The sequence below is a fragment of the Ochotona princeps genome, chromosome 25, assembly GCF_030435755.1.
Source record: "Ochotona princeps isolate mOchPri1 chromosome 25, mOchPri1.hap1, whole genome shotgun sequence".
In the NCBI taxonomy this organism is placed as follows: Eukaryota; Metazoa; Chordata; class Mammalia; order Lagomorpha; family Ochotonidae; genus Ochotona; species Ochotona princeps.
In genome coordinates, this window is record NC_080856.1 from 13,797,430 (window position 1) to 14,950,862 (window position 1,153,433).

At 39.1% G+C, this 1,153,433-nt stretch overlaps 2 protein-coding genes, 1 long non-coding RNA gene and 1 pseudogene across 3 annotated transcripts; 1 reads left to right on the plus strand and 3 right to left on the minus strand.

The window, feature by feature from the left end:
* Positions 1 to 91,378: 91,378 nt before the first annotated feature.
* IMMP2L (inner mitochondrial membrane peptidase subunit 2) lies at positions 91,379 to 853,281 on the plus strand. Its single transcript, XM_004592451.4, has 7 exons — positions 91,379 to 91,446; positions 91,967 to 92,039; positions 125,712 to 125,848; positions 147,274 to 147,377; positions 599,243 to 599,308; positions 660,510 to 660,612; positions 852,708 to 853,281. Exons 3-7 carry the CDS (start codon positions 125,714 to 125,716, stop codon positions 852,822 to 852,824), a joined length of 525 nt encoding a protein of 174 aa, XP_004592508.1. The 5' UTR covers positions 91,379 to 91,446; positions 91,967 to 92,039; positions 125,712 to 125,713; the 3' UTR covers positions 852,825 to 853,281.
* On the minus strand, positions 458,467 to 492,010 carry LRRN3 (leucine rich repeat neuronal 3). The gene is made up of 2 exons (XM_058654977.1): positions 491,539 to 492,010; positions 458,467 to 461,476 (listed from the first exon to the last, which is right to left on the minus strand). The coding sequence occupies exon 2, from the start codon at positions 461,115 to 461,117 to the stop codon at positions 458,994 to 458,996; it is 2,124 nt and encodes a 707-aa protein (XP_058510960.1). The 5' UTR covers positions 461,118 to 461,476; positions 491,539 to 492,010; the 3' UTR covers positions 458,467 to 458,993.
* Positions 637,234 to 637,332, minus strand: LOC118760262 (U6 spliceosomal RNA; annotated as a pseudogene).
* Positions 812,165 to 853,449, minus strand: LOC131477966 (uncharacterized). Its single transcript, XR_009244221.1, has 4 exons — positions 853,394 to 853,449; positions 852,676 to 852,882; positions 822,046 to 822,113; positions 812,165 to 812,254 (listed from the first exon to the last, which is right to left on the minus strand). It is a non-coding gene; the product is annotated as an uncharacterized LOC131477966 (long non-coding RNA).
* Positions 853,450 to 1,153,433: the final 299,984 nt, after the last annotated feature.

The window sequence follows — 1,153,433 nt, forward strand, 5'->3', positions numbered from 1 at the left end:
TTCCCCACTCATCTGGTCCATGGGTGGGAAGCATGTGCCACGTGGGGCCTCACACAGCCCGCAGGATCATTTGGCCTTGGGAAGGCAACCACTCCTAGGTGGGACTCAGGATTTAATACATCTAAAGCAGGCTGATTTTCCAGCAGTTAATTTTGTATGGACCAGGAATGAAGTTACAAATATCCAAACAGCACCTGGCAGGAAAAAAAAAGATCCCCACTCTGATAGGCAGTTGGCCATTAACTGGCCCAACTGGAAGCAATTTAACAAATAAACAATCGAAGCATGTTGGCATTAGTAAACTGGACAGCAAAGAGGCAACTGTCAGATGGACAAGGGAATGATGGATACAGCTGTTAGCAGCTGTGATGAGCTTGACCTGCCAGCCAGGTGCTGTCCACCCTCCTCCCCTGCGTTTTCATGAGAAGAAGTCTGACTGTAAGTATTTTACAAATATTGCAGAATCCACTGACTACAAAACACCAATTAATAATGTCTGACTTTTAATTTTGTGGGATGCATCTATGCTGTACTAGGTTGATGGCATTTGGGTGACTCAGTGCTAAGCAAGCCATTGTCTGTCCCACTAAATACCAAAACCCAAGAAAAGGCCATTGTCAATACCCACCTGATTATTTCTCAACACTACTAGGAGTGATTTTAGAGCCTCATGGGATCATTTTCATTATGGCTGAGCCTGTAAGTATTTCGATTCTGCAAGTATAATTACAATATGAATAGCTCAGTTCTCTACCCAAGTAGGTTTCTCTATGTATTGTTATTGACTGTTGTAACAGATACAACAAAGAGAATAACAAGTCACACAGCGTCCTTTTATTTGATCTTTGTACATTAACAGGTGTCTTGAACCAAATGAATCCTTAGTTATTGACAAAAGTAAGCTTTGCTCTTATTATGTAAGAGGACCATTACAAAAGGTTTAAACATTGATGGAACATAACTTTAATTTTTACATGTTGCTTTTGACTCTTATGCACATCTGTATCACATGGCTTTTCTACATCTTTGTGTGCTGCTTTCCCAAACGTAAGGCTGAGTTCATTGCCATAAGGGAGAACCCTACCTGAAGAGGACTTTGATACTATCCCAGAGGAAGGGCAAGGTCAGATTTTATTGACATTTTGTACTGTTCCCTAAGATGGGTTAGACCTTGGTTACGATTGGATAAAGATCACAGTATCATTGTTTTGGATTGGTGGATACAGCAAGGCAAGGATTTTTGAATCCTGGATCTCAATGACTATTAGTTCAGGAACTCAGATGATGCTCTTGATTGAAAAGTTGATGCATCTGTTGAGACATTCCTGTTGGGAACAAGAAAGTTGCCTTTGCAGGCTCTCCTCCAGAGAGTCGTCATGCAGGTGAACATGGTGATAGTGAAGTCAGGTCTCCAGGAACCTAAACTGTGTTGGGTGGACACAGAACAATTCCTAAAACTGGTTGGAGGAGTTGCTATAGATCCCACACCCATGCACACACACACACACACTGGGTCAGTTCACCTGATTCTCAGCCAGTCAGACAATAGGGTGGTGGAAGAAAGAAGTTACATATTGCCAAGCTCAGAGCAAGAGGCTGGCCGGCTCCCAGAAGAGTTTGGCCTGGCTGCAGTAGACGGAAGCTGGGTTGCAAGGTGCGTGTTCACTGAATTACAGTCATGGAATACCGCTGCCTGCCTTTGAGTGGTCAAAGTCTTAGGGAAAGGTGCACTTCAGTCTTGGGGCTTACACACACATGGTAGTTGCTCTTTGCTGCAAGACTTGAGTTCCTTGGGGGAAAAAAATCCATGAAGACAAGATGGAACATAACAATGTCATGCATAGGGGAAATCAATAATCGCATGAGTCCTGTGGTTAGAACATTATAGGGCTGGTGATTAGGGGTCATGTAGGGCCAGCTGCACCACTCCCTTAATTTATTGAGTTAATTTGCAGCCACAGGAGCATTGCGAGGAAACAGAGAGGAAGACAGACCTGCTGTTATCTAGCACCTGCACAGGGGCTTCTTGCTACGATTGATGGTTTCAGTTCTCAAAATACTTGGTTTACATAATTATAATGACAACGTATCTGGACACACCATCCTTGCTCTCTGATTAAAGTCATAGTAAGTATGTATTTGTTTTCACATAAATATATGTAGAAAAGCAAATAATATAATTTTTTTCACAATTTGTTTAGCCATTATCTTAGCAGCAGATGACCTACTTTTTCCAGTTTTTCTATACTGCTTAATGTCACTGTGACTTTCTTACAAACAGCCTTACCACGTTTTGCATTCTAGCCTAGTAAACACAATTATCAATGTGTGGGTATCAATGTGTGTAGGCTGACAGGGGTGACCGACCCGTACTGGCAAGCACACCAAAGGTCAGGTCTGGGATCATCTCACATGAAGTTTCTGTGCAGATCCTCCAACTGAACTATGGGACTCAGAACTCCAACCATGGAGAGCATCATAGGATCTGTGGTCTACTCGTGGAGTGTATATGTCAGAACTGGACCTCCCTAATGGCTAAGATGGAGCAGTGGCTGGCATTCCAGATGCACGTGGAAGATATGGCAGTCCATTGAGGCCTGTGAGGAAATCTGGTACCATAGCAGAAAAAGGAAAGTAGAACAAATTGCTCAACTGCCCAGCCAAGCATTGACAGCAAATCCTTTGGGGAGTGGAGACTCTGGGGTGGACCGTGTCAGCAGATGGACCTTGGAAAGTGTTCCTCATGCTTGGATTGGCAAGATTGACAGCATTTCAGACCTATCAAAATCACTCTAGCAGAACCCTAGGAGCAGGCCCCACATCAGGGACCCTGGGGTGGTATTGGGTGGCTGTTCCCCATTCCCAGGTACTAGGCAGTGGGGAGGCTGGGTGCAGCTTCTTCCCTTCCCCCAGATACAAAACGAAGAAAATTACCTTATTTTTCCCCAGACACAGGAAGAAGAAAAAGGAAATTTGGAAACAATGGTCTCACCCACATTCTCCTATTCTTCGACCCTTCTAACCCTGATCAACTATATAAACATCATCAAAAATGAAAAGCAAAATTAAAACAAGAGGTGTGTCATACACACTTAAGTCCATGCTTTCTCTATTGATAAAGGTCTCCAGTGATGTCATCTCTTGTCCCTTCTGGCATAAAGAGCCTGGCGCAGTAGCCTAGTGGCTAAGGTCCTCGCCTTACATGTGCCAGAATCCCATATGGGTAACAGCTCATATCCCAACTGCTCCACTTCCCTTCCAGATCTCTGCTTGTGGTCTGGGAAAGCAATAGACGACAGCAAAAGCCTTGGAATCCTGCACCTGTTTGAGAGACCTGGAAGAGACTCCTGGCTCCTGGCTCCAGATCAACTCAGCTCTGGCCATTGGTGCTACTTGGGGAGTGGAGCAGCAGATGGAAGATCTTTCTCTCTGTTTCTCCTTCTCTCTGTAAATCTGACTTTCCAATAAAAATAAAGCAAATCTTTAAAAAAACTTTAATAATAAGAGACACTCTTCCAAATGGTGAGTTCCTCCATCGATGTAAATTTCTTTTATAAAATCTCTTTCCACAGATTGTCCTCCATCTGCTGTTTTTCTAAATAATTAGCCCAAAATCATTTTTAGACCGGGGATGGCATATTTGGGAATGACATGTTCTGGTCTCCTACACTTGACTATTGGCAATTTATTGCCTAAAGACATCATGCCAATATTAATGTCACCAGTAAAACATTTTTGATACAGTTTTGTTGAAGGTTGGATATTGATGTTGCACAGGGAATGAAAATCCTCAAATTGTGTCGTGGGGATCCAGGACCCGGGGGGCTCAGACAACCCCAGTCAACCTCATCCAGGTTCTTACCTTCCTGTGGGTGAGAGGTTAGGAAATACAGGTGGGAGTGGTCAGAAGAGCAGGACCTACTGGATGGTACACTGAGACATGAATGCAGACTACCCCAAAAGCACGTGGTGGTCCCCAGGAAGGTGTCACGGTTGAGCATGATGGAAAGTGGAACTAGATGTATGAGACAGAGAGTGAGTGTCCTGCGTCATTGGCATGGGGAATGATGGGATTTGGGCAGTGCTCACGGTCTGGCTGGCTGTGGGCAGTCCCTAGTTCCTTATGCCTCCCTGACTAACTGCCTTGCCTCTATCAACACAGGGCTCAATCTCTTGAGGGTTTTTTTTTTTTTTTTTCGAATATGTCAGAAGAAACCTCCTTAAAGTTTGAGAAAACGTTAATAAGCCTGTAAGAATTTCTTAGAATCTCATGCTAAAGAGATTGATATCCTGATTTATTAAAAAAAAAAAAAAGGAAGTGAAAGGGGGAGATGAAAAGTCATAGTTGTTATAGTTTAGGATGGTGCTAGGCCAAAGCTCTTGAAACCAGAAGATCTCTCAAATGGAAAGATTTTCGTCAATATAGACAGTAACTAGAAAAGGACCAGATCAGGAAACAAGTTCTGCCTCTCCCTGAACAAAAGCTGGAAGCAGTGAGAGAAAGGTCCACGCAGCCTGCAGCTGAGGTATTTGTTCATGGAGATGAGTGAAACAGAGGATCCTGATTTCACCCAAGAAAGAATTTATTAAGAAAGGAGCAAAGCTTAACAGGGTAAAGGATCCATCAGAAAGGAGGGCGCTTCTTCAGATGAAGCCTGAGAAAGAGTGCTGTGACATTTACAGTGGGGTAAGTGAGATTTACAGTGGGGTAAGCAAGGTTACATGGCTTAATGGAGAGCTTACACCTGACCAGCCCGACAAGCATCTCAACAAAGGACTGAGCGCCGAGAGCTGAACTACAACTGCTAGAGCAGGTGGCCTTGTCCGGAAAGAATTGAATACACAGCTTGTGTGCAGACTGGCTTTAGAAGAGAATGAGGCCCAGTTTTCCTTACCCCCACCATTTTCTCTTAGAGTTTTCTGGCTATGAAATAGGTAAAATTCCTCCCAAGATTTTATTACCTAGGGTTATCAGACTGGGACGCTCACTTGGCTCTGGGTAGAAAGGATTATCCTTGGGTGACTCCGTGGAGTAGGGTGGCACAGGGTGGAGCTGGGACCACTCATGACTTAGAGACCTAGGTAGAGCTCCTGGGTCTTGGCCAGACCTGGCTGTTACAGACATTTGGGTAGTGAATCAGCAAATGGGATCTCTCTCTCTCTCTCTCTCTCCCAATCAAGTAGAAAAAAATACACATTTCTTTAAAGGGTGTGAAACAGACATGTTGGTTCCCTCATAACTATTAACTGAATAACTTTCCTTCTACATTTTCTTTCTGTCTTCTGGCCTTGGCATTAAACTTTGGACACTTCAAAATTTTTTTATCAATGGCACCTCCTGAAAATGCTTTAAAATGCTTCAAGCCAGCAAAGAGATTGCTAGGAAGATGTTTAAGAACCTCCATATAGGGCACTAGAAATCACCAACATTCTCAACACATGGACCACCTCGCTTACCCATCCACTGTTTACAACTGTCATTCCCAGCTAGCGGCGCCACACTGAGAAGCCACAGCGATGCTCTGAACAACCGCATTAAATGGCACAGTCAGCTCATTGACGCTGATGGAGGGCCTGCTGTGTTTGTCCTCAGTGAGGGGCGACTCATGTGGATAGATGGGTTTCTGTAAAGCTAAGCAGAGGGGGAAAAATGTGTTAACTCTACAGAGAACAACAAAAAATCTTTACATGAGAAAGAAAATGTAACTAGAATATACTGTAAGGATCAACTATACATCGACATAGTTATGAAAATGTAAAACTTACATATTGATCCAGCCCCAAATTACCATAAGTGTATTGGATGAGGGTAAGAAGAGGATTTGTAGGTGTTGTAAGATGAATTTTCATCTTCCGTATCAGTGAGTTATGCCTCAAACTTAACAATCCAAAAGAAACATAATGGGGCTGATTTGGTGACATAACAGAATAACCCTCCATGTGCAGCTCCAGCATCCCATATAGGCACCAGTCTGTGTCCTGGCTGCCTTACTTCCCATACAGCTCCTTGCTTGTGGCCTGGAAAGGCAGTGGAAGATGGGCTCAAATCCTTGGGCTCCTGCACCCACAGGGGAGCCCAGAAGAAGCATCTGACTCCTAGTTTCAGATCAGCTCAGCACTGACTGTTGTGGCCATTTGAGAAGTAAAGCAGTAGGTGAAAGATGTACCTCTCTGTTTCTCTGTAACTCTGACTTCCAAGGTAAATCAATCAATCTTAAAAACAAACAAAGACTAACCAGGGGCAGTTAAATATTTGGGGAGCCTTACATCAAAGCAGGCTGAAAACACGGGGCTTAAAAAGTGGCAACTGCTGGCTCTCCAGCAGGATTTGCCAGATGCTAATGTTGCTTCATTACAAAGTTTTCATATACTTCTGTGAAATGAAAACCAAAAGGTGCTGAGAGACATATTGGTTTAAATTTCCAGCTGTTCTAATTTGGAAAGAATGTCACTTTATCTTCTTGGAGGAGATTAATGGGCAGGAACTAGCTGAACCATTAGTGAGGGGATAAAGGGTTTATACTCCTTGAAATCCTTTACTTTCACATTTAAAAATATATTTACTTATTTTTATTAGAAAGGGAGATATACAGAAAGAAGGAGAGACAGAAAGATCTTCCATCAGCTGGTTCACTCCTCCAGCAGCTACAATGGCTGGAGTTGTGCTGATCTGAAGCCAGGAGCCAGGAGCTTCTTCCAGTCTCCCACACAGGTGCAGGGTCCCAAGGCCTTGGACCATCTTCCACTGTTTTCCCAGGCCACAAGTAGGGAGCTGGAAGGGAAGCAGAGCAACCAGCACACGAACTGGTGCCCACAGAGGATGCTGTCACATGCAAGGTAAGGATTTAGTCACTGAGCTGTTGTGCCAGGCCCTACTTGGCACGTTTAAAACAGCCTAGCATGACTTCATGAAATCCCAAAGCTTCGGGAAGCGTGGAGGTTTAGCCCATTTTTCTGGATGCGGTCAGCATAGGTGAAGTCCACATCAGGGCCATCGACTATGCTTGATGAAAGAACAGAGAACATTTGCAGAAACTACTTTTTTTTTTTTTAATTATTTATTATTTAACTTCAGTAATTACATTGTATTATGTGACACAGTTACATAGATACTTGGGTTCTCCCCACCCCTCCCCAAACCCTCCCACCATGGTGGATTCCTCCACCTTGTTGCATAACCACAGCTCAAGTTCAGTTGAGATTTCCCCATTGCAAGCGTATACCAAACATAGAGTCCAGCATCTTATTGTCCCGTCAAGTTCAACGGCTTCTTAGGTATACCCTCTCTGGTCTGATGACAGAGCCAGCAGAGTATCATCCCAGTCAATTGAAAGCTCCAACATACCATCAGCAAAAATTTACATCATTATGGAATTAATTGACATAGTAATGAGTAACCAATATGTTAAAAGTAAATGCGGGTTCCCAGCCACCTTCTGTGACCACCTCACCTATACTTCAATTTTAGTTTATACACAACATATAACATTCAAAACATAACATGTTATACATAACATCATATCATCTTAAATTAAGGCAAACATGTGGTATTTAACCTTTTGGGATTGGCTCATTTCCCTTAGCATTATGGTTTCCAGTTTGGCCCATTTGGCCACAAAGAACTGCATTTTGTTTTTTTTAATAGCTGAGTAGTATTCCATGGAGTAGATGAACCATAGCTTTCTTATCCAATCCTCTGTTGATGGGCATTTTGGTTGTTTCCATGTTTTTGCAATTACTGATTGTGCTGCTATGAGCATTGGAGTGCATGTTGGTTTCTCATAGAACAAGTGTTCTGGATATATTCCTAGGAGTGCTATTGCTGGATCATACGGTATGTTGAATTTGAGTTGTTTGAATATTCTCCATACTGATTTCCATAGAGGTTGTACCAGCCTGCAGCCCCACCAGCAGTGGAGTAGGGTTCCCTTTTCCCCGCAACCTCGCCAACAAGTGTCGTTGGTGCTTTTATTCATGTGGGCCAGTCTTACTGGCGTTAGGTGGTACCTCATTGATGTTTTAATTTGGATTTCCCTTATTGCCAGGGAACTTGAGCATTTTTTCATATGTTTATTTGCCATTTGGGTTTGTTCCTTTGTGAAGTGTCTGCCCATTTCCCGTGCCCATTTCTTGAGTGGGTTGCTTGTTTTGACATTTTGGTTGTTTTGTAGCTCTTTGTATATTCTGGATATTAGCCCTCTATCACCTATGTCGTGTGCGAAGATCTTCTCCCATTCTGTGGGTTGCCTTTTTAAAACTCATCCTGCAAGAATCCAAACATTGGAAATGGTGTTGTAGTGCAACAGATGAAGCAAGTGTCTGATGCCAGCATCTCACTTGAGTGCAGTCCCACATCTCTGCTGTTCCGCCTCCGGTTCAGCTCCCTGTTAACGTACCCCAGAAGGCAGCAGAAGACATTTCAAGTACTTGGGCCCCTCACCCAATGGGAGACCTGGGTGGAGTTCCAGGCTCCTAGCTTCAGCTTGGACCAACCCCAGTCATTCCGGCCATTTGAGAATTGAAGATCTTTCTCTCTTTTCCTCTCCCTGTCACTCTGCCTTTTAAATAACAATAAATTTTTGTTTTAAAAGAGTCAAAACATTTTACAGATACCTATTGAAATGCCATCTTGGCCTCAAGTATTTAGTAGGATATAGTTTCTTAGTATTAGCAGTTTTATATCATGTAACGAGTTGGGGCCCGTTTCATTTCTTCCTCTTCACCTCGCTGTGCTCAGCTGTGATTTCTGGCTTTTTAGGCTAAGAGACTGCAGTTCATCTTGAACCTTGAGCACCTGATTGCTGCAGAATTCAAGCTGAAAGTACTCAAGCAGCCACAGTGAGTGGGTAATGGCTCCAAGATGCTAATTTCTTTTTCTCCATGATTTCTGTTACTACTTTTAAAAGAAAAGTTCAGCATTTAAAAAAATTTGGTGGAGAGCTGCATGTCATTCAGAAAATTTGTTCAAGTCAGATTATTAGGAATAGTACTGAAAGGAAGTAATGGGCTGGAGGGTGAAAACTAAGTGTTAACGGCAAACATGCATTTTCTCAGGGTGCTGAAATGCTGTGGGACTTTGGTGGGACTCCAGGCAGTGTTTCTCGAGTGCCTCACCCAAGACTGCACAGGAGACCGTGCCCGCTGTGTGTGATCTGAGCCAAGAGTCGCCTGCAGCTATGCTCAGTCTGTTCATGGAAGGCGGCATATTCTCTTATCTGGCCCTGTATCAGAGACCAGAATCATTAGCAGAATAAGGCTTTGTCTCTCCTCCTAATAGTTCTGCAATTACGACTGGATTCCTCTGAGTGAATAAAAAATATTTGTTTAAGGCCTAATAAACTACACAGAAGTATAATTGTCACCATTTTCCAGGAATTCCCTCATAACAGGGAGAAATAGAGGTAGCATGTCAACTGGCAGAGATATGTACTTTAAAATCAAAGAAATACAACTAGGTACTAAGCAGTGAGTCCAGCACGAAGAGCACAGCAGGTAAATGTTGATTTTATGTGGTGCATACCCATTCAGCACGTGGTTCGCTGTTTCACATACCGTTAGATTGATCTGTTTTTCTGCCCACCCTGGACCTAAGTTTGTCTGGAATTCTTGACCCTAAAGTCTTCTCCCTAGAGAAGAGTTAGTGACCAGCTGGCGTGGGTGTGTGACACACTGACTAGCTACACAGAAGTGATACTTCATATGAGGTCCCATGGACACAGAAACTAAGCAGACATTGCTGTCTCCAAGGAGGTCCCACTCTGCTGGGCAGGAACAGAGCATTAGCCAGCAGTTAGCTGCAGGGTGGTTCTGCTACTGGGCCAGATGCCTGCCAACACTTCAAAATTCTTTATTCAGAAATTCTGCTTCTAAGAATGTATTCTAAAATAATCAGAAGTTTGCATAAATATGCATACATAATCATCATAACACTGATTATAATAATGAAACGTTAAAATATTCTAAGTGGTTAATGGTAGGGTATAGCTTTAATGAAATATCCATGCTCAGTGGCTATTAAAATTATGGCATATACATGTGCTCATTGACATGGAAAGGTATTTACAGTATTGCTAACTGAAAAATTATGATTTAAAACTGTATGTTCCAAACCACTATCAAATAATTATGTATGCTAGGATATATGCTTAAAAGTTAGTATTGACTAAATCTAGATAGAAAAATTATACATTTCTCTCATTCTCTTTCTCTGTCTGCCTTTGGCTAATTTTAAGTCTTCTATAGTTAATTTGGTATAAAGAAACAAATACATTCATAGAAAAGCAAGTGGCAAAGGCATAATAAAAGACCAGGAAATATCATGAGGAGAATGCTGTGGCAATACTGAGCCAATTGACCAGGAGTGAGCACAATAGAGTGAGTTGTGGTACAGAGGGTATCTCAGAAATTGTATCCCTTTAGTGAAGACTTGGACAATCAGAGATGACAAGTCAGAGGAAAGAAATCCCGGCTGGCAAGCCCTGTGCAGGCAGAGATGTTTAGAGGTGTTAAGGGTTCTGATTGCAGAAGTGCCATGTGTAGTTCTGAGGGTGGAGCGATAAAACCGGCAAGATGGGATATCAGGTCTTGAAAGGTGTGATTTGCTGTGCCAGCTAGCTGGGACTTCTGTTATAGATGTAGAGTTGTTTAAATAGGGTTGTAAGTGCAGGGGGAATGACTGCTCCGGCTTGGGTTTCAGAAAGCTTGCACTACATGGTAACTTATTCTTGGTGCGGGTGAGAAAAGATGCCAGGAATGGGGGTGACAAAAAGGCCAGCCGAGGCCCCACGGGTCTGCAGTTAGAATGATCTCATGGAGAAACGGGAGGGACGAACTGAAGCCAAAGCCATGTGCTGTGGTTTGGATACAACTGGTCACCAAGAGGTTCGTGGGCTGGAAGCGCCAACCCGTGTGTCTGTGTTTGGGTGGTAGCACCTTTAACAAATGGAGCCTCCAGGAAGGGGATTTCATTATGGCTGTGCCACTGCATGAATGGACTAATACTGTGGAGGAATTGTGTTAGTTCCTGCAAAATGTGTTAAACAGAGCTTGAGGAAGGTGGGTGGTGGGGAGGCAGCATTGTGGCATAGAATGTTAAGATCCTACCTACAGTGCCAATCTAACAGAAAATATACTATTGCTCATTCTCCTAGTGAGAATCCCTTTTTTCCCCTACTGGATGAAATACTGAATTGTTTCTCTTATTCTACAGTGTCATAATCTATTTAACATAAAAAGAGATGAGGTGGGGATTCCTAGCTCCTGTGCTGACTCATTCCACGAAGCCAATTTCCTCGGGAATTTCCTTTTGTTTAGGGGACCTCAGTTTAGTGCTGGCTAGATTTCTTAACGGGAAAAAATCTATACACTAAGATTATTGCATGATATGGCTCGAAAACTCATTTGAAATAGAAAGGAGCCACACTTTAAGACATTTCTATCTGCAAAGTACTGACAGGGAAGCAGATGAGAATCATTGACTCACGCCCACGATGGACAACCTCTATCTCATTAACCGTTCTGCGTGAGTCCCTCTGTTTTTCTAGGATCTAGTTGGCCATTGACTGTCTCCTTCTACCCTTTTTTCCTCATGCTTTTATTCATGCTCCAGCAGCTTTTCACTGTCTACTTATCAATCCACACATAACAAGGAAAAATTGTTGAAGTTCTGTTAACAACAGCATCAAGAAGACAAAAATGCTTCTTTGCTCTATTTCGTGCATTTAAAAAAGAAGAAAAAAGAAACATGAAGGAGGATTACTCTCAGAGCCTTGGGGACTCTGTCAAATGTAATGGGGCAAGACACAGCTGGTGAACCAGACATGTGGATTAAAACCAGAGAATGGTCCCCATCAGGCATGAATGGAACCTGAGTAGCAGAGGTGGCCACAAAATGACCCACAGGTTGGATTTTACATTAAGCCCCTTTCATATTTTCTGCCATAAGTAGCATCCAGGTCATTTGTGTCACATTTGGAATTACCAGCTTCTTGCCAAAATAACACTTTGTGTGTGTGTGTGTGTGTGTGTGTGTGTGTGTGTGTGTGTGTAATTACTTAGCCAGAGAGCATAGTGTTAATCAGACGAGACAGTGCTGGAGACAATTAAAAACTTCAGTTTTCCTTATGTTACACCCAGACCAAGCTCCCTGAAGTGGATCAGGAGACAGACAGAAAGAGGCCTATTGTTATGCTGACCTATGGGTTTTCCTGGTCTGTCTAAAACTCACTGTCCACTCATTTAACAATTATCTTGAGCCTGTGATATATTCATAAATACCCACTGAGAACTCAGTTTTTCAATTAAAAAAAGATTTACTAACCCTGATTTCAGTAGCATCATTAAAAGAAACACGCTGACATCCCAAATAAGTAGAATTATTATCAATGTACCAAAGATCTGTGGCTGAGATGTGACAGTTTTCTTGTAATGAGAGCAGGCAAGTGGGACTGGACCCACCCATCATGTCAGACCTGTTGCCGGGGTTGCTGAGTAGCTGTAAGAGCGAACAGCTGAGCATTGTTTTGGATGGAGGAAAGCACAAAATCCTAACTCACAGGCATCTCCAATCCAAGTATGCTTTATTCACACGTTGAGCTCAGATGAGTAGAGCCTTCCACTGGTGAGCAAGGGAACTCAATGGGAAAACAGGGGCTGTGAATTCTCAGGAGGCTGTCTGGTGGGAGTGCAAGCAGTCCTCAGGGAGTGCAGAGTGCTGGCCTCTAGCCCGCAGCCACAGGCAGCAAAAGCTTAGCCCACCTCTGATCGGAAACGAGGAGGGGACGCCCAAGCAGTCCAGTTCCGTAAACCTATAGACTGCAAATAAAGACTCAGAAGCTTCCTCATTCCAAAGAACAGGTGAAAAATGGAAGTGCCCCCTGCATCAGAGAACAACTGCGAAGACCACAGCTCTCTTTGGAATCCTCTGTCTCAACGAGGGATTAAGCAGGTATGTTGAGGACACAATGCAGGAGTCCTCATTGGGAGTACTGGAGCAACCCCATGCTGGCCAGGTTAACCGGTAGAATTTATGCAATGCTAGCGTCAGGGAGAGGGGCATGAAGCCTAGGTATGACTGCTGCCATAGCAGACAGACACCACACACTAGAAGAAAGCAGGGGGAGAGAAAGAACTTGAGGGCGAGAATAAACGTTCTGGAAAGGATTACAAGGAAGGCACAGCATGAGCTAAGGCCAGAAGCAGAAAGTTGTTGGGAATGGAGGGAAATTTAGGGGAGGGAGAAGTGAATTGGAATAACCACAGCAGATGAGAGATGAGGTCATTAAACGGGACCATGGTGACACTTGGAAAAGCACTATCCATATAAGAACAACACCCACAGCAATTTCACGATATTTTAATAATGCAAAATATGAGTTCAAAAGCAATGAATTACTTCTAGCGACTGTTTAAATAGCGATGCATCTATAAACATTGAGCAATGGCTATAACCCAGGCAGAGTTCCAATCACTTTCATCTCCATCATACTAATAAGGACATGGAAACACAGAGACTTAAATAATTTGTTCAAATCACAGAGCCAAATAAATAGCAAAGCCTGTGCTACAAATCTGGGTGGCTTCCATGTGCTTGACTCAAAGGCCTGCTGCCTCTTTCCTATGCAAGGAACAGACACGAAGAGGCTGCTTGTTCAGTAGGATGTTCCCCCGTGCAGTTTATTGAGGCAAAGACAAAGGCAAACTGGAACATACTGTTAACCGTTGCCTCCTCTGATGGAGATTCCTAACCCCCTTCTGTTCTGTTTTCCCATTTCTTCAGTGCTGGAGCCTCTGTATTTTAGCTGGGTTCCTGACAAAGACTCCATTTCCTGGCTTCCCTTTTAGCTAGAAGTGGCCATAGGAATAAATTCAGCCCATGAGAAGTGATCATCAACAATTTCTGCAGTCTGGGGAGAATTTACAAATGCAGCCATTGTGCCCTTTTCCCCAGCCAGCAGTGATCTTGGGGCTAGAGATGGAAGCCACATCTTAAAGGCCAAGATGCTGGGGACGGAACAGAGCCATTTGTGTGGCTTACAACCCTTGGGTTATTACAGCAGATAAGGGTGAGATTCTGTCAACTTTAATCCATAGGATTTAATCAGCTTAGCATGACCCCTAACCCATATGTGTGGAGTTTGAATTTGAATACTGGTGTCAGTTGCTTAAGTAAATTCAAATCATGTTTTCAGAGACTTCCTGTTGGATATTTTATACCCCAGTAAGCAATCATAGGTAGAATGGGAAAAATCAAAGCAGACACTCAGAACAATTTTACATACACATGAAAGACTATTCTCAGTCTTCTCTGTGTACGTGTATTTGTGTATGGGTGTGTACGTGCCATATGCTGAAAATGCTAAAGGATTATGTGAAGTCTTAAAATACTTTGGGAGATTACATTCTCCCAAAACTCATGGCTGATCTAAATCCTGTCTCAAACCATCCAGACCAAACATGCACATTTAAAAATGACAGCAAATCCAATATGTGGATTTGATTTGATATTGAATCTCTGTCACCTACTCCAACAGATTTGTATCTGAAACATTCTTTGAAGATACGAAAAAACTAAATATATATATATATATTTAATTAAAGTCTGATATATATATTTAATTAAAATCTGAGATATATATATATCTCAGACTTTAGCATCTTAAGGGGAGGGCATTTTCCAGAATTGAAACCCCACAAACGTCTAGGGAAAGCCTCTGTTGTGGTTAGGATCTTGGGAAGTACAGCTCAGTCTCCCACTGCACAGGCCTAAGCATGACATCATGTTTCTGCTCCCCAGCAGCTGGTAGTGTTTAGCTCTGCCACCTTAAGAGTTCTGACGCTTGTTCTAGTGATGCAGAGACCAAAGGCCAATCCCTGTTCATTCTGGGTCTCCTTCAGAGTGGCCCATTCTACCCACCATCTGCCAGCCCAAGCCTTGTCTAAGCCTGCTATAGCACTGATTATGTTCAGGGACCTTCAACTCTTTGGGGGACATTCTCTTGACTTCCTGGTCCTATCCTGAGACTGGCTCCCACCTCCGGTCCTCTCCAGTGGAGGCTGATTTCTCGCTCACGCCACAGGCCTCACAGCAACAGCTAACTCACATGTGTTCCTAAAGTCCTTCCCAATTCGCTTCGTCGGGAGTTCAACCCCAACACATGGGAAATTTCTGAGTTCACAAATGAGTTCCTTGTCCCAAAACCCATGGTCACTTCTCTACCCCATTTTACTCCTTTCTCTCAGTGGAACTCAAAGCACAGTTGACAGTGATCCCAGAAGAATGACAAGTTTTAAAATGTGTTAAGTTGGACTTGACTCAGATTAAAAACTTGTGATTCAAAGGACAAAGACATACAGAATGAGACAAAATATGTGGCATCATATATCTGGTAAGGAATGTGTGTCAAAATTCTGACTACTAAATAATGAATGACAACTCAATTTAAAAAGTGGCAAAAGAGAATAGACTTCTATGCAAAGAAGATGTGCAAATGGCCAATAATCACATGAAAAGATACCCAGCATCCTTAGACTCCACAGAAATCCAAATCAAAACTACAACGAGGGTCCAGCACAATGGCTCAATTGGCTGATCATCTCCTGCAAGTGCCAGGACCCCATATGGGCATTGGTTTGTGTCCCAGCTGCTCCACTGCCCATCCAGCTCCCTGCCTGTGGCCTGGGAAAGCAGTCAAGGATAACCCAAAGCCTTGGGACCCTGAACCCATATGGGAGACCTGGAGAAAGCTCCTGGTTCCTGGCTTCAGATGGACTGAGCTCTAGCCTGTTGTAGCACTTGTGGAGTGAACTGGTGAAGGAAGATCTTTCTCTCCTTCTTTCTATAAATCTGCCTCTCCCATAAAAAATAAATCTTTTTAAAAAAAGAAACCACAGACATACCATTTCATATCAACTGGGAGAGCCATTATGCAAAAGCTGTACAGTAGCAAGTCCTCCTGAGGCTATGGAGAAGCTGGGACTCTCAGACACTGCTGGTAGTAGGAATATGAAACAGTGAATCCATTTTTGAAAACAGCCTGTCAATTCCTCAAATGGTTAAACATAAGAGTTACTGAATTACCCAGCAAGTCACTCTTCAGGTTATAGCCAAGAGAGCTGGAAGCGCCTATTCACACACATTTGCTTCAATGTTTATGGCAACGTTACCGTTAAAAGCCAACAAGTGGAAACAATCCAAATGTTCATCAATTGATGGGTAAGAAGCAAAACCTGGTATATTCCTTCTTTTTGGTGGTAGGAAAAACTGAAGTACTTATATTGCTACAGTATGATACATCTCAAAAAGCTAAATGAAAGAATTCAGTCACAAAGAAGGACCTATTCTATGACTCCGTGGTCCAGAATTGACAAATTCCTAGAGATGGAAAGTGGGGTAGAGCTTCCCAGGGGATGGGGGATGGAGGAGAACCAGTGCTAATGGAAATGGCGTTTCTTGGCGGGTGGGGGCAGGGATAACAAAAATGGAAGTAGCGAGTGGTGATGGACATAAATTGCCTACTTTAAAAGATTGAACATTATGGTGTGTGAATTACATGTCCAAAGTTGTTGTTGCAAAAACACCATGATTGATGACCCCATCCTTCTTAAAGTATTCTGCCTTCCAGAATACCATGCTCACTTCTCCACTCCTCAGATTCTCTATCATCTCCCAGGATGCTAGGCTGAGGTATCCAGTCTCATCCTTGTTCCTCTTCTCTTTTCATAACTAGCCTTGTCTCAAGGCATGAACAGAAAACACCCTAAAGTCAGTAGCCTGAAACCTTTGGCTGAATAGGTGGCATTATAGAAGACCGGGGCAACTGACAGTGTGTGTATACCTTAGACAAGATGGAGCCTATACCATACTGTGCGCATAACGAAGAACAAAATAAACCCACAATTTCTTGATTGTAAAGATATGTAGAAGTAAGCCCAGCACAAGGGTTCAATTGGCTGATTCTTCCCATTCAAGTGCTGAGATCCCATATGGGTACTAGTCTCAGATGCTCCACTGCCCATCCAGCTCCCTGTTTGTGGCCTGAGAAAGCAGTGGAGGATGGCTCAAAGCCTTGGGACCCTGCACCCATGTAGGAGACCTGGCAGAGGCTCCTGGCTTCTGGCTTTGGATGGACTGAGCTCTGGTCTGTTGCAGCCACTTGTGGAGTGAACCAAAGGGTGAAAGATCTTTCTCTGTCCTTCTCTCTGTGAATTTGCCTTTCCAATAAAAAAGATACATAGTAATGTGGAACAAGTGTTAAGGAACTAAATTCAGCACAATAATACAATAGCAGATCCATTACTTATTTGTAAGTTCTTGTGACTTCATTGAGTGGTGTACCTTGGGTATCCAGGAAATTGACTCTGAGACCAGAGATCTGGGTGCAGCATTGTTATTTGGGGGAGGAAAGAATAACTAAGCAGAAGGAAGATGAACTGAGATGCTCTTGCTGAAGAACCTAGGCTGAGTCTACAGCAAGCTGGGAGCAGATGTGGTACCTACACTGGTTCAGTTGGAGATGAGAAGGGCAGGCGTTTTCAGCCCTGCATAGAGCACTCACAAACCACTGCTGCTGCTGGAGTTGGGCTTGGGGCAGCAGGGTTGTTGGAAACCAGCTTCCATTGGTTAAGGACAACTCTTGGGGTGTAGGAAAAGTGGGGGCACATTTCAACTAACACCACAGTCTTGTTAGGCAGGAAGCTAGAGAGGAGTGACAGACCCTTTTTGCTGGCCTTACCGGTGTTCTCACCCAGGACCCTCCTAAGATCAGCCTACATCCCCCCAGTTTTGTAGTCTAGTTCAAGGTTAACATAGCCTGATCAAAGCGGAACTCAGCCAAACCAGAAAAATCCAGTTTATGGCACATGAGTAATGAGACCTCTGCTTGACATTCAGGCCACCCTGCCTCGTTATGGCATCGTTATAATATAATTAACATTGTGGGCTCAGAGTCATTCTGCTTTCCAAAATAACGGCCTTTGAAGGGCAAGAGAAAGGAGGAGGGGAGGGCTGTCCTCAGAAAGGGCTGTCCCTTCACAGGGCACGTTCTGCCCCACAGGCCCCAGAATGACACAAACACAATGCCCCTCACACTGCGGAGCTGAAATTCACATCCCTGAGCAAAGCAGAACCAGTGTCTCTTTTTACATGGGCCATGAATATATGGATTTTATACCCAGGTTCTTGTCTCCCACAGAAATAGACATGCTAAGCAGAGACCAGAATCGTGTGCAAATCAGAACAAAATGTATGCAGCAATGAGAAAATATATTCATGTGCAAATGTGGGCTGCTCCACAGTGAGACATACTCAACACGAGGGGACCAAACAGTTGCCCATAAGCTAGAGAAAAAAGAAAGACCACAAACAGTACTTTTAATGAAGAAGGTCCATCAAGCTGTGTTCAGAAGAGCACAAATGAGAGCAGCAGAAAGAGTAAACACAGGAGCCGCAACTCCAAGCACGGTCTGTGATGGAAGCAGGGCTCTTGCCTGCTTGCACCTCTTTTTTTCTGTAAGGAAGAGGGTCCTACTCCAATTGCATATGCAAATACAGAAGAGTCTTAACATGCACCCTGATCCAGATGCAACAGTAATATCCTGGAAAGCTGAGCATACCTTATTTGGCAATAAAGAGACAGCATCCTTTTACAAATAGAGTCCCGGCTCACCTAAATTTTAACAAGTTAAATCATATGCTCTTGAATGGCCTGTCCCTCTCTTGGAAAGCACTTCGACAAACTTTTTCTGTGGCTACTTTCATTTGCTGATCTATAATTCTTTATTGTGTCTGGCAGAAATTCAAAGCCCAGGCTTGCCTCCACTGCAAATAAAACTGAGTTGGCTATAGCAGCTCTGTTCTGCCTACCATGTCCCGATAGATGCCACCAGTTGTCATCACAAAGTGAGCAATTCAGGCTTCATCATTTCTTCATGCAAAGCTTTCATTGACTGGACAGAAGAGAAATAGGCCAAATTTATATCCTTTGGTTTGGAGCAAGAATAGTATTGTTTGCATCCAGCTGGTTTTGGACAATTGTCTTCTGGTCATTGGGTCGTCATTGGCTATAAACAAGCACCAAGACAGTGACTATCCTAGGCAGGGATGCTTGACCTGCAGGGGAGAGAACTGAATGTCCATATGCAGGAAATTCAATGCTCCACCCAGGGAGAGAAATGAGAGCAGATGGTGAGGTCAGTTTGTTAGTTCTATTTACCTAATTAAAGCCCTCACACATATTGTCAGGTAAAAATCATCTGTCAAAAAGTCCACCTGGTCATAATTGATCATCATTCGTAAGTCTGTTCAGGCTGCTGCTGCTGCCAAAATTTTAGTTATGATCCCATAGTCTCAATTAATTAAGAACACAACTCTGATAACTGAGTGTGGCATTCATTTCCCAAACTGGGATGCATGGTGACTGACAGCAAAGAGGGGGGCAGAACATGTTTATTATGTGACTACATCTTCATGCACGCGCTGGGGGAGCTATTGTCAGGCTCCTGTGCTCGGGCTCAATTTGATTACAGTGTGTGTTGTGGGTGCAGCACAATATTGATGAAAACGAATGAGTCTGGTGTTCCTGTTTGCCCTTTGAAGCCAAATGCAGTTTGGGGCATTCTCTTGACCTTTACTCGAGACCTCTTCATCTGAACTATCAATTTGCATAAATCTGTTGTGTGAAATTAGCCTTGCCTTGCCAAGACAGAAAACCTCAATCCTGTTCACTCTTCAGAAAGGTAAGAAACACTGATTATGCAATTTTGTTGGAGAGGAACAGATAGTGCTAATAGGTTGCATTTCATCTATTTTTAAAAATATCAAGGAATTACTGAAGTTCTTTGATAAAACTTTCCTACCAGCTCACAGCACCCATATTTAAAAGGCACATTAACAAGTGTAATAAAGTAAACCCAGAATATTTGGATATGTATCTGTTATGATGCCAATGCCATGGACTATGAATTTATTTTAATACAGTGTAATATAATGCAGACCATGGTAAATTAAGTACATACTGATCATTTCAACTTATTTATTCGGGGTCAGTGCTGTCGTGTGGAACATGAAGCCAGTGCTTGCAAAACCAGCATCCCATCCCAGGGCAATGGTTTGAGATCCTCCTTCAATCCAGTTTCCGGCTAATGTGCCTGCAAAAGCAGCAAAAGATGGCCCAAGCCTTGAGTCCCTTTTCTGCCCAAGAGAATTTCTGGCTCCTGACTTCAGCTTGGCCCAGCCCCAGATATTGCTGCCATTTGGGGAATGCACCACTGGGGAGAAGATCTTTCTGTCTCCTCCAACCTCTCCCTTACTTTGCATTATTCTCCTTTTCAAAGAAATAAATAAATAAGTCTTCTGAAATGATTATTCCATCTATTACAACATGCACTTTTTCAAAAGCATGCCTAACAAAACTTTTCTTAAAAGCTGCTCTGGCAGTTGAGGCTAAAGGGAAGAGACATGAACACAAACTATCATGGAAACTGGATCTCTCCATTAGCAGATATCCATCAGAATTTTCAGACATCAAGGAACTAAAAAAAAAAAAAAGTGCAGAGAAAAAAGGGAGATCATATGAAGGTAATAAGCTTAGAGACATGATCTGGTTTCTAAGGTAGGCAAAATTCCCTTTGAAGTAAAAAGGAGTTTTAGTTAGCTAAGAAGCAAAGGATTTAGTTCCCAAGAAATATTATCTGAAACGATGTTGGTTTAAATGAGCTTTTAGTAAGTAGAGAGTGGGTATGCCTATAATTGGCTTTGTCATATAAAATCACAGCAACTCAGACCTTAGAGCTCCGAAGATTATATTTTCTTGTGAAGCATATTTCTCTGCCTCTGGGCCTGTTTGAACCCCATTGAAATGGCTTTGAGATTCCCAGTGAAAGTTTCATGGAGAAGGGATAGATAACTTTAGGTCAGATATCAAAGTTTGCCTAACACTTTCCAGAAAGGATTTCAACGATGCAGCATATTAAACAACTCTTATTTTTGCTTTTAAGTTTTGTTTGTGGTCACTGTTTGGGAACATATTTGAAAGGTTCAAGGAAGCAATTTAGTCTAATATTATTTAACCTCAAGTTAACACTGTGTTTTAGGAAATAGGTATTGACTCCTCATTTGTTTAACTTTTATTTTTACAAGTAGGATGTTCAGGAGAGAAGTGTCATGATTATAATTGATCTCTAGCATTACTGGAGGTTTTTTTTTTTATCTCAATTTTGACTTCTGAGTAGCACTGACCTCAGTAGTTGGTGATATAAATTGGAATGTTACTAAGTCACACGTTTGAGTTCAGTGAACTTCATATCATGTTGCTAGTTTAGGAGCTTACCATGTGGACTCAATAATTCAATTGAATGCTTTTGTTTTCTATAATTATAATTAAAAGTCTTGCACTTATTTGGCAATTTCTCTGCAAGTATGGTGACAAAAGTTTCCATCCTTCAGTCCTCCTTAATCGTGCCTACAGACAAGTTTTGTCACTATCCCTACTTCCCAACTGAGGAAAGTAGGTCATGGGAGAATCACATCGCCAGTCCAAGGTCACTCATTGTTGGAAAGTTAGTATTTCATCCCAGCACGCTGGCTCCGGGACCTGCTTTCTGCACTCAGGATCATTAAAGCATGGCTTGATGCTACGAGGAATAGTTCAATGGTAACCATGACCTTTTAATGGAGACAGAATTTTAGCGAAAGCTAAAATCTTTGCTAAGTGAAACCCATGAAGAAGTCAGGCGTTGTTACCAACATTCCTCTGGTTTCAAGCATGTAAAACTTCTCACAAGTCTTTACAGATGCTCTATTGAGTTTAGAGTTGTGTATTTTCGTTTGTTTGTTTGCTGCTTTTTATTCATGTGATATCTTTTAGAGACACTACCTTTCAAAAATTGTTAATATTTTTGTAGCAGTGAAAGAAGTTAAAATTACTGCGGAGATTTGTTTATGTGCATAACCTCGTATCCGATAATGTCAAAATAATATATTACTAAATCTCGTGCTTTATTGATGATGAATGGCAAAAGTTAAAAATATGCAATAGATGTCGCTGTGCTTCTTGATTTTTAATTTGTCTGGTGTTTTTATTAGGCTGAAGTGCTAGTAACCAACATTTGACCTCCGTCTTTTAAAATTAATGCTAATTAAATTAGCTAAGCATTGCCGCTGTGCCTAAGAAACTGAACAGGAGCTATGCCTAACACACACACAGCTGAATGAACAGTTTCTAGCCTTATCACTATGTATCCATAGAATGACAACTAAATAAGAAGTGACTTGTAAGCATACGGTTGGTGCTGGTTTAGTCATTAAGGTGACTAAAATAGCAAAGCAAGTGTATGGTTGCAGTCAATTGCCTTGACAGTTGGTGGTTGCTGTGAACGAAAGAACCCAAATTACCACCGTAGCCCTGCTTAGCTGTGTTTATTGGCATAGCTGAACTTTCATTTTGTCCTTTGATTGTTCCTTCCGAGTAAAGGAAAATTGATGGTGTTTGGGGGGTGCAGGTCTAATTTTAGAATTCCAGCTAATTCAAGACTTAAGTTAGTCATTTGCTCTTGTTAGAGCTTAGTAACCAAGCAGACAGTGAATCTCCAATACACAGAGACTGGACGAACCCACAAATACAAGGCAGGTGATGAAAGTGGACCACAGCAGTACTGGGTGATGTAAATCGACTCCCTTGGGGAACTCAGGTTGCAGGTGCCTGGAGTTACTAGGATCGCATGCAGAAGTCATCGTGTTCATCTTCTGCTTAGACGTTTACTGATTATTTCCATATGCATTAATGATCATTGCAAAAACATCGAGTTACGATGATGTTTTCTATTTCACATTAAAAAGAACAGAGGTTCCAAAGTGAGAGAGGGTAGCAAGAGAAAACCAGTATCAACTGCCTGCCTGGGGACACTGTGCTCTCTGTCTTCACAATATTTAATTCTTCTAAAACCCTGTGAGTTAGAAGTTATCTGAAAGCATTTCAGATCACTCGTTATTCTATTTCTGAGATTTTTCTCTTTCCATTTAATTCTCTGAGGTTTGCCTTCAACTGGTAGAGACAAACCCTGAGACCATACAGCTACCACCTGCCACTGAACACTGTTGGTGTAGAGCTGGTGTGGACAGTTCATCCACACTCAACCAATCGAGACAGTCTTCCAGCGATTTGGAATTTAATAATGGGTCTGATCGTCTCTCTACACCTGCGAGGCCCCGCTCTTATGGCAAGGCTAAGAGAGTTGATCTGAAGGGAGAATGAAGTTGATGGACTAATTAAGATAATGTAAAGACGATGTGGCTATAGACATGAGAGATGTGGAGAATACATCTCTGAGACATTCAGAGTGTGCACTTGATTGCTCTCCCATTCTAGGTGGGTGCTGTTAGGCCCGGTTCTGGTTCTTGCCTCTCAGTTAACAGATGAATGCTACAGTTTTTGTTTCCACTTGTGAAGGGGATTGGTCAGATCCTCAGACCAAGAGCCTTGAGGGTAAGAACACTATGGTGACTCACCAGACATCATGAAAGAAGGTTCAGATATCATCCTTGTGTCCTGAGTTAATGAGACCAGGTTGAAACTTCAAGGCTTCATGTAGAATTATTTGTTAATTTTAATTGATGTTGTCACTGGGCAGTGAGTTTCAGAAATGGAAGATTTGCTGTGACATCCCTGGCAGGTGGTTGCCCAGTGCTAGGGGGTGCCTGATTCACTACTTGAGCAGACACATCTTCTCTTGCTGAGGTGCTCTGTAGCACCGTGATGGAGCCCTAGAGCATGTGACAGATTCTTACAGCACTGTGATGGATTCCTGGAGCACTGTGATTGAACCACTAGAACTTTCTGATGGAGCTCGGGGACACTGCGATGAACCACTGGCTTTCATGATACACCATTTGCCTCCTGGGCCTAGTTTTTTGCAGCACTGCCTGAGAACAACTGAGATATCTGTAGACAGCTTAGCCTGCTTTAGGGCAGACTGAACATTTCTCGAACATTTTATACGTCAGAGAATCAGGATCTCTTAGTTCCCTGACACAATCTGCAGGAGACAGCCTCTTCCCAGGGTGCTACAACCGAAAGTGGGGTTCCAGAGTTCTCTGAGAGGTTCTTGAGTGAGACACAGTTGAGCACATCACCAGGGGAACTACTATGGTGGTGTTCTGAACTCTGGACCTCCATGTTGCTTAGACTACCCCAACCATTCTTTGCTTTTAAAAATGTGTACTATTTACCCAGGTATATACTTATTTTTTATTACAGTGAAATACATTTAGATGAAATCCACCCAGGCAGCCCAATTTTAGCTGTACAATATGGAGTTGTAAGCTCCAAGCAAGCATAATATTGTTGTTCAGATTTCTGGAAATGTTTCATCTCACATGACCAGACACAGCGCACTGGCAACTGCCCCTTACTATCTGACAACTGCTGTCCTATGTAGAATTCCCATCTAAATTCCTAGTCTGCCTTATGTAAATGGAATTATGTGATGTATACAAGTCATGGAATAGTATTTAATCATAGGAAAAAGGGAATCCTGTCCTGTTCTACAACATGGATGAGACTTGAGGATATTTTGCTGAGAAAATCTAGTCAGAAACAAAGACTACACAATTTCATTGAGTTTATGCTGTGAAGTAAGGGGCAGATGTTTGGCACAGTGGTGACAATGGTACCTGGCACACCAGCATCCCACCTAGCAGTGACTGAGTTTAAGTGCAGGCTTGTGGTCTCACTTCCTGCTGATGTGTATCCCAGCAGGCAGCAGGTGGTGATCCAAACCCTTGGGTCTCTGCCACCCACATGGGAGACGTGAATTGAGTGTCAGGCTCCTGACTTTGGCTTGGTTTAGTCCAGGCTATTGTGGGCATTTGCGGAGTGAATTGGTGGAACAAGATCTCCATTGGTCTATCTTCTGCCCTTCACATTGATGAAACCAAATAAAGAAACAAAATCAATTTGGAAGTGCATTTTGTACACAACAATGTTTTTATTTATTTTTCCAGGTTCTGAAATATATTTACCAGAGAGTCTATGTCTTAGACTTGTGAGTTTAAAAATAAATAAAAAATAAATTTACGCTAGGGTCCCCTCTAACTAACTTGAAAAAGAGAACATTTCTCATACCTTTGAAGTCAAGGCAGACAGGTTTACTGACTGTACTTTCTTCCCTTACCCCCCAAGGAAGTCACTACTCACAAATCTATTTATTATGGCCTATTTATTATATCCTTAAACCATTTACGGTGTGTATTATCTACTTTGTAATATCTTATTAACAGATCCATGGTGTTCACTGCTCTTTGACTTTTTTTCCCATTTGTGTTGTCTTTAAGATTCATCCACATTCATTTTCACTGCTTCGTTTTCCATCCCCCTGGTAGTGGGTATTTTGAAGTGCTTTGATTTTTATGCATTTAAAAAGTTTTTATGAGAATTCTTGCATGTGTCTTTAAACACATGTCCAAGACTCTCACTAAGGCATATGTATAAACAACATGTACAGACATGTATGAACATGTTCCTCTTTACTGAGAAATGCTTATTTGTTTCCCAGTGTCATTTTATCAATACTCAAACAATGATACAGGGAGCTGATGGTTTCACATACTCGCTATACTTAACATTGTAAGACTGGACTAATTAGTTTTTCTATAGTAATGGGGATAAAATGGTACCTCACTGTGATATTAATTTGTTTTTCCTTGATTGCTAATGAGGTTGAACAGCATTTTATTTGTTTATTGGGTGTTCTTGTGTCTTCCCTGTGAAACTGCCTCCTTCTGCTTTTTTCTGTTGAGTTGAAATGTTCTTTCTTAAATTAATTATCAGATTCATTTACATATTGTATATATTATCTGTCATTTAATGTATTACATTCAGCTTTTTCTAGTTTGCAACGTATTTTTTATACTATTAGGATGTTTTTGATAGTCATTTAATTTCAGTGTACTCAAAATTATCAGTCTTTTTTTTTTTTAAGACTTTTGTGGTTATTTTATTTAAGGAACCTTTCCACATCTTAGGTATAGGGTTTTTTTGCATAGTGTTCAAAAACTTCAATGGCCTTTCACTGAAATGTTTGATACATTTAGAAATGATTTTTATATGTTCTAGGAGGTAAAGTTCTCTTTTTTTAACATGTAAAACCAATTACCCCATTTACTGAATATTCATGTCTTTCCTTGTTGGTTTACAGTGCCGATTTAATCACACATCACAGTTCTATGTGTTGACTGGTTTTTTTTTTTTTTTTTTGGACCCTTTTTGTTAGATTGTTTATCCTTGCTTCTACCAATATCTTACTAGTTTACTTAATAGAATATTGTAATAGATATCCATACACAAGTAACTCCTTCCTGGTCTTCTTTGTGAATCTATTTGAAAGGCAGAGGGGCAGAAATAGACAGTCTTCCATTTTCAACAACAGGGACTAGGCCAGGCCAAAGCCCTAGGAGTGGCTGCAACCTGACTACGTGAGGTAGAACTTATTGCCTCTCAGGTGCACATGAACAGGAAGCTAGAATACGGAGTTGAGTCACATCTCAGGCACAGGCTCTCGGATGTGGGCTGTGAGTGCTCCAGTAACACCTTAAATCCTGCACCGGTCTCCAGGGCTCTTCTTTAAGCATGTTGGGGACATTCTCCTCTGGCAGTTGACTCTTTAAAAAATGAAATGCAGAACCGTATACTTATGTCCTTCAAAATTACTGTTGTCTATTCGGACTATCATTTTAGCATGTGGGGAACATTTTAAATCATAATTTTGTCATCTTTCATGTTGTCTTACCTTCTCAATTTTTATCATTTTTACTGCATTTGTTGAAAAAGTTTTGGATCAAGTAGAGCTCATTTTTCTAAGAGTCTCTGGTGGAAAATCTCATTAAGTCATTTAATGGGAAGTTAAACCACCACTTGTGAGAGAAAGCAATCAAATAAAAAGATATCCAGCTGGCATCCAGCCCTCCCAGGATGAACCCAGCTAGCTGAACCTCCCTCAGCCTCATCTGAGCAAGAACGAAAGTAGTCATCCAAACAAACAAAAAAGAACAGCAAACACGCTGGAGATGAAGTTCAGGATCAAGACCCAGGTTGTCGAGGCTAGAACAGAGATAATATGCATGTATAAGAATAAAATGTTGAAGAATCCATCGCTGATGTAAAGAGGACAGCTGTTTCTTGGGACTCTTTAAATTTGTTACTGTTACTCCTTCATGACTCTACTTGTGTTTGACAGGAACACTGATGGTGTCAAGTGAGGATTTTAAACGTTTGCTCCACCCTCCTAAATTCAGCAGCTACTGCTCCCGGTCGGGCTCTCCTCCCACCCCACGTAAGTGGATAACTTATTCTCTTCCTCTCAGTTCCTTTCCAGAGATGTTCTACATCATTAATTCCCCTTTGTTTCAAAATCACCCACGTTTTCCCTCTGTGGACTCCATTCTCTCACCGCCTAAATAAACTCCAAAAGCCCCATCTGAAGTAAGCAATCCAAAACAAAACAAATCTGCTGCACTCTTCACATCAACTTACTTACAGCTGTTATTCAAGCCATTTTCCTTTCTGCACGAGCTTCTTTATGATTTCTATTTTATTTACTTTAAAGGCTGCTCATCCACTCTCCAAATACTCACAGCAGCTGGGGCTGGGCCATGCTGAAGCCTAGCGCTCAGTCTGAGTCTCCCACGTGTCTTTAATGCAGCAAACTACTTAAGCCATCACCCACTCCCTCCTAGGTTGTTGTTAGCAGGAAGCTGGCAACAAACTCAAAGCCACAACTCAGGTGTGCTAGTGTGGGGTGGGTGCAGTGTCCCAGGCATTTCTGTTTTTATTAATGCTTTTTCTTTTTAAAAAATAAGATTTATTTATTTTTGTTGGAGAGCAGATATACGGAGAGGAGGAGAGACAGACAGGAAGATCTTCCATCCGATGGTTCACTCCCCAAGTGGCTGCAATGGCTGAAGCTGAGCCAATCCGAAGCCAGGAGCTAGGAGCTTCTTCTGAGTCTCCCATGTGAGTACAGGGTCCGAAGGCTTTGGGCCGTCCTCGACTGCTTTCCCAGGCCACAAGCAGGGAGCGGGATGGGAAGCGGTGCCACTGGGATTAGAACCGGCACCCATACGGGATCCAGGCACGTTCAAGGCAAGGACTTTAGCCACTATGCTATTGCACCATGCCCGCTTCTTTCTTTTTAATGTTAATCTATTTATTTATTTGAGAGGCAGAGAGAGGGAAAGTGAGAGAGAGAATGAAAGAGTGCCCCCCCACACACTGTTTCACTCCCTAAAATGCCTGCCCCAGATATGAAACTCAGCAGCTGGCAACGGAGTCCAGGTCTCCCACACAGGTAGCAGGAACCATTGCTACCACCTCCCAGGGTCTCTCTTAGCAGGAAGCTGGAGTGAAGAGATGTGTGTATTGAGCTTCTCACTGGGATACAGACATCTTAACTGCTAGCCGAATACCTGCCCTCACAAGCTTTTTGATGGGCATGGTTACATTCACTTTATCTGCTTGATCTTACATTAAATCCCCCCTTCAGTTCACTCCAGTCTATCTCTACCCCCAGTAGTCCTGTCAGTTATATTGGCATTTCTAAGTTCAGTCAGTATTTTCATATTTTCTATTGGTTGTGATCATGTAAGCGTATAACCTCAACGACTCCTTTCTTCTAGTTCTCTTTCTTTCAATTCTCTGACATTCTTCTTTCTAGATTTTTAAAATTTTATGGCATTAAAAGATATTTTTATTGCTGCAAAAAATTGACATCAAGACATAGTTTCTTTATAACATTTTCCATTAACTTTATGAAGTCCATTACTATAGATGATTTCCATTTTTTCACCAAGATAAACCTACCATTCAATTCCATTTTCCTATGAATTTTTAAAGAGACCTTATATTATTGGGGGCTGCTAAAATGAGATTATTTCGAACTGTAAGGGGTTTTATTTGAGGTTTATAGAGAAGTCTTTCCCAAATTTTAGTTTCGGATCTTATGGTGCAATGCATGCCCTTGTTATAATATAGAATTTTTTTTAAAAATTCTTTTTTTCTCAACATTCCTGGTTTCTCATCCTCAGGACCTTTCCTGGCCATCTCTTCCTGTGCCATCCATAAAACGTGTGTGTCCCTAGGGCCATCCATTCCTTTGCTCTCTTCTGTCTCTGTTCATGCTCCTGTTGGAACAAGCTCGTCCATAAATCTCTCTCTCCCAGGCTTTTCTCTGAATGAAGAGTTCTGCGTAGGTAGCCCACAGACATCAAATCTTAAAATTTTCTCACCTAGAGTGTTTTCTTCTTTCTGATCATTCTAACCCCAAACCTAGAGATTGTTTAGGCCTCTCTGGCCTCATAACTGCTTATGCAGTATAACCAGCCTGCTGGTAAGCATTTTTCTTGTCCTCCCACCCCATCTCACTCTCCATCTTGCCTTCTTAGTTAGTTCTTGCCTTCCATAATGAGTTAAATAATGTTCTCCAGGGTATTTTGTCGAGATTCTCAGCTGTTGGTACTCACAAGCATAATCTTATTTGGAAACTGAGTCTTTACAGATATAATCAAGTTAGGATGAGTTTAAACAGAATTAGGTAGCCCTTAGCCCATGCCTGCTAGCATGAGAAGAAGGGAATTTCACTAGAGGACAGCACAGGGGTGAAGGCCCAGGCAGAGGTGGGAGAATGCTGAACACAGCCGAGGAGGATCACAGAGATTACCAACATCTCAAAGAAGCCAGGAAGGATTCTGCTCTGTATCTTTATGGCAACATGGCTCTGCCATCACCATGACGTCAGACTACCAGCTTCCAGAGTTGTACACGAACGAACATGTGTTGTCTTAGGCACCTGCTTGAAATTTTTCTTTTAATGGCAACCAAAGGCACTTCTCACATACTCAGTTCTCTTGTAGATGATCAGGGTAACTGCCTCACTGAACTCCCACCTTCATTCCCACCTTCATTCCCACATAAGGTTCTTCTTCTGAAGGAACAAAAATGTCACCATTAATTTTGTTTTCTGTATCTCCAAATATTTATCCTTTCTTTATGGTGAAAATATCCAAAAGTCCTATGTTCTAATAGTTGTTGGGGCTTTAACAAAGAGAACTGTAATACTATCTGTAGCCACTCCCATGATACAACAATACTCCAGAATTCCTTACTCTTGGGGTATTTTCCATTTGTAAATTCTCCAGGCTTCCATTTTGCCATCTGTGTGTGAGTACCTGGTTTCTCAGGGTAGTACATAGGATTAATGTGTGATTGCCTATGAAGCAGTATAATAATACATGTATGCTGGGATTTTCATGTCTTAGTTCTGGTTAAGGTCAGAAGGTCAGCAAAGAGACCCCTAGAAATAAGTGCCTCTATATATCAAAGCAGTGCTCTAAAACAATCCTGTCCAATAGAGTGTTTTGCCCCAAGAAATACATGTTGATCAATGCAGTAATACTAGCTAATGTGACTCTTGAGCACTTGAATTTTTGCTAGTACATCTAAGGAAAAATTGCTTAGTTTATTCCAAATTAAGCTTATGTAACCACATTGTCAATGGCCACCATACTGAGCAGTGTTCTAAATCAGAGGTCAGTAAGCTTTCCCTGTAAAGGACCAGATGGCAAATATTTTGGATTTCCTGTACCATATGGTCTCTGTTGTAACTATTCATCCTTGCCATTGTAGCACAAAAAGCAACCATAGACAATATGCAAATGCATCAGCATTTCCATGTTGCAGTACAACTTTATCTATCAAAGCAGGTGGCAGATCAGATTTGGCCTGTGGGCCATCATTTGACAAAACCCTGCCCTATAGACCATTGAAGCAGGCAAGTCATACTGACAGATAGCAACACCAACTTCAACATTAACCCATAACCTTCCTGGAGGATGCAGAAGAGTTGACATAGCAGGTGCTCAGAGATATCACTGGAGGTGCCATGGGTGGGTTCATGTGCCAGATGGGTGCCTCTCCCTCCCCACAGCCAGAGTAAGAGGACATCAAGGGGACCCAAAGAGCTTGATCAATATTCTATGGAATTCAGAGAACACAGATGTGTTCTTCTGACTGGCTCAAGTTTAGAAAGTTTAAATAGAATCTGTGCCTAGTTCTGCCTGAGGAGGCTGAATGGAAAGATGAGACTGCTCTGGAGACAGCTGACCTACCTTCACCACTTGTTACTGGAAAGTCAGATATACAGAGAGGAGGAGAAACAAAAAGGAAGATCATCCATCTGATGATTCACTCCCCAAGTGGCTGCAATGGCTGGAGCTGAGCCAATCCGAAGCCAGGAGCCAGGAGTTTCTCCCAGGTCTCCCACACAGGTGCAGGGTCCCAAGGCTTTGGGCCATCCTCAACTGCTTTCCCAGGCCACAAGCAGGGAGCGGGATGGGAAGCAGGGCTGCTGGAATTAGAACCAGTGTCCATATGAGATTCTAGCTTGTGCACGGTGAGGACTTTAGCCTCTAGGCTAACATGCTGGGCCCTATTCTCCATATTTAAAAATATATTCATGTTTTAGATATCCTGCACCTCAAACTATGTCCATTAACAGGAGTCCTCTTTGCTCCAACTTCTGGCATTTTTTAAACCCTGCACCCTGCATTGTTTGGGCTCTGTCAAGCTTCCATGTCCTGAGCCCTTAGTGTGTGTCACATGTATGGGGTTTTGTTATGAAATAAAATACTTTGCTTTTCCACCACCATGTTATGTCCCAGTTACCTGTTGCTGACTAGCAACAGGGTGGGATAAAACAGCTACTGTGTTATTATGCTCATGGATTTCTGTGGGATGATGGACTCCAGCAGGGTCCAGGGAGCACAGCTTGTGTCTCTCTCAAGTCTGTGAGGCTTAGCTGAGACGCCTTCAATTCTGGAGGTGACTCAAAGGACTAAGTCATTTGGAAGCTTCTTCCCTCATGCTTGTTGCCTTGGAGGGGAGGACAGGAAGGTTGGCCTCCACTTTGCCCCCTGAAAAATGTCCATGGCCTCCCACATAGTGACCTTCAGGTAGCCGAGCTTGCTACTTGGCCATGCCAGGGCTCTATGAGGCAGGATTCCAGCTTACAAGCTGTAGGATTCTCTGCACCCACATGGGAGACCTGGAAAGCTGACTTGGTTGCAGCCGTTGGGACCATCTTGGGAGTGAACCAATGGATGGAAGATCTTTGTGTCTCCTTCTCTCTGTAAATTTGACTTTCCAGTAGAAATAAATCAATCTTTTTTTTAAAAAAGAAAGAAAGCTGTAGAGTCCTTTGTGTCCTAATGACCTAAATTCTTTAGTGTCACTTCCACTGAATTTTGTTGAATCCTCCAAGCCTGCCCGGATTCTAGCAGTAGAGACATCATCTCTCAAGAGCAAGGATGTTGAATTAAAGCTTTCAATCTCATGTGCGGTTTATGCTCTCAAGCTTGCCACATTTAGAAACAGGTCTTCTGACATAACTTAATGAGCCCACCTATTTTGAAACATGATATGTATTACAAGTCTACCATCATGAGTGGAGCAAGATACTGTGAATCTGAATTTCAAATGAACAACAAGTATCATCATGTAGCTTAGGGAAACAGTTGAAATTACTTTAAGAAATTGCTGAAATTAGATCTTGACTCAACATTAGCCTCAATAAAAATGATATGTAACTTGAGGAACGGTTGTAGTTACCTTATGAAGTAAGGTCAATGCAATTAAAATGAATATTCTCTGGAGGCTGCCATATGAAATGTACCCTCTCTTATTTCATGAGACACACTAGATGGGGTTACTCAAGAAAAGCAATATGCTTGGAGAAAATACTGTAACTTGGAACAAGTGAATTTAGTTTCAGAACCCTTTTTTTAATCCAATAATTAGTATGTACATGCTAAATGCAGAATGTGCTAATTATGAATGACCCACACATGTAAAATACTTCTTAGAACTTTATTCTCTTAAAATGTATGTGAGAGTTTTTCACAGGAAAATGTTACTGTGTTTTTCCTAGATACAATAAATCATAAACTTTCACTGTAACCTTACTGTGTGTGATTTGCTCCTCAATGAGATATGTTCTTTCTTTTGTTTCACCATATAGCTTTTTTTATTATTGTATTACTATATAGTTCCATAGCCTCCTTGGGTTTCCCCTCCTTCCTACCCTCCCCCTCTGATTTCTTCTTTATTATCACAATAGTATAGTCCTTCATAAATAGTCATAAGTCCATTGTTATGCTATCTAAGTGTATCCTGACATTGTAGGTACAAAAATGTCAGAGATATTTGACAGTTTCATTGGGAGTCCATCTTTGATTTGGAAGTAGAAATGCATATTGTATTATATGCTCACATCTGGATATGATAGTCTCTATTACATCTCCTCTTAAATGAAAAGACATAAAACAAAATCAGCAACAGAAAGAAAATAAGAAAATTTACAATGACATGAAGTTAAAAAACATGCTACCGAATGACCAATGTGTTGCTGAAGAAATGAAAAAGAAAATCAAAAACCTTCACGAAGAAAATGATGTTACTGTATGACCTATGTGTCACTGAAGAAATTAATAAGAAAAACTTTTTTGAAGAAATGAAAATAAAAACAAAAATATCAAGGCCCATGAGATGTAGCAAAAGCAGTATTGAAAGGGAAAATTATAGCATCAGGTGCTTACAGAAAATAGAAATATCTCAAATAAATCATGAAATAATGCATCTCAAGGACTTATTAAAAAAAGAAAAATGGACAGGAAGCAAGAAATGATAAAAACACAGCAAAAGTAAATGGAATTGAAACGAAAAAAATTGCAAATTGCAACAAGATGGAGCAGTTTTTTAAGCTAATGAGCAAAACTAACTTTTAGCCAGGCAAGCAAAGCGAGAGAGAAAAACCAGGTGAGATGAGAGATGAAAAGGAAGATTTCCTAAGAAACTAGTAAGGTGATCTCTTCTTGTTGAATGGGCCCTTTGATCATTATCTGGTGTCCTTCTTCCTGTTTTGTAATATTTTTCACATCAAATTCTATGTTATCTGATGTAAGAATGGCTGTACGAGAATGTTTTTCTTTTCCATTAGCCTGGAGTATCTTTTTCCATCCCTTCACTATAAGTTTATGCATAGCTTTGTTGGTGAAATGTGTCTCCAGTAGGCAACAGAAAGATGGTTTTGTTTTTTGTTTCAGTGTGTTAATCTATGATTGGTTGATGAGTTTAAGCCATTTATATTCAGGGTTAATACTGATAGGTAATAATTTGGTCCTATCATTTTAGCAATGGGTTGTTCATTCTTTAATTCAGTCTTCCATATTTAGATTTTTTAAAGAAATCATTTCAGGGAAAAAAATTTTTTACATCTACTTTGTGTAGATATTAAAAAGCAGCTTTCTCAAATACTGGTTAGAAGTCCATTTTGTGAACTGTCATCTGGGCCTACTTGAGTTTAATAAGGAAGAAAACAATTGTAAGGGGTTTTAAAAGCCATAGATAAATTTTAAAAATCACTTTTATTGAATTGTAGCCAATGAGGTAAACAGTGAAATTCTTATGACAAACAACCTAAGTTGTGTGTTTGAACCCTGAAGCTGGTCTTATCACTTGCGGAAATTTCATCTATGGGATTGCAAATGGGTAGAATAATCCAATTAATATTGAATTTGTTCAATCAGAGGCAAATAGTTCTGGATTTAGCAATCACAAAAATGGGCAGACCTTATTGTGTATTTTGTGAACTTTGCTATTAATGGATGATGAAATTGATTGTAGGCTCTATAATCTTACATTTGGTGAAGGACCTGTGCTGGTTTAATATCACTTTAGGTAGACAGACAACATGGAGTTACATAAAGTACATAAACCAGCTCCCTAGCACCCTCACACAACTCATTCAAATTTTAAAACTTGGAAAGCCAGAGAACTAATACAAAGCTAAAAAACAGCACTGTTAAATGTTGAATACAAGACGGAAGTATCAAGTATTTCTGTGAAGCACCACAAACACGTGGTACTTGTGCTGTCATCGGTGCTCTGAGCTCATGGGAGGTTTTTCTATTCAGTCATCTTTTCCTGCCAAGCCCAGAAACAATCTCCCTGTGCAAAACTATAAGCAGAGATTGCTTCTTGTTGGGCATCGGCATCCAGATGAAAGCTTCCAGCCCCCACTGGATGAAACAAAATGGTCATGGTGATTGCAAACTGAAATTGAGTCTGTGCACAGCTGATTCCATCCCTTTCATCCCTAGTACTAGAGCAAGGAGGACTCTCCAGGCAGCGCACTCTGTGCTCAGCCAACGGGCAGCTGCTGACAAGCCTCCCCGCGGATTTCGCGGGGCAGCGCTGCGTAGGGGTGAATGAATGGGCAATTGGAATCTCCAGCGCTATAATGTGCTGCGAGATTTTCACATCAGTAAAATAGGGATCATGATACCTATTTCTCCAGGTTGTTAGGAAGATTAGTAGAGATAGGCCATGCAAATTACCTTAAAACAGGTGCTTGGTAAATGTCAGTTCCAGATTCTCACCACATGAATTTTAAAGGGACATAGGCCTTAAAGCAAATCATCTGAGGGGTTGGAAGGGTTAGAAAATAAAATCAGGGTTCTGTTAATCAGAATTATTTGTGGTTCGTAAGTGAAAAATTGGGACGTTCTGCTTGATACAGAGGAAGTATGCTGATAACAAGACATTTATGTATTTTCTCAGATAGGAAGTATTGGGGCGGTACCTGGTATTCATCATGGAATGGCTTAGCCCTGCTTTGGATAGGCTGTAAATTATAATTTTGAAGACAACTCATGCTATTGTATGTAGGAAAGAATATTCTAAATCTGTATTCCAAGTTCTTGCCTCTCACAGATATAAGATTTCTAAGTGAAGATGCTTAAATGGGTACACACATGGGAACAGGATAAAGCCATAAATTCAGGCATAAGTGTGGCTATGTTACAAGGTGATGCACCTGTCACAAGTGGGCCAAAGGATCCCTCAAAGGGAGAAAGGGTGAGGGAGGAGAACAGAGGGCATCAGAATAACACCTCCTGGGTGAGAGAGATGGTTCTCACTGGGTTGTTGGCCTCTTTTGATGAGATAGGACATAGTGCCCCTACATGGACCCAGCCAAATGGAAACTTCATATTTCCATGGATTGCAACTTAATATCCATATTTTCATGACATAGCTTTAGATCCCAAATGAAGTGGGTATATCCTAGGAAAGGGACTGCTTTGACTGATAGGTATAGGGCTGGTATTACTTTCTAGCTAACTGACCTAAACTACTTCCTAGTTATACATTCCTACCAATCAAATAGCCAAGAGAGGAGAGAGACTTCTAGCCATCAGGGTTCGAGATGCCCTTCTTGAATTCTGTTGGATTATATAAGTGGAGCTGAATTCATGAAAGCCTAGAGGCTATTTATTTATTTATTTATTTTTAAGATTTTTTTTATTAGAAAGTCAGATTTACAGAGAGAAGGTAGAGATAGCAAGAAAGATCTTCCATCCACTGGTTCACTCCCCAAGTAGCCTCAATAGCTGGAGCTGAGCCGATCTGAAGCCAGGAGCCAGGAGCTTCTTCCAGGTCTCCCATGCAGGTGCAGGGTCCCAAAGCTTTATTGCTTTCCCAGGCCGTAAGCAGGGAGCTGGATGGTAAGCAGAGCAGCCAGGATAGGAACTGGCACCTCTATGGGATCCCAGCACATGCAAAGCAAGAACTTTAACTAACAGGCTACTGTGCCAGGCCCGAGGCTATTTATTTTTAAGATGATTTTGAAACCCATGAAAAGTGATACTGGTATTTGAGGTAGTCATATGAAACTTCCTCTTTGTGCTCATTAATAAAAATAAAACATTTACAACCTGAATATAATAATAGGACATAGATATGGTAGGGATTATAACACCATGTATGATAATACTTGAAGTAAACAAAGAGTGAACTCAAGTGTGAAAGACTAAAAAGGCAGGACAAGGACAGGAATTGACGAGAAACAGAGCAAGGAGCAATCCTCCCGTGTAAGTAGCCCAAGATTTCCTTAACCAGGCTGGCTTCTGACATTGCAGTGCCTGTCGGTCAGCTAGGCAGGACAGGAAAGGAAGGTGAATCTAAGGATTCAGCCTGGTCATTTAAACACTTACCAGATCATTTAATTCAATTGCACTTTCCCTTTAATTAAGAGTCAATTCATGCTTTGCAATTTAGTCCCTTTTGACTTTAATTAGGGCTTCCAATGTGTAAGGGGTGAAGTTATCAATCAACTGAGGGCAGCAGCGATGCTTATTTCCACGTAAATAGCACAGAGGCGGTATCACCACAGATGTCCACTCTAAATCTAGGATCATTAATCAGCAGGCTTTTTTTTTCAACATGTATTAAGTAGTTTTTCAGCAGGCATTGTGCCTAATAAGGGTTGATCTGCTTGAAAGTGAGTGAATTGGAGAGTCACAGTATGGTGTAGGGGAGAAAAGTTGTATCTTTTCCTCACCCATTGCAAGGATCATGACTGAATGCTCTTATAATGAGAGATTAATGATAGAAAAGGAAAGCAATTTATCAGTAGAAGCTTTCATATGATGCAAAAAGAATACAGAAATGAAACCCCAAAGAGTCAGAGAAGTTGATGCTAAGTCTGATGAGAGAGTGGATGATTGTGGAGAAATGGGTTTGGACAAAGTCAGTTGCCATAAGGAACCAACAGAGATTGGGATCATAGGTAGTGAAAAAGTCTGCCGGAGTAGTCAGGTAGAGTGACCCGAGTTAGATTTATTGAGAATCCTGCACAGGGCACAGCAGCCAGGCAGGTCAGCTAGAAGCCGATTACTGCTGCAGCAGGGATCATAGTGTAATGTGTGTACTTGTAGGGACAATCCCTTCTTGGTGAGAATGAGTTGTAATCATGATCCGACAAGTTTATCCAGCCAAGTCACCCATGTTTCTGGGTGGTGCCGTGGAACACAAGCAGCTCTTCTTTGGGACTTTTCCAGTGCCCAGGGATCAACCATTTAAAGCCAACACTATTGCCACTGCTGTTCCTGTCCACACACACAAGTTGAATCAGCAATGACAAAATGTTTGGCATTTGGGCAAAGGTCTCATATTCTTTAGCTTCTTCATGCTGTAAAGGGGAGCCTGTCAGTCTGCTAAGGGTCTGGGTATCCTGGGGTCTTTGGTGCAGAAATTCAGCAGGTGGTGAAACCCTGGGCAGGAGGGGTGATCTGTTCCAGAAATATCTGCATATATTATCCAGGGGACCATAGGTGCCCTTGTCTGTAGGAATTTGATGTTAAAGGGATTGATATCTTTGTGTCATTACCATGTGGAAATGAGTTTGTTGTATTGTAGAGGAGATAAGCTGAATGTTTGTTTAAAAGAGTAGGTACTAGAGTTAGGACTGGGGTAAGAGATCTGGCAGGAATCACTAGGAGAAGCAAAAGATAAAAGCTAAATTTTCCATCTGAGTGGCTGAGAATCCAAACCAAGAGCCTCTCATTCCCTTCCAATCTCATACAACAGTCAACACTCACAAACCTTCTACAACGTTCTTACATATCCACAGTTATTGGTCCTGTCTTTTCCTTTCTAGTCTATGGTAATGCAGTCATTCTATTTTAGGACAAAAGATGTGCATGCGATGCCTTTCCTTATTTAAAAAATTTGTCTTTCCTGTATTTTTCCTTTATTTGTCTTTCCTTTATTTTTTTATTTTTTTTAAAGATTTTATTATTATTATTGGAAAGCTGGATATACAGAGAGAAGGAGAGACAGAGAGGAAGATCTTCCATCAGATGATTCACTCCCCAAGTGAGCCGCAACGGCAGGTGCGCGCCGATCCGAAGCCAGGAACCAGGAACCTCTTCCGGGTCTCCCACGCGGATGCAGGGTCCCAAGGCTTTGAGCCGTCCTCGACTGCTTTCCCAGGCCACAAGCAGGGAGCTGGATGGGAAGTGGAGCTGCCGGGATTAGAACCGGCGCCCATATGGGATCCTGGCATGTTCAAGGCGAGGGCTTAAGCCACTAGGCCACACCGCCGGGCCCTCCTTCATTTTTTTAATCAAGAATGCATCCTCATGTTTATAGCTTTCTTTTTATCTATCTCTCCTATTTACTGATTCTTTTAATTCAGAATTATTTATTCCTTGATATATTTCTTACCAAGCAAACAGATACAAATGTATATTAACATTTTTGAAAATATTTGCCCTTTATCCTTGAACAAATTTAGAGTAGCTTATCTAATCAAAGATTATGATACATGAACCAACAGCCATTTGGATTAATGTAATCATTATTTCAGGTACATCCCATTTACCATGTATTGACTTGCTTTGATATAACTGCATAAGGGCTTACAGATACTTGGAACTTACTCCCACTTTCTTTTGGTAAAACAACTCTGGCTGGAAAGCAATGGCATGACGCTGGGATTTATGAAGTGGACATCACTCATTAAATCTTGGAAGTAATGATGACAGTGTTACAATAGCGGCCTTCTTTTGATTGGCCAGTAGTGCCATGCAATTTGGGGGAATTTTTGATGGCCGAGTGGACTTTGGTCAATGTGGGGATGCTTGCAGGTGGTAGTTGCTTCCCTCTATACTAGAACAAAACCCTGTGAGCAGCTACAGATTAGCTTTTAATTACTGGAGAAATTTTCCTGGGCCAATTGCACCACTCCCTAGGTTCAGCAAATTTCTTTAGCTACTCTGGAGTAAGAGCAAAGACACCTTGAGCTAAGGGTGGGATGCCACATCCAGGTGGCATCTTGCCTCTGCTTTCGGGACATACGAACAGGAATTGGTTCAATAAAAATGGTTCAATACCCCTTCCCTCGTTTCTTGTTATTCCTCAACTTTGAGGGCATTGTGACCACTCTGGGTACTTCATGCTTTTAAGGGGGTAAAATGAGGTGTTAAAATTTTACAGGGGATTTTCTACATCATAACAGAGTTTGGGTCATTTACTCTACATGGATTTATCTTGAATATGTATCACCTTTCCACCTCAACACTAGAGATATTGCTACATCCATAAGGATAGTAGTTTTTGTCACCAGAAATTTCAGTCCCAAACAAAAGTTTGAACCATTAATTAAGAGCTAATGTGGAATCAGGCATAGCAGTAATATGGATGTAGATATCTTGAAAAGCTTAAGATAAGTTTCTAGAATTATCAGGGATGGATTTTCAACATTTTTTTTTAATGAGGCCACAAGTTCTCCTTTGGACATCTGGAATAATCAACTATTTAATTTTGTAGAACTGCTTTAAAACAAGGACAGTTGTCTGACCAGAAATGGCAATACACAGCGAGCTATACGCATTGCCATAAGACTGCACAAAAGTGAATTCTCTGTGCCCTATGGTACATCTCCAGTTGTTGTCATTCCAGCTACATCAGCCAGCCTTGGCAAAGCTCTAGCACTGGGGTGAGAATGAGAAGAATCTATCTAGTTAGCATCTCTTTTTGAAGAGGAGTCCTCTCCAGAGGGCGCAGTTCTACCAGAGTCTTTTGCAACAGTTATTATCCAGCAATCATGCATAAGAACCCTTCCTATGTAACCTCTCAGCTTCTTCTAATTTTGTTTAGACTTGACATCAGAGCCCCCATGTTAATTTTTTTAAAGATTTATTTATTTTTATTGGGCCCGGCGGCGTGGCCTAGCGGCTGAAGTCCTCGCTTTGAAAGCCCCGGGATCCCATATGGGCGCTGGTTCTAATCCCGGCAGCTCCACTTCCCATCCAGCTCCCTGCTTGTGGCCTGGGAAAGCAGTCGAGGACGGCCCAAAGCTTTGGGACCCTGCACCCGCGTGCGAGACCCGGAAGAGGTTCCTGGTTCCCGGCATCGGATCGGCGCGCATCGGCCCGTTGCGGCTCACTTGGGGAGTGAAACATCAGACGGAAGATCTTCCTCTCTGTCTCTCCTCCTCTGTGTATATCTGACTGTAATAAAATCTTAAAAAAAAAGATTTATTTATTTTTATTACAAAATCTGATTTATAGAGAGGAGGAGAGATAGAGAGGAAGAGCTTCCGTCGGATGATTCACTCCCCAAATGTGCGCAACGGCTGGTGCTGTGCCAATCCGAAGCCAGGAGCGAGGAACTTCCTCCAGGTCTCCCATGCAGGTGCAGGGTCCCAAAGCTTTGGGCCGTCCTCGACTGCCTTCCCAGGCCACAAGCAGGGAGCTGGATGGGAAGCAGAGCTGCCGGGATTAGAACCGGTGCCCATATGGGATCCTGGCATGTTCAAGGCGAGGACTTTAGCCGCTAGGCCACGCTGCCACCCCCCCATATTAATTTTTATTGCTTTATGATGAACAAGATCTTTTCTGAAAATTTCGCTTATCAATAATTCCATAGTGAGGCTTGATTTGTCCCTATTTGTCAGGTGGCATTTGCTCTAGTGGTTGATCTGATCCCGTGGCAGCAGGGAAGTATTTGATGACCAAGTTAGTGTCAAAAAACCTTTCAAACACATTAAAGCAACAAAGAGGTTTTAGAAGGAATAGTGCTTAGGATAACTTTACCTTGAGTCCCTGTTGGAACTTAACTTGTCTGTTCTGTAGATGTGAATCATCATCTCAAAATGCCAGGCCAGCGTCGTACTGGTGGGGATTGTACTCCTACAGATTTCTGACAGACAGTAGGCACAAAACTCAAAAAGGAAAAGATGCAGAATGACCAACAAGAACAAGACTAAGTCTGCATCTGAAAAATAAGGAACAGGATTGCTATTTAAAAGTAGGCATACTGCAGTTTGTTGAATGACTGTTTTCATTAAGTACGGTAACAATAGTTGCCTTATCATATAATAATATCAGATTTGGAAAAGCTCATAGAGTTAAGAAGCCAATTTAAAGCAGACTTAGATTTCTTTAAACTACAGTGTCAAATCTTTTGAAGTTTCAAGGGTTACTAAGAAATGACAGCTCCATTTAATCATGGCAAGGCTGGGAACCCTTAAAGCCAGGCATTCTGTGAATAAGTTTTGATCTGCCAGTATTTCCAACTATATTCCATTATGATGAAAATAGATTCTTACTGAACTCATGCAAACAATCATATTACCATGAAAAGCCAAAATCCTTCTGAAAGTGTTTTGCATTTTAGAGGAACTAAGTAGAGGGAAAAAAATTAACATTTTCATCTTGCTTTACAAAACAGTACTTCATCAAAGCACTGAAAACCATAAGAGTCACAAGAAAAGTTTCCCTGAACATAAAAGGTGAAACATTCGAATATGATACCAGACATAAAAATTCAAAAAGTTCACTAATTCATTCAGGCGCATGTAATCAACTCTGGTTTGATCTCCAGCAGCCGTTTTGTGGATTTCCCAGTTCTTTTTCTTCAGAGTCCCGAAATTACTTACCTAGTCTATTGATCTTAACACTGACAGAAACCTGTATTCACAAACATTTGTGGGAGTCTTCTGTATGAATCTGCAAATACTTTCAGAGAATCAGAACCATGGATGACAAAAGACTTAAAATAACTGTGGTTGAAATTATAAGCAATTGGTAGAAGAGCCAATTATGTTCATTGCATATGGCATTTAGAAAGAACTTGAAGGACTTTACAAAACTCTCTTTTTGGCCTTGGGACATGTGAAAGAAAAGGCAGCCTAAAAGATCTTTGAAAGCCTTCTGGGTTCTTTTCCAAGACAGCAATCTTAGCTCAGCTTCCTCAGCCATGAGAAGTTAACAAAATCATAAATGGGGCATCCATACTCAAGATATGGCATTCATAGCCAGTGGTCTGATGGCAACCCAGGAGCTGGGATGCATAGGGCCCAGAGTATTCGGGTCCAATAGTGTTCATAAAGGGCAGGTGCGTTCTGACAGGTGATGGTTAGTGAAGAGTTTTGTCATCTTGTGCTTTCTGAGTCAAGAACGAGGGCAGTTCGGCAGAACAAGAAGTGTATGGGTAAAGATATTTTCTCCACGGGTACATAGCAGAGGGGAGGTGAATCAGCTGGGATTGAGTTGGCTGCATTTACTGGGAAGGAAGGTTGAGGACCTAAAGATGGGCCCAGAAAAAGTAGTGGGAGCAGAATTTATGGCCTGTGTGTCCACTAGAAACTGTATGTTGTTAGCTTCCACATCCTGCAATCTGAAAGTGATACCTCATGCAGACAGAAGCCAAAAGCAAGCAGGAGGAGCTACACAGTAAAACAGGCTGCAGAAAAAAGCTAAAGAGACGAAGAATATGAAATTAAGAGATCAGTCATCCGGAGATAAGACCATTGCAAATGAATGTGCACTTAATACTAGAGCACACAATTTGTTTTATTTATTATTTTTAATTCATTAATTACATTGTATTATGTGACACAGTTTCATAGGTACTTGGTTTCTCCCCACCCCTCCCCAAACCCTCCCACCATGGTGGATTCCTCCACCTTGTTGCATAACCACAGTTCAAGTTCAGTTGAGATTCCCCCATTGCAAGCATATACCAAACAGAGTCCAGCATCTTATTGTCCAGTCAAGTTCAACGGCTTCTTAGGTATACCCTCTCTGGTCTGAAGACAGAGCCAGCAGAGTATCATCCCGATCAATTAAAAGTACAGCACACAATTTTATAATATAAATGTGATCTAGAGAGAGAGAGAGAGAGAGAGAGAGAGAGAGAGAGAGGTCATCCCTCTCCACTTAGCTCCTAAATGGGTCTGTCCAAAGCAAGGAAGCTGGAGTTTCTTCTAGGTCTTCCACATGGACATAGGGTACCCAAGCACTTGGCCCAACCTCTTCTGCTTTCCTAGGCACATTAGCACAGAGCAGGATTGGAAGTGGAGCAGCCAGGACTCAAACCAATGCCTATACAGGATGTCGGTGTTGCAGATACAACTAATACATTGTGCCACAGTGCCATGCCCTCTTATGAATTCAAACAAAATGAAGCTGAATCCATGAAACTTAACAATACTTTTATTTTACAGACTACTCTACTTACGAAAATCCCCTTTGTTCGCTGCCACATAGTCAATTCACTTCTATTTGATGTAATTATCAAAGTAAAGTGCAGGATTTACAAATTACATCTTCCTCCTCTCCCAGTAAATTTCAGTGGCAATTTCCCTTATAGTAGTTCTTTGTAATTACATAGTAATTTCTGTGGAAGTTCTTCTAAGTGTTTTTGCAAACATTAATTAAGCTTTGCAATACCCTAGCAAGGGAGAAGACCAGCTTCCTACTGGGGAGTCCCACCATGCTGAGCTGGTGGTTGGGATGACATTTGTTCCTGTCACTTAGAATCAGCACACAGAGCTTTGACCTGTGGAAGGAGTGTGCTGATTGTGCCAGAATTACAAATGCCACCATGACATCTCAGCTTTAACTAAGGAAGATGGGGTAAGGTTAACTTAGCCCATCAAATAATTTCTCTTGTAGAGTGTGCAGGAATGTTTTTATCTATGACTGTGAATCACTGATCTTTTTAGCAAATGGATGGTTTGAAGTAAATTTACATTCAATATTCTTTTTATCCTATTCTAGTCATAAATGTTATTTTAGTAGCAATTTTTAATTTCTATGAAAAGCTATTTGAAAATAAGAAGTCCTCATACAAAATATAGTTACAGAGATGTTAATTTCTAGACACAGATAGATCTCCTCCCATATTCTACAGGTAAAAATGTCACCTTAGCTTAAAAACAACAGGGAAGCAAAGAATTGCAAAGAAGACCCTCTCTGGCGAAATCAGCTGTTCTCTATAGCCTGTGTAATGATCCAGAGAGATCAAGATGAAGTTTAACAAAAAGACACATAGACTCTTAAGCTAGGTTCTAAGTTAGCATGAGATCCTCTTTGAAGGTATTTCCTTGGAAACATTCTTATAAATTATTACAATGGGCACTTCCTGTCCAGCAGTGTAGGCTTCCTGTTTTCCAGCATCTGACTACAGTGCTGCCTGCCCAGGTCACCAACACTGCCTTGGTGTCTAACTCTGGAGGAATCTATGCTGTGTCTCTAATCCTGCCATGAAGTTCCCATGCTGATGAGCACGATGCCGTCTAGGTTTCTAACCCTGACTGCACCTCACAACCACTTGGGGAGCTGTTCTACAGCAGAGTCCTAACCTAATGCAATTCAAATCCAGTATCTAGGGGTAAGGGAGGTAGCTTGCATTTTTCAGGCCCCAAGATGAGTGTCAATTGTGGAGCCTTGGGGAGCAGCTGTGGCACTTCCCAGGAATCACGTGAAGTACTCCGGCTTTCTTGCAGGACAATGGCCATGTAACCTCAAAGACTGTACAAGGTCTTTGTACTCACTATGTTGCTTTTGGGAATCCTGTCCTTTTTGGGTTGTAACAGCTAGTTTCTTTCTTGAAAGAGTGCCAAAAGGCAAGGAGGGACTAGCAGGACTGAGTCTGTCCCACCTTCAAGGTTGGTGAGTGCTCCTACTGGGATGCTGCCTTCAGCACAAGCTCCAGCTCACACTTGCTGGCCACTCCCCCGATGCCGGTCTGGAATGGTTAAAATCCACACTAAGCCGGAGAAGTATTGCAGAGGGAAGTGAAGTGTGAAAGGCAGGTGCTGTGCAAATATATAGGCCAAAAAATACTCTACAAATACAGCTTGCAGAAATGTGGCAATGGTCAGCTGGGACCATTCCAAAGATCATAAGGAGGCTGCCATATAGAAAGAAAAGAAGGACATTGTAATTTTCATCCCTAGCTAACCTTTTGATAACACAGATGTTTTCTACATGAATCAAATGAAGGCAGGCATGCAATGTTAATTGTGTGGGAAAGAGGGGAAGCCATGAGTCAGCTGTGTTGGCACTTCTGCTGGTTTATGCTGTTAAAGCAGAAGCTGTGCTACGTACACATTGAATCAAAATGGGGAAACTTTTTCCCCCCTCTTTTTTTTAAACCCTTCTGGTTATATCTCCTACCGGCCACCTGAATTCCCTGGCTCATGACCCCCTTTCGCCAGCTTCAAAACCAGCTCCCGAGGTGGGAATCCCGGTCATCCTGCCATGACTAAGCTTGGCTCTTTGCTTCTAAGGACTCAAAAATAGATCTTACTCACCTTCGTGATCTGGAGTGGTCTCCCCATTTGAACCCCATCTGCAATGTCCCTTTGGTCATGGGATGCAGCATAGTTACAGGCCCCTGGAATTAGAATCTGGTCATCTGCAGAGGGCCATTGTGGTTTAATTCAGTAGAATGTTGGCCATAGATATATGTGTACTGAGATGGCAGTGAGAACATAGAAAAATTCTTTTGATTAGTTAATTTATTTCAGATAAATAAAAGTAATAATCATAGAGTGAGGAGGAGGGGAATGAATACAAAGAACTTTGTTTTCTGGCTGCAGGTCTGTATTTCTCTCAATTGGATTCAAGGACTTTGGAAGAGGAGCGTTTTCAACTTATCTTCTCCAAGCAGAATATTTATAATTTAGGGCATCTTTTAGTTTGTTTTTGAAATAAATTGACTAAGAAAGCCAGCCAGATTTCTCATTACCTGGCTGGCCATTCCATACCCTGAGTACAAAGGTCTGTCTGGTTGTATTGCTAATGGGAATGTAGAGTAGGACTTAACTTGACCTTCTCTAGACATAGATAATGTCTAGACATAGATAATGACTTCGGAGTAAACTGTATTCTACCTGTGGCACTGGTTATTGTTATTCCTTCTTCATTCTCAGAACAGTAATCTCCAAAGAGGCTTGAACACATGCTTTTGTTATTGTCAAGTATCTGTTTTAATAGTTTTTATTTTGTTTGAAAGACACAGACAAAGGAAAACAGACACACATAGATTTTCCCCCCATCCATTGTTTCATTTCCCAAAGATCTGCAACCGCTGGGGTTGGCCAGGCTGAAGTCAGGAGCCCAATTTGGGGCTAATGTGTCAGTGGCAGAGACCCAGGCACGTGAGCCATGATATGCTGCCTCTCCGTTGGAATCAAGAGCAAGAATGGAACTTGAACTTAGGCACTCTGATACAGGATGCAGGCATCTCACCCCTGTGCCAAATTCCTTGCCCTGACTTGTTAGATCCATTCTTTCTGACAACCTATAAGGCAAAAGAAACAAGCAGGTACTGACTGCCCATCATAGGCAAGGGACTAGACTTCAGTAGGATCTGTAGTGTGAAAGAAGCAATCACTCCCCACCTTTCATAACTGCCAAAGGGAAATTCATGAAAAAGTGTACAGCCACAAGAATAATTTTTAAACATCCTATAAAAGTATTCTTGATGGTTGAAATGTACCAACAAAGGGGCAGATGTGGCAGAGAGTTATTTTATTAGGTTCAATGCCAATTTTTTTCCCAAAAGATTCTCCTTTCTGTGGACCTTTTATCCTGTAAGGAGGGCATTTCCTTTCCATGGTATATGAAGATAGGGAGGAGGAGGGAACAAATACTGAGTATTCAGTATCTGTCAAGCACACTCTAGAGATTATTTCAATTTTAAAAGAGTATTGTGGGACAGGTCTCTGCATTTCTATTTAACAAACCAGGCAGATTGCATTATAACAGCAGCTCTAACTCACTTGGCGTCATGGAGAGTTGTTAATTACAGTGCTTCTGAAATTTTCTGAAATAAAACACTGCTGAATTTAACAGCAACATGCCCTAAGCCTACTGCACAGGATACCTTCCCAGTGTGTCTTGACCTGGGATCCTGGCTCCAAGATCATCTCCCTTTACCGGCCTGACCTAATTAAGGTCATTGGAAGCTGTTCCCATCTTGCCAGGTGTAAGCTGCCGCTCCAGATTGGTGTTACCATCAGATTTATTGAACTCGGTCTCGCTTCCATCACCCTGTAAATAACTGTTGCGCATGGGTAGCCCTTACGGATGCACACAACTTGATAAATGTCCTCAAGATGACAAGAAGTCACTGATAGTTACTTGTTGATTGCACCTCTTCAGCCACTTGACAGCACTGTGATCCAAGCTATGTATTACCAGCTTGTTGAGAAGAAATGTCATGTGAACAGTATCAGAAGCCTCACCGAAGCCTGGCTGTATTATGACTACTGCCTCACCTTTGTCAGTGTTCCCAAGGAAGAAATTAAATTTACTTGACTCTTTTCTTCCTCCTGGCACATTGGCAACTATTTAACAGCTCTTACTCTATTAATTTGCCCATTGATAGATCATTTGTATCTTTCCACAAATAAAGATTCTTCATTTTCACTGACAAGCATACTTAACACCATAATCTTACAGATCTTCAAACCTTTATACATGATCTTAGGTTCTGTTCAGACATTGTAAGGGATAGAAATATGCTTTTAGGATCCACACAGTCATGAAAATATTCGCCTTGTGCATTCACAAGTCCTGGATTAATTCAGGTGGCACTGTGGTACCATAGGTGAAGTCACCACCTGTGACACAGGCATGTTTTAAAAGTGCCAGTTGGGTTCTCTGTGGCTCCAAATCTGATTGAGCTCCTTCCAGACTCCTAGTTTTGTTGCAGCCGTTTTGGGGATTGAACCAGCAGATGGAACATCTCTGCCTCCCTCTCTCTTGGCAACTCTGCCTTGGAAATAAATAAGTAAATAGTTCTAGAAACCAATTCAATGAACTGCCTATTGCTTAGATAAGAGTTGTCTTTATATTTCAGTTCTGCACCAATATCCAAGCATAAGGAAGTGCTAGTTTTTCCAGAGAGCAGCAGTTTGATGTGATGGGGGAACTGAGCGTGTGAGGGGAGGTGCACACATGTGAAAGACATGCAGAACAAGAGAAATGCACACGTTCTCAAGGTGAAGTGAAGCTTTCCCACCACTGAGTCTCTTTCCTTCCCTTTAGGTACACACACTACCACCACCACCAACAACAGCTTTTCCGTAATTTTAATGAGTATGAATAAATCCATAGAATAGAAAATTGAAGCTAACACGGTTACATTTGGAATAACAGACTTGATTGTGCAAGTCTTCAATAATCTCTCTGACAGTCCATTGCTTTTTTCCTAACACCTACCAGCTCTTTTGAAGCATTATTCCATGTCCTTCCATCCAGGCTTTGATTTTGATGCTGAAACTACTCTTTTTAAAAGATTTATTTATTTTTATTATAAAGGCACATTTGCAAAGAGAATGATAGACAACAGTTCCTCCATATGCTGGTTTACTTTCCAAATGGCTAAAAAGGTCAGAGCTGAGCCAATGTGAAGTTGGGAGCCAAGAGCTTCCTCAGAATCTCCCAGGCTGGCTCGGGGTCCCAAGGCTTTGAGCCGTCCTCCAGTGCTTTCCCAGGCCATAAGCAGGCAGTTTAATAGGAAGTAGAGCTGCCGGGACACAAACTGGTGCCCATGTGTGATGCCAGTGCTTAGAGATAAAGACCATCCAATTGAGCCACCACACCAGTCCCCAAAATACTTTTTTACATCTCCTGTATCCCATTAGGTTGCCATTACTAGTTAGAAGGAAATAAAGACAAGATAAGCAAATATTTTTCTTTCTCAATACAGACTGGAAAAAAAATCAATGACAGTACTCTTTTCTTCTGAGACTACTTGAGACCCCAGCAACCTTATTAACATAACATAACATAACATAACATAACATAACATAACATAACATAACATCATAACATAATCATGACATGAATCACCAAATATTTACTATAAAATTCAAGGCAGTATATTTTTTAGGCTTTGAAAATCGCATGGTTTTTATCAGTCACTCAACTCTAAGGTCATAGGATGAAAACAGCCACAAACAACATGAAATGAGTCAGGATGACTGTGTTTTAGTAAAACTTTATAAAAGCAGATGACTGGCCAGGTGTGATCTATGGGCTTTGTCTGCTGTCTATTTCTATTGTGGGTTCCTGCCATCAATCGGAATTGTTGTTTAAAGATGGAACCCTCCCAGTGTTCCTGGACTAAAAGAGTGAGATGTTAAAATATTTGTATTGACTCTTGTTCGTTTATTTGAAGAGCAGGATTACAGAAAGGAAGAGGAAGAGATAGACATCAAGATCTTCCATTGCTCTTTCTTTCCCTCATACAGCTTTAATACCCAGGATGGGTCCAGGCCAAGCTTGGAGTCAGGAGCTTTTTCTGGGTTTCCCCCAAACACTTGGGCCATCTTCTGCTGCTGTTTTCTAGGCCATTTGTTACCAGGGAGCTGAGTTAGAAGTGAAGCAGCTGGAATACCAGTGTCACATGCAGCAGCTTAACCTGTTGGGCCATAATGTCTTAGTGCCCTTTCCTCAGGGTGTTTTGAAGTTGAGTCACCTGGGACCTGAGAGAGCTATTTTCAGCACCTACTCATTTTCATTCTCTTTAATTTTCATGCTGTTTAATTTTGCTGGTGGTGAAATAGCGTGGGGATGTGATCCATTCTTTTATTTAGAGATTTGAAAGGAATGGCTTGAAATGCAGTACCTCAAAGTCATTGCCTGAGAATAGGTGCTATTAGGTATAGCAGTTCATTTGTCAAAAGCTTTTTCCCTGTGGGATGGAAAAGAAGCAAAAACTACAACCAAACAAACCTAAATTATAATGGGATAGGATAAAATGGAATTCACTGCAGCTTAGCAACCAATAACTGTATCTCAGTTACTTATGTGGAGGTAGTTTAAGCTTGTTCCAGATTCCTGTGGTCTGGCTTTTTAGTCAAATGGACAATTGAAGGGAAGGTAGATATGGCTTTGAAAAGCTAATGGAACACTTCAGAATAAAATAAAATAAATTAAAAAATGGATATAGCGTAGACACAGAAAGAAAAATTTCTCAGAATATTCCTTGAGTGAGACATACCTTTTATTGTCTTTCCACAAGAATAATTGATATACTTCGTAGGATTAGTAAACAGTTGCAAAAGATTTATTAATTAGTTTATTTGAAAGGTAGAATGACTGAGAGAGACAGAGAGATCGTGAGAGACAGAAAAAGAGAAAGAGTCAGAGAGAGAGATCAATATCTTCAGTCCACTGATTCCATCCCCAAATTGCTATAATAGCCAGGGCTGGACCATGCCAAAGCCGGATTCCATCTGAGTCTCCCACTTCAGGGCAGCAGCCTTAGTACTTGGGCCATCTTCCTTCCTTCCCAGGGCTGTTAGCAGGAATTTGAGTTGGAAGCCAAACAGGTGAATTCAAACCGACTCTCTAATATGAGACATTGGCCTAGCAAATGGTGGCTCAACCTACTGTGCCACAATGCCTACTCTGGTAAGTAGTGTTACATAATGCATGTTTAAACTTCAAAAAGAAAGTTTGAAATTGCTCTTAAGCAGTTGTGCAGTGGAATTCATGTTCCACTCAGTCTCCTACCAACATTTACAGATTTTTTGCTCTTGCATGACATCACTGACAGCAGAGATTGTAAATGTCCTCTTCCCAGATTATTATATAAAAGAAAAAGCACAAGATATTGCATTTCATTCTTTCAAGCTCAATTTTTTATATAAAAATCTTTTTATGTCTAGACACTACCTTCAAACTCTTTTTAATGTGGCTTTATCATTTGAATAATAAAATCTCATTAATTTGTACATCATCACTTTAAAATCTGAGCTAATTTGGGCAGTGCCAGGCTAAAGATGATGTGCTCAATATTCATAGCAAAATAAAATTATTCATGATGATGATTAATGCAAATAGCCAAAGCAAGCTAAAAGTTCAGCTGGGATTATTAAAACCTCGATGCTGTCCTGGCCTTTAAAAGCTCTCCCCAAATGAATGAGAACAACTTGTCAGCTCTGCACAGCAACAGCACACAGCCAAAGAGCACCTAAGTTTCTCTTTTTCTCTGTCCTGTTTGTAGTAGCCTACATGCTTACAATGCACCTTATGTTTTTTTCTAATTCAGCCTTACAAAATTCCTCTATCCTCAATGGGGTTGGCGTTTGGACTAGTAGTGAGAATACCTATGTCCCATATCAGGATACCCTTAAGCTCAACTTCTGGCTGCAATTCTGCTTCCAGCTTCCTGCTAACTCACGTCCTGGGAAGTAGTTATGATGGCTCCAGTAACTGAGTTTTGCCACCAATGCAGGAGACCTGGTTTCTCTTCCTGGCTCCTGGTTCTGACCTTGACCCAGTCCAAGCCATTGTGAACATTTGGGAAGCACACAAGTAAATGGGAATTTCCTCTCTTTCTTTCAAATAATTTTTAAAGAACATTACACTCCTTCTTTCAAAGCCAAGCTGAAATATTAGACATCATTTCCAATACTGTCACCAAGATGTACTGATACAAGTTTTTGCAGTATGTCATTACTCAGGTATATTCATGGGTCACTTGCCCTCACACATAAGCCCAAACATCTGACTGCTTTAATTTGCTTTATGTAACCCTACGTGAACATTTGCATATTGATACAGATATGTTATCCTCAATTACTTTCCTTTTATTTACACTTTATCTTGATGTGGAGACATGTGCTTAAGTTCTAAATCAAGTTTATAAGCAGGTTTTATTAACAGTGAATTTATTCAAGTAGTAAAGGGAATGCTACACCCTTTTCTATCTTTTTGCTGTTGTTTATTTATTTTATTTGAAAGGCAAATCTACAGAGAGAAGGAGAGACAGAGAGAGAAGGTTTTCCATCTGCTGGTTCACTTCACAAATGGCCACAATGGCTGGAACAGAGTCAGTTTAAAGCCAGGAGCCAGTAGCTGCCTCCAGGTCTCCTACACAGGTCCAGGGTCCCAAGGCTTTGGGCCATCCTCCACTGCTTTCCCAGGCTATAAGTAGGAAGCTAGATGGGAAGTGGAGTAGCTGGGATAAGAACTGGTGCCCGTAAGGATGAATGCAAAACTAGGGTTTAGCTACTAGGCTATCATGCAAGGATCAAGAACTGTCCTTGTATAAATTCTTTCTTCAAAGAATACTACCAGAAATCTGGGAAACATCATATGTGGCCCCTTGTTCACTTCCTGACCAATCAATTGCAAAGACCCGTTGGTTCTGCTACTGAAGCACTCTCATGTTCAAGGCTAGTGTCAGGTCCACAACTGACTTAGCATATGGTTACAGATTTATATGCTTGATCCATTTAGAATTGATTTTTGTATAAAAGGTAAGATAGGGGTCTTGCTTCTTCTGCACATGTAAATCCAACCACCCAGAGTATATCGGTCATTTTGATAGTCAACGTACAAAAAATATTTCTTTCCAAAGTCAGCTATAATTTGATTTTATTGTTTTACTTGCAAAAAACTAAAATTGTAAAGTATGAAAATGAAATCAATGTTTTTGAAGAATAATTAAAGATGACCTATTCCTGGATGAATGAAAAATATTTCAGGCAGTGGCATCCCCTGTATTTAACTAGATTGCTTTTGTTTTTTAAGATCGCTTTAGCTATTCAGAGATCTTTTGTGTTTCCAAATGAATTTTAGCATCACTTTTTTCTATATCTGAGAAAAATTACATTGATACTATGATTAGGATAGCATTGTATCTGTACATTGCTTTGGGTTCTTTGGACATTTTTATGATATTAATTCTCAGCTATGAACATAGAAGCTTTTTTATTTAATCGTGTCTGTCTTTAATGTTTGTAATTTTCTCTGTGGAGATCTTTCACATCTATGATTAAACTTATTCCAAGCTTTTAAAATAGTCTTAGAGTTGTTGTAAATCACTTTGTTCTTACAAGTTCTTTCTCAGCCATAACATTGTTTATGTATACAAAGTATTGATTTTTTTTGAGTATTGATTTTATATCCTGCAACTCTGTTATGAGTTCCAATAGTCTCTTGGTAAAGTCTTTTTGTTATCCTCTGTAGAGTGTCATGTTATCTGCAAAAAGGGATAGATTGACTCAATCCTTTACAATTTGTGACCCTTTTGTGTGTGTGTCTGTGTGTGTGTGTGTGTGCGTGCGCCTAAGACTTCCAGGACTATGTTGAATAGCACCAGTGAGAGTGGATATCCTTGTCTGATTGTGGATCTTAGTGGAAATGCCTTCAGCTTTTCCCGATTCAAGCTGATGCTGCCTTTGTGTTTGTCATATAGTGCTCAGATTACATTAAGGAATATTTCTTCTATACCTAATTTTCGTAAGTTTCTTTTTTAAATAATGAAAAGATGTTGTATTTTATCAAATACCTCCTCTGCATCCATTGAGATAATCATATGATGTCTTATTCTTCAGCTTGCTAAAATTATGTATCACATTTATGGATTTGTGTATGTTGAACCATCCCTGCACAGCAGGGATAAATCCCACTTAATCCGGGTGAATGATCTTTCTACTTCACCCTGGCTAATGTTTCTCCATCTGTTTAGATGTGAACTTACACTAGTCCACCATTTTGAGTCTGTCTTCATACACATTTGAGAATGAAATAAAAGTCATTATCTGCTTATTTAGAAACAAGTAGAAATTTTGTTCTCTCTCCTTGAGTATTCTTGACAGAGTGTGAAACAATTTTGCAGAGAATAAATTTCTTTCTTAATATTTTCAAAATGCACAGATAAATAGAATTTAAATCTGATCTCTAATCACTAAAATATTTTGCGTGGGTTCTAAGCTGTGCCATCTCCATTAAAATCTAAAACCTCACGACTGGAGTAACATGCTGTAGAGTATTTAAAAAAATACCTGTGGCAAAAAGTTAGTTAAATACACAGCTCAGAACCCTTGGTGATGGATACATGCCTCTTTCTTCTAATTAGGCGTTAAGGTAATCACATTATTTTAAAATCCTTCCTACAAGAGGGGATGTGTTCTTGGACTGCTATGAGCTCAAATATCTGGGCATTTTTCCTCTTGGCTGACATGCTCAATAATAAGAAAGCAACATGACATTATAAATGAGAGCCCCTCCAACTGCTTCCAGGAGCCCCGGCAGAGCATCCTTCCTGATCATTCAGAATCATTTCGATGCAGTTTACAAACATCCCTTCCTAAGAGAAGATGGATTGAAGCTAGTATTGAGCAGCCAGAGATAAATGGCAGCAGAGCTGTACACTATCGTGTTTATAATGGCTTCACATTTTCCTTTCCTGTCTTTGGCATTTGGCTAAAAGTCAGTGGATGTGTTGGTAAAACGTTTTGCATATTTTAAATGCACCAGGAATGATCTCAAGCCCATTGATATGTTCTAAACTGACATCACACTCTTGTCCTTATCCATCTCTTTCTTTTTTTCTCCAGGTAACCCATTTTTCCAAAGTCCCTGTAACTCAGACAGACTTTGTAAGAAGTACATCTAAGGACAGCATCAGAGATCTGCAAGTATATCAAGTTTTGTCGAAAAGGTAAATTGGAAAACTTCTTTGAGAGATTGTTGATAAGAAAAAATAGTTTCAGAAGCACATAATCATCAGAAACAACTCAGACTCAGAATCCCTTGAACAGTTATTTGTACCAGAGATCACTTGGGAAGGCTGTAAAAGCCTGTGGACTACTCTCCCTTCTCAGTCCATGGTTTTAAGGACAGGAAAATACAGGGTTTTTGTTTCCCCATCTGTGTCCACAGAACCTTTCTCTCTTCCAAGCTCAGGACACTGTGTCTCTGTGTGAAAGTGTGAGGAATAATGGGTTTGTTGTCAGTGCCCTTCCCGTCTGCATACACCTCCCTGTTCCGTGGCTACCCTGCTTGCAGGTTCCAGTGCCATCATGCCGCAGTCCTGTTCTGATGGACAGTCTGATTTAACGTATCTGACTAATACCCCACATTAAAACCTCTCCTCTTTTCACACTGACCTCTGCCCCTAAAGCAGACACCAAATTTAATATGCCCCTCTGTTTTATTCTCATAAATGAAGAATTCTTAACAGTCGAATTAATTTTCTAAAGGAGTATATCTTATCAAAGGGACAGCAATTTTGGGGGGGTTATCCATGTCTAACACATGTATACACACAACCTCTTGTATGGCTCCGTGAGTGTGTTGAGAATGAAGTGTCCTTAGCTTCCATTTTTGGTTGCCACAGAAAATTTGTTGAAAGAGAGGTGGGTTTTGGTGCTAGTTAGAATCCCTGTGTCCTACATCAGAGTCTTCAGTTTCATTGCTGGCTCCAGCTTCTGACTCCAACTTCCTGCTAATGGAGGCCTTAGAAGGACCTTATTCCAGCAGTTAAGATGCTGGTTGAGAGGCCCACATTCCCTGTAAATCATTGGGTTCAACTTATAGCTCCATTGCCAGTCAAGCTTCTTGCTAATGTACCCCCAGGCAGGTAGCAGATGATAGCTTAAGTAGTTGGGCTTCTGCAACCTATGTACCATCCAGACCACGTAGCATCCTTGCCTAACTTTTATGTGTGTGTATATAAATATGGAGGGGAATAAAAGAAAATTAATGAATAGAATGAAGATTGTAATGACTGCATTGACTGAAGGAGCTACGTGGACACAGAAACCATTCATGTGGCCTGACAGTAACTGGGACTTGATAGTAAACTAATGAATTTCCCCAATAGCAGTCCAAAATGAAATTCATTTTGTTGAAAACAGGATTATCTTTTAAAATATGACAAATTTCAATGCTGGGAGTTAGGTTATCTCTGGCGGGGCAACATTTTGAGAAATTCTTTTTACTTAATGAGAGGCATATGCCGCTTGCTCATATGAATCTGAATATGTGCTTGTATCCACTGACTCTGGGCTCACAACGGATGAGGCTTCTTTCAAGAGTAGGAAATTTGCAAGGATTGGCCTTGTAACACCACAGGTTGAAGCCTGACCTGAAATGCCAGCACCCCATTTAGCAGTACCTCACTTTGGGTACCACTGCTGTTTTGGGGGTTCATATCCCTGCTAACAAGCCTGGGAAGGCCTCTGTTGATGGCCCACATGCCTGGGTCCCACTGTCCATGTAAGAGACACAATAGGAATTCCAGGTTCCTGGCTTCAGCCTGAACTAGCTCTGGCTGTTGCATACATTTGGAGAGTTAACCCAGGGATTAAAGATCTTCCACTCACTCTGAGTAATTCTGCCTTTCTGAATTTCTAATTCCTGGCTTTGGCTGCCAATCCCCAACTATGGTAGGTAATTAGGTGTGAGCCAGCTGATGGACGTTCTACCTGTTCTGTCTCTGCCTTTCGAAATAAATAATGTTTAATAAGCAGTACCTATTGTAAATCAGGGGCTAAATATGCATGGACTATTATCATATGAAAGTGATCATCCTACAAGCTTCTTGATGCTTTGAGACCTATTGACATGTATAAACAGTATCCAGGAGGCCCCTGTATTTTCAGTTCATTTTCTGATGTAGACTTTGACAGGTAGAAATGAAATGTTCTGACTCACTTAACATCTATGCTTTGTTGAATTTCAGTTAATTGTCCAAGGGTTGTAAGAAATTCAGGACATAATATATTTTCACATGGCTTAACTTGTGGGTATGTTTTTAAAGAATATAAATGCAGGGTTTTTATTTTTTATTAGTGATTTCAAACTCATCCAGTAATTCAGCACACTCACTGGTTCCAAATGACCCCTTTGATTATACACCGCTTCGGTGTCCAGCCATTTCTCTTTCAGTTGTGTGTTCAGTATTCCAGTCTTGTAATTTTTAGCAGTTTTCATTCCATTATGTTTCTATTTTAATTTCTTCTTAAACTGATTATTGAGAAATTTGTTATTAAATAGAATGCAAAGCAATTTGAAGGGGAAAGCAAATTATTTTACTGATAATAATAATAATTTCTAACAGCTTTTCCCTTTGGGTTATTTGGTAAATTCTGAGACAAAGAAGAATGACAGCTGCAGACATTTGTAGTAGAATCCATGCCAACCACAGGGAGGATGTTTCTGAAGTTGTAGGTTGGCAGTGGGTCTGAGTTCAATGTCCCAGTGGCAAACCCTTGACCTTAACCCTGAAACAGGGTCCTATTAGAAGTGCTATTGTGCGATAGCATTTGAGTGCCTATTATGTCTTGATTAAGACTCCCCTGGATATTCCATTTTAATGGAACTTGAGGAATTAAAAATGGCTTCACAAATCACTTTTTAATCTGGTGAAGTAAGCAGGGAATGAAAAACACCATGCTGTCATCTTCAAGTGCAAGGAAAGTTGTAAATAAAGAAAACAAATTAGTGGCTGGTTCACACCTCATCAGCTACCTAACAACCTGTTACCATTTAATTACACACCTTTAAAATGCATGTACAAGAGAAATTATTCAGAAATCAGCTTCTGTAAAAGGGAAGTGGCAGACAAGTCTAAAGGAGGTCGGATTTAACTGCTTAGATGTTATCATCAACCATGAAGGAGAAATAATATATTTTCTGAAAAATTATAATCTTGAAAGCTCTAACTAATAGTTTTCTATCCTCAAGGACATTGGCTCTAGATAGAAATATTTGTTGAAGATCTCCCAGGAAAAAGAATCCCCAATACTTCTTGGTGACCTATTTTAATATTCTTAGTCTGTCAATAGCATCTATTGGTTGGTGGGATATTTAGATAGATAGATAGATACATACATACATACATAGATGATATAGATATTTTATTGATTTGCAATGCAAAGATGAAGTAATATGGAGAAAAAAGGGAGAGAGCGAGAGAGAGAAAAAGACTTGTGAGGCAGAGAGGGAGAGAGACGTCTCGTCTACTGTCTAACTCCCCAGATGCTAGTAGTTGACTCAGTCTGGGTCACACGAATGAGTTGCAGGGATCCGGCTAATTGAATCATGACCCGCTGCCTTCCGGGTGCAGGCAGGTAGCGTTAGGAGCAGAGCTAGGACCGGAACCCAGGCATTCCCACATGGAGAGGCAGGCATTTCAAATGGCATTTGAACTGCTAGACCAAACACCCACTCAATACTGCTGCTTTTTTATAGTCAGAGCTCAATCCCGAGCAAAGTGAGGAAAATTAGAACACAAAACCCAAAGCTAGACGCCTACTGCTGCTGAGAGGTTTGAACACATTCCTAGTGGATTTTTGGTTCTACCAATACTTACTCATTTCCTTGAGGGTAAAGAGAAAGTAGTTGGAAACTAAACAACAATTGCAACAACTACAGTTGAAAGGAACACTGCTGAGGGCTAGTATGTTACCTTGTCTATACACTTCAATGAAAGATTTTTTGGGGGAACTGGCTGCTGTGTCCTCTCCAAAATTTGTATGTTGGAAGCCTTTGGGGAGTGATCAGATGCTGAAAATGTAGCCCAAATGAATGGAGTCAGTGCCCTTCTCTAAGAGGCGCTGTCACCCTGTCTCCCCTCCTCCAGCTGGGAGCAGACAGTAGAAGGTTCCACCCACACCCCAGGCCTTACGAAATCTCTAACACTGTGAGAAATCATTTTGTCGTTTAAACCACCTGGGCTATAGCATTCCTGTTACAGCAGAACAGACTATGCCAGATTTGCATCTATGTGTTTTATTTCTCTAAAACTGTGTTGTAAATGATGAAGTATTGGCTTTTCAAATGCCAAAAAGTATTACAGAGCCGTCCTCCAGAATATTGGCCTTCACATGGGCTTTGACTCCTGGGAAATCTGGCATCACTCAATATGCTCACTCTTTTCCTCACTATATCTGCTCTTAAACCAGGATAACCATTACCCACCTCGTTGAGTTTGTTGCTTGAAGGCACAATCGACAGAAGTAATTTCAATGCACTCAGCCTGTGGAAAAGTTAATTATTATTAATTGCCGTGGTATTTATGGATCATGAACTATGACATTGGTTTGCTTCCATGATCAAATCTATTTCCTGTAGCATTTTAGTATAATTTGAGATCTAAATTATTAAAATGATAATAAGCTATGTGCCTGCAAAAAAGTATTCTTTAAGTACAGTATACTATATTAGTAAGTATATATGGACTGACAGAATTGTCACAGAAGCTTACTACAGGATATTAATTGATAAAGTATATTAATTCCAGCAGGGATTAATAAGGTCATAAGCTGTTCAAGGCTCACAAAACAATTTGGTCTGGCCTGTCAACACAATGACAAAAGGACTCAAAATTCAATAAATCTATAGTTAGCAATTTTTAAAGTTGATTATTTTGTATGGCCTGTGAATAATACTATAAATATCCAAATGGCTCTAGGCAAAAAAAAAAAAAGGTTCCACATGCCTGGATTATGCTAAAGTGTATCAGTTCCATCTGAACTGTATTTATTCTGAAATATTTATTTCATGAAGTATATTCAAATTTTTTAGTATTGATACTTAAAAGGAAGTATTATCAAAACACATCTAGTTACTTCCTCTTAAAATTATAGACACACAAAACCACTTTTCATGGTCCACAAATTGTCCATATTTGCGTGAAGACCACCATTAGGTAAGTGGTATGAAAGGTTTAAGCAGGGCAAATGGATCTTTACTAAATCCTTGTTGGACATTGCACATATCACATAGAAAATCTTTTTAATTACTAATGAGGATTAACTACTCTGGCCTATATAGGTCCAACCCAGGAAGCTATTCTTTTTCTGTTTGTTAGTTTTCATTTTATGATATAGTTCCATAGGCTCTGGGGTTACCTGTGCCTCTCCCCAAGATCCCACCTCCCCCATTGATTTCACCTCTGGTTTTACAATGGGTGTCCTTCATGAACAGTCATAGGTCCATCAGGCTTTTCAGAAAGCTATTCTACAGCCCTTCGTTGATATGCTACCTTTGAGCACTGAAAAGATGCAGACAGAGTTAATTTATATAAAAGGCTCTACCACTGGATAGTGGAAAAGATATCATATCAATTTCATAAGATTGGATTTTATTATAGTTACATCTTGACTGTAATAATTTTTATGTTGCTATAGTAATGCAAATTTATAAAATAAAAATTATGAAGCAGAATATTTCCATAGTCCTAGTACTCTAAAGTAACCAATATTGTATATGTAGTTTCTTTTTTTTCTGATTAAAGACTTTATTTGTTTGAAAGGAATAGTTACAGAGACAAAAATAAACAGGAATCTTTCATCCACTGGTCCACTTTCAATTGGCCACAATTGCCAGAGATTGGCCATAATGAAATCAGATGTCTGGATCTGGATGTCCGGAAGTTTTACTGAATTCAGGTCTGCCACGTAGGTTGGCAAAGCCCAAGTACTTTGGCCATCTTCTGCTGCTTCCCCAGGCACCTTACCTGATAACCGGATTGGAAGTAGGGCATTTGGGGCTTGAATTGGCCCCATATGGGATGCCAGTGTTACAGGTGGTGGCTTAACGAGCTGTACCATAATGCCAGTCGTGTGTGTGTGTGTGTGTGTGTATTACTTAAACAAATGAATCATTCTTTGTATTCTTTTATAGACTATCCCTTATTGATGACCACTTAGGATATTTGTAAGCTTTTGTACAGTTCAACAACAATGGAAATGAACATGTTTAAACACATATCACAAACTTGTGCAACTATTTTATTGATTAGATATCTTAAAGTAAAAATAGTGAGTTAAAGGATACCTATATTTGATTCTTAGTAAAAATAACTTAATAGTCTCCCAAATAATTTATACTCTTTACACACAGAATCACACAACAGAAATGTACCCATGATTATTTCCTCCTTGCCTGCACTGAATAATATCGTATGGTTCAGTCTTTACCACTCCCTTATTTTTTTTTTAGTTACTTATTTTCTTTCATTTTAAAGGCAGAGAGGAAGACAGACAAACAAATATTTAATTCATTCACTCCTTGAATGCCTGCATCAGTCACAGTCAGACCATGCTAGGAGCCAGGGGCCCAGAACTCAATTCAAATCTCCCATGTGGACAGCAGAGACTCCAATACTTGAGCCATTCCTGCTGCCTCACAGGGTGTGCATGAACAGGCACTGGGAATTGGAACAGAGGAAGGACATCCCAACATGGCATGGGACAGCCCAAGTGATGTCATAACTGCTGAGTGATCTTCACCACTTGTTTGACAAGAAAATATAACCCTTGCTTTGAAAAATCGTTGCTTTTCTTTCTCAAAGAGATACACAGGCACACACAGAATTTCATCTGTTAGTTCGGTCTGCAAATGCCATGAGCAGCTGGGCCAGGCTGAAGCCAAGAGCCAGGAACCACATTCAGGTCTCTAATAGGGGTGGCAAGGGCATAAGTGCCTCAATTGCTACCTCTCAGGGTGTGCATTAGCAAGAAACTTTTACCTGGAGCAGAACTGGGTGCTAAACCCAAGCATTCTGATTTAGGATGTGAGTGTTATAGCAGGCGTCTTAACCTGTTGCTCCACAACCCCAGCCTCAAGAGACATCTTAATGGTGAGCTGCCTACTTTTTTGTGATTTTAGCATCATAAGACCCTTATAGGATTGAGTACCTATTCATATCCTTTGACCATTTAAATTTCTGTTTCCATTAATTATTCTTTACCCTTTTGCCACATCTCATTCCCATTTCCTGATTCTGTTGCTTTGGGTAAGTCAACTTCTGTGAAACTTTTTTTGTCTGTTAATAGTCCAAATAAAGTAATGTGATATCTGAGGGGTTTTCTTGGATCCCCTTTACTCTTATTTTATCTTCAACTCACTTTGAAATGTATTGTTAATATGTAATTTTTGGGAAAGAAAGTGAAATTATGCTTCTTGTACTGATTTTTTTAAAAAAGAAATTGTGCTAAAATCTTTAATTGATGAGGAAACCAAGCAGATCTTGCTTCGATGAAGAGAGAAAATCAAAAGCACAAATTAATAGGGAGCAAAAAAGAAAATAGAATTGTAATTAGCGGCAAAAGTGGGTTGTCCTTGAATGGCGAAGAAAGTCAATTGAAAACCAATCAGATAAGACAGAATGTGCATGCCCTCAATTTACAAAGTTACTAAACAGCCAAAAGATTAAAAAGCACCAGAATCTGGTAACACGGCGGGAAAGCTGCTATATATAGATAACGTGTGGTTTCCAACAGCCCATTTTTTCTTCAAAAATAATCTCAAAATATTACAGATCAGAAATAGGATTACTGTTAGTAGATTTGAACTATTTATGCAGGTGTAGAAGGAATATTACTTTCTTATATAGACCTTAAATTTACTACTCTTGACGGAAGTTTTTGCAAGGTCTCAGGATAGACTTCTAGAAACTTCTTTATTTGAAAGGGAGAGAGAAAAAGAAAGACAGAGAGAGAGATCTACCATGCACTGACTCACTTCCCAGATGGCTGCAATGGTTGGGAATGGGCCAGTCCAGAGCCAGGAGACAGGCACTCCATTTGGGTCTCTTACGTGGATTAAAGGCATCTAGTAAGTGGCCCATATGTTCCCTCCTGGGCACATCAGCAGGAAACTGCATTGAAAGCAAAACAGTCAATACTCAAACTACTGCTTCTACATAGGATGTCAGTGTTGCAAGCACCAGCTTAACCTGCTACATCAGGATGTCAGTCCCTAAAAAATTGTTGTATGTTACCCTGTTGCTCACAAACTTAAGTAAGAACACATTGTCCGATTTCAATTGCAATTCCTAGAAATTTAAGGGACTTTTCTTCTATAGGTTTCTAAAATAACCCCCATGATTCTTGGGCCTGCAAGGAAATGCTCTTACATACGAATCTGGGAAGCTGGGAGGCCTGTATGCCCGGTACCAGGCCTGTTTCTGCAATAGAACTTCATCATATGATTTCATAAAGTCTGAAACCTTAGTTTCTTCCCCCCTTTAAAAATGATTTATTTTTATTTGAAAGGTAGAATTGCAAAGATAAGGAGAGATAGAGTGAGAGAGATTTGCTGTCTGCTGGTTCACTCTACAAATGGCCACAGTGGCCTTAATTTAGTTAATCTGAAGTCAGGAGCCAGGGATTCCATATGGAATCTTGGGGCATTCAAGGCAAGGACCTTAGCTGCTGTGCTATCATGCTGGGCCATCTTTTTTTCTTTCTCTCTTTATTTTTATTGGAAAAGCAGATTTACAGAAAGAAGGAGGTACAGAAAGATCTTCCATCCACTGTTCACTCTGTAAATGACCACAAGGCCAGAGCTGAGCCGATGTGAAGCCAGGAACCAGAAGCTTCCTCCAGATCTCCCCTGCAGGTGCACGATCCCAAGACTTTGGGCCATTCTCCACTGCTTTCCCAAGAAATAAGCATGGAGCTGGATGGGAAAGTGGACCAGCTAGGACATGAACCAGCACTCACATGGGATGCTGATGCTGCCAGGTGGAAGGTTAGCCTGTTGAGCTATCACATCAACAAATAAACTCTTACTGAACAAAATGTAGAGAGTAAGTCTTTGTAACTATAAGCTAGACAAAATCTTATTAGATGTGAAACAAAAATGCTCGTGATGATAGAAAAATTAAATAATTTAGCCTTTATCACATTTAGGCTTCCAAAGAGCACTAGGAAAAGACAGTAATGAAAATCACATGGCATTGACAAAAAAATGGATACATAGATCTATGAAACAGAAAAGAGAGCCTAGAAATAAACCAAAGTTAACCAAAGTGCTTAGAACATGCATTGGCAAAAGAATATTCTTTTCTATAAATGGCACAGGAGAGACTGGAAATCCTTCTGTAGAGCAATGAAATTTAACTCAGCTCTCAGCATGTACAAAAATCAGCTCAAAATGAATTAGACTTGAGGCTACATCTGAACCTTTGAAATTACTAGAAGGAAACAGGGGGAATACTTCAATATATTAGAATATGAATAAATTCTTGGACTCATACTCCAAAAGTACAGGAAACAAAAGCAAAATTAGACAAATGAGATTTCATCAAGGTAAAAAATTACTACGCAGCAAAGGCAACAATCAACAGAGTGAAAATCCTTGTGAGATATATATTTGACAAGCGCTTAAGAAATCAAAATATTTTAAGAATTCAAGCAACTCAGGGTCCGGCGGCGTGGCCTAGCGGCTAAAGTCCTCGCCTTGAAAGTCCCGGGATCCCATATGGGCGCTGGTTCTAATCCCAGCAGCTCCACTTCCCATCCAGCTCCCTGCTTGAGGCCTGGGAAAGCAGTCGAGGACGGCCCAATGCACTGGGACCCTGCACCCGCGTGGGAGACTCGGAAGAGGTTCCAGGTTCCCGGCATCGGATCGGCGCGCACCGCCCGTTGTGGCTCACTTGGGGAGTGAATCATCGTTGCGGCTCACTTGGGGAGTGAATCATCAGACGGAAGATCTTCCTCTCTGTCTCTCCTCCTCTGTGTATATCTGGCTGTAATAAAATGAACAAATCTTTAAAAAAAAAAAAAAAGAATTCAAGCAACTCAATAACAAAAAAGTGAAAAAGCAAATAGAACCATCCCGCATGCCACTGCAGTATGGGCAGTACCCTGTTAATATTCCTGGGAAAGCAGCAGATTTTGATTTAAGTGCTTGGGCCCTTTCCCCATGTTGAGATGACCTGGAAGAAGCTCCTGACTTGGCTTCAGACCTCTTGTTCTCCTGCTATTGCATCCAGGTAGGGAGTAAACAAGTGGATGGAAGATTTTACTCTCTCTGTCTCTCTGCTTTTCTTTCTCTCTGTAAAGTCCACCATTCAAATAAAGAAATCTTTTTTTAAAAATAATCATTTAAAAAGTTTGAACAACTCAAATGCTATCAACTAAAGAATGGATAAATAAAATATGCTGTATGTATACAATAGGATATTTGATAATAGCAAGTGATAAAGTACAGATACATGATACAACATGTAACTTTGAAATAATAATGTTTATTTGGCCCTGTCATCCACATGGAAAACCTAGATGGAGTTCCAGGGTTTTCCGTGTGGATGGCAGGTCCTGGGTACTGGGGCCCTCTTCTAACTGCCTTCCCAGGCACATTAGCAGGGAGCTGGATGGAAAACAGAGCAGCTAAGACTCCAGCTAGAGACTCTGGTATGAGATTCCAGTGCCACAAGCAGCCATGTAACTCATCATACAACTCATCAATAACAATATAGCAAATGAACTACTAATGTGTGTCAACTCTCTTTATAAAATGAAAGGACATGTCTTCATGATTCATAAGGACTTCTGGGAAATCTCAAAGAGAAGTTTAGGTCTTTGAGACCCTCATGAAGCATAAAAAGCATTTTAGAAATCAAAAAAATTTCCAATTTTCCTCAATAACTGGAAATACACAGCTGCATTTTCTTGTCAGTATAGCTCCTAAATATAGCTATACTGCATATTCATTATAACTTTTAGCCTAAGTAACCAGCTTCTGTCTCACAGAGGAAAGGGGGAATGGCTAATTGTGCATAATCACCAGCATTTTGCAGTAGTAGCAGAGCTACAGTTGCAGTGTCGTTTGGTTACAGAGTTGTAAGTCTTCTTTATATATTCTTGAGACAAGCATTTCATCAGACATATGAGTTTATACACAATCGATTTATGATTAATGAAAAATATGTTCAAGTGGAATAAAAATCTGTACTTTCATTATTCTCTTAGTGTGATAACTCAGAGAAGACATAGCTACTTTTATTAAAGCAATGATATTAAATTGTGTCATTTACTGATGATTTATTTGAATTCTGTGACCTTGATTATAAAGACATGTGGGTTAGTTTCTGCAACAAACAGAGCAGAAAATCAACAAACAGAAAATACTAACACACAAGATTCTTTGATATCTTTTACTTCACAGAAAGCTCTGTAAACCAAATAATCAGGTCAAAAAATCAAATTCCGAGTCATATCTATCAGCACTCGGAAGTAACTTTTTGGCTACAAACAAGCCAAAACCGAAACAGAAAACATTAAAACATCACAGATGAAAAATAAAATGAGAAACAAGCAGATTGAGCAAAGCTCTACTGTTGTTTTGCATTTACTCCTGTGAGACAAGAGAAGATGCCTTAGATACACCACCCATGGGGTGGCACTAACTTGACTATCGAGTTTAGCTAGCTCTAGTCCATGAATTCACTGGACTCGGTGGAACCTTCCCTTTTCTGGGAAAGGTAAATTCGTGACTCTCATACAAATGCAAAAATGAACATGTGTTAAAGATTTATCTTTTCTCATTCTGTGAGGTTATTGAGTAGATTCTACAATTAGATTAAAGGAACAGTTGAAGAAACAAATTGCTCTAGAGTAAAGGAGTAAAATTACAAATGGAAGGAAACAGCTTTATCCATAGGGGTTGGGAAGCCATTTGAATTCTGCCAGACAGGATAGAATGTGCACATCTGTTGTCAAAGAAAAGCTGAACCAAGCAGAAATCTAAACAGTGAAGGCAACTTTTATTTAGAGACTTCCGCAGTCGAGTGCAAGACACCCAAGTACAGGGTTGTAAATACAAGGAAAAATGGGAATTTATAGTCAAGCAGTAAAATGAGGGTTCAGTGGATAGAAAATTACTGAGAAATGATCAAGAGGAATTCTTCCTAAAACGATTCTTCCTGAAGGCAGACCAAGGCACTAAGCTGTAGAGGCTGGAGAAAGAGCAGTCCGACCAGTGAGCAAGAGTGTTTATTGCTATGGCAGTAGGTTTTGGCCAAATTTGATTCAGCAGGATTCCTGCTAACATTGGACTAGGTGGAGAGAATCCTGCTTAAAAGAACAGAGTCTCTATCACTATCATCACAAAGAGTCATAAAATAATCCAAAGATTGTTAAAGGTTAGAATCTAATAACTCCATAGAATATGCTCTATGTAGATAATGAATAGTTTTCTACCCAAGTTCAAATTTGTGTTTTCTACACTCTATTCTATTGGACTTTTTAAAATAGCATTTGTTCTTGTCTTTTGTAGACCCTGTAACTAACTTAATAGCTTTTCAAATAAAACCTGGCTATGATATGACGTGTTGCGAAAAGATTCCCACCAATTTATTTATTTTCAAATTTATTTATTTGAGAAAAGGAGAGAGAGAGAGAGAGAGAGAGAGAGAGAGAGAGAATTCTCCCATCCACAATGGCCAGGGCTGCCCTGATATTAAAGCGGGGAGCTAAGAACATTGTCCAAAGTTTTCATGTGGGTGTCAGGAACCCAATTACTTGGTCTATTGCCACTATATTAGCATGATGGCTAGAGTGAGATGAGACTGAGCTGCTGATGTGGGATGTAGGTGTTTTCATTGCTAGGTGTCTTTAGTAATACCAGTGGGTAATACAGCAAGTGGCCCCAAGGAAAAAAAATACTAAATTTTGAATGTAATTTATGCCCTGTGAGAAGTTGGCCCACAGGACAGGAGAAGTATGGATGTTTAATTGGAGCAGTTGGTACCAGTCTTTGAAAATGATCACTGGGCTTTCTTTCCCTGCTGCTGATTGAAGATATAACCACTGGCCACAGCCTCCCACCTTTGCTGTCTACCATTAGCTATAATGACCTCACCAGAATCTGCAATGCAAACGCCATGTGCTTGGTTCTCCAGACCTGTGAGGTGTTTTGTTTTTTTTTGTTTAAGCCCCTGTTTTCTATATACATTGCCTGTGTCATTTATTTCATTGCAGTAATGCAAAGCTGGTTAGTATAGTAGTTGCAACACAAAGCTGTATGGTCCATTTCAATCTGGGAAAAAAAACTGATGGGATTTAGGACACACCATTACAAAACATGACTATAAGAAGCTAGAATATACTGCCCAAATTTGCCTCTTTGGTATAAGGATTATTCAGAGCTGGTTATTTTGAGAACTAGCAGGCAGTGCCAAATTTCGGAAAAGTACAAGTTAGTCCTTTACATTAGAAGTTTACATCCACAGGCCCGGCTGAATGACTCAGCGGCTAAGTCCTCGCCTTGCACACGCTGGGATCCCATGTAAGTAATAGTTTGTGTCCTAGTTGCTCCATTTTCCATCCAATTCCTTGCTTGTGGCCTGAGAAAGCAGTGGAGGATGGCCCAAAGCCTTGGGACCCTGCACCCATGTGGGAGACCCAGAAGAAGCTCTTGGCTCCTGGCTTCAAACGGGCTGAGCTCTGGTCACTTGCGGGTGTGAATCAGCAGACAGAAGATCTTCTTCTCTCTCTCCTTTTTGCAAATCTACCTTTACAGTGAAAAATAAACTATTAAAAAAATTTTTTTTAAGTTTACCTATAGGATCCACCGTGTTAGCCTAGCAGCTAAAGTCCTCGCCTTGCACACACTGGGATCCCATATGGACACCAGTTCTAATCCCAGTGGCCCTGCTTCCCATCCAGCTCCCTGTTTGTGGCCTGGGAAAGCAGTCAAGAATGGCCCAAAGCTTTGGGACCCTGCATTTGCGTGGGACCCTGGAAGAAGCTCCTGGCTCCTGGCTTCGGATCTGCTCAGCTCCGGCCATTCTGGACACTTGGTGAATGAATCGGCGGATGGAAGATCTTTCTCAGTGTCTCTCCTCCTCTTTGTATATCTGACTTTCCAGTAAAAATAAATAAATCTTTAAAGAAAGTTCATACCTATGGAGAAGGTCTCCATTGTGAGGGTGTTTCTCAGTGAGAGGAAAGGAAGGAGCACTGATTCACATGAGACTCATCTTGGTTAACAAGCCTTCCTGTGGTTTGCTGGCGTGTTTCCTGAATGTCTGCTATAACGAGCTTTCCCCTTACAACTTCTCCTTTTATTTTGACATTTGAGATTTTTTAGAGTACCTTCCACGTATGTGAACAGGAGATATGGTTTGATTTTGCTCCCCAAAAGTATGAATTAGAAACATAATCATTAATTTGTCAGTGTTGAAAATGGGTCCTAAGCTGATGAGAGGTAATTAGGGCATTAATCATGACTAGATTAGTACTGTTCTTGGGAGTGTTTTTTTTTTTTTTTTTTTTTTATCATGGATGTGTTAAAAAAAAGTTATTTCCACTTTTCGTCTTTGAAACTCCCTTTACCCTTTTTTCCCCGGAACAATGCAGCAAGATCCCCATTAGTGAATATCCCCCTGACCTGGTACTTCCCAGCCTCCAGAACCATGAGCCAATGAGGTCACGTGTGTTTTAAAGCTATAAATCACCTAGTCTGTGGGGCTCTATCATAGCAGGGAGGAAAATGAAGATAGAATATACACACTTCTGGAAACTTCTGTTTATTTTCCTCTTATTATGCTTTACTACAAGGATCCTCAGGCAAAAACTATGGAAGGTATAGAAAAATTATTTTCCCTGGTTGTTTAGCTGATTCAATAAATACTTCTTCCGGTGTTGTTGTACACAGCAGGTTAAGTCGCCACGTGGAACATCAGCAGCTTGTATCTGGTGGTTCCAGTCTTGGTTTCTCCTCTCTATCCAGCTTCCTATAATGTACCTGGGAAGGCATTAGAGGATGGGCTAAACACCTAGGTACTGAGGACTCTGTCACACCTGGCGGGAGACAAGATGGAATTCCTAGGCACTGGATTTAGCCTGGCCTACCCCTGCCTGTTGCAGCCAATTAGTATATCAACCAGCAAATGAAGATCTCTTTCTCTGTTTCTTGCTCTTTCTCTGCCAGTCTGCCTTTCAGAGAAATAAATCCCCAAAGAAAAAGTGTAAAACAATTTCAATTAAAATTAGTTGAGTATCATTTACAGATGATATGCAAAAAAAAAAAAAAAGTATAAAGCAATCTCTCGCTGGTAACAAGTTACAGGCTTCTTTAATGGATTAACTGGTGCAAAAATCAATATTTTCAATGAGCTAGACATCATGCTTAAGAAAACATAGCCACAATTCTCAACAATTTTTATCCATAGCAATGAACATCTATCTACAGATAATTGTGAGAAAAGTATAATATAGATATGCCGAGGGTGTCTTGGGGGGGCACTGTCTGCAAGTCTGGGTCATCTAAGATCAGCCTTGGAGTTGACAAAGCCAGAAATGTTTCAAAAAGATTGTTACAGGCAGGCTAACAAGTGTGTGGGTTGAATGGCAGAGGGCAGATATCGTTCTGGAAATTACAAGTCCTCCCCTGCAGCAGCAGCATAGAATGTGAAAAGGAAGTGACAGTAAGAGATGAGGCATTCAGGAGATCAGGGTCAGAGAGACAGCCTGCGGTGACAAGTGAACTAGCAGGTCTTTCGGTAGCAGTTGAAGTATTTTAGACTAGGGAGTCCCATGATCAAATTTGCATTTGAGAAAGCTCACTTAGGCACAAGATGGGTGAAGATTTGCTATCATGTTTCTCATTGTATATTTCATTGACTGTTAAATTCAGATGAATTAGATTAAAACTGATTCACCAGCTACCCCTGCAACTTTTCTTGATGGTTGTTTGGTCTTTCATTTTGACAGCAAGTCTGTGACTTTGTGCTACAGGTGAGTGGAAAGAAGTGAAGCAGGAGCAAATGATGATAGTTCATGGAAAATGGAGCCTTAGCCTTTAATTCCAATTTTCCCCAGGTTGTTTGAAGTGACTTGTATAAAGCAGAAGTCCACAAACTTTTCTGAAGGACTTCTATTTTAAACCATTTTGTTGGAGCAGTCACACCCACTGTCTTGGGCTGCTTCTGTGCTACAATAGTAAAATTGAGTGGCTTGAGGGATTGTACGGCATGCCAAGCAAACATGTCCATTTGTACCACTTGACTCGTAGCAGGTTGGGCAACCCTTATTTACAGGGCTGAAAATGTGTATGCTAATTGTCTTTGCTACTTTTTATTTATTATTTATTTCCCCTGTTGTCTTCAAAAGGATTTCTGCAAATGTTTATGGCTATCCTAATGCAAATTGTGAAAATGTGAAAGCTGTGCTGGTAGTAATAGTTGTGAAAATGGCTGTGTTTAGCCCATGTAAACATGGCAGCAGTTCCTGAGAATTCCAGGAAAGAGCGCAAAGTTTATATTGCTATTGGTTTTAGTTTGCTTTTGTTCATGGAAGAGATACATTTTAAAATATTCTATATAACTTTGGGTACCTTGAATTAAAACTGCATTGAGTAAGCCAAACAGTGGATGTTTAGTATAGTAGTTCTAGTTTTTCTTAGATTTCAGGTTTGGTGCATTTGGACATACACAATGCCTTTGTTGTGGGAAAAAATTACACAAAATATTTTTGTTTGTAATGGGTAGCATGTTAGAATCCCTTTTCTAAACAAACCTGTCTTGGATTGCATCAGATGAGTTTCTCTCTCCGGAGGAGAGAGCACAGGACTCGAAACAGCTCAACGTCAGCTATTGTGTCCTGTACCATTTCCCAGATATCAAGAACTTCCCACCTATTCACCCACCTATATTAAGACACCTCCAAACACAGTTTCACACTTTGGTATTCTGTAGTGTCTCCATATTGATCTCAGGAGATTGATTGTAATATACACATAATAGCACTTACTTAACAACAGCCTCGTTTGGCTTTCATTGCTAAACCCAGTGACTAGTTGAAGACCAGAAAACATTGACCGTTTTTTTATAAGTGTATTGATTCAGTCTTTGATTAAAATTATCCAGCATTTTGGGGAAAGTCAATTTTCATTAACTGCTGGTGTTGCACTGCTTAGTGTTAAACCCATCTTCCCCATCTGGTTGCTTGGATCTGTTGGTCAAGTTTCACATAGAAGGCAACCTAATTGCTTAGGTCCTGCTGTAACCTCTCACCAGGAAAGGAATTTACTTTGTGCCGTAATCCAATGCTTTTATGCAGCATGGTCCCACACTATTACTCGTTACAGTATCTTGTCAGCTTCATCATTGGTCTCCTGATAGAATGTCTTCCTTTGATCTTAATCTGACTTCTACTTCCTACCATCTCTCTGTCACAACTTTAGTTTTTGTTTTGACCCAGAATATCCTTCTCTGCTTGAGAAAAATCATCATCACCATAAGAAATATTGATTGCTTGCCTACGGGGTGTATGTTATTTTGCCTGGTGCTGTGGGAGTTTACCATTAATTTTCCTTCTTGATACAGTAGAATGTAGTCAAACAGCAACAACAAAATATAAAGGAAAAAGCAAAAAAAAAAAAAAAAAACCCACACACTTGATGTCATTTCTTATATTGCGAGATAATGAAAACCAGTATCTGAAGTGTGAATCAGGCACCGATGTGAATCTCACAAACAGATGATTTAATTAGCAATGTGATCAAGCCTGTAAGTCTGTAGCCTGACCTTCTGCCTTCTTTGTTTCTTGCTGGAATAACTTTCTCTTCCATCCACCCTTCTTCTCTTTGCCCCCATCAGCCTTCCTGACAGCTTCAGAATGAGTGTTAGCAATGTATTACTATTTGGCATCCTTCTTTTATAAAATTGAATTTCTTTTGACAAATGTCAGAAGGGGACACACATTCTTCAGTAAAATGAGCTGGCCCTTGAGCAGACTTGTCAATGCCACCTCGCCAGTCATCTCCTTGGCTTCTGACAAACACAGTACGTCCTGTGCTGGTCTGTCCTTGGTGACCTTAAGAAAATGGAAAAGTGATCCTATTCTTTCTGATTTCAGCAGGGTGAATTGTCACTGATGGCAAGTTGGAAATGATTAAAATGTTTCCATATTCTTCCCATGGCGCTGTCCTTTCGGGGCAAGCATATAGAGGAATGACAGAACAAAGGCGTGTGAGGGACTTTTTGCTCAATAAAGCTATTTTATATTACAGTGTTGAAACCTTTAATGACATATAGATTTTATTAGTTTTCATTTCATAAATAATTTTACTCTCCTAACGGAAAGATAAAGTTAAAATAACCAATCCTTCAACATGTACTTAAGTTAAAATAACAAAATTCACATGATACAGTCTTTAGCCCTATTCCAGGGAATGTTTCAGTGTTTCTAAAAAAAAAAAAACATAATGTTATTTTTGGTTATTGCAATGTCAGTACTGCCCTCAAGAGCCAAAAATAAAGGATGTCAATGTCAGAATAGCGAGTGTGACGTCTGAGTCATTATTCTAGAATTAGTGATTTGGTCTAGGATCATATTTTCAGGTAGTCCCATATTACGAGGAAGTCCCTCTATTCTAGGTTGCCTGCAAATCTGTCGCTACTGTGCCTTGTGTTTCTTGCACCTTTGAACTAGCAATTTTGATGCTGTCTCCATGGGAAAGCTTTCAGTGGACTTTAGAGAAAGCAACAAGGGTCGTTCACCCATTTATTCCTCTATGAGTAATGTAATGCTCACCATGTGTACAGCACAGAATGGACAGAGAATGTCATAGACAAGGTCTCTGCCCTCATGGGACTGGTGTACCAATAAATCAGTAAAGCAACTTGTAAGTCCTGAAATTCCCATGAGGGAAACGAAAAGGAAAAATGTAAAATAAACTAACAAGGAAGACAGGATTTGGAGCTGTGTGGAATACCCAAAGGCTTTATTTAGTAACTCGGTAACATTCTATTCAATAACTCATTTGTTGGTGTTGATGATGTATTGAGCCTTTGGTATGTGCCCAGTACTCTTCTAAGTACTTTAAGTGTATTTATTTAAATAATATGGCAAATTTATGAGGAGAATGAACGTGATCCCCTTAAATTCATATTTTGAAACCTTAATCTCCTATTGTAGTGATATTTGAGGTAATTACTTCATGGAAAGAGTCTCCAGAGGGATGCTGTCGTTCTTGGCCAGGAGCGGATATACAGTAAGAAGAAAGTTTGCAGAGCAGGCAAAAGGCCCTCACCGGATACGGCATCTGCAGGACTCTCAGTCCACAGAACTTGAGAAACAAGTGTTTGCTGTTCAGGTGACCCAGTCCGTGGGATTTTCGGTATAACAGCCTGAACAGATCAAGACAAGGGTCTGAGGGTCTGACTATTCCACACTATAATAGGATGAGTCATGAGGCATCTTGTCATTTACCCAAAGTCACAAAGCTTAAAAAGTACTGTGATTGCAACCCATTCAGGGATTAGTACCTAAATACTTTAAATACTAAATATTGTGCCAGGCAATTTAGATATAAATACAAATAAAAATTATGACCTGCTGTTAAGAAACTCATAGTGTAGAAGAGGAGACAGGGTGATAATAATAATGTAGTGGGAAAAATACGCTAGAAATATGATTGGATTACATTAGAAGCACTGAGGATATAACAGTGCTGTGTTTAGTGTTCATTGTTTTCTTATTTAAAAAAAACAGCTAATAGAGACAATAATCCATAGTGCAGTTTTAAAAATGCTGCCAAATTTGCCTCTAAGGCAAATGGGAAATCATAATACTGTTAATGACTCATCCCAGATTGAGTTTGCGGATATTCATTGTCCCCTGTAGGCCAAATTCATTAACTCTCAGTGATACTAGCTCTCTCTTCTATTCCTGCCACAGAGGAATATTTGGAGTTGAGAGGGGAACAATTGTGTTAAGGTTTCAATTAAAAACTAGCATTATATTCTGTTTTATGTTATTAACTATTGTTTGATGCAATTTACTCTTCTTTCCCCTGAATCTCTTTATCCTTTATTCAAACCTCAATTCTAAATCCAAATCCTAATTCTTTCCTCACACTCCTATATTATTATTATTCAAATGTCAGCATGTTTAAAGCCTGGTATTAACATTATAGGAGTGGAAAGGGCTAAGACCTTTGCTCACCCCGCCCCCATTGAATTCATGACCAACACTCTTGTCAGGAAGGCAAGCAAGCAAGAGAAAAGCACACCAAATCTATTCACCCATGGGTATTGCAGCCTAGCCCAACAAGGCAGGACCCCTAGACCCAGCTTTTGCAAGCGTTAGTGGGTGGGGGGGTGATGCTGTTGATTACTGATTAAAATATGTCCTTAAGATATAATTAGTGTTGGACTTTTTTATCTTTGGCATTTAAGGACATTCTCTTTGGGTTTAGGGACCAACCTCATCCAGTACGATTTCATCATGATCCTTATCTTGATCACATCTGCAGAGATCCTGTTTTTGTGTTTTTGTTTTTGAAAGATTTATTCATTTGTTTGAGAGGTAGAGTTACAGATAGAGGAGAAAGATGTGTGTGTGTGTGTGTGTGTGTGTGTGTGTGTGTGTGAAGGAGAGAGAGAGAGAGAGAGAGAGAGAGAGAGAGAGAGAATGAGAGAGAGAGAAGGAGAGAGAAGGAGAGAGAGAGAGAGAGAGAGAGAGAGAGAGAGAGAGAGAGAGAGAGATTTTCAATCTGCTGGTTCACTTCCTAAGTGGCCACAATGTCCAGGACTGGTCCCCAGCAGTTGGACAATTTCCTGCTGCTTTCCCAGGCACATTAGCAGGGAACTAGCTTGGAAGTGGAGGAAACAGGAGTAGAATCAGCAGGTGGAGGCTTTAATCTGCTATTGCACAGTGCTGACCCCAGAGATTCAATTTTTTGAAAAGGTCATACTGTTAGGTTCTAGATAGACAAGAGTTTGGGGATGAGATTGTTTAACATCCTGTACTCCATATCCAATTAGTTCCTGTGACAATTTTTATGAATTGTCTACCTAAAAACCAATGCTTATGTATTCTGTGCTAATAATCCGTTTTCCAAAAAGACAGTGTGACCAGTGCCTAATTATGTACCACAGTCAGTTTCAAGCAATCAGAACATTTCAATTCCCACCATCCCAACCTCCTTTACAACTAGAGGCTGCCATGTGACCCAGCTCTGGCCAATCCCACTTAAAATTGGTTGTGGAGAAGACAACAGTACAGCAGCAGGGCAGAAAAATCAATGGAACTGAGAAATGCAGTTACTGAAATTGTCAGACTCCTGCACCAACACCAGTAGCTAACCACTTGCATCTGCTTGACTAAAATATGGTCCTGTATGTTTATCCATGTTCAACAGAAATTCTGTTTCTTGCATCTAAATGCATTTCTAATTGATTTGCTCACCAAGCTCAGTTAATTTTCTTTTAGAAACGTCGGTCCTATTTATTTCTTCCTTTCCATTCAATCAAGTCTTCCTCACTTCTCACCAGACAATTACAACATCCTAATTAGCTGTCCTGTCTCATTCCAGGATCATCTATTCCCCATCGGTCTACCATAGTAATTGTTCTGAAATGCAGATCGTGCCCTCTGCTCAAAAACTTTCCTTGGCCCCCAGTTACTTAGCGAATGAAGTCTAAACTTGTTAGTACTAATGACCTGGCCTCAGTCTTTTATTTTTTTCTGACTTAATTTAATTCTCTTTTCTTCATATGTTCCTAAGTACACTCGAGACATTGTCTTCTCAGTGTCTCTCTTCAATCTGGAAATGTTTGTAAGAGTTCTATTTCTCTCTTGCAACTCAGCCCTAATGTGTCCTCCTCTAGGAAGGTCTCCTTAGTCATCCAGCAAGATTAAGTCCTTAAACTCTCATAGTATGTATCTTTGTTGCTGTGCTTTAGAAAGCCCTAGGGTTTAGAATACATGACTTTCAGATAACTGGAACCTACATCCTATGTGTACATACTGCAGTTATAGACATTTGAGATGTGAACCAATGAATGGAAGTTATCTTTCTCTGTCACTCTGCTGTTCAAAGAAAGAAGGAAATCTCATAAAATAAAACCTCTTTGCTCATAGAAGCTAGACATTCATGCTTCACCAATAAACAAACATTTTGCCCCATCATAGGGTGGTTTTGCCTATATCCAGCTGTTTGATCCTGGCAAAATAATCATTTTCCCTGCATAATTCTATGTAATTATTTAAATATTCCCATATATTTTGTCCTTGATATTTTATAAGCATTGAAGAGATACTACTAATAAAATATAATTGAGAGCAGCATTAACATTATGAACTCTATTCAAATTTGTTATGTCTTCAACTTTAGTCAGATGTCCATCCTACTTAAATTGGTCTACCAACCACTAGCATATGCATAGACTGATAAGAATGATGGTCTGGAATCACTTCAGATGAAGTTTCTTTGGGGATCCCTCCAATTGAACTGTGGGACTCAGAAAGCCAACCATGAAGAGAATTGTAGGTTCCATGGTCCGACTGTGGAGTGCGTGTGTCAAAGCTGAGACTCCTCAGTGGCTCAGAGAGAGCAGTGGATAGCACATGCAGGTGAACATGGAGGACATGGTAGTACATTGGAGCCTGCAGAGGACACCTGATACCGCAACAGAGGACAGAACAAATTAATCAACTGCTCCAACCAAGTGTTGGCAGTGAAAATCTGGGCAAATGGAGACGCTAAGATGGGCTATGTCAGCCAGTGGATCTGGAGAGATTTGATTGTGCTTAGAATGGCGAGATTGGCTGTAATTTAGAGCAGTTGAGCTATCAAAACCTCTTGAGCAGTGCCCTCAGAGCATGCCCCACACTGGGGACCCTGGGATGGTTGCAAGGGTGGGTATGGTTTCTCCCTTTGTCTCTCCCCTTTCCCCCAGATACAGGAAGGAAAAAGGAGAATGTGGAAACAATGGTTTTACCAACTTTTCTGTAGCCCTTTGACCCTTTGAGCTCTTTGATGTAAAGATCATCAAAATAAAAATAAAAAATTTAAAAATAAAAAAAATTGGTCTACCATGTTTGAGTTCAAAGAAATGGTACAAAATTAGATAATAAGTAGAAAATGTGGCACTATGTCGGTGACAGTTGTAACTGAGAGTCCATACCTCATTATGAGGAAAATAGAGACATATTTAAAGTTATAAATTAGGAGGAAACCTTAAGATTATGGAATTTTACAAAGGTAGAAAGAAAATCATAGATCCTTAAAACATCTTAAAAGATTATCTGTTGATTTTCATCTACCTAGTAGGTACAATGATATGGAGAGAGAGAAAGAGAGAGAGAGAAAGAGAGATTTCATCCTCTAGTTCACTTCTTGAATGTTTGCAACAACCAGGATTAGGCCAGGCCAAAGCCAGAAGCCCACAACTCCATCTGGACGTCCCACATTGATGGCAGGGGCTCAAGAACTTAACCATTCACAACCTTCCCAGGCACAATAGCAGAAAGTTACATCAGAAGCAAAGCATGCAGAACTCAAAGCAGCACTCAGTATGGGATGCCAGAGTTGCAAGCAGCGTCTTAATCAGCTGTGCACCCCTAGTGCAGTGTCTTTAGGTAGCCAGTGAAGGTCATGAAAGAAGACTATGTGGTTCTGAAAACTCCTTGTGGTTCTAAAATGCTTGCTGCTTTTATGATAAGGGTCTTAGCTTCAAAGTGTAAGCATTCCTGTTTGTTGTGCTCTGTATGCAAGGATCTCTCAAAAAATAGCTAGGTATATGTGCAGGATAGGAGCTGGGAATGCTTTCAAATATGGTAATACCACAGTGATTCCCAAACTGGCACACCAAAGTGGGCAGTTGCTATCTCAAGTGGTGATTTCATGCATTATGCCACAACACTCCTGCTCTACCTTCAAGCTATTGATTGAATACAACTAAGTAGGAAATCTTTTTATCAAGAAAAGAATCATGCCCAGTGTTCTGTTTTTAAAGAAACATATTCATATTTATTTATATTCATTCATTTGAGAAGCACATTGAAAGTATCCCCATATGCTGGTTCACACTTCTATACCCACGATGGCTAAAGTTAGACTTGGTTGAAGGCAAAGAATTCATTCCAACTCTCCCAAGCGGATGGCAAAAACTCACACATTGAGCAGTTACCCACTGCCTCTCGGGGTACAGGGAATAGGGAGCGGAACCAAGCACTGAGCCCAGGTACTCCAACACAGATTGCCAGCATGTCAATTGGTATCTCATCTATGCCAAATGGCTTTTTTTTAAATATAAAAAATTTTAAGTCCCGTATCACAGTCAATGTCATGATTTTCTTCTGCAAAATCTCCATTAGCAAATATTTCCATATTTCTGGATTATTAAATGCTACCAAAGGAGATACTGAATTCTAAATAAAGGTAAGAAATTCCCTTGGAAAATTATTTTTATCTCTACTTAATTTTTAATTGACATTTAAAATTTTTAATATTCAAATCATCATGGACATACTTTAGAGCACTTAGGAGTAAAACAAACTGGATGTTTGCACTATAATGTCATATTGTATAATGTTTTTAGTCTGCAGTAAGTGAATCTCCTATACAGCTGGTGTGTTTGTAGCTCAATTTCTTTGGGCACAGTACAAAAGGAGATGTTGATTAATTGAGTTCCAAGAGAACAAAGAATTTTGGATCAAATAAGCTTAGGATCCCACTTGGTAAATTCTGTAGGGGAGATTCAAAGCACATATTAGCATATTAAATCTATGAGATATCATGCAGTTTAAAATCCATTTAACTTTGTTTAATGACAAAACACATTCATTGATAAAGAGAGAAATTATTCCCCTCAGCACACCTATTGACAACCCCTTCCCACTAAACAAAAGAAAACTAAATAATATGCAAATTAAGCAATTTTCCCTTAGTCCCAATTTAGGAGGAGCTAAAGGATGGATTTCAGAGAAAGAAAGATGCCTTATAATTTTGAATTTTCTGCTATGCCTAGCATAGTATTTAGCAGAGAAGCTCTCTTAATAAGTGCTTATTAACTAATTAAAGTAATGAGAGAAAATTCAAATGGAAGCCAATTTGGTGTGTTTGGAGTTCTGAACTGGCTTTCAAATCTACTTGACTCATAATCAGTGATTTTTATTTATTGCGGTAAAACATGCATACTATAGCATTTACCATTTTAACCATTGCTAAGTGTACAATTTAGTGACATGAAGCACATTCAGGTTATTGTATGACTACTACCACCATGCTTTTCCAGAACTTTTCATTACAGGAATAAATACACCATGCCATTAAAAAGTGACTGTCCAACTCCTTAGTCATGAAAATCTCTATTCTAGGTCACGTCTCATACAAATGAAATCATACAATGTATGGCTTATTTTACTTAGCATAGTGCTCCAAGGAGTGATAGAAGAAGGCCGGTGTTGCAGGTAGTGAAAGAATTCACCAGAATAGCCAGATAAAATGACCAGAATAGTGGGTAGGACAACCAGAGGGTAACAGTTGTCCAAGGATTCTAATCCCAGGATGACATCTATAATGAAGGCCTCCTCAAAGTTAGGGCAAGTTTTTCTTCTTACTATCCATAGGATATTCCCAGTTGGGTGATTTGTCTTCCTGAGTGGAACTGGAACATGTTTATTGCTGTTACTAAAGTTTTCCCATCTATAATGTCATTAAGATTCATTAATGTTGTAGTGTGTTTTATAATTTTGAGTGCATACATGATATTTCATCCACCTATTCATCTTTAATGAGTAGTTGGGTCGCTCATGCAACTCAGCTATAGTGGAAAGCAAATATCTTTCCTCTCCTATCCTAGATTCACGGTACATGAATTTATTTAATAATAGTTTTATGTAACATGAGGGCTTTCACAAGGAAATGAAGACTTGAAAAATGAATCTAGCTTATGTATTTTTGTGCTAGATTCGGTGTTGAAGTTGATAGACCTGGAAAATTGACTTGGATGGCTGCAGAATGTTCTCATGGTCTGGAGGAAACTGCAGGAAACTCATCAAGTCCTGTGTGCTCAAATTCTTCTTGGCATCCCTACATTTTTTTGGCATGGGCAGAACAAATCTGACTTTATTTTTTTAGTTTTAATTTTTTTGAGATACACATAGACAGGGAGAGGTGAGAGAAATAATGTTAAGGTTGAGGTGGAACCTTAGAACTAGGTCATGCATGTATTGCGATAGGAAACATAATTGTTAAGTGATAATTTGATGCCTAACTTTTTGAAGAACCTCCATAATGTATGTATATCTTAATTAAAAAAATAAAAATGTTCAAAATGAGGGAAAAATTGTTTTGTTTTATGTGGATATGAGTTGCACTGTTCAGAGTGTATTGAACAGCTGGCATTGTGACATAGTAGGTAAAGCCACTGCCTGAATTGCCAGCATCCCACATGGTCATCAGTTCAAAAGTCCTGGCTCACTCAGTTTCAATACTGCCTGAGAAAGGCAGTGGAAAATGCTCCAAGGGCTTGGACCCTGCCACCCACAAAGGGAGATGTGAATTAAGTTCCTGTCTCCTGAAATTAACATGGTCCAGCACCGTCCTTTATAGCAATCTGGGGAGCAAGTCAGTGGACAGAAAATCTCTGTTCCTCTTCTTAACTCTAGCTTTCAAATGAGTACATCTTAAACAAACAAAACGCAGTGCATTCAAAAAGACATCTTGAACTTGAGTGTAATTAGATATATGGCTTTCTATAAAAGTGTTTTTTTTTGTTTTACTTTGTTTTGTTTTGGAAAGGCACAGTTACAGAAAGGTCCCCAAATGTCTACAACAGCTAAGAGCTGAGCCAATCTAAAGCCAGGAGCCAAGAGCTTCTTCTGGGTCTCCCAGATGAGTGCATGGACCCAATGACTTGAGCCATCCTCTACTGCTTTTGCAAGCCATAACAGGGAGCGAGAAGGAAAGTGGATCAGGTAGGACATATGTGCCCATATGAAATGCTGGAGCCACAGACAAAGGCTTTAGTCCACTATATTAAGGCATTGGCCTTGAGTACATTTCTTTATATTACATTTTCTACTCCCCCTACTTTTGGAAATTGATTTTCTTTATAAAACTTTATTTATTTACATGTTTATTTGTTTGAAAGGCAGAAACAGAGAGGAAAAGAGAGAGAGAAGAGAGATCTTCCATCAGTTGATTCACTCCCCAAACTGGATCAGGCTGAAACCAGGAGTCAGTAACACCATAAGCATCAGCTACGTAAATGACAGGGGAACAACTGCTTGCCCATTATCTGTTTTTTCCTTGACACATTGGAAAGGAGCCATACTGGAAACTGAGCAGCTGGAACTCCCACTGACAGTCCAGTGTAGGGTGCTGGTATTTAGCATGGTGGCAGCTTAACTTGTTGCAGCAGCCATAAGGCTGGTCCCTTGACTGTCTTTTGATAATTCAGATGTTGAAAAAGTTTCTGATTTCACATTGGAATATTCCGCCAAAAAAAAATCCTTTCTTCTACTCTTTACAAAGAAGATATCTTGTTCTGGACTAATGGAATTTGCCTCATTGCTCCGCAGTCTACTTTCTTACAACCAAAAAATCATGGTGGGGTGCCGTGACCATTTGTCATAGAAGTTGAGAAGCTACTGGAGATGCCCCATCACATATTGGAATGCCTGGTTTTGAGTCTTGCCTCTGTTACCAATTCTAGCTTCCTGCTATTGCATTCCTGAGGAAACAGTGCTGATGGCTCAAGTGCCTGGGTTACTTACCTGGAGTTCCAGACTTCTGGCTTCAGCCTGACCCAGGCCTGACTGTTACAGGCATTTGAGGAGTGAACCAGCAGATGGGGGATCTTTCTTTCTGTCTTTCAGATAACATGGAAATGAATAAATTAGAATTGAGGATCTGGTGTGATTGAGTTCAGAGACTACTTGGGATGCGTTGCGCGTTGGAATCTCTGTCTCTAGTCCTCCCTCAGCTTCTGACTCAACTTCCTGTGTATGTGCCTAGAGGCAGCAGGTGTTGGTCCAAGTACTTGGGTTCCTGCCATCCAGGCAGGAATACCTCTAGACATAATTCACAGAGCCCAGCACAGGAAGGCACTAAAGGAGAAAAAGAAGATAGACTAGTCAGAAACCTGGGACCAGAGGAATAAAACAGAATTCTGAGCTCTGTGCATTCCTGATTGCCTCCCATGCACCCCAGTGATGCCCTGCAGAAGCTTCTAGCTTTGAACCAGCAATAAACATATCCAGAACACCAAAAACAATCAACCTATGAACTCCCAAGACGAAGCTGTTTTCCTTAGCAAAAGAATTTTGCCAATATCTGTGTTACTGTAACCAAACACCAATCGAAAAACTGCCTCTCCCCTCCTGAAGCTTTGCCTGTGGTAGAGCAAAAGGCTGATTTCCCCCCACACTCTTCCGATTTCCCCATGAGGTGATGTAGGCTACCTGAGCAGGAGTCCACTCTTCAACCCCCATCTGGCAGAAACAGGGCCTTATCCTTGCTATAAGGTGATGTCAGCAGATTCAACAAGGAGCTGAACCTATATACCCACAGAGATGTAATTCAACGAGGTGGTGGGGTGCAGGGCACATCACAGTCATACTTTGGTTCCTTTTCTTCCCGCAGGGGTCTGTAGGGCTCAACAGGAGACTAAGGGCTGGCTCCCACCCAACATCAACAAGGTCCTACCAGAATGTAAGATTCGAGTCAAATCAACCTTCTCTTAACCCTTCTTCCTCACTCAAGTTAGCAGGACCTAGTCCGAGTTGGCAGCAGTGAGAACGAGGTGGTGGGAACCAGGGCAAATTACCACTCTGCTTACCTCCCCCTCCTACTCTGGTATTAGAGAGAACCAGCAGAGAGGTGAGGACTGAGCTTTGACCCCGTTCCAGCTGCATGGAAATGGTGTTAATCAATTGTGCACTTTTGCCCTTTCTAGGAACACCCACCCTTCAAAAGGCATCAGAGTTGTAAGAATTTATGGGTGTCTTCATGTTTTGCTCATAACCCACTGTTTTCCCATTTGCTGCTTTATTATATTTCTACAGAAGAGCAGTGAACCCTGACTCTCCATGCACCAAGTAGGTAAGACAAACTGTAGTTGGTTGACTTGGCTGTCAATCATCCTGTGTATGAAAGACAGACCCAGGACACCTCCTTTGATTTTTGATGCTTCTCTTTCTTATTTCAGTTTTCTGACTTTTGAAACTCAACATATGTAATGTCTAACTGTGAATACAACATAAAGGGACTTTGTGGGAAGCATTTCCAATTGATCTTTCTATTTTAGGAGACCTGGATGTGAATTTGACTTGTAGGAATGATCTTTTCATTCCTGTGAAGGGAAGGTAAAAGGAAGACTTCAGGGTAGTTAGTCAAAGTTATCCTATGATATCTAGAGAATGGTCAGTCTTCCTAAAAACATGAGTCTTTCGTATCTTTTGATTGGTTTGTGTTGAGGCATCTGACTGTCCTAACACCAGTCTAAATAAAGAACAAAGAATTGTAAAGACAGTATTTAAACAGTGTAATATTTCTTGCTTAGCCTGTCTCAGACCAAGGCATGCTTTATAGATTCGGTCTGTGAGGAAACAATGAATCAATCATTTTTAAGATTCCATTTGTGATTTACTTTATAGAGAAAATCAGAAAAGCCAAGGTGTCAGGTTTGGGGGCCTTTGCACCAGGGTGACACTGCCACCAAATGTCACTACCTGGATGCCACATTGCTGGGGACTGATGCCATGCATCTGTCCAGTCGTTTTCCAGTCTGTAGCTGTACTGGGTGATGCAGAACTCTCATACCTCAACAGCTGGCAGAGGGCAATGCAAAACTGTCTCAACAGCTTCCATGTAGAACGGGAGGCGATGATGGGCAGGGTGGAGGAGTGGGCAGTGGAAGAACACCAGCTGGAACTGGCGCTATGGCTAGCAGGTTAAGCCTCTGCCTGTAGCACCATCTTCCCACAGGGTTGCCAGTCCAAGTCCTGGCTGCTCCATTTGCAATCCAGGTTTCTAGGAAAGCAGCGGAAGATGTCCCAAGTGCTTGGGCCTCTGCCTCTGCACCTGCATGAGAGATCTGGAAGGAGCTCCTGGCTTTGGACAAGCCCAGCACTGGCCATTGCAGCCAACTGGGGAGTAAATCAGCAGAAGAAAGGTCTCTCTCTTTCTTTCTTTCTTTCTTTCTTTCTTTCTTTCTTTCTTTCTTTCTTTCTTTCTTTCTTTCTTTCTTTCTTTCTTTATTTTAAAGACTGCACTGACTCAGAGCATCTGGCCAAAGACAGAGTCTTTTTTTTTTTTTTTTAAGATTGATTTATTTTTATTGGAAAGGCAGAGATACAGAGAGGACGAGGGACAGAGAGGAAGATCTTCCGTCGCATGGTTCACTCCCCAAGCGGCTGCAATGGCTGGAGATGAGCCAATCGGAAACCAGGAGCTTCTGCCAGGTCTCCCACGCAGGTGCGGGGTCACAAAGCTTTGGCCATCCTCAACTGCTTTCCCAGGCCACAAGCAGGGAGCTGGATGTGAAGTGGAACTGCCGGGATTAGAACTGGCACCCATATGGGATCCTAGTGCATTCAAGGCAAGGACTAACCACTACGCTATCACACCGGGCCCTCTCTCTCTTTCACTCTCTGTTGTAGTTCTTTCAAATAAAATAAATATTTTAAACAAAAAGAGGGAGAGAGAGAGAAATAAAGAAAGAAAGCTGCTTTGTAGCAGCTCATCACAAGCCACTTACAAACTCCTGTTTTCCGCAGGCTTGAAGGGTGATCCCCCTGACCTGGACCAGCTGTAGCCAGGCCCCAAGTCCAAGGAGATGTGCAAGACACCGTGGCAGAGCCCTTCATTCCCACAGTTAGTCTCTAAAGTGATTTACTTCTATGACCATCATTTTGTTAATCAAAAATAATGATGTTGGCCTGAATACATTATTCTTGAGATGAGAAAAGTCCAGCAGAATGATTATTTGGCTTAAGACATTAAATTGATAGATGAGTCTTCACTCAACCTGAAATCCATGGATTTGTTCAAATCTTAAATGGCAAGAATGAATAAATCCAGGTTAGCTGTTTCCACTCCACTTCTTTCCAAGCTTTCTCATCACAGCTTGCCCTGCTTTACAGAACAAGCACTGATAACCAAGACACAGAAAACAGGAGGAATCTAGTAAAGAAAAAATATATTTACATATATACACTCTTTTCCTGAAGGATGGCTCTGATAGGCAGGGCTTCCTGCAGTCTTCTTGGGCTCTGGTGTGTGCTAAGCACCTGGGTTGCTGTGTATACAGTGAAGGTCATCGGCTGATAACTGCGCTACTGGCCTCTTCTCCTGTGTTCTCTTCTCTCCTCTTTCCTCCTCCTCATCAATTTGGTAGCTCTGTATACTCCCACCCTAGCCACATTTCAGCATATCTGTGTCTCAGGAATTATTTTCTGGCAACTCTGGGCTGTATTAGCCACCTATTTATTTTTTAATTATTCACTATGGAAAATTCAAACATGCAAAAAATGGGGAAAAGTATGGAAACTCCCTCATTGCCTAGATTTCATAATTATCTGCTTTGTCCCCTTATGATCACAGTTACATCATCTATTCCTTTTTCTTCCATCTCCCCACCCCTTTCCTTGATGTGTTTTAAGGCAAACTGGACAGAGTATGTCACTTATCATCAGCATACTTCAAGATGTTGATCCAAAACATATAGACATTTTCTTACACAAATTTATTAGTTACACAGTCTTATACAAATGCCATTACTTACTTTTGATTGGAGGGGCTCATTCATTTATAGATTTATTTACTTATTTGAAAGGTGGTGGGAGTAAGAGAGAGAGAGAGACAGAGAGAGAGATTGAAACAGCTGGGGTTGAGCTAGGCTGAAGCCAGGAGCCAGGAACTCCATACAGGTATGCCACATGCCGGGCTAGAACTCAAGTATTTACACCATGATTCTCTGCATCCCAAGAGACCTTAACTAAACCCAATATCACAATATCTGCCATGTTGTTGTTATCCAGTTTAAGGAAATAGAAATATTTCTTTAGTATTGTCTACTTGCTAGTCTAAGGCCAAACATCCATGATTCTCTCACAAGTTTTGATAGAGTTGTGATGTTTGAATCAGGTTCCAACATGTTCCACTATTTCATCCAGAGCTTCTGGCCCCTTCTCTACTCTTATTTTTTCCCTGTCATTAGCTTACTGCAGAGATCACAGCAATTGTCTTACAGAGAATCCCACATTCTAGATTTACCTGTTTTCTTCTTTGCGGTGTTATTTAAGTAATTTTCATGTTTACCTAAGTGGGAAATCTATTGTTTTCTTTTAGATTTCTGAGACTCTTATTTATTTGCTTTGTATGCGCTTGAAAGAGAGAGAGAGAGAGAGAGAGAGAGAGAGAGAGAGAGAGAGAGAGAGAGAGGGAGAGAGAGAGAGAGAGAGAGAAAGAGAAAGAGAAAGGAAATAAAAGCTCCCATCCTTTGGTCTTTGGTTAATTTCCTCAATGCCATGGTGTGTGGTATGGAGACCTAGGAATTCAATACTGATCTCCTACATGGATGATAGAACCCAGCTACTTGAGTCATCACCTGCTGCCTCCGAGATTACGCATTAGCAGGAAGATGGAATAGGAAGCCAGAGTGGGGAATCAAACCCAGGCATAATGAAATGTGACACAATGTCTTAATCATGTCTTTATATGTATAAACATTATGTTTAATTTGAGAAGCAAATCTTACAGAGAGGAGAGAAAAGATCCCCCTTTCCGCTGGTTTTCTGCCCAAACAGCTGCAATGTCCAGAGCTGTGCTGATCCAAAGCTGGGAGCCAGAAGCCTCCCCCAGGGCTCCCATGTGGGTTCAGGGTCCCAAGGACTTGGGCCATTCTCCGCTGCCCTTCCAGGCCACAAGCAGAGAGCTGGATCAGGAGTTGAGCAGTTGTGTCATGATCTAGTGCCCAGATGGGATGCTTGCGCCACAGGGTGGAAAAATTAGCCCATTGCACCACTTCATTGGTCCTTTAATCGTGTCTTAATTGCTAGGTCAAATGCTCACAGTGGAAGTTGGTTATAAGACTTGATTAGATTTTGTTTTTTAGTTTTTGGCAAGAACACTTCATAGATATGCTGGGTGCCTCAAATGGAGTTAGAGTGGGATGTACACAGTGTCTGAAATGCCACGGATAGCAATAATTGGATTATTAGGCTTGGTACCCACAGTCTAATCTCCATGGTAAAATTCCTCATCAGTCACTCATTAATGATTTCACCCATTAATGATTACTGCCTGAATTATTTATTACATGAAAGATTGCTAAATCATTATTTTCCAATTCTATTATTACTTTCACATTTATTATAAAATAACTACTTGGTTTTCTAAATACAGTTTTAAAAGGCAGCACAAGCCTTATTTTTTTATTAACAATTCAAAATTCCTAATTTATTCACTTTTTTTTTATTAGTTGCCTTGTGCTGTCACTTGAGTAATAGGGACTCAACTACTTAAGCCACTGACTGTTGCCCTCCTGGGTATGCATTAGCAGACAGCTGGAGAAGCAAGTGGAGCTGGGGCTCAAACTCTGATTTGAAACATGGGTTTCCTAAAGGGAGACCAAACCATTGGCTTACCCTGTGATAATTCCAGAATAAGAAAATGGTGGTACTGCACAAAGCATTCTTTTTTTGGTCTTTCTTTTTTCTTGGTCTTTCCTTTTTGCAGCATTTTTTAAAATGCATGATTTTTTTTTCTTTATTTAGTGTCACATAATTTTATTCATTATTCTTTGATGCTTGAATTGTCCCAACTTTGGCCAAAGAAAACTTTGGCATTGGTTTTTGTGTCACTTAAAAAATTTAAGTGCTATAAGTTAATTCTTTGCTTTCTGGCACAAAATATCCATTATTAACTTTTATAGATCTTGCCTGAAATCTGAAATCAGACATTTCCTGGTTAACCTTGTGTGTTCAGTTGGAATTTGTATTTAAGACCCCAAGATGGAGATGACCATTTGATTTATAGTAGAAGTGAAAATCTATACAAGCCCAGCTGTAGGCAACTGCCTGCATTATATTGTACCTAGGCAAGTGTTACACTGCTGGGAGGGATTCTAGTTTTGGTTAATGCCAAATTTGTTTTAACTATACCAGTGTGCAAGCATAATTGACTATTCTTTGAAGGTATGTGGGAGGCAGACACCATTACACTGGCAGATGGGGTCTGGAGACCTGTGCCCAAGTGTGTAGGTCCCAGGCAGGTGGGCAGAGCCCCAGGGCAGCATGACACTACTAGAGGACTGGGTTTGAGTATCTGTGTGCTCATGGGCATGGAGGGCTGTGGGTTACTCAGGGAAGAGAATCTGGGGATGTGTGGGAGAGGACTGCTGAGGGAGAATGTAGACAGGTGAGGATTGACTTCTGAGGGGCTGAGACCAGATGGTATAATGGAGGCAAACCAGAGGACATTTCAGGACCAAACTAATACACCTGCCCACATGGAAGACCTGACCTGGGCTTTTTGATAAGAATCACCATCTACTGGCACTCACGAAAGCCATGGTTGGGGTCTTGCCTGGCAGGGATCAACCACAATACCTGCCAGTAAATGTTGGGACAGGGTGTGGGTCATGTCAACCTGGGCCATGACACTAGCCTTCATGTGAGAGAATCAGTTCTGGGAGCAGATTCTGTGGGGAATTCATGGGCTCACCTTTGTAGACTACCATACCAGTTGTATCCCTTGATGGCTGGGAATGGTGATGGGCCAAGCTAGGCATGACCATGGAAATGACCAACACTCATGGGTGCTGGGATTGTGCTCAGGCTGGGATGGTTTGGGTTGCAGCACCTGCAGGAACATCCAAGAATTAGGTGTGGGGTGGGGCAGACTGCAACATCTACCAGCTCACACACAGGCTGACACTGGAGACCTAGAGGTCTTGGAATTAAGTCCTTAAGCACAGAAAAGAGCTGACTTGGGGCTGGCGGGGTGCAGACTAATCCTCTGTCCTGTGGCACTGGCGTCCCATGTAGATGCTGGTTCATTTCCCGGTTGCTCCATTTCTGATCCAGTTCTCTGTTTATGCCCTGTGAAGCCAGCAGAGGATGGTCCAAGTCCTTGAGACTCTGCACCCACCTGGGAGACCAGAAAGAAGCTCCTAGCTACCGGCTTCAGATCACTTCAGCTCATGGCTGTTAGGGGAAAACCAGTAGATGGGAGACCTCCCTTTACCTCTTTATCTCTTTAATATCTTCCTCTCAAAAATATTTTTTAAAAGAGGTAACTTTTCTAATTATTTAAGTGACAAATAAGAAAAATGATCACATACTCCTTTCGCTGGGGAACAATTTTGCGTTCTTATAGAGATCCTTGGAGTTTTAGTTATCAGGGCATTTAACCTGAAGGCTTTGGAATTGCTACCAAAAACTCAGTCTTGGTCCCTCGTGCAAATCAAAATAAGAAGGACAAAATTTTGGAGTGAAGAGAACAGTTTAATCTTTGATGCATGAAAGCATAACATACTTCCATGCCTCAAAGACTGATCCTCTCTGCTGGAAGGGGTGGGTGTTTGGGAGCTTAGGAAGGGGTCACAAGAAGTGGGTGCTGGTCTCCTATGTCAGGGTCAAGGCTTTATTGTAGCTAGAAGAATGATAATGCATTCCTCTTCTGTCCTGGTGGTCCTGGGGTAAGGTTGGATCCAGCCTGGCCAGGTGATGCTGCCTTGGAAAAGGAGTTAAGACAAGAAGCAAGGCAATTTGTACCTTAGGACATGAGGAAAACACAGAGAGCTGTAAGGTGGAAAGACAGAATTCTGAAAGGTATGATTCAAGACCAGTTAAAAACAGGGCGGGGGGTTATTTTGTGGGCTCACTAATTCTAGACTCCACGTTCTTGGTATATGGCAACCACAAGCTAAGAATTTGTAGTGTTGAAGACAGAAGCTTTAATCGGAAAGTCGAGTTTCTCCCAAGGAAGCCACCTGTTCTGATATACTCCTTGAGGTTTGCCTAGAGGCAGCAAAAAGGAACAGCTGGTGAGCAGTGATGCCAGTGAGGTGTCCCGCAGTGTTCAACATGGGTAATGCTGAAGACACATTTCCCTAGTTTAAAGCAAATATCGCTGATAGAGTGACCGCTGTTGTTGGATTCGCGGTAGATCCAGGCCGGGTTTTGGGACTGACTGAAGCGGTGTTCCCGAAGCCAGTTTTCCACTGGTGGCGGGGCTCCACGCCGTTGCTCGCGCCCTGAGGAAAAAAAGGTGCGGGTAGGGGCGGGACCTGCCGCCGGCGAAGGGCGGGACTCCAAGGCTGCCGCTCACATGCTGAGAGGCTTGGGCGGGGCTTGCCGCCGGAGAAGGGCAGAGCTCCACGCTGTCGCTCGCGCGCTGAGGGATTCGGGGCGGGGCTTGCCGCCGGCGAAGGGCGGGGCGCGCGGGGCCTGCCTCAGACCTGAGCGGCGCAGCGGGTGCGGAGGGGGAGTGCTCTGAGGCGGGTGGGGAGCTGTGAATCTGGGTGGGGTCCTGGCGGGCTAGAGGCGAGGCACCCACACCTCGGGGGTCATTTGGGCCTGGGACCCTCCGCAGGGGTTGGGTTCCGGCAGGGTGGGCGTTGCGGGAAGTCGGGAGGCTGCTGGGCCGCCCGCTTGGGTGCGTGCTCGTGTTTATCTGAGGCCCGCACGCCGGCTCCGGGCGCTCCGCCTCCCCGTCCTCTTCCTGGTTAACTTGGGTGGGAAACAGGCCCCTGTAGGCAGTGATCTTGGTCCCCGCACCGACTGGCAGCTCCCGGCCCAGCTGGCGCTCCTAGAGCGTGTCCTGAGGGCGTCCCCACAGAAGGGCACCAGCCCTGGCCGTGAGAGAAGGCGCTTGGTGGGGTCACGCTGCAGTCTGGCAGCCAGTGTTGTTGGGCCGGTGGTGGGAGGAGCCCCAGGTTTTGAACTAGATTTTAAAGCACGTGTCTGTTTTTGTCATTTTTTTTTTAACCTTTAGGGTTTTGGCCAAATTGGGCGAGGGCACAAAATAACCACTTACCCCTTCTCACCGAGGAAGAGCGGGAGAAAGGGTAAGTAAGGAATAAGCAAGGGTGGAAGGAGCCAGGGAGAGAACCTCACCACAGCCCCTGGGCGACTGGGCCTCCAGCTCCCCTGGCTGGGGAGACCGGCCTTCAAAGCTCCAAGAACTCAGCTGTGGCTTAGAGAATCTGTAGGGCTGGCTGGGATTGGCAACATGGTTGGCTGGCTGTGCCCTTCACCTCTAACTCCGTGGTGAATCCTGCTTAGGTTCTGTGGCTAAACCCTGAGAGAGTATGGTACTAAAAAACACGGTCTTGCTATATGGTTAACTGAATCTAACCACAAATTTTTTTCTTTTTCATTTGAAAAGAAAACCCCTGAAAATACCCCCTTTGGGACCTAAAAGTTATCCTGAGTGTTATTCTTTAGACAAGTTTACTGAAAAAGGTGTTCTGTGTGCAACCGGGTTTTGAGGCTGGGCCTTTTTTCCTTGCCTCCCAGTAGCCCCCTCCCAGGCACTCTGTTCACCTCTGGGAAGTTGTACAGGGCTCTCTGCAAGTTTGCTCTGATTTTCAGTGTGGTCCTGCCACTTGTGCAAAGTAGTACTTTCACGTCCCTTGTAGGGTGGACATGAACACAGCCCCCATCAGTGTTGCAGACACCCAGTGCCTTCCCTGCGTCACATGGAAATCCACGGGTTGAACCAAAAATGCAGATTAGCAGGCTGGCAGTTGTGGCGTGGCGAGTAAAGCTGCTACCTGTGACACCAACATCTTGTATAGGCTTTGGATTGTGTCCTGGCTGCTCCACTTCCAGCCCTGCTTCCTGCTAATCTGGGGAAGCAGCAGGAGGTGGACCAAGTGCTTGGACCCCCTGCTACTAGCATGGGAGAGACCCAAAAGTTCCTGGCATCAGCCTGGCAAAGCTCTGGCTGTTGTGGTCATTTTGGAAGTGATGAAAGTGGATGGAAGATTTTCTCCCTGTCTCCTAGTCTCCCTCTCTTTCTACCTCTCCAACTCTCTCTCACTCTTCTCTTACTCACTCAAAATAAATAATTAAATCCTTAAGAAAAAGATTCAGGTTGGTTACAGACGAGGATGGAAAAGAACCTAGTACCTCATATTCTTGGATACTTACATGGGACACCTAGATTGCTTTAAGATGGTCATGACATTGCCGGCCTGGTCCTGAATCTGTCTTCTTGTGTTCAAGTGGGAAGTGACCATGTAATTAATAACTACTAGGAAGTGGGAGGTAATTGACAATAGGCTCATATATTGATTTAATTGACTTTTTATTCTTATTTATTTTTAAAGATTAATTTTATTTTAGATTTTATTGTAAAGGCAGATTTACTGAGAGGAGAAATAGAAAGATCTTCCATCCAGTGGTTCACTCCCTAAATGGCTAGATCAGCTGGAAATAAGCTGATCCGAAGCCAGGAGAATTTTTTGAATCTCCCATGCAGATGCAGGGTCCCAAAGCTTTGGGCTGTCTTCCACTGCTTTCCCAGGCCACAAGCAGGGAAGTGCTCGCAAGGGGAGGATTAGCCAATTGAACCATCACACCGGAATGAACGTTTAATTGTTTCTTGACTACCGAAGTGCTGAGAACTTTGTTAAAAGGATGGTGGTGATGATGAGACTGTTGGAGATGGCCATCTTGAGGTAGGCCTTTTGTAAGTTTTCTTTGGATCTTCTGAAAGATCAAGTGTTAATGTCTAAGAATTCCCTGTACTACTATTTTTCAGAGATAAATTTATTTGAAAAGCAGAGTGATATATCTATATCTATATCTATATCTATATCTATATCTATATCTATATCTATATATCTATATATATTCCATTTGCTGGTTCACTCCCCAAGTGGCTATACCTGCCAGTGTTGGAGCTGGACAAGCTGGGAACCAGAAAGTCCGTGCTGGTCTCCTTGAGCCCAGGTACTTGGGCCATATTCCACTGATTTCACTGGTGTATTAGCAGGCAGCTGGCTAGGAAGTAGAGCAGCCAGGACTCAAGCCAGTGCTCTGTTGTAGGATGCAGTGCCAATGCCAGCTAAATGAATGGTGTGACAATACTGACCCTTATGCTGCTGATCTTTATGGTTTGCAAGTCTATATATTGTGGGAGAAGTGTTATGTGTCTGGCTTTTTAATTCCTTCAGTAGTAAATTTTCAGGGATAACCAATTTGCAACATGTGTTTTGAAATGGATAGTGTTATCATTTTCCAGTGTAATAAATGTGTTTAACAATTAGATAAGGATAAGTTTTTTAAAGATTTATTTATTTTTATTGGAAAGGTGGATATACAGAGAGGAGGAGAGACAGAGAGGAAGATCTTCCATCCAATGGCTCACTCCCCAAGCGGCCGCAATGGCTGAAGCTGAGCCAATCTGAAGCCAGGAGCCAGGTCTCCCACGCAGGTGCAGGGTCCCAAGGCTTTGGACCATCCTCGACTGCTTTCCCAGGCCACAGGCAGGGAGCTGGATGGGAAACGGGGCTGCCGGGATTAGAACCAGCACCCATTTGGGATGCTGGTGCATGAAAGGCGAGGACTTTAACCACTATTGTATCACGCCGGGCCTGACAAGGATAATTTTTTAAATTGTCCCTTAAGAACCTCATAATAGAAAAACATGGATTATACTAAGGGTGATACATCTAAGAAAATATGTAATGTAACAAACCTTGAATCTGTGTAGGTTTCTATATGCTTACATCATTTGTTAAAGTGAAAAAAATTCTATTGTCATTTTTTTGATTTATGGATTACATAAGATCAAAACAAGGTTACTTAGAATTAAGTCCTACAAGGCTAGGAAGGGCAAAAGTAGGTAGCCTAGGGGTTGAGCCCACTGTGAGATGTGTCTCCTACATCCTAATACTACCATAATAATACCATAATAATATGGTATTTTTGTTATATGCACACATGCTAAATATGCAAGTACATGTTGAATATGCTTATAGCTTTGGTGTACATGTGAAACACTATCAGATATACTTCAGACAGTTTGTGGAAACATTTAAAAATCTGTTTATTTTGGTGCAAAAAATTGGAATTTAATGCACAGTTTGTTTCATAGTACTTATTTCCACAAACGTTTTGAAGAATCCTTGTATATGAATGTTACTATTATTTGTAAGATTGTACAAGTCTTTTTCTCCCTTCCATTTTTTTCTCTGTTTCCCAGTACTTCTGTGAAATCCTCTTGTGGAGGTGAAGTGCCTTTCATGGCTTTTTAGACATGACCATGAATCCTGACTCAGAAATGCTTTGATTAGCTGTATCATTTTGTACCGGTTCAAGCTTCTTTGCTTGTTGATTTCCCATCTGTCAAAATAGAGCATTGAGCATATAAAAAACAGCATGCAAAAAACAGTGCTTGGCAGCTTGAAACTAACCTTCCTGTCTCCCCTCTCTTTCTCTGGTCACCCACTGCTCTTAGGTGTTAAACCTCCCACTGCATTTGATTGCAGAATTTCAGGAACGAGGACTGACACCTGGTGTGGCTCAGTTTCCCTCATTGGAATACTGCCTACAGAGTGTCAGCCTGAAAACTATGGGGGAAGATGTCTAGAATGTGTTTTTAAAGCTCTGACACTGTTCCCAAAGTGAGAAAGACACACTACTGCATTTAGCTGAGTGCTTAAACTTAGGATTTCTATTTCAGAACTGACTTTGGTTTATAAGAATTACAATAAAAATGCTGATGCTTCATGTCCAAACTGTCATGATTTTTGCGAAGTCGTAGGTTTAATACCCAGCTAAGCTGTGTATTTAGGGTAGCTAATAACTGCTCTGGAGGCTGAGAAAGGCAAGTCCACAGACATCTGATTTCACACTAGACATCTGGTTTCAGGAGTACATTTTGTCGGTAGATTAAAGCAAGTGAGCACACACACAGTCATCCCATTTGACCTAAAATATTTCATTGAACCCCATCTATTCCATTTGATAAAGCATAGCAATTTTTTTGGTAGCTGTTAGATTAAGATTTCCTGGACTATAAAAGTTTACACCTTTCGTCCATGTAAAAATCATGTAATTTAATTTTTGTTTTTCTCTTTGTCTTTTTTTTTTGGCGAACATTGATTCCAAGAGATCAGTCATTGTAATGATGCTGATACATACACTCTTACATGGTTCTGTATTGGAAATATGTTTATGGTTCATTTTTGAAATGTCATTTGGTTTTTGCTGCAGGACAGATTATAAATACATTTTTGCATTCCAGTTTTGAAATTTCATCCAGAAAAGGCTTTTCTGTGTTACTTGTTTTAAAAGATTGTTTTATTGCAAGGCAAACTGATAGAGATAGAGGGCAAGACAAAGATGGAGCAAGAGAACTTACAGCCACTGGTTCATTTCCCAAATGCTGCAACAACTGGGCTGGGCCAGGCTAACGCCAGGGTCTCCCGTTAGATAGGAGGGACTCAGGTGCTTGGGTCATCATCTGCTGCCTTCCCAGGCACAGTAGCAGACGCTGGGATGGGAAATTCAGTCACTTGAAACTAGAACCCTGGTAAGGGATGCAGGCACCCAAGTGGTGGTGTCACAATGCCCATTCCTGCAAACATTTTTTTTTCTTAAAGTAGAGATTTGTTTCTATTGGTAATCATATTTTTATATTTCAGGATAATTTTTTTTAATGATGAAAAGGTGTATTTTTAGAATCAGCCAGACTCTGTTTGGAGGATCCTAGATTTGTTGGTGACAGGCAAAGCATCACAATCAAGTACATGCCTCTTCTCTTCACGAGGCCTGCCGAGGGTGTCAGCTGCAGCCACATCAGTGTCATGGTGTGTCTGCACAGCCTGTCTGATCTGGTGCTTGTTGGCCTTGGCATCCCCAGAGAACACTGGGTGTTTTGTACTCGTCCTTCTTCATGGCAGACTCAGTGGCAGGGGTATTCTGCTAATGGCATAGTGGTGAAGCTTGCGGCTCTGGGGTATGTGTTTCAAGTATATGTGAGGTGCCTGTGCTCCCTCTGGAGATGTGAGATGTCTTGGGCTATCAGAACATTGGTGATGTATGTGCAGATCTTTTGTGTGTGTGCGTGTGTGTGTGTGTGTGTGTGTGTGTGGCTGCAGACACCTTTTAGCATTGCCTCTTTGGCTTCCAAAGTCTTCACTTTGACAGGGAAGAATTTCCTTCTTTTCCTTGGGCACCATTTGAAAAGAGTCTTAGAAGTGTGTCCACCATTCTAGTGTCAGACAGAATATTTTTATTTTCTGCAGATCTCGTGTTTTGTCTGTTCTTGACTTGCTTCCTCCTAACTCCTGGCAACCTCTGATCTTTGTATGTCTTCCTAGTTTGGCCCTTTGAAAGATGTTTTAGAGTGGGATTCAGACAGTTTTCACCTTTTGTTTTGTTTTTACCTCAAGTTTTAGTTTGCCTTATACAACTTGTCCTAATGTTGTAATATTTTCCAGGATTTTTATTTTTTAATAATTGTTTTTGAAAGAGTTTTATTCATGTAAAATTCAAATGCTGAATAAATAGTTTTGTTAAATATTTTTTAGCATTATTAGTAAGCCTATTTTGAGGCACTTTTTAAACAGATTGCCTTCTGTGTTTTTGAGTTTTACTGTTTTGCAAATGTAAGTCCTGTTGTGAACACATTAGAAGACTAATTGTTTGAGACCTTGATGGTGTGTATGATGCATGCTGGTAATACCCGAAATATTTGATTAAATGTTTTATGTGAAAACTTAAAAAAATTAAATATCAATCTCCAGTTATTAAAGTGGTGCTATATAGTGGGAAAAAATATGATATTGGGTCATGAAGATGTTTATTCTGGTTCTAGCCCTGCCACTTGCTAGGTGAATACAAACAAGCAACTTTTTGTCTTTCAAATTTATTTTTCTCATGGGAAAATGGAGATAGCATGTACTTTATCAGTTATTTTTGAGAAACTTATTAGGTATTTATGAGACTCCTACGTGAATTTTAACTTATAAAGAAGTATAAAAAGTTTTCTGGTTAGTGAGTCAGACTTGGCTATTTATCATCAGCTTTTAAATTTTTAAAAAATTGCAAGCAAGTAATAAGGGAAAATAATGGCTTGGGGCTACGAGATAATAGTACTGAAAAGATGGTTATTTAGCTATATATAGGAAAAAAGGGATTTCATTAAAGAGAGTTTTATTTGTTTTATTTGAAAGGCAGGAAGACACACACAGATATATGGATGAGGTGAGATCTGCCTGCTGGTGCCCTGTGCAAATGCCTAGACCAGCTGAAGTTGAACAAGGTTAAAGCTGGGAACCTGGCACTTGGAGTTGGCAGGGACACAACCTTGTGAGCTGTCTGCACTGCTGGTCAGGAGGCACACTGGCAGGAAGCTGAAAGTAGGAGCTGAATTTTGTCTCAGGCCCAGGCATTCTGCTACAGGATGCTGGCATCACAAGCAGCGTCTTAATCAGTAGTCCCAATGTCCACCCCAGGTGCTACACATTTTACTGACTAGGTGAGAGAATTGCCTTCTGTTTTTTATGAGTCCTACTATTTCTCAAATGATTAAGCCAGCTTGTGTCTTGTTGTGAAAGGTATACACTTAGGAATATTCTGCTTGTGTGCTTGGCTCTTAATCATATTTATTACCTAGTTGTCAGCTTGAGGTGTTCGTCCTCTTTCCAGAAGCTTGAATTATATTGCTACCTTCTGTGCGGAGTCAGAGGCACATTATTTCCCATTTACAGAAAGAAAAGGCTGGATTCTGAGCTCTTATGACCAATCTTTCTGTGATTGAAGTCATGAGGGCAAGGCAGAAAGAGTCTGGGGAGGAGAATAGAAATAGCTTTGTGAAGGTGAGTGCCCAAGGCAGGGGTGATATATTAGATACAATTGTAGCTTCACTTGAAATGTCTCTGTGCCTTAAACTGCTTAGAGAAGGATTGGGCAGCAACATAATCATGAATTAAGAGTAGAGAAAACTTCATGTCTGTAAGTTTAAGCATTCTCAAGTGTTTACTTCAAGGTAAGGGTGTAATTATCCTTTCCTGTCAGTTTTGTTGCCATCTTTATTATGTTTTAATTTCATTTGGGGGGAGTATTTATACTAATTTAAAGTTGCTTTCTTCTACCACCTTCCAAATGCATCGTATGTCCAAAGAATAATGGACATCTGTGACAAAAGATGTTAAGAATGACTACATAGTCTTCTGGTTGATGTGGATGATCAGAAAAGGAACTGCAAACAAGAAAGAGTCAGAGTGGTTAGGTGTGAGCTGATTAATGGTATTGATCATGAGAAGGAGAAACAAGTCTTCTTGAGAAGTGTGCAGTTGATCAGCTTTCCGGGTTTTAAATGTGTGTGTTTGGATAGCGGCCACATACAATGTCAGCTTAGAGAAATGAACTGGATGACAACGTAGGTTCTAGAGCCACCCCACGGCTGGGCTGTCACCACCCTGCTGAATGTGGGAAATTCAGTGACCTCAGAATTTCATAATAGCTGCCTGGACATTTCCTTCCAGATCTTGAAAGTAGGGTGAAAAGAAAAAAAGAGGCAGGATAGGGGGGAGGTATAAAAACAATTGACATGAAATAGAGAAATAAGAATGAAATTTAGTGAGTGGCGTAAATTTAAGGTTCATGTTGTCTGTCTTGGATTTTATGATGATAAAAGAGTGGGGAGAGTTTATTTTGATTTTGTTTTACTAAGGAATTTCATCTATAACCTGGTCTGATTGTCTAAGGTTGATAAGAAACTAATTATTCCAAGCCTTTGGGTAAAGAAGTAGAGCTGCATATTACTTCTCAGCAGTATTCCATGTTGATTTATTGAATAAGTTAAGAGTTTATTTTACATTGGAATCAGTTTGAAATTGCTTGTTAAGATTTCAGTGAGTATCTTTCAAAAATTTCTTTCTGACCATCTTACTCTCCTGCTTAAAGTGGATCTCATGTGGCTTCCAGTTAACCTTAGGTTAAAGTAAAAACTTTCTTAAATTGGTCTGGTGGAGCCTGCCTTACCAGGCCCTTCTTACTCTCCAGCATGTTCTCTTTATCACTCCAGCAAGATCACTCTTTACTCTAGTTAGGCTAATTAACAAGCAGTTCATTTTTGTTTCTTGGTCTTTGTTTTTATTTTTTAATCTAGGGCATAGCATCTCACTTTCCAGGTGAAGCTTGAAGGTTTAGAGGTCTCTGCCCTGTCTCTTCACTATGTGTTTCCATTAGCACAAGATTCACTGGATTAACTTGCTGATTTATCTTTGTATAGTGTATCCCTTCATTAAGCAACTGTTGGATTAAAGTGATCTTGCGTGATTTGGGAGAGAAGGAAGGGATAGATTTGAACAGACCTGTGAAGGATGGAAAGACATTTAAGCAAAAAGAAAGTACCTCTGTCTTTAATTTAGACTCAGTGAGTAAACCTGTTAGCTTGGTTAAGAGGGTTCTGTGACATAAAGTTGAGGGTAGATTATAAATGTCCTAAATATTAGACCCAGTAGTTTATAAGTAATGTACACTTTAGTAGTTGTCTGTAAGCATTGGGGAAGAAGTAATTGAAGGAATTTGGAAGGATTTTTGACTAGGAACCCATATGAAAAACTATGCTTTAGAAAGATGAATCTGATAAGTGTGTAGGATCATTTGGAAGGAATGATGAAAAGCAGATCAATTGGGAAACTATAATTTCTTGACAAAGTAGTGAGGATTTTCACTGTAGTGATTATGGGAATAGAAAGTCAAGCTGCTTGGAGACCAATAAAGGACAGAGTGCTAACCATAATTATATAAAAGTTGTTCTATATTACTAGAGAATTAAAAAAAATCACACTGTATTAAAATGCAAAAACACAATGTAGGGAAAACTTTTGTAACTCATGAAATAAGAAAGAGGATGATTTCATAAATATTTTAAGGACACTACTACTCAGTGATAAAAAGATAATTGGATAGGAAAATAGAAAAGATACTGAAGAATATGAAGAGTTTAAGAGAAACACCAAGTAAAATTTCAGAGAGGCTGGCATTGTGGTACAATGTGTTACATTGCTACTTAGAATGCTGAATATTGAAGCATTGGTTCCAGTCCTGGCTGCTTCACTTTTGATAGCTTTCTGAAAAGGGAAAACAGTGGATGATGGCCCAAGGGCTTGGTTCCCTGCCAACCACATGGGAGACTCAGAAAGCGTTTTGGGCTCCTGTTTTCACCATGACGCAGCCCAGCCATGGGCTCTTCGGGAATGAACCAGCGGAAGATCTCTCTCTCTTTCTCTGTAATTATGCCTGTTATATCTATATATCTATATATCTATATATCTATATATCTATATATCTATATATCTATATATCTATATATCTATGTATCTATATATATCTCTATATCTATGTATCTATATATCTATATCTATATAAACTTTAGTGTGATATGTTTTTCTAACCTTCTTTGTAAAGAAGCAAATTTTAAAAATACATAGCATTATTTAGAATGTAAGGAATGAGGCAGTGCCATCGTTGCTAATGAGAATATGAGTTTATGCTGTATGGAGACCAATTTGGAAGTATCAAAACTTAAAAAACATATCCATACTATTTGATTCTCCTATTAGAATCTCATGGGATATTATTGGAAGAAGTTGGAAACAACTTAAATGTTCATCCTTAGTGAACTACATCAGTATATTATAGTTCATGTGGTAGAAAATTTAGTAGTTTTTAATAAGACAGGGCCTGGCATTGTGGTGTAGTGCTTTAAGTCATTGAAGAATGGGTCTGGGTGCTGGCTGCTCTGCTTCTGATGCATCTCCCTGCCAGAATTCCTGGAAAAATAGCAGTCAATGGCCCAGTACCTAGGTCCTTGCACTAGGTTCCCACCTTGGAATGAGTTTCTGGCTTCTGGTTTAGTTGGCCTGGCCCAGCTTTGGTTGTAGCAGGCATTTGGGGGAGTAAATTAACATGGAAAGTCTCTCTCACTCTGCCATCTGAATAAATACTTAAATAAAAAAATCAAAAATAACAGGGCAGTTATGTTATATGTTAAAATGTAGTAATCTCTAAAATGTATTACTAACTCAAAATGGTAAGATGCAGAGTAATGGGTATTGGCAAGTTATTGTCTTAGGATCTTTATTTTCTTGTAAATGTGTAAATTTTTCTAGAGGAGATTATAGGAAAATGAGAAATGCCTCTCGTCTTGAAAGTTGGTAGCCAGAGAGCAGGGATAGGAAGGAGTTTTATTTTCCATTGTTTCTGTATTTATGTGGCCAACACAGAAATTTAGAATAGAAAAATGAGTTAAAAAAACCCTCATGGTTCATATATGATAAGTGGTTATCAAGGGCATATAAAACCTGCATCTGAAACACACCCAAAATTGGGTAAAGGGCTTGGACAGACATTTCTGGAATGGTCAGGAAGCACATGAAAAGATGTTCTACACCGGTAATCTCCAGAGAAATGACATAAAAATCTCTTGGAGAAATTCTGTTTGATGTTCTGGAAGATGACTGCTGTGGAGCCTGTTGTCGAAAGCTAGGGATGGAGCTGACTAACTAGACCTGACTGTCGTCTCTTTGGCTGTTTTGGTAGTGTAAAACACATCGTCCTTTTTTCTATTACTCTCTTTCAGAGAAAGAGAGAGAATTGCTGAGTATGCATTCTTGGGTGTGTGCAAGCATGACTTTAGGATGTAGATATCTGTTTTTGCTGTTAGAACTTATCCTGCCTCTTCCAGGCTTAACAAAGAGGATTGTGTTTTTTGTTGATCTCTGCTTGAGTTGATCTCACTTTTTTTTTTTTTTTTGGAGTGTGTATTAATCCACTTTTTAGTACTTTAACTAAAATTATATGAGGCAAATGTCTTGGGTAAAGAAAAGATTTATTTCAGATTGGAGTCTAGAGATTATGATTTAGGATGGGGTGGCTCTGTGGGCCAGCATCTGCGGAGGCATAGATACATGGTGAACTGGGGAGAAAAGATGAATTCAAAATATTAGAACCTCTTGCCAAAGTGGCATGCCCTCCAACCACACCCACCTCTCAGACTCCATTAGATCAAGTTTCTGCCTTTAATCCATTAGCCACTAAGATATCATAAGTTTGAAACATCTGCTGTGAGTTTAAAGGAGACAAGTTCTGTGCAACCCCATAATAGTATGGATCACTCTATGAAAGCCTTTAACCCTCTTGTGTCTTACCTAATGGATTCTGCCCGTTTTATTCTTAGGATAGCCAATAATATTTCTTTCACCATAAAAAAACCAGACAGCAGATTGTATTTTTATTTGTGGTAATTATGAATCTTCCTGCTCCAACTGCTTTTATTTTGCAGTCCACTGTAAGCTTGTGTCCTATGGAGACTTCAAAAACTTCATGGAAAAATTTAGAAGAGAGGTTTTGGGGCTGGTGCTGTGGTGCAGCAAGTTAAGCTACCACCTGCACAGCCTGCATTGCATTCCATAGGGGCGTGAGTTCATGTTGTAGTTACTCCTTGCTAATGTACCTGGGACAGCAGGGGAAGCTGGCCCAAGTCCTTGGCTCCTAGCACCCATATGGGAGACCTGGACGATGCTCCTGGCTCCCGTCTGTTCCAGCTTGGACTGTTGGAGCCATTTAGGAAGTCAACCAGCAAATTGAAGATCTCTTTCCTTTTCTCTCTGTATCTGTACCTTTCGAGTCAATAAACAAATCTTAAAAACAGTAGGTTTTAATGCAAAATATTTTGAAATCCCATGCATAGGTTTTTTTATAATGTTTATTTGCACAAACTTTTGAAGACCCCCTTATATGCATGGATACTACACTTTTTTGTATCAAAATAAGCTTACCTGTTAATCCAATTTTCCATGAACATTTTCCAAGTCCTCTTGTATTCATCTTGTCAGAGTCCATCTTAGATTTCCCCCAGTCCACAGGACATGTCTCCTGCAATAAGAGCTATAGACATGGCATTTCAAATATTTTCTCTAAATAAATCTTCACATACAAGTTTGTTGAGCCTTATTGATTTTCTGTGCTTCAGGTGAGATTTCTAGTTTAAGTTTCTTTGTTGTTTTACTGTTTTGTCTTCATGCCATAACCTTGCTCTTTGCCTCTTTGCATTGAAGAAATATGAACTGAATTCACAGGGTTGATAGGAATCATACTCAATGTTAAAGGTAAAGTTTGTCCTTCAGCCAGGTGTTAAAAATCACTTGGTTTGTTTCTTTGATCTCCTCTTCTTCCTAGTTCTCAGACATTAAAGCCAACAGATGTGTCTGTCTACATCATTTACTAAAGGGGAGTGGGGTGAAGTCTTAGTTTATCTTACTGATTTGTCTTTCTTGTTAGAAGAGGTATAGGAAAAAGGTAAGAGAATATATTTTCTGTCCAACTTCTGGAAAATCTTAAAATAGTTAAATGTGAAAGATGTTCTCAAGGATTACTATTTAATTATGGAACAAATAGTTTTACAAGTCATTTATTCATTGGAGAGACAGAGTAGCAAGGGCAAGAAGGGTGGGAGGGAAGGAGAGGAAAAGCAAGAGCAAGTGATTCCCGTCCACTGTTTAATTCCTCAGTTGTCCGAGGGTTGTGTGCCTGTCCCAATCCACATCTTGACCAATATGCCCCATAAAATTAAAAAAAAAAAATTTTTTTCTTGAAGGTGGATGGTTTATTTACAAATACTTGGAGAAAGTTTTGAGTTTTATTAGCATATTTGTATCTTCTGCTTTTAGCAAATATATGATTGAATCAGAAGATATGAATTCTAGATATTTGCTCTCATACAAAATCTAATTTTATGGTAATATTATAGAGTAACTGGGTTTTAATCTTTGTTACAATATTTTTTACTGGAGAGTTGGGTTGGCTAGAAAACTTGCTATAGGATACCTTGAGATTAGCATTTTGTTTGTAAAATGTTTTCTTGCTTCACTTTAAAACCAGTGTGACAGAATCACCTTCCTTTTACTTTCCAAATGGCCACAACAACCAGAACTGGGCTAGACTGAAGCCAGGAGCCCAGAACTCTGCGTGTCCCATGGGGTGACACAGCCCCAAGCATTTGAATCATCATCCTCTGCTTCTTAGCATATTAGCAGCAAGCTGGATCGAAAGTGGAGGAGCCAGAACTCTGATATGGGATGCTAGCTAGTATCCTGAAAGAATGTTTAACCCACTGGGCCACAATGCCCACTCCTGATGCCTTGATATTAATTAAGGATGATCTTACTGCCTTGCAGACAGTACATTTTATCCCTCCCCACTTTTTGTTTGTTCTCAAGTAAGGTAATATGGATGATTCAACTGGGAATTTGTTAATACTTGTAGGTCCTACCAACTGCAGAAGATGACTGGGTTCAGGTGGTAGTGATGGTTACATCTGCTTTGTATTGGAAAACTTGAACATTTTAGTCCAGCTATAAATATTTAGTGCCTAATGTAACTACTGCAGAAAAAGCAATAGTTTAAATGTAATTGCTGTTTGAGTTAAAAAATGTTGTTGATTTTGAAGCACTTTGTTCTGTATTTGCTGAAAGCATTACACATGAAGATTATGCTTTAAACACTAGAAAATGTTTTTCTAATATTAACTAAATGATTGTGAAAAATGTTATACTTGGAAGGTCATGCAGATTTCCTGGCATTTCCAGTTTTACATTTTGTACATACATTTGAATTGATTTAGCTCACACTTGAGTGTGGAATGGAAATTGCAAAAGGGCACATGTTTTGGAATGCACATTTGTCCGGGTTTTATTTTGTTTCAGTGATAGAATTGTTGATTCTGAGGCAACTGGGAGATTGAAAAGCCTTTCGTACGCCATTAGTCCAAAGATAATTCTAATTATATTTTCCTTTTAATTGATTTTGCAGATAAACTAAGTACTTTCTTTTTCCTCAAATGTGATTTGTGCATTGACCTCTTACACAGTGAATGGAACTGTCAAATACTGCTGGGAGTGGTCAGTAACTGGGAGGCAGCACGGCCTGTGCAGACCACAGGGAATGATCTGGATTCAGCTGTGTTGTTTGTTGTCTGTGCAAACTGCAGGAAGAGTGCTTAAACACTCTTGAGCAAATGCTTGTATTTTTTACAATGGGGATGCAAGAAAGGATGAACACCAGGTTAAAGTGAGGTAATTAGATTAATAAAATTGTATACTTTCATTATATTTATTAAGATCTATTTTTATTGGAAAGACAGATTTCAAGAGAGGAGAGACAGCAATATCTTCCATCGGCTGGTTCACTTCCCTAATGGCCACAACATCCTGGAGCTGAGCCATTATAAAGCCAGGAACTTCTTCCAGGTCTTCCGCACGGGCCATCCTCTGCTGCCTTCCCAGGCCATAAGCACAGAGCTGGATGGGAACTGGAGCAGCCAGGACAGGAACCGGTGCTCATATGGGATGCCAGCTTGGAGGTGAGCCAATACACTGGCCCCTAAATTTTACTATTTCTAATACATTTTTATTAAAATAGTAGAAATTCTTCACGAGACACACTTTTATTTCCAGTTTCACCATAAAATTATGAAGTTTTTCAATGCTTCAGAGTTTGTAGATTTGGTTGTACTCTGTGGAATACAAATTGAACAAATTTTTTTTGTGATTGGATAAATCACTTTATTTTAAAAGAAATGAAAGGAAAACTCCCTGTATCACTAGTCAGTTGTTTTAACTGTTTTCTGTGAACTGATTACTCTTGAAATTAGCAGCCCAAATGCAGCAAAGAAAATAGTAACCTTTGAACTATTTTCTGGAGTGTTTTCTTCTCTGCATCTCGTTTATAAGGCTACCCTTTCTTTTGCAGTTTTAGTACACCTGCTTTAGTCTACTTATTTAGTTTTGAAATCTTCATTTTATTTTCAAGGCAGAGACAGAGATCTTCCCTTGAACTGGCTCACTGCCTAACTGCCTAACTGCCCTCAGCAGCAGGGCGTTGGGTTAACTCAAGCCAGGAGGATGGACCTCAGTCTGTATCACTTGTGTGGATGGCAGGGGCCCAACTCCCTGTCCATCACGCAGTGCCTCTTAGGATGTGCATCAGCAGGAAGCCGGATGGACGAGAAGCAGAGTGGCCAAACTTGATCCTAGCTCTCCAGCACAGGATTCAGGTGTCCCAAGCAGTGGCTCCCTCTGCTGAATACCTGCCCTGCCACTTTTCTTTTGAATTACTTGGATAGCAAATTCACTGGCCAGGGAAAGGTGTTCGGGTGATATGCATAGCCTCTTGCATAACAAAGCCATATTAAGTTTTAGAAAAACTTGATTGTTCAAAATTGATAGATATTAATTTAAATTGCTTCAAATTTCTATATGGTTCATATATTTTTATCTAGCTCATATATTCACCAAAACTTATCAAAATTGTTACTGGATTTTCTTTCTAAGCCATTAACCCTAACAGCCACTGTGACACTAATATCATTTGATGTTGAGACAATAAAAATAGGTTTCTTCCAAAATGGGAATGATCAGGGGATTGTTCTCAGGGCTACTGAGCTGCTGATGAGATGAAAACAACCTTTTTGGTGTGTAATGTGAACATCATTTAGCTTTATTTATTATTACTTGGTGGTTATTTGCAGATAGAGTCCTCCTTATGTTTGCTACTGACAGCAGGAATGATACTGAAAGCTGCCTCAGGTGTGCCTGTCCCATTCTTCCAGCCAACCATTCAACATGTGTCTTTTGAATGAACTTGGGCATGCAAAGCAAAGAATCAGAAAAGAGATTTGAGTGTCCTAATTAGAAGTAATGTAATTAGGGCCCAGTGCACTAACCTAGTGGCTAAAATCCTCACCTTGCATGCGCCAAGATCCCATATGGAAACTGGTTTGTATCCCGGCAGCTCCACTTTCCATCCAGCTCCCTGCTACTGGCCTAGGAAAGCAGTTGAGGACAGCCCAAGGCTTTGGGACCCTGCACCTGCAAGGGAGACCTGGAAGAAACTCTGGGCTCCTGGCTTCGGATTGGCTCAGCTCCAGCCATTGCGGCCACTTGGGGAGTGAACCATGCGACGGAAGATCTTCCTCTCGTCTCTCCTGTGTGTGTGTCTCCTATGTGTGCTCACTTGCTTTAATCAGTGAGGCCAGCCCTGATGAGCACCTTGCAACTCAAACCTCTGTGTGGTTCAGAAGAGGCCAAATTAGGTTCCAGTGCTAAACTGGGACCACCCTCATCACGACCATCTGTGCAAATAAAACTCTCTTCATCTGAATCTTCACGGAAAACACAAAGGCTGGAGTTCTTCCAGCTCGCTCAGCAAAGACCAACTGAGCACCAAAGCACAAGCGAAGAACAAAGCACTGGGATAAAGATGCAAGTCACAAAAGGCACTTCGGTTTCCACCTCACTCTCATGGGCCTCACTCTAGGGACTGGTGGCTCTCACGGGACACAGACAGCCCCACAAGAAAGAACCAGCCATATGAGCAGAGCACTGCGGGACTGAATCCCTCAGACGCACGATGTTCCAACAACTGCAGCACCTGCTGCTTTCCGACAGAAATCTAAATTCCTGAGCCAGTCCACAGCCGCTACACTTTCATGATGCTACAGAATAACCAAGAATTATTATGATACTACATTTTTGTATTATGATATTCTAGAATAACTAAGAATATCATAAAATACTATGATGCTACAGAATAACTAAGAATAATGTACTTTAAACTGTACAGAGGAGGCTCAAAGAGGCTCTCTTGCCTGCTGTTGCACAGGAGTAATCAGATCTGGAGCCAAGTCTTAGGCTGCAGGCTCACTTTTGTCAGTAAACAACACCAACTCTCAATTTAATTAAGTTATAACACAGGAATCCTCAAAAAGCTCACAACACTGCAATTTATAGAAACCTGTACATACATGGGTCTTCAAAATTGTTTCCACCAAAATAAACTTATCTTTTAGCTCCATTATTCCACTGCAATGTTTAAAGTCCATTCATACTATAAATGTATGTGACCAGATGTCTGACAGTAACTTGCAAGGCTTCCCACAATACAAATATTCATATATTCATATATTCATGTGTTCTTAAGCAATATACAAGGTGTCCTGTGGTACTTTGCAGTTTTTAAATACTGTACTTTAAAAAAGTCCGTATATTAAGGGCCCACCACAGTAGCCTAGTACTTAAAATCCTCGCCTTGCATGCGCCAAGATCCCATATGGGTGCCAGTTCTAATCCTGGCAGCCCCGCTTCCCATCCAGCTTTCTGCTTGTGGCCTAGGGAAGCAGTCAAGCACAGCCCAAAGCCTTGGGACCCTGCACCCGCATGGGAGACCTGGAAGAGGCTCCGGTTCCTGGCTCCTGGCTTCAGATCGACTCAGCTCCAGCTGTTGCGCTTGCTTTTGGATGGAATCATTGGACAGAAGAGCCTACTCTCTGTATAATTGACTTCCCAATAATAAATAAATCTTTAAAAAGTGATGCAATTGTGTTGTGTGTAGGTGAGAAGTGTCATTGTGCATGGGTGTTGTGGTGGTGAGGGTGGCACACACCATAGCAGAGAGGTTTTTAAAATAGTTTGGGAAAGGAGTTGTCTTGGTGTGAGATGGGACAGCCTGATGTTAACTCATGGAGTCAGACATTTTGGGTGAAGAACCTCAGAGATAGTAGATTCAGATACATAAAATGACTGTCTACTGTAGGTATAGCTAGGACCTGACTTTTCTTTCTTTCTTTCTTTCTTTCTTTCTTTCTTTCTTTCTTTCTTTCTTTCTTTCTTTCTTTCTTTCTTTCTTTCTTTCTTTCTTTCTTTCTTTCTTCTCTCTCTCTCTCTCTCTCTCTCTCTCTCTCTCTCTCTCTCTTTCTTTCTTTCTTTCTTTCTTTCTTGTTAGATGTCTTTATTTTTATTGGAAAGGCAGATTTTCAGAGAAAGAGACACACAGAGAAAGAGCTTCCATTGACTGGTTCACTCCCCAAATGGCCACAAGAGCTGCATCTGAGTCGCTCTGAACCCAGGAGCCAGGAGCTTCTTCCGGGTCTTCCATGTGGATAAAGGGTCCCAAGGCCTTGGGCCGTCCTCCACTGCTTTCCCAGGCCACAAGCAGGGTGCTGCATGGGGAGTGGGGCAACCTGGACATAAGTATTTTCTTAGTTGGCCCTAAATAGTAGAAAAAGAATATCCCCAGAATGGAGTGGGTACTTGGTTCTTTGGGAGTGTTGCCTGCATGTGGAGGTATGATACTATCACATGGACTTCATGCCTCTCACAGCCCTGTTTTGGCCATTCCCCTTGCTGGCATTTTAGGGAATGCAGTGTCTGATATAATATAAACCATATTTATAATTAAAAATAAACAATCAAGATAACATTTGCTTAGTTCCTGTCAATACCTGGGAGCATTCTAGAAACTAGGATATAGAAAGGAATGAAGCATGGCATGGTTCTGGTGCTTTAAGGGCGATCTAGTTGTTGAGAATGAATATAACCTAGAACATGGTAGCTAATAAGACTGGGTGGCCACCAAGAGTGTGGCTAGTGAGAGTCAGCCGAGTTCTGAGGCAGAGGAGGACCCATGGTGCGTTGGAATGCTCACTAAGGTTTCCAGAAGAGATGACAGACTGTTTGCTTCTCACCTTACCCTGAGGGTGCCTGATGTGCTGGTGGAAGTGGGAATGATGGGCCCGGGGATCTGGTCATTGTGAGCTTTGCATGTTCACGTCTAAGCAGCCTGTCCTTGTGCTAATGGAAATGGGGACTTTGTGAAGAATTTTTCTGAGCAGGTAGAAGTTAGGATGTTTTGTGTCTTTCAAGAGAGGGCAATTTCTCTGAATACCATGAAAACTGTGGGAGCAGATGTTTGTGTGGAGCAGTCAATTTACATAGTAGGATCAGAGAAGAAAGAACACTGAATGGTTTTTCTTCTCGTAACACCCTCGGGATTGCTGCTCTCTTCTATAAAATGTATCCTTCTTTATTTTGCTTTGATGTTCCTCTTAGGCTTATGGCAAGGCTATAAGAATTCACAGGAACACTGTAATGTTCCGTGTCTATATAGGCACACAGATACCTCTTCATTGCTTAGAACTGGTGGATGCCTGGCACATAGCAGGTATTCAGTAGACGTTTACCCACCAAAGTGATGCTGAGTCTGAGTGTGTATGTGTTTCTGCACGTGATGATTTCCCTGCTCCTCCCAACATGTCCTTTAGGCTCAGATAACTTCAGTGTTGGCTCTTTCTTGACCCATCTGCAAGAGAGTAATCATTGTACATTAGATTAATATGCTTAACGAAACACTATGTTTAAATAGTCCTTACATTCACAAGCTTTATGTTTTAAAACTGTTGGCAGGGATTGGATGTGAAGCATGGCAGCAACCTTGTTTTTTGTCTCACAGGAAAGAAGAATTTTAATGTGGACTACTCTAGTTTGCAAAGCACTGTTTATTTAAGAAAGGGAGAGAGGGCTCCTGACATGGCGACTGGAGGGGACTCCAAAGCAGGTGGTGGATGTGGTGGAAATGGTGTGTTTTATGCATGATCTCAGGGAGGGCGTTCACATGAGTCACCCAAACGGCAGAAAGAAAAGAAAAAACTCATTCACAATGGGCAGCAATGTCTAGCACCTCTTTCAGAGCTGAAGGACATGGGAAGGGTGGGACCAGTGGCTTCCTTCTCTCATTCTGATAATACGCTGAGAACTCAGGGACCGAATTTTTGATGGTAACCGAGATTGGATTAGTATGGGCTATGTCTCCTTGCTTTTGTTATGACAGAATTGATATGTTGTTTCTGCCCATTTGTTCTTCCTCCAGGGGAGGGACGTGCTCTTAGAAGGGTAAGAAATGGGGAGAAACATGGCTTTACATTTTTAAAAGGTGACTTTACCAGGGACCAGAGAGTCTAGCTGCCTATTTTCCCATCTGACTCCTCACATTACTACTTCCCAAATCATTCCTTCAGAGATTTATTTAGTTATTTGAAAGGCAGTTACAGAAAAAAAGACAGAGGTATCTTATATCTCTGGTTCATTCTCCACATGGCTAAACCTGGGCCAGGCCCAAACCAGGACCCAGCAGCTTCTTCTGGGTCTCTCTAGTGGGTGCAGGGGCCCTAGCGTTCGGCCCTTGTTTTGCTGCTTTCCCAGGTGCACATGCAGGGATCTGAATGGGAAGTGGTGCCCATATCAGATGTAGGCATCACATGTGGAGGCTTAACTTGCTCTGCTACAATGTCGGCTTCTCCCCAATTTATTTAAAATTGTATAGCAGGTGTAATAATCAAAGGATAGTAAAAAACTAACTCAGAACATTTTTTGAGAAATTATGTAGAAAAAATATTGAATTGACTTTTTTTTCAAAGTTTATTATTTGGAAGATATAGACTGTGAGGGAGAGAAGAAGGGAAAAAAGGAGAGAGAGAGAGAAAGAAAGAGAAAGAGACCTTCCACCCTCTGGGTCACTTCTGAATTTCAGCAACAGAAGTTCAGAACTTCAAGTAGGTCTCACTGGTGCATTGAAAGTCCTTGGTCAGATCTTTGCATCTATAAAAACAATTCTAGCAGTGGTGTTTGTGCATTTGAAGGCGGTGTAAGGAGTGACTTCAACGTTCCCCCATCCTGACCCCGCCATCCTAGACTCAGTGCCACCTTGAATGCTTTGAATGTCTAACCCAGCAGTTCTGTAAATCCCCTGTAGGTCCACCGGCCTAAGTAAGCTTAGTGACCTTCAGGTTCAAACCCTGTGCTCCACTAATCCCCTGAGGCATTTATCCCTGGTGTCCACCTACAGCCGCATGTGCCAATCCCTGACCCACACTCCCCAGACCCACCTACAGCCGCATGTGCCAATCCCTGACCCACACTCCCCAGACCCACCTGGGGGTTGTAAAGGTGCCTCTTCCCTTCGTTCTCTCTCTTCTCCCCCTCTGTCTCTCTCCTTTGCTCTTCTCTCTGTCTGCTCCTGCTTTCTCCCTGTCCCCCGGCTACCTCCCTCGCTGAAATAAAGACCTCCTTGAGTGACCTATTGGGTCTGGCTTTTGGGTTTGTGGTGAAAGAAAGCTAACAGGCAGTTTATGCACCAGTTGGATCACAGTGTCACCTTTCTTGTATCAAGAAAGGTTGTGTCCATGTACATTGAGGGAAATCAAAAGAGGATCTGTTGTTTCCCATTGTTTAAAAAAATCTCTGGCAGTCTTGTCAGGCTAAAATGTAATCTATTCTGATTGTATTTGTAGTTTTTCTTAGCAGTGTGGTTGAATGTTATTATGTGTATGTTACTTTCAAAAAATGTTTTTCATGCTTTTTATCCTTTTTTTTTCTGTTGGAACTTTCACTTTTTTTCCTGCAGTGTATAATGATTATGTTGTTTTAGAGATACTTCATATTTATAATTAATATATTATGTTTTTTTATGTCCCACTGATGGTCTTATTTATGGTTTGTTTTGATTTTATTAAAAAAAAAGTAATTTGAGAGGCAGAGAGGCAGAGAGAAAGAGAATAGATGGAAAAAAATCTTTTATCTGCTGGCTTATTCCCCCAGTGGCTGTAACAGCCATGGGTGGGCCAGTCTCAAATTGCATTTTTATTTAGTATTTAGTGTTTGATTTTTCTGGAATTTATTTTCTTCTTATGAGTTAAATGCATATTCAGTTTGTTTTTTTCCCCTTTCAAAGTGTTGAGTTGTTTCAACATCATTTGTTAATTCAACTCCCTTTCCTCTCAATATGAAATGTCTTTTTTATCCTATCCAATTTTCTCCAAGTTTCCTTGGGTTCCTGTGTATTTCTCTGGGTTCAGCATTGTATGAGTACTAGTTATTTTCTGAAAAAGAAATTCCCCTACAACATAGTGGCTCAGCCATTTGCTATCCATCCTGCTTTGCATGACTCAGAAGTTTGGGAGCAGCTCGACTGTGCTGCTCTGGTGCAGGGTGGCTGTATTCTTGTTGAAGTTATGGTTTCAACATGAGCCACCACCCTCAGAAGATTTGCCTGAGACTGGAGGATTTGCTCTGCAGGTGGCTGGCTCACCTGGCTAATGCTGGTCACTGACTATTGGCAGGGTGGGGAGGGTTTGTGCTGGGCTGGCCATTCCTTGACCAGGTGCACTGAGTTTAAAGAAACACTACTTGAAGAAACTTGAGGAAGAGCCTGGAAGAAGCACTCCATTCTGTGATTAGCCTCTGAGATTACACACTGTTACCTGTGTCATACTGTTAGGTAGAAACAAGTCACCCAGTGTAGGCTACCGATAGGGAAGGAGAATAAAGATGCTATATTTGGAATATGGGGTTGGAGTTGTGGCACAGTGAATTAGGCTGACATTTGCAATACTGGCATCTCAGAGTGGTGATTTGATATCTGTGTGTTCCATTAATGTACCCTGGAAAAGGAGTGGACAATGGACCAAGTGCTTGGGTCCTTGCCACTCAGGAGATCTGGATGGGAGTTCATGGGTTGCGACTTTGGGTTGGCCCAGCTCTGATAGTGTCACATGATACCATTATCCTCTATGTTTGACAGCTGGTGCCTTTCACTGTTCTGGTATGTAGAAAGAAATAACAAAATTAACTAATATTAAGCAATTACTATTGCTAAAACCCTGGAAACATCTTAATTTACCTATTTCATCCAGTTCTGATGGCCTTTTAAAATTGTTTAGTAGGGATCATCTATTTCATGGCAGATATCTGCTTCTGACAGCAAAATACCATTTTAGAAATGTGCGCCTCTATGAGTAATGTTGAATATTTTATTGAGAGACATCTAATAACTTAAGAGTGTTGCATGTTGTTGAAATTTCACTGATATCTTAAACATTCTTTAAAAGTTTGTAGAAAATCGAATTGAAGTTTATTTTGGTACAATGATTTTCTGATTTTTTTTTTCATAATAAGCATTGTCCTTGAGCTTTTCTGAAGGTCCATTCTATAGGCTGATATATAGGCTAGTATGCAAAACTCAGAAGAAGGCATTTATGTGTAGATACCCATCCCAATGACATCTCAGCTCCACATGCTGTACCACTCACTACAGGCTCTTATAATCCTGTCTGTGTGTGCAGCCGACACTCGAGTCTAGAGAGTGCTGCGTTCCATCTGCCTGAGTCTCCAGGCTGCCCAGTCTGAGCTGCTTGGTGCTGTGACCTCTTGGCTGTATTTGTTTCTAGCTTGGCCTTTGTTGCCATTTCAACAAGTGTGTGCATGCACTTGGCACTTAATTATAAGTTCCATAACTGATAGCCTCACCCATTCCTGAGGAGTTTATTCTCCTTACTCTTGCCTTAAATCATGCTTCTTGATCCAGCACTGAGCCTGTGCCACGGCTGGTGGAGCACCCTGCGGACTTGCAGCTGCTGTACATGGGCCATGGGCTGCCTTCCAAGTCTTCTGCCCATCCCTTGGACAGGTTTTCTTTTTTTGACAGACTGATCAGAGCCTTAATGTGCTTTCCTTCTGTGAGAGTCTGTGTTCCTGAGTTTTATATTTATTGTTGTTTGGAGAATAGTTAACAGTCGCTGTGCTGGCTGTAAGTTTGTTGGTTTATTTTGTGTATTTTGTAGTCCACCACCTCTTTGTGACCTTCTCCATTAGTCTCAGTCCCTTCAGGACCTACTGACCCTGGCTGTTTACAGAAATCTCCAGATTCCTCCTTCCCAACCTCCAGCCTAAAGAAGTGCCAGGCTGTTGGTCCTTCTCTCTTGATGTGAATTTGATTTGATGTGTTATATTCACGTACAGGCACTTGTCTTCTGGTAAAGAAAGCAAAATTTTGAAGCATGAAAGGGCCAGGATAGGATTTGTCCCGAGGCCTTGGGGGCTTGTTTGCTTCCAAAGTGTCTGTCCCACTCACTGTTGTGCCCCGATGAAACCCTTACACCAGTCTAAAGCAGGGCAGCCTCAGGGTGGCTATGAGGAGTGGCCAGGAAGCGAGAATGTGAGGTTTCCAGGAAAGAAGGTGGGCAGACGGCATTCTTGATGATGGCACTGTGACTTACGGTCTTTCTAGGGTCGTTCCCCATTGCTGTGCTGCCTTGTATCTACTTTCTAATATTCTTCTTGTTTGTTTTTCTTCCTCTTCTAAGGCTCTGAATATTATCTATTTCTTATCTTCTTCGTCTTAATAGCATTTCTTAGTTTTGATCCCCACACCCGCATTTTTAGGCATTTGTTTTAATTTATCTGATTGAGCAGAAGTTTTCTCCTGTCTTGTTATATGGGTCATGTGGAAGACATCCTTGTTTCAGTTACTGTTTTCTGAGCTGTTATTGCCATTTTCTTTAGACATGGCTAAAGAAAATATCTTCAATTGATGGTGACCTGGCCTTTGTTCTTTAATGTTTCATATAATGTATTTGCATGTAGTTTTATAGGTGGTTTACTTTTTTTCCTTCCTACAAATGGCTTACACACACACACACACACACACACACACACAGTGGATGTGTTCATTGTTTGCTGGCTGCTCAGCTTCTGACCCGGCTCCTTCCTAATATACCTGGGAAGGCAGTAGAAGATGGTCTCTGGGCTTATGCCCATGTCACCTGTTTGGTGGTTTGCCTCTCAACTCCCCTTCTAACTGCCTTTGCCTTCCCCCCGCTCAAGTGACTGCAGTGGTGAGGGCTGTACCAGGCCAAGGCCAAAAGCCCAGACGGAATTCCATTTGGGTCTCTCAAGAGGGAGCAGTTGGGATTTGAACTGGTGCCCTTATGGGATGACGGTGTTGCAGGGTGGTGGCATATTACACTGCATCACAATACCATTTCTCCTAATTGCTTTCATGACACTATGATTTATTTACTTAAAGGTAAAGTAAGAAAAGAGAGAATTTGAAAACAGTTACGATGAGGGTGAAAGATATTGCCAATCACTGTCTGACTGCCCACATGCATGTAACAGTAGGGATTGGACCAGACTGAAACTAGGAGTCCTGAACTTCATCTGAGTCTTCCGGATGGTTGACGGGTGCACATGTGTTTGGGGCAGCATCTGCTGTCTTCCGAGGAACATTAACAGGATGCTGCATCGAAAGAAGAGGAGTTGGGACTTGAACCAGCATTCTCATATAGGATGCAGGTGTTCCAGAGCAGCAGCCTAGCATGCTGCGCTATAATTAGCACTCCCCTGGGCAGTGTTTTATTTCTGTACAGTTGTCCCAGGGTATGACTTTGAAATTCATTTTCTTTCACACGTTTCTGACTTAAAATAGAATAGACCAGTTTTAATCTCTTGGTATCCAGATGATCATCAATTATCTCAGTGAGACATTCAGTTTCAGGTCAAGGTAAAAGACTCTGTGTGTGTGCCGATTTTTACTGCTTTTCATCAGTGTGCCTGTGTTTTTGCTGGATATCTGGCAGAGTATGGCACAAGTTGTAGTCAATTTTACCCATCCTCCCTGTATTTTTTCTTTTTGGCTTTTCTTCATTTTTTTCCCTCTTATTTTGGTACTTCAGAATTTTTGAGTGAGAAATGCTAAGTCAGATTAGTCGAACAGTGAAGAATTTGATACCAAGTTGCTATTCTAAAGACTCCCAAGTCCCTGTTTGTGTAATACCTTGCCAAAGTTTCGCATTATTGTAGTATGCAACGAACATGAAGCCCCTGGAAGTTTTTACGTCTTGATTTCTGTAGTTTATTTCCCAAACTTGACTTCCAGTGGAATGAAGAGTGTTCTTTTTTCATCAGTTGTCTCTGAATGCCTCCTGTTTGCTCATCAAGCCCTGTTTGCAGAGTCGGCTTGTTACCAGCCATTCTTGGAGTTCCCCGGAGAAGAATTGCTCAATTATGTGCAGTTATCTACTGCTTCTAATGAGATTGTACTAGGGACAAGAACCAGTTTTTGGAATTGTGGGTTGATCTTTTTAGTGTCTTAGTATAGTGTCTAGAATGAAATAGATACAAATGTTGGAAGGATGAAAAATGAAAATATATGTGGGCGAGGACTCTGCTGGCTTGTTCTGTGTCATGAGTTTGTCCCTTCGTACACAGTAGCAGATTGAAAACTATGTATTAAATGATCCAGAAATTGCAAGGCAGACTCACTTGGATCCCTGCTCTTAGACTCTCTGATACTTATAGTTTGGTAGGTTTCCCTTTGACTTCTTATTGTGGCTAGAAATTTACATTTTATAGAAGTACTACTTTATAAGTTATTATTTTCCTCTTATCTTCAAGCCTTCCCATATAATTTGTAAATGATTTGCATAATTAGGATGATTTCAGATGTATTGTAGTCACCTGGTTGCTATGGATAAGCGGTTGGTGATTTTGTGCTGGCTGGAATGTCAGTAAATGTGTTTTCTTTTCATTACCTATGCGTTGGTTATTCAGTGGTACGTTTTTTTGAATCCATGGTGCTGTAATTTTGTTGTTGTTTTTGTTCTAATTCATACCAGTTATTGACCTTATTTCGTGGCTTGTGATTTAAGGGACTATATAGTGATGGAGTAATAGAGAGTACCATATCCAGAAGTGGGGATACAATGCATTATGCATTCCTGCTTCCAAATCAAAGATGGACTCCCAAAGAAACTGTTGGACACGTGTAGACAATGGGATGCTGGACTGTCTGACGTTGTACCAGTAATGTCAGGGCATACTTAAATAACAGGCTGATGGAATCATGACTGTTTATAAAGGACTATACTATTGTAACAACATGGAGAAAATCAATCGGGGTAGGGATTTGCTGGGGGGAAGGAATCGCAGACTCAGTGAAACTGTACCATGAAATTCAAAAATTCAAAATAAAAAATTAAAAAGCAACAAAAAGATGTCAGTAAGCTCACGAATGACTGTAGGTGAATTCAAAATGCATGATGAAGTAAAAATGTGGACTGTGAAGTAGCTGAGGTCATCAAGAAGCTTCTACTCTTAGATGTTATACACCAGGTGGAAAATATGATTTCAACAGAAACTGAAAGCTTATTTAAATGAATAACTTGGGAAATGTGTCATGGCTCAGTGTGTTAAGCCATAACCTGGTCTGCCTGCATCCCATATTGGGGTGTCTGGCTTGAGTTTAGGATACTTCACATTTCTTGATCCAACAGTCTCCTGTTGTAGTGGATGATGGATGATGGATGAAATGGTAGAATTCCTGACACCCACATGGGAGACCTCGTTGCAATTTCTGGCTTCTGGCTTTGGCCTGTCCTAACTCTGGCTGTAGCTGGTATTTGGGGAGTGGATGAGTGGATAGATTTCTTTCTGTTGCCTCTGTCTGTCTCTTTCTTTCTCTGTCATCCACCTTCTCTCTGTTATTTTAAATAAGTAGTGTTAGGGGCTGGCTCCATGGCATAGTAGGCTAAATCTCTGTGATGCCAGCATGTCTCATAGTGGTACTGGTTCTTGCACCAGCTCTCTACTTACGACCTGAGAAAGCAGCCTTTGGGACCGTGCACTCACTTAGGAGACCCAAAAGAAGATCTTGACTCCTGGCTTTGGTATGGCACAGCTTTGGCTGTTGCAACCATTTGGGGAGTGAATCCATGGATGAAATAATTCTCTTCCTCTGCCTCTCCATCTTTCTGTGTAACCCACCTTTTAAATATATATATATATACATATATATATAAATATATATGTTTCTAGTTTAAGTACCTTAGCAATGGACCAAGTGTACTTATTGTGTTAGCGAACATTTTTCTCAGGAACTGTGTTTTGAACCTATATGACTAGTAGAACAGTTGTTAGAAGAATGGGGTCACTGATAAAATTATTCCCTTTTTGGTAGTGATGATTTAAGTACCACATTGTTATTACTTGCAAGATTATACCAGAGGAAATAGGAATTTGGTGCATTTTGTTGTGGTCATTTTGAACGTTTAAGGTATAAACAAAACACTTGCTCATCTGAATGACTCTTCCACAGTCCATACAGATTGTCTGTATCATTGGGCTTTACAATTTGGAGTTTGGTTGACTGGACCTAGATGTGTTCCTGTTTTTCTCTGTGTGTGTGTGTCTTCTTTGGTTTTTAAGTGGTAGTTGGAAGCTTTCAGCAGGCTTGTTATCATGAAATGCAGATGTCCTTTACAATTCAGGGAGGACGGGACAGTATTGAGCCTTCTGTTCTGTGACTGCTAGTGCCTTGATCACAGGGTTGCTTCTACTTTTTCTTCCTCTATTGTCCTTTGGCAGGATCTACTTGCTAATAGACTGGCACATCCCCAACCTGCTGCTGCTGCTGCTTCTTCTTTTAAGATTTTAAATATTTTATTGGAAAGTCAATTATACAGAGAGAAAGAGAAACAGAGAGGAAGATCTTCTGTTCGATGATTCACTCCCAAAGCAACCGCAACGGCTGGACCTGAGTCTATCTGAAGCCAGGAGCCCAGAGCCTCTTTCGGATCTCCCACACGGATGCAGGGTCCTAAGGCTTTGGGTCATCCTCGACTGCTTTTCCAGGCCACAAGCAGGGAGCTGGATGGGAATGAGACTGCTGGGATTAGAACTAGCACCTATATGGGATCTTGGCACCTGCAAGATGAGGACTACCACGATGGGCCCTGGGTGTTGTTTTTATTGTGACTGCTGTTTTGTTAGGTCTTTTGTTTGTTTATTTGTGCAAAATTTCACTGGTTTAAAATGATCTAGTCCAGCCCCATTTTCCTTATAATATTCAGGGCTTAATTTTGTGAAATGAAGGAGTTTGAGAAATGCGTAAAAGGCAATAACAGCAAAAATATCTCTACTACCTCAAGTAAGATCTAATAAGATGTAGAAGCACTCCATGGACAAGGACTTTAGCCACTAGGGTACTGCACCATGCCCCAACCTGGTTCTTGATAATCTCAGTTGAAAAGTATTTGTCCCGGCTTTGTGGTATGAGACATGTTGCAGTGTGATGCAGCCAGCTTTGGGTCTCCCATGTGGGCGCAGGGGCCCATGGATCTGAGTTGTCCTGGTCCATTGCGTTCCCAGACCATAAGCAGGGAGCTGGGTTGGAATTGGAGCAGGCAGGACTAGAACCAGTGCCTGTGCAAATGGGATGCTGGTGACACAGGCATAAACGTAAGATACTATGCTATGGCGTGAGCCCCTTCATGTATATTTCATATGTCCTTTTTTAAAAAATTTTATTGTATTGTTGTTGACAATCTTTACATAATTAATTGCGGTTAAAAAAAAAAGGTTCAGGGGGTATAGGGAAGTGGGTAATACTATTATGCCCATATTGTTTCCATCGTGTATCTGAGGTAAAGGGGGATATTGAGGGAGAAGCCCCACCCGGTCCTTTTTATACGATTTACCTTGGTCCCAGTTTGTTTTCTGTCAACCCCCTTTAGCCAGTTGTTTTAATAAAACAGCCTTTTCATTTCAAATCTTATAAAGTCTTCAACCTAAAATGCCATTTATGTTTTTTGTGTTTTTTTGTCGATTAATGTAACTGAGATGATCTTTGTACCTGTCAAGATTCTGGGAAACAAGTTAAAAAAAAATGAAAAGTTCTATAGATGAAAATTATTGAAACTGGAAAAACCTCAGGAATCAAATCCAGCATCCTTCTGGTTCCAGATGAGGAAACCGAGGCCCAGAATGACTTCCTAGTCATACCAGCAGCTGTGGTGAGGGTTCCTGACTCTTGACCATGCACTCTCCTGAGTCTGCAGTGATGAACTAGCATAGGAGCATGTGGGAGAACACACACTTGCCTTAATGAATAAAGGCTCAGACTTATGGGAATGTAAATTTAGCCCAACTTATGTTAATACATGTACCTGGGATTACTGTGGCATCACCGTATTTGAAAGCATTCCCAATTCGTATCCTGTATATATTTCTAGCTGTGTTGTGAGAGGTCCTTGCATACAGAGCACAACAAACAGGAACACTTACACTTTGAAGCAAGGCTGCAATCATAAAAGTAGCAGACGTTTTAGAGAATTCTCAAGGAATTTTCAGAACCACACAGTCCTCTTTCATGACCTGCACTGGCTACATAAAGACATTGCACTAGGGATGCACAGCTGGTTAAGATGCTGCTTGCAACTCTGGCATCCCATACTGGGTGCTGCTTTGAGTTCTGCCTGCTTTGCTTCTGATGTAGTTTCCTGTAAGGTGCCTGGGAAGGTTGTGAATGGTGATCCAAGTAATTGGGCCCTGTCACATGTGTGGGAGATAAGGTTGGAGTTGTGGGCTCCTGGCTTCATCCTGGCACAGCCCTGGCTTTTGCAGGCATTTCAGTACTCAACCAGTCAGTGGATGGGAGATCTGTATGGTGTTGCTCTGCATTTCAAATAAATAGTCTTAGGGGAAAGCATCGTACTAGTTAAATATATTGCTGTGAAACAGAAAATATTTTTCTCGGTGTGCTTTGTACTCAGGGCTGCATAGATTTGCCTGAAAAGATATGGGTTGTTTATTGTGATGGGAAAGAGATCAAGACTAGTGTTGCCTCACATGGCTTCTACCTAGGAGTGACTTCTTAGGGCAGGGAGCAGCTTTTTCCTTCTGAAAATGTATATTAGCCAGAGTTCACAGAAGAAAGTAGTCGTTGCCATTCCCAGCATTAGAATGACTATTAGTGTGTTGATTAGTCTACTTTCCTCTTTCTTTGTATGTTAATAATTATGCAGATGGATGACATACAGTGTTTATTAGATAATTATACAAATAATATTCCATTTAAAAATTCTATGCCTACACAAGTTTACATGGAAAAATGTTAGTTTTTCAAAATTATACATCTTTATATCCTCAGTACTCAGCATTTTTGCTTGATAACTAGGAAGCAAAACGGTGATTGAATTGGAAGCTACCAGCACATTTTGTTTATGCAGCTTCCGCACAGGACTTCTGATGTCTTAGGTAGTCAACATTTTATTTTGTGCCTTTGTCTCCACGTATGCTACTCCTTTGGCTTGTGTTCAGGTCTCGCCTCAAATGTAATTTCTTTTGGGATTTCTTGTTTATTTTCTGATCAACAGACTTGCTTGCTTCAGGGGTTAAGTCCCTTTTTAAAACCTCATCTTTGTTGGAAGCTCTTGTTTCACTGTAACTCTGACAGCCAGAGTCGCATCTATTTGCTTTCTGTTGCATCACCAGCACCTAACCCACAGCCTTGAACTTAGTCAAATGAGACAAGGAGAAAATGAAGAGCTGATTGCTGTTTCCTTTGTGTTAAGTGGGGCCTGGTTTCAACAGTCCACTGAAGAAATGGGTTAGATCCCTGGAGATACAGATGCTAAGAAAGATGTTTTGATTCCAGTTGAGAAATGCCATTGAAGAGAAGATGTGCTTTTCTGGAAGGGTCACATAAAGATTGGTATGAAACAGAGAAACATGCCAGGCAAGGTTATGATTTTAGGAGTGTGGTTTTGAGGTAGTTCACAGAGGCATTCAGCACCCTGGGTCAGACACATTTCTTGGTACCAGATGTGGGAACTCATAAGCAATTTCTATCAAGATTACAGTCAGTATATGAGTTAGAATTAAAACATGTCTTGACCATGTTTTATAGAGCTAATCTGCAGCTACAGTTATTTCAGTGAGATGTTAGACATTACTGGTTTGAGTGAATGTTATGACATGTGCAATGTATATTGAAAAGTTGTAAAAAAGAAATACTGATTTTTTATTTCTTACATGAATACATGTAACCCGCACGGGTGTCTATTACTGTAGGTCATTAAGAAGCAATCAATTCAGATTGCTGTTCATCGTTTTTCTCAGACACATGGAAGATTAAGAGGGAATTAGTGGTTGGAGTATATTATAGGTTGGTTTAGATACAAATACAGATCCAGAGCATTGAGTGGGCCATAACAATTAATTGAGTGAGTTGTAACTGGCAGTTTTTATGAAAAACAATGTTTCAGTTATTGCTTTTGTTGAACAAATCTGTGCACCTGAGTAAGTACTGCGTTACTATTTTAAAACATGTTTCTTCAAGTGGGATGTGATCGAAAAAGTTTGAAAGTCATCGTATAAGGGTACCTCTTGCCTCATCAGGATCAGCGAAATTGTGACTTCCTTTATACTACATTATGCTTGCTCACGCGAGTCTTCAAAAGGAAGCATTCCTCCAAAATAAACTGAAAAATGGGGTCTTTGATGGAACTTTTTGATGTTGGCTCTGTAAGTGCCAATTAGTGTGCCATATAGGTGGTCACACTCTTTCTCATATGCCTTGCATTTCAAGGTTGGATTACAGAGTTCGCTAAGTAAAAACTTCAGAAATGAGATCTAGAAAGAATTTTACCATAGTTTTCTGTGCTTTTGTATTTCACTGCTTTATTCCTTCCTCTCCTTTTTCTTCCTGAATATATTGATTATGCCTTCCCGCTGCCCTCCCCCCAACCATGCTCTTGGGTCTGTTTTATTTTTATGCTTCTTTTCATTTATGTAAAAATATTTTTACAACAATGCTCTTATTGGGGATGTGACTTTTGGGGACCAAAAACAAAGCCCAAACCTTGTCATGTTATATGTTTTTTGTTTTTTGTTTGTTTGTTTTTACACCAGGTGCATGAATTGCATTTCTGGGCTCTTTTGGGCCTGCTTTTAAGATGGCAACTAATAGTAGATCATCTTAACAGCAAACTGACCTGGGCTGGGTAAACATCATGAGGTATTGAAGAATTTCTGATTTTCTCTGATCACATCCTAAGAAAGAAGAAGAGGTCAGGAAACCTCTGCCTATCAAACCCGCCTCGTCCCTTAACCCTGGTTCATTGTTTTCCTGATCCACTTGTTCCTGTCTCGATAGCATAGGGAGCTTGTCTGACTAAGACAGCCAACAAAATGATAATGTATTATCCAGCCAGATATTCTTTATCTGTGGGACTGTGTTTGGTTCCATTTGGTCTGTTGGGATAACAGATCTTGATTCTTCACTATTTTGTTTTTGACTGTGTGAGATAATCCTGGTCTCTACAAAATCTGAAAATTAATCATCTGGTTACATGGTTACAGTGCTACGTGGGGATTGGTAATTATATAATTATATGGATTCACATGCAGTGATGCCCCCTCCCCAGCCTCCTCAAGCCCTCCTCCACTTTCATCTTCCATTGTTTTAGCAATGTAAATAAGAGAGAAAGTGGTATATTTATCTTTGAAAAATCTGAATATAAGCAGAGCAGGGCAGTTATGGTGCTGCCATTGTGTTGGAGACCCAGGAACCTTCTATTCGTTCATTAGATGGCTACTGCTACTCCTAAAACCACATTGTTATACTGTAGTTACAGAGGGGGTAATGGAAAGGGGAGGACATGTTCCTTTTATAGGCGCAACCTAGACAAATATAATTCCTGTACATATGGCTTTGGCCAGACCGGGTCAGGGTCATAGGAAATCTGGGAAGCTGTCTTCAGGCCGGCAACTACAGATCCCATGGAAACAGCTCTTCTTTTTTTTTTTTTTTTAAGATTTATTTTATTTTTATTACAAAGTCAGATATACTGAGAGGAGGAGAGATAGAGAGGGAGTGTAGCCGCCGGGATTAGAACCAGCGACCATATGGGATCAAGGCGAGGACCTTAGCCACTAGGCCACACTGCCGAGCCCCGGAAACAGCTCTTCTTACAGTAGAAAACATGCATCATAAAATGTCTCCATCATAGAGGTCAATAGCAGAAATGGACTGGAAAACTTGATTCTAAGTTATCTTTGCTCTGTGGGGAGAAATTATCAAATGGTCAATATTCCCTTTGAGACCCTAAGTCAATTATTTTTTTTATTATAGACCGGAGTGTGAGAAATAATGCAAGCAAGTTTCCTGTACTCCAGATTATATTTTTCTCATACTGCTTTTGTATCTTTCCTTTTTTCCTTTTTTTGAGGCTGATTTAATACTCATTTTCTCCGTGTTTCCAGGTATGGCCCAGTCTCAAGGATGGGTGAAAAGATACTTCAAAGCCTTTTGCAAGGGCTTCTTCGTGGCAGTGCCCGTGGCAGTGACTGTTTTGGACCGAGTTGCCTGTGTGGCGAGAGTGGAAGGTGCATCCATGCAGGTGAGAATGGAGCGAAGTGCATTCTTTAGAGCACAGGCCTCACTGGTTCTCAAGCACCAGGAACGAGGGCCCCTGGTTATTATTTCTGTGCTGGGAACTGATAAGTCTCAATGTATTCAAACAAGATTTCATTCTACTAGATTCCCTTACAAGTTTGTCTAATACAACTTTGTGTTATAACCAACGGAGGGATGAATAAAAGCATTTATCAGATAGTTTTGGGTATAGTTTTGAGAATTATAAATGAAGATTCTAAAGAAATTTTGCTATATGATATGATTTTCTATGAATATGACTAGTTGAACATCCTGTTATGACCAAATCATTAGTACAGCTGCAGGATGGGTTTGGGGAAATTCAGTTACCCTATTTTTATTTTTATAAGATTTGTTTATTTATTTGAAAGGCAGAGGGACAGAAAGAGAGGAAAGGGGAAGGAGGCTGGGAAAGAGGGAGGGAGGCTATCTTCCATTGCTTTCCCAAGCGCATTAGTAGGGAGCTAGATTGGAATCAGAAAAGTCAGGAACTGGAACCAGGGCTCCAGAATGGAATGCCAACCATTTAAAACTACAACTTTACACTGGCCTCTCAGTTAGTCTACTGATGCATACATTTTGCTTGTAGAAAAGTCTAAGTCACTGATTCCACATATTCTAGCTTGTTGTTTAAGCATTTTGGTGATTGAAAATTTTAATTGCAGGTTGCAGTAGAAGAACTTTAGAGTGGACATTTCTAAAAGTTCTATGTGAATATTCTTCTAAAATAACTTAGAAACTAATCCCAAGAAGTAAGAATGAATTTCCTTTCTTTATTATCATTAAGATATTAAAAATCAGGGCTCATCCTTACTTCTAATCAAGAAAGGCTTGTGGATGCTTAGGGTGGGTCTTGCTTGACTGAAGGTTAACCTTTATTGCAGGGCTACCTTTGTGTTTACTTCTATCATCTGCGAATGATTAAACTTTATTTCGGGTAGACCATTCTCACCTGACCCTCCTGTCCATCAGATTCCTTCCTAGAGAATCAATAGCTCAAAGCAAACAGGTCAGTGACTTTGAGTGCCAAAGTATTTCAGTGCAGGATAAACAGAGAAAAAGCAATTTACAGGTATATGCTCTAATACAGTTAACATAGACTGGATTTTACATACCCTGCCTTTGCAATTTTGAATTCTTGTTGGCCTTATCTTGGAACGAATCCTTAGGGATGGTAGGTAGATTTTGTTTGCTTGGATTTGAATCAGATGTTCATTTCAGAGAAAAACTACTGCCTTCTCCATGGCATATCAATCCCTTTTTGGTCCCTAAGATCCCTTTGAATCCATCCATAGTGGATCCAGTTTTTAGTCCTGTCTTGTTACACAACCAACCATATTATTCCAAGGATTTTTCCAGTACACAAAACATTCTGAGCTTGGGTGTTGTAATATTCCAGAGGTTCATGTAGCACTCATAGTATTCTAATCTTATTTTTTTAAAGATTTATTTATTTATTTTGAAAGGAAGAGGTACAGAGGAGGAGATAAAGAGACAAGGATCTTTCATCTGCTGATTCACTGCCCTGCAATGACCAGAGCTGAGTGGATCCAAAGCCAGGAGCCAGGAGCTTCTTCTGGGTCTCCCACAAGGATGTGTCTAAGGTTTTGGACCATTCTCTACTGGTTTCCCAGAGCACAAACAGGGAGCTGGAAAGGAAGTGGAGTAGCCATGTGTGATCCCAGCATGAAAGGCGAGGATGTATCCACTATGCTATTGCGCTGGGCCCTACCCCCCTAATCTTCATATTTTTCTAGTTTTTATATTTTTATCTTTCTACTGAACATGAATGTTCACAGCTTGTGGTGTGAAACAAGGAAATTCCTGAAAAGATATCCAGATTCTTGCTCATAAGAAATCTTTCTTTTTTTTTTAAGACAAAAGTTATCGCTTATGATGAAAACAGGGAAAAAATGGTGAAGTGGTGAATCATATAGTTCCTAAATGTCAATCCATATTTTACTGCCAGGTTTGCATGAACTGCATTAGAATCTGCAGTTTGTTGCCCTTTTCCAGGCTTTCCTCATCCTCCCCACCTCTCTACCAGAAGAAATCAAATTTGTTGACTAGAAATTTATTTAATCTACTATGTAGAAGTTCCTTGGATACAGGTAATAGGAAAACAGTGTGAATTAACTTTGGTATAAAGGCAAATTCATTGGAAGGCTTATAAATCAGATGAAGAGGACAGAGTGTGGCAGGCAATGGGGACAGCTGGGACTAGGATTTGAATAGTGCCGGGTACTCAGTCCCTGTGTTTCCAAGTTCTGCTTCTGTTTGCATCTTGGGGGCATTCTTTGCCTGGCAGGGTATCCTGAGGAAGACCTTGCTTCATATCTCTCTTCTTGCCTTTGTTTCAATTGGAAATGTCTTGAGGAAGGACTATGATTAATGCAGCTTGGGGCATATGCTCTGCTCCATGCAAATACACAGATCGATTGACTTCGGCCAACCGGGCATGAGTGCCATGATTGGTCTTGCTGGGAACAGGAACTGTAGCTCAACTAAAGGATCTGCAAGACAATGGCAGTGTCTTTCTGAGTCCTCTAAGTAGAGGGTACAGTTGAAGTGACATTTCTTAGAGGGAGTGAGATGTTATTTTCAGAATAAAAGGGAGAGGATTATCAATTTTGGGTAGAAAGAAAAAATCATGTTTATTACTATTTGGTCTGTATTTTGTGAATTTGAGACTATTGCTGTTACAGATAATTTCATGTACAGCTTAATTTGCTCTCACTAAATCGTACTTTACAATGATTTAAGAGAGAAACTGCAGTATGAGGTTTGGGGATTAATTAATTCAGCATGTTTGAAGACATCTCTGCTACTACAGAGCTTTGGTGGGCTAAAAATATTTAGACTGTGGGTTCCAACAAACATTTGGACAATTGGAATAAACTTTTTTGTTGGAACTTCTCTAAAGATGCAAGTGCTAAAAAAACTGGCAGGGTATGATCTCTGGAAGTCCTTGAACATCCTGCCAGTAGCACATCTGCTCTTCTGGACTCTGAGACATTTGGTGTGTTGTGAAGAGAAGGAGAACTTGGATGTGCAATGATGCCCTCTTGTATCAAGGACTAGAAGTAGAAGGAGAAGACCAAAAAAGAAGAGGCAAGGAAGAACAAAAATGTCAAGAAAGCAAGTTGTGGATGACAAACCCACTAAGTGATAGAGGACAATGGAGAAGATTAGACATTTGGACAATGAACAGCACTAAGTGACTCAAGGACTGGTGATTAAAGGATGCTAGGCAGGAGAAGTGCCACCGTCACTGAGGTTGATGGGTTCCACTGTGCCACCCTTGGATCGTACCCTTGGTACTTGACACATGTCTGTTGCATGTTTTGGCATCTCAGTGCTCCTTGAAAAATCTGAATGCCCTTTTGAAAGAATTTATAGTATAGATGATCAATTTTGAACACCACTCATTGCATAGTACTTTAGGTAGAAAGATCATGGATTAATCTGCTTTTACTACTTTCACTAACAAATGAGAGGAGCGTTTTTGGGGGAATAAAAAGTTTGTTTCAGCTCACAGGATACAGTTCAGGATTGGGTGATCCCATAATCTGGTATCTGGGATCTGTGGGGAGACTGATCTTGGTGGGTGCAGAGGCCTGATAACATGTTGAGCCAAGAAACCGAGAGAGAACCTAGGCCAGACTGGAACTCAAATAAATCAAACCTCATGCAAGAATCGCCCTTGGAGGGCATGTCCCCAAGTGAACCGAACACCACCTACTGGCCAATTCCCCATAATTAGCTCACATCACCCTTAATCCACAAATCATTAACATTAGTATCATATCAGTTTCAAGGAGTTTTTTAGGAGGCAGGTTTTGCTCAACCTGTAACAGGTCATATCTAGTTCTTTCTGTCATTTGCACAGTAGTGACTGGAAATGCCATTTTTGGGATATGGAAAATAATGAAAAGCAGTGTAGTTGTGTGGAATGCAGAGTTATCTGTCAGGTGGTTGGTAAGTAGAAGCTCTGTGGTGGAGTTATGGTGTGGTGGTGAGCCAGACACAGATCCGGCCTTCCAGTTGCTTTTATTTTAGTAGGGATATTCAAAGATTGTAACTCCTAGATAGTGAGTACGGTTTCATACACATAGAAGCTGTCAATGTCTAAAACATACAGAAATGAAAACTTTGTTTTAACTTGCTTTTTTGAAGAGTGGTCCTGGAAATTTTTATTTGGAACAGAGTGATATCAGAAAATAACACTGTGAACTTTTTTTTTTTTAAATTGTTGACCATTTGCAGTAGCCTTGCCTATAACAACAGACTACCATTACATTTCCATGGATCACATAACAGGTGGTCATTTCTGGCTCCTTGGTCTGTGGATTGACCACCAACACTCTAGAATATTGTTTCAATCTGCTCTTCTCATAGGTGGTAGTGGAACACAACTGATGAAGGCAAACAGCTCAGTACCAATTAAACCCGCAGTTCAGAGCTCCACTATCCTATCAATATGCTGTTGTTCAAAGCAAGTCGTGATGCTAAACCCAACCAATGAATGGAAGGATAGCCAACCTATAAGGAAGTCATGACAAAGATGGGGAGAGAAGGGAGAAAGGTGGGTAATAAACAGCACACCTGCCATAGCTACTGTGATTCCAAGGTCATATGGTCGATTTTAAAGATCATCAAAGACAAACACATAAAAAAACCAAAACGTGTAGTAATTACCTTTGAGTCTCTCTAGAAGGATCCTAGTTTTTGATCTGTTGTCCCAGACTGAGACAATATTGGGATAGACTGAAATTCTGAGTCATTGAAATCCATATGGATTGGTCCATTTTAGATGTCTTCTGGCTTGAGGTAGCTCAGGGCTGTCAATTAGATCAATTTAGAGTGGCTTTCCTCTCCCACCCCTCCCTATTTTTTATTGGAAAGGCAGATCAGATTTATTTATCTGCTGCAAGTGCTTCCAAGTGGCTGCAGTGGCAAGTGGCTGCAGCAGCTGGAGCTGAGCCTATTCAAAGCCAGGAGCCAGCAGCTTCTTTTGGGTTTCCCACACAGGTGCAGTGTCCTGAGGATTTGGGCCTTCTAGTGCTTTCCCAGGCTACAAGCAGGGAGCTGGATGGGAAGTGCAGTATCTGGGATGTTAACTGACCCCCCACCCCTTGAAATCCTGGCACTTGCAAAGTGAGATTTAGCCATTGAGCCATTGGGCTGGGCCCAGCTTTTCCTCTTAGAGAATCCCTATAATTTGCAGACATATTATATAGGAAATTCCAAGGATTGAAAGATCATGTTTAATTACAGGGACAGGGATAGGATTACACAGAGAGTAGGGAGATCTTGCCTCCACTGTTTCATTCCCTAAATTGCTGCATTGACCAGGCCTGGGATAGGCAGAAGCCAGGTGTTAGGAGCTTCTTTTAGGTCTCTCATGTGGGGTGAAGGGGCCCAAAAGTTTGAGCCATCTTTTGCTTTTCCAAGCTCATTAGCAAGTAATTGTTTTGGAGGTGGAGTAGCCAGAACTCAAGCCAACACTCATATGGAATCCTAGTTCTATAGGCTGTAACTTAACCTGCTATGTTGCTGTGCCAGCTCCCAAGAACTGTTTTTAGTTCTTTCAAAACTGCTACTGGCTTGTGATTTAGTAGGTGAAGTTTGTTTTTTTGTGACTTCCCTCTTATGAGAATTCTTTTAAAAAATTACCTAGTGATTCCTTTTTAGCTTATGTTTTCCAATACTAATTTATAATTCATTAAGAATCAGACTAGAAGATAGAAGTGATCAATCTTGAAGAGTCCCAGCTAGGTGATACACTAGTTTTTAGTGACACCATGATTTAGTTCAATGGAAAGCAGTTTACAAAATACTTGCTATTTACAAAGCTTACAGGCACATCCAGTATATTGGAGGAGGTGTCCCCTTTTCAGTGCTTGGCACCCAATGCTGTCACAGATTGCTGGTTAAGGATTATTCATACTGACCTATTCCCCTCTGGTGTACATGAATCATTTCTGCTGATTGCTGAAAGGTTACCTGTGAATGTAAATGTATCTTTTTTTTTTTTAAGACACGTCACATTACTCGACAATAATTTAATTCGGGAAATGAAGAGTGATATTGCGTACAGTTGAAACTACAGGGGGAATTTATGTAGGCGGAATGCAATTATTCAAATTAGAACTTCAGTGGCTTACAGAGGCTTTTAGACTAAAAGGGTACCATAGGAATAGTTTAATGACCTCTCACCAAAGTTTTAGATTTTGTTTGATTGAAAATGCTTGCAGCAGGGTCACTGGCTCTGGTAAAAGGTGCATGCTTTCCACATTTATAATTAAGATTTAAAGCTTTAAAAAGTGTGTGAAAGAAATAATTTCAAGGGTCATTCTTATTTTGTTGCAATTGCTACGTCTTTACATTGTGTGTCTACCATTCTCCTTTTTTCATTTGCATTGCTAGAGGGGACATGCTTAAGAACATTTCTTCATAACACTCTTCAGGCTCAGATTGCAGACATGTATTTGTGCCGAATGTATTAGAAAATTAGAGAACATGAGGGAAAATTGTGTAATCAGCACTGAGGTCTTTATCATCAGTAACCCACATCGCTTGGCTTGAAATTGTTTTGACTTTCATCCACCTGTGTATGAGCTTGAGAAAACCGGTTTGTAATAAACCTTTTAGATGCCTACCTGGCTTTTTGTAGTCATTATCTTGTTTCCTGCTGAGTTTAAAATTAAAAACGCTGTCAAAGCATGGAGGAAGCTTTTTCTTTCTTTCCCTTTTCTTTTTTTTTTTCTTAACCTACAGTGGGCTAGATGACACTGAATAATCATTATTGGTTGCAACTGTCATTTTGACATTCTGAAAAACTGAAGGCTCAGAAGACAAGGAACATATTGTGATTTATGGACCAGCATTTAAGGTAGAGCAGGGGAGTTTATTGTTACCTGTTGAAAGTGCACTCCCAAAATGCTGGGGGCAACCTGACGCATTTCCTCCCATGTTGATCACTCTGTGTGCTTGCTCTCCTCAGTAGTAATTACACATCAGCTATTGTGAAGGCAGAGACAGTCCTAACGGAACCTAAGTGTTTGCATCGGCCGATATGTGTCGCAACAGACTTGTGCTCTGTTTTGTTTAGTGTGTGTTTGCTATCAAGGATCTGTGGTGTGGAGTTGATCAGGCCTGTTGCTGGTCCCTGGCTCTAGCACCTTCTTTGTGATCCTCTGTACATCTTGTGCCTGGGTAAATGTTCTGTGTACTTTTATGAGCTGGTTGGTCAGGTGCGACCGCAAGAAGAGAAAAAGGAGAGGCTCAGGAAAACTACATTTATTATACTGATAGATCCTAGAGACGGGGGGAGCAAAACACTGTCGTCTCTGTGGGAGAGACTCCAATGCGATTGAAGGCAGAACCCAGGATCCAGGAGAAATCATTGGGCCTGTGTCTTCATCGGGGTTTCTGTCGGCAAGGCAGGACAATTTAGGTCTAGTTAGTTTGAGTCATTTCTGGGCCCCTAGCTGCTGGCATGGTCTCTGATTGCCTAAAACCTGGTCCTTGGATGATGCAGGCAGCGAGATGTTGTCTCCTATGGCTCAGGGTTTCTTAGTTTACATAGCAAAGGCATACTCCTGGCCTCAAACTTCTCTGTTTTTAAAAATTGGATAGTCTTAAGATCCTAAGAGGAACTGTCTGTCCCTAGCCTGAAAAGGTTTTGCTTTTTCTTTAAAACGTTTGCTAATTAAAATGTTTCTTTAAAACATTTACTTAGAGAGAAGGAGGATTGTGGGAAGGAGAGGAAGAATGATCTCTTCCAGCCTCTGTTTTGTTCCTCAGATGTCCTCAGTGGTTAGGGGTGGGCTTGGTAGAGCCAGAAGCAAGAAGCTCAACTTCACGCTAGATATTCCATGTGAGTGGAAAGAATCCAACTACTGTTGCCTATTAGCAGGGAGCTGGAATCTGGAGCCAAACCCTCTAACTGATCCTAGGTATTCAGGCATAAATCCTGATAAGGATTTATCCATTAGGCCAAATACCAACTGCCAGAAAGACTTTCTAAAGGTGCCCAAAACATCACTTTATACATGATTTAATATAGATATAGATGCACAGGTTGTCTTTTACTTATAATGGTTATGGCAGCATTGACCCATTTTAAATTGGAAATATTGTGACTCATTTAATACACCTACACTGCTGCACATCATAGCTTAGCAATACAGTATTCTGTGGGCGTAGGGGTTATTTACCCTTGCGATTCCGTGACTACTGGGAGCTGCAATGTGAGTGTCATACGGCATATTCGTTGGCCAGGAAGAGATCAGAATTCTAAGTGTGCCTTCTGTTGAATGTACATAGTTTTCCTATCATCATAAAGTCAAATTATTATGAAGATGAGGCCCTCTGTGTGCATGAACACACAGACACACACCCACATCCACCTGTATACGTATGCACGCACCCGTATACGTGTGCACACATAGCGTGGCAAAAGATCTAGCTGGTCCTGAGACCACAGAGAACAGTCTGTGTACAAGGTCAAAAGAACCTGGGTTTTTCAATGGACTTGTAGAGTGAATCCATGAACTACTGTGTCATTACATTGTGACGTAGGGATTCTTTCCACAGGTATTTAGCCCATGTTGATTGCATAGCAAGACACATTATTGTATCTTTCCTGCTTTTTCTTATGCTCCCTTTAAGGCTAAGTTCAACTTCTGTCTTCTTCATACAACTTTTCTTAATACATCACTTGCTTGTTTGAAATCGTGCACTTTAAGCTTAAATTATTACTGCAAGGTCTTTTGTATTGTCCTGTGGTTATTTCATGGGTTAATACTAACCCTACTTGAAAGCTTCTAAGAGACAGAACTGTATTTCCTCTCACCTACTCATTCAGAGAGATGCTGAATAAATGCATACTAATTAGTTCTTTAAAGCACTGAAGTGCCACAGTAATTAAACTCTATAGAAATATGGTAAAATGAAATTATTATCATTAATTTTTTCCCTTAGACTTTGCTGGTGTTTCTGCATTGTTCTTTATCATGCTTTTCAGTGCTGTCAGGAATCCATTGTTTTCTTTGTGGCAGAAATGTTCAGATCTTTTTTGCCCATGACTCATACTAAGTAGTTTTCTCTTGCTTGTGACTCATATACATACACATGACTGAGACAGGAGTTTCTTTTCATGATACTTAAGTCAGAATGACCCTTCATGTTTGCAGTGCCCTCCACTTTATTCTCTTCGGGTTGCTACCCATGACACTGGTTCTGTGGCTTGCTCATTGGTTGCAACCTGCAGTTTGTGAAACACTGCTTCACGCCTGAAATGGTGAAACAGCTCAAACTGAGCTGTAACTAGAGGTGTAGGGCAGGCTGGCTCTTGATTGTAATGCTTATAATGTATTGGGGTTGTCTTCAGCGCTTCAAGCAGTAAGTGCAAGTGAAGGATACAAAGATCCCTAGTCTGTTCCTGCTCTGAGAAAGCCCTGTTGTAGTCATCGAATCTTTGGGCCTTTCAATTTTTTAATTAATTAATTAATTTAAAAATCAGAGTGGCAAAGAGAGAGAGAAAAGAGAGTAGGGGAAAGATTGAGGTCTCTTATCTGCTGGTTCCTTTCCCACAGGCTGCATTGCTCAGGCTGGGTCAGTCTGAAGCTAGGAGCTTTGAGCTCCATCTGGATCTCTGATGTGGTTGGCAGGAGCCCACATATTTAGGATATTGGAACTCAGTTGTTGGTGCTCAAGCTGGGACTGTGATACAAGGGGGCTGGCACTGGAGTATTCAATAGTAAAGTTCATGAATCCCATTCTAGACTTATGAAATTAGTATTGTTTATGATGACCATGGACTTTGCATTGTAATAAGCTCTGTTAATAGTAAAGTTCAGGGGCTGTTTATCTAAAAAGAACTTCAAATGTAGGGTGAGAAAAAGTTTTGGGGTTGCTTATTAGATATGGACCTTGTTTTGGCTTGAAAAATCCTGATTGCCTTTTTTTTAAGCATTTGAATTCTTACTCTTGTATTTTTTAAGATACATATTTTATTTCTCTTCCTTTTGTCCTCTTAAGATGTCTAATATATATTTGTGATAGATTTTGCTGATTTCTGATATTTTATGCCAATGATTAGTTCTCTGTGCCATTTAAGATTTTTGTACTATGTTAAGAGTTTTATTTCTAGCTCTTTTTTGAAGGAGTTATGGAGACAGAGAAAAAGACAGATCTTCCAGCCACTGATTCACTTCCCAAATGGCTAAACAGACAGGGTTGGACTGCATTTAGACACTAGACAGTCCCCGTCCATACTTAGATTTGATACATGTCACGAGTTACTGGACCTTGTGCTGTTGTACAAGTCTTAGGATGGGCCCAGCACCATGGCTCAATGGCTAATTGAACGCTGGTTTGTGTTTCAGGCTTGAGACCCAGCAGCTGTTTGGGAAACCTCAAAGAAGCTCTTGATTTTGGATTGGTTCAGCTGTGGCTATTGCAGCCGTTTGGGGAGTGAAGCAGTGCATGGAAGATGTTTCTCTTTCTCTGTAAATCTGATATGCCTTTCTAATAAACATAAGTGAATCTTAAAAAAGTAAAGTCTGAAGATGCTTTTGGGTTCTAGGGGAGGTTATGTATATGTAGCATGTGGGAGGGATATGGTGCATTGGGTACGGAGGACAATAATGTAGCAAAAGGCATAATGTTAGTATATTGTGGCTCTCTTTCACACCACCTCCGTGAATTGTGCTTGCTGGTATCTGAACTGTGACGTCTACTCCCACACTGGTTCTTGACTTGGCCATGTAACTTCCCTTGGCTGCTGGAACTTGAGAACATATGCATCATATGCATACTGTGCCATACCGGAGGCTTGCACAGTTTAGCTCCTCCTCTTGAAACATTGCTGCTTCCCTGAGGGTTGCTGCCTGGCTGATCCCAGCCGCACTCACTTTTGTCCTGATCACACATAGCTGAAAATCATCAACCTGCTAACACATGATTTGGTTTTATATTTCAGAGTGTTTTTTTCGCCGTAGATGAGCAATTACAAAAACGCTGTGCTTTTGTCTTTTCACATGCCTCTATTTTTCAGTCGCTTTGTATGACCTGTTTGTTTTATGCATACATGAATCTCAATTTTAAAAGCTTTGATCCATGTAATTCAGGGGCCTGATGAGGCAAAATACCTGTTGATGCACACTTGTACTGTTAGAATAGTGACCTTTTTTTTCCTTTTGAGTATGATGCAGCACCAAGTTCAATGACAAGGAGTTGAAAAATCAGAAACTATGGTCTTACTGTCACAGTTTGTCTGCCTCAGTCAGGGGGCAGGGACTCCATCTGGGCCTCCTACATTGTAGCAGGAACCAAGTGCTTAAGCCATCATCTGCTACCTCCCAGATCCTGATTAGCAATCAGCTGGATTAGAAGTAGAATTGCTGAGACTCAAAGCCACACTCTGATGTGAGATGCAGGTGTCCCATGCAGTGGATTTTCCACTAGGCAAGACAAAGCTGGGACTCAGGAAACCATGCAAGTGATAGAGAACATTGAATAATAGCAGGAGTAGAAAAATAGTATTTTGGGGTCTGGTATGATGGCTCAGTGGCTTTATCTTCAATTTTGCATGTGCCTGGATCTCATGGACTCTGGTTGTATATCAGCTGCTCCACTTCCCATCCAGCTCCCTGCTTACAGCCTGGGAAGGCAGTAGAAGATGGCCTAAAGCCTTGGAACCCTGTGCCTGCATGGGAGACCCAGAAGAATCTCCTGGCTCTTGGCCTCAGATTGGCTCAGCTCTATCTGTTGTGGCCACTTTGGCAGTAAACCAGTGGATGGAGAATCTTTTTCTTTGTATCTCCTCTGTAAAATCTGCCTTTCCAATAAAAGAATAAAATCTTACAGAAAAAAAAAAGAAAGATAGTATTTTGGACCATTTTGTCCACATTCTTTCTAAGGTACAGCATTGACTAATGATTATGTAATCAGAATATATGTTTATTTAAATTGTACTCCATGCTCCTTGGCCTGTGCTGAAGCCTTATAGAGTTTACAGCCAATATGTTATGTTGGTTTTTTTTTTATTGAGGAAATGATTTGGGAGAAGTTGTTTAAGTTCTGATTCTCCCCACAAAATCTGAGGGCTTCTGGTTGTTCCTCATGTTGCTTCTATGGTCATCTCATTTAAAAGCAGAAACTTAATACTTAAATATAATAGACTGTTTATAGCTGGGTGGTACTCCTGGAGCCTAAACAGGCGGAAAACATTGCTCCCAAAGAAGTTAATACCAGGCTTTGTTGGCAGACTTTAGGCAGTAAGTCAAAGATAGCAATTTAAAAAAAAAGTAAGAAATATATATAAAAGATAAAAGCCAAAATAATTTCATTTGCTGATTGATGGCTTCACTTACATTTTCCAAAGCAAGAACTCTGTGCTGATTCTGTTTAATTCCCTAGTGGAGTTTCACTTTTTTAAACCCAAGCAAATTACTACAGAGTCACTATATGTTTTGAACTCAGACACAAGGTAAAGATGTAGGGTTATTTGGCAATAATGTTCATCTTCTATAGCAAGAACTGTTAGGTTTAAGTTTCCAAAATTATCATTTCAATATAGTTTTAATTTTAAAAACAAAACTTTGAGATTGTATAAAATATTTCAGATACCCCACATAGAGGTTCCCCTATTGTTAAAGTATTTTGTTACTATATTTGCTGCAGTGTGTAAACCACATTCAGCTTCCTCTGTTATTACTATATTGCTATAATTGTCACAAATAATGAACTATATCAGCTTCCCCCACCTGCCTTTTAAATCTAAACTCTATCTTTCCTATCCTTCAAAGATTGTGATTATTATTTTAGAAATTATTTATGTGGGATTTAGAGAGATCTCATCACTGATTCCTTTCCCAAATGTTCACAGTGGCTATCACAACTCCCAGAGCAGAACTCAGAGCTGTAAATTCATTCTGACTCTCCCACAGAAGTGGCAGGGAGCTACAGCTGGAAGCTGATGCTGGAAATTTAATCCCAAACCTCTGGCATAGGGTGTGGTTTCCTGGAACATAACCACCTTAACAGCTAGGCCAAATGTTAGACTTTAAAGTATTGTATTTTTATGTGTGTCTTTCTTAAAAATGAAAATTTAAACCAATTGGATGTAGCATTTTTATAGATATTTATAACTAAATATTTGTACATATTGAATTTCTTTGGATTAATTCCCAGAATTGAGGCCCAAAATAAAAGCATGCTGACTTTACTTGCTTAAAAACAAACAAACAAACAAAAAAACAAAGAAAATCTACTAAGACTTTCAAAATGAGGGGTAGAATTTTCTGCCTTAAGATTTCCAATTTAATATCCAAATTTCTATGGGGAGAACACTGTACTTAATTTTGTTACCCTTTGTTCTGTTACTGCCAGCATCATCCTTGTTATCACACTTGCTGGGTTCAACTCTGTATCATGTGCTACGTTTAGAAGGATTTGTCAATTGTCTTATTTAATCCTCATGATAATCCTTTGAGGGAGGCAATACTGCATCCCCCATTATTTAGATGAAGAAATTAGGTTTGAAAGTTTTAAAAATTTGCTTAGGTTAGGGTAATAGTAGTAGTAAAAAAATGGAGCCAGGGCCTGGGTGCTTTTTGCTTTGGCACAGTGTGGGCAGCCAGGTGGCATAGCTCCCTGGGGAGGGGGAGCCCAGCAAGGCCCCAGGTGCCCCAGCTTGGGTGATTTTTGTTCAGGCCCGAGTGCAGGCATCCTGGTGGCATAATTCCTGGGGGATATGGGAAGCCTGGTATGGACCCAGGCCCTCCCAGACTGGGTGCTTTTTGCTCTAGCATGAATGCAGACAGCCTAGTGACACAACTCCCTGGGGGAGGGGAGGACGTGGGACACCCAGCAGCATGCTCTGGGGACTTGGGTTGTGAGCTTAGATGGGGTCTGAAAAATGGCACAGGTTGGGGCAAGTGGGGACCTAAGGGTTCATGTCCAAGTGGGGAATGACTAGTGTGGGGCTTGTATAGAGAAGACCACCATGTTTGCAGGTAAGCAAGGGACCTGAGACTGAGCAGTTTGAAGGGGGGAATGGGGGCCTTTAAGGGTCAGACTGAAGCCACCAGCACACGTAGGAAACCTGGGTTGGGGTACTTAGCATCGACCACCATACAACACCACTCACTGGCACACACTAAACCTAGGGCTAGGAACTTGCCTGGTGGGGTTAGATAATAGTACCCACCAGTGAGATCTGAAACAGAGGTCGGGTGATGTTAGGCTGGTCCATGGCACTAACAAGCATGTGAGAGAATCAGGTCTGGGGGCAGAATCTGCGGTACTTGTGTGTGGGCTGCAGTGTTTGCTGGCACACACAAGAACTATAGCTGGGAACAGGCCTGGTTTAGGAAACTAAGGTGACACCTTGGCTAGGTTGGAGTTCCCACTGATGAGCTCAAGAGCCAGAAGGGGGCAGTGGTTTGGGCTGTATATGGCTACACTTTCCCTCGGAACGAGTGTGGACTGGGTCTGGGGAGTGCCAGACTGGGTCAGATTCTAGCACCCACAGGTGCTCATGCGAGCCAGGGTGGGTGTAGAATGGCCTGGGTTAGGTCTTGGCTCCCTCCGACCCATGTGAGAGCTGGGTCTGGGTGTGGACCAGGTATGGCTGGGCTGTAACTCCCAAGAGTAACAACCAGAATGGGTGTGGTCTGGTTGGGCAAGGCAACTTTTCCTGCCAGGACAAAGAGGTGGACTGTCAACCTGGGCCAAGGACCCGCTGGTGTGTGTGAGATCTACTGTTGGGAGGAGACATGATTGAGGAGCTTGGGGAATTGCTTTGTCAGGCTGCAGTTGCTGCAGGTGAGTGCAAGAACCAAGGCAAGGAGCAGCTCGAACCAGGCCAGGTTACAGTACCCACCAGCATACATGTGAGTTAGGTCTGTGGCTTGGCCAGGCTGGGTCAGTTCATAACATCCACTGGCAGATCTGAAAATCAGGACAGTGTGCGGGATGGGCCAGGTTGGGCAGCAACACCAGGCAAACAACATTAGGGCTGGCACTGGGGATTGGCTGGGCTAGGCTAGGCTACATCATCTACAAGTAGGAGCTGGAACTGAGATTGGGCTTGACAAAGTCATGCCTTGTTAAGGGCTAAGGAGTTAATAGCACCTGCTAAACTGAGCAGTAACAGCTACAGCTACAGCAGCACAGGCTGAACTTTTGACCCTGCAAAACACCTGGACTCAGTGGACTCAGCTGTATGGACTGAGCAGAATTGGGCTCAGCTGTATGTAATTGCTTGGCTAAAGAATTGTGGGAAGGGTATATAAGGAGAGGTGAAGGCGCAATGAACAGAGATGAGAGAGACTTCTACCATCACTGGTCTCTTGGTGGTGCTTCATTCCTGGATCCTCTCCCTGTCCACGTTACTGGCTCTGCTGGATGCCAAGGTGAGGCCAGCCATAGCAGTCTGGGTGTGGTGGGTGCTGGGTGCAATGAGCTCTGGGATGGGGGTCTGGTGGGGCCTGGGTTGCTTGTCCTAGGTCCTTGGGTCTGCCTGCTTTGTGGTTGCTGATTCCGTTTGCCCTAGGGGTGGGCCCTTAGAAACAAAGAATAGAAAATTCGGAAACCTCGCACCCACTTTTCCTTAACCCTCACTTCTTCCCACCCTGAGCGACTGTGTAAACATCATTACAAATATAGAAAAGATAGAGCCAAACTTTTTTGTTTGAAGAAAATTTCTTTAGACTGTGCAATAATTGTACTTGTTTGTGAGTGCAGTGTAATAATTTGTAAGTGCAATGTGTCATGGCCATTTGAACAGTTTTCTGATTTGAATCTAGAGTAGCTCAAATCTCTAATTTCTGACAGTAGTGGCAATGGTAGAAGCAGAGGGGTAGATTGTGTGTATGAGGAAGCAAGTTTTTTTTTTTTTTAACAAATTATTTCAGTGCAGCTATTTTACTTGTTCTATCCTTTGTTGATAATGTCTTTTGTTATCTCTGTTGTTCCTTCTTATAATAGAATGGTCCTTGACCATTGGCAGGAATATCCTGTGTAGTTATTTTCTGAGAAGTAACTGGGCTTGCAGCTACAGCAGCAGCAGCACAGGCTGAACTTTTGACCCTGCAAAACACCTAGACTCATTGGACTCAGCTGTATGGACTGAGCAGAATTGGGCTCAGCTGTCTGCAATTGCTTGGCTAAAGGACTTTGTGGGAAGGGTATATAGGGAGAGGTGGAAGAGCAATGAAGAGATGAGAGACTTCTACCATCACTGGTCTCCTGTCTCCTGGATTAAATATGTTGGAGTAAAAAAGCTTTTTTAGTTTAAGGTGGTTATAATTTTAAAAATTTATTTTTGTTTTATTTGAAAAGGAGAAAGACAGGGACAGAAGAAACGACCTTAATCGTTCATCTGCCTGTTGATTCCATAAATGATTACAACAGTTGGGGCTGGGCCAGTCTGAAACCAGGAGCCCCAAACTCAATCCACACCTTCCATGAGCATGACAGGGACTAAGATGTATGTATGATCATTACTGCTTCTTAGAAGGTTTCCGTAAGAAGCTGGATCTGAAGTAGAGCCCGGATAAAAACCCACTTACTCCAATGTGAGGTGGGTGTTCCAAATGTGCCCCCTCTTCTCTAATCCTAAATTGGTTGGTATTTTGATGTCATCTCTGGTGATTCAGGATTTAGAATATTGACAACATGACAAGAAAATGTAGACAGTGGTCTTACAGTTTATTAAAGTTTATGGCTTTTAATTTATATTTACTACCAACTTTTTTGTTTTGAAGATATTTTTTTGCCCTGTTTGAAGCATAAATAGCATTTCAAGGAAAAGCAAGAATTAGAACTTTTAAGAAATCACATTGTTTTTAATTTATCTAAAATAACATCATCCAAATTAGATTTCTTATTTCCTATCTAAAATTTTCATTTTGAAGTTAGTGAATTATTTTCTTCCCAAAAGTAGTGTTAGGAAACTCAAACTAAAATGTCCTTGTAAAACTTTGAAAAATTGAAGTACTGAGGACTAATTTTCCAAGACTTCTTGGAACAGTTTTCATTTTTCTCCTTTGAAAAACATTTATTTAAAATGGAAGTTACATATGGAGAAGAGTGAGTGAAAGAGAGAAATCATCTATCCCAAATGGCTGCAGAGGCCATGACCAGGGGCAGACCAAAGTCAGGAGCTTATTGTCTTTTGGACTTCCCATGTGGGTGCAGAAGCCTAGGCAGTTGGCTAGTTTCTGCTGCTTTCTGGGGTGCATTAGCAGGGAACTGATTCAGAAGTGAAACAACCATGTCTTGAATATGTGCCCATATGGGATACTGACTTCTCCGGCAGTGGCTTTTCTTGCTAAGCCACAATGCTGGCCCCATGGAACAGTTTCCTAACTCAAGAAAATTTTTGTTTATAAATGTTTGTCATAAATGTTACTTACATTGATAAATGAATAATAGTTATCCTATTGTTTAATTACATGTAACAATACAGTGTTTGCGAGTAATATTCCTGGTGCTGAAATTGCCTAACTTCTTACTACGGAAAGAATTCTTTTCGCATTTTATCTAGAATATGCTTTCATTGAAGGAGATTTATATAATTATTTAGATAATGTCTGTTGCCTAGGATCTATCTTATGTACATGATCTTTTAATCTTTAATTTTTAGAATTTAAACTATAGTCACTGTCCTGGGATTAAGTATGCAGTGTATATAAGGCCTGGTTCCTGCAATTGCGAAGTTTGCACTTAGGTGAGAGTCTGTTAGTAGAAACTAGGAAGTAGTAGGTTTTCCTAAATTGCTGTGAGATCAGATGGGGAAATAATTTAACCTTGTTGGAGAAGAGAGGAAAAAAGACTTTGTGTTTTACTTATGAAATCCAAGAAGATTTTCAAGATGTTAACTGACGATTACAGTATTTTATTGTGTAAGATTATACATGCTTTCTTCTGGGATCTCTTCCCTTCCCTCCACATAAATCTTTGTTTACAGCACCTTGCTTTTGCTTTTAACAACTGGCATTAGAAAAGTAGGAGATGAGTGATTCAATAGGGAAAGATAAATGTGAGTGTCAAGAGCTGGTCTATGGGGATTCATTTATCTCCAATCTCAGAGCAGCAGGACATAATTTTGTAATTTCCTCAAGGCAGCTGGCTTTTAAAATTTTTTAAAAGAAGTTTTAGAGTGTACATCTGATTTAGAATTTAAAAAGTGGAATATTCCAAGAGGGGAAAATGCATTCTCCTAAGCAGTGGGCAAGTCTGATGATGGAAATTGATGCTGCTGGGGCTGATGCAGTGGCTCAATTAGCTACTCCTCCACCTGAAAAGGCCTGCATCTCATATGGGCATCTATTTGTGTCCCGATTGCTCTGTTTTACATCCAGCTTCCTGCTAATTTTCTGTGAAGAGGCTCCTGACTCCTGGCTTCAAATGGGCTCGGCTCTGGCTGTTGCTGCCATTCGGGGAGGAAACAAGCAGATGGAAAATCTATCGCTTTCTGGAAATCCACCTTTACAATTAAACAAACACAAAAACTTGATGCTGACTCCGACTTCTCGTGTAGGGGTTGGAGGGGAGTGCACTGCAGTTACTTGCCTTATCTGTGGCTGAAACCATGCATTGTACCCAACTTGATATGGACTGTGTTTATTCCTATACATACATAGTTGTGATACAGCTTCCTTGATTAGCCACACTATCAGATTAATAGCAGCCAATGAAGTAGAACAACTATAACAACTTATGATAATAATAGCTAGATGAATATTCTTTTTTTCTCAAAGTATTGTACTGCGTTTGCTTACCCTTCTTGTGCTGATACAATTGTGATGATACAAAGCATGGATGATAAAATGAAGTAAGGGGAATAATGCCTTAGGCAATTGTGGCATTGTGTTAGGCTACTGTCCACTTGACTGTACCTCAAAGAGAATTGTCTGCTTCAGGTGATTCAGAATCTTGGAGCCGTGCAGTTATGGTAGGTCATACATACCCTGTGAATCTGCTGGACCAAGAGATGATCCATGACCGAGGGATGTTAAAATTCTGCACAACATGAGGAATGGTGTACAATTTACAACTTTAGAATTGTCTTTTGGAAAGTTTTTGTTGACTGTTAACTGTGGAAGGGAATACAAAGGTTTATTTAAGGGATGAGGTAGATGGAATAGGCTCTTTGTGTTGGGCTTGTTAATTTGGGATGTCCTTGGGAATTCACTAATTGATGATATTGATTCTTCTTGTTTAAAATACATTCATTACCTTCTGAGTTCTGAGGCTTAAGAACAGATATGAGGAATAATTTGATTATAGTGCCTGTAGATTTTTGGAAAGATTAATGCACGCTTAAATGTACTATCAGAGAAACACCTATTTGGTATAGTTGTTGAGGTACCACTTGAAACATGATTGTAGAAAGTATGTAAAAGAGGACAGAAAAGATGTGTTATAGATGAAAGACATTATGATTAAAAATACTAATTTGGTGACTGGTCTTATGTGAAATAAAATAAGTGTTTTAAGCTGGTTGATTTGGGAAACAATTAATAGGACATGTGAGGATAATTTTTGGTTAGAAAGGATGATGCATTCCGTTTTAAACATGGTGGATTTTAAGTGAGATGATCAAGTGGAATGGTTAGCAGGCAATTCAGAACCAAGAGGTTGACATACCATCACAGAAAGGTGTTGGTGTAAGTCCTGGGAGTATTTGAAAGCTCTAAGAATAATCATTGCTTCTTGGCTACAGAAATCTGGGAAATCATAAATATTCTTAAGAGTGTCCACATATTTTGATAGTTTTGCCTATGCTTGCTTTGTAGAAAATCTGCAAATAGTTCCAGGAAAGTTTGAAGGAGTATTGTCACCACTGTTACAGGAACTGGCTGTTGCCTAGCAATCACTGTTTTCCTTATTTCTGTGCAAGGTCTCCTCTTGTTGCTCCCCTCAATCCCTCTGTAAGGGTGGAAAGCTGCAGTTGTTGGGCACTTTTTCCACGACCAAGGCAGTGGGAACTTCGTATGCCAGCCTGGCAGCATCTTCACTCCCTTAGATGTTCTGATTAGTTTTCACCATTGCTGTCACTTGACAGTTGCCACTTCTATCTGTGGCTTTGTTTGCATGCATCTGAATGACAGGTGTTGGCTTCGTGATTTCACATCAATTGGGTGTCCAGGATGTGTGTCCAGAAGTTACTTGACTTCTTATACAACATGTTTCTTAATTTCCACTCTGTCATTCAGGCACAGCTAGGCTCATCTGAATCTGAGTGAAGGCCCAACCTCAGAGTGGGCCCTTCTGAAGGTGCTTCTTTGGAAAAGGAGAGGTCAAGATCATCGCTACATTTAAATTATTTGTAAAGGATGGACTAATTTCACATACTTTACAATATAGATTTGGGAGCATAGTAATCTTTCTACTCTGCCCTCCCTCCTTCCTGTGTTCCCCACCCACCCTCCTTCCTTCCTTTCATTCATTTTTACAATGACATACATTCAGTTTACTCAGTCACAGGCTTGGCACTTTATTAGGTAGGGAATTAAAAAAAATAGCAGTCAGGAAGAAAACAATTATTCATCAAGGAAGGTTGCAAAAAATAAGCAAATCTCTATTGCTCATAGATTATATTTTGTATTTTGTGTTAGTTACTACAGATTGAAGGAAACATTTATCTGTTTGGGATTAGCTGATTTTTACTAAGCACAATAGTTTCCAGTTGCATCCATTTTGTTGTAGAAGAAAGGATTTCATTCTATTAATGGTTGAGTAATATTCTACAGTATATATATATATATATATATACCACATTTTATTTATATGATCATCCATTGCTGAAGTTCTGTGTTGATTCCATATCTTGGCTATTGTGAGTTAAGCTGCTATAAATACAGGAATACAGATAACTCTCATCACTACATTTTAAAAAGTCTACCCCATCACCTGTGTCTTCTCCTTTCTTTAGTCCTTTGGATGGTCCTTTCCTGGTTCATTTGAACTTATATTTCCTCTTTGTCCAAGATAGGACAATGATGTGTTATACTGTGGAATTAGATCCCATCTCAGTAGTCTATTGGGAGGTTTGATTGTCTCATTTTTCATGCTTTTTGAATCATTCCTAAAGCTTTCTATGCCTCTTTACTGACGTTTAGTAAAGATTTCAATATCCAGCACATTTTCCTTTGAGGTAAGTATTGGCAACTTATTTTTTTCTGGTTCGTTTGTGAAGAATCCCAATGAGCCTTTTGAAAACTGATTTGCAGTTACTTTAGTACAGCAGTTTATTGGAAGATGCTGTATTAGGAATGTTTTATTGCACTCCACTAGAGCCATGTGGTGCAAAGCACCATGAAGATTGAAAAATACAAATGATAAATGTCTCCTCTTCTGATTTTCCAGCCTTGTTTGAATCCTGGAGGTAGCCAGTCATCTGACGTGGTGCTTTTGAATCACTGGAAAGTGAGAAACTTCGAAGTTCAACGTGGTGACATTGTGTCATTGGTGTGAGTAACTCAAACTTATGTCTGTCTACAAAATTCATATAGTGATGTTGATTTACCTGGAAATTCATTGTACAAATTGTTATTCATTAAATTAGTGGGTATGTTTTTAAGTGTGTGCTTTTAAAAAAATCTTAATGGCATGAAAAGATTTTCTTATATATTTAAAGTATATCAGTCTATTGATAGGTTGGATTTGGCAAAATGTGTTTAATGCAGTATTGATCAGAAATTATGGTCCAAAATATGTTTGAAATTACTTCGTGCTATTTTGGAATTTTATGTGTGATCAACTAATAATGTTACCCTAATGTTTTCTTAGCTTGTATAAATTTGACAGTTTTATATAATAGGAGTTTAGCTAAAAAAGGATGTTTGCAGGACTAGTTACTGGAGGGTTTTTTGGGGGGAGCCAAAAGGTGGCACTGTTTCTCTGTTGAAAATGTTATAACTGGTCAGGAACATAAACTTCATTCCAGTGTTGGCTATGGAAAAGAATGCTAAGGAGTGCATAACTGACATAATAACAGTGTCTAGTCGTTGTACATGCTTGAATGGCTTACATTTGAGATGTTTGTTTTAAAAGTAAGTGCGTCCTGAGGAGTCTATGGAAACATTTGCCTAATGTCTTCTGGTTTCAAGCTACTTCCAAAAATGTTTCAGTTCCCAATCATGCCAGTTAGTGAGCTGGGGTAGCAAGTAGCGTAGCAGCGTCATTGCTGTTTGTATTAGTGATTGTAAATATCTACAGTTGGTTAAAAGCTTTTTCAGAGTATGCTTTTTATTTTTGATTGGAATAGATTTTCTTTCTTTCTTTTTTTTTTTGGATGATAGCTTACATTTGTTTGGACATGCAAAACATTTAGTTACTACATGGTAAAGATACATATTCTATGGAAGTATCTCCTTTAAGTTCCTTTGAAAATGTATTAAGCAAATCTGGTTAGCAACAAATGAAATAAATTGAGTCAAGTTTTGGCTTGGCAGACATCCAAGAGTGGGGATTAAACACTTGTCAGAATTGGAGTGCTCTCTTTAGTATGTACCTATCCTTTGGGGTGTGCTCGTTTTGTTATGCAGAGTAGCATCTCTGCAACCTCCTTAACACTCTCTTCCATGCCGGCTTAATCTGTTGTATGCTCATTATTCTTTTGCCTTTAGTTTGACAAGGTTGCATCCTCACTTAGTTGGTGATGGAGCAGATGCTCACCCAAGTGAAAGAGGTCACTCTGTAAGCAGACAATTGTGCACTGTTTTTTCCTCACATGAGAAACATGCTGATTATCTCTAAGCAAGTGAATTTGAAAAGGTGATTGTAAAGTGAAAATGGGCTCCTTGAAATTTAGGGTTCCACAGGTCCATAAAACTATACTAGCATATCCTATGTTATCTTGAAAAGAGAACGTTCTTCTTTTATGTAAGTATGAAGGTGATTGTTCTATAAAAATTAATTTCTAAGATTGTTTTGAAACAGGTTTGCTATAATAAATTTAAATGATCAAGCTGAACTGTTGATTTAGTGAGTCAGTTATGAGCTGTATTTTGTAGCGTACAAATAAACTTTCCTTCATGATACTGCTAGCAGTTGCCACTTACATAAAGGAAAGCTTAGTGATTTATATATATTAACTACAAATGAGCAGTAGACAATACTGCTTTCTTGAGAAATGAAAAGTTTAATGTTAAATTCTTGTTTAGCATGATGTGATAGCATAAAGCCACCAAAGTCTTTAGCTTTATGAGCAAGAATGTTTGCTACACATGTTTATGTTGTCACTCAATCTATAGAGGGCCTCTTACTTAAATGTTTACTTGTATGATTTAATGTATATTCAATCCATGTTGAGTAATACTAATACTTGCTTTTTCTACAAAATTCATCAGTCTGGCTTTAATAGAGATGAGTTTTAATTATTACATTGAAATATCCCATCTAATTAAGAGATGCAAAATTAATAACTGTAGATCTGTATATTGAATTTAAAGCTAGACATCAAATAGACTTCTGCATTTTGTTGAGAAATTTATGAATAGTTTGATACAGTAACATTTGGAAACAATAGTATGACATTTTACATTAGAAAAGGCTGGCACAGCATTTTTTGTGCCCTCAATATCTATGGAAACACAACTTTTTCTTACAATACGTAAGAAAGGTTTGAGGCTGGGTTGAGGCTATCAATGGATATAGAAGATGCAAATTGAACCAAACTTGTCAACTTTGTACACTGTATATACAGAGAAGTGTGCTTCTGTTTGTATTCATTTTTTTTGTTTGTTTCTCTGTGAGACAAATGCAGAAGTGTTCATTTTATAATACTTTATGCCATTAGTGAAATTTTCACTTGCTGTTACTAATGAAGCAAAACATTAATGATCTAGGGGGAAAATCGCGTGTGAATCAGTGTATCTGTTACATTATACCCGGATTCCTCCTCCATTTGCCTGTTATCTCTGAGCTAGTTTATGCTGCCAAAACAGACTGCCCCTCCTTTTGCAAGAGGTTTTACCTAGAACTTGTTGGCCAACTGTTTCCTAAAGCGGAGAAGCAGATTTATTGGAATATGCATCTTTGCCTCTCTCTTCCTTTCTGCAAAAAGTTAATCTCCATAGAGCTGTTGTTTGTACAGTATTCAGTAATGTGAATTCAAAATGTGTTATTTAAGAATACTTCAACTTACACAAAATATTTGCTTTCATTACGTCCTCAGTATTACTAAATATATAGAATAGGCTGTGTACTGTCTTAGTGGATTTGCAAGCTAATAGTAGTGATTAAGGTGAATTTTCTTAGAATTGACTTTCAATTAACCTGTGTGATGGCCTTGCTGCAGTAGGCTTAACACAAGTGGCAGTATTTCATAATAACATATCACTTAACAAGTCGGTTGGGACATAGACTTTCATAATGAAGTTCTCAGTAGTCACATTTAAATGTGTTTTAACTTTCTATTTTGAAATTGTTATATATAAAAAAAAGTTCTCAGAGTGCTATAGTGTTCCCAGAGAGCCTCCTAAATTAATATGGCACACAATCATAGTATAATTATTGAATCCTGAGGGTTGATATTGATGTAATATTATTAGACCTTGTTAAATTCCATAAGTTTTTCAATTAATATCCCTTTTCTGGGCTAGGACCTTATCCAGGCTTTTATATTTCATATTTTTATTTTATGATCCTTTTTAATCAGTGACAGTTCCTTGGTCTACCGTTGTCTATCATGACTTTAGCACTTTTGAAGGACACTGGCCTGTTATTTTGCAGAGTGATGCTCAGCCCTGAACATTTTTGATGCCAGTGCTCCTTACAATGGAGAAGCATCAACATTCCTGGCAGTCATTGAGGAAATGGTACAATGGTGACAGCTCTCAGTGACGTAGAAATCAGCCAGGTAGCTGGCTGAGCTAGCAAGGGCAGTGGATGGATAAGGGCAAAGAAGAAAGTTGTATGGTCACTCTTTGAGGCAAAGCTCTTTTTAGTCTCTTGGGACTACAAATCTTGAATTACGGCTAAGTGTTCATGGCACCAAGAAAAAAGTCCATCCAGGCAAATGTATATACAGGGAAAGAGAGCTGTGCAGATGGGGAAGAGGCCACAGTTTATAGTAGAGAAAAAGGAGGGAGGATTGGGTTAGATCATGCCATATACAGCTGGCGTGAAGTGTAGTTGAACATTAGGGTGAGTGACTGCTTGTTTGTGAGTACCCCTGTATGATAACAGTATGCTAAGTGATTTGAATATATCCCATATTTTAATTGTTATGACAGTATCTTGAAGCAGTTACATTTAACATTGTATAATTGAGATTCAGAACAAATAACTGGCAAGTAAATAGCAGAAATAGAATTTGAATCCTGGTCCACTTTGATTTTATGCTCAAATGTCCAACCCTGTAGTTATAGCTGGTGACTGAACATTTGTAATGGGACCACTGCCACTTAAAATGATGCTGTTTTAGATATGTTAAGTCAAATACATGTACTAAGTTTACACTTGTTTAATTCTTTGCAAATGTGGCTAATACAAAATTTTAAATTGAAGATATGATTTATGTTCCTGCTGGACAACAGTGTTTACACTTTTTTAATAGTTCTGCATCCTTAATGTGGGTCTATGGTGAGTGGAATATCAAATTATGAGATGGAAAACACTCAGGTCACAACAGTACAGTACAGATTCTCAGTAGAGAAAGGGGGTGTGGGAGTATCGGGGTGATCAGATCCAGAGCAAAGGGAACAAGGCATGTAATACACAAAGAGGAAAAGGAAAAATAGTTTTAAAATATTTATTGATTGCTTATTTTCTTCTAGTCATTGAGCTCAGAGTCCTATATTTAACTTTATATAATCCTGTTTAAGAACACCAATAAGGCAGATACTATTGTTCTCCCTGTTGTATAGGCAAGAACATGGAAGGATAGAGAGATCGAATAATTTGCTTAAGGACATGATAGGAAAGTGGTTGAGCAGAAGTGTGAATTACCTCATAGCAAATTTGTTTTTCACCATCATACTTCAGTGTCTCTGTGTGGTGTAATGATGTGGGTAGTCCACTCACACATTGTCAGCAAAGAAAACATAGATCTTCGTATGTTGTCGTCATTCATTTTACACTTTTTTTACATGACTTTTGGATACAATGGTTCCTAAAATGAGTTTTCATTATTAGCAGTCATGTTTGTTTTCATCTACTTGAGAGAGAGAGAGTAGGAAGGTGGTAAGCAAGAAAGAGAGGAGAAAGATCTTCCAGTGAAGCTGTTTCACTCCCCAGTTGCGTATAACATCCAGGGCTTGGTGAGGCCAAAGCCAATAGCCCAGAATTCCATTTGTGTTTCCCTGGTAGTTGTCAGCGAGCACAAGCACTTGAGTCATCATCTACTTTCTGTATATTGTCAGGAAGTTGGATTGGAAGCCAACTAGGTCTCATACTGGCAGTCTGAAACAGGCAGGCAATGGCTTAATCCATTGTGCTACAACAAATTTCCCTCCTCTCCTATAAATAATGCTTCATTGTAGAGTGAGCCTACAATTTGAACAGCTAGTTTATGACATACTGAGCTGATTACCACTTTCTGACAGATGGTCATTGTGATGGCTACACTTCTCTGAGTAAATATAAACAAAGGGTTATGAATATTTAAGCCATGTAAATGGATGAAGTAGACCTATAGCCTTTGAGGGGAGAGAAGAAAAGGTCAAAAGTAATTTGTATGTATTGGCATATTAAATAGAAATTTTGGAATGATTGGGAGACATTAAACACTGGACCTTTATATGCTATTCAAGTTTGTATTTCTAGTTGATATTGAAAAGTGGTAACTTGAAAGTAGACATGTTGCACAGAGGGTACATGTTTCACAGAAAGCTGGGAGCATTTCGTACCAGGAAACATACTGTCAACTTGTTCTTAATACTCCACACCCCCAATTTACACCCTTCTCTCTAAAAAGATAATTCTGTCTCCTAGTTTAGATCCTAAAAATATGGAAGAATTTTCAAAACCTCAACCTGAAACGGTCTTGATGCAGTGTTAGTGGTTATCTTCTCATTCCTCTTGTCTTGTTGGGGCGGGGAAGAAAATGAGAGTCTTGGGTGAGTGGAGGTGACAGATACGGGAGAGGCCATAGTGGACAGCCAACGAACTTGGTCAAGTGTAAGGGAGAGGCCATAGTGGACAGCCAACGAACTTGGTCAAGTGTAAGGGAGAGGCCATAGTGGACAGCCAACGAACTTGGTCAAGTGTAAGGGAGAGGCCATAGTGGACAGCCAACGAACTTGGTCAAGTGTAAGGGAGAGGCCATAGTGGACAGCCAACGAACTTGGTCAAGTGTAAGGGAGAGGCCATAGTGGACAGCCAACGAACTTGGTCAAGTGTAAGGGAGAGGCCATAGTGGACAGCCAACGAACTTGGTCAAGTGTAAGGGAGAGGCCATAGTGGACAGCCAACGAACTTGGTCAAGTGCTTGGAAACTCAGGGAAACATTTCCAACAAGAGGATGGAAACACCTTTTAACGAATGTTTATTTTAATTAATGAGAGAACCTAAGTGATGCAGATCATGAAAGGCTACTCCTTTGCATAATCTCATGACAGATTTACTCACCCACAGAGGTCACATTAATATTTACTGACAGCACAAGTATAGGTTTTACGTTATTAAAAATTGTATGGATAATGAAATTGCTGACGGAGAAGCTTGCTCAGTTTGATTTGGCTATGGATGTGATAATTATCATACAGCTCTCCGTGCTTTTAGAGGTCATAAGTTCCATTACTAAGATTTGTGAGTTTGGATTGCTGCGAAGTTGCTGTAGATTATTATGACAACATCGTAGGAAACATTTCACCATGACCAGCATGTCTCACCCAGATCTCACCAAGGAATTAAAGAAGAATCATTACATTTCCAAGTTTATTAAAAATGCATTGTTTTACTAAAGGATCTTTAAAGATCAGTAGGAACTTGAAATAATAGGAAAAGATTTGGTAACAGTGACAGTGTGTTAATTGAGTTGAAAGAAAGTAAAGAATGCATTCACAGAATGGATCCAAATTTAGCAAAAGATGTTTGAAATAAATCAAGGTGGAAAAATCAGTTAATAAAGGACCAATTATCAGTGAAGGAGGGGGTTGTATTTAATGATTTTAAATCAGAGGTTAAACTGCATGGGTGAATTTCAGTTTAACAAAAAGAAAAGCAATATGGATAATTAGGCAGTAATAAGATCATACCGAAAAAAATTTCAGAATACTGCCTTAGGTGTTAGAGAAATATTGGCTAATGAACTTAACCTCCTGTAATCATTTTTGAATATTCACTTTTGCTTAGAAAATGGAGACAGAAGTTTTGTTATTTTCAAGGATATATGTAATTGTTAAGCATAATTTATCATATGGTGACTCTAAATGGTAACAAATCAAAAAGCCTCATGAGAGGATCTCTATTATCTGAAATTAGTTAAAATACTACATGTAACATTAGTTTTTCTAGTTATCAGTTCTCTAACTCTCAATTTTACTTTATTCATTTACAATAACACCTCTAGAGTCCGTCAGTTTAATTGAATCATTAGTGGAATAGTGGATCATGATTCTTACAATCTCAAGGTAGGCTTATTAAAAAATGGATAAAAACTCCAAATATTGTCTGCAGATTGTTTACTTTCTAACTAATTTATGTGCTTAAAAATAAGTTTATTAAGACTATGAAGAAGTTAATAGATTCTTTTTAGTTTATCCTTTATGCCTGCTTGAGCTTTGAATAGTAAAATCTTGGTAAGAGTCCTGGAATCAATATGAGAGATAATTTTATGTGACCTCTGTATTAATGATAAGATGGAGGGGATGGCAACCAAGGTAATTAAATTCAGAGGTGATCCTAAATGTAAAGATGGCATGAAATAAGAACTTGGGCTGATCTCAGCTCCAATGGTGCCGTACTGAGGAAAAGGTCATCAGATACATATAGGAATACCCTTTATAATCGTAGACTTTCTTTTGTCACTAATATTCTTATAATTAACTTGGCTTGTCCTTTATTAGATATCATATCAAATTGAATTCTGTGTGATATATCAAAGCTTAAACCCATTGAAAAATCAGTTTTCCTAATTGTTAGCAGCTTTACTGCATGATAATTTTAATAGACATCAACTGAAGGCAGTTGTGAATCACGTAGTCAAAGGAAGGGTCTGAACTAAACACTGAGACCTGATTCTAAGCTCACGGTTGCATTGAGGGACTGTGTGTCAGTTGTCAGTTGATCTCTGTGGATCAGTTCTCATTTTTAGTGAAGTGCAAGGATAGGGGTGGGTGTTTGTAACAGCAGTAGGACGCTCCTTAGGATGCCGGCACCCAGTGGAGTCCAGGGCTACTAGTCCTGACTAGGCTTCAATCCCAGCTTCCTTCTAATGCACCCAGGAGGCATCCAGTGCTAGCTGGAGGATCTGAGCCCTTGACACCCTTGGAGGACCAGGCTCCTGGGTTTGGTCTGGCTGTTCTGGGCATTTAGCGAATGCGTGATTAGAAAGATGATTCATTTTCTTTCTCTTTCATCACCCTCCTCCCTGAATTCATATTCATTCTCTTTCTCTCTCTCTCTCTCTCTCCTTCTCTCCCCATCTCTCCCCTCTCCCAGTAAATAAAAATAAGAAAATTTAAAATGAAGTGAAGGGATTGCATCTGGTAACGTCTAAAACACTCTTAGCATGAACTATTTTCTCTCTGGCTATTATCTTCCACATCCATAAGCTAGATTTATAATATGTGGTATATCAAAACATCTACATATGTATATAATTTTATAAATTTGACAATATCATTAATGTCATTTGACAAACAGCTTCTATGTGCTTAAGTTTGTATAGCAATCTAGTCACCGCTGATAAAACAGCAAAAAAAAACATGCAAAGTAACTCCTCATGGAATTTATTATTCTCTTGCATCAATTATCTTGGCTAAGACAAAACTGAATATAGACTGTTAACTTGTCAAATGTGACATGTGAGCCTGTTAGTGGGTTACCTTAATCTGTAAGTCAGTAACTGTGCCAGGCCTGATGCCATGGATTGAAGTGGTTCCAAGAGTCTATGAGCATCTTTTCCCTACTTCCCATTCAATGGTGTCACATTGCTAATTTGAAATCGGTGGGGCCAAGCACAGTAGCCTAGTGGTTGAAGCCTCACCTTCATGTGCTGGGATCCCACATGGGCACTGGGTCTAATCCCAGCAGCTTTGCTTTCCATTCAGCTTCCTGCTTGTGGCCTGGGAAAGTAGTTGAGATTGCCCAAGGCTTTGGGACCTGTACTTGTGTGGAGACCTGGAAGAGGCTTTGGGCTCTGGGCTCCGGGCTCCTGGCTTCAGATTGGCCTCAGCTCCGGCCATTGTGGCCGCTTGGGGGTGGATCAGCAGATGGAAGATCTTCCTCTCTGTCTCTCCTCCTCTCTTTATATCTGACTCTCCAATAAAAATAAAATGTTATCAACACTCCTACCAGATTTTTTTTTACCAGGAAAATTGGCAAACACAGGAGGTACATGTTTGAGTTTCCTCATTTAGCAGCACGCAGTGGTAAATGTTGTTAGGTGGCACAACCAAAGTGGCAGACACAGCCTCGCTCCATGTGCGTCATATGATCAGGGTGGATGTGCAACAGACTGAGTTTACAGAGCCATGTGATAACTGTTGATAAAGCTGAGATGAAGCAGTAGCAGACACCTTCCACAAGACCTCCTTATATCAGTCATGACCTTTCAGTCGAATATTTCTGAATGACAGTCTCATTCTCATAGTCAGGGTCATCACAGGTCACAAAAGCATAGCCCCTCTTCTTGCCACTGGCTCAGTCGGTCAGGATTTTAATCGTTGTGATTTGCCCACAATGATCAAAATGATCTCCGAGGGCATGTGCTTCAGTGTCTTCAATGGCATCAACCAAGATCTTTTTCACACTGAGACCCCTGGCCTTGGAGAATCTTTTCTTGAGACAGCCCTTATTGTTTCAGGAAGTCTTCCACTCACCTTGCAAATTCAAGGCTGTGTTCCGATGTTCCACTGTGGCCTAAGTGACAAACCCAAGGTCCTTGGAAGCCTGGGGTTCAGGTTTCTTCTTACCACACAGCCGTGTCTCCCCATTGCTCTGAATGGCTGCTCCGGCTCTCCTTGGTGGTCGCAAAGCTCAGCCCTGTGGCGTGCGCTCCTGCCACTTCCAGGCTCTTTAACAGCCTCTGGCTTAGATGTGATTTGGTGGGATGACAGCCTTCAAGGACGTTTTCCTGGGCAGCATCCCTGGGCAGAAGGCAGCAAACATTTGAGGCGAGAGTGAACAGTTGTATGCTAGAAGTAGTAGCAGTGTGGGGTTGCCTCTGAATGAGAGTTCTAGGCCCGACCTTATGAACATTTTAAGGAGCGATTTGAAGGTTGTCATGGAGACCCTGCCACCCTGGACCCGGAGTCATTTCTCTTCACGGCTGTTCACCAATTAGACAATCTGGCACCATCTGAGAATCTCAATCCCCCATCTCCTAGCCCCGTCCTCAACCCTGCCCACTTACCAATTCTTGATCCTCAGGCATTCATTTGCAGGCACCAATCCCCTGGCACCTGCCTTCAATCCCTCCCAATCCCGCTCCCCTGCGCCTTGCCGGCTCACCTGAACATGCGCCCCAGGTGCCTATATCTGCCCTTCTCGCAGCCCTACCACCACCTTAGTCCTGTTCCTGCGCCGCTGGAGGTGCCTCCATGTGTCCTTTCGCTTGCTGCTCTTCCCACCATCCCCGTCCCATTCCTGCCCCGCTGGAATAAACCTCTTAAAGTGCCTCGTTGCGTCTGGTGTTTTGGGCTCATGGTAAAAGAATCCGGCTGCGGGAATCAGCTGCACATAACAACGTAAGAACCAGAACTTTAACTGTTTTCAGTAACTAACAGACATCACCATGTCGAAGTCACACAGCGGTAGCCTGTACCAGAGAAGTCCTAAGCACAAGCAGGTTTTGAAGGGGAGTGAAACTTTAAATTCAGAGTTTGAATTTTGTGACTCTCTCACTGACGCTGTAAATTCTGCTTCCTTTATAGTAAATGTTACTTGTAAATAATTTCTATAATATTGATACTGGGTATATCACACACGTTTCTGCAAATCCCTCACCATCAACTGGCAGTGATTCCTAACACAAACTAGGTTAGCATAAACAGCAGCAAGGTGATAGTCCGCTAGCATTGAAGGAGCAGGAGCGGTGATTTCTGTGTAGCTTTGCACTGGAATATATGTGACTAAGAATAAATGGCAATGTCACTAAACATCTGTATGGTAGGTTGAAAGGGGACAAATCCAAGCAGGGAAATCTGGACAACTCTTCTGAGGATGTCTGGAAACTCGGCGTCAAATGGCCCCTGCTCCGTGCTCTTAGGCTATGCCAGTAGTCGGTGGGTAGGGTGCCAGGTAGAAGTATAGAACTGAATGACTGTGATAGGTTTGCACCTTAACTGCAGGGCAGTAGTCACAATCAGCAGGGCAAAGAGGGAAAACATGTAGGACAGAACTGAGAAGCCCTCTTTGGAAAGCATAGTGAGCCCTGGTTGTATCTTAATTGTATTAGATTTGCTTTAGCTTTTTGCTCTCGTAAAATATTGATAACAGGAGATACATACAAAGTGGAAACTGGCATTTATTTGCATTATGTTGCATAATGTCATTTGGGAATAATGAGTTTTGTTTATTGGAATAAATATAGGGTGTATGTGCAGGGTAACTAGACATGCTGTCTAATCAAATTATCTTTCTTAATTTTGTCAGTTGTATTTTCTACCATTAGTTCTACAGAGGATACCACCGTGGGTTTGGCAGTTATTAGCCTGTTAATATATCTTACAAAATTAGGTACTTGGGGCAGTTTAAAGTGATGCTTACTTTTTGATTTCACATAGAAAATTAGCATGAAAGGAATTCAATTGCTTCTCCTTTTGTAAATAATTGTCATGTTTCTTCCATGGGAAATATAAATTTTCAATAGCATTGAGTACTGAGGAAATTGCAGCTAAAGATTTTGATTATTTATAATTATTGGTTATGATCATTGTGAGTCCTTGACGGTTTCTTTGGGCTAAGTAGGATTTCAAATCCATCCAGAATTTGAAATCTTGTATTTTATTATGCACTGTAGTCTTAGTCTGAGACTTGTGACTTTTAACTTTCCACAAATTTTATACTAATGAGCACTGTGAATGCTTAATTACAAGAGTTAATAAGTAAATTATTTGGGGCTGATACCGTGACATAGTAAGCTAAGCCTCCACATGTGATACCATCATCCCATATAAGCAACAGGTTTGGATCCCAACTGTTCCACTTCCAGTTCTGAGGACAAACCAATGTAATATCTCTCCCTGTCTGTCCTTTCTGTACCTCTGCCTTTCAAATTAAATAAATAAATGAACCCCCCCCCTTTAAAAAAAAGTAAAATATACCTTTCCAGATGTGTTTGGCAGATTTTGTTTTTGAAGATTTGTTTATTTGATAATCGGAGAAAGGGAGAGACAGAGAAAGTAGTTTCGGGATTCACTCCTCAGGTAGACCCCCGACAAGTACTGCTGTGCCAGGCCAAAGCTAGGAGCTTCACCTGAGTCTCCTACATGGGTGGATAGGGCCCAGACACTTAAGCCCAATTCAGCTACTCTGTAGAGGCACATTAGCATGGAGTTGGGTCAGAAGTGGAGCCGCTGGAACACAACTCTGCCTACTTGGGATGCAGTTTTCACAAGTGTCGATTTACTGGCAATACCACAATGCTGGCCTCACTGCTAGGTATTTTAAAAGAAACATGCGGTTCACTGGATGATTATTTTTTCTGAAATTAAAATTGGGTGGGAATGAAAATTCATTATATATATAAACACAAAGTAAAATTAAACAAATTGGCTTCACAAAGTTGCAAAGGACATTATTTAGGGTGTGATTTTAAGAGCTATATAGGTTACAGTTCATAAGTGATCTTATTGAATATGGAATAGAATAATACACACACACATGTTGAGATACTCTGATCTTTTTTTTTAAAAAAAGATTTACTTATATTTATTGGAAAGGCAGATTTATGGAGAGGAGAGACGGTTAGAAAGAGCTTCCATCCACTGGTTCACTCCTTAAGTAGCTGCAACAGCTGGAGCCAAGCTGAGCCGATCCCAGTCCACCGCAGAAAGCTAGATGGGAAGTGGAGCAGCCGGTATATGAACAGACTCCCTATTATCTGTATTTTAAACTACTTAGTTTTCACTGAGTTTCTTGATGTAATTATAGAGGGAATCATACTTGTGATTGGGTTCTGGCTTCTGTTCCTAAGTGGACGAGTTTACTAAGCCAGCTAATCTCCTGGGACCTTCATTTCTTAAGCTTTAAAATCATGAAGAGTTCCTGGTGAGTTACTTGTAGACTTATTCCCTAATGTGTCATACTGAGGCCAACTCTGAAGGAGATCCTATTTCCTAGATGAGTATTGACCAATAGAAATATAATGTGAAACTTAAGTATTTATTTTAGAGATAGAGAATGAGACAGAGGAATGAGGGGGAGAGGGAGAGCCAGTGCTTGACATAGTGGCTAAAGCACTGTCTTGGAATGTGCTTCCTATATCGGCGTCCCAGCTGTGTTCCCAGTTAGTTTCCTGCCAGTGTGGAGGCAGCAGGCCATGGTCCAAAACACATGCATCCTTGGACTCACAGGAGAGAACAGCCTTGAGTTTCTGGCTCCTGGGTTTGGCCCCCTTGGCACCTTCAGCTGTTACAGGCATGTAGAGGATGAACCAGCAGAGGGGAATTCTCCTGCCTTTCAAATTAAGTACATAAAAATGACATTTTTTTCACCCAGTTTCATGGGATTAGAACTTGCAGGTAAGAGATTATCGTCTGTACGACAAATATATTAATGAGCCATTACATTTTTTGAAAGTTGAAGTCTCAGAAATCTAATATGGGTTCCATTCAGCACATCCTGAATCAGTTACTGATCTCTTGGTAGAAATGGACACTGAATACTTCCTGCTTCAAACTTCTTTCCCTCGACATCGCGTGCATATTCATTCTTGATTATGCTTTTAGCATACTATTTCACTGATTTCCTTTCTTGGCACCTCTTTTTCTCTCTAATCTGCTAATCTTGCTTACTGGACTTTGTTATAAAGTATTGTTGTATTTTCTGTTGTCTGTTGGGTAATATAGTGCAGTGACATTGTGCAGACGGCTCAAATCCAGCTCCCTCCACCTAGCCCATACTGAATTAATTTTTCCCTCTGATTATTTTGGCTTTTAGTGTTTTCACATTTAGTCGTAAGTCATGGATTTCAACTGAATCTTTCACTTATTTTCTTATATACATCAACTGCATACAGAAATTTTAAATCAACCCACAAAACATCTATTGAATATTCTATTTTGTAATGATTTAGTCCAGGTGCCACATTAATCTCTTCCTTTTACTATATTTCATTTAGTTCATTCTTCCATTTTGCTACTTGTGTTATTTCCAGCATAATGTGGATAACAGTATTTCTTGCTTAGATCTTGTGTTGATGCCATTGTTTTACCATGTGTGTTAGGTCTTAGGATGCTTTTCAGTCTCTAGCTCTAGGTACTTTGTTTTTAAGATTTATTTATTTTTATTGGAAAGTCAGATATGCAGAGAAGATCTTCTGTCTGATGATTCACTCCCCAAGAGGCCACAATGACCAGAACTGAGCCAGTCCAAATCCAGGAGCCCAGAGCCTCTTGCAGGTCTCCCACATGGGTGCAGGACCTGAAGGCTTTGGGTCATCCTCGACTGCTTTCCCAGGCCACAAGCAGGGAGCTGGATAGGAAAGGGGCCGCCAGGATTAGAACCAGTGCCCACATGGGATCCTGGTGCATGCAAGGGGTAGCCACTAGGCTACTGCGCTGGGACCTCTAGATACTCTTTCTATATATTCCTCTTTTCTCCAGCAAAGCCTGTAAAATTAAAAATATTTTGGTCAGTAAAATTTTCGGTTTCTTGATGAATAATGGAGGAGAGTAGCCATTGAGTATATATAGGATGAACTGCGGAACACTTACACTTCTTAAAAATACTTACTTATTTGTATTTAAAAGGTGTTTTTACAAAGTGAAGAAGAGACAGAGAAAGAAGGTGTTCTATCCGCTGGTTCACTCTCAAAATGACCCCAACAGGCAAAGCTGAGCTGAACCAAAGCTGGGAGCTAGGAGCTTCTTCTGGGCTCCCATGTAGGTACAAGGGCTCATGGTCTTGAGCCATCCTCTGCTGGCTTCCCAGGCTATAAGGCAGGGAGCTAGATGAGGAGTGGAGCAGCTGGGACACAAACTGACACTCATATGGGACATTGGTGCCACAGGATAGAGGCTGAGCCAGCCCCAGAGCACTGTAACAAGTGGGGAAAAGAAGCAGCATGTTTGTGTGATACCCTCTGGGAAGTGAGTCTTAATAATACCGTAGTAACAATGAGTGATGTGTGCTTTATTTACAGATAGGTATACTTTCTATACCTGAAAATAACATAGGAAACTACTTCGGTTAAGCTGTGCAGCTCAACTGACTTTTATAGGAAAGCAATAGATCCCTTGAGGTAACACTAGCATGAATGGAAAGTAGTTCTGACAGTAGATCTAGTGGGATGAGAAAGAATGTCATTAATTTTTACCTATTTCTTTATATTTTTACATTTGGTCTTTTCTTTCTTAGCCCCTGTTCTTCCAGCATATTTCAGTTGCTTAAGAGATTGAATTTTGACAAATCAGCATTACTTTTCTTCCAGCCAAACCTTGATATTATTAACCTCTTATGCCTTAGCTGACAATAAGCTGTCTTTAGACAGCATAATTACTGATGCAGTAAGGAAGAGGAGAAATACTAATTGGAGAATGATACTTCTCTGAGACCTTTAAAAGCACCAGATATGCTGAAGAAGTAATTTTTGCTTCATGTTAGAAGTGTTTGTTTAAAATCTGATTGCTTAATTTGAAAGAAAGTATAGGTCATAAACATCAAGGAATAAATTGTCAACAGGAATATTTTTGCATACAGTAAGAATGCTTTGCCCTTTTGTCAAAAAACAAAACAAGGTAATAGCTGGATTGTCATGTTTAACATGGTAATTAACCTCACCATCTCTTTAATTCCAAAGAAGTTTAGACATGAACCTGGGACCTGGTACATTAGCTTCAATGTAAACATCAGCAACCACTGAAACTTATTCTGTAGGATCATTTGTATTGCAAGTGTAATCAGTGTGACTTCCGTAAGTAGAAGAAAAAAGCCAAAGATCGCGACTGCAGTGTGATAGTCCCTTTAAAAAAAGCAGTATCACATCTTTCTTAGTTATATATATTTCTGGCCTATGTATATAGAATTAGAGATCTTAAAGCTAAATATTTGTGAGGACTTGCTGTGTGTCAGTAATTGTTCTAAACATGTCCATCTATGTTACCTCACTTCATCTTTCCAGCAGCTCTGTGAGGCTCTCAGGCTTACTTGCCTGCGGTCATCCCTAAATGCAGTATGTTCAGAAAGGGCCATTCTGCCTCAGTGATTGTGATCCCCGGGCTCTTCCTCCAGTGAGTGAGTCTGTCAGTTAATCAGGGTTTGTATCAATAGACTCGAAAGTTAGAGCTCTTGCATCATGCCTGGAACCCTCCTTGCCACGTTGTGAAATAATCTCTGGATCCAAATCCATCCTGGGTATTTACAGAAGGTATCAAATACATGTGTATGTATAAAACATGTCTATCATATGTAACTGTAATCTGAAGTCACTTTGTGTATCAAATAATCACTTTTGTTCATTTTATTCTGTTGAACTGAATTTCTTTTTAAGTAATGGAATTTTTGAAGGGTTGCTTATTAAATTTTATTGTATTTGTTTATTTTAACTCTCTGAATGGTAGAGATACAGAGATACACACAAAAAGAGATTTTTTTTCTCCATTGGCTGATTCACTTTCCCAAATGTCTGCAACAACTTGAGCTGGGGCAGGCCAAAGTCTCAAGGCTGGAACTCAATCTGGGTCACCCACAAGGGTGACAAAGAGCCGCCAAGTTGACACATGACTTCCTTGGGGTGTGTACTAGAAGGAAGGTGGAACTGGAAGTGGAGCTAGTATTTGAACTAAGGTTTTCCGATACGCCATCCCAAAGTACTTCTTACCGGCTGTACCAAAGGCCCACCCCATATTTGTAAAAAGGCTTGTTTTCAGACTGCTCTCAAATTATCTCCCCAAATTCTTGCTTGTTTCGGAAAGTTCCTGAATTTGATAATTTTTCAAGTGCTTTTTGGGCTGTAACAGCATCTGTCTCCTCTCCTCTACTTACAATTAAGTGAAATCAAACACACATCTCGCAAGGAAAATCAATAGGAAGGGCTGTGTCATTGGCTGAATATAGGTTGGGAGATGTGTTGCAAAAGCCAGGAGAGATACTGGGGAGTGGTTGGGAGTATAGTGTGTTAGACAGAGCCAGGAACGGCCTAGGTAAGGGATTGATGAGCGCCAGGATCTCTTCTGACAGCAAAGCCATCAAAAAGGACTTGTAAGCAAATAAAACTGCTGAGGATTTAAGGTGCAGTGACAAATAGGGGTTAGAAAACCAGGTACAGCTGGAATTCTAGGTCTTGGTGACCTTCTGAATAATGAATAGTTTGGCTAAGTTAAAAGAGGTGGTTATATCTTTATATATTTCCAGCACACATTTGATTGGATAGATAGGGTCCATGTAAAATGAGTTAGACTAGAATGAATGAAATCACAGACCAGTGGAAGAACATCACAGGAAAAATTAGAATAGCTGATTAGCCTTGCAAAACACTATGTAAGGCAAACATTGCTCTATGCATTTTATTTATATTAACTGACTTAATTATCATACAACTAATGCATGCAATTTGACACGTATCTCATGTAACAATCCTGTTACTTGTTTATGTTCATTTTTATGCCCATTTTATTGAGGTACAGAGGTAAGGTGTGCACACTGTATGTGGTGTACACATATGTGTGTGGGGGTTGAAGGAGCACAGCCATGTGTTCCTGTAGATGAAGATGCAGGTGGGAAAGGTGAAGAAGCTAAAGAGCAGTGAAAACATTTGTGATAAAGAACGGAGCCTTTGCCACCGGTTCGTTCATTTTTCTAAAAAGATTTATTTTTGAGAGTCAGATTTTTATAGAGGAGAGAGAAGCCTTCCATCTGCTGGTTCACTCCCTACAGAGTTGCAGTGGCTGGAACAGAGCCAATCTTAAGCCAGGAGAAAAGAGCTTCTTTCGGTTCTCCCATGTGGATGCAGGGTCCCAGGACTCGGGCCATTCGTGGCTGCTTTCCTAGGGTATAAGCAGGAAGCTGGATTGAAAGTGGATCAGGCGTGACTCAAACTTTGCCCATGTGAGATGCCAGTGCTGCAGATGGAGGATTAGCCTGTTAAATGCCACCATGCCTGCCACAAGCAGTTACTTCAAGTCCGAGTTTGAGAAAGCTATGCCCAAGTGTAATTCCTCCCCCACCCCCAGATTTGTTAAACAGATCCCATAGAACATGTGAAGAAAAGAATCAGCTTCTGCTTTTGCACTAGCCAGGCCTTTGTGGAAAACAGATAACACACTCAGTGTGGCCAATGAAGTAATGAATGGACTGTTAGCCAGAGTGCTAGTCCATACTGTGGGATTTAACCAACAAGAGATAGAGAGCTGTGGGACGTCTTTGTAGCCTTAAGGTGAGAAATGCCCTGTATTGGTTGCAGCTTGAGTCAGGGGAGAGGGCCCAGTGGACTGCAGTCAGGACTAGACATGGCTGAATTTCACTGCCAAAGCCCTAGGCGGCAGATACTAACAAGTACTTCACCTTCTCCCTATTATCTTATGAGCTCCTTGCAGGTGCTTCCTTATTGATGAACCCAACAGGAAGCTGGAAGTAAAGAAAGCTTGAGTAGTGGGTTCAGTTCACAGAGGTTAGTCTCTGGACTGAAGACCAGAAAAGATGAGGGAATGGAATACATGGTACAACAAAGATTACCCAGTGTGTCGCATGTTGACAGTTGCATTGTACCCCCCGCCCCGAAAAGTTGAAGCTCCCAAGTGCTGAAGTTCCAAAAATCCTCAGATTTTTAAATGTGACCTCACTGAGAATTAGAGATGATCAAGTCAAAATGGGGTCATTACATGGGCTTGAACCTAACATGACCGGTGACCTTACAAATAAGGAGACTGGAAACAGAGTACAGGGTGAAGAAGAGGTGAAGAGACTCAAGAAGATGGCCATCTATAAGACTAGGAACAGCTGAGGTTGCCAGAAATCGGGGGAGAGAGCCATGGAACGAATCCTTCTATGTGGCCATCAGAGGGTACATGGTCGGCCAACCCCAACTGTTCAGACAGCTGGTCTCGACAATAGCTTCAGTTGTTTCAGTTTGCCCAGTTTTGGGTTCCATCTTACCACAGTTCTAACAATATGCTGCTGCAACCTGGAAAAGCTGCCTGTTGATCAGATTTGCTTGCAGTTTCTAACTATAGAGTTAGGAGTACTTTACAAATCAGAAACCAGCTGACAAAAAACCACTGATTTTATTGCAAATGTTCGGCACAGCAGTTAAGATGGTGCTTGGGATACTTTCGTCCCATATAGGAGTGCCTGGATTTGAGTCCCAACTTCAACTTCAACTTCACTACACATTCTGCCTTCCTGCTAATGTCCATCTTGGGAGGAAAGAGAGGATGGCCCAGACACCGTCATCCCTGCTGCCAGGCCTGTGGGAGACCCAGGCTGAGTTAGGGGCTTCTGATTTTGTCCTGGCACAGTTGGTGTGGGCATTAGCTAACTGAACCAGTCGATGGAAGTTTGCCTATTCTGTGTCTGTTTCAGATAAGTAGTGAAAAGTTACTGGCAAGCACATGAATTTTGGAGCTGAGTAGCTCTCCCAGGGATACACAATTTTAATGGCAGATTTAGCGCTAGGGCACTTTCATGCACACTTTATTAGTGTTCATATTATTAGTACATGGTAGCGTTTCATTTTGGTCTGTAAGTATACTTTGGTGCTAAATTTTTAACCAAGAAAGGTTTTTATCATCATATTTTGTGGGATTTAATTTACTAATTGATTTCTGCATGCTAATTATGCTGTTGGTTTTTTTCTAATCCTCACGTTGAATTAAAAATTTCTTGTTAATGTGGGATAGTTTCGGAAAATGTACACAGAACTGTATTTTGAAAATTTAGAACATAATAATGGTGACTGTATTTTCTATCACATTATGTAGTGATTATAAATTCAATAAAATATATTTGGAAGACTACTGTTACAATTAAGCTGAAAATTGATATCTATATGTAATGAAGAACTCAAATAATTGTGATGATTTAAGTGAGATCACATTTTCTATCACATTATATAGCAATTATAAGTTTAATAAAATGTGTCTGGAATATGAAAAAATATGGAAGATTGTTACAATTAAGCTGAAAACTAACATGTATACCAATACAGTAATTAAAACAATTGTGAGCTGTAATTTATATTTTTAAAGAACTATATTTTTAGAATGTTTATTTTAAAAATTACAACAGATGCAAAGAGTTTTCCAAAAACCACTAGTATTGCCCCCAAAGAAGATATAAATTTTTTTAGCTAAAATTTAGTTTTTCTTAATGTGTGTGTGCATTTACTTACCCTTGGTTCACACTGGTCAGCTTACTATCAGCAGGGAGCCAAGGATGCCTTGTATTTTCAGCAGTCAGTTCTTACTCATGATATTTGGTCACCTGCACTCCTTCCTCAAGGAGGTGCCTTGGCCCAAATTGAGTTCTTTTTCGAGGGAGTAACCTATGAATTTCTGCTTGATGAAAAGAATTTTAAGAAAAAAACCCACTACATTTTCCCATAAGGAATTTATGATAAATAATAGCAGAGTCTTTTGGTTGCTGTGACAGAGGAAAAACAGACATGATAAATGGCTTTTAAAACTTTGGCCTGAAAATATCATATACTCCTTTTGCTCATTTTTGTTTGATTAAAGCAAGTGACATGTAATATAGTTTTAACCAAGATGTAAAGGATGTTTATGTGATATTTGAAAAAAGTTTACTTGCTCAGTCGATTAATTTATTTAATTCAAATATTGTAAGCATGCTTTCATTGTTAATTACTGTTAAATATGGTAATTATGTATGATATGAAACTGGCACTTTCCTATGTAATATTGAGAATTTAAAAGCAGATGTTCAGTTAGGAAATAACGGAAACTACCATACTACTTTTTCTTAAAAAAAATTTATTTTTATTGAAAAGGCAGATTAACAAAGGACAGAGTAAGATCTTTAATTTGTTGGGTCACTCCCCAAGTCGCCACAATGGGTGGAGCTGAGCCAATCAAAGGCAGGAGCCAGGAGCAGCTTCTGGGTCTCCCATGCGGGTGCAGACTCCCAAGGCTTTGGGCCACTCATGACTGCTTTCCCAGGACACAAGCAGGGAGCTGGATGGGAAATGGAGCATGTGGGACGTGAACTGATGCCCATATGAGATACTGGTACATACAAGGCAAGGATTTAGCCACTGATGCATTGCATCAGGCTTAATGCCATATTTCTTACACTTATGAAATATACCATTTCATAGACTTAAAGACATTATGAAACATGCTATATTGAAAATATTTTTTGTGGCTATTTCCAGCAACATTTTGCATCCAATAGTACCATAAAGCAGGTAATATAATTCTTGTTATTAGGTCTGTCAAGATAGTAAAAATTTTATATTGTTAGGAATGCATGGGGGAATTTGTTCCCCAGTATGAGTTTCTGTATGGGGGGTATTAGGAACATGTAGAGAAATTAAGAGTTTTGATTTCTAGTATGTTATCAAGCTGTTCAAGTGGAAGATTCCTGAAGGTCACTGGAAATCAAGGAGTGAATCAAGAAATGAGATTAGAAGCAGAGGATCAGCAAGCAGCATTGGTGGTAGAGAAGATTAAGAAGTTTGAGGAAAGTAATGGACACACCGTGGAGTAGGAGAATCTGGAAAATTGATCACTTTGGGAAATTGTGGAACAAAGAAAATAGTCTAGAAGACAAATGGAGATGTAAAGGAGCAAGAAATTTGCAGAAGTAACTTTGTTGAAATTTAGGATGGTTTTCTTGATAACTTGGATTACTCTTTTATTTGGATGGAAAGAATATTATAGATATTACTGATGGAATAAAATAGTATAAACTAAAGCTTTTAGATCATTTAATAGCTACTTATAATGAAGTGTTTCACTGTTAGATTAACTTGAATTTGAGTTTTATTGGCAATTTCTATAGAGAATATGTTGTACAAAGAAAGTATTAAGTAGCTTAAAATGTCAAATTTTTAATTCACTTATTGAGAAGATCACTCTTAAAAAATAAAGCAGAATAAGTGGTCCCAAGTTAGGGAAGAAAAAGTTGGCAATTTTAGGTTTTAAATATTTTAAACGAAAACATGTAGACAGTATGGTTCTGTTTAGAAACTCAGTCAATTTTATGCTGTACCTTGAAGCAAGTAAAAGGACATGGTGAACATTTTTCATGTGTCAGAATAATCTTTCCTATTGCCTCTAAGTGAACAGATTAACATTTGGAGATGTTTTAACAGCTTTGAGGAAGAACTCAGGCATTTGTAGTAATAAAGTATAGGTTTTACCATTTGCCAAAAGATAAAATAAAAATGTTATAGGCCAGTACTATGTAGAACAAAATTAGTATTAGCTAAAAAGGATACATAGTTAAAATTTATCTCTCAAAATCTACTTTAAAACCTAGCCTTATACTTACATATACTGTCCCTAGTTGGGTAGTAAGATTGGAATGTATTTATGTATCTCTTCACACCTTCTTTTGTCTTAGGCTGCTGTAAAACCACAGAGCTACATCTGTACAGTTTCTTTTTCAGTATGTTAGGAAATGCCAATATTGAGAGAGAATCAGTAGATCTGATAAATACTGTTAAGCATTTAGGCTTTAGATCTTTTATTAGGAAAATACACTACAGATCCTCTACATTTCACCGTGCCTTTACAGATGAAGAATTTACAGTACAAGGAAAATTGTCTTCCACTACAGTATGGTGGGGAACCTTTGTTTCTGCCAAGGGCCATTTGAATATTTATAGTATTATTTGTAGGCCACACTAACTTTAAAAATCAGCCTGCCTCAGATATGCTGAATTGTGAATCGAGCCTGGGGTTGCCTTCTGTGAATTTAGTGGAGTCTTCTTAAAGTCTTCCTGGTCTTTCCTTACATTGATTGAAGTCATTCGTGGAAAAGGAGGCAGTATTCTAACTGTCCCAGCGTCTCTAATACTGTTACCTCCCATCTGAGAGAACATAGCTTGCCAATACCCACATGGTAAGAGGGGTCCACACTGAGTATTTCTGTATGGGCTATCTTCTGGTAGTGGGGGCGGGGAAGATTATGTTGCAGGGTGGTGGTGGTGGGCTGATAGGGTGTGAAAGAGAATCAGTTTGAGGGAGACTAGGAGGATTTATCATCCCCTGTGATTGATTTTTGGGCAGGGTCAAGGTGATCTTGAAGTAATGAGACTTTTGAATCTAGTATCTCTAAGAGGATGGGGACTTGCAGCTTACAGCTCTAAGGGGGAGGCTTTGAACGAACTGCATGAAAACCTGGATGTAAGCAGTTCCTGGCCATTCTTTCTGTCTGTTGGCCAGTGATACTGAAAGGAAATAAGCCCTTTTTTTTTTCTTTCTGAATTGTCCAATTAGAAAATGTTCCATCTTTGACACAGTTGAGTGTGGAATCTACAGGAATGCATGGGTATTTCTTATGGCAGGAAGAGTTTCTTCATTGACCCGAGGGGAAGAAAAGGAACAAAAAGGAAAAGGATTAGGTCCAGGATGTACAAGAAGTTTTCTGGCAAATTGGTTGAGATCTGGTTTCTTAGGGTCTTAAAAATGTCTTGTGCTGTCTGTTATCCTTGGGGTCTCTATGTGGATCTGTTCAGATCAGGGTCTTGAATACAGTCCTTAGTGCCTGGACATCCCCCACTGCTCGGTTTTGCCTAGGTATTCAGGTCTCCTGGGAATTTCTGTGAGAAATGAACTATGGAGGTTTTGTTATAAATGATCGTAAGTCTCATTTTTAGTAGTTGAACTGAGTGGTAGCTACTTGGTCCTTCATATCCAGTCTGTTATGGACCAGTAGTCCCAATATAAGAAGAAATATTTAGCAGTCAATCCAATTTATAACACTGCTAAATGTGCAGAATATCAGATTTTGAATTTGGGGAAGACTTCAGTTTTCAAGAGAAACTTTCATCCATTTTGTCTTCTAGGATATGTAATTGATTTGAGAGACAGTCCTTTAGGCAAAATAGCTAATGATACATTGATTGTGTTCTAACAGCATTAGTTTCACAGGCTGTTGACTAACCTAGGATTGAAATAGGGAAAGGAATTTGAACAGTACATCAAAAAAGGAGCTAAATCTTTTTCTTACAAAAAGTGGAGCCATTTTCATTTTTATTGCAGAATACCTCCAAAACCGGTTAGAGGAATTGTTATAGAAACCCCTAAATTGCATCTACTTACCTGATAGAATACAAGCTAATCAATGACACGGGTGGGGGGTGGTAGAAGTAAGTGGTTATTTCTTGGGTAATGCAGAATAAGGAGCAGAGCAGTTGTCCCTTCATTCTTGGGCTTCTTGAGGGGTGAGGATTAAGGTCCTTATGTATTGAAGTCAGTGTTGAGAGGCGTGTGTTCAGCTTATGGCCAGGTTCCTGTATAGCTTTCAGTACCTGTGTTCCTCTTTTGAATGATAGATGATACCTTTTTTTTTTTTTCAGGGGACTTTGGTGATGGCGAAGTGGGCTTTCTTCTGCTGGGCTATGTGCAGGTGGTAGTTGTTTGTCTCAGAATCCCAGAGGTCATCTTCAGGGGAACACACATGATCTCATGAGTCATGTGTTCAGAGACCCTTTTGGATAGGCCATCCTACCCTCTCAGTTCAATGAGCTCAGTTCAGCGAGGTTGCTAATATGTGGGATGCTGACTCTGGCAGGTGGAAGATTAGACCGATCAACCACTGCACTTGTCTTGCATCTTATTTTTTTAAAAGATATATTTATTATTGGAGATAATGGCCTAGTTTCATTTATTGAAAAGACTGTCCTCCTTCTAATGCGTCTCTGGTGCTTCCGTGAAAAATTGGTAGGCTGTCAATGTATGAATTTCTGGAGTCTCCATTTTATTATGTAGCTTTGTGTTTCTGGCAGCGCTGTTATATGCCAGATCTGTTTTGGTTACCATAGCTTTAGAGTATGTTTTAAAGTGAAGTATTATGATGCGTCCAGCTTTTTCTTTTTGGTTGTATTTGCTCTGGCTGTCGAGGTATTTCATGTTCCAATACAAACTTACATTGGTGGGAATATAAACGAGTACAGCCAGCATGTAAAAAAAAAAAAAAAAAGTGTAGAGGTTCCTCAAGCTATGTAGATAGAACCATTGTAAGATCAAACAATTCCGAAGAACACGAATTTGTTCTGTTGAAAAACTATCTGCATTCTAATATTGATTGCAACATTATATACAATAGTCAGATAAGGGATCAATCTAGGTGTCCTATCAACAGTTGAAAGCATAAAGAAAATGAAAAGGCCCAGCACAGTAGCCTAGTAGCTAAAGTCCTCACCTTGCACATGCCAGGATCCCATATAGGTGCTGGTTCTAATCCCGGTGGCTCCACTTCCCATCCAGCTTCTTGCTTGTGGCCTGGGTAACCAGTCAAGGATGGCCCAAAGCCTTGGGACCCTGCACCTGCGTGGAAGACCTGGAGAAGATCTGGGCTCCTGGTTCTGGATTGACTCAGCTCCAGCTGTTGTGGCCACTTTGGGGGTGAATCATCCAATGAAATATCTTCTTTTTTTCTCTCCTGCTCTCTGTACATCTGACTCTCCAATAAAAATAAAATATATCTTGCAAATATATATACAATGGAATAACTCTTAATAATAAGAATGAAATGTTGCTTAACCTGAAAAACAGTGTTAAATAAGCCAGACACAGAAAGAAAAATACCACACAAACTCAGTGATAGATAGAGCTAAAAGATGACCCATAGAAGTAGAAAGTAGAATGATCGTTACCAGACACTGAGCTGCATAGAGTAGGTGGGAAGGATAAGGTGACAGTGATGTTGGGTTTATAATTGTAGGTAGGAAGGAAGTTTTAAAAAAATACGTCCAGAGAAAGCAGTTACATAAAGTCAGAGCTGAAGGATTGGAGGAATGGATCAAGAGGAGAAAGGGCAGAGGAATATTGACAAATGTTTGTTGAGGTCGTTCAAATGCGATGACAATTTTTGCAAACTGACTATGGTAACAACTGTACAACTGATCATATTAAGTATCACTGGATTATGTACTTGAAATGAGAATCATGAGAAGTGATGCAGCTATAAGATAATGGAGAGCAGAGTCGAAGCCATTTTAACAAAACTTGAATTGCTTCAAAATGCAGCGTACATTCAAATTAATTTTCTTACTGTACTATTTTGCCCATCTATTTTAGAAATGTATTAACTTTCATTTTCTGATAACAATTTGAGAATAAATCGTCACTGGAGAATTAGATTCAAATCAAAGACGTTTATATGGTTTCAGTTTATTGTTATAAAATTGTCTCAAAATGGTTTCGTGATGTTTTGAATCTATGAATGCATAGAGTTCTTCAGTATATGGACGCGTTTATCTGTTGTTGAGTTTCTTACCTGGTGTGATGCATTTTTGATCCTTCGCATAGAAGTCTGGCATTTAACTTGAACTCTATCTCCCAAACCATAGGCTAATATTCATTGATTCAGTAATTTAGCGAATATGTCAGTAATTTTGTGAGTAGATGCTGTGTTTAAAAGGTAGCTTTTTTTAAGGCTACAACTAAAAGAACATGAATAAGTATTCTGTAAGAGTGGTTCTTGGGTAAGGCTGAGATGGCCTTGGAAAGAGGGACAGTCTGCTAATAACTGGACTATTCAAAAGAATGTTGTTCACTAGAGGCAGTCTCTTTGGTCCCTTTTCCCCTGGTCCTCTCAGATAGTGAAGCCCTGGAACTTTCTCCATTAGCAATAAAAATGATCTCGATCTCATTTTGTCCTATTGCTAACACCCACCTCTACATTTATATAATCAGTTTAAGGTAAGATGTTGACATCAAGTAATGTCACAATTTAAAATGAATATGTCTATAAGTATACATGTTAAATAGACTCACAAATGTGTATCTGAATCTTTTACAACTATAGGGCTTTGTGGAAGTTGTTGAGGAATGGGGCTGAGTTTATCATGGGAAATCAGAAGTGCAAATTGACTGTAAAATGTTGGAAGAAACTAGCAAGGATAATGAGCACAAAAGTTAAGATAGTAAGCTTACAGGAGAGGGATTAAGATCAGGGAGTCTCTGAAAGTGCTCAAAGAATGAGAAACAACAAGGTAAACAATTGTTTTGAGTTTTTGGGACCACAGAAATGAGATCACGTACAGCTGGCACCCTGGTATGGTAGGCAGTTTCTGCTGGTGTTCCATATAGTTTCGGATTGAAGTTCTGGCTGCCCTACTTCTGATTCAGCTCCCTGCTGATGGTCTGGGAAAGCAGTGGAGGATGGTTCAAGTCTTCGGGTGCCTGAACTCACATGAGAGATGTGGAAAAATCTCTTGGCTTCTATCTTGGGATCATCTCGGGTCTGGCCATTGCAGTCATCAGGGAAGTGAGCCAGCTGATGGAAAATTCTTTCTTTCTAACTCTATTTTTCATTTTGTTTTCAAATAAATAAAAATTGAAAAAAAGAAATTGCATAAGATGAAAAGTATTGTTGAAGTTTTAATGAAAGCTGAACTGTCCATGTATCACTTCTCATTGTTAGAGCAATGGATTCTTACTAGTGAAAATAACATGAGGTTGAAACAAATCACATACAAATTAACTAATTGGGATTAGAGCAATATGTAGTTTAGGTAATGCTGCCTCAGGTGAAGGATTTGTTACAGACAGAGATAGTTTATTCAGTAGTAGGATTGTATGTGCTGTTTGTCAGGCACTGTAGTATGTACTTGTGCTAAACCAGTGACCGTTCTGATGCTTGACTTCTAGTAAGGAGAGACAGGACCATAAACATAGGAAATGTGTGAACTGCATGTTAAGAGCAAAATGTTGCTGAAAAGTGTCCCTTCCCTTGCAAGTTGCTGATTTTCAGTGACATTCATGGCAGAGGAATAGGAAGTGAACAGAGTCTTTATTTTGGTACATTACTTGTGATATTCTTTTTATTTCTTTTTATGTCTAAAAACAGAAAATCAGTTATACTACTGGGAAAACAGGCACAAATCAGAGTTCCAAAAGAGAGGTAATTTTTTTTAGAAATACATCATATTAATTATTTTGGTAGCATTTGAATTGTAAGCTGCACCAGAATTTTACGATTTTTGTGTAACTCTGGTGGGCCTAGGGAATTGTCACTTACTTTTCAAAAAACCAGCATAGACGATGGTTTTTTTTTTTTCCTGGCAAAACTGTGCCTGTCTTGACAGCTTGTTACAAAAACAGTCATCTTTTGTCTTTTTTATGTTCAGATAGACAGAATCATAAATTGCTTTACTAAACCTGATGTGTATATTTTGTGGTAGATTATACAAGATTGTCACTGATAAAAACTACAAAGTATGGCTCAGAATTAGATCATAAATCTGCATTTTGACTAATGTATAAATGATGCTAGAAAAGGATAAGTCCAGACTATCCTATGTATCACTGAGTCATGCAGTACTTCTCTGAGGTCTCTTTTCTCCAACCTCCCTGCCCTCTTGTGGCTAGAATTATTTAAAATCTGTATGGGAAGACAGCATTAATTTTATAGTCCTTGTGACCTGTATGTCATGCTCCTCTCTGCTGCTTAAGCCTTCCATTTACAAAAGTATATATTGATCTTGCTCATGCTACTGGTGCTAAGTACAAAGAAAATGTAGGTTTTTTTTTTACTAAGTAGCATTTAGACATTTTATTTGGATGATAGCGTATTTCAGTCACTAATTATGCTTTATTAATTTGTGGCCTTTAGGGAATTGATCTATTTTGGAGTAAACTTGCCTACTCTCATTGAACATTTTTCCTCTGCTTGCTCATTCTTCTCTTCCAGTAATCCTGTTTCTCAGCTTCTACCCTTCTAGCCCTCCACAAAAAGGATCATCTAATTTGGCTTCTGAAACATATTTGAGAAGGCTCATATTGTAGTGAAGAATGTGCTTGAATTCTAATTCTCTATTTATACTTTCAGGTTTCATTATTGTCAATCTACAAATCTGTGCTGCTGTATTCATGAAGTTGTGTGGTTTTGTTTTTCTGAAAGCCAAAGCTGTACAAACCAGTGTATGTACATATGTGTCTTCTGTCTTTGTTTTCTATATTCTATACTGTTCTGGGAAAGTGGAACAACATGGGAAGGGGAAGGAGAGTGGGAGGTTTTGTCTGGGGAGATATTCCTCTCTTCAGTTTCGAGTAAATATATGAAAAAAAAAGCCATATGTTGATGCCCCAAGGTTTTTCTGTGCCAGAATATTGTACGGTTATATAGTGTGGATATCCAACTTGAGAAGCACTTTCTCATATTAGTTATGAGGGAGAAGGGCCAGGAAATAAATATTTCTTGGAAATAAAGGGCCAGGGAAATTGACTCCCAATATATATTTCATGGTCATCTGTTCGTTGGAAAATATCTTTGTGTAATTTTAGAGTATATATAGCTTGACGCTGATACACCTAGAGGCTTTGTACTTGATGAGTATTTTGCTCTTTCCCATTCAGGTGCAGGATTCTGGTGGCCTGTTGTGTATTTTCTGGAGGCAGGAAGTACGTGAACATCATTGATAGTGCTGGATTTGGTAGTTAACTCTTTTCTAATTCCTCACTGTTTTCTACTATAGCTGTGTAGAAAGAAGGGACCACATACTCAGTTTTAGAATATTTAGAGTGATGAATTTAAAAACTGGGTGAAGAATGAGAAGTAACTTAACCCACTTGAGTTAGAATACCAGTGTTCTCAGTGTCATAGGGAACATTTTGGACCGCAGATGCTGAAATCCCTTTGAAATATTTCAAGGAGAATTAGGCTCTGAGTAGCCCAGTTGAGGAGAAGATGGGAGAACACACGGATGCATCCCCTAACAGGCTCCTCTGAGCAGCCTTGACCCATGTGGATCTTCTGGATGCCTCTCTGCGCCAACCACTTGGTGTTTACCAGGTTTCCTGGAAGTAAAGTCCCTTTCACATCACAGACAATTTTGTCTTCCCTTGCATCTTCCACTAGCCATTAAGTTTCCTCTTCTTCTGACAGGGGTCTTAAGCCCCTGATTAACTTGGAATGCAGCAACTGTTCCAGTGGTTTTTTTTTTTCAGTGTTTTTTTTTTTCACATTCAGCCGTTTTTAATGCTCAAAAGCTCTGTACAAAAAAAAACCAAAACAAAAAACAAAAACACTGGATCCTCACAACACCCCTGTGAGGTAGGTATGCCGGTATTCTCCCATTTGATAGATGGGGAAACTGAGGCTGAGGCAGAGAGGTGAAGTGCCTGGTCCCAGCACAGCTGAAGAGTCAGACAACCACAAGCACACCGAGGACCCTTCCCGGTTCAGCTTCATCCTGCCTCCTAATCTAGATGTTGGTGCAGAGAATGCTATCCATCTTCATCTGCACGGTATGATGAGCAAGGCTGAACAGAGTGAACACACATAAACACAGCAGTTCTGCCTCAGCCACGGAGTGCAATGCTTTCCGGCACCGGCCGGCTCTGCATGGCATGGGCCTCTGCTCCCACCTCACGGCTCTGGGCTCCTGCCAAAGTGCCTGAGCCCAGCAAGGTGGCCAGTTGGATGGCGAACAACCTCCTCCTCGCTGGCCAGTGCCTGGGTTCCAGAAGACACTGGCCCTGGGCTGGAACAGTTGCTTTGGTAGGCTATAGAATCCCTTATTATACTTGCAATTTCATGTCCATCTTATGTCATGAGAGCAAAGATGTACTTAAGTGACAGAAATTCTTGTCTCTGATGTATTGAGTGGTCATACGTGAATCATCTTTTCTGTACTTGATTCTTATTTTTTAAAATGAAGTGGATTGAACATAGTAGTTTTACACTAGTGTCTTTAAAAATAAAGTAATGCTAACCTATGCATTATGTACTGACTGATTTCCAGAGTTTGTGTTGGAAGGAAAGAATGAAATGAAAACCCCTCAGTATCTGTAAAGTACACATGAATTTGAGAGATTTCAGATGAGGTCTGTGCTCCACATTGTGGTTGTCCCTATCAACAGAGAGGCTTTTGCTCTTTTGTATTTCAATAGTAATTATAATTAGATCCAAGCCAGCCCACTTAGCTTTTCAGATCACAAAACGTGCCTGTGCCACAGCCCTTAAGCATATGGAAGAAATTAATGTTAAAAGCACTTACTCTCCTGTGATTGGCAAAGGCTTTCCTGGCATAGAATTTTAGAAAATTTTGAGAATATATATTTAGCATTATTGTGCCATGTGCTGTATTAGCTGTAGCCAGCCTCAGTCTGTAGCAGATTTTCTGTGATAGTTGGTGATAGCCAATCATGTGAGGTGGCTTCACAGACATGTAGCAGCAAACACCTGGGCTTTCTCATAAGTGGAAGCCATCACTGAAGGTTAGAGATGGACCTTGTGATCCTTGATAGGATGGCTGGTTTCAGGGTTATTTCTTGCAATATCCTGGCATTGATGAGAGTTTATATTGGGAGCACAGGGTCATTAAAGGGGGCAGAATTCAGTATTAGAAGGTCTAGGAAATCAGTCAACTGCAAATGAAGTTTGTGAATACTTGTCTCTATAGCTACCTTCAATAATCGAAGCCCATTTTGGAATGGCAAACACCTGAAGTACTTTGTGGCTATAAATTCCTGTAGGAGAATATATGAAGACCAGTGGGGGATCATTTTGTGAAACATGGCTTATGAGTCCCCCCAAAGCATCCTTACTCTGCACTAAACACTTAACTATGACTGGACATTCCTGGTTAAATAGCTCCTGCCATGTTACCTGCAGAGCTTTGTGTGGCATTCATGCCGCCTTGCTTTCATCAGAAGTGGAAGTGCGGTTTTGAGAGGGAGACAGGGTGCCTGAGGCTGGTGCGCCAGAGTTGTGAAATAGAGCTTGGGAGGGGTGAATTTTTGCAAAGCGGAGTTGAAGGGATTGGCAGCAGAGTATGTATGTGGCATGGTTAGGTCCTGAAATTTGTCCCAGGGGAAAGTGCTACTGAAGTGTAAGGCAGCATGCTTTGCAATTCCTCCCTTCCTTGCCTAGGCATGAAAGGGCTAATTCTAACTGCTGGGCTGTCTTCCTTGCCTATTGTTAGTGTAAGGCTCCTTCTGAGGACAAGTAGCATATCCCAGTCTTGTTTTATCCTACTATCTAGTACATGGTAGACAATTTTGTCAAATTTAGTTCTCATCTGTGAAAACCTGAGCATCAAACCCCAGATACTTGGCAAGTGCAGCATGAGGATTATTACTTCTGTTTTATGGACTTGTGTTGGAATATGGGAGTGAGTGTTGTTATGTAGTGACAGTCTAATGGGTCAGCATTCCCCACCTGGAAGAAGACTAATTCTGTGTGTTCTTTTCACATTGACCTCTGTATCCTATGCTTTCTTGGGGTGCTCAATATTGCCCAGATTATGAATAACAACCTATCACTATCATCTTTCTTTAAGCATACAGGTTTGTGTGAATAAGACAGTCTTAAGTAGATTGTTCACTTTGAATTAGATTTCCCAGGAAACAGTTCCAGCCTTTAACATCAATTAAAAGACAAAGTTATATTCTCTATAGGATTTTTGAAGTTATTATAAAAACTAGTAATGTTTAGAAATAGTGGGTGTGGAGCTCTTGAATGAATCATTTTAAGTCAATATTCCTTATTTTAAAGAGAAAGCTTATTAAAATATTGCTTTATAATCTTTATTGTCTGAGAATAACTTGTTTTGTGCTTAATTTCCAAGAAATTGCTATATGTAGATTCTTGGAATCTGTTCTTTGAAATTGTTAGCACATTATTTTGAAAGTCAGTGATATGTACTTAGTGGTAAACAATTTTGTATTTTGGGCTAAACAAAAACTTAAAGGTTAGCTTTTACTGCAACTCATGCATACTGGTAATTTACTAGGTAACTTAGATTGGTTTTGCTCAAGAATATTTTAGTTCTGTAAATTTTGTGAAATGGCAAGGAAAAATATCATCATCCTGCAGAAGTAATGTGAAGTAACACCAAAGGAAAACTTTGCAATGGAAAGCTTTGAGGGACAGTCAGTCCATTCTGGCATACCTCCTCTGCCACCACTAACAACGTGGCAATGTGGTGATCTCTGGCCTTTTATTTCCTTTGCGATAATTGTTCATAGGCAGACCTGTGAGACTCAGGTTTGCAGATTATGTGCTGCAAGGACTGTAGTGATGTTTTATTCACGAATATAAATGCTCCTCATCTGTATGTGGATATTCTGAGAGTGAACAGGCAGAAAACTTCTGTACAGTGGAGTTTTACATTCTCATGGGCCCCACAGTCATCAGTTAATAAAACAGGGATAAATGTAGCAAATAAAGATCAGTGCCGTAAAAATATTCAAAACTGTGCGTTATGAAAGTGACCGAATATCTACCTTAGATTAGCCGAGTAAGAAGAAGTAAAATAAAAAACAAGCAGCAATTTAAAATGAGCTTTCCGCTTACTGAACTCGGGATACTGGAGCATTAATTCCTTAACTACAGTGTAAATTCAAGATGCATGAATTCAGAAGTGCAGGTGAGAAAAGGAAAAGAGTAAGGGAGGGGGAGAGGGAAAGAAGAGACCAGAGTGAGGGAGAAAGGAAATATCATTACCTATGAACAGTAGCAAACCCTTCAAAAATGAACAGCACAAATAAACCTGCGAAAAAGCAAAGCAAAACAAAAAAATAAGGATGCCTACTAGGAAAACTTAATTCAGTAGACGTTTACCTTATTTATAACAGTGGTTGAAAGGTATTCTAGTGTATTTTTTTAAAGATTTATTTATTTTATTACAAAGTCAGATATACAGAGAGGAGGAGGGACAGAGAGGAAAATCTTCCGTCTGATGATTCACTCTCCAAGTGACTGCAATGTCCGGTGCTGCGCCGATCCGAAGCCAGGAACCAAGAACTTCTTCCAGGTCTCCCACTTGGGTGCAGGGTCCCAAAGCTTTGGGCCGTCCTCGACTGCTTTCCCAGGCCACAAGCAGGGAGCTGGATGGGAAGTGGAGTTGCCAGGATTAAAACCAGAGCCCATATGGGATCCCAGGGCGTTCAAGGCGAGGACTTTAGCCGCTAGGCCACGCCGCCGGGCCCAATATGTTAGTGTATTTTTAACCATAATTCTACAGTCATATTGGTATAGATTATATCTGATTTTGATAAATTTTGTATTAATGCAGCTAAAATTCTAATACACTGCTTCAAACATTTTCATTTTAAAATTGTTAGTTTCTTAGTCTGACAGGTTTTTTTTTGTTTTCACTTGGAGTTTTTCAAACTGTTAGAGCACTGGCATGTGTTTTCTGAAATCACTTTTGAATGATTTTCAGGAAAAATATGTAGCTTTGTATAATTATGTACATTTATCTTTTGAGTTTAACTAACAGAATATTACAAGTAATCTAATATTTGGGGCTTAAGAATTGTAAGAGGGTGGTGTTGTGTCACAGCTGGCTGTGCTGCCTGGGATGCCTGCATCCCCCGTTCCCAGTGCCCACTGTGGTCCCAGGTACTCCGCTACTGCCCTTGAAGAGCAGCCAGTGATGGCCAAGTGCTTGAGTTCCTGCCATCTCCTCCAGAGACCAGGAAGGAGTTCCTGGTTTTGGCCTGGCTCAGCATTTGCTGTTGTCCCCATCTTGGGAGTGAACTATGAATGGAAAATCTTTCTTTTACTGCTTTGCAAATAAGTGATAAAATCTTTGCTAAATGTTCAGTGAGGTATACATCCAAGCACAAGAAGAAAAGACTTGGAAATGCAGTTCAAACATGCTTCCCTTAAAAATACGGCTTTAAATTTTGTCATTTCTTTACGAAATATTTTGGAATTTTTTTTTGTTACATTATTTGGATAAGATTGTTCTTTTAGAAAATAGGCTGTTGTTTCCATATACACACATATGCGTATATATTTTTTAAAGATTTGTTTATTTTTCTTGCAAAGTCAGATATACAGAGAAGAGGAGAGACCGAGAGGAAGATCTTCCGTCTGCTTATTCACCATCCCCCAACTGGCCACAAGAGTTCAAGCTGACCCGATCCAATCCGAAGCCAGGAGCTTCCTCTGGGTTTTCCACACAGGTGCAAGGTTCCAAGGCTTTGGGCCGTCCTCCACTGCTTTCTCAGGCCACAAGCAGGGAGCTGGATGGGAAGCAGGGCCGCTTCATCTCCAGCTGCAACCTGCTGGGTTACCAGCCCTGCCTGTTGGATACACTCAACAGCAGGCCCTCTGGTTAGTCAGCATCACCAGGGGACTCACACGATCCCCTGCAGCCTCATGCTCAACATACTTCTTGTATTGCATTAGTCTCCTAAGCTAAAATGTGTAAATGTGGATTTCTATGTACGACTTCTCTAAGTATTAGGGAGATTTTGCTTTAGTCATTGCATGTTTCAAATTACGGTTAGCCATTTAATCACGGTGTGATTAAAAGAAAGCAGTGGGGCCCAAGGTGGTAGCCTGGTGGCTAAAGTTCTTGCCTTGGGTGCACCGGGATTCCATACGGATGCCGATTCTAATTCCGGCCTTGGGACCTTGCACCTGTGTGGAGAGACCCAGAAGAGGCTCCTGGCTTCAGATTGGATCGGGTCAGCTTGAGCTCTTGCAGCCACTTGGGGGGTGGTGAATCAGCAGACGGAAGATCTTCCTCTCTGTCTCCTCCTCCTCTCTGTATATCTGACTTTCTAATAAAAATGAAATAAAACTAAGAAAAAAAAGTAGGTGCAAAAAAGGATTTATTTCATGTTTTCTCTTCTACCTTCTACCAGCCTTCCAAATAAATAAACCTTAAGTTTATAGCTCTACCAGAACTCATGTAAGTGATTACGTTTACTTGCTTTGCTTAAGTAAAGATTTTGGCTTAAGGATCAGATACTTGATGAATTAAGGAAGTATTGGTGTAAAGTACAATCATCTTACCAACAATTGTAAAGCTTTTGGCTGACAACAATGGATACTTTTCAAACTATAGTTGTCTTATATACTTTGATTTTGATAAAATATTGGAGCAGGATAAAAGGCATATGTTTTAACTTCCTCTAGATACTCATGTGCTTTTTATTTTTCATACCAGGATGGAAATGATGAATAATATCTTAGTCTTTTTTTTAGATTTCTTAGCAGTAGTCCTCAGACATGTCATGATTATAGAGGAAAAATAGCAGATGTTACGTAAAGTTCAAATAGATTGTCTTCACCTTGTTATAATTTTTGATACCTTTACATATTCTCCAACTTTGTTTTTAAAAACTACTTCCTCATAGATTATACTACAATCAGGGTCTCAAATAGATTGACAAGAAGATAAGAAGTGGAGTGATTTAGGACTACAAGGCATCATTTGTTTTTGTCTGCCTTGTGTATATATAGCCATAATCACTGCCAGGCTGCTGCTCATTCTTGTTCAGAAACCCATGTCCATGTGGCTAGCTTTAGAACCAAGACCCTCAGCTTTCTGATTGGCTTTTGGCCAGCAGACTTCCTACAATATCAGTTTTTGCTAATCTTGCTGTGAATTTGATTCTTGGGTCTGCCTTTCTCAACGTGTAAGGTGCTTTGTTCAGTAAAGGAATTTATCAGATTATTTTGCCATTGTGATAAATGTTTGTGAAAACCTCAAATGGATCCCCAGGAAGTTATCATTTCCGCAGAATTCTATTGCCTCTGAAAGGGAAAATTTAGCTATTGGCATCTCCATTTAGGAAACACAAGCTGTTTTGTCTGGGCTGGAGTTCAATTAGATGTGAATCTTTAAAACTTTTACTTAATTCTGTGCTATTGGGAAAGGATGTTTCATAAATACAAAATTAGGAATGCTAGGTTAATTTTCTTTTTTATTAAACTAAGTTTCAGTGTTTTTCTAACATTCTGGGCTGATAATATCCTACCAGTCAATTAGGAACCATGCCTGTACTGGCTGGGAGCACCCAGGTTTCCTGGAATCCTGGGAGGGAAGCTTGCTTGCTTGCTCAGGTTTGCAATCCAGAGCAGGCTTCCTGCTTTTTCAGTCAAGATTGGTCGTCTTGATAACAGGTGGAAAGACTGGAAAGGCAGAGTTCATAAAAAAAGTAGCATCTTTGTTTCGGAGCTCAGTAAAGACAGCTCTGATTCCATGTGTCTATATTTTAGGGCACATTATGGGGGTTCAGTGTATTATGAAAATTCCCAGCACCCCGCCCCGAAAGTAAAGAAGCCCGTCTTCATCCTGCATGTGCTGGGATTGTGTATAGGTACCAGTTCCAATTTGAGCTGCCTTGCTTCCCATCTAGCACCATGCTTGTGGCCTGGGAAAGCAGTCGAGGATAGTCCCAAAGTCTTGGGAACCTTGCACCTGGGTGGGAGACCCAGAGGAGGCTTCTGGCTCCTGGCTTCAGATCTGCACAACTCAAACCATTGTGGCCACTTGGTGGGTGAATCAATGGACAGAAGATTTTCTTCTCTCTCTGCTCTGTATATCTGACTTTCCAATAAAATAAAATTGTTAAGTACAGAAAGCTGAAAATTGGGAACATTTTGTGTCCCAACTGCAGTCTTCTTAAAGTAAGTTTCGAGAACTGCCAGTGCCCAACTAGGCTTTTAGTTTCATTAAAGATATAAATGAGTCTTACAAACAGTGTAATTTGCAACCTCCCATAGGTAGCTAAGAATGGTTAATTTGGGATCTTGAACTTGAGTCCATTGTGTATTTTCTTGAAATTCTTAATGCACTCCCAGCTCTGAGAAGGCTGTCTAGTGCTTCGTTATCGTGTAAATAAAATAGGAGGAAGACTTCACGGTAGTGGCCCCTAACCTTTGTCTAGATAATGACACCTAGAACTTCTTCCTCTCTGTGATCTTCTCTCTTGGCCATCTCTCTCTGCTCTGTAATGTTTCCAGAGATCCACTAATCTGTATTGGAAAGTCATGAGCAACTTCTGTTCATGTTCTACACAGTAAAAAAGAGGATTTAATGTGTGTTTCTTTGAAAGCAAGCACCATATTCTGTGCGACTATGCTGACCATCTATTAGCTCATCTGCCTGCGTATGCAGGGATCTGTGCACCCTGTGCATTCACTCGGCCACATGCCCATTAACCCACTCACTGGTCTACTCGGCTTTTGTCCAGTGCTTTCTATCTGGCAAAATGCTTTGGCTTATTTTTATATTTTTCTTTTTCCTTTGAAAATCTGGGACCATACTGCTTTGTAAGTACATGTGGGAAATGAAGGGGACTCATGGTGACTATTAATGTGTTCCAGTATTGAATATGTACACCCTTGTTTGTGTGTCTAACAGTAGACAGTTGAGCATTTGCTGATTCGGTTAGGTAGTAGCCTCAGTTTATGGTGTAGCTTGTCTCAGGCTCATTATACACTTTGGGAAAACATCCTTTAAACGTCTGGCTAGTTTTTTGTTTTTTTTTTTAAGATTTACTTTTATTGGAAAGGCAGGTACACAAAGAGGAAGAGAGACAGAGAGGAAGATCTTCCATTCACTGATTCACTCCCCAAGTGATCACAATGGCTAGAGATGATTTAATCTGAAGCCAGGAGCCTGGAGTCTCTTCTGGATCTCCCACGTGGGTGCAGGGTCCCAAAGCTTTGGGCCATCCTCAGCTGCTTCTCAGGCCACAGGCAGGGAGCTGTATGGGAAGCAGGGCTGCCGGGATTAGAACCAGTGCCAATACGGGATCCTGGCATGTTCAAGGAGAGGCCTTTAACTGCACTAGTTTCAAAATCGTTTTAAAATAGTTTTGTCAGTAAAGCAGAATAGAATTTTCTTGGGTGAAAATAACATTGTTAGGTACCTTGCCATTTGTTTAGAAAGGTACTCCATCAACATAGGCTACAAAAGTTTCTAAAGCAAATTTTACTTCTTTCACCAGGAGAAGTTTCTTGTTTTGAATGAACAGATTTGTTTATTTCACACACTGATCAACTTGTAATGGTTTTTTTAGAGCTGTAGACATTCACCTAAGTATTTTTAGTCTTTCAAATTTTTTTTTTATCAAATTGTTTTTTTCCTAGCTCTTAGTACTTTAAAAATTACTACTGAAACTTTTATTTCTTTTGGCATTTTTCAGTACTCATTTTTTTTCTGATGTTTATGTTATTTTTGTGTGACACAGATGATTTTTTTTACATAAGTGAGGCTTAATGATTTATAAAATCAGATTCTAATTACCCTGTCATTTTCTTTGAGTGAAATGTAAGCTAAAGGAACAATAAAGAAAATTAGAATGCTGCAAATAAAATAAACAAAGCAACATGGAGAGTCAGCTGTACAGTCTGCTGACGGGGTTTAGCCAGGGAGAAGTTGAGCATTAGTGTGGCTGCCACAGTGTACGTTTGCATCAAAAACACATCATGGACAATGACAAATTGAAAATCAGTACTAACAGCACTCATGTTTTAAATGAGTACTGAATTAGCAGAATAAGCACTCATTTAAATGAGTTTTTGCAAAGTAAGATTCATACCTATGTGTTAAATTCAGTGTGTTCCACGGAAGGAAAGTGTTGCTATAAACTTGATGAGCAAGAACGATGCTTGAGGTTCCATAGCTGCTCTTCTGACAGTAAAGGTTTCACTGTAAATCTTTATGTTATTTGGGGCTATATTAATTTAGCAGTAAATATCAAGAACTCTTCATCTTTCAGTGCCCAATGAAAGTATGGCGTGGGAGAATATGTATAAGCTGATCAATAGTCAAGATAACTTTGCAAAGTTGCTTCCCAAATTTACAGACTATTCTGGCACTTGGCAGAAATGGCTCCTTTTGGTTATAATTTACTGAGTTTCATTACCTAATTGCATCTCAGTGACAACTTCTAATTTTCAATTCTTTCCATTCCAATAGGATAATGAAGTTTTCGGTTCAGTAGTAAGTCATTAGGATGTATACTAATAAGTGAAGTCAGGTATTTTGTTTATTTTGTTGTTTTTCTGGAAATCTGTTTCCTCCCAAACTCTTAAATGTTCCTCATCTCCTTTCACAATTCAGTATTCAGTCTTAAGTGTCCTAATACTTTTCCTAACCGATTTTTCTCAAAGTCCCTCAGAATAAAACATCTCATTCAGTTGGTATCATTTGAAGGGACCTATAGGAAATGGTTTGAACTAAATTACAAAGCATCTTGAGTCTGAACCTCCAGCCCAGCTCAGTCACTGGAATTTTTTTTTTTTAGAGAATTATTTTAGGTGAAAGTCCACTGGTATTTCTATTCTCAGCCACTAACAGATAAATGATAAAAGACTCCTAGGGTCTTTGCTCATGAACTGTGTAAAGAGTGCCAGTTCTTGGGTGTTCAGTGTAGTAAGGAGTTTGGATCTGAAAGGGAGCAAATGAAAAAACTATCATGACACTGAAGTGCTCAGTAATGCAATGAGAGTAAGAGTTGGGACTTTCTAAAAAGCTAAAATGAGTTCAGGCTTACCTCACTCACCTCCTACCCGGATTACAAAGCATGCCTGAGGATGTATATCAGTAAATAGTTTTATTATGAATTATGACTATGAAGTGCTAAGCGCTGGCTGCTTTCCATCTAAAAGGCAACAATGTAATTTCATCTTCACAATATCTCCATCTTGCAGAGAAAAGACACGCTGTAATAAACCCACATAGGTGAGAAGTTTGGTTGGTTTCCTTAGAAAGGCAGACTACTCATCAAAAAAAATGAGTATATGTAGACCCTAAAAAGGAAAGTGAAGAAATATTCAAGCTAAGTCAATTGTCAGAAATGTAGTCAGTGATTTGATATTTCTCCTTTGTGCCTTTTACACTGAGCTGTTACTGTATGAGAGAGTTGTGTTTTCATTTTTTGTTGCTTATTCTTGGAAGCCTTTGTAACACCTATTTCCTGTTGGGATTTCAAGACCGTAGAGCATTCTTTTCCCAAAGTGAATCCCAAGTAAAGCTTGTGATGGGGGAAAAAACTGCAGAGAAGTAAAATAATCAAATATGAACATGACTTTAATTACTTAAATGTAATCCACACAACTGTTTCAGTAGTGAAGAAGAACATGGATTATGTTGGTAACAGAAAAGATTTTAGGATATTCCATGAGTGATTTGGAAGACAAAAAAGGAATTTAATGTATGTATCTTTTAGATGTTTTGACATATTCAAGAGGCAACTGTGATGAATACATAATTTGACATTTTTAGCTATAATAAAAGCTTATGTATTATAAACTTAACTGCTTTTCCAAATCTGGAATGAATTTTCTGCTCTCTATCCCATGTAGAAAAGTTTTGCTCACCTTTCATGGTTCAGAAAAAGCCAAGGTTACTATAGGCCTCTAGTACTTAAAGTATGCATCACATTGTATTTCCATTAAATTTACCTTTGGTCTGTGGCCCTTGGAGATAATTAGTATATAGGAAGTGTTGGACAGATACTTGTAAAATGAATTAAGGAATGGACCAGTAAGTGAGTTACCAAATTTTTTAGCAATAATAGCTGAACCCATTCTGTTAAATATCTGAAATGGTAAGTAATGGGTTAGCTAAGATCACAAATCATAACTTTTGGGAACACTTATTAATTCCTTTTTCTCCATTGGATGAATTTTTAAGTTCAAGGAATTACAAAGAATTTACACTAAAAAATTTTAAGTGATAATTCAATACTAGCTGATGGGCCAGGCAGATGTCTCAGGTAAAATTAAGTACCGATTTTTTAAAATTTAAAAACGTATTGTAGAAGTTTTCAGACTTCAGCAATGAACACCAGTATACCCACCAGTCACTTTTCCAGGTATTTTTCTCAGTTACATATGTATTAGTTCATCAATCCATTTTATTTACTTACAATGCATTTCTAAGTAACCCTTCAACATGCATATAATGGAATTCAGTAATAGTTCATTAATAGTTCACAGGTTTTATTTTTCTATTGGGGTAAAAGTTAACCACATAGGCATATGTAAATACTAAGCAAACACTTAGACTTTTAGTATACATACTATGCACCTCCAAGCCTCCTTCAAGTACAGGGCACTGCTGTCACCCCAGAAAGTCTTGTTCTGTCCGTCCTGAATTGGCCTCCTCCCACACACTGTATAGGAAACCACTGTTCTGAGTTTCCCCATTGACTGTAGACCACTTTTGCCCAAACATGATAGGTTTAAAGAATTAAAGTGTGTAAATGTTTAAGTGAGAAGCAGAAAGGTGAAGGATTATGTGTGAAATCAACAACTGAAACAGTTACCGAAAGTCTGAGGAAAACTTAAAATGACTTCATGGAATGACTAATGGTATGGGTTTAGGGGCATGTCCAAAGCACATGCAGCCAGCATTCCATTACATTTTGTAGTGTTTATAAAGACATCAAATACATAAACTTTGAAAATCACTTCATAGGGTTTTTCTTGCATAGTGGTCAGCAAATGTGATATATTCAAATAGCCACATGATTCCCAAAGGTTATGAAGTCAAAATATGGAGATTGAAGTGTTTTAAATTTGTGATAGAATTGCTTAATACTTGGCTTTTAAGATAATCTGTTGTAAGATGTTGAAAATAGTTTTATTTAATGTAAAATGGGAATTGTATAAAATTATATTTTATTGATTCCAAAACTTAAAATTGAGTTACTTTTTGAAGATTTATTTGCTTTAAATGAAGAGCAACAGAGAGGGAAAGATAGATTGAACAACAGGCTAATCGATCAATCGAAAATCCATCAATTGATTGATTTTTCTCCCCACTGGTACATTGTACAAATGGCTGCAGCAGCCACAGCTACTAATTGAAGTCAGGAGCCAGGAATTCTATCTGGGTCTCCTGTGAGAGTGGCAGATCCTCAAGCTTCAGCCATGACCTGCTGCTTTATTAGGTGTATCAGTACAAAACTGAATTGAAATTGGACCAGCAAGGGTTGAAAGAGTCCTCTGACATGGGATGCTGGCATCACAAGAACCAACTTAAATCTACATTGAGACACAACATCTGCCCCTAAAATCCGGGTTTCAGAAGCATGTTTTTATATCACACACACGTATGCATAATGAGCCCTACGAAATATTTAGGTACCTTGTGAAAAGTTTGTCACATACATGTTGACAACTTGAACTCTAAACAATAGAGAAGTAACCCTTAAAATCTCAAACAGCAAAACTTGATCAGGATACTCACCCTTGCAGTTTATTGATGACTGTAATCTCCAGCTCTGTGTTCTAGTCCAACAGTCAGTGGCAGCTGTTGGGTTGTCAGAATCTAAAAAACCCACCCAGCCACTGTCTTTATCTCCCTCTTCCTACTCTTCCCTCTCCCTTGGAAAAAAAATAGGTATTTATTATGCATTTACTTTGAAACACTGTCAGCTGCTGGAGATACTATGAGTAGGTTTCTCACTGTAAATCATGTGCGACAGCTGCTACTTGTCAGGGAAATAGAACTAGTAGAATATGCATGTTCCAAATTCAATTATTTAAGGAAACCTCATTTAAGAAATAGTTAGTTTTTGGTCATAACTGCCAATATATTCATATGTTGGAATAACATTATTCTAGCAGTTTTAGGAGGCAAGTAAAATCTCAGTGTAAGTGTGCCTAGGCAATTATATAAATGTAACCCATTTAAAGGTTTTCTGTTTATGTGAAATTAGGCATTTCATTTGATTTCTACCTATGGCTATAGCCTTCAGAAATTTGATTTACAATTTATTTGATGTGATTTCAGGCGGAGAATATCTTTACAGTACAATAATGAGAAATTAGGCTATTGAAGTATGACTTAATGAAGGATAAAGGACATGAAATGAAACATAAATAAGATATAACCTAAGAAGTATTTGCATAAATGACATTTTGTTATTGAGCATTTTTGTGTTTATATTGTATGCACATCTTCATAATACAGGAAGGTGATTTTTAAATGTTGATCTCATTCAGAACATGTTTTAAATTAGATGACTGAAAATTTTATTTTCTTAAATGAATTGGTATTGTCAGGCTTGCCTTGGTTCAATATATTGTGTACTCAAGAGAAGCCCTGTTGGTTTGAATAACTGTTACTGTAAATGTAATAAGAACTTCACTGGAGTTAGCAGTACGAAACTCAAAGGTACTCAATGTAACCTAATTAGCAAGAGTGACATTTGTATTAGTGTTAACTGAGTTTTTCTGTAGTGAAAGTTGGAGTTCAGATTAGGTCCTGAGTGAGAACAAGGAGGGTGTTTCAAACCAACAATTTTTATGTCCTGGGATTCAGTGGCAATAAGAACTTCATTGCTGTTGTAACATTTAAAAATTTAATAACAAACATGGAGGTTACTGGTTAATACATTTTTTTAAGGTTTATTTGCTTTGAAAATCAGTTACAAAGAGCTTTCATCTGTTGGTTCTCTTAGTTGGCTGCAGTGTCCAGCAGGTTGAAGGCCAGGTTGAAGGTGTAGGAGCCAGCAGCTTTATGTGTGTCTCCCATGTAGGTAGCAGGGTCACAAACACCTGGACTATCTTCTGCAGCTCTTCTCAGACAATAATCAAGGAGCTGGATTCAAAATAGAGCAGCCAGAACTTGAACCTGTGCCCCAATGGAATGCCAGGGTCACAGGCTGAGGCTTCACCTGAAATTATACAGTGCTGTCCCCAGTATAAACAAATGTTTTAGTAACATAAAATTTCCTAGCCTCCAGGAAGGGTTTAGAAGGGGACGCAATTAAAAAAACTGATTTTTTTTTCTTTATGAAAAAGGTGCTGTTCATTTATTTCAAAGGCAGAGAGAAGACAGAAATCTGGAACTTACATGTGATCATTCACTCCCCAAACTGAAATGGTCACAATACCCATGACAGGTAGCCTGAAGCTAGGAGTTAGAAACTCTACTATGGTCTACCCCCAAAATACCATTTTCTACTGCTTTCCCAGATGTATTAACAGAAACCCATATCAGAAGTACAGTAGCTTGGTCTCAAAACCAGCATTCTGATTAGGATGTGGGCATCGCAAGAGGCTGCTTAACCCACCATACTGCATTTCATACCCCCAAAGAAACATTTTTGTGTTTATGTACTCAACTGTTGTCAGGTTTAATGTACCTAATGTATTACAACTATGGCGATTTCCATAACTTTCATTCCTATAAGTTGATCTTTTAAACCCTTTGTGTTCCAAACATACCAATTTCCCTTGAAAGTATTTATAACTTTTAGAGGATTCCACATTAAATACTCATTAAACTTAATGTTGATGAATGAATTCTAAAGCTGGGAAAAGAATGTATGACCATAATACATACACATATTACATATAATACATATTATATATTATGCATGATATATTGCATATAATATATAATACATATAGTATGTATAATTATAGGTAATATGTATATATAACATACATACACATGTATTTATATACATATACATATATTTATATATACATATAACTTAATACATATATTATAAATTTGTATATAATATATATAATTTCTTAAAAGCAACCATAAAAAAGATTTATTTATTTTATTACAAAGTCAGATATACAGAGAGGAGGAGAGAGAGGAAGATCTTCCGTCAGATGATTCACTCCCCAAGTGACTGCAACGGCCAGAGCTGCGCCAATCTGAAGCCGGGAACCTGGAACCTCTTCGGGGTCTCCCACGCAGATGCAGGGTCCCAAATCTTTGGGCCGTCCTCTCCTGCTTTCCCAGGCCACAAGCAGGGAGCTGGATGGGAAGTGGAGCTGCCAGGATTAGAACTGGCGCCCATATGGGATCCCGGGACGTTTAAGGTGAGGACTTTAGCCACTAGGCCACGCCACCGGGCCCTATGGTTACTTTGTAAATGCTCACAAGAGCTGGGGCTGGACCAGAGGCCCAGAATTGCATCCAGGTCTCTCCTGTGGGTGGCAGCGCCATCCTCTCCTGCCTCCCAGGATGCTCCTTAGTAGGAAGCTGGGTTTAAGAGTGGAATGGCCAGGACTCAATCCAGGCGTGGGAGGCAGATGTCTTAAGTGGCAGCTAATGTGCTGTACCACAGTGCCTGGCACAAGACTAGCAGTTTTTAAATTGTGAAAAAAAAAATATATATATATATTCAAGCAAATCAGAGAAATGAAATACAAATTTATTTTTCCAGTCATAAAAAGAAAAAGCCATAAAAACTTTGAATTTTAAATTTCCAGCAGTTCAATCTTTTACCAATGTTGACACTTTTTTTAAATGGTTAACCTTACTTATTGGAATTTTAAGTTTTGCGGTATAGGATGGGCCATATTATCTAGGAAGGGCTTTGGTTTTTAATCTATTTTTCTGGGTGAGTCTTATTTTCCTAATTTAGAGATTGGCACATAGAAATACATGAACATTGGCTCTGCCCTTGAAAAATGTCTATTTGGAAATTCACAGCTCATAACACATGGTATTTATAGGTTTGAGCATTTACATTTTTTTCTGTAACTTAGCTATAATTGAATCTGGATATGGTAAATAAAAGAAAAATCTTAAAACATTTTTGATTCAATTTTTGCTAAATCTTAAGTGTTTTGAAAGTTGCTGCTTTGTGCATTTGTTCTTGCGTTTTCTCCCCTGTTGTGCAATATATTGAACTCAACTGTGGTTATGTTATACATGCTTTTTGTAATTTGGCTTGTCAAAATGTCAAATGTCAGCTATATGCAAAAGAAAGCAATTTACATTTCTATAACTGAAATTCAGTTCAGTTTCCAAAATGCACAAAGCCCTCAGATGTCGTCTTTAGCCTAATTTGTTGACTTTGGCTTGTCAATTTGAGAGTAAGAGACCATATTGGTTTTCTATTGCTGAGTAGCAAATTGCCAGGAATTTAGTGGCATAAAATATCATCAGTAATTTGTCTCACAGTCTGTGTGGTTAAGTCTGCACTCAGGGTCGCACAGGTTTCAGCTGGGTTGTTGTTTCATTTGGGTTCTCACCAACAACCTCTTTCATGCTCATGTAGTTGATGTCACAGTTCTGAGTTCTTGTGAACAATGTCCCCATTGTCTGACTGATTCTGCCAGACCTATGCGTGCCCTCCTATTTCCCATCTCTAAACCACTGGTTTTAACAAATAGAGCGCATAATTAAAATAGAGAAGATTCTGTGAAGGGGAGGGGAGTTATGCAGGAGCTCTCCCAATTTTTCCTGCAAAAATCTTTTTCTTCAAATCACATATTCCCCAACTTTCTTGTAACTACTTAGTAGGCAGAGTCCTAAGGTACCCCACCCCCCACTAGATGCCAGCTCCAGAGGTACAACATGTCTCTCCCCTCTGGAGCATGGGTAAGACTGTAAACACAGGGCCTGGGGCAAGGGCTCAGTGGCTAAATCCTTGCCTTGCAAGTGCCTGGATCCCATGTGGGTGTTGGTTATTGACCCAGCTGCTTCGCTTCCCATCCAACTCTCTGCCTGTGGGCTAAGATAGCAATAGAGGATGACCCAAAATCTTGGCATCCTGTACCTCCATGGGAGACCTCTAAACCACTCTATCTCAGCTCCCTTGCCTACCTGCAAGTGCAATGGTGTGGTTCATGGAAGCTTCCAGAGCCATTCCTTCCCTGTCAACTTGGCCTCAGTCACTCCTACTCCAGGATATCCCCAAACTCCCTCCCTGTGCCATTTGCAGTATCCCCCCAATGCCCCACCCTCCTGCTAGGGGCCAGGGAGGCATATCCTGGCCTGGCATTCCCTGCCTTCTGCACATATCTTTAAAAAAATAGAAAAGAAACTATGGTGGCACACTGGTATAGTTAACAAATTTGACTTTAGCCAGACCCCAAATGCCTGCCAGCTACTACCTGCTTTTCTCCCAACACTTGCCTTGGTACAAGGCAACCTACACATTTGCTTGCAACTGTTCTTTTTTTTTTTTTTCCTAACCTGTTTCTAATTTTTTTATTAGGTAATGAACATCAGTATTTACATTGTCCAACTGAATTTTATGGCTTTCCATTAAATTATATTGGTCCCTCCTCTGCCTTTTTGTAGATAGTAAAGTTCCTTGCAGATCACTGTGATCGTTTCAGAGGCTTGTTTTCAGGGACTACGTTATGGCACAGCATTTCAGCTGTGACTTTAGACGCCCATAACTCAGTTTGGAGTGTTAGCTGGAATTCCAGCTGCTGTGCTTCCCATCCAGCTGCCTACTAGTGTGCCTGGGAAGGCAGCAGATTATGACCCAAATAATTAGTTCCTTGCCACCCTTGTGGGAGACGCAAATGGAATTAAGCTTCAGCCTGGCTGTTGGAGCCTTTGGGGTAAGTGAACCAGAGGATGGTTCACTGCCCTCCTTCCCCTACCCCATTCCTTCATCACTCTATTAAACATTTAAATATTTCTTTGGAAAAAAGTCTCATTTTCTGGATTTTAATGGAAAACTTAGGGTAGACATTTTCCAGAGCCAGCTTGACCTCACTGCTTAGGCATAAGGAAGTCTTCAAGAATGTCCTGTGTGTTTCACAAGTTCTGTCTGTTCTGAGTATCGATTAGTTTGTAGTCCCCTTTGCTTGAACTGTGAATTCCTCTGTGTGGTGCAGGTTCAAAGCCTCATGAGTATTCTTAGGCCAATCACTCAGCTTTCAAGTTTCTTCTTCACCTGTGCTCTGTCAACAAACTCCAGGTATTCTAGCCTCTTGAAGCACTAGATTGTTTCTTAACTTACTTGATCTTTGAGGCTCTTCTTGATTTTCTTTCCCTAAACTACAGTCCGTTCTTTGCCTCTGGGGTGATCTTAGAGATCATCTGGTTTGTGTCATTTGTCTTAACAATCACAAACCTGGGCCGAGCATGGTAGCCTAGTGGCTAAAGTCCTTGCCTTGGGTGCACTGGGATCCCATATGGGCACCAGTTTGTGTTCTGACGCCCCACTTGCCATCCAGCTCCTTGCCTGTGGCCTGGGAAAGCAGATGAGGCCAGCCCAAAGTCTTGGGACCCTGCACTCACATGTGAGACCTGAAAGAAGCTCCTGGCTCCAAAATTTGGATCAACTCAGCTCTGGCCATTGTGGTCTCTTGGGAAGTGAACCAGTGAATGGAAGATCTTCCTCTCTCTCTTTCCTCATCTGTGTATATCTAACTTCCAAATAAGTCTTTAAAAAAAATCACAAACCTGTCTTACCTTTTGTTCAATATATGAAATAGCTTTACATAATTTTCCCACTTTGCTGGTTTTGTACAGCATTTGGGGGCAATCATTTAATAGTTCAGAAGAGTAATTTGTTTCCACTTAAATATATTGTAATGAATGCACTTGCTCTGGTCTTGGCTTTTCAGTTTGGTTAGCCTTAGGAATAGATTTTGTTACCATATGTCTGTATGTTTTTATTTTCCGAGATCTCAGAGTTCTTCATAAACATGGGCTATACCAACATTATACCAAATTCTGTGCTGGTGGGGTGGGGGTGGGGTTAAGGAAGTGAGATTTGTTGAGGTATCTTTTAGGTTATGATTTTTTTTTGCCTATGTGTGCAAATTGGTGATTTCATTACATTGACAGCCTTTTACAGCTTTTGTTAAAAATGAATTGGAACCTAAAATGAACACATGCTGTTGTAATGGTTCTTACCATAGTGCATGTTGAATTATGAGGGTTTCTCATAGTTGTATGGTACCCAGGGGGACTATTTAATGTGCTTGGCTATATAGATCTGCACATTTTTAGCTATGGGCTGATACCCATTTTGAATCGTAAATTCATTATTGATGCATTGCTTTCCAGGACATGTACACTGCAAGAGAATTGAGGGTAGGAATTAATTTTCTGTTGTTCCATGATTTCTTCAACTTTTAATGAATGCCTCAAGTATACATATTACTAACTTAAATAACCAACACACAAGAAGATTGGTTAATTATTAGTTTGAAACATGAATTAATTAAAGTTTCCTAATAAAAATACTAGGTGAAACATTCAGGGAAAAATATTTTCACATAAAAGCAATTTAACTGACAGAAGCTTGTCAGCACCTAGAAACATTTATTCTCAGTTATAAATGGCATATATTTAAGCAACGCTTTTATTCCAACTTTGCATCAATACATCATTTAGACAGAAAGTGCTGATGTAGATTTTTTCAGTCCTAGACTGCAAAGGTATTGAAGGTGACTATGATTTTAGTTACACACCCTGTTCTCTCTATCACCTGTGTACAGTGTTTTACTGGACTGCTTAAAAACATTCAAATATTAAATAGGTTTTATTTTCATTTATGCCCCTGTTTGTTTTAATAGTAACCACATCTAAGCGGTTTCATTTACCAGTTCTCTTAGCCAGAGCTATCGCTAAATTTGAAGATTTTTGTGCCTGCAGGTTTCCATTCATATTGATATATGGCATTGTGAAATTTATTACTAACATTTCATGTGAGAAAGATAAAGCACTGCATCTTATCTTGTCCTATTGTGTTTTGCAGTTGTAGGAGCAATAATATGTCTACTGCTGATGGAGAGTGTGACTCAATGCACATGTTTATGCAGGACTTAGTTAAAGCTGTCTTTGTCTATGCTGTGGTTTGTGTATTTGTGTGAACGTAGCGATTCAACCCATTAGATGTGAGCATTCTTTGTATTTCTTTACAGTAATTTAGTCTCTCAGCAAATTTAAATTAGTTGCTAACCAAGCTTTCTGGTAATGAACATCGTGTTTTTTTTTTGAATTTTTATAAAAGATTTACTGCAAAGTCAGATATACAGAGAGGAGGAGAGACGGAGAGGAAGATCCTCTGTCCTATGAACCACTCCCCAAGTGAGCACAATGACCCATGCTATGCCAATCCAAAACCAGGAGCTCGAAACTTCCTCCAGGTCTCCCATACTGGCACAGAGTTACAAGGCCTTGGGCCGTTCTCAACTGCTTTCTCAGGCCACAAGCAGGGAGTTGGATGGGAAGTGGGGCTGCCAGTGTGTTCAAGGCAAGGACTTTAACCGCTAGCCCTCCCCACCTGCCACTGGCCCTGAACAACGTGTTTTTATGCTGTTTTACATTAGTAGTGGAGATGAAGAAATGTTTGCAAGTGGGTACTGAGTTGATGCGAAGTTTGAGAAGCTGCTTCTGAGTCTCCCAGGTGGGTACAGGGTCCCAAGACTTTGGGCCATCCTTCACTGCTTTTTAAGGCCACAGGCAGGGAGGTGGAGGAGTAGAGCAGCCAGGACAAGAACCTGCATCCGTATGACATCCTGGTGCTTGCAAGGCGGAGGATTAGCTAATCAAGCCATTGCACTGGGCCTGACTTTACTTGTTCAAGAAACACTAAGTGACTAATTTTTTTTTTTGTTTCCTGCGTATTCATTGAAATATGAAGGTAGTTCCTAAAGTTTGTTTTGGTTCAAAACTTTTTTTGAAAAAGCATTTTTCTTTGAGTGGAAAATTTGTGTTATGAAAACTGTACATTAATTTCAAATTTTGAGCACCAAATTAAGCTCATATGTTTAATACCATTTTTATGAAATTTTTGAAGTGCCTTAGTATGTTTATTCACATCTATCTTAAGTATATAAATCAATGATATACAGTGAATTCAGAGTTGTAATACAGTAAAATATTCCTAGTATTCACGGAGTGAGTACCCTTGTGATGCTTGCACTCACTGCCCTTTCTTCACCTGCGTTCCCAGAAATCACTAAAATGGTTTCTGTGTCTATAGACTTGCCCTTTCTGGACATTTGACTTAAATGGATCTATAGAATATATTAATTTTTATGCTGCTTCCCTATCTTGAGTAAGTTTGTGAGGTTTCTCCTTTTTGTAGTTGTAGTGGCATTTTATCCTTTTTGATGGCTACTGGTATTCCTTGCATAGGCATTTCTGATTGTGTGAATCCATTTTCCATTTGACAGACTTTGGAGGTTGCCTATAGTTTTTAAGTATCCTGAATAATGCTACTACAAATAGTATTTCTTACAATTCAGCAGTTTATTTTCTTCAGTAAATTTCTAGATGTGAAATTGCTGACTTGTGTGATCAATGTGTTTGATTTTTGAAGAAATTACCAAATAAGACAGCTGTGTGTGTCATTTTACATTCCTACCAATATGTGTGAGGGTTCTGTTTTCTCCTCATCCTCACCGACATACGCTGTTTTCTGTCATTTTGATTCCAGTGATTCTGGAATATGTGCATTAGTATTTCATTTTGACTTTCATTTGCATTTCCCTAATTTCCCTAAAGCACATACTCATCCATCTTTCCTGAGTTTATTATGCCTCCTCTCTGGACGCGCCCTGAGTCTGAGGATAAAGCAGCACATGAGCTCACCGACCCAGTGCCTGGCCCCCTTTAAGACAGGCTGGGGTGCTGTTGCCCTTGCAGAGGTTGTATCCCAGCTGTGTTGCAGTTGAGCATTGCTCAATTCCTGCACTACTCATGTCTTTCTAGATGTTCCTGAGAGCACTTTCCAAAACTCACTTATCTTGGAGTGTCCACTGTTTCTCAGAGCAGCCAGCCATAACAGGTACAGAGTTGACCTGAGTCACAGAGGACTCCAGTTTGAACTATTGTGCGAATAGGCACCTCAATAATAGAGAAGCTAAGTCAATTATGTTTCTGGGGAAGAATCTTCCAGAGAGGAGCGAGTACAAAGATCCAAGGCAGGAGTATGGCTGTGTGTGGAAAGCAAAGTCAGTAAGGGAGCAAAGAGAAAGGGATGACAAGGGACCACATCTTGGATATCAGAATTGTTTTCAACAGTGGGATTCTCTATCCACTCTAGATGCTTTATAAAAATAAAATGTAAGGATCCCAGAGCAGACATATGGAACCAAAAGAAGGCTGCTGTCCAGATTACAAAAAGGTTCTGGGACCCAGTGCCATAACCAAGCAGTTAAAGTCCTCACATTGCATGCACTGGGATTTCTTATGGGTAGGAAGACTTTTTCTGTAAAAGATCATAAATACCATATGGCCATTGTGGTAACTATTTCACATCACCTTTGCATTGTGAAAGGAGCAATAGATAATAATAAACAAATGTTTGAGTGTGTTCCAACAGAACTTGAGAGAAATATGTAGGTGGTAAATTGGACTCAGCCTGCCGATAAGTAGTTTACTTACCTGTGATACTAGCCATTGAGCAGAGGAAAAGAAGTGTAAATCCAAACAGGATCTGAGGATTGTCATATTAATATATAGATATTGGATACTGGGAGGTTCCAGCCAGGGCTGGGAGAAGCAGTTAGTGATGCTAGGGAGAACTTTGGGAAATGTGGTTGCTTTATTATTTATGTTTACCCTCCTGCTTTTAATTTAAAAATGAGTCATATAAAAATCCAAAGAAGTAACACTGTAATCTTTTGAAGGCTTGGACAGATTATTTCTGTTAATATACTTCAAGGATCATTTATGATATATGAATTTATAGCATATTACTATGTGAACTGAAATTCCTAGACATTTGGGTGTGAAGTTCTAATGATAATTTTAATGTGGTTCAAGTTTTCTGAATAGTTTAATATGTGGTACAGTTTGTTGAGATGATGTAGTTGAAACTTTTGTATTTCTGAATTTCTAGCAGTTCTCAATGTCAGGGTCACCTAACACAGAAGGGAACAGTGAAAGCAGTAAAGGTGAGAACTAACAGATAAATCCTTTAAAGTGGATCAGTTCTGTATTCACAAAATCTGTTAAATTTTTGCAAAAGCTCCTCATAGCACATTTCCTATTCAGTAATTAAAAATGCTCTTGTGTGCACAGGTGAAAAACACTTCAGCAAAGTTACTAAAAAGAATTTCACAGACTTGTAATATACAGCTCAGAACAATGATTTACTAGATACCACTAATCTTGGTTAACATTGTATTTGTTTTGTAGGATTGTAGTTCTAGCTATCTAAATGGTGTAATTTTATTTTTTCCTGACACTTTTATAAGCAGCAGATGCAAAATGAAGTAGGAATTAAGGAGAGAACTTTAGAAATGTGTGTTTTGGAGTTTAGACACTAGAAGTAATTCTAAAATTTCTGTGTTGCCTACTGACAGATATTACATATCAGGAACCCACATTATTGTAGGTCACTGAATTAATGTGAGAAATACCAATTACCATCATTCCTGTAGGGAATTGTGGGCTGCTGTTTGATATTACCATCTTTGTCAAATGTGAAAATTTACCATTTTTAGTGTGTAGGAGCCTAAAGAATGAAGTGATGCCCTCTTTAAATTTAATTTTTTTAAGGGGATGAAAATGGAATTTATAGACCTTCTAACTCTTCACTAAACTAGTTAAGTTTCTGTGAACATTGTTTATAGTTGCTTCTTTCTAAATGAAAAAAGTTTCAGAAAGCATTTAAAGCTATTCAGGCTTGAGCTCAAAAGTCATTTGCTATTTGTGAGAGAAGGCACTCATAATTAGTATTCCTTATGTGTCTGTTAGATGTGAGTGCATTTATATTCTGTCAAATATAATGTGTTATAGATGAGACCATTGGGAAATAAAGTTTTCAGTTGTCATTTCCACAGCAGTTGGGCAAATACTTTTTTGCTGGAAAGATTTTCATAATTCCACTGAACCCTCCTAATATTTCAGTTCTTTGTGGCGACTATTTTATGTTTAAATTTTCATTATTTTGTTTGTTTTAGACATGAGAGAGAAAAAAAGTCCATTGATTCACTTTCCAAATGGGTACATCAGTGGCCCCTGGTGGGACCGAAGCTGGGAGTCGGGAACTTAGTTTTGGTCTTCCACATGAGTGTCACAGATACACTGAACTACTTGGACCACCAGTTGTTCTCCCCCAGGATTATATGAGCAGAAAGTTAGAGTCATGAACCAGGGCCAGGTTCCAAACCACCCAGGAATTCCAATATGGATGCATTGATCTTGACTGCTATTCTAAATGCCTACTTTTTGTGGTGACTGTTTTTGTATCTCACCACTACTAGATTCCTTGCTAAACTAGGTACCTTCTTAGATAACTTTACATTCTTCGTACTTCAAAATGTTGTAGAAGATAGATTGACTATGTGTTTGATAAGAGTGATGCAGTAAAGATTAAAGAAGGAAGAGATCGACTGGCATGAATTTGTCACCTCTCATTTTCTAGTTGAGGATATGAAATGCTGTGAGCTAGGGCTGTGCTAAATGTGATGTGTATGTGAGGCCTTCACAATGAAAATCCTTGTGCTATCTGCACTTAATGCTTTTGTCTTTTCTATAGAACAAAAAAAAATTTCCAAAAAATTCCAAATAACATGCTGGTTTCATTGAAATATTGTTTCATATGGCAGTCCTGTGTTGCAAATTCTGATTATCTTTTATACCAGAGGATCCCAACATATAAATAATTCACAGGAAGGGATTCTCACTCCTACCCTTTAACCACCCTCTGCAGGATTCTTCATAACCTGTAAATTACAGTCAGCCTGTCATTTCTGTGTTTTGCGCAGGGATGGGTTTTTAAAACTGTAGACTGAGAATATTTGGGAGCAAAATTCCAGGCAGTTTCACTGGAATTGTACTGAATTTATGTGAATGAAGTCATGGGTAGGCTTACCCTGCCATGTTCTCTGAGCGTTTCATAGGTCACCCCGATGTCTCTGGCACTGATCATTTGAGTATTGTTAGTTGGGTTCACATATGTACCTAACAGGTACAGAAGTTTTTCTTAGGTTTCCCTAATAATGTTTGACATTCTAAGTAATCTAGAGATATTTTAAAGTATGTAGAACTATTTTATATGATGTGCTGCATCCTTGGTGGGGTTTTTTGTTTTAGTTTTGTGTTTGTGTGAGTTTGTACATGTAAGGAACTCTAAATCCAGTTTCATGGATATCAAAGCTCATTTTGGATTTGGTACTTGGTTCTCCAACTGCATGTAACTTTAGGATACCTGCTAAAATTTTTTTAGCCGCCAGGCCACGCCGCCGGGCCTAAAATTTTTTTGTCCCGTCTCTCCTACTCTCTGTAAATGTGCCTTTCTAAATAAATAAATAAATATTGTAGAAGGTACAAAATAAACGAGAGAAACCCTTTGACTTCAAGAATTTTGAATTTACTGAATGCAAACAGCTGATAGTATTTTAAAGCAGCATAATGTTAACTTCCAGAGAAAACATTGCATCGAATAAGGAGATTGGTGTGGATTTTGATGATCTCAAAAGACGTTTAGGAGAGAATGGTTCTTGTATGGTGTTGCGAAAGGTGTGAATAGGAAAGGGAGGATGGCCGTGGATAGCTGTGGAAAGAACACCTGTGAATAGACAAAAATTAACACAAAGCTGTGGCTGCAATAGGAAATTCCTGTTGGGAATGTAAGGTTTTGATATGTAGACACAGAGGATCTTAAATCCCATCTGGAGGAGTTTGAATTTGATTTTGTAGCAAATTGAAGCTTTTACGATTTTTTGAGCAAATACAGTGATGAAAGAAGTATCATAAAAGCAAAGGTCAATTTCATTACATTACATAGACAATTTACGGATCTGAAAAGGGAACATGGTATTCTCCAGGAATATCACCCTAGGGGAGCCATAGAAAGATAATTCCAGATGAGAAGGTTTTTGCTTGATTTAATTTTGAACACAGAGTATGGAGAGAATGAGTGAAGTGTTATTTAATTTTTTAAATGAAATTCAAAATCTGAACCTGTAGTTTTCCAAGTTCTATTGCTTAACAGACTCTCAGTTCTTTCCATCTGACCTCATATATGGCTATCCTGGCCATGTGTATGTACCAATTGAATTACTTAGTGTGCCATGACTTCTCTAACATTTGTTTTATTCACCTGTCATGGATCCTTGAGGAATTTCTTGAATAACAAGTGTAGTTCACTCTGTATCAGAACTTGTAATTTCCTGAAGTGCAACACAAAGTTTATCTACAGTATACATTGTGAAAGGACGAAGTTAAGTAACATTTTTTGTACATCAAAAGCTTTAGAGCAAAGAAGACTCTAGAAGTGTATTTTCAGTATCTAACATCTAATGTATAAAAATGGCCACAAAATAGTAATGCAACGCAAATGTGTCTAAGCAAAATAGGCAAGATTATTGAACAACTTTAAAAACAAAGCCAAATAAAAAGTAATATTAAAGTGGTTAGCCATATTTTAAATGGAAATATATGAAACTGAGGCAGACCTTTTTGTCATGATGACTGGCAACACTTGGTGCTACTGTTATTCCTGATACACCTGTAGTGTTATGTTTTGTTAGAGAGGACAGTTTAGAGGTGGGCGTGAAAAACCTTGGAAATGTTCATGTCCCTCTTGGATGTTTTCAAGAAAATATTCCTAATCAAGAGGCAAGAGCAAAGATAATGGTATATTCAGTCCTGAGATATGATGGAAATGATATATTAAATGCTATACAGAGTGGGGGAACCTAAATAAACTGATACTACCAAATGGTGGAACCATACAGTTATTTAAACACGATTTTAAATATGAAGAATATGGTAAAAGCTGTCATAAAATAGTTCCAGAGTGGTCTACGTTAAAATGCCAATATTTAATAAGTGAACTATTTTTGTGCAGATTAAAGAATGGAAAAAATAGAGGACTACAGAGAACAGTTTTGTAGAATAGTTAATATACTTATAGGTCATATTTTTTTCATTTTTTATTTTGTAATTGTAAAACATTTTCATGTTTCCCTAAACTCCATTTTAATGAGAAAGTTAAAATATTTTGAATTTGTAGTGTATATTGAGTTGTAATAGTTATATAAGTAGAACAGCAAAAAAAAACTGTCAACACCAGACCAAGGAAAGGATGGTATCAAAATGCCAGAAAATAGTACCGGTTTTTGTTAAGTTTCTCACTTTCAGAAATACTGTAATTGAATATTATTTTCATTAAAGTGTGGCGTTTTCTTACAGCAGCACATTCACTAATAAGAAATATATTTCTATTTAAATGGCTAAATGATATTGTACAGAGGTAAACCGAGGACAGATGATAATGGTGATAAGCAAACAAATTTAAGCACAAGATTTTTTTTCTTTTCTCATTGAAACAAATATATTCCAGGTTGCATTTTATGGAACAAGAAAAAAGTGGTAGAGGGTGGAAGAATGAAGTATGAGAAAATTGATTTATATTATTTGAAAATAGGACTTGGTACCTTTACTAGAAGAAAATCACTTTAAAACATTGTCAAATAGTTTTTACTTGAGTAATAGTTGGTACAACAATTCCAAAGAGATTCCTGATTTATTGACTCGGTAGTGTTAGGATCTGATGTTGAAGGCTCTTTGAACTAAAAAAATCTCCCAACCTGTTTCAGCTTGAAAGCACTGAACTAAGTGATTTTTTTTTTACCACCTTTTAGAAGTTCCCTAAGGTTTTACTTTTTTTTTTTCACAAGGAGACAAATAATTTAGAAAATAATGAACAAACCAAAACAGGAAGAACCTGTCAGTACTCTAACTTCATTTATCTTTATTTCTTAAGCATTTGTTTTTAAAAATACGATTATGGTGTTATTGCTGGTGTCAGGATTTAAAATGTTTTGAGGGCTTTGTAGTTACCATATTTAATGCCAACTGGCTCACACAAGCTATTTCTGGTAGCCAATCAGATGCTCTTAAGAGCTTGTTGCATTTATCAGCCACTAAGAAAAAAATCATTTCAATTCGACTGCAATATTTTTCACTAAGATATATCCTGATTTCATAGGTGACAAAATATTTTAAAAGTTATATCCTGATCAATGAAACACATTGGTTAGTGTACATGAGTTGGTAAGTAGATTAATCAACAGACATTTCATCTTTTTCATAAAGATTTATTTATTTTTATTGGAAAGTCAGATACAGAGAGAGGAAGATCCTGTCCATTGACTCACTCCCCAAATGGCCACAACGGCCAGAGCTGAGCCGATCTGAAGCCAGAAACCCGGAGCCTCTTCCGGGTTCCCCGTGGAGATGCAGGGTCCCAGGGCTTTGGGTCATCCTTGGCTGCTTTCCCAGGCCACAAGCAGGGAGCTGGATGGGAAGTGGGGTCAGTGAGACACAAATCGGTGCCCATATGGGACCCTGATGCGAGTAAATCAAGGATTTTAGCTGCTAGACCCTGGCCCAACATTTCATATTTTGAGAGTAAGTTTTTTAAACAGCCCATTATTGAGTTAGAAGAGATAATTTTGAAATGTGAAAACATGCAAATAGGCAACAGCCCAATCTTACATCTTTTTGCTGTGAGCCAGTTCTCTGTGGAAGAAGTATATGGTGATGGAGCCCAATTATATGGAAAGAATTAAAAGAAGAAATCAGTGGTGTGCCTGTTTTCAGATTAGCAGTGGTTGTTTATGCAAGCAAGAGGTTAAGTTTTTATTTCTACCTGTTTTATACATTAAGTTGCAAAGTTATATTACAGCGGGGGATGGTGGTAGGGAGGATTTTAAAAGCAGAACAGAAAATGAACATTGAGAAATGTGTGTTGTTCCTAGGGAAACATTCTTTCTAGAGCATTGAACCTGTAAAGCATTCCCTTCTTCATAAAACTTTAGGAGGAAGTTTATGGGTTTCAGACGCTGCCCAAGCACAGTAGACAACAGGAATAAGGCTAATCATAAATGTGTAAGGATGTAAATTTTTCCTTTTCTGGTGCCAGTTAGATGAAGGGAGAAGAAATGGAGGAGAAATAGTTTTTTGTTTTCTTTTTATCTTTTGAGGTAATGGAAGAGGAGCAGGTACAGACATACAGCAGAGCTCTCTGACCTGTATGGCAGTTGGAGTGTGGTGGGTAGCAAAATGAAAATGGGTTTCAAAAGTGTGGTGTCACTGAAAGACGCTTGGTATTTGTGTGTGTTTTTTTTTTGTTTTTTTTTTTTTGTTTTTTACCAGTTCCTAACATACAGCTATAAAATCCTTGGAGTCTTCTGAATGATGAAAGTAACAGGCGCATCTTTTACTATAATAAGGCTATTCTTGATGTTCCCTTCAAAAGCTCCAGAATGCAGTTCATTGCCAGTTCCAACTCATGCTCTTTTCTCAATGTTTAATGTTTATTTTTCATTGTAAGACTAAGCCTTACTTTAAAAACTTAGTTTTACATTCCTTCCTTAGTAAAACACACAAGCAACTTACCTACACGTTTCCATTTTTCTTATTCAAAACAGAAAAAAAAAACATAAAATTTAGGACACATGCAATCATAAATGTAGAATCCTTCTAGCTATCTTTTTTGGCCATTCTCAGTCTAGCATTGCTTAGTCCCAATTTGCTTGTATTTTTTGATTATTGATTCCTATCAAATCATTGCAAAGGTTTATGTTTAGGTTTCTTAAACATCACCTTTCTTCCCTTGCTGTGCTTCCTATTTCCTCAACGTCCTGGAAAGCCTGTTTGGATCACACAATTACAGCAACAAGAACCCGGATACTTGGTGTGGATACAAAACAACATCTCTTGATGAATGTGCCGCTTAGAAGGGAGGGAGAACTTGTGTATAGGAGAATGACCTACACAGGTGCTTCTGAGGGCATTGCCCTATGAGTGGGGCGGAGATTATTGGCTAACCGAATATCCCATGAGAAATCTGTTGCTGCTCAGGACCTGCTCCTGTTGTTGGCAGACTCTCCACTTGCTCCATTCCTATGCTTCCTGGAGGTTATTTAATCTTATGATAATCTTTGCTTTGCATATTAGCTGTAAACTTTATTTGCAGTTATTGCAAGAGGAATAATGAATATATCAGTAACTGAAAGTGTTACAGTAAATATATCAGAAAATAGACTTCCAAATAAGCAGTCTGAATATAAGAATTTAGTAAGAATTTGACAGGTGGATATATTTTCATAGTAAACCAAAGTAACACATTACAAGTTGGTAATTGAGATCTTTCTCCTTCAGACTTTCTAATTAAAGGTTTACGCATCAGAGTCGCTGTGCATGTGAATGCATGTGTGTGTTCTTTCATTTAAAATGTGACACTAAAAATACACACATAGAAATTGAAATTTAGCCACATTGTGGTCCTGTGATATCCTCTTGTTTTGTATTGCTCAGTCAGAAATTCACGTTTACTAGATTATTATCTATTGCCATGGAAATCGTTTCGTTAAATTTTAATTTCACCATAGGAACAAACAGTAGGAGTTAATGGGCCATAAGAGGGAAATTTGCTGTTTAAACACTGATTATCTTTGTTTTTTTTTTTTTAAAGATTTTATTATTGGAAAGCCGGATATACAGAGAGGAGGAGAGACAGGAAGATCTTCCATGCGATGTTTCACTACCCAAGTGAGCCACAATGGGCCGGTGCTGTGCCAATCCGAAGCCAGGAACCAGGAACCTCTTCCAGGTCTCCCACGCGGGTGCAGGGTCCCAAAGCTTTGGGCCGTCCTCGACTGCTTTCCCAGGCCACAAGCAGGGAGCTGGATGGGAAGTGGAGCTGCTGGGATTAGAACCGGCGCCCATATGGGATCCCGGGGCTTTCAAGGCGAGGACTTTAGCCGCTAGGCCACGCCGCCGGGCCCAACACTGATTATCTTTTGTATTTGGCTAACATGAAAGGAGAAAGCACAATCCCAGTGGCACAGAGCGTGGGAAGGCAAATGGAGGAACTTAGAGACGTAAATCACCTGAAAAATTTACAGCTGTCCTGGGAGTCACAAAATTATAAATGCACACCTATTAAGCTGTATTTCCTCAGATCACAAAGGAGAGACAGTGGTTCCCAGAAGCCAGCACAGATGGACGTTAGGGTACAAGATGGGTGTTAGAGATCACCTGTAGGGAGAGACAGTGAAAAGATACAGAATGGCCAGAAGAGGAAGAAGTCCATGACAAGCAGGTAGGAGGCCCTGGGGGACAAAGTGGCCCTCAGTCCCATCTTGTCGGCACACTGCAAGGTGTCCAAGGCCATGTGGCTCTTCACCGCTGTTTTGAATACTGACTCAACTGACCAGGTGCCTGGCTGTGGTGTCCAACCTCCAAAGCTGGCTTGTGACCCAGTCTTTTCTGCAAGGGAGATGTGGCTCTTCTTATTTTATGACTCTCAGGGATTGTCTGCAGTTTTATCCTGATAATATTGATAACTTAAGCATTTTGGAAGAATTTTGTTTTTTTTCTTAGGCATGTTTCTGTTAAAGACCATTTTAGTATCCTTGTTTAGTGGCTTTAGAATTATGTGGACTGTTGCTTCTCACCATTCAACTTAATTTTTTAGCAAAATTGATTATGACCCATCATAGAAAGCTAAGATTTTTGTCAATAACTTGTGAACATTTAAGCCCGAAAGCAATTCTTTCTGGTGATGTTTTTCTTCAGTGATTTAAAACTGGAAACCTTGTAAGACTAGGACAAACAGCTCACTCTTGCTTTCCACTCAGATTATACTGTTAGTGTTTGTAATGGTTACCTTATTTCCTTTTCATTCTGTTTTTCTCCCTCTCACTTTGCTTCTGCACATTATTATTGTAAAGATTTGTTTTATCTTGAAAGTCAGTTGCAGTTGTGATAATCCAGTATTCCATTAGCACATTACTTTTTCCTAAAAATGAGGGCATTTTGCTGTATAACCTCAATATATCCAACAATGAAGGAAATTAATATTGATACTGTTTCCATCTATTTTGCAGACTAAATTCATAATTCACTGGGCCCAGTGATCTTTGTAGGGTCAAAATGTACACCTTGCATTTAGCATCCTAGCTCTTTGATTTCTTTCAATCTAGAACTTTGCTTTCATCTTGCCTTGCGTTAAATGATCTTGACATTTTATGGAAAGTCAGATGAAATTTGTACATTTGGAGTTATCTGATATTTCTTCATGAAAAGTTGAGATTATATGTTTGGGAAAGGATTACCACAGAACTGATGCTGTGTTCTCAGTATATCATGTTAAAAATGGGCCAGGTTTATCATAATTTTTCTGCCCAGTGCTGGATCTGTCATGGGCTTCTGTTTTCTTGTAGTGGAGAGTGATATTTAGAAACCAAGACGTGTATTCTAGGGTGGCCTATTGCTACTTCGGGTACCTTTGCTTCTAGATAGTCTTAGTGATCTGTGTACACATATACACAAACATCTCCATTGATCTCCTAAAAAGATTTTCCATTTTTGTCTCCAGCTTCAATCCCAAACAATGGTGTCTGTTCTTCGCACGCCCCTACCCCTTCTTAGTTGTATTTTTCTTACTCAACATCTGAACACCTGGTGCTTATTATCTTCAATATCTTTATTTGCTCAGTTCTGTTTTACTATAATCAACCCACGAGCTATGTATGTCACATTCTTCACTTTGCCCCACTGTTACCAATCAGCTGGTTCAATATTTGTCTTTGTCTTGAGCTTGATGGCCATGCCAGCTAATGTTTTGACCTCAAATAAGAGGAAAAGGTCCAGATGCTTCTCATGTTTCCTAGCTTTTGGTATAAAGTGTTGTATCATAAAATTAATTTTACTGAAAGATAGCATTGACATTGGATATATCATAAACAAAATTCTTAAAATGGAATTTTTAAACTTTGGCTACTCTTAAAAGTTATTGTTCTGGATATGAGTGACAGGATTATAATATTCGGAGTAAGATTCTATTATATAAGATCATAGCGCTGGGCTATGTGCTAGCAATTTCTGAATCAAACCATGAATATTGTTGAGGCAGAGTTTTCTTTCTTTTAGATTTGCCATCAGGCAAATCTTTAAGCAGTAACTATGAAAATAAGACAGTTTTATTCTGGTGAGAGTTGTTTATTGGTTTGTTATAATAAATATTGAGTCCAATAATTTTTTTTGCTCTTATTTTCAGGTAACCAAAGTGTACTTATTTGGTGATTATATCATAGAAAGCTAGTTTTAAAGGATCTGTAGCTTTGAGAGGTTACAATTTAGAATAGAAGCTGGTGGTCAGAGGAAATGAGCCACAGTTAAAAGCCTCTTCTGTGCCATTGCATCTGTAACCATCCTCAAAGTACTTTGCACTTCATGTCAAAAAGCCTCAAATTCTGTGGGTAAATGTTAGCTGCAGGAACCTCATCATTGCTGAAAAACTGTTTTATTGTTAGTGTGTTTGAACAAGACGACAAATAATCGTATTTTCTTCCTTTTTTTGCAGAACAGCATATAGATATAGGGTGTCTTCTGCTGTTTCTGAGTAGGTGCTATATGATGTAAAAAGCAAAATGAAATTTAAAATTAATGGATGGTGAGATAGACACTTAAGGTGTTGGTTCAATCTCTTGTGCTTAGAAATATCAGTTCTCTTTTGTGGTTTTATGTCTAATTTATTAAGCAAGGTAAAATATAATTGTCAGATAAAATTTCATAGCAATGATTTCTTTGCTAATAGCTTTAACAGTGAATCTTGATTGCCAATCATAAGGAACACGAGGAACCCAGAAGACATGGACAGAACAGTTGATGTGCAGTGAATGTAACTGCACAGGGGAAAAGAGTGGAAGCGTACATTCTTTCTTAACTGAACATGTTTACATTTTATTGAGTCTTGTGGTTTTTTTTTCCTGTCTTTAGTTGCTTGTCCTGGTTCTCTTTCTCTCTCCACCCCCCACCCCAGAGCTCTGCTCTCCCTCTCCTTTTCTCTTCTAGCTCTCACTAAGTTTTAAACATATGCACTGATGCAACGATACATGCATTACCGTTTAAATTTCAATAGTTGACATGCTTAGAAATAGTACCACATGGACATGACTTGGGTTCAATGTGTTGATAATGTGTGAGTTTCAGTAATTCATAATTCAATAATTCATGGAAAATGTATGCTGAAAAAACTTTTCATGGGTTTCGAGAGCATATGCACCAAAATGAACCTATCTTTTAATCTAATGTTTTCATAAATCTTTCGAGGCACCCGAGCATATCTCAAATTTGAATAGGAAATCACTTGAAACTTCTCTTATTGCAAAGAAGAGAAATGCTACTAAAAACCCAAGCAAACTGGTCTAGAAAAGAATTTCTCACAAAGAAGTCATTTATTCAGCAAAAATGTTATCTGCTGGTCACAACAGGTTATTAGTCTTGAGGAGCAATTTACAGATGGACTCAGTTCCTTAACACCACTCTTCTGAACCCAAACTTGCTTCTAATTGGTAATGGTCAAGTCATTGTTAGAGGTAGAGAAGCTTTCATGGGAAAGATAAATCATACCCTGGGGTTGGGACTGCATATTTGTACCTTTTCTTCCTCTTGATAAATTTTGTGTTTCTTATTGCAGCTTGTGTTTTGTTTTATGACAGATAGTTAACTCAGTGGAGTGAAATGACTTTTGTATGCTAGAAACCATAATGAACCACGACATGTGCTTTTATTGACAATTTAAAAAATTCTCTAGTTAGAGCTTTAAGTTATTTTACTATTTGGAGTGGTATGGCTAGTCCTGTCATTGAGAATCACCACTTGGCCTCTTTCTGAAATACTGAAATGTGTGATTGGGGACTCACTTGGGCCTGGAATAGTGCTCTGTGTGCTGTTCAGTATTTTCTGAATTACTTTCCTAATGTGCTCAGCATGCTGAAAATAGAGTACTGCTTCTCCTGCTGCTTTCCAGGATGTCAGCAGCTTCCTCTTTAGTAGGCAAATGACTGCATAGTGAAAAGAACCTAAGCAATAGAAATTCAAGATTTGGAATATAGTTAATGTTAGGATATGCCCGCTGCCTCTGCCATGCCCCTCGCCATGGCTTCTTCCTCCCCTTTTTTGGGCCTTCGTTAAAACAACATTTTGCTACAGAATTTCTTTGCTCATCTTGTTCAAAATCATACCCTTACCCATGACCCGGTCTTATTTTTTTTTTCTGACATACCCACTTGACATATTGCGCATTTTATTTGTTATTTGTCTCTCCCATAAGTAAAAATCCATAAGGGATGAACTGCTACAATTCCAACAATACATTACACACACTGGGGATTTGAGTTCACACAATTTAAGATTTCATTTCTTAAAGTGTTAAAGGAAAATGTGTGAAAGTACTTTGTGTGCTGTAGTATATTTTATTAGATGTTTTGCTGTGAAGAATCAAGTTAGAGATTATCTAGGTGCAGTTTGTGTATTTCTTTATCCATTTAAAAATTCGTATGTGAAACACCTTTTTCTGTAATTAAGGGTAACAACTCAAACTGCTGGATGTCGTCTTGGCCTCAGTCCCATCTTCAGATTCATGACTCATTGTCACCTCTCTGCAAATTTTCCTTCCTACTTGGTGACTTGAAACATTGTGTAGTGTCAGGCCAGAAGGACTGATGATTAAACAGTCAAAAGATTGCTTCTTGGGTTCTCTTTTCAGATTAGTTCAAATTGTTTATCTGTGGTGCAGGAGCTTTTAGGCCTCCTTTCTTTTTTCTAAAATAAAGGGACAATGTTGAGAGCATGTGACTGGTCCTAGCTGCTGCTATGGGCCTTTGGGAGAAGGGGTGATGAATTGTGACTTGGAAGTGGATCCTGCCTTGGCAGTGTCCTCAAGGCTGGAGATACAAAGCTGAACTTGGCAATCTCTATCTGATTTACTAGGGAAGATGCAATAAAAGAACTAATTATAACAAAGTGCTGAATAAAGACATAAGGAAGACATATGAGAGGCAGCAAAGGCCATGATATTAAAATACAACTGGATGGATGAGGGAAAATATTCCTAGGAAAGTGACATGGACTGGCTACTGAGTGGAAAAAGTATTTCAGGAAGGTCAGACTGAAGATAAGAAAAATAAGAGACAGAAAAACTTAGTGTGATTGCTTATTTGTTTAGCAAACAGAAGCAGGCATTTATCTACCTGTCTATCCAAACATCCATCAGTCTAGCAATGCAGAGTGAGTACTACTATCTGCTAGTTATTCACCCAAATGGCTGCAAGAGCTAGGGCTGGGTCTTGGCAGAAATTGGGTGCCAGAAACTCAAATCCCATTTCGCACCTGAGTTGTCAGAACCAATTATTTGAGCCATCACCATTGCTTCCCAAAGTCTGTTGTTAGCAGGAAGCTGGAGTCAGGAGCTGGAGTTGGAAATTAACCGTGGGAATTTTGATGTGGAACCTAAGTACCTTAACCAACATCTTCTCGACTGCATCAGATGCCTTCCTTGTAGGTGACATTTAGATGTTTGAGTCTTCCACTTGCACTTCGTGTTTTCTGGTATTATGGAGTGAAGAATTATTTGTATATACAAAAAAAGGAAAAACATTTTGGAAGCCATCAGGAAAATATTTTGCTGCTTAGTAGTAAATACTTGATAGTCGGTGTCTGGCTTTTGTATTGAGGACTTTTCAGCCATGAGCTTGGGTTTAGAAACTCCACTGGTCTCCTAGTTCAATGAGATGCAACCCCACTCACCCATTCAGTCATAATTGCTGCACCTAGAGGAGAAAGGAAGATGATCTATGATTTTTTTTAATCCCATAAGATGATCATGATCCACACTAAGGGTTCTGCCATGCTTACACCAGTAATCAAGAACAGCCAGGGTGGAGGCATTGGCATTCTGAGACCTGTCTTAGGGACACATCAGCACTTCAGCCACAAGTTTCCAAGCTGTGGCTCAGTGTCATAGCTACCATGGATTGGAGTTGTTAAATGTTTATACAGATAGGATCCCATGCCCTTCATTCCAAAGGAGCACAGACAGAAACCCTAGAGAGATGTGAGGACACTAATCCTCCATATCTCCCTCCATTCTTCTCTGTGATTAATGACAGTAGTTCAATAGTTCTCACACCTTTTTTTTTTTTTTTGGTATATTTTGTACATCACTGGACAAGGGAGAGTAAAGATAACTTGGGCTTATACTGATGAATCTTTGCTTTGGCTTTAGAACATTTTCTGTAAATATTAATCAAATCCTTGGAACTGTGGAATCACATTTGTAGTTGGCATAAATCAAAGGGGTCCGTTAATCACTGTGTAACCTGAGTGATATCTGGAGTCGATACCTTCTTGTGAATTTATCATTGCCTCTTCATTCCCATTCTCAGGTGCCTGTGTACCTGTCCTCTGGGTCTGCTTTCTAGTTACCCAAGCCCTGATCCAGTTATTCCATTTCTTAACTCCTACTAGCCCTTCTGCTCTGGATTTTCTGAGCTTTTGAACACTCTCAGGTCATTCTTTTGTTCTATAAACACATAAAAATAATTTCATTAAACCCTTTCAGTGCTCACTACTTTGTTGATCTTGACTTACATTTGTGTATATACTGTCTGGTCTCCAAATTGCTCTTTGGATTTCTGCAGTCTTTCTCATCCATATTAAAAGGATCAACTTCATGAAGCCCACCAGTGATCTCTGACTTGCCATACATATTTGGAATATTTGGAAGTCTTGGATTTATTAAATACCTTTCAGTGCTTCCTTCAACTTACCTCAATTTCCTCCCTGTATTGGATCTATTGTGCATTTTTTCCCCCAAATGTATTCCTTCTGTTAGACTTCCATGACAGTACTCTTGATGGTTTTTTCTTATCTGTAATTGACTACTCCTTATTAGGGCGCTTGCTGTCACCCCTCTTTCTTTTTGTCCCCCAGTGTTGTTGTTCTTATACCCCTTACCCTTAATGCTCTCCAACTTCTGAGTACTCACAACTGCTCCTGAAGGTCTACTGGTAGATAGCTCCAGAATCTCAAAATTCTGTTTAGACCCTTCTCTTGTACTTTATATATATATAAAACATTTCCAACTGCTTCGTTGACATTTACATTTGAAGAACTTACAAACGTGTCATAAGTTTAAAAATTTTTGTTTTTCTGTTATTTGTGAGTCACACATTCATCTCCCATCCATGGGTTCATTTTAAAATGCCTGCAACAGCTGGACTGGGCCAGGTCAAAGCTGGAACCTGGGAGCTTAGTCGAGGGGTCCTGTGTCAGTGGCAGGGACCCAGTTACTTGAGCCATTTCCTACTCCCCCTCTTTTTCCAGTGTGGGCATGAATGGAATAGTAGGGTTGGAAGCAGAGCGAGGACTTGAATTTAGACATGAGAAATGGGCATCCTCAGCTGTGTCTTAACTGTTAAACCTAGACAAACCATATTTTATGTATTTCATAACAATAAAAATGTTCCTGTTTCCCCTATTTGCTATTCCATTGAAGAGTGAAGGTCTCTACTCAGTTTCAGAAAGCAGGGAGTTTGTAAGCATTTTAGACTTTCATTTAGCTTAAGCAACTAAGTACCTGCTATATTCTAGACATGCTTAAATGATTCCTCATTTCTTACATCCACACAGTCCCCACGTCCTGTCTCTCCTACTTCCTTTCTTCTAATGGATTTTTCTCTGCTTCTACATATGGTTACTGTTGTTGATTAGAGTGTTACGTTATCTTCCTTGTCAATAGTTAGAGCCTACTTTGGCTCCTCATTGCTAGTATATTCTCCTTGCAATTCATGCTCTGAACTAGTTTGTCCAGTTGAAATTTATTATATAAACTCTTATACATATGGTTTTACATATTCCTGTAGCCACATAAAAAATGAAAAAGGAAGAAATGTTAATTGTAATATTTTGTTTTATTGGATCCAGTCTATTCCAACACATGGCCTCACTCACATTTGAAGTGCTCAGTAGGCACATTGTGGCACAGAGATACCATCATGGCTTCTGTACAGGAGTGCTTCTATTGGAATATCATCCATCCTCTGTTTTCATTACTGCTCTGTTTCTGCATGTTCAGTGACTTTTCATGTCTTACTGGACCGACGTTTTTACTCGGTGTCATTATAAAGCATAACATGATCTGACCCTTCTCTGCTTCCCTTTATGACTCTTACACTTCGTTCCTCACCCACACCAAACTCTGGTTCATCAAAATATGCTGTACACGCTCCCATAACTCCGCCTGGAGGCTTCCTTTGCTTTTATCAAGCAGTGCTTTTCATAGAATCTGTTTGGATGCTGTTCCCTTCATTAACCCTACCTGACTTCCTCATGTAAAATTCTTCTGTTTATGGTTTTTAGTGTCATTTGACCATACTTACTGAGAAGTGTGCTTTATAGTGGACCCAGTACACACCTACATATATATTCACATATTTATGTAGCTATAGTATCTATATTGAAATCTTTGTCTATATCCTAAAGTATCTGTATTAAATCAAGACAAAAATCACTAAAATAGTCCTCTACTTCATGAAGAACATTTTAATATTTCATAGTCTATGTAAATTTTTGTTTTAAAAATGTTAGTTGTGACTGACCATACGGATTCTGAGGCTTACCAAACTTGTTAAGCATCCAGCATCTGGATATTGCCGGATTTTTTTTTTTTAAGATTTATTGTTATTGGAAACTCAGAGTGTTGAGAAAATCTTCCATCCACTGTTTCACTCCCCAGGTGGCCTCAACCGCCAGAGCTGAGTCGATCCAAAGCCAGGAGCCAGCAGTTTCTTCCAGTCCTGCTACATAGGTGCAGCATCCCCAGACGTTAGTTTATCATCCTGTTTTCCCAGGCCACAAGCAGGGAGCTGGATGGGAAGTGGAGCAGTCAGGACACAAACTGGTGCTCTTATGGGATCCTGGTGCTTGCAAGGCAAGGACTTTTGCTACTAGGCTACCACACCAGGCCCTGGATTTGCAGGTTCATGCTAGTAGCAGTCTTACATGTAACTCTTTAATTGTAATTGCTAGGTTGTATGGGGGAAAATGTATTCATCTCCCCATGACTCCGAACTTTTAAAAAAAAATGTATTTCTAGTGCTAGCCCCGATACAACATGCAATGTGGATACTCACTATGTATCCTGTCAATGACTCAAATTAGGTGAGTTATTCACATAGGTTCAAGGGCAATATTTTAACCATCCAAGTTAGTAAGCTGTATTAGTTTATTAGTTTATGTATTAGTTTAGCTCTTGTTGACCAAAATGCAAGCACTTGTAATAACATGGTTTTTTTATTCTCAGAGCTGTTTATATATGAATAGGGAGCACAGATTTTATTCTGACTTTGTGACAACAGGGAAAATGGAAATCAGAACAGTTTGGTATTTTCTATGTAGAATCTATAGGCATACTTAAGATTATTAGATTTTACTTTGTGTGAAGGAAACCGAAGTTCAGTGTGTGCTCTGAGGTTAGCAACTCACACCTGATAGCTTTTTAAATATCTGATACGATACAATCTCACAGTATGTTAGAGACAAGACAGATGGCTATTTTCTAGTCTAGTTTTTACTGCTAATTAAAGGATTAATTTTTCCTTTCAAAGTGAAGAATATGAATATGTTGTCAAAATATCCAATAGCTGGACATGCTAAATTGGTTCAGGAAAACCTAATTGGGTGTTTTCCATCTTGCATAATTCTGGTGCTTTTATATCGGAGAGTCTGGGGACTAGCTGTTAGAAAAAGCATTGATTGTAAGTCGTCTGATTTTTTTTTTAACTGTGTGTAGTAATTCCAGAAGTTAAATTTAAAGGAACTGAAAATTTCAACAGCAAAATGACATCTGAACATAGACCTAATTCTTGGATTTAGGGACTGTTTTTGCCTTCGTTACCTGCTGAATGTTTCTGTCTGTCTGGGTGAGGAGGATATGTGATCAGGTTGTCTGTTTTGACAAGAGATCATTATTTGGCTAGAGTAGGTTCTATGAATCAATAAATACATAATCTACTTCAGATTCTTTAAAGTTATTAAATAAAATTTCATTTTGAATATATAAGATGTTACTCAATAAATGTTTAAAAATTCTGACAGAGCCATAACATGACAGTGAATAAATATATCATTGAGTAGATATTAACCAAAACAGACAATATTTCATGCCTGGTGCACTAGCCTAGTAGTGGCTAAAGTACTTTCCTTTCACGCACTGGGATCCTGTATTGGCGCCAGTTCTAATCCTGGTGACCCCACTTCCCATCCAGTCCCTGCTTGTGGCCTGGGAAAGCAGTGGAGGATGGCCCAAAGCTTTGTGACCCTGCACCTGCACTCAGGACCTGGAAGAGGCTCCTGAGTCCTGGCTTTGGATCGGCTCAGCTCCAGCCGTTGTGGCCACTTGGAGTGAATCATCAGACAGAAGATCCTCCCGTCTTTCCTCCTCTCTATATCTGACTTTCCAATAAAAATCTTAGAAAAAATAATTTAAAGTGCCTTTAAATTATTTAGGTGCTATAATGAAGTATCATCCTTATCCTGAAAAATCAATTTTTGCAAATTTGATTTTAGTTCATATTCATGTTGAGGAATGCCCAAGAATTTCTGAAAGCTGTTTTTACTCCGTTTAATCATTCACATTTGGTTTTATTTAGATTACTTATCTTGCTGTACAGTAAACAGCTGGCATTTTCAATATGTTTTATTTTCTTACCTATAAATTATTGTGTTATGGATTCTAGTTTTAGTTTTAGGAAGCATTTGATCCAAATTCTGATTTAGGAAGTTGCTCATGAATGTTATTTTAAAGATGCAGCCTGGATTAATAGTCTTCTCAATCTTAAAATGTATTATGTATTTTCTGAGCAATAACTTGACAATTTAATGTAACAGACTTATTACCTAGAGTTTGACAACTCTAGATGGTAATATGTACCATATGGTATTTTGGAATATTGATCTTGAAGGTGTAAGCCTTCAGGTATATGTAGTTATTAATATTGCCATTATTTTTTGAGAAAATGACCAGAATATTTGACTCAGAATTTTTTTCAGCTGCATTTACGTAAAATGGGAATTGCTTTAAGTTGCAGCATTAGGAAAGCATATAAACTTCATCTGATTTTATAATTTTAAAGCTTGCACTGAAGTACTTCTAACAGCTGTCATCCTGCATCATAGATATATAACTTAGGTCCTCTTAGACATATTCATTGCTCTATCAGCATGACTTTGAATCCTGTTGTGTATGTGGGGAGTCCATATGCATGGTCTCCCTTATCTCAATTGGACTTATTTAATGTAAGATTTATAAGAAATTTTCATTAAGTTTTTTTGATAATTCTGTTTTTCTCTTATTCTGTACTGATGTCACATACCTTGTTTTTCAGTTGATAACAGATTTTATTCCATGGTCTCATTAGCCTGTCAGTAAATGTGTGTTAAAATGGTCTCATTAGCCATTTGATAAATATAATTTTAATTTGATAGGCATAAATATAGAAAGATCTATGTAACAATGTGACAACTATTATTTATGTTTGTTATTTTGTATTCTTAGAGAACCCTGTACTTATTTTTCATGCAGAATAACTAAAGCATTAGGTATGTGTACTGACTTGTTTTGTATTTGTAGAGATTGTGAGTCTATCAACCAGGTAGCCTGAATTAATTTGAATTGACCTTTGCCACAGTTCTGGAACAATTGAGCAGTGTAGCTTCTTGTGTACCATGAAGTAAAGAACTCTGTTTCCATTACTCCTTGTACTGATTCAGAAAATTGATTTTTCTTGCTTATTTTTGTAAACATCAATCTGATAATCTAATTGTGTGTTATTTAAATTCTTCAGTTCATTTCCTCAGTAAATCATTAAAATAATTGGTATGATATTATAGAAGTAATAATTAACAAATGTTTCGAGGTATAGATTTTTCTTAAGTTCTCATACTTGCTTAGTTATAAGTATCATACTACTCTTACATAGTTATAACAATATCTGCCTCCTGGGGTTGTTTGAAAACCTGAGATAACATGAGTTAATACAAAATATTAGCTATTGTATCATCATCAAAATAATATAAGTAATGCATTTTTTCCTTCAACATGTCTAATTTTCTTAGAATTCTTTTTTGTTAAAGATATATTTTATTGGAAAGGCACATATTACAGAGAGGAAGAGACAGAAAGATCTTCCATCCAATGGTTCACTCCCTAAGCGGCCACAATGGCTGGAGCTGAGCTGATGCGAAGCCAGGAGCCAAGAGCTTCCTCAGGATCTCCTATGCAGATGAGTCCCAAGGCTTTTGGTCATCCTCTACTGCTTTCGCAGGCCACAGGCAGGGAGCTGGATGGGAACTAGAGTAGTCAGAACAAAAACCAGAGCCCATATGGAATCCCGGCAGATGTAAGGCAAAAACTTAGCCACTGGCTACCATGCCAGGCCCAGGAATTCTTATCAATTGTTTTTAACAATTACATACTGTCAACCAAATGAATATTAAGTATGATATGTCAAATTTTTTGTATGCCTTGAGTGCCAATATAATCAGTACATTGATAAAACATACAACTGGCATTTAGTAAAATTAAGTGTGTATGGCTTCAACAGGCAAAAGATGATTATGTTTTGATTTGTAATTTTATATTCTCTATTTTTGTAATTATAAACAAAATTTGATAAGATTCAGCTTATATGAAGATACATGTTTAAAAAAAATTTGTTCAGTAAATGTTGAATTTTATTCTGATATTTTAAAAAAGATCTGTTGATTTGAAAGGCAAACTTTCAGAGGGAATGGGAAGGACATACATACATACATACATACAGGGAGGGAGAGAGACAGAGTAGGGGAGTGAACTTCTGTCGGCTGGTTTCCTCCCCAGAAGTCTGCAACAACCTGGGCTGGGCCAGATTGAAGTTAAGAGTCAGGAACTACTTTTAGGTTTCCCACGTGGGTGCCAGGGACCTAAGTGTTTGAGCTGTCTTCCACAGCTGATCCACACTGCTGGATCTAAAGTGGAGCTCCTAGGACTTGAACTGGTGTCCATATGGGCTTCCAGTGTCAGGTGACAGCTTAGCTTGCTGCATCATAACATTGGTTAGAGTTTGACAAGATGTGTTTTTAGTGGACACTCTCTACTTCCGTTGATTTTCAATAGATGCATATAACTTACATTTTTATTGAGGGCCACATGATGCTTCAGTTCATGTGTATATTCCGTAGTGTTCAATCAGGACAGATACATCTGTCTACTCAAACATTTAACATTAATTTGTGGCAAAACATTGAAAATTCTATCTTTTGGGCCCGGCAGCATGGCCTAGCGGCTAAAGTCCTCGCCTTGAAAGCCCCGGGATCCCATATGGGCGCCGGTTCTAATCCCGGCAGCTCCACTTCCCATCCAGCTCCCTGCTTGTGGCCTGGGAAAGCAGTCGAGGACGGCCCAAAGCTTTGGGACCCTACACCCGCGTGGGAGACCTGGAAGAGGTTCCAGGTTCCTGGCTTCGGATTGGCACTGGCCACTGCGGCTCACTTGGGGAGTGAATCATCTGACGGAAGATTTTCCTCTCTGTCTCTCCTCCTCTGTGTATATCTGGCTGTAATAAAATGAATAAATCTTTAAAAAAAAAAGAAAATTCTATCTTCTGGGTTTTTTCACCTTCTTGATTTTAAAAGAAAAAGAGAAACAATAGGCTTAGTTAATTGTTGGAACTCTTATGAAAGAGTGGCACAATAAATTTGGAAGCATTATCACTATAACATTATTGTTAAACCTTTTTATATGTTGTATACATATGAAAATATGTTGAGTGAGTCACAGCAGGTGTTTTCATAGACTTTATTCTGCAGAAGAGATTGGAACAGCTGAGAATGTGTACTCCATAGTTTCGTGTTTTCAGGCAACTTCAACCAAGATATTAACCAAAAAATGGAGTGTAACATATTTAGATACTGGGGTATATCACATTATCAAAAGCTGAGCTCCATGACTAGGCCTCAAAGCATGTAAAAACAAGCAATGGAGAAGTTCCCTGACAGGGGTGATGCTGTGACTGACAGCTCTTCCAGAGTCGTGCAGATGCAGAGATGGGTAATTAAACATTGAGAAGGTGCTGGCCATGAATAAAATAGAACTCCATCATAGAGGAGGTTAGTGTTGGTTGACTGGGTGTATGTATATGTTGCGTTTGACAAGATTTATTTATTTGAAAGGCCAAATGATGGGCCAGGAGATTGAGGTATTCCATATGTAGTTTACTCCCCAAATGTTTGTAGCTGCCAGGGCTGGAACATGCTAAAGCCAGGATGCCAAAACTGCACCCAGGTCTTCCGCACAGATGGACAAGACCCAAGGACCTGGGTCGCCATCCACTGACTTAACCTCTGAAACATAATACTTGCTTGGAATGATGTGTCGCATACTCACAGACACGTTGAATCTTTAAGAAATGAGTGGAAAATTAATATTAAGAAGTTATGCGTAGAATTCTAAAATTTTTGTGCCAAAATGAACATTTAATTTGATCTGCACAAGTACTGTGTATACGTATGCATTAATAAGTTTCTACACTGTGATTTGACTGCCATGATTCAACCATGGAAGTCAACATTTGAAATAATTTCAGTAGAATACCAGAATAAGTTTAGAACATTTTCATTTTCCGTAAACAAAATTTTGCATGCCCTGGCTATTACTGCTGAACCTGCCCTATCCTTACCCTTATTAACCACTAATTTATTTTTTGTAGATTTCTCTAAATTTTCCTCTAAATGGTCTTATAATATGTGGTCCTTGCTGGCAGGATTCTTCCATTTATAATATTTTCAAGGTTTTTCATAGTGTACTATGCACTAGAATTTTATGAATTTTTATGACTTACGTATATTCCATTGTATGGATGTATAATGCATTTTATGTAACCATTCTTTATTTATGGACATTTAACTTGTTTGTTTTGCTGTTACAACTAATGCTGCCATGATTATTCACACACTTAAAAAAATGGATTTTTGTTGGAAAGTCAGATACACAGCAAGGAGACACAGACAGGAAGATCTGCTGTCCACTGGTACACTCCCCAAGTAGCCGCAATGGCCAGAGATGAGCCAATCCGAAGCCATGAGTCAGGAGCCTCTTCCAGATCTCCCATGCGGATGCAGGGTTCCAAGGCTTTTCCAGGCCATAAGCAGGGAGCTAGATGGGAAGTGGAGCAGCTGGGATTTGAACCAGTGCCCATATGGGATCCCAGTGCTTGCAAGATGAGAATTTAGCTATTGAGCCATAGTGCTAGGCCCTAGATAACACTATTTTTAAAAATACATCCCAGATATTTGATATTAAGTGACCAAAGAAAGTAAATGTTTACTATGGTTGAAACTATCACACCAGGCCCTCACACACGTTTGTTTGTTATCTTGAGTGGATATCTAGGATAGTTACTTCCTAAAATTTCTCTGTGGACTAAGCATTGCACCCATGAGAAAATTGAGGCTTAGAAAAGAGAAGAACATTTTCTTAGTGTCACAAAGCTAGTAAGGACAGGATTCAAGGGGCACATTTTGGGATGAAACAGGTCCATCCATCTCTTGCTATGCTACAATTCCATATAGAAGTGCTTATTCAAGACAGAGCTATTCCACTCTTAATGTGGTTTCGTGTTCTCATACCTGGGCTGCTAGAAGATGACCCATGTGCTTAGGTTCCAGCCACCCACTTAGGAGGCATGAATGGAGTTCCTGGCTCCTTGCTTTGACAAGCCAATCATGACTGTCATGAATATTTCAGAAATGAACCAGTGCTTGGAAGGTTTCCATCTGTTTATTTGTCACTCTGCCTTTTAAATTAGTTGATCTTTAAGAAAGTACAAGTATAGAATTTGAAGTCCAGTTGTTTTACATACAGAGCCTGATGACTTCTTCAAGATGATGCTATAATTTGTCAAATTTTAGTTTGCTGTAATATTATCAATAACATTGCTGTGATTGTTACTTTGTTTTACCTGATAACGTAAGACCATACACAGTACCAGTAAAACTTTGAATTATGAAGTTCCTTTGAAAATACCATTTTGTCAAATGTAGCAAACCTGTTCACATGTCTGCTAAGCCATGGTTGTTCAGCCAGGATTGTATAGTGCTTCCTATCTGTTTGAGAATCTAGGAGTTGTTGGTCACAAGTTCATATGTATTTTATGAGTAAGCCATTGAATACTCATTCTAAACATCACAACTTAAGTGGATTAAGAAGCAGCTGATTGGGAGGGAGGTGGATATGTCTCAAGAATGAATTTATTAATAGTTTTTAGATGATTTTTCATCTGTTTCCCAGGATCTTTTGTCTCTGATATACTTCTATTATTCATGTTTGTGCTTGGCAAATATGACACCACTGTATTTCTACAAATAATCTCGGTCTATTTTCTATCTTAGTACTGTTGCATTGGTCAAGCAGTTAAGACTGCTACTGAGCACTTCTAAAAAGGTAGGAGACAGCACACTTACACTGAGGTACAAGATCCCATCCGAGAAATAGAAAACGTCTTCTTGAAATTTTAGATATTAACCAGAAATGAGTCTTCATCATGTGAATGTTTTATATTTTCTTTAATCTGAAAGCCAAAATCTAGTCCTAGTAAGAATAGTTTTACATGATTGTAGGTAAGTTTCCTGAGCAATGTGTTAACTACTGCTAATACTGGATGGAGCATCTGTGTCTTTGTGCAGGTGATAACCCCAGCACTTGTTTTCTTGCTTGAGCTGCCAAGCCAAGAAAGGAGGCTATTGGAGGGTTGGGTTGTGTATTCAGGTCCTATTAGATTTTGATATATGACCAAGCCCATTACATTTTATGTGTTAACTGACTCTGAGGATATGATTGTCCTTTGGTAAGAACTGGATAGATATCTTTGTGTTTATGAAAAATGTAGGTGTTTAAGAAGGTAAGGTTTGAATAAGAATACTTATTAGATGTGACAGTAGGGCCCAGCACAGTAGCCTAGTGGCTAAAGTTCTCACCTTGCATGTGCTGGGATCCCGTATGGACGCCGGTTTGTATCCCAGCTGCTCCACTTCCAATACAGCTCTCTGCTTGTGGCCTGGGAAAGCAGTGGAGGACAACCCAATGCCTTGGGACCCTGTACCCTTACAGGAGACCTGGAAAAAGCTCCTGGATTCAGATTGGCTCAGCTCTGCAAGTTGCAGCTCCTTGGGGGAGTGAACCAGTGGATGGAAGATCTTTCTTTCTGTCTTTCCTTCTCTCTGTAGTCTGACTTTCCAATAAAAAAAAAATCTGAAAAGGAAAAAAATGACAATAATTAAGGACAGACTGGATTTGGAAAATGTCACTTTGTAGAATTGTTAGGTTCGATAGTTTTCTTGTAATGATAGTTCTCCTCTACTGAGAACTAGCTTTTCCTCACCAGGTTTATATCAGCTCCTCTAAGTCATTATAAAATGCCATTGTTTCCTTTCTGTTGATTTCCTGTCATCAGTCTAGGTCAGGATCTTACCAGCTACAGAGTGAGAAACTCTAACCAAGACAAGAGGGTCAGAAATGCCTTTACTGCAGAAGGATGCACCTGATGTATCCAGATGCATGGTCAGTAGATTGCAAGTCTGCATCATTCACTATTCATTAATAGACAGTGTTAGTCGCTAGCCTGTGAACATTTTTTGAAATATCTCTGTGTTTGGATAATTCAAGCCTCCCCTGTTAACTAATTTGAAGTAACTATGATTAGAGTTTGGCTGTTTTTCAGAGGTTCATTGGGATCTTTACTGAAGACTAAAATAGGGTTATAGCAAGAAGTGGCTAGCATATATATATGTATATATATATATATATATTTGATTAATAATGGAGGGGGGAAGATAGTTTGCAACTTTGATTTTATTCAATGCAGTCTTTTCTGAGGAATAGGCTATTTTTTCATTTATAATGAGTTCCTTAACTTAAAAAAATCTCTCATTTAAATCTGCAATCTATTTTCTCATATTTTCCAGTCATGCTTATGGGCAAGAGCAAGTGGAATTTATGAGCTACTGTGCTTAGCAGAGGAGAAATTAATTTGGCATAAAATATGTAGAGTCCAATCTTAATGCTCTTTTTGATATGAGAATTCATTCTACCTTCACCTCCCAATCCTTGAAGGTATTTTCCTCTCGTTTATAATCCTCTCTAACCAATCTGTCTCCTGCAGGAACGCAGGAGCAGTGACAAAGCTTGTAACTGCAGTTGTCAAGGAAAACAGACAATTAAAACCTCTGCAACAAGGCACCAGGGAAGGGGCTCCTAACAATGTGACTGCTTTCCATCCCAACTGGCTTGCAAATCGGCGATTTTGCTCACTTTTACTGCTTTACTCACTGGCACTTGTCCCAGAATGTGGACAGGTACACTCTCACCCACTTTTGAAAATACTCCTGCAGGGCAGGCAACCCCAGCCATTGTTCCAACCTGCTCCTTTGGCCTTCAACGTGTTAACTTTTTGCCATCTTTTTTTTAAAGTTGTTCTTTCTCTTATGAGGTGCGTTTTCTGTTTAAGAAATATTCATTCAACAGCTGCTGTATGGAAAGCATGTGAGCTCTCTTTCCCTTTAAAATCTTAAATCATTTATGTGACTTTTAAGTATTGGTGGGCAAGTTGCTTAATCTTCTAGAATGAAAAAAGTAGATAATTTGGCAGACGTTTTCCCAGTAGGTAAACAGGTCCCATCCAGGTTTTATTTTTCACATTTATCCTAGTTGTTCAACATAAATGGGCAGATTTCGGTGTATTTGTGAAAATATAATCTGTGACCTACAGTACTTGAAACAGGAAAGTGAAACTGATGAAAGATGTGACTGAAGTAATTTTTTTCCCTTCATTTTGCTTTTGTCCTCTAAGATAAATGTTTCTTATCACCCAAATCATAGATTAGGGGACTAGGAGGAAGGTAGTTAGTTTTCTCAGCTTAAACATCCTTCTCTGACCCCTGCGCTCTACTCTATCCTTTCCTTTTCTATGAAATGGAATTTGTGTATATTAAAAACAAAAAAAAGGGCCCGGTGGTGTGGCCTAGCAGCTGAAGTCCTTGCCTTGAACGCGCCGGGATCCCATAGAGGCGTCGGTTCTAATCCTCGGCAGCTCCACTTTCCTGCTTGTGGCCTGGGAAAGCAGTGGAGGATGGCCCAAAGCCTTGGGACCCTGCACCTGCATGGGAGACCTGGAGGAAGGTCCTGGTTCCTGGCTTTGGATCGGTGCAGCAACAGCCATTGTGCTGACTTGGGGAGTGAATCATCGGACAGAAGATCTTCCTCTCTGTCTCTCTCCTCCTCTCTGTATATGTGACTTTGAAATAAAAATAAAAACAAAAAAGGAAGAAAGAAAAAGCTCATCAGAAGAGATGATGGCGTTAGTGATCATTTCCAAGTTCATAGACTGTCTGATTCCACTTTTATTCAATTACTTTTGGTTAATTTTTTAGACAATAGAAGGAAACCTTTTATCGATATCATTTTATTCCATTTGCTTTATTGACATGTTTCTTACATGGTTCACATACATGATATATAATTTTTTAAACACCTTTATTTGCTTTAAAAGCATAAGACTTCTTGTACAATAAAGCATAAGCATGTTTCATCTACAAAGTCAGAATATCTTCCTCATGGAACACGCAGGAAGAAAGGAAAAACACACACATGGCAAAGTAGTCACAGATTACCTCTAAAATAATTAAGACTTTCGGCCAGAAAAATCAATCTTTTGAAAACAAAAGTATAACAATAGCAAAAAGCCATATTTCACAGCTGGTACTAACAGTAAACATTCATAGTACAAAATTATCTGTTAAAATCAAATTCCTATATATTGAAAGTATTAATATCATCAAAATACCCATCGTACTTAAAGCAATTTACAAGCTTATTGCAATCTCAAAATACCAAAGACATTTTTTTTCTCATATCTAGAACATTTTTTTAACTAGTTTTCAGATTGACATAATTTCATAACAGCCACATCAATCAATTATTCTTGCAGGAAAATCGAAGAGAAACTAGAGAATTTCCATGTCCATACACCCTCCAGTTTCTGCTTTATCTTTTGTATTGCACAGTTTCATGAGTTTTGGCAAATACTTAATGACATATCTATTGTTAGTTTTACGTAGAATAGTTGAACTGCCCTAAGTATTCCCCTGCCTCTCACCTGTGTGTTCCTTCCTTCCTTCCTCACTCTTCCCCAGCCCTTGACAACCACCTGGCTTTTCACTGTCTTCACTGTGGAATGTCATGTATTTGGGATCATAATAAACTATTCAGGTGCTTTTCATTCACTTTACAACACACTTTAAGGGCACTTCATGCCTTTTTGTGGATTGCTAGCTCATTTCTGTTTATTACTGAAAAATATTCTGTTCTATAGAAGTACTATAGGTTGCTTATCCAGTCACTTATTGAGGAATATCTTGGTTATTTCCAATTGTGAATACGAGTGTTAAAAATACTTTTGTACTTTACAGGTTTCTATATGTACATTTTTTTCCAACTCACTGAAGTTATTGAAATGAGTATTTGTACTTTTATAACACTTCACAAATTTAGGATGCCTGTGGATATTTTAGAACTTTAAAATAATCCCATGTAAAGCATAGAAAACCTATATTCATTCAGTGTATGTTGATTCTGAAACAGACATGGTGAACAATGGAAACCACTTGGATAACAGGAAGAAATTCTTTTTTAAAAGTTTTGTTTACTTGCAAATATGTGTTTTGTGTGAAAATTATTGTAGATAAATACAGAAGCCAAGAAAACCTCCTTTTTCAGAGTATTATCCATTATTGATATAGTTTTTGTTCACATGTGTTAGTAATAACTTCTTCCCAGCCAGTTATGGGATAATGGCCTCTTCCCAGAAGACTAAAACATGCAAAGTCTAGAAAAAAGCTACTCAGCCCATTGTTAGCACATATTTTGGACATTTTGTCACTGAACGAATACTTACTGAGTACTCTTCATGTGCTGGAACCTGCAGTTACCAAAACAACCAATCTCTGTCCTCATGGAACTTACATTACTTACATTTTAATAGAAGAACCACATGAGTACTGTTGGGGAAATTTCCTGTTAGCAGGCTCCAGACCACTGAGGGGTGAGGGTATTCTTCGTCCATAAGAACCACCAGGAACATACTGGTGGGGCATGTAAAACTTACATACACTAGGCAAAAGGGTGGTCCCGACAGTCCTCCCACCCAACAATGACACTGCAATTGTCTAGAAGGCTCATCCATCCCCTTAGACTCTCCAGTCATGTCACAGGCCATGTTCCTTGTGCACAGCTGGAAGCTGTGCCTCAGGTCATGGGCAGGTAGGCCGTGGGTCATGCCCACCAGGTAGTAGGCAGAGATCCAGGGGCAATCTTCCACAGTTAGAATTCATAATGTGACATCTATCCACAAGTCATTTTGGAAAGGATATTATAGAGCTTGATGGCTTATAGAACTCTGAGAATTAAAGATGGCAATAAGAATTAGAGGGCCATAATGTAAGAGCACACAGGAAAGGGAGGAATGACCTCTCAGGTTTTACTCCATTCAATGGCTGAATAAACGCTAGAGTGGTTTGGTTCCCTTTGGAGCCCCCAGGCTTTCCCTTTGATTTGTGCTGAGGATACAGTGTCGTATCCAAGCTGTGAAAGTGCTTGGGATTTTTATTGATGACTCTAAATGAGAAGACCGGAGCAGGGGCAGGCTGAAGGTGAAGCTTAATCAGTGACCATGTCCCTATATCTCTACTTCCATGGGTCTTCTCTGTCTTGACATCTGCTTCCTGCTCAAGGGACTGATTGGCTGATGACAAGTGTAGGCATCTAGGGACTTGGATGGGGAGGGGATGTGTACCTTCTTTTGCCTACCACAGGAAAGAAAGAATATTTGTTCCTGTCATATAGTTTCCATATTTTGTACCTGTAGTAAACATAAAGCAAGCTGTATTACAATGTTTCCTTTTTGATCATTGACTGCTAAGTTTGTGGCTGAGGCCTAGCAGAATCTTGAGCTAATGCTCTCCTTTGAAAAAACTAGAATGCTAAAATGTGTGAAATACTTGCTAGAATGATCATTGTCTATTACAGTTTGCATATTAGCTTGAGTGTCCCCAAGACTTGGCTTCTAAAATCTTATGATTAATGAGTTAAGCATGTCAGCTTGAACCAATTATGGTGTTTCAGTGGTGGGCACAGGGGGAGTATTTATGTCATTGCAGTATACTCTGGATGGTTTAGCTATGAAAGCCGTTAGGTCCTGCTGCTTTCCTACTGGTTTCTTACTCATTCTGCAATCCTTCTTCTGTATGTCTTCCATTATCCACTACCCTCTTCATCTACTAGACCAATGGGGCACCTGACCTAGGACTATGAACTTCTAGCACTGTGAGAAAATGAACCTCCAGTTTTCATGAGTATATTCTCTCAAATATTTCAGCTATAGGAGTGAAAAATCTCAGTAATCTGTTAACCATAATTGTGGCCAGTTGTCAATATTCCAAAGTATGCGTTTAGGGGGCAGGAACAGAGAATGAAAAGGAGGGAGGGAGGGAGGTATTCCACCCTCTGACTCACTCTCCAAGTGCTTGCAATGTAAGGAATAGGCCAGGGTGAAGCCAGGAGCCCAATGGATCTGGGCAGATACCCAAATGCATGCATAATCCTTTGCCTTCTAGGATATGTATGCGTTAGTAGGAAGCTGAGCAGGATCTAGGGATGAGTCTAGGGCTGAAGTGTGAGGATCCAGAAGATTAGCAAGGAGCTGGATGGAAAACGGAACAGCCAGGACTTGAATCAGTGCCTGTATGGAAAGCTAACATGTCCAAACCTATGGTGCCAGAATGCTGGGCTCCAAACCCAGGCATTTTAACCAGCATCTTAAGAACAAGGCTAAATGTGCACTTGCATGCAAGTGTTTGTGTTACTTAAGTCTATTTGTGCAATCAGGCTAATTTTATGAAGAAAATAGTTTTATTTATCTCAGTTTTGGGTGTGAAAATTCCAAGTGATCTATGGTTGAGGGCTTCTTGGTGAGGTACATGTTGCTAGAAGGAATCCTATTTTAAAACAGGAAGCTGGAGAGATGCAGACTGACTTTTTAAACAGATAGAGAGGAGAGACAGAGGAAGATATTTGGCCACAAAGGCCGGAACTGTGCCGATCCAAAGGAATTGCAACGGCCAGAACCGCACCGATGGTCCCAAGGCTTTGGGTCATCCTGGACTGTTTTCCCAGGCCGCAAGCAGTAAACTGGATGGGTTGTGGGCTGCCAGGATTAGAACCAGTTCCCATATGACATTCTGGCGCTTGCAAGGCAAGGACTTCAGTAGCTAGGCTACCATGCCAGGCCCAAAATTCTGGCTTTTAAAGCAACTCATTCTGGAGGGCTGTTGTCTTCTAATGATAGCAACTCCAGTGGCCTAACAGTCTCCCACTAGGTCCCAATGGGACCTCCTGATACCCTGGGAACCAAACTTCCAAGATAAACCACATTTAAATCACAGCAGTGTGTTGTGTTTTGTTTAAAGAATACTTTCTAAAGCTGAATTTGTTTTTTCTTCCCACTTCTTTTCACCTTTTTGAATTTCAAATTGCTACTGTATGCTGCATCTATTTGACAGTGCTCACTTTTGTGTCTTAAAAGAGTGCCTAACTGTGGGAGGGCCTGACTATTGAGTTCAGCTTTTGCACATGCAGTCTCCATCATGATGCTCTTCCGTTATGTACTGAGCAGTTCACAGAAACAGCCTACCAGTTGCGGTCAGTCTTAGAAATCTTGTGGCACTTACTACACTATAGTCCTCTTCTGAAGGTTCTCTGCATGTTTGCAAGTTTTTCTTTTTCTTTTTTCGTTTTTGTTTTTGATCATGTGTCACTATTATCCAAGCCACTGATTGAAGAAAGGAAGTGAAAGGCGCACAGCTTTTAAGGAAGCTGGACAGGAGAACTCTACCACAGATGTGCTCTCCAAAGGGAAGTTGCTACATCCCCAGTAAAGAGTTCTCATCCAAGTCATGAATGCAATTAATGGATCGCGCAGAGTTGTGTAGGGTGTAGAATCAAGGAGGCAGTAGCCTCCATGAAGACTATAACACCATTAAGTAATGGAAAAAGAGGTACAGAAAAACTAGTAGTTAGCTGAGGGAAGAGACCAAGACGACCCAGGGAAGACTGTCAGACTTAGCAGGTTTCCTCAGGGAGCCACTGCAGTGCACGGGCAGGCAGATTCTGTTCCCTGTAACTCCTGTGTTTCATCAGTCCCTCTGTTCCCCATCACCGTTGAACGGGTTTCCTTCCTGCAGGTGCCCAGAGGGCCTCACATCTCTTAATTTCATATTGAACAATAAATTTCACAAAATAATACGTAGCTCTCAAGCGAAGACCCTGTGTAATGAAATAGATTGCCTTACAAAACAAGATAAAAACATACCAGGTATGGGAGTAGAATGTCTTCAACAGTAAAACAGGTAACCTCATGTCTTTAATGTTTTCTTACCATGAACAGATATGATCTTTAAATAAAAACTTGCTTCTTCAGAACTATGATAAAAGCTTATTTAATAGTTTAAATGTGGATGAAAAGGTGGCTGGTAACTTGGTTTAAGAGATCTCGATGACATAATCTATTTTTGTCAAGCCACACAGTCTCACAAATTCAGTTTGAATTTGGAGAAACAGTGAACTTGCTGACAGTGTTATTTAGTATACATAGAATCTCTGTCCAGATTTCTGTTCGTACGTTAATGTTACTTGGAAAATTTCCAGGCTGAGCTATTTTTAATCCCCATTCTCACAGGGATAGGATGTTTGAGCAAGAAGACAGCAAAGAATTTTTGTAGTGGTTCAGTAGGTAGCTTCCATATGATCTCCATATCTACTACAATCTTAGCCTATTATGATCAGTGTTATTGTCTGTATGCCTGGAATTGTACATGGCACATTGTAGATGTTACAGATATTTGCTAAATGAATATCTCCAAGGGATATAGGGATTCCTCCAATTTGAAAATAGTGTAGGCTTGTACTAGAAACACAAAAATTAAGAAATTCATACAAGAACACAAGACTCTGCATGACATCTGAAGTAAATTAAGAAGTTGAGCTCAATTTCACATGAACCCCAATGTGAAAACTGGAGTTTTAAGTTCAGACATTATTGACTATGAAGTTCATTCTTCAGGTAACAGGTACCAGTCTTAATATATTTGAGAATTTTGTAAATGTTTGCTATGTCATCTTTTCTCTATAGGTTTTTCTTGGCCTTAAGCATAATTAATTGCTTCCTTAACAGGTAATATTAGCTACCATTCTTTTTTTTAGCATGTGTTGCAGTATATGCAGTTAGTTTTCATGACCATGAGTGAAGACCAGTTACTAATTCATATTCCTCTTTGTCATCTGAAAATTTAGCATAATGACTTCCATGATAGATGGAGTTCCCTGTGAATTTGAATTGCTTTGAGAGGTAGTAACAAATAGTACATCAAAGCTTGGGTCTAGGAAGATAAAACTTTCATGAGAGGAACAAAATCTTAGCCTTTCAAATACAGTTAGCGCTTGAGAAAGGTTTATTTCAGATCATTGCCGTTCTGAGAAATATGATTGATGGTAGTCATCATGACTCGAGTGGCTTTTTGAAATGGCTTCCCTTTAAAAATTATAAAGAATTAATAGCAGTATTTCTCTATGGAAATCTTTGTTTCAATACTGAACTCCTTGTGACTTTATGACATCATCTCCCCTTTTTTTATAGTCAGTTGCTTACCAGTCCTTGGTTAATGCCCGTTTTGGCTGATTTGACACTTACTAATTTTAGTTTTCTCAGGAAATTTGAAGCTCTAGTACTTTTATGTATAGTATGCTACTCAAGTTACATGTACTAATACATGTCTACCAAATCATCACTGAAATTTGAGGAATTATTATCTTGAATTCAGAATTTTAGTGGAAGGCTTATATTTGCACATTTGAAAACTTCAAGGCTGGCACATTTCAGGAGAATGTTGAGGTGTTACAAAATATAAAAAGACAAGATAACATTGCTTTGAGAATCTTATAAATGTGATATTTATTGAGTAATTATATTCCAAACCAATTTATTTCTTACAGCTAATCTTCTGAGACGTAAAATGTTATCCCTTTAGGGGAAACAATCTGAAGTTATTTAATTCCTATTTATTTGTCATGTTAGGAACTGCTAGAGAATCTCATTTGCATGCAAACCATTATTAAAGAAGTGAAAATACTAAATTCAGCAGTCACCATGTGCTATTTTCTTGTAAGAAGTTATATATTGTTGGGACAGCCATTAGGATAATTTGTAGGATTTTCTACAAATCATAGTATTTCATGTATGTAGAAAAGTTGCAGTTCAAACTATCTTCCTTTACAGATTTCAGGAAAATTGAAAACCAGAGAAAGTTCACATTTCCTATGTTGTAGCTAATCTGGGGAAGTGTGGACTACATTCTAGATCTTTAAATAATTTAGCTAGAAGTAGACCAAAGCAATGGAAAAGTCACCTAAGAAAATGCTCAATAGGATAATGAAATTTTATTCTTTTGTTTTTCTGTCTTTTTCTATGCATATTTCATTGTAATTGCTGTGCCAGCATAGTAAATTCACTCTGAATTTTTCTTTTTTAATGATAGTGTGGTTTATTAAAGTATCTGAGGTGGGGAGAGCTCAAGGCATCGCAGGGAGGCTGCGGAGTTATGCCTGCAACCAGTCAGATCTTGAAGGGCAAGAAGCTGGAACACCTAAAACAGCATGGGCATTGTTTTTATTGGCATGAATGAATGCTAGCCACACCTTTGATAATGAGTAAACTCTGCTTGATACTTCCATAAAATGTCCAGAGAGAATGCTTCTGATACACAGGTTTCAATTGTAGCTTCACTTTGTGGTATGTCCAGAGTAAGCAGGCATTGTCTGGAAGCAGCCTTCCAGGGCTGCCCTTGGTTTCCATGGCTGCAGAGTATGTGTTAGGATAAGTTTCCACCAGGTCTACCTACTGGGGATGGAAAGACCCCAGGCGAGGGTTGGGAGTACTACCAAGAAGGGAACAGAATGGCATCTGTGCAGCTGACCACATATCATATCATGCTGGGATGCTCGTCTTCCGGTATTTCTACAGTGTACCTAATACTGTTAGAATGTGGCTATCTTGTGTGTATAGACTGAATAGCTCCAGTTCTATGTTGCTTTGTCTCCATTATCATTTTAATTTCCAGATAATCTTCATGTATGTGTGTGTATGTGAGTTGTCAAAGAAGAAAGGAATGGAGAATTTAAAGATTGATTTTTTTCTCTAAATTTTATAATACAACATTTGCTGCCCACAGTGTATGGGAATAATAACTGTAATTGACTGCTTACCTACTGTGTTAAAGTACTGGGTTTAAAGTATTAGTGGGCACTGTGCCTGTGTTCTATGCAGGAACCATTTAAGGTCAGAGTCTTAGGTCAGGTGAGTAATAAAGGTGTAGAGGAGTGTGGAGTTTAGAGGTATGGGATCTTAAACAGATTCACTGGGTTCAAATTCTGACTGACACTGCAGGCTGTGTGACCATGGACAGTTTGCTTAACTTTTCTTTTTTTTCACCCTCTATTTGGCAGGAGAAAAAAATAATACATTCAGTTATTAAGAGCAACTGTGGGACCCAGCATAGTAGCCTAGCTGCTGAAGTCCTTGTCTTGCAAGAACCAGACCTAAAATTAGGATTATACTTTAAACTCAGTAAAATAAAAGCTAATTTACAGTTATAGCTCCAGAAAGGCTTATTAGCCTAAGAGCTGTTGTTCTAGCATTGTGAGGATTTTTCTGATTCTTTGGATGGTTTTGAAGGGGTTATTACAAAAATTTATGGCATATTATTTCTTCCTCTATTTTCTTTTCTAATGTAATGTGTGACACTCACCAGAACATTGGTATGTGGTGCTCTGTATTTACACAGCTATGAGTCTGTCGCTGAGAACATTGTCAACACCTCATATCCATGTATGCCCTCCCCTCCTATTGGATTAATCTGCCTTCTCACAGTCTGAATTGTGTATTTATTGCTCCCCTGCTCTTTTTCCCTTTAACTATTGTATATGGCAGGGATTTTAAACTTTATCTAAATGTTGCAAGGATAGGAGACAATATCCATACACCATTAAAAGCAGGATTTGCCACTAGTTAACTTTTGTTCCATTTGTTTTGTCATGCTCACTCTGTCTCTCTTTAAAAGACGATACTTTGAAAGTTTAGCAGAGATGGATTCAAAAGATCACCTCCTTTTGGTGCAAAAAATTAGAATCCATGAATATGAAGTGCCTTAAAAATAACATGGAAAACATGTACTATGAAAAAAATGCTTGAAACTGTTTTTGTGTTTTAGTTCTAACATGTTTTTCAAGTATACAAAGCATGTTTTTAAAGATTTATTTATTTTTCTTGGAAAGTCAGATTTACAGAGAAAAGGAGAGGGAGAGAGAAAGGTCTTCCATCCACTGGTTCACTCCCCAAGTGGCCACAATGGCTGCAGCTGAGCCAAAGTGAAGCCAAGAGCCAGGAGCTTCTTCCAGGTCTCCCACACAGGTACCGGGTCCCAAGGGTTTGGGCTCTCAAATGCTTTCCCAGGCCAAATGAAGGGAGCTGGAAGGAAAATGGAGCATCTGGGATACGAACTAGTGCTCATATGGGATCCTGGCATTGCAAAGCTAGGACTTTAGCCACTAGGCTACTTCACTGGGCCCACAAAATCTTTCTAAATAGAATATTCCCCATTTGAGATTTGTCTGATATTTCCTCATGAATTAGATTCAGATTGTACATTCACAAACAGAAGATTGTACCTAATCTCTCTTCCTAGACATTACATATAGCAGCACTTAATGTTCACCTCGTCAACATATTGTCCAGTTCCTCCATTTGACAGCTTCTATTCACCTCTTTGTTATAAAGAGTAACTTGTGGAGAGACATTTTGAGGCCATGCATATAATATCCTAACAGTGATCTCTTCTTGATTTAGCATCTGTTAATACTGCTTGCCTGGACTGTGATGTATTGTAATGCTTGCAAGATGATAACATTGCATTGCCTCAGTTCCTCCGTGGTTACCAGTCAGCCTTTAGCTGTCCTAAGTGTTCTCCCATATCCTCCTAAGTCTTGAATTGCTCTTTCCCCATACTGGTTAATAACTCTGAATCCTTCTGACAGGAATGACCATTGTTAGAGCACTGCTTGACTTTCTGATGTAACAAGGTGCTCAGCCCTGCACTGAGCCATTTGTCCAAAAATCATAGTTCCTTTTTGTGAGGCATGGCATCATAACCAAGATCTAGTTGATTCATTGTGGTTTAGGAACCAATTGGTGATTGTTTCTTCCTTATATCAGTGAGCAAGTTTCTACTATCTATTAAGTTTCTCTTGTTATGGCACAAACTTTTGAACCTATGATATTTTAATCCTGCTTGCCATATTTATAGTCATTAATGTATTTGTCATAGTATTTGTCATCTTAATGTCAGGAGTGGCTTCCATGTTCAGATCTAGCATGGCATGAAACAGAGCTCTATGGGATTAGTAATGATGTCTGTCACAGGCAAATGAAATAAAGCATTATGATGTGGCACTGTTGAAAAGGACAAGCATGAAAATATTTTCAAGAAATGAAATATTCATGATAGCACATCGTGTTTCAGAAGCTGAACAGTTTCAGATAATCACTTATCTTTTACATCTTTCATGAAGTACAAGAAACTAAGGAAATACAGGATTGTGCAAAGGCCATTTTAGGATATCAATTTTATACTGAAATTGATTTAAAAAATTGGGCATGAGAAAAGTTGAGACCTTTTCATTTAAAGTTTGCTACATCTTAAGTTATTTCCTGTAGGTTTAGAGTTATAACTGGAATTTTTGTAATGGCTAGTGTGATTTTGATGAATATAAGAAATTACAGTGAATTTATACTTACAGTTTATATGAACTATTACACATGCATCCCTAATTTAATCACTTATAACTAACATAATCCTGTAATTACTGTTTTATTAGTAAAGAAAATAACTTCATGAAGAAGAGACAGAGCTGTACTATTGTGAGAGGTTTTCAAAAAATGTGTAATGAAAAATTAATATCATGAAAAACCTATGGACTCAAATTTCTTTGCATCAGAATAAACATCTTTTAATTCTATTTTCCCATGAACTTTGAAACCTGCCTTACCTATTTCATAAAAGGAAATTGAAGTAGGTTATTTTTAAAACCAGTGCATAAAAATTATTAGAAGAACATCAAATCTGTATGAATAATAAAGAATTAATTATGCTCCCAGGCTATAGGCAACTGCCTGGATTGCCCTGTACCTAGGCAAATGCTACACTGCTGAGAGAGAAGCAGCCGATAGGACCACTCTGGGCCTGTTTAATTCCAAATCTGAGTTAACCAGTGGGTCAATGTAGCTGCCTGTTCTATTTTTATTTTTATTTTTATTTTTAAGATATTTGGGGCAGGTAAAAAATGCTGGGCAGGGCCACTCCATCCTAGGCCTCCAGGCAGAGGTTGGGGGTGTTGGTGAAGGAGGCAGATGGCCAGGGAGGTTAGTGGTATGGGAACAGCTGAAGGCATGTTTGACAGGGGACTTCTGAAATCTTCCACAGACTAGGCCTGGCACTTCCAGCTGGGCAAAACAGTGGTTTAGAGGGAGAAACTGGAGGGTATGTCTGGTACAAGTCAAAACACTCACCCACTTGAAATACTTGTGCTAGGCTAAATAGCATCACCCACAGCCCACTAGCACACTCAAACTGGGGTTGGGGGAATGCCTGGCTGGCTTGGCTGTAGTAACTACTTATAAGTGTCCGAGCAAGGGGTGAGTTATGTCAGGCTGGGCTGCAGCACCTCCAGAACATGAGAGAACCTGATCTGTGGGGCAGATTCTGTAAGGGACTTGTGGGTTTGTCTCTGTGGGACTGCAGCAACTGCGGGTTTGCCCAGAGCTGGGGGCATTTACAGGCTGAGAGTCAGGAGCATGGAACTTACCTGACACTTGTGGGAGCTGAGGCTAGGAGGAGGCTGAGCTGGGCCAGGCTGCAGCTCCTGCTGGCATATGCAAAGGCTAGGACTGAGGGCAGATCATGCCAAGCAGATTTGTGGCACCTGCTGGCATGTTTGAGATCCAGGGCTGTGAGTATACCAGGTAGATAAATGATGGAACCCTCCTTCGAGGTCTCAGCTCACACTGGGGAGCACAAGAGCTGAAGCTGAGGGCAGGCCAGGCAAGTCCGCAGCACTTGCCAGCATTTGTGTGTACTGGATCTGGGGAGAGGCAACGCTGGACCAGGCTGCAGTACCCTCTGGCATGCATGAGAACCAGGACAGGATGTAGCTGAACCCAAGTAGACTAGGCTACAGCATCCACTGGTGAGTGTGGCAGGTAGAGCCAGGGGGCTGACCGGGCTGGGCAGGGTTGCAGCACTCTTTGGCAGGCATGTTGCCTGGGACTAGTGTAGGCAGGGCTGGGCCAGTTCATAGCACACACTGGCATGTGCAAGAGCCAGGAAGGGGTAGATACCTGGCTGACATAGACTGCAATACTTGCCAGTTCACATGAATGCTGGGAGTGGGCCAAGCTGGGCTTGGCTGCTGTACCCACTGCTGGGACAGGAACTAGCACCTATATGGGATTCTGATGTATGCGCAAGGTGAGGACTTCAGCCACTAGGCTACTGTGCTGGGTCCCGCAAATACCTCTTCCCAGTTTCCCACATGGATGCAGGGTCCAAAGGGTTTGGGCTCCCCTTGACTGCTTTCCCAGGCTATAGGCAGGGACCTGGATAGGAAGTGGAGCAGTTGGGACACTAACCGAGGCCATATGGGATCCTGCCATATGCAAGATGAGGATTTAGCTACTAGGCTATCTCGCCAGGCCCCATCTATACTTACTAAAAACTTTCCTTGCTCTACCCAGTACCAGGTAGTTTCCCTGGTTGGTATAAAGGAGAAAATATCAGTTAGGACTGGTATGATTGGTTGTTTCCAGCAGATACTGAAAATTTTTACTTTTTGTGTGAAAACCATGAAATTTTCACTCTTACTAAGGTCTCCAGGGGATAGGGATCAGTAAACTGAATAAGTGAACTTTTCAGTGTAGTAGTACTATGTTGAAAAATGTCATTCTAGAGCATTCCTGTGCTTTGCTTTATATTGCGACTGTCTGATACCTAATTGAGCTTGGACTTTATGATTAGCCAAAGGATATTGTGCTGTGGAGGAAATCAGGGTGATTTTATGCTTTGTGATTTTACCCCGAGGCATTGGTTTCAGTTATGCTTCTGTCCTAAGTATTGGTGTTTACTAAAGATTATATATGGTAATTGATGGGAAAAGATACTGTTAATTGTTGGGGGTGGTGTATATAAGTGGAGCATGAATGATTTGTCCGCAACTCCAGTTTGCCATCCTAGTCTTTGGAGAGCCCCTATTGAAGGTGCTAAGGTAATTAACCAGAAGCTGTGTTGTTGGTGAGGAAAAATGAAACAGTAATGCAAGAAGAAGCCAAATGCAAACTGACTTAGGTACCACAAGTCAGTTTATTTTAAGATTGAAGTATCCAGGATGTTAAGTGCAGATGAGCTAAATGATTACCTATCTAAATCAAAGAAGTGTGTATTTGACAACTTATACTATGTTTCCAGTTCAGGGGAAGGGTGTCTGAAGTGTCCAGAGAGCCCTAGATTAAAAAGCTAGGGTATAACTTGCACACAACAGTGCCTATCTGGGGTGGGGTGGGAGTTTTAGGAGGGTTTCCAGCAGTACTTGTAAATCTCTGGTTAGTGCTGGGTGGTTCCTTTTACTTTTCTTGTTCATGGCAAAATTGTTTCTTAGGTCCCAGATGAATAAAGCGTTCCATTTAAAATGACTAATGGCATATATATATATATTTTTTTCAACAAATTCTTTGTAGTGGTTCACATTAATTAGGGCTAAGAGTACTTAAAAACAATAACAGTGACAGTGATGACACGTGGGGCCTGCACAGTGAGGTAGCTGGCTAATCCCCTGGCTGCAATGCCAGAATCCCATATGGACGGCAGTTTGTGTTCTACTGCTCCGTTTCTTTCTCTTTATTTTGAAAAGTTAACTTATTATTGGAAGGGCAGATTTACAGAGAGAAGGAGAGACAGTTGAAAGGGCTTCCATCTGCTAATTCACGCCCTAAATGGCCACAACACCCGGAGTTGAGCTGCTCTGTTCTGCCAGGAACTTCCTCTGGTTCTCCCATGTGGGTGCAGGGTCCCAGACAATGGGCCATCATTGTTTTCTCAGGCCATAAGCAGGGAGCTGAATAGGAAGCAGAGCATTGGGACAAGAACTGGCATCCATATTTGATTCCTCCTCTTGGTAGTGGAGGATTAGCCAGTTGAGCCATCGTGCTGGCCCTCTGCTGCTGCGTTTTGGATCCAGTTCCCTGCTTATGGCGTGGGAGAGCAGCAGCAGATGGCTAACATCCTTGAGGCTCTGCATCCATGTTGTAGACTTGAATGAAGCTTTTGACTCGTGGCTTAAAATAAGCTCAGCTCTGGCTAATGTGGCCATTTGGGGAGTGAGCCAAGGGATGGAAAACTCCCTGTGTCTCTTCTCTCTGTAAGTCTGTTGTTCAAATAAAAATAGATAAATCTTGAAAAACATACATTGCTCACCTTCTGAACATCAGTTTGAATGTAATTAAATTAATTTAATGACGATAATTAGCCGTAATAACTGGAGTTCATGAATGTTCTCCCAATATGCAACAACTGAATACAACATTCAGGTAAAACATGCCAGTTTGCTGGGATTATTCTGGTTTGTAAAAGGACAGACAAGTATTTGAAGGGAATGCATTTAGGATATTTAATGTGCCAATTAAACATGGTTAGGGGGCAATGTAAATTAGCATAGTTTTAACAGCATTTATGGTCATCTTAATCTGATACGGCTGACTTAATTTCATAGTCATTTGAGGATAGTTAATTTTACTTCATAGTTGCTTACTAGGAAATTAAGCCTCATGCTATGTGATGAGGGTTTGTAAATGAATTTAAAGAAAATTGTTGTTGGGAAAAATTCATTGCTTAAGCATTATCTGAAGTTGGTACCTCTGAGGGATTGTTGCTGTGCGGTATTTAAAAAATGATTTTAAATGTCTTATATCTGGACAGTGTGAATAGAAAGACATAAGTGTGTATATTTAGCCAAATGTGGGTTAGTCTATATCCATGTTTCTTGAAGTGATTATCAATTAATCCCATGACAAGATGGTTTTGTAGTACATGTTATCAACTGTGCTTAGTTGACAACACTCTGCTGATCTGTTCGTACATGTTTTATGTAGTCCAAATAAAATATCTGCCAAGAAATTGTCAGTTATTCTATTTTGAAGACAAACAAAAAGGCAGGCATGATGACTCAGTTGGCTGAAGTGCTACCCTTGCAAATGCCAGCATCCTATATCGGTGCTGCTTTGTGTCCTGGCTGTTCCACTTCCCATCCAGTTCCCTGCTTGTGCCCTCGGAAAGCAGTGGAGGATGGGCCAAAGCCTTGGGATGCTGCACCCACATGGGAGACCTGGGGGAAGCTCCAGGCTCCTGACTGTGGAATGCTTCAGCTGTGGCCCTTGCGGCCATTTGAGGAGTGAATGAGCAGATGGAAGCGCTTTGTCTTTGTGTAAATCTGCCTTTCCAATATAAATGAATAAATAAATATTAAAAAATTTGCTAACAGGCAAAGGACTATTTGAATATAACTCTCAAATTCACTAATCTAAGAAGAAATCTGAGTGTATTCGTTCATTTCATAGCTAGCTGATTATATTTTGCTCAGCAAATTGTGTTTATGATGTGCTTTTGTATGTGATGTAAAATGCTAAGTGATTTAATGATTGTCATCAAGAATGTTTTTAAGATAGGCACTGCATAATTTTAAAAACAAGTGTTTTTTTAGGAATCAGCAACTTTTAAGCAGAACTAGACTATGTTAAAATACATGTAACTTAACAACCTGTTTGTAGGCAGATAAACAATATCATTGTTAAAACACGAATCTTTGAAATAGATTCCTCCCATGCAGGTGCAAGATCCCAAGGCTTTGGGATGTCCTCTACTGCTTTCCCACGCCACAAGCAGGGAGCTAGATGGAAAGTGGGGCTGCTGGGATATGAACATATCCCATATGGGATCCTCTTGCAGTGTGTGCAAGGCAAGCACATTAGCTGCGAGGTTACCAGGTCATGCCCTGTAGTTTTCTTTACATAAATTTTATATACATTTGACCTAAATTGATTTCCACTTATTCCATATATTTTATTGCTGTTGCTCTGCACATTTTATGTTCAATAAAATTTCAATTGGTTGTGTGAGGAGTCACGTGGGCTAATGGTGAATAGTGAAGTTATTTTTTGAAAATATTAAATACAAAAATATAAAATATATTAATATTTTATTTTAAACATTAATAAAACATATACTATATATTAAAATAAAGTATGATATATTGATATTAATATTAATATAATATAAACATTAAATATATAAAGTGAAATAAAGTATTTCAATATTTTATTCTAAAATATATAAAAATATATAAATATAAACAATATAGAATCTTTCTTCTCCAGCATGTTACCCTTCCAAGGACACATTCTAAGTCAGTCCCCTTACAGGAAAGCAAAGAAACAACATCAGAATATGAATCCCCATCTGAGTTTTTGTAATGAAGCAAAGAACTGGTGCCTGAATTTTCAGTCTCTTGTAACAGTAGGTGGAGGGGGCTGCCTGCCAGCCACACCCTCCAGATGAGATGTTTTGATAGGGTTACTGCGCATTATGAATGAGTTTCCCCCTCCACCCTTTGGTTTTGTCCCCGTTTTAGTTGGTGTTAAGATATCACTTACACCCTTTTCTTGGGTCTTTCCTCCCCTAGTCTCTTCTTGTCACTGCGACAGGTTACTTCTCTCTTAAATAAATCTCGTTTTGTATTCTGAAATTGTCCTCATGAAAATTGTTTGTAAGGCAAGAACCAAGTTTTTATTTTTTCTCTGAAAATCTTATTCTATTTTTTTCTCTTTCATTGACTAGAACTTCTGTTCCTTCTCAATATTTCCTGGGACTCCTGGTAATTATTATTAAAGGAAATGTTGGTATTACATACTCAGATGAAATTAAAGTGTTCCTTCCTATATTCCCAACAAAGTGTTTTGGGATTTTAATTTCTTTGTTAAAGTGTAGATTAACTTTTAAGTACTTCAGCCTTTTTTTTTTTTTAAAAAAATGGCTTATTTGAAATGTACAGTGGCAGGGAGAAAGTGAGAGAAATCTTTCATCTGCTGGTTCAATGCCCAGATGGCCACAACATCCGTAGTTGGGCCCAGACTAGAAACTGGAACTTCATCCATATTGCTATGGTGGCAGGGACCCAGGCACTCCGGCTTGCCTTCTGTGCACTCAGGCTTGCCTTCTGTCAGTAGCCCTAATACTTCACCCTTAATAGTAGGTATATATCTAAACATGCTAGGCATGTTCTATATTCCTGTATGTAATAATTAATTCTTAACTGTTAATAAACTGTTACCTTAGTAGGTAACTTTAATCTGTCTTGCATTCCTAGGATAAATTTGATCACAAGAGAATATTATTAGCCATTCACTTGGAGTTTTCAAGATTTTATTTGGAATTTTTGCACTCACTTATAAAAGATGATTTGTAATTCTCTAATTTGTAATCTACTAATTTAATTAACATACATAGTTCACTATATAAACGTTTATGGAATCTTTCATTACTAGAATGTGAGAAGAGAATTTCCTATATATTCTGAATGTATTCCTATTTTCTGAATTCAAAGTAGGTTGATGAAATTTTAAATCCATAATATTTGAGTTAAAATTGCTGGACAGTATGAGATAGAATAACGCCATTACTTTGCTATTATGTGCCGGAGACCAGCTCTGGCTGACTGAGAGCTTGCAAAGGATGCGTGGATCGGCGAGATGATATGAAGAAGAGATAAGACGTGGACCACTATGACATGATGCTCATCATGGACAACTCAGAAAAGTTGCCTTCTTTATTTATACACAAATCATCACAGGCTTTTGCACAATATCCACTTGTTTTATTTTCACATCATGATTAAGAAAATACAAAAAACAATCCTAAAAAATATTATTTACTTCAAAGAAAACATTTTCAACAAACCATTACTCGATGAAACCTGCAGGCACCTGGCTGAAGCCAGGAACTCCACGGTTGACAGCGCATGCAGTTACATAGTGACAAGTAGTTTACTTATACTCAAAATCAATTTTTACTAAACACAAACTAACATATTGCCTAAAATATTAAGAGTACAGAATTAAAAGATCATAAATGAAAAGATTTTATAAAAGGATATAACATAGATTCTTTGCTAAATCTTATCAAATCATGTATTAATTACCATCACCTTCACCTAGTGCTGATTCAATTGTTTTTTGTACTTTTGTTAAAGGGCAGTGAAAGGGATCAAGGCAGCTCAGCCAATCTACAAACAGGGGGCTTTTACAGGAAACTCCTCTTATCTTATAAACTATTTTCTTTCCCTAAATATAAGTGCCAATATAAGATTGATATTTTAAGCCATTTTGAGGGGGTTCACATTTGTTTCCCTTTAGAAGATGCCCCATATACTTTTGCTTTCTGTGGTGAGAAACTAAAATGCGTCATATCATGTTTTGTAACAGTTCGAGGCGCATGGTAAACAAACTCTTTGTACCTCCATGATTGCCATCAGTTCCAAGATATTACCAAGCCATTTCTTAAGGAAATCATCACTTATACTAGGGTAAACTTCATGACAAAAGTGGGCACATAACAGGGTATTTGGAAACATAGTGGGCTCAGTTGTACTATCGTATACTTTGGCTGTGTGTCATAGCCTTACATTGCTAAAGATGTTTTTATCTTAACATGATTGATCAATTTGAGGTGTCATACCAGTTACAGGAATCACTTCACATTAGCAGAAAAACCACCACCACCACCCTCAGGAGAATTCTATGGAACATCAGAGAGGTGATTGAGTGTCCATACAATGGGGTGAGGCAGCAATGAGGTTACCAGAGACATTCTGCCGGCCTTGCCTCGCTGCTAGAAACTCCTCCTAGCCTTGTTAACTGAGGAGTGGTGCTCATCACACACCCATGCCATCTGACCCAACTGCATGGCTCCCCACAATTATGTAGGATTTATTTGAAAAGCAAAGTTACAGAGAGGAATGAGAGAGACCTTTATCCACTGGTTCACTGATTCCAATGAGTGGATCTGAGCCAGAGCTTAACCAATCTGAAGCCAGGAGCCAGGAGCTTCTTGGAGGTCCCCCATGTCAGTGCAGGCTGCTGAGAAGGGACAAAGCAGACATCCATATGGAATTCTGGTTCTTGGAGGGGCAGGATTAGCTAGTTGAGCCATATTGCTGAGCCTCAGAAACTTTAAGTGAAGATCGGAGAGTCAGATTGGTGCTTCACAATCTAGTTGAATTCAGGGATGTGGTAAATCTTACATAAAGGTCACTGTGTTTCTGTGATTAACAGTAATTGGAGTAGCTATGCCACCTGACTGTTCTAAATTCCTTGAAGTAACAATTTCAGGGATGCGTCCCGCACTAAGATGACACGTGGTGAGTTGGGCAGAAATGATTAAGAGTCTGGAGAAAAGACCTAATGGTAGTCATTGAGCCTCCTGTGGGCGCTGAAACTTCCTGTGTTTCTGAGCCAGGCAGGGGAGCTAGCTACAAGAGCAGGGCTTGAAAGGACCTCATAGTTGGGATGAGGTCACAAAGCCAAGAAAGGCAACATGAAATACATGATGGAGGCTGGCAGGACTACAGCAGTTTTGCTGAGAAACCAGCCTACACACATGTTGTTGACCAGGGACTTGACAAGTGCCCCAGCAGGATGCTGCAGATCCACTGCCTCCCAGTGATGCCTGTGGCTGTCTCCACAGCTGCTTCAGAACATCTCACCTTCACCTCAGGACGGATAGGAGGGGTAATGAATGCTTAAATTAAGCTCATGCAGAAATTACTGAGGAAACCCAGAAACACAGTGTCTGGAAATGACTTTTTTCTGAGAGGATGAGGCATAGAAGCTTGAGAGAAAAATAACTTGTAGGAAACATAAATTTTGTGTGTCCAAATGTGTATTTTGTAAGATAAGCTAAATGTAATAACAGTTGTCTACTCTGGAAGTAATAGTTCTCAGGGTGCGGATGAAGATCTTTGAGAGATGGGAGGGCATAGTTATTTGCATTAAAATATTTAGAATATATTTCCCATTTTTCCTTCACATTCTTCTATGAGTGTGCAGGGTGATTTTCCAGAGACCACAGGATGTGTGACATTGTAACAGATGAGTTCTGAGGCAGAAAGGGGAGAACCCATTGATTTGTCTTCAGGCAGACATCAGCGATATCTGAAAAAAAATAAAGTATGATAATATCAGCTTTTTCCTATCTTCAGGCACCATATAGTTATCTTCACAAAATGTGGTTTATGATATGTAGATTTATTATTAAGACTCAATATACGTTTTAACTTGTCAGTTTCAGTCTCCAGTACAGTTTAGATGATAGAAAACATGAAGGCTTTGTCTTTAGTGTATTCAGTATTTTAAAAAATGTTTAAAGTTTCAATTTCCAAAAAGTTTAAGGCTCATTAATTTTACACAGGTCAACAACTGTCTCAGATTTGAGGGTAGTTGATGTAGGAACCAAAATATGACTATTAGCCAAATATATTAGTTATCTTTTTCACATTTCCTGTGAAAATTGAGACAATAGCATAAAATTTGTAAGGAAAGGAGCTAATATTATGTACATTTTCTAATCTGGTATCCTGTCCACACTGAGTGCTTGATGCTGCTATAAATAGATGATTAAATGTATGGATGATACTTACATTTCTCCCACTATCAGGGAAATCACTCAAAAGTTAAAGAAAAGTTGAGTGTTTTATTTTTCGAGATAAGGTAATCATATTTGTAGATATATGAGCCCATCTTCCCCTAATATTTTGGGGCTAGTCGCTCATCGAGTATTTCATGTTTTTCCCATACCGTATCTTCTGAATTCTTTTTTCTCAAAAGAAATAAAGATTTTTATTGTTAACATATATGTCCCTGATTTTGGACCGCTCTATATTTGTATGTTTTCTTCATGTTAAGAAACAGCTTCTGCCATATCCTGAGAATACATCACTTCTCCAAGTGTTTTACATTTGCTGCATCGTGACCGTGGTGCTTGTGCTTGGAGATGCCTTACATCAGGCTGATGGACGGCATTTTGCCTTTTACTCCCCTGTCTTGAGGTTCAGATATATTTGTTAGCCTAAAGGAAACAGGTTAATAGAAGATGCTACCTTGCAAAATAGTACAGAGAAAGGAAATATTACCTGTCCTTTGCCATTTTTATTGACAGAATAGTGATTTTTAAGTTGGTGAACATAATTTCACTGAGAAGTCATTACCTAATCTGATTGGTTTATATTAATAAATCAAGCAGGAAGTACTTGATTATGTAGTAGCTGTCTAGATATGCACAGGGCAAAAACTCTATAAAATAATGCACTTTATGGGATCTGTTGTGTATGAATTCTGATAGACAATGTGTCTTCATTTATTTTAAAAGAAATGATTTGAAGTCTGATAAAATAGTAAGAATATATAACAATAAGGAACAGTAAACAGATACCTTTTATTTGCAGTCTCATGTTACTGTAACCACATTTAGCAATTTTTATCTGGTGCACACGTTTGAAATTTACATGTGTCAAAAGTGAATGTTTTTTATCTGAAATAGAAGTAGGACTTGATGATACAACAAGGTGGTTGATGAATTGCTGCTGTTTCTCATTATCTTCTTCAGTTGAGAGTTATCTGCAGTGCAGCAGAAGAATGAAAGAAGCCACCCTCATTCATTCTGATTTTGTGGGCTGGTATAGCATACGTGATGCTGTTTCCTTAGTGTGTATACATTAGTGAATCGAACAAAAATGTATTAAGGAAGCTTTTTTAGTTTTACATCAAAATCAATATTAGTCTGTTGTTAAATTTAAGATTACGATTTCCTCAGCAATTTGGGGTATGCTTTCATCTCTTAAAATCTAATGGTTGGCCATCCAACCTAATAATTTCAAGTGTTATGAATGAATATGCAGAGTCCATTGATCACTTTTTTTCGCACCTTTTAACATTTTCATTTTTCCCAACATTTATACTGCTTATTGTTCTGGTGTAAGTATATGCTGATTTTGTGGAAATTAGTGTAACATGGACTCAAACTACATGGAAAGGATGAGAGGTGAGAATCCTCCTGGTGACCATCAATAAACTCTAATGTGCATTGTATTTCTGGAGAAGATGTTCGAGTCTGTTTTATATTCCATTAGTGAAAGAGTAAATATTCTATGGGAAGGTCAGGCTGTGACCACTTCCTGATCAATAAGCCACTTCCAATGAAATCTGCCACTTGGCTGTGGTCCTTTATGGAGAATAATTGTGTAAGAGCTAGACCATTAGTGAACTGCCAGACCCACCTGTTTGAAGAAGGAATGCTATCTCCTTATAATGGATTGAACACATACTGTGTACTGCTGTATGCTCTGGTTATATCAAGATGACTCTCTGTCCTCATGGAGTGTTTAACTGAGGGATAAGTTTTCTATGAGAGATCTAATGATTTCGTATATAAGGGAACTTAAACACATTTGCAGAGATCCATGAAAGCTTTTTTTCATAATATTCATTCTCTGAGAGCATGCAAGACCCCTCATGTTAGTATATGACATCCTATTAGTATATCATTAGTAACAACGTATTGACCATTATTGTATATTGCTGATGACATAGTATCAGTTTAATGCTATAGGTGTAACTGAAAAATTTTTTCAAGATTCATTTGATTTATTTGAAAGAGTAGTTGGAAACACAGAAAGAACCTAGTTTTTTAAGGTTCATTTCAGTGGTAACAAAGGGGAAAGCGCGCGCGCACACACACACACACACACACACACTGAGACACATACATTGAGATTGAGATTGAGAGAGAGGTATCATTCATCCAATGATTCACTCCCCAAATATGTGCAATGGCATAGCTGAGCCAGGAACCCCAATATTTGAGCCATTTTCCTTAGCCTGGATCTGAAGGGAAGCAGCCAGGACTTGAACTGACATTCTGATGTGGGATGCTGGCATTATAAGTGATAACCCACTATAGCACAGCACTGGCTCTTTTATAGACGGTTTTAATGACATGTAATAGATATTTTTTATTTAACCAGATGAGGCAACTTCTTTGGCTAAATAGCCTCGTGAGCTCATTTGGAGGGTGTCAGGATACCTCTTTTTTTTTAATGGAATGAATCCTGGGACCAAATAACCTAGGATCCCAAGGGGCTCATAATCGTTCTCCTGCAAAGACCCCTCAGGATGGGGAGGACAGGCTTTTACAAATGATTGATTGAAAAGGCCAATTTACAGAGAGAAGGACAGAGAGGAAGATTACCATCTGCTGGCTCCCTCCCCAAATTGCCACAACAACCAGAGCTGAGTTGATGCAAAGGGAAGAGCTAGTAGTCTTCTCTGGGTCTTCCATGCAAGTACAAGGACCAAAGGCTTTGGGGTCTCTTTTATTGCTTTTCCAGACCACAAGCAGGGAGCTGACTGGGAAATGGAATATCCTGGGCCTGTTTGGGATTGTGGCACCTGCAAAGTGGAGAATTAGCCACTTGAGCCATCACGCTGGGCTCAGGATGCTGCTTCTGCATCAGGAAGGAGTCGTTCCTTGTGGCTAGGGGGGGAGAAGGCTGCTGGGAGACGTGAGGAGAAAGTGGTGCAGGCTCAAGTTTGCAAAGAGGCTGGTAAATGTACTGGCCTTGCTGGGAGCTCAGTCATTTCCTGTGGCCTGGCATACCTCCCTTCTTTGTGGGTGTTCTGGCTGTTTGGTCTCCTTCAGCAGGAGACTGTCTTCTACTCGTGTCGTTATAGCAGGACTATCCTTCTCTATAGAATAGTCTTGGTTTTGCTACAAAGGATGATCCATGGATGTTTCTGTGCCTATATAATTAAAGCTCTGAGGGCTCCATGAATGCCAAAAAGTATTTGCTTGACTAAAGTTTGGTAGAAAAAAAAAAACGTACCATTTAGCAATTGAAGTGGAAAGGTAGCTGGTATGAATTAACTAGCTGCATTTGTTGAGTTTTTGTGCTCAAAATTCTTTGAAACTATTTTTATGTCATGTACACTCTACCCCCTTGCTTGGAAAATTCCTGGAGGGAGGAAATGACGTTTCCCATTACCATCTCAGTCCTTGCATGGCAGCTGCCTGACATGGTGCTGTTTTCTCCAGGCCAGGTGATTCATTGTCATACATTAGCAAATATTTCTCTTTAATTAACGAAAGTTTAGCCATCATTCTAGAGAAAAATAAAGTTGTAGTGATCATCCTATATGCTCTGAGTCTGATCATGAGAGCACCAAGAGGCGGTCTTTCTGTTTTGATAGCATTTTTTTCAGTCCAGAAATCATTCTTTTCCTCACGGCGAACAAGTAAAATTGCAGGCAAACTGTATCTGGAAATAAAACTGCCTCTGATGTGTTCAGCATTGCAAGTCCAGGCTTATAAAGTATTAACCAGTACACACAGAACTCAGTCTACTTGTGAAGGAAATAAATACTTAAAAAGATTTTTGATGAAGAAAATATTTCCTTGCTGGTTTAAATTCATTCCAGAAAGAAATATTCTTTGCTTTCACACAGAATAGCACAACCCATGGATGTCAGAGTGAGCCAGAATGAAAATGGGGGCTGGGGAATTCATTTTCTATCAGATCAGGGGGAGGGACATGTGAGACATAGTTAATGCTGCCTTAACAGTTTCTAAAGACCACCTCGTACATCTTGTCCTATAAGTGATGTTAATAATGCCACTGGGGCGCATTTGAAAAAAATGTATGGAGGCAATGACCTTATTCATAGAACACATTCATGTTAACTAATTTTTATTAGAAAAAAATTTTGCAAGTTTTCGGTTTTATTAATTGTACTTAAAAACTGCATCAATTGGTTTCTACCATGCTAAATGGAGAAAGAGGCATATTATACTAAAGTTAGATGGATTGGTAATTGGCTATTTCCTTTAAAAAATTATCTACTTCGTATTTTAGGGAATGACTGAGAATTCATTAAAATGCGATCATGTAAGAGAAATTAAGAAAATGTGATCTGTAGGGGGTGGGATTATAGCTTATACATAATTTATCATGCTACTTTAATAGAATTTCTCTAGTCAAATGATGTATGAGAGACAGAAGTTTCTTTTATGAGAATAAATGAGGATAAAAATCACAGGTGGCAGACTGTTGAATTGGGTCTTGAAATGAGTAGAAGCTCATTGCAGGAATGCCTTTCCCTTGCTAATCTCTTCCATTTTTGTCAAATACTATTCTAAACATCTACCATAGTAAAGTATAACTCCCTAACCCCTAACCTCCTCAACTTGTAGTTTCTTGTAATTGACCTCACAGCAGAAGGGAATATGAACACTGAGGACAAGCTTCCGCAATTTCCTTCCACAAACGTCTCCAACCTGAACATTCATTTTTTTCTCCCTCACTAGGAGGAAGAGAATCCTTGGTTCTTACTCTGTCTTTGGGCTTTTCCTTGTGCTCTGGGCCCATGTCTCTGGTTGTTCTCAGTGCAGCAGCTTGGATTCTCTCTTCTACTCCAATCAAGTACCCCTTGAGGAATTCAAAGATGAGAGGTGGTACACAGACTTTGGAGTCAGACCTGAATTCCAGTCTGATCTGAACCCACAGGAGCTGGGTTTACCCAGTTAATCCCTTAATCGTGGTTGTGTTTACCCCATCCCCTGCCCGCAGTCTTCAGGCTTTTTTTTCTTCAAAAATGGGCCACACTCTCTCCTAGCCTTCACATACCTTTTACTTTGCTTCATAAAGCTTCTGTATTTTTGTATTTAAAATGGAGAGAGAGAAAAGAGAAATAAGAGTACTGTTACCCACTCGTTCACTCTTTCAGTGCCTATAACATCTGGAATTGGGCCATGTCAGAGCTGGGCGATGGGAACACAATGTACATCACCTATGTGTGATCCCAGGTGCGACTGCTTGAGCCACCACTAGTGCCTCCCAGGGTCTGTATTAGCAAGCAGCTGGCATCAGAATCTAGAGCCCAGGAATCAGACCCAAGGAGAAAAGTGATGCTTCAGTATCTGAACTGCAAGGCTAAATGCCCATCCTGCTTTCCTCGAAGCTCCTTTTAAAAGCTGGACCATACAGCTGACATTATTTCCATACTATCTTTTTTTTCTGTAGTTATAAAAGAATACCTGGGGCTCGAGTAGTTTAAATAAGACACGAATTTATATTTCTTACAGTTTGGACTGCTGGAATGTCTAAGATTCATTGGCACACCATTGGCTAGGATAGGGTAAGGGACTGCTTGATGTGGCTTACTTGATGATGTAAAGACAAACAGGAGGAAGGAGGGAGGGAGCTGAACTCATCCTTTAATAAGGAGATCAAATACCATAAGGTTGTTGATCCAATAATAAAGAAATAGCCCTTAGGACCTAAGCAGCTCTCACAGACCCTTCTTCCCAGTATATCTTTTTTTTTAAATTATTATTCATTGATTACATTGTATTATGTGATACAGTTTCTTGTAACAGGGATCTGGTTTCCAATCAGTAACTTGTGGCACACATTCAAACTATAGCACATGTTCTTCAGTCTGTTGCTTCTGGGCTCCACAGGTGTCTCAGCCTCATCTTGTAAACTAAACTCAAAGTTTCCTCCTCAGGCCTGGTTTCTTGCTGTGTTCACTCTCTGAATTTATTTGGTCATACAAGCAGGGTTTTTTTTTTTCTCCCTATTTGTCGCCATCATCTCATCTTCATCTTTTTCCTCCTCTTCCTTCTTGTATTCATTGCTAACATTATGTGATAAGGATTCTTCTAACTCGACATCTATTCTTATAGTGAATTTCACTGTCATCTTTGGGAGTTAGTTGTCCTTGTTTCTATGTAACATTTGTTTCATTCACACAGATGAAACTGGTAGAATTGAAATGCAATCCTAGAGTCTGACCAGAACCTACATTCCTAAACCACTAGTTTTGCAAAACTTAAAATGTAAGCAGTCACCAAGCCATCAGTTCTGCCTTTTCAATATAGCTTGAATTATGTTACTTTTTTTTCATCTCCACACTACAAATCTAACCAGCTTCTTGTCATGACTCATTGCAGTATTGTCAGAGCTGCCTTGCTGCTCTGTCATTTGGCTTTCTGCTTTTCTGTATTAAGAGGGATCTTTTAAATGTCCTTAGTGAAAGGATAATTTTACTACTTTGAAAACTCAAAGGCCTCCTGCTAAGTCTTAGTTCCCCTTCCTGTAGCATTGGGAAGTTTCTTTAAGTTTTGTGTAGCTTAGCCTTTTTTTCTCCCCAGTACCTTGGAGCAAATTGCAGTTGGTATGTTGCTCCAATCCACAGTTGACATGTGTGGGTCACAGTTTGTAGTTCATATATCGGAATCTGAACAACGTTCAGCAATTTCTCTCACCAGGTTTCTCTTTTCTGCTCTGTTCAACTCTGAAGTAGTTCAGGACAGGGGTCAGGGCATGTGCTTCAGGGTCAACGTGGATTCGATTCATGACTGTGCCACTGCTTCAGGGTCAACGTGGATTCGATTCATGACTGTGCCACTAACGTTAAAGCCTCTAGTCTATTTCTGTAATGGTCAGTGTCTTGAGTATAAGGCAGTGCTTATGACTTCTTTCTTAGGACTTAGTACATTAAGACATGTGAAGCACTTAGTACATATCTTGGCTCTTATTGTTACATCAGTGCATTTGGCTTTTTGATTATTGAACTGTAGCAATGGCAACTTCTTTAGAAGAGAGTCGCTATGTAATTGAAATGATGCAATGCTGTGTTGTACAATAAAAGTTACAGTGGAGAAAGCTACAGCTATTTCATTTGAAGAGAGTAAAACTGGGGCATGAGGGTATTCATTCGTTGTTTCCAGATATTAGTGGGGCTGTGGAAGATGAATTCAATTTACTGTGATGGCTCTAGAGACCATAAACCAGGTAGGGGAAAGAGTTGAGGTAGATTTTCATTTAGTATGAAGAATTTTGTAACTGAATTACCTTAAAATAACCCGTATAGTATGGCAGGGATTTTAGTGAGGGCCTGGTATCCATCAGTCAGGATTGTGAAATGTCCTTTGGATGGAAAGTTAGACTTGTTAACCACTAGCCACAGCCCTGCTAGTTAATCTCCACAGTGCCGCCTGCATTTGATGTGCTAACAAGTAAACTTAATTTCTGCACAACATGTTATTTCCCAGCATGTCCCAACTGGGCCATTTACACATCATAGTTTCTGTGGTAACCGACCCCTGTAATATGTTGCAATTCCCAAATAATCAAATACACTCATTATTTCTTCTCCTGTAGTTGCTTGCTGCCTTTTATGTCTCCCCAAAGTGTTAAAGCTGGCCTTTAGGAACCAACATCCTGTGAACCCCAGGAGACAGTCTCCTGTTGTCTGCAACATGGTGGTTTATTGCAAACAGCTGCTCATTGCAGAGTGGCAGGTAACAACATGTGCCTTAGGTGACCAACATAAAATGAACATGAATGCGCTGAGCTTCCTAATGAAGCACCAACAAAGCAATTTGCTGTAAAAAAAAAAAAAAAAATCGGGGTGGTTGGCGTTTTTACCTGACCTCGAAGTTGTAATATTACACATTCAGCAATATTAGACTTAGGAAGGAGTAGTAAAGGAATTGATTGAATGCTGAAATGCCTGTAATATTCTATGTGTTCCTATGTGAAGCTTTTAATTTTCAAGGATAGTAGTTTTTGGTGCAAGAAAATTCTTGGAAAAGGCATTTGTGAAATGATTAATGGTTATATTTTCTATTATCCCCATCTCCAAAAGTTTTAATCCTGCTTATTGCTCTGTGTTTGGTCCCTGAATTTCTGGGTTTCAAATGTTGTATCATTTTTCTCCTTCAGAACTTTATTACTGTGGTATCTTCCTGGTGCTTTAATGGTATTGCATTTTTAGAACTTTGTGGATTTATTCTCTTATTACAATTGAGAATCATTTTAGCTTTTCCTCCAAATTCCTGTTTGTTCTTTCTAAGCTAACAGCTGTTTACTTTGATACACTCAATTGTATTAGTTAATGATTTACCACACCGTACGTTATGTATGAATGGAATTCTGTGGAACAGAGTTGATCTATCTAGATAGGCTGTTGATGGTGAAGTTTATAAACAGCAAGCCTCTTTTGTGCACATTAAAATAGCCTGCACCTGTTTTAGCTAGGCATATCTTGTTTGCCTCTGTGCTACCTTCCTCAAGCTTACTCATCTGCCATGTGCCAGTCATAGCTTCAAATATTGAAAACTGCTGACGTGCAAAGAAGGAATGATAAGCGCATGTAATGATAGTAACAGGAAAGATGTTTAGATTGGTTGTGTGGAGCAAAAATGTCTAACAAGAGCTATCACATTGAAATAAAAGGATTAAATACTATAATGAAAATAGACATGAGACAGCTGAATAGTAATCTATAGCCATTTTAAGGTATATAGAACCCGATTGTATATAAACTAAAATTGAAATGTCAATGAAGAAGTCGCAGGATGTGGTTAAGAACCTGCATTGGTTAACATGTGGTTAAGAACCTGCATTTTTTAAACATATTGGTTACTCAATACTATGTCAATTAATTCCATAATGTTATAAATTGCTGCTGATAATTCCATAATGTTATAAATGTTATAAATTATGTTGGGGCTTTTAATTGATCAGGATGATACTTTGCTGGCTCTACCTTCAGACCAGAGATGGTCTCCCCAACAAGCCGTTGAACTTATCTGAACAATAAGATGCTGGACTCTATGCTTGGTCTATGCTTGCAATGAAAAAATCTCAACTGAACTTGAATTGTGGTAATGCTACAAGGTAGAGGAATCCACCATGGGGGGAGGGTTTGGGGAGGGGTGGGGTGAATCCCAGTATCTATAAAACTTTGTCACATAATGCAATGTAATTAATAATAATAAAAAATACCCTCACACAAAAAAAGAAATAAAAGGATTCAAAAGAAGCAGCCAGGCACAAAGCAAGGGCAGGAGTATTAGGCAGAGAGAATAGCCTGTGTTGTAGCAGTAACATACAAGCTTGATGTTCCAAGCTGTGGAGGGAAGCTTGTGTGTCTGGAATTTTATCACAGAGGAGGCAGTAAATCTGGAAAGGTTCTGTTAGAGGCCAGATCATGAAAGGGAAGGAAAGAATTCCTTGAGGGATATTTACATGGAGTGATGGTTCTATTTATAGTCAGCTATGTGACAAAATAAATTAGATGGGAGTCAAGAAAGGAAATCAGTAAGAGTAGCAGGAAAGAAAGTAGATTACTATGGTAACAGAAACAAAGTCAAGGGAATAAGACAGATGGAAGTATCTCTTTGAAAGACATACAGATAATTTTTGATTGTGTTAGAGTCCATAGTGTAGAGGAAGAGCCAGAAGAGAGGAGGTGATGACTGGTTTTCTGATTTGAACGGTGAACAGCCGTGTGACAGTATAAGATAGTGAAGCTTCTCTGCTTGGCAGAAGCAAGTGTTAAGTTTTGAGGCTTATTTCCGTAAACTCATCTTTCCCTCTACTCCACCTTGCTAGATGTAACTGAAAAACTGTACTACAAAATCCTCTGTGGTAAAAACTTGCCATCTATCTTACATCAGTCACTCATTATCCAACAGATACTTAGTTCTCTAAGTGTCATTGGATACAGAGTAATGATCCAAGGAAATGGTCTCTTTGTTACTGATGGCTGGGAAGATGGACCATTACAGAGTTCAGCTCGTTATGTCTTTACTGTAGGTTAGATGCACTGGAGGTGCAGGGAGCCAGACTAGGTTTCTGGATGAAGCTTGTGCCAGCTGTACCTCAAGGGCTGAACAGAAGTCAAGAGGACAGAAAATAGCAGGCCAAGAAAGCATCAAGCACCCAGGCGAAAAACCTAGATTGCAACTCCTAGAACTTGAAGTTAGATCTGTGTGGTTGACAACTTTACTTGCACCGCTTAACAAAGCAAGTTAACTCCAGAGGCATTTTCACAAACTTGAAGGTGATCCTCTGATGGAAGGGGAGCCTTTATGATGATTAGTGGAGGTGTGACTTGGTGCAGCTTACTATTTTATAAAGATCATTGTAATTGTAGTGTAGTAGAGAATGGCATGGAAATGGATACACCACTCAATAAATATTTGTTGATACTGTTTGTAAATGCCTAATATATATAATAGGTCATTGTAAAGATTTGGCAGTTTGATCAGCTTGATCATGAAGAGAAAAACAAACTGTTAGGAGTAACAGAAGCAAGACCTGGGTGCATCTCATTGCTCTTCTGTTCTATAATTTGAATTTTTAGGCAGTTTGAGCTTGTATATGCTTTCTTACAGTTTGTTTTTTTTTGCACAGCTTTTATGTTAGAAAGGTGCTAAAGCAAATCATGTAACTTTCTAGAGATTTATGAGTCTTCGTATTTAAAAAAGGAATACTTAGATAAAATTCAAACCTAACTAGAATTACAGATAAATAGCATATTTAAAATATTTATGGACAGAAAGCTCAGTGAAAGAATGTAATATTTCTTCTATTGTATTAGTGTTTCATTAGAATGGTATTTTAAAGATCTCTAAGTTGATACACCTAAATGAAAAGGCAAGTTACTACTAATGTAAAATTGTATATGGCCTTTATTCTTACTGTTACTCAGCATTTAAAGAAACATTCAACAGTTTCAAACATTGTCCCCCACCAGCTGATAATTCATGTTCATAAATGAAGTTCTCTTTTAAGATCTGTTTTTTTATTTGAAAGAGATACAGTGAGAAAACCAGGGGTGGGAAGGAGAGGGAAGGGAGAGTGAGAGAGACAGAGAAAGAAAAGCCAAGACCTATTTTACAGTTCATTCCCCGACGGCTGCATAGCGGTACAGGGCTGATGAAAAGCTTGGAGCCAGGCGCTTCGTAAGGGGCTCCCACTTGAGTGGCAGGAGTTCAAGCCAGCTTCTACGGTTTTTCCCAAACACCTTAGTAGAGAGCTGCATCAGAAATGGTGATGTCCATATGGGATGCCAGTATCCCAGGAGACAGCTTTGCTTACACAATGCTAGTTCCTAGGAAGGTCTTTTGACTAAATCCAAGTCTTTCAACTCAAATTCCCAGAAGCTTATTCTCCTGAATAATCCCAGATCAAGTGTCTTTTGACAGTCTTTTTAAAAATGTTACTTTGATTTTTTTCTTAAGCACTGAACTAATAATCTCTCTTAGAAAAATCTGCTTTGTTGGTTCCAGCTCTATCCTCTGGGGTTTCAGGATATGTTTAAATATTTCATATGTTATCAAGGCTTATTCATGAAGATTTATGCAGAAGCATTAACCTCAGGAATGGTTTTACTTCAGAGCATAATGCAGTAGTTATTTCAAGCTCATTTCCCTTCTGTAGCTATACGTGTTCAGGTGTATGCAGGCTGGATTGAAAAAAATCTCACTTGATGAATATAAATTTTTTTGAGCTTTGAGTTTACATTATTCATTCATTTCTGTCTTCTGTAAGTTCCTTTGTTAGCGTATGTCAAAAGTACCTAGAACAATCTCCTGTATTTAGTAGCCACACCATAAATGTTAGTCAAATAAGTAAAAATTAATTTAGTATCTTCCTAGTAAAAACGTGAGGGTCGAACATTTAGCCTGGTGGCTGAGCCCATTCTGGTGTTACTGGGTTTGATTGTGATTTCACTCCTGACCTGGCTTCCTGCCACTGCAGAGCTGTGGAAACATTCATGATGGCTCAGATTGTGCCCCTGCCTCCCTGTGTGGGAGATGCAATTCCATTCTTTACTCCTGGCTCTGGCAGCCACTTGGGAAATCAGGGGGTGGGAACTTTGTCTCTCTGTCCTTCTCAGTGCGCATTTCTCTTAACAAAGACATGGATAAAAATACATTCAGAGATTTTCTCTATTACATTTATTGACTGAGAGATTAATTATTAAAAATTATATGGCCGGTTAGTGGAAGAGTCATTACTAGAACTCAGTAATTATGAAAACTGTCATGCTGAATTAATTACTCTAAGATGCAATTTTAGAAGAATTTCAATGTGCTTAAAAGGTAGATTTAAAAACTGATTTAAAGATGGAGTTACATGGCCCAGTATGATAGTTCAATGGCTAAATCCTCACATTGCAAGTACTGGGTTCCCATATGGACACCAGTTCCTATCCCAGCTGCTCTACTTCCTATCCAGCTCCCTGTTTATGGTCTGGGAAAGCAGTTGAGGACGGCCAATAGCCTTGGGACCCTGCATCCGCGTGGGAGATGCAGAAGAAGCTCCTGGCTCCGGCATCTGGATCAGTTCAGCTCTGGCCCCTACAGCCATGTAGGGGGGTGAGCTAATGGAAGGGAGATCTTTCTCTTAGACTCTCCTCTCTGTAAATCTGATCTTTTTTTATTGTTGTTGTTTAAATATTTACTTATGTTTATTGGAAAGTCAGATTTACAGAGAGACAGAAAAAAAACAGAAAGATCTTCTGTCCACTGATTCACTCCCCATATGACCGCAGTGGCTGGAGCTGAGAAGATCCAGAGCCAGGAGCTTCTTCAGGGTCTTCCTTGTGGGTGCAGGGTCCCAAGACTTTGGGACATTATCTGCTGCTTTTCCAGCCCACAAGCAGGGAGCTGGATGCGAAGTGGAGCAACTGGGATACCAACCGGTGCACATACGGTATCTTGGTGCATGCAGGGTACAAGATGAGGACTTTAGTCGCTAAGCTACTGTGGCAGCCCCGGATCTGTTCTTCTAATAAAATAAATAAATCTTCAAAGGTGGAGTTAGAGAAGATTTTCCATCTGCTGCCTCATTCTGAAAATGGTTTCAAAGGCCAGATCTGAGTGAATTCAAAACCACGAGCTAAGAGCTTTTTGCAGGCCTCCTATGTGGGTTCACGGGCCCAAGGACTTGAGCCATCATTCATAGCTTTCCCAATCCATAGGCAGGGCACTGGATCAGAAGCAGAACAGCCAGGATACATACTGGTGCCTACATGGGATGCTGACATGGCCCCCAGGGGATTTACCTATTGTACCATCACACTGTTTTTGCTTAAAATACAACATTTAAATAAAAAGTTGGTGAACTTTTCGAAAGTGCTAGCTCACATAGCTACTACATTGTTCAAGATGAACAACATTACTGACCTCATAGTCTCTTCCTACCTTTGGTCCTGTCTTGACTTTCGCCTTTATACATGAATTGTCTGCTTTTTAAAACGAGCTTTATTTATTTGAAAATCAGAGTTAAAGAGGGAATGTTACAGATATACACAGGGAGAGAGTGAGAAAGATATCTTACATCTACTGCTTTATATCCATTTGGTTCAGAAGTGACTCCAATTGCTGGCACTTCACAAGGTTAAGGAGCCTGGAGCTGGTTTCTTCCGTGTCTGCTGCAAGAGTGCAGGGGAGCAAGCACTTGAGACCACTGGTTTCCCAGGTGGATTGATAGGAAGCTGGATCAGAAGTGGAGCTGCCAAGGCTGGAACTAGTGTCTCGATCAGTTGCTGATGCTGCAGGAGGTAGCTTAATTCACTCTACCACAACCTTGGTTCCAGTTTTGTCATTTTTGGAGAAATGTGTGACTTGAATTAAATAGTATAAAATAGTATAATTAAACTATTTACTTACTTTTCATCTTTTTTTTAAGATTCATTTTTAATCTTTCATTTGAAACTCAGACCGAGAGGAAGAAGATCTGTCCATTGACTCACCCCCCAAGCAGCCTCAACGGCTGGAGCTGGCTTCAATCTGTAACCAGGAGCCTGGAGCTTCTTCAGGGTCTCCCGCGCAGGTGCAGGGTCCCAAGTTTGGGCTGTCCTCAACTTCTTTCCCAGGCCACAAGCAGAGAACTGGATGGCAAGTGGGGCCGCCAGGACCAGAACTGGAGCCTATATGGATCTGAGCTTTATTCAAGGCGTGGACTCCAGCATCTAGGCTACCACGTCATGCCTGTAGAGTTAGTCATCTTTTTAATGACTGTAGTAAAATACCTGACAGAGACTACTCTGAAAGGAAAGAGATTTTGGGGGGGCTCATGTTTCTAGAGGTTCTCATCCAGGGCTGGGTGGGCTGATGAGTCAAGTTCTCTGGTGAATGGTGTTCTGGCTGACTGTCCTGAGATGGTCAGAGGGTGTGCTTGCAGAAGAAGCATTGCAAGACCAGCTTACACCTTTGTAATGGTCTGCTTTTATTTTAATTCCTTTCCCTAGATACGCAAAAGACCTGCCCGTGTGGTGAGCCCCATCTCCAAGAAGTTTCTCCACTCTGTGATAACAGTGCTCTGGGGACCAATGCTTGAATGCATGGCCTTTGGGGTATAGACAGCATCCAAATGAACATCCCAGTCTGTAGCAAATAGTTAAGTACTCTTTTGCGTCTGGCTTCTTTCACTCATTGTTTGGGTGAGATTTATTCCTGCTAGGTGTAGCAGATTCAGTGTTGTTACATTGTGTATTTCCTTTTTATTGATGATGGATATTTGGGATACTTCCAGTTTTTGGCTCTTTTAATTAATGCTTGAACTTTCCTACACCTGCATGAGTTTTTCCTGAGCATAAATCTAGGGAGTACTGAGACCTCTAGCATGTGTGCATTAATCTCTAGGAGAGAGAGATAGAGTTCCAAAGTGGTTATGTTCTGTATTTTAAAATATACTGAATATTGAATTTGTATTTTTGAAAAATATAGGGATCAGGGATGGTATTGTTGTTTAGTTGGGTAAAGTTACTGCCTGTGACGCCAGCATCCCATATGATGCTGGTTCATATTCCAGCTGCTTCATTTCCAAACTAGCTCTAGGGAGACCCAGAAGAAGCTCCTGTCTCCTGGCTTTGACCTGGCCTGGCCATGGCTGTTTGCAACCATCTGGGAAGTTGACCAGTGGATGGAAGATTTCCTGGTCTCACCCTATCTTGCTGTAACTCTGAATTTCAAACAAAAATAATAAGAGATATAGGATCATATAGACTTGACATATATGCAGCTTTAATTATCAAGAAATTGGAATATAAGTAGTTTTTTTAAACTATACTAATGCCTTTTGTATTTTCCTTTGATCTCAATTTTGATATAGCAAAACATTGAGTCGATAAGATCCATATCGTTTTTGCCCTATGTGTACTACAAAATAGTTTCTCTGGGCAGGAAAAGAAAACATTCAGAATTCAGTTCATTTGCCATCAAATAGCTTTTTTTCATTTTCTTTTTGCTCATTTTTTTTTCTGGATATGTCTAATATGTTGCATTGAGCTGTGTCTAGAGAACCACACACAAAAATCATATCATTGATCTGTAAAGGATTGGCTCTCTGAAAATGTTAAGTGCCTAAGAATCCTGTTAACACTTCAGTTTTGCTTGGTATTTTATTACATGAGCATCCTGATTTGATCATTGTTTTCAGATGCTACTTCATTTCAACCTTAGATGTATTTGGAAAATATTTCACTGTAGGGTAGAAGGCTACTACTCAGTTTTCACCAAAATTCCTTTGCCATGTAAGTGTAGATCCAGCAGAAAGAAGTTTTTGCTGAGATAGGGAATAAGAGTACCATGCATTTTCATATCCAAATTTGTTTGATATTGTTTTGAACAGCTTTTATCCATGTGAAAACAGTGGCAGAGTTTGTTTAATCACTCCTCTTTACCTCATGCCCTATTCAGGCACTCTTTCTGCCATATATATATAAACCCTTTATCACACAGGTCTGGGCTTCTTTTTCTGGAAGATGAAGATGTAGAACTAAGTATCTGGGCACATGTTCTGTAGTGTAGGAAGTTGCATATTTTTTGGTAAAAGACTTTATGGATGCTAATAAGGAGATTTAATTGGGTCTCAAGGAGTCTTTTATTTTTTCTTACAAGCAGAACTAACTATTTTGAAGAGAATGTCTTTCCTTTCCACAGCTTCATGAGTGGTGCTAAATGAACCAGGGAGGCAGATCTGCTGAATCATGTCATTGAATGTGGTGTTCTAAGCATTATGATTTCTGATGAATCATGTCTCCGGAGACTTGGATAAAATGATAGTCTGACATCTAGTGACCTTTTAAACTAATATTTCTATTATACAATTCAGTTGTTTCTGTTTCCTGCAAGTAATAACATTAGTTTGTTCTGAGGTAGATAATGATTTTGTTAGCAATTTCCTTTGTGGTAAGTGTTTTACAATAATTTAGTTTGAAGGAAAAATCGTTTGTACAAATAAAATCCAGAAGTACTCACCTGAATGTGTATTGGGATCAGGAAATAATGTAGTCATTTACTTCTGGGATAATGTTCTTGAGACTGATGATGGTCACATTGACAGATTTATTTTGTGAAAATTTTAAGTCAGCAAGAATCCTTCTTAAGCTCCCCCACACGCATGTGCAGACACAACACACACACACACACACACACACACACACACACACACACAGACACACATGCAACACTGTGACAAAGACTTAAGAAAGGGACCTGATCTATTGCTAATTGTCTTATATATGAGTAGATATTACAAGTCTGGATTTCTTTATCCATTAAGCATGAGTAATATTGCTTCAGAGCATAAAGTAAGCATTAGTGAAGGCATAATCAGAAGCATATACTGAAGTACCTGGCTGTATGGTGCTAAATAAAGACCAGAGTTTTCTTTGGGTTCTTGTTATGAGACTCTATAAAAAGACTCCTTAGATTTTGTTGACAAGTTGTTTCTTGTCAATTTTTATTGATAATATGTGCATTACAGTAGATTTTTGAGTCATATTACACTCCTTAATTCTTACTGAAATAATTGATTACTCTGGATAGCTAGTCCTTATTTGTGACTGATAAAAATGTATCATCAGTATTATAACAAAGGTGGATACCAGTCTTCTCTAAACTGGTGGGAGTTATAAAGGGATGGTGTTTTCTTGCCCTCCACAGTTTTCTTTTATTCTTTAATCATGCATAAGAAGTGCACATCTTACCTACCGACCTTTTCCTCCTCTTAACTGATCTCACCATTGCCCTAAACCTATCATCTCTGTTGTGCACTGAATGCAAGTCTTTTTCTTCTCTGCAGTAGCCGCCTCCCTCAACCACTCTCATTGTGCTGCTCCCTTTAGCCTACCTTGTTCCCTGGCTCAGCTAATTGTTGATTGGCATAAGCTGACCCTGATTGTGCTGAACTCATGATTGAGTTTCAGGCTTTCAACTAGATTCCAGGCAGAGGCTGTTTTTATTTGCTTTTTTTTTAGTATTAAGTGAATCTGATAGTCCTTCACATACCATAGTGCTGAAGGCATATCGATACTGGTGGTTCTGCACCTGCAAATGGTGATACTGAAGACTTCTCCCAACGTAGGTACTTAGTTTTGCCATTTCTGTGAATGATTGGGTAATGTCACTACAGGTTTGATTGACTTAAGGTTCGTTGTTTTGGTGGATCACCAGTATATAGGAATGAATTTCCCCATCCAACTGTTTATCCGCTTGTCTGTCTTTCCATCCTTCCATCCCATATAGTTTTACTTACTTTTATTTAAAAGGCAGAGAGAGGGGGAGAGAGAGAGCTCTTCTACCTGATGGTTCACTTCCTAAATGACTGCAACATTTAGAGCTGGGCCTGGCTGAAAGAAGCAGCCAGTCTCAAATACTTGGGATATCTTTCGCTGCTTTGTCAGTTGAATTACCAGAGAGCTGGATCAGAGGTGGAACAGCCTGGACTTAATATGGGATCCTGCCTGACATTCATATGGGATGTTGGGGTTATAGGCCACAGGTTAGCTTGCTGCTCTATGATGTTGGTATCCTTAAATTATTTCTTTTTTACTTTGATTTAGATGGTGCAAGATGATGTTCTGGGCACTATAAGATATGGGAAAAAAAAGAAATTCATGGGATGATTATACTGTAACTACTGTATTTGCTCTTCCTAAGTAATTTTTTCCCATATTATTAAATAACCTCAAAGGATGGCAAGTCAGTGTATATATTTCTAAGTTAAATAAGCTATCCAATTTAATGCATTACATCTTATGATTCTCTGCTTTGAAGAAAACTTGACATTTTCATTTGAATGACAACTGCTGATCCTGGCTGCATTGGGCAAACTTCATTCCAATGAAAATATTTGAGTCAAGAAAGTACTGCCGAGTTTATAAAGGGTGAATATTCAAGCATAAATATTATCAATATAGGCTTACCTTTAAAGTAATTAGACTACAATTTACAGATGAATTTGAAACAAAGTTGGGACAACTATAATAAGTGTGTATGACTCCTATTAATTTGTATTAGCAGTGTTCCTGTCTTTTTTGTTGTTCTTGTTCTTAATCAACGCTAGTTCCTGTTAAATCACTTTATCTTACTCACTAAAAAAAGGGGGGCACATAAAGGAATTTTCAAAAAGCATAAGAAAATTATTTCTGAGAGAGTTAGCTTGACTGATCAATAAAGAATATGAATTCACTTAGAGTAAAATTAATTTAATGGAAGGAGTTGATAACTGCTTTAAAATAATCATGCTTGATTATTATGAGAATAACTTTTATCAAAAGGAGCAAGAAATTATGTAACAAAACAGAATCAAGCATGAATGGGTGGAAATGAGAAGGGCCAATTAGTAGTTTTTGAAATAGAAAAATGTCATTATAACTAAACTGCAATATAGGCCAAATAAACCCAGAAAATCCTGTTAGAATTTTTGGAGGGGCTGGCATGGTGTTAGAGAGACACATATTGGTGCATGGTTTATATTTTCATTGATTGTACCTGACAACATTAAAAATGTCTGCTGCATTTAATGCTGTTTAGATTGCATTTTCTTTATCAGCATAACTACTCTTGCATATTTAGAGTGTTGATTTTCCAGGTATATTTTTGCTTTTTTTCTTTTCTAGACTTTGGCATGTGTTCCTTGTTTGATTGCAGTTAGTAGGCTAAGTGCATGCACAATTATTTTTTTTTCTGGGAAAATATATTTTCGCTTATTGTCCAGTGCTGGATTTAACTCATAACTAATGTCTATTCCCTAAACTTTTTAAACTGTTAGTATTGTTGTTTAGCTTTTAATGATATCCCTTTAAAATTTTAGTTTCAATTTATATAAAAGTAGCAGACACGGGTGGATCTTCTAACCATTGGCTCATTTCTGAAATATCTGAAATTAGCCATGGGTGGGCATGGCCAAAGCCTGCCATTAAAAATTCAATCCAGATCTCCCAAATGGGTGGCAGAGGCCCAGATACTCAAGTCAGCATGTCCTGCTTTCCACGGTGCACATCAGCAGGAAGCTGTATCCAAAGCAGAATGTGGGCTCCAACATAGGTTCTCGGATATGGGATGCAGGCATCTCAAGCAATGCCTAATTCAAAGTTCCAAATACCTTCTCCTAATAGTATTTTTAAATTTCTTATTTTAATGCTTATGGAGTAAAGTTACCTTTTCCTATACCTTTTCAGTCTCATTGCTATGGCAGTGTTACATCTACTTGTTGACAACATTCTGTTATTTTCTCATGTTTATTTTGTGTACGTTAAATCTACAAATACATAAATATGCACTATTCTTTTACTTACCTTTCCCAATCATCATTTCATTGAATTTAATTTATGTTCTAATAGATAGCTGTTAGAATTGTGGATGCAAAATTCCCTGGACTCTTACATGTTTTCAATAGGTTTGATACTCAAAAATAATTTGTCTAGATGTAAATCTATTTCCTAGAATCCTATGAAAATGTTGCTCTATTGGTGTTTTGCTTTGAATCTTATTCTGATAAACATTCAGCTAGTTTCTTTTGCTTTTGTACATTTTGGAAGCTTTCATTGGAGATTGAGGAATTTTATTTTTAATGCTACTTGTTGCACTGGAATATTTCTCTGTTGATCAAGACAGACCCATCTCTGATGCTCAGTATGTTCTTTCACTGCATATATTTTGATTTTAATTATTTTTCTTAAGATTTAATATATTTTTATTGGAAAGTCAGACATACAGAGAGGATGAGAGACCGAGAGGAAGCTCTTTGATCCTCTGATTCACTCCCCAACTGACTGCAATGGTCAGAGCTGTGCCGATCTGAAGTCAGGAGCCAGGAGCTTCTTCCAGGTCTCTCACGAGGGTGCAGGGTCCCAAGGCTTTGGGCCATCCTCCATAGTTTTCCCAGGCCACAAGTAGGGAGCTGAATGGGAAGCAGGACTGCCGAGATTAGAACCAGAGCCCGTGTGGGATCCTGGGTACCTGCAAGGCAAGGACTTTAGCCACTAGGCTACCGAGTCAGGCCCTTGATTTCTAATTTTTAAGAATTTCATTAGATTAGCATTTCAGATATTAGAACTATTGTTTTAAACACATCTTTGGGAGTTCCACTTATTTTTATGTAGGAGCTTCTGTTTTCCATTTCATCTGCTTTCTCTTGGTCACTTCACTTTCCTCAATTCCTTTTTTTCACATGAATGATTTATTCTGATATTCCTTTTCTTATTATGTATTAACCGTTTCTGATGGATGAGGTTTTTATGTTGCTTTGTGAGTTCAACCATGCAGTTCTTTGTATTTTAAAGAAAAAATATTTTATGAATTTGAAAAGCAGAGTGATAGAGGGAGTTTTTCGGCTTTACAATCTGTTGATGTTTCAATATTTTCACATCAGGTTGCAGCTCCCGCTTTAGCCTTTCATGGGTTGTTGTCACCATCTTTATAATTTCTCCTGAACTGCTTTTCTCAAGAAAGTCTGAGAAGTACAAGTATCTGAATAGACAAGATAGGCATTGATGTTTATATTTTACATACCAAATAATTTTAATTTTATTATCTTCTAGTTATGTTGAGAAATTAATATTGTGTAGTTTCATTTCTTCTTCCTCCTCCTCTTCAGAATTTTTTAAGATTTTTGGATTTATCTGCCCTGCCGCTCGCTCAGCTACTTGCAGTGCAGCCCATTAATATGCTCTTGGTATCATTCGACTTCAGAGGCATCTTAATTGCCTTGTATTTTTCTTACTATGAAATTTAAATCCTGATGATAACATGGTTGTAAGTGAAAGGTTTAGAAAGGATGAGAAGATATTTTAAAACATAGACTTCACTAGACACCTGGTATAAACAGGTTAGGGAGAAAGTAGATTCTAAGGTCTTGCCAAGGTCTTACTAATGTAGAAATCAATGATTTCTTGTCTCTGTTATTAATGTTTATAGTCCTAATGTGTTTGTGGAGCTAAATAGCGAAACAATAATCTTCCTTTTAAACATGATGCATTGTGGCCTGCTGACTTTTTAGCTAAGATTACTTCAGACAACTGAATGTTAAGTAAATCCAAGGGCATGTTGAAGTTTCATGTGGAACAGTTACATGGGTATTTGATGCAGCAATTACTCTGCTGTTTAATGACAAGTAATTATCCACATCACTTCCCAAGCTGTGTATCTCTCTCTTGCCCTTCAGCATTATGAACACCCACCCTTGGGTGTGCATATTTATTCTGTGTGGTATCCAGCTGTTAACACACCTCTTGTCCATCCAACTACAACCACAAGACTGCTTTATTGAGACTTATCAAATATAAAGCCAGACTTTTCCTAATAGCCATTTACTTTTTACTCAGGAATCCTTTTAGAATCCGTGGCTCCTGAAATAATTTTGGTACCAATAAGGAAAAGCATAGACAGTTACTATGTTACTGTGGAGAACTGAGTAAATGTTAATGCTTTCATAATTATTTTGTGTGCTCCTATTCATTTCTTGCTTCCATAGGTTTCATTATAACATGTCATAATTGCACTTTTATTTTTGAATTGTGTTTCCTGGATTATCAGTTTTGAAGCATCTTTAGTATCCCCTGTGACCTGAAGCCGAGTTGAAAAGAACTCAGCTGTACTGAAAATTTTCAAAATAACTTTCAAAAGCTTACAGGAGAGTATTCTGAGAGATCATCTTGCAATGATGTTCTTTTTTTAAAAAAAAATAATGTAGGTTCTATGAGTGAGATTGGGTTATTGTACTTTCATTAGTTCTGTTATGACTGAGAGGTCACGAAGTAGCTACTACAGATACCTTTAAGGTTTTCCACCTGGAAAATGGAAAGAGAAACGTGAGTGCTTACCTTGCTTCATAGTGTTTGATTCGTTATTTGCTTTTATACATTTATAAATGTATTATATGTGCCTCTCCCCAAATTGGTGGTGAGGTGTGTGGTGAAGCCCCCATTTTCATGCTGATGTCAGGAGTTTTTGATTTGTGCAAATCCACAGGGTCCCAGATTTCTCTTCTGTGCTCCATGTTTTCAAGTATCCATTTCTGGCCTCCAATGATTTGTGGCTGTCTCCTATTACCCACACGTTTATCTTAGCTGAAGCAATGGTTTTGATGACAACTTTTAGATTACAAGCCAAGCATAAGATTACTTTCTAGATTTTAACTTCTCAAAATATATATTTTAAAGGATTGATTTATTTTCACTGGAAAGGCAGATTTACAGAAAGAAGGAGAGATGGGGAAAGTTCTGTCCTCTGCTCCACTCGTCAAATGCTGCAATGGATGTGTAGCAGAGCCAATCCAAAGCCTGGAGACAGGAGCTTCCCTCTTGGTCTCCCTTGTGGGTGCAGAATCACAGCTTTGGGCCAGCCTCTGCTGCTTTCCCAGGCCATAAACAGAGACCCGGATAGGAATCAGAGCTGCTAGGACAGGCTCCTATATGGCATGCTGATGCTTGGAGGTGGAGAACTAGTCAGTTGAGCCTTAATGCTGGCCCTATTTTTTTTTCTTGGTAGGTATAGTTTGTTGGCAGAAGTTTCCCTTATTTCTTTAAGTTTGATTTATTAATTTATTGTGTATTTGCCCTGTACCAAATTCACTGGAAAACTATGGTCTAATCTTTCAGAATGTAATGAGACAGAGCGATAAGTTACCAGTAACTTGTATAAGTAGTTGTAATGTGGCCTTGCAATATGGCTCATTGACTATATTCTCACCTTGAAAATGCCAGGATCCCATATGGGCTGCGGTTGACGTCCTGGCTGCTCCACTTCCCATCCAGCTCCCTGCCTGTGGCCTGACAGGGCAGTAGTTGATGATTCAAAGCCTTAGGACCCTGCACCCATGTGAGAGACCTCAAGGAAGCTCCTGGACCCTGACTTTTGATTGGCTCAGCTTCAGCCTTGTGGCCATTTAGGGACTGAACCAGTGGATGGAAGATCTTTTTATCTTTGCCTCCCCTTCCTGTAAATCTGATCTTCCGTTCAAAAAAACTAAATAAGAAATAAATCTTTAAAAAATGAGATAGTTGTAATGGATATGTGTAACCAGTATGGTAGATCCATGCTAATGTAGTCATAGGAGTTACTGACAAATTCTCAAATTTAGTAAAAATTTCTATAGAGCAAAGTAAATTCTATTTTTGGTTACATTTTCTGTACATTATATTTTCCGATTTAATGGTTCAACCTCTCACAAAGAAATGCAAATGAGTCAATTCTCACATTCCTTTTTGATTTCCAACATTGATGATGCAAAATGTGTGTGTGTGTGTGTGTGTGTGTGTGTGTGGTGAGGGTGCAAGGCAATGGGAGGCATTATTGGTTAGCCTGGGCATGTGCTGGGCTTCGGCCCCTTTGGAAGGGTTTTACATGACACACATAGCAGTTACATCCTCAACCCAGTGATTTTACTTCAAAGGATTCTTCTCAAGAAAATAAGCAGAGATCTACGTAAGTGATTGCATGAAGACTTTTATTACCGAAGACTTATAACACTGAGTCATTTTAAAAGCCTAAATCCTAAAAGCAAAGGACTATTAAAAATACTGATAGATTTCATAGTTACAATAACTATCAATTCAAAATTACACATGGGGTTTATTTGCTGATATGATAAATTACTCATGCAATAGTAAGCGAAAGATTAAACAGAAAATTATGTTTTTACATGCTTCCTCATTTCTCCTTTTTAAAAATTACATCTATTTTTAAATAGGGTAAAGCCAAATACACCAAAATATTAGCAGCTATTAGAAAGCATTGGCTTTTTAGGAGTATTTTACTTTTAGAGTCTTCCAGAATATCCAGTATTAAGTACTTTAAAAATATTTTTTACAAGGTAGTCCAAAGGATATATATCCATGAAAACGTATGTAGCTTACTTCGTGACTAAAACCTTAGATTTCCTTCTTTTCCCCCTGCATATGAACTGATTGTCAGATTTTATGGTAGTAAAATAATATTCACTAAAAATAAAATCATCTCCGTGGATGGCATGTGCAGAACTCATAAATTTAGAGAGCATAATTTGAGTTGAAATTAATGAAATGGCATCCCACACAAGCACCATAATTTGCATATTGATTTCACTTAATGTTTTTCTGGATATGACAGACTTATCCTGGTGATATCTGATAAAAAAAAAACAACAGATTGTGAAGTAAGCAGCTGCTGAGCAGTTGTTCTAGTAGATTGTTTCAAAGGTATCTTTGATATTGTTTAACACTTCTAGTTTATATGTTACTGCTTTTTTAGACAGAAACTGTTTATGAATTGTGGCCTGTAGTTGATGAATTGGTTTGACTTCTTCCTCAGGTTATTCCTGAGTAGCGTTCTCTCTAATGCCAGTTGAGCTCCATGAAATTTTATTTCATCTCTGTTTCAGACATGTTTGCCTGCACGGTAGACTTTGTTGCTTTCATGTGCTTCATTTCATCTCTCTTTTGCTTTCATTTCTTTTGATTCTTTTTCCCTTATTTTAAATTTTTTTTTGCTTTTGGGCTATCTACTTATTGCTTATTTCTAGTAGATTGGATGCTAATATGTCATTTTATTGAGTTTTCAAAGTGTCAGCTTTTAAATTTATTCATTCTGATTTTCTTCTTAAAATGAAATCCTCTGCTTTCTCTAGGTTTTTGAGTTGTCAATCATACCATTGTTTTTAAAAATTATTCTTTATATAAGTACTATGTTCTGAGTATTGTATGAAGTGTGTTACCTGTTCAACAACTTTAGTTGCAAATAAAAAGCTCTTTTTTCTTTTATATGATTATGAATTTATTTTTAGATTTGTTGCTTCATAAATAGTGGATTGTTAGTGTATTGATATTAGTATGGTAAGATTAGCACGCTTATACATTTTTCTGAGATTCAGATTTTGCTGGCACCCAGGGTTTGAGGTACTGTTTCATTTTGGGCACCAAGAGATTTCTATCCTTTTTTTTAGATTTGATGATATAGCCGAAATTCCTTAGGTTGTTCCCTCCTGCCTCAGCACTTCATTGATTTGGAGCAGAAAGTGACTGATGGTTCTGTCTACACAATCCATTATAATACAAGCATTATTGCTGGAGTTACACTTGTGCTAAATTCAGTTTTAGGGTATCTTTCTGGGGTGAACTAAAAGTTTGCACTGTGTAACCAGTTTTGAGATTAGTTTAACCTCAAACATTGAAATACGGTATGTCATGTGCTCTTCTCATGAGTCCAACATAAAGTAAATTGTGAGAAAACCTTATTTACTTGAGTTTTATATCAATTCCAAAAGTCATTATGATTGTTTTTAAGACTGATTATGAAACTACAGCTTTGTATTCAAAGCTATTATCGTACATCAATTCCTAGAGAGCTATCCCCTGACATCATTTTCTCTTAGATAAGTGTTAAAGGTCCACTTCCCAGAATGCTAGTCTCCATTTTGTAATTTGTCCATGAGAATATACTTATATACTTATTTGCTTATATATCTTTCTGTCTTGCATTTTTGCATGAAGGTTGCTTTATATCAGAGAGAAGGTACAATATTTTTTTCGTTTTGGGATTATTTCACCCAGCATATTAGTCTCTAATTTGGATCATTTTATTGCAAATGATAGAATTTCCTTATGCAGTCCATGGATTAGATGTACCACAGTTTCTATATAAATTCCTGTTTTGGAGGACGTCTGAGTTGTTTTCCACATGTTTGCTATTGTGGATTGTGCTGCTATAAATAGGAGGTTGGACCTCACTTTCTCATAGGCATATTGCACTTCGTTTGGATATAATGCCATGTGTGGGATAGCTGGGTCATAAAATAAAATGGAAAAAAAAAACCCAAACATGAAATAAAGTATTGTATGTGCTATGAATGATGATTTGGGTTTTTAAAATACTTTTTGTTTCACCATGATTTGGATCTTAAAATAAGGGATTTTTGAAGTCTAAAGGCATTTTGAAGTTTAAAGGTTTGTGTCATAACTCAAATTATTTTAATAATGCAGACTCCTTAGTCACTATGGCAAGGATGAAAGTAAAGTCTTAACTATTTTACATACCTTTGAAAAGGCATTCTGAACTTTTTTATTCTTATCACCATGTAGTTCTGTACTTTCTAGTTTAATGAATTGCTAATCATATGGGTAGTCTCTTATTTTGGACTGTGGAGAGTGAATCTGTTGATGTAAACGTGAAAACAATTTTTGGACACCTATAGTAGAGATTTCTCTAAACTTCAATATTTAGGGTATAGTTACAGAGTGAGAACCGATTTTGAGTTTCAGACTTGAAATTTGATTTGCACTTTTTGTAAGGATGCCTCTTTTTTTTTTTGGTAATAATTCCTTGGAGACATTAAAACACCTGAGAATTTCTTTTAATAATTCAGGGAAAAAAAGTTGGTTTTTTTTTTTTGGCTATTGAGAATATATGCTCAATTTTTTGCATTGAGTACATTATCTCAAATTGGAGATCTGAGCAGTTGAGGTTTTTGGGAGCACTCAAAATGGAAGGAAAACATTCTTTAATTACTGTAGTTCACTTAATCACACAATGATTAAATCATGTAAGGAAGCAGAATTTTGATTCAACTTCTCTTTTCATGGAGATTGTAATCTGCTGACACTAAACCAAATTGGGTGTTGACTTTAACTCCTGCAGCATGGACAGGTACTTCTGTGGTATTTTGGCAGAGAGAAAGGAAAATCAGATTTAAAGGCCACCCTGACTCACAATCAGTACACACCCTTGGATTCACTAGGAGTGTCTTGGAATTTCTAATAACCTTTTAGCTGTTACCTTTTTTCCTCTTTGGGCAGACTCGAGGCTTAGCCCATAGTTTATATGTTTTCTGTGCCATATATTTTTTTAAAGATTTATTTATTTGATTACAAAGTCAGATACACGAGAGGAGGAGAGATAGAGAGGAAGATCTTCCATCTGATGATTCACTCCCCAAGTGAGCCACAGTGGCTGGTGCGCGCCGATCCGATGCCGGGAACCAGGAACCTCTTCCGGGTCTCCCACGTGGGTGCAGGGTCCCAAAGCTTTGGGCCGTCCTCGATTGCTTTCCCAGGCCACAAGCAGGGAGCTGGATGGGAAGTGGAGCTGCCGGGATTAGAACCGGCGCCCATATGGGATCCCGGGGCGTTCAAGGTGAGGACTTCAGCCGCTAGGCCACGCCGCCGGGCCCCATGCCATATTTTGTTGAACACAGCACAGATTCGTTCGCCATCCCATGATTCTTTTAATGTGCGTCTTCATTTATTCAATAAACATTTACTGAATCTCATTTGCTCCAAATACTATGCTAGTCATTATGTTACAAGTATGAATGTGACTATTTCCACTTGTAAGTATTTTATAGTTAGAGAAGCAAGAAGGAAAAGATAGTTCATTGTAATAGGACAGGTGTAAGCAGGAGTGGGATGTTTTTGTAATACACAGGTGGTTGATATGGCTGAAAGTGGTGAAGTACTTTGAGGATTTATATCTGTGTTAAGCTCTGATGTTTAAGAGATGGAGACAGGCTCTCAGAGAATACATCTAGTTGAGCAGTTTCAGATAGTTTCAGACTTACTGGGCATATTGTGGAAATGACAAGAGACTGGGAACGAGTAATAAGTCATATCATAAAGGATCTACTAAGCTGATGAAAGGATGTTGGACTTTGACATCAGGATAGTTGCAAGTCCCTAAAAGGTTTTAGTGTTTTCAAGCATGAAATTATGGGTTCCAGGAACATAGCTAGAGAATAAAAAAAATAGGAAATAATTGGAGAAATAATCTGAGTCAAAAATGATGTGGCTTAAGCAAATATTGAGGCGGTTTGTTGAAGAGAAGTGAATAGATTCGAGATCTGACACGATTATAACTGATTGATTGAGGAAGAAGAGAGACAGAGGTGATACCCAGGCTGCTGACCTGAGTGCTAAGATGGATGGGTGATGATGCCATTGATGAAGTACACCAAGCAACACATGAAGCCAGGTTGGGCACTCAGAGTCATCTAGACATCTTTTGTTGAATTTGCTTTTGCAATGACAGCTTGATCAGATCTTCACCCAGTGATGTGCTGGCACATGGGATCTTTCGGTGAAGACCAGTGACTTTCTGAGTAGATGTACTCTTAGGATGGAGGTTGTTGTGGGGATTGGTTGTTTCTTTTTAAGGTTCTTCTTAAAGATGTACTTTATTAATTTGCAAGCCAAAATTATGGGGAGAGAAAGAAGTACACACACACACACACACACACACGGCCAAGGGAGAAGAGAGAGAACTCCCATTTGTTGCTTTGACTTTTCAAATGCCAATAGCAGATATGGTTGGGTCACGCTGAAGACAGCAACCTGAAATTCTATTGGGGTCTCTCGTGTGGGTGGCATAAAGACCAAGTACTTGGGCCATCTTCCACTGTAGGTGGCAGGTTAACCCGATACACTACAGTAACTAGTCCTTTTTGAGAGATGAATGCATAGAAATATATAATAATTCACAAGCAAGGAAAGAACGTTAGTAGTCCTAAAGCTGAACAATCAAAGGGTAAAATAATTTGCATAGGAAATCATTATTTTCTTCTATAGAATGTGACACCTGAATGATTAACTATCACATACCCCATAACAGGACTTGGGCCTTGCCTGGATATGTGCCCTGAAACTATATTTTCAGCCAATGTTTTGACCTTCCTATTTACCTTTATTTCCTTAAAAAAATGCTATCTTAGTACTTTAGGAAAGCACAGTTCCAAAATTTCTCACCATTGATTCTCAGACATTGAAAATGAAATGATTTCTTTTTCTAATATAGTCTCTACCCTCTATAGAGGTATGTTCTTCTTATCGAAGCAGATTGTAAGATGGTTTTTGAAGGCTTCTATTTAGAAAATGCAACACATGTACGTGATGAATGAGAATTTTTTGTAATACAGTGATCAGCATTCTGTTTCCATTTTTGCCTCCTATTACTATCCATTCCCACTATCTCACCAACTCAGTGTCCAGCATACATATGCTGTAGTGTACATTTGATTTTTGCTATTATAGAAAAGGCTATTCTACTTTTGGAACATTGTGGAGAAGTCTATAATATGTGGCACCTCAGTATAGAAGGACATTTTACTTGTGCAGAGATGGCTTTTTGTGCTCGTAAGAACTTTTAACTGTGGTCTTTAAGCTATAAGACATCAAGGTCACAACTTGATATTGCTGAACGATTCTCTCGATGCTGTGAGGGTGAAAAAAGAATGCTCTCAGCACTTCCTGAAGTGTGACATGCTTGCAGATGATTCTTTACAGAATTCTGAAGGGGTAAGCATGCCCTCAGCCTTGTCCTTCACATTTACCTAGGCTATCGAAACCCATTTACATTTAGCCAAATACTTTTTGACTCACATGAAGGCATAAGTGGAATGTTCACTTTTTTGATTATCATAAGATATTGACACCGAAGATACACTTTATGTAGAAGCTAAATTTTGATTAATTAGCAGGCTAATTTAGAATGGCCCAGCAAAGTCTGACTAATGCTGAGTCTTGGAAAGCGTTTACAGTGTGTTTTCTCATAAACTGACTTGAAAGAACTGCTTGCTATTGCCGTACTCTGATTGTAAATTAAAAAAAATTAAGATGTATTTATTTTTGTTGGAAATGTTTTATGGGAAGTTTTACAAATTTACGGAGAGGAGAGGCAAAGATCTTCCATTCTCTGGTTCATTCCCCGAATGGCTGCAATGACCAGAGCTCAGCCAATCCAAAGCCAGGAGCCAGAAGTGCACTGCTTTCTCAGGGCTAAGCAAGTAGCTGGAGCTGAAGTGGAACAGCCAGGAATTGAATTACTGCACTAGCTCGTAAATGTGAATTATTGAGTTATGTAATGGTCCTAATTTAGTAACTAAAATATTTTAAATGTTTTTATACTTCCTTGAAAGCAGAGTTTTCAATCTTTGTTGGTTCATTCTCCAAATACCTACAACAGCTGGGCCTGGACCCCACTGAAAGCAGGAGCCTGGGACTCTATCCTCGAACTGGTTTAAGCTCATTTACTTATAACACTCAACTAGACTGGCCATACAATGTTTATGAATTTTGTTTATTTCCAAAAGATTGACTTTGTGTAATCTTCAATGATTGCCTGGTGTAAAATTTGTCCTGGGGTATTTACAAATGCAATGTTTGTTGTACATTTGTTAGCTCACTCGGATAAAATAGCCAATGAGAACGATTGTATTGTGCCCACGACAGCTGCAAAAATAACTCCTGCATTTTCTCTTCCTTCTCTACAATCTCAACCCAAATTATGACAATTTCACAAGCGCTTGAAAAATTATTGTGTTTATTGGATTATTTGCAGGTGGGACTCTGTGCTTTAGTATACAAATCAGTGGTTAATTTAATGATGCACTCGTTTATATTTAGCAAAACGAAGCATAACAAGCTCAGATGAAAAATGATTCTTGTTTTAACCAGTATCTTCACACAGCTGTTTAAATACCATATTGTACTGTTTCCCCCTCCTTGCTTTCCTTTTTTAGGGTAGCACATGGTACTTGTATAATTTTTGCTTTTTTTTAAGCTGGCAAAAAGGAGTAGCTCTCAGCAAATTGGAGGCAATTTGCAAAACTGAAGGATAGTCTTATGAATTTAGGCCAAGTTAAATTATTACCAAAGAATGTATCCTTTTGTCCCAAGAATCACTTCTGAAATTTTTTCATTAATGTTACGTTTCAGAAGGTATGACATAGGTAGTTTTTTTCTTCATTCACTCTTTATAACTTTTTTTTTTTGCATAACAGATTATAGTAAAATTGGCTTGAAAGATCCAGATGTTTTGAAATTGTAGTCTTCACACTTTGTTACAAATTTTATATTTTTCTAATCTTTTTCTGTTCTCCATATTTGGATGTAGAGATTGCCTCAAAGTCTGTGTCATTAATTGGAAGGATTAAGTAATCTTCTGTAACTACTTCCTTTTTTTTTTTTTTTTTTTTTTTTTTTTTTTTTTTTTTACTCCTGCACCATCTCTACTGACTACCCCAGGATTCCTGCATCATTGATAAGACCCAAAGTTTACTTTTCTTTTGTATATGTATCAAATGTTCAAAATAACACTTTAGATTTGGTATTTGATTCGCCCTTGTACATTTTTTTTTCTGTGTTTTCATGGTCCTACAACATTGTCAGAAAGTAACACTGTCACCATGCCTGTGAAGCAGATCCTGCAGTGTCTAGACACTGCAATTACTTTTTATAGTGTACTCTTTCCTTGGTAGTGGTTGATTCAAGCACATTTTCTTCTAGTAGACGAACGGAATCAAGATTCAAAAGATAAAGGACAGAGATGCAACAGCATAATTATAACCTAAAAGAGTGAGTTGGAGTCTGCACATACCGCAACAAGTTCATGGATGGGAAATCATTTATCATTCTATAAACTGGTGATTGGGCATCTGTATCCAAATTGTTGCTCTTAAACTCAGTATCGGCCTGCAGCTTAAGCTCCCAACTCCAACTTCTTGGTATTTCAGACCTGTTTGGTGTGGGACAGCAGTGATGACTTTTTTTTTTTAAGATTTATTTATTTTCCTTGGAAAGGCAGATTTACAGAGAGAAAGAAAGATCTTCCATTTGCTGATTCACTTCCCAAGTGGCCACAACTGCCAGAGATGAGCTGATCCAGAGCCAGGAGCCAGGAGCTTCTTCCAGGTCTCCCACACAGGTGCTGGGTCCCCAGGCTTTGGATCTTCTGGCCTTCTTTAACCACTTCCCCAGGCCACAAGCAGGGATGTGGATGGGAAGTGGAGCAGCTGGGATATGAATCAGTGTCCATGTCAGATACTGGTGCATACAAGGCAAGGACTTTAGCCTCCTGGCTACTGCACCAGACCCAAGGTTATTTGTCTATTCTTTTAAAGTCTGAAATCCATACACAAGAGAGGTCTTAAGCAGTTTAAGAAAAAGGCATATGATGGAAAAATAGTACTGTATTGAATATGCTCATGCAAGTTTCTGCTCAACTGATTTCAGTTCCTTTGTATATAGGAATGAATGAATGAATATATCCACCAATGAATATATCCAGAGAATCTTATGGGAAATGTATTCCTAATGTGTTAAATGCCATATAGCGATAGCGTAGTGGTTAAAGTCCTCACCTTGCATGCACCCTGCATTCCATATGGGCACCAGTTCTAATCCTGGCAGCTCCACTTTCCATCCAGCTCCCTCTTTGTGGCCTGGGAAAGCAGTCGAGGATGGCCCAAAACCTTGGGACCCTGCACCCATGTGGGAGACCCAGAAGAGCTCCTGGTTCCTGGCTATTGATTGGCTCAGCTCCTGCCGTTACGGCCGCTTGGGGAGTGAACCATCGGACGGAAGATCTTCCTCTCTGTCTTTCCTCCTCTGTGTATATCTGCCTTTCCAATAAAAATAAATCTTTAAAAAAAAGAAAGAAAAATAAATGCCATATAGTTTTACCCAGTGACCCCCCCCCTTTTTTAAATCTTTTTGATAATAGCCATTCTAACAGGGATGAGATAGTATCTCAATGTAGTATTGATTTACAGTCACAGTCTGACAATCTTCCAAGTATCAGCCCTGATTTTGGTAGATTTGTGCTGTTTTATATTTGATAGGATTGCTGTTTTTTTTTGGCTTGTTCTTACACTTGGACCAAATAAGAAACACTGTCCCATACACTGTTGTACCAATAAAAGTTGTATTGCTGTGGCCATTTCTGAGGGGTTAGAAATACAATGGCAACAAATAACAGGTCCACATAAGAAAAATACTGCCAAAGAATAATAAGCTAGGCAATTTAATCTCATAGTAAAACTTAAGAATTTTGTGACATTAAGATTCTTTTGTTAATATAGCTTGAGAAAAATACTTTTAAGTTTACATATAAGTTTGAACTTTACACATTATATAGCATTCTTTGGAAATGAACATGACTCCTTATTTTCAGTATGCTTATGCATTGCAAGGGGGGTAATCCTGTTTTTCCCTCCTTATGTTCTATAATATCACATGGCATATGAGCATATTCAGTGTAAGTATAATTTGAGATTTTGGACATGAGCTTATTTCTTGCCTATTTTGAGGTTTCCTTTTTATTCATGTGGAAAATTGACATATGATAAAGTAAAACTGGAAATTTATCTAAATATAGTTCTAAACATCTTCAAATAGCAGAGATATTATTAAATTTTTCTGCAAGTGTAAATTCAACAAACATAACCATGTTCATACGTAAGGACATTCAGTATAATTTTTCCACCTCTATTTTGTTAAGGATCGTGGACTCCCAATGCTGTTAATTTTCTTTCTTTCCTTAATTCAGTCCAGAATGTATTTAGGAAAAATCACCACATTGAAATTCTTTGGAAACCCACGAAGATTATTCATGCCCTGTTATTTAGTCAAGAGAGCCCTTTGATACAGAGTTGCAGTCAGTGGCCCTTTACTGGATGGAAAGCGTTCATGCCCATACACATTCCAGAGATGTTCATTGTGGCTCCTCATTTAAAAATGAAAGATCAATGAGGTGGTCACAGAAGGTGGTTAAGAACTCGCATTTACTTTTAACATATTGGTTACTCATTACTATGTCAATTAATTCCATAATGATGTAAATTTTTGCTGATGGTATGTTGGAGCTTTTAATTGATCGGGATGATACTCTGCTGGCTGTATCTTCAGAACAGAGAGGGTATACCTAAGAAGCCGTTGAACTTGACTGGACAATAAGATGCTGGACTCTATGTTTGGTATATGCTTGCAATGGGGTAATCTCAACTGAACTTGAACTGTGATTATGCAACAAGGTGGAGGAATCCACCATGGTGGGAGGGTTTGGGGAGGGGTGGGGAGAATCCAAGTACCTATGAAACTGTGACACATAATACAATGTAATTAATGAATTAAAAATAAGAAATAAATTAATTAAAAAAATGAAAGATGCTTAAATGATTTTGAATATGTGTTGATGTAGATACCAGAAAAAAGAGGGTCAGATCTGGGCAAGAGTTCTAAAATACAGAATTGAATAGAAAATGCAATGATTCCTTTATACTTCCTTTGCCCTAACATGTACATCCCTGTTGTCAGTATCCTTTGCCAGAGGCACATCTGTTCCAGCTTAAGAATCAACACCAATACACTATTATCACCCAAATGCCATAATTTGCTTTAGGATTCCTTCTCGCTGAACATTGTATGATAAGGAGTTCACAGTGACAGCACACATACAACATCATGACATACAGAATAGTTTCGCTGTCCTGAGAATCTTCCGTAGGTCTGATAAAATATTCTGATTTCTAAAATGGTATATGTGGACTTTATCATATTTAGAAATTTGAAGAAAATGGAGAGATAGTTGTTACACACATTTTGGTGAATCATTTGTATTTAAAACAGGGATAAAAAATCCCTGTGAATTTAGACATGTGAAATTTCACACATGGATTATTATTCTAGTAATACTTAAAATGTTCTTGTATTTTGTTTATTTGAAATGAAGATAGCTAGAGACAGAGATAAAAAGAATGAAACCTACAAGTTCCTAGTTCATGCTCCAGATGTTTCCAGCATGTGGAGCTGGGTGAGCTAAAGCTATGAGCTGGAATCCAATCTTGTCATGAGAGCAGCGGGAACCTAACCAATTGAGTCCTCACCTGCTGTATCTGTGGATGACGTTGGTTGGAAACTGGAATTGGGAGCAGAGCTAGGACTTGAACTTAAATACTTTAATATGGGATGTTTGCAGTATCTTAACCATGGCACCAAAGAACCACTCCTAATTAAATGTTTTACTGTAACGTGTAGGTCATCTTGATTTTTGGACAATGATATCAGGATAATCTCCTCTTTTTGGGTTTATGTGTGTGTACACACAGATATACATACACATACACATATACACATTATTATATACATATAGATACACATGCGCTAGCATTGTTTATATAAATGATTGTTACATTTTGACTCTTCCTCATCCATTGTTAGAGTGCTGACTTCATTTCCATTTGGGGCATGGTATTTACTACTGTTCTTTCTCCACTCTACCACCATTAGTGTATTTTTTGCTCTGAGGAAAGCTATCTCCATAAATACTGTGGCGTATATTTTCTGTAAAAGCTTTAACAGCACATTTTACGTGGACATTGATTTTTCATCATATGACAGCAATGGCAAAGTTAGCATTTCAGGAGAGCTCCTCTTCTGATAACAATATCTTCATCCTCTCATTAGTTTAATTCACATTAATAATACAGACAAGCTTTGGCCATTAAATCTTTCAGGCAGCTGTAGTTCCCAAAGGCCATGCCACATTTCTGAATAATTAGTCTCTTCAATTCATTTTGGTGTATGAAGTTAGTAATCTATGGGGTTTCATTTTTTTCTGATTCAGTAAACTTTCCATTAATGTATGAGATTAATTTTCATGGATTTTTTTTTTGTTTCCTATAGAACTGATAGAGTATTCAGTTTGGTCTTTTTATTCTATTCAGACTGAAGTTCTGTTGGAGGGATTTGTGTTCCTTTAACTCTGTTTTATCATACTTCTCTCTCCTGTATAGGACATGATGAAATCTTTCAGAAAGCATTTATGAAATCCCTGAAGAACTCTAATCAAGATGCTGAGATTGATTTTTGTGTTTTTTCCTTTAAAAATAATGCGAAGAAATTTGTGAAGCCCATATCTTTGAAATATGTTATATTCCAGAATGGTCTTCTTGGTCATGAAAACCTACCTTGCTTCTGCCATTATTATTCTGGTAGCTAGGTCAAGTATCATTTCAAGGAACTGGAGAATTGACTTCAGGTTATTTCTTCAGAAAAAGTAAAAAATAACTCACAATAAAGCCATACCTTTCTTTGTACAGTCATTGTCATTGGCATGGAATCCCAAAGTAGATTATAAGTAAAAGCATTGCAGATGTAAATAATTGTGACTGTTTCTAAACTGTCAGTGTAAACAAGTAAGTTTAAAAAATTGTTCTACGAGATTGGGATTTTTAGTTGAAATACAATACAATCAAAGAATGCTACGTGACATATCAAAGACCAAAGGTAAAGATTCATTGCTCTAATTTTATTTGTGAAATTTTTTACTTAGTTTTTTTTAATTTTAAGCTTTTTTTAATATTGTTTACATAGTGAGAGGGATACATGTCCATGTGGTCCTCTGATTAGAGTGGGGAGGTTCAGATACCCAGAAAGATGGGTGGGACATATGTTCCAGTGTTTTTATTTTTATAAAGATATATTTATTTTTATTGGAAAAGCAAATTTACAGTGAAGAGAGACATATCTTTCACCCACTGATTCACTCGCCAAATGCTGCAATGGTTGGAGCTGAGGCTACTTGAAGCCAAGAGCCAGGAGTGTCTTTCAGGTTTCCCACACAAGTGTAAGGTCCCAAGGCTTCAAGGCCATCCTATAATGCTTTCCCAGTCCATAACCAGGCAGCTGGATAGGAAATGGAGCAGCTGAGTCATGAATCAACACCCATATGTGATCTGGCCCTTGCTAGGTGAAGATTTAGCCATTGAGCCATTGCACTGGGCCCAGTTTTTTGTTTTGTTTGTTTTTCCCTTCCTGTGTCCACGGAAGAGGAGAAAGAAAGAAGGCTGTCCCTTGCTGTCAGACCACATCAGCACCTGGGTTTGGGGGATCAGAATTTGAGATGCCTTAGATACTTCATTGTAGGGAATAGGTAACTATGCTCATATACTGGTATAACTAAGACAAATTTGGCATTAACCACATCCAGAATTCCCATCAGCTGCTGCCTGCTCCCCGCAGTATAGCACTTGCTCAGGTACAAGCCAACCTAGGCAGTTGCCTATAGCTAGAAGTAATTTTTTTTTTAAAGGGAGGGCTGTGGTCATATTCATCCTTCAAGGAGTTGCTAAGTTGTACTACAAGATATAAAGATGTAATGATCTGTGACTAGTAAAGGCCCATGTATATTATTTTGCAACAAATTTCCTTATCTCCTTAGAGAAAACAGTAACTGGAAAGACTTCGATTGTTTTGTGCTGCTATATGTGTACTCAAAGAGGAGGGATAATGTGTACCTAGAAATGCAGTTAGGCTTTTGGGTTTTTAGACATTTGTGTTCTGGTTTCCCAGTTCCACATGATGTTATCTAAGGCATTCTTTTGTTTTCTAAAACATCAAGAGTGGGAGCAAAAAATGAAATGAAATAGCCTGTCTTGCAGCTATTGGGATGCAATTATGTTGGAACAGAAAAAATGTTTGAACATTCTATTGAGATTCAGGGCACTGGAACCTGGTGTAGAAGCAGGGACATTGTAGCTGCTGCAATTACCACAATCTATTCCATGTCTTTTGTGTGTGTGTTAAGCAATGTATTTTTTTTCTTTGGAACTGAAACCTCAAATCAAATTAAAATGCTAGGTAATAAAGTTTGGCAAGTTGTCATAATATCCATCAGAGAAGACAAAGAGAAACAAATACACTCTATTTCAGTGGATTTTTAGTTTGGTGACTCACTCCACGTCTCTTAGGAGTACTTGACGTTTGTGCCTAAATTTATATTTTATCAGATCATTGTGCAGTCTGGATGAGTTAGGGAAGAAAAAGGGAGAAAGGATTTTGCCATGTCTAGATATTAGCTGTTTTGTTATTGCTGAAGTTCTTATTCATGTTAGACTTAATAGGCATTTTAAATTTTTGCAACAAGTATTAAATAAGGTTGCACTTTGTATCATACCTATCCTAGGTGTTAGGCATGCAGTAGTGAACAGTGCAGGTAAGGAACCTGTTTATACGGAACTTACAGCTTTGGAGATGGGAAGGCAATTCAACAACATTCAGTGTTCAAAGTATCACATAGTGCTGTTATGGGGTAGTTAAGTGGATCTTCTTAAAGGAGGTAATATAACAGCTGATGGCAAAGGCCCAATCCTGTATCTATGCAAGAACATTCCAGTGAAGTTTTGAGATGTACAGAGAACAGAAAGAGGATGGATGATGGTAATAATGCCCGGACAAGAGCAATGTGAGATGTGACCTGGGGATTTGAAGGCTGTGGATTTGGTGTAGCAGAGCTGGTGAACCTAAATCAATAGTTAAGAAGCCATCCTAAACATGCTGGGGCCTCATGGTGGGTGTTTAAGCAAGGAACTCCTGTGACATTTTGACAGCTTAAAGATTATTTTGATGTGCTGTCACAGTACAGGTATATCATCAAGATCACGTGATATTGGTGGATACACAAAAATACACATTGTGGTATAGAATATAGAACCAAGAAACAGGGCTACACAATTATGGCAGTTTTAACTTACAGAAAATGTGCAAAAGCAGCTCAGTGGAGGCAAGAGAGCCATTTCAACCATGGTGTTGGGGTAATTGGACATTCAAAGGTAAAATATTGAATCTGGACGTAAATCTCAGACCTGATGCAAAGATTAGGTCTAATATGGATCACTGAGTTAAATACAAGCCAGAAAAAATGTGAATGAGAATAAAATGAACATGATCTAGGTCTAGGCAAAAAGTTGTAAGACTTGACAACAAAACTAGCAAAAAAAAAAAAACTAGAAAAGGAAAAGATTATTCATGTGACCTTATTCTCTTAAAAACATTAAAGATTTAGAAAGATAGGTTGTAAACAGAGTAAAAGCTTGAAAATTGCATATTGAGGAAAAGTGAACATCTTGAATTTATAAATAACTTTCAAATATTCCCTGCAGAAAGACCCAAATAATCTAAAGTTGGGAATAGAGAAGACACATTTCTCCCCACAGAATGTACATTTGGTAGACAAGCACTGAATGAAACACTATTCAGCATCATTAAGCATTAGAGAAATGTAAAAAGAAACCACAAAGGTTATTACTGCACACCTCTGAGTGACTAAAGTATGCAAGTCACATAAAGTGAGGTGAGGACGTGAAGGAATTGCATTCCTCACACACTTGTGATGGGATTGTGAAATGGTACAGTATGACGGAAGTGGAGGCATTTGCTTACAGCTTTGAACATGTGGTTGCTGTGTGGCCCAGAAAGTATACTGTTAGATATGTGTTCAGGAGAAATAGAAGCTTATATACCTCACATACACACACACACACACACACACACACACACACCCTACAATGGTACCTGAATGCTCATGACAAGTTTATTGGAAACATTCCAGTTCTTCAATAGTAAACGGTTACACAAATTGTGACACATACGTAGTATGGAATCCTTACTCAGCAGTAAAAAAGGAATGGTGCACTAAACGAGTTGGCTGAATCTCCAGGAAATTAAATACCCATAAGACATGAGTACATTATGTATCAAAGATACACCTGCTCTCGCAAATTGATAGCCACAGTAGCCAAAATGTAAAATCAAGCCAAGTGTCCAATATCAGATGAATGGATAATGACAATGTGATTCTTTTATATATAAAGAAAATGTGATATATGTAATACCTACATGTTTGTGACTATTCAGCTATATTAAATAATGTAGTTCTATCATTTGTGTAAAAGTGATTGCAAGCAGATTCTGCATATTTTACTTACATGGGAGAGAGAACTTTTTTTAAAGAAAACAGCAACAAAACCCGAGAAACTCAAAGGAAAACCTCGTATTATGAATGAAGACAATGTGATTCTTTCATATAGAAAGAAAATGTGATGTGTAGTATATTTCATATTATATATAGTATGCATATGTGTTGACCTTTTAAAAATATCTGTTACACAATTTTTGCTAAGGATTTTTTATTGGAAAGGCAAATTTGTAGTGAGAAGGAAAGACAGTTTTCCACATGCTGGTTCATTCCTCAAATGGCAGCAATGGCTGGAGCTGAGACCATCCAAAGGCAGGAGACTCTTCTAGGTCTCCCACGTAAGTGCAGGCTTCCAGGGCTGTTTGGGCCATCCTCTACTGCTTTCTTAAGCCATCAACAGGGCGTGGGGATAATAAGTGGAGCAGCAGGGACACAAAATCTCACCCATATGGAATGCTGGTGTTCGTAGACAGAGTGTTAGTCAATGGATCCATTTAACCAGCCTCCAGTCAAGAAAGATATATTACTATAGTTTTAGTGCTCTATGGCTGTTTTAAATATAATGTTTAAGTAAAACTGACAGATTTTCATTTTATTGCTGCTATGGTCTTTGACTATATTTCTACTGAACTATGGTCTTTTAGCTTTGTATTTATTGAACTTTATTTACTACAATGTTAAGTCTTTGAGTATAATGTAAATTTAAAATATGGCATCTGAAAAAATGCAACCAAGCCGCCCCTAAAGACACATCCTGAATGAGTCCTTGTGTCCTTGTCTGAATTTTTTAAGATGATAGAACTGTGCAGTGGTGTACGTTGGTGTTTGCCAGTGTCAAACACTAGAGGATTGGGGTGGGGAAGGAAGGAACTGATATTTATGAAAGACAAAACAAAGGGAACCTTGGCCTAGGAAATTATTGGGTGTCTTGGCTGTGTCAACGTCAATATCTTAGTAGTGGTTTTGTACTGCAGTTTTGTCGGATGTTACCACTGGGATCATCTGTGTCAGGAGTACATGGAATTTGTCAGTATTTCCCACGACTGCATTGGAATCTACGATTGTCACAAAATCTGATGTTTCATTAAACAAACAAAGCAATACTTTGGCCCACTGAGAACATATGGCCTCTAGCCTTAATAATGCTGATTTTAACCAGTGAAGTCTCATATCTTGTGTTTTTTGAAAGATCTTCTGGAGATTCTTCCATGCAGACAGAAGATGGAGGACCGCTGCAAAGCTTGAACAAATTCCTCTGGGCTTAGTGTTGGTTGTTGCAGATGAGTTTTTCGGATTGTGGTACTTGTTAGAGGCGTTCGACTAGCAAAGTGTGTCCTGTGATCTGCTCCCAGAGGACCTGTGTCACTTCCTCCACTGGGAATAATTCAACTGAAAATGTCTGAGCTATCTATATGTCTTTAGATATCTTAATGTTATTTTTTCTTCAGCGGACGTTTTGCTTTTTCCCAAGGTACATTCAGCTTCTCTCTCAGCCATCAGTTAGATTATTACTTGAGCTGCTTGCGGTTACTGTCATTTGTCAGCAAGGATGCAGCTTTCAGGTCGCCCCTGGCCTTTTCTCCTTGTGCCATTTTCTGTTTGCTTGGCATCTGCAAAGTTTCTGTTAAAAACGGCCAGGTTTAAGTTACATTTGAGATTCCTCTTTTGAGTGTCTGTTGCTTTTGATGAGAAACCACAGTAATCAACTGTTACTATAAATAAGTTTAATACTTTCTTTTTCAGAATATCTACTTTGGGGCTTTTTAGAAGTAAATCTGCCTGTGTTTGTTTTCCATGTGCGTCAGCCATACTTTTAAAGATTATTCTGACAAAACTCTCCTAATAATAGGTTTGTGTTGGCTCATAAAAATGTCAAACCCTTGTTTGATTCTATAGTTGCTGCTTGATTCATGCTTGCATTTTAAGGAGTTACTTGTTTAATGAGGAACTTATCAGAACACCAAGCACATTTGGTATGGTTATGGAATAAAATTAATATCTGTAATAATTACTGTTGTGTGCCAGTGCTGTAAGACATTGTCAATTGTCCAGTCTGTGTATATATATAGTTCTAAATTTTGTGGTGAGAAATATAAATGATGACAACTACACAAAATGAGGGTCATAATGTCCCACTTATGAACTTGATGAAAACTGTAGAATTCTAAAGTGTATTAAGTATTCAAGTGTTTATCTGTGTGGTGTGAGACACCTCTTTGCCTTTGACTCATCTTTCTAATCTCAGTATCATTGTATCTTATCTGTGATTATAAGTCAAGCGAAATAATGAAGGATGCAAATTGTTCCTTAGCTGAAGTGTGGGTCATGTACTTCTATTTGTTTATGCTGCCTTCCATGGTTTATCTTCTCAAATAGAGCTTGTTTGCTTATAGTACACATTCAGTATTGATGGTATTAGTTCCTCTAATTTCATTTTAGTTTATCCTGTTTGTGTTCTCCATTAAGTGTTAACTGGAAGGTATTTAATCATGTTGCTACAATTTTCTTTCTACTGACACACACACACACACACACACACACACACACACACACATCTTTGAGAGGGTGTTGTACCTTTTCAAAAAATTTATTATAGTTCCACAATCTCTGGGATTTCCCCCTCATCTGACTTCCCCCATAGTATTACAGTACTATAGTCCTTCAGAAGCAGCCATAGGTCCATCATTCTGCTATTTAGTTGTATTCTGACATTGTAGGTATGTATGTACAATGGCAGAGAGTCTAGCATCCTATTATCAAAACATATTCAATAGTTTCCTTGGAAGTCAATTTTTGATTTGAAAGTAAAGATGCAATGTAATATGGTTATTATTTCAAGGGACTTAGTAAAGTTTGTGGAAAATGTATCATGAAAAAAACTATGCATGAATTTCAAAATTTCACAGCAATGTTATATTCTAAAAAGATATTTAAAAATTGTGAAGTTTTTATTGCAGTTGAAATGCTGAGCAAGAGAAAGACCTCTGCCATCCATTGGTTCACTCCACAAATGCCTGGCCAGGAACCCAGATCTCGTTCTGGGTTCCACATGAGGGTCACACAAATCTAAATATTTGAGCCATTCGTTGCTGCTTCCCTGGTACACAGTAGCAAGAAGATAGGGTAAGCAAAAAGCAGGAGCCTTGAAGTCCATCCTGCGTCTCTTGGGGGTATCAGCTGTCTAAACACCCACCTGCTAACAGGAGCTGGAGAGGAGCTGAGATTCCAAATGGAGTTCTGACAGGAATGCCACAAGTGTGAGCTGCAGCTTAAGCAGCTTGCATTTTATTTTTAGATAAACTGTTGGAAGAATGCTGATATTTATTTATTGTTAAAAATCTTGTAAATGTGCAGCATAAATTACTTGAATCCTCACAATACCTTTGTGGGGCAGGTACTATACTGGTTCATAAAGGTTGAGTAACTTGTTGAAGGGTTCATAACTCAGAGATGGAAGATGTGGGACTGGCTGGTTCTAGAATCCATACCCTTCATTGTTGTAATAAGCTTCTTTAATACCAAGGTATTGTGATGCAAATCCCAGGGATCTTTCCCCTTTTTGCGTGTTGCCTATGGACAGCAAATTCATGGCCTCTAGTTTTTAAGACTATGAATGTTTTGAGCATATATCATAATTTGCAAAAGCCAAATTAAAATAATTTCATTTTAAGTTTGTTTATTAATTTTTTACAAGGTACACACCCCTGTAACCAGCATCACAATTTAATATAGGAAACATTACTTTATGGGCCTGTGTTGTGGTGCCGTGGTTTAAACTGCCTCTGGCAATGACAGCATCCCATATGAGTACCAGTTTGAATCCTGATTGCTCCACTTTGTCTCTGTCTCCCTATTTTTATTACTTAGGAAGCAATGGAAGGGAACACAAGTGTTTGCATGGAAGGCCCAGATGGGGTTTCTCCCCCCTGGTTTTGACCTGGCTGTGTATTGATAACGTTTGGGAAGTGAACCAATGGGTGGAAGGTCTCTGTCTTCCTCAAAAAATGTCTTAAAAAATTCATCTCATGATACGCCTTGCTACCTCTTCCTACCTTGGTTCTTAGCACTATTATGTCAAGGTGGGTGTTTATGCAGAGAAAGTCATACAGCACCAGGATATTTCAAAAAGTATCTGAAAAAATAACCCAGAGTTATAAGATTATTTTGGTGGAATAAAAGCCACATTAAAATCCACGGTTTCTTTCGTGGTATTTTCGTTTTCCACAAACTCTTTGAATACCTCCTCTTACGTACCACTTTTGTTTTGCTTATATCTGAGATTGATTTGGGCTGTTGCTTTTCTTTTGCTCCTATGCCGTTTCTTGTTACACGACTGTGGCTCAGTTTGTTTATATCTTTTTGCCCGTTGGTGTATGTTTTAGTTGTTTACAGTTTCTGGTGTGAGTAAAGGTGGTATGAACAGTTAGTTTTATGCAGTTCTTCGTGTTGATGTGTTTTCATTTCTCTTGGGTAAATCGCTGGATGTGTATTCCTGGATAGTATGGGGACTATGTTTAACTTTGTGAAACACTGCCAAAACATTTTATAAAGTGGTTGTGTCATTTAACATTCTCACTAGTATCAAGTAGGAGTTTAATTTTTACCACATCCTTGACAACTTATGGTATTACTGTCGTCTTCCAAAAAAAAGAGCCAAAAATAATACAGGGAAGTCCTGTATATCCTTCAGCCAGTTTTCCCCAATGGAATAATCTTGTAAAATTTTAATGTGCTGTCAAAACCAGAGAGTTGGCATCGGTCCAGCTCATAATTCTTACTAATATTTCACTGGCTTTTCATGTGTTTCAGTGTACATGTGTTGTGTAGGCCTATGGAACTCATCACATGTGTAGATTTGTGTAACCCTCACCACATCCAAAACCCAGTACTTTTCCCATCAACACAGATGTCTCATGCTAACCATACTTGATATTTACCTCCATTCTCTTCGACTCTTTTCACTCCATCTCCTCCCTGTCACACGAACTCTTAGCATCTCACTAACCTGTTGTTCAGGCCTGTACTTTGGCTGTTTGGAAAATCTAATGTGAATAGGATTATATAGTATATATAACTTTTGGAGGGTGAGTGCTTTTCTGTCTTCATGAAGCATCACGACTATGGTATTGATCCAAGCTGTTAGGCTGTATGAATAGTTTCTCGCTCTTTCCTTTGTATCTATGAGCAGTTATGGATATAGCACAGTTTAATGGTTCACAGATTGCAAGATGCTTAGTTTATTTATAATTATTTTCAAGATAAGTTGCTATGTGCATACATGGACAGACCTTTCTGTGGATTTTAGTTTTCATTTCTGGTGGATAAATTTTCAGTGGTATGAGTTTTGGATCAAAAAAGTGTATGTTAAGATTATTTATTCATTTGTTTCTTGTATTAAACAGCTGCCATTTCCAGAGCAGCCATACCATTTTATATTCCTACCAGCAAATATGTAGTTTGTCTAATTTCTCTATATTCTCACAAGCACTTGAGATTGTCACTAAGTTTTTTAATTTTAGCCACCCTAATAGTTGTATTACAGTATTTCATTTGTCTTCAATTGGTGTTGTCTTCTTGTCTAATGACATTGAAAATCTTTGCATGAGTTTATTTTCTTTTTGTATATATTTTTAATATGAAGTGGCTTTCAGTGTCTAGTATTTACCATTTTAAAATCTTAAAACCATTGTATTTCGGCAACTCATTTTTGTTTTAATTTTTTTGGGATACTGAACCTATTTTCAACTAGTTACCAGTTATCCTTTATTTACTTGTAAATATTTGCTTAGTTATTTTTTGAGGGGGGACTTAGATTTTTTTTTTTTTTGCTCATTTTGAAGTGTGTGGTTTTTCCTCTTAACTGAGTTGTAAGAGTTTGTAACTTTTGGATACCAGTCTTTTGTCAGACATGTGTTTTGGAAATATTTTTCTCCTATGGCCGAACTGTAGGTCTTAGTCATTTATGCTTATGAATATTTATATAAGGTATCTCTTCTCTTTTGATCCCAATTTTATTTTGTGTTACGTTGCTCTCAACATGTTTTGATAAAACTTGTGACTATTTCCCAATTTACTTACTGTAACTGTGGAACACTTTCCATCTGCTCAAATTGTGTCTATACTAGAAGCTAATACTTTAAGGTTTTAGAACTGCATGATTTACTCAGTAATTTTTAGGATTTTTAATATGTATTCAACCAACTTGACCATGCTTTTTCTTGTTGTTTATAGAGTACAGTGTAATGTATTGATTCATCTACAGAATGCATAATAAGATCAGGGTAATTGATGTACCTATCACTTCAGACATGTATCATTTCTTGTGTTTGGAGAATTCATAATCTTTTCCACTACATGTTTTGAAGTATGCAGTTAATGATATTCAACCATGGTTGTCCTCCTTAGCTGTAGAAAGTTAGAAATTGTTCCTTCTATTCAGCTGCCCCCCTGAACTGATTAACCATCCTCAATTCATCCCAACCTTTCCTAGGCTCTGGTAACTGCTCTTCAACTCTCTACTTCTGTAGAAGTCAACTTCTTAGCTTTCATAATTTAGTGTTATATTCATTGTGGTTTCATCTATAGTCCTTGATTTTTTTGGTGTTGATGAACTGGTGACCTCAAATAGGTGTGGTATCAATATGTATAATTAAGTGCTAAACTATGTGAAGAAAATTTCCTAATCCCATTACAGATGCTCTTTATGAGCTCCTTACAGTGAGGTGAGCTATGACTTGAGTCATTGTTTTAGGTCTCATCTTAAAAATCTCTCCCCCAGTAAAGACAAAATCATCACGTTATAAAGATGCTGCAAAATGCTGTAATTTACAGTTTGAAACTGTTTTAACACAAACTTGTGCTGAACAGATGTTTCAAGTCATAAGTCCTGCAGGATAAACCAGTTGTAAATTATTCAATGATTTCATTGGATAAAATGTTAGTTACTGATTGAAAGGGCCCTTCATTATTGTTTAGCACATGCTGGGGACAGAAATGGCCATCCTAATCTCAGTCTGAAATGGCAGATTAAAAAATTTCATGAGCATGTGAGATACTTTTTTATTTAACACCTTTGGGGAATTCTTTGTATATGAGAATTATATTTATAGAAACTGTCATTTGCATTAAATATCTTTTGCATCTGGTGAGTATTTCACAATATCAGCAATTTAGTCTGAATCTGCTCTTGTCTGTTTTGATATAATTTGAAAATAGTAAGAAATCTGTGGGAAATGTTGACAAGATCCTGGTTGTTTCCTTGCTGTTATGATTTGATGTCTTATTTTGATTTATCCAATTAAAAGAAATGATTGCCATGACCTATTGCATGACAAGAATTGGGTCGAATTGAGATCCATATTTTCATGTAGATGTTTTTTAAGTGTCAGTATTAGGTTTTCATCCTGTAGAGTGACTTACCTCTGTGATCTTCAGTTTGCCCACACTTCTGTGGTAATGATGTTCTGAAGATTAAATATTACAGGCTGTAATGCAGTGTTTTGCATAGCACCTGGTACATGAAAGAACTCATTGCATGATAACTATGTTCCTTATTTATTCATACTATAAATATGTTTCTTCTTTGCTAAGATTATATTACATAGGCCATAGTAGGTAGAAATTTTTACCATGTTGCTACAGAAGTATTTTAAAAATCACAGCTGAAATTGTTATCTTGTTAACTTTGAAATCCACAGCATTTGAAGAGATGCTTTGTCAAGCATTAGTTAAGTTTGTAGAGTATTCCTGAGAAAGAGCTCTTTTTAAAAAATGTTTCTACTTTTTAAAAAAATACTAATTTTTATTGGAAGGTCAGATATACAGAGAAAAGGAGAGATGGAGAGGAAGATCGTCCATCTGTTGACTCTCTGCCCAAATGGCCTGCAACAGCCAGAGCTGAACCAATCTGAAGCTGTCTCTATGGTCTCCCACATGGGTACAGGGTCCCAAAGCTTTGGGCCATCATCAACTACTTTCCAGGCCACAGGCAGGGAGCAGGATGGGAAGTGGGGCCACCGGGTTTACAACTGGCATACGGGATCCTGGCATGTACAAGGCAAGGACTTTAGCCACTAGGCTACCTTGCTGTGCCCCCAGAGCTAACTCTTATTTTCCAGCTAAGAACCCACCAGAAGCTGAAGTGTCAGGGAATTCATTGAGGAAGCTGCATTATTCATTTCCTACCTTGTTCTACTTAAGATCATTTAAATATTTAAAAAAAGTTCAGATTCTTTCAATGTAAAATGACATATAGTCTCTATATTGAAACATATATACAGTTTTGCAAAATTAAAATGAATGTATTACAGAATTTAAAATTTTTTATATTATTTTGATTATCTTTGAAACAACTTTTTTTCTAAAATGAAATGTTAACTTTCTACCCAAGCAATGTTTAGCTCAATTAGTACACTGAAAACAGTTGCACTCAAAGGTTTGGCTTCTAAATTTACTCTGATTGTAGCAGATTCCTCTCCTCTGAGTGCCCCTTTGCCATCATTTGTATGCCATCCCACATGTTGTTTCTGCTGCCCTCCCTGAGATACTGGGGAGGGTGAGGTCTGTCATGAGTTAAATCATGGCTTGCTATTATGGTTTTCGTCATTCACACTGAGTTGCATTCTGCAGAAGAAATGAATCTCCTGGCCTTTACCGCTGTGCTTTGGAAACAGTTCAGACATGGCTACTGTGGTTCTCCCATGAAGAAGATAAAATAATAAATCCACAGCAGTTTTATGACCAGATGTAGATCAGCATGCTAAGCTTGGTGCATTATTAACTCAATCCTTTGCTCATCGTGGCCCTGTAAGTAGGCATTATTACTCTGTAAGTAGTTACATTTTCCATGGTCCCAAAACTGGTAAAGGCAGAGTTGAAATTTAAATACACAAGCTTCTGACATGTTAGTTTAGACTCACCTTGGGGAGTTGGTGGGAGTAGATTTAGAGTAATAGTCTGTGGATCACAATCCTTAGTCTGATGTTTTTCGTGTTCATTAGCGACACATAGCATATCAATATCTTCAAATCAAGCTGTTTTGCAATACTCTGAAAAAGGAAAATAAGGAACAGGTTGTGATCCTAAAATAATCATGCAGAGTTGGAAAAGCTAGTAAATATGAACAGAGTAGGCTCAGGGGAGATGTATGCTAGACCGTTCACGTAAGGAGGAAAATCAAAGAGTCTGAATGCCAGAGTGTAACATTAAGAGGTGAGCAGGAAGCTTTGTTCTTCTCCTGAAGTCCAGGTCATGAGTTTACTGTGTAGAATCTGAAATAAGTCCAGAGGAATTTAATAGAAATTAGAAAATGTTTGAGAAGCCTGTTCTGTGATGAACGTCTAAAGGATCAGGTTTATTTAGCCTAGAGGAATGAAGTCTGAATAGGGACTTAATTATAGTCTTCAGTTGCAGTGGAGTCAGAGGCAGAGGGCATGAGCCGTTCCTGTGAGACTTGTTTTAGACAGGCATTTGAGAATGGTGGTTTTCTTGGTTTTCACTGTGTCTGAAAGAAAAGGTATTATATGAGTGGTGATGAGAAGCTCTTCTTTCTTCACTGCAGGGGAACTGCATGAAAGAGCTGAACCCATTGCAGGCCTGACTTAGGGGGGGCTTTTCAAATAATCTTGGAAGGTTTTTGAGATCCTTTCAGTAAAAGCTTAAGAAAAAAATGTTGATTTGACAGATACTTTATGAAGAGAGAGGAAGAGATTGAGAAGGAGATACTGAAAGAGACAGGGAGGGAGAAAATTCTATCCATCACTGGTTCACTCCCTACATGTCAGCAGTGTCTCAAGCTGGGCCCATTTGGACCCCGTGCCAGAATATTATATCAATTTCCCATGTAGGTAGCAGGGATCCAAATGCTTGGGCTAATTTCTGCTGTTCTCCCAGGCACATGTGCAGAGATCTAGAATAGAAGTGGAGCTGGTCAGACACAAACTTGTGTTCATGTGGAATGCCAGCGTTGCAAGCAGCAGCTTAACTTGCTGTGTCACAATATTGATTCCTTAATGTACTTTAATTTTGTTGTTATTCTTAGTTATTTTTATTGGAAAGGCAGATTTACAGAGAGGAAGTGAGTCAAAGATCTTCCATCTGTTGGATAACTCCCCAAATGACTGCAACTGCCAGAACAGAGCTGATCCAAAGCTAGAAGCCAGGAGCCTCCTCTCATCTCCAATGTGGGAGCAAAGTCCCAAGGATTTGGACCATCCTCCACTGCCTTCCCAAGTTTATAAGCAGAGTTGGATTGAAAGTAGGGTAGTCAGGACAAAAACTGACACCCATACTGAAGGTCAGTCTCCAAGACACAGGGTTATCTAATTTAGCCATTGTGTCAGTTACTCTTAATTTTATTTTTAATTGGCAAATACTGATTTTATAAGTGTAGAGGTATTTTTGGTATGCATCCATGTTTACAACACGGGGTGATTCAGTCAGTTTTATTGACAAAATCTGCCATCTCAGGATACATTTTCACAGTGAAAATGTGTAATATCTTCACTTAACAGTTTTGAGTCCTACAGGGCATTTTCATTTTGTTATTTCTGTACAGTCCATTACTAAAAATTGTTTGTGTCACCTAACTGAAACTTTACCCATTTTGATAGCCTCTGCCCTTTGCCCATCTACTCCCTGCTCTACATACATTTTGTATGTAGGCTGCCAAAGTTCAGGAGGAAGGATTTCAGACCGAAAGGAAGAGGAAAAGTAATACATTGTTTTATTTTTTCCTGGTTAAACATGTTTTATGCCATTCATACTAGCTCTGCAAAAAGAATGAGCATGCCGTCAGAGTCAGCTGGGTGATAGACATGTCCTCCTTGCAAGTATGAGGCTGCTTTAGCTAGCTGTGGCCACTTAGGGACTCTGAGGTGCTCATGGGGCAAGGCGTAGGAGGCCACTGTCTTTCAGGAAGGAGGACATTAAAAAGGCAGCTGCTGCTGTGAATATTTGTCTTCTGCAAAGTCCTTCCTATTTGCTTTCCTTAACTTTCTGTGTCTTATTTTGTTCCACAAAACTTTCTTTAGATCAACTCATTCCAAATTTCAAAATAGTATCTGTGCCAACTGGATGCCTGTTTTTTGTAGAAGCTGCATCAGTTTCTATAGTGACTGATCCTACTTTGTTTTGAAGACAGGGTGATATTTCTAATGAATGGGAAGTATTAAGGTATGTAGTGCACAAAGGTAATAGCAGTTGTAGGATCTTGTATGGCCAGACCTTACTTCCTCCTTTCCAGGCGTACATACTAAAATTCTGCTAGAAGCCTGCCACTGTTTAAGACACTGGCAATATAAGTCAGACAGACCCTTCTGCCCTCTTGGGACTTGGATTCTAATTGTGGACATTGATAGAAATTATATATACAACATCTTAAAAATAATCATGGACAGTGAGCATTGTCCATTTGTTTCTTACAAATGTTTTGAAGTATCCTACTGTGTACAAATACTGTATTAAATAGTGACCATGGTGATTGGGAAAATGGAAGCCTGGAGAGAGAATTGTGTAGGGTCAAGAGTTCATTTTGAAATAGATTTGTCAGGAAAGCCTCTCATCTCTGTGCATCATAGATATTTTTGAATTGCTTATTCTAGGCTTCTGCCTCTAATCTCCTTTGCTTGCCAACAGCAATTGGTGGCTTGGCACACACCAATTCTGTAGGGTTGCTGACCTCTGATAAAAATAGAGCCCATAAGATTTAAATCATTTGCTTCATTTTTCTCTTAATGAGGTCTTTCATGTTATAATAAACTCAACTTATACTTTGAAATTGCCCAAGGAGGCATTTAAAACAATTTGCCAATGACTATACAAATAACTAGAATTTAACAGACCTGTAAAGAAGTTAGTAAACTTCTTTCTATATGTAGACATCTGTCTATCCTAATTTTTCATGCTACTTTTTATTGTGTGTTGCCTATTGAATGCTTTTTGCAAAGGGTACTCAGCATTGGAGTGTGAAGGGATTGTACAGCCTACTTCCAGAAAGTCCAGTTAATATACATTGTCTTTGATGGCAGGCCAATAGCATGACCTTTGCATTGGAAGAAAAACCCTTTTAAGATCAAATTAAGTATGATGTTGAACTGCTGCCATGATTATGAGAAGTAACTAAACTGTATTCTCCTTTGTGTAGTGGCCGATTGATGGGGGCCCTTGGTGAGAGATATGATAATTAGGTTGGAATTGTGCAGCAAATATGTGGGTAGCTGGAACAGTCAGGCTTTGTTTCAGCTTTTGTTTTTTGGATGGTGCATGTTGAGAGACTTAACTGGGCTATTAGCTTTTCTGTTCACATGGTCATTAAACTAATATAAAACTTGGAGCTGCTCCAAAATAATTCTGAAGAATGCGGAACACTTAAATATAAAGACACGACAAGCAAGGATGAGAAAAATAGGTTTAGTTTCAATTTGTACATGAAGTTGAAGGGATAGGTTTTTTCTTCCCTAAGACTACAAAATAGCTTGCATGTCTTCCCTGAGATTTCCAAAATTGGTCTTGTGATTTGTATATTTCTTTGAAACTACTGAAAATATAGCCTGGGATACCTGTTTGCCTCTGTATTCTCATGTCCAGGTTCAATTCAACATGACCATGATTGCCTTCCAAATTAAGCCATCTTACCTTACCCCATCATTTAAGGCCATTTGGAATTTACCACCAACCTGTCTTTCCAGGCTTTCTACTCATTCTTAACAAATACTGTAAGATCATAGAAACAGTAATAATCTCTTTTAGAAAGCATTTTTTCCTTTGAAAAAAATTCTTTCTACTGTAAGAATGACATACCTTTATTTCTAGTTTTGGCTGCATGTCTGTATTTGGATACAATCTTTGCATTCTTTGGAATTCATGAAGTTGTTTTACTCCTCAAATGCCAGGAACCAGGAACTCAATTTGAGTTTCTCATGTTGGTGCTAAGGATCCAAAGACTTGAGCAATCATCTGCAGCCTCATAGGATGCGTATCAAGCAGGAGTATAATCAGGAGCACAGGTATGGAGTGGGCATACCTAATAGCACTTAACTCCTGCTATGCCAAACACTTGTCCCGTAAAATGGACAATTTTTAATGTTTAGTTATATGATACACTTGATTATTGAGCTTCTGTAGGCTTAGATTGGAATTTGATTGCTTTACATTTCCCAGATTCATCAATAAGAACAGGTGCTGCAAATATATAGACCCCAAGGTTTCTTCTCTCCATTGGCTTCTTGTGTTTTTCCATCATGTAGGAGGAGGCCTGATGAAGTTCTCTCTACAAAGCTGCCTGAGGAATATTTCAAGGTTCTGACATCCATAGTTCCCTCTTGATGGCTCTACAGTTTGCTTTTCTGTGATTTACAATATACACAATTTATAGGATGTTCATCTTAAGGTTTTTATGCTTGTATCAGTTTTGAAAGAGACTCTAATCAAATTTTTCCATTGTCATTCCAAATACTTAGCAAAAAATCCATTCATTTAATTAATATGAGCTTTCCCTGTTGTTGATGTGAGGCTTAATTTGGTACAGAAGATTCTAAGTTACATTATATCCATATATATTTATCTTCCTACATTTTCCATTCATTGCTGGTGCCTTTACAAAACGTGTGCAGCTGAATTCTACACATGAAATTAAGATCTGAAAATATTTTATTGACAGTATAGTAAATACTTCTGAGCTGAAAAATCAGGAATATATTTGGAGTTCTGTTGGGATTCTTGATGTACCAATATACTTAAGGAAGTAGGATGTTGCCTATTCTTGTTTTTCTTCCCACTTACAGAAGAAGTTCCTTTCTTATGTGTTGATACCATGAGTTTCTCACTGCAATCCAGGGGTAGTCTTTAAAGAAAACCTTCTGATGTCTAAATACCATCAGTAAAAATGATTTCATAGCACTTTCTCTAAAATTGGTTGCAGACATTCTCTCTTTTTTTGGCATGTAAATAACAATTCCGTCCAATGTGTCATTTTGTTACTATAGGAAGAGTATATTTTGTAGCTTGTTTATCTTAAAAGATGTCTTGAAGCATTGCCTACTGTGAATTATTCTCAAATTGTCTTACCGAGTGTTATCTTTTATAGCCTGGTGACTTGGAATTTCAGCTTTGGAAACTACTAGGCTTGATGTCTCCAGAACCTTAGTCATTCACTAATGGATATGTTAAAGAGGATGCATATAAATTTCTGAGGAAAGCCTGGCCTTCCTAGGAACATGGCATGGGGTAGAAGCAACATGTTGTTGGCATTAGGTTTCAAAGTGATGCAAACCTTGCTGTAAACTGATTATCAATAGGCTCTCAAGTGTTAACAGAGTATTTGCAGATTTATATATTCTCAGAGATTATAATCTCAAACAGTATCTAATTTTGTCCTTATTATAACTCAGTCTCGATAGATACTTGCAAATTATTCCTAAAGACTACATAATTGATCCATTCCACTAGAGATTATACCTTTACTCTGAATTCAAGGCAAACAGATCTAGAGTTGGACTTTGGCTCCTTTGTGATCTTCTCTAGTTCAAAGATATTTACAATAAAAACTTCCCAAATACTGATGAATAAAACCATCAAAGACACAAAAAAGGAAAAGTGTTCCTTGCCCATGAATTGGAAGAATCAGTATTATAAAGTGGAATCTACTTAAAGCAATCTGCAGACTCAATGACATGCCTACCAAATAGCAATGATATTTTTTGCAGACTTAGGAAAGATGATTCTAAAATTCATATGGAATCACAAACAACACTGAATAAGAAAAACAATCTTGAACAAGAAAAATTAAACTGGAGGCATCTCAAACCAATGGTTAAGTATATTATACTGATATAGTTTTAATGATATGTATTGTACTGTATATGGGTGAATTTGTCACTTTTTCATTCAATTATTTATAGATGCTGCCTGCATTCTGACTGAACTAGGGTCTTTTTGCTTTTTTTTTACTTACTAAACTTCTTATTTCAGTGAAGTGTTAAGCCATTTTACTCTAATGAAAATAAAATACGTTTTCTCAAACTGCAACAACACATAAAAGCAGAAGAAAGGAAGGTGGGGTGGAGAATGGGATGGAAAAGAAGGAAATATTTTAATGTTTTTAGAATTATGTCTAAAGACTTATGGGATTTGTTAAGAGCTAATTAAAAATTGTTTTTTACTGAACTGTTCTATGATACTATGCCATTGGCCAAATTGTGAGTCATCATTAATAAGCAACTGCAGTTTGAATTATTGTGTTCATTAGAGTGTAGTGGGAAAGGAGATGATTCACACGTAACCGGTTTTGTAACCGTTTTTTGGGATTTTTTTGTTTTGTTTTTGTTTTGTTTTGTTTTTTGCAAAAGCACCGTAGATGAATGTTCTTAAAGATCCCAGGTCAAGAGAAGTTGAACTTCTCCTGTGCACCTGTTGCCAAGAAATTCCCAATTTTGCCATCAGCCTCTAGTTGTAATTTGGTTAAAATTTTTTTGTCAGTTACAGACATTTCACAAAAATCCGTCACCCGAAGTATAGCTGGAAAGGTTGACAGAAAACCAATAGGAGTTTCTTATCAACAGGTGCTCTGAACCTCTGGACCAGTTGGACTTCTCTATTTTTTTGTTTGTTTGTTTACCTGTATTTTCTCAGTGATTAGTTCTTCTGCTATTATTCTGTATGCGTTTCTGTTAATAATCAAAATCTTAAAATGCACTAGCAGATGAATAGCCAAAAAACTAAACCCACAAATGTGTGGTCTAATTGTACTTTCTTGTTTTTGTCCTAAACTCTTCCCTAAAGCTACCACATGTGAAATCCTTTGAGGGTGTGGTTCATGTCTCTGATTTCATTATTCATATGCTATTAAAATTGTACATATTGATCTGTCTTCCTGTTAATATAGATAATTGTACATTAATTGAACCTGATAATGTTAGATGTGTGAATATGTGAATATAAGATATGGTCCCTAGCCTCAGGAAATTGATTTATAGCTTGGAGAGATACAAGGAGAGCTGTGCTGAAATTTTGGGGAGGAATAAATGAATTCTGATTAGTAATGACCTAAAGATGACATTAGTTGCGTCGGATTTGGAATGAAGAATAGAAAATTCCCAGGAGAAGACTGCTTTGGTGTAGTGCATTCTTAAAGGAATTAGAAATTGTATTACATCATTACTGTAAGAACTGGATCCATTTTTTTCCTTCAAGTTTCAAAGGTTCCCCTTTAAGCCATTGATCTGAAATCTAAGGATTCAGCCCTTAGCGATATCATGGTTTTACAGATTCCGGTTCAGACTTCAGAATTTTAACTTTTGTGATGTATTAACCTCTTCCCTTTATCTTCTAGTCATTTCAAACACTTTTCTTTGAAGTTTGCCAAGTTCAATTACACTTTTTTTGTAGATAATAAATTCTACAATTTATGACTGTTGCTATTTTTGTGTTTTATTTTTCTCTTAGTTTGTCCTATTTAGAGGACCACAATTTTTAGTCATTTCTTAGGCTTGGCAAAATGCTAAATTCCATCTTTAATCAGCATGCTTTGTTGGTTTTTCCAGCTTGGAATCTTTTTACCATTCTGAGTCAAGTTTTCATGACTCAAGCTGAAATACCTGGGAAGATCTTCTTGGAGAAGAAAGGGTTTATTTTGGCTCCCAGCCTGGAGGATCATAGTTGATGATTAGCTGGGCTTGTAAGTCTGACATCTGGTAGATGCTGTATATTGGTGGTGGTGTGCAGAATGAACACTATAAACCAGAAAGCAGAGTGAGTTGTGGAAACTATGGTCTCTTCATTCAACTGTACCTCCCTTGAGAACCACCACTTCATTGTACAACCCAGGTGACATACAGCTAGCCTCTCTGATGCTGTAGTTAGATCAAGATTCTAACTTTAGATATCTACATGAATTTGGTGAGCCAAGTATTCTTCAATGCACAACAACTTCCTTTATGTTACTGTTTCCTGTTAGGGGATAGCTGGCTACTGCTCCTTGCGAGGCCTTTACCACTTGATGTTGTCTGTGTCGTTCCTTGCCATCCTTCATGATACTCTAATTTACCTTTCCTGACACCTGAACAGTCATGACTACACAAAACCTCATCAGTGTTCATTACGTTGATTAGATTATTAATTAATATTTCTATCTTTCTGTTACACTTGTGCTTTTAGAAACCCAGGGCTGCATTTTATTCAGTTTTCTCTGGGGCCTGTGGGGTATGTGCATTTCTCTGTATTTGCAACTCTCTTGACCTACCATAAAGATCTGTAGTCTTTCAGTGCATTGAAAAACCCCTTGAACTTTCATAGCTAATAGGGCTCATTGTTTTTGTGACTGAGCTGGAAATTTCACTCTGGCCTTCTTTATAAACATGCTAAATAAGCACTGTGCTACCAAGGGTCTCCAAGGATTACTTGTTTGAACTCTGAGAAGTTCTTGTTTTTTTTTTTTTTTGAAAGAGTTGAATCTTCTTTATTTTCAGTTAGTAACAGAAAACAAGAAATCTACAAAAGTAGATAATTCATGATGAAATAACCTCAAAGAATACAGTAAAATACAAAAAAAGTAGTAAACTGAATAATAAAGTACAGAAATCGATAGACTTCATATGTAAGCCAGTGATCTGGTGAACATAAGAACAATCTTTCTTTAAGGAGTCATTGTTTAAAATACTAATCAAATATTCTTATGAAGAAACTTGGTAAGAAGCATATGAAATAGAAAGAGAACAAATAAAGCTATCAAGCTTTATTTGAACAAATGGGAATATGTCTACTTGATTCATATAACATTATAAACATGTAAGATCTGCCCAGTTTAATTTATATTTTTAAATCATTCTAAAGAAAGAGCTTAAAAATTTCTTAGGTATTTAGACAACTTAATTCCATAGTTTGTATAGGAAAAATCTGTATGTATAGCCAATAAAATTGAGAAATTAAAAAAAAAAGCTTTGAGGAAGGGTTGGCTTAATCAGCCATTAGAGTACACCACAAAATTATTGTTGCTATTCTTGTTAAGGATAGATTACTAATGACTAAATCTAAAAGCAGATTTGGTACATTTGTGAAATATTTGGGAATATCTGTGATAGCACAAATTTTTCCTCAAATACGGAATTTGGTGCCTGTCCTTTGAAAAATATTAATACTTATGGTTCTAACTGAAAATTCTGCAGGTCATGCTATAAAAAATTACAAGTTTTACTGTGTATCAGCCTGATTCAAGGAAATGAAATTAAAAGTCACTGATGCCTTGGTTGAGAAATAAGTATTATAAGGAGGAAAACAGATAACAAATGCAGTTTATATATTAATTGCTCCTTTGTCTAAACTAAAGGGGAGCCTGGGAGAACCGGTGTTTTCTGATAATCACAGGGTTAACGGTTACCACATATGTCTTGGAGACTCGTTGTATGACAGAGGTCTCACATAGAAACATAGAAACATGATTCACATACACAATTTCCTGTTGTCCCTATCTTTGCGTTTTTTATTGTCAATAGTCACCTTTCCAGCTGACATTCTTATTCATAATGGTGTTTTCACTACTTCTTGAATTAGTCATTTGTGAGAAATAAGAAAGTAAGTAATTTAAAAAAAAACTCATTTATTTTTGTTGGAAAGTCAGATTTACAGAGCGAAGGAGAGACAAAGATCTTCCATCCACTGATTTACTCCCTAAATGACTGCAATGGCTAGAGCTGAGCTGATCCCAAACCAGAAGCTTCTTCTGGGTCTCCCCTATGAGTGCAGGGTCCCAAGGCTTTGCATCATCTTTTACTGCCTTCCCAGGCCACAAGCAGGGAGATATATGGGAAGTGGAGCAATTGGGACACAAACCAGCATCCATTTGGGATCTGGGTGCTTGCAAGGGGAATGATTAGCCAATCAAGCCATTGTGCTGGGCCCCAAATTAGGTGAATTTTGTTAACTCTATAGTTGTAAACTGAACTGAAAATATTAACCTATTAGATTAATTTCTTTGACAGAGACTTTATCCTGACCACCCATTGTCTTACAGAAATCTGTAAGTCTTTTTTAAGTATTATTTATTTATTTGACAGTGAAGAAGAAACTGTAGGGGAGTGGGGATAGGGAGAGATCTTTCATTGTCTGGTTCACTCCCCAAATGTTAATAACAGCCATAGATGTGATGTGCCAAAAACAGGATACCAGAATTCCTGGCTTTCCCGCAGAAGTGGCAAGAACCTTGTTACTTCAGACTCAAACTAGCACTCTGTATCAGAATGTGGGTACCACAACACCTGCCCCAGCCATGGGTGTTTGTCTCCACAGGTTATTTGCACTTAAGCCTTAGTAGATAAGATACACATATTTTTGATGTGAAAAAAATGTATTTTCAATTTTTATTTATTCAGCATAACACTGAATGCAAATTTACTCAACATCACATTTTGTCTTTTGTTTCCTATTTTTAAAATCCTAGGGGAGTCTCAGTTTATCCTTGGGAATTTATATCAAGGGACATTCAGAGACTGTGTGCAAATTAATAAAAGTAATTGCTGTATTTGTTTTCACAAATGGTTCTTTGGATTTAATTTTCATCAATATTAGCAAGCAAGTGTGCTCTACTGATATTTTTGCAAAAGAAAGTAATGAATCTATGGTGTGATTATGATGGTATCTTCCTCATGCAGTAAATAATTAGGCAAATAATTTGGTTTCAAAATTAGTATTTTGAGTTAGGTGCTTGGGCTGTTTGAAAAGAATGTGGAAGCCATTCTTGAGTTTGTTGCTTTATTAACTTGACTTTGAATGCGAGGGCACAGGAGTGCTAGCATGAGCTATGTTAGATAAAGCCACGGTTTAATTGGGCGTTCTATTGTTTCATGTTGCTAAAGCAGTCTGAGTCAGCAACAGCCTCTCTTAACACCTGGGATTTTGAGAAGCATGCTATATTTACTTCCACTTTGGACCCGCTGAGCCACAATCTGCATTTTCACAAAATCCCCAAATGATTCTTCTGCACATCAAAGTTTGAGAAGCCTTCTCTGAGGGAGACCCAAACGATGTGTGTTTAGAAGGCACTGAATGAAATCCTGATCTGCACACCATCAGCAGTGTACCTGGGAGATTCGAAATGCGGTCTTTCTGGTAAAATCTCTGAGCTACTGAATGACGGTTTGTAGTAGTGTAACAAGGTCCTCAGGTGGTTTCTTTAAACTTCAAAATATGATCAACATTGCATTATCTTCCTGAAGCAAGCTAAACTTAAACTCTGCTTTTAGAGTAACATGTACTAATATATTTTCCAAATGCCTCTTTAGCGGTTTCATCTAAAGCATGTTTAATTCAATAAAGATGACTAGATCTCTAAACAGACCAAAGAGGAATCCCATTCACTCCCTTAATGACTGTCCTGTACCTTGCTTCCGACATTGGACCTGGCCCACTCTAACAGAGCCTCTGTCCTATATAACTTAGAGTACTGCTTGGCACAGTTATTCAGCAGTTTCTCTCATGGCAATGCTTTCCCATCTGTGTATCGCCCTTTAGCCCTTTACCCAGCATCACCCCTGCTGTTTCTACCCTCCTGAAAATCATTCCCTCAAGGGCAATGCCTCATTCAGTTGCTCTTCTTTGCTCTCCAGGCCTGCTCCCTGGCTTAGCAGGAAAATGCGTTTTCAGCTCTCTTGCTGTCTTTCAAGTCTTGGCTCTTTTGCAAAGTCATCTTTATTGATTCAGTCATATTTATCTTTCTACATCCAAGAGTCTTAAATTTTCCTTTGAGTGTCTTTTCCATGAACTTTGGCCTTTCATTCATGAATTTCGCTCTCCAATTCTATCTCTAATACTAGGCTTTATTTGCCTGACGACCTCAGCCAGAAGTTTTAATAATACCACGGTTTGGGTGGAGTGGATATTCCTGACTTCCCCCAAAGTTTATCCCTTAAAGCCAGACTGCCTGAACAACTTTTTCTGCTTTTTGTTTCCAGGCTGTGAATCATTGACTATATAATCAGCAAACAGAATTTGAGTCAAAGAAAATTGTTGTCTTTATAACTAATTCCTGTGTTCTTTGGGCTCTGCTGACTTTCTATGCATTTCCTCTGTGCTGTATTCCATGTGTATCACTTACTTTCTTAGAAGTAGAAGGAAGGCTCAGCACAAAGGCCTAGTAGCTGAATCCTCACCTTGCATGTACCAGGATTCCACATGGGTACCAGTGCGTGTTCCAGCTGCTTCAGTTCCCATCCAGTGCCTGGCTTGTGGCCTAGGAAAGTAGTAGAGGAAGGCTGAAAGGCTTGGGACCCTGCACCTGTGGGGGGGAATCTCACGAAACTCCTGGCTTTGAACTGGCTCAGCTCTGGCCATTGAGGCCACTTGCGGAGTGAACTAATTGACAGATCTTCCTCTCCATCTTTCCTTCTCTGTAAATCTGACTTTTCAATAAAAATAAAATCTTTAAATAAATGAATAAATAAAGCACCACTTTTGCTATCAAAAAAAAAAAAGGCAGAAGGAAAGCTTTCCATGATTAAGGCAAGGTTTTTTTGCTTACTGGTTGAATTTGCTGCCAATTCATTACCAGTTTTCCCTAGTCCAGTTACAATAACATTTAGTGTTTGGAATATTGTTGTGTTATAGATGTTATTACAGCATTTAGATACATAAGGGTCTTAACTTCCTATTGTCAATAATATTAACAAGGATTCCTGTGCCATACTTGGTCTCTTTCTCTGTCAAGCTTTGCTACTTTGAAAATTGTTGCATGTTAGAGAATGCATATAATTGTCAATTTGGACTGGCTTATTTCATTAAGCAAAATGGTTTCCAATGGGATCCATTTAGTTGCAAAATACAGATTTCATTCTTAAGGCTGAGTAATATTCTACAGCCTTTATGTTGTCTCTGATCTGTGACAACTAATACACAGAATGCAAAAAATGTAATACTTAGCAGGGTGAACATCCTGAGATTTTGATTATTTACAGTCTTTGTACTCCTAAGGAATAATATTTTTTTGCTTTTTCCTCTTCTTGCTATGTCTTAATATCTTTATGCATTGGAGTGTTAAGCTTGTGACTTTGAAGAGGAAAGGAAAATACGGCTTTGTAATAACTTGGGGAAAGGAAGGGAAAAGAATTGAGGAAGGAGGAAGGGGTGAAGCTTAGGAGAAGAGCCCCTGTGATTCTAAGTCTGTATTGTGAAAGACATGAGATTTACTCTTTACCTAAATAAAGAAAATTAGTAAAAATTTCTCCATGGAAGAAAGATGTTGAGACTCCTCTAATGGCATTAAAGAATAAGGAAACTTTTAGTTTTTGTCTGTTTAATTATCTTGAATAGATGAAAAGACTAACTGAATTTTAGAAGTTGAAGAATAGTTCATCTGTCCATGGGAAAGCTATTTTTTGAGGTTTTGCACTGTTTTGAATTAAAAAGAATAAATAGCTTTTATAAAATTACTGCAATGTCCCCATCATTATGCTGATAACTGGCAGGATCACAGGAAGGTCAGGATATTTTACCCAACTTGAAAAATGTGTTTTTATACTGAAGAGAAAAGGGTGACATACATGAATACTGCAAGATAGTTTGGAAAGTGCAAATCTGATCATGTCAGTTCCCCTTTACAGCGGCTTTAATGATGTCCTGCAGACTCCTGCCTTGCTTATGGAATTTCTATTGATCTTCTTGAATAGATGTTTCTGCATTTGCTGGTTGTTTGTGGGCCATTTCCTTCTTTATTCTATTTTTTAAAATAATATTCATCAATTTCAGTGGAGACCAAAGCAGTGGAGCTCCTTTTGCTGTCTTGCTAGAAGGGGAAATGAATGTGCCATGTCCCATCCTATCTGTGTGTGTGTTTATGTCCCATCCCTGAATAATCAAGGAATCTTTTTGAGCTTTTGATTTATTTACATAGCACCTAGACCAATACCTAAAATGTTGAAGCTCAGCAATTCTTAAATTATTTGATATGTGCACATATGCTAATAATTTGGTTAGTCTTTTGGGGTATATTTTCATTTTTCCTTTTAATGTAAAATATTTCAGACAATACAGAAAATGAGTTCAATGAGTATAAATAAAATGATTTTTAACATTTTGCTGAATTCAGTATTAAAGACAACAGATTAAATGTGTTTCATAGAGGCAGTTCTAAGATAAACACATTTCCTTTGTTCCCTCCTTCCCTCTGTCCGTCTTCCTTCTTTTCTTTTTTCTTTAATTTTTGCAGTAGTATAATTTCAATTGATTTTATAATCACAGGCTTATTGCACCACTAGCCATAATGCTAAGCAGGTAAAAAGTGTGAAGATCACCGTTAGACAGGGAGCAGGCTTTTGACAATAATCAAATCCTAGCATCTCAGTTTCATTCTTTTTCATTATTCGGAGTTTTATATTCCATGTGGAGTACCACATATCAGAAAAGCATGATGTTTGTCTTTTGGACTGATATTTTTCACAGAACAAGTATTTTAATTTATTTATTGTTATTAGAAAGGCAGGTTTACAGAGAGGGGAGACTAAAGGATCTTTCAATCTTCTGAATTAATCTCCAAATCGTTACCATAGTCAGCTGAATTGATCTGAAAGCAGGAGCTTCTTCTGAGTCTTCCACATGGGTGTAGGGGACCAGGGAGTTGGGCCATCCTTTTCTGCTTCCCCATGCCACAAGAAGGGAGCTGGATGGGAGTTCAAGCAGTCAAGACATGAACCAATACCCATATGGACTGTCGGCACTTGGAGGTGGAGAATTAACCTGTTGAGTCATGATGTCAGCCCCTCACTGAGCATTTTTTCAAAAATTTTATTTATGTATTTGAGAAGCAAAGAAAGGGAGAAGAGAGAAAAGACAGAGCTGCCATCTCTTGGCTCATTCTTCAAATTACCCACAAAGATCTTGGACTATATTGGGCACACTGAAACCAAAGACAGTGAATGTTGTTCAAGTCACTGCACAGATGGCAGGATCCCAACTGCTTCAACCATCCTTGCTCCCTGACAGATTCAGCATTGGCAGGAAACTGGAGTCAGGAACCAGGGCCAGGGATGGAGTCAGCACTCAGCTAAAGGATGCAGATATCTCTTTGCCTTTAGCCTAGATACCCACTCCTGCATGCTCTCTGTTTTGGACAGTGTGGAATACACTATCAAATCAATGGATTCTTAGAATCACATTTGTATAAAGTCAATCGTCATCCTATTAATGTCACATTAACATGAAAATTACAGTGTGGTTAAAGGGGGGAAGTGTAATAATCAGTAATTTTCAAAATATCATAAGAAAAATTGTAATTCAACAATTGTGAAGCAGTTACTATTACAGTTAAGCAGTATAGCTGTGTGTATAAAAACAGAAGTAGCCAAGTGTTCCAATAGTCATTTTATTGACTTTTACTGCTCCGTCTGATGTGTCAGCTCATGAAACTGTTTTTTGGTGTCAACTGACTTGCAACAGAGTTACCTGGTTTGTATAAAAGTGATTTGCAGGATTAGGATTGTTTCTGATAAACATGGATGTGATAATCTACTGGCTTAGTTGAGGTTAAATAGGTAAATAAACCACCTCCAAACAAAACCCCTAAAACAACAAAAAATAGCAAAACTTTGATTATTTTGAGGGGCCAGATTGGATCTCATTTCCAGTGAATTTAGTAAAGCTCCTGATTAGGAAATGTTTGGTTACTGCTGGGTAAATAAAAGTGAAGCTGATGGGGTACATGAAAGGTAGACTGCATATGCCATGTAAGTTTTCCATGTAACCTTAACAATAAGGGTTGTGACAATTTCTCAACTTCTCAACATTTTAAAGACCCCACAGCCCACGGATTTAATGGATCATTAAATTTCATTGCCTTTATATTGTACAGTTTTCCAAACTTCACTCTTTCATTGCTGTTTTTACTCACTCGGCTCCCATGTAAGCCTTACAACACTCATCACTGGTTTATTGTGAGAGCCTCCTACTTTGTCTTCTCTAGTTTGTGTTGTTTGGATGCCATCCTATACTTTACTGCCAGGCCAAGTTTCTTAGAGTGGTTCTTCTTCATGCCATTTCCTTTACTGCCTGCTGAAGGTGCTTTCTGAATGCTTGATATGTGCCAGCTGCTATTTCAGGTGCCACAGCCCAGTGGCAAACAAGCTAGGCAAAGGTCTCTGCCTCCTTAGGCCTTCTGTATGAAGATAAAGGGCACACTAACAAACAAAGGAGAATCTTACCTTATGGGAAGTGCTATGTAGTGATTGTGTGAAGTGCTAACTTGGGATTATGGGATAACATCCAGGGGCACCTAAGGTAGATGAGGGAAAGTCCTCTTGTGGTTTGAAGGATGTGCATGAATCAGACTCACAGGGATAGGTGGAGGAAAAGAAGGTGCCAAGGCTCAAATACGAGATTGAGCTCTGCCTCCTTGTGGAGCAGACGGAAGGCTATGCCAGCTGGAGTACAGTGAAGGATGAGAATAGTGATATGAGATGATGTTCAAGAACAAGGCACGTCCTGCAGGGCTTTGATATGCTGTGACAAGTAGTTCTTACATAATTCTAAGAGCGCTGTAGAGTCACAGAGGGGTTTAAGAGAAATAAGACATATAATTTTTATTTGTATAAGGGAAAAAGTTTTATGTATTTCATATACATACTTAAGGTGTAATGATACTTCCCAGCCTATCATCCTTCCCTCTCTCACCTACTGCGTTCCTCCTCTTTCTTTTCTTATTTTTTTTACAGTGGCATACTTTCAATTTACATTCTAATCACATGCTTAAACCCTTCACTAAATAAAGAATTCACTAAGCAGTAGGCAGAAAAACCACTGTTGCTGCGGAGTATGGACAAGGGCTGTAAACAATAATCAAATCTCAAAGTGACAGCTTGCTTTCTAAAAAGGTAAATTTGGCTACCGTGTGAGGAAAAGAATGAGCAGACAAGATCAGATGAACGAGACTACCAAAGTGATGCATGCTTGTCCTGGGTGGGCAGCAGCCTTAGTTTGAGGATAGAAGCATTAAACATGGGGCCAGTGGTGGATTCAAGGAACCACACGTATGTTGGAGGTAGAGCCTGTAGACTTGGCAAGAGTTAGATTTGCCAACCACAGCGAAAAGAAAACATCCGCTGGTTGTAAAAAGATGTATGGAGACTTTTGTTGATTTGCTCTTGGGCCCCCTCTCTGTGCCCGAGGAAGGAGAGATGCAAGGCAGAGTTGTGCGGGTGAGGGTTTTAGACCCCTTTTTGACTTGGGTGCTGGCACAGCCTCTGTTCGAGCCCTAATAAGGTAAGGGATGTTGGCCTAAGCGAACCCTGCTAGTCGGATGACCTGTCTGGCTCCTGCGGCTCTTTCTGGTTCCGGGCTGAGCCGGGAGTGATGTGACAGGTCTGAAATAAGCCCAGCCCTGCTCCTGTACCCACGGCAGCCATCAGCAATGTGCCTAGACCCTGAAATGTTTGGTTTTCCTATGTCTCATCTTAAGTCTCTTTATTTCCTTTATGCCCCCAAGGTATGCTTTGTTCTGCAAGTACTAGAGTGAAACATAGCAAAGAACCTATAAGATCATAAATAGTGTTTCTTGGAATTGGAATACAGATGTATTTTGCGTGGTAAAGGGGGGACACATCATTCAGCCCACTGCAGTGGACTGTTACCTTTTCATCTGCCTGAGCTGACAATTAGTTTCAACTTTTCTGGTATTATGTTTTGTAAAACCTAATCAATTTTGAAGTTCTGGCTTAAGCCTCATCATCTCCACAAAATACCTACCAGTTTACAAGATCAGTTGTTTTCCACAAGTAGAATGAAACACAGCAGTGTTTTTTGATTCTGTAATTAGAAAAATGGCACTGGCGACTTGTCTCCAATAGATTGCTTAAGGGCATTTTCTTCTATTGATTATTCAGGTAATTTCAAGTTCTCTTTGCTTTACCTCATTTTTTAAGGATTAAGAAAAAAATTATTTTGTCCTCATAGAAATTTCTTTCAATGACACGGAAACCATTAAAAATGACTGTCTCTAAATCTGTTAAGAGCAATAAGATGTCTTGGAAGTTGGATTGGATGTGGAGTTTTAAACCTGGTTTCTGAGTTCAAGTTAAGTATAGATTCCAAGGAAATAGGATCACAAAATACTAGATCGTTGATGTGAACCAGAAAGCAAAAGTGTGAATAATGCAAGTAAGCTAAAAAGTGATATGTTAAGAACAAAAGAGCATACTGTATTAGACTCTCCTTTCTCATCTTCAATTCATAGCTTAAAAATGAAAAAGTCTCCAGTTGGGGATTTAATACAAATGTGTATAAATCATGCCTTCTCAACTCCACACCCGAGGTGCATCACACATGTGTTTCTATGCGTGTCTGGAGAGAGAAATGGAAAGATGTTGACTCAAGCAGTGATAATGCTATCTCTGAGGGGTGAGATTTCATGTTCTTTAAAATTTTTAAACAATCAGTTCCGATGGATTTTTTTTGCAATAAAACTTTGCTATTTTATAAAACCAGTGGCTTGGGATGATGGAGAAGTAAAGAGTTGGTTAACCTGGACTCCCCAGGCTAGTTGCTTTTAGTTTCACACAAGTTGGACATTGCATACAAAATATATAGTTTGCAGTATGTGCCACAGGGTAGAAAATATTGGGAAGTGTAGTGTATAATGTGTATGTTAAAACTTAATTGTGTTGCCTTGTGAATAATTTATGAACACACACACCATACAAAATAAGGCCTTGATTTGTTGAAAGTGGGATTTGATTAATTTTTCAATATGATTACCATATCTGTTATCTTCAGGCCATCCCCCACAACTGTTCAGAGCATAGGAGGTAATTCAAGTATAAAACTGCTAGTATGGGAGTAATAATTCTGCATCAGAGCTACTGGCATTTCAATCCAGATCACAACTTTGTCTTTTAACAAGTTCATTCCTGTCTGTAGTGTTGGAGTGTGTTGGTGAAACCATGAGGACTTCAGCTGTTACTTTAGCAGGTAAAGACACATTTAGGTCCCATCTTTGTCTGCACCACAGTGCCCCTCCAGTAATGGGCAGTGCAGTCCTGTTGACTTGCCTGCACTGGCTTTCTTTCCTTAAGTCTCTGAGTAGACGGTCTGAAAGCCTCAATGGGATTCCTCTGAATGTGCACAGTGCAATTGCATTCTGTCAAACATGAAGGAATTCAGATGGGCTGGAAACTTGCCAGCTTTAATTTTGACAGATCTCAAGATCAGAATGTCAGTGGAAATGGAGAGCAGGGCTGTGCCTTGGTGCTACTGCTTTGGCATTGGAGACTTGGGAGGTGTCAAGCACGCAGAACTGTAAATGATCAAGCAGGAGTGCCACACATATCGATGGGGATGCTAGTTTCTTTTCCTGTCTGCACTCTGTTAACTCTCTAAAGCTTTAGAGTGTTACTCTTTCTGTGGGAAATAACAAGAAGAGCCATTCTGTCTCTGTTCCCTGCTCCTGGAACATATGCCTGTTTCCTTAAAGACTGGACTTTAAATTGAGAGTTGCAAAACAGTTGTTCAGAAGACAACCATAGCACTATACTTCAGGAAGCCCTTCTGTCTTTTGAGATATAACTGGATTGGTGATTCGTGTCTGTTTGTGAATTGCAATAAAGCTGCTATTGTAATTTACAATGCTTGTTAGGAGCAGTCCAACCATCCTCTGAGGGACAATAGATAACCTGCTATGTGTCTTGCTTAGGGAGTGGGTAATTATTTTACTGTAAATGAATCTAACAATAGCATATTGGAAAACCACAAGAAGGTTTGGCTTTGAAGGAGAAGTGTGGAAGCTCTCTTCTTTATTGACCACATTAATCAGCTCCAATTACTGGCAGTAAGGTTTTTAGAGAGGTTTCAAGTAAAGTAAGTGAAATAATTAAGATTCTCTTCAGTTACTGTAAAAAAAAATCTTTGCATGAACGTGTGTTATTTAAGGATCATTTTAACCTTCCTTTTAATGAAAGTTTTAATGTTTCCTAATACAATAACGAGTTTTTATTTATAAAAATGAGCCTATCAGAAACTTGTAAATTTTTCCTATAGGAATTGTTTCATTATAATTTCTAACTTTACATTTTAGAACTTCCTCCCATATTTCTGTCTAGCATACTTTGACTTTTTTTTTCTTTTCTAGGGAAAACATACATAAGTAAAACCAAGGTGCAAGTGATATGCTTACATAGTTTCTACAGGGTGAATAAAGGAAAAGAGGCACATTTTATTTCCAATGAAAAGTTTTGAAAATTAGGTTGACTGAGGAAGTTCTAGGCAAGTTTCTAATTAAAATAAATGTATGTATGTGTAGTACTTACTGTAAAATGGATTTTGTCTTAAAATGGAATGGACATTTGTGTCTCTCCTAACTTAATTTTAATTATTTTCTTTTCGCATCCTTCTGTGACAGCTGCGCATCAACCAAGCATAACTTCTTAGCCCTGAGAGTGCTCCTCACATCCTTGTGGTTATTCTGTAGCCTTGTGTGTAGCTCCTTACTCCCTCCAGAGCTTCCCTGTCTTTCGCAGTTGGGTCTAGCATTGGCTGCAGTATCCCCTATCTGCCAGATCCCATGATGTACTCGGCAGCTTTCAGTGTTTTCAGAGCAGGAACTTACATGCTGTATTCACGGTAAGCCCACACTTATGGAGCAGTAACCACTGCTCTGCTGCTCTGTCCCTTAGCGCTGCCTTTATGGAGAAATTTTCGTTCTCTATTGCATTTTGTTTTCTAGACTTTCCTTTCTTTTTGCTATGATTTCATATTAAACTCATCGGTAACGTAAGCTGCTTGCAATTCAGCCCGTCCTTTTAGAGCTCCAACTTCCATTTCCTGGAGCTTCCTAATTTACATTCCACCATTGCTAAACTTTTTCTTCTTATTGCAAATCCTCTGAGTTTGTGATTCTGGCCCGTGCTCATGACATTCCTTCTGTTTTAATGCCATTTTCTCTTGTTCAAAGCATAGCTACTTTTTGATCATTTTTAGCAAGACTCAGTTATTGCCTACTCCTACATAGAATTCAGCTAAGCTCTTGACTCTTAGTATGTCTCTTGATTCACCTGCTTTGTGATTTGAATTGTTCTTTTTGCAGGAAAACTATTTCTTACTGTTGTATCATCAATCTTTCATTGTATTGAATACACAGTGGGGTTCCAGGAAGGTTTGAATGAATGAACAGCAGAGACTAGGAAAACTATATGGACCATGTGAAGTGTCAGGACATGAGTTTTAGGCCAAAGGTCTGGTGACAACTTCCAACATAAGAGATGCGCCGGTGAGCATCAGGGCTGGCAATGTAACTGTTGTCAGAGGCCTGCACAGTTCTGAATCATGGGCTGTCTGGAGAAGGTCGGATGTTTAGTGGAAAGAGCAAACTTACATTCTGAGATTCAGAAGGGGGGTTTTATGGGAATGGTCTAAAAAGAATTCTCTGGTTTCTTCTAGTCAGGATTTAGAGATATATAGGCTTTTCAGGGAAGATAACACTGAGCAATAAGATGAAAAGGCAATCTTAAGATCTAGAAGGAGCTAGAATATAAGAAAATGGTCTCAGGGCAACTATAGAAGCTTGGCTGGAATATAAGAAAAATGGTCTCAGGGCAACTATAGAAGCTTGGCTGCAAATCTGAGCTAGAAAGAGTTAAACCAGTTTCAATGGATTACTGACTAGATGAGAAGCTGGTTTCTGTATCTTTAGTGGCCAGAACTTATTCTGCAGTCCTGGCTATGTGGGCCAGAAAAGTCTAAGTGAACCCTACTCACAACACAGGAACTTTCCTGGAGGAACAAGTTCAGGGTAGACATTCTAGTGAGCTTGGTCAGTTCCATTCTATTTTTATTCATTCATCATCAAAATTTTTTGCAGTAGTCTAAGAATCAGCCAATCAGTGCTAAGTTTGAAATATTGGCTATAGATTAAGCATTTTGTTAGACCCTACAGTGAAGAATATAATGTAATGGTTCTCTTTGAATCTTCACCAGTGAGGTAGATGTACAATGACCAAGTAGTTTCAGATTTGATCAGTCATGAAAGAGGCTGCATGTATTACCCTGTGAAAATAAACTGGTAGTGATTCAACCTATTGTGAGAAGTCAAGGTTTGCTTTAGACATGACATGAAAGCTTAGATCCAGAGAAGGACAAATTTGCTAGAGGACAAGGTTGAAAGTAATATAGAGGTATCAGCATAAACCAAAACTGAAAGATAGGATGAAGTCAGGTATGAGGTAAAGGCGGAGTATTATTTGGGGAAGCTTGCACAATATAGTATTGAAGATACATAGTTGAGGCTTTAGATTAGAGAGTATGAAGGCCATATTAAGGATTTTAGATGTGTCTAAAGACTTACGAAATCATTGAGAAATTCTGATATTCTTACCAGTATGTTTTGTAGCAATTTCTCTGTCTTCATTGTGGGAAAGAGATTTAATAGAGGGAAAGTAAAAATGGAATGCTTATACAGTAGCTTTTGTGATGGTCTAAACATAAGATGATGTTGGCCTATGTCAAGGTGGTACTAGGGGAGAAGTAAAGTTCATAGGATTTAGAAGATTTGTAGAAATGTAATAGGCTAGGTTTAGGCCAATTGTTTCAATGTAGTGAAAGAGAATAGTTAGGAATCACTTGTATGCCTTGTACTTGAACATTGCTAAATGATTTTATTTTTTTCCAAGTCAAGATGGGGCACTGAGAGATCATTTCACATGTCTAAATCTCCACATCAGATGGTTTCGAGGTGGAGAAGATGATTCTGAGGCCTGGCAGGCATCTGTGGATGCGGTTACTGGTCCAGTGGTTGTCAAGTGGTGGTTCCAGACAGACATCAGCAACATTTAGGAGTTTAGACCTGCAAATCCTCAGACCTCAACTCAGATCTACCTGCCTATCCATGGGGAGTGCTTTTAAAGTCCATAGAATATAGGATTAAAGATCAGTTGATGTAGGTAGAAAAACTTTAAAATCCATGTGTACTTTAATTTCTTAATATGCACCATCTGTGATGTTTTTTGACAACCCCCGTTTATCAGAAACTCTGCTGATGAGCCTTCCAGGAATTCTGAGTGTGTTGAGGCTTAAAATCAACTTGGATAGGGAAGCAAAAGGTAGACTGCAGAACAAAGAGAGGTCTGCAGCATAAGCATATTGGTGTTATTTTACTGCAAAAGTGGCCTAGCTTATGATGCATTTTATTTCATTCTGTGATTAGTCATTTGATCAGTTGTGCATGTCGATGGAAAATGTGACAGTCCAGTCAGTGGCTGCGCGGTCCTGAGATTGCACTTTACACTGTTTTTAATGATGTTCATATAAGGAAAATGCTGATGGGAGAGATACTATTTCAGTGTGCAGAAGCAAAGCCCAATTGTTGCATCTTTCTGGAGGGCTAAGGAAAAAAAAAACTCTAAGACAAATATTTTTATTTTCATGGAGTACAGGTTTTTTCAGATAAAATGTATAATCCATATATTATTGAAATACAAGTATCTCATGGAAGTTACTTTGATGAAACACTTTGTCTTGGCAAGTTCTTTATAAAAGATAGGCTGCTATTTGGTAAGCCTTTTCAAAAGTTGGTTTTGATAGTTAATTTGCCCACATAATAGCACACAGATTCTTCTCTCGTACTTCATTCTTTTTGATAGACTTTTTCCCCTTTATAATGAATTCTGATAAATATATGAGATAATTGATGGACTGCATCTGTATAAAAAATCCACATTGCCAAATGTGATATTCATGATGAATGGAATGCATTTAGACTCTTAGGTCCTGGGATTGCATTCTGTCACCAAGTTCAAGAATAATACTCTGCATTATGAAAAAAAAATGGAATGCAGATCAGTGGAGAAGGTTTCTTTCAGGCAGCATTGAATTTTATCATAATGGGAGGTGGGTAATGATAACTTTCAGTAATGGAATCTGTGCTGTTGTATATTCACTTGATAGATCTCTTTGGATGAAATAATATTTTTCTAAAATAAAAGGCAAGCTAGCTTCCTCCTACCCCGCTGAATGGGCAGTAACATGGTAGACATCAAACTGCGCACAGGTGCTTGTCACATCAGTTGCAAGGGAAGGAAGTATAGACTGTCCACAATCATAGTTGGTACAATAGGAGTAGGGGTTGCACAGGTACCAAAGGGTGATGCCAGAGCTGAATCTTGAAGGACAAGAGATGTTAGTCACAATGGAAAGAGGTATTCTGGAGTCAGAACATGGCACACTTTTCCCATGTGAACAGACGCAGGGACCCAGATGGTGCCCTCACAGTACTGAGTGAACTTTTATTATACACTGTAGGAACGTACTTTTGTAGGGGAGTTTGCATTCTATCAGTCTGCTTTCCAATAGCAAGGTGGGGCTTATCTCAAATACTTCAATCTTTAGGGAAGATAATTCCATAAATGATTCACCGTTTTTTTTTCATAGCACAAATGTTACTGTGTCTTCTTAAAAAATCATTAGTTCAGGCCCGGCACAATAGCATAGTGGTTACAGTCCTTGCCTTGCACGCGCCGAGATCCCATATGGCTGCCGGTTCTAATCCTGGCCACCCCACTTCCCATCCAGCTCCCTGCTTGTGGCCTGGGAAAGCAGTCGAGGATAGCCCAAAGCCTTGGGACCCAGCCTTGGGACCCAGGAGCTCTTGGGAAGAGCTCCTGGCTCCTGGCTTCGGATTGGCTCAGCTCCAGCCATTGCGGTCACTTGGGGGAGTGAACCATCTGACGGAAGATCTTCCTCTCTGTCTTCCCCCCTTTCTGTATATCCGCCTTTCCAATAAAAATAAGTCTTAAAAAAAATCATTAGTTCACTTGAAAGATGGAGAGACAGAGCTGATGAGACAGTTAAAAACTGCGTAAGCCTGGTTCACTCCCCAAATTCTTGTAAAAGCTGAGGTTGGACAAACTTGAAGCCAGAAGTCTGAAATTCAATACAGGTCTCCAAAGTGAGTGGTGGGGACATGAGTGCTTGAACCATCACTTGCTCCTTTTTTTTTTTTTTTTAAGATTTATTTTATTTTTATTACAAAGTCAGATATACTGAGAGGAGGAGAGACAGAGAGGAAGTGGAGCTGCCGGGATTAGAACCAGCAGCCATATGGGATCAAGGCGAGGACCTTAGCCACTAGGCCAGGCTGCCAAGCCCACTTGCTGCTTTTTGTAGTACACCTTAGCATGAAGCTGGGATGGGAAACAGACCTGGTACACTAATTCAGTCTTAAGATTTGGGATGTTGGTATTCTAAGAGACACCTAAATTGCTATGCCAAACTCGCACTCCTATTTTTCTTTTTGAAACTGTAGTGCCTACCATCATGTTGTCACATTAATGATATAGTAAATTGTACATTTCTTTGAAGTGAATATGTCTATTTTTAAGAACTGTGTTTTTGTTTTATTTAAAATGCGGATAGAGAGATGGGTGGAGAGAGCACTCACATCTTCTGGTTCACCTTCAAATGTCCACAACAGTTAGAGTTGGGCTGCTGGATAGAAGCCAGGAGTTGGGAACTCCATCAGGTCTCCCACATTGATGACAGGGAGTCTGGTATTTGAGCCACCATGTGCTTTCTCTCAGTCTGCGTTTTAGCAAGAAGGTGGATTGGAGACAGAGTAGCCAGGACTTCGATCAGGTGTTCTGCCATGATATGTGGGCATCTCAAGCTACACCACATCCCTGGCACTATTTACACACTTGTATGTTTTTTTTTCAAAGTAATACATACTTGCTTTGGTTTAAACACTCTGCCATTTGTTCAGTTCTCCACAGGAGTTTTCCCCCTGTGTTCAGACTGTATTTTTTTTAATGCTTATTTGTATAGTTTTTGTGCATGAGGAGGCACTATAGTATCATGTGAGTCAAGCAAAGATGGTAGATTGCATAGAAATGTGAAATGTTAGTCATACATGTGCTAGGAAAACGATTCTCATTTCAGATTTTTGTTTGGTTGAATTTTTAAGCAAACAGGGTTACCTCTTTGCCATATTTTCCCATGGGGAGGACACTCCATGATGATATAGAGAAGTCTGCTTTTACACATAGCTCTTGAACTCATATTTGGAAGGAATGATCATATTTTAGTCTTTCAATTTGAGGTCTATCTTGGTATTGTATGTTAATTGAACCAGCTAACACTTTTGTGGGTGATAATATTATTCCAAGAGAATAATAAGTATAATAATTTATAATCTGGAAGCTTGAGATAGAGAAGCAAAAAAAGTTTCCCCATCAGCCCTTTTAGATTGTGTTAAGATAGCTCAAGGTTAAGAGTTTCCTGCTAAGCAGTTGCCCAGTAAATCAGTGAGAATTGGCGGAAGAACATCTGAGCTTTGGCCTCTAAGTGCAGGGCATAACCGTTTCCTTTGAGGCCTTGTTTATAATCACAGTAAGTGACCTCGGGAGACCAGTGCTTCTAGCAATGAAGCAGATGGCATGCTTCCCCCCATCACCCTGCAGCTCGTAAGCCATAATGCCAACCAACTGGGAAATGAATGTTAAATAATAACAAATTAAGATGTGTTCAAATAATTGCATGGAGTGTATCTCAGTAATTTTATATTTCCCAAGCATTTTGTCATTATTTTAATTACCCATTCTGAAATTCCTCATAATTCAAAAGCACTTTTTTTTTCAGTCCTAAAAACAATGTCCATCTGGTGGGATATTGCATATTGTGATGGAGAATTTACATTTAGAAGAAAGAAAGTTTATTAGCTCCACAACCTGGTAGGACTATAAAGGTATATTAGAAATAACAGCATGTTAATACTCAAAGAAGTCTTGGAGGTTGGGAGGAAAGGAAATTGAAACTCTGTGCTTTGGAACAAAGTCATTTTCAAAACCATCTAAACATATTAAGTCAGTTAAAGCTGACCTTCAGGAAACAAGCTCTCTGATCATTAGAAAGCTAGGGCAGAGACATTGATCAAGGACATTCAGTCCTAACTTGGCTTTACCCAGCTGGACTGTGACCTTGCAATGTTGAGTTTGAGTTAGGAACAACAACACTCCTGTTTCCCAAGCATTTCTTTATCAGGGGTGGAGAAAGTCCAGCCCACCCTCCAGGAGATCAGGCTGAATACAACCCAGAAATTCATTTGGATTGGACCTGCCAAGGCAACCACAGTAAGGACTTGAATTCAATGAATCCATAGAAGGCAATGTTTTTAGAAGTCTATTTTTAAGTTGACAGTTTTGTTTGGCCTAAAAATGATGTTATAAACATCCAAATGGCTATTGGAAGAAAAAAATTCCTCACTCCTGTTTTAAATGCAAGCCCGACTACTGCAGTGTAAGATCTTTCTGGGAATGATTTTTTTTCTTTAAAATATTATTTAGTTTCATCAGAAAGGTAGTTACAGAGAAAGAAGGAGATGGAGAGAGATCTTCTGTCTGCTGCTTCATTCCCTAAATGTCCACAATGGTCAGAGCTGGAAAGATTTGAACCCAGGAGTGGGGAGCTTCCTTTAGTTTTCCTACATAGGCACAGGAGTCCAACCACCTGAGACAAACTTTGTTGTCTTCACAGGCCATAAGCAGGGAGCTGGATCACAAGTGGAGCAGGGATTAAACCAGCACCTATATGGGATGCTAGCGCTTCAAGCTGAGCATTTGCCTAGTATATCACTGGACAATGACTTACAGCCATATGTATGAAAGAATAATTGCATGACAAGAATTTGGTCATGGTATAGATCTGTCCAGAAGATTCATTATCTTTGGGTGATTAAATAGGCTTAGTCCAGTCCCACAGTGGGCATATGTAGTTCATAATGAAGGAAATGCAATTCTTGAAAGAAAAATGATCTTCCTAAATTGATAGATGTTAGTAGTCCTGGAGTTAAAGATACAACTGATCTGATCTTGCCTAATGCTCCTTTCTAATAGTCTATATAGCCTAATGACTCAGAAAACACAACTCCAATCCAATGATTACTGTTACTGAATCCCTGCCCTCAAGAATCTTGCTTTGGAGTAGTGGAAAACAGACAGTAAAATTAGTAGATGTCTTCATATGTGCTTACTTAAAGAATGCTAGATGATACTTAGTGCTACAAAAAGGCAAAGCTGAAAAGAGCCGAGGGTGTCAGCAAGGGTCTCGCTGACTGTGTAGTAAGTTGTTCAGCCACTCAGACTCCTGTGATGCTTTTAAAAATCTGTTCCTATTTCCGCAAATGGGAACAGGAATCCTGGCTGTCTTTTTTTGACCACCGATTATTTTCTCTTTCTCTCTCTGCTGTAAATTTAGGGCATTCATTATCTTGCCTCCAGCCTAATTCTCAAGAAATTAAACTTGGATCATGTCACTGCATGCTCTGAAATTTTGATTCCTGGGGCAAGGCCATTCCTGGGGCTTGAACATTGCATGCTTTCCTCCCTTCTTGGTTTTTGTGTTGTTTTTCTCTTAGGAAGGCTCTTCCACCCATGGGAACCATTCATCTTTCACATTGCTTCTCAAATGATGCTCCTTCCATGAATTTTTTATTCCTCTTGCTACTCCTCCCTTAAATCTAGTATAAGATAAGAATTGGTCTGTTAATTGTCTTACCATTAGCACTGTTCTTGGCACATTATAGTTCTTCTAGAAAAGCTTGTTGATGAATGGGATTCAGCAGATTCCATTGAGAACCAGAGATCTCAAAAAAAATCAGATTTCAATTTTGTAACCAAGATGTGAAAGAAAAAATATTTACTAGAATATATTTCAGAAGGACTATAGCCTAATCTATGTTCAGGTACAGTTAGAAAGCCTGTATTCGCATGAATTTCTGTGGGAAACTGGCTGACAGCTGAGCCATGTGGAAATAAATCTGCCTTAAACTGTTTCCTGTGAAAATAAGGAACATTTTAAAAATGTTGTCTGTCTCTTTAGATTAGTGCTAAATTATCCCACAGCTCTCTGAAGCTCATCAAGTTGATAATTGTTTTTAATAATCTGTAAACAAGATTGCTTTAAACACTTAACCCTTATGTTTATTTGTATAAAAGACTCAGGTCTCAAAGGAACAGAAGTAACACATTCAGTTTGCTATTAGTGTCCCAGCCTTTTGCCTTTTTTTTGTTTGTTTGTTTTAACCAGCCTTTACCTCTGAGCGGTGAGCTACTCCTGATCCATATTTACCAAGTTCTAGGAACTCTAATTGGGAACAGAGTGCAGAACTGAATGGCTGTTTCCAGAACCATGTCCCTGATATGCAGTTGGCAAGGCAGCTTCCCAGTTGGCATGTGAATTTTCCTGATATGCCCAGATGATCATATCATCGCCATATTATCTTGCTTATAATTGTTCAGCTTTTGGAATTCAGTTTCTGGCTTGTAATCAATTAAAAAGTAGTGCAGTGTCCAGCTCTAAATATACTTATGTACATTGGATTTCTATTGAGCAGAAACCTGAAAATTCCTGCCTCGGGGAATAATTTCTGCTGAAATTTTTTTCAGACATGTGTTTGCCAAGAGGATACAACTAAAACAAAAGAGAACAAGGAGTTTCCATCTGCTGTTTTCAACAGAAAGGATTGGGAAACATCTTTCCTACCCAAAGGATTAGACTTTGTTGGTCAAGCTTGTTGACCCAAATCTGCATCTCCTTTGTTTGATAAGGTCTTTGAATCCAAGGTAAATTTGATGGTAAATGATTCTGGTATCCTTGTAAGGCAATGATGCAAAGCACATTTTAAGAAGAGATGTGTAGGGGCTGGAATTGTGACACACTGTGTTCAGATACTGCCCATAGTGCTGGCATTAGGTAAGGGCATAGGTTTGAGTCCCTCCTGCTCCACACTCAATATAGCTCACTGCTAATGCCCCCAAGAAAGCAGAAGATGTGGCATAAGTGCTTGGGTCCCTATACCCACATGGGAGGTCTGGATGAAACTCTTGCCTCTTTCCTGGAACTGGCCTGGCACAGTCTGTCATTGAAACTGAGGGAGTCAACCAGTGGATGAAAGATGTCTTTTTCCTTCCCTTTCACTGTGAAATAAAAGTTTTAAAGAAGAGACCAGCGACAAAAAGTGAATTGTTATGTATGGGAGTTTCTCCCAAGATTTATTATGCAAATATATTGCTATCAAATTTCCTCAGTGGCTACCCATCAACCTTAGGATAAAATCCATATTCTTAGCATGGTATACAGGGCTTGGCTATCTTCCCAACCTTCTTAAAGTTCCTTTCTCTCTCTTACTTGTCTGTCTTTGTCTGTGAAGGTCCTGATACATCTTGTTCTTCAGATTGTGTGTGAATCATCTGAATAACCAACTCGTTGATGATTCAGCCCAAGGCCCTTTTCTCTAATTTTTACTTCATTTCCTTTAATCTAAGTTCAGTGTTCTCTAGCAACTAAGTATTGCCTTTTGTATCTATGGCATTGCATATAATATAGTAAATATCCTTGACTGTGATGCCTTGCCTCCCTATGCTCCCAAGCTTCTTGAATTCTTTTTGTTTTTCATCTATAAAATATTTCCTTCATTGCAGATCTTCAAAGTATGTTAAATTATGGGCCCCAAACAATAAAGGGTATTTAGATTAGTAAACAAATTGTTCTTACATGTTTATATGAAATCATCATAGGAATACATGTGAAGAGTAGCACCTAACCCAGTCTTCCCGGTGGCATATCTCTAAGAACTCTGTACCATCTTCTGTAATGGTTGCACAAGTCTACATTCCCACCAATAGTGCAGTAGGGTATCTTCCCCGACATCCTCTCCTGCATTTATTTTATTTTGTTTTTGATTTTCAAATGATAGACATTCTAATTAGGGTGAGGTGAAACCTCATTTTTTTCTTTATACTTCATAGTGGTAATAAAATTTCAACATTTGAGACTTGTGGAACACATAAACCATAATTGAATTAGAGCATTGAGATTGGTGAAACTGCAGAGAATTGTGCTGAACTCTGAGAAAGGAACTTTCTGGAAAAATCTTACTCATCTTGATTCCATACTTAAGGGCTCTGAGGAAATCTGCCGCAATAGATTCTTTATCATATATTAGATAGTTCAGCTTAAGGAAGTTAATGAAAGGTTTTTGACCCACGAACTTGTTACATTAAGCAGAGCTAAGGGTCAACTAGGAAGGGTACATTTTCTGCTAAGGTTCACAATGCTTGACTTGTTGAAATTTCTACTCTTGATTCCACATATCCTATTTATAATTTCAATACCACAGTTTTTCATTTCCATGTGTGCTTATATTATGATGAAGATTAATGAGATTGGGCATTTATAAGTTAATATTTATCTGCTTAGTTATTAATTTAAGCTGATATTGAGTATTAAACACATGTAAGAAACTTGATAAGACAAGTTCTGTTTCTGAAGTGTTGTTGGCTAACAGGCTAAGACAATTCTTGGGATACGAGAATACCATATTGTGAGTTCCTGTGTTCAAGTTCCAGCTTTGATCCTCATCCTCACCCCGGAATCCTACTAAACATATGGAGCACATGATAACTCAACAAATGGGATATTACAACCCATGTGGGTTACTTAGATTGAGTTCTCAATGTGTGGCTGTGACTTGGCCCAGCCCTTACCTTTGTTAAGTATTTAGTAGATGAACCAGCATACTGGAGCTCGCTATGATGTAAGTGGCTTTCAAATCAGTGTGTATAGATTTCAAAAATTTTCATCAAAGCTGCACATTTTAATGCCATTTCTTTTTATTTTTTGTGTATTTTTTGATAGTCCTTTATGTATAGGGGTTCCCCACCTACACCTCCCCTTTCTCCTTGCACATTTTCTATACCTCTTCTATTTCCCCCAATATTATTACAAAAGTATAGTCTCTGAGCAACAGTCACAAGTCCAACATTATGCTATTTAAGTGTATCAAAGCACTGTAGGTATAGGCAATGATAGATAGTGTAATATCCTATTGTGAAGATATATTTAAGAATTCCATCGGGTATCCTCCTTTTATTTGAGAGTAGAGATGCATACTGCAAAGTATCTTTACTTTCCAATGTTAGTTTCCATTATACAGTTAATCTTTGACAATATAGACATACACATGTATACCTATAAATGTATTTTGTATTTTGCATAAATGTTATCTTATATTAAACAGAACATATATTTGTCCTTGTAGGATTGGCTTATTTCACTGAACATACTGGTCTCCAATTGAGACCATCTTATAGTAAAGGCAGAATTTCATTTTTTTTGGTGATTGAATAGTATTCAATGGAGTAGACCTACCAGTTTTCTTTATCCAGCCCTCTTCCAATGTGCTTCTGGGTTGTATCCAGGTCTTCACTATTGTGGATTGTGTTAGTGTAAATATAGTGTTGTATGCAACTGTCTCATATGCGGATTTCCCTTCCTTTGGAGATATCACCAGAAGTGCGATAGCTGGATCATACAGCAGATCAATTTTCCATTGTCTTAGCACTCTCCATGGTGACTTCCATAGTGGCTTCACTAGTCCACACTCCCACTAACAGTGAAGGAGGATACCTTTCTCCTCACATTCATGCCAGCAGGTGTTATTAGATATTTGAATGCAGTCCAATCTCATTGGAGTTAGATGGAGCCTCAATTTGGTTTTCATTTGTGTTTCCTTAATAACTGCAGAGCATGAATATTTTTTTTTCCATTTGTCTGTCATTTGGAAAAAATGCCTGCTCATTTCCTTTGACCATTTATTCATAGGGTTGTTTGTTGTGCTTTTGTTGAGTTTCTAAAGCTCTTTGTTAATCCTGGGTATTAGTCCCATATTTTTTGTGTAATGTGTAAAGATTTTCTCCCATTCTGTTGGTTGCTTCTTGACTTTGTTGATGATTTTCTTCACTGTACAGAAGCTTCTTAGTGTGATGTAGTCCCATTTGCTTATTTTGGCTTTGACTGCCTATGCTTTTGATGACTTTTCTAAGACATCTTTCCCAATGCCTATATCCTGCAGAGGGCTTTCTGGGTTTCTGGGTGCAGATTTTGGTCCTTGATCCATTTAGACCTGGTTTTTGTTTATGGTGACAGGTGAGGGTCTTGTTTCTTACTTCTATAGGCTGATATCCAGTTGTCCAAAAAGCATGTGTTGAAGAGACCAACCTCTATTGCGCTTGTTTCTCAGCAGTAAGACATACCAGTTAGGTAATCGTGCTAGAAACACCTCCGTTACTGAATTATTTAATCATGTCTTCTTGAGAGAAAGGTGTTTTAAAGACATATGGAATATATACATGCAGTCTTATAGTAATGCTGTCCTTCATGGTGTGGTTTAAGCAAATAAATTAAGTAAGCTCCTAATGAGGTTTTAATTTATAGAGGAATGAATCAGGGCAAAGAGAATTAAAAATTATTAGCAAAATTTGCCTTGTATAGTAATTGAAGATTCATTTGAGTAAAATCCCCACTGAACTGGCTTTTTTGAAAAGAAAAAATGCAGTTGCATTAAAAAATTAATACTTCAGTGTAACATGAAACCAATGCTTCCTGAATGATTATGTGCCAAATTAGTGTGCTGTAAATAACAAAACAGGTTACTGTGCAAAAGAAGGCACTAGGTTATTTAAACCTGCAGTAGAATGTTTCATGAGATGCAATGAAATCAGAACATGTTTACTTTAGTAACATGTGACCTGAATTAATCTGCTGTGCACAACAATGATCTTGGGGGTTAATTTGCCATTAAAAATATCTGAACAGTCACCCTATTAATGTGTGAGATAGAGTACCATTATTATGATTATTATTATTTCCTAACTTAGCAATAACTACCACTGGAAATTGTCATACTAAGTTCTTTACAACATAACTCAACCAAATTCTTTGTTGGATATTTCCTTTATAGAATCTGAGAAGATTCTGAAGAGCATAATCTAATAAACATTTTAAAGAAAAAACCTGTACTTTTGCAAGCTGCAGCTTGTCCAAGAAGCCTCCCTGCATAAATGATAAGTTGTTTTCATGATTAGGAAGAGTTCTGGAGTTGACAGTCTACCCTGATGTTTCTCATGCAGATACCTGATTTCACTCTTGCCCTTGCATTTTTGTCTTTTGGAGTCAGCACACTGTTATCCCTATGCCCATATTTTGAAAACTCCTTTCCCAAAGACTGAATTCACGGACTATGATAATGTAATGTGGCAATTCAAGACAGGGATTTGAATTATTGAAGATCTACCTTGAATCCCTTTAGGGTTATTCACCTTATGATTATCTTTGTGTTATTGAAAAACACTTTTACTTATTTTTTAAGAATCTCCCTCTCTAGGCAGTATGGTCCTCTATGAACAATGGGCAGATCGTAAACATCTGTGAGGAGAATGAGAAGCTGCAGGTATCTTTAAAATGAAGCATCTTATTTGTCAATGTGGAATAAAGTTTTCTGTCTAAATCCTCCTGCAGAGAAATGTTACCTTGATATATTCGGTTCATTTGGAACTGGTTTCCAAACTGAATTAGAAGAAGAAAATAATACGTATCATCTTACACAGTGCACCAAAATATATCCCTAGGGTCACACTTGTACCCACTTCGGTGTTACTGTATTTCTTTTTTTTCATATCTGAATTCTGTGCATTGTGAAAGTGGTATTTGTAGTAAGTTTCGCATATTAGATTCAGATGTTATTTTTTCAGATTCAGAAATTACTGAAGTGCCTATGTGCATCAGTTGGAGATGTGGAGCCTTAAGTTTGTTTTGTTTAAATGCAAAAGGAGGCTTTGCCATTGCATATGCTATTTAAGTTTTTAACTTTGGTAAATAGATGATTTTGTATGAATAAACTTAATTAGCATAGTACTTTAAAGCATGGAACAAGAGCAGAAGAATTTTTTTTAATGAGCTTGCTAGAGCATTATCTAAACCAAGTGACTAATTTTTTTTGTTTTAAATAAAAACAGTCTCATTCCCAAGAAACATGTAATGTATGCTATAAATTTCTGTGATTTGTTTTCATTTTGAGAGAGAAAGCTTTTTGCTGTTTATTCCTTTAAATTGTGAGACTTTTAGAAGGTACTGCTTATTGAGTCTCTGAAGAAAAATCCAAAGCATTTATTATTTCCAGAAACATTCCTTGGTAATTGTGGTTTTGAACAACAAAGTGCAGATAAAGCTAGAAGGTGGGAGTTCCTGGGTTAGGAGCAGCGTATAGAAGGTGGGAGTTCCTGGGTTAGGAGCAGCGTATAGAAGGTGGGAGTTCCTGGGTTAGGAGCAGTGTAGAGAAGGTAACCTGTTCTTGAAAAGAATCTCAGTGTTTCATCAGAACTTTCATTTTGAGAAGTAAGTACTAGGGGCACGCTGAGTTTTATAAAAGTGCTTAAACACTTAATTCTCATGAGAGATTTGAAATTAGTTGATCTCTATCAAATCCTGCCTCATCTGTTCTTGGTTCCCAGAACTCTCAGGTCCTGGGTAGGCCTCTTAGCTTTCCTGGTTTCATTTTCCTCACTTGTTATGTTGTATGTACAATCCGTCACTTGCAGACTTTTCTTACGGGAAGATGAGTTTTTGTTGATTCTGTGTAGTAGTAGAAATAATTACATAATTCAGAATAATTATGGTGAATAATTTAAAGACATTTTCTTGTTCTGGAGAGCTTCCCTATAAATGAATCCCATAAGAAATTAATTTTTAAGTGGGGATTTTCTCTGCAAAACATGATTACAGCCTTCTCTCCTTACTTCTTCCATATTTCTTGGTTTGGTGTTCTGGTGTTCTCAAACACTGTTTAAAATTACACCTGCCAATATCTCAGTTTTGATGTTTAAAGGCACTTCAAAAATTTGATGGAAATGAAATTAAAAGATAAGTTGATTTAATGTGAATGTTTTTGGAAATCCATACCTAGTTTTTTCATAAAATGCATTTTCATGAACATTTTAATGACTCCTTACGTACATGGATTTCAATTTCCTTTTCTCATAATTTTTATTTATTTAAAAGAGAGTGAAATGGAGGGGCCAGAAATTGAGGCATATTTCTTCTTTAGGTTGTTTCACTCCCCAGATATCCTCAACAGCTTGTTCTGTGCAAGACCAAAACTGGGATAGAGAATTCCATCCAGTTCTCTCATATGGATGACAGGTACCAAGTACATGAGCCATTACGTGCTGGTTCCTGGATTGTGTGCTATTATTAGCAAACTGGAAATAAAGGTAAAGCTGTGACTTAAAATCTAGGCTTTGTCAAATGGGATGTGGGTATCTTAAAAAAGAGTTAGGCAAACTCTCATCCCTATGTTTTCGTTTTACTTGTTTTCCTTAATTTTAATATCAGTCATTTTTAGAAAAGAATCTGCCTGGATTTGTACCCATTTGACAGTTATTAGAAGAAATGCTTCAAATGTGTGCTATGTGAAAAGCCTGGTGGGTTCTTTCCTTAGATTAGTATAGAAATAAAAAGCAGTGAAGTTAAGTTCAAGTGTTAACAGAATCTTCATTCAAAGCAAAGAGAGAGGAATGCAGTGTTTCATGATGAAAAAAGGAATTGAAGTGTCCAGTTGGGTATTCGTGTTAGGGGAAATAGCTTGGGATTTTTTAAGGTTTTTTTTTTCCTTCTCATAATCATGAATATAGAAGGGACATGGCGCGGGGGTTGAGGGGACCCAGTTATTTGGGCTAATATCCTGAATGAGTATATTTGAGAAACTATCTTGTCCTATTCTAAGAGCATGGCCTGGAACTTACCACTCCCTAGGTCTAGACAGAGAAGCAGAAGGGAAGCTCCCTTCACCTTGGTTGTCTTGGCAACTCCAAGACCTTGCTTTGCCCAGGCAGTCCCTCTAGTAATGGCAGACAGTGAGCTGTGAGATGGGCTTCAAGAAGCGAGCACTTCACTCTTGTCTTCCAAGGCCTTGGAGCAGGGCTCGTATTGGTAGTTGGGGAGTGAACCCATGGATGGAAGCTTGCTTTCTCTGTCTGTCTGGAATCTACTGTTACAATAAATATGTAAACATGTATTTGGTGGTAGTTGGTGGTAGTGAAGTTAGGAAAGAGGTTGAATTGGTCTAGAACTGACAGTTTTTCATCAATGCAAAATTATTTGATGCTTTCCTGTGGAATATAAACTAAAAATATAAAGTAGCCTATCCTGATTTTAATCATGGATGATTAAAATTGTTTCTTTGTCATATTGTTTGAATTATACTTGAAGTTACCTATATGTTTGCTATATAGGCACTGACACTGATAAAGAACAAATGATTTTCTCCAGGAACAATATACATACTAAATCAGTATTTATAACTTTTTTGCTTATAAAATATTAATAAGTCTGGGATCTTCAATTATACGATAAAGTAGGCATTATGCATTTTGACAGTCCATCATGGAGTACAATGCTAGATAGTGAAATATCTTGTTTCAGAAGGTTTTTCATCCATACAATAGCGATTCTGCATTCATTTCTGTTTGCTAGATGAGTTCTTGATAGGTGAAAACAAAAATGTTCCATTTTTGTCATGGTTCATAATTGTAAACCTTCCCATTCATAGTTTTACATACCAAAGACTTCTCGGAAAATTCCATTGCTTAGCACTATCCACTTGCAGTTGAATAAAACAAAGGATGATTTTTTTTTTTTGCTTTAAGTAACAACTAATTAACTCACCTTTCTCTACTTTTGTAGCACACTTAGAAATTGCTTTCATTTGTGTCAGTTTTATACCTTGGTGAATTGGTTTTATAATCTGTAGAGTTAGATAATGTTTCCTTTTTTCAGTTCGGTGATAAAGCATGGATATTGTTTGCCATTATTGGAGAAAAAAAATCAGTACATTTCACCTGAGAATCTTTATTTCTAGCTTTTCCTGTAAATATTTTCAGGCCATGTTGCATTCACACCTCTGCCTGGCAGTCACCTTCTAGTGCTGAGAGCCACTTTGCTTCCGGTCAGTTTACTAATGATCTCATTGTTCACTTACATCATGTGCCTGAGGTTTGTAAGCTTTTCACTTTGTGAACTTTGGTGTACACAATTCTCCCACGTTGTATAAACTTGTCTTGTAATGATGCTGCTTGAGATGCTGTCAAACCGTATTTTCAGAGGACCTACACAGAAACATGGCTTTGCTCCTGATTCCAACTTCCTTTTTCAAAAATTATTTGTCCAACTTCCTTTTAATATGCTCACTGAGAGGCCCCAGATGATAGCTCAGGTACATGGGTTACTTCTACTTACTAGGGAGACCCAGATTGAGTTGCTAGTTCCTGGCTTTATTCTGGTGCAGCCTTAGCTTCTGTGGATCTTGGGGTCAGTGGACAAGTGCTGGATGTTATCTGTCTTTTCGTTCTATTACTGTCTATCTCTCTCTCTTTCTCTGGCTGTCAAAAGAGGGAGGAAGGGAGGGAAGGACAGAAGGAGACAGTCAGGGAGAGAGGGAGAGGAAGGGAAAGAAGCAATGTCAGTTGTATGCAGCAGATTTTAAAAACCTTAACACACAGTGATACATATTTTGTGATTCTTTGGGCATACCTTGGCTTGATCTTTGTCTCAAAACCCTTATTTCGTGGTGGTGCCCGCCGCCAAGCAGAATCACCTCCAGCTTCTCACCTTGTCCCCTTGTATGTTCTGTTGTTTAGAGTGCCCGTCTACCTCTGTTTATCCTGTTTACACATACTTTTCCTCCCACTTTCCTCCCAACTTCTGTAAGGCTTGCTTTACTCTGAAGGATTGCTCTTCTGCTGGACTGTGAGAACTTCAACTCTTGGCTAACTGCAGCTTTTCTGCTGTTCTCAACTGTCTACTTGTGAGTCTTTGTCCCTCAACAGATGGCTGTTTCAGTGGTTTTGTGTGTTATTTGTGTTATAATTTTCTCATACCATTGAACGTCAGGTAATTTCTGTAGTGAGAAATGTTTAATTTGAATGAAAGAGTGAAAAATTCAGCCTCCATAAATACGCCAGATGAGACCTTGAGCTTATTGGCTTAGAATGAGTCTTTCCTCTATCCTTATCATATTTTCTACTTATGAATTTGGAAATGCTTTTAGGAGGACCAGGAAAGATCAATGTGATTTCTGTAACATTCGTATCATTCTTACTTTGGGTGGACATTGTTTTAAGCCAAAGTTTCAGATGCTTCTGTACCATATTGAAGTGCCTAGGATCATGTCTTATTTCTGCTTACAGTCCAACCTTATTGTAATTGTATAATCTCAGAGGCAGCAGATGATGGCTCCCATACTTGGGTTCATACCAGTTGTATGAGAATCTAGGATGGCGTTCCTGGCTTCTGTCCATAGCTTGGCCCAGTCATAGACATTGGGGGCATTTGGGGAGTAAGCCAGTGGATAAAATATTTCCCTTTATCTCTTTGTTCTGACTTTGAAAAAAAAATTAAAATACAGACATTTAAAAAGAAATAATTTAAATAAATATAACCGAATCTTAGTTTTTATGGACAATGACATTATAGATCTTAGAACCCAATAACTTTTTAAATAGAGTATTGAGAAAAATTCTAAGACTTTGGATATAATAGAAGGCACCATTTCCTATTGCTTAGTTTAAGGGAAAAAAAAGCTAATTCCATGAATCTGAAATAGTATCAGAGGATACTTTCAAATAATCAGTGTGCCAAAATTATTGTTCTTAGCTAGACTGTCAGTGATGTAATTTTACGTTCAATATTTCAAGGCCCAGATTTGGTGTTGGCTTCAAGTGGAATGCGCACTGGAAGCCGGTATTATTTCCTCTGCTTTCCTCCATCCTGAATGATCTGCTGTCCTTTCCATCTTACAGTATCCAGATCAATTAGACATTGTCTTCTCAAATCATGTAACTGCTGTTTAACAAAATCTTAGGCTGTGTTTAGGATACTCATTCAGCCACTATAATAATTTATCTCTGTAGAACCCATCTGCCTTTATGAGCTACTGCTGCCTAAAAAATCTATACATTGCACTAGCACATTTCTATTAAAGTTCCCAATGCACACATAACCAATTGTGTGGGTATGAATGTGCATGCACATACTTAGATTATGTTTCCACTTTTGGTTAATCAGCTAACTTTGTATCCTTCTTTTGAACTTAATACCTGGGCGAGAGAATCTGGCATGAGGATCTAATGGAGAGGGCTGTCCTTTGTACACATAAATGCCCTGGTTTTTAAGGACTGGTGTTTGACAAGATTTTGCAGAATGTTTTCTGTTTACGTGGATAAAGTCAATATTTTTTCTTCTTGCTGATTTCAAAGTTTATACATTATTAAAAGGCTTTGCGAAGAGATAGTTTGCTGGAAAGACCAAAGGCGAGCTCTTGTGTTATGGAATAAAGTTGATGAAGAGAGACGTGAGAGAGTGGTTAATGGATTATCTTCTATCGTTGCAAGCCCTTTTAAAATTTTTTAATTAAAAAGTAAGAAGCAGGCTTCTCTACAGCATACATTTTTTCGGTCCTGCTGGGTTGCAGCCCTGCTGTGATAGACGTTAACATCTCTTCTAGTAGAAATGACTAAACTGTACAAGCATCTCAGCCGGAGTAACTGGGAAGGTAGTAGTGCAGTGTCCACTCCTGCCACATACACTGGTTCAGTCTCAGCTTTTAATTCTACACATCCGAGATGGAGGGTTTCTAGTGATAGGGAACACTTTCAGCATAATAAACAATTTTGTCATTGAACATAGTGAAGATTTTGTCTTCAAAGTTACAAATTTCTGGAATGATTCAGTAACTGGTAAACAAGGCAGCACCAGGTTGTATTATGCAACGTTCCTGTTCTTTCTGAAGACCATGTGAACAGAAAGAATAAGGCAATCCTTGGAGACAACATTTCTTACCTTTAGCCCATCAAGGTCACAAAGAAATGCAAAAAAGAAAATTCTTTGTGTAACAGAAAAAGTTATTAATGTTTTCATTTTTTTCCCTAATAAGCTAACTGTAAAATTAGCAAATTAAGAAAAGCAGAGTTATTTCTGAGCAATGGACTGCAAATAATAAAAGCAGAGTTGAGAAATACAGCTATTAACTTATTTCTCTTCTAGACAAACATCAACATGTTCCTACTTTGAGCCTCCTGAATTTTCTTTTAAAAATATTTGTTTTATTTTTATTGGAAAGGCAGACATAGAGAGACAGGAACATCTTTAACTTGCTGCTTCACTATGCAAGTGGCTGCAGTGGCCGCAGCTGAGCTGATCTGTCTCATTCCCAAGGCTTTGGGCCATCCTCTGCTGCTTTCCCAGGCCACAACCCAGGAGCTAGATGGGAAACAGAGCAGCTTGGATACAAACCAGTGCTCATATGGGATCCTGTTGCCTTCAGGGTGAGGATTTAGCCACTGAGGCATTGTACTGGGCCCCAGCCTCCTGATTTTTCTGTCCCTTAATGAGTCAAGGTCTGGTGGTACTGTAGGTTTTGGCTGAGTTGGAGCATGGAGAGTGGTCATGCAAGTTGCTCAACATTAGCTGATGCACAGACCTAAGGAAGGAAGGGTTATGAAGAAGCTGCCTGCCAGCTCCATTGTGTGATGTGAATGGCTTTCTTGGTGACAATAGTGCAGTTGCAGAAAGTACACAGGGGTTCAGGTCAAAGAAGTGTGCTTTGTAGCCCAGGGGATTGTCCACTGCTCTGGACACTGACCTCTCATTGTCCCTTCAACCAAGCCCCTGCAGAGTGTTGTGTTGCTGTGCCCTCCCTTGTTTTGCTTTGTACCTTGCAGATGGAGCTATGTAAAGAAGATATATTTATTATTTAGTTGAATCAGAATGACCACAGTCCAATAAATTGGAACTCAGCTAGGAGTGCTTTGTCATACGTGATCTTGGAAAAGATTGGATTCTCCCCTTGCTAATATATTTCAGCTACATGTTAAAATCAGCATGTAAAAGAGACTGATGTATTGCAAATGACTGACCTATAAGCTGCATAGGCCTGTCCCTGTTTGGCTCCATTGTTGCTATCTTTATCTTCCTAAAATACATCCAGCCAAAGTTTTTGGGAAGGGGAACTAATGTTCTGTTTTTGAATTTCTTTCCATTTTAGCTTCCATTTAAAAAAAATCGGCTCTGTGATGCTCAGGTTTCTCAGTGAATAATTCTTTGTGATCTGGAAAGGAAATCTATTTCATAGTTTGGTTCATGGCATTTTCCATGGTTGTGTCAGGTGAATCATATTCTTCACACATAATATGAGGACATTTTAAAACAGCAACATGTTTTGGTAAGAGGTTACAAATACCTTAGCAATATAAAATACTTGTTTGTGAAAATATTTATTGCATTATTAAAATGTACTTACTTCATTGTGTTTCATGGTATTCAGCTCCAAAACTAATTTGGAGACATACAAATTTGATGTTTTCTCCTTAGTAGAATGAGGGTATACTGTTATGTTTACTTTTGTATATAAATATCCTGCTATATTTACTTTTATATGAAAGTATAAAACACTTTAAAGGTAAATAAGTACATACTTGATACTTACATGTAAATGTAAAGTTATGGCACAGCATATATTTGGCAGGAACCTTGGTACTGAATTACAAATGCTAGTACAAGTAGCATTTTGCTTCCTTGATTGAAACATTTCTTGCTGGATAATTGCAGTACCTTAGTAAAAATCACTTTAGGCCTGGATTTATTATTGTTAATTAATAGTAAGAGAGATCAGGAAAGACACACAGCTGCCCTCCGTTGGGTTACATATAGCTGCAGTAGGTGGGCCTGGGACAGGGCCACAGTCGGGAACTAAGAACTCCGTCCAGGTCACCTGCATGGGTGGCAGAAACTCAGTTACTGGATCCACCACTTGCTACACCCCAGCGTCTGCAATAGCAGGAAACTGGAGTCCAGTACTGAGTTTGGCAATGAATGCAAGCAAATCCATGTGGGATGTAGGAGTCTTGGCGGTTTGCCTAACCACTCCCTCCCCAGAACACTTTTTTCCCCTAGACATTTTATACATGCTGTTTAATTTGAACCTGAGATATATAATATGCTTTTTGTTATATTTGATAAATCTAGCACTTAGAACTGTTAAATTTTTTCCCAAAGTCATGCAGCAAGTAAATTGTAAAGCTAGGATTTACATCTGTGTATGTCTAGTTCCAAACCATACATGTATATATGTATGCTGTCTTCTTTGCCTATGCCTCCCAAAATTGTGTAGGCATGGCATTCTTAGAAAGATTTATTATTTTGAAGAGTGAGAGAAGAGAGATCTACGCGGATCTGTTGGTTCTCTCTCCAGATGGCCACAACAGCTGAAGCTGGGCCTGGCTGAAGCCATGATTCAGGAGCTTCTTCCTGGCCTCCCACGTGGGTGCCAGAAGTCCAGGCACTTGGACCGTTTGCTGCTGCTTTCCCTGATCAATAGTAAGGGAATGACTTGAAAGTGGAGAGCTGACACTGGTCCTGGTTGCTAGCTGGGATGCCAGTGCTGCAGGCCACAGCTTTACTTGCTTTATCACAGTGCTGCCCCAGATATGTGATTTTTATAAGGAAAATAATATTAATTTGTTATATATTGTGAATCTGTAGGAATATAATTGTAAAGTGACTTTTGACAAAAACCTGTTTTCAACTTTGAATATTTATGTGTTGTTTTCTGTGAGTTATACCCATGGTAGTTTAGGGTGTATTTACAGATTTTTGAAACAATATTTTGTTAATAATACTCAAAAATAAGTTGGTAGCTTATTAAAATAAAATACAGATGCCAATTATTTGTACAGTTCAAATATACAAATGTTAGTTTCTTCTACCTTAAGTTATTTTAACAAGAGTATGATCTTGTCCAGATTGTCCAATTTAGTATGCAACATTACTGCATTTTGAGGTGCTCTCTGGTTTGCCTTTTACAATAGCTTGATGCTCATAACAACTCAGTGTTTCCCAGACATTTGGACTCATGTCTAATGAAACATTGATAAGCAACATATCATGACAGAGATTTAAGGGTGACTGTTTGGAATGAGAATGATACTGTTTAATTTTTCTGATGTCAGGCTAGTCATCTGCCTTAGGGAAAAATTTTAGCAAAGGTAATTGAACAGACCACCAGTATATATTGGGTCATTAACCTGGACCTGCACATGCCAGCCTTTATGCAACACATCACAGCCACACAAATCTATTTTTAAAAAGTGAAACAGTCCCTGAGGTGAAATAATAGGATTGTCATCTATACAACACATGGTACTGTTTCTTTTTTTAAATTACCGTACGAGAATTGAATCAGTTTTTGCAGCTGGTCCTTCTTCATTTTATTTGCCTTGACTAAATCTCACACCTGGGGGATTTGAAACATGACAGACAACAGGTGTGAATATGTATCTAATAATTGCAGTTTCTGTCCTTCTTTTAAAATTTGGCTATGTTGTAAACATCTGTAGCGCTAGTAATGATACCCTTCTTTCTTAACCTGTGAAATGCATTCTAAACATGGGGAGATGATATCTTTGAATCAAATTGCAGACTTAAATCAGTCAACTGATCAAATTAGTGTTGCATGGAGAATACATTCTGAAGGAATGATGAGTTTCAGTTAGAGTTGGCAAGCTGCCATTCGTGGTGGCCTCTTGTGACATGGTTTTTTGAGGAAGAAATGAAAATAGCAGTGACTGGGTGTCCTTAAGCATGCATTCTGTATTATTGATGCACTTTCGCTGCTTTAAAAGCCACCACTAAAACTATCCAAAATGAATTTTAATTGAGTTAATGACAATATTCATTTATTGCCACTGCTAAACTATTGTTGAAGTATTAACCACAAATTACTACCCTAGCAACTCTGTTTTGCCATTCCTTTAGGAAATGGTTTGTTCATTTTCATCACCTGGAACAAATAAGGAGAGGAGAGGAAGGAGAGAGAATTTGAGAGTGTGTGTGTGTGTGTGTCAGTGGCGGGGGAGGAGAGATAGTTGTCTATCCACTGGTTTGCTGAAGAATACCTGGGACACCCAGGGTTCAAACAGACTAAAGCCGGGAGTCGGGAACTTCACCCAGGTTTCCTGTGCAATTGGCAGAGGTGCAAGCACCTGAACCTCATTTGCTACTTCCCATACTGTGTTGGTAGGAACATGGATGGGAAGCAGAACAGTCAGCAATTGAACTAGCACCCTGATGGGGGATGTGGCATCCACTCAGCGGCTCAGCTCACCCAGCCGCAGTGTTCGTCCTTCTTTCACGCTTCCTAAGGACAAAGGATGCTTCATGGTGGATAAAAGCTTTTTTCCTTCTCGCAGAAATTAGAAAATTCCGCTTAATTACTTTTATCCAGGGCACTTGGGCTTAGTCATTTTGCAGATTAAGTACCCTGCTGAGGCAAAATCAGTTGATGTGGCCTGTCCCTCCCCCAGTCCTGTCTCCCATCTTCTTCAGTGATTACTCTGCTCATCTACTTGCCAAATGAATGGAACTTGGCAGTGAAACACTGCAATTGGAAATGGGGGGAAAGATTAAGTTTTCTGGATTCCCCAAAAGATCGTTAAAGATAAAGGCATTACAAAAAGAGTTGCTCTTATTGTTGATATTCTACATTAGGCATTTGTGGTTTTTTTTTTTTTTTTTTACATCATAATCAAATAAGCCTCAATTAAAAGCCCTTCCCTCAATAGAATGTTGTTTTTGTTTTCCAGATTGGGGTAATGCGCTTTATTTAACCAAGGGAGACTTTGTAAGGCTTGAACATTTTACCTTTGTCTAGTCATCAAGTGTGAGAACATTAGATTTAAATTATATTGAATGTTCATGAAAATTGACATTGGAAAATGCTACATTGTTTATTTAACCAGAGTGAGGCTGTGTTGAAACTTGTGCCTAGGAGACTCTAGGCAAACTCTGAAGTCTGATTATACTGAATGATAAATGCGACATTTATGTAAGAAGAAAAAAGTAGAGGGAATAGTTATGGTAAAAGTCACATCTGTTGCTGTGACAACAAATTTGCAATAGAGAACTATTGACTATAATAAGGACTTGAATCAGTGATTGAAGTGGTGCTTGCAAATGAAAGATGGACTTCCAATGAAACTGATAAATATATCTTGACCATAGGATGCTGGACTCTCTGCCATTATCCATACCTACAGTGTCAGTATACACTTAAATAGCATGATGGACTGATTACTGTTCTGGAAGGACTATGCTATTGTAATAATGCAGGGGAATCGGTGAGGTGAGGAGATTTGGGTAGGTGAGAGGGGATTTGGTGGGGGGAGGTGAAATCCTAGAGTCTGTGGAACAGTATCATCAATTTAATATTTAAAAATAAACAATGTGAGTATTATAGCTAGTAAAAATAACATTAAAATGAAGAATAAGTAGGAACCTGTCTAAGCATAGGAAAGCTGGAAGAATTAATCACTAACAGCTTATGTAACAAAAATACTAGACAAAATCCTTTAGATGAAGAGAAATTGCTATCAAGCAGGATTCTCGACTACACAAACAATAAAAACACCTAATAATCACTTAAATATATATTTAAGTGCTTTATGGACTTTGTTACATTTAAGAAGTAAAATTTATACCAGTCAGAGTATGAAGGCTAGAAAAGGGAAAATTTAAAATACTGTGATAATATACTGTTTCTTATACTACACATAATATTACTTGAAGACAACTTGTGATAAATTGAAAATGCTTATTGTTGCCTTAGAACCAACTGTGAAAACAAATTATACTGATAAATCAAGGAAGTACATAAAATGTGCTGTTCTTAAAAATTAATTTAATACATGAATGGCAGAAAAAGAAAAAAATGAACAACAAATAACAGTTGGAAAGAATATAAAAAGTAGTAAATTATTGACCCAAGCTCAACCTAGATGTCATATAGGCAGGATTAAAGAAGCTCATCACATAACAATGAATGGTAAGATGATCAAGAACACACTAAATTCTAAGTATTTATAAGACCTAATTAGAGCATCCAAATATGTGAAGCAAAGCCTGGCAGAATTTTTTTTACAGGTTTATTTATTTTCATTGAAAACACAGATCTATGAAGAGCAGACAGAGGCAACCTGGAAGAATATTAAGGAGCTAGACACTTATCATGTTTCGTTTTTTGGAGACTTAAGTTTTTTTTTTTCCTTTTTTAATAATTAAGAAACAATCTTGGAATAAAACAGTAAGGATATAGAAGGCTTGAACAATACTTTGAACCTAATGCAACTCATTTGATCTTTTACTTTTTTGCTGTTGAATTCTTTATTTAGTGGAACATTAAGTCTTGACTACAATGTAAATTAAAATATATAACCTTAAAAATCATAAGCAAAATATGAGTTTGGCAAGAAGTTGGCAGAGGAGACAGCAGATTCTTTTCAAGCCCATGGAAAATTTACCATGTTATTGTGGTAAAATAAAACATTATGAATCTAAAAGGTTCTATGCTATGTATTGTGTGGTATCTGTAATGTAACTAAGAATGAATAACAGATCTCTCTAATCTGCACACATTTGAAAACTGAATATGCCTCTCCCATAGTTGAAAGAGGTGAAAATAATGAAAAGAAAAACAGCAATATTTGTGATGGGACTAAAACTATTTTGGCGGGGATGTGGAGCACTAATTTTATTAGAATGACCAGTATACCACATTATTAAAAGTTGCCAATCTGTTACTTGTGTTAATGTTAATTTTCTCCTGTATTTTCCCAAATATAGTCTATCTGTAGGAAGAAATTTTAGCTTCAGAATAAAACAGTTTTCAAGATGGTTCTACAACGCTTTTGAGCAGAATAAATACTCTATATTTTTAATTTCTTGATTTTACATTTGGACTTCCAGCAGGCATTGTTTAACGTATAAAATAATTAGGAAAATTCAGCATGGGGGAATATGATTTAACTTTGAAGGAATTGAAGACATCTAATGTACTATGTGTGCTGTTCCCTAAGAAACATGGGTGAGCCTTGAAAACTATGTGAAAGAAGCTGGTTACCAAACCCCAATACCACACGATGTCCTGTGTGTAAAATATCCTAGAGAGTATACTAAAATTTGGCAACTTTCTCTAGAGGAAAAATTATTATACTTGACAATTGTATGTGTCTTGAGAAACTGTCAAAAGGTGTTTCGGTATAGATATGTAGGTGTATAGAATGCATACACCTACACACACATTTAATTGTTTATACTAAATCTGAAGTCATGTGTGCATTCACTAATGTCTGTGCATATTTGTTTAATCACATGTATGTAATCATTCATCAATTGATGTACACTTGAGTTGCTTCTGTCTTTGGGGCTACCGTAAATTATATAGGTATAAACATCCCTGTAAAAGTTTTTAATGTGTATTTATGTTAACGTTCTGGGTATACGTCTGGCAGTACAATGGCTCTGACTCTGTTGTTTAATTGTACTCTTGTTTGTCATTGTGATTGCTGAAAATACTTCCATGCATCTATTAAAACAGGTATATCCAGATCCTTTATCCATGTTCAGCAAGATTCTTCGTTGTTTATCATTGACTATATAAACGATTTATAGCATCTATAATATTGTATTCAGTTGTGATTTGCACAAAAAGTAATAATCAGAATAATTGTGGGTTCTAAAATTGTTTTATGCAGATTGAATATTGGTTTTAAAAGAATTGCTTAACTTTCCAATCTCATATTGTCAGTGCTGACTCTAAAACAACCAAGGACCAGTTTGAAATGACTTAAAATAAGTATATACTTATAAATATTTAATTCTCAAACATAAGATTAATAGTGTTTGTGTGTTGTTTTATTTACTTCAGAAAACATTCTAATGAAATTATCTTATAATCGCTTAATAAAATACTAGTGATGTCCCAAATTCTTTGTTGAAATGTTAGAGTTAAGCTAGCCATATTAAAAGAACAACTTACTAACTTATTTCATGGAGTGATTTTCAGCAATTTCTTCCTAGATACAAAATAACAAAATAATCTATCATATAAGATCATTCGGAATAATAAACTATCATTTTAAATATTTGTTGTATTCTTTAATCCTGTTCTAGTGAAATTACTAAATTAAGTAAGTGGCTAAATTGCTTGAATGCATCAATGAACTATGTATTGATTGGATACGAACCTGAGTCATTCAGATTCTTCAATGGGAATACAAAAATTTGGGAGATTTTTGTTCTTAAGCAGTTTACCCTCTATTAGGGGCAGGTTGTTGACTGGCAAAACAGAAATTGCAGAACAGTTGTTCTGCACATGTCACAGCTGTTTGATGAAGCTGTTGGCATGATGCTGCTAAAAAATAACGTGGCTCCTGGCATGCCCGCGTTCTGTATTGGGTTTAGTCTGCCCTCAGACTTCAGTTCATGCCACTCACCTGGAGACCCAGATGGAGTGTTAGGCTTCCTGCATTGACTTTTGACCCAGCTGCAGCTTCTGCAGGCATTTAGGGAACGAATCAATGGGTGGATGAGATTCCCTCTCTCCCTCTTTCTTCCACTCCTTTTTTCTTCCTCTAACTCTGTTACAGTGTCTTCAAATAAATAAATAAGTAAAAATGAAAGAGATCAGTGTAATGGTGTTATTGTAGGCTGAGGAACAAGGAAGTTCTTCCCGGGAGAATCAATCCTTGGAGAAATAGATTTAGCAATCAAGCTCAATAAATGTTAGGAGTTGTTGGATCTACAGGGTGGATGCATTCGAATTATCAGGTGCGAGGTAATCCTAACAGGGATCAGTTAGGGAGTTTAAGTTTCATCCTGTAACCCATAGAAAAGCTATAGAATGAGGGAGTCCATCGTGTTCAGTATAGGACTGTCACTGTGACATTTTCTGTACTGTGCTATGAGGAGTCATCGGTCCCTGGAAGGCGGGTAGGTGGTTAATGGAGGTCCTCACTAAATCACTGATGGTCAGTTGTTTTGATTTTCAAAGTTGGAAAATGTATTTTGAAATGTGTTAACAAAAAAAAAAGCAAAATAAATTTGAGAAGTTGAGAGCTCCTAAATCCTATCCAGTTGAAGACTGGCCTGTTCAGTCTGTGATGCCTCTCTGCTAGTTAGGCCCCCTCAGTGGGTATGTAACTAAATGATTTTGTTTATTTAAAAAGCTTATTAATAGGAGTATTTCTTTGTGAAATTTTAGCATTTTTTTATGTATTATCAAATCAGGGTAGATTTATCCACACTGTATTGTTATTTTTTTCTCTAAAGCTCATTAAAAGGATAACTATGTGCAAGTATCATATGTAAATTCATGTTAGTTGTATACACTTATAATCATGAAGAAAATTTGTATGGATTTCTCTATAGTATAATTCTTGAATCTTTTTCTTCCATTGTATAATGTTGAAACAGATTATAAGTTTCAACAGGATTTTTATTTATATGAATTTTTATATTTTTAATTCTAAACTTTTAAAAAATATTTGTTTATTTGAAAAGTAGAATTACACACACATGCATGCACACACACCCCATTCCGGTCTCCTATGTGAATGGCAGCAGTCTTTACACTTACTACAACTGTTGCTATTTCCCCAGGTACACTGGCAAGGAGCTGGATCATATGGAATAGTTGAGATTCAAACTAATGTTGACATCACTGGCATTGGGTTCATAGTCACATCTTAACATGTGGTGACACCACACCAACTGCCTGAATCATCTGAAAATTTGGATTGGGCCTGGCATGATGGCTCAATGGCTAAATCCTCATCTTGCAGATACTGGGATCCCCCAGTGGGTGCCGTTTTATGTCCTGGCTGCTCCACTTCCCATCCAGCTCCATACCTATAGCCTGGGAAAGCAGTGAAGGTTGGCCCAAGTCCTTGAGACCCTGAACCCTTGTGGGGGCTCCGGGAGGTGCTCCTGGTTCCTGACTTTGGATCAGCTCTGCTCCGGCCGTTGCAGCCATTTGGGCAGTGAACCGGTGGATGAAAGATCTCTCTTTCTGTCTTTCCTTTTCTCCATAAATCTGATCTGCCTTTCCAATAAAAATGAATAAATCTTAAAAAGAAAAAAGGATAAGATTTACAATACAGCTCAAAGGCTTAATGGCTAAATCCTTGCCTTGAATGTGCTGGGTTTGTACTATATGGGTGCAGGCTTGTTTCCTGGCTGCTCCATTTCCCATGCAGCTCCCGACTTGTGGCCTGAGAAAGAAGTAGAGGATGACCCAAATTCTTGGGACCCTGCACCCTTGTGGGAGACCGGAAGAAGCTCCTGGCTTCTGATCGGCTCAGCTCCGGCCATTGCAGCTGCTTGGGGAATGAACCAGCAGACAAAAGATGTTTCTCTCTGTTTTAGTAAATCTTTCTTTCCAATGAAAATTTTAAATAAATCTTAAAAAGAAAAAAAATTGGAATTGATTTCCTAGATAATACACTGAAATTTGGCAATTTTCTTTAGGGGAAAATTTATTATACTTGACAGTTGCATGTGTCTTGAGAAATTGTCAGAAGAGTGTTTCAGTTATTTTTGATTTGCCTCTATTTAAAGAGCTATTTTATGAAAATGGTAATACATATTTATACATGGATCTCTAGCTTGCTTTAGTTTATTCTAGCTACTCGGTCATCATTCATTCATTTACTTTCAGTTAATAAATATTTATTAAGCCCTAACATCTGTGACACTCTTGATAGATAAGTAGATGTGAGTATTCTCCCTCATGGGACAGACTTGCAATGTGATTAGACAATATCACAAAATGACAACGGACGTGGCAGAAAAGAACATGTATTATAGTAGAGTGGCAATAGTCTACTTCAGAATGAGCATTCAGAAGGGGACTGTGTTATGGACGTAAGTAACCTTCAGCGGAGACTGGGAACACAATAAGGAGTTCATTTTGCGAGAAAACCTGTGTGAGTGTCCTTAGGAATCGAAGAGCTGGATCCTATGGAAGAATCAAAGATCTCTGATGGCTGAGAGTGAAGGCTAAAGTTGGAGCAAGGTGGACTTCTGCTGTTTTGTCTTTTTCATATCTCAAAACATGGAGAGTACTGTTCATTAAACATTCATGGGCTAAATAAAACAGGGAGAAATATAGGATAGTGCAAAATAATCCAAATAGTGAACTTCAGCTATTTGAAAAATGGAGATGAGTTAGTGTTACATCTTTGTTGCCGTTTATTTATTGAGTACTTGCAAAATTACACCAAGTAATCTGACTGCTGGCAGGCTATCTGAACCATAGTTGGTTTTAATGTTATAGCAATCTTCCTTTTCCTTATGTGGGCATGCACACACCATTTGCTTATTTCACTGTTTACAGTAAGAAATTTTGCAAAAATCTCTATTGAAGTCAGCATGCATTTAACATATTTTTCTTTTAATCAGATTGAGAGTCAATTTTCATTTCCCTTAAGCAGGTTAAGTCTCACAAAGTGAAAACCTATGGCCTTTTCTGAATGACGAATATTGGAGCAACCTGAAAACCCGCATGTATGTTTGTTTTTGTATCTGCTCAAGTCTGTTTCAGGGACTGGTAGGAGCAGGTTGCTACGTGAACTAACTGTATGGCCTAAGTATTTTAGGCTGAGTGAATTGCTAGAAGCAAGCATATTTTTCATTTGTGAGCTGTATGACTTTCTGCATTTTATTATCTGAAACCATAGCCTGCTTCGTTGTCGCAGTTCCTAGTTACATTAATTTGTTAAACTCACGCTCCTGAAATTCTCTGCCTTATTGTCCTCCTGAGTGCTGCTTTGAGAAAATATTTTCTTCCTTGAGGTGACTCTAAATTCCTTGTTACTGGAGTGCTTTATTCTCTGAAGTAGTGTTTTTCTTTTTGCTTGTTAAGTATCACTGACCAGTTTTAATTTTGGGGTCTCAAGCTCAACATCTCTACTTTATATATGGCCTGGGGCCTGATTGTAGTGTGTGGGCCTTGAAAACTGCCCTCAGGGGAATCTCTTGAATCTGATGTTTCTCAATATACATGATTTGATATAAATGTGTGGTTTTCCCACCCTCACCAAAACCCATCAATCCTGCACCTGAAGCCCCCTACATACGTAATTTCCCTTACTTCCCTAACCAACAGCACAACCAAATTGTGTGAATCCCGAATCCACTTGCATGACCATGGAGGATCTCTTTAAGGGTCTTTGCTGTATAACCTAAGGGGAGATCCTTTTCATATCCATGTGTATCTCCTGCCCACTTCATTGACTTTATTTTTGTAATTGATTGATGCCTTGACTTTCTGCTCCTCCCGAAATCATAGGGATTCTATGTTTTGATCTCCCTTCATCAGTAATCCCAAGTCCAAGCTGGATTGCTTTAGTGCACAATTTTTAGATTGTGTATTTTCTTTTGGTTTATTTCACTTTAAAGTTGCACATATGTTGGTGTTAGTGTGTGATAGTGTGTGTTAGTGTGTTAGTGTGGTCTTATTTTCTCATACCCCGGAAGTAACTGAAACCTCTATGAAAGCAGATAGCCTCGTATGAATAATTCTTCAGAGCTTGGCACAGAGCCTGGCACCTACTGATCAATAAGTATTTGATGAATCATTTGATGAATGATTGAAGTAATTAATAAATGTAATATCACCGTGGCCTATGATTTCTTGTGAAACTGAGCAAGTACTATCCCACATTATTTCTTGCAAGACAAATTATGCAGTTATTTAAGTTTTGACCTCATAACACTATCCTCAAAAATGTCTTAAAAATTAGGATATGTTAAGTTTTAAACTAAGATGATTCTTATTTCTTCAGCACATCTTCTTTTTAAAATGCCTTTATTTTTTTCACTGTCTGTGTGATCTGTCTGTGGAAGACCAGACTGAAGTTTGGGTTGATATTTGATCTTGTTAGGCACCTAATAAGTGAAATCTGGTAAATGGAGTCTTTACAAGGCAGAGGCTATCCTTCAAATGAATTAAAGTGATTGTAGAACTAACACGGAGATGAGGAATGCTTAGCACTGGCTGCCCCATTTTCATGATTAAAACAAATGCCCTAGGCACATGTTGCTTTTTCTATGCCATTATAACAAAGACCCTGTCGGCCTGGCAACTCATTATTGTTTTCTTTTTGGTGAAGTCCAAAGAGATCTTCTGAGGTTATAGCTGGGAATTTATTAAAGCTTGCAAATCCCTGTTGCTCCATAAAGCTGAAAATAAACTGGATGCTGTGTTACACCACACTGTCCAGGGTCTTTTTGGGAATTAGATCTAAGAGCTGAGAAAATGCAACTCAGAAATGTCTCCCCAAGCTGACAGGGTCTTCAGTTCTTACCATGTGGACTTTGAGCCTTTCTTCGATGCAGCATGGCCCCTGCAATTATTCACAATTACTTTCAATAGTAAGTGGAAAAATTTAAAAAGCTTCTCTTTGAACTTCATCCAACATTTTTTTTTCCGAATGAAGAAGCCTGGTATGTAATTACATTAAGTATTTTAATATGTACAGCAATTGCTTTTCTTTCAGTTAACACCTCAGAAATCCTTTAGTAAACTCTGTTTCATCCACTAAAGAGACCACTTTCCTTAACTACATGAATCATCAAGTATCTACAAAGATAAAACATACTTAACAGCATCTTCCTGTAGGAAATCAGGGGTGATTTGTATCCTGGAGTAAACCAGTTGCCTTGGCTGCCTTACTGGGATTTTCATACCCAGAGCTCATAGAATCATAACTGGTGCAAATATCCTACTTATTCTTATAAATTTCTGTGCCCTAGTCTAGAGGCTTTAAACTCCTTTCAAATTCCTGCTTGAAATTCCTCCTAGGAATTTAAATGGTTTAGTCTGTAGTATTTGAAAAAGTATTGTAAAACATGAAAAGAATGAGCAAGTATTAACAGTAAGGTATACTTGTCATTGTGAAGTCACTTTGTAATAAAAATGATCAAAAATAACTTAGGATCTGTAAACTGTTGATATTATGTCAGATATGTGAAAAAACAGGGGTTTTAACATTAGGAGATGGTGAAAAAATCAATATTGCTAGGACTTGTTGATGTCCTTTATTTGCACTATAACATTTGCTATTTCTTCATTTCATCATGGATATAAATCTCACACTGTTCTTGCATAATTTTTTTACAACACATAAGATAACTTTCTCCTGTGATGGTTGAGTCTTTTTGTTAAATCTTGAGACCAATATTTATAAGAGCAGAGGTTTATTTCATTGTAATATTTCCATCTGCAAATAACAGTAGAATATTTATGCAGTTCTGACAAAGTCCCAGGGGCCATAAATACTGCCATTATTTAACAGAAAATTTCATTAAAAAAATCACCAACTTCATTTAGTGTAAAATATGATCATATTCTCAGGTGGATATTTCATTGTGCTTTGTTGACCTGACCCAGCCTGAATGTTGCAGCTATTTGGGGAGTGAACCAGCAGGTGGAAAATATGTCTCTCTCTGTCTCTTTCGCTCTATGTGTGTGTGTGCTTAAACAAAAACATAAATAAATAAATAAATAAATAAATAAATAAAAGGCAGACTAACATAGAAAAAAGAGTATCTCCAAATGGCAGTCAGGAGCTGGAAACAACTTCTGGACCTCCCACATAAGCACAGGAGCCCAAACAGTTGGCCCATCCCCTAGTGCTTTCCCAGCATTATCTGGGAGCTGGATTACAAGTGGAGCAGCCTGGACAGGAACCAGTGCTTTTATGAGAGACCAACTTTGTAGGCAGGAACCTTACCTGTTAGGCTGCTGTATCAGCCCTTAGAATTCGGTTTCCAGCAAAACTCTCCTGATACATTTTTAAATGTAAAGAGAGATTACATTTGACAGGCATATTTTTGACAGTCTAACATCAAGATATATTTATTGCATGGCTGAAATATTAAAAGCAGTTTATTATTAGCTTTTCTAGAATGTGAAAGCAGCTTTTTTTTCCTTCAAATTTTGTCTTTATAGACACTGACATTTTGCAGACACATGTATGCCTTAAGATTCTCGTTCAACATTGTCCTTTGGGACTGGCAGAGGCAGTATTAGATAGATGTGCTTTTACACAAAAATGATTTCTGTGACTATTGTTACCTCTTGGGTGCTATAAAAATTGCCCTTATGGTCTAAGCCTAGAAAAATATCAGAAGAGATTCTGTAATAAATTTGACTTCCTTCTTCGGTTCTTGATTTGGTGGAACATGTGTTGACCGGAGGCAGAAAATGTCATCTTCTGAAGTAATGATTTAAGAATCAAATTGTGTGTGTGTGTGTGTGTATAAAATGCTATATAGAAATTGTGTTGACATAATGTAGAATCCTGCGAGAATTGTGCACTGATATCATGGAACATTGTATGTTTGTTTCAGAAATGATCCCAGAAGGTAATTTTTCATTCTTCTTTTCTTTACCTTGTTCCGTCTCATCTCATCAGGGAAAGCTACCAGTTAGTTTTTTGTTGCTGTTGTTGTTGGTTTTTTTTTTTTTAATACTGGCATCTCTAATCTTTTTTTTCCAGTGACTATTATATTAACCTACTCCTGCAAAAAATTCCATGGTGATTTTCTCCAGCAAACTTATCACTCTGTTGATACGTTACTTCCATTTCTTTCTAAACAGTTTTCTAGACGAATGTTACCATTTTTATGGATTCCAAAACCAGTAGATATGATTATGCCTTTTCTGTAAAAGAGAGCTGAATAGCATAACCAAAATTTGTTTTTTTATTGGCACACATTTTCTTTCTCATTTTGCTTCATAACTTGCTATAATTCTGTCATAATAAAGTGAAATTGTACATTAACCCTTCCCTTGCATTGACATGTGAAGTGATCATCACTTGCCATAACACCAGGAAAATAAAAATCAAAATCTGGATGACTTATTGTTGGCTGACAAAAGTAGTGTTGCCTGAATTAAACACTGAAAGGTAGTTTTTGTTGCAAATGATTTTCTGCAAAACTGAGATACTGATTATGAAGAAAATTTTGAGACCCATGCCAGGATATTTTGTGATATTCATTTTCTACATTTTATAATATTTTGCACTAAAATCAACTCACAATTTTAATATCATTTTTTTCACGAGTCCACAAATTTCTTCGAGTACCCTTCTATGTATTTTGAAAACAATGTTAAATGAGCTGGATATTAATATTTACACCTGTCAGTCACTTACTAAGGAACACAGGATTGTTGGTAAAAGGGAGGGTGAGTGCTCACCACAGTTGGATAAATTGTAATCTGAGGTCATTAGAATGCTTAAAAGTTATGATCTTTTGGAAACCAAATCACTCTTGAACATGAAAGGCTTAATATGTACTGTAATATGCACAGATCTTTCTAAGGAACCCTGTGATAGGATTGGATAATTAATGTTTTTAGTCTCTGCCACTTTAATCTGTGTCATAATTGCTTTGTGGTTGTGGTCCTTGTTACATCCATCCATTAACTGGAAAAGGTAAAAGTGCTTTAATAGCATTTTTGGATGCCTGTGTACATTCTTTGCTCTTCCATCAAAACTTACAAATAACTTAGACAAGTTTTTTGTAGTTTTAAACTTAATTTTAGTATTTTTAAAGATTTCTTTATTTGTATTGGAAAGACAGATATAAAGGGAGGGAAACAGAGAGGAAGATCTTTGACCCACTGATTCACTCCCCAAGTGGCCTCAATGGCCAGTGCTGGGCCAATCCAAAGCCAGGAGCCCAGAGTTTCTTCCAGGTCTCTCACATGGGTACAGGATCCCAAGGCATTGGGCCATCCTTGACTGCTTTCCCAGGCCACACGCAGGGAGCTGTATGGGAAGTATGGCGGCTAGGATTAAAACCAGCATCCATATGGAATCCTGGTGCATGCCAGGCTACCATGCTGGGCCCTTATTTTTAATATTGCTTACATATTAGAAAGGGCTGCATGCTCATGTTGGCCTCTGATTAAGGTAGGGAAGATCAGCTATTGAGGAAGATGAGTGAGACAAATATTTCAGGGTTTTTTTGTTTTTTTTTTTCCCCCTATGTCTGCAGGGGAAAAGGCTACTTCTTGCTGTTAAACTACATCAGCACCCAGGGATGAGGGACAGTATTGGATGATACCTTAAAAACCCCAGTGTGGGGAAGACTGTTCCTAGGGTGTTACTAGGGTGGTTTTGATAACTCTGAGAACTTGTTGGTTTCATTGATACATGGCTGAGAATGTCCTTCTAAGATCTGTTAGTTGACAAATCCCATCTTAATGCATCTCCAGACCAAAGCTTGGCCAGGTTTATTGTCCATCCTATCCTGCTCTCCATCCTCTAATGAGATGAGCTAAGCCTTCTGCTGATCTAGATAATAGGCATGCTGTCCACTACACAAGCATCAGCAATTGAGGAGGCCCAGTCTTGACATGTGTACTCCAAGGCCAGACCACACATCCTAGTTTTTTTCCTGTGGCCAATGTCTGAGTCCAGACATGCACTTGAGGAGTCCCCAAAAAACTCACCTGGGGTGACTTTAGACTTGACTCATGTGTGCACCCGCGAATGCAGGGTCAGTTTCAGTCTGTCACCTGCAGCAGCCAACACAACTACCAGTGGATATAACTGCCTGTTCAACTCTATCTCACGCAAGTGGGCAGGTGCTGTCGCCCAGCCAGCCAGCCCACTACAGAACTAATCTTCACACATATCTGCACGTGTCACAGACTAACGGGTGAACTCCAGTTAGTCCCACCAGGCCTAGTTCTTGTGCTTACTAATGGTAGGTACAGTCTAGCTGGGGAGTGCCCACAGTTGCCCCTCTCAAGTATGTTCCCAGCCCTATATCTTGTACCTGCCAGGGGTGCTGCAGCCCTGCCTGACATGACTTGTATTCAGTCCTCTCACGTGCCAGCTGGTGTGGCCTAGTCTGGCTGGGCCACATCCATTCTACCACTCATGCACATCATTGGGTGTGGCAGCCTAGCCCAATCTGGCTTGTCCCCAGACAAACCTGCCCCCATTCCCAGCTCTAACCAATGGAAGCCTGACTCTGCAAAGGAGTCTGCAAAGTTCCTATACCTGCGGCACACTCTCAACTCCAGATCTTGTTTCTGTCAGCAGGTGCTGTGGTCCAACCTGGGATTGCCCACCCCCAACACTTGGCATTTATGGGCAAGTGCTGTGACCTAGCCCAGCAAACCATGCCCCAGCTGCATCCACAGCTTTTGCAGGTACCAGCAGACAGCAGGTGATGTTATTTTGCCCAGCCCAGGTCTCCCACATGGGGGAGTGCCTTGAATTGACACAGATGTGCCCTCCAGTTTACCCTCTCTAAATGACTCTTTCACCCACCTTTATGTATAGTGGTCCAGTCCATGGAAGATCCCAGAAGTCATTCTTCCCCTGTATAATATGCCCTCTTCTGCTCCCACTCCAATACATCTCCAGATCTTTGCCAGGCAACACTGCATTCCCTCTGCCTAGAGACTGACGTGGCATGTCTTGACCTGGCATTCCCCACTTTCCCCACTTAAAAATATATACAATTATAATATATTACATGTTTTTATATATTTATGTTATATAAATATGTATATTTTATAATATAAAACCATGATGGGATACTGGTATTGTTAACACAAACTGGGCATTAAACAGGCCCCAAATGCCTACCAGGTACTAGCTGCTTTTCTCCCAGGAGTTTACCATTTGCCTAGATGCAAGAACTGCTAAGCAATTGCCTATGGCTTGGGAAAAATAATAGCTATAATATAGGATTTGAAACCATGCCACCGTGTCAATTAACTTTTTCTGTTTCATTGCTTTAAAATCCATTGGTTGGGCCAGTGTTGTGCTACATAACAATGCTACTTGCTTTGCCTGCATCCTACTTGGGCATAGATTTGAATCCCAGATGCTCCACTGCTGACACAGCTCTCTGCCAGTGGCCTGTGAAAGCAGCAGCAGATGTCCCGGGCATTTGGGCTTCTATTATCCACATAGGAGGCCCAGATGGATCTCCTGGCTTTGGCCTGGCTTCCTCTGGCTGTTGTAGCATCTAGAGAGTGAACCGGAAGTTGAAAAATCTGTCTTTTCTTCTGTCAATAACTTTGACTTTAGAAATAAATAAATACATCTTCAAAAATATCCATTGCTCTGTCTCATACTTCAAATGAGTCTGTTACCCTTGCATGATATTTTACATCTGTTGTTCATTTGGAGGATATTGACTCATTGAGTTATGTAGATCCACATGTTGATGTATTTCATCATTAGTATAAACAAATCATAGTTGTTAGTGTCACCACTGTTTTTTTATCAGTAAAGTGATTGGTGGCATGTGGTTTGCTGACATAGCAGATTAAGTCACCACCTATAAAACTTTTTAAATAGCTGTCAGTTGGAATCCTGGCTGATCCAATTCAAATCCAGCTCCTTGCAAATGTGCCTAGGGAAGCAGAGAAGATGACCTAAGTAGTTGGACACCTGTGAGATCAACGTAACGCTGAACTCTTGACTTGACCTTAGCTAGTCCTAGTCCTTTCTGCCCTTTAGGGAATGAATCAGCATGTGGGAGACTTCTCCTCCTTCCTCTTTTCTGTCAACCTCCTTTCTCTTCTTTCTCGCGCCTTCTAAGTCTGCCTTTCAAATCAGGAAATCCTAAAAAACATCTCATTGGTTAAGGAGTTGTTACAATGATATGTTTTTTCTTGTAGTTATTATAGTGCTCTACTATTGTTTTTTTTAATTTTTTTTATTAATTACATTGCATTATGTGACAGTTACATAGGCTCTGGGTTTCCCCCATCCCCTCCCCATACCCTTCCCCCATGGTGGATTCCTCCACTTTGTTGCAATATTACAGTTCAAATTCAGTCAAGATTCTTTCCTTGCAAACTTATGCCAAGTATAGAGTCCAGCATCTTATTGTCCAGATAAGTTGAACAGTTTCTTGGTGAGACCATTTTTGGTCTGAAGTCTACTATTGTTTTTTTTTTTTTTTTTTAAGGCAAAAAGGTGGTTTATTCAAACTAACCTAGGTCTCCCAGCCACCTCCCCCAGCCCAGCACGGCTGGGCGGAGGAGGGGCAGCCACTGCAGGATCTTCAGGGCTAGCACACAGCGAGCGCTGGAGCCAGAGAGAGAGAGCGCCCGAGAGAAAGAGCTACTATTGTTTTTTAATATTTAATTTTTGTTAAAAAGCTTTGGTGTTATTTGCAATGAATAAAGTCAGCGTGTCTGAAAGTATTGGATTCACTTTTGTAAAAATGTCTGCCCAAACCTCACATTTGAATAATTGTATTTCATCAGTCAGCTGGCTGTTCTAGTATAAATGATGTTCTTGGGGGAGGGAAGGAAATGACTCATTTATCTGAAAGCTAAAATAGCCATAAGTAACTAAAATAATCATCCTTGGGTATTTGCCATTTCAACCTTAAAGGATACTAAAACTCACCAAACTTGAATTGAGGTACACTAGGACTAAGTTTTTTCTTTTTCCTTTACAACTTTATCAAGGGCATTCTTGAATCTAGTAACGTTTGTTTGCTTTAATTGGTCATGATAGTGAAGAGTACAGTTACTTTAGTACAGTTTGATGCCAAGGCCTTGACTTATGCCAAGGCAGCAGCAGTTGTCCCACCAATGTTTTTTACCCCCATCAGTGCAAATTTTAACAGAGCACTACTTGTAGATTTTTGAAAGGTTCTTAGGCACCCAAGAAGTCCATTGAACACACTTTAAGAGCCCTGCTTCCAAGAAAACACCACTTGATATTTCCATTCTTACCACTCCCTTTCAGCTAACACCTATCTTCAATTTTACAAGCAAATCACAATCATCACTGTAATTTAGTTTTTGAGTCCTTATAAAAGATAGCACTCTATACACCTTTCTTCATTTTCCTTGGTTGGTTTCATTTTGAACAGAGTTTCTTCCTAAAATGTCCTTGTCAAGGTCGGTGTTGTGCTACAATGGCTAAGATGCCCATATCCCATTTTGAAGTGGAGTCCCCTCTCTATTTCTGGTCCAGGTTCCTACAAATTTCTGATCCAGCTTCCTACAAATGAGCTCAAGTACTTGGCTCATCCAGTTGGATTCTTGCCACACATGTGGGAGACCAGAATGGAGTTCTGGGATACTGGTTTTGGCTTGACCCCTCCCTGGTGGTTGGCAGGCATTTGGGGAATAAACCAGAGGATAAAATCTTTCTTTCCCTCTCGAAGTTGTTCAGCCTTTCAAGTGAACAAGCAAGCAACTACATTAACAAATGCATACAACCCGTTTATTTCTGGTTCTGGAATGCTTTGTACTTCACAAAGCACATTCACATGGGTCATATATCTCAGGTCCACCACAGTCCTGTGAGGCTGGCAGGCGATGCCATCATTTCCACATGAGGAAAGTCAGGCTCAGAGAGGGATAATGGGTTGCCTGAAGCTACACAGGGAGGGAGTACAGAACAGACCTGAGATGATGTTTTCTATTTCCAGTTTCCTCCACTATACCGCACTTTCCTCTCTTGTACGAATTTAAAAGGCATTTCATATTTTCCTCTGTAGTCTGTGAGGCAGATTTCCGTTATCACTTCCTATCATAAGATGCCTGCACAAGCTGTTGACTTAGATAAAAATGCGGAGCCATGGAACAAAACGGCAACTACCTGCAAGAGCCACGGTCTCGGCAAAGGCCCGATACTGCTCAGAATTCTGTTGTAGCCACAAGGTTAATACCTTTTTAACCTTCATAAATATCAGCCAACCCAGGTTTGAAATTTTTAGCTGCAAGGAGAACTGCAGGGAACCATTTAAATAAACTCTCCAACCAATGTAAGGAAAAACAATACGGAGACTGGAGATTTGCTGGGTAATTAAGCATATTACAAAGTAAAGCTGACTGCCTAATCTATAATCATATGCTGGGATTAATAATACAAAAGGCTGCAGTATATGATGTGAATTAATGAAAATGGGTTTTGAAGACTTTACAATAGTAAAGAGTGTTTACATATTATAAAAATTAATTAAGCATTGGTTTACTTTATTTCTTTGTGGTACTGCTTTTTGGCCAAACAAAACTTCCTTGAATTTATTTTATCTGATTAGACTTGAAAATGTCTTTTTTTGATTTTTTTTTTTTTAGAAAATGGTTTTATATCCCAGCAAACGATAAAGAATAACAAATACCATGTGCCTACTATCCATTTTTATCATATTTGATATTTTTGCTACATTCTTTTTTCAAAATTTATTTACTTTTACTTGAAAGGCAGATTTTTACAGAGAGAAGAGATGAGACAGAGAGGGTTTGCATCTGTTGATTTACTCCTCAGTTGGCCACAATGGCTAGAGCTGAGCTGATCCGAAGCTGGCCAGGAGATGCTTCCTGGCCTCCTATCTGGGCGCAGGGACCCAAGGCCTTCGCCATCCTGCTGATTTCCCAGTCTATAAGCAGAGAGTTGCATAGGAAGTGCAGCAACCAAGTGAACTGGCATCCATATTGGATGCCTGTGCTCACAGGGGGAGGATTAGCCTGAAACACACCTGCGCTGGCCGTTTTCTTTAAGAGTTGTAATATATTATAAAGGTAGCTGTAACTCCCAATATATCCTTTCCTGAAATCATGGCCATCATGTGAATTGAATACCTTCTAAATTTATTGCTCATTACTGCATAATTCATGTTTTGATAATATGATTATACATTTGTATTGATACATGGTACTTTCCATGTTTTTTGCTTTATCTAGAAATTGGGATCATTCTAAAGTGTTCTGCAAGTTATGTTCTTCAGCATGTTTTTGAACATATCTGCAATATTCAGGGTGCTGTGATCTAGGAACATAGTGAAAGTATTCATGAAGAAGAAAGGATTCATTTATATGTTCCAGGAAGGAGGGATGGCTCGTTCAGTTTCTTCCATATCTTGCTATGGAAAACATGATCACCAAACTTGCTACATTTTATTTTTTGCGTGCATGAGCTGTACCTTAGAGTATATACCTTTTAGTGGAATTGCCAAGGCTGTGGTGTGGTTCTTATACTTTACGAAATGTTACCAAATCGTTTTCATATATGACTTTTCTTTTTTACACCTCCTAATATGCCACAGGAATGTTTAATTTTAACTCCTCTCACATACTTATTATTGGAAGGTTGTAGATTTTTCATCCATCCTTATATCTTCTTGAGGTTTCCCTCCCTGACCACAACTGAGGCTGACCTCTATGTCTTCACGTGACTGGTGATAGTTCCTTCTTGGGGAGATTAGTTTGTCTCCTACTTTCATGGTTATATTTAGATTTTAAGTCTTTTTTTTTTTTAATTCCTATTGATTTCTGGGGCTCTTTCATATTTGTCTGCTAATCATCTCTGGGTCATATGTGTTAAAAATATTTTATCACAATCTGTGCCATATTCTTAATTTTGCTCGTGTGTTTTCTTGTATAAAACTTTAAATTTCAGTCTAGCAGGATTTCAGGATCTGGGGCAGGGAGGGGTCTTGGTTGTTTAGCCAAGGTGCTCAAATGTTTCTTCGCTGCAAGCTGCTTCCTATATTATACAAAAGTGTTTTTCTACATTTCACTCTGAGGTCCAACCAATCAGGAATTTAGGTAGCATTAACCATCAGTGTGGGAAGATGGGAGAACTGCATCCCAACTTCCTTTGTAATTGTTGTTAGGTAGGAATTTTCCTGTCACTTCAGCTGTCCCCATTCAGCTCAGTGCTGTTTCCACCAGAAGCACACATGTGCCTCTTCCCTGTCCTGCTGGATTATTCTGGCTGCACATCTCTGCCTCAGTACTACTCGTTTTGAGAATAATAGTTTCAGTTTTTGATAGGGGAAATTTTGCTACCCTGCTTTAAGTCATCTTTGCCTCTTTGTCCTTCTGAATGGATTTTAAGATTAAACAGTCAACTTCTATGAAAACCCCTTTTGGAATTAATTTAAATTGATATGATTGTTGCAGATTTGTTAAAGCATTGTCATCTGTGATCAAGATATAGCTTTACATTGTTCTCACTTTCCTCTTAGACCATCATATTTTTAATTTTTTTTAATTGTTCTAAGATTTGGTGACTTACTTGATAATAGGAGTTGCAGAGAGAAAGGGGAAGAGAGAACAAAAAAGGTTGTTGGAGAGAGACAGACAAAAAAAGAGACAGAGATGTCTTCCATCTTCTGGTTCATTCCCCAGATGGCCAAAAAGGACATGAATGGGCCAGGGCAAAGCAAGGAGCCCCAGGTACCAGGAGCTTTTACTAGGTTTCTCCCTCGTATCAGGGACCCAAGCATTTTGGCTGTCGTCTGCTGCTTTCCCAGGCCATTATCAGGGAACTGGATTGGAAGTGGAGCGGCCATCTTAGGCAGCAGTGCTCATGAGGGATGCCAGTGTCACAGGTGTTACTTTAGCTGACACACCACAACCCTTGTCCCCTTATACCATACTTTTTGAATTGTTGCCATGTTTACTCTTTAAGAGAAAAGGAAACCCAATTGCTGGCTTTTGTATATAGAAAGCATGTAGTATTCATTAGTCTTAAAACTATTTTCTGAAGAGTTTTATTCTAATAACTTGCTTTCAATTACAGTTTTCATACTGGGCAGTGATGAAATCTATGGATGTTGGTAGTAATTTCCAACTTTAAATTGTTAAAGTGTTTCTTCTGGTGTTAAGATCTTCCCTACAGTACAGATAGAATCAGTCTAATAGATAATTTGTTTCTCTTTTTACTTTATTAGCAATGTGATTAAAATTGGAATTTCTTTTTTTTTTAATATTTGTAAGCTTTTGAGAAATATTCTTTGTCCTTTTACTCCTTTTTGTGAAGGTGTGTGGACTGATTTTATGGATTGACTGGAGTGTGAGATACTGTAATATTTGGTTGAATTTTCTGGATGCTTCCATCATGGCATCTTTGCAAGAGTGTGTTCTCCATTCGATTGAAGATTTTTTTAGAACAAAAGGGTCTTTCCCCAACTACAGATCTCCAACATCACTCTTCTGCCCTCGATGCTGCTGGTTCTGAGGCCTTTAGATTCACACTTCTGGAATCTGCGCTTTGGATTTTCTGACCCTTAGTCCTTCCATTTATACCAATAGCTTTCCTGAGTCTCCAGCTTGAAGATAGCAGATGATTCAATACCTTGTAATTGTAATTGTGTGTGTGTGTGTGTGTGTGTGTGTGTACACGTGCATGCAGATGCGCTTTGTGTTTGGAGTACCCTAATGCAAAGGGATTTGTACTTGAACGGATTTTTAATTTAACAAGATGTTGTTTTTGTTTTTGTTTTTTTCATTGACTAGCAGTAAAAAATGTTTCTGGTGGCAATTCATCTTTGAGATCCTAGAATTTAACCTAGCTTTATAGGCTTCCAAACAATTCATTAAAATTGCTCTGAAATCTTTAGTAATACCAAATTTGTCTTAAAACTGTAGCTATGCTTTTTATTTCTAGCTAGTAATCCAACGGTATTTTCTTTATATTTTATATCATATACCAACTATTCTGCTTTATAGTATACATTGTTGTAAACAGAAGCTAAGCTCTAATGTTAAAATTTGCCTCTTCTGTAAACTTATCCTGTTTTAGGTAGCAGTGGTAGGGTGTAGTAGATGGTTCATTCTTTAGATCTAATTGGATATGCATATTTAATGAGTGCCATAACAGTGTGAAGAAATATTGTGAGCATGCATTTATTCTCTAAAAATTAGATCCCTGATATTGTGAAATTTTAATTACCACAAACTCTTTATTGCCTTTTCACAAAAGTTAAATTTATATTTTCATTTGTTTGAGTCATTCTAGAACTAGAATCATTTTGGAGTAAGTTACTGCAAGTTCATACCTCATTATTTCCATTAATAATTTGAGAAGATTTTAAAATTTAAACATGTTAAAATAAGACCAAAAGATTAAATGATATGATTAAGTTCCTGTATCTAGAGCAGAAAAATTAGTGATGTGCTTTAATTATTGCCATTGAATTTGATTCAACTGGAGACTAATTTTACATTACAAAACATCAACAGATAAGACAAAGACAACTGTTAAGTTAGATGTAATTTCATTGTTTAACTATTCTATGGAAACTTAATAAAAATGTGTGAAGTTAGAGATTCACTAAATTTGGACGGGATGCAACACTTGCATGACAACATCAATGATGTTAATTTTTATTTTTGAGTTAATGCTAAATACTTAAAATTTTTTGCTATCGCAAAAACAGTGATTCAAATCTATGCAAAAATATCTGCAAAAGTTGTTGAAAATGTGGAGTTCTCGGCTGTACTTCAAAAGCTTCTGGTTTATTAGACATTGGAAAGGGCCTGAAAAATCAGCATTTTGAGCATTCCAAGCCCTAGCAATATGGTGTCATAAATTGTGCCTCACAAACACACAGAAACATAATTTTATTATTACTACCAGCATTTTATATTATATAAACATGTTTTTAAACTGTCCAGGAGCCTGGTATTTGAAAGTTGGATAGACTAGAAATTTTTACATGAAAGTTACTTGTGATCAGCTAATCATGAAAAGGTTAAATCCAATCATAACAAATGTCAGTAGTCACTTAGCAGTGTAACGTTTTCCTCTCGCGCTTACTACTCTTATTTCCTTGTACTTCCATGACTTCCCTCGCTGCTTCACTAGTTGCAGTGGCTCAACACAAATGACTAGCTTACATAGATGTTCTAAGTTGTGCAAGTATTTGTTATTTCAGTTTTTAAGCTGAACTGTGAGATTTTCTTTAAAAATTCATTATTTTATATTAGAAGAGACAAGCCTTTGATGTCCAAGATTTATTACACTTTTTCAATAGCGGAGTTTAGCCAGGGGCCCAGATCTGAGACTCATTCACAGGAAAGCAATTCGCATCGATGTCACTGCTCACCAACTGAGTGACTTTGGCATGTATAGTACTGGCTCACCACTGGTCAGCCTGAAATAATTGATCTGAAGCAGCAACTATTTTAGTTACTAAATAAATTCAAAACTTGCAGGTTATAAACTTGGTTAATTAAAGATCTTTCCACAGCAGAGGCATCACATTTCTTGTTAAGTTAATGGAAAAAATATTTTCTATCTAGGTAAGTGTTACAGCTTTAAACATTTGTATTTCTTTTTCTTTATTTTTATTTTTTCTTTATTTTTGACATTCCTTACATAGTGAATTAGGGTAAAAAGGTTCAAGGGTTACAGGAAACTGGGTAAGACTATTATTTCCACATTGTTTTTGTCATGTATCTGGAGTAAAGAGGGAGATAAAGGGAGAAGCCCCACCCAGTCTCCCACCCATCCCAGGTCCCTGATGTGGGGCATGCTGTGAGGGTCTTGCTCAAGTGATTTTGATAGTTCAACAGTTATGAATTGTTGCCAACCTTGCCATTCCAAGCATGAGGAGGTCGCTGAAGAATCCTCTGATTGACAGACTTGTTGACTGACTTGTTCTGTCCTCTGTCTTTTCATGGTTAGGGTTCTGAGACCAGCAGTTCAATTGGGGAGATCCCCAGATCCCCAAAGAAACCTTGTCTGAGGTGTTCCCAGACCAGATTCTTGTGTGTCCTTGTAAGTACAGGGCCCCAGTACAGTCCATTGCCCCAATCTGCTGGTGGTTGCAATTGCTGGGTTGGTTGTTTTCAGCCCTGTCTTTCACTGGAACCAATGGGTGTTTCAGTCAGCCTGATTCTGCCCAGCACACATTCAGCCCTCACATAAACCAGTGGGAGGAGCTGCAGCCTAGTTGGAGTGACCCACGATAACCCCCACCAGGCCCGCCCCCTAGCCTAGTTTGCCAGTATGTGCAGCAGACTAGTCTAGTCTGTCCCACATCACATTCAACTCTCATATGTATCAATGGGGATTGAAGCCTAGTTGAACCCATCCAGCTCAACTAGTGGAAGTGGTAACCCTAGAGGGAACAGCCCACTATTTCCCTTCTAGGCCATTCCCACTCCCAGATTATGCACTCCCCAGGTGGTTCTGGAGTTTAACTTGACAGAAATAGCTCCCAGTGTTAGCTTCTGCGAGCTGATGCTGCAGCTAAGCCCAATCATCCCTCACCCACTCTAATTTCTGTTTGCACCAGTAGGAACAATCAGCCCAGCCTGGCTTTTCTCTGATCTAGTCCACATGAGGCCCACAGGTGTTGTAGCCCTGCCTAGTCTGGTCTGCCTGCATCCCAGCTCAAACTCTTCAGTGGGAGTAGCTGTCCAGGCGGCGGGGGTGGGGGTGCCCTATCATTCCCCTGCCGGTTCTGCCCCCTCCCTCCCTGGTTCTCACATGTGCTGGTTGGACGCTGCGGTCACATCCAGTACAGGTCACTTCAGCTTGGCATTCTGTAATGTGCACTGGTTTTTGTCACAACCGAATCTGGCTCGACCCACACTCTGCTCTGGTGCTCGGATTCACCAGTGGGTGGTATGAACTGGTTTAGCCTGGTCTGCTCCTGACTCATGCCAAATGTATGCCAGTGGGAAACTTTCCATGCCCTGTTCTGGGTTGTTTCCTATCATGCTTCTTGCACTTACTTGCAGGGACTGTGTGCTGCCAGGAGTTGCGCAGGCTCCTCCATCGGAACCTTTCCCAGTGCCAGATTTCGTGCATACCAGTGGGTCCGAGAGCCAGCCCTAGTCAGTTCACCTCCTGTCCTAGCAGGAACAGTGGCTTTTCCTGACTGGCCTTCAACCCAATCTGGTTCTTACTGTTGGATGTTTCAGCCCAGCTATGGCTCGTCCATACCCACATACAACTCACACATGGCTCAATAGGGGCTGAGACCTAGCCTAGTCTATCCCAAATCTCCCCTGGTCCTCCAGAACACTAGATGGTGTTGGAATCTAGCCCGGCTTGGTGCATCCAGTCCCAGCCCACACTGGTGCCAAAGGAGACTACAGCCATATCCAGATCAGAACGCAGCCCCCATCCAAGCGCCCGCACTCCTTGGTGGGAATCTCAACCTAGCTAGGGTGTCCCCTTATCTCCCCAACCAGGCCTGTTCCCAGCCATAGATCTTGCACATGCCAGTGGTTGCCCTGACTCGGTTTGGCACAGCCCCTCACCTGTCCCAGCGCCTGCCCTAGATGCTATGGCTTAGCGTCCCTGACTCATGCAGACCAGTAGGTACAAGAGCCTAGCTCGGCATGACCTGTGCTCCATCCTGATTTCTAATTTTGCTTGTGGGCTAAGGTTAGCTCAGTTCTGCCCGGTTCACTCCGTTCCATTACCAACCCACACATTAGCCAGCCATTGGAGCTACTGTGCCCAGCTTGTCCAACCCCCAAGGTCTGGACCATGTGTTCACCAGTAGGAGCTATGATCCGCCAGGCGGTTTCCCAAGTTTCTCCACTTAACCCACTCCCAGACCCAGTTCTCATACATGTCAGTGGGTTTTAGGTCAGTGTCAAGCATAGTCTGGCCTTCCATTTGGCCTTGCATGAGCTGGTGAACAATGTAGTCTGGCCCATCCCACACCCTATTTAGGATGCACATCCGAGTGCTGCTGCCTTGACCAGTCCAGACTGTTATCGGTTCCTTTACCCTTGAGTGATGGCAGGCTCCTTGGTCACACCTAGCTTAGTCTACCACCACCGCAACTTTTGAGCTAACCAGTGGACTAGTATTTCCATGGGGTTTGGCCCACACATCTCCCACAGGATTTACCCCAGATATGGTTCTCTCGTGTGCTAGTTAATGTCATGACCCTGCCTAATGAGACCTGTCTCCTGATCCATCATCATGTCAGGCAATAGTACATGATCATGCGAGACAAGCCCCGACCCTTAGCTTTTGCATGGACTGGTGTTCAGTGCTCAGATTTGTTAGGTGATTACAAGTTCTACACAGGATTGATAGGAGGTTGGTATATCAGACTTTTCCATAAAGATCATCTGGTCCGTCTCTTCAAACCTACCAGGTCTCATTACCCTCATTTATCTTCAAAGGAAAAGTTACTTTCTTGTTGGGAGTCTTTAGGAATGATTGACATCCCTGGAGTACGGTGGGCTTAATATGGGCTTAAGCATGGGCTTAACATGCTACCTAAGCAGCAATTCAAAGCTCCAAAACCCCAGAGCTGCCTGCCAGGCGGCCAGAAGACAGAGCCTGGTACTGAATGGCACACTGGCCACCCAGGCACAGGTCACCGCGTGTACTTGGTGGCTGGAATTGGGGCTCCGAGCATGGAGATGATCCCAGCCTGGCACCCACCAGCAGCCAACAGGCTGCTGGAAGTTTTAATCCCCAGAGCCCAAGTTCGCTTTCTTCCCAATCCCCCTTTCCAACTTTTTAAAAAATTTCTTTTAGGCCCGATGCGATGGCCTAACAGCCAAAGTTCTCACCTTGCACGTGCCGGGATCCCATATGGGCACCAGTTCTAATCCTAGCAGTCCCATTTCCTATCCAGCTCCCTGCTTGTGGGCTCTGAACATTTGTATTTCTTAAGGCGATCATAATGTAACTTTTTATTTATGTTGCCTGAGAATTATTGGTACAGTTTACTTTAATCTTGTAATGAAAATAAATGATAAAACTTCTGAAAATACGGTGCCAGTTTATACCTTTGTCTCAATATATGTAGCAAATACAGCATACAATAGCATAAGTACGTGCAGTCTCGATTCGCACCTCTTTGAAGAGAAAGGCATTTGCTTTCATAAAAGATGTGCCATGCATGAGGATATATGCAGAAATTGGTAAGAGTTCTAAATTATTGGTTTACATGGACTTGTTTACTTTATGCAAGAAACCTTTAGGAAAGGAGAAGAGATTTAGCTCTCAGCTTAGAGTATTTATGTTTTTGGCATTTTTGTATTTATTTTAGAAGCAACATTACGAAGAGGGACAGAGAAGCTTCTATGGGTTTGTCACTGCAAAGCTATCCCTGCTGGCAGAGGCTAGCCTCAGGCTTAAGTCAGAAACCAGAATACAATCCATGGTTCCCACGTTGGTGGCAGAAACAAAAGTGCGTGAGCCATAGTGGTCTTCATTGGCAAAAGCTGCAGTCAGGAGCTGGAGCCATTCATTTACACTAGATACTCCAGCATGGGGCATGAGCATCTTAACCCCCATACCAAATTTCTGCCCACATATTCTCATATTTATTCATAAGCATTCACTAGGTGCTACGCCAAAAAAGGAATATATAAAGATTAAAAACAAATGAATAAAGAGAAATTTCTTACTGTGCTTCTGCTTCTAATTGTCCACTGCAGAATTCTTCTAATTTTGTTGCTTGTTAAATACAAAATGGTGATGGCATTTTCTTTAGCTCATTATTAGGAAATGAACCGCGAGAATACTTCTGCTGATTAGCATTCTAACTCAACTGCTACAGACATGTTGATCGTTAATTTGAAGTAGAATTGTGAACTTTCCAAAACTATGAAATTTAAATTCTGTAATAAAAATGAGGTTTCCAGAATATATGGTGAAGGTTGATAATACAAGGTTGAAAATGCAAACTATTTCATCTCTCGTAATTCTTCTTGTTAGAATTTCTTAGTGATCCGTCTTCAGCTTTGTGATTCTGAGATGATGGGTGCTTGAAATTACTGCAAACTGCTTCTAATTAGAGTACTAGCACACCAGTTTTGCTGTTGATTGCTAAAGGAGAAAGCCAGGAGATTAAATCATGTAGTGCCAAATCTCCGTCTGACCCAGTGGATACTGTATGTTACCCTCCACAGTGAAATCTCCTTGCTTCCCTGCTGTGACACATCTAATTTCTTCACACAGCTACTCTGTTCTCTTGGAGTTGAGGTGCTTTCAGGAGAGCCTGAGCCCACTCTGAGCTCCAGGATTAGCTAGTTTGCTATGAGACCAGCACCATCATTCCTCCCTGTAGTTGTTTCATGTGCAAAGGTTAACTTGATCTGCTTAAGGACAATGATATTAGGAGTTATTTTACTGGTGTTTTATTGTATAGGTCTCCCTCTATTTTTTATGGCAGAAAGCATTCCAGAATCAATTGTTCTTCTCTCATGTAGGGTTTCTGGCCAACATCTTAACTCCAAAATGGGTAGCCTTTGTCATAAAGACTGGCCATAGAACTCAACGAATATGTTGTTATCCTGGAATGCTGGGACTGCACTATGTGTGTTGCGTGGAGAAGAGAAGAGAAGAGAAAGTGAAATGGAAACATCATGGATATGAATGCACATCTGACTTTCTTAGCTATTTATTTATCTATTTATTTATTTATTTATTTATTTATTTTTAAAGATTTTATTATTATTGGAAATCCGGATACACAGAGAGGAGGAGAGACAGAGAGAAAGATCTTCCATCCGATGTTTCACTCCCCAAGTGAGCCGCAACGGGCCGGTGCGCGCCGATCCGAAGCCAGGACCTGGAACCTCCTCCAGGTCTCCCACACGGGTGCAGGGTCCCAAAGCTTTGGGCCGTCCTCGACTGCTTTCCCAGGCCACAAGCAGGGAGCTGGATGGGAAGTGGAGCTGCCGGGATTAGAACCGGTGCCCATATGGGATCCCGGGGCCCGTTCAAGGCGAGGACTTTAGCCGCTAGGCCACGCCGCCGGGCCCTATTTATTTATTTTTAAAGATTTATTTATTTTCAGTAGAGAGATTTACGGAGAAGGATCTTCCATCCTCTGGCTCACTCCCCAAGTGGCCACAATAGCCAATGTTGAGCAAGATCAAAAGGCTTTGGGATCTTCTTCTATTTTCCCAAGCTATAAGCAGGGGACTGGATGGGAAGTGGAGCAGCCAGGATGCGAACTGGCGCTTATATGAGATCCTGGTGCATGCAGGGCAAGGACCTAGTCCCTAGGCTACTGTGCTGTGCCCATTTCTTAGCAATTTACAAGTGGAAATCAGAATGTGCCTTTTGGAGTTTTACGTCAAATATTTGTGAATATGAAATTACCTTCATGCATTTGATGTCTTCTGTTCTCTATCAGATACTTGTTTTTCCTGCTGAATAGGCTTGAAATGATTATATAGTTGACTCTATATAAAGTCATAAAACCAGTTATTCTGAAGTTGAAAGATGTGTTACCTACAATGATAACCCTTTCATTTTTTCATTAGCTCTAGTGTTTGTATTTTAAGAACCTAAATCATAGAACTGGACTTCTCACCCTTTGCTCCATAAGTGATAGAATTGAGAAACCATCTTATTCCAAATTTTAATTTGTTGGGAAGCCTATCTCCAGGATGAAAATCAAAGCAAATTTAAAATGAGTACTTTTGAAGCCCTTCCTTTTATTTATTTATTTTTTTTTTTTTTTGAGGAGACAGGATATACAGTTATAGTTACCTCTTCACGTGCTTTCCTGGTTATCCACTTTGATTGGCAACATTTTACACAAGCACTCTTAAGAATATCACAAAGCCTATCTGCTTGGGGCCTCATGGGAGAAGAGCGAGATGACAGAATTGGTGATGCGAGGCTCCAGTCCTTGCAGTAGTGACAGAGAAGATAATTACAGTGAAGTACCCAGAGTGACATGAAGGTGATTGGGAATTTTTCAGAAGAGAGTCAAGATATATTTGCCAAACACACAGAGCTAGTCAGAGGGAAATGTTATTTTAGCTACATGGTCTGGCCGAACATGACTTAACAAGTATGAATTTCAAGAGGACAACAAAAAAGAAATTATAGTAATCAAGATAGAAAATGATTAAGGGACAAGTGAGGCCCAGCTGAGCGGGAATGTGAAGATGAAGGACAGTCCTACTGACAAGTTGATGAGCACATTTACTGATGAGAAATGAAAAAGGAGCAAAAAGTGTGTTCAATAGTTTTGTGCCAGAGCCAGCAAAAGGTTTATATTAGAAAGAATAAAAGTAGAGTTTGAGCAGAGAAGCTTCTGAAAAAAAAAAGTGATTTTTTGCCTAAGTTTTATTTTTTAGGTGCCTTTTTGTGGGTAGTCTGATGCTTTTTGTATTATATATGTATATTTTTGCTGAAGGAAAAAGAGATATGCTTTTTCTCATTCCTGAATATTTCTCTTTGAAGATAACCTAAAAGGGTGTCCTTCATGTGTTGCATATTTGATCTTCAGTATCAGGATGCCCATATTGAAATAATGTAGAATGTCTTTGTAATTCTTATTTAGGAGGACTTATCGGCTAGAGCCATACAAATTGTGGGAAAGCTGGGAAAGCCCCAGTTTATAGACCTTAAGGACTGAAGATACAGAACCAAAATATTAAAATCCAGTACTTGTTGGTTTTCATAATTTTGACATGTCTTTGCTGACCTCTCACTTGAAAGAACAATACAAAAGCAAACAAACAAAAAACCTTGGATTCTTTAGTTGGAATAGACTTTACATCCTCTTTTTTATTGTTGCCCCTTCTATGTCGTGTACTCTCAGTCTTCCCTCCCTCTAGCAAACAGTCCTTCCCTTTGTTTTATTCCAGTAGATACAAGCTTGAGCCTTCATTATCTCACCTGGGCAGTGTGACCTTCTAACTGAAGTCCTCCTTCTTCAGAACATCAGTTGCTTTTTTTCATAAAATGTAGGAGAAAATATATCACTTCTGCAAAATTGTAAATATGTCTCAACTTTATTCTCTCAGTTAAAGCTCAATATTGCAGATGTTCCAAATGTGAGATTCCAGTCTCCTGACTCTTGACTTGCCAGCCACCTGCTGCTCTACTCTTTTCACTCTTTTCAGCACCCTTGTTCATGCCATTCTTGCTTCCTGATTTTCTCCTTACCCAAAATGAGTTTTTAAAAAAATATATATTTACTGAAAAGGCAAATTTACAGAGGGGAGGAGACACAGAGAGAAAGATCTTCATCCACTGGCTCACTTCCCAAGCAGCTGCAATGGCCATAGCTGAGCTGATCCAGAATCAGGAGCCAAGAGCTTCTTCCTACTTTCCCACATGGGTGCAGGGTCCCAAGGCTTTGGGTCGTCCTCTGCTGGTTTCCCACGGCATAAGCAAGGAAGCGAATGGGAACTAAAGCAGCTGGGAGACACACCGGTGTTCACATGAGATCCCAGTGTGTGCAAGGCAAGAATTTATCCACTGAATTTGGATGTTGTGCCCACGCAAAGTGATTTTTAAAATTTTTCTGTTACTTGCTCTCTTGCTTTTTCCTCCCTCTTTCTCACTTCCTTTTCTCCATCTCTCCATCCCTTTCTTTCTTCCTTGCCTTATCACTTCCTTCCTAAAGTAACTATATAATGAATGGGTGAATTGGCAAATTAAGAATCTCCACTTCTTCATTTTGGTCTTGAGTAATAACTCAACAAATGTGGAACCATTTTCAGGTAATTTTGTGTAGTTTTTTTTCCTGGGGTTGAAGAGTTGGATTAAAGACATTTCAATATAGGGTTACTACTTTTGGGGCCTGGTGCTGTAGCCTATTGGCTAAAGTCCTTGCCTTGCATGTGCCAATATCCCATATGGGCACTGGTTCTAACCCCAACAGCCCCACTTCCCATTCAGCTCCCTGCTTGTGGCCTGGGAAAGCAGTCAAGGATGGCCCAAAGCCTTGGAATCCTGCACCTGTGTGGGAGACCTGGAAGAGGCTCCAGGCTCCTGGCTTTGGATCAGCGCAGCTCCAGCTGCTGCAGCCACTTGGAGAACGAATCAGCGGGCAGAAGATCTTCTGGGATCCCATATGGGCATAGGTTCTAATCCCAGTTGCTTCACTTCCCATCCAGCTCCCTGCTTGTGGTCTGGCAAGGCAGTTGAGGACGGCCAGAAGTCTTGGGACCCTGCACCCATATCTGGTTCCTGGCTTTGGATCAACTCAACTCTGCCCATTGCAGTCACTTGGGAGTGAACCAGCGGAAGATGTTTCTCTCTGGACTCCTTCTCTCAATATCTACTTTTCCAACAAAAACAATTTTTGTTAAGAGTTACCTGGGGGTAAAGTAATGTAGGCAGTCTCTCCTTATATCCGGGTTGCTGGTTGACCTGGGACAGGGAGATCTTTCTGAAGCAGAGATGGAGACCAGCACAGTAGATAACAGGATTTTTTTTTCCTCTGGTGAAGCTGACATCAGGGTTGCTGTTTTTCCTTTGCTTATGAGGTATTTGGCCACCGGATGATATTCAGGCTTCCCAGCTGCATAGACCCTTTAGTCTGGGCTGGGATGCATGATAATTTGTGTAGGAGGAGTTTTTGCATGACGAATGACAGAGATCCCAGTGAAATTTGTTTCAGTAATCATAAAGAAATTGGTTCATAGGTTCAAAAAATTGTGGAGGCCAAGGGTGAAACTGGCCTCGGAAATGCTGAGTGTTGCCATGGCGCTGTCACATTTTCCTCTTCTCTCTCTTCATCTGTCTTTGTTTCTCTGCGTGCGTCTCTGTTTTATTTGCTTTTATTTGTCCTATATTTGGCAAAATTCAGGGAGTAAGTGGCGACGAATATTCTCAGACATCTGTAGATCTAGCTCATTACCCTAGAATCAAATCAGTCTCTTTTTCTGATTGAACATTTAAACAGTCTCAGTTAACAACTGTGATTTTTACTCTGGTCTTCTGGACAACCTTTGATTCAGCCACTCTGGATGAGGCTCAGGGACCTTTACTTGCCTGTGCCCTTGGCAGAATTTTAGTACAAGTATTGAAAAACCTATCAGAACATGTGTGGTTGGAGGTATAGCTCCTCAAAGAGAGAGCCGAGGATCAGAGGGTTAATGGGTAGATATCAACTACAGATGCCCCACAGTGTTCAGAAACATCACTCCCGCCCTGCTTTGTCAGCTCAAACGCCACTTCCAAAATAACATGGGATTTTAATAAATGTGCATGTTATGAAGTGTTTTTTTTTCACAGCCAAAGCAATCCATCCATTGAATCATGTAGTTCTTTTTGTGGTGAGAAAACATAAGATTTGCTTTTGGTAAATTTCAAGCATATGAAATTGTATTACCAGGAGCCAGGAACTCAACTCATTTCTCCCACATAGTGGGAAGGGTCTTAACTACTCGAGCTGTCACCCATTGCCTCCAGCAGTCTACATTAATAGAAAATTGGAATCAGGAGCAAAACTGAGACTTAAACCTAAGCACTAATTTTAATTCTTAATTATTTTTATTTATTTATTTTTTGATTAAGAAGTATTCTAAACATTCCTGCAAGGGCATGTCAACTTGACTTCCAGAGGGTGGTGAAATCACTTTTCTGCCCAACCTTATGTTTTTATTTTGCTATCTCCGTATTGAGCCATTTTTCAGAGTCCTCTCTGTCTCCTCTTGTTAAATCTTGTCCACGCTTTCCAACTGATAGGCTTTTGTCTCTGTGCAGATCAGTTGTATGTGGTTTTCCTTTGAACTCTGCCTTTCTCATAAAGTACTTACAATTTCTTACATTACTTCATGTGCTTTGTGGACCAAAAGAAAGCTTTGCATGTAGTCCTAAACTTTTCTTAAAATGAATTGGTACACAGAGCAACTGAAATGGATAGATTTTCTTTAGTAAAGAAAAACAGGTGATTTCTGCTGAATTAAAATTTATTACCTTTCTTATTTCATTTTATGTAGATCAAGGTAAGGCCACAGGTCTCACTTATATCACATAATGTTAAATGTAATATTTTCTTTTTTTAAAAAGATTTATTTATTTTTATTGGAAAGACGGATATACATAGAGGAGGAGAGACAGAGAGGAAGATCTTCCGTCCAATGATTCACTTCCCAAGTGAGCACAACGGCCGGTGCTGCGCTGATCCGAAACCAGGAACCTGGAACCTCCTCCAGGTCTCCCACGTGGGTGCAGGGTCCCAAGGCATTGGGCCGTCCTTAACTGCTTTCCCAGGCCACAAGCAGGGAGCTGAATGGGAAGTGGAGCTGCCAGGATTAGCACCTGCGCCCATATGGGATCTCGGGGCATTCAAGGTGAGGACTTTAGCCGCTAGCCCATGCTGCCGGGCCCGAATGTAATATTATTTTCTATTTTGATTATTTTTCTCACTCACAAAGAAATGAAATTTTGTATGATATTTCTTTTCAACACTGATACTTCTATCATGGTGTAAGAGTAGATTTTGTTCTTCAAACTTCTCAAAGGGCAGTCTTAAGATTAAGGATGTAAATATAGGTGGATGCAGTGATTTTGTATGATATACTTCTAAGAGTGTGTGTATGTGTGTGTGTGTGTGTATATATATATATATATGAGAGAGAAAGAGTGTGTTATATAATCTGATAGATGTATCAGGTATAGAAAAAGGAAAATATTTCCTTCCTATGTCTAAAGGAGACACTTTAATGGGTTATAAAGTAAATTTGCAGATAATATTTAGACCTTTTTTTTTTTTTTAAAGAATAGCAGTGCAGCTATCTGCCTGGTGGAAGACATTTCTGCCTGGAAAAAGAAGAGTAGACTAGATACATATTCTAAGTTTTTCTAGCTTTCCATTTATGTGAGAAACCAAGCCAGCTTGGAAACTTCAAACTGATGGATAAAACAGAACTCATCATATATTTGAAGTTTGCTTCATCTTAAAAAAAACAACATTCTAATTTTTAAAGCAAATATGCCAACTGAAATGCATTTCAGTAATGTTGAGATCACAATTTCATGGTGGAAATGGTAAGGCTAAGTGGATGTTAAAGAAGGGAATAAAGAACACAAGAGCAGAATTTCAAATGCTTTACTGACAGAGGAGGAACTCATTAATATAAAATCTCAACCAAAAGGAGGGAAAAAGAGTTCCCTCTTGGATGGACACCTGGCTTGGAATCTGAAAAGACTGAAAACTAGGCTTTCCCTTTACTGCAACAGGTGGCATGAGCCAAGAGGAAGGTCAGGTTAGCCCCGCCAACCGTGAATACCCATGCCGTTTTTTTTTCCCTTCCTGACACAAGCCCATAGGTCCACACTTCTGAGTTCTACCCACCTATTCTTGTGCAGGCTGCTAATCGATAATCGTGCATTCAATGAAGCATGATGAAAAGCCATTGTGGAGTTCAAATATTTTTCCGTAGTGGTGTTTCAGTAATCAGGTGGCTATACTCTTTGCAAACACATTTTTAAAGATATCATTTGATGATACTTTTCCATAAACCCTGGTGTTTCACCTCCCCCTTGTCCCCTCCCTCTACTAATTTCCCCTATTTTTACAAAGTATAGTTTTTCATAAACAGTTATAAGTCCATTATCCTGCTATTTAAGTGTATCCTGACATTGTAGATATGGACAATGACAGAGTCCAACATCCTATTGTCAAGATATATTTGTTTCATTCAGAGTCCATCTTTAATCTGGAAGTGGAGATGCGTACTGAATTGAATCTTCATATTTGGATATGATAGTGTCTATTATACAGTTACTGTACAGCCCCTGAAATGAAAAGCCATAAAGCAAAATCAACAGCAGAAAGAAAAATAGAAAATCTACAACAGAAGATTAAATAACATGCTAATGGATGACCAATATGCCACTGAAGAAATGAAAAAAACTCAAAAACCAAGTTGAAGAAAATGATGCTGAAATATGACCTGTGTGTCACTGAAGAAATTGATTAAGAAAAAAAACTGATTTGAAGAAATGACAATAAAGACAAAATTATTAAAACCCAGGAGATGTTGCAAGAACAGTATTAAAAAGGACATTTATAACATCAGGTGCTTACAGAAAATAGAAAACCCCCAAAATTAATAATGCATCTCAAAGACTTACTAAACAGAAAAAATGAGTAGGAAATAAGAAATTATAAAAAAATCACAGCTGAAATAAATAAAATTTAAACAAAAAAGACTACAAATTGCAACAAGAGCCTTTTTTTTTTTTAAGATTATCACAACAACCTTTTAGCCAGACAAGCAAAGAAAAGCAAGAGAGAAAATCCAAGAAAATTAAAGATGGAAAACTTCCCAACAAACTAATAAGATGATCCCTTCTTGATGAATGGATATTTTCATTATGTGATGTCCTTCTTTATCTCTGTTAATATTTTTCACGTCAGAGTCCATATTATCTGATATAAGGATGGCTTCACCAGCTCATTTTTCTTTCCGTCAGCCTGGAATATCTTTTTTTCATCCTTTCACTTCCAGTTTCCGCATGTCTTTGTTGGTGAAATGTGTCTCCTGGAGACAAGAGATAGATGGGTTTTGTTTTTTGACTCAGTCTGCTAAACTATGATGCTTAATTGATATGAGTTTAAGCCATTTATATTCAGTGTTAATATCAATGGCACAGTTTTGTCTTTGAAAAAAGTTACCTGCTTTTGAAAGGCTGATGGAATCATGCTGTTGCAGATGGGCAGCTCATCCTGATAAAGGCAGGCAGTATTTACCTAGCCAAGCCATCTTGTTGATTGAATACAGCTGAATGTTTAGCTTTTAGGCTAAGAAATAGATTAGGCTTTATTGGTATGTTGAAAATTAATTGAACATTAATATTAGTCTTACCATTTTTATTAAATCTGTATTTTCATTTTTGGATTTAAATCTAGTTAAGTGAACTTTTACTTTCTGAGAATTATTTTCAAGTTTCTGGAGAAATAAATTGTACTGTTTAAGTTCTGATTCTTGCATTTTCATGAACACTGTAAATTTTAAGCTGTAAGCATGGAGCCAGTACCAATGACAGTAAGGCAATGAATGTTTAAAGCGTTTGTATATAAGCTACTTCAAAGAAGAGATGATTATAATGGCAGTTGCTTTGATATAATTAAAAATTCTATTGCTTCATAGGCTAATTATTATAATGATAACATATTAGCAACTTTGAGATTTCAGTTACAGCCAACTTCTTTGAAGCAATAAAAGCAAACAGGTTAATGATACTTTCTACAAAGACTCAAAGGATGGCAAGAGACCAGTCCTTTTGTTTCCTGCTTGAATCCAATGCCCAACATCTCTTCCCATTCATATCTACTCTAAGCACCTCACATGCATCATTTATCTGATTTTACTCCATTTATTTTTATTGTTTTATGACTTTTACTTTGGCACTGGCGAGCTAATATTTCAAGCTCTTCTCCATCCTTTGTGAGACTCTGAAAGGCTTTTGTAATTAAGCTTCATAACTTTAACAAACATTTCATAACTGTCCAGTAAAAATGTCAGTTCTGTGGATCAAGGCATAATTAAATGAGTAGGTATTAGTGTGATAATTCAGCCACAAAATAATCTATAACGTTATTAATTAAGGGTTTACCTTGATTTAAAATTGTAATCAATAACGAGCTCTGTATATTACAAATTCTTTTTTGTTTTCATCATTCCCATTACTTGTTCTGTAATAAAACAACACCCATGAAGATTTTATTTTATTACTGTATCTCTGAATGAAGAATGACCTGAACATCTTTTAGTGAAATATCAACAAGGTGGATATGATCAAAATAGATGTTGTCAAAGCTGAGTGATGAAAGCAATGTATAAAACTTTCTAATGGCCCCAGCTTAGGGTTAGTATTCCCTGATTGAATACTGAGAAAAATAGAGTTTAATCTTGGAGACAGTCTAATAATTGTTTGTTAAGGATCCATTAGTAGGGGAAAGACAAATGTTATGTTTTTCAGTATTTTAATAAATTCTGGTATTTAAAGTGTTGGTAGAGTGTGGGTTAACAGCATCCTAGAAGTTAGCATAATTAAGACTCACATTAGCTGGACTCATTTCGCTCCAGGAACTGTAGTGCTTTCTGCCTATCATTGCCATTCTTCTTGGGTCCTTTTCCATGAAGAAAGTAAAGCATAAACACTGCTCTCTCAGGAGCTAAGATATTTGACCAAGGCAAATTAATTCCAAAGCCCAAGTGCTTGGCTACCATTCGGTTTTCCCTCCGCCATATATTTTCTTGATAATGATACTTTAGGCACATTTCTACCCAGGGATATCTTCTAATGGTTTTTTACAAAGGGCTGTTGAGTGACAGATGGGAAACTCTGTAGGAAGTTTTACATTATATATCAAAAAAGCAAGAGAGACACCCTCAAGGTTAAATCATGAAGCAGATTTCTGTGAAAAGTCTTAGCATTTTTTAAACAGTCTTTTTCTATTTAGGAGGAATTACATAGAGGTAAATGTTAATTTCAGGTGTTCTTTATTCTACTTATTCGAAAATATGCACAGTGGACTTGAAGTTTCAGAGTGACACAGCTAAGGAGGAGTAATCTATTTCAGCTAGGTGTATTGTTGGTTATTCTTTGTGTTTTATTTTGCTATTATCTAGTTGAAGAGAGGAATGATCTTTTAATGCAGTACTCTTATTTTACATATTTAATACCAGAGTCATTCTGCAGTCGGTATAAAATAGAAAGAGCATGAACTCAGAGACACAATCTTTCCTGCAGTTTGTGATGCTGATTTGGGAGAATAAATAAAAAGCTAAAACATTTTTCTAGTAAATCTAGACTTACATAGCTTAGGGCTGGAGATCTGAGAGGGACTCACTTGCATAAAGAGAATTTTTTTAATTAAAAAAAAGCATACTTTCATTTATTCCCTCTGGGTAGATAAAGAAGTAGCTTATGTTAAAGCCAGCAGGATCTTGTGTTCTAAGACAGATGTAATGAAAAATCCACTGGTCTCAGCTAACAGTGATATCTGAAGAACTTCCTGGATTTTAAATAATTATGGTTTCTGAGAATAATATTTGTGGTAATTTAAAGCAATGTGGTGTGTCTTTAGGGCCACAGATTTGCTACCAAGGGGCTGTGTTTGGAGCTGTAACTCTGTGTAGGAGACATGCTTTAGTTGCTGTATGCACTGAAGTCCTGGAGCTGTATAGGCATTCCTCTGCTAAGCAGGATTGTCCTAGATGATGCTGAAAGGCTTCCAGCCAGTTCTGTCCATGTTAATATGTAATGGCACTTAATACAAGCAGAACACAAATGAACTTGCCCCAGTGAGTCTGATTCTTGATGTGAATCAAATAAGCCCTCCTCATCAACATCCCCTGTTCCCAGGGGCTCCTCTGTGGAATTCAGTGTAGGATTAGATTTGGCTCCAGAGAAGCAGTAGTTAAGGGACAGCAAAGCAGGCACTAAATATCTAGCCCATAGTTCCTGATGTTTTTTAAAAAACAAGTGTGTACAGCACCCGTGTTTTGGGTTGTCATTTCTTAGTTAATATTGGAGAGTGTTTTTGTACTGAAAACGGCTAGTTTGTAAATTTCATTGCCAAAATCACATCAAAAGAGTGAGAAGAATATATATTTCACTCAGAGACTATTGACCTACAGTGTCCTGTGACATTCAGTGGAACTGATTTCCCCCAGGAGCTGGTAAATTGGCTTTGCTGCAATTCCCACAGGGAATTTTGGAAATGGATTGGACCAGTGATAATGCCCTTGAAATAAACATGTTAACCAACCAACTGAAAATACTCCTGAGAACTGCACTCATCTGATATATGTACCCTTCCCCCATTCATGCATTTACTCATCAACGTGATAGTATGTAAAGAAGTGACCTTTTACAATTAATTTTATTGACTTATATAAAGTGAATAGATTTCATGTGTGTCACGATACAGATTTAGGATAGGGGCTCCTGCTTCTCTTCTCCCCTTCTTCCTGGCCTATCTCTGCCACACCCCCACCCCCACTGCCACTTCTTTCCTCTCACCGTTACAGCAGCTATTACAACAGTGTATTTTCCTTTCACTCCACAATCACAAGTTTAACACGTCAATAGGTAGAAGTTATTGACACACAGCAAGTAGAGGAAAAACAAAATGGAAAACCTACTTAGCAGTGCAAACACAGGCTTTACACAGTATTCAAATGCCAGAGTGTTTTGGTTTATGAAGTTTACTCTTTTTGTATTCTGTGCATTAGTTTTCTCAGATTAGAGAAAATTTGATATTTTTCTTTTGGGGGCTGGATTATTTCATTTTGCATATTGGTTTCCAACTGAGAATTGGCCTTTATAAAGTGATTAGGTTAGGTCATGGGGTTGAAAACCTGATGAATGGAATTCGCGGTTCTAGAAAAGATTGCTGGTTTATGGAACAATACTAGGCCACTCCCTTCTTGTTCTTTTTCTCTTATTTCTTCCTTCTTCCATGTGAGGACAGTGTTCTTTATTCTGTCCTCATGTCCTTTCTATCCCTTTTGTCATGTTTTGAAAATTCAGCTAGGAGGCCCTTACCTGACACCAAGTACCAGCCCCTTGATCTTGGCCTTCCCAATATGCAGAGATATAAGAAATACATATCTGATCTTTATAAGTTAATCAGTCTTTGGTGTTTTGTTAGAGTAGTATGCACAGACTAAGACAATGTATAAAGTCTTATATGTTTATGAAAAAATATGCATTCTTTGCTATGCATTATATGTTGAAATCCCAACCTGTTCCTCCCTCCACCCCAAGTAACAATGTTCAAGTAATGACTACACCAGTGAAAGGATTTTTAGCTGGCTTAGGCCAAGTTCACTGCATCAATTCTGTACCTTTGGGATTTGCTGTTATTCAGGGCAGATCTGAAAAAGTTGTTTTGTTGTTGTTTGTCTTTTACAATGTGAGGAAATTACACAATGTAAGAAGACCAAAGCCAGGAGACTTCGTGTCACTGAGGGGTTTGTTCATGTGTAAAGCTTTTATGTGGGAGCAAAGTGCACATTGAAAGTTTGAATGCTACTGGCACAGTGGTTTGGATCCTAGGGGACTGACTCTATGCTATTTGACCAAGGATTTTTACTTTAACAAAATTAGACTGTTAGAATAGACTTTTTCTCAACCAAAGCAGTGTTCTCAAGAAGTCATCTGAGACTCCATCCACAATGTCCTCTGAAACTTTCTGTGTTGACACTTGTGTTTTCCAAAGATAGCACTTAACATTTGCATTGTGATTATTTTTATTGCCCATTTCCTAGTGTCATATGTGTGCTTTTCAAAGAGAAGCACCTTTCTTTCATCTTACCGTTTTTATTTTTTGCTCTTTTGGTCTTACATTGTTCCTAGTACATGAAGATGCTCACAGTACTTCTGCTTAATAAATACTGTCACCTACATAACCCTTCAAAGTCTGTATTCTAGAGGATTTTTAAAAAACGACTTATTTATTTTTACTTGAAAGGCCAATTTTATGGAAAGAGAAGGAGAGCCAAGATAGAGGGGGCTTCCGTTTGCTGGTCCACTCCCCAAACGACTACAATGAGTGCAGCTGATCTGAAAGGAGCCAAGAGCCTGCATTGGGTCTTCCATGTTGGTGCAGGGGACTGATGACTTGAACCATCCTCCACTGCCTTCCCAAGTCACAAGAAGGGAGCTAGATTGGAAGCAGAGCAGCTGGGACACAAAGCAACACCCACATGGGCATTTCTTTGTAACCCTTTTCTACTGTTTCCTTTCTATACAAGTAAGACAAGGGCCTTTTACAAGGCAGTATCTAGGTAGTAACGTGGAAAGGGATCCTAAATAGACTTGGAACTTGTTTTTTTTGTTTTGTTTGGTTTTGTTTGGTTTGGTTTGGTTTTTTGCTTTTTATGTCTTAAATGACTGTTGTGGTTAAAAATCAGGTCCCATATAGATTAGTATTGATATTTTAGGCTCATTTATTAATGTTGAAAATATATTTGCATATATTTTCAAAAAGTACTTCAGGATATATATGTAGATACATATATATTATTTTTTCAAGCAGATAACCATGTTTTATTTTTTCCAGATCTCTTTAGCATGAGACCTTTGATAAGGATTATGACCCCCTATTAAAATTTATTTCTATAAGAAAAATCACACCAGCTTACATAATTTTTACCTAATTCTTTCCTGGAGAGACTCGTGCAGTTAACTCTGAAATTCTGGTGTTGGAGTGCAGCTTCTGACTAAAACGGGTCTATGAAGTCTGTTAACTTCTCTTGACCTTAGACGTTGGTCTTGAAAATGGGGTTAGAAAACATCCTTGCAGTTCTAAGTGACTAATGAGAAAGTAGTAGTCAACACAAGGTATAAATGTAAAAGATTTATGTGGACAAGAAGTTTCTTTTTCTCTTAAATTTCAGTTTGCAATCTAAATAGAGAATTATAATACAGAATTTCCATGGGAAAAAGAATTTAGAATAAGTTCCATGTAACTGTATCATATATAGCAATTTGATGTCTATTGCAAATATGCATACTATAAATCAGTCAACACTACTGAATACTTAATATGCTTGGGAAAGCTGCATGAAATAATATATTTTAATCAGTTATACTTTTCATGTGCATTGTAGAAGTGCCTGTATTCTCTGGGGCTTATTATGAGTAAAAATGAGATTTTTGTTCTACACCTTGCAGTAGATATTGTAATTTATTTTTAACAGAAAGCATGGTAGATTGCATGCTAAAGCTAGATATCTCTCCTGAGAGACTGGCATCAGTGAGGACTGTGGACTTTGAAAGCATTTTCAAAAGTACTCACAGCAAGATTTGTCTCAGTCATTGAAAAATCTCTGGATAGGACATGATAATTTCTCATCCGCTAGAGAATTGATATTATTTTAGAATAATATTTTAAAATGTGGATTGTGGAAAAGATGATAAGTGGTTTCTATAAAATGAAATCTATTTTCTGGGATGGTTAGACATTAAGAGCATGATGGATCCGTGAGTCTAGTGAACACTTCTGTGAAATGAGACCCTTTGTATTTGTTAAAGAAGCCATTTTAAACTTGTTCCTAATCAAGACCTTAAAAGATAACCAGTGTATTGGCCATCTGACAAGAGAACGTAAACAATGTATCAGTCATTTAAGAAAAATTGAGATATTTTGTTACGGAATTCTGTTGCTCTGCTACTGGTCTTATTGTGTGATATCCTGAGAATATTTATAAAATTTTCAAGTTTTTTTTAAAGTTTTATTATTTTTATTGGAAAGGCAGATATACAGAGAAAAGGAGAGACAGAGCGGAAGATCTTCTGTCCATTGATACACTCCCCAAGCTGCCACAATGGCTAGAGCTGAGTGGATCTGAAGCCTGGAGTCCGGAGTCTCTTCTGGGTCTCCCATGTGGGTGCAGGGTCCCTAGGCTTTGACCCGTCATCGACTGCTTTCCCAGACCACAATAAGGGAGCTCTGGATGGCAGGTGGAGCAGCTGAGATTAGCCCATATGGGATCCCGGTGGATGTAAGGCAATGACGTTAGCTGCTAGGCTGTTGTGCTGGGCCCTCAAGTTTTGTTTTGTTTTTAATTTATCCTTTGGTCTTCTTCACAAAAAAAATGGGAAAAAGGAGGCCAAAGAAGGTCTCTTTTACCTAATACAAGGCGACAGACACAGAATTAGCCTGATTAATTCTTTGGGTTCCTTTATTTGTTTAGTTTTAGTTTCATAAAGAAGCATTTGTTTTTATTAACTTGCCAAACCTACCATTACCAAACATCACTTCTTTTCCATCAGAATCACTTGTCTTGCATTTTTAACCATCTTATTTAAAAACCACATCTATAGATCTGTCTTACCTTTATTATTTCCTTCAAAGCACGATTGCCTTCTGACATCCTGTGTATTGTTCTTGCTCGTCTACCATTTGTTCCCTGCATTAGTCTTAAAAACTTCACGAGAGTAGATAGTGGTATCTGTCTTGTTCATTGATATATCCAAGCACTAAGAAAGTGGCTGGCACATAGGGTGTCCTCAGTAAATATTCATTGAATGAATATAGTGAAACAAAACCCATGCCTTAACTGCAAAGGTGATTGAACTGTTTGTATGGAAGCATTTGTTTCAAGGATCAGTTTATCTCAAATGAAATACCATCTCTCTGAATATCAGCTCTTTCCCATTTCTTGGCCTACTTTGGGAAGTTGCACTTTTCATTTTGAGTTTTCTAGGCAACAAGTGCTCATTTCCAGAGGAATGAATTAACTTCCCGGGAAGTATCAATGTTGGCAGTTTGGAGTAAGATACTAATGCTCAGATCTTCTGTGCCAACTTGATCTCCCTATAAGGATTTCTGAATCTGCTTGCTTGTTAGCTTGTTTCTACTGACAGTTTACAATGTAGATTTCAGGAGGCCAGCTGTCTACAAACTCACCACTTCCCTTACTTCATTTGTGTCTCTACCAGTGCATCAGTACTGGGTCAGCTGGAGTTCATGAAGTCAGTAATTATCTCCATCCAGTTCCTAAAGGGAAGTCGTCCATTTATCCAAACTACCTTCTTGCTTGGATCATGACTTCTTTTGATGTTGCATTCTCACACTGTTTCAGCCGCTGTCAGTGAAGAGTTGATTCTACATATGCTCTCTAGAGTTCATCATTAGAGTGCAGCAACCTAGAACAAAGGAGAGGCACTTGAATCACTGACCGGATTTACGAGTGAAACTGACTGTGAGAATCCTCCTCTTTGGCCCGTTAGGTTTATTTGGAGTAGATCTGGTTCACTGATAGACCTCTATGGGAGAAAGGAAGACACTTTTATATGAATGAATTCTGCATGACAGGAAGCTATAAGTACATGACAAGTGCAGTTATTTTTGATATTCAAAACTTGTCACCAGCGAATTATTAACAAGATGGACTTAGGGGCTAGCACCTCAGTTACAGCTCCCTTTTTTGGTCAGATGTACGTTTCATTAATGGATTTTATTTGTACTGACATTTTCTGCCAAGGCTGGGGATCATGGAAGCTAACAACCTGTTATCAAAGGAATTGGAAATCTTTCATCTGGCTTCTGATTGCTTCTCAATGACAATTCTGCTTTGCCTAGGGAGTGATGTATTTATTACACACTAGAAATGTATTTAGTCAAACCAAGAAGCTACTTGTCAAAAGGTATGCTCTGAGATTAGTCTCAAGATATTCAGATAGATTGTGTGGTGTCAGTCTGAGCTGCTGTTTCAAAATATCTTAGGGCTGGTAAGTTTTAGAAATTGGGAAGTTTGAAGTCAAAGTACTGGCCTAATGAGCATCTAGTGAATGTCTGTTCTGCATAGGCAGTGTCTTGTTGCATTCCTACATGGTGCAAGGTGAAGACAAGCTGCTTTGGCACCACTTGTAAGGATGCTAACCCAATCCAAGAGGGTGGAACCTGCAGGACATAATCACCTCCTAAAGGCCTCACCTTTTAATACCATTGTATCTGAGATTGAATGTCCATGTAGGAATTTTGGGTGGATTCAAACATTCAGACCATTGTAGGTTTATTATAATCACCCAGCAACTGCATGAAGATTGCATTCCTGAAATTGAAGCGATTGCCTGTGGGTTGGATCTGATAAATGTTGGTTAAAACAACATGGCGGACCTAGCGGCTTAAAGTCCTCTCCTTGAACGTGCTGGGTTCCCATATGGGCACTGGTTCTAATCCCGGCAGCTCCACTTCCCATCCAGCTCCTTGCTTGTGGCCTGGGAAAGCAGTCGAGGATGACCCAATGCTTTGGGATCTTGCACCCGTATGGGAGACCTGGAGGAGGTTCCTGGCTCCTGGCTTCGGATTGGTACAGCACCCGCCGTTGTGCTCACTTGGGGAGTGAATCATTGGACGGAAGATCTTCCTCTCTGTCTCCTCCTCTCTGTATATCTGACTTTGTAATAAAAATAAATAAATCTTTAAAACAAAAGCCAACATGGTGCCATTCATTATGTAGTTGTAGAATGTAGACATGCTGTGAATATCCATTTAATGAACTTCTTATGTTTAAATGTTGTACTCTCCAAACCTATGCATGACATATTAGGCTTTGTCACATGTTTCTTAGGAGAATAAGGAACAACTGTTCCCAATATCCAAATAGGCTAACATGGCAATCAGGACAGTATAAATAGGATCTGAATTTGCTTTTGTGGAAGACATACATATATATATCCTGGTGCAGTAACCTAGCTGCTAAAGTTCTTGCCTTGCACGTGCCAGGATCCCATATGGGCGCCAGTTCCTATCCTGGCAGCCCCACTTCCCATCCAGCTCCCTGTTTGTGTCCTGGGAAAGTAGCCGAGGATTTTCCAAAACCCAGGGTCCCTGTTCCCATTTGGGAGATCAGGAAGAGGCTCCGAACTCCTGGCTTCAGATCAGCTCAGTTCTGGCCATTGCAGCTGATTGGGAAGTGAATCAACGGATCGAAATCTTCCTCTCTCTCTCTCCTCTTTCTATATCTACCTTTCCGATAAAAATAAATCTTAAAAACTTATATACATGTAAAAATTCTGTTTTTCAGCGTAATATATTAACTTATTGAAATTGTTGGTGAATAAAGTAAATGGTCATTAAAATATTAATTGAGCAGGAGTACTGAATTCTATTAACAATGTATGTTTGAGTTCTTTGTTTCATTTGTGTCTTTTCCTGATGTGCCTTTGTGAAGTAAGTGTAGTTTATCAGAGTTGCCACAATGACTCAACTGGCTGGTCATCTGCCTACAAAGCACTGGCTTTCTATATGCATGCTGGTTCATGTCCTGGCTGCTTCACTTTCAATCAATCTCCCTGCTTGTGGCCTAGGAAAGCAATGAAGAATGGTCCAAAGCTTTGGGACCCTACACCCACGTGGGGTACCTGCAAGAGGCTCCTGGCTCTTTGCTTCTGATTGGCCCTACTCTTGCCATTGTAGCTGTTTGGGAAGTGACCCAACGGATGGAAGATCTTTCTTTGTCTTTCTGTAAATCTACCTTCCCAGTCAAAACAAAGAAATCTTTAAAGAGAATTCTAATTATCATTCACATTACAGGTGAATTATTTTTCTGACCTCTTCTTTCTTCTGCTATGCAGGACTGGTTGCTGTTTGTCAGTGGTCCCATCACTTCTCTGAATACTTAAATCCTCAAATACTTATTACAGTCCTATCAAAATATGTTTGTATATCTGGCTCTGCCTTCTCACTAGCAGCTGGCAAATCTGTCATAGACAAGGATAATGCCCGAGTCATTTTTAAAATATCAGCTCGTTAAATATAGCCAAGTACAGTGGAGCAGGCTGTTTTAGTTGGGAGAATAAACAAAGCAATGTCATGTAGCTACTATCATCAGTTCATTTTTAACATATACATTTTTAAGATTTCTTTATTTTAATTGGAAAGACAGATTTACAATAGGAAGGAGAAACAGAAATATCCTCTTTCTGCTGGTTCATCCCCAAGAGGCCACAATGGCCAGAGCTGAGCCAATCTGAAGCCAAGAACCAGACTCTTCCTGGTCTCCCACATGGGTGCAGGGTCCCAAATCTTTGGACCATTCTCCACTGCCTTCCCAGGCCACAAACAGGGAGCTAGATGAGAATTGGAGCAGCCAGGACATGAACTGGTACCCACATGGGATTCCAGTTCATGCAAGGAAAGGATTCAGCTGGCCACCACCATTAGTTTGTTTTTAATCTTATTTACTTTGGAGCCTGTTAGACATCAATAATATAAAATGAGCCATTGTGTCTAGAAATGTTGTATGATTTCCTTAGATATAATAAATGAGCTAATCAAAGATTCACCTACTTAACAATATTATTCTACTACTTGTTATACCAGTAAGACATTTGGAAAGATTTTGGTATATTTTGCTTTGATAAAGGCCATATTATAAATCCTACTCTCTGAACATCTAAATGTTATATACCTTGAGATAACCACTATTTTGGTGTGATGGAAACGATAGAAAGAATCATAGCAAAAAGAGGTTTTAATCTTCTGTACTTTTCCCTGTAATTTTGTAAACTCATTCTGTACATGTCAGTGAAAGTAACTCTGTCCTTTTATTAAAACTTCAGTCTCTTCATTTATATTTAGAGTGGTGGCAACGTGAAATTGAAACCTGAGAGAAGTGAAGGATATAAAGTCATGTTTTAATAGAGAAACTAAATTGCTCCTTCAAAGAGCCTATAAAACTGTAAAGCATTCATTATAAATGTAATAAAAACTTATGAGTCCCATTTTATTAAAACTACGCCCAGTTTCCTGAAGGGGCTGCATCATTCACAGGTAAACCAGTGACACTTTATGTCTAGCAGCATACTTTATATGAGATAGTATATCTGCTGAAATTAGTTTGGTGGTTTTAACATGATCCATAATGGACATCCATTCATGTTGTAAGATTAGAATTTTTACTTTAGCAGAATTTGTAGCTTCTTATAATAATACACGTAGATCAGTTAATGATAGTATTAAATTATTTACTGCTGTAAGCCCCTTCAAAAAAGAATAATATTAAAAGATAAAGCTTATTATTTTTATAATTGCAGTGGTATATCACAGTAATGTTCTATAATTTCTTACTCAAGTCAAATTATTCATACATAGATTAAAATTATTAGAGAAGAATAACAATTTAGTGGTTACCACTGACCTTTTATTTTCAGATACAGTAATACTTTTTTTAAGTGTTAAAGCAATAATTTTTTGTTAGTTTTGGTGGCAGATTTTCAGTGCTCTGGTCCCTTAAATATCCCTTATTTGGTTATTACTTTATATGGTTCATATATACTTATTTCTTACTCAAACATGCCTTGAGATAGACTGCTAGAATCTTACTATAGAAGGTTGGGCTGACACCCTTAACTATTTTCAAGTCAGGAGTAACACCTGTGAAGGTGTTTGCCTTTTGCAAAGTTTGCTTTTTAGGAGTGTGTTGAAAGTCAGTTGTAGACCTGGATACTTCTTTTTAAAAAGGAAAAGCATGCATGTGGAGTGCGTATGAGCATTTTACCTTGCCACAGATTTTAACTATATTGCTGGATGTATTCTGCTAGCAGATGTAACTGTGATATAACGAATGCATTTTGGATGCCACAATGGAATTTAAATTGCTCTGCAAAGTTAAGTGAAATGGTTAATCTGCTTCTGCCTTGGTGTTTGTAGCTGCATTTGAGGAGGAATACTGCAGAGAAGATTTTAAAATATTCTATTCAAACAGCAAAATAACATCCTGTAAATTGTACACTGAAATGAAGACCAGTTCTGCTGGTCTAGCGAAGGCTGGTACTGGAGAAAGTTGCCAGGAAGGCAGTCGGTCATGGTTGCTTCTCACCCTTAGCAGCTCTGGGGTGCCTCCTTGTCTCTCCTTTCAGATGTGCAGCAGTCAGCCCGTTTCTATTCCTCAAGGATGCTCAAAGAAAAAGCAAGTAGCATTATTGATGATTGCTGTGTGTCCGGCTTTGTATTGGATGTTTTACATATATTCTGATTGAGATGACTGTCAGGCTTTGGACACCAACTGTCTTACCTTAGGTCCAAAATCCATTTAATCAAACTGCCAAGTCAAGATGGTGGTAGAGTTTGTTTATATCACAGGGTGATATGCAGAAACCACTTACTTCACGTTCATATTAACAACCCTATTTTATATAGATGCATTTATGTCCATACTGGTGAAGAATGTAGCTGGTGGGTAATGCAAGCCTCCAGAGATTGTCACTTGCCAAAATCTGCATATTATTAGCAACATATATAGTGAAATGGTTTGAACATGAATATGATGCACTCTGCTTCTTTCAAGTACTTTCAGCCACTGTTCTCTACCCTACTTTCCTGGTTCTTATATTAGCACATAAGTGAAATATTTTTCTAAATCCTGCATTTTTGGTTTTTAAAATTGTATCACACATTTTTTGAAGAACAAAAATGATTTTCACTTTTGGCAAGTCTACAAATGTACTTGATGATAGATGAAGAAGCACTATGATCCAAATCTGGTGTTTTGGTAATGCTAAATTTAACTTTAAATTGAAGCCTGAAGGATTAGTAGAAATGGAAAAATGTTTTTGCTTAGGTATCATTGTTTACCTTGAGCATGAAAAATAGAGCAAGTAGTTACAGAGCTTACAGGAATAAAAAATAACTGTCATGCTATCCTGGAAATAAAAGAAAATGATAAAGCATATATCTACCAGCTCTGTGATCAGTGATTTTTAGCTATTGGCTAGACATTTAATTTAGTGTAAAAAATGGTATGAGACAATGCTTTAAAACCTGTATCTACAGAGTTTTGTACTTATTTGTTTTTATATAGTGACATCTGGCCATGTTCAACTCCACCAGCAGTACAACTAGCAGCATGTCTATAATACCTCCTTTTTCGGAGTGCAATATCAATACATACTTCAGATTGCTCTGTAAACAAAAGGTTTATACACACCCAACATTTGACAGGTTAAAGCTAATCTATGACAGCAGTTTGTCTTGAAGAAGCATGTAAATCAGGAGAGAGTTCTTTTTCTCTCCAATGGTACAGTAAGTCTCCCCCAGCCCAAACCCTTCCATTCACCATCACTGGGGTGGGCTGGAGTTGGAAGAAATCATCTTAAGCCAATTCAGTTTGAGATCATAAAAGCTGTGAGTGCTGGCATCTCTGAGATACACTTGTGTGTTGAAGAGGCCACTCTTACTTTCTTACCTTCACCTGTGCCCTAGTTCTTTGTTTCAATATCTGTCCGTTTGAGGAGCATGAAGACAAAGGAGGCTTTCTTCTTTTGATTGCTTTGATTACTTTCCATGCCTGGGCTATCAGTAATAGGAAAGTTAAAGTAGAATCCATGAGTGAAGTACATTACAGGAAAGCTCTTGAGAAAATAACCTTGCCATATTCATTAATTCTCAGTGTAGTTTCTGCAGTCTTAATGTGGAGCTAATTTCCTTTCTGGCAGGCCCTTGTAGTATTTCACTTCTTTCCTTACAAAGCTGGTTGATGTGAAAGCACTAATGTCTTTCAGTACGGTTCTAATTGAAGCAGTGGCCTCTCAGGCCTTTGGACTGCACAGGAGAAGTTTCTGCTGTTGAGACATGCTTCTCTGCTTCTTTCAGTCTCCCTCTTTATTTGAATGTGATTGAAATCTGGTTTCAAGCAGTAGAATCTTACAGAGCTTCTATTAGAGAACAGCGACAGTAAAAGGAATATGCAAATGTTCTCATTTCTTTTAAGTAGACACCTATGCTTGTGCTACACATGGACCATTCTCCCTACTTGATGATTGGACAGAGTTTCTTCAACATGACACTTTCTTTTTTAATGAAACGACTGAACTGGCTGGCACCATTTGAATGGTGGCTGAACGTGAAGTACTCTTGCATAAGTAGTTTTCATGATTCTGGCTGTACGTTAGTTTGAAAACTTACTGGGTGAGAACTCTTTCTAATGAACAAGGAGAGGTTATCATTCAGGCTTAACAACCAATTAACAACCTAATAGGAGTCATGACATAAGCCGCCCGTCATTTTGTGACTATCAATATTGCCAAATTTGTTAAGAGACCACCCTGTAGATCCTGTTTCCATCAGGTGCAGGTGCCAGAGCATCAGGTCCACTGGGAGAACTACCCTGAGCTCCTCCTAAGCCTAGCTCTTCCCTTGAAGGACAACAGTCAACTACTACAGCATCCTATTGGATCATTACAGGCTGACTGTTGTGGTACTCCCCATATTCATGTTCTGCAATTATAACTGTCAATATGATTACACTGGGGCGGTATGTTGTCTATGGGAGATAATTAGGTCTTCCGGAGGGAACTTTTGAGTATGGGATTAGTGCCCTCATAAAAAGGACTTCAGAGAGAACACTTGCTCATTATGCCACATGAGGACATGGAGAGAAGAGGGTAGCTTGCACACTTGACCTCTCCTGATCTTAGACTGTGAGAACTGCCAGACTTTGAGAAATACATTTGTGTTTTTCATAAGCTTCCAGTCTATGGTACTTTGTTCAGAAGAGCCTGAAGCTCAGAAGTGGGGTAAGTAATACTGGCTGCTTTGCTTCCAGTTCAGCTCTGTGCTAATGTACCTTGGTAGGCAGCAAAAGATAGCCCTAGTGCTTCATCCACTGCAACTTATGTGGGGAAGCTGAATGGAATTCTGGGTTCCTGGCTTTGGCCTGGGCCTTCCTGGCCTTTATTGCTGTTTTGGGGCAGACGTAGCCGCACTTGTCAGTGTAGATACTCTTCCGTGTGTCGAAGGGTAGGACTCCCCAGGCAGAAATGACCTGACTTTTTCCTGGGCCACAGGCTGCTAAACACTATCCTCCATGCCAGTTCATCAGCCACTGTGCCATACACTGTGTGTGTGCTCTGGTGCTGAGCTGTACTGATGTTTATTTGTATTTTTTGTTATATTCTGGTTTATTTGTATTTACCTCATATTTATAGAGTCTTGGAGTGTGAGGGGGGGTGTGTGCGTGTGTGTGTAGATTTTCTTTTAGGGAATAGAGCCTTTTGCTAATTCTACTCCCCAAACTAGGTAGACTGATTTATGCTGTATTGGAAAAAGAGATGGTATTAAAATGAAAAACACAACAGAGAATAGATAGAAATTGTCAGAGGAGAGTTTCCAAAAACAAATATGTCCTCATCTCACTTTTGCCTCCTCCTGACCCTGCCCTTGATACATGAATCCCAGAGGTTCTTGAAGACCTGGGCAGTGAGAACCATTCTTAGGCTGTATATTGAAATTGATTTCCCCATCAACCTGTCTGATAAAGTTGAGATGAGGCCCTAGATGCTTGAAACAATTGAATAGGATGATAGTCAGTTATATATTGGGCAGAAGAGCGGCACAGACCAAAGTAGGCTTGAGGATGCCAGTGGTCCCATGGCTGCAAGTGCTGAAATTATGATGAGCGCTTGCCCAAAGCACCTGCATTTACATCACTCTGTCCGGTGCTTTTAGAGAAGGTAACATGCATCCTTGCTTTGCATCATGCAATCCTTTGATGGCAGCATGCTATTGCATACAGACCTGTTCTCAGAATAAAATTTTAAATGCATAAAAAATTTTAAAATGCATTGGATTAAAAAGGATGCCAGTTATATTGAACACATTAGGAAAGTACATTAAAATTTGTGATTCACTGCATGTGTGAATGTGATGTGATCTAATACTGAATCTAAAACTACCCATAATTTCAAAGTAGTGTTAAAAGTAAAAAGTATTGCAAAATATCAAAAGGGTAGAAATGTGATGTGAAAACAAGTGAGATTTCTATTGGTAACCACATCACAGTATTTAGAATAAAGTGTATTTCCTTGCAAGTTATAAAGCTAAGAAGGATAATCATTCATATTTTTTATTTCTTGTTATTTAACCTAAAATGCTTAGCTCCAAGGCTGGCATGATTGTGCAATGGGTTGGATCATTGTGTCACTTCCAAACTAGCCCCCCTGCTAATGTGTATGGGAAAGAAGCAGAAGATGGCCCAAGTGCTTGAACCCTTGCCACCTACGTGGGGAACCCACATTGGGGTGGGGCCCAGTCTCCTGGCTTTGGTTTAATATTCAGGACATGAGACAGCTGATACAGTGTTCTCGCTCTCTCTCTCTGTGTTTCCTCTTTCTCTGTAACTTTGCCTTTCAGATTAAATAAATATTTAAAACATGCTTAGAGCCACTGAAATGAAGATTTGAATAAACAAAGTGGGTAGATAATAGTATAAAGTGATGTGGTTAACAGCTTGAATATCCTTGCTATTATTTTCGGTATAGTACAGAAATTATGAGTTTCTCTTACTCTAATCTACAAGAATACATCGAGAGTTTTCAACTTTGATAATTAATGTTTAATTACAATGAATTTTTTGTGTAATTGAATGTTTCTTTTAGAAACAAATCCATTGGGGGTAACACACCTAGAATGCATAGATTTTTTTATTGTGCTGTACTTTTTGGATTTTTATTCCTCATGCCTCGTGATATTCAGAATAACATCTCTTGGTCCATTTTATTTCTAGTTGCTAAATACAATGAGCACAGCTGGAGATGATCCGAAGGAAAGGGTCTGTGAGTTATGGACGATTGCTTTCATGTACTAATGGTGCTGGGGGTGGGTCTCATTAATACACACAACAGGGGAAATTCTTGTAGCTATCACATAAAGTGAAGAAAAAATAAATACCTGTAAAGCAGTCTTGATTGTTTATGTCTTGGTATTTTTAGTTGGAGCTTTAAAAGACATTAAAGAAACTTCTTGGGACAGGTGGAATGCCATATGGCGCAAGGATTGGACCACCGCCATAGCTTCAGAGATTTAGTGAAGCTTGTCTTTCTACTGGGAGTGATACGGGTCTCTTGGACCTATTCCATTCAGTGATGGCATTCATTTACAGATCGACAGTAAAGTCACTTAAAAACAAAGCAGTAACTGTCTTGAAACAAACTTGTTGCATTTGTGCATTGCTTATTGATAGCAATGCTTTCCTTCAGGCTCTATCAGCAGTGTCTTTATTTAACTAAAAGCTTTGTTTATCCTTACTTTATCCTTATTAATTTGTACAGAATTTATTCAAACACTGTTATGTGATAGCTTGGAGATGGGAATGGAGAAATGGATACAGTGGTTTCTGTACAGTGAATACTCTGATTCAGGTTTTTTTTTTTAAGATTTATTTTTATTGGAAAGGCAGATACACAGAGAGGAGGAGAGACAGAGAGGAAGATTTTCCTGTCCAATGGTTCACTCCCCAAGCGGCCTCAATGGCTGAACCAATCCGAAGCCAGGAGCCAGGAGCTTCTTCATGGATTCCTACGCAGGTGCAGGGTCCCAAAGCTTTGGGTCATCCTCTACTGCTTTCCCAGGTCACAGGCTGGGAGCTGGATGGGAAGCGTGGGTGCCGGGGTTAGAACTGGCACCCATATGGGATCCCGGCGCATTCAAGGCGAGGACTTCAGCCACTAGGCTATCGCTCCAGGCCTCAGATTCAGGTTTAATGTCTTTGTAACACATACATTTGCGTGCACTCACACACACACACACACACACACAATTTTACATATTTTTGAGTAATTCTTTTTTTATTAATTATATTGCATCATGTGACAGTTTCATAGGCTCTGGGAATCCCCCAACCCCTCCCCATGCCCTTCCCCCATGGTGGATTCTTCCACCTTGTTGCAGTATTACAGTTCAAATTATGAGTAATTCTAAATGATCACATAGCATTTGAAGTGACACTGATTGAGATCTGCTGGAGTTGCCACCTGAAGTTAGACTGCTGTCCCATCACAAGAAAATTGTCTATATCTGAATTGATATTTATGTCATCTGTATGTTGTGCATGCATACTGAAATCCTATACTATGTCTCCAAAATAAGTAGATCATTTAAAATCTATGTTAGCAGTGAAATTTCAACTACTCTTGCAATTCATTTTTAAGATTTTTTTTTAAAATTGGAAAGGCACATACAGAGAGAGGAGGAGTGACAGAGAGGAAGATTGTCTATCTGTTGGTTCACTGCCCAAATGGCTGCAATGGCTAGAGCCAAGCCAATCCAAAGCCAGCAACCAGGAGCAACATCTCGATCTCCCACACTAATGCAGGGTTCTAAGGTTTTGGTCCATCCTTTACTGTTTTCCCAAGCCACAGGCAGGAAGCTGGTTGGGAAATGGAGCAGCTGGGATACAAAACAGTGCCCATGTGGGATCTCAGTGGATGCAATGTGAAGATTTAGCTACTAGGCTATTGCACTGGGCCTTATTGTTGCAATTCTGCTAGCACAGCACTTTCCTCTTCATGTTTTAAGCCAGCTGAGAGCTGGGCAGGGAAGAAGAGTTTGTAGTCCTGCTTGACACAGACACCCCTAGTGCTCTGTCTAGTAATGGGAGATCAGATCAAGAAAAGGCAAATGCTTGAAAGAGCAATAGATTGCGTCCCTGTTTAATAGAAAATGGAGAAAGTGAATATTTTCAATTATGTCATTGATTTCTTATCAACAATATGTATATGCTTTGGAATACTAAGCATACTTTTCATTCCAATATATGAATAGCAGTCTCTTGCTGGGTGTAATTGGATATGGAAATTGGCACTACAAATTTAGTGACGATTAAACCATGTAGGAGAACATACACTTATTGATTCCTTTTCACTATTTTTCCCATCCCTGTTTGATTTCTAAGGAAGCTTCGTAATTTGGCTCAGGAATACCCCCAAATTAATTTTTGATGTGTCATAGCTGCTTGTATAATGATAAGAGCAGTGAACCATATCATGCGAAAAACTCTTTCATTGAATGTGAGCATACTAGGCATCATTTAGGAGTACTTTGTTTTTATAAATGGCCTATACCCCTTATATTTTTCATAGTATCATGACATGCAAGTTACATAGTATTATGTCCATTTCACAAATGCAGAAAATGACAGAGAAATTAAGTAGCTTCTAAAATTCTCAAACATAGCTAGTAAGTTGCATTTTTTTAAAGAAAAAAAAAACATTGTTTCTCCCAACTAAAATTCCTACTTTGAAGAAATGAGCCATGTATGTGTGTGTATATCTGTATATAGTCATTTCTCTGTAGGAGAACCACAACCATCTGAAGGGCACCTGAAAGGCTTTCAAATTTGGTATATTTTAGTGTCAGAGCAAATACAGCCACATTGTCAATGAGTGAACACACACACACACACACACACACACACACACACACAAGAAAAAACATTGTTCATTTAACTCCAGTGTCCATGTTCTTTCCTTAATGTATGAAATTTCATCTCTTGGTTCATGTCAAATGCTTTATAAGGACAGTGTTTTGAGTAAGGCATTTTTCTCTGAAGTAAAAGGGACCAGGATGAGCTACTAGGTATGCCTTGTGGGAAAAAAAAAATCGCTCATTTAACAAAAAGAAAATCTTGTAGAACAGAAAAGTCCCATTCATGAGAAACAATATGCCACCTAGCTGTCTAGGAAAGTGCCAACCCAACTTGTCGCTCTAAGTTGGAAGGTACTGCTTCTGCTCGTTCTGGTTAAGCTCTGAAGGCGTATGTAGTCATTTCCCGTTATAACTCTCCATGGACATAGCTTGCAGGATTAGATGTGAAATGATACGAATGGCTCCCAGTGAAATGAAGCTGAGGAAGCACAGCCTAAATAATAACTCTTGTTAAAAAGCATCTTTCCTTACTGAGCTTGCCAATTTCCATAATTAGTCAGAGGCAATTAAGTACATTAATTAGTTTGATCTTTATGGAATTTCCAGCATATTTTGTTGTGTATGAGTAATATCTCTTATGGAGGTTTACATTAGCATGCATCAAAATGATTTACTTCCCTTCCAGAATGGAGCTATTTTATTGACATAATTTCAACATGCATTTCCTAAAACCACAGTGTTTATGCATTATTACTTATTTGAAATATCACATCTTTTTTCTGCAGGCAGCATGGGGTTAAGCAGAACATAATGGCTTTCTTTATGTTTTGGTTTAGATGCAACCACAAAGTAGACATCAAAAATGCATTTATTAATACTTAATATGTCTTAAGCACTTTATATAAATGGTACTTCAGATTTTTGTTACAAAATAATTGTTAACATAAAAGTTCATGCATTCCAGCAAAGCATCCATTTAAAAAGAGTACTGACAGGGTTCTTTGTAATATTTAGCATTCAGGCCTTAGTACAAATTAATTTGATTTGATTAGCAAATTGCTGACTTCCAAATTTCAATTTACATAAGCACTTGAGAGAATCCAAACTATTCAGTAACTAGCCTGAGTTTTCTTTTTCTTTCGCATGTCCCTGCTTCCGAGTTCACTGAATATGTATGTTGGATCAAAATTCTCTTGCTTGCCATTGAATCTGTTCTTGAATTCATGATAGCCCCTCCTAGATCTACACCTTACTTTTAATTCCACCCTCTGCCCCAGAGCTATTTTCATCGATAGCAGGATGGATTATCTTTATTTTCGTAACTCCACCTTTTCATCTCTGGAGGCACTTTGTGCTCTATTTTTAAGTTCCAGTTTTTAAAGCTTATTTTCTCCTCTAGTTTCCTTAACAAATAAAGTGACAAATTCTATCTTGACTGCAAACTAGCTATTTTCTTGATGGAATGCATCACTGAGACTGGGACACTAGGCTGAGAAGCAAGCTGGCTCTTTTGAAATCAAATCCCTTTGAGATGTTTTAATATCTCCTGACATTCTTAATTCTAAACAGACCAAGGAAGGGTCGGTAAATACCTGATTCCAATAGAAACTAAAAAGCAAACATTGGGTTTAGTGCCATTTTTATTGTCAGCATGGGAGGAATATCAGAGTTCCATTGTAGGTGAATCCTGAGAGTGTACAAGTGACCAGCTGTTTATACAGAATTGATTATGCTGAGCATGGAAGAAATAAATTTAAAAAATAAGATTCTTTATTTTGTATGGCAATTCCACACATGTTCTCCATTGTGAAATTTGAGGAAGAGAAGTTTAGAAATGCATATATTTATTTTTATGCTTGTTTCTGTTTACTGAAGAAATGGCTCTGTGTATCAAGTGTTTATTCTTAAAGCTTTTGAAGACAAAAAGTTGTATCCAGGGCTGGTTCTGTGTATGTGGAAGGTTTGGGTGTATCTTAAGTGACAGATTAGCTAGGTACAAAATTTATAGCTACTGGTTTTAACTTTATGAAGTAATCGGGAATGTGGAAAAAATGATAAGAAGTCCTTGGTTTTCTTTATTCCTGCGTTTACTTTTATCATGCACTTGAAAAGGGTTATGGACAAATTGGTTTGTTATTCCTTGTATTGTATAACTAGATTAAATAATGTTTGTCAGTTGTTTGGGAATATAACAAACCTTTGCAGATATCTCATCAGTATCCACTTTCACAACTGAAAAGTACAATTTTGTGTGTTGTAGAAAAACAGGGCTTTTTTTATGTCTCTCACTGCTCTGCTAGGTTTAAAGCCATTGCTGTGCTGGGCCAGACCTGTGAATAAAGCCAGGAACACCTAGAGAATGCATTCACTTGTTCATATCTCTTTTCCAAACCATTCTCTACTTCAGTATTTCAGACTGCTGAAGTAGAGCATCTACTCATTTTTTCATCAGATTTACTTATTGTGCACCTATGATATTAGGGCATTATTTTGAACACTGAGAATGCAATGATGAACAAGACTAACGGGATCCTTGTTCAGAGCTTGCATTCCATTAAACTAATAAATTAATAAGAAAATATCAGAATGGTTCTAAGTATAGTACTATTTGTTTCAGTTGGAGGTGTGGGAAAATTTCATCCATTGTTATTTTTGGAAAACCACATGAAGATATTGCCTTATTTATTCTCTAGTCAACTGTAGCAAGGGAAATTGGGTGCAGTGATCTTAAGGCATTCTTATTATGTATATTTTAAGTGTATGTGCAAATTGTCTACCAGCTACAAAAACAGTATGGTAATAAGGACAAATGGTAATGTATATTCCTAATTATATTTAAATAGATGTAGATAATTATGGGATATTATAGTAATAATATAACACAAAGAGAGCATGCGAATAATATAATATTTGATCATTATAAAAATGATTTATATTTATTTTCCAGTAACATCTTGCTTTATTTTTCCAGTAACATTAGCTAACCTCATTAGAAAATGAAGCACATATCCTATCTAGAGCCACAATGAAAAAACATCTGTCAATACACGTACATAATTGAATTGAAAAGACTATTCAATTCATATCAAATCAGTTTTTAATTAACATATTTAAAAATGTTTCCCTTTAATAAAGTCTAAACTTCATTTTATTTGTTTCTATCTTAAAATGGTATCCAAGAACTTCAAGTCATCATTAAAATGTAGGCAAATCATAGAAATAAGATCATGTGATATGACTGAAATATTTGCTTCTAAATGGCCTAGTTGGAAAGGATAAGAGGACAAATGAGATGAATAGGTTTTAAGGATGGCCCACAGGGTTTGAATGCTTGAGAAACAAAGAAGGTCCTAATGTGATGACAACCTGCAAAAGTCAAATGATGAGTCCTGCACGGTAGCCTAGTGGCTAAAATCCTCACCTTGCACATGCCAAGATCCCCTATGGGCACCAATTTGTGTCCCAGATGCTCCAATTCACATCCAGCTCCCTGCTTGTGGCCTGGGAAAGCAGCGGAGGACGATCCAAAGCCTTGGGAACCTGCACCCACATGGGAGACCTGGAAAATGTTCCTGACTCCTGGCTTGAGATCAGCTCAGCTCTGGCCACTGTGGAAGATGCTTCTGTCTCCCCTTCTCTCTGTTAATCTGACTTTTCAATAAAATAAATGAATCTTTGAAAAAGAAAGAGTCCAATGACAAAGATCTTATATGTTCTTTACCACTGTACAGGAAAATGCTGCAGTAAGAAAAAAAAGTTTAGTCTAGCCCCAAATGGTAATGCTTGTACTGACCACTGTGCCAAAGAAAAAGATCAACCTAGTATACTTTTCCTGTGTATTTCTCACTGCCTTGGAGAATCCAGAATGGTGATCAGGAGTCCTCAGAGGCGGCTCCTGACCAGAAGAAAAGGAAATGAAATCATGCTGCCCATCATGTCGTAGTCATCTGATAAAACCAAAGACATTTGCAGTGGGCTGTGCCCAAAATTCCTCATGACTGTGTCTACTTCAGAGATAAATAGCAACATTTGTGAAGGCTCCCTAACTATGTGAGAGATATTGCCCAGGAGATTTACAGAAAATAAAGGGACTTCAAAGTGTTCCTGGTAAAACAGAAATAAAAGGTAAATAAAGTGCTTTTGCTGAAGAGTTCTGAATGCCTTGCCAATTGTTTTCATAGTTCATATTTCCCCTGAATTTTTGAATGCCTCCTACATGCCCTCCCTACGAAAAAAATCCTGATAAAACTCTAGTGGATAGAAATCAGAATCTTGAAAGCTCATCCAAACCTACAGGAACTTCAAATTAATGCCTGCCAAAGTGGATTATAAATCAGTTCTGGTTCAATGACTTATTTTCTTCAAGGTTATTTTTTCCTTTTGAACTTTTATTCATTTATGTAAACATATTATATATATATATACATAATTTTCAGAACATAATGATACTTCTTCCCCTTGTTCCCTCCATCCCTTAATTCTCCTTCCTTATGTCTTTTAGCTTTTGTGAGGACATACTTTCAAGTTGCCCTATAATCACAAACTTAATTCCTCCTGTTCCTCTAAATAAGGACTTCAACAAGCTGAGAGATACTTGTTCTTGAGGAGCATACACAAGGGTTATAAACAGTAATGTAATAGCATGATGTCAATTTTACTCGTGGTAGTAGATTTTTCTGTATTCTGTATTATTTACCAAAATCAGTTAAAATATGGTATCTGTTACTATGTTTAGCTAATTTCACTAAAGATAGAGGTCTCCAGTTGCATACATTTTATTGTGGAAGATAATATTTCGCTCTTTTCATGGTTGAGTGTAGAAATATATATAGATTTAAGTTTTTGATCATGATTCCCGTCGTTGACCAGGGTGGGAAGAATTGAGCGGTAGGGAAAAGTGGGTGAAATTGTTTCCAAATTCTCTGTTTCTTCTTGCCTCTGGGAGAACGGAGAGATAAGTGGGAAAACCACACCCAGCCTCTCAAATGTCCCAGTACTTAGCAGTGGAGAACCCCCACCCAGTATCAACCCAGGTCCCCCTATAGTCCCTCTGTAGGTTCGGGTAGTTCTGAAATGCTGTTGATGCCGATCCGAGGGTGAGGCAACCTTTCCAATGTCCATTGGCTGACATCGTCCACCTCAAGTCTTTATTCACCCAGATTTTTGCTGTCATCATTGGCTGGGGTAGTGCAGTTTGCTTTGTTCTCCCTTCCTCTGTGATGGTACCAAATTGGCTGTCATATTCTGCATGTAAATCAGGGTCTGTGTCTACTGCTCTCTTACCTGGGGCTCACAAACCCAACACCCACCTCGCATGTGGGCTTTCCGACCCGGGAGAAGTGACCTGAGCCACAATGGAACCCCACCCCAGGTCTCACACACTCAGCACCCACTTCACTGGTGGGCTCAAGGGCCCAGGCCAGGAGACCCGATCCCAACTGGATCTTTCACCACCCCCCAGGCTATTGAACCCAGCACCTACTGCACTGGTGGGCCCCAGGACTCAGGACAGGCAACCCGACCCCCACCAGATCCTCTACCCTGGAAACTCATATACCTAGCTCCCACTTTGCAGGCAGGCCTCTGGATTGGGCCAGGTGACCTGAGTCTTGGTGGATTACCCACCCTCAGGGCTCATAAAACCAGCACCCACCTTGCAGGCAGGCCCCAGGCCCCAGGCAGGCGACCCAAGCCCTACCAGATCTCCCACCCCTGGGACTTAAGAACATGGCACCCACTGACACCAGGCTGGCATGGCGCACCTCACCTCAGCATCCACTATTGTGCCACGCAGTCTGGCTCAGTCGAGCTCCTGTGGGTAGGTGGTGCAGCCTAGCCCAGTGCAACAAGAACTTTGTCCCATTCCAGTGTGAGCTGGCTGGCATTGTGGCCTGACTACCATGGCTTCTGCTTCAACCCGTCCTGGTTCTCAGATCTCCCAGTGGATGTTATGAACTAGCCCAGTCTGGTCTGTCCCCAAATCTGACCCACCTGTATGACAGGGGGTGCTGTAACCTGGCATGGTCATAGCTGCTCCTTGACTTGGTTCTTGTGCTTACCCACATGCACTGTGTCCCTACAAAAGTTTCCCAAGCTCATTTGTCAGATATCCTGTGAGTGGTAGATCTTGTGCACACCAGTGGGTCCTTGGCCAGGTTAGCTTTGTCCACCTCTTGTCCTGGCAGGAACAGTGTATCACATTTTCTTTATCCAGTAACCAGATGACAGACATCTGGGTTAATTCCATATGTTAGCTATTGTGATTGATCTGCTAAAAACGTGTGTGGATAAATTCTCATGTGTGAGTTGAATGGGTCATGTGGTAGATCTACTTTCAGATTTCTAAACAATCTCTATACTTTTCTTACATGATGGTTTATAATAATTTACATCCCCAACAACAATGTATTAGGATACCTTTTTATTCACATCCTTACCAGTGCTTATTAGTTAGTGATCCAGAGCATCTTTTCATATGTCTGTTGATCATTTGGAAAAATGAGCTGAAATGTTTACTATTTGAAAAATAACTGTCCACATAGTTATCTAAGGTCTAAATTGGATTGTATGTTTTATTGTTGGAGTTGTTGGGTTTCTTGATATCCTTATATATTTTTGGAAATTAATCCCTTATCACAAGTATAGCTTGCAAATATTTTCTTCCATTATTTCGTTGCTTCTTTAAGTGTTTTGTTCAATATGCAGAAGCCTCTCAGGTTGATGTAATTCCATTTGCCTAATTTTGCTTTTAATGTCTGTTTCTAGCATCTTATACAAAAAGTTACTGCCAAGGACAGTATGTGATGGTTCTTCTCCTCTGATTTCCCTTAATAATTTGTTGGTTTCAGATATTTGATCCATTATCAGTTGAATTTTGTTAGAGTGTAAAAGAGGAATCTTGTCTCATACTTTTGCAATCAGATTGTTCAAGAGGTATTGATTTTAATTCCTTTGTCAAAAACTTGTTGAGTGCAGATGCATTTTTCTTTAAGTTTTTGAAGTTTCTAATACATTTGGTCCATAAGTTCTAATTTTTTCCCTAATACTAGCCTGTTTTGATTATAATTCCTCTGTGACATGTCTTGAAATCTGGTATTGTGATCTTTCCTTCTTTGTTTTGTTTCTGACTGCCTTACCTATGTAGGTTTTCTTGTGTTTCCACATGAATTTAGGATCTTTTAAGAGAAGAGTGTTCTTAGTAATTGGATTGGAATTGCATTGGATTTTTAAATTGCTTTGGGTAGTGTGGATATTTTGTTTGTTATTTCTTCCAAACGCTAAAATGGAAGATTTTCCCATTTGGGGTCATTTTTTGGTTTAATATTTCTTTAATGATTTGCAATTCTGTGTTTATCAGATGCTTTCCTTGCATCTATTGAGATAATTGCATGCTTTTTTTTTTGTCAATGTGATGTAATAAGTTTATTGATTTGTACATGTTGAACATTCCATGTGCCCTAGGGATAAAATCCTACTTTGTTCAGATGAATGATGTTTTGTTGGTTTCAGTTAGAGTGTAGAAAGTCCAAGTCATGCCACTTGCATGTGATCAGTGTCTGATGAGGACCTTCTTGCTGTGCCTGCAGCATCAGGCAAGACAATGTATGGGCAGAAGAGCAAGGAAATACAAGGTTGACTGACTTTACTTCTATAATGGTGCAGCTCTTTCAGTTATTGTCCGCTCTCATAATACTAAGATTAATGCATTCATAAAAGTAGAATTCTAAGCAAACAAATTATGATTGGTTAGACCCCTGCTTGCCAGCAACTAGTGCATTGAATATTACGCTTCTAACAGATGAACCTTGGGGAACACTCTCAAACTGTAACAATTTTCATAGGAAATGTTGTTTTGTATTGTTTCTTGTGATGATAGGGTGTCAGGGAAATACTGTCTTTAGAGGATAAATTTTTGGTTATAATGTCATTGAAATTCTTTGCCTCAAAAATAAATTAAGATGTGTGCATTCATCAATAATTGAATTACATCATGTCAATTACATTAGTTATGTTTTTTCTATATTTTGTTCATAGTTAAGTTATGATAATAAATGAAGTGGCACAATATATTTCTACATAGGTGTTCTATAACTTATATGGAGACAGTAATGTTTAGTTTTTATTATGAATTTTGATACTTATTTTTCTTGAAGGCAGGAAATTTTACTCTGTAGTTTAAACCATAATAATAAAAATTTAAAAATATTTTCCCTATTCTCTGGGTTAACCTTAATATCAATTTTTGGAATGTACAATCTTTGTTCATTTCCAATCTAAGAAATCACAATATGAAAAAGCTTCTTCAACTGCTAGTTAAAAAGGCAGGACCTTTCTCATTCTGATTTTTAGCACTCTACACCTTTTGAGGAAAAAAAAAATGGATCCGAGATCCTGGCTTCAGAATGGCTACAGCCATTGCAGCCATTTGGAGAGTAAACCAGCAGATGGAAGATCTCTCTAGTTGTCCTTAGCTCTCTCATCTTTGCTTCTATCTGTAAAATCTTCCTTTCAAATAAAAATAAATCAGTCTTTAAATAAACAACTGGTTATAGTTTTTAACTTTAGGAAATCTACTTGTTGTCATTGCTTGTGAAAGTAAGTTTTTCAGTTTTTAAACCAGAGTGGTATTTCAGATGAAATCTAGAACTCAGATATATGAATGTTAAATCCATGTTGGGTTTACATACAGATATAGTAGAATTCTGCCTATTCTCTTTGAGTGAGGAAAGTGTCAAATTGGAGTTTGGGGATGTGGGTAGATACTTAGAGTTTTTGTTTATTTTTTTGAGTGCCTGATAAGTTAGAATGGAGGAACTGCTTGCTGCTCTACTGTGTAAGATTTTCTTTGACCATCTGCTGGCCCACTTGCTGAATGAGTCAAAAATAGAAGCAAGACAGTAACTATGATGCCGTGTAGTCAGCTCTAATCCTGGTGCCTGCAGTCAGAGTACATAACTGCATGAAGAACTGAGGTAAAAGCATTAGTTCCTTTTGTTTTTTCACTTAAGTTTTTACACATTTCAAAGTTCACTTACTTCACTTTAATGAAGTTCAGTACCTGCTTTTATAACATGCAAATGTCTTTATAACAATAGGGAATTATTAAATGTTTACTGTATGCCTAGTATTCCACCAGGGGGATTCCTTTGCGATTGATTTATTGGAAACTCAGGCTCACTTAAAGGAGTTCTTCATGCATGTGTCCCTCTTTTTCTTTTTATACTTCTGTGTCCATTTACTATATAAATATTGATTTCAAAGCATCGTTCACATTTTCTCTTGGCAATTTGAATTTGGGCATCTTTGCCAAAAAGTGATTGTATTTGTTTCCATGTGCATGCTTTGTGAGGCTATGTTCTATTTTCCATAATCGTTTTACTAGAATCAATAGGATGTTGGTTAATAGTTTTCCACATGGTAATAGAATTTTTTGAATCAAGAAAAAGGTAATCATGAAATTAAAAAGTAATCAGAAAGGGACCAAAAATTTAGGCTGTATATTTCTTATAAATATTCTAGATTTTGAAATTCAGTGTGTTTTTGTGTTAAGTGAGGTGGTAGATACAACAAGAGAATTTGGAATAAGAGCACAGATTGTGGCTTTAAGCAGCAGACTAGATACACTCGTGTGTTTGTTAGGAGTCCAAAGAGTGGGCTTTGTCACTCAATAGCTGGAGAGAATTGTTAAAATTTTATATTTCTCTGCTTTCTGAATTGTATTGCCTGTTTTACTCTTCAGTGTATCCTCAGCTCAGTTTGTGCTCTGGGAACAGTAGAGTGTCTGAACATATAGGAGGGGACGATAATTGTACTTTTTCAGTTCTCAGTTTAAATTTTGTTTGTGTTTTTTTTATGAGCAGAAACGGTAGTCTTATCATTCTTAATCTGATTAGAAGAGTTTGAATCATGAAATATTCTGGCTAAATTGTGTATTGATTCTGTTAGAATAGAATAGCTAGACACTATTCAGAACATGTTACTTATAATGGAGATTAATATACTGCTAGTGTTTCGAAGCAGTTTATAGCTTTGTAGGTGTGTAATGTGGCCTTGGGCAAGTTAATTTGTCATGTGATTATAAGACTGTTGATCTATAAAAATCAAGGGATTATTTTGTTTGTACCTTGCATTGAAAAGCATTTTTAAAATCTGTTTAAATACAAAATAAAGTGCAAAACAATACGAAGTATCTGAGCCCACTGCTGCTTGATATAACTCTAAAGTTTCTCAATTAGATACTGAATCTTCTTTTTTTTTGTTTCTTCCTTTTACATATCATTACTTGTGTGTGGTTTTAATACTTAAGTTTTTACTAATGTAAAAATTTTAGAAATACCTTCTAAGATCAGTTTGCAAAATCTTATAAGTAGGGCCTGATGTGATAACCTAGTGGCTAAATCCTTGCCTTGAATCCTCCTGGATCACATATGGGTGCCAGTTTGCATTTCCAGCTGCTCCACTTCCCATCGAGCTCACTGCCTGTGGCCTGGGAAAGCAGTCAAGGATGGCCCAATGCCTGGGAACCCTGCACCATTGTAGAAGCCCCAGAAGAAGCTGCTGGCTCCTGGCTTTGGATTGGCTCAGCTCTGACCGTTGGGATTGTTTGGGGAGTGAACTAATAGATGGAATATCTTTCTCTCTGTATCTCCTTCTTTCCATATATTTGCCTTTCCAATAACATTTTTTTAAATCTTATAAGTAAAAGATAATGTCTGAGAAATAGGCTTGTATTGTATGTAGTTAAACAGGCCAAGTGTTTAGATGATATGTGAAATCATGAAAAAGAAAATTATTACAAATTGGCTTATCTCTATATCATTTTAGTAACGGCCTGTTGCTTTTAGAGGAAGCGTAAAAGTTTTTAAACCAGAGTTTTAGAATTAGAATCTCCTGGGACATTTATGACCAACACTTTTGATCTTTATTTGCTGGAATTGTTATTGACTTCATACGTAGTTTTTCTACATGTAATGCAATCCTTCAGCTTCTTTGCCATATTGGAAGCTGTAGTCCTATTACTTACATAGATTATCAATGTGGTGGTTTTCTAGCATTTCTTTACGTGCTCTCCACTACTTTATCAGTTTTCAGTTTACTTTAATTAATTTTATGGTGCATTGCTTTTAAAAATGTTCTTTTAATGACATTTTCAACATCATATTGAAGAAATATTGACAGAGACAAGGAAGTGCGTCACAGTTTTCCAATGTGTAGATTAATTCCAGTATTGAATCCAGTATCAGTAATAAATCTGCCGATTTCCATTTGCTATATCTCTAAAAGACGTGGAGTGGAGTTTGCTTAGGACCCAGCACAGTGATACGCAGCTGTGTTACAAATGTCCCTTACATTTCAAAACATTTTGCAAATGTATTAAGTAGCATACGTGGTAATCATCAAACCATGTCCTCAGCAATATGTATGTGACATGGAAGAACTTCAATGTCTGTGACATTGAAGAATTATCAAAAAAATTTTTATTTTATTTTATTTTAGAGAGATTGATGCTGTTTTCCAAAAGGCAGAGGGGAAATGATTAAATATCTGTGTCCTATTTCTCATCAATGACTTCTCCATTAGTTAGTCTTCTCTTCAAGGAACTTATTTGCTGCTCTGTTTTATACCCCTAATCATAATTTCCTTATATGTTTGTTTCTTGATTTCATAAATTTTAATTATGGTTCTCTTTGCTTTCAGTATAAATGTTATGTGAATTTGTTTTGGGGAATCATCATAATTACAGGTTTTTTGTGTTTGTTATCTCATTATCTCTTGTCAAAGAAGCATCCTAAGACATGGCCTAAGCAAATCTGTCTGACTAGGATTTCAGACCTTTTCCCCTAAAATTCTGTTACTCTAAACATTATGACTATAATCTTTTAATTTTCTAAGCGCAATATAATTTCATAAATCTGTGACCATGTTCAGTTCTAAGACCATAGAATTTGGGGCATGGAGGTAGGGAAGCTTTAAATGACTTTATGTTGAACAAGTTGTCCCTTAATGGTTCTTTCTGCCTTTCTGGGCTTCAAAGGCAAATATTTAAATGGTTATTGTGATTTTTATAAAACTGGAAAGCTCAAGTATTATTTCCCTTGAGATTGGTTTTCAAGCATTGGTTTATGCTTCCCTAGTGAATTTCTAGTAATTTCAAGGTAATGCAATATTGAGAGGGCCACATGGGAAAATTCAGTTATAATAACTGCAAATATAAATGGAAACCATATGGTGGGGATCTCCTCACCTCTGTGTGTGTGTGTGTTGCACAGATACTTTTAAATGAAAAGGCTGTAGAAGTGGTTGGAAACATAAAAGCTTACCATAGTATTTGCTTTATAATTAGGAAAATTTGGAATTAAAATTTAATTTTTAAAGTTCTTTTGTTTGAAAGACACACACATACATGCAGACTGATTCTCCATCTGCTTGATTCATTTCCCAAATGGCCACAATAAATGAAGCCAAGTCCCAGGAAATTCACATGTTTCCTGTGGATGGCATGTACACCAGGACTTGGGCCATCATTGCTACCTCCTCGGGAGCTTATTCTCAGGAAGCAAAATCGAGACTTGAGAGTCATTCAGTCGGCACTCAACTGCCGCAACAAACATACCCTTCTAAAATTTAGGATTTTTACTCTTCTTTGTTAACTATAAAACTGGACCAATTAAATAGAACACACACACACACACACATACACACACACCCCAGAACTTTTCATTTTGGAACCATCAAAAGTTTTCAATAGGGATTGGTACTGTGGCTTAGCAAGTAAGGTCACAGCCTGTGGTGCTGGCCTCCCATATAATGACTGGTTCAAGTCTTAGCTGCTGCACTTGTGATGCAGCTCCCCATTCATGTGCCTGGGAACACAGCAGAGGATGGCTCAAGTGCTTGGGATCGTACACCCATTTAGGATTCTTTGGAAGAAGACTCTGGCTCCTGGCTCTGTCCCGGCCCAGTCCTTGCAATTGTAGACATTTGGGCAGAAGAAAGATTCTTTTCCTCTTTTTCTGTAACTCTGCCTTTAAGTAAATGAATGAATCTTTAAATTTTTTTTTCCAGTGTGGATTGATTATAACATAAACATCATTGTGATGTACACTATGATCACATGTCTCTAGCTTTCTGTTTTGTTTGAGGCTCTTTCCACATACAGGATGCCACATGCTGGGAAGATAATCATAGGAAACCTTAAATGATCCACACATGAATTTGTACAATTGTCATTTCTAAAGCTGTCCTGTGCCTGATGGCATGTTCTTCATTTTTCTTATTCCATTGCTATTCACTTCTGGAAGTGACTGCCACAAGCTTTAATTCTTAAGGATACTGGCCTTGCCTGTTTCTGTGGGTTCTGCTTCAGGCCTTAGCCATCTTTTGAACAACTGTTTCTGAACATCATGTTCCTGCTGTTTATTCTGGACTCCAGTCCCTGCCATGATCATCTGTAGTGACTACAGAGGCAATGGCTCTGTTCTTAAATTGGCCTTTATTTCTTTGCCAGCCCATCTGTTTGCTGCACATCCAGAATTCCTGATTTGCAGGTTGCCTTGTTTCTTAGCCTGGCTGTTAGGTCTCCTGAGGGGGCAGAAGCTAATACAAGTTTAGCCAGAAAGAGACACCATTTTTCTTTTTTGGTAATGATTCCTGGAACTTGTTATTTGTCCTTGCAAATGCTGATCCATCATGTTGCGAAAATATAATGATTTAGCAGTTATATCTATAGAAATTCATTTACTTTTTCTGAAACAATCCCTGATTGTAGCATACATAAGAACAAAAAGTTTATGCATGTACTGTATCTGCCAAAATAATATAATTTTTAAAATGTAAATTTTATCATTTAAAAATTAAGTGCATATTACTTAAAATGTTATTAGTTGTACATATTTGTGAGGTGCCATGTGATATTTCCATACATATATAAGTTCTATAATGTTCAAGCAAGCAGATCTCTATCAATCTCATCAAGCATCTATCATTTTTTATCTTAAAAACACTGAAAATACTTCTAGATTTTTAAAAATAAAACTGGGCCCGGCAGTGTGGCCTAGCAGCTAAAGTCCTCGCCTTGAAAGCCCCGGGATCCCATATGGGCACCGGTTCTAATCCCGGCAGCTTCACTTCCCATCCAGCTCCCTGCTTGTGGCCTGGGAAAGCAGTCGAGGACGGCCCAAAGCTTTGGGACCCTGCACCCACGTGGGAGACCCGGAAGAGGTTCCAGGTTCCCGGCTTCGGATTGGCGTGCACCGGCCCGTTGCGGCTCACTTGGGGAGTGAATCATCAGACAGAAGATCTTCCTCTCTGTCTCTCCTCCTCTGTGTATATCTGGCTGTAATAAAAATGAATAAATCTTTAAAAAAAATAAAAATAAAAATAATACAATTTTGTGATTTGCATTCATTCTGTGCAATACAGTTCTGAAACTTCTCTCTTTATCTGTCAATTATCGTTTCTCCACAGTTTTTCCAATCTCTGGTAACCATCATTCTACTCTCAATTTACATGAGGATAGCTTTTTTTTGTTTGTTTTACTTGTAAGTAAGATCGTGCAGATTTTGTCTTTCTTTACCTGGCTTATGCACTGCGATGAGCTCTACTGCCAACCATGCTGCCACAAGATGTCATTCTTCGACGGCTGAATAGTTCATTGTATGTATGACCAAATCTGCTTAATCCATTCACCGGGTTGTTTGGTATTGTGACTACCTCCACAGTAAACATGGCAGTGGATATCTCTTGTTTTTTTAAAGATTTATTTATTTTTGTTGGAAAGTCAGATACACAGAGAGGAGGAAAGATAGAGAGGAAGATCTTCCATCTGTTGATTTACTCCCCAACTGGACGCAATGGCCAGAGTTGGGCTGATCCGGAGCCAGGAGCCAGGAGCCAGGAACCTCCTCCAGGTCTCCCAAACGGGTGCAGGGACCCAAAGTTTTGGGCCATCCTGGTCTGTTTTCACAACACAAGCAGAGAGCTGGATGGGAAGCAGGGCTGCCAGGATTAAAACCAGTGCCCATATGGGATCTTGGTGAGTGTAAGACAAGGGCTTTAGCCACCTGGCTATTGCACTAGACCTAGTGAATATCTCTTTTACAGACTTATTTTACTCTCCTTGAGTTACTGGGTACACACACACACAAATGTGGGATTACAGGGTTACATGGTGGTTCTATTTCTGGTATTTTAAAGAAACTTTATATTCTTTCACAGAATGATTGTACTAATTTACAGTCTCACCAACAGTGTGGAAGGATTTCCTTTTCTGTACATCCTCCAAAAGACATTTTTCTTTCCTTATTTCATTTTTTCCTGTAATGACCAATCTCTTAATTTAATTAAAGTAATAATATCTTATCCTGATTTTGATATATTTTCGCTGCTTATATCTTACATAAATTTAAATTAGTTTAGATGATGCTAAAATGTGATATAGAACAATAAAATGATTTTAAAAATCATGAATAATGAAGAAGACAGCAGAAGAATAGAATCTACTAGACTAGATCTTATAAAAAATATGGCAATATTAGTGTGACAGCGTAGTCTGTTGTGGCACATCTTGAATAAATTTGATTGTGGGTCGAATTATCTTCCTCGAACAGATGTTAATATCTTAATATTAGTCCCTTTGTCTTGCCCAGTAATCCTCAAATGAAATACTCCTGATGACACCTTATTTAGACTCCGGAGAAAGTAAAGGGGAAAAAAAGATCTGTTGTTTAAGCAACCCAAAGTATAGTAATGTGCTATAGTAGCCTCTAGGAAATGAATATAGGAGCACATCAGAAAGTTCATGTAACATAGAATTCAAACATACTTACTTTAATGCAAAATGTCTTGAAATTCAGAGCTCATTGGAATGCAATGATAAAATTCTAACAAATCTCTGCGCCGTGTTTTTTTTTTTTTTTTCATTTAAACACTTTATAACAATCCACTGTGATTTCCGCATTTCACAGTTGTGTTTTACAAATAACATTTTGCTAACACTGAAATGTAAATCATAAATGCTTTAAAGGTGATATGGTGAATAGCAATCAACTCTTGCGATCATGAATGAGGCGACTTCTGAAAGCTTAGGGAAAAATACTTCGTTTTTAAAAAAAATCTTTCATATAAAAATCTTTATTTTGTAATAAAATCAGTTTATCTTTTGCAAAAATTGGTTTATTGGTTAATTTGAAAGGCAGAGAAACAGGATGGGGTGAAGAGATCTCCACTGGTTCACTCTCCAGATTTCCACAAGAACCGGGGCTGGGTCAGGCACAAGTCATGAACAAAGGACCCTGACCTGCCATGTGGGTGACAGGGAACAAAGCATTGGGGACGTGATCTGCCTGCTCCAATCCACCTTATCAGGAAACTGAATTGGAAGCAGAGGAGTTGGGAATGGATCTAGCATTTAGATATGGGAAATGGGCCTCCCAGCTTATGCCACTGTCTGTACCTCAAAACCCAACCCTCAACTCCTCTTCTAGTTCCATCCCTGATGAACTTTTTAAAGTCTCCTTATACAGATTTAACTCACTGACAGATGATCTAATATCTACTGAAATTCATAGAAACTTTACTGGTAGTTTTTGTTTTGGAGGCCAGATGATTTAGCCATGACAAATTATTTTCCTAAGAAGGAATGTAAGGGAAGATCTGAATAGAATGCATAACCTCAATACAAAGCTAGCTCTACAAGTCTGTCTTTACGCTTAGCTGCTTGTTGTTTGTTCGTTTGTTTTTACAAAAGGTAAATCCTTGTTAAGTGAAATCTATATAGCATTATGGAAGATACTTTGAACATGTAGTGTAAAAAAGCTCACCCAAATCAATTTAGCATAGGTCAATAAATGTGTGCATTTGCCCAATCAGAAAAAAATATGAACCGTTCAGCCGCAAGACACCTTTCTTCTTTACTGATGTGTTGCCTTAAAATGCACTGACTGACCTACTCTCCATTTGTAAGACTGGCTCACATCCAGATCTCCTGTTTATGGATGCTATGAGACGGTTTGCTTAGCAACATGCTTAATGGGACCACAGGGAATTTGGCTTTCCAGCTAAATGAATTTAGAATGAACAAATAGAAGCAAACATCCAAATTTCTCTTTTCCTTTAAAAAAAATGCAAACTGAAGAAAGCCCACAAGTAAAAAGCAATCACAGTTAATTAGATGACTTTTGCAAATTGGTTTTCCCATTTTCTGTAAACATAAATTTGTAAATAATTGTAGCGCTCAAGTCGGTTTTCATGGAAAAAAAAAAGCCACAGCCAGTAGGAAATTAGGTTTCGAATTTTGCCAAAAAGTTGTCCACCACAAATGTTCTTTAAATATACCTAAATGAAATCATTAAGGATAAAATCTTTTTATACAAAACAATGTTGCTATTTAAATGAAGCAAATAAAAATTTCTTCTTTCCAGTGGAAACACCACATCAAAAAACACCTTGGTTAATCTACACAGAGACCTGCAAAATAATAGGAAACATGTGAGGAACGGTAATTGATGGAAAAGGTACTCTTCCAGTTCGTGAATTTTTGTTTTATGTACTCAGACACCAGATCTTGAATATTAACTTGATGTAGCCAGCACACTTTTCTCTAAGTAAAATTCGAGATTTTTCATGGGGTCATTTTTCTGAGAACCAGTCCTTTTGTAGGCATTTAATTTTAAATCTTTAGAAAAGTATTAGAAAATAAGCCTGTTTGATTCTATCACATATGCCTGTACTGGGGAGTATCTTTAATCACTGGTAAATGTATTGCTCCATACCCTGACAGTGTAAGAATATGTTGTGGGAGATTTGGAGGAATATGATTTATGATCTTCTGATCCTATTTCAATTGAAACTGAGTTGAATCAGAGTTAGGATAGCTGTATAATTTTGAGCTTGAAGGGGAACCTGTAGGTAAATAAGCTACAAAAATTAGGTAAGCCAGTGGAATGAGGGGTAGGACCTTTAGGTGATAAGGTCATGGGGACACCACACTCATGAATGTGTTTAGGCTGTCAAAAAGGAAGTAGGTTAGTTCTGCAAGTGGGGTAGGTGGCTCCTTGTGTGCCCAGTTTGTGTTACCTTCCACCATATGAAACCCTATTCAATGTTTGAATAGCCAAGCAGCCCTCACCAGGGGTTGACATTCAATACCCTGTTCCCAGTGCACCACACTCCAGAATCATGAGCCATACAAACTTTTATTGTTTATAACTTACCAATCTCTATAAAATGTAAACAGTAACTTCTGTTATTACTAAGTTTACTCATGAAGTTTCAGTGAGATAATAAAACAAGAGCAAATGCTATATATTTTTTAAGATTTTATTTTATTTTTATTGCCAAGTCAGATAGAGAGGAGGAGAGACAGAGAAAAAGATGTTCTGTCCAATGATTCACTCCCGAAGCAACCACAACGGCCAAGCTGCGTCAATCTGAAGCCAGCAGCCAGGAGCTCTTCCAGATCTCCCATGCGGGTGCAGGGTCCCAAGGCTTTGGGCCATCCACCACTGCTTTTCCAGGCCACAAGCAGGGAGCTGGATGGGAAGCGGGGCTACCAGGATTAGAACCAGTGTCCATGTGGGATCCTGGTGCATTCAAGGTAAGGACTTGAGCTGCTAGGCCACCGCACCGGGCCCTCAAAACCTATATTTTTCTTGTCACTTTAAAATGGTAATAGGTATTCATTTTTTTTTTTTAGATTTTATTTTTATTTTATTACAAAGTCAGATATACAGAGAGGAGGAGAGACAGAGAGGAAGATCTTCCATCCAATGATTCACTCCCCAAGTGAGCCGCAACGGGCCGGTGCACGCCAATCCGAAGCCGGGAACCTGGAACCTCTTCCAGGTCTCCCACGCAGGTGCAGGGTCCCAAGGCATTGGGCCGTCCTCGACTGCCTTCCCAGGCCACAAGCAGGGAGCTGGATGGGAAGTGGAGCTGCCGGGATTAGAACTGGCGCCCATATGGGATCCCGGGGCTTTCAAGGCGAGGACTTTAGCTGCTAGGCCACACCGCCGGGCCCAATAGGTATTCATTTTTAAATTTTATTTATTTGATAGGCAGAGGAGAGAGAGAATGTGTTTGTGCAAGAGAGAAAAATAAAGTGAGTGCGAGCTTCCAACTGCTGTTTCACTCTCGAAATGTGCAGGTGCCTACAAACCAGGATTGGGCCAGGCTGAAGCCAGCAGTCCAGAGCTCTTGCTGGGTTTTCCATATGGCTGGCCAGGCATCAACTGCTATCTCCCAGACTACAATTTAGCAGGAAGCTGCAACTGAAAACGTGCAGAATTTGAATCCAGGCACTTCGATATATGAATGCTGTTATCCCAAGAGGAGGTTTCAATTGCTGCACCCTAACAGCCATCCCTTGCAAATGAGATAACATGCTCCTAAAGGAGTTTTTGAGCTCTCCTCGGAGATGGCTGTGGGTGAGCTTCAAAAGTTAATGCAAAATGCACTGTGTGGACTAAACTACTTGGAGTTCAAATTTTTTTCTCTATAATAAGCTAAAGTTTTAATTCCATTGTCTTCAAATTTTTTGGAAGTACTGTTTCAGGTTTTTGGTTTTTTGTTGTTATTGTTCATGTTTCTGAGAGAAGTTTCAGTCTGTATCTGTTGACTGGCTCAAAGTTATCACCATAATGACAACCTGTATTTATTGAGAACGTATAATAATTCTGGATACTTGTCAAAGATGAACATTTACATGGTGGGAACAAGAGCTGAAATCTGACATCAAGAAGCTGTCATGTTTGCTCCTGAGTGCCAAAGAAACTATTCAAAATGAACATTGAGAGATCTACTTTGGTGCTGAGCAGGTATTTGCAGAATTAACCAGGAGAAAAACGTGTGGCTGCCCTAATTTCCCCATGCTTATTCTCCATTGTTCTCAAGAGAAACAAACCAAGATTTGATAAATTAAATTTTTCATAAACAAAGTAAATAAGGATGAGGAAGAACTAATAAAATTGGTAAAAAGAACTTAAAAGCATGACAGTTCGTAAGACAGAATTACCAGAATGATCTAGAAATACCACTTCTGGGTATATATCCAAAATAATTGAAGGCAGGGTTTTAAAGAGATACTTATGGAGGCCCAGCACAGTAGCTCAGCAGCTGAAGTCCTCGTCTTGCATGTGCCAGGATTCCATATGGACGTTGGTTCTAATCCCAGCAGCCCGCTTCCCATCTAGCTCCCTGCTTGTAGCCTGGGAAAGCATTAGAGGATGGCCCAAAGCCTTGGGCCCTGCACCCACATGGGAGACCTGGAAGAGCTCCAGGCTCCTGGGTTTGAATTGGAGCAGCTCCAGCCATTTTGGCTGCTTGGAGAGTGAAATGTCGAACAGAAGAGCTTTCTCTCTGTCTATCCTCTTCTCTGTATATTTGACATTCCAGGAAAAATAAATAAATCTTTAAAAATTCAAAAGAGGTATTTGTACATTGATATTCACAGCAGTATTATTTACAATAGTAATAAAGTTGAAACAATCTAAGTGTCCATTGACAAATGAACTGGGAAACTAAGTGTGATATATGCATTCAATAGAATACCATTCTGTCTTAAAAATAATTAAATTCAGATATGCTGTAGTATAAATGGCACTTGATGGCCATATGCTAAGTGAAACAGGTCAATCACATGAGGCAGATGAGTCTACTTGTGAGATAGTTAGCTAGTGTTATATAAATCACTAGTATGGAAAGTATGATGGGGGTTGCCTTGTGTCACAGTGAGTTAAGCTGCCACACTGCAACATAATGTTACAGTCCCAGCGTTTCTACTTCCATTCTAGCTCCCCATTTTTGTACCTAGGAAGGCAACGGATGATGATCCAGTTGCATGGGCCCCCTACCCATATATGAGCCCTGGAAGGAATCCTGGGTTCTGGGCTTCAGCCTGGCCCAACACTGATCAATTTGACTATTTGGTGAGTGAATCAGAAGATAAAAAATCTCTCTCCTCTGATAACTCTGCCTTCTAAGAATAGTTTTTGTTTTTTAATAGCTTTGTTGGAAAAAATTATAATGTTGATTTCCAGGGCTAGGTATAGGGAATGTGGAAATGCTTGTTTATAAGATGCAATGATTTATATAAATGGATAGTGGTAACAATCACAACACAAGGTGAATGCTCCTTTTCTAACACCAAAAAATCTTGTGCAATATGAAGTATAGAAAATAGACTATAAAAATACAAAAAGATAATGTAATAAAAATGGTTCAATTAGTTACAAGCCTGCCCCCTCCCTAAGATAAGCTTTCCAACCTCTTTATTTCAGTTAAATCAAACTGGCCATGTTTGCCTGACTCTTGTACTGTGCCTGCCTTTTAACTGTAGATCAACTGAATGTTGAGTTCACAGATTCAAACTGAGTGTAGTGTTGTGGACTTCTGTGTTAGAATACTGTGCACCGTTATATCAGGAGCCTGTCTCGATAACTGGACTTCTTCGTGCCATGTTGTGAATCCCCACTCTTACTCCATTTCTGACAGTTCTTGGACTGTCTGAGCCCAGGATGACTTCCGTAATAACTGAGAGAATAGCAGTAACCGTGTTTAGTGTCAGAACTCCTTATACTGGTGGTTTTCCTTCTGGCCTGCGTCACTGCTAGACCTCTTAGAGCTCAGCCTTATTATCAGCAGTACTGAATGACTGTATCAGCATGGGTTCCTTCCTTCCTCACTTCTTTCCTTCCTCCTTTATGTCCTTTTTCTTGTAACTTGATGCCTGAACTATGGCATTGGTAGTTGCCTGTTTCTAATCCTATCTAGATTATTCTGGCTACCATACAGTAATTCTTTTCTTGTAGATATTTCAAATCTTTTGTGTTATGGCAAATCCCAGTATGGCAAGTGAAGCAACATCCTGTTTCATCCATTCTACTTTTTTCATCATTGCATGACTCCCAGCAGCCTATGGCAAAGCCATATTCCTTTACAACAAAGGTTTCTCTGTAGGAGATACAAGACTAAGAGATTGCAAACTGCCCCCTGTAGTGTTCTTCCTTACAGAGCCACTGGCCTTGCTATTAAGTTGGGAAATCATCAACTGAGGCCTGAGTGCAGCTGCCTCATAATATCCACTAAAACCTGTAGAAAATGTATTAAACATCTTACCCTTACATACCCTTTTCTGAAACACAGATAGCTCCAACCTGGATGAGCTTCCTTGGACTTCATTGTAGTACATCAAAAGGCTATAGTCATTGTGGGATGAAGGCCTAATTTTGAAATTTTGAGGATTAAAGGGTTACTCACCTTTTCCAGAGGTTCAAAAACAATTGAAGCCAGACACTAAAGTAGTACAGGGGAGAGATTGCAATCAGCAATAAAACTATTGCTGTAGGGAAGTGGATGTAGCATGAATTGAAGTCAACTTCACCAAAACAAAAAACTGGAGGTGTTCAGAGATGCAGTGTGCTGAGGAAGAGGCACTCAGGGTAGTGCCTTGTGATTAGGCCTCCCTGTGCTGGTTAATGGGCACTTAGCCAGGGGAGAGGGAAATTTGAGGACAGCAGGCAGTCCTGTACTTCAGAGAGCAGTGCCTGCTGGAAAGCCAAACCCTTATTCTCACCCAGGTGCTGGATGTGAAAGTGAAAGTTTTCTTCTTGCAGGTATACTCTTCACGAAAATAGCTCTCAGTCTTTGAGGAAACAGATTAGGGTAAAATATGCAGATTTCGAAAGTGCAGAGAAAAGATTTGCAAGTGTAAACTTTCTAAAGTAACTCTTCTCAGGAGGTGGCTTAGGTTCCCACCTGTCTATCTTCAAATTGTGGGCTAGAATCAACAGTCAATTCTCCTGACATGGAGATGGTTGAAACAGCCAATGTAGAGGTAGGAGTAGGTAGGCATATATCTGAAGTCATAGAAATTATGACACACAAACTGGCACCCATATGGGATCCTGACGTGTGCAAAGGAAGGACTTTAGGCACTAGGCTGCTCTGCTGTGTCCCACAAGCCTAAACTTCTAACAGAGAGTACTTAAGTTTTATAAGGGGGCCCAGTACTGTGGCCTAGCAGCTAAAAAGGTCCTTGCCTTGAATGCGCCGGGATCCCACATGGGTGCCGGTTCTAATCCCGGTAGCCCCGCTTGCCATCCAGCTCCCTGCTTGTGGCCTAGGAAAGCAGTGGTGGATGGCCCAAAGCCTTGGGACCCTATACCTGTGTGGGAGACCCAGAAGAGCTCCAGGCTTCTAGCTTCGGATTGGCGCGATACCGCCCATTGCAGTCACTTGGGGAGTGAACCATCAGACAGAAGATCTTCCTCTCTGTCTCTCCTCCTCTCTATATATCTGACTTTGCAATAAAAATAAATAAATCTTAAAAAAAAAAAGATGTATAAGGATAGGTTTAAAAAAAAAAAACTCCTGGGATAAATGGCTTTAAGTCATAAGCTTAGTCTGATATAAATCATTTTAAAAACCATGCAGAAATTTTTCACAATATCCATTTTAAAGATTTATTTATTTTTATTGGAAAGTCAGATTTATAGAAAGGAGACAGAAAAGTCTTCCTTCCACTTGCTCACTCCCCAAGTGGCCACAAAGGATCAACCTAAGCTGATCCGGAGCCAGGAGCCAGAAACTTCCCCTGGAGGTCCCATTTTTCTTGTGTAATTCAATTTCATTTAGCATTTTGGCTTTTTCATTTTTCACATAATTTAATGAGAGTATAAATATAATTACAATATAATAGGATGTGAAATTTTCTTTTAATTTGCTATTTTATGTTTTTAAGAGATATTTCATATTGATGTTTTCTGAGTGCCCGTATTTAGTAGAGGAAGGCTTAGCATTACATCAACACTGATTAGTTTTAATTAGAATGAACGATTTATAAGCTGAGTACTTTGCTGCACTTTATGAATTGTGTCATCCAGTAAGTGAAGAACTGAAAGTCTAAGGTAGCTTGTACTATATAGTGTAGCCATCTATGGAGCCTTGAAACATGGGGCTAATATGAATTGAGATATGCCTGAAGTTTTGAACACACACATTGGATTTTGAAGAAATATTAGCAAAACTGAGTAAAACTGCTTGTAAATATTTTTTGAGATTAGGATAAGCATTGTAGCACACTAGAGTAAGCTACCGTTCCAAGTTCCCCTTTTTGTACTGAAGTACTGGAGCCCCGGCTAGTCTGCAACTTTGCATGCAACTTCCTGGAGCACACTGGAGGCAGCTGAGAATGATTCAATAGTACAGTCCTTACCACCCCCATGGGAGACCCGGATGGTGGTCCTGGCCCTTGGCTTTGGTCTGGCCCAACCCTGGCTGCTGCAGGCCTATGGGGATCAAACCAACAGACCAAAGATGAACTGTCTCTCTGTCTCTGCTTCTCTCTTGGGCATTCTCACTTTTCAATAATTAATAAAGCATTTTAAAATAGTTTTATATTGATTACATGTTCATGTGATTTTGGGGTATATTGTCACATTAAATCAAATATCAAAAATTAGCTCTTATTTTTTTAACTTGTTAATGTGGCCATTTAAAAACACAGATAAATGACTCGCCCAATTCTTGTATTTCTGTTGAGTAGTGACGGTCAGCGTTTCTCCAGTGTGGGTTGGTAGCATATTGTTTAAAATTTTAGAAACAAAACACAGGCCTATTGATTCCCTCCCTGAGACTCTTTGCCTTTTTCAAGTTTTGCATTTTTCCCTTTTGTTTAGTTTATTTATATTTGTTGGTTGAGTGTTGTGTTAATTTGGAGAATCACACAAAAGGCTTTCATTTTTTCAACTGAAACATATGAAGCAAATAAAAGTTTTAAATTATGAATGTTGTGAGCCACAATCTGGACAAAAAGAGTCTTCGTAGAAGAATGCAGTCAAAACCATTTAAAATTCAGTGCATAATTTTATGTGACCTAGTTTAGAATTTCTGAAGATACATTTATGACAGTTCCTGGAATCAATATGTGGATATTAAACATATGTTTGTGAAAGAGGAGTTGGGTGTCTATTACATTTATTTTCTTGAAAGTATAATTTTGACTGCATCAGAAAGTATCTATTGGAAAGGTGAGCCCAGCCATGATTTCCGGTTAGATTTTGTGTTTCTCTGTAGGCTGAGCATTTGTAAGCTTAGAATTACAGAACACCCTCTTTGGTCTTTGGTCTCTGTTTGCTAAGTCCAGAGAATTGGAATTAATAACCTCATTTCACACTTACTTGGTTCAACATACTCCGTATTTGTGGATCTTCGAGAAAATGTGTATGCTGTATAACTTCTACCTGTTTAGAACCAATATCATAGAGTTGTGTAGTATCCATTAATTTAACTGTGTCTTAAAATAACTGAAAGCTGTGTGGTTTGACAAAACTGGCATTTTGGTTAGAAGTTATATTTGCATTTCAGATCAGTTTTCATTCTAAAATTACTCTTAGCAATTGTCAAAGCACATAATTACCTCCAAGCTTAATTGCCACTACATTCTATATGAAGTGAGCAGTGTTTATTCTCCAAGTGCTATAACGGTTTGCATTATATAGTTTAAAACATGTCACCCTTATGAATTGGGTGCTGTCATTGGTGTTCAGTGTATTTTCCATGCAACATTGAAGAGTTTCTCTCCGGGCGTATGTACGTGTGTGCATCTGTATGTTCCAATATGTTTATAATCAGAATAACTTGAAGGGATAAACATACTGTAGTAAAATTTCTTTGTCATGTAAAAAATATTATAACCCTATTTTGTAATTTTCTGATTGAGTGCCAAAATGAGTTTTTGTCTCTTGCTATAGTAAAACACTCAGTTTGTAAATACAGTGCAGGATCAGAGAACATTCACATGCTAGAAAACTGCAATAAAAATTCTGACAAGTGGTGCTGACCATCATACCCTTTAGTGATGCAGTCTTTGAGGCTCGATTCGCTCTGCTTCCTTTTTTCATATGGCAGAATGAATTAGTAATTGTGAAACCACCCAATGTATCCAGAAAATATGCTTACTATATAATTACATTCTTCCTACCTAATCGGATCTTTCACTTTTAAAATGTAATGCTGCTTTAAACTGAATTGTTTTGTGAAATTTTCCTTTTTGCCCTTTATGAACTATATTCTGCCATATAGGAAAAGTCAGTAGTTCCTATATAGTGCATAAAGTTATTTGGATTAGAGTTTAGATAAATTTGATCAGTAGATAGTGCTGGAAAACTGTAGATTCATTCGGCAGAATTCATTGACACAGGTATGTTTGATGCATTGTTTAGAATCCTAGTGTTGAGCTCCCATAGCTCACTGCCCCTGGCAAAGTGGAGAATTCACACGTGAATCTGAATTGGACCCTTTGCTGTTACTTTTAGGAAGAGCAATTGTGCTGTCCTTACCAAGAAATTTTACTACTCAAAACGCTTTAAACATTACATTATATTAGCAGGATCATTTTGAATATGAAAGAGCAAATCTGACACTATAAAATTCTTACCATATAATTGCTACCTAGTCATGCATGAAGGAAAAATAATATTTGTTTCATTACTGATAATGAAAAATAAATGACTTTAAATCCTTCTCTGATACATTATTTGACTTATTATAAAATATTAAATTATTTTTGCATATGAATATTTAGAAGTTTTTTAGTATTATGAAGTTAATATAGTGCAATATATTTTGCTCTGTAGTACAGCTGGAATCATTGAAATCAAATCCTTATATCAAGAAAACATTTTTATGCTTAGTGTCTCCTAAATGTGCAAATTATTCACACCTTGACTTTATCTTCTAAACTTGAAACCATAATGTTTTATGTCATGTCTACATCTGTTTTTAACATGAAATATTAACTAGCTGAAGAAATTAAATCAGTGCCATTTTTCTAGATAGGAGTTTGAATATATGCATGACAAGTAATACAGAAATTTATTTTACACAATCAAAAATGTATACACAGATTTAGTTCAGTGAATGGTTATATGACATTCATTTATTTTTTACTAGGAAGGTTTTTTTTTTTAAATTTAGAAGCATAATCACACAGTGAGAGACACAGGAATTGTAAAGATATTTCATCTGCTAGTTCAATTTCTAAATGCCTGCGTAAGAGCCAGGGTTGTGCCCCACCAAAGCCAGGAGCCAAGAATGTCTTTCAGTACTCCAACATGGATAACAAGAACTTAGGGAATTGTGCTATCACTTGTTGCCTCCTAAGTGCATTAGTAAGAAGCTGGATCAGAAGCATAGAGCCAGTACTTGAACTGGCACATGGATATGGGATGTGGTATCCCAAGTGTGTACTGAACCACCTGCACTATGGCAGCAGGTAGAGGGGCTTAACTAATCCAGGCTTTCATGGTGTTCCTGAAAGGGCTTGGCCTGAGAATTAAGGTAAATCAGACATACCCTAACCTCAGTGGAATTCAAGGTTCTCTCTGTATGTATCTGTGTTTCTATGTGACTATTTGTCCTCTCCCTGCAGCAAAACTATCACATCCTCTCTGTAGGAAATATGACTGAAAGTTCCTACAGACTGTGATATAGTTTATTGAGCATTTATTGAAAGGTTACCAGTGATGCCTAGAAATATGACAAAATAATCATAAAAGCAAAAAATGATATAAATATTGGAAATGTAAAACAGACTTAAAAGCTGATCAATATAATTGAATAAAGTAAATGAACATATTGACTGTCTCATCCAGCACTGATATTAAAACAATCTATCTGTAAATAAATTAAAGGAAATGATAAAGCTTAAATCTATGAAAGAGAAATTGGTACAAATAAAAAAGCAGAGTGTCTTTAAAGAAAAAAATAAATGGGTGAGCTTTGTGTAGAATAATTTAAGGGGTCAAATTATAAGAGAAATTTGTTGAAAGGCCAACATTGCAAGATTCTTCAAACATTAGAAAAGCTAAGACCTAAAATTTGAGTTAAACAGAAATAAGTTTTTCTAAAACAACTCCCTCCTTTCGTTTCTGTTGTTTGAAGTGGAGTTTCTCAAAAGAAACAGAAAAGGTGGGGCCTAGCCCCAACTGGCCTTGCACGCACCAGGATCCCAGGTGATTGCTGTGGTGGTTCGTGTCCCAGTTGCTGCACTTCCCATCCAGCTCCCCGGTTGTTGCCTATGAATACAGACTAGGATGGCCGAGGGTGTTAGGACTCCGCATCCAAGTAGGAGACCCGGAGGAGGCTCCTGGCCTCTGACTTTGGATCAGTGCAGTGGGCTACTGTGGCTACTTGGGGAGCGGATCAACAGATGGAAGATGTTTCTCTCTGTATCTCCTTCTTTTTGTATATTTGCCTTTCCAATTAAAAAAAAAAAGAAAATATGAATGTCAAGTTTCTTAGACAAATGAATTCTATAAATAAAAATGTCTGTAAATAAAAATAGCTAAAAATTCTATAAATAAAAATAGCTCAGTAGACTGTAGTCATATTTTTCTAAATCTATAAGGATAAAATCTACAATATACAACACATAAAATTAATTGTATTTTGGTATATTAAGTGTATACAGAAATTTAGAAAATGAAATTTTAAAAAGTAGATATTAACTGTTGAGGTAAAATCAACAAATATTAGTTGAGTAGGGGAGAATCTAACAAAAGACCCACAAAACCTATACATACAACATTTCCAGATTAAAGGAAAGCTGAGCATTTGACCCTGTGGTTAAGAAACTGGACGTGATCCCTGCATCCCCATGTTGGAGAGTCTGGGCTTGAGTCATACCTCTGCTTTCAATTACAATATCAAGCTAACACACAGCCTCAGAGGCAGTAGATAATGGCTCATGCAGTTTGGTCCCCGCTTCCCACATGAGAAACCTGGACTGAGTTCCTGACTCTGTTTAGGCTTTGACCAGCCTGGGAATCATCCAGAGTTGGCCATCAAAGACAGTTAAGTGGTAAACCAGCAGATGGGAGTTCTCTGTTGCCCTTCTGTCGCTCAAGTAAAAACAAAAAAAATTTTTTTAAATAGAAGGAAACCTAGACAAATGGAAAAATACATCTTTATGGGGGGGGCATTATTTATGCAAACTGCTTGTAGAATCAGTGAAATCCTAATTGTAAATACAGCAATATTTTTTTTTTTACAGGTAGAGAAATTAACAAACTGGGTCTGAAATACATGTGGTAATGCACAGGCCCATTAAGTTAAGACAGTCTTGAAGAAGATAAATGAGCTTGGATAGATAGAAGTTTTCCATTCTTGGTTCACTCCCCAAATGGCTGTAGTATTCTTGCTTGGGCAAGGCTGAAGTCTGGAGCCTGGAAGTCCATCTGAGTCTTCCCCATGGGTCTCAGGGTGCCAGGTACTTCAGCTAGTTTTCACTGTTTTCCCCAACACACTGACAGATAAATGGGTTGAAACGGAGCAGCCAGGACTTGAAGCAGGGCTCCTTTGGGATGTCAGGGTCTCCAGTGGCACCTAAATCCACTGTGCCACAATGCCAGCTTCAATGGTTTCTTGATTTATTATAAATATTTGCTTTAATGGAGTGTAAAAAAATATTGAAAATGTAGGGCGATAGTTTCTGAGAACTCAAGTTCAAAATAAATAATTCATAGGAGAAAGTATGAGAAATATTGTAAGTAGTTCATAAGCAATCTGTCCAAATGTTCAATTAATATATGAAAATGCATTTAGCAGTTTTACTCTTCAGATAAATAAAAACTGAAAACACAAATTATGCTGCAACACTCTAAGGGTTACTAAAAGTTAAAAAAAGAAGAAACTAATAAGCTTGGAAGATGAAAGATACAGCACAACTAGAACTCTTATGATTCTGTTGGCAGTGAGTTGTAACTGCTTTGGAAAATTTTGGCAATCTCTCTAGCACTGAACTTAAATTTCCCCTAATACCCAGCTCTCCCACTTCTAGGTATACATATATCCAAGAGGAAAAAAAATGTGTGTATGTACACAAAAATATGTACCTGCACGTGTTCATGCCAACACTGCTTTGAGCAATTCCATTGCGGAAATTGTTGTAGTAAGTCATGTCATCACTGAGGACACCCACTTCGCATACTGGAGTGCTGGTTCAAGTCCTAGATACTCTGCTTCCGATCCAGCTCTGTTACAGTGCACCTGAGATAGAGCACATCTGTGTTGACTTTGTGGGACTGTGAAAGGAGTTGCAAGCTACCAGCTTCTATGTGATCTAGCTCCAGCTGCCGTGAGCATCGCAGGAGCCAACCAGCTATTGGAAGATTCTCTGTCTCTGGCTCTTTGTGACTCGTAACTTTAAAAGAAGTAGCAGATAAATAATGTTTTAAGTAAACAAAGTGGATAGAAATGAAGTATCTGTCACGAATAGAATTCATTAATAGTAAAAATGAATTTTGTAGAGCAAAGAAAGTAATTACACTTCAAATCTCGGAGGTGTAATTTGGAGTAAAGAAATCAGACACAGAGGAGTGTATCTTCTATATTTGCATCTGTATGAATTCAAAGACAAGTAGTCTTGTCACTCTGGGATGCAGAAGTTTAAGTCTTTGTTATTTAGTAAGATGGATACTGACTGAAATAAGGCATGGAGGGGGGTGGCTTCCCCAGGGTTGCACATCAGTGTATTCACTTATTTAAAATACAGCCAAGCTATGCTTCAAATATATGCATTATGTAATACTCAGGCTAATACAAAGTCTTTTTAAATATGTATATTATTTGATTTAAATAGAAAATGTGTGGTGATGGAAATGTACGTAGTATATTTACAAACGGATAGAAAGACAGACTGAGAAGGACAGGAAGGAACCAGTATCACAAGTGCAAAATGTTCTAGTGAAGCAATTCCTGCTGACGACTTCAGCATCTAATATGGGCCACAGCTGGGTTGGAAGAGGCCAGTGTTTACCTCATAGGAAGCCCACATTTCCTTAGCCAGCTGTGGAATGTCCATGTAATGAGAATGGATATCCAGTAGAGAAACTGTTGCCAGGGACACTCCCTTCATGAGCAGAACCAGCTTTGCCATGGTCTTATCTTCAAATCTTGCCTCACTATCCCCAAAGAAAGAACACACCACGATGGTCTCTACCTTTCACTTCAGATAACTGTGCAAACCATGGCCTGTTTTATTCTTGACACTCAGAAGGAGAAGGCTGTATTGTTCCTGATCTTGAGGGAGAAAGCAGCATTACTACACACATACATCTGGGTAGACGGATGATCCTCAGGTTCATGGTGAGAAGTTTCACAGCCACGAAGCCCCTCTACATTCCAACTGAAATTCTGAAATTCCTTCTGAAAGATATTTTTACCCATGTTGCTTCACTATCCCATTTGTTCCCCTATAATTAATATGAAAGCCTAAAAGTACAGTGTAGGTGCTAAAAAAAAAAAACGGAATATTTTTCATGTTGAATTTCAGGTTTTCTTGCTATTATTTTTTCTTGTACTTAATACAAGTGTTTTTGTTTCTGTGATACACACTCCTTGGGAAAAATTCTAAAAATACATATCCGTGGTGACTGCTGCTGTTAATAGCAATCTGCCTACTGTTCTTTGTTACTAGAAGGTCTTCACAAACCTGAAGGATTAAGCAGCAATCCAGTGCGGTCTGTACAGATTAGATCAAAAAAGGCTGTAGGGTTTTAGAACATTTCCTTTAAAAATATCTTAAAGCAGATTTAATTTCATTTTTGAGAATTTTAAATCAACCATTAAATGTAAGAGTGTGCTACAACAAGGCATGTGCAGTGTTGATTTTAATACACCAAGAAACAAGATTAAGTTAGGAATGATTCGTTGTACAATGAAATGAGTGAGTGGTTTTTTCTTTTTTTTATAAAAAGGGGAAAAAAGCCGTGAAACATCAGAGCTTATTAGTATGAACCTGACTGGGAGAATAATTGGAAGCAATGTGAAGGCCATTTGCAGTGCTGTTTTCTAGTCCACAGAGTTTGAATAAGTGGTAGGAAATATATAAATTTGTTCCTGTTTTAACTAACTGGATTTGGTACAATGAGGCATATAGTTAGGAAGAAAAAAATTCCTGTTACTTAATTAGGCAATAATTCATTGCTGAATAGATATCAGCAGCCATTGAATGAAAAATTGATTTTTACAGTGTCTTATAACTATTGGAGATTTGTGTGCTTATTGTGCAATACCATAAAGAATTATATAATTCTCATGGAAGGATGAGTACATTGTTTTTTCTGTACTTAATGGATACTTGTTAAGAGTTTTGGGTGATCTTAACATTATATAAATGAAATACATGACATTAGTTCCCTTTAAAAATAAAATATTGTAAAATAGAAATTAAAAGAGTCTTATAATTGCGTTTGATTTGCAATATCAAATGTCATGTTTCTAAAGAATGTAAATAAAGCAAAATAATAGTCCACTGATTTCCTTACATAATGTTAGAAGAGGAATCTTCCAAAAGTTCTTAGAAAATATGTATTATGAAAAAACCATTCATCCAACTAAATTTATCATTTTATTTCTTTTTCCATGAGCATTTTAAAGTCCCCTCCTAAGTCACAACCTTGGAAACAGACAAAAAGTTGCCTTTAATAGGTATCATTTTTTTTTTTAAAGATTTATTCATTTTATTACAGCCAGATATACACAGAGGAGGAGAGACAGAGAGGAAGATCTTCCATCCTATGTTTCACTCCCCAAGTGAGCCGCAACGGGCCGATGCGCGCCAATCCGATGCCGGGAACCTGGAACCTCTTCTGGGTCTCCCCCGCGGGTGCAGTGTCCCAATGCATTGGGTGTCCCCAACCGCTTTCCCAGGCCACAAGCAGGGAGCTGGATGGGAAGTGGAGCTGCCGGAGTCAGAACCGGCACCCACATGGGATCCCCGGGCTTTCAAGGAGAGGACCCCAGCCGCTAGGCCAAGCCGCCGCTGGGTCCAATAGGTATCATTTTTATTTTAATGATAGGGACATTTGAGTACTTGTCAGTTAATATTTTTTAAAATCCCAAAGTCATAATAACTTTGAGATTCTTTTTGAAATAAAATTACTGGTTGTATGCTATAAATCAGAATTTCCATATATAAAATTCTGTTTTGAGGAAATATGCTTACTTTCTATACTAATGTTATAATGTGTTTCCTTTGGTGTGAATAAAGGCCTTCGTTTCACAGTAAAACTGCAGGTCTTTTCATATATTTAACATAGAAAAACAAAAGCATACTGCTTGGTGGCTTGATATCAGTTCATCATATATCTGTCTATCCAAAATATGTATTTTTTGCTATGTGAGCTGCTTTGCCTGTGCTTTGCCACGCCTGAAATACTGAGAGTGACAGTTGGTTCCTAAATTAGCTCAATATAGGAGAGGTGTACAATATAAAACCGAGGAGATCAGATTAGATTGGCAAAAGTCAAACAGGTACAGAAGATATTGGCAGTGACCTTTTCAGTTGATTAATGAGAAGAAGCCTTAGTTGTGGAGAGAGTTGGTAGAACATCTTCTCTGCACCTGCTATCCGTGACAATGGTGAGCAAGTAATCTCGACTTAGGGGAGGTGACAAAAAAAAATCAGTTTGAGTGACAATGGCTGTTGCTATCCTTATTATTATTCTTTATCATCATTATTAGGGCATATAAATTAAGGTTCCCAAAACATTTTCTGTTGAAGAACTTGCCAGTGTAACAAACAGAACACTAAAATGTGAAGTGTGGAAAAACAGGGATACTGGCAGGATGCAGGGGCAGGCCAGGTGGTACAAATAAAGTGGTAATGTTTAGGGACTAAAGAGAGAATTCTTAAAAACCAGAAGTGGATTTAAAAACTTGAAATTACTTACTTAGAATTAATTATACGCAGCAGCCCCTCCTCATACATATATCCATGTTTTCTTTCCATGATTTCAGTTAGTTGCAGTCAACCACGATCCAAAATAATGTCATAAGTTAGACATTGTGTGTTGTTCTAAATAGCAAGATGAACTTTCACGTCATCCTGCTCTATTGCTTTGAATAAGAAGTTATCACTCGGTAGGTAGGCACTATCTAGCGGTTAGTCCAAAAAGTAGAATGGAAGTGATGATGGCAATTTTATTTCAGTATACTGTTGTGATTTTTGTATTTTTATTTGTTATCTCTGCTAATCTTTTACTGTGGCTAATTTATACATTTTTTTTAAGATTTTATTATTATTGGAAAGCCGGATATACAGAGAGGAGGAGAGACAGAGAGGAAGATCCTCCATCCGATGTTTCACTCCCCAAGTGAGCCGCAACGGGCCGGTACGCGCCAATCCGATGCCGGGACCAGGAACCTTTTCCGGGTCTCCCACGCGGGTGCAGGGTCCCAAAGCTTTGGGCCATCCTTGACTGCTTTCCCAGGCCACAAGCAGGGAGCTGGATGGGAAGTGGAGCTGCCGGGATTAGAACCGGCGCCAAATGGGTTCCTGGTGCGTTCAAGGGGAGGACTTTAGCCGCTAGGCCAAGCCTCCGGGCTGTAATTTATAAATTTAACTTTATCATACTGTGTATTGGGAAATTAAACTTGGGGCTTGGCATTCTCTGCACTTATAGACCATGTTGAGTGTCTTGAAGTGTATTCCTCAAGGAATAGAGAATTGAAGCAATTAATAATTACATATTAAGATTTTAAAAATACAGAAAATTGGGGGAGTTTGGTAGGGAATGCTGTAAATCGCCACAAAGTGTCACCTGTTTTTTGCCACTCTTCCCTCCTAAGAATATTTTAAAAGATGACATTTCATATGTGAATGCCTCCATCAATAACAATAAAAGATAAGGTTACTTTAGGTTTTGAAGAAACCAGATTAGTTGTCCTGTCAAGCACTTCTCACATGTTGAAATTTGCTGATGAAATTGTATATTGTCACTGACCCTACTTTTCTGTGTCCTATTCCTGTAAGCTGAATGATAAATAAATGTAGACACTTTAGAAATCTTGAGGAAGATGAATGAAAAATAAACTGAATTATCACAACTGGATAGCAACAGAATTGAAACCTTCCCTCTCTCAGTATTTAAACTCAATAAATGCTGACTGAACCTTTTGTATGCTCAGATACTCTGGCAGGGGGCCCCTGCATCATACAAATCAATTATATTCAAGTTGTATTTTCAAATGCTTGATAGTTTCCTGTAGTACTGGAGCCATACTGGCCAGCTTGCTCAAGAGTCCCTGGGACAATTTTATCTATAGCGTCTTGACCCTAACACAAGCAGAGAGAGTATCTCTATGGTGAGAAGCAGATTTTCCTGAGGAGCAAAAGCCATCCATGCTTACAGTCTCTCCAGGCATCCGGAAAGGACTGTGGCTAATGAAAAGGCACAGTTGGTCAAATGCAAGCCATGCGGAAAAGCAGGTAACCTGAACTAATGTGTTGGGAGACCAAAGGGAGAAAAATCATCCTGCAGAAAGATGAGTGAAATGGTTTAAAGGACTTTATTTGAGAAAAAGGGTGGCTGTAAGGCTTATTTTATTTATTGTGCCATAAAGCATGCACATACCTATGTCAATGGACATACATGAAAATGTAAGTGTGATTTTTATGTTAAGAATGCAAATTTATGTAACAATCTTAGAAGTGCTTAGTGAGAAAATAAAGCAAAAAGGATAGCCAAATCCTGCTTCTCTCCCTTTGGCTTTGTTTCATGTTTAAAATGCAAAGCCAGCTGAGTGGCAGGGCCAATTAAAGCACCCGTCTGTCAAGCACAGTCCCAAGGATCCAGATTGGCAGTCTGGGCCAAGTTCACACTGTCAAGATGAGTAGTGTGTTACAGGATCTTAAAGGTAATAGCAGGCAAGGTTTTGGTTCATGCCAGAAAGTTCATTTGCCTGTAGTGGGCAGGCAATAGCCAATGAGGGAGAGTTGTCAGGGAAACATGAAGAGGGCTGATTGCTCAAGGATCAGACTACACCGCGTGTATGTCTCATTGATGACTGGAAGAATCAGGAATCACTGAACATATGATGAAAGTGCTTATTTACAAATTGAAAAGTGAGATCATGTATCTCTGGTGGATTATGTCAAACTGTGGCATGTTGTTAAATCTGCAATAAGATCATTGTAGTCTGTTTGGGGTTCATAACATAGGTGAAATTCTGTTTCCTTGAGAATCACCATACATAGGGGCAACTGTAAGAAAATCAGATAAAATTAAGTAGGAGTGATAATGAAATGGAAACAAAAATAAGGCCAAACAAAGCCTGCTGTGATTTTTTTTTTACATAAAGTATACTATTGAACCACCAAGGTATTACATAATTGGAGACTAGAATAGCTAGAAGTTATATTTTCAGTGTTTTTAGTATAAAATCCACTAGTTGAATATACCATATCTTTTCCAAAGGTGATTTTGAATATAAAGTGATGTGGTTTTTTTTGCAAATGGCTCATATTTATTTATTTGTCAGTTTTTATAAAAATCATTTCAAATAATATATGTACTTATTAATTTAGCTATATGAGTATTGTTTTTTCCTGTTCTTACATTTATTAAAAACTTTCAATTTTTTCCATGCATATTTATTGATTTCTTTTTTTAACACTAAAGCTACTCTGAATGATTTGTATATATGCATGATGTCTTCAACATAGTGCTTATTGCATTGCTTGTAATGTGTTCTTTAAATGTTTTTATTATAGACGTGGCATAGCATGTGGCTAAAAGCCTGGACTCTGGAGCCAGTCTATCTAAATTCAAATTTTTAACTCCATAGTCTCTACAACTGTGACCTTGACCTAGTTCTCTTTTAGGTTTTCCTCTAGTGTTAAAAAAAAGTATCAGTCTCATAGGATACCTGTGGGAAATCAGTGAATTATTTCATATGAAGCACATAGAATACTTACAGAAGCACTTGCTAAATAAGTATAAGCATATCATAATAAAATAATGTAAATATTTTATAATAGATATCACATTAAATACGCCTACATGAAAATGTATAATATGTGCACATAGAACATCTACAACTTGAAGCTGTGAGATCATACTTCCATAGGTAATTTCTAGAATAATAAACATGGAAGCAGATAAATCTTTGAAGTGACCTCTGTGAAACTCAAAATACGGAGATTATGTCAGGTTGGCATGTCTTTTTTAAACAGTAATTTTGCTCAATGTGAAAATTGTGTTCTACTAAAGTGTTACTAAAACTAACTTTATGGAGATATGTAATTCACAATGCTAAATTTCCACAGTTGTAAAGCATATAATTCAGGGAGTTTTACTATAATTACAGAATGATGTAGTTATTACTACTGTGAAATTTCTGAGCAGAAAGAAACTCTAACATTTATTGATCATTCAGCATTCTTTTTCTTTGACTTCTTGGAAGCATTGATCTACTTTTACTTTGTAGGGGTTTAAATACTATTTTTCATTTTTAAATGGAATCATACAATATTTATTATATTAAAGCTTATTTTTTTTAATTTAAGTATTCTCAAGATTCGAAGCGTGAGTCAGAACTTTGTTTCTTTTATTGCCAAATACAGTTCTGTTTTACACACCGTATTTTACCTGTCAGTGCAGCAGCTGGGGATGGGTGCCCTCCATTCCCCTTGATATGCAGGATGCTGCCATGAACACTTAGTAGAGATTTTTGTATAGATCCATGTTTTCAGTTACCCTGGCTACATACCTAAGAGTGAAAATCCTTGTTCACATGATAATTCTGTGTCTGACATAGACTGCCAAACTGCTTCCTGAAGTGACAATGTAAAACTTCAGAAAGCTCACTGTTTGTAGCAGCTATTTTTCTTGAGGATGAATGGTGCTTCTCGGGTTGTTACGAGCTCCTTCCCAATTTCTAATTCTCAAAGTGTTTGTTTTGACAGTTGTTTGTGTTTTGGTTGCTGTTTAGAAGAGTACATTTCTGGAGAGCCAATCTTTGCCACCCTAGAAGTGGCATCACCCCTCACTTCAGCTACCAAAATGAAGCAATTTACTTAAGGTTAGGGCAACTAATGTGATTTGAGATCCTCAAGCATGACACGGAACTTTGGTGTCTGAAATACCGTGTTTATCTGTGCATCTGTTTCCGTCATCTCAATATCTACCTCAGCATCGGGGTCATCCGGTGTTTGCACTGGAACCCTGCTAGGGCGTTTGGAGAAGTCTTATCTCAACAGTAAGAATACTGCTGGAGCGTCTCTACAAAACTTTTCTTTCCTAATTTTCTTCTTCATCTATTCAGCTGAATAAATACATGTTAAGGTCTTTCAGAGTTCCAATTGTTCTATTAAGTCTGGGCGATAGGGCAGACACTCCTTTGCTCGTGGATTTTACAGTTTAGATGGCTGTGTGGGATTAAGGGAGCCCTTGCTCTCTCTGTTATGTCTCATCTCATCCTCCAACAGACTCTAGGACATGTACTTGTAGCACGTTTAACTGTTCTAGGCTGAACAAAACAGACAGATTGTCATGGGGCCCATTCGCCAATTCTCTACTTCTTATATTTGTTCCCCCTACACGCTTTTTTTTTTTTTTGGTGTTAGCCTGGAGAGGAATACAAAATAATTTCAGAATACATTCATGATACAGGTGAGCAAAGGGAGATACAGGTTTTATAATAGTTTTTTTTTTTTAAGAAAAAATATTTATCTTCCTTTAAGGCTAGCATGAATTCAAGTGAACAAAATTTTCTTGCTTCTTTCTTCCTTTCTTCCTTCCTTCCCTCGTGTTCTAAGAAGAAGAACACACAGCTACCTGTTTTGAATTAGAAATTTTCACTTAATATTTTTGGTTGCCTGGGAGATACTTAAAGTATTGTGGTATATTACATTATAGCTTCCATCAATTGTTTCAGTCCTTTGATTTTTTTTTTCTTTTGAGAAAGTTATTTTTATTGGCATCTTTTTCATTTTGACCAAATTGGGGAATCTAGCATTTGACAAATTAACAGCACATTCTCCAAAACCTTATATAATAATAATAATTTTATTTGCTAATTTACTTTTAATTATGCATATTTTTAAAAAGATTTATTTATCCTTGTTTGAAAAGCAGCTTTATGGAGGGAACGAGTGACAGAGAATTTCCATCTTCTGGTTCACTCACCAAAATGGCTGTAATGGCTGGAACTGAACTGATCCAAAGTCAGGAGATGGGAGTGTCTTCTGGTTCCCCAGGTGCACACACGAGCCCAACGACCTACGCCATGCTCTGTTGTTTTCCTAGATCATAGACAGGAGCTGCATTGGAAGTGGAACAGCTGGGATACAATCACTGCCTTAGATGGAGAATTAGACTGCTTTACCACCACACCTTGAGTTTCACACATTGTTTTTCTCATGTCTGCCAGACTTCACTGGCCAGAAACTTGTGTTCCTTGATAAGCAGTGGCTCATGATTCTGCCAGTCTTTTGAGTCTGCTTAAAATATGTGTGGTGCCCTGATACACCACATTGCTCAGTTCGCACCATGGGAGTGAGTGGGAAGATTCACCTGGTGATTCATCTATGAGACACCCCATTTGTTCAAGTTTTTTTATTCATTTTTATTTTATTCTATTTGAAAGAGAAAGAGACAGAAAGATCTTCCACCACCAGGCTCATTCTGTAAATCCCCAGAACAGGCAGGCTGGGTCACATAAAAGGCAGGAGGGACCTTAAACTCCTCCTCACTGGATCTGCTATGTGGATGTCAGGGACCGGGGTACAGGATTCTTTATCTGCTGCCTCTTTGGGTTCATCATAACCAGAAGCTGGTTTGAGTCAAGCCAGGACTCAAACCATGCTCTCTGGCAATGGGGAGTGGGCATCCCAAGTGGTGGTCTAGCTACTATGCTAAGTGTCATACAGTGTATTTTCTTATTTTGTTATTACTGGTTTTAGTGCAGCTGATTCATATATCCAGTCTTTTCTTAACTGTTAACACTTGCAGTGGATATTTTCCATCCTTAAATTGTTCTGGATTAAAATCCATCATCTCAAGTAAAGCTCAGCTCATCACACTATTTTGTGTTGCTCAAGAAATGTTTCTGGTCTGTGTTTTTCTTTGAGATTTTGCAAAGATCAGCATGTATGATAAAAATTTAATTATGTGAAAGAAGTGAAAATTCTCAATTTAATGCTAACATTAAAATGAATTGCTATAGGGGATTCTATAAGTATTATCATGATTTGACTGTCATCATCTTGTTACAAGCTCTGACGTGTGTTTTTAGCCTAGGTATCTCATTTGAGTAGCCCCTGTCTCTCCTTGATATTGCCTTTTGGATATTCAAGGCACCCCAAATGAAATCCTGAGCCTTTATCTGTATCTCCACCTGATGAATTACATCCCTGTTCATTGAGGTAAAATGAAAAGATGTCATTTTCGTATTTGATAGATTCTCTCTCTGATCTCTGTTATCCTGTTGTATTAACTGTTGGACTTCTTGCTGCTTCCACTGCTGTGGAGATCTATCCTCACCAACATGCTGCCCTTCTATCTCTTCTCATAGCACTGACTCTCCTGCAGATCAGTTTTGCCTAGGACAAGCAGTGATACTCTCTTAAGATACGTTTGTGTTGAATTTCATAGTAAAAGAAAGAGAGTGAAAGAGAGAGCGAGCGAGCAAGCAAGCACAGAGGCCAGGAGCTCCATCCAGGTAGCCTTTGTAGCTGGCACAGTCCAAACACTTGGGCTATCTTCTGCTACTTTCTCCAGGTTCTTAGCAACAGGGTGGATTGGAAGTGGAGCAACCAAGATGTACATCTGCTGTGCACAGCCCGAGCTCCAGAGCCAGTGCGTTAAAATAATGGTGTTTGTCCTAAATAGATGATAAATGTTCAAATGCAAAAGGCACAATAAGCTGAAAATGAGGAGTCGGTCTCCTGCTAGTTTTCTCCTCCTGCCTCTCAGTGCCTTTCATCATTATCCAATCCTTTTCGTTGCACATTATGTGCCTCAGTCAGCAAAAGCACTTCTCATCAGAGGAAGCCCTGACATTGGCCTGCTTGGTCTCACCTGATACACATGTCTGAGTGCTATTTCTTCAGTCCTAACTCTCAGCATTTTTCTTCTAGCTCATCCTCTTGTAGTCTCCCTGTGCCTGAATCCCTTTGCTTATTGTTGATCCAGATTCTTTACACACATCGTGCAAATTTCTACACTGAAAATTTTTCTTTCTCTTCACATGGCAATAATCCCAAACCAGCTTGAAAAGTCAGTGTTAAACATCAGTTTCAGAGCAATCCTCACTAAATCCACAGTTCAAGTAAGGGCCCTCTAAACCAGAGTCATATTTTTGCTTTTATGGACCTTATCACATTTTGTGTTTGTATGTTTAGGAGTCAGTGCATGTTTTATCTCCATGGTGTGTGTAAGTACCCATAGGGCTTGCTGTACCACAACGCCAGCCCTGAATCTGACCACTTTTTAAATGTTTTCCAGACAAAAAGCAGGGTAAAACTGAATGACAATAAAATGAAACTGTTTTAAAACTTGGGTTAGATCATTAGCTTGTGCCTGTGGATGGATTTCAATATTCATTACTAGAAGTAATTTCTTTCTAAAGGCAAAAAGAAATCACTGTTATTGTCACTTAACTTGAGAATACATGTAGTTGCAGTGGACAGCAGTGTAGGTGTTTTGATGTCATAATGACCCAGGAAAAGGGCCATTCAGGGCCTGATGCAGGGATCTAGTGGCTAAACCTTACCTTGCATGTGCCAGGATTCCACATGGGTGCTGGTTTGCATCCTAGCTGCTCATCTTCCCTTCAATCTCCCTGCTTATGGTCTGGGAAAGCACTACAGAATTGCCCAAAGCCTTGGGACCCTGCACCCACCTGGGAGAAATGGAAGAAGCTCCTGGCACCTGACTTCAGAGTGGCTCAGTTCTAGCCGTTGTGGGCCACCAGGGGAGTGAATCAGCAGAGGAAAGGTCTTTCTCTCTGTATCTTCTCTGTAAATTTGACTTCACATTAAACAAGTAAGTCTAGAGAGAGAGAGAGAAAGAAAAAGAAGGAAGGAAGGAAGGAAGGGAGGAAGGAAGGAAGGAAGGAAGGAAGGAAGGAAGGAAGGAAGGAAGGAGAGAGAGAAAGAGGAAGGACGAAAACATCCCTAGAAATGTTGTTGCATTGTGATAATTGTCTTCATTAAGGGAATTTTAGCTCTGACTTTGGTAAGAAGTATCAGTAAAGGGAGAGCTTCCATTTGAAATCAAGGAAATAGAAAAGCTAATTATGAAATTGGAAGCAAATGCAAATAAATTGCTATGAAACAGAATATTTGTAGATTTAAATTTTTTTTTGAAAAAACATTTTTTTAATTGATAGGGGCTGAGCCTGGCACGGTAGCCTGATGGTTAAATCCTCACTTTGCATGTGGCAGGATCCCATATGGGTACCGGTTCATGTCCCAGGTGAACCACTTCCCATCCAGCTCGCTGTTTGTGGCCTGGGAACACAGTAGAGGAAGGCCCAAAGCCTTGGGACCTTGTACTCATGTGGGAGATCTGGAAGAAGCTCCTGGCTCCTGGCTCCTGGCTTTGTATCTGCTTGGCTCTAGCTGTTACGACCACTTGGGGAGTGAACTAAGGGACTGAACATCTTTTCTTTCTGTAAATCTGACTTTCTAATAAAAATAAAAAACCTTTTACAAAATTTATTACAGGATGACATTGTGGCATAGTAAGTAAAGCCGCCTCCTGTCATGCTAACATCTCTTAAGGGTTCTGGTTCACGTCCCAGATGCTCTACTTCAATAAACATTTTTAAAAAATGGACATCTATCCTAATATTGTAGGCCTTATTTGGCAAATAGTTTTTCAGTACCATTTATATATCTCAAGTCATCACAGATGGGTTCCTGAAATGCTTATTTTTTTAGTTGATGTATTTGAAGGGTTGGGGGAAGATTGAAAGATTTTTTATCTGTTGGTTCAATCACCAAATGGCTGCTATAACCAAGACTGGGCCTACCTGAAGCCAGGGGCCAGGAGTGAAATTCTGGTGTTCCACATGAGTGGTAGGGGACCAAATACTTGGGCCATATTCTGATACCTTCCTAAACACGATAGATTGGAACACTGGATTGGAAGCAAGGAAGCTGGGACTCAACTGTGCTCTCCATATGGGATGCTAGCATTGCAACCTGCAGCTTTAGCTGCTTCAGTATAACAGTGGTCCCATTTCTGAAAGGTTTGATTCGAGTCAATGCTACACACCTAGTGTCTTTGTGTCCTTGGGGTAGCCTCCTCTTTCATTGGGGATGGTGGTGAGGGTTGGTAATTGTGGGTGGGGTTTGACAGCAGGATTCCTCAATAATATGTCTGGAAACTAGCAAGGGAAATAGTTATAGGCTCCTAGTTACATAATCTGTCCCCTTTTTGAAATTCTTGCTTTCGGATGCTTCTCACTTGAAAAATAATAGTTGTCAATGATGGATGCCTATCCTATTTTAAAGATGTACCTATTTTTTTTTTTACTATTGTATTTGCAAGTTTTTAACTTCATAAGTTCACAGAGATAAATAATGATTTATAATTATACATATAACTGGTAGAAAATATGTTGCTTTGGTTGCTGAGTAAAAATATGCATGCATGCCACTTAGAAAAAACAAATTCACAGTTGGACAGAATGGATTATGGTCATGAACTTTCTGTCTTCAACAAAAGAGATATCACACTCTAAAAATAAAGTCAGACTGATGAATTCCAACAACAACAATAAAAGATTGGGGGCAGGGAGAGTTGTTCATTTAATTGAGGGCACCACCTTTTCCTGTCCTCAGGTATATGATATTGTTCCATTTTAAGCTATTGAAGGCGAAGGCTTTATATTTTAAATTGTAAGCTAATAAATGCTCTTTTTCTCATTAACACATGTGACCTCTATGATTTATGTTCTTGTGCACCCTGGCCCAGTTTCCCACTCTCTGTTAATGATGTTGAGAACTTCTGTTTAACATGAATGATTTTCTAACTGAATCCTTGTAAATTCACAATAGATGTTAATTGTAGTGATCTACTTTTCCTGACCAGGAAAGAAAAACAGAAAAATGAACCCTGTGCGTGTTGTAATTTTTTTATTTCCTTAACATGTGTACAAAGATGATTCAATTTATGAGAACTATGCAGGCATCTGCCATAAAATGTGATAAATGCCAGATAAAATGTGAGTTTCATATTTCAAATAAGCTATTTGCTATGCAAATAATAATCAGTGGAGATGGAATGAGAAAGATAGGTGAAGGATAACTGATACTCAGGAAAGGCTCTGTTCTATATTATGTTCTTCTTAATTCATGATGAAGAAAATATTCCATTTTTCCTTCCTTGACACAGATGATTATGAAATTTGGATCTAACTCCAAATCCATAACATCCACAGAAAAGCTCTAGAAAATAATAATAAATGCACTCTAAAATTTGCATAACTAAGAAATAGATTGAGTTAATATTTAGTTGTTAATCTTAGGGAAGAGAATTTAGGGAGAAGAGTCTAGTAAAATATGCACCTCAGGACGAATGAATAACACAGTCATCTAAAAAAGTCATTAGTTATAACTGTTGGACTTACTGATAATTGCCACTCTACAAGGATTTTGATCATAGTTTTCATTTTGATCAATGAAGAGGTAAAAATTGAGGCTGGCATTGTAGCACAGCAGGTTTTGCCTCCTGCACCAGTGGCATCACAAATGGGCATTGGCTTGAGTCCCAGCTGCTCCACCTCCACATCAGTTTCTGCTAATGCACCGGGGAAAACTGATGAAGATAAAAATAGAGAAAAGAAAAAGATGAAATTTTGACAAGAGAAAAAATCATCCCATAACTTGACAAATGAGTACAGTAGATTTTATAAACTCAGTATTATGGAGCATTACACCAAAAAATATGAAGGTAATTTACCCAAGTCATCCCCTTACCAGAATAGTAGATGAAGCTAAAACACCAGCTGGAGACTGGTATTTGCCATGTATATTTTTCTGGTTTTCTTAAAGAGCTAGACTGAATTAGTTTCCTTTTCTTTTTGCCTTTGGTGATCTCTTTTATCTCTTCATTTATTCTTCCTAAGAGTATTTTTTAAAAGTAAGACACAAGAGATAACAATGGAGTTTGCCAAAGAATGGTTAGTGACAACTATAGAATGAAAAATTTGGTCTTTATTGGTTTCCTGGCATGGGTAAGTGTATCTTTGCTACTTATTAGAGCCCTAGATTCACACATGAAGTTACATTGGTAAGGTGACTCATGAGAGTCCCTAGACAGCCTCAGGATGACAGCTTTCATGTGACTATGCACTTGGAGCTTTGAATCACATGGTACCAACCCAACTTCCTAAAATCTGAGGATAGGTAGTGTTTGATTTGATCATGTGACCAAAACTCCAGCAAAAACTCTGGACAATACAGTTCTGTGGAGTTTCTAGTTTTGTGTGTCTGTTTATTTGAAAGGCAGAAAGAGAGAGAATCCTATCCTATCCTTTCGTGTCCACTGGGGAAAGAAAATATCCCATCCACAATGCTGAAGACTAGGACTAAGAGCCTAGAGTTCTATCCAAGTCTTCCCCATGGGTGCAGGGGCCCAATCATTGGGCCATCATCTGTTGCTTTCCTAGGTGCCTTAGCAGGTTCCTGAATTATAAAACTTGAACTAGGATTCATATGCAATGATACTGTTGCAGGCAGCAGCTTAGCCACGACCCCACAATGCCAGCCTCTCAGTGGAACTTTTTGGCTAGGAATAATTCTGTCTATTGAGAGGGACCATTCCTTGATTTATAGGAACAGGACATGCAAGATTACTGTTTCAAAATCATCCCAGATGTGATCTAATGTGTTTCTTTATTTGGATAATATGGCTTGTATTCTTTGCCATTGATATGATTACAATATTACCACAATGAGTCCTATGGAGTTTCATGGTAGATTTGTTTGGTATAGAGTGCCTAATGATGTATGAGTCAGGGTGATTGTGAAATGATTATGGGTCAACGACTTCAAGTGCCACTCTCTCTTCTTATGGGTGCCATTTTGTTATCTATACTAAAGAACTTATTTTGACAACCATGGGGTACAAAAAATTAATATGGATGCTAAGGGCATACTCCATATTTGAACGTGTCTCTTCTAATCTCCACACAACTTATATCAAGTATGTGATAACATACCAAGACTGTACTTCTTAGGTCAAAATCATTGGTATCACTAAGGGGCTTGTTAGAAATGAAGACAAAATTCAACTGTGCTTTAAGAAGTTCCTCAGGTGAGATGTGCCCATTAAAAGGCAAATAAAAGAATAGCAGTTGTTAAAAGACAAGACAGTTTATCTGGAAGGAATAAAAAATTACGTTGACTTGGAATATATTAATAATATACTGTGACATGTAATCATAATATGATATGTGGCATATGCCTAACAATTCATAATAATATATATGAATTTTGATTTAACATAATGTTTGGTTAACATGTTTTGTAGTACGTATTTGATCTATCAGTTAAGATATAGTTTAGACTCTCATTTCAAGGTGCCTGAGCATTACACTCCTCCCTGGATCCTGCTTCTAGTTTCCTGCTAACGAGAAACATGGAAGACAAGAGTGATGACTTGCAAGTGGCTGTTTACTGCATCCATAAGGGAGATCTGGAGTGAGTTCCTGGCTCCCAGATCTGGAATCTCTGGCTGTTTCAGGCATATGGGAAATGAAACAGAGACCAGGAATATGCTTGCTCTAGTGCACGTGCCCGCACTCGCTCGCTCGTTCTCTTGCTCTTGCTCGCTCTCTCTCTCTCTTTCTCATCCTATGAGGACAAATTAGGAAGGAGTATGAAACAGGTTAAGGGAACTGATAACTTTACTTCTTCAAAATATTATTTCCAAGCAAATAATTATAAATTAGACTTTAAAATTCAGAATTAATTGAGATAGAGTGTACGGTAATATCAGATGACCTGTTACTGTCTCAGTTTTCTTTTCTTCTTGACCAGGCCAGAGTATGCACACACTGATGCATGAGGTAGAGATGGTTGCCCTTTGAAGATCTGAAGGTCCTGATTTTACCCCCCGAGTGTGCTGTCGTTGACTTAAAATGGCACACTCTTCCTTGATTCTCCTAATGTTTAGTTACCCTCTCTCTCTGCTGTATATCATAGGTGTCTTCTGTCCAAGCAGAATAGGCAAGAGGAAAGTATTTCCAGTAGCTCCCTCAAAGGTATTAGTTTTTGATTTGCTTTGCAAAGCAGCCATTTACCCAAGTGGCTGTCAAATTACTCTTTCTGGAAGAGAATAGACTTTTTTTTTTTTTTGCAAGTGGCCCAACAGCCTTAATCACTTGGAGAACAGCATGGAGTTATCATTAGTGCAAATGAGGACCAATAGTTCCTTTAGTTTAGGCAGATGGGAATGTTTTTAATTTTCATACCCTGTGACATTTGTGAGATGTTCAGATATTTCCAAAATCACAAAAAGCCATCTGGTAAAAATGGCTTGGCCCTGTTAACTTATTTAACCTTGCCCAATTATATGTCCTAGCTTTCTCATAATTTGTGTTCCTAATTTTTATTACATGTCTTCAGTAGCAAATACAACATTAAATGAAGTACAGTTTTTTGAAAGGCACTCAGATAATACTTTGAATTTCATTAAGATTTCAGAATGTTATAGATTGTGCAATGGAAAACTATGTAATATTGAGTCACCCAAGATCAGGAATGTGTAATTTTACTCAAAAGAGCCATAATTAGCCAGGTCATTGCTGCCTGTCTTTGCCAATCACGTTTTTTTTTTTAACTAGGCAACAGAATACATGTGAGAATAGGTAGAGGCCAACCTTTAATGAGAGTAAAAAAGCTAATACTTGTCGTAAACAGACGGTCTTTAAAATCCCCTTCAACTCAGGTTTCTCTCCCTTTCTCCCTCACCTCAACTCTGTTGTTTGCGTTTCTTCCTTCCTTGCTTTTAGTCTTTTTTGCCTCACTGTTTTCAGTAGGTTCCCTCTGTTTTTTATCTCTTTTTCATTCTTTTCTCATGTCTCCTGACAATCTGCTGAATTTCTGCTCCAAGAATATCACACAAGTAGGAAATTACATACCGTATATTGTTGTGGTTTCATAGATGAGGCAATGGAAGACTACGATGTAACTGTGGGAAAATGTGAAGTTGCAGTTTTTGAAGTAATGATGCCAGTGGCATAGGTGATAATTGTCAGGGGGGAAAATCATTCTATTTTTCTTTTTTGTCGGGATTCTAACATGAACCAAATTATCAGCAGGCAAAATGCATTTTAATAGTTCTCTTTTCCTGACTCAAATAGTTTTTAATTCAAAGGAAAATGTTTTTCTTTATCCCTGAAGAAATGGAGATTTGTTGTAGCTTGTATAATGTGAATAGATACTATTTTATATCTTTCCATTAAAAGAAAGAACAACTAGATGGAAGAGATGACTAATTTGCATATCAGGACTAAGTTAATTATGATCTGGAATTTTTTCCAAAATCTATCTGAAAGCTACTTTGTTTTATTTTCTCTTTCCTTATTTTTGATTTTTCCACCATGGCCAATTCTCTAAACTTCTGCAAAGAAGAGACTTATCTTGTCTATATTCATATCCCTTAAATCTTTAATGTTTTAGTGTTTTAGGTAAAAACCTATTGAATACAGAAATGTAAGCTGAGTTTAGTCTCTGGCTATTTCATGGTTTGATACCACAGAATCTTACATATATTATATTTAGTATCTTTATCTTAGTGCCACTGAGAGTCTAAGAAAAAGCAAAATGTGTCTTAATTTAACTCTGATCCATTAACTCAGTTCCATTGTTTTCCCCTTCACTCTGCAACATAAATGGAACAAATATTAAAAGATCCATGCTTATTTTCTCTGTTGATATACTGAATGTCAAATTACAGCACTTCTACTTCTGTGCTAAACAGAATCGTAAGTGAAGAAATAGAGACATTTTTTAAAAAAAGATTTATTTATTTTTGTTGCAAAGTCAGGTATTTATTTAGAGAGGAGGAGAGCCAGAGAGAAAGATATTCCATCTGATGATTCACTCCTCAAGTGACCGCAATGGCTGGACCTGAACCAGTCTGAAGCCAGGAGCCTGGAACTACTTCTGGGTCTCCCATGCGGGTGCAGGATCCCAGGGCTTTGGGCCATCTTCGACTGCTTTCTCAGGCCCCAAGCAGGAAGCTGGATGGGAAGCAGTGCTGCTGGTATTAGAACCTGCACCCATATGGGATCCTGGCACATTCAAGGCGAGGTCTTTAGCTGCTAGCCTCCCGGGACCTAGAGACAATTTTTAAATCATATAAACTTAAACTCTTCAGCAGTATCATATTTTCTGCTATACTTGTGGTCTTTGAGTATATCACAGTTTTCCTTTCTGGAAAACAGATGTAGGCAATTCTTTTTTCCTTTAAGACTTACATTACTTGAATGTATTCAAATGCCAAGCTCTTTCAGGTCAGTGACCAAATAACTGCACGTATCTTTAATTGCACAATAACTAACTATTTTTAGGTTCATAACTTTTGCTGTTTTTTTTTGAAGAGTTTTATAAATTAGTATACCTTATCTCTGGTCTTTACTTATACCTTCACCTTTTCTTAAAGGAATACTTTGGTTTGCTATGAGTCATTTGCAAGATTTTGTCCAAGAGTTAAAGCTAACTGTGCAAATAATGTTATTTGTTTATATGGCCAATAAAATTTAAATTGGATTAGTTGTTATATAAGAAGCAATAGGTTATATTGCTCATCTATAAAATTTAGTTCCACAACTAAATGGAAAGCACACTTTTTCCTTCTTACTTTGATCCTACAGCCCTGGGAATTGGTGTGGGGCATGAATTGTCAGTGCTGGAGGGATGCGAAGTCATTGGACAAAGTAAATGCTTTTGGTTACTTTCTCTATGAGGCTGTCACTCTGGTTGTGCTAGGGCTGAACAGACAAAAAGCAGAGGGAAACCTGTAGCTAAGCAGATCTTCTTTCTTCCAGCTGAACAAAAGCATCAAGATCACTCTAGGCAATATGACATTATCTATAGTCACTAACTATGTTGATAAGAATGAAAGAGAATGCATTTTTTTTTGTATTTGAAAGTAGGGTTACACTAAGGTATAGTGAATTCATCTATATTCCAACTGAGTGAGATTTTGAAAGTATAATTTAACTCATTCATATTAAATTCTCACAAAAGTCAACACTAATTTCTGTTCTTCAGCAAGGCTCTTGAAATAACGCCCATGGTTTTAAGAAACGTGACTGCTTTTGACTCTGCCATTATCCTTTAGCATTGAGGTAGTAATTTAACATCTTCACCCATCAAATCAAATCACCTTTTGTCCTATCATTTGCTTTGCTTTGTTGGTTTATCCAGCTTGATAAGATCTTCCTTTTCTTTGAGTAATATGGTATGAAAGTGTGAAATAGAAAAAAAAATCTAAGTATATCAAGTAATATGTCAGTGTTTTGTGTAACTTGTATTTGCTTGGTAAAAAATGTGATTTTGACTTAATGTCTTCTCTGTTCTTTGCCATTTTTATTTTTTTAAGGTGCTATAATTTGTTGTTGATGTTGTTGTTGAGGTGGCTGTTCTAACTCATACCGATTATTGACCTTGTTTCATGGCTTCTCACTTATGGTAATGTATAGTGATGGCATACTGGGGTCTAACATATACAGACGTGGGGGTACAATGGAACATGCATCCCTGCATCCAGACGAATGATGGATTCCCAATGAAACTGTTGGACATATGTAGACAATGGGATACTGGACTGTCTGACATTGTCTGTAACAACAATGTCGGGGTGTACTTAAATAAGAGACTGATTGAATTATGATTCCTTATGAAGGACTACACTATTGTAACAACATTGGAAAAATCTGATGGGGGTGGGAGTTTGGGGGGAATCCCAGCCTATACAAAAATGTACCACATAATTCAAAATTCAAGATAAAAATATTTTTAAAATGAAGTTAATGAAATCTAACTGGGTCTTTTGACTTAAAGCAAAATTAAAAAGTGAAATGAAAAATATCATTTAATTGAGAAACATCACAATCTACTTACTGTACAGTTAAAAAAATCTTGTAATGTGCATATGTTGCAATTTGCTGCATTTATCTTGATATTGAACATCATTTTAAAAACATTTAGATGTGCCTAAACAATTACAAGTTTGTTTTTCTAATTTATGTTCAACTTCTCGTCTACTAACTTATAGTTTGATTAGTGATATGAAGTTAAACAATGAAGTAGCCAAGATGAATGAACACTGGAAATACCTTCTCCTGTTTTCTCCCAGTAGGAGCTAAGATTATTTTTGGCTGTGACTAAAAGACGTTTAAACCTTTTCAACATCTCTAATTACTGTGGCATGGATGCAGTAGAATAATTCTTTCACAGTTTTTCATTTGTGTCAGGCTACATTTCAGAAAACAGGCAGTGCATCAAATATGAGTGCAAGCTAACTATATTCTTAATTCTCTGCCCTTATGATAATTACTGTCCTTAATTTTATCTTAAGACCCCCCACTTACTAGCTGTGACATGATATTTTTTTTCTCAGAGGCTGTAATGTCACAGAGGAGAAATCCCTAGGCTTACAGTAGGTGCTAGCAAGCTATCAACCTGTCAATTTGCTTTTTCAGAGAGCAGTTCCTTTTTGTATTGCCCATTAAAACTTGCCAGTGAAGTCTTGGCAAGCTATTTAAACTTCCCTCATCTGCATTTTCTCACCTATACTATAAAATATAGTTACTGATTGCATCTTTCTCATAGGGGTTAAATGAGTTTATATGTAAGCCAGTGCTTAGCATTTACTAAGTGCTAGAGATGATCATATTGATGATGCTAATTATGTCATTTGGCATCAAGTGTAATTACAGTTGTCTGCCTAGAGCTGGCTCTACTTGGCGATTGACAATAGTGCAAGAATTTGGTTAATGCAATGCTTCAGCCAAATAAACAGATTAGAGATTGGCACACCTGAAGAATTGCATTCAGTTTCTGATAGTATATAGTTCTAAAATTTAATTTAATTTAATTTTAATATTGTTTACATAGCTGAAAGGGATGCACACCTATGTGGGTCTCTGACAAGGGTGGAGAAGGAGGATCAAGATATGGAGGAAGGAGAATGGGACAAATGTTCCATTTATTTCCCCTTCTGTGTACTGGGGGAGGGAGAAGGGACCACTTTAACAGCAAGGGTTAAAGTACATTGTCACCTGGGAGCAGGGGTTGGTCCTTTGATGACACCTTAGAGACCCTGATGAGGCGAAGACTGTCGGTAGTGTGTTACTTGAGTAGTTCTGAGACATTGTTGGCTTCATTACCCCAGGGTCAAGAAAATCTTTCCAAGGTCAAATGGTTGACCAGGTCCACCTTACTGTATTCCCCAGGTCCAGGAACATGTTGCAAAGTTTGCCCAGGAGAATTGTCCAACCTGTTCTGCCCTCTGTCCCCTTACAAAGGCACTTGACATCCTCTGTTGACCTAGATGAGCTGGCCATCGTGTCTCTTCTATGTATTTGGGCATGCTGTCCACTGCACAGGCATCAGCAACTGAGCGAGCCTAGTCCTAACACATGTACTCCAAGGTTGGAACATGCATCTAGTGATTTTCCCTGTGGCTGGGATTTGAGTGTAGCAATCCAGGAGGGAGTTTGCAAAGAAACTTTGCCTGGGGTGACCTTAGACTTGACTCGTGTGTGTGCCAGTCAGTGCAGTGTCAGGTTCAGTCTGTCAGCTGCACCAGCCAGTGCTACTATTGGTGGATGCAGCTGCCTGGACAGTTCTGCCCCAGCTCCATGTCCTACCAAACAACAAATTCTGTGACCCAATCCAGCCAGTTTACCACAGACCTGATGTTAATGCTTACCAGCGGGTGCTGCGGTCTAGCCAGGGCAACCCCCAATGAGCCCTACCACGCCCACCCGCAGCCCTGGTTTTTATGTTGCTGGCATGTGCTGTGGTCTAACCCAGTCACTCCCACGTCCCATCTGGCTCTCAAGCTTAGCTCAGCCTGACCCACCCCCAGATCTGGCCCACATACATGCTGATGGATGCTGCTGCCTTGACCAGCCTCACCAGCCCCAAGCCCTGCCTCTTGTGATCACCACTGGGAGCTTCGGCCCAGCCAGGCAGTGCCTGGTAGTACATTTTAAGAGACTTTAATGATTTGCCTTATGCCCAAGGTGAGTGACCTGAATGGCCTTGAGGACATGGATTTCCTTAATGTTTCACCAATATGCATACTAAGGGATAGACTAACATAATCAACAACTACTAGTAGAGCTGCACTCTGCATGTAAATTAGGTCTGTTCTTTTTTACTTAAACTAGAGTTTATGAAGATCATAAAAACAACTCTTTCAGACTAGCATGAGATAAAAAGGTCTCTACTTCTAGAGCTTTTAAAAAATTGAAGAGGCTGGCATATAAGGCATTTATATATTATAGGTTGATGTCCCCTGGTCACAGCATTCAGAGATTTGGGGATTGTTTGTGGGATGACATGATGAAAACTGACATTTCGTTTCTTTCTGAGATTAGAGGTCTTTAATACCACTTTGAAAGTATGAGCATCTTTAGATTGGATTCCAAGTGAAAATAGCAGAGTTAGAGATAAATACACCAACGTCGCGAAAAGCAGAATGTCAGACGTTCATAGCGTTGTGTCTGTTGCCGGATGAGGGATTGGCAAAATGTGAAGTTCTTTCTCCTGAGTGTTCTTACATTTATTTATAGTTTTACGTTCTGACTCCAACAGAGCTAAATTTTAATTGTTTTTCAGGAAAAGCATGAAAGTTTGCACCAAGTCACTCAGAGAAACAGTTTAGCCTGAGTAGTGCAGCTGAGCAGTGGGGTAGAGTGCCTCTTATCCATAAAATAAAGATCACTCTGTTCAGTTTATTCAGTAAACATCTTATCTAAAAGGCTGCCTGTCTCTTTTCAATTTTCTAGACCATAATGAAGTGTAACAGACACCTGTACCATGGTGAGTTGAAGTCCTTTTCACTAGATTAGGAGCTGGCAAACAGATATTCAAGAAGTGTTTCTGGGTCTGCTCTGACCTAAGGACTTCAAACATCATAGGTAGCAGGCAGTGCTTTTAATCAATTTGTTTTCCATCTGAGATTTTCTCCTTGTTTCTGATAAAATATCTGCAAAAGATGTGTTCATACAAAATGTAAGTAAAAGTTACCTATAGTTAGGTTGTTATGTTTCCTCAAAAACACTTCTGAAAAATGTAATAGTGAAAGTATTTCCAAATTTTGAATGCTTAACATTATAGAAGAGGCAAGCTAATGCCTGAAAATTAGCATTTTCATAATTAGACTTCAAATTGCTGTGGCATAATATGACTTTAGTAATCTCTATTGGACATCCTTGTCTTAATAAAACTTCTTGTGAGACCACATTTTTGAGGAACTGTACAATCTAGAAGGGCTATCAGGTTCAGGTGAATGCTTCTACAGATACTCTTTTCTAATTTAAGTTGTGTTGAGTCAAAGTCCTAACTGGAACTAATGTTTTAAAAACTTGTCTGAGGAAAATGATACCTCTCACATCCACATAGAACTTTGTCAAATGTTACACAGAAAACATAAAGAAAACAGGAAATAGTATTTTTCTTGGCTTTGCTCTAGTTTATTTTATTTATCAAATTCTATGAAATACATTTAGTATGACTTGTCCAAGAGAGGTATACTTGAAAGTGGAGGAGGCGGCATGATGGCTCAACTGGCTAGTCCTTTGCCTATAAGAGCCATCATCCCATATGGGTGCCAGTTTATGTTCTGGTTGCTTTACTTCTGACCCACCTCCTTGCTTATGACTGATTCACAAAACAGAAATGTTAAAATTGAACTCATGGGGATTTCAAGAGGTTTACGTAAATTCATTATAATTATTTATATGTGTAGCTAACATATTGTGAATACTTAGTATATGCATCTAAAATATATATGTAGAATTAGTTTTATAAACACATAGTATTTCTCTATTATATATGCATATACAGAAGTATCTATAATATAGAGAGACAGAAAGAGAGAGGTGGTAGTAGAAGCTTATATATCAGTCTTCCTGGCACATAATAAAATGCTAAGTGTTTGTTTTTCCCACACTGTTTCTCCTTTAGTTTTGGAGTAAATTTCCTAAGACCTTAGAGAACTACTAGTCTCACACATATTTTGAATTTAGTAACTCCTTGCTTGATTCTCAAGGAGCTTTAATTCTTACTACTTAAGTGCATTTGAATGCAGATTTCATTTAAATGTAGTAGTTAATGATGTGTTTATTAAATGCTATGCATTTTATGTTCCAGAAGTTATATCAAGTATCTCATTGTCCTTTGGGGACTGGCCCTATTCTCAGACACACAAACATCATGGTGGGAAAATCTAATTCTTCTTAGCCTCACAGGATTATCGTTATTACTATTATTATTATTCTAAACCATTTTTTTGAGTATTCAAAACTACAGAGAAAGAGAGTTGGAAAAACAGAACAACAGAGATCTCCATTCCTTAATGGCATTGGCTGAGCCAGGCCAAAGGTAGAAACCAGGAACCTCACCCCAGTCTCTCAAATGAGTGCAAGTTACCCTGCATCCTTTGTTGCCTTTCCTAAGCCAATATCAGGGAGCTGAATTACAAGTGAAGTTGCTGGAACACAAACCAGTGTCCATATGGGGAGCTGGCTTTGCAGTGACAGCTTTGTCCACCACTCTACAATGCTGGCACCTACATGGATATTATTGATGTAGTCCAATTTTTTTCCTGCTATAATAACTTAAGTTACATTTGTTTGTATGAATAAAATGTAGTTAGAATTAATGCGTTTTTCCCCTACTCTTTTTGGACCTTCCCATAGCATGTCCATGGTTTAGAAGGACTTTTTTTTTCCTTTATATTCCAGGGTTTAAATAGGCTTTATAGTGTCACATAATTATATACAACTGTCCATTTTATATTTAAATATGCTCCAATAATCCTGAAAATGTTTGCATGAGCATTGTATATAAGATATGGGTTTATTGATGAACTGACTTGGAAGCAGGTATGAGAATCCCAATGTCTTAGTTACTTCAAAGACATATTTTCTTGTTCTTTATTGAGTAGTTGATTCTGCTCTGAAATAATTATTAAAGAGATTTTTAAAGATTTATTTTTATTGGAAATTCAGGTTTACACAGAGAAGGAGAGTCAGAGAGAAAGATCTTCCATTCCCTGGTTAACTCCCCAAGTAGCGGTAATGGCCAGAGCTGAGGTGCTTCAAAGCTGGGAACCAGAAGCCAGGCACTTGCTCTGTGTCTCCCAGGCAGGTGCAGGATCCCAGGGCTTTGGGCTGTCCTCTGCTGCTTTCCCGGGACACAAGCAGGGAGCTGATGGGAAGTGGAGCAGCTGCAACAGAAACTGTTCCCATCTGGGATGCTGGTGCTTGTATGCAAGAGATTAGATGAGTCATTGGTAAGCCCTTGTTAAAGAGATTTTTACCAGAGGAAACTGACTTTAATGTTAGTTCTGGTAATGAGTTTCTGTTTCATCTAGTCCTCTTCGCACAAGCTATTTTGGTGCATTTGGTTTTATTGCAATATTAATGGCAAACTTGATGTCTTAAGAACTGACCCTGTCTTTATCAACCTCGAATCTGGACATACAACAAAGATTATTTTATTATACTTTGACTCTTTCAATGTGAGCATTAGGAAGTTTAATTTATGTCCCAAGCTTACTTCATTCTCTGTTCCAGAGGCTGGGGAATAGTATAAATTGGTATAGCAATTGGATTTTGAATCAATAACTTCAGACTCTGAACAATGTTTTAATGAGAAGCTGGAAGTTCCTTAGAGTGGTCACCTAATGCTGTTAGTTTCTTGAAGATATATTAAAGTTAGAAAAAATATATATAAACATGGAGAGTACTGTGAGGTCTCCAAATGTCACTGTACTTCACTCTTCTGCAAAGCTTACCACCACACAATTGTTTTTGCTACAGTTAGTTACTCCTGACCCTTTACAACAGATTTTAGGTTATATGTGAGATTCGCTCTGAATTGGTTATTTACTTGAAAATCTGTTTGCCTTCAAGAAATTAATATGTCTGTGAGATATTTAATCCATTAGTATTGACTAATACCAAATGGCATATTTCACTAAGAGCCCTCTAAAATACAGAGAAAATGATACTGTAGATTAATTTCTTTTCCTTGTCTGTTTTCATTCCAATAAGACAGGATTATATCCTTTTTTCTATGGCATCTTCTCACTGACAGGACTGAATATTTACTACTCAATTCCTGAATCAGCTTTATATATTGCTAACAAAAGTTTAGGCCAGATTTTGAAACAAAATGCATTTCACTGGAATATTCTTTAAAATTCCCTTTTTTCATATTTTTCTCAGAAGTAGATATATGATTTTAGCTGTTTTCAGTAACAATGATATTTTCCTTTTGTCTGTGTATAAATATTTTTATTTTTCCCTGTCTCAAGATGAGTAAGATATGGGCCCAGCACAGTAGCCTAGCGGCTAAAGTCCTCGCCTTACACATATTGGGATCCCACATGGGAGCCAGTCCTAATCCCAGCAGCCCCACTTCCCATCCAGCTCCCTGCTTGTGGCCTGGGAAAGCATCAAAGATGGGCCCAAGCCTTGGGGCCCTGCACCCTCATGTGAAACTTGAAAGAGGCTCCTGGCTTTGGGCTCATTATCTCTAATAGTGGCATATATGATTCCAAATTTCTCTTTGTACTTGTGATAGTTATAATTTGTCACCATTATTAATGAGATTGTAGTGAGCATAATTGAAATGCTATGCTTTTGTAGATGTGGTAGCACGGTAGTTTTTAACATCAGCATTGCCACTACACATGAGTTATTTGTTGTGCTATGATGTTAGAACAGTTAGGAGGACTCTGGGCAATAGGAGATTTTCCATTGTGTATGTGGAAGATGTCATTATGTGGTGCATGACTGGTTTTTCTGTGTGTTCCATTGAGAATGATTAGTTTAAGAAAATCTGAGGTCTACTTTTAGAGTTTAAAAAATACAAAATTCATTTAAAATTTTTTGTGGAAAGTTTTCTTGTCTACAAGTTGTGCAATTCAGTTTGCAGAGGTTTAAACATTAGGAATTTTATTTGCTACAGGTAATGTTCTCTAGGGTAACAAATGCACCCATATGATATCACAAAATAGTAGGTATATTTGAATGCTTTGATTAAGGCTTAGTGAATTGGGGATGAATTTTAAGAAGTAGTGTTGGGACTGTAAAACAGTATTCTTGTAAGAAGCGAGTGTCTTCACCTCCACTAGCAATGTGGATTAAAATTTAAGGAAATAAATAGGATCAAGATTTGCTTTCATTATCTGTATTTATTTGGCTTTAACCAAGATACTTTATTTCACTGCTTTGTACTAAATCTCTGTTCATAAAATTTTCATAAAACATATGTAGCTTGAAGTAGATTAACATATCTGGAGTATGCGAGATATGATCTCTTTATGCAGATTTTTCTAAGGTACATACAAGGTATGTGTTCATGTTTCTGCTGATCTATACAATGCCTGCATCCCAATAGGCCATATTTCAGTTCCTATATTTGTGACAAATCATTGAGCTTTTAAAAGCTCTGTCCGTGGTGCTGAAACCTCTCGTGATGTATGAGCTTGTCTTACTGATAAATTCTAATGCCAGCCTCTGTGTGATAGTGATTCATCAGGTTGTAAAATTTGCGCTTGGAAACTACATTGAATTAACAAGTTCCATATTGCAGCAGTATTAAAATTAACACAGGTTGTCCTTTCGTCTTAAAGAGTTCATAACAATCACCTTCCACATTGTCAGAACAGCTGGGATTTAATTAGAAATTGTCAATGCTGTCACAAAAGAAATGTCTGCTGTTAATAAGTTGATATGGCTTTAGTGCTGGACATGTTCACAGGCCAGTGACATGTTGATAATGTAAAGGAAGCTACTGTAAGAGAAGTTAAATACTTGATTGTCAGTGGGTGCAACAGCAATTAACATGGAGGACTTGTAGCTTTGTAGAAATAAACAATTTTCCTTTAAAAATTGTGGCTTATTGTCAGGTTTCATTTTATTATTTCAGGACGCTTCCATTTTTACAAAAAAATTATTTTTTGCAGACCTATGGACTTTGTTACTAACAAATGATTAATACTCTTAAAGATCTTTGTTGTTTTTCCAAATAAAATCCCCCTGTTTCCAATATATGATGTTCAAATAACTTCCACTGTTCTTGGCACTTAAATTCAAATATCCACAATATCTTCAACCTCAGTTTCCAAGCTCTTTAAACATAGTAGTAGAGGAGTTCATTTCCTTTCTTCCTTTTTTTCTTTTTCTTTTCCTTCCTTCCTTCCTTCCTTCCTTCCTTCCTTCCTCATTTCTTTCCTTTACTTTCTCTCCCTCCCTCTCTCTCTCTGTTTCCTTGCTTTGACCTTAATTTATGTTCAGCAACTTGTCCTTTAATTAAGAAAACTGTAGTCCTACATTTTTAGTGAGCTCTGAAACTGAGTTATTTAATGTTTATATTGGGCTAAATTATATGAAACAAAGAGTTTCATTAAATTGCACCTGATGAACTTTTACTGATAATTTAATTTTAGTGAATTTCAAAACTGCTAACCTTGGAACAGGATATTCTTCCTTGTTATGTTTACAAAATAGAAATTTATTACAGCATTTCATATGGAAACTCATCAGCTCTTTAGAACTGCAGATATTTAACATTTGTGCTTGGAACATAAGTACTACCAAAATTCAGCAATGTTTTCTGCAAAATAAACAATAGTTGAGCTACTATTAATTATTGAAATAATGCTTTCAGCTGCTCAGATATTGGACTTATAATATCTGAACCTGATTATGTGATCTACTTTAAAAGGCATTTGTTAGGGGAAAATATTTAAGTAAATAGTGAATACGTAATTTCCTGGAAGTTTCTATCACTAGCTTTAATGTGCTAAGTGTACTATTATTGGTTATTAATACTGATAAAAGCTTTTTTCTAAAATCGTTTTTTTGTAGATTATAGGTATACAACCCAATAAGAGTCTTACTTTTACCGTTTGAAGTTTCATTATGGAACACCATTTTTGGAACATGCTATCATTTAAATAATTTCTGATCAGATATTTCCCAGAAATTACTCTTTATTTAGAAACAAAACAAGACAAAAGCAATTAATTTTAATCCAAAATGTATTTTTCCTTAGAAAAGAGGTCCACATACTCACTGTGTCTACTCTACAGAATTTGTCCTTTTTATTACACCACGTGTCAATTCAAGTTTATCTTGTCACTGCAAAAACTCGTGGCTAATATGTGTAATACAACACAGGAGGAGGTATTGCTCAGTTCAACTACTCTTATATACTTAAAAAAAATACAGAAATGTTTTTGTCCACTCTAACTGTAGTCCAGACATAAAAGTTACATGAAAGTTCTAGAAAATGGAATCATTTTATTTGGTTGCCACAATACCCTTTGAAACCAGTTACTTAAAATGCTGAACTTGTACATATTTCCATTGGTCAGGAGCAGCATTGGTGAAGCTTAACCTTCATTTTATAAAGTAATATTTCTCTTCTTCTTTTTTCTTATTTTTAACCACAACTGCAAGTCTTGAACTTTTGTTCAAAGTCATTTGAATTGATTGTTCCTTAGGATGTATTTGTTGGCACACCTATGACAGTTGCTTTTACTTCCAATGATGTACTTTTTTCTTTGCCTGCATCCCAGAGGTTTATTAGAGGAGGATAAAACTCACTGAATGCCAAGGTTGGATTCTGTAAGTAATTCCCCACATAGCGATGTCCACCATCACAGTTTGTTTCTTGAGAGAGGCAGCTGAGCAAACAGATCACACCAACAATCCCCAGAAGGCCTCCAAGGCAAGCCATGAGTGTTGTGGTGTTACTTTTTCCATGCTGTTTTTGATCAGGATCCAAACCTTTTGTTGTGACATTTATGCACTGTTTCCTGTTTTTCTGGTAGATGGTGGGAATGTCGATGCAAATTTTATACTCAGTTGATGGGTTCAGATGAGTAAGATTATATACCTTGATATCGGATGGTATCCGAGCACTTTGAGCAGCATGAGAATTTTCAGTCTTGACAAAGGCTGTCCACTTCACACTAGATTTGAGAATTTTAGAACTTGCTTTCCAAGATACCAGAACTGAATTGGCCTGGATATCTCTTATTTTAATATTCAAAGATCCATTGTTTTCCTGGGGGAAAGAACCATCCACTTTGATCATAACAGACTTTAAGTCAGCACCAACTAGGTTAGTTGCTATACAGGTATATAAGCCCCCATCTTTGGGGGTTATGCCACTTATATCTAGTGTGCCTTCTGAATGGACATAGAACTTGTCTATTAGAGTATTAGGTAAGAGTTTTTGACCAGAAGGTGTTATCCAGTAGATTTCAGGCTGTGGCTCTGCAGTAGCTCTACAGTGCAAAGAAATAAAGCTTTCAGCTTCTACATCCAGGTTAGAAGGAAAACTCTCAGGAGCTATAAGAGGGAGGCAAATTTCCATCATGTCCCTGAAATGTACTTGCCTAACATTCTGACCTTGGAATTCAGGTGGGTCCACACAAAACAGTGAATCTGGCTCCATAAAGCGAATGTTGGTTTTGTTCATGTTTATCCAACGGATGACGCAGTCACACCTGATGGGGTTGCTGTGGATACTGATTTCCTTGAGATTTGGCAGAGACTCAATGGTACCGTGGTACAGAGCACTGAGGGCATTGCTGTTCAACATGAGTGATTCCAGTTTAGGGAGTCTGAAAAATGCATTGGGGTGAATGTAAGATAATCTGGGGTTATTTGTGGCTTCTATTTTTCTTAAATCTGGCAGGTTATCCACAGCAAGACTGTCGATGGAAATCAATTCAGGCATGTTATTTATGCCCAGCTCTTTTAAGTGTAGCATGTTGCTGAAATCCCCCCTTCTTATTCTATTAATGGGATTCTTATTTAAATCCAAAAATTTGAGGTTTACAACTTTTTGAAGAGCAACATGGGGCACTTTAATAAGCCTGTTGTCGTAAAAAGAAATGCTTTCTAAGTTTTCAAGGCCAACCAAGGCATTATCTGGTATTTCTGTGAGGTTTATGCCAGCTATAACCAGGCTGCGAAGATTGATAAGAGGCTTAAAGTTCATGTCTTTGATTCTGATGATTGGATTTTCCCCAATCATCAGGATCTCTAGATTTGGAAGAGCATCAAACCACTTACTGTTGATCATCTGCAGTCTATTGGAATTCAGATGAAGTCGAAGAAGATTATGTAGGCCAATAAAGGCTCCAGGTGAAATTGTAGAAAGCAAGTTGTGATTAATATAGAGTTCTTGTAAGTTGCTCAGTCCAGACAGGCATTTTTCAGGCAGCTCAGTAAGTTTGTTTTCCTCCAGGTACACAGAAAGGAGCTGAGGCATGTTTTTTACATTAATGTTGGTGACTGAAGATAAATTGTTTTGAGATAAGTCCAGGCCAGTGAGGTTTACTGGAAAGTCTATGGAGTAGTCAATGTTTGCAATGTTGTTTGTCTGTAGGAGCAATATCTGTGTGTCGGCAGGCAATCTGGCTGGGAAACTTAAAAGACCTAAATCATTACAATCCACCGTGGAGGCTTCCATATAAATGGATCTGGGCGTAAACCAAGGCCTGATCTCACATGTACATAATTGTGGGCAATCCACTTGTTTGTCTGTCGCTTGTACTAGTGTGATAGCTAGGCCAAGCAGCACATGAATTCGGAGTGGCATGTCTTTCATCTTAGCTTTTTTCTTCAGAAATTTTATGGGTTCTGAAGGATTCCACAGTCACTGCTGGTAAGTTCAATAAGTGCCGAATGATAAAGAAAATGCTTGCATGTGTCAATTGATGAATTCCACGGAACCGTAGAGTTTTTCTTCACAGAAATAAATACCAGTGCCGCAATTGCATTGTCCAAAAATACCATGCACATTTGAAACAAGGTCAGTGTCTCCTTAATGATACAAGTCTGATCTACTCTTTGAAGATGGAGTATGTATAGATGGGCATAGGAGACTGAGAAATTCATTTATTTTGGAGTATAATATTCAAATCCCATGGTTGCTCTGCACTTGCAGGAATAGCAGCATTATGCTAACTGTAATGAAACAAAGTGTAAAAGGAAACAAGAGAGAAGTAATTAGTACAAAGGAAAAACATAATTAATTAATTAGTTCATGTATAAATAATAAACGCAGGGCTTTTAGGTTTATAGTTTTTTCAATATATTTTAATGACTTTATCCTTGTTTTGACTGTACTTGATAGTTATTGACCCAGACCCTGGGCAGGCTGAGAAATTCAATCTTTAGAAGCCTGAAGTTTAATTAAAGAATATGCTTCCAGAATTTCTCAATTATTTCAAATATTTACTTGTTTACACTCTAGTTATTCTCAAGATATTTTCATTCTTGCTGACAATTAGTTATAGGGAAAAATGGAAAACAGACTTTCAGTGATGATGGCATTTTTTGCTTCTGAGAAAAGAATAGTACAAATAAATTAACAATCTTGTATTATATTCAAATGAGCTAGAATGTCATTTCCAAAGTTCCCCAGGGACAGCATTTGCAGACAAAATTATGAAACACTTGTTAACTGATCTAGAGGTAGTATATTTAGCTTAGTGTTCCATTTCAGTTAATACTTCTCTTGGTAGTCTCCTTTATAAAAGGTACCATGAGATTTGCAGTGTTTGAGAGACATTACGTTTATTTTGCTGTAGAATATGTCTGTATATTATCATTCCTAACTAACATTCACATTCATATTTGACTACTTTATTTACCCTTGAGAATAATTTACATTTCTCTAGTCACAGTAAAAAAAAAAATCAACTTTTTTTCATAGGTGAAAAAGACATAGATAGTCATTTAAAAATGGGTACTGATGTTTGAATCACAGAAATATCAGCAGTTTCTAAATGAAGTTTTAATTTTGAAGATGCTGTGTTTTAAAATACCATGTATCTTTTAGGTATATGTTGTGGTTAGCTGCGCTGTTGATGCATTCTACCTGCAGGTGCCCAGCAGAGAGAGGCTCTAGTCCTTTGATTCTCAGCAGCTATGACCTAAGAAGAATTGATCAGTCTGTTCTTTCAGCTCTGTTTGACGTTGGCATTTGTAACCACATTGTTGACTGAATTCAATATGATATGTTTGTGCTGTGATCTATATGTTGATAGAGACAGACCTTTTCCCTTTATGTAACTAAAAAGATGTCCTTATTTACCGAAGCTTGAAAATTTATTTACAGTTCAAAGTTATGAGTAACTTGCCTAATACCATTTTCAGAGATGTGATTTTATGTAAAAAAAAGTTATGTAAAAGCTGAATCATGAAGTTCACTAAACTATTAAGTTACTTTGAATTGTTAAGTATGTTTGCTGTTTTTTATTACTTCATTTGCTTTTGAATTAAGCCTCCTTTTTTGTACTGAATATTTCAATCAGTTCTTAAAGATTTATTTTCTAATTTTTTCAAATGCATAGTTAGAGATTTAGAACGAGAAAAGCTCTTCCATTCCCTGGCTTACTCCCCAAATGACCACAACAAAGTGAACCTGGAGCTTCTTCCAGATCTCCCACATGGGTGCGAGGCCATAAGCACTTTGACTATTTTCCACTGCTTTTCCCTGTTAAAATGTATTAGCAGGGAGCTAGATCATGTGGAGCAGCTAGATCTTGAACTGGTGTCCACGTGGGATTACAGCATTGCACGTAGGGCCACAACAACAGCCCCTCAATGATTTCTTTAAATTTTTAATGAAAAAGAAGCCAGATTTCCCCTCTACTGAATTACACACCCACAACTACTGGGCAGACTAAAGACATAATTTTGAACTCTGCCCAGGCACAGTCTGTTGGAACTGGAGTTGGAACCAGAGCTTGACCCAGGCACTCTGTTATTAGACATGGAATATCTCAACTTGTGTCTTACGTTTCACCCAGAACACCTAACTCCACCATTATTTGTTGTGTGTGTTCTGTAGCTTCTGAGCCCTTTGAGGAGAGAATCTAGCAAACTGCTTCCTTTACTGCAGATGTGTGCTCAATCTCCTTTATCTTATACAAATGCTCTACAATCTGTGGTCCTTCCCACACACCCCCACACTCCAAGTTCATCTTCATGCTTTTTCATTCCTCTGCACGCAGCTTTCTCTATTGGTAGAGCTGTGGGGGCCTCACCTTGTTCTTGCTGCATGCATCTCGTATGTCTCTGTTTTGAATTAACTTACTGTTTTCTAGACTTCAGTTCAATTACCTCCTTTCTGGGAAGCCTTCCAGAGAGTATCTCCCCTTAGTTGCATTTAGCTGCTACTCCACATTTGCGCCATGATCCTAGTGCACAGCTCTCTATGCTGGAACATTTTTCTGATTCTTTACCAGGCATTAATTTCCTTAAGATCATTAGAATTGTTGCACTTTGCATTACCAGCTCGTGGGCATGGTCATTAGAATGCAGTATAGTCTCAAGAAATATTTTGAATGAAGTGATAAATCAGTTTTACTAATGAGTTTGCCCATCTTTTTACATGAAATGTAAGAGGTTCATTCAGTTTCCTAATTCCTATAAATTTAGCTACTTTAATCTAAATCAGCCTTTTACTTGCACAGAACATGTGTTTCCTATTTCATTAAAATTCAAAGATTAAAATTGAGGATGCTACAAAAGACACATCAAACTTGAATGAAAAGTTCATCTCATATCTGAAGTTTGGCTTTAGTTTATTGCAATAATGTTTATTGAACACCTGCTGTCTAACAATTGTTTCATTTATAATTATAGAGAAAATATGGCTTAGATACAGTCATTAGGTAGGTTCCCCTTTTAGACTGGAGGGAAAACACAAGTAAAAACAGGTTACAATTTCTTTGAGAGGTACCTGCATAAAGGGAGAAACCCATTACCTCTTTATCCCAATAAATTAAGAACACAATCGCAGCACTTTGTACAAAAGATGTTTCTGTATGATCCCATGTATCACATAGCTGGGAGTGGGGCACTGTAATTTGTGCCAGTTAATTTAGTGAATTCAATTTCTCCAGCATTGCAGAGAAGCCTGTCTATGTCAACTAGAGTACTGGAAATATAATAGTCTCAGTATTATTTCAGGAGGAATGTTAACAATATCACTTTATTTTGCAATTAGCATGGTGTCTTTGAGGATACGTATTTCTGCTTTATTATGAAACACTTCATAATCACATATCCTTGCTCACATTGCCATGTGCTAGTTTGAACTGAATTTTTCTGGGACCTTTGGAATGAGAGTTCTTACAGTGATGAACAGCTTCAAATTTCCTTTCTCTGTGCAGCAAGAAATTATCAGGGAGGTACTATAGAGAATATTGAACTTCAGCCTTTCTTCATTATGATATTGACTTTCTCTGTATCTTTTGGAAGTGATTATGAAGTTTTCACCACCCCACTATTTGGCACAGATTACCTGCAGGTTGCTAAGATGTTTATAATAGTATCTCATTGACTGTTTATTTATGTTAATAATGACCTTTTCAAATAGGTCACAGAGTTCTTTGCCATTTTTCAAAGTAAGGTTCCTGTGCCTGAAATTACAAAGCTAATAAATGATGGGGTGAGATCAATATCTGGGCTTTATCTTTAGAATCTCAATACTTGCTGCTAAGCAATCACTACTCCCTAACGTGTACACACACACTTTCAACAAACACATAATATAATGATTTTATGTCTTAGGGAATGGTGGCATTATGATATTCTTTAAAGGTTCCAAGTTTAGAAATGTAATTTATCAGTTGATTAATAATAGTGTGATGTGATCTGAACTGGCTAAACAAACAGGGGACTAATATATAAAAGATAAAAAAATGTTTATGAGAACTAGAAATATGAATAAGAAAATATTAAAATATCTTGAATATTCTTGTCAATGATTTTACTCCATTTTGAAAAAACGTGGCTGGAAATAAAAATTATGAATCTGCAATTTACTTGTGAGTATTGTGAATGTAAAATAAAAGTCAAATAACTCAAGTTACAGTTCTTATACTCAACTGAAATGATTACCTGTATATATAAAGAATATACATATTGCCATGAGAATTGGAATTTTTGCATCTCATGGGTGGAGTGTAACCTCAGGTTCTTGGTGTGACTTCAGGCCTCAAACTCGTGTGCTCAAGAATTTTTCCTTGGCCACCTCTCACTGTATCTTTGTCATTTGTTTACATTTCATTGTTCCTTTAGTACGTATGGGATTATTAATTATTAGATTATTAATAGATACTGGAATTTTAAAGCATTAGATTGCTATATAATAACTTTACTATTTCATTGTTATGCAATTATTCCTACAAGGTCAATAAAACTAGCATCAAGGATGTTATATATACCTCACCATTGACCTGATTAATGTTTGCCAGTTGGTAACTCACAAATGTCTTTATATAATTTGTGTTGAATGACAGCATATGGGATAGTGGTTAAAGCTATACTTTATCTGCTTAAATGTTTGGCAATAAACAACACAGAAAAGAATAAAGAGCCATAGATTTTTAGAAAAAAATCTTCTGTTTGATAGTAAAAGTACAAATGAATATGGTAGTTAACCCATCGATATGCAAATGAATGTTACTAGAAGAAGGTGTAGTGTCCTTCAATGATTCCATTTTGTAAGTGTGATCACTCACTACGAGGTAACCACACTCTCAGGAACTACGAACTGATGCCCAATTATTGTCATTTTCAATGTTCTATTCATGTAAAAATATTCTGAAAAACTGTTTTATGCCCCTTCTCAATTTTAAAAACAACAGTTTTTTTATAACTAAAGCAAAATCAATTATAATTGAATATTTTGAAAGTTTAGAAGTTCATGTTATTGAAATGTCTTCTTGAACAAAATCTTACATTTCAGTAAACTCCATAAAAGATTATAAAAATGCATTGGAAGAATGATTCACTTAGATTCAGTCAGCCTTAACTAGGGATTATCATTTATCTGCTTTCCTTTATTCATCCATCTAAATTTTTCAATAAATATTTACAGAGGGCCTATTGCTTTTGCCTGTATTTTCAAGTGCAATTTCTTCATCTGATAACATCTTCAAAGGATGAAATATTGAATTTTTTAATTGATAGAATTGAATTTGACCACTAAACCTTTGTGTGTGGATGTATGTATGTTTATGTAGGAGGCATACTTGATGTAATTCCAGATTCTTTAACATTAAAAAAAAACCCTTGGAATGTAGTATTTTCCTAATAATCTGTCATTTTTTGATTTCTCAGTTTTTCTCACAATGTATTTGGTTTTTCCTATTGATACTCCCATGTAGAGTGTGCCTAATGGAGAGCCACAGGCCTGAAGGATTTTATGTGGGACATTAAGAGCTTGAAGCTGCCCTATTAAGGCAATTAGGTGAAGGGAATGTTATGAATTCTTCCCATATCTTATGTTTTTAATACTTATGGGCACTCTTCATACCATGAAATTTCATTTTAGAGAAATTCAGTTTGTTTGCAGATATAATTATATGTGGAGACTTTTGCACAAACAGGTACTTCTTCCTTAGTGAAGAGATTTTTTTCTTCAGCTGCTCTGTGCTTCATCATTTTAAGAATCAGCGAATGAAACCCTACTATCAGCAGCTGCTTTGATAGACACTAAAGTGAACATAACTAGAATGAAATACTTGCTCACCAAATGGTGAAATGTTGAAGGATAAATAGATAAGGAAATGCTATTAATTTAAATTAATTGCAATTAATAAATTATATCAACATAGCACTAAAACATTAATTCAGTCAATCAACATTACTTTGGCTTCAACATTTATTGAATATACTGTAAAAGGGTGTACAGTGCTTCGAGAATGCACAACAGAACGGATACTTAAGTCTGTCTGTCTAATAGAAGCAATGTGAATGTTCCAGGGTCTTTGTGACGCTCCCCCCCAAACCTACTGCAGTATAGTGGTTAAACAGATCTGAAACCTAGTCTTTTTTCAGGTCATTATTTAAATCGTGATGGTGAAGAACAAAGTGTACCTTCTTCCTTGTACCTCATTATGTGTATTATAAAGACTGCAAAGTCTGAGGAAGAAAAACGTTTTGATACTTAGGTTAAAAAATTGTGAAGCTAGAGAGTTGCCATGGCTACCTTAAAACCCAGTTTTTCCTTTTCTTCTAAAGCAAAGTGCTAGCTATGTTCATTTGTAAAAAGAAGTTAAAAATCTATTTTCCCATTATCTGACTTTGTATTCCCTTGTTACAAGATCTGGTGTTTCTTCAATTCTAATTGAAGGTTCCATTTCTCCAAGGTATTGTTGAGTTATACTAAATGCATCCCCCATAAAAGAATCTTCCTTTTTCCTTGGCAAATATTTATTTTCCAGTTTCTCAAACCTAATTATTTGAATTTGTGTTTTGATTTTAAAGAAATGGATAGTGGATAACCAAGCAGTTCAATGAACACTATCCTCATGGTATCATCTGTACAGGGAAATAAACAACAATGTTTTGTATTAACAGTCATGGCCAGATTTACTATTTTGTGACTATAATACTTCACTTTCACATTCTAGTAGTTGTTGAGCTTTAACATTTAGAAATTAGTTTATGTGAACTTTAAGATGTCTTTCATATTTAAATTTATTTGATACATGAGACTATTCTGTAAATGAGTTTTTAAAAGTATCTAACAGTTGGCTGCAAATGAACTCATTTATTTGATTTTAGCATTTGTAGTCTGATGTTGATGATGTTATTATATTCATTACTCCGGCCCTGTGCCATCAAAAATTAAAATCAGTGAATTTTAGTGTTCATGGGGATTTTAAAGGCTATCAAAGTAATTACCTGCCATTCTTCCTATTTCACATAATGTCTTTGGAGTAGTGAATAGTCAGTTACTTCAGTCATCAAATTAAGGTAAACTAATCACAAGGGAGAGTAATGCCTGGATTAGGTTCCTGAAGCTGAAGTTCTATCCACCATGAAAGCTCCATTTCCTCGCAAATGCTTATTGAATTTGCAACCCTCATCTCCTTGTCTTTTCCAAAGCATGTTTCCCTCACTGGAACACTGTCTTTCCTTTTTCTCTTTGTTGTTGTTGAGTGATTCTCCCTCTCTGATCAGAAAATCTGACTGTGAAATTTTGAAAGAAGGATGAGAGTATGTGGTTTTGCTGGGATGCACACAGATCACATGGCTCTCTGGTTGTTAGATGCTGGATAAGTGTGGGCTTTAAATTAAGCTTTCAATGTTGTTTCCAAATTGGTTGTTAATGTTCTAAGAAATCCCAAAAACTCCCTTATGAAGAAGCCTGTTTATTAGTGCGAATTTCATTTTTGCATTGTAGGCATTTATGCAGTGAAATAGATGGCATGCATATGTACTTTGTGTGTTGCAGATACTAACTTTGAGAATAATTTTATTCTAACACTGAGAACATTAATGCAGATCTGAAATAAGGTAGTTCTATTCCTGGGAAACCATGCCCAGATGACCTCTTTAGATGAAAGCCAAGGTCTTGTGATTATTTTCCTTGAAGTAACTGATAGTACTTAAATATCACAATTCTTAAGAAAGAAATACTGAACAAATTTTGAAAGAATCATTTGTTTTGTGTGTTATTTTCAATACACGAAGCTTTTGTGCTTTACAGGGTCCAAAAGAATGAAGTTAAACAAGGATGAGCATAAATTTCTGTGAAACAAAATTCCAAATGTGGTTCCCTATTGCATTGAGCTTGTGGAATCCAGTGATAATGTAGCTGCAGTTCAGGAAGGGGGAGGGGACTCTAGTATAGAAATCCCTTTACTTTTTTGTTTCAGAGAACAGGAAAGGAAATCTGAATCTCAGGGACGTTTCTTTTGGGTTTAGTGAATGCTGCATTCTCAAAAATTACCAGCTTGTGGTGATATAGTCATTTCTCATTATGAAGAGACTTCTGATTTGTATTTATTTTTAATTATAGTTTTTGCTCAACTAAGCACTTCATTAATAGCATTATATGTGAGGTTGATTTTTGCACATGATTAGCAAAACAAATGCCATTTCCAAGTCACAACTTGTCTGTCTCTCCTATTTCTCCTCCGAGCATGCTGGGGAAGTCTAATTTTCAATGTGGCATAAAACCACTTCATTCAGTATTGTTGGAGAACCAATAGTTTTGATTGTCTTATTTGCTTTTTAAAACTTTCTTTTTTAAAATTGTTCCTTTGTTATTTAATAATTGTGTGGTCTCAGTATACTTCTCGAAACAAGCACTCATTTACGCATTGTCCTTCATATTCACTCATCTTGTATTGACGTACAATCATCCGGTTTTCCAAACTGGGAAGCAAAGTAATAGGAAGTCTGCCTCAGATTGGAGTTGAACTATAGATCCCCACCTGAGATGGCCCCATGAAATCACAGAGCATCATGAAAGGATGCTAAACCAAGAGTCAGGAGACCTCGTGACCTTTAGTGCCTTCGTTGTTAAAATGTGAGTTACCGGGCCCGGCGGCGTGGCCTAGCGGCTAAAGTCCTCGCCTTGAACGCCCCGGGATCCCATATGGGCGCCGGTTCTAATCCCGGCAGCTCCACTTCCCATCCAGCTCCCTGCTTGTGGCCTGGGAAAGCAGGAGAGGACGGCCCAAAGCCTTGGGACCCTGCACCTGCGTGGGAGACCCGGAAGAGGTTCCTGGTCCCGGCATCGGATCGGCGCGTACCGGCCCGTTGCGGCTCACTTGGGGAGTGAAACATCGGATGGAAGATCTTCCTCTCTGTCTCTCCTCTCTGTATATCCGGCTTTCCAATAATAATAAAATCTTTAAAAAAAATGTGAGTTACCTTTAAGCATTCAACTTACAGAAATCTTGTAATAACATTAAGTAAGCACTGTCAAAACTGCCGTATATTTCTTTTCGGCAGAGGTGCTATATATGAATCAAGAAAGAGTTTTCATAACATTTTTGGCTTTCCTCATGTTTACTTGCAGTTTATCAATGTGTGGCATAGAGATAGCAAAGGCTCTAACCACAAATTCATGGGAAAATTGCAGGTTGTTTTTTTTTTTTTTTTTTGCTTGCATGTATGCCAGAAGCAACATCTATAATTTGTATGAGAAATACTTGTTCTCTTGGCAAAATATGTATGTGTATACATATGTGTGTCGGTATACATATATACTGAGAAACTTAAGTTCTGCGTAACTACATTTAAGCCCGAATGTGTACCATCATGCCACAGTTCATATTCGTGTCAATAGATGAATAAATGTTTTGAGTGACTGACCTAGTTAGATGTCCCAAATTCATGTGAGTTGAGAGGACAACTTTCTCCCAAATATGCTTTCCTTATTTCTTGGACAATTTTGGCTTGTAAGAACTCACTCTAATCAACCTGCTCCAGTATCTTTAGAAATTATTTGTGAATGTTTCCTCTAAGGAATTTCTATCCAGTTTTGCAGATGGTATGCCTGACAAACTCACTTAATGAATTATCCACAAGAGAAAGATTCCTATTGTGCCTCAAGGTGAAATGAGTTGGAAATACATATCCTGTGTAGACGTAGTTTGAATTTCATATTTCTGATGGAAGCATTTGTGATAACAGTCCAGGATATTCAAGCAATTATAAAAATTGTTTTCTTCTTAGGTAGATGGCAGCATCTATCCTATCTTTGAAGTCTCCATTCTTTGAGTTGCTTTAAGATTGGTCATCTGCTTCATGCAGTTTTTGAAAGGGGGAAATACACACAACAATCCTATCTTGAATTGATTCTGGAACAGGAGTGTGTGTGCGGCCATATGTCTCTGATCTCACAGCACTGCCTTTCCTGAAAGTCATAAAGCATAACAGGACATGATATCCAACAAGTTTGTTCTTTGTGGAAATAAATACTTTAAACCTATCTTAGGAGCAATGAATTGTGAAGTACAGATAGGCCATCAAATGATGATGACAAAAGCAACAACAAGCATTTTCCTGATATCTGGCCTGCTAGATGACCTCAGTTTGGTAGAACACAGATCATTTTTCTGTAAAGATGTAGAAACCTTGGATGAGAACCCTGTGATATAAATTATATGGAGAATGAATTATACCAGTACAGAAATCTCAGAATCCTACTTTAGAGAAGAACATTGCTCTGAGAAGAACTTGCATAGATGTAGTCTGGGTAGTTCAGTTACTGTTATGCATGTAATAAAATACTGGATCTGATTATCAATAAACAGAACAGTGTTTTCACTTTTACTAGGATTTGGGCAAATTATATGCTTTGAAAGGAAGTAGAATAAAATGAGCTCCTATTACCTGAGAATTACTTTGATTGCAGTAAAGTAAAAGAATGAATTATAGCACCACATTTTCAGGTATGCTGTGAGTCAGCCTGTGCCTAAGACCAGCCCAGTGATACCATAGGCTTTTCTGTCACCACACCTAAGACAGCCGATGACAGATGTATAAGAATGGAATTGTTTGTCTTCATTTTAGGATTGTACCCTATTTCTCCAATGGTCTCTGGCTTCTCCCTTAGACTCTCGACAGTCTGTTTAAACAGCATTGCTATGTTTGTGTCCAGGGATTACACAAAATATTTTAAAACAGAACAACAGCAAAACCTCCAATGAAAGATTCAACAAAGCTTCCTGAATTATAGCTTTGGGTTTCCAAAGTAATCTGTTGAGCAAATCATGGGCACAGTGTTCATGTCTGAATGCAGGTTGTGCATGCTTGTGTTAATAAAAATCCCTTACCATACAGGCTATGTGCTTTTTCCGTGAATGATTGTCTTGCCAAATGGTTAATGTGAGATAATCTGGGAACACTATATAGAAGTCCTGAGAGGCAGGTAGAGTGAGTCCTTGGAACCCACTAGCTCAGTGATGCTCTGTCATTTATTCTGAGTGCGGTAGTTAAAGACGCAGTGTTCGAGTTCCTCATTTCCTGTCACCTCATTGTTTGTTTTTAAATTTTTAATACTCTATACCTAGTTGAGAAGGATGCATACCCAGGTGGGCCTCTGATTAGTTGACACCTAATTATATCCACTTAATTTTATAGCAGCCTGACAATTACCATTTACCTGGAGTTCATTCTGTGGAACTACCTTATGTAAATAATCTTGTGAAATTTGGTTGCCTGAAATAGCCTTGAAATCATTTGAAATTGTTATTAAGACAAGGGCATGATTTGGTTCACGTTATTCACATATACAAATATGTGACCCATATTCTGAATTCTACTTTACAAGTTTCAGTGAAATTTGACCACTGTGTTTTAAGGGCAAGGCTTTTTCTGGATTATGAACATTTGAAGAGTGAGGTATTCTCCAAAAATACTGCCATAGAAAGGCAATATGTATTTCCTTGTAATTGCTGAAGACTACTGTAAAGGAGAGAATAAAAACTGAAATGACCATTTCTTTAGAATGGAAAGCAATGAAATCTGTTGCTTATCTAATTTTTTTGTTTTTGTTCTTGGGCTCTATCGGCTCTTGCAGAATTCTTTTAAAGTACCTTCCTCATGAGTATAGGGCTTTATACCTTATAGCTCATATTTTTTTGTTCAAGGATGTACATTCCTGGAGATGCTAGTCATTGAAAAGAAGATCTCAGTGTTAATGCAGGTGAATCAGCATTTCAAAATAAGATTGTAGGGCCCAGCACGATAGCGTAATAGCTAAGGTCCTCACCTTGAACACGCCAGGATCCCATGTGGGCACCGCTTCCCATCCAGCTCCCTGCTTGTGGCCTGGGAAAGCAGTCGAGGACGGCCCAAAGCCTTGGGACCCTGCACCCGCGTGGGAGACCTGGAAAAAGTTCCTAGCTCCTGGCTTCGGATTGGCTCAGCTCTGGCCTTTGTGGCCACTTGGGGAGTGAATCAACAGATGGAAGATCTTCCTCTCTTCCTGTTTGTCTCTCCTCCCCTCTGTACATCTGCCTTTCCAATAAAATAAATAAATCTTTTTAAAAAATTTAAAAAAATAAGATTGTAAATTTGCTCCCCCTATTCCTCCTTTGTGTTTAGAAGCCTCATAGTCATCTCACATATGGATTAGATGAATCCAAGGTAACAAATTACTTCTTTGGGAGAAATTCCTGCTGCAGATTTAAGGATGTGTTTTGGCTACCGGTTTAGGTTCAGAAAAGCACATGGTATTTATGTTATAGCCATTTCATATGTTAAGGTTTAATGTATTTTAAGGATAAAATGAATGAAAAGACTCAACGTCTCACGAGTTTCAGTCTGATCTGGAGCACTCACCTAGCTTTTCATTGTGGTTAAATGAAATCATTTTGTAAAGTAAAATGTAATGTCTGTTACAGAAATATTTTAAATTTGCTCACTCAGGAATGATTCAACATTAATTTCTTATCATGGAGAAATTCTCCTGGCTACTTCACTTACATTTTTGCAACGTCTCTATATTTGTGCTCTACGGATTCTATCCAAGGCAGCTGTGTCAAAAAGTTCAACTTAAATCACCATGCACTGGGAGTTCAAGAACCAAACTGAAAATGAAATCAAAGTCTTTCCTTCTGTTCATTAAAATCCATTCTGCTGATTATTAAGATATGTTTTATCTTGGTGATCATCATATTGCTGATCATGTTTTCATGGAAGGCCAAGAATAGCATTAGGACACTTTAGAAATTCATGGAAGTGAAAATAAATGATAACTTGTTAATACAAAACACTTTGCAATTCACGCAAAGGTTTTTTTCCCCCATTGATATTTTTGTATGCAGAGATTTCAAGATATTTTGCACCAAAATAAACTTATTGTTTAATTTCATTCTTCAATGAGCTTTTGGAAGTACGCTCATATTATTTCAGCAAAAAAACCAAAAACAAAAATAAAAAAACAACCCTATGCTAAACATATGATAACTGGGTTGGGATAATGAAAAATATGGTGTTGAAAAATTTTACTTTTGAAGTTTTCTTTTTTCGAGGGGGTAAGATTCTTTTATTCTTACTGCAAAGTCAGATATACAGGAGGAAAGGCAGAGAGGAAGATCTTCTGACCTTTGATTCACTGCCTAAGCAGCTGCAATGGCCAAAGCTGTGCCTATTCGAAGCCAGGAGCCTGGAGTTTCTTCCAGATCTCTGACACAGGTGCAGGGTCCCAAGGCTTTGGGTCATCCTCAACTGCTTTCCCAGGCCACAAGCAGGGACCTATACAGGAAATGGGGGCCACCAGGATCAGAACTGGCACCCATATGGGATCCTGGAGTGTTCAAGGGAAGGACTTTAGCCACTAGGCTACCGCGCAGGGTCCTGACGTTTTCTTTAATTGCTGACTCCCATCAATTGTAAGGAAAAGCATAGTTTGGAACAAGAATTTCAGTTTTACTATGGTGGGTAGAGAAGAGTATTTAGTGCTTTGCATTTAATTTTGTATCTTGCTGCAGTTCTGATCTTAAGGATTCTTACGATGCTTGTCATTTCCATGAGTCTCTTTTCTGTCATATAACACTAGCAACAAGCACCCATAATATCCAGATAGAATATCACATTGCAAATATTTGCTGAAGCTATTGAATGACAAGGATGAAAGCTTGTCAATTGAAACCTAGTGTTTATATGTGTTCTCTTTAAGATTGATAAATTATTATAAGGTCCACTTGAAAATTCTATCATATTTAAATATATATTTTCTCAAAAGAATATTAAAAATATTTCTAACTCAACCTCTACTCATAATATATTGAATGATCTCTGATGACGGTACTAGTGGTGACCATATGTTTTCTCATTATGTCTTTTCCATTGAGGACATAATTTTTAACTGATTTTTTAAAATTTATTTGTATTGGAAAGTTATACAGAGAGGAGGAAAGGCAGAGAGGAAGATTTTCCATCTGTTGATTCACTCCCCAAGTGGCCACAAAGGCCAGAGCTGAGCTGATCTGAAGCCAGGAGCCTGGAGTTTCTTCCTGGTCTCCCACGCGGGTGCAGGATCCCAAGGCTTTGGGCCGTCCTCGACTGCCTTCCCAGGCCACAAGCAGGGAGCTGGATGGGAAGCGGTGTGGACAGGATAGGAAACAGGACCCGTATGGGATCCAGGCACATGCAAGGTGAGGGCTTCAGCCACTAGGTTAAAAGCAGTGCTGGGTCCTCAATTGATTTTTTTTAATGTGTATATATATATATTAATAGCCCAATGTAGTCTGGTAAGGTTGTAATATAGACACATTCTTTGCTTAAAGTTTGTGGTATTTCTTCTTGGAGAATATAGGAAACCATGTAAATTGTGTAAAAATGTTTTTAATCTCCAGACGCACCAGACTTCTAAAAACAATGTAAAATGCACATCAACAACAGTAACAAAAAGCAGGATGATTAGCATTTAAGTAATTGAGTATAAGTACTGAGAAAAGGCCCCTAGAAAATTGATTTTGAGTGGCTTGAGGCCAGAGAAGTCTTTTGCCAGCTGGTAGTTACCGTTCCATCATTAATCTGAGAAGTTTGCATCGTCAATGATGTCTACATTACAGTAAAGAATGTTTATAGAATGTGATACTTACAGCAGACAATGGGACTTAGGGCAGAAAAACTTATTTGTACTGAAATTTATGTATACTCTATTACTGTAGAAGAAGAATCATTGATACAAACCCGAACAATATCTGCTGTGAGTCAAGACTGAGCAAATATTGTTGGTGCTGAGTTTCTGCAAATCTTACAATCTAGGCAGCACATATGAAATGAATAAAATTTACTTCAAAAATTAAAGCTTCATATGCTTGATTCTATAATATAAGCATATTATCTGCAGAATTGGAAATATTACACTATGACTCATTGCTTTGAAATGGACAGCTGAGTGTTACAAATAAATCTTAGGGAGTTCATTATTACCCAACAGAATTACTGCTCACTAGATCTGAAATAACAAATCTGTGGCCTTGACATTTAATCAGAGCATGAAACACATTTATTGAATCTCATATTTGAGATTATTGCTTCCGTAATGCCCCAGTTAAAGCATGTGGGCTTTAAAAGTTCCATTCAGATTGAAACAAAAACCCAAATACTTATTATACATGCACAGATTTTTGTTCCTTTGCATTCATATGCCTTTTCTTGCATATGCTTATTTTTACTTTTTAATGAACAGAAATGGCTTTAATGTAAGTGTATAAAGAACTACATGATTTTTTTTTATGAGACAATGGAACTAAAAGCTGGAAATGTCACATTTTCCTGGTGACAGATCACTTAATGTAAACTGGAACAGAGTGTGGAAAATAGTTGCTACCTGCTGTACGCCTGGTGTTGTAACATAAGGCAATTTTCATGCCTCCATTATTTAAGTTATTTCACTTGAAATAAAAGCTTTCCTTCAAATTCTGTCTAAAAGGGAGGATGGGAGGGCAAGAAAGTTAGGGAGATAAGAGGGAAGGAGTCTCTGAATTTCTACCACCCTTCTTTTTCATGTTCCAGTGAGAGAAATTCCAAATATTGTCTATTCATGAGAATCTGTAAATCACACTGCAGCTCAACTGTCTCTTCTCTGATTTAATAGAAACTTTGTTTCCTGGGATTTACAATGGAAGTAATTGTTTTTGCATTTTAATATAGAGAGAAGCAGATTGAATAAATGCATAATATATTAGAAATGCTATTAAGCAAATGATTCTACATGGTACAGTTGAATGAATGTTTCTTTTACTCTTATAAAACAAAACACAGATTTTTCAATTATTTTTAAATTGATTGATCCCTACTGTTGGCCAAAGAGAAGTGAAAAGAAATTGACATGTATTGCTTCTGGTTCATTTGTATGATTAAATGGTAGCGAGGAAACCTGCTGTAGTATACATCCAGTACTTTCCCTCCTAGATCCTTGAAGGGCCATTTTTATCATCAACCCAGATTCACAGTACATGCATGTACTGCAACTTTAATTCCTGTTTCTTCTTATTCATATTTTGAGTTCTGAGTATCTTTTAGCAGTCATATTTCATCCATGTTTGTCCTGTTGGGATTGCTGCCTCAAAATAGTGAGTGAACCCTTCGCTGAAATCCAGAATGGTAGCAAGTTCCTAGGCAGGCTGTCTAGGGTAGTTGAGATAGTAGAAGACAAGTCTATTTCTCTCTCGCACTATTCTTTTATTCTGTTTGATTTTGAAGTGGAACTTTCTTTTTCTTAAAGAGCTTTTGCAATATCACTGGTCTTCCAGAGACAAGAGAAATTTGAGCTCAGCTTCCCATATCAAGCTATACTACTGAAGAGGTTGGCATTGAATAAGAACAATGACTTGAGTTTTACCATTCCATATTCAACACCTTAAAGGTTCCGTATAGTTTTTGCTTTTCATTTAAAATTCTGATCAAGAGGTAATTAGGAAGGGGATGAGCAATTTTCGAATTTGTTTTATTTTGAATATGAAGATGATAATATGCTTGTCCCAATGTATACCAGTGTTGATGTTCTAAGGTTGTTGGGTAGCTTTCTAGTGAGCAGGCTGAATTATGAGCTATTGTGAGATAAAGAATATTATTTGTAGTTGCACTTGTTTCTGATCCAGAAAAAAAAATAATCTTGAAGTATTAAGGATTGACTGTAGTGTATTCCTGAGAGTATCATGCATGGACCCGATACATACATCAGTGAAGTTAAATTGGATGAAAGAGCTGTCTGTGATAAAAGTGGGAATGATATCAAAGACAATGACTGGATCACATGCCTGTGTCTCCGTCTGTATCTATCTATTTTATATTTATATGGATTTTTTTCTGTTTTTCCATTTGTATAAATTGGCAGTGTATAATATAAATTTAAACAACAGCAAACAAGCCCATTTATAATGCTGTGAGACAACAGACCAACTGTAAGGAGATTTGTTCTTCTATGGCAGGAGGGACAATAAAAAAATCCAAGCTGTATTTGTGCCTTAGAAGGTACTCTTTGAGGTTTTGTTGTCTCCCAGCAAGCTAAATAGCCTGCAGTAGTTGCCACAGCAACCCATTTTTGTGATTTGCAGAATAAGGGAGCAAACCAGATATAAATTGTCAGTCAATACATTTCTGTTGTCATAGAAGATAGTAACATGTGCAGCCTTGTTTAGTCAATTTACACACTTTGGGTGATGTTTTGTTCTCATCTGCTTCTTTCAACCTATCAGAAATTAGCATTCCATTCTGTGTGGTTGCTTGGTTTCTGAGTTTCCTACATGATGTTAACTGTGATAACTAGATGTCAGATTCACAGAAGGTTGTTGTTGCACAATGAAGGTGATTTGACATTTGTTTTGTAGTTTTTCAGAATATTGACACATAGTTTCCTTAGCTTATTTCATGGAGAAGACATTCTTTTTTTAAGGTGCACTTTAAAACATTTTGTGATTACTTTATTTGGAAACACATTTGCAATCGATAGGAGTTAAGTAGCTATGTTTGAAGCAGTGAGATTGTTTGCTGTGGAAATGGAAATGATTTAGGGTGGGGAACTTCTGGAAATCCACGGTCATGCCTCTGCTCAGTGCATTCTGGCAAGTGGAGCCAACTCGTGTCTATTAGTTGCTGTGTCGGTAATCTCCTTTCTATCCTGAGATTTTTCTTCCTCTTATGTGCATGACTGTTCCCTTCACTCGGCTAGATGTCATGATCCTCTACTTCTCGATAGATTTTATGCCCTGAAAACATGTTCCTGTGCATGTTTTCAAAGCAAAGAGAAGTGCCGGTTGTATCTTACTAAGAATATGCTAACTTCTCATCTCCTGTGGCCCCTTGGCAAGAAATTCACATTTTTCATACCTCCTAAGAAGTTTTCTTTTCTCTAATTCAAAACGAACAAATGAGCAAACAAAATTATCTTTAATATTTGTTCCCAAAAGTCAGAAATTGAAAAAAATGATAGCAGTATTAATATTGAGATTCTCATAGTAGTCAACATTATTTAAAATTTTGCTAGCAATCTTTTATCTTTTAAGAAAAATGATTTCAAGAGTAACAGGTGATCGTATCAGTTGCTAAACTGACAGCATATAGATACAATATGTGAGTTGGAGCACTAGCAATGAAAGTAAGAACATTTCTAGAACGAAAGGTAATATTGGGTACATTAATGACAGATGACAGAAGGAAATGTTTTAGTTTCTAAAATAATAATTAATTGTGGATTTTAAAGCTATGCTTGCATGGGGAAATGGGATCCAGAGGGTGTGGCAGGAAGAAGATTGTGTGAGTCTATATGGCATTTCATCATTTGCAACTCTACACAATTTGATCAGGAGATGAAAAGTAGAGGCATGTATCTGCATGACTGAAGAAAGGAAGAAATGCTTCAGTTGTAAGGAGTATTCTCTAGCAAATTTGGCTTTACAGAACGTTGCCTGAAAACAGGCCAAACTGCAGGGAAGTGCGGAGTGTTATTGCTAGTAATTTGAAAACGGAGATGTGGGGTTCCCCTCATTATGTGATCCAGAAGTGTACCTCTTCTCGGCATGTCCACTTTGTTCTACACTCAACTCCAAACTCTTTGTAAGGTAAAATGGAAATTGTTTGTCTGATGTTTGGACTGCGTGACCCTCCAAAGCAGTCTAGCGGTTCAGGGATTAAACATGAGTCTAGTTACTCCCTCTACTTTGATCATGTCGTTGTAATCTGCGAAGTAAATGATAATGCTGTCTATTTCTAGGTATGTTGAGAAAATGAAATAAAAATGCTTTAAAATTTGCTAGTTTCAAAAAGGGATATTTTTTTAGTTGTTCAGCAGACATAGTAATCACTAAATGTTTATTGTTATCAGATTGATAATAATTCTGATAACAATTCATTAGAGACTGTTATAACTTTAGTTTAGCTGGAGTTGGAAATATGGTAGCAGGAAAAGTGGCAGAGCAAAATAAATCTTCTCTAAGGGAGAAATGATGCGGATTTCCCTACCAGATCATGGAATTTTAATTACCAAATAGATTTTTCTCTGGTTATTACTATGAACATAAGTATAAGAGCATATCACAATGTTTGTCATCTTAATTATGTGATATTTTCTGAAGAAGAAAATGTCATTAGAAGCCAGACACCAGTAAGTGTGGCTAGATTTAATGAAATGCTGATAAAACTGGTAATATCTATTAATAGTTGTCAATTTTTAAAAGTCTAATATTCTCATGCATGTGAAAGTTCTACCCACACAGACATGCCCATGTGTTGGCAATGGAACGGAGATACGGAAATACAGTTGCCAACCATGAATCTATAAATGTGCCAACACAGGCTTTTTGAGATGACAGCATAGGGTAGTTGTTAATTCTTGACATACAGTTAAATTTTTGGGGAAACAAAGTGTAAGCGAAGTTGCTTGAATTTAATTTCAACATCATTCATTAGTATGCACAAGAAGTGCTAATGAGAGTACAAATGGGAAAGAAATAGAAGGTATCTCTATGAAGTCATTATCATAAGCAGTCACTCTGTGGTCTTAAAGAAGAACATATTATCATAAACAGCTGTAAGCTTTTATTTTAGTAAGCCACAGAGTTGTTTCCCATACTATATGTTTTTTGGGGGGAGAAAGCTTACAAAAACGCTTTCATAAAAATAAATTTGTATTGTGATTTATAATTTCAAAGATTCTAATTGTTCTGTTTGTGTTAGGAAGCATTTTATGGCTCCCTTAGGATTAGGACTGAATAATTTCACAGCCTTTTAAATTTGGGATGGAGTATCCAAGAGAAGGAGAAGTCTCTAAGAGAAATGAATCTCTGCTTCTCTGCCTTGGGCAAATATAAACTTTGTTATTTCTGTATCTGCATTATTCTCTTTATGGGTTTCCATTGGATATTTTTCTCTTTTTTAATGCCAGATTTAAAAAAAAAAAAAAAAAGCTAAACGACTTTTCATTGAAAATCACTTTAGGGCACAAATTAAAAATCACAGACCAGGTAATTAACATGCTTGATGCAGAGCAGTAGCAACACATTACTGTCAATAAAATGCCAATCTAAAAAGGCATCTGGAACACTGGATGATAGATCCCTGGGCCTCTGCCAGAGCACATTAGCTCAGAACCTGTGCACACAGGAGACCTTCACAGCCAGGTCCCTGTGGTCATCATGGTGCATTTTGAAGATGTGCAATCCCAGTCAATGTGCTCCGAAATACTCACTGGGCAAAGGCTGAATCAGTTGGTTTTTGGTTCCAATGATGCCTCTAATAGCAGTGTCACTTTGAACAAGTGACTTAATACCTGGAAGATCCCTCCCAATTCAGGGATTCTGTTATGCAAATTCTGACTGCTAATGTTATTTAGTGACATATAAAAGAAAGTCAATGGACAGTGCAGAAGTCATACATTAATTATGCTGGTAACAGTTTCTGGGTGAGCCTTGTTGAGTTTGTTATGTGTAGTGTCAGCAATATTGATCTGTTCATTTCTAGGAAGCAGCCTCCCTAAAGACAGACCACATCCATTCTACAAACATCATGTAAGAGTCAAGAGCCTGTGGAGTGTGCTCCTATTTGCAGTGAGGACAGAAAAGGAAGGAGCTTTGTTCCCCACAGTACAATATTATATACTAAGGTCATCCGTGTAATGTGTGAGCTGGATTCCTGACCCCTAAATCATATAGTAATACCCGATTCTTACATTTCTCTTGAGAAAAAAATTACAGCACATCATGTCTGTTGTGTACACATTCAAGCAATTGATTATTTATTGTGAATATTTTTTTTAAACTAAACCTGAAACAAAACTGGCAGACAATATGCAAAGAAAATAATGTACATTTTTTACCTACTAATTCTGAAACTTTATGTAAAAAGACACTGTAGAATTTTAGGTCTGACTCTCAGAGACGCTGAGCGTCCCCATTTAAAACTAAGTAGCTGGGAATGGGGATTGGGTCTGAAGACCCGGCTAGAGTCCCAAGTTCAACTCCCGGCTGATCTAACTAATGAGCACCCTGGGGGCCAGCGTATGATGGACGATTCAGGTGTTCTGTGGCCCTGCCTACCTAGCACATGGGTGCCCTGGGCTAGCGGACTGGCTGGCTCTAGCTGTTGTACACATCTGGGAACTGAGCAGTGAATGCAAGCATTTTGTGTTTCTTCCTTTCATATAAATAAAAACAAATAAAATTGTGGGAAAAGAATTTTGCTAAAAGGAAACACATATCTGAGTGAATTGAATATAGCTCATCACAAAGTTATTTGCTTCCATGTGTGGTGTCCTACATACACCTTTCCTTATTAATATGCCAAGTTTCTGTTCATTGAGGGTGGAAGCATAAATAATTCTTTGAGTTAGGTTATTCATGATGCACAACTTTTTAACTTCTTATAACTTCAAAATTAAAATTGAATTTTCAGTTTTCATATTTTCACACTGAAGAAAAAACCACTTCATCTTAGTAAGAAAATGTACGTGGACATGAGCTCTGTTACCATTGGGCAACTCCTCAGAAACACATTTTAGTTAATTTCACATTCAGCTTTTCTTATGTAGGACAGTCAGACTGAGCAATTCCCTTGGTAGTCCTTGGAGGAGATCACTTGGTGACTAACGCTGCAGTTCTATAAACAGCTGGTGTAGGATTTTTCTGCTGAATTTTAGGTTTGGTTCAGCTTGCTCAGTGTGAAAAACAAATTATGACTTCCATCCATTAACTTCTCAATTAGCAGCTTATTAACTGAAGAGGATTGATGAATTTCATTGAAAATTGATGATTATACTAAAAGTGCAATGTGCATATCATTTCCATCTTCATTTTCTAAGAGAATGGAGGGGAGTTACGCAAAGGGTTCACCAACTGGACTTGGAGCCACAGCAGATTAGTTATCAGCAGTGAAATTAGAGACCTGGGAGTTAGGCTTTACCTTTTTATTTTTTTTTTCCATGCCAGTTAACAAAAAGGAAGAATATATGAATGAATCCTGGGGGATAATACTCCAATGAGTGGAAAGTATGATAAGAAAGTGCAAATGGAGTTGTTGTATTTGATAGAGAGTAAGGCCGAGAGAAGGCCATGTGAGCCAGCTCTGCAGGCAGCACCAAGGAGAGGCAGTGTTGCCTGAGCACTGCAGCATGCCATTTAAAGTCAAATGGACCCGAGTTCCTATTTCTGTTTTGTCTTTAAAAATTAGTTGTGGCAAGTTACTTTTCTTATCTAAGCCTGATTTTTCTCATCTGTAAAATGAAATTAATGATACTTCCATTGGTTACTGTGAAGATTAAATGAAAAACATACACAGTTCGTGTTTACTACAAATTTCAACACATAAACATTTGAAGGCGATAAATGAAAATTATGAATATTATCATCATTTCCTCAGCCAGTAAAGAATTGTCTCAGAGACAGGATATATTCTGAACTTGTAAGATTTCTTTCACGTTAATTTAGATGATAATGTTTAATTCTGGATTTCTTTGACCATTTTGTCCAACAGCAGCACATTATGATACAATTTATAATCAGTGGAAAATGAGGCTTTGGTGCTTACTGGAAATATGCTTCCTCACTAAAAATAAAGTAACTGATTAAGAAAATGGCAGTTTGCAAAGGCCTCATTGATGAAAAAAGTTAACTGAATGTACCTTATGGCATTCTTAGCACCTGTATAAAGTTTGTATTAAAAAAAATACTTGAATGATAAGGTGTGAGGACCAAGTATAAAAATGTATGTTTGGTAAATGAATCAGTTCAGCTATTCACTCACAAACTGACTTGTGATGTGAATATAGTCTGGACTCCTTTCTTAGTGTTTTCCATTCACTTGTGACTGTCAACTTACATTTCTGTTCTGTATACCGCAGTCCCGTGGCTTTACTCTTTCCATCCTACTGTACCTTCCTCTTTGTAGTATGAAATTATAACCTGGGTTTGTCCCTCCTTGCTTATTTTTTATTATTATTATTACAGTGATGTTAACACCTGTAATGTAAGGCCATTAGCCTCTTGACTGTTGTAAACGCTGGAATGTAGTTTGTCCAGATATTCCCTGAATCTGTTGTAATACTGATAGTTAACTGTAATACCATGTGCTCCACAGGATACACTCTGTAGATTATATTAAGTAACCAGTATTGAATACACTCTGTAGATTATATTAAGTAATCAGTATTTATGAATGACTAAATTTTGATGAAAATGGAATTTAACAGGACCAGTAAATACAGTTTAACAGTGAGAAGACACAAAAACTTCTTAAGCAGTTACATATTAATTTATTATAATTTATTTTATTATATTAATAATTGCTAATAATTAAGCAATTAAATATCAAGGTATTTTGATTTTGTAAATACTAATATTAATTGTGTTTCTGAAATTGTGTGTTGATTTTAACTTTTCTGGGAGAATTTTCTGTCAGGTTCAGAGGCGATTAACAGTGAGAGCGAGAAGCTTTGAGTTAAGCAAAGGATTTTGTCAAGGGAGAGAATCACAGGGGAGAGACTGCTCCCTGGTGGGAGATAACCTGGGACCACTTCCACGTGGAGGGGTGAGGAAGTGAGGGACAGGGCTGCCCAGGGTATGCAGCACTGGGCTTGTGCAAGGGATGGGGAAGTTGTACAGGCAGGTGAAGTATAGTATGGGGCACTCATCATGGCAGGTGTTGACCTTTTGTGCAGAGACGAGGTCAGGGGGATGGACATTCCACACTTTCCTGGATGGGAGCGGCAGCTTGATTTTGGAAGGTTGGTGGTCACTTCTGTTCTGCCCAACCTAACATTCCAGCTTTTTGCTTTATGGTGAAAGTGGGCAATGTTTGGAGCTGAAAAAAAAGCTGGCGCCTTTGGGGCTGAGGGTGAAGCTAGTGGGCAGTGGGTTATATTGGCCTGGGAAGACTTGGTTAAAACATTGATAAGTGAAGACCTTGTGAAACAAACAGGGTGTGAAAAGAGGAAACAAAAATAATATGCATGGTTGTGGTATAGAAAAGCATTCCAATTTGTTAATTGTTTTAAAGAAAAACCTGTGGTGAATACAAAGCAGTCCTCTACCACAGTGAAAATTAGCTCATTTAGATACTTTTTGGTGTTAAAATATCCAGTATTAATCAAGTCATTCCTGAGTTGTGAATTGTGAGCCTTCCTGAAGGGCTTCCCCATGACACTTTACTAAATTTAGTCCCAGGAGAATACAGTCTCCCTTTGTTGGAGGATCTGCTTGGAGTTGAAAATGATTCCTCCTCTTTCCTAATTCCTTTGGGATTTGGATCCCAGGAGTTTTATTTCCAGGAGTTTCTGGAAATAAAAAGAAAAAAGTTGTCCCTTGGTGCCAATTCCTTATTTGTGGTCCTTTCTGACATTTGCATGTAAATGGTTGCCCTCCTTTCCCTGACTAAAGCAAGTGATGATTTGTGGAATGCATCACATCCCACAAGTAACGCAACTCAAACAAATATCATGTGAATATCATATGAATATCATGTAAATGTTAGGAGCAAAATCGACAGCCTGGGATTGATTTATTGCTTGTAGCCTCTGTCTATATTCCTGAGGAATAGAAGGCTTTTCTTTGGTTTTGTTCCTAGTTTTCTTCTACTTGTTCTGTGTTGCTGTCTTTCCTTACTGGAGTGTTAAGCCGGTGATAACTAAGTGAAATGAAAGTATGCCATTGTAAAATTGGGGGGAGAAAGGTAGAGATAGGAGGGTGGGGATGGGAGGTATCACTATGCTTCTAAATCTTTATTGTGGAATACGTAAAAGCTACTTACTTTATGCAAATAAATGGAATTATAAAAACAGTGAAATGCAAAACAAAGTTCATGTAACAAACTTCAGGAAAACATTAGGAATTTTCATTCTTATCGAAGAGTATTTTACTTTTTGGGAAGTTATTAGCTCTCCTAAAAATGGCTGTCAGAATAATGTAAATAAATCTAATTATGTTTGGGTTTAACAGCAAATAGATTTATTCATATTTTCTTGTTTGGTGTATAATTTTTTACACCAGACAGTCTATCCAGGAAGGAGATACCAAAGAATTTGGATTCATTTTTATGTTTACACTGAATCCATTGATGGTCCTTCAAATGACTTTGAATACCTAGTTCATACATTTTCAGCAACTTGGAAAGATCTCTGAATGATTTACTCAACCCATTTTATCCAACTGTTAAGATCTTTGCCAAGTATCTGTTTATTGAAGTGCTAATGCTGTCAGACAAACATATGGATGAATAGATAGAACAGCATACAATCTTTTTTCCCCAAGAATAGATCTTTTTGTTGTTGTTGTATTTGTCTCTTTCAACTTGGGCATAGTCTTAGCTGTGATATAAATTAAATCATTCAGATTTTAGTTTGCAGAAATTCAGTGCAGGAAACATAGAAATCAGGATAATGGACTGCTAAAGTAGGAGTTCAGGATAAAGTAAAAAGGGTTATTTGTTAAATAAGTTCTGGAATGCCGAGTATAGTGACCACTACTGTACTCAGACTATTTCCTGCCCTTTGTGATTAGGAAAATGTTTGCTCCTTCATCTTAGCAAGTCTACAACCTCAGAAAAGTTAAGTCCCCAATCTTATATGCAGGAAAGATGATCCCCATCACAACCATCTGAGCTCCAGGGTTGTTTGAGACAAGGCAGTGTGTTGTTGAAAAATAGCTCTGTAAATAGTGGAGCTCCAAACGCATATTCACAAGTACCGTGGTTATCTTCTACATCATCTATTATTTCTTTAATGCTTCTTCAGTCAGCTAATTATTATTAAGGTAAGCAAAATTTAAATTTGAAAACAAATTTTCCAAAAATGAAAAATAGAGGACTGTGAAACTAAGGAAATATATGATGGTCAGCAGGAGCCCTCACTCTAACTTTGGAAATACAATTTCAAGGCAGGATGAAGTAGTTGGAGGAAGGGGGAAATTGCTTCAGGATACACTTATTGTTTTCCAAGATTGGTATAAGCCAAACAAGGATCCTGAAATGAACAAGGTATATAAAGAAGGCAAACATTAACTGCGTTGAACAACTTGCAGTGAAACAAAGTAGTAAAAAGTGTGGAGTGCCTCTTTAAAATCCTTGGGAAATCTTACAATTTGAACTGAGTGATCAGCAGCTAAATGTCTGTGTGCCAAGGTCTGTGGGATTATCATTGAGACATTCAACAAAACACAGCTCTAATGTTTATGACTCATGACAGAATATGGTGGACTGTATCCAAAAGATAAATTATGGTTTAAATTATTTGGCTGTTACATACCTAGCAAATTTTTGCAGCCTCTCATATTGAATGTTGGGTTTTGCTGATGGGATATTTAGTTACTTGATTAAATAAGTATTTCTTTTAAATTTTGGGGGACATATTTCTAAGTCTTTATTATTGCTGTCATTATTATCTTTGATACATAGAGAAGGCATATTTTTAATGAACTTCTAGAGAAAACACTCTAAAGGTTGTGTTTGGACGTTTCTCTAATACACAATTGGGTGAATTTAAAATAATGTCTGTTGTATTACATTGTATGACATTGTTAGACTGTTAGGATTGAAGTTCTTCATCTATCAAGTAAGCAGAGCAAAGTGGCTACTGAAGATCTCTTCCAAGTCAAAAGTTATTGCATGAAACCATTTTCCCTCTTGTACATGCCGCTGTTCTGAATCTAGGAAATGTTTTTACTAATAGCAGCTTTAAAAAAAATAGCCCTTTCATGCCCTTTATCAGCCCTAAAGATTAATTAGGGTAAGAGCAGGCTGTGTTTATACCAAAGCTTGGTGATTATGCAAACAGAGTCAATGGCCCAGTAGGTGCTGCACTTCTTCACAGAAAATTTTGAAATAAGCATTAAATCTCCTTTGCTAATCTGGTAATCACCTCTAAATAGCATCTATTGAGATCTTCTTCCTCTCTTCTCTGCACCCACCCCCATCAAATTCAAAAAACATTTGATTTCTCTGTGTTAACTTTTTTTCCCTCCTGTTCCAGCATCACCTACTTTCTCTATGTTAGAATCTGATTGCCTTTGGTGCTGTGGCCATAGCAACGATGCAATCATGTCCTACTCCTGATTGGGTGTCTTACCAGAAGTCAGGTTATCAGAAGGGCCTGGGAGAAATGTCCTGAGCCCCGAGCAGGATCTGTGTGCAGCTTTCCTAAGTGCTCATTGCGTAGCCAGTGTAGGGGAGCTTTTACCTTTGACAGCTCTGACAAGATGTGCCTAGTATTTGCCTGCTTTATTCGGTTTCCTAGACCAAGGAGAGGTTGATATGTAAGGATCCCAGCTCTAGAACCAGGTCTACAAGCAGCAGAGTGAGTGAGCTTGAAGGCACAGCCAGTGTTTCTGCAGGGTGACTGAAGCCACATGTTCTACAGTATTCCTTGGGAGTGTCCTTACTGAGGGGAGAAGCTGGGGACTCCTTGTTTAGCAAAGCTTCCCCCTTGAGATTCACCAACAACTTCCTCAAGCCTCATCCAGGCCCACCGTCAGGGTCTGCTAATGAAGTAGTAATGATTCAGTCATAAAATTTCACTTGTTTAAGTGTTTGTTTTTTGAACTCAGTTGGCAAGACTTTCTGATCAACTTAGTGTAGCAGATATCACAATGCTATATTACATAGAAATTTTATGCCTAACCAAGAAGTGGGGGGGAAAGTGAGATATTAAGCCCATTTGCTGACAAAAGCAATAGGTATGAAAGAACAAAGAAACAGTGAATTCCAGACATGACTCATAAATTGGTCACCTTTTCTCATAGGTTCCTACATTGCTGGCCTAGAAAGCTGGTATCATTGTGTTTTAAACCATTAACAACAGCAGCAGCACCACCAAGGGAAAAAAAAATTGCATCTTTTTTTTCATCAGCATTCTAACTCACCATGTTGCCCATGACAAGTGATATCCCTACAAGGGGGTCTCTGGAGTTCATCTTTCCAGAAAGCATTTACTTGTGGTAGACTGACATGACCAGGGGCGACTATGGTTAAGTCTTCCAGGCATCCCAGTATGTCCATCATTTGGTATTAGTAGACACACGTTAATCACGTCACCAAATTCACTGGCACACACTAAGTGACAACACCAGGGGCCTGGCATGACTGTGTTTCTCAGACGCAAGTGGCTCATTACTGGTCCCTGTAGTACACAAATCACATATTCCGAATTAAGGCTCGACAATTTATACACTGGTCTCAAGCTGTCGTTGATTGCCATTTTGAAATGGGCTGGACATGATTTAAAAATATGTGGGCTTCCTAGGAAAGTTTCCCAGGAAGAGGTGTATGACAAACCGAAATCAATACTGCAGTGCTACGTTACGTTCGAGTTTGGAATCAGGAGGTTGGTTGTGTATCCTCTTGCAGCCTTTCCTCTTGGTGAGGAACTTACAAGCTACCTCAAAAATAGAAGACCTGGTTTGTTTCAGAGGCAGCACTTGCAATGACTAGCAAGCAAGGCACCTTTTCCTCCTTGAATCATTTTATTTCTCCTATAGATTGCATGTGGTGTTTGAGGTAGAGCGAGCAAAGCTGCCAATATTGCAAGCAAATGCTTCAGCACCTTTCATTTTTCATTCTGAGCAGGAACCCTCTTCTTAAACTTGTCCATTTTACAGAGGGAAGATCGAAGCCACTGGCATATTGTCAGGGCTGCTTTACTGTCATTACTTACAAAGGTCACCGGAATGCATTGACTTCTTACATTGCATATTGTAAAGTGACTCATTTTTTGACATATTTATGGGAAAGTGGCAGGATCCAAGTGGCTGTTATTGTCTTTCGGTTTTGGCTTCTATTACAAACGCAGAAGCCAATAACAACTCTGAAATCACCATTGTGGAGGAGGAAAAAAACAGTTTCAAAGAAACAGACTCCATTAACTGGTGGGAACGGAAGGGAGAAGAGAGTTCTAGAAGACGGAATGCAAACGCTAGTTTTGTTTTCCTGCCTTCACAGAACCCAGTCGAGGGGGTAGCAATGCCTTCTTGGAGAGCCCCTGTTGGCGGTGCCTGTTTGGAGGTGCATTCTAAGTTGCTGTCTTTTACCAGGCTGGAAGTAAAAATTAACCCACACTGTACCCCATGAATCATCACTCCCTGGATGCTCCTAGAGTTTCCTGAGAGTAATTCTGTCTCAAAGGAATCACTTCTGAAGTCGAAGATGAAAAACACAGGAGCTGAGTAATATTGATAGTGCCAGGGTATGCTATTTCCTAGGTAGGTATTTTGAATCTTCACTTCTTCCCTTTTGATTTTTTTTGCACTGTTCCCTTTTCCACTGAATTAAGGAAGCCTCCACTCATATTCATAGCCTGCTTTCACTAAAATTAGAGGCTCGGAAACAAGGACATATTGTTAAAAATGAATAAATTAGAGCCACATTAAGCCATCCAGCTCCGCCACAGAGAAGGGAATCTAGCAGTTGGTTCAAACAAACAATCTTCTTAAATAGGAAATGTGCTTTAAAGCCATCCTGCTGTGATCCTGTTAATTACCAAAGAAGATCAGAACTCCTTGGGTTCATGGGATCCTTTTACCTAGAGTGTGGCAGCTCCAGCTGCATTAGCAATCAGAAATTTGCACATCCCTTCAGACTAGCGAGGGGATGTTATTAAAGGGAAGTCATTTGCCCCAGTCCCTAAGATGTAGCCTGGCAGAAATTCAATAACTGTTTGTGATATGCTCATTCCACCGCTCTGTTTAAAGCTTTTAGCTCTTGACATGCAACAGCATTTGCCTCCATCTCCATTCCCTGGATGAAAGGGAACAAAAATGTCCCACTTAGGGGGTTGCTTTCAGAACACAGCACGGTGTGTGATCAGCTTTCATTACAAATCATGTGAAGAGACACTAAAAAATACACACACACACACACACACACACACAGAGCTCTCCTTTCCTGTCTGACTCTCCTTATGTCCCCTCTACCTCTACCCCCACCTCCTGCTCGCTCGCTGGCTCGCTCTCACTGTCCCCTTCTCTCTCCCTCCTCTCTCCTCCTCCCAACACTGCCTTTTTCTCTCCCACTCACATCCTCTGATGGGCATTCAAGCTAGTAAAATGCATGTTGGAGAATCCCACTAATACAACTCGGTACACACAGAGCCAGGGGGATTGTACATGTGTGTGAATTTCTCTTCAAAAGTAAAAGGTAAAGGAAAAAAATAGAAACTCTTAGAATACATACAAGGAAAAAAACCTCAAAAGAGAATTCAGGTACTGTAAAAGCATGGGCATCAGCAAAACCAGAAATAGAGCATGTTGAAATAGATATGGATATTTTCAACTTACCTTGCAAAAGCAGTTGCAACGCCAGACCACCTCCAGTGTTCCCATGTGCCGGCTTTCTCAGCTCCTTGGTTGACATAATCACATGGTGGTGTTCTTGTCCAGGAGTCAGTAGGTGCACGTGTGTGTGTGTGTGTGATAAAGTGTACAAAAATATGTGCTAGAGATAAACACACGAGCAAGCAATCTTAGCTCTGGATTCTAAAATGTGAACGCAGGCAGGCAGGCAGGCAGGCAGGCGGCTGCAGCAAGAATTCCCCCTTACGCCTGGAACTCCTCTCAGGCGGCGGGCTGAGGCTCTCAGTCCAGGCGAGAGAGATCCTGTGGGCTGCTTTTATGTCTCCCTGTCCCCATGGTGGTTAGTGGTGCATCGTTCACCCGATCAGTTGTCACACTGACATGGTGCTGCCTGCTCAGCGGTCATTAATAACTGAACACCCTCCACTCCCCAGAGAGGAGCCAATCGCTTCAGACTGCCAAGATGTAGCACTCGCAGCTGCTCCAGTCTGGTTGGCTGAAACAACCTGTCTGTTCGATGACACTGCTGCTTAGGATACAAATAAATGAAACGGGCTTGCATTTTCCAAGGGATCCTTTTCCTCCCTTCTTTCTCCTCCTCCTGCTCCAACTCTGGCTCCTTCTTTTTCTTCAGGGGAGCGTCGGGAATTTTCGACAAGTTTTCCCATTTTTAGGCTATCCAGCCCAGCTGTGCTCTCACTGTGAAGACAGGCAGGGCACGCTACCAATGTGGATTTCCCAAACATCCAAAAACACCGGGTGGAGATTCGAGCCTCCTAGTTTCCTCTGTGGAAAGTTCGGGAATGGTTGCATCAGCTTGAAACTGTTTTCAGTGGTATTTGGTTGTCTATAGATTCCACTTAATTCAGCATATGTGCTTGCTATTCAAAAACACTTTATTTTGTAATGTAACCTTGACATTTCTTAACTGGACTGACTAGAATCTTTGTATTTTTGCCTGTTTTTAGCACTGGCATTTCCAGAGGTAATATTTTTAAAAGGTTCATTTCTAATTATATTAACTCATTTCCCCTAATATGATGTGATGAATCTGCTAGCCACCTCCAAATTAGGTACACAGGAGGGGTGTTTATATGTGTTCTGTGTGTGTTTCAGATGTGTATTTTACTAGTCCAGGGATATACTTCAACTGTTACAAAGTAAGTCATGAAAAAAAGACTTCTTTTTAGATCCCCTAATTTTGAACATATATTGTGCAGGAAAATATACTTTATAAGCCATATATAAAACACTTTATGAATTTCCAGAAATTCATAAATATACAAAATACAGAGGGGCATAGTAACGTGTTTTTCTCAATGCGTGACAAACAGAAAGCAGCTTTAAAAGTACGTGGTTTGCAATCTTAATTATTGTACTGGAGAAACATCTTGTTGAGAAGAATGGAACATGAGGATCAATTTATCAACAGGTCAAAAGTAGGCTGTATTCTTCACTCTAGCCCTAGTGTTTGAGAGACTGCCCTCTAGTGGAACAAAAAGAAATGACATTATTCGATTTACTTCAATCACTTCAAACCTAATTGCCCAAATGTCCACTGAAACGACACAGACTCAGAGTTTGCAGATATTATAATCATATTAGAATACCAGGGGATTTTAAAAGCACGAGCTTTTTGCCTCTAAGCACCAAGCGGAGAGGGCATTTCAGCACTACTATAACCTATTGCTGAAGTGCCTGGTTGAGCTCTGCGTACACCTCTGAACTGTCTTTCTCTGAATGCATTCCAGGGAGGCAGAAGGCTCAAGTAGTTGATTCCCTTCCGCTCACATGGGAGACCCAGGTGGAGCTCTGGGCTCCTTGGTTTGGCCTGGTTTCAGACCAGATTTGGGGGGCCATTTGCAAAGTAAGCCAGCAAAGGAAAGAATGCTTCTGATACTGTTGCTCTGCTTTGCAAATAAACAGAAATAAATAAGCTATAGAAATTAGTAACTGATATTTCCTCCCTGAGATTTTCTGCAAAAGGTTTTGAAATTGCTTTTTTTCTGTAAAAATTAATTAATATTGTTAAATGGTTTCCTTCTAGATTCGCAAATAACCGAGTGACCCACCTTTTACCATCTTCTTATCATGTTAAATTCTGATTTATGTTTCTGTGTTTACACAGGAAGAGCTTGTTCAACTATTGTTAGGAACTATGCTTGAGTGTTGGGATATTGTATTGGAGTGTGTCCATGTAAAATTTAATGTATTTATGGAAATCGTTCTTCTAATCCCTTAATTTTATTCTTTCTATCTCTGATTTCTGGTGCATCTTGAACCATCTCAATACTTGTAGGATTTATTTCCACAGGCGGAAGAATTATGTTAAAATTGTGAGAATTATTTGAAAAGAATTTTCTCTCATGCTTCCTTAAGAGTCTCATTTTACTTAATTGGTATTGATTGCATAACTGACAAATGCAGTAATCAAGTCAATTTGTATAATGTGCCCTCACAATGAAAGTATATGTCATGGTAGTCAGATACAGGATTAAACTACTTCCTTGGCTTTTAAATGAAAGTAACAATCATACCTCATATTTTTAAGTTTCAGTATCTGTCAAAACTCTAAAAAAGAGTATTTTAAGTTTTACTTAAGCTAGAATTTTTGGTAAAAATATATATTTCTTTAAAGAGTGAGTTAACAGGAGAGGAGACACAGAAAGATCTTCCATCCAGTGGTTCACTCCCCCAAGTGATTTCAACAGCCAGAGCTGGGCTGTTCTGACACCAGGTTCCAGGAGCCAGGAGCTTGTTCTGGGTCCCCTGTGCTAAAGCTCTTATGTCATCTTCCACTGCTTTCCTCGGCTATGAGCAGGAAGCTGGATTGGAAGTGGAGCAGCCAGGACTAGACTCAGTGCTCTTATGGGATGCTGATGCTACAGGTGAAGGCTTGGCCTATTTTGGGAAGGTGAAGAATGAGGTTATTGTTTGTAGAGTTATCCTTTTAATGGGAATCCGTACCAATTTCAAAACTTCTCATTTTATGGGTTTACTAGGGTAGCTTTACAGATGAGAGTATAGCTTGGTAGAGAAAGCAACAATGGCTTTGGATGAGAAGGGTGAGAGTTCTGTCATTTGACCGTCATTTCCATCTTGCTTCCAGGGCATCAGCAGCTTAGGAGGATCATTGTGGATTTCAGGTGCCTTTGTGCCCATCCAGGATGTCAGTGACCCACTGGGAATGTGAAAGATGGCTTTCCCAAAAGATGTGTGGAAAGTTATTTAGGAGCCTTGTGTGCTGCAAAGCACCCTTTGTAGATGCTTATGTGAGGTAGGGTAGGAATTGAGGACTGTTCGTATAGTTGTCAACAGTCATTAAGTGAGAACATGGAGTTTTAAATACCTGAGTCCTAGAAGGCCCATAAACCAGATCGAGTACACGAAGCTTGTGTCAGAGAACCAGGAGCAGAGTCCCCTCATGTCTTCCAGGATTTCTGCGCTGCGTCACTTTGTCAACTGCTGGTCAGTTGGATGTTCTCATCTTTTCTTTCTTACTCTCCCTCCCCCATCCACTTTTGTTCCCCCTCAATATTTTTTCTTGACCAGCTCACTGAAAGTGAAAGAGAAATTTCACTTTGTGAATCAAATCCAATGTGCTACAGGAACGTGCATGTTAACTGCGTTGTAGTGAATGTCTGTAGGGTTTCCCAAATAAGTACTCCATTTTAATGAAAATGTATTGAAATTTTTATTAAAAATTTATTTATTGTACTGGAAATTCAGAGGGGGGTGTGTGGAGAGAAAAGATATCCACTGGTTTATCTACTAGTTTACTCTCCAAATGGCTACGACAACCTGCATTGGGTCTCCCACATGGATGCAGCAGCCCAAGTATTTGGTCCATCCTCTACTAATTTCCCAGGCCAGTATTGGTTAGCTGGATTGGAAATGGATCATCTGGGTCTTAAATTGATGCCAGTATGGGATGCCAGCACTACAACCAGAGGATTAACTTACTATGCTGTTGTGTCAGGCTTCTGCATTATAATTTTTGAAAATGCAAATGAATGATTACAAGGTCAAATTATGTTGAAAGAATTTTGCCTACATTATAAAGAAAGAACATATCAGGGTACAGTAAATATCCATTCATTTAATCAGTGACTGAATTCATTAAAATTTTATCAGTTTATTGCCGTTTCATCAAGAAGGATGTTATTTACCTGTGTGCTTTTGTAAGAGACGTAGTGTGGCCAATGTGTGGATTTCAGGATCTGAGAGTGGACTGCCTGGATTTGAATTCTTTACCTTGCTACTTCCAACTATAGGAGGTTGAACTTTCAACTCTGCTGAGTATCATTGTGCATCTAAGGATTAAAGCTGTCAATATCTTACAGAGCTTAGGGAAGTGCCTGAAACATAGTAAGCCTGAAGAAGTGTTTGATATTATCATTTGTGTCATTGTTGTTTTTATCATCATGGTAATGGTTATCTTCATCTTTTTCCTTTACTTCCTCCTCATTGCCATTTTATTCCAACTTTCCCCTTTGTTTCGAATGCTCTTTATATCTTCTACTCCAAGTCATTGACTGGGTGGTTTTCTCCCACCCTCCCTCCCTCTCTTCCTTCCTTTCTCTTTCTCTTTCTCTCTCTCCCCTCTCTTCTCCCTTCATTTCTTTTCTTCCTTCCTTCTTTCCTTTCTTTCCCTCTCTCTAAGATTTATTTGTTTTCATTTGAAAGACAGACTTTACAAAGAAAGAAGGAGAGTCAAAGAGAAGTCTTCCATCTACTGGGTCGCTCTCCAAACAGCCACAACAGCCTAAGCTGAGCTGATCTAAAGCTGGGAGCCTCTTCCAGGCCTCCCATGGGAGGGGAGGAGCCCAAGGACTTGGGCCATCCTCCACTGCTTTCCCAGACAGTAAGCAGGGACATAGAATGAAAGTGGAGCTGCCGGGACACAAACTGGCACCCACAGGGGATGCTGGAGCCGCCGGATGGAGCATTAGCATGCTGCATCACCAGCTAGCCTCAAGCCTTTGACTTTCACATGCCTATTCTCTTGCTCCTCCTCCTCTTTCCTTTTTCTTCTCCTTATTCCTTCTTCCTTTCTTCTCTCTCCTCCCCATTTTTCAAACCAGAGTAATAGAGAGAGAGAAAGAGAGAAGCAGAGAGACAGGACATCTTCCACTCATTGGTTCACTACCCCAATGCTCACTACAGCCTGGACTGTTAATCTAGTAATCACCCACTTTTTTCATATTATAATTGTTTCTATAATTTCACCTCTTTCTTATTCTGGCTTTTAAGATCCTCCTGAAGAGGGTGTATGTCTTATTATGTCTTAAAACTCCAGAGTGCTTTAAAAATGGAGAAAACAACATTTGTTGAATGCTAACATATGTCTTATGTGTTTTTAAAGTTATTCAATCCTCACAACATTTTTTTAACATGGAAATTTTTAATCCCCATTCGACAGTGTAGAAGCATTGCCTGAAAGAAGTTAGGTTACTTGCTCAGTGTCACAAGACTATTAAATAATGAGGCTAAAATTTGAACTTTGTTCTGTCTACGTATGGCACTAAGGCTGTTTAGGCTACAAGAGGCTCTCAATATTCATTTCTAAAATAAATGAATGCTTGATTGATGGCTTTGCTAACCAATTCAATGTAGTCAGCAATATGGAATGCCAAAAATAAAATACTATTTTTAAGAAGGAGAGGATTTTATGCACTAGACAGTGGGTGCTTTTACATCATTATGATTGTTCAGTGTTGATGACAGGATGGTTACTGCTGTCAGGATCTGAGAAACAGAGCTCTGAAGAAGTGCAGTGCCAGCTTGGAAAGACGAGTTGATATGCTCAGAAAGCTAAGTACATAGGGCTGAATGGCTCATGATGGAGTCTAGCATTGTGCTAGGAAGGTCTTGAGTTGTTTTGTCTTCTGCAGTCTAATTTTTTAAAAAATGTCTTTAACTTATTAGAAGAAGGGGTGGGGTGTTCCTTCATCTGGTTGGCCTCTTGACTAGCCCACAATGACCAGACTGGAACAAAGCTAAGAGTGGGAACTAGATCTTCTGTGCGGATGATGAGGACCCAGCCACTTAAGCCATCACTTCTGCTGCCCAGGGTCTGCACTGGCAGGTAGCTAGAATTGGAGTCGGGGTTAGGAACTGAACCCAGGCACTCTGACATGGGAAATGTTTCAAACCGTAGGTCAAACATCTATACCCTATTGTCTAATTTTCTTAGAGATTAGCTGTCAGTTAAGTTAGGAACATGTTTTAAAGTAAACGATATTGGTTAGCTGTTAAAAACTCAACAAAATCACGTTCGGTCATAGTTCTTTTTTTTTTCCCCAAGAGTTTTTTAAAAATAGAATTGGAAAGAAAAAAAATGAAATTCTTATTCAATTCCAAATCTTATTTTCAAGAAAGCCTATCGCTGTACCATAAGAACAGAAGTATTTTACCCCAAGGTTATTTACAACCATGAATAAGAAAGTTACAGGAAGTGAGAAGGATAACCATTTTTTTTTCTGTCTATTCCTTCCTGAGAGTTCTTCCTACTCCTTCTTGTCATCATGTTTCTCTCAGGATGCAAAGATCTTTCACATTAGCAGCTCCCTGTACTTCTCTTACACTCAGTCATTTAAGCCCTCCTCTACTCACTAACGGATCAAAAGTTGCTCCTAAGCACACTCTGATGTGCAGAATATAAAATTTTGTATTTTAAATGATCTAGATACGCAAAATAAAATATTTACATAGTGTGAAAAGCAGCTATATAAAGAGCCTCCAGGAACTAAAAACAATGCATTTGTTTTCTTTGATGAAATAATGAGTGATCTTTCTTAGATAATATTTTAGATTTGTGAAACTTCCTTCAGTCAACATCTGTTATTTATATTGCTAGGAATTATAGCTATTATTTAAAAACCAAGCTAGGAAGTTTCTCTGGGATGGTCTTTTGCATCTATGATTTTAACTGTTTTGGTTAGTAAAATATCTAACCTACTAAACTTGCTGTTCAGTTCCATCCATAAGGTAATTATTAAAATTCCAGTTTCAGCAGCGACAACAATAGTAAATAGCATTTGTTGCAGAGTCATGTGACAGTGGAAATCCCGTGTAAGACCCAGTAAAGTACCCTAGTAAGGAATCTTCATGAATTGTATCACTTAGTCCTTCTATATAATTAGATAAATGGAATATATATATATACATACATATAATTACATATGTTACAATTCGTATTCTCATTTTCCAGATCAGAAAACTGAGAAAATCTGGCTGAGTGTTCAGGCACACAGTTACTCATTGATAGATAAGCATTGGTAACCAGAGCAATGTCTAATTACAACCTCATATTCATATTTATTACATTGTGCTGTGATGTCCCCTGAATTACTGTCTGGCCTTTAACTTTTTTTTTTTAAAGATTTATTCATTTTTATTACAGCCAGATATACACAGAGGAGGAGAGACAGAGAGGAAGATCTTCCGTCCGATGATTCACTCCCCAAGTGAGCCGCAACAGGCCACTGCGCGCCGATCCGAAGCCGGGAACCTGGAATCTCTTCCGGGTCTCCCACGCGGGTGCAGTGTCCCAATGCATTGGGCCGCCCTCAACTGCTTTCCCAGGCCACAAGCAGGGAGCTGGATGGGAAGTGGAGCTGCCGGGATTAGAACCGGCGCCCATATGGGATCCCGGGGCTTTCAAGGCGAGGACTTTAGCCGCTAGGCCACGCCGCCGGGCCCTTAACTTTGTTCTTTACTCTCACCATCTTACCTAACAGCTGTTCCCATTGCCTCTTTGTTAGGAAACATAGCATGTTACATGTTGGATGCTCAGAAGTTCATGGCTTCTGTACGCAAAATAATTCAACAAGACTTCTGTTCAAAAAATAAAATACCATCCTTTAAGAATGTACTTTATTGTTATTACACTTCAAATTTTCTTTTTAACTCTTGAATAGATTTTGTTCCAGCATGTATTTTTCTTTAGGGTTATTTGTAGCTAGGTAGTGAATAATTTGAAAGCAGAAAACATGTCCTATTTGCTTGCTACATCTTATACATTAAAAGGCTGTAGAGTGACAGAGTAAGCTGCTGCCTTATGTGTGCTCTTTTTATTCAAAGGATTTGAGTAAAACGAGAGGAACACTCACTTAAAAGAAAGTCTAAATCAAGAGAGTCCACCTGAGAGGATCGATTTTTTGTCAGACTGATGTCTTCAGTTACATATGAGATTATTCTTAACTATTAATTATGAGAGAATAGAGTGTGTCTCTTGGTCTGGCCTTTTTCTTTGCCGATCTCTTCTACCTTTTCATCTTTTTTATTAGTAGATGTTAAATACAGTGAGGCTCACGTAACACTACCAAAAGTCCTGTAAGTTCTAGGTAAAAAATTTTTAAGTTTCATGAAAGATATGTGTGAATTCTAGGGAAAAATAAAGAACCAAAATGGCATAGCCTTTACCACTTTGCTGCAGGTGCAGTGGTCTTACCCAGAGTCTATTGGTATTCTGTTGGTTTTCACATGGATTATTTCTCATAAGTGAGTTAATGAAAATTATTGCCTTATACCAGTGATTTCTGAGAAGAAAATGCAAACTTTTTTGTCAGTAAAATATTTAGGCTTCAAGTTATATTGCAACATCTAGAAGTTAAAAAGCCATTTGAATTTTTATGAATATTTTATGTCACTCTTACTTGACTTTTACTAGATGGGAGAACAAAGGTGGCTGTTATCATTCCTACCTGATTCTCTCTCTTCATTGATGAAGAGAACAGAAAGCCCAGAGCTAAAGTTTTCTGTCTAATTTTTTCATGATCGTTCATGGAGTTACTCCTTTTAGTGCAGGAAAATTGTTTTCAAGAATGAAAGCCAATTATTATAGCTAGTACGATTGACAGAATAGATGGATTCCTGTAGCAACTATCTACATTGACATGCCTGCCTGCTGAATTTTCAGCATTGAATCTTAAAGTTGTTGTCAACTCTTACAATTCTATTATCTTCCACATGGATTACACAGATCCTTCCCTTCATTTTTTTACCTGCTAGAGCTGAGCATGCTGTGTGCATGCACTTGAGTATGTGTGTGAATCATGTTCCCATACTTCCTTGGGCTGCCAAATTCCAATTTTAATCCATTCACTCTTCTGTATGGAACATACCAATCTACCTTCTTTATTTACTGTTACCACCCTACTTATACCTGGTAGAAATTACTCATTTCCATATAAACTGCGGATAAAATCTTGAGAGATTTCAGTTTACAAATATGAAGCCCACCCACCAACAATTACTTAATCTCCTTAAATGAAAATAACTTTGAATTTCACTTCACCTCAGTGACCCATTCCCAACTGGAGTTTCTCTGCTTCAGGATTCTGTGTTTGATCATAACCCCCTGCCCATCTGGCTATTTTAGAACTGTGTTATCCTTTGTTGGCTTTTAGACACTGCAAATACCTCGAACCTTTGTGGTCAGTTATGTGCTGGCTGTCCTCATCCCTCTTGTTGTTTTCCTTCCCACCAGAATGGTCTACACCGCTGCCACTCTCCTTGATCTCTTGCTCTAGTCTTCCACCTTATCTATCCAATCACAGCGGTTGTTCAACACTGTAATATTTGTTCTCTGCTCTAACATGAGACCCTGGGTTCCTGGAGCAAATCATACAGTGGTACCCAGTGGTTCCTGCTGTAATCACTGAGAAGTGTATTTCAGTGGGATCCTACCTGGTGCCCTTCTGTCCTTGTATTTGTCCTAGGTTGTCTCTATCCCAGATTTTTCAAGGATGACCTAAGCTTAAATATTCAAATAAAATTGCTTTTCAATCTACAACTTGCTGATCTTTAGCAATTTTACTCAAAGTCATCATCTCTCACTTTCGGTTTCAAAGAATAAGACAATTCCTTATTGCTGGCCTGTGTCCTCCTCTTTCATCCCTCAAATGTACCACATTTTGGCTCTTAGCAGTTTGTCTCTTTCAGTATTTCTCACCACTCCATCCCACAATCATCAAGTTTTCACAAAATCTATTGGCCTACTTAATTCTTACTTATGCTAAAATAAGAGCACTCCTTGCCTTGGGCCTTAAAACTACTCCTCCTTTCCATCTCTATTAAAATATGTTGCCCTCTGCCAGAACTACTGGATGATGTCTAGCTTCTAATCTCACCACAAGACTAACATTCTACTTTGGAATCTCACTAGTGCCCTTCTATTCTGGGCCTTTCACATCAGAGCCAGGCCACCAGTCTTTCTCATGCATGTATGAATATTTTGTCTGCTATTATTGTAGGCTTGTCTACCTCTTGAATACTTAACACAAGCTTCTCTTTCACCTATAATCTACTTAGATACTTATTCCTCTCCAACCTGTGTTAGTGCTCCTATAAATAAAACACTTCCATTATAACTACCTATCTAGACATTCTTTTACCTTTCTAGTAAATATTTCTACTTGCATAGACCCCAGAGACCTCTTACTCTATACATCCCAATTGAGTTTTTAAGCTCTCTTCTTTCTTTTTTATTCTTTTTCGTAGGAATCACTACATAGCTACCCAAAGAAGTCCCACATCCCACCAGTTACTGAATCCTGTTGAATTGCCTCCAAAGGCTTCCTCAGTCATTTTTCCGCCTGCTAGGCTCTCGTGTTCACCCTTTGATTCGCACAGTTGCATATGACTTTGCTGCTTCCCGATCATCCTCTGTGTATCATCTCCTGTGCTTGCCGGACCTCCTGCCCAATCTTCTCTTTTTCCCTCCACACAGTCAGGCACCTTGTCTTTGTCTTTAGCAAGGCTTGTCTTTAGCAAGGCTACCTTTCATCATTCACTGTTTAGTCATCTGTTCCCTGCACTCATTACAGAATAATTGATTAGGATGTATTGTTGAATAAATGGATGAGTGAATTTTAAGTAGAAGATTGATGGATCAGAAAATGAAATTGTGGCATGTTTAAGCATAGCAGCATTATGTCTTTAAATCTATAATTGTGGTCGTGTAGACTAGTACAAACGAGAGCAAGGGTACCTTTTAATCTGTGTGTTGAACAGTTAGCCATAACCCATGACCAGCTGGGTCAGCGATGCCTGCTCCTGATACTGTAGAGAAATGATGTGGTATGTTTGACCTGGGAGGAAAAATCCATCATAGTTACAGGTGATTCGGTATTCTCTTTTGACAACCAATTTTGTATTGCTGTTACTTTTGTTACATTTATTGTTGCTGTTGTTCAGGGAAATACAAATGATTATCCTTGAGCTATCCACAAAACACAGTGGAACAGATCAGAATTTGAAATATGTATTGCCATGCAAATGCAGGAATTATGTATGCCGGAATAATGAAAGTACCTAGAACAATAATAAATAGCACTTGTTGAGTCAGCTTGCAAGACACTCATGCCTGGTAAGCACTGCATACATTTGGTTTCATTTTATACTACTGGAGGCACCCAGGGGCTTTTCCCTTTTTCACAGAGAAACTGAGATTAGTTAACTGTGGCAGCACAGAGCTATTGTTTTGTGCTAAAATGCAAGGCAGACTCCAAAGCCATCCAGCACTCTTTAAACTGTCTTCCTTTCTCTCCAGGTGTCATCTGAAGCCTTATTCCTGTCTCCTTTGCTCCTTCTACCACACAACTTTAGCTTCCTCTGCCTTCTTCTTTGTAACCGAATTGACATAATAATATTCATGGTAGAATATTAACATCATTTAGCTGTTTTCTCACATCAGAATCTTGGTGTTGCTGTTCTCATCATTAGGTGACTGACATGTTATGAATGTAAATATGAAGTATGTTACAAAGGCAAATCAGAGAAATTTCAAAATGACTTGCATGTTGAAAGAGGAAGAGAGAAGATAAGAGATAGAAAATGTTTTATCCTCTCGTTCACTCCCCAAAATGACTTGCATAAATCTGCTTTGCTCCAGGCCAAAGCAGGAGCCGGAAACTGATTCTCCTTGTATTTTCAGCTGCCTTCCTATGCGCACTAGCAGGAAGATGGATGGGAAGCAGGACTTGAACCAGCATTCCAGTATGGGATGCTGGTGTGAGAAGCTGCCAGCTCAGCCTGCTGTACCACAACATTACTCCTCCTGTTGATTTTTTTTGGGGGGGGAGAGGATAGTTACCTATATTTGACTGTCTCTGAGAGTCAGTGTTAAAAATGATTGACTGCCACATTATTCGATTAGGGAAGGAAAATGCTGTTTTTTTTTTTTTTGAAGTATTGTATGTCCTGAGTAAGCAAGCAAGTAAATAGATGCTTATACAGAAAGCACCAACATTGACAGATCTAAGACTACTTTGTAAAATATATTTGAGACAATAAAAAGGAAAATTTGCACTGTGTCTTAACAACAGAGTTTCAAAGCTTTGTCAAGGATGGTTGCTATGAAGAAAACTGGAAAAGCAAAGTAGCAATCTTTAGGCCTAGACAGCAGGAAAGAGAGATGGGAAACTCAGTTTTCAAGGTAAGGAAATGTTTTCAGATATAATCAAAAGGAAGAACAATGGGTATCTCTTCCGTGACATCATTTGTCGTTTCTTTCTATTCCATAGACATGAGGCAGAAAATGAGCAAATTAACCTTCACCACTAAGAGTACTTCTCACATCCGTCACCTTTTTTAAAGGATGTATTTTATTAGAAATACAATGAATAATCAGTGTTTTGGCTGATTCAGGTTTCAGGGGCGCTCCCCTGTCGCTGAAGACCCTCTGAGAGTCTGTGTGTGAACCCCAAGCCTGGGAGAAGCCCGGCAGGCTGGGGGGTGGGGAGGTGGGAGGGCCGAGCTGAAGGCTTTCACATAGTTCCCATTACTAAGGAAACCACCCGTTTTGTCTGAACATGCTCTGAATAGATGTCTCATTTGAAGTCTAGTGCTCAAACCATGAGGACTGCATTATGGAGCCGAGAAAGAAATGAGGGGAACGAAGAAACGCATGCTTGAAAACGCCACCACGCATTCACTAAGCGTGGCTCTGTAATAACATCCCGCGAGGCAGAAGGTGCATTTATTTTTGCCGCATTCCAAGTTAATTCAGTGTTATAAAAACAAATTCCTTTGCCTGCCCATGTAATCAAAATAAGCAAAGCAGATGTTCTTCTGACCTATTCTTAATTCTTGGTCTTGTTAGGGTAACATACCGCACGAGAGGGACGAAAGATGGATTCTCGTAAGAATCTAGATTTGCAGCACTGTGCTTTGTAACAGCATGGTGGTGATGCTATACCTGAGCCGATAAACAAACACATGTCCCCAGTCAGGCCTCCGAATTTGCAGCCTCCAAATTGCCACCACTATATTCAGGATAGCTACGTAAACCAGCCCTTGGTGCTCTTTAATGAGTATCCAATTCAGATTTGGAGAAAACATCACTCTGCTCTCCAGTTCCTATCAGCCTGCAGTGAAAATAATAACAATAATGGTAATAATAATAATAGGTGGGATTCCTCTCTCCCCCAAAGAATGTAGGATTTACAGGACTTAGTATAGATAATGCTCCTCATTATTCCCCTCCCTATTTCTTTTGATCTGATCAGTTGGCATTTTTTTTAAAGATTCTATGTGCACCCCATCAATCAGAGGTCACCACCTTTACACCTAAACAGAAAGTCAGAAGAGGGAGGCGTTGGGGCTGCTGCAATCTTTTCAGCAAACAAGACAATTATCAATATATCAATCAGCAAATGCAAAAATGGACTAGAGGACGTTCAGATACAGATTGCTCGTGATTTGACTGATAGTCATAGCAATGAAGTGACTTCCCTGGACAGGGGTCTGTATTTGAATGAGATTTTGTTCTAGCAGCCTGAGCTTTAGCACTGCAACCGAGGCCATCTGTGTGTAGCTCCCGCTCAAGTCCGTATGTGGAGCACCATGTCACATAGAAGTACCAGCATGGGTAAGAATTAGAAGCAAGAAATTAAGCAAATACAGTGATTTCTTTCCTTCAGGACTTTTTGAAGTGTAGGAAGTGGGCATTGATTCTAGTGGTTAAGATGCCTGAATAGCACATCAGCGTAATGGGGTTAAATTCCCAGCTCTGGCTCCTGTCTGCCTCAGGTAATTATTCTAGTAGCTAGCGCTCTGATACCCACGTGGGATACCTGGATGGAGGTCTGTCCCTGGCTTTGACCCCAGACTAGGCCTAGCCATTGCGAACCTTTAGGCACTGAACCAGCAAATGAATATATTTCCTTCTCTCTCTCTCTCTCTGTCTGTCTCTCTCTCTCTCTTCCTCCCCCCCCATATATATGTGAAAAGCAAACAACATTATTAGTCTTGCTTGCTTTCATTTAAATTTTTTTTCTTTAATTCCCCCATATATATTGGCAATCGCACATATTCAATAAACATATTTCAAAGAGATGTGTTTTTAAGATGTCCTGCCAATGCCAAGCTCAGGAGAATTGAGTAAGGATAAACTATAGTTTTCTAGCATTTAATTGGGGCAGAGGGTTGTGGGGATCCTATCATCACTCACAGGGCATAGATTTGAAATCACGAACATATGAAAGTTTATTCTAGTGAAAGTACACAGATATTTACCCTGTCTATAATATGCTCGCTAGTTGGATTTATAGGACTTCAATTGGTGTTGAAATGAGCAGCCTGAAACAGCCAGCTGTTTCCGATCAGATGTGCCTGTACACTCCTTACCTAGATGTGTGTATTTAGCAGTTTTCCTATCAACTGCTGACAAAAGATCTCATCCCATATTGTCTTATTATGAAGTTTCTGTCTTCAAAATAAATGAACATTAGCTTGCTTATAGATTACCCTGTCAAGATTGCACAGAAACCAGGAGGTCTGCATCTTTGTTTTTCCGAACTTCAGCATAATGCCTGAGCTGCGGGAAGCATACAGAAAGGGGAGATGAGACTGCGCTGTTGGATGGGAGAAAAATGGAGCTGACTCAGCATTCCTACATGGCCCTTAGCCTGGTGCACTGAGTGCTAAATGATAGAAACAACAAGTGTGACCTTCTTGAATATTTAGCTAATTTTAGTCTGTAATTTTAGCTAGCTTTCAGTCTAATATTTCCATGTCCTTTTGATCACCTGTAACTATTTTTACATACACACAAAGGTATTTCAAAAAGACATGGAAACAAAACATGTTTCTTTTGCTGCAAAAAGAAAAAGAAATATCTGTGTACTAGGGATCTTCAAAAACACAAAAAAACACATGGTAGTAAATGAGCTATGCACGGATTTCCATTTTTTCATCCAAAAGAATCTTTAAACACAATTTTTGTAAAAAGTCAGTTACATTTTCATAAGCTTTCTTCTTTTTAAGATTTATTTGAAAGAGAAACAAAGAGAGACAGATACATAGAGATCTCCCCCCTACAGTTTCACTTCAATGGCTGTGTCAGCCAAGGCTGGGCCAGGCTGAAGCTTCTTCTGGGAGTCAGAAACTTCTTTCTGATCTCTCATGTGGGTGCTGAGCCCCCTAGGATTGGGCTGTCCTCTGTTGCTTTCCCAGACCATTGGCAGTGAACTGGATCTGGAAGGTGACATGCAGAACTTAACCAGCGATTTTACCCATGTTAGCATCACAGGTGGCAGTTTCAGATGCTACACCACAATGCTGGCCCTTTTAATTGCATTTTTTTGCAATGAACTTTTTGAAGTACTCTTGTATGTATGACAAGGTTACATTGAAAAGATTGAGTCAGATCTGTCAAACTGCCTTTGCTTTGTGTCAAGCCTATAGTGTTTATTTTTATATTTCCTCTCTTAACAGAGGGCTCTCAAAATGTCTCCAGGTACCACGATATATCAGATATTCATTATAATTCTGTTTCTGCCTACAGCAATAAGACCTGCCGTCTGTTGTAACAGTCATACATTTCAATTAACACCAAATGTCATTTTATTTGGAGATGTAAGTTCTGTTTTGAAGGCCAAATTTGTTAGTAAGCCAATGAGATTATGACTTGAGTGAGTGAGACTGGAAAAATTAGTTGTTACTCAGATTAGTTGTACATATCAATGATTGTAAAGCTATAAACTCATTTAGTAATGTTTTTTGAAAATGTGCCATCTTTAATATGCACGTGCAAACATATATTTTTTGAATTATGAGTTATGCTATATGTAATTTGGCAAATGATATTAGGGCCTATGGTAAAAGTTACCTTCCTAGAAAAGATGAAAGTGTGATAATATAAAAATATGCTGAATTTTGCAAATCTCATTATGGTACAACACATTAAGCTACCAGTGCAAATGCAACAACACATATCAGTGCCAATTTAGGTCCTGGCTGTTCCAATTCTGATACAGCTCCCTGATGCTATACCTGGGAAGACAATGGATGATGGCAGAAGTTCTTTGGCTTCAGCAATCTGTTCAGGAGACCCAGATGGAGCTCCTGGTGCCAGGTTTCAGCATGGCCCAGATCTAGCCATCAACAGAACTAGCAAATGGGATATCATTCTTGCTTGCTTGTGTGTGTGTGTATCTGTCTGTCTGAGTGTTGTTTGATCTTTCAAATAAACCAACTGTACCTCAATAGCAGCCTCAATACTTGATTTTTTTTTTGAGGCTTTTTTGAATGGGACTCTGAGACAAGAGCCAAGCACCCTCATCTCCAGTTTTTTTTTCCTGTATCATGAAGATACAATGTTTTAAGATGTTTTGATCTTTTGTTCAACTGTTTAAAACAAAGCTATCAAATAAAAACTTTTCTCTTATGAGCTTTAGCAAATCAGATCCCTTAAGAGAGATTAAAATATATAACAGAAAAAATTCCAAGAGGTAACCAGGATAATATTTAGCTCAGTTTTCCAAAAATCTGATTATGCAAGAAGCAGAGCAAGCAGCAAGTACAGAAGTCCTATGGCTGTGAGTTTCTGGGCCAGAAACAGTAAGTCAGGTGAAAGCTTTCCATGCTTTCACTTGAGCCCAAGCTTCTGGGCCATCCTTTGCTGCTTTCCCAGGCCGTAAGCAGGGAGCTGGACTGCAAGTGAAGCAGCCATTGTCTAACCAGTGTCCATATTTGATGCCAGTGCTTGAAGGTGAAGGATTAGCCTGTTGAGCCATGACTCTGGCCTCATAAAAAGAGTATTTATTTGAAAGTCAGAGTTAGAGAAAGAAGTCAGAGGGCTCTTCCATTCACTTGATTCACTTCCTCAGATGGCCAAAATGGCCAGGGTTGTACCGCTGTGAAACCAGGAGCCAGGATCCCAACATGGGTGACAGAGGGTCAGACACTTGAACCGTCTTTCACTTCTTTCCCTGGCAATTAGCAGGGAGGTGGTTCAGAGATGAAATTACCAGGACCCAAATTTGAGCCCGTACTGAATGGCATCATCACGCAGGGTACAACAGCTTCCATCCCTCCTCTGTCTGTTAAATGGCACTTCTTTTCTCTCCCTTCACTTTTACACAGTATCCCCAAAATGTCAGCACGTCATACAATCAGTTAGGGCCTTTCCTAAGATACGGCTTTCTGGAGGCATAGATGCTGGCTGGAGAGATGGTGGGCAGAGAGCAAGGACTGCCGACTGCTGGGCTAGTTCCTGAGCTCTGTGCTGAATGGTAGAGAGGTTAGTCACTCAGGAAACTGCAGCCTCATGAGTGAGACTGATTCAACCAGAAAGTATGATCAGACTGTAAATAAACCAAGGAAAACCAACACACTCCCTCCTGCCCCAACCGAAAAAATAAATACATAAAACAAACAAAAACAAACAAGCCAGGCCTGTCAACCAACCAACCAACCCACCCTTCACAACAATAGCAGGGCAGGGCATACCCAGGTACAGGCAGGGTAATGAACAACCATTCAGTGCTTCTGAGACTTTTGAGTCACTGGAGAAACTTATTAAGATGCAGATTCTGACCCAGTTATGTTGAGAGTTACCCTGGGATTCTGTATTCCTAGCAGCCCCTCTGGAGCACGAAGAACGCTGCTACGCTCTAGGATCACACTTTGAGTAGCAACAAGCCAGCAAGCAGGATTACCATGGAAATCAATGGACCTCTCCAACCAATGCCAGATTTGAAAAACTAAACCATTTTTTTGTGCTATAGAAAAGTTAAATATCAACTGATGAATATCTAGTTCATTTGACTTTTCTGGTAACAAGTAGAAGTTTGGGGAGAACAATTATAGTGGTTGTGAACAAAAGTAAAATATTACCTTCCCCCACAGAAGTTATGCTTGGGTACTTTTCAAGCCACATGGACTCATCAACTTTGTAGTATGTAAGTGTGGAACTCAGAGCCAAGAACTGAGGCAAAGGTGTAACTCCAAAAGTCGTCAGAGCATCATTTGAGAATGCAAGCATGGGAGAGTACTGAGGGAAAATACAGTTTGAGGATCTAACCAGAGGTGCTGTCATTTCCAAAATGGAAAGTCCAGGAGACAGTAACGAGAAGGAGCAAGCAGCAAGGAAAGCAGACAGAAGTTGGTGTTAGGGAAGTTCAGAAAGAAATGTTCTCAGGAAGAAAAGGCAGTGATTGCCTTAAATGTTCCTGCAATTTTGGAAACCCCATAGTGACCATTAGCCTTGACAACTGCTCACACGGGTTGGCAAAATGTAGTCATGTCATGTACCACACAATGACTTTTTTTTTTTTAAAGACGGATACCATAAATAATTGTGGCACCTACTGACTTTGTAGCTGGCTTAGTTTTAGAAAACACATGCTGACACTTGCATAGTGGCATAATAATTACTTATCCAGAACTATTCTTGGTGATAAGTGACATATGAATGCATGAAAAAGAAAAAAAATTCAGTTTAAAAACAAGCTATTTGAAACTGTAGGGCCCGGCACAGTGGCACAGTGGCTGATCCTCACATCGCACACATCTAGATCCAATGTGGGTGCCACTTCATGCCCCGGCTGCTCTGCCTCCCATCCAGCTCCCTGCCTGTGGCCTGGGAAATCAGTGGAGGATGGCCCAAAACCTGGGGACCGTGCACCTATGTGGGAGATCCAGAAGAAGCTTCTGGCTCCTGGCTTTGGATCAGCTCAGCTCTGGCTATTATGGCCACTTGGGAAATGAACCATCTGATGGAAGATCTTTCTCTGTGTCTCTCCTTCTGTCTGTAAACCTGCCTTTCCAATAAAAGTAAATAAATCTTTTTAAAAAACATCTTTTTTTTCTTGTTATGATCACAAACATTTTTGAAGAGTTCCCGTTTGGGCTTTTTCTTACTACTGAGTAAGAAAAAGTATCTTTTCAGTCCACTTTCATTGGCCTTTGGTGTCTATCTGTCCATTGGATAGTTTTTCCTCAGCCACCTCCACAGGGCTAAATTTATACACATTTTTTTTTCATTCTTAAAATGTCTATACAAGTCAGTCTATACAAATTGGTTTTTCTTTTGAAATTTCAAGTATTGCTGTATTTTGTTAATAGCCTGTATATGCAATCAAGAAATGTAAATTTGTTGTATTTTTATATCGTACAGTTCAGTTGCAATATCCTGTGATATACCTGTTGTCCAAATACCACCTACAGGGTCATTTTGGTGCAACAGAATGGTTTGTGATTTCCCAGTGAAATAATTCAACCTACAGTAAGAATTATTTTTAATGCGAATATTTTTTTCTGGTGAATTTCAGTTTTCTTATTTTCCTAATTACAAAATTTCAGTCACCAGTTCCTTTCTAGAAAGGTAGCTCTAATTTCACAATAACACCAACAACAACATCCCATTGTTTCTTATGGATGTTGTCTCCATATGGAATTACTTCCCTAGGTACTGCTATTGGTCAACTAAAAATGACTATTAGCTGCAGCAGGCACCAGTGGGTAGGCCACTCTAATGTTAGAACGCTGTGTGGCACCTTGGCTTGCTGCCACTTTCAGAACTTCCTTTGGAGATGAAGACAGTAGCTTTTTAAACCTGTTTCTGGGGGATCACAGGTTTTTCTAATTGAATTTGCAGCTTTTTTATTATTCGAAGCTTCTTTGGGCACTACACATTAGCAGTTGTTTTCCTCACTCTCATTTTACATCTAGGCCTGTATTCCTGACAAAGCTGTGAATTACCTCAACTTAAAGAACCTGTTTTCTGTCTGATGTGTAAATCTGTGTTGTGAGGTTCTGGATATTTCTCGCCCCTCTCCTGTTAATAAAACATAGACTGTCTTTGAAGTAGGAAATGCTATGTATGAGACTTCAGGGAAGACTGTTCCCAAGGCTGAATTGTGTGTTTGTGTCATGATGCATTTGCAAATTTTGGAATATCTTGTTGGGATATTGTCCTGGTCTTTGCCCCTGAGAATAGTTCACTATCATATTTTGAGAAGAGTTGAAGAGAGCTGCCTCTGGGTCAATTCGCCATGATTTGTGCAGCTGCCCTTCTAAGCTCTCTCTCCTGGAAACAGACGAGTTCCACATGACCCCTTCTCCACTCTATATCTCTACCCTAAGTGGAAAGTGATTGAGAATTGTGAGCAGTGCAGGACTGGTCCCTGGAGACTGCTTGTTCTGTATACAGGAATATCTATGTGTTTAGAATCCAAACACCACCTAACATGGTTCTGTAAAAACTTCAGTTTTCATCGTAAGCATGAATCTGTAAATAGCATTCAGAAAACATGTAAAACAAGTCTTCTACCTAAAAACATAGAATATTGCAATTTTAAGCTACTCTAGATGTTATCTGCTGTAACTTTCTGATGCCATAGATAAGAAGTCGAATTCAGTGTTCTTTGTGCCTTTTCTTAGCTTAGTCCATTATTGGTGCTCATTTACCAAAGTTTGAGTTCAAAGAACAGTCAACAGTCACTTGGCCCAGATATGTCAAATAAAAAATAGTTTGACTGCTGTTTGCCCATGGCAGACACCGCTAGTCAATCAATGTGCTCCCTTTTACTGAACACAAAACATCCTTGAAGACCAGCAGTGGTTACCAGTAAAAGCAGTTAGCTCAAAGGAAGGAGTCAGTTTTCCTAACAAGATCTTGTCTAGTCCCCTCAGTTTAAGGGGGAGGAGACTAAGGGAAAAAAATAACAGTTAACTTATCTGTAGAGGGGGCGGTGAAATCATTTATTCAGTGGTCTCAGAATCACACTCACTGCATTTTCTAAGAGCATCCCGCTGCACCCACCCTTCTCTCGCAATTGAGGACCAGTTTGAATATTGAATGAAAAGCAACTCACTCAAGGAATTGCTTTTTCATTGTTATTGGCAGAGACGATTGGCCTCATCACCCGATTAGCCCATTAATTCAGTGCATGGAGTAGCAAAAACTATTTGAGTTAGATTTCTTTCTTTTCTAAAATGAGAATGGCCTCACTGTTTGTCCTGGGAGATTAGAAGTTCAAGAATCTTTGGATGGGATCTTTTGACATTGTTATATTTTATATTTAAATTTTACTTAATAAGTGAAGGCAGTTTACCAATTGACTTATGACAGCAAAATGCTGCTCTTTTTATTGCCTAAATTTGAGATGCATGGTATCATAAATATAAAAACAAAAGTAAATTGGAATGATAATTGGTTAAAGCCTTTCCTTGATAATATTTTTGGTTGAATTAGAGAATCTTTGCTAAATTTTAAAAACTCATATATTGCACTTTGTTATTCCCCTCCGCCCCCCAAACACGACTGGGAAGCGGTTATGTCTTAAGAAATGTGTATACAATGACAAATTAAAACTACATGTTGATTTCTTGAAACTATGAAGATCAGTCACTTTTTCTTAGTATTTTTTGCATATTAATTTGTATCACACAGATTATATTTTCCTCTGCTAAGATTTATTATGCACTGTTCTTTTTTGACAGTAAAATTTACCTATCAAAAAAATTTTTGCACAGTTAGTGATGCATGAAATATATTTATCTTCTCATATACTTCCCTTCTCCTACCCTGTATTCTGTATGATTTCTACATGTGTGTATGTGTTTGTGTGTGCATATTGGTGAGCATGAATACTTATGATACATAATGCACAGGCTCTTTTATCACTGTTAAAATACTTATAGTACATAATGTTTGCGTGGTTTCATTTATTTAATTTTATTTTGTTCGCACTTCTGTTATCTCTGACACTTAATTTAACTCAGTGATTGCTAAGAAAACAGCTCCTCAGTACTCCCTACTTAATCCTTCATCTCTTGCTGACATTTTTTTTTAATATACGAGGGACCATATGAACACATTTTTTCTAGTCCTCAGCTTGTTTCACTTGCTTGCCTTTTTTCTGCCAGTTATAGCGGAGTGAACTTATACCCTGCCATGGGACAAACCTGGGTTCAAATCTCACTTTTCTCATTTAATAGCTTTGTAATACTGAACGAATTAGTATTTTTTTAAAAACGTATTTGAACCTCAATTTTCTCATGAGACAGTGCTTTCCTGCATCAGGGAAACTACCAATTAAATAAAAATGGTCCTTTCAGATTAGGAGAAATTAAATATGATTTATTTACAAGGGATCTGTAAAATTATGAATGTGTTTGTCCACAAACGAACGCAGTGAAGCCGTGGCCTTCTGCCAAAGGGGAATCCAGCCGATCTGCAGCAGTCCTTCTGGCACAGAATCCAAAGAGAAAGCCCAGCTTCCTTCTATCCCATCTCACTGGCTTCCCTCTGGGCTCCCCATTCATGCATCGGTCTCATGCTAGATACTGACCATATTTATATAACCCATAGTATGCGTGGGTTTTCTAGGTCACAGATCATGGTGGATCGCAGAGTTTAAGCCAGGTACAAAATTACAGGGAATAGTCCTCAGACTGCTCTCTGTTACCAATAGCCTTTGAGCAAGGATTTCCCCCAATCTCCTTCAAGCTCAATAATTTACTTGAAAGATCTACAGAGCTCACTGAAGGCTGGTATACTCATGCGTATGGCTTTTTGTAAGGAACGGATATAAATTAACACAGGCAGTGTGAATGAAGCACCTGAGCCTGGTCCAGCAAAGCAGCAGACATGAAATTTCCATGACCTTGCTCCTATGGAGTCATGGTACATGATTTAACTGTGGCTTAAGTGTGTGTGAGAGAACACATGGGGATGTTGCCAACCGGGGCAACCGGCTGAAGTCTCTGCAGTTGTGTTGGGGTTGCACATAGATGCAACTGACAATTGTTATCCATATGGGTTTTCTTCCTCTTTAAATTGACTAATATCATGTGACCCAAAGCCTCGACCCTAAGTTAGACTGTGGATTTTCTAGGTGTGGCCAGCCACCACACTAAATTATCTGAATTATCAGATCACCAGGTGAAAGTCAATTTCCCTAGGCAGTCAGAGGACCTGATAACACTGCACTGGCCTAGAGCCAGAGCTCACTGGGGGTAAGATTAAGTCATTTACCATGCTTTGAATAGAACAGGGAGAGAGGATCTAGAAGGACACAAGTTAGATATTTGGCCTATTGTCTTTTTTTTTTTTTAAAGATTTATTGATTTTATTACAGCCAGATATACACAGAGGAGGAGAGACAGAGAGGAAGATCTTCCATCCAATGATTCACTCCCCAAGTGAGCCGCAAGGGGCCGATGCATGCCTCTTCCAGGTCTCCCACGCGGGTGCAGTGTCCCAATGCATTGGGCCGCCCTCAACTGCTTTCCCAGGCCACAAGCAGGGAGCTGGATGGGAAGTGGAGCTGCTGGGATTAGAACCGGCGCCCATATGGGATCCCGGGGCTTTCAAGGCGAGGACTTTAGCTGCTAGGCCATGCCTATTGTCTTTAGGAATGACTTCAAAGACTAAAAGAAATAACCAAAATAAACACTTAATGTGATGTGAGAATGTCAACCCTGGATACATAAAATGATCTTCCTAGGCAGATGTTTTGATCCTTCTTTCCCATCAAAAATTTAAATTTTCCTATAATGTCATCTTTTTAAGTTATTTTCATAGTTGAAATCTTGTTATTTGGTTTATCTTTTGTTTATTTAATTTGCTTATTAAATTTTATTAGGACTACTTTATTCCAGTGCTGATGTTGTTCCTATTCTTGTATAACTAATAATTTATGGTGGGGACAAGTAAAAACCAAAACAATAATGCATACACATACCATACACATTAGAATAGTTCTGAATTGTAGCCAAGAAAGAGTGCCAATTGAGACAATGATGGTAGGAGCCCATTCACTGGTGAGGAAGACAGTGTTAAAGCTGAAATTGGAAGGAAACAATTTCCAAAATTATTTTGTGGTCATTTCTTTAAAAAGAAATAGTATTGGGCCTGTGACAATAGCATAGTGGCTATATGGAATTCTAGTGAGTTTTAAGTTGCCCTAAGCACTTTACAAGAATTAATTGATTTGGTTGTTTTAAGAAAATGATGAGATATATGCTATGTAATCTTTAGCTTATAATTTGAAGACTGAGGTCTAGTTTATCCTGATATCATACTACTAGTAGGCACTGGGGCCAGGACTCAAGTGGCTTGACTCCTAAAGATGCCAGGAGGATAAACCCATCTTTATAGAATTTCCATGCAATCCAGAAAATTTGAAGTTGAAGATTATGTGCTGGCATGCTGAGGAAGTACAGTAAAATTCTTGCATTTCATTTCATTTTGTAGGCTTTTATTACTGGATTTTCCTAAAAGGTCAGAAAATAACAAGATGTGTGAATAAAATAATGTGACCCCTTTTATTAAAAAAAAACACAGAAATGCAAAATTTAGACACTTTAAAACTTAAGTTGTGGTCATACCTGCAAATGCAGTTGAGATAAATGAACAACTGGTTCATGAAGTCTCTTTGAATTGCTGGTAATAGGCTTGGGTAAAAAGGTCATATCCATCTTGATAGCAAATGAATATTTATTTTTTTAAAATTTGCTTTTTTGGCTTCCTTGGGTTTATTACACCGCTGTTTACAAAAATAAATCAGTGAAGACTTGGCACACTGCACACACTGTTTTCTAGACACTGAAAGAAATGTTGGCATCGTTTCTGTTAGCTTAGTGACTAATGAGACAGCATTGGCTACTTTCACAGGACTTGGATTCTGGCAAGAACAACTCTTTTTTCCCCCACAATTAGGTATTTAATCTCAAAGTTTTATTACCATATGTTGCAAAGCCAAAAATAAATTTACATATGCATACCTTGAATGAAAAAGCTCTACCTTCTTTGGCATATGGACTATCATAATTCCAAAATCTCGAAGTCACCCACATGAAGAAGCAAGGGGATTTAGTTCACCTGTGGGGAGAATTTGCTTTGTGGGCTTGTTAAGCTTTTGAGCTGTAGCTCAATGCCTGTCTCACTCAGACAGCAGAATATGCAAAAGACACATATTTATGGCAAGATATATGAAATCGATCCAGTGAAAATGGACTGAGAACTGTGGTGTTATAACCATGATTTTAGACCCTGGAAGAACAGAGGTGATAATAAGATCGAGGCTTCACCTCCAGGAAGTGTCTCATCAAGTAGGGGAGATAGGCCTGTAATAATTAAATGTTGTGAAGGCCTAAAGACTGAGTGCTCTGGACTATTTTTGTGAACTAGAGGTGAAAATGCTTAATTTTGCCTAGGAGAATTGGACAAAGTCTGAATTGATAAATTCGAATACTTTAAACAATGCACTTAATTTCATTTTAGCTCATGCTCCTTTTTTATATGACTTTTTATATTGTCTTTTTAAAATGTGTTTATTTCTTTTTACTTATTCAAAAAACAGAGCAAGACAGAAACAAACAAATAGATCTTCCACCTGCTCATTCACTTTTCAAAAATCCACAGTAGCCATGGCTTTGTGAGCTTGAACCCGAGAGTCCAGAACTCAGTCTGGCTGTCTCACAAAGAAGGCTATACTCGAACAATCACTTGTTGTTTTTCAGGGTACACCTGAGCAGGAAGCTGAAATTGGAAGCAGAGCCAAGACTCAAACCCAGAACTCTCATACAGGTTGTAGGCATCCCAAATAATGTATTAACTACTTTGCAAAATGCCTGGTGAAGGTTCTGCCTATTTAACTACCACTGAGAGATGTGAGAAAGAGGATATAAGCATGGGACAACAATGATAACAACTCAGAATCAGAATAAGAACAACATGTAGGGTCTGGCGTGATAGCACAGTGTTTAAGATCCTCGCCTTGCACACGCTGGGATTCCATATGGGCGCCAGCTCTAATCCCGGCAGCCCTGCTTCCCATGCAGCTCCCTGCTTGTGGCCTGGGAAGGCAGTTGAGGGTGGCCCAAAACCTTGGGATCCTGTACCCGAGTGGGAGACCTGGAAGAGCTCCTGGCTTCGGATTGGCTCAGCTCCAGCCATTGAGCTCACTTGGGGAGTGAAGCATCGGATGGAAAATCTTCCTCTCTGTCTCTCCTCTCTGTATATTGGCCTTTCCAATAAAAATAAATAAATCTTTTTTTTTTTTTAAAAAAAAAGAAGAACAGCATGTAATGAGCTTTTCAAAGAAAAAATCAAGGTGATTGTTTCAGGGCTTTTTTTTTTCTTCCGTTTTCAGAGCTTACATTTTTTAAAGACAGAAATTTGGAAACAGGACTCTGGTCAGTAAGTTTGGAGTCATTTGTGGTAGGAGGGTGTTTCCCTATGACTTCTGCTGATTTCCCTGCAGAGCAGGGAAGGTGGCAATAGTTTTGGTAATTTGCCTGCTTTCCTGTGTGCTAATAACTTTGTGGGCTCTTCAACCATCATACTTAATAAAATGGATTGGAAGGTAGTGTGGCAAACTGAACTCTGTAGATTTATTCTTTTGTCATTTGCTGGGCCATGTGTACAGATTCTAAGGATATATTTTTTAGAACATACAATACAAAGAATTATAGTGGGATCAGAATATTCTTTAGTCCATTTCATTTTGCCATTAAAAAAGAATACCCAAGACTGGAACATTTATAAAGAATTTAGGTTTATTGTTTATTGTTTAGGTTTATTGTTTATTGTTTTCAGGAGGCTGGGAAGTTCAAGTTTATGGTTCCAGCATTGGTGCAACCTCTGGTGAGGGCCTTCGACTGCTTAGTTGCATGATGGGAAAAAGTGAATGTAGGGAAAGTACGTGTGAATAGGAGAGAAAGGGGTCAAAATCCCACATAAGCTAACTATCTCTGCAAAAAATGAGTGAATAAATGAATATATAAATAAAATGTTAATACACCCATGGGCTTTGAGCCCATGACCCAAGTACATCCCACCAGGTCCTACCTCCCAATACTGATGTGTTGAAGAATTAAGATTTCAAACACATCAAATTCTTGGGGATACATGGCATCTATAGTAGACTATGTTCTGTCACCATCAAGAACTGTTTTGTTTATTAGTTTTAAATAAGGATTGCTTTCCCTTTTAAATCTGTTTTGAATTGTTCCCAACATCAGCCCCTGGGTAGTTCAGAAGTACATTTAAAGCACGTTTTACACTTTTGTAATGATGTTAGTATAAGTACTGTTATAAAGTTCTTTAATCTGAACTCATAGTGTCAAGATTACCTGTGACTAGGATAACAACCAGAGTTAAAAAGTATGTGGATTTATTCACCGTTTCAGATTTCTGCCTGCATATTTATAAGGCTTTCTAGAAAAAAAAGGGCAAGTTCATGTGTTTATGGACATTACAATTTTTTATCTGACCAACTTCTGCCTTTGCTGAAATAGAAATGTTAATTACTTTGGGGCCTTTGTATTATAACCTTGATCTGCTGCAAATCCTGTAGAAGACAATTTGAGTAGTCTTTCATTTAGAATATGTACAAAATGGATATATGTATCCAAATGCTGTGTTTCTATTTGTATGGAAGGAATTCCATAAAGTAATATTTTCATGGGTAATGGAAAAGAAGAAATTCCTCATGGAATAAAAGTGTTTTTTTTAAATGATTACATGTTTTATATTAAGCAAGGAGTTTTTTGCAATGATTAATTGATAATTTTATTTATGTTGCTGGCTAATTAAGGTGGCATTTAGTCAAGCTTGAAAGTTCCATATACTTAATAAGTATCCAGTTGGTGAGAGTTTTGACGTAATGATTAAGGCAAATAAGATCATAAAATAATATATCTTTGTTAGATTTCCAGGTCATTATGCCATTGGCAGATACTATTTTCACTGAGAATTTCAACCCAGGTTATTACTTTGTTCAATTTCATTTAATTCGTATGAAGTTTCCTTTGAGTGGTAAATCTTGGTAGACCTTCTTCAAGATAAATGCCTTTGATATATTAACCAAGGCATGACTTCATTTCTCACATTGTTTTAAAATTTCTTCTATTTTCTTTGTGTCAGACTTGCAAAAAAAGCTTTGATTTTTAGACTATAATGAGTAAGAATTAACATTTGGAAATATGATTATTTTTAAAAACCAAGTCTTATCTGGGGATGTTGAGTTCAAAGCAACAGAAACCCTTCTTGTATTCTGGAAGAATGGAGGAGGCTGATGACTGGTGACACCAACAAGACAACAAATCAAATGTGGCAATGAGGCCCTAGCAAGTCCTGGAAAGAGGGTGGGATTCATGAGACAGTGTCTGGAAATCAAAAATTATCACTGCAAACCAAAGTAATGTGACCTTTGTGAACCCAAGAAAGAATTCCATTAACAATCTGGAAGAATTATATCTGTGAGATAAAATGAGATAAAGACAATCTAGTCGTGAAATCCAGATTCATGTGATAAGTCTGATTCCATAGATTTGAGGTTCTGCCTAATTATGAAAGGTTTCATGTTAATATTTTAGATAGATAAATTCTGTTAGTGGAGCCAGATATTGAGTGCAGAAGTTGTCACAACTTGAAACGCCTCCAACCCTCTACTGGAAGGCCTGAGTTTGAATGTTGGCTTTGCTTCCAGTTCTAGCTTTTTGCTAATGTGCACACTTGAAGGCAACAGGTGATGACTCAAGTACTGGGTCTATGCCAGTCACATGGAATACAAGGAGAGAGTTCTAGAATCCTGATTTCTGGCTGTGCCAGCGCTGACTCTCACAGTCAATAGATGATTCTCTCTCTCTCTCTCTCTCTCTCTCTCTCTCTCTCTCTCTCTCTTGTTCTTAAATAAATGTGTAAAGTTTAAACAGAATTTATAACAATTTTGAAGGATGTTGATGATATTGATATACCAGTATTTAAAGGAACTGAACCCTTTGAGTATCTACCATAAATATACTGTATGAACATAATGGCTTCCTTTTCCTTGACTGTTTTTTAGTATGCACTTGACTCTAGATCTATGACACAGGAGGAAGACATCTCTAAGCAAAATTATTGCTGTCATTGTCAAGGTTTATATGGTTGATAGAATGTCACTAGTATGCTGTTTTATGTAATCCAACAAGAATAAAGTCTGCATAGCTGTTCTTTGCTTTATTTTCGCTGGGAGATTTTCACTAATAATATTAATCCTGCTAAATGCTACGTCATGCTGAATAGGTATGAGTATGCTTAGAGATATGTTAGTTGTGTAAATAAACAGCTTACTTTCAAGTTCAACCTTAAATATAAATTGGAGATGAATTTGAAATAACAGCTTATGATATTTGGCTTTACTTTATAAAATATAAATGATACAAAACCAGTTAAATGTCACAAATATTTATTACATATGCCAATTCTAGAAGTACTAGCCCCAGTGTGTTATTGCCACATGTACATCAATTTGAATATAGTACATTCTGGTATAAGCATGGACTTGCCACTAGAGTTTTCCCTGTCATATCCCACGGTGGTAAGAAGGTACAGTCAAATACATGTGCATTTACTGATTCGGTTGATGTTTATAAACTTACAAGTCATCCGTCTCCCTCTCCTCTATTCCCTCATCTCTCTGCCCACTGTGTCCTTTGAAGCCTAATGAATCATTTCTCAGTCAGACATTATACATTCTTAATCACAAACAGCAATTAAAGCTTGCACAGAGTGACAAGGAACTTTAGCCCAAGAGTCCAATCTAAGAAAGCAACTGAGCAAGCTTTAAAGGCAGGTAGTGGTCAGAAAGATTACAAACTGGTACCCAGGAGGGTGGGCATCGTGTACAGTGGTTAAAACACTGCCTCAGACACTGCATGCCTCATCTGAGAACCTGGTTCAAGACCCAGTTCCGTGCTTCCCCTGCAGCTCTCTGTAGGCATCCAGTCCCTACCACCGCCTTGGATGAAGTTGTGGGTTATGGGCTTGGGTCTGTCTCAGGCCTGGCTGTGCTGTTGTGGGCATTTGTAGGGATAATATCTATCTATGTGAGACTATTTCTGTTTTCTGCCTATTAAGTGAAAATAAGTAAATAAAGGTTAAAGTGGGATGGGACAAAAAATAACTCAGCAGAAACAGAGTGCCAAAGAGAACGAAAGTACCAGGCGAGGTGTTGGCAAACATGTCGGGGAGGGAACCTCGTAACGGTTACTGAGCAGTGAAAAGAAGCTTCCAACCAAGGCATGAGCATTCTTGCCTGCTGAGATGGCAACTTCCCATGTAGAAGCATGCCAGGCCTAGAACCATCTGCAAACATCTGCCACCTCCATGAGTAAAGGGATGCCTCACTTTTCAGCTAGCCTAACGTTGTCTCCTAATAATATATTGGGGTCTTTCCATTTATCAACTGGAGAAGCTAAAAATTAAGCCTGTTATTCTTGCAAATAGTTCTCTTCTGCCCTTTACTAATGTGTTCTTCACCTTTGAAGAACTGCCTAGTGGAGAAACGAAGCACACCCAAGTGTTGCTTGCTGGCATGACTCTGCAGGCCCGCTCTGGGGAATGTGCCGGGGTGCTGACACACTTTCCCATTCCTCTGGCTGTCTTCTGCTCTATCCGTAGCCCTTGTGTTCAGCTAGATGGCTGCCTTCCCTCCTGCGGGAGCTAGCATCCTTCCACTGCATGTCTGAAGCGATCAGCGCCTCGCGCAGCGTGTATTTCTGCGGGATTTTTTGTGCTCCGTGGTGGAGGCAGAGCTCATTGGTAAAGATGATTGCGCATCCGGAACCATTTGACATTTCTTGGGTACATTTGAACTGTGTCTTGCAAAGACTGCAAATGGTTTAATTGGGCCATTTGGTGTGCCCTAATGCCAAGTATATGTGCCAGTTGATGTCCCTTTGATAGTTTCCTTAAAATGAAATATTTTTAAATTCTATCAAGACTGAGAGGCCCTATCATCGTTAAAAAGTAGCTGAAAGAAAGAAGAGGAGATTTAGAAAGTCAAAACAACAGAATGATGCAAAAAACCATCCAGGACGTGGATTTTTTTTTTAAAAGATATGCATGGATTTTAAATTTCTATATTTTAAAATATGTCAAATGGAATTATTCTAAAATTCAATCTATCACAAGGAGATGATGCTTTGAAGACTTTAGTACACTAATTTCCTTTTTCCTGCTGATCTGATTTTTTTCTACTTTTTATTGCAAATTATCACTTCATTGATTCTTTAGTAATATTTCATGCAAATCCAATTTCTTTTTGCAAATGAGTTTTTTTCATGGAATACCATACTCCACCAATGTAAAGACCATCATTTGAGTTAAAATATACAATACCAACTTAAGCAATTATGAATTTTTATTATTATTCTGTTATATGATACAGATCCCTCTCGCTAAGTCTTGTGGAATCACATAGCAAAAATACCTGTGTTTTTCAGAAGATTATTTGGTGCATTTGGTACTACACAGAGCTTCCTATCCATGATGTGTATCTTGAAAATTTTCTGTGATCATATATCATTGTGCTTCCTCTGGCGGAGATAGGATTAAGTAGAATGGTGCTGAATTTCGGCGGTTAGGAGAGAAAAGAGCAGGTGATTGGCCTGCCTGGGTGCTGGTTAGTAATTTAGACCTTGGAGACAGGAAGTACCATTCTCCAAAGAGAACAAGGCTGGTGAATCTCCAGTACTGTTGAGAGACACCAGTCTCCTTCTTACCTATTCTAAAAACCAGGTTGCTTGCAACATAGCCAACCTTGACTCTTTCTAAAATGATACAACCTAAGATTAGAAAAAAAGATACTTCCATACACAAATGCTTTGAAATGTTTTCATAGTACCTTCTGTAACAAACCACAATTAGAGGCAAATCCCCTTCTCCTGTTTTAGCTGATTTTTATCTCCCAAAAGAAACATTTCTGAAATATTTTTTCCCAGTATGAAAGCTTAACCGAAGTGAATCCCTGAGAATTTTCACACCGACATGAGCCGCTTTGTGTTTATCTAGAGTTGTTTTAGTAAGGGACTGTAGCATACTTTAGAATTTTTTTTTTTCTGATGATAATAAGAAGAGGCATAGCTCCTCAGAAGACAGAACCAAGACCGGTCCTCTCTGGTTTCTTTGTCCTGTGTTCTGTTCACCAGATTCATTTATTCTGCTCCCTGGAGCGGTTCCCAGGTTCCTCAGGGGAAAGCACTCCATTCTCTCAGAAACAAAAAAATCACTTAGTGACATAGGAGAAGAGCAAAGCATAGATTTAGCAAAAGATGCTGACAGTATAGAAACAAACAGTTACAGAGTAGCCGCTTTGCTTTTGTTTGTGGAGTGGGAGAGTTCCATTAAAAGGAAAAGGAAAGCAGCTATCACGTACCCTCCCTTTGCAGGCTGCCCTATCACTTAGGCGTCAGCTTTCCTTTGTGCTCACTTTCCCCCTGTAATCAGCTCACTCCACTTTCACTGAGGTTTTCCAGAGAAGAGCCTGGTGACGTCAGTTACTTGAATGTGTCCCATGCTCTTCAGCTGACCCAGTTCTGACTTCTCTTAGAAGTGTGCTATAGATACCACAGATGTGTGGTTTTTGTGGATACAAAAATACTTTTTGAAAAGATTTAATATCTATTTGGCACAAATATAGTTGAACCCAAAAGGATATATTCTTTTTAAAGTAATTTTTAAAAAATATTTTAGGGCCCAGTGTGGTAGCCTAGTGGCTGAAATTCTCGCCTTGCACACGCCAGGATCCCATATGGGATCCATATGGGTGCCAGTTCATATCCCAGTGGTCCCACTTCCCATCCAGATTGTGGCCTGGGAAGGCAGTCAAGAATGACCCCAAACCTTGGGACCCTGAGCCCGAGTGGGAAACCAGGAAGAAGCTCCAGGCTCCCGGCCTTGGATTGGCTCAGTTCTGACAGCTGTGGCCACTTGGGGAGTGAATCAGTGAATGAAAGATCTTCCTCTCTGTGTCTCCTTCTCTCTATATCTGGCTTTCCAATAAAAATAAATATATATTTAAAAATTATTTTAGATTCTTATTTGAGAAGTACAGAGACATAGAAAAGTGGCTTCTCACCCTTGTTTCACTCCCAAAGGACCTACACTAGCCAGGCGGCGGCACACATGTGCAGGACCTGGGAACTCAGCCCAGGTGGCCCATGCAGTTGGCAGAGATCTAACTACTATAGCCATCATCTACCCGTTCCTAGGTACATTAGTATGAAACTGCAGCCAGGAACCAGAACCACGTATTGAATCCAGCAGTCCCATGTGAGATACAGTCAACTCTGCAGGTGTCTTTAACTGCTAGATCTAACACCAACAACCCAAAACAGTTTCTAGGCTGCCATCTTTACTGAGTGTGTAATTATAACCAGTACTGAATTGCTTACAAAATGGAGGTTTAGGGTGCTAAAATCCACATCTGATAAACAAAACAAAACAAAAAACCTCATATCTATAGTACGATTGCTTTAAAGTCTGTGAGGGAAAAAGCAGAAAAAGAAATTTCCACAGCCAGTGTGGCCCAAGGGCTCCTTCGCTGGTTGCAGTGCAGGCATCCCATACTGAAGGGCTGTTTGGCTGCTCAGCTTCTAATACAACTCCCTGCTAATACACCTGGGAGACTGGTTTAAGTGCTTGGGCCCCTGTCACCCAAGTACTCATGCGGGATACCCTGTTGGAGTTCCTGCTCCTGGGTTTTCGCTTGACCTCCGTATTTGTTTGTTAAGGCCATATGTTGAGTTAACAGGTTGACAAAAGATCTGTTTGTCTCTTTCCTCCTCTCCCTGGCACTCTGCCTTTCAAATAATTAAACCTTTTTTTTTTTCTTAAAAAGTACGTTTTTTTCACTTTAAACAATATTAAATAGCATTAACAAACCTAAAGAATGCATCAAGAGAAATGGAGCAAGAGGAATTGTGAGCTATGTTTTTGGTACTTTTTGGAGCTTTGTTGGTTTCTTGCTTCTCCATTACCCTCCAATCAGTTTTATTATCACTATTTAACAGATGCGAGAACCTACTTTATGCAGGATAATATTATATCATTTTTCCCAAGGCATCAGAAGCAATGGAGGTACAATTTGAAAGTTGGTGAATGTGGTTCCAAAAATCTGGAAGGTTTTCTGCCTGTTCTGTCCCCAGCAACATTGGTGTCTAAGAAATGACAGCCTTGGGGGGAAATCAGATCTGTTTTTGTGAGGCAGCTGTCTAGGATTATTGAACGGATGCTTGCTGAATGTCTGTTATAAACTTCCTTCCTAGAAGAGAAACTGGGGCAACAGTTTCTTCACTTTAATAGCAGGATTAGACTGGAATAAATTTCACAATTTGTGAATGTGCTTGCCTCCACCTCCAAATCCTCCCCACCACTCCCACACACATACGCCCATGAGTCTTTTTACAGCTGTTCCAAGATAAACTCAAAACTCAAACTTTGAGCAGGAAGAGAGAAACTGCCTTGTTTGGATCATCTTCAGCCAATCTTAGTTCCTTAGATTTCTTAGTTTGGGCTCAAACTGTTTGTATGCAATACAATAGCTCCTTTGACTCTGCCCCCTGCTCCCCACCCCCAATTCTCTGTAGGTGGAAAGTGGAGCTGAGAGCATTTCCCGCTACGTTTCCAGGGTTTCCCGTTTCTGCTTTCATGTCTTCACACCCTCAGAGTGAGAGCTGGACTGCAAAGCTCTCTTTGGACTCCTTTTTTAAGTCCTGCACAAGCGATCTTGCAATTTGTTTTGAAAGTGCTTGGCAAAAAATAGTTTTGTTCTCAGCCTTTTGAGGTTGTGACGAACTAGGACAGAGAACCCATTTAATATCCTGCTCATAGTTTTTTTTCCCCTTCTCTCCTTCCCTCCCTCACTTCTTCCTTTCTCTCTCTCTCTCTCTCTCTCTCTCTCTCTCTCTCTCTCTCTCTCTCTTAGGAGAAAACAAATTCACTAAGTAATACAGACTTTAATTTCTGCATCAAAGGGAAGAGATGTCCCAAGATGGTGACTGTCTTTATAGAAAGAGTGATGTGGAATTCTGAAGGAACTAACAAGTGTCTGAAATTTATGTTAACATCTTGATATAATTTAACCCATTTTAGAATTATCATAGATAGAATGTGGGTGTGGGTAAGTTTCCTTACTTATAGCCCACTGTCACTTCTACTAAATGCCATAGACTAGAATCTTACTGACATAGGACTTTGTTCAGTGAAGGGTTATTGTCCCATAATACAAAAAGGACTTCCAGGTATTTTCTGAGTGGGTGCTGCAAATGCTGCTTTACACTGCACAGATATTATTCATCTGACACATTGGGCCCTGAGGAAGGTGTCTGGTACTCCAAAGGTTTTAGGAACCACTCCTAAGAGTGCATGCTCAGCCTTACTAATAAGCATTCCTTTGACAACCTCAAGCGTGTGCCCAGCATGAATAGAGTCTCATTTGTAAAGGGAACAATTCTTTATTTCCTCCTGAGACTAAAAGAGATCCAGATAATTAATGCCCCATCTGAATATGTGCTTTTTGTTGTTGTTCACTATGTATACTGCTAACCCAAGTTTTGCAGGTGAGTGATTTTCTAGATTTATACTCTCTTCCTAACCAAGATATCAGTATGCTTCAGTTAATCATGTTAATATCAACTTTTTAAAACAATTATGTAATACAATAGCTAATAATTTTACATCCTTCAGAATTGCAGAGTAGAAAAAATTTATAGATCGGGTGTAATTTACTTATTTTTATATTCTATTTTTAGTTAATCTGTTAACCAGTTTCTATGATGTCATTTATTCCTCCTTCCTTTCGCTGAGTTCATGTATAATGCTGTTGATGAAACAGGTAGATTCAGTTACTGAGCCTCAAGCTTATATGATTTATGGAACTTCTTTAATAAAATCCAAAACTAAATTATATATGTTTTTTGTAATAGAGGGAAATGGTTTATAATTATTAGAGAATGAGAAATGCAGGTCATTTTGAATTTGACCATTTTATTTTTGTTAAGTTCTACAAACTTCTTAACAGTATCTCTCCTAAGTTTTGTTCTTTTTTTTTTTGTTAGATGATACTTTCAGATGCGTTTAGACTTGTATCAATATTTATAGATTTTTTCCCCTAGTAAATACTTCTCCTAAACTTTGTTTCATTAGCCTTTCCTCTTAACATTATTCTTTTTAATATGTTTTGGAAATTTGATCTATATTCTTAGGTTGTGTGGCAGCCCTTTATTTTCATATTACTAATTTCCTATTCATTTTAATAAATTACCAGAATGCTAGTGGCATCAAACACTACACATTTAATCCTGTACAAATCTGTGGGTCACAGGTCTGGCTTGTCTCCCTAGGCTGAGAGTCATGGTGTCAGCAGGGCCGAGTTTCTTGTGGAGATTCAAGGCAAGAATGGGTTTCCTTGTAATTTCCAGTCTGTCCCTGCCAGCGTCCTTGGATCACAGCTGTCATCCACCTTCAAAGTCAGCAGGGCCCCCTGCAGTCTTTGGTAGCACATCATGCACAGGGACTCTTCTCTTGCCTTCTGCTTTTTGTAAAGATCCTTTGAGTAGGATTCAGAGAGGTGTCAAGGTTCAGACCACAAAGGTCGCGGGAAAGGTCTTGGAAACAGATTGCGCTTTGCCTTCTGGGGACTCAGAATGGAATCTGTGAGTTGTTTTGGGCATTTCTTTAAGCAAAGCTTCACTGGCAGTAGTTCACATATAAATCTTACTATCTCTTTATTACTTTCTGTACCTTATTTTTCTCATTTTAATTTTTTTGCGTTATGTTTTCCCAACTTTTCCCACTGTACTTAAATAGATCATAAACAAACATAAATAATTTATGATCAGGGAGATTCCTGAATTGTTGATTATCACTACTGTCTACACTCATAACATTCACAGACATTGTCACTGTCTCCCTTAAGTACACACACACTTTGAATTGTTGATGAATGTAAACAGATTTGTTCATTTGTTTTTACAAATGAACATTCCATTTTTACATTACTGATGCTTACCCAAGTTTGCTATTATTCTTTTGCCACTCTTCAACTAATTTTCTGTAGTTTCTACGATATTAATTGATCATCATTATGTTTGATCTCATTCATTCATAAAGATATTCATCATGTTTTAGGGAAACAACCTTAAAGTGAATGATAATGTTGACATTACATTTCCACGGAGTACATTTATAGAAAAACTGTGTGGTATTCAAAATCATAGAGTATGACTATTTAATTCTTAAAAAATCATTTATTGATTTGAATGATCTAGACAAAGGTAGCTCCCACCCACTGATGCCCACAGTGGCTGGTGCTGAGCCAAGGCTGGAGTCCCTGGGTTTCGTGTAGCAAGGACCTAGTTACTTGAGCCATCACCGCTGTCTCCAAGGATTTCCATGGGCAATAAATAGGAGTCACAAGGTGGAGTCGGGGGTCCAAGCTGTGGGATACAGACACCTTAGCTGCTTGACTAAAGTGAGCACTGTGTCCCCCATGTGAAAGTACCCACTGTGCACAATTGTAAATTTCAGTTCCCTAGAGAGCAAAGCCAATATTGGTTTAATGGTTGCATTGGCATTTAATTTCATTCCATTCCATGCTAGCTGAAGATAAGAGTAGTTTTGATAGTTACAATAAGAAAACGTCTAACAGGTCAGAAGGTACCTAGAGCAAAATAAATTTATTCTACTGGAAGCGGTTCAGGGAATGCCAAAATGACAAAAATTAATGTGGTAAGTTCCCTGGTGTTTCAGTGTTTGTTAATGGATCAGTACCTTTTGGATTATGAATATTCTTACCAATTTCTATTAGATCCTTTTACTGTGAAAATTATGTTGTACACCCATATTAGAAAGCCATGGTCTGTACTCAGTGTTACAAATCCTGTCCACAAATGCTTTTTGCGTCACATTTAGTAACTGACAGCATTGTCTGCTATGCTATTTTCATATCTGATAAAAATTAATATTCATTCTAGCTTTACAGAGATGTTGGGAAGAAGGCCACAGATGTGACTTTTTTTCTGTGTTTAGAAAACAAAAGCTTGTGTAGGGGTCAAACAATAATAATATCTTCTGTTATGAGGGTAGGTAGGCATTGTGGTACAGCAGGTTAAACTCACTTCTTTGTTGCCATCATCCCTTATTGAAATGCTGTGGGCAGAATTAATAGCGTAAGAGGCTGGGCACCTGCCACCTGCATCAGAGAGCTAGATTGAGTTCTGGTCTCCTGACATCAGCCTGGCTCAGCCCTGGCTAATGCAGACATTTGGGAGAGTGAACCAAGGAATCCAAAAACATGTGTCTGTCTGTCTGTCTTTCTCTCTCTCTCTCTCTCCTCTGTCTCTTGCTTTACTTTTGAAGTAGATGAAAATAAACACTTTTAAAGCTCAGCTTTTTACTGTTCTGTTTGTTCTTTTCTGTATACAAATGTAACTTTAATAATCTCATTTAATTTATTCGTAAGGCAGATAGATAATAGAAAGTTAAGATGCGATGGATTCAAACCCAGAACTAAGAACTCAATCAGAAACTCTGACAGGAGTGTCAGAAAACCAACTGCTGGAGCCCCTCAATAGCTGCTCCTTCCCAGAGAGTGTGGACTGGAGCATGAACTGGAACCCAAGCTCAAAACACTCCAATAAGATATACAGGCATCCCGGGCAGAGTCTTCTTAACAGTTACACAAAATACATGCCCTTGTAAGTTTAGATTTCAATTCATAGTACATAAAAAGAATGATATCTTAGCCTATGGAAATTCTTAAATTCAGATAAGATGGAGGAGACAAAATTTTGCAATGGAGAAGGTAAAACTTTGCAGGGTCCTACAGGTATTTTGGGGTATTGCATACATAAACGTTAAGATATTAATGTAGGAGAAACAAGAACATCGAACATTAATGACAGAATTCCAGAGTTTTTGTTTGAGTTTGTAACAGATCCTCATCATTATACTATATTGATACTTACAATTTTTTTTTCACTTAAAAATCAGATGATAGGTGATGGACTTTGTGGGATAGTTTGTTAAGCTATTGTTTAGGAAAACTACATCCCATGTCAAAATGCCTGGAATCTGGTTCCCATCTCTGCTAATGTACCTGGGGGGCAGCAAATAGCAGAACAAGTAATTGCATTCCTGTCGACCAAGTGGTTAACTTTCCCTAGGCAGAGTTCCTGACTTCCGGCTTTGGGTGGGCACAGGCAGCTGATCAGGAGCACTTGCTCAGCCTCTCTCTTTCTCTGTCCCTCTCTCTCTTTTTCTTGCTCATTTCCCTCTTTCTTCTGTTTCATTCTCCCTTTCAAATAGGTAAGTGAGTAAATATTTTAAAAGTCAGCTATGTTTAAGAAAATATATTATTTGTTCTTATATGTTGAAGATTAAGGAATGGATAATAGGTTATCCCTAGAACTTATAACAGATTGGGGAATTAGCAGCTGCTGTTAGCATTCGAAGGAGTGAGTGTGTATTGAATGGGAGGTGTGGGAACATACTTCAGTCATCTCTCAGGTGCTGACTTCAAGCCCCTCTAGCAGATACCACATCCGCAGATGCTCACATCCATTGTAAGAATAGTGTCAATTCTCCATATACTTTATAATCATAATTATTATATGATTCTCTCATGGATTTTAAGTCACCTCTAGGCTACTTAGAACCATAATGTAATGTAAATGCTGTGTTAATAATCATTGTACAGTATTCAGCAAATAATGACAAGGAAAAATCTCTGTATATTCAGTATAGGTAGACCTTTTCCTTTTACAAATATTTTTGCTCCACAACTGGTTGAATCTACAGATGTTGAACCCATAGATAAATAAGGCCACCTGCATATTATTATTCTGACACAAGTCAACAGAATCAATTAGAAAAATCAAAATTTGGCTTTCTTATACCCCACTCAAATTTTTATGTTTATTCTTCAATTAGTATTTTATTCAATTATTATTGATTGAATTCTAGTTATAAGCAAGGCACTCTGCTATGTTACTATGAATATGTTACGGTTTCTGCTTTGTCTTTTCAACTCCTGCAGTTACCTTTCGCTTTTTAGAAATTTTTCTTAGCCTTACAATACCAGGGAATGGGTCAGGACTGAATTGCAATATTGGAAGGTTGACATTTGTGAACTTCACTAAAATTTCCAAATCCCAATTTAGTTGTCATTCATCTGTTGTAGCAGGCAGACCATACAGATTTAAAACCCAGTTGTCATCACTAGGGCTAAAGGTTGGGTTGAGCGTTCCATAGATTAAGGTTTGACCTATCTTGCCTTACCTCTACCTCTGCTTGTGTAATCAAAGCTCTCTGGCCTCTACTAACATCTGACTATAAATAGGAAACGGAAAGCAAGTTTGAAGGTGTCAGGCTCCAGAATGTAGTCACGTATAGATGACTAATGACAAAACCACAGTGACAAAGAGATTGAAAGGAAGGATGAGGGATGTGCTGTCTTAGAAGCCAAAGTAAGGACCTGGTGTGGCAGCCTAGTGGCTAAAGTCCTTGCCTTGAATGTGCCAGGATCCCATATGGGCACTGGTTCTAATTCTGGTGGCCCCGCTTCCCATTTAGCTCCCTGCTGGAGGCCTGGGAAAGCAGCCAAGCATGGCCCAAACCTTGGGACCCTGTGCCTGCTTGGGAGACCCGCAAGAGGCTCTGGGCTCCTACTTCGGATTGGCTCAGCTCCAGCTGTTGCAGCCGCTTTGGAAGTGAATCAGCAGACAGAAGATCTTCCTCTAGGTTTCTCCTCTTCTCTGTATATCTGACTTTGAAATAAAAATAAATAACTCTTGGGCCCGGCGGCGTGGCCTAGCAGCTAAAGTCCTCGCCTTGAAAGCCCCGGGATCCAATATGGGCGCCGGTTCTAATCCCGGCAGCTCCACTTCCCATCCAGCTCCCTGCTTGTGGCCTGGGAAAGCAATCGAGGACAGCCCAATGCATTGGGACCCTGCACCCATGTGGGAGACCCGGAAGAGGTTCCAGGTTCCCGGCTTCGGATCGGTGCGCAGTGGCCCGTTGCGGCTCACTTGGGGAGTGAATCATTGGACGGAAGATCTTCCTCTCTGTCTCTCCTCCTCTCTGTATATCTGACTTTGTAATAAAAATAAATCTTAATAAATAAATAAATAAATAAATAAATAAATAAATAACTCTTAAAACAGAAAGACAGAATTTCAACCAGACTTTAGCTGCTATGTGCCTCTGTTAGGTTAAAAGAATGCCACCACCGTATCTGGCAGTGGAAAAAGCATCCCAGCTTCTCTGAGAATTAAATATTTATAGTAAAGAAGATGACACGAGCTACTACAAAGACACATTTAAGGAAATGCAAGTATAGGCTTTTAATTTACACATACTTATTACTCATTTACTAAAACAAGCTCAGTGAATTTGAAGACTTTTTTTCTGTAAATGCCTACTTTTGACCACAATTCAGTTCAATTTAGTGTCTTTCACCTTGTAGACACTTAGCCATCTTTTATAAATGAATATCAAACTTTTATGAGCCTCAAGAAAACAGTGATTTAAATTTCCTTAAGCAGCCCAAGCTGTAGGAATTAGCCACTAATCCCTAAGCAGGATTAGTTTTTGGAATATTTATCATACCAAAATACTAGCAGCGAATTATGATTCAGAACGGCTAGAATTGATATAATGGCATTGTACACTTGTAATTAATGTATGCTAAAGCAAAAGGTTTTGTTATTTTCCTCCAGTGCAATGTTTGAGTCAAATAATATCAATATATATCAGATGATTCTCTTACCGTATTTTAGCTCTTAGATGTACTTGCTATGCCTCACTTTTAAAAATGTGCCCTGGGCCAGGTGCTGTGGCACAGAAAGTTAAGCTGCCTCTAATGCCTGTATTCTATATGAACACTGGTTTGAGTCCCATTGATCCAGCTCTCTCGTAATGTGCCTGGGAAAGCAGCAGAAGATGACCCAAATTTTGGGGTTCTGCCATCCTTATAGGAGTCCAGGTATTTGACTTCAGTATGACCCAGTCCTCCCTCTTTTGGCCATTTGGGGGGATTGAACCAGCAAACAGAAAAAACTCTTTCATTCTGTCTTCCCTTCTTTCTAACTCTTCCTTTAAACAAGCAAACGTTAAAGGAAATGTGCAATGTGTAATCACGTGTTACATTAATTTTCTGTTATTATTTAGTGTAATACATTTTCTTAAATTTGGGGAAGATACCTCTTAAGTTAATCAATTGCTGCAAGGAGAATAAAAACTCAAGTTGCTTGAATTAAGCTTCCATTGTCAGTGTTGTTGTCATTCTGTATATCCTGATATTTCCCAAATTGTAAAAGGCTTTCGGCCATTTTGTTGATTTATTTGTTTAGCAGCGATATCATATCTTTTCAAATCAGTCATTTTGTGAAATTTGGTTTCATTTCTCATTCATGAAAATGACCAAGTAGCGTGAAGTCTCCATGTATACAGAATTGGGTTAATGAGCTGCCTGCTGAAGCGCGCGTGGAGCCAATCACACACACAAAGTTTGCACAATATTAAGAGGTGAATGAAATTAGATTATGAGTTATGTGAACTTCTGATTAATGCAGTAAAATATATAGTTTTTGTTGTCATTATTTTCTTGCCATTACTGTGTTAATACTTCATTTTGTGGATTTAGAAGTAAACAGGGAATAATGAAGGAACCAACTTCCCTGAATTAATGTGAATTTCTTTGAATTGCACTGTCTATCCTTTAATGTTTTATTTTCCACATGAGACCTACATAAAAGGACCATCAGCACATGTGGGATCTGATATAGGCATAATAGGCATAATATTATTTTATAAGAATTCATTGATTTGGTCAGAGTATGTTAAATCATATATTGTCCTTATTAAAAATGAACCATGTTTTGAAAATGTTATGATCTCCATAAACAGGAAACTATGATATTTTTTGTCATCCAGTTCTTACTGGCATAATACATTCTGAATCTTAAGCTTTCAAAGGTGAGATTTTATGTTTTCCAATATTAAAATGGAATACATGTTTTGAATTGATGGTGAGAACAGATATGGTGACCTTATATGTGAAAAATAATGATGACAGATTTGAGATCAAAGAGTATCTCCATGCTACAAATACAGAGTATCATATTATGTGTGAGTTTGGAGTAGAAATTGTATGCTAAAGGAAATGATACCTGCCTTGCAAATATTTTAAGTCCAAGGTGTACAAGAAAAATATTCCGAGATTCCAAAGCTTTGAAATATATTTGTTACCTTTTGGTTTATATGAAATTGAAAGAGAATATCTTAGTTTTAATAACTTATTATCCCCAACTTTGATCTTAACTATTACTTGAAATTTGAAAATTATGCCAGATTTTTTAAAGTTTTTTAGTAATAAGCATAATCAATGAACATAATCATCTTTGATTTTTTAATTAGAGTTCATTTCAATTTATGCCTGGCTAGAAAAAAATACATGATTCTAGAGGAATATGGAAATTTTATCCTTCATAAAATTCTCACCATATGAACCAGAAAGCTGGCACCTGGAATGGGCATTTAGGGTACAGTTAAGCTGGTACCTGGGATGGGCATTAAGGGTACAGTGAGGATGGCCATGTCTCACATCGGAGTGCCTGAGGTTGATTCCTGGCTGTATATCCTGACTCTAGCTTCCCTCAGTTCAGATCCTGGGAAGGAGAAATGAAGCCTCAAATAATTAGATTCCTGCTACCCATGTGGGAGACCTGGAATCGTTTCTGGCTCTCAGTTCTAGTCCCAGACACGAGGTGAACCAGCAGGTAGGATCTCTGTGTCTTTCATCAATTATTTAACAAGTTCAAGGAAAATTGAATTAAAACGTGTTGATTTTCTTATTTTATCTATGATTATCATTATTTTACAATACAGTTCCATAGGCTGTGGGATTTCCATTATCTCCCTCCCCAAATTCCCTCCAACCGATTTCCCCTATATTATTACAATATTGTAATTCTTCATAAATAGTCATAAGTCCATCATTGCGGGCATGAAAAATGGCAGAGAGTTTAACATCTGATTGTCAAGATATATTTCAGTTTCATTGGGAATCTATCTTTGATCTGAAAGCAGAAATACACACTGCACTGTATCTTCACATCTGGATATGAGAGTCTCTATTACACAGTTGCTAATATATCCCCATAATGAAAAGCCATAAAACAAGATCAGCATAAGGAAGAAAAATAGAAATTTACAGTGCCAAAAAGTTAAATAACATGCTACTGAATGACTAATATGTTGCTGAAGAAATGAAAACCAAAAATTTTCTGGAAGAAAATGATGCTGCTGTAAGATATATGGGTCAGTGAAGAATTTAATAAGAAAAAAAAATTTGTTTTGAAGAAATGAAACTAAACTGAAAACATCAAAATCCGTGAGATAAGGTTTCTGCTGATATTTGTTGGTGAGATGTGTCTTCCGTAGGCAACAAATAGATGGGGTTTTGTTTTTTAACCCAGTCTACTGATCTATAACATCTGTTTGATGGGTTTAACCATTTACATTCGGTGTTAATATGAATAGGTGGTAATTTGGTTCTGTCATTTTAGCAATGGGTTGTTCATTGTTTTATTGTTTTCTGTTGTTGTTTTACTGGAATGTTCTTCACATTTGCCTTTGGTTTTCGTGGGTGCTATTCATGAGAACATCTTTAAGTATCATTTGTAGGGAAGGTCTGAAAGAGGTATATTCTTTGAGATTTGCTTTGCTGTGGAAGAGTTTTGTTTTCAGACAAAGGAAAAATTTGCTTGGTATGTCATTCTGGGCCAAGAATTTTTTGTTTTTACAATCTGAAAAATGTTGCTCCATTGTCTTCTGGCCTGTAGATTCTGATTGCCATTCCTCCATATGTCAAGTGATTGTTTTCACATGCACACGTAAGGATCTTTTCCTTATGTTCAACTGAAGAGAGCTTGACTATTATGTGTTGTGGTGAAGATCGCTTTTGGTCAACCCTATTGGGAGTTCTGTGTCCCTCCTGGATATTGTTTCCCAATTCTTTCTCCATATTAGGGAAGTTTTCCTTTATTACTTCAGTTGAATAAATTTTTTTGTAAGGAATGTGTGTTTATTCTGTCTTACAATATGTAGTTCCCTAATTATCTTTACTAGTGTTTTCAGTGTGGCTCACATTTCTGTTGGAATCACTTGCTTTTTGCCTAAAGCACTTAAATCCAGCTTCTCTTTCTGTGCCTAATGGAATTCACATAGCTCTTATATTTGGCCTTTTAATAGTGTCTCTTAATTTTTGAATACTTTTTTTTAGCTTTATCCAGCTCCACTTTCAGTGTTTTGATTGTTTCACTAACTATTTTCCAATTCTGAAATTCTTTCTTCTTCCCCTTCATTGTATTATGGAGACTTCCAACTGAAGTTTTGATTGGCTCTATTGCGTCCTTCAATTCTAACAATTCAGCTCGATTTTGTTTCAGTGTTGCTATTTACTCCTGTTCATTGTTTTTCCTGTTTATCACCCACAAACTTGGTGTTTTTTCACATTTGCTACCCAGGAATTTTGAATAGTGAATTACATTTAGATGATAAAATAATTCCTGGATTTTCAGTTCAACTCTGTACTTTCATTTGAACCCAGGCTGTTCTAGCTTAGTATATGCTGCCACACCTACCACCGTTTACGAGGAAGTATTTTAGCTTCAAAGTAGAGTTCTTCATAACAAAATTTCCAGTACAAAGTGGTTGATATTTTTCCAGTATTTCAATAATCTTAGCCAGGGGGAGAAACTTTTTCTGATTTGGATGGATTACTTGGGCACAAGTACAGTGAGTCTGTTACGATCAACCCACAACATTTTTACTTTTTAAAATAAGATTTATTGTATTTGAAAGGCAGAGTGATTGAGAGAGACACACAAAAGAGGTTTTCACACCTGCTTTCTACTGAGTCACTCCCAAAATGCCAGCAACAGTAAGAGGTGTGAAAGGTTGAGTTCAGGAACCGGAGACTCCATGTGAATTTTTTTTAATGTGTGGCCTGGGCCATCATTTGTTGCCTTCCCAGCTGTACTAACAGGAAGCAGAACTGGAAATGTAGATTCTGTACAAACCACTTAGAATCCAGGCATCCCAAAAGCCAGTTTAACTAGCTGTGCCACAATACCCACCTCATAAGTTTTATACTTAATAAAATGCAGCAAATCATGAATTAACATCTGCAAATAGATGTACAAACACTCTCACCTCTTGTATCTGATCTTCTGTGTTTTCTGCACTTGATTAATTTCTCCCATTCCATTACCCCCTTTAATAGCTAATTTAAATTTGTGCCTAATAAGTCATTGTAAATTGTTTTAGTGATGTTTGCTTTCTATCTAATATTACAAAGGCCAAGATTCTCTTAATGTAAGTCTCAATCCCTGAGGACCCCAGAAAGATAAGACTTGAATAATAACTACCTGCTTTAAAGAAGAGACAACTCAGTTTATTTACATTGTATGTTCTGTTACAGTTCAGGCAGTTACCTTGATGGGTAATAAAAGACTGAAATTAAAATGACCTGTTTCACAAATTAGAGTTGTAGGATTTGTTTACTACAAAGCTACCCTGGTTTGATATGACTTCCTTTGAAATGGAAAATGATATTCTATTGATGCATCAGAGGGGGATTTTGGTAACATCAAAGATGCTCTTGTGAAATTCACGACTCCTGCTGCTGGCCTCAGTTGTACTCCCTATTTCTCTTGTGCTGTGCTCATGTTTCCTCTGTTTCTACCCTGAAATCCTAATATACCACAGTGGTCATGTTCCAGGTCTTTCGGAATCCTCTGCTTCAAAAAGTGTATGTTTACAGCTGCCTTGGAAACCTTTAGACCTTCGCGAATTTGAAAACGCAGGTCTTCGGATTAATGTTCTGGACCATGTGTGGTACTTTTAAGAAAATCTTAGTCTTTTTAAATATTGACGCACCTAACAGCTTGATGAGGAAAATCCGCTTACAACAGAGCAGTAGAATGACAAAAAATGTTAATTAAATTTTTGTTTATAAAACTTCTCATCTTCAGTCTGAATGATCCCGTATGACAGTGTTTCTGAAACTAAAAACCAAGGATTTACTTAGCAATTTTCACTGCTCTTTATTGGTCCTTGACATCTAGCTGATTTGCATATTTATTCTGTTACAAAACATTATATCACTTGAAAGTATAATAAACAAAATTGTTTACATTTAATTGCAAAACTCCAACATGGTGATTTCTTCTTGTAGCTCAAGAAGTTTATCATCTTAATAGATTCATTAGGAAAGTAAGTGACATCAATGTTGCATAGCTAAAGCTTCTCTTTCACCTATCCTGAGCCATGGGGGCTGTAAAGTTGTTTGGTTTGTAAAAATACCTCTTTACATGAAAGAACTACACAGCTATTCAGTCACATAATACTTTTTAAAAACAAATGTATTCCATCAATAACATTACAGGTTGCTTCTAGAAACACTGATGGCTGTATTAATTCTTCATTTTTTACTCACTGGGCATTTTTTGACTGCTCATACAATTTCTAAGTGAGCAAAGTGTTTTGGAGAGAAAGAAGAAGAATAAAGATTCTGCCCCAGAGGACATAGACAATTTATAATCTAGTTAAGTGTCCAGAGATAAACTTTGAAGTGTCAAAAAGCCAAATGGATAATGTCATGCAAACTTATTAAAAGGCACTAAAGGATATATTAAATCAGAATATTGAAAAATAAAATTGGCTTTCATAAATCCTGAGGTGAAAACACTTTATATTTTAGTATTCAGTGTGCTGATGGCTGAAAGGAAAGGTGACTTGCCTGGTGTTCACTAGCTTGCCGAGGTAGAGCTGGGACCAGGGTTTAACCTACCACGTTTGGCACTGTCATTAAGTGGGCAGAGGTATGCAAAGGAGGGCTTGAGCACAGACGAAACGACATCACAAAGAGCAGTGAACCAGAACTAGGGACTTGTGTTTCTGGTATCAGTTCTGAGTTGTTCTGGTTCTAAATGTTCAAATTTTCTTGAATGACATTGATAGATAACAGGGAATAACATGAGAAGTAATAAATGATAGTAATAGAATCTATAAAATGAGAGGCCACACCATGTGTTAATTGATGTTTTAAGAACTATATGTTCTTCAGTTCACCTGGTTCTGACAATGACTTTGTGCAGTTATTACTGTTCCTAGTCCTACTCATGGACAGGAGGCTGAAGCAGACTAACATTTGCTTAAATGACCAGCTAGCCCAGGCTAGATGATTTATGAGAAGGGTGTCTGTCTTGAGAACAGAAATAGTTCAGAAGGGCCTCTCCAAGGAGAAGTTTAAACGATTATTTGTTTATTTATTCGAAAGGTAGAGACACTGAGTGTGGGAGATGGATAGAAATCTTCCATCCACTGATTCACTCCCGCAGATGGCCTCAAAAGCCCAGGTCGAAGCCAAGAACCATAGATTCCATCTTGTGCATTAGCAGGAAGCTGAATCAGAAGTGATGCAGCTGGAACTTAAACCAGCACTACGATACGGGATGTCAGTGCTACCAAAACACCTGCCCTGAGATAATTAAAAAAAAAATCCATTCATTCCTTGTTCATGTAACATTTCTCTAACTAAACCATCACTGATAGGAGGAAATAATCAATTGTTTGAAATAGTGGCCAGCTATGACTTGTGCCTGTTGTCCTCAAATGTGTTACTGTTAGCACTCAAACATGCTGTCATGTGTGTGAGAACTTCAAAAGGTTTTGGGTGGCCAATATCGTGTTATTGTAAGCAAAGATGCCACCTGTAATGACATCATCTCATCTGGTGACATTTTGAGTTGTAGCTACTCCACTTTTGATTCAGTTCCCCACTGATATGCCCAGGAAAGCAGCAGAATATGGCTCAAATCCTTGAGCCTCTACGCCCACATGGGAGATCAGAGAAAGTTTCCGACTCCTGGCTTCAGCCTGGTCCCACTCCCGCAGTTCTGGACATCTGGGAAGTGAAACAACAGATTCACCTCTCTCTGTCTCTCTCCTTTGTCTCTGTAACTCTGCTTTTCAAATAAATTTATTAAATAAACACATATTTTACAAACAGTGTTTTTTTTTTTTTACAAAAAGGAATTAGATAAGTTTATTTTGGCACAAGAAGTTTTTGGAAAATTTGGAATTGAAAGTTATTATATTAAATGAAATAAGCCACTTACAAAAAGCCAAGTACCAAACTTAGCTGCTCATTCAATTTTGTAACATAATACAACTTGCTGCATCAAGATTGAGCAGAAAATATTTATGAAAAATTATAGTGTAGAAACATGAAATTATTCACATCTATCAAAATAATACTGTACAAACAACGCCGAACACACTGGAGCCAGCCTACAAAATGATTAAGTTTGATAGGAAGATTATATAGTCATAATTAGTAGTTAATAATTAGTGATTTATTTTCCTATCCAAAGCCTATCCATATATCAGAAACCAACTCTAATTTTTGTACTTTGATTCAACCTCATTGGAAATGACTTTGGCCTCCTGTACAGTGTTGTAAAAGTTGTAGTATCTGTGGCTGACACTGTGGCATAGTGTGTTCACTAGCTGGCAGGCTGTCCTATTGTACCATACATGCAAAAGGGGAGAAGCCCCAACCAGCTGTGCTTAGGGGTTTTTAAGCATTACTCATCCAATCAACTAAGAGAGCACTGATAAATGATAGGAATTATCCAATCAACTGTAGTGACATGGAACACATATATACCATCAGTTTAAGCATCATGCACTTTGAAATATCCAACCAGGGCCTAGCTTGGTATTGTGGTGGCCAGAGTCCTCGCCTTGCATGTGCCAACATTCCATATGGGGGCCAGGTCCTGTCCTGGCTGCCCCACTTCCCACCCAGCTCCCTGCTTGTGGCCTAGGAAAGCAGACGAGGACAGCCTAAAGCCTTGGGACCCTGCATCTGTGTGGGAGACCCAGAAGAAGCTTCTGGATCAGCTCAGCTTAGCTCTGGCCGCCATTGTGGCCAATTGGGGAGTGAATCAGGAGACACAAGATCTTCCTCTCTTGTCACTCCTCCTCTCTGTATATCTGACTTTTCAATAAAAATAATAAATAAATCTTCAAATAAACAACAAAAAAATAACTATAAAATCAGTAAGCACTGCATCCAACCTTGTGACGAACAACAGAACCAGGCACACTGGTGCTTCCAACTCTATGTACAGAAACCGATTGGGAGCGCTTTACCATATGAGCCATAAAAGAAAAATAGAATTTCATCCTAAAATGAGACATTATCTTTTGATAAGCACTCTAGCTCCCCTTTCTGGACTTTCTGAGAACCCAAGGTTATGACAAATGTCGTGTCATGGGCACGTTCCAGAAATGTTTCGGGAGATCTAGCCTTACTGTCACCATTTTTTATTGTCTGGGCAGTCACACAAAGGCATTGTACTGGGTTTGTTTTCATTTACCGTAGTAATAAACATTACTTTATATCCTTAGGGCTGTTGAAATGTCTGTGAAGAAAAAATAAATAACAAGGTAAATCAGAACTGCTATACTACTGTTCTTTTTAAAAAAAAATTTGTCTGCTATTAAAAATAAGCCCATTTATTTATTTGAAAGAAGAAAAGAGGGGTTGAGAAAGTGAAAATTTTCCATGTTCTGGCTCATTCATTTCTCCAATATCCACAACTGCTAGATCTGCGCGAGAATGAAGCCCGGAAGTCCGTCTGTGTCTCCTGTATGGGCTTAGGGTCCCAAGGAGTTGGGCTGTTAACTGTGCTACAGCCTGGCCCCAGTCACTTTGAATTTCAACATTGAAACATGAACCTTTAGATTATTAACCTTTAGAAATGTATCCTCTAAAATACATGACTTGTTTTTACTCCGAGATCCAGATCTCCCTACCAAATACTTGGTTCATTTTGCTTTTGTCCTTTGCTTCTAATAAATCATCTCTCCTAATTTATCTTTTTAAATTGTCTCAAGGACTTTTGATTTAAAATAATATTAGCCCTTTTGTATTCTGAGACCATTCTGCCGCATGAAATAAAAGGATGTGTTTTTTTGTGTTTTTTTGTGTCCTTTCTGTGGGAAATCAAGCTTTGTGTCTGAATACTGTGTAACACATAGAGAAATAGTAATCAATTCTACTGCACATGACAGTGATACATACAATTTATCAGCTGAATATGAAACATAACATGATAGTCATTTTGCAAGTACTTCATCTATGTCTACAGACATAGATGAATATTTGTACCATATGCGTTGTTGAGATTCTTCTGTGAGGCCAAAACTTCCCTGCAAACACTTTGGGTCATCTCAATTACAGAGGATGCTGTCCAGTTGCATTCACAGACAGCTAACATCTTCCTCTGGCTATCTCTGTCCATCCCTCCACCTCTGTGGCTTCCACAGTCCCCCACCCCCCACATGCCCTTTTTAGAAGGAATCCTTTTAGCCATTTTTTGCTTTTGTGCCATTTTATTTTGTGAAATTTTTTATTTTGTGAAATTTCATTTTGTGAAATTCAGTGAACCAAGTATTTTCAGAAATGTCTAAAGAACAAATAACTGTGACATTTTGTAAAATCTAAAACATCACCAATGCTATTTCAATGACCATGCAGTTAGCATAACCAGCCTGCTTTGTGTAATGTCTTGGGTGAATTCAACAAATTAGAACTCAACACTCACTGGTCCCATGGGATGATAGCATTCTTTGCTTTCTGCCACATGGAATTGTTTGTTTGTACCATCTATGATAGCACATTGTGAGATTAAAATGGGAACCGAAATGCTTGTTTTTAAGCAGTACATCAGTAAATGGGGTGGTTATTCCATAATGAGTCAGCAGTCAGAGATGGCCGGAGATTACACTCATTACAAAACGTCTAAAAGTGTGTGTGGTGGGCAGACATGACAAGGACAGGACATTTAAGCAAGATTATCTGGAAGGAGACACCACCTGTGCCAGAATAGTGTTATCTTGCATTATTTATATCTTCTTTAAAGCCCTAGTTAGCTCAATAGCCATCTGACATACACAGAAACAGACTTGAAAAATAGCATCCTATGCCCCACCCATCACAGCATACTTCAGTACCATTACTTAAACCTTTCATTTTTTTTTTTCCAAAAAGAAAAAAATCTAACATTAGCCAAAAAAAAACCCTTGACTAAGGTGTTTAAGAGCAGTGTGGGGAGAATTTCAATAATTTAAAAAGCTGTTTCTTTCTGGAATAAACATTGATTCATTTCTTTCATCTACTTGAATGAATGCTTGTAGTAAACACCTTGAAATTAAATTGAAATGTACCTAATCCATGTTTTTCTGAAACTAGTTGATTCAGTGTTTGCAAGCCCATTGGTGTTGGAAATTTCTGAGCTATTTATATGTAAATGAAAGTCCTTTGTAATTGGCAGAGAGCCTGCTAGAAACCCAGTAATCTAATCTAAGCTGCACATATTTCTCCTTTGTGCTATACATTCATAATGGCATTTGAGGGCAAACAGTTTGATCCTTATGTCAACATCACTCTCTTTTGCAATAAGCAGAGGGAAAAGGGAAACTTTGTTTTAAGGATTAAATGGTGAAATTTTTCCGTGACACACCATCTTAGACAGAGCTGCCAGGTTTTATAGGGAGCAAAAAGATATCATTAACTTCTAACTACTTGGAATAGGAATTTAAATTATTTGCTTCAGGTAGTAGAATGAAAGTAAAATTGCACAGTGGATCTGGCTGTGATAGACTTAGTTTTATTGAATTTCATCCTTTAAAAAAAACGAATGTACTTCAAAAAGTTAGTGAAAACGCATATTATCAAAGAATCTAGGTATAGAATTTGGATTTTTTTTGTTTACAACCAATACACTTATCTTTTAAATTCAGTATCCCACAAGCTTTTTGAAGTTCCTTTGTATGTATGGGGTATTGATTTACAATGAAATAGCTATTCAGCACTAACAATAGCACACAAATGGACAAACCTCAAAGTAATTATGCTGAATTTAAAATATCCTTGTCAAAAGGAACATGCATTCATTTCCTATGGCAGATCCCAGAATTACCATGAATGTGTTTGCTTGAAACAGCATGTATTTATTCCCGTATAGTTCTGGGGGCCATCAATCCAGTCTGGAGATGTGGGCAACACTGCATTCTTTCTGGAGCCTCCGAGGAAGAAAGGGCTGTGTGTCTTTTCTAGTGTCTGGCGGCTGTTGGCCTCTCTCGACTCACGGCTGCGTCACTCTGCCCCGCTTTCATCTTCAGACTGTGCATTCTTTCTGTATCTTCTCTGGTGTGTATATCTCCTAGGAGGGTTTTCAACTTTGGATTTAGGATCCATTCAGATAGTCTAGTGCGTTATCCAAATAAGGCAATAGCCTCTGGTCCCAGGACTTAGGATAATCGTGTCTTTTAGGATGCCACTATGTAGCCATTTATATCATATGATTGATTTATGTAAAATTCTAGAGAATGCAAACTAATATATAGTGATGGGAGCGGGGGACTTTTACGGGACAGGATTTGAGGAAGGCATTACCAATGGATTACTTGGAAACTTTTGGGAAGATGAACTTGTTTTAATTATTTTGATTTTAGTGCTGAGTTTACATAGGTCACAGAGGTCACAGTGTATTCAGTTCTTCACTCTCAGTACATGAGGGGACTTCAATAAGTACTATAAAATAGTTAAAACATAATTTTGAAACCCATGCATAATGGAGTCTTCAAAAAGTTTATGAAGAGTGAATATTATGAAAAAAAAAACTATATGTAGTGTCACATTTTTCCCAGCAAAATAAGCTTATTTTAAAATCCCGTTTTTCCATAACCTTTTTGAACTATCCTTACGTATCACTTGTTGTTTGCCAAATACAGATTAATACAATAGCTTACTAAAGCTAGTTTTAAGCGATTTGTTTATTTATTTGAAAGTCAGAGAGAGGAACACAAACACACATAAGTGGGGAGCGTCTTTCATCAAATGATTTATTCTCCCAATGGCTGCAACTGCTTGGTGGTGGGCTAGGCTGAAGCCAGGAGTCTGCTGCTGCTTCCATGGTCTACCGTGTGGGTGCTGGGGTCCAAATACTTGGACCATCTTTCACTGCTTTCCCAGGTGCATTAGCAAGGAGCTGGATTAAAAGAGAAGAATCATGGTCTTAAACAAACACCTGTGTGGAATGCTGGAATTGTAAATGGTGCCTTTATCTGCTACATCATAACTCTCAACCCCAAAAACCTATTTTTTAAAAGGATAAAGGTGCATGGGCTTGTCTGTTTTCCATTGCATTGAAACACTACCTGAAATTGGCTGTTATCTAAAGAAAGTTTATGTACCTCACAAGTTTGGAGGCTGAAATTTCAAACAGCATGGTGCTGGATCTGGTGAGGCTCCTTCTAGTTGTGTCACATCAAGGAGTGACATCAAGGAGTGAGCATGCGCAGTGGGAGAGATGGCAAGAACAGACAGGAAGCCAGAAAGATAGACTGAGGAAGGGAGACGCTTCTTTTTATAACAAGCTTTCCTGAAAGAATTAACTGAATCTCTTGAGAACTACATCATTTCCTCCTGAAGGCCAAACCCACAATGACCTAGTTAGTTCCCATTAGATAGTACATCTTAATGCTCTGCAGCCTCTCCCAACAGCGATTCACTGAAGACAAATCTCCCATCACAAAAACTTTTATGGACCCACTCAGGTCTTAACCCAGTAGAGTACCTTGCTGAAAGTTTGAATCAGATATTTATTTATTTATCTTTGATATAATCAGCATTTTTTATCATACTTTCCCCAAATAAGAAACTCTCAATTCATAATAATAATAAAATCCACATGGTCAACATTTTGAATTTTTTTCATTTATGTATTTAATGTAGCCCCCTACACATTGCTTATTCATTCTACCTTCTCTTAGTTGTGTCATGATATTATAGTTAAAAGTATTCTATGGCTTCTCTCACCTGTCTAACTTAGTTCTTCCTAACTTTTCTGGAGTCATTTACACTCTTGCAAATTTGATAAGAGTCATGGACTCTTGCCCTATGGAAATGCATATGTGATTCCAAACAGTTTCATAACCTTCTAAAACCCATGCATTAGCCACTCAACTCCCAATATTCATGCGCTTTAAGAGTCCATGATTTAAATAAACTTAAAAATTTTATGTATATTTTAGAAGGGACATTTTGAGCTCCACTGGTCATCTAGATTTCTTTCCTTTACATGCATTTATCAAGATTGTGAACGCTTGAATATTTCAGTGTCAATTTAACAAGAACATGACATTGTTTTTTGTGTGCCTACATGTAACTGATACAGAAAAATACTTCAGGAGATCAGAAGCTTACCTTCAATATACCTTCACATTACTGCACATGTTAAGCCAACAGCAGAGCGTGCCTTAGGCACTCTGTGAAGAAGGATGTGGAATTTCATCAGATGTTGCTTTCCACATCACATCCTCATGTCCCCGGGAGCTCAGTCTCATGGTCTCCTGTGACCACCCAGCTCTGTCAACAATTCCTCTGCCACAGCTATGCATGACTGTCTGCTATGGAGGACATGAGCAGTTGGCATGGATCTGCAGTGGTGATTTCGCATTGTGTCTGGCTCACAGTTCACAAATGAGGAGCATCTGCTTTGTGTACTTGCTGTCTTGTTCAATTTTGCAACATATTCCCATTTAAAAAAAAGAAAAGTTAGTAGCATTAAAAATAACTGATATTTATTTCTCATCAAAGTTCTAAGATGTTGTTTTTTCATTTGAGGATTATACTATCTCAGATCTGGGGAGTTAAAAGACCAGCGGACTGGGGGACACAGCAGTTGGATACTATGGCATGGATTGGTGTCCTCCCCTACTTCTGTTGGCATTTTTGAGTGTTACCCTATAGATCATACTTGATGACAGTATTTAGTAGTGAGGCTAGATTACTGTGGGCAATCCCTACTGCTATCTGGTGGGTGTGGCTTAGAGCTTACACCTGGCCACGGCCTGAGGCGTGGCTCCCAGGCCTACCTGTGCAATGTGACCTCTGACATGACTGGGAGGTCAAGAGGAATACACCTGGAGCATGACTTTTGACATGACTGGACGGTCAAGGGAAATAGACATGTTGTTTAGCATGGTCACCAGTTTGAATCCTGGGTGTTCCACTTTGATTCTGTGTCCTGATAATGCATCTGGGAAAACAATGGGAGATAGCCCAAGTCTCCGGACCCCAGCACCCATGTGGGAGACCCATAGAAGGCTCCTGGTTTCTGACTGGCCCAGCTCTAACTGTTGCCACCATTTGGACATTGAACCAGTAGATGAAAGAGCTTGCTCTGATTACAAGCAGTTTAAACATTCTGCTCTCAAAACTTGCCAGGATCCTGTTCATTTCCTTTGCTTCAGATTGGAAAACACTTCTGGGATACCGAGTCTGTTGGAGATCTATGGTCATCCAAACTTTTAAACTTTGCTCTGTTTCCTACATTGGATTGATAAGGACTCCATGTTTATCCTGAAGTTATGATTCCAAAGAGTGGCAATTTTGCTATGTCCAACCTGTCTCATCCACATGACTACAGCTTTCTTTAGAATTTTTAATAGCTCAGCTCAAGACAAACCTGTTTATATGTGAGAAAGAAGAGAGTTCTGAAAACGGTACCAACTTGAGTAGCATTTGTTGGGAGAGCAAGGCCAGTTTTGATTACTGTGGAAGAAAGGTGAAGTAACTTCAAACACAGGGTCTCTTTGCAAGAAATAGTCAATCTCAGTAGATGAACAAGGAATCTTGTACATTTTTTTCTTACTTAAAAGGAAGAGTTACATAGAGGAGAGTTAATGTGTGTTCATGCGTGTGCTTGCGTGTGTGTGTGTGTGTGTGAGAGAGAGAGAGAGAGAGAGAGAGAGAGAGAGAGAGAGAGAGAGAGAGAGAGAGAGAGAGAGAGATTGTAAGGAGTTATTCCAATATCCTTCCCTGGACCCGGCGCCATTCCTTCTTCCTCACAGCTCATGAAGTTCGCGCAGGTCCAGCCGTCCACCAATCAGATGTAACCTGGCATTCCACCTGAATCCCACCCCAATCTTCCCGCCCCCTCCCCAACTCCGCCCACTCGCCAATCATCCCTAGGCGTTCACCTGCAGGCGCCGGTCCCCTGGGGGCCTGGCCTCAGTCCCTCCCAATCCCCACCCCCTATACCTGGCAGACAAAAAGCGCCCCCTCCAGGTGCGGCTCTCTCTCTTATCCCTCCTTCTCTGGTCTCTCTTATCCCTCCTTCTCTGGTCTCTGTCTCTGCTCTCTCTCTGGTCTCTCTGGTCTCTCTTATCCCTCCTTCTCTGGTCTCTGTCTCTCTGCTCTCTGGTCTCTCTGGTCTCTCTTATCCCTCCCTCTCTGGTCTGTCTGGTCTCTCCCTCTCTCTTTCCCTTCTCTTCTCTCCCCTTCTTTCCTGATTTTCACCACCTCTACCCTGTTCCTGCCCTGTTGGAATATCCTCCTAAGATACCTCGTTGTGTCTGGTGATTTCAGCTCACGGTAAAGAACCAGGTTGTGGGAATTAGCTGCGCGTAATAATATCGTGATATCGTATGAACTAGAACTCTAAAATCTTTTTAAATAACTAACAGAGATACCAGGGAGCAAGAGAAAAGAGAGCTTCCATCTGCTGCTTCTCTCCACAGATGCCGACTATAGCCAAGGCTGGGCCAGGCTATACTCAGGAGCTTCTTGCAGCTCTCCTATGAGTGTGGCAAGCACTGGGACATCACCTGTTGTCTTCGAGGTGCATTAGCATAGCTGTAGGGGAAATAGAGCAGCCAGAACAGGAACCAGCACCCCATGGGATCTCGGCCTCCCAGGCAGCAGCTTAACTTATGGAGTTGAGCTGATCTGAAGGCAGGAACCAGGAGCTTTCTCTGGGTTTCCCATGTGAGTACATAGGCCCAAAGACATGAGCTCTCTTCTGATACTTTCCCAGTTCATAAACAGGGAGAGTGATGGATTGGAAGTGGAATAGCCAGGACTGGAATTGGTTCCCATATGGGAATGCTGGCTCTGCAGGCAGAGGATTAGCCTTTTAAGCCTCCAAGCCAGTGGGAATGGGGGAGAGTAGGTTGAAATTTAAATGTGTAAGCCACATGAAGCTTCGTATTATGCTTTTATTGCCTGGTTAGTGGTTTATAAAATTTGTCATACCTAATTTAACTGATATTTAGTACACTGTAGTAGAATTAAGTCTCTTAATACAGGAGTTTGTTTCTATTTTTTTTAAAATATTTATTTGACAAACAGAGTGACAGAAAAAGAGGAAGAGATAGAAAAATCTTCACCCCCAATTGCTCACAATGGTGTTACTTGGTTAGGCCAAAGCCAGTATCCAGGAGTTTTACTTGTTTTCCCATATGGGATGTAGAGAGCCAAGTACTTTAACTATCATATGCCTCTGTGGGAAGCAGCACTACCAAGAAGCTGGACTGGAAATGGAGGAGCTAGGCATCAAATCCTGCACTCCAGATAGGAAGTGTGGGCATCCCAGGTGGTGACCGACTTAACCTGCAGCACCATAATGCCCACCCTGGTCTGTTCTTTTCATCACTGTCTTTGTACCTGGCGTATGCTGGGCATGCAGTAAATGCCTACTGAGTAAGTGAATAAACCACACCACAACATGAAATGAATGAACTACATGATGAAATATCATTTTCAAAATCAGGAAAAGCTTCCTAGAAGACCTGGAATTTTGCCCGAGATGCCATGTATGTGTGTGTGTGTGTGTGTGTAGATGTATGTATGTAAGAATCTTGCAGGAAAAAGAGTGAATCTGTGCACCAGGACATCAGAAGGAAGGAAAGCCACTGAATTTTCTTTCAACTTACACTCTCCTCATGTTTTTTGTTTTCCTGGGGATAATTAACAGTGTCAGCCGGCCAGCCTGCAGGCCTTCCTGGCCACGGGTCCCTTCCAAAGGCACTGACCCCTGCTGCTGATTTCAACTGCGTCCTTCAACACGTTTTAATTCTCCAGGCATGAATCTGAACTTCTTTTGTGTTCCCTTTCAACCTTGTCCTTACTTTTCTGAAGTCATTTTCAAAGGGAGAAGACACAAGACCCCTTGAAAGAGGAGGCTAAATCCTTTTTTTCTTTTTGTTTGACTTCTTGGTCCTTTGAAAAGTAGGTGGAGACCCCCTTGCAGCCTGCCTCCTCCGCTAACCGCTTCCTGGATGCCGCCCCCCTGCAGGTGCTCCCGTGAGCACAGGGGTGTGCCTGCCAGCCACTAGAGCTTCCCCGCAGCTGGAGCCTCTCTGATTTCTGACTTCCCTCTTTGCTCCGGCTGCTCCTCACCCTGCTGCCTGAACTCTTAGCAAAGTGAGGATGCAGGTCTTGGGCTTTACGAAATGCGAGGAAGCCTGCAGGCAAAGCAGAAAAGCAGCCAGAGTTTCCTTTGTGCCCACACCTTCCTCCTGCTTCAGTGCACTTTCCGCTCTCTGCCACCAGAGACTGCCGTCTCAGCATTGATCGGATCACCTTCCATCTTCATTCAGCTCATTTATAGAGTGCGCCAACTGCCATGAGCTCCGAATGCGGAGACTGTGGCCGATGAGCGCAAATCAGGCCCCAGGTAGCTAGGCAACATGGTAGACTTCGTCTACACCTCCAGCTACTTTGCACGTTTCCAGTAATTCAGTAGATGATTTGGTGGGCCATTGTCTATGTAGATGCAGCATTAAATAACATGAACACCTTGCAAAATGGGTATTTCCAAAAATAGCTGTGTTGGCAAGAAAACAAATATGGACTCTTTTGTTGTTGCTGTTGGCTAAGAATATGGAATGTGTTCAAACTATGTAGTCCAAACTTTGAATCATTGATTTTGTAGCTATGTGGTATTTGGAATTTTGTTCTTGGCCTCAGTTTCTTTATATAGAAAATGGGACTCATAGTATTTTCTGTGTTTTGGGATCATTGGGGATTGTTTGAAAGATGGGACAAATACAGGAGGTCCCTGAATTATAATAGTTCAAGTTCAGATTTTGTTGACTCTACCATGGTGTTAAAGCAATATGCGCTTAATAGGAAACATACTTCAGATCTTGAATTTTGGCATTTTCCCAGACTAGCCATCTTTTGTGATGTTGAACATTGATAACAGATTGCAATCCCATTTCAGTCATGTGACCATGAGGAAAACCTAGACACAGTGAACCATGTGGTAAGATGCAGATTACCTGTACTAAGTGTATGTTCTGCTTAGAGTATTTTCAATTCCAGATGGATTTCCTGGAACGTAACCTAAGTGTATTTGGAAGGGTAATTGCTCATGTGAAACAGTGTCTGGGACTTAGAAACGTGTGTGTGTGTGTGAGTAGTTGATATTCTGGCTGAGCAGCCTTCAGTTAAATTCCTAATTGGTACAGGAGAAACTATGTTTCTTTTCTTTAGAAATTTTCCTGTGTTCTGGGGCTTCCCTTTTTATATGTCATTTCAGTGAAGGAACCAGCAATTTCTATGCATGTCAACATGCCCAATTTGTAATCAGTATCTATGCTCACTTCACCAAGTTGCTCACACTATTGTCCCACTTAGCTCAGTCCCACCACGCTGCGCAATGACTTGAATGAACACCTCGAGTGTCTCAGCTGCACTGGAAATTGTCTTGCTATCTTCCAGAATAGTGTGTTTGTAGGAAATTATTAGATTTTTTTCTACTTCTGAGAAATAAACTGAGTTCAAATAATAGAATAATGATGCTGCCATACAATTGAAAAAGAAAAAAAAGCAAAGACGGTAAAAAGAACTGTGACTTGCAAGTGGTTGATACTCAATATTAGGGCCTGGATGCATTAAAAATTCCTGTGGCTTTGATGTTCTAAGAAGATTGGCAATTTGCCCAAAAGGTATTATTAAGTAGGTTTGTTGTTTTGGAAAAAGAAGCCATTATATCCCTCAGAATGATGTCATTTTATAAAAGAATCTTTCTTTCTGCTCAATGGGTGTTTTCTCTGCCTTTGTTTCTGTAGATTCAGTCTTCCTATTGATTGCCACCATGACTGTCTACCTTGTGGTGGTTTTTCTCAACCTGCTGGAGCCTTTCCTGTAAGAACCAGCCTGGCCCTAGTTGGATTTCTTAGTGGGGTGAGGAATGATAAGGAGCACAGCACATAAGCTCAACACCAGTGAAACTTCCACCTGCAGCAAATACTGGAAAAGAAAAGATTGTATGGAAGAGGCCGATTGAAAGCAAGCTGGATGGTAAATAACAATAATAACAAGAAGAGCATCTGAGTTTCCATAAATAAGAGTAGAGTGAGGAAGAGACAGAGGAGACAGAGATGCAGTGAGCAAGCTCTCATTCCCTGGTTGACTCCCCAGATGCCCATGATGGCTGGACTCGGCTGAGACCAGGCAAGGCAGGCACCGAGAAGTCCTAGAAAGGAAGCAGAAACTCAATCCCTGAGTATTAAGGCTGCTTCCCAAGATCACATCAGGAGCATGTTGAAGTCGGGAGCCTGTGTTGGGTATTGAACCCAGGGACTCCAACATAGGATGTGGGCATCCTGCCCCACGCATCTATTTTTTTATCTACAGGTCCTGCAGTATTTAGGTTTAGAGATATGAGATTGCAGTATACCTAAGTCTCATTCTAGCTGAGCACACGATGAACTCTATTAAAACATAAAATGGTTTTGTATCACTCTGGACTTAAGACATTACTGTGAAATAAGAAGTGACAATAAAGTCAGGAGTAAGTTAATATATTTAGAAAATACCATCTGAAACTCTATTGATTATAATCATAATGAAGTAGCTATTGAGATGAGGTGATTATTGTCATCTTAGTAAGCTTCTTTATTTTTGTGCTCAAAATTCCATTAGCGCATGAACATATCTCCAAAACAGTTGTATTATTGCAGGATAGATACACATTAGTGAGAGCTTTTCTCAATTTTCTGGGGGAAGAAACCAAAACATTTGGATGTGCATTCTTGTTGCTACTCCCCTTCCTTATCTAAAGTTTAGCCCAGATGAAACACAAGGCTTGCGGTGCCATTTAAAGATGTAGTTTTAATTTTAGACATTGAGATAAGCTGTCAAAACATCTTATTCAAGCTGACTGATTTGTATAGTTGCTTTTGCTGTGCATGCTGAATCGCAGAAAAGGGAATTTCACATTTTTATCCTTCAAGTGTTGCTAGCTTTATGCCTTGTTCTCAACATAGCATTACTGAGGCTGCATTTGTTGGCTGTTGATTTCTAGGGAGTTGAATGCAATGGCTTAAATAAAACAATTATGGAGAGATTTAAAAAAAAAGATTTATTTGTTTTTATTGGAAAATGAAATCTACAGAGATAAGAAGGGACAAAGATCTTCCATCTGCTGGTTCACTCCCGAAGTGACCGCCTTGGCCAGAACTGAGCCAAACCAAAGCCAGGAGTCAGAAGTTTCCTCCGGATCTTCCACTTGAGTGCAGGGTCCCAAGGCCTTGTGCCGTCCTTGACTGCTTTCCCAGGCCACAATCAGGGAGCTGGATAGGATGTGGAGCAGCTGGGACATGAACCAGCACCCATATGCTATCCTGGCAGATGCAATGCAAGGACTCTAGCCACTAGGCCACTGTGCAGGACCCTTATTAAGAGATCTTTAAATCTACTTTTTAACATTTCTTCGTGTTTGTAAGGGTTGTTGAATGGTCTGGAATTACTTCCAAGTTTGTTTGGTGTATAGGAATGGGGCAATGTAAAAGGCAGCACAGGGGCCTGGCGGCGTGGCCTAGTGGCTAAAGTCCTCGCCTTGAATGCACTGGGATGCCATACGGGTGCCAGTTCTAATCCTGGCAGCTCCACTTCCCATCCAGCTCCCTGCTTGTGGCCTGGGAAAGCAGTGGTGGATGGCCCAAAGCCTTGGGATCCTGCACTGGCATGGGAGATCTGAAGGAAGTTTCTGGCTCCTGGCTTCGGATTGGCGCAGTACCAGCCATTGCTGTCACTTGGGGAGTGAACCATCAGATGGAAGATCTTCCTCTCTGTCTCTGCTCCTCTCTGTATATCTGTATATCTTTGCAATAAATAATAAATAAATCTTTTTTTAAAAAGGCAGCACAAGTGTCAATCAGAAGGCAGCAAAAACTTTTTTCAGAAAATTATAAAACCAGTGGCTTTTAATGTATACACAGAGTTGTGAAACCACTGCTAATATTTAATTCCAGACATTTTTTAACCTCCAAAGCAACCCTGTACTCATTAACAGTCACTCCCCATTCACCTCCAGTTTTTCCAGCCCTAAGCAACCACCACTCTGTTTTCTGTCTCTCCATTTCCCTATTCTGCAATTTCACACCCATAATATGTGGCCTTTTTTTTTCTAATAAAACCATGTGATATAAATTTTTCCCTCTTAATGATTAAGTGTACCTTTCAGTAATGTTAAGAATATTCACATCTATTGTGAAATAGATCACTAGGCCTTTTTTAAAAAAATTTGCAAATCCAAAACGCTATCGCATGTTACATACATGCTTGCATATGCCTTTTTTCTTGTCGCGCCTCATAGCCATTATTCTAATTCTGTATCTAGAATCTCAATTACCTTATATACCATATGGAAATCATAATACAGGTGGTTTTTTACTTAGCATAATTTCTCCAGGTTTGTCCATGTTGTAGTATGTAATGGGATATACTTCCATAAGAAGGTAATGTAACATTATATTATATATACATACCACATGCCATATATGTTTATTCATTTATCTAGTGACTGAAATTTGGCTTATTTCAAACTCTTGAATCTTGTAAATAGTGCTGCCATGAACAAGGGTGTGAAACTGTCTCTTTCAGAACTTGCTTTCAATCATTTTATTTTGCTTACTAGAAAGAGAGAGAAATGCTGAAGTGAGGTGGGCCATGCCAGACTGCATCGCAGCTCTGAAGTAGCACACGTGAGACCAGAGCAGTAGGGGGCAAACACAGTAGGGGAGCTGTGGGGGGCTCATCTGCTGGATCACCATTCCCACTGGTGAGCGTGGGAGCTGGCATCCAGGGCAACCAGACCAAGCATGGCTACAACACCTGTTGGCATGCATGTGAGCTGGATCCGGGGAAAGCCAGGCTGAGTTGACTGTACCTACTGGTGCATGAATAAGCAAGAGTGAATGTGAGTTGGTTTGGCTCTGCCTCAGCATCAGCCGGCAGATGCTGGCATAGGGGGCTAATTTTGCTAAGCTAGACTGCAGAACCACCTGGATAGTGCAAGATCCTGGAGTGGGAGTGAGCCCATTAGGGAAACAGTGAGCATCTCCCTCTTGGGTTGTCACTTCCACTGGTGAACATGAGAACCAGGACTAGGAGCTGGCATGAGTAGACAGAGAATGACATCTGCTGGTACCAGTGTGGACTGGGTAGTGGAGCTGGTTGAGTTGAACTAGTCTTCAATGCCCCTTGACATGTATGAGAGCTGAATGGGATGTGGGACAGACTGGACCAGTGTGCTGTACATACTGGCAAGAACAGGACCAGGGCAGGGGGCAGGCCTGGTTGGGGTTACTGGGGATCACTCTGAGTGGGTTACTGCTCCTGCTGGTTTACGTTAAGGGCGAGTATGTTGGACAGGATTAGGCTGGGCTAGACACAGAACTGACCCAGCAATTGCAACTTCCAGTGTATGTATAGCCGGTATTTGCCTGGGCAAATCAGGTCTGAAACACCTCAGGTGAGGTTTCTTTGGGGATACCCCCAACTGAACCTCTCAACTCAGAACTCCAACCATGGAGGGAATTGCATGTTCCGTGGTGTAACTGTAGGAGTGTATATGTCAGAGCTGGGCCTCTCCAGTGGCTTAGATGGAGCAGTGGGCAGCATATCCAGATGCACATGGAGGATATGGTAGCACATTATAGCCTGCAGAGGACAGCTGGTACCATGACAGAGGTTGGAGGATAGAACGAATCAATCAACTACCCCAGCCAGGTGGTCAAATGGAGACTCTAAGGTGAACTATGTCAGCCTGTGGATTCTGGGGAAGATTTCATCTTGCTTGGAGTGGTGAGATCTGCAGCATTTTAGAACTGTTGCGCTATCAAAACCACTTGAGCAGAACCCTAGGATCATGCCCCACATCGGAGACCCTGGAGTGGTTGGGAGACTTTTCCCTTTATCTCCCCTCTTCCCCCAGGTACAGGAAGGAAAAAAGAGAATGTGGAAACAATGGTCTCACTCACTTTTCCCTATCCCCTGACCCTTTGCACCCTAATCAGCTTTGTAAAAAATCATAGAAAATAAAGTTTTAAAAAGGTATGCATATAAAAAGGAAAAAAAGCTGGAGATATGTCCAAAGCTTTCCTGACTTGACTCCCAGCTCCATACCTCCATGATACAAGGGAACTTTTTATACATCTGATTTTCTAAGAATTTCTTATAGGCTACAAAAGCGATGAATCATATTAAATTAAAAAAAAAATAGATGTGGAGATACTCAAGCTAAGCTTGAATAAAATATGTGTGTGATTAAGATGTTACTCTATCCTGATGCACACATTACAGGGCTTCATGCCATTTCACTATAAAATGAATTATTTTCCTCATTTGTAGGTATGTGACTTTGCCCAGGGGATCAGTGAGGTTGAAGCAATGCGTGCAAATGCATGCTGCTTGCACTCACAGCCTCCTCTTCCCATCCCATGCTGCTTTTTCTGTGTGAATGGCTTCCTGTTCACCCACTTACTGAAACAAAAACTTAGACACCCTCCTTCAGTTTTTGTCGCCCTCACACCTCCAATCCAGGCAGGAAATTTTGCATTTTGCCTGGGAAATGCAAAATCGCTTCCTACACCCCTCCTGTGGCTTTCCTTGTGCAGGGCATCCAGCCCTGCCGTGGAGGGACTGCCGCTGTCTCATTGGTCTGCTATGATGACTGCACCTTTTCAATGAGACAGCTTGTTTAATGATTTGTTCCCATCTGTCTCTCATTTAAAAGATTTTATGGGGTGGGCATTCAGTGCAGTTGGGTAAGCTATTGGTTGAAACGCTTTCATCCCACATCCAAGTTCTGGAGTTCAAGTCCTGGCTCTGCTTTCCAGTCTCCTGCTAATTGATGATCAATGAAGTTCTTGAATTCTTGCTACTCACATGTGGGATCCAGATTGATTATCTGGCTCCTGATTTTGGCCTGGGTGTTTTGGGTATATGGGTAGAGATAGATCTATCTCTATCTCCATCTTTATCTCTGTTTTTTTTTTTTTTTGTTTTGCATCTCCAGTAATTAATAATGAAAGAAAATTTTAAAACCAGAAACCTTCACAAATTACCACTTATGAAAATGCTGAGCTTCTTACAGTTCTCTAGGCCTTTTGCAGTCTGGCACTTGTGCGTAACAACCTCATTTATTCTCATTTATTCTCCCTTTTAATGTTTTTGTATGTGTGTGTTTTTTATTGTTATTATGTACCATGATGTGGTTTTGTAGATGTAGGGATTCCCCCCTCAGACTTCCCATCCTGCATTCCAATTCTGCCCCTCCTTCACCATTTTCCCCCATATTATTACAATTCTATAGTCCTTCAGTAACAGTCACAAATCCAAATTCTGCACTTGAAGTGAAGTGACATTGTAGATAGTGGCAATGACAGAAAATCTAGTATCATATTGTCAAGGTGTGTTTAACAGTTTCACTGGGAGTCCTGCATTTATTTGGGAGATGCATACTGAGATGTATCTTCACTTCCCGATATGCTAGTCTCTATAATACAGTTAATCTGTGAGAATATATATAATTGTCTACCTATATATGTTTTGGCTTTGTATTGTGCATGAATGTTGCTTTATATTGCTTTATATTGGAGAGAACATATGATAGTTGTCCTTTTGGGATTGGTTTATTTCACTAAGCTTAACGCTCTCCAGTTAAGACCATTTTGTGGCAACTAGTAGAATTTCATTTTTTTAAGTTGTTGAGTAGATGTAGCACAGTTTCTTTATCTATTTCTCTTCCAATGAGCATCTGGGCTGTTTCTCAGGTCTTTACCATTATAGATTGTGTTGCTATAAATACAGGGCTACAGGTCACTTTCTCACATGCAGATTTCACTTCCTTTGGATGTATTCCCAGAAGTGGGATAGCTGGGTCATGTGATAGATCAATTTTTGATCTTCTGAGCATTCTCCACTCTGACTTCCGCAGGGCCTGTACTCCACCCCTTTCTTATAGGCTTTTTCTGTGGGGTCTTCTGATTATGTCTGTCTGTGTTCCTCAGTGGGTTAAAGAATTCTTGAAGTCATTATCATGCCAGTTTAGAGCTTACTGCCATAACTCACATTGCCCAATACAGAATAGACACACATTAAAACTGTGGTGCCTGTGACTATAGAGAACCCCCTCTCTTTTTAACTGTAAATTTTATTATAGAATTTAGTGCATTTACTATTTTCTACCTGCCAAGGAAACTTGAGCATATTCTGATGAAATAAGTTGTCTTGAACCCTGTGGACTTCCATTTTATTGTCTGTTTAAAAAAAAGGCTAAAACTTTTTACAAACAAATCTGTAAGCTAAAGGGGTTCAACTGGGTCATCTTTGAAATTCTCACCTGTAGTCTCATGTATATATGTCTATCTTAAATGTAGAACCTTAGAGTAGCTGTCATTAATATAATAAATCTCTACTAATTTGCATTCTCTTTTATCATGCATTTTTTGCATTAAGAATCTATGTTTTTCAAGTTACATTTGATTTTCCTGTTAGAATCACATACAAACATTACTATGTGTAAATATCTTCACTGTAAAGTGAAATACTATAAAGATCAAAGAAATGAGTATATTCTGTGTATTTGCCCTTATGTTACTTATATTTCTTTTTATTTTTATTAGCTCCTTTATTATAAAATACTATCCCCACTGCAGTAAGGTATTTCTGAGGATAATTGCCATGTAGTGTGAGCTGCTGATGCTTCTTAAAGCAAGACTGTGTATAATTTCAAAATAATGATGGAAATAATTGTGCTGTTTACTCTGAAAATCCATGCTTCAACATTCCATCAGAAGTGGTACATATGAAAATTAGCTAGATCAAATTTCAGCTGAAATAGCCATAAACATTTCTTTTATTCATGTACCTTTGATCTACATTGCATTTTAGCTCTTTGACTAATAGAATTCTCTCCCCATGTACCTCTCTCCCACTCTTAACTCAGTAAATCCCTGTGTTAGTCAGCTTACACAGGGGGTGAGAATTGATCAGCTTGCCTCTTCTTGCCTACCCACATAAAAGGGAAAATTACTGTGGAAAAGTGAGCTCTGCTCATGTACTTCCCAGTCATAAAGTTGGGGTTGGCGGGGGCTGGAGCGTGGAGCTACAACATGACGAGGAGTAACCACAGCATGAGAAGTGTGTGCTGCCTCACCCCAAATTTATATGCATCTCAAGCTCACATCATAACTTTCCCTACACAGGCACAGTGTCTTGTAAATAAGAATTGATCCATAAGTTAGTCAAAATCATGTAAGTAAATGGATAGGTTCTCTTTTGTTCAGTTGTTTATTCACTGAATCGTTCTTAAAAACCAAAACCTGGGACTGACACTGTGCAATAGGAGGAAAATTTTGCTCCTGTAACATTGACCTCACCAGTGGATGCTGGGTTGAGCCCTGGTTGCTCCATTTCCCATCCAGCTCCTTGCAAATGTGCTTGTGAAAGCAGCATGCAATATCCAAAATATTTGGGTCCCTGTACGTTTATGGAAGATCCAGAAGAAGCCCCTGGATCCTGGATCCTGATTTTGGTGTAGCCCAGCCCCAGCTGTTGCAGCCATTTGGAGATTGAACCAGTGGATAGAAAATCTCTCTCTCTCTCTGTCTTGCCCCTCTCTGCTATCTAAGATGTATTTAGTTTTATTCTAAAGGAGAGTTACAGAGAGAAAAAGAGACAGAGAGATCTTTCATCCACTGGTTTGCTTATCACATGGTTGCAGTGACCAGTTGGAAGCCAGGAGCTTCTTGTAGGTCTGCCACATGGGTAGCAGGGGCCCAAGCACTTGGGGTCATCCCCTTCTGCTTTCCTTGGCCATTGGCAGGGAGCTGGATCTAAGGTGGAACAGCTGGGACATGAACCGGTCTCCAAACGAGATGCTGACATTGCAGATAGTACAGTGCCAGCCCAACACTCACTCATTCTTTATGGAAAAAATAACTAACACCCCATCAACTGTTGCAGTCTTCAATATATCATAATGCCAGAATTTGTTCCTTGCCTGGTAGCAGAGTTGCAGACTATCGCATCATGCCAAAGAGATGTCTTGGCTAGGAGTGTAATTACTCAGCTGTAGGAAATGATCTTGATCCAGAAAAAAAATGTACTTCAGCATCCCACAGTTGCTTTGTTTATTATTTCCCTCCTCCAAGCCTCAGTTCAGAGCAATGATATGGCAAGGGGTCTGTTTTCTTTAGCAAACTGTTTTTTAAATGTACTGCTTCCCTACAGGAATATGTCCTTTGTGGTAGGCATTTGTATTTGTGCTGTTTTGGTGTTTCATGGTAACACAGGTCCCTGTCTGTTTAGAGGAGGCACAGGAGTTTCGGAAAAGGGACAGAGAGCAGTGTTTTTCCAGGTGAACAGTCTAGCCAACATTAGAAGTGTTACTGAATCAGATTCTAATGAATACTGCTGCTAGCAAATGGAAGTGCATTTAAAATTTAGTCCTGATAACTCCACATGATTGAGCCGGCACACTGTTTTCTCTTTCCACTGGCAACTGGCACCATGTGTTTGAAAATGCCCTGTAGTGGTTGCTTTTCTTGCTCTCTCTAATCACTGCTTATCCTCTAATCTCTACCTGCTCACCAATGTCACTCATTTCTTCAGCCCTTTTCCTAATTGTTACCTTCAACTGCTGGTCTCTGGCACACTCTCTGGACTTGAGCAATAAAATTGCATCTGACTCATCCCCTATGGGGGGCATTTTAAACACCTGAGACAGTCTCCTGTTTCTGGGCTTTAAAATGTGTATGTGTCATGTCAGGAATGTGGTGTGTTAACTAAATCTATCACCTGCAGCGCCATGGCCATGTAGCTATCTGCAGAAAAAACCAGTGGATTGAATCTCAATCACTCTCTCTCTCCCTGCCTCCCTCCCTCCCTCTCTCTCTTCCTTTCCCTCTCTCTCTCTCTCCAATGCTGACTTTCAGTTAACTAAGTAAATGTTTAAAAAATAAGATGTGTGTGTATGTGGAGAAAGAGAAAGAGAGAACTCTAATGACCTCAATAAGCAGTAAGCTTTAAGCCTTACCTCTAATTTGCCGTCACTTGAAACTATGCTACACTTGCAGTGTTGAACCCCGAACACCCGTTTTCTAGCCAAAATATTGGCTAAGCATGTAACTCTCTTCTTTCTTTGTGCTGACTAAATTTATTCTTCACACGAGTGTGAGCCTCAGTTACGTGACTTCACTGGACCTGGGCTATAGACCCCGCTGTCTCTGTGACTTCCAGTAATCCATCAGATATCCACACAGTTCGTTTCCCTTCTTGGTAAACCACTTGTCTGTCTGCATCTGAAGTCTCCTGTCCCGCTTTAGAAGTTTAAAAACTCTGGTCTGTAGTAAGAATCTTGTTTGAGATAATTATGCTAGTGAGTCTACTTAGAAAATCTTTAGTTTTTATGTAAACCAACCATTTTTGCTCCCTTATGCCTGAAAGGGTGTGCATGTTCCTATTCATTTCTCCCAGGCTGAAGTCATCTAACTGAATATACCACTGCATAATGTAGGAACTCATTAAAATTCACAAAACACACCCATTGTAAGACTGGAGGGGAAAACAAAGGGGAGGGGAGGGGAGGGAACTTAAGGAGCCGGAGGGGAGACCCCAGTGCCTATTAAACTGTATAATAAAACAATAAAAAATATTTTTAAATATAACATGTTGGGAAAATGATAAATTTTAATTGCAGTAAAAAAGAATTTCCTAATTATAAATATGAGATCAAAAAGGGAAATATTTGAAAAAGAAAGACTAAATATGGTGTGAAGCTGTTTTCCCATATGAATGATTATTAAACCAAAATTTCAGTAACATTGCTAAAGACATAAGAAGGTATGAGTTGTCCCAAATATCTCATTTCATGATAGCAAAAATGAAACATATATTTTGAAAGGCAAGGATTTGAGAATAGTTATTAGAAATAAAATATAACTAAGGGAAATAAAGCAAGATGCTTAGTCTATGGCATCGTATCTACCCCAAGATTCATGGTAGTCTTTACTTTTCCTGTAAACATCTATGAGAAATGCCTTGAATATTTCTCTAAGAGAGCAACAGATATGCTGATATGGTTTAAACCATAACTGTTCAATTAGGACTCAATTGTAAATCAGCCAGTGGCTAAGTTGTGTTGGTAGCAAGGACACTGACACGGAGAGAGTTCATTTCTTAATTTCCTGAGTAAATGAGGGCATACGTTTAAAAATAAAATTGTTGCCTTGGAGCAGTGTTACAGAACACAAACAAGGTTCAGAGCCTTACTTTAATTTCTCTTCAGTGGTTTTTTGCAGGACCCTCAAACCTGCAGCATTTATGTTTTCAACTTCTGCTCAGGGTGCTCTAATGTACCCTAAATCCATCTAGCCGAGTGGAATATGAACCTGGGCAGGAGTGGCTTCCTCAGCATTTACACCATGTTTACAGAATTTCCAAAGATGGGCATATTCTTTTTATTCATTTTGGAGACAGACTGGGAATAGAAACAACAACAACAAAAAGAAGTGTAATTAGAGCCACATGCAGCATGAGAATTTTCAACATTTCTTTTTTAATTGAAATTTTCCTCATGGTAATAATTAAATTGGAAATATTTTACCTCTGGACTGCTCTTGATACCTATGCTTAATGCTTGACTCTTCATTGTGACATTTTATGATTTTTAAGATTTATTTATTTCCATTGGAAAATCAGATTTACAAAGGGGAGGTGAGATAGAGTAAAAGATCTTCCATTTACTGGTTCAGTCACCAAGTGACTGCAGTGGCCAGAGCTGACTCGATCTGAAGCCAGGGGCCAGGTACTTCTTACTGACCTTTCATGTCGGTGCAGGGTCCCAAGGACTTGGGCCATCCTTCACTGTATTCCCAGACTATACACAGAGAGCTGAATGGGAAATGGAGTAGCCAGGCCATAAATCTGCTATTAAGTACAGTGAGAGAAATTGAGCAGAGAAAGTAGAATCAGATTTTTGATAGGCTGACAACACATCAAGGTGAGGATGAGTAGGATTTTGGATAGAAGAGCCTTAAGTGGTTACACATATGTATGTGTTGTATGTGTACACATGTATACATCAGTGGGAGTTAATCCATGAGAGTAGATGAGATTGACTAGGCAGTTTTTGTTGATAAAGGAGAGGATCAGACTGAGCCGTGGGAAATTCCAATATTTGGAGACTGGAGAGAAGACCAAAAATCTGCAAGGGAGACTGAGAAAATGCAGCTGATGAGGCAGAGGAGAACAAAGAATATATTCCATTTCTGAGCCCAATGACACACACATTTCAAGGAGTCAAGTGGCACTGACCCTAGCCAGAGCTGTTTGGGTGGAATGGTGGAGACAAAAGCCGCTAGAGCAGACTTCAAAGAAAACAGGGAGAGGGAGAGTGGGGAAGTGCAAAATGTAGCAGAGATATGAGGTCAGGGGGGCACATTTTAGTGCTGATGGGAGTGATCTCCCGGTGGCGGAGGAGGGTGAGCCGACGCTCAGGGGATCTCAGAGAGCTTACGTGATTATGAGCGGGTTGTAGGAAGGAGAAAAGCAGACTCAAAAGGTGAGCCCCTGGGAGGGGTGGGTCAAATAAGGAGGCAGCTGGAAGAGATGCCGGCATCCTGGCTGCAGCACAACAGCCACTTGGTGACAGTGAGGATTTCAAAGTCACAGGCATTGGAGAAAATTGCTGCTCTTGAAAGCAAAGGAAAGACAGTGCTATGTGCCCCCTCAATATTGTCTACAAAATGTTTGTGCTTATTAAGTGTCTCCAAACTGAATGGATATTGAAATGAATAGCTGCTGTTTGAAAAATCACAGGTGTTGCTAAAAATCTGAGTCTTCACAGTCTAGTGATACATGACACAGAGGCCAAATCCACAGCACATATGCCATTATGTTTCATTCCCCGCGCATTGGTCAGTTCATCCTTGTACAGTTTCTCGTATCAAATCAAGAACTCCCCATGGGGGTCAAAATCGTTGCATAGCAGATAAAGCTATCATGTCTGACAACAGCATCCCATGTGGATGCAGGTTTGCGTCCTAGTTGCTCCATTTCTGATCCATCTCCCTGCTTATGGCCTGGGAAAGCAGTGGGAAAAGGCCGAAGGGCTTAAGCTCCTGTCCTGACGTGAGACTCAGATGAAGCTCCGAGTGCCTGGATTCATCTTTGCCATCTGGATAGTGAACCACTGGATGGAAGATTTCTCTCTCTTTCTGTATCTCTGCCTTTCAAATATATAAATAAGTCTTTTTTAAAGATTTATTTATTTTTATTAGAAAGGCAGATTACAGAGAGCAGGAGAGACAGAGAGGAAGACTCTCCGTTCGATGATTCACTCCCCAAGTGATCGCAACGGCTGGTGCTGTGCCTATCCAAAGCTGGGAACCAGGAACCTCTTCCGGGTCTCCCACATGGGTGCAGGGTCCCAAAGCTTTGGGCTGTCCTCGACTGCTTTCCCAGGCCACAGGCTGGGAGCTGGATGGGAAACAGGGCTGCTGGGATTAGAACCAGGGCCCATATGGGATCCTGGCACATTCAAGGCTATGTTATAATGCCGAGCCCAATCATTACTTTGTGACTGATTTTGGCAACCAATGTCATATCTATAACTTATGACTAATATGAAGGTAAATAAAGAGTGTTTGTTCATACATATTCATTCATTTCTACATATCGAATGACAGTGGCAGTTAGACCATTTCTGAACCACGTATGTGTTATGCACATAATGTTCCCTCAAGTATGAGAATGTCTGTTAGGCCTAGATTCCCACGAGCCCCTTAAATATCAGTGAGTGTAGGGAGGGATGTGTGAAGGGAGTAGATCAACTTTGCTTGTTCCTAGTACTCTTGAGAAAGGTACTTGGCTGTAAAAACAATTGGCCTCACAGAAATTCACTTGTATTGCTTGTTTCTTTGATCACCAAAACAGTATTCCAGCTACTAACTCCGTTCCCACACGCTGACGTTAGAATGAAAGGCTGTTGAGAAGTCTTCAGGACAAGTCATTAGAATCAAAGACCCTCTTCCCAAAGGATACACTTGTCCTCCCCACCTTACCCTCTCCTGAGGGTGTAACTGTCTTCAGAATGAAGTCAAACAAAGCTGGCTGAGTGTCCTTTAGTAGCTGTCTAATAACAGGAGATTAGACTTCCCCAAACAAAAACTAATCTGGTCATTTAAAATCTTGATTCTTTACTCTGGAAAGTGATGAACTGTGTAGAGTAATTATCCATTTCATTGAGGCAGCTGTGAATCCAGAGCCCTGATTGCAGGTGATCAGCAGATGCTCAAGTTGTTGCGTGTAGATCAGGGATATATATACTGGCTTAAGTAGTTTCCCCACATGGTGTCATTGCAAGATAAGCATGTGTTTATTCTCCCTCAACTTTATTCACAGTCAAAACAAACACCTTATTAATTCACAGGAGCTACTTTAAGCAACATTGGGAGAGGGATTATGGCTAATAAGAAACATGCTCTCTTGTTTTCTTCTCTCTTTTTTTTAGCCTATAGGAGTGCTAGGACAATGATCAAGCAGTTTGACTGGCCAAGTAGGGGAGATGGAGTATGCAGCGATTCCTGATGGACCCATTTGTAGATATATGATAAGAGAACAGTCTAAATGTAACATCAGCTTGAAAAGCAACAGAAAGAAGCACTGATGTGACTGATGGCTCTATGTATAAAAATATAGTCATAAACAATTTAAATGTAAAATATTAAATTCAAGTATTCCAATCCATCTGAGAATAAAAGTAACAGCCCTTAGGGTGGACTCCCACTTTATTCATGACTTAGTAGCGATACCATATGTTGGAACTTACTGCAGCCTGGGACACTTTGAATTTGATTTAGCTGCTTTTATTTAATAGCTTTGATGTGATAACTGAGAGTAGTTTTTGCTTTGCGTCACGTTTCTACCCTGAGATTTCAAAATCTACCCTTTGTTTGTATTCCCAAATACCAGTTGTTTTATTAGTGTATCTTTTTTTCCCAGAAGCTGTGGATATAAATCATTCACATTGCATACACTGAAGGAATAGTCATGTACAGATGTTTTGGGACACTGAGGATATGACTAGGAATGCGTGTTTCAGACAGAAATGATACGAGTACAGCTTTGCTTTGCTTGACAAGGGCAGAGGGCTAACAATGCTCTGAGTTTTAGTCAGGTCTTAGTTTGCTTGCATTCTTGGGATAGTCATAAGTTTCTCAAAAGATCTTAGAATATCCCTTTTATAAAAGGTAGGAGTAGAAACTTTGATGATGCTTTGTGTGGGTGACTATGTAATTCATAAATTAGTACTTTTCTAGTTCACATTCTCTTTAAGTATTAGAAGAAGTTAGGCTAAGCAAATCATCAGTAGGGAAAATGTTGAAGTTGTAACAAAGCCAGGTGTTTTTGATGCAATGCATGGTAGAGTGCTAAGATAAGAATAGTAACAATGGTAACAATAATGACATGTTAACTGAAAAATCTGCTGGAGTGTATTTGTTGTTTAAAGGCATCAGCATCAGTGTCTGTGTCATTAAGAGGATGCTGTGGGCACTACCATGGTCTTGGATGTGGACCTTGTGGAATGAGCCTCTACCTACCCTTCCCAAGGAATTCAGTCCCCTGTACACCCTCATTAGGCATTCAGAGGCAATAACTAATGGAATTAAAGTGTGGCATTTCCAAAAGGATCTTTTTTTTTTAAAAACCATTATCTTAATGCTTAGAACTCTTGACAGGATAATTTCCAGAATCAGGATTCATGGACGTTAAAGAGGCATCTGGAACAGTGTATGGTGAACCTGCAGGCAGGATGATAGAAACTATGTCAGCTGAACCAGTGTTGCAGAGACCCATTAATGAAGGAAGAGATGAGAGCCAAATTGTCTAGTCCATTAAAACAACCCTCACCCCAACTTTCCACTACCCACTTGCATATCTCTAAATAGGCTTCAAGAACTCAAGTCTTACGGTTTAAAGCCACTCATCCAGGTCATAGAGAATTCTGAAGAACCACCTCTGCCTTTAAGCAGACACATACCATTCATTCAAGGTGTCAGCAGCCCCACCGCTCCTTGCCCCCGCCCATATCTGGCATCAGTGCTCTTGAGGACTTCAGATGAATACAACTTTTGCACACTTGGTTACTCTCAGACTTGTCCCCTCCTTTCTTCTGAGCGCCGTTGTTAATTAACCTGCTTTTTTCTCCTGACATGTTTACACCTTTAGTTGGATAATATCCAGACTTATGCTTCTCTCTTGGGGCCAAAGAAGCAGATTCTCTCTTTAAGGTAACTGTTACCTCTGCCTTCTAATGTTTTCTACCCAGGACTGAATTTTGTTTCTAATTCACAAGGTCCTTTCATTTGCATTCTGTGTACTGAATTCTTATAACAGCATGAAGTTCAGGTAATTTTGTCCAATGAGAAGAAAAATCTGTAATTGTTTTAATGTTATTAATGTTTTATGTACCAGTGGGCACTGGCATTTGTTCAATTCCCTTGCAATTTCTTGAGCACACATTGGGATTGTATTTGTCTATTGGAGGAATTTGAGTGTGATCAATATTACAGCCTTTAGCTACTTAGCTATAGCGAGTTTCTTCCTCTATTTGTTTACTTTTGTCTCAGAAACTTTGCAATGGATTGTGTGTCTGTTTTTTTCTCAGTGGCTTCTTTTGAAGATGGCATCAGTCAAAATCTTTGGTAAGAAAAGTTCTAGACCATTACAAATTGGAAATTGAAGCTTGACCTTGGTATAATGCTTATTGTTCACTATTTGAATTTGATCTTTGCTTGACATTTAAATATCATATTAATCATGTGTTAGCAATGAAAGATTTTGACAGATGATTAATAGTGAGAGTGTAATAAATGTTTCATTAATTGATTCATGTAAGGTGTAATTGTCTTCCAAATTTAATAATAGTAGTCATTTAAATACATAGTTAAAATAAAACCAGATCTCTTTTAATTTAAAAACATCTGATTTTATCTTGCTCTCAGAAGTTTTCTCTTATCTTTAAAACTGTATGTCAAAGTGTTATTTAAGGACATATAATATTTATTTAACAGCTCTGAACTTTATCATACTTTCATACCTGGTTGATTACAATAACATAAGATATTAGAAAATGAAAGTCAAAGCTATGCTTCAGTAGATTTTAATTATGTTGAGAACCTGATCAAAGATGTGCTGAAAAGAATATTTGAAATAATTATTATTTTATAGAAGCAAAAAATATGTTATACAGTAACAACAGATAAGAATTTGATACAAAATGCAAGAGATTTTAAAAATGGATGCTCTTGCAAGTCCTCTGTGACACCAGAGTTTTTGGATTATGATTCTGCGCACAGAGTTAATTTCCAGTCCATCAATAAGGCTGTGGCTATGCGTGACAACCATCTGGGAGACATGGAGGAGCTAGCCAATTAGTATCATTGTCTACACAGAACATCTATAAGTAGCTTTGGTTTGTTTACTGCTGTTACTCCTTACTTTCACTCTCATAGATCTTTTATTATCTTTTTGGTACATTCTTTTTATTAATTATTTTGCATTATGTGACAGTTTCATAGGCTCTGGGGTTCCCCCCCACTCCTCCCCATGTCCCTCCCCCACGGTGGACCCCCCACCCCGTTTTTTGGTACATTTGTAAAACAAAAAGGATGATATGGGAACGGATGGGAGACCTATCTGTCAGGATACCTAGATCTCATATCAGAGTGTGTAGTCTGAGTCTTGGCTCCAGCTTCCTGCTAAGATGTACCCTAACCAGCATCTGGTACTGTGTTCAAGTACTGTGGTCCTAGCCCTTCATACGAAAGACCCATATCAGGTTTCTAACTCGTGAACTTGGCTTAGCCCATCGTGCTGCCCATAGTGGACATTTGATAAGTGAACCCAGTATATGTGAGTTTCTCTCTCTTTCTTTTTCTCAATTGAACATGTTTTAAAAGCTAAAACTAACAAGGAAGATGTCAGAACAGTGGTCAGAATTTCCAAATTTTTAGCCTATCACTAGGGCATCATGCATTTTTTAATGTGGATAATCAAATGTAAATGGTAAAAGGTATGTCATAAAAGGCTTTAGTGAAACAAAGCCCCCACAGCTCTTGGACAGATACAGCATCCTGTAATTGTCATTTCCATTTTATCATATCTTCTGATGATGAGCCCTTGAAATTTGTGTCTATAAAAGCAGGGCTGTTACTGTGTCTGAAATGAGTGCAAGCACAAACGATTATTAACAGCTTTCAGTTGGAGTTGGTATACCAGAAGGATGTGCTTGCTTCTTGTCCCTCATGAGATATTTGAACAAGGGTAGACCTTTAACACAGAGAGAAATTCTGGGCTCAGAGTCAGTACTGTCTGTAGGAGTTTGGTAAGAAGTGCAGCTCTAAATAGAGATTGACTGAAGTTTCCTTCATCCCTCCTTCTAGTTCCTGTTCTCTGAGCAGAGTTGTCTGTTGGGTACTTAGTAAAACAAAAACAAAAACAAAAAACAGATGGCTCCTCTGTATAAGAAGTAAATGGATTGACATGGGAAAGCCAAGACTTCTGCTGTGGATATTGATGTTCCAGAGAAAAGGGAGCAAAGCTCTTATTTTGTAAAGTGAGGAGCTTCTCACTGTTCCATTACTTTAGCCTACCTGTGGGCAAGTTTTGTCCTAAGCTTTTGATTCTTTCCTCTATGCTCTCTACCCACTACAAAGATCTCAGGTGGTGAAGAAAAAAAATAAACCCTCCTTACCCAACAGCACAAAAAACCCATACCAACAATCCCGTATTCACTTTGTAACTAATAATGGACTATCATGTTGGATGCTTCCAGGTTGGGGGAGAGCCACGGATGTGACCATGAAAGAGCAAATCATCAAACAAACAAACAAACAGAAAAACTAGTTCCAAAAGAGACAATGACCATTCAAGAGACTTACGCATCCTATTTTTGTAAATGCATTTATTATATCCAGAAATATGAGAGGACAGATTATATTCATGACGATGGATGGTAAGTTAGAGGGAGTGTTAGGGAATCAGAGAGCATGTCTAGAGAATACAGACTGTTGAAATTAACTCAATAAACAATGCTGAGAAAATCTTACAGAAAATATAGCAAGGGTGAAAATAGACAGGAAATATGGGGAAAGAATCCATAAGCTAGAAATTCCATACAAGTGATACAATATTGGAATAATAGAAATAAATATGGAGAATCAAGGAATAACATGTTAACAATAAAATAGTAGAGGATATGCCCCAGACCTGTGGAAGTATATTTGTCATCTGATTGCTGCATATCATAATCTATACCTAGATAATATATTCGAGTTTTTGAAAACTAGGAATAAAGATAAGATTATAAAAGCTTTAAAAGAAGAAGCCTTACCAAAGGACACAAATTAGATATTTGGATGAATTTTCAGGAGCAGCACAAGATGCCACAAGACAGAACACCCTTCTCAAAACTGTAAACGAGAACTTCTTCAGCTTATAGCTGGATGGGTCCCTCGTTCTGTAATGGCAAGTTAAAGATATTGTCAGATAGTTAGGAATGCAGAACATTTCCTCCCAATCTACCGCAATGCCATCTGGTGGATTAAATAGCACTGTAAATTCTTTGACATTTTTTTGCATAAAGGGATGTAGCTTTTATGTCTTCCCTCCTAGAGTCTGAATCCATGACTGCTTGCACGGGTTGAAGGAGTGGAACGCCTTTTCGGCACTTCCTAACCCAGGTTTAAGAAAGAGTCTTCAGTGACTTCCTGTCTCTTCCAATACTCTTTGTTGAATTGGTCACATTCCACCCTCTACTTGACCTTTCCAGATAAAAGACAAGGCCCTTTTCAGATCAGATTGGGAAGAAAAAATAAGTGCAGTGACCTAAGATGCTTCTGCACTTGATGTTAACCAAAAGGCCGAGAAGCAAGGCTTCTAGTCGGGTGTCCTAAGAAAGTCAGTTTTGGTGAAGAGGCGGGTGATAAGCTGCACTGAGGAGTCATTCCAAATGGTTGCACACTATGAAAGGAAGGAACCCATGCAGACAATATGTAGATGCAAGAGGAAGGAAGTAATAGACCTTCAAATTTCTATTCTTGGAGCATGTCAGAAGCTAGTTGTATTCCCAGGGTTACAGCATTTAAAGAAATTTACACGTGTTGAATCGTCCACCTATTTTTGTTCCCTTCTTTTTCATACTGATTTCTATTTATGTTTATTAAGACAGGCAGCAGACTGGGATGAAGTTTTTGCAAAACATATATCTGACAAAGAATTTGTATCTAGACTTCTCAATAATGAACAGCTAAAAAAAAAAAAAGCAAAAAAAAAAGAAGACCACACAGAAAAAAAACCAAAATCAAGCAACCCAGTTAGAAAATGTACAAAAGATGTGGCAAAAAAAAAATACATGTGTAAATATATATGTGTGTGTGTATATATATATATATAAACGTATACATAAACTTATATATATATAAACTTACATATATATGTTGTGCATATATATATCTGTATATATATAAACTTGCAGTTGTCATGTGACACAGCAGTCTCTGGCCGTCCAAGGGCCCTGCGAGGACTCATGGCTACTACTATGCTTCTTTCAGTACCGAGGGCCCTCCCAGCTCTGGAAAACTATGTGATTCTTAGAAATTTGAACCACAAATAACAAAAAATAAGATGTTTACATTTGAGACCAACATGGTGATGCAGCAGGTTAACCCGCCGCTTTGGGATGCTGGCATCCAATGGATCACTGCTTCGTGTCCTAGGTACTTGACTTCTCATGTAATTTCCTGCTAATGTGCCTGGAGAAGCAACATAGATGTCTAAGTATTTGGCCCTGCTACCCCTGTGGGAGACACAGATGACATTCCAAGCTGCTCACTTTGCCGCAGTCCTGGCTTTTGTGTGCTCATTTGTGGAATGAAACAGTGAATAGAAGATCCTTCTCTGACACTCTGCTTCTCAAATAAAATAAAGCTTAAAAAAAAAAAAGCTTTGTACTTAAGAGCTCAAGCATTGTTTATGGATATTGAAATTTCCTTATCACTGAACTAAAATCCATATAAACAATGTAGTCCTTATCTCAGATAAAAAGCAAAATAGTTCTGTTGTATTGCTGATTGCTTTCTCGGTGTCTTGTTGACTAGTAGTCAAAGAAAAGGGTTTTCTTACACACATTCTTTATATTTAATACAAGCTAAAGTGTGGATCTGCTCTCTGTATTACTCAAGATTTTTTCCTTGACTGACTTGCACCCTCGGCACTTAGCATCTGCTCTGAACCATTCTAAGTTCTTCATGCGCTCTTCCATTTCCTTTGTGGTATTATCCCATGCTTCATCTTGGCATTGTAGCTTCTGCTTTTCCCAGTCTTTATTTCCAAGTTCTCAGTCCTTGTATGAACAAATTACTAATGTACTGGTCAGTTCCATTCTTCTCCACTGCATTCTTCAAAATGTCTCCTTTTCTTCCTAATGGTGCAATTGTATTAACATTTTCCAACTTCCTGTGATCATGGACCTTTTCTGGGAAGATTCGTTTCCTTCCTAGGGTCTACACTGCACGTATGTTCTCCCATGTCTTGTCACAATGGTCTTTTCTGTATAAAACCTATGAAACTCCTCTGCTGGCATGAGAAGCTCAGCGGTCTGTGGCTTACACAGTTGCCATGCAACATCCTGCAGCTGCACATGTTACTGCTGTTGACCAATAGCAGAGTTGCTGGAGACATTATTAGTCTGTTTTGTCGGTCGGTCACCTTAAAAAAAGCTAGTGTAATAGAAATCAGTTAATAGAGGCTTAAATAAGGGAGAAGTTTATTTCCTTCACACACAAACATCAAGGTAATAGGTATATAGGAAAGGGGATATGGTTAAGGAGTGCTCCTGTCCAAATGCTTGGTTGGGAACCAGACTCCTTGTTATTCCTTAGGGCATTTCTGCAGTCTTCATGGTTCAAAGAAAGTGAAATGGAAGGCATACCCCTTCGTTTTAATCACATCATCTGGAAGCTGTATGTGCAGCTTCTGCCCATACCCCTTTGGCCGGAATAGAGCCATGTGGTCACAGCAGTAAGGGAGACAAGGAAAAACAGTCTTGGCTTAGGAGCTATTTTTTCCCTTTTGCTAACACAAAAGAAAGTGAGAGGGAACACTTGGGGTGTAGCATCTCATCTTGTATACAGGCAGGAAGTGGAAAAAAGAGCAACAAGAACAGAATTAAGAGTACACTGATTTCCTGGGACTTGTGACAAATGAAGAGAGAATGTGGGAAATGGATGTGGACTTGAGCAAAGATCAACTAGGGTTGATGATTAGAAAACCAGGTGTGTGGTTTATGTATAAGAAAATGACGTGTTCAAAGGATAATAGTGCATAGTTAATGAGTACTTACTCAACACCATTTCCTAACATACTAATTTGATACTAGCATTAGGGATGTGATCAATATGGACAGATGTATTCTTTTTCCAGTCAAGATCCAATGAGAGGTGGCATTGAGTGGAGACAGTGAGAAAGGCAAAGTCAGGGCAGGCATGAAAGGTATCACAGAGGCAGACCTCTGTGATATGGGTGGAGAGTGACTGTGGAAGCTATACATGACCTGGGAGTGTCTAGCTTGTTTCCCTAGGGTAATACGTTCATTATAACAAGTAGGGACATCTAGAGCAGCTTATGTCGCTCTGTGATCTGCTCTGTTTGCTTGGAGTTTGTGGAAACAAGGAAGGAAAGAAAGTGAGCTGTCTTTAGTTTTTGACTGTTCGAGTTGGAAGTATCAAAGCAATATCAAGGTGACTGTGGTCACAAGAAAATCAGGGGCTGGCACCGTGGCACAATGTGCCAAGCCACCACTTGGGAAAACATATTGGAATGCCAATTTCAGCTCCAGCTTCTCTGCTTCCAACACAGCTCCTCGGTAACGTGCCTGGAGAACCTTCAAAATGTGGTCCAGGTGCTTGTACATCTGGTATCCATATTGGGAAAACCAAACTGAATTTCAGGCTTTTGTCATTAGCCTGGCTGGGCTCTGGCCATTGTGACCAGTTGGGGAGTGGATCAGAAGATAAGAGATCGCTTTTTCCACACACTCTCTGTCACTCACTCTCTGTCACTTTGCTTTTTAAGTAAACAAGTGAATTGATCTTTTTAAAAAGGAAATTAAATGTTTGGTTGCAGGTGAAGAGAACTTTTAGAACTTTAAGGAAAAGCAATTTTGGTATCTTGGTGTTCTTATTTTAAGCCTAGTTGTGAAAGGCATGGGAATGTCAAGGTTATGCGTGAAAAGAGCCAGGTTTGGGGAAGAGCTATGTTTGTGGGAGAAAGCAACAAGAACTAGAAGAGTCACCTCGAGAAAAAGAAAAATAAAACCAAGAAATCCTCAGTGGTGTTTTTCTTTAGAACTGATTTGAGTTATTTATTTGAAAGGTAAAGTTACAAAAGATCGTCCATTTGCTGATTCAGTTCCCAAATGGCTGCAAAGGCTGACCGTGGCCAGGTGGAAGCCAGCAGCTAGTATCTTCTTCCAGGTTCAGATCTGATACAGTGGAGTAGTAGATATATGAGACACAATTGTGCAGTTAACTAATGTGTTTAGTAATTGTCAAAGAGAAAAGAAAATCAGGATGCTGTGCTTTTTCTCATTCAGATGACAAATATCCATTTATGTTTCTGGGCTATAGGAAACTCGCTTTGTATTTAAGGTTATTAAGCAGAAAGTTGTGTCTGTTTTTTCAAACCTTAAAAGATGTTTTTGTCTTTTATTTATCTGAACTGCACAGTAACAACGAGAGAGAGAGAGAGAGACTGACTCTTAGATTTGGTGGTACACTTCCCAAATGTTGACAATAGACAGGGCTGGGGCTAGGCTGAGACAGGAGTTTGGCGCTCCATTCTGGCTTCCCATATGGTCATAGGGACTCAAATACTTGAGCCAACACTGCTGCCTCCAAGGATGTACCTTACCAGGAGCTGGATTGGAAGCTAAGGCAGGTCTCAAACTCAGGCACTGCAGTACAGGATGTGAGCACCTTGATAATATTACTTCTTTCTTAATTCGTTGTTAGTCTCTGTGATTTTATAATAAGTGTGCACTTCTGTTTTTACCTAACAAGATTAGATTGAGAAATCAGTAAGTGTAAGTAGGTGATTATCCATTCCAATGCATACGCCTTTTGACTTGGTTAATTCCTACTCAGGAAATGATCTTTTTGTACACTTCAGTGATTTGTAATTGGAATCTAGCCAAGTTCTTTTAAACTGTAGAAGCTGAATACAACTGATACACAAGGACAATGATATTTGATTTGTTAAAATTTGGCAAGTTGAACTGGCATGAATTATGGCATTATTTCTGAATATACTCTTAATTTTCTTTATATTGATATTGGCTTTATAGTTCTGATACATTTGGATGAACTTTCCATATGAACAAATGTTTGAGTGATCTGCTTAAGCTTTCTAATGAATCTGTTGTATTTTGCGAAGTTGTTGCCAAGACATTTAGAACTCAGTTAAGTTTTAAAAAAAAAGTAACACATTGTCATTTGAATTTCAAATATGGCTTAGATTCTGTTCAGAAAACAAAACTAGATGGTGATTATGATTTAGTTTGCTTTTGAAGACTGATAGCATTATTGATTCACTATCAGTGTATTTAATATTTAAGAAGATTATATATTTGGTCTGGTATGCATAAAATCAATAGCAAATTTATAATTATTCATTTATAATTAGTGTTACTTAATAATAACGTTGCTAGATATGGAGTTGAATAGTCAAGTTACTAAAACCACAGGAAACATTTACTTTAGTGAGCATGTGTAAAAATCTGTGGCTATTGTAATCTGTAATTACAGTATATCATATGTTTGTCATGTGTAATAAATTGTTTCAAGGTGTGCAGGAAAGGCTGACAGGAATACAAATTTTCGTCGCTATCAATGGACATAGCCTGTCTTGAGGAGTAGAAACAATGCCTATGTAATGGAAATCTATGTTATAATCTCTTTAAAGAAAAAGAATATGAAATATGACAAAAGCTGAGAATGTTGATGACTTTATGAAACAGAGGATAGTTAATAAAGCATTCCCTTTCCCCACAGATAAGATTCACGTGGCAGTAAAGGAAGGTCAATGGACAGTCTCAACAAAAGTACTTGGCAAAGCACATTCTCTGAATTTTCGGTGTACTAGATAGCTGAGGGGCAGAAGAGTGGAGGATGAGGAGTGTTGTGAAAAGGGTGTGTACAAGGATTTTGATTCATCAGTAATAGGAACTGGTGGTGATTCTTATTATCACCATTGTAATTAGAGAATCCTATTTCCTATGCAGTTAGCAGAGCCTTGTAGTAATAATATTGTTCTGAAATGAGGAGACAATGAGTCTATGGTTCTGTGTCTGACCTCCAGGAGGAAGGTCAGTATCACTGTGAGATGTGGACTTTCCATTCATGAAAGACCCAAAATGAGGGCTTCCAGTGTTACCTTAGAGTGAGAAAGTTACACTGAGAAGAAGGTATAAGGATGATTATTAAGAAATATCCAACTCTGCTTCTATTTCTGGACCTCACCATCCTTAATAAATTGTGGGGTAAGTTTTATGATGATAACTCTATTTTGCACATGGCACATTGCACTGCAGTTTTAAATATTGAACCATGTTAATCTCTCACATGCAGACATTCAGGACAAGCCATAAAGTATGCAGCTATGTGGTGGCTGCCTGCATTGTTGAATATGGTGGGAGACTCAAACCCTGAAGGTGGGCATGGCCCTTCTTGACATCTGAGAAGCTTTGTCAGGGCCATGGTGTTCTCTGATATGTACAGAGAATTACCATTTATTAATCATTTGTAGACTCTACAGTGATCATTCTAAATGATGTAGTTTGAAATGCAAGTATTATATAAATAGTTCATAGGATTTGTATTAATCCAGTATAACTCATGAAATTTACTTTTAATTATGAAATGCATATTTTGATCTTATTGCGTGAAAATTAGAATTTTTCTCCCAAGAGAGGATAAAGAGGCTTCATTCAAATATGCTATTGATAAAATGTGTTGCATATGAATATGAATCTTTTGTTGTCCAATGACTCTTCAGAATTTGCCATTGTTAAAATCAGCTAGCCCAGGACAGACAGTTTGTATGTAATAGATCTGATTATCTATGTTGTATATAAATAAGAAATGGTGTTTTTAGGTATGTGTTTTAAAACCCAGTCCTAGTGTAAGGTAACTTAGTGTCAGAGAGGTTGGTTAGAAATGTATGCAGTAATCTCAGCCATAAAATAGGAAAGTCTTAGATTCAGAAGATGACAAGGAGAAAAGACTCTTCAGGGCAGAAATCAAAACTGGTCAGTCTGATCCCAACAAGTATGATCAACTGCACCACTGCTCATGAAAAAATAGTCTGACAAAGGTCCTGTCCTCTTAGTTTTTACCTAGTTGGGATAGAACTAAAATAAATGAAAGAGATTAAGTATCTTAAAAATGGTGCCAGATAGGAGCACAAAACTAATGATAAACGTGGGAATAAAAATGTTCCTTTTGTGGTCATAAGTATGACCTGTTTAAATTTCCTATCAGTCTGCTATATCAGAACATTTAAATTTGAATATTTACTTAGGATTATTTGTAGATACAACGGCCAAGCATCCTAAGGTATTCTTAAAGAAATTCACTGACCTGGTACAATAGTGGTTAAAATCGTCGCCTTATATGTGCCAGGTCCCCATGTGGGTATGGTTTGTGTCCTGGCTGCTCCACCTGGTTGCACACCCATAGGGAAGACCTGGAAGGCTCTTCTGGCTCCTGGCTTCAGTTTCTGTCAGCTCTGGCCGTTGCAGCCACTTTGGGGCTGAACCAGCAGACAAAGATCTCTCTGTCTCTCCTTTTATCTCTGTAAATCTGCCTTTCCAAAAAAATTAAACAGATCTTAAAAAAAGAAATTCAGCATATTGGTTACATAGATGGTACTTGAGGTTTTCATGATTATGAGAGGAAATTGCAAATGTAATTATAGTTAAGCATTAGCGAGATTGTCAAAGTATGTATATTATAAAAATTCCTTATTCTATGACTAATCATACATATTTATATAAATACATGTATGTATGTTTTAAAAACCTTATTTACTCCTTGCAATAAAGAGAAAATAATGTGAGTTTTATTGTGCAAAGCTCTTGATGGAAAGTAATTGCTGACACATCATGACAGATTATTGGCAACACAAAACATTAGCAGGCCTGGCACTGTGGCCTAGTGGCTAAATCGTCGTCTCCTTGTACATACCAGGATCCCATATGGGTGCCGGTTGATGTCTCAACTCCTGTACTTTCCATTCAGCTCCCTGCTTGTGACCTGGGAAAGCTGTCAAGGACAGCCCAAAGCCTTGTGATCCTGCAATTTTGTGGGAGACCAGAGGAAGCTCCTGGCTTTGGATTAGCTCAGCTCTGGCCTTTGTGGCTACTTGGGGAGTGAATCAGTGGACAGAAGATCTTTCTCTTTGTATATCTGCCTTTCCAATAAAAAAACAATTTTTTTAATTGACCTTTGGTAACATAATGATATTGAATGTTCAGAATTATTTGTTGTTGAAATTATGAAATAAAAATAAATTTCAACAAAAATAAGAGCTTCTTGCTTCTTACCTACCATATATCTCATAATACTTTAATGTCTTAAATTGACTCATCAAATATATCAAATACATGTGAGGAAAGTGATAAAAATTATTTTTATTTTGTGGTTATTTTTTTACTATAAAAATTTCATAATTTTCATGAAAATATATTTAAAATGAAGATTTTCATTCATTGAAAAAAGAATTTGTGGGTGCTGGATGGGAAGTGGAGCAGGTGGCATAGGAACTGGCACTCATATGGGATCCTGTTGCATGCAAGGCGAGGACTTTAGCCACCATGCTACCATGCTGGGCCCTGCAGGAATATCGGATGACATCAAACAACTTTACAGAGTCATGGAGTGCTCTGAACAGATTTCTTTGCCCTTCAAGCAATTCTTTTTCACATTCCTTGTTTTTCTCTTCATTTCTTGGACCTTTTGCCTTTCAACTTCCAAATTCCTATGGAATGGCCTGAATACTTAACTGAATATCATATGAACAGAACATGATGTTCTGATTTTGATATGATTTAAGGATACGATTCAAAATGATTTTGCAGTGCATTTATGTGAGGGACCCAGAAGAAGCTCCTGGAACCTGACTATAGATCGGTTCAGCTCTGGCAGTTGTAGTCACTTGGGGAGTGAACCAGCGGGTGGAAGAGCTTTCTCTCTTTGTCTCCTTTTCTCTGTAAATCTGACTTTGCAATTAAAATAAATAAATCTTTAAAAAAGAGTTTGTGTTTTTCTTATTAATTTCCTCACTGACTCATATGTCACACAATAGCATTGTTTGCTTCAGAAAGCTTTGGTTTTATTTTCCATTTCTTCAGTGATACATTGGCCATTCAGTAGCGTGTTATTTAAATTCATGGCATGAATTTTCTGATTTCCTTGCTATTGTTGATTTTTGTTTTGGCTTTTCATTTAAGGGGATGTATAGTAACTGTTCAGTAGATATTATCACATACAGATGTGAGGATATAGTGCAGTGTGCATCTCCTTAAAAATCAAATATGAAACTGTTGAAGGAATCTAGACAATAGGATGCTGGACTGTCTGCGGTTATGCATGCCTACAATGTCAGGATACACTTAAATAGCAGAATGATGGACTTATGACTGTTTTTGAAGGACTAGACTATTGTAATGACTTGGGGGAAATCTGTAAGGAGGTTGGGGGTGATTTGGGAAGGGAAGAGGAAAAATCCTGGAGCATAGGAAATGTATCATGGAATAATAAAATAAATAAATTAATTAAAAAGAAATGTAAAGATGAAGTCTTAAAATCTTAAAAGCTCAAATATAACTGCCCCCATCTTAATATCTACCTTTCTCTAGAATCTTCTCTCATGTTCTAATTTCTTCCCCTTGCTCATCTATATTTAAATGAAAATGAGTTCATGTTGAACATATTATATGATTGAAATTTTCCAAATTATGCTATGTTATTCTGCAATGGTGTGTTTATTAAATTCATACTACTCCTTTGAATGAATACCCTAATTCACCTACGTCTTAACTCCTCCACTTCATGTTGTAACTACCCATAATTTCTGCAAAAATTGCTTTTTTTCTAAAGTGGTATAAACAAGTTTAATATTGGATAGTTGCGTAGACTAAATATGGTTTTGCTGTCCTCAGAGTGTTTTTTTCTCTCCTGAGATGACCTTTTATTTCTTTTGCAGATAGATAGATAGATAGATAGATAGATAGATAGAGCGAGCGAGCGGACAAGAGAGAGCCAATACAGTTGGTTCACTAAGGTTCATGAACTTGACCATTTTCTAGTCCAAAAGCATGACTAGAAGCTCTGCCCACCTGGTCACAGGGTGTATCTCCCATATATACATTTTTCATCTTTATACTTTTCCCACTGATAGGGCTGTAAATGACTCTTGGGGACCTTGAAAGTCCTGTGTTTGTGATGGAAGATCCACTGACGAGCAACTCCAGCACAGAACAATGAAGCTTCACATTAGCCATGGCTTCCCCCAGCGTTACACACTGTGTTAGCTTTGCCATCAATCACCTGTGGTTGTGCTTGAGCCAGTACACAGTTTTTGAGAGCTTTGCTTGACAGTTAGCCTATTCTTACGAGTTTAGGACTAGATCTTGTTCGGTAAGTCCTTAAACGCAGAATGGAGAAGGAGACTGCTGTGGTCTTGTTAACGTGCTTCTCACAGCTGTTAAATCTCTTCCCCCGTCCACTCTCATTAGTCTCTATCAAGCTGATCTAGAACTTAGTGATTAAAGATTGGTAATGGAGTAATATTTCATCCTCAGGACTTTTCAGTTTTAGTGGGATCTTTGAGAAGATTCAGGACCTTTGCTGGCAGGAAAACCTACAATGTTTAATACATCTCTTCAAATGAACATAATGCTTCCTAACAAGTTTTAGACAGATTCTACTTCTGAAGATATTTTGAACATCTTCCCATGATACCCATTTTCTGGCAATGTGCAGTTCATGATGTCGTATGAATGACTCCTTCTCTAGTACAGTGACTCCAAAGTTGAAAATCCCATCAAAGGGGAAGATGTTAAGGTGCTACCATTAGCATCTTCAAAGCCTGGCATCCTTAGAACAGGTATTCCATGGAATAAAGTTTGGAGAATGCTAATGCAGGTTAGTAGAGTCAGGCATAACTTTGATGCAATTGACTGAGAAAAGCAAATGGGAAAGGACAGTCTTAGATTTTTTTTATGTAGTTCTAAAGAAATAACTGTCCTGATTCAAATAGAGTTGTCATTCTGTTTTCAAAAATAGGTTTACTGAGCAGAATACAGTGGCTTGTGAATACCTGTCAACTCTGATTATCTTTCTTTCTGTCAAGAGTTTAAAAATAAAAGGGACACTTGTTTTTGTGAGAATTCAGCTATTGCTTTATTCCTTCACATCTTTATAAATACTATAGATTATTTAATTATGTATATATATATAAAACACTTAATTATGTTAGATAATTTGTTCAATCTTTTTCTTGAACTTAGGCTTGTTACCTTGCCCTTGCAGTATAGGGAAATAAGAAAGTGATAAAGAAATTTTGAAAAGAGGACCCGGCACAGTAGCCTAGTGGCTTAAGTACTTGGCTTGCATGTGCCGGGATCTCATATGGGTTCTGGTTCTAATCCCAGCGGCCCCACTTTCCATCCAGCTTTCTGCTTGTGGACTGGGAAAGCAGGAGAGGACAGCCCAAGGCCTTGGGACCCTGCACCTGTATGGGAGACCCGGAAAAAGCTCCTGGCTCCTGGCTTTGAATTGGTGCAGTTCCAGCTGTTGCAGCCACTTGGGGAGTAAATCATTGGACAGATCTTCCTCTCTGTATATCTCCCTTTCCAATAAAAAATAAATAATAAATCTTTTTTTGAAAAACAAAGAAGTCTTGAAAAGAAATCTTAATGATAAATTAAATTTTCATCTTTCCTATCAGTGAGTTTGATGTATATTTTTCCTCACTCTGTGATTATTATTTTGTGTTAAAAACTTTTGAGTGTTCCAGTAATAGTTGAGATACTTGTCATAACATTGCATGGTATTTTATTTACATGGAATGTATAATAAGTGACCGAAGGGAAACAATGTAGAAGATCAAACATATTAAGCATTATAGCAAGTCTCAAGGTTTTCTTGAGGTAGATCATGTTATTGCTTGATTTATTTTTTTAAACCAACTGTGAAGGTATATTCCAATTCACTAGTAACAGTGTCACTGCACTGGAGGGGGTGTTGAAGATTGCATTTCACAAATAAGCCAGCTGAGGCTCTGCGAGGCTATAACATTTGACAGAGAATCAAAACTGAATTTCGCAACACTGAAGTTTGAGCTTTCTCCTTGGTATTTTTTTTTTTTTTTTGGTATTTCTCATCTGTCTTTAAATTTTGTTAGCCGGGACAGGCTTCACACAGAGGAATGTGTTTGACAGTCTCTAAGGCAGGATTTGTAAGGTATCTGGGTGTCGGAATACATCAACGGGATAGCTGAGACAGCGGAGGCCTGTGGGATCTTGCTGAGAAGAGGCTCTGGGAGGAGGCAGAGGGTCTCTCACCCAGAGTTTACTCTTGCCACCAGTGAGTCCTTGGATATGCTTTTGTGCTCTCCTTGATGATAGGCAAACATCTGTGCTCTGTCTAGTCATCCAAGTGCAGATAGTACTCCGTATCTATTCTCTATTTCAATAATGCTTTGACCGAGTTGCTTTGTTAGATTCCTTGAACTCTTTGCTCCAAGACGTGACTTAATTCTAAGTTGTGTTTGAACTATTGTTTTCCTAAATGTATAAGAACTATAACCCAGGATATAAACTGTGTCAGTTGCCCAAGAGAGAACTGTCTTCCCATTTCATTTCAGTCACATCTCCTCCCCAGGAACCCACAAGGTTAACTTGTAGCTGGAGCCGGAACAGGATCCCAAGGCTTCTTCTGTCCCAACTATCCTTTTGGATATATTCCAACTTCTGGGAAAGCCCTAAAACAGATCGTTTCTCCCACCAACTTTTTGAGGGAACAAAGACTCTTTCATACCTTAAAGGGTTTTTAATCTCTGAAGGCATCTTGTAAAATATGAATATCAGGAAAATGTCTTCTGAACTCTTACTGGGCTAAAACTTTATCTCAGTGTGGAAGTACTCAGACAGGTTTCAGCCAAAAAAACTGAGAGCAATGCTCCAGGATAAGGAGGACAGAGGGAATGGGTTCTAAACTTTGGCTGTCTTGCAAGTCAAATACGACCAGGTAGAAGGCGTTCTTACTTTGGCTTGGCTTTTAGAGCTTAGTATATTTCAAATGAAGGAGATAATGAAATGAATTCTTTCTGGATATAGTAGCTCACTTGAAAAAAGAAAACTAACAAGAATTATGATATTTCATTCTATTAATAATATTTGGCTCACTTTCAATAATTGTTTTTAAAATTTGTTTCTTAGAGAATGATCACCAATATCGTCTTTTTTTTTCTTCCTTTTTTAAAAAAAATATTTGAAATGCAGAATGATGGTAAGGGAGAGAGAAAAAGACAAAGAAGAGAGGATTGCGGGCTGGGGGAGAAGGATTTCATCCACTGACATATTCCACAAATGGCCATAACAGGTGAGATTGGACCAGGCCTAAACCGGAAGCCTGGAACTTCATCCAGATCTCCGACGCGCGTGGCAGAAGCTCATGTACTTGGTATCATCTCTTGCCTCCTAGGCAGATTCATAAGAGGTTGGAATACAAGTACAGGCAGGACAGTTACCTCTATGTGGAGTGTGGGCATCTGGGCCTAAGTGCCATGATACTTGCCCCAGAGCTTCCAAACATTGGCAGAACTAACTAAATTATTTATAGTTTTTTAAATTACTTACACGAAATTCATCATGCATTTACATTTTGAGATTTGTTTAGTAATTGCATATGTGTAAATAGAATCAAAGTTATAAGTAGAATCAAAATTACATATATATAATTTAATGAAGAGGAATATAATTTTGAAGATATTGCCTAATAATGGCAACATAGAGGAGTTAAAGACTTATGCTTCTTTATCTTCATCTGTGACATTCCTTTTGGAGGAAATAAAAGACTATAATAATGATTCTACCATATGACTTTTCAATTCAAATCAAAAATTATGTGACTTAAGGAAATCTGCAAAATACTATTTCCAAGAGAGCCTTGAATTACAAAGTTCCTGTATGAAAATAGTTTTTATCCATTTGCTGTATCTGATATCTTTTTTACCTGATAATTAAGGCAATCTTAAGTTATAAGAAAAGAGAATTATGTGGTTGGCATAAACTGCTCATGAGTTTTCAAATACAGATTTTTTTTTAAAATCCTAAACAATCACAGAGTCGGTTTTGGTCACTCCAGGATCCCATTGTGTTAGCTCATTTATGATGTTCAACAATCTGCCTCAATTTTGGCCTAGTAGGACCACCTCTGGGGATCAGAGCCTTGCTGGAACCTCATACTTGTTTAGTTCCAGAATTTTCTACTGAGAACACTAGTGAAGGTACAAATTTTGATGTTCTATGTACCTTCCTTCCACTTATATCATTGCTTATGTAGTAAGAACTCAACTGAATTATGTGACTTTGAGTTACCGATGAGCTATCTAAGGTCATGTTGCCCTAAAGAAGACTGAATCAAGCACTTCCTTGTGAAGGCGTGTATTGGATATGTGGTTGTCTTCAGTTTCATACCATTGGCTCTATTATGTAATCAAAGTCAGGCTTTTGGAATTCAGCAGCTCTGATACATCTTTATTACTTTGAACAAACTTGAGAATTATATGGGAAAATCCACAGTGTGTTTTTGAGTTTTCTATTAGGATTTGAAATCAGATGCAGATATAAATAAATTTGCAGTTACCACAAAACCCGTTTTCACTGGAACATTTAAGAAATTCTTTGAAAAAACAATCTCACAGAATGTTTCACCTCCAATGTCTTACTAAAATGTCCTACTTTCAGTTTTTAATTACTCTCTTTATAAATTACTCTCTTTATATGAAGTTCCCTATCTGTTTTCTTAAGAAATGGCAAAATAGGGCCCTGCGCCATGGCTTAGTGCTAAAGTCCTCACCTTAAACGCCCCGGGATCCTATATGGGTGCCAGTTCTAATCCCAGCAGCTCCACTTTCCATCCAGCTCCCTGCTTGTGGTCTGGGAAAGCAGTCGGGGACGGCCCAAGGATTTGAAACTCTGCACCCGTGTGGGAGACCTGAAGGAAGTTCCTGGCCCCTGGCTTTGGATCAGCACAGCACCAGCCGTTGCAGTCACTTGGGGAGTAAATCATCGGACGGGAAGATCTTCCTCTCAATTTTTCTGCCTCTCTGTATATCTGACTTTGTAATAAAAATAAATAAATCTTTAAAAAAAGAGAAATGACAAAATAAGTTAACCGAAGGTATTTATTATTTCAAACATTGATTACAGAAAAGGCTTGACTCTTCAGACAGAGAGTGGCAGATTTGGCTTTAGTGTAGGGCCTGTTTCCTTGCATCAAAAACAAGGAGAATGATGGTCGGGGGCGGGGAACTACAGGAGGACCAGACTCAAGAAAAGTGGTTCCATTTTCATTGCAAAATATACAAATGACTGCTTACGAGATGTTTCTACTAATAAGTATTTCCCATGAATCCTAGAAATACCATTGAGGTAGTGCTCTAAATAATGTGAAGTTTTGGATTTTTTTTTTCAACCTCTGAAATACTGCTTACTCCTTCAATTACTTTTACAAAAATTAAAAATCCTATTTTTTCCTTTAAATGAAATCTTAACGGTGGGTAGTCAACACCAAATTTTATTTTAAATATACTGTTATATTCCAGGAATGGAATTCTAATGAGTTATTTTATCAGGTCAATTCTTATCAGAATGTTAAGCCATTTTTTCCTAAGTACTGCATAAACGATGAACAATTGATTCGATCTGCCAAATGCAGACTTAAGTGTAAGCAAGAACTGTTAATTACACATATCATTTTACCAATTTGACTATCGCAAAAGCCAATAATTCAATTTTAAAAGTCCTAATTTAGGTTAATTTCTCATTGACCATAAGTGTTGATGGGATTCATCAGACAACCATCAATTTTTCACAGTTAATTGGAAGTTCTCACTCTGGTGTGGGTTTAACAGTTGGAAAAGCTTGTCAATGTAAATTATTAATTTTTGAAAAATAAAACTATGAAATTTCACAAATAGTTCTATTTTTAGGAACACATAAATATACAGAATTACAAAAAAAGTGAGAAAAGCTAGGTATCAGTATGTTACTAGTAGTTGTTTTTGCATGGTGAGATAAAGGGTGATTTGGGGAAAAACAAATCGCAAGGAAAGAAAAGCAGTATCAAAGTCCTTAAGCCATTTTTTGTGTGTGTAATATGTAAGCAGTTTGTCCATTCTGTCCCAGAGATGGCTAAAATGATTAGCAGATTCTGTTTGGACCCATGTGGATCCTCTTGTTGCACACATATATTCAGGAGGAGTTGAATGGAAATCACAGGGAACTCACAAAGCACACCTTCCTGGGCCACACCTTTGGTCTGATACTTGGTCATTTCTCATTGTAAGACCAAGTGCTGGTCTTAAAATGTTAATGATCAACTCCAAATCTGCTTTATTTCCTGTGTATTCTGACCCATTTGCATACATTTCTAATCAAAATTACTATCTAAAATAATACTTATATATCTCTGCTTAAAATCTCACACATCTAAAACTAAAATATTTCAGAATTTATGAAGTTATAGATTTTTCTGTTTTTCCTAAGCAAAGCTTTGAGTTTTCAGCATAAACCTTAGAAGGATTTATGGAAAAGTTTTAAAGATCAAAGAATAATGAATAACTGGAGGGTTCTACAGGGACTTTGTTCCAACCTTTAATTTATGCAAACTGGGGTTAAGTACACTTTTCTTTCTTGTAGGAAAACAGGAAATGTTTGGTGTAGATAACATTATTTTAAATAAGATTTATCCCTTTCAGCAGTTGATAGTTTGATCTGCTTATCTTTTATGTCACAATTTATCATGGATGTACAGCCTTTTAGAAAGACTCAAAATAATTTTGAGGTATCTCCATCAGTTACTCTTTAATATTACTTATATTTTTATTTGTGTTAAGAAATATTGCAAATACTAAAACCAATCACAACAAGGCATAAAGTAGTGGTCTGACTTGTACTCCTAAACATGGTCTAGATTCCAGCATCTAATTTCTACTTCTGGAAAATATTAATTTGTATGTGTTATACTTATAAAATGTAGCTAAAATTATCTGTTTTAAAATGTCATCATAATTAAGTTAGAACATTTTAAAGTACTCAGAATAAGGGCCTAAAGATAGACATTAAAAAGATCCAGTTCATTATCCTATCAAGAAAGTACTGATCCAGTATGTGTGACTATCAAGTGGATAATGTCTCTCATTTTTCAACTTTCTTTGGCTTATTCTGAATAAATTTTAGGTCTCTGCCTTCTGGTGTTCTTGTTTTCATGGATGTTCTCTGAAGTATTTGTTGAGGTTTTCTTTTTTGAGTATCTCAAATAAAATGTCACTGTTCTCATTTTCTTACCTAGTTTTAAATGAGGAACAATTAATTAAAATATACAACAGATAAAATAATGAGATTGCCTTCACTTTCCACACAACATTGGTTGATTGAACTTTTACATTTCACTGAAGCAATTAAATTGCCCAGTAAGAATGCATTTGGCTGTAAATTTAACATCTCATGAACTAATGGAAAAAAAAAATCAACAAATTGCTTGGTCTAAAAATGACTTACTCTAATTGCTTTTGTACTGTCTTCAATTATAAAAATAAATAAATAAATAAAAAGATCATAGGAGGAAAGTTCCAAAAGGAATGAAAATAGAAAGGAAAAAGAAGAAGAGTGGAAAAAAAAACAAAAGAAAGGAGAGGGAGAAGTTACACTTGCAAGGCAGTAGAGGCAGACATGCTGCTGGGTGGCAAAATTTCTGTGTCAGTGTAACAGACCACATACAAATCCCACAGAATATTCTGTAGTGATCTGGGTGAGAAGTCCTTCTCGCAAGTTTGATTTCAGACATTATCTTTTCTACTTACAGTGGTCATTGGGTCCCTGGAGCTCTTTGTTATAGCTTCTTATCTCAACCTAACATTAATTCTACACAAAGCAAATGCCTGGGCAGTTTATTTTTAGTAGATCACATGATTTCTACAGCAACATTTGGAGTCAGCATACTAGTCTTCATCATCCCTTTCAACTTACAAAAACAAAATACAGGAAACAAAACAGATGCATTATGTGAGCTTAGTGCTAAAGTTAGAGGCTGCTTGGGATGCCCAAAGGCCATATCAAAGCACCTGGATTTGGGTTTGGCTTCCACTTGCAACCCTGTTTTCTACTAACCTGCACTCTGGAAGGCAGAGCCTGGCAGCTCAGATACTCTGATCTGGCTCAGCTTGGCCCAGCCCCAGGTGCTGTATTTGTGGAGTAAATCAGTTGATGTAGGTTCTCTCTCTGTCTCTTTGTATTTCAAGTAAAATAAATAGAGCAAATATGAAGAAAACTTGGTGAACGTTTTTTAATAAAGAAAAAAAAGATGCTAAGAGAAGTGGATGATTTACTAAAGGTGACACATGTAGCCTTTGGCCCTTAAACCTTATAAAACATGCAAACTATTTAAACAAAACCCGCATACTTCTTGCCATATATTGTAAAAAGCATCTGTTGTGGCTATCTTTCAGCAAATAATTGTTCAGTTAACTTAAGAAATAGATTATGTAAGAGATCATAGTTGCTCTTTTTAGTTTTTTTAATTTTGGATGAATAGTAACTACCTGTATATATATATTTTTTAAAGATTTATTTTATTTTTATTACAAAGTCAGATATACTGAGAGGAGGAGAGACAGAGAGGAAGTGGAGCTGCCGGGATTAGAACCAGCGGCCACATGGGATCAAGGCGAGGACCTTAGCCACTAGGCCACACTGCCGAGCCCATACCTGTATATTTTTTAAAGAGTAACATGTAATCATGCCGTGAACTAACCTTTCTATTTCCTTTTTCATGGATTTTAGTTACTCTACTTTTCTGTAGAACCTGAACTCAGTGTTTTTAGCCAACTGTGCTTTGGCATTCAGCATCTACCCTTCCCAGTACCTCTTCTAATTGCTATTTTAGATTCATATTGAGTGTGTGTGTGTGTGTGTGTGTGTGTGTGTGTGTGAGTATAACTTCCACACAAGGGAGAGGACATGAGGTATTTGCCTTTCTTTGTATGGCTTGTTTCATTTAAGATGATGATCTCCAGTTTCATTCATTTTGTAGCCAATGTAAGGATGTTACTTTGTGGTGGGAAAAATGATATTCTGTGTATGTATGCCACATCTTCTTTGCTCCTTCTTACATCCAGGGATGCCTAGGTTGACTGGTCTTGGCTTTTGTGAGTTATGCTATATTGGGCCTGGCAGTGCAGAAATCTCTTTTATGTGATAATCTCATTACCACTGGATGTATTCCTGGAAGTGTGATAGCTGGTGCATAGGACACGTCTGTGTTTAGATTTAAAGAGCTTCCATTCTCCTCTCTACGTTTCATCATGCTGATTTACGCTCACATCAAGTGGCTAAGGGTTCCCTTTTCTGTATAAGTTCACTAATATTTTTTGAACAATATTTTTTAATAATAGCCATTTAACTGGAAGAATGGTAATACCACATTATAGATTTGTTTACATTATTTACATTTTTTGATGCCTCACTTTTTTTACATATTTGTTTTCCATTTGTGGGTTTTCTGAGTTTTTGGAAAGTCTCATCAATTCTCATACTGATTTAATATTAATACAAGAAGAACAAATTCAGTGGAATTCATAGCTACAATTCTAAAAATATTATATTTCCCTCCTCCCTCATCCTCTCTCATTTTCATTCTTTTTCCATACCTAATTGCTGTTCCAATTCCATGGAATTATACATGTGTTTGTTTTCTCCCCCCAGTAGAAATTTTGCTTTCCCGCTAGTTTAGAATTGTCTATATGTTTTAAAATCAGTGTTATTTGTCATGTTCATTTTGAAAATCTCTCTTGTAACTTTTCTTTATGGCTTGTACTTTCATTGAACATGTGGGAAGGCAATATGCTGTATCCCATAGAATTTTCATGGAAGAATTCCCAGCTGTGTTTAACAAAGGTGGGTTAAGGCAACCTGCGTCAGAATCACCTCGGTGCTTGTTAAAATGCAGATTCCACATCCTTTAAGGCCCAACCCTGGAGAGTAAATCAAACTTTCAAAATCACCGATTTATAGATGCAGGTTTTGAGACTATAGAATCATTTATTTTATGTCAGTATTAATTCTCTTGGAAAAAAATAAAAGTGTTACACATTTTTGAAATCTCAGTTGTCATTTTTTTTATTAGACCATAAGAAATACACCAACATATTGCTACTATGTTGATAAATCAATTTGGATATTCATGAAACTATGCCTGAGATGACAGCTGAGGAATGAAATGTTGATCCATGGGTAACCCTTGACGACCTGAGGCGAAATAATCCAGAAACAAAAGAAAAACATCATATAAGTTGACTTATTTGGGACACTCAGGATCAATATCTTAAAATACATATTATGATCTAATCATCCTTATCAAAAGTTTATCATTCATTTTTTTAAGAGGAAATAACTGACTGGACTGGATATAATGAAATGTTGAAGACTATTTTTCTGTCATGTGTGTTCTGCTTGGAGAAATGGGAATTATGTTTAAGTACATAAACAACAATGTAGCAAATGGAAACTTTCAAACGTGATGTAATAGCAGGGCCAAAGAAACTGAAGACTGTAAGGTTCTTCAAGGATTCCATACTCTTTGTTGTTGGTGGTGTTAATTTTCTACATTTAAACTGTCACTGGCGTCAGTTCTACTGTATCCATCCGTTGCAAAATCCATTTTCACACTTACTTTGAAATTACTTTTTTCTTTTTGCTCTAGTTTGATGTTTTAGGCTTAAACAGGCTATTATATTGTGGAGCTCAATGTTACTGAAAATACTAGTACATAAAAGAAAGTCAAAATATATAGGGAAAGCAGAAACACTTAATTTACATACCTTCAACTGATCCTGAAAACTACATTAGTGTGTGTGTGTGTGTGTGTGTGTGTGATATATAAGATCTGTATAAAACTGTTGTCACTGTGAATGACACACAGCCCATTTCTGTGCTAGTGTGCCTCTTGAGCTATACCAACAGAATAGCTGAAAACCAAAACTGCCATTCAAAGCAGAAGGGGCTCTCCTGGAAGATAGTGTGACATCAGGTCAATATGTTACTTCAGCTGACTGTAGCAGAAGACATCTAGGAGATCTCATCCTGCAAATTAGCTTTCTGGATCAAGATAGTTTATTAGTTGGCACTGAAGAAATTCTCTGTGTGTTTTCCAAGGCTAAGGTTAAGGTGATAAAGCAATTGAGCCTTTTAAACTTAAAGAAAGGTGGAGGTGAAATGAAATAGCCATTCAAAAATACAAATAATTGAGTCTCTTTGTTAACAGGCAGGAGGTCAAGTACACACAGCCACAGCAATAATGCAGTCTGCATTCTAAACAGCTGAGTCTTCGGCTTGAGAGTGATTAGACTGGATCATTGGGAACTAATTAAAATGAGATTTTTATTTAAATGAGACAGTTTGAAAAAAATAATATGAGATTCAAACATAGTTATTCACCATACTTTTTGTCTTTAGTTCTGCAGTTACAACTCTAACTTCCTGACCCTTAAAATTAAATCATTTTAAGTGTTTTTAAAAATCTATAATAATTTTACAGCAGGATATTGATTATGTGATTAGATCAGTAAAACTACAAGTAGATAGGCTTTTGTGTATCAGAGTTAGTAAAGATGAAATATCTTCCTTCCAACATTTACATTAGCTACCTCTTTATCGTAGAATTCTTATGTTTGTTGTATTTCAAAATTGAGAGCCTGGAGTTAGAATAATTTAGGTAATTGTAAGTATAAAAGACAAGATGTTCAGAACATTTTATTCCTCTATGCAATACTAAACAGTGTAAGAGAAAATGATTTTGTTTATATCAGACCAAAAGCAAGCTTGTGTGTTATCTAGCTGACAGATCATCTCTGACAAGAGTTAAGTGTTCAGAATAAGTAAGAGGCAGTTCTGAAGGAGCTATTGGAGAAGAAGATTGAAGAAGACCAAGAACATGTCTTGGGTTGTGCTGCAAAGAATTAGAGGGAGGTATCTGAGTGCCAGCAAGCAGCCTGGAGGGATGGGCATGTGCTGGAAAAAGCAAGACTAACAGATGGCCGTGGTGAGAAAGAACTGATAAAGGGTGGGAGAGACGCGGTAGGCATCAGTAGTGCTTTAGGGCTGTACATTTTAACATAAAGCTGAATCAGAGGATTTTTATGAGAAGTATTTACTTAATTTTTTTTTAGAAACAAATTTTAAGGAGTAGGGTTAGGCTGTTTTAAAAGATTGAAATAGAGTTTAATAATATTATAAAAATCAAAACATCTTTCCATGTCTCATTCTAATACATGGTTCCATTACGTATAAAAACGCACTCTAATAGACCCCTGCAAGCATATTTTACGTTGGAGATCTTCCTTGATCACTGGTGTTTGTGCCCATGTCTCTTGGCAAAGCTCCCATGCAGCAGAGCAATGAACCTCATAGGTTTCAACCAATCAGATGAAGAATGGTGGGTGGTGAGCATATGGTTCTGAGAATCTGCTTTTATTTAAATCAGAGCCTCCTTCATACATTAAACCCACGGGTTTGTAAGACCAGTTGGAGACTGTTTCCCTTACTTCTATTTAGCCTTGTTTTTGCCCATGGTAGATGTATTTGATGATTTCAAATTATTCTTATACCTGTGTCTGGGCAAGACTCATTAAGCTTCAGCCAAGGGGGCCATATGGCAATCAGGATCCCTATGAATTTCATCCGCACATGGTGATGAGGGTTTCCTCCCATTTTGACTTAATAGCCTCCCACTGCTGCTCTGATGTTGAGGAAAGCCGTTGATCTGTGTAGTGGTTTCAGAGCCTGTGAAATGGCCAACTCAGGAAATGCATCGACATGGCAGCTGTAGAGATTAGAGTCCATTTCATGTGTATACAGAATGAGAAGACCAATGCTCAGAAAAGCAGGCAAGCCTTCCTGAATTAATCAATGCCTTTCAAGCTAGAATCAAAGCAGCTTTCTGGAAGGAACAGCCAGTGAAGCCAACACATTGCCATTTTAAGCGGGTGTACAGTTATTCAGAACAGAATTTTATGGATTAGAAAATAGAAGAAGTTATAGTATGTGTATGCTGAAAATGACAGAAAAGGGTAAAGCTCTGACAAACTGTAACCTCATCCTTGTCTCTCTGTATATATAAAGATATCTATATAGATAGATAGATACAGAGATGTGTATATATATGCATATACATATATATCTATATAAGCCAAACACATCTGTGTACAGTCAACAAATTTTGGGTTGGTGGAACCTTTAGCCATGTACAAGAACTCATTACTATGCAAAATATGGGTGTGACTTTTGAGAAGGGCTTTCTCAGGTATTTTCTGTCTAGAACACCAGGAACTAATACTACTCTGTTTTATGTGTTTTTGTATAGTTTTAATTTAATTTAATTTAATTTAATTTAATTTAATTTAATTTACACCAAGAAGACAGATTGCAAGCATTCCATAGGTACAGTTCCAAGAAGATAATCAACTACTGGATAATTTTTCTCAGATTTGCTACACAATGATTTAAAAAGAATTATATATATGTGTGTATATGTATGTATGTATATATATATATGTGATATATTGGTTTGTTGTATGTATTCACTGTGAAATTAGTGGATCAAGCTATTAACATATCCATATCTTTATGTTTTGGGGAGTGAGTATAATGAACATATTTAGGATGACTTGCATTGCCATTTTTGCATTTTTATGTTTTTCAATACATTATATTGAATAATGTTCCATATTGTATAGTAGATCTACAGAGTTCCTGTGTAATTGAAACTCTAGACCTTTTGACTAACATTTCACCATCTCCACCTGCCACATCATTGACAAACCCCATTCCACTTGCTGTAATTGAGATGGTTTCAAGTTTCAGTTTTTCTTACAAAGATTAATCCTTTGCCAGGATAACCTAACAGGAGAAAGGATTGTGAAGAATATCATAACATCCTTACCAGGACTCCAGGCCCTGCCCAGTGGCTAGATCCAAAGGCAGCAATAGTCCAGGTCTGCTCCCACTGAGGGCAATGACACCCTGGTCTGGGACTTGGTTTTGGTTCACCTGGCAGTGTTTCTCTGCTGACTGCTTCACGCTTGTGCTATCTTGCCTTAGCCTAATGACATCGCTTTTATTGGTCTTTGGAAATAATTCTCCCCCAGGTTTCATCTCTTGTTCACTTTAGTTCCTTCACAGTCCTTTCCATTTCTTTTAACCTGTTACCTCAGACTGCCATCCTCAGACTGCCTGCCTCTTTTTGCCAAAAGGTGCTCCTTCTCAGCTACTAAAATCGCTTTCCAAATTAAGCCTTTCCAGCTTCTCAGACACAACACTCTTTCCCCCTCCTATGTAACTCTACGTAATTCATGAAATGGAGAAAAAAAAGTCATAATGGAAGATCTAATAACATGCACAGGTATTTGATCTTAGTGTTGTTTTGCTTACGTTATTAAAAGACAAATCATAGTAACCAGTTATTTTAGCTTAAACAACAGAAAATAAAGCATAGAACATGTTTCTGATAACTTAGTGACTAGAGCAATATTAAATAACTTCAAGCTGAGCACATAAAGGATGATGTTGTTTTCAGGGGTGACCAGTTGTAGTTGATTTTGTAAAATCTCAGACGTTTTGTGTTTTTGTCTGAAGACAGTTTGCTGATACTGTTCAGTCTGCTACTGGGGGCATGACGTTGACATTTACAAAGGAGCTAACCATGTATAGATATTAGAGCCTAAGAACTCTTCAACAAAGCAATAGTATTGTATTTTAAAAATTAAGAGGTTCAAGAAGGTGTTAGCAGGAATGAGTCAGGGTACCTCATATTAAACCTCTGTTTGATTCTCACCCTGCCAACCTTCTCAAGGAAAATAAGTATTTTGAGGAAACTAGGGTAGTATCAATGGTTATAAGGGATCCCGTCTCTCCCCACAAAATTTAACTAGGAAATATTGAATCTAGTAGCATCATCCAAATATTAATAATACATGCCACTATAGTCTCTAGGGAACTTATTAATCCACAGAAATATGCAATAGAATAAGGAAATGGAATGACTACAAATGTTAATAAAATCAGATATGCAAAAATATGTAAGTTTCTTTCCAATGCAAGAAAAACTTTTTTATTTTAGGGTCAGATGAAAAATTTTCTGTGGCAATTGATGGCAGATGAAGGCTGTGCATGATTCCCTGGCTTGTCAAGGCAACATCTAAGCTCTGGAGAGTTTATGATATGATGGTATCAGGCAAAGAACTCTGCTCTTCAGTTTGCTCCTCTGCTTGTTGGAATCCCTGGAAGAATATACAGGGTTGATTCACTCTTAGTTGCAAAGATCTCTCCATTACCGCCCTCCATTGTACTGTCTCCTTTCCCATCTGGCTCAGCACTGTCCAACCCCAAACGTGTCAGGGGGCAGTTGTAGTCACGGGACAAAAGCTCTGGGGAACAGTACAGACTTCCTGTTTGTGTGTGTGTGTCCAAAGTTACAGTGTTTGGAGTGCACAGCTCTGCTGAGCATGTGTACACCCGAAACACCTGCTGGGCACAATTAAGCAATTTTCCAAAGTTTAATTCACCATTTCACTATTTCTATTGAAATAGTAAGCATTTTATCATTTTTCAGATGTCTTCTTGCTTAGAAATTTATTACAAGTGAAAAAGTTGGTTGAGCTTATATGTTGAGAGACCAGGTTTAAGACTGCCCTTGTTTTCAACCTTTTGTCTTTTGCCAAGATAATCCATGCCTTCATCGTTGCTTTTCACTTCTCCCTCCCTCTCTCCCTCCCTCCCTCCCTTCCTCCCTCCTTTCCTTCCTTCCTTCCTTCCTACCTTCCTTCCTTTGAGACAGGAAGAGAGAGACAGATAAACCAAGGCCTCCCATGTGCTGCTTCACTCCCCAGCAGCCTGGAGTGCAGTCAAAAGTCAGGAACCCAGAATCAGATCTGGGTCTGTCAAGTGGATCTCAGGCACCCCAACACAGAAATCATTGCTCAGGGTGCAAATTAGTAGGAAGCTGGAACTGGAAGCAGAGCTGAGACTCAAACTGCCCTCTAAGACCTGCAAGCATCCCAAGGGGCATCTAAATTGTTGCACTAAACATGCACTCCAGGTTTAAAAACAGCATCAAAGATGACACCAACCAAAAAGCATGTGGACAAAGTATTACATTCTTGTTTTTGCTAAATTAATGATAGACATATTATATGACCACCACAGTTTATATTGAATACATACAAACCCTTAGCAACATTTTATTTTTATTGATGCATTTTAATATCCCATTTTTTCCCCAATGAGTTACTTTAATTCCAGGTGATACAGAGACCACAGAAATGAAATTCCTTAGAGTGCTAAAACTATCTATTATTTAATATATTTTTGGTTGTCTCAGACAGAATTGGGAGGGACATCTAAAGGATCTGTAAGTGTCCTAAACAGAAGACCCAAATCCCATCAGATTCAATGTAATCAAACACCTTCTCATTGTAGCTGTACATTGATGACCTCATCAGACTCGAGGAGCTGTAGCTTCATGGGTGAGTTGCTTCTAGTTTCCTGGTCTTCAGGAAACTCTGATCTGCTTTCTTTTTAAAATAAAGCATCCTCGCAACTAAGCTATTGAAAACCTGTAAAACTTAGTTTCACAAGTAGGTGCAACTACTTTACATGATTTCATTTTCTCTGTAAAATGTCCTATAAAATATAAATTTTATGGAAATGACATAGTTCTTTCGATAAAGTTATGCTTTCAATATGTATTTATTTTTTTCAGTTTTGTGCAATGACATTCCCTTTAAAAATAGTTTAATTCAAAATATGACTTGCACTGAAAACATTTTTCTCCATCCATAATTTTCAGATATGTATTAAATGATCATTTATATGATGTATGAGATGTTCCTTGAAATGAGTCTGTTAACTCAGAAGACTTAAAATGAGATTAGCAGGAAATGAACCGTATTAGCAGAGATCCACCATGGCTGCATTACAAATTACTCCTTTACCTAGTAATGTAAAACAGCAAACATTTATGATGTCACCTACTTCCTGAGGACCAGGAAACCAGAAGGAACTCATCCAAGGAGTTACAGCTCCTGGAGTCTGATGAGGTTGCTATCAAGCTGTTAAACAGAAATAACTTGTGAAAACTTGATCCAGGCTGGAAGATCAGTTTTGATGCTCCCTATAATGGGTATAACCCTAGGGGAGGGATTTATAAGTGAGAAACAGAGGAGGGCTAATGAGGGAGTGAAAGGAGGTGTAAGGAGGTAGGTTAGTAGCACAAAGTGCTAGTGTCAACTCAAAAATGATATACCTTCAATTTGACTATATGATCTCAACCTCACAGGTCAATCTCATATAGTATAGAAAGGTACCCCAGAGCCTTGTATTCCAGAAGTGGTGAGAATTTACTTAAACAGTGTTACTTCAAGTAGAATTTTAACTACTATGAAGTAGCTTAAAACAAATGATACCTGCAATAAATGTATTCATTGTCATGTTTGAAAAGTGCACTGAACTTCATAATCATCAAGAAAGCTAAACCTAAATGTGGTTCAAAAAATTTTCTAAACATTTATTTAAAAAAAAAACGATTGTCTTTAGTGTTTCCCTGAGGATTTAAATTGACCTTCCCTATCTAAGTGAAATAAAATATATAAGTATCTGATTATTTAATACAAAAGTCCAGTTGTTTTCTTATGTGTAAGTCCTGTTTCTTATAAGTTCTTGTCTTAAAACAATATTTAATAATAAACTTTATGTCTTAATACTAAAACTCGATCCGTGTGTGTGACTTCACTGTGACTTCTTTCTTCCTCAAACTTTGAAATGAGAATGCCTTTGATAGTTCCTTCATATCCCTGGGACCAAATGGGATTGATGCCATGTCACGTGAGCAAAGCCTTCTGTATTGGTCTAAGTAGCCCGTTTTGCCGTGAAATTTCTTGTCCCTTACTTAAATCCACACAGACATAACTGATTGTATAATCTTATCTTACTCCGCTAGGTCTCCTAAAAACCCACAACAGAAAATCATTAAGAGAGTGATTGCTCTTGAAGGAGATATTATAAGGTGAGTACCTAAACTGTTGCTTGTGAATAAGGTAAGTACCTGTTTCTGAAGTCAAAATTTAAAGGTATAGATGTTTGTTGAGTGTCTGATGATGTTACCTGGAAGTGTATCTCAATTGAAAGAGGACTAAACCTTTGAAGGCATTTCAGATGAGTTGGCATGTTTTAAGTAAGCATCACGAACCATTTTGGAATGTAAGACATGAATTTACTGATTGGATTATTATCTTTATTTGAAAGGCATAAAATAAATAGATATTCCAACAAAATGAAAAGACTCAAAATTGATCATTAGACAATTGTACTCTGCTATTAAAATTAGTACCATTATTTCAGGACTAGGGCCAAGGTTTAGTTTAGAAATATTTAAGAGCATTTTTATAGTGTTAAACACAAATGCAGACAGAGAAGTCTTTTGTAGTCACAAAGTTGGAGGAAAGCAAAGTATGTGAGACAGAAAAATTCTGAATCAATGATAAGAATAGAAGCTGTAGACTATAGCTTTGTAGCAATCCAGTATTTAAGCAATGTGTTGTGATGCCTGTTTATATTTGCTGATAAATCAAAAAATAATACTTGAGATTTCACAAGGAACAATTTACGTGGCACGAATACTCATTTTGATTACCTACTTTTAAGAATATATAGGCAACTCAGAAAAAAAAAAAAAAAGAACCCTGGGAGCTAAAATGCTTTGAAAACTATATCCAAGAAGTTTGTTGATCCTGCTTCCCCCAAATCTCTCAAAATAGCTGTATTAGTGATAGCACAGATTAGATAGTCTCACTAACATGAACCTCGGCCACCTCCACTGCAGAGTCTAGGCTGGCACTTCTCAAAAGATGGTCTGAGAATCCCTGGGGAATCTGTGAGATTTCAGGGTTGGGGGTTGGTCTATGAGATCAAAACTACCTTCCTTACAATACAAAGTGTTTGTTGGCCTTTGTGTCCTTCCTTTGTGAGGGTGTAGTGGAGTTGTATGTGATATTGCAATAGACTGAATGCAGGAGCAATTATGAGACTCTAGCTGACTTCTGTTATGTCCAACACTAAAAAGATTTGCAAATGTTTTTAACAAAAAACCCACAGTGTTCAGTATGTTTTCATATATTTTGGAATGTATGTTTTATTTAATTGTGTTCTGTTTGTTGGCATGATCCGTTCATTATAGTTGTTTTAAATAGAATCAATGAAATGTTTTTAAAGTCTCTAGTTCAGTTTCTACTTTTATAAATATTAATAAAATTATCCATATTATGAAAAGTTCTTTGGTGTCATTCATTGTTTTTTAAAAAGGTTAAGAAAGAGTCCTGAGTTAAAAAAAATTGATCAGAATTGACTCCTTTACTGGAGTATGATACCAGTGGAATTATCACATTGAGTGATGTGTTTTTGGTTATATTCTTGAATATTTGGACTTTTTCTTTCAAGAACTGTGTTGAGTTATAACTTAAATGTAATATGATTAATTCATTTTCAATATAAAGACCAATCAGCTCTAGTATGAATTTGCTATCTCCAGAAATGATCTCCTACCTATTTACACTAAATTCCTGTTCCCATTCCCAGCCCCACCCAGGCAACCATACATCTGCTTTCTTTCTCTGGTTTATGCTTTTCTAGAGTTTTAGTTGCATGGAATTATATAATATGTATTTTTCTTATATATCTGATCTTAAAAAATGTAGCACCATAGTTTTTAAATTTCTCTGTGTTACGCATATGTCTATAGTTTATCTCTAGTACTAAATATACTCTGTTGTATGGCCATACCACATTGCACTCATCCATTTACAGGTTGATGAACACTGGTGTCTTTTCTAATTTGGAGATGGTACGAGTTGGATGTTTGCATGCTGCTGTGGATATTTGTGTCATTGAGTGAACACATGTTTTCTTTTGGTCATATGCCCAGGGTGCTGAATGTTATTCTTTTTATTTTAATGTTTATTTTTATTGCAAAGTCAGATTTACAGACAGAAGGAGAGAAAGAAAGATCTTCCATCCACTGATTCACTCCCCAGATAGTCGCAAGGGCTAGAGCTGAGCTAATGTGAAACCACAAGCCAGAAGCTTCTTTTAGGTCTCCAACATGGGTGCAGGGTCTCAAGGTTTTGAGCTGTCATCAACTGCTTTCCCAGGCCACAGACAGGGAGCTAGATGGGAAGTGGAGCAGCTGGAATGTGAACCAGCGTCGATACGGGATCCTGGTGAAAGATAAAGACTTTAGCCACTAGGCTATCATGCTGGGCCATGAATTCTATCTTAGTTTAACTTTTTTTTAAAAAAGATTCATTCATTTTTATTGGAAAGGCAGGTCAAATTTACAGAGATAAGGAGAGACAGAGAGAAATATTCTGTCCACTGGTCTCCCAAGCATGTGCAGGGACCCAGGACTTTGGGTCATCCTCTACTGCTTTCCCAGGCCTCACAGGGATCTGGATGGGAACTGGAGCAGCTGGGATATGAACAGTACCTATATGAGATCCTGGTGCATGCAAGGCAAGCAAGGATTTAACCATTAGGCTATCACATCGGGCCCCTTAGTTTAACATGTTAACCAACTGCCCAGCTGTTTTTCACAGTGCGATATCATCTAATGGTCTACCTGCAAGGTATAAATGCTGTAGTTTCCTCACATCACTTCTTGGTCTGGTGAATGCTTTTGATTAGTCCTAGTGGATGTGAAGTAGATGCTAGCTGTGTTTTTGATTTGCATTTCTCTCCAAGTTAATGATGCTGAGCAACTGTCCGTGTGCTTACTTGACATTCGTATTTCTTTGTGGGTGAAATGTCTGTTCAAATCATTTACCCACTTTGTATTGCACTATTTATATTTCCAGTTGTAAGAGGCCGTTTGGTTGGGATTCTGTCAAGCCAGTGAGCATTTTGTGGAGTCTGTGTGTGTATAATGCTGTGCTTTTAATCAAGAGTATGTGTTTTAGTGTGAAAACATGTTGTTTTCATTTCCTATAAGATATGAATTCAAAATTGAAGGTGCTTAATGACATTATATTTTCCCAAGAGCCTATCCAAGCTTTGTGATATTTGTTGGAAACCAAGAAGAGCAGTACATTCTAAAACAGCAACAGCCACAGCAACCTTTGATATCCATAATAAATAAAATGTACTTTTATTATTTGGAAATCTATGTGAATATGTTACAAATTCCATTAAGTATGTTAGCAAACCTTGAAAACTTCATGCTAATTGAAAGAAGCCAGTCATAAAAGACCACATACTATATGAGGGCGTTTCAAAAATGAAAATAAAAGGCAAATTTATTTTACTTCAAAAGAAATTTAAAGGCTGTATATAGTTTTTTTCAAAATATGTGTTTTCCATGGTGTTTTTCAAGACCCCTTGTATGCTGCCTGCCATCTGAAATCTAATGGTCTCCTCACTTGTGACAAGCAAGGTGCTTCAGTTTGTGGAGGAGATGAGACTTGCCATCCCATCATCTTGGCAAAATTGAACTGCCTCATTAGCATGTTAGGCAGAAATGTAGATCAACAAATTTTTTTCTTAAAAAGAATTCTTGTCTTTCAGAATTTTATTACACTTATGATAGGTTTAAGTCGTGTTTTAATTTTGAATCACACATAATTAGATGATCAAGAAGGAACCATAACCTTTTTGGTTGTTAGGCTTCTTATTTATTTATTTATCAAGGCGAGAGAGAGAGACAGAGACAGAGAGACAGAGAGATCTGTAACTGGGCAAAGCTGAGACTGGAGAATTCTTTCTAGGTTTCTTGTAGCTTACAGGGACATGACACCTGAACCGTCAACTGCTGCCTCCCAGGCTGTGAGCTAGAAGGAAGCTGTGATTGGAAGGATTAAAAGCATAGCTGAAATTCTAGCCTAAGACCCTATGATGGTAATGCAGGAGTTCCAACTGACAGCTAATAACTACACCAACGCCCAGTTAGGTCTTTTAAATGTGTATTCTCATCTTCTAATCAATATTCTGTTAAAGTCCTTCTGCTTATGAAAAAAGATATGTAACTGATCACAAATGGAATATAAATTAAATAGTATTTGTAGAAATAAGGAGAAATAAGGATGGCAAGATCTAGAATCGGTGTGGCCTCAGTGTGGAACATGGTTGGTGTCACAGTGTTTCGGTTTCTGTCACATATGCCTGCTGTCTGCTGGCACCTGGTTTTCCCCTGCTTTCTTTATGTTGCAGTGGCATTTGCCCAACCACCGATGGCTGACTTCCTTGGGTGTGCCTCCCACCCAAACTATCTGCAAGAAAACGGAGTGTAACCCTCAAGTACTTTGCACGTGGGAGACCCAGACAGAGCTCTAGACCCATACCTTTGACCTGGCCCAGCCCCAAACATTTGGGGAATGAGCCAGCATATGGAAGATTTATCTCTCCTCTCTTTTTCAACACCTTTTAAATGAAATTCAAAAAGAGGAAGAAACCAGATGGGACCTAAATGAAAGAGAGAAACTGAGGGAAGAGCTTTGCAGATCTGCTTGAGTCACAACAAGATGTTACGATTTACTTAACTGGGATGGACAGCCACTGCTGGCCTTTGAACCAAGCGATGATACAATCCGATGGGCACATTAGAGGATTGCTTTGCTGTATGGGCAGTCAACTAACGAGAGGCAGTGCCAAGGAAATAACTGGCCAAACTATTTTTTTTCCTTGAAAAAATAAAGGCTTGTTTCTTGTAAAAGTAAATAAGTGTCTAGGTTATGACATGCATGGTGACTACACTGATTTATTTTTAGTGACTCAGATCGTCAAGTAGTCACATTCCTATCATAATCATTAAAATAATGTTGACAAGGGTAAAAAGTATTTATTGAGAATATTCAGCCAAATATTTCTAGGGTTAGAGGATATTTGTGGTGATCTGAACTTTCTTAGTGTCAACATTGACTAAAATCATAATACAATTGCTAAATTTTCTGAATCTATTAGCTAGGGATATAGTCATTTTCATAATGTTGATCTAAATAGGCATGCTTATCTATAACTGAACAGTAGAAAGCTAATGTAAGTAATATTTAGACAGACCTATTAGTTTCACCAAAATATGTTTCATATTTATTTGCTTTTGCTTACTAATTTGTTATGACTCACACAGAAGCCCTTTTTCAGAAAAGCCTAAAATGAATATAAAGCACTAAAATACAGCACACCACTGTGACTCAGCCACAGTTGAAATTTCCAAAGCATCCACATTGTTTGTCGGGACACTTGCATTTCCTGTTTCTGGAATTTCTTTGCCCAGTCAGCAACACATAATTTCTCCTTCACTTGGTAAGATTCACTTTAGAGACTTCTGGGACTCTGGAGGTCCATGTGGTTAGGCAATGAGGAGAGTGAGAAGAGGTCTTCGTAGTCTCCGGGGAAGAAGGTGATCGTATGACCTATCAATCACCTTAACCAGGACACTTTGAGAGTCCAAGGAACTAGTGTTAGCTATTAGATTGGGGAAAGATTAGCATCAATTGGGACTGCCAAGATAAACTGCAGCAAGTGGTTGACCTACCAGAGAAATGGAATGTACTTTATAATTCGCTTCACATAATTTGCTTTTGTTTAGTCTGTGGTCCTGCTCATTCAGGAGCATCCCAAGAAGTTCAAAGGGAACAGGATCACTTCTTGGCTGCAGGGAGGAATTAGGCAGGGAGAAGGAAGATCAATGATACTATTGGGAAGCATGTCTTGCTCGCAGCAAGGCTCTCTCTAACTCCTATTGATACGGCAGAGCAGGCTGAGGGAGAGAATCATGAGACTTGTCTTACTGCAAAATATGCCAGTGATATTCTGCACTTCTAGAGGATATAAAGGGTCAAAACATCTCAAGTTGCTAAAAATCTTTCTGGTATTAACCAAAAGAAAATTCATCAAGTCACCAGAAAGTAAGCATTGTAGAGCCTGTTGATATTAAATATATTATTGAAGATATGGAAATCAGTATCAGCCTATCACAGACTGTTGAATAATATGTTTCAGCAAATGATGACACTTTATAGCAAGAAAAACAACTGAATTGAGCTTTGTATAATAAAGCTACAAATGATGTTTGTGTAATCAGTTCTTCTTTCTTTATGGTTGGCACAGCAACTGTTAGTAAGCGAAACTTTATGTTTCAATATGGCAATCCTGAATTTCTTACACTGATACATGACAATTTTGCTAGATTTGGAACTAGTGACGCTATCTGTCCTCAAACAGAGAACATAAGAAATAAAAGCACTTATGTCCAAGACATTGATAAAGGTTAGTGAATAAAATGTCTCAGTGCTTGGAAGCTAATGTTCTTATTTTCTACTGCTCAAATGGGGGCAGAGTAGGTGGTTTGTTTTTGAGGAAAAGGAATATTTAGATACTGGTCTCTTGTTGTTCCTAACTTGACCCCAAGGTCTTCAGAAATCTCTGAGTCCTTTTACTTGGGTTTAATTTGAACTCTGGATTTTTCCACATTGAAAATACTTAGGGTCTGACCAATGCTGCTGTTTAATAGATTAAGGCTTCAGCAGTGAAATTGAAGGCCTTGGGGTCTGTCCAAGTATTTAGTTTCCACTCTGAAAGAAGCACTAATACATCATCAAGTTTCCATCTGCTGTCACCTTATAAATCACTGATAAGTTGTGGATAGTCTTATATTCTTATAAAAATGATAATTCTTTACTAAAGAATTACAGATTGATAGTCAGCCTATAACTTTATGGAAATATTTTTCTTTTACATAGTTGTAGGTGTTTATCTTACTACTACCGTGTCAAAGAAAAAAAGGAAATATGAATAAAACTGTATGTCTTACCAGTATTTCTTTCAGATCATCAAAGAGATAGTCCCTTTAAGCTGGTATGTGGAAATGTTTACTTTCTTTTTAAACCAAGATTAATAATCACTGTTATTAGTGTTGGTTTTTTAAGTACAAATTATTCCTGTAAGCAATTTAGTAATGCAGGGAGATTTTTTGGAGGCATTGCATCAAAAATAATGTGTGCACTTTGATCTAAGACAGTGTGACATTAACTGAAACTCAATTACTTCAAAGTCAGTTACTTTTTCCAAAAATGGTGATGGTTATTGTTGTGGTGCTCTCCTTACCCCTCTCAGTAGTTCTTCTGTTTTCGTTTCTGCTTTAGTCTATCCATGTCTTGGACAGAGTTCTTTACAATTTGTACAGACATATTCATTCATTCCTTCTTTAATTCATTCTGTATTGTTGTAAAGGCTGTGGACACAAGCTACGAATTGGAACTACCTTAACGTAAACCTCATTTTCCGTTTACTGTACTGCTTTGTTGAATTGCCTAATGTCAACTGTATTATATTTCATGGGACATTACAGAAAAAGATGGATATAAATTGATTAGCACAGTGCCTAGTATATAAATAATATTTCCTAACTCTCAGACAGTAGTAATTGTTGTGGTAGTCGACCATTATTTATTGAGTGCTTTGAGTATTCACCATGTACTGTACATGGGAGGGCTCTGGGATTATGCATATACAGTTTTCATTTTTTAACATGGGACTATTTTAATATAATACTCTTTAAGATATAGACACAGACATTGTTAAAAAAGATTCATTTATTTGAAAGGTGGAATTACAGAAAGAGAAAGTGGGTGGAAGAAGAAAGAGAGAGGGAGAGAAAAAGAGAGAGAGAGAGCTTGAGAGAGCTTTCATCTGGTTCATTTCCCTAATGGCCACAAAGACAGGGACTGGGACAACCTGAAGCCAAGAAATTGGAATTTTGTCTGATCTCACATTTGGGTGAACAGGGCAGGGACTGTATTCTGCTGCCTTCCCAGTGTATGAACAGAAATCCGAATCTGAAATGAAACAGCCTAGACTTGAAATGATACTCATAGAAATGGTAGCATCCCTGCTGGAAGCTTAACGTGCTCATCACAACACTTCCCCAAAGACAGTTCTACAGGGAAATTTTGCCTTGGCGATGGGCCTAAGCACCTTGGGGCTCAGGAGGATATGCATCTGGTTGACCTCTGGAACAGGGATGTGTTGGAGACAACTTCCCTGTTGAAGTTTGAGATGAGGAAGAGAACTACAGCCTCCATATTTAAACATATATATTTTTAAACATTTATTTATTGTTATTGGAAAGGCAGATTTACAGAGAGAAGGAGAGACTAAGATGTTCTGCCCGCTGGTTCACTCTCCAAGTGGCTGCAACAGCCAGAGCTGAGCTGAGCTGAAGCCAGGAACTAGGAGCTTCTTCAAGGTCTCCCAAGCAGGTACAGGATTCCAAGGCTTTGGGCTGTCCTCCACTACTTTCCCAGGCTACAAACAGGGAGCTGAATGGGAGGTAGATCAGCCTGGACATAAACAGGTGCAAATAAACATATTTTAATTCCATTTGCCCTGTAAATATCAGGATACCTTTGAAGTATCCTGATATTTCTGATGTGTATCCTTCTAATCTGTGTCTCCTAGCAGGAGATTAAAAGGATTAGTAAAGTGTTTATCTGACAGTAGTTTTTTTTTCTATGACTAGTTTATGAAAAAACAAATATGCTTGCAATATATCTATATGAGTTTATGTTTCCCAAGATACCATTATATTAAGATACCCATTAACCATCAGATACTTTTATGTCTGTAATAGATATTTAAAATATGACAATTTCAGAATTGTTTAGTCCTAGGAGTAACATACACAAAGACACTATGGATGTATTTTTAAAGAGAATTGATATGTGACCTAGACACAACCATTTATAGAAAATTGTAGGGAAGAGAAGGAAAGCAAATGTTGAATAATGTTCTTATTATTGAGTGTTGTCCATATTAAAATCGCATCTGGGGGCCCGGCAGCGTGGCCTAGTGGCTAAAGTCCTCGCCTTGAACGCCCCGGGATCCCATATGGGCGCTGGTTCTAATCCCAGCAACTCCACTTCCCATCCAGCTCCCTGCCTGTGGCCTGAGAAAGCAGTTGAAGATGGCCCAAAGCATTGGGACCCTGCACCCGTGTGGGAGACCTGGAAGAGGTTCCTGGTTCCCGGCTTCGGATTGGCGCAGCTCCGGTTGTTGTGGCCGCTTGGGGAGTGAACCATCGGACAGAAGATCTTCTCTGTCTCTCCTCCTCTCTGTATATCTGACTTTGTAATAAAAATAAATAAATCTTTAAAAAAATGTGTACATGCATATAGGTCAACTCAGAAAAGTATAGTGATTGGATAAAGTTAATGGTAATGACCAAGATAAAATGGAAAGATAAAGATGCAATAAACACCATTTAGTTGCTGTCAAGAAGAAATTTACTTATTTTAATTTTAAATCCAAATGCTGTGATTGTCCAGAAAATTGAACAGGTTTATTTGTAATTGTTATAAAGTCTAACTCCTGAAACTTGTTTGTTGAAACACTTGGCTTACTTTAATACTTTATGTCCTCACAATTATGTTAAAAAAAAAATCACACACAAACATGGAAAGAACTGCCAATACCTGATTCCTGTCTCCTGTTTTTGCGCTTGCAATTATATACTTAGATACCTTAAAATCCCATGGAAACCAGTATCTAATTTTCTGAAGTATCAGTGAGAGGAAGAAGAGAGGGGAAAAAAGTGAGAATGAAATTGTCCCATTGAATGGGTTCTTAAGCACCTTCTCCACGTGTGTGGCATGCCAACTGGGTGTCTTTTGGCATAAGTGTTCCATGTTTGGCTTCACAGTACACAGGTTGGTGTATTCAAAGGGCCCGACCAGATGGGCCTCACATGTTTCAGTGCCTTTTTTGATGACATCTGATTTCATGGAGTGCCCCAGGGCTAGGCCTGCAACCATGCAGTTTCTCCACGCAGCCGGTAGAAGGTGCACTCTTGTGAGCCTCTTTTGTAGCCAGTGGCTTCTTGGGTGCTTTACCATTGTTGATTTACAGACAGTCAGCTTTGTAGCAGCCATGGTCTAAAGGTCTTGCTTAGCCCTCTTCTCTTCCAATTGGAGCTGGCGGGTGAGAGGTGGCGCTGATGAGTGAGAGGTGGCGCTGCTGGCACAGTAGTGGCTATGACCACAATTCCCGATATCCTAACTTCTTTTTTTATACAACAGTGTTTCTTTTTTTTTTTCAAAGATTTATTTATTTATTTATTTTGGAAAGGCAGATACACGGAGAGGAGGAGAGACAGAGAGGAAGATCTTTCATCCGATGGTTCACTCCCCAAGCGGCCACAACGGCTGGAGCTGAGCCAGTCCGAAGCCGGGAACCAGGAACCTCTTCCAGGTCTCCCACACGGGTGCAGGGTCCCAATGCTTTGGACCATCCTCGACTGCTTTCCCAGGCCACAAGCAGGGAGCTGGATGGGAAGTGGAGCTGCTGGGATTAGAACCGGCGCCCATATGGGATCCCAGGGCGTTCAAGGCGAGGACTTTAACCACTATGCTATTGCGCTGGGCCCAATATCCTAACTTCTAAGCCACATGCTACCTTGCCAGTTTCATTATCTGGTGCAGCATATGAAAGGAATGCTATTTGTGTCATACATGATTAGGTGACATTTAGCTTCAAAGTTAGACTTTGTTTCACAACTCCGATTATGAAGAGGCAAAGATGATACACTATAGACCAGTGAGTTATTCTCCATACAGTATCAGGATTTCTATCAGATTGATACCATTCTCTTTTAAAATATTTTCCATCCTAATATTTAAAGTGCTTTTCTTAAGAGGTCAAGAATTGGTCTACAGGGGCTGCTGCCACACTGTATGTGGTTAGTTAAAAGTCTGCCTGTGGTGCCAGTATCCCACATGGATACTAGCTCCTGTCCAAGTTACTCCACTTCCAGTCTAGCTCCCTGCTGATGCACCTGGGAAAGCAGCAGAGGATGGTTCAAGTTCTTGGGCCCTTGCATACATGTGGGAGACCTGGAGGAATTCCTGGTTCCTGGCTTTGGATCAGCTCAGCTCCAGCCTTGTGGCCATTTGGGGAGTATGCCAGTGGATGGAAGACCTTCTCTCTCCATCTCTCCTCTCTCTCCATAAAATTTCCCTTTTAATTTTGCATTGCCCACTGCCTCACTCAGTGTAAAATCAATGACTAATTGACTCTACGGCTACTTGTCTTCTATTGAAACTGCCACCTGTGCAGCAGTATTATGATATAGCATATTAAACCACTGTCTGGGTTGCCAGGATCCTATTTGCAGAGTTCTGGCTCAACGTGCAGCTGCTCTGCTTCCAATTCATCTCCCTTCTAATGCACCTGGGAAAGCAGCAGATGACGGCTCAGGCACTTGGGTCCTTGCCACTCATCTCAAAGTCCAAGATGAAGCTCCTGGCTCCTGGTCCAGGAACTTCAAAAATGGCCTTTGTGGTCATCTGGGGGAGACCCAGTGAATGGAAGATCTCTCCCCTACCCCTCTGTATGTTTGTGTCTCACCCTACCTTTCAAATAAATAAACATAGAAAGAACAAATAAGCTATTGCCTTCAACAAGAGGCACTTCGATTTTTTTTTTTTTTTTACTGAGCTTCAAGTTAATGGGATAAAAGTAGATAATTTAGACCAATGATCAGCATACTGTGGCTCATGGGTCAAATCTACTCCAGTATGTGTTGCTGTAAATAAAGTTCCACCGGACATTCATTGCATATGTCGTCTAGAGTGGGTTTTAGGCTGCAGCTTTAGAGTTGAGTAGGCTTCACAGAAGCACTGTGGATTGAGAAGCCAAAAGTGTTTACTACCTGGCTGTTCACAGAAAAATACACTGAGACAAAAAAAAAAATAGAATACATGTTAGAAGGAACCATAAGTACAATGCCAGCATGGGGAGCTATTCACAGGAAAGTAGGTTCAGATAGCCTTTGAGCACAGGCATGAACTGTATTAAAAGTGGTTTTGTTCTGCTTGTCTACTCTTGCTTTTTGTATCATATCCATGAACTCATTGACAAGACCCCTGTCATGAAGTATTCTCAGGAGCACTTTATTGGTCATTGTACATTCTTGTCCTCTTTGTCAAAAATCAGTTGGCCATCTGTATGGGTTATTTCTGTGTGTGTGTGTTTTTTTTCTAATCTGATCTATTTTTCTATCTTCATGCCAGCACCACACTGTTTTCATTACTGCAGTACTGCAGTGTGCTTTAGGGTCAAGAAATGCAAAACACCAATTTTGTTCCTTTTCAAGATTGCTTTGGTTGTCAGGGTACACTACTGGTAGAAATGGAAAACATTTGAAGCCCATGTTGCCATCTGCTGCTTTCCCAGATGCATTAGAATGGAGATGAATTGGAAACAGAGCAGCTCTGTAGTAAAGATCAGCTGCAAGTTGAGCCAGCACTCTGATAGGCCTTTAATTGACTAGGATGATACTCTGCTGGCTCTGTCTTCAGACCAGAAAGGGTATACCTAAAAAGCCGTTGAACTTGACTGGACAAGAAGATGCTGGACTCTATGTTTGGTATACGCTTGCAATGGGGGAATCTCAACTGAACTTGAGCTGTGGTTATGCAACAAGGTGGAGGAATCCACCATGGTGGGAGGGTTTGGGGAGGGGTGGGGAGAATCCAAATACCTATGAAACTGTGTCACATAATACAATGTAATTAATGAATTAAAAATAATAAATAATTAAAAAAAATAGTATCCTGGCAATTCAGACAGTGGTTTAATATGTTACACCACAATACCAGCTCCATAGGTGGCAATTTCAATAGAAGACAAGTAACCATAGAGTCAATTAGTCACCGATTCTACACTGAGCGAGGCAGTGGGTAATGGGAGAGAAACATTGAGTGAAGCATAATGGGAACAGCTAGATGGTGGATATATTTGGTTGAAGTGAGTGGGAGAAACTTTCATACTACAAAACACTGCAGTGCACCTAAGCTGGTAGCCACAATGTTCATAAGAAGCAAACATTGAATTTTATTGCTTAACTCATTTCTTTTTAAGAAACATCTAAAATTAGAAAAATTCTATATTAAAATTGTATTCCAAACAATTTATAGCTCCTCTGGTAAACCCAACGCCCAATGTTAGAATTCTAATTATCTTATGTTTATTATTTTAACTCAGCCCAGACCAGTACTGCAGAGAATATAGAGTTGTTGAACCATGGCATTTGTTTAAGTAGTTTAATTCTGCACTCATTTCATTCATTGTTGTGTAAAATATTGAAGTGTGATATAACTTCTTTTGAGGGGTGCCCATGTATATATTATAATGTCTTAGGTATAAGGAGTACCTATTCTGTTATTCTAAATATTCATGTTTGAAAGCAAACTCTACTGTTTTATAAAATTGAAAAATGTTTGTTGAATGAAATATTAATTATAAATTGTTTATTGTAAACGGAGTGCCACCCAGTTTTCTTCTGTAAATTAATCCTGCATGGAAGGCTGAATGGTTTGCTCCAGCAAAAGTAAGCAAAAGTAATAAGGTTTTTTAAATTGATCATCGTCACAGTTGTGATTAAAATGAGCATTTGAGTGAGAATGATTAAATTTTCATTATTTGGGGGTTTGAATGTTGTTGATATTTTCTTCCAGCAGAGTAAATTGTTTGGTGAGACTTGTATATTTGGGGTTTTGTGAGTACCAAGTCATTAACTTCGGATTCTGCAACTGGACACCTGGGAACCAAGGAGAGTTCTGGCTTTGTTTACTATGTAAATAAATTCACCTTTCGGAGAGACGTGCCTTGAAGCTGCAGCCCAGAGCAGGCAGTGCTAATGTGTCCTGCACAGCTTCACCTCCGTGTGTATTGAGGCTTCCAGAGAGCCTCTCCGGAGTGTGGATTTCAATTTTACATACATCAGAAAGCAAATGACTATTTAATCTTTTACCATAGCATGAAGGGGAGCAGGTAATACATAGAGGAATGGAGTTTAGTAGGCTAGAAAGCCAAAAGTGAAAGATTTTCTATCGGAGATGAAATATAATAAGCAGTAAGCTTTACAGAAGTATGAGATATGATAATAGGAAAGAAAATGAATGAACAAATTAGAGTTTTCCGTATATGTATGAGGAAGTAAGGTGACCTTTAATGGGTTTCTGAGGCTGTCTTTAGGGGATTATGTAAATGAAGCCTAAATTCTAAATCGAATACAGCTATCATTAAAATCAAGAGAATGCTTCTCATGTGATGGAAATTGAAATGACTCCCAACTTTATAGTGTTTCTGAGGCCTGAGATCCTCTATGATTTTCAAAAAATAATGGTTTTTTTTTTGTTATTGAAACTTTCAGCATCCTTAGCAATAAAGTGGAAAGAACTCAAGGAGGCTATGGTAATGAAACTTCCCCTAGCAATGCAAGAAAATCTCACTGTGTATTGAGCCAACGGTAAACATTAAACATATGTTAATGTTTACTAATATGAGGGGTGAAAAACATTTATTTTGGTCTTATTTGTACTATTTTTTTCTATAAAGCATGAATATCATATCTATGTATTAACCACATTTTCCTTCCTGAGACTGGTCATTTCAATGGAAGGTTTCTCAGATTCTGATTTCCAGTCTGAAGCTTGGACTTCGCCCTGGTGCTGCCTGGAACTGGAAAGTCTTCACTGTGGCTCCTTCCTCTGTGATTCAGAGAGTTTGGGGATGGGGCCCAGCAGACAGGTCAATTGTTTTTAACAAGCACTGCAGTTTTGTTTTTATTTTTGTTTTGTACATCAGAATTTGAGGGCCTGTTTTGGTATTGTGTCTTTCACCCATAAACTGAATTTGAGCCAAGCAGTTTTTCCTGTGCGGATATGAACTAATTCTACCTTCTCACATTTCACATCATAGATCTCAAAGTCTTCAAGTAGACAGCTGCTGCCTCTCTGTTTGATACTGCACCTCCACCCTACCTCGCCATCCCCAGTGCTGCATTGTAGTTGCAATGTGTTGTTGGGAGAATGTACACAGTGATGCCAGGTTGCCCTGCTCCCTTTGGGAGCCTCAGCATCAAATGTCAGATTTTGATCACTTCGACCAGAGCCATTTTTGTAAGAGTTTACTTGTTTTTTTTTTTTTTTTTTTTTGGTCTGGTAAGTATACCAGACTGTGCAAGCCACAGTATCAGCTCAAGCATCTTTTCCTAGCACCTTCTGAAGCAGGGATGAGATGCTTTCTGTGTCTCTCTTGTCTGTTATGCTTACTCTCAAGGTGTTTATTGCCTCCCGTTAACAGCCATGCTGCACTCATTGGGTAGCAAAGCTGTGCTGCTCAAAATTTTTTTTAACTTTCTATTTTTGTTAATATTGTTTACATAGTTGAGAGGGATGCATGCCCACGTGGGCCTCTGATTAGATTGGGAAGGGTCATGTTTGGAAGAAGATGAATGAGACAATTGCAAATGTTTCAGTTCTTTTTTGTTGTTGTTGCTTTCTGTTTCCAGGAGAGGTAGGGAAGGGGTTTCTGCTGCTGTCAAACTACATCAGCACCTGCAGATGAGGGATCATCATTTGATGATACCTTAGAGACACCGATGTGGGAGAGTGTTCTGAGGGTGTTATCTGAGTGGTCTTGATAGTTCTTAGACATTGTCAGCTTCCTGGTTTCAGGGTTGAGAAAATTCCTCCAATGCCTGTTGGTTGACCAGGTCCTCCTTAATACATCCACAGACCCAGGAACATGTTACAAAGCTTACCCAGAAGAATGGTTTAACCTTTTCTGCTTTTAATCCTCTCACAAGGCAGTTGATGTCTTCTGCTGGATTGGATGAGCTGGCTGTAATGTCCCCTGTCTATATCTGGGCATGCTGTCCAATGAACGGGCATCAGCCACTGAGGAGGTCCTGTGCCAATACATGCAATTCCAGGTTAGACCACACATCCTGTGATTTTTCCCTGTGGTGTGGAATGAGCCTGGGGGTCCCGTCAGGGAGTCCCCCTGGAACCCTGCCTGGGGTGACCTCAGACTTGACTCTTAAGTGCACCAGCCAGTACAAGATCAGGTTCTCTTTCACCTGCACCAGCCAATACACGTACATGCAGCTTCCTGTCAGTTCCACTCCAGCCCCATATCTCATGTGAACAATGGGGTTCTGCAGCCCAGCCTTGCCAGCCTGCCACAGACCTGATCTTCATGCATGCCAGCAGGTACAGTGGCCTAGTCAGGGCAACCCCCAATAACCCTACCAAGACCCTTTCCATCCCTGGTTTTAGTGTGTGCCAGCCTGTGCTGTGGCATAACCTGGCCCAGCCCACATCTTATTCATCTCTTGTGCACTCCCATGGGTGCTGTTGCTTAGCCCAGCCTGATCTGCCCTGTCCAGTCTGGTCTGCACCCAGTCGCAGCTGTCACGCTCAACAGCAGTCAGGATAGCCAAGTAGGGGAGTGACCACATTTCCCCTGTGAGGCATGCTCCTAACCTTGGATCTTGCACCTGCCAGAACACTGACCTGTTATGGTGCAAGCAAGATATGACTTTCACCCAGTACTGGTACCCACCAACTGGTGCTGTGGCCAACCCTGCTGCCCCACACCCATTCTGGCTCTTATGTGTGCCAGTGGGTATGACAGTTTAGCTCGGCTGGTCCCTCCCCTGGTCCCAGCTTTCACACCATTGTAAACAATAGCCCAGCAAGGGATTCGTCAGTTGACCAGCCCCAGGTCTTGTGTGTGTCAGCAATGTTTAAGTTCAATCTGAGATGGCCTACCTAAGTCTCAGCATTTACCAGCAGGTGCTACAGCCTAGCCCAGCCTGGTCCACACCCACCCCCATTGTTTATGTGAACTGGCCAATTTTGTGGTCCAACCCAACCTGGCCTACATCCTGTCCTGTTTCTCACTTGTTCAGTGTATGTTGTGAACTGAATCTGCCTGGCCACCCCCCAGACCTGGCTCACATATATGCCAATGGGTGCTATAGCCCAACTTGGTCTTGCCTACTTCCAGCCGTAGCTCTTGTGCTTATCCGTGGGAGCTACAGCCTAGCAGGGTATTTCACCAAGTTCTCCTAATAGGACTGCTCCCAGCAATGGATCTTGCAAGTGCCAGTGAGTGCTGCTATCCAGACTAACATGGCCAGCCTGTAGTCCTGGCACTCACAGGTAGGTATTGTAGCCTAGCTCAATTGGCTTGCACGCATTTCGGCTTATATCAATGAGTGCTACAGCCTAGCTCAGCCTGGTCCACCTCTAGACCCAGCTCTCATGTGACTTGGCAGGTGCCATGGCCCAGCCCAGTCTATGCTACACCCATTCTGGCTCTTACAAATGCCAGTAGGCACTGGAGCCTTGCCAGGTCTGGCCCACCCCCAGACCCAGCCTATATGCGTGCCATTTGGGTACTGCAGCCTTGACCAGCCTGGTTCACCCACAGCCCCAATTCACCAGTGGGAGCTGAAGTTCAGCAGGAGAGTCCCTGGAGTTGCCCTACCAGGCCTACAGAATCTGCCCCCAGATTCAATTCTCTCACATTCTGGTGGATGCTGCAGCACAGCCTGATGTGTCTCAGACCTTGTCCCAACATTTGCAATGAGCACTGCTGCCAAGCCCATCCAGTCATGTCCCCCAGACCAAGCTTTTGCATGTACCAGGGAGCTGTGAGTGATGCTATTTAGCACAGCCCAGATCTCCTACTCGGGCAGGTACCTTGACCTGACCCAGGCATGTCCTTGGATTGCTCCTCTCTAAACCACTCAATCTTAGCAGCCTTACCTACCTTTGAGTGCAGTGGCCCAGTATGTAGAAGCCTCCAGAAGTAATTATGCCCCTGTCAAACATGCCCTCAGCTGCTCCCACTCCAGTACATTTCCAGACTCCCTTCCCTGAGAGTTCTGTAGCTCTCTCACCTCATGCCTAGGGTGACATATCTTAGCCTGGTATACCCTGCCCTCTCCACTAACCAGACCCAGACTGCCCACCAGCCCACTGGCCACTTTTCTCCCAGCAGTGTAACACTTGCCTAGGTACACAACAACCCAGGCTGTTGCTTACCGCCGGGTGCTGTTCAAAATCTAAAAAATAAACAAACAAAAAACCAGCTTTCATACTTCTCTACCTGTGCTGTTTTATCCTGGGTGTGGCAATTGTTTCTCTGTCCTCCATCTAAGAAGATCCTATATCCTTACACTGACAGAATTAATTATCTCCTTGTTTGTTTCCATAGTACTTTATTGATCTGGTAGGTGTTAAATGCATCACACTGTGTTAGAGCCAGCTATGCATAATTCTGTCTCTCTGGGTGCTCCATGAGGTCAGGGGCAATGATTCATTTTGGGATCCCAAGCATCTAGCACAGTCCAACCTTAAGGAATCCAGCATGTTGAGGGTGTGCTCAGTGAGTATTCGTCAGATTTAATGACAGCAGCAGGCTCTGTGCAATATTTCTAAAACTCCATCCTGCAGATCACTCTGCAAGAAACGATTTTGCTTACTCTGGAAGTATCTCAACTCAGCCCAGTTAGTATCAGTTTCAACTCTTTATCGTTAAAAATGTAAACTCTCTAATTCACTGAATATGAGTTTTTCATGTTGCGGAAGGTTAAGGAAACCAACTAGTGAAGAACATGCCTCTCAGCCATCTGTTTTCCTTTCCCTCTGCAGCCCCATAAAGCCTGCGGGGACTGTCCCTGCACAGCGAAGGGGAGGAGGCTCTGCTGGTTTGTTCCTGAAGATGCTTACATGAGCCCTGGGTCATAGACTAAGTGATTCAGTGATGACAAAGTAGCCCCCAACTCAGAGGTTTGTAGTTGCATTGTGTGGGCCCTGTTGGGTGCATGTGGCTCTGTTTCATGTGTGGACTTTGCAGATTGGCAGGGAAGTAACAGCCTCAGGGAAGATGGATGAAACCATGGGATGGATCTAGGCTTCTGCGTCACAGTGACACCTGCTGTTTCCACTCACATGCCACTGGACAAAGTAAGTCATGGCCATGCCTGACATCAACTGTAGGCAGGTATGGGCTTTCTACTGGAATTGAAGGTAAACATTTTGAGCAATAACACACTCTGTCAGGGCTCCTTTTAAAGTTCTTTTCTTCGGAAGGTGTCAGTTTGCTGGCTCTTGCATCAGTGTGCAAATCTGTTCCACAGACCCAACACAGTAGGCTGTAAGCTATGTGAGGCTAAGTTAGAAAAGTGATTGGCAGAAAGACCTGAAGATACAAAATAGTATTTTCCTGCACAGTGGATGGGGAGAACTGCCCAAGAGAGCTTTGGGGGAGAGAAAGCCAAAGTTGGTGTGGCACAAAGCTATGCAAGTTTGCCTCTGAGTCTTAGATGAGTTTCGTGTTGTTGACTTTTACCCTCACAAGCAATGACTTGGTGTTGAGGATTTAGCCCATCCATCTGTTCTTCCATGCCTGTCATCATTAAACAAGTAAATATTTGCTCGTGGGACGATGCAGTGACTTTAAAAGTGGGTGTTTGATGTGTAGTGTAATATCTAGGAAAATTCAGTAAACATTGCATTATGTAATGTTTTGTAGCCTTCTGTCTAACGGGTTATTTACTTATTACTTTGTGTAGCCATCATCTTCTTGATTTTTTAATAACATAAAACTTGCTTAGACCTTTCGTCATTCTTGAATTTCCTAGTGGCTTGGAAATTGATACCCTACTACTCATTGAATACGGGCTACTCATCATCTAAGCTGCCATTTTTTGTGTTGGAAGATGATTTCTCATCCTTTGTCTTATAAACATATATTCAGAAGGATCATATTTTGAGACTACATTAAGTAATTCAAGAGATAAAAATCATTCCACTGTTTCTAAAGCATACACAGCTGTTAGACCTTAATTAAAACAGGTTTGTTAGAAGGGGGACTGGAGACTAAGTTCATAAAACCAGACAGATATGCTTTATAAATGAAGAAGAAAGCTAATTAAGCCAAGCACAGCAGCTTAATATTAATTTTTAAAATACTTCCACAGTATTTGTTGTAAATCCTGACATTGCTATTTCGTATTTCCTAATGAGTTATATTCTACAATTTAAGTTCAGCATTTGGTTGTCAAGGATTCCTAGTCAGTTGGAAAATTATAAAATCTTCCCACCTGATGTTAATGTTTTTGCAAGAACCTTAACTCTTGCATGAAATGTCATTTGTAGATGAAAATGGAGAACTTAGGGGCTGGCATGATGGCTCAGTGGCGAACTCCTCTCCTTGCAAGTGCCAGAATTTGATATATCAGCCGGTTCAAGTTTCAGCTGTTCCACTCCCCCCCTCCCCCCCAGCGTCTGGCTTGTGGCCTGGGAAAGCAACAGAGGATGGCCCAAAGCCCTGGGGACCTGCAAACATGCGGGAGATGAGGAAGAATGTCCTGGCTACTGGCTTCGGATGGGCTTAGCTTGAGCCATGGCAGCCGTTTGGGGATTGAGCCAGTGGATCTTTCTTTCTCTCTCACCTTTTCTCAGTAAATTTTCCTTTCCAATAAACTAAATAAATATTTTAAACAAAGAAACAAATTAATAATTGGTGAACTTACACTGTCAAAATAGTGTCCATGAGGGAAGCCACAAAAGCAATCCAGGAAAAATTAGCCTGTTCGTTACAAATAAGTATTTGCTTACTCACAGATTCTATACATGCCAAAAAAGACCGATAGGACAGATTTAACATTCAGTTACAATTTTTACTCTTATTTTTAACTCTTAGGACCAGTCTATTGACTTTTTAAAAATTTTGCTGAAGGATAACTATATAATTTTTAACGAAAACAGAGCTCCACACTGAGTTCTGTGAGGAGGAAGAACAAAGGGGCCTAATGAGTTGGAATTGTTGCCACACTGTCAGAACCCAGGAAACCTGAAGACCCATTCAGTTACTGACTTGAGTTCATGATTTTCTTTCGTGCCCTATTGTGCACTGACTCTGATGGAGCATTATGAGGCATCAGATTTCACCTACTCAACAGAAGAGGCATTCAGGAAAACCTTGAATAGGATAAAGATGTTTAAATTAAACCTGCTGGGAATGAATGCAGTACAACCTAAATGCAATTCATTAAAAATATACAAAGTTAAACTCCTATTCTCTCCTTCAATACTAAAGACCATCTTATATTCCCTAAATAGAATTATGAAACATAAAATAAATGTTGACTATATGGTTAAATGTACTAGGATAATAATAAAAAATTCAACCGATAGCTTAATCTTTAACTGAAACAATCTCTTGTTTATTTTAAGCAAAGAATCACAGTGCCTGTTCATTCAGAAGACCAGCAAAACATAAAAAAATGCTTGAAACCATCTCTAGTTTTTCCACACAGTCCCACTAGCTGCAGAGAAATGCAGATTTAGAAACAAATGATGCGGAGCAGTGCAGCTCACATGGCGGATGGTCTTGTGGTATCCCTGTGAATGTATTGTGTACCTGTAATGCTGTCACCAACAGAAGCTCCTTGAAAATGGGCTGTTTCCCACAGTAGGATTCTGGAGAAAAGAGATGTCTTACCTGTGCTGGAGGTGAGAAATGCACAGTCCAGTCTTCTGAAAGATGGGTTCCTCTAGCTGTAGGATCTTACTTCTATTTTAAGGAAGTGTTATCACTGATTATACAGAACATAACTCTCCATTGTGGTGATTTCTGCCGTTGTGCCGGATGAATGTCAGCAGTGATGGTTGGTCCCCTAGGTGTTTGATCAGCAAACTGTCAGCAAGAGATGTGTAGTGATTAAAACATCATTTATAAGGATATTATTCACAGGGACTTCAACAATTTTTTTTTCATTTCTTCACCAAGCCATCTAATAACCCAAAATATAGTCTAATGACGTTTTCTTCACTGTGACAGCAGAATTTTTTCGCCTGATTATCAAGCTACTTCAGGTTATTTGTTCTGCTTAATTATTAATTTACTGAATAAAGAATACACATTTGCATAACTTGATGGCAGAACTTCAAAGGTGAGTTCAATCTATTCATGTTATAAATGAGTTAATTTAGGCCTAAATAGTTAAGTGGTTTGCCCAAATTGACAGAGCTGGCTAGTAAACTTGAACTCGGCTTCCTGAAACATTAGACTCGCTTGATCAGCCCATCATTACAAACACAGTTATCTTTGCTTTCCTTGGGTGAATGAGGGATAGAATGAGATCTCAACAGATCTCTTATTCCTGATATCCTGTGATCTGATATGATAGTTCCTAAAGAATAGCTACTAAATATGAATATTTGAAATATTGTTTCTTTTATATTATTACTTAAATTTTAAAGTTATTTTAGCTTTTTAAATGCCTGAACCATAGAAGAGATGCTGAGCGAGCGGTTGTACTATAATGTAGCGCCACTATTTGACCTATGTGTGTTTGTACTATCAGAGTCTATTTCATCTGTTAGCAAAATACAGCGGAAGGCTCCCTTCGGTGGAGGGAAGGCTTGTGTGAGGACTTTCAGCTCTCTTTCCTGGTTAAAGTCTATGATGCCACACCTGCCATTTGCAATGTCATGTGGGAGCTTTTCCGACACCCAGCTTCTGGGTTTGATCATTATATTTCATTTTTAATTGGCAAATAATAACAGCATATATTTATAATGTCAAGTGATATTTCTCTAGAAGCACACAGCATAAAATAATCCAATCAGAATATTTGTCAGTCTAAATATTTGTCAGTTCTTTATGGTAAGAAAATCAAACTCTTCTCTTTTAGACTTTGTGACGTATGCAGTGCAGTGTTCACTGTAGTCTCCTTTCTGTACCATAGAACACCCAAACTTACTCCCTCCACCCTTGTTTGGCAATTTTTCTCCTTTCCCTATTCATCCCACCACCAATCACACCCTGTTTGCTGTCCTGAAGTGAAGGGCTTGGTGCATGGAGCTGATAATCAAATACATGAGCTACCGACTGATGGTCAATAGCTCAAGTTTATTAGCAGCAAAAGCCACTTAGAGATTGAGGAAGGATGTGGTTTATGTATTAGCATGCAAAGGTGCTGGGGTGGGGGATAGGTGGCAGCCCATCAGTAAGCAATGTGTTCTTCTAGCAGACACCTATATTGTCTAAACTTGAAAATTAGAAGTTCCGGAGCCCATGCATTACCATTCCAACTGCTTCAGGACCTTTTCCCTGAGTTCCCAACATTTCTCACCATGTTACAGCTGGTGACGGTTTTATGCCAACAAGGATTCCCATCCATTTTCCTGTGTTCCCACACCACTCAAACCCCTAGTAGAATTGTTTCTACAAGTTCAAATTTTTACAATTTCACCAATACATGAACTGAACCTAGAGGACATTATGCTGATGGATACAGAGCCGCCTTCTGTTGATACGGTGAGTGCCTTGAAATGCCCACGTGTTATGTAAAGATACACTGGGTTGTACCCTGTGTGTCTGCTTAGTGATGGGCATGCTTTTGTAAAGGGAGAGACACACATATTTGCGGGCACCCTTTAAACAGAAGAGAGATCCCCTCTGTCCTATCTCCTCCGAAATGAAGGTTCTAGAAAGGGAACCTGCATTATTGTGTTGTTATCAATTATGTTATACGTTATCCCAGAAATCATGAAGCCCTCAAGGTTCTTAGTCTTGTGTGTCTCAACATGGGAAATTTCCTAGCATTAGTTTTTGATCCTGCATACTAGGGTTTTTTTTTTTAATAACTGAAATAAGATTTTATTTGTTTGTTTATTTATTTATTTACTTTTGCAATTTTGCATCATATATTGGGTTTTAAAAACCTGGTCAAACAAATTCTTGGAACACTAGATTTTTCTGGAATTCACCTCAAATCAACTGAATTGGTAATAACTAGGAAAGGAACATAGGAATTACTCAGGAGGCCTAAAGTCAACAGTTGAGGTGAAGGACGGTTTTAGGAGGGGTGTGCAGAGAAATCTTCAATACCCCAGTGAGGAGTAACTAATCTTTGGGTCCTACCTAGTAAGATATATGTGAGTCCATGCTGACTATTTCCTGTCTGGTTCTAAGCTTTCCTTGTTGTTCTCTATCTATTCTAATTTTTTGTTTGTTTTTTCCCGTTTTTTGGGGGGGTGCAGCTCCAGAGGGACCCTGATGGTCATTGCAAGAGAGGGCGGGGATCCAAAGTTGCAACTAAGTAAGGACCAAAGAAAGCTCCTCTCCCTAGACCCAAAGGAAGTCTTAATCCAACCTGGACCATAGGGATGCTATCCCAGGATTCCACTTGTGAAAAGCTCTCCAGGGCTTCTCCGGTGGAACCTGTCATCCACCTCCAGGAGGGCTTTAGAAACCCTTCTTGTTTTCTGCTTAAAGGCTTTAGCAGTGTTAACTGAGCTTTTCTGGGGCAAATAAACCAATCCTTCCTTGCCATTTCTAAGTTCCCTTGTGAAGTGGCCTGGACGCCTCGGTGGCAGCCACACAATCTGTACTATTAGAAGCTTAAGCCTGTGATGTATTCACTCCCTGACAGATTCGAGTGATTTGCATGTCAAATGATCTAACATTTCAGACCCTGATCCTATCTTTTAACTTGCTGAAACTCATATTCAGGTAGTAGCTGCATATGTTTTGAGGATATTCTTAGATAACCATTAGAAAAATCAGTTATTGAGTATAAAGGGGCGCTGCTGCCCACACCCCCCCAAAAAAGAAAAATCAGTTATTTTATTAATGAAAAAAATCCAACCATGATTACCTTATTAAATGTGCAAGCTGTAACTGCACATTGAAATGATTTGGATTTCTTGTTTTGTTCAGAGAAAAATGTTTACCACATGCATATTTTTAGTAAAAAAACCCGAAGTATTTCTTGGCTAGACTGCCTCAGAAAATGCCATCACAGAACACCCCTTACCACAGCTCCTATTGTTTTCTGTAGACTTTATCCATTTCACAGTTATAATCAGATATGTGCTGCCCAGCTGGGCCAGACTCTTCAGCCAGGGGACATTGGAGTCATTTCATATTCCCCTCCTACTAGCATATATCCCGATGTTGATCACAGATCGAAGCCCCGTAAACATGTGTTGACTCCTGTTGTAATCACCTGCCCTGCTTTTTAAAGATATTAGATCCTGCTTAGCTCATCTGGGTAAAAATATATGGAATCATTCATTGGAGACTTTTGGGGTTGTCTTAGAGTTGTAAATTCCTGCTAGAGTTTGGTGTACCCCGAGCTTGTCCTCAGATACGTGTGCTGTTTACCCTACTCGCTGTGCAGCCCGGGCATTCCTCTTCATATGTTCACAACCTGAGAAGAACATTTATCCACAGTCACACTGCAAGCTCACAAACATTTTTTGCTCTTGCTTTTTGTGTGTGTTTTCAGCATTAATTAGGAAAGGAAATCTGAAGATGGGAGAAGCTCGTATTTTGTTATCAAAAGACATGTGAAGAGTAGTCTTATTAAAAGTCAGGCCCAACATGGTAGCCTAGCAGCTGAAGTCCTTGCCTTGCACTCACTGGGATCCCATATGGGCACCAGTTGTAATCCCAGCAGCCCTGCTTCCCATCCAGCTCCCTGTTTGTGACCTGTGAAAGCGGTCGAGGACGGCCCAAAAGCCTTGGGACCCTGCACCATGTGGGAGACCCAGAGGAGACTCCAGGTTCCTGGCTTCAGATCAGTGCAGCTTTGGCCGTTGTGGCCGCTCGGGGAGTGAATCATCAGATGGAAGATCTTCCTATCCTTCCTCCTCTCTGTATATCTGATTTTCCAATAAAAGTGAAATAAATTTAAATAAAAAAGTCAGGGCCTAAAGACTCCATCCATGGAATGAGACTTTTGGAATGACAGAAATATCCTCTGTACTAACAGCCCAAAACTTCAGCATCAGAGATAAAAAATATGCAGCGAGGTTAACGACTTTAAACATTTTGCTGAACCCTATATGAAGCACTTTGGATAATTTCTCTCTTCTTATACTATCAGAGGACTTAATTCAAATGGTTCTTTACTGTGTATCTACCATATTCAGATAAAAGTGCTAATGAGAAGGGTAGCAGGGTAGTTAGGCAGGATTTCATTAAGGGAGGTGGACATCTGCCAGGATGAGCCCCACAGACATAACCACACCTTCTCTCTAGTTGCCCCAGTCATCTCTAGATCATTCCTCTCCATGTAGCTGATGTGTGAACCAGCAAACCCAATTTAATCAATGCCTCATTATGCCTTCCAATCTATGGGCATCTGATTACTTAAGTTCAGTGCAGCTGAGTCTCCTCCAGGCCCTGCCTCGAGGTCTTTTTCTCAGTGTGGCATGCTATGAAGATGGAGGGACAGTGTTTCCAAGTGTGCTGAGTACTTAACTGTACATGATGAAGTTAATGAAGCTGTCATTTCCCCCACTCTTCTATTTGTGATTATGTTTCAAGGAAGCACAGTAGCAGCAATCTTAAAAACCCTGTGGCAAAACCAAGGAGAGTTAGAGCTCTTCACAGCTGTAATATCATGAAATCACATTTTCTCAGGTTCACCTTATTACTGAGGGCGTGTATAGTAATATATCATGCTAGAAAATTTTATTGCATTCTGTAGAAAGTAACATGGAGGTTTTTTTTTTTTTTTACAATAGTCTTTCAATTATCTCTTTCATCCTCACATTGTAATTCTGAGGTTGAATTCTAACAAGGGAAACCATATTATTAATACCGTGTCCTCTGTTTTGTGATAAGGCGAAAATACCAAAGAGTTTCTCAAATGTGATCTGAGAATGTAAAAACTTTATTCAACACATCTGGAAAGTAGTCTTAAGTAGCAACTTTAGAAGAGATCAAAGACATAAAACTTTCACTGTAGTTTGTTCATTGTTAAAACACCTATCCAAGCCTTTTCTATGTAGCTTGCATTGTTCTAGGTAATAGAATAAACAACTGTAATCGACAGTGTGAGTAAATTGACAACAATCACTGTTGTCAGGTTCTTGTGTGCAGCTGTGGTGTAAGGCCATGGAGTTAAAAAGGGGACAAAGGGTTAGCACTGTGACCCAGTGAGTCAAGCTTCCACTTACAGTGCTGGCATCACATATGGGAGCTGGTTTGAGACTCAGCCACTCCACGTAAAATAAAGCTCCCCACAAATGTAACGGGGAACACAGCAGAAGATGACGCAAGTGATTGGGCCCCTGAACCCCGTGGGAGACCCCAAAGAAACTGCTGGGTCCTGACTTGATAGGTTGATAAAGTCAAAATGGAATCCAAATACGGTTTGAAGAATAAAAGGACTTACTAATGATGAACAGAAGGGTTTGAGGGAAAGATAAATCTTGGATTTTGGTCTGATAAAAGCAAATATATGGTGGAAATACTTTTCAAAACAGGGAAGATGTGCTGACATCATGGTGATGTAGATTAAGCCACTACTTGGGACATCCAAAGCCTTTATCAAAGTGTTGGTTTGAGTCCTGGCTACTCCACACTTCTTTTCCAGCTTCCTGCCAATGTGTCTACTTGGTCGAAGTACCTGGGTTCCTGCCACCCATCAGGAGTTGGATGGAGTTCTCTTTTCCTGGCCTTGCCTAGACCCAGACCTAACCGTTCTGGAAATACGGGGAATGGATCAGCAGGTGGAACATCCCTCCTCTGTGTTTCCTTCTCTCCATTGTTCTTTCAAATACCCCTTTAAAAAAACAGAGTGAAGAGAACAAATTAGACAGGAATGAGTGTCGGTAAGCATGAGGTAGAAACGTGTTGGCCATTGTGCTCAATCAAGGAGGCAGTTTGCGATTGTTAATGCCAGCCTTCATCCTCTCAAGTTACTGAGACATCTATGTTTCAGGAGATCGTTCATATTTCAGGCCAGGGAAATCCTGGATTGTCTTCTGTGTCCCAAAGGAAATCCCTGACTTTCCTCAAAAATACCTAAGATGCAGCATCTTCTGTCTCTTATGCATGTCCTACCCCAGGCTGTCATCCTGACCTGACAGACTCTAGTTTGTACCCTCAGCTTGCCTGTCTAAGCTCTCCCCAAGCGCAATCGCATCTTACTCCCTTCTCCGAACCATTGTAGTCTGAAACCCACGTCACTCCCTCTACTCCTCTCTCCGAACCATTATACTCTAATACCCATCATCACTTCCCTTACCCAGAAAAAATCGTATTTTGCATTCATTAGATTTTAGGTACCTTTGAAAGCCCTATGAAAGTACTTCTAGATTGCATAGCTTATAAATAGTGCAATTATGATATATTTATAACTTTGTGGTTAACACTGTGTCTGGGCACTAAAAATGACAGTGTAAATTATAACCATTAATCCTGTTCCTCCTTAACTTAGATCATGATTGAAGCTATCAAGCACATTCATATAAAATAACTAAATAGTAATATTAGAAATTAAAATTTGGGGGAAACTCAGAGATAGGTCTATCAACCGGAATGATATAGTTACGTTAGGATCATGACAATGATGTGATGGCCATCTTCATCTATTTTATGACTTTAACCTTCACTATTAAGGTAAATGATTTTGTGATGATAAAATGCTTTAGGTTTTTGTGTCATAGTTAAGCCCACATTGTGACCCTAGGTATGACCTAGGCAAGTAAGGTGAAGCAGGAGGCAATGTGGGAATCTGTTGGTGGTGGAGCTGATTAACAGCTTTCCAAATCATTGTCCCACTGATGGAAAGGAAGCAAAAACCTCAGCGCTGTGATGAAATCTCATTGCCATGCCATGGAAGTACCTTGTGATGATGTGTTGACTTAACAGGTTTCTGATTTATGCTGCTCAGTTTCCTATGTAATATAATGATTAAGAGTAGGATACTCATTAGCTGCAGAACTGATTGCTCTGAGCTGAGACTAAATCAACCAAGACTCTGATCGATTTGTTTCTTCAAAGACTAGTATTTAGTTGCAATTATTTTCCCCCACCTATCACCTCTTTTTGTGGTCATTTTCTTGTTGTCAGGGTTTAGAAGAAATTCACAATTCAATCATTACATGACATTTTTTTTTCCTGTAAATGGCACCTTCTCTGTTACTCCCTGATCAGGGAAGAATCAGACAGCAAATGACTTGTTTCTGATATGTTAATGCCAACCTTTTTGTTATTTAATCATTTTGAGACAGTCACGGGCAGTCATTTAGCCTTGCAGATTCTTAAAAGTCATGAGCCTGCTTAGGCAGAAGATGTTGAGTAGCTGTTGAATTATGCAAAGTTAGGTTCAAAAAGTCAATCTTGATTTACAGCCATTGCGTGAGCAATTCACTACAGGCTCAGTGAAGCACATTTTCTACAAATAATACTCAGTACTCGTATAGAAACTTCATGAATAGAAAGAGACTTCATTCTGAGTGATAAATGCCAGGAGCTTTATAATCTGTGAATCACTCTAGTGATATAAAATGGAATTAGTGTGCTACATTTGTGTGACCATGAGCAGACCTCTTCCGAAGATAATGAGGAATTTCCATTGAGGCCCAAGATTATAGGGGGTGTCACTTTCTCAAGAAAAAGGAAATAGCCCAGTGTTACCTAATTCTGGAACTACTTCATGAGCTTCCATATTTTGCTCATTATGATGATAGCTACTTTAGTAGTCATTAAATTTCATGAACATTAAATGACAACTAATCTAGAAATACAAGAAAATAAAAGATGTAGACCTTAAAAATTCCCATGGATAGGCATTGTGGCACAAATGGTTCAACATATCCATTTGCTGGGTGCTGTTCAAGTCCTGGCTTCTCTGCTACCAATCCAGTCTCCTGATGTTACACACCCTGGGAGGCATGTGGTGATGGCTAAAGCATTTGGACCCCTACAGCCTAGAAGGGAGATGCAGCTTGAGTTCCAGGATCCTGGCTTCTGCCTAGACTACAGCTAGCTCTTGCAGGCATTCGGGGAATGAACCAGAGGATGATATCTTTGTTCCTCTCTCGTTCTATTGCTCTGCCTTTCAAGCAGATGAAAACAAATAAACATTTAGAAAATGTTAAAGATTGCTTTCTCTTTCCATAATCATTTTCAAGGGACTCCATGTAGAGAGTAATGCAGGTCCCTACAGGTGGCCAGGTCACCACATATCATGGCGTTGGGTACATATATTTTAGAGCAGATCCCTAGAAAATAATGCTAAGTCCTCAGGAGAAACAAGCATACACACTTGATCAGTTGCTCACCCTGCAAGTGGGCTAAGGCTTTAGAGCCAATCCCCAGGCCTGACTGCAAGAACATGGTCTACACACAAGTGATTGGAGACAGGTGACAACTGGGGTGGGGGGCAGACAAACTACAGAAGACTTCTTGAGGCAATAGGAAAGATAACTGCCTCCCTCTGGCTCTGGAAACAAGATGGTGTGTTGCCTGTCGGAGACTTGACTTCTGAAGCCAAGAAAATCTGATGAAGACAGAAGTCAGAAGGTTTATAGAGCAATTAGTAGGGGATAGAATTTCTATTAATGTACAGAGTGTTACAATCTGAAAATACTATCAGAAAACCTCAGTCTGAATATCTGAAAAGATATAGGCTGAGAATGTTAGCTGTACTCTCCAAGTGTCTTTTCTGTCTGGGTGTACTTTTCTTGGATGCCTTTGGGGTCATTGTTGGCTAATTCTGTTTTCTGTGTGTCTCCTTGAGTATTCATCATTCTTTTAAAAGAATTATTTATTTCAAGGGCAGAATTTCAAAGGTGCACATACACATACACACACAGAGAAAGAGAGAGAGCGAGCGAGGGAGAGAGAGATTTCATTTGTTGGCTCACTTCACAAACGGTCACTACAACCAGCCTTGTCCAGGGAGAACCATTCTGAGTCTCCTACAAGGGTGATGAGGACGCAAGTACTTGACTATCTTCTGCTGCTTTCTCAGGCACATTAACAGAGAAATGTGCCCAAAGACTAACAGCTGGAACTCAAACCAGTGCTCATGTAGGGTGCTAGCAGTGCAGGCAGCTTAACCCTTTGCACCACAATGCCAGGCCCAAGGATCCATCGTCCTGTGTTGTATGCATGAAGACACCAAATGTTTAAAACGAATGTCTCCTTTTCCTATTTCCACGTATTTCTTTGTCCACCCCTGATTTTCCTTTGTTCTCTTTCATTTGATATCTTCCTTAACCAGACAGATCCACATGCATTTGAGTACTTTTTAATATTTTGCTAAAGAAGTTTTTTTCTTGTTATAGAACAGAAAATCTTACTTTATTTTTCTATTTTCAGAAGATACTAAATTAGAAGAAACTCTTCAGTTGATGCTCTCCTATTGATCTGCTTTAGAGATTTGTTTATAAGAGTGACAAGGAAGAGAAACTTTCCATCTCTTCCTTTTGATTACTTCTGGCATGTCATGATAAATAGCATCCTGAGTCATTTGACAACAAGGCTATCTTCTAAAATATGTGGCATTCAATAATGCACCTGGTGTGTATCTGTACAGTCAGACATAGATGTGCCTACTATACACCAAGGCTATGAAGTGTGTGTCATCGCATTGTTGGCCAAATCCTTGTCATGTACTGCATCATCATGACCACTGATTATTTCAGACAATCTTGTTTATTTTTAGCTGTGCTTGAAAAGGAGTTAATATACAAAGATAAACATATCACCAAAGAGGAGATAGGTTAAAAAGGGAGATAAAAGATCTTGTAATGTGGTCAAAGACCAGTCACCGACTTGGTTCCAGTTTCCTATAGGACAAAACTGAGAATTAAGCCATTCTTTTTTTTAAGATTTATTTATGTTTATGGGAAAGTCAGATATACAGAGAGGAGGAGAGACAGTGAGAAAGATCTTCTGTCTACTGATTCACTCCCCAAGCCACTGCAATGGCCAGAACTGAACTTATTCGAAGCCAGGAGCCAGGAGCCTCTTCTGGGTCTCCCACGTGGGTGCAGGGTCCCAAGGCTTTGGGTTGTCCTTGACTGCTTTCCCAGGTCATAAGCAGGGAGCTGGATGGGAAGCGGGGTAGCTGGATATAAAACAGCAGCCATATGGGATCCTGGCACATGCAAGGTGAGGACTTTAGCCACCAGGCTACTGTGGCAGGCCCCGAATTAAGCCATTTTAATTGCTAACTGAAGAAGAATAATACAGCACCCCCCAACCTGGATACTAAAAAGAAAGGTATGTGCTTTTCTGTTGCTGTTGTAGGAAATTATCGCCAATATGTTTGTTATCTTATAATTCTGTAGGTCAGAAATCTGACATAGGTAATATCAGGCTAGAATCAAGGTATTCAAAGATCTGCAATCCTTTCTGGAAATGCTGAAAGAAGACTCTGTCCTTGATTTCTCCAGCCTCCAGGTACAGCACCAGTCCGCTTCTGTGTTCCCTTGCTCCATCTTCAAAAGTGGCAATGTTGCACCTCTCAACTTCTGTTTCCACTGACTCTCCTCGACTCCCTATTCTGCTTAGACACACTTATGCTTGCATTGGTCTCCCCGGGATCATCCTTTGTCATGAGGTCATCAGTTTACATTAGAGACAGGGTCTGCATACTCAATTCCTCTTTGCCTCATAATCTATTATGTGTAGACTCTTTGGGCCTCTGGACTTGGACATCTTTGGGAGCCATTATTATGCCTTTCACACAAGAGTAACCATCTGGCATCCTCAGGGCATCTGATTCTATTTCTGCATGCCTCAGGTAGCTGAACTCTTTTTTTACAAGGATGTTTGCTGAGGATTTCCAAGGCAGGTGGTAGGAGGAGAGGAGGAAGCCCTGGGACCAACAGGTAGAAATGCATGGATATTATGTTGTCTTTTATGTCCCGGCCTCCAAAATTGGGCATATCACTTCTGTCACTTTCTATTGACTAAAACGGAGCCATGAAAGTAAGGCCACGTTCCAGGGAAAGAAGTAAATTGAAGGAGTGTTACAGCATTTGCAGACAGGTTTTAAAACCACCACAATTGAAGTATTTATAGTGTCCCCTGAACGGCTTTTCTTGGAGATAACAAGTAAATAAAATTTTGTTCATGATGCTTATAGAGACCCTGTCTCTAATGTTAAGCTGATAGCCTCAACAATATATACACCAGAAATTCAGTGGTGAAATTATTGGAAATCTATGTTATACAGCATATCTAGATGTCAACTTGAAAGTGCTTTTCAGCAAAAGCAATAACCCCATAAGTTGCTACAGCCTTTGTTCAAAATATACAGGTCTCTGATGGACTAAAAAAAATCTAGGCTTTAAGACTATAAAAACATGATGGAATATACATCTTTCAGCTGATACTCTGAATATTATATTTTTGACAAAATAATTTTAAAATGTATTTAGACATCAAAAAAGATTATATTCCTTGTTATGAATAGTGAATAAAAATAATTTGCATGGCTCATTAAGATCAGACATCTAGATTTTTAAACTAGTTTTGTGTTCTAAGATAAAATAGAAGTTGTTCTTTCTACAGTCACCACTGTCAGTCATAAACAGAGACTGCTTTTTTGTAAATGGAAGATGAAAACATCAATGTAGCTGACAGCTTCTTAAGAAAAAGTACATTTGTAACTTCTGGGCTCCCATCTTTGCACATAAAATGTTATAGTAATTGACTTTTTATCATTAGCATCTTTCACAGATATTTAACTCTCATGTGATAGATATTTTAAAATTTGGAGGATGATAAATAAATAAATAAGATCCAGTGTGGGGTTGTCTCCATTAGTTCCTGTGTGGTCTGCTCTTAATGTGCGTTTAGTAAGAAGTCGATACATGTTTTGTATGTTCTCCCATATCGGCACTCTTGGTATTATCTTCATTCATCTCTTCTCGCGTACACTGATAATCACTCCATCACTGCGACGTTTAGTGCTTAGTGTACACATGAGCAGTCTAGCCTTTACTTTGCAATTAAGTAATGTAGGACACAGACTGTGAAATGAATGAATAAAAGATAATTACATGGCATAGCTAATAGAAAGCCAGATTTTAATGTGCTTTCATTTAAGTATTCATACTTGATTATTTTTTTTTCTTCTGCTGCTACCTAATGAAACATAAGTATCCCCATATCTTCTACCTTAGACCTGCCGTCAGCATTTCTCCAGGAAGGGTGACAGCAGCAGCCGTCTGAAAATGCATGGCTGAGTAGACGATCAGCTCTTGAGGCGAGAGACCCTTTGAAGGTGTTTTTTTTTTTATTCTTATTCATTTTGAAGATAGCTCCTCCTACAATCTTTATTCACAGAAGGACTTTGTTTTTTTTAAAAAGATTTATTTATTTCATTACAAAGTCAGATATACACAGAGGAGGAGAGACAGAGAGGAAGATCCTCCACCCAATGATTCACTCCCCAAGTGAGCCGCAAAGGCCGGTGCTTGTCGATCCGAAGCCAGGAGCCAGTAACCTCTTCCAGGTCTCCCACACGGGTGCAGTGTCCCAGTGCATTGGGCCGTCCTCGACTGCTTTCCCAGGCCACAAGCAGGGAGCTGGATGGGAAGTGGAGCTGCCGGTATTAGAACCGGCGCCCATATGGGATCCCAGGGCGTTCAAGGCGAGGACTTTAGCCGCTAGGCCACGCTGCCGGGCCCCACAGAAGGACTTTGATGTTGCTGTATGAAACTGTACCCTTGAAGCTAAAGTTAGCTTGTTTATGGCCAAATATACAGAATATGTACAAATCCTTATTTTCTTTTGACCTAGCTTGCTAAAATACCAAGAAGGATTCCCATGTTGGAGTGTGCATATTTTCTAAATAGAAAAAGGTGCACATTTATCTTTTTCTTATGTCTCCAGCTCTGATATCTTTCTTATCTTTTATTTCCCATATCTTATGCCATAATTTGATTTTTTTACCTTGGCATTTCTAGTTGTAAAAGGTCACCTTTTCTTTGTCTCATTCCTTTTTACACCCTTGGTTATCATGAATAACAATGATAGTAATAAGGCATAGTAATAGTGAAGAAATGGTTAGGTATAGTTAAAATTGGCTCATAGCTTTTTTTCCCATTGTTGTTGTATCTTTTTCAGAAAATAACCTTACTCTTTTTTTAATAATAAGTATAAAATCTATTTTTTTCCAAAGATTTATTTAATTAAAATTCTTTGAAAGGCTGTTACAGAGAGAGAAGCAGAGAAAAAGAGATCTTCCATCTGTTATTTCACTCCCCAAATAGCTGTAACAGCCAGTGCTAGGTTGGTTCAAAGCCAGGAGACGGGAATTTCTTTGGGGTCTCTCACACAGGTGTAGGGGCTGAGATGTTTGGGCTATTTTCTGCTGCTTTCCCAGTCCATAAGTAGGAAGCTGGGTTAGAAGTGGAGCATCCAAGACATGAACTAGCGCCTCCCATATGGGGATGCTGCAACCTCAGGTGGAGGCTTAAGCTATAGTGTGGTGACACCAACCCCAAAGACAGGCTTTTAATTTCGCTGTAGCACAAATTTGAGTATGTAATTTCAATCACTAGAAATAAGGCTGTTCTGTGAAACAGCCTCTGAAGACATTGGGGCACAGCAACCAGTTTCAATTTATGCTCAAATAAGACCAATGTCACAGAACTAGTAAGAAATGACCTAATGTTAAAATCTGTTGAATCATAATTTAGATCAAATTTACTGTGTGCTGTTAATACATTGCAGCTATTAACAAGTAATAAAATACGATTGAAGTATTTCTGTATAAAGCATGTGCATTGGACTATATTTTGTGAAACATAGTGCTTAAATATAGTAGGTTTAGTGAATTCCTTTAAAATGCCCTAGTAATAAGATAGTAGGTTCTCCTTTAAAAGTAAAGTGTGTATGTGTGTGTGAGTGTGTGTAGATGGGGAAACAGACATTCAAATGTGGGGTAAGAGTGTCCCAAGAAGCCATTTATCCACTGTGCCACATGCATGTCCCCAGGATGAACATCTGAAGTAACTGAGTAGCCTCATATTTTTATAATGGGTAGTGGAAGGAGTTCATCAAACTGAATGCTATTGGATTTATAAAAAGCAGAGCAAGAGTATTAAACCAGTACTTTTCCAATTTTTGTTTTCATTGTAATCTAATCCAACCAATACCTTAAGGAAAAGAAAAAAACCCTCAAAACATTAAGCATTTATCTTGGATTTTTGAGCCAATTATGTGGATTTAAATGATTTGGGGAAAAAAAAACTTTCTGCATTACCTCAAAATATAGCAAGATCCTAATTAACTAGGGATTTTTTATATATCGTATATTTAAAGATAATGAAATTATAAATCATCATAATCATTTGTAATGATCATAAATTAAGGCTAGTTAAAATAATAATAGTTTATTAGAGCAAATAATCTATTTTTTCTATCGTCTTTTCAAATGTATTAAGATTTGACCAGTAACTTACAATTTTTGCATGCAAAGACCTGTGAAAGATGTAAATGGTATAACTGCATTACACCTCATGTTTGTAGGCTTCTTTCTAAGTTACAAACATCACTATATGTATTCTCTCCTTAACACTAGAGATTACAACTAAGTAGGTAACAATTATTTCCACAATTTTGTATGTTTTTCTATTTTTACAACAAGGTGGCATGATTATTTTATAGCATGTTTTATGGGAGTAGTAGAAAACACCAATGGGCTGAGCTTTTGTTTAAGTGAAAGAACTATTGTGGTTATATTTTCCTCTAGCTAGTGGACTAAGTCTGTAACATGGCTACAAGTTCCAGTCCTGTACTGCTTTGTAACAATTTTAGAATAACACTTTAAAAAAAAATTTCTGACTAATGCCAAGGGATCAGGATTATAATCAAGAGCAACTCTCGAGGCTGTTATATCGGAATAGTCTGATAACTTCTCTGAGAGGTGGAGTGTCCTCTTGGTGCCAGAGCCATTTACTCTTCTGGTTTTCGTATGTATGTCAAAATAACACTCTTGTGGTGTGCCATGAGTAGTTCAGCACATTTATTATACCAAATCCAAGATTTCACATTATGGAACAGATGCAAATATAATGTGATTCCAGTCTGTGCTGCCAGTCTGGAAAAGAGAAGGAACAAGTGGGCAGGGCGTTGGCATCTCAGGCATTTCACTCGCTGTCTTGGTGTTCATGAACTCTAATGGGGAATGTACAATGAACCTCTTCAAAGACAGTGTTAGCTAATTAGACAAGAAATAATGCATCTGGAGTCAAGAAGGATAGGCTGAGATTCTGGCAAAGTCACTGCTTGCCTTAATATTGAATGGGGGAGGAGCTTGTGCTTTTAGCTCATGAGTATCCCAATGCAGGTGCCCAGGACTGCCACTGACCGATTAGCATAGGGCACTCACAGGTGCTGCCATCCTAAGAAACCTCTCTAAGTGGGAGAGAGCATCCCATCCTCAGCATAAAGAGCCATCTTGAGTTTTAAAATAACAGGGAAGTGTTGAAAATAAAATTGCATAAAAATGTATTTTTGTGCATCTACAGCACTGTGAGTCAGAGTTCAGCCAAGGCTTTATGACGAGTAGCACACAAACCGTGAACAAAGCTTATCTCATTTCAATGTCGTGAAACATAAAATGTAAAATATTCTTGGATGCTCTTGAAGATATCTAGGAATATATTCTACAATATCCTTGGAGTCTATCCTTATATGTCTCATTTAAGAAGCTAGACATTCCTTCTTCTCTCTCAAATAGCTGGTCATTCAGAAGGATGTTAAAGGAAGCAAAATGTGATCTCAGAAAGATAGTACAGATATCTGGATAAAGTGTGAAGTTTTAGCATTAACTTTTTATCAGTAAGCTGGTGTTGATTTCTTTGTGTTGTGGATTACATAAGATGTTAACATTAGGGAAATCTGGGTGAAGTACATACAGGAACTCTACTATTTTCATATCTTCTTGGTAAATCAAAAATTATCTCAAAATAATTGGAAAAAAATCCTGTCAGCAACTAGGGGGAAGGTATAGCACGTGGAAGAACTATGCTAATTAATGGGACATGCCCCATGATGATCACTGCTTTTTATGAAAACCTGTGAGTATAATGGGATCTAGAAACTTAGAAAAGCAAATTGAATATAAAAATATTTCAAACTGTAAGAATGCCTAAAATCACTTCCTAATGTTAAAACTTTCAAATCTTCCTGAAGCTTTATAGTCTACTCAGTAACAGGGGACAATAGAGAGCCTGCTGGGAAAAAAAGAATAAGGCCATATTGTTTCCAAGAATTTTAAAGAAATAGCTCTTTGATACCTTTCCATCAAGGGCATCTACAAGATTTTTCTTAATTTCTCCTTGTGCAGGGGCCATGCTAATCTTCTCTGTATCGTTCCAATTTTAGTATATGTGCTGCCGAAGCGAGCACTGTTAATTTCTCAAGATAAATCAACCACATCATCTCCTGTAGATCTGGTTCTTCACATTACATGGACACCTGTCAGGGTGGATAGCACAGCCCATGGTGTCCCCAGCTGGGGTCACGCCCTTGAAGGCAGAAGTCCATTTTGTTTGTTTGTCTTCCCTAATGACTAAGCTCACAGTAGGTAACCTTAATCCCCCCTCCACCACCACCGCCAGGGATAGGTGTATCTGACTATGTAACATGCCAATGCAAATTCATTTTTAAAGATTTATTTATTATTTTTTAAAAAATTTTATTGCAAAGCCAGATATACAGAGTGGAGGAGAGACAGAGAGGAAGATCTTCTGTCTGTTGATTCACTCCCCAAGTGATCGCAAGGGCAGGTGCTGAGCCAATCCAAAGCCAGGAGCCAGGAACTTCCTCCAGGTCTCGCATGTGGGTACAGGATCCCAAGGCTTTGGGTCATCCTCAGCTGCTTTCCCATGCAATAAGCAGGGAGCTGGATGGGAAGCAGGGCCACCCGGATTAGAACGGGCATCCATACGGGATCCCAGCATGTTCAAGACAACTACTATAGCTGCTAGACCACAGCGCTGGGCCCACAAACTCTTTTATAAGAGCACCATTTCATTGGACTCCTCTTCAGGGTCCAAGTGTGGAACAAGCCATGATAGAACCCCTTCTTCAGCATACTTAAAAATAAACCTACCCTCATAGCATTGAAGATGATTGATCCTGGGAACAAGGGGAGTCTCTATGAGAAAGGCCTTCAATGACAAAGGCTCAGTGCCTTGGCCAATTCTGCTCTTCCTAAGTTTCAGTTAAGATTTCTGATACTGAGATCTTGATTACTTGAAGGCTCGGAGTTAGTCGAATCTATCCTGAGCACAATTTTCTACCTCTGCCAGCATCTATCTGTGATGGCTCATCCCAGTAATCAGTTTGTCATTTCAAATGTGCTATTTAAAGTAGTGAAACCAAAGCTACATTTGAAAGTAAATGTCCCGAAAAGGGAAAGTCATACAAAAGTCAGCATATGGAAATGGATCACCCTCAGAAGGCCTGAGTAGGTTTTGGCTCCATCAAAGCATCTTGTTCATGGCTGGTGCACTTAGCATGCACTGTGGCTGCTGCTGTTTGCTAGTTATTAAGTCTGACCTAGATTTTATTGGTGTTCGCTCTAATCTTTTCCCTTGTCTTCTGGGATCTGTGAGTGTCTCTAGGAAAGGTGAACCACACACTTCAACTGACGTATTGAGTACATGTATGGATTTGATAAAATGCAAACTGATAATAATAAAAGACTGAGTCAGAACTTTGATACGAATATTTTCTTATTGTTTTGGAAATTATTAGAGAATTTTTCTATAAACTGGAAGATGGCAGCATAAGGAAGTGACTGAAGGGTAATATAACCATGAAAATCTTTTTTTTTTTGGTATCATTTACATGTTAGTGGGATTGTGATGAAAGGCATTAAAATTTTTGAATTGTGGTTTTCAAGAATTGCTATGTATGTCCTTCTCCTAATAGTTGAAATGTAGAATGTCCAGAACAGAATAAGAATTGACAGATTGGGGGCCAGTACAGTGGCTCATCTGGTTAATTCTTTATCTCTAAGCATAGCATCCCTTATAGGTGCCTGTTCATGTCCCGGCTACCTCACTCTTCATCTAGCTCTCTGCTTATGGCCTGGGAAAGCAACATAGGAGGACCCAAGTTCTTGGGACCCCGCACCCACTGGGGTACAAGAAGCTCTTGGGTCCTGGTTCCTAGCTCCTGGCTCTTGGTTCCTGCAGGGTTCATGGCTCTTGCTTTGGATCAACTCAGGTCCAGCCACTGCAACCATTTGGGGAGTGAACCAGCAGATGGAAGATCTATCTCTGTCTCTCCTTCTCTCTGTGTAAATCTGCCTTTCTAATGAAAATAAATAACTCTTTAGGAAAAAACCAAACATGGCAACTCTGGTAATAATGTGTGCCTCCAGCCATCTGATGTCTATACTGTCTTAGGCTACATCATCAGACTTGAATAAGTACACCAAATAGACAAGCAGAGAAATGCTAAGTGAGAGACTCGTACCCTGAGCACCGGGCTGTCCAGGTCCTGTTGTGCTGCACTGGCTTGTTGGCAGGTGTGGTTGGTGTTTGTGAACAGAACAGAACCTGGCGAATCCCAGCTTAATAATTTCTCATAGTATTTTCTTAATCTGATCTGATTTTACTTCCATTCTCAAAATAGTTTCTTCTGCTGATAAATTTATCACACTTTCATTATTTTTATCATGTATTTCGGTTTTAAAGAATTCTTTGTCACCAGGCTTTTGTGACTTTGGTGATTTATTTTTGAACAGACAACACATTAACATTGCAAGACAATGGAATTTACCTTCCCACTATGCCTCCCCTTTCTCCCAATCTTCCCTCTCCTCCCAGATTCTTTTAAAATGCATTTGCAAACAAAGAAGCAATTTGTTTAAATTATATTACCTGTTGTTCCCTGCTATTTCTAATGGAAGAGCCTGGACTGGAACCAAATTGATTTGAGATCGAATCCTGATTCTCAAGTTTGCTCATCAATAATAACATAGGGGTATTATTATTATTATTATTATTTGAAAGGCAGAAAGATAGGAAAAAGCCTCCCATTAATGTCATGTTTATGTGTCTGTTAGGAAGGGTAAATAAAAAGAAAATCACCTAAAATTCACTGTTTCCTTGGTAAAAAGGAAAAGCCACCTCCTGCCATTCCAATATTACGTACGGTTGCCCATTCAAGACCCAGCTGCTCCTCCAGCTCCCTGCTAATGCAGCTGGAAAAGCAGAGGAGGATGGCCCAAGTCCTTGGGGCCCTGCACTCACATAAGAGACCCAGAAGAAGCTCCTGGCACTTGGCTTCGGATCAGCCTGGCTCGCAGCACTGTAGCTGTTTGGGGGGTAAACCAATGAATGGAATATCTCTTGCTGTAACCTCTGCAAGTTTACTTATTTCAAATATACAAGTACATTTTTTTTCTGAATCACTGTTTCAAACATGCATGTAGTTCTCAGTGAGTGTGGTTACTGTCATTTTTTTAAGATTTATTAATTTTTTTTAATTGGACAGTCAGATATACAGAGAAGGAGAGACAGACAGGATGATCTTCCGTCCACTGACTCACTCCCCAAGCAGCTGCAATGGCTGTGGAACTGAGCTGATCTGAAGCCAGTAGCTTTTTCCGGGTCTCCCATGTGGGTGCAGGATCCCAAGGCTTTGGGCCATCCTGGCCTGTTATCCCAGGCCACAAGCCAGGAGCTGGATGGGAAGCGGGGCCACTGGCTTATGAACTGACACCCTTATGGGATCCTGGCACTTGCAAGGTGATTACTTTAGCAATTAGGCTATCGTACCAGGCCCCACTGTCATTTTTTGTAACCTTTGATTGAAGAGAAGGGGCATGAAAATAAAGGAGAAAATCAAATGTATTTGCTTCCTAAAATGTCTGTGACAATAAATTAGCAGAAACTGTGCCTAAATAATAATAATACATAAGTGTATTTTCTCATGGTTCTGGATGCCAGAAATCTGAAGTTAAGCTCTTGGAAGGGCTGTGCTCCCATTTGAGTTCTCTTGCCTTGCCTCCTATGGCCTGTGGCAGCTGCGCTCTCTGCTCAGCTTCTGGGTGTCTCCCAGTCTCTGCTTACACCTCTACATACTCCTTGCCTCTCCTCTAGGTGTCCTAAGTCTAGGTGTCCTTGAAATCAGGCCCCTCCCAGATAATCCAGCATGATCTCTTCTTGAGATCCTTAATTTATTTTTGTCTGTAAAGACATCTCCCATCTTTTTACCCCAAAATGCCACTGCATTCACAAGGTCAAGGGATTAGAATGTGGACCTAGGATTTTTTTTTTCTTTTTCTTTTAAACTGGGTGGATAGAGGGCTCTATTGAACCTACTGCAGACAAATTTGTGTGTGTCTGTGTGTGTGTGTGTGTGTGTGTGTGTGTGTGTGAGAGAGAGAGAGAGAGAGAGAAAGAGAGAGAGAGAGAGATTTCTTTTATGACAGTTGATCTAATAGCAAAAAATGTGTTTTTGAGAACCTAGTGTATTGGCAAATGCAATATTGCAAATAAGGAAGCGCTCATAGGCATCTTGTGTTCTATCAGCCTTGCACAAAGTCAAAGTTTCCCAGTGACTGTAAAGCACAGAATTATCAAAATGAGGATAATAAAACTGCCACAAGCAAAGAAAGCATTGTTTTTGCTCATACAATTATTTGGTTTTCCTGCTACTCTCAAGTTCTACTTGTGCATTTGTGTGGGGATGAAGGGATGAAGTATGCTCAAAGATTTATAATAATAATAATAATACGTTAGTGGGCCCAATCCCATTTGATAACGGAAACTTGAATTGGCTTGCTGCATCTTCAAGAATTCACTCTTATGCTCTGTTGTAAATTTCCTATGCCAGTTCTGTTGTACCTCTTTTATATAATAGTGGGATGGCTCATCCATTCTGTAATAGCACAAAAGAGTTGGAAGATATAGAGGCACCAGATGCATTTTTCTATATATCTTTTGGAACAGAAAGTGTAAGGAAAATGTTCAGTTTTTTTTCCTTTGAAATCCATCTGACTCTGCTTCAAAGAATCACCATTTCTAAGAGAGAAAATTCTTGATTGCCTTAGAAGCATTCTGACATAGGCACCGTATGTTGTCAAAAGATGCATTTCGTCCGCCAGTATCATCAGGGAGGACTGCAATGTCTTGTGCTTTGAGGACTAAATCAGGCAACAAAAGCAACGAGTGTTAATTCTCCTTCTGATCCTGTCACCAATGATTAGCCTTTAGCAACCCCACATACACAACAAGGTATTAGAGTGCTGGAAGCATTTTGGTACTAATGTTTTAATACACACTTTAATTCAGGAGACATTTACAAGTATTGGCTTCAATAAATGATTAGCCCCTTAGTGGCTTATTCCTCTTTTCAGTTTACTCTTTAGACTCTGATTCTTTGTTTAGGAAATGGCATAATTTTCACCAATCTCATAGCCTCCAATGTCTTAATGACTTTTCATCTTTGAACTTTTTCACATGCTATTCAGCAGTTCACTTTCTCATTGTTTTTGAAGGACAGCATTTTATTTACTCTAAAATTGTAAAATATTTGATTAAAAAACTATTCAAGCGATACAGTGTGATGATCTTTGTATACCTTTTAAATAGTATAGTCAAACTAACACATCAGTTACGCATGCGTGTGTGCGTGTCTTAACGAAAGTTAAACCTTCTAATTTTTAAATAAACACTACAGGATAGGTCAGCTTAGTCATCATGCTATACATTAGACATCCAGAACTTATTCATCTTATAATGTAGCATTTGTACCCTTTGATTAGCATTCTCTGTTTCCCCACTCACAACCCTAGTAACCTCTATTCTGCTCTCTGCTTCTGAGTGTGGTATTTTTAGATTCTATGTGTAAGTGAGATCATCTAATGCTTTTCTTTGTGTACCAAGCCTCTTTCAGTTATTATAATGTCCCTCAAATTTGCTCATACTACAAATGGCAGGATGTCCTTCTTCCTTTTATGGTTGAATAGTATCCCATTGTATGTACAGGTTATACAAACATGCATTGCAGCGTGCATGTGTGTGTGTGGGGGGGCATATATTTCACATTTCCTCTCTATATTCCATAGACGGACACAAGATTGTTTCTGCGTCTTTCTGTGTTTCACAGATGAACATCTATCCACAGATGGACACTTAAGTTGGTTTTGTATCTTGGCCGTTGTGAACAATGCTGCTATGATCGTTGGAATGCAATTATCCATTGGAGACACGAATTTTATTCTCTTTTGATATATACCACAAAGTAAGATTTCTTATATGGTAGTTCTGTTTTTGAATTGGTGAGAAAAATCCAGACTTTCTTCTGTAATAGTTCTTCTAATTTACATTCTTACTGACAGTGTAGAAATGTTCATTTTTATCCTCAAACTCATCCACACATACTTCTTTTTCTTTTTCCTAATAATCATCCTAATTGGTGTGAAGTTTCAACTTGTATTTACCTGATGATTAATGATGTCAAACACCTTTTCATACACCTATTGTCTATCTGTGCATGCTCTTTGGCAAAATGTCTTTCTATTTTTAATCATAGGGTTTTCTGTTATTGTTTTTATTTCACTTAATTTTTTTTGTTATGGAGTTGTATAATATTCTTACATATTTTAGATGTTAAGTTTTTTGCTATGTTATATATCAGGATATTCTCATTGATGCCAATTTGCTTTGTGGATTTTTGAGGAAGAGCACACTTAACTCTTGTTATTTGCTCTAACTAATAAGGTGCAGTATGGGCTTTGTATTCTTTGGTGTTCCTTGAATCCTATCCTCCAAACTATAGGTCAGTGTGTGTGTGTGTGTGTGTGTGTGTGTGTGTGTGTGTGTGTGTATGACCTCTCATTTGTCAAGCATCCAGTGGTTATTGATCTTCTAGGGATGAAGGGAGACAGTTGCTCCCACTTCCATGTTAACTGATGGTAAGGTAACTAGACTAGACATGATGTTAGCAGTCCCAAGTCAAGGTTTTTCTTTGTTTGTTTCTCTTACAACAGAACATGAAGAAACACAACCTCTAAAAAGTTTTTGGGGTCTAAAAGATCTTTTTGAATCTTCCTCATTTGAGCCTTTATCACAAGATGACCTCCACTTTTCAAAATGCCATCTGCCACCAGCCATTCCCTCTCGAGCTGCGCCTACACTCTCTGCCATTGTCTGAGCCAAGAGTTATAGTTGCTGATTAGACACAAAGCAACCAGTTTGTGTGGTGAGGCTTATCAGGACATTCAGCGCTGATGCTTCAAAAGTCAGTTTCTGGGAAGTAAGAGAGGCTCAAAACTTCATTTCAGGGCATATAGGAATCCTTATTATCAATTGATGAGCAAATAATAACCATTTCCCATTAAGTAACTGCAATTTGGCCACATCTTTTGTCACTTCCTTAATTTTACATAGACATTGCCAAAACCCAAATATTGAACTGTATAAAGGTTAGGGTTTCTCTTGCTCAAATTGCTCATTATCCTAACCTCATGAAACAATTGTAACATTTAATTATGTTTCCTTCTACATATTTTTACTTTTAACTTAATTTTATTTTAATCAAAGCATATTTATACATATTTATGAGGAACGGGATAATTCAATTCATTCATACAATGTAATTTGATCAAATCAAGGTAATTAGCATTCCCATCTTAAACACTTATCACTTGTCAGAGCTGGGAAAATGATTTTTTGTATTTTTACTAATACTTTTATTATTTTTTGTTTGTTTTAGAGATGGGGAGATACAAAGAGGGAGAGCGAGAGAGCTCCCATCTCCTGGTTAGTTCCCAGATCCCTGGGGATAACCGGGGATGGTCCACCACCAAAGCTGGGAGGCAGGAACTCAGTCTAGGTCTCCTGTGTGAATGGGCACCTCCCAGAGACTGCGTTGGCAGGCTGTTGGGGCCATGAGCCAGAGCCAGGGGTCCAACACAGGATATACATGTTCTAACTATTAGGTTAAATGCCAGCCTCTGAACTGCTTTAATGCTGATTGCAGCACATATATATGTGTGTACTTTAAAAAAAAATCCAAAACTTGGATTTTCTTTTTCTTTAATGGTCTGCAATCCATTATGAGTAATATCATCATAATTGTAAGTCATGATTTGTAATACTTGTGGTTATTACTGCTAAAATAAGTATATTTCATAGCTTCAATATATTATAAACTCATTTATTATTGAATGATTGATTTTTTTTAATTTTTAGTATTCAAAATAATGCTTCAAAGATTGCTTTTAGGGCCTGGCACAATTATATAGTCTCTGGGTCCTTGCCTTGCATGCCTGGGATCCCATGAGGGCGCCAGTTCCCGGCCTGGCTGTTCTACTTCTCATCTAGTACCTGGCTTGTGACCTGTGAAGGCAGTGGAGGATGGCGCAAAGCCCTGGGACCCTGCACCCACATGGGAAACGCAGCAGGAGCTCCTGACTTTGGATCAGCTCAGCTTTGGCCATTGTGGCCACTTAGGGAATGATCCAGTGAGCAGAAGATCTTTATCTCTGTATTTCCTTCTCTCTGAATATCTGCTTTTCCAATGAAAATAAATAAATCCTTAAAAAGAAGAAGATTGCTTTTACCCACATATTATTACATAATTTTTGCAATTACAATTTTGTTTCTGCAGTATAGAGTCATACATTTACTAGGCCATATGACTGTGATAGACACAGTCTTTCTGCCTACCAATAAAATGGATAGTGAGATATTTGCAATAGTATCTGACGTCCCTGCTGAGATGCCTGCATCCCATATCAGAGTGCCTGAGTTGGAGTCGCAGTTCCTTTCCCAATTCCGGCTTCCTGATAATGCCTACCCTATGATGTAGCAGATGATGATTTAAATAATAAGATGCCTGCTACCCATGTGGGAGACTCTGTGTTCCTGGCTGCCAACTTTGGCCCTGGGCCAGACATAGCCTTATGCACATGTGGGGAGGCAATCAGCAAATAAGCGTGCTCTTGCTTTGCCTCCCCCTTTCAAATAAAAAAGAGTATAAATAAACAAAATTTTCAAAAGACATAAGGGGAGAGAGATCAGTCAACCTTCTTTCATTTAAAATGCACTAGAGATTTCTTATCTTTGATTCTTCTTTCCTCTTTGACATTTTGATTGTTTGGAATGAGAATACCTAGCCTGAGTTTCTAACATATAGGAAGTCTTCTTCCTTCTCCCTCCCAGCAGGAGAAATACTGCAATGCATTTACTGTGATTTCCCTAGAGGAAATTGTTTTGATACATATTTACTATCCCATCAAATGCCTGAAATAAGTACATGAATTTTCTAGGAAATCTTGTATAGAAATTGAAGGAGTAGACAGGTAAAAGTAGATAGCAGTAATAGTTGTCTCTTTCTTCCTTGATAAATGTGGGTAAAGCTGGAGAAAATATTTTGTTATTATTGCCAGAAGCAGAGAATAGAGATATTGTTGTCAAGATGGGGAAGTAAAAACATTTGCAATTCTGTCCATAGGCATACATTTAACACCTGACCTCCAGAGGATTTTTCAGAACTCTTCTTTCATCCTCCTTTAGCCAACCCAGGGTCGTAGCAATTCCCACAGAAATGCCTGTGTGGATGTTTTGTTTGTACAGTTTCTGGTCTACTGTTTAAACAGGAATAAGTTACTTATTCTTTCTTCTCCTGTTTCCATAAAGAGAGAATAATTTTCATATAATTGAAATTAGAGTATGACTGCTAAAATAAGGTTTGCTGAGTGCTTAGAAATCCTTAGAGGCAAAGGCAATTTTAGCATAAATTAATGTCTTTTGATTTACATTCTGCTTTTAAAGCTGAATTTGAATTCATGCATTTTTATAACTTCTTACCATATAAAATAGCTTAGGTAAATGATTGTAAGAAAACTTGCAGTTCTTGTTTGTTTCCTTTTCTAGGGCTATATATGACATCCACATGTATGGGTTGTCTTAATACAGTAGATCAGAAATCTCTCTTAAATATGTATGTGGAATTATTGATGGTTTATCTGGGCAGTGTCTTAAAAAATGTTTAGGGGGCCCGGTGGCGTGGCCTAGCGGCTAAAAGTCCTCGCCTTGAACACACCGGGATCCCATATGGGCGCCGGTTCTAATCCCGGCAGCTCCACTTCCCATCCAGCTCCCTGCTTGTGGCCTGGGAAGGCAGTCGAGGACGGCCCAATGCCTTGGGACACTGCACCCGCGTGGGAGACCTGGAAGAGGTTCCTGGTTCCCGGCTTCGGATCGGCAAGCACCGGCCGTTGCGGCTCACTTGGGGAGTGAATCATCGGACGGAAGATCTTCCTCTCTGTCTCTCCTCCTCTGTGTATATCTGGCTGTACTAAAATGAATAAATCTTTAAAAAAAAAAAGAAGCAATGTGCACACACGTGTGTGTGTAAGTTTGTGTATGAACTTACTCATGTGTATGTGCTAGATTCACATTTACTTATATATGCACACATGTGATCATGTGTCTTTGTAAACACATAAACATACTTTGCAGCCTTAAGGGATACATTAAAACATTCTCTTATAAATATCTTTTATTTTTCATGGATCCTGCAGTCTTCCCATTAGGTACATTCTATATTAAATCTCATTAGCATGAACATCAAGGCTGAATATTGATATAAAGCCTTCCTCCTGAATCAAAATAACTTCCCCAAACCTAGGTCTAATAATATGTGTCCCCACTACTATGGCTTGAGAGTTATGTGCTGTCAGAGGAGTACGAGCAAAGAATGATCAGGTCCCACATGTGAACTTGATCTGCCAATGGGATTTCTCCACTTGGTAAAATCACTTATGACTTCAAACTCAACTTTCATAGACAAGAGTCATCAACTTTGCCCCAAAACATGGCCCAGATTTCTTCTTGGTACCAACGGCCTCTTCATCTTGTGGACTTCAAACTACCAAGTTAGCTTTGATGTCCATCTTTCAACTCAGTGATTAATCTATGATAAAACATTTTCAAAGCTTCTCTGATCCCCCCTTTCTTTTCACACTGATTCCATCTTGATCAGTCAGGGTTCTCCAGAGAAGTAGAAATGGGAGAGGGTAAGTTTACATGGGAGGAGTTTGATGGGACTGGTTCATGCAATCACAAAGGGGGAAAATTCCACGGTTGTTATCTGCAAGGTGGAAAAGCACACAGAAGGCAGAAGCAGCTCAACCCAAGAAGCCAGAAGCCTCAGAAGGCGAGATCAGTGACGCACCTCCTGGGTTAAAGGTGAAGACTCAAGCTCCTTCCTCTAACCTCCAGCACTTGCAGGACTGCTGGTTCAAGTTTTAGGTTCCAAAGGCCAAAGAACGTGGAGCCTGAAGTGCAAGAAGAGTGGCAACAGAAAACTTTCTGATTTGAGAAGGAAGAGAATGAATTTCTCCTTTCTTTCTCCTGTGCCAGTCCCCAGCCTGCTGTGAGATACCCCTCCATGCTCAGGGAAGGTCTTCTATGCTCAGTTTGCTGATCCACATTTCTGTTGTCTTTGGAAACAGCCTCATGGACATATCCAGAAATATGCTTTACCAGTTCTCTGGGCATCCCCCAATCCAGTCAACTTGACAACCAGAATTAACTATTATACTATCCTGCTTCCAGTGTTAAATGTTTCTAATAGTGGATAGCTCCTGGACTGGTTTGTTGTTTTCAGTGCTAGTATCTAACCCTGTATTTGGGTACATGATTGTAACTGAACGAATATTCATTGAATGAGTAGATAAACACTACATGTCATATTTTAGTAACTTTTAAAAAACACAGTTCTCATCAACTTACTTTGCTGGAAGCATAGTCCCGGTAGATCTCAGATATTGTGAGAGGAAAGAGCAAACTTCCCACCCCGGTGTTTAATGCTCTTTAAAATTTTGCTCTCCTAATTTTTTGTTTACCACTGCTGTCACCTGTTAATTCTGTTTCATTCTTGCTACCTTTAGATTTCTCCTAATATTTCAGACTTCATCCCAAGGCTAGCATACATCTTTCTTTTATCCTCTGTTTTCATGCTTGGATTGTTTACTCCAGAATACCATCCTATTTAGTCTTCTTGTCTAAGACTAAGGCCGATTGGAGTTTCAGTACTTAAAGTTTCCTCTGGTCAGCTTTACTCCATACTGGAGTCTTCATCTTTGCCACTCCCACGATTGTAATGATATCACAATCTTTTTTTTTCCTGAATGCTACTACTTTTCTTGAATAGAAGTCTGTTCTCTTGAAGAATCTATTCTTCAATTTCCCTGTAAAATACAGATGTACTTTCTTGTATAGTACAGATGATAGGTAGAATGTAAAAACCATGGCTGCCCACAGCTAGAGGAAGGAGAAGGCTAAAGTGACTGAAAGAGTGCAGTATGAGTGTTGGTGGAGGACCAACTGAGGACAGAATTCTCAGGAATGCTTGACTTGAGGATAATTTGCATTAAGCTCTTTGAGTAACTTATGAAAGAAAAGAATGTTCTTCCAAAAAAGTTTCAGAGATGAATGTTTCCTTCTTAAGATTTTTCCCTTATCATTGTCCAGCCTGTTGTTTCTTGGACAGCAGCCTAACAGTAATTTCATGGTTCTGTTCTCAAGTACTTTTAGGTGAAAGTCCTGTAACATCATTATGTCCTAACGGGCAATATTAATGTATCCCAGAAGATACTTTCTCAGGGTCATCAATCAGGATTTCAATGTAAGATGAACTCTTTGCTCTTGTACTAGGTAAGCAGTCATTCCATCTACCTTGATGAACCTATTTATTCAGGCAGCTAACGGAATCAATAAAATCACAAAACTAAGGCACTTAGATCTCCCAGCAAGGCTGGTTCCACTCACTGCCGTGCCTCACTCCACCTTGCTTCCCCTCTCTCACTGCCTTTCTTCTGTCTGGTTTTGGACACCCGGTGTTTCCTCCAGACACACGCTTTTGTCCCTCAGTCATTTCCTTCCTTGCTGCTGCCCTCCCAGAGCAAAGCCTAGTCCCCTGTGGTAAGTATTTGTGACTTCAGCTTCCTCTCTTTCATGGTCCTTAGCATAGCCAGGATCTGGGGGTTTCAAAAAGCTCAGGGAAAGTGCATATTCTTTTAAACCATTTCTTTCATGAACTTTTTGAAGCCTTTTTGTGTGCTACATTTTTGAATGACTACTTGGTTAAAGCCCTATTTCTAATTAAAGTTGAAGTTTCTTCAGAAGATATTCTCTATCTGTATTTGCTTATTTGTGTATCAGAGTGCATGACATTCTTAAGTCATTCACGTAGTATTTACTTATTAAATGTGTTTATTAAGTGAACTTGGAATGTAAGTTTTACTTGTGAATAATCATTATGCTTTTCCGTAGACCAGCTTTACTCTATAATTCTTGTAATTTCTGATATCTCAGTGCCTGTGAAACACTGAAGAAATCAAACACATATAGAAAGTCTTTAAGCATATAGAGTTGAAAGATGAATGTAATTAGTTATCCATTTATTTGAACATTATTTGTTATCTTGTATACAGTGGAGAGGGCATGTTAACTATTCTGTAAGAGCATGGTGCTTTCTTTCTCTGTAGGCTTTTTGGAAAACTTTAAACACATTTTTAGTATCAATACATGCCCACTTCCAGGCAAGATTACATACACAGAAAAATCTGAAAGAGCCTCAAAGCTTTCTGCATCTCACAGAGGAAGCATTTACTCATCGTCTTTGTGGCACAGAGTTTTCTCAGTAGAGTGAGGACTAAATCAGTTATCAGGAAAGTTCATATTAAAGGAATGATGTTCAAAGAATTATTCCACAAGCCTTCTCATGCTTGGCTCTTCAAAGAACACTAGCGTGGTTTAGTGATACTAGACTATAAATAATTTTGAAGGGGAGAGAGAAGCTTGATGGCTTATTAAGAAAGGGGTCAATCTATTCTGGACTCTGGGGCTGTTGGATGCAGAGATAGTGCTGGCAAAGGTAAGCCTTTTCTTTTATAGTGAATTGTGTGAGTTTCTTAGAAATGTGTGCTTTGCTTTTCTTACTACTCTTTCTCTAGCATGTGTATACCCCAACAGCTATGTAATATTTTTGTATAGCTACATAAACTATTTCTGACCATTGTCATCAGCCCCTCCTCCCTGCTGCTCACGAGCCTGGTTCAATCAAGCAGCAAGTGCTGTCAGTTCTGCAACTTGGTGTGACCCCAGCCTCTCTTCTACCTGTCCATCCTAGGAATGTCCTCGCTTGCATGAATAACTTCGCAGGCATTTTCCCATCTCCACTCTTGGCTCTCTTCCCTTCCCTTCATCCCTTACTCTTCCTGTCACAGTCCTTCTGAAATGCAGCCCTGAATACTCCTTTTCAAGAGCTTGAAATGATGGTTAGCCACAACAAAAACAAATTAAGATACAAGTTTCACTGCATGCCAAAACATCATTCAAAATATCTTACCAGTGCTAATAATTATTCCCTACAATAGTAAACTAGAAACTGTTATCACTTTGATATAATAGTACAGATGATACCAACTGATGGCCAGTTTTGATCAGCCACTTTTCTAAGCACTTTACAAATATGAACCAATATAAGAACTGAATACGTAATGTATTTTCTGAAAAGAAATTATACATCATCTGAATCAAGAAGTATTGGGGTCAAACTCGGCTAAGGTTGGATGTTGGAAACTTGGTGCTACTATTCAAACACAGGCAGTTCTGGGTCAAAGTCCATATTCTGAAGCATTGTCCAGATGGACTTGTAAAAAAGCTGCTGATTTTTATGGAGTGTCTCACACTGAAGGCTCATTTTTTTTTCTAACCTCAGTTTTCAAAGGTTTCATATGTCCTTATTGCATTTCATTCTTCCATGTTCACAACAATTGCCATCTTAGATGGATCCTTCACCTTAGCCACTATGCTAAATTCCTGCCATACAAACATCTATTAAGTTTTCACATCAATATAAAGCAATAAAACTGGAAGTTATAAATAATGAGTATGAGTATTAGAACTTTACTATAGATATTTATCCAGAGAATGTGTTTTTAATCTCAAAAGTTTAGTCAATGAATTATGCATTATGTTGTTTAAGTTAATGTTACAATTAAGAAGGGCATGTGTGGGGGACAGCACAGTGATTTAACAGGCTAATCCCTCATCTGCCAGCACTGGCGTCCCAGTATATGCACCAGCTCAGTGTCCCATCTACTCCCTTCTCAATCCAGTTCCCTGCTTATGACCTGAGAAAGCAGTGGAGGATGTACCACATGCCCTTCTTAATGGTTTCCATTGGTAAGTACGCATTCAACTAATGCATGCTGTTCCCAGACTGCTATTCCTAGGAAGACGATTAACTATGATCCTTTTGTTGTGTCTGTCAACACCCTTTCCTGTTCCTCATTGCCTATGAAACAGAATCTATTGTCTTTAGGTTGATGTCTCTCTGCAATCCATCCCCATCATATAACCTGCATTGGACTGGCTTCCAATAAACCACATCCTAGCCAAAGCAAATAATGCAGCATGTTTAAAAACATCCGATCTTAGTGTCCTTATCATCCAGATGCCCATTGTCATTCTCTATACCACACATGACAGTATTTATAATTTATAACTTTGTCTAAGTAGTACCAGCCAGTCAGAATTGCTCTTATTTCTAAAGGAGTATTTAACTTCAGTTAAGTGTGTAGGTTTTTGAATCTTCAGATTGAGATTATTGTGTTATTTTCTTTCTTTGACAAAGGCTAAATGACTATCATTCAACACATGGTGTGGCTGCTTGGGCCATAATAAATAATCAGTAGCTGCTGGTTGTCATCTTCATCATTGTGTGTGGAATCTAGCATTCGTGGTGTTCTGTTTTACTGGTGTTGCTTCTATGTACTTGTTTTATCTTGTTTATTATATAAAAAGGTTCTTAACCAGAGGCTTCCATACTTAATATCTGAATCCCCATAATCCTCCAAAATTCCATTTTAAGTGTGAATTGAGTCAAACTGATATGAAGGAACCTTATTAATCATATTACAGATTATCATGTTCTATTGCACATCTATGTGCTGTATCTTTCAATTATATTTTATCTTTCACATACTTTTATAGCTTTAAGATCAGTCTATATTTTGTCCACTCAGAATCCATTCAAACAGTTGTGATGCAATCATATATCTTAAGCTATCAGTGTTCTTTCAATAATTTCTTTAATAACAAAGTAATTCACTTTACTGATCAGATTTCTTACCTAAAAGTAAGTAAATTGTCTTCATTTGTCAACATAAGAAATTAGTCCTTTAAATGATTATAGTATGTAGATTTAGTAACTATGCCCAGGTTAAATTAATTTCTTTCTAAAACTGTCATTGCAATCAAAGCTTCCATTATTGTGAGTACGATGCTCACAAGAAAGAGGATAAAGAGAACACCTCAAATTTCTTTGTCATTATTTTGGTATTTAATAGTAAATTTTCAAAAACTAGGTCTACCACTGTTGACAGACTGACTTCTGAGACCTCACGTTTCTTATATGTGAAACCCTGTGTTACCTGAAGGTTCCTGAGATCTTTCTCAATTTAAGATATTACGTGATGCTATTACTGAAGTGAAGGAAATAACAGACTCAGAATGTCGTGGTGTGCTAAGGGAACCGAAGCCAGAATCCATACTTATCCATCTATTTAGTCGATGTATACTTATTGAGCACTGATTGAAAACACAAACAGGCACAGTTTTAGGAATTAGAAAGACCACGGCTAACAAAACAGCTCCAATTTGTGTATTGATGGAATTTGTAGTTAAGTGAGGAAGATAAACAAAAATCAGTGAGATAGATGTTTAGACCAGGAGTAGGGAATTACTATGTCAAGAGTATGTCAAGAGTAGACTAACCGGAGGAGCTATTTTAATAGAAAGAAGACATTTAAATAGGAACATGAAACATAATTAGTGTAGAAATGGAACCTGTTGCAGGCCCAGCATGGTGGCCTAGCAGGTAAAGTCCTGCCTTGAACATGCCGGGATCCCATATGGACACTGGTTCTAATCCTGGCAGCCCCATTTCCCATCCAACTCCCTGCTTGTGGCCTGGGAAAGCAGTCAAGGATGGCCCAAAGCCTTGGGACCCTGCATTTATGTGGGAGACTTGGGAGGCTCCTGGCTCCTGGCTTCAGGTTGGCTTAGCTCTAGCCGTTGAGGTCACTTGGGGAGTGAAATCATTGGACAGAAGAGCTTCCTCTCTGTCTCTCATCCTCTGTGTGTATATCTGACTTTGCAATGAAAATAAACAAATTTTTAGAAAATTAATAAATCTTTATAAAAGAGAGAGAGAGAGAGAAAAAAGAAACTGAGCTTGTTGCAACAGTGTATTCCAGGCACAGAACATTAAAGAAAAGGCCCAGAGTCAGGAGTGTTCTCCAAGTGGCTGGTGAAACATGAAAGAGATCAACATGGCTAAGGTGAAGTGAGCAAGTAGGATGAAGAAGTTGAAGGCAAACCTAGGGGCCAGATGGAATCAGGGTGTGACCCCTGGAGAGTGTCATTTGTTCCCAGAGGAAAGTTAGCAACATATGAGACATTCTTGGTTGTCCTAGCTTGCACAGTGGATACAACTGGCATCTAGTTTATGGAAACCAGAGATGTGAGTAAACATCTTAAAACACACAGGATAGCCCCTGTGTGTATTGAGCTCTCGTGTTTATAATGTGAAGGCTAGGAGGACTTGCCCATCACAGAAATTTGTATTTTATGTGTGATAGAAAGCCACTGGAAAATGTTAAATTGGGGCAGCATGGTGTAATTGCATCTGCTGTGTGGTGCATGACTGGACCAAGAGAGATGTGGACACAGGAGAACGGGAGGGGAAGCATGGCGTCCAGAGACGGGGTTGGGTAGTCAGTAGGAACATGCCCGATGTGAAGAAGCAGGCGGTACTTGGGATCCAGGAGTAAATAAAGAGGAATCCTGTAGACTGTGGCTGCCTGTATGACTAAACTTTGGTACGGTGAATTGCATCAGTTAAGAATTATATCAGGAAAACAGTTATTGGCCTATTCTTGCAGGGTCTGTGTGTGTGGAGGATCGACCCTTCGTTATGAGAAATTCCATTCTCGGAAGATTGACTTTATCCACTTGAATCTGGTCTCTTCTAGTTCACAGAGTCACCATGCGAACTCAGTGGATATAGCAATCAATTTCATGCTATAAATTATTATTATAACTTACATTAGAAGTTTATAAACTTCATCAGAAGTGATTTTCTGCTCATTTTATCTGAACTGAACATTCCCTGAATTTTCTCTTCTCTGACAGAAAACTGTTTATATTCAAGATCGCATTTCTTGGAAGTCGAGGGATTGCACTCCAGTTATCAGTGGTTTAGGCAATTGATAACAAAGATTCAAAATCTATGAGACACAAAATATCCTCAGAAGCAGAGTGTACTTTCCATTTTACAACAAGTCAGATTGCATTCAGGACCTCTTGCCATAACCCAGTCATTCCTGGAATGCTGGAGACCTCGTAGGGAAGGGCCCTGCAGCCGTCTAATACCCCAAGGATAGCAAAGCACAAATGACTTCTGACTGCCAAGTAATTCACTCACCTCCATTCTAGTCCGGTCATTATCATATGCATGCATAATGGAAGTCCATGTAGGCTGATGTACTTTGAGTCTGAATCTGCGTGGCTCTATGAACCTTATTTTATTCATAAAGGATAATTCTATAGCAGACAAATGTGTCATCTGGCATGGACATTCTTTTTTAACAGGTCACCACATTTTCTCCCCAGCATACTGTATTTTAAAGGAACCCATGGATGGAATCATGCTGTCACTCAAATAAATAATTTGAATTTTTTTTAAATAGCAAAGATAACATTTTATCTTACATGCTGAAGAACAATGAGTTTCATAACCATTGCAGGCAAAAAATAATGGCTTGAGTTAACAGAGAAATGAGTTTAAAAAAAAATAAAATAGCATCTACACAGAACTGAGGCAAAGAAAGCTAACCAGTGATTTCGTAAGTCTTGATTAAAGAGTTATCTGTGCATCCTGGAAAACCTAAAAAAGCCATATAAGAAGAATAAGAGCTTAAAGAGAAAACCCTTCTTCAGTTTCTCTGCAAATGAGGAAGGCAGTGTTGAAGGCTCAAATAACTGGGTTCCCATCACTCACGTGGAAGCCCAGGATGCGCTTTCTGCCTCCTGGCTCTGGGTGGCTGAGATCCAGCAGCTCTGGGCACCTGCCAAGTGAAGCAGCAAGTCGGAGTGCCGAGGCCTCTGTCAAATTAAGAAAAAATGGCTTTTTGTTTTTGTTTCTCTACAGGTTGTTGGGTGTGGTGGATTTTTTTTTTTTGAGCTTGTGTGTGTGTGTATTTAATTTTGCTTTTGCCTTTCATATCCATAGAATAAATATGAAATCTTTCGGACTTAACGTGAAGACATTTCAGCATCATTAGTGAAATAGACATGTTTATGTTAACAGGCATCCTATTGCAACCACAGCAGAAATCCTTTGCTTCTAGACTCCATCATATGTGGAAAATGAATTTTTGACAAAGATGCCAAAGTAATTTAAGCAAGAATGAAGTATTTGGCAAAATATGGCACTGGAAAAAACTTGATATACAAATGTAAAAATATAGAACTTGAACGATATACCCTAACATCGCAAATAGTTTCAAAGGGCTTAAAACTATAAAACTAGAAGGAAATATAAGAATAGTCTCTGCAGATTTTTTTTACATTAGGTCAATTTTTTTTAGTTTTTTTTCCCTCATATTGACACTGGTTTGTGCCTTGGCTGCTCCATTCTTGGTTCAGCTACCTACCAACGGCCTGGGAAAGCAGTAGAAGATGGCCGAGACCCTTGGGACCCTGCATCTCTCGCTGGGAGACCAGGAGGAATGTCCTGGCTCCCAGCTTCACATCAGCTCAGCTCTGACCATTGCAGCCATTTGAGGAGTGAACCAGAGGAAGAAAGACCTCTGTCTGTAAAATATATCTTTCCAAAAAAAATAAGAAATGTGCTGTGAAATAAAATTTTATGAAGTGTATTTAAGCAGAATTAAAAGTCTTACAAAAAATAAAACTGATAAGTAAATTTTAAAATGCAAGACAGTAAAATGGCTTTAAAAATAAATAAGAATAACTTCAATCCATTATAAATTACTAACACACATTACCCAAGTTAAGATTGTGTGTGTCTGTGGTGGAATAATTTTAATAAGGGTTTGTTCTTTTCTTGGTATTAAGAATTATCGCAACAGTACTTTTGATTTCAACTGATGATACCCAAAAGATTCAAAGACTTAAAAACATTGTTTTCAAGGTCAAATCAAATGGAGGGCAATCATTCTTTTTTTCCAGTTATAAAACGTAGGTAGCTTGTCTTGCTAAAGCTAGCACTACAAATCCCTTTTTTAGACAGGCAGTTAGAATACCATACAGGACTAATTTTTGACTGTCAAAGCCAAAATTATTTGCTAGCTATAGATATATACAACCTTGTAGACTGACACCTCACTTTACTGTTAAATCACCTTAAAGATTACCTTGTCTTTCATTTATGTGAAATCAGGAGCACAAAGCTATTTAAAATTCCTTCCTAGAGAAATTGTATCAGGGTATTAATTTCTTTGGCAGCCTTAAAAGGGACCAGCCAGTATTTTAACATCACATTAAAAAAAAAAAACATGCTTTTGGCTATTCCTTTAAAAGTTAGATTTTTGAAACTTGACAAATGGAATATGTAGTATGCATGTGGCATGAGTTTTATCAGAAGCCTGTAGTTTAAGCTCCCTGTGTCCCTCCCCAGCAAACTTATCTGCTTACTAAGTAAACTGCTGTGTGTTAGCAAAGCAACATTCAAACGTGTAAATAACCAGTAGATAAAAACACAACTAGATGGTGCTTTCACCTACGGTTCTGTATATATATGAATATGCAAAAATAGTATATGTAGTTTCACATGTAATCTTCAGAAGGACCTATGACTAAAAGATCCCTGCCTCTATGTAACTCTACCTTTTAAATAAATAAAATAAGCCTGTTTTTAAAAATGAATGAAAAATTCACTGTGCCATGAAAAATTGTTTAGTCACAGTGCAGCTATGGGAAAAGGAAAGTACTGAAACAAGGTTCAGCTAATGGATGGCAGAGGTCGAACATATTCAGAATTTGAAAATGAAGGAAAATAATAAAAGCAAGACAATGCAGTAATAACTATATTTGAGTCCTAACTAGAAATTAGAAATATATTTATAATCTACTTAAAATCATCTATACAATTGGCATTTGGCCTAGCAATTAAGACATGGTATTGGGATACCACCTCAAATGCCCGAGTGGGTGGGTTCGAGTCTTGTCTCTGCTCTTAATTGCAGTGTCTTGTCAGTGTGCACTCTTGGCTCAAGTACTTGGGTCCTTACCATTCATGCGGGTGGTGTGATTGACTTCCAGACTCCTGGCTTCTACCTGGCTCTGCAGCAATTTGGGGGGGTGGGGTGGAGGGATTAACCAAAAGATGGGAGCTTCCTCTGTCTCTCAAATAAATATATATTTTAAAAATTATTTTTAAAAGCAGTATCAAGTATCATGAAATCAACCATCAAGTATTTAAGATATGACATTGCTATCCTTTGAAACAACTCCCCCAAGATTACATAAACTCGAATTCCTAATTCAGATATAAAAATCACAATAAGCTGATCCCAGAGGTTGTACTATACAGCAATCTCTCCATTGTAAACTTTCCTTTAACTTAGAGCGCATTTCAACTTAGAGCATTCGTTACCTATCATGGCTGAGCAATTCTAAGGGAATTGCAAAAGATTACTTTTGAATAATAGTATAAAAGTTAGTCTGTATGCAGAATATAAGCACTTTTCATTGCATTAGTCTACCTTCGTGGCAATGTTTTTCCTTCTTAATTCATTCATTTGAGAAATATTTTTTGTGTACTTTGTACAGTTATGCTTCTGGGCTCTGGGGATGGCTTCAGTGAACAAGAAAGATAAAACTTCAAAGGTTGTATTTTAGTTCAGGGGAGGGAGACAGCAAACAAATAAGCCTGTGAATGTATGTCAAGTATTAGAAATGCAATAAAGGAAAATAAAGCTTTGTGAGTGTCTAGGCAATAATGGGATAAAGGATGTACTTAAATGAGATGATCAGTGCAAGGGAACATTGGACAGCTGTCACTGGTACCTTTATGATGCTGCATTTTATCCAAAATACCTGGTTTAATAAGGCGAACAAATGTTAGGACTTATTTGTCGAGTCTGCCATACCAACAATTAAGTAAAAGGACCTTTTTCCTGCCATTAACACTTAATGTGGGATATTAGTTCTTGGAGGTAATCTCAGTATAAAATGTGGTAGTGGTGTCAAGAACTAATTGACTGATTTTAATTGAAGAACACGTACGTTACAGAATTTACAATAGTAAGGTGTGTCCAGCTTCTTCTGCTTGTCTTTACAAAGCTGAAAACCTTCTTCCCAGTAGTAATTAAAAATAAACATCAGTCATTAACTTACTGTGAGCTCCGAATGACTGCAACAGAGCTTCCTTGCGTGAATGATTCATTGATCTAAACTAAATTCTACACCAAAAGTAATGTCTCAAATTAAAACTGTGCTAGAGTATGAATAATTTCAGGTTTCCAGAGCATCAATGTACATGCAGCTTTCTGCTGATCTTATATATCTAGTCTTCTGCACACATGCAATTTAACTATACAACTAACAAGTGGTTTCAAAGGGACTCTACCTCCAACTATGTGCCAGTTCCATTTCTGAACACTGTTTCTCCTGAAAGAGATCCAAGATGAAAAGATAGAACAAAAATGCACCTGCAATATTGTATGAGAAAGCTTTCCTTGCTCCATTTCCTCGACAACATTAAGAATGCAGAATGGTCTGCTAAATGCTTACCAATAATTTTTAATCTTCAAATTCAATAGACATTTCACATTTGTAAGACTAATTTGGTGCTGATCGAAAGTTTTCAATATTGGTATTTGTATCTAAGAAGAAATCATCCAGATCACTTCCATTCTTCCCATTTTTCCCTACATATGCTGAATTTTAGAGTAAAATTAGATTAAAACACCATTAGCTAAAAAAGTTTGCCCACAAATTGAAGATTATAACTGTCTATATTGGTAACACTGATTATTAATATACAGTGTTAATGTCTATTGACTAATGTCTATCATGTAATGTCTGATGGCTATTAACATGCCATGTCAGAAAACAAATATCTCTGTGTTTCGTTATGGCCTGTATTAGTCTGATTTTCAATGGAATACCTGAACTGAGCCACTTATTGTGGAAAAAGATCTGTTCAATTCATGGTTTTGAAAGCTGTAAGTCTATTGCAGATTTTGGCCGAGGCCCCGATGGCCAATGGCCAAATGCTTATGAAAGAAGACAACATATGGTGGACCCAGAAATGGAGAAACAGTGGGGCCAAGCCCAGACTTGTATAGCAGTCATCTCATAGCGACATCTTCCACCTTCCAGCCCTTTAGATCCCACCTCCTAAAGATTCCACTACCACTCCCCAACAGCCACACCCTGCTGAGCGGTACACTTAACCCTTTCTGGGTGCATTGAATCCCCTTTATGCATATATATACATATTTTATTTTCTAGAACCATCGGACACAAAAACCGCTATGTTAAAGTCCCCCGTGGTCACATCTGGGTTGAAGGTGATCATCATGGACACAGTTTTGACAGTAACTCTTTTGGGCCAGTAAGTCTTTTTCATCTTTTTCTTTTTCTTTTTTTTTTTCCTGATATACTTGGATTTCAAAAGTGGAAGAGCATGTACAATGGCTAGGTTGATTGAATTAATACAGCTGAAACTGATCATGAATCTCCTAGTGGAACAGCTTATGTTTAAGATTTTCCTTTTAAATTTAACAGGCAATAGGAGATTTCAAGGAGTATGTGTGAATGTGTCTACGTTCATTGTAAAAACTTAAATACTTTAAAAAGTACCCAAAAATGCTTTCGGCTCACTGAGAGATATCAATTGTATCAGTTTCGTGTCTTTAATAGCTTATCTTCTGAAGTAGTTTTTAATGCATACATCACGTAAAACCCAAAGAAGCATCAATTTTCTTAATATGTGAGTTAAACATTGCAAATGTAATGAAAACCATATTGGAAAATGTAGAAGAGATTGAATTTTAGCTCTTCTTTCCAGGGTCTGCAGCCAAGCCTAAAAATTAAATTGACATAAAACAGATTAACAGAGGAAAAACATTCAAATTAAAGATGTCTGACAAGGCCCAAGAATTCTCGCAGAGAAATAAGGACCCAAAGAAGTTACAAACCTTAACTACTTCCTACTAGGTTGAAGAAAGAGAGGGGAATGTGGAAACGCTAAATGCGAGCTCTGGGCAATGTAGGGCCGTCATAGCAAGGGCTGTGTTTTCCTGTCTCTCCTGGATTCTGCAGGTCATCGGTCTCCATCAAAGAATGCTTCTTTGCTCCTAGATCAGGGAGGGCATTTAAAAAAATTTTTTTTTTACTTTTTTGCTTTTATAAATGATTTGCGTCAGTTATTTAAAAGACAAAGAGAGGCGGTAGAATGATTAAGGAGATAGATCATCTCTCTCTGCTTCCCCTGCCAAGTGGCCACAATGGCTAGGGTTGAAGCAGATTGAAGCAGAGCCAGCAGCCCCATCCAGGTCTCCCTATGCAAGGCAGGAGCCTAGTGCTTAGCAAGGGCAACTTTCCCATGACAGTGTTTAATTACTTGTTTTCGGAAGAAAGGCGGGGAGATGAGAATGCCCTGTTTGCATGGGCTATTTCTCAAGTGCCTTCAATTCCAAGTAACTCTGCCTTTCACACAAATAAATAAATCTTTCTTAAAACATTTTAATTTGTATTGAATTGTAGGCATTTCATGTTTACATTCCAAAACAGATAAAGATATTTCATGATTTTTTCATTTTAAATGCATAAAAAAGTCTCTGTTTACAAATTCTGCAGTAGTTCATATAATTTGAAGAATCTTTTAGTGAAGAAAAAACATACCTGATTTCTTATTATCACATCCATTTAAAAGCTTGGCTCTTCGTCCATTAGCCTTTCCTAAAGCTAAAGATACTTGTATTTGTACAGCATAAGTTAATTCGGAGTACCTTTAGGTATGTTTATGGAAAAAATTTTAGAGAAAAAATAGTTTTCTCTAAAATTAAATTTTGGTAGTATCCAATAAAATGGTGTCCTTCACATGTTGCATAAGATCACTATAATTGTCACTAAATGAACAACCACCATGACTCACCTCTGGATAAAAGCACAATGATAGAACCAGGGTTGTGTAAGTGTACACACACACACACACACACACACACGAGACTAGTCCTAATGCTTTTGAATTTCAATGGTGATTTACAACTTTTTTCTAAGGTGTCTTTTTGTTTTGGGATAGTAATTATACAGAAATATAATTGAATCTTTATAAGCTATAGCAAAGATGAGACATGCGCATTGAAAATGTCTGAAGTCACTTTTAGTGTTGTGGAAGTGACTGTTGACGAAGAAATGTAATGAACATAAATAATCTGAAAACAATTTTGGTTGACACTCATCAATAAGATTAAATCCGTTAGTGCGTTAGGTTGTTGGCCAAGTTGACAATGAAATGTTGGTTGACTTTAGTTGAGTTTTAATTGGTTAGGTTACTGATTCTGAAATGAAGTATTAAAAAGAATGTTAATTTGCTATCAGTTATCCAGCATGTGGTAAGTGGAACTAACAATTATGTCCTGAAGTTTGAGATAGTTTTCCACTCTATTTGTTATTAAAGTCAATATGATGGTCTTTAGAAAGCTAATGTTATTCTCACTCAGTTGTACTTCATATGCCTAATCCTTTTGGAGGAAAAAAATTGTGTTGATAACTAGGGTACTAAGAATGGCAAGGAACTCTGAGAGTCTCATCTCTGCTGTTCAGCTCTTACGGGGCTCCCTTTGCTGCTGTACTCCTAGTGATAGTTTCATGAATCACTGGACTGTGAACAGGACTATCATTTGATGTGGGAATAGTCTCTGTCACTTTATCTTAGAAAAAAAAAGAACAAACAAGAGTTGAGAACATTGTGCCAGGGTCAACCTCACTATATTTTTTTCCCGTAAGAGACTACAGTCTGCAAAACATTGACAAATATATTATGTGAAGCATTTACTGCCATTTGATTTAAATCCTGTTTTTAAATGAAATGGTACTTGTTAATCAAAATATGAATCACAAATCAGAGGCACAAAATTACTATGAAATCTAATGATTCTTTTAGCCTTTTTTTTTAATAGAAAAATATACATGTACGGGTGGTTTTTGTGAACTAGATGTTTCTATCCAACTATTATTTTTTTATGTATTTGAAGAAATTAGAAGAATTACCTGTTTTAGGATGAAAAATATTTTCTACATCATATATTAACATATTTGTATTTAATGAGTTAGAATACATATGTTTTTACTGTTGGAATTGACTTTTCCGTATTGTGTTCCAATAGCACTTGTGCCTAGAGAAATGTATCCCTAGTGATTCTCCCAAATGCATTTCAAGAGAATGCAGGAGAGAAATATCAAGTAACTCCCCGTCCCCCAATCCTTATTTAAGGTTTAGGTATGATTTTTTTTTTTGAAACAAATATTAAAGGTTGAAGTTTATTGCCTGTTTATCAGATTATTTGTTGTATTTAAAAATGCTATATAATTCTAAAAATGAATGCCTAAATTTCACAATCCTAACAAAAATGTAAAGGAATCTTGGAGCTTTTAAATTCGTGTGGATGTGTGTATTGCTGTATTTTTCTGCTAATTCTCAGTTTCAGCTTCTGGATCTCCCGTCAGCACAGTGGAGTTGTATGTAAGAGAAGCATTATGCTCCAGCCTTCCCAAGTGGTTGATTCTTTTCTCTGCTGCCAAATACACACTGCACTTGGTTTGATGTTAGCAACCAGCTAAAATGTAGGCACGATTGTCTCTAAAATGTTTATCTTGACTGTGGTATTTGATTGAAATTTTAGCCTTCATTTCCTTCTGAAATAACTTCAAAAAGTACATTCAGCTACTTTTAACATATTTTACCCCTTTGAAAAGTAATTATGTTGTGTCATAGGATCTATCCACTTTAAGTTGCTACCTACTAGTAATCATCATGAAGCTTTTTTCCCATATTTGAGCAGACTTTTAATTATTATCAACTACAGAAGAATAAGAAAGATTTTAGTTTATTGTTTCTTGGCTAGCTTATTTTGTTACTTCTTATTTATTGCGTCTTATATTCATCTGCTTTTTTGATTTGTTGCTACAGTATTGATTAGCAAACATATTAGTGTTAAATTATAACAAGGGAATACATTATAAAAAGAAGAGAGATCTTAGAGAGCTAGTTGTTCAGTACCCAGTCAGACAGAAGGAATTCAGCGCACTCTTTTATGAACACAGATGATGATATCGTAAGGCAGAAAATCAGATAATCTTGAGAATGGGGCTCTCCATGCCTTATCTTGTGTGAGTCTACGATTTTTTCAAGTGTAAAAATTTCTCTTTCTCTGAATTCATCCAGAATAAATATTTGGAAAAATAAGCACATTGTTATACTTTTATATGCTCTATATTTTAAAAGATTTTCTAATGTTTTTGTTACCTTTATAATCAGAAAAAAGATAATATTTTAAAGGATAAATAAACCTAACTGAATATAAATAACTATTAAGGTTACTTCTGATTATTCACTTGTTTAAAAAGCTTTATGGCACTGAAGCCAGAGAGGAACATATGGAATGTGAATGGGTGTGAAACATTTCAGATATGAGTAATTTGTTTATAACAAAGTATGTCATCATTGCACAAAGAAGCCTGTCTGATCATCATGTAGATTCACTAACATACTAGTTTGGATTTTTAGCACAAGAAATATCTTGCATAGTTTCCCATTAAAATTGTAATACAGACCAACATTTAGTTCAAGATGTCAGTTAAGATGCCTCTGTGCTGTATCCAGAAACCTGGGTTTGAGTTACAGTTCTAGCTCCAAACTCCAGTTACCTACTAAAGTAAACCCTGGTGGTGGTAGGGGGGCGGGGGAGGAGGTGAGGGGAGCGCTGATGGCCCAAGACAGAAAGATCTCTGCTTGTTCTGTGCCCATCTAGGAAACTGGGATTCAATTCCCAGCTCCCAGCTTCAGCCTGGCTGTTTCAGCCATGGCAGGCACTTGGTTAAAAGGGGAATGGAGTTCTCTTTCTGCCACTTAAAATAAGTAGGTATAAGTAAGTAAGTAAATAAATAAATAAATAAAAGTAATTTTCAAGAAGTGCTGTCTAGTGCATGTGACTACTTGATTTTATTGAATTATATAGTAAAGATATCTGATGATTTTGATACGTTGTTTTATGGTTGCTTGCTTTGATCTGTGAAAGAAATGAACTTTTTTTCCTTGACCACTCCTACCTATGTGCAAATGACATTCTTTAATTTTTATTATAGTTTGTTTTGTAGACATCCAAAAATACTTATATGTGCATGTGATCTGTTTGGTAGAAATGAAGGTGCTTAGAAATTTTTGTGTATGTATGTATTCATGCACGCATTGCTGTGAATTTTTTTTAAAGATTTATTTTTATTGAAAAGGCAGATGTTACAAAGAAAAGGAGAGAAAGAGAAAAAGATCTTCCCTCCACTTGTTCACATCCCACATAGCCCCAGTGCCTGGAGCTGAGCTGCTCTGATGCCAGGAGCCAGGAGCCAGGAGCCTCTTCCAGGTGTTCCCGGAAGGAGCCAGGTCACAAGGCCCTGGGCCGTCCTCTGCTGCTTTCCCAGTCCACCAGCGGGGAGCTGGATGGGAAGTAGAGCAGCCAGGACATGAACAAGCACCCAGAGGGGATGCTGTTGCTTGCACATTACCCAGTTTAGCCATTGTGCCAGCCCTGTACATTTTCTTTTCTTTCTTTTTTTCTTTTTTTTTAATTTTTTTATGATGCAATAGTTCCATAGGCTCTGGGACTTCCCATTCCCCTCCCCACATTCTCTCCCTTATTAATCTTCCATCTAGTATTACAGTGGGTGATCTTCATGAACAGTCATAAGTCCGTTATTCCTCTATTGAAGTGTTTCCTGACATTGTAGGCACAGAGAGTGGCACAGAGTTAGCATCCTACTTTCAGCATATTTTCAGCTGTTTCAGTGGTAGCCCGTCTTTGGTCCATATGCTGAGAAACGCACTGCACTATGGTAATTTTTAATCAATACTTTAGATTGACAGATTGACTGTTTAGACACATTTGTTCGTGTTCGTTCTTCCACTTTTTACAAACGTGCATCTCAGTGCTGGGGTGGGGATGGGGGTGGCGGTCTCGGTGGAAGGTAAGTGCAGTCCTAGCTTCCCCTCCTATCAGTAGGGGAGTCCTTGGGAACAGTGAGCCAGCAACCCAGCCCCCTGCAGATGCGGCAGGGGTTCCTCGATGCAGTTCTGCTTTATTGAAAAACAGCAACCCTTTTATAGGTGGTAGTAAGGCAGTCCTATCGGGGGATTTCCAAGAGGGAAGTCCAAGGGACCAATCATAGTAAAGGTCACCAGTGTGAAAATAGCCTCAGCCAATCAGGCTCTTTTTAAAACAACTTAGTTTTCTACCCGATCCACGGCGAGAGCTCTCACTGAGCGCCATCTTTAACAAGTGGCTAGTTCCTGTTCTAGAGACCCACATGTCCAGCACTTATATTTTAACTGTTCTACTAAATATTCATTTGTTTTTGGTGAAAACACAAATGTGGAACGTTCACAGATGCGGAACTTTTCGTTCATGTAGCGTGTGCCTGCTTCTGTTTTTGAAGTTTTTCTAACCTTTCAATTTTTCAGTCATAAGCCACTGAGAAAGTGATTCATTTTTGGTTAGGCAGATGTGTAAGTATAGAAATTCTAGCATCCAAAAAGAAACCTAAATAAACATTTCATTACCTTAATATCTAGAATAGACAGTTTAATTGTGTTGATCAAAGGAGCTTAAAAGAAAAAAAACTGGAATGTTTCAAGGGTAAGCTAACCTCTTCATCACGTACAATTGTATTTTGGTTTTTAGGTTTCTGATCACAATGTCACCTTGTGATCAATTTGTGTGCAGGGACCGTGAAGTAGAACCAGACAATTTGGATGCAGAAATTATCATGATATACTGTCTATATCTGAGAACAGAAATTGCAAGTTATGCTAAAGATGAATTTCTTTTAGTTCCAAGTCATTTGGAAAAGAGCTAATCTAATCATTTGTTTGGTGCTCAATTAAGTAAAATATCACCACCCCCCTTCCCTGCATGTGTGTGCTTGAAAGAAAACAATGCTTAGCAGAAGGTGATAATTTTAGCAATAAATGAGCGTTAATAATATTATTTATTAATGAAATGAATGGTTGAACCAACCACACAGAAGATTACAATTCAACAATATTATCTTTGAAGCTCACAAAGTCCAAACAAATAAAAAAAAAAAACTCACTTCTTAGAAAGATGCAGGCCTTAGGTACAACAGCTCAAGTAATACGTTGGGTGTCTGCATCACATATACAGAGTGTCTGATTGAAGCTCTGGCAATGGGTGATGGTTCAAGTGCTTCCTGCCTTCCAGCAGCAGCGCAAACCCAAATGCAGTTTTGACTTCAGTCTGACCCAGCACTGGCTGTGGTGGGCATCTGGAGAGTGAACCAATAGTTGCGATATTGCGCTCTCTCTCTCTCTCTTGTTTCCTCTCTTGATCATCTGTCTGCTAAATAAAATGTTAATGAGGAATAGCAATAAAATCTGTGTTAAAAAAAAGAAAGTGAAAAGGAAAGGAGAAAAGCAAAAGTCATATTTTTGTATTATTCAAAACCTCCAAAAAATGCAACTTTGAGCAGCTGCTATTTGTCCACCTTGATTGTGCCCTGTGGAATGGATTGTGGCAGGCAAAAATGATACTGAGTTGGAGAGGGAGATAGTGCCAAACTTTGTATGAAGTACACAGTAAAGAAGCATGGTATCCAAGCGTCCCTGTTTTGAATGTTTTTCTGCATTACTCATTTTTGGTTTAAAGATACAGCAATTGTTTACCTAAGGCAGCAAAAACAAGAGTCTTGGAATTTCAATGAAGATAAAAAGGAAGGGACTTTTTTTTTAACATGACCAAGACTGCATGCCAAAAAGATGAATTGGGATGATATTTGGGAAGTGTTTAAAATATTGAGAGATTATAAGAGCAGATATTCAAGTCAGGGATACAAACAAGCATGCTAAACTTGCTGGTTTTCCTAATCCTTTTGTCAGGTTCACCAAGCCTGACAATAGCTCCCTTGTGCCAGGAAGGAAGAAGCAGGTAGCCAAGTCAGCACAGAGCACGCCCTGTAGACACCCCACTCCTAAGGAAGGATGGAGGAGGAGAGATAAGCACTCAATACAGTTGGACAAAAACTCCAAGCTGGCAGAGGAGAGAGCTTCTCCTAAGACGAGAGCATTTGTGCACTTAAAAATCAAAAGAAGAAAAGGAAAAACAGGAATCCTATGAAAAGCCCTGGGAAGGTTTGGTAAAGAATGTTCTGAAAACAGTGTAGAAAAAAAAAAGAACTATTGGATTAAATCGTATATTACAACAAGCCCTCCAGATGCTGTATGCTTTGTGAATGAAGTGGTTTACTCCTGGAGTGGTTAATGGCTTTCAGCTGCATTGAAAATACTTTGCTTATACAACACAGAATAATATTGGCGGACCTAGGAGATTGAATTGACATTTTATTTATTGCAAAAACATAGCGTTTTCTTTCTGTATGTTTTCTAGAGTGGCCAGAGTAGCTTTTACTTAAAAGCAACCATTTTCAAATAAAGCAAAAGGCTATTAGATTGTGTAGATAAAATTTAAGTAAAGGATTATATTAAGAATTTTTTTAAAAAAACATTGCTTAGGTTTTAGTTGACTATATTTTCTTATTGTCTTCCAACACATACTTGTTTGTTTAAAAATGTTAGAAACAGATCATCTCTAGGCTACAGAAAATAATGGCAACGACAGTGCTGTGGTTCACAAAATCCTCACACCTTGCTCCTGTGTTACCCTGCAGTTCCCTCACGGTTCCTTTTCGCAATGCTGGAATCCAGCAATCCAACAGATTTTATTTAGACAGAATTTTCTATTTCACTAGTGTAGACAAAGACATTCAACTCATAAAAGGGTCAAAACCAATGAAATGAGATGTCATTGTGATGAAAATATCTACATAACCAAGGGGAGCCGAGTCTCAGGGGAGCGCCTGTCTCTGGAGCGGTGTTCGGAACGGAGGCATGCCTGTACAGTAAAAAGAAACGAAAAGTCCCTCAGGATGCGCTTCTCGATTAGTTGGGTTTGTTGTTGTACACATAAGATTTAAAGAAAAATACATGATTTTAAAAAGAGAACATGGCGTTATAATAGAGGGCTGAAGTAAATAATGCCACCTTTCCCTCCAAGAGCAAAGATAATCCAGGTTTCCTTTTCCACCCAATCAGTTTTTCCCCTCTGTCTTAATTATTCTGCTAGTGTAGAAATCATTTTCCACATGATTTCATTTTCAGATGGGAGAGTGTCAGCAGAATTATCATTAGACTTCATCGCTGTGGCGGATACTGTTCCTTTGGGTCGTTCAGTTACAGAATTAAGCATGTTCATTTAATTAGAAGTGCGTGTTTACTGACAGTAGGTCTGAAGCCAAGATTTAGAGAAATATATGCAGAGTTATTAATTTGGAAATTTTATAAGCTCTTTGAACTTATTTCTTTTCAAAAGTTCTGGTTGGAGCCCTTATCTTACTTGTAAGGTGCAATCACTATCTACATAACTGGGTCTTCCCTAGAACAGAAATAGGAGGGACCCAGAGAGGAAGAAACTCTGCTATTGAAAAGAATGAAAATCAAGATTGTAAATTGAATTGCTTCATTTAAATGGTAACATATTTAAAATCTTTGCTGGGTGATCTCTCACTTCTTTAATAAACATCAAACCATGTCAATCACTTTGTAAGCACCAAACTGTGTAAATGAAACTTCTGGACACTGGCTTTCTTTAAAGTTTTTAATCTGCTTAAACTTGTTGAGTCATCTTTAAAAATACTTAACTCTGACTCAATAGCTCATCAGTTACATCTGTTGAAATGAAGTACAAGAGAAATATACAATCAGGCTGGTGGGCAGTTTCCTGCTATGTAACAGAGCCATCCACGACCCATGCTGCGTTACCACAAGTGTGTGTGTTTGTGATGCATAAAGAGTTTTCTAATCGGTGAATTGGGCAAGTAAAAATGCAGCTTTTTCTTGCAGTGGTCAGGATCAGAGCATGGATGGGGAATCACCAATTCCATGATGCTTGGTTTCAAAAGAAGTGATTCCTAAGATAGGCCTCCTGGATGATCCTCCATCCAACTCATCTTCCTGCAATGAAAGATTTTTGTGAAAAGAATCCAAAACACAGCATGCTACATCTTCAAATATTATAAAAAAGAATGAAATCCTACCCATTTGCAACATAATGATCTCAACTGCAGACCATTATGCTCAGTGAAATAAGCCAGTCCCAAAAGTACAAATATCGTATGTTCTCTCAGATATAAGGCAGCATGGCTGCAAAACACAAAACAGGTGTATAGGTGAGCAAATATATACATATGTTCTAATAGATGAATGGTATAATGAAGTCTAGCATACTGGAAAAATGAAGACATGTCATGGTAGACATCTCTGCTTCCTACTGTAAAAGGAGGACTCCAGAGAAACAGTTAAACTTGCCTTGACAATATTATTCTAGATTTTCTTTATCTGTACCTGCAATTTCCCAATACACTTAAATAGCAGAATGTTAAACTTGTAACTGTTACTAAAGGACCATACTACTGTGATAATGTGGGGAAAACTGGTGGGAGGAGAACATAGGGGGATCCCTATATCTACAAAACTGTATCATGAAAAATACTTTTAAAAAATTAAAACAGTATCATCAACCTATCACACCTATTGTACTCAGTGAAAAAATAATAGTACACTTACCATTTAAGTCAAAACAAGAAGAAAAAAAGTCCACTGTTTCCACTTTTTTTCAACATTGTACGAAAGGTCATGAGCAGCAAGTTTAAGATAAAAAGGAGAAAGGAAGTGTAGAGATGAGAAAGAAAAGATTCCAAAATTATTTTTTGTGCTAAGAAAACTCAAGAGGAATCTGTAGTACTATTAAGATAAGTCTGTAAAATTGTTAATATAATGGCTGTTATACATATGAACAAAATGCCATCAACAAATAGAGAAACATATGTTTTAAAAATTGTGATTTAATGTGCTGGTGTACCACCTGCTGTGCTTGCCTTCCCATATCCGAGCGCTGGCTCGAGTCCCAGCCACTGAGCTTCTGATCCAGCTTCCTGTAGGTGCGCTTGGGAAGGCACTGCAGGTGGGCCCAAGTACCTGGGCAGTGCCACCCACCTGAGGCCCCAGAGGGTGTTCCGGATTCCTCACTTTGACCTGGTCCAGGGGATGGAAGCTCTCTGTTTCTCCCTCATTTCCTATGTCACTCTGCCTTCAAATAAGTAATGTATATGTTACTTATATATATATAACATTATATTATTATATATAACATTATATTGTTATATATGTTAATTATATATGATATGCCATATATAGTATATAATATATTGTATTAATTATAATTATATTGATTATATATTATATTTATATATTGTATTATATTTATATATTACTAAATTAGATATATATAAAGAAAATCTGCCCTTTAAAGCAGCAACAAAAAAACCTTGAGGGCCATGAATACATCTGGAAAGAGTAGCAGTGAGCGGCATAGGAGGGGAGTGTACAGGGATACCCACAAACTGGTATTTCCTTCTGGATTATACTCTGGTTCATTATCTTATGTGTAATACCTTTTATGTCTGAAATATATGAGACTGTTTCTAAGAACTACTTAACTAAATTTATTGAAAATTGGCATCAGTGATTTCACATTACTCATAAATATTAGGGTTTCTCAAATTATCTGTTGGGCCTGGAGTATGGGTTCGAATGTGACACGTCTAAATATTTAATAACCATAAATCAAGTTAGAAAATGTGTTCCTTTTCCTTTAACGTAACAGATATGTTTCCATATGGCTAAAAACAGCAAACATTTCCAAGATGGCTAGTTTTAATTATTATTGCAAATCTGAATATTCTGCCAAAAGGTCTGTAATGTTTGAAAGAGTAACTCAATAAGAATATCTGAAAATTCACAAATTATTAGAAGTGTTTTCTAACCTACATTTCAGCCAAATTACTATATCAGAATAAACATTTGGAGGAGGTTAGTTTGCATTCTGTTGACAACAGGGCATAAAAGTGTAAAAAATCATTTAGAGGAATCATTAGAGGAATCCACCATGGTGGGAGGGTTTGGGGAGGGGGGGCGGAGAACCCAAGTATCTATGTAACTGTGTCACATAATACAATGTAATTAATGAAGTTAAATAATAAATAATTAAAAAAAATCATTTAGAGCAGACTTCTGATGTGGCCATGAAAATGCACATGAGACGTTCACATTGCATGCGGAGTGCCTAGGTTCGTGTTGTGATTCTGATCTCAGATCTTCCTGCTCATGTGCAGCAGGAGGAGTAAGCCAATAATGGCACAAGTACTTGGAGTCCTGTCTGCCATGTGGGAAGTGTACGCTCAGGCCTGGCACTGGGCTGCAGCCTGGACCACACCCGACTACCTGCAGGCATTCGGGGAGTTAACCAGCACAGGGAAGAGCTCTGTCTGTGTTTTAAATGGAAATGTATTTTTAATTTTAAAAATAACTGATCTTATACTTGAGTTGTTTCTAATCAAAATGTAAATGAAAGTGAATTTAAATAGTTAAAATGTAAATTGCTTAAACCTTTCCCCAAAGACTTTTCTGAAAGGTATTAACTATAAAAAAATGCTAATTAACATAAAATTTATATTCAAGTTATTTAAATGAAATGGAATTTCCTTATTTTTTTTCATTCTTTTTAAGCTTTATTTTATTTTATATTTATTGGAAAGTCAGATATACAGAGAGGAGGGAAGACAGAGAGAAAGATCTTCTGATGATTCACTTCCCAAGTGAGCACAACGGCTGGAGCTGAGCTGAACTGAAGCCAGGAGCCAGGAGCTTCCTCTGGGTCTCCCAAATGAGTGCAGGGTCCCAAGGCTTTGAGTCGTCCTGGCCTGCTTTTCCAGGCCACAAGCAGGGAGCTAGATGGGAAGTGGGGCGGCCGGGTTGGGAACTGGTACCCATATGAGATCCCGGCATGAGCAAGGTGAGCACTTTAATCACTAGGCTGCCGCGCTGGACCCAAAATGAAATTTTAAACTATTTTAAAAATAGGATGTGGTGTGATGGCTCAGTAGCTAAAATCCTTGTCTTGTATCCCCCAGGATCCCATGTGGACATCGGTTCATGTGCTAGTTATTCTACTTCCTGTCCAGCTCCCTGCTTGTGGCCTGGAAAGGCAGTGGAGGATGACCCAAAGCGTTGTGACCCTGCGCCTATGTGGGAGACCTAGAGGAAGCTCCTGGCTCCTGGCTGCTGGCTCCTGGTTTCGGATTAGCTCAGCTCTGGCCATTGCAGCTACTTGGCAAATGAACCAGAGGACAGAAGATCTTTCTGTCTCTGCTTCTTTCTGTGAATCTGCTTTCCAATAGCAAGAAATAAACCTCAAAAATAGTAATAATTGTGAGCATTGGCAGGGCCAGTATGCAGCTAGGCTCCTTTGTATATTTCTGTAGTCAGGAACTGGGAACACAGTTTTGATAGCTCTTTGGTAACACAATTAATGACTGGTCTGTGAGAATCTGAAGTTGGTCTGGAGCAGAGCTCAGTAAACGTTGTTTGCTGGGTAAAATCTGGCTCAGGCCTCTCTCTGTAAGGAAAAGTCCCATTGGAAAATGGCCACGCTCCGATTTCCATATTGACTAAGGCTGCTTTCCCACTCCAAGAGGTGCCTGCCCCAGAGACTCACCATCCCAAGTCCTGGAATAGTTCCTCTGCAGCCTTTGCAAAGGAAGTTGGCCAGTCCCTGAGCTCGTGGATTAGTAGCAGAGAGCTGGAGAAATAGTAACTGAGGACTGAGCAGTTGGATCTTCAATAGGAAGGATAGAAATCTGAACGACATGTAGAAGGTGCCAACAATCCAATCACATTTCTATACGGGACAATAATAAGTTAGAAGTGGCATCTTAGACTGATTTGGCAAAACGATGAAAGAAAGATGAAATTGGAAATAGGTTACAGGTAGAATGTGATTACCTAATGATGGCGTCGGCTCAAGGGGGAGATGATAAAGTGGCATAGTAAGGGTGGCAGTAGAAAAATCTGGGTGGAAGTGAGGGTCCTTAGGAAGCAAGAAATAATTGAATATGTGTTAGGTTTTGCTGCTTGGAATGAGCTCAGCACATCTGCTTCAAAATTCACCGACTGAAATGTGAACTTTCTTTCATGCCTACCTCTATTGGGTCAAATCTTAAAATTAAGCACAAGAAGCAAAAATTCTTAGGATATTTTTGTATTCTGAGAAGTCCAAAGCTGGAAGCGACAAAGTGATATCTTCTAGAGTCTTTAGCTTGCAAAGCACTTGGAGAGAGATTTGAGTGAGCAGTCTTGGCTGTCTAATCAGAATCGTGCTGCATCATAATGATTGGATTTGCTTCTCTGACCTTGGGAGGGATAATTGAGACTTGTTCACGATTCGTTACAACTTACAGCCTAGTATTATTCCATCAGAGTTGTTCTGTCAAACTTACCGTTCATGTCAACTGATACACCACCCATTCCTTAGCTCTTTTGACTATCACTAAAGTTCCGAAATGTTTGAAAAGTTATAGGTGATAGATACCTAGAGTGAGAAGAAAAAAAATGCTATGGTAGTAAATAATTTTATTGTTTAGCTGGTGAATGCAAAAGCCTATTTTAAAAACTTATTTTCCCCTTACTGCTATTTAAATTATTAATGAGTGGGCGGGCACTAGGCCCAGGGGGTTACAGACCATCTTGGACATGCACATCCCTCTATCAGGGTGCCTGGTTCACAGCCCAGCCTCTAGCCTTGTGATGCGGCTCCCTGCTGACTCACAGGCTGCAAGGTGTCCCAGACTGAGGTTCAAGTCTGTGCTCTGGCCCTGGCTGTTGTAGCATTTGGAAGATCCGTCTCTGTCTCTCTGACTTTCACATTCAAAGAAAAAATAAAATTTTTAAATGCTGCCTTTAAAATAAACAAATGGAAATTCTTACCTAAAACGTGTGTGTGATATGTCTCAAAATGAAAATGTTTTCATGAGAAAATACATGTATCAGTTTTGTTGAAAGATTAATGTAAAATGTGCACATTTATTTCAGTTTCTGTGAACCCTGTTCTTCCTTTTAAATGCAATCAGTGTGTTAAAATAGGTATATTGATACTTGGATTGAAATCAAGATGTGATCAGTGGAAGGGAAGGGGACAATCATAAGGTTCAGGAAAGTTCTGGGGTATTAAATTTAGTTTCAGGCTTTTAGTCCTGATTTTCATAAACATGATGCATACTAACTCAACTATACCTTAGCAACCACCTTAGCCTAGAGTTCTGCTTAGACCTTTGACAATTTCATTTGCAGCTACAAATATTTGGCCAAAGTGGCTTCAAAGCTGCTTCAGTACCTCTTGTTGTGTAATGTATCTGGTTTTCCCCTACAGAGGTGTGCACTCTGCCTGTGTTTGCTGGGACGCTGCAGGCAAATGAAGCAATCCTCTCAAATTAGCCATGATTGTATTTAGGTTGTTCATATAAATTAGGTTTCACTTCAGAAAACCTAATGAGATTATAAATTGTGTCACTTCTATAAGTCATTATGGAATTATGTAAATGTTGGTCAAGGAGAAATTCTAATTTTATTAAAATCTTTGGTGCAGAGGCGATTTTTCTCTCCCACTGTGTTTGAAAAACAGACAGAAAGAGCTCTTGCATCCTCTGATTTACAACCAGAATGTCCACAATAGCCAGGGCTGGTTTGGGCCTGGGACAGGCCATGGGCAGGTCTGCCGCGTGATGGCCCATGAGCCATGTAGGTGGGGTGCCTTCTGCTGCCTTGCACAGTGTGCAGCAACGGGAAGTTGGGCCGGAAAGAGAGGAGCCTGCATCCTACCTGCATCCTACCTGGGATGCAGGCATTCCAAGAGGCTTAAAACAAACACCTGCATTGTGTCTTTCTTCTGAAATTATTAAGTCAGAAAAACAAAACCCAACAGGAAGACATGAGGGCTTATTCACCCTTTACATGTAGAGTAGAGAGTGGTAGTGTGAGCCAGTGAATGAATTATGTAAATCGACACCATGGTTTCTGTGGGCCGTTGTGCTCAGATTTTAATGCATTATCTTGTGGAAAACTCCCTACAAAACGGGAAGGGCCATTTCAAAGGACGTCCATCAAACTGTGTGATATTGAAATTGCCTTTTTTATCCAAACAGACACTGCTAGCTAAACAGCTGGATTTATTTTTCAAAGAATATAGTATTGAGTTGCAAAAATGAAAGAACTTTTTTTTATAAAGAACTTTAGGTAATTTTACAGAGTAAGTCCAGAATTGGTTTTATTACAGTCACATAATTTTAATTTTAAAAAATGCAGCTGCCTTGCTTTAACAAAACTGTTCTTCCCTCTAGAAGTTAGAATATTATTTAAAATACTATTTGGTTGCAACAGTATCTCCCTGCAGCCTTTATACATTTCCTATATCATCTTAATGTGTAATTCTATTATACACTCTTCTCTTCCCTGCAATCTCCACTATTTCACTCAATTTCACTCAGTCTTTTGAGGTTCTTTATCTACAGTATCTCTCTCTCTCTCTCTCTCTCTCTCTCTCTCTCGTTTTTTTTGCTTATCGCAATACATTTGGCATCTGTTTATAAGGATTGTGAATAAGGTACCCTGTAATGAGAAATGTTTACAAAGGCTATGCCTGCACGTGAGAGCAGTACCTTATGTTGATACATCATGACACTTTACTTTAAAGAGGACTGCTCTTTTTATAAAGCTGTTTGCTGTATTTTCTACTTTAATTCCTGAAAGGCCCCAGAATGGCTGTGGGGGTGATTACTGTCATCCTGTGATTAGTCTTATCTGCTCAAATGCATTTTACCATAATTCCAATCCTGTTGCAAAAGGAACCAACCAAAAACATCATAAATCACGCAAAACAGACTCCCTTAAGGATGAAAAAAAAAATCTTACCCCACATAATCTTCCTCCTCAGTGAAATGAAGCCTGGTCCTGGAGCGAATTGCCATTTTCAAAGCTCATTGAACAGTCTGTGTTCCTGGTCCTTGATTTCTTCCTTTCCACCAGCAGATAGTAGTAACCTCCCCTTAGGTGGGAAGCTCTCCCCTGCTTTCTATTCCTCCTTCAAAGGAATACATCTACCAACCCTCCCCTGAAAACAAAACAGCCAGAGTTGAATGTTACTTTTACAAATGTTGCTTTCCTTTAACTCTTTGTAGACATAGCATGAATCTCTTTTCGCCACTCAGCATCACCATAGACAGAAGATACAATAAAACTTTAGGAATCAGCTGGCAGGCAGAGAAAATAACTGTGCAGTAGTGACTGCCTCTAGGTATCGCAAGTTCCCTCATCGTTCCTGAGCAGAGCCTTGAAGAGTGCTTTGAGAGGGTTTTGAACCACAAGGATGTAAGGATCCATGCTCAGCCTCACCCCTAACTGACCCTCACACCCTAGTACTCTCCAAGTTACCCAGAAGCCCGATTCCATGACCATGGCATGTGTTGAGTATCTTGGTCTGGCAATGATCTAACTCAGTAACTCTCAACCCAGGGGGTTGGGTGTCAGTCCTGGACCAATTCACTACGAACAGTGGGGACATATTTAGATGAGAAAGGACTATGATTGGCCAAATTTGAGTCAAGTGCCAGATGTCCATTCCGAAACAAGCCATCATTGACAAGGGCTGGAGAACTATGATTGCCGTAGTTTTTGCTGGATTGCTACCTCTGACAAATCGATTGTTGCAGGAGGGCAGAACTAAATGAAAACTGTGGCAGTTCTATGAAAACTATTTGCTGATGCTAGTTGATTGCAAGAAGCTGTTATTCCCAATGACTATAGACTTCTGGGCAGACAAATAATAGAATAACACAGTAATACAACGGAAGAGAAAAGATATAAATGCCATGACAGAGATAAAAGTAAAACACAGTGAAGTTCACAGGAAAGAGTTGGAAAGGGTAAAGTGAATTTGGCCTTGAATAAATGATAGGATTTGGAAGAGTAGACTAGTAGGAAGTTTTCTAATAGAAGAGAGCGTGTTAGCAGAATCATGGAGAGGGAAGTGTATTTAGTGCACGTATTCTAGTATTTGAACAAGTTTGACTTTGAGTTCGACTCTAGGAGGACAAACTCTGCAGCCCTTACTAAGAACCTTGAGCATCATACTAGGAAGTGTAGACATTATTCTGTAGGTTGTGACGCACCACAGATGGCTCTTAACAAAGAGGGGGTAAGGGGGAAATTGCTTAAAACATCAAGCTAAGAATAATAATCTGGCAGTTATTTAAAATGAGTTGGGGAATGGAGAAAGGAAGAGAAGAGAAGAGAGAAAAGAAAAAAGAAAGGAAAAGAAAAGAAAGAAAGAAAGGGGAGGGAGAGAGAGAGAAAGAAAGAAACCAAAGACCCAAATCTGACAAAATTCAACAGTAGATTTTACAGTGAACAAATTAAGACTGAGGCTCCCAGACTTCTCTGTACCCAGGAACCGTTTGGGGAGTGAAATAAAAATTCAGACACTGTGCCTCTCTCACAAAAAGTTTGAGCTTTCAGAGCAGTAATTATTTTTAAGTGTACCAAGTCTTCAGGTGAATAACACATTTTGAGAAAGTCTGATCTTGGGAAATGATTTGGAGAACCAGTTTCAGAACTGACTGCATGTGGAAAAGTCCTTATTGACTTTCAGGTTGCCAAGTTTCGGAGCTCTGGAAGTGAGCCCTGAGCTTGGTGTAATTCATGTGCTGTCAGACCCAAGCAGAAGGTGGAAAGCATGAAGGTCCACTCCTCTCCAAAGTTCACGTGGGCTTTTTGCTGTGGTGTCATCTCTCTGTGGAGAAATCAACTGGGAATTCTACACCATGACTCACCGAAAGAACAGCACCGGGTGCTGGGGTTTTGGTGGGGAGCAGTGCCAGGGAAGATTAATGTATTCTGTTTTAAGACTATGTGTGATTCTTCTCTACTTGCAACCTATGCAAATTGAAATCCGATGCAATCTAAATGACAAAAGGAGATGTGAGCTGCTTAACAAATGGGAGGCTGGTATTAATCATCAGGATGTGGACAGTTTTACTGTGAGAGAAAGAAGAGTGATAAATACCCCTAGGGTTAGCGTAGAGGAATCATGCATTTGTAGATCTCCTGGCAATTCCTTGTTAAATACTTATGTCTTTAATATAGATATATATATATACACATGTATATGTATATGCATATATATGCTCTATGTCTCATGAATCAGGGCAGCACAATGGTTTTTCTATGCTGATAAATTCTAAGAGTATTGTTTAGATTGATTTAATACATGTGCCAGATGGCATTTTTGTGTCTTAGAATTTCTGTTCTATGTCATCCTCATATGACATGCATTTCTCACTGTATGAGATCTTAGATTAAGAGCTGTTTAAGTTCTGAAGCTCTCATAGGATTTTCCTTTGCGTCTTCTCTCCCATGTTCACCTTTATACCTTTCTTCTGTGATGTTATTTTGCAGCTCAGCTAGATGTCTCGTCTTCAAAGCGATGATTCGTTTGCTCGGTTCTGTTTTGGTCAGAGACACCATCCGCGTGGCCCAGACCAGTGACCTCTTGCAGACATTTCTCTTACGCTGACTTTCAGCAGCTTTCTGTGTGGTTCACCACTTCCTCCTCTTTAGCACATTTTTGAGAATTTCCTTCTCAAGGATCCCATGAACCCATAGAACCAGTCACTCTTTTTCTAGGTCTCTAATATTTCCGTCTGCCTTTACCACACCCCAGATTCGAGCAGGCTCCAGTGCTCTATCATTAGCTTTTATCCGCATTGAAGGCTCTACCTGGGTAACCCGTCCCAGGTCTTTATGTTTGGGTACAGTGTGTTGTAGCTCAGGATCTGGCTTGTTGGCACAGGAAGGTTAAGCCATCAACTGTGTTTCTGGGTATCTTATACCAAAGCACTGCTACAGTTCTCAGCTTAGGGTCTTCTGATTCTTCTAACACATCAAAGGAAGTAGTAAAAGAGGGTCTTTTACTAAAGCTAGGCTTTAGCTCCAGCTGTTGCACTGCACTGGTGAGTGCATTGCTAAATGAAAGATCACCTTCTCTCCCTTCTCTTTCTCACTGACTTCCAATTCAATAAAATACATTTTGATAAATACCTATATTGGTGCTCAGACTTTTTTCTCCAGATTTGATCACCCTTGCACATAAAGAAAGTCTATCAAATGCACCACGTTTGGCTCAAATGATACTCCCCATTGTCTTCCTCTGTAGAATCATCTTCTTCTCTCTGATTTCTACCCTATCACCACCGCCCACCTGATCACTTGAGTCAGAATGCTGGTGGGGCCCTTGGTATCGCACTGTTCCTCACTCTGGGTTGCTACCAACCCTCAAGGCCTATTATTCTAGCACCACTATTCCAGACTCATCAGCTTTCTCCATCTCCACCTCTGCCTCACAATCCACATCATTGCCATATCTCATCACAACAGTTTCCTATTCTTCTCTTCCTCATCCTCCAAGCTCCAGTGTCTACAAGATCACTTTATCCTCACGTAGGCCTCTTTCCTGCAGGAAACACTTCAGTGGTTTCCTGTTGCTATCAGAAGGAGTCTTGTCTGATTCCCACGATGACGGCCTTCCTGGACCTCCCATCATGGAGCACGTGAATCCCTCTCTAGGTCAGTCTTCCTGGTTGTCTTTCAATTCTTTGAACAAAGCAAAAGTCTTTTGTATTCCCTGGATCTTCTTCCATAAGTGCACTTCCCTTAGGCCTTTGTATTGATGGACTCATTTCTTTGCTTCGGAGAAGGTATTTTCTGTGCACTCTAAAATACCTCTGCCATCCTTGTTACTGTTTTGTTTTGTTTTGTTGTTGTTCTAAGTCACTGTTATCACTGTCTTTCATTTTTAAATTTTCTTTCTTACCTCTTATTTCCTTCCATAGAAATTAAGCATGAGATCAAAAGCTTTGTCCTTTTGATTCATTGCTGTAGAGCAATGCCTGCCTCATAAGAGGCGCCTTGCATCTTTGCCAAAGGGGCAGGCACATTTCCACTCTGCGTATAAGCTCAGTAACAAGTGGGATCACCTCATTCAGAAACAAGGAATCAGCAGAAGGTTTGCAAGAAGGTCAGCTTTCGAAAAAGGACAGGAAAATTTGCTCATGATGCCTAGTGGAAGTTGGACGGGAGCTCATGGTAAAATGTGTTCCCCGTGAAGAGACCTGATGAATGTCACCTTAAAAACAGGTGGTAATTCTGTCAAGGCAGATGTCAGGGAGAAACAAGGCCAAGGGAAGGTTATCTTCTGTGAAGGATACAGGGCTTTAGTGGTTATTCTGTGGAGCCAGCTGCCTGAAGCCTGGAAGTGGGGCAAAGTGGAAATGAGGCTGGTAACACCAGAAAGGGACTGCTGTTCTTATCTGCAAGGCCTAGAGAAGGATTGTGAAAAATCAGTGGGAGGTTAAGAAGGTAAAGTCCAATTTAGTACAGGATGACCTGAAACCTAGGGGTTAAAACACATCACTGCAGGAGGAGAACAATCCTGGAGAAACAGAAGGCCAGATGCAAAGCTTCTTCTTCTATTCTAAGGCTTCTTCAGTGTTCTAGAAATGTCTTCCAAACTTTAACGTGCATTAGACTCACCTTAGATGATCATTAAGGACAGAAATTTCCTGGCTTCTTCCAGATTGCCATTTAGTAGGACGTATGCGTGCTGGTTGGGGGAAGCAGTTCTTCAGCAAATATTCTCCAAATGAAACTAATGCAGCTCTCATGAGGTTCAGGCTCTGCCTTGAGAAGGTCACTTTCAGGAGTCTAGGGTTTTATTCTCATGTGGGAATCACAGATTTCAATGATGTTGTGAATATTTGAAGAAGGTGTGTGTGTGTGTGTGTGTAAGTGATGGTTAGTTAGATATAGGGAAACTCCACATTTTTTCTTTCTAAAAATCAGTGTGCTAATTTTTATTGACTATTATTACACTTATAAAGATTATTCCTTTATTTAGTTTGGTTGAGTTTTGCAAATTGAACTAGTTTCAGATTATTTGCCAGTCCTATGAACTTATATTTTTAACAAGGAAATTGAATGAAAGAAATAAAATTATGTTCATTATTATATTAATTATATATTAATATTCTCATAGAATGTTCTAACAGCTGTGCCTAGAATTGCCTTAAAAATTCACTTGATTTTTCTTTGGAAGCAAAAGTTCTTTGTTCTGCTATTTACTTGAGCCATTTATGTACTACCAGGTAAAATTCACACAAGTGATTTATGTTGCACAATGACCTCCTTTGTTAACACAACAGCATTCCATTAAGAAAAGCGTTTCCACCTTAGAAAAACTTACAGCTCCCTTTAAAAAGAGAATATTAAAATAAGTGAGCACTTTGTCACACTTTTTAAAACTTTTTTTCTGTAAAATGTATTTCTTTTTCTGGAAGATTTTCTTTGCATTCAGTTCAGGAAGTGTTCAAACTTGGCTATTTTCCAGGATGACAAATTGATTAGATTGTAGAAAGAATCATGGAGACAGGAAAATTCTTTGGGTGAGAAGTACCAAGTGCAATGCTTGGCGGAGTCTTCTGCACATTACAGTTCATTTCACAACAGTGGCTGGCTGGCTGCTTGCGTCAACAAGGCAGTACCTGTCGCATGCCAGTTCTTACATTCGGTGTTAGAAATTTTGTGGAGATGGGAATGCGCCTGGCTAATCTTTGTAGCCCCTAGCCCAGGGCCTGACATGCGGAGGTCTAATGAATGTCTAGAGTAGACTAGAGCACTTTGGAATAATAATATGTGCAATAAACGTACAATGATTTGATCTCTTCAGCCTTGGGCCAAGATATGACAATCCCAATTAGACAGTGTAACCTACTGTGCTGCTCTCACACTCAAGGTGATTGATTTTGGTTCTTGTAGCTCAACTAGCTCAGAGGGTTGTCTTATTCCAACACAGTTACTGTAATTACTGAATCCATAAATTTCATGCCTTTTTTGTTTCAAACAGAAAAAAAGGGCTAAGGGAATGAGAAAAATGAAGAAACCCTTAGCCAGAGAATAAACGCCAGGATTAATTCCTTTTCCCAGCTCGATTTGGTCCTTCTTGGTCATTGAATACTTCACACTTGTTTCTCCTTATCACTGAATTTTAAAATTGGTTACACAGTAAAACAAAATGAACTCACAAGGACCTTGTATTCAGAAAAATAAGAACTACTGACAAACTATCTGAAGTATGAGTCATGTGTCTCTGATGGTCAGCCACCTTTACTTAATTACTTTGAGTCCCTGTCTGGCATGTTGATTTTTTTTTTCCTATCTGGAGTCCTAATAGGTGACAGGGAGCCGCTAGGGTGACAGGGTGACAGTGCCCGTGAGCAGTGCAGGTGAGGGGCTGAGAAACGCTGGTCTGAGAACCCTCCATGTGAGGATAACAAGTTCTGGCAGGGCAGGGGCCAGTCAGCCTCAGAGAATAGAACTCCAGTGGAATCATGCTTATTTTTGAAACGAGCACCAGGCTCACCTGCTGAAAACAAAATACTCAGCCAAAAGCCAGCAGAGCCCAGAGGAACAATGGTCTATGCATCCATGGAAATGGCAGTGCCATTCAGCCTGATCCCAAGTGAAAAGTGGAGATGAGGGTAAGCAAAGAGACACTCCAGGGTGCTGAAACAAGCGTGCTCTTGTTCACGGAGACTTCTTTTTTAAGGAAAAATATACATGAACAGTTTTTATGATTGTCGTTGTATTCTTATTTGTCAAGGCTGTAAGGACTCTGTGAGGTTGACTGCTAACATACAAGTATTCCCATCACCCCCAAAGGGGAATGGAGTCACACTTGACTGTTCTACTTCTCAGCATGGAATAATTTGTAATGTTGGCAAATTGTTATTTTTAGCAAAGAGAGTAAAGACTCTGGGGAAGAGGAGATTAAAACAGAGAGATTTCACAGGGAGGGGTAGTGGGCAGTGGAAGGATAATCCACCAGGAAAACTACAGACAGTGAGGGAGTTATTGAGATACATTTGCCCCACTGGAGCTCAGGTGGTCACCCAAAGCTGCCGGGCACCAAGTACCCAGAATCTAGCAAGAAGAGCCAATGCTCTGTCCTATTTGATCTCTGTGGCTCAACCTCTGCCTCCACATCTGAATGCTGTGTAACCGTTGTCTGTGCAGCAAGGAAACCTGCTCCGTCTCTGTAACTAACGGCCAGATACATAGGTTACTTTTTCATTTTCGACCACGTTTCCCTGTCAGTCAAGCAAGCTTCCTGCTGCAATCGGTGTTTACTGTCACTTTGAAGTTTCCGCAATATGGTAGCACCAAGGCGACTGGAATTTGAATCCCTTTGTTCCTTGCACACATACAAAGTCAATATTCAAGGATGAGGAATTGGGATTGGGTTTGACTATTACAACAAGAGTATTCGAAACATGCCAATACATTTCTGAAATAGCTTCCCAAGGTCATTGATTTAGACATTTGGCCTAGCCATTTGGAAAACTGCATCCCAGAAGTCTTAGCTTTGGGCCTGATGTGCACTCTGGCACACAGTAGTGATGGCTCCAGTAATTGGGGCCCCTGCCACTCACGTGGGACACCTGAATTGAGTTTTTGATTCCCAAATTCAGTGTAACCCGCCTGTCATGGGCATTTGAGGAATGAACCGGTAGTTGCAAACTCTTCTCTCATTCTCTCTGCCTCTTAACACGCTATGTATCTTGGGTAAACATGATCACTTCGTTCATATTACAGAGATACCTTGCCTTATCTTACTCCCTTGTTCTTCTAGCTCTCAGTGCTGGCATGCACTTTGATGTGCCTGAATGACTGTTGAAGAAACCCTGCTTTGTATCTATTTTGAGTCAAGACTTAAGTGTACGGATGCCTCCTAAGACAAATAGCTAGCCTGGGGAACACACATCGTGTTCTTTATTGCCGCTATTAAAGATGTAGACCAGGGGCCTGTGTTTAGCCTAGCAGTTAAAGGTGCCAGTTGAAATGATGCCCGTGTCCCAGACGTAGTGCTTGGGTTTGATTCCTGCTTCCCGTGTCTGAGTCCAGCTTTCTGCCAGTGAACACTATGAGAAGCAGCAGAGACAGCTCAAGAATTGGGATCCTGCCACCCAAGTGGAAGACTTCACGTTTGCAGCTTCTGGATCCTGCCCAGTCTCAACTTTTACAGGAATTTGAGGGGTAAATCATCCAATACGAGCTTTCTCTCACTCCATCCACCACTTCTCTCTCTCTCTCTCTCTCAATAACTAATTTTTTTTCTTAAATGGAGCTGAAATCAGGTTAGATACTATAAATGGAAACACGACCTTAAACTCACTTAATTGTTTGATAAAGAAGCAAAAGTCTGTGTCTCTACGAACTTTCTTCCTCTGGATTCATCAGTGCAGCCTAGCTGATTGTTGTTCCAAGGAGGGTGTCTTTTATGATTAAGTCACTTGTCAGCTCTGCATTGATATGCAAAGTCTCATCGCGTTTCTCAGGAAGCTCCACCATCTGCCGCTAACATTCTTCCCACAGGAAGATGGAGAGAATAGCATTTGTAAGGTGAAAAAAAAAACATGTCAGCCAGAGCTAGACTCTCAAACAATTGTTTATAATTAAGAAATAAAACTCCAAGTAAACTTTGATTGAATGTACTTGATGAGAACAACATGCAGGTGACACTGCAGACTCTAGAGATGTGAACAACTGCAGGACAGGGACTGTGCTTCCAATTCCTCTATTTTTAAGATTTGTGTATTTTTATTGGAAAGTCAGATATACAGAGAGAAGGAGATTGTTTAACAAATTGTTTAAGAAAATCAACAGATCTTCCATCTGCTGGTCACTCCCCAAGTGGTCGCAATGGCAGGAGCCAAGCTGATCCACAGTCAGGAACCATGAGCTTCTTCTGGGTCTGCCATGTGCTTGCAGCGTCCCAAAGCTTTGGGCTGTTCTCTACGGCTTTCCCGGGCCCCACGCAGGGAGCTGGAAGAAAAGTGGAACAAGCAGGGTTAGAATTGGCACCCATATGGGATCCTGGTGCATTCAAGGTGAGGACTTTAGCCACTAGGCTACTGCACCAGGCCCTTATAGTCTCCTTCAAAAACATTTCAGGAAATTGTGTTTTAGTTAGAAGAGGGTTTCCCTTTAATGCTAGTCTGAATTCATTTCTTTTCACTCATTCAGTTAATTACTGAACCAACAGTGAATGCATATGCATGTTGATGGTGTGTTTGTGCAAATTATATACGTATTGACACAGTCATCAATATTAGCAAAAATAGTTAAATTATATATGTATATATATGCATATATGTATATATATTTCAAGAGTTTATGAAAAAATCCCTAATGTTAAAAATGGTTAAGAATGGGCTCGGCACAATGGCCCAGTGGCTAAATCCTAGCTTGAACATGCCAGTATCCCATATGGGATCCAGGGTCATGTCCTGGCTGCTCTACTTCCCATGCAACTCCCTGAGTGTGGCCTGGGATAGCAGTAGAGAGTGGCCTGAAGCCTGGGGTCCCTGAGCCCACATGGGAGACCTGGCTTCAGATCAGATCAGCTCTGGCCAATGCAGCAACTTGGGGAGTGAACCAGTAGATGGAAGATCTTTTTCTCTGTTTTCTCCTTTTCTTCTTAAATCTGACCTTCCAATAAAAATGAATAAATCTTTTTTAAAAAGTAGATGAGGATAATTCAATGCTTAAATATCCTAAGTCACCTTAGATAAATAACATGATAACAGGTATTTAGATACTAAAAGATTCATGAAGTGGAGCATAGTCACTGATGAGAGAATAAATATGGTCACCGGAACACAACAGGCAGGGCTGTAAGTTAAGGAGAAAGAAGGAGGGGATGGGAGAAGCTAGCCAGCATGCAAATCATTGCCAGAGAATCCAGAAATGATGATTTCTGATTTAAAATGGAGCAGGTAAACAGGCATTTTTTAAGCAGCTCATTAGTCTCAAAGTAAAGCACATTGCTTGCATGCAAAGTAAGGGTCTAATACCCAGCAATGCACAGGTAACCAGTTCAAAGGGAAGTTTGATGAAAAGATAGCTCAAAGCATGATTACATCTGAAATGATCAAGAGAAAAAGTCACAAATGACTCTTCGGGTACCATATGCTTCCTATGAGTGATTTTGAAGAAAGACGGCAGGAAAATTCTGGAAGGACAAAATAGTAAAAATGCTTGTTAAAGAATATATTTTTACACCCGTGTATCCTTGTGCATGTTTGAGCACATACAAAATAGATAGACTGGGCCCGGCGGTGTGGCCTAGCAGCTAAAGTCCTCGCCTTGGAAGCCCCGGGATCCCATATGGGCGCCGGTTCTAATCCCGGCAGCTCCACTTCCCATCCAGCTCCCTGCTTGTGGCCTGGGAAAGCAGTCGAGGACGGCCCAATGCATTGAGACCCTGCACCCACGTGGGAGACCCGGAGGAGGTTCCTGGTCCCGGCTTCGGATCGGCGCGTACCGGCCCATTGTGGCTCATTTGGGGAGTGAATCATCGGATGGAGGATCTTCCTCTCTGTCTCTCCTCCTCTCTCTGTATATCTGGCTTTGTAATAGAATAAAATAAATCTTTAAAAAAAAAATAGATAGACTATGTTTATTCCAATTTATATATCACTAAACTTATTCCTACTCTCAAGTTTTTAAAAAACTAACCATTGAACCTTATTATATTCATTTTCTGTCTTTAATGTAGGACAATTACAAACCATTTTGAAGCATGAGGGAGGAAGTTTAAATTTTAGATTGTATTGTGTCCTAAAGTTACACCATGGGCTACACCGGGCCTAACATTCCTTTTCTAAGTTCTTGCCTCTTACAAAGCATTCTACGTATAGGAACAAATACAGCTAATGAAGTGATAAAGTTTATTTTAACAGTGAGGAAATCACAAATACATGGGGGCTTTGTTAGGGATAAATTAGACCAGAAAGAACAAGAGGAGAGAAAGAGAATAAGGGGGAGAGAGACTGAGTTTCTACCTAGTTAAGTGATACCACCCACAGGTTCCAGGTAAGGGGCATTACATCCTAGGAAGAGGTCATTGGATTAACAGGTGGACAGAGAAGATTAACAGGGCAAGGGAGGTGCAATTTTCAACTGGTGATCTTAAGGAGCTACCTATCTATTCCATATGAGCTAGTCCTAACATCACTAGTGTCAACACAGCTGTCATTTGCTGAGCATGTCATGTGTGCTTGAATAATTATTATTTCCCTTATTCTCTTACTTGAGGTGGACTATACTTCCTTGCCTTTTTCCAATTGGGATGATAATAAGTCAGTTTTCCCTGTGGGAACAGAAAGCCTCTTCATCTCATTTGTATCTGCATCCTCAGGGTGGCTTGCTTTGGCTAACAGAGTGCAAATGAAAGGGCGGATGTAGGCTGTGAAGAAGCACTACCTGTGAAAAGTTCATGGTGTGACTTTTCCATTGCTCATTTCCCTGTGCTGTGAAGACAGGCATGTTCCAGATGGGAGCTGTGCTTTTAGCCCAGATCCCAGAAAGCAGAAATACAGAGCCGGCCTAAACTGACCTTCAGTGACCCATGGCCAACATGTAAAGCAGGCAAAAACATAAGGACACCGAAAAAACGAGTGTGTGTTAGTATAAGCCCCTGAGTATCAAAGGTTGTCAAGGGCCCGGCGGTGTGGCCTAGCGGCTAAAGTCCTCGCCTTGAACGCCCCGGGATCCCATATGGGCGCCAGTTCTAATCCCAGCAGCTCCACTTCCCATCCAGCTTCCTGCTTGTGGCCTGGGAAAGCAGTTGAAGACGGCCCAAAGCTTTGGGACCCTGCACCCGCGCGGGAGACCTGGAAGAGGTTCCTGGTTCCCGGCGTTGGATCGACACAGCACTGGCCGTTGTGCTCGCTTGGGGAGTGAATCATTGGACGGAAGATCTTTCTGTCTCTCCTCTCTGTATATCTGACTTTGTAATAAAAATAAATAAGTCTTAAAAAAAAAAGGTTGTCAAAAACTGTGGAGGGTTTGGAATTCTACACTGCTGTCAGGCTGGTAAGTCAGTCAGCCACACAATCATGGATTCTGGCAGAGGATTCCAGTCTGCAGGTGAGAACACCAGGTCAGTGCTGCTCCTAGCCCCCGATCATGGTGCTCCCTGAGTCTCTGAGCCTCAGTTTCCATAGGGCCGTGGGAAGAGGGCCAAGTGAGTGGGTCACGGCGCAGGAAGGAGTCTTTGAACTCTGGGGCTTGGAATCTTTTGTAAGGGGGAGTAAGGACACCAGCCCTCTGCCTCTGAAGCAGTCAGCAGGCTGCCTCCTGTTCTAGATACAGAGATTATCTTCTAAGGCTGTTCCTTGGATGGATGTCCTTGAAAGAGGGTCTGGGATAAAGATAGTACATCCCCTGCTTGCAAGACGTGTAATGGCAGGAGACCTGAGGAGAATGTCTTCCTGTAGTTTTGACCTCATGTCCTTGTGGTCATCACTCACAAACATGCAGCACATCATCTATTAAAGCAGAAACTGAACTGTTAAGTATCGGGCATCCAGAGGCCTCGGATTCAATCATATACATGCATTCAATAGCACTAAGGGACCCAGCATGGTAACCTAGTGGCTAAAGTGCTCATCTTGCACATGCCAGGATCCCATATCGGCACCGGTTCATGTATTGGCAGCCCTGCTTCCCATCCAGCTCCCTGTTTGTGGTTTGGGAAAGCAGTAGAGGATGGCTCAAGGCCTTGGGACCCTGCACCCATGTGGGACATCTGGAAGAAGTTCCTGGCTCCTGGCTTCAGATCAGCTCAGCTCCAGCCATTACAATCACTTGGGAAGTGAATCAATGGATGAAAGATCTTCCTCTTTGTCTCTCCTCCTCTCTGTACTTTCCAATAATATAAATAATAAATATATATATATAAACATATAAATAGTACTATGAAATGTATTATCTATATCTGTAATTGTTATTCTTGTTTTGTACTTAAGAACATAAAGAGCCAAAGAAGTGAAATAATTCATTCAGGATTATACCATTATTAAACCTAGGAGCTGGGATTCAGAATCAGGCCTTTTGGATTCCAAAACCTGTTTTCCTTAGTCAACTACTGCCTACTAATTTTTATATTAGATACTTGATTGCGAGTTTTTACAATGAAAACATTAGCAAAGAGTGAACCATTATTCATTAACTTTGCTCATTTCATTGTCATAGCTGATGTTTATCTCTTTATTGATTAATTCTCTTTAGGTATGGAGGTATGAGTGTGTAACCACATAGGAATCTACCCAGCTGGTTCTTTTTTTTTTTTCCTTTTAGCAATCAGGTTTCCATTGTGTGTTTGGGATATTATGAGGAATTTTGACCAAGGCCCTCACCTTAGCCATCAAGTAATTCTACCACAAACAAGGAAATAGTTTTAAGTTAGGTGTATTTCTTTGATCTATCAGAAATCAATTTCATTAAATCCTGGTTTTCTTTCTAAATGGTTGCAAATATGGTCATAGTTTCTGGAATCTACCTTTTCGCTTTTTTTTTTTTTAGTTTTGAAAATCGATATTCTCTGCAATGCATTTGTAAAAATCCTGCCAAGTAATAGGCTGTTAGTACAGTCCTACAGCAGTCTCAGGGACTGAGAAAATTAACTGTGTGGTGATCATATATGTATACTGTTTTGAGAAGTTGCATGTGGAATATTAGAAAGCCTAATGTGTGCTACATTGATTGAGACTGTTACGTTAGGAGAGATTTTATTAGATTTTAAAATATGTATCAATCAAATATTTGGAGTCAGGCAAGGCAGAAGTGGCATCTGTTTTTATGGACTTCATAGCTGAGAGGGAAAAAAGGACATTCATCAAATAATCACACAAATAAAAATAAAACTTCAACTATGATCAATGCTGTGAAATTATACGTCATCAAGCCAAGAAGACTTGCAAAACGAAGACACGAACAAGTCTTTGTGGTTGGGATGTAATCAGAGTCTATTCTTTCGAGTGATTATCCACAGGTAAGAAGGAGAGGAAGCAGCAAACCCGCCACGGATAAATGTTCCTTTCCCCAAGGAAAGCCGGTGATTCTACAAAATCTTCAGTTTGAGCAAACACCATTCCAATTTCTCTGCAAGGGATAGCAAGGAGATGTAAATTGCTGCAGTAGTTTGAACCTGTGAAACCAGAAGACAGAGAATGCTTAATTTATGAAAGCATTGAGTCAACAAGTTGTGTTGTATCCTGAGATTCGGTTCCCTGAGAGCGTCTCTCTAAACGGGCAGGAAAAGTCAGGCAAAGTGGTGAGGCTCAATGGGAAGAGGCAAAATGTGAAACCACATCGAAGAAGATACAGGAGGGCTGTTGATTTATTGATTTATTTATTTATTGGTTCCAAAAGGCTAAGGTCAAATCTTTTTTTTTTCTCTTGCCTTCTCTCCGCCCCCATCCTGCCATGTTGCTTTGCTTTCATGTAGATTTCTTGCTAAATGTAAAAAGAACAGAGATGCATAACACATTAGGACATCAGCCACGTTAAAGGAACATGTTCGTGACACCAACTGGGTGTTTGCTATTATTTCGCAGTGTTCTTCCGTACATTTATAAACTGAATGCTTGCCCTTTGCTGAAAAGGGGGCTGTTGAAAATAAATGAATAACGTGTAAAGACAACAAAGATCTTTACAGGCATTTGAGCCATAGGAAAGGTTTTGTTAGTTTGAAAATACTAAGGTAGTTTTCTTAAACAAATTGAATTTAGTTTTAAAAGTCTACTATCTAAAGAAATTCATAACCTTCATGGAGAAGTACCAGGGTATTAAAATGCGCATGTATAGATGAACTTTTACATGGATTCTCTATAGACATATTCAGAGAATTGGTTTAAGAAGATCCTAGAGAGTTACAAAATGTATAATATATACATTAATGTACATATTTATCACTTAAATGTACAAGGTCATGTGGACATATTTATTATGTATAACTGTGTTCCTTGCAATCAACATAGTTCCTATATCTGCTGAATCTGCCAAAAGCACCCAGATATTATTTTTTTTAAGATTTATTTTTATTACAAAGTCAGATATACAGAGAGGAGGAGAGACAGAGAGGACGATCTTCCGTCCGATGATTCACTCCCCAAGTGAGCCGCAACGGGCCGGTACGCGCCGATCCAACGCCTGGAACCAGGAACCTCTTCCAGGTCTCCCACCGAGTGCAGGGTCCCAAGGCTTTGGGCCGTCCTCGACTGCTTTCCCAGGCCACAAGCAGGAAGCTGGATGGGAAGTGGAGCTGCCGGGATTAGAATTGGCTCCTATATGGGATCCCGGGGCGTTCAAGGCGAGGACTTTAGCCACTAGGCCACGCCGCCGGGCCCCACCCAGATATTATAATAAACAGTTATATCTTCACATCACACTAGTGTAGTAATTTTATTTGGTAAAAAACTTACATATGTGCTTCTAAATTATCATTAAAATATTTTAAAATTAGAAATGTCCTTGCAATTGACCACTTTTCAGAATTAGTTAATAAATGAGAAATACAAATCTTAGATTTTATTTTTTTCTTTCTGGTAATTAGTGAGCTCGAGGACTTTCATATTGTGTTTCAGGAAAAAAGAAAAATTTGAGCTCTTGATAATTAAAAGTGAGGAAGCTGTGTCTCCTGAAGGCAAGGTAATGTCCAGGTCTGTTTTCTTTTCCTTAATGAATGCATAAGACACAGTAATTTGGAAAGAATAAAAGTTTATGAAGCCCATGATTTTGGAGGCTGGGAAGCTTAAACGACATGGTACTGGCACCTGCATGGCATTTGATACGGCCCTGTTACCTTAGCTGTTGTGTGGCAAAAGGGAATAACTAATACAGGTAGGCCGGTATAGGTTTGGATTCCTCTTTTTGCAAAATCACTAGTGTTCTCATAATAATCCCACACGCATGAGCTCTAATCCTAATTGCCTCCCACAGATCCACCTCTAAATATGACTGACATGTAAATCTGAAGATTAGTATTTCAAAATATAAATTGGAAGGACACTTTCAAAGCACCCTTGCAAATGTTTTGCAGTATTGGTATTGAAAACCTTTCCTGATTTTTTAGAATAAGATTTATTTATTTTATTGGAAAGTCAGATATACAGAGAGAAGGAGAGACAGAAAGAAAGATCTTCCTTCCGATGAATCACTCCTCAAGTGGCCGCAAGGGCTGGAGCTGAGCCGATCCAAAGCCAAGAGCCAGGAGCTTCCTCTGAGTCTCCCACTTGGGTGCAGGGTCCCAAAGGACTTGGGCTGTCCTCTACAGCTTTCCCATACCACAAGCATGGAGCTGGATGGAATGTAGGGCAGTTGGGAGATGACCTGGCACCCATGTGGGATCCCGCGGTGTACAAGGCAAGGATTTTAACCACTAGGCTACCGTGCTGGGTCCTCCTGATTTTTTAAAATGGTCTTTCTCTTATTCAAAACATCTAAATAATATTTTGCTAATTTAAGGATATCTCATTTCTTCTTTTGATGAAAATTATTAGCAGAAATGATGTATGTTCACTTGTGCCCTGTAAGGTCTAATAATGGGTCCCTTCTCCCTTTCTCAATACATCCAGTAGCATTGCCCAAAACAAGTTTTGACAATTGTGTTCTTTTTCTCCTTTGCTTTAAAACAGGACAAATCAGTTCAAGCAATTTGTAAATTTTCTCTGATGAGAAAAAAATGGTACTAATGTGTTTGCATAGTTGAGCTCATTACATACACTTATCCCTTGTTTTTGAGGGGCAGAGAGACAGATAAAAACCTAGCCCAATCCACTGCTTCATTTCCCAAGTCCACACAGGGGGGTTTGACTGGGGTCAAACCTAACAACTGAGGCCTCAGCCATGGTGGCTACCATGGTTCCCAGCGTCTTGAGCGCCCCAAGGTGCACATTAGAAGGATGTTGGAATGGTGAGTGGAGCTTGTACCGCAACCCAGGTCATAGGTAGGACAAAGGTGACCCCGCTGGCATCCCAAGGCGGCCACAGGCTGCCCCTACTTTTACCCATTACTGCACCTGTTACCTCTAAGTGTGACTATTTGTGCTTTCAAAATTAAAAGCATTACTCTGACAATTTGTTTTTAACGACAGGAAATTTAGTTCACCTCTGTATTACCTTTCTTTTTTCTAAAATGACTTACAGGAACACAAAAGAAGTAGGTGAGTTCACTTGCAAGCTCTGTGTAAAAGATGATGATTTTGAGATGTTGATGACAGGTGTGGAGCGAGCTGTTATGAATTGAATGTCTCTGTTATTGAACAGCCAGTATAGTTATAGTATCAGAGAAGACTGCATGATTATTATCCTAATGTATAGAGAATAATGCTAGCATTAATTCAGTTGTGCGAATCTCAAACCCAAGCTTCTGATAGTAACTTTATCCAACTAACTATGCAGTAGTAGTTGATATGCTTTAGGGAATAGGAAACTTTTGTCTTTGCTCTCAGAAAGTAGATTTTTAAATTATGAACATTTATCCATCAACATTTAATTGACCAACACAAAGTTTTACTTTGAACTTGGCATTGTTTTTTGATTCTATTCATATCCTGTATACAGTTGTCTTTGAATAGGGTGATATTTTTTATTAAATGTATCACTTTAGTCATCATATTCAAATAATTGGAGTGTTTTTAAAGATTTATTTTTTTATGAGGCTGGCGTGGTGGGGAAGGCGGTTGATGGTCAGCCTGTGGCACTGGCTTCCCACACGAGTGCAGGTTTCTGTCCTGGCTGCTCTGCTTCTGACCCAGCTCCATGCTTGTGGCCTGGGAAGGCAGCGAAGGTTGGCCCTGATCGGTGGGTCTCCAAATCCAAGAGGAAAACCCAGAAAGAAGCTCCATTTGGAGAGTCATTTGGGGAGTGAGCAAGCTGTTGGAAAACCACTCTGCCTCCTCTCTGAAAAATCTGCTTTTCAAATAAGAAGAAATAAATGTCTTTAAAAAGATGTATTTTCACTTTTTTCAGGGGCAGAATTACAGAGTGAGGAGAGACTGTGAAGTTTTCCAAGCTACAAAGAAGCCAGGAGCTTCTACATTTCCCACACGAGTACAGGGGCACAAGCACTTGTCCCATCTTCTGATGCTTTCCCAAGCTCATTAGCATGATGCTGGACAGGAAGTGGAGCAGTCAGAAGAAATGTGTGTTGTGCAAAGAGAGTTATCAGGAGAGCATCGGCAGTGTCCATGCGCACACACACCTTCTTCAGGCAGTCCCTGCTACAGAAGGAATTCAGTTCCAGAAGACTGGGATCTCTGTAAGGGGGGCTGCATTTACTTTGGAGAAGGAGCTCAGCTATCCATCTCACCACCACCACCACACTCAGCACAGGCCGAGACAGTAGTCCTGCTGGAACCCACACTGCTTTAGGAGACAAAAACTTTGCAAATTTCCTTGTTGGCAATCCCACAGACATGCCATCTCACTAGAAAGGAAGCCTTATGTTTCCAATTGGATTCAGCAGAGCAAGGGGTACCCAGTCCTCTAGCCTACCCACTGCTCTGAACTACAGGAAGTAGGGAGCACAGTGCAGCAGGAAGCTCTAGACTCTAAGGCCCCAGTAGTAGTAGAACCTGTCCCCTTGCCCCCTGCCATATCCCTTTCCCACACTTCCTTACATAGCTACTGGGGCATAGCTCATTGATGCTGGGTTTCACGCACACCTGGACTCCAGGACGATGTTCCTTTGGCTGTATTTTATACACCCACTGGGGCTCCAAAATGTGCATTTGCCTAGGACTGTGTTTATGCTCCGAATTGTGCACACTTGAGACTGTGCATGTCCCCAGCATCCATACATTGCTCACACTGCTCCTGCAGGTGGGACTCCACTGCTCAGAGCTCCTGTGCCTCTCAAGTACACAGTCATTAGGCAAGAGAATGAAATAAAAGGTATATAAATAGGAAAGGAGAAAGTCAAATGATCTGTTTGCAGATGACAGGATTCTATATATGGAAGAATCAAAAGACTCTATCAAGAGACTATTAGAACAGACAAATAACTTCAGTACAAGTGCAAGCTTATCGTAGCATTTTTACACACCAATAATGAACTTTCTGAGAAGCAACTTTTAAGACTACTCCACTCACAATAAGTATAAGAAATATTTTTAAATGTCTTGGAATAGATTTATCCAAGAATGTGAAAGACCTCCACGATGACCATCATAAAACACCAGTTAAAGATTGAACAAGACACAGAATTCCAGCATTGGAAGAACTAATGTCATAAGATGTCAGTTACTACCTAAAAAATAAATGAAATTCATGGGGGAGATGGGGACACACAGATTGTTGGAATTCAGTCCTGAAATTTCTAATGTAATCAGTTTCAGATTTATCATTTTTAGCAGATACTTAATAGTATTCTAATGCAATTAGCCAAAGTAGCAATAAAAATTTCCCGTCTGGCTGTTTTTAGAATTTCTTTTATATTACTAAAATTTTATAGGCATTAGATATAAAAAATGTATGCTTTCTGGAGAAAATTGCTTAGAAGGAAGACAGTCTGTAGTTGATTAAGGTCAGATCCGTAATGGATCACACATATGGTAATGAAGATTACAGAACCACACCGGAACCCTAGGCTAGATGAAAGGCCTAGTGTCTGTGGGTTTCCTCCGGTCAAGGATGTGTGCCTCTCAGAAAAGGATTTTGAGTTTGCTGAAGTACTTGGGTCACTGAAAAACTGAACACATCACAGAAAGTTTTAAAGTCTTTGCAGAAGATGGCCCTGTGGTGCAGGCTTCCAGATGTTTCTGCCAGGATGAGTGGGCTGTTGGGTGTTCCCCAGACTGCCGGACACATTGACAGGTGTACAGTGCTGTTTAATACCGATCAGATGAGTGTCAGAGAATGTCCACCAGCACCACTGGATTTTGTTTCATCAAGGTTAATGATCAGTCATTATTCCAAACAGCTGGTCTATCTCAGGACTCCGTGTCTCCTAAGATCATTTCTGTTTAATGAACATCAGATATTCATTGTGAATCACTCTGTTTTTATTTCTTATTAATTAAAGGCTGCTGATCCCTACCTCTGTTGGTCAATTCATAACATCCCAAAGCATATCTTGATGTAAATGTTCATTAAGCAGAGGGATTGGCTTTCGAAGCAGAAAGTGAAAGTGGTCACTTTCCCTTTTCCAAACTGATTTCTCCTGAGTGGCAGATTGATCTGACATGTCAGACCTTGCTAGCTGCTCAAGGCACATAATTTTTGATCTTTTGTAAGAAGATAGCCTGACTTTCCTTTTTATAAATTTGTATCAGATAAAATAATGTCACTTCCAGTATACATCATCAGGATTACAAAAGTCGGCTTTTGTCTTTCCTTAATTGGTAGGTGGCACACACTGGAGGATCAATTTATTTTCTGAGAGTTAAAATTGTTTTTCTGATTTCCTTGGCAATGACTTTATTCTGCCCCCTAAGTGCTCCTATAACCTCTCAGAATCTGTGCATGCCTTACATTGGGATATTTTTAAGAATTTTATAGTGGATACAAAAAAGAACCCTTGCTTTTAAAAAATTGCTTTAAACCCTTAAACTGAGCCCTTCCCAGTCTTTTTAACAGATGCTATGATTTGAAAATGGTCTGAGTCTATCTGTCAAAGGGTCACGTGCCGGAAGCTTGGTCCTCACTGTGGCGATGCTGCAGTTTGTGGAACCTTTAAAATGTGGGACTTAACGAAAAGTGATTAGCTTGTGTGAGATTTCTGGTGGGACTTTAGTTAGTTCCTAGGTGAGTGAAAGATACAGTGAGCAAAACTACCCTCTGCAGCTCCTACTTCCAACAGAAGCCAACCAGTGGGGTGGACTGATCTTGGGCCTTCTGCTTCCAAAACAGCTGAATGTTTTTTTCTCTTCTTTAGAAAACACCCAGACTTGGGTATTTTGTCATAGACACAGAAAAAGAATTAATTCAACAGACTTCAGTGTGTTGAAGTGCAAGTTTTAATGCAGTATATACTGTCTATTGAAAAATTTATAAATTTGGTGGTTTTAGAAAAAAGTTTGTTACGTCAGAAGAATGGTTATGATAGTGGAAGTTCAACTCCATCTTTAAAACCAGATGTAACAAATAGTAATATAGGTGAACAAGTATATACATTTATTTCCATAGATGAAGATATATTATAGTATGCATCTCTACTCCTGAATAAAAGTAAGACTCCCAATGATACAGTTAAATGTATCCTGACAATATGGTACTAGATTTTTCTACCTTTGTCTCTTTTCTAAAATGCCACATTCTACTTAAATAGCAGAATGTTAAACTACTAACTGTTACTGAAGAACTATTCTGTAGTGATGGGAGGAGAGAAAGGCGTTGAAAAAGGAGAAAGAAGGGATTTTCTGTATCTACAAACCATTACAAAATTTAAAAGCAGTAGAAATAGAGGGTGTACACATTTTTAAAAGAATTTACCAAGCTTATTTTACTCTAAGTGCGTATTTCCCCATTGTTGAAGACTACATTATTTTATGACATTTAGTTGATTAGCTAATATGCCCATGTGAAGTGTAATTCATAAGAAGACTACCCATATGGTGCCCATCTGTAAACTGAGATATAGATGGATAAGTATGCCTAATTTCGACTATAAGAAGCAGGATATCTAATTGTAATACTTGGGACTGACTGTAGTGATTTGATAAAAGTAAAAATATTGGACAAGGAGTCCTAGATAAGATGAATTTTCAGTTCTGAAAGAAGAGAAATTTGGATTAAGGCATAAATATTATTTACATTCAATAAACTGAAACATGAATATGATTTTACTGTTTTTTTAATCAGTAATCACATCCCTTCCTGTGCTAGGTTGTGTGCCACAATGTTTCCTAGCATAGTATCAGATTTGTAAGGTGATGTAACCTATCCTGCACATCACACCTTGTAAATCGATGCCCTGGGAAGTGGACTGACTACTGCAGTGCCAAAGAACTGGCAGTGGTGGAGGTGGAGTCAAAATGCTCAATTTCCAGTATTGAATTGCTTCTATTTTATACTATCTGCTGCTACTCTATTACCCTGGGGGCCTTTGATCTCTATTATCCCAAACCTTTTGATCCTACAGGGAAGACAGGCATGTCCAATCTGCAGGAGTTTAGGTTATATACATTTGATTTCCCATTTTTTTCCCTCACTAGAAGCTGTTGGCTGCTTCTTGGACAGAAACTTTAGTGACTAAATTAAAATGTCTTTCTAAATTTTGTTTGCCACTGATATTCCACTGCGCTGGATCTGTTATCTTCTTGATATATATTCTTCAATAGACTGAATAGTTTGGGGGATGTTCTCATCCTGGCGTGTGGTTTGTTTGTTTTTTAAATTTTGATGGAATCAGCCTATAAATAACATTTGCTGTAACTTTCCTTTCTTGGATTGGCTTGGGAACATGACACACCTCTTTTTTAGAAGAAAAAAAAATCTACACAGCTCCAGACATGTAATTTCCCTTTATCTATTCAAGAGAAACTATTTATATTTACTACCTATGAGGCCTAGTCTAGCCTCGCTACCTATTAGGCTCCCCATTAGGCACTAGCTTTCTATTAGGCACAGTCTAGACACTGGGATAATCAAGATGTATGTGATCACTCACTGACTACCAGAATATTATAGATGAATAAGCAATTATAAGAGACCCAGCTGGCCCATCTATTCTCAACAAGGTGATTCGCAATTTCAGCATTAGATAAAAGTATGTATCTACTTTTCAGTCTGTGGATAAGCTTTTTAAGTGTTATAAATATGGGAATCTTAGCATTGTCACATACAAAAAAAAAATCTTTAAATGTTCTTTCATTTGGCTAGGTGAACTATTTTCACAGAATTTGAGCTCCACCAATTTAAAGTACCCAATAATGTTATAACTACATATATTTGCTGCCATAGCATTATTGACATGGAGGAGCAAAAAGTCCACTTTTGTTTTTTTTAACAGAATGAATCATAATTAAGAATACTTTAAAAACATTACATTGTTTTAATAATAAAATACTACATTGTTTGCTCCTGTGTACTTTCCAATATTATCCAAAGTATGTGTTCACAAATCAGGGTTTATTCCAGGAGAATTTACAGATATGATATAGAAATATATTCCTTATATTAGTTTCCCATTGATACAATAGTTAACAATTTTTAAAAATATTTATTTTTATTGCAAAGACAGATATATATAGAAGAGGCGAGAAGGAGAGGAAGATGAATCACTCCCCAAGGGACCGCAACGGTCAGTACTGAACTGATCCAAAGCCACGAGCCCGGAACTTCTTCCAGGTCTCCCATGCAGGTGCAAGGTCCCAAGGCTTTGGCATGTCCTTAAATGCTTTCCCAAGCCACAAGCAGGGAGCTGGATGGGAAGCGGGGCCACTGGGATTAGAACCGGTGTGCGTATGAGATCCTGGCATGAGCAAGGCGAGGACTTTAGCCACTAGGCCACCACACCAGACCCCACTTTTTTTTTTTCAAAAAAATTTTAAAAGGAGAATATAAGGTAATGCTAAATGATAAAGAGGAGGCCATGTTGTTTGTTTTTAAATGTTATGGTAGTATTATATACTTCTGGAATACGCGGTTGTTTATATTTAAAATACATGCTCATATCTGAGTACACTTATTTTAAGGACTTGAGACTACTTATTGGTACTTGGAAGAATTAAACACCCTTGCTTCCATTTTTCTTTAGTAATATTATTTTTAACATTTAAAAAATATCTGTCTTCATTTTATTTGGAAGATGAGCCGAGAGAGGGACAGAGGCAGCTTTCTCTTTTACTGCCTCACTCACTGGAAACCTGCAACTCCCAGAGCCAGGCCAGGAACCTTCCTCCGTGTCTTCCTCATGGGTGTCAGGGCCACAGGTTCTGAATCCATCACCTGCTGCCTCCAAGGGCTCACATGAGCAGGAAGCAGGAATGGAAGGCAGGAAGCTAGAGTTTAGTAATGGGAGGTGGCCATGGCAAATATCCACACTTAATCAGAGAAGCAATTCTGACTACTTTGGGATTGTGTATACCATTTTATGTAATAATCGTAGCTGAAAATTACACATCTTCGAAATGATTTTCTGAAATTCTTGTTTTCAACCAAACATTTGAAGATGTATATCCAAAGATGAAAATATGAGAATAATGGCAATATCAGTATTCAAAAGAGTGATACAGTGACATGATCCACATTTAGAATTTAGGAGAGCACGTTCTCTTTTCCAGAGTTTCTAAACTCCTGTCATCTGGTTTGATTGTCAAGGTTGTGCTTATAATTCTATTCAGAAGGAAACCAACTTTCGCTGGCTAAAATCATTCCACTACCATCCACATCATCTGACATCTCCAGTACATGTCTACACAAGGGCTGCGTTTTGTGGATTCTTGGTGGAATAGGAAATATGGATAAGAACTAATGGATGCATAACCCAGATTAAGCTCTATACACACTATTTTTAATGTATTTATTTTTATTGCAAAGTCAGATATACAGAGAGGAACACCTTCTGTAAGATAATTCACATTCCCCAAGTGACCGCAGGGCTGGAACTGAGCTGATCCGAAGCCAGGGGCCAGGAGCTTCTTCCACATGGAAGAAGCTTCTTCCGCAGGATTCCAAGGCTTCGGACCATCTTCCACCATCCTCTCCTGCCCTCCCAGACCACAGGCAGGGGGCTGAATGGGAAGCAGAGCAGCTGGAATATGAACTGGTGCCCATATGGGATCCTGGTGCATGTAAGGCAAGGACTTTAGCCACTCAGCTGTCGCTCCAGGCCCTGCTACATTATATGATAAACTACAGAACTGAAATCTCAAGATTTTTAAGCATACATATTTTAAGCCTTATCTTCTATTGGCACTACTAAATTTCCTCAATATGTACAACATTTTTTTCCTTTTCCTAGTTTCTACTTCTTTGATTGTGTGTGCATGTGTGTGTGTGTGCACGCATGTGTGAAATAAGGCTGATGAAATTTTCACATGATTATTAATCTTCGTTTTGCTTTTATTAAATTATTGTCTCACATCTTTTCTGGTTTTCTGTTTAGAAGAGCTTCTTTTTTGTCATTAGATTTTAACTAGTTATCTAGCTTTTAAAAGGAAAGTCTTTGTCTAAGTTTGGAAATATGGTTTCCAGTTTTTATTTTTTTATTGGTTTTTAGATTTTTTTGTCAAACAGCCTAAAAATCTACCAGTCTTTTGCTGTATACATTCTGGATTTTTGAGCATAAAACCCTGTGTTTGGGCCCTGCACAGTAGCCTAGTGGCTAAAGTCCTCACCTTTCACATGCTGGGATCCCATAAGGGCACATGTTCTAATCCCAACAGCCTGGCTTCCCATCCAGCTCCCTGCTTGCAGCCTGGGAAGCAGTCGAGGATGGTGAAAGCCTTGGGACCCTGCACCCATGTGGGAGACTTGGAAGAGGCTCCAGGCTCCCGATTTTGGGTCAGCTCAACTCTGGCCATTGAAGCCACTTGGTTTTCCATCCACTGGTTCACTCCCCAAGTGACTGCAGCAGCCATAGCTGAGCCAATCCAAAGCCTGGAGCCAGGAGTTTCTTCTGGGTCTTCCACGCAGGTGCAGGGTCCTAAGGCTTTGGCTCATCCTCTACTGACTTCTCAAGTCACAAGGAGGGAGCTGGATGGGAAGTGGGGCAGCTGGGGTACTAAACAGTGTTCATATGAGATCCTGACGGATGCAAGCCTATAATTCAGTTGCTAGTTATCACCCCAAGCCCAATATTGAACACCTTTCAGTACTTTTGCCTACCATTGGCATTTCATCTTCAATTAGGTGCCTACTCAGGTCCTTTATCCATTTTTAAAATTTTGATGATTCATTTTATTATAGTTGTGTTTTAATAGTCCTTCATATATTCTAGATGAGAGTCCATAATCAGATGCATTTTGGGAAAATATTTTCTCTTGGTCTGTGACTGTTTTGTCATTCTCATGATACTATCTTGTGCAGAGCAGAGATTTTAGATTTTCATGAAGTACAGTTCATCATTTATTTCCATTATGGATTATACCTTTGATGTTGTCTATGTAAAGTCAATATCATACATAGGAGTTTTATAATTTTGTGTTTCACATTTGAGTTTATGATTTATTTTGAGGTATTCTGTGGAGGGGTGTTAGGTTTGTATCTGGATTCATTTTTTTTTCCAAGTTGATGTCCTATTATTTTCTAACACCATTTGTTGAACAAAAACAGTGCTTTTTGCACTGAAATATGTTGCATTGGCTTTATTCTTATGTCAAACATCACTTGAGTACCAAAGTATAGAACTGTTTTTTACTCTATATTCTGTTCTACTAATCCACTCGTCCTTTCATCAATACTATTTTGTTTTGATTACATTAACTTATCGTGGGTCTTGAATTCAAGTAATGTTGGTTGTCTGCCTTTTGTTTTCCTTCAATTCTGAATTGGGTAGTCTTGGTCTTTCCCAGTCTAGATAGGCATCAGAATTGGTTTGTCAATATTCAGAAAATGACTTGCTGTGTTTTGGATTGGCATTGTGTGCAACTGCTTACCATACTGTGATCAGTGATTAGCTAGAATAAAGTAGTGATAATCTCTTACATCTTTATAACTTTTGTGTTATCTGAAATTTCTTCAAATGAGCATGCAACACATTTATTATGATGAAACTGAAATTAGTACATTTGAAATAAAAGAAATAGTGATGGTGACAAAGGTGCAAACAAAACATAAGTTGCTTTACATGCTTATACAATATTTTTATGCTAGTAACAGTAAGTATTTTTAAGTGTTTTGATAGCTCTTTTCAATGCATAATGGTCTAAAATTTTCCAAGCTTAATAAAATAATCATGTAGCTTTAATTTATTAAAATATGTCTGGTTTGGTTGCTTTTATTATTGTTTAAATTTTAAGGCTTTTTTTCTTATTTGAAAGTGTGGCAGAGTAAGACAGAGAGAGAGAGAGAGATGTTCATCTGCAGTTTCACCCTCTAAATGGCCATAATATTTGATATTATGCCAGGCAAAAGCCAAAAGCCAAAAATCCCTTTTGGGTATCGCACATAGGTAGCCGAGACTCAAATCAGAAATGCGATGTGGGCTGCCTCAACTCCCTGTGCTGCAGCATGTACCTCTTGATTACAAACAAAGCAAAACAAAAAGGCACAGCACAGTCAACAGCAGATTCAAGTGTGTCCTGGCTATATTGTAAGAGAGAAGTATAAAATCTAAGAATGTGACATAATGCAAAAAATGATGTGATAAAACTGAATGGTTTCTATGCGGCGGGGGGTTTCTGGGAAACACGGAGGAAACTTTATCTTCATATCATAGACTGGAGAGAAACTTGGCTCCAAAAATAGCAATGGTAAAATGAAACAGAATACACTATGCAGTTTATGTTCGGCGACATGGCAGTTTAAGGTCCAGCAGATCCGGTATATGGTGAAGGCTATTCCTGGACAATAGGGGGCACTTTCTCCATTGTCTACTCATGTATTGGGAAAGAGCAATGAAGCTGTCTGGGATCTCAGTGTTTCCTAAACACCCCTATCTCCCAATACCATCACCTTGGTGATTAAGTCTCAACATAGGAACTGTATAGGGACATGAATATTCAGGCCACAACCATGCAGAAGCATGAAGTAAGGGAAAAGGGACTTTGTGAAGAAATACCAGACCATCTGATCAGACTGTGCAATATTCTCAAGCAAAACAAAAGAAAGGAAGGAATCTAATAAGAGGAAATTACCTGGGAGTAGATTAAAAGGTAGGATGAGTACCATATGATGGGGAAACTAGTGGAATTACAGTTGATAAAAATGCAGTAATTTTATAAAGACAGAAACTCATTTTCTCTTCGGCCCTGAGGCATTAATCATCAGCAATTCATAGAGCAAAGCACTTAACCTGGCTGCAGAGGAGAGTCACTTGGGTTATTTTAAAAAAGCCTCGTGTTCAAAGTTCTCCCTTGACAATTAGCACTGAATCTGCAAAGTGTGACATGGTGCTGGTAGTTTCCAAAATCTCTTTCAGATTGAAACAAAAATAAATAATTAGCATGTTTTCAGTCAGTCATTCATTTATCACTCTCTTCATAAATAAACATTAAACCAGTATTAATTCAGTATGTAGCTATTGCTAAGCCTTGTGCAGGGTGCTATCAAAGGCAGACACATGAATAAACTGTGGAATAGAATTATTGAAGAAAGATGAAGGGGAAAGGTCGAAGTACATTCTGGCGTGGAAGCCGCTGCTCTCTTGTGTGTGAAGTTGAAACAGGCTGATGAGAGCTTGCTGCCAGACGAGCCACCTGATTTCCTAGATAAAATGAGAAACTAAGAACATTAGTGTCCTGGGTTCTTTGTTGGCCTTCTTTCCTGGGTATCTTCTTTCATTTCTCTTCCATACTCAGAGACTCTGGGAACGCAACCATTGTTGTTACTGTGCAGGTTAACAGAACCCTGGGTTTCTCCAGAAAACGTCCCAGCCCACAGGTTTCTGCGGGAGCATCGCTGATGGAATTGGAGATGAGCTGGGAAAGCAGTTCTGTCCCTCGCTGTCACTATTGGATGGTGCCTTATCATGTCCATTTGTACTGCTGTGGAGGCTGCTTAGCTATCGCCCAACCTGGCTGTGAGTGTCTTGCTCTGCCAGACCGTCTTCCTGTAGGTCTAGAATTATCTGCACTGTCTCACGGGGCTTGAATTCATCCAATAGCCTCTCAATTGGCAGACCTTAGGATGAAAATCAGGTACTTTAGCATCTAAAATATCTGTTTCTGTTTGTCATTTGTATGTATCTCCTGGTATTCTGTGGCCATACATTTCTGTGGCTTAAGCCTCACCAAACTTCCATAGTGTCCATTTCCTATCATACTCTTTGCAATTATGCTGAATGGGGTGCTTTTATTCTCTGCTTATGCACTTAGGAAACCCTGGTCACTATGAATCTCTTATGAAGTTTTCTCCCTGATTCTATTACATGCTGTGCACACCTCTAAATAAGCATTTACCTCTAATACATCACATTTATTTATCTCTTATGGTTGTTGAAAGCAAATTCTGAACTTCATTGATCTTTTGCATTTCTCGCTTTCCTCAGTGGAGCTGGCAAACACAACACACTAGGAGTATTTCCTATGCGAGTCCTGAACAAGCACACAGACCCCAGACCAGCACATGCTGGGAATGCAGAACTTCTCTTTTACAACATTGTTGGCTCAGCAATGACTGTGGTTGTTTTTTTTTTTTTTTTTTTTTTAAGATTGACTTATTTTTTATTGGAAGTCAGATATACAGAGAGAAGCAGAGAGAAAGATCTTCCATTTGCTGGTTCACTTCCCAAGCAACCACAACAGCTGGAGCTGAGCTGCTCTGAAGCCAGGAGCCTCCTCTGGGTCTCCTATACAGGTGCAGGATCCCAAGGCTTTGGGCCATCCTCGACTGCTTTCCCAGGCCACAAGCAGGGAGCTGGATGGGAAGTGGAGCTGCTGGGATATGAACCAGCACCTATATGGCATCCTGGCACATGCAAGGTGAAGACTTTAGCCATGAGGCTATCATGTGCTCCTTCCGAACACCCCCCCCCTTTTCTAAAAATTCAAATCTGGTCATGTCTTCTTAAACCTATGGGCAGGCTCTCCACTCAATTAGGTGTCATGACAAAATCTAACAGCCTGTCCCATCCTCTTTCTCCGTGCACCTCTTACAACCTTCCCTCACCCTCGATGTCTTAGCCAGCTGGCTCCCTCCTCTTGGCTCTAACAGAGCATGTGGGAACAAAGCATGCATCCTCCCACCCATGTACTGCGCCTCTGATCCAGCGCTGTTCAGTTGCTTCTTCCTACAGCTTCAGAGATGAGCCTGGCTCTCCCTTCCCCAGTATGGCCCACATTGGAATCCCATTTCCCTACCATCATTTCACACTCTAGGCTTTTGCATTTTTATGCTGCTTTTATAATATATAATTTTCATGTATCTGTGTTATTCTGTATCATCTCTCCCAGCAGTGGACTTCATTTTGCCATTATCATAGGATGCTTGTGTATCTTCTTTAAGATGTATTTCTAGTGCAGTGCATGGGTTATTTTTGCTAAGCAAAAACGACTGAACAAATCACAAACTTTTTAGGATTGTACTTACAGTCAATATTTTTCTCTTTGTCTTTTTTCTCTTTTTCTTGGCCTCTATTGCTCCATACTTATCTAGTAAGTATAATATTCTGTTATCTACTTGGCTAGCCCCATTTATGCACACACTATCATTTTCAAAATCACAACAGTGACAAAAGGATTCATACATCTGAGTGTTTGATTTGTCTCCTTATGTTTCTGTGATGTTGAAATTCAGTGTCGTCTTGCTTATCTCTTTTGGATTTCTTTAAGAGACTCAGGAAGGGGCAATTATTAAAATATCTTTTTAACATTTTCTCAAGGATTCAGAATAAATACAATTCCATTTCCAGTCCATGCTCACTATCTTCCTCTTGTTACTACTTGTGAAGATACAGGCCAGCACGAGTAACCCAATAATCACCACGCACTCTAGCTCAGATTTTTGTTTTATGTGATTGAATATAGCTAATTCAGTTTCCCAAACACTGGTTTTAAATCTAATTAAGACATATTAAATTGCTCAATTTCCATTTTTGTAGCCCGCTTCCCCCATAATTTTCAGGTTTCAAGATTTCTCTAATGAATTTCTTCCAGTGCTTTCCTGCAATTAAGCTTCTCTTCCATTAAGCTCTGTCAGGCTTAGTCATAAGGTACACTGCTAACCCATCAGTCTCATTAATTCAGAACAAATGAAGATTTCTAAGAGAATCCTTTAGTATACAAAGCAATTTAGTGGGTTGGTCATCTTTCCTTTTATGAACATACATATACTTTTGTCAGCATAAAGGTTTACTGATTTTATTCCCTTCTCCAGTTTTGGCTTTCTGACCCTTCATGGTCATCTTGCTTCAGTATCCCCGCTAGGTTAAAAACACAATGAACAGCCACAGACTAAGACAAAGCCAGAGGCTACAGGAAAACAGCGTTTGGTTTGCCCTTTGGCAAAGAGTGTAGTAGCACTTGCCAGCCCCAAGCCTTCCAACTGGAATAAATCACTTCCACCCTGCAATCTGCCTCTGTTGTCCTGTGGCCTGTGCACCTGAACTCAAGCCTTCTTTTCAAAGGCGTTCTGTTACAGCTCACCATCTGGTCAGCTGGCCCCACATCCAAAGATATTTGGAATCATGATGCAGAGGAGCTAATTATGTTCAGTGAGTGTTTCAGGATTTGCTATTCTAGCCAAATAAACAAAAATAAATTATTGAAATATTTTCTCTCTGCTCTCCCCATTCAGCAGATTCAAAAATTTAAGGGAAAAATAAAATCTCCAAGTAGTTAGGAAATCATTGGAGAAGCTTTTGAATACATTTTGCATAGCTGATCACACATATGTTCTAAATTGTAATCCTTTTGGACTTGGGATTGATAAGAATATTTAATATGTGTCTGCCCTGTTTTACAGCAGATAATGTTCATGCTCGAAGTGCTCTAATGTATGTCTCCACAGCTAATGTATCACTTGAGGCCACACTGTTCAAAGCTTTCAGTGTACTTTGTAAATTTGAGATTTATTGACCCAGGGTTCATTTTACTGATACATATTTACATTTGTAGCCTTTTGAACACCAGGCCATTGGGACTGGAGCGAATTTTTCAATTTTAACATCTGTCCTCAGACACTTCAATGATTTGCTCATTGATCTTGACAGTTACTTTTACAAATGTTTATGCACTTTTTGTTTGCCAAATCCAGGTATAGGCAACGTGTCCTAAGTCTTACCTAAAAGTTAATCTCCCCCCAAACCAATTTTTTTTAAAGGAGAGTTTTATCACTATTACTTTTTACAAATTTATTGAAGTAATAAAAAGTTTCATTTACAGTGCCATGTCAAATCCTTTTATGATGAAACAAAGCCCGGAAGCCTGGCAAGCAAATGTGAACATATTCATGCGAGGATATTTGTTAAATTGTAACAAAAGGTTTCCAGATCCGCCTTACTAGTGGTGCAAAATACAAAAATATCTACAGAGAAATGATCCTACATTGTAATCATTACAATCAATTACTTCTCATGATTTCCATTATAAATTCTGAGGATAATAATCATCCCCCCTTTTTAAATCTCATCCATTATTTGTGCACTAGCAAAATATAAATGTCAATGTAAATTTTGAAGTAGAAATTCCTTAAACAAAGTTATTATGTCAGATGATGTATATGTTAAATGGTTTACCTGTAGTAATCATTTCAATACATGCATGTATAGGAAAACATCCTGCTCTGTAGCTGAAAATTATACAATATAGAAAGGAAAAATTATTTATGAATCTCTTAACCACTATGGCTTAAAAAGGTAAATCTAATTCTTCATATGAAAATGCTTCTTTTTCCTGGTTATTGAGTGGATCCTGAAATTAAAAAGATACTATTATGTTGAAATTTTAGCTCTTTATCACTTTTAAAATCTATCCAATTATTATAATGACTATAAAAATTGTATATCTCCCCATCAAAGTTCTAAAATATATAGGCAAACAGTTTCATCAATATCAGAAAATTTAAAACTTTTTATGACAGCAAGTTTTAGTATTATGGGTTTGATACTAAAAAAACATATAAACAAACTCAAGAAATTTCCATAAAATTAGCATGTATAGGAAATAATAATTAGGTACAAGAACACATAATTTTAAATTTCCTTTTCAGGTATCACATTGCATGTGCACAAGTGACAGGAAGGTAGACATTTTAAATCTTGTCAAAGTCTTTCTAAATACAATTTTATTTTGTTATAATATGTAAGCAAAAAAATTTCAATATAGTATGTTAAGACAAAGTTATCCCATAGAATTTTGTACCTTCTGTTTTTCTCGTGTTGTGCTCATGTTGTCATTACATCACCTTTCTATTTATATCCAAGAAGACTTTAACTAGTTAATGATATCAGGTAAACCAAAGTTATCTCATTTTTCAGATTATAAAGTAAATGGAAGCAAAACCAGTTTCTGATTTTTTTTACTCTATGTAACAGAACTCTTAATGTGCGTTATCACAAGTAAGTTGATAGGTCAAGAGCTCAAGAAACAAATAAGCGGCAGACTCACCTGTCAAAATTTCAGAGAATATAACAAAAGTATTGTTCACAATAACATGGTCATGGGAAGGGACGATAAAGATGCTGAAGTAATCATTACAATGATTACTGGCAGTGACTGGGAGCTATTGCCACTCAAAGGTCTCAGAGTGCAGAGGAGCAGAGATGCTCAGAACGTGGAAACAGCGTTGGCTGCGGTTTTAGCTGTAGGAGGGAACTACTGGACAGAGCTACGGCCTGGAGAGGAACGTGTTCTGCTGGCAAATGTCGGTCCTCAGAAAGGAACCTCCATGTCTAATGCTTTATCATTGCCTCTTATTGGAGGTAAATGCCAATGAGGAGAGAAGTCCATCACCATGAACATCAGAGACTCACCTGAAGAGCACTTTGAGAGGTGCAGAGTTCTTGAAACCAAGGGAGGGAGACACGCACAACAGGGAATGTTGAGGTTTGAAGAGGTGAACTTAACGGATGGGACAAGGATAAAGCCTTTGTATGTTGAAACTGACTGAAATATATTTGTTTAATTCTGCTTGGCAAAATAGGGGCAGATTGCATACTTATGTATGTGAATAAGCTTTATTGCATTCTCTCAAAGCAATAATCTCTGATATGGATATATACACATAAATTAATAGGAATATATGTTTATATATACATATGTATGTATATACACACATACATATATACATATATATGTACCTGGGTTAAGGGGACAACTATAGGAAGAGATAGTTATTCACAGATGTTGTAAGAAGTACTTTTGTAAAAATTTATTTTTTAATCTTTTTATTGGAAAGGCAGATAAACAGAGCGGAGATACAGGGAGAAAGATTCACTCCCCAAGTGGCCCAAATGATCACAGCTGAGCCAATCTGAAGCCAGGATCCAGGAGCTTCTTCTGAGTCTCCCACATAAGTGCAGGGTCTCAAGATTTGCACCATACTGCTCCAAAGTAGAGACTGCTTTCCCAGGCCACAAGCAGGAAGTTGGATGAGAATGGAGCAGCTGGGATATGAACTGACACCAATATGGGATCCAGGTGGATGCAAGGTGAGGATTTAACCTCTAGGCTATCACACCAGGCCTAAAAAGCACTTTTTGTGGGAAAAAAAATTTCATAGAAAATTGTTCCCAGATCAAGAGAATACAATTAGTGTTAATCTACATTGAAAATGAATTATTGTGAGATTCTTGTTTTTTGTTTGTTTTTCCTGATTTTTGAAATATTGTCTTTAATAGATACAGCATAATTATACATATTGAAGGAGTATAGGGTGATATTGACATATGCATACATTATGTACAAATCAAAACCACAATATTTATCACAGCTTTTCTAGTATATGTTTATTATTTATTTGTGATAAAAAATTTTTAAATTCTGTCTTCTAGCAATTTGAGTATTTTATTATCTATTGTTTATAAGTTCTAATGAATATTATTTGTTCATTTACTATTTCTACTGAAAAGTAATGTGTAAATGGTATAGTTATATAAATAACCAATGAACAGCATTAAAGATATTCTAATCTCATTTTCCACTAGTGAATCTTTTTATCATCTTGTAATAAACTTTTTAGTTTAAATGAGGATTTTCATATGTTATGACAACTTTTATAAAAGAAAGAATTTGTGAGTTAAATGATAGTACAAAAGTTAATACTAAAGGAAACCTGTTTCTGGAAGAATGCAATGACGTTGGTTGTGCTCTCAACAGTATGTTAGCAAGAGCATCTGTTAGAGTGCTGAATATTAATGGGAATAAAATTACTATGTCTACATCTTTTAAGGCTACCTTATGATCAACCAGTTGTCAAAATATGATCAGAGATTCATCTATGTTATATATTTTTCTTACTCATATAGGTTAACTCTTATGCAATGGAACATAGAAGTAGACTGAAAAAAGGACTTAAGATTTTCTAAATTTTAGATCCCAAGCAGATATGTATACATCAGAAAAAATGATGCATAATCTTTTGGGACATATTAAAGTAAAAGATAATACAACATCAACTTCATCATATTTTTGTCAAAAATTAATTGAAGACATAGTGTAAAGATAGGATGCATATGTATATGAATATATACATACTTATTGATTGATAAATATGTTTACATTGATTTGAAAAATCAAGGATAATTACTAACTGGATCTAATTATTTGGGAAGTCATACACTTTTAAAACATTCTGACTATATATCTTCATGGAGTCATTTTCTGGGAGAACAGTCATATTTATGTGTTCCACAGACACCTCTGCCAAAACAAAAAACAAACATAAGGAAATAATTGGTTCTAAGCCTAGAAACAATATAGTTGTTTCCTTGTTCTTACAGGCTCTGTTGTTCTCCCAATAGGAGTTGTCTTTAACCTAAACACTGCAATTTATGGGTAGAAGTTAAATACTCAATTGCCAAGTCTTTTGGGCATTTTGATATCAAAGCTATACTGGCATCCCTCCAAGGCAGAAAATTATCTTTTATGCTCTAGCTTCATTTAGAAATATACTTCTAGTATGTATTACCACCCAACTACCCGAAAACACACACTCCAGTCACTTCTAATCTTTACAGACCCCAAATTGGTTCTTTCTCAAGTATTTGGAGATCCTAAGAGGTCGACACCAGCCTATTAGTTATTGCTTCTAAGAACTGGATAGTAATACTAGAACTGGATGTTATCAGTCTTTCACTTTTTCCACTCAATACGCAAATATAGAACACAAATCCATTGGTGCTTTATGTCTCATTATACCACAGCAGTCACCTACAGCACAAAGGCATTAAACAGAATGCCTAGACTGTTACAGAGTCTTTAAGGAAACTCCCTGATAGCTTAGATGGCATGAGATAATTTTTGCTATGTGGGTTCATAAGTGTATCCCCCTGTCTCCAGATTTTAAGAATACCTGTAAATTCAGGGTTTGGTCTTAGAAAATTCTGGGAAACAGCCAGCTGCAATAGATGAATTCAATAGGCTGTCAGAACAGTGAAAACAAAGGAACTGATATCAACTCAACCTTGTCCTTTCTAAACTGCTCTTACAGGAATTCCATCCCACTAGGTCAAATGTTTGTGAAGAACTTGGCTCCCTCCTCCACCCCAATTTATACAACACTGACCGAGATTTGTTATCCTATTAACTCACCACAGGATCTGTTATTCATTAATATATGTCACTTGTAGACGCTTCCAGCCACAAATGAGAATGAGCAATTGGGTGTTGCCCTGGGTCCAAATGTAATTACAATGTTCATTTTAGCATACGCCATGTTCTGCAAGGCAATGACCCATTAGGGTAGCTAGTAACTCCCCCCAGTGACATTCATTTGAAGAAAGATTAGTTAAATGAGGACAAAAGAAAAGAAGACAATGAGGAAACTGAACAGGATAATTATAAGGTTTTTTTTTTTTTTAATTTTCTGTTATTTAGCACTAGCTAAACACAGTGTCATACATTCAAAAATAAGACATTTTGTTTTCATTTAGTGAATTCACAAAGCAAAGAAGATCCAGTAAGGGAAAAAGATAAACTATCCGCAGGGAACAAAGGCAAGTGTGTCGCTGTGGAGAAATAATTTCAAACTTACAATCAGACAGCTTAATTTTCCCCAGCTTTGAAACTCCTGGTTGCTTTTTTTCCAGTTCAGGGTTGTGCTTGGTCAAGGGCTCTCAGGATGTTTGGGGAGAGCAGGTTGATGAGCTAAGACACATTGTAGGAGACCTGAAGATGAAAGCCCCACAGTCTGTGAAACCCTCTGCCCCACCTCATACTAAGTGGGCCGTGAGGCTTCGGTCTTCAGCATCCAAAGATGGACAAGCATGCTATCCCTTAGGTGGGTTCATTCTTTCACTTTTTGCTCGAAGATAAGTCCCTGCGGCCAAATCCCATTTGAGCCTTTAGCAGCAAGGTTGTTGTATTGTTTGTTCTTTTTGGTAAAACAAAGCACTAGAAGAGATCTGGTTCCATATTGGACGCATTTGTTCCTGCCTTCGGTGCTCTGGTGACATTGTGAGGCTGCGTGGCACAGGTAAGGCTATTTCCTGGAGCAGACTTCTTGCATACCAGGTCAGTATGTCGGATAAGATCACTGCCACCAACTGGGATCCGTTCTTCAGATCACTGCTCTTAAATTTTTATTTCACTCTTCGATTTCTCTTTGTGGCAGAGCAGTAACCGTCAGTGTCAGTCTGCTGTCACAGCTGCTGCCACATATTCTAGTATTCCTCAACTTCATTGGAACTCAAAAGTTTATAGTTTTTTGAGTGTAATAAATGCTCAGCTGCAAAAAGCCACGAACATAGACATCTCTTTGTTTCATGCTGGTGTGACGGTGACATAGTTGGCAGGAAAGAGCACAGGTTTTTCTCTTCTCCTCGTAATGCATCTGGTAATCTCTTTGGTACCATAAGTCTCTCTGATGACTGATGTCGCTTCCCTCATTAGGAACTTCCTTCAGGACTGATTTGGAGCTAATGCGTGTGTATACACTATGCATCCAGAGACTTGAGTCTTTATGGTTTTTTTTATTATTATTATTATTACAGTAGAAAAGGCCTGATTTATGTCCAGGGGCCTGTACTTAAGAGATAGGCTTAAATGATAAGCACTAGGATGAAAAACAAAGGACTGGAATGGGTTAAGTGTCCAACATGGTAGATGGTGTGTGGTGTGTTTTTGTGGAACCCTTGGTTTCAGAAATACATGAAAGATCTATTTTTTATAAAGAATCCTTAAGGAAGCTTTGAAAATAGAGTAAGAAACTAGAAACTCAAAACTTGGAAAACACAAGAAAGAAATTAGAAACCACTTGAAAAAGTATGAAAGCAGATGGAAGACCATTAACCTTGACTCTGAAGTTACTGACAACTAAAGCGAAAATAATAATAATAATAATTGACCTAGTTTTTATTGTGTATCGGAAGAGAGTTTTCAGATTCACCTTCGAAACCATCAGTGGTCAGGCTGGCAAGTAATATTGGGAGTAGCTGGATGTGAACCAAAGGAATGGGACAATCCCTGAATTAAATAAGAAGCAATTCCACTAAGGCAGCCAGTAATGCCCTGTTCTCAACCACCTACAGGAAACAGATCAGAAAATGTACTAAAAGCAGCTGACACCAACCTGAATCCTGTCTCCTGTAGGCCTGGCAACCAAAAGTCTGTCTTGGATCATTAGAAAAATAATCACTACTTCTCTGTCCAGGTCACATATATTCATCTCATTCACAAGGTCAAACAAAATTGAATTCTGTGTTCTCACATCTCTAGCAAGATTTTTAACTTTCTTGGTAGTAATTTGGGAAAACCAAAACAAGTTTTTCATCATTGCAAATGTCTGTAAAATGCCTGGTGATTGACTTCCTGTGATATAAAACCATTTGAATAGAGTGTCTGGGTGATATAAACCCATTTTTGGATGAGGGTGGACAAGGTACACAGGACAAATCTTAGGCTTTATAATGTGGCTGTTTGATCAGTGGCCACCAGACCAAGTAACGCTGCAGAAAAGCTGCAAACCATGCCCCCAGCAGGCCCCGTTCCGACTGTGGAACATCAGGGAAGACAGACGTGTTTGCTGAAAAGCATGTATCCTCTCCTGGGAGTTCCCAAACTCTAGCATGACTTGCTTTGCTCATGTTATCCTGCAAAACCCAGGAATACACCAGAAAAAAAGAAAAGGCAGTGCAGCGCAAATGGTGGCTAAAAGTCAGAGTGAGAGTGGTTTTGAAGTCAAATCGGTTTGAAAGAGAGGCTCTCAAACCCCAGCTGGGATCTTTAGATTCAATCAAGGACTTTCACTGAGGCCCTTAACAAGTCTTGGAGGCTATTTGTTTCCAAGAAATAAGCACTTTGGGCCTCACCTGGCAAGAAGTAACACCTGGGCACCTCTGAATAAATCAGTGACCCCAAAAGTCCAGCCAACAAATGAAACTTCTGCAGACTCTTCTCCTCTTCTTTTAGCGCATGCTTATTTTTACTGACTGTTGCGGCCCTCTGTGATTTTATTCAAATATGTGTAACCTCTCATAGCAATCTTCCAGAAATTTCCTTCTGGTTCTCCATTTTGCAAACGAGAGCCTATTTACCAGCCTGTGTCTCTTGACTGGATGTGCATATATTTTAGGGGTTATAAGGTGGTATGCTTGAGAGAGACTAACACTTTAATTACAGTGTGTTGGGAACTGTATTTTCTCTAGATTTTTGTCCCAAGTCGTTTCATCAAACACTGACCTAAGTACTGATGCAAAAGGAGTTGGCAGGCAGAGTTAAGGTTAATCATCTGCTGACCCTCAAAGAAGACAAGGAACCAGGTGGGTCCAATATAATCGGGTGAGCCCTTAAAAGCAGAACAGGCAGGAAGCAAAGTTAGCGAGAGCCAGCAGCGGGGAGAGGAGGCTGAGAAGAGCTCAACTGCTACTGCTGATTTTAAGCAGGAAACCAGAATTCCAGGACACACAAAATGCGATACTTCTAGAGGTTGCAAACAACCTCTGGCTCCAGGCATGGAGGGAATGAGACCTCAGTCCTACAGTTTGATGGAACGGAGGAGGCCGGCCAACAATCTGAATGAACTTGGATATGAATTCTCTCCGGAGCCCAGCTAGCATGCACTGTAATTTCAGCCTTGGCAAACCAAGAGCAGTGAATCCTGACCTCTGACCTACTAAACGGTGAGTCACGGATTTTTGTTGTTTCAAGCCTGGGTTTGATCTAAGTTGCATTAAGGTTGGAGTTCCTTGTTTGGGCAGCAATGAAACACCGGTGTCTTGGGTTGTCTCAGAGAATCTGGCATTTTCCTTGAGTTTGACAAGAGCTAGCTGGAAAGATGGAGGAAGAAGGAAGAAAAGGAACAGAAAGGAGAGAAGGGGTTTGGCATCAACAGCAGGGGCAATTCAGTCTGTTTCTTTTCTGGGTTCTCCAGGGTGGTGCACTTGCGTTGCTAGCCTCTCCCAACAGGACAGTATGTTTCTTTACGCTTTAGCTGTTTTATATAAAAATGGAACAAATCTCATGTATTTCGTCTCTACGGTTTTAAGAGCACCGTGATACTTCCTACTCTGCACTGCCTCCCTGCTGACTCGTTCCATGCTTTTCTCATTTTTTTTAAATTTTTACAATGGCATACTTTAAATTTTTTTCCAGCATTCTTTTGAGGAACAGTGGTGTTTCTACTAATTGCTGAATTACTTATTTACAAGACTGCATTTATAACATTAAAGTATTTCGGTGTCTTTCGCTACAAGGAAAACTATTATAAACAGTTTGCTGTTAGGTTTATTATATGTGTATTTCATTGTGGTTTATAAGTGTAAAACCATTCACACTCTAAGGAGAATATAAAGGATTTGAAGGTGGATTTCGATTCCAGGTTGTGTTCACACTACACAGATTTTTTTTCTTTTGCTTTTAATGTAACTACCCTGTGTGAAATCCCACACCATTGTTCTCAGTGCTATATCTCCCAGCCATAGACTTTGGGGAAACTTGAGCTTCTAGAAGAAAGCAGTATACAGGGAAGAGGAGGAACTCCACTTGCTATTGCTAAGATGGAATGGAGTGTCCATGCATACCGTCAGCTGTGAGCTCCTTCAGGTTTCCCCTATCAGAGCCGTTGCAAATGAACCACAAATGGTTTCTTTTGCCCTCATTCTCCAAGATCACCTGGGACGTAAGCAACGAGTGACGTAACCTATTTATGGAAATTTGTGAGAAGGGGTGCAGACCAAGTGCTGACTCAATACTTTACTTCACCCCAACCCCATGGATCCTCAGCACCCAGGAAAAAGCAGGTTGAGATGTGTTTTCCCACCTTTGTGCTGTCTGTCCTTGAAATACCCTTCTCCAGGGCTGCCTCTTTGCAGAATCTCTTTGTAGTTTTCTGTGGAGACCTCCCACAGGTTGACTCAATGTAGCAAAACCACCCTTCTTATCCCCTCTACAACCTTTGGGGCCTTCAAAGATGCAGTTAATTATACATATTTAAAAAATCACGTCACAATTTGAGGATTGTGGTTCTAGAACAAAATGATATCCTGTCCAAAGTTGTCTTTGTAAACAGAAGTTATAACTTTCAAATATTGATGTTTATACCATTTAATGATTATTCATACTTTTTGGATTTGTTCCTTTTTTAATATAAGAGTAAATCATGTATTTGAGGCAGTGACATTGAAAGAATCTTTTGCTTGTGCAATCCTGTCTGTTTGGGCTTGTTTCACTGTAGAACACACCCTCCTGGATATATTATGAGCCATATTTATAAAGCGTTTACATTTGGCTGAAGTACTTAGCAGAAAAACTGGGTAAAGTGAACATGAACAGCTAAAGCAAAATGCTAAGCAACTATTTCCAAATTTAAAGTGCTTTGAAGCTGCTAAGCTGTTAAATCCCACTCCCCCTCAAGGTTTTTCTCCTCCCAAATTTATAATAGAAATGCTTTATAAAATGTTTGTTTTTAGTGTTCAGTCTTCATTTTCTAAGCTGATTTGGAAGCTGAGTTTTAACTCCCCTTTGTTTTGTGTACTTAGGCAAGATTTCTAGGTGTACAATAATCTGAGTTTGTTTCCCTCTTGGCAAAAAAATTTAAAAAGGCAAATATTCACCTTCACCTATCTCATAGGCTCAGGAAATTGGACCAATATAATGCATAAGGATGTAAACAGCAATGAGCTATTCAGGTGTACTGTGTTAGAAGTGATGTTTGTTCAAACATTGTTGGCAGTAACTTTATAGGCACCAGATTAGGCAGAGTTTGGGAAGACAGAAAATCTGAACTCATTTAGAGCCCAGGACTCGGAGTTACCATTGAGGCCTGGAATATTTTACTGAGGTTGCAGCATTTGTTTGACCCAAGCATGTGAAAAGCCATCTAATTTCTCTATTCCTCATCCAGTTCTTTTAAGTCTGTCCCATTACCCAAAAGCTCCAGCCTGCTTTAAGTTCCTAGTATCTTTCTCTGGGGCAATCCAGCTAATGGCTTACACAGGTAAACTCTATGTGCCATGGTCTGTGTCGTCAAGTAGATCAAGCTAACAATATCTTATTTAATGTACACATTCCTTTTATTCTCACCTAACCATCACAGTCATTCTTGTTTGCCGGTCAATTTCCCACACTGTTTATTCTTTGATGGGACAAATTAAGAGTACTTGGAGAGTTACTTGGCAGTGATATTTTGGAGTTCGACAAAGGCTGTTACTAAGCGTAAAATTCTTGATTTGACACAAGAAACAAAGTCAAGACATGGTAAAGCAGTTCGCCTGACATGCTACAGCTAGCTATTAGCAGATGTAGAATTAAAAACAGTTCTGACTTCTGACCTAATGTTCTTTCCACTAAGCAGTGGACGTATCAAGGACACAAGAAGAAAAATGGCTGAGATTGGAAATTGACAAACTTGGTCCTGTGGGCATATCTTTTTCTTTTTCTTTTTTTTTAAATTGCCTTGTCCATTTCTTTGCATAACTCTACAAGGGCAGAGCTTAATGGTTGCTGGAGACGATCTGGCCTAAAAGCCTAAAATATTTACTCTGTGGTTCTTCACAGAGGAAAATTGTTGACCTCTGACTTAGAAAAAATGTTACTAAGACCCCTGGATGAAGCACTTTGAGGTAGTTGGTACAGTTTGCACATTTGTTTCTTTTTGTGGTTTGGAATAAGTTATGTGAGTGCTAGACATTGCCCTCTAGTCCACACAAGTACAGGTTCATGCTGATAAATCTGCATACATACTCATACAGGAAGAAGGAATGGGTATTTTCATAAGATGTTTCTCATAATCTTGAGTTTCCTATTTTCATCTTCATAATGTTCTTGATGGCATTAAACATTAGGGGGACTTACTGGTTACACATGAGCTTTATTCAAATGTCTGAAAGGACAGCCTGTGAGTAAAGGGATTATTCAGGTCCTACGAACTAGTATTACAGCATTTATCACCTATCAACCAAAGGTGGTTGTGGAACTGTTAATGTCTCCCCAGTTGATTGTGAGATCCTTCAAAGTGAGGACAATGCCTCATTCATTTTGAAATTCCCATCATGGGTCTCATTCCCTGCTTCATAGTTGAAGCAACCAAAATGCTTGAAGAATGAAAGTCTACTTTCTTTCCACATGGAAAACAAGGGTCACTATGAAATCTCAGCGGAACTTTGTGGTCATACTGAACCAATAGCAAAGTCTGCAAAGCCCTCTGCACAATCAGTGACAGTAATTTGGGGGTCAGGTAGTCTGGATTTGCATCTTGATTGTGCTGTCTTTTGGACGGTTCAGTAGTTGCCACATTACAGTGTCCTGAACCTTGAAATGGAGATAGTAAAGGGATGTATGGGCAGAGTATCCTCAGAAAACATCTAAGGGGTCCATGAGGCCAAAACTATCTAAAATGCTGGCACACAGTTTTCCGTTTCCATTGTGTTAGCATTGGCATTTGTGGTTAACAAAAAAAAAGCCGTTGTGAAAAGCCTACTGATGCTAGCAGCACCATGTTGAGCTAATTGTCAGTTTTCATCTCTATATAAACTGACAAGGAGGAAGAAAATACACTGGGGTCACTTAAGAATGAAGCAAAATGATCATTTTCATTAAATTTCAGACTTTGAATACTATATGTATATAGTATTCGAATATAATATATTTTTGAATGCTTTGAGTAGAAAGTGCATGAATCAATTCTGCACTTGAATTATAATGAGTTCTAGGACAGTTTCTTGTCCTACTGAGTTTTCAGTTGAACTAGACACTTTCTTCATAAATTACCCTTTGTCCTGAAAGGAATAGTAGATAATTAGTTATTCATATTTGATACTTGCCAAGTGTTTTCTCCAGAGAGAGTGAAATGAACTGGTCAGTTGGAGGAAAACCTAATGGTTCCCAGTGACAGTTGGAGCCCTTTTTGTATAATGTAATTTTGTTTTTTAGAAAAAAGTATTTCAAAGCTTGCTTGACAGCTTTTCAATAGAAAGACATTTCTTGAAAGATGGGGAATATAATTGTGATTTTTAATTCTTGCATAATGAGACAAAATTTGGATCTGTTTGTCAGTGAAATGGTGTCCTAAAAAGAGGCCAATGCATGATGTTTCATGATCATACATAGTAAAGATAGAATGAAAGTACTGCATGGAGGGTACCTAAGACTAAACGGTTTTAGTATAATAGACTTTAGTAAGATCAAGGAAGTTTCAGACTTTGTATCATATTTTAAGAAATTGTTATGGGCCTGGCGGCGTGGCCTAGTGGCTAAAGTCCTCGCCTTGAAAGCCCCGGGATCCCATATGGGCGCCGGTTCTAATCCCGGCAGCTCCACTTCCCATCCAGCTCCCTGCTTGTGGCCTGGGAAAGCAGTCGAGGACAGCCCCAAGCTTTGGGACCCTGCACCCGCGTGGGAGACCCGGAAGAGGTTCCAGGTTCCCGGCTTCGGATCGGCGCGAATCGGCCCGTTGCGGCTCACTTGGGGAGTGAATCATCAGATGGAAGATCTTCCTCTCTCTCTCCTCCCCTCTGTATATCCGGCTTTCCAACAATAATAAATCTTAAAAAAAAAAAAAGAGGAGGAAAACTAAAAAAAAAAAGAAATTGTCAAATGTGGGTGTTTCATAAGAAAAGAACATCTAATTTTATGAAGCTAATCGTAAAGGTACCTCCATTTTCACCTATATCTGCCGTGTGAGGTCACGTTTTTTTGTATTCTTGCAGCAAAACAGCATGTTACAAGAGAGCAAATACAAAAACAGATACAAAAATTTGTGGGGAAACCTGTATACCCAAACTACTTACTCCCCCCACGAACTTTTGCCCTGAACAATATTTGCCACAAAGTATTTTAGTATAACGGGTTTATCACTTTTACTTAAAATCTATTTTAATAGGTAAAGGCAGATATAATTTCTACAATAAATTCCTTGAGGTTCTCAATTTTGAGAGTGTAAAGGAGGATGATCCTGAGACACAAAAATTTGAACCACTGGTAAAGAAAACAGGCATTCTCAGAGCCTGTTGATAGGAGTATAAATTGATACAGACTCTTTAAAAGCAATTTGATAATATCTATCAGAACTTATATTTGCATGCCCTTTGATTCCACAGGGCCAGATAATGTTGGCATGTAATGCTAAAACAGAAAGAATGGGGACTCTACAAAGCACAGACAGTAGAAGCTGAGTACATAAATATCCTCTGGAACTGAAGTAGTGTATGTTTCTGAGATAATAAAATCACTAATTCCAAAAGATATATTTTTTTAATTTGAAAGAGTTGCAAAGAGATGGACGATGAAAATAGCTATTCGTATGATCCTCTAATGACTTTCAGGGATGTCATGCATTCAAGAAGCATCAAGTTTTTCCATGATTGCACTTGTGCAATTATTTAACAGTTATCTGTTTATCAGGACGATTGGCTGGAAAACTAGTAGCTGGAGTTGTACCGAGGTAAATGATTTAGAAGCTGAAGGGTGGAGGGAGACATCTAGTTTACGTTTCATACTTCTTCCTTTTATTACTTACAAAACTATTTCTATGTAAAAAGGTGTGGGTATAGTATCCATAATGAAAAGTAATTAATATTAAATATCTAAGTTTATAGGTAATATTGTATTACATTAAGTATTGCTTAACAAATAGACTATTTCATATAAAGTTTGATCCAATTAGTAGGGCTGAATGATAACTTGAGAGAAATATTATAGATCGCATTTCAGAATAGTTTTAACTATCAGTAGGGCTGAATTCTAAAGTTCTTTTATAATGTTACATAGGAATTAATAATCACAGTATTTTAAGAAGGAAACCTTAATACCAAATATCTTCCACCAAGTGATTTTTTTTCAGAGCAACTTCAAAATCTTGAATTTTCTGTCCATTAGTTTGCATAGCATTCACTTTCCCATTCAATTTTTTATCTCAAAATATGGAGGATCCACTAGTAAAATAAGTGAATGCTCAACTGAGTTTTACACTATCCCATGGCAATAAATGTAGTAGATCTTTAACAAAGTTAGGACAACGATTTAATATGCTAATTTCAAAATTACCAGCTTTGTAAGCTGGAATTTATTTAGTCAAATGCTCAGTCTTGTGATAAATTTGTTTTAGTTAAATATAAAATTAGCCTTATTAGAATAAAGATAATCCAGATTTTATTGTTTCTGAAGAATCATTTAATTGCCAGTACTGCTTGCTGAAGAGAAACATAAATGTAAATAAATTCATGTCTGCCCTATATGCAAATCATTATAACACAGATCAGGTAATAGTATGAACAATGATGGACCTCTAGAAGAACAGAGATTAATAATTTACCCCAAGCATTTTATTGAAAGAAAAAAAGGCAATTCAATTTGAATAATGTTGGAAGATAAAGCACACCAGTATTATTCCTCATTTCTTTTATTAATGAGTTAGTATACAAAAGAACTCAATAGAAATTACGTTAAAAACTCATAAACATTGTTCAAATCTTCTTTTCCCATCAGTTATGTTCATAAAACTAGCATTCTTATTTAAATGGAAGTTAATAAAAATAGGATTTTATTTAGTAAGTCAAACCACACATGAGCTGATTAATTTATTTAGCAGACATTTGCTGAGGCCTTTTGTATATCCGTGCCCTGAATAAAAAATATCTGTTGCATTCCACAAGTGCATTGGTTAATGGAACAGACAGAAAATACAAAGCAGTAGCTTTGTTGAAATGAGAAGAATTTGAAGATTGGGAGTTCAACAAAGTTGAAACTGGATATCACCTCTTCTGAATTTCATGTCCTTTCTGTTCTTTGGAAGCTTTAAAAGTTTCATCTTAAAATAGGAATAACATATTCATGGCATGGCTTTTTTTCCCCCCCAAGGATTAGAGAAGGCATTCGAAGCCCTGAACCAGGAACCCAATAGCCTCAAATAGGGGATTGATTCAGTAGATTCATCTCCAACTGCAAGCACCAACAACCATGTGGGAGCTGGTTAGTGTTGCCAGCTGCTACTGATCCAGGCCAAACGCAGTGGCCAAAGTCTTTGCCGTCCTGCATCCACGTGGGAGACCTGGAGAAGGCTCACAAAGAAAACAAAATGTTGTAATGAAAATGAGTTAGTGGTCATTAATCACAAAGGACCTTTCATATTCTGCGAGTGATTTAGAGCGTAAAGCAGGAGTAATGAGGATGATAAATTGAGCTATACTTGCAAGGTAGGATTTATAGAACCGAGGGAGGAGAATGAACCTGGCATCTGGATTTCTAATCCAGGTGAAGTGTTTGTGTCATCAATCAGAAGGTGTAAGAGGAAAAGTAGGTTTGGAGAGAAAAAGTTAAATTTTATCAGAGTGTTTTAAATCTGATTATCAGAACCTCAGCCAGGCAAAAGAGACTTAGCCTGAGGAAAGGATTTGAGAGTGCTAAACATTCACAGACAAGTAGAAACCAGAAATCCAAAGATTCTGTATTGGCTACGCTGTGCATTAACTTTAGAAAATGTGGGTTTCCCCTTTTTTATTCTAAGGAGACAGAGAGAGAAGTTTGGGGGAGAGTACATCTCCCGGGGCTCTCCCATCCACTAGTTCACTCCCCAGAAGTCCCAAGAGCAGGAGATGTCGGGCTGAAACCAGGAGCTGAGAACGCAAATGTGGTTCCTTAGAAGTATAAGGGACACAAGGACTTGAGAAATGATCTGCTGCCTCCAGGATGTATGTTCCCTGGTTAGAAAGCAAGGACTGGAACCCACACATTCCAGTTTGGAACGTGGGAGTCCCAAGCTGCCTCTTTGGTGCTGCACCAAATGCCTGCCGGTATTGAAAGTCAAATTCTTGCTTATATCTGTAAACCCATTTGATTCATACATAAGCAGAGAATGACATTTAGCAGTTAAGTATTTAAGTTGCTAGGAATATGAAAGTATGACTAATTCATTGATAAGGACCCTGCTTATGTTATGTTGTAAAGCATGATCACTTTTTCACATGTTGAATAATCATGAGTGCAAGCTCTGCAGCAAATTGCTTGGATTTGAGGGCGAGTCGTTATCTCTGACTTTGGGCAAGTTATTCAACCATTTTATAGTAAATAGCACCTCATAAGTTGTTGCAAAGACAAAGTAAGTTTGTGTATGTGAAGCATATAGGGTAGTGACTGGGTAACAAAGGTCTCAGTGTATCATGGATACTTTAACTATTGCATGAGCAGTGATATCAAAATAATTTACTACCATCAAATACCAGGATTTCCAAATAGGAAAGATGTTGGAATTGATCATAGCACTTTTGTAGTAGAGATAAAGGGAGCCCAAAAAGATTAAAAATGCAATCTGTTCAAAGCTACATAACTTGTAAAAGGCAACAGAGAGACCCAGGGACTTCTCAGATAAGCTTTTTTACTTATGTATTAATTTATTAAAAGCTTTTTTCATATAAAGGAAACAGATTTGGTGTCTCAGAGATAAAGTTCTGAGATAGTAGTACTTCATCCCTGCTTCAACACCCATTCCTCCTTCCCTTTTTTCTTAATCTTTGCAAAAACATAATTTTAGTCCACTGTATAATCACAGGGTTAATGCACCACTAAATGTCATATTCAGCAAAGAAAGTAGGAAGACCACAGTTCCACAAGAGTATGAACAGTGGTGCACTGTATTTTTTGTTTTGTTTTTAGCTCAGCTTAATTCCTGTCATTGTTAAAGCTGTATTTGTGCCCTCAGCAGTAGGTTAAGCAAAAAAGGTTTCATTTGATAACTTTGTCACACAGGCCGGAGAATTGTAAGTGTCTTTATGAATGAGTTTGCCAGATGTTCAATTTAGGATCTATTATGGCATGTGTGTGTGTATAAAACAATGTATACATTGTGCCTACATTTCCAACCACCATAATAGTTTCTAGATTGCCCAGTATTCCATGGGCACCAAAAGAAAGATTTCTTGTGACGCCTTTGCTTTTCTGTTACTTTCTGACTTATTAAGTAAATTGAACTCTACCTTGAGATTTTCTTGTTTTCTAAGCTTATGGTGAATATTAGACTTCAGGCCAAAATTACTGAACAATAGCCCACATGCACACAAAACAGATAGTATCATAGCATATTTAACACTTAAGTCACATTATAAAAATGTTTCATCTACAAAGTCCAGAGCATTTCTGATTTAGAGGCACTCTTCATCAAAGGCTTGAACAAACTGATTTTGGATTATACCCTAAAGACGGCAAGATCTGGAGTCTTATTGGACTTGCGTACTCTACTTCGGGATCTGGGTTGAAGTGATAAAAATGAGCAGATATTTATCATCCACCTATAAGTTATGCCAAAGGAAACATCTGAGAATGTAACCAGAAGCAATGGTTGTGTTTTTGATTCTAAATATCAAAAATAAGGTGTAGATGGAAAATTCCAACAAAATATTGGGTTAAGCAAGTATTAGCTTTAAAATACCATGAAATTATAACAAAATTGGACCTCGTCTATGCAATAAACATTTATGCTGTCTTAATTTAAAGGATGCCTTGGAAATAGTTCTGTTCGGAAGATACAGTTTATAGTGATTGTTAAGTAAGAACTTGTTCCACTTCTAATTGGCATTTTCCTGTTCTGAGTTCTTTTTAGTTTTTCGTTTGTTTTTAAGATTTTTTTATCTTTACTGGAAAGTCAGATTTACTAAGAGAAGAAAGGTTTTCCACCAGCTGGTTCACTCCCCAGATGGCCATAATGACGGGAGCTGAGCTGATCCGAAGCAAGAAGTTTCTTTGGGAAGCTTTGGGCAATTTCTACTACTTTCCCAGGCCACAAGCAGGGAACTGGAAGGGAAGTGCAGAGCCTGGATACCAACCAGTGCCCATATGGGATCCTGGTGCATGCAAGGAGGTGACATTAGCCGCTAGGCCAATGCACCTGTCCCTGACCTATTTAGTTTTAAATTCACATGAGAGGCTGCAGTGGGGCATCTTCTAATGAAATTTATTTCCTAGCTTACTTGAAGAATCCCTGTTGTGTGGTGTCAGAATTCATAGAGCATACCCAATGGCTATACCTTTCTATGGTCACTAGTTCCATGACACTTTGTGCCAGTGTCGTGAGTTTGTACAGAAAAGTCAGTGAAAGCTAAACCCCATCAACACATTTAGTGCTGCTTCCCTTACTTTGCCTTGTTTCTTCCGTATCTCCTCTGTGCTTTTGGCGGAGTTTAAATAGGGACATTTGTGCCTATCAGGCAAGACACCTCCATCACACTCCTGTGCAGAGTAATGCTCCTATCTTTATGAATGGTTTCAGGCACGATTATGCCCCCCATCTCTGAACCTTCCCACACTAACACAAAGCTGCTGCCTTCTGCCTTTCAAGCTCATTACTAAAAGGTGAGGTCCTGCCCATGTTTCCACCCACACCGACACATTGTTCCCCTGGAGCACCCTGTCTTGACATTTCACAGCAGAGCCATTATTATTCAGTGTAGTTTTATTAGACTTTCTGTTGTCTCAGTAATCTTTTAAATTTCTAAAGAAAAAGGGCCAAGGCTTTCATTTCTGTAAGGTGGCTGATATCCATCATACCAAGGAAGACATAGATTAAACATAACGAGTGCCTGGTGACAAGTCCAAAGACCACATGATGTCCTGTCTTTTCGTACTTGAAACATCTTGTAATCAGACTGTTCTCTTGATGAACAATTGGTTTTCAGTTTTCAAAATATAATGTTAAATTAGACTTAAATATAGATCTCTATTTGGCAAAGTTTTCTCTTGGGGGGATGGGAAGAGATTTACTTATTTGAAAGGCGGAATGACAAAGTGAAAGATCTTCCATCTGCTAGTTCACTCCCCACTTGGCTGCAACAGTCAGGGTCGGACTGGGCATAAGTCCGAAGCCTGAAACGCCGTCTGCACCTACCCGGTGAGCGGCAGAGGCAAAAACACTTGAGCCGTCATCTACCATGGCTTTTCAGATATGAGTTGGATTGGAAGTCTAGCAACCGAAAGTTGAGCCATGTCATGTGCATTGCTGGTATTACAGGTAACAGCTTTGTCTGCTGTGCTACAATTCTGTCCTCAACTGATTTCTAGTGATCAGACTTCTAAATATGAGTTTTTAGAAACCAGAAAAACTTTTAAAGTTTTTCATAAATGTTGCATTTTAGATATTACACTGCTGCTAACATGCTGTTAGTGGTAATTTTTAAGTTGAATTTGAAAGATTTGTGTCAGATGGAGAATGCATGCCATACTTCACATTTTAGAAAAATAGATTACTAGACACAAATGAAAGGGGTGCAATGAAAGATGAACGCATTCTGTAAGCTCTTCACTTATTTGTTGGTAATATTTAAACGCTTTCACTTCGCCTTGCCAGGGACCCATGCGTTTTTATCTTAATAGATTTGGCATCTGTTCTCATTTGTTTTTATTTAATGATACCATCAATATACATAGATGCCCAAATTTGCAAGACTCCATTCAAAAACTCAAATTCATGTGGGGTCTAATGGATAATTTTTTTTAATCTACTGTAAAGTAACAATTGAGTATTATACATACTATCTCTTTAACATAGAAAAAATTCTACAAGTTAAGAAAATGGGAATGGAATTTTGAATGTTGCTTGCTATTTCGTACTAGTCCCCCCCCTAAGAAAAGAGATGAAACTTTATTGATATCATAAACAGAAACAGCCCAAACCTGCCAATCAAATCTTGCTATTTGTTTCATTGGGGAATGATAAGTATTTCTAAATTGAGTGTAGAAGATAAATTTCTGCCAGAAAATGAGTTCAGATGAAATTATTTTATCTGAGTAAACAACATAATTTAACATTTTCTGTTGGTCTAATTTTTAAAATGTCTCTTTTATTCTAAACTTTATTTTCAAGCATGTAATATAGAAATTAATTGGTATAACTTACTTTAGTGAAGAGACACTTTATAGTAGTGGCCAAACTTTCAATGGCCATATGGAATAGGTCAGTATCTATTGGAAATGGAGAAATTCTGGAGTCTCAATATCTGATCTCTGCTTACAAATTTAATCTCTAGCTTTCACACATCTTCAATTAGATAGTTATGCATTGTTCTGACATTTCCTCGGGTTGCTCTACTTTGATTTTTTTTTTTAATGTTGTAACCTAACATTTTTAAATCTTCTGAAATGTACAATCATGAATCTGCATACTCAGTACAGAACTGTACAGTGATATTGCAAAATGAATTTTTGTTACTGAAATGACGTGATTAAAAAAAGGGGGGAGGGGGCAACCGTGACAATTTTTATGCTCAACTGAATGCAATGAAAAAGGAAGTTGCAGTTTCATTTAATTGTTTCAGATGATGCTTCCGTAGTTGATCAGGGAGGAAAGATTGAGGGTAAGGGAAGAGTGGGTATGATTATTTCCAAGTTTTCCATTTCTTTTTCCTGTATCTGGAGGAAAAGGGGCACAAGGGGAGAAACCCCTCCCAACTGCCCTAAAACCCGGGGATGGGGAATGGCCACCCAGTGTTTACCCAGTGTTCTGATGTGACATACGCTCTGAGGGTTCTGCCCAGGTGGTTTCTGTAGTTCTAAAATGTTGATCTTGCTGATCCAAGGATGAAGGAGCACTTTCAATGTCCACTGACTGACATAATTAACCTAGAATCTCCATTCACCCAGATATTTGCTGCCAACTATAGGTTGTAGTAGTTGTCCAATCTGTGCTGTTCCGCTTCCTCTGCTATGGTAACAGATGTCTTCTGAAGGCCCCAATGGGTTGCCATAACTTCTATGTGGATCTGGGCCTGCCATCCACTACTCCATCTTTTCCACTGAGGAGGACCAGTCCTCACATGTGGGCCCAAGGGCCCATGCCAGTCAACGCAGCCCCACTGAACACCCCACGCCTGGGGCTGATTGACTGGCACTTACCATGTAGGTGGGCCCAAGGACCTGGGCCAGGCCACCCAGACCCTGCCAGACCCCCTCTGTGTCCAGGGCTCACAAACCCATTACTCACTGTGCAGGCAGGTCCAAAGACCCAGGCCAGATCACCTGGGCTTTGTCAGCACCCCACTCTCGGGGCTCACATCCCAGCCACCCACCACTCTGAGATTGGCATGGCTTGCCCTACCTTGGCATCAAACAGTGAGTGCTTCAGCCTGGCTCAGTCTAGCCTGCACTCAGTTCCAGCTCATACTGGTTGGTGCTGCAGCCTATTCAGGCACAGCCAGCTTCCTGTCTAATCCCAGTATGATCTGGCTGATAGTGTGGCCTGACCTGGCACCTTCTGTACCCTGTCCTGGTCCTTAGATCTGCCAGTGGATGTTATGAACTGTCTCAGCCTGGCCTGTCCCCCAGACCTGACCCACATGTATGCTGGTGGGTACTGTGGCCTGTCCTGGTTTAGGCTGCTCCTTGCCTTGCTGCTTATGATCTTCTGCAGGGACTGCATCCTGACAAAGAAATTCCCCAAGCTCCTTTATCAGGTCACCTCTCCATGGCAGATCTTGCACACACTGGTGGGTCTTTGGCCCAGGTAACTTTGTCCATGTCTTGTTCTCTCAGGAACAGTGTCCTTTCCCGATCAGCCTATGTCTAATTCTTACTGTTGGAGTGGACTAAGTATGGCTGGCTACAACACCCAAGACACAGCTCTCATCTGGTTCAGTGGGAGATTAGATCTAACCCAGTCCATCCTACACTCAACTCTGGCTCTCACAAGTACCAGAGGGTGCTGGAGTCAAGCCCAGTTTGGTGCTCTCCAGACCTAGTCTGCACCCACGTCAGGGTAGACTGCAACCATGTTCAGCCCAGCCTGCTACCCCCATTCTGGCTTTTGTGCTCACCAGTGGGTATCCCAACCCAGCCAGGCCCTCCCCAACCAGGACTGTTCCAAGCCACGGGTCTTGCACATGCCAATGAAAATCATTGTTTCACATAGGTGAGCCCATATATTCCCTGACAAATTCTGCCCCTAGACCTAATTCACTCACTTGCTGGTAAGTGTCATGGCCCAACCTCACATTATCTATTTCAGCTCTCTTACTGGTGGGTTCTGTTATCTAGCCCTGCAAGTATAGTGGCCTTGTCCACGGAAGACCCTCAGAAGTTGTTTCTCACCTGGACATGAACCCCATGGTCCCTACTTGGCCCCACCCGTGTCATCCCCAGACCAAATGTAAGTCCACACCACCAAGTTCCCAGAGCACACCACTGGGCAGCCCGAGGGCTTCCCCTCCCCCAGGAGGGGAAGTCATGCCACCTGACTGTCCACACCTCTGCTGGTGCAAAAGGCACCCAGGCCAGAGGTCCTGGGCAGTTGGAGTTTAAAATAGGAATTATTTATTAAGGTATAAAAATCAGAAATAAGATGATTTTGAAAGTTAGAAAAACTATTCATGTAGCTATTTGCACTCAATATTCTTTGATCTTAAGACTTTTTTTTTTCACATTATGCTAAATCTTAGAGAAGGTAGTGCTAAAATCCTGGGGAAAACATTTTACTGCATAGTGAATTCTCATAGCTGCTCTTCAGCTTGTTCCTGCCTCTGGTCTTCTAGGCGTGTTCTTAAGCAAACTAGCTAGCATGAGAAATGTAATATTACTTGAAAATGCCACTTATGTGAATATAGGTATATTTTGATCAAAATGGATTTAGAATTTGCTTAGCTTTTTTAAGAAGGGAAAAGTATGTGAGGAAGTGTAATCTCTGAAATTCCATTTCAGGTAAGGATGGAAGAAAAATAAAATGAAACCATTGTAATTTTATTCCTTTGAATTGTAGCCTAACCTTAGCACGTTTTCAAAAAATATGATCACATCTTTAGGAAATATTATCACCAAATAAAGCATGTAGTGTAAGAAATTATTTACACTAATTTTTAGTGTCAGAGAGGGATCATTCAACTTTATTTCTAAGTCTTTCATTTCTAATGCCTACAAATAGTCTTGTTTAGGTTGAAGCAAAGGAGATTAGAACACAGTAGTCTAAGCTGAGTGGCAAGGACACAAGTACTTGTCATCCTGTGCCACTTACATGGGGTACACCTTGTCAGGAAGCTGGATCTGGAGTGGAACCAGAACTCAACCCATACACTCCAGTATGGGCTGTAGAACCCCACATGTTGTCATAACCACTGTGCCAAATGCCCAGCCCCAGGGCACGTGATTCTGAAATGAGTTGTTTTTCTGTTTAGACTTTTTCTTGTCCTCTTTTATTCTTTCTTTCCTTTTTCTCTAACCCATCATGACTTGTAAATACACTGAATAAACAGATTGGCTAGTATACATGCAGAGCATGCAGTACAGAGTAAAACAGACATGATCCCAGTCCTGTGGAACATGAAATAATGAGCGCCATGCGGCAAGAAAAGATGAGGGATATTGATTTTTGGTAACTGGTCTTCATATAATAAAATGCATGTATGAGCACTTTAGAACAGTCAAGAATGGGATAGACCTTGCCAGTTTCCTATGTGTTTGTGAGGCTGGCACATGTATGTGTGAGTAGACTTGTTTTTTCTCTTGGGAAATATAAACAAAAATGGCTCCACATCTGGATTGTGTGTGCGTTGTAAAGCAATAGTCAAGTCTGAGAGAGAAGCCTGGAAGAACACACACCAAGCAGGGAATCGGGGGCCTAATAACGATTCAGCAGGAGATCAGATGACAGACAGACCTAGCAAAGTTCTAAATTTGAATCGCGTTGGTGTGACTTACCAACTTCTGAGGCAACCACTGAAACCAGAGAGATTGAATGTCTGATAAGGTGGACCTAACCTAAAGCCAAAAGAGGAGACCTCTCCAGTCTCCTGGAGGAATTAGCAACTAGGTCAAGGTGGCTACCCACAGGAAGGTAGTGCTTCCAGAAGGGGTGCTACCCGGAGGGAACAAAATATGGCACGTATCCGGAGTGATGCTCTCCTGGATTTTGTCATTGACGTAACAATGTTTGCAGAGTACTCTAAAGTCATTAAAAATCATATGTGTAGCAAAGCTTAAAAATGAAAAAGAATATTTTCCATTCCAATTAAATGACTACAAAAGTTGAATAATACTTAAGCCAAAATTCCAAAGAATGAAAATTGTAAGGAAAGAAAAAAGCTCCTGGCTCCTGGCTTTGAATCAGCTCAGCTCCAACCATTGCAGCCATTTTGGGAGTGAGCCAGTGGTTGTAAGATCTGTCTCTCCTTCTCTGTAAATCTGCCTTTCTAAAAAATTGAATCTCAAAAGGAAACGTGTATGTATCCACCCTTCACATGTTCGGATGATGAATAAGCTCAGGATGCACTTTAGAAAATGTTGTCACCCCTTCTACTCATTTATGAATGCATTACTTTTCATCACATTTCTCACCAGACTAATGTTGCCATTAAGATCTGGGAGAGCTGACTCTGAGTATTTTCCTTTTTATGTTGTAATCTTGGTTTGTCGACTAAGGTCATTCTAGAATTGGCAGAGCAAAACATTTCTGTTTGTTTAACCATATGGAGTTTTTGGATTCTGTGAGAAATTTTTTATTACAGTGATTTAGAAGTAGACAAATTGCCAAGAATTGATGTTTGTTCCTTTCTTTGAGGATAACAACTGTCACGTCTACAAAGAAAGAACTAATACATTGTAGTGGTCTCATTACTCAAGAGTAATTACCGGCCAAACAAACAAAAACATGGGAGCATATGGGGTTTGATAACAGGAAACTGTGATCTGGGAAGTGTTTGAATCCCGGCAGCCTCTTCCGGCTGCCTCTCCCCATCTATGCCTCAGTTGTCATTCCGGGAAAGCGACACAAGGAATTCTGTTGCTAATCCAGTAGGAGCAAGTGTGGTTTTAGCATGATTTGTCATGGCGCCATTTTCAGGGAAGCCTTCAGAGGCTGGTATTGAATAACTATTCTGAACAACACAGCACACTGCAGACTCCTATAACATCCCAGCAGTCATCGTGAGTGTGGTCATCGTCATTATGAGCCCACTGTAAATTTGAAGTAAACATTTTTTTAAAAAGAAATATTTGAAAGGCAGATTTACATGGAGAAGGAGACGGAGATCCTGCATCTGCTGGTTCGTTCCCCACCGGGCCACGACAGGCAGAGCTGAGCTGATCCGGAGCCAGTAGCTCCCTCTGGGTCTTCCACAGGGGTGCAGGGTCCCAAGGACTTGAACTATCTTCTAGTGTTTTCCCATCCGACAGCAGGGAGTTGGATTGGAAGTGAAGTAACTAGCAAACAAAATGGCACCCATTTGGCATGCCAGTCACAAGGTGGAGGATTAGCTTGTAGTTACCACATTGGCCACAAATTAGGCTGTTTCTCCCTGAGCTTAAACCTTTCTCATCCTTGGGAAATTTAGGATCGATTAAAGGCTTTGCCATGGACAGAGGACAGAAATAGCTTAAACATTCATGTCAGCATTCCAGTCTCTTAGGGCCATTTAATAACTATTATGGTTTCAGTGTATGTTTCCAAGATTTATGTGCCAGAAGTGAGAGGTGGCCAAGCGTGACTTTTTTTTTTTTGCTTTTTAAATGAAAATATTACTATTACCTTTATTAACACATAGGGACGCAATGGACAGCAACACAGGACAGAGCAGCCTCAGTAGAGCAACCAGTAATTGCACACAGGCCAGTACTCCTCATCCTCTTCCTTAGCATAGTCGGCTGCCACCTGCTCATAATCCTTCTCCAACGCAGCCATGTCTTGGAGAGCCTCAGTAAGTTCTCCCTTCTCCATGCCCTCACCCATGTACAGTGAACAATGCATGCTTGGCAGCATCACTAGTCCTTTGTGTATATTGCTCTCCAATGGGATTCCTATCCTTCTCACAAGACAACAGGTGCCTCCGTATGCCACGGCAGAGCTCTATTCACAGAAGAATTTCACACGTTTGTGTTTTTACTCATTGTACCTGAAATGGTGACCGCAGCCATATGTGAATTCTGCTCAAGTTCTCTAGAGCTGAACCACGATCAGTGAGCTGAAGCATCCACTGTACTGCATCGCTGTGAAGTGATAGGCACGCCAGGAGAACTTCAGGGATGAGCTGATCCTTTTCAGTTGGGTTGGGACTGAGCCGGAAGCTGGCGAGGGAGAGCAGTGGGGCTGCCTCCTACAGATGGCAGGCATTTAGGAAGGGCACCTTCACACCACCAAGGAGCCTCCCACAACTGACGCTGGTACAGTTTGTTGTTCATTTTTTTCATAATGGAAAGCTATCAAGCTATTGCTTTTTTCCAAAGTGTATGGAAATGTTACTGAATTCAAGTATATAAGAGGGAGAGAGAAGAAAGGGAAGGTTTTTTTTCCTTCATTTTGGTTATTTTAGGTTTGATGCCGTCTGAGAATAGTGCTTCAGAGCACACTCGGCCTGATGAATTGCTCTACTGTTTAAAATGTATGAACTGATGAAGCACATAGTTGCCCTGTTAGAGAAATACAGTGATTGTTTATTTCAGATTTTAAAGAGCTGCCCTTTATTTACCTGTGAAGATTTATTTATCTATCTGAAAGGCAGAGTGAGAGTGAAAGATCCTCCATCCACTAGTTCACGCAGCACATGACCACAAAGGTTGGTCTAGAACAAATCCAGCAACCTGGAAATTCATCTGGGTCTCCAAGAGGAGTGGAAGGAGCCCTGATACCTGGGTTCTCTGCTGCTGCTTTCCCAGGTGTATCAGAGAGCTGGACCAGAAAGGGAGCAGCCAGTACTCAAGTGGTGCTCCAACGTAGGATCCTGGTGTCAACAAGCAGTGGCTCACCGTGCTGTGCTACAGTGCCAGCCCCAAAGAACTTTGTTTTCAGAAGAGAAAATATTATGTGAAATGGGTTATAAATTAAATACATATAAGAGACCACCATTTGTTAAGTATGAAGTATGTGACAGTCATGGAAATTTTTCACCATGAAAGTAATGTTTAAAAGAATTATTTGCCCTTGACCCTCAAAGTAAGAAAAACATTGTCCAGACACTATCAGTCTATTCATATGTTCTTTTATTTTCCTTTTTTTTAATTTTATGATACAGTTGCATAGGTTCTAGGGTTTCTGTCCCCCCCATTTCCTCCTCCCATCTAATTTCCCCTGTATTAATACAGTAGTATGACTGCTCATAAAAGACTATAAGTCCATCATTCTGCTATTTAAGTGTAAATGACATTGTGGGTACAAACTATTTTATAGAGACTCGGTCATCCAGACCTGAAGATGCAATCAGTATGCATCTCTGCTTCCAAATCAAAGATGGATTCCCAGTGAAACTTGTGGATGCTTGACTGTCTGCCATTGTCTGTATCTACAATGTCAGGGTATTCATGTGTTCTTATCCTCAACAAGAGAATGCTACTGTCTCCTCAGCCAGAAGTGAAACAGTTCTGTGCATCTTCATGTGTCTAGTCATCAGGGTGTGTTTTTCTTCACCACTGCAATCCCAAATCCATGAAAAGCATTGAACACACAATCATGTAACTAGACAGGTCTTGGTCATCTTCAGTGAGCCAAATAAATGGTGGGTCGCTGTAAGTTGTTGAGAGGCCAAAGCCGTTCACTGGTAGGAACCCAGTCTCCCGTCTCCCATTCAGGCTTGGATTTGTTCTTTCCGTTTCTGACAAGATATAATAATGTGAAGGTGACATGATAATGGAGCTTCCTGGTGTGCGTGGATACACTGGGGATGTGACAGCGTGTTGTTATCACACCGAGGACAAAGATGAAGGTTAACAGTGCATTCTTGAGCAGCTCCTTCAGGAAAGGGCGATTTTCAGCTTTTCTCATCTCACTTTGTTTTCTCAGAAACCTAAACTCTAGATGATGTCGAGGATTATGAATCATGACACCCATAATTGAAGTTTCAGGGAAATTTAATTACATTGTTGCTTTGAAGAAAACCCCCACAGAACCATATTTAGGTACAATTTCAGACATCATCCGGTTGAGTTTTCATGTCTCTGTGTTTCTTTTAAACTAGCTGGTAAACATCCAGGGACTCTGAATGCTTCTGTCTGATAGATGCAGAGAGCATTTAAGCTAGCACTCAGCTATTTGTTTATCATGTTTTCAAACTTTTCCAGTTTCTGTTTGGTATTCAGTGAAATGGCGAAAAGGAAGCCATCTGCACCGCAGCTGCAGAGGGATTACCTTCAGTGCCGCTTTCCAAAAGGCAGCCAAGTGGCCCTGCGCACAGCCCTGGACCACTGCTTGGATCCTGCACCATATGTTAAATACAGCACTCCTGGAGCTCAGTCAATTCATACCTCAGAAGATGTAATTAGCCTTTCAGTGAGTGCATCCATTCATAAGAGACTGCCCTAAGTGAAGAAGCTCTCGATTCCTCATTATAATTACAGAGTAGATTTGACATGTTGGATGGCAGTAGACACATCGAGTCCATGGGGTTACTCTGGTTAATGTAACCCAGCCAAATACTATTAGGCCAGACTTCTAGTTATAAGCTGGGTCATGTACACATGCACAAAGAAGTTCTCCAGGCCAGTGTGATAGGCCTAACTGGTAAAGCCATTACCTGCTAGGTAGACATCCCGCATGGGTGGTGCTGGTTCATATCCCAGCTGTTCCATTTCTGAGCTAGCTTCATGAAAATGCATTTGGGAGAGACGCAGGTGGTGACACAAATAACTGGGCCCCAGCACTCCTATGGGAAACTCGGAAGCAGCTCAGGTCCTTGGGGAATGATTTCTTTGTGTCTCTGTCTCCAACTCTGCTTCTGAATCTTTTTTTTCTTTTAAATTCTGAATAACATTTGTATAAATAGTTTTATAATCCTTACAGTGTCATGAGACAGTTTTTGTCTCTATCAACGTACATTAATCAGACACTGATTAGTGGAATGTAACTGTTAAAGCAAAAAGCCATTTTGCTACAACTAACTGTCCTTATGATAGCGTTTGTTTTTTCTTAAGATAAACTTTTAAAATATTTGAAGCTATTTCAGCAAACTCACTTGTAGCTTTCTCTTAAGCAAAAACCTCAGGGCATGTATAGCCCCAGAAACCATTGCAATTATAACCCGTGGATACTTAGCCAAGGCCTGTCATCGACTGAAGCAGGAGTTACACTGATGTCTTCTGACTTCTATCTCGGTGGAGGGAAAGTCAAAAATAAGTCAGCCATTGAGCTTGGGGTCAGCTTGTGTGAAGATGGCTGGATTTGCAAATAGAAGTGAAAAATGTGTTTTGTACATAGGGTGTACCTTAAGTAGTTAGAATCCTCATCATGCCTAATAAAACAGGTTTCTGTAGAGCCAACAGTATTGCATGATGGGTAAACTCACTGCCTGTGATGCCATAGGCATCCATATGGGAGGCGTATGTCCAGCTGTTGCACTTCCAACCCAGTTCCCTGCTAAAGGTCTGAGGAAAGAATCAGAAAATGGCCCAAGTGCTTGGGTCCTTGCCAATGCAAAGGAAACCTGGAGGAAGCTCCCAATTCCTGTCTTTGGCCTCGCCCAGCACAGGCCATCCGTTGCAGTTAGCTGGGGAAGTGAACAAGTGTCTTCTTTGGTTTCTGTAACTTTCAAATGAATTTTTTTTCAAATAGAATAATCCTTTGAAAAGATTTGTGTATCAGACAGCATAGTTGCTCAAGCATATTTATGTCAGACAGACATGTGTGCATGTTTAAGTTCTTCCAAACTACCAGTTTTAGAAATACTGGTTGCTTTCATGTGAGTCTCAAGAATTTATTTCAAATCATCAAATATTTACTTGTCAAAACTTGGAGTCTGTATCTGGGAATCTGAGAGGAGTCACTAAGAGGAAAGTAACCAGGAAGAAGTGAGGTTCTATGTCTTTGCCCCCATTTTTAAATTCAAAATGTAGGTGGATAAAACAAGCACCATGAGGTATTTCAATATGCACTGAGCAATTTGTACACACTTGCAAATTGACTTTTCTATAGCCAAATGGAGGAATGCCCTCCTGGGCTGAGAACAAAAACAAGGCTCTGTACTTTGACGGAATGGAGCCAGCCGCATCAGCTTTAAAATGTGGCCAACACTCTGAAGACCAGAAGCATCAGTTCAGAGAATGAAGCTTCCCAGGGCAGGGAACCAGAATGTGCATCTACATGGAGCATTAAACTTAGAGCCTGTTTCACTTTAATCTGCAGAGTTTTAACATGAGGAGTGAGACACGCCTCCAGAAACAGGAAAAGGGAAATGATACAGAAAGCTGAGCTGACTTCTTGATCTTGGGACCAGTTTAGCCTAAGGAAATATCTAGCTTTTTTTTTAGACACATTTTTTCTTCATTTTAAGACCTTTGTATTTTCTGGCACAGTTGAGATTTTCTCTTCACATCATTCTCGGACTACGCCACACAATTTCTGAGGGGAATGAATAAAGAAGAAAAAAGAAAGCATTTGGATCATATTTCTATTTTAGGAAGCTAACCAAAAACTTGGCAGGCTTAGATCTGAGCCCAGACATATTTCATTATCCTAATTGCTGTTTTAGTTGTTCAGTATCCCCTTGTATAGTTATATGATTAAAATTTTAAAAGCAAGAGAAGTAGAGGTAGAGCTCCTATCCTGCAGCTTTCTTGTGTTCCCACAATGACCAGGACTGGGCCAGGCGAAGCTGGGAGCTCAGAACTGAGTCTGAAACTTCCACAGGGATGGTACATCAGCCATCGCTGTTAACTGCCAGTGTCTGCGTTAGCAGAAAGCTGGAGTCCAGGACTGGATCCAGGTACTGGAACCCAATGTGGGGCATGAGCATCTCACTTGACTGAACATGGATAGGTTTTATTTTGAAGCCAGCTGTTTCTAAGATGAATAATTCTTTATGCATACCTATAATGAAGAGGAGTATCTTCTAAAAGCATCCAGAACTAGGTAATAAGATCTAAATATCTTTTGGAAACCATGGATAAGTTCTCTTAATCAGCTCATTGTTTTCTAGGATCAACACCCTATCATTTCTCCATAACCTTCATGCTTAAATATATTTCATCATGCTAGTCAATGTTTTCATGAACTGTAATGGATAAAAATACTTACAAGGACTATTTTGGGGGAAATTATGATGTAATGAGATCTCAGGCCACCCAGAAGTATGTATAAAGCATATACATATTTTAGAGTCATAACAGGAAACAACCCTCTTGAACTTCTGATATTTGAGATTGTCACTCTAAACTTGTGAGAAGCTTCACAATGTTTTCCTAGTAATTTTATGAACTTGCCTTTCCATCCTATTACTCACTGGGTAACCTCAGTGCTAATTAAAGTTGCAGTTTGGCTTTAAAATGGAGCAAATACAACTAGTCTACCCATTGACTTAGTGAAGTCCTGGCTTTGCACACTTTGGTCAACTCCTCTAGTTAAATTCATGCTTGCTAATTGCTGAAAACAGACTAAGCAACTCCAAACCAAAGTTCTCTTTATCCATTGTAAAGTATATGCATTATGACACTTCATTAAGTAATTTTTTAAAGTCCAAAATATCTAAAACATAACAAAGTAAAATCTATGTGTAGGGCAAATCTAGAATGTAAGGCTAGTGTTTCTTCATTATCACAAGAGAATTTACTGTGTTTTTTGTTGTCATAAAATAACATTTTTATTGTGTTTAATAGTTCTGGTAGATTCCGTTTTTGTTGATATAATTGACCCTTAATCTTGAATTTACTCATTTAATCAATAAAATAGTAAATTTTATTGATTATAGGATCGTAGAATATTGTTTAAGCAGTTCTTAAAAATGGCTTAATTATGGTTGATTTTGACAAACTTTAAGACAGATACATTTCAATATTTTATGTTCATAGTAGTCACAGTTCTTGGGTTATGAAAGAGATAATGCCCATTTGTTCTATTTTTTTCAGTATCTATTATATGCCAGACTTTTTTCCCTAGCATCTCTGAATTTATCAGTACAAATCCCTTATCTTCATGGAGTATCCTTTAGTAGTAGGTTTGTCGTAGATCAGATTACTTGTTGGTAAGCCTTTGTCTTTTTTTTTTTTTTTTTTACTAAATGTTTATTTGTATTGTGTTGGTTACAGATAAAACACTTCTTGGGTACATTTGTTATAACTTTATTCAGTAGGACTTGTGGATAACTCATTTACTTTTAAAAACTGGTGTGAATTCTTTGTTCTTTGTCCCAGATTAGGAAATACTTCCAGCCCTCCTTATCTGTAGGTTCCACATCCTTACATCAACCACATTGGGGTTGAAAATAGAGAATGAAAACATGTCTGAATTGAACATGCACAGGTTTTACTCTAAACATTATAATATGGAATTTGAAAAGATGATTTGAAGACAGAATGCGAGAGGTCTTGGATCTGCTGTCCTACTCCACAAATAGCCACGATGGTTAGAGCTGGGCAGATGCTAAGCCAGAAGCTAGGAGCCAGCAGCTTCCTCCAGGTCTCCTATGTAAGCTGAAGGTCCTAAGGACTTGAGTGCTCCTCCACTGCTTTCCCGGGCAATCAGCAGGGAGCTGGACCAAAAGTGGAGCAGCCAAGACACAAACCAGTGCCCAAATAGGATGCTAGCACTTGCAGGTGAAGGGTTACCCTGCAACATCACTATGCTGGCCCAGTATGGCACCTATCTAAATAGCAGCTATCTTGCATTAAAATCACAAGCAATGTAGAGGCAACTTAAAGTATACAGAAAGAAATATGCATTATGAATAAAAATTATAAAATTTACTTTAAAAGAACTTGTGGATTCTTGTCGCTGATGAAAGGAGAGGAAGAACTTGGAGCCACTTCAGTGTGGCATCTAGGGTAATACTAATGATGAAAGCTAGATTTTGTTCAAGCAAATCAAGAGCAGGAAGGCATCAGCAGTTTTCTTTCTTTCTTAGGTAAGTAGAGTAACCCATGGTAGGAGGGGTCAGGGATGAATTCCAAACAAAGATGATCAGAAATTACATTTTCTGATTGTCTGACCTTACACTGACCCAAATTATAGGACCACCTGGCACTGTGAGGAAAGTTAGGAAACACATTTGAGCTACCGTGTTCCCAGCAAGATCATTAAAAGGACAACTAGTCACATGATCTCCTCTGACTGGTTTAAGGCAGCCCTACACATGGTAGTGGAATCCTTATTCTTTTAGAACAAGAAACTGCATGTAATGGTAAGATTTTTGCTTCAGGGGAACAGCACAGCCTAAAACCAAAAAGGTTTCATAATGGTATGAGCTTTGCCATGCAAATATTCTCTGGTGAGGAATTCATTTAGGAATGCTATGCAGAATTCTTTTTCATCTGGAAACATGGTAAGGGTGAAAGGAAAATCTAACACTCAAATATTAAACCTCCAACAGTGTGATCAAAATGAGAGTGTTAACCACCCAGGTCTTGACTGGATATGCTAAGTCTACTTAGTGACGTCGGGCATTTTCAAGATCTACTCTTGGCCATGTGTATTTCTTTTGGGAACTGTCTACAGAAGTCCCTTGCCTGTTTATCAACTGGATCTGCTGTATTTTACTGCCGAGTTTAAGTTGCTGATACGTTTCGAATGTTGATCTGTTGCCAAATAGGGAGCTTGCAAATATTTTTCCCATGCCACTAAATTTCTCTTCACTCCATTGAGTGTGTTCTTTGCTGTGCAAAAGCAGCTGAGTTGGACATAGTCCTGTTAGTTTTGCTTTTGTTGCCTGTGCTTTGGGTTGTTACCCAAGAAGTTATCCCTTCCACCAATGTTTTAGGGTGTCTTCCCTACATTTTCCTCCAGTAACTTCGTTGTCTCAGATCTTGTCTGTGTTCCATCTTGAGTTGATTTTTGTGTTGTGAGAGGTATGGATGTGATTTTTACTGTTCTACACTTAAACTTGCAGTTTTGCCAGCACTATTTGTTGAAGAGATTATCTCTGCTGCACTGTATGGTTAAGTAGTATTGTCAAAGACCAGATGGCTGTATCTAAGTTGATTGATTTCATTCTGTTCCATTGATCTATGTATCTATTTGATGCCTACATTATGCTATTTAAGTTACTGTAGCTTTGTCAGGTGTGACTCGAGGTTGACTTCTCTTGAGGATCACTTTGACTATTCTGGGACTTTTGAGATTCTGAATGGATTGATATTTTGTAGGGATTACAATCAATGTGTAGATTGCTTTAGGTACTATAAACATTTTAATGAGACTGCTTCTTCTAATCAATAAGCATTGAATATCTTCATTTTTGTGTTCTTGTTTCTCATTCATGTTTAATTTTTATTGTAGAGATTTTACTTGTTTGGTTACACTTCGGTTTTTTTCTTTTGGTAGCTTTTGTGAATGATACTTCTTGATATACCTTTCTATGAGCTTATTATCACCCAACAAAACTGCTCTTTTTGAATGTTTATTTGTAACCTGCAACTAAATTGATGTTTAAATCCTAATGGCTTTTGATGGAATATTTAGCTTTTTTTCATGTACAGCATCATGTCATCTGCAAATACAGGTAATTTGAATTCTCCTTTTTCAATTTTGATACATTTTATTTCTCCTTAATTGCTTTTGTTGAAACTTCAGTACTATACTGAATAAAAATAGCAGAGGTGTACAACTTGTCATATTCCAGATTTGAGTGAAAATATTTTCAGATTTTCTACATTCAGTATGATATCGGTTACTGGCTTGTGATGTAGAACCTTAACTTTGAGGAATGTCTCTTTTATACATGATTTCTGGATGGTTTTTATCAAGGGATGTTCAGTCTCACTGAATGCTTTCTCTGTCTATAGAAATGAACACATGGTTTCATTCTTCACTCTATTGCTGTGATTTTTGGTATTTGTTGATTTGTGAATGTGCAACCACTCGCATTTCTGAGAAATTCAACTTTCTCATGATGTATGACTTTTCTTTGGATTTGATTTGCAGTATCTTGTTGAGGAGCTATGCATTTATGTTGATTAGGGATAGAACTGTAGTTGGCTTCTTATGTCATTTTTTTTATTGTTATAATTCCTTAGTGATCATGAACTCATTCCCATTTTTCAAATACTCATTTACCAGTTCTAAAACTTCAGCTTATATCTTAATCAAAACATCTGCCTGGATGGACCCTACCTTCAGGCTGTATAATTCAGTAGGCCTTGGGTAGGGCTGAAGAGTATGCCTGTCTACCATAGTCTGTGACTTCCCAGATGTTGCTCCAGGGAATGGCTTGTCTGAGTTACAGGGAGTGTTTTCTGAAGACAACTTGTGAGCCCCATCAGGAATTTTTTCTGGCTGCATGGAATTACCTGGCTGGAGGAGACAGATTTCCAGAGCTCCACACAATCAAATGACCACAGGAGAACTGTAGCAACATACAACTAGATCAGCTCCAGTGTTTGCAGTTCCCAAGATCCCTGTACAGTCAGGGAACTTCTTTCTACCTCTGGACTCTTTCTCCACACTCCAACCTGTTGCTCCAAATGGCACTGTCTGTGATAAACACTAAATTTCATTTCTACATGTACCTGTTCAGAGACTCAACAAGGTTTGTGTCCCCCTTATGAGTCTGTAGCTGATCAAATTTGAGTCCAGGTGCTGCAGTTGTATTTTGAAACACTCAGAGGTACAGCTTCTGTCACATGGCTGGTTCCTAATTCCCTTCTTGTCTGCCTGATAACTCAGGATCTCCTACACAGCTCCTGTTACTTATTCCTGCCCCAGGAATTTTGTCACTTTTGTTCTCACTACCCTATAGTCCCTGCATTATTGTCCTTGCGATCCAAATGTTATACATCACTCAAGACTGAGATCTCAGCCCACCTATCTTAAGCTTTCCCTAAAAAGCATTTTGAAGCTGAACATGCATGACATTTTTCTAGTAATTGTGTAATCTGTACTCATACATCTTTATAATATTGTGAATAACATATAACATTTTGTATTTGTTCTTCTAGACTTTACTAAAGTTGTGATCCTTGCCCTCAGGGAATATATTTAATGGGTAATTGGCCCAGGAGTGAGCCCAAAACCATTGACCCAATCTATGTAATGTGCCCATGTTGCTTCATAATTTTCTCATTGCCCCTCTACACATGTCGTCTTCATTCTCTTTACAAGTTCCTTAGGGACAGTCTTTGGTCTTTGGTGTTGCTATATTCTCATAGTTTGTACTGCTGTCCTTAGAGATGTTCCACAAATACTGAACAAAGAAACCTATTATAGTTGTTTTTATGGCATATTACAAAGAATATGCCAAGAATATACTCTGAATAGAAAACCATGTATTATAACTTTATGTAAGTCTCATCTTAATTTTTATAGCATCAAAAATGAGTTCTTTATGATCTTAGAATTAATCGTATACTTACTAATACAATTGTATATTTATAAATACAATTACTAAATGATAACATAATGGAATATTAATTTGTAGCAAACCACAAAGTGTCACCTAGCAACATGGGGAACATTAGAACAAAGTAATATATCTACCAAATGCACGCATACACAAACTGGTTCTTTAAAATCCTCTAAAAATATTTATACCATTCAATTAACCTCAGAACTTTTCTTCTCACTTTGTAGAGATTTCAAAGATATTTTTTTTTTACTAATTTAGGCTCTTTATTTAAAAAAAGCTTATTTTAATTTAAATTTTTTTAAAATTTAAGTGATATTTACTTCGTTGATTAGGGTGGGAAGGATGAGGGATAGGAAAAAGTGGGTGTGGTCATTGTTTCCAAATTTTCTGTTTTTCTTTGTTTCTGGAAGAATGAGGGGGAGCAAGGAGGGAAGCCATACCCAGCCTCCCAACTGCCCCAAACCCGGGAATGGAAAATAGTCACCTGATATCAACCCAGGGTCCCAATATGGCACATGCTCCGAGGGTTCTGCCACGGTGGTTTCAACAGTTCTGAAATGCTATCGATTCCACTGATCTAAGGAGCTGGAACTATTTCCAAGGTCTCTTGGCTGACAGATTCGGCCCTAGAGTCTCTATTCACACAGATACTGTGGTCATCATTTGGCTGGGGTAGTTGTCCAATTTGATCTGGCCTCCTTCTGGCAGAGTACCAGATGTCCTCTTAGGCCTCAATGGGCTACCATATCCTCCATGTGGATTTGGTCCAGCTGTCTACTACCACATCTTTACCACTGAAGACGACCAGTTCTCACATGAGCCAAAGAACTAGGGCCAGGTGACCTGGGCCCCACTGGTCCACCCCCCAGACCCCAGGTACATGGACTTGGCACCCACTGTGCAGGTGGGCCCAAGAACCTAGACCAGGAAACCCAGGTTTCACTGGCCTTCCACCCCTGCCCCCCCCAAGGTTTATGGACTCAGCACCCACTGTGCAGGTAGGCCAGTGACCCATGCTCCACCAGACCCCCAATCCCCAGGGTTCATGGACCCGGCACCCATTGTACAGGTGGGCCCTAGGACCTGGGGCAGGCAATCCAGCCCCCACTGGAACCCATGCCCTGGGACTCACGAACTCAGCACCCATTTACCCCACACTGGCATAGTTTGCCTCATCTTGGCATCTACCAGCAGGTGCTGCAACCTGGCTCAGTCCAGCCTACTTCTAGTTCCAACTCATGCTGATTGGTGCTGAAGCCAACCCCAGCCCAGCCAGCCCCCTGGTCTGGCTCTAATGTGAACTGGCTGCTATTGCAGCCTGATCCAGTCCCTCCTGCTCACCGTCCTGATTCTTGGGTCTGCCAGTGAATGTTATGAACTGGCCCAGCCTGGGCTGCCCTCAAACCTGACCAACATGTATGCCGGCATGTACTGTAGCCTGGCCTGGTCTGTGCTGCTTCTTACCTTCGTTCTTGCACTCGACTGCGAGGACTGTGGCAGCCTAATGGCTATAGTTTTGACCTTGCATGCACCTGGATCACATGGGTGCCGATTTGTGTCTTGTCAGCTCCACTTCCCATCAAGCTGCCCTGCTTGTGACCTGGGAAAGCAGTCGATCAGCCCAAAGCCTTGGAAGTCGGCACCTACATGGGAGACTCAGAAGCAGCTCTTAATTTTAATTCCATCATTTCCATCTATGCTAGGCAAAGCCCAGTAGTCTTGCCTAGACTCATGTGGGCAAAAGAGGTGACTTGTATTTAACTCAAATTTGCTTATATTCTGGCCCTCTCATGAAGCAGTAATCTTTATATTTATAACATTTATATTAATATATAAAATCTGTTTCAAGGATGCTGGTGTATGTCCAGGCTCCATGTATTCAATGGGAAAATATCCAGGATTTGATTAAAGTACTATGCCCTGTACAGTTTATGTTTTTGTTTCGTGTTTTCTGTATTTTTTTGATAACTGTTACTACTTAGGATCTGTCAACTGAGTTAGCCCTCACATGAACACGATGTGTTTGGAAAGTGCAGTGTTCAGACACAGATCTTCTACATAGCCCACATTGACTTCTCATCCCAGATGTTCAGGTAAAGTTCATACAAGCAGTATATGAAAAGAATCAATTTGAACTGATAGTGCTAGATCTAAGCACTATTCCTCTGAAAGAGGCAGCTACAGCAGCTAAGTGAATAGATAAGACATGCAGGTCCTGTGTGAGAGAAAATGAATGATTTTGATTTTTCCCACCTGACCTGGAAGGTCATGCAAACCTAGGGACTAGCATCATTTTCAAGTTACATAGTAGAATCGTGAGCTAAAAGAAATTAGATAATGGTATGCTGCCATCTATAACAAAAATGAATACTAAACCATAGGCTTTGGTTGGTTGTACAGTATGTATGTAGGTATGTATACACACGCACATGTGTGTATGCATTTATTTGAAAAGCTGAATTACAGAGAAAGGGGTAAAGAGAGAAAGCTTTCACCTGCTAGTTCATTCCCCAAATGACTGCAACAAGCAAGGCTAAAGAAGGTCCAAGCCAGGAGCCTCTTCTGATGCTCCCACATGGTGGCATGAAGCTGGCCGTCTTCTGCTTTTCCAGACACATTAGTGAGGAGATAGAAAATGGAACTGCCAAGGGCTCAGCAGGATGGCTCACTGGCTAAACTCTTGCCTTACCCATGCTGGGATCCCATATGGGTGCTGGATTGAATCCTGGCCACTCCACTTCCCTTCCAGTCCCCTGCTTGTGTCCTGGGAAAGCAGTAGAGGACGGCCTAAGGACTTGGGACCCTGCCTTTACAAAGAAGACCTAGAAAAAGCTCCTGGCTCCTTGCTTCAGAACGGCTCAGTTGTGGCTGTTGCAGAGTGAACCAGCAGATGGAATATCTTTCTCTCTGCTTTTCCTTTTCTCTGTAAATCTACCTTTCCAATAAAAAATAAAATCTTAACAAAAAAAGTGGAACTGTTGGTACACAAACTGGTGCCAATATGGGATTCTGCTGTTACAGGCAATGGCTTTGCCTGCTACCCAAAAATGCCAACCCTGATACTTTTAAAGGCAGTGTTTTGCAGCATTTTTTCTGTTTTTGGAATAAATGATTTATATGCCTAAGTGTTTCCATTCAAATCAGCATATGAGAGTTCTGGAAAAAGTTTTTATTTTGTAACTTCTCAAAGAGTTGGCAGATAGGCACATACAAGAGTCACTTTCCAAATATTTAATGGTTTGATATTTTTGTTGCCCAATTGTCTGCCTGTTTTCTGATTTTATTCTTAACTCTTCCTCTTCATCGTTAAAAATTTTGCTGTGATCCAGTGCAAGTTCTGAAAGTTAGCATGGAACAAGATGCACATCAAATGACCAGATGCGACAATGTCCAGCCGTGGGTGGAGGGGAACTTGGTTATTCACTCTGCGCAGTATTGTATTGATGCACAGAATGGTTCTGATATTCCAGTTGTGCCCGTTTCCTCACAGCCTTTCTTACGGAAGCTTCCCTACACTTCCTGATGATTATGTCTCTTGGTAAAAAACTGTCTATAGAATGCAGAGCCCTGTCAAACCAGAAACTTAGAAATGCTGAGGAAACAGGAATAAGAACTGCCATGAGATGCCTCTTTCAAGTGCTTGAATTAACTGGTGTAACTTAGAAACTAGGAAGAAAAAGTTAATAAATATTTTAAAGATGCACTTAATATTTCATCAAATCTTTAAGGTCAATTTTGTGTTAAATTTATGGTACAACTTCAGGGAACGTTTATGGAAATGAATCTCAAAATCCGCCCTCGGTTATGGAGTGATTTGCAGTAGAGTGAATTCTGGCCCACATAATTTCTAAGCTGATGAGGTTAGAGACCCCCAAGTGGACTGAAACAATGCTTACAGCAATGGGATTGACAATTCCAATAAAATTATCAGTATCAACAATGAATGATCTGCCTCCTTAGCCTTGTATGTCTTGTTTTTGCCAGAAAATGCATCTACCCAATGCATCCTGTGTTTTAGAATAAAATGCCTAGCAGTGAATAAAAACAGTAAATTATCTTTATTTTCCAGAAATTATATATGTTGATTCCTGCAATACATTCCTGGAGTTGGTTTCCCTTTATTATAATTGGGCAACTATGTATGTGATGCAAATGTGATAAATACTCATTTTTACATGCACCCACAAAGTTCAATTACATCATATATAGAATTAGAAGATAATTTTATCCTTTTAAAAAAATATATAGCTTTGTAAGCTATATCAGTTTGATAAATTTTGTGACCCAAATCATCTTATATGTTCAAAAATCATGACAAAAATGTCCTGCTTTGACTTTCGCAAAGAAAAGCAAATTGTACATTTAATTTTCCTTCTTCTTGTTCCTTGGTTCTTGTGAGAATCCCCCTTTGTATCTTTTATTTAAAAAAATTAAAGGAACTACACACAGAGAGCAAATTCTATCCACAGGTTCGCACCCCAGATTGCTATAGCAGGTGTGACTGGGCCAGGATGAAGCCAGGAGTCAGAAGTTTGTTCCAGGTTTTCAATGTTGGCACGATGGCCCAAGCAGTTGGGCTGTCCTCCACTGCTTTTTCAGGAACGTTAGTAGGGAGCTGGATCAGAAGTGGAGCAGCCAGGACTGGAACTGACACCCAAATGGAATATTGGTACCGCAGGCATCCACTTCACTTGCTACACCAGAATATTGGCCCCATAAGTCCCCTTTCTAAAACCTCGCTTGATTTTGTACAGTTTCCAGGTGTTTTCCTATTCCTAATCTTACAGGTAGGCATGTGGTAAGCATGTAATCAGCAAACCCAGGGATCTGTACTCCCGGTACTTTATCAGGATCCAACCTTGAATCTACTGCTGTCCCTCTCCTACAAGCAGTTGCAAAGACAGACACCAGTTCTGTAAGATCGACGTTATTTAGCACCATTACTTGACATTTTCCTCTGAGCTTTATTCATGACTCATGAATAACTGCCAATAAAAAATGTGTTATCTGAGTTATAGTTTACTACAACTCTGAGTTTCTGTTGAAGTCAGAACAGCCAAAGGTCAAATGAAGAGCCTCGCTACAGAGCCTACAAGAAGCTCTGATATCATTGTCCATAAAGTAACCAGGAGTTACGTGTGAATGTTACAGAGAAATTTACCCAATAGTACCGAGAAAATACCTTTCTCTGAAACTGTGTTTTCTTTTTATCAGATAATGAAAATTGGAAAAGCTATTGCTTCCTTTTTTTATTTTGCCTGCTGGGAAACTCCGAAGTATAACATCTAACAGGAGATAGCATCTTTTATCAGCTCGTTGGGTTCCCCTCTTTCCTTTGCATTTGGCTTCTGTTTAAAAAAAATTCTCAGATTAGCTCTTTTACACACTGGAAACAAGTAGTTTTCTAGAATTACAAAAAAATATGAATTTCCATGTAAATGCCAAACGTAAGAGGTTCTATCATTCTCTAATTCAATTAGCTAGTCCTCTAAGTTTACTTCTTGAAAAATATAATTTGGCAGTTTTTCCATACATCAGGATGTGTGCTGGGGCACTTGGAGATCGAGGAATGTGCTGAACTCTTGACCGTCAAAGAGCTGCTTTTTTGTTTTTCTTTGTAGCTTCCTTAATGCCATCTGCTTAAATACTTACTTTCTTCATGCTTAAATACTTTAGTGTGCATAGCCATTGTGACTCCTCCGTCATTCTCATCCATGATACTTACTTTCTTGTACTTTTGGATATTGACAGGAACTTATTTTACACTGTCATGCACCATAGTGATTTAGATGTTTAACACCTATTAGAAGATTTCGGCTGCTAGGTCATCAGAGCTTGCTTTACAGGGCCTGAGATGTCTTCTCCATTGTAAGAGCCCCCAAATTACCAACTGAATAAAATAATCACCCCCCAGCATATAATGGAGGAGCATAGAGTGAGAGGCATTCTGCCTGTAGTATGCTCACACTTAAAACTGTGAGCTTGATGTAACCCAACAGAAATGTCATAGGGCCCAGTGCAGTAGCCTAGCAGCTAAAGTCCTCACCGTGAAAGTGCCGGGATCCTATGTAGGTGCCAGTTACAATCCTAGCAGCTACACTTCCCATTCAGCTCCGTGCCTGTGTCCTGGGAAAGCAGTCGAGGACAGCCCAAAGCCTTGGGACCCTGCACCTGTGTGGGAGACCTAGAAAAGCTCCTGGATCCTGGCTTCGGATTGGCTCATCTCTGGCATTTGTGGCCACTTGGAGTGAATCCTTGGGTGGATAGAGCTCTTCCTCTCTGTCTCTCCTCCTCTCTGTATATCTGCCTTCCCAATAAAAATAAATCTTAACGTCATTAGCTGCTCACTTGTTCTAATTATTTTTCAGCTGTACTGTATTTGAATATTTCAAAATGAGACGAATTTTCTTTCTAAATTCATTAATTATACCAGGAGGAAGGAAACATGGCATCAAAAAGCATGTTTTCATTTTCTCTACAAATTTAACGTGCATCGTACATGTTTGATCCTTGAAAAAGACCATTTCTTAAAAACTGGAATTAGTTCCCTATCTTCCTGCCTCGTATTTCACGTGTAATTTTGGTGAAGATTCAAATTGGGTGAGATGCCCCATTCAGAACGCCACCTCCCCATTCCCCACATAAGAGTTTTCGGTTTGTTGGGTTAAGTAAATCATTAGATAATTTGTCTCATAACAAATTGGTTGTCATATATGCTCAAACAAAAGCAAAGAGCAGAACTGTGAGCCAAAGGGCCGTGAGTAGTTAGTCCTTCACCTTTCAGATCAAGGAACTCTACAGTATCCTTACACTTAGTATTGGCATGGGACCTGTAGAGTCCCATTGATACAAGGGCCCAAGTATTTGCGTCATCCTCACTGCCATTAGCAAGAAGCTAAACCAGAAGTAGAGCAACTGGGACGCGAACCAGTGCCCAAGTGGGATGCCAGGGTCATAAAAAGAAGCCTCACCAACTATTCCACAATACTATCCCCTCAAAAACCTTTTAAAAATCAGAGGCATGTTGAAATATAAAGGTTACTCAAGTTGGCAAAATAGCATATTCTCATTTTGCACTAATGTGCTGGAAAGAGTACTGGACCTCTTTCAAGAGTTGTGATTCTACCTCTCCCTGGAACTGATTCAATTCAACCTCTGTCTACACTGTCAACCAGAGGATGCGTTTAGCGAGCTCTGAGTCTTTCTATTTCTAGCCTACTGTAAAACGTAGCACTGCTTTAGTAATTCTGTCTTTGAGGACGCACAAGCTGCTGCCTTTTCTGTATTTCAGAGCCTTGGATTTAAAAACTGCTTCCAAAATAGTGGTTTATTTCTGTGAAATTCCAGGATATATTTGACCATAATCAGAGCGGTTCTGTGTTCAATGCACAAGGCATCCACTCTGAGCTAAAAAGCAGGTTACAGACTCGAATCTTGAACTGACTGCACATCTCGGGCCATTTTCTCTTTTGACTCTTGTTCGTATCTTGATCAAAAGATTGCATGCGTCTCGTTATTTCTGGTGCAGCAGATGTTTCTCTGTAGCTGTAATGCTTCTGCTTGAGGTGGTTGTCAGAACTGTTAAGTAAAAGGCACTGTCAACATACTATCTTGCCCTCAAGAGAAAATGGGACCTGAATTTTGTGGCAATGTTCATCATTGAAGAAACTGGAAGCCAAAGGCTCTTGCTTGTTTCTATTGCTTTTGTTTAGTGTATTACTTAAACAATGACAGGATACTTACACTTTTAAAAACACATTCTATAAATTTTTATGCACCATTCAGTAGAAAAATCTGTACTTGTGGGACAGATGCTGAGTCAGCATCGAGACAATTATCTGTGTCTGTAATGAGAACAAACAGCAAAATCAGGAAGACATTTGTGATCAGGAAAGTATGTTTTATCTGGGGTCCCATCAGAAAATGGCAGGGATTTCCTTGAGCACCCCTGTCATTTTCCACACGCACTTTTCTCATTATCTCTGAAAAGCACCTGCTGTTTTCAATCACCCCAACTACCTGGTCTCCTCCCTGAGTCTCCCCATCTGTGTTTCTCTATGTGAATGGATCAGATCCTGTTACTAACTGGCTCAGTCATTGAATTTCTTTTATTTTGATAAGTTTTTTGTTTTGTTTTGTTTTGTTTTTTGGTTTTTACCTGTGTTGAGGAGAGGGCATGTAAGTATAAACGATTAATAATTTCTTGGCGTTAGGAACCTTACAGCTCCTACTTCCGAGTTCTACTTGAAAGATGTCATCACCTGCGATAAACAAGGTCACCCTGATGTGGTCTGGAACACAAGCGCTCATTCCTGTCTACATGTTTGTAGTCGCCATCCAACCTCCCTCAGTCTGATGTCCCCTCCTATTCTCCCCTTCCTGCCCACTAATCACTGCTGTTTTAGTCTCCACTTTGATGAAATCAGCTATCTGGGTTTTCATGCAGGAGAATGTATTTATCTTTCTGTACCTGACTTCTTTTATGCAAGATAAAGTGCAGATTTTATTCTTTTTATGGTTAAATAATACTCCATTATGTACATATGTGTATATATGTGTGTATATATACACATATTTTATTCACTCAATCCATGGCTGTTCAGCAATGTTCACAATAGCCAGTATATGAAAAATACTCCATTATATATCTGCTGTATTTTCTTGATTAATTCATCCATGGCTGGACATCTAAGTTGATTTCGTATACTGGCTATTGTGAACATTGCTGTAGTTGACATGAGAATGCAGACATACCTTGTGTGTACTAACTTTTCCTCTGAACAGATACCAGGCATTTCTGGGCCATATGCTAGGTTTACTTCTAGTTTTAAGATTTTTTTTTTTATTACAAAGTCAGATATACAGAGAGGAGGAGAGACAGAGAGGAAGATCTTCCATCCAATGATTCACTCCCCAAGTGAGCCGCAACGGGCCAGTACGCGCTGATCCGAAGCCAGGAACCAGGAACCTCTTCCGGGTCTCCCACGCGGGTGCAGGATCCCAATGCATTGGGCCGTCCTCGACTGCTTTCCCAGACCACAAGCAGGGAGCTGGATGGGAAGTGGAGCTGCCGGGATTAGAACCGGCGCCCATATGGGATCCCGGGGCGTTCAAGGCGAGGACTTTAGCCACTAGGCCACTCCACCGGGCCCTACTTCTAGTTTTTTTGTGGAACCTCTATGCTGGTTTTTATATATGTGTTTGTGAAAAAGAATGTAGATTAGCACTGAAAATATGATCATATATTTTTCTTTGTACTGTCTGTAGTTTCATCTTTTTGAGAGTGTTGTAAATTTGGAATCATGTAGCTTTCTCAGATTGACTGCTTATGCTTAGTGATATGCATTTAACGTTCCTCTTTTCATAACTTCATAACTCATTTCTTTGTAGTTGTAATATTACCTTGTAGGGATATTCAACAGTACATTAATCCATTCAGCTGCTAAAGGGCCCCGTGACTGCTTCCGTATTTTGTTACCTTATACATAAATCGGCTGTAAAATTTTGTTATTGTTTGGACATGCATTTTCTTTTTTAAAAAACTTGAAAGAGCCACTCTTTCTCCTCACCCCTCCCCCAGATTATCCATCTGTTGGTTCACTCCCTAAATGCCCACAACAAATAGGTGGGGCCAGGTTCAAAGCCAGGAGCCTGGAATTGGAATCCCTTCCAGTTCTGCCACATGGTTGCAGGGACATAAGTACTTATGCCTCTTTTTCTGCTTCCCCAAGCACATCAGCAAGGAGCCAGATTGGAAGCAGAGCAACAAGGCCTCAGAGCAACACCTTGATCAGTAAGGGATGCTGGTGTCCAAGAGATCAGCTTGCTACATTGTGCTGCAGTGCTGGCCCCAGAATTTTGTAGTCTGTTTGGGTGAATGTCAAGGAATGCAATTGCTAGATCATATGACAAGGGCATGTTGAGTTTTGAAAGATTGCCAAATTGTCTTTGAAAATGGCAGAATACAGTTTTACATCAATAAGGAAAACTTTGTTACCCCACATGCTTGTCAGCTTTTATAGTTGTCAGAGTTTTATATTTTTGCCATTCTAAAAGATGTATAATGTATCTCAGAATTGTTTTAATTTGCAATTCCCTGAAATTGCATTGGCAATCTTACTTGTGATCTCTATATCTTTATTTTAAAATATTTTATTAAAATTATTTTAAATTTACTAAATCATATAAAATAGATGAATATATTAAAATCATAAATACATCTTGTTTTGATTTATATAGTGAAATGGTTACTTGTGTCAATCAAATTAGCATTCATCTCCTCACATGGTTGTTACACTTTTGTTTGGCTTTAATATTTGAAATCTACTCTCTTAGCAAATTTCCAGAATACAATATAGTATTAATGATATGCTGTGTTGCATGTTAGCTTTCCAGATGTAGTCATCCTACACACTCTACATTTGTTCCCTTTAACCGCTATCTCTCCATTTCACCCACATGTAAACCGAACATAATCCCTGTTCCACTCTCTGCTTCTGTGTTTACACCTTAGATTAGACTCCACATAAAATGAGATCATGTAGTATTTATTTCCTTGTCTAGTATAGTTTGCATAATGAAATGTCCTCCAGGGGGTATTGCACGGTTTTACTGAAAATGGTAAAAGCTGGGCAATATTGCATTTTGTGGTTGTCGGCCATTTGGGTGGAGGAGTTGAGTAAACCAAAGCAGAGTAAGGCAAAAAAGGAACTAGGTGTGATATGCTATGGGAGACAACTTGTTGTTATTGGTCAAATCCCTAGAATAGTCAATACCAAAAATGAGCCCTAAAGTGAACTACAAATATTGGGAGATAATGACATATTTGTAGGTTCATCAGATGTAACAGATGTCTTGCTCTAATGTATGGTGGCCATAGTGGGAAGAGCTGTGTGTCTGTATGTGAATGCACATATGTGTGCACAATGAGGCTTAGGAGAACTCTGCTTTCTCTAATACTAATGCAAGTATCATACTTGGTCACATTGACTAGCAAGAGTTAAGCCAAGTATTGGGATCTAGAATAAAGTTGCAAGCCTGGTTTAATACAAATCTTAATACCTAAACTGGCCACTTAATACCTAGGCTGGCCGCAGTCCAATGCAGGGGTTTTAGAAGGTATTAGAGGACTTACTGCAGTCGTACCTGTAAGCCTTATTCTTTGATCAGTTTTATTAGTTATAGAACTGACATTTTGATCCTCTATTTATGTTTCAGCTGTTTTCAAACTAGGAGTGAGATATATTATTTTCTTTCCTGGAACTTGGGAATAAAACATCTCAAATATATAGGATAAAATTCAGAGGATCAATTTTGTTTTGACTAGGTTACTCTGACAAGGCTGCAGCTCCCACTGGTGCACATGAGGGCCAAGTGTGGTGGGCATGATTAGGCTGGGCTGAAACACCCATTGGTTAAGACACAGCTGGAGACAGAAGTGACCCAGCAATTGCAACCAGCAGTATATGCACAAGCTGATTGGGGTGACAGACTGTGTCAGACCCTAGTCTGGCATGTACACAGAATTAGGTCTGGTATCACCTCAGATGAAGTTGCTCTGGGGATCCCCCCAGCTGAACTGCTGGACTCCAAACCCAACCTTGGAGAGAATTGCAGGTTCCAGAGTCTGACTGTGGAGTATATGTGTCAGAGCTTGGCTTCCTCAGTAGCTTAGATGCAGCAGTGGACAGCATGTCCAGGCGCACATGGAGGATATGGCAGTACATTGGAGTCTGCAGAGGACACCTGGAACCACAACAGAGTACAGAGGACAGAACACATTGATCAGCTACCCCAGCCAAGTGTTGGCAGTGAAAATCTGGGCAAACAGACTCTAAGGTGAACTATGTCAACCAGTGTATTCTGGAGAGACTTCATTGTGCTTGGAGTGGTAATTCAGAACTGTAGAACTATCAATCTCTTGAGCAGGATCCTCAGAGCATGCCCCACACTGGGGATTCTGGGAGGGTTGGGAGGCTGGTTGTAGCTTCTCCCCTTTTTTCTCTCCTTCCCTCAGATACAGGAAGGAAAAAAAAATGTGCAAGTGGTGATCTCACCCATCTTCCTATAGTCCTTGACCATTATCACTCTAATCAGCTATGTAAAAATCATCAAAAATAATTTTTAAGAAGATAGTGTTATCATAGTTTTGATTTCTGCCATCATGGAAGAGGGTGAGAAAATGACTGGCAAAGTATTTTAAGGAAAGTGAATGGCAGCTATGTTAAAAGGATGATTGTCTTAGGGAAGAGAAGCTGTTCAGGTCTTGTTGTTAAGCCAGTGCAGCCCATTTTAATGGCAGCTCCCTCTAGACAAACAGAGTATGTTTCTTAATTTACATCCCTTTTTTTGGTTCTGGTCAGCAGCTGGATTGCGATTTTATCTTCTGTTCTATGTGTGTTGTGATAAAGTTATGTAATGGCTTAATTTTTATGTGAGTGATGATTAGCATTTTACTGCAAATGTCCTACATCTTCCACAGCCTGTATCTGTGGAATTCTAATGGCTCATCCATGAGGTACCAGATCTGTCAGTCTTTGGGGTGCCCAGTTAGGCACCTGTGTGTGCAGGTATCGGGAGCATTTCCAAACCAGTGTTACATCTCCATTATGCGAAGAATCACTATTTTTAAAAAAATATATTTTTATTTTGATTTTGGAATTATGTGGTACAATTTCATATCGGCTGGGATTCCTCCCCAAACTCCCACCACCTGTCAGATTTTCCCCATTTTGTTACAATAGCATAGTACTTTTGTCCAATTTTGGGTATTGTGTCCAGTGCCTAGGCATTCTTAGAATTGACGGATTTACTTATTGGTTTTTGAGAAAGTCAATTTGATTAACCCATGATACAGTTGAGTTTAGTTTTGCTGTGATTTGCCAACTCTGTATTTATCACATGAAAAAGGGCCTTTGCTTAAAGTCAAACTGTTAAAGCAGCATCATTGTATCTGTTTCACTCTTTACCAAGGCCAACTGTTTAGAAGTCGTTCTGGATTGTTCTCCTTATATTACATCTAAACCGTCAAAGTTGTTCAGCCGTTCTATCAAAATACTTTCTATACTAACCACTAACCTCTGTCATTACTATCATAGTTGAAACCATTATCATCTATTGCTTTTCTGAGTTACTGCAAAAGTCCCTGGACTCATCTTCTTGAGTCTTCTCTTGATTTCCATACAGCATCAAGAACTATCTTTTTGAAATTCCCATCAGATCACATCACTGCTCTTCAGTTTCTTTCCATCAGCCTTGGCTGTAGCCAACAAGGACCTGTGTGATCTGACTTTGGTTGCTTCTGCAACCTTGTCTCACTCACTTTCCCCCGTGCTCATTCTGTCCTGATCACAGCGTTTCCCAAACGACTCAAGCTAATTTCTACTTCAGATCTTTGAACTTGCTCTTGCCTCTGCGTGGAATAGTCTTTAACAACAAGAAGTGTTTACTGATTTCCTGCTATGTACTATGGACTACTCTCGACTCAGGAAATAGAATCTTCCACAAAATAAAATCTATTCTCAGGGAACTGTCATCCAACAGGAGGTAAACAAGCAAATGTCACAATTACGGAAAGGTTACAAAGGATAGAGTGATTAGTGGATCCTATTTTATGGAAAGTGTTCTAGGAAGACCTGGTCAAGTGTAAATGGAAGCAAAGAATTTTCCAGCTAGAGGTAAGAGATAAGAAATAAGAGACAGAGATGAGAGCAAGTATATAGGCTTTGAGGCATGAACATGTCAGATGTTCTTGAGGAAGACCGGCAAGGTGGAATGAGTGAGACGAGGCGGAGATAGCGGGGGATAGAGGCCAAGATCACAAGGGACTTCAAGACCATTACAGCATTATCCCTCTTTTAAATATATTAACTTATTTTTATCTAAAAATCTAATTTTACACAGATATAATGAGAAGCTGGGGAAGGGGTCTTCCATCGACTGATTGACACCCCAAATGCTCTCTGGCTGGGGCTGAGCTGATTCAAAGCTAGAAGCAAGCAGCTGCTTCTGGGCCTGCCACATTTGCTCATCTTCTGTTGCTTCCCCAGGCCACAAGCATGGAGCTGGATGGGAACTGGAGTAGCCAGGGATGTGAACCAGTGCCTGTATGGAATGTTACACCACTGTGCTGGCCCACAACATCAGCTTTTAAGCTTCATCATAAAGAAAGCAGTTGAGGGTTCATCATTTGATTTACAATATTAACAAATTTTTTCAATCATGTTGTAATTAGATAGTATGCAAAGGATGTTAGAAGCATGCAAGAGTAGTTAGGCTACCACAAAGCTCCAGAGATAGGGTGGTGAGAAAACATAGGTGCCTGGCTGTATTTCAAAGGAAGACCTGGATGTTATGTGACTTACACAAACTTTAAAATGTTTGTGGAAAATGGAATCAAATAACAGGTTTATATTTGTGTGCAGGAAAAAAAAATATTTGAAAGCCATTCATTGTTTTTCATGATACGCATACATGAGCTTTCTGAATTCTTTTCCTGGGATTAGTATGAGTATGACAGAAAAGCAAAGATTAAAGAATAAGGAGTTTTGTTCTGAGCAACTAGTAAAACTTTGTGATTGTTGGCACTTTCACACAATTGGTGACATAATATGTCTATACTAAATTTTTATTTTTCACTTGATTTGATGGCAGAAAGACAGATTAAAGATCTGCACTCACTGGTATACTCACCAAATGCCCACAGCAGCTAGGGTTGGATCGGGCTGCAGCAGGAGCCTAGAACTGCGTCTGATCTCCCATGTGAGCAGCAGGGATCCAGGCACTTGAGCCTTCATCTGCTGCCTCTTAGGATGTGCCTCTTGGGTATATAATTTACTCACAGATCTGACTGGCTTACTCAAAGAGAACACAGCAAGGACAGGTTGCTCTTGTTTCGTAACATCTGGAGCCTCACTTGGGGAGATGCAACAGCCTGAATTATTTAGATGTGTCTTCATTCACACGTCTGCCAGTTGATGCTAGCTGTAGGTTAAGACTCAATTTGTGGTGTTGCCTGGATCCCCTACACATGATTAATCCAGTTAGTCACTTCATGGGAGCCAGTTTGGCCTTCCACATGAGAAAGCACTGGAGTTCCAAAAGTGACAGACCAAAGAGAGCCAAGTAATAATGAAATTTCGTGATTTACCATTAGAAATCATGTAACATCACTTCCATGTTAATCTATTGAGTCAATTAGAGAAATCCACACTGATTCAAGGGAGAGGGGACAGATGTTGCCACTTGATGGAAGACACATCGAGGTCTCATTGCAAGAAGAGCATCATGTAAGATGATAGTTTTGTGGCAGCCTTCTTTGGAATACAGTCTGCCATTCTGGAGAAGGCCATGGGAGCAGCTGGTGTATATAGACTTTGGAGATGTTTTGTTTATGGTATCTATTACACAACTAAGTGGAGATGTCAGGTGAGCAGTTAGATCAACTTGTATGAATTTGGAAAAAGATCTGGAAGACAGTGGTCGATTTAAAAGCATGGCCATGGATGAGGGAGAGTGTTGACAGAGAACAAGTGATGCAAGGAGAACCCTGCTGGGCTAAGGAGGAGGAAAGGGAACTCGCTAGGAAAGCCAAAATGATTAGTCAATGCCACTGAGAAAGTGGTGTCCTAGAAACTAAGGAAGAGGAATTTCTGGGTCAAGTACTGTTGTAGGACATGAACTGCCAATGTCTGGCAGTATGAAGTATTTCCTTGAGTGGTGGAACTCAAAATTACTTTGGTGTGGGTTAAAGGGAAAAAGGGGGGGGGGGATGTGTGTTTTGAAGAGTTTGGCCGTAAGGGAAATAAATTAGTGAATTTGGTCTTCAAAAGAAGTCAGGTTGAAAGATTTATTTTTGTTGTCACTTTTTACTAATAGACTGGAAGATTTTAGAGCATGCCTGTGTATCAGTGAGAGGGATAAGGTAGAAAATGGAATAATAAATCAGGGGACTGTGCAGGAACAAAGCCCTGAAAGCAGGCATGGGGAGAAGGTATGCAATAAAAACAAATCTTGGCTGGTTCCTTCCCTTCCCTCATCCAGATTCATCTTGAGATGTTCCTCAGACAAACTTTCACCAACTACTTGGATTAAAATCCTACCCCATCCCATAGCCTGTTATTGTTCTTGATGCTCTGCTGTCACTACCACTCCATCAGAATGTGAGCTACGCCAAGGCAAGGATTTTTCCTGTCTTGTTTGTTCATCTCTTCCTGGTACCTAGAACCTATCATGTAGAGGATATTTAGAAGAATACTTTGAGTGACTCCTGAATGAATGGAAGAGCACAGGTTTTTGTAGTAGTCAATTATTTTACAAATATAAGCTTATATACAATGTTTTTGAGACTTCTGAGGATAACAGGAGGAGTTTTGGGAAAATAATGGGGGAATGGATTTTGCACTGCATATTTTTAGCAATTTGATTAAAATGGATCCTCCTCTGGTTGACTCCCACAATAAGCAAGGGCTAAAGGGGCTGGAATTGTGACCTATCAGGCTAAGCTTCAACCTGTATTGTCAACATCCCATATTGGACCATGAATGCAAGTCCCAGCAGTTGCACTTCTTTCTAGCTCCATTGTAATGTGCTTGGGAAAGCTATATTGGTGACCCACATGCTTGGGCCCCTGCTATCCATATGGGAGGCTGCAGAAACTGGGAGACAGAAGCAGTGTCTCCCAGTTTCAGCCTGGATTGGTCTCTATTTTTGCACACATTGCAGAATAAACCAACAGATGGAAGATTGGTTGTTCTTGCTCGCTCTCTTTGTTCCTTCCTGTCTTCCTCTGTCATCTGCCTTTCAAATATTAAATTAAAAAATGAAGTGTTATTAAACTATGCAGACCCTGTACTCCCAACCAACAATTTTTCACAATAAATAGCAATTTCATTGAAAAGCAGGAGAGTAATATCCTGGTTACTTCTAAGGTCTGTAGTAAAAACACAAAACAAACAAAACAACAGCTGTCTATAGTCCAATTCATCATTGTACTCCAGTGATAATTCACTGGGGGTGTACTGAAACATTACAAATTAAGGTTAAGGAAGCACTTTCAAACCCTAGATATAAGATGCTCTATAAGTTCACAGTATCATTATCATGGTAACCATGACGAATGAAAACATTCATTCCGCTTGCTTGTCTTATAAGTCACTTCTTATTGATTTGTCATGTCAGATAATATTGCATTTTCTTTCCCATCATTTTTTTTTCTTGCTTTAGAGTAAGAAATTTCACAGCCAGGAAAGAATACAATTTTGTGGAATTTCATGCTATCCTAAGTTTCTTTTATTTGACAAGCACTCCAAATTCGACTATCGACTTACAAAACTGTGTTATTTTTCATTATGTTATGTTTTTGGCTGCTGCGTTGCAGAGAAATGCCTGATTAAAAGGAAGCCTGCAAGTTAATTCCCAACATGCCCTTTGGCAGCTTTTTCATTTCACTTAGAGGTGGGAGCAGGTGGTGTCATTTAGAATTAAATACATCATGTCTCAGCTGGCAGGAAAACAGCATTCAGGGATGAAATATCCCTGCAATGAATCTCATTAATTGTTCACCAATTTGTGGTAGTTTTATTTGTATTTGCATACTGTAATACAAGTACAATGAAGCGCTGTATATTTAGATTGTATTTAGTGTTATGTTTAGTTATAAGCTGTAAAAGGACTTTGGACTAACAATTCTGAAGGACTTGTCCAGGAGTGCCAATTCATCTCCAACAGCATGTCCTCCACCCACCCCCAAACACTCTTGTTTCATTTCCTCCATTTTCCAGTGAAGCAATAGCAATTTCACGAAACTGTGGCCCAGCTTAAACCCACACTACTTCCAGTATCTTTACTCTGTGAAAAGATAGAACAGATCCTATTTGAACTCTTAAGTGTTTTCAGAGGCTTAATACCCCTGCAAATTATAATATTTCACTAGTATTTAAATGTCTTTGAATGTCAGAGTAACTGGAAAATACATCTGATGTTTTCTATAGAAAGACATTTATTTAGATTCAAGTGACTCGATATTATATTTAATACAACTTATTAGGAAAAACAATTCCAGGAATGTCAGGCTAAAATGATTACTATCCTTTTATGCTGCTTTTACCATCTGGGAATATTTTCAGAAAATTTGAAAACTATCTTAGTTTTGAAGTTTATCTATATAGAAAACAGGATTTAGTCAGAGACCTTTTCCTGATTTTATAAGTTTCATTTTTAATAGGGACTTACAGCCTTCTTATACATGTCAGACCCTAGGCTGACTTGCTGAAACTGTGAAACATACTATCATGGGCTGTCTGGGAAATCATGGAAAAACTAGATATAAAGATAGGGAAAAAGGGAACTAAATAGCAATGAACAATTAATGTATTATGGAAAACATTGTTACTGTTGATCAGTCTCTCAAAAGTGCCTTAGAATGTTTTTCAGCACAAAAAGACTTCTTGAACATAATACATCATTTCTTGAGTGGAAAAATCTCACAATAAAAGAAAGCCTGACTGGTTCACAATTCTTTGCATTGATAAAATGCATTCCTGCTATGGCGATACAAGGTAGCATCTTAAAGATCCAAATACTAGGAAGTGGAAGACATTGTATCCAGGCGTTACCTCGTTACCTCTTCCTCCATAGTGTTAAGCCATTTACTTCCTGATTATTTGTCTAATAGTTAAATGGGAAGGTATATGGAAAATCAACAGCCTTCAGACCCATTTTTTTTCTGTCTAAAAGTCAGTTGTAACACTGAAAAACAATCTCTGGAACTTTTGGTGCCACAGAGGGTGAAGACTCTTGACTCTCAAGTTCACTGTCAGCAGTTTGAAGTTCAGTCTCACCAGTGTTAGGCCACCACCACTATCTAAGAAATATTGGGTAAGAAGATGTATTGTTACAAAATAATAGTTTACTTAAGATATAAGTGAGAGATTATAGTGATGTAAATTCTTAAAGCAAGTTAAGCTCTTTAGGAATACTTTCTAGGCTGAAACTCATTCTGTGGCAAGTTTTAACAACAGCTTTTGGTCTTTAGGACTTTAAAAATGGTTCAACATTATGAATTGTACCACCACCTGCTATAATTTGAACATCATTTTGACTTTTCAAGTTTGAAATTTAATTAGAATATCAATCTATTCTAAAAATGTGCCATGAAATCGATGACAAGTTAAAAAGAATCCGATTTCCAAGGATGACGTATTTTCCAACATCACTTTTGGAAAACAATCTGAGCCTTACTTACAAAGTATCTAAGAGTGTTTGAGTCTTACAAAATATTTTCACCTTAGTAAGAATCACAGTTGTAAGTTTAAAACTCTTCCATGCTTATAAGCTGTGTGGTAATTGGCTGTCTCATTGCACAGTGCAGCTCAGAGTGCTGCTTCTCAGCCCTTCGGCACAGGAGAGCAGGAAGTGGAACTCTGAAAACCTTACACGAAAACCTCCGGCGGCATTGGGATTTCTTGCCCCAAAGCTTTCTAGGTGGTTTCAGTGTGTTGGCCAACTGAGGCCCGCTGTGTGGGTTGCAGCCCTTGTTGACAGGATTTTGTTGTAATCCTAAAACAATGATAAATCTTCAGAGAGTTTTAAACAGAACTAAGACATTATCAGCTTTATGTTTCTAAAAGACCACTCTGGCAAAAACACACACAGCAGATGAGAGGGCTATGTGAGAAATGTGAATATTGACAGATCCTCTGAGTGGCTCGGACACTAGACCAGTGCAGTGATTTCATGGTGGGATGGAGAGGAAATCCAGTGTTATTCAGAAGATGAAAGATCTTGATTACAGATTTAATCTTTAATTGAAGAAGAGAGAATAAGGTGAAGGTACTGTACTGTTCAGTGGGATAACGCCTCCAGCAAGAAGATGCAGGAGTCCCATAATTTTTTTTATTTCGCTGTTGGTCTTATCTTTTATTTTTATTATTCTTTTTTATTAATTCTGTTGCATTATTTTAAAAGCTTGAACACTGAGGGTAGGTTTTTGAGTGTGATAACTTGTAAGCTTTTGCATCTAGATCAATAGAAAGCTAAAGATCTTTCTGTTGAAAAAGAAGCCCTTAGACATTATTACTAAACATCTAACTCATGAACTGTTACACTGAAGGAGATGAGGAGTTGTTCAACTCTTCCTTATCTCGAAGTCCATCCGAAAAAGGCAAATTAGGGAGTCTTGTTTTTTTTTTAATTTACTTCCTTTTTTTTGGTGAAAACCACTATACTATGGAAGCACACTTACTTTTCTGTAATGATATAAAGAGAACAGATTTCATGTAATTCATCTAGTTCTAGGAATACACTTCCCCTCTCCTTCCTTCATTTCTATTTTTTTCTTTCAATTGTTGAAATAACAACTTAACAACTTACTTTATAGTCACAGGCTTAACCTTCCACTAAGCACAGGGTTCAAAAAGTGGAAAGCAGAAAGACCCCCTTGTCCATGGGAAAAGGGCTGTAAACCATAATCGGCTTCAAAACGCACTGATGTCCTTCTGACATGCATGTCTATCAATGCCAGAGAAGAGGTACAGATGTAGCATTTGATTTTGAATTTTCAATCATTGTAATGAGCTCAGTGATAGGCTACACCAACATCACCTTTCTACAGAAGGACTGAATCTGCAGAGAATTTAAGGAAAATCCTTGAAGCCAAAAGAGTTCTCATCTTCCACACAGCAGTGAACCTGTTGGCTTGTAAGCACACTGGAGCTATCGAGTTGTGTCTGCTGACAGCTTGCCTCTGTTTGCTTGTGCTTCTCATTTTTCTTATAATTTTGTGTAGTCATGCTGTTTGTATTCTGAAAATACAGCTTGAGACGGAGTCACTGCACCTCTTTTACCTATTGGACTTTGGATTTTTCACAATGCCACAATATAGTAAGATGGAGCAAAACAAACACTTGGTAAAATGGCGTGTTCTTTGGCCTTAAAATGCCCGTGTACATCAGCAGCAATTTGTTGTATGATTCCTCTGTTAATCGTCATGGATTGTCTTCAGGTTTTTTTTTAATCCCACACTTGATGTCACTAACTCATATAATTAGTTAAATTTTAGGAGGTAGAGCATCTGATTTGAGCTTGGAAAACCAGATTTCTCAACTGTCATGGAAGAACCCAAGTGTAATCTCAGACAAGTTTCTCAGATGGTCTTCAGTCCCCTCAATGGAACTGAGGATGAAGATACCAACGTGAGATAGCTGTTAGAGAACGCAATGGAGATTGTAGTCCTACTGTGCGTCTCACCTTTTACAGTAGGGTGTAGGTTTCACTAGCATGTTGTCATTTTTCCCTACTCTACATGTTCCCCAATAGCTATATTTAAGTTAGTTAGATCTGGAAGAGAACAAGGAATCTTTTTACCATATGCTGCTTCCAGAAACAAGCTCCTACACCAACCTCACTGTGCTCAAATTTTCCTGTGCGGTTCGTACCCGACAAAAATTATAATTATCCCATGTTATCACTTGTTACCTCAGCCTACACACTGAAATGATTTTGTTGATGAAATTCAGAATTGTGGGTTTTTTTTTCAAAAACTGAAGTTTCATTTTTGGGGTCTTTTCTGATCCCTGTCCTTTCCACTTTTCTCTTCTTAGTTCAAGGAGTTAGTATAACTTGTCCTCTGTTTGAAAATATCACCTATTCATTTTCTATATCCAAAGCATGTGACAACTTGTTGAATGTTCAGTGCACTCTTCAGTATGTACAAAGAGATCTAGCTTGGTGCCCAGCACACAGTGAATACCTGTGATGTGCTAACTTAAGCTGCTGTTTGTGTGGGTGCAATAAACGTACCCTACAGGAAGCACTACCTCAAATTACCTTACAGGGCATACACAAACTCGCGCATGCACATACACACACAGTCAAAATAAATAAATAAACAAGGCTTGAAAAGTATGAATGTTGTTCATGCAGGTCTTTCCCATCTGTCCCCCGTCTTCCCTCCTCCAGGAGGGCTGCATTTTCACGTTTAAGCAAACAGCTTATTGTCAGAAAAGGAAAACGTCCAATTGGCAATGTGAAGAAGGTAGAGCTTTCTCAACTGTCAGAATTATGTAGCAGGTTAGATTCTATCTTGTTTGCTGATGTCTCCATTTTCTATTCTGATTTTCAGTTGTTTCACCTAGTTTGACAGTTGTGTTGAGGTTTAGCACTGTGTGCTGTCTACCTGAATCGGTCATCTTGTCATCCGGCTTGCAGTGCCTGAGGAAGGCTGCCTGGGGCTCATGGTTTTGGTGGATTACAGTCTGAGATCAGGCAACGCCATCAGTCCAGTGTTGACTGATGCCTATGCAGCGGGAGGATCATATCACCAGGAGCCAGACTGGGAGAAGGATACTAGTCATCTATGTTCTGTGTGGTGTCTTCTTAGTGCACCAGCTTGACTGGATCACAGGCTCTCCTGCCTTATAGCCACATCCAACCTGACCACTTTCCAAGACCTCACCTTCAGATCCCACAACTGGATTAAGTTCCTTCTTCAATCGGTTATCATGACTTTGATCAAGATTTCTGTCCTATAGCACATGGGCTTTGGAGGAAACCAAATGTATCCGCCAACCCAAAACAATACCTTAGGCTTCGAGTATGTTTGAAACTGTAAATTTTAAGTTTGGTCAATGTCTCAATACTGTTTCTTGATGTGCATCTGGATGTAAAGTCCAGAAATTGTAAGGGAGTCCTGTTAAAGCCAGATTGCCAGGAGCCTGGATGCTCCTGCTGCTTTCAAGGCTGACTCAGCCAGTGGTTGAGTTAAACTTCAGGTCTCATCTCTTGGACCTACAGTTGAGAAAGAAACTACTACAACACTCTAATCTCTTGTTTTATATTCGCAAGATGCCTCGAGCAAAGAATAAAGTCATTCTTTATTGGGTAAGAGATTTTTATTTCTGTTGCCTTTTAACTTTTCAAAGAAGTTGAAAGGCTGCATAGCATATCACCTGAAAAATATAATTATAATATAACATTATATGCACTTTTTGTTATTAAAATAAGCATAATTAGGTAAGTTGACTTCCCTTATAATTATCTCTTTAAAATTCTATTTCGGGCACAGGCTATTGTTAATATTTTATAAAAATCTGCTTTATTTTGGATGATTTTTGACAATTCCTAACATGTTGTCAGAGAAGTTCCATTTATATCTTGCCTAGATTATATATGAGTCTAGGAAAATGAATATTTTAGTCCATTTCATTAAAATATTCTGTACCAGATTTTCTTGGAATAAAAGGTAAAATATCTTAGAAATAATATATTGAGTAGATAATATATTGAGTAGTAGATATTTGGTTAATAATATGACAAAATTCACTGAGTTTTTTTTGACATTTTGAACTTTTTTAAGCTTTATTTTTATTGGAAAGTCAGAGTTAGAGAGAAGAGAGACAAAGAGAAAGATCTTCCATCTGCTGGTTTACTCCATAAGTGGCCAGAACAACCAGAAATTATCTGATCTGAAGCTAGGAGCCAGGAGCTTCCTCCGAGTCTCCTACGCAGGTGAAAGTTCCCAAGGCTTTGGGCTGTCCTCTACTGTTTTTCCTAGGCCCCAAGCAGGGAGCTTTAATTTATATGGAGCAGCCAGGAAATGAACAGGCACCCATATGGTATCCTGGCCCCTGCAAGGTGAGGACTTTGGATGACACGCTACTGCACTGGGCCTGAGAACATCTTTAAAATGTTACTTAAAAGAGAGACAGAGATATCTGGAGAATATACAACTTTCATTGATTCATTCATTCACTCCCTAAATGTCTGTAATAGCTGGGGTTTGGCTGGGGTTGAAGCTGGCAACTGAGAGCTCAATCCAGATCGCCAGTGTGGGTGAGAGGAACTCAGTTACTTGAACCACTGAGCCACCAGGCTGTTGTCCTTGCATGAGACATGAGCAAGAGTGTGGAATCAGTCCATTCTATTCCAATGCAGAATACAGGCAGCTCAGCTGCTGTCTTCATCACTAGATTAAAATGCCTTCTCCACCACTTTTGAAAGTTTAAAATCCAATTTAATATGCTAAGAAAAGCCAGTGTGTTTTATTCATTTTAGAAAGCATTTGAGAAATCAGATGTGTAGGATTTCAATTTACAGTACTGTATGTGGAATAAAATATTTGATACTACTCCGAGAATTTGTACTCTGCACACTGGATATACATATTTTACATCACTGGAGTAGACATTGGAAAGGACTAGAGAAGCCATCTGCCTATTCCTAGAAATGCCTCTCTGTCCACTGTAGTTATTTCTCTTTCTCTCAATCTCTCTCTCTCACACACACACTTACACACACTCTCTCTCTCTCATACACACACACACAATTTATAGGTGAATGCCTAGCTGCACCCATCAGCTTGTAACCCAAACTACACACGAGTCAGAAATACCTTCTTAGCACTGCCACACTGCATTCCAAAGTCATGCTGTTCTGGGTAGCTGAACTTCACTGTACAAATTAAGGAAGACCAATGCCTGGTGACCCAAATTCATTTTGCCTCCACCATGATGTATTTGTGGTGACTTATTGTATCTCTCGGTTACGGAAGAAGTTTGAGTAAAAAGACAGTTTGTTACAGTTACTATGGAAAAATGATACCATTCAGTTTTATTTGCTCATGGCAAAAACTGTAAGAATAACTGCTGTGGTCTTTTATCTATTGCTTTTGTATCAAGTTGATGCAAAGCAGGGAAGATAAAAGGACTCCTAGCCAGTGTGTGGTGGGGCTTGCTTGCACTGGCTCATGACAGCCAATCAATATATTCTCAGGAATATTTTGAACATTTGCTAAAGTATTACCACTGTTATGTGACTAAAAACTGAGTATACATGATCTGGCATGTAGCCAGTAGGTAAGGTGCATCAGAGCTGGGGTTTGATTCCAAGCCCGGGGTTCTATTCCAGTCTTCAGCCATTGCACACCCTGGGGGACTGCAGGAATGCCTCAAGTGAGTTTCTGCCAAGCAAGTAGGAGATGGGATTGAATTCCCAGATCCCAGCCTCAGTTCCACTTTTTGTAGGCATTTGGAGAGCGAACCAGTGGATGGGAGCTCATGTTGCCCTGCAGACATGCTGGCTGGCTCTGCCTCTCCCAGTTTTAACTTACAGTATCTTTAAATTGAAATGGAGATAAGAAATCCCCAAATATGTCACACTCTGTTTCACTACATTTTACGGTTACGTTTGTTGACATGGTATATTACCACCACGCATGTCTTCCCAGCTCCACATTTGACGCTTTCATGTCAGTTAGTTTAAAATTGGCCACAGAAGAGAAGTTGCACCACAATTGGGCAGATGTCAGATGGTAAGCTCACCCACCCTGCCCAGAGCCAGTTATTAAATCTTGACCAATATACCAATCTACATAGCTGAATAGTACCCAGAAACTACTGGTAGGTGTTACCACAGATCTTTGGGCAGCATTTTTCTTTTCTTTTTAAGATTTATTTTTATTGAAACTTCAGATATACAGAGAGGAGAGAGAGAGAGGAAGATCTTCCATCCAATGTCTCATTCCCCAAGAGACAGCAATGAGTGGAGCTGAACCAATCTGAAGCCAGGAGCCAGGAGCTTCTTCTGGGTCTCCCACACAGGTACAAGGTTCCAAGACTTTGGGGCCATCCTCCACTGCTTTCCCAGGCCACAAGCAGGGAGCTGGATGGGAAGCAGGGCTGCCTGGATTAGAAGCAGCACTTTGATGGGATCCTGGCATGTTCAAGGTGAGGACTTTAGCTGCTAGGCTGCCACGCCGGGCCGCAGACAGCATTTTTCAAGTAGCAATTCTTATAACACTTATTTTTACCTTCTGCTGTTTTTATTTTAAAAATAATTTCTTTAGGAATAAGCATCGTATCATAGCAGGTAAAGCACCAACCTGTGATGCCAGAATCCCATAAAGATACCAGTTCCTGTCTTGGATGTTGATTTTCAAGCTCTCTGCTAAAGAAAAAGCATCCAGAGATAGCTCAGCTGTGTACCCCTGACAGCTGTGTGGGATACCAGATGCAACTCCTGGTTCTGGCCTATAACTGGTTCAGCCATGGCTGTTACAGCCTTCTGAGTAATGAACCAGCAGATGAAAGAGATCTGTGTGTTTCTTCCTGCCTGTTTGTGATCCTTTGAAAATCCATGTTTAAAAAATATAAAATAAAATAGTTCCTTTGACCCTCTCAATGTTTGTTTTGGTCCAAGTTATTATTTTTATACCAGTATTTCAGAAACAATATGCTAGTAGAGATTTCTACATATGGGAGAAATAAAGCCATTTTTTGCTTTGTTTTGTTGCAGTTTAACTTGTAAAAGGTTAGCTCTGGTAATGGCAAAGCTAAAGCTGTAAGAATACAGTTATTCACTGTGTTCAAGAATAGCATTACATATTCTAAAACTATTACCCAGTTTAAAATGGTGATGGATGTGTGTATTCTGAGTCATTATCTTCATATTCCTGTGCCCAGCATTTCTTCCCCATTGGCACCTGTAGCCACATTGTATCTCTTGAGCGCTACATGCTGAATTATTTGATGTTTTCTATTGGCTGTATTTTGTTAACATCATCTTCAAGTTCTCTATTGAATCACATATATGAAAACACTGAACAAATTTCAACCCTTCTTTCCTTTCTAAGCAGAATTACTTAAATATCTTCAAGCTGACAGACTTTATCGATTAGATTTCTCCACAGGCAAACTTTCACATGACAAAGTCGTTTTCAACTCCTGTGATTTTGCCTTCATTTGGAGGTTCTAGAAACCAGATGCTCATATTGGGAAAGTTGATATATTGTCATCTTCCTAACCCAGAAGTGCCTTCAATCTGCCAAGAAGTTTGTGAGTGTGGGTGTTGCAGTAAAAAGGAATTCACTGCTGTCCATCAGCGAGAAAATGTTAGGTTTCCTTTTTTAGACTAACAGAACAATAGATGAAGAAAAAACTCAAATTATTCAAGCAGGAATGGCTTACCTTTTACATCTTAAAATAATTTGTTAGGTAGTTTTAAAATAAGAATGCATATAGAATCACCACACTTTAAAAAAAACAATGTATTGTTGTTCAAATTTTTCTCTGTATCTGTCAATACGGAAGTTTTAACATAGTGGTCCTAGAAGTCACCTGTGTAACAGATCCTAAGAATAATACATATTGCAACAAAAAAATAATGTCAAGTGATGATTCTGCCAAATGTATTTATAGAATGAAGCTTATATAACATAAGACATCCTATGCTAGAAGTAGTGTTCATTCTCTAGCTTTGTGGCTTTCTCACCGCAGTATTCAATATTTTGGGTATAGAATGTTTATATTAAATTAATAGGATGAAGAAACAGTTTGTGGGGTCTTATTGGATGATACATTTAAAATTGGTTTCTGCAGAAGAAATGCAATGTGGGGAATGTACATGAGTGGCAGATTCAGTTGTCCCCAAGTTGTCTCAAATAACTGCATCTTGTTTATCAACATTTCTGTGAACCCATTTTTTCCTCAAGGGGAGACGATGCTGCAGTGGAAGAGTTACCTTAATGTTTGATTACTGTCTATATTCCCCAAATGTGTCCTGGCCAGGTGGTGGCCATCCTGTGAGTTGCGCAGGTACGCAAGGGGTCCATAGCCTTGCTATGCTGAGATGATGACTCAAGCAAAGGATTTGGGCAGTCCCAGGAACTGCTCATGATGCTAGGTTCATACGAAACTCCCACATGGGTGGTGGGGGCCCGAATATGTGGGCCATCTTCTGCTACTTTTTCCCGGCCATTAGCAGGCAGTTGGATCAGAAGTGGAGCAATTGGGACACAAACTGGTAGTACCCACATGTTATACTGGCTTTGCCAGCAATGGTTTAACATACTGCACCACAATGCTGGCTCTATTTTAATTTATCTGAAAGGTAAAGAGTACACTAGTGCTCCTGTCACTGGTTTACTCCCTAAATGCCTATTCCAGGGATATTGCAGACTGAAGCCAAGAGCTGGAAATGCCATCCAAGTTCCCCATGTGGGTATCAGAGATGCAATTCCTGGGACTGTCACCGCTGCCTCCCACGGTGCGCATTAGCGGAGAGCTGAAGCTAGGGGTCAGAGGCAAGTGTACAATCCAGATCCTCCAACAGGGCAGGCAGGAACCTTAATCCCCGAGCCAAATGCTCACACCTGGCTTTTGCCTTTTTAAACAATGAGTTGACTTTGTTGCCTTCCCACCTTTTCCACCAACCCACCAATGTTCCACAGAACCAGGGTAACATGTGGACATGGCATATTAACAAAGTGTAACAGCTTTGCATCCAAAAGCTACTCTCACATTTCTCATTACAGAAAAAGGAGAGTGTCTATCATTTTTCAACTACACTTACTTTCCATTTGTTGTGGTGTTATAGTAATTAGATAGGGATAATATCCAATAGTGCCCCAACTGGAGCATATTCTAATGCTAGAGTTTGGTTTCTGGCTCTGCCTCTTAGCTCCAGCTTCTGGCCAATGCAACTCAGGGAGACAGAAGTGATGGCTTGTGTATTTTTGGATTCCATCCACCCATGTGGAAGACCTGGACTGTGTTGTTAGTTCATAGTTTTGACCTGCTGCATTTAACCAGGGGAGTTAACCAGGAATGGCAATGTTTTCCCACACCCATCTCTCTGCTCCTCTTCCTCTCCCCCATTCTCCCTGTTAGATAACATTAAGCAAAAGAGATGTAGCAAAAACAATCTGTTTCTGCAATTTGGAGCTTTTAATCAGGAAAGAATGGTGCTTTGTGAGGTTTTCCTCAAGAATGACTTTGAATTAGAGACAAATCAAGGTGTTAGAAATTTAAAAACATGCAAAGTACATTTTTTTTTATGGTACCACCAAATACTGGAGTGAAACAAACCTGAGCTTTCTTCTAGTCTTGGATTTCTTTACCAGTTTAGATCTAGAAAACCTTTGTAACACTCACATGTAATTTTTTTTCTTAAACAGGGTTATTAATGTCACACGACACAAGACTCATGATAATGATAAAGTGAATAAAGGGTATGTTAGTATATGAACCGTATCATGCAGTGAAAGCAATATTTAGAATTCCCTATATTATAGGGAGCAATAATCACCGTATTTGTTGTGTTGTGATTGGGTTTTCTATTTATAGCTCTTTGGGAAATGGAACCTAAGGAAAAGTTTTCCTGTGCCAGTGTGTTACAAGGCACTGTTTGGCCAGAGTTCCAAATATAACCTATTTCTGCCCCTGATAGTTAATGACTGATTTTCTAATGTCTTAGGCCCTCTTGTACAAAGTATTCTGTAATACTAGATTGAGTTGCTAGCTCAGTGGTTTTCAGGGTAAGAGTGATTTAATGCATCATTTTTACTGTTTTTGAAACACCTGAATTTCTGGGAGTGTGTCTCAGCCAATTAGAGGGTAGATTGAGTGCTGTTTGCTTAAAGCAGTTACAAGATTATAGCCCTAGGCAAGCTGTGAACTTTTTGTCAGTGGAGAAACCCTGAAACACTGAGAGGTTCGACATTTCATTTGTGTATACTGTTGAAAATCCTCGGCTCTGTAGCATACACTGACTAAACTAATAATACTACTACTTCTTCCTGCATGGCAGTCTCATGAAACCTTGCTCCAAGATGACCAGGAGCCATTTTCATGTCTTGTTATTTGGAACTTATTTATTACATTGGGACTATATCTCAGATATGATGTGTATCACTGTGCATTTTTGAACTGAAACTTCAGTTGCTTTTGAAAATTGTGTTTATCGTTATTTTAAGAGACTGGGAAAAATAAATCAGAGGATGCTTTGAGATCTAGCAGGGGGGTATTTGTACAGTTCCTAGTGCAGGTAATTATTTGCAGTTGGTCGCTGCAATGCAGTGCTGGAGCCATTGAGAAGACTGCAACTTTGGCTGTTCTCTAGTGTTTCACCCCTCTAGTGCTTACAAATGTCAGGAGCAGGGCTGGGAGAGTTGTCATGATCCACTTGGTCCCACCTCACAGCACCTAAGGGGTCTTGGGTATTGACAAGAAACTGGCCTTGTACATAGTCTGAAATACGGAGCCAAATGTCCCCTCCAGTGGTCCCCCCTGTTAGAACAGCATCAGCTGTTGGATTTCCCCCACCATCATCAGTATCCTATAGCCCAGGCTGCTATAGCCCAGGCTGCTATAGGGATGACGCTACAGTGGTAAGAGCCCAGCGATCCTGTTCGACCACAGTGTTGCTCTTGGAACAGCTGTGAATTGAGCCACGATGGGGCTGTCTGATTAGAGGGAGCTGTCCTGTGAGGTCCACCAAGAAGGAGCTGAATCTTCTGACAAGGCACCACAAGTAAGCCATGAGAATGTGAAGGTCAAAGGCTGTGGACTCTAGCATCATCTGCGTGTAAGGGGCTCCTATCCTATGGGCAGTGCTCCAACTCCTGTAGCTTGCGTGAATTGTCATTCTCAACATACTCTGTCGGCTCTGAGTGGAAGGACATCTCAGGAGCACCAGGCAGTTTGTTCCATTTCTAATTCTTCCATTATCCGGACTCACCATCTTGCCCTTGACTTTACTCGTGAGACATTGGGAACAGTGTTAAGCTTTGGTACACAGCCAAACATTCCCACTTTTTCAAGAGTTAGATCCCATAGAATCCATTGTTGGCAAAAGGCCAATAAGGGTTGTCCTTAATATTCCAAAGCAAGTCCAGCGTAGTCTTTAACATCAAAGATTTGGGTACCCAATGTGGGTTCACATCTTTGTTCTTAAGTTGCTTATTTATTTGTTCCAAGTTCCTCACTTGTAAAATGTACATTATTTGAGTACCTACTCATAAGGTTTTTATGAAGATCACACTAGGTAATATGTGTAAAGGCACTAGGAAAGTATCTGGCATACTGTTTGAGCCACAGATGTCTCAGTTACTGGATTTTTGTCTTGTTCTTTGTAATAGATCCTCTTAGTTCTACCCTCGTGTATTTATGACATTTAATATGTATCTGGGTGCTATTTTAACTATGGATGTGTTTTTGCTTATGTAAACTTCATGACATGCTTAAGAGAGGTACTTCTATTATACTTGTTTTCAGATAAAGGAACTGAATTCAGATAAGCCACATAACTTGCATGAGGTTATGCACTACAAGTGCCAAAGTGGGGAGTCGGGCCATCTGTGGTCCCTGCTCTCAGCCACTGTGCTGTGCTGCCTCTCCAGCTATGTGATTACAAGATCTTTTTCCACTTATTCACAGCCTTGCTTTCTCCTGTGAAAATATGCTTTGAATTTTCTTTCTTGTTACTTCCCAAGAGGTGTAGCATCACTTGGGTTGAAAGCCTGATGCTGTAACAAGGAGTCCTTGGGCAACTCCCTCATCCTTATCTGTACTAGAATAAAAGTTCAACACTAGGACTTGGCCTAATCCCACTCAGTGAGATTGCTGTCCAAGCTGGAAATTCCATAGTGACTGGAGCAATTTAGTCTCAATCTCCTAGCTTTTAATTCTGTCACAAAATCTGAAACTATAGTTGCTGCTTTACAGAAACCAGTTACTGCCATTATCCTATATTCCAAACCTTGATTTTCCCTGCTGCTGTTATCATTTACCTGTATGCCTTCATGCTAGCTTCTCCATCACCTGGCTGGGCCTTATGAATATGTGAATTCTTCGTGTCCTTGATGGATTTTTAGAAGTATAAAACCATGCCCATGGAACAAGTTCTCAGGAAATCTCACTGGAGCAGATCAGTACTATGGGAGACATGTTCATGTTGATTTCATGGAACTTTCTCCAGGCAGATAATTCTCTGGCCATAAATAGTGACATTCTTCACAGGGAACCCCAAGGTTTCTTGGAAATCAGATGTTCTGAAAACTAAGTCCACCTGATAGCCCAGTGTCCCTAGGAAGACATCCTGGTTTCCTCTGTATGTCACTCATGGAATTATTGTCCAGATGAGAATGTTGGTGCAGCCCACAAACTTTCCTATGATGATGCATAGCTTCACAAAAGAAGCACTTGCTGCAGTACATATGTTAAAAAAAAATTCACTGCTACAAATCACAACCTAAGAATTTTGACAGGAACAACACAGTGCAAGAATTCAAAGATTTCAAAACTTCTACAAGTTTGACAAAAAGGAGCAGCTATCTCATTGTTAATTTTAATGAATTCAGAAAAGTACATGAATAAAATACATTTTCACTGAAGTTTTCTAATTATAAACAAAGGCTAATTTCTGTTAAACCCTTTAATATATTCACAGAAATGTTTGTACATTTGCTAATTAGTGCCATTATATTGAGGGGCACATTACACACCAAGGATTGTATTTATGCAGGAATGACCCTGCATAAATGCAGATGGCTTCACATTAGCTACAAGGGAATTAAGAATGAGAACCTCCCTGCCTAAGTTCTTCACAGAGAGCAGTTAGCGATTGCTTTTTTGTAGTGTCTGAGATTTTATAGCACCAACAATCCAACTGGCTGGGTCCCTGGGCACCAGGAAAGCAGTAACTGTTCTGGCATCCAGTTCTGTGGGCATGAATGGTCTGTATGAGCATCCGGGGATTGGCGACTCTTCAGTAGCTTCAGCTACTTGAACAAAGAAGACCATTATAAATGCAAACAGTTTTACAGTCAGGATGGTCTATAGTATGTAAATAATCAGTCAGATGGATGCTTGTTTGCCTCAGTATTTGGACTGTTTTCTCATCAACAGACACAGTGGCAGAAGTTGCTTCAGATCCAGAGTAGAGTCCACTCACTCACTGGTTGAGCTGCATTGTATTATAATTGCTGTTAACCCTTTTTGTTTTCATTTTTCACTAAGTTTTCCTCCCTTCTGCTCATTTTCTTTCCAATTATTCATATTAAATGGTGAGTAGGGATATCAGATAAATGACACCAATGGACAGTTTATAATTTTCAATTGAGCCAGTAATGTCAACCTGTCTCCCATCAAATGTTTTGAGAGCTGCTCAAAATGATGAAAATTAATTTGCGTTTCACTTTCCACTGTTTGCTTCTGCACATTAGCGTGAAAGCACACAACTCTTATGGCTATAAGATGGATACAGAAGAATGAAGGGGGAGACCTAGGTAATCCATCAATTGGACAATTAATCACAGGATGATGAGGAATTAGCTAACTCCTAAATACAGGCTGATGTGTACACAGGTGGCTGTACAGAACAGCATGTGTATGATCTGTGAAGAAAGCCATTCCTGTGATGCAGGGTGAATACAGAGAGCATTTGTGGAATTTCCTAAGTTCAGAGGTTAGACACTGAATATGGGACACTGTCAGGAAAAAGCAAGTACTTATCTGGGAAGGTAAAGATAATAACAAGGAGAGAACACCAGCAATGAAGAACATGCTTTAGAAAAGTACAAGGAAAATGGGAGAGTAGTTACATTCTCAAAGTATGTACTGTGACATGAAAGTGCATTTCAAAGGTTGGACCAAGGCAACTGTGATGCTTACAAAATAGAGTTGAGAAGACAATGAGGCACCAGAATCTTATACAAAGATTTTGAGCAGCAAACTCTGTTTACTTTCTGTCCTGAAATTTTAAGCACATCTACTTCCATGATTCACTCCACAAAGACATCCCTGTCATATAAGCACTCAATCATTGGTACTGAACGAGTTCTGTCATTCACTGAGAAGTTGTGTTTGGAATGCCTGCTCAACCTAGGGGCCCCATGCTAGCACTGGGTATCCAGGCATCTGACGAGCAATATGTTTCCAAGAAACTAAAGATCTAGGGAGGGAGACAGAACAATCAACAAGCCCAACATGCTGTATATGTATGTGCTGGTGCATAGGGGGTCAGGGAGGAGGGAGAGGTGCCTCCAGGCAATGATGTGTACATTAAGAGGCCGAAAGGAGAAATCAAGTTGGCCAGGGAAGGGGACAGATGGTGATGAAGATCTCCCAAGCAGAAAGAATAACAGGTGCATACGCTTACAGAAAGAGTGTAGGATTTCGAAGCACATAAGCAGTTCATTATGGGTAAAGCATGGTATGGAGAGAGAATGAGAAGTGATGCAAGGTGAGAGGATTTTTTTTTTCAGTGTGCAAAGCAAGATTTATTTAAGAAAGTGAGAAAGAGGTCTCTTGTCATAGTGACAGGAAGGGCTCTAAGGGAGGAAAAATCTGAGGAAATCTAAGAGAAATCTCCTGCCATAGTGACATGAGGGGTTCCAAGAAAGGAAAGATCCGAGGAAATGTGCACCATCTTGGAGGGGGTCCAAATGAATTGCTCGAAGGGCAGAAAGAAAAAAAAAGCAAGGCATTATTCTTGGTGCTGAATAGCACAGAAATAGGATGGTGGAGCTGTCAAGATGATATCCAACCCTTCTGGTGAGTAACTGAGTGTTGAGGGAGATTTAGATTCAAGAGTTATCAACAAGTAGTTGGTTCTGTCTGCGTGAATGGATTATGGTAGGGTTTGGGCAGAGGTAAAGAGAAAAAGACCAAGAAAGAGGTAACGGTAACATTTTGAGGTATACAGGAAAGTTCACAATCCTCTGTTTAAAAATGAACCAGTTTAAATCCATGTTGCAAGATATTTTAAGTTAAAAATTTAGATATAGGAACAGAATCTCTCCCCTATGAACTCCTTGTCCTTGTGTCCCTGGTCAGTCTTTACAGTTTCGCCAAAACACAGACAAGTTCCATAATTGGTAAAATTGTGTGTAGGCAAGCTTACCCAACTCACAAGTAAGAAAAGTATGGCTTAATCTGATAAATAAATTATATGACAGACTGGAAGGCTGACTTGCATCTTTCAAAAATAAATATCAGAACTAGAAAAAAAACCAGGAAATACAGAGAACATTTTAATGACTAATCCAGTAGTCATTCTTAAGGGATTCGTAAATGCTAACAGGCAGTACTTGGTCTCCTTATTGGTCTGAAGGACCCATTGGCCCAATTAAGTGTGAATTTCTAGGCATTCCATCAGAAGCCCTGGGTCTAATCCTTGAACACACATTGCCAGAAGCTGTTGATTGTAACTGCCCCAGATTCGTCAGGATCTTTAGTGGAAATGTTTCCTTCTTTGTAGAGATTAGAAAAAAAACCAAAATCACACTAAAATTAAGCATGTGCTCTTGAAGAAATAAAAAATGATGACAAATGTAAACGCAAAGTTTTCAGAAAAGAACCAAAGTTCAATGGGATTTAGGGGATTTAATTTTTGCTCCTAATCTTACTGTGAAACTACAATTTTCTTTCGTTGTTTGCTTTTAAATATTTATTTGCTTAAAAGAGTTGCAGATATAACGGGGAAGATACAGAGATCTTGCATTCACTGGTTACTCCCTGAATGACTGGGTTGGGCATCACTGGCTAGGCTGTAGCCAGGAGCCAGAAGTCCTCCCTCCAGGACTCACATTGATGGCAGAGACCCAGGTGCTGGGCCGTCTGCTGCTGCTTTTCCCAGCCTTTTAGCAGGTTACTGATTTGTGAGTGGAGCAGCCAGACACAAGCCAGCACCTCTGAGATTCCAGCATCACAGCGGCTTTATTGGCTGTGAAAAAAATCTGGTCCGTTATCAAGTAAGAAGCAAAAACTCATGCTGTCTCACTACTTCTTTTGATGAGTAAAAGCTAAGATTGGAGTCGAGTACAGATTTAGGAAGAACCAGGAAATAGTTAGAAATAGACTATCCCTAGAATGTGCTTCATCCATTAAGCTAAATCAAAGCCCTCTCACATTATTTGAAATATGTAATTTATTCTACTTGTGGATACCAAGCCAGCCTAACATGCTGAGTGCTGTAGTGTAAGCACCCATACTCTGCTGAAACACACTCAGAAAAAAACAAGTTTAGTGGGGTGAAGGGATAACCTTGAGGCAAATCGTTCAAAACATACACAGATCCATAGCAGAGCACTAACAAAACAATTTTTTGAGAAAAAAACTTTAAAAATTCAGCTTAAAAGACATGCTAAATTGCTATTTAATGAATAGGTGGATATCATAGTGAAACAGCATTGAAGACAGAGCAGAAAGTAGCTTGATGGAAGAGGGTGGATGGAAGAATTGAAACTGCATCATTGTGAAAGCAATGTAAGGACAAACTCGCTCGTGTAGACCCTCCAGCTCTCCTCAAGACAGCTAGTGTGGACAATCCAGACCAAAAGAATGGGAGGTGATGATTGGGCAACATGGACAACACTGTATCTGTGTGTCCTGTGTCTAGTCGGGATACACAAATACATTCCTTAAAGTGGCTGTGATGGCTGGAGCTGGGCCAAGCCGAAGCTGAGCTGGGAACTCCATCCTGGTCTCCCATGTGGCTGGAAGGGGCCCAAGATCTTGGGCCACCTTCTGCTGTCTTACCTGGTGCATTAGGAGGGAGCTGGATTGGAATCAGAGCAGCTGAGACCTGATACGGGATGCTCGTGTTAAACTTGCCAGCAGCTGGCTTAACTTGCTATGCCACAGCATCAGCCCTTGTCTACTTCTTGTTGCTAGAGAAAACATGAGAAAATGCATAAAACAGTGTTCCATCACTGTTTTCCTGATGTCATCCCTTTATTCACCAATAACATAGCGAATTCATAGTATAGAAACAGACTGTAGAAGAAAGCAGCATAACTGCATTTAAATAATTTGCGTACCAGTGATCATTAAGTTGTGCTGTGCGATGTTTGTGAATGCCAAGAGACTGCACTTGATCCCTGCTGCTGGTTCTTTCTGAGCACAGCTCCCTGGCTCCAGCACTCTTCCTTCCTTATCTGCCCCTGCCCACCGAGGGAGCGGCCTCCACCACCCTCTACCTATCACCCTGCCCCGTTTGTGAAGTAAGGCTGGTCCCTCAATGACCCTAGCTCACGATTCCAGACCCTTGGATGGTACATGAAGAGAACATTTTTTCTTAGTAATTATTATGGACTGTTTTGCTTTATAATCTTGACTTACTGCAACTTTCCTATGGCAAATTTTGTAGGGAGAACAGAAAGCTAGAAATAAAAGTTCCCTGATGCCTTCTGCGTCTGGAACCACAGAGTTGCTTGGAGTAGTGTCTCATAGCAGTTACAACTAGGTGTGTAAAATAACCAACATCAATTAATTTTAGTTCCTTCTTGGTTTATTAAAGAAAAATCAGAGGAATCTACAAATTTCAGTTAATAAAATTCATAAAACTTTTAAAATAGTGTTTAGTAAGTTCTTATTAGTACATTGTAGATATTAAAGAATCTCATAATTAGGTGAGTTTGTTAATAGTTTAACATTAGAAAATATGTAGTTTATTAACAGAAGAAAGGAATAATGGATGTTTTCATTCTTGGTGCATAAAGAAAATGTTTAAAATGTTTTTGGTAACAGTTAATCTCCATTGATTGTATTTTCTAGAAAATTATGAATGGAAGAATAGTTGTGTTTTCTTAATAAAATGTTTCTGCCAAAAGCATAAAATACCACCATAAGGTTAAAACAACAGAAACACTATCTTTCAAATTGGTAGGAGTAGAGGATCTTTGCTGTCATTACTTCTGTTTACCTAGTTTTAGGTGTCTTGGACAATAAAAACATACTGTGTAATACTTTTGTGATATTGTACCTAAGAAGCCTTCAAATGAGAACCAAGTCCATGCTTTTAAATAAACCTAATTATTACAGCAGCATAAGACATAGCTAAAATAGAAAAAAAGTTTCAAGAGGTTGTTATCCTCAGAAGTTGTCTTTGCTGTCAGATGCCAAGTCTCAGGACTGCTTCCTGATTTGGGAAGCAACTGTAGGAAGAGCAAAACTCCATCCCTCTCCCCCCAGAAAGTCTTAAATAGTTGTTCAGGAACATTCTGATCACTCTTAATGATTTAAGATCAGAGCTGGACAGTAACAGGAAAGTTTAATCTCATCATTGATATAACATATATAAGTCTATAGAAATAAATATAAACAAAAATACTCATTTACAGGAACATTTATGTATAATATAAATTCAAGATCTTTTCTACTAAAATCTGTATTTTTATCCTATATTTGTGGCATAACTGTGACTGTCTTCTAGTGGTGGAATACTCTAATTAATGGAAAAAATGCTTAGAGTTGCATTGATGAACCCCAAAAATGATTTTTAAAAATGATTATGGTAATATTACATTGAGGAAAAGGCCACTTAAAACGTATTGACCCTTCTCTTGAGTCCACCTGCCCTTGACGTCCATTGTTAGTGGATATATATCTTAAGAGTTACGATGACTACTTCAGCTCGCCCAACATTTTGACAGATTTACAGTCTCATTATCAGTTTCATCTTCTGGGGGGGCATAAATATGTCTACAAGTGTCCTGTATAAGTATTTAATTTTCTATGCTAATGTTTATAGTTCAAAACTTGGATATATCATTAGCTTTTGCAGTCTGATTTATTGCAGGCACATCATATTTTTATGAAGTGAAGTGAAAACTGTTACTTTTATTCTTTGTTTTTATGCAGAAGTTGTATACCTTTCAGATATAAAATATCTCTTGTTCCTTGATTTTTCTTCTATCTTCTAGATAGCTAAATTTTCTATCTTCCTGAAAATGTAACAGAAGTGTGGCCAAGTCAGCAAAATTTCTTCATTTTACAAATTAAAAAAAAAAAAGGAATGTTTGACTTTGGGTCCAAATCTGTGACTGAAGTATTGCAGTTTTTGGTAGTTCTTTGTCATCTTGGATCAATACAAGAAGCCACAAAGGCATTGTGTAATTTAAATATTTTAATATGTTGGTTAGCCTAGAGATTGGAGAGTTAATGCAGCATTTCTTTTTAGCTTGATGGGTTTGTGAATAGTATTTTCAAGGGCAATGACGCTACATTTAAATATGAACATTTTTTTTCCTGCAATTAATTTGGTAGCAAGAATAGATACGACATATTTTTTCCCCTCCTTGGGGCCGTAATTCTTTCATTGACATACTCATATCTTTTGTATTTGAAAGTTTTATTGTAATTAAGTGCTACTTTACAGGCAATCATTTCAAAATAGATGTTTGTTGATTTTGCATGTTCACATTTTTAATAAGTTTTGTTCAAATGAAATGAATGTGCCTTATACAGGGAGTTCCTAATACTGATGCAAGACCTGAATATGATGCTGATGTTGTAGGAAACATGAGGAATTCTATCCTGTCATATTCGCATTATTGTTGGAAAAATAGTACAAATATGGATATTTTTCCTTGGAGAGGCTTATATATGTTTATGACTAAATCAAATAACAGTCAAAGTCAAAAGCTCTCTTCAGCTTGTTGCTGTGTGGAAAGACCATGTGTATTAATTTGTTATTGACTCATTGCAACTGAGCAGCTTCAGGTGATTTCATTTTCAACTTTGATTTGAAAGGTGGAGAGAAAGAGAGAAAGGCAGTGACAGAGTGGCCTTGCATCTGCCAGTTCACTCCCGATTCCCTGCAAGCCAGAGCCAAGCCAGGCTAAAGCCAGGAGCTGAAAATAGGATCCCGAGCTCGCGCTTGATCCATGATGCAGCAACACAAGTGCCTGAACCATTGCCTGTTGCCACTTGAAGTGTCCAGTAGCAGGAAGCATGCAGGGAACAGAGACAGGCTCCAACTCAGCTCTGGGTTGCTGCCATCCCAAGTGATCATTCCCGACACTTGCCGTGTAATTGATGTGCTGAGCTAGTCATCAGAGCCCTCTCATTTGCCACTTGCAGGGTGATTTCACTGTTAGTGGGTACACTGGCAAGGTGGTTTCAGTGTTAGCAGGTAGCTATCCAGTTCTGTCAGATTTACGTTTCTTGATTTTAACTTTCATTAAATGGGGACAAGGCTGCATCGCTTCATTTAAAGCTCCTGTGAATTCAAGGCTTAGAGTAAAACCTCATTAATCTGGACCCCATTTGTTCAGAGGATGTAATAATTTAGAAAAGTGCTGGGCTGAGGTTTACTTTGCTGCTATCCAAAAAGAAAGGATTACTAACCCATTAACCAAATTAATAGTGCAAACAGGATTGGAAGAACAAATGGTACTAAAAGCCCTTCAGCATTTTAGAAGCACCCATCTACCTAAAGATGATCTTGAAATACAAATGTTCTCAAGCTTTTAAGCAGGATCTGTGTTCAGCAACAGTGAGAGTTTAAAATGGCCCTTATTTGAAATACTCTCCTAGGGCCCGGCGGCGTGGCCTAGTGGCTAAAGTCCTCGCCTTGAAAGCCCCGGGATCCCATATGGGCGCCGGTTCTAATCCCGGCAGCTCCACTTCCCATCCAGCTCCCTGCTTGTGGCCTGGGAAAGCAGTTGAGGACGGCCCAATGCATTGGTACACTGCACCCGCGTGGGAGACCTGGAAGAGGTTCCTGGTTCCCGGCATCGGATCGGCGCGTACTGGCCCGTTGCGGCTCACTTGGGGAGTGAAACATCGGATGGAAGATCTTCCTCTCTGTCTCTCCTCCTCTCTGTATATCCGGCTTTCCAATAACAATAAAAAATTTAAAAAAAAAAAAGAAATACTCTCCTAAATGAGCTACACCTTGCTTTAAATCTATTCATTCTAAATTCTTGATGTGATTGCACTTGACAGGCACATTATAAAGCCTTCATAGACTACCTGGCAGGGCTGGTGTTGTGATCAGTGGGTTAAGCCACTGCTTGAGATGCAAAGCATCCTGTATCTGTGCAGGTTTGAGTCCCAGATGCTCCAGTTGCCATATGGCTCCTGTGAATGTGCCTGAGAAAGAGGTAGAAGGTGGCTCAAGTACTAAGAGGGAGACCAGATGGAGTTTCCTGCTCCTGGGTTCTACCTGGGCAAATCTTAGTCTTTGTGGCCATTTATGGAGTAAGCAAATGGGTGGAAGAGTCTCTGTGTGTTTTCCTGTGTGTGTACCTTCCTCCCTTTCTCCCTTTCTCTTGCTTTGACATATATAATATATAATATATATGTGTGTGTGTGTGTGTGTGTGTGTAAAGACTGAGTGGCTTCTGGTGTTGTATAGAACTTTATAGATGAGGAGACCCATCCCTGCTAGCAGCATTTAGCTGGAGCCCTGCTGTACAGTCTCCAGTACATCTGGCGCTTTGAGATGGCAACATTGGACTCAGTATGTATATGATGCATTTTCTGCAAGACATGGTCTATAGGAACTCATGAATCTGTGCCTGCCTTGGGGGCTTTGCTCACCCAGAGCAGGTGCTCAGGGCAAGAGCAAATCTCATTCTATACATGCAAGGGAAAGTAGCCCAGAACACCGAGCTCTTTCCATTCTGGTGAATAGCAGATGCATCTATTTTTTCCCATCTCTGTAGGATACTAAGAAAAGGATTTATTTCAAACTCTCAAATTCTGTAAGCAGCTTATTAGCATCTTCAGCTGCCTCTGTCACGTGACTGTTTCCCTTGCCTCCTCTCCATAGCCTAGGAGATGGCTGAGTTCCTTTCTCAGGATGTTATCCCGAGGAAGGAAAAGCATCCCAGTGTGGATCTCATCATGTTCCTCCTCTTCTTTTTCCAAGCTGTGATCACACACACTGAAAGCTCCATCCTGTGCTGATGTTTGAGAATCTGTTACCATGGAGCTATTTCCCGGCTCAAAGGATGGCTTTACTGCACGTAGTGTTACAGGAAAAGAGGATGGTTAGAACTGAATCTTCAAAAAACTTGATTAATAATAGAAAATGAGGGAAACATTTTTATAATGGTATACGGGGTGGAGCACAATGCATTTTCATGGTTATCCTTGCTCTCCAGACATTCTCTGAGTTTTTTCTTTGTTTTGGGGAAATGTATAGCTGGTAAAAGACCCTGGTTGTCTCCTAGCTCCCTGGCAAGTGTCCAAAATGCAGCTGGACATTAACTCAATTTCCTTGGCGACCTCAAGAGGACTCCACTAGTCCTTTCCAACCAGCCTGCCTCTGACCTGTGCCCTTCCAGACAAAGTTATTTAAGAAATAAAAAATAAGATTTGGTGCTTGGGTGAAAGTCAAGAATAAACACAGGATTCTGAAGCAAATGTGATTTGGAAACTGAATAGAACCCTGACGTGAAGGCAAGTCTGCAGAGAGATTACTGTGAGGCAAACAGATTAGGCTCTAGCAAGAAAGGTGTGCATTTTGTGTACTCAGAACCTGCCAGTCAAAAAACATACACATTAAAATGTGTATATAGTTTATATATACACATGTATACTCATGTGGATATATGCATATGTATATATATGTATACATCTGTATATATATGCATGTGTGCATATATGTGTGTGTATGTGTATATTTGCTTGGGCTGTACTTTATTCCTTCTCTGTAGTTTTGTCTGGGTTGGGAGTTGAGGGCACACTTACAGAGAAAAGGAGAGAGAGAGAAGTTGACTCACTTTCCAAAATGTGTACAGTACCTGGGACTATACCAGACTAACACCAAGAGCCAGGAACCCAATCCTGGCTTCCCATAGAGGTGGCAGGACCCAAACACTTGGGCCACTTTATTACCCATGGCCTTCCAGGGTGCATGTTATCAGGAAACTATGCAGGGACTCAAAACCAGGGACTGCAGTATAGGATGTGGGGGACCCAAGCACGCTTGCTTGCTTGCTTTTTTTCAAATATGTATTTGTTGCAAAGGCAGATAGATATACAGAGAGGAGAGGATACAGAGAGAAAGATAATCTGTCTGGTTCACTCCCCAAGTGACCATTATGACCCTGTAAAGGGACATTGGACCCTGGAAGGTCAGCGAACACAGGATTACAACTGATAGGATAATATTTGTATGAGAACACTGAGTGGTTACCATTCATATAGCTAAATGGATATCACTTGCATGAGAACAGTTCAGTGGACAGCATGTGAATGAGAACAATTGGTGGAAATACAAAAAAGTTCCAAACAAAAGTATAGAAACATGGGTTTTGTTGATAAGCTCAATACCTCCTCCCTTATCCCCTATGACCCTCAGTGTATAAAGTCTGATGCCACTACTAAACTTTGGCTTTCGACCATCAGTCAATGTCCACACATGTTATTATAGGCTCTGTGCACCAAGTCCATCACTGCAGGACAGCAATAGGCCACAATGGCTGGAGCTGAGCCAATCCAAAGCCAGGAGCCAGGAGCTTCTCCCATGCAGGTGCAGGGTCCCAAGTTTTTGGCCTTACTGCTTTCCCAGGCCGCAAGCAGGGAGATAGATGGGAAGTAGAGCAGGTGGAAATCGAACCAGTGCCCATATGGGATCCTGGTGCAAGCAAGATGTGGATTTAGCTGCTAAGCTATTTTACTGGGCCTGCAATCACTTTCTTAACTCTTCAGACTGAACAGCTGCCCTCAAAGACAGCCACTTTGCAAACAGTTAGTAACCTACCATAAAGGCTGTAACCTTGTCTTCTTACATGGACTGAGTGGAAAAAAAATTTTTTTTTAAGATTTATTTATTTTTATTAGAAAGTCAGATATACAGAGTAGGGGAGACAAAGAGAAAGATCTTCTGTCCAGTGATTCACTCCCCAAGTGGTCACACTGGCCAGAGCTGCGCCGATCTGAAGCAAAGAGCCTGGAGCCTCTTCGGGGTCTTCCATGCAAGTGTAGGGTCCCAAAGCTTTGGGCTGTGCTCTACTGCTTTCCCAGGCCACAAGAAGTGATCTGGATGGGAAGCAGGGCTGCCAGGATTAGAACCGGCATCTATATGGAATCCCAGAGAGTGTAAGTCAAGGATTTTAGCCTCTAAGCTACGTCAGGCTTGAGTGAAATGGTTGTATAGTTGCAGAACCAGAATTTTAGAACTCTAAACTCTTTCAGTTGTATCATAGCTCAACTATTACGTACGACTTGGAGCACTTTGAAGGACAGTAACATTGTGGAAAAGTGATGTTTACTAATAGCCTCTTTTCTAGACAAAAGCTCCCAGATGTTATTTATTTACTATTTTTAATAATGTTTAGGAGAAATAAAACTTAGAAATACCCCAAGAAGAAGTTGCTGTGATTTGTAATTAAAGCCTTTCGCTGCCTTAAAATATCTGTTAAATTATTTGTCAGGAAGGCCCGGCGTGATAGCCTAGTGGTTAAGGACCTTGCCTTGCACACACTAGGATCCCATGTGATCGCCGGTTCTAATCCCAGCGGCTCCACTTCCCATCCAGCTCCCTGCTTGTGGTCTGGGAAAGCAGTTGAGGATGGCCCAAAGCCTTGGGACCGTGCACCCGCGTGGGAGACCCGAAAAAGCTCCTGGTTCCTGGCTTCAGATTGGCTCAGCTCCAGCCGTTGTGATCACTTGGGGAGTGAACCATCCAATGGAAGATCTTCCTCTCTGTCTCTCCTCCTCCTCTCTGTATATCTGTCTTTCCAATAAAAATAAGTAAGTCTTTAAAAAAATTTGTCAGGAGGGCCAAGTACTCAGCATCAAGTGAAACTGTGACCTGTGACGGCTGCATCCAGTGCCCACGTGCTGAGTCTCACATATTCCCATTCTGTCGTGCCTTCCTGATAGCAAGCCTCAAAGGCAGCAGAGGATGACCACAGCATGTGAGCACCTGCCAATGATGCCGAAGACCTAGATGGAATTCTAGGTTCCTGGCTTTGAGCTGGCTCACCCTTTCTCTTTCTCTCTCTCTCTCTCTCTCTCTCTCTCTCTCTCTCTCTCTCTCTCTCTCTCTCTCTCTCTCTCTCATTTTGTTGTTGTTACTTTTGGATATTCTTTTTTTCCACAATGGGTAGTGAACCAGTGAAATGACAGATCCCTCTCCTTTCCCTTGCCGTTTTGTTCTTCCAATAATTTAAATACATCCTAACAAAAAATTGTTTCTCATTCCACGGTTCTATAATGGGTAAAGGATGATGACCGTTGGTGGAAGCATTCAAAGTGTTTTGTCCTTTCAGGATCCGGATCTAGGTAGGAGCTGAGGTGCTGGGTAGAGACCCAGTGCTGACAAGTGACACTGTATTGGCACTGTTTAGCTTTGGCACAAGAATTGTCATAGACGTGACAGCTGCCATTTCAGAGGTCAGAAGTTGCAGAAATACATGAGCTGTGACTTAGCAGTCGATATCTCATGGAGATTAAGAATTTAGCTTCCTCTGGTGTTTGTTTAAACTCTTTTCAGCCCTAGGCTCCTCATCTGTGAAATTGGATACATAATCGTATTTACCTCATAAGAGACTTGAAAGGATTGGATTAGACAGTCCATGTAAATTAGGTGAGCATTTACACCTAGTAAGTTAGCCTGTGTAGAGTTAGTATGTGAAATGTGTGAATAGTTATTTTTGCAGTCATTTAAACTCTCTTGCCAGGGACTGAATGGTTGCATTTCTACTTCAGTTTGATGGCCCAATGGAACCTTCTTGTTGAATACCGTTGCTTCTTGGGGCTCACCAAGAAGATCTGGTGGTATTTTGTTTCGGATTTTCAACAACCCAGTCTAAATCCAGAATGGGACTATTTCTACTTAAATTATAGATCTCTGTCTAGGTAGAGTCCAAGGCTCTTCTGTCATGTGGAAGTGACATCTTTGTTCAAATGAAAGCTTTATTTTCCGTATTATCTGCAGGGCTTGATATGAAGTGTATACACAGGAATGCCTATACTTTCCATCTCTTTCAGTTTAATTATTTTTAAGCACCCCTTTCAAGTCGTTCTTTCAGTAGAGCAGTTTTGCTATTCTCTTGGTGAAGTGCCAAGTGGACTGTGAAACCACTTGGTATTGCCCGCCACAGTGCTGTGACGTTTAGATATTTTGGTAGATAAAAAAAAATCTGAATTTGGTTGGATGCTGGACTAACTTCTCAGCTGCCCATGGAGAGAGTGACTCTGCTACAGCTCACAGCCTCCCTGTGCCTTGACGTGGATGCGTCACAGCATTCACTTCCTCTTTCTCCACTGCAGTAGGTCTCCATGGTATTTATAAACACTCAAGACCTGGCTAATGCAATGTGTAAGGTGTCAGAGATGATCGAGAGAGACTTTCAATTCAGGCAGAGTTTTATTAGTCGGGAAAGAGTCTGAGGGATGGACCACCCTTGGTGGGAGACAACTCCTAGCACATACACCAGGTGGGTTGACTGCTGGGGAAATGGCCACTCAGGGCATACAGCATTGGCCTTTTACACTCCTTGGGCGTGGGGATGGGAGAGTGCAGCAGCTCCGCAGTGTGACCTATAGGGCAGGGTACTCATCCTGGTGGACTGACACAAGGTCTGGATGGTTCCTGCAGGGCATTTCAGACATTCCTGTGGCAATAAGGGCTAAATGATTCATCTTGGACTCGCTCTGCCTCAGAACAGTATCCTGCTCTGCCCAACCTAACCTAAGGCCTTAGTAATCCTTGTTGAAATGATCATGTTTGGTGTTCCACCGTGGTAGTATGAAATGTGTTTGTGAGAGCTAGTAGAATAGGCAGTAAATCTGTTGAGGTGTTGAAGTGCAATGAGAGATTTTCAAATAAAAATACTGTAGAACAAAAATTAAATACAAGCAATAGTACTCTGTTTTTGGAGGCAGACAGAAGCAACCGTTTCTTAACTCTCCATGTAGAGTGGTGTATTCTTGATGCTTCATTGCTTCCCAATCATTGGCCTTTGGCAGTTGACATTTCTTCTTGAGAATTGAAAGGAATCAGCAGTATTTGAGAGCTTCCAACTGCTTCGTTGGCTAGTATGGACAACTCATTCCTGATGTTTAGTGGACTTACCTACGGAAGTAACTGCTCATGGACAAGGTCAGCTTTGGAGCCCTGAAACATTTCCATCTATTGCTGAATCCTTCCAGTGCCCTGCAGACAACTAGGATGCAGATTATCTTTATTAGAATAATAGTGTATTCAGTTTAAGCTTAGGAATCTACTGTTGGATATAAACAACTCCAGTGAGGCTAATGCAGATAAATGCACAGAAAAGGAGTAGCTCTGAGCATTGCAGTGTGGCGCAGTGGGTTAAGCCTACGCAGGGGTTAGGCCCACGTCCCAGGTCAGAGTGCCTCTTTGAGCTTCGCATCCGGCTCGTTGCCTGCGAGGCAGCAAATAATGGCTCAAGAACTTGAATTCTTGTCACCCACTTGGGAGATCCACATGGAATTCCTGCCTTCTGGCTTCCGCCTGGCCTTGCTGCAGCCCAGCCTCCTGGGAATTAATCCAGCAGAGACAAGGTTAATGTCTGTCTGTCCCTTCTGTCGCTCTGCCTTTCAGAAAGGTGGCCTTGGGAAGGAGTGCAGGGAGGGACGCGATCCGAGGAACAGACTGTCTTTGTCGTGGATGTGGGGGAATTAAGACGGAATTCTCAGCCCAAAGCTGCTGAATTGGCAATAATTAGAAAAGCAAAACTCCCCCTTTTTTATGAGAAAGCACAGACGCCTGCACTTGATTCCATATTAAATGGAAGGCATAACTGCCATTGTTGGGTGGAACGGCAAGGTTTTGTTTTTCCTCTCAGAAAGTGCTGAAGCAGATTGACCATTACAAAGCTTAATAGAGAATTCAGACAGACCACGCAGCCGGGGAGAGCAGCTGAGCTGAGGAACAGTGAATCTGATCATATCAGCAACTTGACTCCAGCCAGGAAGTTAATCCTGAAAACTCCCATCTTGTAAACCCAATTAATTTATGTCGTGTCTTTTCTGAGAGTGTAACTGATGGCTCCAATGGTTTGTGCTGTCATGATGCTCCTGCAAATAAAAGTTGGAGTACTTTCTTTAGGAAATGGGTCAACTCTTCCGGGTGTGTGTGTGTAACATACGTGATATTAAGGAAGGAAGCAAAACAGCTCTAAAATGTATTGTTTCTAAGATTTATTTTATTTTTATTTGAAAGGCAGAGTTAGAGAAATGGAAGGAAGGAGAGAAGATGAGAGATGCTTTCTTCCACTGGTTCATTCTCCAAATAGCTTCGGCAACTGGAACTAGGCAGATCCAAACCCAGGAGCTTCATCCGGGTCTTCCACATGCGTGCTGTGTCCCAAGGCTTTGGGCCATTATCTGCTGCCTTCCCAGGCCACCAGCATGGAGTTGAGGCAGAAATGGAATTGACAGGATATAAACTGGTGTCCATATTGGCTACTAGCGCTGCCAGCAGAAGCTTAGCCTATTATACCACTCTACCAGCCACCAAAATTTGTTAATACTAATGTGTAGCCAGCAATTGCGATTCCCAAAGAAATCTTTGACCACGCCAGTATCTTTATACTCTTAAGTTGATAAGCGTTACGTGCTGTGAGCCTCTCTTTCTCATGAACTCTTACATAAACCTATCTTAGTCCGTATTTACTCTATTTCTTTCCTTGCATGTCATGGCATTTTATTTGATCAGACTCCATTGTGAAAATGATATTTAAATTCATTCACTCAGCAAATATTTATCTCCTATCCACTCTGTGCAAGTCACTGCGGAGAACTCGGAAAGGGTGAGATAAGGTGCTGGTACCCTGGCAGAGGAGAGGGAAATGCAAATAGATCACTACAAGACAGGCTGTTCTGTGTCACAGCACAGGGAGCAACGCGGGGCAGCAGGGACAGAAAGGTAGGGCTGGCGCTCCCAGGGGAATTCAGAAATGCCTCCCAGGGGCCGTGACACTGACATTGGAGCTGTGTTTCCATGGAACTAAGTCAGGCCAACCAGAATATTCTTTTCTGAAAAAATAAGCATCAGAGATGACAATTACATGGAGGATTAAGGTACAGAACTAACACCTTTTAGGTGGAAGAAAGTTTATATTTCAAGTAGATAGAGTGACTGCAAAGAGATCTCCACTTGCGTATTGCTACCTAAACATCTGTGTCAACAAGCCTCGTTGGCATTCCTCCCCTCTCTCCACCCAGCTGTGTTACAGCAAGCATCAGAGATGTGGCATCTGGGATAGTTTACCTATATGACTCATTAATTTTCTTTTTTGTAAGGCAGAGTAATGATCAGTAAAAAGCTACATACATAATGAAAAAGAAACTAAGTCATGATAAACTTGGACGTTTCATCTGGAGTCTTGGAACTCATCAGTGACAATAGAGTTGAACTTCAACATCCTGATTTCACGCTAATGTCCTAACTGACCAGAGTATTAGGAGGTATTTTGGCAGGAAGACAGAAAGTCGATTCTGATTGATCATCATTTACTCAATGGCTTCGTCTCCCGTGCCCCAAGAACTCGGCTCCTTCACGGCCGAGGCTAGCACTGACTACTTACTGAAGGCCATCACCTTTCACCTCCAGCACGTGGCTGCAGCAATTCAGACTCTCTCCTGAGTCAATACTTCTCTAAGAGCTTTCCTAACCACATCCTAAATTTGTTTTTAATTGCTTCTTAAAAATCTCTGCTTCTGCCTCCAGGAATTTTCTTGCCTCCCTTTTCCTTCACTGCCAGACTCCTGCAGGAAGTGGCTCACCATCACCACTTGCTGTCGTCTCTTCTCCTTTTCTCTCAAGCCGTCGTGTCAGTATTTCAGCCATGTGCTGCACAGAAGCGGTGCCTGTCAAGCTTATCAGTGACTTCTTGAGTCCATTCCTCATCCACATCTTACTTGACCTTCAGCTATGTTGATACAGTGGATCCTGCTTTCTTCTCTCCCTCTTGGGTTCTGCATTCCGCCAGACTCTCCTGAATGATCATCATGTTTGGAACTAAACTCGTGAATGACATCACTTCTGATTCTCTGCTGCCTGTGCCTTTCCAGACTTGGTGATAAGCAACTGCGTGCTTCCCACTGGTCACTAAGAAAACATGGACTGGGTCACTGTGTGTGCATCTTTGTGTCTCGCCTACTTTCCATCTCTCACGCCTACATTCATCCTGGCAGCAGACAGCTTTGTCAGTTGCATCACGGTATCTCCAGCCCCTGACCACTTCCGCCCAGCTCTACGGCCTCTGCCCTGATCTGAGCTGCTATCATTTGTTCCCTGCTTCACAGAAGTAGTCCCATCAGCAATCTCTCTATTCTTATCCTTACTTGAGACTATTCTGAATGCAAAAGTCACAGTTGCCCCGGTAATACTTCAGCTCTTTTCTTTTTAAATAATGTTGAATTTACTCATGATCATGGCCTAAGCTGTCTGGGCTCTCGCTTTTTCTGTGGCAGTGTCTGCCGTTTTTCTCTTCCTTCCTCGAGGCTCTAGACCTGGCGTGGGTGTCGTCCCACCCACGGGCCACACAATCGCCCTGAAGCAACTTGAGCTGAACCTGCCAAGGCAATCAAATGCAGCTGGGAATTAAAATTCAATAAATCTATAATTAACAAATTTCATTAAATAGACTGTCTTTTCTTTCTTTTCTTTCTCTTTTTATCTTTTCAGCAGTTCACAGCAAAGCTGAGCAGAAAGTTCAGGGAGTTCCCATATACTCTTGTCTCTCCCCCCTCACAATGCTCTCCAGTAACGTTTGCCACCAAAGTGGTACATGTGTTGCCATGGGTGAACCTACAGAGACATTCCCTTAGCTACTGAAGTCTCTATAGGAAGGGATGCATTTGGCCTTGTCCATCCTATAGACCACTTATGTACAAAGGCCTTTCCCTTGTATGCTCTCTCATAGAAAGACTTCACAGTCCTAACGCCATCTGTGCCCTGTCTTTCCAGCCTTCCTCCCCCTCTTCCTCTGGCCCATCACTGATCTGCTTTACTGTTCATAGTTTTGTGTTTTTACCACAAAATACAACTGGAATCACGCAGCTAACCCTTCCATTTTGATTTCTTTCTCTTCTCTTCTCTCTCTTTGGAATAACACATTTTTCAAAATATTTAGGCAACAGCTACAGAGAGAGAGAAGAGATTTTTTTTGTTCCATCCTCTGGCTCAAAGCCAGGATCGGTACCTGACTCCGTGTCTCCCACATGGGTGACAGACATGAAAGCACTTACCCCATTCTCTTCCGCTTTTCTCAAGCCATTCGCAGGGAGCTGGGGTGGAAGCAGAGCCACCTGAACAGGAACTGGAGCCAGTGTGAAATGCCAGCGCTACAGCTGACAGCTTGTGCCGCTATACCATAGCACCAGCCCAAATAGCATATTTTAATTTACATCACAGTCAAAGCCTTTTTTAAAAAAGGTTTTTATTTATTGGAAAGTCAGATATACAGAGAAGAGGAGAGACAGAAGATCTTCTGTCCATTGATTCACTCCCCAAGTGGCCACATGGCCAGAGCTGCACTGATCCGAAGCCAGGAGGTAGGAGCTTCTTACAGGTCTCCCACACGGGTGCAAGGTCCCAAGGTCTTGGGCCATTCTGCTTTCCCAGGCCACAAGCAGGGAGCTGGATAGGAAGTGGAGCTGCATAACAATGCAAGCATGGCATAGGGAGCCTAGAAAAGACATCCACATCCCAGGCCTGACAGCTGCAGAGCTGTTACCACCAGCCAGGCCCAGGTGCACAGCAGGCAGGAGTAGCTGCAGAGCCCAGGGAGTGATACAGCCCCTGTGAGTGTCCGCTGATCTCTTGAGCTGCTGTTGCAACTTCCTTATTCATGCCAGAGGACACAGGAGATCATTGCCATAGTCAGTGTATGCATCTTGGAATTAACTGTTTAGAGAAAGGCGGAGAGCGTTTCTGGTAAGCCGTATTTGTGTATATACAAATATTTATGATTTCAAATAGCAGTCAACTGGATCTGAAGGATTCAACTCAAAATGAAACTACAGGGCTACCTGTTAAAACACAATGTTCAAGATGATAACTTTGAGGAGCCCTTCTAAAGGCAGGGCCCCATGTGATCACATTCAACCCTACGGCCAACACCATGGGTGATGGCTCAGGTAACTGGGTGCCTGTCCCAATGTGGGAAACCTGGGTTGATTTCCTGGCTGTCAGATTCAGCTATCCTGATGCCAGCCATTTGTAGGCATTTGGAAAATGAATCAGTAGATGAAAGTTCTCTTTCATTATATCTTTTTGTTTCTGCCTCTTGAATAATTTTTGAGTCCCTGAAACAGAATTCTAAATGATCTATTAACTTCTCTGTTTTTGTCCAGAAAGTACTGAAGGAAGTTATGTTTTTATTTTTTAACCATACTCATGAAACTTTCACTTTTTAAATAATAGCTTGCAATTGTTTCTTTAAAGCTTATAAATAAACATAGGCATCTTCAAAAATTAATTGAAATACATGCTCTCAAATTCCTAGGTTTCAAATTCTTACAAATTCACAACACGTAGGTATGCTTATGAACATAATATTTTGAGAGTTTCTTATAGTTGTACATTCTAAACTGGGGATCAACTTGTATAATTACAAGTTACATTAGCTGATAGGTTACTGATATTACAACTGATATTATAGATAGTGTTATTTATGCCTTAATCCCTGGCTTTTGTCTGTGTTAAGTAACAACTCCTTTCACTTGAAATATACACTAATTGTATGTGTCAGCAGCACTTTATGGCCAGATGAAAACTGTGGCAATAACATTTAAAAAGAGGAATATATTATATACCAGGTTCCCTAGTTTTCTGAGGAGCACGGTGAAAGGACTATTTCCTTGTTGAGGGAATATATAGGGTAATAAACAGTTTTGTGGGTGATTAAGCAGTGAAGTGAAGCCGAATCTTCTAATTACCCACACAAGGTTCTTAGTGCAAATATGTTGTGGTTCCATGAAATGTTCCTTTTGTATATTAGTTTTTATAACATAATTTTCTGAGCTTTAATATAATTTGCTTTATACTAAGCAAAAGCATATGTGTACCGCTCTTTAAAAATCCCAAATTGTATTTCCAAAATTAAAAACCAAGTTAATATCACAAGACCCTAAAATAACTTCCATTTTTCTGTAAACTATTTTTGTACTGAGAGAAAAGCAGGAAGAAGAGGAAAGGGGACGACATTTCATCCAGAACAGATATGCCTTTGGGTGACGCAGCCAGTAAAGCTGAAACATCTCTGTGTGCTTCTGAGAAAGAAAAGCTACACTCTGTATCTTTAGGAAATCAAATTTGTATCTGCTGGACAAAAAGACTATCTGCTCTCACTTGTTTCTGGAATAGGGTGTTAATCATCATGCAGAAATGTTAAACTTCATTGATTAGATTAATCAGAGTATTGTTTTTGCAAAAAAAAAAACACTAGTTATCAAGGAGCTGGGAAACTACATGTTCTTCAGCTGTCGCTGGCTTGATGGTTGAATCTTTGAGCTCGTTTTTTTAAGACAGCCTTCAAAAAGCAATGGATTACTTCATGGAAACCTAAGTTTGAAAGGAGGATTGGAAAAAGCCCAGCAAGAACAATTTTTCTGACTCTGGGGATTAATGTAATACAGCTGAGTGTTGTGTAACAGATTTCCTAGGAAAATACCTCAAGACCTGTTTAGTGGGAAGCTTGAAAGGCACCCAAACCCCTGAGAGTAAGAAGTGGAGATAGTGATGGGGGCTTTGATTGGTCCCTGCACATTCGCTGCAAATTGACTCAGATTTCTTGAACAAAAAGATCCCATTAATTATACTGAGCTTTAATTTTTTTTTATATAATAATGGTCAACCATGCATTCCAAGCCAGTTATTACAATTTGCATCAACCATGGTTAGACTGATTCAGAGGAGATCCTGTAGCCTATTCAAGTTTTATAGGCAACCATTTTTATAGTGCTTATGGTAGAAATCCATCCTGGGGGCTATTTGCATCATGCTAACTTTACAATATGGATGTATGTTTGTGTGCATACATATGTATTATATTCTTTCATTAGAAAGGCAGGTTAACAGAGGAGGAGAGATGGAACGCTCTTCCATCTGCTAGTTCACTTTCCAAATGTCCTCAATGGCTCAGCTGAGCTGATCTGAAGGCAGGAGTTTCTACTGGGTCTGCCACACGGGTGCAGGGTCCCAAGGATTTGGGCCAACCTCTGCTGTTTCCCCAGGCCACAAGCAGGGAACCGAATGGGACATGGAGCACTGTGACTAGAACCAGCATCCACATGGGATGCTGGTACTTGAAGCTGGAAGGTTAACCTGTCGGGGCACTGTGCCAGCCCCCATCATGCTAGTTTTCAAAAACCCAAATTAAAACTGCTTTCGTTAGTGACGTGTAAAGATAGCACTCTATATATCTGACAGTGCTCCTTAAAAGGCCCATTGCTGGGTCCTAACCTGAAAGATAATCTACAAAGTGTAGGAACTGACAATTCCAATAATATTTCCCTCGTCAAGGAAGAGAATTGATCAGACGAGACTCAAGAGTGGAGTAGAGCCATTCATATTTCTGGAATTTGGAAGCCTTTTAGTCATGTGAAGTCATTATCCATATTTTTTAATTGTATTGTAGATAATATTTACTTATCATATAAATCTTAAGACACTTAAGATAAAAATATTCACATTGCATAGTCATCAGATTGTTTATTTGGTTGTAACTATTGTCACTAGTAAGCATTGATACAATAATTATTAACCAACTAGAATAAGTTAAAAAAACTGATATCATTCAAAATGGTGACACACATACACATAATAACTTGAAGTAAATGTAAACAAAGAAATGTCTCTACAGTGAAAATTCCAAATAGCTGATGAGAGGAATCGCTGAGGACATAAAAGCAGAAACACACAGTCTACACCAAAATAATCTATAAAGTAAGTGCAATTCCCATCAAAACACTGTGGCAATTCCTCAAAGAAACAAAATCATCATCACAGAATTGACGTGGAAGAGTCAAAGCAACCCTGAGAACCAGAACAATGCTGGAGGCATCACAAAACCAGACTTGAAGACACACTGCAAACAACAGTCAAGGCAGGACAACATAAAAAGACGCAGAGATGAATGAAAGAGAATAGAAACTCCAGAAATCAATCCATATTTTATAGCTAACTGATTTTCACCAAACACACGGAGATCATTCTGAGGGAGTGTCTTCAATAAATGTTGCTAGGAAAACTGGGGGGAAAATGGAACTGAGGTTTCCAAAGACCCATCTTTGCAACCCCAGACTGCTGGTGATTGACTTGCTGTGCACCGGCCAGAGGCTGCTCCCCTGTTTACCTTGCTACAATGTGTTGTGTTGCAGCTCCATCCTACTTCTGTTTTTGCAAGAGTATTTCCGTGAGCACTGGCTGGGTACCAGGGCTAAGCTTTTTTCTCTTCAGTACTGTTGCTTTTGTTTCTCGTGACTTTCATCTTACTTCCTCGAGGCCTCTCCCAGTTCCTTGAACAGTGCCTTTGTAGAAGCTTCTCTGGGAAAGGCTTGGGGGAAATCAGTTGCAATGTTTAGACAATGAAAACAAGAAAACAAAACAAAACAGGAGGTTAGCCAAATATTCAATACAATATGGGTTTACAAAGAAATATCACATGATAGCTTTTTTTTCCTTTGAGTCTGGTTTTGCTTTCTGACCACCTAGCCTATATAGGATTTGCTTTATCAATACCAGTGCACTGCTTCTGCAATGGCTTTCTGCTGTGGGGGGTCTGTGATTTGGACACAATTTCCTTTTGGTCTCTTTGGGAGGGATCAACATGGAAACATCCTGGATGATGTCATCTCATGATGTCCGCAAGACAGCATTGTTTAAAGATGTTGAAGTATTTTTTTTTATATATTTATTATTTAACTTCAGTAATTACATTGTATTATGTGACACAATTACATAGATACTTGGGTTCTCCCCACCCCTCCCCAAACCCTCCCACCATGGTAGATTCCTCCACCTTGTTGCATAACCACAGCTCAAGTTCAGTTGAGATTCCCCCATTGCAAGCATATACCAAACATAGAGTCCAGCATCTTATTGTCCAGTCAAGTCCAACGGCTTCTTAGGTATACCCTCTCTGGTCTGAAGACAGAAAAGATGTTGAAGTATTAAGAATAAGACATTCTACTAGAAGAGTTTATTCTAATTGCACACGAAATACTTTTGCCAACACATTTTAAATAAAAATCATTTCCGCTTGAATCAAGTTGATTTGGCATATGCTTTCCAACAGCTTTAAATTCTGGTTTCACTATTCTGTTCAGAGAATTTTGGCATAAAGTTTTGTTTTAAAGACATTTCATTAAATAAATGTTATTAATCTTGGTTTCTGATAATTGTGTGTGTATACAATCTTAAATTTGAAATGTAAAGCCAATGTCTCCATGTTCTCATCCCAGTCTTCGCCCTGTTCCGTGCTATAAACATGCTGTAAAAAGAAAGTACAGTATATAGTGAGTGTTAGCAGTTCACCTCTGTAGTGAGTGCAGGGTCCTGGGTGTCATAGGCCTTCATTAAATTGGATTAAAACTTTGTCTGCATTCAGTTGTCACAGTTTTTCTTACTTATTATGATAAGCCTGAGTGAGCAACTACAGTTAAAATAGATTTCATGTTTTTTGGGGGGGTGGTTATAATTGCTTTGAAATAAGGAATAAAAAAACAAAAAGTAAAAATATGGTATAGTAGATCAAACCACAGTGTGTATTTTAAAAAATTGTTTTAACAGCATAATCCAAGAGTAGCATGTTAACACAAAGAACACAAAGTTCTCTTTTTCCAGGGGTTGCAATTATTTTCAGAACCATTCTTTCAGAATTTGCCCTTGAACAATCCCTTTTTGGAAGTGAAATAAACAAAGTGCTGAGTCTCCCTATAATGCAATGACCTTGCTTTGTATTGACAAAAAAAAATCTCTTACAACTGGTTCTTATGTACTGCATGTATTGATGTGTTTTGAAGGCCTGGATGAGTGAGTAGAAACTAGAACTGCGCACTCTTTGTAGAAGTTTTAAAAAAAAAAAAAACTTTTAGGCCACAGAGATTTTTAGCAATATCATTTCAGATTGGATTTGCACTTGGAAACTTAAGCTAGGTAATCCTGTGATGTTTATCTGTTGGAAAGTTTTTATTTTAGTGACATATTTCTGCAATTGGAGTTTCATCCAGGGTAGCTTTTCTAAAGTGAAATCCTTGCTCTCTGGCTACTTGAATGGTAGCTGAAAAAGGCTTGTTCTAATCTGAATTTTCCCATAAGGTCAATTGTTTAAATCACAGCTCAAATAAGTAGCGTGCCTTATTTAGAGGGACTTATTTAGCAGTCTGAACATTATCTCTATATAATAGAGATATGAATATTTAAAACTCAAATGTGTTGTCTGATAATGTATTGTTAGATAATGCATCGCTACTATAATGTGAACAATTCTTACCTGTCATATAATTTAGACAGTTCCTGTCATAGGAAGTCAAATCCACTGCCTGAATATTCTTCAAATTATACTTTTTAAATTATTATTGTTTTAGTTTATGACATAGTTCCATAGGCTCTGGGATTCCCCCAACCCCTCCCCAAGCCCTCCCCCCATTATTGTTACAGTTGCACAGCTCATAACCAGTGATAACTCCATGTAACTCCAGACCAATGGAGATTGTAGAATACCTGCCAATTTTAAGAATCTGCAGTCCATATTTTCCATCAAGATAACTCTCATTAAGATGAATTTCCAATAGCATCTGAGTTCTGGTTATGTGGATGTAACATATTTTAGGAAATTTAGAAAATACAGAAAATTTTAAAAGATAGTGAAAGTCATTACTTACCTAACTCCCTAGTACTATTAAAGTTTGAGCGTTTCCTTTTAGGAGTTCATCTGCTAATGTGTGAGGTTTCATCAAGAAGTTTATGGAAGGAACATTTATGCAAAAGCACAGTGACATATGCAGCTGAACCTGCGTGCTATGGAACAGCACGCATCTCTAAGATGATCAGGACCTTTGGGCTCTCTTCTGAGTCCTTGCTAGAACTGCCCTCCCTGCTCTTTTCATGGCAGTACTCTTCAAATCCCTTCAGCCTCTGTGCATGTTTCAATTCCAAAGCTTGCATTATCAGCCATGCAGGGACAATAGTACTACACTCAACTCTGCTTCTTTCTGCCTTCACCCAAGGTGCTAGAGCCAAGGAGGTTAAATTGAATAATTCCTAAATGACAGAAATTAATTTCTCACACTTTTCAGGCCAGAAAATCTGAAGCTCTGTTGCTGATAGACTGTGTGCTTGGTGAAGGCTTTCCCATGACTTCATAGATGATGACCCGTTGCTGTATTTCAGGGGATACAGGGAACAAATGTTGGGTTCTTACATGGTGGAAAGGCCAAAGGAGCAAAGCAGGAATGTGAAGGCTCCTTGAAGCCCTTCAAACAGTAGTAATCCCACACATGGACATGCAGTCCTTATGATCTAGTCACTTACTAATTGTTCAGACAGAAGAGACTTCACTCTGGTAACCCCTCCACTGCTTCGCTTCTCAGATGGCTGCAATGGGCAGAGCTGAGCTGATCCAGGAGATTCAGAAGAAGCTCCTGCATGGATGTAGGGACCCAAGGACTTGGGCCATCCCCTGGCTGCTTTCTCAGGCCATAAGCAGAGAGCTGAATCAAAAGTGGAGCATCTGGGACAGAAATCAGTATCTGAATGGAATGCCAGTGCTTGAAAGTAGAGTATTAGCCCATTGAGCCATGGTGCTGACCCCATTTGTATCTTCTTAAACAGCTGTGTTGGGATCTCTTTTCTTTTCTTTTTTCTTTTCTCTTTTTCCACAGAGGTGTACAATCAATGAAAACACCTTTGTATGTGGGCCTTCCTCATTTCTATTCAACAGCTTACAGTAGATGTGCAAGTCATTTACAAGGCAAGCAATGGCTATTAGCTTGTTCCAAATTTAGCAAGCACTGACCATCAGTAAGTGGGAACTTGAGATCTTCCTAAATGCCAAGGAACAAATTTCCCTAGTTTCTAGTGTTTGTGGACCTTGTACAAAACCCTTACAAAACAAACTTAGCCCAAAGAAAACATCTTCCTGGTGTTTGTGCCTTTGCTTTCTTAGAGCAGGTGAATTTGATGTCATCTTTCATGCTTAAATAATCACATATAGTGTGGCAATAGTGAGAGGCAGCATCAAAGAGCTCTATTTTCTAATGAGGAGAAGATTTCGATCAGATTGTTTTAGGTCCTCACACTCTTGCTTTTTAAGATTATAATTTGAAACTTCTTCAAAAGCAACTGACTTTTGCTAATAATTATTAGAAAAAAATGAATGCGCCTGACAGGGAAACACTCTCCTTCCCTTCAAAACCCAGAATTAGTAAACCCTTGTATGAACTGTCACTGGTTACCTCCTTTTCCCATTCCTACCCCCCCAACTCCCCAGGAGATTGCTCTTTTATCTAGCATCTAGCTTGTTCTCAGTAACTGGAATTGTGATAATAACCCATATTTTAGATATAGACAGATAGACAGCTGATGTGGAACCTTCCCTTTCCTGGTAGTCTCTACTGAACTACAGAGGCCATTGATAGAGTTCATTATTATGCTGATAAATGTCAGTAGTCACCATTGGCTAGATACACCTTTTCTGTTAGTAAGGAACTCGGATTACCTATATCTTTGTTTTTTAAACTTTGAGAGGCAGGAAAGCATGATGGTTCCTTTGGAGACGCTCAAGTCTACAGCTGGTTCACTCCCCAGTGCTCACAAAAGGCAGGTCCAGGTAAGGCAAAACCCAGAAGCTTAAAACTTCATACAGGTCTCTCACAGGAGTGCCTGGGGACCAAGGAGTTGAGCCAAGTCCAAGAAGCTGGACTTGGAAGCTGAGCTGAGACTCAAACGCAGGCACTCTGATATGGGATGCAGCCACCTAAAGGGCATCTTACTCCCTACATCAAACTCCCAGTCATGTTTATATTTATTTAACATTTATTGTACACCTTCTATGAGCTAAGCAGTATACCTACTGGAACACCTAATATAAAAAATTTGGATATATTTGGGCTTTTTCTTTTTTAAATATTTATTTGACAATCTTGACATAATTAGGGTAAAAAGGTTCAAGCACTACAGGAAGGATGGGCAAGACAATTAGTTCCGTATTGTTTCCTTAAAATCCCTTTTTACATCCGACATATTAAGGGAGAAGCCCCACCTAGTCTCCCACCCACCCCAGGTCCCAGATGTGGGACATGCTCCGAGGGTCTTGTTCTAGTGGTTTTGATAGTTCAACAGTTCTGAATTGCTGCCACTCTCACCACTCCAAGCACGATGAGGTCGTTGGAGAATCCACTGATTGACATAGTCTATCATAGAGTCTCCGTTTGCCCGGTATTTTCATTGCCAACGTATAGCTGAGGCAGTTGATTGACTTGTTCTGTCCTCTGTCATTTGATGGTTAGGGTTCTGAGTCTGGAAGCTCGATTGGGGAGATCCCCAAAGAAACTTTGTGTGAAGTGTTCCCAGACCAGATTCTTGTATGTACTAGCAAGCACAGGGCCTGGCACAGTCCATCGCCCCGATCAGCTGGTGGTTGTAGTTGCTGGGTTGGTTCTGTTTCCATCCCTGTCTTCCACTGGAACCAGTGGGTGTTTGCAGTCTAGCCTGGTTCTGCCCAGCACATATTCGGCCCTCACATAAACCAGTGGGAGCCGCAGCCTAGTTCGAGTGACTCAAAATAAGCCCCACCAGGCCCACCCCCTACCCTGGTTTGGATATATTTCTAAGTGAAATCTCTTAGAACATGACATGTGCTAACATCTCACAGCCTTTTGCAGCTTAAAAAGTTAATTATTACCCATGTATATATGATTGCCTTTGATTCTGATGTTAAATTTCCAGTATAAACATTGAGATGTGAAGTTTCCAGTATTTGAATGAAGATAACAAAAGATGACTGTTAAGAAGTATTCACTTGGTCAGATACTATGCTGTAAGTTTAAGTTTCTACCTCCTCCCTTTCACACTCATTATACAGTGCCCCCATCAGCTGCAATATGTATTTAATTACTATGTGGTTCTTTCTGTGTTCTAGCATGAAATTCTTTCACTTGAAATTAAGATGCCATTTGTTTGAATTTGCCTCAATACCCTTTGATATATTCCCCACACACGTATAAGTTATGTCTAAAGAAAAATTGCTCCTTCCCAAAAGATTAATTGCTTTGATTTGAGTTACTGATGGTGTTTAGTGAAGTCTCTATGATAGAATGCATACCAAACATTTGACCCCCTCAATGAGCAATAATTTTAATTTGACAGCTTCTGTTTATTCTGGTTCCACAACATGCCAGTTGTGTTGCCACGATGCAAAAAATATCACCTTTCAAAGTCCTAGTTTTTCATCAGCAAAATGTGAATAAAAACAGTACCTGCTTAAAGAATATGTTGAGGAATGAATGGGATAGTCTTCACAGAACCTGTAGCATAGTGCATATTGTAAGCACTCAGTAAACTGTTGAGATGGCATTTGACAGACAGTAGAGATGACAGCTGGCAAACTTGCTTGCACACTGGCTCGAGCCTTGGCTGCTTCACTTCTGATACCGTGGGAAAAGTAGTGGAAAATGGACCAAGTAGCTGGGTTCCTGCCACACAACTGGAAGATCAACACTGAGTTCCTGTCTACAGCCTGGCCTAACTCCAGCTGTTGCAGGCCATATAGGGAGTGAGCCAATAGATGGAAGATACCTTTCTGTCTCCCATCCCCCACCCTTTCTCTTTCAAATAAATAAGTAAGTAAAACAGTTGTTTGGAAGATATAGCTATTATTGCCCATTGAATTGAGGGGACACTCTGGTAATGTTTGGGTTTGGTGATTTGAAAGTAGTCAGAAAATAGAACATTACAGTCGGTAGATTCCTGTCCTGATTATTCAAGTAAATTGGGTCCAAGGGGACTTGAGTATATAATACTTGCATTGATAATAACCACATATATGACACATATCCTTTATGGAGTACTTTGGACTAAGGATGAAACTGCATCTGTTTTCAACTACAGTTTCATGTGGTCTTGCCAACAAGGCCATGAAGTGGGTGGTTTCAGCATGTCTGTGAAATAGGTGAAGAAACTGAATTGACATAAATCCTCCAAACCCATCGTCTAGAGCTTCCTGTGCTGGCTCTGACAATGTGAACAGGCAGAACAGAATTGCTGCTGTGTAGCCTTCCAATATAGAGCTCCAGTTCACAATTCCAATACAGAAATACAAATTGTATTTCCATTGTCCTTCAGTGTGTTTTTTTGGCAAGATCTTTTAATTCTTTCCTGGAGATCTTGAATGTGAACATATATTACCCCATTATTAATCCCTCTTTATAAACATAATTCATCTGAACTGTTCAAAACCTGCATTCACTGTGGGCTCCAGTGCACTTGGGCACTTTGTCCATAAGTGCAAAGGTTGCTCTTGCAGAGGTGGACACCAGTCTACATGCACATCACACTGCAGGAGGTACATAGTTTCCAAGGGGTTCTGCTGAAGTCCCTTTCCCAGGGTTGAAGTGAAAATAGACCTCTCCCACCAACTCCAGAGCTTGCCAAGAATTTCTCCCAACAAAGTTTTCAATTTCAAACTCCAGAACGTCGATGTGGGTGTGGCATTTAAGAATTGTGCAACTGGTTCTGAGAATCCTCCTTTGGGGATTCAGCATATGGTTTGACATCTGCTTTGGAAAGTGTTAATTATTGTCTTCATGCTTCAGCCAAAACTTTTGAATTCTATTAAATAAAATAATTTGGGAGAAAATATCCCCATGTTCATGATTTCTACATTTTCTCTTCCATTTCTCAGTGCAGCTGAATTGGTAGCATGTGGTGGGAAGAATAAACGTGTTGTAGTCGCATCCCTATTTAGATTATCAGGAAGATGTTCAAACAGCCGTGTTGGAAAATATCACAATCACTTGTTGCTCCAGTTAGGCTACCATTCCCCCTGTTGGATTGCCCTGTTCCTCCTTGATGGGTTCCCTTTATCAGAGGCAACTTGTTTTGGTTGTGAGCACAGTGTCTAGGGCTGGACAATCTGCACAGTTAGATTCCAGCCATGACACTTATTGTGTGTTTTTGGCAGGTTGCTCATCTCTGTGAATTTCAGTTGCCTTACATGTAAATTAGGAGTAATAGCAGTTGCCCCCAAGAGTTGTGGGAATAAATGAATTACTTTATGGAAGGCTGTTCTAATTGTGTCTGGTATACAGCAAGTGCTGTGTGAGCGGAAGTAGCAGGAACTGTGGTTGACATTCCTGGGTCAGTATTGCTTCTCCTTTAGGACTCATTGTAATAACACCTTCTGTACTCACCAGTGACTGTTTGAAGGTTGTTGTGTGTCTTGCTAGGTACAGGGTTGAAACATAATAGACATGGTCAGGAACATTAGTTTCTTTGGCCTCTGGCTTTTGTTGAGTGGTTGAATCCAACTCTTAAATTCTAAAAATGAATCCGTAATACTTAACATTGTTTTTTAATGTGAATATATAAAACATATACCATGTGAATGAGAAAAGGATTCTAATTATTAATAGTCTGCCGTTTGCAATAGCTCAACAACTAAAAAGTGTTTTTCCTTTTGTACAGCTCATTAACAAAAGCTAGAACTTACCAAAATGCTACCTTATCAACATAAGAAGGCAAAAATATTTAGAACAAGATGTCTCTTTAGTAACCAAGAACACGTCACATTAATGGAAAATCAGCCCTCATTTAGGTTTGTGTATGTGTTTTCCTCTGTGGAAAGCAAAAATGGACATGTCTGTTCTATGTTTACAATGCCACTGCGACTGCCGTGAGCAGGTGAGTCAGTGTAGCTTACAGAGGAAAGCTGTCAAACACAATGACTAGTTATAACAAATACGTTGTTTAGACAGATTCTGCCTCATTTTATCTGTCTACCCCAAGGGACCTGAAGCTTTACTATCTTCATACTCCCTCAGTCTCAGCCTTGTCATCTAGGATAATGGTGTAGTTAAATGCATTGTACTTGGAAATGCTGTTGCTTGAGTCAAGGTTGTGCAGGTTTTAGCTTCTCACAGCCAGTGCTTGGTAAACTTCTCAGCTGTGTGATGCACTTTAATATTAAACATTGCTGGACGAGAGGGACAGGTGAGCGTTGATGAAAACAGACTGAGATTAATTTTATTTCTTTTGTGAAAATCTAGCATTTTTAAGAGCACCTGTACAAAACGATTGAAATTATTGGAACACATTCTTTTAAATCTGATTTTTGACACAACTCTCTCTTCTCTCTCTCTCTCTCTCTCTCTCTCACACACACACACACACACACACACACAGAGGCTGAGGGCATTTCACCTATTGGTGGTAGTCTTCAAGAGTCTCCTTCCAGTACTCCTTGGGAACTTGCAGCATTTTCCTGAAGGAGGTTAATGGCAGGCAATCAAATTGTGGACTTGCTGAAAAACAGCAAGTGGACTTTGGGTGCATAGTGTTCCTGAATGCAGCACAATACATCTTCTCAATAGAAGTGTGTGACGAGACATCACTGAGGGTGTACAGTTAGGAAGTGGAGGTATTGATTCAGCCAGTGTTTCTTCAGCTACACTCAGTTTGGAGAATTGTGGAGCAGGATCTAGCTAATAGACCTTATTAATTTAGAAAACCATGCTAATTTAGGTGGAAAACCATACCAACCAATTGCAAGGTGACCAGTTGAGACCCTTTTTATACTTATAAAGAAACCTCACAATACTGCCCTTACTTGAAATATTTGACATGCAGATACAGCTGCTGTAATTTTTAATGTTGCTTCAAGTATTCCACAGTCTTCTGCAGTGTCATTGATTAGATGAATTTCACAAGGAATAGATACCTAGAAATAGCAGACAGAGTAAGATAGCAAAATTTAGCAACCTTCTTAGTCACTATAATTCATAAATTACTTCTGAGCCCTTTGTAGCAAAAAATTGCAAACGTTTTTCCTCAGTCTTTCCCAAGTATCACTTTCCTCTTAAATTCATTGTATTTATTCTTCCAAAAGGTCTGTCCTAAAGTACAGGGCTCCTTGGACCTTATAGTTGAAGAATACATGGCTAGCTGTATAATTCACTCTGTTTTGCAATTTGTCTTTTTTATGTACATAAATAAAAGACATAAAATAAAATTTCCAGTTAATATATCTGAAAGTGGTGGGTGGGTTTTTTTAACAAGAAGTTTTTATTAAAATATTACCAGAAATATGGACTGTGTCTTTTTCTGCATCAGTCCATTTTAAGTCTACTGCAACTGCTAATCAGTTAAGATCTATTAGGAACATAAAAAAAAATCCCTCAAATAATGAGTCACTGTCAGGTCTCTTTTATCCTCGTTAATCTGTGGAAATTATATTGATCTAAAAAAATTAAAAACTAGAGATTCAGTCATCCATGGGTTCAGCTTTGCTGGGAGGCAGGATTGCCCTGTGGCAAGTGTATCCCAAGTACAGAATCCAAAGCACAAACTAGGACTTCTCATCAAGCTGGTGGTGGTTTATTTCATTAGCTGGCATGACAGTGGCTTCTAGCCATCTTCCTTGCTTGAAGGAAGATGTGTATCCACATGCCTAACTTCTGTCCCTGTGGGAGAATGCCTCAAAAATCCCAATCGTAATGCGACTTGGCATCCTCATCTACGGTTCTGTGACCAAAGTTTTAAGCTGCAGCACAGTGGCCACGTCACTATTTCTAATAAAGACCATATGTTTTGGCTTATCATTGGTCTGACTGTGTCTGAGCAAATATGCTGTAGTCTTCTACAAACAAGGAGGTCTAATGGAAGGAAGATTTTTGGTCATTGGGGAATGGGTCTGGTAAAAGTTTTCACAAGTTTCCCATAGTTGACTGCTCTCTAGCTCAGATCTTGTTATATCCTGTATCCTGGTGGTGTTAAGTTGTATGACAGTGAAGATAAGAGTTTTAATATTTAGGAACTTGCTTCTCCCACATTTCTGCACTTCACACCACTATCCCATCCTTCCCCAGCATCAGCATCTTCATATCATCTGAACTGATAATTCTAGGAAGGGTAAAGTTGCATTAAGATCAATCCCCTTGTCACTGTAGGAAAGATTTAAAAGATCAGACTTGATTTCCTTGCTAGACATAATGCTATTTGTTATATGTTTTAAACTCTAATTACATATACCATAGTAACAAAAACCAGGATATGTTTTCATGCTGGTTATAATATACAGCATCTATTTGTCACAAAAATAGAACAAATAGATGTGGACAAGCTGGATTATATGATGTCCAAGTTTTCACATAAAAAAAGTACACGTAAATTAAATGGTTTGGGGATTAAACATTTTGGAGCCCCAATTTTATCAAAGTTGTGTGAGCTCTGGCAAGTTTCTTAACTTTTTTGCACCTGATTTTTCATTTATAAAAGGTTTAGGTGGCACATATCTTCAAAACTAATTTTTGAGAATTAAATGAAATTCTGAACTTGAATTCCTGGCACATAGTAAATGCTGAATAAGTGTTAACTATTTGACTACTTCTGTTATTCCTACTGCTGTTTGTATGGCTGTGCTATTATTGTTGTTTTCCATTTCATTATTCAATATCCTTTGGCTTTCCATTTTCTACTCTGTGTCTTTGTTGCTCTTAACTATGTTTCCCAAATATTTCTAAAACATGTATATTTTACTCCTTGTGGCCATTTATTTTGTACCTATTGAAGTCCTTTTCATCTTTTAAGTGCTAGCTAAATTGAGTCCCTCATTCAATCTTCATAAATCTACCAGTTAAAAATCAATATTTCACAGCTTTGTATTCAAATGCATTGATTTTTTCCCCTTTGTCGTAGCATTTTCATTCTTTCTTACAGCCATTTTTCAACTTTCTCCATTTCTCTGCCCTCTCCCCCTCCCCCATCATTATGTTGTGAAGTATTTGAAAGTTTCTCACTCAATCCTTTCCCCTTCATCTAATGCTCACCAATAAGCACAATGCTTGTCTAGCTGATCACAGGTCAATCAATACTTCCAGCATGTCCCTGTACTTGCAATACAAGGAAGGTCTCACAGCAAAACAACAGAAAAGCCCCTACATTGTTGGAAGACACCTCGATTGCAGTATGATGCAACTTCTGAGGGTACTTGGAAGACACCTACTGAAAGACTGGCAAGAGGAAATGTGTCATAAAAGAAAGAATTTAAAATACCAAAACAAAAAAAAATCCCTGCAGAATTCTAAAATAGCAACAATTTTAATTTTGTGCTATCCAAAAGAAGATTGGTGGTCATGTCATTAACTAATGCAGCACAAGAGATTGATACGTTCCTTGAGTGATTCACATTACTTTATTCTTAAGTGTTTTAGAATTGTAATTCTTCACATTCTCTTTTTGTGTGTGTGTCACTCATATGTGGCAACTCAAATTTCACCCAGGACTTTGCTTTATTAGAAAATATCGCTTCCTGATACTTTGAAATAATTTGACTTATAACTTCGTGATTCATCACAATAATCGAGAATAATAGAGCATCTATAAGATCTAGTTGCTAATAAAAAACATATGCAAGATTTCATTTATTATAGATTTCTGTGGCTATAGCTTGTAGTGGAAAATTTCAGTAAAATAATAATAATAGTGACATTTTAGGGCTATCGTTCATGCCACAGAATGCCCAAATGCTTCATAATGCTGCATTAGTCCATGTAACAGCTCTGAGCAATCAGACTTAGGTTAAAAGTTTCTAGGGTCATGCCTGTGGGAAGAGATCCCATCTGTGCCTCTCAGCTTGTCTCTGATGTTAGTTAGCGTCTGCCTGATGTCGAAGGCCATGCACTTGACTATTATGTTAAGGTACCTGTCAGTGATGATGCTAGATACAGGAAGAGTTGGAGGGCAAACTTTCCTCAAGCCACTTTTGTACAGCCAAAAAAAAAAACCTGTTTGGATATTGCATATTCATCTTGATGGTGACTGGGGTTAGGAGTAAGGGATTACTGAGAAAAACATCGAGGACTAAGCCCTTCCACAATACCATCTGCCATCACTCCAGAGTCAGGAAGGGAAGCTAGAGCAATCTGTATTACAGGTGTATGGTTCCAGTTCTGCAGATTCCCAAACATATGGCTATTGAAATCTCTTACAGAAAGGCGTGCATTTGCATATAACCTATGCACATTCTTTCCTGTACTTTAAATCTCTAGGTTACTTTTAGTACCCAATACAAATGTAAGTGCTGTGTAAATGGGTATTTGATGGTATTTTTCATGCAACTAAAAAGCAAAAAGTCCATACATGTTTAGTGCATACAAAATTTCTCCAAATATTTCCAATCCATAGTTATATCTATTGTTGGTTGAACCTGTGGGTTTGGAAGGCTACCTGTATCCCTAAATACTTGTGAAGAAAAATTCTCTTAGGAATTTCACCTTTTCTGGAAAACCAAGCAGGTAAGATCCAAAAATATACCTTTGTTACTTTGATAGTCATAGTCAGATTTCACCAGAAGAAATATACTTAAAAGATTTCTGAAAATCCTGAAGAAAAATACTAACTCCCCGAGGTTTGTACTCCTCTGAACACAAGGCAGGTCACGTTAGGACAGAAGGATCAGGGCAGTACCACACCCCTCAGCAGTTAGCAGTACAGGAAAGACGAGATTCCAACTTATTTTCCAAAGTTTAAGTTATATTACCAAATGTGCATGAAATGTAGCATGACTTCATCTTTAATTATTTAAGATAATAATACTGACATAGCCATTTTTACTTAAGAATCTCAAACAGTTATGACAGCATTCCCTTGTGGCAGTAAACAGTTTCATTATTGTTTCTGTCCTTGTTTTAGCTCATTTCTTTAGTTCCCTTTTATTCCTTACTGTACAACAAACTTGAAGAAGAACAATTGTTTTTTCCACATAAATGTCTTCTTAGGATAATTATCAGGCCCCGCGGGGGTCTCTGACTACCCTATAGCTGACTTTGTCCAACACAACAGAAAACATCTCTGGTTTATCATCCCATTAATGGCAAGCCTTAATTCCAATTTAGGTATCCCTTAAAATTTTGTTGTCAGTGAACTCTTGCCTTCGGCACCATCATTAATGATACATTTCTCTGAGTCGCCTGTGATGTTCACCCAGTAATAAGGATCTGCTAAAGGATCTCTTAGCCGATTTCTCAGACATCATGAAATTTCCAGGATTCTGCTTGGAGTGCGTCAGGTCATCCAAAGTTGTGATTCTGAGACTTCAGACACTGAATTGTAAAATAACTCTTGAGTTTTATAGCTGTCAAGAGCAAGAACATATCGGGTCAGCTAAAGACAGAAATATTTCATCTCCAATTTGATTTACTTGATATTTTGGCTAGAAGTGCAGAGATGTCATAAATAGTGGGTGGTGATTTACAGTGTAACTACATAAAAGACTACCATAATTCAGAACCACCGGCTGGAGCATGTGACAAACTCTCATGGTTGTGGTATGGCCCGAGCTGACAGCTGCTGCTCCTTTGAAGCAAGGTCATTTGACAATGCAAATGACATTCTGCCTCTTTGCTCATCCCTTCAAGGATGTTCAAGCAGAATGAAGCATCTTCTATCTACTGGAGCACAAAAATGTTTACAAGCATTCCAGATATAAGGAAACCGACTTGTTTGTTCAATTGCTCCCAAAAAATGTTAGGATACAACTTAATAAGTCAATCCTGTTTGTTTTTTTCAAAAAAAATTCAAAGCACAATAACTTCATTTGTAAAAACTCTGCTGCTCAGACCCGGCACAGTAACCTAGTGGCTAAAGTCCTCAACTTGCAAGTGCCGAGATCCCATATAGACTCTGGTTCTAGTTCCAGCAGCCCTGCTTTCCATCCAGCTCCCTGCTTGGGGCCTGAGAAAACAATCAAGGACAGCCCAAAACCTTGGGAGCCTGCACTCATTTGGGAGACCTGGAAGAGGCTCTGGGCTCCTGGCTTCGTATCAGTGCAGCTCCAGCCATTGTGGCTGCTTAGGGAGTAAATCAGCAGACAGAAAATCTTCCTCGCTGTCTGTCCTCCTCTGTATACCTGACATTCCAATAAAAACAAAATTAAAAACCTTAAAACTTTGCTGCTTTTAAATGGCCCATGTTCCAACTGTATTGGCACATTACCTATGACACCCTTATTTTAAATGAACAATTTAAAACTGAAACTAGTGAAGGGAACTGTCACGTTTAACCACCTTGAGACACCTATTCCTGAAATCACTGACTCTAATTTGGCCTTTGTGCCTGCTTCTATATGGAGTCATGGCCTGTGGCAGCTGAGACCAATTTTTCAGAACAGTCACAGGCTCTTCCTTTATCCCCATCCTTGCCTTTCTGGTCCAGTGTTTACCCGGATCCTGACACGTTAATCTTGGTTTAGAATCCCACCTTAACTTCCTGAGCTGTGTAATCTGACTTGCCTTATTGGACCTTCAGTGTTTCCTATAGAAGAGTGTCCGTATGTTGATGTGCTCCAGTGTACAAGCAGGGACTAGGTTTGGAATTAAGTCCAGGACATTGCATCACTGAGGCAGCTGGGCGCCTTGATCTGGTCATGCACATATCACTGGACTAATATTAACAGTTTAATCGTGTGTCCTGGCTGCCGTAAGATGTGGACTGCACCCATCTGCAAGCCCTCACAGCTCTGGCTATTTCAGATAAGCACCTGACACAACCTAATGTCTGCACCCAGCTTTCCCATCTCTGTACAGAACTCCTCCAGGCTCAATCAGCTGTTTAACCTCAGGGCCAAACACTATGATCCTGGAGGCTACTGAATTCCTTTAGTCTCTCTGGTTTCTCTTGCCCTTGACCCTGACACACTGCAATCACCCCCACTTCCTACTCCACTCTCCTTTAGTCTAGCTTTCAAGGGCATGGATTCCAACAGTAGTTCCATTCTGATTTCCATCTATTCTCTCATAACTTTGTGGCCAACTTCCATCCTATGATGAAACCCACTATTCACAATTGGATTTCTATGCTGGGATTGCTGAATCTTATGGGGAAACATCCCATCATTTGTAGACCAATGCAACAAGCTACAACTTATTTTCTCCTCTTCTATTGGCTGGCACAGATCTTTTCATAGATCCCCATTAATCTCCCTGATCCAGTATCCATTTGCTCTGAATACCTACCAACTTTCTTCAGAGTCATCACTTTGCCTTCAAACCTCCTGAAAAAAAAAATGATCATCGCTACTTCACTGTGAAATTTAAAATGTCACTGCTCTCACTGGAACATATTCCTGTCTTTCCTCTTGCTTTCCACTCCCTGTGTATCACCAGCTGATCTTTGTAACCTGCCGGCTATGTTTGACTCTCCTTCACCCCTCACTGTCCACGCCATAGGCACAAAGGTCCTCCTTTGGTCTTAGGTGGATTCCACCATCTCTGCTTTAGAACGTCCCTTCCATGTCCCAGGTGCCATACTTGATCAATCCTACCTGCCCTCCCCTCTCCCTTTTGCCTCTTAAGTTTCTCCTGTTGATCTTCTCCCAACATCCTGCTTTTATCTCTAACTTACAGACTTTTTCTCAATATTTCCTCTAGTCTTATGCATTAATAACATCCATTCTTCTCTGACAGTACTTTGAGAAAAAAAACCATTTTCAACCACACCACTCTGATTATTCATTCACTCTTCACTCTTTTATAATCTAGGTTCTCCACTAAAACTCCAAAAGATGCTGTTCTGGATAGTTTAAACCACATTCTAATGGCCAAATCCAGTAGTCATATCTTCATGTCACTGCAAATGATTTTCTTATCTTAAACCATGTTTACAGCTGGTTTTCATTAAATCACTCTCTTGGTTTGTTTAACAATTTTGTTTGCCTACTGTATTCCAAGTTGCATAACATGTGCCAAGGATTCTTTCAGTGGCAAGCAATGCACACTGATTTGTTTGTGTTTTTTCAAATGGTATTTTCCAAATTTACTTTTTGAGAAGCAGGAAGACAGAATGAATTTCCATCCATTGCCTGTCCTTTTCTCTCACTTTTAGTCAAATTTTTCCAGTCCTCCTGCAATCAAAGATTCTGAAGATTATATGTCCTTTATCCTTGACCTTACTAAGTCATTTATTATTTCCAGAGCAGTAATATTTTCTTCTGCCAAGACTATTGCAATTTAAAAATGGCTATACTGGCACAGACGTGTATTTCAACACCATTCAGCCCTTCCTATTTGTTTCAAGGCAATTTTGTAAAGTTATGACAGGTTGGTAGTGATAATTGAGTGACTTTCTGGGCTTTGACACTGTAGTTCATAAGACGACGAGGTGATGTTTCTCAGTAAAAATGAAGGTACTAAGAGGTAATTTTATAATCACACCCCTGTTTAAGTCTGTTCTAATCCTACATTTTCTTGCTGCTCACTTTTAGACACATTTTATCAATCTCTTTTTGTCAGTCAGATCAACTGTCTAATGAGATATTGGCCAACTCTTCCTTATCAAAGAGACATTTATGAATCATTTTGAACTTTTTGTCCAGAAGCTGTAAATTACTGTCACTAAATCTCTATGACATCTTCTAGTAAACAGCAAGAAAAAAACAGTAGACTCCTAGTTTAACCTCCTTCTAGTTTCCTATGGCTATTTCTGATTTAAAAAGAGATCTGAGCTGATCATCTGTAAAAAATGACAACCACTATTTTATCATTTAACTACACAATACGAATTGATTTATTTTCCTATTTTGATCTGGTGAAAGCAAATGCTTTCCTGGAAAGTTTTCTCAGTTTGTCATATGTTGGGGCGTTGGGGTAAAGAGTGGCAAGCAGTCAAACAAGAGATGAGGGACAGTATTACCAGGAATTACAAGTCTTAACAGTCCCCCTAACTGGTTAATTATCTCAGAGCTGAGTCTCACCTTGGTGTAATATCCCCTTAATCCACTCTTTTAACAGACTTCTGGGTTTACTTTCCCAATGGTATTTTCCTGTTTCATTTTCTTTGAGAAAGAACAGTTTCTTGTCTAGCAAAAGTAAGTGAGAAGAAATCGGGTGAAGAAATTGTGACACTTTGAACTCAAACTTTACAAAGTGAGTCAGAGTTAACAACCTAATGATTAGATGTTAGCATGTAGGCTAATGTTCTCATTTTGTCCCGAGTCATGGTAGGAATAATGTGAGTTAGCTTTGCCCCAGTAATGCTTCTACATGATGCTGGAATCAAAATATTCCATACTGGCTAGCAATAGAGTCCCTTAGCAATTGTGACAAGAGGGCTATAAATATTATATGGTTTACATTTACACATAGTACTGAAAAGTTGAATGGTTTAGTACATGTGAGAATATTCAAGAGGAACTTGGAAATGTTTGGAAGGAGTGATATTCCAACAGGAAATCACTCTACCTGAGTAACTTAGGCTCTAATTCTTTCCTGTACAGCAATTCAAAGGTTGTTATTAGCACATTAAATTGGTGATTTTCTCCAGAACATATATTTAACACAGATGGTTACATTGACAGTTTTGTTGAGAGTGTAAAATCAGTTGAATACTAGAAGTTTGGGTAAGCAGTGCTACAAACCTTTAAAATTTGCCTCTTAAGAGGGATTTGAGAACGATCCCTTTCTATGTAATAAGAATTCAATAAAATTTTGAGAATAGTTCACATTTTACTTTGAAAGCCTGCCATTATGTAAGCAACAATTTTCCTCACACAAAGTCCTCTTTGAAAACATCAAAGTTTCATTTTCTGTACACCATTTTCCCTCTCATAATATTTTGATTTTTCTTTTGTTATTTGTTGCTTGTGAATGTGAGATAGAAATGGTAGAACACTTCTTAACTATTTGATAAGGCAGAAATTAATTCATGTCAAAACTACAGGGCAGGAGTTTGACCCAGTGCTTAAGACACCTCTGAGACACCTGAAATCACTTTGTCAAAGTGCCTGAGTTTGCATTTTGGTCCTGGCTTTGTCGGTCCAAAATAACAGTGAGGAGTAGGGTGGTGGTGGTGGTGGTGGTGGGGTGTGTGTGTTGCATTCTCTTGATCTATTTCTGCCTTTCAGATAACAAAATGTTTTTAAAGTAGATAAATAATAAAGTAGGAAAGATCATATGCTTTGTATTTCAGTGAGCATGAACAAAAATAATTATCAAAATATTAGCAAATTGGGTCCAATGATATGTATGAAAGAAAACCAAGTAGAGATTATCCTGGGAATGGAAAGGTATTTAATTTTTGAAGCCAATATAAATTATTATATTAAGGTAATAAAATGGTACAGCCATAGAAACATTTCGATTAACACAAGAAAAAAACTGGTAGACTCAATGTCCATTCATAAGAAAAATTATCAGAAAATCAGAAATATAACTTCCTGATTCTGCTAAAAATCATACAAATGCAAACTAGTTAAGTAATGACACTTAAGTCATAAAGATTTTCATAGTAATAATACATAAATGTTTCCTAAGAGAAAAAAAAAACAAAAAAAAAGCTGTGTGACCGCATCACTTTCATTCAGTATTGTTTTGGAAGTTCTAGATATAAGAAAAATAAGCATACTAATTAAGAAGTTGGAAGTAAAAAATTTTAAAGACATAATTGTACATGTAAAATACTAAAGAATGTACAATAATACTGGTGTAACTAATATGTGAGTTTGATAATATTATTCCATTCGGGAGAGTAAATAGTATACCACAGACTACATTACATACTGTGACTTAGAACTGTTTAACTTTTTAATTTGCTACATGTATAACAGGATGTACTTTTTTGTCTTTTTTTATTTATTATTTTTAATTCATTAATTCCATTGTATTACTTGACTGGACAATAAGATGCTGGACTCTATGTTTGGTATATGCTTGCAATGGGGCAATCTCAACTGAACTTGAACTGTGGTTATGCAACAAGGTGGAGGAATCCACCATGGTGGGAGGGTTTGGGGAGGGGTGGGGAGAATCCAAGTACCTATGAAATGTTTAACTTTTACTATAATTCATTTGTAAAAGCTATAACATTGAGTTAAGGTGGCACTAATTTCCCATACACATGGTGGGAGGGTTTGGGGAGGGGTGGGGAGAACCCAAGTACCTATGAAACTGTGTCACATAATACAATGTAATTAATGAATTAAAAATTAAAAAAACACAGTTTAAAAAAAAACATGATCTTTTGTTTAAGTTTATAAGAAGTACTATATGCAATGTCATAAAACAAAAATAAATTTAACCCTTTATGATCATTTGTCCAAAATAAATTGTTCAAATAGATACCCATATTATACAAGTATTCATGTGATTTTATAGATCATTTTTTCCAACATTGGACATATAAAATGTATACATACTGTAACAGTACCTTGGAGTCCTGATATGCTACCCATAAATATTTGAAACATAATTGCCTGTCATTTGTGTTTTAGAATTAATGGGAAAGTGTTATAAGTAACGCTTAAATTGTAAATATTGTCAAGTTTTAAATAAATGTCCAGGCAAGAAAAATCAAATAGCCAGTGGATATCACGTCTTAGTTTTCAGATGAGAGTGGAGAGTCCATAATAAGGTTAGAGATACTCAGAGAGTGATTCAAGACTTTTGATGGGAAAATGTTTCTGGAAATAGATTGGCAGATGGTTTTTGACCAACGAGGATATCTGTATATGGGCACTGTTTGAATGCAAGCTAAAACGTGTGTATGCCAGTTCCTATGAGTATCATGTGGACTGCAATGGTTTGGACATGAATCTTTGAAAAAATGGTATCTCCAAAGCATAGTAAGATCTCCAAGGCACAGGGATAGGTGGAAAGTAATAGTTCTTAAAAAGAAGTTGACCAAAGCTGTAGCTTTAGTGCATTGCAATACTTCTCTCAGGGTTCAGAAACTATTTCAGTTATAAAACCCAACACCAGATTGTAATATCTTAGATTTCCTGGTAGGCAGGGGGAGCTTGATGAGGATTAGTCTTCTATGATGAAAATACAAATCTCCATGCGCTAAATGTCTTTAAAAAATATCAAATATGTAAGTATCACCTAACAGTTCCCTGGGTCAGGAATCTTGACTGAAACCTCTATAGTATTTTGGCCAATATCTTGGCTATGGTCAGTGTGTTGGCCTTGAGGAATTATTATAGGGAGGTTTGACCAGGGAATAATGTTTCTAGGTTCATTCTTGGCATTGTTGAACTTCATGGCCTGGTGTCCTCTATAGTCGACTGAAGACCGCCATCAAGCGGCAGAAGTTGCTGTGGGGTCCCTAACACAATGGCTGCTTCTGTAGCTAGATTGCAAAGTGACCTTTTATCATCTTTGAGGACAGTGGAAGAAACTTTCAAACCAATCTTCTGAGACAGGATATTACATAATGTAGCATAAGACAGTCATGGGGATGATTCCTCATCATTACTTCCATGTTTTGCTGGTTAGAATCAAGTTTCAACTTACACCTGTCCTCAAGGAGTTGGGTGGCTATACTCAGTCAGCAGGGACGGAGGATCTGTCACAAAAGTCTTCCTACCATGGGGAGAAGCCAATAATCTTCCTAGATGTAGTAAGCTTGTATCTCCTAATATGGGCCCAGTAGGGTAGCCTAGTGGCTGGGCTGGGGTCCTTGCCTTACATGTGCCAGGATCCCATATGGGCACTGGTTGCATCCTGGTCGCTCCATTTCCCTTTCAGTTCCGTGCTTCTGGCCTGGGAAAGCAGTTGAGGACAGCCCAAGGCCTTGAAACCCTGCATCCTTGTGGAAGACCCAGAAAATCTCCTGGCTCCTAGTTTCAGATTAGCTCAACTCCAGCCATTGTGGATGGAGGATCTTTCTATCTCTCCTTCTCTCTGTAAATCTGCCTTTCCAATAAAAATTAAAAAGTTAAATGCAGCATCCTCAGTGGATTCCAGTTTTTAATATCAGCTTGATATTAAGGACTGACAGTAAGGACTTAAATCACTCACCTGTTACTACCTTAGTCTCTTTGATGCCTTGCCGACGCTGTCAAAATATCCCACCAGTCATGGAAAATCTAACAAACAAACAATGATTATGCCATTAGCATTTGCAGAGAAAAAATATAAACTCAAAAGATTTTGTAAAGTTTCTCAGGTGGGTGCAAGACTCGCCCAGATATGTGCTAGAAAAGATGAAAGTACAAGTTGAGAGTGGAAGAGCTGACAGCAGGGAAGAAGAAGAAATTCTCTCAGTGCGCTTTTGAGGAGCTTCTGTAAGCAGTCCTCTTGCAGAGCCATTAATTTCAATTTTCATTTCTTTTGCTATCATTTGTACCCTGAGAGACTGGGAAACCCAGTTGGTTCTGCTGCTTGCCATAAGGAAGAAAATCAGGATTTTTTTTTTCTTAATAAGAAAAACTGAAGAATGTTGGTCATGCAAAAAGATTCTGTGTCCCATCTCCAAAACTCTGATCTTACAGCAGCGTCTAAACGAGAGAGAGGCTTCCCATCCCTGTTTCTGTCCTTTTACCTTTCTGGATTCCAAAGGTTGAGTTACAATGAAATAAGACTTGTGTGCTCAAAGGCAATTATTTTGCAAGTGCTAGTAATAAGGGAAAATATTAAATTGTGTTATCTTAAGACATCATAAATATGTAGGTAATGATTACATCTCTGTCATTGGAGAGCTGATCTAGATGGCTGATTTCTCTTTGGAGAAAACACAGAATGTTTGTCAGACACTTTTCTCATACTTAACTTACAGTGTATCGTGCAGTTATGGGTTAGCTGCACCTGCCGGTCTGTAGCCATGAGCATCGTGAACAGTCTGAATAGATGCTCACGCTTTGACATGTCACCCTCTAATTCTCAGGCACTGCTGCCTCCCTATGGCATTTTAATGATAAATTCTTCAAACAGATGTTGTTAATGCCTTAAAATATTGAAAGGCAATTTTTCATAACAAACTCTGATAAACATTAGTACAGAGTGACATATCCAGGTAGACATGGCATTTTAGCAATACAGAATTATTCTTCTGAACAGGAAATTATGCCTCTGAACAGGAAATCTTACAAGTACAGGCTGGTTAAAAACAACACATTCTTTATTTCAAAGTAGTATTCACAGGCAATTCTGCCTTATTCTTTACAGATAATGTCATAGGAGTTCTCTTTGTGGTGTTTTAGTTAAAATTCCAAACCATGGAAAAGCATGTTAAGCCAACAAAGTATTTTTGTTGTGATTCTATCAGAGGTTCTTTTCAAGTATTCAATGAGGTAAATAAATCATTCCTTTAAGGTAATGAACATTTTAGTGTAAATATTTATTCATGTGCGTCAGGTATGATTATTGAATTAACTGCAAACCCCAGCCATTTCTGCTTTTATACCTGACACATTTCCATTTTAGTATAAGATATCCTAAACTACTTGTCAAATGTTAAACTGAAACCAAGGTACACCATGCAGAAAACACTTCCTTGATTTATAGCTCATCACAAAAGAATTGAGGTTAATTTGGCATAACTAGTTGGCAACAAATTCGTGCTTGCTTCTGGTTGATTTCTTTTCATTTCCCGAAGCGCTCACAGCCATCTGCATAACAAAATCCAATTGCATTTCAGCCCTCACACTTCATGGATGTCTTGCAGACTTTTAATCTCCTCCCTCAGGCTTTATTATTGCCTACTGGGCATCTCCACCTGGGTGTTCCTTCAACGTTTCACATGCAATGCAGGTAAAGTGAAACACATGTCTGTGTCACATCCATTGTTTCTCATTGCTTAGCATGCTAATTCTCTAGTTAATGTCACAATTACCCTTCAAGCCACCCCAAATCAAAATTCTGGAGTTTCCTTTTGTCGACAACTTCCAATCAGCTTTCTAATAGGTATTTCTAATCAATTTCTCTGTCTGATCTAATGATCATTTTTCCATGTGCATACTCTGTATCTCTCGGCTGTAGTGATGGTGTCAACACTAATAGTTCTCCTTGCTTCTAGCTCTTCATTTTTTGTTCTAAACGGTGTTATACCTACATGCCAGATTAATTTCCTGAATGCAAAGCTCGTGTCACTCACTGCTTAGAAACTTTCGTCTGCTGATGAATGAATATAATGCAGATCCCTAGCCTGGCATATTGTTATCTGCACAGTTCTGCTTCCCATCCTGACAGTGGAGTACCAAATATCCCAAGTGCCTCTCCTTCCCATTCCAGTTTCTGACCATCTGAAAAGGGCCAGTGCAAAAGTTTGAGAAGAGTTTAGTATTTCCCACTTTTGAAAGGCACTTTCTTTTGTTTTGTTTTTTCCTCGTGATCTTGACACTTACCTTATCTGTAGGCAGACTCAAGGTCTTCCTCTGCAAGTCCCCGCTGTGTCAATCAGCTGGTAAGCATGTGCAGATAAAGCCCTCACCCTATTGCCCTCTGCAGTTCCCGCAGTGGAGGTCATCTGTACAAGATCTCGGTGGTTTTTCTGTCTCTGTGCGTTTGCATCCTTGATTGGAAGCTGTAAGTTTGTCTGAGTAGCTTGTGTGTGTCGTCTTAGCTCTCGGGCTTGTGGCTTTCCTACACCATCAGCCTCACAAAGCCCTGCTCGTGCTGTTGCCCTCGGGTTTGGGCTGCTGCTACGCGGACTGTGGCTTCTTGTCTTTCCCTTCCCCTCCGCTTCCCTTGCCTTTCAGAAAATGACTTAAGAAATGTTTTGGCTCATAAAACCAATTATTTGTATTATGAAGTTGGAATTCAGCTAACAACATTAACCACTTTAAAGTAATTCTGTGAACCATTTGTTACATTTCAATGCTATGCATCCACCTCCTAGATTTAGCTCCAAAATGCTTTCATCCCTTGAGAGGAAGCTCTGTCTCGGGAAGCAGTTATTCTAACACTCTCCATCCCCAGCAACATTTAAGCTGCTTTTCAACTATATGGATTCACCTATTGTGGATTTTTAATATGGGTGAAATCTTTTGCCATATCTATATGGCCTTTTGTGTCTGCTTTTTTATTTCCGCACAATGCTTTCAGGATTGGTCCATGTTCTCCTATCAGTGCTCTGTTCTTTTCATAGGAAAAATATCCTATTGCATGGTTATATTACATCTCAGTTATCCATCCATCCCCTGGTGAATGCTGTGAACTGTTTGCACATTTGGAAATACCACTGCTATGAAAGAGCATGCTTAAGTGCTCCCTCCCTCTTCTCCTCCCCCCTCTCTCCCTCTCCCTCTTTCAAACAAATAAAATACATGTTTTAAAAAGCTATTTTGGAGCAAACACCACACTGTATCTCATGCTCTTCCCAAGTCAGTTAAATGTTCAGTCTTATGTACCTTGTCACAAAGCTTTGATTGCAACCCAGAGATGACTCCCAGTGCCAGAATTTATGCCCCAACTCATGGGTAATTAAGGACCTAAAGACGACTTCATTTCTCTTCCTTGAGACTCACTGGACTTTACTACAGTTATTTTCTCGACATTCTATCTGTGGTTCTTCCTTGCATCTGATTGTATCTAGATTTTACAACAACGTCATCGAGTGGCATCAGCCACTGGACACTTTGTTCTTCATTTCTTGGAGTTTCTGTCTGTGCCTTTTAGAAGCCAATCATTTGAAGCTTTTAAGTCTTCACACAGAATTAAAAGTTCTAGTCTATTCTTTATGCGCTGTCTTTGGAAATAGTTCTACTCTCCATTCCTCCGTCACTCATGCCACAGTCATGGGCAGCGGTTGTATCTGCAGCCTCATGTGTTGGGAGTACTTGCCCCAGATAGGAAGCTTCTGATGAAGGCCTCTCTGTGGTCTCTTACAAAGCAATCATTCATCACCACCGCTGACTACTTGCTTGGCCCTGAGAGCCCTCCCACCTCAGAAGCACCGGTTACACCTTAGGCTCTAAGAAGTGGATTTCAGCACTAGTGCTGCCGAAGCTTTGACCTCATGACACTCCTCTGCTTTTCCCTACACCCACAAGACATCACCCTCCCTTTTTTTTCTCTCTTAACGAAATTTTCCAAGCTCTCTAATAAGCAGGAGGGAAGAATAGCCTTCCTTTAGCATTTCCACTGATGTAATAAGTATTTGTTGAGCCCGGGAATGTGGCACGCAATCTTATAGTTACTTGAATTAGAGCAGTTAATCAAGCAAAGTCCTTGTTCTCACAGTTTATTGGGCATAATTTTAGAACAAATGAGTAAATTCATACAAGTTGAGTTATCCCTAATCTGAAATGCTCCCAGAACTGAGAGTTTTTCAGTACTGATTTAACAGTTAGAGAATTATACCCAATAACACTTCATTTCATATACAACATTTTTTCCAGATTACTGAGATATTATGAAACAGAAATATCGTGTTTATATTTACAGTGGCAATGTGTTTCTTTAATATAGATGTATATCATGACAGGACTGTCACAGTCAAACCAGTTAGCATATTTTACATTTTTTGTGGTGAGAATATTTAAGATTTTAGCAAATTTCAACTAAATAGTACAATTTTTTGTTTTTGTCATCACATAATTATTTCTTTATAATCCCTTCACTCCACCCCCTCGACCTTCCAGACTCCAGCAGTCACCATTCTGTGGCCAGATTGAGGTTTCTGGTGTTTGGTTTGTTTTTAATCTCCTACATATAAAAGGGATGTTGCAATATTTGTCTATCTGTGGCTACGTTACTTATTAACATGGATCTTCTGGTACAACTCATTTTGCTGCAAATGACAGGATTTCCTTTTCTTTATAGCAGTTTGGGTGTGTGTGTGTGTGTGTGTGTGTGTGTGTGTGTTCATTATCCAGTTATCTAATGATGGATATCTTGGTTAATTCCCTGTCTTCTCTATTGTGAGTCGTTTTGTGATAAACCTGATGGAGTAGGTGTCTCTTTGATGCAATGATCTCATGTCTTTTGTGTGCATATCCAATCCAATAGTGGGTTTGTTAGATCATCTGGCAGTTCTATTTCTGTTTTGTTAGAATTCTCCAGGGTCTGGTGCAATAACCTAATGGCTAAAGTCCTCACCCTACTGCCTGGATCCCATATGGGCACTGGTTCTAATCCCAGCAGCCCTGCTTCTCATCCACCTTCCGTGTGTGTGGCCTGGGAAAGCACTCGAGGATGGCCCCAAGTCTTGGATCCTGCACTGATGTGGGAGACCAGAAGAAGCTCCTGGCTCCTGGCTTCAGATTCGCTCAGTTCCAACTGTTGTGGCAGCTTGGGGAGTGAACCATCAGATGGAAGATCTTCCTCTCAGTCTCTCCTCCTTTCTATATATCTGCCTTTCCAATAAAAATGAATCTAACTACAAAAAAAATCTCCATACTGTTTTCCATAGTAGATACACTAATTCACACTCCTCTCAGCAGTGTGTAGGGGTTTCCCTTCCTCCACATCCTGGCCAGCATTTGTTGCTGTCATTTTGATAAGAGCCATCTGAACAGGGATGAGGTGATACCTCGTTGTGATTTTTATTTGTTTCCCTGATGATTAGTGACATTGAGCTTTTTCATGTCTGTGACAATTTGTATTTCTTATTTTGGGAACTATCTATTCTGGTCCTTTGCCCATTTCTTTATTGGATTTGTTGAGTTGCTTAGAGATTTGAGTTCCTGAAATGTTCTGGGCGTTAACCCTTTTTCAGTTGAGTAGGTTTTAAATATTTTCTACCATTTTATCAAATGTCTCTTCATTCTGTTAAATGTGTCCTTAACTATGAAGGAGCTTCCGAGTTTGGAATATTCTCTCTTGTCTACTTTTGCTTTTGTTACTTGTGTTTGGGGGGTTTTTATCCAAGAAATCATTGTGTATAACAAGGTCTTGAAGTATTTCCTCCATGTTTTAGTCTAGCAATTTCATTTTTTATCAGGTATTTTGTTTAGGTCTTCGATTCAGTTTGAGTTCAGCATATGGTGGGAGGTAGTGATCTGATTTCATTCTTCTATATATGTATATCTAGTGTTGCCAGCGCCATTGATTGACATGCATGCTCTCCAATGAATGTTCTTGACACTCTCATCAAAAATCAATTGCTTCTACGCATGTGTATTAGTTTCTGGGTTCTCTATTTTGTTCCCTTGACCTATGACTCAATTTTTTTCCAGTACCTAATTTTGACCACTATAGTTTTGTTGTAGTAGGCTTTGAAATCTGTATTTTTATTTTATTTTTAAGATTTTATTTTATTAAGTTTTTTTTAGTTACTTATTGCAAAATCAGACACAGAGAGGAGGAGAGAGAGAAAGGAAGATCTTCCATTCATTTATTCATTCCCCCAAATGGCCACAATGGCTGGAGCTGAGCCAATCTGAAGCCAGGAGCCTCTTCCGGATCTCCCACGTGGATGCAGGCTCCCAAAGCTTTAGGCCATGTCCAACTGCCTTCCCAGGTCACAAGTAGGGAGCTGGATGGGAAGTGGGGCTGCTGGGATTAGAACTGGTGCCCATAAGAGATCTCAGCACATTCAAGGCGAGGACTTTAGCCACTAGTCTACCACACTGGACCCTGAAATCTGTATTTTTTAAAAGATTCACTTAGTAAAAAGAGTAGCAGAAAGAAATAAATAGCTAGAGGGAAAGAGTGGAGAGAGAAATCTTCCATGTGCTGCCTCACTACCCAAATGACTGAAAAGCCATGGAGCTAGACCAAGCAAAAGCCAGCAGCCACATCAGCATCAGCCTCATGAGCTGCAAGGCCCAAGTGCTTGACTCTTCATCTGTTGCCTTCCCAGGTGTATTGCTAGGAGGCTGTGTGCAGAAGTAGATAAGTAGACACGCAAACCAGGAACTCTGATAGCAATAATGCCCTAACTGGTGGCTTAACCCACTGCGCCAAAACATTGGTCCCTTGTTTGTAAATTTTTCTTTTGCCGGAATTCTAGTCTTACTCGTTCGTGGTCTAAGAGACAACTTCAGCTTTTCAAAATGCATTGTGTTCATTTGTGACCTATAATAATATTTCTATTATAGAAATATTGCATGTATCTGTTTTTTCTATATGCATAGTCTGATCATTGATGATAGCAAGGTGCTAAACTCCTACTATGATTGCACTGCACTGTCCAGATCTAATATTTGCTTCGTTTGGATATTTTGTTAGGCACATATTTTTTTAATTATTTATTATTTAACTTTAGTAATTACATTGTATTATGTGACACAATTACATAGATACTTGGGTTCTCCCCACCCCTCCCCAAACCCTCCCACCATGGTGGATTCCTCCACCTAGTTGCATAACCACAGCTCAAGTTCAGTTGAGATTCCCCCATTGCAAGCGTATACCAAAGATAGAGTCCAGCATCTTATTGTCCCGTCAAGTTCAACGGCTTCTTAGGTATACCCTCTCTGGTCTGATGACAGAGCCAGCAGAGTATCATCCCAGTCAATTGAAAGCTCCAACATACCATCAGCAAAAATTTACATCATTATGGAATTAATTGACATAGTAATGAGTAACCAATATGTTAAAAGTAAATGCGAGTTCCCAGTCACCTTCTGTGACCACCTCACCTATACTTCAATTTTAGTTTATACACATATTTTTATCAGTTATACTGCATTAGGTACACCTTTATATATCTTTTTAAATTGATCTTATCAATAAGATCTTTGTCTCTTAGTTATTGATTTAAAGTCTGTTCTATATAAGAAAAACTATCCCTCCTTGGTTTTGGTTTCTCTTTGCATGCTATGTTTTCCCAACCCTTCACTTTCAGTATAGCTTTACCCGTAGTGTTTCTTGTAGACAGTGTATAGTTTGGATTTTTGTCATCAAACCAACCAACCTGTTATCTTATGATTGGGGAATTTTTCATTGATAATACTGATTATTATTGAACAATAAGTCACTCCTGTCATTTTGATTGCTTACTGAACATGTTAGGCTGGTGCATTTTCTAGTACTATATACGTTCATGATGCTTGTTACAAACTTTTCACTCCAAAGTTAGTACTTCCTTCAGGATATCTTACAGGACTGGTGAATTAGCAAAAGTGATGAATTCATTGTTTTGATTTTGGAAACGCTTTATTTCATCTTCACTTTTAAAAAATAGCTTCGGTGGATGTAGTATTTTTTGCTAGGATTTTTTGTTCCCTTTCAAGACTCCAGGGCTTCTGGTGAGAAGTACGCTGTGTTTTTCCTCTACTGTGTTTTGCTGCTGCTGGAGAATCACTTTGCATTTAAGCACACAAACCCCTGACCTTTTCATGAAGTAGACAACCCTGTAGTTAAAGTAAGGTGTCCTTCATTTTCATTTTTTCTTTTTTGGTCTCCAATGAAATTGATTCCTTTTGATATGACCTATAGTTTCTCATAAAATGGTGTTGATCTTAGACTTAAGCAATACTCCCAGCCCTTTTCTGTCCAATTTCCAGGTCCTCTGCACCATGTTGTTATTTGTTAAAAATGATTAGCAACTTAATCATCAGCAGAGCTCTACAATATCTTACAGAGAATCTTGCCTTGCATAGAGATAAACAGTGTTTTGATGTCCTGCCTCTAGATGATTTTATACTGGTGTAAGTAGGTTCAAAGTGCTCTGAGTTATAACTGCTTCTAAGAAGAGTTTTTAAAACTTATGGCTATAATCTATACCCAAATAAAATAATCAGCAAGTTTGAGAGTCATTTCATCTAATAAAAGATTTCCAGCTCCTAAAATAAAATTCAACTGTTTCACTTAAAACTTTCTATACTTGAAACCCAGATCTTATACTTGGAAGTGACCTCTGTAAATAACTGAGCTTTAAAATTAATTTGAAGTGCAGTATAAGGACAGCATTAGTGTAAAGGTCCCAACAACATGACAGACAGAACTACTGCGAAATTTTCTCCTTCCATAAGTATTTCAACATGCTGAATGAAATACAAAGATGAATTTGAGGAGAAAAATATGCATGGAAAAGTTAAAAAGTATAGAGCTAAGAGAAGCAAACTCAAAATGTGAAAGCATTCGTTGGGGAGAGGATCAGACTGGTTGCAGGGTCCAGCATGACAGCACTGAACAGGAACTAATAAAGAAAGCTGGCTTGCCCTCTGGAGGCTTGCATTCTGGATAAGAGGATAAACAACAAAACGTACCCAAGATCCAAGGCAACTGCTAACTCATGTGATTTTTGTCCCCACACTCTGACAGTAATTATAAAGCATCCTGGGTGTGGGGACCGGGGAAAAGAAGGAAAGATGTATCCTCTGAAAATGTTACATGAAATTCCACTCTGAGAAATTATGCTTGATTTAGGCAAAGTACCTGGAAAATATATATGCATGATTGCCCTGCTGAAAAACCTCCTCAACCTCCTTCTCTTGAGGCATGCACAGATTAAGCAGTTTTCTGAAGGTCAGGTAAGAAGTAATGATTACAGATTCCAGATGAAAACATCAGCTGATAAAAGAAAAAGCATTATTATGATTAGCATATAAAATCTTGAGATACAAGAATAAATCCTACCAGGAAAAGGAAAGTACTATGAAAAATAGATGGGTTTGAAGAATAACTAAAACCCTTAGAGAAGTACTGGAAATGGAAATTCAAATCAAAGGAGAGATGAAACAGGCAGATTAGACTACAAAGGGAATGTGAACTGGAAAGTAAATGCGTAGAGATGAAGACTTAGAAGATATCAAATGGAAGAAACACTACGCAGAACAGAGTGAAAGATATAAATGGAAAGCAGAAGACATCTGTGCATATGCCTAAATTTTCTTATTTTCTAAAGATCATTATTTAAGATATTTATAAAAAGAACATTAACTTCTTAAAATTCTGAAAATATAGGAAATATAGATTTGCATTTGAAGATTTTAAAAAATAGTGTAAGGTCATTGGTCCCAAGCTTGAGTGTGCATAAGCCTTGCTTTTAGACCTGATAAAGCACAGAATACCATATAGTTTTCATGCATTCATCAATAGATGGACACAAATTATTTGAATTTCTAACCTATTATTTGAAAGTATAGAATAAGCTATTTATAATAACAGTGTAACAAAGTTTATTTATTTTTTTGTAAATAAAAAGTTACATCTTCAATAGCCTGAAGGTTGGATATTTCCAGAAAGCATGATTAGCAGAATTCAATAATAGTGGCTTCAAGCTTTCCCGTCCTATAAAAAACTTTAAAAAATTATTTGAAAATCAGAGTTAGCAGGAAGGGGTTATCTCCTTTATTTCTTCAGTCACCAAGTGGCTGCCACAGCCAGGGCTGAGCTAAGTAGAAGCCAGGGGCTTCATCCAGGTACCCTACATAGGTGACAGGGACCCTAGCACTTGAACCATCTTCTGTTGCTTTTCCCTGGCCATTAGCAAGCAGCTGTATTGGAAGCAAAGTAACAGGGATGTGAACAGTTACCCTTCTGGGATACCAGCACCACAAGCAGTGGCTTTACATGCAGTGCCACAATGCTGGTCCTTTTTGGCTTAAGGAAATACACATCTTTTCCCATTTGACCTCATATTTTGGAACAATCATCCACATCTACTTCAGGGAAGAGCATGCTAGAATGTTTTTCAGACAGGGAATAAAAGAGAGGTTTGGTCATTTCGAAAAATCCATACCACATGGCTAAGAAGTCAATGACTGCAAGTTAAACTCCTGTAGTACACGAGACTTTTGAAAAGCAGACTTGCTGTGGATTTTTACCATTTTGGTTGCTGGGGGATTCCATAAGCCACTACAGGTGCAGAGAAAAATGGATCTGATGGCCAGACCAAGCGTCTTCTCACCTATTTTGAACAGTGCTGCAAAAATCATTAGCGTGAAGAAGTCCCTTGAACAAACTGGTATCATTTCCCTTAAATATACCCAGTTGTGAAATTTCTAGGTCCTGTTGTAGTTTCAGTGCTCACTGTTGGCTGGAGTCTGGCTCCACAGTGTGCAGGATATTGGGTGGGAACAGAGCAGAAGTGGAGTCTGAATGACGAGAGGCTGCAGGCACAAAATGTCTGCAGTTCAGAGGCGAGGGACAGGGACCACAGTGCCTGTTTCTCTTGGGTTTTATCATGGCAGGCTTGGCATTGGCATAATTCCTTCTCCTTCTTCCAAATATAAGGGGTTGCTGCATTGCTTGGGGCTGGGAGAGAAGTTAGGTATGGATTTCTTACTCCTTCCATTTCTTATTTTATTGAAATTACTTACTAAGGCTCTGACCTGTCTCCCAGTGAGGCTGACTTGATTCAGAAATAGTTTCTCAAATCGGTGTTTCTGTGATAGGTTGATCCACAAGTAAGTTTACCCAGTTATCATCGGGCTCTCCCTCCTGATTAAGTTTATTTTGATCCAAAAATTGAAATCCATGTATTCTTTAATATAGATTTTATAAGTACTTTTTTGAAGTTTCCTCATAATACTTTGAACATCTCATAAGCTTGAACATGTATTTTAAAATATTTCTATAGTTACTATGACCTAAATTTAAAAGTAATCTATATTATCAATTATAGTTTAAAATTGATGCATAGATCCATGTTTAGAACCATGCAGATTTATTGGTTCCTTCCTAAATCAGTCTTGTCTCAGGGATTAACTATTTTTGAATTTCTATAATACATAAGTTCTATAGACTAAAGAATAAAAGGATCATTCCGATGTGTCAGCCTTGGAGGATTTTATAGTAACTCAGAGAATACAGGGCAATATAAGAAACACCAAGAGGGTCGTGAAACATTTGAAAGTGCAAGAGTCCTTTGAAGGAGCTATATGGAAAAATGTCTGAATGTTGTGGATGGGTAGAATGAAAATGTGGAGGTGATAAGAACACTTAGTAGAATAGTAGGAGTAAAGGAATGTAGACAGAGTAACCAAATATTAATTGGGACCATTCCAAAGTGCCTGTATTTATGAAATTAGTGTTCAAATCTGGGTGGGCACTGGTCACTCCTAAGAACTTATATACACTTGCATAGGATTCATAGCAGAGTTATAGTGAGTCAAGAAAGTAAAGGCAGGTAGGTAAGCAGATTGTAGTGGTTCTTGAATGCTAGGCTGTAATTAATTAGCTGGTACGTAAAGAATTATTGAAATGTGCTTACTGCAGGAATGAAATGACTGAAGACAACCTTTAAAAAATTAATCTAATACCAGTGTGCATAACAGTGCATACAAAACAGGATTGGAACTCAGAGTTTGGTTATAGAGGTTACAGAGTTCTTTCAGAACAGAAAAAATCTGAACCTGTTATTTGAATAATGCACAAGAATGGAAATGAGTGCAGGGACTCAAATTAGAAACAATATGGTAACAAATTAGATATGAAGATGATAAAGTGAAGACAAAATCTAATTATGACTCAACGTTTACAGTAAAATACCGGCAGTAGGGAGAGCCTAAATTAAGAAACTGTGGTAAGAAGGTAGTTTGAAGGATCGGAGATGAGCTGATGGGTTATTAGGATAGGAGGAGGACACCCTTTGCGGTAGGAAGCACTCCTCTGCTGAGAATCAGGCCTAGAGGTGAGAATCAGGCTAGCTCTGGATGTATGATTTTGAATGTTGTTCAGCACGAGAAGAGTTCAAGGACAAAGAAAGAAATCAGAAACTAAAGAGGGCATAACCTTAGAGAATAACACCATTCAGGAAAACAGGATGGTAAGTCAGTTGAAGTTAACAGTGCACCCTGAGTGCTAGGATGAGTAGTCAATGCCACAGTACACATAAACAGAAATGATCACCTTGTGACTGCTGCTTAAGAATTGTATTACTGTAACATGGTGGAAAACAGAGGGGAGGATGGGAGAGGGTGAGAAGGGAAGAATTCCTTAGACACAGGAAATGTTTGGATCATGAAAAAATATATACAACATATGAAAAACAAACCTACTTCTGAAAGAAAAAGTTAGTCACCAAGGAAGATTTGCTAGCCAGACGTGGTCATCAGGACTGAATATTGTGAAGGAAGATGGAGACTGAAGGCCAGCCAGTGGAAGTAGGGTAACATTTAAGAGCACAATCCTGCTAAATAGTGAAACCAGTGGCCAACAGGGGTTGAGGCATGAGTCAATGGTCAGGAACTTGAACCATTTATCATCAGTGTGATTTTGCTAAGAAAACTCACTTTCCAGTGAGCCTTTTAGATGGGGGGAAAATCCAGAAAATGTTCCTCATTTAACTGAAAGCCAATTCAGTGTGATGTGTCAGATACGTGATGCAAAGCAACAATGGTGCCCTTTATTCTGTGCTTCATTACTGCAAATGCCTTTGCTAGAGGCAGAGGTCTCTTAGGGATGTTGCCTTAATCCACAGGATTTTGTTTTTTATTGAGCTTGTCTCAGTTCATAGCAAAGCTCCTTCCAGGTTCAGCTTTGTATACAAAAATGAAATACAACAGCAACTGTGTTTTATTGCTATTATAGATGGTTTCTCTAAGAAAATTTATTAGGGCAAGATTTCTTGTAGTCATTTTTATATATGTTATAAAGAATTACAAACCAGTGTCACAGGCTAATCAAATATATTTTTTATATTTTTTCTAAGACATAACTCCTGAACATTCTTAATAGTAAACAATAGAATAGAAAAGAATACAGCCATCTTGGGAACTTTGCTTTATAATTTGTTACTGCTATTGTAGAGTACCTCAGACTTTACCTAAACCTGCTGTCCTATGGAGCTGTCATGGCAATTAGTGTGTAGCAACAGGGCACTGTCCTGGACCTTCGCAAACTGCAACACTTCACTCTCGTAGCAACCTTGCAGAGTTGGTTCTATTGCTAATCCTTTTTGACAATGAAGTAAAGCTGAAGGAAGTGAAATGATTCATTAAGGACTATGTAACTGCTAATTTCCCACGACTGATACACCATACTGTGTCTCATGGCCTTCGTGGTACACAGGTGCTGCATGAGTGTCAAACCATCAGACTTTGAATGAGTAGATGGAGTGATGGATTACACTGGATTGACCAGCCCCGCCCCATCCCAATCAACTTCTAAGTTAAAATTTTTTTAAGTAATGAGAAAGTTGTTTTTCTATCTTCTGAAGCCTGGAAAAAAAATAAGATCCAGGTGTTTTAAAGGAAAAGGAAAGTAGTTGGAAATATAAATTCAGATTGCATTTAGTACTGAAGTACTGGGTTAAATATAAGAAATTTTCATGAAAAGACAGCCCCCAAAGGCAAGGTGGCCTCTATCCCTGACCCATTTTGCATACCTTACCATATTCCACTTGGCTGGCAAAAGTGGTGTTTCTGCTGGGAAGATGGCGCAGACCATGCACAAGGACAAATGCACCAAATATAGTGAAAATTTGTTCATCTGCCCAAATATGCCTTTCTGTTTATCTTTAGCAGATGTGTCCATCAGGCTGGACACATCTCATTTTTCAGGCTGCAGCCCTAACAGGTTAATGCTTTCCTTAGGTTTACAAAGCCTCAATAGTTTTAGCAGTCTCCGACCTTCACCTTAACTACCAAGATCAGTTCTGAATATATCGCATTGCCAACATGCTTCATTCAAAAAGGAGAATTTAAAAATCACAGCCACAACTGAATTATCTGAGTCAGTGGAGTAAAGTCGTACCTAATCCTTAGCAGGAGATAATTTAAATATCATTCCTGACTTTGCTCTGCAGATATTAACTTGCGCCTGCTATATTTTCTCAGACTATATTTGTGACATATATATATATATGCCACAAATATAAAGAAAAATAACTGACTTTGAATTATTTAACATTCTTGAGGACATATCAATTTGGAATGTGAAAAATGTCTGCAAATAAACTACACTGAGATGCTGCGTCGTTAGCCAGGAGAAATCTCATGGTTACCATTATTTTGTCCATGTGCTACTTAGCCATTTTTTCATATAAATCATACCCATCAGTTTGTAAATTTCTACTTTAAATAATCTTTAAATAATTACTAACTTTCAGGAGGTAACCATAATCCAGAAGCAAAATAGTGCATGTTGTTCTCCTAGAAATCTCAGAACACTGAAATTACAGTGTGTCATTCAGCACATCCAGCCGTGGCTTTGTGCCTGTGTGTTTATTGACTGAATTCTGAATAAGCCTCAACAGATTTCTCCAAATAACCACTGTAATCAAACTACAAAAGGCCAGATAACTATTATTTGTTATCTAAAAAATATTGAGGAGGCAATAGAAAGCACATGAAACCAAAATAACTATTAATTATCTCCAATATACAATGAACTCTGCATATTCAGAAGCTCAGTATAAGGACTGACATTGGACCAATTGTTAACATGATCACAACAACAATACTTTGCTGATTGTTCAAGACTTGCTTTGCAAACAATAGTTCTCCATGATGGCAACTGGACCCTTTATAAATTAAACAGAAAAATCTGTATGACTCTTTAAATATATTTTCTTTTGCTTTAATGACTGGTGAGTTAACCCAATAAAAGGCGCAAAGACAGATCATGACATTTAAACTAATGATGAGGAATAATTGTAAAGGCTATTTATTAGCAACCTTGGTAGCATTTTTGTTTCACAAATAGTTGGTTTTCTACCAAACTAGAATTGAGACAGATATGTTACAGGTTATTTTTATGTAATGAAAGCAAAGTTAATAAACCAATGAAACACTTGCACTGGAGGGGATATTTTAATTTGCCAATTTAAGATTCATTTATTTAATGAGATCGATCGATTGATTGATTGATCTTGACATTTACTGTTTCTCTCCCTGAATATCTCCAAAGGCCAGAGCTGGGCCAGACCAAAGCCATAAGTTCCAGAGTTTCTTACACATCTGCCAAAGTGGTACAGGGGCCCAAGTAGTTTCTGCTTTCCCAGAACATTAGCAGTGGAGCAGCAAGGACTCCAAGCTGGTACCCATATTAGATACTGGCAACTGCTTCACATGCTAAGCCATAGCACTGGCCCCAGCTAATTTGTTTCACACATACATTTAGTCTAAATGAGTCATATGCATAGTAGAAACGCTACACATGCTGTATGAACCTAATTGTCAGAATTTTAAGAGATTTTGTTTGGATTTTTGTAGGGCATACAGCTCAAGAAGTTTATGGAACATAACAATTGGTTTACTTTGGCATAAAATTTTTTTTCAGGCCTTCAGCAGTTTCAAGGATTTGTATATTGTGCAAAACTTATGCATGCATTCCAGATTTTTTGTACCAAAATAAACTTAGGTTCTAATTTTTTTTCTAGATACTTTTAAAAGTACCATCATAATTCTCTAGAATCAAAGAATGAACAACTATGGCACTAAAGATGACGTACTGTTGTTTGTGTCCTTGCGTCATCTGTGACTATTGTATAGTCCCAATGCCCTCATTTTAACATCTCTCATAAATTTTCGATGGCCTGCAGGAAAGTGGATAGAAATCTTGCCTTACCTGAGATCTTCATTTCCCAAATCCCTATACTGAAATCCTTCTGTTAGTGGCATGCCATCTCTCTAAGCAGGTGAGAAATGGCAGTCTTTTCTTAACTTGCATGTCCAACTAGTTTTCAAGTTTTATCTAATATACATCTGTGAATTTGCTACTTTTATTAGTCAGACTATTCTGAACCCTTTTCCATGTTCTTACGTATTTGGGATATGATGCAGGACTCTCTTGAAGAAGTTCATACAAAGTAAGCAGGGAAGAGCTAAACAGCATCACTGCCCAGTGTAATAATCATTGAAGAATGTAGGAGGCTATTGAAGCCATGATGGGAGGCCGGGGTCCTTCTAGGAAGAAGTGGCAGTAAACTATCTGGGAGGGTAAAGAGCAGTTACCCAAGAAGCAGTAAAAGCAAAATGGGTAAATGCAGAGATGTGAAAGAACAAGACATTTTCAAAGAGGTGTAAATGATTCAGTACCACTCAAAAAAAAAAAGAGTTGAAAAATGAAGACACAGTTTTGAAGGACCACGTAGACCATGCTTGCAAAGTGGAATTTCATGTCAAGGATCCAGTTTTCTTTTTTTCCTGTATACAACTATCTCTTCAACACCATTGCAAAATTCTGTTTTGTTACTTATCTCTCTCTTGCCTTTCATTTTTGTCCTTTTTTATATTGTTCTCAGCATCGAGTCTGATTTTCCTCCCAAGCCTCACTTGAAGACTAATTTCCTAAAACACTCCTTCTCCAGTTCTGCTGAACATATCTCGTGGGTCAAGCTTAGGACAATGGTCTTCCCCTCACACCAATCTCTCATGTATCTATGGATTTAACATCTTGACCCATGCTTTATACAGTTAACCTTTCCATATCTGTTGTGTTGAGGAAAAGGTCAGTTTAGAGTCTCACTCTTCATTTTCTAGAGCCATGTGTGCTGACAAAACCACACTGCAGTAAGCTCTGGCTTTCTTTTTACTGCTAGCAAGCTTTCCTTACAACCCAGTGGCTTGTAACTTGCTCTGCTGCTTACAAACCAGTAAGAGTGGCCTGGCTGTGTGCAAACCTTAATGTGTAACGTTTACTTTAGCTTCTTTTCTCCTGTTGGAAAAGAAAAGCTGCACTTTTCCCCAGGGTAAAAACAGACTTAGAAAGCATTGATGCAGGGCCCCTGGCCAAACATGGCACTTTCCAGGGCTCTACACCTCATTTCACCAACATGCAGAGTGAAACGGGCTCTGAGCTAAGCGCTGGCACTTGAATCCAAGTCCCAGCTATACCTATATGGGTTACTGAAGGTAGCCTTTCTGAGGCTTGCTTCTCTCACTGGAAAATTTGAAAATTCACTTTCTGATTTAGAAATAGTGTCTTTCACCTTTTTTTTTTTTAAACAACAATCCTGTGAGGCATCTTGGTTTCATACAATGCAAACCCATTTTAATGGTGTCTTTGTCCTCCCAATTTAAGCAGAAAAGATATCCCTGGAAAGATATTGGGTAGCTGACAAGAAAGGTGCAATGACATCTAGGCTGGGGATTTGACATGGAATGCCATACAACACCCCATCCCACGGCTGGTGAGGATGGCAAGGGCTGTTCCTCACGCCCCTTCCAGTACACCTGTTCCTGTATCTTCACTCCTGCTCATAGTCCAATGTATCAGTTTCTTATTGGCTGAGTCTGGGTCAGGTGTTTCCCACTTGCTCATGTGATCAGGCAGGAGTATCTAGACCATGCAGCTAGGGAGGCAGCAGTGGAAGAGAACGGAGTCTCACAGACTTGGCACACAAATGCAGATCTCATAAAGACTGATAGAGCCACATGTGCCTCTAATCATCAGAGCAAGGTGTGCCCTGCTTCCACCCGTGCCCCTTGAAAAACTTAGGAGGATCTGGTATCAGTTTCTTACAGAAAAGCCAGTGTTTCTGGGGTTAGACTACTCTTAATCATGTCTTTTTTTTAGAGTTTATTTTTTCAGCCATAAGCTGCAGGTGGAAATTGAGAACTGCAGTTGGAGCTCTGTCTCCTTGAGGTGTCATTTCAGGGTGAAGAGAAAAGCAAGAGTGGGCCACTGATTCTGGCTGATCATTTACTAGTGGTCCTGTAGCACCAGTTTGCAAACAGGATTTCCTGTCCAGACACAGACAAGATGAACCTGATTACATCACTCTCCTAGCTACATTTTTTTATAGAAAAAAAAAATGATTTAAAAGGCATGCTATCCACTTCTCCTTCCAAGTAATTCAAATTATTATCAATCATGTAAGTTAGATCTCTTGAATATTAGCTAGCATATCAGGTCATGTTAGATTCTGAAAGAACTGTTCGCTGATTGGCAGCAACTTGATTGCGTTCCCGCCATTGTCGACACTGTCTCTAGTAACATGGTTTCCTATGCAGAACTGTCTTGAGATTGAATCTCAGAAAAACAACTTGTTCCTTGCAGTATGCATCTCTACCCCTTGAAGAAAAGCCCCCCCCCCAAAACTGTTCAATACACCTCAATAGGACTCTAGACTCTCAACCCTCGCCTCTACCTACCATGTCACGTCACATGTAAATAGCCAAATGTTGAAATTGCGACTACAGCTTAAGGACTATTGTATTGTAAAATACAGGAGGGATTGGGATCAGGGAGTGAAAGAGAGAAGAAAGGGAGGGATAGAGGGGAAGCCCTTTCCCTATAATACTGTATAATGGAAAACAAAAAGAAATACAACTGCTTTTTAGAAATCGGGAGTCTCCGCCCGCACAGGAGAGCTATAGCTCTCAGCAAAGCCCCTTCTCCCTTGGCTCACAGAGCAGTTCAGTACTAGCTGCGCTGCTACCCACACCAACAATTTTGGGCCTCGGCCTTCCCAATTCTTGTTTTTTACTTCCTTTGTGAGCCTCTTCACTTACACTTTGAAATAAGGTGTAGGAGGGAGGGGTTGTAGGGAGAAGAGCTGGATGCCAGAGAGCCACCCCAGTGACCAGGGGAGTGAGTGTACCCAGCAGAGCAAGTCTGGCCGTGAGCCATACCCCATGTCATCTCAGTCCCTCCTAACCATAACGCTCCGTTCGCTGGGACCACCTGCCCAGTGTGTCTAAGCCTAGTTCAAATCAATGCCAACAATAGACGGTCAGACCACTCTCCTCATACATCCATATGAACTGCATCAGGTCCGCCATAAAAGAGCATGCAGGACATTAGTGACTGGAGCAAACACAAACAATGAGACATCAGTCTAATGTTACCTGTGTACCATGCATTCTGTCAATGCTGCGAGTTGCTAACTATCCAAATTATATTCAAGTGTTTCATCACCTGCTTAATCAAGCTGCAAACTAAGGAGCTAGGCCACTTCAACGCCAGTGATTTGATTATGTAGTAGAGAGACTGGTGCATAAACATTAATCCTGGGAAATTAATTCATGAAAATTAGCTGAAGATACCCCTTGAGGCATGTTTTGTATCTTTTTTTTTTTTTTTTTGCATAAAATGTTGAACTAACTACTTACTGGGGGAACCTTGAGGGGACTGGATGATTATGCATGATTCTGTCGTTATCTGGAGAGAATCAGGAATAGGCCATGAAGTGACCTGGAAATGCATTCTGATTAAAGCTAAGTCTTGAACAAGAAAATTACTTTGAAATGATTAAAGTTAAAATTGTTGGTAATGAAGGAAAACACTTGTCCTGAAATGGATCCTTTGAAAGGGAGAGTTGCATTTATATCTTCTGTAAAGCATATGGCTTTCCTTCTCATCATAAAATAGAGTGAGTCCACGTAATTACCTCCATTTTCAGATTCAGTGGAGGATTAGAAGAAAGTTCTGGGTAAGAACCTGTGGGGACTGTATGGGCAGAGATCTGGCCTAGAGAAAGGTAGTTTCCAGGGGTCCTTTAGAAGTTCTGAGAAAAATCAACTCAGTGTAGTCTTGACAGTTCTTAGCCAGTGCCTGGTCAGGCACTTGGCTCCTTTGTATGTCCAGTGTGTATTTGATGCTTCATTTAAATATCTGTCTTTTCTGTTAGATCATGTGGTCTGAGAAGATGGGGTTATATCTGTTCCCTTTTGTGTATTTTCTGGCAGGGTAAGAGTACTTGCCTAATTTACGGCTGAGACCACAACTGAGTACATGGATTCTCTTTGTTAAACACTCATCTTTGTAAGGATTTAAAAATACTGAGGCTGTATCTAAAACCTTGAAGTAGAAGGCACTGGCATTTCAAACTTGAACTCTTACAGCAGGGGACAAGGGCATAGCCCTATCTATAAACAGCACCTAAAACCATTATCTGCACCATTCTAATACCATAGTCCAAGCAATCTATGATAGCTCTTATAAACTAAGCATATTACCATTTCCACAGCTCAAATGATGCATTGGCACATTATATCGGATAAATAAGGACTTGATGTTACCCTTAAGCTCAGGTCAGGTTATGCCAGAGAAGAGTTCAAAATTACAATGGTAGGGGAGTATTTCAGCTCTTAGAGCTATCAGTAAGGTGCCATGGACTTGGGATAAATCTTCCCAAAGAGAGCCATTTTCATCTGAGGAAAGCCTCCCTAAGTGAGAGAACCCCTTCATCATGTCTGATCATGGCAACATGTTGAAGGAGCTCTTACTGCTAGGGTCCGGCATGGATTTGCATGCTGATGCCACAGCAGGCAATGGAAGCATTTGGCCCCACAGAGTTGACCCATGGTTCCATCACTGCTGTGGTGCCTGTTTCCTCTCGGCTCGATCCTATTTGTTTCCCAAAGCCTCCCTATTTCTGACTGCACCTATTTGTTTTGTCTTGCTTTCCAAAGCAAGTTTATTGCCTGCTGCACAGTTGACTCAAGGTTCCAAAGAACCCAAACAGTGCACCTCCAGGTTGCCTTTTGGATCATGCCAGCCAGTGCTCTCTCTGGATGTGAGCCTTCTCTGCAAGTGGCTGTGTCCCTCAGGAGGCGTCTTTTAGCTGAGGCATCCTGGGCATGTGCGTGGGGATGATAGGCGAATGCTGTTTCTCTTTAGGAACCTTGCCTATCACAATCAAAGATGTTGATGAAAAATTCGAAGCTGACTGTCAATCCATTACTCAGTTTTTTTATGACATTGCTTCTGCCTTTATTTCTACTCTCTGATTTAGACAGCTCTTTTTGGCCAATATCTGTAAGAAAGCTCACTTTTATCTATGGAAAGGATTATTTTGCTCTTCTCTATCGTAGTATCTTAGGTTAAGTTTAAAGTTGAGCCTTTAATATTATTGTCGGTGGCATGCCATGTTAAATGAGCAACTGATTGCTGGATCAGAGAGCTAATACTTACTCCCTGTCCGGACAGTCCCTTAAGCCCCTGCACTGAATGTGTAAAATCAAAGAAGAGACTGTGGGGATAATGGTTCTCTTTAGTGGTCTCATACTCCACGTACCACTCAGCCCTGGTAGCAGCCTCAGTTACAAGGGCAACAAACACCCCTCCTTAGGATACCACTCTGCCAAGAGAACTGTTGTTAGTGCAACACCAGAAGCCCCAGCTATCACTGTTAGCAAATTGATGGTGATGACATTTTGGGAAAATCCATACATGGGAAGAGGACAGAGAGCAATAATCAATTGTGTGGGTAACCACCTGGGACCATCCCAGGAGACTGGAAATCAGCTGTGATAAGTTGTGTCCTCTGTTCCTGTCCACTTGTGCTAAAGGTAAATGATAACCACCAGAGGCAGGTCAGACCCATTGTCTTTGCCTCTGTGATGTGTTAAACTGAATTTCTAAAAAATGCAATAAATATAAAAATTTCGTAGGTGCACATTGCACATGTATGTTTAAATTGTATACTGCACCTTTTAAAAAAATGTGAGTAGTTTACTATCAAATTATTGGGATGCATCAGTGATCACAAAATCCCTCATATTATTTAATACTACTATCTAAACAATTACAACCGTTCTCAAAGTATGTTGGCATCTCCTTAATGCTGTGATCATAAAAGATAAAATTTCTAGGCTTAAGCTTTCCCCCTTAATCAGTTCAGCCATTTAGTAGAGTGTTGCTTGCTGACAGTAGCCAGCAGCCTTCATAACACTGCTGATTTCTGATATACAAAAGACACTTCCTCTGCCCTTAGATGTTACAAGTCTAAAAGATAGGCCAGGATTGGTAATAGTGGTCCCCCTGAACAGGTGCAGCTCATTGTTTTTGGACATGGTATTTCATAGGGTCAACTCTTTGACTTACTGATGGTGTCTATGACTACGCACTGCTTTAAGGGTAGACTTGAGTGTTCATAGCAAAGTTCGTATGGCCTGCAAGCCTAACCCGTTTCCTTTCTAGCCCTTGCCAGAAGTTTGCTGACCTTTGTTCTATCCATGGCGGTGCAGGGTTCCAAGGACTTGGCCAACCTCTGCTGCATTCCTAGGCCATAAGCAGGGAGCTAGATTAGAAGTAGAGCAGCCAGGGCACAACCTGGCACTCCTACAGGACACCAGCACCATGGGCAGAGGATTAGCTTGTTATGCCACCATGCCAGCTTTGTAAGTACTTCTGATATACCAGTTCAGATGCCCTCTGAGTCCTTAAGCTTGAGTATCAGATGCAGTCGCACTTGTTGCTGACATAGACCTGGGGTATAAGTGGGTGATGGCTCAAGTAGTCACTTCCATGCTAACCGCTTATTGCACAGCTCCCAGTAGTGGCCTGGTTCTACGAGGCAAGGGGGAAATGAACCAATTTATTCAACCCTAAGTAAAAGTAAACACACAAATTTGAAAGAACTTTGCTTCCAGTAATGGCAGTCATCATCTCATCTTCTTTCCTGTGTTTTTGCCTCGATCCTATCTCAAAACATTTTGCATTTTGCCAGTTCTTGGAAGTCTTTCACATAACATAGGTTGTGCTGAAACCAAGAAATTTAAGAGTGTTTTACAGACTGTGAGCCTCTTAGAGGTGAGTGGTGGCAGAACTCACACCTGTAGCCTTGGCACCTGCAGGAAAGGCTGGGCCTGTGAGGGCTCTGTCTACCAAATGCCAAAATAACTGGTCAGTAGAGCCAATTCAATCAAAGATAGGCAATTTGGTATTAATGTAGTCCATGTGGCTCCTTGGCATTGTGTAGGCAAAATAAACTGGTTGACTGACAGTCCTGATCACGTCCTAGTCTCATGTGTGATTAGCAGAGAACACTAAAACATGGAACAGAAAATACTCAAGTGTGCTATGTACTATGACCCTTAGGACACAAGATTAAAGTAATATGATTTGTAGCTAAAGAATAAGAATTTGAGTTTCACCAACATTTAACTTAAGGGACTGTTGACAATATATGTTAATGGAATCGTAAGACATAATGGGGTGAATTCTCAAGTTTGTTGATGGGATATGCACTCAAAATAGTTTGGTGTACACAATTCTAATTCACTGATTCTCAATCTATAGGCTCAGTTTACATATATACTCTGCTGGGGCAGATTGACCTAGACTCTTATTCAACAGATGCTACTGTTACGAGGTGTGAGCAAGATCATACCAGACATGTTTAAGATTCATTAAAGAGTCATTATTAACCAAGCTTGGTGATAATAGAGCACACTAGAAATAGCAAATCACAAGTCCATACGGCAATCCAACCAATCATAAGCCAACCAAACATAATCCAATCAAACATAATCCCGATGGCCGACAAATAGCATTACCCTTAAGTTCATCCGTTAAGCTGAAGACCTATGTCCCAGCTTCCCCAACAATATAAACTGGCCTAACAGACATCCAACGAATAACCTGGACACACTTTCAAAGCTGCAGACATTCACCTTTCCCTGCCTACTCTGCCCACATTCCATCACTGCTAGGCCTCACCTCTCCTGGAACTCCTGATAGTACACAAACCAGAAACAACATTGCTGTATCCATTGTCCCATCTAAGCAGTACACAGGCACCATGCTCAGCGAATTATTTGTTCTGGGTCAGCCAAGAGTTGAGGTGCCGGAGCAACAGAAGCACCTGATCAGAAAGAGAGCGAGCCCCTGCTTCATGGGCCTTTTAAAGGGACATCTGAGGGGTGGTTACACGACAATGCAATACCTTCCCCTCTCAGAGGATAGGTATTCGCTCCTGCCCACCTGTGACTCACCTAAGTGGTGGTGGGGGTGTGGTTGAGGATGGAATTTACATTCCATTGCTGTTAGGACCCACCTTCAGGACAGAGGGTAGGGGGCACACAGCCACATTTCACATGCCCACTGTCAATGGGTGCTGGCTATCACTGGCTGCACCCCAGAACACTACAAATAGAATGATCTCGTAAGCATTTCCAGAGTTTTTAATCCGTTTCTGTGTTTTAAAACTTTAACAGGACATATGTCAACAGTTTAGGTGAACGTTTTTGGGAGGGGTGTGCAGAGAAATCTTTATCACCCCAGAGAGGAGTAACTGATCTTTGTGTCCCACCCAGTGAGTTATAAGTGCATCCCGGCTGACCGTTTCCTGTCTGTTTCTAAGTTTTCCTAGTTGTTCTCTATCTATTCTAGTTTGTTTGTTCATTTGTTTGTTATGAGGGGTTTCTGGAGCGATCCTGATGGTCCTTACCAAAGAGGGTGGGGACCCAAAATTGGAAGCAGGCAAGGACCAGAGAAAGCTCCTCTCCCTAGTTCCGAAGGAAGTTTACTGTTCTTCTGTTTCTGCGGACTGCTCAGGGATCCTGGTTGTCATTCCGATGACCCTGGATCCTGCAAGGCAGGGATTGGGCTTCTTCCATCCCACATTGTAGATCCAAATGGGGGTGGGTGACCTCAGAGTTCTTGGCCTCTGAAGGCACTTCATTTCCCCCGTGGTCTCCTTGGCAGTAGGGATGTATTCCTCGGTGCTCGTACTGATAGTCCTTGGTGAGGCTCTGGGAGTCTTCAGGGTTGGGATACAAGCCTCCTCCTGTCCCCCTGCTCCACTCTGGGGTCCCCCCCTGCTCTATGCGTATGACCTCCTGTTAAGAGGTTGTTAGGATTGCTCCTGATTCCCCCCACATGTCTTTGTAGTTTTGCTATTGTCTAATGCTGACTCGAGTCTGCTGTCTATGAGTTACCAGTTATGATCCTGATAGGTTATACTTCCCGTCTTCCTCACACCTACTAGGGTGATGTAAGATTTCTCTGCTCTCCCTCCCCATTTCCAAGTATCATAGGGCCTTACAAGTTTATTAGGTTTTACAATTCTTGATGTAGATCATAAGCAATCTGACGCGTTCACCTAAACTGTTGACATATGTCCTGTTAAAGTTATAGAGTTAGACTACCTGAAAAACAACCAGGTTCAGCAAAATCATGCTTCAATGCTATAAAATGCTAAATACTAACATTAAAATAGACAAGAGACAGCTGAATAGCAATCTATAGCCATTTTAAGGTATGTAGAACATGGTTGAATATAAACCAAAATTGAAATGTCTATGAGGAAGTCACAGGTTGTGGTTGAGAACCTGCATTTCCCTAGTAACATATTGGTTAATCAATACCATGTCAATTTGTAATGTTGTAAATGGCTGTAAATATTATGTTGGGTTTTTTACCTGATTGGGATGATACTCTGCTGGTTCTACCTTCAGACCAGAGATGGTCTCACCAAGAAGCCATTGAACTTACCAGGACAATAAGATGCTGGACTTTATGATTGGTCAAAACCTCCAATGAAAGAATCTCAACTGAATTTGAACTATGGAAATGCAACAAGGTGGAGCAATCCACCGTGGGGGCGGGGAGGGTTTGGGGAGGGGCGGGGGGAATCCCAGTGCATAAAAAAATGTGTCACATAATGCAATGAAATTAATAAAAAATAATAATAATAATAAAAATAAAAACTTTAAGCTGTGAATCCAATGGAGACACAGCCATACATGGGACACAGATAAGGAAAGAGAAGGAGGACTCAAGATTCAAAAAAGTGTTAGGATTGGTTGGTTAAAGGATTTAACCTATTACAAGAGTTATGTACCAACAAGTGTGTATGCCTACCTCCCCCAGCCTCTATACGAGCCAGATTCCTGAGGCTGGGCATCTTCATATTTTAAAATACATATATATATATATATATATATATATGTATATGTATATGTATTTTTTTGGATTAGCTCATAGTTTGGGGGTCCTGGGCATGTTCTTTCTTGGTAATGATCTTCTGCTTAGTCCTGAGGCAGTGCCAGGCTTCACAAATTGGAAGAATCTGTGTTCCTTGTTTGCACGTTCCTTTGTTTTTGTTAGTTGGTCTCCTTTTATCTCACTGAAGTATTCAAGGAGGCTCCACCCTAATCACATCGCCTAACCTAAGTACTTTTCAAAGTCCCTCCCTCTAAATACCACTGTCCCCTTTAGTCCCCTCCCACCCTACTAGTTCAGAATTGGGACTGAATTTCAAATGAAACTTGAGGGAATGCTTCAACTACAGCATTGGAGCGTTGTGCCATAAATATTTTGCTTTTTCCTTCCATGTGGTCCTTTGTTCTCTTTTGCTGCAAGTCAGATCCCTAAGATGTTCCAGTACTCAATAGTCCTTTTAATTTGCATATTCCTATTCTAGAGCTGTCATAATAAAATACCACAATACTGGCTGAAACAGAAATATTGTCCTTAGTGCTCAAAGTCCAGAGTTACGTGCGAGGCCTTCCTGATTGACTTACGAGTGGTCACCTTCCTACAGTGTTCTCACATGATCATTCTCTTATGTTCACACACCCCCTGGAGGCTCTCTGAATGCCCTAATCAGATTGTTATAGGACCCTACTGACATTCTGATTTACTCACATGCTGAAAGGCCATGAATCCAAATACAGACACATCCTAAGATACTAGAAGTTAGACATTAAGCATCAAAAATTGGAGGGAATCCAATTTGGTGTATATTTCCTTCTGATGAATTTAGTTTCAGGAAATGATGTGAAACCTGAGTTATAGACAAGTGGTGTGCTTAGGGTAACCATTTCCCAACTTACACAGTCTTGTTCTTACAATCCTGACTTAATGAAAAAACAAAAACAGTGCTGCTTTACTGATTGAAGTATCTCACTTGAATAATGGATATACAGGCTCAAGTGGCAGAGCTCTTGTATTTGGATCTCAGCCCCAATACGCACAATCGATTACCTAGGTTTAAGGGAACCAAAGATTCCACTAAGAGAATATGGGAACATGCAGAAACAGTTTGGCAAAGTTGTAGGAAATAAAAAAAACACTCAAATAAATAGCATTTGTATACAAAGAATGCCAGGGTCGAGAAAGCATTTGCAAGAGCAGTACCATTCACAATAGCTACCAACAAAATCGAAATATTTTGGAATAACTTAACTAAGGATGTGAAAGTTCTCTACAGTGAAAAATTTAAAACATTTCTATAGAAGACAAACTGGAAAATCTTCCATGTTCATGCATTAGAAAAGCTAATATTCCAATGTCTATCAGTGCAAAGCAATTTTACACATTCTGTGTGATCACAGCCAAACCTTAAAAAAAGTTCTGAGATCTGGAAATGGTGATCTAAAATTCATATGGAATCCCTTGTAGCTCCTAAACAATAAAGTTAGAGGCATCACACCACCGGATTTCAAGACATACTATAGGATAGTTATAATCAAAACAACACAGTAAACATGTCGACAGGTGAAACCAACTAAAGGTCCCAGAAATTAATCCACACAGCTACAACCAATTCATCTTTGCCAAATGAGCTAAGAAAAAAAAATCACTAAAGAAAGGACAGTTTCTTCAACAAATGATTTTGGCGAAATTCAAGTTCTGCAAGAACTCTAGCTTTCACTGTATACAAAAATCAACACACAGTGTATCAGATCTAAACCTGAGACCTGCAGCCATCAAATTACTAGAGGAGAACGCTACACGACATTGCCACAGGCGAAGATTTCTTGGATAAAGCACTAGCAGCAAAGGCAATAAAAGCCAAAACTAGACAAATGGAATTACATCAGGCTAAAAGCCTCTGCACAACAAAGGAGATGCTCAGCAAAGTAAAGAGGCAATCAACAAAATGGGGGAAGTACCTGCAAAGTATACATCTGATAAAGGATTGCTATCCAGGACATACAAGGAGCTCCAGTAACTCAACAACAAAACAGTTTTGTTAAGAAATGGGCTAAGGAAATAAATGAGAGCTTTTTCAAAGGAGGAAATGCAAGTGGCCAACAGAAAAATGAAAAGATGTTCAAGATAACCAGTCGTCACTGAAAATGCAAATAAAAACCTCAATAAAGTTTCACCTCACCCCAGTTAGAATGGCTGTTATCCAAAACTCAACACATGCTGCCACAAAAGAGGGGTGTTACCCTAATCCACTGTTTGTGGGAATATAAACGGGCACAACCATTAGGGAAGACACTACAAAAATTTTTCAGAAATCTGAAAATAGAGCTATGATACAATCCATCCATTTCACCCTTGAGAATTTATCCATTGGAAATGACACCAGCATATGAAAGAAATACCTGTATTCCCATTCTTATGGCAGCTACTGATATCAAAAGAGGAAACCATGTTTATGATGGCAAAATACAGCCAGCAGATTTATCTAAGAGACAGGATGAAGGTAGGAGGAAAGAGATAGCCCCTAACTGGCTCTGGGCCATGCTAAAACCAGAGCCAGAATTCCATTCAGGTCTCCCACATGGGAGGCAGTGCTTGGACCATCCCTTTACTGCCTTTACAGAACATGGAGCTATTGGGTCAGTGGCTAAGAAGTGATCAGTTAACATCATAACACTGAGATAAACTGTTTGTGCTTCCTGATGTTATATCATGGAAAGAATAAAACTGCATGCTTGTCAAAACCATTTAACTTGACTCTACTCAGAGAGAAACAATCAGGAAGTAGCAGATGTAGGATATTTTACAAGGGAACTGGGATGGGCTCCAAATTAAAATAAGCTAAATATAAACTTAAGCGAAGTAATACAATTTGTGATCCTTACTAAGCTTCAATTTTAGCAATAAAATGTCAGTAAAACATTATTGGGAAACGTTGAAGAATATGGAATACGGAATAAGTAATCTAGTTTCAATGTTATATATAAATTATAAATGTTTTCAATGTTTTATATATATATTTATACGTATACATAGGTACTGTATTCATGTAGCAAAAGAAGTCTTAGGTTGAACTATTTAGGACTGAATTTAGCCTAATGTCAACTTTCAAGACTTTAAGAGAAACAATTATGTACACATGCAAGAATCAAGTAATTGCAGAAAAATATACATAATTGGTGACTTTGGTAGTCGAGTTGGGTTTTGTACTAAGCTTCTAAATTTGTCAGTTTGATTTTCAATATAATAACTTGAAGAAAAATATCCTTTATTGTGCCCATGGGTTTCTTGCTACTCTTTGGGCTTATGGTTTTCTTTCTAAACTAACAGAATAAAAACTTGAAAACAATGTGCTTTCTGATTATCCTTTTAGAAGTCTTTTCCTGACATCTAGCTCTGACGTGGTAGGAATTAACTAAAAGCAATGTTTATAAGTATCTTTGAAGGTTGAATTTATAGAGAAAATATCTGGAAGTAAAACGGACATGTAATGTCTGGTTACAACTGACACTAATAAAATATTTACTAAGCATATGAATATGTCATAAGTGTTACCTGATCTTACCAAAAAAATCAACAGATTTCCAGGCCATTCCTCCTCTGACTGGTTAGAGGGCAGTATCTGAGAAATAGTTCCTGATGGTGGGCTATACAAATTTGTCACAGCCAGATATTTTACTGAAGTGGATGTCTTAAGGGAGACTACCATGTTTATAGGTTCCCTTCCTCCCTCTGGCCTCACTGGATCCTACGTCCTGCAGGACACGGTCCTTCAACTTTGCTTTCTCTTTGGCCAATCTCTGCTGATGAGCTCCTACTCGCATTCAGTCCTCTGTTTGCCCGGCCTTCTCACTCTGTGGGCACCACGGACACGCCTCTCAATGTACTCTCCATGAAACCAGCTTATCCTGCAGGTGGAGCAATGTTTTAGACACAAAATGTATTTTTCAGGTCTGTTTCAAAAAAATCAAATCTCTTTGCTAGCAGGAGCTTGGTAGGAAATTCTGAGAATATCAACCAGATTCGGAACCTGGTTCTATGCTAGCACCTGACTGAGGACTGAGAGAGAAGGAAACAGATCCTGAAACTGGTCAGCAGCCAACACAGACTCTTGGCCAATTCTTTAAATTCTCTAAACTTAAAAACTAGAAAGATATTACAAAAATATCTGGCAATTTAATCATTACTCCCTTTTCTTGCAATGTCAAACCTAACTCAAATTATATTTTCAAGATACAAAATGATAGTCGAAACACAATGATTTACCTGTTGTTCTCTTTGCATTCTCACGGATTCAGGTTTCCCTGGGACTTCTGCACGCCCATGCTACACATATCCTGTGGCCTCCAGCGCGCTGGCAGAAACTGGAATCTGTTCTTCCTCCAGAGCGCTTGCCAGTTCTGAGTGAGGAATAATCATCCCGCGAATCTGCTTGACTTGCTGGTGTTGGGGCGCAGGATGGAGAAGCGCAACCTCAAGGGGGAATGTAGCAAACATCTGTTTCACATTACAGTGGTCTGTGTTATAGTTGCAACTATTACTCAGGACCTGCTGTGGTGTTAAACCTTAGTACTTTCTTGTGTAATGCCAAAAACAAAAAATATAAACCTTTGAGAATCTGAAAATATTGTACCTATGTTAAAAAAAATAAACTTGAGATTAGTTGTTATACATGCATGTACCACTGATAATTGGGTTTTGCTGCTGGCTTCTGGAAAATTGGAAAATTAGTCCTCAGCAAAAATAATCTGTGACTGCTAAGTAGAATGTAGAGAAATGTGCATGATGTGTGTGCTGTTGAAACGGACAGAAGCTACAATGCAGTACTGCGGGGAGGAACAGTACACTGTGATGAACTAATAAACCAATGATTTGTTCACGTCATGTTTTGAATGTCTGTCACAACCTCTACGATACACTGATGGGGAATACATTTTCTCTTCTGGAAGTAAGAGCTAGAAAATGAACTATTGTCAATACTTACAGGCAATCCAACTTTCCTTACTGGTTCTTCTCAGTGCAAAGCTTTGGCATGATCTCGTTTGTTCGACATCATGAGCACACCCACTTTGTATTCTGTAAGCAGCCCTGAAATTGAAAAGAAATAATAATTATTTCAGATGAACCACCTTTGCTTCTTCTCCATGATTTCCCAGTATTCATAACCGTAATTCTGAACCAGGCTATTTCAAAGGGGGCTGCAGTAGAATTACGGGTCTTGTAATTTGAAAAGAGGATGTGATAAATTGCCTGCTGCAAGTCTGTAGTAATTAGTCTCCCTCTCATTTTGTTTTCCCATCTCGTGGCTTACAAATCTCTGCTAATGGAAACAATCCTCTGGTTTAATTCCTTCTCCTCATCTGGTCTCTTCCTTTTCTTTATTGATAGACAATGTTCACAAATAAGGATCAGCAATCGAATGCTAACTCACTCTTAGCTGGTCGCAACAGAAAGAATATTAGAAAAGTCCCTATGCATGTTAGGAACATAGATCATTTATGAGCATCATGGTAGTTCGAGCAGCAGCAGTGAGCACTTCTCTATTATGGTAGGTCAAATCACTGTTTTTACAAGCAAAACCACTTAAAGTCTTCTGATGGATCTTCACTGCCCTTCTCAGTTTTTCAATTCCACTTCTACTTTCCAAGCCTGAATTTCATTACTTCAGTCTTACACTAGTTTACGAAATATTCACTGCTATGTCAAGACTTGCCACTGTTACGTCAAGGGTGTGTAAATTCCACCCACCCACACCCTTGACAAAAACCTTCTTATTGTATTTTATGCAAATTAGTGAATAATAGCAAAAACCCAGTAGTTACTGGAACCCAGGAAGCCTTGAGTGTTAGAGAACTGAGAGGAAGTACGGTAGGAAACAAAGGATTTTTGGTCAAACTGCTATTAATCACTGGTAAATAGACAATTGGCCATCAGCTTTCCTACCTTATTGGCTACCTGTGCCATTTTTCCTCAAATTACTATTCAGTTTTTAGAAGTCATTTAGGTTTGTACTCTTCAGTCATCTAGCACATCAACAGAGCTGATACCCACTTCTTACTGGACAATTTGAGTGTTGCTTCCTCCGAAATGCAGCTCTGGACAGAGTTCATACTGCCACCTAGTGTTGACTTTCACCCTGTAGGTTCATGACGTATGCCCACATCTCCCCAGATGAGCTGTGACCCAGTCTAGTCTACAGTAGGGCTTCTCCTGATTTACTTGGGGACATTATTGCACATAATTGACAATGAAATTCTTTGCAGTCAGTGTACCAGTACTGGGCATTGTAATACAACAACAACAAATCAAGAACAAAACAAAGGCTCTTGAAGTCCTACTGAAAAGTTAAGAGGAAATAATAAGGAAGTCAAGTTACACAAATTCAGCAGTAGGTTTAGAGCAGTAATAGGTACTATGAGAGCAGAGGGACAGTGAAAAATTTTAGGTGGGCAAGTCTAGGGGAAGAGGAGGCTACCTTTGTGGGAAAGGTGTCATAGCCATAGGCTAAATTTTCCACGATGACTCTCGTTTTATTTCTGCAAATTATAAGCCATAGTTCATATTAGATGACTGCAGGAATAGGAATTTGTCACAGTGGTTGAGTCACCACTGGGGATGCCTGGCTCCTTATTGGAGTGTATGGGTTCAAGTCCTGGCTTCTCCTGATTGCCACTGCTGCGTGCACTCTGGGAAGCAGCAGGGATGGCTGCGGTACGTGCGTCTCTGCCCTCATGTGGGAAATCCAGTCTAAGTTCCCGATTCATCCCGGCTGCTATGGACACTTAGGGAACATAACAGTAGACTTAGATTTGTTTCTCTTTACAGCTTTAATAAGACAATTCTTTTTAAACATTTCTTTTTATTGGAAAGTCAGATTTACCGGGAAAAGCAGATACAGAGAGAAAGATCTTTTATCTGCTGATTCACTCTCCCAGTAACCACAATGGCCAGAGCTTAGCCAATCCAAAGCCAGGAACCAGGAGCTTCTTCCAGGTCTCCCATTGGGTGCAGGATCCCAAGGCTTTAGGCCATCCTGCATTGCCTTCGCAGGTCATAAGTAGGAAGCTAAATGGGAAGTAGGGCCATCGGGACATGAACCGGCGCCCATATGGAATTGTGGCACATGCAAGGCAAGTATTTAAGCCACTAGGCTATGGTGCCAGGCCCAATAAGACAATTTTAATTTTTTAAAATTTATTTATATTTTATTGATTACATTGCATTGTGTGACACACACAGTTTTATAGGCACTGGGTTTCTCCCCCCCCCACCACCACTCCCCAATAAAAATTTTTTGAAATGTTTTTAGTTTTATGTTCCTTTTCAAACATCATTGGCAGTTAACTGCTCGGGGTATGTGTATGCTGGGTTTATAAATTTCAGTGACAGGATACAAAATAGAGTGAGTATCTCAGGAAGAATGAGGTCAGCAACTAAATGTTTTTCACATTTTGCATAAATGATGAAGAATTTTTACCAAATATTTCCTCTAACATGTTATATATGGAAGATTTTTAAATCTGAATGGAACCTAAATGACTAGCATGCTCACATTTGGTTTTTGCACATATAGTTTCTGGATTCATATGGATATTAAAAATTTGGTTTGAAGGAAAGACTAGTATCAATATTGACCAGCACTGGCTTACGTTTTTAGGGAACAGAAAAGACTTGACTTTGAAACTGGGAAAATAAAATATTTTAATATCATTCATCATATAGCAATGTTTATCCCTGACTTTTTTCACTGTTTAATCCACTTTAACCACATAGCTTTTCAAGATTCATTTTTCATAATACTAGTTCAAACTATAACAATGTATGTCCATTTACTTATTCCTCTGTAGCCTGTTTCAGATTTATTTTTCCTGAAGGTCGCCTCCCCGTGGGGTTTTCATGGTCATCCTCTCTGAAGTGGCCCCTGTTGTCACGTTGTCTCCCTGTGCTGCTTCACGTCAATGGCACACTCACGGATGACCCGAGAGCATTTATTCTTTGTTCCATGGTGTATAAAATTCATGCAATTTGTGCTGCTCAGAACTGTATTACAGTAACTGTATTAGTATCTGACATTCATATCAACATTGTCACCCAGATGATTTTTTTGTGTTATTCTGTTTACTTCCTTCTTAGAACTGTTCTTCTGATTCTCAACCTATTTTATTCCATGACTGATCATTTCAATTTTTTTCACTTTCACAATTTATTCTGTATTCTACATGTGTTACTTATATTTCCTAGCGCTAATTTTCTACAAAGTCAATCTATATATATTACTTTCTTCACTAATTTTTTTGCATATTTATTTTATCTTCCTCTTATATAGGAGAGGTAATGTGACATTTTAGCACGTTAAGGTGAACAAATGTTTGGTTTCTGAAGTTTCTCTTAAGTTTTCAATAACTCAAAGATCTTTATGGAAATATTTTTTGAAAGTATCTTACAACAACTGCAGGAATTTTTCCAGAGGCTGGTCTTAACTCTTTATCATTGCTTCACACTGATTCCTGATTTGGCTATCAACATAGAGTACTGCCCATTCTAGAGAAGGGGAATTTCATGCTCAAAGTGAAACTTTTAACTCAGGTGCTATTGGATTTGACCCTGGAAGTAGAACCCAAGAAGCAGCCAGTGACAGCCTCAGGGATTCGATCTCATCTCTTAAAAAAACTCCACTTAAGGCCACAGCAGTGTTTGTTGCTTCTGAAACTAGATGGTATCTTAGATGACTTAACATGCCTTATTATGCTTAATAAACAATATTAGAGCAATATGATAAGCCTGTTGTGGGGAAACCACAATGATTCATGCTTACTAACAAGCCCTAAGTCCCTAATCCCTATTATTAATGCAAAAATTTTATACCCAGCTATCTACACATACATACTGTGTGTTATATGTATTAGTGTGAGGGCAGAAAGATGGAAAAATATGGTATATATAGGGCATCTCAAAAGCTTCTTGGAATAATGGGTTTAAATTTTGGGTGTTGGGTCTGGCACGATAGACTAATGACTACAGTCCTCACCTTGCATACTCTGGGATCCCATATGCACGCCGGTTCTAATCCCAGTGGTCCCACTTCCCATCCAGCTCCCTGCTTGTGGCTTGGGAAAGCAGTTGAGGACGGCCCAAACTCCTGAGACCCTACACCTGCATTGGAGACTCAGATGAAGCTCCTGGCTTCAGATCGGCTCAGCTCCAGCCATTGAAGCCACTTAGGGAGTGAATCAACAGATGGAAAATCTTCCCGTCTCTCCTTCTCTCTATAGATCTGACTATGCAATAAAAATAAATCTTAAAAAACATAAGTGTTAAAGGCAGGTTACACCACCACTGTGACACTGACATCTCATACTGGAATGCCACCTTAGGTCCCGCTGCTCCACTTGTGCTCTGGCTTCCTCTGAGGGGCCTGATGGGGCACTAGATGATGTCCAAGTAATTGGGTCCCTGCCACCGTCATGGGACATATGGATGGAATTTCTGGCTCCTGCCCTCAGCCTGACCAGCATCTATGTTGCAGCTATTTGGAGAGTATACGGGAGATCTTTCTCTTTCCCTCTCCTTTCAAATAGTTAATAATTCAATGAAAGGTATTTTGATATGAAAATTTGAAATTCATGTTAATCATATGCATTTCTGAAATTTTCAGGTTAATCATGTGCATGGGTTTCTAGTTTTTTTTGCCCCAAAATAACTTTCTTCATTCAATTTTCTACGAACTTTTTAAAGTGTTCCAATATAAAACACATATATCGTTACATATTTGTTAGATTCCATTGAATATTAAGCTATGTAAAAAAAATCTTTATTCTAAGTTAAACCAATATTCATTTCCTAACCACAATTTAAGGGAAAAATATATTTGGCCTGCTAGAGCAAAATGTCTCAAATTGTATTGCTTTTAAATAAGGTTATGTTTTTCTCATGGTTTTGAAAGTAGGGAATCAAAACCTGACAGTTTTAACTTAGGAGAATTCCATGGTCACCACTGGTTTTCAGCACAGCCGGAGCCTCTGGCCAGGGACAGGGTGTCCCTCCAGCTTCACAAAGAGAGGATACATGTCTTCTCTCCCTCCAACTAACATTATGGAGTTAATTAACATGGTATTGAGTGACTGAGCTCCAAGCTCCCTTACTAGAGTGATAGTAAGGTGACTTATTCCAGGGGCTTTAGAGTTTCAGGGTGCAGAGTAGACTCCCTGTAGCCAGTGACTATGAAATCCTTAGCATAGTTCACAGACCTAAGATGGACATGAGAGTGTGGCAGGATTCCCGAGATACCAACTCAGATTTTGGAAGAATGGAGCTCCCCAAGGACTGGGGGGGGGGGGGGGCAGACCTGACGAAGGGGTCAGACTGTGGGTGGATTACACACTCTAGGCAACGAATCACCTGTACACCTTGGAACAGAAAGACTGATGCTGTGAGCACACACGCCAGATCAACATCCTCTCGGTACTGACTACAATCAGATGAAATTCATCATACCCAACTTAGATGTCACTGGACCACACTGAATGTTGTTATACCACCTACCAACAATGGCCAGAGTTCCTTGGTCCCACCCAACATACTCCTCTGAATCTCCAGTATAAGTTGCAGGGATTCCCCCAAGCCATAAAAATCAGGCATTATCCCAAGGCCCTTTCCTGCAGAGAAGATAGGCACAAGTGACTCTCCAGATGCATGACCATAAATGTAGAAATACAAGAGACATGAACAAGAGACGATATTTCCAAAAAGGAACGTAATATGTCACTATTGGGGGGCCTAGCGTGGTAACCTAGAGGCTAAAATTGCATGTGCTGGGATCTCATATAGGTGCCAGTTCTAATCCTGGCAGTCCCGCTTCCCAACCAGCTCTCTGCTTGGGGCCTGGGGAAGTGGTAGAGGATGGCCCAAAGCCTTGGGACCCTGCACCCATATGAGAGACCCAAAAGAAACTCCTGGGTCCTGGCTTTGGATCAGCTGAGCTCTGGCCATTCTAGTCACTTGGGGAGTGAATAGCAGATGGAAAATCTCCCTGTCTCTCCATCTCTGTATATCTGACTTTGCAACAAAAATTTAAAAATCTTTAAAAAAGATGTTACTATTAGCCTGTGAAGACAGGGAGATTGATGAAATGCCTGTAAAGAAGCTAAAAGGAATGATCATTGGATTCCTTAAAAGTTATGTGACATGAGACCCACACATGACATGCACGAAAAAACTTCTGCCAAAAGAGATACTGAAAGAAACTCAAAATATGATAAAGAATACAATATGCCAAATAAAAAATGTGGTGGGGAGTAAACAAAGGCAAGGCATGGCAGAACAAAAAACATCTGGACTAAAAGAAAAGTCTTCAGGGCCAGCATTGTGTCCTAGTGAGTGAAGCTCCAGGATAGGAATGCCAGCATCCAATAAAGGTGCCAGATTGTATCACACCTGCTCCACTTCCAATCCAACTCTCCGATAATGGCCTGGGAAAGCAGTGGGGGATGGATCAAGTTTTTGGGCCCTTGTCACCCACATGGGAGACTTGGATGAAGCTCCTGGCTGCTAGCTTTGAGCTAGCCTGGTGCTAACTATTGTGGACATCTGGGGAGAGAACCAGCAGGTGCAAGATGTGTTTCTCATTCTCTCATTCTTTCAATGGACAGATTTCAAAACAAAAGCCAAGTCTTAGGAAATGTCTCAAATAGTAAATAAATGCATGAGTAAATAATAAAAACCTGGAATGTATTCAGAATCTATTGGATAGCATCAACAAATTTATATTTCTTAGGAATTTCTGATATTGTGAAAATATACTAATGAAATAATGGCACAAAAATTCCGCAGCTTGCAGGAAGATATGGACAACCAAATACAGATGTGTATAGAAGTGCAAATAGGCATGATCAGAAAAGATCTTCACTATAACATAGTAGTCAAACCTTTCAAATTAAAGCATAAAACATCCTAAAATGTGTAAGAGGGAAGCGATCCAATATACCGGATTCCTGAACAGAAATCCTACAGGCCAGGACAAAATGGAAAAATAGAATCCAGGTTTTAAGAAGCTGTCAGTGTCAGCATTGCGGACTATCAGGTTAAGTAGCTGCCTGCATGGTCAGCATCCTGTATGCGCATTTGTTGAAGTCCTAACTGCTCCTGCTAACACACTTGGGAAGGCAGAGAATGCCCTGTACTTGGGTATCTGCCAGACATGTCAAAGATCCAGGTAAAATTCTTGGCTTTGGACTGGACCAGTCCTATCCATGGAAGCCATGTTGGCGGTGAACATGGAAGAGCTCTCTCTGCCTCTGATTTTTTTATTGCATTTCATTTTATGACATCGTTTCATAGGCTCTGAGGTTCCCCCAACCTCTCCCCGCACCCTCCCCCCCATGGTGGATTACTCCACCTTGTTGCAGTATTACAGTTCAAATCCAGTCATGCTTCTTTCATTGCAAGCATGTACCATGCATAGAGTCCAGCATCTTATTGTCCAGATAAATTCAACAGTTTCTTGAGGAGACCATCTCTGGTCTAAAAGCAGAGCTGGCAGAATATCATCCCGACCAATTAAAAGCCATAACATAACATTGATAACAGTTTACAACATTATGGAGTTAATCAACATGGTATTGAGTGACTGATACGTTAGAAAATGCACGTTTTTAACCACATCCTGTGACTACTTTATTGACATTTCAATTTTAGTTTATATATAACCACCTTCTATCCACCTTAAAATTCTGCCTCTAATTTTTAAGATAGATGGATAGATGATAGATGGATATGTAATTTTAAAAGAAGCTGTCATTTTAACACACTTGCCAAAGAAAGCTCTCATTCATAAATGAATATGAAATAAAGACCTTCCAAAAGAAATAAACTCTGAAAAAAATTTTCACTATTTGGCCAGCCATAGAAATGATGCTTAAGGATGCACTATCCACAGTAACGGAAAATAAGCAGTAATATAAATAAGCTTTCTAGTAAATGAACAAGGAGATTCAAGAAAAGCAACATGAATATTTATGGAAAAATGATAAAGGCAAATCATTACTTATCAATAATAACCTTGAACCCAAAAGGACAATATTGACAATTAAAAGATACAGATTGGCTAAATGGGTTAAAAAAAAAAAGCTAATCTATATTCTGCCTTATAAGAAACATACTTAACCAATTAAAGGGCATACAGACTTAAAGTTAATGGATGGAAAAAGCCCATTAAATTGAAATAGAAATCAAACAAGAGGAGGATTTCAAGATTGCAAAATAGGAAAAAGATATGCTGATTTTGACCAGAGGAAGCAAGCAAAAATAAAGCTAAAGAGGAGTGTTTCCATGGGAGAGCTTCAGAGAAGTTGGCTGTAGAGAAGCATGGGCAGTGTGATCACACAGTAGCAAGTAGAGACACCATGTTGAGGAATGGGAGGAGATGGGCTCTCTGCAGAGCAACTGGGACTAGATCACCTAGCCCAGGGTCACTGGTGACACTACATGAAGTAGAATCTTCCAGAGCACACCGACTCTGTTCAGACTGGACTCAGACTGGGTCAAGGAACCCAAAGATCACTACGAGGAAAAATATCCACTTATTTCCTCATATACCCTCACACAGGTTCCAGAAGCACATGGAAGACAGGACCACATCTTCAGCAAAGTTTGTGGCAGGCTGTAGTGTACACCTGCATCTCTTTAGTACATGCTGCTAAATGATTTTTATCAAGGGCAAAAATCCATATTTCTCACTGACATTGATTCCAGACCAGTGGCCTAGCAGAGAGCTGTTCACCCACCTTGGACTGTAAGGTACCCACCACCCACATACACTCCCAGCTCCGAGGTACAAGCTGCCAAGGTGGAGCACTTAGAGGTAGCTGGTGGTAGGAGTGCCTCTGGTCTCTCTGAGGGTAGGGGAAATCATGCTATGGGGTTGAAAACTTTGTGACTGTTGGGTGTCTTGCACGTAAAGACTGGGAATTCTGTGACTGCACAACACTGTGCAGCATGTAGTTGAGTCTGAGTATTCTGTGTGTGTGACCTCAGAAACTAGGAGACTTCTGTTTGCTGCAGGTGGATCACTGCAGGGTTCTGTGCTCAAGCAAAGGAAAGCACAGATCTTTGGTGTAGTTCATGTGCTAGTGTGGGTGGGGGCTGTATCCACTGTGGGATAACCCTGACAGTTCATCAACTTGAAAGAAATGAGGTGAGGCTGGGATTACCCTAGCAGTTGTGATCATTCCCTTGCAAGTACTGACAAAAGATTCATAATGCTCAACTTGGGTGTCACCCTGGACTCTGACCCCACATGCCAACAATGCCTGCAGTATGCTGGCCTAACCAGTGCATACCTCCAGATATCTACTCAAGGGATAATCACTCCACCAAACCACACAGGCATAGTTTGAAGATAAAACCATTAGAGAAATAAGTGTAGAAATACAAGAAACAAAACCCAGGGAGACATTATTAAGTCCCCAAAAGAAACACAACTCTTCAATACTAGAATGTAAAGATGAAGAGATCAATAATGCCTGAAAGTGAATGGAAAACAACGATCAGAGGATTACTCCAAAGCACACAGAAACAAACTACTGAGGTAAAGAAAACCATAGGGGCAGGTCCAAGATGGCTGAATAGGGGCTAGTTATACTAACTTAGGCTGCTCTGGGATTTGAAAAGAATGAAGGAAAGACAGCATTTTCAGAATTGTGACTGGTATTTTCTCTTAAAACAGTGGACGCTCCTAGGGACAAGTGTCACAGAGGCACTGCCTGGCATAGAACCATACAAACCACTCTGACTCTGGGTATGCGGAAGCCAGAGCAAGAGAAGCTGTTGGGCCTTTTATAGTAAAAGAATCAAAAAACTACATGGCAGTGAGCAAGTACATGCTCAGGTGCTAGCAGCGACACAAAACAGAAAGCATGCGACAGGAATTTACAACCTGTAGGCTTGGGGGTCTTGATCATATCACTTCAACGCAGACAGTAATAAAATAGCATGCCTTGAAGGTAGCTGTTTCCAGCAAATCCAAAAATTCCAAGATTATCCCTATTTCCTGCCTGCCTCCTGGTCTTTCAGGAAACAGGAGCTTTGCTCATAACACTGTGCAGGAGATTCCTAACTTCCAGGAGTACAGTCACCTTTATAATTAACCCTTACAGCAGGGTTCTGCTGGTTTTCCATGTGTGGGCAGCATACCCCTTTCACAAGTTCCATAAAGCACCTGGACCAGTGGGAAGAAACCACCATTTTGAAGGCAGACAGGATCAATCTGCTGGTAATGCCCACTGGACTGAGATAAGCAAGCTCACGTGGCTGTAGAACAGCCACAACTGTATGCACCTGACTCTACATGGCTATACACGCTTAGGTGGTTATGTGAAAAGACTAAAGCTGTGTTCCCCACCAGAGCAGGGGGCAGCATATTCACCTGGGACTGTGAGGCACACCATTCTGTGAGCCATGAGGGGAGGTGCAGCAGCACATACTACTAAGGCTGAGCATTCAAAGATAGCTGGTGGTTGAAATGAATCTGTTTTCCACAGTTGTACCAGTCAGGCATGGCTAGTTGGAGCTTCAGCACCCTGTGGCTGCAGGAGTATTGCTCCCAAAGACTGGAAATTCTGTACAATAGCTTGTGATATGTAGCTGGATCTATGGGTACACAGAGAACTATACAGTCTTTTGTATGATTCAGATGCTGGCATGGATGGGGGTTGCAGCCACAGTGGGCTAACGTCGGGTGTAGATCACCTTGGAAGAGAGATGAGGCAATGACTCTGCTAATTGTCATGATCATTGCCTTCTCTGTGCTGACGAAAGAGAAAATCCAGCATGCTCAGACTGGGAGTCACCCCAGACACACCCACCAGGAGAGCACAGACCACAGTATACTGCCCACACCTACTGCACATCTCTAGACATCCCCTGAAGAAGCAGTCACTCCACCAAGCTACAGAGGCATAGTTCAAAGATAAAAATCATTAGACAAGAAGAGCCACAAGGGTTTCCAGAAGTACCCCAAATTAACGAAGAAGCATGAGAAACGTGTACATGTTTCCTGAAAGGAACAAAATACTTCAATATTAGAATGAAAGGTGAAGAGATTGATGAAATGCCTGAAAATGATCATAATTTACTGGAAAACATGAGAAGCAAATACATGACCTGATTGAGAAGTTTCCCATTAAATTGAGTTTGTGAAGAGAAACTGAGAACGCAGAAATGAAGAATTCAACATGCCAAACAAGGCCTTAAGAACATATAAGGCAGAAGAAAGATTTAGAAGAGAATTCTGTGCAAAAATCTTCAGGGAGACAAGAAACAAGAAGAAATGAGAAAAATCCAAGACAGTGCCCATTATTTATGGGATATGATATGTATCTATGGAGTAACTGAAGACATGGAAAGAGAGAAAGGATTAGAAGGCCTGTCCAGTAAAATAATAACTGAAAACTTCCCTGCTATAGAAAAAGGTACATCCAAGCACAAGATACAGTCAGGACACCAAATGGGCAGGACCAGGAAAGATTTGCACCACAACACACTCTAACGTCAAGCGTTCCACAGTAAAACATAAAAAGAATATTCTAACATGCACATGAGCAAAGAAGAAAGATTATATTCAGAGGCTCGCCAGTCAGACCGACAGCTGATTTTGCATCAGAAGCCCCATAGACAAAGAGAATGGAGTGACATAATCAACGTCCTAAAGGAAGAAACTGCCCAGCCAGAATACAACACCCATCAAAACTATCCGCTATGTAAGAAGGCAAAATAAAGACCTTCAGAAGAAAAAAAGAAACTGAAAGAATTTGCCATCACCCATCTAGTCCTATGAAAATGCCTAATCATTCCAAACATATTGGCATAATGGATTAAAAAAATGTACAAGCAGTAACATCATCAACAAAATACGTACAAAGTGAAAGTGGTTGAAAGGAGGAATGCTGCATGCCAACAAAAAGAAAAAATGAACAGGTGTAGCCATCCAAATAGACAAAATAGATTTTAACACAAAAATTATTATGAGAGATTTGGGCATTGTATAATGATTAAGGAATCAAGTCAAACAGAGGTGACTATAGTAACTGTGTCTGTACCCAATGCCAGGGCACCTGCCTATATAGAACAACTGGTAATTGTCCCAGAGGGGGGAACAGACTGCAACACCCTACTTCTATCAATGGATAGATTAACCAGACAGAAAATCAAAAAAGGAAACTACAGTGCTAATCTATGCTATGGGTCAAATGGACCTAATTGATAAAGAACATTCCATCCCATAGCTGATGGACATACATGCCTTTCATTGTTCATGGAACTTACTTTAGGATAGATCACCTAGGCCAATAAAAGGCCTCAAAAATTTTTTAAAAATTGAAATTATTCTATAATGAAGCCAAAATTCAACAACTAAAGAAATATTAGAGAACATGCAAACACGTGGAGACTGAATCTACTGAGTGAACAATGGACTCCAGAATAAATCAAAAGGGAAATCAGAAACTTTTTGGAAATGAATAAAGATGACACTACAAAACATCAAAATATAGTAACGCAGCAAAAGCAGCGCCAAGAGGGAAGTTCAAAGTTATTAATGCCTGCATCAAGAAATTACTGAGGTATCAAAATATGACCAATCAATTATGTCAGTAACCTCAAAAAAAAAAGCAGCAAAACTGAAGTAAAAGGAAATAGAGAATAAATGTAAGACAAAAAAGATGCAAAATAGTAGTGGATTAAAGAGGTGTTTCTTTGGAGAAATATAAAATTAATGAAACATTAGCACAATTAATAAAGAGGAAAAAACCCAAATGAATAAAATATGAAAAAGGAGATACAATAATGGAAGGCAGCTATGCTCACCTCTATACCACCAACACAGCACACGAGATACAATAATGGACAACACAGAAAGACTAAGAACATCAGGGATTACTACACATATTGAACAGTCTGGAAAAATCACTAGCTTTATGGACACAATCTACCAAAATTCAGTCAGGATAACATAGAAACATATCAATACCTAAGATGCAGACAATCAGTAATAAAGACCCTCCCAAAACAGAAAAGTTCCACACCTGATGGCTTCACTGCTAATTCTACCAAAAATTTAAGATGAACTAATCACAATTCTTTCCAAAATATTTTTAAAAAATGAAAAGGTGGGGGCAGGGAGAGAGCTTCCCCAAGTTCCTTCTATAGGTCAGCATCGTCTTAATTCCATAATTAGAAAAATACAACGAAGAAGCAGAGCTACAGAACAATATCCATAATGAAATATGCAAAAATCCTCAATAAAATACTAGTTAATCAAATCTAACAATCAGAAAGATTATTTATCAGGGCCAGTGGGTAGCTATCCCTGGCGTGCAGGGATGATTCAATATATATGAATCAATAAATGTTATGTACTGTATATTAACACATTGGAGATTAAAATCCACAATTATCTCTATGACAGAGAAAACATATGAATAAACCATTTTTATGATAAAAATCCTTAAATACATTAGCCATAGAAGGAACACTCCTCAACACAATGAAGGAAATACCTGAAACATCACAGCCAGTATCATATTACAGCCCAGAACTGGATATAGATGCACTCTCTCAGTACAGTCAACACAGTCCTGCAAGTTTTAGGACCAGTAGGCAAGGAGAAGAAACCAGAGACACAATTGGGAAAGGAGGAAGTCAGGCTATTTCTGCAGTTGTATCTACGTAGAGGAACCAAAAGACTCTACTAAGGAACTATTAGAACTCATAGGAGGATTTGGTAAAGTTAGAGGATACAAAATCAACATGCAAAAATCAAAAGCCTTTATATACACAGATAATGCCACAGCTGAGAAAGAACTTACAAGATCAGTCCCACTCCTAAGAGCTAAAAAAATCTTAAAAATCTTGGAATAAATTTAACTAAAGATGTGAGGCATCTTCACAATAAAAGTTACAAAGCATTAAAAAAAAAAAAAAGAACAGTAGGCAACACCAAAACATGGAAACATCTGCTTTGTTCATGGTTTGGTAAAATTAATATCAAAACCTCTATACCATTAAAAGCAATTTACAGATTCAATGTTCTCTAAATTGAAATACCTGTAACATTCTTCTAAGATCTAGAAAAAAAGTGGTACTAAAATTCATATGGAAACACAAGAGATTTCCAGATAACTAAAGCAATCTTAAACAATAAAAACAAAGCTGGAACCATCATGATAGCAGACTTCAAAATGTGACGCCCAGCAGCTGCAGTCAAAGCAGCGCAGTACGGGCACAAAAACAGACATGCAGATCAACGGAACAGAAAACAAGTCAAAGATATGATCCCATACATCGGCAGCCGACTGATTTTTGACAAGTGAACCCAAATCATTCCAGGGAGAAATGACGGTTTCTTCCACAAATGGTACTGTAAAAATTGTATCTACGTGTACAGACGTATGAACGAGCCCCTTGCCTTACATCTTATACAAAATGAACTCTCAATGGCTCAAGGATATAAACCTACAATTTAATACCATGAAGCTGCTACAGGAATAACTTGGGGACTCTTTGTAAGACAAACACCCAGGCAAAGACTTTTTTAAAAGACTTCAAAAACATCGACAATTCAAGTAAAAATCATTAAATGGAATTATATCAAGCTAAGATCTTCATCACTGCAAAGCAAACCCTCAACAAAATAAATAGGAAGCCAACAGAATCAGAGAAAACAGTTGCATACCATGCAACAGATAGAGGATTCATATCTACAAAGAGCTCAAGAAGCTCAACAGCAACGTAACTGACAACCCAGTTACGAAATATGGAAAGGATGTAACGGCAACTTTCGAATGAAGAAATTGCCATTGACTAATAGACAACTGAAAGGATTCCCATGATCACTAGCTGGTGGCCTCCAACACTGGAGCTGTATCTTCACTACGTGATCGAAAGTTAAGGATAGCACTTGTGGCCAGTTGCTGGGAAACTCCAAGGAAAATGATAAGGAATACGTGTGCAGTTCATGGCTAAGCCAACTGAGACGCAGTGCATGTTAGCAGGTGGAAGCTCTTTGTCTTTGCAGCAAACAGTGTCAGTACACAGTCACAAGGTAGTTGTCTTAAGAGGTTGTGACATGTGAGCTACACTGCCCAGCAACTGTGGATAATTACAGGAAATGAAAAACAAAACCATAAAATATTATGTATATTTCACACATTAACCTACTGGCTGATGTTCTCCATACAACTGATACTCATTCACTTAGCCTCTATGAAATAAATGATTTAACTGATCAGTAAATGAGATGAAGGGTTGTTCTTGGCTCTTGTGCTTTGCTAAGCCATGAGCTGCCTGGTCTCCAGTTGACCTGTTGTTGTCTCTCATCTTTCAGCACTCACCTGTGACCTCAGTCTTGTGGTTTTTCTCTGTGTTGGCATGTGACAAGCAGCCATTACAGAAATGCAAATAAAAAACCACAGAGGTTTCACCTCATCTCAGTTAAGATGGATACATCAAAAAATTAAAATAGTAAGTGCTTACAGACACAGGGAAGAAGGGACCCTAATGCACTGCTGGTGGGAACATAATTTACTGCAAATATGAAAGACAGCACAGAGATTCTGCAAAGGTCTGAATATGGATCTACCCTATGACTCAGCCAACCTACTCCTGGAAATTTACTCAAACTAAATGAAATCAAGAAATGATTATTTTTATCTCCATGTTTATTGCAGCTCATTCTCAACAGCCAACATAAGGAATCAACTTAGACGTCTACCAACTGATGACTGAATAAAATGTAGTTTAGATACACTATGGAATAATACTTAGCAATAAAAAGCATACAACCCTGTCTTTTGTAATAAAATGGATGCAACAAAAACATTGTTTAGAGAAATTATTTTTTAAAAGATTTATTAATTTTTATTGGAAAGACAGATATACAGAGAGGAGGAGAGACAAAGAGGAAAATCTTCCATTAGCTGATTGACTCCCCAAGAAGCCACAATAGCTGGAGCTGAGCCGATGTGAAACAAGGAGTCAGGAGCTTCTTCTGGGTCTCTGGCTAGCATGCAAGGACCCAAGGCTTTGGGCCGTTCTCGACTGCTTTCCCAGGCCAAGGCAGGGACCTGGATGAAAAGCAGGTCCAACAGGATTAGAGCTGGTGCCCATATGGTATCCTGGTGCATTCAAGGCAAGGATTTTAGCCACTAGGCTATCACACCAGGCCCAAAATTGCCCATGCTTAAAAAAGAAAAGTATAATATTTTCTCTAATATGTGTTGGAAATGTGGTCTTGAATTTTGTTGAAAATTATGATAAGTGGCAAATTAAGACTGTGAACTTAGAGTGGATTAAAACTGTGTGTTCAAATACTATTGAGGAGAGGGAAGGAAAGGGGCAGGTTGTAGGAGGGTAAGTAGCAGACTGAAGGATGTGTGAGCTTCTGGGGACCAAACCAGAAATGTGTACTAGGTACTGCTTTTTTGAAACTGCCTTTGTTTCTAATTGATATCAGAATTTTATTTAAAAGGAAAAGAATATATTTTGACTTCTGTCTGGACTGCATCTTTAAAAACAGAAATTGACAAGTTCACAGATAGGTGACCATTGAGGTGATGTTCAGTCAACACTGTTCAGGGAATGCAAGCAGGTCCACACTGTGAAAGCGCCACAAACGACTAACCAAGCAAAGCATAACCAAGTTCATGAATGATGGCTGTAGCCAGTTTTGACTTCATATTATGGATAAATATTCAATACAAAAATAATCAAAGAACCACAGCATATATTATCTTCAAATTTTGGTAAACCATGTGTTAGGGACAACTTCAGTTTTCCCAAAAGGTTGATAGATTTCAACTGTTTTGATACTTCAGTGTTAACTTCAAATTGGTAACCTAAACAAAAACAATTCTCTCTTGTACTAAGTGATAAATCCCTCAATAACTTTATTGAAATGCAAAACAGAGAACAACAGATGCAATTGAAATAAAAAAAGAATCAAGATTTAGAACAAATGGATTGATGCCTGAACACATAATTTACCAAAATCAAGGCATAGAGATGTGGAAAACTTCAATAGATGAATCACCAAGGCTGAGACTGAGTCAGAATGCAGACTACCATTAAAGAAAATCCTAGAAACAGCTGGCTTCACCACAGAATGGTTCTTTGTTAAGGCAAAACTAATTCAAACTATTCTTAAAATATGCAAAATAATTTAAAAGGAGGGAGTTCCCCAAATACTTTCTGTGAGGCAATTTCCAAGCCAGCAAACAGTACAACATAAAAAGAGAACTATATGTTAATAATCCTGGTCTACAAAGATAGAAAAATCCTCAACAAAATACTAACAAACTGAGTCACACATATCAAAAAGTTTATCTCCTGGGATCAAGTGGGACCTAATTCAGGGTGGTTTAACATACACATAGTTAGTAAATGTAGTCAAAATGAAGGATAAAAACCATATCATTATTGCCATAAATTTATAGAAATGTGATAACCTTTTCTTCTATTATACCTTAGAATAATTAGGTATAGGAAGAACAGCCCTAATGCAAGTACAAGCCCCCGTTTGTATCAAGGGACAAGTGTGCTCCACTCTCACATCGTTGCATTAAGCTTTGGAATTTTTAGACTGAGTCATTAAGAAAAAAATAAAGCAAAGGGATATAAACTGGAAATAAAGAAGATATAAAATTATTCTCGTTTGCAGATGACATGATCCTTTATATAAGAGATCCGAAATACTCCACAATGACACTAATGGAACTCACAAGACAACGTGACAAAGTCACAGGATACGAAATTAACAGCATTCATATACATTAACAATGTTCTGGATGAGAATGAACTTGCACCTGTTCCACTCACAATAGCTGCAGAAAAAAATCACTTGGAATAAATCCAACCAAGAATGTCAAAGTTTTCTACATTAAAAATTATGAAACATTAAAAACATACAACAACGGAAAATGTTTATAGATTTGAAGAATTAACGTCAAACTATCCATCTTATACAAAGCAATGCAATCCCAATCAGAATTCCAACAACATTCTTTACAGATCTGGAAAAAAATCTATTCTAAAATTCATATGAAATCACAAGAGAATATGAATAGAAGAAATCTTAAAATAATGACATAAAAACTGAAAGCATCACAATTCAAATTTCAAAACACAATATAGCATTGTTATAATAAAACAGCTTGGTACCAATACAAAAGTAGATATGCAGATGAATCGAACAAATCAGAAATCCCAGAAATCAGCCCACACACCTATAACCAATTAACGTTCGACTAATTAAAATCACTCCCTGGAGGAAGAATATTTTCAGTCTCTTTAACAAATAGTGCAAGGAAAACTGGATCTCAATATGCAGAAGTTTGAAATAATATCCCTACTTTATGTTCAAGACAAAATGAACTCACAATTGATCAAGAATCCAAACCTAAACCCTGAAACCATCAAGTTACTAAAGGAAAATACATGGGCAACGTGGTGAAACTGGCATAGATGGACTTCTCTGTTAAGACCCCAGAAACACAGAAAACAAAAGCCGAAAACTATACAAATACCATCACATCAAGCAGAGAAGCTTCTGCACTGCCAAGGAGTCACTCAACAAAGTGGATATTTGTGTGTGTGTGTGTGTAAATATAAATATATATACTAGCGGCTCAGGAACTCAACAATAACCAAGCAATCTCATCAGGAAAGGGGAATGGACATGAACAGGTATTTTTCAAAGTAGGCCATACGAATGGATAACAGACACATGAATAAATGCTCAGGATCACTCACCAACAGGCAAATTCAAACAAAAAACCACAGTGAACAATAACCTCACCACAATTAAGTAACTCTCATCCAAATAAACAAAAAGCTACAAATGCCGATGAGGATATGGAGAGCAGGGCACCCCAAGATCTTTTGATAACAATGTAAGCTGATACAACCGTTAGAGAAGACAGTATAGAGATTCCTCAGAAAACTAAACACAGATCTTCCATGGGAACCAGCTATCTCACTCCTGGGAATGTCCTCAAGGAAAATGAAATCAGCATATGAAACAAGTGCCTGTCCTGCCACATCCTCTGATGACAGATAGAGAAAATGTGATAGACACACATCATAGACAAATATGAAGTCTTATCTTTTGCAACAAAATTGAGGAAACCTGGACATTCATCATGCATAATGAAATAAGCCAGACACCTGAAAGATAAATATCACATTTCCTCTGTATAAAAGTATAAAAATATTTTATAAGTATAAAAATATTTTAACATATATGAGTGAAAGTGCCATCTTTGGATTTTTGTTTATAGTGTTTGCTTCTATTACTATTGAACAGTGGTCTTTCTATTTTTTTTTTTTACATAAGTTCTTCATTTAAGGTTTTTCTTTTCGCATTTATTTTTAACATGTTGACTGCTCAATACCATGTCAATTAATTCCATAACGATGTTAATTGTTGCAGATGGTATATTAGTGCTTTTATTTGACCGGGAAGATACTCTGCTGACTCTGCCCTCAGACCAGAGAGGGTCTACCCAATAAGTAGTTGGACTCTATGCTTGGCAAATACTTGCAAAGAGGGAATTTCAACTGAACTTGAACTATGGTTATGCAACAAGGTGGAGGAACCCACCATGGGGGGAGGGTGGGGGGAGAATCCCAGATTCTATGTAATTACAACACAATGTAATTAGTGAATAAATTTAATTTAAAAAGTTTTTTCTTTAAAAAAAAAACTTATATTTTTGTTACAAAGTCAGATACACAGAGAGGAGGAGAGAGGAAGATCTTCGTCTGATGATTCACTCCCCAAGTGACCGCAATGGCTGGTGCTAAGCCAATCTGAAGCCAGAAGCCAGGAGCTCCCACAAGGGTACAGGGTCCCAAGGCTTTGGGCCGTCCTCGACTGCTTTCCCAGGCCACAAGCAGGGAGCTGGATGGAAGTAGGACTGCTAGGATTAGAACCAGTGCCCATATGGGATCCCGACGCATTCAAGGCAAGGACTTTAGCCACTAGGCTATCGCGTTGGGCCCAAGGTTTTTCATATAAGCAAATTAAAAATATATTATTGCAAAATTTAAAAAAGAAAGGATGGTAGAAAGGATGGAAACTTGGAAGGGATGAAGGGGGGGGACAAAAAAGGGAGAAAGGAGAACAGTAATATCATTTTAGAGCTATATCTGTAACCTACATTTAATCAGGTATCTTTGTATTATTAAAATGCAAATAAAAAATTTTAAGAATACTTTTAAGTGTAGAATTCTAGCTCAGTGATTATTCCTTTAAAGATAGCATTCCATTATTTGCTTTCTGTGTTATTTTGATGAGAAACACTTATTATTCCTTTATGAATAAAGATAAAATTATTTCTGTTTTTTTTTCTTGGCTTTAGTCTACAATTCAACCATCATGCTTAGGCTTGGTTTGGTGTGAATATCCTATTATGTTTGAGTTAGGATCTATAAGCAATTTTTGTACACGAAATCCAGCAGCATTTGAGTCTTAATCTCAAAGATTTTTTTTTTCTCCCCTCATTCTTTCATTGTCTGGGATCCCAGCTTTAGATGTATTAACATCATGGGACACATTAGTCACGGGACACAGTGTTTTAGAGTGCAGCATGACTTGAGTTTAGTGAGCTATCCAACAGGTTTCTCAATCCGCTGAAACTTAGTAGATTCCAACTCAAACAGCCACCTTCCCTGTAGTGGAATCTATTGGATTTTCACAGCTATTCTAGCTATTGCTTTTTATTGAGCTGCTTCAGTTTCTCTTGTCCATGTACCATTTAAAGGTCAGTCAATGAGAATTATCTATAGATTTGAGAGTTTCAACTGGAGTTTTCTAAAAATTCCTCAGAAATCCATAGCTGCTTCTACCACTCCAAGCAAATAAGATGGTGTCTTTTGGCTTGATCTTAGCCAACCTCTGTCATGTGAACTAGAGAATACACTCGACAGGAAAATGTATTAATGTCTTTCTGCCATTTTGGTTCTACTCTTTCAGAAAGTGTGGATCTGGTGTTGCTGACACAACGGGCTAAGCTTCCACTGTGAGCCCAGCATCCCACATCTAACAATTTTTCAAGTCCTGCCTGCTGTGCTTCTGATACATTTCCCAGCTCATGTGCCCGGGAAAGCAACAGATGATAGCCAAGTCTCTTTCCTTCTCATGTGGGTGACCAGGACAGAGCTCCTGGCTTAGCATCATTTAGCATCATTTCGGGAGTGAGCCAGTGATGGAGGATTTCTTTACTTCTTCATCTCTGCCACTCTTTTTTTTAAATGTTTAGAATTTTTCTTTATATTAAATGAGCACTTTATGTATTTGATGATATAGATTTAGGAGCATAGTGACACTTCCCCCAACTCTCCCTCCTGCCGGCACTCCCCACCATCCCTTCTCCTTCCGAATTACTTTCTCCCCAATTTTCACAATGGCATACTTTCATTTCACTTCTCAATTACAGGCTTCACACCGCACTTCCAAATCAGAGGCTTGACACTCCACTAGGTAAAGGAATCAACACACAGCAAGTAAAAAACCACCAAAAAAACCTGACTATTCCTTAGCCATGTATACAATGGTTGCAAATAACAACCAAATCCCAGGATGTCGAGCTCATTTGTATAGATTACACTTTTGTACTCCTATTAATTATTACAGATCAAGAAAAAATATACTATTTGTCTTTTTTGGAGACTACCTTATTCCAGAAAGTATAATGATTTCCTTCTTTTTTAATGGCTGTATAGTATTCCATAGTAGATATTTCTTACATTTCTTTATCCAAGTGAAATGAAATCAGCCTATGAGAGTTATCTGTACTCTAGTTGATATAGCCGTTCAATTTGCAATGGCCAAGATATGGACTCAACAATGATGCCACTCTCTCATATGTAAATCTCCAAAAAGAAAGACTAATTTATTGACCGCTTTCTCAGTAAGAAAAGTCTCAACTGTTTGATGGAGATGTGATTACCAAGTTCATGAAGAGGTCTGCTCTTTTTCTTGGTCTTCAAATCCCTTAGTTCCCCGTCTTGCATTATAACATGTACTAGGTTTTCAGTCCCAGAATTTGTATTGGATACAATTTATAGCTCCTAGTCTCCTATCAATACCTATGACCATTTTATAAACATTAATAAATGTTATGCTAAACTTTGAAACAAATATTTAAGTTTTTTATATTTTTTCATTCCCTATTTTTTAAACCTGAAGTTAACTCAAATCTTAAAATCTTTAATTCAGCTTGAAAAATAATTTTCAAAATGCTAGATAATTTGAGTCAATTTATGACAGTATTTAAATTATTTGATAAATAGTAAACTTCTGCCATATTTTTAAAGTACCTTCTTAGGATGTAGAACTTTGCCTCCTTTTTGAGCTGCTTTTTGGTTTCTTGATGTTTAATCAATTTCACTTATATTGGCATGTTATCTTTTTAAAACCAATTACTTAAGTTATTGGATGAGGGAAACATGCACAGAGAGGGGAAAAAATAGAGATTGAGCTCTTCTATTTACTAATTCGCCTCCCAAATGGGCCAGGGTGGATCTGGGGTCTCCCACATAGGTACAGGGTCTCAAGGACTTGATCCAGCATCTGCTGCTTTCTTAACTTCATTAGCAAAGACCTAGACCAGAAACGAAGCAACTAGGACCAATGGCCATATGGGATGCAAGCATTAGGGGCAACAGCTTGACCGGCTGCACCAAAACACAACCAAAGGAGCCAAGCAAAAGTCACACACACATTTCAGTCTCTTACGTTCAGAATCTTGATAAATGGGACTCCTTGGGAGGGCTCATGCTATACTGTAGATGCTAAGAAAGTTCATCCAAAGAAGGTGTTCTGTCAGATCTAGAGTCTGAATTTACAGGTTATGGAGAAAGACGGGAGAAGTTAATGTTCTCATATGGCATTTTGGCAATCCTTCCTAGAATTTTACAACCTTATGATGGCTTGTAATAGCATCTTTAATATCTGTTACCTATTATATAATATACAAATTTAGCTTTCATATTCACATTTACACATTTTTATATATATTATGTCTGCTCAGATAATTAGAGGAAACATTTGAAAGATATTCTCCATAAATGTGTATTTGGTTCTATTCCACATTATTTTATATGAAATTGTGTCAAATAATCACTCATTGAACTTCTCTGAATGCTTAGGTTGAACTACTAGTTCTGTCATAATGTGCATACTTATAACCTATTGGAAAATATCAAAGGAACTACAGAGGCGGAAGCCGAAATGTGGTTCTTTGTTTTTTTGTGGTAAAAAGCAATTTTTATGTGCCATGCTTCCTTAAAACACTTCATTCTAAATGTTGAGTGGAAGTAGTGGGGAGACTCAATTCAGGTGACAGAATAATTGTTTCTGGACCATATTTCATTTGTTTTTTTCCAATTTTTCAGTTATTGTTTTCTTTATTTCAATTGCAAGACAAATAGAGAGATCCTCCATCCACTCAGGCCTGAAATGCCCATGGCCGTGGAGACTGGGTCCAGGTCAAATCCAACAGCTGGCATTTCAATCCAACCTCATGTGGGTGCTGGGAAGCCAGTTATGTAAGGCACTTCAGTGTCTGAGTGTACAACAGCAGGAAGCTGCAATTCAGAATGGAGCCCAGACTAAAGGGTAAGCCTTGTGCCATTCTGATACCCCAACAATCATCTGAACTTCCAAGTCGAATATCTGTCACCTCCACCACTACTTTCTAAGAGTAAAGGGAGAACAGCAGATGCCATTTGCTTAAACTAGATTTTCTAAAATGCAGTTTTCTGGTTTTGCTTTTTGTAGTAGTTGCACCAGTAAGTGCTTTATATCATGTCCAGGGGTTAAATATAAGTATTAATGATTAATTATCCATTTTTATTCCTATTAACACATCAAGTCTATTTGAAAATTGACACTAATTCATTTGATTTTATAAACTGAACAAATTCCTCAGAAATTAGATATATGAATCTAACATAAATTAGGAGGAGAGACCATAGGAAATCTATTAATGGCAAAGGAATGCATTCTGGAATATATTGATTATTAGAAAAATAATTCTGAGAGCAATTATAGCTGGACAGCATTCCTGGCACTTGCATTTCAGATCCTCCAGAAGTCCTTGCAACTGAAGTTTATCTCAATGCCTTAGGTTCAGGAGAACCTGCAGGGATGAGAGCTTTCCCTATGTGTATTACACAACAAGCCCGTGTTCTCGCCTCATCTCCTACCCACTCCTTTTCCCCATCCCTATTATTATTCACCTAGACCAGTTCTAGGTCTTTCCAGAATTGTGAAGCTATCGGGGCTATGCTGTCCATGTTAAATAGGCTTTACGCCAATTCAGTCTCTTCCAAAAGCAAAAGCAAAACTGAACCTTGAAATTTTCATAGGTTGAAACCTATTGAAGAAATTAATTTTTTAAAGTTTTAATAAAATATTCCTAAAGCTCATGTCACTATATTAATATTTGCATTACAATCCAAGATAGAGCTTATCAAGGAGATCTTTATATTTTTAGGAGTTTTATTTCAACTAAATGCAATGATGTAAGCTTTTCTAGAAAATACTTAGAGCCTGAAAATTACAGACTTAGGAAAGGTATCTGTTTAATATCTGGGCTTGCTCAAGATACATTGTCAAAGATGTCTGAAAGTAACTAGAAGGGTGGACGTGTGGCTGGGGCCACAGTGTAGCACATTAAGTGCTTCCTGTAACAGCCTATCACATGGGTACTGTTTCGAGTCCCAGCTGCTCTACTTCCAATCCTGCTCCCTGCTAATGTGCCTGGGCAAGCAGTGGAAAATGGCCCAAGTCCTTGAGTTACTGCCACTACATGGAGATGCAGAAGAAGCTGCTGGCTGCTGGCTTCTACCTGGCTAACCCCAGACTGTTGGGGCCATTTTGGTGAGGGAACAAGTAGAATCAAGACATCACACTTGTTCTCTCCCCTCTGCACGTCTCCTCTGGCCCTCTAGTTTCGACTTCCAAATAAACCTAAAATTCATGGAAAATATTGAAATGTATGGGGAACCCAATAAAACATATGAACCTTATCTGAGTTATATTATAACAGAATACTTTTACTGACAATTACTCCTTATTTTATATTTGAAAATATTCAAAAATTAGCTGAGAAGCTGTGTTTCCACACTTATCTTGAATCACTCATTATCAATTGCAAATACATGGGTGCCTCGGCGATTCGATTTCAAATTTCAAGCTTAAACCATCGATAGAATGTGCAATGTGCATATTGTCCTCTGAGGTTATTAGTATTTTTTTCAATTTACTGTTTGTCTTCTAAATCTGCTTCATTTCTAAGAAGATGACAATTAAACATTTCTAATCTAATTAGAGTTCATGTTTCAAGGTTACTTTGTATTATTTGAATATTCGAAGCTGTTGTATTAATAATTACGCATAGATTTTACTTTGCCTGTCGAAAGCTTTTTCTTAGCTATTGTTTGATACCAGCGGATACCATCTTTACACAAGCTGTTATTGAATAATCCTGTGATTCAGTGCATTAATCTTGTACTTTGACATTTAAAGATCCATAGTCTCTATGAACGGCTATCATTTGATTAACATGCTTTTGATGAGAGTATAATTAAAGAAGTGGGTTTCCCTTAGCTCTAATTTAGTCTCTAAATTTTAGTGTCTACCACTTCCCATTTCCTGTAGGAGTCGTACATACTTCAAACCAAAATTGGAGACCTTTTCAGCTAAACCTAATTTTTCTCATTAAGTTAGGTAGAGATGACTATTCATTAACTTCTGTTGAATTTAACATTTAAATGATTGTTTTAAGTGAGGTCATTAAATCTTCTAAACGGGATCAAACTGCCAAAATTATATGATGGTACATTTCTAATGAGTGATGTAATTAAAAGAGTTTGGGCTTCTTATACCCAAATTCTGGATTCTCATTAATTCTAATTTTCTTTGAGAAAATGATATTAAGATTGACTGAAGTGTGACTTTCTTTCCTATGAAATCCCCTTACAATTCTCTTAGACTCATGTAATCAGCCAGCTTTGCCCTACAAGTTACTCCTGGGATGTGGCACGGTGATGCTCAGATGGGCCTCTATAACCCGGTATTCTCCATGAAACCGTGGTGCTAACAAAATCACAGTCATGATGACCACAACAATTATTACAACTGGTGTTTAGCAGCTACTTCTCATATTGTACACTGTATGAGGTGATTGAAACATATCATTGGATGCTCCCAATAAAACTTAACATGTTCATTACCCTTCCTGTTTTATAGTTGGGGAACTTGAACTCTGAGAAGTTACATGGTTTGTCTGGGCCACAGAATCTGAAAGTGTTAGGACCAAACTAGAAGTGCAGTGTCCACCTAGCTCTGTGTGGGGTTTTCCCCTTACCTTGGTGGTTTCTCCGTTTGAATCATTATCCAGATCTCTAGAAATGGGTTTTTTAAAGTGCAGTTGGGTCACGGTGGATTCATAGCCAGCTGTGCTTTAGCTCCAAGCAGGAGCAAGCAGTTTCCTCTCACCACGTTTAGGAGCTGCCTTAAATGTTGGGTGTGGGGCCCAGTGCAGTAGCCTAATGATTAAAGTCCTCGTCTTGAACGCACTAGGATCCCATATAGGTGTAGGTTCTAATCCTAGCACTCCTGCTTCCCATCCAACTCCCTGCGTGTGGCCTGGGAAAGCAGTCGAGGACAGCCCAAAGCCTTGGGACCTTGCACCCACATGAGAGACCTGGAAGAGGCCCCTGGCTCCTGGCTCCTGGCTCCTGGCTTTGGATCAGCTCAGCTCCAGCCATCACAGCCCTTTTGGGGAGTGAATCAATGGATGGAAGATCTATCTGTCTCTCCTCCTCTCTGTATATCTGACTTTCAAATAAAAATAAAATAAATTTTTAAAATGTTGGGTGTAGATACCTCTAGACATGAAGATTTTCTAGAAAGATGTGGTGTGTGTGGGTTTAGCGAAAGACTTTTTCTTCAGTGTCTTCCAGAATCTGTCTGCTTTTTCCTAATTCTGTGTATACTCTCCCAATGTCCTCTTATCAAAAGATGTTTCCACACATTGTAAAATTAATGAGCTTTAAAAATTAGAAATTGTTAGGTGTGGAAGAGCAAATGACTCAAATACACAGAAATGTTTTTTCCAAGTCTGTTCATTTATACTTCTTTTAGCAGAATCTCATGATGCCCTGATTGAAGTTTTTAATGATAGCTCATCATGCGATATTTTATCTTGAAACTGTTGAAGGAATATCAAAAGGAAAACTTTCATTATCAGAAGTCATCTACTTATGAGAAAAGTGTCTTATCACATGAAAAATATGGATTTTGTAATAAAACTTGTCTCATTCTTCCAATATTATTTGGCTATAGATACAGGAAATAAAACATTGTTATCAAAATACCCAATCCCAAAAATGATTTAATTGGGAAACAAAGTTTATGCAAATTTGTTAAATATTGTTTAGTTCAAGTGCCAATAATAACTGTACTAATTACCCAGTCTAGAATTTTTTTTTCTATCCAGACTCTTAGAATATAGGGAGTAAAGATAGATGATAGAGTATATGCAGTTATCCATATACCATTTTAATCTAAATCTGCTAAAGTTTAGTGATAGCTCTGCAACCCAAAGTGTACAATTTAAGCAAGAGCGTAACATGGGAACTGAGAGAATTTGAGACAGTCTGTTAAGCACGTTTTCAGAGGGTAATTTGGGAAAGTTTTTTATACAAACTTATCTTGTGACATTTATTGAGGCTGGTCAGATCACCACAAGCAAGAAAAGCTTCAAAACAGTCTGTGTCAGATTTTTCAACACATAGTGCATCAAGGTATAAGCTATTGGAGCACAATGGCTCTCTGTCTCACCCCATCTCTTTTTCCTATCCTGGACACTTCCCAGACTTGGCTGTAGCAATCTGACAGCCATATAAAACTTACACAGAACCTTCATGGTCTAGGGTATATCTGCTTACATGTGATTAAAAGGACAGTTAATTCACTGATGATTATGGAACATTTTGGTACGACTATGCTTTCTTAATTTAGTTCCATTTTAGTGCCATGATTATAATCAATCATTATGAAATGCATATGCATATTACCAAAAAGCATGGAACCCGTCCTTTTATCTGCATACACCCTAATCCCATGTGGTTCGAGGACAACAACATCCTAAACCTGCAATATCCCAAATGATTCTGGCCAGTGGCACTGACATTGATACAGAAAAACCATATTATAAGTTAAACCACTTGCAGTTTTCAAATGGTATCAAATTATTTTCCACCACAGCATTATTCTAACTATAATCAATTCAGAAGCATATCACAGGAACCAGCATAGTGGCTTAGTGTGTTAAGCCCTGAATGCAACACTGGCATCCAATATAAGTGTTGTTTCAAAACTTGATTGCTCTACATCCCATTCAACTCCACGCAAATGCACCTGGGAAAGCAGAAGACGACCCAAATATTTGGCCCTTGACACCTAGGTGTGAGATGAGGATAAGGGTCCTGCCTTCAGCTACCAAGCTATTGCAGCCATTTGGGGACGAGCTAGCAGATGACAGACTTTCCATCTCTCTGTAAATCTGTTTTTAAGTAAATAAATATATTTTTAAATGCACACCACAAATATTGCATCAGCAAGAAAACACACGCCTCTTGCAAAAGGCAACCAACAGAATGGGAGAAACCTCCGCACACTACACAACAGGCATGGGACTAATAGCCAAGATCTGCACATAGTCACAGAAAGTCACCAAGAGCAAAACCAACAACCGTGTTAAAAAAACAAAACAGGAAATGAACAGCTATTTTTCAGAAAATAAAATTCAAAAGGCCAGTAGCCACATGAAAAAGAAATGCTCCGGCTCCCTGGAAGTTGGGAAAACGTAAACACAACTCACAATGCGGTCCCACCTAACTGCAGGGATGCTGGCTTACATTTGGACCTACTGGAATAGATACGGGGGAAAGGCACCCTGACCCTCTGCTGATAGGAACATAAAGTAGAGCAACCACTGTGGAAGTCAGTAAAGACTGCTCAGACAACTGAGACTTGTCTACCATAAGATCCAGAGAGCCTACTCCGGGGAATAAATCCAAATGAATTAAAATCAAACTGAAACCCTTCAACCCTATTTTTATAGTATCACAATTCACAATAGTGAAGACAAGGAATCAATTCATATGCTTGTCAACAGAGGACTGGCACATCTAAGGAATATTATTCATCCATGAAAACGAATGAATTTTTGCCATTTGCAATGAAGTGGTCCCAGCTGGAAACCATTAGGCTTAGTGAAGTAAGCCAGACCCAAAAGGACAAACAACATATGTTCTAATATAAGACAGCTGATTTGCAAAGTACTGGATATATAGTAAGCCAATATATACATATGCAAACTGTGTAAGGGAGACTAGCATTGTTGGAACCAAAGGGGCAGTACGCGTGCTTACTCCATAATAAAGGACTTGCAGTGAAACTTAGACTTCTACTTAAAAAAAAAAAAAAAAAAAAAAAAAAACAAGCATTTTCTTGAAACGTAAAATGCAGACAAAATATTGAATTCTGTTCTTAGAACTTATTTTCAGGAATACAGCCTATATTTATCCTTATTTAGTGGTTAAACTCACTCCATCATGAAGTGATACTGTTACGTCACGGAAGAATTGCACCAGTGCTAAACCGAATGAATCTAGATTTGTACTACAGGATCAAGATTCTTGCAGCAGTGGCGAGAGATTGAAGACATAGCTGTTCTAACAAGACCTGTGACACGTTCTAAGAAGGCGAGCCAGCAGCACAGCACGGGAGCACTTCCTGTAGGGGAGCTTGTTCGATGAGATTAGACCCCGTGTTTTTGCTAATTAGTGCTTATTGAAGTGAGCCTCGCAGGAGCCTACAGACACTGAGAGACAGGTGTCCTCTATTTTCTGATGTTTGTCTTTGAGACATACATTCCTGGACTGTAACACTGGAAGAGACCAGGGGAAGATTTATAACTCAAATGGGCAGAGCAAGAGCTTGGAAGTGTACGTTTTCTAAAGCAAATGCTCTTAGAGAAGGGAAATAATCAGGCAGAAACCAGTCTAAAGTTTGGTCAAGCCTAGAGGACGTACACGCTGTCTTGTGTATAAACAAGTTAATTTTGGATGGCTGCTCTTACAGTATTTAAGTAAAGCTAAAACTTCACATTATGTTCAGCTAGGTTGAGCGTGTGCGTCCTTATCCATAAAATATAGTAGTGGCTGTGATATGGGCATTGAATATACCAATTTAATCCTTTAGAGCTAGAATTACTAAGCAGATATTGATACCACGTGCGAATAGGAATAGAATTTATGTAGCCTTGAGGGAATACACGTACATCTTTGTGCCAAATGTGAGCTGCTCCACATTAAGAAATACTTCACCTAAGTGCGTCAAAGAGTTGCCTGTTACGAGAAACAAGAACAAAAACCAGTACCTCCGCGGGAGAGATCCAGCCGAGAATGGAAGAGGTCCGTCCCAGAGCCGCCCTCCGAGCCACAAGGACAGCAAACAGCAGTGTGTCCGACGCGCTCCACGGTGCGAAAGGAGAAAGGCAGGGCAATGCCTCCGAACAGAACCACCGGCAGAAGCCCCGTCTCCCACCGCCACCTCTTTTTATAAGGAAGGGGGTGGTCCCTTCACAATCAGGTATGAGCATGCGCCTTTGTTCCAGCTGCCACAGATGCAGGCTGTGAAAGTGTATCAAGCCGGCAGTTAAAGGCTTAGGGTTACCCAACAGGTGTTTGAGAGTTCTAGCTCATCTAACCTTTAACTAGTAATACCATATCACCTGGAACATGGCAGGGTCCCTTGCCCTATGCTACACAGTATTTTCATTAGAGATAAAATGATATTTTGTAAGCATCAATCTGTGAGCGCTTTTGAGCCGGGCAAACGAGGTAATTAGCACCTGGTTTCAGCAGTCTCGGGGCTTCTATCTAGGTACATGTAGCTGTAATATGCCTAGTTCATTTTTTTTTTTAAGATCTTTTTGAAAGGTAGAAATACAGAGAGGGAGAGGCAGAGAAATAAAGATCTTCCATCCGTGTTTCACTCCTCAAATGGCTGCAATGTCCAGGGCTGGGCCAGGCCAAAGCCAGGAGCCAGGAACTCCATCAGCATCTCCCACACTGGTGGCAGGAATCCAAGTTCTTGGGCCACCTCCTGCTGTTCTCCCAAACACGTTATCATGGAGCTGATTTGGAAGTAAGGCACCTGGGATCTGATCCTATGGGATGCTTGTGTCTAAGGCAGCAGCCACATTATGCAAAAGCCACCATGCACACCACCTGCCTGATGATTAGCTCACTGCAGGATGCCCCGAGCACCCAGAGAAGTGGGCTTCTAATGCGGAAAGGTGATTAATGTGCTGTCACACAGATGGGGGATCCTGACCCCAAAATGAGTTGCTACCTAGCGTTCCAGAGATGAGAAGACAACCAAACGAACCCCAACCCTTCTCACTTTTGAGCCCTTTCATTTCCTGTTACCCCACTGCCTTTGAACTGAGATTTCTATTGTGGATGGAATTGTTGTATGTATGTATGTATGAAAATAATTGGAATATTGCAATCCCTTTACACAATTAAATATTTACACATTTTGAATTATATATAGAATCTACCTCATATCACTCATGTAGAGATTTATTCACTTTAATTGCTGTAATTTTTCTTTCAGAAATGTTGATCATGTTGATAGTTGACAGGCCATTTTTCATTTCTGGATCACATGTGTATAGGTTGATTTATGCAGACAAGTTCTAAAATATATTATGAGGATACTTTGAAAAGTTCATGAAAAATGGAATGAAAAGTAAGTTTATTTTGGTACAAAAAATATTGAAATCCATGTAATTTTATCATAACACGTGTTTTCCATGAAATTCTTAGAAGTCTCTTGTGTGTATCAGGGTCTAGCACTTGCAAGGGCAAATTTAATAAAGCTGAGACCTTCAGGCCAATGTTTAAAAATGAACTAATTTCAACCTTTAAAAATTGGGAGATTTGTATGTATAAATCCTGAATGATTCATTCATTTGAAAAATCAAACCTGACTGACTGAACATTGCCACATCGTATCAATCAACTATATATTGGCTTTGCTTTTTCTACTAAACTTGCTATTCCCTGTTCATCTTAGTTTCCACTCAATTTACTTCCCACATTTATGCTGTTGGCTTGGCTTAGAACCATAAGACAATTGAAACAATGCCATTAGAGGAATAATTGAAAAAGATGAGGAATTCTCATTTAGAGAAGCCATAGAAGTCCATGATAATTTTCTTTGCATATTTCAAATGTTTTTCCATAGAAGAGATTATAAAAATATTTTGTGTTGCTTCAATAAAAATCCCTATCCCTTAGGTATCTTTAGTAGGTTATCTCATTTGTTCTTCATAACTACTATCTCTAGTGGAGACTAAAATTTGTAACAGATGAGGAAGATTGTTAATGTAACTTAATGCCAAGAAAAACTCCAAGATGATCTGTCATTATCTCCTTTCTATAGACGAGAAAACCAAATTATAGACAAGTTAAGTGATCTTGAAGGAGAAGTCACACAACCAAGACGTAGTGACCCAGAATTCTAATCTAGGTCTGTCAAACGCTTAATCCCTGAAAACCTGTGCTCTTAATACCCCACTGTTCTATTTTCAGTAAAACACATACTTCGTATGTTTGTAAAGACGAGAAGAAAGGAGAGAAAGAATCCTAACATATTTTACATTGTACACAAGAGTCACTGGGCTAAGTTGCCACTGTGAGGCCAACATCCCATGTGAGTACCAATTAGAGTCCTGGTTATTCAATTCTCTGCTAATGACTGGAGAAAGCAGTGGAAGATGGTACGAGTGCTTGAGCCATGGATACCTGTGTGGGAGATCTACACAGATTCCAGGTTCTGTTCTGATGTTTTCAGGAGTGAAACTGCAGGTGCAAGATATCTTTTTCTGTCTCTTCCTTTCTCTAGTTCTTTCAAGTAAATAAATAATTCCTTAAAAGAATGACTAAATGAATAAAAATATCTAAGTTCTACCACTCCATTGGTTTCCACATGATTGAAAAATGTAAGCTTTCCTGGTGGAGAAGTCTAAATATCTTTAATGGGCTTCACAACTTTTGCAAGGTTGTTCTGCTATGACAAGTGATCAATGAAAAAACTTGGCTAGCATCGTGTTTTTCTCTTAGCTGACTCCTTTTCTAATGTACATAGTGACATTTTGTGATGGCCCTTAAGAAATATCTCAAATACTGCAGCATTAACTTGGATGTTAAAGAAATCGCTTAGCAATTTTTAAATGTGTAATAGAAATATCCATGCAGAGCAAAGTGTGACAGACAATGCTGCAGTAGCCGAGGTGATTATAAATGATTCATCTACAAAATGTGACTCTGCAACCTTGAAATGGTGGCACTAGGGTGCAATATACATATGCCACTAATGTCCTTGCAAGATTTGTAATTATTAAGCACATGTTGCAGAATATAATTTCTTGTTATGGGAGAAATAAAAAATCTTGTGTCTCCTAACTCATGCCTTGTTCACATCGCTTTAATGTGTGACAAAATACTGTATACTCGATTTTATATGTTACGTCTGGATGTCAAACCAATGCCCTGGAAATGTCTGGTAGAATCTATGTACAGAATCCAAACAGGAGAGCGATCACTCAAGACACATGTTTCCAGGTTTCATTCCATGGAAAAAAAGGCTGTTACATTTCCTTAGGGGAACAAACTAAACTTTTTAGTTGCAAGAAGCAAAGCTAAAAATAAAAATGCTCCTGCAGTATAAATCAGGAATAGGCAGCGCTTAAGGACCTTAGGTAGGTTGAAAGACAAGGCACTGTTTCAAAAGATAATGAGGTTTCTTTATCCTTGGTAGTCTGTGGCCAAGTGGACAAAGCAGTCAGAAAGCTTCATAATCTGGGGCTCTAGAACCTCTGTCTTTGGAGATTCAAGTTACTGTGCTCTGATGCTAATTGAAAATATCAGTACGATCCCATAGTGCCTGCTATAGAATGGTGCCCTGCAGGGATAAAAAAGCTAACCCCCTCGAAATCTTCTTTTACTCTTTCTGGAAAAGCTAAGATAGTTGCTAAACCTCCCAATTAAAGAGCAGCTAAATTCCATCTTCAGATAGATCATATGTGTCTGTGAGTTTTCTGTTTAGCCCCCCAAAAGTTCCCTTCAGTGCAGTTCTACATAGTCTTAGACACTGAAGGTCCAGTGGATGCCTCATGATCAACTGAATTTAAGCAGATCCCACATATCTCTTTCTTCTCTGCTCACAACTTCTCCCCTTATCTTACATTTCTGATGAGCCATTTTGTAATGTAAGATGGGAAACATGAAGTATGAACCATTAGATATAAAACAAAAAATTAATATGATAAAAATTATTCCATAAATTTGTGACTACAATATTAATTTCATGGTTACTGTGCATGGAGTGTTGCTGTGAACCACACCAAGTCCTTGACTTCCTGCAGGGATAAAACTAAAATCTAGGGTGCAGAGTGCTTTAAAGAATAGTGAAGGCAAAAGCGGAAGGTCTCTCTGGAGAGGTGAGCCTATCCTAAGCTGAGAGATGAACAGTTGTGACGACTAAAATGGAGTGAGAATGTCATGTTCAAGAAGTGGCAAGGTCTGTGTGCACTTTAGCTTCAAGTATCTAATTGGCTGAACTGATTTCTGAAACCAAGCCAGGAGCCTTTTTTGAAGTTGAAGAGATAATACTCTTATGTGTTTCATATTACCTGTACTGTTATCTATTAAAAATATGCCAGAAGACTGGCTACCTGTGCCCATGACACATCAAACTTTGGGGTAATGGAACATAGTCTCTTACTTAATATCCAAAATGCATTTGCACATGATAGCCAATTGAGAAACTTGTTCAAGATATTATATTCACAACAGAACAGGCGATGTTTTTACCTTTGACTACTGCAAGAATTTCAAACTTAACTGCAACAAAAAATCTCATATGAAGTAGCCAATTTGTCAAGCAGGCAACTGAATGGAGGGGGCTTTCCTTAGAGCAGGGACAATCACCTTCTGATGGCAGAGACTCTGACTTGGCTCCTACCAAGCCCCAAGTCTCCAGTTTCCACCTCTCTAACCATGTTCGTGGTGTTGTAACACCAACCACTAAGCACACACGTTTACCACTCCACTGGCCTGTAAGTTGAGATAATCATTACTCCGGTTTTTGTTTTATTTTGTTTTTTCATTTTTTTCCTGGTATACCTTATCAATGATTTCTTGGAGCAAAAATGTCTAATTGGCTCATCAATGTTCTTCCTTGATCATAAAACTTATAATTTCCATTTGCATGCATAGCCACTGAGAACTAAGAGCAGCTTCTCACTGTTCTGTATAGTAAAATGTGTCTTTGAGAATGGCTGAGTGCTAGCTAGTTGCATGGGATGTGTTGCTTCTGAAAATTGACACAAATAATGATGTCATGGCCGCAGGTGGCATAAAGAACTGATGCAAATACAACGGGCCCCTAGAATTCACCAAAAAAGGCTGGGTTCCTGACTTTCCTTGGCTGGGAACCTTCTTAAATGTGAAAGAACGTTGAACATCCACATGTCTCCTGTTTCTGCTGGCTGAATCTTTCTATTTTCAACCTGTCTCCTTAAAAAGGAGCACTTGGGTCATTCTCCCACATTTATTGTTTTCCAGAGTTTGGAAAACCAAACGTCATTCCAATTTTATCATTTTTACTTCTTAATATGTTCTCATACTATCCTTTTCTCTCTTTAGTACAGAGATAAATTTACTGTGAAGCTGTAATTTAAGCTTCTGCAACCCTTCCCAGTTTGAGCACCTTTCCAGGCCCTGGTAATAGCCACAGCAAGCCAATCCCGAGGTGATGATGAAAGGATACCTTAACCGCATTCACTAGAGACCTTTATTTCTTCCCATTCTTGTGACTCCCCCTCACGCCAACACTTGTGTTTAATAATGATAACAATATAAGCATTTGAGGAGAGCTGAAATTGGGAATGCCTTAGTTCAAGTTTAACATAAAATAATCTATAGTGTTATTGTTCACCATTCTACTAGTCTCTTTTCTATTGGATAATTTGTTAAGGAAGAGAATTGTTTAGATCACAGCTTTGGAGGATGGAAGTCCAAAGAACATGGCATCAGCATTGGCGAGAGACTTCTCCTGACGCCATCACATCACTGTGAATGTCATCATGGCAGGACAATGTGTGAGAGGGAGTAATCACGGAGTGAGACAGGGAGCCAGAATGAAGGGAGAAGCCAGCTCATCCCCATAAGCACCAACTCACCCTGGAAGTACAGTTTGTTTCTTCTCAGGGAAATAGCTACTGCTTTCCATTAGGCTCCAACTCCTATAGATTCCACACCACTTCCCAACATCACCACACTGGGCAAAAACACTCAATATGTGAAACGTACTGCCTAATCCTAAAAACCATTGTGATGTAGAAACAGCCTTAGAAGCCTCTTCTCTGGAGTCTATTAAAGGAAAAAAATTTAAATACTGTCAAAGAGAAAGTGAGAGAGAGAAAGAGAGAGGGAGAGGGAGAGAGAGAGAGAGAGAAATAAAAGAGAATGAGATTCTACCCAGTGGCTCATACTGATTCATTCCCCAAATGGCAGCAACATGGGTGATAGAGACCAAAGTTCTTGAGATATCCCCTGCTGTCTTCCCAGGCACGTTAACACAAAGCATAGCAGCCAGAATATAAACCATCACACTGGTGGGATGTACCAGCACAGCAAGTGCTGCTTTACCTGCCGTGGCACAATGTCAGCCTCCTCCACAAACTCTTAGAAGCCCCTCATGCTGTATCACCTTTACTTTGTGGACCAAATGCCACACGAATGATTCAGTATAGTCACACCTATGTTAATTTCCTATTTATAACCTGAGAGAGAAAGTTGCTTGGGAAAGAAGGACTAAGAGGCAGTAGAACACAATTACACATGCTACAGGCATCCTCCCTCCCAAACATGAGTGATGCTAGCACTCACACAAGTGCATATCAATTACCTTCTCTTGCATTGACCAGGGCTTTCGTCTTCTCTTTCCCCTTGTTGTGAAGATCTATGGTTTCCTTGTGAAGTCAATTCCAAGACCATTGTTTGCTACTTTATATTTGAGAGTGGACATATCTTAACCCAAAGGGAAAAGATAAAGCACTAGACAAAAACACCTTCAAGCTGTAAACACGAACCATTGAGCACTCACCAGAAAACCAATTGAGGAGCTGATAATGGTGCAGAAAACATTTTGATTTGCATAGCATAGCTAGATGTTTGGATAATGGACTTGTTTTCTGCTTCTGCTGTTAACACTCAAACATTTATGCTTTAAAATTACTTAAAACCTTCAATATAGAAACAGCCTAATGTCTTTTAAAAGAAATTATGTTACTAAATATATGCAGTTTCAAAGTCTGTTTTCTTCTCATTTTCTTGATCAGATTAATAGGAGTCTTTAAAAGGCAATGCCATCAAGGGCCTTAGGAAAATGTACATGGTGAGGCTGAAACCTCAAAACACTCCCCAAATTCAGAAGGGCAATGTTGTCATATGCAGAGAAGGACTGGGTTTCCAAATTGTGATGCCCCTAAATATATTTCCTTTCTAGGTGATAGCAAAGTACAAGACTTCAAATATCTTTTTTTTTTTTTTAACAAATGCAGCATTAGTCCCTAAGTAAAGTGCATTTCCACAAACACACTACTAGAGGAGAATCATAACCACTTCTGGAAATTGTGTTTTTTTCCTTAAGTATTTGGACTCCATGGAAGTTTATTATTCATGGAGTACTGCATGATGCTTTGTTACACGTATATGATATGTTTAACATCCAATCTGGTAAATATATTTATCCCTTTAAAGTACAGGACATTTCCTTGTAATTAAAACATCCTAAATTCTGTCTTTCAGTTACTTTCAAAATAGGAATACACATAGTGCGTTAACATTACCATGAAAACACTATGTCTTCCCATTTCTTTGTGTCCTCTCCCTTTTCAATTTCTTTCAGCAATTACTTGTAGGTGTTGTTGTTGTTGTTGTTTTTTGATGTTGTTAAATTTCCAGCTATTTCATTTTGTTTTTGTGTCTTCTGGAAATGAGAATGCTTTCTTTTTGAGATGATTCACTATTAAGGGTAAAAACATTACTGATCTTGAACAATAGTTTTGCATCCTCTGACTTTGCTGAATTGGTTTATCAGTTAGAGGGTGTCACAGATGATTCTTGAAGCATCTACACCCAAAAACTAGACCAAGGAGTGTATGACAGTGATGTATCCTGCAACTCCTGCCAATAGCCCAAAGACCTTACGATTTCCAGCAAAGTGGCATTGCAGCCAGCCATCCACACAGTGCCTTTAAGTGACAAAAATCACAATTACAATCAGAATGATAAGTATAGTAACAATTATTGAGTATATACCATGTTCTGGGTAATCTGCTATAATTGTACTACATGCGTTATCTCATTTAAGCTTTATAACAACCCAACAGAGGAGGGCTGTATTTCCATTTTATTGATGAGTAAGTTGAGACACAGAGATGGTAAAGCATTTGTTAAAGACTGCATAGTAAGCAAATAGTAGAGTTGGGGCTGGATCTGATCATATCTGATTTCTACCCACTCTGTTCTTACGTTTTATCTGAAGAAATTAAGTCAAATGATGACCCGGGCTCCCAAATTCTGTCCAACACTTCTTGCAAGCTCAGAGCTCGTAAATATTTCTCCTTGGAAAGAATCTGTTTCAACTACTGTCAGAAATGGACAACAAGGGCAGATGCCGTGCCTCACAAGATTAATCTACTATTGGGATGCCGACATGCCCCATCAGAGAACAGGGAATCAATTCTATTTCTGTATCTGATCCTGCTGCTGGTTAATGTGTCTAAGAAGGCTTCAGGTGATGGTTCCCAACTATGTGGGAAACTCAAGTGGAGTTTTTAGCTCTTGACTTTAACTTGGCCCAGCTTCAACTGGGCCAATTTGGGGAGTAAGCCAGAAAACATTAAATGTATTTAAAATGTATTTTAAAAATATATTTTTAATAAAAAAAAGTTAAATGGAAAAAATGATTCTTTTATCTGCAATTGGTGACAATTTGACTTCGAGCTTTCCAAGCTGGATGCCCCTTCTTTCTTCCTATGGCCCAATGACTCTTGTTGTGACTTCCATTACTATGTGGAATATAAGTGGTGAATGTGGACATCCTTGCCTTTTTCCAGATCTCAGAGAGAAAGCCTTTAGCTTCTCTCCAGCTAATATGGTATTAGCTGTTGACTTATTATAGATAGCCTTTACTCTGTTGAGGTATGTTCCTGTGTATACAATTTGGTCGGTTTTTAGCATGAAGTTAATGTTGAATTTGAGCAGGTGCCTTTTCTGTGTTTGTTGGAATCATGTTTGTTCTTCATTCTGCTGATGCGGTTCGTCACATTCATTGACTTTGACCAGCATATGCTGAACAATCCTCGTATCCCTAAGATGAATATCAATGAATCATGCTATATTACCTTTTTAATGCATTGATGGATTCAATTTGCTAATATTTTGTTGACAGTTTTTGTAACTATGCTCATCAAGGATATTGGCTTATAGGATTTGTTCATGGTTGTTTTGTTCTGGTCTGGTTTGGGTAATGCTGCCTGCATAGAGTTGATTTGGATGAATTGCTTGATCTTCCATTTTTGAAAATAATTTAGAAGGCATAGGCATTAATTATTCTTTAAAAGTTTGGTAGGATTCAGTAATGAAGCTATCTGTTCCTGGGCTTTTCTTTGATTTTTTTTAAATTGCTGATTCATTCTTGCTACTCATTATTGGTCTGCTTAAATATTCTATTTCCTCATGATTCAATCTCTGTATGATATGTATCCAAGAGTTTGTCGGTTTTTGTACATTATAAAATGTATTGCCATATGATAGCGATCACCAGCCTTCCTTTGTGTTTCTGTAATATCATTCACAGTATCTGAATTTTCATTTCTGATTTGAATTTCCTCTCCCTTTTGTTTTTCTGGCTTTGCTTAGCTAAGAATTTCACAATGGTGTTTATGTGTTTTTTTTTTAACTAGCTTACCATTTCCTTTTTATGGTTTTTTTTTTTTTTGAAACTGTCAATTATTTGTGCTCAGAGTTTTGCTCTATGCTACCAATTCTGAGTATGTTTGGCTTTGTTTTTCTGGTTCTTTGAGGTGCAGTGATAAGTCATTTATTGGTGGATTTTTTTCTTTTTGTTTGTGATGTACGCATTTCGATTGCTATAAAAGTCCATCGAAAAGCACTGCCACCTCTGAGTTCCAAGGCATGTTCCTAAGCTCTGTCTTCAGACCTCTCTGTGGCTGGTATTTTGTTGTTTTCTGGCAGGTGTACAAGGGGTGTCAGATGTTTCATGACTATGGAGTCTCCAAATAGTCACTCTGTTGCTGTGGGTCTTGGATCAGGGCAGAGGAAGCTTTGTCCAGGTGGTTTTTGCAGTGGGGATGGGAATGGAACTCAGTTCAGCCTCTTTTTCCTAAGCATGAGGTCTCTCTCCAGGCTTGGAGCTGGCCATGGGGGCGATGTACACGACTCTTTGCTTCCTGCCTTCTTCAATGTGACTTTTCCTGTAGTCATGACAAGATGGGGCGCTGTGATCTCCCACCTGCTTCTGTAGCATTCATAACGGTGATGTGTGTGTGCAGCAGCTGTTCACATTGGATTGCCTTCCAGGAGGCAGTTTCCAGTTATACAGTGGAAATTTTAGAACAAAAGAAAACTAAAATTTCAAGCAGTATGTTTGCTAAAACATTCTCTGTTTAATGAAAAAGTTCTCCATAAAGTCAATGTTTTTTTCAATTACTACTTGCAGTTTATTCCTTGACTCATTAAGCCTAACATTTCCAGGTTATAAGATTATAATACAACTGAAATGGCACCCAACTGGAGTCTTATCCTAATTCCTAAATTACCACTGCTGCATGCAAGACCCTGACTGCATCCTTCAAACCTCTGAATAGATTCACCTTTCCCTCTTCACAGGCTTTTTGTAGAAGTTTGCATGAGTAAACAAAAACTTTATTCTTTTCAGACTTCTCCTAACAGCCTGGTTGAATGCATGTGGTTTGCTCTACCTGGCAGAACATGCGCTTGAACTATTCTTGATATGCTATCCCGTTCATACCAAATCACTAATGTCCCTGTCCACAACCATTCATGTTGGGTTCCTGAATGGTACCATTTTTTCTTTGTTAATTCTTGACATTCTTAGCTAATAGTCATAATAGTTGAAACCCAAGACACAAATATACGGCGTTAGATAAGTGACCTGAATTATCCCAATTATCATTTCTATTCAGTGTTCTACCTACACCTGACCACCACAGTTTTCAGCACTGGTGGGAATGTTCTGTAACTGTAGTGTTCAACCTTGCAATCATCAGTCTTATGTGGTCCTTGAGCACTGAAGCTGTGGTTGGTGCAGCGGAGAAACTAAATGCTTTCTTGAATTTCGAACAAAATTTAAATGACCACTCGGCAAGTGTTTTTTTCGTTGGTTTGTTTGTTTGTTTTTCGTACAACGTTACCAAAATATTTTCTAGGGGCAAGAGTTCCTACGGTGTTGAAAGTGCTTGAAGCAGTTTATAAATTTATAAAGAAATGTTATAAATTGTGAAATGAGGCTTTAGTTTAAATTTTGCATCTATAGCTATCAGTTCCCCCTTGCAATAGCAAACCCATTGCTATCTGGCATAACTGCTTATTGGTTTAAGTATTTTCCTGTCCAAAGTTAGCAAAGACCATGTGCCAGCAGTGGGCATGAGTCAAATTGCATTTCCAGACACAACTTCAAAGAAAACTTTGAGATGATTTTTAGGAAAAGATGCAAGAGCAGAGAAGCAAAATGATAATGGTGGTGCAAAAGTCAATGTTCCTGGTAGTCTGATAGGATTTTCAAGGGAATTCCATGTTTGCCTCTGTTGGGAGAAAGTCAGACATGGAGACCATTCAGAAATAGATTTGTGAGATCACTTTATGAAAAAAAATGCAGTCAAAATTTGAGTGTTGCATTTTTTAGCTGAAGCTGGCTTGGAATGCTTATGGAACTGTATCATAAAATAATAAAATAAAATAAAAAATCTTTTCTAAAAACGATACAACAAGCAAAGATGATAAAAATACTGAAGTCTAGTAAGAAACTCCAAAGATGGCAAAGATAACTTTTTGCTTTGATGAGGATAAACCCAAGTTCAGAATCAAGATTAGAAAGCACAACAAAATAACAGAATCTTCAAATCAGGCAATTTTGGTTATAGCAGGTGCTCTTCGTAATTACTCTGAAAATATCGATAGAAATTGTGACTCTTCTAGAAGAGATATATGAGCCTCCGAGTTTTTGGAAGAAAATGTTCTGGACCAACATAAATTGACACCATCAGCTAGCATAATCCTGTAATAGAAAAGATGCCCTCACTTCTTCCAAATACTGACAGTTTCAAGATTTCTAAGAACTGGAGTTTCCAAAGTTTTTCTGTACAGCTGTCTTTTGAGAGGTGACTTTTCTCATCTGAAAGCTGTCTAACCAAATTAATGGTGAGATACTTGGTTGTTCTAAACCGTATCTTTAAAACATCCTTGAGGATAGGCATGGAGTATGTTGATTGGAAAACTTATTATTTACAATTTTTTTTTTTGGTGGAGGGCCAGATAGTACATATGGGAAGTTTGGAGGCCATTTGGTCTCTTAAACAACTACTCAACCGTAACACTCTGGCTGTAGCATGAAAGCATCCAAGGACAATATATGAACAAGTGGGTATAGCTATGTTTCAATAAAATTTTATCTACTTGAAGAAATTGTAAACACACTGACTCAGACCCCCAACATGAGAGCGAGAGACATCAAGCCAATACTAAGTTTTCCTCTGTCCCCGCAGGATCTCTTTGCACACAGCTAGAACTTTCTTCTCTCCTTTTTTTTCTGTGCTCTCTCTCATACTTCACTTCCTCCCTTTCTAAATTCCTTTTTAAATTAAGGAAATATATACTGGTGAACAACCAGCCACCAAAACAATTGGAGCTTCAAAGATCAATAAGATATGATTCTCTTCATTTTCCTCTGGATGGACTCCTAGCATGCTGCCAAAATTATGTGGTATGGCTTTAGTGTCAGTGAAGTTGTGCCAAAAGACAAACAGGACAGACGAAGGACAGAGAGCCATTGCCAGGCTCCTTGGCCCACCTCAGGACCCTGCAGCAGCCTGACAAATGTCTGGATGAAAAAGGAGAGCACTTCCTCTGTTGTAAGTTACACTCCGTGCATCTATCCAGTGACTCAGAGTGATGCATTTAACAACTTTAATTTAGAATGAATGATAACTGTGTTTTTATATGGTACTATATTTTCATCAGAAACTGCCAAAATGTGTAAAAATAATATAATGGCAAAGTAATTGATACGTTTAACATGTTTTAGATCCAATTTCATGCTCTGTTATGTGATAAGTATATCCTAATTAGTAGGAACACTAATGTAAAAGTCTTTGTCTTTGGGCCATTTTAGAGCCTTTTCCCTGAATTTTATTTCTCCGCTAGTGGCATATTTTCCTTAGATGCAACTTCTAAGAATAAAATAAACTATATTTCTATATAATTCCTAGTTTTTACTTGAAGTGACTTAATGTTTAAGCATGTTCAGGTCAAGAGCAGCACCCTATAACTTACCTCATGCGGTGTCCAATGTGCACAAAGAGCAGCTTCAACATGCTAAGTCAAAGGGCACCTCCAGCTTAATTTATTCCATTAATGTGGACATAATTTCTTAAGAAGTTTCTAGGTCAGCTGAGTTCTCCTAAGTTTTCCAGGTAGCCTTAAAGAATGTTGCATCATCACCTGTCATTCGTGGAAATACCTATCTTATGGAATAGAAATTATTTTGTTCAGCTTAGCCTTACTACATGAATAATCGGGGTATTATATAGAATAAAATGCACCAGACTTTGTGTTAATACCTTCCAAAATTCTCATTTAATGCTCATTAACACTGTGTGAGTGAACGTAGCAAAGTAAAATGTCTCTGTTTTGTGTTTTCATAAAAATCCCTAGCCTTCGGAGATTTTTTTGTCTTTATGTGCAGCGACAAATAATTTGTTCCTCATCTATGTGTATCTGGGTCCTCAAGTAGGACAATTGGCCTCAGCACAAGCTCCAGAATGACTTGGTGTTCAATGGCCCTTTCACTTATTTACTGAAACATAAGTTGCCTGTCTCTGACTCGAAATACCTGATGCGTGCATTAAGAATAAAATTCATAACAATGAATATATGTAAAACCCTCAACCATGAGTTAAAGCCTTAGTGATGAGAAGATGGAATTCATCAACAAAAGGGGAAGTTTTAAGTGGGCAAATCAAGCATGAAAGTGAAAGTTTCTAATACTGACATTATAGTTATTATACTTAAAAAGATAGTCTTTTCTTTTTTCCTGCTTGTTGAAGTGATAGGAAACTTCCTGGACCAGCTTCCTTGTGGCTCCAGTTACCAGTTGTCAATGCGGGGTAAGACCCTCTGGCTCAACCCTGGCCCCCTGTCTTCTCCTCCAGCACTTTGGGGCTTTATGCTCTTTCCAATGTCCAGTGTCCTGCCTTCCTTGGCACTTGGACCTGGCTGTGGGTGCACAGGCCCTGCAATAGTGTCTCCTCTCTGCTGTCCCCTTTCACACACATTGTGATCATCCAATGCACCAGACTGCTTTTGTTTCTGCTTGCTTTCCTATTATTTTCCTTCCTTCTTTCTTTTCTTTCTTTCTTTCTTTCTTTCTTTCTTTCTTTCTTTCTTTCTTTCTTTCTTTCTTTCTTTCTCAGAGCTTCTGTAGCATTTTGGCACATTTCTCTCATTATGGTTCAGATCTTCAATGTCTTAGCCACAATTATGAAATCCAAGAATGTCCTGATAACTGTAAAGTTTACTGGTTGGTTGATTTTTATGTGTTTGGCAGTGAAACTCCTGACTGGAGCATCTAGGGACCAAAGCTGACCTGAGAACTGGTGAACAGCTCTTTAGAGACTTTGTTCTTCATCAGGTTGTTTCATGGCAGGGCCTTGAGAACCTGGTTTCTAAAGTGCTGGCTCTACTCCCTGGAGATGGGAAGGGGATTCTGTCATGCCAAAGCACTTCAGGAAGTTCATAGGAACAAAGAATCACAAGTTGACTTTGATGCAAACATCTGTGTGATGTACATATAGGCTATTCATAATACACATTTTACATAAGCTTTCTCAAGACCCCTCATATAAGTCCCATATTATAGAATGAGCATTGGGATGACTTTTTCTTAAAAAAAGAATTATTCATTTATTTGAGACTCAGAGTTAGACAGAGAAGGGAGAGCCAGGGAGAGAAGGACAGATCTTGCATCCACTGGTTCATTTCTCAGCCCTGGCCCAGGTCAAAACTAGGAACCAGTAGCCTCTTCCTGATCTCCCATACAGCTTCAGGGACCCAAGTATTTGGACCAGCATCTACTGTTTTCTGCAGGATATTAGCAGGGAGCTGGATTAGCAGGGAGCAAAACCATTGGGGCATGAAAACAAGTGGGATGCTGGTATTGCAGGTGGCAATTCTACCAGTTAAAGCCATAAAGCTGGTTCCTAAATATTTTCGACTTCCAAAACACACTTAGGGAAGGGATTAGGTTGTCCTTCTTGAGCCAACTCACTTGTCACAGAGATTAGTCATCTCAAACCTGTTTTCTGTGATCAGTGTCCTACCTACTCAGCTGAGCATGAAATATTATTAGACCTTCTTACCCCTTATGTGGAAACAAACAATTTCAGTCTTCTTATCTGGGAAGAGTTCTGGAACTAAGAGAGAAACTGAACCATTGATAGAAGAATCTGTTGCTCCAGAGTTAGGAAAGCACCTCGCTCTATTTCTGAAAGGATAGAGCAGCTCTCGGGCCCTGGTCACAACCGGTGACATGGATTTAGGGCTCAGACTGGGAATCTGATGTGTCTGGGGTGTGATTATGAGCTTGTGAGATTTGAGGGACATGTGACTCCAGGATGACCAGGAGATCCAGATGGCAGAAGAATTGTGGCAGATCGCTCAAAACACAGTGGAGGACGAGAGCTTTTCTTTTTTGTCATCTGTTTATCCTGCAGAGGTGAGGGTGAGCACATGAACTAAAAAGAAAAATTGTGTTGGCTTCGGCAGAACACCAGCCTTAGAAACCGCAGCTTCTTAGAACAGACGTCAGAGGGCGTTAACTTCGGTGAACCCCAGGAAGGACTGGGAGCTGGGGGTTGAATCACATGATGTGTGTTTCCTTTGGTGTCCTAGAAAATTCCAGCTCCTTGCACACAATTCTTTGTTTATTTTTTTTAGATGTTAGAGCATGATTATGTTGGTGAAAATTTGAAATGAAGATGCTACAGCTGAATACATTCAAATCCAGCTGAAAAATAATGAAACCTATATACACTTAGGCTGCCAAATCGGTGGGTGAGTGATCACTTTGTGAGCCTGGTTAAAGGGATTATAGTTGGCCACTAGTAACTGCTTCTTTCAAGGCATGTAATTAGTAGAAGATGTTGATCTCTCTCTCCTTCGGGCTCTTTGTTTCAGTAACTCAGCATGATTTTCTTGTATCTGCACTTCTTGCTTATTCCTATTACGCTCATAGCATCCCACCAACCCGTCTTGCATGCCTCTCCTTGCTCCCTCTGTCTCTCTGTGTTCTCTGCATGTTTGCACATCCTTACCTGCCCTAACACTAATACAAACATCGGATGAGTTTTGAAAGCCTACTGATTAAACGATCTTATGCAATTCTGATTGTAATTTTTTTTTAAAGATTTATTTTATTTTTATTACAAAGTCAGATATACTGAGAGGAGGAGAGATAGAGAGGAAGTGGAGCTGCTGGGACTAGAACCAGCGGCCACATGGGATCAAGGCAAGGACCTTAGCCACTAGGCCACGCTGCCGAGCCCCTGATTGTAATTTTTAACAAGAAGCTGCATACAATGGTTTGTTGCCCTCCAAAATCCTTACCTCTCATTATTGCTGAAGATTGGTGAAACACAAGGATAACCTTTGATTTTGCATATGTGTCTTAAGCATGCGTATTTTCCTAATAGTCATTCAGTCTCAGTTGTAAGAAATAATTGCTTTTTGTTATTTAATATGGAACTGTTTGAAAGTGCTTTTTAAAAAATATTCTATTTATTGGCAAGGGAGAGTTTCAGAGAGAGACGGGTACAGACACACAGACATGTACACAGATCATTCATCTATTGGTTCCCTCCTGAAATAGTTACAATGGCTAAAGCTGCATCAGGCTGAAAGCAGGTGCCAGGAATTCTGTGTGGGTCATTTTTTGTGGTTGGTAGGGATGTGCCAAGTATTCAGGCTATCTTTTTCTTTCTTCCCAACTGCCTTGATCAGATATGGGACAATCGGGACTTGAATCAGTGCTCATATGGGATGTAGGTGTTGCGGAAGATGACTTAACCACGACCACAACACCAGCCCCTGAATCAATTTGCCAGAGAAACAACTTTCTTGTCCCAAAGAATTAATAGTAATTTGCAATGAATGGTCTTTTTTGTTCCAAAAACTGTAATAAAAAACATAACTGCCTGTGTCTCCTCAGGAGTGTATAGATATGGGTTTTTAATGACCATGAATTTCCCTGAAGTGAAATGTTAGCATAACCATATTTACTTTCCTCTGCCTATTCAGCAATATAGAGAATCTCCTTCAGAAAATAAACAAATATTGATTGCCTCTTGTGGAAGTTAATTAGAAAATAGAAGAATTAGGATTTGGGAGAAAAAAAAAGAGGGGCTTAAGGATGTGGCTAAGCAGGAATAGAAGTTTCCTGCAGTGGTTTTCACAGAGAAAAAGCTGAGTAATTAGGCTATGAGCTGTCTTCCTGTGAGAGAAGACAAGAACTCTGTCTCTCCTCCTCTATGTATATCTGACTTTCAAATAAAAATAAATAAATCTTAAAAAAAAAAAGAAAAGAAAATCTCCAAATCTCCCTAACACTGCTCTAACATTTTCTTCTTGGTAATTAAGAAAAAAAAATTTTTTTTCCTGCCCTCTGAAGTAAAAGAGCGAGACCGGTGCCTGTTCTAAGTGCTGATAACTTGTATGTGTGCGGCCGGGTTCTCTCCCAGGGCAGCAGGTGTCCCAGACATCCTTACACAGCCTGTTTGTTATTGCTAATGTGCCTATTGCTTCTGGCGTAGGTTGGTGGTTTCCCCCAGGTTATTTGCCCCTCCTCTTTCCCTTCCAGACTGGAATCCTCATCATTCACTCCATTCACTCTCCCAGCCTCCTCCCCTTGTTCTGCAGCTTCCTCCTGCTCCTCTGCAAACAGTGAAAGCCAGCCAGGCTTAACAGCAACTTCTCAGAGACAGGTGGTTGAATCCTGGGGACAAGCGAGAGTCAGGCAGAGGGCAGTTTACTTTTCAGGAAAGGGAGAGAACTTGAAACTGTTGCATCTCAGGCACCAGCTGCTGCGGAAGCAGAGGAGATCCCCAGAGACAGGGACTGCAAACAGCCCCTGGAGGTTGTCGGGCAGGGCAGAAAGGTGTTGGAGTCCCAGAGGTCCTGACGCATTAAAGTCTACAGTATGGCAGCCCCTGGGAATCAGGTCCTGAAGTCAGAGCAGCCCGAGGGATGCTTGACAGTGAGCATGCATTTCATTTGTGAAATGCTGTGAGCCCATGAACTGATTGTTACAAAAATAAATTCTGACGTTTAAAAAAAAAAAAACACACACACCTCAGTGCTGATCCTGGTAGCTCAGTGTTACAGGGAGTCACAGGAAAATGCAGCAGAGCTGTTCCCCTTTCGAAGGCAGCCACATGCGGCCAAGAAACATCCACCCCCTTCAGTTAATCTAACGTTAATTCCTTCTCCAAGATTCTGCCTCCAAACACCATCAATGGGGGATTTAGGGCTTCAATACTTGAATTGAGTTCTGAAAGGATGGAAACATCCTGCCCACAGAAAGCAAGTTACGAAAGTCACCTAACGGCTCAAACGCTTCATGTTTACAGTGAAATCAGCAATACTTATGCCAGTGCTGCCACATGGGATGGTTGTCAGCTGTCAGTATATTATTCTACAGGAAGCCCATTGCTCATCACTTCAAACATCCTTCTGTTAGGAACTAATAATGATTAATAATAATAATAATAAGTCAACTTCTAAGAGTACATAACAGAGAGGTGTGGCAATGTGGCACTGCAGGTTAAACATCCCATAACAGCACCAGTGTGAGCCTCAGCCACTTCACTCCCAATCCAGCTCCTTATTGATGCACCTGGGTGAAGCAGCAGAAGTGCATGGGCTACTGCCACCCCGATGGAGACCCGGATGGAGTTCCTGGTTCCTGGATTTGGCCAAACCCTGGCCATTGAGTTGGGGGAAAAATGGATAAAGGCCATTACTCTTTTCTCTCTCTCTTTCTCTCTCTCTCTCTCTCATATGTTTCCCTCTGTGTCACTGTGTTTCAAATAAGGAAATAAATATTTTAAAAAGAACACATTTGAAGGGTAGAAAAGATGTATCACATTTGATGTTCATTTTACCTGACAGATGATGCAAATTGCCTCTCTTGTTGCTACCGTCTTCCCTCATGCTGTGTTCAAGCGTGTCAAGTTATTACACCCATATCCCAAGAGCAGGACCCTGCCTAGATCCAGGCAAAGCACACCCTCTCGTACAGAGAGCCATTGTTATTCAAACCTTGTCAGACAGCACTCGAAAGAATCCTAACTACTGTCTTTCACCACTGTCTTACTTTTTTCGGGTTCCAAGTGATGTATTCTTTCCTTGCACTCCTGAGAACATTCAGACAGTTAGTATTACTGTTGGGAATCATGCAAATATCCTTAAAAATGACCTGCCATGACTCAAAGATTGTCTTAGCAGTCACTGTAGCTGCTTGAGGCTGCAGAGCAGTGGGAGCATGCTGCCTGGGAAGGGAGAGTGTGGGCAGCAGGTAGCCTGTGGATGTGCAGGTGGAGTGGTAGTTAGGGGACTAATTTATGTGAAGCATGCCCCTGTTAACTGCAGACATCTTGAGAACAAGAAGGGACTGGATTTCAACAGTTCAGTGTTCAAACAACATGGCAGGTCTCTTGCAAACATGTCTGGTCTTTGATGAAACACTGACCAATGAGAAAAAGTTTTAAACTAATATTTTTATCTTTTTGCATCCAGGAAGAAACCTTTCCGTGTTGGAGGGAATCAAAACTGAGTCTGGTCTTCCAGGCTCAGAGTCAGGGAGCTTTTATTCCTGATGCCACAGCCTAGTAGCTAAAGTCCTCACCTTGCACACACTAGGATCCCATATGGGCTCCAACTTGTATTCAAGCTGCTCCACTTCCGATCAGCTCCCTGCCTTTACCTGGGAAAACAGTAGAGAATAGCCAAAAGCTTTGGGACTCAGCACCCATGTGGGAGAGCCAGAAGAGATTCCTGACTTTGGATTGGTTCAGCTCTTGGGGAGTGAACCAATGAGTGAAAGATCTTTCTGTCTCTGCTTCTCTCTGAATCTGAATTTCCAATAAAAATAAATAAATCTTTTTTTTAAAGTTCAGGTGGCCTTGAATTTCCAGTTTCTTCATATCCAAGCCTTTTTTTTAATGCGAAGGTACACAATCTCTTGGTCACTCCACACAGCTAATACATTCAATAGTCTGTTTTAGAGGACATGTAGGGAGATAAAAAAGTGCAAGTACAGCTGTAGCTGGATAAATGTGACTTTACCTCACATACTAGAAGTCAAGCAGCAATATTTTTCTTGCTCACTTTGAACTTGTTTTCAGAAACCAAAAGCATTTTTATAAATTAGAGATCTTTAAGCTGAAAGTAACAGAAAATCTAAATGAAGCTGTTTTAAATAATGAGCCATTTGTGATCTCATATGATCAGAAATTTGGAATCATTCCAAGGACCAATTAATTATGCAAAACAATGAAGTCTTCAATGATTTGTTTTCTTTCCATATTGTTTCTCTGTGGTCACTAGCATATTCTGCTCACTTCGTGGTCCCTCAAGGTAGCGCCAACTCCACCAAGAGGGTCCATATATGAGCATCTTTGTGCCTCTCCTTCCTTTCTTACTTCTTCCCTCTTTGTTTCTTTTCCTTTAAGATGATGTCAGTTTATGATTCGATTAGTATTTATAGCACCTGTCTATTTTACTGTGGCACAATGGTCTTTCTACTTTTTACTTATTGAGCACTGTAGTTAATGGTGCATGAAGTTTGTGATTATAAACTGAAATTACAGTATTTGAAAAATCAAAGAAAAAAAAGGAGAATAAAGATTAGGGATAAAGGGAGAATAGAGAAAAGTATGATTTTTCTGCTTGGGATGCTAATGAAACACATGAAATCTGTTCCTTTTATATTGGTAAGAAAAAAAAAAAAATAGGATGAAAACTTATTCCAGAATCCCACAGAATACATCCCAGCAAGTCTCATTGTCTAGGGATGTATCACACACCCATTCCCAGGTCAGTCCCTGGTAAAGGGAGCGGGAAAGCTATGATGCACATTGAACCACAGTGAGCACTCATCTTCTTTGGGGAAAGGGTTATACAACACAAGCTACCAGTTAGCTGAACAGTCATGCCAGTTGGATTGAACACAGAGTGACTTGCTTTGGAGTAGGCAGTAATTGGTGGTTGAATCAGCAAGCACTGGTCTACTATGGCCTTGATTTACGTTCAGTGTAATGTTAAAAGAGACAGACGAGCTCACTCAGAAACCAATTAAAAGGTTTACAGAGGAAAGCTTTAAAAAGCAGAAATGGCTAAAACCAAACTCAACTATCTGAGAGGAACAGGGAGGAGTTATGTACTGATATCAGCTACAACAGCTAGATGATATATTATATTATATTATATTATATTATATTATATTATATTATATATAAAATTTTATTTGAAAGGTGATGCAATCACAGACGCACATGAGCCCTGTACAGGGACTGAACAGGGAAGACAAAGATGGGAAGAAGGTGTTTCTACTTTCATTTCTTAGGAAGACAGAGAATGCCTTTCCTGGTTGCCTGGGTTTTTTTGCTGTTGGTTTTTGTTTTGTTTTGTTGTTTTGTGAGCCAGGAAAGGGGAGTGGTGAGGTGATATCACTCCCAAGTCCCAGGTGAGAGAGAGTGCATCCTGGGAAAGGGGTCAAGTGATGGACATGGAGGCAGACAGGGGCCTGTGTCTGGGGTCCTTAGAAGGGATGGTTTCTGGCACAGATGGTCTTTGGCATTGCCAAGAAACCTGAGCTTTCATAGTAGTTCCCAGGTGCTAGTGGAATAAATTTTGAAAGCTGCTAGTTTCTCTTTTCCTTTGGAAAAAATAGACTCTCTCTCTCTCTCTGTCTCTCTCTCTCTGTTCCAGTTGCTGATTCACTCCACAGATGGCCACAATAACCAGGTCTGGGCCAGACCAAACTAGAAGCCTAGGTCTTTATTTGGGTCTCCCACATGGGTGACAGGATCCCAAGTACTTCTGTTTTCAAGACAAGTGCAAGTACTTCTGTTTTCCCAGGCATATCAGCAAGGATCTGGAGTAGAAGTGGAGCAGCTGGAACTCCAACTGGTGCTGATATAAGAGGTTGGTGATACAGCCGCCACCAGCTTAACTCACTGAGTCACAATGCTGGTCCTAACACTCTCCTAACTTGGAAAAAATGCAAATTGTAAGGCATGTACATTCACGAACTCTCAGTGGTCCCTCTAGTGGGGACCAGGACTCGAGGTGTGACGTGCACAGGTATACCAATTTTTTTGCAGGACAAGCAGGTTGGTGAAAGTTACAAGTTAACTGAACTACTCCAACAATAGATCACAAGGGATTAGGGGAAACAAACACCAGGTTCCAACCAGCCAGATAGGTAAACATGAGCTACAGGAATCAACACCAGTGAATAAACAGATACAACTAGGAAAGGAATCCAGCAGAACCTTGTTTGTATTCAGAGAAATATAACGAAGACACTTCGCATTTCCCCAGCCACGTCAGCCGGAAAGGATATTCACAATCCCAGCAGAGTCTGCTCCCTGCAGGATTCTCAGTCTGTTGAGAACATTGAAGATTCGGCGTCCTCGGGCATTGTAATCTGGTTTTGTTTTTTTTTTTTGGGGGGGGGGGCAGATCTCCATAATTAATAAACCTCAACAACAAACCTAACAACTTTGCACATGGCTCTTTTGTGGGTGTGTCTTTCCTGTTCCAGGAAAGGAAAGGCAGGGAAGTTAACATAAAGACGCAGTCCTGTCTTGACCTCCTTCCTTCTCATGTGCCCACAGAGGGAGACACACAAGGAAATCACATGGATCCGTGATATGGGAAAGGAGCTATGGAGACTCCAACTTCAAGAATAGGCAAGAGCTTGGGAGAACAAGACAATTCCATGTATCCTCACTCAGTCCAGAAGATGTGCCTTTTAAAGCCCTTCCTGTATTCCTAATACTACCAGCAGTGACTGCCTTTTGAAACAGGACAGCTGCTATTTGCAAGGGTAAAAAAAAAATAATCACCCAGTGAAATACATGCAATCTGTTGGCATTTTGGATTCAGATAAGGTGTGGTTTGAATTAAAATGTTGTCTTCCATTATGTACAGTGGTGTCTGGCAGGGGACAATAGCTGATTGTTTTTATTCTGTACTTAGGTCCCGAGTTTACATTACAGAATGAAAGTCTAAAGAAAGTTACAGGGAAGAATTTCTTGAGCATCTATGCTATTGTAAGTCAGAATAAGTTGTAAGTGCATGTTCTTTACAATTTCTGTGCCAACTCTCATCCAAGAATAACTTCTTGTCTATTGTGGTTTAAACATGACTCAATGAATTTACATCAGGTTCCACTTTATTCCTCCATTTATGATGGAGTTGTGTCTCAGGAAACTCGTTTTAAGTTGAGAATATCCTGAATCAAAACTGCCTCTAATAGACTGCATAGTGTTGCTTGTTTTCCGTCACGATTGTGAGCTGCAACAACCACCACTGCTTGCTGCCATGAAGGAAGCTCATATGACATATTGGTAGCAAAGAAGAATAATTCAGCGTTTGAAGAGCAGTTTCTACTGATGCATACTGCTTTCACACCATTGTTAAGTAGAAGAATCAGAAGACAAGCCATTGTATATCAGGATCATAATTCAGGTTCCTACTAATTCTCTAATCCTTGGTCACATGTTTGGGAGTAATAGATATTGCAAAGCCATGAGTGGGCTTCCTGCATTCAAGCACACCAGTTAAAGCATATTATTTCTATATATGCTTATTTATGTTCATGATCTATTCACCCCCTGTGTCAGCAGAAAAATAATTAGGTGCTGGATTTAGAGGACGGTCGGGTAAGAAGTCTAGGATATTCCATGTTGGGGACTACTTGAGAAACACTGAACACATTGCTGCGAACCCTAGAAATTTATTTCTGTTTCTAGATAGGATACATCAGTTTTGCTTATGAATGATATTCTTAAAAAAGAACAGAAATTGGGAAATTGACAAATAAGGATGCAGTCTGATTCAGCTAATTTAGTTCATGTCAGAATTTAGATTTAAAACATGTTTAAAATGATGGAAGCAATAAATTTTCGGAGGGATACACTTCTAACCTCTCATCTAACATTCCATTAAAAGAACCCAGAAAATAATGTATTTACAGGAAGCTACCGCCCTGCCCGTACATGGGTTCAAATGCATTTCTTTTCTTTTTTAGTTTCATGGACTTATGGTAGACATAGAACGAAGCTAATTAGCTGCCAGGGGAAAACCAAAGTCTTTCATTACAACCAAAGTTGAGGGAAGCTCATCTGAAGCTTTAGTATATCGCGGGCCTGGTCAATGCTTAAAAAAGAATTGGATAATTACCATAATTAATATAGAAACTAGAGTAGATTTTCTGCTTTGAAATAACATGTTAAATTTAAAAAGTAAAACTATTGCGGTAATGAAAAATCAGACATATATGAAAGGTAATGCAAATTATTATGTACAATCAGGGGAATGCAGCTTAAATATTAAAGTCAAGGATGTTATGGCCTGAATGGACTGTATATTAATGAGAATGTCTCAATCTCAAATAATTCATTGTTTCCATCTAAAAATCAACTAACCTGACACTTTTAGTTTCTATAGCTTCATTATTAAAATGAAGCTTTAATTATAATTCCTACTACACCCTTGGTAGTTAACCCAGCAGTGACATGGTTTATTCATTATGTACATGATAATGTTTTATCACCTAATATATTCTGAAAAATTAATTTTGCCAGTAGAAAAAGACCGTATTTTTAAAATAGTAGATAAACTTTAGGTGCTTTAGACTTGGTAACCAATATTTGATGCTTTTATGATTTGGCTCATGTGTCAAGAAACTGAAATCTTCCGAAGCAAGTGTCCTGTTTGGACTGAGAATATGGATCTTATATGACTCATGTAGCTCAATATTTTGAATGTTGTTCAAGAGTCAAGTGTTTTATTGTAATACCCTCTCTCATTCTTAGTTCAGTTTTAAGGTGGATGAGCTGGTTATAAATACAGACTGTTGCGAAAGTCATGCATGTAGAGAGTCTTGCAATTGTATTTTCCCTTAAATGCATTGTATCCCTTGAGTATCAGAAGCAAAAGGGAGAGAAGCAGGAAGAAGGAAGGAAGGAGGGAGGCAGAAACGGAGAAAGAGTGAGCGAGAGAGAATTGAGGCGGTGTTTGTTTTTGTAAAGTAGAGTTGGGAAGCAGGTAGAAAAACTAGGACTAGCCCTTATGATTATAATGATCAGGATTCCTGGGTGGAGCTTTCCTCTGTTGGAGTCTAGGTGACAACAGTGAAGCCAAGTCAGTAGCGGGGCATTTCAATACGGTGTTTATGCACTTATGAAAGCAGCTTTCAATGAAGATGTAAGGAACTTTGGTTGGTGTCTGGCTTTGTGGATGGAGTAGTTAGGAGTGACAGGTGCCAAACAGCCAATACAGAATCTAAGCCCATAGTTAAAACAGAAGCTGTAGAAAGAGCCTTGGTTTGGATTCTGCAGCTGGCATGGCAGGGGATTTGGATGGGACATTGCTGTAATTGATATCATTTGTTAAAATCCTTTCTCGGCATTTGGAATAGAGTCTACATCTTTGAGGTAAATCCCCCTGATACCTCTATCCTTTTACCCCCAACCCACCTTCTCTCACCTGGGGTATTCCTGCTTAGCCAGCTAGCTTCCAGTTCTTCTAGTGCCTTGATCTCCTTCCCACCTCAGGAGTTTTACATAAGCTCTTCCTTCAACAGAGAAAATGCTTAGGCCTACTGGTGCCTAATCTGTCAGTTTAATGCCAAGCTGTTATTTAGGCTTCTACTTAAGTGTTAACTTTCTTCAAGAGACTCTCAGCCTTTCTAATCTCTGGCCTTAGTCTTCTGAGGATTCAGCCTGGGTTGAAATTGTGTGTTTCTATATCTAGGGATAGGTTGTCCTATGAGCTGCACAGGAAATGTGACTGATCAGAATTGAGATGTGCTCTAAATACAAACTATACTGTGAACACCTGGACCAAAAAAAGAAAACAAAGAATGTAAAATGTTTTAACAGGGGCCAGTGTTGTGCCACAGTGGATTAAGTTGTTGCTTGTGACACTAGCATCCTGTGTCAGAGCACTGGTTTGAGTTTTGGCTGCTCTGCTTCCAATTCAGCCACCTGCCAATGTGCCTGGGAAGGAGACCTAAGACGGTGCAGCTTGTTGAGTCTCCATCCACCTGGATGGAGCTCCTGGCTTATGCTTAGCCTACTCCTGGCTGCTTCGGTCTTGTAGGGAGTGAGTCAGTGGATGGAAGACTGCTTTTTGCTTCTTTCACTCCTTTTTTCTTTAACCCTCTCTGTCTTACTCTCTCCCTCTCTTCCTGTCACTCTGCTTCTTAAATAACTAAATTTTTTAAAATGGCACCTTTTTCATAGTGATGACAGTTAAAATGATATATTTTGGACATATTAAATTAAGTAAAATATGCTTGTGTTACTAGGTAATTTTCTCTGTATCTATCTGGATTTTTAAAAATATGGTTTCTAAGAAGTTTAAAGTTGTACACATGATTATCATATGCCTCACATAATGTTTATCTCATACAACTCTGGTCTAGATTAGGTTGTGGAAGGGGAAGAGCTAATCCAGTCCTCTTACAGTGGCAGGTGTGCTAAATATGAATACATGAAGGTCACACCAGAGTTAACCAAGTGAGGAGTGGGCGCTTGTGAGTGTAGCAAGCGGGGAAAAAGCTAGGCAAGCAATCGCTTTCCAACTTCAAGGAGAGAAAAACAAATGTTTGGGGAATGGAGTAACAGGGGGTTTGTAGTCACACATTTCTGGAGAGTGAACACGGCAGGATCTCATGGAAATGTGTGTGCCATAAGAAGGACTTTGATAATGGGCATTTAGGTTGTTTTCATGTTCCTGTGATTGTTGATTGTGCTGCAATGAACATTGGGGTGCATGTTGTCTTCTTGTGTAACAAGTGTTTTGGATACATCCCTAGAAGTGGTATTGCTGGGTTATATGGTAGGTGGATTTCTAATTGCCTACGTGTTCTCCGTACTGACTTCCATGTAGTGGTTGCACCAGCCTGCAAACCCACCAGCAATGGAGTAGGGTTCCTTTTTCCTTATTAACAGAGGAATGGATAAAGAAACTGTGGTCCATCTACACTGTGGAATACTACTTAGCTATTGGAAAAAATGAAATACAATTCTTTGTGGCCAAATGGACCAAGCTAGAGACCATTATGCTAAGGGAAATGAGCCAATTCCAAAAGGTCAGATATCATATGTTTGCTCTAAAATAAGATAAAATAACTTCAAATCTAGGGATATTATGTATGAATCTTACCTTTTGTCACTTCCTACTTATCTGTACCTTTTGTAATAAGATCTTGTGATATAATTCATTAATCAACCATCCATATGAGACTGATCGTATATAATTACCTGAGATGGTCAATGTCCCTTTTATCACTGATATTGGTACTGCCCATAAATAACAAAGATCTAGTCCTCATTGTACCTTCGTTAGGGCCCTGGGAAACAAGAATGAACTCACAATGAAATGACTGACAGTCTCCTACATGGTTGGGAGACACTCCAGCGACGGCATGATGGACTTGGGGAAGTTCAAGAAAGACACCCATTGTGAGACACGAGGGGTGAAAGGAGTGGAGGGGAGGGAGAAGGGAAACCACAGTGCCAACTAAACTGTTTCAAAATACAATAAAAAAGGAAATTAATGTTTAAAAAAAGGACCTTGAATTTTGCTGAAAATAATGAGAATTAGACTCCGTGAAGAATGTTAAGCAGGAGAGAAACCGGATCAGATACATGTTAAAGATCAGGACAGAGACAGATGGTACTGATGGTAGGAAACAGTTTAGAGGTATTCTGTAGCACAGGTTAAGTAAGGAATTAAGAAACAGAGGACATGGCAAGGCTGACCACAGGGCCCAGGGTGTATGTGTATAGACAGAAGAAAGAGAGGAGGTACTGGAATTGCTTTTCAATTGGGTAATGGATATAAGAAGGTTTTTATTAATAAATGAAAAGTAGGGAGCATGCAACGAAATCTCTGTCTTCAACATGCACATCTAATCATGTCTCCATCTCCTCCTTACTCTTTCCCCTCCCACTCCTATGTTACATGGTTTACATAGCTTCCAATAGCTCTCAGGGTGATAAGCAAAATTGTTACTAGGAACATGGCTTATGCGACTGATGTGTCCCTGGCTTGACATTCTCTCCTGTCTTGATTGAGCACAGCTTCTGCCAGCAGGTGACCTGGTCACACCTCCTTCCAGCAGGTTCCCTTGTCACACCAGCAGTGTTTGAACCCCTTTCATGTGCTCTGCTCTCTCAAGCCTCTCACAGGAATGATCTTTCTTGTCCCTCCCACTTGTCTTTGTCCATTTTCTGTTGCTGTAACTAAATACCACAGACTGGGTAATTTACAAAGAATTAAAGGTTTATTCAGGTCACAGTTATGTGGTCTAGAAATCCAAGGTCGAGAGTCTGTCTAATGAGGACCTTCTGATTGTCAGGGACCCACTGTTGAGTCCTGAGACAGCGAAGAGCATCACAGGGGCAGAGGTGCACCCAAGAGCCAAACCCAAACTGACCTCCACAGTAGATCAACCTTCAAGGTAACCTATCAACCTATTCATCCATTAATCCTATCACTTGACATAGGGAAGTGACCTCGTAATTATTCTCTCTCTACTCTTGACTTGCTGTAATCAGTCTGGAAACAGGTCTCATCTCTCAGCACGTCACAATGGGAAATCCATTTCAACATGGATTTTGGTGGAAACTTCAGAATCCTTCCTTGTCCTTGGTTCTGGCTGGAGTCCCTCACTAAGGGAAAGTTTCTGCATGGTCTATGATCCCTCTGCCTTGCTTTGCCTCTGCAGGTGCTTTTGTACAGCGCTGTTCCCCGTCCATTTTGTTCCAGTTCGTGTTCCTTGGAGCACTTCATCCATCCATGCAATTATGTGATTGTTGCCCAAACCCTCGCCCATCTCCTCCCGCTGCCCCCAATGCTCAGCAGCATTCATGCATGTTTTTCTGTCCACCATATCACCTTGGCAAGGGGCAGGCCCTCTGCACACACTTACAGGAGAAGCAAGTGATTAAATAAAGTGCTCGGGAAGTTGGAAGAGAAAAGGTTTCAGCTGTTGGTTCATTTGGATATCATTTTTCTGAGCCAGCCATGAGAGCCTGATGATTGCTTCTATCTGGCCTGACATGTTATACATCTCTGCCTGGGAAGGAATATCAGCTCTGACTTTCCTTCCTTGGACCTTATCTAGGTCTGGCTAAGCCTCCCTTTCCACCTCAGTTTTCTAATGAGTCAAGCCGAGCTTTGTACATCCTATGTTTTGATCAAGAAAAGCAGGTAATTTGGCAGATTAGTGAAGGATGAAATAGAATTGTTGATATCTTAAGGATCTCCTTTTTGAATTGTACTTTTCATTTGCACAGAGTTTCATAAATTGAGGTGTCAGTGGATTAAAATTATCATCGTATCTAGCCATCCAGTAAGTTCACATTGAAAAAAATCAGCATTAGAAATGCTTACATGCAGGTTGTGTGGGTTCTTGAGTCCAGAGGTCTGGAATTGTCACTATAGCCATAGCAATAATGTAACAACAGGGGAAGATTTTTGTTTGTTTACACGGTTTAAATCTTTGCTCTGTGGAGTATTTCACATTTTTTTGTTCATGCACAACGCTCCTTCTGATAATAGAGACATCCTCTAGTCATTGCAGTGGGTGCATATAAAGTGTATCTGTCACAGTGTCTCATTCAGTCTTTGCCCATGTAACTGACATGAACAACAGGTAGATGATTCAAATTGTGGCAATTCAATTCCTTCAGGGAGGCTTTCCAAATTCAAGTTGTGATAGGAGAACGCTAGCTATAAACTTCAGGGATACAAACACAGAGCTACATTGTTGCCTTACATAGAGATGATGACCTGAGAGATAAGAATATGTGGGGGAAATGTGAACAGTAGAGCAGAGCAAAGGGTTTTGGACCTTGATTTCAGCCTCAGAGATAAGGCATACTTCTGTCTTTTAAGCAGCACAAAAATCCTATTGTGTATTTTAGTTTAGTTTGACTGGAGAATTCAAGGTCTTGAAACAGGAAAGAGTTTTAACTGGTACATTTCACTCAGAAAGCAACAACTCAAGGTTTTCAAGTCTTCACACAATTTATCTATCACCTGATTTTTTTCATCATCCTTCAGTTTCACTCAAACTAACTTTCAAAAAGAATCCAAATGTTTCCACGAGACTTCAATGAAGTGATAGATTCCCCGTTACGAGCATTTTAGATAAAAAGAGAGCATTTTGTTCAAGTTCATCGCTATAGAAACTAGGGCTGTCAAGAATAAATATTGCACCATTGATGTAAAGTAGAATGCACACCTGAATATTCTCTGCTACTCGCCAGAGCATTTGTCCTGTTCTTCAAATTCTACCACCCTAAAGCAGTGTCATCCCCATTCCCATGCAGCAACAGTAACAACGAACGTAATTGGCAGTCAGTAGGAACCCAAGGGCAGCTCATATAATCAGTCATCTAAAGATGCTACTGGTTACCAAATGGGCCAGAGGTCATGAATCTCACCTAACGATGTTTTATGTGAAAAAGAAAAATTCTGTTGTTCTTTGGTAGCACAAAGCTATCAGCCGAACCTGAGGGATTTTTTTTTTTTAGCTCAAATATATATTAAATAGAAGTTCAATCAGCTTTTCCCGGTTTGAAATCTTGGGAACTTTATAGGAGCAAAGCAATCCTAAATAGAATTAGCGATATTACGAGTGATAGGTGGTTCCTCTGTGTCAGCTCTTTTCTGAATATTACTCTAGTGAGAGAAGATTCTTGAGCGTTCCATCATTCAGCGCCTCTCCCAGGCTCTGTCACTGCACTGGCAAAACCACATTTGGGAAAAGGAAAGGGTTTCAGTGACAGCCTGACTTCCAGCACCATCATCTTTGTCATCAATACTATTGTTATGCTGACTGCACAAACTATTGAGTATTAAACCGTTGCCTTGCAAGGTTATTTCCACAAATGTATTTAGGTCATTGATTAATTAATTGGATATAATTGATTGACTATCTTTAATAAGTTTTCTGAGAATAGCTTCAGTTTTACATTAAGGTTTGTTCTGCAGCAGCTTCCTCTGGGTGAACAGATAGGGTTTGGGGTTTGGAATCTTACGGTTGGATTTCCTTCAGGACCCTGCTGTTGATCAGCTATGTAGCTCTGAACAAGTTTCTTGTCTCTTTCGTCTTCTCATTTGTAGGCTAAGCAATAATAATTCCATCCTAACAAGCTTAGGATGGAGAGCTAGACGAGATAATATTTGAAAAGCATTTCGCACAGATCTGAATTCAGAGTAAACATGTAATATTTTGTGTGTTTTGTTTTTTTTAAAGAATCTTCGCATTTTTCTTAATTTAAGCTTAGACTTACGTATGTGTACTGATGAGAACTGGTTCTTGAAATTTGAAGTTAAAAGTCCTTTTGGGCCTGCAAACTCTAAAAACTCCGACAAGAGTTTACCAAGCCTTAGCTTGTATATGTCGCTAAAAAGTTCCTTCTCTCCATCAGCATCCTTTGTCGACGTTTCAGAGGTGTTGAGACACATTTTGAAATTTCTGACAGTCTAACAAAACTGCAAGATTCAAAGTGTACCTGTTTGTTGTGGTTTTCTTTTTCTTAATTTTTCTTTTCTGCTTCATTGTTTCTGCTTTTTTTTTTTTTTTAAATATTTGCTCATTTAATTGAAGGGCAGAACAAGGAGACAGAGCAAGGGACGTAAATATGACATGGACCTTGTCCAATCTGGGAAAGTTGTTGAATGAGACACACATTGATCTATGAACGAAATCATTGAGAGAGAAATGAATATGCTGCAAAGCTTTAGGAGCATGAGCGATCTACCCCCAGCGTGTGTACGAGAATGATCCCTTTTCTGGAGAAACATTCCTCAGGCCTGCCTGTGCATTACAATCACCTGAGAGGTCTAACAAAAAGAAAACAATAGCTTCTTCGTTCTCCCCCAGATCCATTAAATGAAAATCTGTATGGATCCCAGGTATAGGTAATTCACGAAGCTGCCCAGCTGAATCACAGTTCTGGAAGTGCAACCAACAGCTGGCTCATTAGCTGGTAGAAACTCCCGATGGAGGTATTACCGACAACCAATTCCAGACCCCACAAAATCAAGACCCTGAGATGAATCAGAGAAAACAAAAGAATGGCGAAGGGTTTGATTGGGCTAAAGAAATGTTTTTTGCTTTAAATCTATCCGATGATCAGATTATAAAGCAGATATGAATTCAATATTTTAAAAACACACCACAAACTGTTGATTCTGAAACAACCAAAGCCACAGCAGCACTGTCTGGGTTTTATCTTTGGGGACAAAAAGGAGTAAGCTGATTATGGGGGCTGCTGTCTACTCAGTTTCTCAGGTTGACTTGATTTCCTTTTCTATCTTCTTTCTAGTAGAAGGACATCTGCATTTAGGTACCCCGGTGTTTCTCAAATACCTTGCAGAATATGCTGTTAGCCTGCCTTCCTTGTGATGGAGCTTTGTTAGTTTAAATAAACTAACTAATACAAAGTTTTCTGCCAGGAGCTCTTTAGAATTCATGCACAGGGGCCTGGCAAGGTGGCCTATTGGCTAAAATGTTCACTTTGCTTGTGCCAGGATCCCATAGAGCACCGGTTCATATACCAGTTGATCCATTTCCCTTCCAGCTCTCTGCTTGTGGCCTGGGAAAGCAGTCAAGGACAACCTAAAGCTTTGGAACCCTGCACCCAAGTGGGAGACCCAGAAGAAGTTCCTGGCTTCCAATTTGCTCATCTCTGGCCATTGCAGCCACTTGGGGAATGAATCAGCAAATGAAAGATCTGTCTCTCCTTTTCTCTGTAAATTTTACTTTCCAATAAAAATAAATAAAACTTTTAAAAAAAGAATCCATGCACAGTTCTGCAATCAAAACTGGTCTGGTAGATATTTAATAGATAGAAAAGAAATATTTATAATTCAATGGGAGCCTGGTTTCTTCTTGCTGGAACAGGAAGTACTTTCCTCCCTGTCTCTCTAAACATTTTTTGACCCTAGGAGAACTAGAGTTGGGAGGAGGTAGGTTGAAATAACACCAGCCCGGCTGACATTATTAACTGTTGGTGAGATTTCCTGCCTCCCTTCTTTTCCCCAGCCTTTCCGTAGTGTTCCTGGATTGATGTTGGATGAGATAACTGTGTCCTTCCAGCCTAAGTAAGTCTGAGGCCCAGTTTTTATTGTAAATCTTGAACCACCTATACTGATCTGATGGAGTGCCAGTAAAAAGCAATAATAAATGGCTAAAGTTTAAGCTGGACTAGGACAACGACAGCGAAGGAGAAAAAGAAATGTTCGGAATAAGAGCAAATGTGGATATTTGGATTTTTATGGAAATTTTAGAATGTATGCCTTTAGGCAATGAAGAAATGTGTGGGTGTCGTGTATGGAAAGGAATAATAAAATGGATGGTTACCTAGAAATATATATATTTTAATGGCTTTAGGAAGTGAGTAGGCGACGAGGGAGGGAGGCTGCATGTCTTTACCATATTCTGGGGACTGGTCAAAGACACCTCCAGCCACCTGACCTTCGCTGAGGCCAACACAGCAAAGCCTGCTTCTCTCCCAAAGAGTTAATGAAACTCTTTACATCTCTTCTATTATTGCACTTGCCAAGGTTACCAGAGCAGCCTCTTCATTCTCTGGATCCATTTACCACCCCCGCTCTAATTTCTTTGTTTCTTCACCAGGGAAGTAGAAATTTCCAGAGCTTTGGTATCACTCAATAACATTGAGAAATTATGGATACATTTTTATCACAAATAACGTTAGGCCAAACTCACTCTTTTTTAAGATTTATTTTATTTTTATTGAAAAGTGAGATATACAGAGAGGAGGAGAGACAGAGAGGAAGATTTTCCATCTGTTGATTCACTCCCCAAGTGGCTACAATGACTGAAGCTGAGCCAATCCGAAGCCAGGTGCCTGGAGCCTCTTCTGGATCTCCCATACAGGTGCAAGGTCCCAAGACTTTGGGCTATCCTTGACTGCTTTCCCAGGTCACAAACAGGGAGATGGATGGAAAGCAGGGCCTCTGGGATATGAACCTGCACCCACATGGGATCCTAGTGTGTGCAGAGTGAGGACTTTAGCTAGTAGGCTACCGCACCGGGCCCACCAAACTCACTCTTAATGTCAGATTTCAAATAAAAAACACTATTTAACATCGAAAGTGAGTAAGCCATCTACTATACAAAAGAACACTTATTTCTAGGAGTAAATATCAACTTTTTTCACCTTGAATTTAATGAACATAACTGGCTGTTAGTAAATAAAAAGGGTAAGTGAACTGTTCTCTCTAATAAATGAAGAAGTTTTGGAGTTCCAGTACATGTAGATCAAGAAAGAAAGGTGAGACAGTGAGTAGGTGATGAAGGCTCTAGGATGTGCAGTGTAATCTGTCATACTTCCACTCGCCAGATGCATCTACAAATGTAGTAAGCCAGTGGCAGGAGTTTCATGTTTGAGATGCAATAGAAACACGTCATCTATGTGCAGGGATTCAGAATGCAAAGACACCTGTAAACTTGCATTCTCTAGGAGAATTTGCAGAAGTCTTGGCTTGCGCTCTGAATTTGTATCTGCTAGGGAGTTGGTGGAAATGTTTGAGGACTTGGATTACACGGACTTGGCTCAGAGTGGGAAGGAGGACCCCAGATACCATCTGGATTTCCCTGGCTGCATATTGTCACCGTCTTGGCCATTCCTTCCACAAGCTGTCGCTGGGAAAAGGACAACAGAGATGGTCAGAGGAAGTGTAGCATCATTAGAACCTGAAGGAGTTAAGGTAATAAAAAGTAATGTGCGTCTTTGACAGAAGGTAATTATTAGTGTAAGTTAAGATTGTGCTCACCGGCTCGGTTCTGAACTGGAGTGTGCTGAAATTCATTCTCTGCCGCTCACGCCCGTGGTGTCTATCCACAAAACACCGATTTGGGATCAGGGATCACCTAGGGCTTTTGGAACTTAATAACACAAGTGATTATCAGTAACACTTTATTTGTACAGATGGCCCTTTACAATGTGTCAAAGAGTTTAAAATCATCTTTTTAATCTTTGTAATAATTTTGATGATAGATGAGGCATTGCAAGCATTGTCATTTGCATGTAAAATAAAAAGTAAGTTCCAGAAAGGCAAAGTTCTTGTTCTCAGCTCCACGATTAGCAAGAGTTCGTTACATTCTTCGAGAACATTATTGAGGTAGAATTGGCATAGAAAATTATACATTAAAAGCATAAAATCTGATACATTTTGACATTTGAGTTTTTAAAGTTGATGGAACATGGATATGTGAAAAATATTGTTCATTTTGAATTGTTCTACACCAAAATAAATTTATCTTTCAATTCAATTTTTCAACAGCCTTGTGAAGTCCTGCTGTCGGTCTGTGTCACCCTGTTAAAAAAGCGAACATGTCCATCACTCCGAAGGTCTTCCTGTTTCTCTTTAGACTCTCCGTCTAGACCTTCCTCCCATACAACCTGCATCTTAAAGTAACCATCAGTAATCTGATTTCTATTATGTAACATTAGGTTGAGCTTCTTGTCATTACGTAAAAATAGCAAAACATAGGGCATTCTTTTACATTTTATACCTCTATTCATTCAATATAATTATTTCAAGATACGCACATGGTAGAGCTTGTTTATCCATTCACCAGTGACACATGTTTGCATCCAGGTTTTGGATGTTGCCTATAAATCTGCTAAGAATGTTTGTGTACAAACCTGCATTATGGACATGAACTGTTGGTTCTTTTGCAGAAATATGCAGGAGTGCAATGGCTGAATTATAATCATATACTTATTTACATTTTAAGCAACGAGCGAACTGTTTTCTGAAGTGGTTACATCAGCAGAAATTCCCACTAACAGTGTATGAGATGTATTGTGGCCAGAATTTTAATGATAGCCTTTCTATTTCCAGCAGGGCTGTATCTCATTGTGATTCTATTTTATATTTCTGTAACGACTAATGATGTTGGCATTTTTTCATGTTTCTCAGCAATCCACATGCTGTCTTTGAAATTGTCTTTTGAAATATCTGTTGAAACTATTTGCCTATATCTATTTGTTCGCTTCTTTGTTCACAAGACAGAATGACAGAGAGAGAGAGAGACAGAGACAGAGACAGAGACACACAGAGAGAGACAGAGAGAGTAAATGTCAACCCACTGTTTCACTCCTCAGATGGCTACATCAATACGGATTGAACAAGGCTGAACACAGGAACTAGAAACCGCATCAAGGTTTTTCACAGTGGGTGGGAAAGTCCCAAGCACTTGGAATATCATCTGATGTCTTTGCAGTATATTAGCAGAAAGTTGGATTGAAAATAGAGGAATTAAAAGTCAAACCAGTGCATTTTTTGTTAAGATTCGCTTTTTTAAAGATTTCTGTTGTTGTTGTTGCAAAGTTTGATACACAGAGACCAGGAAAGACAAGAGAATGATTTTCTGTCTGTTGATTCATTCCACAAGTAGCCACAATGGCCGGAGCTGAGCCAATCTAAAGCCCGGAGCCTGGAGCTCTTCCGGGTCTCCCACGTGGGTGCAGGGTCCCAAGCCGTGGGCCATCCTCGACTGCTTTCCCAGGCCACAAGCAGGGAGCTGGATGGGAAGCGGGGCTGCTGGGGTTAGAACTGGTGCCCATATGAAATTCTGGTGTTTGCAAGGTGAGGACTTTATCCACTAGGCTATCGCGTCAGGCCCAACAATGAATTTTTTTTTAAAGATTTATTTATTTTTATTGGAAAGGCGGATATACAGAGACCAGGAGAGACAGAGAGGAAGATCTTCTGTCGATGATTCACTCCCCAAGTGACTGCAACAGCTGGAGCTGAGTCAATCTGAAGCCAGGAGCCAGGACCTCTTCCAGATCTCCCACGCCGGTGCAGGATCCCAAGGCTTTGGGCCGTCCTTGACTGCTTTCCCAGGCCACAAGCAGGGAGCTGGATAGGAAGCGGAGTCAGCAGGATTAGCATCAGCACCCATATTAGATTCTGGCGTGTGCAAAGCGAGGACTTTAACCACTATGCTATCACACCAAGCCCCAACAACGACTTTTTAAAACACGGAAATTTGAAATAGCAGGTTTAGTCTATCAATTTTCTTATTTATAAATCACAGTTTTCATTTTGCATTTAAGAAATGTTTGCCTAAGTAGAAATGTTTTATCTTTGTTTTCTTCTGGAATTTTTAGTTTTAGGTATTGCCATTTTGTTTATGGTTGATTTTGATTCATATTCATAGGGTGTGAGGTGTGGACTGACACCCGGGCTTTCTTTTTGTTGTTGCTGTTGATATTGTTTTGTATCTAGATTTCCCAAAGTTCTGTCACAGTTTCTTGAAAACACAAATCGTTTCTCCTCCAAATTGTTTTTGCAGTAATTTCAATAGGAAATGAAAACTTCAACATTTGTGATTGGAGTCTCCTGGATTGAAGGATGAACAGTTTTAAATGATATCCTTATTCAAACAGAAAGATAAAATAACTCAATGAGCCTTGGGAATCCAATACTAGGAATCTTCGTGTCAATATGTGTTAAAGTCATCAGTGTCGGAACACGGTGTCCAAGGCACCTGTGAGGAACTATGCTAATGAACGTGTCTATTTCCTTTTAAGTGCATGCCTAACTTTTGTCTGTCCCTTATCCAGAGCTAGGAAACATTACGCCCTCAGCTGGTGAAGACCTGTTATTACATATGGAAAGGATTCATGGAAATCGTGACTGTTGGGGAAGTCAAAGGAGAATTTATAAATGGGAGAATGGAATACTTGATCAGACCCAAAGCAATGACTATAATTTTGTTTATGTTCGGTATTATGTAACATTAGGTTACGTTACATGTGACAGCAGGACAGATTGGTGAGAAGCTGGTTTCTCTTAGAGAACAGAACAAGATGTGAAAATATCTTATAGTAAATGTTCTTATCATCGCTAATTATTATTAAACATAGTAATGTTAACTACATTCTGTTGCCTTGTGGGCAACATGGTGATTATTAACATGCCAAGGAGACTACAATCCATCTTACATCAAATTTTGATTAGAAGAGGAGTCATCGGCGAAGGACTTGATTCATTTCAGCAACTGCACAATCTGAAACACTTTGCTTTCGTGCTTCCAGAGTGAGCAAACGTGCTCTCATTGTTTTATGACTCTGTTGCTTCCATGTGAGAGACTTTTTCTTCTCAAACCCATGCATATTCTGCTCACAGCAACACAAGATTATTCATTGTGAAGTCTCCAGGAATATTAAAGAGCCACAGAGATTCGTTACTCAAATAGATCTCCCCTCATGCCTTGAGGAATTGGTAGCTACTTTCTATGGGGAGGATCAATTTTGTGATCATGACCACAGGCTGATTCAAGATTTCACTGAAGGAACCGAAATACTCTTCACTGAGGGAGAGTAGTCACTTGTCCCTCACGTCAGAGGTTTTCTGATTAATCTTGATGTTCCCCAGGGTCCAACATATGCTTGATAAAATAAATACTTACCCAACATTAACTAAAATATCTGTGAAAATATCACAGGAATCTTTAACCCACTTGCCCTTTCCCCAAATCCGATGCCTTAACCTCTACCAAACATACTTACTATCCTTTCTTTTCAATTAAAAAGCATTCTGAGTTTGGTTTGATCAATGTAGTGTTTCCTTTACGATGGCTACATAAACACTTCCGATAATTACACCCGCTTCCTCTGTGTCTCTTCATTGTCCTCACTCCCCAAGCCCTGGTAGCCAAGGATCTCTTCTCTATTACTAAAGTTTTGTAAACTTGCAGATATTAAATAAATGTAGAATTATGTACTATGCAATCTTTTTAGCTCAGTAATTTCTTCACTTGAAATAAGTACTTGGAAAATCAAGTTGTTGCACGTATTAGTAATTTATTCTTTTTTATTGCTTATACCATTGTAAGTATGCATGCACAGTATAAACCCTGAGCCACGGAGGAGCATCTAAAATGTTTCTAGCTTTAGAGTGAAAGACAGACAAACACACACACACATAGAATTTTAGTTTTACAATCTTTTCACTTTCTTGAATGTACCCCTTAAGACACAAAATGTTAAACATTTTAATTGGATATATTGTAGCTATCATTTCTTTGGTATATAGAGTTTTGGTGTCATGTTTCACAAAACATTGTCTAATTTAAAAAGTCTATTCCTGTATTTCCTATCAAGAGTTATAGTTTCAGCAATTACATCCAAGTTTTTGATCCATTTGGAATTAATTTTTGCACAATGGTATGGTATAAGAATCCAAATCCATTCTTTTTGTATGTAAATTTCTATTTTTCCTAGCACTACTTATTCAAAAGGCTATTGTTTCTATATTGAATGGTCTTGGCATCCTTGTTGAGAGTCGGTTGACAATAGATGTATGGGTTTATTTCTAGACTCTCAATTCCATGCCATTTCCATGAATACCTGTGTATCTGTCTTATTCCTTATGCTGTATGCCAGCAGCACAATCATTTGATTACTGTAGCTTTGTAATGAGTTTTTAAATTGGAACGTCTGAGTCCTCCAACTTTGTTGTTCTGAAAAAGACTGTGTTGATATTTGGGTCCTTGAAATTCCTTGTGAAATGTTAAGCTTGTTTTTTTGGTTTCTTTCACAAGCTTTCTCTTCACATCTCTTTTCACTCTAGTTCTCTAGTGCTTACCTTGGCGGGGATGCTCTGGCTCAGAACGGACGAGTCCCCAGACCTCTCCTGGCTGACTGCATGGATTCAGAGACAGTTTGTAAGTGTCTAGCTCCTTCTAATTCCTTTTTCACATATTCAGTTTTAGCTTCTCTTGTGAGCAAAGAAAAAAGAAAAAAAATTAATGCTGAGGGAAATCCTTGAGCCCCCATACAGCTCCAGGCTCTGTCTCCATTGCTTTCTTTTGCTGTTTTGTCATTACATGACATTTGCCTAACTGCCTCCTAATCCAACGTTCACTCATTACTCCTCTACCACCACTTTCCTCAGCGCTGGTTGCCACCGGTTCCTGAGGCTCTTAGAGTTTGTTGTTGTCATTTCCTTTCTTCTTTGTGAGCTCATTCTTCTGAAGAGTCCCTCTCCTATCCTTTTAGCTTGCAGGAAAGTGTGCATCTAACTCTGTGGGTTCCATTTGTCAATGCTATGTTGTTTTTTTTATTTTACTGGCCATCTCCTTAGCAAAACTACATATGTATGATGCATTGAAAATTTTGAATATGCTGAAGTTATTAGCCTTCTAATTTTAATGCTGTATCATGCTTCATTATAAAAATATGTGATCATGCATTTAGTAACATTCCTTTGGGTCATTTCCAGGTTTTGTTTTGTTTTTTTTACATTTAAAAGCACTGATGTGATGAACATCTGGATATAAAATTCCCTATGTGCTCATAAGTATTTCTGTAGAATTCCTAGAACTTGTCATATGTAATGAAAAAGTACATACATTTCTTAAAATATTTTATATTCTTTGACAAATAATCCAATTGACAGCATAATTGATTTCATATCCACCAGCTGATTAAGAGTCTTTTTTTCCTAACATACCCATCAATACTGGACATTGTCACTTAAAAGTTCTCTTATGCTTTCATTTTTTTGCTATTTCATATCTGAATTGGAATCAACATGATTAGTCTTATGATATAATTTTTAGAAAAAATAACCTAAAATCCATTGCCCTAAAGTTAGATTTATATTTGGCAGAAGTCTCAACTTTAATTAAATGTACTTAACAAAATGCTGCCACACAGCAGATTATTTGCTTTAGTTATTTTTTAAGTATAGCTTCCCATTAATTTTCACTAAAATTTCAATAGAGAAATGTTTTCCTCCATCATATAGTCACTGAGGGAAATGTAAGATATTTTTCTAAGGAATAAATAAAAATTACAAAATTCCTGCTTTATAATTTTTTGAATTATTTATGTAGAACTGAATTTTGGTTTAGATCATTCATTTGTCCATGGTTTGAACAGGTCTGGGACCCTTTTTTTTTTCAGTACAAATTAATTTGGAAAGAATATATATTTTAAAGCAAGATTTACTTATTAAAAGGCAAAGTTATAGAGTTACAGAAGGTGGGGATGTCTTCCATCTGCTGGTTTGCTTCCCAAATGGCTGCGAGGGCTGGTGCTGGGCTAGACCAAACGCAGGAGCCAGTGGTTTTACCTGGGTTGGTGTAGGGCCTCCAGCATCTGTGCTATCTTCTGTTGCTTTCCTAGCTGCACCAACAGGGAGCTGGATCAGAAGTGGAGCAGTGGCAGCTAGTGACTCAAACTGAATGGGCATCCATAGGGAAGGCATGCCTCCCAGGCTTGGCTAACCTCCATGCCAGAAAGACAGTGCCAGGGGAGAGAAGCGAATTGACCACTTTTATCCCAAAAATGAGTTGCAGGCAGGCTATTAGAAGCTGAGGAAACTGTATTCACCAGCGAGCGGACTGTCCCATACCACTGCAAGTGGAACTGAAACAACCCTGAATGATTGCTCTCGGGGATTTTTAAGCTCATACTGGCATGAAATACTATCCAATCAACTAAGTTAACACTGACATGGGCACAAAAGACTATCGAGTTAACTAGGCTAGCATTGGTGCAGTGTGATGAAACGGGAACTGTCAGGAATTCTTGTTGACTTCTCAAGGTTGGGCACTCTTTGCTCCCAGGGTTGCACTTGGAGTCTTACCAGATGCATGGGAACACCCCAGGTCTGAACCAGCCAACTGGCTGAGAAAGGTGTTGATAAATGCACAAAGACCTGTGTTTGGCCTGGGCTGTCAGGGTGAGTTTATAGTTGAGTGCTAATGTTAGGGTAAAAGGGGAGGTTAACCACCTGCAATCCAGTTGCCAGGCACCACTAGAAGAAACAATAAGACAAGTGATTATGTTACAGAATGTGATTTTCAGAGGCTCTGCTAGATAAAGAAAAGTGAGATCCCATCCTGGAATGAAATATTTTCTTGAAATATACACTCTCACCCTGGCAAGGAACTCGGCTAGAATTTGAGGCTGTGCAAGGGTCAAGTAATGGACACATCAGAATATTTTAAGGAGTCTAGCTTGACTGTCACCATTTTCTATTGCCTGGGTTTCTACAAGAATCTTGATGATACCTGAAGATATTCCTTCGGCCACTTCATTGAAGAAATAGAAAAGGTCCTCTATTCAGGAAAGATGCCTAGTTCACTGCTCCAATTCACACAGTAATGTTAGTCACTGCTGTTAATTGGTCTTTAGACAAATGAAGATTTTCTTAATAGCCTTAGAAAATGACTATACACAAAGTCAACTCTCATTTACGTTTATTAAAATTCTAGAGACAACTGTAATTATGAACACACTTCTTTGAAGAACAGGCTCATCCGTAAACAGTTACTATAATATTCAATGGCCTTGAGCCTCTTCTTTACATGAAACTTTAGCTCCTATTTTTGCTGAATTCCCCTTACTCCTGACACAGAGGTGCCAAAAGTAAGGTGCTATGCCTCTGATAGGTTATCTCTGTTCTATGGTTGCCAAAGGGTTTGGGGTCAAACTGTGCATGTCTCCTTCTTAACTTTTCTTCATGTGTAAGTTACTTATTTCCTTCTAATGAGATGATTACTTTATATTCAAGCTATTCTTGTTATTCTAACTAATTAAATTATTTTTGTTGGATTCTAATTCCTTCTAAAACAGGTTGAGAAGCAGAGGGAAAAAAATATGATGGGCTAGTAGCCAGTGTTATGACACAGTAGGCTAATTTACCACCTGCGAAGATGGCATCCCATGTGGGCAGCGGTTTCAGTTGGCTGTGGTGTTCTCAATCCACCCCACCACTAATGTGCCTGGAAAAATAGCAAAGCATAGACCAAATGCTTGAATCCCTGTACTCATGTAGGAGACCTGGAAGAAGTTCTTCTCTCTTGGCTTCAGCCTGGCCCATAATTTGTCATTGAGACCATCTGCAGAGAAGAACACTGATAAAAAAAATCTATATATTTAATTGAAAGAGCTACACAGAAGGAGAGAGCAAGAGGAAGAATGAGGAGACATGAGCAGATTGTCTATCTGCTGGTCCACTCATACAAAGCCAGGAGCCAGGAACTTCATCTGGATTTCACACAAAGCTTATAGGGGCTGAAACACTCTGCCCACCTTTTGTTGCTTGTCCCAGGCCATGAAGCAGGGATCTGGGTAAGCAAAGCAGCCAGGATATGAACTAGTACATATGGGATGTTAGTGTTGCAACCATAGCTTTACCCACTATGCCACAATTCTGGAAAAAAAAATATGTGAATGGCTATCAAGAGCCATTAAGTTTCCTAAGAATGATGCATTATTGCATTAGTGTTTTAGAAATATAATATAGGTAGCTCTGTGCAAATAGATCAGTGAGAACTCAGACTGAAGACAAAAATGAAGATCAAAATCATAATAAAGGCACTGGCCTCCCCAGCTGCTCACAGCCAAGAACTGGAACACAACTCCTTACATGAAACTGGATAGTTGGAAAACAGAAAACACCCTAGGTGTTTCAAACATCAGGGATTTGATCAAAGAAAATTGCTTACGAGAGTGTTGAAAGAACTCGGAAGCCAAACAAGCTGTGAGGCAATCTCCAGTTTGGAAACAACAGGAGGCACTACCCTGTTGTGCAGAAGTGCAGAGAAGGGAGTGATATAGCAGAGCCCTAAACTCCAGCAGTTATGCTGCTGCACCTGGGGTGAGGGCTGTCTGGAGGCTGCTGAATCATCAAGGAAGAAGGAGGCGTCTGAATCATCAGGTTCTGCCACTGAGGGCGCAGCTGCAGCTGTGCCACTGCCACCCGCCCCCTAGGCAGAGCCTGGGAGGGAGCAATAGCCTGATCCCTCCCTCCATGCTGTCCATCACAGAGGTGCCCATCTACTGGGCAGGGCAGGGCAGGGCAGGGCAGCGGAAGGACAGCAAGCAGGTCAGAGCCTCAAGGAAACCAAAGAAATCTGGTGCTCCCAAGAGGGAAGTAGCATGTCATCAATAGGGTGAACAATTTGTGCTGGAGTCGGGGGGGGGGGGGGACCAGTGTTTTGCTGCCATTATAATACAGCTGATAAAGACCACGGAGGGCAATCTCTTAGCTAATAAATGAGCGTTAGCCTGGAAGCAGAGAGAGGAAAGTTCATTCTAACTATACGAGGCAATAAATCTTAAGGTTTGTGCTTTTACTGCACTTGTAAAGAAGTCTGGACATTTAAATCCTTCAGTTTTGCAAATGATTTCTACTCTATAATTGGTACATTAAAGTAAAAGATGATTTTTTTAAAAAGCTATACTGGTGAAGATTTGTAAATATTTACAAGAAAATTGAGTTTCGGGAGTTTTTTTTAAAATCAGGGCTCCAGAGAGAGGGGCCATGAGTCACACGACCTGGAACTCATGCTTATTTCCAGAAAAGTTGCTTTTCTGTCATTGATTGAAGAAGCTTTTATTGCAGAGTTCTTGACCTTCGCAGAAGTTGCTAAGCTGTAACTAGGGGTGCATTTTAATTGCTCAGAATAACCAGAAATAGCATAAGACTAAACTCACTCTCTGATAACCCATGCTAGATCCTGATTCCGGACCTAAATCTATCTTGTCTGAATATCTTAGTCATGTTCATCCTCACCCTTTAATGTCAACTGTATGTCTGCTGAGTTTGACCAAACTGCCTTTGGCTGTGATGTGTGTGTTTTTGGTTTATTTGCTTAAGTGTGCCTTTTGTTTACTTATTAATACTAGGATAGTTATCTATTTTCTAAATACAGAGAGATTAGGCAGAATTACCTTGCCTTCTTTTTTTTTTTTGACTGTGTTGAGTGAATCCATCGTATGCATGATTCTGCTGAAGATCTAGTTTTATCGTTATATATATTTTTAAAACCATAATAGCACTGATTTTTTTTCACAAAGTATATAAGGCTGCTTCATTTTTCTCATATTTTGCTTTCCATGAGCCTAGTCTGTGTAAGAGCTTAATATTTCATTTTGCATGGCATATGCTGTGGCACCACGGGTTCAGCTGCAGCCCATGATACTGGCATCTCACAGGAGTGACTGTTCCAGTCCTGGCTGCTTCACTTCTGATTCAGCTCCCTGCTAAAGCCCTCGGGAAAGCAGCAGGAGAGGAACCTTTCCCACTCATGGGCAAGGCACCTGGCTTCAGGGATACTTTCCATTGGAGGGTAGACTAGACAGAAGATCTCCCTCTCTCTTTCTATAAATCTGCCTTGCAAATCAAAAAATAAATCTTTTTAAAAATTTAATCTTTGTCAGATTTTGCAAATGCTGAAGGATTGTTAGTTTCCAGGTGTTTTTACGTTAACATTTGTATCGATAATCCATTTATAAAACTATTAGGCAATTAGTCTCAACAAAGGTGATATTCACATCATATGTAAAATATTATTCTACAAGTATCTGACCTGATTGACACAGGATATCGCAGGAGTCTCAGTTGGAGAGGCTATTCCACCTCGGGTTTTAGACTAAATAACCTGTGGCTCTCAGTCAAATGTGCCATTAGGTAGACCTTTCAGATCTGCAAGGAACCTTTAAATTCATATTGTCTAATTGTTGGATTGGTTCTTTATGTCTGGGAAGAAGACATAGTTGTTTTATCTTGCATGTTTGATTAAGGAGATGATTTCAGCAATGTTTTAGCGTGTCATCCTTCTCTTGTAACTATGCGTTTGTAATTTCATGAAATAGAGTCTGATCAATTTGTAACACTGATCTCTAATTATAGTCATCCCTTGGCTATATCCAAAAATCACATTTCCAATGAAATTATAATATTCTGGGCCACATCTAGTCTTTTGTCTAGAAGCCAGAAGAAAAAACTTTTCATAGTACTCTTTGGATTCCCAATGTCAGCTCGTTTGAATTCATAATTCTTCAATTAGAAATTTGATTGCTTTGATTATAGGGCTGATCGTCGGATAGACAGACTCTAATCCCGTCGAGCGGCTCGGTTTCCACCAGTGGATCTAATTCACCACGGAATGGCAGAGGCAGCTGCTCAACTTTTCTTGGTGATCATCAGTAGACTCTTGACAGTATCCACTGCTACTGACAGATTCCAGATTCCTCTCTTTGTCTCTCAACTGTTCTTTCGCTGTCCTTATTTCCCTCTGTTCCTTTTTACTGGGCGAGGGATACATAGAAATCTGAATAGGCTCATACTGACGTTTAATGTAAATTTTAAAGTTCATAAATCTTCTCAAAAGATAGCAGGTGGACATGGCAGCCGCTGCACTGTTTTTGGCTGGATATAAGCAAACATTTTACAGACCAGCACATGTTAACAGTTTATAAAACAACCTACTTTGATGAGACAAACTAGCCTCAACCCTATCAGAAATTAGCTTTTCCACTGATATTTTTGACACAAGAATTCAACTTGTGTGCTGTGAATCTGATTAACAAAATAATAGAGAAACCTTAAGAGGGAAATCCAAAAGTTCATGTAAAAAATAAAACCAGAAGATAAGTTGTTTCAGGGCAAAAAAATTTTTTTCTTTTACTTTTATAATCTTTACATAGTTAAGGCACAAAGCGTTAAGGGCTATAGGAAAGTGGGTAAGACCATTTTTCCCACATAAATATTATTATTATTGTTATTATCATTATCATTATTATTGTTATTGTTCTGTATCCAGGGTAAAGGAGGAGACAAAGGAAAAACCCCACCCAGCCTCCCACCCATCCCAGGTCCCCGACCTGGGGCATGCTCCGAGGGTTCTGCTCATGCAGTTTAGATAGTTTAACAGTTCTGAATTGCTGCCAATCTCGCCTCTCCAAGCGTGATGAACTCTCTTCAGAATCCACTGGCTGACATAGTCTCTCCATGGTTGAGGTTTTGAGGTCAGCAGTTCAGTTGGAGGGATCTCCAAAGAAACTTCATCTGAGGTGATCCCAGAGCTGACTTTTGTATGTGCTTGCGAGTACAGGGTCTGGCACAGTCCATCGCCCCAATCAGCTTATGCACATGCTGGTGGTTGCAATTGGTGGGTGGGTTCTGTTTCCAGCCCTGTCTTCCATGCAAACCAAAGGGTGCTGCCGTCCAGCCTGATCCTGCCCACTTTATGCTCGGCCCTCCTGTGAACCAGTGGGAGCGGAAGCCTAGTCGGGGTGACTCCCCATAACCCCCACCAGGCCTGCCCCCTATCCTGGTTCCCATGCTTGCCAGTATGTACCGCAGACTTGTTCAGTCTGTTCCACATCCCATTTAGCTCTCGTACATGTCAATGCGCATTGAAGCCTAGTTCAACCCAACCTACCCTATTATCCAGCCCACACACAACTGACACATGCTGTTCTGTCCAGCTACCTCTGCCCCCTATCCTGGTTTTCATACTCTCCAGTGGGAGTGGTAACCCAAGAGGGAGGCGCCCACTATTTCCCTACTAGGCTACTCCCACTCTGGATTATGTACTCTCCAGGTGGTTCTGGAGTTTAATTTTACAGAATTAGCCCCCAGTGCCAGCCTCTGCCAGCTGATGCTGCAGCAAAGCCCAACCAACCCTCACCTACTCTTATTTATGCTTACACCAGTAGAAACAATCAGCCCAGCCTGGCTTTTCCCTGATCTAGCTCACATGGGGCCCACAGGTGTATTAGTTCTGCCTGCTCTAGTCTGCCCCCATCCCAGCTCACGCTCTCCAGTGGGAGTGGCTGTCCAGCAGGGGAGCCCCCCACATCCCCCCTACAGGCTTTAGCCCCTCCCTCCCTGGTTCTCACGTGTGCTGGTTGGGCGCTTCAGCCCCGTCTGGTACAGTCCACCTCACCTTGGCATTTGCCAGTGGATGTTGTAGCCTGACCCCGCCTGGCCCACCCCCAGTTCCAGCTGACGCTGGTGAGGGTTATAGCCTAGTCCAGCCCAGCAGGCACCCAATCCCAGCCGTAATGTGCACTGGTATGTGTTGCAGCGAAACCTGGCCCGACCCACACTCTGCTCTGTGGTCCTAGGATTTGCCAGCATTTGACGTAAACTGCTTCAGCCTGGTCTGTCGGCAAAATTTTTTCGAAATCCATCCAGAATATTTTAAAATATGTCTTTCTTGATAACTTCTTGAAGACTCTTTGTTATGAACTAACTATGTGCTGCTTATTTCTCCTCCTTTTTAAATTAATGAATTGATTAATTAGCTTGATGATACAGTTCTGTAGCCTCTGGGATTTCTCCTTTCTCCCTAAAACACCTCCACCCCATTGATTTCCCCTATATTGTTACAATATTATAGTGCTGCAAAAAGGTCATAAGTCCATCATTCTGCAGTTTAAGTGTATCCTGACAATGCAGGTGTGGACAATGACAGAGCCCAGCACCCTTGTGGGCAATCACCCAGGCCCCCACCCTGCTGCCTGGAGGGCGTGGCTTAAGCCTAACCTTCCCCATGGCCTGAGGCACAGTTTTCAGGCCTACAGGTGGAGCGTGACCTCCCACATGGCTAGAAGGTCAAGAAAGTACACCTGGAACCTGACCTCAGCCATGACCGGAAGATCTAGGGAGATAGACGGGTCATACAGCCAATTGCAGTCTTTGGTGGGCGGGGAGTTTGCCGGAAGGCTCCCTCCTGCCCGCCCCTTCCTTACCCTTTAAAAGCTCTGTGCGGGATAAAGCGGACGCTCCTCTCCAGCTTGTCTCCGGTGGTCTTTGCGGCCGAAGGCTCCCCGCCTGCCTCGCCCTCCGTGACCTCTGGGCCCGCTGGCAGGACAGAACCCCGAGAACTGGCGCCATGAACAGGGCCAGCAGAACTTCAGGACACAAGACCTCAGGACTTACAGGGACTTTAAGACTCCAAAACTTCAGGACTCCAAAATTTCAGGACCCCAAAACTTCAGGACTTAAAGACCTCATAAAACTGGGTGAGTACCCAGCCTCGGCTGGCGCTCTGAGTTTTCTCCCTAATCAGTGGGCTCTGAGATTTTTCGCCGCAGTTTGTGGGTTCAGGCTTCGCCCAGAGGAGAGCTGCCTGGGTTGTGCTCTTGAGATGTTTGCCTTTGGTTTGGTTTCTGTGTTAGAGGAGGTTTGCCTTTCTGTGAGCTCCCAGCGGGGACTGTTGCTTGTACGTGGCTGTGAGGCGTAGGAATTCCAGTCTCGGAAGCGCAGCGTCAAGCTGCCCGTTGTGAATTGGAATGGGAGGCAGGTGAGAGCCCACCCGTGGGCAGCTGGGCTGAAGGCTCTGCCCTGACAGCCTTCCTCGGGGTGCTGGTTGTGTTAGGCCGGCCTTCCATTGCCTACAGCTGGCTGCTTCTCATCCTTCCAGACTTCCATTAACTGACGGTAAGTTTTCTGTTGCCTGGTCGCCTGCCTTTTAAACCTCTTTATAAAATGGTAAAGAAGAAAAAGTCAAGGAAAAAAAAAACAATTTTACAGAACTTGTTCTCTAGGCTTGCAGATTTTACCTTGGAAGGTCTTTTGTGTTAAATATTTAGCAAGCTAACTTCATCTGTATATTCATGGCAACTTGGGAATTTAGAAATCAAAGATATTAGTCTCTTGTGGCTCTTAAGGTTTCATTGGTGACAAACTTGAAAAATGTGAAATTTATATCGTAAATAACTTGGTATGCAATCAAACTGTGACGCACTATTAAGTTATTTCAAGGTATAAGTTAAAATAATGTGCTATTAATTGTCGACAAGGTATTTTCGTATATTAAAGTAATTGTGCTTTCGACCAAATTTCTCACTGCTTTAAATTGGCAAAGGTTTTGCATTTGTTTTAAAGGTATTTGAGTGATTTCATGTCAATGACTGAGTCTAATCTATAATGTGTTGTGCTAATTTCAACAACGTCTTGTTTCAGATGATTTTAGCCATCTTTTAAAAGAATTCAAAAGTTTCAAATTCTAGGCCTTCCTTTGGTATTCTTACGAGGCCTCAAGAATGCCAACGGATTAATCTCCCGTTTTGTGGAGACCGTAGATCAGGTTGATTGGATTACATTAAGATTATTGCCAAATGCAGTAAGTTATATTGTGTCGATGTTGTATGTGTCCATGGAGTTGTGAAGGTTTTAGTTTGTGCACGTTTTACGATTTAGCTTCACAGTCGTACCTGGTTGTTCACTGTGTATTACGATGGCTATCTTACTGGGAAGACTGGAATTCAGATTTTTGTATTGATGGAGGGACTTCGTAGCTGTGACTTTTTTCTCTCAGGGTCTTGGTTCAAGACTTGAGTTGATGGCTTTTCACGTGTTGTTTCTGGTGAACATTACTAAGCTTGGTTGAGAACAATTTTTAAGTCTCAAAGTGTGTGTGTGTGCGCGCACACATGTGTGAAGACTCTTTTTGCAAGTTGTTTAACATTGCTATCACGTGTTACTGTCTATTGGTCAGAGAATGTTCTAGCTTTTGTGAATTAAGTTGAAAGTGGGTAAACTTATCTGTTTGTCTCATCAGCTGTTTGGATCCTCAGCTGCAAACGCAGGGCACATGATTTGCATATCAGCAGCAAGAGTAGTTTGCCTTGGGACTGTGGCAGTACCTGGGTTCTGCAGCCACTCCCAGAGCTTTCCAATAGGATTGTAAAAACATCTAAGTGATTTTATACCGTTGCTAAAGTCATTTACTTTGTCCAGCAATAAGATTACTAATTAACACAGATTTCTTTGATTTATGTAATTTAAATTACTAACAGGCTGTTTTCAAAATACATTACCTCATGGAAGGATTTATATTTAAGTTTATTGTTAACCTGTACTCCTGTCTCATAACAGGCAATAAATCTTGGAATAAATGTTCTGTAAAGCTATTTGACAGTTTTCGCTTTATACTGTTCCTTATAACAGTAAGCAACCTGGTAGCTCAGATCTAAGACCCCCACCTAATATCCTTAAGTCAAAATCATAGTTGAAACAAGACACCAGGCTCTAAAGAACATGCTTGAGAAGCAGAGGGGGGAATATACTACCCCTCATGAACAGCTTAACTTGGCCTTATTCACCCTAAATTTGCTTCACATTTCTCATCCTGGAGAGCCGCCAGCTGTGCGTCACTGGAGGCCGCTTGCAGGCCCAACGCGGATGCCTTTGGTTCGATGGAGGGTCCCAGCCACCCAAACGTGGAGAGTCCTGACCCCTTGCAGACTGTGGGAAGAGGGTTTGCTTGTGTTTTCCCAGAAACTGAGCCATAGCCTGTGTGGGTGCCTGCTCGTAATGTCAAACCCTATACCCCATCCACTGGAGGTAGCCGCTCTAGCAAGACAACCTTGTGACCTCATCCTGAAAGATCCATCACCATCCAGGAGACAGTGGAGGAGGCGGCCAGACCCCTCCCAACACCAGGTGATATGGGGGATTTTAAGAGATTGGCGGATCAAGCACAAGAATTGTCCCTCACCCCATGATGTATTCAAATCCCGAATAGATTAGGGCCACAGAGAAATCTCCCACCTTAATGTTTAAAAATCCTCAGCTACATCCGAACTCCGTGAGAAACAGGTTTGTTATAAGTTACAGATTCTTAATTGAGTTGGATATTACGAAAAGCTGTAAAGACTTACAATGGGACCTTTGAGCATCCTTATTACCTCTTAAAGGTGGTGACACGGTGTCTTATAGACCAGGAAGGGATCCCTTAGCAGAGCGGGAGGCGATGAGGAGGTTTGTAATCCCAGGCCCAGTGAGACCCTCCGCGGCTTCGCAAGAGCTTTCGCTGCAGATGCCGCAGACTTCCTCGTCAAGGGCTGTCAGGAAGGACCCCCAGGTGGTCCTCATGGTGAAGGGAAACCAAGTTTTCCCTCTGGACCCGGGAGAGCAGCTCTTTCCTTGGCTCTAGCTTTTGGTGTGCTTTCCTCTTAGTGACCATAGGGTCTCTAAGGAACCCAGTAACTCAGATAAACACCTCTGTTCTCATTTTACAACAGAGATAGAAACTAATGCGGAAGACTAGACCTTCGAGGAAAGTTGGCTGGCCCATTACTACCCAGCCTGTTCATTGGCCAGGCTCTACAGGGCTATCCGTCAGTCTCCCTTTAAGAATTTTTTGCTAGATCCATGGAGGGGTGGGATACCTTCATTGATATGAACTCTATCACTTTAGATATACACCCAATTTTGACATTAATTCTAGCCTTTATAAATACCCTCTAAGGCAGCATAGCAACATTTCTGTTTACAGAAGATTTCACCAAATGTACTACTTGTAACGTATGCATTCTTTTTGCTTAAGATTTGTTTTTATTCTTTTATTAAGGATTTATGGAGAAGGACATACAAAGAGAAAGATCTTTCACCCACTGGTTCACTGCACAGATGGCTGCAGTGGTCAGAGCTGAGTCAATTCCAAGCCAGGAGCTTCTGTGTGACAAACATGGATGCAAGATCTCAAGCCTTTGGGCATTCCCAGAACATATACAGGGAGCTGAATGTCAAGTAGAGCAGCTGGGACATGAACTGGTACCCATATGGAATCCCTGTGCTTTCAAGGTGAGGATTTAGGCATTGAGCCATCACTCCAGGTCCCATTGTGTGTACTTCTAAAAGATACTGTTTCACAGTGTTGTCATTAAGGAAAGTATAGGGCCTAGTGCGATAGCGTAGTGGTTAAAGTCCTCACCTTGCATGCGCTGGGATTCCATGTGGTTGTCGGTTCTAATTCCGGCGGCTCTGCTTCCCATCCAGCTCCCTGCTTGTGGCCTGGGAAAGCAGTTGAGGACGGCCCAAAGCCTTGGGACCCTGCGTGCGCCTGGGAGACCTGGAAGGGCTCCTGGCTCCTGGCCCCAGATTGGCTCAGTTCCAGCTGTTGCGTTCACTTGGAGTGAACCATCGGAAGGACTTCCTCTCTCTCCTCTGTATATCCACCTTTCCAATAAAAATTTTTTTAAAGTGTAGATAACTCATACTACAATTGCATTAAATAAGATCACTGCATGATGAGAAATCTACACAAGTCCCTTATGAAATTGTCAGTATAGACTGTAATGCACAGTGTCTAATGCATTTTGAGTTTTACTTTTTTAAAATTCTAGAGTTAATGTAACTCGAAGATTGCAGTTTTTAGTACTTTGTCTTATTTAACAGATCACAGAAAACATGTGGTATTTGGAACTGGCTGATTTCACTAAGCATAATGGTCTTCAATTCAGAAGTCGTGTGCTGAAGAACTCTATATTCTTAAAGTTTTTCTTAAATACAATAATGTTTTTAATATCGAAGGGCTACATGAAAAATTTAACTCTTGTCATCCCTCAGCTGCACTCATTCAGCTGTTCTTTTAGTTTCTTCCACAAATCTACATAATGTGCTTATGCCGAGCTTTGCTGGCATAAGTACTTTGAAATTACTTTGAAATTAACTTTGAAATTAATCTATTGCTAAGGATATACTTTAACTTGTTCACAATGATAACCTCTGGGGAATGGGATTAGAGGGAAGGGGATTTACGTGGCTGTCTGTATACTGGGTGGGATATTGTGCTTTTATTTCTGTATTTGAATTTTAATAAATATGTATTATTTATAATAATAAAATCTATTGCTATAGCTGTCAGAAAAGAAAATCAAGTAAAGTTAGAAAAAAATTTTAAAGGTTGTCACAGAAAATGAGACAGTACAGCTCAAAATCTAGGAGACTTCAAACCAAGTGGCAAGATCACCTTACTGCAATCCCAACATGGGGTATGAAGCGTAAGGAGGAAGTATTTTGACCTTTTTGTGATTGGCTGCTGTTAATTAACATTCACTTTAGGGCACCCAGAGCTGTGTAAGCTGAGTTTTATTCATCCAATTGATTTTTTTAAAACCATACTTTAAAGGATGTAAAGCTTACATTTTATATTTCATTTATAATTAAAACTGGTATCTGGGAGAAATCAACATGGCTTAAATATTGGTTGCATGGTTATGGACTGTTAGCTTTGAGGTATGTAAGTCTAAATTACAAGCCTGCATTTTAATTTTTCTTTAGCGATGAGGAAAATGTAATTGCCATTCATGGTACTCTGTCTTTGCAATAGCCAAGTCATCATTGGTTGGCTCAATTACATTTACAGCGTTAGGATATGTAAGTGTCATTCATTAAACAAATCCTGGCTCTGAGAGCATTTCTCTACTACAGCATTCTGCTTTTTAAACTTTTCTACTTTTGAATTCTAATGTCTTTGTGCTCCAGTCCTATAGGGCAGGGTCTCAGTGAATTGGCACTAACCGCTCTAACTTCTATGTCATGTTCATCTTTTGAAAACTGGTATTTTTCATCTCTGAGAAGCCTCTTTTCCATCTTATTGTCTTTACTGTTTTCTGCCAAGCTCTTACTGATTTGAAGGACACATGCAGAGAGAAAGAAGGAAAGGAGGAAGGGAAGGAAGGAAGGAGAGACAGGAAGAGTCTTTGATCTACTGGTTCACTCCCCAAATGACCACATCTGCCAGGGCTTGGCCAGATCATTTTCTTACCAGAAAACAATACCTCCATTTGGGTTTCCAACATGAGTGGCCGGAGCTCAAGCACTTGGACCACGTTCTACTGCCTTCACAGGTGCATCAGAAAAGAGCCGAATTGGAAGTGGAGCAGCAAGGACTCAGTCAGTTATCAGAATGCCGAAGTTACAGGTAGACTCTTAAGCCACTGTGCCACAACACTGGAGTCTCACTACAAAATTTTAGTTCTACAAACACAGAAACCACAAATGGCTAATATACATTATTTGTTTATCTCAGGTTGGAATTGAGGGAGTCAGATTTTCAGAAGGCTCAGTCTGTAGAGAACATCCTGCAGGAGATAAGCCTCAAGGCTGGAAGTCGTCAAGCACAGAAACCCTGGGACTGAATGATGTTAACTGGCTTGTTCCACCCTCTTTCTGCCTCACTAATACTGTAGCAGTGATTAATCTAGTCTATTTTTCTGAGCCCTAGCTTCCTTATATGTAGCTCTACAATCCCCGTAACTTGCTCTTGGGGTGTATAAAAATATACAACTCTAAAATGGTAGAGACAAAGACGCAGCTAGTCTGTTCTGCTGCCCGGGCTTTTTGAGTACATTCCCTTGTATTTTCTGGGAGTGTTACTGCAGTTGAGCTTGGTTGCCTGCCTTTCAGCTTGGGGGTTTCTGAGAGCAGTGTCTTAGAGCCCATTTTCTAGTACCAGCCTCTGTGCTTGGGGGCCATTGTTACGGCAGCTGGATTGAGTGCAGGGCTACTTTACAGAACTGTGCATTTCCTGGGTACACCCTGAGATCAACTGGGGAGTCTCCACTGGAACAAAGTTCATTTGCTTGTCCTGGCCTTGACCATGTAGCATTACCGCTATAGCATTACTATTTGCCATGAAGGGGCGTTACCAAGTCCCAGGGATGGGAAAGCAAATAAGAGGACAGTAAAACATCCAAATTGGTCTTTAACATATATTCTATGACTAAGAAACATTTTAATCTTGGACTCAGTACAAAATTTCAAAATGTGAACTCAATGAGCCATAATAGGGCTAATCATAAAATTCTCAACTGTAGCAGCCTTTAATTATTGCAAGCTGCAGCAAGTCTTTGTAATGCTAGCATAGATGAGATGTTGTAACACTCTTTCCAAATGGTAGACCTATTTCAAGTACCCTACAAAATAATTACACTTCAAAGTGCTCCCTAGGCCTGGGACCAAAACAGGAAAAAAAAAAAATTAGGAAAAAGTGAAAACATACAATGACAGTAAGCTTTCACCTCTCAGATTTTATCCCAGTTTATTGATGTGATATCATAATTGTAAATGAAAAAATTGCATTCCATTGCTTCAGATCTGAGAAACTAACAGTCATAGACTTATTCATGTTAAAACTGAGAGTAATTTGTTCAAAATATCCTGGTGAGAAGAAAATTGCCTTCTGTCTTTGAGGGGTCATAATAGTTTCCACAGTGTCTACAATAAACCCATTGCAGGACATAACAGATAATTGAAAACAAAAGCTGAATAGATTAAGTCTGTTGGTATGGAGGTTAAAAGAGTGGAATAAAGTATTCAAGCTAAATGATGCCATTAACTCGGTGCCTTCACATGTGGCACATCTAGCACATTGATGCTTAATATGCACTTCTGCTTTTCTTAAGCTTCCACTCACTTTTGATTTGAATATCTTTTAGAAGGTAGAAGTTTCCGGGCCCGGCGGCATGGCCTAGCGGCTAAAGTCCTCGCCTTGAAAGCCCCGGGATCCCATATGGGCGCCGGTTCTAATCCCGGCAGCTCCACTTCCCATCCAGCTCCCTGCTTGTGGCCTGGGAAAGCAGTAGAGGACGGCCCAATGCATTGGGACCCTGCACCCGCGTGGGAGACCCGGAAGAGGTTCCAGGTTCCCGGCTTCGGATCGGCGCGCACCGGCTGTTGCGGCTCACTTGGGGAGTGAATCATCGGAGGGAAGATCTTCCTCTCTGTCTCTCTCCTCCTCTGTGTATATCTGGCTGTAATAAAATGAATAAGTCTTTTAAAAAAAGTTTCCTCCAGACACTTTCCTCAAGAAACTGTAACCATAGGCTACTAAGCAATAGCGTCCTGATCAAACAACTTCAAAGGTAACCTTAGGGACAGGGGTCATTAGTACTGCCAGCCCCACAAATTGTCTTTTTCTAGTCAAATGAAAACATATTTATGGTATCAGTACCAGTAACACATCAGCTGCTGACAACAGCTTTATTGAACTCACCAGTAGTATTAAGGCTGTATTTTTTCCACAACTTTCAGGGAAAGTTTATTTATTAGTTATTTACAATGAACTAAAGGGCATTCTTTTTAATTGATTTCATCTTTTCCTCATTTTACAGCTGCTTATTCCCCATGTTTTTCTTCACATTTCTTACTGCTTTGACTATCTTACCTTCTCTTCCTCTCCTCCCTACTCAGATTTTACTGCTGTGGCTTTCCTCTAAGCAGTGGTGACACACAGGCATTGAGTCATGCATGGTCAAAGTGTTGATCTTCCAGAGCTTCAGTACTGCAACAAAATCAAAGCCAATAAAAAGTCATTAGTACTTCAATGACGTACTAATGTGATTCTGTTTCCAGCGATCCCCTTAAATATTGAATGAATTAATATTCAGGTTTTAATCTTGGCATGGCCTCCTGCTGTCCTTCCAGTTCAGACTGAATGCTACCATGGACCGTCACCTACTCAGGGTACGCCTCGTCAGTCACACTGTCCTCACCCATGGCATGGCATTTCTTCTGTGATCGCTGCCCGATTCCTCCCATCCTTGCATTCCTCTCCCAGTCCTGATGTCTGCGCTTCCTCTCTACTCCATTCACTTATCAACAGCTGAGAGTCTTCAAATATCAATCCAAGTTCTCTGTTTTAAAAGTGATGCCTATTTATTTTAGTTGTATGAGAGGCAGAGTGGCATATTGAAGGGGAAAGAGAAAGGAGACTCATCTTCTATTGTACTTCAGATAGCTGCGACAGCCAGGGCTGGGCCGGGCCAGTCAGGAGCGAGACAGTCTGGATCTGCCACATGACTGGCAGGGACACAAAAACTGGAGCATCACTTGGTGTCTGCCAGGCATTAGCCGGAACCTGGGCTCAGAGGCAGAATCCGGATTCAACCTCACTTCATATCAACAAGGGATTCTTCTAAATCGTGCCTTCTTGTAGTCAGTTTCCCTGGTAGCACCTCCCTTAAGCATACTGAAACATCTGTTTTCCTGGATTGTACTTCATTTCGTAAGTACCTACATGTTAGTCAATATTGTAGCTATATTTGTGATTGTGGAATGATCCCCGTAAGATGAGAGCCCAACAACTGAAATTCATATTCAGATCTCTGGCTTCAGAGTTTTATGGTGTATTGGATATGAGAGGCTGATGGTATCAGATAATCGGGGTGCAATTTGAGACTTAGACTTTCTTAACTTATATTTTTATGGAGAGAAAATGGAATTGGTAAGTTATAGGTGTTACCATCAAATATCCATAATGAAGGATTCAAACAAAGTGAAAATTACATGAAGCATAAGGTTTCCTGAGAGAAACCAACATTTAAGACATGGGGAGTTAAGCTACGAAGAAATAATGAAGGGATAGGGTAGCAGCCAGAGTAGACACATTACATTCTCAAGGAAAACAAAGATTTTAAGTGCTTTAGTAATATCTATGAAGTTTCTAGACCAAAGATACATCCTTGACCATTGAATTTGACCTTAGGGAATTCATGTCAATGAAATTTCAGCATCTGAACTTGGATAAATTGTAATAAATTCTAAAGTGAGGTGAAGTTGAGTAAGTCCAGATATTGTATTGGAGCTTATTACATTTGGATTTCAGAATGGGTAAAGTATAGGAAGATTGTGCTCAGTGTAGACTCTTCCTTTGACCTGAGAAATAAGCATATGTGAGTGGTTTTCATGTACTTGTGGGGTGAGAGAAAAGAGCTGACAGGAATAAAGGAAATGGGCACAAAAAGAAAAGGAAATACAATTGATGGGATGAGTTTGTAGAGGCCAAATTTGGTAGACAGAGGAAAGTCTAACTGGGGTTGAAGGGACAGAAGAGATGTTGAAGATGCGTGAGGTACAAAGGAAAGTGAACTGGTAACTTTACAAGTTATTCTAATTTTTTTTAGACGAACCTAACCATTTGAACTAAAAAGACATCATTGGTGTTTGCCTTCTTTGTGTTAGATCTGTCTTTGGCTTTTGTAACGTCTGAGTGGGCCCCACCTCACCTTAGCTTTTTAGAGCTATCAACACAATTCATTCTCAGGGGAGCAATTGTTCTGCAACTCTTCATAGAAGATGAAGATGAGCTTAGTGGAATGTGAAGATGTTTGCCCTTACCTGTAATATCTAAGGATCTAAGACAATGGTGTTAAACAATAGAATTCCTGTTTTTGATTAGGGTGCTTGGTTTAAATCATTAATGTATTCAAAGCAAGCTTTTGATTCTGTGTCTTTGGCTAACTGGGGAGCTGTGATTGCAGTGTGAGGTTCGAGAGACGTTATGAGAGGAGTTTGGCATTCATAGGAGATCAGGGCTGATAGAAATGAAATCGTACCCAGCTAGGACCCAGATGGCCAATGCAGATGAGGGTGCTGTGGGGTATTTTATCCTCTCATCTCGGATCTTCAGGTGGCGTAGCTTTGAGGGGTCCATATTTCAATTCTGATATATTTTAAAGAATATATACATTTAATTCTGCATCCATATGTCATGGTTATCAACATTGTCCCTGAATATTCACGGTGCTTGTTTCAAGGAATCCTCATCTTTGTGAGCCAACTATAAAGTGTAGCCTACTTTAAATAGTTGATAGGGTAATGAAGGCTTTGAGTATCCAATTTTTAAAAATGAGTGTTTCACCTGTATTATAATTCTCAACATAGAGTGTTTTCATATTCTTTTGGTAAAATAATAGCTATTAATTAGAGTTCCTACTGCAAGTTTAAATCTTTGCATACATTCTTACTTCTTATAGCAGCCATTGCCAAATCTTACTGTTCTGTCAGTGTGAGCTGTGTGTTCACTTTTCAGCTCTTTTATGAGGAGAGAATTAGCAAAATTATAAAATTGTATCCAACCTATCACGATTAAGCAACAATGAGAAACAAAATAATTACTATCTAAATAAAGTAACAATTGAGATGACAAACATGTTTTTCTTCACAGGGACTGGTTTAGAAAGTAATTAATGTAAGGCTGTTTAGATGTACTAAACACTCATTAATAACATGTTTGAATTAATTTAACATTGTGAATAGCACACTTGTGATTTTTAAATGTTGCACATATTCTGGAATTATTTGGCTCATAGTTCCTTTTTGTTTTCCTTTGTTAAGAAATTATACAGAGAAGGAGATTAAAAAAGATCTTCCATCTGTTGGTTCACTCCCCAAGCAGCCACAACAGTTGGAGCTGAGCCCATGCAGAGCCAGAAGCCTTGTCCAGGTCTCTCATGGAGGTGTGGGGGGGTCCCAAGGCTTTGGGCTGTCTTCCATTGCTTTCCCAGCTCACAAGCAAGGAGCTGGATGGGAAGTGGAAGAGCTGGTACACTAACCAGACTTTTATCATTGTTTTATGATTTGTTGATTTTGACTGGACAGCATGTGGTTCAGGGTCAGATACCTCAACTGTCTATGCAAATGTCTGTGATAGGGCCCAGCAGGGAGGCTCAGTCAGCTGATCCCTTGCCACCTCTCCTCTAACCTGCAAGCAATGGGATTGCATATGGGTGCCAATTCATGTCCTAGCTTCTCACAACCAATCCCCTTCCTGATTATGGCCTGGGAAAGCAGTGGAGAATGGCTCAAAGCCTTGGGACCTGGAAGAAGTTCCTGGCTCCTTTTCCAGTAAAAAAAATCTGATAGACCTCTGGTTGCAAGAAACAGGAGGTGAGGAACAGGAGGGTTCCGTTTCCTGCTTCTGGAGTAGACAGCGTTGTGGAGGAATAAGAATACAGCTTCCGTGCACACTTAACGAGTGCAAAAGAATTATTTATGCAGGAAGAAATTGAAAACACATCTTTATGCATTTTGTGCTGAAAATTTTAAGTTTTGCTGCATGCTTCCTTTCAGAAACTTTACTTAATTTTTAAATATTGCTTATTTGCAAGAGAAACTCAGTTCTCCTATGTACTGATCTGTCCCCACTTGTCTGCCAAAATTGGAGTGGATCAAGCCAAAACCAGAAAGCTGTGAATCCATCCTGGTGTCCTAGAAAGGTGGCAGGAACTCAAGTACTTGAGCCAGCATTGCTGTCTTTTAGGCTTTGTGGTAGCCGGAAGTTGAAATAGGGAGTGAAGCAAAGAAACCCAACGTCTGCCCCAAACTGAACATTTTGCATCTGAAAGATGCAGTGAGAAATTAAGGAAAGTAGCATAGCGAAATACCCGTGTTCCATCTCCTTTTTTGTTCCCACTGCTTAGAAGTACTATTCTCCAAGTCTTTCTAGAAAAAGGCCCATCAGCCCTAGACTTGCCATTCCAAAGGACCTTCCTATTTTCTGTTACTTTAGAAATTTGCTAAGTGTTTCACAAACTAAACAATGATCCAATTAGCAATTAGGCGTTAATGACTCACGGTAGTAGGTCTTAGAGTTAATATATTTGCAAATTTATACGAACCTTCTTTAATCAAAAGACTGGCTATGTGGTTGTAATTACTACCCACAGGGCGAACCCATGGGGAAATACTGTGAAGATGGATTGGGTTCTGAGTGTTCTGTGCTAAGAACTCTGAAGGGTTCATTTTTGAAAATGCTCTGAGGTTCCCATTTCCTTGTCCTCTCAGAAGTTCGCCTGCTAGAGTTTCAGAGCTGGCACAGGACACAAGACTGCTGGGTCAGACAAAGGCTAAGGTTATGAGGTGAATGGAGCAGCAAAGTGGACAGAAAAAGCAGTAGTCATGTGTTCCCATATACTTCTCAAAGACCTGTTGCCACAAGGTGATGTAAACAGGGCCTGACATGACTGTATAATTGAAGGAATGTTTGGCAGCAGAGGTACCCTGAATTTAGGAAACCCAAGTATTTTACAATGGGATCTTTAAAATATTTGGTGGCAATCAAACCTGCCATTTGCTCTGCAAGGAGTTGCGCCATCTCCCTCTTCCAAAGTGTTCACTGTGCGATTTTCAGGGTAACCCATGGAAGGCAGAGAAATGCTTAACACCCATAGAAGAGTCTGCTGGAACTGCAGAAGCACTTGTTTCGTAGCAGGTACTCATTATTGTAGTCCAAGCTGTGTTTCAGGGACTTTGGAGTGTAATTGTCAAGATCGCCGCTTGCTCTTCTGGTGATCCTCTGTTCCCCAATTAGTGGTTAGAGAAGTTGCACTAGGGGTTAATTTTTCAAAACAAAAATCTGAGCAACGATTCAGGAAGAGCAAATAAGAGTTGATTCCAGCCTCTATTCTTTAAGTAAAAGGTATCCCTCCAATCAAAGGTTTCTTATTTTCATTTGGTTCTTTGATTCTTTGCAACATTTTAGTGCTATCGAGAAGTTGGACAACCTTGATTTACAAGCTACTAAAATAAGGTCAGTACTGCTGACCACCCAGGCATGGGCAAAGCCACTTACCTAAAGGCTGTATGATCGTGCTTTATGTCCCAATGTCGTGTGCCTGTGTTTCAGGCACCATTCCCAGGTCATGCTCCATCTGCTTCTCTCCCTAGAGTGCCATGTAGGCACTTGGGACCACTAACACTCTCCTTTGAAAATAATTCATAATCTTCAAGCTTCACTCCATGAAGGATGATCTGTCCCAGAGCTTGTAATCCTGTCCTCAGGCCAGCTGTTTTTGATTTTGTTGTCGATTTTTATAAATTGTCCCGATTGTGCATTTGTTAAAGCACGGTAACAGGTGTCTCACTACCTTTGGATCATGACTAAATTGTGATTGTCATAATCTAGCTTTGAGGAACCACGGGAGTGCACTTCCAAAGGTGAGGTAAAGAGGAGGTATAAACTGACAGAAGGCAGAGGGCGTGCAGAGTGTAACATTGGCCAGGCCTTCTCCACTGCCGCGCCTCCATTGTGCCTGCATCCCAGCTCTGCTTCTATTCTACTGTAAGGTAGATGCTCTCACTTTCTGGCCTGTGCTAATGCACCTCCTTTTGGTGATTTGCATTTTGCCATCAGGTCCTGCCTGCTGGGACCTGGAAAGGATCTTCCTGTTTACTGGCTTATCTGAAATATTTTGGGTTTTCCTAGCCATTGCCCACTCTGGCATCCCACTAGAAGGCATACCTGCCTCAGACTCCTCCAGGTCTCTTCCCAGTGCTGTCGGTCTCCCTCTAAACAGCAGCAGCAACAACAAAATAAGTATATTCATTTAATGTAGGAGGACATTGTGACCCTAGAAGGTCAGTGAGCACAGGATTACAGTTGGTTGGATAATATTTGGAGGAGAATAACCAATTGGCTACCTTTTGTATACCTGATTGGATATCATTTGCATAAGAACAGTTGAGTGGACAGTATGTATATGAGAACACCTGGTAGAATATACAAGACAAAAGAGTTCCAAACAAAAGCATTGATGGTTTTGTTGATGAGCTCAATACTTTCTCCCTTATCCTGTATACCCCTCAGTGTATAAGGTCTGATGCCACCAGTAAACTACGGCTTTTGACCATCAGTCAGGGTCCACGTGTGTTATTATCGGCTCCGTGCACCAAGCCCATCGCTGCGGGACAGCGACAATTTAATAATAGGAATTAGGAAATAGTATTGTAAATACCTGGCTTTCTTTTATTTTTAAAGATGCCTTTCTTCCTTTACAAGAGCAATAGAAAAGGAGAGGAAAGGATGGAAAGAGGGGATGGGATGGAAGAGACATTTTATAGTTTTTATTTGTTGGTTCACTTCCCAAATGGCTGCAATGGCTGTGACAAAATCAGGAACCCAGAACACCATTCTGTTCTCTTACATGGGTGGCTGGGTCCCAAGAACATGGGACCTCTTCTGTCACTTTCCTAGGTACATTAGGTGGAAGTTCGATTGGAAGTGGGGCAGCTGAAATTTAACTGGCACTCAACCTCGCAAGTGCTTTGTGGCCTGGAGCAGATGGCTTTTATTGTCTTCCAAGTAAAAACAGCGTTTGGGATGTGGCTTGAATACCCCAGATGTTTAGCTCTCCATTAGCCTTTAACTGAGTAAAAACAAAGCAGAAAATGTAGGTTCACGTAGACATAAAAAAAATCCCACAACCTGTTTCTTTTTTGCTAATTGTTTTTATTTATTTGCACATAAATATAACTTTATGCTTATCTGTGGCTTTATACATATGCATGTATGTAGGTTGGGATAAATAAACATAATCCACCTCAGTTTCAAGATGCAGTAAAACGTTTTCTAAAAATGGCATTCCCCTTGCATTGATTTATATATTTAGTGTTGAAAGACTATGATTTTTTTTTAAAGCTGATGTTGCATTTAAAAACGGATAGTGCAGAAATAACTAAATATTTCTGAAGAAATATTTTCAGCTGGAGAAGCCAGTTGAAAGAAAATCACCATGGTTTAAGTTGGTAAAGGAGTCCTTTTTTGCCAGAGCTCATCACACAAGTGTGGAAGCTACTCTAGCTTTCTGAATAACACGAGAGGAAGAGTCAATGCTTGGCTTCTGTGTGACATTCACATGAGGTGGCAAGGATTCCTGGATTTCTGTAATTCCAACAACACAATCTTGTGCAGTCTAACATCAGAGTAATCTCTGTTGGCATTAAAGCTACTTCATCTCTGGCAGAGTAGCATTCAATGGATGGATTAGGAGTCTTATCTTGCTAAAACCAGCAACATCAGGAATCAATAGATAAGTGACTTCTGCAAACAGTACCTGAGGGTGGAGAGCACTCTCTCCCCTTGAGATTCCCAGGGATGAGCCTAACCTGCAAGCGGCATGCACGCAACGGAGGTGGAGGAATTTGATGGCTCTCAATATTTTGCAGGCTCAGGTCATAGTTGATGAACAAACTAGTGTATGAACAGCTGTGTTTTTGTGTTTTAGTCTTGTTTTTTAGCAATTGAAGGAAAACAAATCAAAATAAATCACTCCTTCACTGGGTCCAGAAATTGACACAGCATGCAAGCTTGGCTGAAAGCATGTAAGTGAACTGTGCCAAAATGCTTACATATCCCAACTTAATCTTCCATAAGCAGTATCACTTACCTCTTAGACAAATGTATATATTTCATTTACCTAAACAGATGAGAGGATTTCTTCTGGACTTTTCTCTTTAAAAATGATGACTTAGTGAGGTGTCAAGTTCTCTATTAGAAAAAAAGGCAAAACTGATAGTTCCCATTTCAAAAGGTTTAGAGAACAAATTACACCATGTAAGTGGGGACTCAGCCCACAGCCTGGCCATGGTAAGATTTTCATGCATAATACATAAGCAGGTGTCAAGCAATAAGTAAATAGTTGTACAGGGATCCCTTGCACATTCAGATTTTCAGTGTGTATGTGTGTCCTGGTCAGCAGTGTTTGAAAGAAAGTATTCCAGGGAAAACAGAACTTTGCTCGTTAGATTTTCACTCGTGAGTCGCCACTCTTGGCAGATGTTTTGTTTTTCAGATCTTCCCTATAAGAGGCTTATTTTTGGGTACCCAGGGATTACAGGCATGTCCATGTCCTATCCTGTAGAGGGCTGGTCTTTACAGCAAGGTGCAAGGTGTCACCCCCTAGGCAGAGCCACAAAACACTTAGAACAACGGCTTGCAAGGTGCGATTCATCAGCCAAGCCCTGGCTGTCCTGTGATATGCACCGCCTGCCACCACTGCCGGTCGGGCAGCTGCTCTTCATCTCGGGAGGCAGCGAAGCTTCCCCTCGCTCATCTCCCCATATTGAGGCAAGTTATTCTTGCTCTTGCTGCTGATGGAAAGTGAATTAAATTGAATTCGGGAGTGCAGCTGCCTGTAGATGAGACTCTTCTCTGCTCCCCGCCTTCTTTGTTTTATGTTAGGTTATATCGTCTGCCAACAACTTGCGCTTCTCTTCTTGGGTTTTGTTTCTTTGTGATTTGCCTAAACCTGGCAGTAAACAAGCATTCAGGAAAAAAGGGGGAAGCGGCACAGAACCAGACCCTTGGCAGTTTTAATACAAATCCCTTTTCTTAGCTGTCTGCATCTCTTGGAGTGCACACAGCTGTACACCACCACACTGCTGGCCCTCAGGCAAAGAGGGGGAAAACATGGCAGAGCCTTGCAGTGTAGACACGAGGCGCTTGTTTAAGATCCGAAACAGTGCTTGAACACATTTCCCCTACCATAGACACAGTAGACGTGGATGGGAATGGATAGCCAGGGACGTAATTCGTGCTCAGATGGTTAGATATTCATTTGCTTTAAAAAAAACTACAAATAATACATTCGTTGGCAACAATTGCTTCTGACTTCTAGAACATCTAGGATATAACGTAAGGGCAAATTTTGCCCATGAAATAGAGAGACCTTTATCAGTGATAGTTGAATCACTATGGGATGTTGGAGAAGGTCCCGTCCTCATGATTTCTTTGTATGTGCGTGATAGTTTGCAAATGCTGCTCTTAAGATCACTGTGTGCGTGAATTCTGGAACCTCCGTAACTTACAGTTAAGATTTGGATGTGTTTGTTAATCGCAGTCTTAGTGTCCTTCTCAATTGTTTCGAGTTTGATTAAGTAGTTGAAGATCTGGGGCTTTCCAATTTTTTTTCCTTTTTTTCATTACAAAGTCAGATATACAGAGAGGAGAGACAGAGAGGAAGATCTTTCGTCCGATGATTCACTCCCCAAGTGACCGCAACGGGCCGGTTCTGTGCCGATCCGAAGCCAGGAGCCAGGAACCTGCTCCAGGTCTCCCACGTGGGTGCAGGGTCCCAAAGCATTGGGCCGTCCTCGACTGCTTTCCCAGGCCACAAGCAGGGAGCTGGATGGGAAGTGGAGCTGCTGGGATTAGAACCGGTGCCCATATGGGATCTTGGCGCGTTCAAGGCAAGGACTTTAGCCGCTAGGCCACGCTGCCGGACCCTGTTTCTCTTGCTGCTTACTTTCGGGCCTTTTCAGTATCTATTGCCACAAGTGTCACAGACGGGGGCAATTAACAAGCATAGGAATTAAAAATCTGTTGTTCCTTCATAAGAACTGATAAAATGGGCTGTAGGGGAAAGGGCAGGAGCCTTAGGATTACAATGAGGTTTGGGGATTTATTTAAAATTTTGATTGGACTTTTAAAAACAAATTTGTATGTTGCGTGAACAAGCAGAAAGTGGTTACAATGAGTAGAACAGATTTGGTTGGAGTGGAGACACGATCCTTATAAACATTGAGGGACTTGCCTTAGGTAACCCTTATTTGAAAACTATCAGCCATGAAATTCCAGCAGGAGTATTTTATGTATCTGTAGAAATTTCAAGGTTCTCTCCTCAATTACTATTAAATGGTTGCCATTATTTTCCTATGTCATCCCATTATGTATTTATAACGGGTACACAAACATGGAGGTTTGAAAAGACAACACTGTTACTTTGTGTCTGGTACATCTTCTAGCTTATTATAAACTTTGTAGTATTTAATCCTCAAAAAAAGGTAACGTCTAGGAAGCCAGTGATGCACTGTTTTCCATGATAGCCATGGCAAGCTATCTCATTCCGCGCATTTGCTGATGTTTCTCCGTCCACTTTTCTTTCTCCACCTCCTTCGGCTCTGTCCACATCACTTTTGTTCTCCTCTCACTGCTGGGCCCCAGGTGCCAGCGTTTGCTTTCTCCTTGCCCTGCCCTGTGAGGGCGGCTCTACTGACTTGAGTCTGCCAAGGGTGCACGTGGGTGTCCTTCAGCATCACCGGTAATTTTACAGTTGAAACTGTTGCAGGCTGCTGGCAGAAGTCACATCACATTTGGCAAAATGTGGAAACTGGGTTAAACTCGTTCTAGAGCAATTAGCTAGATAATTACTCTGGCACAGACATGGCCCTTGTAGAAAATAGAAAATTTTTAACTATTGCTCCACTGAGCACTTCCAGAAAGGGCTAAAAATCCTGGCCCATTCTTAATTTACATTACTTAAATATCTCTGGGGCTTCTTTACGTTCTGTTTTACAGGAATTTTTTTGGCTGTTAATCACAGCGTTGCTTTTGAGTGGGAGCTGGTGGTGTCCCAGGAAATAAAATCCAAACATTGCCCGAGTGTATACCGTGAAGGCAGGTAGAGCCTCATCCCTTTTTCCCTCTATGGTTTCCTTGGAAAAGAGCATCCTCTGAGTTTGCTCAGGAAGTCTGACCCATTCGGAATGGAACAAATGGTGAAGGAGTCGTAGTCTTAAGGGGTGACACTGAGGAGTTGACAGATGGGAGGAGAAGGCTGTTCCCAGCTTGTAAGTGGCGTTACCTACAGTATGGATCGGGGTTGTGCACCCTGCTTTAGGCTGAAAATGGGCAGGCCCACCCAGTGATACTGAGCCCATACGAGGTAACAGTGTGACCTGGTGCAGTAGCCAAGCGGCTGGAATCTTCGCTTTGCACACCCCGGGATCTCATGTGGGTGCCTGTTGTGTCCTGGAGGCCCTGCTTCCCATCCATCTCCCTGCCTGTGGCGTGGGAAAGCAACTGAGGATGGCCTAAAGCCTTGGGACACTGCACCTGTATAGGAGACCTGGAATAAGCTCCTGGCTTCAGATTGGTTCAGCTCTGGCTGTTATGACCACTTGGAGTGAATCAGCAGGCGGAGCATCTTCCTCTCTGAATATTTGGTTTTCCAACAAAAATAAAATCCTAACAAAAAAAGTTAACAATGCAATAAATTCATCTTAAAATGCAGTTAGAAATCTTAAAAGACCTCATCATGTAAATATATTGGCAGGAAGTGAGTCTAGATAGCTGAATTGCCCATATCTCCACCTCTGAATCTATCTCATCTTACCAGGATACACCTTTCACATCTGCAACCAGGAGCATGCTCATATCCCACCACATTTGTAGGTTTGCGTTATCTCCCAGGATGCTGGCAGCGAAATTTAATGTTTCTCCAAAATCGTTGTCCTCTGAATCGTTGGCTGCTTTTGCCATGAATGTCAGATTTCAGGTTTTGTAGCAACCTGCTGTCTTCGGTGATCACATCAATCCAGGTGGGAACAGATGAAAAAGTCTTTCTGCCAGTAGAATTGAACTAACCAATGTTAAAGGTGAAATTAATATTCTGTATCAAGTCACTGCATCTTGAAGTCTTCCCAACTCATGCATATCCCATTATGCTGATTTTTACAGATAGAAATATATTAGGCTTGACTGTGCCTCCTTGAGAATAAAATTGTTTCATTTTTCTGTGGTCGGTGACCAGGAAACTGGGTAACAGGGAGAGAATACTTGCCAGTAGAAGATTCCTGTAACTATCTTGACCAATTCTGAAGAGTATGTCCTCAGTCATTCAAGGACTCAAAGCTGTAGAGCTTTGGAAGTGACACCTTGGATGCCCAAGAATCTCCCAGCATTATCCACGTGGTCACATTTGAGTTTTTGTGTCTTGGCACGTGTGCTGTACCATTGCCTCCTGATGCTCATCATCATAGCTGCCCAGGAACTACATTCTAATTTGGATATGGAGGGGGTATGCAGGAGGCATTTTGGAGGATTTTCTTCGACTCATACCCGAGAATGGAAGGGAAGCAGTGTTGGCTGGAGGGAGAAGTGAGGCTGTTAAGATCTCACTGCAGGTCTCTCTAACTCACAGCGACCTTTGAAGTGAGATACTCTTTCAGAAAAGGGGCGGTTTGTGTGACCTTGGACTGTGCATCTCCATGTTGACCAGTGGGAGGAGGGCCCTCCCAGAAAGAAGGCCAACCTTGAAGGAGGTGTTCTCTGTGGCCACAGTAGCTCTGTAAGGAGCCAAGCAGCTGATGCAGTAAGCCCACTGCTGAGAGAACAAGTCCTTACGCCCTTTGAGGGACTTGGGAGTCATGCTCCTCTGAGTGCAAGCTTTTTCCTGAAAGAAATTCAGGGCTCTGAATTCCTAGGGCTTTGTTTTCAGCTTTTATATACAGCCATGCCTAAATAAAATTAAAAGTATCAACTTCATACTATCGGGTCTTCTAAAAGCTTTCCCCACTAGAAAAACTGGATCAGATAGTGTGACGTGAACTCTGAACTCTCATTCATGAGGTAGACAGGAGACTGGCCGCTATCTGCGTAATCAGCCGACGTCTATAACTGTTTCTCGCATATGGTTGTGTGACACAGCTGAACACTTTCCCAGCCCGTATTTTGGGTCCCGAGTTAACACACTCTACTGAGAACATGATACGTTAGGTAGTTGCTTATCATTTACTGCCTTCCCTACTGCATGTGTGTTCCTTTTAATCTCACTTATATTAGCAATAAATGGCCCTTGAATAGTATAATCATACCTTTATTCCCATCAAACAGGGTGATCACTGCTTGGGTTAATGACTCCTCTAACAGTGTAAGAAAAAACAAAACCTCACAAATTAATGTGCATGCAATTGTCAGTATTGGTTAATTAAATCTTGGAGGAATTCATCAATTATAGGGCCTTCTGAGTTTATTTTTCTTTAAAATATTTTGCTTTTCAATCTATATTTCATAATTTTAATTCCAGTTAAATGTCCAGATCATTTGTTTAAAAACGTGTTCCATGTTTTCTGTTTTTTGATGTTTAAAAGCAAAAGGACTGTGAGGGAATATAGTGTAGGGGGATGTAAAAGCAAATTACACACTAAAAAATTCATTTCTATGTTAAGGTATGCTTCAGGTTTTTGACACTTAAGAAGCTTGCTTTTCTTGGGTAAAGATGTTTGCCAAAATTACAATCTATGAGCTTGTAGGTTGTCTGTATTTCTCTGCATCTCCAAGGCAGTGTTTTTGTTTAGGATGTTTCCAGGTCATTCCAAACAAGACAAGTTAGTTACCAGGGGCAGATCTAAGGGTCTGAGTTCTTCATTTCTACAGTTAGAACTGGGTCCTTTGTTTTCAAAGTGTTGAAAGGATCTCGAGTGTTATTCAAATCCTGGAATATCAGACGAAAAACAATGTCCAGAGATCACTGATAGTTGATTTTGTTGCATATTTTGTATATTTAAAAAGTCTTATGAAACATATCAAATATAGGAAAGTGAGATGAATAAGATACTAAACCTCCATGTATCCACCTGTTACTTAATTTCTTCAGTTGTCAGCTCACATCCAGTCTTGTTTTATGTCCTTCATATGTAACCCTCTTGTCCCTGCAAGTTATTGGAATGTCATATTTTACCTTTGTTTCCGTAGGTTCAATACAAAGCTACAGATGTATTATACCTAAAAATTAGTAATTTCCTAAGAGCATAAAATGACCAGTGAATGTTTGGCATCTCTGAGTATGTAGGATTAAATTTTTCTGTTGATCAGTATTCAAGTAAAGCTCATGTCTTTCAATTGGTTGGAAATACTTGGAGGTCTCATTTGCTATGTAGGATTCTTTATTATGTTTACTATTGTTTGCTGAAGAAATCAGGTTATTCTGTACAGTTTCCTATGATCTGGGTTTTGCTAATTGCATTCTCATGTCAATTAACGTTCATTGTTCTAGTTCATGTAAATTTGTATGAAATTTAGAGCACTGATCATATTTGTTTTAATTTCTTGGCAAGAATACTCTAGATAACGTGTTTTACTCCCTTCAGCACATAACTTCTGGCTTTTTTCTTACAATGTTTACCTATTTCATTTCAATGGGATGCTAAAATGTTATAATGCAGTTACATTTGATTTATCAGTGTGACACTCCGGTAAAGAAATATCTGTCAACTATTTAGGTATCTTAAGGTACAGCTGTATACGAATAGTTTGCTTGGCTCTTTCCCTTTATTAGTTTTCAAAATAACAAATTGTGTCTCAGTATACACTAAATATGAGCAGTATTTTTTTATTTACCATATTGTAAATATATTTGATAGGATGATCCATTGCAGTTGTGTTTTTAAGATTTATCTATTTGACAGAGTTACAGAGAGGGAGAAACAGCGATCTTCCTTTGCTGGTTCAGTCCCCGAATAACAGCAGCAACAGCTAGGGCTGGGCCTGGCTGATGTCAGAGGCCCAGGTCTTCTCACATGGGCCCAGGGACCCAGCTTCTGCTGCTTTCCCATGAACATTAGCATGGAACTAGATGGCAAATGTAGCAGCCCGGACTGAGTAGTAGTCCATGGAGTAGATGTACATTTCTTTTTCCACTCTTTTGACAGGCATCCAGGTTGTTTCCACCTTCGCTATCATAGATTGTGCTGCTGTAAATAAAAGATTAGATACCTTTTTCATATGTAGATTTCATTTCCTTTGTATATATTCCCAGAGACCATTATACTCAGCAAAATAAGTCAATCATTTAAGGACAAATCTATGTTCTATCTGATATAAGGCAACGTTCTTGCAAAATGCAAAATCAGTAGCCCTTTCAATGCCCTGTCAATACTGTTTCTGCTATACTTCATGGGTTTTGATATTTTCGTTTTTATTTTCATCAAGTTTTTTTCCTTAGTTCTTCACCAATTCATAGATCATATAGTAGCATCCTTCTCTTCAAGAAGCTTGATTTTCTTTGTTTCTTCAACACATATGTTATTCAGTAACATGCTATTCAACTTCATGCTATTGTAAATTTTCTATTTCTTCCTGTTTTTGTTTTATGGTTCATTTAAAGGGATATGTAGTAGCTGTGTAATGGAGAATATCATATCCAGATGTGAAGATACCATGTAGTATGTATCTATACTTCCAAATCAATGATAGACTCCCAATGAAGCTGTTAAATACATCCTGACAATAGGATGCCACACTCTCTGCCATTGTTCACACCAAAATGTTAGGATACACTTGCATAGAATGATGGACTTCTAATGGACAAACATACATGAAGTCCATCATAGTATAGTATGAAGCACTGTTGTTGTAATAATATAGGGGAAATCAGTGAGCAGAGGATATTTGGAGAGGGGCTAAAGAAAATCCCAGAGCCTATGAAACTGTATCATAAAGTAATAAAATCAATAGTTAAAAAAACTAGGTATCCCCTTTCCTACAAAGGCCTGGACTCAGCCTCAGCATATTCTACACTTTTAAGAAAACTTACAAGATTAACTACCTTGCTCATATGTATACATGTATACATACATACATACCTATATATACATATATACACACACGTAGATGATTTGTTTCATGCTGAACATCTGATTCTGGAAGAAACTAATGTATTTAATCATAAAATATAAACTTTTTAGCAATTATTAGTAAAACACAAGATTTTAATTCCAATGTTTTTTATTCTTGGTTTGTGGCATATAGGGTGGAGCTCAAAGTCGTTTAAAATAGTTTCCTTATGTATTACAATTCCAAAATAAAGTTCAATTCATTTGGTTTCCTTTAGCTTTTAGATGTTTGGTATTACGTTAATATGTTTTAAATGACAATGTTTTCTTTGTGTCATTATCAAGTATATAAACAATATTTCAAAGAAGTTGTACTTCTTTTTCTGTCCTCTTGACCTAATTTCTTGCTTTCCCAGTAGATAAACCCTTTGAAACAAGTATAACTGTTTCCCTTAGCATTTTTTGATACTTTCAAAGGTTTATTTTTGTTATAAAGATAATTTTATACTAATATCCTTTTATAAGAATTATAGTCCCTTTCTGGATTTTTTTTCAGTTTTCTACTATTAGCAGCATTGAAAATAACCTATTTCTGCCTTCCAGTATATAACTTCAGGAATTTTTCAGTCAATCACAAGGCAGTCATTAATCCTGATCTACTTTGCACATGCCACATTTTCCATTCTTAATCTTTTCAGATAGCATGCATAATTTGTATATATTTTTACAGCTATTTTCTCTATTTTAACTGCCATTTAGTCTTAGGCTTTCAGGAAAGTATTCAGTGTTTATTACTAGCCCTATTTGTTGTCACTCTAGTCATTTTGGTTTGGCAGAAACCCATTCTGAGTAAATGCCTAAAGAAGAGTTTATAGGCTGCAACACCTGCCAGTGAGAGCTGAGACTGCAGGTGGATTATGCCAACAAGTGCAAAACTCAGTGTAGATAGTCTGACAGGGCACCTCTGAGGGCTCCCTCTGCTGGGCTGCATCTGCTACTGGTGAGTGTGAGATCCGGCACTGTGGATGGATAAGGCTGTACAAGGCTGTAGCACTGTTGGCTTGAGTGTCGGTTAGGTCTGGGAGAGGGACAGATGGGCTAGGCTCTAGCACCTGCTGGTGATTACAGGAAACACCATAGGTGCTAGATAGGCTGGGCTAGGCCTTGGTACTCAATGGGTCACATGAGAGTTGAATCTGGTGGTATGATGGGTTGGGCTAGATTGTAGCACCTGCCAGTGAGTTGAAACGAGTGTGGATCAGTCCGGCTAAGCTGTAGTACCCACTGGTGAATACCAGGCCTGACAGCCAGCCATGTCAGGCTAAGCAGTAGAACCTGATGATACATGTGGGATCCAGGGGAGGGAGCAGGGCTGGAAAGGTGTCTTGGGAAATTTCCCTGCTTGGCACAGTTCCTGATGATGAATGCAAGAGCCAGGGATGGGAGCAGGCTAGAACAGGCTTGGCTGCAGCACTGATTAACATGTGTGTGCCGGGTTGGGGGCAGTCCAGCAGTTAATTTACAGCATATACAAGCACAAGTGAGAGCTAGGATGGGGTGCAGGTCAGGCAGGATTGGAGCTCTACATCTGCCAAATCACATGAGAGCTGTGGGTGGGCCAGGCAGGGCTTGAATGTTGAATCTGCTGCCAAATGCTGAGACTGGGGGTGGACGGTCTCAAACTGGGCCACAGCACGTGCTGGCATATGCACAATCCAAGACTGCAAGTGGCCTGGTAAGGAAAATACAGGGACTCCTTTGCTGACTGATGCCTCCACTGGTGATCATGGGAACTGGGTCTGCTGTCCCGTTTCCTCTGTAGTTGATGGTTCCACGTGATGCCGCAGCTTCTGGTGCCTCGTGTCTTGTGGTTTGTGTCCACAACTTTGTGGGGACACCTTGCAACTCCATTTCTGCTATACTTCTCTTCTCATTGAGTTAGTGTGGAAAGTGGAGATAGATATAGATTTAGAAACTCTGCTGCTTTGCACATTTTCCCAAACTAGTATCTTAAACATGCAGTTTACTGAACATTTCTGGTACCAAAAATATATATGGAAACTTCCGTTCAAAAACAGTTTTACAAGATAAAATAATAATGCTGGTTTTTCTTCCACAAACGCTTCTGAGTGTGTTATGTTCTGGGGAAAAAATGACATGAAGATTAGTTTTGTATTTTTGATGGGTTGAAGCAAAACACATGGGCAGTGTAGTTATATTTGACAGTTGCCAATAACAATGAGTAGCTTGTTTTAATTTCAGTGCTGAGCATGCAGAAGGTACCTGATAAATCTCATGAATCAATAACTGAATTTGTTTGAGCCCTGGTTCCTTCCCAAATAATTATGAGAGAAATGAAGAATATGTGTAAAGTACCAAACACATCATTCTCCTCACTATGCATCATTTCTCGCCTGTCTTTGCTTTGGTTCTCAGATATATATCAAATGTAGCATCTAACCTTTATGCTTTATGCTAAGCTGTTTTCTGTTGTGGTGAGACTGTTCTGACTCATTTTAGTCTTGAAGCAAGCATTCCTATTATGGTGACATGTGTATATGAAATGCCTGCTCAAGGGGATTTTGTGTCATAATGACAAGTGAGTATATTCAAATGTCAAGGTGCACATGTCTGTCCATGAGGGCTTGTGTGTGTGTATGCGAGAGGGCATAAGTTTGCTCATGTGTGAGACTGCACACACATATACAAGCATATGCTCACTTTCATGCTTGAGCACACTGCATGCTAATGTTTAAGGACATGCAAGTACCAGGTGATGGGGTAGTGTGTGCGTTCATAAGGCAATGTGTATATGCACAACACTCCGTCCATCGTGCTACTGATATCTGCTGAATTAGCTTTATATGCTGATTCCTTTATTAAGTGAACTCTAGGATTTAAAGAGATAGGAGCGAGCGTTGGTGGTTGAATTAACTTCTGTATGAACCTGCTAACACTACTGGGCTTCAGCCATGAAGGATTCTGCTCAGTAGATTATCATTTGACCTTAGAAATATCTCAGATATTGGCAAGGCTTGCAAATGGCCAGGACACTTAACTGAAGATTTGGTGCAAACTTGACTAGAGCAATGATGAGTCTAGTGATTAGGAAGAAGTGATTAGGAAGAAAATGCCAATTTTGAGAAAAGATTAGCATGCACAACAAGCCAGTAGGTTTGACAGACAATTGAATGCTTCACTCCACTCACAAACATAGAAGTAGGTAGAGAAAAGTAACTTGTGGCTTACCCTAACAAGGGGAACAATCCACATACACAGTCAGGCTTATGCTTTCTCTTCTGTCCTATGGCCTGCTGTGCTGCTTATCCAGGCAATACTCAGGATCAGGGAGCTGGACGGGAAATGGAGCAGTCGTGACACAAACTAGTGTCCATATGGCATCCTGGTGCTTGCAAGGTGAAGGTCTAGCCACTGAGCCATTATTCCAGTTTTAAATTAATTCTCTGTTCCATGATTTGGACATCTTAGGCACACTTGGAGACTAATTTCAGAAACTGAACACATTGAGTGTGTAGAAGACCAGTGTGTAGACTAGAGTGAATCGATGGAAGATCTTCCTCTCTATCTCCTCCTCTCTGTATATCTGACTTATAAAAACATTTTTTTAAATAAATAGTGGGCAAATAAAAACAATAACACCAGTATGCCAGCAGGTGCTACAGCCCAGTCTGATTGCCCACTTCCAGTTTTAGCATTTGGCAGCAGGTGTTGCAGCCTGTCTCAGCCCAGCCAGTCCCCAGTTCAGCTCTTGCCAGCGGGTGCAGTAGCCAAAACCAGCCTGGCCCACTCCCATCCCGCATGTAACTTGGCCATTACATGCGGGATGGGAGTTGGATGGGCATTGGGTGTTGCCGACCAACTGGGCCCAGCTTGCACCCAATCCCAGCTTTTGCTTGAGCCTGTTTGTGCTGTGGACTGGCCCAACTTGACCTGCTCCCAGGCACAGCCCCCACATGTTCTGACAGGTGCTGCAGCACTGCCTGGTCTGGATTACCCCTGGTCCCACCTGTAATGCTCCTCAATAGGAGCTGAAGCCTAGTAGTGGCATTTCCTAAATCCTCCTACTAAGCCTACTCAAAGCTCCAGATCCTATGCATGCTGCCGAGTACAGCAACACTGCTTGGCATGGTCTGCCCTCATTTCTGCTCTTTTCATGTCTGCCTCCTGGCCTCACCTGACCTCCTCCAACTCCAGTTCGTGGGGATAACATGTGGGTTCCCATCAGTTCTGTGGTCCAGCCTGGATTCTCCCATTATCACCCCCAGCTTTCTGCACAAGCTGTTCGGTGCTGCATTCCCACGAGGGCGAGTCCACACATCCCCTACAGGATATGCCCAAGTTCTGGTTCATTCATCTTCCGGTGAGTGCTGCAGCCAGCCTGACAAGGCCACCCTCTCCTCGGGCACTCATGGGCAGGTCCTGTGGAATAGCCCAGCCAAATATACACCCCAGCCCCAGCTTTTGCATGCACCATCAGGTGGTGGGCCATGCTAGTTAGCCCACCCCAGGTCTACCATATGGGCCGGTGCCTTGGCCTGACGCCAACATGCCCTCTGGTTTCACCATTCTAAACTACTGCATCTCAGCTTCCCTGCCTACTTACAAGTGCTGGGGCCTGGTGCATGAAAGACCTTAGAAGTCGCTCCTGCCCTGTCAAACATGCCCTCAGTCACTCCTACTCCAATACTTCCTTAGGCCCTCCCCTTCCCTGGGCCGTCTTAACCCCCACCCCCCACCTGGGAACTAGGGTCGCATTTCCTGGCTTCCCCACTTATCAAAAGGAAGGATAGAACAAGCGGTTATGTTGGCATACTGCTGTAGCTAACACAAATTTGACATTAAACCAGGTTCAGAATGCCTGCCAGCTACTGGCTGCTTTTGTCCCAGCAGTGTAATACTTGCCTAGGTACAAGACAAACTAAGCTGTTGCCTTCAGCTGGGATTCATCCTACTTTTCTATGACTTTGAAATTGTCTATAATTCATTGCATACTTTAACTAAAAAATAACCTGGTACAATTCATACAATATTTTAAAGTGTAGGACATTTTCATCAAGCTTACAGAAAGAAAATTCCATTTTAAAAACAAATTTCTAGGGAAATGGTACTATTCTGTTATTTATTGAATACTTAGCTTATTACAGTTCTTCATTTGTATCCTCAAAGAAATTCTGTCATGAAATTGTTGTACAGATACTGTTTTTGTAAAAGGAGAGTTGTGGTTCTTTCTTTAGATTTAATTTACCATGGTAAATTTTCATGTGTAATTTACCGGGATTATACTTCACACTTAAATTCAGTTTTCTTCATATTTAAGAAAAGACTGAAAAGATTCCCAAACATTAGTTGTTCATCCTTAAAACAAGAGTTTTTGATCTCCATTTTAACTGAGCCAAGTGAGAGTTTAAAAGCTTTTTAAAAGATGACTTTCTATTCTCTGGCCATTAGCCATGTCACTAATGTGCCTGAAGAAGTAAACCTAGGGAAAAACTTTTGTTTTCCTCTTATTACTCCTATTTTGCAACCTCTTCAAGGGCAGACAGGAGGGAGTCTTCTGAACAAGTCCTAGCCTTTGACGGCAGACTGGGACAGGCCTGAACACTATTCCCCTTGATGGAAAAATACACTAGCTTCTTTATTGTGCTAGGTCCTCGCCCTCCCTTTCCTTTGAGATTCTGCTTTAGAAAAACCTGCTGTTATTTTTTTTCTAGGACTGTTTATGATATAAACCTTCTACCACGCAGGACTTTTTCTTGTAAATATTTATTTACCTTTATTGAATACACAGATTTACAGAGACACAGATAGAGCGTCTTTAAAGGATCTAGAAGTCATTCATTTGAAACATAATCATCAACAAAGAAAATGTGCCCCCCTCGCAGTCTGTGCTGGCAGATAGGAGCTCGACCTCAGTGAGAACCTTTGGCTTTCACACTTGGCTTGTCAACACAGAAAGGTCTTCCCCAGCATCTTTGAATTCCTTCCCACGAATTAACCTCAGAGTTTAAAAACTGTTCCTCCTTTTTGTTTCAGTGAACTCGAGTTTAATCTCTCCCATTTGCAGTAGTTTGTTTTAAAGATTCGTTTTATTTTGTTTGAAAGAATTGGAGGAGAGACTGAGCGATAGATCTTCTATCCACAGTTCATTCCCCAAAGGGCCACAGTGGCTGAAACCAAGATGATCAGAAGATAGCAGCAGGTTGACGGTATCAGAAGATATCCAGGTCCATAGAGGGACCCAAAGACTTGAGTCATTCTCCGCTGCTTTCCTAGTCCATTATCAGGGATCAGAGATACAGTGGCCAGAACTTACACCGGCATCTCTGTGGGATGCTAGCGTTGTAGGTACAAGCTTAGTCTGCTACTTCCTGGTGTTGGCCCTTAAAATAATCTGAAATCTTTCTTGCCTGTTTCAACTCTGCAAAAAGCAAATTTTATGTGATACGTCATTTAATATATATTTATCTTTAAAAAGTATTAAACATTAGGCTTCAACTGCTCTCAAATAATGTCAACATAATAACTTTCTGCCTGAGAACAATAGAAAGGGCAATGCTGTCACCATAGGTAGTATTATTATTGAGAGGCTTCAGTGTGTTAAAATGTTTAGCTACATTGAGAATATTTTAGCCAAACTTACACTGTAATAATGCAACATGAAGTAAAGTTTACCACAAACATTTAGCATTTCCATCTAAAACCACCACTGGGCACCATGTACCACTGTTACCGAGAAAATGGTCCAAAGGGAGCAACCACAGTTCTTGTCTCATGGGAGAGAAGAAACCATGAGCAAAGCAAGGCTTATTTAGGTAAGAAACTTCCTGTTGCAGCAGCCAAGAGGGGTGCTCCAGGAAAGGAAAAACCCAAGACTCTGTGACAGTCAAATCTTTTAAGCACATTTTTGGGGAAAAATTAGAATAGCAGTTAACAAGCAGGATGAGAGCAAAAGTCATCCAAGGGTCAAAATTGCAGTAGAGTCTAATTTGGATGCTGGTTAGTGTCCTGGCTGCTCCACTTCCCATCCAGCTCTCTGCTTGTGGCCTGGGAAAGCAGTCGAGGATGGTTCAAAGCCTTGGGACCCTGCACCCATGTGGGAGACCTGGAAGAAGCTCCTGGCTTCAGATCAGCTCAGCTCTGGGAGATGTGGCCATCTGGGGAATAAATCAGTGAATACAAAATCTTTGTTTGGAAACTTGCCTTTCCAACAAAAATCAATAAATCTTTAAATTAGAATGTTAAAATGGCACTTTATGGTATAAACTCCTGGGTTTTAAACATTCCTCAGTATTATATTTTAAGCAACTTGATTGTCCCCAAAATATGACAGTCAGAAGGTAGGATACTATAATGGTTGAATGCAGGCTTTAGGTTTAGACAACTATGATTTTGAGTGACTTACTTAAATTCTCTATATATAATTTGCGTAAAGCAATATCAATAATACATCTCACAACATTTTCAAGGTAAAATTACATAATTTAGAGATCATTTGACATAATACCTAGCTCAAGTATAATGCCTGACACACGGCCATACCTCCAACAGGGCATTTTGTAAACAGTAGCTAGTATAATTTACTTCTATTACCAAATCGTGGTAATAAAAATATTACTACCCTATCAAATGTTCTCATACATGCCTTTGTGTGTACACAAATGCCACATTCAGTTAACATGTAAAATATTACCCAAATGTTAAAATTTGACAATATCCCTTTGCTTTTCCATTGTAAATATTTTGAGCTTCATTTATAGGATTTTTTTTTAAAAAATGACACAATGGGTTCATAAAAATACATGTGATTCCTCTTCAAGTCATGATATGTAATTTTTTTTTGAGACTTTACAGAAATGAACACAGGTGGTATGGGACTTGTTTTCCCAAGCCTAGTGTCTGGTTTGGTTCTGTGACTTCACATCTCATGATTCTGGTCTCCTCTGTCTCCTGACAGATTGCCTCAATTTGGTCTGTGCCTTTGACCCCCTTGTTAAGCTTCACGTTGTCCCAAGACATCCAAACTCGCCTTTTCTCCTCCCTCCAGGAAGCCAATTTTCCATAGCTTTTTTTTTTTTTCTCTTCTGGCCGTTTTCACCTTGCCAAACTTTGTCTTGCTCTCCAAAGAGTTAATGCAGTCTATCTGCTGTCCCAGAGCAGCATGCCTTGTAGTCCATCTTCATTGTGTCATGAATTATCTTCTGCTGCACAGAAGATTTGTAGTGTTCAGCCAAATTCGAGCAGTCTCTCTGAAGCCTTCCCAGGTCGTCTGTTCTTAATGGATTTGTCTTCACTTTAAATAGGTTTGTGCACCTTACAGCAAAATCAATCTCGAGGCATGGAGTTTTCAATGACCCCTAATATAATAGTTAGCTATAAAAAGGCTTGAATGGTAATATTTATGTAAATCTTATGTACATGAAACTGACTCCTGGGGCTAGAAAACCTTCAAGAATTGTCCTCTGGCCTGCATGAAGTGATTCTTGATGAGAATAAAGCTTCATTGGAGGATACCCATGGACCACGACCACCATCCAATCCACCCAGACATCAAGCACTAATCAAGGAGCAGCCTCATGTTTACTTTTTGGGATGATTAAATTTGGTGGAAACTGACTTTCAATGTGTAATCCCATATGGGATTCAGGCAGATGCAAAATGAGGATGTTAGTCACTAGGCTACTGTACCAGGCCCTCAATTCTCTATTTTGGAAGGTTCAAATCCAAGTGTGGTTAACTTTCTTCTTTTTCTTCAAATGACTTACGTTTACCTAATGTGCGCCATTTCTCCATCCATCACCGTTCTATCACAGCCTCTTTATGGCTTTAATTCTTGACACTCTCCATGTTACCTGCTTGCTGTTTTTTTTTTCCTATGCATTCATCTTTACCACGTCTGTTCTCCAGAGTATAAGCTTTTTTGGGCAAAATGTTTCCCTGCCTTTCTTGTAGTCCCGGGGGCTGGCAGTTTCTGACCTACAAAGTGCTCAATAAAATTGTGATAAATGGATGAGTGAGAAGTTAAATATAGCCATTCTTGCCTCTCAGGAATTACAACCCATTTTTTCATTCAGTGAAACATTTGTTTCTTTTTATTTCTTAAGAAGAAAGATGCTGAGAGTATTAGCAAACAGAAAAGATCTATTTGTCACACTGAAGTATACTGTAGTCGAAATTTATTTAGAAACCTCCATGCTAGTTTTAATGTTTCCTGTTTTTTCAGACCACATACATGGAAATTCACAGCTTTAATAGGACTAGAAACAACACTACTTTTCATGTACTGCCTCCAGAGTGGGATTCAGCTGCAAGAAAATGATCAGAGCTAATGAGGAGTGAAGAGTGTAAGCCATGCTGTACGGACAGCCAAACACATGCAGTTAGTGTGAAGTTGGGTTGGACGTTAATAGCAGACCCATTTTGTAACCAATGCTGACCTGAACTTACGAGAGGCAGCTTCAAGTGTTGATGTATCCAATAATTTGTAGATTTCCCTGGGGACATGCTAACATTTCTCATCAATATGGTAAGACATTTATAGATCATGTGCATGAAGAGCCACAGATTTTGGGTACTTCATGAAGCTTTCAAATGATGGTCTCCTACATTATGGACTGGACTGAAGACTTCTTTGGTGTGCTAGAATTATATTTTTGAATTTTAAATATGTGCTACTTCCTTTCATCATGTATTATGTAAGGGTGCACCTGTTAATGTCACAGGAAATGTTTTGGGTCAGGAAAATGTAAAAGTTGATGAATATAGTCTTTTTGGAACAGAAAAAATAGTTTCTTTTTAGTAAATGACATGAAATGCAAAAGCAGAGGTAGTGCCGAATAGAGGTGATATTCCATGCCGTAAACAAAGCAGTTCTTACAGTCTTAATGGTTTTTCAAATGAATGACAAGTGGTGACAAAGCTTGGGGTCTGGTCCAAATAGAACTGGCCATCACTGATTACCAGGTAGTTTTTGTTGTTTGGCTTTCGTTCAGTTTGGCTTGCAATATGACCACATTCAGTCAACTGCAAACACAAACTCAATGTTTTCCAACAGTGACAGCTCTTCATTAACTCTGACCCCCATTTCACTGCGTATCATCTCACAGAGCTGAGTCTCTGCCTCTCTGGAAAGGGTGCCAGAGGAACCCGTCTTGGAGGAGGTTCTGCTCAGGGATGTTTATATCCCAAGGGGCTGCTGCCACTGCAATTAGTCAATCCTGTGCTTGCTGCTTCTCATTTCTAAGGATTCAGGACTCTGTGTTTGATGGCTGGTAGATTGTTTGACATCCCATGCTGCTGAAAGCAGTGTTAGTTTCAGGAAAAAAAAATAGACTGTCAGTATTTTTTATATTCTTGGCTATACCTGGTGCTTTATTATTTATTCCTCTTGAATCTGTCTCAGTGGACCCAGGTGAACTTAGAAAGCTGAAGTTAAAAATAGAAATTCTCAAGGACAATGGGAGAATCATGATTTAGGTTGGTAAATACTGTCTGTGCTACACAAGCAAGAATAAAGTGCTTGATACACACTATGAAAATAGTGTTGGTGGGTTACTATATTCCAGATGATGTTTTCTGGATGGAAAAATATCACTTTCTGCCCCAAACAACAAATCGGTTTATTTCCTTTCCCCTGCTTGTGTATTTTGTAAGAACAAGGAAAACAACATTGCTATTTAAAATAATTGTTTAGATTTGACAAGGCAGAGGCAGGTGGAAATGTTTGACAGAAATGGCGATCTTCCACCTTTTAGTTCATTCCTCCTGCCACGGGAACCAGACCCAGGCCAGGCTGAGGTCCTGAGCCAGGTACTCTGCCTAGGTCTCCCCCAGCAGGGGAGGGCAGCAGGGACCCAAGTAGTTGAACTGGCACCTGCTGTGTACCAAAGGTACACATTAGCAGGAATGTAACACTTTATTTAAGTGGAGTCAAGACTTGAACCCAGGCACTCTGATATTAGGTGTGCGTATCCCAAGTGACATCTAAACCACTGCACCAAGTTCCCCCACCTACCGTCAGTGCATAACCGTATTTTTGAAGTAAAATACATGTTTTGTCAAGTATATATTTCAGGGGGAACCCTTCTATGAGTTTCGAAAGGTGCCTATTCCTTTAGAACCCACATCCCTACCAAGGCATTGGATATTTCTACCAACCCAGAACATACTCTAATGTGCATAAATGCCCCATTCTCAGAAAGCAGATAAACACTTATTGGTATTTTGTTAGATAATTTTTGTCTATACTTAAACTCCATATAGTTGGATTATTATATTTCATGTATGACTCTCTGATCATTATCCTGCCTTTGAGATTAATTCATGCATAGTTCTTTGCCCTTTCCTCATTTACAGTCTAGTAAATTACACCTGTATCCTATTTCATATATAAATCATAAATTATCCTAATGGAATCATTTGTATAAAACAGAATGATAAGAGAACAGTATAATATTTGATGTCTATGAAAAGTTTGCATACTTCAGTATTCATCTGTATACTTTATGCTACTGAGTGGAACACAATGAAAAATCTTCAAGCCACCCAGACACATGGGTTTGTTTACCTTGTATTCATCTGAATGTCAGCTGTAGCTGGCTATTCCATGCTGAGTCCACCTGGACAGCTCCGCATACTGTGTCTAATTCTTCTGAGACCAGCTGGCTTTTCTATTTTGGGCAAGTTCTTGCCATGGAAATGCTAGAGATTAAGTAGACCAAGTGGTATGCCATCACTTTAGCTTGGCTCTGTTACAAAAACAGGTTGGATGATCCAACCAAGTTAAGGGATGGGAAAGTAGTTTACTCTCTTAATAGAAGGAATACAAAATACGAAGGGAAAGGGCATGAAGCGGGCAGGGTTCGAAGAGTTAGCCAATGGTGCAGTCTGCTACAGTCATTAACTCAATTCTAATAAGAAGGTTCCTGAGGTGAAAGCTCTGGAACCAATGTACCTGCTGCAATTTAAGAAGAGCAGTGTGGCAGAGTACACGGCCTCTGAAGCCAGATCCTACAGAGGGTATCACTGGCTCTCTCGCCTGTTGGTTGTGTGACTGCTAGCCCATCCGCTCTTGTGACTCAGTTTCTTCGTTTGCAAAATGGATAAATTTTCACTTTAAAAAATGTTATGAGGGATAAAAAAAAATTGTAAGATGTTCAGAAACGTGTTGGATTTAGTATAAATGCTCACCTCTTCTTAGCTTTAACATAATAGCCAACATTTCTGAGAAGTGTAATACTGCTCACAAAATCACAAGTCAGAGTAAACAAAATGATGAGTGAGGTAACATATCAATTATACTTGTTCATATTCTAAAATTTCAGGCATTGTTTACCTGCTATTTTTAATTGATTTATTTTCATTAGACATTATACTGTTAACATTCTACTCAGAATTGGTAAATTTCACAATAAAATTAAGCATATAGCCCTGTTAGTAAAGGTCTCAATTTTTTTCAGTAATCATTATCAAATAAAGGTAATCCATCTATACAAATTTTCATATTGTCACTTAGTTCTAATAAACTCAATTTCAAAAAATCTTCATTCTAATGTTACATTTTTAAAATTTCTCTAACTCAAGATCATTATTCATAGCTACATAATTTAGAATTTTGAAAATTTCAAAAATATGAAGGTTTAAACCTGAGTACTCCAAAATGTTGCATAAGTTTTTGTGCTTGAGGAAGAAGTGTTTTTTTTAAAATACAATATACGAAGTATATAATTACTCAGTCATATAATTTATTGGCCATCTATTCAGACAGTACATCTATTCACAGAACAGTACAAGCACAGAGAAAGATAAAGACGTTTTTGTTCTCAAAGGTTTTAGTCTGATGGAGTAAAAATATATGAAACGAATGATTACTGTGTGGTCTAAGACTCAGACATTATCCACACATTCTTTCAGAATTTTCCCTAAATGACAGTGTAAAAATCAATACGAAGTGGGTGTGAGGCTGTAGAAAAGAGGAATGCATGAGGTAAAATTCCTCAGCAGACATGGACAGCAGAGAGTGCAATTTAGGGGCTTCGGGATGACACTTGGGAACGGATGGAGAGTTAACTGTTGGAGAAGTGGCCAGAGGTGACTCCACAGAAATAGCCTGGATCAGATCATTAAGGTTTTTGAATGTCACTTCAAGAAATTTGGACTTCATTTGGAAACATCAGGGAGCCCTTGAAGGTTTTGCTTTTTAATCCTATGAAGTGTGTTCCTGATCTTTCTGATAGCCTTGTTGGCAGAGAACAAGCAGAAGGTTAATAAAAGGTTGTTGCCTCCGATTACCAACTAGCAGGGCCAAACATAGTAGGGCCAGTAGAGTGTCGGGAATGAGATAGACTGATACAGTATCTAAGACTGGAACATTCAATAATTATGTACAGGACACATCCTTACAGAATTTTTGTTTCAGATTTGTTTAGTTAGAAATCCAGAGTTAGAGTGAAGGAGAGACAGGTCTCCCACCTGCTGGTTCACCCTATGTGGATGCAACAGCCAGATCTGAGCCTGAGCCAGGGTCCTCCTCCAGGTCTCCTACGTGACTGCGGAGGCCCCAAACATTGAGGCATCCCCTGGCTGCTTTCCCAGGCCATAAGCAGAGAGCTGGACCAGACCTGGAGCAGCTGGGACTTGAACTGGCACCAATGCTGGAGGCTTTTGCCACTGTGCCATAATGCTAGCCTCATGGATTTGTTTAAAAATGTAATGAGATTTTAACTCTGCCCTTTTGCCAAGGTAGTATGGTGAAGACATTATTCTGTGTCAGTTGCAGCTGAAGGAAGGCCCATTGTTTTCAGTCTCTCATAGAGAACATTTAGGCATTTAGCAATAAGGGTGTGTTACCACAGAGCAAAAGCGGATACCCAGGGCAGTTGAATTGATTGGAGGAAAATGATGTCCCAGGGCTGGAGAACATCCACACTGAGTCTGGACCTACCAAGGCAACCACAGGCAAGGACTGGAAATGCATTGAATCTCTAGCAGGCTAATTTTTAGGTTGATAATTTTATTTGACACACGGATGTTATATATATCCACAAATCCCTTAACAGAATAAAGATGTTCTCGCAGCTGAATCAGGTGTTAAAAATGGCTCTCAGGAAAAAATGTCCCCAGTTAATCAACTCCAGCTTTAGAATCTTCCAATTTCAGAGCATGAAGGAAATAAAAATCATTATGCATATGGTAATACAGAATGAAGATACAAGAGACTTCACCAATTACAAATTCATATTAAAATCTGGGCAGTCTGGTACTGGCACTGTGGTATAGTAAACTAAGCCCCTGCTGCAGGGCTGGCATCCCATGTGGGTGCTGGTTGTTGTCTGATACTTCGTTTTAGATCCATATTCCTGCTTATGTCTGACATCAACGCAGAATGGCTTAAGTCCTTTGACCATAGTACATACGCGGGCGACCTGGAGGAAGCTCCTGGCTTTGGATTCAGCTTCAGCTATTGTGGCCATTTGGGGAGTAAACCAACACATGTGACTTCTCTTTGTGTCTCTATAAAACTGCTTTTTAAATTAAAAAAATGTATGTATGTATATTATCAAAGTATTCAGCACTTTTCAAAAACATGTTTAGTTATTTACTCGGTATTTAAAAGGCAGAGAGGCACACATGGACAAACAGATCTTCTGTCTGCTAGATCACTCCTCAAATTGCCCACTACAGTTGATCTCCAAGATAGACTCAAACTAGGGGCCTGGAACCTACATGAATGGCAAAAACTGACTGACTTGAGCTATCACCTGCTCCTGTGGAAGTGTACACTAGATGGGGAGCTGAGGAACTAGAACTCAAAACACTTTGATATAGAACATGTCAGCTTGTTACGTTTTTTGAAATTTATCCTTGCTTAGGTTAAATTGTTTTTCATGTAATCCTCAAATGAGTGTTTATTGATCTGTTTTCATCTAGTTTCAGCATTTTATCCTTATTTTCTCATTTTATAATTTTGGTTTTACTTGGTAATTTTCCTTTCATGGACTAAAATTTTGGTTTTACTTTATACCTCAAAGAAAATGAATAAAAACAAAACTTAAAGGATAATTTGAGCCTCAAATGCATCCCACAGTAATGCGATATTATGCTACTTTTAAATAAATTGTAGTTAATTAAGCATGCAAATATACTAACTACTTTAAATACCCAATTAGCTACCTTAAGTGAAAAAATTGTCCTAAATAGCAAATTTTTTTCAAAGATATTTTCAAGGTGCTACATAAATCTTTGTCTCTGGTGAAAAGTATAATTACTCTTAGAAGAAGGAATATGGTAGCAGTTGATGGTTCATGAATACAAATGCTGTAGCATGAATTACTAGCCTCTCTGGAACACAGGCCTTAGTCATCTATTAAAGAATCTGAGCCAGAAATTTACAAAGGTTCTAAGTCTTGCAATCGCTCATCCATGAACCATGATCTATACCTAACTCTGTGTATGGAATTCTACACATTCTCCTAGTCCTAACTTCTTAATTAGACTAACAGATGCACCTGTCCCTATATTCTGGTATTTTGCATCTCAGTATTTTGTTTTATGAAACAGCAAATCATTTGGAGTTTCTTTTACTTCAGAAATAGTCTCTAAATTTTGACCTCAGACATAGGTTGGAATGTTTTCTTGAATCCGTATTTATTGAGTTTTTAAATTTAAATGACTTAAAATATAGAATTTCTGTACTAAGTATATGATATCTCAACGACATGATTTCTATTCCAATGTCACTTCTGGAAATTCACATTAAAGGAAAAATGAACATACAGTTGCATTTCCTTTGTCATGCCTGTTTTCATTCTATCAATATTACCTTTGCATGTTAACATGTATATATGTCTTGGTACAGTCTAAAGTTAAGAATTACTACTTTCCTCCCTGGCAATATCAATTGTTCCAAGGCTTTAAATACAATCAGCACTCTTTATCCAACATGTTATATAGCATTTAAGTTCAGTTAAAGTCAACTTCTTGGCTATAATTTACATAAAATGCACATGTGTTAACTGTACCTATTGAGTAAATATTGGAAATTGGTAACCTGTGCATTTGTTTTTTCAACATCCTCTAGCATTAGGTCAAATCAGATGTCACTATCAGTAGGGATCCATCTAATTTTTATTACACAGTGCTTGAATTTAGATTGGTTTGAATGCTTGCAATTCCTTTCTTACTGCTTCTTTCATTTGATTCTTTCACTTGGTGTTCAGTTTTCTTGTTCAATAAACCCAAGCGTTGGTGACTGCATGCAGAACTTGAGTTTCCACTGTCAGTCCCTTTTCATCTGTTATTTTCCATTGTTAAGTCAGCCATCAGTCTGTTATCCCTCCTAAAATGATTCATCTTTTCTATTCGCCAGCTTTTAGATCTCCTGTGGTTTTTCAATATCACATTGCAGATTTACTTTTATTTATACATCTTTGTATCTGTTGAAGTTTCCAGAGCTGGGGAACAAGTATCTTCTTCCATCATCTCTGGGGGGATTCTTTTTGTTTGTTTCAAGTAGTGTCCTCCCTTTTTGTCTGTTTCTCTGGCTAAATGTTAGCTCTCATAATTTTATCCTTTGTCATTTCAGCATTATTTCACATTTTAATCTCACGTTTGTCTAGCATTCTAGATAGTATAATTTATTATACATGTATATGTATGTGCATGTATATATGTAATATATATATATTATACAATTAAATATTATATATTCTGTGATGTATACTACATAGGTATGAGAACTTCCATGTGTAATTTTTGAGGGACTCAGGCTAATATACAGTTGTCTAATTTACATGATGGTTCTAGCATTTTAGATTTTGGTGTTGCCAATTGTTTGATTTTCATGTCTGCTTCTTGCTAGAAATGGGTTCTTTCTGTAAAACTTCGATATTTTTAAGAAAAGATCTCTTTATTTGAAAGGCAGAGTAGCAAAGAAAGAGCAATGCTTAATTTGCTGGCTTACTCCAAAAATGGCTCTAATGATCAAGGCTGGATGTGGCTAAAGGCAAGAGTGTGCTAGTCCAGATGGGTCTTCCTTGTGGGTGTCAAGGACTGAAGCCCATCTCTGTTACTTCCCCAGGAGCATTAGCTGGAAGCTTGATTGAAAAGTGGGGGCAGCTAGGACTTGAACCAACACCCAAGGGATCCTGGCATTGAGGGTGGCGGCTTAAACTGTTGTATCACAACATGGCCTAGTGTTCTAAAATTTTTGACATGAATGTGAAAAACAACAACAACAAATACGGATTCGAATTTCCAATGAGGAGAAAGTGTACTTGCACCTGGCGATACCATGTGGCCTGAGGGGAGAAGCTTCCTTTGTAGCACTTGGATAAGCGCTGCTGCCGCAGGCAGACATCAAGTTAGCACAACCTCAGGACATTTTGTCCTTGTTAATTTCTGGCCCTGAGATTTCCTGTATCACCTGCTAGTGCGGACTTACATTCCGTACCAGTGCAGAACAGAAACTAAAATGGAAAATTTTCCCTGAGGATTTTTTCTTTCCCATTTTCACAACTTCACCATGGGTTGTAAGCCTGACGGTATTTTAGCTACTCCTTAGCTAAGATTGCAGTGCTCAGAGAAGCATGGATTTCTGTAACACTTTTAGTCCGTTTCCTTACTTAAGTGCCCAAGGTCTCATAATATGAGTATGTAGTCAACTTCCCCATCATTGTGGAAACCAGCATACTTGCTAATATCCTAGAAATTGTACTACTGTTTGATTTTGAAATCCCACTACTGGTATATATCCAAGACATGAAATCATCATTATATTAATAGTAATCTTCTCAACTGTGTTTGTGGTAGAACTACTCACAACACCCATGACATGGAGTCAACTGTGAATAATAAGGAAAATGTAGCGTGTGTATAACATATATATACCACATATATGTATATGTGGTATATATATGTGATATAGATACATCTATATCGGAATATTCTGCCGTAGAAAAGAATGAAATTGTGTAATGTCCAGCAGACATAAAAATCTCCGGTTCGTGTGTGTGTGTGTGTGTGTGTGTGTGTGTTGATTTAGTGATCTCCGATCAGGGTAGAACAATAAGTCAGCTTCAGCAATGGTTTAAAAATCTTTGTGTTGAAAATTGCAACCAATTAGATTTACTTCCTGCTTTTAGTAGCATGAGTTTGCCATTTTTTTTAAGATGGTTTACAAGCATAGGTAGAGAACAATACACGACTGGATTGCAAGAAAGATTTCAAACAGATTTCAAACAGTTGTGGCTGGAAACATAAAACTCATTAATCAACAATAAGAAGCACCTGTTTTCATGGCACTTTAGGATGCACATATAGGATTTTATGGAAATATGTATCTTGTAAGCTTTTGGGCCTTTTTGAATTAAGATAAGTTGTGACTGATAACAGCTCAATTATACTTCTGTAACCATTGCAATAAAAGCATTTGGTATTATAATAAAATTTTGCATGTCTTTGCATCTTAACAGTACTTTTAGTATAATCCAAATAGCCTAATCAGTTGTTACCTCTATAAAATGAGAGAATCTTTCAAACTTGAGTTTTTGAATATCTGTCAAGGATGCCAAGAAGTCTTGAAATGTCTGGTTGAAATCAAATCTCTTTACATGACACACTATAGATCATAGGTAATCGCTGATACAAAATGATCACCCAAGTATTTCCAAATATTTGTCATTCTTAAGCAATGACAACTTAATGAGATAGAGAACACAAAAATTACCACAATATAAAAACTTACACATTGCACATTGGTTCAACTCATAGCTTGAAACAATTCAGCAGAGCCAGAGTTAGAATCTCCTGGAGCCAGCTGAAAATTGCACTCACCAATTTGATTGAAATCATTTAAAAGGAGATGTTACAGTGACATATGTGTAGCTAAGAACATATGGTTTTATCTTATACCTTGGAGCTATTTAACTATAGTGTAGATTCCAATTCTATACCAGTTTATTTTTGATATGTTACATTTTTAGAGAATGCTAAGCAATACCTGAATTATATTTAATCAGGCAAAAATGTCCGTAGAATACAAGGCTAAAAGTACTTAAGTTTACATTTCAAAGATATTCAGCTCATTTAAATCACAATTTTTTTATCTCTGTAAAAACCACTCTAGGGGAACTATAACACTAGTTGAATATCCAGTTGCTTTTGGTGGGCTCTGTTAAAGCAAATTGCAGAACAAGTATAGGAAGCAACAGAGCAGTTTTTTAAGTCAATGTTAATTGGCCTGTCTCCAGTCCTCACCCCCTAACAATTATTAGCAAAAATATTTAAGAAGCCGTGGCAGATGATCATTGCATTATATCCTCGTACTATACATGATATCAGTTGGTAAAAATATGAATTTTTTCTATACCTTTAAGAGAATGTTTTAATGAAGTTCTTTTTGCGGAAAATAAACTCTAGCTTCCAGCTTTTCCCAAGAGTCCAGAGCAGCTACTCTGCTTTCCAACATTTTAATTTTTCCTTTGCTACCATCTGGGCATTTTTCTTTTTCCCTCATTCTTTAAAAATATCAAGCAGAATTTATACATTATATTTTACTCTACCCCTCTGTATACCAGTAGAAGTCCCCCCCCCAACCCCCTAACCCCAGTGGCATTTCATCATTCTCAGGAGCGGTAAGTTGGCCTCTCAAAATTTTGAAGATTCATTTTTACTCATTAGACCAGGATGAGAGTTCCCAGATGCTCCTAACAGCTAGGGCTGGGTCAGGCTGAAGCCAGATGTCTGCGACTCTATGTAGGTCCCACACATGGCTGCCAGGGACCCCCCACAGTAAGTAATGCCCTCTGACTCCCAAGAAGCACGTTAGACAGAAGCTAATTTGGAGCTGGCAGAGCAAGCACTTGAACCAAGAGCTCTGATAGGGGATTAGGCATCTGAAGCAATGACCTGAGCACTGGATCAAATGCCTGTCCCTGTTCTGCTCTTTCTGGATGGTGAGAGGTTCAAAGTACTTCATCGAAAGTCATACCACACTTGGGATGCTAGTCTTTTGAGCTCTTGAATGCTAACCTTATGCCTTTCTTTCTTTTACCCCCTCATTATCACCTCCACAAAAAGTAACCCCAAGGTCTTTAGTTTAATGTCATCTTCTCTCAGATCCAAGGCTGCTGCTGAAGTATTCTAAATTACAAAACTTCTAAAGTGACTTGAGCATACAGAATCAAGTAATTTTAATACTATTAATGATTATTAAAGGGAAAAAATTCTCAGGATTGACCAAGCGCCAGATGAATTGCTATCTTAACATTATCTAGTGCTCCATGGAGTCTGCCACATCTTTAAATAACCTGTGCTATAAGTTATGAGTTTGATAATTCCTTTTAATTTCAGATGAGTGATATTTGAAGGCAGGTGTAGGTGATTACTTCATTAGTGCCTCATTTAATTGTCCTTGGGGAAAATTACTATGTTCACACATGGAAATGGCTTTGCCAGGTGGCTGCTAGAGATCAGATCATACAGGGAAAATCTGATTTGTAGCCAACCATGATTGAGAGTTAGATTTATTGAAGTTTGTGTCTTAGTCTGCATGTAAATTAACATGTTAGTTTAAGTCCTATTTACTGTGAAGCCAGAAGGATTTTTATTGTATCTCAAGACTCCAGACAGTCTCTCAAATATGCTCCCATACCTGAATCAGAATTCTGGGATTTTCTATGGCAGTCAATTAACTGGATTTAGTGTGCAAAGTTAATACTCAAGTACTTCATAACTTACAACTCTCTTCCCTCCAATTTTTGTCTAGATTTTAATAGTCGATGAGATTCGTAAATGTAATTGTAGTAACAGTGATATTAACCTCATTCTGCACTACCTCTTTGCTTCCCATTCTCCTCTCCTTTTCTCATTTTCCCTTATTTTTTTAAAAAACTTTTGAGAAGGTGTTGTAGATTTACACATGAGTACAAGGCTTAATACCTTACTGAATAACAAGTTTAACAGGTAAACAGCAAAAAGACCTTCGCTTAGTTGCCCAACCCTCGAAATACGTCCAGCTCATGCTATGGAAAGGTAGTTCTGGAATGAAACATTAACTCTGATAGGACAGCAATAAAGGAACATAAGGAAAGGTGATACAAAGAGACAAAAAGCAAAAAATCGAAGACAGAATACCAAATATCACCTCTTACTAGATTTTATAGTGAATGAATTGGAATCGGAAGAGTTCTCTCAGGATATTTGTTGAGAATTATACATGTAAGTGTATGTGTGTGTATGTGCGTGTGCGTGCACACAAGTACATGGATGTCACAGCTGTTGGGGCTATGATTTCTATGACTAAGAAATATTAATTTATAATTCAGTTACACTCCATACCATCTACAGCAAGAAAGCTGACAGTAATTTAAATGATTTGGTTGGTAGATCATGCTCCTCCAGTTTTATCCTGAGTTAAGGAGGCAGATTTTTAGCATATTGCTTCCTGGTAAGTTTTCTTGATCTTTGTAAACCAGATGAACAGATGTAGTATTTAAGATGGCTGCTTTCTATTGCACTATGAAGCATTGAACTTAGGGAAGAATTTATCTTTGTATCACAATATAAAGCATAAACGCCATTGCCTTAAAACATAAGAATGAATTTAAATGATTGGCTGAGATTTCACTGTTTTACCAATTTAACGAGGAAGAAAGAATTGCATGGAAGAGGCCATGAAAAGCAGTTTTTTGGTTAGCTAAAAGACATGATGGCTTTAAGGATTTTACTCAAAATTTCTTCAAGTTCATTGTCACAAAAAATTAGTGATTAGAAAAAGACAAGTTCATGAGTATGTACTGATTGCAAATGGGACTCTTGTAACAGCTCTTAAATTTAATGAATAGAGACCTTTGAATAGTGTGAAAGTATTCATCCCATTTATAGTAGTTTAAAACTTTGACCATCTGGAAAAATTTTTAGAAATATGCTTATGATTAGGTTTTTTTGTCACATTCAGAAGCTTTGCTTTTAATAGATATCTCCTATTAAGCTTTATTTTATTATTGAATATTTGACATTTTTCTTGCACTGAATTAAGGAGTTAACCAAACGTCAAAACAAAAAGCAGCAAATCCTGAAATGGAGTCACTTCTGTGGTTTGTGTTACAGCTCTTATTTTTTCCATCAAATTACCTTACTTTTCTAAGTAGAATAGTGAGTGTTTTGTAAGATTCTTACTACTTTTATCTATATTTTCATCCTGGTACTGCTGCCTTTAAGAGATGAATGATGGGGCCCGGCGTGGTGACCTTGCAGCTTAAGTCCTCACTTTGCACGCTGTGGGATCCCATATGGGTGGCCGGTTCTAATCCCGACAGTCCTGCTTCCCATCCAGCTCCCTGCCTGTAGCCTGGGAAAGCAGTCGAGGATGGCCTAAAGCTTTGGGACCCTGCACCTGCATGGGAGACCTGGAAGAGATCCAGGCTCCTGGCTTTGGATTGGTGCAGCTTTAGCCATTGCGGTCACTTGGAGTGACTCATCGGATGGAAGATCTTCCTCTCTGTCTCACCTCCTCTCTCTATATATATCTGACTTTGCAATAAAAATAAATCTTTATAAAAGAGATAAGTGATGGGAATGAGCTATTGTTAGTGTTTTAAATTTTTATGCTGATTTTTCCTCTTCTCCACTAGTTTTGTGATTTAACCAAACTACTGATACTTTAAAAGGCTATATTATTGACAAAGGAATATCCTGCTCCCTATAGTTCACTTATGAATTGTATAGAGAATATCCTTTACCAAGACCTGAGAAACTGGTCCAGGCTGAAATACACATGATAGATCTCTGGCCTTGCCCTCCTCTTCAGTTGTGCAGCTGAATCGACATGCATTTACCACGTGGCTGGCTAGTGATGGAGAAGACTCTGTAGACCACCGTATGTTTCTACAGAGCTCAGAGCTTAGTCTGATACAGAGTACTAGCATTTTACAGACAGCCATCCTAGATGTAATGTACAGTAGGGTATTGGTAACCAAGGAGCATTAAAACTCTGAGAGGGTCAGGAACGTACTCATGAAGAATACCCCTGCGTTGAACTTGAAAAATAGTTAATGGAACATGGTAGAAAGGAATTCTGGGTTGAGGAAGAGGTATGTATGAAGCTGGAAACATGACTAACATCATCCATTAGGAGGTAGCAATTAGCCGCTGTAGCTAGCAAGATACAGATCATAAAGGGACTTTTATTTTTTTTTTTTTAATTAGATTTAAAGAGGAGAGAAAGAAAGATCTTATGTCCCCTGGTTCACAATCCAAATGGCCACAACATCCGGAGCTGAGCCAATCTGAAGTCAGGAGCCAGGAGATTCTTCTGGTTCTCCCATGAGGGTACAAGGGTCACGAGTTTTTCGGCCATCCTCTTCTGCTTTCCCAGGACACAAGCAGGGAGTTGGAAGGGAAGTAGAGCAACTAGGACATGAACCTGCATCCACATGGCATCCTGGCTAGTGCAAGACAAGGACCTTAGCTGCTAGGCTATGGCGCCAGACCCCATAAAGGGTTTAATGCGTGTTTTGGAAAAATTGCCCTTGTTGAGTGTACGTTTGGGAGCCAATGGGCAAACAGTGAAGACCTGAGGTTTTGGTGCAGCAGTAGGAGGATGAGGATGTGGTTTATTAAAGGGAATTAGGAAGATGGATGAAGAGGTCCAGGTATATGGATTGGTGTTCGCTAGAAGGGTGCTGGCGAAGGCAAGAATGATTTTCTAAATCATCCAGGCGGAATAAGAAAACAAAGAATACAGGTCTAAATGAAGTTTTTGTCAAAGTAATACTGTGAATTGGTCTTTAACTTATTGACTTTGATGAATTTATAGCATATTTAAGTTGGCATATATTTAGGTGTTAGATATACAAATTTGGAGACGTGTGGAGACTGGGGGATTTCTACAGATGAGAGTTTATTATTTTTAAAGATTTATTTATTTATAAAGTAGATTTGCAGAACTAGAGAGACAGATTTCTTCCATTCACTGGTTCATTCGCCGAAAGACTGTAATGATCTAAGTGGGGTCCTTGCAAAGCCAGGAGTGAAGAGCTGCTTCTGGGTACCCCACGTGGGTTCAGGAGCTCAGACTTGAGCCATCTTTCCCAGGCACAACAGCAGAGAGCAGGGTTAGAAGTGGAGCAGCTGAGAATCAAACTGGTACCCAAATGTGATCGTTGCGGGCGAGGGCTCAACCACAAGGACACGGCGCCAGCCCCTGCAGGAGTCTCGCTCACCTTTACCTGCCCCGTGTGTTTTACAGAGGAATTTTGAGAACTGATATGTACATTGTTTTCCTCCGTTGAATAATAGCCACGCTGTATTTGCGCTGGACTAAACACAAATAGTGCTGAGATGGCGAACTTCCTTAGTCTCTTTGGGGTAGGTATTTTCTAGGTTTAAGGTCATTGAGCAATATGACTAATTTTACACTGCTTGAAAGCATTGCAGAAACTCTGAACCCAGATCTCTCACTGCAGAACCAGTGTGGTAGATAATTATATCACCTGCCTTTAGATTTCTTTCCAGAGAATATAATTTATTTCTACTAGACATCTTAGCATATACATTTGATGGAATTGGTCCTACAAAAGTTTAAATGTTAAGACAGCAGTAAATAATTTTTCAAAGAATTACATTTATTTGAAAGGCAGATTTATAGAAAGGAGGATAGACAGAGAGGGAGACCTTCGGTCTGATGATTCACGCCCCAAGTGGCCAGCACATCTGGAGCTGAGCCAATCCAAAGCCAGGAGCCCCGGTCTCTTCCAGGGCTCCCACACAGGTGCAGGATCCTAAGACTTTAGGCTGTCCTCGATTGCTTTCCCAGGCCACAAGCAGGGAGCTGGATGGGAAGCAGGGCCGCCGGGATTAAAACCAGTACCCATATGGGATCCTGGCATGTTCAAGGCAAGGAATTTAGCTGCTAGGCCACTGCATTGGGCGCGAGACAGCAATAAATATTGGGCCAATGTTCCATGGATTTTTTTTTCATTGTGTCTGCATGAAAGAATAGCCGAAGATCTCTTCAGAAGTGACTATTTTTTAAAGGACAGCATATACCTATAAATCTAAATATGAGGGACTTTGATTTTGACGGGATGGTTGATGAAGTGGTGCCTTTCATGTTTTTATAGAGCTCTGTAGATTGCGGACATTTTAATGTATCCGTCGTGTCACTCACGGGTTTCACAGCAGTCCTGGGAAGCAGGTGTCCTTCGTTGTATGGTTTATGATACTGAATCACCTACACACATCAAGTATTTTGACATTCATTGCTTCACTTTTTCTCATATTAACTATGACTGAAAATATAATACTCTCACATTGATATGTTGGAAAAATTTACAAGCAAATCATTCCTGGTGAGATTGTTGTATAAATTTTAATTTCCTAAAATTTTCTAGGTGATCAGTTTTTCTTTTCTTTATAAGAAGGATGGTCTGTCCTCCTCAGAAGTTCAAAACTTAAACTTTAGTTGTTTGCCAAAGCACAACACAACTTCATTGATTAAAAATGACAACTCCTATTCATACATTCAACAGCATTAGACAATGAAAATATACAGTGCAATACTTTAGGAAAAGTCACTTTTATGGAAGTAGTACGATCTTAAGGTGCTTATGAAAAGAGAAAAAATTAAATATGAACTTGTTTTTGATTGAGCAACTTGTTTATTTGATGGTTAAACTCTGTAATCCTAATAAGCCACTTCCTAGTGGATATTGGTAATATTAGAGCTTGGCCAAATGGCTTACCCTTCATGTAGATAGCTATTGCTTGAGGGCTAAGTGACATTTTAAATGCTCAAGTCTGAACTCATTCATTGCATTATGTTCATACAAAAATGCCACCAGTGATACGTATGTTCTTTATTCTTGAACAAGGACATTAAGGGCCCGGCGGCGTGGCCTAGTGGCTAAAACCCTCGCCTTGAATGCACTGGGATCCCACATGGGCACCAGTTCTAATCCCAGCAGCTCCACTTGGCCATCCAGCTCCCTGCTTGTGGCCTGGGAAAGCAGTCGAGGACGGCCTAAGGATTTGGGATCTTGCACCCGTATGGGAGACCTGGAGGAGGTTCCTGGATCCTGGCTTCGGATCGGCACAGCACCGGCCGTTGCGGTCACTTGAGTTCCTTCTGGTCATTCACAGGGAGCTGGATTGAAATTGGAGCAACTGCGACAAACGAGCACCCATGGGAGATGCCAAGGTTGCAGGCAGCCCTTGCAGGAATATTCTTAAGTTCCATGTTTATATTCAAGCAAAGAGTTGGTCTACAAAAACCTGTTAACATTATGCAAGAGACTGATGGAAGTGATATTTTAATATACTTTATTTTATTCAAAATTATTTATAGAATTATAAATGATGTTAAATGGCACAACTAAAACTGAACTATAATCAGTTGAATTCCACAGAATTCTTCTTGGCAACAATATAGCTAGTTAAAAAATAGATAATTCATAGCATCTTATTGTCATCAGAGTGAGAATAACCTGAAAGAGAAGCACTTCAAAAATGCTTTCCTTTTGATTTACTAATTGCGTTGTAAGTAGCATGACATGAAATGGCAGAGCGAGTTCAAGGTTATTGTGGGCTTACGTGAAGAGACGTCCCTGCTCTGGAATAAAAGTGCCTATCCTTGACTCTGAGTGCAGTAATGGAGACAAGATGTTCTTGGAATAAAAGAAATGCTGAAAAATAGTACAATTTGAATTGATGTCAAGAGATCAGAAGATTGCTTTATGAAGAAAAGGCTAATAGAAAAATCCCGACCTAGTCCCATTGCACATTTTTTTCCCCCAGAATTGTAGCATTCTTGGGTTTTAATACAACTGAACAAAAGTTAAATTCACTGTCAGATGTGTTCTTCCAGGGGTTCTGGTGTAAGAGGTCACACAGAATGTTAACATTCAGTTCCTGTCTTTAAGGAATTTACTTTCTAGTTGCAGGGTAAGAGAAAGGAAGGGAGAAAAGTTACATAAAGCCTAATATCAGAACTTTCAACAGTTGTCCATGTAATAAAGTCTGAAGAGGGAAAACTTTCCTTTTACCCAGGGAACAAGAATGACTTTCTAGTGGAGTTGGTTTCTGAATTGGTCTAAAAGAAAGGGTCGTATTGTTAGAGGTCACAGATGACAATGAATTTGAAATGTTGGGAAAACTGAACAAGAATCTGAACTGTGGCTATTTGGAGGAGAGTAAATGAGAGGCCAAGCTTCCTCGATGTGGGAAATGAAGTGCTAGGACAAGAAGCAGTCAGGGGAGCCTGTGACGGCTTTTGATGGACAGGTCATCTGATACTCGGGAGTGAGTATCTTATATACCGTGATGTAAATCCATGGACTGCTCTTGGCATAAGATATTTCCTTGAGCAAGAGTAAATTTCTTACCTCCTTTTCCACAGTAAAATGAGAATTTTTAGCACCTGCCTTTAGCATTTACGAGAATCTGATAGGACAATGATATTGTACAAAGTAGATGGTCGTTAAATGTTTATGATTGACATTATTGGTGTAATATGATTAGGGAAGATTAGGGAAGATTTATCTAACAGTGGAGTGCATAGTAGAAGGAATCAGGGAAGTATTGACAGCAAAACCCATGAAGAAGCTAGGCAGAGAGAAGTATAAGACAATAAAATTTACAGGACTCAGCCAAATGGATGTTTAACAGGACTTAGTGAAACAGGATTAAGAGTGACTGCAAAATTCGATCTTAGTGGAGAAGAGAAATTAGAAACTTGAATCGGGGTTTTCCTTTGGGGAAGGTGAGACAAATTTATGATGAGTCTAGTTTGGATACATCACTTTGATGTGCTAAAAAAATGATTGCAGAATAGGCTGAGGCATGGAGGTTGACGGTAGGGCAATGAGGCTTGTGATGATCTGCTGAGAGGTCCTTCCTGAAGACCTGGGATGAAATGAATTCACCAAGGGCCGTTTAAGGACATAAAAGAGTTGAGGACATTGTACTGGAGATAATCTGCACATGGGGTCTGGGAGGAGGTGAGGTGCTCTCGGGAGGAAGGAGAACACCAACATCCTGCTAACTGTCTCATGAAAACCACCAAGTTCTGAAGAGGAGGTAGTGGCCATGGATGATTAAAACTGTCCGAGAACGAAGATTCCAGTAAATCTCCCTTGAATGTGATAGAAAAGTCCTTTGGAACCAGAGTGTGCAAAAAGTATTTGTAGAGTAGAGGTTAGATTCTAAGATGTAAAGGTGAATTGAGTAGTAGATATAGACTTAAAGGAAGTTAGGTGCTGTCATTGGTATCACTTGTGACACTGGTATTTGTGTGCTACTTTTTGGTTTTGGCTCCTCCACTTCCAACCTAGCAGGTTTGTGCTAATGTGCCTGGGAATCGGTGGAAGATGGCCCATGTACTTGGGTCCCTGCTACTCCTGTTGGAGACCTTGGCTGAGTTCCAGGTTCCTGGATTCAGCTTGGCACAGCAGAGCTGTTGCAACCATTTAAAGTGTGAACCAGTGGATGAAAGAGTTCTCTACCTTGAATTCTGTTTTTCAACCTCTGTCTCTACTTTGTGTTACAAAGCAAACAACAATCAACAAATCTCTTTATAAAACAAAACACAGCACAACAAAACAAAAGGTTAGTAGCCAAGATTAAAAAGAGCATGAGGCTATAGTAAGGATGAGGAAAGAATATTTAAGATGTGTATGGTAGCTGAGGGAGGAATATAGGATTTATTCTGTTTGTTGGTAGAAAGATTGCAGAGGACAGAACTAGAGAAGACTGAAAACATTCCTTGTGTAAGAATCCTTGTAATGAAATACAGTTCTCCGAGAGCTGTGAGGTCTTGTGACTGATCCTGAGTCTATATGTCAGATCTTCTGCAAAAGCTTTTTTGGTTAAGACTCATGCAATTTAAGAAATCCAACTGTAGGGACTACCACTGTGACTCAGTGAGTTATGCTGCCTGTTTCAACACCAGTATCCTCTATTGGAGTGCCAATTCAAGTTCAGCAGCTCTGCTTTCTACTCTGCTCCCTGTTGATGTGACTGGGAAGGTAGTGGAAGATGATCCAACCACATGGTCTCTGACACTCATGTGGGAGACCTGGGTGAACTACGTTGCTGAGGCAGGTCCCAGCCCTGATCATTGAGACTGTGATGTGAACCAGTGACTGGGAGATCTCTCTCACTCTGCCTTTCAAGTATATAAAACACATCTTGAAATGTTTAAATAACCAAGCTATCTGTGAGAATGTGTGATGCACAGTTGGACCTAGCAGTTTGAGGAGTGAGGTGGGCCATGAAGAAGATATAAGGAAGAAATTGGATTTATTTAAGTCTGGCTCAAACACTGTCTTTTCCAGTTATTACTTCTGTGACTCTAAGCAAGCTTCTTAGTCTTTGGAGGGTTCAGTTTCTTCATCCAAAAAAGAAAAAGCATTTAGATAACCCCTTCCATGTATGTGTTAGGCACACGGAAGTTGCCAAATTTAATACGAGTTACTGTTAATAAAATTAGCTATACTCTTTCTATTTTAATGAATCTGATAATTTTATCATTAATACTCTATTACTCTATTTTTCTGACCATTAAGTTACTCCATCATCCACTCAAGTGATAATTTAATGACTACTTCCAAGTGAGCTGAGGAAACCATTGTCTGTTCTTAAGGCAATTGATCATATGTCTTCCATGCTGTAATCAAATTATTCTAAGATGTCAAGTCAGCATTTCCTGTTATGTATAATATTTGCTGTCAAATTTAATGTAATTTAGAGTAAAAAAAAAACCCCTCTTGGGGCTCGGCAGCGTGGCCTAGTGGCTAAGGTCCTCACCTTGATCCTATATGGCCGCTGGTTCTAATCCCGGCAGCTCCACTTCCTCTCTATCTCTCCTCCTCTCAGTATATCTGGCTTTGTAATAAAAATAAAATAAATCTTTAAAAAAAAAACCCTCTTTTGTCATTAGTGATCTCATACATGATTATTACCCTTGATGTCTTACTCTGCCAAAACCCAGACAGGCCTCACAAGCCTCACAGTGAGAATGGACTTTTTCTCTCATGGTTTCAGGACACTTTATTCATATAGAGTATAGCCCTTTGTGTGTGTGTGTGTGTGTGTGTGTGTGTGTGTGTGTGTGTGTGTAGCTGAATCGTAGTACTTGTAATACTTTTCTATTTTGAACTATAAAAACATACCAAGAAACCTACTTTGAATATCCATATTATTCAATGGTTACCTCTTTTGCTCTTTGAATTGTAACAACAAAATGAAATTAAAGAAAAAAAAATTACCTAATGGCTAAGTAGGTCATAATTGTAAGGAAAGATCTAAGTTGGATACAATCTAAAAATAACTGATTTTCAAGCATGAGGACATCAGACATGCTCCAGAGGCTGCTGGAAAGCTCCAGTAGACTGATTAAAATACGTTTTATTTTCTGATGCCTTTAAAAATCATTTTTTTTCTGTCATTGATGCTTAAACACAATCGCAAATTATTTTACAGTGGACACCAATAAACTGTTTGAATAAACCGGATTTTGAGAAAAAGGGACTCAAACCAAATTCAATAAGATTGAGATATAAATATCCTCTTAGTATTATAAAGTAGTGGTTTTTATTTTTAAAGTAAATGGGAAGAATCTATAAACAGAAACCTAACCTAGAAATATATAAAACTGATTAAACTGGCCATGTTCTGTTAAAGATTAGGGTCTCTTAGTCTGACTTCTTATCTTTAAATTGTTTAACATTATTGGCAGTGTTTGGGAAGCACATAAAACCATGTTGGTGATATTTACTTTTTATGCTGAATAGATTATATCTAGCAATATTTTGAAAGGTAGTGAGTGGAGAGGAAGAAGGCTGCATTATGGAATCTGCAGATCGAGGTGATAAGCAGTAAAATGGCTCAGGAGGTTAACACTGATCAGAAAACTTGGAGCAACTATAGGGCAAGGCAGTGCAAAGATCACTTGTCCTCAGAGATTGGGTTGAGACAGGGATAAGGAAGAAGTCTAAGAACATTTATGAAAACTTCATAGCTTCAGAATTATTCTCCATGTAGATTTCTAGTCAATCTCTTCCAGTTGAAAAGGGTTAGAAAACTATTTGCACCTCTGTTCTAATCTTACGTTTAGTTCTCAATTTGAACCCTTGATAGATGAACACTCAACTTGAAAATCTTTTCACTGTCAGTGAGTTAATGCCTCCATCACATACCTACTTAATATTAAGAATGATTTTTCTAAAAATCTAAACAAAATGTATTTGTCTTACTACCATATAATATACCTAAATGCTAGTATCTTGTGTGGACACTAACCAACCTTTAGTTTCATGTTTATTAATATCCAAAGAAATTGTTCCCAGGTTTGTAGGTGTTAATTCGCATTTGGCAGCTGGCCTTTGATAAATTCAATGTTCCTCCTGCAGATGTGACTTTGACATTTATTCTTGGCAAGATAAATACTGCTCTGATGCCTTCTTTGTTAGGATATCTCACATGCAAAAGTACTAGCAGTAGACAAATTACTGAACTTTAAATACCATATTTTTGAATTGGTGCATTTCAATTGTGAACTAAATATGAACTTCTAATTGAATCATGAAGCTTAGTTACTTCCAAGACAAAAAAAGAGAGAACCCTTGAAATCCAAACTTGTAAATACATTTTTGTGGGAAATTTAAAGACTAACAAGTCCATTCTGGATTATCAAGCTCACTGTTAGTATTTTAGAGAAATGCAAAACATAAAGACACCTTCAGACGTCTCTTGATGTTCCTTGCTTTCTTGTGGATGAGCATGACAGGTCTGCTGTAAGACAAAAGCTTGAAAGAGAATAGGGGAAAAGGGGTTTTTTTTGGTCTTACTTGGTTTTGTGACCTCCTTTTGTCCATAGTAACAAATCTCCATCATTTGGCACCGTAGTCTACTTCTGTTGTACCTTCGAATACTCCCCGGGGAGGCCAATATTTTTTTCTGAACAAGTAAGGTGAACTGATCAACAATGAGAGCCATTTATTAAAGAATTATGGGAGAACGGATTCAGTACTTAAAGTTCATGACCTCTATAAGATGATTTGCTTCATCTTTTACAAAAGGAGAAATTGAAGCTCAGAAAAGGACTCTTTTAAATAGTACAGTTGGGATTTAGTTCAGATTTTGTCATTGAGGGATACATAAATCTAAGAATTTGTCATCAGACATTATATTGTATGACACCATGGAGTGTGCTTGTACTAACCTAGAGAGCTAAGCTTACCAAAGCCATAGGCACATACATTCCAGTGTAGCCTGGTTCTCTTATACCCATGAGGAACAAAACATGAAGTTACATTTCCGTTGCACAGAGCCTTCAGCTGGTTAGGTGAATTCAGTTGTATACAACTACAAGCATGAACTTGCTTCCATTTTCAAACATGAACATTTATGCAAACTCATTGTCTTTTTTTCCCTGCTGCTGTGTGAGACCTTCACTCTAATCTTTCTAAGTAAGCTTCTTTTAGACTTGATATCATTAGCTGTGGAATGTAACATGTAGTAAGAAGGCACAAGGTCTTTTCGCTATTCTTTGAATCAATTTCGTCCACATGATTTTCTTAGTTTAAAAAAAATCTATATGATAACTTGCAATTTGATCTTCAATCTTATGTTCTTTCCCTGTGACAATCTTATAGGGACTTGAGTCACTGTAAATAAAACAGATTACAGGCTTTTTTTTTCCGACTGTCCTATATTTTACTTAAAAATTATATAGAAGGGGTGGAGGGCGTGTGGTACAGTGGTTCAATTGTTTTTTGTGATCCCTGCATCCTATGTAATTGTGCCTGCATTTGAGTTCATGAATTGCTTTCAGTTTCAACTTCCTGCTAATGCATACCCTGCCTCATATCCATGTGGGAGATCTGAATTTAGTTCTGATCTCCTGATTTTAAAGTGGACGAGTCCTGAACCTGGCGCTTTGATTCAGTGGCTAAATTCTTGCCTTGCATGTTCTAGGATCTCATGTGGGCACTGATTCATGTCCTGGCTGCTTGCCTTCCCTTCCATTTCCCTGCTTTTGGTTTGGGAAGACAGAAGATTGCAGAGACCTGGGACCCTGCACTTATGTGGGAGGTCCCAGAGAAGCTTCTGGCTTTCCATTGGCTCAGTGTTGACCATTGTGGCCATCTGGGGAGTCAACAAGTGGATGTCTCTCCTTCCCTCTATAAATCTAACTCACCAATACAAATAACTAAACTTTAAGGAAAAATTAAAATATAATGGACCAGATGTGACTGTTTTGGCATTTGGGAGACTGAATCAGTGGATAGAAGATGCACTCTGTATTTCGGGTCAAATGAAAATATATTAAAAAATTAAAAATAGGGGCCCGGCGGCGTGGCATAGTGGCTTAAGTACTCACCTTGAAAGCCCCGGGATCCGATATGGGCGCCGGTTCTAATCCCAGCAGCTCCACTTCCCATCCAGCTCTCTGCTTGTGGCCTGGGAAAGCAGTTGAGGACCGCCCAAAGCTTTGGGACCCTGCACCCACGTGGAGACCCGGAAGAGGTTCCTGGTTCCCGGCATCAGATTGGCGCGCATCGGCCCGTTGCGGCTCGCTTGGGGAGTGAAACATCGGATGGAAGATCTTCTCTCTCTCCTCCTCTTTGTATATCCGGCTTTCCAATAATAATAAAATCTTTTAAAAAAATTAAAAATATAAAAATCTTACCCAGTTCTAGAAAGATTATATTAAAGGCAGCATAAGTTAAAGACCATATTTAATTTCCACCTAAAAGCAGAAATGTTAGAAAGCAAAACAGGAGTAGATTACACATTTTCATTGCTAACCATCTCACTGTTTCTGGGTATACTCCCTGCTACAATGGCCAGAATAATTCTGAGAAATCAGGAAGTGAAAAGGTAATCCTTGGTGCAAGATAGTGCCTGGATTGCATAAATCTTCCTTGGAAGTAGCTCAGAACAGTGCTTGGCGGAGGAGCCTTAGAGGTACAATGATTTAGGCTTTGAATCTGAGAACAACATACACAAAAATAATGTCATTGGCTGGCAATTACTGTTGGTAGCCTAGAGCAGATTAATGAGAAGGTAAGCACAGTTGACAAATTTAAATGCAAAGAGTCTTCAAAAAGCTCGTGCAAAATACATATTACGAAAACAGCTGTGATTTTTAATATTTGGCAGCAAACTTAATTGATTTTACTCATCCATGGACTTGTTGAAATATCATCACTTGCCATCCAGAAGGCTTGTTTAGTACAGTTTATGAAGGAATGTAGACAATCAGCTGGAAGCCAAACCTGTGACCTTGGAGAGCCAGAATGTGCCCTTGATGACTACAAGAATGGTTGTTTCCTGTGCTGACTACTTGATCAAGAACCAGAGGAAAGGTGTAGTGTAGCATGGAGAGGGACATACGAGCTACAACCTGGAAGGAACAGAGCTGGGTCTCAAAGGAGCTGCCAGTACATCAGTACATGTACTGGAGCAAACAGGTTAATTATTCATGCACTGGATGTTGAGGGTCTGGTTTAAAAAGGACTCCAACATGTGGCAGAGCAAATGAGGCCTTGGGGAAACCCATGTGCCAGATGAAACCAAGTCTTTGCTACATGAAATGCTTAAAGATTTCAGAAAACAGATAGTTGTCCCTCTTCCGAGGCTCCTGGAAGCCAGGACAGAATGATTGTCCATTCTGGGATAAACCTCAAAGCCTGAAGTGTGGTGAAAGCATGAGGCGTGAAATGTGGAGAGGGACTTTGTGGAACCTTTTCTTTTATCTGCCAAGGATCTTTTGGATATTCTTAGCATCGTGACTGTGCCATAGAAAATTTTCAACTTGAATATCGACCTGATATGGATTTACTGAATTTTGAATCCTGACTGTTCGGTCTGCCTCTGCCAAGACAGTCACAATCTTTGCAAGCCTTATATCACCCCCAGGCCAGACCTTCCTCACTGCTGAATGCCTAGAGGTGCCGCATGCCACTCATCAAGGCCTTCACCCACATGATGGCTCATCCTTCAGAAATCTAATGACAATGCTCTATTGGAAAACAGTAGGAGATGCTATTTCAGAGGCTGGCTTGTTGATTGCAATGGAGTTGATAGGACTTCAAAGTAAGAGACCAAGAGTTGCACTTAACCTCCAGATGTCATGAAGGAGCAGCCAAGTTCACTTGGTCTGTGCAGAATTGAATGGATGGGTAGTAGACAAAGTATTTTTGATAAAGCAGATGGTCAACAAGTGTATTGAATATGTATCATTGAAAGAAGCAAGATTACATGGGCAGAAAATAGACAAAATCCGCCCCTACCACCACCACCACACATCAAGTCATGTTCTCCATTCAGTTTCTAAGCCGCTAATGGGTCACAAGGGGAAAGAGTGCGGCCTTAATGCTAGGCACATGTGGCAGTGACTCTGCTAGCCTTTCACCAAGGGACCTAGGCACCAGTGGGTTCTGGGTTTGCGAAATGAATTTGTTGGCAGGTTATTAGAAACACAACTGTCACCTGTATTTCAAAGGCCATATGCCTCCATGTAAGTAAAATTCAAACACAGAGCACATTTTTCCATTTTGGTGTCATAACTGGTTGTTTCTGTGGCCAAAAAATGACATGACTCATCTTATTAAAAAGATTGTCAAATGACTTGGTTCTCTCCTATTTTGTAAAATAGGACAGCCTTTTTAAGACTTATTTTTATTGCAAAGTCAGTTATATAGAGAGAGGAGACAGAGAGGAAGATCTTCTGTCCGATGATTCACTCCCCAAGTGACCGCAACAGTCAGAGCTGCCCCAATCTGAAACCAGGAGCCAGGAGCTCTTCTGGGTCTCCGTTGTGGGTGCAGGGCCCCAGAGCTCTGAATTTCCCAGGTCACAAGCAGGGAGCTGGATGGGAAGTGGGGCTGCTAGGATTAGAACCGGCGTCCATATGGGATTCTTGCTCTTTCAAGGTGAGGACTTTTGCCATTAGGCCACTGTGCTGGGCCCAACAGCCGTTTTCAATATGTAGCTTTCCAAGCCAGAGCTAATTCTTACAGCACTTAACAGTTGCTATTAAGGTGCCACTTTTTCTGCATTTATCTTTAAACTTACTCACAGAAGTTTGCAGCAGCAGATTCAGGGCAACTCAGTTGCTCAGGCAGTTCAGAGTAGAGAACATCATTGTTGAAAGTCTCAGTCTTAAGCCAATACCTGGTAGGTGAAGGACACTCCAAGATCTATATATCTTTGAATCTTTCAATGTACCCCACTCTTTATAGCGCAGTCTTACAGTTGAATTACTTATAGTTGAATTCAAATAAGAAAGTAGACATGAGAAATATTCACACCCTAAATGACCGCAATGCCTGAGATTTGACCAAGCTGAGGTGAGGATCCAGGAAATCCATCTGTCTTTAATGTGGGTCCAAAGTCCAAGCACTTGGACAATCTTCTGCCGCTTTCCCAGGCACATTGTCAGAGAGCTGGATTAGAGTCAAAGAGTGGTGGTGGCACTGTGGCTGAACAGATTATTGCCTGCAGTGCCGGCATCCCGTATACCAAGTCCTGTTTGCACTACTTCCCATCCATCAGTCCACTTACAATAGCAAGGATTTTAACTGGTTGCCCAAATGGGATGCAAGCACTGTAGGCCACAATTTAACTCTCTATGCCACAAAGTTAGCATCTGAATTTCAGTTACTCCCCGTTCTGTTTTGGTCTAGTAAGACTGCTTAGTTTTCCAGGGCTGGCGCGTTGCCTCAACTGACTAATCCTCCACCTGCAAGTGCTGGCATCGGATATGGGTGTTAATGTCCCGGATGCTCCACTTCCCATCAAGTTTCCTGCGTATGGCTTGGGAATGCAACTGTGCATGACCCTGAACCCTTGTGGGAGATGTGGATAAAGCTCCTGACTCCTGGCTTTGGATGTGCTCAGCTCTGGCTTTTGTGACCATTTGGGGAGTGAACCAGCTAATGGAATGAAAATCTCTGTCTCTTCTTTCTGTAACATCTGCCTTTTCAATAAACACTAATCTTAACAGAGGAAAAGTACTGCTCCGTTTTCCAGTCCGTTCCACTGATAGGAATTATGACAAGTTCACATTCTTGCTAATCACTTTTCATCTCATTCTTTGAGGGTTGGAGAATGGATTATAATGCTAGAACCAGAATGTCTGCCTTATAATCATCATATGCATTGCTTTGATAGGAGCTGCCTGTCTCTCCATGCTTGAGCTCCTGCTTGATGCAGCTTGGAATAACACGCCTTGACCTGCTAACCCACCTTATCCTCTTATCAAGCACATGCTATTCCTTCACATTTTGGCCTGGGTCTAGAATGCCTCATGCATTAATTCAATACTTTTCTGCATCAATCAATATAATACAAACTTTCATTATCTCTACTAATGTTATTCATGAGTATTCACATTGTTACAAAGCCACTTTATTTTCATACTATGTAAAACGAAAATTCAGGGTTTTTTTTTTTTTTTGCATTAGACACTTCCAGATTTTTACCATGCTTTCAGGGATTTGGGCAGGAGACAGGAGGCTACTGAGTGAGTCAAAGGACCTGGTTTCTTAGAACAACAGTGATTAAAATGAGCATCACATCTGTATCACTCCCCCTGCTCATCTCCCTATAGGTCTGCTGTAACTAACATGGAAAGGTCCAAATGACTGCTCTGTGCCCAGGGGCTTACCTCCCAAGTGAGGAATCCTGAGATATGGAGCCTGAATTCTGTAATGGGCAACGAGCCTGCCTTTTCTTTGCTCTAACAGAGCATATTATCTTTAAAGAATTGTAAAGAAGACTTTGCATTATTTTGTAGTGTGGTTCTCTCATCTTCTGTTTTCTCTGCTGATACCTTGAAGAGACCGTTCATTCCATAACACCAGACTTCCGTGGAGAATTGTCGTGAACAGCCTCTACTTCAGTGTGCAACGCAGTGTGCCGACTCAGTCATCTGATGTAGCTTGCCCAAAGATACTATTTTGACAGTGCGATTCTTTCACTGATTGGACAATATTTTTGTTACCAAGGTTTCAAGGATGCTGCTGATATAATACGGATTTTTTTCCCACAATGATGGAAAGCAGAACATCTTGGAGCAAGTCCTAGAAAGAACATTCTCTTTATCCACATGCAGATATTATCACCTACCATTTCTTTGTTTCTCTCACAGTGTAGCTGCCTTGCCTTCCTCCTCTGCCTAACAGATCCTTTGGAACAGATACATTTGAAGCCTGGAGCTGAATGTTATTTTTAGTTCTTTTGGGTTGATTGCTAGTGAGTCTGAAAAGCAGGGACTTCAGAGGCAGGACTTGCGTGACATCAATTTTGTCTTCAATGGGTTGTCCATTTTTACTTCAACACTGTGTTTTGTCTCCGAAGCTGGGATTACAGAATGTGAGGGTGTTGGTCCTGTGGATGAGTGGTTTTGTTTTGTTTTATCTAATTCTGTCCTTACCTTGCCCTACAATCTTCAGTAGTCTTATTATGGCTGGACTTTCCAGAGGTGAATATGAGAGGCTTGGCCAACTCAAAGATCCAGAATTTAAACACTGAGTGATACCCACAGTTCCGTCTATAGATGTGGGAATCCTTGAGGCACCACCATGTGGACAGTGCTTCCTTGAGGTATACCTCCTGTGATCCTTGGCTGCAGGAATGTCAGGTATAACATTATTCTGCTATTAGGACTGGAATATGGCTAAAATGAAGTCATTCAAAACTTAAAGATACAACAGTCCTCATACTCTGGTATAGTTGGTCTCTGGAACTCTTCCTAGGTTCCACATTTTATGAGCCTGTCAGCTTTTTCTTTTAGGGACCTCTTGTTTCTTTCTGCTTCCCTTGCAGAAGTGTAGTGATTTCCTTGAAAGGTGGCATCACTAGAAAGTGATAACAAAGACAGAGATAGATAAAAGGAAATGTTCCATTGGGCCAAACAACATTCTTACTTGGGGCTGTGGTTCTGGTTTTGAAAAATGATTCTTAAACAAGTTGTAAAGGATCACCTTGGGACTTAATTTGAAATGGGCAAAACCTTCCAAGCCCTTACTTATGGGATCAGGTTTTATATTAGCAGTCAGGAACTTTCATGTGTTTTACTTTTTAATTTCTTGGGCGAGAAACTATTTTTTTTTTGAAAGATGGACTTATTTATTTAAAAGGTAAAATGTGTACACATGTGAGAAAGATCTGCTGTCCATAGATTAACTCTCAAAATGGCTGCCTTCATCAGGGCTGGGCCAAGGAGAAAAAAACAGGAGCCAGGAGTTTCACGTAGTTCTCCCACATGGAAGGCAGGGGTCTAGGCACTTGGGTCATCTTCTCTTGCCTACCTTCGTGGGTTAGCAGGAAGCTAGATCAGAAGTGGAAAAGCTGGGACTTGGACTGCCACTGCAGTGTGACTGAACCTCGTGTGTCATCACACTTGCTGCAAGTTTCATGTCTTAAACACTCTGCCGGTGATTCTAAAATGCAACCAGGCTTGGAACTAGCAACTGCCAAAGTGTCTGGGGAGGGCAAAAGCTTTGCTTTTCAAGATACAGTTACAGAATAACACACTCACACAGGGACAGACAGATCTTTCACCTACCATTTCATTCCCTAACTGGTCACAACAATCAGTTCTTGGCCAGTGAAGCCAGGAGCCAGGTTTCCCGTCCATGTGTCCCCCTTGGTGGCAAGGGCCCAAGAACGTGGACTATCACATGCTGCATCTGTGGCCTTCCCTGGAACATTAGCAGTGAGCTGGACTGAAGGCAGAGCAGCTGTCCCAGCTGGAACCAGCACTGCAGTATGGGATGCAGGCATCCCAAGTGGTGGTTTAACTGTCATTTCATTCACCCAAGCACAGGCATTTTAGTGAGTCATCTGTCCACTTTCATTGTAAGGCCGCCAGTCTGAGCAGAAACTGTTCTGTAGCATGAACAGTGCCTAATTAAAGACAGTATTGCATTTTTTTGCTAGACAACTCGTTTACAGAGCACAAATACTCATTAGCATGCATTTGGATATGCTTACTAAATTATATTTTTGAGGCATTTAGCTTTGAATATAACTGAGTTGGGTATTAACGATCAGCTCAAAATGAGCAGAACTGTTTTAAATGTCCAAGTAATAGCAACTGCTTCAATGGATATCCTAGTTATCCTCACTTTTTTTTTTTTTTTTGCCTTTTTGCAAGGTTTTAGTTTGTCAATGTAAGATTTGATTCATAATAGGATGGGTGCAAATTGCACTGAAAATGAAATAGTCCTGATGAAACTAAATATCAGCAGGATTGATTCTTTAGTTTCCTTAGGTCTGGGTATATACTAGCACAAATGGTATGTATACAGAACGTACCGGTAGCTCGGACAATTCTCCAGGAGGATATCATGATGGCAGAAAAGCTTCTGCCTCTTAACTCATCGCTTGACCATGGAGCAGAAACTTGCAAGGTAGTTAGTTGATGGCCTTCACCTGGTATTTAAGCCACAACTAGAGACCATGCATACCAACCATGGCAGCTTTTTGCCTCGGGTTTTGTGCAAAGGAAAAATGCCTCTGAGGAGTGGTTAAAGGCAGTGTTATCAATGGTACAGCATAGCCTTATAAGTCCATTGTTAATTGTGGTGGAGCAGAAAAAGTAGCTTGATTTAGGGTTACTTATATCTGAAATAAAAATGTTGGTTTCTTTTCAGGATTCTTGCTACCGTGTGACTTTGCAATCCCAGCCATTAGGGGCAATAGTTAATGAGTGTTGCTTAGTAGCTTTAAATCATTGAAGCCAGCTCATTTCACACTTGTTTTTACTTTGTGAGATTAATTTTAGAGTATTTTTTAGTTTCTGTTTCAGTTTTCAAAGAGCAATAGCATGACCTCATATAATGACTGCAGTATTTTTTTAAGCTTATGCTTCTCCCTTACCAAATTTAGTGATGCATAGAGCTAAATCTATGTGAAAACCAGCATTCAATACACAGGACAGATTTTTCCAGAAAGTTTTTTTTGTTTTCTTTTTTGTTTTTTTTTTTGCCATGAAGTTCCCTTCCTTTCAAACCTTTTCAGTTATCCAAATTCCAGAATCTCTGATATCCTATATTCTTACTAGTTACATGAAGTTCTTTGCGTGTTGACCGGTTTCCAAACAGCACTATTCCAAGCCAAATGTTGACTAAGTACATGACCTTCTGAGAGGCTTAAGTTGACTCCACAATTTACCAGGAACTCTTCCTGCCTTATTATCTGTTGACCTAGAGACCTCTTTGCTATATAGAGTCGCAGACCCCACCCAGGCTTTGTTTGAATGAAGTACCTTGCTGAATAGTTCCCTTCATCAGGCACTTAACCCCATGGGGTGCTGTTTCATTGTCTATTATAGCAACATGGCATAGACAGAACTTACAGGGAGAGTAATGCTTATTTTTTTTCTGGAAATTTTCAGTTTAAGGGCAAAAATAAACCAATCAGCCTACTAAACCTTACCAATCAGCTTTTACTGTGGGTGATGACAATGATCTGAAACTGCTTAAAACCTTGGAGTCCTCCCTTGAAATATAAAGGAGCCATGAATAATGCTTTTAAAAAGATGTAATGCATGAATAAAGGCCTGTGCTCTTTGAGGGTGTTATTCAAAATACAAAAGGTGTTATTCATAATACCTCTTTTTTCTGTAGAGAATCATGCTCTCCAAGTTGGGCTTCAGCTGTTGTTAAAAGAAAATCTGCAGATAGAGCAAAAGGGCGAAAGGGTGACATGTGGCATAACAGACTTTCTAAGATGGTTTTGGCACCAAGCCTGCATTAAACAGCAGAAGCAGAGAAAAAAAAATCTATTGAACTAGAAGGAAAAAAAATGAGGGCAATACAAGCCTGCCTTTTAATCTGTGGCAAACTTGTTTAAACTCACCGTACCGATTTTGTTGTTTTCATGACCTGAAATGGGCCATCACCTTTAATATTGACTATGGAATTCAGGCGATTAGATGTGACTGTGTGGTATTTTCTCAAGTGGAGGAGGTTGAATCTTTTCATAAATTCCCAGCCACTGTACACTCGGCTTCATCTTTTTACTTGAGTAATGCCCAAGAACATCCGTATTATTGTAGGTTCTCTTCCACTTGGCTTGTTTGGATACTTGATAAATGTAATGCATCAAGAGCTTCTTACAGTAATAAAGTATATTTCATCTTTACCACAACAGTGGCATGGCAATTATGATCTCTGTCACTTGAAAAGGAAATAATATACTGCTTGATAAAAACCAGCACAAATTCTGATAGTTTCTAAATCATGTAATTACTCAAGCCATTGAAAGCTAAGAATCATTATAGAGAATTACCTTTGCAGGAAGCTGGTTTGAGACTAGCAATTTCATGGGCTTCTGTTTTTCTTAAACTGTATTATTTAGTTTGCATCAGCTGAGATTGAAGTTCAGAAGTTAAAGGGAGGCAGGACTGCAGCCATCAATATTGGATGATCAATAGCCAATTGTGTGACAGCTCCAAGGTAGTAGCTCTGCTCAATTCTGATGCTTAGCTGTGGTCTGAGCAGTCTCAGTCTGTGCCTGTTGCTTTGATACGTATACACATCTGTGAGGTGACCAAGCCGTGGCAACAATTCTGTTAAAAATCAGCCTTTGTATTTGGCCTTGGACCCCAATCAGTTACACTGGAGCTTGAACTTTACTGATGTAAAAGACTGATGCCTTCACCCTGGTTTCTCACTTGGAGATGAAAGTGAGACTATTATCCATGGTGTGACCTTGATCTGCACATGACTACATCGTAGTGGGAGCTTGGCATGTGAATTGGGGACACAATATGGCTTTTGAGAGTTGTTTATAAATAGAACCTGTGTTGCCTGACATGCTTTATAAAGCTGCAATGGTAGGCATGGAGCAAGATTTGTTGGTTGAAAGACAGAGTCAAAGAATATTCCCCCACACTGGGTACTATTTAAAAAAAAATTGTTAGGATTGAGTTTCTGGGCTCAGACACATAGTTTTTGCTTCTAATTTCTCATTACTTATAATACTAAAAGTGCAGGCTTACTATTTTGTTACCTTACATCCAGGAGAGTTACAAAAAGAAAAGGTGTTACATGAAAGAAGAATGAGGTGCTAAAATCCTCATGTAGAGAGACTGACTGTACCTTGAGCAATAATGAGGAATGTAATTAATTCGAGTGTCAGATTGACTTAAAGAAGAACTGTGAAACTGAAGATTCTGTCTCTCCTGTTTAGAAACTTTTGTGTAAGATGTCTTGTGTTTCTTGGCCACCTCTCGGTGGGACTGACTACTATACAAACAGCAGCAGATCTAAACAGGAAAGCATCAGATACAATCATGGATATATGAGCAGTTGGAGTTCGAGAGAAGTAGAGAGGAGTGTCAGAGCATGGGCTCCAATAGCAGACTTTTTAAAATATTTATTTTTATTGGAAAGTCAGATATATAGAGAAAAGACAGAGAAAGCTCTCCCATCCGCTGGTTCACTCATCAAATGGCTTCAACCTCCAAAGCTGAGCCAATCCAAAACCAGGAGCCAGAAGGCTCTTCTGGGTCTCTCTCACAGGTGCAGGTTCTAAGGCTTTGGGCCGTCCTCAACTGCTTTCCCAGGCCGCAAGCAGGAAGCTAGATGGGAAGTGGGACAGCCAGGATATGAACCAGTGCACATATGGGATTCCAGGGCTTGCAAGGCAAGGACATTAGCCAATAGGCTACGACACCAGGCCCCAGATTGTTTCTCATCCTAATTGTACCACTTGCTGTGAGTTCTTGCACCCAGATGTTCTTGTTTGGAGCACTGGACTGGGTACAGGTTGGATACTGAACCTGCATTCCACCCTTGCTTTAACCTATCTTCCTCGTAAGCAGTGTTGCAAACTAAAAGCTGAGTTTGATTTTGTTTGCTTCTCTCCATGAATGATTTCTCTCTTACCAGAAATTTCTGCCAAAAGCAGCTAGAATGATGGACACCCCAACTGTAGCCAACTGCCTAGGCTGCCTTGTACCTAGTCAAGTGTTACACTGTTGAGAAAAAAGCAGCAAATAGCTGGCTGGGATTCTGGGCCTGGTTAATGCCATCTCTGTGAGCTACACCAGTGTGCCAGCATATTGCCCATTCTATTTTAAAGATCTGGAGGTAAGGGAGAGGAGTGCCTGGTGCACCAGGACTGTGGGCACATGCCAGCTGTGGCACTGCCATCTCTGCTGCCATGCTTGCATGGGGGAATGTGCCTTACTAGGGGTTGGGGCACTAGGAACTGGCCAGAATGGGGGCCGTGGAGGGCTTATTTGACATGAACAAATATCATGGACTTTCCACAGACAAGGCCACTGTACACATAGTTCTGTGGGCACACTGAAGCAGACAAGGACAGCCCACAGGCCTTAGGAAAATTTCTTACCTCTGATGTAAGAACTTCTCAGTATAATCGAGACTCCTTAAGTAACAACCTCAGAACATTCTTCACTACATCAAGGCCACAGCTGTGACAGCGAATGATTGCCTCTGTCCCAGGGCACTCCTGTACTGTGATCACAAGGAGTGTCGCACTCGTGCCCCCGCTTGCAGACACAGGAAGGAAACCAAATCGTTCTGTCTCACCCACTTTCCTCCCTCATCCTGACACTTTTTATCCCTAATTGGAGACCCACGATGTGCTGCAACACCCCCACTCTTATAATAACTATTAAAATAAAATTTAAAAAATTGTACAAAAGAATGATGGGCAAAATGTATAATAATTACAGCTAGAAACTGAACAAAAGGCAATCTCAGTAATCACTGAAGGAGCCTTACCATTTGCCCAGTTTTACTGACTCAGAACATTCCCAGGCCACAGTAAAGGAGCTGGAAAATCGCTCTGTGTGCCAACAAGGCAGCAGCAAAACCTGAGACAGCAACCCGGAGCCGCTGGAGGCTCAGACGCACCGAAATGTGGACCAGGAAAAACTTAGGCATTCTTCAACGAATGCAATAAAATGCAGTACTCATGACCATTGCATCTTTCTTGTCTGTTATCCAAAAAATGTTCCCTGGACATTTTTTCCCATGGAAAGATACAAGGCAAAAAATTGCATCATCAGGAGAAAAATCAAGAGCAATAGATTCAGAAGCTTTAACTGTGATAAAAATCAGCAAAGGGCCTTAAAACACCTGAAGCAACACCAAGGAGCAACATGCTCAACTTCTTGGAATAATGTGATAGTGAGAAATCTTAAGACAGGGCCTGGCATGAAGGCGTAGTGGTTAAGGTCCTCACTTTGCACACGCCGGGATCCCATATGGGCGCCAGTTCTAATCCCAATGGCCCTGCTTCCCATCCAGCTCCCTGCTTGTGGCCTGGGAAAGCAGTCAAAGATGGCCCAAAGTCTTGGGACCCTCCACCCTTGTGGGAGACCTGGAAGAGCTCCTGGCTTCGGATTGGCTCAGCTCCAGCCGTTGTGACCATTTGGGGAGTGAACCATTGGATGGAAGGTCTTCCTCTCTGTCTCCTCCTCCTCTCTGTATATCTGACTTTCCAATAAAAATAAATAAATCTAAAAAAAATGTTAAGACAAAGACACAAATATCACTCAAAAATGAAGACAAAATAAAATTATTTACAGTCTTAAGAAAATGCCAGTAGACTGGATCCAGCAGTTTATAAGATGTATTGCAGTATATATGGTACATGACCAAATCAGATTCATTCCAGTGATGTATTAAGTACATCATTGTGAATAAAATGAGTGATTAGAAAAGAAAGTATATGAGCATTCCTGTAGAAACATTTTTTACTAACTCCAAGTTTTTTGTAGTAATATTCACAAAACTAAAAAAAATTGGGAGTTTTTATGTGATAAAATTACAAAAAAAACTACGTTACTTTGAGTTAATCGCACAATAGTAAATATTTAAAAATCAAACTAATAGTAACAGTTAACATTTTTCTTCTACAATGCTAATATTGTAAAGAGGGTAAAGACATGTATTCCAATGATTTAAAAAAAAAATTGCACTAAAGGTATAGACAGGGCAGTTGGCCAAGAGAAAGAAATAAAGTATAGAAATATTAGTAAGAAAGAAATAAAATTGACTAATAGGGGGTAAATGATGAAGTAAAAATAAAATCCGATGAATTATCAAAAACTTCTCAGAACCCTAGTGAGTTTAGTAAGCTTGTGACACTACTATGAGAAAAACAGTAATATTTCTATAAGACTTCTATGCATTGGGTTTGGAAAGTGAACCAGCTGGGTCTGTCTGCTTCTCAATCTCATTGTCCTTCAGTTTTTATTTCTGCCTCTCAAATTAAAAAAAAATATATGTATATATATAGGATTTACTATGTCATCCAAAACCAGATCAAAAATAAAAAGTGTTTTAGTATCGTCATTGAGTTAATATATACATTAGTAATTTTCAAGATTTTTGGTCTCATGGTCCCTTTATATTCTTAAAAAAATGAATATTCAAAAGTGTTTTTTTGCTTATACAAATCATGAGTTGAAAGTTGCCATAGTTCACTTATATTTAACATAAAACTTAACAGTTAAAATTGAAATATTTCTAAAATTATTTTAGTTTTTTAAGATTATTTGAAAGGCGGAGTTACGGGAGAGAGACACACACACACACACACACACACACACACACACACACACACACCCACCCACCCACCCACCCACCCCTGCACCAAGAGAAAGATTCCCTAGCCGGATGGTTCACTTCCCCAAAGACTGAAATGACCAAGCCATAGCCTGGAGTCGAGATACGGGTCTCCCACGTGGGTGGTAGGGGCCCAGGTATTTTGGGCCATCATCTGCTCTTTTCCAGGCGTGTTAGTAGGAAACTGGATCAGAGGTAAAATAGCTGTGTTCTGAACCTGGAGTCACACAAGAGGCCATCATCACAGGAATAGGCTTAACCCACTACACCAAAGCCCTTAACTAATTTAAAACAAGTATACTAATACTGCTCTTTAATATCATATTTATAATTTAAATAGTTACAATTTATTTTTATACCCCCTAATTATATTAAGAATGATATTTATCCATTTTTTTCAAAAAATGTTTTTAATTTCTATTTTACTAGCAACTAGATTCTCATTTCTCCTTATATTAATTTCGTGCCAGTATCATACAGAACGTATCCTCTCTAAAACATCAGTTAAGATTTATAAGGGAATAAGACTTAATAGCAAGACATCATTTACGTTTTTATGAAAATTTCAGTGAAAACAATTTATGGAGTTAAACTATACTTTGAAAATTACTGATATAGAATAGGATAGAATATATTCTAGAAATAGACATTTTAATCTATATCCAGCTGACTTTGAACAGTTATAAAACCAATTCGTTGAAAACAGATAATGCTTCCAACAAATGGTGTAGAACAACTGGACTGCATAGCTACTAGAAAAATGAGCTTAAATTGTTTCTCTGTACCAGACTGACACATTAACTCAAAGTGGATCGTGGGGTTAAAACATGAACTAAATCTATAAGCCTTCCAGATAAAGTCCTCCGTACATTCTTTCTCACCTTAAGTTAGATTCAGATTTTAGATTGATTTTTAAGAGGTATTTATTTATTTTTATTGGAAAGTCAGATACACAGAGGAGAGACATAGAGGAAGATATTCCGTCCATTGGTTCACTCCCCAAGCGGCCACAATGGCTAGAGCTGAGCCAATCCAGATCCAGGAGCTTCTTCCTGTTCTTCCACATGGGTGGAGGGTCCCAAGACTTTGGGCCATCCTTGACTGCTTTCCCAGGCCACAAACAGGGAGCTGGATGGAAAGCAGAGCCATTGGGATTAGAACCAGCGCCCATATGGGATCCCGGCGTGTGCAAAGCGAGGACCTTAACCACTATGCTATCTCACCGGGCCCTAGATTGACTTTTCAAAACTACAAGCCATAAATGAAAATAAGAATGGGATGTATCAGGTATCATCAACACTTTTTCTGTTGGAAAGAAAATATTCAAACAAGACTCCAGAAAAATATTTTTAATCTTTTATATAACACAAGACTCAATCGGAAAACATCATCAACCTTTATAGCTTAATACTAAAGAAGACAAATAACATAATTTAAAAAAATGAACAGGAACTTCACACCATAAGATACCCGACTGACTTCTGAAAATGTCACAGAATAATCACCAGGAGTCATTAGGAAACACAAAGCATCCATAGCACGACACTGCACACCCACCTTCCTGGGTAGAAAGAGCTACACTATCAAGTGCTGGTGAGAATGCTGAGTCCCTGCCACTCCCCTATGGAATTGGTTGAAAGGTAAAATGGTGTGTCTACCTTGAAAAATATACATGTATGTTATGATCCATCGGTCTGATTTCTTACAACCCAATAACTATTCCTTTCCCATATCATCATTCAGGTCAGTAACTCAATTGCTTAGCGTTCAAATCAGAATGGCATCCCATCTTCCCAGAGACAACTTACCTGCCATCTTTCTAGAACTTTACTCATAAGATTGAAAATATCTTTAGGTTTGTAAAAGCATGCTCTTAACACTTTATCCTTAGTGGCTCAAACTGCAAATAACCTAGATATTAATTTAGGTTATTGGATAAAGAAAACTCGTTAGATCCATGTTTTTGAATGTGTTTCAGCAGTAAAAAGAACCCGTTACTACCGGTATGTTAAGGAACATATAAACTCAAAAGTCCATGGTAAATGGGAACATTGAGTAATAAAAGACTGCATAAGGTCTAACTTCATTTGTATATAATTCTGGTAAAGTTTAAGGATCGTGACAGGAAGAAGACTGGCACTCAGGGATGCAGGCGCAGGTAATGGTTGGCTGGGAAGGGAGACCAGGGAAGGTTGGAGTGGTCGGAGTGATCCATATTTTGATTGTGATGACATTCCAGTCATTGAGTAGTTTCTCAAACTATTCTAGCTCCACATATAACATTATTAACTTGTTTTCTGTATATTTCATTCCAACAAAACAAACTAAAAAATATTTAACAGTCTTGCAACTGTAGTTGTGGGTAATTTTAACGTGAAAAGTGTTGGCAGGATAAGTTCAAAGTAAGGTAGATGCGGTATTTGTGCAACTTCTGAATTTTTTCCTGGCAAACAGGTGGAGGAGGTATTCAGTGGGGTCTGTGATGGCACTCAGCATGGTCCATTCCGTCCAGTCACTTCCTGTGCAGGTGCCAGGAGGCAGGCCTGGAATGGCCGTTCTAGTCCAGACTGTAGCTAGCATGGATGATTGCTAAACTGGCAGCTAGAGCAGCTTCTGATTTGTCAAAGTTCTGATTGTGGCAGATGCTTGGCTCTGTGATTTCCCAACTGGTGACAATTTGAGCCAATGACTTTCTGATCTTTGAAGATGCAGCCCTGGTTTGGAGGTTTGGTTTTTAGAGCTATTTACCTTGCTTCCTTCAGGTTTTTAGATGATTCTGTGTTATATCATGTCCTATAAAAATTACCTAAATGGAGTTTGTTAACAAAATTTCTAGTACAATATTTTGTGGCATATTGTAAGAACTAAATGAAATTAGGTTTCGGAAGCATTTAAAAGCACTTGGAACTTAGTGGAAACTCAGTAAATATTTGTTGCTATTGTTATTTCCTGATTGAGATATGTACCTACTGAGAAAACCAGCATGAGAGCGGAAAGTAGTTGACTCGATTTGCTCATCTCTTTAAGTAGTACTGAAATCATAATGATTTGGTAACTGCCTGGCTGTGTTTAGTTTTTTGTGTGTGTGTGTTTAGTTTTTAAGTTTATGTTAATGTGTCAGCATGATGGGCCCTTCCCTGCCTTCCTAATCCAGCTGTCCACAGCTGGCCGGCTTGCTTATTGTACTTCAGACAAACTGGTCTTCTAAGACTCTATCAAATGTTTTGAATTTATGTCTGCCTCAGGGAATGAGTCTAAAACACAGAGGAGTCCTGCAGATCGCACTTCTGCATTTTAAGTAAGTTCAAGATGCAGATGCCTAATAATATCTACTAATCCTTCGAGAACCTGCAGATAGGATAATTGTTGGAGAAATCATGAAGAATGAGAAATGTTCCAGAAGATACGTAGTATAGCTGCTGTTAAAGGAAAAAAGAGGAATTAGATTTGGGAATCTGTGGAGTAACGATCCTAATGTAAACATCTGACAAATATCTCGAATACTTTAAATGCGTGGTGAGTGGTTAGGACAAATGTATTAGCAAGAGGCAGCATTAGTTTGTGGAGAACAAGTCCAGGCAGGCAGAATGTCCTGTTCTTTTGGAGGACGGTTTTGTGGTTAAGAGGCTGCTGTAGACATACTGCAGCACGGAATTTGGTCAAGGGAGAATATCTGTAAGAGTGAAGCAGAAACGCAGGTTGCTCATAATGTGATGTGATGACCTATCTGACTGACTACATCTTGTGTGGGACCAATTAGTGAGTGCCCACCCCGAGGCTCTGAGGTTGGTGCTGACCCGGGTCAAGGTTTAGGTCAGGCACTCAGTGGCTCAGCATGCAAGTCATCATGAACTCCCTTTTTCTCAGACATCTTGTCTGAAATCTTGATTTGGGAACCGAAAGACATCCTTAACATCTTACTTCTTATATTTAATTCATTGTTAAATATTGATGAAATTAGTCTTTCCCAATCATCCCTCCTGTCATTTGTCTTAGTGTGTATTCTCATTGTGCAACTGTTTCAACAGCTTTCTAACTAATCCCTGTGCCTCAGTCACTCTGCTTCTTCCAGTTCATCAGTCACACAGTAGATGCTTTGCTTTCTAAAAAGCCAAATCTGAATCGTGACACTTTCTTGATTGCATCGTCCAAGCAAAATAAAATTCCTCAGGATCTGATTGATGCTTCTGTTTGTGGGTTCCTTGCCTATGGCTGCCTGTTCCCTATGCTTAGATTTTATGGGGGTAGTTTTTAGTGTAGCAGCTAAGATGTCCGTTGGAATTTCCTCGTCTTGCCATCTGAGCAGCTACGTTCCAGTCCTGGTTCTGTTCTCAAGTCCACATTCCTGCTAATGCGTGACCTGGAAGGATAAAGGTGATGGTTCAAATGATGGGATCCCTTTCGCCGCCCACACAAGGTGCCTAGGCCGAGTCATGAGCTCCAGATACTGGCTGGTATAGGCCCACTTGTCAAAGGCATTTGAGGAGTGAAGTGATGCATGGGAGTTCACTCTCTGTGTCTCAAGCAATCAGATAAGTAAACTTTTAAAATACCCAAACACTTTACATTCTCAAATTTTTGTTTTAGCCTTTGCATTTCTGATTCTTGTTCTTTTCCATGTTATTTTGTTGTTAAGATTTATTTCTTAGACAGATTGACAGAGAGCAAGTGAAAGAGATGGAGACAGAGCCTCCTTCTGCTGGTTTACTGCTCAAGTGCCTGCACACGGCTGAAGCTTCTGGATCTCCAACATGAGTGCAGAGGCTCAGGCCCTTGGGTGGCCCCCTGCTGCTTTGCTAGGTACATTAACAGGGAGCTGATTGGAACAGGAACAGCTAGCACTGGAACAGGAGCCAATATGGGACGCCATTACTATAGGTGGTGACCTACCTCATTGTGCCGCACTGCTGATCTCTCCTCCACATTTTTACTACCTGATGTAACTGTTTTGTTTTTTTAAGGCCTTTATACCTTGTAAAAAGAAAATTGCTCCACTAGTACTGGACAAGACCTTGGGACCCTGTGTGTGTGGGGGAGGCTTGTATGAAGCTCCTGGCTTCATCAACTCAACTCTGGCCATTGTGGCCGCTTAGGGAGTGAACCAGTGGATAGAAGATCTTGCTGTCTCTCCTTCTCTCTGTAAATCTACCTTCAAATAAAAATCGTAAAAAAAATTCCAGAGGGTTGTAAGATGGTGGGAAGGACACATCGCTCAGTGTCTGTTGGCAAGCTTTCTGCAGAAGTTTCTATGTGGGTGACAACTGCTGCTCATCTGAAGACCTGTGGTCATGAAGGCCATGCATGCTGTTTTAGGTAGAGAACAAAGCAGTAGCATTTTGAAAAAGTAGTTTTCCTTTACATTTATGGGAAAACCAAAGTTACAGAGAAGGAAAGAGAAAGGGAAGGAGAGGTAAGATCAGAGAGGAAAGGGGGAAGGAAAAGAAAGAAAAGTAATTGTCCATTTGCTTGTTCACTCCTTAAATGATAGCGTAGCCAAGAATGGGGCAAGTTGAAGCCAGGAACTTCCGAATCTACCACATTGGTCCAGGGGCCCAAGTACTCAGGACATCTTCTGCTTTCTCATTTGTGTTAGTAGGGAGCTGGGTTGGAAGTTGAGCAGTTGAGACTGGAATTTGTGGCCATATGAAATCCTGATTCTGCAATCCACAGTGTTGGCTGCAACAATTTAAATTTTATGTACAAGAGCACAGGAAAGTCTTGCTATGTTTCTTTCCCTTCTATTTGCAAGAAATTATAAATATTTGTTGGGTTGTAGGTTACTTTGAGTCCTTTCCATAAATACAAGAATTTGCACAAAGTTTGTTTCTTTATTAAGTGGGACCACAACATACCTTTTGTTCTCTGCCCTTTGCATGATTTTCATGTAAGGTTGCTAATCAGTATATCTAGGCCTATGCCATTCATTTTTAAGTTGAACTAATACCCCAGGATTCAATTAAAATACTTTAAGTTCTTGCATACTTTTCTTGGCAACTGTCTCCAATTTTGTGTAATTTGTTAACATTAATGCACATTCCTACATAACGGCATATATTATGGTTAATTGTGTCTTTGTAAATCTTTCTATTTTATTCTTAAATATACTCTGAGATCCTCACAAATTGGGCATCGAAGCTTTTTAGTGGTTCAAAAATGATTTTTGCTGCATGGTTTAATTGTACTGAAGTGTTCCTTGTAAAGCTGGCATTAGACAGACGAGGTGATAAGAGCCAGTACCATGCTTTAGACATCTTTGGAATGTAGTAATTAACACCCAGATCTTTGAACTGTTCAAGGTGAAGTATTGTTTCTCTTATTTTCTGAACATTTTCAAGGCTCTCCTTAGGAACACTTCTCTCATTCTCTCATTTGTCATAAAATACAAAATTTTACAACTGTATTTAACATTTGGGGAAACATTTTTCAGGTTTTCTTAACCTTCAGATTCAAACTTACATTGTAAACCAGACTTCGGTTGAACTTAATTTTTTAACGAAGGCTCATTTTTCAAGGTTGTTCATTATTTTTCTGTCTTTAAGGATCTGGGTATTGTTTTGTTTATCTAATTTTCAGCCAGTTAAGAGTGGAAGAGTAAATAGACTTTTGAAATTGCCTTTCCTAAGAATTATCTAGGACTGGTACCCTGATGTGTCTGTCTTTCTCTTGTCCTTCAATTCTTTGTCAACTTTTCTCAATTGTTTGATGTATACATATTTGTTAGCAATAATTATCAAGATTTGAAAACATAATGGTCCATAGGACAAACTATATTTCCTAATGAGGAACAATGTAGTGCAAATAATATTTTTATGCTTCTTAGATATATCTAAGAATGAATGCCCTTGAGTCATTTAACATTGCATTGATAATTGCAAGTGAAAAAAAATTTTTTTTCTTGGCTCCCTCACTCTGTGTATGCGTAGTTCTGTGGGACCCAGGAGAAGCTACATTTCACACAAGCTCAAAGCAAAGTCATTGAACCCTTGTGTACAGCTACTGTAGTGATTCCTTACAAGTTTTAAAAAAGTGATATGCTATAGAGCAAGTCTACTTCTATTCAAAGGAACTGAAATGAGTATTACAAAGTAATGTTTTAAAGCAATATTTGTGGTAGCATTGTATACAAAAATTCAAACATGGAAGCAAAATGAAATGCTCACTAGATGGGTGCTAACATTGAATGATTATATATACCAGAACTTGTTATTCAGGATTAAACTGGAAAGAAGTTCTGACATAGCTGTAGCATTGAGAACAGCATGCCAAATGACTGAGGCAGCCTCAAAGAGACAAATGCTGTATCTTCCCAATTCTGTGACATAGGGTAATGAAACACACACACACACACAGCGGGGGTGGATCTTTCATCTACTCTGTCATTCTCCAAATGCATTCAATAGCCAGGGCTGAGGCAGGCCAAACCCAGGAGCCAGAACAGCCATCTGGGCATCCTGCGTGGGTGGCAGGGGCTCAAGTGCTTGGTCATCACACATTGCTTTCCCAGGCACACCAGGAAGCTGGGTTAGCAGCAGAATAGCTGGAACTCAAACCAGAATCTGTGTATGGACTTCTGGTAGGCAGTGGCTGTGTCACAGTGCTTCCCTAATAGAAGGCTTTAAATGGAAAATTGTATGATATGTGAATAAATCTGATAAAACTATAAAATCTTTTTCTAAAGTAGCTAATAAATGGAGTTGCTAGATAAATTGTGATACAGTTTACTTATTCAAAAATTCAGAATTTACACACACACACACACACACACACCCCTTCACAGATCTCACATTCATTGATTCATTTCCAAAATGGCCAGGGCATTTGGCGCTAGGCTGGTTTGAATCGAGGAGGCTGTAGTTTCTTCTGGGTCCCTGTGAGTACAAGGACTCAAGTACCCAGCCTGTCTTCTGCTGCTTTCCTAGGCATGTTATCAGGGAGCTGAGCTGGAAGTAGAACAGCTAGGACACTAACCCTTGCCCATAGGGGATACCAGCTCTGTAGGTGGCAGCTTTTATGCACTACACCCCAATACCAACTCTGAAACACTTTTTGGAATATGTGTTGATAAAATGAGAAAATTCAGTAAAGACCCTTGTAAATCTATTTTGATAAGCTCATAGTGGTGGGTTTTCTGCTAAGTAATTTTCTAGGCATGTATTTGAGGTAAAGAGATATGAACCACAAGAAATAGGGGAAAATACTTGAAAGTTTGAAGAAGTAAGCTAATTTCTTAAAGGGAAAGATTATGTTTTATGTTGACCCAGTAACCAAGAGTGGCCTATCATGAAGGCATTGGCCACATGTCTTGTGCATTTTCATTCTCAGATTTTAAAGAAAGTCTCTGAATTTCAATAACGTTGGAAGTTATCTTAGGGTGCCATTTGGAGTCCCAGCTACTCTGCTCCTTATCTAGCTTACTGTTAATGGACTTGGGAAAGCCAGGGATGATGGCCCATGAACTTGAGTCCGTTCACCAAAATGGGATCCTGAAAAAGCTCCAGGTGCCTGGTCTGGTCCCAGACAGTACAGCCAATGGGGAAGTCTTTACAACTCCGCCTTTCAAATAACTAAATAAGTATCTTTACAGTAGTGTCTTAAAAAATAATAAAATGGAAAACCCTAATTGTATACACAGTGTTGTTTGCCAAAGCAGAAATAACTCACATACCATCAACAGGAGACAGGTTGAATAAGCTTTGTTATTTGAACACAAGAGTGTGCTAAGTATTGTAAAACAGATTAAGAAATCTCTTTGGATTTCTGTAGAGCAATCTCTAGGATATATATATATATATTTTAAAGATTTTATTATTACTGAAAAGCCGGATATACAGAGAGGAGGAGAGACAGAGGAAGATCTTCCATCCGATGTTTCACTCCCCAAGTGAGCCGCAACGGACCGGTACGCGCCAAACCGATGCCGGGGACCTGGAACCTCCTCCAGGTCTCCCCCGCGGGTGCAGGGTCCCAAAGCTTTGGGCCGTCCTCTCCTGCTTTCCCAGGCCACAAGCAGGGAGCTGGATGGGGAGTGGAGCTGCCGGGATTAGAACCGGCGCCCATATGGGATCCTGGGGCTTTCAAGGCGAGGACTTTAGCCGCTAGGCCACACCGCCGGGCCCTCTAGGATATATTTTTAAGGAATAAAAAAAGCACAGTGGAGAATAGTGTGGATAGTGTCAAAGTTTCTTGATGAGAAAGGAAAAAATATCCACCATCCTGAGCAAAGGACAGGACTGGCAGCTTAACTTTTAAATGAGTCTTTTGTAGGTTTAAATTTTGAAATGTCCTCATGTTTTATCTGATACTGAGCTAAAAATAAATTTCAAAATCAATCTCGCAGATGAAAAATAGAATGAAATAAATGGCTAGGAGTTTAATTTTCTTAACTACGAGAGAAAGATAATACCATTCTTCAAAAGATTGGGGTCTGCAAGTTGGGCTTTTGGTGATTTGGGTGTTTTTCTCAATGACCTAGAAAAGTTTGGTTAACAGTTTTGTTGACTATAACTTGAAGAACTCCTGTCGTATGGCATTTTTGGTAAAATCTTTACTTGGCATTTTATTTATCTGTGATAATTGTGCAGATCAATTTGTGACCTTTTTTTTTAGAAGATTATTTACTTGAAAGGCATAATGAGAGGGAAGAGAGAGAAAGGGCGGAAGAAAAGTAAAGAAAGGGAGAACAAAAAAGAACTCCTCTGTCCACCAGTTCATGACCCAGTTGGCCACAGGCTTGGGACTTGGCCAGGATGAAATAAAAAAAAATCTGAAATTCCATCTAGGTCTCGCATGTGAGTGGCAAGAGCTTGGGACTTTTACCTCATTTGCTGCATTTCCAAGCACATTGGCAGAAAGCTATATTGGAAGTGGAACAACCAGGACTCAAGCTTGCACTTTGATAAAGGATTACAGCTTTGCAAACAGAAGCTTAATGCACTGTGCCACAACTCTGGCACGGAATCAGACCAGCTGCAGCTACAGCAGAGGCACTGGTGTCCCCTACATGCAGGGTTCAAGGTCCACCTAAGCATATTCATCCAGACTGACCATTGCTCTGCTGGTGCTTGCCTCGGGCCCATAGGCCCTCAACATGGGCTGCTGTTGTAGGGGCCATGAAGAATCCTTCCCATGTGCAGTTCAGGATGGCCTGCACCCAGTCTAGGCCATCACTCTCAGGAGAGAGAGAAACATTGAGAGAGACAGAGGAGCAGAGAAAGATTAATCAACCTTAAGAATACATAAGCATCATCATAGGAATTAATTCTTGGCAAATGCTTAATTCATTTTTATTTTTCATTAGGAAGAACTCTGCATTTTACACATGAGTTCAAATAAGAGTTGATTCAGCTAGTTCTTCTATAAAATAAGAAAGTGTAAGATTTACTTTTATTGAAATCAGCGTGTTACTTAATAAAAGGGTATCTATTTCAAACCAACAGATGGGTGGTCTTAGTAAAAACAGTGCAAGTAGGGTTCAATTGAATTGCTTTAAATCACTGTTTACTGCAAATTTCAAGGAAGAACATTTTGGTCGTTTTATAGATATTTTGACTTTTTTAAAAGACATGAATTTATGATCACTTATTTGAAGAGTGGCTCAATAAGGGAGAGAGGGAGAAAGAGACGGAAAGGAAGACATTTTGTATTAGCTGGATTACTCTCCAAATGCCCCCAATAGCCAGGGCTGGGCTTTACTGAAGTTGGAATTAGGATCTCCATCTGGGTCTCTCACGTTGATGGCAGGGGACTCATGTGCTCGAGCAATCATGCACTGCCTTCCTAAGCTCATTGGCAGGAAGCTGGATCAGAAGCTGAGTTGCCAGAACTTGTACTCCAATATCAGATTCAGGCTGAGTTGCCAGAAGTTGTACTCCAATATCAGATTCAGGCATTTAAAGTGACAGCTTAACTTGCTGCATCAAAATATTTTCTTGTATAGATGAAAGTGCCCTTCCTGGGAGAATCATACCTAATTTTATGGGGGGAAAAGGAGGGATTTTAAAACGGATTGACTCTTCCAGACCTGTAGTCCATTCTCATTTCTCGCCTGTTCTAGAAAAATGCAGCTTCATTATTTCTTTGAAATAAAACTCAAGAGCATCCATTTCCAGATGTCAGGGAAGCTTGAGGTTGGTTTTTTTGTGCTCCGATGAACTCTTTGACTATGCTTTCTGTTACTTGGACTAGGACCACAGGTAAATGATACGTTTCATGGTGCCTCTTGCAAATAAGTTTTTTAAAACTTTCATGAAAACATAAAAAGAAAGCTTATTTGGGTACAAATTTTAAAAATCATGTCTAATTTCTGAATATATATATTTTCGTGTTTTTGAAGGCTCTTCATGCTTACATAAGTGAACTATTGTGGGAGTATAAGAATCTGAACTTGAAATTCCTCCTTTCCTAGTTGGAAGTCATTTTGAAAACCAAGAAATAGCCCATTAAGAATGGTGGTGGTAAGGAATGTCTGGCAGAACATCTGGTCAGGGAAGATTCTGCCCTGATGAGAGGAATCGCCAACAAATACTTCATTCCTTCCATCATCTCGATGTGATTGGCTTTCCATGCATTGGGTGAGCGAACCCACTTTAGGAATTCTACAACAATGCCTCCAATCAGTTTGGAGTGTTGTTTTGCGACATCATCCTTTTTGGAAATTTCAGTCGATGATGAAAAGATTCCAGGTTACAAATAATTGTTTCAGGTGGATTCTTGTCTTGCCTGGAGCTTAGTTCTGTCTGAAGGCCATCACTGCTCCTTAATATCATAGAAAAGCAGTTCAGTAACCACCAAAGAGGGGAAGATAAAGCATAATGAAACAAATGGTATGTGCTGTAAAATATGACCATAGTAGGTGACCTTTAGAGCTTAGTGGTAACCTAAATGGCAATAAACGTCACTATTAATGAGTACAGATAAGAAAACCAAGGCCAACAGTGGTTGGCTGATTTGTCTCAATATCACAAAGTGTAGTCTTGACGAATATCAAGTCCAACGGCCTCATCAGAGAAATAACCAGTGATTTTCTAGTGAAAGAATGTGACTGGTCACACTTGTCCTTCAGCGTGTACCATAATGGAATCTCACAGATACTGTGCTGCATGCTCAGATATGAAGTGCTGGTTTGTTTCCTCTTCATTGAGTGCAACAGCTCTTTCTGTGTCTCCTGGGTGTTCCGTATAAATGTAATAGAATTAGTAATGTACTCCTTAGAGGTTATTCAGGATTAGTACAAGATCAGTATATTGATATGTTTCTCATTTAATGTGCTTCTCAACTTATGATGGGGTTATGTCCTGAAAAACTCACCGCAAGTGGAAAATATATTGAGGGTGGTTGAGGAATGCATGCAGGAGGGAGGAAATGGTGGGAAGTATTACTAAGCTCCTAAATCAGTGTTGTGAAACATTTAATTTGTTCACTTTGTATAAATTAATTTGCATTTAAAAAAGCAATCCAGTGTGCTAACAACACAGCCTTAGCATCTTCCTAACTTCACAAGGCTGTTGGTAAGTCTCTTCAAGGATTTGGTAAAAATCACTTTGATCTGTGACATTGTGTGCCTCTTTAAAATCACTCACATACTTAGAGCTGACTGTATGTGTATACATACTTCTCAAAGGTATCAAAGTTTTAAACCTGGATCCTAACCTTCAGCTTTATCCTGAGTCTTACTATTTCTTTGTGTCTACATTGACAACCCTTTCAGCCTCTTTTCCTGAGGACTTACTGATATCCTCAACAGGAGTCAACCCTTTGGGCCCCTTCTAGGATGGTCCTGGTTGTCAGCAATTCATAGCATTCCTCTGAATCATAAACATGAATGCTCTCATCCTTCTCTTCACTCCTTAAACCTCCTTACTCCACCCTTCCTGTTCTGGTATTTGCAGATCCTAAACCAATCACAATGTTTTCAGCCAATCTCTTATCGCATTCAGAAACATTTGCTTTTCCATTACTCAATGACAATATTACTTCTGCCCATATCCAAGACGACTCCTATCCTGCATCCCCTGGGATTTGAAATAAACTCTTTGCTTATACTGTTTTTTCAGTGATACAATCTAGTAAAGTAACAAACCAGGCATATTTACCCTCTACAAAGTTGTGGTTTCTACTTGATATGAGCTGTAGCTTCCACTTTCATGTTATATAAATGACCAAAGTTATCTCGTTTTATTTCGTTTTGTTTTTATCTCGTTTGATTTATTTCACATTAGCAGTTAAAATCTCCCATTATGCATCTTTAGTGCCTCAACCCTACCTTAAACTTCTCATGGGGACTCAAGTGTGAACATTTTTACCTCTTACCCTTTGTCATCTCCACAAGCTTGTTACAATCTGTCCTTGTCCTCACCTATTTCCCTCTGCTTTAATGGGGGCTCCTTACCGGTCAACGCCAAACCCTCTGCCTGCAGTCTGCGTGCCTCCACTCCCATCGTGCAGGCAACTGCTTCATGAACTATTGCTTCATCCTTTAGATAGTCACTTCTCCCATATTGTACTTTTTCCATCCTACAAATAAGATAAATGTCTCCCAGTTAAAAATATTCAGTCTTGTACTGGTGCTCGGGCACAGCAGGTTAGGATATTGCATATGATGTTGGAGTAGTGGTTTGAGGCCTGGCTACTCTTCTTCAAATGCAGCTCCCAGCTAATGTACCTGAGAAACAATGGAATTTGGCCAGTTTACTTGGGCCACTGTCATTTCTGTCAAAGATGTGGATGGAGTTCCTGGCTCCCAACTTCAGTTAGACCCAGCTCTGGTTGTTGTGGTCCTTGGAATGAACCAGTATGAGGTTTCATTTTTACCCTCTTCTCCATTCCTGTCATTCTGCCTTTTAATTAACTAAATACATATTGAAAATAATAATTCATTAGCTCACACTAATCGTGTCCGCTGTTTTACTCTCTTGAGACTAAAATTCATAAAGTGAGATGGGGGCATCCTGATGGAGATAACCGGCCCTACATGTTTTTGAAAACCTAAGTAACAGAACAGAAACCTTGTTATTTCAGAATTGCAAGTGGATTTCTTTCTTTTAGGGCAAATAAAATGTTCTCATGTTCTAAAAATTATTTAAGTGGATCTTTCTATTAAATATAAAGCCAGCATTCACTTATTCTCATGAACAGAAAGTGGTTGACCTAAATGTTTTTTTCTTTAAGCAATGTGAGGCTAAACATTCTGTTGGTAATAAAATTTGTGTTGTATTGCTGGAGAATATTAACATCTCTGAGATGTTCTTTCATGTTTGTGTATATTAAGGGAAGAGATGAAAATTATGTTTTATGATCCTGAATGTATTTAGAATGTTTGATATTGCAAAGTGTCACTTATTCTTGTGGGAGCTGTGAACATTCTTATTCAAGAGGATCAGGCCAGAGATAAGTAATGAAGATAGTTAGATACACACAGAAAAGCATGGACTCGGTTTTGGGTGCACCTGGCTTGAGAAGCAGTGGAAAGAGAACCAGTGTTTAATGCCCAGTATTACACAGGTGTGATTGATACGGAAGTACTGATGTTGGATAAATGACCTGGAAGGAAAGACTCTGCTCTTGGGAATGATCAGGATATTTCTTCTGAAGCTAGTAAGTGTTCCTTCATCAAGTATCTATAAAGGAGATACGAACTGACACAAGATTTAAGGGCCTGAACAACAACACTCCAATAGAAAGGATTTCATGATCCTGGGGTTTCTGTATGCTACTCACTGAGTGAAATCAGGGTTTCGTGGAAAAAAGTGTGCTTCCTAGAATGTGACAGAAAAAGTACCAGATAAGACTGAGCACTTTGTTAAAATGGGAATTGCTCAAAGAGTGATGGGGACATATTACAGGAGAGAGAAACCAGTTTCAAGGAGCTTTCACTGGCCAGATATCATTGATTAGCTTCCAAAAAAGTAATGATTGTACAGAGAATACAATTAGTATCCATTTAATAAAATAGAAAACCATGAATTTCTACCAGTATAAATAAGAGGATAAATTAACATTTGATCATGAATGGAAAATCCAGTTTCACAATCACTCCTCATAAAACACCGAGTGATTGTGAAGACAAAGAGTAACTTTTTAAATGGCTAAACCAGGCAGCCATCATATTAATCATGAGATTGAAGTTAGCATCACCAGTGATGGGAAAAATTGAAATCATGTACCACCTGGCAGTTGTAATGAAAAGAATGTCATCATTTCTGATTCCTGCACAAGATGCATAGCCTGAATCTAATCATGAGGAAATAGACAAACCGAAACTGAGGAACATTCTATGAAATAGCTAGTTTGTAATCTCTAGAAGTGTCCTGTCTGGGAAAACCAAAGGAAGACAAATTGTTTCAGATTAAAGGAGACTAAAGAGAAATGACAACTAAATGCATGGGCTCTTTGATTGGATATCTTTTGCTTTAAACGACATTACTGAAACATTTGTTCAAACTTGAATGGAGTTTGCAGATTAGATGTGAGTGTTTTATCAATGCTAGTCTCCTGACTTTAATGGTTGTTTTCTTATATATAAAATATCTTTATTTCTAGGATGTGACAGGAAATCAGACTGACGATTCGATACCGGTGGTGGTGGTAGGGTTGTGATTTATTATAATTCTGAGACTGTTGCAGGTAAAAGTAAATTAAGAAATGCATCAATAAGCAAAGTGTAAGTCTAATATTTCATTTTACCATCAGTGTCCTTGGTAGCTTTGCTGCTTGTGCTAGCACTCATCTGCACACATGGATTCCAGTTCTTTACCTCTCACTCGTCAAGTCGTTTTTCTTTTCTGTTTGCTCCATTTTAACAGTCCACCAAGGATACCGCTAAAGTTCAGGTTGACGAGTGTTGTGCTACCTAGTTTCTATGTAACCTCAGAAACCTAATTCACCAGTGCCTCACTTTATCATAATCTACTATACTACAGTGTAATCTGTTAAATGGGGAATATGAAAAAAATGTGCAAAAAATGTGTATAAATCAAAAGGAATTTAAATCAACATGTCAAGGAGACACTTTTCACAATCAATGCAGCATTAGTCACAGTAGCCATAATAAGGAATCGGCCTTTCAGACTCCATCCGTGAATAAAGGGATACAAAAAATGGCATATCCAATGGACTATCATTCAGCCATAAAATTTGAAATTCTGTGAATGAATCATATGGAATGGACAGTTCTCATGGATCAAACTGGAAGTCATTATCTTAAGTGAAAAAAATAGACAAAACATTGCACATTTTCTCTCTCGTGTGGAAATTTTTTTTAAATGGGTCATTCCGAACTTAGAACATGATTATTAAACGCAGTCTAGGAAGGGCGAAAAGATGACAGAAGAATGTTGAACAACAACTATACAAGCCGAGTTAGAAGCACTAAGTTATAGTACTCCATAGTAGTCAGTGTTGATGGCAGTTCTCAATAATAGTTTATATACTACGTAGAGAACTGGCAGAAAGTAGCTGGTAGATTCTAAATGCACAAATGAGAAAACAGAATGCTATTAACTGACTTGATCAATGTATGTTGCAAATATGCTGAAACATTACTGTACCCCATAAAATCTATAAACCAAAAATTTAAATGAATACAATAAAACAATTATACAGAAAGTCTAGCTATTCATTCTTACTATTTCCATTCTAAAATGTCTGCCTGTGGTACTAACCCATATATTTCAAATGCTTGTTACTGTCCATTCCCACTTTGGTAGTTCAGACACCTGGAACACAAAATATCCAAGATTGAGTTCTATGCTCTAAAACTTGTTCTGGTCTCTGTTCCCTAACCTAATTGATGCTCGTTAGATACCTGATGCCAGTCTTTGCCTTTTTCTCTACTGCTCTTCTTGAATTTTGTTTTTGTTTTACTCAGTCAGTGCCCAAATACTGTTGCTCTTCGTGATGTCTTTTCTATTCATGTCCCACTCTCCTCCTTTCATCTTGTCACTTTGTTCATAATCTTGTGTCTTCCGTATTAATGAAAGCAATGTAGTCTTTTTTGTTTTTGCTTAATTCTCTCGAAACAATTTCATAACTATCTCAAAGGTGATCTTTCTTGAAATGTGACTAAGATGAAGTCTATCTTTTCCTGCTTCTAATACATTTACATTGGCTTTTAAGTAAAATACAATGCTTTAGAATGGTTTGGGAATGCAAAGCCTGTTCTTTTCAACTTCCCAGTTTTGTTCCTCTTCCTTCCACTTCTCAATGCTTAAATACATGGCTGTAGCATTGCTGAAGACTCCTGTATTGCTAAGTTAGTTTTCTAGATCTTTGGATAATGCTGTTATCTCCATTTAGAATGCTGTTTCTAATCTTTGTTAAATAATTTTTTAAGATTCAATTCATGCACAACCACTTCCAGAAAGTTCTGCCTGAATGTGTATATTTTGGATGCTGTTCAGTTTTAAGCTTTTATTCATAGCACTCACCTTCTAGTCTCATAACAACCGATTTATTTTCCCATTACCTGGAATGCAAACTTAACCTAGAGACTGTGTATGAATGTTTGACTTTTTTTTTCAAATTGTATTCCTAGTACCCAGTATAGTATCTAAAACACAAACAATACTTTAAAAAGATGCTGAATCAGTGAATAACAGCAGCTAGATTAGTATCTTTCCCTCTGATTTTATATTGTTTTAGAGTACCATCAATTTATATCATATTGACAACTAACTGAGAAATCATAGCATAATAACAGGTTAATATACAATTTTATCTCAGTGTGTGTCTGTAGGTGCTAAATAAATACTTTAAAGTTCTTAAAACATAACATAGGATATTAAATCTAAGTTTATTTGTCTAACCATACCTACTTTACTAGTGGGCAAATTTCCCTTGTAACAGCTGAACTTTCTGGAGCCCTCAAGGTCTCTACATTTTAAAGATATCTTCTGAATCATTAAAGGTGAAACATTTTGTTATTTTTGATGGAATGCCTTTTTATTTACACTACATATGACAGTGTTGAAAGCTTCCCACATCGAGTTAAGACTGGAGAGTTCCTTTTTTATGTCCTTTCTATAGACTTACTAACATTCAGAACTCATATGATACGAAAAGCCAGTTATGACTTTTTCTACCACAAGAGTTAAGACTTAATGACACAACAAACATAAGAGCAATCGATAAATTCTTAAACAGTTCCTTATATCTTTCACCAGAGCTCTGAGGAATTTCTTAAGGAATATGTGTACATTTTTTTTAGAAGGTTCTACATTTTCAGAATGTCTGAGGATGTGAATTGAGCCTCAATGATTTTAATTCACCTGTTGAATCCCATTTGACCCAAGGTATCTGGTCTTTATATATGTGTACTCCCACGGCACTGAAATTGGTCCTATTCCTATCTAGCTCACTGTGTAGTAAAGCAAAAGGTTAAAGCCAGATTCACCAAGAACTGCTGAAGCTCAAGTTGGCTAAATCAGCAGGTACCATCAGAGGAAAATCTTCTGTCCGATTCACTCCCCCAGACAGAAGATCTTCCTCTCTGTCTCGCCTCCTCTCTGTATATCTGACTTTCTAATAAAATAAATAAAAATCTTTAAAAGAAAATAGTCAACTGCCACTGCTTAAAGGGTGCTATAAAACTGCATAGACTTTCATCCAAGGTTGACATTAAAAATTCTTAAGGGACAACTCGGTTTAGTAGATTAAAAGCGAACAGTGGTATATCTGAATTAGGAAATAAACACCTGCCAATCTAATTCAACGAAAAACAAAGATTTTAAGATCATGAGATAATCTTTTCACATATCTTTGCATAATCTGTTCATTAGAAATCATGAGGGATGTGCTCTGTTGATGTTTTTGTAAATCTTCTGTTCTGTCCTCTAATTAAATTGACTTGATCTTTCTACTGATCTGCTTAGCATACAGCTATTATGTTTATATACCTGAAGGCATTAAATCATCCATTGTCAGCCCTGGAATTCTTAATCAGTGTACAGAAGCAATTCTTGGTTTTTTTCAGATTATCAATACTGCTTTCAGTCGTTTTTGGTATCAGTACCATAGGGCTAATGCTGTTTTTGGTAGCTTGTTTTTAATGCTACAATGTTAGAATATTTCTGGTATTTTTCTCATATATATATATGAAATAGTCATATGTACGTGAATACTGCATTCAAAAGTAAAACGAGGCACTCTCTCAGTGATGTAACTTTGTCAATATTCATTTTCCAAAAATTGGGCCATCTTTAGAAAGCCTATGTCATTCCATTTGCATGTTGTTGGTTATTACATGTTAGATACATGTGGCCATTGAGATATGAAACTCATCAAAGCATTCCAGTTATTTGGAAATGTTCTCCAAAACAAACTAAAAAACCTGGCAAAGCAGAACTAAATGTTACTGATATACACTAATGTATAACTGGAGTCACATACATTCAAGAAGAAAGCAAGGAGGTTGAATATTGCCTAATTTTTCACCTATTACTTGTTTTGGTTTACCACATTACAAATTGGACATGTCTAACATTTCCTTTAGAAAAAGTTGCGTACATGTTAGAAACACTATGGAAAAGAAGAGGTTGATCTTGTACCATTCTGTCAAATATTTTCCACCTCATCTTAATCAGAGAGCATGCTTTCTGGAAATGTGAAGAATTGACCAAGAATTATAGCCATATTGATTTAAATGCAATTAAAAAGAAAAATGAGAAATGCTTTCCAATTATTGAACAATCAGTAGCACTAGATAGGCACTGTGGTAATTGCTTTATATTGAATTCTTTAGATAATATTTGGAGGAAGGAAATGCTTTTATTGCTTGTTAGACACTAGTAAAGTCTAGAAGGGAAAGAAGACTGCACTGACATTGTGACAGAACAGGTTGAGCCATCACCCCCATGGCCCATATGAACACCAGATCACATCCTCCCTGTTCTGATTGAGTTCACCTGAGAAAGTACGGAAGCAGTGAGTAACTGGGTCCCTGCACTCAGGTGTGAGGCCCAGATGAATTCTCAGACTACTGACTTCAACCTGGCCCCACCCTGGCAATTATGTCCATGTGGCTAATGGTCTAGAAGATGGAAGATTTGTCTTTATCTCTAACTGTGATTCAAGTACAATAATAAAACTTGTTTTTAGGAAAATGTTGAGTAACTTGGTCAATTTAAGAGTGTAAGCAGTAGGACTAGATCCTAACTATCTACTTGGTTTGAAAGACCATTATCTTTTTCATTGCACCAATTACTCATTTTACTTCTGTTCTTTCCAGGCAATTCAATTACAAAAAGTCATAACTGTTACCATTCTCATCTTTCTACCTCCCCCACCCATCCAGCTGCTTAGAGGAGCACGACTGGGAATGAAAACAGTTTATGTTGAAATCAGATCAGTCTCCCACTTAGTGTAATTTTAGAAAACAGTTTACTATTCATGGTAAAATTTTTCATTTAAAAAAACTCTTTTTTAAAATGGATATAAAAGGACTTACCATAATAGCTGATGGCATGTTCAGTCTTCACTTGTTTCAAGCTAAAACAAACGGTGGAGTTAGTTACGCAGAAGAAAATAGGAAACAAATTTGTCCTATCCTAACCCCATGTTGCATGGATTACCCTTCATCTTAAACATCTGCCTTGGAGAAATTTGGATGAAATGTCACGTATAAGATATTACTATCTTATGAAGACAGATTTATGATAGTGTTGAAGAAAAAGAAGATTCTGCAGTTCCTATGTATCTGTCAGTTTAAGTCATTTTTGGTATTTCTGGATACTAATTCTATAAATACACTGTAATAGCTCAGACTGCTAGAAAATGCACCATTCTGGCAGCTTATAAACGACAGAAATGTAATGGAAACTTCAAGTCTAAGATGAAGGTTCCTGCATGGTGGGTTTCTTGTGAGGGCTCTCTTCTAGGCTGCAATTGAATGATACTTTGTTATTCCTTACAAGAGCTGATGAGGGTTAGAGAGCCCTTTGGGATTCTTTTTACACCAAGTCCATTCATGAGGGCTGACTTAGCCTTCAACACTTAATCACTCCCCAAAGGCCACACCTAATCCCATCACATCTGTGGTTAGGATATCAGCATATGAATTTAGGGGAATAGGAACAATCAGTTTCTTCGTCAGCTCATGCTGTGTATTGCTGATTTTCATAGAAATGTTAAAAGATTTAAAATTTTAAGTATTTCAATGACAAGACTCACTTTTTAAGTAAAAACTTGATTGACTGTTACCATGAATTTTTACATACTTAATTTCAAGCACTTCAGAATATTTTTGGTATAATCAAAACATTAATCATTGTATTTATTCAATTATTTTGGATAGGCTAAGTAAAATTAATTCTACCTCTTTTACCTGCATAATTTAATAGCATATTAATATACATATTTCCAGTATTACATTCCTTATGTTTTATTTAGAGTATTTAAGCTTTAGAAATGCATGCAAATAAATATGTATGTTTCAATCTTTTTTCTCCACTCAATCAGTAAACTTACCCTTATTCTTAACTTTTTTAAAAATATTTTTCTTTTCTTCATTCTGAATGTTAAAATTACAGAGCGCGAGAGACAGAGGCTGAGAAAGGTCTTCCATCTGCTGGTTCGCTCCACAGAAAGCTGAAGCGACTGGGGCCAACACCAGATGCAAGAGCTTCCTCTAAGTCTCCCAGTGGGTGACAGAGTCCCAAATACCCAAGCTGTGTTCCAGTATTTTTCAAGGCAATAGGGTGCTGAATCAAAAGCCCAGACTGATCACAGGTCACAGACGGAGGCTCTACCCACTACACCACAATGTCAGCCCTCTAATTTTGAAAGTCAAAATTCATCTTTCATGCTATGAGAATTATTTTTCACTTAGATTTGTGAAGTTTCACATACTGGGTATAGCTTCATTCTACAACCAGCTCTGCATTAGGTAAATATAAAGGAAAGTAGAGCCATGAAAGGAAGACAGTCTTAATTTGAGGTAAGATGGCTGTAAGCAATGGAGATCCCCATTGTGCTTCTTTTCATTATGGGAGTACCACTTTCCACAAAAGCCATGGATTTCAGTGGATGTTTTTCTTCATTCTTTGTAGAAAAAAAATCACAAAGTTCCACAGTTTCTGTGGTACATACATGTAACACCGTTAATAGCAATATGACCATGTAGACACCATGAATTTATTTTTTTTAAAGATTTATTTTTATTACAAAGTCAGATATACAGAGAGGAGGAGAGACAGAGAGGAAGATCTTCCATCCGATGATTCACTCCCCAAGTGAGCCGCAATGGGCCGATGCGCGCCCATCCGAAGCCAGGAGCCAGGAACCTCTTCTGGGTCTTCCAGGTCTCCCACACGGGTACATTGTCCCAAATCCTTGAGCCGTCCTCAACTGCTTTCCCAGGCCACAAGCAGGGAGCTGGATGGGAAGTGGAGCTGCCGGGATTAGAACCGGCGCCCATATGGGATCCCAGGGCGTTCAAGGTAAGGACTTTAGCTGCTAGGCCACGCCGCCAGGCCCGATACCATGAATTATTTTATGATGCTCTTCGTGTAAGAGTATTTGACATAGATTAGACATACATGTGGCATCGTTACAGGAGAAATGACCTTATCAGCTCGCTGTTGCATTTGGGTAACGCTAGTCCCTTGGACAAGATAAAAGCCAACATCTTGCATTGAAGGTCAGGATAATTTGTGGGAAGGTTTCCTCTATTTCTTTTACCACGCAAAATCATTTGCTACCTGTCTCTTATTTATTCCTGTTTCTTCCCTAAGAGATATAACTACATATTGAGCACCTAGTGAGGGGCAGCGATTCCTTCTATGGCTGATTTCAGAGAATAAATCAAGGTGCTTCTCCCTACTCTTTATGCAGGGAGCATTAGACAGGGAAGAGCCGATTACAGAAATCTCTTGGAGAAAGGCCAACCATTGTTTACAGGTTATAGTAATATTATTCCTGTGTCTGTCACAGGTTGTTTATGATTGCTCATAAATCATCACCACATATCCTTTTCCATTGAAAAGGAGCAAATACCAAAGTAGCCATCATGCTTCTTTCTTTAGTTTTGTACTTCCTCTCAGCCAGTTGTAATAGCCTATCTTAGCTAATGTTTTCAGCAATTGCAACTTTAGTATTAACAGTAATTCTCATTAACCTGCTGTTCATTTCTCCTTCTAGTTCCTTCATTAATGTCTAATAATACTGGACTGACCACTACTCTGTAGGACTTGATTAGAACATGACCTGCAAAGATGAGCACTACTTTATTGTCTCTGATTGTTAGTCTTTGAGACATTTCTAAAAATCCTGTGTTTTTAGAAAACTTTGAATATAATTTCGAAATGTTTTATGGGACTAACGCTTTGCATCCTGATCCATAGGCATAAAAATTGACTGGCATAATTCGTTGAAAGTAAATTTCATCTGATGATGGTTTTTGTTTAACTTCACATGCTTTTATTTTAACTTTTAGATGACTTGCTGGCTGAGAAGAAACAATTTAGAGGTATTGACACTCAAGAAACTCTTATGCATAACAACAGACTAGTCAAAAGAACTGTGTCTTTTCTATATCTTATTTTGGATTCCTTTTAGCCCTGCCTTTGCTTGCTTTCACCGATGTTAGAGTGATAGACAGAAGAAGTAGGCTGTCTTTTCCTCGAGGACAAAAGTCAAATGACGAATTATTGTTCTTCACAGAGATTTTATTAACATCTCTTTAATGATTTGCTGTAGCTCGCACTAAAGTGGAAGCTTCATCCGTGGAAGGAAGAGCATTTATACTTACTGGGTCTGCAGTGCTTGGCACGTATTGGTGTTCTTTCTCTGAACAGTGTTTCATTCATGCACGCACATACTTATTTTTTCATTGACCAAGTTTACTTTCACTGAAATGCATAGATCTGAGGATGACAGCTTGTTGAATTTTGAGAAATACAGAGATACAGTCAACAGCCTGCTGGGAAAAACAGAATTTTAATTACCCCAGAAAATCTATCTGTCTCTTCCCCATCAAAATCTTCCTGCCAGAAGCAACTACTCTTACAAATTTTTTCAGCATGGATTTATTTTGCTGTTACTGAATTTCATGCCATATGTACTTTTGTATCTGACAACTCTAACCAATGTTTAGGTTTATGTTTGTTGCTGACTCCTCATAGAACATGGTAGACTTGTTTCTTCATATTAAAGAACATGAAATAGATGAGAATTCTTCAATCCATTTTCCCAGTTTTGATCATAACCCTTGTTTCTGGGCCTGGCACGGTGGCCTACTGGCTAAAATCCTCACCTTGCACATGCCAGGATCCCATAAGGGTGCCAGTTCTAACTCTGGCAGCCCTACTTCCCATCCAGCTCCCTGCTTGTTGTCTGGGATAAGAGTAGACGGTCTAAAGCCTTGGGACCGTACACCGATGTGAGAGACCCGAAAGAGACTCATGGCTCCTGGCTTTGAATCAGTGCAGCTCCAGCCATTGTGGCTACTTGGGATGTGAATCATTGAATAGAAGATCACCCTCTGTCTTTCCTTCTCTGTGTATATCTGAATTTCCAGCAAAAAATTTTAAAAACTTGTTTCTTCTGTGTCTTGGCTATAAATTAAATTTCTATGGACATTCTTACACAGGTTGTGTGTGAATGTGTGTGTGTTGATTTCTCTGACACGTACCTGCAGATGGAACTGCTGGTCACTGAAGTGGGTCTATGTTTTACTTAATGAGAAACTGTAAAGTTGTACTTTCCCTCTTGCTTACCATGCAGGTAAAATCCTGTTTCTCCAAATTCTTGCCAATATTTCCCACAGTCTTCTACATTTTATTTTGGTGGAAATGAATGGGCAGGTCCCTGGCACCCCAAGACTGAATTCCAAGCTTTGACTTGAGTCAGGGACATGCTTGTTGAGATTCAAGGACAAAAGAAAGGTATGTGTAAGTTCCTGGGAAGTGAGTAGGAAGGAAGTACACTGGGAGATGAGAGTGAGAAGAGGTAGGGCCAGGGGCTGTCGGCTCCTCCAGCCTGTGAAAGTGTTTGGATTTTATTACTAAAACTCTAGGAGGCTTTTGGAGAATTATGAACAGAGGAGTAGCATGATGTGAAGGCTATTTTAGAAAATTCACTCTACTGCTTTTGTAGGTGAGCTGTTACAGAACAGAAACAAAGCAGTTGAGCAGCACTGGTACAAGTTTTGGATAGGAAGCCACTGTGGGTGGAGCCTGAGCTAGCACCTTGAAGTCTGAGAGGCGTTGGTTTTGAGTGTGTTTCAAAGTCACAACTGAGAACTCACCAAAGCACAGGATGTTTAATGGGAAGGAAAGGAACGTGCTGAGGAGAGCCGTGGTGTGCAAACATTTGTGTATTTCTGGGTGCATTGCACTTCATCAGAGAGACCAAACTCATGTCATTATTTTAATTTGCCCTAACACTGTAACTGAATTTAGAAGAGGTCACAGGTTATTCTAGTCCAATTTTTATTCTTGCAAATTGTGTTAGTTTTTATGTGGGAGGTGCATATTAAAATAATTTCCATGAAGGCGTGTTGTATTGTTGAGGTAGGAACTAAACCCTCTATAAAGTCAGAGGTACCGTGTTTTCCACACATGGTCTTGATCCCAGAGATTGTGAAATGTCATTTTTTGGTCTTCATATCTTTGTTTTTGTGCTATAATTAATGTTGCCAATTCCTCACCTGTCTTTTTCTATAATTTGTAAATTTTTTGATAACCATATAGGTTTGAAGAATAAATATCAGTAAGATATTTGGGTAGCGCTCTTAGCTTTAAACATGGTCTTGTCCCCCACTGTTTATATAACCACTCTTTTAAAAGCCATGAAATGCATATTATGAAAAACTAATTTTAAAGCATTTGTCATTCAAATAAATTTGTTTCAATTTTCTGTGAACTTTTTAGAAGTATCCTTATATACTTAACTATTCTATTTCCTTTATGTAGTAATCTTATAATTGGCCTCGTGTAACAATTTATTTACCAGATAGCTTTTTAGTGTACAATTTACATTTGGAGAGAGTGTCAGCAACATTGAGATTGTGTAGTTTAAGTGACCATTTATATGCATATTACATCTTGATTGTATGGTTGTGAAAGCAGGAAAACAAAGTAGTTCACTGGCTACAAAATGCATCAAGTGCAGAGTCGGCTGCAAAGATCATAGTGAATCATAAGTCAATTCATTTATGGTTTCAGCAGGTGTAATATACTGCTTTGCATAATTATGTGGTTGAGTGATGGTATCTATGATTATTGCCCAAGACTATTACCAATGTAAATAAAGATCTTGAATATTCAAAACAAGTCGATCATTCTGAGAACAGTTATTGTGTAAGTTTTCATGCCAATGGAAAGTTCCTTTTGCTCTATTTGGCACTGTTCCCAGAATTCTCTTGCTAGTTCTTTGTGTCCGTAGTGAGTAGTCCTAGGGGTTATAGTTAGGCTTTTCCTGGTTTTAACCGTAGCGAAGAGTTTGCTAATTCCCAGAAAAGAGTGATTAATATTAACTGCAATTCTCATTCACAAGAGATTTTGGGAATTCAAGTCTGGTTCTACTCATTTTCTGAGGGTAGGAGATACAGCCTTTATCACACGGTGCGAAGGACTTCAGTGTGGTTGGCCAACAAGTCTCCAGTAGATGGTTCTCCAGGTCTATTTTTATTTCTGTATTGGGAGCTCTTCAAAGGTGAAGAGTGTGTGTATATGTGTGTGCTAGGTCAAAGTTCTCACAGCATTAACATGAAAAACTAAGTGTTTTTGCTGTGTTGTAGGGATAAATAAGATGAGGTCTAGTTACTGTCACATACAAAGAATTAGGACTCAGCAGGCTGATTCTCTCAGGGAAGGTGAATGCTGGGGACTTGGAGCCAGACACTAAAAAAGTGAAGATGGGGAAGCCCAGAAAGGGGAGAATGTGAGGAAAATGCAAAACATTTTCCTCTACTGAAAAAAACACTTACAAGGGTCAATGTTGCCAAAGGTTTACAGGCGGACCTAAAATAGCTAAAATGGCAAATAAGTTCATCATAGACAGAGGTATATATAACAGATTAGAATATAATACAGGTGGCTTTAATGAATGATGTTGGCAGGAGAAAGCACACACAATGTGCTAGTATTTATTTAAAGCGGTATCCTCTGTAAAGGTAAAATGCTTTCCAACATCTAGTATTACTTAGGAGTGCATATATATGTAATAAAAATATAAGACAAAATATTAGAATCGTATCTCCTGTGTTTAAGATGATGGTTTTCTATGAAAAGGAGTAAAGTTTTGCTGTAAAAGCGTTCAAAGTCTAATACTTTGCTACTGTCTTGTTTCTTACGATTGAAATAAGTACAGGATCTGCAAGTATGCTGTAGTTGATTCTTAATTACTAAATGAGGAAAGGATCTTCTAACTCAACATCCCTGCCATTTGGTAATACACTTTCCATGAAAAAAATACCATTTTTTTCCTTTGCTTCATTTCTGGTCAGACTGTGAGCTCTCTGAGGACTCCTGGAGGAATGCAGAATACATCCTCATGCCGTATGAAAACTGCCCTTCTGACCCTCATTCTTGGACCTTTTAAAACTATGCATATTAAAATCCAAGATTTTTTTCCATAGAGTGGTTGTTGAAAATACTACAGTCAGGGCTGCCATGGTGGCATGGCAAGCTAATCCTCCACATGAGGTGCCAGCATCTGAAAAGAGTACTGCTGTATCTCCTGGCTGCTCCACTTCTTTTCTTTAAGATTTATTTTTATTGGAAAGACAGATACACAGAGAAGAGGGGAAACAGAAAGGAAGATCTTCCATTAGCCGATTCACTCCCCAAGTGGCTGCAATGACCGAAGGAAGCTGTGTCAATAAGCCAGGACCCAGACCCTGGAGCTTCTTCTGAGTCTCCCACATAGATGCAGGGTCCCAAAGCTTTAGGCTGTACTCAACTGCTTTTCCAGGCCACAAGCAGGGAGCTGGATGGGAAGCAGGGCCCCCAGGTTTAGCACCAACACCCATAAGGGATCCCGTTGTGTGCAAGGCAAGGACTTTAGCTACTGGGCTACCGTTCCAGGCCTGGCGTTCCACTTGTGATCTAGCTCCCTGCTTCTGTCTTGGAAGACGACAGAAGATGACTCAAACCCTTGCGGCCCTGTAGACATGTGGGTGACCTGAAGGAGGTCCTAGGCTCCTGGCTTTGGATTGACTCAGCTCCAGCTTCTGTGGCCATTTAGGAAGTGAGCTAGAGGATGGAGGGTCTTGCTCTGTGTCTCTCCTTCTTTGTATAAAGTTGCCTTTCAAATAAAAATAAATTAAATTTTAAAAAACATGTTGACTATCATGTCCCTTTTTTGGCCAACTTAAAAATGCCATTTTTTCAACCTTGTGTTTATATTTTATTTTCTGTTCCTCCCTCTGTCCTCTAAACCTCCAGTGATTTTATTTTTACTAGAAGTAAGAATATAAATTTGCTTAACTGCTACATGTGGCAAATGCCCAAGGCAGAAATCTAGGATTGTTTATAAAAACACTTTGCAGTGCAGCAGAAGGGCTACCCCTGCTATGACCTGAAATCCACAGAAAAGACAGATTTCTGTGAACACATGTAAGATTGCATTGTGACAGTTCTCTGTGTGGTAACAGTGCTATATGAAAATTACAACATTCTTGCTTCAGGCGTAACAACTGAGTGCAATAAGTAGTAGCTCAGAATTCTGGTTATTAAAAATGCTTATCCCCCAAATTATCACAATTCCAATGATACAAAGAGATGGAGAGAAAAAAACTATTCCCGTCCATTCACCAGTGTATTTGACAAATGTCACATGCTTGCAGTGGCCAAGGCTGCGACAGACCAAAGCCAGCAGTTTTGAGCCCAATCCAGGTTTTCTGTGTGACTGGCAGAAACCCAGCTATTTGAGCTAAAGCCTGATGTCTCCCAGTGTGTGTGTGTGTGTGTTGTAAGCTAGAGTCAAGAGTGGGCCAAGACTTGATTTCGCCTGTTGTAATAACGGATGTGGACCTCCAATGCAGTGTCGTAAGGGCTACAGCAAACACGCATTCCGTGCTCTCCTGGTTTTGAGGATCATTTCTATGTTCCACTTCAACTGCTCTTCCAGCACACTGATTTTGCTTTTCTTTGTACAAAGACTTGTCGTTGGTTGCCCTAGAGTGTACAATATACATTTTAAATTCATCTAAGACCTCTTTCAAATAGCTGGCTCAAACATTAACTCGCATCCCTTTTAACTTGGTTTTTATTCATTTTAGTTACCCATTGTTCCTAATATTGCTTTAAACCAACAGTTCTGTTGCAGACAAATTAAGAGTAGATGAAAAGACATCCCCTCTCTCCTCAGCTGCTCTGCTGCATTTCTGCCTTTTCAGGCAAATACAGGTTTGTGATTTATATCGTTTCTTTTTAAAAGGACATTTCTGATGATTGTGTCTCTTGTAGTGCACCTTAACAGGAACTTTGTTTCTTATTATTTGTAAAAGCCTTTGTCTTTCCCATTTGAAGTATTTCTCTGATGCGGAAATCTGTTGCTGAGACTTGTTTCTTTAAATATTTCGTTCTCTCTTGCTTTTGTGGTTTCTAATTAGATGTCCGTTGTAACTGTGAGCTTTGCCCCTCTATGGATAGCAAAAATAGCTTGTCATGATCCTAAAATTTCACATGTTGTCTCTGAAACAATTGCTTTAACAGGTTTATTTACTTATTTGAAAGTCCAGGTTTCAGAAGCAGAGAGGGAGAGGGAGGAAGAGAAGGAGGGAGAGAGTGCTTGCACAATCTAGATCCACAGTCTAGTATCTGGAAGGTTCTGAGCACTACTGTTGCAGATATCTAGTGGGTTTTTGGAAAGTTTCTCAGACATTACTGCTCTGAGAATTTCTCTGATCTCTTTTTTTTCACTCTGGTGCTCCAACTATATTCATGTTATATAGCTTCTCAACTTGCTGCATCTTTGCTGAGTTGTTCTGCATTATTTCTTTCTTCAGGGTTGCAGTTTTGCAAGTTCCTACTGTGCATTCTTCACATGCCCACGGATTCCCCCCTTACTATCTGTGCCCAGTCAGTCACTTTGTTTCTGTTGCACCGATTTGATTTTCAATATTTTTTCTTACTGTCTTAGAGTTTCCTTCACTCTTTTTGCAACTATTTCTCTGTGGGATGTGTTCTTATTACCTTAGCCTGTGAAATACTGATCATATTTTTTAAGTCTCTACTGTTTCCTGTCTCTCCTGTATTATTTCAATTTAAAAATGTTGTTTACATTATCTTTAGAATGTTTTTCTTGTGTTTAACATGACTTGTATTTGAAAGCTAGACATATTGTATAACATCATAGTAACCAAGGGAAATAGACACTTTAGGTATGTATATTAATCTGTAATTTGTCTATGTCTAGCAGGAGTTGGGCTGACAGCATCAACATTATTAGTGGTCACAGGTCTTGGAAATTTTCAGTTTCTCTAGTGTCTGAAATTTTTTCCCTTTTGGTTTCTAAGTACTCAACTTAGAAACTTAGAAACAGCCTGCTCTAAGTACTCAACTCCAGACAATGTGTGTGTTACAGCTCTTTCAGCTGTAGTTGACTGTTATTACCCTGACAAACATGAGTGTGTTGTAAGGCATGGGAAAGGGTTGGTATTCTCTGATCTCCGGCTCAGTCTGAGGCCTTTGGTAGATCTGTGTCTCAGGACTGTGTATTTGCAAGTGTTTCTGCAGTGGTACAGCTTTTTTTTTTTAAAAATCCTTTCCTCCATTTCCTCAATCTGTGGCTTCTGCTTGAGAAAAGATTGGAAGGAACTGGAGTGCAAAGCGTTCCTTTCCCACAGTGGGTTTTGCAGCATAGTAGGTTAACTATGGTTGACAGCAGTTAACTGAATATTTTAAAACAGCTGGTAGACAGGACTTACGATTTTCTGAAGGGATGAATGTTGAATCTGAGGTGGTAGATGTACTGTTCACTTTGATCTGATCATTACACATTTTATAAATATTTCAGTATCACAGCATACTCCGTCAATGTGTACAATTGCTATGTCAGTTAAAAATTTTGATTAAAAAGTGATAGAAAACTAACCATGAAAAAGATTTTTGTCCTGATGTAATTACCTTGATTTTTATGGATGGTTCCTGATATTTAATAAATTCTTATTTAAGGTAGAAGTTTCATGTGTGTATCTTCACGTATATTATTGTGATTATGATGACCAAAGTGAAATGTGAGACATACCCTGTTACTTTTTAAAATTTCATGTACATTACTTTGTGGTAGAGCAGGCAAAAATTGTTTTAGCAGCTGAGATACTCATAGCTTTTGTTAAGCCTAAGGTCAGAAGGTACTTTCAGTTTTTATTTTTAAAAAAATAACACTGAGTAACTATTACTAAAAATATATATATAGAAACTTATTTGGAAATGGAGTTAAAAACCATTGTAGAGTGCAGAAGCTAGCCTGGGAGTTTGCATGGAGAGAAAGTTTCTTCATGTTGAGTTGCCTAACTTGGCTCTTCTTTCTGTCTGTCCATCACTGAGCCAATTGCCCACACCCTCCCATCCAGCAGATGCTCGGGTCAACTTAACACTGTTGAGTGTTGACAATTCAGAAATGCTGCAAAATGTTGTGGTGACTTGAACATAACCACAATCAGAGCTTTTATACCACAGAAATCACTGGAATATACACATCAAAAAAACATTGAAACTTACTGTGTTCATGGTTCTCAACTAAGAATTGTCTCAGTATTTATTATTTATTTATTAGGTTAATGGGAAAGTGCATGTTCAGCTGTGCCTTCTACTTGGATATTTTTGCTCTAAAGCAGAATGTTTAGATCTTTGAAAAGATTGTAGAGCTTAGAAAACATTTAGGAAAAGCATAATGAGGGATCTAAAGATTTTTCGAAATGGAAGGGATTTGTTCTTGCTTTAATACTTCCCAACTACCTAGAAGACTTTGTGATTCACCGTGGACACAAAATGAATATTTTTGGGACATGTGAATTTCTACAGGTAATAACTACACATAAGCACAAAGACGTTAAATAATTGGTACAGGTTGTGCAGCAAATAGGGAGTGGAACTCAAATTCATAGGCAGTGTTTTAATGCTTTTTTTTGAAAAGTGAAGAAATGAAGACAGTTGGCCTGTGATTTATTAATATTCTAGCCAGAAGTCAAACATGAGTAACAGTTAAAAGTAGGAGATTCTGAAAAATCTCTTTTTTAGTTGGAATTTGGGATGTGGTGAGTGATAATATTACCCAAGAAGAGACATGATCTCCTTGGCATTCCTGAATATTCTCCTTCTTGTCTACTTGTCTTGTATGCATTTCCCTCTGCAAATATTTTGTGGAGACAGAGGTTCATCAGACTAAATAATAATGTGTTAAACTGAATGAATCCATATCATACATAAAATACGTTGGTAAAAACATAGAATGATAGTGAAGTTGTACGTATGTATTTGTTTTCTGATTAGAGAATGTGATAATTCTTCATAGTAGCCAACCGTTATGTCTTTTCTTTTTTGCTTCATTGCATGAATCAGGTTTGTTATTTTCCTTCTTGTTACATGTGCCCAATTGCCCAATCTCTTGCATCCTACCATCAGAAAAAGGTAGTGATACTGTTATCACTGTTCTAGTATCATGGATCTTTAATGTTTATTTGTCCTGAAATCAGAAACCAGATGTTGTAGTTCTACAGCAATCAGATGCCTTCTGTTAAAATGCAGTCACATTACTACTCAGAGTGCTGCACTAGCCATCATACCACCCATGAACATGGGCTTCTATAAACATAAGCATTATTGTTTGCTATTGGAAATTTATAGCCTAATTATCGAGGTACACATATTCTAGCCATGTGTTCTCTTGAACTCTTCAGATCATGGTTATAGTATGACTATGCCATGATGTAGTTAGCTGGAATATTGGTCACAACCTTCGTCGTCCACTCACAATCCCCTGTATATAATAGGTGAGGAGATCAGACGAGATGAGGCGCGTTCAGGGTGGTATGGCAATAGACCAGGTGATGAGATCAATGGTAGAGCAAGAAGAGATCCCATTTACATAAGAGACCTTTCACTTTAGTCTAGACCTGCTTAAGATTTGATCCTGTGCTGCATGGCATCATTGTAATGGTTAGAGGCATGATAATGCATGCATTGAAATGGCAGATTGGTATTACAGAGAGAAGATTTTTAAATAATCCTTGGGAAAGAGAGGATTTAGAAAATTTTTGAAAGAAAGCAGTGTGGTTGCTGTGGAGGACTGCCTGGCACATGGCATGGAGCCTGAGGGGAGGGTGATCTCTCTGGGTGTCAGGGTTAGAGGAGAAAGACAAAGATGAAGGATGCTTCCCCTCTCCTCAGCTACCTTGGGATACTGTTGCCCATGTGGGACACAACAGGTGAAAACTTGATACACAAACCAAACACGCAGCCGAAAGCTGAGAATGTGGTGATCTGGAGATACCTGGACCCTGTGCCTGACAGAAAATCTAAGTGACACAGAATTTGTCTAAAAGTAGTATTCCAATGGCTGGTTACCATGAAACCAAATGAAATGTATTTAATGATCATTTGGGGAAACCTGTTAAGACTTAGGTTCTTTAACTGAAGCCCAGAACCATAGACCAAGAAACAAAATCAAAGATGCAAACCTCAGGCGTGCACTCGCAGCGCAAGAGGCCAGCTTCAGGGTGTCCCAGACACTGGAGAAAGATGTATAAGCAAGCAGAGAAGGGACCCTGATGCAGAGTACTCGCCCAGTTTGGTCTCGGATCAGATCTCATGCCTAACTGAGTGTCAAGGGGGTACTGGTTCACAGACAGAATGCATGGGGCGAGGCTTTCTGGAGAATGTCACGTGGATTTTACTCGTCTTTGGTATTTTCCATGGAAGTTCTCATATTCAAAGTCTGCTCTTGCTATACAAAGGAACACTGTGGCCCTTAGTATGAGATATTTTATCTATTGTTGTGGCTTAGATGTTCTTGTTTCATTTCTGAAAATAAAGATTCATGTTTCAACAGGAAGGGAGAGAAGTTCTTGCTTTGCCTGGAAAAAAACTACTCTTTCAGTACTACTTGATCTTTCTGCTTCTGTCTGAGTCTCTTGATTGCTTATATCCTTGATATTAATAAAATTCAGTCCCTGGGTAGGATGCTTGATTCATTTGAGTCTGGTTTGCCAGTGTAACCTTAATATTTTTCACATGCCAAGTATGGTTAGTGTTCGGAAGTATGAATCATTTACTGGATGACACATTAGTTGATTATTTCTGAGGTTTGCAGATACAGAAAAAATAATTTTGATCACTTCTTTTGGTGGGAGTTGGGCTGGGTGGAGTGGAGAAGTGCTGTTTGCTCTTTAAATTCAGTATTCCCAGAGGACTATACTTTCTATTTACATGCTAACAAGGGAAATGGAACATTTGTAAATCAAAGCATGAATCACTACGAAAATACGTTACATATTTCTCAGCTCCAGCCCATCCTCAGTGAAAAGAGAATTAGACATCACAGCTTTTTCTATAGACTTCAGATAGATCCCAAAGGAGAGGTTGATTTGTGTCACAGAATCTCACAGAGCTTATATGGCATCATAAAAATTAGGATCTTGTTTTTGGACACCTGTACAAAGTCCTAGAGTAAAGGAGTGTCTTCTTGAATGTCAAAAAATTTAGTAATGTTTACTGTAAAGACAGCTATCATTGATTGAAAGTTTATTATGTATATGCCAGTCATTGTCTGACACCCTTATGAGGAGTGTCTCATTCTCTTACTGCATGTATTATTATTCATACCATGCATTTCATCACCATGAAGTACAGGAAATTAAATAGCCTGCTTATGTTACACATTTTACAAAATTTTTTATGATATAGTTCCATAAGCTCAGGGTTTTCTCCTTCCATCTTCTCCATTTTTACAAAAGATTTATTTGCTTGTTATTTATTTGAAAGGAAGATTCTTACAGAAAACAGAAGGAGAGTAAGAAAGAGGGGTCTTCCATCAATTGGTTCACTCCCCAAATGGCTGCGATTGCCAGAGCTGAGCTCATCTGAAACTTGGAGCCAGGAGATTTCTTACTGGACTGCCACATGCATGCAGGGTCCCAAGGCCTTGGGTCATCATCCGCTGCTTTCCCAGGCCAGAAGCAGAGAGCTAGATGGGAAGTGGAGCAACCGGGATGTGAACCAGCGCCCATATGCGATCCAGGTGCTTGAAGGCAGAGGATTAATTTGCTGTGGCAGCCCCAAATTTACAGATTTTTAAATCAAGTCCTCTATACATATTAGTGAGTTTCCCTCTTGTGTGACATGCATATTTATATTTGTAGCCCATAGATTATACATTTTAAAAATGCACACGCATTGTTAATGTAAGGTCACTTTATCATATAATTTTACTTAGGTTTTGTTTATATTTATGTTTTTGTAATAGCAACAGGTTTTTAATCCCTTCTGAGTAAAGTACTTTTCTTCAAGGGCCAACAGGTATTCTGCTTGCAGTTTATGGTAGGTGGTTGCTTTGAATTACATTTAAGTGTTGCTCTGGAAACAGGCAATTAGAACTAAGGAGATCTGCCTGTTATTTACTGATGAAAAACTGCTGATATGAAGAAGTTCTTTTGTGAATTTGAGATAAGCTGTCCTCTCAAAGACCTCCGTATAAGAGGAGCCAGCATACATTGTTATTTTGACAGGCCATAGTCTCCTATTAGTTTATGCACCTGCTCAAGGAGGGAAAACCATCAGACACTTTTGTTGATAATGATGAACCAGAGAGAGAATCTGGGCTTGGGATCTGAAGACAGCCTGTCAAGACCCAGCTGAAACACAATCACCTCTCTCTAATGAATGCCCTTGCCCTACAGGGGGAGCCACAATGACAGTTAATCCTTCCTGGGCAGTTTGACGTCCTTGCTAATAACCCACCTGTAATCCCCAGTGCTGTCAACAAGCATCCCACACGATTTCTTAGTCCAGCGAAGGACTGTGAGCTGTTTTCAAACGTGTGTTTTGAGGCTCTTACCCCAAGGTTTATAGTGAGCAACTCTGGAAGGTGGAGAGGAGGGAGAGAGAAACAGCAAGGACAGTGGAGTTGCTCCCAGAGGATTTGGAGAAAGGCCAGGTGTGTTATAAATAAGCTGAGAACAAGGGGAGAAATTTGCACTAAATGTTAAATAGCTTAATAGCTCAGGGGAAGGAGTTGGTAATTATTAATACAATTATTAGCAATAGACTGACTTAATCAACTAACTCACATATTCAGGATCTTCTCAGTTCAAGAACTAAGTCTTATCTAAGAGCATCTCTGTGCATACCTCTTTTTATTGAAGAAGTTGGTTAACTCTGACAATGACAGAAACAAATACCCCCACTCTCCTACTTCCTTTACAGAGAATATCTAATATACTGTATGGGTCATTGTGTTCAAAACCTGATACATTTTCTAAGACTGTATAAGTGAATCAAATGTGTCCAGACCTTAGGGACCAATGGCCTTTACTTTGGTTTGACTTTGGTTCAACAACAGAATTTTGAAAATCAGTTACATATCAAGAAGAATAAATTTAATAATAAGTGAAAATTACTGCTTCTTAGAGAATTCTGGATGAATTACAGAAGATTTCCAATTAGGCAAAATAAAAAGCAAAGATGAAGAAGAATTATTTGGGCAGCTTCAGATTCAAAAATTATGTACAAGAAGTAAAAAAATTGCTGCTTGGTGTTTTGTCTAAGATCAAATGTAGAACTTTTAGGGCCCGGCGCATTAGCCTAGTGGCTAAAATCTTAGCCTTGCATGCACCAGGATATCATATATCCCATATGGGTGCTGGTTTTAATTCCAGCATCTCTGCTTCTCATCCAGCTCCATGCTTGTGGCCTGGGAAAGCAGTCAAGAATGGTCCAAAGCCTTGGGACCCTGTACCAGCATGGGAGACCCGAAGAGGCTCCTGGCTTCGGATCTGCTCAGCTCTGGCCCTTGTGGCCACTTGGGAAGTGAATCATTGGATGGAAGAGCTTCCTCTCTGTCTCTCCTCCTCTAAAAATGTAGAACTTTTAAAAATAAAAGAAATATTTAAATATTTAATTATTTTAAGTAACCAAAATTTTCCATCTTGGCCTCAAATGAAATAATAGATGGAAAGACTAAATAGGAAATGCGAGTCTCTCGGGAGTGTTCTGAAACTTGGCACATGCTCACTGCTGCTTGGTCTTCGGCTGAGATCTAGAAAGGGCTCAGTGGATGCTCATACGCGTGATGCTGTCTCTCTTGCTCTCCGTCAGATCTCAGGTATGGTTTAATGTGTGAACTGCCAAATGCTACTCTTACTATTGTTGTGATTTTGGTGAAAATGACAAGGGTACTGACAATCCAGTTATGAGGGAGTCTTAGGGAGTTCATAGAAAATGTGAAACTATTTCTGAATTTCAAAATGTTTTGCACCACAAAACACTTCTCTTAAGTCTGTTGTCTGTGAATTTTCTGAAGTCCCCTCCTGTTGTTGTTGCTGATTTGGCTGTGATGAAGTAGCAAGAGTCCCCGGATGATCAGTAGATCCAAAGCCTCCTGACACCTGGGAGGATTGATTCTATGCGCAAAGCTTGTCATGTTCTGTTTTGCATCCTTTGGCTACTGGACTGCGTTACTGTGTGGTCCGTGGTGAGAAATCTCTTTGAATGTGATACAAGCCTAAGGACGTCCGTGCCAGGGGCATCTACAGCAGTGTGCTTGAAAGTTACTATCGTTCTACCACACTTCTCTTCTTACTTGCATTAGCAATGTCAGGGAATAGAACATATGGAGAAAGAAAACCAAGTTGTTGTATTAGCTGTTTTAGTCACAAACCATATGTACAGAGATACATGGAATGAACATTCAGTTGCTTAATTCTATGCATGTAATTAAAAAAAAATCAAAATCACTCTGGAAAATTTGCCCTAGTCTTTTCAGATTGTTAATACCAGTAGATGATGGTTTCCTGAACCTGAATTTTATTATTTAGCATGAACACATTTTTGATAGCACAAAAAGCCAGCTGTTTTTAAATTACTCACCGTGTTGTTTAATAAGAAGGAACACCATGCAAGGTGATGGCTCCTGAATCTCCATTAGTCTATTGTGAAATGTATAATTATGAACTATTATGAAAATAAGACATTTTTATTACACATATGTATTTGACAGCCTGTAATTAGTTCAAACTCTCTAATTAACATATGTTTTATCTAATGGTGATTATGGATTATCATTTAATTATGGATAATTTCAATGCTCATCTGTCTTTTTTCTTGGTGAATTTTAGAAATAAAAATAAGCATTTGTCAGGAACAAGAAGAATCTGCTATTCTGTATTGCTTTTGTCTAGCACCAAGGAGATAATTATGAAATAAGTAGTCATAGCATAGTTTTTCTTTGAGTACACTGGTGATTATTTTTAGCATATATATCCCACCATCATATTTATAAATGTTACTGTTCATTCATGGGTTATTCATGAATAGTTTTTCGCAGAAAAAATAACCAGTAGTACAGTGAACTATAGAAGTTGTGAGTTGCATTAACTGCATGACAATGAGGAGTCATTTTAAATGCTTGGATTTCATCAGTCTAAGCTAATTAGAAGAATGTATTGTATAATCAGATTACAGGACACAATTGTGACTTTCAATATTGTGGGATCTGAGTATCAATAAGATTAGTTTTTAAAATAATGTTTGAACTCACAAGTCTCTCTACCTAATAGTTTTGCTGTATCTCATGAATAGTTTTGGTTTGCAAAGTGAATGTCTAAATATGGAAACACAGCATCCACTGCTGCTTCTCGCGTCCCTGGTGCAGTTGTCATCCTGGCAGCAGGCCCTCTGACACGCTCTCCAAGAAATCCAGAGGGAATGGAATTAACAGACTCCTATTTCTAATAAGGATATCTTTATTAAGGTTTGTAAACAAGGCTTAGATAGTAATTTCTTACAACATGTATCTTGATGTTTGTGCTTTAATTTGCATTTTCACAGAATGCATTGCTTCTTATAAAACAAATCCACATGTAGAACACTATAAATAAGGAATAAGTAAGTTTGAGGTTTATAGATGTTTACTGAAAGAAATAAATGCCCTAAAAGCAGATTTTAAAAAATAAAAATAAAAACAAAAACCAGTATAAAAAAACCCAAAAGAGGATTAGGGTGATCCTCAATAAATCCATTGTGGTTTTATGTGACAGTCAACTTGTTTAGATAACCGCATTGCTTCTCTCAGAGTTCCGATTCAGCTGAATGCACTGGGTAACTCATTATAATGGGTGGAAATTTGTCACTCCCTTACCCCTCTGCAAATGATTGCACTCTAATCCCTGGAATTTATGAATACATCACGTTATGCATAAAAAGGACTTTGCAGATTTGATTAAGACATTGAGATGAGAAGATTGCTTTATATGAAGAGAGTAGTAGGCCAGTGAAATCACAGGTATTCATAAGCAGAAGAGCTAGGGAGAAGAACGTCACCTGGAAATGTTACCTCTGGAAGAATGGTAAATGAAACACATTGTTGGCTTTCACGTGGCTGAGAAGCCAACGATGCCATTGACTTCTAGGTACTGCCAAACACACACTCAAAACACAACTTTCAGTACCTTTTTTAGTCCAGTTAGACCCATGCTAAGCTTAAATCTGCATTTTTTTCCTATTAGGTAAGATAGAAACATAAGATACAATAGTTAGTGTCTTTATAGTGGAAGAGACAGGCAGACAATAAATGATAAATCTGAGTAATAGGGCAATTAGTCATAGTATCAATGAAACAGGCGATATTTAACTCTTACTATGTGCTCTCGATGTAAGAATTTTGCCAAAATTATGCAACAATTCCATAACAAAATTGTTGCCAAACACACACTCAAAACACAACTTTCAGTACCTTTTTTAGTCCAGTTAGACCCATGCTAAGCTTAAATCTGCATTTTTTTCCTATTAGGTAAGATAGAAACATAAGATACAATAGTTAGTGTCTTTATAGTGGAAGAGACAGGCAGACAATAAATGATAAATCTGAGTAATAGGGCAATTAGTCATAGTATCAATGAAACAGGCGATATTTAACTCTTACTATGTGCTCTCGATGTAAGAATTTTGCCAAAATTATGCAACAATTCCATAACAAAATTGTGAGGTTTGTAGTATTGTTGATTCTGGGTTTGACATGTGCAAATCAGCTTTAGGGTTAACTGCAAAACAGTGTATACACATTCAAGAAATTGGACATCAGCAACTTATCAAAATTATCTTGTATGTCTTCACTGATCAACTCAATCTTGGCTATATATATTTATATATTTATAAATATATATTTTTGTTTCACTTATTTTATTTGAAAGGCAGATTTAGAGAGAAGGAGAGATAGAGGAAAAGATTATCCAGATTATCCATTCTGCTGGTTCACTCTTCAAATGATTGAAATGTCCAGAGCTGAAATGATCCAAAGCCAGGAGTTGGGAGCCAGTAGCCAAGTGCCCTGAACTTCTTTTGGTCTCCCAAGCTGGAGCAGGGCTCCAAGTAGTTGAGACATTATCCACTGCTTTTCCAGGCCATAAGCAGGGAGCAGGCTGGGAAGTGCTGCAGCCAGGAAACAATTCAGTGCCCATATGAGATGCCAGTGCTGTAGGAAGCAGATTAACTCACTGCATCAAAGCACTCCCATTACTCTATTTTTGATGTTTAAGTCATCTTTATTTGAAAACTGACACACTAACACACTCATACACACGCACTCCAACACACAGAAGGAGCAGTCGGGGCAAGGACAAGAGAAGAGTGGTCTGTCACTGCTTTGTTCCACAAATACCTGGACGGTTCAGGGCTCACAGCAAGGCTGAAGTCAGCAGGCCACTTCAGATCTCATATGGGAGTGGTAGGGAACCATCATCTGCTGTCTCGTACCATAAACATTATTGCAGGAGGCGTGATCTGAAACAGAGGAGCTGGGACTGAGGCCAGGCAAACTGCTCTGGGGTGAGGGTGTCCCTAGTGTCAGCTGCTGCCTGAGACATACATCCTCACCCACTATTAGTTAGAAAAATGCAATGGGCAACGTTTTATTTGACCACAATAAAAAGCACTCTATATATTAAATATATATTCAAAATTCTAACTTTTTAATGAATTTGCACTGTTTTACTTAATTCCTTTATATTTTTCATAAAACCTGTATGTTTTCAATCCTTTATGAATTCTCCATTTTTACCTACTTGCCACATCTCCCCTGATTCTGATAAATCAAACCTACATATGTTTCCTAAATAGGTTATTTTTCCTTTTGGTTTTTATAGTGTGCATGACTGGACTGAAATTATTTTTTTCTTGGACTCATTTCTCATTTTCTGTACACTTTTAATATGTTAATAACATTCAACTCCTGTTTTTCATTTAGATAATATCTGGTGATGACAGCTGTTGCTGTATAAATTTAAACAAGTTAGCTGTGAATGCACTTTAATAATTGTTCCATGCTGTGTAAGACAGGGTTTTAAGTTTTGTCCATCTTCTTGCAAATTCTCCTCCAGAGATGATTAATTACAGCTTCCCCTCAGAAAAGCATATGAGAATAAAAAAAACTAAAGGGAACTAATTGTAAATGTTTTGTTTTAGAAGTTAAATAATTACTATGTATTACATTATTGTAGAACAGTCCACAGAACCCACATTACTAGACTCAAAGTTTGTTGCAGCCCTTATTTGACACCTTATCAGTGTCCTGCTACTACTGTACATTTATAACAAAAAGAAAATTGATTATGAAAGAATGCCAAATGCACCTAAAGAAAAAATTATAAATATTTTGACCTTTAATTTCAAATTTCTTTGTAGAAACTCTCAAAGTTGATGAAATTGTAGTTCAGAAATTGTGGTCCCATATCAGTAACGGTTTCACCTGAGAATTTAACTCAATCTTCCAGCTTCAACACCTTAAACTTCCCAAACCAGAAACCCAATCTGTGTCTTAACTACCCCTCCAGGTAACACTGATGGCCGTTGAAGTTTGAGAACCAAGGGGCTCAATCACATGAGAGCCAACAAGAGTCCTGTGGCAGAGGGTAGAGTCAAGTTGAAGCGATTTTGACGCTGCTTCTTTTTCTGAAGACTTTACCCAGCTCTCTGTCTTCCTTCAGGGAGTATACTGACCTTCTGGGATAGTAAGACAGCCTCAGAGTAAGTCAAGGAAGCAAAAATGACAACCAAAATATTGAAAGAAAACCTCAAGCCAGGGTAAGTGGGACAAAAAAAGACCTTAATGACGGTACAGCTGATGCAGTCAAATAACCATTTTATAAGCATACACTAAACAGAGGAATGTTTGAGAATGTTGCCAATTAACTCAAGTGTCCACTGACAGTGGGTCCTACTCCTAGCAAAGCCATCGTCTTCGAGGGAACAAATGCAAGAACAATCACCCCATGAGTGCCAGCTGATCTTTCAGCAGTGGTTTTGTGACTCTCCAATCAAGTTGGACTACACAGTCCAGTGTAGACAGCAAGCCAGGAGGCCACTCACTTGATGGCTGTAAGGTACCTACACATTTGAAACTGAATAATGCATGGCCGCGTGTTGATTGCTGGGAATGAGTACTTGATTTTGTTAACTCATTGAAATAGTTGTATTCCAGCCCGTAAGAAATTCTCTGGTTTGGAAAATTGCAATTTGATAACAACTCACATACTTGAAATGCTATGTTTCATTCAGTGGATATGACAAATTCCTTATTTCAAATTTAAATTGAGGCACACAGTTGATATTAATGGGAAATTTGTTTTTGGCTGCTACCATTAAATAAAGATTAAACATACATTTTCAAATACCAGTGAAAACGTAGACAGATTTGTAGCTCTCTAGAGACATCCACATGTCCTCAGTTGTCTCTACCTGGGTTTTCTGCAAATTTCTTCAGGATGGAGGAAAAAAAATTACATTCAGCAAGCGCTTGAGGGAAACGTCTTCCAACAAAATAGGCTAATTCTGGTACCAAGAAATTTATTACAGAAGGCATCAAGTTCTAACGAGTAATATTCAGTTCAAGAAAGTTCTTGCCTAACAATAGTTTTCTAGATGATCTTATTTCCGGTTTTATCCTCCAACACTTTCCCACTCCCAAGGAGTCCTCCTGAAAGTTAGCACATTGACTTGTATGATGAAGGAGTTTCTATTATCTGTGACCTATGCCACTGCACCTTCATCTCTTGTTGAATCATTACACCCTGGTTTTGGCAGACTCACACAAACACAAGTGTGGGACTCACACAAACACAAATGTGGTGCTCAGTTTGGGCAGACCACGTGATGCGCCAGGAAGGACAGAGCGCCACATTAGAAACACGGAACATTTTCTTTTGCATAGTATTATTTACCTGACAGCAATAAATGTGAATGATTGTATTCACATTATTCTCATATTATTTGCATTCATGTTTAAAACAAATCTAGATAAACACACATTTTTTTTCTGATACGTGTCTTAGACCTCTGCTTTAATTTATGTGTAAATTTGTGAAATATTACACTATTCAAGCTCTCCGTTCTCGCTAAATATGGCAATTTCTAATGATTCGTTTGGTCCCTGGCCACCAATGACAATTCACGTACTGTGCTACCTAAATGTAGCTCTGATTGAGAAAGCTTTCAGATCCCTTAAACTCCTCAGGCTAGGCTTATACATATTCACATTGGACCATCTTGGATAAATTACTGACGTAGCACTTACCATTATAGGAATACAAAATTCTGTCTTAAAATTCTTACCATTCAATCTCATGATCACACCCAAGAGTTTTTAAACAGACAAGGGCTTGAGTGTTGCAGGTTAAATTTCCGCTTGGGAATCAAGTGCAGTAACCTACCAGCTAAAGTCTTCACCTTGCACATTCCGGGATTCCATATGGCACCGGTTCTAATCCCGGTGGCCCTGCTTCCCATCTAGCTCCCTGCTTGTGGCCTGGGAAAACAGTTGAGGATGGTCCAAAGCCTTGGGACCCTGCACCCACACGGGAGACCTGGAGGAAGAGGTTCCGGCTCCTGGCTTCAGATTGGCACAGCTCCAGCCATTGTGGCCACTTGCGAAGTCAATCAGAGGAGGGAAGATCTTCCTCTCTGTCTCACTTTCTCTGTATATATCTGACTTTCCAATAAAAATAATTTTTTAAATGTCCATTTAGGACCCTCGCTTTCCCACTTCACAGTGCCCGTTCATGTACTGACTGCGCCATTTCCAGCACCGTTCCCTTGCTAATGTGCCTACGAAGGCAGCATGGGATGGCCAAGGGCTTGGTCCACTGCCACCAATTTGAGATTGGGATGGAATTCCAACATCCTGACCTTGCTGGCCTAGTCCTGAGGAGCACGTCAGCAGGTGGAAGATTTCTTTTACTCTCTGTGTCTGCCTCTTTTTGTAACTCTGCCCTTGAAATAAAATAAAATCATTAACGAACTTAGCGTAAACTGAATTATCTTATGAGAAGATACTTTAAAATAACAGAATATGATTTCAAAAATGTTTTGAGGTAGTTTATTCCCAATTCAAGTTTCAATCGTGCATGCTATTTGTTTATTTCTGTGTTATAGTCTTATCAGTGTTGCTGTTCCTTCATCACTTATCTTTCAAGGAAATTTAAATTGTGGATAGGATGTCATTATGTTTATAGCATTTCTGAAGTTCTGTGCACTTTATGTACATCGAAGTTTCCATTTAGAACCATTTTGCTTTTATCTGAAGAATGTTTATTTACGTTCCCTGTATTTTGTGTCTGCTGGTGATGTAGTTTTTTTTTTCCTGCTTGTATTTGTCAGAACATATGTGTTTTTTTTCCTGTTAATTTTTTAAATGTACTGAGTATTTAATTCTTAAGTTAAATCCTAGGATAAACATTTGTCTTTAATATCTTAAAAATTCTATTTGTGTGCTGGCATTGTGACACAATAGGTTAAGCCTCTGCTTGCTGACACATCCCGACCAGTTCTCTACCATTGCACCTGTGAAAGCACAGGAAGGAGGCAGTGGGAGACCTTGATGAACTTGCAGTCTTCTGGCTTAGGTATAGACCGGGCCATTGCAGCCATTTGGGGGATGCGCCAGCGCATGCTTCTCTCTTCTATAACTCTGCGAAACTTTTTTAAAAATTCTATTTCCTAACTTCCTTGCAGTTTCCAGTCATTCTGTCCATTTTTTTGTGTGAATGTAATTTTTCTCTGATTTAAGATTTCACTTTTACAGTGATAGATCTTGGCATGGTTTATTTCAGACTCATTTTCCCCCCTTGTGTTTGAATCAATTAACTTTGGGCAATATAGGTTTCCAGTTTTCCTTAAGTGCAGATAGTCTTTGAATGTTATTTCTTCATATGAATTTTTCTGCAGATGTCCTTTTGCCATTTTACTGTACTTGTTTGGCCATGTTAACTTAGGCTGCAGATTACTGTCCCTTTGTTCCTTCTGCTTTTACCTGTGTTTCCTTGCTCAGTTTCAATATTTTCCAGTGATATGCCGTATTTGTTGATTGCCTTAGCACTAATTTCTTATACAGTCTGTTCTGTGAATTTTGCTTACCTAACCTGGAACATTATTTGCATTACGCTTGTCCTCCTTGTAAGAATTATCATTCTGTTGTCTCTGCTGTCTTCTCTGAACATTTGACGAGGTCTCTCCACCCTGGCTGATAGGTACTTAGCCACCTTCCAGCCTGATCAATGGAAATTGAACATTTTACAACTTTCCGTTAGCTATTGACAAATCACCTTTGGAATTGCATCCCTGGCCTGACTGCTTAGTGTGTAGGTGCAGACTTTGGGAAACCCACCATCACATTTGCCTGAGTTCTTCTCCCTGGTTAGCCTGGCCAGTCGGAGCTGGCTCAGGGTCAGCTCCATGAGACCCTGGTGCTTTGGTTCTCTGCTCTGTGCTGCAGTCCACCGTGCTCTTCCAGGCTTAAGCCAGGTGTTTCAGAGGTGCGATCACAGTGTTTAGTTCCTAACAGCAGTGAATCCATTAATCCCCACAGTGCCCTGGTTGTTGAAGAGGGAGGGCAGTACTAAATAAGCTTCCACAAGGCAGAAGACTTGTGACTGATTTTAAATTGATCCTTTTCATAGTTAATATGTACATTATATACTGTATATTGGGATGCTTCAAAGGGTCATGGAAAGTGAAAGTAAAAGACAGCTTATTTTGGTGTGAAGTTTTGCTTTTGTAGTTCATGCCTAGTATGCTCGAATACTCATTTCCATGCGCTTTTTGAAATCATTACATGATTTCAAATTTCATTTTCATCAAAATAAACCAATCTTTTAATTCAACTTGCCACAAGTATTTTTTTTTTTTTTTACTATACTCACAGGTATGGAAAGGCATACTGAGATAATTTAATCGCCTTTAATTTATGAATGTAGCGTTACTCTGCAAAAGGGTTTTATAAAATGTATTTGACAAAGAGGAGAAAAATGAAACCATTTTTGCATTTGCAGCTCATCACTTTCAGACTAATAGTGAGAATTTAGCTGAAAAAGGTGTTTTAGAAATTATTTTTTTTTGTATTTGTAAGAATAAAAAACTGTAAAAGAAATGAAAATAAACTTGCCAGTCATGCTTTCAAAGTTCAGAGGAGAGTCCCAGTTTGTTTTTCAAGTATTAAGTCCTACACATTGTAATTCCCTGCTAAGTTGAATGTGATTTGTTGCAATATTTACATTTTTCCTGCCAATTCTGTAATATCTGCTCAGATAGCTGGTCACATTTTAATGCACTTTTGCTGTCTCTACTTTTTGAATCCCACAGAGTTATTTCAAGGGATTGATGATGAGATCAATAAAACCACTGAAAATGTAGAATATGATTTTTTTTTTTGGACTCTTCCTCCAGGGACAAGAGAATCAATCAGAATAAAAAATTCCTCACCGCATTTATCCATAAACAGAATATGCTGAGATGGAATAAATCTTGGGGCAATTTAACTTGGACAGTTTGTGATTCTGGCCTTTGAACTTTTATCTACGAGTCCCATCTTTTTTTTTTCTCTTTTGGTGAGTTCAATTACTGCCTGGGCCAGGAGAAAGCTGCGTCTTATCTATTAAGTTGATTCTGACTCAGGGAACACTGATCCTTTGCTCCCCGAAGTCTTAAAATGTTTTGTGACCTACATAATTTATCTTGTGTCCTACATAATTTATCTTGTGTCCACATGTTACATATTCTGTATATTTAATTTATGCATTGTTTCTTTTCTCATCAGGTGTGAACGGGGTACTACTCATATTTTTTCTCTCATTCATGAAAGTATTTATTAGGCATCTACTTTGTGCCAGGCCACCGATAGGGAATGCCATAAACACATTAGTGAGTTTGTGCCTGCATGAGGCCTAGTGTGGCAGGGGTAGATGTATCAAACAAAAAATCTAGAAATTCCTAGCACTTTGATACGTTCTCTGACAGAAGGGAATGAGTTGTGCCAGGCAGGACCGAGTGGATTTGGTGTCATTAGAAAGAGTCCCTTTATGAAAGTGATATAATATGGAGAACGAAACAAATGTGAGGCAGGATATGTGGAGAATAACTTAGGGATGGCATGATGTCGCGCTATGAACTTGGCACTAGCATGTGGAAGGCAAAATGTGGCTAGAGCAGAGAGCCCAGCCACGGCTCGGCAGGATGCATCTGGAAGGAAAGGCAGAGATCAGAGCAGTGGCACCTCATCGGCACATGACAGAACTAACTACATTCTCATGTCTGCAGTAGCAATGTAGACAGTACATTCTGCTTGGTAATGAGTAAGAGGAAGGACCTTACTGAAATGGGGAGTGGCCTAAATCCTTAAAAAAAATCAGGCAAAGGCACAATTGCACTAGAATGGTAGTTCTCAAAATCCACTTAGAATTGTAATCATCTATGGGCTTATTAAAAATGATGCTTTCTGAACCTCAACTTGAAAGCTTGAGTGATTTCCTGCACTTTATAAAGTACTCCAAGTGGGTTTTTTGATGCAAGAGCTATGACTTTTTGTGAAATGAAGATCTAAGTAGTCCATCTTTTCCTTTTTTAATTTAATAGTAAAAGAACTAACTACAACTGAGAAACTAAATACAAGAGGAACAAATAGAAATCTGGAGAACTCGGTGCAATAGATGGTATAAGACATGTGTGGACATTCACAAATTCGTGGTGCAGCAGAACAAAAATTAATGCCTGAAATATTGATAGTTTCTCTATTAAACTCCAAGTTACAAAATCCCAGTTTGATTTCTCCGTGTAAATGACTGGTAGCATTATGAGTTTCTCTATAGGCGTTAACTATGTGCTATGGAACATTTCATCCTGTACAGTGTTTGCACAGTGCTTCTCATGTGGTTGGTTTAAAAATGTTAAATGCATGAATGAATACATTAATGACTATTTTCCCTATGCTTCTTATCTTGGTCTAACTTTGCTTAGCACACTTATCACTTTTTACCACACAGCTTGGAGGAGAGCCCTGGTCCTGCCAGCTCTAATAACAGATGCATTGCTACTTGCAAAAATTTTGAATGAAATCATGTCTGGAAGAGAGTAATGATTGACTCAAAGAAAATGATCTTTAATCTATGTCTTCATAACACTTCATAAATGTTTCTATGATGCACACACAGAAAACTAGCCAAAATTCAGTGATAGTTATTTTTTCTCTGGACTGTGAGCTCTTCAAGGGCAGACACTGTGGGTTTTTCAGCTTTGACATATGTAAAGAGTTGCCCTCTGTGTCTTTTTCGGTTAATGCTCAGAAAAATGTATAATGAATTGAGCTGAATTTCAGAGATGGACCACAATAGTTTTTGTTTGGAACATGGATTGGAACAGGTTTTGATAAACAACCATAACTTGTGTGTCTCACCTTCCAATTTACATGGGGCTACAGGGCACAGGATTTGATTAGACAATTCTAAGCTTAGGATTGGTGTTCGGCACAGGGTTATATGGCAGATACTAGGGTGAGGCATTTGACTAAGATAAGTTTTGTTAGAGGTCTGACATAATGGCCTCGAGGCTAACTCTTCACCTTGCAGGCCCAAGGATCCAATGTGGCCACCAGTTTGTGTCCTGGATGCTCCAACTTCCTAGTCAGCTCCCTGCCTGTGTCTTGGGAAGGCAGTAGAGGATTATCCAAAGCCTTGGGACCCTGCACCCACATGGGAGAGCCAGAAGAAGCTCCTGGTTCCTGGTTTCAGATTGGCTGACTTTAGCTGTTGCAGCCTGTTGGGGAGTGAACACGAGTGGATAGAAGATCTTTGTCTCTCCTTTTTGTAGATCTGAGTTTCCAATAAAAATAAAATATTTTTTTCTCAAGATGTTTTGTTACCATTGTAGACAAAATAAAAGTGCCCAGATTCAAGGCATTTTGAATTCTTAACAACTTGGTGGCCACTCCAATAAAGTCAGGCAGTTGTGGATGGAGATAAGCCTTTGAGTTAGTGTTTTGAAGGCCCAAAGAAAATTAATGAGTTGGTAAGGAACGGTACTAGAATTTTCAGTAGAGTGGGCCTAGACACAGTATCAGGAAGAACATGAGCATTGGATCAATTGAATCCAGATCTCTAAGCTGATGGAAGCTTTAAGCAAAAGGCCGTGAAATGTGCAGGAGTGTATTGAGTTTGTGGCTTGCACAGATGGCGTTGGCAAATGGAGAGTGCTCTACCTGGAAGCTTCAGGACTGAGCCACACTGGAAGTTCCAGGTAACAGTCCAGTTGAGGTGGAGATGTCTTATGGGAAGGAAGGCCATAGAGCATGTTTTTGTTTTAAATCAGGGCTGTCATACATTGAGGAAGACTGGAACACTTTGAAATGGTGAAATTGAGATAGAAATTATGCCAGTTCAGTGTCCAAAGAACTTCTAATTAATCTTGCTTCCACTATTTGTTGATTTGAGAGTTTATGCATAGGTGGGCGTCTAAAATTCACTTACTCTATGATTGAAATTGATCGTAACATCAGGCTGACCTCAACTGTTTTGAAATGCAACTGTAGGTAGAAGCGTTATTAATTTGCTTTGTTGGGAAATGCATTATGGTGACAACCTTGGTACTGAATTAATCTCTCTCTCCTCTCTCTGTCTTCATAGCACTACACTTGGTTTATGAAGAGCATTTTCAGTTTCTCTTAAGAAAAACCTTAAATGGATGACTTTGTCAGCTGGTGCCTGGCTCTTCATCAGCTTCGTTCTCAATTTAATTTCCCTGTTTCTTCTCCTTGCTCCACTGAGCCCTTCCTTAATGATCAGATTACACTGTTCAACATGATTCCTGGAATTGTTCGTTTCTGTCAACCAGAAAGAAAACAGACCATTGATATATGTAAGACTGTACCTTCTCATTTAGCGATTCTCCAATTACTGTCCCAGTCAATCTCAGGAATTGCATCTGAAATAACCCGCAAGCCAACTTCCCTCCTGTTTTGCTCCCTAATCTCTCTTGCACTAGTGTCTCAACCCACAAATTGTAAGGCAGCAATTTTGTGAACCAGTCATATAATGGCATGTAAATATCAGATTGATGTATTTGGCTCCCTTACTTGGAAAGCTTTCTCTCATGTGGGGTGGAGGATTTAGTATGAGTACATCCTGCTCTTTGCTCCTGGGTCTGGCAAATGTTAATTTCACTCATCAGATATGTAGGCTGCTAAAGGAGCTGTAAAACACTTTGCCCAAAACCCTGAACCAATCGGTCATGAATGAATCATGGGTGTTCAACCTGTGTAGCTGAAGAGGGTCTGTGATCAGAAGGGGATCAGTGTTGGATTTAATGCCATATTGTGGGGGGTTTGAAATTCCTAACAATTTCACATTGAACTTGCATTTTATAAGTGGTATTTGATGGTACTGTTGTGGAGTGCCTTTGGTCTTTGGTTTGGTCCAGATTCCTGTCTCTGTAGAAGGAATTCAAGGATGAGACATAGATAAATCACAGAGCAATATTAAAGAGAAAGGAACCATTCAAAGAATGAGTGCAGGCAATTTTACGAGAGGAAGCCATGATTTGCAAGGTTGACAGAGTGGTGCATACAGGTGAGTACCATAGTTGTCCTGGCTCTTGTTCACAAAAGTGTCATGTCCAGTGGTCAGTGGGAGTGAGATGGTTGTTCATGATGATTTTATCAAAATGACATAATCTACTAAAGGTATTCATTGTGGAGGCAGCTCTAGGTGCTATTACAGCCAGCACTGGTTCTTCAGCACTAGAACCCTGAGAGCTGTTGGCCTGCATGGACAGTGTGGCTTAGGCTGTATATGTGGGGTGTGAAACTGTAGTGCAGGTTTTGGCAATGCACAGTTTTTCGTTACTAGCTTCTCGCTCACCCACCTCGGTACAACGGAGCATGCGTGTGAGTAGAGGCCATCAGCTCTAGAGCCATCTACGCCTTTATGGATGCTTCGTGTGTATCTAGCGTTTGTGATGTCCCAGGGGCACAGGAATCTGACAGGCCCACAATGTGTAAGTGTTAAAGTCTCAAATGAAGTACAGGCTAAGCATGCTGTGTCTATAATAGAATAAGCAGATTTGCTCCTAATTCTGAGATGCTGTACTTTCTTCAAAGTTGAGAAGAAGTTGGTGCTGTAAGACACTACCAAGGACACATCACATTTTCTCCCTTTCATGTTACTTCTCTGTATTAACCAAACATATATGTTGAAAATGATATACAAAAAAGAAAATTAGGAAATACATAATTCCTTATCCTAGTCCCTCATTATTTATCTGTAAGCTTATGGGGAATCATGGTACAATGTACATGTGTAAGGGGATGAATAACAGTGGTTGAATTAGTTCTGTGTAGTATTTCCACTGTATAAGAATATGCATGTACATGAACTAGCTGTGAAGTACGCATGGGTAATTTTGCTGATTGTGTGGGTTAAATGCTCTCATATTTGAGCATTTCCCATCCAGCTTCCTGCTTGTGGCCTGGGAAAGCAGTCAAGAAGCGAGGTTGCCGGGATCAGTACCAGTGCCCACATGGGATACATGTGCATGCAAGGCAAGGACTTTAGCCACTACGCTACTGTGTCAGGCCCAGTTCTAACTTTTAAAATGCAATTGGTTTACATTATAAAAATATCCAGAATTTGGCCTGGTGTGATGGCTGAACGGACTCTCTTTTTGCAAGTGCCGGGATCCCATATGGGCACGGGTTCATGTCCCTTTGGTCCTACTTCCCATCCAGCTCCCTGCTTGTGGCCTGATAAAGCAGTAGGGGATGCCCACAGCCTTGGAACCCTGCACCCACATGGAAGACCCAGAAGAAACTCCTGGTCCTGGCTTCAAATTGGCTGTGTTTTAACTATTGCAGCCATTTTTCTCCAAGAGCAGGATTTCTACTTTATGGAGTTCTGTCACCTGCCCCTTTCCTTAACATGACATGAACATTCCCCAATTCACTCATTTGTGTCTTAAAATATTTTAAAGATTGGGCCTGGCGTGATAGCTAAAGTCCTCCTTTGCATGCGATGGGATCCGATAAGGGTGCTGGTTCTAATCCCGGTGGCCCTGTTTCCATCCAGCTCCCTGCTTGTGGCCTGGGAAAGCAATCAATGACAGCCTGAAGCCTTGGGACCCTGCACCCGCATGTGGGAATCCAGAAGAGGGCCCTGGCTTCTGGCTTCGGATCAGCTCAGCTCCAGCCTTTGCAGCTGCTTGGGGAGTGATTCAGCAGAAGGTAGATCTTCCTGTCTTTCCTCCTCTTTCTATATCTGATTTTCCAGTAAAAATAATAAATCTTAAAAATCTTTTTTTTTTTTTTAAAGATTTATTCATTTTATTACAGCCAGATATACACAGAGGAGAGACAGAGAGGAAGATCTTCCGTCCAATGATTCACTCCCCAAGTGAGCCGCAACGGGCCGATGCGCGCCGATCCGAAGCCAGGAGCCAGGAACCTCTTCTGGGTCTCCCACGCGGGTGCAGTGTCCCAATGCATTGGGCCGTCCTCGACTGCTTTCCCAGGCCACAAGCAGGGAGCTGGATGGGAAGTGGAGCTGCTGGGATTAGAACCGGCGCCCATATGGGATCCCGGGGCTTTCAAGGCGAGGACTTTAGCTGCTAGGCCACGCCACCGGGCCCAAATCTTAAAAATCTTAAAGTTTGGATCACAATGCCACCTGCCAAATTTGTCTTGTATAGTTGTTGTTCATGAAGATGATTCACAAGTTAGTCTTCTAGCGTTGTATATGTATGTGTTTATGAATGTGAATTTGCACATGTGCTTTCCAAAGATGTCGTCAAGATCAGTTGCATTTGCAATAGCCTTTGGGTCAAATGATGATCCAAAGTGATACCTGTAGTTTTGAGACTTGGATTATAGTACAGTAGGGTACAATCGGTGGTGTGGTGACTGAGAATCTAAAATGGCCAAGATTAGAATTGATTCAGTCACATATCCCAGAATAGAAGCTGCTTTAATCATCCCAAGATTAATCAGTAAGGTGTTAACATAAACCAATAAAGCAGAGAGACTTCAGACTCAGGACCTTATGTCATTTAAACTTTCAGCCCATTATGCTTTCCATGAAAGTACCCCGAGGCTTTCAAATTAATTGTGTATGGTCTAAGAAGATTTAAGATGAGGGCGATACATTCAGCAGAGAGCAAGCTTGACCACGAATCTCACTTTAATTAATCTCTTTATTCTGTGTCTTTCACTTTACTGAATGCCTGAAGCAAAAAAAAAAAAAAGCAAGATCAAGTTCTTTTGAGTTGAGGAAACAATTGAGTTACAAAGTAATCCGATACAGGGAGGATCAAGCAGTTTAAAACCTAGAATGCCTAACGAGAGGACCTGCCTTCAAAGTGCTTCTACACCTGTTTTCCATGCTTCACTGGCAGACTTTTTCCAGGTTCCCTGGATCGTGCTCTTAACCCCTTGAGGTTTGTGACCATAAAGCTTTCTCCTTTTGACTTACAGCCTAGGCTAGCATTCTAAAAATGATCAGATTCAAAAACTACTTTTTTTTTTAAACTCTGAGAATTTAAGACTCCTTTAGAAATCCAAATCCTCTTAGGGTGATGAAAAGGGTTCTTTTCCACAGTGGCCCAGTCATTGTAAGTGGAAAAACTCCAGGAAACTATAAATAATTTTGTGTGTGCGTCCATTCATTTACCCTAGGAATATTTATCAACCTCCTGCTACAAGAGCCTGGCAACTAGCTACTTAAGAGCACCACCCCCTTTACTCTTGGGGCTCACCCTCTTGAGAGAAATGGATTTATTCACCAAGTCAAGGTGCTGAAAAGAGATGCTTGCTTCTGTGAGGAAAGAAAAAGAGAGTGAACTGAAAAGGAGTAGAGGTGTGGGGAGACAGGGTTGTGGAAGAGGGCATCTCCATGAGGGGACAGGCACCAGCCAAGGCTCTGTGGAAGAGTAATAGAGGGGGCAGAAATGTGTCTTCTCAAGTCCTTTGTCACACTGACAAAGGCTTGCACTAACTGCAAGGAGCAACAGCTTGGCTTTCCGGGTCCCAAAGCGATGAACTTCTCTGAATAGACGGTGAGGTTCCAGAAATAAAGGGTCCCGTGTGTAACCCAAAGCAATTATATAAAAATATTGCTAAATCCATTCAATAATACACTATTCCTTATAGCACGTTTTATTGAAATGATTTAAATAGAAGGATAATGCGAAGATGACTGTGACATTGAAGGCCCTATGAAGCACATCTGAGTTAACAGACCCTTGGCTCAGGAGACTCATAGTGCCTGCTGAAGTATTCCACCCAGCGGCGCCGTCCTAGCCTGGGAGGGTGGCGCTGAAAGCAGGTAGCTGAGGCACTGTCTTAGGTACTAAGATTCGGTCAGTGACAAAGGACAGAGTCATTGCCCTCAGTGAATTTCGGTTCCAATCCTCAGGGCTCAGTGGGACCTGGGTGAAGCCCTCTGAATACTGGGCTGAGAGCACCTACATGAATGGTCTCCGAACCAGGTCCCAGGAAGGAGAAGATGCTGAATGTGAAGGTTGATGAAGGGTTAGAATTCTCCCAGTGACTGTAAGGGGAAAAGCCAAAGAGGCAGAATGACAGAATAAATGAAGGCATTGTATATAGCATATTCAGGAAACTGCTCAGGAAAATAAAGCAACAATCACAAAAATTGATTGGGGATTCCATTTTCCCTCATTCCATTAGCATAATGGAACATAAAGATGATGAAGAGAATGCAAACATTTTACAAGACGCACAGATTTTTTTTCTCAAGTTTTGAGAGTACAAGAATGAACCAATTTGGTTTCATTTTGAAGCTTCTGTTCTAATGGACGGATAGACATAACCATTGAACAAATGACTCTTAAGTGTGTTTTTATTTTTAATTTTGTAAAGGTACTATTCAGGGAGCATGTAATGTTTTTGCAGTATTAAACAAATATAAGCAAATATATACATGCTTGCTCATAGATTAACTACATAATGAAGACTAGCATTCCAGGAAGTGAAAATATGTTGCTGCATCCATTTCAACTCCAGAATAAAAGGAGGACTCATGTGAAATTTTTAATATACCTTCACAATTTGATACTAGATTTTCTACCATTGCCTATACCTACAATGCCATGATATACTTACATAGTACAATGTTGGACTTGTGATTGTTGCTGAAGACCGTAATAATATGGGGAAATGGTAGAGAAGGGGTAAACGCAGAAAGAGGAAGGAGAGGGGGAAAAGAAACAAAACTGCATCGTGGAAAGTAATAATGATAATAAATACGATTTACATTTCAAAAAGGCAAGCGATTGAATGCTTTCAGATCATATTCAGGGATGGGAGGGACAGGTGTTGTGGCATAACAGGTTAGGCCACCGCTTGGGACATCCATAATCCATACTGTTGAGTGTCTAGGGTTGTGTCCAAACCTGCACTTCTGATCTAGCTTTGTGCTAATGTGCCTGGGAAGAACAAGCGACAGCCCAAGTGCTGGGGTTCCTACCACCCACAAGAGACTGGTTCCTGCCTTCAGCCTGCTTTAACCCCCCATTGTCAGGCATTTGCGGAGAAACCAGATGGAATCTCTTTCTCTCGGTCAGTCTCACTCTCGCTGTTTCACTGAAATAAATCTAAAAATAATCAGTACTTTCAAGGAAATAAAGTTATGTGGATGGAAGTGACTGCAAATGCCAGTTCAGATACTGTGTTTCACAGTTCTGCTCAAGGTCGCAACTAGATGCAGACTTGAAAAAAGTGAGAAAGTGAGTTCTGTAACTTTCTCGACAAATGCTTCTTCCCTGCTCAGAGGCAGGGAAATGCTTGGTGTGGTTAAAGAAGAGTCAAATGAAAAGTAGAACTGGATCAGAGAGTGAGAAGAGGGGGCTAAAATTTGAGTATGCAAAGAGAACTAGCAATTAGATTGTGAAAGTCCCAAGACGGCCTCATGTTTTCTTGTAGGACGTCGGGAAGGAATTTAGATTCATTCTTCATTGAAGGGGAGCCCTTGTCCGTCCTTGTTTTCTGTGTGTCTTTAGAACAGCTGGAATTGGTCAAACTCCTTTATGGAGAAATAAAGGATAGAGTCGGATGCACTGTATTGCCCTGCAGAAGACTTTTTGTCTCTTTCCAGACATATTTAATTTTTTTATTTTTAAGTGCTAAGAAAATTGTTGGGGTACCATATGGTGGCTTGATACAGTTATATGTAATGTAATGTCTGGGTAGGGGAAACAAAATTACATCCTCAGACATTTAGCATTTCCTTATAGTGAAAACATTCAAAATCTTTTTTCTTTTTTTTAGGGAAATGTGCTATATATTCACATTATCTGTTGTCACCCTTCTGTGTGACTAAATATCCTAACTTCTTACTCTTATCTGTGACTTAATACCTGTTCATTAACCTTTCCCTAATCTTCCTTTTCTACCCACTAATTTTCTCATCCTTAATTTTTGATTTTTTTAAGAAAGTTTTTAGAAGTTTAATTATTCTCCAGAGCCTAATATCTGCCAAAGAGCTCACTGCTTTAGATTTGATAATTCTCTCCAAGGGGTAGACATATGCCTCTGTTGACCTCCATCTTAATGGAAGGAAGGGTTTCCTTGATACCTTTTTCTTAGCCACTGCTCTAATTAATATGTACAATTCAAAGACCTGATGTATACTGCCTGGTTTTCATAAAGAAGGGAAACTAAGAAGTCAGGCAGCAAAACCTTTATCTAAATACTCACTAAAATGCTCAACAATACATACTGATAATGGTTTACTCTCAGGAATTCACAGCAAGGATCCCAGTGCCAAGCAGTTCCTCAGACAGAATGTAAAAGTTGTATTTTGTATCACCAGAGAGGGTTCAGCCAAAAGGAGAGTTGAACCAAATTAGAAGTGCTTGAATGAAAGCCAGGTAAAAAGAAATGCAATTTTTATTTTATAAGGACTATGTTCAAGCACTCCAACATCTTTCAGGTATTTCAGTAACTTTGACTTTAGATTGTTCTTTCTCCTTTACAAGAAAGTAATTGGAGAAAGTTAGGTTAGTTTTACCAATTTTTAATCATTATAGGAATGGTATATTTGCTTTTGCCTAGGAGGTGAACTTTCGATAATGCCAATCAAGTAAATTAAAAAATTTCCACTGCACCTTACAGTTTTAGGATTGTGATAATCTCTTTAAAAAAAAACTGACGTGATAAAGATATGAATGCCTAGGCTGTGAAGAATAAAGCACATGTTTTATTTTAAAAGAAATATTCTATAGGTATTAGTTATCTGTAGCACTTCTCTTCATCTAGTAATTGATGAGGAACCTTAATTCAGATTTCAGTATGACATGATGATCTCTCATGTAAACCATCTATGATAAAATATGTTGATGGTTACTGCAGTTACGGGAGGAAAGTGGATGACGTGTCTTCAGGACAGACAAATCACACTGACCTCAGTCAGGAACATGGCATGCCCTGAGGCAGCAGATGATGGACTGGGGCCAACATTCCTTACTGTATTAGGGCTCAAGCAGAGTCTGTGCCAGTATCCGCGTCAAATAGGGGTACAACACCCTCACCCGCACCATTCTGCTCGCCTTCCTTGGACGCTCAGAGGGTGCTGAGAGAGTGAGTCTCTGTACATCTTTTTAACAACTGACTGATGTTTTCTTTGCATGGATGGTTGGCAAATTTAACATTTGATTTCGTCCATGGAAGTGGTATGGTAATTGTGGCAGGGTCATTCAAATATTGTGATGGCAGGACTCTTCCTCATGAATGTGAAAGAAAGAATGGGAAAAAAGACAAAATAAGCAAGGCATTTCCGGTGCATCAGAATCTGTTAAACTCTTTTAGCAGATACAACTGATGCTTTAAAGGCACTGTGAAGCCTAAGGTTGGACCAGAGAAGCTTCATGGAAGTAAGACGTTTAAGCAAATACAGGTGTTGGACAGGGAAGGTCAATTCAAGTAGAATAATGTGTGCAGAAGCAGAGTGACTGCTCAGTGTAGATCATCTCCAGAGGATGGAGAAAGACCTGGATTCGATTCAGCATCATGTTTGGAGAAGCAGGAAATGAAAATGGAGAAATGGGCTGTGGTCAAATCAGAAGAATTGGAATGAAACCAGGCAGATTGTTCCCGTGTGTTTATGGTACTTCAGCTTTCCTGTAAGGAGTGACATTGGGAAAGCATTGCGATAGTACGATTCATCCTACATTTACAATTGAGTAGACTAAGAATAGGAAAGGACTGAACAGTGGTTCAATCATTAGTGTTGCTATAACAGAAAACTTAAGCCTGTATAGTTCATAAGGAAGAGAAATGTATTTTCTCCCAGTTCTGGAGACTGGAGAATCCAAGGTCAAGGCACTAGCATCTGACAAATGTCCTTTTGCTGCTTCATCACATAGTGGCAGGTGGCAGGGGGCCAGACTCACCCTGGTATAGCTGTGTTAATTCCACTCATGCGAGCAGAGCACTTACGGCCCTTACAAAGCCTGGGAGTCTCCCCGTCTAACATGGGTTAAAGGGCAGCCAAATTTCAACAGGAGGTTGTTTTTGTTTGTTTTTAAGATTTATGTATTTGAAAGCTGGAGTTAGAGAGGGAGGAAAGGGGAGAGAGAGAGAGAGGCATGCCTTCCACCTACACGTCCTAAATGGCTATAATGGCCAGGTAGGCTTATCCAGAAGCTTCTTTAGGTCTCCCACACGGGTTCGGGGTGCATGGGCTTGGGCCGTCACCTGCTGCTTCCCCAGATGTATTAGCAGGGAACTGAATTTTAAGTGAATCAACTGGCACTTGAACTGGTATCCATACAGAATGCTGGTGTGTTGCAGGTGGTAAGTTTATGCACTAGACCACAGTGCCAGCTCCACAACATGAGTTTTAAACAGGTGGACATTTAAGCCGCAGTGAACAAGGAAACATCTTAGGAAGTAAATCAGCAGTTTGAGTTTGACAGTAAAAGCTTTAAGCTGCGGATAGTGGTCATGTGGAAGATGCAGTCTGAATCCAGTGAACATGATGAAGCTTTATAATCCTGACAACCTGATTATAGAGAAGGATTTTTGAATATAGAATGGTTTTGTTTATTATCACAGGGGACAACAATTTAAAGAGAGTTAGATATTTTTCTTCCAGATAATGCTGTTGCCCTTGTTCTAGATAATTTTTAAAAGTTCTTATTTTCTAGTAGTATGTTTATGTTGGAATTACAGCTCTAATGTGTCCCAAGTATTCAAAATATAAGTGTTACAGCTCATGGTAAGTGTGTAAGCAGTCTACTATATTATGAATTTGTTTCTATTGTCTCATTTTTGTGGCCACATCTCATCCTTGCAAAAGAAGTTTCATTTATGTCCTTTCTGAGGACTGCTTATTGTATTTGAGGTGTATTTGACACTGAATAAAAAATCCTGTACTTTGTGGAGTTCAACTGCAGCAATTCAGGTGCCATTGATTGATTTGCTACAGGTTATTAGGAAGAAGATACTTCACCCAACTCAATTGTCCTGCTAATGTTTATTTAAATACTGATACTTATCATGTTCCCAATGTGAGTATAAGTGAAACATCTTGGATTTCATTATGTAACGAAATTTAAGGATTATAAAAGATGACTGATGGCATATGCCTTTCATTTAAATATTTATATGTGTGTAATCATTGAACTAAATCTGGTTCTTGTGTTACAATGTGACAGAATCATCATTCCTTAGAAGTTTCTATTTAAAATGTTCAGTGGATTGTTAAACATTGGCTCAAAGGCACAATAATTCTCACTTCCACATAATCTAATCATCAGTGTAAGTTAATGGAAAATTAAATCTGACGTTCAATAAAGGTAAGTCTTGCTTCAAACATCCTGAGTATAGATTTTCCTAAAACAGCTTTTTTTACACATTACATTGTCAAAGGATGCATACACACTCTAATGTATTCTTCAACTATTATTTTGGGGTAGGGATTATCTAATGCCTCTATTAAATATTAAGTGTATTAGAACAAAATTTTTGACTGTAACTTGTTTACATATTCAAAGGAACATTCCAGAAGTGGATCTACTTTTACTTCATCTTTGACATAATATTTTGCTTCATTGCCAAAGCATCTCTACTGTGCTCCAATTTGTGTCTACCTAGAACCCAAGTCTGTGACTACTGGTGGATAGGGTCTGTGACTAGAGAGCTATGACTAGAATGAGGCTTACATTCAGTATAAATTAAATTCCCTTGTATAAGGGAGATTGGATCCAGAAACAAATAGGAATCATGCTATGTAAGCGTAGAGGTATGGGCTGAAATGATGCGTCTACACAGCAAGGGATGCCGGTAGCTTTACCAACCACCAGAAGGTAGGCAAAGACAAGATTCAGCTCTCCTGGAGTCTGCTGAGAACACATGATCCTGCTGGTTTAGGATTTGTAGGTCTCAGAAACGTCAAAAAATGCATTCCTGCTGTTTCAGGCCACTCAATTTCTAGTAACTTGTTATGCGAGTCTTAAGAAAGTAATACATCTAAGAAGAGGCAAATTCTACCCATAGTGTTGATAAAACTTCCATGAGGGAAAATTGGTATTTTTGGCTGCTCATATGTGTGAAAATCAATTTTGTCTAATGTTAGTAATAACCAACTAGGCAGAGATTAGTATGTACATTCTAAAACTGAGGCTGTAGGAGCATTTTCAGTTGCACACATCTTTTTATTTCAAACTTAGAGTAGATCTCAAGTGTTTTCACCTGCCTTCCCACTCCACAACCATTGGTACAATGGCAGCAGTACGAGGTGATGAGTAGGTTAGATTTACTGTGATTAACAATTTATATCTCATAGATCATGTCACCAAGGTTTAGAACATGAACACACACAATTTTTTCTTAAAGATTTGCTTGTGTATTCGAAAGTTAGGATTAGAAGATGGAAGAGGGAGAGACAGGCCACAACACACACACACTGCTTCTGTCTGCTGCTTTACTCCTCAGATGACTGAAAGCCAGGAGCTTCGTCTAGGTCACCCAAATAGGCAACAGGGCCACAAACACTTGAGCCATCTTTCACTGCCTTTACCAGACCAGTAACAGGGAACAGGATTTAAGTGGAGCATCTGAGATTTGAATTGGCTCTGGGGTGCTGGCATTACAGGTGGTGGTTTTACCCACCATGCCGCAACACAGGACCCTAACCAGTTTTAACTGTTAGCTTCAGGTCAATAGAGTTTGAAAATGCCTCAAAGTAGCTAATCCTTGGGTAATCTACCTGTCTCATGAAGTGGTAGGAAAGTGAAACAGGACACAGCTCTGACGCTTGGTTATCTGTTGGTAAAGTTGTAGTTTAAAGGAGTAAGGTGGAAGGGAGCTTTAAGAACCAGGCCAGAGAATTCTGGAACCCTACAAGATTTTAGAGTCTCACTAAAATGCAGGGCAGTCTACTAAATCACAAAGAGTACGTCTACGCAAGCACCCCGTGAAGTGAAGCAGCAGCTCTGACTGAGAACAGAGGAGTCACACAGATTATTTCTGCCCTGACCACTTTAATTTGACATTACTCTGTGAAGGCACAGCTGAATGTAGTTGGTTACATTAGCAGTTAATGACTTTGAAAGTCAGCATTTTCTACATGAAAAAAAATCTCACTGCTGCAGTCAGAATGTTTATGTCTCCACAAATGAATATGTTGGAATCTTAACACCCAATGTAATACAGGTGGTATTGCAGGGTGGACCTTCAAGGAAATGAGGACAAACTCTGCTGAATGCCGTTTTATAAAAGGCAGCAGCAGATGGCTTTGCCTCTTCTATTGAGTGAGGACCCTGCTATAATTTTCTACCCATCCATAAGGAAGCAGGCTTTCATCTGGTGCAGAAGTACCTTGATTTTATATCTTCAAGTGAGGAATGTTTGGATTGTTTACAACTTATTCAGTTGAAGATGATCTAGCCAGCCTGTACAGAATAAGGCACAAACATGTTGAAATTGCTCATTATTATGTATACAACAGATATCAAAGTTCATATCTTGGGGTGAATTCTCTGGAGTGAGAGATAACATCCAACACAAGTTTAGGATGGTAGGAGGAGTCTTTATTGGTCAAGCTTGGTAATAGCAGCTCCTGCCAGCCACTGCACTGGCTGGCAAAGTTGGAGCTCATAAAGTTTTCACTGTCCAATCAGATGAAGAGCTGTACAGTACCAAGTTTCCATGGCTGCAGTTAACTAAGTGGCAGGAGGCAGGAAGAAGCTACTGGAGCCCTAAGTTTCCCTGTAGTTAATTCACCTAAAGTAGCACACTAGAAGGCAGGAGAGGTCTGGTGCTACTCCGAACCTCTGGAGATACTTCAATTAACCTCAATGGCATGGGATGCAGGAGTGTGGCGTGCACAGGGCACATCTGTAGCTTGTTTTGAGAGGAGGTAGGAAGGGTAGGGTGCAGAACCTCCATTTCTGTGCTGTCTGTACTTTGAATTAACCCAGCAAGCAGAAGTTATCATTTGGCTGCACCCCATCATGCTGACACTCTGGTTAAGATACTATTTCACATGAGTGCACTGGTGTTTCAACTACGTACCAATTCCAGATTCCTGCTAATGTGCACCTTAGGAGGGACCACTGATGACTCAGTTTAGATCCTTCTACCTTTGTGGACCAGTTGGATTGAGTACAGTGTTCGTGGCTTTCATCTGGCCCTGTATTTGATGTCAATGAATGTTTGGGGAGTATCCCATGAATAGAAGATTTCTGTCTCTGGTTCTTTCACTTCCTCTGTTTGTCTGTCTCAAAAAAAAATATTAAGATTTAAAAAGGTAAATGATGTATTTGTATAGTGGATAATGTAAAGTCCAAAGTGTTAGAAAATTTATCTCTTTTTACAAACTACCAAACAGCATAATTCCTTTCCACTGCAAGAGCCAAGATTCTAGACTGAGAAAGGATATTATTGTTTAGCAAACATTCTTTGAGCTATTAGCATATATGAGCTGCAGGAAATAGTATCATTAATAGTGGAAGGCACAGAAGGGCCTCATTATGTGAGAGCAGGTTAAGCTAACCCTTATATCGTTGCTAAAGGATGTTAGCAACGATTCATGGACTCTGGGAAGGTGGTAACATTGATTATAATTCCCTTGCTGTCATTGTATCAGCAAATTCTTCAAACTTGTGCTCCTTCAGTGTCTTCTGCAAAACAGAATGGATAATAATCCCCACCCACCTATCACAGAGCTATTAAAAGATATATTATGGTCTCCGGAACAATGTCTCCCCTTATTAAATGTCTGAGAGTCATTGATGGACATGTGTCTAGGGGAAATATGTAAAGCAATATGCAGATATGTGTTTTACTAAATATTTACCTTAATGTTTTTCCAATGTTCTGCCAGACTATTGTTTCAGATCCATGAGGCCATTTTAGACAGGTTTTTGCTTATTTTTGTGTTGAAGCAACAGCTTGAAATCACCAAATGCACTACCTAATAATCTGCCTGTCTGCCCACACAGCTCCAGGAAAATCCTGGTTTCTTTTTGTTTACAGTTTGTACCATGTGCCTTTGCATCATGTCTCCCACTTGGGTAGTAGGAACACATGCATTTGAGTCATCATCTGCGGCCTCCCAGAATGTGCCTGAGAAGCAGAGTAGTCAGGACTCAAATCACACACTCTGACATGGAGTGAATTCAGAATTCAAAGGAACCCTACTTGCTCTGCTACAATATCCAGTTCTCACTCTCTCTCTCTTTCTGTCTTTCATATTCTATATTGTTTACATTCTTAAAATAATCCATTGATTTTTAAAAAATGATTTAATTTATGACAGAGTTCCATAGGCTTAGGATATCCCTTCACCACTTCCCCTAAATACTCGCCTTTCCCACTGATTTCCCTTGTATTGTTACAACAGCATAGACCTTCAAAAACCATCATGAGTCCATTATTCTGCTTTTTAAATGTAAGTATAGACAATGGCAGGAAGTCCAGCATCTTATTGTTTTTTTTAAAGATTTATTTATTTTATTACAAAGCCAGATATACAGAGAGGAGGAGAGACAGAGAGGAAGATCTTCCGTCCAATGATTCACTCCCCAAGTGAGCCGCAACGGGTTGATGCGTGCCCATCCGAGGCCGGGAACCAGGAATCTCCTCCAGATTTCCCACACGGGTGCAGTGTCCCAATGCATTGGGCCGTCCTCGACTGCTTTCCCAGGCCACAAGCAGGGAGCTGGATGGGAAGTGGAGCTGCTGGGATTAGAACCGGCGCCCATATGGGATCCCGGGGCGTTCAAGGCGAGGACTTTAGCTGCTAGGCCACGCCGCTGGGCCCCAGCATCTTATTGTTAAGATATATTTAAGAGTTTCATTAGGAATCTGTCTCTGATTTGGGAGTAGAAATGCATAGTGCACAGTATCCTCATCTCTATATGCGAGTTTCTATTACACAGTTCCTCCAGATAAGTATATGTATTTACATGTTTATCCATATATCTGTTAATCTTATATTTTGTATGAATGTTTTCTTATATCAGAGAACATATGATGTTTTTCCTTTTGGGATTGGCTTATTTCATTCAGTATAATGGTCTCTAGTAGGGACCATTTTGTTGCAAATGGTAATTTCATTCTTTGTAATGTCTGAGTAATATTCCATAGAGTAGATGTACCACAGTTACTTTATAAATTCCTCTTTCAATGGACATCTGGGTTGTTTGCATTCTTTGCTATTGTAGATCTTGCTGCTATAAATACAGGATTACAGATCCCTTTCTCATATGAATATCCCATTTCCTTTGAATATATTCCCAGAATTGGGATGGCTAGGTCACATGGCAGATCAATTTTCATTTCTCTGTGCTGATTTATTCCCCAGATGGCTGCAACGGTTGGTGCTGAGCAAATCTGAGATCAAGAGCCATCTGTTTCTTCCAGGTTTCCCATGTGGATGCAGGATTCTGAGGCTTTATACCATCCTCTATTGCTTTTCCAGGATATAAGTTGGGAGCTGGCTGGGAAGTAGAGCAGCCAGAACATGAACCAGTGACCATGCACGCAATTTAGTGGGGAATCACATATACAGATCAATCAGAATTTAAATGATTATAGTTGAAACGGGCATTTTCACGTTCTGAGACATTATAAGCAACCTAGAAGAATTGATTTCTGAGCAGCAGTATTTTGTTAAATATCAAGCTTCATTCTGAATAACTCTGAAATTATGCTTTGTTTTCAAAAGCAAAAATAAACCAAGTCAGTCTTTTTCAAAATGTGCTTCTGAATTATCGTAGATTGGAAATGGAACATTGTATTTACTGTTGATCTAGATTTTGTGACTATGAATGTTTTGTTACAAAAAATGTATTTGGCTCAATATAAAAATTATTTTAGAGTGCATTGTATTTGTTTTACAACAATGCTATATTCTAGAAGTGACTTAATTAAAACAACCTGCAGTTTTCTAAGAATTTAAATTGAATTTGGTGTTCATTGAGAACGATAGATACTGTCATAGAGGAAGTTTGAAACATGGTATTTTTGACTTGTTGGTTAATCTTAAATTTCTAATCAATTATAAACTGATAGAATTGTTGTTGGAATAATGCAAGAAACTCCCAAACTGCTCTAGTTTTCATTTTCCTCATCTTTTATAACTGCCCATGATACCTCCCTCATGTCCTCTCATTACAATAAGAATATAGGAAATATTGATGAAGTCTTAATCCTGTCTGACCTAGTCTCATTTAAAATTTCATGAGCTTTTTGAGGTAGAACCTATATACTATAAAATGCAACCATTGTAAGCATTTGAAGATGTGTGTGTGTTGTGTGTGTGTGTGTGTGTGCATGTGTGTGTTATTACCATGGTCAGGTTTAAAATATTTCTATCACTTAAATGTCACCCAAAAATCAGCACGACAGAATTTTTAGGGAAGTGATCAGCTGTGCTCAAGTCATTGTACAAATTTATTTTTTGATGAGATATCTGAGATTTGTTTCTCCCCATTTCTGCAATATTTCTTATCCTTTATTAGTGGCTTTTTTGAGGCCCTTTTACTCAATAGGAAGTGATCTGCTACCACTCATACCCAAATTAATCTCAACCAAATCCTAGCATTGTAGATTTAATCTAAGTTTCCACAGTGAATAATGATGTTGACTATCTCTTGCACTTAATATCATTTGAATATCTTCAGGAGAACCCTTTATCAGATGGGCCTTTTGTTTTATCCCATTTGATGATTGCTGAATTTTCAGGTGGATGTTCACTCATATTTAGTTATTGAGCCATTATGCCCAACCCGAGGTTAGTATCTTCTTTACTTTTCATAAAATACAATGGGGCTCCAGAAACAGGAATGGCTTTGGAGCAGTGGTGAAGGATTTTCTGTTGGAGTTGATCTGGCTTGTCAGCATAAACCACACTGTAAATTTAATCATCATATATCAGGTTCTGTTTTAGAACCAGAAGTCAGGTTCCTGGAGCACAGAGGTTTTCTGAAGACTCTTTTTTTTTTCATTTTATTTCTGTCCTGCCTCAAACTTAGGATTTCAAGAGAAAAAAACAAAACAAAAAACAAAAAAAACTAGTTTCCATGCATAGTGCCACTAAAGCAAAGTAGACTTTTTAAAAAGAAGTCTTTAAAGGGCTGCTATTTAAATTTGCTCTTTCATGCATATTTCTTTTTACAAAGAATAAATGCTTTAAAATATACAGGCTCCTGGAATTTCTACTGACGTTGGGCAAAAGTTACTTAGTATTGGAAATCTGTTCCCTTCCCTGTAAGACTTGGTTGTTGAAGAACAGACCTGTCATGAGTCATTCTTACAATAATTTCCCCTACAAATTCAGAGGCACATAAGTTCTGGAGTACAGGTGACCCAGGAAGAAAGGAAATAGTCATTTGTCCACCCTGTACATCGTGATGACTATATGTGATTCGCCTGTGAAACATTATGCAGCTTCCTACACAGGGTGAACTCAGTATTTCATTTACGTATTTTAATCATATTTGAAATAAACAGGACAATTTAATTATTATGCCTGTATAATTCTCACTCATTTTTCTTGAGAGTTTATATTGTTGAGGGACTTCCCACCTGCCTCTGATAGCCAGGGCTGGGCTGATGCTGGAATGGGGCTGATGTTGTTAGCCAGGAATCCAATCAAGTCTTCTAAGTGGATGGCAGGAGCCAGTTACTTGAGTTATTGATTACTCTGTTTCCCTGGGTCTGCGTTAGTGTCCCGACCTGCAGGACACCATGCTCAAACCCTGAGGGTGGACTGGGAATGCCGGGCTGCTAGCCCCCGGGCTGCTGGCCCAAGAAACACACGGACACACGTACTTGGTGCACAAGAGTGCCTCTTGCTCTTTATTTTCCTCCTCATATATATACCTTCTTCTCTAGGGGAGGAGGGAAAGGGGGGGTTTCCTGGAAGTAATTATCTTCATTGAAACAGGGGAGGAACTAATCATCTGAACAGGAACAAGGGTGGAGGTTCTATTCTGCTTGCTCTACACAGGATGTTCTGGCCTAATATCCTGCTTGCTGTGGCCCTGCTTGCCCAGGGCAGGCTTTGCAATGCAGCAGGCTGTCAGGTAGGCCAAGTCTAAGGGCCATAAGTCTGTGGCTCCTAACATGTTAGTGTGGAAGCTGAAGTCATAACTGAGGTGAGAATCCAACTGGGGTGTGGGATGCAGTGCTTTTTATCACAATGTGAAGTGCTTTCTCCATACAATTTTTTTTCTTCTGAGAAACCAGTCAGAAGCAGGTAATGTGCAGACATAACAGGCAATGGTTATCCTTTTCATTTGTTCTACATTTATTGTGATAGAGAACAGAATTCCACAGGAGCCTTTCCTTGGTCTCTGAGTGGAGAAGACAGTGAGACTATCATGTTACTGCTTTCTCAGGTTTCTTGTGGTGGACATAAGTTTCGTGTGCTGTGAGGTCTCACCCAGTTCTCATCAGTATGAAATAGATGTTGAGAGATGCCCCATACGTATATCATAGTTGTTGCCCAACCACCATTTGTCTTCAGGTTTCTGTGTATATCCTTATTAAATAAATGTTTGTAAAAGAAACTTATCTTGATTTCCCACTGTGAGTTAATAGCTAGATTGGTCATCATTCATTATCATCTACCAAACATGCCACAAGCCTTTCATTTGAATCCAATGACATTTGCTCAAGGGAAAAATAAATGAACCTTCTGCTAACAAAAGCTTTCCTAAGGTTTGCATGACTGGGTATATGATCCTTCTTTGTGTTTTAAAGGAAAGGGAACAACCTGTTCTGGAGGGCAAAACCAGCTAGATTCTAATTTTTACTTCTTCACAATCTATTAGAAAATTCACATCCTCACTCCAGGTGTTTTAGGTGTAGTTTAAAAACTGGCTTAAAAATTCTTTGCTTGCATGTTATTGTCCTCTCTTGTCTGATCTAACACACCACAGTGTCCTGTGTGGCTGTTCTTCAGGTTCCCCGCACAGTGAACCGTGTCAGGACCTCTGTCCAATGACATCTTAGGGCTTCCTTCCTATTATTCTTCAGTTTGGGATTAAAGAAATATGGCAAAAGAGGATTCATTCCAACTTATTCCAGGAAACATGTATCCCGAGAGTAAGTGAGAAATAAGACCTGTTTGAAGTAAATGTTGCATATGTGTGTGTGCATAGCTCACAAACACTGTCAAAATCCAGAGGAAAGCATTGTAATGAAAACATCTGTGACGCCAAGAGACTTTCGCTCGCTTCTCTCTAATTCCCTTGCGGATTGCTGTGAGAGATAGATTAAATTATTTCTTCATTAGCACTTTCTCCAGGCAGAATTGAGGCAGAATAAATTCCAGATTTCAAGCTCTCACAAGTAAGCCCTCTGCACTCAAATGGAGCAGTTGGTTAGCTCTTCTTGCGGAGTTTGCTGTAAGTCATTATTATTAGTGTTTAGCTGAAAATGCAGTGAGAAGCCAGTCATGACATACTTTAAAAAGCTACCGCGTTACTAATATCTGGAAGAACAAGGAGGTTGTGTAGCCAAGTAGAAACTGTGAAAGTGAGATGTGCTGTGATGAACACTTTTGAATTGTCTTGTGTATTGGGATTTGTAATGTTTTATTTTTTTTATGTATTTGTGTATTTATTTATGTATTTGAAAGGCAGATACAGAGAGAGGAGGAGAGACAGAGAGGAAGATTTTCCTCCACTGATTGACTCCCCAAGTGGCCGTAACTGCTGGAGCTGTGCTGATCCAAAACCAGGAGCCTGGATCCTTTCAGGTCTCCCACGTGGGTGCAGGATCCCAAGGCTTTGGGCCATCCTGAGCTGCTTTCTCAGGTCACAAGCAGGGAGCTGGATGGGAAGCAGGGCTGCCGGGATTAGAACTGGCACCCATATAGGACCCGGCACGTTCAAGGCGAGGAGGACTTTAGCTGCTAGGCTACCACGCCAGGTCTGGAATTTGTAATGTTTTATCTTCTTTCCCAACATAAAAAGATGTCTGGATAATTGCTATGGCTACTTTTGGAACTCTCAATTATTACTAAAAAGTTAATGTATGCCTAAGTTGGAGCATATATTTACATAATCATATCCACTCTTCATACAAGAAATTATGCTAAATTGTGCACTGTATCCCAGACGATGTATGAACTACTGGGAGGATGATGGTAGACAAAGCATTTTCTCTCAAGGATTTCTCAAAGAAAGTGAGACTAATGAGGAAGTCAATTGTGGTGAAATCACTTGAAAAGATTGTTTTTGAGATGTGAGATTTTGAGGATCAACTAAGTTGAAAGGCAGAGTGATAGAGGAGGCAGGAGTTGGAGGGATGCAGAGAGACAGCCAGAGAGTGAGAAATTAAGATTGAAATTTTATTTTTCTATCTGCTGGCTCACTCCCCAAACATTTGCAATAGCTAGATGTGGTAGCAGCCAAAGCCAGGATCCCAGGGCTCTGGTCATTTCTCACGTGAGTGTGGCAGGGATCCAAGTGTTGGGAAGCCTTCTGTGCCTTCTGTGGGCACGTCAGCAGGGATCTGGGTTAAAAATGGGGTGACTGAGACTTGAGCTGCTGCTCCAATATGTGATACTGGCATTGTAGTCAGCCACTCAGGTCATTGGACTATAGTGGCAGCCTCGTGTGTCTACATACTTTGAATGCTTATTTTTATTTTTGTTAGTATTAATTTTAGGAGTTCTTTATACATTTTGGAAAGAGGGTCCCTCTTAGAAATGTGATTAGGATCTTTTAGCAGTGCTATACCTTTTTATTAACAGTACTATTTTGAAGAACACATATTTAAAACATTGAACTCACTCTATCAGTATGTTGTTTGCATTGTGATTTTGGTGTTGTATCTAAGAAATAGTTGTCAGCTCATAACATTTGTTCTGCTGTGTTTCTTTTGTGTTTAGCTCATTTTGGTGTAACCTTTAAAGGGATGGACTATTAGCTGCCTTTATCAAGTTGAGAAAGTTTTTTTTTCTAGTTGCTTAAAAGTTTTAATTAAGATATAAATGGACTGGGAAAAGATGCCATGACATATTAAATCTAGAGTAAGGGAAAAAGAGAAAGAAGAGTAACTAACAGAAGGCTTTCCAGGATTACGGAATGTTGCTGAGCTGTGATCACCAAGGCCAGGCAGGAAATTAGCCCTAAGAGCTAAGAATGAATTTATCCGGAGAACGTGAAGTAGTTAGCCTATCTCACTATATAGAATAATGGAACCCAGGTCACTATACATCGTGAAAATTTACTTCACTGCATCCCTCAGCTTTCTGTAGGACCCAGGGATTTTCATGGATACCAGATGAGAAAGCCCAAGAAAGTATAGTAGAGGGAGAATAATTTAAAACACTGGATATTTAGTAAGTATTAGGGTTAGCTTAATAGATGGTTCGAAATTAGATAGAGAGTACCAGAGTCAAAATCTAGTAATATTCTTCAGTGTGTGTGAATGTGCAGGGGTTTTGGAGATGTACATTTAAAAGTATGAAATTTCTTATAAAATTGATGCAAAAAATATCAAATTTATTTCATTGCTTTAATCCCTCACTATAATACAATACGGTATTTAAGAAGGTTCTGAAAATGCATTTATTTTTCTTGAAAAGGCATATAAGGCATGTGGAGAGGAGCGACAGAGAAAGATCCTGCAAATGCTGATTCACTCTCCAGGTAGCTGCAACAGCTAGAGCTGGGCCAATTCAAAGCTAGGAGCCAGGAGCTTCTTGTGGGTCTCCCATCTAGTGCAGGGTCCCAAGGCTTTGGGCCTTCCTTTACTGATTTCCCAGGCTGTAAGCAAAGAGTTGGATCCGAACTGGAGAGGCTGGGATGTGAACTGGCACCCCTATGGGATCCTAGTGCTTGTAAGATGAGGATTCAGCCATTGAGTGATCATGCTGAACCCATAAGTATACTGTTAAAATGGTTTTAGACATATTTTTTCAGCCATTGGTTTTACGCATTTACAAATTTGATGTTTTGCTAAGTAGCCATGAAGAGCACACCAGTTTTCATGGCCCACAGTAACAACTCAGAGGGTTTACCCTTCTACTCAGTCTGTTTTTTGCAATATTCAGTAAAGTTAAAAAAATTCAGTAAAGTTAATAACACCTTTAATCTGGAAATGAGACAGCTTTTGTGTGTTAAATACAATGAATAATTTCTAGAATCTTATCAGAAGACATGGAGATATTCACTGGTTGTTCAAGTGTGAAATGTTTGTAGTGTGAAAAATTGAAAGTATCTACCAACAGTAATGGATAAGAGGCACATATTGAAATGGAATGCTGTACACATTTGAATACACTGGTACAACATGAATGTATTTGAAAGCATAATAGGAAGTAAAAATTCAGGAGGGAGAAATATCATGTTATTTATGGGTTTAAAAATTAATAAAGGTGTATTCCTCCGAACCATGATAGCAAACATGTTATTTCTTAGAGTGAGTAGGGCAGAGTGAAGGGCCACTCAAACAGGAATTCTAATTTATGTATTCTGATTTATTACTGCATATTAATTTTTATAAAATCCCTTAGCATTCCTCAACTTGTGTAAAAGGAATGAAAACACATGTTTCTTCTTATACATCTTTGTTTTTTTAATAAGGGCCCCAGAATTATTCCTTTTATTTCTTAACCCAACAATGTTGGACTCCATGCCCATTTACTTTTCGTATGGTATACATGTAGGAGTGGAGAATTCTGATCTCTACTAAAATTATAAGACCAACAGCAACAGAATCTTTTCTAGATTCTTCTATTATCTTGGACTAATTTTTCCTTGAATGAGTAACATTTAGAAAAATACTTCGAGAGTGGTTCGTTGTTTTCGATGTTTGGTTGAATCATTTAAAAATGCTAAAGAGGGAGCTCAGGGCCCCAAAGGTCTAGTTCTGGTGTTTACAGCTGTACTCCTCCCCTCACCAGCAGGATTTATTGAGCCACCAGCAGCCTGGTCACAGGCAGGTTGGGGAGACATACAGACATGCACTACAGCTGTGGGACAAAGGAAAGAAAGTGTGTAGACTTTGGGTACATAGTTATGACTAACCATCTCTTCCGACAGACTCCAGGGCCCTATGTTTGGCTCTGGCTGGATAACTAATAACAATGGTAGTCTAATTTGACACTCCTAACTACGGAATGCAGACGGTCCTTAACGCTTGCTGTATTCCAAGTTTTCTGATTTTGGCAGTCATTTTTTTTAATTTGCACAACCCAAGTTGTTACTGTGTTATAGAATCTTTCTGATATGTTTACTGAGTCTAAGCTTTCCTCTGCTGTGAGTTGCAGCTTCGTACATTCTCTCCACTGACATGACCTTTAATTATTGACTTTCAGCTCATTGATATTCTCAGTGAAAATCCTTTGACTACTCTAAATATATTGCCAACTATTCTGTCGATGTTTAATGTGTCTTTTGACTTGGTTTATGGAGTCTCTTTTCATGCAAAACTTTCAAAAATGTTAACAAAATTGAAGTTAAGAATTGATACCTTTATTGGTTATGTCTTATGTGTCTCATTTAGGAAATATCTTACTATGTCAAGGTCGTAAGAATCGTCTTTATTTTCTCCTAATGTTTTCAAAGGCTTTTTGTTGTGATCATCATTTAGATCAACAAAATATCTGAATTTCAGGTTACTGTATAATTTAAGATAAGTACCCACTTTTTTCTATATGGGAAGACATGAGTGGTCATACTGAATATCTAATATAGCGATTTGCCTTAAGAATATGATTTTTCATTATTTCTGAATAAGATTTATTCTTAAACTCATCTGTTAGTATTATGGCTGTTACCTTCAGAAGCTCTGATACTGCTTATTCCCAGCTTGTTATGTGGTATGATCATACAATGTGTTAATTGGGTTTGGAGGAAGATTTGTTGAGAATCAGTCGTCTAGGGAGTGGTCAACTTCTGGAAAAAAATTCATATGTACTTGAAATTAATTGGATGTGCAACCCAAAATATATCTACTAGCTACAGGATGATAATATGTATTGCTCTATAATCATAGCAATTTTTGTGATACACTAGCGATAGACAGTTGATTTACCCACTTCAATCCATACGTTTACTTTTCCATAATCTTTTCCTTACATTCCACATGAGTGATGTTATACAATGGTTATCCTTCTATGCTTGTTTTATTTCAGTTAATTTAGTGTTGTAAATAACAAGCTTCCATCCTTGTAAAAGAATAAGTATCTTGGTTTTGGTTACCAGGAACTGCAGAGGCAAGAGGAGAAGCAAGTAACTGTTAATAAATAGGTACCAAGCAGTAATTAGATAACTAACAAAAAACCTGTGGTTCTGTTGCACAGTAATGTCATTAGCGATAACATAGTGTTTATTTTTCTATTTTTAAAAGTTCAAAATGTGACTTCCACAGCTTTTTCCTTGAAGAAATGTGAATTGCTTAGAAAAGATCTATTTGAACTGATTGAATATTATGCGGTATATCCATGAATTGACATGTCACACAATACCACATGTACATGGGTAATCTTATGTTTATAAATTTTTGAAAATTCAAAAAAAGGTTCAGTCTGTCCATTTCTGAAAGGTAATTTAGAGGGTCCTGCTTGGCAGTGGATTTTTTAATTACTATAATGCTGTCAGCTTCTATTTGATATGTTTTTCTAGGTGTTAGTTGAATAAGAATCTTGATTTTTTTATCTGCTTTGTGTATTATTTTCTTCATTAATAAACATTGGTTTGTTAGTGTGGAGTTCCAATCTCTCATGGTTGACTCCTTATTGTCTATGAGCATATGTATATTATAACTTTTTTTTTTAGAATTGTTCTGTTGGTTAGAGGAATTTTTAAAGTCCTATGTCTTGACTATTTCTTAGCATCAGGGTTGGGCCAAGTAGAAGTGGTTGCTGAAGGGGCTAAGTGCATCTGAAGACAAAGAAACTTATCCCAAGGTTACCTGGTAACCTTGGGACACCAAGCAGCAGACTGGAAAGCTGCTATCTATCCTTCCTGCCTCCCTCTGGCTACAAACACCACAAGAAAGCATCCCTAGCCTCAATGCTGTCTTTGCCAAGGTCAAGCAGACACTTTATCTAGAAACGTTTGGAACGCCAGGTGTACAGAAAATCAACACCTACCATGATGACACGTTACCAGCACGTGCAAACTGAGGAGCTGCTACCTCCCCTCACCCCCACACCTAAGATGTGTAAAGCCCAATGATGTACTCTGGGTGGCCATTTCCCTCATGGGTCACCCTGCCAGGTGGAAGTGGTCCCGGGCTGTCTTCTGCCAGGGAGCAGCCCATCAGACTCTGCTCTTTCCTCACCATGGCCACCTTCCTCACTGGAAGAAAGACTCCTGTGTCACTCACTGCATCTGGCTTTTTGGATTTGTGGCCATAAAACCTAACAATCAATGCTTTGGAGTGTTCACTTGGATGCTTTTCTCCTCAACCACCGTCAGTTTCTGTCTCCTGTGATAGCCTGTAAATGGTTCAGCTACAACGCTTGCTCACAGTACTGAGTCTTTTATTTCCAGCTCTCAAGCTTTCAGGTGTTCTTTCCAGTTTTGGTTCTGCTATATATTTTTTTGATAATCAGATTTTAACATTAACATATTTCATAGTGCATTTCTATGCAAGTGTGTGTGTGTGAGAGTGAGACAGAAGTAGTGAAAGAGAAAACAGATGAAAATCCCTTGATTCTGCAAAATTAGCTGCATATGTGCAAGCAACCAGGAAGATTTTTGTCTCTGCTTTAAACATGGCAATATGAATAAGTCTTTCTCATGCTAATATGACTTTCATGGTCCTTGATATAATCTAAAATGCATTGTAACATTAGCAGTGAAGTTTCTCTACATTGGTCAATAATAATTAGGATTTAAAAGGATTTATTTTATAATTTCAATGGTAGAGCTGCAGTGAGAGAAAGAGGGAGATTGAGTGAGTTCTTCCATCTGCTGATTCACTCCTCAGATAGCTGCAAGAACCAGAGCTGGGCCAGGCTGAAGTCAGGAGCCAGGCACTTGAATCAGGTCTCCCACATGGGTGTGGAAGCCTAAGGATGTGGGCCATCTTCCAATGTCTTTCCAGGTGTGCCAGAAGGGAGCTAGATCAAAAGGGGAGCATCCCCAGTGCAGTAGCCTAGTGGCTAAAGTCCTCGTATGCACTGGGATCCCGTATGGGTGACGGTTCATATTGCAGAGGTACCACTTCCTGTCCAGCTTTCTGCTTGTGGCCTGGGAAAGCAGTCGATGTCAGCCCAAAACTCTGGGACCCTACACCTGCGTCGAAGACCCAGAGGACTCTCCTGGCTCCTGGTTTCAGAATCGCTCAGCTCTGGCCATTACAACCACTTCGGGAGTGCATCAATGGATGGAAGATCTTCCTCTCTTTTTCCCTCTATGCGTGTCTGAGTTTTCAATAAAAATAAATTTTATTTGCTTGCAATGAGGGAATCTCAACTGAACTTGAACTGTGGTTATGCAAGAAGGTGAAGGAATCCACCATGGTGGGAGGGTTAGGAGAGGGTGGGGAGAATCCCAGTACCTATGAAACTGTGTCACATAATACAGTGTAATTAATGAATTAAAAAAAGAGAAAAATAAATCTTTACAAAAAACCACCTGTAATACTGAACATCATTACATAAAAATGCCTTTTAATTCCTTTCCTGGCGTGTGTGTGTGTCTACCTTTTGATTATTTCCTATAAATCAGTCACTCGATGTAGTAAAGATGCTCCTGTGGTCAAATATGTGTGTCCATTGATTAAATTTATATTTCCTATCTAATGTAAGATGTTCCTAATGCCAGGTTTATGTAGCTATGAAATTTTCTCCTTGATATTTGTGAACCCATATCATATACATTTCTACATATATATTATACATGTGTATATAGATAAATACCCATAAGTGCAAGGTAAGAGTCATTATAGCAACTTCTATTGCCATCATATTTATTAGTTGTAATTGGGACTGCTGACTTCATCGCTTGCTGTTATCAAGCAAGATAATCGTTTGACCTAAATACAGTTATTTTTCCTTTCACTTGTCTCATTTTTTTCCCTTTATCTCTTTGATAATCATAGGAGTCTGGAGAAATGCTTTACTATTCTCTAATTTTTAGGTTCTTCCCCAAATCCCCACATTGATAAGGATTTTACTCAGATTCACCAAGATCAGTAGTTTTCAAAATAGCATGCATGAGAGTTATCAAAGGTCATCATGGCAACACATACTGCAGATTTATTAGCTACTTCCTATAGCATTGGTATCCATTTATAACACTGTGGACAAACGGACATTGTGTTACACAGAAATGAGAGAATTTGGTGCATTGAAGGTGGGCTTGAATGATGCACAGAGAGGCATCCTTCGGTGTTAAAGACATGGTATTGGTGCATGTTAATCTGAGTTGCATGTAGGGGCAGGGCACAGCTGCTGTGCCAGGATTTGGAGCCCTTGCAGAGCTGTCACGAGGCTGGTGGCTCTGCAGCTGTCGAGCAGTGGTACGAATCAACTGTACCTGTCAAACTTCACCTTCGCCGTCTTCCTCCTCAGCTGCCCACGTCAGGAGGGTCAAATAACTTGCACTTCTGATAAGTTCCGAAATGATGATCCTGGGGCTGTGCTGGGATCACACTTTGAAAACTTTTAGCTTAGAAAAATGATATTCAGTCCCAAAGTTACTCAAGGAGTTGTTCAAAGGTTTGAACCATGACTTTCTCCAGACCAATTAAGTTAGCAGCTAGATAATACACCATTGGCTTCATTCTGACGGCAAGTCCCAAAGTCAGTTCTTGTACGCATGGAAGGGGCACTTACCTGTCTCAGTTTTCACAGTTAGCTTCTATTCTAAGTTATTTGTGTTTTCAATGACTGTTCTTTCAGGTTATTGCTTCAGTTAGCTTTCTCAGCAGCTTACTGGGGAGCAGTGGTGCTCTCCTTTGCTGATCTTCCGCTGTACCTTTGGCAGAATGAGTAAATGTTTGGTTTCAGTTTCTATCAGAACCCAACCACCTGGTTATGTACGTTTCTATTTATCATTTCTGTTTGAGACTCACAGAAAAGCTTGATAATGATAGGAAAAATCAAATAATTACAGCTATGGGAGGAGTTCCTTATTATCAATGCTTCACAAATTAAAAACTTGAGCCTTCACTAAGCCAGCATGGCAAGGCTAATTCTCCACCTGGGGCATTGGCATTACATATGGGTGTTGGTTCAAGTCCCACCTGCTATGCTTCTGATACAATTCCTTGCTGGTGGCTTGGGAAAGCAGCAAAAGATGGACCAGTGTCTTGGATCCCTGCAACCACATGGGAGACCTGGCAGAAGGGGGTCTCATGTGGGTCATGGGTTCCTGGCTCTGAAACATCTCAGCTCTGGCTGTTGCAGTATTGTAGGGTGTAATCCATCAGACGCAAGACCTGTGGGATATGTGTGTGTGTTTCTCTTTGTGTAACTGTCTATTAAAACATTAATAATAATGGTAATAGCTTGAGCTTTGTCTTGTCTTGGTGGATAGGTCCTGCTCGGTGAAGTTCATCATTTTGAACAGAAGACTTGGGTTTGTAGTCTTGACTCTACCCGAAGTAACTATGACTTTGTGATAAATAACTTTCTTCTTGGACCTGCACTTTTTCTTCTAAAATTTTGTAATTTCAGTAAGGTAATTTTTAAGATTCTTTCCAATATTATCACTTTAAATGAAATGATTTACTTTGAAGTATGAAGAATCAATTCTTGTAGCAATATCAGGCTGTTCCCACATCATCATACTTAGATTATTTATAAGTGCCTCATTACAGTGGTTCATTGTGATCATGCAGTAATTTCTCAGAACCCAAAAGAACAACTTGGTTACCTGGATTTTTGAAAAACATTGCAATAAGTAGAAATTTTTCTGAAATAAAAATTAAAATGGAGTGGGGGGAGGGAGGAAGGAAAGGATGGCTGGAAAGAATGAGAAGAGGAAGAGAGGCAGAGATAAAGGGGGGGGAGAATTTATCATATTTAGGTGCTTTTAGCCAAACAAATAAGAAAACATTTGCATTAGTATATTTTAAATTCATTAGATTTTTTAACACATATATACAGGTTTTGGTTGAAATTGCTGTATCTGTGTCATTCTGGGCTTCAGCAATTACTTGAATACAGTGTTATTCTAAAGCTCTCTTCTGTTTCCAGGGAGATGAACTGACAGTGACACACAGGTATATCTGATGGCAGGCAATGCTTCTTTGTGTTTAAAATACTTTATAAAAGAGTCTCCAGTCAAGAGAGCAGTTCTAAACATATTCACCTATGAATAGCTACACCCTGTGGGTATGAATTTGAAATATATTGTGTGTGAGAGGGGAGGAAGTGGCATGTTTCACTTTAGTAACAGACTTTGGTGATATTCATTTCATTAATGGCTCAGTAGCTGTGGAACGTAAAGAATAATTTCAAAAACTGTTTTAATTTTACTTCAAGATGCATGCATGCTTAGAGAGCTATGTAATACACCTCTGACTTACAGGGACATTAGTCCCGATTTTGCATTTGTGTTTCTATACCTTCAAAGCAGGAAACATGTTTTATATGAGACAAAATGTTTTCTTTTGAGGATTAGTAGCTCTTTTTAGAAAGCTTTTTTCCCTGAGGGTAAACTGATCTGATGTAGTAAGCAGTTGGGGGTTTAAAATTAAAACGTAAAATAGTGGTAAACTGTTGCCCTTAAGATGTTTACTTTTTTCTTATTTTTGACGGTCTACTTTGCATTGGTTGTGTAAAGTTGTAATGTCTTTTGGTTGGGATTTATTCAAGTGGAGATTGGCATATAGTAGCGTTACTAGATCAGGGCTACTGAAAACGATTGTGAAGAAGTGAGGCAGTTATAGCGGGGGGAGCAGCCTAACTGTGAAGCTCTGGAACTAACAATACCCTTGGGAACTGTGATTAAATTGCAGGGCACTGTGACTTTATGCCTGCTAGGGAGCGGCCAGTGGATGTGGGACTCTCACTGCTGCAGACGTATCTCCCAGAGAGTGTTGTATATAAGGCCAAAACCAAACGCACAAAGACAGGCTTGGTATTTTGAGGATTGGAGATGTACAATAACAGCAGATAAATGGATATGGTCATTGGCTGTGAAAGATCAATTTTCATCTAGTGATTACACACGAGCATGAAAATAAATTCTCATATCATGTGTATTGGAACACTTTTCCTAAGGAACTCAAGTTGAAGTCATCTGGTTTAGATGTTTCAAGATTTTTTTTCTCTTAAATGTACGTCTCAGAATAAATGTGCAAGCTGAATAAGAAATGTAAGTGTGAGGAATGCAGGCTTGCAGAAGACATCAGATATTCTGTATATTCTGAGTAGCTCACATGGTTTCTGAGAAACTTGCTGGGCCCACTATTAAGTTTGGTATACAGGTCCCTATACAGAACCCAGCCCAATTGCACAAGTACATGGCAGCAGCGCTCTAGAGCAGAGAAAGGAGATGGACTTTCGTCATCTCCTTACCAGAGTATTACAATAGCTGCTTCCTTGGCCCCTTTGTGTCCATTGCAGTCTCTGACCTTGCACATGTGAGCCTTGTGCATTAGCCTATGTGAGACTATAATAAAATGTGGTAAGACCATGTAACTACACTGCTTAAGGACTTCTCCTGGCTTACCATCTCATTCCGAGTGAAAGCCAAAGTGCAGATGTTGGCCCCCAGCGCCCTACATGGCAGGACCCGTGGCCTTTTCTCATTATCTCATGACACCTCTTGCTCAGCTTTGTTCAAACTGACGCCCCTGCTAGTCCTTAAACATGCCATGTGCTGCAGAGTTTGCAATTGCTGTTATCTGTAACTGGAGTGTTCTTTTGCTAGATAAATTGCGTGGCTCACTTCCTCACTTCCTCTAGTGAAAGGTTAATAAATTATTTCCTCAATGATTCTTCCTCAGTAGCTTACCGAAAATTTCAATAATCCTGTCCTGCCTCAGTACATCTGGCTCGTTCTTCCTTTTCTTTTAAACTGCTCATCACAGTGTATATTTTACTTCTCTCTCTTTCTTATTGTTTATTTCCCCTACTGAAAATCCCATGAGGACTGATGTTATTGTCTTTGTCATTCATTCTTCCATCCATAGTAACAGACACAACGCTACCCACATAATAGACAATGTATCTTTGCCGAATGAGAACAGATTTACATGACAAATGCATGTATATATTTATTACTTTAACAGATTTGTCTCCAGTGTTAAGTGGCTGCAAAACATAGCTAGCATTGGAAGGAAAAAAGGAAAGAATTTCTACGGTGCCTATCTACCCTGCTGTACTTAGAGATGAAGAATCTTCAGTACTTTGAGAGACTTTGTTTAATCAGTACTAGTTACACTGTGAGCTTTCTTTGCGAAGTGGATAAAGAACATGAAAACAAAGGTGGTTCTGCAAAGTAGCACAAGCTTGTCTGGCATAGCTGTGAGTCCATGGGACAACATTGCAGTCCTGGGGGTGAGAGAAGAATCTAAGAGTAGTAGGAACAATGAAAACATCAGACTGGTTGGGAAGCTATATCTTTGTTTCTTCTTTACAAACTAACCCTCACCCGAACTAACCCTAACCCTAGTTTTTTATTCCCAAGTTCCTGTTGAAAATAGGATAAGAAACTCCTAATATCAACGTGAAAGATGTTAGCACAGGACAGGCTCTAACTCTGCTTTCTATGAACTAATCTCTGGATCCAATTTTTAACAAATATGCCAGTGTTCATTTGCTGTACGAGTGTGGGTGATCTTCATGCAGAAGCTGGAACAGAGATGCTTCAGGATGTCATCTTGCTCTCAAAATGATTGAAACTTGGTTTCTGTTTGCATTATATGCTGCTTTTTGATCATACCAGTGTGTGGCAAGGTTGGCATCTTCCCTGTGGAATCTGTAAGTCCTACAGCAGCTATGCTGCCAGGTGTCAGCTCCTTCCCTTGCATGCTTGTAAGGCCCAGAAAATGACACAGAAAATTCTGACTAGTGGTAGAACATCTTGAGACATAAACCAAAATGGGCTGAGAATGAAAAATATGGCTGCTAACGACATATGGCGCTATGAGCTCTGCCTCCTCCATTCAAATTCCATTGCTATCGGAGTTACAATCACCTCTGGACTCCTAACAATGAGGAACTCGGAGGCAATTGTCAAGATCACTGCAGGCATTAACCATTCTGTGGTCTCTTCAAGATCACTTCGGGTACTGTTGGAATCTAAAGCTATGCGGCATAGTAGTTTCTCCTGCAAGTCTGTGCTGGATGCTAGGCAGAAAAGACAGCTTGGAGCACATTAGCTTTCAGAGCTGAATACTAAAGGTGGTTCACTGTGCTCATCCTCTTTGCTTCCAGGCAAGCTTCAGGACAACAAGAATCGCTTACAGCCTGTTAGGATGCTGGTTGGGTAGGCCACTAAGCACCTCATCACTGGCTAAAACCCAGGAGCAATATCATGGTTTATGCTTTTTTCCAGCTTTCTTTATCTGAAGACTTCTGAAGTGTGGCTGCTTAGCAGAGATTGGATTTGGACAGGCACAAATGCAACACAATATTCAGATGCCATCAGATGTTCAGTCATGCATCCGGCACTTTTCATTCTTTCCTGTAGGGCACAAGGGAAAGCCAATCAGCAAGTTGTTTTACTTTGAGGCAGAAAAGAAAAACCATTAAGTTATTTTACTTTATGGAAAATGTGGTTAATTTCACAAGGGATCCCAGGGTTCAAAGTACCAGATAAGGGTGGCCCACGTAGCCGTAACATTGCCTGAAAACACACCTTGGCCAGTGGACAGGGTAATCACCCACTAATGACTTGTATGGACATTGGACTATCAGGGACCAATGAGAGCGAAACTGGGGCCCTCCAAGTCCAGATCCTGTCTCTTCAAGGCTTCTTCCACATGAAAGCTCCCTACTTGTGGCCTGAGAAAGCAGTTGAGGACAGCCTAAAGCCTTGGGACCCTGCACCCATGTGGAAGATCAAGAAGGAGCTCCTAGCTCCTGGCTTCGGACTGACTCAGCCAAGGCTGTTATGGACACTTGTGGAGTGAACCAGTGGATGGAAGAGCTTTCCTTCTGTAGCTGCCTTCTCTCTGTAAATCTGTCTTTCCAATAAAAATGAATACATCTTTAAAACAACAACAAAAAACAAAATGCTGGAGCTGTCCATGCTGCTTGTACATTCTCCTTTTACTCTGAACGTTTTGCCATGACAGGCGATGACAAGATGGGGCTGTGAAGCCCAACATGCCAAAATGTGTGCTGTACCTCTGGACCATCTGTTCTCCGAGGAACTCCAGATGACATGGATGGCAGCTACTGAACTTGTGTTCCTCTTCCCCTGTTCAAACCAGTATCCAAAAGCATCAGCACTGGCTGCGCCCTTCCTCTTCCTCTTTTTATCCCCTCAAGTGTGGGGCAATTAGATCTGTTAGTGGCATCAGGCAGTGAAGGATGGGTAACCTGGAAACACAGAGCTGTACACTGGGTTCCACACATCCTGTGTGCTTTGGACCAAAAGGCAAGAACAATGTTGACAGTGCAGGGGTGCTAGAAGGATTCAGATTAAAGCAAAGCCTCACTGGAAGAGCCTGCTGGCCCCAGGACTCTAAGTATTATGAGCCTCTCAGATAAAAGGGTGGGGTACTCACAGTTTCCTTCTGAAAACATCAACACTCTTTCTCTCAAGGGGATTTCTGGCTGTGTTTTTGTTTTGCAGACTCCATGGAGATCGTAGGAGACATGTTCCTGTTGGTGGAAAGAAAAGAATTTTTTCTGATGTGAAGAGGGATTAGCTTGTTGCAGGCCAGCTCGTCTTTTATGCACAAAGCCTGCTGTTGTCACCTGGGCTTCTTCAGAAGGAAGGGCTCAGATGCGATCTGACTGTTCTCATTAAACATTTCATGGTAGCTGTTGATAAAATCCACTGTAAAAAACACAAACACAGCCTCATGAAAATTAAAAGATTATTCTGAGTACTTTACACAGAGTGAAAGACGGAGGCATGCTAGCCCCTTTTCAGTCTATCAGGAGTCCAAGCTAAAAGTTGCATCTGTCTTCGTATCTCTTGGGAATATTACAATGAGGCATCATTTGACATGGAAGGAACAATTCACAGTAACAACCAAAAGCATCTCGTGGAAAATTTGCAGTAATGGTAATGGAGCAATGCACTGCACAGATGAAAATCCGCTTCAAATTGAGAAGGATGCAGAGTTCTACTCGAACACAGGGTGAAAGAAAGCCTTAGTAAATTGCAGTAACAAAATCAAATGTTGGAACAGACTGTCCAATAGGGACATCAGACAACTGAGGCAGATCTTTCCTCCTTAATGGACACGCAAGTCTGATCTCTGGGACCTTCTTAGTGCTGTGCTCTTTCCTGAATTTCTTTGTCTTTCTTTATAACTTTCATAAGTGAACCAATTCTAATAGCTATTGATATCCTCAATTTATGATTGAATTGAAATTCATGAAAATCTACTCTTCAAGGTCATTCAGCTAGTGAGTATAAGAATCCACACTCCATTCTAGGTTCTCTGAGTAGGCCTCCTCATGCCACTCTGATGACTGGTTTCTACAGTAGGCCCACTATATTGTGTGCTTTATCAAGCCATCAACTCCAGTACATAACATGTTTTTTCAATTTCAACTGCACAGATTGCAGATTTTTTCTAACCTTTTGAATTATACTGCCTTGATACTTGTAAAAGCAAAAATTTATTGCATAATTAAGATTGTGCATGCTTTAAGGGAGAAACATCTGTCAATAAAATCTTAATACTGTTCTGGTCCTATGGTGAGTGTGCAGTAATATCTGTTAATTAAACCACATGGTTTGGTTAACACGGATGCAATAGCATGATTAGAAACTAAAAATTCTACACTCACCGCTCTCTTGCTAAGACTTACCGATTCATGGCCATGGAAACTTCCAGCACATCTATATCATCTTTAAAATTCCAAGATCCTCATAGTACTTTAGAAATTCAACTCTATTGTGCAGGCAGGGCAAGTGAGTATATTCCTGAACAAAAATTCAATAGTGAATAGGTCAGAGGGATGTCAGACGAGATACTAAAGTGATGTGCTGAAAACAAGCCAAAAGCAATGCAAAAAATCAATGAAGACATTTGAGAAATGGCTGAGGCTGACCAGATTGTTCAGGCAAGTCTGCCAAGCACAGGCTATGTTTCCCCCCGGCCCCCTACAAATCCTGTGCTGTGCTATAACAAAAACACATCAGAAGAAATGCAACTGAGACTTGGCTCTCTTCATTGAGGCTCTACGGGCAGATGACAAGATAAACACACCTGCGTGATTGACACGTCTGAGGATGCTCTTGATCAGTGGGCCTGAAGGCTTTGTCCTGAGTTCCTGGGGAGTACTCTGGGCAGGAGACAGTTAAGAGTAAAATGATTGTTACAGAGGATGAGCCACGGTCCAGTGATTAACAACGTTGGTTCAGAGGTTATCCCTTGTGTTCAATCATTACAGGTGTGAGAACTTGCACAAGTTATTCCAAAGGTTTATGTGTCAGCCTTTATCTGTAAACGTACTAATAGTAGTAAGATCATCATCTATAAGTTAAAAGAATTGAAGGAAGAATGTCAAACCTGTTACAAATATCTGTGAAATATAACCATCTACCATAATGATAACTATTAGCTTTATTTACAAATTAAAAAGCCGACAAAGCTGGTCTCAGAATTTCAATACTTTTTGCCTTGAAAAAGTTTCTACAAGTCATTTTTAGATTGGAGTAAATGAAGGCTTCATGCAATATAATAAATGTTCCAGAATACCAGATCCTTATGGGAGATTTCAGGTAAGAACAGATTTCCCAGTTCTAAGCTATGAGTTTGTGCATTTGCTTTCCATTCTCAAGTTTCTCATAGCATTTTATCATTGCTGTCCCAATAGAGCCCAAGCTAATACTGAAATGTTAGTTTCTTGGTCCTTAATTATGATGATGATGATGATGATTGTAATGTGACTTATTATTCAGTATTTTCACAGTTAGAATTGGACAGTTTATAATCCTTATTTCAGGTCAGTGTGCAATAAAAAGTGGGAGTATCATATTAGCTATTTTAAACAAGATGTTACATTTTCTGCACATAAATGTCTTAGGACAATGTCTGAAAAATATATGCACAATGATTCACATAGTGAAAGTACAGATGTATATGGTATATGGAGTGGAAGTAGGATACAAAATCATTGGTTTCTCCATTAATTGCTTATTCAGAAATGGCTTTGTAAGTACTAAGAGCTTTAAATAAACACCTCGGTAGGAACTTAAAACCTAGGAGGGGAGAAGAGACATAACAAGGAGGTAGTCAGCTCTATAATTCACAATTACAAAGAAAAACATCTAAAAAAGCAAATTAGGAGCACTAAAGGATTAAGAAAGGAAACATCTGTGAAATTTGATGACAAGACCAACTTGCTGGAGTAAAATCTAAGCTGAAAACTCAAGGAACAAGAACACAGCAAGGAGGTTGGATGAAGAAGCACCCAGTTAGAGCCAGTCACTTGGGTTAAAGTTTTTACCCGTCTTGAACTGGTAAAAATGATGAAAATGATGGCGCAGAGAAGAGAGGGTCATGTGTTTAAGGCTGGCAAAACAGGAAGGTGTGAGTTAGTTCGGGACTTTGAAATCTAGAGGAGAGTTTGAATTTTTGTGAGAGAGGTGGGAGTTACTGAAAGCAATCATTTTTGGACTTCTGCCTTATGGTAAGGGAGTTACTGGTTTGTGGTGAGGGGTGAGGATGATAAAAACAGAAGTTTGGAGATCACTGGGGAAAGCCATGTAATCATCCAAGCTAAAAATGGTAGTGTTTTGTGATTCAGGTGTAGGCAGGGGCAATGGATAGGTGGAGAAATATAATATGTACTTCTGAGATGACACATACCAAAAGTGCATTTTTATTAAATGCATTAAATAGGATGCACATTCAATGATTAAGCTGCTGTTTGGGATGCTCACAGCCCATAGTTTGGTTTGTGTGTGTGTGTGTTTTGTTTTTTTTCTGGGTTTTTGTTTTGTTTTGTACTTCAAGAGGTTTTATTCCAGTGGCACAGGAAAGGGATGGAGGTGGTGGGAGACAAGAAAAGAAAGATAAGGGGGTAAGGGCGTGGAGAGAGCTCACAGCCCCTCGTTTAAGGAGTCAGTATCCCTAGTGAAAATTTCATTTGAAAATATGATATCTGGGGGCAGCATAGTGTCTGAATTGGCTCATCCACCTTCTGCAAGTACTGGCATCCCTTTTGGATACAGTTTCAAGGCACAGCTGCTCCAATTCTTATCTGTCTCATTGCTTGTGGCCTGCGAAAATAGTGGAAAATGGCCCAAAGCCTTGGGACTCTACACCCCCATTGGAGACCAGGAGAAAGCTCCTAGCTTCTGGCTTCACGCTGGCTCAGCTCCAGTTGTTGCAGTCATTTTGGGCATGGACCAGTGGACAGAAGATCTTTGTCTCTGTAAAAATTGATAGATCTTAAAACATATGTTGAACCTGACTTAGCCTCTATTTTTGCCACCTTTGGAAAGGCACATTCTTCCAGGCTCCTGTTTTTACTAAAACAATAGCAACTGAGTTGTTAGGGGAAGCCCTGTGGGAGTGTGAATTCTACCTCCCCGACCTCCAGTTTTATCATGCAATAGAAAAAATAAGTCCAGAATTCTATTGTGGGAATGCAAGAGCTTCCACAAAAGCTGTTTTTTGACAAGAAGGTGAATTTTTGAAGTTTTATCATGGGCAAGCAAGGAGATGATGCCTGAGATTTCAGCTTATCATGAAAATAGGAGAAAGAAGTGACTTATCACATCCATCTGATGACTCTTTTTTTTGAACAAACAGGATTAGAAATGTGGGCTGCTTTTGCTAGCTGCTGCTAATAGTGTTCCTTCTCTCTCTCAACTTGTGCTTAATAGGCACCAATTTCACCATTTTCTGATGCCACAGAAGGTTTCCATATTTAACATCTTTAATCTTGCTTTGTTCACTGACATTATGCATGTGAAAATTCCTTCATGTGAGATAAGAAAGAACCAAGGTTGTATTCATCTTTTCAAGTGAAATTCCCCGCAGGAGTATCAGAGTGTGTGAGTTCGAGTGCTGGGTCTACTCTCAATTCCTATTTCCTGCTAACACACACCAGATGACATACACATGCCCACACACTGACGTACATGCACAGTGGGAGGGAGGGAAAGAGAAAGAGCCAAAGAAATATACAAAGAATCGCATCTGTTGGTTTACTCCCTTACCTGCCAGAAAAGCTAAGATTGTGTCAGGCTGAAGCCAAGGGTCAGGAACTCAATCTGGGTTACCTACTTGGGCGACAGGGACTCTAGACCTTGAACTAAGAGCTCAGTCCGGGTCTGCCGCCTGATAGGAGCCATACTTGCTGAGATACCACTTGCTACTACCCAGAGTGCCGATTAGCAGGAAACTGGGCTCAAGCCTGGAGGTGCCGTGCAGACCCAGTCACTCCCATACAGAATGTGACTGTTTCAAGCAACCTTTTTCCCTGCTGGGCCAAATGTCCAGTGGAACATTAGTTGTAAATATCATAATAGGAAGATAGCTTTTAAGTTATTTTTATCTGCAGTCATTGCTTTTAAAGGTTTTATCCATCTTAAGAGTCACATTAAAAATTTTTGCTGAAATTAGGACTATTTTGTATCTGGACACATGTTAATTCAAAGGAAGTGCAACATTTCCCACTTTTTAAATTGCATGAAAAGTTCCATTTGTAAATTTTGTGCTATTTTGTGTTTGTAATTTTGTGTTAGTTTAGCCTCAGCCCATGAAAGGTTCTTTCAAAGAAGTCTTCCATCTCAACCTGAACAGGGCCCCACAGAAGTGAAATTTTAAATTTCTGACATTCAAGCGCAGCAAAGGGCACAAGAAGAAATGTTGTGTTTCTTTGAGAAATTAATTCCCATCAGAAAGTGGGATTCAGCTGACAGAAAATGTGTACCACAGCTCATAAATACAAGGTTGATACTGTTTTCATACCATAAAATTATTTAGCCCAGACTGTATTTTCAAAACATGAGAGTTAGTTGAATCCTCGTGTGGTACTCTGAGATTTCAACCAAAGAACGTTAGCTACATTCACAATAACATCTTAATTATTTTGTGTTGTTTCAACCCACATTCATGAGTTTTAATAATGCATTTTGTGCTGTGACTATTGTTTATTCACTTTGAGAGGACACACTAGTCCAGGTGCAATTAAACCTTTTTCTTGACCAGAACATAAGAATGCATTCCTTTTCTGAATTCCTGTGAGATTCCAAGGCTTGTAACTGGAGGAGCTTCCTGAGAATACACCAGGCTACCCTAGGAGAGCAATGGATTGCTATGAAGTCATAATGCTGACATCTCTCTGGATTATCAAATAAGGAATAAAATGAACACATGGATCAGGGGACCCACGTGACAAAGAGCTAGAGGTGCCATCCATAGCCTGAGTTTTTCTTTGTGAAAAAAAATATCAGTGTGCAGTTCTACAATTTGTCTTGTGTGGGGGAAATGAGCAAAACATCACATGCAAGTAAAACTTATTCCTTGTTTATGCAAGATCTGCATCTAAAAGTTTTTGAGAGATTCTAGATGGTGTAGGAAGAGTGCTTGGGAAAGTCCTGACACATGTGCTTTTAAGAAATGGTAATTATTATGCCTGTTATATAAACAGATATGGGAAGATAATAAATTCAGTAATGTAAGTTCTTTTTAAGCATAGAGCAGTGAAAATGTACTGTTGGCATATAATAAAAATAATTGTAAAATGGCAAGCAAAAATAAAACATAAGTGAAACATGCAGTAACCCTTTGGGAATAAAAAGGAAAATTAAAGCAAGGGAGTCTTTAAGAAAGAAAAGATCAAGCAGTCCTCAGAATGATGTAGAAAGGGAGAAAATTTCATATTAATAATCAAATGGAACATTGTGGACTGTCAGTGAATAAAGTCTTAATCATTTGCATCATAATAAGTAGAGTTATAGGTTTCTAAGTTATCTGCAGCTACTGAATGATTCACTACTTATCACATCAGTGTTCTTTAAAGAAAACTTCCCAGTGATAAAAAGTGTCACAGCTGGTTAAAAATGTCCCCATCTGGCTTCATAGTTGGAGCCCATTTTGTGCCAAGCCATCATCATAATAAAGTTTTGCTGAACTATTTGAAAATGGTAAAAGTGGTAGTTGAAAGAGACCAAAATAGCCACCAGGAAGGAATGAATTTAAAAGTCTCCTACTGTGATGATGGAAGTAGAATCTGCAATTACTTTGGAGAAATGATTGGGGGTGTATCTGCTTAAGGTGATCCTGTATGCATCTGTTCCTTTAGTGTTAGACAAGTTTCTGTGCGACCTTGGACAACCCAACTTTCCTCCCCTTCCCTCACCTTAGTTCTCAATAACTAAGATGTTCCTGGGCAGCGATCCAACTGAAGCCTAAGCTGTGGAAACTTCCTGCTTCTGCAGTGCTGAAGCTGAGGGATAAAGCATATGCAGAGAGGACCTCCTCTGCTGGCCCGGGTGTCTATCAACGCCACCTGCCATCTGTGAGAAGTAAAGTTGCTTCATTGAACATGCTGTGTAAGCATTCTGTTTTATCAGACTGACTTAATGGGAGTAAGGGAAGATTGATAAGTGATGCATGGTGAACCCATTTCACACCCAGAAATTCCACTCTTGAGTTTATGCCCATCAGAATCACAGGAGGGTCATCACTAAGTCTCTGGAAGCCTACTGGCTTCAGTGACTGGGACCAAGGCATGGGTTTTTATACAATTCAGTGAGTCAAGCAAGCAGTCGTTACGACGTTTTGATTGGTTATTACATGTTATCAACAACACTTGCTTTCTCTTAGTTCTGAGAAACATGTTTTTTTTACATATTTACCAAGACATTTTCTTCTTTTATCATTTTTACCATAACTTGTTTTTCATGTCATGCCAACGTACGTTAGAGCTTCTTAACAGGAGTGATAAGAGGCTTACATACATTGGGGTTTCTTGACAGGAGTGATGGAGAGGTGGCCCCATTTCACCAGTAGTTTAGGAAGATGGAGTCACCTCTGTTCAAAAGCTCCAACATACATACTATATCCATTATTAAGTCACAGCATAATTTACATAAGAGATCTATTATAGCTATTTCTGGGTCATCAATTTCAGACAAGTGTAGTAATAAGTATATAATTGAGGTTATTGATAATGTTACTTCCCATATCTCCCATAGATTGATTTTTATCTACACCCATATTAAGCATATTGATGGGACAGTACATGAACACTTACAACCAGACTGTTCCTATCAAATGTCTCTTTGTGGCTTCTATTAAGGAATGAACTGAAGAAAGAATTGCTAAGCAAACCAACCAACCAACCAACAAACACTAACAAGCAGGACTTGAAAACTTGGGAAGTTCTTAGTGTGTCCAGATTGCAAAGGGTACTAAAATGAGGACATTTCTTATTGGGGAATTATGATCTAAAGAAATCAAATGTTTTTTGAAATATCTTTGCTGATGGAGACTGAATTGCTGATGAGTCTCTTATCCAACCTCCTTGACATCTGTAGAGACCCACAAAGGTTTTGTCAGTATTGTATGCACAGAAACTAATAGTTTGGACTGAAGGAAGCAGAGACAGGGACTAAAGGAAGAAGGCCGTGTGAAGGTGGAGAGAAGATGTGGTTCTACATGAAAACGTTACTCCTTGCTCTTCAGAGAAATGTCCATCTGACACTTGGCTGATACCTGGTCTCCAGGATGACCTAACAGGTGTATTTTAGGCCACGGAGTTTGATATTTGTTACAGTTCTACACCATCTAACTGATTAAGGGATTTTGGATAGCCATTGTCATGCTAGCACTGCATGTTATAATAGGAAAAAAATCCATTCACTGCCTCTAGTTAAATGTTTCTGTGAAAAAGTTTCAAGAAGCACTTTAAATTTTAACAAACCCATAGAGGTGCTTCAGTCTTAGCATTCTGACAACTAGTAGCTTTTGGAAAGTGTTTCCACAAACTTAAGATTTGCAAAGGTGGGATGATCAATAAAAAAGTTCTGCTACACATTTACTTGAATTGCTAACAGCAGACTTATGTTGCAGGTGAGAACGAAATTAATTTCTTCCAACTTACACATTCAGATGAAAAATGTTATATTGATCACTTTTTTATAGTGTTAATACTTTGGTGGAGGAGGGAGGAGAGATCAAGAGAAAAGACAGCAGATACTGGAGAAATATATTTTTTTTAGTAGATTGGAAGGATTTTATCTTGTTTTCTCTTTTTAACACTAGATTATGAACTCAAGCACAGATAGTCTCTTAAGAATTAAAAGTTGTTAAAGGAAAAGAACGTGGTAATAGCTCACCTCATGTTTCCATCATATGTGTAATGCACTCAACAATTTCAATGATAAAAAATTTTATTCATTTTTAACTTGGAGTCAGCATTACATGTGGAAAGGTTTATTAGTAAATTATATACATGCATGTCTATATAATTGACCTTTGAAATAATGCTGTATCTGTTATTTTAAAAAATTAGAGTTCTAGTTGTTACGTTGTTATTACTACGCGCAGCTTAGTTTTAGCAACCTGATTCTTTACCATGAGCCGAAAACACCAGATGCAGAGAGGTACCTTAGGAAGTTGCAGTGAAGGGAGCCTGCAAGGTGTGGGAAGGGGATTGGGAGGGGTTTGGGAGGGTTTTGGGAGGGCTCAAGGGCAGGCCCAGGGCATTGGTGCCTGAGGTTGTCACAGGTGATTGCCTAAGAATGATTGGTAAGTTTGCAGAGCTGGGAAAGGGGCTGGGACATTGGGGGTGGGATTCTCAGGTGAAATGCCTGATTGGTGGATAGCTGGACTGGTGCGAATTTCATGAGCTGTGAGGAAGAGGAAATGGCACCGGGTCCAGGATGGTATGTTCCAATAACCCCTTACAGTATCCTTGGTAGGGTAAGTTATCTCAGCTTACCAGAAATGAAATGGAGGCTCTGGTAAATAACATAGCTTTCCCAGTTCATGAGCAAGTAGGTGTCCTGACATTGACCGGAGCCCATGCTGTTGATGCTGTTTCAGGCATCTTTTGGTAGCAAAAGATTTGACAACTGTGCAATTATAAAGATCTCAAAGTTTGTATATCCTTGCCTATTTCTATATAATGACCTGTAATTTTACACATAAATAGTGTGAAAACCTCTTTATTTAAGGTTTGCTTTTCTAAACACACTTTGACATGTTTGGCTTGATAAAGAAGTAAATAAAATATACATTTATTTTCGTCACTGTGAAAATACGTCATGGTGTTACCAGAGATGTCCGGTGGGTTCTTTCCTCAGCTTAGTATAGAAATAAAAAGCCAGGAATCTGTTGCAGACAGAAAGGTTTATTTGTGAAGGGACCAGGTGGCAGGGAAGGGAGAGGGAGGGGAAGCACCTCCAGAGCAAAAGCCGGGAGGTGGGGTGCCTCTCAAAAGAGAAGGGAGAGAAAGGAAAGGTTTGAGGAAGGGTCTTAGGATTTTAAGCATCCCTGACCCCTCCTTGTTGGGTGGGGAACCTGCAGGTAAGATGTTCCCCATTGGTGGTCTCTTAATTAATTAGGAAATGTGCAGGCAGTGCTGGTGCTGCCCACCTGAAGGTGTGGCCAAGACCTCAGCAGGCCTGGATGGTCTCAATGGGACTATGAATGATATGGTTTCAGGAAAAAAACATGTGTGTTGTACATAACATGGTGATTTTTTTCATTCAAGAAGATTAAATATGACTAGTTTGTATCTTGCTTTTTTATTTTATTTGTGACCTATGAGTGAAGAAGGTTTACCCAAAAGGGCAATTCATTATTGTTACAAGGCCAAGAAAACTTCTAGGAAATACTTTAAAATATTTATACACTGAGTTCCCCTAAATCCTTTGGAGAGGAAAATGATTCATTAGACAAGGCAATGGAAGACCAATGTGTTTCATGCTGCTAATCTGGCAGGTTTATGAAGGTTCCCATTACATTTCTTTCTCTTTGAATAGGATGAATATAAACACATTTCATAGAACATTTTAGAAAATTTCTTACAATTAATTATTCAGTCTCTAAATAGAACCATTAAGGAACTAATGGTCCAGCTCAATTGATACCTGGGAAATTCAACCTCATCCAATGAAAACTGGCTTCAGTTGCGCAATGCTCACCAGAAATTTGCTAAAAATATAATAAATGACTAGAGTCATGTCTATTTGTTCTTGCAGATGTTGTTGTTGATGCCATAATATATTTCTAGAAGAACAGCTTTCCAGGATACTTGCACATTAGGGAGTTGAAAATATTTGCCTCAGGAAGTGTTTAGTCATGCAAAGTGAAATGTTTTTATATACATATGTATATCCACATAAACCCTAAATGAAAACAACTATAGGATTTGGATATGTAAATTGAAAAGGTAAACTGCTAATGCAAATGCAAATGCTAATATGATCACATTCATCTTGTTGCAAAAGCAGCTGCTGTGAGTTGACCATAACTGAGCATGAGCCCCTTGAATGGGAAGTGGAAATACAAGCTGCTTGTCTCAGAAGGGATGCAAAATTTCAGTACTGCCTGCTTTGAGAGTACTGAAAAGGCTCTTAGAAGAGTTGGAGATCTCAAGGTTGGGAAACTGTCATCATCCTCTGCCTGAATTCCAATCTGGACTTTCCGTTCTCCCTGTGAGGAATGACCACTTGACATTTTCAGCCTAGAGTTTTCATCTTAGAAAGTAAGTTAAGTTTCCAGTAATATCAGCTGCCAGATTATGGAAGAAAAGAGAGGGGACCACTTATTTTCACATGCTTAGTTATTCTTGAAGCCCAATTTGGCTTTTCTAAACTTTGGCTTATTATTCAATGCATTGCACCTCAAATTAGAATATTTGGAAGCTTATAATCCATATAGGTCCTGCTTTCTTGCGTAGACTTAGGTTACACATAACTATATTTCCACAGGAGAGAAGAATTAGGTGTGGCTGAAATGAGGCCACAAACCTGGAACCAATGGGTTTGTGGGTGGATAAAGTGGGTGCTTGTGTGTAATGGAGAAGGAAATGGAAAGGTATGCCCAGTGGATACTAAGTGTAGGAGGCAGTTTTTTGTTATTTTGATAAAATAACTTAGATGAGCTACTTATGAAGGAAAGAGGTATATTTGATTCACAATTTTGGAGACCAGAAGTAGAAGTGGAATGAGGAAGGATTTAGTAGAGGTCCTGTGATGAACAGTGGATTGTATACGTCTGGCAACATGATTCCTAGGGATCCAGGAAATAGGCTGGATCCAAGTCAAGCTTTTATAAGATCACTCCCAAGAGGATGACCTTCTCAGGTCACATTCCCAAAGACCTAAGGCATCCTATTCAGCCCTACTGGCCTTTGGGGTCATAAAACATGTGATTAAATATCCAAATGATACATTATCTACTCTTAAATTTTCAGGGATTGCATACTGAGCTATTAGGGTAAAAAAGACTAACCCCCAGGTCATTAGTTACCTTGTTTTGCTAATGGATTCCAACGTTCAAAATTAGACATTAGTGATCACTGCTTTATTGTGGTTTATACTTCTGTATTTCAGTGAGAAAGAAAAGAACCTTGATTAAGTATGTAAACAGGAGGTTTCTAAAATTGTTTAGAAAACCCTACCTTCCACTTCTCTTTTTTCTCCATTAGCAATTCAGGTACACAGGTTCAAGGCCACTTTTCTACCATTGTTCATTTTTTTCTCCTTCGTATTACATTTTTTCCTATTAAGGGAAATAGAATATTTCTTAGAGAACTTTCCTTTTAGTCCTACTCAAGCTTTTCTCCAAGGCATGTTCTCCTTATTTCCCTTTGTCTGAGTTTGATGCACTTGCCCTATTCATATAATTCCTGACAGTGGAATTATGTGAAACTTTTGGAGTTTTTATCAACATATTACTCCCAATTTATTGTAGTCTTCCCACCAAACATGAAACTGTTACATTTTCAAAAGATTTTCTAACATGATTTACTGCATTATCTCTGTAAAAATTCTTGCTGATTTCAGTATTCCTACAAATAGTCCTACAATGAGTTTTCAAGTCTTTGTTGTTGTTGTTGTTATTATTTTTTATTATTTCAATTTTAGCCTCTATTTTTCACACCACCTTGGGTTAACCTAGATGTTGTCATTAATGCTACTAGTGAATCCACTATATTCTCAGTTTCAAGCACCCAACTGAGTAATCCAGTTTTCTAACCTTTCATTCATTCTTTTCTTTCCTTGAATCTGTAGTATGGACTATGTGATGACCTATGCAAATTGTAGACATTGAAACTCTTTAAATGCTGTTTTCAGTAGACTAAAGAAGAACCTCTAATAAATCACATTTTTATTTTTTTAAAGATTTTTTTTTATTGCAAAAGTCAGATATCCCATCCTATGATTCACTCCCTAAGTGACCAAAACAGCCAGAACTGAGCCAATCCAAAGCCAGGATCCAGGAGCTCTTCCGGGTCTCCCACACAGGTGCAGGATCACAAGGCTTTGGGTCATCCTCAACTGCTTTCCCAGGCCACAGGCAGGGAGCTGGATGGGAAATGGGGCCGCTGGGATTAAAACTGTTGCCCAAATGGGATCCTGGTGTGTCCAAGGCAAGTACTTAAGCTGTTAGGCCACCACGTTGGGCCCTAGATCACATTTTAAAAAGGGTTTCTCTGAGAAGTGAATGTACATATCTTGTTGGTGCCTCTGTTCAAGTTTACTTTGGTAGTTCATTTTCTGTTTTTATTCTTAGATCCTGTGATGAATATTCACACAGTTGGGTGTTTTATGTAGTGCTCACATTCTTTCCTGCTACACCTTACCAATAAGTAAATAAATGTATTTTAAAAGCTTTACAAATTATAAATAACCACGTAATATATATTCACATCCTTAACACTTAGAGTAGAAACTGGTAAAATTTCTTATGTTTGACTATAAGCTTGATATATGTTTAAAAAATTATGGAAAGAGTAAGACTCTATCTAATGTTTTACTTAAATTCTTCTGATCCCACCACAGCTCAAAACTGCATCTATATTTGTGTGCTTTCTGTAGTTCTTTGTGTTTGCCTGTTTTTTGTTTTTGTTGTTTATAAAAGTATACTTGAATACCTCCCCAGCATTTCAATTTTTCTGGAGCAGAATCAAGATTTTTTAATGATTTCACCCTTAATGTGAATAAATAATTCTGTGACCATTTTTTAAGTCCATATCTAGTACAACCTGTTTATGATTGACTATAGTACAAAGAATTATTATAGCCATACATATTTATTATTCACTCATAGTATTTATGTGTATATAGCTTACTTGTAGTATGTGTTTTCATAAATGGAAAATGGAATAAATAAAAATAATACCATTGGAATCATGTATATTCTCACTGGGAATAGAAAGTAGTTAATTTATTAGCTTTTAATATAGCCTGTTTTATTTATAAAAGAAAAATAATTCATTCTATAAATTGTGGAAGTCTCTTTAACTACTGTGCCCTACTGTGTTCTTGCGTGCTTCGTGAAGATTGCACTGTTTTCAGCTTTGGTATCCTCTCTAGATATCTGTCCTTATAAATTGTGTAGCACAGTATATACTTAGCTCCTCATGCAAACCCACAATCTCCACTGTACACATGTGTATTTTTTGTTCATTTCTCCTACCACAAACGTGTATGAACAAAGGAATGAACAAAAGAACAGTTGACTAAGAAATGGTTGACTAAGAAACACGTAATGCTTCAACTTCAGTAAGTACTCATTATCTAAGTGATGTGCAGTATTGTTAATTCTTCATTCCTTTATTACACATGGCACTAGTAAAAAGTAATAAAGGGCTCTTAGCTACTGATGTGTTCCCATAACCTATAGGAGTATCATTTGTCTTGGTGGCAGCTGAGAAAGGAGCAAAGAATAATTTGTCTTTTTTTGACTCATATTTCTACTTAAATGTGGGGAGATAAAAAGCAAGAGACAGCTTGTACTAATTAGGAGAAGAAAATTTAGGAGAATATTGCTCTTGGCAGTGTTCAAAATACCAAGGTCAAACCCGTACCTTCTGCGGCTCTCTGCCTCTCCACAGAACAGTGTATTGGGGAAGAGGATTCATGAGGATTCATGGACGCCTTTTTTTTTTTTTTTTTGGATTTTACCACAAGGGCCTAGGAGCTTACAGTCAAGAGGTTGTGAGTCAATTTCATAAATGGTCATTGAGAAACTACAAGATCCTGTTTATTAATGAAATATAATTTTATAGAACATTAATCTAAGCCTGAAAGATTAATACATCAGGGTCTACTGTTCCCTTGGGGCACAGCTCAGTGGCTCTCTTACTTACAACAGGTTGAATAATTGTTTCCACCGAGGTACAAGGACCCTCTCTCTTCCCATCCTCCATGCACCATATAAATTAGCAATGTTCATTTGTATGGTATATCCAATTACCAATTTTGCTCATTTCCACATGAAGCCACACTGCCGGTAAAAGTCAATCTGTTCAGTGTCTCTTTATCCATACTGGGAGATCAAGAAGGAAAATAGATGTTTAGTAAAAACTCCAATAACTCTTACTTTATTAATCTGAAAATTCAGCTATTTCCTTAAATTTTCCCTGAGAAAGTGCCCATTCCTTTGGAAAAAATCACCAGTTTTCTGAAATGTGCCATAAGAAACAATATTGTCAACTTATTTTAAGTGTTGTAGCTAAATGCCACTGGTGAAAAAAAATGAACAAAGCATATTTCAGAATGTACCTCCCTTGATATCTACCATAGACATTAATTTAATTCTAATTTTTATATTTTATAACAACTCGTTATTTTATAATGTATAAAGCGTGTCATAAGCTTTCCCTTTCTTTTTTAAGATTTATTTTAAAGACAGAGCTACAGACAACACACACACACACACACACACACACACACATATATATATATATATATATATATATATATATATATATATACATACATCTTCCATCTGCTGGCTAACTCCCCAAAATGCTGCTGCATCTGGAACTGAAACCGTATCCAGAAGCCAGTAGCCGGGCACTTCCTCTGGGTCTTAGACCTGGGTGTAAGGGTTCAAGGACTTGAACTATTTTCAGCCGTTTTCCCAGCGGTGCTAGCAGGGAGCTGGATTGCAAGTGGAATAGCCGGGACTCCAGCTGCTGCTCAAATAGGATTCTGACATCTCAGGCAGTGGCATAATCTGATGCCATAATGTGGGTCCCAAATCTGAGTTTCAATTATTACATTCCTTATACAGATCACTAGATTCTAAGTAGAATTAAACATAAATTTCTCTCCATTCTAAATTGCTAATAAAATCTTTTAATCTTGGATCTAATGGGGTTTTCCTTAAATTCCTTCAAACCTTATTTTAAAATTTTTGTATGGCAAAACACTTGCAATAGGCTTAGGTATGATTTTATTTCAAGATAGCACGTTTTCTTTTCTTTAGACTTTCCTTTAGTTAGATGAGCATTTAAACCAGTTAGAACAGGCACACTGTATCTCCAATGAACAGAGAAAAGCCTTGTGGCTGACGAAAGGTGCCAGTGGTCAACTTCCCTACTTTGACAGACCAGCATAATTCTTAGAAAAATCAATCAGTTCAACGTCTCTTAGTAATTCATTGGCAGGTTAGGAAGGAAAATGTTTGTCAATATTCAATAGATCTTATTTTGTATTTTTTAAGATTTGCATATTTGCTCTACTCGAAGTAAGCCCATGAAGATAATAGTCGTTTCTAGCCATGTTCCTGGTGACATACCATTGCCTTGTATATTGTGGTAAGTTCTTTATGAACACATTATCAAGTAAATGATGTTTCCAGCCTTGTCTTATTCAGATTATATTAATCCTAACAAAATGTCAAAAATATCTGTTCTTGAGTGGTAAACAGACAACTGTTACTATTTTTGACATACTAAGCTAGAAAATCAACCGCATAAAGTATGACTTAAAATTATGTTTTAGACTCTAATACGGTTCATATAAATGTGGTAGTGAATGGGTTGGATTTTGATACTGATCAGAAGTAGAAGACCACCTTGTCAGTTGGATGTCATTCTTTTTCTCTCCAGAAAACTAAGGTAAAACCTATTTTAGAAGGTCAACAAAAAAGAGGTTAGCTCATAAATGAGACCCGTTGCTTTTCTTCACCTCTGTTTTTTGCTTAGACTCTTCCATTTGCTATACAAGGGAGTTTTTCCATTTTAGAGGCTTTTATTCAAACCCTCAAATCTATCTGGTTCGCTAACAGATTGTCATTTGGCTTTTCTTTAAGGAAGTCACTTTGAGAATGCCATAGACTCTAGCTTTTCATGCTATATTTAGAAGATAATTTGCTGTACCTTCTTGGATCAATTTTGCCATCTTGGTTACTTTGTGAGAGATAATTGACATTCTTTGTGCTATGACAACTATATGTGATGGATTAGTTCTAGTGGTTGACAGTGGGTAACTTCCTATCTGTCATAGAATTTCATGAACAACAAGATTCTAATCCTATACAAGACACAAGGGACTTCCAGTAATGCAGCCAGACTGAACGTTAGTAAAAGAGCAAACACTTTTTCTCTTTGAATAAATCTTCAGTTGTCCAAAATCATGAAAAAGATGAGAAGTTAGCTAGCTATTAGTGAAGAAGTTTCTAATAATTAGCATCTATTGTAATTGGAAAAGCTCATGGTATGGATGATATAGCTAGATAGTATTAATAATGTAGCTTAAATCACTTTTCACAAATTAATCAACAACATGAATGAATCAGTGCAAAAATATAATTTATTTCAAAAGGTTACTGAATAATTAGTTTACATTTCAAGAAGAGTGTGTGGCAGGGACATTCTGGGGAGTTTTCTGTTTTAATCCTCAAGACTATAGAAATGCTGGTGGAAATTGTCATGTACATTAGAATATTGAATCACAGCATGCACACAGAGTTCATACTTCTTGAGAGACAACCAAATATGTAAAAATATATATTTATTTGACAGAAAGAGACAGAGGGAGATCCCTTGTATTGATTCACTCTCAAAAATGCCCTCAGCAGCCTCTAGCTGGTGTTAATGCAGGATGAGGTAACTCAGTCCAGTCTTTCCTGTGAGTGGTGAGGACCCAATTACTTGAACTGTCACCATTATCTTAGTATTAGCAGAAAGCTGGACTCAGGAGCCAGGTATCACAAATTGAACCCAGGCACTCGGCTGTGAGTCGCACGTGAGCTGACATTCTAACTCTGATCCAAACATCTGAGATATTAAAAGTTTTACATGTTCTGTTTTCTTTGTGATCATCTCTATGATTATTTCACTCATGTTATTTAATCCCAAAATTTATTTCTCCTTTAACATAAAAAGATAATGTATACTTTGAAGACCTAATCTCTCTAGCATTAAAACAAATTATACTTATTCCCTTTCATTTAATTGGTTTAATAATGTCTTTTACAGTTCCTCTTCATTTATCTGATATTGCTGTATTTCACCTCATATTATTCTTTTGACTGAAGTGATATGAAGTGATTAATGCAATCTGCACGTTATTGATGGCAGAGGAAAGCATGAGGTCGAAACGTCCTATTATAAAGTATACCTTAGACCACTTCAAATTTCTGTAGCAATATGGAGAATAGTCCACTAATACACAGATTCATTGCTTAAAATGATCAATGCTACCTAACTCACAGGCCAAATCCTTACTGCATGTGTCTGTTTCACTCCCAAGTTGACCTGATGACACTTCTTCCCCTAATTTGGGACTTTCTATAGTTTTTTTGGAGTGCCAAATTATTTTCTCTCAGATTTCATGTGTCTTGATTTCTTTGACTCTATCTTTGAACATAACGTGATATTCTTTCTTGCTGAACCCTACTTTTAAACACAATTTTGTAATAGTTTTAAACTTAGTCCCCCTGTTCTTGTTAAATATATTTTGGATCTAGCACTGTGGTACAGCAGGTAAAGCTTGGGTTGCGCATAGCGCATAGTAGGAAGCCAGGGATGGTGCTCTTTCCCTGCCTCAGCTTCCTGTCCAGTTTCTTTCCAATGTGCGTGGGAAGCAGCACACAGTGGGGCATTTATTGAGTTCCTTCTGCCCACATAGAAGTTCTGCGCTCCTGCTGTCATGTTGGCCAAGGAATTTGGGGAGTGAACTAGCAGATGGATGCTTGCTTGCTGTCTCTACCTATCTCTTGCTGTTCTTATTTCAAATAAATAAAAATCAACACACTTATTTTTGAAGAACTAAACTCATTTTCTTCTTTCCTCTATTTGTCTTCTGTCTTCTCATTTCTCCTGGCTCCTCATTTAGGTCTTTTGTCTCCCTCTCACCTCCCTCCCTTCTCCCTCCATTCTTTCCTCTCCCAGTCTCCCTCCTGTTGGCCATCTCTGTTTCTTTTTCTTCCTGGGTTCCTCCCTTTCTTCCTTTTCCTATGTGCCTTCCCTCCTTCCCAGCCTCCTTCATTCCCTAGATATCACACTGTCCATTAGCGTCCCTTTATTCTGTTCATCCAATATACAAGGCATTTTCTTCAAAACTGAATTCTCATTTACAACATCTCTTCTGTAATCCTGTAAACAAATGATTCAATATAATGTACCCCAAATTATAGACTATTAGCCTGTCATGGCCAAATAGAACTATTTGGGCTCATTTTTTGGAAATGTTTTCCTGAGAAATTGAAGATATTTATAGAATAGTCACCGTGGTAAGTTGCTCCCTTCTCAGAAGCATGCTATTTTAGTTATCCCAGTTTTCATTATTAGAGTAGCTGTTACTATATTGGTACAATTTCAAAAATTTTAAAGTCCGTATTTATCTATAGGCTTATAGATATGTAGTTGGTGAGATTCTAGATATATTACTGTTTGTATTTCTTTTCCTGGCTCTGTTCATTTTACAATGAAGTGACTTTAATACCAGAAGGCACTAGACCATACAGGATGAGTCTTTGCTGATTACAGCTTGCTTGCTTAATTGTTGTGTTGGATTGGATCTTCTCAGCCCAGCAATCTCTGTGATTCTTTGCATGCGCCATTACTGGTCGCTTATGTGATTATTTGTTCTTCTGGATTGGTGCAGACCTACAGCATTACTGTAATGTAAATGAGGGTCTTTTGAAAGTTAAACTTCCAACTGTTTAATCTCATAAGTAATCCTTCAGAAGCATCTCCTCTGGTTTGAGGAAGTTGACTCAGCAGGAAAGCCTGTGTCTGTCTTTACCCCTTTGACCCACCTCATTTTCAGTGGAGCACACAGTTGCTATTAGCCTTCCTGTTTGCTTACCTTTGCCCATTATGAGCCCTTCAGTAGGAGATAAATGCCCAGTGGTCTGAAAGAGGAATAACGCATCCAAAGTGTATCCATCAAGTACAGTGTAGTTGTGTGACCAGCTACAGGATACAGAAAAAGAACAAAATTCCCTACTGTGCTTCTTGTTTGAGGAAAGAGTTGCTGGTATCTTTCCGTCTTCTCCATGGGAGCTTACTCCTTTTTCTTCATCCACAGTATTTCTAAGACCTACATCAGCGAAAGAAAAGCAGAATGAAAAAAAAAGGCGTAAAATGAAATCAGAGTCAATGTCTTGAAATCCGTGCCACCCAGAGCCTTTCCAGACATCAGGTCCACAACCTTCTCACAGGGTTCAATCCCAGGATGACTGTAGGAGCTTGCATGCTGGAGGATCCTGCTCATCAACTTCAGTTGCCAGAACTGCAAGCCTTTCTGTGCTTTCGATGGCAGATTGCCAATTTCAGCTTATAAAATATTTTCGGCAGCTTGTGTTGAATTTAAGGGGAATAACTTGAAAGTTTACATAATTCTAAAATTTATGATATTTACCTGTCTGTGTGGGGAACCAAGGGTACGGTTCACGAACTACACAGTTGAACTTCAGTAAGTACCTTTTTCCAAACCCACTATCCCTCCAACATTACTCATCTCAATAAATGGAGACCTAGTCATTACCTGGACACTAGCCATGTCCTCCACTTCCATGTTCTCTGACACCTAAACTCTAAATCCTACCATCAATATATTTTGTATGGATTCCTAGTACTGCCATCAAAAGATCATTATAGCTTGTTTTTTTTTTTTTAACTCTTCTATTGCTTATTTTATATATTGCATCCCGAGTCATCATCCTGATAAGCAGAATTTTAAAAATAATATTCCGTGTTCCAACAATATTAAAAAGTTCGAATTCCTGAAATGAATTTCCCATGTCCTATACTAATCTATGCCCTGCTTCTCTCTTTATTCCTCACTGATCTCCCTTCTCTGCAATCAACTAAGTTCTCCAAGGTCTGCCATCTTACCTCTCTAGTTTGAGCTATGTTGCTCTCTTTTTCTGTAATTCCCTTCTGTCTTGCTGGCTTCCTCTCACTTAGTTGTCAGTCTCAGTCTAGCCTCATCCTTTGCCTTGGTTAGATGACCCTACTGTTACCAGAAATGCCCGGTGGGTTCTTTCCTCAGCTTAGTATAGAAATAAAAAGCCGGGAATCTGTTGCAAACAGATAAGTTTATTTGTGAAGGGACCAGGTGAGCAGGGAATGGAGAGGAAGGGGAAAGCACCTCCCAAGAGTTGGAGGTGGGGTGCCTCTCGAAAGGGGAGGGAGAGAGAGACACCAAAGGTTTGAGGAAGGGTCTTAGGATTTTATGCCTTCCCTGACCCCTCCTTGTTGGGCGGGGAACCTACAGGTAAGATGTTCCCCATTGGTGGTCTCAATTAATTAGAAAATGGGCAGGCAGTGCTGGTGCCACCCATCTGAAGGTGTGGCCAAGACCTCCTCAGAAGACCTGGATGGTCTTACTACTATCGCATTAGTTGTTCTTGTGACCCTCATATCACAAAGCTCCGCTTCTGTTTCACTTTTTTCCCCATGAGAGTGGGAGCTGCCAAGCAGCCCTGTCAACCAGCGTGTGCCCATGACTTCCTTCTATCTATTTATGTATTCAATGAAAGGATGAGTTGTTTCCCACAATTCCTGAGATCCAGGGCCATGAGTAGTTAGATAAGAAATATATGTTGCTCTCCTGGTTTAACTGGAAGCCTGGGGAGTGGTGAACCAGATGAAGTGCTGTGAAAGAATGTCGGTGTGTAGTTTACAAAGAAACAGAAGGGTCTTCCTGTCCAGGGAGGGGACATGGCTGCTCTGAGCCATTCTTTTCTAACTGTGCTTGCAAAACCTCCAATGGGAGAGGGTGGTTAGCATAGAGAGAAGGCTTAATTGCCATCCAATACAAGCAATAGAACTTTGTGAAAACAGGATATGCAGACAATTCAAAATGCTGACAACATTCCAGAACTTTTAGGAAGTATAAAATAATGCAGAGTTAGGAACTGAAAATATAGAATCTCCTTTTTAAATTTTGTCTCCCATGATCAATTTTGAAACTTTTCTAGTGCTGTATTTGCTGCCTGCCTTCTTCATTCTGAATTTCTCTGCCTCAACATCTTCCTCTGTCTCTCCATTCTTCCTTTACTTTAGTGAATACACAGTAATTGTGAGACTACAACATACCAGGTACAGTCCTACATGCTGTCCTACCCTTTTCAGTGGGTATACTGATTAAAATTTTTCAAAATTATAAATGTTATGGATAATAAAAAACAATCAGGGAAACCATCGGGGGAAGGATAACAAGAATAGACCACTTTAAATATTAGATCCAGAGGACACTTTCTGAGAAATTTCCAAAGTATATTGTACCAGGCAGAATGCAATGGGCAAGGACCACTGTTTAAGACAATTTAAATGAGACAATTGAAATTGGAGAAAGACATAAAAAGACAAATGTTAAATGTTGAGATGGACTAGTGGACTTGTCTTTGAGGATGTAGGGAGTAGGTGGACACATTGCTCTGGTCATTTGTGTTTGCTAATTGTGATCCCATTCTCCCATTAAGACTGAGATCATCCCTGGGTCCTGGATAAACAATCCTGGGAGATTCACATTTCAAACGAGGTGGAAAAAGAGTTTGGAATTGGAAGTTTCCTAAAATAAATTCTCCAAGAAAGGGGAAGTCAGGTGTTTATCATCAGGAAGAAATGTATTTAGTTTCAGGCAGGCGTGGGGACTGTGGAAGACATCTTGGTCCAGGGTAGAATTTTGTCAGAAACAAGGATGTGAGAGAGAGCAGCTTCTGCGATTTCAACGAATTATTGGCTGAAGTAAGATCAAAGGCAGCACTTCCCGCTAAAGAAATCTGTACTTGGGCGAGTCGTCAGAAAGCACCAGCAGAGCTGCAGTGAAGATGTGCATTGGAGGTGACGTCAGAGATCTGAGCAGAAGCCCAGTAAGAAAGGCCTCCCAGAGGAGAAATTTGAAGTTTGTTTTGCACACCATGGGATGCCACTAGAAGGTTTAAGGGAAAAAATTTCATAGTCTCCATATATAACAACCTCTTAGGCAGTTGTGTTGAGAAATGATTCGAAGTGTTGAAAAGTGCAAGCAGAGAGAATATTAAGCAGCTATTGGCATTACTGGGCATGAATCTTGGACCAGGGTGGGAACATGTGTTCAAAAGGACTTACAGTGCTAGCCAGCATCCTCTGGAGAAAAGCTTTTCCGTCTCTGTCTCTACCTGTCATCTATGTATGTATGTATGTGTCTATCTATAGATCAGTAGATCAGTCCATCAATCTAGTTGTCCAGCTAGCTAGCTATCACCTGTCTGTCTGAATGCATCTAGCTAGCTAGTTATCATTTAGGTATGTATTCATTGATCATGCTAGTTCGTCCCAAAATAGTGGAGACCCAGAAATCCTATCTACAAGAAGTTGTGATCTAATTCAGTTTGAACTTAAAAACCTGAGGAGCAGATGATTTGCTGAGAAAAGTCTTAGAATCTGAATCCATGCGAGCCAGATGCTTTCAGGTTAGTGAGCTGCACAAAGTGGACTTTTGGCTCAAGAAGAGAGCACTCAACTTGCCTTTCCCTGCTTCTTGTTCTGGCTGTTGGTGGGCCAGAAGATGCCCCTCCACCTTGAAGAGGATAGTTTTTCTTTATTCTGTCTGCATATTGAAATACTACTGTCTTCACAAAACAACTCCATAGACACTCCCAGAAATAGCATAACACCAGCTTCTTGGGCAGAACTTACCCAGTAAAGCTGACACATTTAGGAACAGTTAATTTGAAGTAATAGGTACTTGTTCTCTCAGTAAACTTTTCTTCTGATGCACCCGGGTTGATTAGAGTTAAAGACTGATTAAGACAAAATTTAGGAGCACCAAAGTAACTGCTGAATGTCCTAAAGAATGCATTTGATTTTTGTAAAATCATATGAGAAACTAATAATTGGAAAATGTTGAATTTTGGTTGGCTTTCTTAACCTGATTTTATAATATAACATTTCTAATAATTAACAAAGGATCTTAAAAAAATTCATGAGATTTGTAAAGAATGGACCTCATTTTTTTAAAATAAAAAACTGATGTTAAAAAGATGTATTCATTTATCTGGAAGTCGGAGTTCCAGAGACAGAAGGAGAGACACAGTGATCTCCCCATTGGTCAGTTTGGCCAGTCTGCCAGATGGGAGCAAGGGGCACAGACACTGAGCTGCCTTCTGCTGCCTTTTCTAAGGTAGCAACAGGTAACTGGAGTAGAAACTGAGTAGCCTGGACAGGTACTGACAGCCATTTGGCTTGTCACTATTAAGGGCAGCAGTTCCATTTCCTACGCCAAAATGCCAGCCCCAAAACTTAATTTTTTATTTCACTTCCCTTGAGCTTTTTGCAGTACTGTCATATGTGGAATAGATGCAGTATTCTTTTAATCTTAATATTACATTGGTCAAGTCCTGAGATTGACACTGGCCACTTGGCCGTAAGAAATGAATGCTATTATACCTTACTCATTTTTTTAAAAAATGTATTTTTAAATCACTTAAATAAGAGTGACTGTGCATAAAGGAATAATGACTCTACCTAACAGGTGGTACTTTATAGTTCTTTATTAACTATATCCAGGGGTGCTTAAAGCTATCCACTCTGTGCTTGTTAATAAAATTGATAGAAGCATTTTCTCTTATTGAAGTGAATGGATAATCAACAAACAAGCCAGGTTTGTATGCCCATCGATAATAAGTGCTGTAGATAAAAGTAAAGTAGGGTTGGGGGAATAGGGAATGCTGGCTGGGTGTTTGTGTGTGTGTGTGTACGGGTAAATAAGATGAACAGGGAAGTCCACACTGAAAGAATTCTTGGACAAAGCAATAATGGAAAGGAGCAAGCTATGTAGATACTCCTCCCAGCAACCCACCACCCCCACCCCAAATTGGGACAAGGGGCAATTTTAAGTTGAAGTGTGGCTAGATGTTTAAACGGCAGCAAAGATCAGTAGGCAGAAGGTAAGCAGGATATGAAGCTGGAGAACTAGAAGGAAACATACTAGAGCCTTGAATTGTTTAACATTGTGGTAAGTTAGCCTTGAATTGTTTGAAAAACCAAGTCTTTTAACCTGAGAAGGAATATCAACTGACCTGTACTTTGAAAGAATTAGTTTGTGTTATTCTGTTAAGACAGATATTGCTGGTTGGCATGAGAGTGTGAATAGGAAGAATTCCAAGACCCTATGGCAACAATACAGGTGATGTAGAAATAACAGCAGGCCACTAGGTCAGTTGTGGGTAGTGGTGAGACAAGAGCAGCAATAATTTAAAAGTATGTGTGGTGGGACTTGCTAGAGGACTATATGTGCAGTGCAAGAGAAAAGAATTCAGAATAACCTCAAAGTTTTCACCCACATAGAATTTGGAATGCAAAATTGGCTTCTGGTAAGATAGTGGAAACCATCAGAGAAATTGATTTGAGGGCAAAAATTTGGAATTTGTTGCAGGATATTTCAGGTTGGTTAGATTAGCTAACATGTTCTGGTTTACCAAAGAATGCAGACAGATGCATGAATCTAGAGTCAAGAGGTAAGATTCATGGATATCTGTTCTGGATTCATCTACATTTGCTTGCTACATAAATGAATAAAAAATGTGGATAAATCCAGAAAAGTCTCATGGGGGACTCCCTAACTGGATGGCTGGACTCAAGCCCTGGCCACAGGAAAAACCAAAATATATGTGGTCTGGGATTGGCATGCATGTATTGGGATTGGGCTTCCTTTGTCACTAATATCTGTATAGCAGAGAGCATGACCAGACACCTAGGGAACATGATAGCCAGCAGATGCCAGCAGATGATGTCAAGTGCCTTGTCAGAGAACGGAAAGCAAAACAGGACAAGCTTTGTAGCAAGTGTCTAGGCCTATGTATGCACTAAGGTCAAGTTGGTCAGCCAACAGACTTTGAAAGCTTTTCCCAACCCAGGTGCAACAAAGTTGACAACATCTCAGAACTATCAAAACTATTCAAGTATCACCCTAAGAACATTCTTCACCATAGCAGAGTTTCTAAGAGTCATCAAGTAACTCTCCCATGCCCAGGTGCTGAGATAGTTGGACTGCAAAGAGCAGCCTCTACCCCTTCTCCCCTGCAGACATAGGAGAAACAGAAAGAAAAAAGAAGAACTGCAACGTTTGTGCCATCCACCTTCTTCCATACCTGGACCCTCCCACCTTATCAGAGGCCCACATGGACCCTCCTACCTTATCAGAGGCCCACATGGGTGTATATCCCTCTCAATTATGTAAATGATATTAAAAACAAAACTAAACATTTAAAAATGGGGAAAAAGTACCCAAATACTTGACAATAGAAATACAGATGACCTTTACCAATTGACAACGAAACGAGGGAGCAGAGGCCTGGACCCCAACGGGCGAAATGTGAAAAACGGACCAACCAACCAACCAACTGAAGTATAAATGCAAGAATTAGTTGGGCAGTTAGCAAGACCTGGCCTCTTCTGAGTAATCACAAGACCAAAGCTGGCTTACTCTTTGAAGCCTAAATACTGACATAATGCAGTTTATTTTTGCTTTAACAACAGACGTAAATGCCATATAACTGATGTGGTGGTATCAGACGCTTCTAGTTTCTATACCCAAATACATGGAGCAGTCTGCTTTCTAAAGAAAAGAGGTTTATTGGAGGTCAGGTTCCTCGATGTGCCGGGTAAGAGCTGCATCTGGTGATCACTTCTTTGATGACAGAGTTCCAGAGAGCCTAAGCATCAAGCAAGAGGTGGAGGATGAACATTCTGTTTCAACATATATATCGCTGGAGGCATGGGGCATCCAAAATGGAACCGAATCACAGCAGTGATGATTCCAAGACCTTAGTAAACATGGAAATCGCTGTTAAATTGTAATACTTGCCATTGAATTTTGCCTAGTAATGTCCCCCCCCCCCCAAAAAAAGGTAATCATTATATACCAGTCATCAGTAGCAGTTGGCATTGTCTGATTTTCTCTCTGCAGTGTCCTTGATTATGTTGTTTTCTGTGCCTGGAAAGATGTTTTTCCTTTCCTTATCTGGATCACCTTAACCTCGTTTTTGAAATGCAATCAGTGTATCAGTTTGTCCCAGGACATGTTCCTACATCCTTAATCTTCACTCACACCCTGTGATCTCATTTTACCTGTCTTCCCAAATTACGAAGTAGAGCAGCCATAAGACATCTGGGCTTATTTGCCCATTCCTTTTCCATGATGAAATCCTTGTAGACAGAAAGATACCTTTGTGTTTGTTTTCCTTCTGCAGCCCCAGCCTCAGGAATGACAGTTGCACATAGAGGGCTCTTGATACATGAATGAACAAATGGATGTTTGAATGCTAGGAAGAGACTTCAAAGACCAATTTAATCTTCTCATATAAGTGATTATTTCTAAATACCTAGCTCAAAATATTCCATTAAGGGGAAACCTAAATATTTTGTAGTCCAATTTAACTGGGCATCTAAACCACTGTCTTACATCGGTAAATGAATATCAGACCAATGAAACATTATTAAATTGCAGAATTCTTTTATTTTTTTCTTTCTAAAACTTTGTTTAGTTAACTGCAAAGGACTTGTTGCTGAGTTCTGTGTTGGGAGTGAGGAAAACCCTTAACTACATGGTTTTTAAAGGGTGCTGCTAAATTAAAATAATAAAACAGAGAAGCTCATTTAGAAATTTCTACACTTGTGCTGGCCTTGTTTGGTCACTATGACCAAAGAGGAGACAGACTAAACTCCAGTGACTGGAGTAATTTCTTGAAAATATTGGATTTTGAATACAGGCAATTTAGATCCATAGCACACCAATCAGTGAGTTTTTTGTTCATGTTACTCTTCCCCTTGTGATTTTGCCAATAGTTTTTGTTTCTTAATGCCAGTAATGTTGCCACAGAGAAAACAACAGCAACAAAAATCCAGTACACATGGAAAGGTGATAGTTTCCTGCTAATGATGTTACCCAGAATTTGAGTATGAGTGCTGTTTTTATCTGAAGTAATTAAGTGTGTTTATGTCTTCTAAACATGCAGCTGCACAGGTAAAGATAAGTGGTAGCCTCTCCGTATATTGATGAAATTGAAACACTATTTCTTAATACCAAACTATAGATCACAAATGAGATGACATGGAACATTTTAGATGATATTATTGTACTAGCCCATCAGTATAGTTTCACCCAAACAAAACTGCTTTTGTATAATAGAAACCTTGTTTTCAAAAACAAAAACACTCATTTTCAGTGTTTTTTAACTGGTTGTTGTCAAATATATGTTTCCCATTAGCAAAATGTATGCTCAGGCCCACAACTATTGGTTCAGCACTTTTTTATTATTCCTGAATCCAGCATTTGTTCTTCTGACTCGGGTTTCTTTTCTCCTAACATCCCTGTGAACACCAGACGTGTATCCATTAACTATACATTTCTCTGCTACCTCTGTCCCTGGCACTGTTGCAAATCCTAAGGGACTAGTACTGGAAAAAGAGAGTGTTCATACTAGTGTTTGTGGATTCTATTGTTGGCAACTGGAAAAGAGATTATTTACAGTGAGATAAATAAAAGCAGAAGAAATTTATGCCTAGTAAAAAATTAATGTGGGCTATGGAAGTTGGACCTGGCCATTGATACATGCACATATGGGTATCTCTGCCAATGGCAAGACCTTTCTAGGCTCTCCTCAATTTCCTGTGATGTGGATGGTACTCTCCATACAATTCCCAGTCAGAGATAGGCAGGCATCCTGAAAAGGTACACGTTGATCATCCTGTAATCCACTTCCCACCTCTGTATACTGCAAGAATCCTTCTAGAGTACTTTCCATTAGTATGTAAAATTTATTCATCTATGATCATTTTATTTGAAAGGCAAAGATATCTTGCCATATGGTATTTCCTGAAATGCTAAAATAGCCAAGGCTGGACCAGAGTGAAGCCTAAACCTATAGCCCAGTCTGGGGTCTCCCACCTGAGCTGTAGGGACTCAAGAACTGGGGCCAGCATCTGTTGCCTTCCGAGGTATACCTTAGCAGTAAGCAGTCCTGTGACTTCAACCAGCAACTTCAGTATAAGGTTCGGACAGCTGAACAGTAGCTTAACTTCTGTGCCAAACTTCTACTCTGTCATTTTTAGTATTAAACAAAAAAGTCTGATATTGCATTCAGAAATGTTTGCATTTCAGTATTTCAATTCTCTGAATTTTCTTGAGAATACATTTGAATACTTACCTGATTGCTACGTGAAAGGGTCTGTGCTATTGTTATTACTTAGGAAAAGTAATCGTCATTGAAACAACAACCATGTCAGTTTGTTTGGACAAAAATAAAGAATTAGGTAAATAATTTAGACTTGGGATGATTTGTAAAAGCTTTGCAGTGGTATTCTTTTGCCATTTAACAAAGAAACAAAAGTGTGTGTTTTTAGGGAGCAAGAGCTCAAACCCAGAATTTTCTGTCCAATATAGCTCTTTTTTGGACACTGTTTACACTGTCTCCAACCTTGAGTTTATCTCTATACATACAACAAATAGAACCAATTGCCTTGCCTAACTTTCAGGAAAAATATGGGGTTTAGTTTTAAAATTTGAAGAGAGACTCTCATCCCAGTGCCAGCAATGACTTAGCAGGGCCAAGCTACACCGTGGGTTCCACAAGTTCATCCAAGTCTCCCGTGTGAGACAGAAGTTCAAAGACGTGGGCCATCATCCACTGTCTTCCTAAGTGCTTTAGCAAGAAGGTGGATTGGAAGTGCAGCAGCTGGGCCTTCACCTGGCATTCTCTTATTGGATGTGGGCAGTCCACACTGTGACTTAACCTGCTGTGCCACAGTGCCTACCCAGGCTTTGAGATTTCAGTGTAGCTTGCTGCAGTTAAATATTGCTATTATTTTCCCCTCAATTTAGAATAAAACAACCACAAAGATCACATGTGTGCCAGGAATTATACTATGTAGACAATATTATTCCTTACAGATGAGGAAATAAAGAGTAGCTAAACAGTTGATATGAAGTCAAGTAGGTAATAAGTATCAATGATACAATGCTCCATTCTCTTAAAACTAGTAGGAACGACTACAGTGTGTGATTCATTGCGTTACGAGACTGACCTGCGTACATCAAAGCCATTGATCTCTATAGACATACAGGAAGCTTCAAAAAGCTTACTGAAAATGGAATCTAAGAATTAGTTTATTTTGGTGACAAACCTCGTTTAAACTCAACTAGGGCTTTGTGCACCTTCCAGCAAATTTTAAGAACTTTCGCCTTCATGGATTTGCATTTCATGGCATCATAATAAGCTTTTTGTAAAATTTCATTTTTCCAGACTTTCTGGAAACTACCTACTTTACATAGTGCTAGCTTTTGAAGTATTTTTACATTATTTGTTTAAATGTCAGAGGCAGAGAGAGAGGGGGAGTGAAAGAGGGAGAGGCAGAAGGTAGAGAGAAACAGAAAAAATTTTCCACCTGCTAGTGTCACATGATGACAGTGAGCAGCCCTGGACCAGGAGGAAACCAGGAGCTACATCTGGATCTCCCAATTGGTTGACAGGAGCTCAAAACACTTGATTCATTCTTCATTGCTTTTCCCCATCCATTAACAGGAATCTGAAATGAAAGAGGATACAAACAGGAACCCAAATGGGATGCTGGCATTGTAAATGGTAGCTTTACTCTCTATCACAATGTTGACCCCTAAATTTCTTCTGAATCAAATGATCCTAGATAATCTTTTAGAAGATGAATAGATAAAGGGTTCTCATTTAGGCTTTTGAAGCTGGTAAATCTCAGTGTTTTGTTCTCCGAGTGTGTAGACTTGTATGAAAAATTAGCAGGCATTTGCAAAATACAAAAATAAGGGCTGAGAGAAGTTTGTTCATTGAGTATTGCCTACAAGAAAATGTTTTCTCTTGCTGTATAGGAGGAATTCTGTGAAACATCCTATTCAGTTATGCAAACCAGTCACTTTCTCGCTTTAGTGTCTAGGTGAAGACTTTTCACATTTTGGAAAATACATATCCAGAATAAACATTAATTGACTTGGTAAACTGCATTTTTCTCAAAAATAAAGATGCATAAACTGAAACCATATGTTTTCATATATAATAGCAACATTAAGGGAAGTCAAAATAACAATGGGTTGGCAGAACTGAAGAGATAGTTGTAATAATTTTTAAAGACTTTAGCATAGTAACATTGATTTTCTATACATGTTTATGCAGAAATACGCAGGTGTTTGCAATCTCGGTATACTTTGTAATGAATCCTAAAAGTGTTAGAAACAACAGCCACTCAGGAATAATTAGCATTTCAGATCCAAGATGGATAGAAGATGTGGTGAAACAGCAAATTATACTTTTTAATAGTGCATTGTTCTGCTGAAAGACATTATTTTATTCACCGACAGCCAATTCTGTGGCGATGAGTTATTGTATAAAAGCCTTGCCCTCTGATACTTCTAGTAGGCAGCTAAAAAATAACTGCTCAGCTAATTTGTATGTGTATATTTTTTAAAATTTCGTTACAGTTGCCACCAAGTAAATTTAAAAATGTTTTTGGTTATCCATGTATTTACTTTTTTTTTACTGAACATTTCCCAAACTGTATAATTTTCTCTACCATAAATACATGACATAATATAAAGAAACAGCAAGGATTTCATATGTGTTGTCCCCTTTTTCTTGAAAATACCAATTACCACGGACACTTGAACTCTTACCTTGTCTTCAGAGGGTAGAAAGTGATCACTAACCCAAGTTCAAATTCTTTTTTTTTCTTTTTTTTTTATCCCTGTCTATCTTAACATCTTTCAAAAGCCTTTAAAAATGAAGAAAAATTGTTTATCCCTGCATCTATTTGAACACTGTGATAACTCTGGCATAAATGAAAGATTGTTTATTTGAAATGGAAGAAATTTGATGCTTTGCATAGTAAGTATTGTGTTTAGAACTAGTACCCTTCCAATTGCTCTGGGGTATTGGTAATCATTGTGAAGAGTTTTCAGATGATTCATTTACAAAAGTTGTTTACTCTTTTAAGAAACATGTATGGACAAGGATTTAGTTGCTGGAATCAAAGGTGCACAGGATGGACGCTCTTTAGATAAAACTCTTGTTTTGGATCAGCTCAGCTCTGGCTATTGTGGCCACTTAGGGAATGATCCAGCGAATGGAAGATCTTTCTCTCTTTATATCAGATTTTCCAATAAAAAGTTAAAAAATCTAAAAAAAAAAATCATGTACAATTATAATGAAAGTCTTTGAATGTTTTATAGGTTAGAGTTAAATAATATATTGAACAGAGATATTATACATTGTTTTGCTTATCATTATTTCTCCTTATTTTTTCTAACATTATATGTATGCTGCAAAATATTAGATATATATATCTATATATATATGCTACAAAACAAGTAGAAACATACCTGTAGTCTGTGTGTTTATCTACACCAATGCACACAAGTGGATATAAAAAAGTATATGCTTGTGTGTTTCAATGGTGATTAGTTAGATACATTTTCAGGAAGTTTTACAGAAGAGACTGATGTGACAATTTAAAAACTTTATCTGTAGGAAGGGTTCAAGAGACTTTAGAAATCCAGGGGCCCAGCGTGGTGGCCTAGAGGCTAAAGTCCTCGCCTTGAACGCGCCAGGATCCTATATGGGCACTGGTTCTAATCCTGGCAGCCCCACTTGTCATCCAGCTCCCTGCTTGTGGCCTGGGAAAGCAGTCAGGAAAAGCCCAAACCTTGGAATCCTGCACCTACGTCGGAGACCTGGACAAAGTTCCTGATTCCTAGCCTCGAATTGACACAGCTCTGGCCATTGCAACCACTTGAGGAATGAATCATCAGATGGAAGATCTTCCTCTCTGTCTCTCCTCCTCTTTGTACATCTGACTTTTCAATAAAAATAAATAAATCTTTAAAAATATGATAAAATTACAAAAGAAACCCAGGAAAAAGAAATGGCAGATTACTAAGGGGTAGAGATTATCACCTGATGTACATTGGCGCAGACATGCAGAGAAGGCGTGCACTGTATTTGGGGTTCTGGCAAGTCGAGATACACCGTGAGCCCTGCTCATCTACCACAGCTGACACCGTGTCGTATTTCCGATTCCGGCAGCATAACTAAGTTTACTTCCATGGATTAAGTCCTTCTGTTCACACATACTGAGGTAAATCATTCTTCTGGCAATAAAATATCATATTACATATTCTTTATACACACATGACATTCAAACTTGAAACAGAATATATCTATGTGAACTGCCTGCAGAACATCTAAACTGATTAACAAAATGCCAGGATTTAGATGACCTAAAGAGTAGGATTTCAGGTTAGCTGATTTCAGTGAGGCATGAGACTAAATAGTCTCTTGCTTTTGCAGTTCCCTGAATGGTACAACCTATCCAAGAGGGAAGGAGTGTTAGACTAGAAAATGCATTTGAATGAGAAAAAAGCACACCTTTTGAAGCCCATACATTCAGTGATCGTCAAAGACAAAGTAAATGCCTGAGTAAATGTTTTGTGCAAAGGACTCATGATAACCATGACAGTGTTATGCACCACACAAGAGGGAAGGTGCCTCCCACTATGGAATTTTGGGGCTAATGAATGCATCCTTGAACTTTTGCCTTACTCCAAAATTCTCACAGGAGCCAAGCCAGTGCTGTAATGGCGTATGACCTGAATGATCTTTCCCCACGTTTATGTAGGTGATTTATTGGTGAGTGCCTTGGAAGCATGAGATAAAAAGCAGTTGGGAGCAGTGGGGTAAGCATAGTCATTCCTTTGCCATCTGACTTTTAAAAATGATTTATTATTACTTATTTTTATTGTAAGGTCAGACCCACAGACAGGAATATCTTCCATCCAGCAATTGTCTCCCCAAATGACCACAATGGCCAGAGCTTAGCCAATCTGAAACAAGGAGCCAGGAGCCTCTTCCGGATCTCCCGCACAGGAACAAGGGTCTCAAGGCATTTAACCATCCTTGACTGCTTTCCTGGGCCACAAGCAGGGAGCTGAATGGGAAGCGGGGCCACCACGATTAGAACTGGTGCCCATATGGGATCCTGGCACATTTAAGGTGAGGACTTTAGCCACTAGGCTATTGTACCAGGCCACTATCTGACTTTTGAGCTTTCTACAAAATATTCCAGCATCGAACTCCATGGCAGTACTTAATACTTCTCATTTGAGGATAATCCTTTAAACACCTAATCAAAACCCCCTTTTTAAGTTTTAAGTCAGTTTCTTTATTTTCTCTGGAGTACTTCTGACAACTCTGGACAACATGCTTATCAGATGACATTTCCAATACTCGAGACACTCATGAGGTGACCCCTTGACAATCTCTTCAGGATATATAATTTCATTCCCTTTAACGTGTCTGTATAGATTTTATTTTTTGTGTCTTGAAAGACTTTGATCAGTTTTGAAGCTCTTCTCTTGATCTCTAAATAGTTTTCTTAAAACAGTGTTTCCCTATAAGATGTCCTTTATCTGTGGTATGCAGCACAATGCCTTGCACATTGCAGACAATCCATAAATAATAGTTAAGTGAAGGTAAGCAGGAAAGGTTAGAGCAGGGTAGAGGTGTTCGCTTGTGTTGTGTGGTTGGAAGGATTTGAGATGGGCTGAGGCTGAATCTTTCTAGTATTTTAAATTCCATCACTAGAATTTATTTCTCAATGTTCTGCATTAGTCTTTTCAAACATAGATCTAGAATAAGTGTGGAATTTTCGAATTAGTTCTTTAAGATATTTAAGATGTTTTACCTTTTGAAGACTGGTGACATCAGATTACTTGTTTCTATCATATAGGAATTCAATATCATTTAGAAATACACTAATATCAGTATAAAGGAAGAATTATGTTAGTGGCTGTATACACACTCCTGAACACAAAGAACAGGCATGCAAGTGTGGAAGAGGACGAATTCTGTTGAAGAGAAAAACAAAACAAAACAGACCTCCGTTAGCTTAGAGACTGCAGGGTGAGGAGTCTTTGAGGTTGTATTTTAAGACAATTAAAAATTAAATTTTGCACCAGAAGATCCATTCTCCATATGTCTGACCCCCACTTTCAACTTCTGGCAGGCTTTTCGCTTTTCTGTGTCTAGAATGTCACTTTCATCCGCAGTGCCTCTGTACCTGCAAGCCAGCATTTCTTGATTGCTCGTTGGGAATTTTTATGTCTGTGTAATAGCCTCCAGCCATGCCGGGCATCTGTCAGGCTACACAAGTTATCTCTGGAGATCTCAATTATGGGTTGGGTTAGTGCCTCTGGTTACTGAGAAGCCTAGAGTTTGAATGGTCTTGCCAGGCTTATTTTTCCCATCAAGGATATTACTGTAGTGTGATTTGGAAGAGCATACAGCTTTTTGAAATACACATGCTGTGTTATAATGGAAATTAGATTAAACTTTGCCAAGATGGTTAGTGTGGGGTCTGGGAGATTTGTTAGAAGAGAGTAAAGGGAAGTGGAAGGTGCTAGCATTAGAGGCACACAAGGGCAATGCTTCCCCAAATCGAAGAGCATTAGGATCATTCCGGCATCTTGTTCACATATAGCTACTGATGCAATAGGTTCAGGTAAGACACAAGACTGCTTCCCTAAAGCTCTAGGCGAGGCTGATGCTCAGATGTGAAGGTGCGTAGCAAGAGCCTGAAGGACAGCTAGCCCTTGTAAGAAGCACTGCCTAACACAGGATAGAGAACATTGTCTCAAACGGAGTTCATTCAGTGGTTAATTTTTTTGTGGCCTCGTTTCTTTTTCTGTTAGTTTTCCTACAAATGATTTATTTGTATTCAGAGACATCAGGTGTTCTATAGCATAAGTTTTTATTTTTTATCTTTTTTTTTTTAACTTAGCAGAGAAACAAAAGAAATTCAGAGCCAAGTAAAATCATCTCCCATGGGCTAGTTCATTGCCCAGATGCCTGCAGTGGCTGAATCTGGGTTTGTGTGGCGATGAGTCAGGAGGCTGGAACTCAAGGCAGATCTCTCATATGGGTGTGGTGGACTCTACTACTTGAGCCAACACTGCTACCTCTCAGAGTCTGCTGTAGTAGGAGTACGGTTGCAGAGATGTGGGGTTTATGTCTGTCTGCTATGCGACTTGGGCGTCTCCACCATTAGACCGGCTGCCCACTCTGAAGTGTGTTTTCTTGGTTCATAAACAGATCAGGGCGAGTATTAAAAGTTCCAACTTGATTGTTCATCAGTTCTGGATTGCTGCCAATATCTCAGTTCCAATCGCAATGAACCCTATTCAGAATCCACTGGCTAACAGTGTCTTCATGGTTGGGGTTCTAAGATCAGCAGTCAAAACTGTATGAGCAGGACCCTCAGAGCGCACCTCCCGTTGGGGATCTGGGATGGGTGGGAGGTTGGGTGGGGCTTTTCCCTTTGTTTTTTTCCCTGACCCCAGATACAGGGTAAAATGACATTGCTGTGGAAACAATAGTATTACCCACTTTCACCCTGTAGCCCTTGACACTTTGTTCCTTAATCAACTAAGTAAGATTATTAAAAAATAATTTAAAAAAAAAGAAAACAAACAAACAAAAAAGTTCCAACTTGAAACAAATCAACAGGAAAAAAAAAGTTTGGCCTGGATCCAGGTTCTTATTTCTTTTACTCATGCACTTAGGAAGTTTGATTTATCAACTGGCTGTTGAAATATTAATACAGGGGCCCGGCGGCGTGGCCTAGCGGCTAAAGTCCTCGCCTTGAAAGCCCCGGGATCCCATATGGGCGCCGGTTCTAATCCCGGCAGCTCCACTTCCCTTCCAGCTCCCTGCTTGTGGCCTGGCAAAGCAGTTGAGAACGGCCCAATGCATTGGGACACTGCACTCGTGTGGGAGAACCTGGAAGAGGTTCCAGGTTCCCGGCTTCAGATCAGTGCACATCGGCCAGTTGCGGCTCACTTGGGGAGTGAATCATCGGACGGAAGATCTTCCTCTCTGTCTCTCCTCCTCTGTGTATATCTGGCTGTAATAAAATGAATAAATCTTTAAAAAAAAAGAAATATTAATACAGGAAAGGAGATTTCTTTGTTTGATCTTGTGTTAGAAGCAGCTTAAGTTATAACCTCCAAATGTCTCCAGGGCTCATGAAAGAGGCTGGAAAGATAACCAGGTCCAATCACTTGTATTGACTAAACAAAGTGAGTTCCCTGTTTTCCTTTTAGTTCTTGACATTTCACTTTTACCTGTCTGGATTCACAATAGCCATGATGTGATTCCCATGACCTTCAACAGTGTGAAAGGCTGCTGGGATGCGTTACCAGTTTGGGCTAGCATTTTAAAACAAAACAGACCCTATATAAGCTCAAAAGCAGATTTTTTTTGTGAATTAAATTTTCAAATAGGTCAGTATATAGAAAGATGTGGCAAACATTGTATGTTTTTAACAGAATATCACTTCTTGATGAAATACAGCATAAAAATAAACTAATGGTAATACATTTTGTGATGTATTTTGTTGTTGCTTTCATATATGTTATCTTATTCACAAAAACTTTCTGTGGGAGATAGCCTCATTTTGTAGAGGAAGGAACCACAAGTTGGAGAACAGAACTGAACTCAAAGCTGTGCAATGAGCAATGATTTAAACTTAGATTTATCCGAGTCTAAAAAATCTATGTCCTTAATCACTCAATTCTGTCTATTTGGAGCTGCTACAATCTAGGCAGAAATTACCTCTGATTTATATGTTACGACAAACAAAAAGCATGAAATTCCCCTTGGCATGCGTCCCTTCCCCCCTGCAGCCACCTAATGTCATTTTGGGAAGGAAGTGGTGTGTAAATTTTGAATAAATAAATTTTTAAATCATCTAAGACTTCTTAAGTAACACATCCCATTGTCTGGAGATATGTGTGCTATGGTTCCAACATGGGCACGCTGAATGACTGATCTGTCCTTGTCCTTGGTGGGCTGGACATCGGTTTGTCAAGTTCCTGAGGAAGTCAGATTCAAGGTCTTGAAATAGCTAGTTACTAGCCTCTGGTCATCTATCATCTTTTTACTTATATCACTGCCTGTGCTCCAGGTATCTTAAATAATTGCTTAAGTAAAATGTGAAGTTTGGAGTGTCTCATGCACCATTATGCCCGGGTGGTGAATGAGGGGCATGTACCTTAAAGCAAAGAAAACCCGTGAAGTGACTTTGGAGAACACTGTTGCTCATTCCTTCAAGAACTGTCTAGCCTTGCACTATAGTCAATCATCAAGGGACGTGCATTAAATGAAGCCAAGCTGAGGTGTTCTCAGAAAAAAATTTTTTTTTTCCTCTGTAGCTACTTCAGATTTGTTGTGTGTATGATCTGCTTTTCTATGAAACAATCAGTAGCTTAAGTACTTGCTGGAACACCTGTAATCTGCTTGAACATCTGTAATCTGAGTCTAGAAAATGTACTTAGAAGAAAGACTTTGTATTATTGGGTATTCAGAACTGAGAAGATTCTGACATTTCATAAAGAACATTTCTGATGCAATTACTTTTGATATTGAATTAAGATGGCAATAAGTGGACCAGCATTTAAATAATAAGAAGTAGATCAATATGAAATGGGGACTATGGGCCTGGCACAGTAGCCTAGTGTCTAAGTCCTCACTTTCACACGCAGGGATCCCATATGGTCACCGGTTCTAATCCCAGCAGTCCTGCTTCGCTTCCAGCTCCCTGCTTGTGGCCTGGGAAAGCAGTCGAGGACGACCCAAACCCTGGGACCCAGCGGCCACATGGGAGACCTGGAAGAAGTTCCTGGCTCCTGGCTTTGGATTGGCTCAGCTCTGGCCATTGCAGTCACTTGGGAAGTGAATCAAAGGATGGAAGATCTTCCCCTCTGTCTCTCCTCTTCTTTAGAAATCTGACATTGCAGTAAAAATCAATCAACCAATCAATAATGGGGAAAAAAGAGAGAAATGGGACTACACGGTAAAAAGGTAATCAAGTTCAGAACTGTGCAGGCATAGAATCTGTAATCTGGTGGCTCATGTCCATGGCAGTATTTCCCTGGAGACTGCAAAATGTCACTCAGAAATGTCGCAACAGTGCCACGCTTGTTATTTTGGATGTTAGATGGAATTAAAAAAGTCATGTTCAAAATATAAATAGTGCTGGACTAATTTTTATACCTAGTTCTGCATTAGGAAAGGTATTTTTATTCCCATTATTTAGCGGGGGAAAGTAAGGCTTACAGTGTTAAAGGTCCCTGCCCAGGGTGATAAACATCAGAGCCAAGAGTTGAATTTATGGGGTTGGGCTTGTAGTACACCAAGTTAAATCACGTCTTGTGAATGGTATTGGATGTGAGCATGCTGGTTTGAGTCCCAGCAACTCCAATCCCATATCAGTTGCTGGCTAATGTGCCTGGGAAAGTAGTGGATGATGGCTCCAATGCTTGGGTCCCTGCCACCGATGCAAGGGACCCAGATGAAGTTTGGGGCTTCATCTCTTGCTTCATTTCTTGCTTTGCAATTCAAGCAAATAAGCAAACCAACCTTTATAATTTATTATCAGTGGGACTTTAGCTCTCCTTAGAGGAAAGAATAGGATTTTGGGTGTGTAATATTACTAAGCTAACCCTTGGAATGCTGTGTCCTTTGTAAGTAATGACTCCTGATTCTTAGGTGAAGCATGAATGATCTATATGTAGTGAGATAAGAAATTTAAACAGTTCTCAAAGTAAGTAAAAGAATAAGGAAACAGAATTGAGCATAAATCAGATAAAGGAAATTAGGCAGTGGCTTTAAGTTCTTAATCATACATAGTGATATGCTAATTGTTGCATGAATGAATTCCGTATTTTGTGTCAGCTTGCTAAAAACTTGAATTACTCTTAAAACGTTATCTTCCAAAGAAAATTACACTGCTGTATACTTTTGGCTTAAATAGTCCTTTTGTCATATTATCAACACTCTTCCCTCATCCTGGTTTCTGACCTTGACAGTTATCAAAGGTGCTTAGCATCATGCAGGTTCATAAATAGCATGATTTTGATTCATTCTGAGACTCTGCCCTTTCCTTTGTATTATTTAGAATTTACCTGCCCATCTCTGGGACCTTGTGGTGTCCAATGTGTGACACATAAGGACTCTATTAACCTTAGGAAAACATATTGAGCTATGACATTAGCTTTGAATAAAAATCGTTGTCGATGTCAAGTTTATTTCCTCAGAACTCTAATTGATTTTACTATGGCTTGTACAAAGAAGATGGAGTATAAAAATGGTCCAGAAACTTCTTGGGGCGTATAAATAGTGTGTCACAAATACGTCAGTTTTGATCCTGAACATCAATATTTATGATAAGAAAGGATCTAAGTGAAATTGGAATTTTTCCTAGAATATCTGAAATGAGTACATGGATTCGTCAAATTTACTACATCATTTGGTATAAAACAGTTACATTACTTTTATGTTCTCACATTACATTGCAGTTATATTCTCAAAGATAGAAAAGATGTTTCTATTATGTAAAAATGAGTAGTCTGCATTCAGATCCTGAAAGTTTTCACCCAAAATCATCCCAAAAGTTGTTATCAATCTTTAATATTCAAGTTCTGTATCTACCTGTACTCCCAGATCTATTTTGTTACTTAAGATCAGTTACCTGGTCTGTCAATGGTTTGTAAACCCGAGGTAATAAATTATCTGTTAGTTTATTTTTTTATGTTTCTGTGACTTGATGATCCAAGAGACCATGTATTTCAGTTCGTTTTTTTTTTAATTTTAATGTGTACAGTTTATCTATAGATCTTTATAAAATGGATTCTGACTTGAGTCTAGCAATGTTCCTGCTAACATCAGTTATGTTGATTTGAATCACTGATCTACATCACGCTGAGTAGGAAGAAACGAAGGAACACACGTTCATGATTATAAAAACTGGGAGAGAAGGGTTTCTGAATGACTGTGTCAAATAGATCCTTACACTGATGTACAGTGTGAGTGTGGAATATACATTGGTAGGAGCCCATAAGTATTTTGTTCCTTCACTGTATTCTAGGTTTTTTAAAAGTAATACCACAGATTATTTTTGATTTATGAACATAAATATTAGTGATGTATGTTCGTGGCTTCATAACGTAAACTCAGAAAAATTTTATACTTACACAAACACACATACACACACACACGTACTCCCTTGGGTTTTGGGTAAAAAACAAATGCATATAGATTGTCTTGGGAATATTGTTTTCACAGAAATTTTAGCTTCCAATTTATTTCCAACCACACTAATTTTTTTTGCTTACTGATATTTTACTCTGCTGAAATTATTTATTCATTTTATCTCACATTGTTACTTTATTTGCACATAAACTGTTACACAAGAATATTTTCTTGTTTTATGTAGATAACGAAAAATAGTCACATACTACAAGAAGAAGCTTTAAAAATTCAGATGTTTCAACAATGTATGTAAACTAAACAATATCTACTTTACTAAATGAAATAAATCTTGAAGATATATTGAGTTAAAGAAGACAATGAAATTCCATTCAATGGAACCCAGTGTATAATGGACTCGTGCATGCTAAAAGTCAACTAGTTTGTAGAGTTTAATCTTGAAAAAAAAATATAGGCATAGATTACTTTATATAATCAAAAGTTAAATAACTTATGTTTAGAATAATTAAGTATTTTATAGTTGGTCAACATACTAACCTGGGTTACATTGTAGATTCACACACTGCTCTGTTCATATGTAAGGTGTAATCAAGCTAATTCTTAATTATAGCAGAACTTTAACTTTGTAGACCTCACATTTGATTTTTCAGCTATTCTTCATTAACACCAAAGGCTTATGATATACCGCAATGTATAATTTTCCTAAGGAATAAATTTGAATGCATGGTTTATGATTCTCTGAAGCACAAATGACAATCCCAGGATGAGCCTGAATGAACACAGCAAACCAACGCCCCTAGAGACTTTGTCCTCCATTCATCGTTATCTTTGCTTAGGCAGGAATAGTTCACAGAGGTTTGTGAAAGACACCTCTCTCTCAATGCATTGGAAACTTACGTCTACACGAAAAGCTCAGCCTGGGTATTTATAGTGAATTTATCCAAAGCTGTTCAAACTTGGAAGTAACCGAAATGTCCTTCACTGGGTGAATGGCAAAACAGCAATAGAATGTATTGTCAAGTCATGAAAAGACATATAGGAATGCTTGTTTTTCTTTATTAGGGATATATTTTATTTGTTTTGAAGTTAGGGTTACGGTGAAAAAGAGGGAGAAACTGAGAGAAAGAAGACAGCTCTATCTGCTGGATTCACTCCCTAAATGACAATGATAGGCAGGGCTGGGCCTGTCCAAAGCCAGGTGCCAAGAGCTTCTGCCAGGCCTCCCACATGGGTGGCAAGGTCAAAGTACTTAGACCAATTTTTCTTTTTTTCCTAGGCCGTTAGCAGGGAGAAGCATCAGCTGTGGAACATTCATAATTGAACTGTCACCCGAAGGGGATGCCAATGTAGCAGGTGGCCACTTGACCCACTGAACCACAGAGAAAACTTTAATGCCAGTTTATAAGCAATAGTGGTCAATCTGAAAAGGCTACAGATGGCGTAATTCCAACACTGTAAAATTCTGGAAAATGTGTGTTTTTAATTTTAGGTAAATATTAATTTGTGTGCATGGGCATATGTGGAAAGCATATGGTTATACATAAATTTGGAAATACTTTCAGAATTTTTGGAAATACCTATTACAAAAAGCTCCACACTGACAGTAGCAAATACAAAATTGAGGTATAATAAAAGAGGAGGGAAATTATGCTTCAGGAAATTATTAGTATAAACCATACTTAGAAACATATAAAAATGAAAGTACGGAATCTATTTTACTTTGAACTGCCCTTCTAGTTGGTTTCTTGTAAGGCCTGTCCTCTGGAATTCCTCAGTGTCATGGGGAAGAGAGCAAGTGAGCTCTCTGGGGTCCTTGTTGCAAGATCTCCAGTCTTTCGTGAAGGCTCCACACTCAGGGGCCAATCACTTACCCAGTCCCTGCCTCCTGTCACCATCATTTTAGAGCTTGATTTTTGAACAAAATAACTTGGTTTGGAGGTGGGGTAAAGTGAAAAGAAGACATTCAGTCTCCTGTGTATTGAAAAAGTAAAAACTTCAACTCTCACGTAAACCACAGAATGACATGTTTGCATGTACATTGCTTGTTTATAAAAATCAAGGAAAAGGACTTTATCACACTGATAATACGTTTCTCCTGTTTCCTTTTAATTTTGTCATTTGTTATTTTACATGCACATGGTTTTTTTTTAGCTTTAAATAAAATATGGGAGATAAATTCCCAATTTATTGTCAGAGTATTGACAGTGTTTCTTGCTTCCTTATAATACAACTTTTGGTCTAATAAGAAAAAAAAAGTCCATCAAAGTCTTCTTTGGAACTTTTGTATTTTTCTTTCTGTAATTCTACCTAGTTCTCTATTACAATGAGAAAAATGTGTGAAAACAATCACTTTATATATTTTTTCAAATTCATTTTTTATCTGGCTTCATTGAATGCAGCCGTAGCATCTACCATCATCCTGACACAAAACCTCATGTCATGTAGCTTGTGAAAAACACCATTGTATACTCAAGAATGAAAAATCAGATAATGTCTTATTATTTACAGAAGTTAATCTAAACTTTTGCACCTCTAAAATTATCCTTGAAATTCCTTAAAGTTTCTTCACTGTACTTTGAACTCTATTGTTACCAATTTGAAGCATTATCTGTCGCAGAAATGGTCTAAATGTAGAAGTTAGCAATTTTTATTAGTTCTGCATCTCACCTGGGATGAGAGGAGGAGAACCTTAGCTCTTCCCACTTCCTGTCTGCATTAGTTCTTAGATTGCATTTGCTTTGCAAGTTTCATTAGTTTTGCTTCTTTTTGGAAGTCTTCTATCCCCTTTTGGCCTGTTTAAAACTAGAGAATGAATTATAAGCCCTTATTGGATAGATTTGTTTCCTTCACAATACAAGATTCTGTTATTTACTCATTATCCCTGAAACTTGACTCAGAATCCATTATCCTCCTCCTGGCTACTCATCCATGGCTATGCTTCAACATCCAGGAAAAAAATTGCTAAGTACGACAGGGTGGATCACCAGCCTAGAAGTCATGAAGCACAGACTATGAACTGTAGTGATTTAATATTGAGATCCACATGAGTTCAATCCCTTTGGAAGCCAGTATTTGGCCAATGTTAATATATTGTCTCTGCAAATAGAAGCAATGGTTGTAATGGGGCCAGGTGGTTAAGAAATGAAGGGAGCCAAGGGGGGAAGCAGAACATTAAAGAATAGTAAAAATACGAATTATATGGAGGAAAAAATAAATCAGGAATGAAAATCAGTTATTCAATATCTAGGAGCAGAAAGATCTTCAGATATAAGGTAGTAAACACATGATTCACATGATTAAAAAGTGAATTAGATTTGATAACATTTTTTTTAGACTATTGGCGTCCAAAAATCCTGTGAAAATTTGAAAAGACAGAAAAGGGAAAATGTTCTCAGTAATTATGAGGATATACTTCTACATAAAACATCCCAGAAAAGGCCTAAATTCAGATTATGTAAAGAACTCCTTCAATTCCACATTAAGAAAATTCAGTTAGAAAAGGGCTGAGCTGCTTGAACACACTTAAAGGAAACATATACATTGACAAGAAGCACATGAAATATATTTATAATTGCTTATCTTCAGGGAGAAGCAAATTAAAATGCTATCACTTAACTTATCAAGATAGCTAAAATGAGGGGAAAATGACTAGTGAGTATCAAATACGGAGATCAGAGAAACTGAATTATAAATTGTTAATGACAATTTGAAGCGATACTCTGTGGTGGAAAACTGCATGGAAATTTATCAGAATTTAATAATACACTTCCCTATCTCCTTTATTTTTCCTTTTCTTCTGTCTTCCCTTCTTCTCTCCTGCCCTTTGATTCAGTTCAAATTTACAATATAAATTTAGTAGTTATCTCTTAGTCATTAAGCAAGTTTAATGCATGCTTGAACTATTGTAAATATGCATCTTAAGTGATAATAAGAAACGTTAGGTGGAACTAATGGAGGTGGAATGGGGTGGTATTTATTTACATAAATGTCAGTCTAAATGGTGTCCAATTGTAGAATCAGCTAAATGTAATCCTTTTACTTGAGTTTCTTTGTGATCTCATATTTGTCGTTTTATCATTCTTACCTGTTCTCCTGTGGCTTAATCACCATATCTCACAATGCTGAGGGGAAAAGACTGTTGCACAAGAATGAGAAAGCATTCTTTCTAGAAGACTCTGGAAAACTGCTTATGTCTCATTGTGCTGGACGAAGTTGCAAGGACATTTCTCCTGTCTTCATCTGACCACAAATATTTCATTAAGGCCCACAAGGCTATTGCTCCTATTCCTCTAACTTTATATTTTTAAAAATGTTGACTAAGTTGAAATAGATGTCAAGAAAGGAAACCACTGTGTCCATTATGTAGCATGTGGATATTTTTTCAATCACCTTTTTTGGAAGAAACAATGTGATCATACGAATTACATAAGCTGCATTTTAGAAGATTATGAACATTTTAATCTTGTGCTGCAAAACTACATAATGTGAATTTAATTAAAATGGTACATTTGTTGTATCAAACTGAAAAAAAAGCATATTAAATATTCAAGAATGAGTGTCCAATATTAAGTCAAGAATAGTATAGTTTCAATGGTATTTACCCGAGTATCATTTAATATTTTCAAAATTTGAGATGTCATCTTTATGGAAATACATGTAATAAAATTTTCTACACTAAATGCAATTTCTTTTGGCTGAGATATCTATCTATAGCCACCATTATATGATGAAACAATAAAGTTCATTGCCAACTGATTGGTTTCTCTTTTCCTCAAGTCATATTAAATGCGCTTAGAACCATTTATATATGGAGCCACATTGCCCCAGATTTCAGCTCTGGCATAAAATGTGACTGAAGCCTTTTACTCTTTTACTGACTGACCTTATTTAGTGACCCACGCCTTCCTGGTGTTGTGATCCAATGTCAAGACATAGATTCTCCATCAGATGAGATAGCAAATCAAACAAAGGTAATCTTGCGGCTGGGAGCTGGCTGAACAAAGCTGTCTCCACCTGCACTACCTTGGAGAAGATGAACTACCTGCCTGATCTGTGCAGTCTGTCTACTGTCTCCTGGATCTTGGCCAGTTGAGTCTTTTAATATTCTCTTTGTCATCATGCCTGGGGAGTAGTGACAAAAGAACCTACCCTCTGTAGATCACTGCACGTAATTGTGCACATACACACATACACACACATAATAAATTTTGAGCAAGACTTGATACCACATTGTTTAAAGGAGAAATCTTATTTTGGCCTTTTTCCAAGGGACTCATAGAAATGAACTGGAATCTTTCTCCTTGTGACTGTCAGCGTCTTCAGCACGAATGTCTCGCCTCCTGGCTGCCATCTGTTCCTCACCTCATTTCCTGAGTGTCTCATTGTTCACCTTGTCATTGCATCTTCAGACAGTCTCAAACTAGAAAAGAAACACTGGAAAGCTAATTAGTAGCATTCACTATCTCAACAATGTTTTTGTTTATTTATAAACATGTATGTTTATTATAATACTTATTATTATTTATTGTGTCATATACATTAAGCAGCTCTATGGCCAAAGCTCTGGTTATGTGTTTGAGAAGATAAAGCTTAATTTCAGAAAGTGTATCTAGGGATGGCTTATTTCTAGCTTTCATATAAATGTCACATGTAAGGAAAAGATCATGGCAGCTCAGGTTATTGCAAGTCAGTATTTAAATGGGGGAAGAAAGCCATCAGAACAGATCCTTTGAGATAGCGTCGGTGTGGATAGGCAATCTCTTCCCACAAATATTTATTCTGTCTGCTCTTTGAAGCATAATGTTTGTTATGCCACATGGAGATAGATCTTCAATTACAGATGTGATCTTTAATGAAGTAGTCATTAGAAATTAACCCACTTGTAGTTCAAGGTAAACACTCATGTAAGTATTATTTAAATGCACTTATAAAATTCATTCTTTGAGGTTAGCAAAGGAGAAATCCTTGGACCTGGGCTCTCCCACGGTCCTTTCTCTCCTGTAGGGACATTTCCAACATGTTAAATCTGTCATTGTTATGTTTCTTCAGTATCTTACCTATTTCCTCTGTTATTGAACATAGGGTGTTTTATTGGGGTTGTCTAATGATTCATTTATCATTATTTTCCTTAACAGCAGCAAATAACCCTAGTTCTATGCCTATGTATTAGGTGTCTATCGAATATCTAAAAATCAGAGGGTACATGATTAAATGCTTCATAAATAAATAAGCGAATGAAATGATAAGTTCAACCAGATTTCCTGGAATTTCATGAACAAAGGAAAACATTACTAATACCTTTCAACCACTGCTTAACAGTTTTATGGAAAGGTTTTAGAGTAACTTTGCAGCAATGTAACTAAGTGATAAGAAAAGAGGAGTGTCATCATTCTAGAAGTTTCTGATGTGCAAAAATAACTACCTGTGAAACCTCACACCGAAAGACAACATGTGTGAAAGGGATTTTGCAGCACTCAACTTTCCCTTTAACAGAATTTCCTTTTCTTTTGGTGATTGTTTCAGAACTTTTTTCAAAGTATTTTGGAACTTGTGTCTGGGTTCCTGAAATATGGATAGTTTTTTTTTTTTAATCCAGAGATTCTCATTCTGAGTTCAACTAGCAGATTTTTGGGACTCTGGTGTTTGTAGGTCTTCCTTAAAGCATAAATATTCCTGGAACGCCACAGTGTTGGGACACAATGTAGAGTTCCTTAAGATTTTTCTCAATGCCTGAGGTCTGGTTACTAGAGGTATATACAGTAAAGATGCCAGTTTGACATGAATTTCAGCAGAATTCGTGTGACTTCCTAATGGAAAATGAAGATTTGTTTGAATGATGTGCTGCAGGAAAAGTGTTACTAATTTTATATGCAGTATGCAATACTCATTGTAACCATCTAGAGACTTACCTGTAATAAATTAGTGTCTCTGACATGATCCCACAGAAGTTAACTTGAGAAAGGAGTCAGTATTCTCTTGTATTTTATACTGTTCCAATTCAGAGTACATTGATCATCTTTCTCTGTCTGATGCATTGTGCATTGTTAGATTCTGTTGGCTAATATTTTGTTGAGGATTTTTACATCTATTTTCATCAGGGATATTGACCTGTAGTTCTCTCTCTGTTTTGTCTCTGGCTTTAACATTAAGGTGATGCTGGCTTCATAGAAATAATTTAGAAAGATTATATCACTTTCAGTTGTTCAAATAGCTTGTGGAGGATTTGGGTAAGTTCTGCTTGGAACAGTTAGTAGAATTCAGCCATGAGGCCCTCCAGTCCTGGGATTTTCTTTATTGGGAGGGAATCAATTACTGATTCGATCTCTGTCCTAGTTCTGAGCTTTTCTCTTAGCACCATCTTCACTAAGTTTCACAAATTCTGATATGCTGTGTTGATACCTACATTTGTTTCAAGCAATTTTTAAATTTCCTGTTTGATTTCTCTGTGACCTATTGTACAGTAAGCAGAATGTTGTTAAGTAACTGATTATTTGCCTATTTTCTGAGATAATTGGATTTGTTGGTTTCTAGTTTCACTCCATGATGGTCTGAGGAAATGTATGAAATAATTTCATTTCTTTTTAATTTGGGGCCTTTGATATGATTAATCTTGGAGAAGGTTCCACAAACTATTGAAAAAAAAAGTATGTTCTATATCTATTAAATTAAAGATTCTAAGTCATTTTGCTCTAGTGTTTGGATGAGTTCTGTTTTTTCTTGCTGAGTTTCTGTCTCGTTGAATTGTCCACTGATGTTAATGGAGTGTTGAGGTCCTCCACTATGGCATTGGAGGCTATTTCTCCCTTTAAGTTCATTTATATTTGCTTCACGTAGCTAGGTGCCCTAGTATTTGCTGTGTATAAGTTTATTATGTTGATTTCCTCTTGCTGAATGGATTCCTTAAACATTATGTGGTGCCCTTCTTCTCTTTGAGTGTATTTCACATCAAAATGTATATTATCTGATATTAAAAATGTTATGCCAGCTCTTTTCCTTTTCATTAGCCTGGGATATCCTTTTACATCTGTTCACTTTCAATTTCCATGTATCTTTGCTAGCAAGATGTACTTCCTTCAGGCAGCAGATTAACAGGTCCTGTTTTTGATCCAGTTGGATAATCTTCATGTCTTTTGATTATGAATTTAAGCCATTTACATTCGGGAGTATCATCGACAGGTAATGAGTTGGTCCTGTCATTTAGCATTGGGTTTCTCATTACTTGATTTATTCTTTTGTGTGTGTGTGTGTGTGGTTTTATTGAACTGCTTTTTAACACGTCTTCATCCTGTTCTGTCCTCTTGTTCTCGCTTCTATTTCCCCCAGTAGTATTTATCTGCCATATCCGATATGACTCAGAAATCAGAAATAGGGCCACTTACAATGTGATAAAAGATGGGCATAACTTGTCACCTATACGTCTCTCAGTACTCGAAGAGAGTGTGTCCTCACAGGGAGGGAATCATCTCTCAACGCTGTTTTCTCTCTCCCCTTACCAATGTTGAGGGGCCACGGTCTGGAGGTGTAGTCATGTTTACTGACAAAGTTTTCAGAAATCTGTCTTGTGTCAATCTCTTCCAAGAGCAATTCTAAATATTTCATGCATTTGAAAAATTTTATCGCATTTTGTGCTTTCCTTATATTTGTTTACACTTATATTTTTAAATGTCTACTCATTCTAAGTGAAATACTTCAGAAAATTTTTGATGCCTTTTTTACTTGCTTTAAAAAATATAAACATTTGCTGTTATTATGGCAATGTGGCATACAGGGTTGAATCATCACCTTTACTGCTGGCATAACATATAGGTACCGGTTGTAATCTCGGTTGCTCCACTTCTGATCCTGCTCCTGCTAAATTGCCTGAGGAAGCAGTGGAGAATGGGCCAAGTGCTTGGAACCCTACACCCATGCAGCAGACCCAGAAGAACCTCCTGGTTCCTGTGTTCAGCTTGCCCTCACTGTAAGAGTGAGTCACTTGATGGAAGGCTTCGCTCTCTCTTTCTGTCTCTCTAGCCTGTCTTGAATGGTTTTAGATTTTCTCCTAAGCACCTCTTGGTTATGCCTATTAACTTATATTACTGTATTATTAATAATCTGTATTTTTTCCAAATCCAAAGTTTCAAATTTACTTGATTTCTATGTGTGCATATTTGTTGTGTGAGTGTGTGAGCACTTTATATGGGATTCTGTTGTTAAAGTCCAGTTCTAGTAAATCATGGTTAGAATAAAACAGTCATTCTCATTTCCAGGTTGGGAATTTGCTCATTTTTCCTTAACACGGTGGCATTTGAAATAATATATTATTACTTTATCAGTGAAAGTCTATGTCGGACCTGTGTATTTTACCTTTTAAATAAAAATGCTTTAGTCTTTTTTTTAATGTGGCTTAATATTCTGAAGATTAGCAAAGACATACCCAAGGGTGTTCATTAGAGTGTAATTTCTAACACACACACACACACACACACACACTGCTGCGAAGCATTTAATATTTTGAGGCCCTGATCTCTAAGCCTGCATGGAAATGGTGATTTCAGAATTTGTGATGCTTTGTCAATGGAGTGGTTGGTAGCAATACAGTTCGCTTGTGTGCTGGTAAAAGACAGAGTGATGGAGATAATGGAAAATTCTACAAAAAGAATTGTTTTGCTGTTGTCCACGAATTGTTAAATTGGCTCCTCAGCATTTACCAGAAATGAAAGCCTTACAAATTGTAAGAATAATCATGCAATCCTCCTTCAAGGTTTCTCCAACTTTCTTCATTGAAATCATTTTTCAAAATTTCTTTCTTCTCCCAAATTTTCCAATTTTTTTCTGTCTCACAACTTTCCATGTTATCTTTTCACCCTAGAACGTAAGCCCTCAGTAGTCCTGTCTTCCATAGATATTTGTTTTCTTTTTTGGTGAGGATTGGTGGATGCATGAGTTGATTCTTTTCTCTATTTTGAGACACCCTATTAAAAATGCTGTTTACACTGTAAGTAACATTTTTTTTCAATGATGAGAATTTCAAGGAATATTTTGGAAAGGTCAATTTCCTCTTGAAATAAAATTTGAGAATACTTAGTAGATGATTTTGATAGTTATATTTGGTTTTGAAAAGTGAAAACCGTATTTTCCTCCTCACTGTTTTTCTACTTGTAATTCTCAGATAATTTGAGCACCCAGAACTCCCTGGGCTAAAACTCCTTTCTCTAAGGCTCAGGAATGAGTAGTGACTATCAGTAGAAAAGAGAACAGATTGAAATATCCTCAGAGGAAACTCATACTTAGAGGTTAGAGGATGAGAAGCAGCTTGCCAAAGCTCCCGAGGAGGTGTTTCAGTGAAGTAGCAAGAACACAAAAAATAACCCCACCGCAGGAAACAGGATGGCTAAGATGCACAAGAGAGGGACTGAAGCACAGTCCCCAATTCTCCTGAAAGCTTGAGTGAAAATGAAAACTGGATACTGACTTTGGAGTAGTGGAGGTCTTTAGTGATCTTGACATGAAAAGGTACAGTTGAGTGATGAGGGACAAGGTTTGAACGCATTGAACTTCAAGTGGAACAGGAAGAGAGGAATTGGAACAGAGTATAGACGAGTCCTTTGAAGGAGTGTTTTATAAAGGAAAAGAGATTGAAAATGTCAACTCAAATACACAAGGAAGCATGTATTAATTGAAAAAATCTCAGGTGAAAGAAATCACAGCAAGTTTATATGATGGGAATAATTAGGAGAATGGGAAATGTAATGCCACAGAAGAGAAGGTTCGGTCATTAGGACCATTTCCTTGACCTGGGATCTGGAATGCAACTGAGCATGACTTTTTTTTTATATTGACAATTTTGAATAGGCAGTTTGCCCTACAGTATAGATAGTTTTTCTAAAACTTATTTTCCAGGGATATTTTTCAATCTTCTTTGAAAAATATTGTTTTATTTGAAAGGCAGATTTCTGGAGAGAGAGAAAAAAGTGAGAAAGAAGAAGAGTGGAAGGGAGGGGTGGAGGAGAGGGAAGAGAGTGGAAGGGAGGGGTGGAGGAGAGGGAAGAGAGTGGAAGGGAGGGGTGGAGGAGAGGGAAGAGAGTGGAAGGGAGGGGGTGGAGGAGAGGGAAGAGAGTGGAAGGGAGGGGTGGAGGAGAGGGAAGAGAGTGGAAGGGAGGGGTGGAGGAGAGGGAAGAGAGTAGAGGAGGGGGTGGAGGAGAGGGAAGAGAGTGGAGGAGGGGGTGGAGGAGAGGGAAGAGAGTGGAAGGGAGGGAGAGAGAGACGTCGTCCATGTGTTGGTTCATTCCCAGAATGATGCTGCAGCTGGACTTTACCTGTCAAAGCAAAGTAGGCTGGAGCTTTGTCTGGGTCTCCCACATGGCTGCAGTGGCACAAGGCCAAAGTGTTTGAGCCATCTTCCACTTTTCCCCAGAAACATTTACGGGGAGAAGCCAGGACTTGAACCACAACCCATATGGGATGGTAGCATTTTAGGTAGCGGCTTAAATTGGTGTGCCATAATGCCACTGCCTTTTTTCAATTTTCTAAACTGAAAAGATGAATTTCCATTTTTTTTATCCATAATAGAAGGCAGGAAGCATCTTGAACAAGCACAATATGGATAGATTATTAAATGCAGGATTGGGTAACTATAAATTCTTCTGTTGTTACTTTCATATTGTCATTGAGTTGTCATTAGTTGAGAATGATCACAGAGAACAGGTATAGAAGGCATATGAGAGAAGCATGTAGTTCTAGGGTGAATACATGAATTGGGTGGGTATAGGAGAAGATGGATAAAGGCACTCTTTGAGTTGCAAATAATATTTTTTATCTATTATGTCTCAAGAGAGTAAAGCCTTCTGTAAAGACTGCAGAGATTTTAGTGATTTAATAAAATCGGTTAGAATAATTTTACTCCTTCAAAAAGAAATAATGAAGTTGGGATGATCTGAAGGGTTTTCATTCTTCTCTTTGACCTTAGAAGTAATGCTTCATCAAAACTGAGGATGAAAGTTTTGTGAGAATCTAGAGAGCAGAACAAGGTATCTATGTTGAAGACTGTCAATGGGCCACATTGTTTGGGGGATGAATTACCTTGGTATGTCCTGGGGTTCCTTGCATGTACAAGTCAGCTTCCTCGTTGAATTTATATTCGTTAAGGGCAAGAATTAGAAAACAGTCTCTTAAGTTTTTGCTTTATTTGTATTGAAGAGAGCAGGTTCCATTTATTTCTTAGATACATTTTAAGAAGGTAACCATATCCCCTCCCCCATTCTCTCTCTTCAATATCTCTTCATCTTTTCTTCCTTTTTCCTTTTAAGTTTTGCAATAACAAAATTTCAGTTTATTTCATATTCACAGACTTAATGCACCACTAAGCTTAATAACCAGCAAGTGAAAAAGTAAAAACACCACTGTTCCAAAGCAGTATAGAGAATTAAATAATAAGATGCCAATTTCATTCTTTTATGTGATTTTTTTTTATTCTGTGTTAACTTCCACACGTGAAAGAAACACATATTTGTCTTTTTGGTAGATTTTATCAGGAATGAGTGGACTTTCTAATCTTGTCATTAAGACAAAAATCAATACTAACATTGTAGCTTCAACATAAGTGTAAGTGGGATAAATTAATTTAGAAATCAAGCAGAGATTGTTATTTCATGGATTTCAGGGTAATCTATCAAACAGGTTTTTTTTTTTCATCCAGAATTTGATTTACTTTTTAAGGTGAATTTGTTTTTCTCTGGCAGATGAAAGTTTCCAAGCTATGTTCTTTCCCTTGTGTGCCTAAGAGATTCAATGCATTGAGTATTTGGAGTACCAGGAAGGGGTCACCAATGAGGTTTGAGACGGAAGCATAGGTAAAGCTTCATCTTGAGTCTGGGAAGTGGTGATTAACTTCTCAAAGACAGATCTGGGAGTCTGCATCAGAAACAGAGCTAACCTCATGTTCTTTCAAGTGAACAAACAGCACTTCTCTACAGAAACTTCCAAATGTATTAGTCAGTGTAGAATTGAATATGTTTGCAAGTAGAGTTCAAACTTAAGTAACTTTACAAATAGAAATCCATTTCTTTTTCATTTAATAGTCCCGGAAGCATTTTCATGTGGAGTTGGCTCTTGTTCATGTGGTGATTCAAAGATCCTGTTAGTATTATGCCATTCCATAAAACCTTATAGTCATCTGTTTCCACTGGAAAATATCGTAAGACCCAGGAGGAACCTGCAAGAGATCTCATGTGCCAGATGCATAAATCACTTTTAAGTATAATTGAGTTGGCAAGAAGTCAGTTACCTGGTCAAACCTAACTGCAAGGGATTCTGATAATGAAAGTGTGAGGCCATTTCCAGGAAGAATACAAGGGATTTTTGTGAACCACTCAATGTCTCTGGTATATTAACAATGGGGACTGGCCGTGGTGATGGAGAGACTGGCCATAATGAGACAAGGACTTTGGTAGGATCTTGCATATAGGAATCCAGATGTAAGTGAAGGTTCCCAGAGACTCCTTGCTTTTAAACTGTAATTCTTAATCAGCAGAGCTATTGTGTCTTTCAGGTAGAGAATGGGTGATGTGAGAGAGCTGGTTTGGATGAGACTTGCTAACTGGCTCCTTGTTTTCCCTGTATTCAACACAAGAAGGAAGAATTTACGACTGTATCAAGAAGCTGAATTCCAATAGTTCTAAATCCCTACTGTCATACTTCTGATGTGACTTGCCCCTTTATCATTGGCTAGAAAAGGTGACATTGACAACATCAAAAGTATGTTTGAGGTTATGTTCTAATGGTAAGTTGGTACAGTGTGTGTGTGTGTGTCTGTGTGTGTGCATTAGCATAAATACTTTTTCTTTCTGTCACTGAATGAGAAGTCAGAGGCAGAGGTGTTTTGCCCACCAGTTCAAGATGCAAATAAAGAGGCTGGCATCCCATATTGAAATCCCTGAGTTCAAGTCTTGGCTCTGCTTGTTAATTCCATTCTAAAAAATTAATTTGCTCTCTAGGAGGCAATGGGGGATGGACCAGATAATTGGATTCCTGCTACTGACCAGGAGATCCAGATTGTGTCCCTTGCTTTGTGCTCAGTCCCCGGCCTTGTCCAGCCATGATATGCGTATGAAAAGTGAGTCACACATGGGAATTCTCCATTTGTCTATCTTTCTGCTTCTCGATAAATAAAAATAAATTATGGAAAAATAAAATTGTGAGATACTCCAGGGCAATTGCTGTTTCAAACTGCATAATGGCTAAAATTTAAATCCTAATTAAATAGCCTCTGTATATACTTACAATACTAAAGATTATAATCTGGTTAATATATTGATAAGAATAATAGAAATTCCATTTCCCTAAGAAAGTTTATGAGTAATATAGATATTTCCAGTTCTCTAGTGATGACTGAAGAGTTGCCTCTAAGGGAAAGTTTGCATTTCATTTTGATGTCTGCTTTACAGAGGATTGGCTATGCCAAGTCACTTTAGACATAAAAAATAACCAGTTGCCACTAATAATACAAAATAAAATTTTGAAAAGTCAGTTCTAAAGTAAATCCCTAAAATTTGCTTGGGGAAAGATTGAATATTTCTTTTAACTGTTGACTGAGATCTCCTTTAGCCTATTTGTGTAGCCATCATCTTCTAGCTCAAGAATTGAGACTGTTTGACAGTTTACCATGCATCCTCCCTAGAGTCTGCTCCCCCTTGGGACTCATTATGTCTCGGGCAGTGCATTTTATTTTCTGTGTTCCTGCGTGGTTACTGAGAAGTGAGGGTGATGCTTGCTTCCTGGTTTAGAAAAGACACACTTGCATGAATGCATGAATTAGAACAGTATGCATTCTGTTATATAATCTACATTGGAGTTTTTGCTTGAGTGTCTCACAGTGAGAAATTGTCATCTTCTCTAACTGTGTACAGGAAGATGTCGAGGTCTGAGATACCAGATCAAAAGCTGTATGCGACATGGTCATTTGATAGACCCAAACTATTACAGAAATAAAAGGCTTATTAGATGATCTGACACTGCCCCAAATGATCAGTGATAATAAAAGGTGATAGAGGAAGAATATTCATTGAAAAGATTAGGGATGTATCTCACTGTGAAGTGAGTTTTCTTCTTTATGTGACGGGGAAAAAAGAATCCTGTAATTGAACTTTCCCCTTGATATGAAACCAAACAGCAAGGGATTGCAAGGTAAACAATCAATAAGCATAAAGAGGCTTCTTCCAACAAGATACACTTTTTTTTTTTCCTGTAGGGTCAGTTAAAAAGTATGTAAGGGGACCCGGCGGCGTGGCCTAGTGGCTAAAGTCCTCACCTTTGGCACGCCGGGATCTCACATGGACGCCGGTTCTAATCCCGGCAGCTCCACTTCCAATACAGCTCCCTGCTGGTGGCCTGGGAAAGCAGTCGAGGACGGCCCAAGGCTTCAGAACCCTGCACCCGTGTGGGAGACCTGGAAGATGTTCCAGGTTCCTGGCTTTAGATCTGCGCAGCACCGGCCGTTGCGGCTCACTGGGGGAGTGAATCATCGGACGGAAGATCTTCCTCTCTGTCTCTCCTTTCTGTAAATCCGCCTTTGCAATAAAAATAAAATAAATCTTTTAAAAAAAAGTATGTAAGGAAGAAAGTGAAATTTAGTAGCCTTAATATTGTGAAATAGAGATTATTTTAGAGACACATATAAAAAACCTTTTATTGAGGGGGCAAGCTGGGTTTCCAAGAATATTTGACCTCTGCAGTAGCAACATTTTTTGGTTGAGTTACATGTTAAGAAAAGTAGAAAATAGACAGAAAATATCAAAATTCCTGGAGGTTTCCCTGAAATATTTTCTGAAAACCAATTTAAATCGTACCAACTGAGATAAAGGCATAGATGTTTTGATGTAGAGTTGGAGCCTGGCTTTGTGAGAACAAAGGTAATCTTCACTTAACTTTCTCTTAGTATTTCCGGTTTCTGTACATGACCCCCAGTCTTGAAACCAACACCTTTGAATAGATAAGATCGACTACTGCTTCATGAATGAGAATATTTCCTATATTATAGGTTATCCCACAGAATGTGTATGCAGGTTAGACACACAACAGGGCTTTAAAGGAGGCGTCAGGCCGATTGAATTTCATGTAGCTTTATCTAAGCCTTTTTACAATCCTTTCTGCCTTCATGAATAAATTCAGATAGGCTGAGAGAGAATCAGGAATGCTTGCTTGCCATATGTTCAATTGGCTGCTTATTGAAAGCAGTAACCTCAAATATTTTCTTGATGGGATGGAAAAATAAATAAATAAAAAATAAATGACTCAACTCATCTCCCAACCTCATTCATCCCTCCAGGAGAGGCTTTCAGCAAGTGCACTGCAGGAAGAGGTGACCTGGAGAAGAGGGAGCCAGAGATGGTTGGAATGTAACATTTCCAAGGTCTTTTCAAACTGTACTATCTATACTGCACAGATAAGTCAGGCTTTTGAGGAGAACCGCAAGAGGCAGAGCAGTTCACAAAGACAGGCCTCAAAGCTGTGAAGGGGCATAGAGAGCTGAGCACATGATGTATGGATGTTGATCTTGTCTTTCTGACAGATATCAAGTCATCTAAGTTAGTATTGGACAGTTCCACGGAGTATAAAGCCAGCTGACTTGTACGTATCAAGGTGGTAGTAGCAGAGTGAAAGAAAAGTGGGTTGTTTGTCCCAGTTTCTACTTGCTAGCATTTCTTTACACATGTGCAGGTGCCATAACATTTCCTGAGCTTGACACTTCCAAGAAATACAGAAGCAAACAAACAAACAAAAAGCAGACATTTTATGACATTGTGGAAGGTCTTTTAGCACCTGGTCTCCTCCAGGGTGTGAACTAATGGAACTTCCATGTGACAGATGACACAGACATACAGAGCCCGTGGCCTTTATTCCCTGATACAGCTATATGGTTTTTTTTTTCCAGAATTCACTTACCATTTTACATTTTCTGTTTCATATTAAGATCTTTTACCTGAATTTTTCCTCCATAACTGATCTTGTCATTCGATAATGTGTCACATTGGTTTCATTTTGCCTTTAAATTCTTTGTGAAATCTTAAAGTTTGGATTTATGTCCTTTGGAATTTTGATACCAACTTAAACCGTTCAGATACTGAAACCCCTTCGTGCACACTCCCCCGACGCGTTGCTTTCTCCTTGTGGCAGCTGTAATCTTGACTTTGTTATTCACCATTTCTTCTATGCCTTTATATCAACAGTAAATACAGTTGTGCCCATAGAGGGTTATGTGGCTTTGTCTTACAGATTTACTGAGTATCAACTGACTTTGAAGCAACTTTTTAAAGTTTATTACTATGTTTTTAAGATTTATTCATACTGATTCACATTGACTAAATACAAATTAATTTTATAAAGTTTGTTAATTTGGCATTCTGATTTTGGACTCGTGCCACACTACTTTAATTGTCTGACACAGAATTACCATACCATAATTAGATATTATTAAGTAATATGACAAGAGAAATCTTGTAGTAGACTTCTTTCACAGATGTGCCAGAAATATCTGCATCATATATCCAGAAACAAGATTTCTTTTTTTGAAGTGGATATTCATTTATGCATAGTAACTTTTCTTGTTGCTTTAAAATACTCGGTAATATATTTGTACCAGTTTACAAACATAAAAACACTGAGCGATGGTTTTCATTTCACCACAACTGCACCAAAAGTTATTCTATTTGTATTATTCATATATTTGGGTGTGTTTCATTTGTACGTGACATAGATATCATATCACTAATTCCTCATAAAGTTTATTTTTTTTTGCATTTCTAATTTTGAGTTAACTTTGTCAGTGAACTGTGCTTACATGTAATTATGCATTTTTCTAATGATACTATTCTTTGCTCTATTATTTATTTGTGGAATCATTTATAACTTCTGGTTATTGATCACCGGAAGGTTATATGTTCACATCTATTTTCTCCAAGACATAAGCTTTTTGATGTTTTTGCAGTGTAAGTTTTAATCCAATTGTATTTAATAACCATTTTAACCCTGAAAATATATAATGTTTGTATAATTATAATGTTTGTTGGAAGTAACATCCACTGTGAAACATGTTGTAGATTATACGTACAATAAGCAGTAAATTTTGAGTATTCTAATTTTGAGCCTGAAGAAAAAGAAAGAAGTCAGATTCACAATAATATGCAAAAATCTAATATTTAGGAATAAACCTAATGAAAAAGTGAAACATCTCTATGATGAATCATTTAAAACATTAATTAGAGAAATCATAAAGTGCACAAAAAATGGCAAGGTGTTCTCTGCTCTTGAGTTGGAGTTAATACCATTAAACTGTCTATACTGCCTTATTCAATCTGTAGATTTAAAGAGTAGGAGAAAAAATCCTAAATTTCACTTGAAATCACACAAAATTCAGATTAGCCTTAAAAATAGCCAAAGCAATGCCTAGCCAAAAAAAAAAAAAAAAAAAAAAAAAAGGCTGGAGGCACTTCAATACCCGAAAACCTGATTTCAAAGTACATAACACATTTATAGCAACTAAAACAGCATGATACCGGCATAAAAACTAACACGTGCATCAATGCAACAAAATTGAGGCCAGAAATTAGTTCACATCCATGCACAGGTGACTGACTTTGATGAAAGGGCACAGCGCTTTCCTTGGAGAGAGGATAATCTCTTCCATAAACTGTGCTGGTGGACTAATCATGTAAACCTGGAGGAATACAATTATTTCTCTGGCTAAGCATGCGCACAAGCAAGCTGAAGATACATTAAAACATATACGTCAGACCTGAGACTACGAGGACTTTGGAAGACATGTAGAAAAACCACTTCAGAACATTAGAATAAGTGGTAAGATCTTGATTTAAACAAAGCACAGACAACAGAAACAAGATTAGACAAGTGGGATTATAGCAAATGCAGAGGCTTCTGCAAGGCAAAGAAAATGACCAATAGACTGAAGAGACAGTCCAGAGAATGTGACAATATTTGTAACCAAATATCTGACCAAGGGTTAATACCTAGAATATGTCAGCAGCTCAAAAAATTTCAAAAATAAAAGTAACCAATCTAATGACAAAATGGGCAAACTGCCTCAGTAGACAGTTATCAAAAAATAAAAACAAAAAGCAACAAATGAATGAAAAAAAGAGTTCTTAGCATCATTTGCCATAGGGAAATGTAAATCAAAATCAAATTGAGATATTATTCTGTCAGAAAGGCTACTATCGATAAGAGAGTAATAAATGCTGGTGAGGTTGTGGGGCGAGGAAAGGACTGACGGGGAAGAATGAGTGCAGCTAATGTGAAAAACAGTACAGACATTTTGTAAAAGACTGGAAATAAACTTGGCTAGGATCCATATGCCATGTGATCAGTTACCGTTGTGTATTAAAAACACATGCACATTTTCCAAAATTTGTCACGCAAATTTTTCAAATTATTTTTATTGGAAAGGCAGATCTACAGAGAGGAGGAGAGACAGAGAGGAAGATCTTCCAAGCAATGGTTCTCTCCCCAAGTAGCAGAAAGGGCTGGAGCTGAGCTAATCCGAAGCCAGGAGCCAGGAGCTTCTTCTAGGTCTCCCATGCGAGTACAGGATCCCAAGGTTTTGGGCCATCCTGGACTGCTTTCCCAGGCCACAGGTAGGGAACTGGATGGGAAGCATGACCGCCAGGATTAGAATCGGTGCCCATATGGGATCCCGGAGTGTTTAAGGCGAGAACTTTAACTGCTCTGCCATATTGCCGGGTCCGATTTGCACATTTTGTTTGAAAGAGATGTCTATGCCACAGCTTGTATTGCAGAACTACTACTGACAGGTGAAATATGGAATCAACCAGGTCTTCCTCTGTCAGATGAGTGGAGAAGGTAAATACGGGATATATAAATATGCAATGAAATATTATTCATCGGTAGATAAAATGCAGTTGTGTCATTTGTATTCACATGGCTACAACCTCAAGGCATCATCGTGAATGAAATAAATGGGACACAGAAATACCACATTTCTCCTTTAGATGTGAGTGCTAATGTCTAAGTCAAAAAGAAGCTCTAAAAATATAGTTTTGTCGAACTTCGTTTTATATCTTTCTCAAGAAAATTTAAGAATGATATACTACTATAGTTTTCATCATTGTGATTATTTTGCAATTCACTGTATGAGTGAAATTGACCTTTTTTTTTCATCTGGTTACTGTTAATAGGCTACTTCTATGTTCCTACTGAACTGTGGTCTTTTCACTTGTTGAATTGTTTATTTAATGGAACATTAAGCCTTTGACAGTAATGTAGATTAAAACGTTATCACAAAAATAAAGCTAATTGAAACAAAACAGCAAAATGAGCTCTTCTGTTTTGCTTCAGTGTTGTAAAGGTTTACATTTTGTATTTCAGACTTTAGTTCACTGAAATTTATTTGTTCCCTTCAAGTTAAGACCTAGGCCCATTTATCATCATATGTGTAACCAACTGTCCCCGTTTAGTGTTTTGAAATTGGTTTGTCTCCCATGTGATCTGTGTGTGCGTGTGTGATGTGTGTGTGTGTGTGCGCTCGCACACGCTCTTTTCCACCTCTGGCCACTTCTCACACTTTGAGACTTCAGCAGTGCTTGGGTCTGTTACTTGGCTTCCCTTACCTGATCTGTAAGTGTGTGTGTTCCATTTTACAATAGATAATGCTAATCTGCACAGATTCATTAATAAGCTTGATTTCTGCTTAAACATTTTCCCCCAGCGTTGTTTCTCAGCTTCAGGCTGTTTTTCTCCCCTACCTTTTATGTTTTTAGACTAATTTTCATACTAATTTTTGTACTGGTTTATTTGCAAGATACATAAACCACTTGATTTTTTTTTAAACTAAAACATCGTTTACATTTATATTGAGGGAAAAATTCTTTATTTAATGTACGTCCATTAAAAATGTATTCCTGGGCCCAGCAGGAGCCTAGTGGCTAATGTCCTCTCTTTGCACATGCCAGGAATCATGTCTTGGTGCCTGTGCTTGCTAGCCAGCTCCCTGCTTGTAGCCTGGGGAAGACAGTTCAAACCCTTGGGACCCTGCCGCTGCGTGGGATACCCTGAGGACGAGCCTGGCTTTGTTCCAGCTTTTGCGGTCACTTGCGGAGTGACTTTCCAATAAAAATAACTAAATCTTTAGATAATTAAATAGATTATATGGGGAAATAGTAAAAAAAAAAGGTTTTAAAAAATCAGGCAATTGTAGAAAGAAAACATGACTACATAAAATTAAAACTTTGTTTTCTGAGAAACAATCTGATGTTACTATTTTACTTTAGAACTTTTACCTTTCTTTCCAAAAATTCACCAGGGCATGCTGTCTCTTTAAAAGGATTTCTCTCTTAATAAGACATATCCAGTCTTTGTTTTGAAAATTTGAACTTTAATGTGATTCTTGATTTGAATCATCCTGACATTATTTTCAACGCACACATAAAAATTCAATCTGACTGAGAGATGTTGAAATCATGCCCATGTGTGCTGCTTCAGAATGGACTTTCAGTTTGTCTTCTTTGAAAAACCTTTGCTAGATCATGTACACTTCGCATAATACGATTATGAAAAGCAGAAAATCCATTACTATTGTAATAAAAGGCAAATGGCTCAGATTCGTGGGCTTTTAAGGAAAGAAAAAGCAGAACAAAGAAACGTAGGAGAATATAAAGGTGGGAGGATGGAGAAAAATTAGAAAGATCTGCAAAAATGCATCCCAATTAGGGTTTGAAAAGCAGCCAGGAAAATATTAATAGCAAAGAAAACAAGCCCAGTAATAAATGTGGAGACAGAGACAGAGAAATGCCTTGTGAGGTTAGCCTGGCGTGATTGCCTTTCGAAAGATAACTGCAATTGTTGAATAGATTTTCAATACACACGTGTAATCCCCAATGTTTGTGTCATCTCAGGGCGGAGTGGAGTGGGCGGAGAGGCAGTTGGTGGCGGTGGGCGTGCCAGGGAAGAGACTAGATGAGGCATTGTGAGAGGGCTTGTGTATTACTGAAAACATCAACAGTGTAGGAAGATACAGTTAGGCGGTAAGCCACTTTCATGGGAGGCAGAAAGAAACACCGGGGCGTTAGGAAGATATCTTTGGAGACTGTGATTCAAAAGTAGCATGTCTCTTGTTCAGTTCTGTGTGTAGGGCTTGCCCGTTTCTCAATACCTCATGAATGCAACCCCAGTGTAGCTGGAGTCAAGTGCTCATTTACAAAGGACACGATTTTATTCTAGTCAGAGATGGCTAAAAAATATTATCATAGGGCCCGGCACATTAGCCTAGTGGCTTCGATTTGAATGCGCCAGAATCTCCATTGGGTGCCAGTTTTAATCCTGGCCATCCTGCTTCCCATCCAGCTCCCTCCTTGTGGTCTGGGAAAGCAGTCAAGAATGGCCCAAAGTCTTGGGATCCTGCACCTGTGTGGCCAACCTCGAAAAAGTTCCTGGCTCCTGGCTTCAGATGAGTGCAGCTCCAGCTGCTGCGTCAGTTGGGGAGTGAACCATCGCATGGAAGATCTTCCTCTCTGTCGTTCTTCCTCTCTGTGCACCTGACTTTGCAATAAAAATAAATAAATCTTTAAAAAAAGATTAGTCATCATAGAGGTGTAGATAACTACATAGATGAGCATGCATGAAGAAATGATGAATTTTTTAATATATTAAATAAGTGCATATAGAGAACAGCAAGACAAAGAAATTAAAAGTTAGACTGAGGCACATTGGAAACAAACTACCACATGCTGGTGGGTTCCTGTGGCTGGGGGAATGTGGAAAAGCATACACCTCTTAGAAAACTGAAGTTGACACAAATAGTCGTCGGACAAAGAGACTTGTAGGAACTGCATAACTTACTGTTTCTGTTTCCAGGACTCTCAGGAAATGTAGGCCTAAATGTGAACATAGATTAATACTTTTAGTTTATTAATTTGTATTTTGTGTGGCATGAAAACGTCTTGTTTTTAGAAAGTTGGCTGTGTATGGCAAAATAAAAAATGCATGTCACCCATAGCTTGTCTTTTTTTGGAAATACAAAAATAATAATTAAAAAAAATAGTCATTTGCAAGAACTAGCAGAGTCCACTTGGTTTGGTAGAAGAAATTTCTGCTTTGCAGCAATATGACAGTGCTCGAATTTTAGTAAATAAGAATAACTAGAAAGCAATGTTGATTATGCAACAAAAATTAAACTATTTGAAATAGTAAAAAGATAACTGACATCGCCTTTTGAATGGGAAGTTGGTTTTCTGAGACCATGTATCCTTGATAAAAATTAGTTGTGTGGCAAACTATGTTCCTTGCTCTATTCAGAATTCTAAGAACCTATTTTTTTGGTCAAATAAACATGCTCCTACTTAAAATATCGAGTGTATTTTCTGATTTCTTAAAATCTCAGGTTAAAAGCTGATATTATATAGTCCCTTCATGGCCATTTCTTCCTATTTCCACTCCACCAATATGTAAACATGAAACTGTTGATTTTACTCCTCAATTATTTTCTAGATGTTAATATATATAAAAAAAACCCTGAATTTAACTCAATGACAAAACTAAAAGAGAAAATAGTATATGGCACACTTGGCATAGGTTCAATGGCTTGGATATTCATCTAATAGGATATGTCTACAAATAAAACAAACACTCAAGTAATAGGAAGTACAAAAATACTCGCTAGAACAAAGTAACATGAGGTCTGTGTGGCTTACTAAGTTTTCAGCTGAATGAAGTGTTGGAAGCAGAGAGAACATACGGAGATGAACATGAAAAATGAAAATCCACAAACTTCAAAGGCAAACAAATCTCAAAATATTTCCAAAAAGAATCCCATCCGACATGTCGAAAGTAGTACCGGAGGCTGGACATTCGACTAATGCTTGGAAAACTCTTGACTGAAATGCTTTAAGTTCATGTTTTCATATCCAGGGTATGTATTACATGTATGAAAGTATGAGGATATTTTTGCTGACACCAATTTGTCCTACCTTGAATTTTCCTGTAATGTTTCTTTTAAGTTACCAGAGGATATGCTCCATTAAAATAGTGAAGAAAATAAAAAAATAGGAAGGGACAAACAAATATGGGACTGGGGAAACAAGGGATTTATCGCGGGAAAGAGGTGGGCTCTCCAAGGGCCATGGTTTCCTAGATGCAGACAAACTAAACTACGTATACACAGAAGACACAAGTAAGCAAATGGGATGGATTCATTGTCTAAAGTTCCATGTCAGAACTCTGCAACAGAGTTCAAGGAAAATATGCTAATGGAAGAAAGTTCTAGACAGAATAATCACCTACAAAACTTAGAACTACAAACCTTTCATAGAAAGAGCTGCAAAACTTTCATAGAAGGGAGATAGAGTTCTAAAACATGATTCAACAATGAGCTCCATATACATAAAAGCAAGTGAAGGCGTAGCAATTTGTTGTATTGATGCTGAAAGAGCAGAAGAAAAGAAAACAGATGAGGGGAAGGTGAGGGATTGCTGGTTTCCTTGTCTGGTATTTTCACAGAGGCAAATAAGACTTGATTACGAGATAAAACAAACACAACACATCATGATTTATTTAGTTTGTTCCTCTAAATAATTCAGGAAATTGTGATTACAGACAGAGCTGTGTTCCTAGGCTGTCACAGGTGAATGTCTCATGACAACATTGCCGAAGAAAGTGAAGATTGCATCAAATATAATGGAAAAAAAGACCCATTATTTAGTCTACTTTTTGTGTTTGTTTATTTAGTTAGTTTGGAAAGGCAGACATACAGAAAGAGGGAGAGACAGAGAGAAGGATCTTCCATTCACTGATTCACTCTCCAACTGTCCTCAATGGTGCTGTCCTCCAGTGCTTTCCCAGGCCACAAGCAGGGAGCTGGAAGGGAAGGAGGGTGGCTAGGACACGAACCTGCACCCACAGGGGATCCCAGCACAGGCATGCCGCCAACTTTGCTCACTAGGTTGTTGGAACGGACCCCTTTGGTCTCCTTTTAAGTGCATTTTTTTACTTAGTGCATGATTCCTGAATATTCCATCCTCTGCTGCTTCCCAAGGTGCATTAGCAGAGATATGGGTTCAAGGTGGAACAGACAGGACTCAAACTGGCACCCATATGGAATGGGGGTCCTACAGGCAGTGGCTTTACCCACTATGTCACAATCGCTGCTCCTGTTGTTACAATTTAAAGATGACATCATTATTTCCTTTTTAAAGTTATGGATGTGTTTTATTTTGGTGATGTAATTTTTAACATGCTGCTAATTTTTATTTTGATTTAAATGATACACTTTGATATTTGAATATTAAATATTAAAACAGAGTGTTAATGTTTTTTTCTGGTGTGGAGTATACTGTCGCAGTTTCAGTTGGAAGATCAATACAGTATTATAATTTTCTGTTTTCTCACTCATCTGTTGCAATAACTCGCTCCGGTAACTTGGTAAAGTATGTACTTATATTTGTGAAACTCTCTACTTTCGTCACATGAAAATAGCAACCGAGAGAGAAAGAGGGAGGGAGGGGAGAGAGAGAGGGAAGTTAGAAAGAAACATAGGAAAAACAT

Excerpts from the sequence above, each read along its gene's own strand:
- IMMP2L (XM_004592451.4), top strand. The coding sequence starts at position 125,714 with ATGGCCCAGTCTCAAGGATGGGTGAAAAGATACTTCAAAGCCTTTTGC. Across the intron at positions 147,378-599,242 it reads GGTGACATTGTGTCATTGGT|GTCTCCTAAAAACCCACAAC; the intron begins GTGAGTAACTCA and ends TTACTCCGCTAG. Across the intron at positions 660,613-852,707 it reads ACAGTAACTCTTTTGGGCCA|GTTTCCCTGGGACTTCTGCA; the intron begins GTAAGTCTTTTT and ends TCACGGATTCAG.
- LRRN3 (XM_058654977.1), bottom strand. The coding sequence starts at position 461,117 with ATGAAAGACATGCCACTCCGAATTCATGTGCTGCTTGGCCTAGCTATC.